The sequence below is a fragment of the Bubalus bubalis genome, chromosome 2 (genome assembly GCF_019923935.1).
Source record: "Bubalus bubalis isolate 160015118507 breed Murrah chromosome 2, NDDB_SH_1, whole genome shotgun sequence".
Taxonomy (NCBI): domain Eukaryota; kingdom Metazoa; phylum Chordata; class Mammalia; order Artiodactyla; family Bovidae; genus Bubalus; species Bubalus bubalis.
The window spans coordinates 80,981,562-82,052,499 of NC_059158.1; the positions used below are offsets into that span (position 1 = coordinate 80,981,562).

Consider the following 1,070,938-nt stretch of genomic DNA (forward strand, 5'->3'; position numbering starts at 1 on the left):
GGTCGATAATTATAGTCACTATTATCACCCTCGTTTCTTTCATGTGCCGCAGTAGTATATATGACTTCATTTTTATGCTTTAGAGATTTTAGGGCAATCTACTTTTATATCCTCACTCAGAAGAAATAAAATGAAAGAAAACAAAGATGCAAAAATAATAAAAATAAAGCAGTTTTTTTTCTTCTTGAGAATTTGGCAAAAGGCAATTTAGAGTGAGTGTGTGTTCATCTAATATTATGAATATGAGAGAATATGATTTTCTTATATCTTTTGTTCAACATCTTGCAAACTAGGGGTGATTAAGAAAGATGTTATCATGACAGCAGCAAAAGCAAGAAGAGATATGCAAGAGCCAGTATCTCTGATCCCTCCAAAGTAGAATAAGTTTTGGGGAATTTAGTAAGAATAATTGAAACATAACCTGAAGACTTCTGGCTAGCTTTGGAAGCCAAATTTCCAAAGAGCTTTACCAACTGCTCCAGGCTGAAAGAGCAGGAAGAATGTAATTCTTTCTGATCCCACTCGGAGACTGTTCTTAGACTTCAGTTCCTTCTCTGCAAAGGGAGGTGAGCCAAGAAAGATCCTTGATGCAAGTCTCTCATTTTAATCCCTCAACTGTAATTCATTATCTGAAGCCCCAGAAACTACCTGTAGTCAAGAAATTCCACAACTGTTTTGGAGTCTGTTCTTGAGCTAATATAAAAAATAGTGTATAATGCCCATCAGGAAACCATTCCTATATAGCTCACATTTTATTGCTCCTGTTGTTACATTTCAGGCACTTAAAGTCCATCTAGATTGTTCATCAAATAATATCCAATGCTCCCAGAAATAGTGGGCTTTAAGAGGATCTCATGTATATTTTGATTCTGCCTAGTCTAACGATACACATGGGATGCAAACTGGAAAGGACAAAGTAAAGAAAATGAAGATACAAGCTAACATCTTCCTGACCCAGGGAATGAACCAGGGTCTCCTGCACTGCAGGCAGATTCTATAGCAACTTGGCCACCAAGGAAGCCCAACATCAACATTTATGCTAAATATAAAGCATAGTGATGTCCAAGTATATGTGTATATATGAGAACTGAGAGAGAACATTCAGCTATAAATGGATTCCACTCTTCAGGCTGATGCAAACCACACCTCAGCTTCCCTCCCAGACCCCATGGTGAAAATGTGCAGAATGACAAAAGTGTCAGAGGTGGAGTTGGGTAGATATTCCTTCAGTTTTCATAGCAGGCAAAATAAGAGACTCACTCATTGGTTGTTATTTAGCAAAACTGTTTGAGAACTTCTGCTACACACACACACAGAAGGTTCTGAGAAGGGCGAGATCAAAAGACAGTTAAGTAAGACCCAGCTGAAAGAGCACAGACAACCAGCCGGGAGAAAGGCATGAAGATGAAGGAACAGGGACATGAAGAGATAATGAATATGTGAATGAGGGAATGAAACAATGCAGCAAAAAAGAACTGGGAAAAATGCTCATTTTAAAACAGAAAAGTTGAAAAAGGGGGAGAAACAAACAACATGAGATAATGGTGTGAAAACTAAAGATAATATCCCCAGAGTTACAAGAAGTAAGCATGTGTGAACAAGAGAAAGGAAGAATTTGAGAATAGAGAATAAAGGAAAGTACAGAAAAAGAGCGGAAAACAGTAACTTATTTTACAGTGCTAACTCCATTCCATTCACACTCCCCTGTATCACTACATTTTTGTCAGTTTAAAAGTCTTTTAGATAATGCATAAATCAAAAGTGGAAAAACAATCCTTGATTCAGAGGATTTGCAATATATTATACAGCTTTGAATTGTGGAATATGTATTTATTTTTTAAAACATCTCTGCTATGGTGACAGGTAATTTTCTTAGAACCTGAAACTCTGATTTGGGATAAAGAAGGTTTTAGAATGAAAAACAAAAGAGAGAAAAACAAGGAAACAGGAATAAGTGTTGATGGGTGCTGGTTGTCAGCATGTTGACAAGAAGGAAACAGATGAATAGTTACCAAGAATGCTAAGCAGTAAGATGCTCTGAGAAAGGAAAAGCAGAGAGGTTTTTTCTTTCAATTTGCCCTTTTGGATTTTTGCTCATGGATCACAACCTGCCGTGTTTACAGAGGCACTAAAACCCGTCCCCTGCTCACCACCTGACTTGAATCTCTGCTCCCTTTGACTTTGGTGGTTCACACACTGCCATGTGGAAGCCTTCACCTTCCCAATCCCTTTCTTCAATTTTGGCTGGATCACTGGATTTTTTTTCCTGAATGAAGAATTTTCTCTGCATCATTTAGGAGAGATGAGCCACTGAGAATTTTCTTGCTTTCATTTTTTTTTTTAATTCATTTATTTCACCATTTTGTGTATATATATATATTTTTTATTTTACAATATTATATTGGTTTTGCCATACATCAACATGAATCCACCACGGGTGTACAAGTGTTCCCCCTCCTGAATCCCTCTCCCACCTCCCTCCCCGTACCATTCCTCTGGGTCATCCCAGTGCACCAGCCCCGAGCATCCTGTATCATGCTTCGAACCTGGACTGGCGATTCGTTTCACATATGATATTATACATGTTTCAATGTCATTCTCCCAAATCATCCCACAGAGCCCTCACAGAGTCCAAAAGACTGTTCTATACATCTGTGTCTCTTTTGCTGTCTCGTATACAGGGTTATCGTTACCATCTTTCTAAATTCCATATATATGCGTTAGTATACTGTATTGGTGTTTTTCTTTCTGGCGCTCCAGTTTCATCCACCTCATTAGAACTGATTCAAATGTATTCTTTTTAATGGCTGAGTAATACTCCATTGTGTATATGTACCATGGCTTTCTTATCCATTCATCTGCTGATGGACATCTAGGTTGCTTCTATGTCCTGGCTTTTATAAACAGTGCTGCAATGAACACTGGGGTACACGTGTCTCTTTCAATTCTGGTTTCCTTGGTGTGTACGCCCAGCAGTGGGATTGCTGGGTCGTATGGCAGTTCTAGTTCCAGTTTTTTAAGGAATCTCCACACTGTTCTCCATAGTGGCTGTACTAGTTTGCATTCCCACCAACAGTTAAAGAGGGTTCCCTTTTCTCCGCACCCTCTCCAGCATTTATTGCTTGTAGACTTTTGGATCGCAGCCATTCTGACTGGCGTGAAATGGTACCTCATTGTGGTTTTGATTTGCATTTCTCTGATAATGAGTGATGTTGAGCATCTTTTCATGTGTTTGTTAGCCATCTGTATGTCTCCTTTGGAGAAATGTCTGTTTTGTTCTTTGGCCCATTTTTTTGATTGGGTCATTTATTTTTCTGGAATTGAGCTGCAGGAGTTGCTTGTATATTTTTGAGATTAGTTGTTTGTCAGTTGCTTCATTTGGCTATTATTTTCTTCCATTCCAAAGGCTGTCTTTTCACCTTGCTTATAGTTTTCTTTGTTGTGAAGAAGCTTTTAATTTTAATTAGGTCCCATTTGTTTATTTTTGCTTTTATTTCCAATATTCTGGGAGGTGGGTCATAGAGGATCCTGCTGTGATGTATGTCAGAGAGTGTTTTGCCTATGTTCTCCTCTAGGAGTTTTATAGTTTCTGGTCTTACATTTAGATCTTTAATCCATCTTGAGTTTATTTTTGTGTATGGTGTTAGAAAGTGTTCTAGTTTCATTCTTTTACAAGTGGTTGATCAGTTTTCCCAGAACCACTTGTTAAAGAGATTGTCTTTTCTCCTTTGTATATTTTTGCCTCCTTTGTCAAAGATATGGTGTCCATAGGTGTGTGGATTTATCTCTGGGCTTTCTTATGTCATAATTGGTCCCACACTCCCTTTCATAGATAAGGTCTCCATTTATGCAGATCAATGGTTCACAGACTTAAATATACATCAGAGTTACCAGGTCTCCACTGCAGTTACTGACCCAGTAGGTACCAAGAGGGGCCTAGGAATCTGCATTTCTAAGACATTCCAAGGTGATGCTGATGCTACTAGTCTAGGGACCCACACTGTGGGAATCACCGATAAAGATCCTTCCTACTACTAGATCGTCTCAAAAGACTTAGTCTTGTATGGTAAATGACAGCAAGTGAAAACTTAAGGTCCCTTGATTACCAACAATGTTCTTCATTCCTAACATTAATTGAACACCATGATTAGAATATTCCTCACCACTAATGCAGAGAAGGCAATGGCACCCCACTCCAGTACTCTTGCCTGGAAAATCCCATGGACGGAGGAGCCTGGTGGGCTGCAGTCTATGGGGTCGCACGGAGTTGGACACGACTGAAGCGACTTAGCAGCAGCAGCAGCACCACTAATGACAGCAATATAGTTGCTTATATACCTATCTGTATTTGCCAGAATACAGCAGTTCCTAACCTAACTACAAATTCTATACATTAAAGTCTGTAAAACTCAACATGTATAGTTAAAAATCTATGAAAATCCCATCACCTAATAGTGAACAGTGTTAATGATTCAGATATTACATCAAAATAAAGACTGTGAATGTATTAGTTAATGAATTTCAAGTTTGATAATTTCAAATTGAGCCTTTTGCAAAATTCTCAAGTTATTACTGAAAAGATGTTTACCAACATGCTCTACAAAATTGGATAGTTTTTCTTAGCCTTACTAATAATTAGAAATGAAAAAAAATTTTATGTGTATTGCCTGAACAAAACAAGATCTACCAAATAGAATAATGCCTGAGGTTTTACCATTATGATAACTTAATCCATCCATGCACCTCTAACCAGTAGCCCATAAAGATAAGTCCTAAACTTTGATGCCATTCTTTAACCCAGAATCTTCTTCCCAAATTCCTTTTAAAAATTGTGCCTGCTGCTCACACATGCTTTTATTTCTGACTTTGCATGTATGAACTTACCTTGGTTCCCCTGTCTTGACCTTGGCTCTTTGTAAAGTGATGGCTCAGACTCAATTTTTGACCATCTTAGCTCTGGTTCCCATCAATCATCCAAGTCATCAGCACATCTAAAGATTTTGTTTCATCTCTTGCAAAAAAAAAAAAAAAATAGCAGATAGTAATTTTGTTATCAAATAAGTGGGCTTTAAAAATAGGTGTCTACATGTTAAAACCTATTAAAATAGCTAGAGTTTGATGATATAAGGAAACCAAACAAAAATTCACTTTATCATACATTAAAAATGTTTTTAGTTTGATATCCTATAATTTTTGCAAGTGTTAAAAGTGAATCTTGAATTTAAGTTAGTTAATGGTTTTACCTATCATTTATATTACAGTTTAAAAAGAGGAAGGTGCAATGTTTTATTAAAAAGCTATGAACTGTGTCCAAACAGATATAAAAAAAATGTTCAAATAGGTTCCATGTAGAAGAGTGTACGACTGTTATTATCCGAACAGCAACTTCAATAAATTAAAGCACTCAATATTGTACCAGCCGGCTGTCAGAAATGAATAGTGAACCTGCCAGCAGAAATGTTTCCAATTTCTTAACCTCCATCCTGGTCCCTGACAAAACTAACTGGCATTTTGACACAAAGTTGTCGTGGCAGGGATTAAAAAAAAAGAATAAAATTTCTCTTTAACTACTCAAGTGATGAATTATAGCCAAATGTAACTCAATACACCAAACATTCTATTTTAGGGTGAAGCTAAAATAAATGCCAGCACTTATATATTGGCATGCAAAATAATAATAACATTGAAGTGAATTTCCAAGAGAAAAATACATTTAAAAGTTAATTAAATGTTCGGTTTTCTTTTTAAAATGAAAAGTTTTTCTCCTGGATTTGCAACAAGAATTCAGTAAATATTTTATACCTAGTCTATTTCAAAAAATTTTATTAAATAAAGAAATGCAAGTTAACTGCAGAGAGCTGTGAAATACAAAGAACTCAAGATAAATATTAAAATACATATTTTCAGTTCAGTTCAGTCGCTCAGTCGCGTCTGACTCTTTGCGACCCCATGAATCGCAGCACAGCAGGCCTCTCTGTCCATCACCAACTCCCAGAGTTCACTCAGACTCACATCCATCGAGTCAGTGATGCCATCCAGCCATCTCATCCTCTGTCATCCCCTTCTCCTCCTGCCCCCAGTCCCTCCCAGCATCAGAGTCTTTTCCAATGAGTCAACTCTTTGCATGAGGTGGCCAAAGTACTGGAGTTTCAGCTTTAGCATCATTCCTTCCAAAGAAATCCCAGGGCTGATCTCCTTCAGAATGGACTGGTTGGATCTCCTTGCAGTCCAAGGGACTCTCAAGAGTCTTCTCCAACACCACAGTTCAAAAGGATCAATTCTTCGGTGCTCAGCTTTCTTCACAGTCCAACTCTCACATCCATACATGACCACTGGAAAAACCATAGCCTTGACTAGATGGACCTTCGTTGGCAAAGTAATGTCTCTGCTTTTGAATATGCTATCTAGGTTGGTCATAACTTTCCTTCCAAGGAGTAAGCGTCTTTTAATTTCATGGCTGCAATCACCATCTGCAGTGATTTTTGGAGCCCAAAAAAATAAAGTCTGACACTGTTTCCACTGTTTCCCCATCTATTTGACATGAAGTGATGGGACCGGATGCCATGATCTTCGTTTTCTGAATGTTGAGCTTTAAGCCAATTTTTTCACTCTCCACTTTCACTTTCATCAAGAGGCTTTTTAGTTCCTCTTCACTTTCTGCCACAAGGCTGGTGTTACCTGCATATCTGCGGTTATTGAGATTTTTCCCAGCAATCTTGATTCCAGCTTGTGCTTCTCCCAGCCCAGAGTTTCTCATGATGTATTCTGCATATAAGTTATTTTAAATGGTATTAAATATATATACAGTTGTGTATTCATTATCCACATTTTACATAATTTGCCTGTAATGCAAAGTTCCAGAAAGCACTAGAAAAGTAATTCTGTATACATGTATATTCACAAGTATATGTTTATGGTCACGCATCTGTGTATATATGCACACAACTTAAACTTGGGAAATTATCTGCAATAGTCATGTCAAAGTTAATGGTGTATCTATATTCTGTTTAGTATTTTTATGATTTCTTTACTTAAATTTAAATTATGAACCCATTTGAGAATTTGAGAGCATTATCAGTGTACTGAAATGCCACCCTAATGATGCTTGACTCATACAAGTTATTGTTTGGAAACTAGCAATATGTTGATGTCATTATATATGTGACTATGTAAATTTTATTAAAATTAACCTTTAGCAATTACCTTAGAGCCAAGGTTTATACAAATCTATTAGAGAAGTCTGAAGTTCTAGGGTATATTAAATACAATATTTTTAGATTACCAAAAATTTCACTTTATCAAAGGATTCATAAGTAGCTTTCTTTAAATGTAGGACTCCCAACAGTATGTAGCATTTGTTTATACAGCACTATCTACTTAGTGTTACAGATACAGAAATTTACCATTAGAATGATAGAAGCAAGAGATGCAATTTAGTACAATTATACAGTGTCTACCATGAAAAGTAGTACACCTTATATTACAGTTTTACGACAACAATGTGTGTGTGCTTAGCCACTCAGTCATGTCCAACTCTTTGCAACCCCATGCTAGGCTCCTCTGTCCACGGGGATTCTCCAGGCAAGAATACTGGAGTGACAACAGTACTTATTAACAAAAAAAACCAAATGCATCACTCTAGTCTACATACTCCTCCAACTTTCATTCTCCAAATTTTGGCCAAGGACACACGTGTGTGTTGAGGGTCTATTTCACTTTCATTAGTTGATATAGTCTGTATTAAAGAAAAGCAGCAACAGGTACAGAAATACATGCACAAAATCCCCCTTTCAAACGCCACCGTTTATAATGTATCACAAATGAAGCATCAACCTTACCACCAAATGGACAGCAGTTTCTGCAGGGAGCAGGGGAGAGGAGTTAGGGTAGTAAGTCTCTTGTTGGAGGAGATTTAACCCAGTTTGGTCTTCACACTCCATCAGTTGTGCTTAGTTTCCCTGGAAAACTTGATAAACTCAGTTGCTGTAAATAAAACTAGGTCACACTTGACAACTCTGCCCTACATGAGTCATTCTTAGCACTAATCATTCTTAGACCTCTTTTTTCACATTGAAAACAAAAACATTTTCCTACCCTTATCACCCCAGCTGCATGTTTCAGTCTACTTACCATGAATTAGCCTTTTCGAAGAAAAGGAAAGCTATGAATGTTCATCTTTCTACATCTTAGTACATCAAAAATGTACAGGGATTTCAGTACAATGTCAAACTAATTGCACACAGTTTAAGCTTTGTCGTTAAGAAAAATCATTTGTTCTAAAAAACACAATAAAAAACTCAAAGAAAATATAGTCTGAATTTCAAAAATATTAAAACCAAGGACAGAAACTAATTTTAATAGAAATTTTTCACGAAAGACAAACTACTACTAGGCTAATACTGAACAACAAAACCAAGAGTGTTATAATGACACCCTGTTCAGACATCATTGATAGCTCAGACTGCATGAAAGCAAAAGACTGATAATTCTAGCTAATACTCTATTTATGGACCTGTTAAAGTTGTTAAATATAATACACAAGAATGTATTTGGCATCAAATTCAACTTTAAAGGTTAGGATTACCCAGGATATCCCATGAGAGCACTGAGTCCACTCAGCCCTCATTCACTTCCTCACCAGTGTAATGCAATTTTAATCAATTAGGTTTCCACTTTTAGACTAACTGTAATTTGCAAATTACTTCTGGGTCTCTAAGCCTTTAAAAGTCCTTGAGATAGTTACCTAGAAGGTTAAACGAGAAGTGCATTCTCATTCTGAGACATATGTTGGAAAGAGAGGAGTGAAAAAATACAGGTTTATTAGTCACTCTCCATGTAACAAATTCACCTAGTCTCCCATCTTATTGTATTTAAAGCCTACTATGAATGAAACTTTTGTTGGGCCACTACTGATGGATTTTGCAAGACTTTACAGAAGAGATAAGACTTGAGGTTAGCCATTGAAGATGGGGGAAATTAAAATATATTTTAAAAGAGGAGCAGAAGGTATTGAATGACTAAAAGCATGGTGATAGTCTAGACTCCATATGGCATGTTTCAGCAAACCAATTTTGGGGGAATCAATGATCGATGTAATGATATTTTGAGAGATAAAGATGGAAAAGTACATTAGACTGGGCAAGTAGGTAGTAAATGTGGTACAGGCGATATAAGACAATTGAAGGATGGTGAAGCAGGGAATAACTTGCATGGAATACTGTCATGGACTGAAGCATAAAGTCCTGTCAATGGGCTCTTAATAAACTGTGAATGAGGCTGTACGGATCTTAGACCAAGCAGGGGCAAAGTAGAAAGAAAAGGACAGACACAAAAGATTTAAGAAAGGAAGAAACAACCATACTTGTGATGTACTACTATGAGAGGGAAGGAAATAAGAAAAATTGGCAATAACTTGAAGAGGCTTTGGCTGTTTTAGAGAGAGGATGGCACTATGGCATGGTATAAGTCAGAAAATATATATATATATATACACACACACACACAAAATTGAGAGTTATGACACAACTTGGCAGCCGGGGAAGGGTACTGTTGTAGAACATGCCTATCAGACAAAGGAGCCGACATACCATAGGTTAGGTGGTGGAAGATTTCTCACAACTTACAGCATCCTCAGATGGTTTGTCAAAATGGTACTATCTTTCCAAAAGAAGAAAAAAACTAAAACCTGTATTAGCATCCACATATCATGTTTTATGAATTGAATTAGCTCTGTAAGATTTCATTATTGTCACTGATGAAGAGTTATATCATTTATTATCACAATAAATAAAAGGAGGCTTGAAATTTCATCCTTCAATACTGCAACACTAAATTCCTTCCCCAAACTTCTAGGAGGTATCAGATAACCAACAAACACAGCACTTATTAGGCAGGTATTAGGTATTCCAAGTGACGCACGTGGCTACAGTACAGTAAAAACACTAGCAATTGAAAAGTCACACGTCTTCTATACTGACATATGTCTATAAGGTTTTAGAATTTAATAAAGACTTTTATGTTATTAATTATTTATCTGATGTATTTGGATTTTGCAATGATACAAGGTATAGCAATAAAAAGTAAATCCTTCATGAAACTCTTATTTGCAGTTAGCTGCACTGCATACATACACTGATTGGATAAGATGCTCTAAGGCCTTGAATAATATCCTACCTAGCACCTTTGAGCAGTGCTTATATAAAAATTGCTGAACATCACAAAACAGGGGCATTTGTCTACCTGAAAAACTTATCACTGGAAAAAATACCAGTAAGGTTCAACTTCAAGCAATCTTTTAGAGAGCTGTGAAGCAGCAAGTCACAGGCCACCTAAACCTGCAGAACAGCCTAAGTGTTACTGCACACTACTGAACAAACTGTGTACTCTTCCCGTCGTCGACAGGAATCCTGGCCATAACCTTGCGCCCAAAACACACCACCTCGAGACTTCAAATCATAGGTTCAAATTAAAATTCTAGGAAATAACTGTTCCCAAGTCATTTCATATGCAACCAGTTTTCATCCCCCAATTGAGAGAGGAAATAAAGGAGGAACTACTTTTACTTTAATACCATTGAGTGAAACCCTAGCCTCAAAAAGAAACCCTTTTATTGAACTAGCTCAATCAAGATACATAAACCAATAGATAGATAAACCTGGCATACTTACAATATGGAGATCCAGTCTCTGTCATTTTGCTTTCTCATCCTTAATTTCTCCCCACAGGGCTTCTTTTTTCATCTCCATTATAAATAAACCCTTGGCACACAAAATCCCACTGGGTTTACTAGTTATGATATTATGCCTCATTATCAGAATATTATAATTATTCTTATTAGCCTAACATTCACTCTCCCAGAAGAAGAGAGATGTCTGCTCAACAGCAAATTCTCCTCTTGAGACTGTTGGGTAATCCATCGCTTTTCTATTGAAACCTCTATGCCAGGTTATTAAATGTGACTCCTGATGTTTGTTATGCAATTAGTTCTTCCTCTTCTTGGTACAGTTTCTACAGTTCCTGAACTATCTTTAATACTCCCAATCTACTCACATAGACAAACTCTATAGATATGTCTATGGCAAACAGAGGGCAAGCAACTCATCTATCTCTTCATAAATCAATGGTGTAGAGAAGCAACTAGCAATGGGTTGTTAAAATAATTCACAAAGAGCCTTCTCGTTGGGAGATTCTGTCACTTACCCCCAGTCATAGCTATTATTCACAACCACATCAACTTATCACTATTTTGAAGTAAAAATCAAATAGAGCAGTGATTGTGTGTTTTTGTACCCATGTTACTCAACATAGATGTTTTTAAGCAACCGAGGGAGGTATGAAAATGAAGAAAGCAAAGTGGGTCATTTCATATTCCTCCAACTTTTCAGTCCCCTTGACCTTCATCTTGTTTTCTTTTACTTATATGTCACTCATTACACAGGCAAAATTCAGAAATACAAAACTATTCCTGAACACCAAACAAACCTCATATCTCACCAGTCCTCCACACATATCCTTTGGTTTGGCAAACCAAAGCTCTTTTCACAAAGCCAAGTCTGCTTTCAGAAGCAAAACTGCCATTTCTCTCTCATGTCATCAGTAGGAATTAATGCAAAACTACAAAGGCTGGTTTCTATCAAAATGAGATAGGATTTATTTTTGCTCCCGAAAAAAATTACTTGAATATCTACTTTATCTGCAACAATACAGAGAAGTTGTAGCACAGACTGTATAAAAATACCTCCAGAATGATGATAAATAAAATGCTGTAGTTTCACAGAGTGGTCAGGTTGTGCCCCAGGACAGAACATAACAAGTGCAGCCCGGGTTGAAAGGCAGAGAAGTGCCATCTGGGGAAGAGACAAGTGTACGAGGCCCCAGAGTCAAACAGCAGCGCAGCAGGCCTCAGTAGGTCAGTGTTTATTTGCAGAAAGAGGAGAAAGAACACACAATATCTGGCCTCTAGCAACGCACTGGTCCCCCAAGGGCACCAGCTCCACGGTGTAGCAGAATGTGGCCAGTGAAGCTGCATGAGCCTTGCTTCCTGCCCCAGTGAAAGAACTCCAACCTTGACCCTTTGGGGCCTGAAAAACAGAAAGCAGGAGGTGTGACCAACAGCTACTGCTTAGCTAAACAGTTCCGAGAAAAGTTTGCCCGTGCTGGATACAGATGGACCAGGAAAGTATACACAAGGTCAGTCCTGAGCTTTTTCCCTGAAATGCAATTTGTGAGCTTGACAGCATGTCACTTGTTGAGTACAAGGTTTATAGAACTGGAGGAACACAGAAGACATGTCCAGTTGCACTGGGACCCTTCCCACACTGATATAAAGCTTTCTTTCAAAAGACTGAAATGTGAATTATAATCAATGATGCTATTTATATACACAAGCAATGCAAGATTTTACAAAATCCATTGCATATATAATCATGGTTGATCTTCTCAACAACCTACTGAGTAGGCAGGCTGTGTGCTATAATCCTCATTTTCAAATAAAAAATGAAAAAAAAAAAAGAAAAACTAACAACCAAAGAGATACAGGACTCTACCAAAAAGTCCACTCTGACAATGAGTGGTGGAATTACTTGAAGTTATGATTCTGGTCAGTTTACCTGCATTTAAAATCTTTTTTCAATTACCATGTTTTCCTTAAGGTTTAAAAGACTGGAAACAATAATGCTTTGCTGTCTCTGTGAAAATGCTGAGTAGTCATTATTGGCAATTACAAATGTGAAGTTGTAAGTTTAAGGTTTAACTTAAAGTTCTTTATATTGATGTCAGATCTTTTATAAAAAAAAACTTAAAAATGGAGTTCTATTTTTGTATTCCATATATGAAATTCATTGATTGAAGTTATAGCTTAATCGCAAACTTTAAGCTCTTCAATATTATTTGTACAGGAAGTGAGGTGAATGAACCTAGAGACTGTTATACAGAATGAAGTAAGTCAAAAAGAGAAAAAATATCATATATTAACACACATATGGGCTTCCCTGGTAGCTTGGCTGGTAAAGAATCCACCTGCAATGCAGGAGATCCCAGTTGGATTCCTGGGTCGGGAAGATCCCCTGGAGGAGGGGCATGGCAACCCACTCCAGTATTCTTGCCTGGAAAATTCCATGGACAGCGGAGCCTAGTAGGCTAAAGGCCATAGGATTGCAAAGAGTTGGACACGACTGAACTGATGAAGCACAGCAACACGTATGTATGGAATCTAGAAAAATGGTACTGAAGAACCTACTTCAGGGCAGGAGTAGAGACGCAGACATAGAGAACAGACTTGTGAACACAGTGGGGGAAGGAGAGGGTGGGATGGAATGAGAGAGGTAGCACTGAAACATATATATGTGATATATATATAAAGCATATATGTTATATAACATATATATTACCATATGTAAAACAGATAGCTAGTAGGAAGTTGCTGAAAAACACAGGGAGCTCAATCTGGTACTCTGTGACAACTTAGAAGGGAGGGATGGCGTGGGGGTGGGAGGGGGTTCAAGAGAGAGGGGGCATATGTACACTTATGGCTGATCCACATTTTTATATGGCAAAAACCAACACAACATTGTAAAGCCATTATCCTCCAATTAAAAATAAATTTTAAAAAACTGTAACAGATATAAGTAATGCTCCATTAAAAATGTACACAAGAAGTTACAGTCTGTGTCTTTAAGGAATACTAGACCCTGATACCACGAAAGACTGAAAGCAACAGAAGGGGGTGGCAGAGGATGGGATAGTTACATAGCATGACCGACTCAAAGGACATTAATTTGAGCAAACTTCAGGGGATACTGGAGGACAGAGGAGCCTGACATGCTGCAGTCCATAGTGTCACTAAGAGTCAGACACAACTTAGTTACTGAACAAGTATAAATAATTATCTATCTCATCACTTAACAATTAGTACGACATCTCAATACCTATATCCTGACCTGAAAAATGTGAATTATGACCAGTTCAGCAAATATGTATGGTTGGCTTACTAGGTATAAAATCTCTGCTCACTACTGCAGGGACACAAAGATTAATTGAGCATGGATAGTACTTTCATGAGACTTTTAAAATAACAGGAAACATAAGATATAGGGAATATGATTATATTACAATGCAGAAAGATAGATACTATAAAACCTCTATAGAAAATAATAATAGGGGTTAGAGAAACAGCACATACTTTTAGTAAGTGAATCTGGAATAGAAAGACTTTGATAGAAGTCTTTTAGAACAAATGAAATGAGAACATAATGAGTTTGGTGGAAAGGCTTTACATTTTGAGCGAATAAAAAATCATTTATAATTCCAGAAAGTGAAATTCAGTGTATGTAATAAGAAGTGGATTCGTAGAAGGTAGGTTTGAAGATGAAAGGAGCAGTTTATAGTAGGCTTCGAATGACTAACCAAGAAGTTTGAATTTAGGTCATTTTATGTGATTAAGCATACCAAGTTCTATCAATTTCCTCAATTCTCTGGCAGATCTTAAGCCCTAAGACCTTCATCAAATAAAATTTGCTTTCTTGAGTTCTATTCATGAAGATATACTATGCAATTAAAGGTAGTAGTGTCTATCAAGAGTATAAAGAAATGAATTTATTTCCAAATCACTGCAGTCTCATGTTTCATACAACATAGAATACTTTTAAATTTATTTAAAAAGCATCAGGAAAAAAACTGGTTATGCTTATGAATGCATGCCAATATGACTTAAAACTTTCATTAAATTTACTGAACTTTTTGCCTTAAAAATCTATCACTGTTTCTAATAATGAGTCAACCTTTTCTAAATATATATTACATGCCAGTTGCTATGTAACATTTAGATTTCACACACCATCTTGGATCATCACACCAGGTTTGTAATTTGGGGATTACTAATACTATTTTATAGAAGATAAAATTAAGGTTCAGAAATGCCCAAGATCACACAGTAAAATAAGTTTTGGAGATGGGATGATTACCCAGGTCAGCCAAGCTTCAAAACTAGTGTCACTTCTTTTTGCTATCTGAAACACCAAACCAATATCTCTAAAGGTAAACTCGATCTCTGAAGATATTAATACATGTGGTTTTCCATATACTAATACAACTCTTCCAGGATAAAAGAATAAATGATTTTATATTTTCTTCTTTTAACTAGTCACAGGAAAAAAAAAAGTTATCTTAAAAAAAAACAAAAAACAAAACAGCAAATCCATGGATTCTAAAGCAAAGACAAGACAGGATTATAGATGCTGTAAGAAACCATTCTATCCACTCTTTTATATAAACTTCACTGGCACTGATACTGATGTTAAAAAACGTCAAGCCAGTTTCCAGTATAATCAGTTCTTATGAATCTCAACTCACACGGAGCTTGAAGAGTGCTACAGTACACATAAATTAAATTTTCCTATATTAAAAACAAAAACAATAAACCCTGCTAATGCAGAACTTCAAATACAATTCCCAGGACCCAGTTGGGAAGATGATCTGATAATCAGAGAGAGAACACTGGTGAGAAGGCCCCATGGCAAAGGACATTTCTTGCAGAACTTAATTTGTTTCAGGGATTCCTAATGGTCATTGGAAAAGTCCCTGATGCTGGGAAAGATAGAGGGCAAAAGGAGAAGAGGGCATCAGGGGATGAGATGGCTGGACAGCATCACCAATGTAATGAACATGAACTTGGGCAAACTCCAGGAGATGATGAGGGACAGGGAGGCCTGGTGTGCTGCAGTCCATGGGGTCACAAAGAGTTGGACACAACTGGGTGACTGAACAACAATGGTCATTAGGTAAAAGAGGTCTTCTGTAATTTTACCAAATCAGGCTCACCCTCTTCATCTCTAAGTTCCTAATCTATTAGTGATGATAGTATTTGGAAGCCTTTGGAAGCTACTTATGAGGGTGGACCCCTCATGAATGGAATTAGTGCTCTTACAAGAAAAGACCCCCCTCATCCTCCCACCTCAAAAGGACACAGAAACAGTCCGGCTGTCTAGGAACCAGGAAATAGGCTCTCATCAGACACTGAATCTGGCAGCTCCCTGATTTTGGACCTCTCAGCTTCCAGAACTGTAAGAAATACATTTCTATTGTACTTAAGCCACTCAGTCCGTGGAATTTTGGTTTATAGCAGCCCAAATGAACTAAGACCCAGGACAAATCACAGTCAGGGTGGCCACATTATTGAAATGACAACTGGAGGGTCTCAAAGGACTCTGAGTTAACAACTTACTCCTGGCTGGGATTTAAATATGAAGACATCACCCAACTAGCATTTTTACTGCAAAAAATGCATAATTAATGATACTTGTATCTACAGTGCATTTTTTTTACAATAGAAGAAAGTGACTTAGAATTTTATTTTAGATAACTTAGAAGCTTCATTTTAAATCATCTCAGTGTTTCAGCAAAGGTCTTTTGCTTAAATCCTAAAATATGATGGGAATTTGTTTCTTTAAATTATGTTATTTCACTCCTTCCTTATAAAAATTGACAAATATCTTACTAGTTAAATTAATGTAGATATTTCACTGAAGTTAAGCTTCAGATTATAGCTTAATCTTTTGAAGATCTTCCAAGTAAAACACTGAGGTTTTTATTCTTTTTCCACTCACATTTATCACATACTTTTCTAAAGAATTCTATAAAGTTCTTTAACAAATCTTCATCATGTGTTCTTTGTAATCAATTTTTATACAATATTTCTATGTCTTCTACTGAGGTTTCACTACAAAGATTATAGTTAATCCAGCTCAAAAGGAAATAATAACTCCGCCTAATGCAGTTGAAGAGTCAAGCATTTAACGTGACCCAAAAATCTTCTTTTATCTAATACTGGGGTCTATTCCTTTTTAAATTCGGTATAGTATCCAAAAAGATCAAAATATTTCTTTTTTTCTGTTTAGCTCATTGCTCTGCACCAAGATAGATTAATATCCCTAAGGAGAGTCTGTCAATTGTCATTCATCTACCCAAAGCCCCAGGTTTATTTCAGAGTGTTTGATTAGTATGAGGAGAGCAAAAAAAGATGCTGATTATAAGCACATGAGGAAAATTAAATAACAGCACAAGAAGATGTCAAATGGATTTAAACAACACAAAACAGTTTTTCAATTATGCTGCTTTTCTTGTCCATTCTCTTCACTTTTGGAAACGAGGTGAGTTTGTTTTGGGACTGAGTGGACAAAGTTCTTTTTTCCAGCTTTATTCAAAAATAATTGACACATAACTCTATGTAAGTTTAAGGTATACAACATGCTGATTTGATACTGCAAAATGATTACCAGCCAAGGTTCTTTTTGATGACACAAGAGTAAATTGTGATTCAATAGCTCATCTTATTTTTCTATCTTTTTAAATTTATTTTTACATTCTTGCTTTATTACAATTATATTCACAGATCACATCCTCTGTCATATTGTTATTTATTCATCATATTCATTAATTATAATTTTTATGTATAATGCTTGTAATGATTTTTAAAAATAAAGAAAGAGATGGAAATACACTGTAAACTGACCACCCCAAAGCCATCCAATACTTTCTTCTCCCTCATATTTTTCTACTACAGAGGCAGGATTTAGAAATGTGTTTCAGTTTTGGCTAATTTTACCCAGTAGAAATCTGGGGTATACAAGAAGACATAGAGAAGCACTTTTGAAAGTATAACCTATTTTATCCTCTGCTTTTTAGCTTCTTCCATCCCTCTCCCCTTCTAACACAGTCTGAAAAAGAACTGAAACCTGAAAACAGAGAAGTCATCTTACAATCATTCTGAGAAGGCCAGAAAGTGGACCACATACTCATAATCCATGCCTCCTTTTCTCCTTCGTTCATTACTAATAAAGTGCACTGAATGGAAACTTGGGGTTCTGGGGAGATGACTGGAGTGTTAATTGACAAGTTTCCTTTTGTGTGATACCATACAGCAAGTCGGCTTTCCCTCCTTCTTTGGATAGTGATTTTTCTTTTTCACTCAACCTGCTCCACACCTAGGGTGTTATGATTCAAACACTATCAGAGAAAAGGTGAAACAAAAATATGAAGCTACTTCTTACCACTATGAAAGTGAAAGTGAAGTCACTCAGCCGTGTCCAACTCTTTGCGACCCCGTGGACTGTAGCCCACCAGGCTCCTCCGTCCATGGGATTTTCCAGGCAAGAGTACTGGAGTGGGTTGCCATTTTCTTCTCCAGGGGATCTTACTGACCCAGGGATTGAACCCAGGTCTCCCACATTGCAGGCAGAGGCTTTAACCTCTGAGCCACCAGGGAAGCCTAGAATCTTCCAATTTATAATATTCACAGACACTTGACCCAGTGAGCAGGATAAGGAATTTCTTTCAAGAAGGAAAAATGAATAAATTCTACATGCCTCTTTGAGGTGACAGGTATGTGGACCACCTTAGGAGCTCATTTTGCTGTAGTTATTCTTTCTCCTTTGAGCAAATTCTTAGAACCCCAGAAGCATAATTAAAGATAATTTCAAGATAATGAAAAAGAAAGCAATGAAAACATGTGTCAAACACTATAACAACAGCCACCAAAAATGACATCACCACGACCAGTCAAACCCTTTATGTTCAGTACACATATCAGGCTATGTACTAGAATGGGAACTGTAGTTAAAAGAGCAGGAAACTCAAAAAATGGATTAAAGGGGAGGAAAAAAAATTTTTCAAGTACTAACAAAGGTCCATCTAGTCAAGGCTATGGTGTTTCCTGTGGTCATGTATAGATGTGACAGTTGGACTTCACAGTCCAGAAGGCTGAGCACCAAAGAATTGATGCTTTTGAACTGTGGTGTTGGAGACGACTCTTGAGAGTCCTTTGGACTGCAAGGAGATCCAACCAGTCCATTCTAAAGGAGATCAGCCCTGGGATTTCTTTGGAGGGAATTATGCTAAAGTTGAAACTCCGGTACTTTGGCCACCTCATGCGAAGAGTTGACTCATTGGAAAAGACTCTGATGCTGGGAGGGATTGGGGGCAGGAGGAGAAGGGGACGACAGAGGATGAGATGGCTGGATGGCATCACTGACTCGATGGACGTGAGTCTGAGAGAACTCCAGGAGTTGGTGATGGACAAGGAGGCCTGGCGTGCTGCGATTCATGGGGTCGCAAAGAGTCAGACACGACTGAGCGACTGGACTGAACTGAACTGAAATAGCCAGAGAAGCAATATAGACTCATTTCTAGTACTTTACAATTTTTTTTCAAATTGAAAAACTCCATCTCTATTAAGAAATATCGATCCCAAGACCTTTTGTCTTTTCTTAGACATTTTCAAAATGTCTCTTTTTTATTGTTAATATTTGTTTCATGTTGCATGTTTTATTCCTCCTTGGCAATTTATATCCTGGATAAGTGGTGATATTATAAAGGTCACATTCAAGTAACAACAGGGTTGACTGACAACCTTCTAAAAATAGTGAGTCTGATGAAGGACATTTTCAGGGTTGAGTGAAGAATACATATTCAGAACCAGAGCTCAACTGTTCACTACAAGAGAGAAAGGGGTGAGCAGTGATCCTCTTGTTTGCCTTTTCTTGAATATCAGCCTCTCTTCTAAATAAATGGTAAACAAACACTTGAAGTGAACCAGACTTTAAATCATAACTCTGATCAGAACTTCCTCACATCTCAGTGAAGCATTCAACCAAAACCAAACCAAAACCCCAAAACTAAAACAAAACAAAAACCCCAAACAAAAACTACAGCCAAAAAAAACACTATTCCTTTGCCTTGGTTAAGTTGTTTTGGGGGTCTTTTATTTGTCTCTATGTTTCAGAATTGTTGTTTCTGTTTATCCCTTTTATCTCTTTTATTCAGCTTGGACATCTTCTAATGTCTTGTCTTAAGTTCTGTGATCCTATGTTCTGTTATTTGTTGTTAAATACATCAGTTCTTAACGTCAGTTTTCAATTGCTGAGTTTCTGTTTGATTTTATTAAGAGATTCCTGTTTTGCTATAGTTCTCCATATTTTTCTTATTTTCCTCTACTATCATAACATATTAAACATAGCTATTTTCAAGTGAATACCTACCAACACAAGTAATTGACTTGTTATTGTGTTTCATGATCAATTTCACAGTTCTATCTTTTCTCTCCAAGCCCATAGTAATTTTTGTTTGAATACAAGATACTGCACATTTTCAAGAAAACAGTAGAGGGTCCAGATGATGATATCTTCAATTAGAGAAGATTTATTCTTTCTTCTGCTAGTCAGAAACAGTGGGGTGGGGTAGAGTGATGCTATTAACCTTAAACACAGTCATGCAGGAGAGGGCGGCTACTTTGCTAAGACTCAGACTCCACTTTGGTTTCCTTTCTTCTTACAAGATAGTCCTTCATGATTCTCCTTGGAATTTCCTATGAATCTTTGTCTCCTCAGCACTAAAAGACAGCAAAAAATTTACCTTTAAAAAAAAAAAAAAAGATCTTTTAGGATCTGTTTTTTGGCTCCTGACTGTGCAGCTTCATATTTTGACAAATGTCCTGAGGTGGAGACTGCATGATGATGTTTTCCATGCTACTTTAAGTCACTTCAGTCTTAAAGTGTCTGACTCTTTGCGACCCTACGACTGTAGCCCACCAGACACCTCAGTCCATGGGATTCTCCAGGCAATACTGTTGTGGATTGCCATTCCCTTCTCAAGGGGATCTTCCCAACCCTGGGATCGAATCCACGTCTCTTACGTCTTCTGATTTGGCAGGCAGGTTATCACTACAACTACCTGGGAATCCCCTTGATGTTTTGAGACCTCTTAAGTCCTTGATTTTATAACATCAGCCCTGCTCCACTGTCACTAAATTTGTTTGCTTTCTGTCCCACTTAAGTGGTTCTCCCTTTAGGGTAAAACCTAGATTATTATGAACCTCTATGCAGGATTTTTAAAAGACTCTAGGCATTATGTGGTTGAAGAGATCATCAAAGTCCATCTGGCACTCCTTCAAGTCCTTCCAGCTTTCACCTGTTCTCATATACCTCTCCTTGCCTCCACCTACAGCAGGTCTTTATTTCCCAAACATGGATGCAAGGAACTCAGGCTGCTTTTATAAAAGATCTGCTCAAAGCTTATGCAGCTTCAGAACTCACTAAATGTCACAGTTGGAAACTACATGTGTTTGAGATGCCTCATGTTCCATTTCTGTTACTCTATCCCAATGAGGATGTAAGAAGTTCTGCTGGATTCTTTGCTTCTAGCAGAGATCTTCTGTTTGGGTCTGGCTGATATCTGCGATTTATAGCCAGTGTGAAGGTTTAGTAACTGTCTCCAGAGGACTATTGCAGATCCTCCGCTCACTTTTGAAGGGTTCTCCATCTGTAATTTTACTTTTAAATTCTCACTGCTTTCATTGATCCCTAATGCCTTTACATAGATCATTTTGTAATTCACTGGCTTGCTTGTTTGTTTTCAGTGAGAAGCTTGGCCCACTGTGAACCATTTCATTCTTTTTGAAAATGGAAGGCTCCCATTGTTTTGAATTTCCATTCTTCAACTGAAAACTTCATTTACTTCATTTACTTCATAAAGTATTTTAAGACTAGCAAAAGGCATATAGAGAATAATGTATATCAAACACCAGTGTATCCTCTACTCAGCTTAAGAAGTAAATATTTGCAAATCAGCCCACTTTCCAACATCATAAACCACAGCAAGTACAATAGAAAAGCCCTATAAAATTCCCTCCCAAAACTGATCTTGAATTTAAACTTTATGATTCTGATAGACATCATCATGCCCTTTATTTACACCCATTCATCACCATCACACATTTTCAAACTTCTACACACGTGCATTCAAATTCATAACGTACTACTAAGTAGTTTTTATATATTTCTAAACTTTGTATTAAAGGTATCATGCATTCTATTTCCTTGTGCAACTTGCTTTTAAAAATTCAACTTACTTTTAAAAGTTCAACTTACTTTTAAATTTGTGTTAATACTTGCAGTTCTTGTTACACACTCTCATTGAGCATTTCAATTTTTTCTTTCTTTTGCCATTGCAATCAATACCACTATGAATATCCTTAAGCAGTTTCTCCCTTCACAGGTATTAGAATCTCTATAGAATATATACCTAGAAGGAGAGTTGCTGGGTCATAGGTTATGCACATCTTTAAAGTGAGCAAATTGCTTGCCAATGAGACAATACTGATTTAAATGTATCCACATTTTATGGGAGTTTCTGCTCCTCTACATTCTCACTAGTACTTATTTAGCCTTTATAATTTTGACAATCTGATGGTATGAACTGGTATCTCCCTTTGTTATTTTTTTTTTGAGTTATGTTTTCTTATCTACTGAAGGAATTTTCATATATGCTAAATATTAATGTTTATTATACATTTTGCAAAACTTTTTCTTAGTCTGTGGTTTTTCGTTTTCACTTTGTTTTTTGGGTCTTTTAATGTACAGGCATTTAAAACTTCAAAGTATTCATTTATACCACTTGTTTCTTTGTTCTTTTTTTCCATTTCTTCAAGTTTATTTTTATTTTAATTTGTTGATTCTTTCATTGAAGGATAATTGCTTTACAGAATTTTGTTGTTCTGTCAAACCTCAACATGAATCAGCCATAGGTATACATGTGTCCCCTCTCTTTTGAACCTCCCTCCCTTCTCCCTCCCCATTCCACCCCTCTAGACGTTGATATAGAGCCCCTGTTTGGCTTTCCTGAGACATACAGGAAATTCCCATTTGCTATCTAATTTACATATGGTAATGTGAGTTTCCATGTTACTCTCTCCATACATCTCACCCTCTCCTCCCCTCTTCCCATGTCCATAAGTGTATTCTCTATGTCTGTTTCTCCATTGCTACCTATAAAACTTTTTCATTTTAGCTTATATATTTTTTCTTGACTAAGAAAGAAATTCTTTCTCTAAGCTTTCTCCTAAATGTCTTAAATTCTTACTGTACACACTTTAGTTTTAAAACCATCTACAATTAATATTTGATTAAGTTATGAGGTAAGTATCACTTTTTTTTTTTTCATGTATGTAGCCAATGGACTCAGCATTCCTTCAGTGATTTGCAATGCTACCTATATTATCTACTAAGTTTCAGGTATGCTTGTGTTGTTTTTTGAATCTCTATTCAACTTCATTCATCTATTTGTTCTCTCACCTTATATTTATTAGTCTTCAAAATTAGCTACCTATTCCTGACATTTTTCTGCTTCATATAAATTTTCATTCATTCAGTCAGTTCAGTTGCTCAGTCGTGTCCGACTCTTTGCGACCCCATGAATCGCAGCATGTCAGGCCTCCCTGTCCATCACCAACTCCCGGAGTTCACTCAGACTCACGTCCATCAAGTCAGTGATGCCATCCAGCCATCTAATCCTCTGTCGTTAGTAGCTGTATTAATCAAGATAGGTAAGGCCATGCTTTATAAGTAAAAAAAAAAAAAAAAAAAGTTCACACAAAATTTTAGTGGCTTAAAAAAAAAGTGCCTGTCCGCCAAGTAATGAATGAGAGGTTTAGGTTACTTCATCTGTGACCTCATGGTCACTCTCAGTGACTTGAAGCTCACCCATGACGCCTATCATTTTCTATCATGTTCTACTGGCCAGTGCTAATCATCTAGTTAAAATAACTACATGGGAAGCTGGAAAATGTAGAGGTGTATAGCTTCTGCTATACATATAAACATTCATGTAAAATCCATTGCAACTTTAAATCTATTTCAGTGAATTCAGATAAATTTTAAGAGAATTGATTTTTTTTTTAATGACAACTGTAATTTTTAGAGTGGTTTTAGGTGCACAGCAAAAACTGAGGGGAAGGTATACTTTCCCTAAACCTCCTGCCTCACCTGTGATAGATTATCAACATCTCCTACCAAAATAGTATATTTGTTACAATTGATGAACCCACACTGAAACATCATAATCATCCGAAGACCATAGTTTACCTTATAGTTCACTCTTGGTACTATACATTCTATGTATAATAGCATATATCAGTCACAGACTCTCTTCACTGTTCTAAAAATCCTCTGTGATCTGCCTGCTCACCTTCCCAACAACCTAATCCCTACAAACTACTGATAGTTTTTATTGTCTCCAGGATGGCATATACTTGAATTCAAACTGTATGCAGCCTCTCTCAAATTGACTTCTTTCACTTGTAATATGCATTTAAGGCTCTTCTATGTCTTTTTATGGCTTTATAACTCATTTATTTTCAGTGCTGAATAATATTCCATCACTTACCCTCTGAAAAGCATCTTGGTTGCTTTCAAGTTTTGGCAGTTTATGAACCAACTTGCTATAAACATCAGTATGCAGGTTCTGGAGTGCATGTAAGTTTTCAACTCTTCTGAGTAAATACTAAGAAGCCTGACTGCTGGATTATATGCTTAGAGAATGTTTAGTTTTGTTAAAAACCAACCAACTGTCTTCCAAAATGGTTTCCCCATTTTCATTGCCACCAGCAATAAATGAGAGTTCCTGTTGCTCCACATTCTCATCAGCATTTAGTACTGTTAGTGTTTTCAATTTTGGTTATTCTAATAGATGTGTAGTGCTATCTCATTGTTACTTTAATTTGTACTTCCCTGATGACATACAGTGTGGAAAATCTTCTCACATGTTGATTTGCAACCTGTAAATTTGTTTTGGTGAGATATCTGTTAAGGTCTTTGGTACATTTTTAATCAAGTTGCTTGCTCCTTTATTGTTGAGTTTTAGGAGTTCTTTGTATAGTGTTGGATAACTGGCCTTTATTAGATGTATCCTTTGTAAACATCTTCTTCCAATCTATGGCTGGTCTTCTCATTCTCCTGACGTTTTCTTTCTTATAACAGATATTTTTACTTTTAATGAGGTATATATACATTATTATTTCCTTCATGATCATGTCTTTGGTGCCAAAAAGTCATCACCAAACCCAACGTCATCTATGTTTTCTCCTATATTAACTTCTGGGGGTTTTGTGTTTTACATTTAGTTCTATAACCCATTCACAGTCCATTTTTGTGAAGAGTTGAAAGTCTGTGTCTAGATTGATTCTGACACCATCTGCATTGTCAAAGATCAGCTGGCCATTTTTACATGAGTCTACTTCTGGGCTTTCTATTTTGTCTGTTCTTTTGCTAATACCACACTGTCTGAACTATAGTTACTATAGTTTTATAGTAAGTCTTGAAGTCAGGTAGTGTCAGTCTTCCCACTTTGTTCTTCTCCTTCAATATTAGGTGTTGTCTGTTCTGGGTTTTTTGCCTTTTTATATAAAGCTTAAAACCAGTCTGCTGATGACCATAAAATAATTTGCTGGGATTTTGATTGGAATTGCTTTGAATATACAGATCATGTTTGGCATAACTGAATACTGGTCTTCCTATCTTAGAACATGAATTACTCTCCATCTATTTAGGTCATTGATTTCATTCATCAGTGTTTTATAGCTTTTACATATTTTGTTAGATTTATATCTAAGTACTAATATTTCATTTTGGGGGTTGTTAATATACGTGATGCTATGTTTTTAATTTCAAGCTTCATTTGTTCATTGCTGGTATATAGGAAAGCAACTGACCTTCAAACATCAACCTTGTATTTTGTGGCCTTAGTATAATCCTTGCTGGTTCCAGGTACTTTTGGTCAATTTTTGTGGATCTGTTACACAGATTATCAGGTGATCTGAGAACACAGACAGTTTTATCTCTTCCTTACCAATCTGTACACATTTTATTTCTTTTTCTTATCTTACTGCATTAGCCAGAACTTCTAGTGTAACACTGAAAAAGAATGGTGAAAAGGGACTTAACTGATATCTCCCTAATACTGAATATTTATGCTTGTAAATATAGTATATCTTTCTAATTTATTTAAACTTCTTTATAAAACCCCTCACTTCAGAGAAATGGAATTGATTACAGAGCTATAGAGCCATGTGAGGATGCAATGACTTAATTTTGCACACTGATGCATTCCTTCTAAATACTTTGATAATCTATTTATTATCTGCCAAGCTCTGCATGCCAAGACCAAGAACTAAGATTACTAACATTCTGTTTACTCTAGCTTCACATTTTGATAACCTCTGTACACTTTAACGTATGATCTAAGAAATAATAGATTCTGTCCACTGTGTATAATCATTTTTACCTTATTCATTTTTGCTAAAATGGGAAAGTAGGTCACTTCCTCCAAAAATATCTTGAAAATATGCAATCTTACCATCATTTCATCCAAAATATTCAGTATTTACCTTACACAGGAGAATGCAACAAGAGTTGTTAGACCCATTCTTGGGCTTCAAAGTTTTTCCCATTTAGCAAAATAAGGCAAAATATACTTGAAAAGCCTTCTGTAATTGATTTATGGGAATACAGAGAATTGGTCCAATGAGAGAAAGAACACTGATATTTCTTGTTAGTAACTTGAGAAAAACAAATACTTATCAATGATTATTTAATAGATTACGTTTCATGCTTTTTTTCATAGTAAGTGCTAAAAAGTCATCAAATACAAAGGCATATTAGTTTTCCATGGCTATTATTAGCTAAAGTTCAAATTTAAATACCGATATCCCAGGCACCAACTATGCAGTGACAACATTGTCTCTAGTAATAACTTACTCAAAGTACAGGACATCTGAAACCAAAGGAGGTACATTCTTTGTTATTTTTTAAATTGTTAGGCTCACAGCTACCAAATGAATACTCAAGTCTATTGCGGCAGCCTGAAAGAATTAATTATATACCCCACATGCTAAAGTTATTACAAGAAAATAAATTATACAGGAAACCCAGCTGGTCAGATATTTCTTCACAAAAGGAAATGTATTTGGGGAAAGGTTTTTATTGTGGAGTGTGTGTGTGTGTGCATGTACGCATATGTGAGTGTGGTGTGCATGTGGGTGTATGTGTATATATGGGGGTTTAAAAAGTGTAGCAAAGGAATGGATGAGAGAGACTCTCTAGAAATGACTTTATAAACTCCAATCCTCACAGCATATTACCTATATCCCCTGGTAAGACCTGCATTATAGGAAGCCACAGAAATGATATCCTATGACTTTCCTGTATTGAAGGTATTTTTCAGTTAAAATTAAAGGACAAGTTCACCTTCAACTACAGTTTTATACAAGCCCTCATGTAACGCTGCTGCTGTTCAACATTCTGATCCTGTTCTAACCAGCCCTGGCTTCTCTGCATCCTAATCCTACCTGTGGCAGAAAGACAGGGAGCCAAGGAGGGAAGAAAACCTAGAGAGCTGGAGGGGAACTGTGCCCACCTAGCCCTACTGGATGAAGAGATTTCCAGGCAGAATTCTATCCTCAATTGTGGCCACAAGCTGAGGTTACAATTGGCTATGGATCCTTGAGAGGAAAGGTTTAAAACCTTTAAAATTATTGTATATCATGAAGTGATTTAAGACAAATCAAATAAAAATTATTACAGAGCCTATATCTTCCAGGTTACAGACTTTATGGTAGACTGGTAAAGAGCTAACAACAACAACAACAACAACAAAAACATTTTAAAAGAATTACCAAAAAGCATCTGTATTTTAAAGGAGACAAAGAAAGGGCCCAGGAAATGGAGTCATCTAGCTTAACTTCCACACCTGTAAAAAGAACTGGACAAAATAATCCACAATCAACTGTCAAGTACCTAACAAGGAAGTGAATGGAGAAAAATCATCAGCTTGCCTTGCTAAACTAACCTACTTTTATGTAAGAATGCCCTAGTTGACTGAACACTGTGCTCAAATTACCACAGTAGCAACATCTTTCAGAGATTAATTTGAATGCCAAGTAATTATTTAGAATGATTAGTACCTTTGTTGATGACTATTAGAGCAAGTGCCTTCTCGGTGGTAAACATGTTTTTTGGAAAACATCCTAACCTCCTTACCAAGCATGAATCACAATTTCCACCCTTTAAAAGGAGGGGGAAAATGTATATAATGTTTAAGACTCTACTTCAAGATGCTTACTTGAATAGATCTTAGATGGTCTAAAACCGTGGATCCAAGTTGACATGTAGAAAACTACTTCAATCTGCAAGTCACTAGAGCCGTAAAGTTGTGGAAGCAGAATAAACTCCTTCAGGTTTTCCTCTGGGGTTCCTATCAACAAGATACAGTGGCCCTCCATATCTGTGGGTTCAACTTCTATAGATTAAACCAAAGGCAGATGGAAAATATTTGAGAAAAAATAGTTCAGAAAGTTTCAAAAAGCAAAACTTGAATTTGTCACATGATGGTAACTATCTACACAGCATTTTTATTGTGTTAGGTATTGTAATCTAGAAATGATTTTAAAGTATATGGGGACATGTGCATAGGTTGTATGCAAATACTACTGCATTTATAAAAGGGACTTAAGGATCTTCAGGTTCTGGTATACCCTGGGAAGGGGTTGAGGGGGTGGCCCTGGAACCAATCCTTTTGCTGATACCAAGGGATGACTGATTAGTAAACAGTCCATTACCTGGCAAACATAATTGAGATAAGGCGAGAACTAGCAATAAAGCAGGAAGAATATCTGGGTTTTTTTTTTTAATTTAACCAAAGCATTTTTATTTTTCTCCCAACAATGTAATCACCAAAAAACTAAAAAATAAATTAAACTTTGCAACCATCTAGCTGGGAAACTTGGATAAAATTCCAAGTACCCTAGGTCTTTTATTTTCTCATCTCTAAAATGAATGTGTTAAATCATTAGATGATTTCTAAAAATCAACGTAGCACTGAACTATACTTATTGAAAACAAACCAGAATTGTATGCTTTCTTTTATACCTATCTTTTACAATATATAAATTACTGTAGGCAAAGTTGAAAATGTTTATCTATGGACACTTCTCAGATGTCAAGATGGGGAAGGTGGATACTATATTAAGAAGTGGTTATCCTTAAACAAATCAGACTTCTTAATTAAGTGAATAGATGGTCAAAAATATACCTGTGGTCACTGGAAGAACAGATAAGCCAGTGTACTTTGTTAGAATAAAGTATGCTGCTATTTTTTCCTTTTGAGAACATTTTGAAGAAAGCAGGCCAAGAACTAAAACATAAAAGGAAGTATTTTAAGCTTCTAAAGAGAATGGAGCTTAACCTAGAGACCCAACCATGTAAGCAAAGCCAAAAATTACACCTCAAGTTGAAATATAAAGGAGGAGAACTTCAGCAGAAAATCTGAGAAATGAAGCAAGACTATGAACAAAGGACAAATATTAAGAAAGAAAGGAAAAAATAAAATTACAGAATACAAGTACTTGGAAATTCAGGGAAAACTGACCTCAGAAAAGAACTTTGCCACCATCTAAGTACAGCAATCTTATGTCTATGACATAAATTCTTAAAACATGATTCCAGATGAATCTGTACAAATAAACTATTGGTTATGCTAAAGTATTCTCAATTGTTAAAATATCTCTGTAGTCACATTATTCACCATATTTCATCTGTATTATAAAGTTTAAAATTCCTCATAAAGAAGAGCACCCTAAAATACCATCCTTTTCCTTAAAGAAGAGAAGCTATACTATCATCTTTAACTGAAGGACTGCAAAAAAAACTTCTTTTTTACTGTTTAACATCCTCTTCCTTCAATAAGTATCCAAATAATAGTAGAAAATATTTCTATGTTAGTGTGTATATGTGTGTGTATCTGTAGCTATAGAAATATATCTTCAAATATCTTTGGCTCAAAGATGGTTTCAGAGGGAATTACAAACCTGAATGAATCAGCTCATGACCTCTTTTAAAACTACAGAAACGACTGCTTCATGCTTCATGAACTGTCTTTAATATAATGAATAATAAAGCATGGTGAAATCACCTTGCAGGGACTATTTAAAAGCGAATAGAGTCCCTTTACTTTCCAACATATTATTCCTCTTTGAGGAAGATTAGGAGGAGATACCAGATGGTTAGTTATCCATCCACACTAATCATAAAGACAGTCAATATCAAATGATCCACATTATCATGAAGTTCTTTAGTACATAGTGTATATGTCATTTTTGAGGATCACTAGTAGACTAATCATAGTAAGTAGGTATAATACTTGTTGAATTGCACTGTATTATGTTTATTATCCAATATAAATAGGGTCATGTTCTCAACTGTAGTCAATTATAATATAATAACTAATGCTAACTGACGTAGTAATAAAATAAAAATAAGCACCTGAATAAAAGTTTTAGTAAGCTGTTATCTGGAAACTAAGAAAATGATGAGACAAAAGTACAATGACCTTACACTATAAAGATAAAATAAAAAGCTCCTTAAACCTAAAGAGGAAGATTTCCCAACGCCATGAAACACAACCCTATGAAGGGAGGTCGTTTTTACGTCTTTTCAATATGTCCTCAAACTTCCATTCCCAGTAACTTCACTATAGTTTGGGCCAGCCTAGTCCACTTCTTCCCTGAAATACTGCAATAATGTAAATGATTTCTCTTCTTGCCTTCTAAATCTAAACTAGTGCATTCTACAAACCACCAATACATTATTTCTCACATGGTCTAGTTCCATATCTTGAGTTGTATATCCTGTTAACCAGAGGATATACCTATTGATCCAAAGCATTCTCTTGCAGAATCATTCTGGGTTAGCAAGTAGTTTCAATGTAGATAGCAAGAAATTCGGAACCTAGTTCTAATAAAACCACGGTTACTAACTAGCTATTTGAGATCGAGGAAGGCCCCTTGGGCTCATTATTCAAACTCCAATCTAACAGTGACTTTCAGATTATAAAATTCTAAATCTACAGCACTGTGGAAGACAGAAAGCAGTAGGAGATCTGAGGATTGAACTTAAACAGAAATGCAATTAGTTCTCCTGGTTTTAGCTCTGCTTCATACTTCCCAGCCTATATATTATCTCGGCTTCCCTGGTGGCTCAGAGGTTAAAGCATCAGCCTCCAACGAGGGAGACCCGGGTTCAATCCCTGGGTCGGGAAAATCCCCTGGAGAAGGAAATGGCAACCCACTCCAGTATTCTTTCCTGGAGAATCCCATGGACGGAGGAGCCTGGTGGGCTACAGTCCACGGGGTCGCAAAGAGTCAGACACGACTGAGAAACTTCACTTTCACACTTATTTCCAGGAGTACTTCTTAGCACCAGTTGAAGCCTTTTGGAGATCTATGAAATTAGTATGTAGTTTCTTGGCTTTCTGTGCAATTACTTTAGGACTGAATGTTTTTAGGACTGCTAGGTCAGCTACCACCTGCCCATCCACGTTTTTGGTTTCCAAAATTATGTTGCTGTTGTCTCTTCTTTTTTTTTTTTTGGTCCTTGTGGGTTTATACCTTTAAAGAACAGTTACTATAATTTTAACAAGATTTCAGCAAAGAGTGAAAGTCAGTGCACATGTTCAACCTGCCATCATTACTTAGAATTAGTTTTTCTTAAACTTGTTTCAAAAACGATATGCTGTGAGGACTAATTCCAACAGACCTGGAATGGGCCTCAGCTCTGCTACTAAAATTAGAAAAGACCCTACAGAACTGATACCTGGTGAAGGCATGACATGGACTGATTCACAGTGCTGCTTTATAACCACAGGTTCAAAGAGTTTGGGGAGGTTTGGTCCATCATGTCAAGATTGTTTCTTGGTAACAGTGAAATTGATGATCTGCATCTGGTCTCCATGAGACACTTCTTAGGACATTGATTATAGAGCAAAAAATCTGTCTCCATGACCAGCAGACTCATCTGGGCTCAGACTCCATTTGTGGCTTCCTGGCTCCAAGGAATTTTGTGCACTGTCTGTGGTTCATTTTCTGAGAGAAGTGCATCTAGTATGGCCATTACTAAGGAAGGCAATCAGCTGGCACCTGCCCTCTCTTGAGCCAACAGTCTTTGGATGCGATGCATGTCCTTGATTAAATCCTGCTGCAGTATTTCACCACTTTTTCCTGCAATAAATTGCAGGTTTGCATGCATTGCCATTGTGGATCTTGTGACTCTTTCTAAGCAATTTAACACTATTTAACTGCCCCTATTAGTACAATAGGTAACCATATAATTTTAAATTTTCATAATACTGCTTCAGTAATCTCTGTACAACAAATTAGTGTGTTATATTAACTAGGTTAAAAACCATTTTCCTTGGTTTAAGGTCCTCATAATATAAAACCCTCAGGAGTGAGTAAATGAAAGTATATCACAGGGAAATCTCAAAACAAACAGAAGCTTTATAAACAGTAACAAACAAGCCGGCACCAGGCAACAAATTTAGGCACATTTTTGGTGCCATGTGGACCAACTGATAATGATAAATAACTGATAACTCATGATTACCATCCTGACACTCCATCATTTATCATAAACGAATGTGCCTCAAATAGTGAACTGAATGTCATGAACTGATGCAGTCAAAACAGAGAATCCCAGAACTACAGATTTTTCATCTATATACCTAGAAATCTTTACAGAACAGCTGCTGTTAATTTCATCTATTAGGCTCACATAAAGGAAAAAGAATCATAAGTAGGGTAATTCTGGCCCATATCCTCTAGGAACGTCAAAACCCACAGTGATCACTTGAATTGCATTTTGAATCAACATTAGTACTCATTCTGAAGCAGGGCACTAGTGCATTTCCAGCCAAAAGAGTGTAGCCAAATTCTGCACCTGCTGAAACCCTACTCATCAATCAGAGTTACATGTGAGCCAAGAAGCAATAAGCCACCATGTGGATTGTTGGTGGCCTGGATTGTTTCTATCAAACTCCCACGAGCAAGACAATATCACTGGATGTATTTCAAAAAGAAATCAGGAAACTGAGCCAATGTTAACTTTTGAACTTGCAGAGTAACTTTGGAGCACTAGGTCCTAGACGTCAGAAGCAAAAACGAGTTCTCAAATGAAATTTTTCTTAAAAACTTGAATTTCTGAGCAGTTACCAAATGTGAAGCTCTGATCTAGGTTTATACACAAAACCTAGTGAGAAAAACAAAACTATTCCCATTTTACAAATGAGAAAACTAAGGCTCAGTTTGACAAATGAGAAAAGCATATACATAACTGACACTCTCAATGCTTTAAATGTCATAAAGCAGGATCTGAACACAGACGTGCATTGCTGCAACATGCTCTAATACATCCAATTCTCTCCTAAAAAACCTCTATTACCCGTCTATACTCCGTCTGTACATACTCAGTTATAATTCCCTTTGCATTTTCTAAATTTAACGTGGCTGCCTATCTTACTAAGTTATTGAGTGTCCTAATAACCTGGCATTTCAGCAAAGTAGCCAACCATTCAGTCATTCATTCACTCATTCATTTAATAAGACATATGAAAATCAACACTAAATATTCATTGGAAGGACTGATGTTGAAGCTGAAGCTCCAGTAGTTTGGCCACCTAATGTGAAGAGGCAACTCATTGGAAAAAGACCCTGATGCCGGGAAAGACTGGAGACAGGAGGAGAAGGGGATGACAAAGCATGAGCTGGCTGGATGGCATCACTAATACAATGGACATGACTCTGAACAAACTCCAGGAAGATAGTGAAGGACAGGGAAGCCTGGCGTGTTGCAGCCCGTGGGGTCACAGAGTCAGACACGACTGAGCAACTGAACAACCACATCAAATAAACATTCTGAGCACCAATCTATTCAAAGTCATATGTACAGAAAAGAAGACAGAGGCCCTTAACCAAAGATCTTCTAAAACAGAAATCAATTTGCATCTATGATATATACTTCACCACCTAAAATGAACTTTTCACATATCCAACATGCATGCCACATACAACCTTACACATGCACACTCTTAAATTTTCTCTCCTTTGCTAAATTATGACCTATATATCACAGGCTGGTGAACAAAGACTTCAAGCTATTGAACAATGGGGCTATCTGCCTCCCTGCTTTGCATGGCTGTACTCTCACACACAATATACCTTGTCTATGCTGCAATAATTGAGCAATCATAATAATGTTTGATTGTGCTTTGCCTTTACTTCATAAAAAAATGACCAGCAAATAGAAAATGAAGGTATTGTTTTGGAGATAACACAACTGAGACAAAAATGGAAATGGTGAGTCATGCCACAAGTGATGAATCCTAAGCTTGACTGGCTGTGTTTTCAATCGCAAGGAAAAATAACATAATCCAAAATCATGAAAAAGAACCACCCTATTTCTATCAGCGAGGATTCTGTCTGAAAGCTTCCATTCAGTGATAGATGAAATAAATACGCATTTTAGTTTTATAAGTTTAAAAATCAAGGTTAAAAAGCTTGCCAGTAATTTGGATTCAGAGAGGGCTTTACCACCCTGCAGACGGTAGCTACACAGTTGTTACAGGCCCCTTCACCAAGACAGGAAAACTTGGGAGTTCATATTTCTTTTGAGAAATTCTTCAAGGAAGTTGATAAGAAGCCATCAAAGTGAACAGCAGAATTTTTTATTCTTTTCCTTGCATAATCATCATAAAATGCTTCTCAACAGTCAAATCACTTATTTTAATTTTCCTAAAAGTCATGCAAGTGATGTGAACTTATCTAGCATGTTATAGGAAAAATATGGCACATTCAGGCATTCAGAGAGGTATATCAGGTAATTTTTTTTTATATTTGGTGTTTAATTCAGTTTTTAATTTTTAAGAATATTAAAGCTATAAATCATAAAATTTCCCTATTTATAGACTAATTATCAATTTTATCACTTTTTAACTTCCTGGGAGTTGAATCTCATTAGTGAGATTCTACTGTTTTTCCTTAAGACATTCAACTATTAAATGCTTTAACTGGAAGGCAGGGGACAGCTTGCATCAGGATAATTACTGTAAAAATATATTGGGGAAGAACTTTTCATTAAAAATTAGGTAACAATTTGATGAGTTGTATTTCTATTCACAGAAATTAAATAATACGTTTAGAAAGTAGAGAAAGTGTTAGTCGCTCAGTTGTGTCTGACTCTTTGCGACCCCATGGACTATAGCCCACCAGGTTCCTCTGTCCACGGAATTCTCCAGGCAAGAGTACTGCAGTGGGTTGCCATTCCCTTCTCCAGGGGATCTTTCTGACCCAGGGATCGAACTCAGGCCTCTTGCAAGCAGATTCTTTATTGTCTGAGACATCAGGGAATTTGTATTTCTCTCCATAGAAACTAAATAATACATTTAACCACCGTATTAATTTGTTTGGATGTTCAAAATAAGCAGATTCTAACTTTCCTGAGAATGTGTGTCTTTATTTTATATAAGTAGTACACGAGAGTCTCACCTTGAGGACCTCACCAGGAAAAAAGTGATCATTTGCTGGATTCTTGGAGCCATTCAAAATTTTAACATTTTAAAAATTAGTCTCCTCTTATCTCAGATATAGCTCATTTCTCAAATGAAATATCCTTATATTTTTTCTCTCAATATTAGTTCTTTTTTGTTAAAAAGCTTATAACTATTAGCACATATTTTTTAAACTCATTAAATATACTAAGTTATCCCTGGGTAGCTCATTCTAGTGGAATTTATTATGTCTTTGTTATATTGAAGTCTTTGAAAGACATGCCTAGGTCTTTATGGATTGTTCTATGTAACCATCTCTGTTTTTAAGAGCAAACATCTCAAGATACTGAGTGTATTTCTGCTTATGGCAGGGGCATTGGAAGAGTTAATAAATAATTTTAATACATGAAAATTTTTAATTTGAAAAAATTCACCTTAGTTTTTGAAAGATAAGATAGAAATAACCAATTCCTCAATATTTTATTCTAAAAATGTGGTTCTTTTATTGTTTTTAAGACTATTAAAATAAAATAGCTTAATAGTTTTGCATGCCAGTCCTTTTCTAGAAAATGCAATCTTTTAAAATACCATTTTATCATCTTTTAACAATGTAAATACGTGTCCTAAAACTATGGAAGAAGTAAAAAAATATATATATCCTTAGAGGCACAAGATATAACTTTAGTTTTTCCACTTTGGGGCTTCTATTTCTTCAATCATCTACCACCTTGACAATGTTAATATGTATCTAAAAGCTCTGAAAAAATCTATCACATTACAGGAAAAATATAGTATACTGATGTATTTACACAATCTTGAATGTCAGATTTTAAGTCAGGTACTTTAGGTAGACTATCAGGTGAGAGAGAAAAAAAAAAGAAAGGAAAGAAGGAAGAGGGAAGGGAGAGAGGTGGGAAAGTGAGAAGAAAAGAGGGAGGAAAGGAAGATGGGAAAGAGGGATAAACTGTTCTGACACTTTAAGGAATTTATATACTAGACAGCCTGGAAAATTGATTATGAGGTAGATATTTAAATATTAGTAGAAAGAAAGAATGACTAAAGAATGCAAATATCACTTCATTCATTAAAGAGATTGAGGTTGAGCAACCACATCCTACGAAGAACACGAAGAACACCAAGGACATGGAACAACAGACTGGTTCCAAATAGGAAAAGGAGTACATCAAGGCTGTATATTGTCACCTTGCTTATTTAATTTATATGCAGAATACATCATGAGAAACGCTGGGCTGGAAGAAGCACAAGCTGGAATCAAGATTGCCAGGAGAAATATCAATAACCTCAGATATGCAGATGACACCACCCTTATGGCAGAAAGTGAAGAGGAAATAAAAAACCTCCTGATGAAAGTGAAAGAGGAGAGTGAAAAAGTTGGCTTAAAGCTCAACATTCAAAAAACAAAGATCATGGCATCCGGTCCCATCACTTCATGGGAAATAGATGGGGAAACAGTGGAAACAGTGTCAGACTTTATTTTTCTGGGCTCCAAAATCACTGCAGATGGTGATTGCAGCCATGAAATTAAAAGACGCTTACTCCTTGGAAGGAAAGTTATGACCAACCTAGATAGCATATTCAAAAGCAGAGACATTACTTTGCCAACAAAGTAATGTCCATCTAGTCAAGGCTATGGTTTTTCCAGTGGTCATGTATGGATGTGAGAGTTGTATGTGAGAGTCATGTATGACTGTGAAGACAGCTGAGCACCAAAGAATTGATGCTTTTGAACTGTGGTGTTGGAGAAGACTCTTGAGAGTCCCTTGGACTGCAAGGAGATCCAACCAGTCCATTCTGAAGGAGATCAGCCCTGGGTATTCTTTGGAAGGAATGATGCTAAAGCTGAAAGTCCAGTACTTTGGCCACCTCATGTGAAGAGTTGACTCATTGGAAAAGACTGATGCTGGGAGGGATTGGGGGCAGGAGGAGAAGGGGACAACAGAGGATGAGATGGCTGGATGGCATCACTGACTCAATGGACATGAGTTTGGGTGAACTCCGGGAACTGGTGATGGACAGGGAGGCCTGGCGTGCTGAGATTCATGGGGTCGCAGAGTCAGACACGACTGAGCAACTGAACTAACTAAACACCAAGGACAGAGAAGGAAATAGCAACCTACTCCAGTGTTCTTGCCTAGAGAATCCTGTGGAAGGAGGAGCCTGGTAGGCTACCATCTATGTGGTCACACAGAGTCCGACACGACTGAGGCAACTTAGCATGCATGCATTGGAGAAGGAAATAACAACCCACTCCAGTGTTCTTGCCTAGAGAATCCTGAGGAAGGAGGAGCCTTGTGGGCTGCCATCTATGGGGTCGCACAGAGTCAGACACGACTGAAGTGACTTAGCAGCAGCAGCAAACACCAAAGAAGAGCTTCTAGACTAAGGAAGGAGTGGCCAAAGGTACTGAATGATGTCAAGATTTTAAACAAGAAATGAACCAACAACTTCCCAGTATATTTTGCCCTTGGATTTAATGGTTAAAAGTTCCCAAGTGACTGGTAACTTCAGAAATTGGCATAAAATTGGCTGAGGAGTAAATGGAAATTGGGAAAATGGATCCAAATTTAGATTACCACCTGCACAAATTTACAACTGCAGGTGGCAGTTAAAATAGGATGTGGGATAGGTCCTTTGTTTCTGTTATTGTTTTCAAGATAGAAAGTCTTTAAATGCACCTAGAGAAGTACCATTAGAGAGGGAGGTAAGATTTTTAAGAAAATGGGAAGAAAAATTATTGACAGCCGAACGGAGGGATGCTTTTTCCACCTTGACCTGGTTAAAGGATCAATGAATTGGTGAGAATGTAGGTGTTTCACTAAATGTGGTGTCTGAATATTGAGGGTTTGGGTATCAGTCTGTTCCTGACCATGATTTTCTTTGTGAACTGACATATGTTAGAAGCTGAGAAGGTGTGGGAAGGTGAAATTTAAAGCTGTGTAAGTAGGTGGTACAAGAGAAAAAATAAACATCATATATAGTAAAGTATTCAGCTTAGTGGTTTAAGACAATCTAATAGTTAATATGCTAAAACTAATCATTTTACATATACTAGAACAATTTTTTCTAAGACTACTGTCTGTAAAATGAAAATGCTCAGAGATGTATTTTCTTTAATAGGTTTGTAAGATTCATGCTGATATTTGGTAGACACCAATGCAATACTGTAAAGCAATTATCCTTCAATTAAAAATAAATAAATTTTTAAAAGAATAGTGACATACCCCTAAAAAAGAAGAAAATACCCAAATATATTTTCTCTGTATTTTATATTTATATTTTATTTTGTAAGTATTAACATTCAGCATTTATTTATTTCACTGAATAAATACCCTTTTCAACTTTTTTAGTATACATTAATAGATTTTGAGGATTACACTATATTAACAGAGAATCCACTATTTTAAAAGGATGCATCCAAAAATAACATTAAGGATAAATTTAACCAAGGAGGGGAAAGATTTGTACACTGATAATTACAAGACTCTGATAAAACAATTAAAGAGAAACAAACACATGGAAAGATACCCAATACTCATAGGTCAGTAGAACATTATTAAAATAGCCATATTACCCAAAGTGTTGGTTGCTCAGTCATGTCTGACTCTTTACAACCCCATTGACTATATCCCACCAGGCTCATCTGTCCATAGGATACTACCCAAACTCATCTATAAATGTAATGCAATCCTTATCAAAATTCCAATGGTATTTTTTACAGAAACAGAATAAAAATAATCCTAACACTTGTATGGTACTATACCCCTGAATAGCTAAAGCAATCCTGAGAAAGATGAACAAAGCTGGAGACATTACATTTCCTGATGTGAAAGCACACTATGAAGCTACAGTAACCAGAACTGTATGGCACTGGCATTAAAACAGAGATTAATGGAACAGAATTAAGAGCAAAGAAATAAATAGTCACATATATGGTCAACCAATATTTTACAAAGGATTCTTTACCAGCTGAGTCACAAGGGAAGCCTTTGACAAGGGAACTCTTCAACAAATGCCATCTGTGATAATCTCTTAATTAATGATGTTCAGTTCATTTCAGTTCTCAGTCATGTCTGACTCTTTGCAACGCCATAAACCACAGCATGCCAGGCCTCCCTGCCCATCACCAACTGCCAGAGTCTACCCAAACGCATGTCCACTGAGTCGATGATGCCATCCAACCATCTCATCCTCTGTCGTCCCCTTCTCCTCCTGCCTTCAATCTTTCCCAGCATCAGGGTCTTTCCAAATGAGTCAGCTCTTCGCATCAGGTGGCCAAAGGATTGGAGTTTCAGCTTCAGCATCAGTCCTTCCAATGAACACCCAGGACTGAACTCCTTTAGGATGGACTGGTTTGGTCTACTTGTAGTCCAAGGGACTCTCAACAGCCTTCTCCAACACCACAGTTCAAAAGCATCAATTCTTCGACACTCGGCTTTCTTTATAGTCTAAATCTCACATCCATACCTAACTACTCGAAAAACCATAGCCTTAACTAGATGGACCTTTGTTGACAAAGTAATGTCTCTGCTTTTTAATATGCTGTCTAGGTTGTCCATAACTTTCCTTCCAAGGAGTAAGCGTCTTTAAATTTCATGGCTGCAAAATCAGCATCTGCAGTGATTTTGGAGCACCCAAAAATAAAGTCAGCCACTGTTTCCCCATCTATTTGCCATGAAGTGATGGGACTGGAAAAAGTGAAGAGGAACTAAAAAGCCTCTTGATGAAAGTGAAAGAGGAGAGTGAAAAAGTTGGCTTAAAGCTCCACATTCAGAAAACGAAGATCATGACATCCGGTCCCATCACTTCAGGGCAAATAGATGGGGAAACAGTGGAAACAGTGTCAGACTTTATTTTTTTGGGCTCCAAAATCACTGCAGATGGTGACTGCAGCCATGAAATTAAAAGACGCTCACTCCTCGGAAGGAAAGTTATGACCAACCTAGATAGCATATTCAAAAACAGAGACATTACTTTGCCAACAAAGGTTCGTCTAGTCAAGGCTATGGTTTTTCACATAGTCATGTATGGATGTGAGAGTTGGACTGTGAAGAAGGCTGAGCGCCTAAGAATTGATGCTTTTGAACTGTGGTGCTGGAGAAGACTCTTGAGCGTCCCTTGGATTGCAAGGAGATCCAACCAGTCCATTCTGAAGATCAGCCCTGGGAGTTGGGGGTAAGAGATAAATAGGCAGAGCACAAGGATTCTCAGAGCAAATATTTTGCATGCTTTTATAATGCTGGATATATGTCTTTACAAGTAAACCATAATATATTCTGTAAACTGTGATGGTCATGATGTGTTGATGTAGTTTCACTGTTGGTAAAAAAAAAGGAATGGACCATTTTGGTGAACGATGTTGATAATGGAGGAGGTGTACACTTGTAGGGACAGGGGTACATGAGAAATCTCTTTACCACACTCTCAATTTTGTTGTAAACCTAAACTGCTCTAAAAAACTGAGTTCTTTCCCTGGAGGAGGAAATGGCAACCCACTCCAGTATTCTTGCCTGGGACATCCCATGGACAGAGGAGCCTGGCAGGTTACAGTCCATGCGGTCACAGAGTTGAACACAACTTAGAGCCTAAACAACAACAAACCAAGACTCAGAGATGTGCAGTCACTCAGCTCCTTCGACCCCAGATGGGTCGAATTCTGAGAAGTAGTTCAAAAAAGTAAAGTAAATCTTCTAAAATATGCTTCCAAAAAGAAACAAATATAAGACTTTTGGGGAAAAAAAAAATGACACGAAGGCTTTGGCTTAACTTTATTCTTATACTTTAGGTTTTTCTCTATTTTTAATATATACTAGATTTTCAGCCTAGGTTCATTTTTCTTTTCAATCACCTAATGATTTTCTTTCTGCCACAATTACCAAAACTCATTTTAAAGATGTGACTCCATATTTTTCATTGTTTAGAATATTTGAGAGTAGGGGTTCTGTTTTATGGTGATTAATGTATTTCAACTTGGAAATCTTCCTTTCAAGCTAGCAGACCTTAGGTGAACATTTTTCTTCAAGAGCTATTATACAATTACAATGCCCACTCCTGAATGGCTTGATTCCCATTTATCCACTTAAATGTTTCCAATCAATTTTTTAAAAACATGTTGTTTTCTAAAAATACAGATAAATGATATGTTTATAATCTATACAGGAAACACTACTTAAACTGCTATGAAAAGGTTTTTAATGCTCATATGTATATACTCAGAATGAGGATATTCTGAAGAGAGAAAAGAGGTGAAGAGTGGAAAGTGGATTTCACTGTTTTAACACAAACATGGCAATATCCAGCTGTGTGATGAACTTTGAAACCTAGATGTAGAGGAGTCTTGAAATATAGTCCAGAATGTTGAATTGCAAAAATAGATAAACACATAAAAGTTCTTAAAATCAAAACATTATTCAAACTAACCAGAAAAGGCAGGTTTTACGGCATTTCAAAAAGAATATAAGCCAAAAGTTACCAATTTACAGTTATAATGAGTAAGTTCCAGGCATCTAACTTACTGCATGGTGGATGTGAGAGTTGGACTGTGAAGAAGGCTGAGCACCGAAGAATTGATGCTTTTTCTTGAGAGTCCCTTGGGCTGCAAGGAGATCCAACCAGTCCATTCTGAAGGAGATCAGCCCTGGGATTTCTTTGGAGGGAATGATTCTGAAGCTGAAACTCCAGTACTTTGGCCACCTCATGCAAAGAGTTGACTCATTGGGAAAGACTCTGACGCTGGGAGGGATTGGGGGCAGGAGGAGAAGGGGATGACAGAGGATGAGATGGCTGGATGGCATCACTGACTCGATGGACGTGAGTCTGAGTGAACTGCGGGAGTTGGTGATGGACAGGGAGGCGTGGCGTGCTGCAATTCATGGGGTCGTGAAGAGTCGGACATGACTGAGCGACTGAACTGAACTGAACTGAACTATAGTTAATACTATGGTATTACATGAAATATGCTGAGGCTAGATCTTAAGTGTTCTCACCACAAACACAAAAATGGTATCAATGTGAGAGTGATGGATGTATTAATTAATTTGGTTGTGGTAATCATTTCTTATCCTTATTCATCAGAGGGCAAATAGAATGAAAACCACAATCACAGAAAACTAATCAAACTGATCACATGGACCACAGCCTTGTCTAACTCAATGAAACTATGAGCCCATGCCACGGTTGCCCAAGACAGACAGGTCACGGTCGAGAGTTGTGACTAAATGTGGTCCACTGGAGAAGGGAATGGCAAACCACTTCAGTATCCCTGCCTTGAGAACCCCATGAACAGTATGAGAAGGCAAAAAGATATGACACAGAAAGATAAACTCCCCAGGTCAGTAGGTGCCCAATATGCTACTGAAGAAGACTGGAGAAGTAATAACTCCAGAAAGAATGAAGAGACAGAGCTAAAGCGAAAACCAACGCCCAGTTGTGGATGTGACTGGTGATGGAAGTAAAGTCCGATGCCATAAAGAACAATATTGGATAGGCCATAAATCAACTCATTGGAAAAGATCCTGATGCTGGTAAAGATTGAAGGTGGGAGGAGAAGGGGATGACAGAGGATGAGATGGTTGGATGGCATCACTGACTCGATGGACATGAGTTTGAGTAAACTCCAGGAGTTGGTGATGGACAGGGAGGCCTGGCGTGCAGCATTCCATGGGGGTCGCAAAGAGTCAGAAATGACTGACCAACTGAACTGAACTGAATCATTTCACAGTGTGAGTATATACACACACATATATACATACTTATGTATAAAACCATCATATTGGAAATCTTTAAAAAATAGAAGGCAAGAAATGTAAGATAGTGAGTGATTAATCAAGCCAACACATGATTCTAACAGATCTGAGTTCAAACCCTAACTTGATCATTCCTAAGTTGTAGAACTGAAGGTGTGTGAGTAACTACATCATTTAACTACTGGGCCACAGTGTTTTCATCTGAAAATGAAACTAATGCATTTTCATCCAAGCCTGTTGGGATCCATTTGGTACCCATAACAAAGGACTTAGCACAGGGCCTTGGCACACAGAAAATACTCAGTGATACTAGTCATAATTATTCATCGTTAATAGACATTTTCTGTATGATTAGGTACCCATGTCTGAGGAATTACAAAAATCACAAGTGTTATGATTCTGTACACCCCTCTTCTAAACAAGGAGATAAATTTCTTCATTTGACTTCCAACAAAATAGAGTGTGTTCTTTTTTGTTCTTTGTGCCAAACAATAAGCAGGACAATGGGGTAATTCTTGAAAGACAATTCTTAAAACATCCAAATGAGTGACTTCCAGAGATTCTCCATGCTCTTCTACTTTCTGTCGAATTACAGTGACCTCAGTTACAGAAATGCTATCATTTGCATCAATGCAGAGGTATTTGATAACTAAAAATCATTTCCAGTTTTTGCTGTATTTGTGCATGAGTACCATTCTTCAGTCCAACAGGTGATGGAATTCCAGTTGAGCTATTTCAAATCTGAAAAAGATGATGATGTTAAAGTGCTGCACTCAATATGCCAGCAAATTTGGAAAACTCAGCAGTGGCCACAGGACTGAAAAAGGTCAGTTTTCATTTCAATCCCAAAGAAGGGCAATGCCAAAGAATGTTCAAACTACCGCTCAATTGCACTCATCTCACACGCTAGCAAAGTAAGGCTCAGAATTCTCCAAGTCAGAGTTCAACAGTACATGAACCGTGAATTCCAGATATTCAAGCTGGATTTAGAAAAGCAGAAGAACCAGAGATCATATTACCAGCATCCACTGGATCATGGAGAAAGCAAGATAATTCCAGAAACACAACTACTTCTGCTATTGATTACACCAAAGCCTTTGACTGTGTAGATCACAACAAACTGTGGAAAATTCTTTAGGAGATGGGAATACCAGACCACCTGACCTGCCTCCTGAGAAATCTGTATGCAGGTCAAGAAGCAACAGTTAGAATTGGACATGGAACAACAGACTGATTCCAAATTGGGAAAGGAATACATCAAGGCTGTATATTGTCACCCTGTCTATTTAACTTACATGCAGAGTACATCATGCTAAATGCCAGGCTGGATGAAGCACAAGCTGGGATCAAGATTACCGAGAGAAATGTCAATAACCTCAGATACGCAGATGATACCGCCCTTAAGGCAGACAGTGAAGTGGAACTAAAGAGCCTCTTGATGAAACTGAAAGAGGAGAGTGAAAAAGCTGGCTTAAAACTCAACATTCAAAAAATGAAGATCATAGCATCTAGTCCCATCACTTCATGGCAAATAGATGGGGAAACAATGGAAACAGTGGCAGACTTTATTTTCTCGGGCTCCAAAATCACTACAGATGGTAACTGCAGCCATGAAATTAAAAGACGCTTGCTCCTTGGAAGAAAAGCTATGACCAACCTTGACAGAATATTAAAAAGCAGAGACATTACTTTGCCAGCAAAGGTCCATCTAGTCAAAGATATGCTTTTTCCAGTGGTCATGTATGGATGTGAGAGTTGTACTATAAAGAAAGCTGAGCACTGAAGAATTGATGATTTTGAACTGTGGTGTTGGAGAAGACTCTTGAGAGTCCCTTGGACTGCAAGGAGATCCAACCAGTCCACCCTAAAGGAGATCAGTCCTGAATATTCACTGGAAGGACTGATGCTGAAGGTGAAACTCCAGTACTTTGGCCACTTGACGTGAAGAACCAACTCATTGGAAAAAGCCCCTGATGCTGGGAAAGACTGAAAGCTGGAGGAGAAGGGGATGACAGGGGATAAGCTGGTTGGAGGGCATCACTGACTCAATGGACATGAGTTTGAGTGAGCTCCATGAGTTGGCAATGGAAGGGGAAGCCTGGCCTGCTGCAGTCCATGTGGCCACAAAGTGTTGACCATGACTGAGCAACTGAACTGAACTGACCATGTTCAGACCAACAGGTCAGAAGCTACCATCTTACGCTTTCTGAAAAGGAACTTGCCTTCAGGGAAAAAATTACAAAAGGTAAACTAAAGTGAGGTAAAGATGAAAGGTTTAGAAGAGCCCTCTTAGAAGTTCAGGGATATTTGAATACAGTTTCCTATTGCAGAAATGAGATCAAGGACATGGAGATTAATGGCAGCTTTGTTCCTAATGTGCTCCAAACAGACATCATGAGCCTACAGAGGTCAGTTTCCAGTTTGCCCTAAGCATTATTATTCCTCACAGAGAGTCCTAAAGTCCATCACAAGCAAGGAAATGGTGTCTCCTGCTGAATTCTCTAAGGCATCCTTCTTCACAGCTATAAATAGAAGCAGCTCAAATTCCTCTGAGAGCAAAGGTGATGAGAAAGGTGTTCTTGACAAAGAATGGCAGGCACCCTGCAGTCTCCAAAGGGCCAGATGTTTCCAAGGACCCCACTGTCCTGTTTGCAGCTGGCTCTCTGTGGCTGATTTTCAGCTGGTCAGATAGACTTTTTGCAGCCTCTGTGCAGACAGGGGTCTCCCTGCCACAGCAGTTGAATATGTCTCCCAGAGAGGCTGACTGAAAGCCCAGGCACCTCAGGGAATCCAGGAGGTTGGAGAAGGTATTAATATTTTTCCCTCTCCTTTAGCTTGCATTTCTGAACCCAAATTGGATAATTAAGATCAACAAGCGTTACACTTAAATATTTACGAAATCTTAATGAACATTTTAAAAAATAAACTTTCTAACAGAAAATAATTACAGAAAACACAAGTTGGATTTTTTTGCTTATATCACAGTTCTTCACAGGATAAGGGCCTAGTTGGAAAGAGGAACTAAGGGTAGAAACCTAGGTCACTCATTCGTCTCATAAAAATAATCATTAGGAGGAGCCTGGTAGGCTGCAGTCCATGGGGTCACTAAGAGTTGGACACAACTGACCCACTTCACTTTTACTTTTCACTTTCATGCATTGGAGAAGGAAATGGCAACCCACTCTGGTGTTCTTGCCTGGAGAATCCCAGGGATGGGGGAGCCTGGTGGGCTGCCATCTATGGGGTCGCACAAAGTCGGACACAACTGAAGCAACTTAGCAGCAGCAGCAAGCCCTATTTTATACCTAGACTTGCACAGGGAATGAAACTTGGGTAAATGTCTGCTACTAGGTTGGTGAAAAAGTAATTGCGGTTTCGGACCATGAATTTTAAATCATCATCACTAGGCTCAAACACATCTTTATCAATCAAAATAGGAACTATTACAATTAACATATTTTTGCTAATGAGAAATAAGTTTGTTTATTCATGTAGCATAAAAATCCATGCTTCAGGATTCAACTAACTCTTGGAAAGCATTTTCTGTCTCCTGGCAGTTGTGGAAGCGTGTTCCCTGCAAAAAGTTGTTGAGATACTTGAAGAAGCGGTAGTCGACTGGCGCGAGGTCAGGTGAATATGGTGGATGAGGCAAAAGTTTGTGGCCCAGTTTGTTCAACTTTTGAAGCACTGGTGGTAAAACAGGCAGTCAGGCATTGTCATGGAGAAGAACTGGGCCCTTTCTGTTGACCTATCCTAAGTGCAGACATTGCAGTTTTTGGTGTATCTCATCAATTTTCTGAGCATTTCTCAGATGTCATGGTTTCAACCAGGATTCAGAAAGCTGTGGTGGATCAGAGCAGCAGCAGATCACCAAACAGTGACCATGACCTTTTTTTGGTGCAAGTTTGGCTTTGGGACGTGCTTTGAAGCTGCTCCTCAGTCCAACCACCAAGCTGGTAGTCTCTGGTTGTCATATAAAATCCACTTTTTGTCACAAGTCACAATCTGATTGAGAAATGATTTGCTGTTGTGAAGAATAAAAGAAGATGACACTTCAAAATAATGATTTTTTTTTTTTTTGATCTGCAGTCAGCTCATGGGGCAACCACTCATCCAGCTTCTTCACCTTTTCAATTTGCTTCAAATTCAGAATGAAAGTAGAATGGTCAACGTTGAGTCCTTTGACAACTTCTCATGTAGTTTTAAGAGGATCAGCTTTGATGATGGCTCTTAATTGGTCATTGTCAACTTCTGATGGCCCACCATTTCTGCTGCTCCTCATCATCAAGGCTCTTCGTCTCCTTGGCAAAACTTGAACCACCCCTGCACTGTACATTCATTAGAAGTTTCTGGGCCAAATGTGTTGCTGATGTTGTGAGTTGTCTCTGCTGCTTTCTGACCCATTTTGAATTCAAATAATAAAATCACTCGAATTTGCTTTTGTCTAACATCATTTCCCTAGTCTAAAATAAATGTAAAATACACAGCAAGTAATAAGTTATTAGCAAAAAACAAAGCACAAAATGTGCATTAAAATGATGTATAACATAACCACATTTATTTAGGAATGTATTTCAATATCAAACAACAAAGTTCAATAATGCAAAACCACAATTACTTTTGCACCAACCTAATACTACTTGGCCCCTTCAGGGATCACTGCCTCTTCATGGTGAAGGGTCTTATGTAACTCAGTAAAGCTATGAGCCATACTGTGTAAAGCCACCCAAGACGGATGGGTCACAGTGGAGAGTTCTGACAAAATGTGATTCATTGGAGGAGGGAATGGCAAACCACCCAAGTGTACTTGCCATGAGAACCTCAGGAACTGTATAAAAGAACAAAAAGATATGACACCAAAAGATAAGTCCCCCAGGTCTGAAGGTGTCCAATATGCTGCTGGGTAAGAGTGGAAGAGAACTAGTAATGTCCAAGTTGGATTTAGAAAAGGCAAAAGAACCAGAGATCAAACTTCCTAATTTGCTGGGTCACAGAGAAAGCAAGGGAATTCCAGAAAAAAAATCTACTTCTGTTTCATCAACTACCCTAAAGCCTTTGACTGTGTGGATCATAACAAGCTGTGGAAAGCTCTTAAAGAGATGGGAATATCAGACCACCTTACCTGTCTCCTACAAAACCTGTATGCAGGTCAAAAAGCAACAGTTTGAACCCTGTATGGAACAACTGATTGGTTGAAGATTGAGAAAGGAATACGACAGGGCTGTCTGCTGTCACCATGTTTGTTTAATCAATATGCTGAGCACATCATGAGAAATGCCAGGCTGGATGAGTTACAAGGTGGAATCAAGATAGGCAGAAGAAACATCAACAACCTTAGATATGCAGATGATACCACTCTAACTGCAGAAAGCAAAGAGGAACGAAAGGGTCTCTTGATGAGGGTGAAGGAGTGTGAAAGAGCCAGCTTAAAACTAAATATTAAAAAAACTAAGATCATGGCATCTGGCCCCATCACTGCATAGCAAATAGAGTAGGCAAAGGTGGAAGTAGTGACAGATTTCCTCTTCTTGGGCTCTAAGATCACTGAAGATGGTGACTGCAAGCCATGAAATCAGAAGACAACTGCTTCTTGGTAGGAAAGCTATGACAAACCTAGAGAGTGTGTTGGTGAAAAGCGGAAACATTACTTTGCCGACAAAGGTCCATATAATCAAGGCTATGGTCTTCTCAGTGGTCACGTATGGTTGTGAGAACTAGACCGTAAAGAGGGCAGAACGCCAAAGAATTGATGCCTTCAAACTGTGGCACTGGAGAAGACTCCTGAAAGTCCCTCGGACAGCAAGATCAAACCAGTCAATCTTAAGGGAGATCAACCCTGAATACTCGTTGGAAGGACTGATGCTAACACTGAAGCTCCAGTATTTTGGTCATCTGATGTGAACAGTCGACTCCTTGGTAAAGTCCCTGATGCTGGGAAAGACTGAGGGCAGAACAAGAGGGCGTCAGAGGATGAGATGGCTGGCTGGCATCACCAATGCAACGGACATGAACTTCAGTAAACTTCGGGAGATGGTGAGGGACAGGGAGCCCTGGTGTGCTGCAGTCCATGGGGTTGCAAAGAGTCGGACATAACTGGGTGACTGAACAACAAAAAGAAATACTATTTGGATTTCACAGAATTTCTTTTAAAATGTAAGCATCAGAACATTAAAGTTACAAAAAGATCAAATAGAGTAATAATTTTGGTATTGGGTATAACCAACTGCTTTTGAATATACGTACTCAAATCAAATCAAGTTTGATTCGAGCTTTTAATAATGAATTTTAGATCTTCATGTTTGGATCTGGTCTATTTGCAATGTGAAAACTAACCTTTTAGAAATTCTGAAAAGAAATTTGCCATTTTTAGATAAAATAACCTCAGGATTTAAATTCTACCATTTGTTTAGAAAACAAATTCTGTCATTCTCTTTATATACAAGCAGCAGCAAAGATTTTTGCATAAGAATCAAATGATACACTGATTCCTTTTAATATAATTGCTGTAATGGAAGTTATCCTTAATTATTAGACTTTTTGATTTTTTTTAAGAAATTGCAAATATGCTGGATTGCAAATATGAAATATATATCCAACCAAATATGTGATGTCATCACTCAAGGAGAATGCAAAAGTTTCTGTTTTGTGTTTTCACACACAAACATTTGAAAATTCAAAGAATAGGGTAGGCTTCTTACTTATAGCTCTAAGAAGTCTATTGGACCATCTTGGTCTGGGCATTCGTGAGGTTCGTAGTTCACATGCTTCTAAATGTGTCCTCAAGTCACTCCCAGGAAGAATGCAACTGTACTGTGTTGGCAGAGCTGAAGCAGTTTGGCTTTTCCTTATCCACACGTGGAAGGCTCTGGAGGTGGACTGAGTCCTAGTAGCACAAGCTGGGATGTATTAAGAGAGTATCATTGACGTCTATACACTGCCATGTGTAAAACAGATAGCTAGTGAAGCTGCTGGTGGGAGCTGAGCTAGTGGGAGCTCAGCTGGGTGCTGTGATGACCTAGAGGAATGGAATGAGGGCAGGAGGCAGGCTCAAGAGGGAACTGTTATATGTATATATATAGCTGGTTCACTTTGTTGTACAACAGAAACCAACACAACATTGTAAAACGATTATACTCCAATTAAAAAAAAAAAGCTTGTTTGTACACTCATTTCTCGTTCCACTGCCATCCCAGGTAGCTGAGCTGATTATCTGGATTCTCCAACATCGTCTGCAATATTCATTTATGTTTTGATCAATACTGGAAATGCCTGCATATTTCAGTCTATCCTTTGACACAAACACATTATTTATGTAGCCTTCTAATGCCTCCAGTGCTTCACAGTGAAATAATTAGAGCTGTTCTCCTTGTTTCTTTATTCCTCTCATCCTAAAATATCCAACCCACTTAATCCTAGGAGCCTGGGAAAATGAAATAGTTACATTAAGTCTCAGAGGATCGACACAACTTGAAAATTAGTAAAAGAAACAAACAAAAAACTTAACTAGTGTATGTCTTTAGTATCTGTGCTATATTTACCTTGCTAGTGTCCTCAGAATTTTTTGGAAGGTGCTTATGTTAGTTTGGATGTCCCCAGAATCAGATCTTATGAGGAAGATTTGAATGCAAGTAGTTTATTTGGGAGCTCATCTCAGGAAGTATCAATGAGGGAAGACAGGTGCCAGATAAAGAAGCCAATACAGGGTGTATGGTTCATACGTAGAAAACAAACCTATGCTTACCAGGGGAAACGGGGGGAGGGATAAGTTGGGAGATGAGAATAGATATATACACACCACTATACAGAAACTGGATAAGTAATAAGGACCTTCTGTGTAGCATAGGGAACTCTACTCAGTACTCTGTAATAACCTATATGAGAATAGAATATAAAAGAGTGGATATACGTATAACTGATTCATTTTGTTGTACACCTGAAACAAACACAACATTGTGAATCAACTACACACCAATAAAAGTTAATTTTATAAAAAAGGGTGTGTGGTTGAGTAGGTTACTGCTTTATCCAATGGTCCTGCAGGGAATGCCAGGAGACAAGACAGAATATATCTCCGACTTAGCCCACATGGGGAGCGAAGAGGTGTGTATGTACCTCCAACTTCAAGATGCTATTAGTTAAGAATGTTCCTGGGAGCAGTAACCTGTGCTCTTGTCCAACCTGCCTTGTCTGAGGTCTGAAAGCCCTCAGCTGGAGATGACCAAGATTGGCAGCAAATGTTGTCAGTATATACTAATGGTGAGCCTGAAACAAGCAAGACCCTAAGGTCTCCCCAGTTCCATGTCTTCTGCCTACTTTTGTCTGCGGAAAAACTTTAGCCAAAGAATAAGTTTAATCAGAGAAGTAAGAAAATGCAGAAACAAAGGAAGTAGTCAAACTGGACAAAATAAACAGTTGTGTCCTTCAAAGTCAGTAATAAACAAAGTCAAGGACATTTAGTTCCTTCTCAAGGGCTACAGATAAAACTGAGCCATATCTGGCAAGCTGTCTTATAGATACTAACACCCCCACCAACTGTAAGAACTTAACTACATGATGACCAGACCGTATCCATGACATGCATCCATATTAAGTCACTTCAGCTGTGTCCGACTCTGTGCGACCCCATGGACTGTAGCCCACCATGCTCCTCTGTACATAGGGTCCTCCAGGCAAGAACACTGGAGTGGGTTGCCATGCCCTCCTCCAGGGGATCTTCCTGACCCAGGGATCGAATCTGTCTCTCTTAGGTCTCCTGAATTGGCAGGCAGGTTCTTTACCACTAGCACCACCTGGAAAGCCATGACACAAGCTGCCATAATTCCTAGAAATGGCCTCAAAGAAATGGCAACAGATCAACCCTGGAACTGAAGATTAACTGTACTCAAAACAATCAAAATGATGGCTGATCACACCACTGATGACCAGTTTCAAGATGACTGTCAGAGCTGAAGGTGTTGTTTCTGCGTTTAACCCCTCCCTCCACAAATATATACCCATGAAACTCCCCTTTAAAAGCTCTTGCCCACTGATCATTAGTGGGGAGTTGCCCTTTGTACATGAGCCCACCATCTTCCCTAGTTGCCAGCCTCTGAAATAAAGCAAACTTTCCTTTCTACCTGGCGCTTCCCAGGTGGCTCAGTGCTAAAAACCAACCTTGCCTCTTGAGTACTGGGTTCCCAGCAGTGAGCAGCCAGATCCGACTTTCAATAATGAGCAGGTTATGAGCAGAAATAAAAAAGGGTGGATGCCAATTTTCTTTACATAACAGGAGTGATGCTTGAAATATTCTGTCATACTGTAGAAGACATTAGCAAAACTGAGAGTTACACAATAATTATTTTTCAACAGCTTACTACAGGGCAGGAAGCACTGTGCTATACAAGAATCCCAAGGTAAAAGTTTTTGTGAATCAGATGCCCATCCCCATTTAGTTTTTGTTGCTCTTGTTATACACACATTTTTCATTATCTTCACTGTGCATAAACCATTCCTTACCATTTCCTCCCAAGAAACTTTAAGAAAAAGTTCTTAAGAGGCTGGTGTGGTATCCTCTGCACCAAATACCCGAGCTTCCCCACTCTCCCATTCATGTCTGGTAGCTCTCACAATTGCAACAGAAGTACGACTATGCTAGAAATTCAGCAGGACTGTTTTTATTTCTATTTCCAAGGCCTGAATAAATGTGAAAAAAAAAAAATCTTGATCACTTGTTTAATATTTCTTCTCATATTATAAGGAATTATATAAATATGTAAAGGACCAGGTATGTAAACACTTGCACTTTATTCATAAGTAAAATATATAAAATATACTTATAAATTTGATAAAATGGACAGAAATGCTTCAAAACATATCCTATCAAATCAAGCCAAGCAGAGGAGTTAATTCTGCTCAACTAAGCTAAAATGGGATTGTGTCTGGCAATGAAGGGCAAGACAGGGGAGAAAAGACATTTTGAATTTTACAGTAATTATAAAGTATTATGTCCGTCTAAGCTTTCAAGGCACAAATACCTCATTTTATCCTCATATAACTTTTCTGAGATGGGTAAGGTGCTACTTCCCTCTGTTTTCCAGAAAATGATGAGCAGTGAAGATCTGTCTTCCTGACAGTCCTGAAAATAGGAAGCAGAAAGAAGCAGAAGGTAGGGGATGACGGAGGTGGTAGTAGCAGCTATTGCTCCTTTGTCACAAGAAAACAAATATCATGCCAGAGTCCAGTGGGTAATGCACTCTGAAAAAATCCCATCCAAGACTGAAAAAAGTTCAGAACATAAGAAGTCTTTAGGAAAAATTCTCTTTTCATTTTGTATCTAGATTGGCAACTATTCTAGGAGCCTCTTCATAGTAGGTGGATTTATACTTAGTCATGATGATATTAAACTGGGATTTTAAATATGGATTGGCATGGAGCAAAAGACAAGGTGTATTTTTCTCTGCCTTGTATTTTATTATGTAGAACATGCTCTTCGTTTTTAAAAGTTTCGACTAATATTTCAATTATGTTTCAAGAATCAATGGATGTATATCATTATCACCACTTTTATAGAGCTTTTACTAAATATGCATGATTTATTTTAATAATGCTTAAGTGATATAATTTATTAAGCATTCCTGTTCTGGAGCTATCTGGTAGTCTAATGGACACACTGAACTGAATCAGGAAACAGCTCTCTAATTAGAAATGGATAGTCAATATGTAACAATTCATTTATGTAAATTTGAGAATTTTCCTAGGATATAAGCTTATGTATCTATATAATTTATGCAAAATATCACTTATGATCTTTTTTGTGAGAAATGGGAGGTCCAGAATCTTGAAGGGCTTTAAAATACAAAATAGAAATATTATTTTAGTCAATATAAATGTACCAAACATTTCAGCAACCCATGTTAACAGCCTTATCACACTCAGAAAAAAAAAAAAATGTGTTCATATAAAAATGTGTCCTGTTTGTATACCAGCCAAGATAAAATACAGATTCATAATGAAAATGACAATTTAAAGTGATACACAAATCACTATTAGTAGTGTTGAATATTTTACATTTAAAAACAACAAAATAAACCTATGGTTTGATTCCACACAAACAACTAATTTGGTAAAACCACAAATGACACATCAACTCTTGGCACAAATTATATCTTTATTAGAAGAGCTGGTGCACACACACAATCAGAGGAACACTTGTTAGTGTTGGCAAATGTCAATTAGCTTATAGTGTTCCTACAATTGAAGTAAAATTGTACATGCTAGTCAAGTGACAGACCAACTCTGGGGCCGGTAAGTAGCCAGCTTACATTATTACAGGACAAAGACAATATTTGAGCAATTTACTCTCCCCTCCCGAGGGACTCAGATATCTAGGCCAGTTTTCCCCAGCATCCTTTTGAAAAAAATTTGATCCCTCCTCATTTTAAGTCTGGAAACCAATACCAAGCAGTATGTATACATACATGAGTAGAAAATATTTTAAAAAGTTCACTAAGCTCAGTTCAAAAGCACATAAGGCTAATACTATTGACAACAATTTTTTGTGTGAAGGATCAAGACCCTCTCATCTCCCAGCAGTGATGCTAATAACATATGATCATCATCAGGATATAACCTAATGGCAAAGCCATGTTACTCCTAGTGATTGCAACATGAGAAGAGGTACTCTTAATATGCTTTAGGACTTCAGAAATGCAATTTAAAAATATAAAGGCCCTTTCCTTTCAAAGGGAAACAATGGTAATGAAAACTAAGTGACTACAAGTGACATGGACTTTCAAAGTCTGAAAAGAAAGGATATTTTTATTAGGTATATTAAATTGCTGTGCATCCATCAGATGCACAATTATCATCTGATATTTATCAATAAATCAATTATCTTCTCAGTAACTGACTGGCAGAAATAGGACTGAAGACCACCTTTCAGAGTCCCAAATCAAGAAATTCCCTATGACAGCATCTGAATGCTGGACTAAACAGAGAACCATTTTCTCTCCTTGCCTTGAAAGTGAAAGTTAGTTGCACAGTCCTGTCCGACTCTTTGCAGTCCCACAGACTGCAGCCTGCCCTGCTCCTCTGTCCATGGAATTCTCCAGGCAGGAGTACTGGACTGGGTTGCCATTTCCTTCTCCAGAGGATCTTCCCAACCCAGGTCTCCTTCATTGCATGTAGATTCTTTACCAACTGAGCCACTAGGGAAGCCCCTCCTTGCCTTAACCATGTAGAAAAACAAAGTGAATGCTTTGCATGAGAGAACTTTATCTGACCTCTTACAATAGGGTCACCAAAGGACCAGAGTACTTGTTTAAACTGCCCTGGATTGGGAGATCTGGCCTGGATTTAGATCCTAAAAATGCCCTTAAGTTTTCTATATACAGTTATCTATTTATGTTTAAATTAAAGTTGTTATATTCAGTCATTTAACATGTTGATCACAGTTAAGAATAATCTGTTGATTTTTTTAGGTAAGGTAATTTAAATCACAGTGAATCACTTACTAAAAGATGATTTAGGAACTAGGATATGAACTTCAAAATATTCCCTATGCTTTTCTCTATCAAAAGCAGAGAAAAGGCAGGCAAAAATATACAGCAAGTTATCCTGATAGGAGGGGTTTCCCAGGTGGCGCTAGTGGTAAAGAACCCACCTGCCAAAGCAAGAGACATAATAGACATGGGGAAGAAAAAAGCAAGTGACATAACTGCATCGGGAAGATCCCTGGGAGGAGGGCATGGCAACCCGCTCCAGTATTCTTGCCTGGAGAATCCCATGGACAGAGGAGCCTGGCAGGCTACAGTCCATAGAGTCGCAGAGTCAGACACAACTGAAGCGACTTAGCACATATGCATACATTCTGAGAGGAGAGTTAGTTTACTAAGATCCTCGTAGAAAAAAGGCAAAAGTGATAGTACACTGGCTTTTCCAGGAATGAAGAAGGAAATCGGGACTTAATAAAGCCAAGATACTGTACATTTAGCAAGATAATTACTCTGTTAGGCCACTATATTGGGACACTTCTTGACTTAGTTCACTGTACTTTGAGGGGCTGAAGGAGAAAGAAAATCATCTCAGGAAAATAGAATAAAACTAGAACAGAAATAAAGTAATAATTTAATGGCACATATTTATGTCTGCTCTTTATACTATTTTTAAACTGACCAGTTTATATATGAAAGTGTTAGCCATGTCCGACTCTATGCAACCCCATGAACTGTAGCCCACCAGGCTCCTCTGTCCATGGGATTTTCCAGGCACGAATACTGGAATGGGTAGCCATTCCCTTCTCCAGAGAATCTTCCAGACACAGGGATCTAACCCAGGTCTCCTTCAGTGCAGGTGAATTCTTTACCATCTGAGCCACCACTAAAGCCCAGTATAATGTAAACACACACACACGCATATATATGTCAGTGTGTGTATGCATGTGTGTGCACATACATGTATACATAGACGTTGTTGTTATTCAGTTGCTCGGCTGTGTACAACTCTGTGACCGCAGCACGTCAGGCTTCCCTGTCCTTCACCATCTCCTGGAATTTGCTCAGACTCATCTCCATTGAGTCAGTGATGCCATCCAACCATCTCATCCTCTGTCACCCTCTTCTCTCACCTTCAATCTTTCCCAGCCATCAGGGTCTTTTCCAATGAATCAATTCTTCTCATCAGATGGTCAAAGCTTGGAGCTTCAGCTTCAGCATCAGCCAACCCTTCCAATGAGTATTCAGTGTTGATTTCCTTTAGGATTGACTGGTTTGATCTTGCTGTCCAAGGGGCTCTCAAGAGTGTTCTTCAACACCACAGTTTGAAAGCATCAATTCTTTGGTGCTCAGGTTTCTTTATGGTCCAATTCTCACATCCATATATGACTACTGAAAAAACCATAGCTTTGATTTATACATACCTTTGTCAGCAAAGTAATGTCTCTGCTTTTTAACATGCTACCTAGGTTTGTCATAGCTTTTCTTCCAAAAGGTGTCTTTAATTTCATGGCTGCAGTCACCATCCTCAGTGATTTTGGAGCCCAAGAAAATAAAGTCTCTCTCTCTTTTTTTTTTTCCTCCTGCTTCTATTGTTTCCCCACCTATTTGCCATGAAGTGTTGGGACCAGATGCCAGGATCTTTGTTTTTCGAATGTTCAGTTTTAAGCGAGCTTCTTCTTTCACTTTCATCAAGAGGCTTTTTAGTTCATCTTCGCTTTCTGCCATTAGGGTGGTTTCATCTGCATATCTGAGGCAATCTTGATTCCAGCTTGTGTTTCATCCGGCCTGGCACTTCGCATGATGTACTCTGCATGGAAGTTAAATAAGCTAGGTGACAATATACAGCCTTGATGTACTCCCTTCCCAATTTTGAATCAGTTCATGTTCCATATCCGGTTCTAAACATTGCTTCTTCACCTGCATACAGGTTTCTCAGGAGTCAGGTAAGGTGGTCCGGCATTCCCATCACTTGAAGAATTTTCCACAGTTTGTTGTGATCCACACAGTCAAAGGCTTTAGTGCAGTCAAAGAAGCAGGTGTTTTACTGGAATTCCCTTGCTTTTTCCTATGATCCAATGCATGTTACCAATATGATCTCTGGTATTTCTGCCTTTTCTAAATCCAGCTTGTACATTTGTAAGCTCTCAGTTCACATACCGTTAAAGCCTACCTTGAAGGATTTTGAGCATTACCTTGCTACATGTGAAATGAATGAAATTGTGTGGCAGTTTGAACATTATTTAGCATTGCCCTTCTTTGGGATTGGAATGAAAACTGACCCTTTTCAGTCCTGTGGCATATGTGTGTGTGTGTGTGTGTGTGTACATTTATATATATCATGTGAATGAAATCTTATGCTTTATAATATTTTTCTAGTTTTACTGAAGTTTTATTGTGTAAATCTATGGTGTAGAAAGTGATGATCTGATACATGTATGTACTGCAGAATGATTACAACAATAGGGTTAGTTAAAATCTCCATCACCTTACATAACTGCCTTTTTTTATGTGTGGTGAGAACATTTAAGTCTATTTTCTAAGCGACTTTCAAATATATAATACAGTATTGTTAACTACTATTATCATGCTGGACATCACATCCTAGAACTTAATCATCTTATAAATGGAAGTGTGTATGCTGTGACCACCATCTCCCCATTTTCCTGACCCCCCAGCGCCTAGCAACCAGCATTCTACTTTGTTTGTATGAGTTCAGTTTTTTTAGATTCCACATGTAAATAAGATCATATAATATATATTTTTCTCTGATTTATTTCACTTAGCATAATGTCTTCAAGATCCATCCATGTTGTTGCAAATGGCAGAATTTCCTTTTTTATGCATGAATAATATCCATTATTATTCATATCCATCCATGTACATCCCACGTTTCCTTTAGCCATTCATCACTGATGACACTTTGGTTGTTTTCATTATCTTGGCTACTGTCGATAATGACATAATGAATACTGGGTATAGATACCTCTTCCATACCCTGTTTCGTCTCCTTTGTGTGTATATACAGAATTGCTGGATCATGTGTTGGTTCTATTTTTAGTTTTCTTGACAAGCCCCATACCATCTTCCACAGTGACAACACCAATTTATCTTCCCACTAGTAGTGCACAAGGGTTCCCTTTTCTCCACATCCTCACCAATACTTGCTTCTCTTGTCTTTTTTATTACAGTCATTCTAGTGAGCTTGAGGTGGTATCTCACTGTAGTTTCGAAATGTATTTCCCTGATGATTATTTATAAAGCGATCACCACCAAAAAGAATTAATGAATAGTGATAGCTTTTCCAATCCTGCAGAATTCAAATTCCACATCCTCAAGTTTCAAGTACTCCTTTGAAAACAAAATAGTTTTAATACAGTCTAATAACCTTTGAGATTGAGATCATTTAATCAATTTACATTTTATATCATTACAAAACATCCATTATGACTTCACCACCTATGTTTTTCTATTTTTCCTGGTTGTGTCATTACAGTTTCTTTCATTTTTTGGTATCTTTTCTACTGAATATCCCTTTAATTAGAATTTCACTTTTCTATTATATACATTTTTCAATTCTCCTAGATTTACTCTAGAATTTACAGCACATCCTCAATTTATTAAAGTCTTATATCCCTCTTCAGACAATTAAAGGACCAAAATAACCAATTTATCTTCATTTAACTTTCCCTTGACTGATATGATACTGTTGTTGTTATCAGGTATTTTAATTCTCTCAATTCAATTTATGCAATTTCATAATTATTTTATAAAATCAAATCTCATTTAGATTTATCTACAGATTTATCATTCTCTTTGATCTTTTAGTTTCCTGTACCTGTGAGGTCACTTTCCTTATACACAAAGTAACTCTTTGAGTCCAGGTTTGCTGGTGATAAACTCAGTTTTTGTGTGGCTTACTTTATCTGAAAATCTAGTTTTATTCCACATTTTATTCACTTTAAGAATATTTCCATTAAGTACAATTTTAGAGGTTAGTAGTTATTTTTAGTCAATATATTAAATATAACATCTTACTGTCCTGCCTTCCACTAGGGTTCTGGATGTTGTTCTAATCTAACTATGGAAAGATATGTTTTTCTTCTGTATTATTATTTTGCAACTCCATTATGAAGTGTCTAAGTATGGTTTCCTTTTTTTTTTAATTTCCTTTGGACTCCTTGGATTAAAATTCACGGTCACTTCTGGAAAAGGTTCAGGCATTGTCTCATCAAGAATGGCTTCTGTCTCCTCCTTTCCTTCCCTTCTAGAACTCCAACTAGATGCATGTAAAGACTACCAACTGTCTTTCTCATACCTTCATATCTTCATCTTACAATCATCATCATTTCTTCTGCCCCTTCTTCTAGCTAGTTAAGTCTCTCTTCTTTATGTCTAATTTACTGTCAAACTTATTCCAGTAAATCCTTAGCTTCAGTTATTGTTATTTTCAAATCATAATTTCAAAATGATTCTTTTTCAAAGCTTCTATGTCATCCCTGTGTAAATTTTCAAGTTTGGTTATTTCACATCAATAAAGATAATAAATACATATGATTTTTTTATTTAGTTAAGATATTATGGGTTATGTCTGATAATTTACATATTAGGTCTTGGTGGGCCTAATTCTTCTTTTTAACTTTTCATTTGGAGGTATGAGAATGTTCTAAAATTAGATTGTGGTTGCACAACCCTATGAATACACTACTGAGTTGTACACTTTACATGGTGAATTGCATGGAATATGGATTATATCTCACTAAAGTTGTTTAAAAAAAAAAAAAGAATAAAAGACTCCATGACTCTGGGCATCACTAAAGCCAAAAAAAAAAAAAAAAAGAAATAACTTGAAAATTACAGGGAATTTCTAAGAATAAAAGCAATACATAGCATACCCAAATAACCTTTTCTTGATTCAAATATTTTTAATATTTTGCCCCTCTGCTTTATCATTTTATTCATAAATAAATATATATACAAGTCTATAATATATGTATATAAGTTTTCTCTTAATCATTTAAGGATAAGTTGCATACATGACTGCTTACTGATATTTAATAAAACCTTTTGAGTTTAGTTTCTAAGATAAGGACATTACCTTACATAACTACAAGATAGTTATGAACTTCAGTTAATTTAACATTGTTATAACACTGCAGTACACTGAATGCTTGTGTCCTTATGCCTGTGTCCTTATGAAATTCCTATGTTGAAACTGTAATCCCAAGTGAAGGTATTTGTAGGGCCTTTGGGAAATAATTAGGTCACGAGGATAGAGCCCCCACGAAGGGGATTAGTGTCCTTAAGAGGCCTGAGAACTAGCTAGCTCTTCCTGCCACAGGAGAGAACACCAGGAGAAGGCAGCCATCAGCAATCCAGAAGGGGTCTCTCACCAGAATGTGACAATGTGGCACCCTGATCTCAGACTTCTGGTCATCAGAACTGTGAGAAAGAGATTTCTGTTCTCTATAAACCACTCAGACTATGATACTTTGTTGTAGCCGTGCAAACTAATACAAATATTTTTATCTAGCCTTTCATCCAATATCCTATTTTGTGAATCGAGTCAATAACATCATTTTTTAGCATATTTTCCCCTCCAGTACAGATTTCAATATAGGACAATGTGTAGGATTTAGCTGTCATGTCCCTTTGATCTCTTTTAATTTAGAACATTACTACATCTTTTCTCCTGTTTTCCCTCTTTTAAATAAAATGACCTCATTAATCTGTTGTCTCCCAATGATTAGATTCACATTATATAATCTCAATCATAATATTATATAAATGATACTGTCTCATTCTCAGGATATTATATCTAGAGGCACATGATTACCATCTGCCCTGCACTGAAAAGTGTTCATTTTGATTCCCTGGTGAATGTATGTTTGGTTTAAATGTATACTGGCTATTATATATGAAAAATTATATGTTAAAGCATTTCAAACTTAGAATGATGATATTTCTTCTAGACAGGCTTTTCATTTTCTTCTTCCAGGCACTTGAGATTCCAGCCAGTTTGAGCCAATTTAATCTGATTTCAAGGCTTGTGGTTTTCCAGGCCACCCATATAACACAGAGGTGGGTTCCAAGTTGTGCAAAGACTGGTTTGCTTTCCATAAACTTACTCCCGAGCAGCCCCAGGTGGAGGATGGTAAGGCAGTGAATCCCCCTGGGAAAGTTCTAGGGATTCTACCCAGACCCACAAGAGCACCAAGAGTTCAACTCACCCCTCAGACACTTCTTCCTGATGACAAAAATATTCTTAAAGGCTGAACTCACTTCTATAGGTTCTTCCTTCTCCATATTTCAGCACTATAATTCCTCACACACTTGGTTGCATTTAAGAAAGTTTTGCTTTTCTTTTACGTTCTATCCAACAACTTTTCTTGCTGCTCTTGGTGGAAAGGGTTGTTCAGATGAATGTTTGTATCGTAACTGGAAACAATGTTTAACAGACAATGATCTGATCATTATCTCATGGCTATTGGGCAACTTTTGCATTCACCCAAATATCAACGAGGTTTGTCCTGTTACCTCAGACTATTAAAAAACCTTTTCTCACATAAATTAACCCAAAAAACATAGATTCTGGATTTCTTGGAAGCTGTTAAACCCTGAAATATATTTGAAGTCAGTCAACCAAAGTCAATGTAATTACTTTTTGTCTCCCCATCAACTCTCCTTAGGGTCATGATTAGCCCTTATAAGAAGTTTCAGAAAAGCAAGGTGTAGACAAGTGCCGGCACTCACTCCTCCTGGTCACATGTGACTATCCTCAGAAAAGAAAATCAGTTCTTCCTTTCTGTCATCTTTCATTCAGAGATAACTAGTTTAGGTGGGACAGAGGGGAGGGTGATGTTGGAGAAAGAGAAAAAAAGACAGAAATCACTTGAGAATGAAGCCAAGCAGAAGTTAGCAGAACACAATGATGCTGAGTTAGAGAATGTCCCATATCATTGGTTGAAATCTCTGATTCTGATATACCTGAATTTTCCTCCTTGGACTGTTCAGTTATGGAAGCCAATAAATTATCCTGAGCTATTGTGAATTGGGATTCTGTCTTGCAGCTCAGAGTCCAGATAAGTTAAAAAGTTTTAGAAGCTATGCACACAATAAAATGATGTGTGTAACTACAGAATATCTCTCCTCTCATCCAGGTCAGTGAGCAATAATCAATTGAGAAGAAGAAGGTGCGTTACATGATAAATAGTGTAGTAGGAATTAAACCTAAAGAAGAGAGAAGATGGAAATGCTAATTAGCACATTTAATTTACATGTCATCAAATCTCTTAGGGTTTTTATTATTGATAAGTTGCCTTAGAACAGATAAGATGCACAAAGATGGTAAGGGAAGAATACAGCTCCCAAATGAGTCTGCAGCACCTTGGTTTCTGCCATTATCCTTATATAATGTGTAGAATCATAAGTGAGACATTAGCAAACAAAGATAAATCATTTTCAGAGGCTGGTGAATGCAGCTGGGGTGTTTCAATTCCATGCCTCCCGGGCCACCATTATTTCTCAACTACTACTCTAAAATAGCCTCTAACTCATTTTCTAGCAGGCTCTTTTTCTCCTGTTGGCAATTCTACACATGAGCAGCCAGAAAAGACATCATCCTACCTTTCCAATCAAAACCCTGCCATCACTGATATTTCAAACCTATTCTATGATCTTTCTTCAAGCCTCCAGGGGGCTCATTGGCAGGCTCTGGAACCTCTCCATCTTCACCTCCTGGCCTACTCCTCACTGACTTTTTGCAGTAGCACTGGGTTGCGTGAGGTGTCTCAACACACCTGGTTCGTTCCTCCTGCAGCATCTCTGCCTGGAGAATCTGTCCCCAGAGAGTGTCAAATGGCATGGTCCTTCTTTTAATTCAGGTCTTTACTCATATATCAAATATTGGAAAAGATCCTGATTGCTGGCAAAAACTGAAAGCAGGAGGAGAAGGGGACGACGGAAGATGCGATGGTTGGATGGCATCACCAACTCGATGAACATGAGTTTGAGCAAGCTCAGGGAGCTTGTGATGGACAGGGAAGCCTGGTGTGCTGCAGTCCATGAGGTAGCAAAGAGTCGGACATGACTGAGCCACTGAACTCAAATATTGCAAATTTTGAGAAACTGTCCTTAACAACCCAACCTAAAGCGTGCTGTCCACTCTTCTTTCTGGCTTTATGCCCTCCTGTGCCTTGTTCTTATTCATAGCACTCACACTACCTGACGCGTTACCTTACATTATCTGTTTTTTTGCTGCTCTCCCTCTCCTATACTCTCATCCCTCTTCCTTTCCTACTGCCTATTAACTCTCTCTTTTACAAGTTATTTTTGTTATTTCACCCTTTAGTATCAATAAATACTATTGCACTCTTGGAATTATAATGTGATTTGACAGGCATAAGACATCCGTACGCTAAGTATTTTTTACATCACCAGATGACAGATTAGAAAACAGACAAAAACTTTTATGAGGTAGGGCAATGTAGCAATCGAGTTCTACTAAAACAAGTTATCATGTGTACCACATACATTAATTCTGCCACACAAAAATAGTGGTTCACAAATATGAAGCAACAGCCAAAAAGTGGGTATACCTAAGGGATCAGCAGATAAAGAATCTGCCTGCCATGCAGGAGACACAGGAGATGCAGATTGGATCCCTGGGTCGGGAAGATCCCTGGAGAAGGAAATGGCAACCCACTCCAGGATTCTTGCCTGGGAAATCCCATGGACAAAGGGGCCTTGTGGGTACAGTCCACAGGGTCACATAGAGTAGGACACCACTGAGCGACTAAGCACAGCATACATATAATTTTAAAGTATATAAACTCTAAGTTTCCATCTTTCCAACATTCATGCATTATCTATTTCCTCATTCTCAGAAATTTTGAATTCTGCTATTTGGGATTTTATAGTAAATTAGTTTTGAGATAGCATGAAATGTATAAAAAGTAACTGAAAAGAAAGCAAAGCAAAAGTAAGAAAAAGAAAAACTGAATAATGGGGATTAATGCTAGATCTAACCCTTCTGCTCTGGAGCATCTAGCATCAATACACACCAAGGTACATTTATGAGTCTTCTTCAATCATAATCTATGAGAATTCAGTTTCTTGAAATATAATATTAATATATTTAATGAAAAATTTCATGATTGTGATTCGTGGCCTCTTGGCTATTAAGCCAAGTCCTGCTGGGAAAATTACTTTTGCAACTGGTAAATAGATATAAATATGATAATGAATATGACTTTAAAATAGCTAGGAAACAAGGCTTCAGGTGTAAGTCCCCAGTTCAAACAGGAGTTAATGATTGAATTGCTGTGAATTGAAATCACTGCTTTAGCTATTTTGGGCTATTTTTCAGGATTTTACATAGATGAAAAAGATCATCCATCATAAGTATCTGTCAAGCCTCTGATGGCATAAAATAGTTCTCACATCCTATCTGAGTTATAAGGGAAAATTAAGTATAGGATCCTGTTTTCCCATTACCAACCAAGAAAGAGAAATAAACTATCAACTTAAAATAAGCTTTAAAAAAATGTGATACAAATGTATTCAACTCTCAGCTCCCATACCCATCTCACAAAAAAAGCTTTGGTTAGAAGCCAAATATCTTGATTTCATTTTTAAACTTGACTACACAAAGGGGATCTTATTAGAGAGTTTTACAAATCTTATTTTAAAATATCACTTACTGCATTTCCCAACTTTTAAATTGAGATGTGAAGTAATAAAACAGCATGGTAAATACATGACAGAGGACATGAATAATATAGACAGAAATTATAGCCAATGTCTGAGGAAGACGGAATCGTTTTCCCAGTTATTAGACTACCTTGGGCCTGTTCCCTTTTACTAACAAATATAGATATAAACATGCATATGTATAAATGCATGTGTGTACATCTAGGCGTGAGAGTTGCGTGCTCAGTCATGTCTCTTTGCGACCCCATGCACTATAGCCCACCAGACTCTGTCCATGGGATTCTCTTTGCAAGAACACTGGAGTGGGTTGCCATTTCCTTCTCAAGGGACTTTCCTTACCCAGGGATTGAACCTGCATCTCCTGCATTGGTAGGCAAATTTTTTACCACTGAGCCACCTGGAAGCCCAAGTACATGTATAGATATATGTATATTTGAAATTTCACCTCCGTTATTGACTTTCTTCAGGAAGGAAAAGTTGAAAATTCACTCTACAACAAAAGCCAGTAAACAAAAGTAGTTCACTTTTTGTTTGAGGTTTTGGAGTTAGATTCTTGACTCCATCAGAAAAAATCATTTTTGAGTCTTGGAAATGTTATTTAACTCAATATCGTGTTCTTAATTTCAACATCTATAAAATATATTAATAACAACTACTTCCTCAGGTTTTGCTAAGTTATAAAAGATAAAATTCCTATAAAAGGATAAGCAATCCTATATCCAACACATGGTAACACTCTAAAAATTATATATTATTACTATTTCTATTATTCTCAATGAAAAGCTTAATGAGATAGGAACTATTGTACCATTTACTAAAATTACATTTTAACTTCATTTTCAAATTTCATCATATCATCCCTACTCCTAATCATGGGATGGACATTGAAATGGATATGTTTTTAGAGCTCAAGAACTTGCTGAAGGACTTTTTTGTTTTATATTGGGGTATAGTTGGTTAACAATGTTGTATTAGTCCCAGGTGTATAGCAAAGAGATTTGATTATACATGCATCTATTCTTTTTCAAATTCTTTTTCAATTTAGGTTATTAAAAAATATTGAGCAGAGTTCCCTGTGCCATATGGTAGGTCCTTGTTGGATATCAATTTTAAATACAGTAGTGTGTATATTTGAAGGTCTTTTTAAGGAAGACACACAATTTTTTAAACTATCAACTGTGGGTGGTGGTGAGTGGAGGGGACTTTGGAATAGGTAAGAGTAAAATATCTGAGTTTAACTAGGAAGATTTAAAAAAGGATGACCTTGGCAGTGATATCCCTAACAGATCTAGAGAAGGAGGATTTTTAGTACTCCATGAGTGAAACAGCTGTGAAAAGAAGAGAAGCAAAAGACAAAAGAGAAAAGGAAAGATACACCCATTTGAATGCAGAGCTCCAAAGAATAACAAGGAAAGATAAAAAAGCCTTCCTCAGCGATCAATGCAAAGAAATAGAGGAAAACAATAGAATGGGAAAGACTAGAGATCTCTTCAAGAAAATTAGAGATACCAAGGGAACACTTTATGTAAAGATGGGCTCAATAAAGGACAGAGACGGTATGGACCTAACAGAAGCAGAAGGGTGGCAAGAATACATAGAACTGTACAAAAAAGATCTTCACAACCCAGATAATCACGATGGTATGATCACTCACCTAGACATTCTACAATGTGAAGTCAAGAGGGCCTTAGGAAGCATCACTACGAACAAAGCTAGTGGAGGTGATGGAATTCCAGTTGAGCTATTTCAAATCCTAAAAGATGATGCTGTAAAAGTGCTGCACTCAATATGTCAGCAAATTTGGAAGATTCAGCAGTGGCCACAGGACTGGAAAAGGTCAGTTTTCATTCCAATCCCAAAGAAAGGCAATGCCAAAGAATGCTCAAACTACCACACAATTGCACTCATCTCACACGCTAGTAAAGTAATACTCAAAATTCTCCAAGCCAGGCTTCAGCAATACGTGAACCGTGAACTTCCAGATGTTCAAGCTGGTTATAGAAAAGGCAGAGGAACCAGAGATCAAATTGCCAACATCTGGTGGATCATCAAAAAAGCAAGAGAGTTCCAGAAAAATATCTACTTCTGGTTTACTGACTATGCCAAAGCCTTTGACTGTGTGGATGACAGCAAACTGGAAAATTCTGAAAGAGGTGGGAATACCAGACCACCTGACCTGCCTCTTGAGAAATCTGTATGGAGGTCAGGAAGCAACAGTTAGAACTGGACATGGAACAACAGACTGGTTCCAAATAAGAAAAGGAGTATGTCAAGGCTATATACTGTCACCCTGCTTATTTAACTTATATGCAGAGTAAATCATGAGAAATGCTGGGCTGGAAGAAGCACAAGCTGGAATCAAAACTGCCCAGAGAAATATCAATAACCTCAGATATGCAAATGACACCACCCTTACGGCAGTAAGAGAAGAACTAAAGAACCTCTTGATGACAGTAAAAGAGGAGAGTGAAAAAGTTGGCTTAAAACTCAGCATTCAGAAAACTAAGATCATGGCATCTGGTCCCATCACTTCATGGCAAATAGATGGGAAGCAGTGGAAAGAGTGATAGACGTTATTTTGGGGGCTCCAAAATAATTGCACATGGTGACTGCAGCCATGAAATTGAGAGAGGCTTTGGAAGAAAAGTTATAACCAATCTAGGCATCATATTAAAAAGCAGAGACATTACTTTGCCAACAAAGGTCCATCTAGTTAAAGCTATGTTTTTTCCAGTAGTCATATATGGATGTGAGAGTTGGACTATAAAGAAAGCTGAGCAACGAAGAATTGATGCTTTTGAACTGTGGTGTTGTAGAAGACTCTTTGAGAGTCCCTTGGACTACAAGGAGATCCAACCAGTCCATCCTAAAGGAAATCAGTCCTGAATATGCATTGGAAGGACTGAGGCTGAAGCTGAAACTCCAATACTTTGGCCACGTGATACGAAGAACTGACTCATTTGAAAAGACCGTGATGCTGGAAAAGATTGAAGGCGAAAGAGAAGGGGATGACAGAGGATGAGATGGTTGGAAGGCATCTTCGACTCAATGGACATGACTTTGAGTAAACTCTGGGAGTTGGTGATGGACAGGGAGGCCTGGCGTGCTGCAGTCCATGGAGTTGCAAAGAGTTGGGACATGACTGAGCAACTGAACTGAACTGAAGTGAAACAGATTCTTTAAAATCTGACCCAATCTCAGATAACAGTCCTGGCAGACCACTGATGGGACTTGACCAAACCAAATCCTTTAGGCAGCAACACCACTGCCTTCCACTGTGGCTTCAAAATGATCCTGTCTAGTCACTGGTGCATTGTCTCAGAAATTAACATCTTTACTATTAAGATATTCAAAATCAGTTCTCTTGACAGGAGAGATAAGTAGATGGAATTGTAAATTATAGTGCTTCCAACATGAGATGACACTCTTCTCGTTGCTGTCTCTTTGAAATTAACAGTGAGCTGAACACTTTGAAGATAACATGATAATCAACTGGGCAAAGATAACAAGATAGGCTATGATAAAACTCATTTCAATAAAGAGAGATAATGCCACTGCATCCATTTTCCAAGGAGTTAGTGGGGTAAAATGCATACCTCATGCTGTTTCCTAATTCACTGCAAGTTAACAAATTAACTCACATGTACAAATGTATTCATATGTACTCATATGTAACAAATTAATTCATACCATAAAAAGGGCATTTTTCTCACTATACTTTAGTTATTTGCTTTTTCATAAAAATATACAACTATCATGGGCAATCTTATCTAACGTCCATCTATTTCACAGAGTAAGTACATTGAAAGCATGATACATGTGCTATGTTATTAGCCTTCCCTAAGTGTATTTTAATGAAATATTTAAAATTCAACAAAAATTAGAAAACAGTCTGATTTGGCCTAGAGTGTCGGAGACAGAAAAAGATCAACACGGTAAGAGCTTAGTGAGCACAGGAGAGGATCGTAGGAGGTTAAATCTAAAAAGAAGTAAAAAGCAAATTCAGTACTGCTTGAATTTTGAATATTTGAATTTGTTGCCTAAGAAAAAAATTATCTAGCATGAGAATGAGTGAAAGAAAGTTGAGTAAGATGTCTTTTGATACACAGATGGGCTTGAGCCAAGAATCTCTGAAGATGGTAAGCGCTACATTCACCCGTGCAAAAAACAGAGGATGAAAAAGCTCCTGTCACTGAATAGCAGCAAAGAATCACCAAAAGTGATTACTCACGTTCAATACAAAATATTAAAAAGAAGAGGGGAAATCTAGTGTGTTTTCATTTTAAATGTAAAATGTAGTAAAACATTCTAGGAAAATGGAGATTAAAAAGTTAACTAAGAAAAAAAAAAGTTAACTAAGGGATCACCACTTTTCCCACCATTGTGTAATACATTTATAATTTTAATGTTCATAGGCATAGGTTTTTATCTAGCTATGGTTGAACCTGTGCCCTGTTTTATCCAAGAAACATTATAGCATAGGCATTTTTATTATAATCCTCATATTTAGTTTTAATGGTTACATATTATCCTCAAATACATGCGTCTAAGTGTATTATTGGGCATTTGAGTTGCTTCTGAGTTTTTTATTTCACAAAATACATCATCAACATCTTCAAATATATGACCTTTTCCATATTTTATACTATTTTCTTAGGAGAGATTCCCAGAAGTAATATTAGTGGGTAAGACAGTATGAATATTTTTATAGTTTTTACCCCAATACACTGCCAAATTGCCTTTCAAGAGGTCCATGCCAATCTTAATTGCAATAAACAGTTTCTGAAAGCACCATATTCACTGCATCCTTGCCAACATGGGCCATGATTATTTTTAATAGTATCATTTAGTAGATGAAGAACATGTCCTCCCATTGCTCATATAATTGGCTTAGTCTAGTAGACCAAAGGAGAGGAGAGGAGACTATCTGAAATTAAGGAATAACTTGACAAAGTCTGCCTAGTCTAGTGACTGTTATTGTGGTCAAGATGGTCAAGCAGATGCAGGAAGATCTCCCAGCTAGATAAGTTCACAGTAACTTGCATAAACACAAAGCACGCTGGTAGATCGTGGCAAACCTGGGGGAGGACCTCTAGGAAATTTTCATGAATCCTCGTTTTTGGTCCAGTTCAATTCCGCACTATTACTCACGGGATGAAAAATAAGGAAAGCAAGGTAATCAAACGTAAAATAAACAAAGACCCATACATTTTCAAAGTAAATAAATACACATACATTTTAATCCAGAGGCTCCACTTCTATGTCTTAAAGATTCTTGCACACGTGAAATAATGCTTACAAGATTTTGCATGACAGTATTGGTTGCGTTGGCTAAAAGATATGAAAACCACAATCGTTCATCAGGAGGCGACTGTCTGATAATAAATTACGGTGCTTTCAATAAATGTAATACCATGAAGTTTAAAAATGAATGAAGAAACGATCAACTTTGACAGTCCTTCCAACATTGCTGAGTTTAAAAAGCAGGAAGCAAAACACATATACATACACACACAACAATGTTAGCATCTGTATAAAAATTGGAAGAAAAAAGAAAACGTTGGAAAGCTTACTGTTTGTTTGCATGCACTAGGCAAGCTCTGAAAAGACACCAAGAAACTAGTAAGAGTAATTACCTCTTTGGGAAAGATGAATACTGGGTGTAAGGAGAAGGGATATGAAATGGAGAATTTTTACCATGTGTTTTCTGCCATGTGCGTACTATCCATTCAAAAAGTACATACATTAACAAAGGAAAATGACAACGAAATGATCCTAACCTGTGCCCTGGAAGGGTACAGACTGCTCGACTGCCTATCCCCACGAGCTACAAGGCAGCAGTGATTATTAGAGGAAACCAAAGATCAACCAATTTTCTTTTTCTTCTGTTCTTTTCCAGTAATTGTATTATTTGTTCAAGTATAATTCACAAGATCATCCCATACAAAGCTCCACCAATACACCACAGTAAACTGCCAGAGGAAAAATCTATGACAATAGAAACACATTGCTCTTTTAGGAAAATTCCACCCATTATTATATCCAGACCCCTTTGTTCTTCTTTGGAAACTATAATTTCTGAGCTGTAGGTATGAACAAGAGGAAAATAATATTCAAAATAGTCAGCTATGCGTGCTTTCTGATTTATATAAGGAAGCATGGGTTTCTGCCTTATTACCAAATTGTGTAGTATCTTTAATTTTATTTAATAAACAACCAAGCCAAACTATAGTTTATCTTAAGATATAATGTCTCAATTTAAGCATGAGCTTATGGGAATGAGCAAGGTAAACAATGAAATACACATATCAATATAAGTAATTATTTTTATTCTAACTTCCTATGCTAGTAAGAATTCTTCATTTGAACCATAAAATGAAAACACATTTTAAATTCTATTACATTGAGCTAAAGATTTAAAAAGCAAAGTCCATGATTGCTCCTGAAAAGTCACTCAGATGGGAATCTAGCCAACTTTCACTTGATACAGTGACTAACTTAATGCGGAAAAGGGAATGTTGTATTATACAAAGTTCCTTTCCTTCCAAAATTAAGAATATCAGTCCAATGTTTTGCTTCCAATACAGGTGTCGAGAAGCTCAAAGCCACTGTCATTTCTCCCATTATTTTTTGTCTTTTTGTTTTAGTATTGATTTTCATATGATTATTGAAGTAGTGCTTGTTCCTGCCAAAACTATTTTCATAGGCTTAAACACAAAATTCCCATAATCCTAATATCCCCCAAAACAAACATTAATATTTAAGCCTTTTTGTATATGTGAATGCAAGCTTATCCTTCATATTAAATTTTGTATTCTTTTCCACTATGATTTCATCAGCATTTTTCAATGTTACTACCAAGCTTTCAAAACCATAATTTAATAATATACACCATAATTTCATTACTCTGATGTTATTGGCCAAGTCGATTATATTTTACTACCAAACTACTACAAATGGCCTTTTAATGAAACTGCGTGTTATTTCTAATTACATGGAATTAACTGCTAGAAGTGGTATTACTGAAACAAAGGCGATACCTTTAAGGCTTTTGATACACACACTATGGATACCTGTTGTTTTTACACAACCAGCTCCTCAGTTAAGAGTCCCTTGATTTTCTTTTGAATGTGGTCTTGACAGCAGGGCATTCAAGGTGTCTGGTGATCTGCTGACCAAAGCCTAGGTATGAAACTGGAGCTAGGTCAGTCATGTTTCTCATTCCAGGAATTCGGGCTTGCCGCAAATTGACACTTGGACAGAAAAGCACTGATGCTGATTCATCCCAGCGACGGTTCCTGGCAAAGGCTTCAGCAGTTTCTCCCATTATCTCTGTAGCGATTGTATTTCCTCTCCTTTTCTTTTGATTCTGTGAGCTACAAAATACTTTCTTTTCGTTGTGGATCTTATTCCTTAAGTTAGTCATAATCAATTTCTGTAGCATGCAACAAAAGATTTCTGTAAACATTAACGAAGAGCCTTACCAAAAATGTTGGGAATCTGCAGTTTGCCCCATCTTCATCTCCATCAAAGTTGTAAATGAATCGACCTTCACTTATGGTCTTTGCTACTTTGATAAGTTAGAAAATGTATCTAATTTTTTTCCTTTACTTTTTATCATTAAGTTAAAATCTTGGATGCTTATTGGTCTTATATATGTCCAACTTTTATATATTATCAATTTATTTCTTACTCACTTTTCTACTGGTATACTTGGAAAACTTTCAGTAGTCAATGACAATGTCTACTCTCCCTGATTATGTTGAAAGTACTAGGGATAAAATGATGATAATCACTTTCCCTGTTTAAGAGGTTTTCAATCTAGAGAGTAAGATGGATATAAGCTGTGAATCACAATATTTTGAGGTAAGTCCTCTAATAGAAAACATTGAAAGATTATTATTAGAGTAATATTAAACTGTTATTCATAATGTGCTAAAAATATTCTCTTGCTTTACATATGGCACTTAAGTCTGTTAAAATTTATGAGGTCAAATCTGTATATTTTCCCCATTATACTGTGTTTATGAAGTCTATTTTCTTCTAACTTGATTTAGGGTTTCTTCATCTGACATTTATTTCTAAATGCAATGTGAAATACAGAATGTACCTTTTTTGCAAATAATTACTCAATTTTCCCAGAACCACATATTGATCATTTTTTGTTTTCCCACAGATTCGTGCTTATTGCATGTTATGCTTTATTTTCCATATTTTAGACCTTGTATATTAAGGTTCTTTTCATTTCTTCTTCAGGTCTGTCTGCATGTTAATATACTGTGTTCATTACAGCCATTTTCAATATCATTAGTTGACAGTCCAACTTTGTCTCAATGTTGTGTTATTTTTTTTTTAAAAACATTCTTTGGCAATTAAAACTTATTTGCTGAGACTTCCCTGGTGGTTCAGTGGCTAGGACTCTATGCTTCCAATGCAGGGGCCTGGGTTTGATCCCTGGTCCAGGAACTAGACTCCACATGCCACGTGTAGCTCTCCTGCCACAACTAAAGGCCCCCAAGTGCTGCAACTAAGACTTGTCACAGCCAAATACATTTGTTTTTAATATTCAAAAAACCTTATTTGCTATTCTGTGTGAACTTTCAAATCTCTAAATTTCCCAACAGTCTCTTTCTATTTTAATTTGGATTGTCTACATATGTATGTGTGTATATACACACACATACACATTCAATATTTCTATTTTAGAAAACCCTCTACCTTTTCTCATTTCTTGTCAATATCCATTAGTAAAGGTTTGAGTCTTAATTTCCTTTGAGTCTTAACTTACTATAACAAAAAGTCAGTAGAAAATTTCAGGCAGCTCTGAAATAGTTCCTTGCATCATTTAGAATATAAAATATCTATCTGTTGACACAGACAAAGGGACACAGAGACACAGAAGAAACCAATAAAGATGGAGAAAAAAAAAATGACTACTTCAGCTGCCTTCAAGACATTTCAGGATTGGCCTACTTTTTAAATTTTAATCAGCATGGTTAGAAACCAAAGATCATCTTTTTCTTTGAATAAAGAATTAAGTCAAAATCACCACTTAAAATGACTTTATCAGTGTAATTCATTATTTTTTAGTCTTGCTTATCAAATATAGCACTTCTCCTGTCTGTAATTAGATGGCTGTGTTCACTCAGAGAAATCAATATGTATTACTCACATTCAATTCATCTAACTCCTCAAAAATCGCAATTCAAGTAATCAACAATGCTATTGTCATTTAATAGACATAGAAATAAAGAAGTGATAGACTGTGGTGGGAACTTACCAGCAACGGAGGGAGTTTATATTAGTTCATGTGCCGTATTCATGCAGTCACAGTGCAAATGTGCACATTTAGTGCAATTTTTCTTGTCTGCTAAGTCACTTCAGTTGTCTGACTCTGTGAGACCCCATAGACGGCAGCCCACCAGGCTCCCCCGTCCCTGGGATTCTCCAGGCAAGAACACTGGAGTGGGTTGCCATTTCCTTCTCCAATGCATGAAAGTGAAAGTGAAGTCACTCAGTCGTGTCCGGCTCTTTGCAACCCCATGAGCTGCAGCCTACCAGGCTCCTCTGTCCATGGGATTTTCCAGGCAAGAGTACTGGAGTGGGTTGCCATTTCTTGTCTGCTGCTGCTGCTGCTGCTGCTGCTGCTAAGTCACTTCAGTCATGTCCAACTCTGTGCGACCCCATAGACGGCAGACCACCAGGCTCCCCCATCCCTGGGATTCTCCAGGCAAGAATACTGGAGTGGGTTGCCATTTTCTTCTCCAATGCATTAAAGTGAAAAGTGAAAGTGAAGTCGCTCAGTCATGTCCGACTCTTAGTGACCCCATGGACTGCAGCCTACCAGGCTCCTTCATCCATGGGATTTTCCAGGAAAGGGTACTGGAGTGGGGTGCCATTGCCTTCTCCGGATTTCTTGTCTAGTAGCACTATATTTATAGCCAATTGAATCAAATCCAACTATACCTCTGGCAATTGTCTTTGATTGAGTACTAAAGCCCTAGTGAAGTCACCCACAAATTTTGTTGTTCAGTGAAGAATTGATTCAGTTCTGATATCATGTATATAGGTCATGAAAACATTGATTAGTCAAAGAAGAAACAATGCTAACTGCAGAAACTCAGAACCGAGTGCAGTATATCAGTAACAAGCCATCTGATCAGTTGCAAATCTGCATCTTAGAAATTTGCAACACATTGTCTCTTCAAACCACTGCCCTGGTTGTTTTCTGATAAAATCTATCAACAGGGTTTTTTTTTTTTTTTTTCCTTTCCCTTTTCCTTGAGTAATAAGAGATGTACTAGTCCTTTAAAGGGCTTCCCTGGTGGCTCAGAGGTTAAAGTGTCTGCCTAGAATGCGCGATACCTGGGTTCCATCCCTGGGTCGGGAAGATCCCCTGGAGAAGGAAACGGCAACCCACTCCAGTACTCTTGCCTGGAGAATCCCATGGAGGGAGAAGCCTGGTAGGCTACAGTCCATGGGGCCACAAAGAGTCAGACACGACTGAGCAACTTCACTTTTACTTTCAGTCCTTTAAAATCCTCTCCTTATCCACACATGTTCCCTCCCTCTGTAGTGTTCTGTTTTGGTTTATGCTAATTGACAAGGAGCAGTGGCTGCACAGGCGCAGGAGGGCCTAGAGGAGCTATTCCACATTCAAGGTCGGGAGGGGTGGCGGTGAGGAGATACCCCTCGTCCAAGGTAAGGAGCAGCAGCTGCGCTTTGCTGGAACAGCCATGAAGAGATACCCGATGTCCAAGGTAAGATAAACCCAAGTAAGATGGTAGCTGTTATGAGAGGGCATCAGAGTGCAGACACACTAAAACCATAATCACAGAAAACTAGCCAATCTAATCACATGGACAACAGCCTTGTCTAACTCAATGAAACCAAGCCATGCCCGTGGGGCCACCCAAGACGGGCAGGTCGTGGTAGACAGGTCTGACAGAATGTGGTCCACTGGAGAAGGGAATGGCAAACCACTTCAGTATTCTTGCCTTGAGAACCCCATGAACAGTATGAAAAGACAAAATGATAGGATACTGAAAGAGGAACTCCCCAGGTCGGTAGGTGCCCAACATGCTACTGGAGATCAGTGGAGAAATAACTCCAGAAAGAATGAAGGGATGGAGCCAAAGCAAAAACAATACCCAGCTGTGGATGTGACTGGTGATAGAAGACAAGGTCCAATGCTGTAAAGAGCAATATTGCATAGGAACCTGGAACCTTAGGTCCATGAATCAAGGCAAATTGGAAGTGGTCAAGGAGATGGCAAGAGTGAATGTTGACATTCTAGGAATTAGCGAACTAAAATGGACTAGAATGGGTGAATTTAACTCAGATGACCATTATATCTACTACTGCGGGCAGGATTCCCTTAGAAGAAATGGAGTAACCATCATGGTCAACAAAAGAGTCTGAAATGCAGTACTTGGATGCAATCTCAAAAATGGCAGAATGATCTCTGTTCGTTTCCAAGGCAAACCATTCAATATCACAGTAATCCAAGTGCCCCAACCAGTAACGCTGAAGAAGCTGAATGGTTCTATGAAGACCTAGAAGACCTTTTAGAACTAACACCCCACAAAGATGTCCTTTTCATTATAGGGGACTGGAATGTCCCCTATATGTAGGAGTCAAGAAACACCTGGAGTAACAGGCAAATTTGGCCTTGGAATATGGAATGAAGCAGGGCAAAGACTAATAGAGTTTTGCCAAGAGAACGCACTGGTCATAGCAAACACCCTCTTCCAACAACACAAGAGAAGACTCTATACATGGACATCACCAGATGGTCAACACCAAAATCAGATTGAGTATATTCTTTGCAGCCAAAGATGGAGAAGCTCTATACAGTCAGCAAAAACAAGACCAGGAGCAGACTGTGGCTCAGATCATGAACTCCTTATTGTCAAATTCAGACTTAAATGGAAGAAAGTAGAGAAAAACCACTAGACCATTCAGGTATGACCTAAATCAAATCCCTTATGATTATACAGTGGAAGTGAGAAATAGATTTAAGGGACTAGATCTGATAGACAGAGTGCCTGATGAACTATGGACAGAAGTTTGTGACATTGTACAGGAGACAGGGATCAAGACCATCCCCATGGAAAAGAAATGCAAAAAAGCAAAATGGCTGTCTGGGGAAGCCTTACAAATAGCTGTGAAAAGAAGAGAAGCAAAAAGCAAAGGAGAAAAGGAAAGATACAAGCATCTAAATGCAGAGTTCCAAAGAATAGTAAGAAGAGACAAGAAAGCCTTCCTCAGTGATCAATGCAAAGAAATAGAGAAAAATAACAGATTGGGAAAGACTAGAGATCTCTTCAAGAAAATTAGAGATACCAAGGGAACATTTCATGCAAAGATGGGCTCAATAAAGGACAGAAATGGTATGGACCTAACAGAAGCAGAAGATATTAAGAAGAGGTGGCAAGAATACACAGAAGAACTGTACAAAAAAGATCTTCACAACCCAGATAATCACAATAGTGTGATCACTCACCTAGAGCCAGACATCCTGGAATGTGAAGTCAAGTGGGCCTTAGAAAGCATCACTACGAACAAAGCTAATGGAGGTGATGGAATTCCAGTTGAGCTATTTCAAATCCTGAAAGATGATGCTGTGAAAGTGCTGCACTCAATTTTCCAGCAAATTTGGAAAACTCAGCAGTGGCCACAGGACTGGAAAAGGTCAGTTTTCATTCCAATCCCAAAGAAAGGCAATGCCAAAGAATGCTCAAACTACCACACAATTGCACTCATCTCACACGCTAGTAAAGTAATGTTCAAAATTTTCCAAGCCAGGCTTCAGCAGTACATGAACCGTGAACTTCCAGATGTTCAAGCTGGTTTTAGAAAAGGCAGAGGAACCAGAGATCAAATTGGCAACATCCTCTGGATCACTGAAAAAGCAAGAGAGTTCCAGAAAAGCATCTATTTCTGCTTTATTGACTATGCCAAAGCCTTTGACTATGTGGATCACCACAAACTGTGGAAAATTCTGAAAGAGATGGGAATACCAGACCACCTGACCTGTCTCTTGAGAAACCTATATGCAGGTCAGGAAGCAATTGTTAGAACTGGACATGGAACAACAGACTGGTTCCAAATCAGGAAAGGATTATGTCAAGGCTGTATATTGTCACCCTGCTTATTTAATTTATATGCAGAGTACATCATGAGAAACGCTGGACTGGAAGAAGCACAAGCTGGAATCAAGATTGCTGGGAGAAATATCCATAACCTCAGATATGCAGATGACACCACCCTTATGGCAGAAAGTGAAGAGGAACTCAAAAGCCTCTTGATGAAAGTGAAAGAGGAGAGTGAAAAAGTTGGCTTAAAGCTCAACATTCAGAAAACGAAGATCATGGCATCTGGTCCCATCACTTCATGGCAAATAGAGGGGGTAACAGTGGAAACAGTGTCAGACTTTATTTTTGGGGGCTCCAAAATCACTGCAGATGGTGACTACAGCCATGAAATTAAAAGACGCTTACTCCTTGGAAGGAAAGTTATGACCAACCTAGATAGCATATTCAAAAGCAGAGACATTACTTTGCCAACAAAGGTTCGTCTAGCCAAGGCTATGGTTTTTCACATGGTCATGTATGGATGTGAGAGTTGGAATGCGAAGAAAGCTGAGCCCGAAAGAATTGATGCTTTTGAACTGTGGTGTTGGAGAAGACTCTTGAGAGTCCCTTGGACTGCAAGGAGATCCAACCAGTCCATTCTAAAGGAGATGGGTCTTGGGTATTCTTTGGAAGGAATGATGCTAAAGCTGAAACTCCAGTACTTTGGCCACCTCATGCGAAGAGTTGACTCATTGGAAAAGACTCTGATGCTGGGAGGGACTGGGGGCAGGAGGAGAAGGGGATAACAGAGGATGAGATGGCTGTATGGCATCACCAACTCGATGGATATGAGTTTGAATGAACTCCGGGAATTGATGATGGACAGGGAGGCCTGGCGTGCTGCGATTCATGGGGTCACAAAGAGTAGGACGCGACTGAACTGAACTGAACTGAATTTAGAGCAGTAGCTTTTAAGGTTTTCTTAACCATTTCCAGCTAATTCGCAATATTCACGAATGGAAAGAACTTGCAAACCATGGTTATCTCCTGAAGTCCCTAATTCACCTATTGATCACTTTAAAGTCTATAGATTTCTGGAAGTAAGAAATCCTGTTTTAGAAATACTGGTAAATATTTTAAAGGAATCTATAGACAAAATGACTAATACAGATAGTTTACATGCAGAGACACCTCTAGCCCTATAATCTTAGATGACATCTCTAAATGCCTCCCAATTTTTCATTTCCTTGATCCACCGTAATATTAATGTGATATATTATTTCAGATATTACTAGAAAATATTCAGATGTACAAATTGGTAGATGTAGTCATTTCTGCTTACATTACTGTTAGGTAGGAAGTTAGGTATGAGCAAGGATGGGAGGCTAAGGAAAAGGTTGCAAGCTGATCTCTAAACCCCAGACACACCCAGGAGAGTTCACAGATATGCTACAAAATAACCACAGGGGCTTTTCCAATTCCTACACAGGCACCCTAGGCACCCAGTGGATACAAACTAACCACAGGGGCTTCCTCAAGGAATCCTAGAAAGCTAGAAGCCAATCAAGGGTTCATAAATATTCTATGCTGCTGCTAAGTCACTTCAGTCCTGTCAGACTCTGGGCGACCCCATGGACTGCAGCCTACCAGGCTTCTCCGTTCCTGGGATTCTCCAGGCAAGAACACTGGAGTGGGTTGCCATTTCCTTCTCCAATGCATGAAAGTGAAAAGTGAAAGGGAAGTCGCTCAGTCGTGTCTGACTCTTAGCAACACCGTGGACTGCAGCCTACCAGGCTCCTCCATCCATGGGATTTTCCGGGCAACAGTACTGGAGTGGGTGCCATTGCCTTCTCCAAAATATTCTATACATATACATATATTTGATTATAACAGACTGAATTATGGGAAGACAAATACAACTGTTCTGTAACTTGCAACTGTCAACTGGCCTTGGACATATACCTATTTGCATTCCCTTTCTTGATTGGTGGTGGGTACAAGCCCTATTTTGCACAAGGCACAACCAGGAGGAGGAGTGTGAGCCATGCTAAGTCCCTTCAGTTGTGTCAGACTCTGTGCAACCCAATGAACTATAGCTCCCCAGGCTCCTCTGTCCATGGGATTCTCCAGGCAAGACTACTGGAGTGGGTTGCCATGCCCTCCTCCAGGGAATCTTCCTGACCCAGGGATCAAACCCATATCTCTTATGTCTCCTGCATCCGCAGGCAGGTTCTTTAATACTATCCTGGGAAAGAGACAGAAGTATAAAAAGTGGGAAGCCAAAATGGAATGTTGGGTCAACTCCTTTCCGGCTGGTCTACTCCCATGTCTTGGGAGTGTCTATCTAATAAAAGATCTGTCTGCTTCAGCTGTAACTTGTCTGTTGTTTTAAACCCTTTAGTCCACTGTTACAAATTTTTGTTGCTATAACAACTGAGGGAGAAAAATAAACCAATCTGATGTTGCTGCTGCTAAGTCGCTTCAGTCGTTTCCGACTCTGTGTGACCCCAGAGACGGCAGCCCACCAGACTCCCCCATCCCTGGGATTCTCCAGCCAAGAACACTGGAGTGGGTTTCCATTTCCTCCTCCAATGCATGAAAGTGAAAAGTGAAAGTGAAGTCGCTCAGTTGTGTCCGACTCCTAGCAACCCCATGGACTGCAGCCCACCAGGCTCCTCCGTCCATGGGATTTGCCAGGCAAGAGTACTGGACTGGCGTGCCATTGCCTTCTCCGATGTTACCACATTATAAATGCAAGGCTGTATAATGGGCAGCAGACATGGAGTCAACATGCCCACTTAGTAGATGACAAACAATGTTTCTAAACCTGGCTCTACTTTCAGTTGACCTTGGGCAATTATTAACTCCCTAAAGTTCTTTCTTACACATAGGGGACCTTAGACTAATGACCTGGGTTTTCCCTGCGTCTAAATACCTGACTTCTGGTAAGTTTTCATCTGTTTCATAATCAGCCAGAGCTGACTTTGTGTGCCAGGTACAATAACTGTTGGTTGCTTTGCTTGCATTTTTAAACACTGTTTTCCTAAAGTTTTGTACTTGGGCAGAATAGAGAAAAGCCAGGGCAATAAAAGGTAAAGGCTTAAGTGGGTGGTACACGAATTTTTGAAACTAAGCATATACTGAAACATCAGTATCAGAAGACATTTCCTCATCTGCTAAAACTGAATTGCAGAGCAGTAATCTCAAAAGATTTTCCTTGAATGATGGAAATCAATTCAGAAACGACCATTATTAATATTGTGTGCCCTGCACTAATATATAGTCATAATAAAACTTGTGAATAAGATGGCATTAATTCATTATGTAATGTGGCTTCTTGAGACTACAATTTCAGTTTTCCTCTAATATAAAAATACTGTTCACAAACTGTTGAAAGTCAAGCTAGGACCCATTCTTTACACGAAGGAAACACACACACATTTATTTGGATATGTAAGCTAAAGACTCTAAAGAAAATAATGAAATGAAAAGCACAGAAAGTGAAACTGGAATCATAATTGCACACTTTCATGAGCAAGAGTAGAAAAAATACTGCAAGGTTTTATCTGTAATTGGACTGACTGGATAACCAAATCAATTTTGAATTAAAGACAAACTAATTTTGAAATTTTGAAGTGTTTTGTCATTTATTATTAGATGATCAGATTGTGAAGTTTTGGGGGTTTGGGGGGGTGATGCATAAACTTTAGGAAAACTTTGACCTCAAAGTCTAGGGGTTCTAATTGACTTTCACAGAGGTACATGAATACATTCCTTTCAATGTGGAAGAAGTAGAATGTTTCTCATTACAATTATGTAGCTGAGTGCTTTATTTCTACTTCAAATTCACTCATCTCCTTTAAATGGGGTTATGTAGAAGGACTGTGGATAGTCATAAACACCCTTTAAAATGTTGTTAGTTTGAATTAAATATGTTAAAAGAGTATTTGTTAGGGGAAGCACACTGATTGAAACAGTCCACCCTGGCCAGGCACCATAGTAACCATTTGCATGAGCTGTTTTATGACAGGAGATCCTGATAAGGAATACGGAACTAATAAGCCACCACCAACCGGAAGAGTTCAGGAAAGGTCAAAAGGAGACACCGCATGTCCATCCACTTCCCAGAACCCCTCTCGCTAGCATCCATCTTGGCTGAATGATGCGTGCACCACCAGGAAAGACTCTGAATTAGAATGATTGGCCAAAGACCACCCGGAAACTAATCCCATCACCATAAAACCCAAGACTTCGAGCCACGCAGCACAGCAGTTCCCCTGGGTTCCCTTACCCTACTGCTCTCCACCCGGGTGCCCTTTCCCAATAAAATCTCTTGCTTTGTCAACACCTGTGTCTCCTCGGACAATTCATTTCCAAGTGTTAGACAAGAGCCCAGTTTTGGGCCCTGGAAGGGGTCCCCCTTCCTGCAACAGTATTTCCCACTTTAGTTCCTCTGAAAAAAATGTTATTTGATTTTAAATAATTTTTAAAGACAGGTATCCTGTCATATTTTGCTTAATCATCTTTAAATTGTTAACCATCTTTAAAGGTTTTTAAATCATCTTAAACCGTCTTTAACTCGTTAATCATCTTTAACTGTCATCCTATGCAGTGTTTTCAGTTACACAGCTTCAGAAGTAACATGTATCAGATATTCACCATGATCACTTTCCAGTTCTTAGATTAATGTGAGTATATTTGTGTGGGTAGATGGGTATTGACTGGAGACAAAATGAGATGGAAAGAGACTGAGCCATGGATAGTGGATAGGCTGGTAGGTGATAAATCATTTATATACATATATAAATAAGTTACAAAATATATAGAAAGTTACCTACTTATATTTTTTATGATCTATTCTATTTTACCCCACAAAAATATAAGCTTTATGAGGGCAAGGGTTTTGATTTACTCTCTAATATTGTCAAAGCCAACTAGAACAATGTTTTGCACACAGCTGGAACACAGTTCAATTTGTTACAATTTACTTGAATAAACCAGTATCATCATTAATTAGTAAGACAGTACCTGAAAGGATGAGAATTATGCCTTATTAAGTATATTCATCACTTAGGCTGGGCTGGTGAATTTGTTTCAAATTCAGGAGTAGTTACAGTTTTCCTGAGAGCCTTTCCAGTATGTGTGCATGTGTGTGTATTGTGTGTGTGTGTGTGTGTGTGAGAGAGAGAGAGAGAGACAGACAGACAGACAGACAGACAGACTACGAGAGAATGCAAATAAATTTCGGGTTTATTGAACTGCTTGCGGTTTTTAATTCCCTGAAACATGTTAGTTTTCAAAAAACAAAATTATTTCACCATTAATTAAATGAATATAAATTACTATTAATTAAAATAAACTTCACTGTCTTACTTAACAATTTATTAATAGAAACTAATCATGACTACTTGACAAATTATGTTTCAAGAAGATCATGGTGTTTATTGTATTGCTATTCACAGTAAATGTGATCTTTTTACAAAAGTTATGCAGTATTGAAATTAAAATCCAGTATAGGTCAGAAAGTGAATTTGGTGGCCTGGAGTCTTGACAACTTGACATTTACTTGAGTTACTAAATTCCATCTAGAAAATAAAGCAATCTGAGCTCATGGGCTGCCCTGCAGCAAAACAAGTCAAAGCTAAAGTGAATTTGCAGACTAGGTAGAACTTGAATTGCTTGTATAAACTTACGTTGCTAACTTCATCTATTACCTCCCCTAAACCTGAGTGCCCCCCTTCCCACACACTCCCTGCATGGTTACCCTCAGTGACACACAGACCTTGCTGCTTTATCCTAATATTTCTGCTCATTGTCACATTTCTCTGCACTTTGTTACATTTTGGTCTGGTGGTTTTGAAAATGTATTTAATTACCAGAAAAATACTCCCAAATAAAAGTCTTTTCCCTCCAAAAAAAACCTCAAAACCCCTTAAAATTAATACAAAAGCTCTGTTTCTGCTTAGAAAGTTGTGACTTGCCCTGATATATAATGCAGTGGATTTACAAGATGTTATTTGTTTGCAAAGTGGAAAACCACATTCTTAGCCAAGTATTTGAAAATTTCCTTAAAAGTTTCCCTTTGATAACTAGATGCTTTTAGTAAGTGGCTTTACGCTTATTTGAAAACTATTGATTAGTAATGCAACAACACGTTTATTGTGTTTAATCACCTTAATAAAGTCCTAAAAGTTACAACCAAATATTGTAATATTATAGTACTCACCTGGCAACAGGTAAATTTTGTATTGAAATGTAACAATCACAAGCTATACTCTCTTTAATGATATCTAAAAAACTAGCCTTTTAAACCAGACGTGATGACTACTAAGGGGAAAATACTCGCTGCCAATTTTGTACTAACCCAAATGCAATTATAAGTGTTCAAGTAAAATAGAACGAAAAATTCCATTTACAGTTCATGCATTAAGTAATGAAAAAAATGTGCAACCATTCTCAAACATAAAATTAGCATCATTCCTAGTTCACCAGTAAATTATTCATCTGCTCCATAATTATTTTAAATTACTAAATTGGGGGGAAGTAATCTTTAAAAAAAAAAAAAAAAACTTGTAAAAAATGCTGACATTTTGGACAGCTCCCTTCTGATTTCTACAACATTTCTATGAGGTGTTTTTACTTTTTTTTTTAGCTTTGCCAAATCAGAAATGAGCCCCGTCAAAGTCGTTTCCGCCTCTGGGGTTTGGGTTTTATTTTTGTTGTGTTTTGCTGCGTTGTGTTTAGGGGCAAAATATTCTTCCAGTGAAAGGGATTAAGGATCTACATAACTGGGGAAGTGTTGTTCTCAGCTTAATATCCGGCTCCCTGTACTGAGCTAATTTTTAAATGTTTTCCCAAGGTTCTAGCTAGTAAGAAGGGAGCTGCCCTCTCCACTCCCATTCCCCGCTACAATTCATTCGCTTCTGTAAAGGACCACCACAGCCTCTCCATCTATGCCAGGCAGGGACAGTTTGTCAGTGCCGAGGTATTTCAAGAACTTTCCAAGCAAAGACTCCTAGGAGACAAAAGACCACGTACAAAGCAATCGTCAAGAATAACTTTGTGCGTCCCGAAGAGGGATGGAGAAACCCCTGCACTGAGCTCCGGAGATCTGGACTTAGCCCGGTAGCACCATCCATTTGCAGCTGCGAAAAAACAAACAAACAAACAAAAACAACAGCCTTCTGCGGAAAAGGTTTACATCGCTGGTGAAACTCCCAGTGGCTTTACAAAATAAGTTAATCTAATATATAAAATAAAAAACAGTGTAGGTACTGGAGGCAGCTGGGTACGTAATCCTGGTTACACTTGGGAGGTTAACCTGCTTTAGGTGTAGTTGCCCAGACCCCAGCGGGCTGGAACTTTCTCCAAGGGCGGAGCCACCCTACAGTTCGCAGCGGCCACGCGCGCGCCCGGCCGTGTCCGGATCCCGAGGATACTTACCAAGGTAGCTTGATGAGGTAGGGGTTCCACCTGAACCGGCACTCGAGCCCCGCCCCGTTCCAGTGACATGCGTGCCCCACACTGGCGCGGGCCAGGAACACACTCAATCAGTCCCTCAAAGCTTGACTCTCTCCCTCCCCAAATCTGCATCCCCGAAAAGTGTAGCGAGCTTCCTCTTCCTACGTGGGGCGTCCGACACAAAAAAAGTCGCCACTCTCCAAGCCTAGCTCTATTCCCCAACCCTCGTTCCTCTCCCCCTTCTCCGTCATCCTTTTTTCCAGCGAAGCGGACCAACCTTTACTTTCCTCTTTCATCTCCTCCCCTCCAAAGTCCCCGGCGCAAAGTGGGAGTTTGGGGAGCCTCGGTGAATGTGCCTGTCCCCTGGCGCACTGACAGCTCCCTCTTTTCATCAAGGCAATAAACTTCAATTTGCCAGGCTCTTAAATGAGCCACTGAGGACTTTCCCCGTGCGTTCTCGTGCGCTCTCCCTCCAGCTGAGCCAAGTGCATCCAATTCACTCTATCCCAGCCTGGAGCCCTGAAGGACGTACGTTCACGCCGAGAGGGGACCCATCGCGCTCCCAGCAAAGTGCCCTAAACCGCGCGCTCACACACGCAAATGCATACACAATGCCATCCCCGCGCTATCAAAGTCAGCCAGCGCAGAGGGGAAAACGCACGAGCAGGAGTGGCACCCGGGCGATCATCAGCCTAGCCGCGCGTCCGGACTCGCTGCCCGGGTCCCAAACACCTTTGTCTGAATGCCCCCGGAACAATGAGCCTGGAAACCCCCAAAGATAACATCAGTGGCCCCGGGGGCGGCGCGCGCACTGCCGGGCCAGACCTTACCCGTGGGGCGCGTGGTCTCCCGCCGCTTGGCTGGCCCGCGGGCCACAGGGACGCTGCAGCCGGGGTCCCGTAGATGCTGCTGCTCCGCTGCCGCTGCCCCATCCCCAACGACAGCATCACTTCGCTGCCGCCTCCGCCTCCTCGTGCTCCGTTCTCTCGGCCGCCCCTCCCCGGCGTCCGCCTGCAGGACCGGCAGCGCCTGCGGCGCGGCGGGGTGGGCAGCAGCGGAGGCGGTGGCGCCCGCGCGAGCTCGCCCAGCTGCACCGGCTAGAGCAGCCGCGGCGGCAGCCGGAGCACCCGAGCCAGGCTGCGCTTCCCCGGCGAAGGCTCTGGCCTCGGCGACTGACAAGGCTGGCTAGCCAATCGCTGCGTCGCCCCGCACGGCCGGGGGAAACCAATCAGAGCGGAAGGCCCAAGATTTTCCTCCGCCTTTGCTCAGCAGGCTCGTTTCCGGGAGAGGCGGCGAGGCTGCTCGCGTTTGGGATGGGGGAGGCAAGGGAGGAGCGCGCGGCGGGACTCCTGGCTTTCGAGCCTTAGGTGAGGCTGGACGACCGGGCCCACTCAGGTGGGCCTGGCGCGGTTTTTGACGGTCCGGAGCCCGTGGCTTAGCAGAAAAGGGCGTGCTGGGGTGACTCAGTCCCCAGAGCGTCGGCTTGGAGGGTCAGCGTCTTGGCATCCCTGCGCCCCGGCCGTGGGACCCGAGTGGGACACGAATGGCAGTGCCGGAGAGCGCATCCCTGGAAGTGGTCGGCGCCTAGGAGAAATCATGCGAACAGTCACCAGACAGCGCCCCCGTCCTTCTCCCTTTGGTAGCTTTGGCATCTGAAAAGAGTGGTACTTCTGAGCCTCCGAACTGCTCCTTGCCATAGTAATCAGTCCAGAAGATTGCCCGAGCTATGAAAGAGGAATCTGGAGAAATGTTCTCAAAGTTGTAGGTGGAGGGTCCCTCCAGACCTTCCTTCCAAATGAACTTCCCCACCTCCACCCAGCAAAACAGAACACCTCAGGTAGCAAGGAGAAAGCTAATTTAAACAAGCAACGTAGTTGGTTTGTACCCCCCTTTTTAAACCTTTGGGGAATCACTTCTGAATGATTAAATGGGTGCTCTTTTGTTCGTGTGTGTGTGTGCGCGCGCGCGCGCACCCACGCGCGCACTTGACACAAACACGAGAGAAATATTTAACAAGGAAAGAAAAAGAAAATGGCAAATTTTCCCCACATGACCATCTCCCAGAATTAATGATGAACTTTCCTTATGCAGCATTATAAGTCCCTTCAGTGCAAATACGACTCAAAGGTCCAGAGTTCTAATAAGTCTATAATCAATTGCAGTAAATCATTGTTGCAGTAAAACAAGCTTAAATTCTACAGGAAGATGTTAATGTGTGGGTCATTCTTCGAGTAACCTTCTCTATCTTACAAAGTTGTTGCGAAAGTAAAAAATCACGTGTATAAATTAGCAACATAGTGGTCTGATATAGTTGGAATTCAGAATGCAGCTGCTGCTGCTAGTTCTAATTATATTTAAGTGATCTTTGTCTTCTTGCAACCATCACCTTTCTTCATTTGCCTTCCAAGATAATTCCGTGTAACCCATGATACCTCAAACAAACCTTGCGGAAATTTTGTGAGCACTCTAAGGAAAATTTTGATTGCAGAATAGACTTGTGTGTTGCTGTCTTCTAGTACTATAGAAAATGTATGTACATATCAGCACCATTCATCCAAATTTTCTTATACTCCTTTCTCCCCCTCATGAGTCATTTGACCAATCTAGTTTGGGAGATAGACCATCTCTGATTATGAAAACAACAGTGCAAATAAAACATATATTATTTATTTTTAAGCCTGAAAACATGTATGCACCACATCACTTTGAATTTTTAATCTAGAGAAGGGTTTTTGTTTGTTTGTTTGGCATTTTAAATTATTTTTGTAACTGTGTAACTTAAAATTAACACCCTCATTAACTACATGAAGTAATCAGTAGAGGAATGGAGTTTAAGTCTGGGAGAGAAAGGGAAAAAAAGGTGCTTTATTCAAACTGGGGGGACAGGGGAGTTATTTGTAATAACTAGAAAAATTAAAAAGTATATCTTAAAATTAGAAAATTTAAATGCAATAACAGTTTAGAAATATATGTGATAAAAGATAAAATGACATTCAATCAAAAGACTAATCCTGACTAAAGAAAGCATGTGAAATATGAAAATGTTACCAAACTTTAGAATGCTAAAAATTTTTAGAGAGGTGCACATAATATCTACATAATTTTTCTAACTACCCCTTTGTGCCCTGCCTAATATAGTCTTGTCTAGTATCCTGTAATCTTTTCTATTATATCTGGTATTTTGCAACAGTCAGTCCGGAAAATATTTGGGTTCTAATGTATTTGGTAGTGATTAAGATGGTCAAACAACTTCTTACAGAAGCAAAAATATTAAAGAAAATTAACAGCATACAACATACAGATAAAACAGTAATACTGCCTACCGCTAAGGCTGCAGTCCGAGGGGTCGCTAGGAGTCTGACACGACTGAGCGACTTCACTTTCACTTTTCACTTGTCCTGCGTTGGAGAAGGAAATGGCAACCCACTCCAGTGTTCTTGCCTGGAGAATCCCAGGGACGGGGGAGCCTGGTGGGCTGCCATCTATGGGGTCGCACAGAGTCAGACACGACTGAAGCGACTTAGCAGCAGCAGCAGTGCTATGCATAAGCAGCTTTGAGCAAAAGAAACCTGTACACCATTAACAACTTGCTAAGAATGAAAACCATTAAATATTTAAAATCGATGAAGATTGAAAATTATTTTAAAAAAAAGATAGCTGAAAAGATTGCATGCTGATTATAGTTTTATGCATGGCTGTGAATTTCATCATCTATATTGGTCAGAAAGTCCAGTGTTATTTAAATATGAGTATTTAATGAGCTACTTCCTCTTTGTGTGTGTTTTTAAGTATGCCTGTTTTTCTCCCCATGCGATGACAGAACTCACTCAACTTGTTAGAGGAGGAAGAAATTTGCTTGTGTGCATTCATGCTAAGTCGCTTCAGTCATGTCTGACTCTGAGATGCTATACACTACAGTCTGCCAGGCTCCTCTGTCCAAGGGATTATCCAGGAAAGAATACTGGAGTGGGTTGCCACACCCTCCTCCAGGGGATCTTCCTGACCCAGGGATAGAACTTGTATCTCTTGCATTGGCAGGTGGGCTCTTTATTGCTATTGTCATCTGGGAACCCCAAACTTTAATATATATATATAATAATTTTATATTAATTGATGCAAAAAATCTATATTTATCAAGAATAGAAACTGAATACTTCATTGGAATCAATTCTGAATAAAAGCTACATCCAGCAGACACAAAACTGAATAAAAAGGAAAGAAATCAGTCTAGTTCCAGCTCTGCTTATGACCGGATGAAAAATCGCAGGTCAGTCACTTAAACTTACCCAGCATTTCTTATCTGTAAAATAGAGATTAAAAACAAAGTAAACCTATAGCTGATTTTCTTAGATGTGAGGATTAATTTATAATTGGAACTATAAGCCACAATGGGCTTTTTGCAGAAAAGATCTTCCAGAAAGGTAGCGCACTGGAATTTAATGATAATATTACCCTATTCCGAATGTGACTTAATATAACTCTCTCAACAGCCCTGTTCATTGTGGATATGTATTGATAATACCTGTTTCTACAGATGAATGTAAGTTCAAAGAGGCTTTTTTTTGTTTTTACCAATTTTACAGTAAATTGACTGTCAGATACATTTTATTTGTTGTCATTCAGAGACTGTTTTTCTCATGGTTCCTTCACTATGCCATTTCAGTTGCACCTGGAATAAAGGGATTTCACCCAGTAATGTAATTAATTAGATAACTTCAAATACATAAGTTTTCTTTTTTCATATTTAGAACTCTGAAACATCTATAACAATGGATGCCATGCTCATGTTAGAAGATTACTATGTAAGTTTCTTGTGTTAAAAGATTAAAGAATAATCGAGACAAGAAAACAAAACCACCAGAAAGAAATTGTATTCTATTCAGGTCATCATAACTAGTATTTTTTTTTTTTTTACAAACTTTATACCAGCACCCCCATGAACACACATGGATACAATAAAGTCACTCATCAAAATTTAATAGGGAACAGGTCTCCAAACCAAGCAAATATTACAACACCTACCTTTATCCTATTCTCCCTCATCATACTTTTCTCCTGAGACTTGAGAGTTGTCAGGAGAAAGGGAATCATTGAAACTAAGAGAATGTAAAAGATATCCAAGGACAAAGTACAGACAGAGCAACAGATGTAGGAAATTACTTACAATTAAGAGAACATAAAGATGGCAGGGTCTCTTTGCAGGGGAGGCAATATGAAATCCCAGAAGAAACTGAAAAGTAATTTGGCACTGTGGAATTCAAGGAAAGATAAAGTTGTTAAAGGACTGGAGGTTAAATATGCCAACTCTTGACTCTAAATGTTGACGAGAGATATTATGGTAGGCTGATTTGAATGAAAATCATCTGAGCCACAAAGAATGGGAAAAGGAGTTCCAGTGGGCATGCTTCTATCACGCTGCAAGTGTGCTAAGTCACTTCAGTGGTGTCCAACTCTCTGCAACCCTATGGACCATAGCCTTCCAGGCTCCTCTGCCCATGGGTTTCTCCAGGCAAGAATACGGGAAGCAGTTGCTGTGCTCTCCTCCAGGGGATCTTCCCGATCCAGGAATTGGAACTGCATCTCTTATGTCTGCTGCAGGCGGGTTCTTTATCAATAGCACCACATGGGAAGTCCCTACTATTATGTTAAAAAAGAGTTATGTTATTCATTCTAGGTTTAGTATTTTGAAATAAAGGTGGAGTTATGATTTATACAGAAGGCTGTATAATAATTTTAATTGACACAAAATCTCACAGAGTCTTAAAGTATGGACAGTCTTTATTGTTATCATTGAAACAAAACATTTGCAAAGATACACAATCCTTCAATGAGTGTGTTTGTTACGGAAACCAAACCATTACCAAAATTGAAGAAAAAATCTTTCTTTAACTACCTTTAGATTATCTTCAATTTTTATAAATCTCGAATTAGATTGTTTGCTTGACTAATAACTAATAATCCAATCTCTTGTAATAATGTCTCTTTTTTCCCTGTAACTTTAATCACTAAAGTTAATCTACTTTTCTATTTCATGCTGGACCTGCATGTTGCATTGATCCAGCCTCAAGTAGAAAAGTGGAAAGGAGATGAGGGGGCTTGTGGGGAAGGCTAGGCAAGTGAAGGAAGAGAAGTGGGGGACGGAAAGAGTAGGAAGGAGAGGTGTAGAGGTTTTTCTTTGTTATTTGTGAAGCAGTTTTCCATGGCTTCATAAATCAATACTTCTCTCAGAAGCCACTTAAAGTAAAGGACACTAAAAAATTAATTTTAAAAAATTAATGACTTCTATATTACCACAGTAGAATGCTGTTTAAGTGCCTAGCATAGTGCTAGGAGCTTAATAAATGTTTGATCAAGGAAAAAGGAATTTATAAATATTGCATGGGTTTTTGCAGGGGAGGGGGCAGGCTGCTGCTAAAAGTTAAAATCAACTGATAATATTTAACATGTCTTGTAATTATGACTATTTTACCTTTATGTAAATGAAATCTTAATATGCAATATTACTTTTCAAGGTTTCCCAAAATTGCTGGGCAGATCATATGATGGGATACATTCTCTCCTCAGTCTGAATCTTTCTTTTTCTTTAGCTTCCCAGCCCCTCACCCAGTCAGGTGTAACTCTTTCTCCAGGTGGTTTTGGATGATTAGGAAGTATGCCCGGAGAATGATCCTGCTTGCAAGGGAGAAAAGTGCTGGTAAAAGGTCAAAGCTGAGTTCCTAGGGACTGGGGCAGCTGAAGCTAATAACATGAATCATCATTAGCTTTTACTGATGCCAAGTCATGCAAGTCTGTGGAGTTCATACAGAAAGAGAAATTTGGATCAATAGGGCTTTATGCGACCATGCAGCTTGATAATTACTTTCTAGAAATTAAGTTTGTAAAGGTTTTTTCTTCCTTAAAAATTTTTTCTCTGTTGTAAAAGCCTGCCTTAGTTTCTGTACCTGTAGATAAACCCATAGTATTTTCTTTCAGACCCCTTTTTAAATTTTTTTGATGATGCATTACTTTGGAGGTAGGCTGGATGTGTCCTTTATAGTCAGTAACCTTTGGTGTCTATTTAACAGTGTACTGATAATGCACAATAGGATTGATTTTTTAAATCCACTTCTCTGAATGTTTAAAAAACCAAGTCACAAACATGAACAGCCTTTGTTTTGTCATCGGCTAGTATTATGGCTGGCAACGCTAGGGGTAGGTAGGCTACATTGTTGAGTTGGTAAATGAAGTGTGCAAGCCACTGCTGTGCTGTGCTTAGTTGCTCAGTCATGTCCAACTCTACAAGCCGATGGCCTGTATGTAGCTGGCCAGGACCCTCTGTCCATGGTTATTCTTCAGGCAAGAATACTGGACTGTGTTGACATGCCTCCAGGGAATTTTCCCAACCCAGGGATTGAACCTGGTCTCCCGCATTGCAGGCACATTCTTTACCTTCTAACCACCAGGGGAGCCCACAAGCCATTGCTACTTCTGTTTCATTGCGAGTTGACTTACAAAACCCAGTGAACACCATGGAATGCTTTTACATTCACAGAGAAAACTATATAGACTTGCACATCTCAGTGTAGAAGGCCTTAAATAAAAATAGCCAACTAAATATTTTATGCCCTCGCAATGTCAAGAATTTTTGAGGCTTTAAAATAAACTGAGGAGTTGAGAGCATGTGTTTATAAGTGTAATACCACAGAATGTGAGTTTCTTTGCACATAGATTCATTCAAGCCCATCTGCCTTTAGCTGCTAGTGGAGAGGACTTTTAGATATGGTTAGAGAGAGAAAATTACTTGCTGGGAGCCGGCATATTGCATATTGAGTGAGGATCTGGAATAGCTCAACTGGAATTCTATCACTGCTGAGAGCCAGCGTGAGGCACTCCACCCATGACAAAGGTCATGAGGAAGGAGGCTCGGCATACGCAAAGGCGGGATCGAGCCTCAGGAGTCCCCCTGGAAATTCTCGAGCATCTACCCCCAAAACCAGAGTCTGCCTACTTTCTGCTTTGTGCTTTCACCTACACCTCTGACTTTACGGGGGGCTGTCTCCCACTACCTCTCTCTGGAAAAAAGAGTTAGCTTACAGCTCCAGTTAATAATTCTTGGATGTGACAGTGTTTCAACCTACAAACTCCTTTGGAAATCCTCTAGCCTGCCTGAATAGGTTTTTCCGGCCACATGTGATTGTTCAGAGCCTCCCAACTGTGAGAGGCAGGAGATGTTCTAAACTGCCTAAACACAGATTCCTTTGAGTAGTTAAAAGATTGATTAGAAATTGTATTGGTGAAGGGTTTTTCACTTGTTGGGCCAATGTTTGCTGCTAAGTCTCCATACTCCTTACCTACTGTGTCTTTGGCAGTGTATTGATTGATATAATGGGTGTATAGAAATGTAAAATGCAGCTTTGTTCAATGCTTTTTGGAAGGCTGGCGCCTGACTTTGGAATAATCACCTTTAGAGAAAGATAAGTTTCTTAAAATGTTAACAGGCCTCCGGGCCAGAAGATGATGTCTATCACCTGAACTTTTGCATATGATAAGTTTACAGGAAAAAAGCCTGGCTTGCTGCATGACTCTACCCCTTCCGCCATTATCCTCTATGCATACTTAAGGTATAAAAACTACTTTGGAAAATAAAGTGTGGGCCTTGTTCACTAAAACTTGGTCTCCCCATGTCACTCTCTCTCCCAAATTCCAGCTGAGCGTCCATCTGGAGCGCGGATGTCCTCTGCGACCATTTATTTGCCTGGGCTTCTAAGACCCACTCGAGAAGGTGTCTAAGGTGGGGCACCTTCCGCTATTCGAGAGGGCGCCTGCGGCCTCCGTGGTCAGAGCTAACCTGGTGTCACGGGTTATATTGATTTTCCGCGTAAACCAAGCCACTCAGCTTCTTTTCTCCACTGAATTTTCCTACTGAGCTATCCTTATTTCAGCCGCTTTTCTCCACTGAATTTCCTCACTGAGCTATCCTCATTCTATTACTCTTTGAATCTTTGATGAATAAATAAATATAAATAGGTCGCCGACGCCGTCCCCGGTTCGAATACCCTGGATCAGCCGGGGCTGGTCCCCGGCAATTACTCAGTTAGTTCAGTCGCTCAGTCGTGTCTGACTCTTTGTGACCCCATGGACTGCAGCATGCTACGCCTCCCTGTTCATCACCAGCTCCCAGAGTTTACTCAAACTCATTTCTATTGAGTCAGTGATGACATCCAACCATCCCAACCTCTGTCATCCCCTTCTTCTCCTGCCTTCAATCATTCCCAGCATCAGGGTCTTTTTGAATGAGTCAGTTCTTCATATCAGGTGGCCAAAATATTGGAGCTTCAGCTTCAGCATCAGTCCTTCCAAATGAATATTCAGGACTGATTTCCTTTAGGATGGACTGGTTGGATCTCCTTGCAGTCCAAGGGACTCTCAAGAGGCTTCTCCAACACCACAGTTCAAAAGCATCAATTCTTTGGTGCTCAGCTTTCTTTATAGTCCAATTCTCATATCCTTATATGACTACGGGAAAAACCATAGCTTTGACTAGATGGACCTTTGTTGGTAAAGTAATCTCTCTGCTTTTTAATATGCTGTCTAGGTCAGTCATAACTTTTCTTCCAAGGAGTAAGCATTTTCTAATTTCATGGCTGTAGTCACCATCTGCAGTGATTTTGGAGCCCCCAAAAATAAAGTCCGTCACTGTTTCCCTATCTATTTGGCATGAAGTGATGGGACCAGATGCCATGATCTTCGTTTTCTGAATGTTGAGCTTTAAGCCAACGTTTTCACTCTCCTCTTTGACTTTCATCGAGAGGCTCTTTACTTCCTCTTTGCTTTTTGCAATAAGGGTGGTGTCATCTGCATATCTGAGGTTATGGATATTTCTCCCGACAAACTTGACTCCAGCTTGTACTTCATCCAGACCAGCATTTCTCATGATGTACTCTGCATATAAATTAAATAAGCAGGGTGACAATATACAGCCTTGACATAATCCTTTCCCGATTTGGAACCAGTCTGTTGTTCTATGTCCACTTCTAACTGTTGCTTCCTGACCTGCATACAGATTTCTCAAGAGGCAGGTCAGGTGGTCTGGTATTCCTATCTCTTTCAGAATTTTCTACAGTTTGTGGTGATCCACACAGTCAAAGGCTTTGGCATAATCAATAAAGCAGAAATAGATGTTTTTCTGGAACTCTCTTGCTTTTTCCATGATCCAGTGGAAGTTGGCAATTTGATCTCTGGTTCCTCTGCCTTTTCTAAAACCAGCTTGGAAGTTCACAGTTCACGTACTGTTGAAGCCTGGCTTGGAGAATTTCAAGCGTTACTTTACTAGCATGTGAGATGTGTGCAATTTTGCAGTAGTTTGAACATTCTTTGGCATTGCCTTTCTTTGAGATTGGAATGAAAACTGACCTTTTCCAGTCTTGAGGCCACTGCTGAGTTTTCCAAATTTGCTGGCATATTGAGTGCAACACTTTCACAGCATCATCCTTTAGGATTTGAAATAGCTCAACTAGAATTCCATCACCTCCACTAGCTTTGTTCATAGTGATGATTCCTAAGGCCCACTTAACTTCACATTCTATGATGTCTGGCTCTAGGTGAGTGATCACACCATTGTGATTATCTGGGTCATGAAGATCTTTTTTGTATAGTTCTTCTGTGTATTCTTGCCACATCTTCTTAATATCTTCTGCTTCTGTTAGGTCCATACCATTTCTGTCCTTTATTGAGCCTACCTTTGCATGAAATGTTCCCTTGGTATCTCTATTTTTCTTGAAGAGATCTCTAGTCTTTTCCATTCTATTGTTTTCCTCTATTTCTTTGCACTGATCAGTGAAGAAGGCTTTCTTATCTCTCTTTGCTATTCTTTGGAACTCTGCATTCAAATGGGTATATCTTTCCTTTTCTCCTTTGCTTTTCACTTCTCTTCTTTTCACAACTATTTGTAAGGTCTCCTCAGTCAGCCATTTTGCTTTTTGCATTTGTTTTTCTTGGGGATGGTCTTGCTCCCTCTCTCCTGTACAATGTCATGAACCTCCATAGTTCATCAGGCACTCTATCAGATCTAGTCTCTTAAATTTATTTCTCACTTCCACTGTATAATTGTAAGAGATTTGACTTAGGTCATACCTGAATGGTCTAGTGGTTTTCCCCACTTTCTTCAATTTCAGTCTGAATTTGGCAATAAGGAGTTCATGATCTGAGTCATAGTCAGCTCCCAGTCTTGTTTTTGCTAACTGTATAAAGCGTCTCCATCTTTGGATGCAAAGAATATAATCAATCTGATTTCAGTGTTGACCATCTGATGATGTCCAAGTGTAGAGTTTTCTCTTGTGTTGTTGGAATAGGATATTTGCTATGACCAGTGTGTTCTCTTGGAAAAACTCTATTAGCCTTTGCCCTGCTTCATTCTATACTCCAAGGCCAAATTTGGCTGTTACTCCAGGTGTTTCTTGACTTCCTACTTTTGCATTCCAGTCCCCTATAAATGAAAAGGACATCTTTTTTGGATGTTAGTTCTAAAAGGTCTTGTAGGTCTTCATAGAACCATTCAACTTCAGCTTCTTCAGCATCACTGGTCAGGGCATAGACTTAGATTACCGTGATATTGAATGGTTTGCCTTGGAAACGAACAAAGATCATTCTTTCATTTTTGAGATTGCATCCGATACTGCATTTCAGACTCTTTTGTTAACTATGATGGCTACTCCATTTCTTCTAAGGGATTCTTGCCCACAGTAGTAGATATAATGGTCATCTGAGTTAAATTCACCCATTCCAGTCCATTTAAATTTGCTGATTCCTAAAATGTCGTCCTTCAATCTTGCCATCTCCCGTTTGACCACTTCCAATTTGCCTTGATTCGTAGACCTAGCATTCCAGGTTCCTATGCTCTTTACAGCATCAGACCTTGCTTCCATCACCAGTCACATCCACAACTGGGTGTTGTTTTTGCTTTGGCTTTATCTCTTCATTCTTTCTGGAGTTACTTCTCCAGTGATCTCCAGTAGCATATTGGGCACCTACCAACCTGGGGAGTTCATCTTTCAGTGTCCTATCTTTTTGCTTTTTCATGTTGTTCATGGGGTTCTCAAGGCAACAATACAGAAAAGTGAAAGAAAGTGAAAGTGAAGTCTCTCAGTCATGTCCAACTCTTTGCGACCCCATGGACTGTAGCCCGCCAGGCTCCTCTGTCCATGGGATTTTCCAGGCAAGAATACTGGAGTGGGTTGCCATTTCCTTCTCCAGGAGATCTTCCTGACCCAGGGATTGAACCCAGGTCTCCCACATTGTAGGCAGACACTTTACAGTCTGAGCCACCAGAGAAGATTTAAGAATACTGAAGTGGTTTGCAATTCCCTTCTCCAGTGGACCACATCTTGTCAGAACTCTCCACCATGACCTGTCTATCTTGGTTGCCCTACATGGCATGGGTCATAGCTTCATTGAGTTAGACAAGGCTTCGGTCCATATGATCAGATTGGTTAGTTTTCTGAGATTGCGGTTTTCAATCTGTCTGCCCTCTGATGGAGAAGGATAAGAGGCTTATGGAAGCTTCCTGATGGGAAAGACTGACTGAGGGGGAAACTGGGTTTTGTTCTGATGGGCGGGGCCATGCTCAGTAAACCTTTAATCCAATTTTCTGTGATGGGTGGAGCTGTGTTCCCTCCCTGCTATTTACCTGTTAAACAATGGTGGAGGTAATGAAGATAATAATGACCTCCTTCAAAAGATCCCAGACGCTCAGTGTAGCACTGAGTAAATGTTTTAAAGAGGTAGAAAAACCTACCTTTCTTCTTAGCATTATTTTAATCACAAACTGAAAATCTGGTTTTACACTTCAAAATCTTCTTATAATGCAGCTTATGTAAACTAGAATATTAAATATCTTATGCGTGAGTGTGTGTGAAGTCGCTCAGTCGTGTCCGACTCTTTGCAACCCCGTGGACTGTAGCCCGCCAGGCTCCTCTGCCCATGGGATTCTCTAGGCAAGAATACTGGAGTGGGTTGCCATTTCCTTCTCCAGAAATCTTATAGTCTATATATTTATGCCCCTGGCTTACAATCCTTTCTAAATTCTTATAACTCTATTCTCATACTGACTTTTCTTTCCCCAAAGATGTGAATTCCTAACAGTTTATGTGAATATATCTGGAAAAAAAAAAACCTCATTATTACATTTAATTTTAAAGACTTGCAATAATAATGGCTTCTATGCTTTTTTGTATCCTTCAGTGTTTGCTTGAGATTAATTCAGGTGTTTTTTTTTTTCTTAATTATACTCACCAGTTAGACCTATATAGTACTTGACTTGAGTACCTCATTCTTACAGAAGAAATCCTGATTATTATCAAGCACTTTTCAATTGAGACACTAATTATAAATATTTATAGCAAGGACATTGCAAAACATAACTGCACATAGTTAGATAAGTCAGATTCCCAACACATTTGTAACATCCCTACCAGGTTTTAGGCACTCTGTAAATCGGTTATATTAGAAATAACATTAATATGTATAAGGAAGATAGATAACAAGGTATTTTACCTTGTTTTTATTTAAATACCACCCCCTACTGCCTCCTGGATGGTCAGGTCTCATAAAGCCACTGCCCTGTGGATTTTAATTCTTTGGTGTAAATCTTCCTGAATCTATCCAGTCCTCAGCCACATGTCATCTCAAACCCTTCTAACAGCATCCCAGCATTATATCCCCTAGTCCAGTACACCAAAAATATTCTACAGTACAACCCATTAGACACTGTATAAAGTCTCAAGCCATTGTAGCAACTTGAAAATCCCTTAACAGAACATTTAGATCAGGTACTTTAATGTAACTAATTCGTGTCTTTTTAATCTTTGAAATAAATGTTGTTTCTGGGGATTGAACAGTAGACCCTAAAATCTAAAAGCAACAGATCGAATTTGAGCTGGAAGATAATTTCCAACAGCTGGCACTGGCACCAGAATGTAGATCTTCTTTGTTGGGCTTTTGCCTCTGTGGGGCAAGAGCACCATCATTTTCTGAAGAGTAATAGGATAATTACATGAAGCATAATTGCGAATCAACCACAAGAAGAAAATAAATGCAAGACCCCAAAATGTGCAAGTATTCTTTTTTTTGCTTGACTTTTAATGAGAAGGTAATGAAAAGCAACCACTAAGTCATTAATGTGTAATGTCTATATTCATCGGAATGGAGAGGCTAGTATTCAGTGATACAAATACAAGAGAGGTATAATTTTATGCGATTTTCTGGGCATTGACTGAGTGACAGTGGAACAATAAGATGAGTGCTGGTTTTGGTAATCAGCTGAAAATGTACTTAAGAAAGACGCAGTTTGAGTCATTTTGGAAAACCCTACCATGGAACCTCAATCATCCCAGGCATATTTTTATTTACATGGAATGGGTAAAGCAGGGAAGTTTTAAAGTGCTTTGCTTTCTATGACATACAAAGAAGTAATTCATAATGCGGAGTGTGGGCATAGACCAATCTGAGTTAAAATTCTAGGTCTACCTCTTATGAGTCAGTTACTTATAACTCAATGCCTCAGTTTCCTCACTCATGTAACATAGAGATAATAATGTCTAGTTCTCAGAGGGACTTTGAAATTTAAATGAGATAATGTGTTCTAAGTGCTTAGGTTAGTACCTGGAAGATAATTGCTCAATATATAGTAGCTATGTAGATCCTTTTCATTGTTATTGATCAATATATTAGAGTGAAAGTGAAGTTGCTCAGTCGTGTCTGACTCTTTGCAACCCCATGGACTGTAGCCTACCTGGCTCCTCCATCCCTGGGATTTTCCAGGCAAGAGTGCTGGAGTGGATTGCCATTTCCTTCTCCAGGGGATCTTCCAGACTCAGGAATCGAACCTGGGTCTCCCGCATTGCAGGCAGACGCTTTACCATCTGAGCCACCAGGTAAGCACTAGACAAGTGAAAGAAAGTGAAAGTGAAGTCTCTCAGTCATGTCCGACTCTTTGTGACCCCATGGACTGTAGCCCACCAGGCTCCTCTGTCCATGGGATTTTCCAGTCAAGAGTGCTGAAGTAGGGTGCCATTTCCTTCTCCAGGAGATCTTCCTGACCCAGGGATTGAACCTGGGTCTCCCGCTTTGTAGGCAGACTCTTTACAGTCTGAACCACCAGGGAAGATATATTAGAGTAGGAGTAATGAAAGTTGGGGTGGATGACTTGCCCCAACTTTCAAGTATTCTTTTAAAGATCTATCTAGTCTTATAGTTTTTGCTCATGCTTTTCCCACTAAAGAAATATGTGTCTTCATTACAAATAAATTTCAGAGGCCATTTCACTTTTCTTAATTTCTGGGAAACCTTTCCTAAAGCACTTGTTGGGATACTACCCTGAAATGGATAATCCCCAATATATCGATGGCTTAACACAATAGACCTTTCTTTCTTACTCATTCTTGTTCTACTGGTGTAGTGAGAAGGAGAAGCGAAGGGCTTTGCTCCACAGTATTGTTCAGATGGTTTCATTGTCAACATAGTCTTCAGAATGACGCAGGGAATCATCATTCCTGAAGTAGATGACATGTGAGACCAGAAGGATTGTTCAGAGGCCACATGTCACTTCTGCTGACATGTCACTGTTCAAAACGCAGTGAAATGGCTATATCAGCCTCAAGGGGGGCTGGGAATGCCAGTCTAATTGTTCACCAGGAGTAAAGAGACTCAAGATTTTGGTGAACAGCTCTTCCATTTCTACCACAGGCTACATTTTGGGGGGAAGGAGAAGGTAAGATGAATTGAGAAAGTAGCATTGACATATATACACTATAGTGTGTGAAACAGGTAACTAGTGGAAAGCTGCTGTATAGCACAGGGAGACCACCCTGGTGTTCCGTGAAGACCTATAGAGGTGGGATGGGAGGGGGGAGGAAGGCTCAAGAGGGAAATATATATACATGCGTGTGTGTGTGTGTATATATATATATGTGTGTGTGTGTGTGTGTGTGTGTATGTGTATGTGTGTGTGTGTGTTCATCACTCAGTCTTGTCCCACTCTTTGTGACCCCATAGTCTGAGCACATCAGGCTCCTCTATCCATGGAATTCTCCAGGCAAGAATACTGAAGTGGGTAGCCATTCCCTTTCTCCAGGGGATCTTCCCAATGCAGGCAGATTCTTTACCATGTGAGTCACCAGCAAAGCCTATATATATCACATATAATTATGGCTGATATGCATTATTGTACAGCAGAAACCAATACAACATTTTAAAGCAATTATCCTCCAATTACAAAATAGAAAAAATAAATAAAATTTCACTTAACCACTACTATGGTCAGAAAGATAAAACAATTCCCATCTACTGATAGATACCACATCTGGCTCACCCCTCTTCTCCTTCTGGTGTGCTTCCTCATAAAGTATAAACTAAAAGACTAGTTATCTACACCTTCTTCCCCATGAACAATGGTAAATACAGTAGCAATTAAATGCTATCTTCTTAGGAATGAGAGGACTGGGAAATGTCAAGCAGACTGGTCCACAGCAAACAAGAAAACATTATTGTGGGCTTCTGGAAAGCTCCCAGTCTTCCTGGTAAAAGTTTCTTAGTGAAGCCCTGTTTCTAATTTCTGGGAGGAAGTCTCTTGTGCATATTTCTCTCTGGCCCTGCTTCTACCTACAGGAAGGAGTCTCTCTTGTAAATTATTCTCCACGATTCCATTTGAAGCTAGTGATGGGACACATACTCTCCTTCTGCAGTCTGCTTCTTGCTGGTTCAAGTTCAGAAACATCATGGTTGCTTTACACCCTGGAGAGTTCAAGTTTTGTTGTTGCTGCAGTTATTTTTAAAGCCTGGACTTCTGATGTCTTTGACAATACAATTCATCAAAAATTTAAAAGGCTCCATCCTTTTTGTTTCCAGATAGTACTGTATGCTCATAATCACATACTCACAAGTTCTTTCTTGGACATAATTCTCAAGCCTAATGTATTTGTTTTTATCCCTGTCTCTTGCCCTTCAAACTCAATGGAAGCATCTTTGAGATAAACCAACAAAACTGGTGGGGTGGGTATACTCATAAACCAATTTAATTGACCAGGTTTCTCAATCTATTTTAAAATTGTCTTTCCTAATATGCAATGGCCAGAGTCAAGTTTGTCAAAACTTTAAGTCACCAATTTTTTAGTCTTCCACTTTTCATTTCTACTTATAAAACAGTCAATTCATAACTAATTTTAGTACTTTGCTAAGTTTAGCTATAAGCAAATAATATACACTATTAAAACTGCATTTTCCAACTCTTCTTAGTTCTAAAGAAAACCTTAGTGGATGTTTGGTATTGTTTACTTGATTAATTACCAAGAGCAATTTTCTCAAATATTCTGTCTGCAAATGGCATTGTTCTACATATTCAAACTCATAGTACTAATTTTTTGGTAGCCTACCACCCAACTCCTGGAGGACACAAACAAAATCTTGTGCACACCAGGACCCAGGAGAAAGGAGCAGTGACCCCACAAGAGACTGAGCCAGACATCCCTGTGAGTGTCCAGGAGGCTCTGGCGGAGGCATGGGTCTACACTGGCCTGCCATGGGGTCAGGGGCACTGAATATAAGAGTCTGGGCATAAGTCCTTTTGAAGAAGGTCACCATTACCACCATTACCCCTACCATAGTTTGGTTTCAGGCCAAACTACAGGGAGGGAACACAGCCCCACTCATCAACAGAAAATTGTATTAAAGATTTACTGAGCATGGCCCAGGCCATCAAAGCAAGATCCAGATTCCTCCACAGACAGTCCCTTCCCATGAGGAAGCTTCCACAAGCCTCTTATCCTTATGCATCAGAGGGCAGACAGAGTGGAAACCACAATTATAGGAAACTAACCAAATTGATCACTTGGATCTCAGACTTGTCTAACTCAGTGAAAATATGAGCCATGCCATGTAGGGTCACCCAAGATGGATGGGTCATGGTAGAGAGTGCTGACAAAACGTGGTCCACTGGAGAAGGGAATGGCAGACCACTTCACTATTCTTGCCTTGAGAACCCCATGAATAGTATGAAAAGGCAAAAAGATCTGACATTGAAAGATGAACTCCCCAGGTCAAACAGGAGCTGACAAGAGTGAATGTCAACACTTTAGTAATCAGTGAACTAAAGTGGACCAGAATAGGCAAATTTAATTCAGATGACCATTATATCTACTACTGTGGACAAAAATCTCTTAGAAGATATGGAGTTGCCCTCACAGTCAACAAGAGTCCAAAATGCAGTACTTGGGTGCAATCTCAAAAAAGACAGAACGATCTCTGTTTGTATGCAAGGAAAACCATTCAATATCACAGTAATCAAAGTCTATGCTTCAACCACTAATGCCGAAGAAGCTGAAGTTGAATGGTTTTATGAAGACCTACAAGACTTTCTAGAACTAAGACCAAACACACACACACACACACACACACAGATGTCCTTTTCACCATAGGGGACTTGAATGCAAAAGTAAGAAGTCAAGAGATACCTGGAGTAACAGGCAAGCTTGGCCTTGGAGTACAAAATGAAGCAGGGCAAAGGCTAACAGTTTTGCCAAGAGAATGCACTGGTTATAACAAACACCTTCTTCCAACAACACAGGAGACGACTCTACACAAGGACATCACTAGATGGTCAATATAGAAATTAGATTGATTTTATTCTTTGAAGCAAAAGATGGAGAAGCTCTACAGTCAGCAAAAATAAGATCAGGAGCTGACTGTGGCTCAGATCATGAAGTCCTTATTGCAAAATTCAGAGTTAAGTTGAAGAAAGTAGGGAAAGTCACTAGGCCATTCAAGTATGAACTAAATAAAATCCCTTATGATTACACAGTGGAAGTGACAAATAGATTCAAGGGATTAGATCTGATAGAGTGCCTGAAGAACTATGGATGGAGGTTTATAATATTGTACAAGAGGCAGTGATGAAAACCTTCCCCAAGAAGAAGAAATGCAAAAAGGCAGAATGGTTGTCTGAGGAGGCCTTATAAATAGCTGAGAAAAGAAGAGAAGCTAAGGGCAAAGGAGAAAAGGAAAGATATACCCATTTGAATGTAGAGTTCCAAAGAATAGTAAGGAGAGATAAGAAAGGCTTCCTCAGTTATCAGTGCAAAGAAATAGAGGAAAACAATAAAATGGAAAAGACTAGAGATCTCTTCAAGAAAATTAGAGATAGCAAGGGAACATTTCAGGCAAAGATGGGCTCAATAAAGGACAGAGACGGTATGGACCTAACAGAAGCAGAAGATATCAAGAGACGTGGCAAGAATGCATAGAACTATACAAAAAAGATCTTCACGACCCAGATAATCATGATGGTGTGATCACTCACCTAGAGCCAGACGTCCTGGAATGCAAAGTCAAGTGGGCCTTAGGAAGTATCACTACAAACAAAGCTAGTGGAGGTGACAGAATTCCAGTTGAGCTATTTTGAGTCCTAAAAGATGATGCTGTCAAAGTGCTGCCCTCAATATGCCAGCAAATTTGAAAAACTCAGCAGTGGCCATAGGACTGGAAAAGGTCAATTTTCATTCCAATCCTAAATAAAAGCAGTGCCAAAAAATGCTGAAACTGCACAGTTGTACTCATCTCACACAGTAGCAAAGTAATGCTCAAAATTCTCCAAGTGAGGCTTCAACAGTACTTGAACTGAGAATTTCCAGATGTTCAAGTTAGATTTAGAAAAGACAGAGAAACCAAAGATCAAATTGCCGTCATCCGTTGGATCACAGAAAAAGCAAGAGAATTCCAGAAAAAAAATTTCCTTCTGCTTCTCTGACTATGCTGAAGTGTTTGACTGTGTGGATCACAAGAAATTGTGGAAAATTCTGAAAGAGATGGGAATACCAGACCACCTTACCTGCCTCCTGAGAAATCTGTATGCAGGTAAAGAAGTAACAGTTAGAAATGGACATGGAACAATGGACTAGTTCCAAGTTGGGTAAGGAGTACATCAAGGCTGTATATTGTCACCTGCTTGTTTAACTTGTATGCAGGGTACATAATGCAAAATACTGGACTGGATGAAGCACAAGTTGTAATCAAGATTGCAGGGAGAAATATCAACAACCTCAGACATGTAGATGACACCACCCTTATAGCAGAAAGCGAAGAGGAACTAAAGAGCTTCTTGATCAAAGTGAAAAGGCTGACTTAAAACTTGATGTTCAAAAACTAAGATGATGGTATCTGGTCCCATCACATCATGACAAATAGATGGGGAAACAAAGGAAACAATGACAGGCCTTATTTTCTTGGGCTCCAAAATTACTGCAGATGGTGACTTCAGCCATGAAGTTAAAACATGCTTTCCCCTTGGAAGAGAAGCTATGACAAACCTAGATATCATATTAAAAAAAGAGACATTACTTTACCGGCAGAGGTCTGGGTAATCAAAGCTAAGGTTTTTCCAGTAGTCATGTATGGGTGTAAGAGTTGGACCATAAAGAAAGCTGATCACCAAAGAACTGATATTTTTGAACTGTGGTGTTGGAAAAGACTCTTGAGAGTCCTTTGGACTGCAAGGAGATCAAATCAGTCAATCCTAAAAGAAATCAGTCCTGAATATTCATTGGAAGGACTGATGTTGAAGCTGAAACTCCAGTACTTTGGCCACCTGCTGTGAAAAACTGACTCATTGGAAAAGACCCTGATGCTGGGAAAGATTGAAGGCAGGAGGAGAAGGGGATGACAGAGGATGAGATGGTTGGATGGTATCACTGACTTGATGGACATGAGTTTGAGCAAACTCTGGGACATGGTAATGGACAGGGAAGCCTGGCGTGCTGCAGTCCATGGAGTCGTAAAGAGTTGGACACTACTGTTTAAAGAGTTGGCTGAGTGACTGAACTGAACTGAACTGCGCAACTGCTAAGCCAGTGCCACATATTTTAAGTTTTTGCTTTGTAGCATCCGGTAAAGTAATGTCTCTTTTTTCTGACACCAGTTTCTGTGTTAGTCAAGGTAACACCAGTTGCTATGACAGATAAATCTAGAAATATCATTGGCTTAAATTAGTGGATGTGCATGTCCTGCTCACATAAAGTTAATTAGGTGTGGGTTATGGTGGAAAAGGGCTGAGAAGGAAAGGAGTATATTAGAAAGGATATAGATGAGACACTGGGTGCTGTTGAACACGGAAACTCCTAAGAAGAAACCAGCCAGCTCCCGTGCAAAGAGGGCCAGGGTGACAGAGAGTGCTGCCACCAGCCTGCAGAAAGGAATGAAGTTGGCAATACTGAATCCATTCAGGAATTCAGACTGATAGAAACCCAGGGGAAAAAAGGGAAGGAGATTACATAGCTGATGTTTATGAGCAAGGCCTGGAAGTAATATGTAGTCATGGTCTATAGCTCAGTTGGTAAAGAATCTGCCTGCAATGCAGGAGACCCCGGTTTGATTCCTGAGTTGGGACGATCTCCTGGAGAAGGGATGGATACCCACTCCAGTATTCTTGGACTTCCCTAGTGGCTCAGATGGTAAAGAATCTGCCTGCAGGGCAGGAGACCTGGGTTCGATCCCTCGATTGGGAAGATTCCCTGGAGGAGGGCATGGCAACCCACTCCAGTATTCTTGCCTGGAGAATCCCCATGGACAGAGGAGCCTGCAGACTACATACAGTCCATGGGGTCGCAAAGAGTTGGACACAACTGAGCGACTAAGCACAGCACAGTCTGAGAAATGTGGTCTATCTGTCCAGAGGAAAGGGACATGGGTTTCCTGAACAGCTTACTAGTTCCTCACCAGTTCACTTCAGTTCCTACTGGTTTCTCACTACACTCACTGTGACACCATAGCAGATGATTTTTCATCACACCAGGATCTATGTTTGTGTCAATTCTTCCGCATCTCCATCCAAAAGAGAACTGTTTATATACAAACATAAAGCATATAGTTGGTTCCTATGTCTGTATTGAGAGTTGAGAAAGCTTAGGCTCTTGAATCAGTTAGTCCTGTGTTCAAAATCCACCTACACCATAAATTAGCTGTGCCATTGGGTTACTGAACTTCCCAGAGTATCAGTTCTCATTTATACAATGGGAATAATAATAGCTACTTTGTAAGGAAATTGGGAAGATTAAAGGATATAGTGGCAAAAGATAAGGCATATTTTTTCCCTAGGTACAGAAAGTGAAAGTGAAATGGTTAGTCTCTCAGTCACATCCAACTCTTTGCGACCCCATGGACTCTAGCCCACCAGGCTCCTCTGTCCTTGGAATTCTCCAGGCAAGAATACTGGAGTGGGTAGCCAGTCCATTCTCCAGGGATCTTCCCAACCCAGGGATCAAACCTGGGTCTCCTGCATTGTAAGCGGATTCTTTACTGTCTGAGCCACCAGTGAGGTACAGAGTACGTACTAATTTACTTGATTAAATTATAAGAATTGAAAGGCATTTTGCGTATGTGATCTAAAATGGAACAATAAATGTAAACCTTTAATTTACAGTATATCTTTGCCCTGACTATTATCAATCAAGGGTAATCTAAGGGACTCAAAAGACCCATAACCTTGATCTTGCTTGTAAATTTTACCTTTTAAAGATAAAAATAATTCAGTGATGCTATGAATGAATGATTCAAATTCATTCCCTTTTTTTTTTTCTCTCTCTGAAGTTCCATTCTTAGATTTTTAAGCCTTCTATTTTATACCTCAAAGAACTAGGCTATACTTTAGAAGCATAACCAAAGCCATGTTGACATTCTGATAATCTTTAAGCATCCGGCTTGTCAGTGCCACAGTGGTAGCAGCGGAATAGAAATTAAATTAAGAAGAGATAATCAGGAAAATACAGAGACTATGATGGGAGTTGTGTGTCAGATGACACACTCATTTATTCATAAAACCAAAAACATTTTTTTGCACTAATTTTCTGTTTAATGATCTTAGAAAACATTTATTTAACACTCTTTTCTCTGTCTGAAAGTGTTTTGCTTTTTTACTCTGGATTTTCAAACTTTAAGAGTATATTTATTAGCAAGGAATATGCTCAAAACATATTGTTAAGTGAAAACAGCAGGTCAAAAACAACAAGCTTGATCCATGAAAGAGAAAAATTGATGTTGGACTGCATTAAAATTAAAAACTCTGCTCTGTGAAACACACAGGAAAAAGAATGAAAAGACAAGCCATACACTGGGACAAAACATTTGTCAAATGCATATCTGATAAAGACTTTTGTATGCAAAATATACAAAGAACTCTTAAACCTCAGAAATAAATTGATACCCCAATTTTTAAATGGACAAAAGTTCTGAACAGATACCTCAAAGAAGACATACAAATAGCAAATAAACATTTGGAAATATCCTCAAGTCATTTGTAACTAAGGAATTATAAATTAAAATAAGGAGATGCCTGTACATGCATGTTGCTGCTGCTGCTGCTGCTAAGTTGCGTCAGTCGTGTCCAACTCTGTGCGACCCCATAGACGGCAGCCCAACAGGCTCCCCCGTCCCTGGGATTCTCCAGGCAAGAACACTGGAGTGGGTTGCCATGTCCTTCTCCAATGCAGGAAAGTGAAAAGTGGAAGTAAAGTCCCTCAGTCGTGTCCGACTCTATGCGACTCCACAGATAGCAGCCCAACAGGCTCCCCCGTCCCTGGGATTCTCCAGGCAAGGACACTGGAGTGGGGTGCTTTGCCTTCTCCGTACATGCATGTTACAAGTGACTAAAATCCAAAAACCAACAGCTGGTGAAGATGCGGAGCAACAAGAACTCTTATTCATTGCTGCTGGGAATGTAAAATAGTGCAACCACTTTGGCAGTCTCTTACCAAACCCAACATAGCTGTGCTTTGATGGTATGGTAAACCCCCATAAAATGTTTATGCTTACATACTATGCAAATGTTGATGGTGACTTTATTCATAATCACAAACACTGAAAGCAACCAAGATGTCCTGTGATAGGTAAGTGGATAAGCAAACTGTAGTAATCCATAAATGGAATATTATTCAGAGGGGAAAAGTAAAAACGATGACCTATGAAGATACACAAAGACAAATGAACAATGCTAAGTGAAAAAAAAACCCAGTCTGCAAAGGTTACACACTGTGCTATTCCACTTATGTGACTTTCTAGAAAAGGCAAAACTGGAGAGATAGTAGACAGATGAGTGGTTGTTGGGGTTCAAGGTGGAGGGTGCTGAATAGTTGAGATACAGGGGGATTTTGGGGATGGTGAAACTATTCTGTATGATTTTATAATGATGGATATATGACATGATGCATTTCTCAAAACTCATAGAACTTTGTAGCAGAAAGAGTGAATGTACTAAACTAAAAAAAAAAAAAATCACTTTGGGGATTGGCGGATCCCAGGATGAAAGGCATTTAAATATTTACCTAGAAACAGCAATGATTATCTCTTGACGTTGACTTTTAAAGAAAGTTATTCTAATTATATCAAATGGGAGGAATGGATACCATTATAAAATTTCCAAATCTTGCTTCCTTGGCTTACACAACTTCTACCACTCAGAATGCAGACTTGAGGAGACTTCCCCAACCCCCCATCCTTAGGCAAGTGTAACACATTTTATACCTTCCTCGCCAAGGACAACATGCTCCAAGTGAGTTTCCACAATCAGAGCCGCTGCACTCATTTCTGTACACATCTTCAAAAACTGTAAACCAGGAAAAGGTCTTCCCCCTCTACGTTGCCAGCTCTCACCACCTGGGGTCATTGTCACTGAGCAAGTTCTGTCTAGGCTGCCAGTTGGCTTCTGCTGCATAGCAGCAAACAGCAGTTGCCAAGGTCATCCTTGCTTTCCTTGGTGCCTGCTCCCTACTCCGATCTGTCCTGACTGCCCTGCAGGAAGTCCTCACTTCATTCAACATGTCCTCTTTACTCAAAGTGTATAGAATTTTCTTGACTTTTTCTGTTTCACTCTTATCTCTTAAAAAATGACAGAGCTTTTTGGGTTGGAATGATAGAATACACTCCGACTATTACTGAGAGTTCTTTGGCTTCAGAATTGTTCATCACATCTTTAAGACTAAAACCTTTTTTGGTGATTCTGTCAATTTTTTTTGTGTGTGAATGTATTTTTAGAAAACTCTCAAGGAAAACTTACGGAATAGTGGAGAGAAAGATTTATAGTTAGAAAACATGGTATTATATTTTAAATCTTGAATTCACTAGCTCTGTGCCTTGCAGCAAGCCACTAAACTCTTACAAACACATGCATAAACTCATCTATAAAATGGACATATCTCCCCTATCTCTTTCACAAGGCTATTTTAAGACTCAAGTATGATCATGAGTGTGAAAATGTTTTAAAGAGCATGAAACTGTTAATGTAAGGGATTGTTTTTAAATGGAAAATAGACTCTCAAATGTTAATAAAGGAATGAAATTCAGGTATTTGCCTAATTTTTACGGTTTTTCTACTATCTATGTTAGGCAGAATAATGTCCCCCCAAAGATAAACACATCTTCATCCTCAGAGACTGTGAATATGTTATTTACATGGCTAAATAATATTTACATTTACGTTTGCAGATGAGATGAAGCTAAAGATACCGTGATGGTGTGCTTATCCTGGATTGCCACTCTGCTGTCACACATGAACCAAGGAATACCAGCGGGCTCCAGAGGCTGGGCAAGGCAAGAAAACTGTTTCCCAAAGTCGCTGGAAGGAACACAGTCCTGTTCGTATCTTGATTTGGGGACTTGTGTCCTCCCGAAAGAAAAGATATAAACTGGTATTGTTTTAAGCTGCTAAGTCTGCAATTATTTATTATAGCAGCAATAAGAGACTAACACATACTCATTCATTCAGAGTCTAAACTTAAAAAGTGAAAGGGAATCATCCCACAAACATCATATCCCTTATTGTATTATTTGGACATTTGATGACTATTGTTTTAGTCCTAGTCCCCCATGTTTTAGACACACTTATTTCAGCACATTTATTCTTTATCTGATTATCCTACTCTGATTTTCATAATCAATATCCTATTGTTGGCATTCCCCACTCCAATACCTTATCCAAGTCTCCTCTTCTTGGTTTATCCAACTATTTCCTCAAACCTTGCTTCGTATTTTGTCAGAGTGAAACCAGAGTAGTAATCTCTACCAGACTTTGGGTGCCTCTCATTCCTTATGACTTATGTTACTCATCGAGCATGTGTATTTTCATGCTCCTGTTTTATTTGGTTGTGGTTTATTAGTCTGTCAACACCCAGTGTTGTTTGTCTTAAATCTTGAGCTCGTAGGTACTACACATAAAGCTCAATCATTTATTTTTGCACACAAAACATATTGTCATGCTCATGCACGATTCTAATGTTTTCAATTCATCAGTCCTTATATATTCTGCCTAGGCAGTTTCATCCATACCCATATCCATTTTGTGTGGATGAATTCCAATTTGATGCCTCCAGTTTTCAAGCCCTGACTTACTTTATTCCTATCACTGAGAATACAGACAGGATAAAGACACATTTTTCCAACCTCGAGATGGTTGACCGTTTGTTTTAATTCCACACACAGAAACAACAGGCTACAGAGGATAGGCACCTAAGTCAGTCTAGGGTGGTAAGGATGTTTTCAAATTGAAGTGAAGCTTAAATTAATCTTGAGAGACATGTATGAGAGATGGGTTAACCTAGCGAAAGGCAGAGAAAGGGCCTCCAGGGGGAAAGGACAGCATGAGGAAGACAGAGAGAGAGAGGCAGACAGACAGACAAGACAGAGAGACAAAGAGAGGAAGAAACAAAGGATGAGCACCAGCTGGCTTTGTTGACTGCTAGCCATGGTCGTCTCCCTCAATTAACACACCATGAAACACAGACACATAATCACATACACTAGAGGTCAATGTCTGGGCAGAATATACTGTGTTGAATGTCTTTGTGGAAGACCAACCAATTAGAGACAAGGTGCCAGAGCTCAGGAGGAAGGTCCGGTCTCGAGAGCTGGAGACACAGCTGTAGGATCGACTCATGCAAGGTGAATATGGATGTGAATAGACTGGTCTGGGCAGAATGTATAATGGAGAAAGCTGAAAAGTGAAGTCTGGAGAATACACATTCAAGTGAGAAATAGAGGAGGAGCTGGGTAAAAGGCAAAGGATGAATACCAAGAGACTGGGAACAGAACCAGGAGAGATGTGTGTTAGGGGAACTAAAGTAGATGGTGGTTTCAAGGAGGGAGATGTATTCTTGCCTGGAAAACCCCATGGAAAGAGGAGCCTGGTGGGCTACAGTCCAGGGGGTTGCAAAGAGTCGGACATGACTGAGTGAGCTCCATCAGCACAGAACGAAGATTAGGTAGAAGTTCTGGGAGATAGGAAGTACCACCGATAGAATAAGATCCCTGGAGAAGCAGGAGGATGAAGACCAGAAGAGAGAAGGAAAGTTTAACCATAAATTAGCTTTTGAGATTTTTGATATGGGGCAAAAGAGAAAAACTTCATTTCCTCCACTTTTCCATAACAATGTTGAAATTAAGGAAAATATAAAAGCATAGTGTGAGAGCCTTGTAACAACCCTTAGAGAAGTTTATGCACAATATATTTATACCTGTAGATACAGCGCAGCACGTTTTTCAAAAATCTAAGCTCATTCTATATGATAGATCAACAGTTTTAAAATCAGCACAAAGTCAACTCTCTAATAAGTTACATCTGAATCTATTAATTATATTCTATTTCATGCATCCTGTCATATATTTATTTTATGGGGAAAAATAACTCCTCTTTCATAGCAAATTTATCCCTTTGTTTTTCCTAGATCCTTTCAACCTATTACTCACAGTGGGTGCAAGTAATTTCATATCCAATAGAACTGATTAACTTGTTAGTTAACATGTTTGAAGTGTATTTCAGCAATGAGAATTCAAATAAGCTTTAGAAAACACCTGTGGCCTACTAGATATGAAAGTCAAGGATCTCTATAAACATAACTCCATTTAATACTTGAAAGGAAAGACAATGTATCCATGTACCTGTGGACACACACCCATACATACTCATATATATATAAGAAGAGTATGAGTCTTTATTTGACACACACGAGGACCCGGATGGAAAGAAAAGATTACCCCTGCCAAAGTATTCCCAGGTTTTTGTATCCATGAAGCTTAACGAGGCACTGATTTGAATAACTGCCAGAAAAAAAAATTATGAAGAAACACGCAAAACACAGAGAGAGAACTACAAGACTAAACTAAACTGCCTCAGATGGCCAAATACCAAGAGGTACCCAGGCAGAAGGAGGAGGCAACAGCGGTAACTTGGTCTGTGACCCATGGGCCTGTTGTTTGCCATTGACCGTGTTCCCAAAGTGTGGAATTACCCATCGTTTACCCCAGCAAAAATGCAGAGGTCAAGATAATGCAAAGTAGTAGATAATGCCAGTGCCAAACCCATTCATTTGGGGATTTAGAATGCCATCCGCCTAGCACATCTATCTAAAATCACTAATGATTGACTTTGGAAATTCTCCCTTTTTCCCTCAGAGATTGGAGCTGGCGCTGTATCTTTGCCAACCCATCTGTAATCTTTAGTCTCATCATTTTTTTTTGCCTTTTCCATTCTTGTAGGTTTAGCAGCAATGCTCCAGTCTCTGGCAGGGCGTCTTGAAAAGTGCCTGCAAGCAAGGCTGAGAACAGTAGTCAGACTTTCCCAGGGCTCACACCTGGGCTCTCAGGTTGTTCTGAGTGAGTGATATCTGCTTTGGATCTTGGCCCTCAGAGTTGAGTCATTATTGTAGCGTCTGCCAACTCTCAGATCTTCCAAAGACCCACGGTTGTTTGAAATGGCCCAGTCTGCATTCCCGCTTGAAGTTCTGTGCTGTAACTTTCCGGCTTGCCTCGTCTCTGCTCTACCTGCTCTCAACTCCTGAACCTGTGAGCTGCAAGCCTTTTGACATGGCCCTGAGCCCAGTGCTCGACCTCCCAAAGGTGGTCTGCTTGTCTATTTTGACTTAGATTTATCCATCCATATCACTACTGAGCCATTAAAAAGAATACATTTGAATCAGTTCTAATGAGGTGGATGAAACTGGAGCCTATCACACAGAGCGAAGTAAGTCAGAACGAAAAACACCAATACAGTATACTAACACATATATACGGAATTTAGAAAGATGGTAACGATGACCCTATATGCAAGACAGCAAAAGAGACACAGATGTATAGAACAGTCTTTTGGACTCTGTGGGAGAAGGCGAGGATAAGATGATTTGAGAGAATAGCATTGAAACATGTATATTATCATATGCGCAGCAGATCGCCAGTCCAGGTTCCATGCATGAGACAGGGTGCTCGGGGCTGGTGCACTGGGATGACCCTGAGGGATGGGATGTGGACGGAGGTGGGAGGGGGGTTCAGAATAGGGAACACACGTACACCCATGGCTGATTCATGTCAATGTATGGCAAAACCCACTGCAATATTGTAAAGTAACTAGCCTCCAATTAAAATAAATAAATTAAAAACAAAACAAAACCAAAAAAACCCAAAAATATTTACAGTGGATTTCTAAATGAAAGGCTATAACCCATACAGGTACTAATTTTAAAGAATAACATTTAGTACAAAGGTTCTGAAAAATAGATGTGGTTGGGTGTCTAAAAGTCTGGACTTCCTTTTATCTCATTGTGGCAGACGTTCAGATATAAGCATGTTTTTATTTTCTTCCTGGACCCAAAGTTGAGTACATTTCCCAGGCTCCCTTACTAGCAGGTGTGGCTATAGCGTGGAGTTTTGGACAATGAAACGCAGGCAAAAGTGATGTGACCCACTTCCAGGCCTGGCTCATAGAAGCCTCCCACTGCTGAACCGCACTCCCCTTACCTCTCCACCTGCCAGTTCACGACGCTCCAGGGTAGGAGGGCAGAGCCAGGACACTAGGCTCCTGAAGGCCTGTTTAGAGCAGAGTTTCTTCCTCATCAACTCACAGTGGGTTGTGATAGAAGCAAGAATTAAACCGTTCTTACCTTACACCACTGAGATTTCAGGGTCTATCTGTCACACCTGGAGTCACTGACAGTAAGTAACCAATACGTTCCTCTCACTGCCTTCCTGGCTTCTGGGGTTTCAGTCCTAGAATCTGAACCAATCTGTTTTTACTGACAGGACCCCAGTTATGCTCCTAAACCCGTTATTTTTCTGTCATCTGCTCATGATCACCCATATTTAAGTGCAAAACAAATAAAAACATATATTTTTTAATTTATTTGTTTATTGAAGGATAATTGCTTTACAGAATTTTGTTGTCTTCTGTCAAACCTCAACATGAATTAGCCATAGATATACATATATCTCCTTCCTTTTGAAAATTGCTCTCATCTCCCTCCCCATCCCACCCATCCAGGTTGATACAGAGCTGCTATTTGAGTTTCTTGGCCTAAATTCCTGTTGGCTGTCTATTTTACATATGGTAATGTAAGTTTCCATGTTATTCTTTCCATACATCTCACATACCCTGAGGAAATCAAAATACATGTTTTTTAAGCTGTTCCCCTGGATAAGTTTCTCTTTTATTACATACCTCTACTTCTCAGCTCTCCCAAATTAGGTTTAGGAATACTAATTTTTGGCCAGTGTTCCCGTGGTCTTTCATCATTTATTGTGATCTGCCACTTTCTAGAGGGCTGACCTTGAGAAAATAGTTTAATTTTCTTCAAGATGTAAGTTCTTTACATAGAAATAATAATTTCATCTCAGAAGTATGTTGTTAAAACTAAATGAACCTCAATTGGTTACCTCAAGTATAAAAACATGATACTAAAATATAGGCCAGACATTTTAACATACGTACCACATGGATATTAACAGATACTTATTTTGGAAAAACTGAACTTTGGCAAAATGTAGACATCCACCTGAGTTTCTTCCCTCCTTTTCTTCTTCCTGCTCCCTTAACTCTCCATTATTAGCTACATTGGGGAACAAAAATCTGAAGGTGCTTTTGCAACGAGCTACCATTTGCTGTCCACAGGAACATATGCCATTCATTCATTCATTCTTCTATCAAGTATTCACTGAGCACTCATCCTGTGTTAGTATTAAGGGAGACAGAGACAGGGTGCCATGGTTAATAAAAAAGCTGGGAAAAGTGGTGTGGAAGTAAATGGCTGCGTGCTCTGGGGGCAGGAGATAGAGGGAAAGGAAGTCCATGGGGACTGTCTTTAGCAGGATCTTGTGTAAGATTGCGATTGAAAGCAGAAGCAGCAGAAATCCAGCCTGTGTCATTTATGCTTACAATTCTCTTCCTTCTGCCTTGGAATAAAAATATCAGAGGAAATTATTCTGTAAATGTGGCCATTATGTTTTACTTCTGCTGATACTGAAGTGCGTTCTTATTCCCGGAGGAAACAAGTGAAGGTGGCAGGGAGCCAGTGGTCTGGGTAGGTTGGAGACGCCAGCCTGGAATTGAACATTTTCTGTAGGCAATCTCTTCATGGGTAATTGAAAGTGGGCTCTTTGAAATGCTAGTGATTTAATAACTTTCTTATGAATTAAAAAATAGGCACATGCTCTTCCTTTCTTCTTTATAAAGTAGCCATTTACACATCCTTCTGTGTTGGAAGTATTTCTAGCTTAAATATTTCAGAACTTTGAAAATTAAAAGGTTTGGTATTTAGGGTGAACAGTTTCTGTCCTGTTTTACATGGCCGAGGCTGAACCTTTTGCATCCTGACATTTCCTGGCACAGGAGAAAACGCTGCCATGTTTTACAGCCACACAGAGAGTGAGGTAATCAGTAGCAGCAGAGGCCTTGATGTCTTTCTCTAAGTTATTCACGGTCTTCAGGTCCCACATGTGCTGATTCCTACCTGACATCTCCTCTCTGCCACATGCAATTACTTTTGTTAATTTCATCGATTTAAAAAGAGCAGTTCTGCTTGTTTCTCGCCTTTAAGGTAGGCGGGCGAATTGATGTATTTCCTTCACTTTCATTCCCTGAGGTTGATGACATTTTCAGTAAGTAATCTTTTTTTCTCTACTTTGCATTATAAATGTGTCTTTGGAATGTACGGGCATAAGTACCTGGTAGTAGGCATGTAATAATATGTGTGTGTGTACAAACACAAAATTGCACAGAGATACATTTATACAAAAAAATGCAATGAGTATAACACATATATATATTCACTGTAATATCTAAATATAGTTATAAACATAGTGGTTAGGCATACTTGTGCTCATAAGTATGTATGAGAACATTTGGTGCATATGTTTTACTCATACAATTAAGGGCTGAAAGGCCAGAAGAAGACGACAATGCACAGTTAATGGACTTATTAGTCAGTTAGGACTTATTTCAATCTGTGCCTCTGTACTCACAAGCTGGATAACTTCGTAAAACTCAGTCAAGAAACTGAACCGCCTTAAGCCACAGACCCTTATTTCATGTCATAATCATGAAACCTTATTTCATGTCATACCCATGGAACACTTGTGCAAATTAAATGAGATCAGGGACCATGGTGCTTGTCCTTGCTGTGAGGTTGGAGCACAGCAAAAGATGAATACTATCTGCAACTAATTTATATTATTTTTGTATGGACAAGCATAGCCGTTTATTTTCTAATTAATGGCAATTGCTTCTCTGCCTATCTGTAATTTCTGGTTAAATAATGGTTAGTCCATACTCTTTTCTTTTCAATTCTTGTTAAAATCTTCCAAAACGAATGTACTCCACAGATTATCTGAGTTCATTAAAATGATCAACACAGCAAAACCAATACAATATTGTAAAGTAATTAGCCTCCAATTAAAATAAATAAATTTATATTTTTTAAAAAAGTAAAACTCAAAAAAGAAATTTCTAAAGATATTGAAATTATGAGCATTTATATAAAAGCTAATACTTTTCAGCCAAATCATGTGTAGGACCTTGTTTGAGCAATAGATGCTTCAGATTTGTTTCTAGAACTTTAGTATGTGTGCATACACATGTATATGCACACATGGATGTACATGTATGCACAAGTCACACACACATATTACATACATCACCAATTACATACAAAGATAAATGAAAGGGCAAAAACAAAGTCAGAGAATAAAAATTAAATGTTTGGTAGCAAAATCATCAGACTTTCAGAGACTGTTTCAATGGAAGAAAGGGTATGGAACTTCAAACAATAACCTTTTTCATGTCCTTAATGTAATGTAATGAAAGTTGCTCAGTCGTGTCCAACTCTTTGCGACCCGAATTCCATACAATCCAGGGAATTCTTCAGGCCAGAACACTGGAGTGGGTAGCCTTTCCCCTCTCCAGGGGATCTTTCCAACACCAGGGATCGAACCCAGGTCTCCCGCATTGCGGGCGGACTCTTTACCAGCTGAGCCACCAGGGAAGCCCTTTTATGTCCTTACATTACAGTATTGAACACGTAATCTTAGGCGACTCAATATCTCTAAATCTTGTTTTTCTCAAATATAAATTAGGAATATTAAAATCTCTTTCTCTTCTGGTTTACTGGGTTGAGTGCCAAGTTACTTCAGTCATGTCCCACTCTTTGCGAGCCTATGGACTGTAGCCCCCAGGCTCCTCTGTCCACAGGGTTCTCTAGGCCTGAATACTGGAGTGGGTTGCCATTCCCTACTCCAGGGGATCTACCCAATCCAGGGATAGAACCCCATCTCCTGCATCTCTTGCATTCGCAGATGAATAATTTGCCACTGAACCACATGGGAAGCCCTGAATTTTGGGGGGATAAATACATAACCTCTCTGAGCCGCAGTTTCTTTATATGTCAAATGAAATAAAGATTTACATACAGTGTAGAATTTTTGTGAAAATTGAGAAAAATCATATTGACGTGATTTACAAGAAACTATATAAACTTCTACAGTTAGTCAAAATAATAGAGATATTACCATATGCATTCTTATACTTTAAATATGCTTTTTTTGAATTCCATCTTTAACAGCATTTTATTTATATGTGGGTATTTTTTTGAAATGTGACCTCCAAATCAAGGACTTATCATCATTCCAGCCTTTAACTATCCAACCAGTATATTCTATACAAGGTGTTGTACAAAGTTAAATAGTAATATGTGGGAAAATTCATACCTTAAAGCTAATATAATGAATGTTAATACAGATTTTAAATATATGTATTTATATGAATGATTTTGTCTATCCTTAGGTATTGGATTAATTTTGTCAGTCTTTAAGAAAATAAACACGTTTTCCTGTAAAAAAAAAAAAAATCAGCCTAGCCTTATTTGCAATAATCAAGTTTACCCATTCAGCTGTTACTCTAGAAACATGCCCAATGATGCCACTGACATTTGGATATACAGTCTGGGAGTACAACTGCAGTTCTCCTGGAAGTGTTGCTTTTACATTATTATCAGCATGGTCTGTGATTGATACTTTGTGTTTAATCCAAAAGTGATCCCAGAAAATATCTTTATCCATTTCCATATGTTATTCTAAAACAGTATGTGCAGTGGCTCAAGTTTTAGATTTACAGTGGCTCTTTACATTTTTTTCTTCAAAATTTATTAAATGCTTACTGCTGCTGCTGCTGCTGCTGCTGCGAAGTCGCTTCAGTCGTGTCCGACTCTGTGCGACCCCATAGACGGCAGCCCACCAGGCTCCCCCGGCCCTGGGATTCTCCAGGCAAGAACGGTGGAGTGGGTTGCCATTTCCTTCTCCAATGCAGGAAAGTGAAAAGTGAAAGTGAAGTCGCTCAGTCGTGTCCGACTCTTAGCGACCCCATGGACTGCAGCCCACCAGGCTCCTCCATCCATGGGATTTCCCGGGCAAGAGTACTGGAGTGGGGTGCCATTGACTTCTCCTATTAAATGCCTACCATATGCCTAACTTATTGCTGGAATTTGAGGAAATGTGGAGAGTGAAATTAGACCTACTCCTGTCTTTGTAGAGCTTCCAGTCAGTGTGGGAGGAGTGAGTGGAGTGCCACCAGCATTCATCAAATAATTTATTAAAAACATGGAAAATGATCAACACAAATGTGATTTGTGCTAGGAAGAATAGATGAGTTTCCTAAGCAGTAAAAATCAATTGGATTTGGTGAAAGATTTTAATTGTGAATGGATTAAAAACTAAGAATATAAACTATGAGTCCTAGTTTTTTTTTTTTTTTTTTTTTTAGTAACTGGATGTTATAATAGAGTCTGAGATAGGAAATAGCAAAAGAGACCCAAGTTTAAGGCTGGAGGTACGGAGTAGGTAATGCTCTGATTCGGACATGCTGGATTTAATGTGCCGTTGAAATACCCAAGAGAAACCATCAAACTGGCAGTTGTCTATGATTCCAGCATTCAGAGGAAAACTCAGGTAAGGTAATATAAATGTGGGAGTCACTGATACTAAGAAGATAATCGAAGCCTTGGGCATGGATAAAATTGCTAGGAATCATATAGGTGAAAAAATAAAATAAATTAGTAAAACATTTTGAGTAGCTATAGCATGGTTATAAGAATTATGTTAATAGACACACACTTGCTTACCAGTACTATATCTACATTAACAACAAACCACTGAAGGTATTAACAAAGAAGAGAAGAGTAAAATGCATTGCCTGAATGTTACAATTGGTAACATAAATGTTATCCAAGTGATAAATATTTATCCAAATAATGTTGTTATTAACTTCTAACAATGACATATTCAGAGTTGGTGATTTTGACAGCTTTAAGATTGAATGATCTGGGTTGCTAAAAACAGGCTGAAGAGCATAGAAAAGTGCTGATATTGATGTTTTTGAAATTTGGATATTAACTATTAAACACATATTCAGAGGAATTTTGCAACATTTTGGTTACATCAGCCAACTTATCTCCAACCATGTTCTGAATTCCATTTTTTTCCAAACAAGTCCCTGACCTTGGCAAACCTTTAAGCTTTCATAGTGCCCAGGTACGCTTACAATTAAGCTACATTTAGCCTTTAATTGTTGATTGATAATTTCAGGTTTTTGTTAATTCCCCCACAGAGTGACAGCGTTTAATAATGGCCACTCAATTTCATTTTCATTTTGTAGTTGCTACTTTTCCTGCACATCTCAAATATCTGACATATGGTACCAGTTAAGCACTTACCTCAATTAGTACAGCCATTCTAGATCAGCAATGCTGGGATTTTTAACAATTGCACTGCCATCTTGTGCTCAGTGTCAGGCAGCAAATATTTCGGCTCCAAAATATCATGCCAGTGTCTGTGTTCTGGGCTCATTCCTAGTACCGGCTGGTCCTGGTGGATTCTCGGAGACATCAGTTCTGAGACAGAGCTTGATGTGGTGATGGTTTATCAGGGTGTGCTCTTGGTACCAAGGGAAGGGAAGGGATGGGAAAGAATGGAGATTGGACAGAAGAAGGTGAGTTGTGATGCAGGCTCAGTGGAAAGCTCAGCCAGCTCTACAGGGAGATTCACACTGGAGTGACCCTTCAGAGTTGTGCCAAGTTGTCCTTGAATTCATCAGTTATTGAATACAGTCTGTGTTGAGGGAAGTGACTTTCTTTAGCTAAAGCAATCTTAGTATGGGACTGAAAGTGGAGGACTTTCTGTGGGCAGTGTTTCCAGCTTTGGGGGAAATAAGTCCTCCTTCCTGTAGGGGGAATCTTGGCTGTGCATCATAGAGTCCACAACCATATAATTCCATCAAAATAAATTGTGATTATGGCAATATGAAGATAGTTTACCTTTCAAAGTCCCAAATTTTTCACATGTTTATTTACTATTATTTTGAAGTACTCTAATTTAAGAGACTCTTTATGGTTATACATTTTCCTGGGTTGGTTCCCTCTACATCTATAAACATCAGCTATAATTAGTGTGTGGTTTTTTTTTTAATTCAAATCTGAGACCTTATATGGAAGATACCATGAGTTCTTCTTTAAAAAGTCACTCTGACACCATATACTGAGTGTGCTTGGTCATTCAGTCGTGTCTGATAGTCCTCCAGGCTCCTCTGTGCATGGGGATTCTTCAGGCAAGAATACTGGAATGGGTTGCCATGCCCTCCTCTGGGGATCTTCTCAACCCAGGGATGGAACCCAGGTCACCTGCATTGCAGGCAGACTCTTTACCAGCTGAGCTACCAGGGAAGTCCCAACATATACTGAGGGTTCTATGATATTTGCAGAATGGCAGTTGACTGGGTCCTGCCACAGTATGTACTAGTCAGGCTTTCTATCCATCAGTTTACTTTTACAAAGAAGTACTATATGAAAAGATAAAGGCCACATTGTAGACATTCTATGACTATTGCTTTCCCTCTACCACTTAATTTGCATATAAATACTTACAGTTTTAAAATCTTAAAATTTCTCATATTTTAGGGGGGAAACATCCATGAAAAACGAACCTTGTTAGGGAGCTTAAATTAGCCTTTCCAAAGTACTCTGTCAAAGCTGAGATTAAATTACCTGTGGCTCAGATGGTAAAGAGTCTGCCTACCAATGCACAGATCCAGGTTCGATCTCTGGGTCAGGAAGATCCCCTGGAGGAGGGTATGGCAACCCACTCCACTATTCTTGCCTGGAAAATCCCATGGACAGAGGAGCCCAGAGGGCTACAGTCCACAGGGTTGCAAAGAATCGGACATGACTGAGTGACTAACACACACACAAAGTACTCTATCAAAGTTGAGATTAAGTTACTTTTAGATTACATTTATCCAAAAATATTTCTTGTCTTTTATTAGAGATAATTTCCAGGACATTGGGACTAAACTCTTCAGCACTCTAATATACTCTTGGCTCTTGTTTTGAATCTGAGAATTACATTCATGGTCTATTTGTGATCTCCATGTAAATTTGATTTTTCTAAAGTAAGATTTTATATTACTGTTAATATGCAGATTTAAAACTTTTACATCAGATGTGGCACTAACTCTTGGTTCTCAATAGCATTTCCAGAGAGAAAAAAGTGCATTGTGCTTTTCTTTCACTGCAACATCTGTGATTATCTTTCTATAAGTTCATTTTCTTAGAAATGGGGAAAGTTTTCTCCTCCATTGGCTTATCACTAATAGTTATTAGAATATAGCAGAGAATGTATACTTTTTTCTATCCTCAAGTTCCTTAAAAAATTAATGTCCCTTTAGAAATTACCCTAGAAATGTTTATAGAAAACTGCTAATCTAGGGGAAAGTATGGTGAATGCACATGATTGTCGCACATCAGAGATGGGGTAGTGGGTGTACATTCTGAAGTTTCATTGCACTGTGGGAAAATCATTATCCCAAACCAAAGCATGTGTTGCCCAGAGTTCCAAATATGTCACAAGGATGGATTGTGTGGAAGTTGCAAAAGATAGTTCAGCACAGTTTTCTGGGAAACATAACATTTTTATAATATTCATTAGAAGGTCCAGTTTTGAAAAATAATGCAAAACCCCTTATATGCTAAGCTCTGCTATCATATAGACTCCTTTGGTAAAGCACTTGTCTATCATAAACCCATTTTGATTCCTTTGAAAGAGAATTATGTTCCTGGAAATATTAATTTTTATAGCATAAATTTATGAACAGTTCTTTGAAGACCTACAAGACATTTTAGAACTAACACCCAAAAAAGATGTTCTTTTTATTTTAGGGGACTGGAATGCAAAAGCAGGAAGTCAAGAAACACCTGGAGTAACAGGAAAATTTGGCCTTGGAGTATAGAATGAAGCAGGGCAAAGGCTAATAGAGTTTTGCCAAGACAACGCACTGGTCATAGCAAACTCCCTCTTCCAACAACACAAGAGAATACTCTACACATGGACATCACCAGATGGCCAACACCAGAATCAGATTGATTATATTCTTTGCAGCCAAAGATGGAGAAGCTCTATACAGTCAGCAAAAACAAGACTGGGAGCTGACTGGCTCAGATCATGAACTCCTTATTGCCAAATTCAGACTGAAATTGAAGAAAGTGGGGAAAACCACTAGACCATTCAGGTATGACCTAAACCAAATCTCTTATGATTATACAGTGGAAGTGAGAAATAGATTTAAGTGACTAAATCTGATAGACAGAGTGCCTGATGAACTATGGATGGAAGTTCATGACATTGTACAGGAGACAGGGAGCAAGACCATCCTCCAAAAAAAGAAATGCAAAAAAAGCAAAATAGCTGTCTGAGGAGGGCTTACAAATAGCAGTGCAAAGAAGAGAGGTGAAAAGCAAAGGAGAAAAGGAAAGATATACCCATTTGAATGCAGAGTTCCAAAGAACAGCAAGGAGAGATAAAAAAGACTTCCTCACTGATCAGTGCAAAGAAATACAGGAAAATAATAGAATGGGAAAGACTAGAGATCTCTTCAAGAAAATTAGAGATTCCAAGGGAACATTTCATGCAAAGATGGGCTCAAAAAAGGACAGAAATGGTATGGACCTAAAAGAAGCAGAAGATATTAAGAAGAGGTGGCAAAAATACACAGAAAAACTGTACAAAAAAGATCTTCACGACCCAGATAATCATGATGGTGTGATCACTGACCTAGAGACAGACATCCTAGAATGTAAAGTCAAGTGGGCCTTAGGAAGCATCAATACAAACAAAGCTAGTGGAGGTGATGGCATTCCAGTTGAGCTATTTCAAATCCTGAAAGATGATCCTGTGAAAATGCTGCACTCAATATGCAAGCAAATTTGGAAAACTCAGCAGTGGCCTCAAGACTGGAAAAGGTCAGTTTTCATTCCAATTGCAAAGAAAGGCAATGCCAAAGAATGCTCAAACTACTGCACAATTGCACTCATCTAATACGGTAGTAAAGTAATGCTCAAAATTCTCCAAGATAGGATTCAGCAACATGTCAACCATGCTCTTCCAGAAGTTCAAGCTGGTTTTAGAAAAGGCAGAAGAACCAGAGATCAAATTGCCAACATCCACTGGATCATTGAAAAAGCAGGAGAGTTCCAGAAAAACATCCATTTCTATTTATTGACTATGCCAAAGCCTTTGACTGTGTGGATCATAATAAACTGTGGAAAACTTGGAAAGAGATGGGAATACCAGACCACCTGACCTGCCTCTTGAGAAATCTGTATACAGGTCAGGAAGCAACAGTTAGAAGTAGACTTGGAACAACAGACTGGTTCCAAATAGGGAAAGGAGTATGTCAAGGCTGTGTACTGTCACCCTGCTTATTTAACTTATATGCAGAGTACATCATGAGAAACGGTGGGCTGGAGGAAGCACAAGCTGGAATCAAGATTGCCGGGAGAAATATCGATAACCTCAAATATGCAGATGACACCACCCTTATGGCAGAAAGTGAAGAACTAAAGAGCCTCTTGATGAAAATGAAAGAGTAGAGTGAAAAAGTTGGCTTAAAGCTCAACATTCAGAAAACTAAGATCGTGGCATCTGGTCCCATCACTTCATGGCAAATAGAAAGGGAAACATTGGAAACAGTGGCTGGCTTTACTTTTGGGGGGCTCCAAAATCACTGCAGATGATGACTGTGGCCATGAAATTAAAAGATGCTTGCTCCTTGGAAGGAAATTTATGACCAAACTAGACAGCATATTCAAAAGCAGAGACATTACTTTGCCAACAAAGGTCTGTCTAGTCAAGGCTATGGTTTTTCCAGTAGTCATGTATGGATATGAGAGTTGGACTGTAAAGAAAGCTGAGTTCTGAAGAATTGATGCTTTTGAACTGTGGTGTTGGAGAAGACTCTTGAGAGTCCCTTGAACTACAAGGAGGTCCAACCAGTCCATCCTTAAGGAGATCAGTCCTGAGTGTTCATTGGAAGGACTTTTGTTGAAGCTGAAACTCCAATACTTTGGTCACCTGATGCGAAGAGCTGACTCATTTGAAAAGACCCTGATGCTGGGAAAGATTGAGGGCAGGAGGAGAAGGGAATGACAGAGGATGAGATGGTTGGATGGCATCACTGACTCAATGGACATGAGTTTGGGTAAACTCCAGGAGTTGGTGATGGACAGCTAGGCATGGTGTGCTGTAGTCCATGTGGTCGCAGATAGTCGGACACGACTGAGCAACTGAACTGATAGCATAAATCTATATGTGACATAATTCTGTGATATAAATTAGAGAAAATTATTGGGAATTTTGAGTGAAAATTGAATGAAAAAGTTATTGGGAATTCATAATATTCATTGACATATTAAAAAAAGAATCAAGGTAAAATGTAATTACTGCTGTTGTGGACTGAGTTGTGTCCTCCTAAGACAATATGTTGAAGTCCCAATACTCATTATCTGGAAAAGTGACTATATTTGGATGTTGGGTCTTTGAAGTGATAATTAATGTAAAATAGGTCATTAAGATGGACCCTACTACAGTATAAATGGAATCATTACAAGAGGAAGAAATTTGGACACAGATCTATACAAAAGAAAAACCATGACAGAGAGAAGATAACCATTTAAAGCTAAATAGAGAGGCCTCAGAAAAAAAATTGTTTCCAACTTTATCTTGGACTTCAGCTTCCAGAATTGTGAGATTTCTGTTATTTAAATGACTCCAGTCTGTGGTACTTAGTTATGGCATCCCTAGCAAACTAATACCCTGTTTGCAAAAACAAGAAAATTAATGAATTTGGATTTGTGTGTTTATCTGTACTTTAGGTCCATTTATTTACCTGAAAGATTTTGTCATAATTAGAGTGAACCAATACTCATTACTAAATAAAGCAATGTTTGGACTTCTTAAATATATCTGAATTAAAAAAATTTTTTTTGAGTGTGTTTACTTTCTTTTTTTATTGAAGGATAATTGCTTTACAGAATTTTGTTGTTTTCTGTCAAATCTCAACAGCCATAGGTATATATGAATCAGCCATAAGTATACATATATCCCTCCCCCCTTTTGAAACTCCGTCCCATCTCCCACCCCATCCCACCCCTCTAGGTTGATACAGAGCCCCTGTTTGGGTTTCCTGAGACATACCGCAAATTTCTGTTGGCTATTTTACATATGGTAATGTAAGTTTCCATGTTACTCTTTCCATACATCTCACCCTCTCCTCCCCTCTCTCCATGTCCATAAGTCTATTCTCTGTGTCTGTTTCTCCACTGCTACCCTGCAAATAAGTTCTTTGGAACCATTCCTCTAGATTTCATATATGTGCATTAGAATATGATATTTATCTTTCTCTTTCTGACTCACTTCACTCTGTATAATAGATTCTAGGTTCATCCACCTCATCAAAACTGTCTCAAGTGCATTCCTTTTTATGGCTGAGTAATATTCCATTCAGAGAAGGCAATGGCACCCCACTCCAGTACTTTTGCCTAGAAAATCCCGTGGACAGAGGAGCCTAGTGGGCTGCAGTCCATGGGGTTGCTAGAGTCGGACACGACTAAGCGACTTCAATTTCACTTTTCACTTTCATGCATTGGAGAAGGAAATGGCAAACTACTCCAGTGTTCTTGCCTGGAGAATCCCAGGGATGGGGGAGCCTGGTGGGCTGCCGTCTATGGGGTCGCACAGAGTTGGACACGACTGAAGTGACTTAGCAGCAGCAGTAATATTTCATTGTATATATGTACCACAACTTCTTTATCCATTCATCTATTGGTGGACATTGAGGTTGCTTCCACGTTCTAGCTATTGTGAATAGTGCTGCAATGAACAATAGGATACATGTGTCTTTTTCAATTTTGGTTTCCTCAGGGTGTATGCCTAGGTGTGGGATTGCTGGGTCATATGGTGGTTTTATTCCTAGATTTTTAAGGAATCTCCATACTGTCTTCCATAGTGGCTGTATCAATTTACATTCCCACCAACAGTGCAAGAGTGTTTCCTTTTCTCCTCACCCTTTCCAGCATTTATTGTTTCTAGACTTTTTCATGATGGCCATTCTGACCAGTGTGAGGTGATACCTCATTGTAGTTTTGATTTGCATTTCTCTAATAATGAGCGATGTTGAGCATCTTTTCATGTGTTTGTTAGCCATCTGTACGTCGTCTTTGGAGAAATGTCTGTTTAGGTCTTTTTCCCACTTTTTGATTGGGTTGTTTGTTTTTCTGGCATTGAGTTGTATGAGCTGCTTGTATGCTTTGGAAATTAATCCTTTGTCAGTTGCTTCATTTGCTATTATTTTCTCTCATTCTGAGGGTTTTCTTTTCACCTTGCTTATAGTTTCCTTTGCTGTACAAAAGCTTTTAAGTTTAATCAGGTCCCACTTTTTTTACTTTTGTTTTTATTTCCATTACTCTAGGAGGTGGGTCATAGAGAATCTTGCTTTGATTTATTATTATTTTTTTTTCTTGCTTTGATTTATGTCATCAAATGTTCTGCCTAAGTTTTCCTCTAAGAGTTTTATAGTTTCTGGTCTTACATTTAGGTCTTTAAACCATTCTGAGTTTATCTTTGTGTATGGTGTCGGGAAGTGTTCTAATTTCATTCTTTTACATGTAGCTGTCCAGTTTTCCCAGCACCATTTATTGAAGAGGCTGTCTTTGCCTCATTGTATATTCTTGTCTCCTTTGTCAACAATAAGGTACCCATAGGTGCATGGGTTTATTTCTGGGCTTTCTATCTTGTTCCATTTGTCTATATTTCTGTTTTTGTGCCAGTACCATACTGTCTTGATGACTGTAGTTTGTAATATAATCTGAAGTCAGGAAGGTTGATTCATCCAGCTCCATTCTTCTTTCTCAAGAATTCTTTAGCTTTTCAGGGAATTTTGTGTTTCCATATGAATTGTGAAATTTTTTGTTCCAGTTCTGTGAAAAATGCCATTGGTAATTTGATGGGGATTGCATTGAATCTGGAGAAGGAATGGCAACCCACTCCAGTGTTCTGGCCTGGAGAATCCTGTGGACAGTGGAGCCTATTGGGCTGCTGTCCATGGGGTTGCACAGAGTTGGACACAACTGAAGTGACTTAGCATGTGTGCGTGCATTGGAGAAGGGAATGGCAACCCACTACAGTATTCTTGCCTGGAGAATCCCAGGGACAGAGGATCCTGGTGGGCTGCCATCTATGGGGTAGCACAGAGTCAGACACGACTGAAGTGACTTAGCAGCAGCAGCAGCAGCAGTGAATCTGTAGATTGCGTTTGGTAGTATAGCCATTTTCACAATATTGATTTTTCCTATCCAGAAACATGGAATATCTCTCCATCTGTTTATGTTGTCTTTGATTTCTTTCATTAGTGTCTTATAATTTTCTGTGTACAGTCCTTTTGTCTCCTTATATAAGTTTATTCCTAGATATTTAATTCTTTTTGTTGCATTGGTGAATGGGATTGATTCCTTAATTTCTCTTTCTGGTTTTTCATTGTTAGTATATAGAAATGCAAGTGATTGCTGTGTATCGATTTTGTATCCTGCAACTTTGCTAAATTCGCTGATTTACTAGAGCTCTAGTAATTTTCTGATACTACCTTTAGGATTTTCTATGTACAGTATCATGTCATCTGCAAGCAGTGCGAGTTTTACTCTTTTTTGATCTGGATTCCTTTTATTTCTTTTTCTTCTCTGATTGCTGTAGCTAGGACTTACAAAACTATGTTGAATAACAGTGGTGAAAGTGGATATCCTTGTTATGTTCCTGATATTAGGGGGAATGTTTTAAGTTTTTACCATTGAGGATAATGTTTGCTTAGGCTTATCATATATGGCCTTTACTGTGTTGAGGTAGGTTCCTTCTATGACCATTTTTTTGAAGTTTTAATCACAAAGGGTGCTGAATTTTGTCAAAGGTTTTTTCTGCATCTATTGAGATTATTATATGATTTTTATCTTTCAGTTTGTTAATGTGGTGTATCACATTGATTGATTTCCATACATTGAAGTATCCTTGCATTCCAGGAATAAACCCAACTTGATCATGGTATATGAGCTTTTTTGATGTGTTGCTGAATTCTGTTTGCTAAAATTTTGTTGAGGATTTTTGCATCTATGTTCATCAGTGATATTGGCCTGTAGTTTTCTTTTTTTGTGTTGTCTTTGTCTGGTTTTGGTATCAGGGTAATGGTGGCTCCGTAGAATGAGTTTGGAAGTGTTTCTTCCTCTGCAATTTTTTTAAAGAGGTTTAGAAGGATAGGCATTAGCTCTTCTCTTCTCTAAATGCTTGATAGAATTCTCCTGTGAAACCATCTGGTCCTGGGCTTTTGTTTTTTGGGAACTGTTGGCTATTTAGAAACATGTTGTTTAATCTCCATGTATTTGTGTTTCTTACAGTTTTTTTCTTGTAATTGTTATCTAGTCTCATACCATTGTTGTTGGAGAAGATTTTACTGAGGTTTGATTTGTGAGCCTAGATGTGGTCGTTCCTGGAGAATGTTCCATGTGCACTTGAGAAGAAGGTGTATTCTTCTGCATTTGCATGGAATATCCTGAAGATATCAATGAAATCCGTCTCATCTAAAGTATCATTAAAGACTTGTGTTTCCTTATTAATTTTCTGTTTTGATGATCGTCCATTGGTGTGAGTGGGGTGTTAAAGTCTCCTACTATTATTGTGTTGCTGTCAATTTCTCCTTTTATGTCTGTTAGTGTTTGTCTTATGTATTGAGGTGCTCCTATGTTGGGTGCATAGATATTTACAGCTGTTATATCTTCCTCTTGGAGTGATCCCTTGATCATTATGTAGTGTCCTTCCTTTTCTCTTGTATTTTTTATTGTACAAATTTCTCTTGTAATTTTTATTTTAAGGTCTATTTTGTCTGATATGAGGGTTGCTACTCCAGTTTTCTTTTGCTTCCCATTTGCATGGAATATATTTTTCCATCCTCTCACTGTTAGTCTATATGTGTGTTTAGGTCTGAAGTGGGTTTCTTGTAGATAGCATATATATGGCTCTTGTTTCTGTATCCATTCAGCCAGTCTGTGTCTTTTGGTTGGAGCATTTAATCCATGTACATTTAAAGTAATTATTGATATATATGTTTCTATTGCCGTTTTCTTAATTGGGGTTGATTTTGTAGATCTCTTTTCTTCTCTTTGTATTCTTGACTATATAAGTCCCTTTAACATTTTTTGTAAAGCTGGTTTGAAGGCACTGAATTCTCTTAACTTTTGCTTGTCTGAAAAGGTTTTTATTTCTCCATCAATTTTGGATGAGATCCTTGCTGGGTACAGTATTCTTGGTTTAGATCTTTCCCTTTCAGTACTTCAAATATATTCTGCCAATCCTTTCTGGCCTGCAGAGTTTCTGCTGAAAGATCAGCTGTTAGACATATGGGGTTTCCCTTGTATGTTACTTCTTGCTTCTCCCTTGCTGCTTTTAATATTTTTTTCTTTGTGTTTAGTCTTCGTTATTTTGATTAGTATGTGTCTTGGCATGTTTCTCCTTGAGTTTATCCTGTATGGGACTCTTTTTGTCTCTTGGACTTGACTGACTATTTCCTTTTCCAGGTTGACAAAATTTTCAAGTATAATCTCTTCAAAAATTTTCTCATACCCTGTCTTTTTCTCTTCTTCTGGGATCCCTATAATTTGAATGTTGGTGCATTGACATTGTCCCAGAGGTCTCTGAGACTATCCTCAGTTCTTTTCTTTCCTTTTACTTTATTCTGCTCTTCAGAAGTTATTTCCACCATTTTATCTTTCAGCTCACTGATTCATTCTTCTGCTTCAGATATTCTGCTATTCATTCTATCTAGAGTATTTTTAATTTCAGTAATTGTGCTTTTTTGTCTCTGTGTGTTTATTCTTTAATTCTTCTAGGTCTTTGTTAATTGATTTCTGCATTTTCTCCATTTTGTTTTCAAGGTTTTTGATCATCTTTGCTATCATTATTCTGAATTATTTTTCAGGTAGTTTGCCTATTTCCTTTTCATTTATTTGGACTTCTGTGTTTCTAGTTTGTCCCCTCATTTATGTAGTGTTTCTCTGCCTTTTCATTATTATTATTTTTTAAACTTATTGTGTTTGAGGTCTCCTTTTCCCAGGCTTCAAGGTGGAATTTTTTCTTCCTTTCGGTTTCTGCCCTCCTAAGGTTGGCTCCTCCAGTACTCTTGCCTGGAAAATCCCATGGACGGAGGAGCCTGGTAGGCTGCAGTCCATGGGCTCGCTAAGAGTCGGGCGCGACTGAGCGACTTCACTTTCACTTTTCACTTTCATGCATTGGAGAAGGAAATGGCAACCCACTCCAGTGTTTTTGCCTGGAGAATCCCAGGGACAAGGGAGCCTGGTGGGCTGTGGTCTATGGGGTCACACAGAGTCGGACAAGACTGAAGCAACTTAGCAGCAGCAGCAAGGTTGGTTCAGTGGTTTGTGTAAGCTTTGTATAGGGTGAGATTTGTGCTGAATTTTTGTTTGTTTGTCTGTTTGTTTTTCCTCTGATGGGAAAGACTGAGTGAGGTGGTAATCCTGTCTACTGATGATTGGGTTTGTATTTTTGTTTAGTTGTTTAGATGAGGGGTCCTGCATAGAGTACTACTAGTCCTTGGATGATGCTGAGTCTTGTATTCAAATGCGTTCCTTTGTGTTCTCACTATTTGATACTCCCTAGGATTAGTTCTCTGGTAGTCTAGGGTCTTGGAGTCAGTGTTTCCACTCCAAAGGCTCAGGGCTTATCTCTGGTTAGGAACAAAGATTCCAGAAGTGGTTTTTTTTTTTTTATAGCATTAAGTGAGATTAAAACAAATATCCAAAAACGAGAAATCAAAGATGAACTCCAGACAAATGGCAGTTACAAAATCAGCAAATAATAATTAAAATAACGGAATATACACATATACATATACATTCATGAGCAAAGTCAAAACAGTCCAACAAAAATAAAGTACAGTAGCTTGGCATGGTGAATAAAGGAAATCAGAAATTATATTTACCAGTTAAGAATAAAACTAACTAAAGCACAAACTGGAAAACAAAGCTAATGCAAGGTGTCAAGTGGGGAATAAAGCAGTGAAAACAAAACTAACAAATATATTGAGAGGAAAGGAAAGAAAGAAAGAATAGATATGCAAAGTTAAATAAAGGTAGATGAAGAAGATTGATATACATTTAATATTAACTACAAGGGGAAAACAACAGTAGGAAAGGCAAACAAAGGAATAAATGTAGAAAAAATATAATAGATTTTTAAAAATTAAAATTATAGAAAAGAAGAAAAAAAACAGAAGAAAGAAAAAAAAAAGGGGGGGGAGGAAAACTTCACAGAACTGCTAAAGCCCAATGTAGAGGCAGAAGTTTATAACAACAATAAAAAGTGTGACTGAATATACACATATACCTATACACCCACAAGCAAAATCAAAACAGTCCAACAAAAATAAAGTACAATAGATTGGCCTGGCAAACAAAGGAAACCAAAAAATTATATCTACCAGAACAAAACTAACTAAAGCAAAAACTGGAAAACAAAACTAAAGCAAGGTGCCAATTGGGGAATAAAGCAATGAAAATAAAATTAACAAACATGTTGAGAGGAAAGGAAAGAAAGATAGAATAGATATGCAAAGTTAAATAGAGGTAGATGAAGAAGATTTACATACATTAAAGATTAACTGCAAGGGGAAAATAACAGTAGGAAATGCAAACAAATGAATAAATGTAGAGAAAATAATAATAGGTTAAAAAATTAAAATTAGAAAAAGAGAAAAGAACAATTAAAAAAAAAAAAAAGGAAAATTCTACAGAACTGCAGAAGCTCAATGTAGAGGCAGAGGTTTATAACAACAATAACAAATGTGACTGAGGAAAAAAAAAGTTCAAAAGCTTTATTCGATTTCATAGAGCCAATAAAATCAACTACTACAATGGAGGGGAGGGGGCGAAGGAAAGAAAAAGTAACAAAATCCAAAAGAATCTACAGTAAAGTCAAAACATAAGAAAAATAGTTTTTCTTGAGTCGCTGCTTCAGAGTCCTTTCCCTCGCTGAGAGTCACAGTCCTCCTCACCTCCCTAGGATGCCCTCAAGCACTTGCTGATCTCTGGACCTGCTTTGGGGGGAGCTCAGATTCTAATCTGGTCCTACCCCTCTGTGTTCTTGCCTCCAATGTCCACAGCTATCAGAACCAATGCGTTTTCTTTTTTGGGAGCTCTCAGTGACCTTTTTTATATTCTGTAAAATAGAATATAACAGAGTTTGCCTAGTTGATCATGTGGATTTAATCTGCAGCTTGTACGGATGGTGGGAAGGTTTTGGGTCTTCTTCCTTAGCCACCCTGCCCCTGGGTTTCAACTGTGGTTTTATTTCCACCTCCACATGTGGTTCGTCCACTGGGGTTTGCTCCTGAGGCTGCCCTAGAAGATTTGGGTTTGCCCCTGTGAGGGCCAGTTGTGGAGGTGCATCTGCTTGGGTCGCAGGGCTTCTGGCAGCATCCAGTACTCAGGGGAGTTTGCGGCTAGGGAAGCAGGAAATATAGTGCTTTAGAAGGGTATGAGAACCAGTATTGGCCAACATGCTCCAGTATTCTTGCCTGGAGAGAACCCCATCCCTGACAGAGGAGCGTGGCAGGCCACAGTCTACAGGGTCACAAAGAGTCAAACACTACTGACTATGTGCTTAGACGCAAGACTTTTGCTTGCCTGTGGCAGCTCTGCCCCAGTGAGTGCTGAGTGTGAAGATGGCACAGCTGCTTGGCTTGTGGGGACCCTGGCTGTGCCAAGAGTGCAGGGCCACAGATTGCCTCTGCCACAGGAGTTATGGCCCTATCAGATTTTCGAGCCTCTTGTAGCTGGTGATAAGAAGGCCTCTTTGGCTAGTCTTTCTCCATAGCTCTGCCCATCCAGGCATTTAGAGGGCTCCCTTTCCTGGAGTCCTTCTCTGTTGTTCAGCATGTCAGACGCATAGAGGGCCCCCTCCCCCTCCGGCTGGGGGCCTACTCTGTAGATCAGCACATCAGGCACTTAAAGGAGCACTCTGGCTGGGGTCCTACTCGGTAGATTAGCGCCTCAGGCACTTAAAGGAGCACCCTGGGTGGGGTCCTACTCTGTAGTTCAGTGTGTCAGGAGTTTGACGGGCCAGCCTCTCTATTGTTCAGCTGCCGATGCTGGCGCATGGGGAGAGAGAGGCTATGGTGATGGCTTCACCCTTGATGCATGACTCAGCTGTACTGCCTTGCTTCCATGGCTGCCTGGCTTTCCTTAACTGGCATTTCCCACCACGATCTCCTTCCTCACATCCCATTGATCTGTCTCTTCTCAGTCAACAGCAGCCCCTGCACTGGGATTGCTCCATAATCCCTAAACTCCAGCTCCCAGCTGCTGTGCCTTCCAGGGGACCTATGTCCCTGTCTGGGGTATGTATGGCTGCAGCAAGGACTGTCTGATTCTCATTCCATTTAGGCTGCCACAGATCAGCTGTTTCACTCTGCCTTAAATGTTTCTCCTCTGACTCAGGTGGGATCCCTGTTTCAGTTCCTCCACTGGCCAAGGGCAGGTCCATTCCTACTAACACTCCTGTTTTTCCCCCTAGTTCCTTTGTCCTACTGAGTTTTGCATGGTTCTATATATTCTTTCCCACTGGTCAGGTACTCCTGTCTGCTCTCAGCTGGTGTTCTGCATGCACTTCTGTGGCTGAAGGCATCTTCCTGATGTATCCATGGAGAGAGATGTACTCCACGTCCACCTACTCCTCTGCCATCTTGTTCTCTCCCCAAATATATCTGAATTTTTAAAAAATCTTACATGTTACCCAAGGAAAGTGAGGCAGTCAATGATTATTTCTAATAAAGAAGGTTTTAAAACAATATGTTGTTGATTGAATGAAGGTTAAACAAAAGAACAATTCATATTTTTCTATTGTCTTCCTTGATATCTACATTAGCTAATTTTAATCCCAAGTTTTAATGTAACTGACAGTTATGTGAACTGGGATATCAAAATTAAATGAGCAGAATCCCAAGGTAGAAATTTTGTAAAGCAAACCACTTTTGTAAAAGTGCAACTGACATTAAGAAACTAAATCTCAAGATATTGCCATGATCATTTATAAATTATTTTTTCTCTATGGAAACTTTTGTGTAATCTTAGCATATATTATCCTACAAGATGTAATTAAAGGTTATATGTGCCACAACTAGAATCCCAGATGCCACAACTAAGGCCCAGTGCAGCCAAATGAATAATATGTGCATGCTCAGTGGCTCAGTCATGTCCAACTCTTTGTGACCCCATGGACTGTAGCTCACCAGGTTCCTCTGTCCATGGGATCTCTCAGGCAAGAATACTGGAGTGAGTTGTCATTTCCTTCTCTAGCGGATCTTCTTGACTCAGGGATTAAACTTGCATCTCCTGTGTCTCCTGTATTGGCAGGCAGATTTTTACCACTGAGCCAATTTGAAGCCAATAAATAAATAATAAAGATTCAAAGAGTAGATCAAAAGTGGAATAATTCAATTTAAACAGTAATTTTGCTATTGTAGTACCACAGTTAACTGTTTTCTTTGCAGATTTTCCCAGTACTCCATTAAACTGGGTAAATATATTCCCACAAAGTGTATATGTTGAAGCCATATCCCCAGTGTGACTATATATGGAGGTAGGGTTTGTATTAAAGGTGATTAAGGTTAAATGAAGTTACTGGAGTGGGGCCCTAATCCAATAGGCCTAATATCTTTATAGGAAGAGGAAGAAACACCAGCAGTACACCTGCATAGAGAAGAGGCCATGTGAGGACGCAGTGAGAGGGCAAGCTGTCTGCAAGTGAAGGAGAGAGGCCTTAGGAGAAACCAATCCTGCAGACACCTTGATCTTGAACATCTAGCCTTTAGAACTGTGAGAAAGTAAATTTCTGTTGTCTAAGCCATCCAGTATGTGGTTCTTTATATGGCAACCCTGGCAAATGAATAATGTCTTAGAAACCTGTTGAAAACATACTAATAAGAGAGAATTGTTATAATTTCTAAAAAGAATGAGTTTTCAACATTACATTTTGGTTTCATACTTGATAGAAAGACAATGGTCTGTGCTCATGTAGAAAAATACAGAATAAGGCCTATTATATATATGTACATTTTATGTCAAAATGCCTTTTCACATTCTTGACAACAAAGGACCTTTGCCAACAAAGGTCCGTCTAGTCAAAGCTATGGTTTTTCCAGCAGTCATGTATGGATGTGAGAGTTGGACTATAAAGAAAGCTGAGCACCAAAGAATTGATGCTTTTGAACTGTGGTGTTGGAGAAGACTCTTGGGAGTCCCTTGGACTGCAAGGAGATCCAACCAGTCCATCCTAAAGGAAATCAGTCCTGAATATTCACTGGAAGGACTGATGCTGAAGCTGAAACTCTAATACTTTGGCCACCTAATACAAAGAACTGACTTATTGGAAAAGACCCTGATTCTGGTAAAGATTGAAGGCAGGAGGAGAAGGGGATGACAGAGGATGAGATGGTTGGATGGCCTCACACTTGATGGACGTGAGTTTGAGTAAGGTCCTGGAGTTGGTGATGGACAGGGAAGCCTGGAGTGCTGCAGTCCATGGGGTCTCAAAGAGTCGGACACGACTGAGCGACTGAACTGAACTTGAAGTTAACATGCAGTGGCTCATTTATATTCACATTATTTTTCTTCTCAGAATTATCACATGTATTTGAGGAAAGGAAAAGTCAGAAGTGAAATTTTCGAAAGACAGTGTTTTGTAACAAAAAATTAATATCCATTAAATAGGGTAAGAAAAAAATCTGACAAAATATAGTGATATCATTTATATGTCCACCAATTGCATATATAGTAAGCACTAAAAGTGTGTGCCATAATTTTTTTAAGTAACTTCTAAAACCTTTCAAGTTCAGTTGATTTCTGAGTATGAACTTCACATTCACATTATTTTGATGCAAAGTGATATTTTTTTCATTAAATGTTTATAGGTATGTTCCATGGATAGTTTAACATAGGTAAATAAACAACCATAATAGTTCTTGTATCTTTATAAAAAGAGGAAAAAAGAGAAAGGGTATTTATATTTTCTAATAATACTGTGTCTCTGGCTTAGTATTTAATTTTTCCAGGAGTGTGTGTTTACGTATTAAATGCTTGCTGCAAGACATATATTTCCTAAATCATGATAACACACATGCTTAGAATGAAAATATACATGGAGAAAAGAGACACAAGTGTTTTGGTTTGCACCCCAGGTGATTCAATTTTATTTTAGCAGAAATTATAGAGAAAGTGTAAGAATGGTGATAAATATCAGAGTACAGAATGTCACCATGATGTTATCTGGCATGTTCAAAAAACAGAGCAATACACTGAAGTATCATTTGACAAGAAAACATTCAAGAATGTTTCATCTCTTGATTCCATTTAGACTAAAAGTAGATTCAAACCAATTATGAAAAACATCATTTAGTGTAATACAAGAAATTATTTTATCCATTGTGGATCCAATGGATATATTATATCCATTGTGATAGACATGAGATTTCTGAACGTTTACAAATTCAACAAAAGGTTATCAAAACCCGCAAAGTCTTCTTTCAGAACACTGATATTTCTCAGTGCCTGCTGTGGACTGCAAGTGGCCAGAGACATTTACTCAGTGTCACTGTAGTGTCTGTTCCTTTTAATTTGCTCTTCCACTGTGAGTTGTTCAGACTGGACTTCCACTCTGGGAAATGGAGGCTTGGCTGTAAATTCACAGCTCGGAGCATCAATATCTGTGACGTGTGCTGCTCCTATTGTTTGCCCATGCCAATGTTTGATGTCCTTCCCCAATTCTCTTAAATACAAACATGGCATATTTTTAATATGATCTACAGAATCTATTAAATTATGCTTAAACATGTTCTCATTCCTTTTGGAAAAAGCAGCAATTTTCACCGTGTTCGAAAAGAAGAAATGTAGGTTTTTATTACTGGAGTGGTTTCCTTTGATGTTTAAAATGTTTGTCTCAGAAGAGGGCGTTGAACTTTTCCCGTTACCGAGGCCTGACCTGGGGACAGACTGCACAGGACTGCCAGCAGTAGCTCCGTCAGTCTGTTTATCTAGAGTCATAGCCAGCACGTTTCTTGAGTAAGTCTTTTCAGATTCAAATATACCAAGTAACTCCGAGAGTTTAGAAGCATTTTCTAAGTTTTCAATTTGATATTCATTTGCAGTGTAGTACACTTCACTTGACAGTGGCAATAGATCAGGAAATTCTAAAACAGATGTCTTCTGCCTGTAATTATTCAGATATGACGCTGCTACATAATTGTTATTATTATTCTTATTCAAATTCTCTTTACGATTTTCTGGTACCACCTCATCATCAGTGTTAGTAACCTGCAAAACTTCTGCACCATCAGGTTCATTAGCTTTTTCATTTCTCTCTTTCTCAGCACTCTGCACAACTGCATTATTGTTGTCATTAAGATCCATTTCACTTTTCCTCTTATTCTTCTTGTCTTCGGCCTCATTCACCTTATCTTGTACGTCCTTATTTCCTTCCTTCTTCTCTTTTCTTGCTTCATATGCTTCCATTTCTTTGACTCCTGTAACATCTTCTTTCTGACGCATATGGATGGACTGCAGGCATGGCTGCAGGAAAGAAATGTTATCTCGTTCTTGTCCCTTGTTTTCCACAGTTTTCATGTGTTCTATCAGTGATCCACTTTTAAATTCAGCAGATGTAGGGGTTGTCATTTCCGGTGGCCATTTAGGTTTACTCATTTTGAGCTCTTCCTCAAGGGGGAAGGTTTTCTTAGGTATCTCCCTGGAAGGAGGCCAAATGATTTTTAATTTTCCCCTCTTTCCACGTTTTTTCAAACCATCCCTTTGCTCTTCACTGTTACCAGCATCTAAATGTTTATTAAGTTCTCCAAGCATGGGGGTATTTTCCACATTGTTTTTACACATATTTGGTTCTTCATTAGGAGTAAAGTCAACTGAGCTGCTTTGATTTTTGCACTTCCATCGATCTTTATGCTGTTTGTGTCCAAAACCTTCATCATAATTTCCTTTTGATTTGAAAAGTTGTTTAAAGTGAGGTTTACAATATATTTGTCCATGAAGTGAGGCATAATTTCCCAAACTGTCAAAAAGAAAAAACATTTTTAAACATTTTATATATACACTGCAAATTCTTACAGCGTTAGGGAATTGATTATTTCGAGCAATGAATCAGAGATTGAGTACAATTAACTTACTGGCAATAGGAACGTGCCTATTAATTGAACATTCCTGTTAGATAATATTCACCACTAATGCCCTCTATAATACTTGTCTTGCAGTAGTCAGAATTTCATGCTGTATGTCAGGTACCAGTACAAAAGGTGCTATAGTGTAATGCATATGTAGTTATAGATGATGTAAAATGGTAGGACTAAATCTTTGCTAACTCGGAGAATTGTGAGGGGCTACAGTTTTCAACAAATCCTGAATAGCATAAAAAATTAACTATTTGAACTTCCTAGTTAAGTGGATTTTGAATGAATGAATTGGAAAGCTTGTCTATGCAATTTTTTATCTTGTCTCTTTGGAAATATTAACAAATAGAAATGCCTGTTAAAATTAACATCAAATTTAGTCAAAGGCAGCAGCATCATTTTTTTAATATTTCTGAATCACTACATAAAAATGGAGAGAAAAACTAAAAACCCAAGGATAAAATTACAACAAAACTAAGTGACAAGGTATTCTCATCAACCTCAAAATACAAGGAGGGAAGGACAAACCAATATCAGCTACAAGACTAGCATAATAGTCGCATGTGTGTGCATGACAACAGAGGGAGAAAGGAAGGTGTCTGATGGACCTGAAAATATGAGACTACAAAATAATCAATATTTCCTGGAAAGTATCACATGCCAATCGGAGAGCAGCAGCTCAAATTGGGAGAGGTTTTGGCATTTCAATAGCCAGTGAGAGTGCAAAAATCCTGTGGCAGGAAAGTCTGAAGAGGCTGGAGAAATTAAACTCAAAACTGACCCACTGGGATTGTTTAGATCCTACACTGTGAAAAATAAACATGGAAGTGGAATCAAAAGGGAGGCGATCAATGATGACAGAAATCAAAAGGTCCCAGTTAACATGAGGGAGAGAACTCAAGACAGGAAATCCCAGGAATCAAGGCACCAGAGTTTTTTGAACAGTATAAGAAAATTAGAAAAGGTAGCCCTGTGAAGTTGGGAAAACCATCCTGAATTTTGCTTCCTTCCAAGATTTGCGTAAATTAACACCATATAAAAATAAGCAACAGCAAAGTATCAAGCCCAAACAGCATATAAAGTTATTATGAGAAGTGAAAGAATAAGGAGCATTATCACTGTAGGCAACGAAAACATGGTAGAAAAACATGTTCTTGAAACATCAAACTTTTAACCTACTATTTCAAAATGAGCTAAAAGACATTAAGAAAATGATAAAAGACCCAAAAGAACAGCATGAATTGTAATTAGAAAAAGTAATAAAGAAGGTATCAGGTATCAAGAAGAAAACAGAAAAGGAAAAAGTCAAACATGTCAGCAATAAAAACCAAACTAAAAGAAAAACAAGAGCAAATCAATAGGAAACGTCTTAAGAAAAATATGGCTTTCCTGGTGGCTCAGATGGTAAATAACCTGCCTTCAGTGTGGGAGACCTGGTTTCAGTCCTTGGGTTGGAAAGATCCCTTGGAGAAGGGAATGGCAACCCACTCCAGTGTTCTTGCCTGGAGAATTCCATGGACAGAGGAGCCAGGTGGGCTACAGCTCATGGGGTTGCAAAGAGTCAGACACGACTGAGCAACTAACACTTCCATTAAAGAAAAATAGGAAAATTAAAAGATAAAAAATTTATAATCATAAACGAAAAATATATAATAGGAGTTCTTGAATAAGAAAATAAAATTATGAAACCAGTTAAATACTAAAAAGCTATAATTTAAAGAGCATTTCCCAATATAAAAAAGAATGAAATTACATACTGAAAGATCACAAATTGTTATCAGTATGTAAGAACTAAAGGAATAAACTTTCCATGAGCCTTTTCTAAGGAATCTACTTGAAAATAAGCTTGAGCAACCACAATAACTAAGGAAATGTCAACATAAGGATTGTGGGTTAGATTAAATACACTGTTATATATTAACTGAGATGAAATGAGGGCATAGATGGAGGTAGTATAACATGTAACAGCTACATATGATGACACCAAAGACTCTGTACACTATTTTAACAAAATGGGGTGTGAGTGATCAGTGGAGCAAATACAATTTTTAATGCTTTGATAATCAAATTAGTGGTGCTGATAGCTTTGTTTTTCTAAAACTGTTGTTCAAATGAATATGGGATAGTCTAACTCTGTTAATCTCCTTTGTCTTTGAGAACCAGAAGCCCTGAAGTAGAAGAAGATACAGCTGTAACGGAGAAGAGGCTAAGCAAAAGCTATGAAATTCTGAATTCAATTTGGAAACATCCCTATGAATTCCTATTTTTTTCTGTATATATAAATATTTACTAGATCTTAACACTTAAAAGCTTAGAAATAGTGATCAACTCAGTAGAAACAGTGTCAAGATTATAGTCTTGAAATATTTCACATTTCTCACTAGAAGAAACCAAGGCTTAGAGAAATGACTGATTCTGCACCTAGGCCAGTAAATGTATAAGATGAGCATGGGACATCTAGTCCTATCAGATAAAGAGGAAGTTATCACAGACAACTTGGGTTCTGTCAAAAGGACTCAGGAGACAACTTGAAGTAGCTTCCACTGGCCAGGTATAGAGTAACTAGAGTTTCAGTAATGATGATAATGGTTTGTGTAAACATGTGTAAATCTGTAAGTTTATATAGACATTAAAATATCTTAAAAGTGGTTATCTCTAGGAGATAAGAAACTATTATATGAAATTGTTAAATAAAAAATTGATACATTGACAAAACTGATGAATAAAGGAAAAGAATTATGGACTTATTCTGCCTTTTTTTAAATTAACTGTATCACCGTGTAACCAAATACCAAATACAGGGAAGCATCTTCTGTGAAAGTATTCTAATAATAAAAAATAAAGAACAAAATTTGAGTATCGGCATTTTGCAGACATCATTGAATGGATATAGGTATTACAAGCTTTAATATCTGCTATGTCACAAAATGAAAGAAAAGCTGACATAATGTATTAAGTATACTCTTGTCAATACTCCCTATGTTCTTCCAAAAGGAATCAAATCTTATTTTAAACTAGAATTAATCTAGAACCTGGATTCAGCTTACAGTTTTTGAAAATACAGAGGATAAAGGAGCATATGAACTGCAATATGAGTGTGTAATCAGCAATTCCAGACTGTGCAAAACTCCACAGGTCAAATGTCCTGGGTCTTTCACAAGTAAACAATAAGGAATGAAAGGAATGGATGGAAAGCCTATAGATTATTTTTAAAAAAGACTTGAAAGACTTGAGAGAGTTTTTTAAAAAAGGATAAAACCAGAGTACAGAATTTAAGAAAGCACATTTGGGTAAATAAAACTATAAAATGCAAGGAAACAATTACTATAAAGGATGATATTTAGTCATAGGCAAGAGACTGGTTATGTTTGCAAAGGGCAAAGGGAGAAAAGAGCTTCTGGAATGGCTAACAATATTGTATTTCTTGATCTTGATAGTGTTTATGAAGTGTTCACTTTATAATTTAGTGAGCCACATATTTGCTTTGCTTGGTTTTCTGTATCTGTGGGTGTTATACGTGTTGTACTGTGTTTAATTGCTCAGTTGTGTCTGATTCTTTCTGAGCCCAAGAACTGTAGCCTACTAGGTTACCCTACTCCATGGGGATTCCCCAGCAAGAATAGTGGAGTGGGTTGCCATGCCCTCTCCAGGGGATCTTCCCAACCCAAGGATTGAACCCAGGTCTCCCGCATTGCAGAAAGATTCTTTACCATCTGAGCCACTAGGGAAGCCTGGGTTTTATATAATGCTTTTTAAAAATAGCAGTCATTGAATAAATATTTTTGAGTCCTTATTGTATATTTGGGTTTACTTGGTACTGACAAGACAAACATTAACACATTTCCTACATCCAGGGACAATTACACTAGACTGTGTTAGAATGGGGCGAGCACAGGAGATGCTGTGATCCATACACAGGGGTAAAAGCAGGTCACTTCAAAGACATAAAGTCTCAGTTGAGGTCTGAGGAATGATATGGGGGTGAGGCAAGGGAAAACTCCTCCAAGGAGCAGCAACAACATTTGGAATCAGCTAGATGAGCGAGAAAAAAAAAAATGACTTTGAGGAACTGAAATTCAGTCTTCATGAAAAGCAACCGGCAACAGGAGGAAGGGGTGCTGGGAGATGAGAAGGGACAAGATATTGAATCGCTTTTTAATTCATATTTATATGTTAATTTTGGGAATAGAGGAAGCCATTATATGTTTAAAACTGGAAAGTGATCCCAGATTTGCATTTTTAGAAAGATCATTCTTACGCAATGGAGCATGGCATTGGGAGCGGTCGGTGGTGGTGAGAGTTATTTCTCTTATCTATGTGATCTTCATGCTTGGACTAAAGGGTCCCTTCTGAATTTTATTAAGAAAGCAAAACGTCAAAAGGAAAAAGGTAACAGCCATTCCGAGCAACACAGAAAATGACCACATTTCCATTTGTTGTTTTAACTGATGGAAACAGGATTTGGAAAAACTGACATCTTTGAAGAGACATGATGTTATAAGTATACTGCAAGCTCTTTGACTATTTGTGCCCCAGGCCACAAAACAGTTTTACCTCAGTTTACTGTTGCAATGACGGCAGCGGAAACAGGATTTATGAAAACTCTGCCTGTCTGCTACTAGGCACTCCATTGGATAAACCGTCTTTTGACAAAGTATACATATTTCCTTGTCTTGGAGTTGCAGTTTCTAAAAATAAAAATGTATAAGAGCTTATGTAGTACTGTTTTCAGTCACATTGTAAAAACAAAAAAAAAGCAACAGCATATTAACTGGCCATGCAGTTAGTGTAGAAAGCTCTAACACTACTGGTCTCGATGTTCCTTCTCTGGATGTAGGGCATCTACCATTAGGCGTAAGGTTCTGGTACAATCAACCTTATTCTGGGTTCTCTACTATTTATACATGGGACAAGTTAATTTTTATTATTTTAGGAAATACACATGAGTAAAATGTGTTCACTAACTTTAATACACTGAAAAGGATATATAGGAAAATCGGCCACGAGGAGACCTCCTGAGACCACTTATCATTCTAAATGACTGAACTTTCTATGTATATAAAAGTTTATACCTAACTTGGTCTAAAGTTTTAGTCTTTAAAGTATTCTGTAGAGATTTTTCTAAAATATATCCATATATCTTTTCAGCTGATATTTTATTTGTTTAGGTATTTTCTTGATGACTTAGTGTTGACTCTGTGACACTAATTCTTAACAATAAGACGAGACTCCTAAATACACTGAACTATTCAGGGCTATTTGTCCTCAGTCTAAATAGCTTAAGATTTCAGGGCTTTGGGGATTCTTATGCCTCTTATGATTTGCCTACCTCCACCAAAGTTACATGTGAATGCCAGTTCCTATGAGTAATAGTAGTTATATTACCAAGTGTTTGCATAGTTATATTACCAGTGTTTGCACAGTGGTTCAAAACTGACACAACTTTTGCCAGAGTATTGTTCTGATTCTCACAACTCTTCTGTAAGAATAAGCTTTTGTAGTAGTTTTATATATGAGCATATATATGCACTGTTCTTTATATAAATAAATATTATATACACACACTTTAATGTTTTGATGCTCAATTTGGGCTACTAAGAAATCTCCTTTATTTATTTTTTTCTAATAGGAGACATACTTCTATATTTAACACCAGTTTCCTTGTATTTTTTTATGTCTTTAGTTAATAGAAACTCAGCATTTGAAATTAGACAGCTTTGCTTAATTATGCCAGAAGCCAGTACATTAAGAAATCATATTAACCTGATAAAGTAGACACATATGTTGCAAATATGATAAGGGCAGAATTATTAGTTTCAGCAGTTTTTATTTTTAGGCTTGCTATTTCTTTCAATCTATCTAAAATAATGGGCTACATTAATTATGTCAAATCGTTTTATTGTGAAGCCTCATTAATTGTAAAAAGGAGGAAAATATAAAGAAATGAGCTGTTCTCTGATGTTAAAAAATCTGTACTAAGTTCATGTGTTTTAAATCTCTCTTCTTCCAAATATAATTATATTTTAAAATTATTGTCCACATTTATCTGTGAATGAGGCCAATTGAGCTATAATTTGGGGTTTAGGAAAGGCAAAAGAAAATCAATTATAAGGGGAAAAATAGCAGTGGCATTAGAGAGCCAATTCCATCCAACTCAACAACAATAATTAAATATACAAAAGGTCTAATTCCATACTACACTTTTGTCAGAGATCCCAATCAATGAAAATCCTTAAAGCACATATGCAGAGTGTAAATTGTTTCTTGGATTATTACCAGGTTGTATTGAATGCAAACTCAAACACCACTTAAGTCTGATAGTTAAAAATCTATCAATAATAGGTCAAGAAATATTATCTCCTATTGTCTTTAACAAGTGTATAAAATAATATTTTATTAAGAAATACTCATAATGTACTAATGGTATACAATAATTAATAAATATAAAATCCATATAATAATGCTATCACAATAGCAATTCTTATTATACCTGCTGCTTTATCTAAAGCCTTATTTACCTTGACAAACACAGGTCTCAATAACCTATATAGTAGTGTTACTCTCACACAGGGCTGGTGAATCATATTAAATGCTTTTGTAAAGAGGAAGTAGTAAAAGCAAGCATGGTAAAGGGAAGGATAGCAACAACTAGGGAAAGCTGTTAGTTTTACGTTATGGTGTTTAGTTCTTTCCATGTACTCTTTTAATTGCAAATCGTCTTAGTTCTGTGCCTTTAAAGGGTTAATCTTACTTCACTCTTTGCAAGGTCATTTACCACGCATAAATGCAGATTCCTCTTGGAAGGTGGTTTCCATCTCAGTTGCAGAAGCATCTGAGGTTGCATATCCCAAGTTTTTAATAACTCTTTCACTCTCCTGCCAAGTCTGTTGAAAATTCCTCCTGAGTTCTTTAGGTGAATCAGAAACATCTAAAATGTGGCCGGCGATGACATCCTCATAGGTGGGTGGGGCGTGCTTGAAGTCAAAGCGAGATCTGCCAGCTTCTGAGCCATGTGACGAAGAGACTGTCGTCTTCGACCCAACAACCTGACTCTCAAATGCATCCACACCTGAGAAATGTTCACTGAGAGACCTTGTTTCAGAGCGTATGCTGGGCAGCTTAACGGGCATCATTTCTTGTAGCTCTCTAGGACGACTGTGAGAAAAACCCGTAAAGCTAGTGCTTTCTGAAGATGTTAATCCAAATTCCTCCTTAAATGAACGGCTTTCTTGCTTTATATTACGATTTGCTTCTCCATTTATATAAGCTCTTCTATTTGACTGTGTGTCAAAACTTAGGCCATCCTCAAATCCCCTGAACCACCTGTTTATTTCATGTTCATGGTCACTCATGAAATTTTCAGCCATTTCAACAGACCTGTTGGCTGCTTCGTATCTCTGCGCGTGCTCTGATAGGCGAGGTCCTTCGACTTTGCGGATGATTTCCACTGCGTCAAAACTCTCAGTATCTGCTGGCACTATGTCTGTAGCGGAATTTACTCCATCTTTGTGAACGTAAGTCGACCTTTTCTCCACTTTCCTTACTTCCTCTTGAGCTTCCATGGATTCTTTGAAAGAACCACTGTCAGCATGATTTACAGTTATAGGTATTGTGATTGTAGGTGGAGAGTCCCTACCACGAGCCTCTATCTTAATTTGACGGCGAAGTGTTGCAGGAGACGTGATGATCTCAGACCTCTTCTCCACAATGGGAACCGGGGTTATCGATGAGCATGGGATGATCCCTCTGGATAACTTCGCAGTGGTGTCTTTGAGTTTCACAAGTTGTTCAGAACGACTCTTGGGTGGCGAAGGGGAGGTACTTGCTTTGAGGATTCTAGTTGGTTGTGACGGCCTTGGTGATGGTTCAGCAAAACTGTCCTTTTTAGGGGACTGGGAAAGCTCATCCTTGGGAGAGGTTTGTGTTCGTCGGGCGGTAGACTCGATCGTTATGAAAGTTGGTGACGATGGGCGTGTTTTTAAAGATGGAGGAGGAAGCTTGGCATCATCTAGTTTAATTTCCTGATGGGTTTTCACTTGATGATGAGCAGTAGTTTCTTGATGAGTTGCTACTTGGTGGTGCTCTGCTTTTTCCACAATTGTATTTTCTTTCTGCTGGGTATTTTTATTATAACTGACATTAGCATTAGACACTTTAGATAATGTTTCATTAAGACTGGTAGCTTTATTTCTCTGCTTTCCCGCTTTAGACGATATCATGGCCGTTTGAATTGTATTTTCACAGGACACAAGCATATCCTCTGCCTGAGTCTTAATGTGTGTTATTTCTTCTTTGATTTTTTCTATGTTATTCTCCATAGCAATGCGAACTCCATATTCTCTTTTTTCTTCACTTAATAGCCATACTGGAATAATATTTAACAGCATCTGAAATGTCTTAAGGCCATTTTTATCTGGTTCTGCTTCAAACTCTTTTACCCTAGACAGAATCTGTTGTAGTTCTTCACGTTTTCTCAAGAATTCCAATACATTTACAGCACGTTTTCCATCATCCTGCTGGGATTCTTTCGCAGAAGAGAATAAAGATTTGTTCTGTGTCATCTCTTGCTTTGACTCTTTAGTATTAGAAAAGACTTGTTTCTGTTGTATGCCCTTGACGCCAAGATATTTTTCTTCCTGAAGATTATTATTTGGCTGGGGCAATTTTTTATGTTCAACTTGACTTTCAAAAGACTGTGTATGTGTTTGCTGAAAATTCTGAGTCTGAGAATCAAGATGTGCCTCAGTAACCTTTTGTTCGACTACCTTCTGAGCTGATTTATTCAAGTGCTCTTGTTTTGTTTCAACTATTAGACTTTCTTTTTTTGGACCAATCATTGGTGGTCCCTGAATTGTTTCTTCACTTCCTAGAAGTTTCCCACTCGCAGATTCTCTAAATTCTCTTTGCTTCTCATGAACTATTTTGAGCTTACTTTCATGGCTTTTCCCTGTGGTTTCTGTAGGCAATTGTATTGTTGCTGTCTTCTCCTTCGCAGGTAATTGATAATGTTTTTCAGTCACTGATTGCATATAGCTACTACCTTCAGTCCTTGCTTCCGTTCTCCCGGTTTCCTGGTACTGTTGTTTGGTAATGGTTTGAATATCAACTTCAGATTGCTTTTTATGACTTTCATAGCTGTGGTTTGTTTCATCTAACTTATGACCTAGAATTGGAACCTTCATGGTTTTAACTTTGAAACTGGGGGAAACTGGTTGGCTTTTGGGCAAGTGCAACTGCTCCAGATGCTTCTGTTGTGTTTGCTGGATCCTATATTCTTGCTGACTCTGTTTAATTTCACAAGCTGATTTAGATTGGATCATACCCTTTGAGCTCTGCAAAACTTCCTTTTTCATTGTATCTTTGCCTTCCAAGGTTGCTGGAACATGTTGGAGCCTCTTGGCAGAGAATGTCACTGCCGGTGTTGTGGAAAGCTGGTTATCAGTACAGACCCCTAGATCTTGAGAAAGACTTTGAGAGACTGGGTTGGTTTGGGCCACTGTGACCTCTGAATCCATTCCAGTTAGGGGGAACTCCTCCTTTGTTTTTTGTAACACCACTTCCTTTTTCAACTCTGATACGTTTTGATTTTGGCTCTCTGTTCTAACTATGTTGTAGCCCGAACTCCCCTGTCTCTGTTTTTCAAGCTCTTCTCTTTGTTGTCTGTATTTTTCTTCAGCAATCATTAAAGGTGTTTTAAATTTTCTCATATAAGGTTTTGGACTTTGCTGCCCTGAACCTGCTGGAAATGAATGAGATTTTATGAGAGGTGCTATAGGTTTTTTCTTGGGTGGTGAACTTTCTGGAACTGCCTGTGAGAAAGACCTTGTAGAGTCCATAGATAGTTGCTTTCTTTTATCAAGACTTTTGCTAGATACATTCTGCATTGTCTCTATGTGTTCACTGCTAGTTGCTGTTATTACTCTTTTCTGATCCTTTGAGGGAGTCATTTTACATTCTGTATCTGGCAGAGAATTTTCCAAATCAACTTTTGGGGAACTATGATTCTTTATATCTTCTATCTGCTTCGGAAACTTGGGTTTGGGGAGTGTGGGAGGTGGCAAACGTCCTCCAGATTTTCCTGTTGTGATTTTAGCCTGAGAGCTTGAGGCTTCTTCTTGGGAGTATTGTATGAATGTTCCATTATGCTTTTCTTGAACAGAAGAGGAAAGGAGATGTGCTGGTTTTAGAGCTGGAGCTGGAGGAGGAGGGGGCGGTGGTGGAAACGTGGATAGACATTCTCTTTCAAATTTCTCATCTTCTGGTGGTGGAGGAAGAGGGAGGCCTGGAAAATTTTCAAATTCAGCCTGTATCTTCTCAGTGGACAGTGAAGGAGGAAACACATTTTTTTCAGGCAACATCATTAAAGGAGGTGGAGGAGGAAGAGGAAATTCAATTTCAGATGATGCATTGGAAGGTAGAGGAGGAGGTGGAGATGGAGGTGGAAGAGGGAACTCATTTTCCTTTGCATTATTTTCAGGGTTAAATTTGATTGGATTAAAGGACATTTCCATTGCCATTTTTAAGTCTTTGGAGGTATTTGTCTTCATTAGAAAGTCCTGGCTCTTCAGATGAATATCAGTCTGCTTTTTGTCAGTTGCCTTAAGTTGATTGTGGCTTTTTTGGGAGACTTTCACTTCTGTTACATTTGACATGTTTTGATTCACAGGCAAAGTCTGCCACCCTGGTTGAGGGGTCACATTCTTTTTCATTATATCTTTATTAGAATATTGCTTTTCTTGTTTTAACAGAGTCTGCTTCTGAAAGTCCTCTGAAACCTCACGTGTTTCTCCAACCATCCTGTAGACTGGACCCTGGGTTAAACCAGGCCTAGAGCTTTGTGTATCTGTTGATGTTTTAGTGTTTTTGGTATTTTTAGGACTCTTGACAGGGAAAGCCTCAATCTTCTGGTAGTCATTCCTCAGTTGGCAAGTTTCAGTCTGTTGCTTTCCAATTGTTTTATCAATAGATTGCAAAAACACAGCCTCCTTCTTCTGTTCTCTCTCTGTCTCTGCTTCCTTGGTTTTTCGATGTTCCCTAACTGACAGGGTTGAAGTCAACTGTCCGCTTACATGTTCATCCCTTAGATGTTGCTCTGTCGTGTTATCAGTCCAGATACCCACTTGGTGTGAATTAGATAGTTTTCTAAGGTTTTTCTCAAGAGCATCATTGTTTTGTTCACGATCTATGACAATCTTTACAGGGCCTTTGGGGGCTTTTGGAAGATTAACCTCAGTTCTTTCTTTCATTAAATCTCCATGACAAGATTTGTTTATAGTTTGATTGAGAATGTCTGCTCCCTCCTGCCACCTGGCTGCTGGCTCAAAGGGTCCTGGTCTTGGCTGCAGAATGCTTTTTTTGTCCCTCTGGACAGCCACCTGATGAGTCCCTGTTTTCTGCTCTTCTTTGGATCCTGCCATCACAGTCTGCACTTCATCTTTGACTGCACTTTTATTTACCTCTTTGAAAGCTCTTTGTGTTTCTTTTAGATTCCTTAATGATGCCTCGAGGTCATCTAGGATAAGCTCCTTTTTCAGTATTTCCGTCCTTGTATGTGCAGTCTTTTCAAGGCATTCAATAGCTTTCTCAATATCCCCAGGGACGACATCAGGCTGTTTAGAATCTTTCCATTTTTGACTTGATTCCTTAAGTGACTTGAGGGTGGTCAGCATGTCACCTTTTATAATTTCTTCTGTTTTAGCCACTGTTTTCTGACTTACGGCCTGGCTGAGGGAGTTTAGGGTTGACTTCACATCACCTTTAATAATTTCTTCTTTGGGTAACTTACAAGATGTATTCTGAGGCTCTGTCAGAAAAACCTTAACTGTATTATGCACATCTCCTGGGATGATGTCAGTTTCATTAACAGTACGTTCAACCTGAGATTGCCTTTTCTTTAATAACAGTTTTGTGCCTTCTACATCACCACCAATGATTTCTTCCTCTTTTTCTTGTTTCCTACCTGTTAGTATTTCATTTGAGCCTGTCTGGAGTTGTCTGAGATAATCCAAAGCTCCAGTTTCTATGCATGTTGTAAAAAACTGAACATTTCCTCTCTCAGAGGCATCAATTTTAGCCCTTTCAGATATTTTATTGTTTGATATGGAAGATAGCAAATTATGAATCGTACGTTTTACATCACCCCCTACTATTTCTTCACGCTTCATTGTATCACCAGCATTTTCATGAAGAAGACAATAGATAGTCATGTTAATATCGCCTCTTTCATCTTCCTGAATCAAAATACCTTTCTTTACAGATCTTTCCTCAGAGAACAGGTTTTTTATTGCTTGTTGGACATCACCACTCACTATCTCTTCTTTTTCAGCATGAAATTCTGTTGATCTGTTTAATAACTGAGTTTTGGTCAGATTAACATGTCCCTTCTCTTCTTCACTGACCAAAATCTCTCTTTTCTTACAGTCTCTTTTGGAAAGAAGGTTCACCATTATATTTCTGAGGTCAACCTTGATAATTTCTTCTTTCTGTATCTCAGGTGATGCTTGATTCATTAGCTTGTATTTTGCCATTCGAACATCCCCAACCTCATCAGCTTCGATGATGATTCCAGGAGCCTCGATAACTTTTTGAGAGTACAGTTCTCCTAGGGTTTCTTTAATGCTCTTGCCAATAATTTCCACCTTTTCTACCCTATTTTCAGTAAATCTGTGAAGGGGTGTGGTTTCAAAGAGCCATGTAGTTGTCTTGACATCAGCAGGAGGGATTTCTTCCTTGGTGATTTTTGTGATGCTTTCATCTGCTTCCTTAATAGAATCCAAAGTTTGGTTTTCAAAGAGCCATACTGCCTGCTTCACATCACCTTTCTGCACATCTTCCTGGGTGACTGTTTTGATATTTTCATACTCTGACCCTTCTCCTCTCAGTTCATCTAGAGTATGGGTCTCAAATAGCCAGGTGGATGTTTTAACATTGCCCTTCTGTATTTCATTGACACTTACTGTTCTTACATAAGTATTCTTATCCAAATTTTCAGACTCAAAGAATTGTTTACTTTTCCTTACATCCCCACCTTGAATACAGTCCACAGTGGGCACAATATCACGTGACTCCTTTGCAATCTGATCCAGTGGCTGGGTTTCAAATCTGTATCTAACAGAACTAACATCCCCCTTCTGAATGTCTTCTTGTGTGACAGATTTAATCACATACACAGTCTCAGATTCATTAATTGAGTCTAATGGTTTTGTTTCAAAAAGCCACCTTGTCCCTCGTACATCGCCATGAATTACCTCTTCCTTTTTAACTGTAGTCACTTCATGATAAAACCCTTCTCGATCTTGAATTGCATAGAGTGGCTGGGTTTCAAAGAGCATTCTGTAGCTTTTTACGTCGCCCTTTATTACTTCTTCAGTAATTGTTTTCTTGGTGCTAATATAGTCCGATTCTTCTTTAATCTCATCTAAAGAAAAAGTCTCAAAAATAAAGCATCCCTTTCTTACATTTCCACCTTGTATGTCTGTCACTGTCTTAACTAATTCATCACCTTCTTGACTTTCTTTTATCATATCAATTGGTTGGTTTTCAAAGAGCCACCTACAATTTAAAACATTGCCTTTCTGAATATCTTCAGCCTTTAGGGTTTTGATCTTTCTCAAAACCTCCTCTGAACCGGAACTTATAGAATCTAAGGACTGACTTTCAAATTTATGCCGCATGCTGGAGACATCCCCAGCTTGGATATCCATTTCTATGGCTTTGATCTCCTTTCCTTCTTCTCCTTGTATGCTGTCCAAATTTTCTGTCTCAAAAAGGAAACATGTTGTACGAACATCCCCACCATGGATTTCCTCTTGTTTCACAGTTTGCAATTTGACTGTTGCTTCAGAGTCATCTTTTATGGTATCAAGTGGCTGAGTTTCAAAGAGCCAGGTACAGGCTTTGACATCTCCCTTATGAATTTCTTTACTGCCAGTCATTAGTGAAACTTTTTCATAAAGAGATTCCATTGGCTGGGTTTCAAAAAGCCATCTACAGGTTTTGACATCCCCTTTAACAACATCAGTGACTTGTTCAGTTTTCCTTTCTACTTCTTCCATATTGCTAAAATGTTTAATCGAATCAAGTGGTTGGGTTTCAAATAGCCACTTAGCAGATTTTACATTCCCAGTCTGTATTTCTTGAGCAGATATTCCTCTAATTATCTGATATTTATGAATGCTTTCATCAAACTGATCAATGGGCCTTGTTTCAAAAAGCCACCTACAGCTTCTTACATCACCTCTTAGGATTTCTTCTTGCTGGACTGTCTTTACTTGATGGTATTTTCCAAGGTGATCTTGAATGGCATATAGTGGTGTTGTTTCAAAGAGTGCTTTATTTAACTCTACAGCACCTCTTGTGACTCCTTCCACCTCTATTTTATGTGATGCATCAAATTTAATCAAGTTGTTTGATTCAAAGATATGTGTATAATTCCTTACATCTCCTCTGTCAACTTCTTCAAGTTTCACTGTTCGTATGTACTCTTTTTTATCTTCTCTAATCTCTTCTAGAGGTTGGGTTTCGAAAATCCATTTTTGGTGCCTGACATCCCCCTTTTCTTCTTCAGAAGCAGTAATTTTTTGAAGTTTTCCTACATCAGGGCTATCTTTTAAAGCCTCTATTGGAAGTGTTTCAAATAGTTGCTTAGTAGTTTGTACATCACCCCCTATTATCTCTTCAGACTTTAGATGGTCTGCATCAGGAACTTCTTTCAGAATATCTAATGGCTGTGTTTCAAACATCCAACACTTTTTAGAGACATCTGTACCTATTACTGTTTCCTTTTCAATGATGACCTCTTCTGTCTCTTCTTTGATTTTCTCCAAAGGTTGAGTTTCAAACAACCACTTGGCCCTACTCACCCCACCTTTGACATTTTCTTCCATGGATATTCCTCTGACGACTTTAATTTCTGTTATATCTTTGTTAATTGTGTCTAGGGGCTGTGTTTCAAACATCCAACGTGCTGTTCTCACATCCCCCTTTTCAACATCTTCTCTGTGAACAGTTTTAATTTCTAGCATTTGACCTGAGCCATCTCTAATAACATATAATGGCTGCGTTTCAAAACATTTTATACTTCTCTTAACATTCCCCTTAATTTCTTTGAGCTCAGATCTGAGTTGCAGTAGGTGCATCTCATCTACTGAGTGAAGTTGTCCAAGTTGATCCAGATGTTGAGTTTCAAACATGTATCTCACAGTCTTGACATCCCCCCCAGTTATGTCCTTTATGGCAGTTGCTATTGATTCTTCTTGAGTTTGATGCAGTTTATTCATTGAGTCTAATGGCTTTGTTTCAAACATCCACCGGGCTGTGTGGACATCTCCTCTGGCAAGCTCAGGAATTTTCTCAGCATGTTCCTCAGTGCCAGAAGAATGATCCCCCAGAGTATCAATGGGTTGGGTTTCAAACATCCATGTGGTATATTTCACGTCACCACCAGCGATGATTTCTTGATCAGCAATGCCCTTGGGGATGCTGTCTTCATCTGGAGAGCCATTGTTAATGGAATCTAATGGCTGATTCTCGAAGATCCATCTCATGGACTGCACCTCCCCCTTCAGAATTTCATCCCACTCCACGTGTTCTCTTTCCGAGTTCAGACCTTTTTGAAAACTGTCATTCGTATTTTCAAAAACATACCGGGCTTGTTGCACATCTGCTGAAACTGAGCTCCCCGCATTCATTTGACGAGAAACAATCTCAGAAACCTCACTGATATAATCTTTTTCTAAGTTTTTCCTTAACTCGGGATGGATGTGTTTATATAAACGGTTTAATTCATACAAATTTCTTTGTTTGGAGTATAATTCTTTGGGGACTGGTGGTTTTCTAGGAGGGTTGGGGAGTTCAGGGGACTGGGAAAATGCTGTCACATCTACTGGAGGTTGAAGCATGTCAGGTGGGGGAGGAGGAAATTCTTCTGTCTTTTCCGAAGGAGTGGCATTAATTTGTGCCAGAGTTGAGGAAGTGGCACTGTGGTCACTGTATTTGGTGGTTGATGTTTCCTTCCTCTGGCTGGTTGAAGTGTAAGAAGTAGAAGAGGTACCCACAATTGATGATGGCTTTAAAGTCTCTTCAGATTCACTTTCCATCTTTAAGGGAGAGAAAATCAAATCTTATAAAGAGTATAGTGATGGAGACTTTCTGGGCACTGCCTTTCACCTGCCCATGCTACGATATCTCCATTGGGAACAAGAGGTGATAGACTCCATTTAGAGACCTACTTCAAAGCAAAATTCAGTATATGTTACTATCTTTCCTATAATCCATTTGCACTTTTTAGAATTATATTCCCTATTCAATACATCAGGAACTCAGTATTTTAACATTTACCCATAATCTTGACTGTCTTTCCTTCTTTACTTAATGTGCTATGCAGAGTAATCTAGAGGGAAACAATTAAAATCTTAAAGTACTTTTGAGGGTTGTTTTGTTTTCCTTGGAATTTTAAACACAACAGAGTAAGTAGATGACATTTAAAAACTGGCTTTATTACTTTATCTAATGTTAATTATTAAACTTAAGTACATACATAATTTTTTCTCCCCTAATTTGCTTTAGTGAGAAAAGTTTTAATTCTCTCTACTGCTTTTCTCATGTAGAATAATATTCTTCATCTGGAACAGAATAAGTACTGGTTCAGGATATTTTTTTGCTATTGGAAAACCTGTTCATTCAATAATTTGAAAATGTTATGTGTTTACATGTGGTTTTATACTTAACATGTCTCTGTGCAGAGACATTATCTTACCTTAATCTGCTTGGCTGGGGTCAATTCTTTGTCAGAATGAAGGACCTTTTCCTGGACAGACTTTTCAAATTGTTCTTTTAAAAACTTAGTCGAAACCTTTGGAATCTCTTCAACTTCAGGTGTATCTATGACTATAAACAGAAAAGAACACCATGGATATTATGTAACTAATAAACATGATGTTTGGGAAGTCATTATAATACTATGGAAAACTTCTTATAATGTAAGTTAAGTAAAAGTATTCAGGATATAAATGTATACATATGGCACTACTTCATTAGGTAAGTTAGTAATTGTCAAGAAATATAGGAAGAAAAATAATGGTGGTTACTGGATGGAAAGTCATAAGTTATGAAGCTGTTATTTATTTTAATTGCATACATTTTCCAAATTTTCTACAAGCATGATTTACTATTGTGCTTAAATAATAATAAAAGTTATAAAACAAGAAAAGAACAGCAGAAGAACAGAAAAGGATCTACTTCCTTAAGCAAAACGACAATAAAACCAAATTCAGATATAGTTAAGTAACATTTGGGTCACAGTTGGCTTAAATCTTCCCTTCTAGCACTTAGGAACAGCAAAACTCATTCCCCTTTTACAGGCAAGACACTCTGTACCCATTTTATGCAGATCTGCACAAGTTTGCCTGGAATCTAATCTCATATCTGTAGATTGGAGAATTACACTTAAACATGCTTGAATCTATCATTAACAGTAATACAATCTAGATAACTTTTCTGTTCCCAAGGAGCTTGATAAACATCAAGTTTATTCTAGATCCCTAAGGCAAAAACAATTCAGAGGTGACTGGTGTATCACCTTCTAGGCTTTTTGGATACATCATAAGGTTGAAGGGCAATGAACTATTTTAGAAGCTTATTGCAGCTCTTAGCATAGACAGAACCTAATTATATATAGAAATACTGCCCTATCTCCATTAGAATTATGAGTAATAGTTACTACCTTTATTTAGTGGGAAGGCTTGTACTTTAGAAGTTCTCTATTCAAACACAGAAGCATCAACAGTAAAAAGGTATATTCAAATCAAATAATATCAGATTCTTACCTGTTTCTTGAACATATTGATGGAGCTTAGAAGCTTGGTTTATTTCCTCAGTGTGCTTTTCAAGATGAGAGACCTATGTTTAAAGATAATTTTAAATAAATAATTGTTTTTAAGAAATCAGGTTATTTCAGGATTGTACATGTATTCTACATTGCAGAGTGATTTTCATCCAAGACTTCAGTACACATAGAGAGATGCAAATTAAACACTGATCATTTATTTTAATGCATGAGCTCATGCTGTAACAGAACATATATGAATGGATATCTAAAGTACCCTTATATTTTCAGGGTGCTCATTTTATATTTCAAAGACTTCAAAGTCAGGAAAGAGACACTGATGTGTATTGGTATTAAATACATAAAGGACTATAAAAGCAATTGTTTATAACAAGATCAGAATGTCCACACAGTTCTGGAAACTGTGTGGAAAGTGTTTTTTCTCAGTAGTTACCATTTCTGTTCCAAGAACATCAATTTTGTGTGCTTCGGAAATTTCTGGTTCATTTCTTTCCATTTTCTGGCTGCATCTTGAAATGTTGACCTGGCTGCTACGGATTACCTCCTGAAAATGAATGAATGAATAGACAATGCCTTAAGAAAATTCTGAAAATTTTAACTTTTATTTTATCAGTGCAATTTCAGTGAAAGAGACTTCTGAAAAAAAATTGTTCCCTCCATATATTGCTTTGCTTGACTGTTGTAACAAATGATCACAAACTTAGTATCTTACAGTTCTTTAGGTCAGAAACACTGAATGGGTCTTGCTGGGTGTTAGCAGGTGTCATTCCTTTCTCCAGGCTCTAGGGGAGGATCCATTCTCTTGCCTCCAGCAGTTCTAGAGGCTGCCCACTTTCACTGGCCTATGGCCTCCTTCTTCTAGTTAAACTTTTTCTCACTCTGCCATCTGGCTGATTTTCTCTTCTGATCCCCCTTTCACTTTTATGGACCCTTGTGATTACATTGAACTAATCCACAGAATCCAGGATTATCTCCCTGTCAAAAGGTCAGCTACTTAGCAGCTGTAATTCCATCTTCAACCTTAATTCTTCTTTGTCACATAACTTACATATCCACAAATTCTGAGGATTAAGATACAGGTATCTTCAGGAGCCAGTATTCTGTTTACCACCCTTAGAAAGCAACAAATGTTAACGAGGCAACTCATACCCTGTATGACAAGGATGACTCTCAAAAAGAAAATGAAAATCCTTGATGAAAAAGAAATATATTAATATTGTTGTTTATAAGCCAGATTTTTCATGTTACAGAAAGACATTCCTGTGTTCAAGTTGACCTTCTGATTTGGTGGCAGATCTAGAGTCTAATTTAAGAGGATAACCATTACATAAAACCAATATAAAGAGGCCATATTATGCTAGCATATCTCCATCATCACACATCAGGCTACTTTTGATTTTAGTTATGCCATTGCCTTCTCCAGTTAAGTTAGCATAGGTGATCCTGACTGAAGTGGATGGTTGAAACTGCTACTAACTTTGGTGATCCATCCCTGCTGTTACTATGGGATGGGATCTGACACAAATATATGATTGATTGATTGATATGAAGCATTTGGCGTACTGCTAAAAATCTTACCATCAAAAAATAGAATGTAGACAGATGACTCTCTAAGAACACATCTATTTGAATACCTTTGAAGTTGGGATTTCACTTTACTTTTGATAATTTACATGACTAGCAAGTACTGTTTTTGATATGGGATTGTATTAACAAAAATTTTGTCTTACTAAAGGATAGTCAAGTGAGCAAAGATGAATTATTATTATTAATCAAATAGAAGCACTAAAGTTTTTCTTTTTAAACATGGAGTTAAATAGTTTTAAGTGATTAAGTTCTAAACCTTTAAACCAAGAATAAATTTATATTAAAGTTAATTCATGAGATCTTGACTTGTGATTTTTTTTTTCTTGCTAGTATACTTGCAGTGTTTGGCTTTTTCCCCACAAGTCTATTTGGTATATAGGGTCAAAGTTGATAAAGTGGCAGTCATATATTTGCATAGGTGGTTTAGTTGCTAAGTCACGTTAAACTCTTGTGTCCCCTTGGACTGTAGCCTGAAAGGCTCCTCTCTCCATGGAATTTTCCAGGCCAGAGTACTGGAGTGGGTTGCCATTTCCTTCTCCAGCGGATCTTCCTGGCCCAGGGTTCAAACTCTGATCTCTTGCATTGCAGCTGGTCTCCTGCATTGCAAGCAGATTCTTTACCAACTGAGCCACCAGGGAAGTTGTATATATATATATATATGTATACACACACACACACACACACACATGCACACATATATATGTATATAAAACATGACTTGATCTTATTATACTTCTCTGGGAAGGAGAATTAAGACAAAAAATTGATAACCTCTCAAAAGTCCTACAGAGAATTGAAGCCAAAATCTAGGTTTGTACTTTAAAATGTAGATTATATTCCATTCAGTTCAGTTCAGTTCAGTCACTCAGTCGTGTCCAACTCCTTGCGACCCCATGAATCACAGCATGCCAGGCCACCCTGTCCATTACCAACTCCTGGAGTTTACCCAAATATTTTTGGGTAAACCTAATATTTACACCTAATATTCCATTAGGTGTGTTAATTAACTAGATGGGAGGAATCCTTTCACAGTGTATAAGTATACCAATTATCACTGTGTATGCTTTAAATATCTTATAATTTTTTCAATTATACTTCAATAAAGGTGTAACTGAATATCTGAAAAAGGCATTTTAAAAGGTACCTGAACAAATTTAAATTATACCTCATTAAATTAAAGACCAGTGTAATATTTTCCTAAGCAGAATGCGCTTCCAGCTCTAGTCATTTATCACATGATATTTATTAACATGCTTGATGCATAGTTTATGCTAAGGAAAAGTTTACTTAATGAATGAATGAATAAAACAAAATAAAACTTCCATTAACAAATTAATTTCATTCAACCTTCTATTTGCCTGAGAATGTCCTAGGACCTGGGGTTAGAACAATGAACAAATGTGTACTTTACTTTCTCAAGAGGGAGTATAGAAAATAAATAATCCATATTCTTTCCTTTAAGTTCAGAGAATCATAATTCTATAATAAGAAGTTGTGCATAATCAAGTTTTATTTAAGGTTATTAATAACATTAGGCTGGAGGAAATAATAAAAATATTATTTTTTATTGTCATCACCTAGGTTTCCCAGGTGGTGCTAGTGGTAAGAAACCCGCCTACTCAGTTCAGGAGATATAAGAACCTCGGGTTCAATCCCTGGGTCAGCAAGATCCCCTGGAGTGGGGCACGCCAACCCACTCCAGTATTCTGGCCTGGAGAACAACGCCATGGAGAGAGGAGCCTGGCAGGCTGCAGTCCATTGGGTTGAAAAGAGTCAGACACGACTGAAGCGACTTAGCATGCATGGAGAGAATTAAAACTGTCATTGAAGACCACAGAGAGAAAGGAATGCACAGGTACAAATAACATTTCTTTGTGTAAAAACTGTTTGCAACTATGGCAGATCTTTCTATCTATCGACATATAATGGGGATATTCTATGGGTTCCTTTTGACACACTGAGAAATAGGAAGTACTGATCAAACAGTGAAAAAGCAAAGGACATGGGAACTTGATCAGTGACAAGATCCTTATTGAAGGGCACTTTGATCATTACTACAGAATCACATCTCTGCCTAGAGGCGCATATGACACGCTGTGATCCAGAGACCCATTTATTTGACCCACTCAATGATTTTAAGGTGTTGAGCTAGTTAACACCTACAAAAAAATCAAGATTCCTGCTTATGTTTGAAATTTTGAAGATCTGGCAACACTGGATTCACATTCCAGCATGGCAGTGGCTTGCTGGACAAAGTAGTGGCCACCTGTCTTAGTTGGGACATATACTTTTCAGTTGGTTACTGTTCCCATCACTCACTGATGTTTCATACCAAACCTGCCTGGAACCATAGCAATTTGAGTTTCTCATACTTGCTGCTAACTGTCAGGCTGAAAGAATAAAGTTAGTAAGTTAACTTGGTGTGTTGAGAAAGATAAATGCAAAATGTTGGGAGTAGAAAAACAGTAAATAAATATATTTCGACACATTTTTAAAAAATTTATTATTTTCTGGGGCAAACACTTTATACTTAATGTGTATCTATTTGGTTTAAAACAATCCAGGCCTATCATCTCTAAATATATTTTCTTGTGGGAGATGACACAACATAAACAAACAGTACGAGGATACATAAATTGGGTTTAGAGGTATAAGCTTCTACTTCAGCACTTATGTGCTATTATGAAACAGAACTATAATTGTTACACTAGTTCGGTATGTTAGTGTCAATGCATCAATTTTACTGCCCCCTGTTTTCTGTAACTTACATAAAGCCTGTCTTAAATTATTCCAAGGTTTTGTTTCCATTATTTACTGTGTTTCATATTTTGTAACTAGTGGAGTTGGATTTTAAATCTCACTTTCTTTCTTCCCAAGTGTTGGTGTCTATAGACAGAAGGGTTAGATAAAAGGATGGATCATCATAATGATCAGGAAGAAATCCAATTACACAAATAAATGCAATAAAGAATTCTGGCCAGAACACCATACATAAATTCACATGAAACAATTCATGAAATTGGTATTAATACTTAAAAAATTAAATTCAAATATAGATTGGCTGCAAGAAGAAAAATACAATTTTGGGTTCACAGGTGGATTAACCAAAATCAGTACTCATGCCGTCTTTTATACTAGGTATGTCATAAGTTACTATGGGTGACTTACTAAATCACACCTAACTTTAAAAAAAAAATCTCATTCATCCCTGAAAAGAAACATATGATATATATGCTCTAATTTTGGAATCTAGACAACATCAGGCAAAATAAAAAAATGTTATAATGTTTGCATAACTCATGCCAATCTGGTATCAGCTCATAGATTAATCAAGTATATTACAAAGTTTCCATGGATGTACATTTCTCCAAAAGGGATTTCTCCAGCACAGAAAAGATTCCACACTTTGCCTACTTAATTTGCCATTGTTCTTATCACTATAAGAAAAGGCATTGTACATTTCCACTGATAAAAATGCAAACTCATGCTATCATAATGAGTAAGGGAAGAAAAAAGACAGTCTTTTTATGATGACTCACTATTACTGTGACTCTTAGAAGTACATCCATTAAAATAAAGTGTGATGTAACTGGCAGAAGAGTAGATAATAACTGCCTCACTAAAGTGGAAAAAATAGCTCATTTTCAATGCTAGTAATTCAGCAATTTTACCCATCACTAACCTCATTCTTAATAAAACCAGGAAGGGTTTGTACCATTGTCAAACAGGCAGAAATAATACCAAAAATGTGCTTCTTATGTTAACAAAGATGTCAGTTGATTCAAGACTTGAAAGAATAATCAGTTCTTTAAGTGATGAACATAAAAATTTGTGGTTGATATATTGTGTTTGTCTAGATTTGGATATATTTGTCGAATTCAAACATGTTTTATTTTTGCCATGAGTTTTTTCTCTTCACTTTTTAAAAAATTTACTTTAAAATTTTACAGCATAAAATTTGATATCCCTATAGTTTGAGTTTCATGTTAGAGTTTTTCCTCATTCACTACACACTTTTGAATCTTGGCTCAAAAATTGTTTTTTCTTTGAAACCTTTCCTGACTTTTCTATACAGAGTTACCTGTTCCTGCTTTTATTATCATATTCCTATATGGTCAGTACATATCTCTATTACCCACCTATCACATTTCTCATAACTGAACTCATGCATCTTCAAATCTTGATGTTTATCTTCCTGGTAGAGAGTAGATCCTCCCCTCTAAATGTCAAGAAGTGAATACATGGATAAAAATACCTTTTTTCTTAGGAATGTGAAAACTTTATGATTTTATAAAAATCTAGTTTAAAAATTAAAGTTCTATAAAATCGTATGATTTCATTTTTTGATATTTCAGTTGATAATCTTTGATGCTGAACATTTCATAATTGGTAGGCAGGGTTACTGAAGCTGATGCATATAGCAATAATATGTCAATCACTGACAAAGTATACTTAGCAGAGTTCTCCTGGTAACACTCAAATGGTTGGAACATTTACAGAAGAGCATGGGCAGTGCTGTTATGCTATAAAGAGCAATTGAAATCATTAGAGGGAAGAAAAGCCTGTATCAAGAAACCAAAAGATACACAAAGGCAGCAAACACATACAGAAAGTAAAGAACCTTTCAAAATAGGAAAATTTATTTTCAAATGCTCTTTTTATAAAAGATCTTATTGCTGAGAAACTAATCTGTATGTTCTTTTTCTTTTGTAAATTGTTATTATTCATTGGGTTGGTAAATGAATGCATTATCAAGCATTATGTAAAAACAACAGTAGAATGCTTTGGGCAGAATTACTACGACATCAACAAATTAAGTTGATATATTTGTGATGACAATAAAAGATACCATTTTGTCCTTATTTTCACTATAAAGGGGAAAGAAGAGTCCAGGCAAATGTAAGTCATGACCCTTTGTATCCCTGTATATACTCGGAAGTGAAGACTCCAGTTTTACTTCATTTAGTACTAGTGCTTCCTGAAGCCATGAATGCTCCCTGAAGCTGGTGGGACTATTGGATCCTAAGAGACTGACCAGAAGGGAAAGAGACATGTGTACCCCAATGTTCATCGCAGCACTGTTTATAATAGCCAGGACATGGAAGCAACCTAGATGTCCATCAGCAGACGAATAGATAAGAAAGCTGTGGTACATATACACAATGGAGTTACTACTCAGCCATTAAAAAGAACACATTTGAATCAGTTCTAATGAGGTGGATGAAACTGGAGCCTATTATAGAGAGTGAAGTAAGCCAGAAAGAAAAACACCAATACAGTATACTAACGCATATATATGGAATTTAGAAAGATGGTAACAATAACCCTGTGTACGAGACAGCAAAAGAGACACTGATGTATGGAGCAGTCTTGTGGACTCTGTTGGAGAGGGAGAGGGTGGGGGGATTTGGGAGAATGGCATTGAAGCATGTGTGGTGTCATGTGTGAGGCGAGTTGCCGGTCCAGGTTCGGTGCACGATGCTGGATGCTTGGGGCTGGTGCGCTGGGACGACCCGGGGGGATGGTGTGGCGGGGGGGAGGAGGGAGGGGGGTTCAGGATGGGGAGCATATGTATACCTGTGGCGGATTCGTTTTGGTGTTTGGCAAAACTAATACAGTGTTTCAGGTTTAAAAATAGAATAGAATTTGAAAAAAAAAATTAAAATTAAAAAAAATAAAAAAATTAAAGTAGCAACTTTTTCCTTTGAAATTACTGCATCTCTAAATGTGAGTGACCTCATATCACTTCACCTATATATTTATTTATTCTACCAACAGCTACTGAGCACCACCTATCTCTATAGCATTTTGCTAGGCATTGTCAGTATTGTTTTAATAAAAGTTTTATCTACCAACCTATTTACATATCAATAATCTGTCAGTCTATCTCTATATCTGTGCAATATATATAAATATGTACATATATATCTAATGGAATAAAAATGGCTCACTTAACTTGAAATTCTCTTAAGATCTGTAATATATAGACATGCACAAATTATGTAGGATTGTTGTATAAGTCTCTGAGAGAATTGAATTCATACTTTATTGAATTCATACTAATTCATACTTTAATTGAATGCTAGCATTCAATTAATATCAACTATTTCCTGACTCAAAAGAATTATGCTTTGGTCACATCTAGCTATAAAGAGCAAAACTTATCATTTTTAATAAAAATACTTAATTTAAAAGTAGAAATATTTGACTTCAAAGACAGGTTTCTGAATAAGTAATGCCAGCTTTCACTGCTAAAATTCTGTCCTCTTCTTTCCCCAAAGTGTTATTTATAGAGTCATATCTCAGCATCCAAAATGCTAAAGATTCATAAAAAGAACTTGTAAAAGATGTACTCTCAACTGAGCCATCAAACATATTAGTTATATAAATAGGATACTTATTTGATAAAGTAAAAAAACAGGATACATAAAACATTTGATTTTCAGTAAAAGACACCTAGAAGTATTATGTAGAAGTATAATATATATATTATATATTAACACACACACACACATATACTCGTATACAACATTTCAGTCTAACATAGAAGTAAGGCATCTTAAAAACAAAAGGGCATTTGGATATAAATAAACATAAAAGTACAATAAAAGAGGCTAAAACATGGAGTCTCAAGGAGTAGTGAAATTGCAAGTAAAAAGCTTGCAAAAAGAATGAAAATAACTTAAAGAAAAAGAAAACCAGGGGTAACATGTATATTATGTTAATTAATTCAAACCAAAATAGATAAAAAGAAGAATTGTACCTTTTCATTACACAACTCCTCTTCACCAATATTCAGTTGATTTGACAGTGAAAGCCCTGCCAATTCTACCTTTAATTATCTTTTGAGTCGGTGTCCCCTTTATTCTAGAATTTCTGACCCATTTAAGCCCTCATATATTTAATCTGCTATTTCAGTAGTCTCTTAACTTACCTTCTTCAATCTAACTTTGACACCCTTTACATCAATCCTATACAGCTAGGAAAAATATTACTTAAATGCATACCTATTCTTCTTACTCCCCTGTTTGTTTCTTCAGTGGGTTTTGATTGCCTTAGAATAAAATAAAAATTAAAATTTTTTTCTTTTATGCAGGCTTTGGCTACACTTCCAGCCCCATGACTCAATTATGTTTCACTGTGTTCATAAATATACTAATTTACCTGTGGCATAAGCTGTTTCTTTCACCTACAGTGTAGTTCTACATTTATAAAAAAAAAAAAAAAATTAAGTCTCAGCTGAAGCATTCTCCACTCTCAGATTCCCCTCAATTATCCCTCATTCAGAGTAAAGTTTATCACAACCTTTGTGTCCTAATAAACCTCATTTATATTTTCTATCATAGAATCTACCAAATTGCACTTGTAATCATTTGTTATGTGTCTGTCTTTCTGATAGAGAGAGCTTCTTGAGGGCAAAGTAATATCACACTCATCACGGAATCTTTTGTGCTTGACATATGGTGCATGCTTAATGACTATCAGCAGAATAAAAAAATTACAAGGCACAGATCTGGAATTAGCCTTCTTGAGTTTGGATCACATTTGCTCACTTTCTTTGGGCAAATTACTTAGCTCTTCCATGAGTTCATTTCTTGTCCAAAAAAAGTGTGTGTGTTTGTGTGTGTGTGTGTGTAGGGCACAGATGAAATAGTGCCTATCTTGGAAGGTTACTGCAAGGAGAATCGGAGTAACATATGTGAAAACCTGGCTTATAAGTGCTACATGAATATTTGTTATTTTTGCTTAACAAACATTCATTGTACACTTACTCTGCATCAGCTATTTCCCCAGTAATTCAAGATATACAGTAAATAAGGCAAAAGAAAAAAAAAAAAAGATTGAATGAAAGTAGATTGTCTCTGGTTATGTCAATATATTTTGCCATGAAATTTTTCATTATATAAATAAGTCCAGAAACAAAAGAAAAAACAAGTTTCAATATGTATATTCTTTATTCTACCAGAGAAGAAGTAGATTTGTGAGGTTTATTGAAAGAAAAGCAAAAAGGTGCCTGTGCATATTATAAACCTTCTAAATCATTCTGGCCCCCAGGACATAGAAATTTCTATAGAGGCATGGCCAGAGAGTAGCTTTCAGATCACTGATTTAGTTTTTCTCTGATTCATCTTTCATGAACTGATATCCAACAAAGAGTCAGTTCACAGGGATTTGATCTCAGTTCAGTTCAGTCGCTCAGTCGTGTCTGACTCTTTGCGACCCCATGAATTGCAGCACTCCAGGCCTCCCTGTCCATCACCATCTCCTGAAGTTCACTCAAACTCACATCCATCGACTTGGTGATGCCATCCAGCCATCTCATCCTCTGTCATCCCCTTCTCCTCCTGCCCACAATCCCTCCCTGCATCAGAGTCTTTTCCAATGAGTCAACTCTTCGCATGAAGTGGCCAAAGTACTGCAGTTTCAGCTTTAGCATCATTCCTTCCAAAGAACACCCAGGGCTGATCTCCTTTATAATGGACTGGTTGGATCTCCTTGCAGTCCAAGGGACTCTCAAGAGTCTTCTCCAACATCACAGTTCAAAAGCATCAATTCTTCGGCGCTCAGCTAGGAAAAACCGTAGCCTTGACTAGATGGACCTTTGTTGGCAAAGTAATGTCTCTGCTTTTGAATATGCTATCTAGGTTGGTCATAACTTTCCTTCCAAGGAGTAAGTGTCTTTTAATTTCATGGCTGCAATCACTATCTGCAGTGATTTTTGAGTCAAAAAAAAATAAAGTCTGACACTGTTTCCACTGTTTCCCCATCTATTTCCCATGAAGTGATGGGACCAGATGTCATGATCTTAGTTTTCTGAATGTTGAGCTTTAAGCCAACTTTTTAACTCTCCTCTTTCACTTTCATCAGGAGGCTTTTTAGTTCCTCTTCACTTTCTGCCATAAGGGTGGTGTCATCTGCATATCTGAGGTTATTGATATTTCTCCTGGCAATCTTGATTCCAGCTTGTGCTTCTTCCAGCCCAGCGTTTCTCATGATGTGCTCTGCATATAAGTTAAATAAGCAGGGTGACAATATACAGCCTTGACGTGCTCCTTTTCCTATTTGTAACCAGTCTGTTGTTCCATGTCCAGTTCTAACTGTTGCTTCCTTACCTGCATATAGGTTTCTCAAGAGGCAGGTCAGGTGGTCTGGTATGCCCATCTCTCAGAATTTTCCACAGTTTATTGTGATCCACACAGTCAAAGGCTTTGGCATAGTCAATAAATCAGAGATAGATGTTTATCTGGAACTCTCCTGTTTTTTCCATGATCCAGCGGATGTTGGTGATTTGATCTCTGGTTCCTCTGCCTTTTCTAAAACCAGCTTGAACATCAGGAAGTTCACAGTTCATGTACTGCTGAAGCCTGGCTTGGAGAATTTTGAGCATTACTTACTAGCGTGTGAGATGAGTGCAATTGTGTGGTAGTTTGAGCATTACTTTGGCATTGCCTTTCTTTGCAATTGGAATGAAAACTGACCTTTTCCAGTCCTGTGGCCACTGCTGAGTTTTCCAAATTTGCTGGCATATTGAGTGCAGCACTTTCACAGCATCATCTTTCAGGATTTGAAATAGCTCAACTGAAATTCCATCACCTCCACTAGCTTTGTTCATAGTGATGCTTTCTAAGGCCCACTTGATTTCACATTCCAGGATGTCTGGCTCTAGGTGAGTGATCACACCGTCTTGATTGTCTTGGTCATGAAGATCTTTTTTGTACAGTTCTTCTGTGTATTCTTGTCACCTCTTCTTAATATCTTCTGCTTCTGTAAGGCCCATACCATTTCTGTCCTTTATTGAGCCCATCTTTGCATGAAATGTTCCCTTGGTATCTCTAATTTTCTTGAAGAGATCTCTAGTCTTTCCCATTCTGTTGTTTTCCTCTATTTCTTTTCATTGATCACTGAGGAAGGCTTTCTTATCTCTCCTTGCTATTCTTTGGAACTCTGCATTCATATGCTTATATCTTTCCTTTTCTCCTTTGCTTTTGCTTCTCTTCTTTTCACTATTATACAATTCTTTTCACACTTAACTCTTCATTAAAAGGTCCTGTTTTTTTGCCTCTCATGTAAATAACAAATTGAATATTAAGATTTGTAATTTTCCCTCATAGTTCAGTTGGTAAAGAATCTGCCTGCAATGCAGGAGATTCGGGTTCAATTCCTGGGTCAGGAAGATCCCCCGGAGAAGGAAATGGCAACCCATTCCAGTATTCTTGCCTGGAGAAACCCATGGACAGAGGAGCCTCGTAGGCTGCAGTCCATGGGGTTGCAAGAGTCGGACACAACTTAGTGACTAAGTGAAAGTGAATTCTCTCAGTCATGTCTGACTCTTTGTGACCCCATAGACTTAGTCTGTTGACTGCAGCCAGACTCCTCCATCCTTGGGATTTTTTAGGCAAGAACACTGGAGTGGGTTGCCATTTCCTTCTCCAGAGGATCTTCCTGACCCAGGGGTTGAACCCAGGTCTCCCGCATTGTAGGCAGACGCTTTATCGTCTGAGCCACCAGGGAAGTTCAAAATATAGTGACTAAACCACCACATATATATGTATATTATCAGTCACAGCTCCCAGTGCCAAGCATCAGAGTCTGACTGATATAAATAGGAAAGGTACTTTGTTAAAGAAACAATTCACATTAGAAGTGTATTTCTCAGACTCTCCAGGAATATGATTCCCAAAATATTCTCAGAGAATGAGACTTGGAGGTTTTATAGTGAGAAACCATGCTGAATAAAGCCACAGAACCTTCTGGTGAATCCACCCTTGTGGTTGACACTGGACACACCCACTGCCATTCATGAGGTTGCATATAGTTGGACACGACTGAGCGACTGAACTGAACTGAACTGATACATCTATAGCTTTTAAAAATTGAGCCATTTAACTCCTATACATATATAGAAACAAATCAGATGAAATGAAATTTAAGGACATAGCCTTTGATCTGTATTGGATTTTCCTCCAATTATATTTATCAATTCCAGGGCAATGTAAACGGTAGAACACCCACCCACTTGCTGGAAATTCATGACTGAAGATCAAATTAGTTCTGTAAGGAGGGGTCAGAGCAGATGAGATTCAAATAGACTTTGCTAAGAAGGGGTGATAGTCTTTAAAATTTCAAGTATAGTGGTCTAGGAAACAGTAAAAGATAAATACTTGATTACATATCTCAGAATTATAAGAGAAATTATACTGAGCATAAGTGCTAAACACAGAGACAATGATCATTATATTTAAATAAGTTAACCTGTATTTTGTCTGAAATGATATTGTTTGTCTCACCACTATTTTTACAGGAGGAAATCAACACAATATATCTGATTCTGATATAGAAAAAGTAGTTGTGTATGTAAGTATCTGTAATTCTCTCACCCATATTTCCTTGCATTCCCTCATCTCCATAAATTACTGCTTTTTCTTTCTCTATTTTCTGTACCCAGACTTGATGGTACACCTTGTCATTGTCATAATCCCCTCTTTAGTAATGAAAGGGCTGGAAACAATAAAGACAGGAAAGAAAAGAAATTGAGGGGAAGAAAGGAATACTCCTTTTTTAGATCCTCCAAGAAAAACAAAACAACGAAAATGTGATTGGGGGAATTTGTTGTTGATACTTTTAGAATAATGATAAAAAATGCTTATGATAACAGGTTCACAGACTGGACCCCAGCCTAAAGTCTTGACTTCACTGAAGCCTCACAAATCTTCCCCAAATATATTTCTATACACTGTGCAATATGATGAATTGCATAATTCAATGGAGAGATTTCAAATACCAAAGCAGAATGATGTCTCTAGAAGACCATGGCATATACCCAAGGATAAGGAAGATGGATTGAGTACTTGGCTCCCTACTTTTGGTGTCCACCTAGTGGGTGGTACCTGAAATGCTCTGTCCTCCTGATGGGGTTGAAAATGAAGGCTCCTTGGGAGTTGGTGATGGACAGGGAAGCCTGGAGTGCTGCAGTCCATGGGGTCATAAAGAGTCGGACACGACTGAGCAACTGAACTGAACTGAACTGAAAGAGCTGTCTACTGGACCATGCTGAGTATATCACTCAGGACAGAGAGGGATAAAGAAGAAGCAGAAGAAAAGCCTGTTGGAAGGAGATGTAATCTTACTTTTGGGTTCTGTGATGTTGAGATTTGCAAAGAAACTGGAAAAAAATGAAGAATTTCCTAAACATATCTCTGCAGAAGCATTTCCTCTTTATGCTGCTGCTTCTTTGCTCATGCCTTGTGTTCTTCCAGTTTTGTTTTTGTAGCAGGATAATTCATTTGTAATTATGCAAACTAATGAATAAATGAACATCCAAAAGAACAGACAGGCTTGACTCAATCCAATCATTTTCAGAGCCCCAAGAGGACAGGTTTATTTTGAGAAATATCAGATCCAGAAGCAGCAGAAAAAGCTAATAATATATCCTCTGATGTCAAGTGCCCATTTTCATAAAAGTAATTATATGGGAAAAAAACACATTTGTGCAGATTTTACTAAGTGCTGAAAACATAATGATTGTATAATGTTAATGATTTCTATTGTTGTTATAATTTTCCTTGCTCTTCACAAACTAGCATAATCTCAGAACTTAAAATACTGTATCTTGCCATTTTATTATTAAATTTAAAAAGAAAGTGTATTTAGTAAATATACTATATTGTCTACATACTTGAGAAGCTTTTTAGGTGTAATTATACAAAGAGCACAGTTATAATTCTAAACTAATAGGACACTTCAGATTGAAGAAGGGGCTATACAAATACGTATTCTTTTCCTATTCCAACTTTCCCTAAATGTTTACTCTCTCTCATAAAAGAAGACATACAACTTGATTATGTCTAAATAATCTTTACATCTTTATCAACATCAAAAGCTTTTTGAGATCATGTGTTGGAGCACCAAGAATATGAAATTCTGCTGTGATTTTGTGTCTTTGTGGAAAGGGTCCAGGTGATACTCCCTCAACAACCACAGGCCCTGTGATAAGCACAATGCCATTCCTTTCCTCCTGAGCAATCCTAACTCCTTTTACTTGAAAGAAGTGAAGGATATATCTGTAAACACACTTGTCTTCTGTAAAAGAAATTTAAAATGGGTTCTATAAGAACAAAGAGGTTACAGAAATGGAAAACTCACAGTACCATTCAGAAGAAGAGGAACTATGGTCATAATATTCCAATAACTGGGATAAATCTTGTTCCTACAAATTTTGTTTTGGAGAATCAGTAAGATGATCATAGAAAGAAAAGCAACCAATTCAAGATATTTTGAAAGTGTTGAATCTATTCTTGTAACTTAGTCTTATTTATGAGTATTTGTACTATCCCCCAAGGTCCTGCCTGCCTGAGAAACCAGGGGATAGGGGTGGGGCTTCATATGTTAATGCTTCTAAATCCCTCTAAGCCACCAGGAAGATTCGTTTCTTTGCTCATTTTCAGCACAGTAAAGGTTAACAGAGATTTGTCAAGAGACTGATCATAACAAACATCCTCTTCCATCAACACAAGAGATGACTCGACACATGGACATCATCAGATGGTCAATACTGAAACCAGATTGATTATATTCTTTGCAGCTGAAGATGGAGAAGCTTTATATAGTCAGCAAAAACAAGACCGGGAGCAGACTGTGGCTTAGATCATGAACTCCTTATTGTATAATTCAGAATTAAATTGAAGAAAGTAGGGAAAACCACTAGACCATAGAGGTATGACCTAAATCAAAGTCAGTAATAGATTCAAGGGATAAGATCTGTAGACAGAGTGCCTGAAGAAATATGGATGGAGTTTTGTAACACTGTTACAAGGTGGTAATCAAAACCATCCCAAAGAAAATTAAATGTAAGAAGTCAAAGTGGTTGTCTGAGGAGGCTTTACAAATTGCTGAGAAAAGAAGAGAGGCAAAAGGCAAAAAGGAAAGACATACCCAACTGAATGCAGAGTTCAAGAGAATAGCAAGGAGAAATAAGAAAGATTTCTTAAGTGAACAATGCAAAGAAATAGAGGAAAATGATGGAATGGGAAAGACCAGATCTCTTTAAAAAATTGGAGATACAAAGGGAACATTTCATGCAAAGATGGGCACAATAAAGCACAGAAATGGCAAGGACCTAACAGAAGCAGAAGAGATTAAGAAGAGGTAGTAAGAATACACAAAACTATACAAAAAAGGCCTTAATAACCTGGATAACCACAATGATGTGGTCACTCACCTAGAGCCAAACATTCTGGAGTGTGAAGTCAAATGGGCCTTAGGAAGCATTATTATGAACAAAGCTATTGGAGGTGATAGAATTCCAGCTGAGTTATTTCAAATCCAAAAAATGATGCTGTTAAAGTGCTGCATGCAATATGCCAGCAAATTTGGAAAACTCAATAGTAGCCACAGGACTAGAAAAAGTCAGTTGTCATTCTAATCCCAAAGAAGGGCAATGTGAAACAATGTTCAGACTACCACACCATTGCACTCATTTCACATGCTAGCAAGGTAATGCTCAAAATCCTTCAAGCTAGGCTTCAACAGTATGTGAGCCAAGAAACTTCAGATGTACAAGCTGGATCTGGAAAAGGCAGAGGAACTAGAGATCAAATTGCCAACATTCACTGGATCATAGAGAAAGCAAGAGAATTCTGGAAAAACATCTACTTCTGTTTTACTGACTATGCCAAAGCTTTTGACTGTGGATCACAAAAACTGTGGATAATTCGTAAAGAGATGGGAATATCAGACCACCTTACCTGTCTTCTGAGAAACCTGTGTGCAGGTCGAATAGCAACAGTTAGAACTGGACATGGTTTCACCAAGACGTAGAGCTATAGGAAGGTGGACATGAATAGGAAGAGAGGAGGCAGATGGAGACTGGGTAGTGGGAGGTTACCAGTTGCAAAGCATATTCAGGGATGTTAATTTTAAACTAATTTCGAATTGCCTAATGAGCTTCTAGGAAATGATTCTGTCTCCCCAGGCCAAAAAGGCGAAAAGAAAGAAGGTGTGAGGCATAGAACAATGCCATCCTTCTTTGTCATTTTACTTATAAATAAAATAAGTTTATGAATCGTATTCTACTTTGAATGGCAAAGTAGGGTCAATACTACTACTGATAGTAGCTGGTGTTTACGGAACCATTCATATCTGCTGGTCAGTTCTGGTAAGAATTTTACATGAACCACCTCATTTTATTCTTAACACATATGTTACTTAATCCTCATTTTATAGAGGAGGTTATGTGGTTAACTCAGGAGACTATAACCTGGGCTGTCTGATTCTGGAACTGATAGGCTTAACCGTTCCTCTAAACTGCCTGTTTGATTGGGTTACTTTAGTTACAATAGTCATTTAAAAACCATGCACACAACTTAAAAAAAAAAAATTTCAAGACATACTTTTGGTCACAATCCTGTGTGCTGATAGAGATATAGGTTAGGTTGGGGTTGTTAATAGCAATCCAGGCCCTTGAAAAATTATGTATGTGGCAGAAAGCTGAAGTCAGGCTTAAAACACTTTTTATGAGAAATGCTTTGCAATGTGGACATACAGTTGATAAAAATATGTTTAGCTTGCTAGAAAATAATTATGGGTCACCTTTAAAGAGTCTAAAACACACAGATGTCAGATATATCACAAGCTGTCAAAAATGTTTTCTATCAACCTAAAATTGTCTAGAGATTGCTTCAAATCCACATAATCTTAATAGAGTACAACTGTTTATGTGAGGCTTTTTGCAACAGCAGATGTGTGTGGAAAGATACACCCCGTCTTGCAGCTCCCTACTGGTCCACATCAGACTTGGCAGCAGGGAGTGGAGGTCAGGCATGCTCTAGACTCTTGACATAGATTCAGTGCAGCCGTTCTCATATGAAAGCAATTACCTAAGCACAGCATCGCACTGAGTACTTACCAGATTTTTGGAGCTCCATCTGTTCTTCCCTATGTAGACCACTTAAAAGGAGGAAAAAAAGAAGCAACTCCAGAAAAGAGCTGCTAGGACTTCACAATTAATACGCAAAAAGCTACTTGGTACTGTGTAAATACAAGAGAAAGAAAATGAAGAGGAAATAAACATGAGAGGATGAAGATCAAATCCTGAATGTGAGAATATGGCTCAGAGAAGGAAGGTCCTAAGATTGCTAATGGGTCCAAGGTTTGGTTTTTGGAGGAATGGGAAAGTTCTAAAATTAGATTGCGGGACACCGCACAACTTTGTAACTATATTAAACAGCCATTGAACTGTGCACTTAAAATGGGTGAACTTTACGGTATGCAAATTATCTCAATAAAGCTGTTAAAAATGAAGAAAGAGAGGATGAAAGTCTTTAAAAAGAACAACAACCCAGCAACCATACAATGGGTGAGTGAAAATAAACTCTGACAAGCAGAATGACATTTTCCTACCAACAACACATTTATCCTAATATCTGCTCCATGTACTTCAAGATCTCTTTTTAAAGATGAGGGGATGGATTATTCAGAATGTTTTCCCAAATGGAGCCTGTTGTAGTGAGTGGATTAAAAATATCCCTCTTAAGTGGTCCTTTCCATTCTAGTATTAAGAACCTACTGCTTTTCACTGGCATAGAATTCTGAGAATTCAGTCCTAAGACAAAATGAGAAACAATGCTAATGTGGTATTTCTAATCTAAATATCAACAGGACACATGCTGAATGGCTCATAATCCCTTAAGGAGGGTTGGATTTCATTCTTATCTACAGGAATAAGTAATGGATACTTTGAAAAACAGGCTCTAAATGGGTGATATTAAAAACAGTACTAACTACCAGAACCACCGATAATAATAAAGTTTTCCCCAACACATTCCTCTATGAGCTGAACTCCACACCCCTGTTACCCAGAGACCATGACTGTCCAGAGTGGCTGCTTTTTCTAATTTACATAAGGATACTCCCACAAGCTAGAAGTGATGTTGCTGCTGCTGCTGCTGCTAAGTCGCTTCAGTCGTGTCCGACTCTGTGCAACCCCATAGACGGCAGCCCACCAGGCTCCCCTGTCCCTGGGATTCTCCAGGCAAGAATTCTGGAGTGGGTTGCCATTTCCTCCTCCAATGCATGAAAGTGAAAAGTGAAAGTGAAGTCGCTCAGTCGTGTCTGATTTGTAGCGACCCCATGGACTGCAGCCCACCAGGCTCCTCTGTCCATGGGATTTTCCAGGCAAGAGTACTGGAGTGGGGTGCCATTGCCTTCTCTGAAGTCGAAGTCTAGAATACATAAATAGGACATTACTCCAAGTTTAAAATGTTTGGCATAGTGAGTGTTCCTATATCTAGTACCTGCTTTCCCCCCACTATTTAAACCTCTTTTTCAATAGGTATAATCAATTAAAAAAAGAGGGAACTTTACCCTCAGACATAGCTTAATTTTCAAAACCTGTTTAGTCCTGTTGCCTGTCTTCTAGACAAACTGCTTCCAAATAGCTAATTACCTTGAAACATCTCACTTCAATACATTAGGAAAAAAAAGAGGCAGATTGGAATTCATATTACACCTTATGAAATTATTGGAGGAGGAAATGGCAACCCACTCCAGTATTCTTGCCTGGAGAATTCCATGGACAGAGGAGCCTGGCAAGCTACAAGTCCATGGGGTCGCAAAGAGTTGGACACAACTGAGCGACTAACATTTTCACTTCACTATGAAGTTATTACTAATTGTGATGTTAAATATTGTCATAAATACAAAACAAATGTTCTTTCTTTTAACTCTAATTAAACTTGATTTCCAACTTAATTTATATATGTTAGCAAACTAAATATTTTTCTGGCTATGGGCAGAACTTAGCAGAGAGATAAATCTCAAGTACTTTAAACAAAGAGACAAAAAACACTCTCAGGCATGACAACAATTTGGATAAAACAGAATTAACTGTTTGTCTACCAATAAATGTTTTGTCCTCAATCCCTGCTGATAAGAGATTTTTAGAATGCATTCAGAACACTTTAAACATTTAAGTGAATATCTAAAACATGATTTTTCTACATTTTCTGCTCTATAACCAAATTTGATAGATATCTCAAATTTCCATTAAGAATTATAAGTCAGTAATTTGATTTTTGAGGACAGATGACTTGTTTCTTTTATTCCTTACAGATTTCTGTGTAAGAGTCAATAAATGGTATTTACTTGTTCATTCTCCCACGTTTCCTTTCTATTTTATTTATATTGCATTGCATTCCTCATGGAATTATAGGGTATTATTAGTATGTCTAAAGGCAGATAATGAAACTGAAGTTCAGAGAGGTCATTACAGGCTTAGAATCATGCAGCTATTCAGATTTTTAGTGCATTTTTTTATTTACTCTTACATACTTTAGTATTTCATGTTCTCAGAGCAGGGATTACAGCCTATAATAGTACACTATATTTGCAAGGAGAAAAATACATCTGCAATACACACACACACATATATTGCTTGATTGCTTTGATTTTTTTTATTGTTTTTTGATTTGATTGTTTTTACCCAGGTTTGATTTGTTTTTGATTGGTTGATTGTTTTGGTTTGATGGTTTTTGCCCAGCCTCCATTTATTGTTTGTTCCTAAGGGGATGCTGAGGACATGCACAGAGGCTGCTCAGCCAATCAGCATCCTCTGGCTATAGTACTTCAGTCCTAGGGGAAGCACATGTATTCCACTTAGAGCCAATTAGATGTTATAAGGCTTTTTCCTGGGGCTTCTGGGAAAAGGATTCTCCTTTTCCTCCATCATTTTTAGTCTTTTCTGGGGAAAATTTGAGTGAAAATGGGGCCAACTCAGAGGAAGTAAGGCTGAGAGGTTAAAAAAGAAAAGAAATATGATCAAGGAGATATTCAGTTTTTAAAACAAACACTTGGAAAATGCTTATAAGGTCCAAGCACAATCTTAAGTACTTTACAAAAACAGCTCTTTTAATGCTCTTAACAAACCTATCAGGTGGGTGCTATTCTAATCTTGGCTTTATAATTGAGGAAATTGAGACACAGAGATATTAAGAAACTTGCGAATGTCACCAGCTAATATGTTAGGAAGGGCTTCCTTGGTGGCTCAGCAGTAAAGAATCCGCTTGCCAAAGCAGGACGTGTGGGTTCGATCCCAGGGTCAGGAAGATCGCCTGGAGAAGGAAATGGCAACCTACTTCCAGTATTCTTGCCTGGAGATCCCATGGACAGAGGAGCCTGGCAGGCTATGGTCTATGGGGTCCCAAAGAGTCGGACACGACTGAGTGACTAAACAACAACAACAATGAGTTAAGGAGCAGGGATATGGACCCAAGTGATCTGGCTCCATCCAAGTGCTCCTAGCTACTGTGCTCGAGACATACTGTGAATCCTTAGTTAAATCAATGGTAATGTAATACATGCTTAACAATGGGTTCTCAAAGAAAAGACAGAAAGAGGAAAGGGAGGAAGAATAGAAGGGAAGGAAAGCAGGAAGGACGGGAGAAAAAATATTCCTGATTTGTTGCCAATTCCCTTGGTATTAATATTCATAATATGGCTGATTTCAAGCTATTAACATGATATTATCTGGTTTTCAAAATTCCTAAAAATTTAATAATGAAAGGGTTGGCACAAGCCAGCTGCTCTAGTATACCTCTGGAGATTACATCAAATCTCCCTTCTACAAGATTGCACTTTTATGAATCTGTAATATGCTTTTTAGTTTAAGACGTTTGTGGTTGGGTTTTTGGTCTTTTGCAAAATAAAGTGTCCTAATTGATATCAAATTTTACAGATGATGAAATGCTTTCACGGAAATGCCTGTTGTTATCTTTGACCACCACAATCACCTTGTGAAATAGACAAATCACTCATCGGTTTCTCCATCTTAACAGAAACTGACTTGAGGGGGTTATGAATTTGGACTATGTAGTACTGGCAACATAATTTGCGATACTCAGTGTAAAATGAAAATGTAATGTTCCTTGTTCAAAAATCATGAAGAATTTCAAGATGATAGCAGAGTATGAAACTAGTGCAGGGCCCTTCCACCCAAGGGGTCCTGTGTACCTGCTCCCCATGAAGGCGGCCCTGGGTCTACGTGACTCAGCTGATAAACGTCAGAGGTGGTGCATGAACTCGTATCTACAAGTCTCATAGTTCTTACACTCTATCACACCGCTTTCCTGTAAGTTAAATGATCTGTAAAACCTATACTTCTACGTAGGATTTATTTAAATTATTAATAATGACTATATATCATGTAGTCGATCAATTTCAAGTAAATACACATACTTGATTCACTTAGATTCCTATGTTGCAAAAGCTATATTTTAGATCACAAGTGTATCCAATCCCAGGTTTCCTTGGTGGCTCAGTGGTAAAGAATCCACCTGCAAGTTTGATCCCTAGGTCGGGAAGATAGCCCTGGAGAAGGAAATGTCAACCCACTCCAGTAATCTTGTCTGAAAAACTCCATGGGCAGTCCTTGAGATCACAAAAGAGTTGGATATGCCTTAGCGACCAAAGGGCTAACAATATCCAATCTTAATTTATTTACATTTCCTTTAGGAAAAATTAAAAGAAATCTTGCCTTAAACTTGAGCTACTTAAAATTTTTTTTCAAAAAGCCAGAAAAAGAAAACAAATACTAATTCACATATCAGACTTTTAATTAATCTATCTGATATACTTTCCCTGCTACCCTACCACTATACACACTCAACTGCCTTAATATTCAAAACTTAGACAACTCTAAATATCCTTGGGATTTTTCTGAAAAAACAAAAACTAAAACAAAAAATACTTTTATGTCCTATGACAACATTTCAGAACTATCCCAGTTACTTTCTTCCTCATAGAAAGGCTATTTATAGTGCAATTACTATTTTTCACAGTGCCAGGCTCAATCTAATGAGTTTTATTACTAATGTTTTCACAATCAAAAATCATTATAACCCATGACAATATTTGGTGATATATGACAATGGAGTAATTAAATGGGAAAATAAATCTTTCATGTAAGATAGCATTTAGAGGTTGCATTATTAAGTTTCATATAACATCTGGGTTCCACTACTCAATTTTTGATGATTTTAAGAAAGCAGAAAACTCATCAGAATAAGCAGCTGAATAATGCTTCAAATTTAATCTATGCAAACAAAGAACAGGTAGTTTATCATGAGTTATAACGTAAAGACAGAGGTTCAATGTAAATATTGTTCTCAACATTTCTGTTTACCTGTTGACTTAGACTATTTAATTTTCATTTTTGAGACAATACAAGCTGAGAAAAAAATATTCCAGATTTTCTAGAAACATGTCAAAATGCTCTAATAAGTCAATACGCTGATATGCTTTCAGGATGATTTTCAAAACATTTCAAAATTACCATTCTTGATGAGTAATGTAAACAAATATACCACCAAAGAGGGCGGGTATGTGTGTTTTATATCAGCACTGAAATAAGAGCATTTCAGCCCGACAGGATTTATCCTTTACTAATAGTAGTATTACCTGCTTAGATCTGTTCTGGTGTTGGTACTGAGTGAAGGTATTAGAGGAAGAAGCAATTTTGTCCTTCTCAAATTGTTTCTTCACTCTGGCTAAACCACCAGGTACTGTGCACATTTCTGATTCTTCCAGCATCTAAGACAAATTAAGAAAAAGGAAAATTCAACTTTACATCATCTCAGGGTGGGATTCTCAAGCTGTTTAAAAAAAAATCATTGACTGTTATTAATGGTTGGTATAATAGAAAGACAGTAACATAAACAATTATTTCAGAAGGGCTTTATTACAGAAAACCTTAATAAAAATAATCTATCCATGTTGGATTTTCATGTGTTAGTCTTCTGATATAAAGTTAGAAGAATCTTCAAAGTATTGAGTTAATTTTCTTTATCTCAGATAGATTTTGATGTCTGGAGATTAGACCTATTAGAATGTATTTCTCTCATACTACACAAACTAGCCAGATATTAGAATAATGGATTAAATTTTAATCCATAATAAAGTCATCATTAAAATTCCAAATGTCTAGATAGGTAACACATTATTAAGAATATTAAAAAACATTTGACTTATTCCAAAATGTACTTAAATCATTAAGGATAAATAAAATAGCTTTGGAGTTATTTTAGGGGAGCATATTTTTAATCATATGCAAAAATATTAAAGTTAACAAAAATAACCACTATTTAATACATAGTGCTGAGTGATTTTCTTCTATATGTTTACATATATTTTTTCATTTGATGTTTCTCCATATTCTGTGAGATATGAACATTTATCATCCTCACTTTAAAATGAGGAAATTGAAGTTTGGGGCAGTAAGACATCTTGTTAAATTCTCACAACTAGGGTGTGAGTGTGGGAGCTGGAGTTTGAACCCACATCTGCCTGTCTTAATCACAGCTGTCTGTCTTAACACTAGCCTTTAAAAACTAGGCAGAAAAACAGATACTCCGGGCTGGATGTACCCTAGGACTCAGCTCTTAGCCTTGGTATATGAGACTCTGGGTTGGGGGGGAGGGTCTAAGTTTAGAAAGATCCTGGTCTATGACTGGCAGTTTACGGATGAGAAAGCTCATTCTAGTAGGAGTCACTTGGAACAACCTGAACAACTTTGAGACGTTGTCTCAGATACTCTGCCCCTTAAGAAGCAGTAGTAACGCGAAGGCTTTGGTTTTGACGATTCAGCATATTCCCCAGCCCAGCAGGCACTCAAGCCCAGGTGGGACGACAACTGTTAAGCAAACAGGCCCCAGGCCAACCCGCTCTCCTCTAGAATGTGTCCCAGTACGAGACTGAGAGGAGATTCAGTGACACTTCATGCATAGAAGGTCTCCTGAGGTCTGGCCCAGTCCTGACATAACCCTGGAAGACTTGAGACCCGAGAGTAACTGGATACTTGTGAGCTGAGCTTCCCTGGACTGTGGATTCTTAGGATCCTGAAATCTTGACTGAAATAGTTTCTCAAACAAGTACTAAAAGCACAACACTATATTGAGGTTTGCTATATGCTAAAGTGGGTTTCCAGAGGTGGCACAGTGGTAAAGAATCCACCTGCCAATGTAGGAGACACAAGAGACGCAGGTTTGATCCCTGGGTAGGGAAAATCCCCTGGTGGAGTAAATGGCAGTCCACTCTAGTATTCTTGCCTGGGATATCCCATGGACAGAGAAGCCTGGCGGGCTGCAGTCCGTGGGGTCACAGAGTTGGACAGGACTCACTGTGCATGCATGCACACATGCACGCAATACTCTAAGATACCGGAGATGAAATTAACATTCAGGATTGTCTGAATTACTGGCAGATACTCAAATGGTTGCTCTATCAAGTTTATAACCTTTCCCCAGTTACAGGGCCTGCCAAATATTTAAGAATAGCACATTAGCTCAATGGAAAGAAGGGATACTTTCTATCAAACTGTAACAAACTTCACACATAAATCCTAGTCAATTACTATCACTTGATACATGTTAAAATGGTAAGAAATTATGGCATCTCTTTTGAAATTTAAGATAAAGAAAGGGAAGGGCAAATTAAGGCTACAGTATTTCTCTTATCCCCATCATTTAATTTACATAAATGACCTTTTTCAATTGATCATGTATAGATAATATAGAAATATCAAATTACAGAAATCAAGCCAAATTTTGTTAAGAAGAAATTTACCTTTTCCAACAACTATAAACAATGTCCAAATGATGTGCAAATTAATCTGGTAGGTCTGATTAATTGTGCTAATGAATGGATACTTTCCTAGTATGTATGTTTGCACAAAAATATCAGTTCTTACACTGAATAGATTGCCTCTTGTCTACTAAACAAATTAGAAAAAAATGAATATATCCATTCATTCCCTTTAGCATCGTGCTTTGGAATTAGACCATGTTACACATGCAACAATGCATACAGTTTGTTAATATTTTCTAGTAATACAACCCAGTACTCCTGATGCCACTCGCTGGCCTAAGGGGGAAAGCCCTTTGAGCTATAGTTTAGTTAGTAGGAGTGAAAAGGTTTTCTTGTTTACTTCAGCTTGTAAGTGCAAGTTTACCTATGTGAGATGGCAGGACTTACTCAAGAAGCAGCCTGTGACTATGAGCTGGAGTGATGTTTCTTTGCTTAGACTGAAATCATTTTGCCTTGGTTACCACCAGGTACTGACATCTCAACTACTCCATGTACTTGTCAATGACCATATAACTTAGATTGCTTTGCGTTGAACCTTTAAAAAAATGTTTATCCTTATTCTATGTTTCCTATTCTTGGACCCAGCAATAAGATTTGGAATTTAATGGGTACACCAATAATAATTATTCTATTAACAAGTCCATTTAAATACCTAACACAAAATCTACCTAATGTTATTTTAATAGTAAGTTAATTTAAATATATAACACTTAAACCTAGGCAAGTATATTACATAGAGAATCAGCAATTTTGTTTACAAAGAACTGTTCTTGGTTTCTAGAGCAAAATAGAAATAACATAATTTGGGGAGTAGGACAAACAGTGATTTTGATCCCATGTATGAGCCTTAAAACCTTGGGCTAGAGTTCCTTAACCTCAGTTTTCTTTCTTATAAACTCGGGAGAGTAGCAACATATTTCTCACAGATTTTTTGCAAGTGTTGAAAAAGAAGATAAAGGAAATAAAATTGCACAGCACAAAATGTGTTGTTTTGTTGCTTAATAAATGTTACTTCTCCTTTCTCCTCCAGGGGGCTTCTGTGGACTGATGCTCTTTCACAGGCAGGCCTTTCCTTTGGTGGTGGTGGTGATGCAGTCCCTAAGTCGTGGCGGACTCTTGAGACCCCATGGACTGCAGCCCGCCAGGCTCCTCTGCCCATGGGATTCTCCAGGCAAGAATACTGGAGTGGGTTGCCATTTCCTTCTCCAGGGGATCTTCCTGACCCAGGGATTGAACCCTGTCTCCTTCTTTGCAGGCAGATCCTTTACCAACTGAGCTCTGAGGGAAGCCCCAGCCTTTCCTTTATGTTCAACACAATACCATCTGGCTGATTCTAGGACAAAGAGAAACTGATCTAGGACAAAGAAACTATCTCAGTGTGATTCAAACATAATGGATTCAGTTTGGGGCCAAATCAATGACTTCTGAATTCTGCACATAAAATATTTGGTTTATTTATGTAGACAACACTTGGTTATAAGTAGTTTCCACGCTTTTTTGATTAAACAAACATTTGATGCAATTGACCAAATGAGGCAGTTATTTTGCTGTGTCTTAGATACTTATCAGGATTTCTCTGAGATAATATATGTGCTCATTTTTCTCAAAATATTAGCTTAGGGGCAAACCAAACAATAGGGCATTTTTTGGGGCCAAAGATGCTTTCCTGTATAAGAAGAGGCAGTTGAATATAGTTAAAAGAGTACTAGAGTCAATAGACTTTGAATCTAGTCTGGCTTTGTTGCTATCTAATTATATTACCTCCCACAAATCGCTGTCTCTCAGTTTGTTTTATCTGTATATGGGCAGGAAAGACAGGGACTATTACATTTCTTTTATATAGACTTTCTGCAGAATAGCACTGCATGTATACCTGTGGCGGATTCATTTTGATATTTGGCAAAACTAATACAATTATGTAAAGTTTAAAAATAAAATAAAATTAAAAAAATTTTTTTTATATTAAATAGTGAGAAATTTAGTTTCCCATGTGCCCGATTTAAATGTTTTCCTTTTAACATACTATAAATACAAATCATGCCTTGTACACATTTGTTTTATGGTATATTATCCTCGTGCCTAGAAAGATAAAGTTCTTCCTAGATAAAAGATAGCTTAGTAAATAGCTAGTCTTTATCTAGGTATTTTCAAAGTCAGCTTGTTTTCCCAAGAAACATTTTTCCAATTTATTATCTAACTTGTGGTGAAGTTGCTTAATGATCCAGCAGGGGGTGCTATGTAAGAAGGCTGGCAGGAGGTGCTGGAGGGATACTATTTGTTATGGAAGTATTTAGATACTTATTTCTCTACATTCATTCAGCATCTATGCTGCGTCTCAAATGTATTTTAATTACGATGCAAAATCTTAAGGGTCATCTAGAATTGCAGTATTGTTAATGAGTTTGGCACAGTCATTCTTGTCTCTGAATAATTTGTAAAGAAAAACGCCACTTCACAGTAGCTATTTTAGAATACCACCCTTCTTGGCTATTCTCTCTCTCTTTTGGATAAATGAGCATCTTTGCTAATTTGAAGATTATAATTATAAAAGAATATCCTTACATTCCATTAAACTATAAAGCTTCTACCAATAAAATGACTTCTTAAATCCTGTGGCTCGAAGGCCACAGAATATGGAGCCCAACAAACTCTTTTGAATGACTTTATTATGCACTGGCTCTAAAAATCGGTGGTCTTACTGAATCCTGCTGTTTCCTATAATCATAATTGGTTTAGCAGAGTGCCTACATTGCTAATCTCCCTCATTTCTATGTTGATTAAGCTACTCGTAATGGATTTAGTGCATACAGAGAAATGAAAAAAGCAAAAGAAATTATATTGCCAGTGAATTTAAATTAACTATACATGTGACCAAGGAGGATGGGAGGCAGACCTACATTATTAAGATTTTGAAATTAATTCCCAACCTTCCTGAGGAGAATAGCTATAGGTTAAATGATAATTGTGGCAATAATAACACATTTATACAGTGCCTTACGGCTTACATGTAAATTATCTCTTTGACTCTTTGCAGAGACCCTCTGCAGTAGGTGGTTTTTCCCATTTTTCAGTTAAGGAAACTGAAGTTCAGAGAGGGGTTAAGATAGTAGCCCAAGTTTATACAAATGGTAAGTGGCAGCGTGCATGCTAAGTGGCTTTAGTCATGTCTAACTTTTTGTGACCCTAGGGGCTGTAGCCTGACAGGCTCCTCTGTCCATGGGATTCTTCATGCAAAAATACTGGAGTGGATTGCCATGCCCTCTTCCAGGGTATCTGCCTGACCCAGCGATTAAACCTTAGTCCCTTATGTCTCCTGCATTAGCAGGCAGGTTCTTTACCACTAGTGCCACCTAGGAAGCCCCAGCAAGTGGCAGAGCTGAAGCTTAATTTCAGATACCCTGAATTTGATACATAGTATTTCTGTTTTCTCTACTTTATCCAATTGTCCAGTAGTATTCTTATATTGCCATGTAAAGAGGGCATGTGAAAGGCAGACAATCAGCCGGCCTAATGCAGAAGCACCAGGAGCAGCTTACATTGGCGGAGAAGCTGCGGCAGTCGCCCCTGGAAACAGCTGCCTGGTACTTCGCCATCCGTTCCTTCAAGGACACCACCTCTTGGAGGTCTGACTCACTCTTGCTCTGCGTGGCAGTGTCTTCTGCAAATCCACTCGCAGGCTTATTAGGGCCAGTAGTCACTAAAAACAAACGTAGCATGCTCAGATACGATTCAGGTTTTGAAAAGAAAATCACATCATCTTAGGAACAGTGAAGGCACTTAAAACATCTGGTTTTGGAAAGCAGACTGTAATATACCACAGTATTGCCCATGTTTCATGGTCACCTTCTTTTTTTAAACTTTCAAGCAAAGCTACAAAATGCCCATAGAGAAGCATCTGCTTATGCAAACAGCAAATTAAAGTACTGCCCCTCTTTCCTGCCATCATTCAGATAAACAGTAAGTATTTATTAAGAGACACATAATGTTAATGAAACTCCTGAAGCACTATGTGTTGGGTTTACGCTAAATGCTATAAAAGCATAATCTCATTTACTTCTCTAACCATCTCATGAAGTATGTCCCATTATTTTCCAAAATTTACAGATAAAGAAAATTGAGAATCAGAGTAATTAAAAAACTTTCCCATGATCACGCAATTAGTAAGTGTCAGATTTGGTGGTTTGACTAAATCTTTAGCAAGCCTAAAAATTGCTCTTTGCCTCTCACCTTACCCTTCAACCCTCAAGGAGATAGATCTAGAAAGATCTATTGAGATAGATCTAAAATATGTGAATGCTATGAGAATTATAGACTGGAGTTTTTCCTTTTATTTCATAGAGGCATGTGTTACATAAGACAGAATTAATAGTTCCCTTTAAAAAAAACTTTTACCAGTCATTCCAGATCACCTGATATTTTTCTCATGAAAGCCATCTACCTGACAAAAATATAGGGCATTAGATATTACATATTTGCAAACAGAGCAAAAGCCTGATTGCATGACCACAGGATAACAGATGTTAGAAGCAGAAATGTCTTAGAGATACTGTAGTCTCATTTGGTCTAATCGGTTCCTTTTAGGCAAAAGGAAACATCTAAATGTTTCTTGATGTGGAAGGAATATAAGGATCCTCCCTGGTTAGTGTGATTCTCCATGTTTATTTAAATATTGCTGCCAGAGTTGATTTCAAAACTAGTTTTTGTTATTTAATTCAGTGTTCTTTGTTGCTATCACTCTGTTTGTTCGTTTACTATTCACTCTTTAAAAATTGTAATTCCAAAATCATTTCAAGGGCTCCTTCTGGGGCCAACCAGTGAATGGTGTGTGTTTTGATGTCTATCACTCATTCATACACCCCTTTCTCCTTAGGGCTTGTTGTTTTCTGGACTCATAGGGTAGTGGTTTTTGGTGTACTTTGTTATTTGAATTGGTTTACTAACACTGACTCAAAGCCCCAGAAAACCCCAATTAACAGACCACCAAGCTGTTTCCTCCCTGCCTTGTTCCCCTATCTTCTCACCTTGTCCCCACACTGAACCATCTTATTACATTGTTTGTTTTTTCCATCAGCTACTTCAAAGTTTATGTACACACAGCAATTTGAGAATAATATGTGTGACCCAGGAGAGATTAAAAATCATTTGTAGTTTGACTCCGTGAGTATTTGGCTTTCCTTAAGGACTTCTTATTATATTAAATTATGGATATATTTTAAGGTTTTAATTTTTTTATATTTTATTTCACTCATATCAAAAAGAAACAAAATATAAAGGAATAAGACATTGTATCATATGCATGCTGTGATTGTATAACCTGATATATTCACAATAAATGTGAATTAGTTTTTAAAATGTACCTGTCTTCCAAAAACTCTATATATCCACACAAAAGTATAACTCCTCCAGATAATCCTGATAAAAAGAGATTCCCACAAACTACTGAAAGCCTTTCACATGCTGAAGAAAATATATCTTTATTTTTCTCTGTGCGTTGTCTGTTTGTATAGATGAATTCTGATCATGTTCAGCCATACTCCTCTTGTTGTAAATGGTCACTATATAAATTTTATTGAACATGAACCACTAAAGTTTTTCCACATTATGATATAAATTTCATTTTGTACGTTATTCATAAAATATGTCATTCTTTTATCAGTCTTAATAGAAAGTCAGTAGTTTATTTTTGCAAAAATGTACAGAGTATTTACTTCCTAAATACTTCAATTTTTATCAATTTTTATCCTACTTACTGGGAAATGCCTAAGATTATTAATGGTCAGGAAATCAGTTGCCTGAGTATGAAAGAGATTTGGCTTCCATTGCCTTGTGGCTCTTTATTCTGATCACAGAAAAGACATTACATTTTAATCTCTGTTTTTCTCTCTCTCTCTCCCTCTCTTTTTCCCATCAGTGACTTTGCCTACACAGGCAGGGTAGTGGAGTAGAAAACCTCCCTGGAGCAAATAAATTGTGTCCATGTTTTTTAACCTCCTAAGTCAATGTCTTTTAATTTCCTCATCTGAAAAACAAGGTGATGCTTCCTGCTGAATGTACTGTGAGGCAGCAACCCATCTGTTCCTATCCTGATGTTGATGACACCTGATGTACATTTGTAAGGTTCATAAAACAGCCTCTTTTTTATTTTTAACTTATTTATTTATTGAGGTATAATTGCTTTACAGAATTTTATTGTTTTCTGTGAAACCTCAACCTGAATCAGCCATAGGTACACATGTATCCCCTCCCTTCTGAACCTCCCTCCTGTCTCCCTCCCCATCCCACCCCCCTAGGTTGATACAGAGCCCCTGTTTGAGTTTTCTGAGCCATACAGCAAATTCCTGTTGGCTATCTATTTTATGCACCCCACTCTAGTACTCTTGTCTGAAAAATCCCATGGACGGAGGAGCCTGGTGGGCTTCCGTCTATGGGGTCGCACAGAGTTGGACACGACTGAAGTGACTTAGCAGCAGCAGCAGCATATATTTTACACATGGTAATATAAGTTTCCATGTTACTCTTCCCATACATCTTACCCTCTCCTCCCCTCTCCCCATGTCCATAAGTCTGTTCTCGATGTCTATTTCTCTATCGCTGCCCTGTAAATAAATTCTTCAGTACCATTTTTCTAGATTCTGTATATGTGCGTTAGAATACAATATTATCTTTCTCTTTCTGACTCACTTCACTCTGCATAATAGGTTCTAGGTTCATCCACTACATCAGAACTGACTCAAAGGTGTTCCTTTTTATGGCCGAGTAATATTCCATTGTATATATGTACCACAACATCTTTATCTATTCATCTGTCGATGGACATGTAGGTTGCTTCCATGTTCTGGCTATTGTAAATAGTGCTGCAATGAACAATGGGATACATGTGTCCTTTTCAATTTTGGTTTCCTCAGGGTAAATGCCTAGGAGTGGGATTTCTGGGTCATACGGTGGTTTTATTCCTAGTTTTTTAAGGAATCTCCATACCATCTTCTATAATGGCTGTATCAATTTACATTCCCACCAACAGTGTGAGAGCGTTCCCTTTTCTCCACACCCTCTCCAGCATTTAGTGTTTGTAGACTTTTTGATGAGGGCCATTCTGACTGGTATGAGGTGATATCTCATTGTAGTTTTGATTTGCATTTTTCTAATAATAAGCAATGTTGAGCATCTTTTCGTATATTTGTTAGCCATCTGTAAGGACAGTCCCTTTCTTAGTGATGTGTGGCAAAGAAGATAGGAACATTGGTTGCCTGACCTCATGATATGCTCTTTCAGAATACGACTGAGATTAGAAACAGTGTTAACTGAGTTTAGTGTAACTTTAAACAGAAAGGCAACACAGAACAAAGTGGGTGTAAGACAGACTCAAAGATATCCTGTACAACACAGGGAATATAGCCAACATTTTGTAATAACTGTAAATGGACGATAACCTTTAATAATTAAATAATTTTAAAAAATTACTAATAATTGACTGAAAACTAAAGATGCTATTGTTATAAAACATTTGCAGAAAATAGGGAATAATAGAACCTGTAAGTGTCCTAATGGAAAACAGAGGGTGGAGGAACATGTTATAAGGCTACAGTGGTCTGTGAAAAAGAGGAAGGGAAAATAAAATTTTAGATGACTATTTCTGATAGAAAGCATTATAAATATTTACATCACAAAACCATTGTTCTAGACGTTATTTGTCTCTGGGATTTAGAGGTAATTCACTGTGCAGATGAGTAAATAAACTTTTTTAAAAGTTCAATGAATTCTCTCACATCTCCAGTTAATGAGTTCTCCAGCCCAGCCTAGACTCTATTGTAATCCTATATATAGAATGTTTTATTTGCTGATAAGAAAATAATTGCTAATCCACCCCAAAATTAATTCTTTCTGTAATAGAATATATCCTGTAAAGCACAAAGAGCATATAGGGAAGCACTTGGAAAGAATATATACCACTAACAAATCTAAGCTGTTATTATGAGACTATTGGAAACCAAGGGTAAGAATGCCTTTTCAAAGAATTCTGAGATTCTTAGGGAAAAGATTTCTATTATTACCTTTTGTAATATAAGAAGTTACATACTCCAGTTAGACCCAATTTATGTCCACTTCCTATTTTCTTAAATCATGAGAGAGTTGGTGACTATTTTTCATGTCTCTATTTTCCATGAGCCCCAAACATGTGCTTTTCTTCTGCAGTTTTTAAAAATGAAGAAACTGACTAAACCAATTGATCAATCAAGCAAATTTACCTAGGTTGCAAAATTTATTATGCTTCCTTGAATTTTACTTCCTGTGGAAAATCCTTGTTTAAGGAATTTTTAAAAAAGCAAAGTAGTATAAGGTAAGGCAGAATGCCCTGGTTTTGTTGAGCAATTATTCATCTGCATGTAATCAGTCACAGAAGGGTTTGCATAGTCGGCCTTCTGTGTTTTCTTGGAGGTGGTAATAGTTTTAAGATATCAGATATACAAAATGATGAGGAATAGTCAATGTTTTGAATACACTTTGAAATTTTCTCCTAATTTCACAATTTCTGTTATCAGTGAAAGAATTCTTAGAAATATGCAGAGACTACTATCAAGAGGCATTTCAAAGGGGTCACTGAGACATTTGCTATGAACTAGTCTTTGAATTAGCTGTTCAGGAATTTTCAAAGATGCAATTCAGTGTTTTTATTTTATAAATGATATGTTCCTAGAGCATTAAAAAATGACAAATCTATCCTTATTTTTCATTTAAAAATGTCTAAAAAGTGAATTAACAAGTTATAAATATAATTCTAGGGTCTTTTTAGAGTAATGACTTGGAAATAAAGGTTAATGTCTAGATACATAGTGGTAGGCTCAGTGTATTGCTTCAACTTATTTTCAAAATACAAGAGGCCCATTCCCAAATCGTAGTTGTGGGTAAAGTTTTATGGAAAAGACGATTATGTCAATGGATGTTATTGGATGAAAGACTGATATTGAACACCAGGAGCTTCAAAACTGGCCTGCACAAGAATGGTGTAAATTTTCGTGAGTCACCTCTTTACTTCTCCCTTTTGCCTGCACAATACAAGCTATGTGAAATAAAGTAAAAAAATACTTTGACCTCTTTATTTCATTAAGAGACTGTTTGCTAGAGTCTGAGTTGTGAAGCTGATATTTGGTCTCTCTGATTTAGAGCACAGGTATAAGCAGAGGTGTGTCTGATTTCCTAGCTGTGGTGAAATCAGAAGGAAAGTTATCAAAGGTGGGAAAAGAGCTAAAGGTATAAAAGTTTTTTAGAAGAATTAAAGCACACATTGAAGGCAGTTAATAGAGTTACTATATGTTGCAGAGGGCTCCCCGGGTAGCTCAGATGGTAAAAAATCTGCCTGCAATGCAGGAGACCTGGGTTCCATCCCTGGGTCCAGAAGATCCCCTAGAGAAGGGAATGGCTTCCCACTCCAGTGTTCTTGCCTGGAGAATTCCATGGACAGAAAACCCTAGTGAACTACAGTACATGGTGTCACAAAGAGCTGGACATGACTGAGCGACTTTATTTGTCATATACTGCAGAAGAGAAAAACCAATTGTGAAATACTAATGACAATGTGAAAGAAGATGACAAAGATGGATAAAAGACAGCAACATTCAAAATGCTACTGCAAGATAGTAGCATTTCAGTGGGAAGGTGGAGGAATGAGCAGAACAAATAAAAAATAGAATTTTTGCTGAAAATAGAAGAAATATTTGCTGAAAATAAAAGTTGGGCATTGGTAGATTTAAAGTATTTACCATAATCCAGGATAAAAAGTAATTTTAAAACACCAATAGTAAATCCTGGTAAAACATTTCAGAATCAAGGAAAAGAAATTACCCAGATAGATGAAGGATTTCTGTGATGATGAGGCAAAATTCAGGATGTCTTCTTTTTAACACTGAACACTAAAAGCAGTTAGAGAACTGATTACTGAAATTTTAGTTTCCATAGAGAACTAGAGTCTCTGTGAATTAGAGTCTATGTGAATTCAAGACTCTGAGAACTAGAGTCTATGTGAATTCAAGTTGGTACCCATGTGAAAAGTCAATAAAAATCCAAAACACAATCCTTTGAACAAGTCAGCCAAAAAGAAAACAAAGAGACTTAACAAAATCAAATGGAATAGTATAAAACCAAATGTAAATAAACATGTGCCAAACTTCACCTAAAAGACAAAAACAAATATTAATAAGTCCAATCATACGCCACTTGCAAGACAAAATTTAAAAAGAAAATATTGGGCAAGAAATTGCCAGGCAAAAATAAATGAAGAGGAGTTATCATGGCTATTTTCCTTTCATGCAGTAGCATTAAAAACAAAAATATGTTCAATGAAATAGAGAGCTATTCTATAAATAGAAGATGCCACCCCACTATGAAGCCATAGCAACAATGGGCTTCTGGATGCTGACTAGCATAGAACAGAAACATATAAAGGTCATCTGTAACAAAAAGGAGAATTTTATATAATTGTTGTGAACATAATTGCTGTGGATGACTTTAATATTTTTCCATCTTTGCCATACGAAATTTCAAAAATAAATTAGCTGAATTATACTTTAATAAGGTTTATTTTAATGTCATTTATGTATTATTTATTATTAAACAAATGCTGATTATAATAAATATCCATTATGCTCCAGAACCTCCAGTCTAATTGGTAAGAGAGACAGGCAGTTTTAGTTCAGAGCGTTTATGGTTTTCCCTCAGGTTGAGTTGGGAGCCCCTGGGATGGGGAGAACCTAATCTACCTGGGTGTGTCATTGCGTTAGGTGTCAGGAAGGCATCCTGAGAAGTGGAATATCTGCACTGAAACAAGAAAGAGTTGGCATGTGACCATGTGGAAGAGAAGAAGATGCAGAAAAGGAAGGAAACAGCAGCATTACCAACAAATCGTGTTGGGAAAATTAGCCATGCTTTTGAGGAAAACATTAAGAGTTTCTCACCACATGTCAAAGTCAGGAAAATATTTAGAAAACACCTAATATGACCAGATTCACACCACCAAGTGCTTTGTCGTGATCTTATTTCTAAAGCAAGACTTAACTGATTTTTAAAATGATGAAAATTCCTTAGAGAGATATAGCTAATTCATAAAATGAGTTCAGTTGGACTTTCTCAGCATAAAAATTCAAAGTGACAAAATCTTTCAAAATATGTATTGAGACAAAAGAAAACTGGAGGACAGACAAGTATAATAAATAGGCTGAAGTGTTAATTTTCTAATTTTCTGTAAAGAACACTGGTTGAAAAAAAAAGCTAATATTATTGAAAAGATAAATAAATGACTCAAAAGAATGATTCACAAGCAAAAAAAAAACAATAGAAAATATGTATAAAGTGCTTTCTACATGTCAGACATTAGTCTTTCTAATGCTCTCAACTGCCTTATGAGGTAGGGACTATATTTATTTTTAATCTCCATTTTACAGATAAGGAAACAGAGACACAGAAAGACTGTCAAACTTGCTCAAGATCAGGTGGCTAGTAAGCTTCAGAGCTGGAAAGGAAGCTAGACAATCTGGCTCTGGGTTCTGTGACTTAAGTACAATTCTATGCTATATCTCAAGAAGTACAAATGTCCAAAAACCAAACCCAAACAATTACCTTCCCAAGGAAAGAGATGAAGTAAAATTCAAACAACAAAATGATGTTGTTTTTTTTGCTGACTCATTGCATATGCAATAAAAACATATAAAATAAACAAATAGACTTAGAATACTGATCTGATGTATAATTATGACTCAAAAGAAATTCTAAGGTTTAATAGTAATTTGAACTCTCAGGCAGAAAAATAAGAATTTAAAGATTTTTTTATTAGAAATTTTCTAAAATAAATTTAAAAAGCCTTTATTTAGTCCAGACTAAAAGCCAGGCAAAGAATGAGCTGGAGTGTCACAAAAGTCCACAAAACTGATGCAAATACAGATGTCAGCTTCAAGAAGGCAAGTATACTTCTGGAGACATATTAATAGCCTTGCTATTATATTCTGGATGCATTCTAAAGAAGTCAACTCTTAGTACTCAGAAAATTGACTTAGAACTAAATTGGGAGAATGATGAACTAAATTCCATAAAATCTAAATATATGATTTATAACCCAGCTCAAATTTGTGTACACCAGATCAAATCTATGGACATACCATAGACTCAGAGCCATTAGCATGAATAAATTTTCTATAATTCTTTACATTTGCATATCCCTCAGCTAATAATAAAATTCATCTCTTTTAAGCATTCAGAATGCTGCTGCCAAGTCAAATTTGTACTCAATTTGAGTTTTATATATTTTACCCTTATTTGAATATTATAAAACCAAGAAATAGGTGGAGAATAAAATGAAAGAGCAAGTGTATAGCAAATCTTGCATTAATTTACAGTGTTTGAAAAAAACATGGAGAAGAAGGGCAGAGAGTTAATTGAGTAAAAGTGTTTGACATGGCGGCACAAAAGGCATGCTGTGGCATATGCACCCAGTAAATCAGATTCCACCTTTTAAACCAACCTCCCTCTGGCCCCATTCCCCCCAGAAGCATTGTATCGTGTGTACTCTAGTCACCTCTCCAAAATCCATTCATTCATGTGATTTGCACGATTTATACATTAACAAGAACAGATCATCTCTCAGGGTAATAAAAAGGATTAGTTCTTGCCTTCTTAGTAAATCTTCCCTAACCACTATTCTTCTTATTCAGGTATTGGAAGAGATCCTACACATCCAGTTGCCTTATAGGGGAGAAAGACAAGGTTTAGCAATGTGGTAAACAAAGTATAGGTTCTCAACAGATGTGTACATCCTTATCCCCAAATCTGTGAGAGAGAGTGTGTGCGTGTGTGTGTGTGTATGTTCAGTTATGTCCTGACTCATTGCGACCCCATGGACTGTAGCCCACCAGGCTCCTCTGTCCATGGGGTTCTCTAGGCATGAATATTGGAGTGGGTTGCCATTTCCTTCTTCAGGGGATCTCCCTGATCCAGGGCTTGAACCTGTGTCTTTTGCTTTTCTTTCATTGGCAAGTGGGTTCTTTACCACTGCACCACTGAGAAGCCCCAGAATCCATGAATATGATATTTTATTGGGTTGACCAAAAGTTCATTCAGATTTTCCTGCAAGATATTTCAGAAAATCTTGAGTGTACTTTCTGGTCAACCCAATACATGACAAAGGGGACTTTGCAGATGTGATTAAGAATTTTAAGGTGGGAAGATTATCCAGGATTGTCCAGGTGGGTTCAATGTAGTCACAAGGTTTCACATGAGGGAAAGAGAGGCAGGAGACTCAGAGTCAAAAAGGAGAGGTAATGACAGAGGTGAGGGAGGGGGAAGAAGGTGAAGAAGGAGAAGAAAAGGAGGAGAAAGAAGTGGAGGAGGAAGGAGAAGAGGAAGAGGAGTGAGAGGGAGGGGAGGAGGAGAAGGAGGAGAGTGGGGTGGGGGAGAGAGAGATGTAATACAAAATCTAAGCTACAGGCTTTGAAAGCAGAGGAGAGATTCCATGAGTCAAGGAATGCAGGTAGATTCTAAAAGCTTAAAAAGGTAAGCTCCCCCATAGAACTTCTAGGAGGAAGGGGTGGGGGGCGTCCCAGGCGACACTGTGATGTTGATCCAGTGAAACTTGTTTTGGCCCTCCAGAACTGTAATAGAATGGATTTGTGCTATTGTAAGCCCAGTTGTATATATTAATAACTGTTTGCATTAATTTGTTACAGCAGCAATAGAAAACTAATACAAGCATCCACTATACATATATATACACCACACCAAGTCGGAAATCACTACACAGTAAATTATTTTTATGGCATATTTCAGTTCTAGCTGCCCCAAATTTCATAGATTTATATACACAAACCATGCTTTGTTGGAAACATCTTTGAATTTCTTTGTGCCTCAAAGAATAAATGTTCACCTACTCATATATAAGACTTAGTATAAAAGTCCAATTAGATTCTAATCTCTCTGAGTAACAGAACTGCCATTTCTAACTGTAATAACAACTTCTTGTATAGATTTGTCTTCTCTTTTCTGCAGCCCCTAGCATCTCATAAGAAGTTCTCCTGGTACAAGAGCAGTTATAAATGTATAGAATTTAGATGGAAATTAAATAATCATTAGTGCTTACTATTGCTAGTTTGGACATATTTGAAAATTCAATCATATTGCTATTAAATATTTTAAATTGATTGCTTGAAGTATTGGCCAGTTAAAAAATCAATAATTGAATTAAATGACTTAAATTTCTTTGAAATGGTCAAATAAATGAAAACTATTAAATGCCTATAGATGATGCATACTTTTACAAAATAAGTCTTGTTAGATATTTCCCTAACACAATGAGACTTATATTGCATTACAACAATAACTACTTGTTAATGAGTATCAATTATGTGTTAGCCATTTTACATGTATATTCCTACACATCATTTTATGTCTAATTCTTATAACAACTCTACCTGATGGGTGGTATTATTTCCAGTTTACTAGTGGCAAAAGTAACATTTAAAAAGATAAAACCATACAGTACGTGGCTGAGCTTGAAAAAGTTCAGGTATTTCTGAGTACAAGGCTATTTAACTCTGCACAGTCTTTTATGTAAGTGTTTTTCATTAACATATAACATTATAAAATAAACTTTTAATGAAGGGTATGAATCTCCCTTTCTGCTTCCTAAACATCTACACACAAATCCTTTATTTCAGAATATCTAGGGATAAATCAAAGGGAAACCAACAAGGTGAATTTTTGTGCCTCTAAGTGAATTCTTTTTTTGTCCTTATAAGCTTGAGTTTAGAACTGGAAATCAAGCAAATTCTTCATCTATATTTCTTTGGTCACTCACTGTAGAGCTCAAACTTGAGATAGGGTTAGGTATTGATCCAAGCCAGCAGGGACAGAGTCAAGCTTTTCTGTAATGGAAGGAAATGCAAAGCCAGGACTGCTCTCATTGCTATTGATTTGTTTTGCCTCAGGGCATGGGAAGTGGTGGCATGATTCCATCAAAGTTTCTTCTTGTTTAAATCTGTATCCCAGGTATACAATAAGGGTATTTGATAAACTCTCCCCTTAAGGCTGTCAGCATACCTTTGGTAAACATTTATTACTCATCTACTGTTGACCATAAAGAAGGCTGAGCCCCGAAGAACTGATGCTTTTGAATTGCGGTGCTGGGGAAGACTCTTGAGAGTCCCTTGGACAGTAAGGAGATCACATCAATCCTAAAGGAAGTCAGTCCCGAATATTTATCGGAAGGACTGATGCTGAAGCTGAAGCTCCAGTATTTTGGCCACCTGATGCTAAGAGCTGACTCATTGGAAAAGACCCTGATGCTGGAAAAGATTGAGGGCAGAGGGAGAAGGGGGCAACAGAGGATGAGATGGTTGGATGGCATCACCAACTGAATGGACATGAATTTGAGCAAACTCCAGGAGATAGTGAAGGGCAGGGAAGCCTGGTGTGCTGCAGTCCATGGGGTCACAGAGAGTCAGACATGACTTAGAGACTGAACACCAACAACTGTTGACCACGCATAGTGCTCAGGGCAGGGCACAAAGTAATCACTGTTGTATTTAGTCCTGCTCTACTTGAAAAGAGAAGAAAAGAAAAACCCCAGAGTGATCCTCAAGAAACACAGTGTTCTAAGTGTTGATCTGGCCTTGTGTCTAAAAATAGAACTACAACAGCTTGCATCATTTCCACATGCTGACTTAGGAATAAAAAGTTCCCATATGGCTGGCCCTGCCAAGGAAGTTAGCTTTTGTGAATATGCAGCAGATGGAGTCCTCCTGAGGTGGGGAATCCTAAAGGAACTTGGTGACACATATACCGCATCCCCATCCCCCAAACCACATTCATTTATACTGAGATGAAACTGAAGTAAAATAGATCAAGACTAATCATATTGATGGGGTTGAAAAGTCCCTCATATGTATCCTCATAATGGCTTAATTTCTCTTCAGATTTTTCCCACTTAACCCAAGCAATGAGTAGCTCTCTCTACTGTGTTCTCCCAATGTTTGAAAATTACACTTCTGTTTGTATTATGTGTTACTTTTTATTGTATTGTTGAATCTCTCTGTCATCCCTACTTTTCTCCCCTTCCACCTGTATGCAAGTTCCTCCAGCACAGGGCTGGGTTAAGCTCATTTTGGAACCCGTTTTATATCCGTTCTACCTGGGTTTCATCCTGCATGAGGCAAACCCAAGGGAGATTAACCATCTACTCTGGACCCAGAAAGCCTGATATTTATTCTGTCTCTGACACTTACTTTTGACTTTAAGCAAATTTCTTAACCCCTGGAAGCTGCTTTCTTCTTCCCTATAACAAGAAAATGATACCAGAACCCGAATGCCTGTGAGGACTGAGGGATATCTGATTAAAGTAATGAGTTTTACATAGTATCTTGCACATATAAATAATATATGTTCACTAGCTTCCTGTCTCCTTAGGTGGTGTTATATATCCTAGGTATTATTATCCAGATAATCTGAGATGATACAAGTCTGAGAATAATAACAGTTACAAAGTTCCCCAAATCTCAAAGCTAGTAAGTAGAAAGGATAGCACTGGAATGATCCATATGAATCTCAAGGCTATTCCATTCCTTTCTAAAGTCAAGTATCTGTTATGTCACTTGAAACAAGGAGAATACAATAGATCATGAAAAGTAGATAATTACTGGGAAAGATTGGGGCAAAGAAGGTGTACAGTCATGTTCATATGGCCACAGGAATGGAGAAAGTATTTCAAAGAGAAGAATGTCAATGAATGTGATATCCAAAGTAGTAGTCTGTCTGTGTTTTTGGCACTAGCCAATGAACCATCAATTTTTCACCAGGAAACAAGAGGGCAGTCCCCTAGAAAATGTGAAATGTGTGAAAATCACTCTAGTATATCACACTGTGGGGATGAATCTACTCCTTTTCTCCCTGCAAATGGTTCCTCACATTTCCCCCTTCCCTCTGTTTTTTAGGTAAAATCATGAAATCATCACTCAAAGCTATTCACATGTTTTATTTCCCTGTAGTGTCTCTGAGCAGTGGGCTTAGCACAATGAACTCTGGCCTGGACCAGTTAGGTAGTGATGACTGGGCTGCTCCTTAAGACTCTGCCATCCTTGTTGCTGCCTTCCAAAGGCAAAGAAAGAGAAGGATCCTGGATTCCATGTTTAACGATCCATTCCACTGCTGCTCTGGTAAGTACTTCTACATTGCTAGGTACCTCTGCTAAGTACCTTACTGAGATGTTTGATAACTGCTAAAGGAAGAGGGATTTTTATATTTGGTTAGTTGGAATATAGGTATTCTTTCTATTTCATCTGTATATTCCTTTACTTAAATTGATTTCCATCCCCTTTTTCCCCTAAGGTCTTGGTCTAGAAACTCTCCAAAGTTGATAAGTTTCTGCATAATTCACCTCTCCCTAACTCATTTCCTCTTTGATGTAACTTAACTTATTCTCACCCATTATTTCCTAATGTATTCCTTTTATATTCCTACTGCATACTAGCTTAGAATATGTTCTTTCCCTAAAACAATCCATTTTTATTTTTCAGGCTTGGAAAAATTTCATGCAAAGCTAGTTCATGTGTACTGAACTATTTTATTTAGTTTCAAGTATGCTGTTGTGTTGGAGAAGACTCTTTAGAGTCCCTTGGACTGCAAGGAGATCCAACCAGTCCATTCTGAAGGAGATCAGCCCTGGGATTTCTTTGGAGGGAATGATGCTAAAGCTGAAACTCCAGTACTTTGGCCACCTCATGTGAAGAGTTGACTCATTGGAAAAGACTCTGATGCTGGGAGGGATTGGGGGCAAGAAGAGAAGGGGACGACAGAGGATGAGATGGCTGGATGGCATCACTGACTCGATGGACACGAGTCTCAGTGAACTCTGGGAGTTGGTGATGGACAGGGAGGCCTGGCGTGCTGCGATTCATGGGGTCGCAAAGAGTCGGACACGACTGAGCGACTGATCTGATCTGATCTGATGCTGTTGTCACTTAACAGATCAAAAATAAGCAATAGTAATAAAATGCAGATGAACCTTTAATCATCTGAAGCTTTGAAAAATATCTTCCCAGTATGCCTACCTTTAAAACAAGCTTGGGCAGAGTAAGAAACTTATTTTCTACTTAAATCAGTCTATGCTAGCTGCAATCTGGAAAAGCCAGACATTTCCAGATCCATTTTTAGGAATTCCTCAATTCTTCATCCTCTAAATTTCCCCTCTCCATTATGGTTAGCATCTGAGATTTATTCTGACAGAGGGCATTAAAAGAAAGCCTGAATCATTCAGTTCTGATTCTCACTGACTTAGACAATTGATGATGTGGCAGCTTCTCTCCTACTGACCATACTTTTCCTTTGAAAAACAAAATGCATTTATTTCAGTCTGCTTTTTGTCTTAGAGAAATTCAGTCTCTGAATTTACACAAACTCTTTTCAATGACCTTAAGTAAGTCTTTGTTTAAAATGCTTTCTCTGCCTAAGTCCACAAATTACAGCATACTTTGATATGGTTTTCTTTTGAACTGAATGGCTAATAGACTTCATCAAAGAAAGGAAACCTCACAAACTCCACACAGTTTCCTTACCGAACATTATTTGGAAAGGCTAAGCAATCAAGGAGAAAAGTGAAAATGCTTAAGTAATGCAACATTTTGCTTGCTAAATAACAGACTCCTCTGGAAGTAAATTCACTCTTTCAGAGCAGTGATATACTAGAAAAATTCTACCTAAAGAAACAAACACATTCCAAACAATGTGATCTGTAATCATTTAAATGTTTCCTGGGTAGGAAAATAAAATTGTGAATGTTAAGCAGAAATAATAAGAATCCATCCAGTCTATGGGGTTGCAAATAGTCGGACACAACTGAGCGACTAAGCACAGCTCTTACCAAAGTTCTAGGTTCTCCTAATATGCGATAAAATGAAAGGTAATCAGCACTTGTCAAACGTTTGTACTGGCATGACTCTTTTCTGATTATTGTCCCCATAATTGCAAAGGACTCTTGATAATACTGTATACATTTTGAACAGTCTTTTAATTTAGAACAAGGATGTTTATAAATTAAAACTATAATAATTTAAATTACGTCAAAACTGCATCAGCCAGGTGCTGGGTTACTGTCCCTGTCACCATTAACATGCCCTAAATACCCTTTGCATATCAACACAGCCTGTAATTTCAAAAGAAAGAGATGATGTCAGTTTCCTAATGATATCCTGGTCCTAGAACAGTCCAAAGAGTGGAAGTAATTTAATAGTCTTCCCTGCTTAAGATACACATGGGACACATAGTCAGTCAGTCTCATCATCCCTTAATTTATTTATAGCTACTATCCTTGAAAATTTGGCATTGGCATTTGTTTCTTTTCTCTCAGATTCAAAACCTAATCCTATCAGGCCCCATAAGTGGTGGAACTCAGTTTATGCTGCCTATTTCACTCCTGTTTTTAAAGGGCGAAATGTAAAAATCAGTCTCTAAATGTTATTCGGATTGAAACTTGCTCTTGTCTATGCACAATGAGACAGTAACATCTGTGAACAATGAATTTAATTAAAGCTTGCAAACAAAAGTTTTGATAGACCACTCAGGTGTGGTGGTAGGTAAGGGGAGGAAAGTTGTTGGGGGGTGGGTGGGAAAGAAATGTAAAAAGGAATTAAAATTATATATTGTGCTTCTTTGTAAGATTCCACATGAAGCTAGGCTTTCACAGCTTTCAAACAGAATCACTTTCCAAGACCTACTCCCATTAGGCACCAAAGAACCTTAGGCAGCTGGACAAATCACTTCAACTTAGTGTAACCTTCCACTGTTTTAAGACAACTTACCTGAAAAGGAACTCAGACTATAAAGTTAAGTATCTCCTTGTTTATTTTTAAAGATTATTTAAAAATCTAGACACTTAACTACAGCTACAGATGGGAACTAACAATCACTAGCCAGGGACTCAGCCTCAGTCTCCATCTCTTAAGTCTTCTAGTAGCATACATCACCATGCTTACCATTATTTCAGTCAAAGAATCTCTCAGTCTAATCAGTTTACAAAGTGGTCACACCCACAATGTGAATGTGAAAGTCTGGTTATCAAACAGTGGCCAGAAATGATCCCCATGGGCCTTTATATGGGGATAGGAGAAATACAATCCATTTGTAAGAATGGTATTCTTGTGCTTTTCCTAACAATGAGTGCCAGAGCCTCTCCTAAAATTTTTTTTTGTTTTTGGAAGAACTGGTTATATGCAATTTTTATTATTACGAGGAACTAAAATTCCTAGATTGCCAAGAAGCAAACTGACAGTTGAGATGAATATGGCCAGCTTCATAGGTATTTAACATATAACATTATAACTTGCCCAGTAAGCATTTATTGAATGAGTTTGCCTTGCAATAATACTGCAAAATTCAATGCACATCTTTTTACAGTTCCTGTTGACATATTTTAATTTTTCTCTTGTAGTTCTTTTTAAAGAGTAGAAAACAAGTTCCAAATTCTGTAACAGAAGTTATTTAAGCAGAGCAGTGATGTGAAATTTGGGATTAGAGCTTCCAGGAGGGAGGAGAAATAAACTTCTTGCCTGTGAACCTGTGAGTGTCCCACAATGAAATCCAGCTCATCTCCCAAAATGCTCAGCAAGACACCACATGAGCAGGTGAAAATTAAAACTGCATAAAATCGTGTGTTCGGAAAATGAAACAAGTCAACTTTGGGCTTTTTGCCCAGTTTCATTTCTGTCAGAAATTCTCTTGTTATTACCTATCTGCAGAAAGAAATTAGAAAAGTGTTATAGCTAAAAAATTTCAGATACATTCATATCTCCATCACAGTTTGGTCCAGAAGAAAACAGCTAGCTTCCTTATTCCAGTGGGTAAGTACAAGACTACAGATAGAACATGCAAGTACTAATACACACACATACACACACACACACACACACACACACACACACACACACTTTTCTTTGGGGGACTATTTAATCACAAGTAGTATCCTGTTTGCTTTATGAGATCGAGGAGGAAGACCTCCCGAGGTTTTCAGACTGTCCCAGTGCAGCTCTGAGTTGGAAACCTGCCAAGGAAAACATATGGGGCAGAAATCCCCAGGCCCCATTCACCAGCCATACAGGACCTGAGGAAAACATCATGAAACTCTCTGAGCCTAACATTTGCTATTACATGAAGTATCTAAGGAGAAGGAATTTAAAATGTTGATGCTTTGCAGCACTCTCAGCAGTGTGCTTTATAAAATCTTAAAACTGAGTGTGGAGTTGGTGAGTAGCTTAGACCAGACAGAAGTAATACTCATCTATCGTGACCAGTCTCCTGAAACACACACACACACACACACACACACACACACACACACACACAATTCTTGACACTCAATCATGTACATTTTTCAGGGTTCCATCCCCAGTCTTGTGTTTTTGTCTTACCACACACATTCTATTAGCTCTCAGTTTCATCCATATTATATCAATGTATATCTCTAGTAACTATTTAAGACTTAATCTTAACCTTGACATACTTTTGAAAATTCAATGTGACTTTTAAAAAGAATATTACTCGCAAACTTCTTTTCATTTTCAAATTTTCCAGTTGTATATTACAATGGAGAACATCTGGGATTGTCAGGAATAATGGTGAATGTGACATGCAGTCAATTAAAAGTGAATAAAATGATTGTTGGGTATTAGTATATATGCAAAACCATAAACCTTTAAATAAATAAATAAATATATATATATATACACACACACATACACACACACACACACAACCTGGGAATGGGGGCAAATATATCAGATGATGAGGAAAACGTTGAACTGGCTTCTGATAAGGTATATTTAGCTCAATAATGTGGGGACAAATGAAATGGGAGATCAATGGAACCTCTAATCTTGCAGCTGACAATGGGCCCAGGCTGAGTGGGCATTGGGTCTGGCATGGGTCCTTTAAGCTTTAGCCCCATGCCTGAAGCCTAGAGTCAGGAGTGCTTAACGCCAGGCCACCAAAACTCCTGAACTGTTCTTGGCCTCGGTTGAAATGTGTGCCCTAATCCATCCTAGGTTCCATCCTGTCTTGTTCTTAGTTTTCCTTATTTCTGACCTTGTGATTTATTTTTCTGTTTATAGCTTAGCTTCATCCATCAAACCTGATACATTGTACCATTTCACTGGCTCATAAACTTTTGCTTTCTCTTCCATTACTGGATTCCTCTTGGCCTTTTCTGCTTTAGATTCTCCTGATGAACAGGTGCCCAGAGCTGCATCTTTCAATGCTTTCCTCCCAAGTAAGAGTTCTCCCTCCATCTTTACTCAGACACTGAGTGGATTCAAAATACAGAGAGATGAGGCAAAAGAGCAGAGGGGCTGATGGGCAGGATGTGTTGAGGATGGGAACACTATGCTGTGGGTCAAGAAGGTTAGTTGCAGCTAAAAGAAAAAAGACTGTGAACTAAGAGTATTTTGAGACTTAAGAACTAAGTCAAAGTAATGAAGAGGTCCCATGTGTGGCTATGAGCAGCTCCATCAGAAAGGAGACAGACTCATTATGGCTGAAGTGGTTCAAGAGTTCAGTTTCTTGAAGTAATATGATATTGATATCACTGAAGATAACCAAAAAGTTATTAGTTTCAAGTGTTGGAATGATTATAATAGAAAAATGATATTTAATAGCTTTCTACAACTCCAAAGAGGACAGAAATTTAATTTGAGCTCAAGAGTGCACCCTTGAAAAGGAAGGGTGCCTTGAACAAGAGAACAACCTATTAAATCGGGTAAATAATTTTCTCTCTTAAAAATGTTTTTATTTAGTATGGTGTTATTTTGAATTTTCAGTATCTAGGATAACTTGGTACTTTAAATTCTTAAGTTGTTCTCTGGGAAACACATAAATGTTATTATATTAACCCCATATATTAGACAGTAATAATAATTATAATAATAATAGCAAAAACTTATGTAACACTGTATACCAGGCACTGTTGTTTTAGTCATTTTACAAATATGAATTTATTTAATCCTCAAAACAGTAATCTGTGAGATAGATTCTATTAGTATCTCCATTTTCAGATGAGGAAATAGGCACAGAGATGGATTAAGTAATTTGCCCAGGATCAACCAGTTGGTTAGGTTTAAGAGCCAGAATTCAAACCCATACTGTCTTGTTTCAAAGTCTGTGCTCAACTAGTCAGAGTTTACGTGACACAGCATTTTCTGGTTTCCTAGTAAAGTGTTTGGAGAAGGCAATGGCACCCCACTCCAGTACTCTTGCCTGGAAAATCCCATGGATGGAGGAGCCTGGTGGGCTGCACTCCATGGGGTCGCGAAGAGTCGGACACGACTCAGCGACTTCACTTTCACTTTTCACTTTCATGCATTGGAGAAGGAAATGGCAACCCACTCCAGTGTCTTGCCTGGAGAATCCCAGGGACAGGGGAGCCTGGTGGGCTGCTGTCTATGGGGTCGCACAGAGTTGGACACGACTGAAGTGACTTAGCAGCAGCAGTAAAGTGTTGTGTGGGTTTCCTTTGAGATCTCTTCTGGCTCTAGAAGGTGATGTTCTTGTGATTTTTGATAAACTAAGGACACTCCATAAATCTTAAGGATAGTGATAGTGCTAAGGTTAAGTAATATATTCCACAGGTCTTTAAGAGAAATGAAACAAAAAAGAAGGAAGGAGAAAGGGAGAGAGAGAGAGAGAGAACAATGCATATCATTTCTGAAATCTTTCTAATATTGAAAAATTTTCAAAAAATTTTCTAATTTCAAAATATAAAGATGATTATCAACAACAAAATTTTATATATCAACTCCTAGAACTCCTTTTATACAGTTATCTATGGGAGAATAATCTTATAGAAAATGTTTATTATTGTTATAGTTTTTGTAAAAATATAGCTTTGTACTTTATCAGTACAAATGTTTACAAAACGGAAGTTTTTAAAGCAATGTTACACAAAAGGTAAAGTGTCACTATAGATGATATTGTGGTTATTGGTTATTGTTCAAAGACTACTCATTTTTTTTTTGAACATCTAAATGGACTTTGAGAACATAAAATAAAGGGAAAACAATATGGAGACATAGGTAACACAGTGCCTTGTGTATAATGATGTATACATATACATGTGCTCAGTTGCTTGGTCGTGTCTGACTCTTTGCAACCTCATGGGCTATAGCCCACCAGGCTTCTCTGTCCATGGGCCTTTCCAGGCAAGAATTCTGGAGTGGGTTGCCATTTCCTCACCCAGGGGATATTCATGACTCAGGGATCAAACTCACACCAGCAGGTGGGTTCTTTACCACTAAGCCACTGGGGAGGACCATACAGATACATACACATATATATATATAAACATATATACACATACGTGTATATACATGATCATAATGGAACACAAATTAAAAGAGATGGTAACCGTATAACAAAATGACATTGTAGAGAAGCTGGGATCAGTTGGGTTGAAATGATGAATTAAAAGAAAAGCAGTGAAAATTGAAATTTGAGGTAATTTGTTGCTTCTAGTTAAAGGGTGGACTATTAGAAACTTGGAGAAGGAAATGGCAACCCACTCCAGTACTCTTGCCTGGAGAATCCTGTGGATGGAGGACCCTGGTGGGCTGCCGTCTATGGGGTTGCACAGAGTCGGACACGACTGAAGCGACTTACCATGCATGCATAGCATTAGAAACTATAAATTGTAGTTTTGAGCCAACAATTGAAATAACTGAACTAGATCTTTACAGGAAAAAAAAAAAAAAAAGATTGCAACTTAAATACAAACACATGGCTTCCTTTCAAATTTCATTTCTCTGATACTTTATAGAATTAAACTTGTGATTGTTGCCCAACTCTGGATGACAAAAGGATGATGAATCCTGAAATTATTCCCATTCCAGAATGAGTCAGTGACTGAAGCACACATGCATAATACAGTTATATTCCTCAAAATAAATACTTTTGAGTCCTCTGAGATCCAGAGGGCTAGTACAGTTTCCACTGAAGAAGTCAGGGCTGTAAAACAAGGTTCTGTTCTTACTCTGAGCACTCTGGGTGGCACAGAGGACAGAGGGAGTGACCAAGCGGCTGATCGCCACCCACTGCTCTTCCTTTGGCACCTCTAAATAATGTGAATGAACTCATTTTATTTTTGTCTCTTTCCAGGATTTTCCAACTTGATAATAAGACGCTTGTGTTGACAATAAAAAACTCTAACTTATATGACAAATAAATTAAAAGCTGATCCTTAGCTTTACAAAAAGATTTCTCCCTGTTTTGCTGGAACACTTATTTACTGTAGTTACTTCTGAAGTCTAATTACTTGACAAAAGGGCTTAGTGGTTAGATAAGATAAAGCTGAATTCTTGTTATGACTGTATGGACTGAAAACAGTCAACAACAACAGAGATAGTGATAAATCACCTGTGGATTTTAATGCAATCCAGTGCAGTCCATGGGGTCGCTAGAGTCGTACACGACTGAGCGACTTTACTTTCAGTTTTCACTTTCATGCAGTGGGGAAATGTGACTCTGCTGCTGCTGCTGCTAAGTCACTTCAGTCATGTCCGACTCTGTGCGACTCCATAGACGGCAGCCCATCAGGCTCCCCCATCCCTGGGATTCTCCAGGCAAGAACACTGGAGTGGGTTGCCATTTCCGTCTCCAACGCATGAAAGTGAAAACTGAAAGTGAAGTTGCTCAGTCGTGTCCGACTCCTAGTGACCCCATGGACTGCAGCCTACCAGGCTCCTCCATCCATGGGATTTGCCAGGCAAGAGTACTGGAGTGGGGTGCCATTGCCTTCTCCAAATGTGACTCTACTCATCAAAATTTCATATATATAGCTTTTATATGAAATTTTGATGAGTAGAGTCACATTTGGAGAAGGCAATGGCACCCCACTCCAGTAAAATAAAATAAAATTAAAAAAAAAAAAATAAAAAAAAATAAAAACACCAAAAAAAAAAAAATTTCATATATATAGCTTTTAAAAAAAACCCCACCACTTAATAAAGTGAGATCTGCCTACACCTTACTTCAGTGGAATTAACTTCTTATGAATTAAGTAAGAAAATAAAGTAATTATCTGAACATTATTTTATATTTATAGCTCCTGTTTGTGAAAGTTTACATGAAAAGCATTGACATGTTTTGAAACCATTTATAACACTGGAGTTGGCTTTTAAAATTAACGGTGATGTGATTTTTTTTTTTTTTTTCTTTTAGCTTTTCTATGTTGCTGACTACCAAGTAGATACACTTAGAAACACATACGCTGATGTATTCAGATTTGGGAGGAATTGGGTCTTTGACAAACAAAAATTTCCTAAAATAAATTATTTTAGTATTATATTCATTTTAAGTCATATGTATGCCTGGAGCAATTTGGCAATTATTTATTTTTGAACAGCCAGACATATCTAAAGTGTTCAGCTCATCAGGCAACAGGATATATCCTGAATGCAATTAGAAAAATGCAGAAGACACAAACCTACTTGAAGGTCTGCCAAAAAGAACAGTGAAAAATGATGTGTCCAATGACGAAGTGATGGTGGAGGGCGGGGGACATGGGGCGGAAGTGCTGGGGAAGAGGGGAAGAGTTCATCTAGCACAGATGACAAGCAAACTTAGATGATTAGTAAAGTTAAAAAATAAACCAAGGACCATTTATTAAGTTGTCAATAAATATGTGGATCAGGTCTCCTTTTCCATAATTTACCCTAAATTTGAGAGAAATATGAAATGAAAAATGAAAAGAAAAATAATAACCTGGGACAAAAAGACTTTATCATGTACTTTGAAATGTATTCCAAGTCGTGGGGGTGGAGTGATGGTTGCACGAAGCTTTGCAGAATAAAATACAGTCAAGAGAGTAGGTTTCTACTTCTCTCTGCCTAAATCTTGTAAGTTACTAATTAATGTTCTGTGCCTCAGTTTTCTTATCTAGAACTTAAAAGTGTTAAGTCAAATGAGTCAGTGGGGTTCTTTGTGTTATCTATGTGACAAATTCCTTTTATCCTTTGTGACATTTTAAGAAGTACAGCCACTCTACCAGGAATTTGGATTACCTATTGCACTGCTCACCACCAGATTATTTTTACGCCATCATTTAGGCCCATGGAGTCCCAGGAGTCATTAAATATAGCCATGCCGTCATTTGTTATATCCAACTGACACAAATAACGCATTGAATTTGCTGACTTTCAACTCTTTTAAGAAAGCAAAATCTTTGTTCTTTACATTGACTGTCTGATTGTCACTGTTCTTTGTGCTTTTCTTGACTATAATGTACAAATAGAAAAATACTCAGGTTAGTTAAATTTGCAAAAGAAAGATTTCAGTGATTAGGAAAATAAATACTATGAATATTTCACTCTGGAATTCATAGGTAGCACTTCACAGAGGAGTAATATTGTGGGACATATGTGAAAAAAAAAAAAAAATTTGGCCTGATTCCCTGATTCCTGGCATAGTGCTCCTAAAACTCTTGGAATTTGATGGTGTCTTTGGTATGCGAGCTAATGAGGTAACTCCTGGCTTCATGTTGGTTGTGGGGGGGAAATATAGATAGTTTCAGGACAGGGTTTGCCTTCAGAAAAACCAACTGAGTAATTAGAGAGTTGGAATATTCAGCTCTACTTTCTACTTTAAGAAAGGGGGAGAGGGATTAGGCATTGAATCCTATTACCAATGGCCATGATTCAGCCAATTTCCCCATATAATGAAATCTCAATTCTAAACAACAGCATTTAGTGAGCTGGTGGACACGTTGATTGATGGTCAGCCCAGAGAGGGCATGGAAGTTCTGTGCACCATCGCCACACAAACACATTACTCTATGAATCTCTTCCATTTGACTGTTCTTGAGTTGTAACCCAAGTTAGAGGCTAAAGTGGGGTCAACCTGTGGGTTCTGCTCTAACTCTGGAAGTTAGTATGAGTATTGAATCGTTGTACACCCAGTTGCTATCAGAGAATTGGAGAACTGGTTGGTGTTAGAAAATATCAGTCATTTGGTATCAGGGAAGAAAACCAACAATATCATATCTTACACAGTCACATGAAGACCATTTACCTAGGGGAATTCCCTGGTGGTCCAGGGCAGGGGGTGTGGGTTTAACACCTGGTCGGGAGTTAAAATCCTACATGTCTCACAGCCAAAAAAACACAAAACATAAAACAGAAGCAATATTGTAACAAATTCAATAAAGACTTAAAAAAATGGCCCACATTTAAAAAAAACTTAAAAAAAAGATTGAATAAATCAGTGTTCTCAAAGAGCTATTCCTGAATCAGAAAAGTCTGAAGTTAACTACACTCTGCAAAGGATGAAACTGTAATTTGAATGAGCAAGTGGTTGTTTCAGAAACAGGAAAAAACAAATTACAATTTAATTAAATTTCAAAGTGTAACTTGAATGCTTTTAAAGAGGAGGTGGAAAACAAAAAGGACAACATATTGTCAATTAAGTACTGTTCCCCACAGATTGTTCAATCAGCAGTCTTGAAATTATACTGCTAGGCACTTATTAAGTTGCTGCCCTGGTCTATAAATTACTGAATTTAGACATGACTTTGAGCTAACAAATAAGTGTTACAAAATGGTCTCTTACTGCCCAGCGTTGTATATGTACATGAGGAAGAAAGAGAGGAGAGAGATGGAGAGAAAGTGAGAGAAGAACCAAGTATCAATTCCCTGTTCCAAGGTTATCACAGGATTCCAACCCCAAATTGTCTCATCGTAAGTAATAGTCTACCAGAAAAATAAAAAAGAATACTAATGTGCAGAAGCTTTTCAATTGTGGTAAATGTGAGAGGCAAAATGCTTGACTAGCAGACAGCTATCCATGGTAAACAACAATAAATTATATATGAACTTTGTGGTCTTTTTACCCAAAAGTCAACTTGAAGAAAGAGATCCAACACTCTCTCCCTCTGTAATCACTGAAGACTTGAGGCTCACCTGACATTTTCTAAAGTGATGCTCTCTGTGATCATTAAACAGTGCCTCTTTTTATTTTTCAGGTGGTTGCAGGCAGTTGTATCAAAGATGCCCCAGTACTTCATGCAGAAACATTCATGCCAAACTCCAGACTACATTTTCCCCAAACAGCTGGCACTTTGCCATATTGTAGACATTTGAAATGCTGACTGACTTTAAAAAAAAGGTCTAGTTGTTTGTTTATATATTAACAGTTAAAAAGTCAAAGATTAGGCAGAGAAGTAGAGAAATACTTAAGCATAGAATTCAAGACCTTCCCATTTTTGATCCGGTATTTTTGCCTAAAACTCAATGGTAATAGATTCTAAAACTCAAAATAGGTGCTCTTTCATATTAAAATTCATGGCTCTGAAGGTAGCTGAGGTAAATATTTTACTCGTCCTTTGGCACTCTGTACATAAAATTTTAAAATAATTCAAACCAACACCAACATGTCAGTGAGCAAATAGAGCTTTGATAAAAATAAAATATCTTTCAGTTCAGCACCAGCTAGCTAAATTTAAACCCTGTATTATGTAATCTTAAAGTGTCCTTGCTTTTAGTTGGTGTCTTAATTTAAGAGAATCTGTTATAATGTCTCTTCCAAATCACTTTAGTTTCTAACATTCTAAACATTTAAGGCACAACAGGACCAAATTAAGGTGTTCACAGGCAACTGGAGACAGAAAAAATTCATTTGAAACAGTATATAGGGCATGCTACTTTTAAAGTAAAATCTGTCTTCTCTCTTTAAGTTTGTAGTTACTATAATTAGGGCTGGCAGATCTGACTGGCTGTGCTTTTCTTAATTCTGGAAAACATGTAAGAACCTGATTCTTTAATCCTTACTCCAGTAATACTCCCAGAGGAGATGAGACTGTGGCTGGGGCAAGAAGTACAAAATCAAACTAAGGCTGGATAAAGAATACATTTCATACATTTCCCTGAGTAAGCTGCAACAGTTGAGAATATTTTAAGTTCTCTTTTTCCCTCAGCAAATTTTAAGAAATATAGTTTAGAGTTTTAAACATATTCATTGTATAGATTATCAATTTATGCTCATAAAAGATGAACTAATTTTTTCAGTTTTCTCTTTTAGCTATAACCTGAAGTATAACTTCCACTCATGTCTATTTATCAAATTTGGCTTATTATTCTTTAATACTAAAAATAAAAAAGGACTAACTATTGATCTGTAAAGAGATTAATAGATGAAGCCCTAAATTTAATAATCTGAAGTAATGCTAAATATTGTCATAAAAACAAAATCTGACTGAATATTTCCTCTGCTAACAAGTACAGTTTGACCTGTGGTCTTCATTGATCTTAAGCAATCAGTAAGAATATATTACAGCTATGGAAGTAGACATTTATCAATGGCAACATAACACATACCTTCTGCAATATTTAGACTTAACCCCAAGTTCGTGGAAATATCATATATCTTTACAGTTCTTCACAGGCTAGTTTCCTCCTTTGTACAGCAAATTTCCCAGTCCCCTGAAAGCAATCGGTGGAGTGGAGGCCAGCTCCACTGAAGGGTCTATCAAGCAAGTAGATGGGACGGCTGAATTTATTTTAGCCCTGCGTCTAAAGGATGTAACTTAGCACCTATTTTTAGGAACTGAGCTCTGTATAGGTGGAGCCTGAGTCAACTACTCTTTTCAGAAGTGTGTCTCTGAGGGCACTCTGCCTCGTAGTTCCTCAGTAATGTATGCATGGTATTAACACATGTGCAGTCAATCAAACCTCCTTCTGCAGCCAGGACCATCAAGCCAACTCTCCACTTGGCGAACAAAGTCTAAAAAATAACCAGCACCGATGAGGGAAAGGACTGACAGTCTTTGAATTAGTTTCATTTGTTTTAATAATTTCAACCTTTTAAGAGTCAAGAATCTGAAAATAAAGCATAGAGGAAATGTTCCAATTTATTATGATGGAATTTGGGATTTCAGGAAGCAGAAACACCATTTTTATTTACGAACAGCTCTTAGGTATTGAAATTATTGGATTGCTTTTTGCGGCTTCACATACAAACAAAACACCGCTGTGGTATATTTGTAAGTAAGAAAGTGCTCTCTTGTTTAAAGAAAGTGAGAGAGGAAGGGGTGATAAGGCATTCTAGAGAGAAGAAAGCGCACTTGGCAGATGGAAGAGCAGGCCAGGAAAGGAGTCACCTCACATGCTCCTGAGAGAATCATATTAGGTGGCCTTGGCTGCCACTCTCCTTACTCAGCACAACCTGGAGACCTGACCCGGAAGGAAGTAGGAGAACTTGCCTAGAATTGCAATTTAGCTCCATAAAGCCAACATCTAATACCTTCTAAGTAAACATAAAAGAGGCAGCATCCTTATCTTTCCTCTCTTCTATTATTTGCCTCTGATAGGCTTACTGTGTACACTAATGGCCTCACAGGAAGCCCAAATAAAGAGAAAAATCACCCTTAAAGAAATCACTTGACTCACATATTGTTTATTTCATACAAATGCTTACAACTAAGCCATTCATATTGTTTACTAATAAAGACTAGTATATACATTACATTTTTCCATATACAATATTCCATATACATGTACTTTCTAATAAAAATAGGTCAAGGAGTGATATTCCAACTGATTAACTTTAGGAAAAAGCTTCTGAAACAGTGTTCTTGTACACTCAACAGATTTTTCAGGGCCAGGAGCCAGTACAATCTAATTAGTTTAGAGTAGTGCTGTGCAGTGTGGGAGCTACTAGACACGTGATCAATCATTCAAAGTTTCAGTTTCAGTTTTGTCACTCAGTCATGTCTGACTCTTTGCGACCCCATGGGCTGCAGCAATGCCAGGCCTCCCTGTCCATCACCAACTCCCGGAGTCTACCCAAACTCATGTCCATTGAGTCAGTGATACCATCCAACCATCTCATCCTTTGTCATCCCCTTCTCTGCCTGCCCTCAATCTTTCCCAACATCAGGGTCTTTTAAAATGAGTCAGTTTTTCACAGCAGGTGGCCAAAGTACTGGAGTTTCAGCTTCAACATCAGTCCTTCCAATGAACACCCAGGACTGAACTCCTTTAGGATAGACTGGTTGGATCTCCTTGCAGTCCAAGGGAATCTCAAGGGTCTTCTCCAACACCACAGTTCAAAAGCATCAATTCTTTGGTGCTCAGCTTTCTTCACAGTCCAACTCTCATATCCATACACGATTATTGGAAAAACCATAGCCTTGACTAGACAGACCTTTGTTGACAAAGTAATGTCTCTGCTTTTTAATATGTTGTCTAGGTTGGTCATAAGTTTTCTTCCAAAGAGTAAGTGTCTTTTAATTTCATGGCTGCAGTCACCATCTGCAGTGATTTTGGAGCCCCAAAAATAAAGTCTGACACTGTTTCCACTGTTTCCCCATCTATTAGCCATCAAGTGATGGGACCAGATGCCATGATCTTAGTTTTCTGAATGCTGAGTTTTAAATCAAGTTTTTCACTCTCCTCTTTCACTTTCATCAAAAGGCTCTTTAGTTCTTCTTCACTTTCTGCCATAAGGGTGGTGTCATCTGCGTATCTGAGTTTATTGATTTTCTCCTGGCAATCTTGATTCCAGCTTGTGCTTCATCCAGCCCTGCGTTTCTCATGATGTACTCTGCAGATAAGTTAAATAAGCAGGGTGACAATATACAGCCTTGACGGACTCCTTTTCCTATTTGGAACCAGTCTGTTGTTCCATGTCCACTTCTAATTGTTGCTTCCTTACTGCATACAGATTTCTCAAGAGGCAGGTCATGTGGTCTGGTATTCCCATCTCTTTCAGAATTTTCCACAGTTTTTTGTGGTCCACACAGTCAGAGGCTTTGGCATAGTCAATAAAGCAGAAATAGATGTTTATCTGGAACTCTCTTGCTTTTTCGATGATCCAGTGGATGTTGGCAATTTGATCTCTGGTTCCTCTGCCTTTTCTAAAACCAGCTTGAACATCAGGAAGTTCACGGTTCACATATTGCTGAAGCCTGGCTTGGAGAATTTTGAGCATTACTTTGCTAGCGTGTGAGATGAGTGCAATTGTGCAGTAGTTGAGCATTCTTTCATGTTGCCTTTCTTTGGGATTAGAAAGACAACTGACCTTTTCCAGTTCCATGGCCACTGCTGCGTTTTCCAAATTTGCTGGCAAAAGTTTACTTGATTAAAATGAAATAAAATTGAAAGCTCGTTTCATCAATTGCACTAGGCACATTTCAATACTTAATTTCTACATGTGGCTGGTGACTATGTATTAGACATTGCAGTGATAGCATATTCCTATTATTGCAGACAATTCTATGCTGATTTAGAGCACAGGATTTTAACATAGCTTTGATGCCAACTAAACTCTGTGATCTGACAAATTTCATACATTGTTTATGTTTCACTTTACTTCTCTATAACTAAATGGGACTCAGTTTACCTACTTTAAATGGTGGTTGTGAAGATTAAATGACTGTGTGTGTGTGTGTGTGTGTGTGTGTGTGTGTGTATGTGTGTGTGTATAATACTCAGGAGCTTCCTTAATGGCTAAGTGATAAAGAATTTGCCTACCAATGCAGGACATGCGGGTTCAGTCCCTGGGTTGGGAAGATCCCCTGGAATAGGAAAGGGCAACCCATCCAGTATTCTTGTCTAGGAAATCCCATGGATAGAGGAGCCTGGTGGGCTACAGTCCACTGGGTCGCAAAACAGTTGCACACGACTTAGCAGCTAAATGACAACCATATATAATACACGTGAAGGTCTAAATCTAGGAAAAATATTTATTTAAAAATTATCATTATTATTATTATGAATTTATCCTGCATATGGTTAAGAAAATGGCACTAGACCTATAAGCACAACAGTTCAATTTTAGTCGTGAGGATATTGACCTACAAGGTAAATATAGTAATCTTTACTTTTGTATTTGAATATAGAAGCTAATGATGCTATCATGGTTTTAGTCTTTCAAAATATTGTCAGTTACTCAAAGACAGGACTTGTAGCTTTGTATTTTCTCTTCTTACTCAAAACTGTCTGCTTTCTCATTCCATTGTAGTGATAGGTTTCTTCACTTGTTTCTGTAAGTTTAATTCAAGAAAATATTTCTTCAAACTTTCACCTTTTGGCCCTTTCAGGAAAGAAGTATATTTGATTTAAATACATAAATAAAATTATTTTTTCCATATTTTCTATTGTTTGTTGTTGTTGCTTAATTGCTAAGTCATGTCTGACTGTTTTGTGATCCAAAGCACTGTAGCCCTCTAGGCTCCTCTGTCCATGGGATTCTCCAGGCAAGAATACTGGAGTGGGTTGCCATTTCTTCCTCCAGGGGATCTTCCTGACCCAGAGGTCAAACCCGCATCTTCTGCATTAGCAGGTGGGTTCTTCACCACTGACCCACCTGGGAAGCCTTCCTTTAGGTTACTTGCTTTCAATGTGGCTACCAGAAAAGCTGAATTTGGTTTTGCATCTCCTTGCTGCTGTCATCGTTCCCTGTTATTGAATACTTTTGAAACAACACTTACTAGTTGAGAAGGATTCATTTCAAATACACAGTCTGACTTCTACATTTTTTAAATCTCTGGGTGCACTTTGCATGATGAGGGTCATATTTATCATCGTTACATTCTCAGGGACCTCCAGGTCTGTTTGCATGTAGCACCTATAAGCATGTTGTGGATCACAGCAAACTGTGGAAAATTCTTCAAGAGATGGAAATACCAGACCACCTTACCTCCCTTCTGAGAAATCTGTATACAGGTCAAGAAGCAACAGTTAGAACTGGACATGAAACAATAGACTGGTTCCAAGGTGGGAAAGGAGTACATCAAGGCTGTATATTGTCACCTTGTTTATTTAACTTATATGCAGAGTATATCACGTGAATTGCCGGGCTGGATGAAGCACAAGTTGGAATCAAGATTCCCGGGAGAAATATAAATAACCTCAGATATGCAGATGACACCACACTTCTGGCAGAAAGCAAAGAGGAACTGAGGAGCCTCTTGATGAAAGTGAAAGAGGAGAGTGAAAAAGTTGGCTTAAAACTCAACATTCAAAAGACTAAGATCATGGCATCCAGTCCTATCACTTCATGAGAAATAGATGGGGAAACAATGGAAACACTGACAGACTTTATTTTCATGGGTTCCAAAATCACTGCAGATGGTGACTGCAGCCATAAAATTAAAAGATGTTTACCCCTTGGAAGAAAAGTTATGACCAACCTAGATGGCATATTAAAAAGCACAGACATTACTTTACCAACAAAGGTCTGTCTAGTCAAAGCTATGGTTTTTCCACATGGTTGTGAGAGTAGGACCATAAAGAAAGCTGAGGGCCGAAGAATTGACACTTTTGAACTGTGGTGTTGGAGAAGACTCTTGAGAGTCCCTTGGGCTGCAAGGAGATGCAACCAGTCCATCCTAAAAGAAATAAATCCTGAACATTCATTGCAAGGACTGATGCTGAAGCTGAAGCTCCAATACTTAGGCCACTTGATGTGAAGAACTGAGCCATTGGAAAACACCCTGATGCTGGGAAAGACTGAAAGCCAGAGGAGAAGGGGATGACAAAGGATGAGATTTTGGATGGCATCACCGACTCGATGGCCATGACTTTGAGTAAGCTCTGGGAGTTGGTGATTGACAGGAAAGCCTGGAGTGCTGCAGTCCATGGGGTCACAGACAGTCAGACACAACTGAGTGACTGAACTGAACTGAACTGAGCTGAACCTAAAAGTTTGATAAATTCTTTCTAGAAACTCTGGTGGATCCTCAGTTGGTTTTGTTTTGTCTCCTGAATTTTTAAAGCTCCTTTGTCTATGTACCCTTTTGGGTTTTCTCTTTGACCTCCATACCGTAATATGGTAGTTCTCTGACTCCTTTTTCTCCTGATGCAATAGCATAAATGCCTCTATATATGGAATCTCATCTCTTTTCTCTGCTCTTTTGCAAAACACTTTTGTGAGATTGTATGATAGCTGAGTGGAGGTTGGGAAGATACCCTGGAGAAGGAAATGGCAACCCACTCATGTATTCTTGCCTGGAAAATCCCATGGACAGAGAAGCCTGGTGGGCTACAGTCCATAAGGGTCATGAAGAGTTGGACATGACTGAGCGACAGCATGCAATGTTCCCATTGAGAACAATTAGAAAAGTTGAATCAATTACAAAAAAAGTATATTAAAAGCATCAAGGATCAGCCAAACATAAGGACTAGAGGGAATACCTTTCAAGAAATATGATTTTTCAAATGTGAGCTAAGAATCCGAAGCTGTCCCTGGAGATTATTTTTCATTTCTAGATGCAGATGAAGCTGACAATCCAGGCTAACTCAGGAAGAGCACTGAGGCTGGGGGACAAAAGAAGAACAATAGTTTTGGCAGTTGCATGGGACTGGGATAACAAAACTGGAGAGGAGCAGGACCTCAGATTTATTTTGCTCCTCAAGATATTGGCTAAGTTTCAAATTTTCACAGGACAAGCAGGCTATAGTCATAAGCTCAAACACAGAAAAGTGGGATAGCCTACATTTTCATGATCTACTAGGAGGACAGGAGACAGCTCAGAGTCCTCAAAGGAAAGGGGAAGTGACTTTTAAATAATCTTCAATAACTGCTTTGTCTCTGGGGGTGCTTGATAGGGCAGACTGAACTGGAGCTGAGCGAGGATCCTGTCTCAGCCCCTAGAAGATGGAAGACAGATGAAACAGCAAAGGAGGGACCAGTTTAGGCATAGGGTGATAAAATTAATGACTTGAATAGACTTAACAAGAGCCAGTCTCTCTTCCTCAATTTACCAAACTCAGAAACTTCACGGGGTGTGTCACTACATATCCAAGCTGAAGACCTCTGAAAAGTAGAGCAGAGATAGGATCTGGCAGATTCTCCATAAAAACTTAAAGTAGTCAGCCCCTCTACTTCCTCTGCTCTGTCTGCCTAGCAGAGGAGAGGCTGACCTCCCTGATTAAAGTATATCATCTGGAGGTTTTTAAACCTTTGTTTTTTGAAAACACAATGCTTGACTTTCAACTAAAAAAAAGTATTCGGCGTGCGAAGAGACAGAACATTGTCTCTACTTACAAAAGGGAAAAAAGCAGATATTAATAGATGGTTAATTAGATGATAAGGACTTTAAAACAATTATGATTTATATATTTAAGAAAATATAGGAAATATCACAGGATGTATATAAAAATATGGAGAATTTTGCAATAAAATCAAAATTACAAAATAATAATGAAATGGACATTCCAGTATCAGGAATTAAGAACTTGAGGGATAGTTTAACACCAGGTGGGAGGCAGTGAAAGAAAAGATTAATAATCTGGAAGACAGGTGAATAAAAAATAGAAAGGTTTTGTTTGGATATTTTATATTGAATATCAAAAAGTGTTCATGAGATTTTCTGTAGACATATGCTATTGTTGAATCATATAACTACTGTTCATTAAAATGTAAGCCTTTTTTTTTGTATATGTTACTGACAAGCCACATTACATTCTCTTATTTTTTAAAAATATATGCCTAAGTGAATGGTAATGGCGCCATCCCATTAGTCCAGCATGCTTCTGCCATTTACCATAGTTTTCTCTTCACAAACTGCAATATATGTTTTATCTAAGTGAATGATAAAGAATATTGAACAGAAAAGAACCACTGACATATTTAAAGTCATACTGCTGCTAAAGACCTCCTTCTGAGGGGAAACTGATGTATGAGTTTAGGTTCATTTATGTATATACAATTATATTGTTCTTGGTGGCTTGATATAAAATGTATTGATTAGGAGATTTCAAAATTCTATGTGCTTCTTTACTAGGTCATCAGTTATCTTGAATTTATTCCCTTATTCTACTTTTCCTGGTACTATTTGTTGGTTGAAGACTATTATCCTTGACAAAAAGTATAGACACTCTCTGGGAATTCATTTGGCTCACTTTCTTTTCTTGTTCATTAATAGTGCAAATTTCCAAGAAAAGCAGTGAATCTTTTTTTTCTTTAATTTTCTCTTAATAAATATAGACTATATGAAAAAGAATTGTATCAGAGTGATTTACATATATTTTCTTTTATTGTTACAACAACACCAAGATTTTTGGTATTATTACAACTTCATATTAGGAAACTGAGGGTCAGTGAAGTTAAGGAACTCCTTCAAAGACAAAAGTTAATAATCAGCAGTATTGGAAATTAGATTCAGTTTTGTTGATGTCATACGTTTGGATCATTTGGGATATATTATTTATCCTGACCATAATCTACACATTCTATCCAATCACTGTTATGTATGCTGGATGATACGCTTTGAGAGGGACACTTGTTCAGTTTAGTTCAGCCACTCAGCAGTTGTGTCTGACTCTTTGTGACCCCATGGACTGCAGCATGCCAGGCTTCCCTGTCCTTCACCAACTCCCAGAGCTTACTCAAACTCATGTCCATCGAGTCGGTAATGCCATCCAACCATCTCAACCTCTGTTGTCCCCTTCTCCTCTCACCTTCAATCTTTCCCAGCTTCAGGGTCTTTTCCAGTGAGTCAGTTCTTTGCATCTAGTGGCCAAATTATTGGAGCTTCAGCTTCAGCATCAGTCCTTCCAATGAATGTTCAGGACTGATTTCCTTTAGGATGGACTGGTTGGATCTCCTTGCAGTCCAAGGGACTCTCAAGAGTCTTCTCCAACACCACAGTTCAAAAGCATCAATTCTTCAGCGCTCAGCTTCCTTTATAGTTCAACTCTCAAACCCATATATGACTACTGGAAAAACCATAGCTTTGACCAGAAAGACCTCTGTTGGTAAAGTAATGTCTCTGCTTTTTAATATGCTATCTAGGTTGGTTATAGCTTTTCTTCCAAGGAGCAAGCTACTTTTAATTTCATGGCTGCAGTCACCATCTGCAGTGATTTTGGAACCCAAGAAAATAAAGTATGTCACTGTTTCCACTGTTTCCCCATCTATTTGCCATCAAGTGATGGGACCAGATGCCATGATCTTAGTTTTCTGAATGCTGAGTTTTAAATCAAGTTTTTCACTCTCCTCTTTTACTTTCATCAAGAGGCTTCTCAGTTCCTCTTTGCTTTCTGCCATAAGAGTGGTGTCATCTGTATATCTGAGGTTATTGATATTTCTCCTGGCAATCTTGATTCCAGTTTGTGCTTCATCCAGCCTGGCATTTTGCATGATATACTCTGCATCTAAGTTAAATAAGCAAGGTGACAATATACAGCCTTTACATACTCCTTTCATGATTTGGAACCAGTCTGTTGTTCCATGTCTAGTTCTAACTGTTGCTTCCTGACCTGCATACAGATTTCTCAGGAAGCAGGTAAGGTGTTCTGGTATTCTCATCTCTATGGGAATTTGTTGTGATCCACACAGTCAAAGGCTTTGGCATAGTCAATAAAGTAGAAGTAGATGTTTTTCTGGAAATCCCTTGCTGTTACGATGATCCAACAGATGTTGGCAATTTGATCTCTGGTTCCTCTGCCTTTTCTAAAACCAGCTTGAACATCTGGAAGTTCACAGTTCATGTACTGTTGAAGCCTGGCTTGGAGAATTTTGAGCATTACTTTACTAGTGTATGAGATGAGTGCAATTGTATGGTAGTTTGAACACTGTTTGGCATTGCCTTTCTTTGGGATTGGAATGAAAACAGGCCTTTTCCAGTCCTGTGGCTACTGCTGAGTTTCCAAATTTGTTGGCATATCGAGTGCAGCACTTTCACTGCATCATCTTTTAGGATTTGAAATAGTTCAACTGGAATTCCATCACCACCACTAGCTTTTTCATAGTGATGTTTCCTAAGGTCCACTTCACATTCCAGGATTTCTGACTCTAGGTGAGTGACCACACCATTGTGGTTATCTGGGTCATGAAGATCTTTTTTGTATAGTTCTTCTGTGTATTCTTGCCACATCTTCTTAATATCTTCTGCTTCTGTTAGGTCCCTACCATTTCTGTCCTTTATTGAGCCCATCTTTGCATGAAATGTTCTTGTGGTATCTCTAATTTTTTTGAAGAGATCTCTAGTCTTTCCCTTCTTCTTGTTTTCCTTTATTTCTTTGCATTGATCATAGAGAAAGGCTTTCTTATCTTTTCTTGCTATTCTTTGGAACTCTGCCTTCAAATGGGTATATGTTTCCTTTTCTCCTTTGTCTTTAGCTTCTCTTCTTTTCTCATCTGTTTGTAAGGCCTCCTCAGACCACCATTTTGCCTTTTTGCATTTCTTTTTCTTGGAGATGGTCTTGATCACTGCCTGCAAAATAGGTAGACTCTGGAAAGCCCCTTTGTGCATTGCAGTAAAGTTAACTAACAGTGGACACTCTAAAGACAAAAAGAGTGGATGAGTGAGAACTTTACAGCTGGGACATCTGCACTTCAATCACCTAACAGATAATCCCTGGACCAATGGGGCCAATCTAAGGTTTTTAGAATTAAAGAACTAAATGTCTAGAATCTGCAGAATTAAAGAACTTGAATATTTAAAGCCCCAAATTCTGTGTTATTATCTAGCGTACATGAAGTACTAGTCCACCAATTAGAGTTTAACAATCTGCTTTGAACATTGTTGATGACATGACCCTTTCAGTTTTCATGCAAGCAGGATTAGGATATTAGTAACTAAATTGTAGCTCAATTTAATTAACAGCAATTTTCACCTGCTCAAGTTTAATTCCATTAAAATTACATCACAATATTAAGGAAGCATGAATAAGTCCTTCAAGGATATATGACTGACATTTAAATTGTATCTCATAGTGTCATATAAGATGATCATGAAATTTATCATGCAAACCAGAATGCTTTAGAGAGTGAACAGAACACTATAAATAATTATGATAACACAATAGCACAAGCTGTAACAGTCCAGGACAAACAGGATTGTGGAATGACATGACTAATAAGCCTAATGTGGACCCTCTTGACTCACCATCAGGGTCTGCATGCAAGGGACTGGTGACCTGGCTCCCAATATAAAATAGTCCTTTACTAGGTACTTCAGAATGTGAATCATCTCTATTCTTTAAATATAATTTGGATAAAACATGTTCCCTATAACAAAGATGGAGGTGAATTAAAGAACTACAGGGACTCTATGAGATTTGATTCAGATAAAGTTAATATTAGGGTACAATTTGGTTAAAAAATGACAGATGACTAGGTATTCTTAATAAGCCTCATATTAACGGTCAGTTAAAATAGTAAAAAAGAATAAAACAGTCCAAAATATCATGGATTGCTAATAATGAGAGAGCTAGAATATTAAAGTGATGCTATGTTTGTGTAAGAGAGAAGATGAACAAAGAAGAAAATGAGAGAAAAGAAGAAAGAAGAGGAGAAAATATGCTGACGTTTGTATAGAATATCCATAGTGGTTTCACTCCGAGTTCATGAATCACAGTTTTGGATGACACATTGCATAGAGAACCCTCTGAATCAGAAGGTGACACATAATTCTCTCAAATAAGAGAGAAAGACTGACTCACTCCACAGTCTCATGTTGCTCTGACCAAGACTAGGAGGTCTTCTCTCAATATCATGTGAATACCTTCTGGCCCAAGCCGCACTATAGCCCTGACTCATCTCCACTCCTACCCCTCTGACTATACATCAGTACATACACTACATCTCTCAGAACAGAATGGAGAAGTGGGGTGGGTTGTTAAGGTTCTAAAGGGGCACTTCAGACAGTAGATGGAGGAACTTTGTACAATTTGTCATGCTTTGCACTATGCAAAGGCAAGTTTATACACTGTACCTGATAATCTCAGTTTAATTCTGTAAGGTAGAAGGTAGAAGCTTCAACCTCTACTCAGCAAATTTGGATAGGAGCAAAAATTAAAGCTTTTAGATGTAGTTCAAAGAGAAAATGGAAAAATTATGGTAAGAATGAAGATCCAAGTGTTCCATGATGGCAAAAAAAAAAAAAAAAAAAAAAGAAAAGAAAAAATTCACTCACCCTATGTGAAGGAAATGGCAAGCCTGAATCAATCTCAACACAGTGCAAGTAAAGTAAATAAGTCAAGATGTCATAAAGAGGCACTGCTGGAGGAAGGCAAAAGTGTATTGACTTGATGAGGCCAGCTGAGAGCATAATTCTGAGAATTAGTTTATTTTTTAAATAGCTGAAAAATTTAGAGTTATATTCTTCATTTTAACATTTACATTCTTGATGTGCTCAAGAAGATTCATGAAGAAAATCCTCTACAAAACTATAATACGTGTTATTAAGGAGAGAATAGGATGAAATAAAAAAAATGGGAAAAGTGAAGGCTATAGCAGGTTGCAAGAAAATGCAAAATTCAATAGAAAATTAAAGTAGCAGTTGAGATAGCAAAGAGCATGTAAGAAAAAATGAATCCAATCGATGAAATGCGAAAAGATTTGAGAAATGTTTTGTAATGCAGGAGTGAAATCAAAGATATGAAAATGATGGCCTAGATAATGATGGATATGAAGGACAGAGATATGATCAAAGAAAGATAACTGTTTAGGGGAAGAAAGAAAAAAAGAGCAAGGACATAAATAATTAAGTTTAAAAGAAAAGAAAAAGTTTTCAAGCTGAAGAAAGATCGGAGAAGACAAAACCAAAGGCTCATCAAGATACCTGGATATGCCCTTATAAATTTTTGAATTTTAAAGATACAAAATAATGAATAAGGAAAAAGACAAGCTAGTCTCAGAGTTCTCACTGAGACATTATGTACCATGATAGAGTGCGATATTGTGTATGAGGGGTATTGCTTTTGTTTGTTTTTATGATGGACATAGATTGAATGGACAATTCTCTTTACAGACAAGTACCTGTTATTTATGTATGAGGCACATAGAGACATATTTTCAATAAATAAAAAATTTCTCAAAGCAAGTGGTTAATATATCCTCAGTAGGGAAGCTGCTAAAATATATCTGTAAGCCTACAAAAGATGATTCAAATCAAGAATTAAAAGAATGAGAAATTTATTGTATAAAAGCTTTATTATTTGAGTTAAAAGCAGACAAATATTGCAAATGCAGTTATAAAACTGAATGTAAGGACTTCCCTGGTACTCCAGTAGTTAAGACTCATCTGTTCCACTGCAGGGGAGAGGGCAGGTTTGACCCCTGGTCTCGGAACCACAATCCCACATGCCACACAGTGCAGCCAAAAAAAAAAAAATTGAATGTAAACTTCCCCCAAATCCTTGAAAAAGCATATATGGAAAATAACATTTTAGTATTCATAACACCTTATTTTAAAATATAATAACTCAGGGTTCTAATCACAGATTAAAATAAATTATGTGACATTAAATGTCAAGAGTGGAGAGAAAGCAGGGGAAATAAAATCAAGTGTGCATTTTTTTGGAATTTGATGAATTTATTCAAATCACTCACTCATACATTCATTCATTGAGTAGGTCAGTCATCAAATATTAATAGAGCAGCTATATATCAAGCACTGTGATAGATAAAGTGTTTATAGGATGAACAAAACATCCATGGGCCCTAGTAAATACACAGATAGATATACTATATAGGGGGTAAATTGATGAAGGAGAAGAAATCAGCAGTATGAAGAAGAAAATACTTTGGGTTGAGTGGTCAAGGAACACACCTTAAGGTAGTGACCAAATTTCAAATTTTATCAGGAAAATAAATACAAAAATTAAAGAAAAAGAGTGAGTTAAAAAACATGACAAACCAATACGACACACTAGCCCCAACAAAAATTACAATTTACAAAGCTACATTAGCTCAAATATAGTGAAATTGGCATTGAAATCAATATCCGTTTAGTGGAATAAAAATAATCATTCTGGTCAAGCATACAAAATGGAATTCGTTTTCTAGAGGATAGAAACTCAACTAAATAACTGGAAAAAAGAAAAAAAGAACATTTCAAAGTCACACCTTATATTTCATATATATATTCTAAGCTCATAAAATACTTAAGCCTAAATGCAACAAACAACCATAAGAAATAGAGACACATATTTTTTCAAAGTCATATATAGTCAACATTTCACACAAGAGAGTAAGAACAAAATTAAATCTTCCTGTAGTCCAGACACCCAAACCTTTTTTATGTGGGAAACACATTGTTGTCAAATTTTTCATGTATCTTGAAATGTTCTTTGTATGTAAAAAGACATTATGTGAGCGATAATATATGCATAAACACATATCTATATGTGTGTGTGTGTATATATATATATCCTCATACCCTCCTTTTTTATAATAATGGGATAATTTTATACCCAGTGGTTTATATTTGCCTTATTTTTTTGTGAAAAATGATGCAAATCCATTTATGTCTCCAAAGTAAATAAAGTCAGTCACCGTAATTGTAGATTAAAAATATTTTAAGTAATTTATCATTCCAATAACCAAGAACCATATTGGACAACATTCAATATGTATTCATGATTAAAAACTTTTGATAAACTAAGAATAAAAAGATTTTTTAAAGTTCATAAAAAGCATGTACATAAATTTTGTAGCCTACATCACACTTAATGATGGAAAGTGAATGTTTTGTCTTTATTAAGGTTGTGATGAGGCTGTCTACTCTTATTCTTTCCACTTGGCATCATGCTGGAGCATTTGCCAGTGTAATAAGGTAGGAAAAATAAATATGAGACAAATGATTAGGAATAAGTAAACCAATCACTATTCACATAGCATTACTATATACTTAAAAGTCTTCAAAAATTACTATAACTAATAAAAGCAAAACCAAATACCACCACACATCTAGTAGAATGTGGAATACCACTATACAGCTAGTAGAACACTAATTTCTTAACATGTATATTTCTACATATTATTTTACATGTACATCCATTGAGAAAAAACTAGGAGGAAATACACCTGATTCTCCATGGTAGGAATATCAGTAATTTTAATTTTTTTAACTTTATCTCACAATGGAAAATCACATTATAACAATAACAAAACAATAAGCCTCATTAATGGTTTTCAAATAAACATGCTGTCATTTGCCATTGAAAATATAGAAGTGGAAGAACTTCTGTAGCTAGAATTTTTTATGTCTGTGTGTGTGTGTGTGTGTGTGTGTGTGTGACGTACCATGTGGCATGTGGGATCTTCCCTGACAAGGGAGCGAACCTGTGCCCCTGCTTTGGGAACATGGAGTCTTAACCGTTGGACCTCTAGGATTCTATTGCCTATATAGTCAAGATGTTAGAAACAACTAGATTGCTTATAGAATTATTTATTAATAATCTCTTCTCCCTCAAACCTGCATACATCATTCTACTGTTTTCTAGCAGAGCATAGGTTGGAGAAAAATTCAGTGCAGCTTGACAGTGTTACTTTGTATATGACTGATTTTCTTCTCAGGTTGCTTATAAGACTTTTTATTTTTTATCCTACATATTTAAGATTTGTAATGGAAGAAATAATAATAATATATTAAAATAATAGCAGCAAATAACAATAACAGCAAGTGAGCATATGTATGTGCCAGGTGCATTCCAAATATATTGCAAACATTGTCTAATATAATCTTCATAAGAAATATATGTAGTAAGTTCTGCTTTTTTTAAAGCAAACAAACCAAAATATAGAGAGAGGTTAAATATTTTTCCCAACATATTTTGCTCAAAGTCTAACAGTCAGAAATTGGATCCAAACAGTCTGGTGCCCAATTCAATGCTTTTAATTACCAGGTTGTAAGTCTTACTCTTTACAGTATGGGCAAAGTAATTTCAAAATTTTTTATCTTTTAGAAATAAATAGATGAAATATATTTAAAAAATGATTTAATCCATCAGGGAAGAATAAAATATGTATCCCCTTAGTGAACTGTGACAAATAAATGATATTATGTAATTCATCTAAATGTTCTTGATATACCAATGTGTCATTTATCATTTTATTCCTCTAAGCTCCAAATCTACCCTCGGTGGCTCTGCTTGCAATGCTGGAACATTTTTCTCTTGCCAGCTGGCAAGATGGTAAGCTTCATCAGTAGAGAACCCTGGAGGGATCCTGGAAGAGAAACATCTCTTGGTGTCTGTACATCCTCTCCTGGCAGGTTCCTATAATGCTTTGTGGCCAGGGCATATGGTACCTCTCCATGGTACCTCCCTCAGAGACCCAGAAGGTGATTCCTCAGTTTCCCAGTGCAGCCCCTCTATGAAGTTCTCTGCCATCCGGTGGGCCTCAGTAGGTCTGGATCCCAGCCTTACAGGGCAGAGGACCCTTTCTATTTTTGTTAGTTTCTTGGGTGATCCGTGTTACCTCTAGAGGTTGTGGCTGCTTTCTGTATCTTCTATTTCTGTATTCCTTAGAGTTTTCTTTACCCGTTTATGTACAATTCTCTTTTGCTCCTATCTCCTGTTATAGCTAATGATTCCCTATTTTAAACTTTCCCTGTTAAATTTACTGTATGTTTCTTGTCTCCTGATTGAAATCTTACTGGAAGAACCATTAAGTGCAATAAAATATAAATGGATGTATCAATTTACATTCTCAACATTGTGAGAGGAGTCCCTTTTCTTTACATCCTTTCCAGCATTTATTGTTTGTAGATTTTGTGATGATGGTGATTCTGACAGGTGTAAGGGGATACCTCATTGTAGTTTTGATTTGCATTTCTATAATAATAAGTGATGTTGAGCATCGTTTCAAGTATTTGTTGGCCATCTGTATGTCTTCTTTGGAGTAATGACTATTCAGGTCTTCTACTCATTTTTTTTTAATTGGGTTGTTTCTTTTTTTGATATTGAGCTGCATGAGCTGCTTGTACATTTTGTAGATTAGCCCCTTGTCAGATGCTTCATTTGCAAATATTTTCTCCCATTCTGAGGGTTACTTTCTTTGTCTTGTTTATGGCTTCCTTTGCTATGCAAAAGTTTTAAGTTTAATTAGGTCCCATTTGTTTATTTTTGTTTTTATTCTCATTATTCCAGGAGAGGCATCAAAAAAGATCTTGTTGTACTTTATGCCAAGAGTGTTCTGCCTATGTTTTCCTCTAAGAGTATTATAGTATCTAGCCTTACATTTAGGTGTTTAATCCATTCTGATTTTATGTTTGTGCATGATATTAGGGAGTGTTCTAATTTCATTCTTTTACATGTGGCTGTCCAGCCACTAGGTAGAATAACATGGAGTTTCCTTAAAAAACTAAAAATAGAACTACCATGTGACCTACCAATCCTGCTACTGGACATATACCTGGGCAAAACCATAATTTAAAAAGAAACATGCACTCCAATGTTCACTGCAGCAATATGTACAATAAACATGGATGCCAAGGGAGAAGGCGGGGTTGGGATGAATTGGAAGATTGGGATTGACGTATGCACACTATTGATACTATTGAGAACCTACTGTATAGCAAAGGGAACTCTACTCAGTGCTCTGTGGTGACCTAAATGGGAAGGAAATTAAAAAAAGACAGGATATATGTATACATATAGCTTATTCACTTTGCTTTGCAGTGGACATTAATACACTATTGTAACCAATCATATGCCAATAAAAAGTTTTTAAAGATATATAAATGGCTATTTTTTGAGATTGAATATCCCCTATACCTATCTGTAGTTATCTCTGAACCTCCCAACCTTAAAGTGTTCCAGTTTCAATAATCTCATTTACATGCTGGGAATAATAACATTTATCTCAAAGGATAAGAAGTAAATAACACAAATGTTTATAAAAATGCATTACATATTGTGAAAGCACAATAGAAATGTGAGTTATTATTACTACATGGTAAATGCTGTGAGGACAGGCACATTTCTGTCCTGCAGTTACTGGATACCCAGTGCTTTTCACAGGGCTTGGTACACTGTGGGTGCTCCATAAATGCTGGTTTGGTGAACAGATGCATGAACACATCTCTATCATTCCATTTCATGTTTAAGTCCATTTGAGCTAAATTTTTAAAATGTCAGATAAAGACATTGAGCAAAAGGTAAATATTATACAATAAAAATTTACTTTGCATCCTTCAACAGCATCTCAAAATCTTCTCGACTCTTGCCTCAAACACATTTGTAGTTATAAAAGAGATAGAAAACATGGGAAAAAAAAACCTGTGTAGGCCCAGAGATAAAACTGTGATGTACTGTTTAATTAATGATTTTCAGGTGTATTTTGTAAGAACAGTTACTGTTTGTAACCTGCTTTGGCCACCTGATGCAAAGAGCTGACTCATTTGAAAAGACCCTGATGCTGGGAAAGATTGAAGGCAGGAGAAGGGGACGACAGAGGATGAGATGGTTGGATGGCATCACTGACTCAATGGACATGAGTTTGAGTAAACTCTGGGAGTTGGTGATGGACAGGGAGGCCTGGCGTGCTGCAGTCCATGGGGTCACAAAGAGTCAGACACGACTGAGTGACTGAACTGACTGAAAACATTTAATTGTGCATGAGTCTTCTTTTGTTATCTTTAAGCAAATTATAGGTTCTGATGCCAAACTGTTTATATTACAGCACAACTAGAACACTGTTTTAAGTTATTATGTGAATAAATAACTTCACATTTGATGCTCTTTATTTTCAGGGAGAAAAGAAACAGCTTTCATAGATTTTTTTCCCCACTCTTAATAGTCTCTCCTACAATATTTTCACCCAAAAGACTAGACAGATATCAAGTTAAAATATGTCACTATGGCCAAGATGAAGCTCTATAATTTTTTTCTTCTTACATCTGTCCATGGGCTTGTATACACGTATACTGCTTGTTCCTCCCATTGCAACACTTTTCATAATGATCTTCAGCTGCCTTGTCAAGGAAGTTTGTTGCTTTTTTCTAGAGTATGGAATTAGTAACATTTCACAAGCTGCTTTGATCACAGGGGTGGATGGGGAAAGACAGGCAAAAATTCTGGATTCTCAAAATTTTTTCTTAAAGTAATGAAAATCACTTATTTTTTGGTGGCCTTCCTTCTCTGTGTGTCTGGTGTTTCACAAAAAATGAAGACATAGGATAGTCTCTGAGCTGTTATACATATACATGTATACAGCATATGTGTAAGCTTCTTTCCTTTGCTTCCTGTAAATGAAGAGCAATGTCCATATAAAGTAGATACTGACTTTTTCACATAGGAACATCCCACTGAACACAGTAGGATGACACGTTATCCCAAGTGTGTGCATGCGTGCTCAGTCATGTACGACTCTTTGTGACCCAATGGACTGTAGTCAGCCAGTCTCCTCTGTCCATAGAATTTTCCAGGTATGAATACTGGAGTGGGTTGCCATTTCCTACTCCAGGGGATCTTCCTGACCCATGGATCAAACCTGCTTCTCTTGTGTCTCCTGCATTGGCAGGCGGGTTCTTCACCACTGCACCACTTGGGAAGCCCCCCAAAGATAATGAATTAAGTCAAAAGCACACTGAAAACATGTTTGTTTTATGACACACAGAATAAATAGGTAAGGAATGAATGAATGAATCAAAGCTGAGAAGATCTGATGGAAGAATTTAGCAATAAAAACTAGGATCACTGGGCTTTCTCGTGAATCTAACACTTTTTTCAAGCATGCCCTTTGGATGTCATAAACTGCTTTGTGTGTCTTTTGAGAATGCTTGTCTCCATGTCTTTATTGCACTCAATGCATTTTGTTGTTGTTGTAAATAACAAAATATTTCTAAGCAACATTTGATTTGTTTATATTGGGAATTGGGAGAATGTGTAAGGATGATTTAGCATGTGCAATTTTAGACTGTGAGTTAAAAAAAAACATAAGCAAGATGAAAATAAAAATCTAAAAGAATATTCAGTGGAGCTTGGAAGAGGAAAATCATGAACAGTCAGTTTCATTGTCTTTGAAGTTTTAGACATTCATCTATTTTTATTGACTAACCAAAAAGCCATTTATGCTTTGCTTCAGATGTCACTTCAGGCTGATAGGTCAGTTTCTCTTACTCTTCAAGACTTAGTTATTAAAAAATGTTTTTTCCTATTGACAGGTCATAAAACATGAACATAGCAGACTTTATTTGATACAAAGTTTTTTTCGAAACTTATTATCTAAATTTATGCCTTAGAAGTGCAATCCATAGTCAACCACCTTGTCAAAAACTGGAAAATCATGTATTCACACAAATAACATTCCTTGAACATCTATGTAACACTGAGTATGCAAATACAACTTATCTTGCATTGATGAACTTAGAATTGTTTATTGATGCAAAGAACTTGGAAACATCTTAGAGATATGTTTTAAATAATAATTCACTCTAATTATAAATATATCTTATAGAAGTTTTATGGACTGCACTTTCCTACTGCTGAACACTTTTCCTAGCTGGTAAACTATTTCTGTGCCATTTTGAGTGCTATGCAGAGTAATAGGTTATTTTCCTGTAATATTTTAGGCAATACTAACAATATGCCTAAGAGATACATATTATTAACTTTACTATTATTAACTTTACTATTTTAAAGAATAGGAAACTAGAGCTTAGAGCAGTGAAGTAACTTTCTCAAGGTTGCACAATTTGTAAGTGACCCAAATAGGATTTAACCTGAACTTGCCCATCACCAAATCAGCATGTTCAACTACTTTATCATGAGTCCATATATGAAAGAGCACATTCTCATATGCTCACAATTATAACTATGTTCAATGATTCTTGGTATTTAAAAATTAATTTATTCATTCAACAAGTATTTTGAGCATATAGTCCACACCAGGCATATATTGCTATGTACTTGTGAATAACGCACACAAATAAATCATAACACAATGTAGAATCATCATATAGATACTTGTAAAGGTTGCGTGTGCAATTATGAAGGGGCATCTGAGGGAGCATCTGAAGAAAACATCCTGGGATCATTTTATCTGTTATTTTAATGCCAGTGGCTCAGAATACCAACTTCTCTTTAGGCTGTCTAGGTATTTTCTATTTTGTAGAATGTTGTACTTCTCAAAGTGATTACATGGGGGAGGGGCATCAATGTGGCAAACAATTCTCTACGGACCCATTTATTTACTTATTTTAAAAATAATTTTATTTCTTTTTGGCTGTGCTAAGTCTTTGTTGCTGCTTGGACATTTCTCCAGTTGTGGCAAGCAGGGGCTACTCTCTAGCTGTGGGGCAAGGGCTTCTCATCGCAGTGGTTTCTCTTGTTGCAGAGCATGGGCTCAGGGTGTGTGGGCTTCGGTAGTTGCTGCACCTGGGCTCAGTAGCTGCAGCTCCTGGGCTCTGGAGCACAGGCTCACTAGCTGTGGCACATGGGTTTAGTTGCTCTGTCGCATGTGGCAACTTCCCAGATCAGGGATTGAACCTGCATCTCTGGCATTGGCAAGCAGATTCTTTACAACTGAGCCACCAGGGAAGCCCCAGCCCATTTATTCTTAATGAAATAGCTATTCACCTTATCTAGAGTGGAGATTTCTGTTACATTGCTTTTCTAGCTTTAATTAAATATGATTTGACTTGTCCTCTGGCTCCTCAGGCCCCGGTTGTGTTGGGCATGAAGACATATCAAATTCATTGCTGTGAGGACATAAGTGATTATGTATATATATATATATATAAATAAAGACTAACCATGTAAGCAATAATAACCAGCTGGTCTAAAATAAAGTAAGCTTAACCTGAATGAAATGAAAGTACATGGTCAAAACATTTCTCTCACAGAACTGTCAGCCTCTGGTGCTCACTTTAGGACTAAGTTAATTTAAAAATACAACAGGAAAAGAGAGTTGATATCACCTTTATGAATACAATCATTTGACAGCCTACTGACACATAAATAGAAAATAGCTTGTCAGACTTAGCCAATTCTTCTGAAATCTGGAGAGAAATTCAATTTTAAAGATTATGTGTAAATGGTTCCTTTGTCCCCAGTAATTTCACAGCCACCTCATACACCCAATTTTCTTCCTTTACTCTCAATTTGTCATTATTTATTTTGTTATCCCTTTATATACTTATTGTCTACTTTATTCACCAGCAGAAAAGATCCATATGGGCAGGAACCACATTTTTGTTCATCATGGTATATCTGGGGCCTGGTATCCAGTAGTCATTTTATTAATGTGTTGCTTGAATAAATTAATAATGACTTCTATAGCCCTACTGGGCTTCCCTGGTAGCTCAGATGGTAAAGAATCTGCCTGCAGTGTGGGAGACCTGGGTTGGGAAGATCCCCTGGAGAAGGGAATGGCTACCCACCTTAGTATTCTTGCCTGGAATATTCCATGGGCAGATGAGCCTGGTGGGCTAGTCCCATGAGGGGTTGCATTTGTATCTCTATCCATCTTCTATAAATTCTGAGCTCCTTGAGAGCAAAATTATAGTCTTAATTCATATTTGTGTCTTCTGAGCCTAGTCTATAAGAGATGCTCAATCATAATTTGCTAAATAAATCAACTCAACCCAGATGTTGCAAAACTGTTCCACTCACACAAACAACTGCAACATATTTCCTTGATTTATGGAGAGAGGGGAGAGAGGTAGGATCCCAGGATTTGTTTGAGAATTTATTTCCCTGTTTCTCTCTGTCTAAAGAGAATTTTTGCTAATCTAAAATTTATGGTACTTTTTATTTGCATTCTTGTGCTTTATATTGTTAGTTATTTTCACATTGATTGGCCTGTACCCAAAACTCAAAGTTTGATCCCACTCCAGCCCAACTCCTGCCTCTCTCCAAATACAGGATCAGTCTTAGTACTGATGAGCTGCTAGAACTCAGTGCTATTTCCCTTAGCAAACAAAAATCCAAGATAATATTGTTTACCAAACTAGATCAGAGTGCAAAGAAATCACTTGGGAAGTTTATTAAAATGCATGGATATTCAGAGTCTAAATCAAAGAGGTAAGCTACATTCTACTGTAAGCTGTAGGTTGCACTGAGAAATCTGCATTTTATTTATTTATTTATTTTAGAAATCTGCATTTCAATAATCATGCTAGCAGGGTGATTTGAGAAACTCAAATTTTAAGACCAGAGTTGAGGCAGGATGTTTTTGCATCCTGGCATTGTCAGTGCCTGCGTCTGACACATAATTGGTATTAACATCCTTCCTCAAAATGTAGATGCCTGTGCGTCCTAGACCATCGGTTTTATTCATGATCTGTCTTCTTTTGTTAACCTTTTTTCTGCCCCAGAATCCATTTCCTATCACTTCTTATCCTATGTTATGGCCTAGTCTCAATAGAAATTTAGCCTATTAGTTTATATTTAATGAGAACCTTCTCTATGCCATTAACAATTTCCAATATCACTTAAGATAACTGAGTTGTTTACTAAGAGCAGGTTGAAATGCAAACAACATCCCATAGCCACTGGGACCCAATCCAGATTGCTTGGTGATAAATGACGAACACTGAATTCATTCTTCTTTAAACCTGTAAAAGCATCTAGACCTTATACTTCACACAATGTCATAGATTGAGTTGTGTCCTAAAAAAAGATTTTATTTAAAGTTACAGGATTTTCCATTAACCTCTTCTAAAATACTTTATTCACTAATATTTGTTAAACTTGCAAATCTCTAAAAAACTTCCACCAAAGTAGAAATTGAAATAACAATAGTCTTTTACAAAATGTGGAATCAAATAACAACAAAAAGGCCAGTTCCACTGTCTAAATGGCCATATTTTAATATAATAGTCTTTCATTTATATTGCTATTATAAAACTTAAACCTAACTCTTTACAGCTTTTTACAATTCTTTTTGCGGCTGCCGGTGGGGGGTGGGCCTGCTGCCATCGCCCCTCAGCTTTTTACAACTCTTAAGCATATAGACATGCCACTCACAGTACTGAAACCAAGCAGGACCCTATGGGGCCCTCCCAGATACAAAAGATTTCTGTGTCCACTGTTTCTTGTTTGTAGGAAAAGATTTCAACCTTCCAGACATTCCCAGAGTTCTAAAGGGCAGATTCAAACAGTTACTAATTAGAAGGCTGAGGGAATGCAGAAAGAAAGGAAAGACTGTCAAGAAACAGTGCAGTGATGCAGCAGGGTTCTGGTTCCTCCTCAAGGGATATACATAACAATGTGATGTGTATCCTTGGGATCAACAAGTGTTATTGTTGTTCAGTCATCCTGTTGTGTTGACTCTGTGACCCCATGAACTGCAGTACCCAGGCCTCCCTGTCCCCCACCATCTTCCGGAGTTTACCCAAGTTCATGTCCATCACATCAGTGATGTCTTCCAACCATCTCATCCTCTGTCACCCCTCTCTCCCCCTGCCCTCAGTCTTGCCCAGTCTGTATCTTTTCCAATGAGCTGACTTTGCATGAGGTGGCCAAAGTATTGGAGCTTCAGCATCAGTCCTTCCAGGGAACACTCAGCACTGATCTCCTTTAGGATGGACTGGTTTGATCTCCTTGCAGTCCAAGGGGCTCTCAAGAGTTTTCTCGGGCACCACAGTTTGAAAGCATCAATTCTTTGGTGCTCTGCCTTCTTTATGGTCCAGTTCTCACAACTGTACATGACTACTGGAAAGACCATAGTCTTGATTATACAGAACTTTGTCCACAAGCTTATGTCTTTGCTTTTTAACATACTATATAGGTTTGTCATAGCTTTCCTGCCAAGAAGTAATTGTTTTCTAATTTCATGAATGCAGTCAACATCCAGTGATTTTAGAGCCCAAGAAAAGGAAATCTGTCACTGCTTTCACCTTTTCCCCTTCTCTTTGTCATGAAGTGATGGGACCAGATATCATGATCATAGTTTTTTTTAATACTTAGTTTAAAGCTGACCTTTTCACTCTCCTCCTTTACCCTTATTAAGAGGTTCTTTAGTTCCTCTTCTCTTTCTGCCCTTAGAATGGTATCGTCTGAGGTTCTTGATATTTCTCCTGGCAATCTTGATTTCAGCTTATAACTCATCCAGCCCAGCATTTCTCATGATGTACATATGAGTTAAATAAACAGGATGACAATAAACAGCCTTGTCATTCTCCTTTCTCAATCCTGAACCAGTCAGTTATTCCATACAAGGTTCTAACTGTTGCTTCTTGACCAGTATACAGGTTTCTCAGGAGACAGTTAAGATGGTCTGGTATTCCTGTCTCTTTAAGAGTTTTCCAAAGCTTGTTATGATCTATACAGTCAAAGGCTTTAGCATAGTCAATGAAACAGAGGTAGATGTTTTTCCGGTTTGATCTATGGTTCCTCTGCCTTTTCTAAACCCAGCATGGACATCTGCATATTCTTGGTTCACATCATGCTGAAGCCTAGCATGCAGGACCTTACTAGCATGGGAGATGAGTGCAATTGTTCGGTGGTTTGAACATTCTTTAGTACTGCTCTTCTTGGGAATTGGGATGAGGATTGACCTTTTTCAGTCCTGTGGCCACTGCTGAGTTTTCCACATTTGCTGACATATTGAGTGCAACACTTTGATAGTGTCACCTTTCAGGATTTTAAATAGCTCTGCTGGAATTCCATCACCTCCACTAGCTTTACGGACAGCAGTGCTTCCTAAGACCTAGTAGACTTCACACTCCAGAAGGCCTGGTTCTGGGTAAGTGACCACACCATTGTGGTTATCCAGGTCATTAAGATCCTTTTTTGTACAGTTTTTCTGTGTCTTCTTTCCATCTCTTCTTGACCTCTTCTGTTTCTATTAGGTCTTTACCATTTCTGTCCTTTATTGTGCCCATCTTTGGTATTTCGAATGTTCCATCTTTGATATTTCCAATTTTCTGGAAGAGATCTCTAGTCTTTCCCCTTCTGTTGTTTTCCTCTTTTTTTAAATTTTGCATTGTTCATTAAAGAAGGCCTTCTTGTCTCTCCTTGGTATTCTCTGTAATTCTGCATTTATTTGGGTGTATCTTTTCCTTTCTCCCTTGCCTTTCACTTCACTTCAGCTATTTGTAAAGCCTCCTCAGACAACCCCTTTACCTTCTTGCTTTTCATTTCCTTTGGGATGGTTTTGTTTGCTGCCTCCTGTACAATATTATTTGGAAAAAGAAATGGTAACCCACTCCAGTGTTCTTGCCTGGAGAATCTCAGGGATGGCAGAGCCTGGTGGGCTGCTGTCTATGGGGTCGCAGAGTTGGACATGACTGACGCGACTTAGCAGCAGCAGTACAATATTATGGACATCTGTCCATAGTTCTTCAGGCACTCTGTGTACTAGATCGAATCCCTTGAATCTATTCATCACCTCCACTGTATATTCATCAGATCAGATCAGTCACTCAGTTGTGTCTGACTCTTTGTGACCCCATGAATCGCAGCACACCAGGCATCCCTGTCCATCACCAAGTCCCGGAGTTCACTCAAACTCATGTCCATTGAGTCGGTGATGCCATCCAGCCATCTCATCCTCTGTCATCCCCTTTTCCTCCTGCCCCCAATCTCTCCCAGCATCAAAGTCTTTTCCAATGAGTCAACTCTTCACATGAGGTGGCCAAAGTATTGGAGTTTCAGCTTTAGCATCATTCCTTCCAAAGAACACCCAGGGCTGATCTCCTTTAGAATGCACTGGTTGGATCTCCTTGCAGCCCAAGGGACTTTCAAGAGTCTTCTCCAATACCACAGTTCAAAAGCATCAATTCTTCAGTGCTCAGCTTTCTTCACAGTCCAACTCTCGCATCCATACATGACCACTGGAAAAACCATAGCCTTGACTAGACGGACCTTTGTTGGCAAAGTAATGTCTCTGCTTTTGAATATGCTATCTAGGTTGGTCATAACTTTCCTTCCAAGGAGTGAGCACCTTTTAATTTCATGGCTGCAATCACCATCTGCAGTGATTTTGGAGCCCCCAAAAATAAAGTCTGATACTGTTTCCACTGTTTCCCCATTTATTTCCCATGAAGTGATGGGACCAGATGCCATGATCTTCATTTTCTGAATGTTGAGCTTTAAGCCAACGTTTTCACTCTCCTCTTTCACTCTCATCAAGAGGCTTTTTAGTTCCTCTTCACATAGGGGATTTTATTTAAGTCTTATCTGGCTGGCCCAGTGGTTTTCCCCACTTTCTTTGGCTTAAGCCTGAATTTTGTTATGAGAAGCTTATGATACAATACTATAAAGATTTTAACAATATTTTAACAACATTAAAAAAATTCAACAACAATTTTATAAAGATTTTAGTATCTTAATCAAAATTTTTCTCTAGTAAACTCAAATCTTCAATATATATCCTCCATCACTGATGATTGTACTTACTTCTAGTGTTTCTTTTACGAAAATAGATAAAAGTTGGTAAGCATTTATAGATTGAAATCTTAAATTTGATTAACACTGTTAAATTGTCTCTCCAAGAGATCATACTTTTTTTTTTCACCACCACAACATATGAGAGGGCCTATTTCTTTATATAGCTTCCCTGGTGGCTCAGACAGTAAAGGATCTGCCTGCAAAGCAGGAGACCCAGGTTCATTTCCTGGGTCAGGAAGATCCCCTGGAGAAGGAAATGGCAACCCACTCCAGTATTCTTGCCTGGAGAATTTCATGAATAGAGGAGCCTGGCTACGGTCCATGGTCACAAAGAGCTGGACATGACTGAGTAGCTAACACACTTTCATTACCTAATACATCCTATAAATGGAGGGGCTTCCCTTGTGGCTCAGCTGATAAAGAAACTGCCTACAATGCAGAAGACCTGGATTCGATCCCTGTTGGGGAAGATCCCTTGGAGAAGAAAGCAGCAACCCACTCCAGTACTCTTGCCTGGAAAATTCCATGGACAGAGGAGCGGGACAGGCTGCAGTCCATGGAATTGCAATTAGTTGGACACAACTGTGTGACTAACTTTCACTTTTTCACAAATGGAAGTTTGTTGCAGAAAGTTTTTACATTCTGATGGTCTGATGGAAAATATTATGCCTAATTATTATGTCAATTTTATCAATAATTAATAGTGCTGTTCACATTTTCAAATGATTATTATAAATTATAGCTTTATTTTGGTTCCTACACTTACTCCTTGGAAGGAAAGTTATGACCAAACTAGATAGCATATTAAAAAGCAGAGACATCACTTTGCCAACAAAGATCCATCTAGTCGAGGCTATGGTTTTTCCAGTAGTCAAGTATGGATGTGAGAGTTGGAGTATAAAGAAAGCTGAGCGCCAAAGAATTGATACTTTTGAACTGTGGTGTTGTAGAAGAGCCTTGATAGTCCCTTGGATTGCACGGAGATCCAACCAGTCCATCCTAAAGGAGATGAGTCCTGGGTGTTCATTGGAAGGACTGATGTTGAAGCTGAAACTCCAAAACTTTGGCCATCTGATGCAAAGAGCTGACTCATTTGAAAAGACCCTGAGGCTGGGAAAGATTGAAGGTGGGAGGAGAAGGGGACGACAAGGGGACGAGAAGAGAATGAGATGGTTGGATGGCATCACCAACTCAATGGACTGAGTTTGGGTAAACTCTGGGAGTTGGTGATGGACAGGGATGCCTGGTGTGCTGCAGTCCATGGGGTTGCAAAGAGTCAGACACGACTGAGTGACTGAACTGAAATGGAAACTGATACTTTTCCCAGTTTTAAATTTGGTTGTCTCTTTGATAGATGCTTCCCATATATCCTGGATATTAATGTTTTGTTGGTTATATGTCCTATAATATTTGTTATTTTTCTATTCTCTTATTTAGTTAATATATTGTTTTCAGAACCATAGACAAAAAATGCCATATCAGTAACCAAAGGACAATGGGGCTATCAAGCTATCAGCCACTGAGGACATCCTCGATGACGGTACACCCTAGGGGGGTTCAGGATGGAGAAAAACAGGACACTGGCCCTACTTAGTTAAGAAGCATATCAAAGGAATAATTTCATTAAGCCCAGATTTAAAAAAAGAGGAGACTTCCTTAATGGTCCAGTGGTTAAGACTCTGCACTTCCAAAGCAGGGGTACAGGTTTGATTCTTGATTAGGGAACTAAGATCCCACAGGCCCAGCAACATGATCCCCCCCCCCAAAAAAAACCCAGACTCGGCATCTTCTCATACAGAGAAAAGTGCTAAATTCATTAACTTAGGATGTTTGCTTTTACTTTAATTAGCAGTAATCTTTTCATGTTCAACTCTTTTTTTTGTTTGTTTGTTTTGCAAAAATTCCAATGTCCTGGCTCTTCCCTTACCTTTTTAGAACAGACTCCCAGAGATATCTAAGAGACTATATTCTGGGCTTAGTATTGTGTATTCTAGATTAATCTTCAGTAATGCCCCAACTAAAACATAATTCTCACCTTTTAGGCTGTGCAATTTTTTCAGTCAACAGAAGCTTAAATATTTTTATGATATTGGGTCTCATACATTTTCTGTTTATTTTCCCCTCTCAAGTCATAAACATATATTAATATAATTTTATATAAAGCTCCCTTTCTAAAACCTCTAATTCACATCTGATGTCTGTGTAGGTATAGTTCTGTTTTGTTACACATGTTGCCTCTTACATAGTGTTGCTTCTTGCCTGTACTGTGATTTTTGATTGTGAGCTCATGTTCATTGGAACTCTAATCCTGGACTTTATTGAGGCCTTAGTCAACTAAGTACATTCCGCCAGAGAGGATTTATATTTTGTCCCACCAACTGTTTACTAACCTGGATCCGTTAAAAATTGATATTAAAATTCCTTAATAGTTTCCTATCCATAATATAACTAAAAGTAATGGGCTCCATGCTCTGACATCATCTTCCCACAGAGCACTTCATCATCACTAGGGATAGAGATTGAAGATACTTAAGCAATGAGTCAAAAATATTGTTACATGATGATATAAAATAGGTTTGGAGGTGGTGTATAAAATTCTTCCCTGATGTTTTTGAAAGCTAATGGTCTTAACAAGTCACTAGAGAGTGATTACGCATCCCCTAATAAATCTGGCAGGAGGAGAAGGGGACGACAGAGGATGAGATGGCTGGACGGCATCACTAACTTGATGGACGTGGGTCTGGGTGGACTCCGGGAGTTGGTGACGGACAGGGAAGCCTGGCGTGCTGCGATTCATGGGGTGGCAAAGAGTTGGACATGACTGAGCAACTGAACTGAACTGAACTGAATAAATCTGGAACTACCTAGAATGTTACGTGCTGAAATATTAAACCTAGTAAACCATTAAACAGGATGCTTCCTATTGTGTTTGGCAAGAACTGATTATTATTTTTTTTAAATAGATGATCTTCAAAAAATTGAACAACTGGTCTTTTCTATTAGGCAATACAAAGTTATGTGTTATTCTTCAAGAATTCCTGAGACCCTCTGGCTGGGACTTTGTGTACTCTTCTAATTGAGGCCCCATATAGTGTTTCATCACTTTGGAAGTTGTAAATAAAGAATCATAACTATGACATGCAAAATTTATTCATAGAACATTATTTTAGCTCAATCCTCATATTTATAGATGTGCAGAAAAAGCCAAATATAGAAACATGTAACTTTGTAAATATAACTTCATATTCATGTGCTATTATTACTTGCTTTCATATTCCTTATTGATAAGTTTTTATTCTTCTAATTCATCATGGACACTAAATATTTTAAGGAGCATGTGAAGCTGCATTAAGCAGAAATAATAAGATATTATCTTTAAAAAATGCTTCTAATTAATTTTGATTTCAAATAAATGAGATATTTCTTATATTAGATTGTCTGGAAAAAATACACATTTGTAATAAAAATATTTGGCTCAAAATCTGAAAATACAAATATATAAAAAAACATATATACTTTGAAAACTGAATTTTTAAAGAACTGCTAATTAGCTAATGTACTTGGCAGCTTTTTTTCCCCACTTCTCATATCTAGGATGTCTAGAGCTTAGGATTATCCCTAGAATGTTAGTTTTTTATTGTGGTAAAAAATAGATAAATACTCCACTCCTTCACTTTTATAAATTTTGTTAAAACATCTCAATCAACATTTTAATCAACCCTGAATTCATAAAAATTGCCTTCCTTTTTCATTGAAACCAGCTTTCTTAACCTGGCAACTGAGTCATATTAACCTCAACCTAAATTGTTTCATTTTGGAATTGAGATCCTACTCTGGCACCACCTTACTGGGTATAAAGACACTCATTGACATGAACTACTAAGTATAAAATATATGGTAGCTTTCCTATTTCCCCCAAATTCCTTACTTTCAATTGATCTACCTGGAATTTTCCCCCTTTCTCATATTCCTCCCTTTCAAACATCTTTGAAAAAACATCTTCTTTACAAATCCCAATCCTATTTCACAATCAGCACCATTCCCCTCCACAAAAAGACTTAAAAAAGAAAAAGAAGAAAATCAGCACTTCTACAAAGCATCTTGGGTCCAGGGACACATGACTTTCTCTATGTCCTTCTACTAAACAACTATTCATCCTTAAAAGACAATTTTTGTTTGTGGATGTGCTTCCTTTCTTAAAAGTGACTCAGGGACAGAATATGCCTTCATATGCCCTACTCCCCAATACCAAATACAGAAGCAGGTCCATAGTACATGTTCAGTAAACATTTGCTGAATTTATGGATGCTGCTATTGCTCTCCCTCTGTGTTTGTCTCTGACACCAGTTATTTAGTAACTGGATTCTAGATATTTCTCAAAAACTGTTTTAGGACTGTTTTCCCCTGATGCCTTTTCCTGCCTTTCCCCCTCTATTCCTACTTCCGTTTCGACACTTTCTCTCTCTCTCTCCTTTCTTCATTCTCTCTTTCTTTTCCCTCAAAAATCACTGCCTCAAAGTAATGTGTTTTCTTAGTCATGCATTAATCCTTTGTGACTAGCTTTGCGCTTAAACCCAGCTATGATTGCATCTTCAACACCTGTCATCAAACTTGTCCAGTGTGGACCTACCACATTCGTGAACCTCTAACGTTGTCTTTATTTTGAAACACTGACAGCCATATGAGCCGTGCCAATCTGGAGAGAACATGAACTCAGGTTAAGATGTGGGGTTCTTGTGTTTCACCTTTGTACTGACATTCTAATTTCAAACCTATTAGGTAACACAATTCTCATGTCCCTTTCCCTAGAATAACCACTTCTTGGTTTAGGTCCCATTTGTGAGCTCCAAGTCTTTAGCTAGTCCTGTGATTCTGCCTGAATCATTTGCCACTTATCTTAGCCTGTCTTCTGGAGACCAAAAGTGAGCAATAGATATGCCAAATGTATAAGATGTGTACTGAGGAACAAAGGGAGGAACAGTCACACACTTTGAATAGTGACATTGGTAAGGTATAAGGGTATGTGTGTGCTTAGTTGTTCAGTAACGTCCGACTCTGTGGTCCCATGGACTGTAGCCTGCCAGGCTCCTCTGTCCATAGAATTTTCCAGGCAAGAATACTGGAGTAGGTTGCCATTCCCTTCTCCACGGATCTTCCTGACCCAGGGATCAAACCCATGTCTTTTGCATCTCCTGCATTGGCAGGTGGATTCTTTACCACTAAGTCCATCTGTGAAACCCCATAACAGTTTTACTGCCATGGTACCTTTGCATCAAGTAAATTGCATAAATACCAACAATATAGTCTACTCAGATCATGGGGCCTGTCATCTCTCAAGGAGGATTCTGCTTCAAAGCTTCCTGAATATATCTGTTTTTAATGCATTAAAAACTATAACTTTGTATACTCCTAGGGATGAAGAAAGAGAAAAAATCTTTTATTTGAGTCTTTGCTTAAATGTCATCTTTTTGTTGTGGCTCATCCTGACTATCCTAATTAAAACTGCAAACCTTCACAGTACCCTATCCAATTTATCCTGATCTATATCTTCTATAGTACTTATTGCCTTCTGATATATAATTTACTTAACTATTTTTATTGTGCATTGTATGTTTCTCCCTGTTAGAATACAAGCTGCACAAAGGCAGATTTTTTTTTCTTTCCCCTCATCTTAGTCTATTTTATTCATGGATGTTCCCAAGCATGTAGACTAGTACCTGGCTCAAATAAATAATCAAAAAAATTTGATGAATGAATGAATGGACAAATTAAAACAGTGCATCAAAAATATTCTCCAGGAATAAATATACATTTCTGATTCTATAATCAGAATACTTAAAAAATAATATTTAGTTATTCTAATATACAAGATGAATGAATGGTTCTCAAGTGGGATATTTATATTTGTTGTTCTCTTTCTTTGATGGCATCATGTTTTAAAATTAAGTATGACTATGTCCCAGCTCAAAATGATTTCCTGGGATTTTGATTATTAACCAATGGAAATTTTCCAGCATTCCAAGGTGCTGATTTATAGCTACCATGTGAAAGACCTCATGAATAGATCCTTCACTACAGTTTCCTCAGAATAGCAAACCCCCAGCTGCCCCTTCCAGCAGAGTCCATGATTTAACTCTGGACTTTGTTTTGACTCACTGACTATAAAAGGGACTAAAAGGAACATATGGGAGTCATTGAAAAACTGCAGGTGAAACCCACTTTAAGAAAGAAAAAGAGCAACCTCAAACTGAGTAAAGAGATCAAACATAGCAAATCCTTTTGATATGACAAAAGGAGTCTTCACTTTTGTGAAGGACGTCACTGTGAGATTATTTTAAATGGTGATTCACTGACAATATTTTTACTGATGACATGTCTCCTGTATGAATTAAAATAACATGGCTATTTTATAGGAGATTACCTGGGGGCATGAAAGAAGGTACAGCAGGTAAGGAAGCAGGTCTGGGAGTAGAAGCCGGTGTTGAGAGTCTTGGGTTCACCATGGTGTGCCCAGAGACTAGGTTTAAAAGCCTGTATTTTGAGTTTCATTAGAGAGAACACATCAGTCAGAGCAGAACAAATGGTGCTGATGGCTGTCGCTGGAACTGCTCTGTGACTAAATGTCTAATTTATTTATGAGCTTCCAAATGAAGCCCTTTTTTATTGAAGGAATGGTTCTGTTAATTTTAAGGCATCCTGTTACTGTATTTCATTTAACTTTGTTGACCTTAGGTATTTAGAGGATGGTTTGCTTCCTGACCTGAGAGGATTCATATTCCTAAGACAATTAAGCTCTAGAAAAGGTATTATAGGAAAATCGCATAGCCTCACAGTAGAAATGTCTGTTCCTATAATAGTACCATTGTTTTATAGTGCGTTGAGAAGGGGACACAGGTGAAACTATGTTTCTCTGAATTTTGTCACTAGGAAATACTGCACAGAAGAGACAGTTACTAAACCTCGTAGACAATTTTTTTATTATGTGGATTATTGCTACTTACTTGTGTATTTTGCTGACATAGACTTTCTTTATACTTACCCACCTATATTTTTAGAAGGGTAAATTTGCAGAGAAAGGCTAAGTTAAAATTAACTATCATCTGGATCCCTTCCTATGAGAAAGGTGGATGATGAGTTTCTTGAAGAAATGACATCTACTAAAACTATAATGTCCCAAATGGTAACTATTTGCATTTAAATTGATTAAAATTCAGTGAAATTCACAAATTGCTCCATCTCAGCAGGTACTTTTGAAGTACTTAATTGTCATTAGTGGTTATTTGCTACTGGTGTTACCACATTGAAGCATACGCATGTGGAACACTTTTATAAGAGACATGTGTACCCAAATGTTCATTGCAGCACTGTTTACAATAGTTAGGACATGGAAGCAACCTAGATGTCCATCGGCAGATGAGTGGATAAGAAAGTTGTATTTCATATACACAATAGAATATTACTCAGCTATAAAAAAGAACACATTTGAATCAGTTCTAATGAAGTGGATGAAACTACAGCCTATTATACAGAGTAAAGTAAGTCAGAAAGAAAAACACCAATACAGTATATTAACACATATATACAGAATTTAGAAAGATGGCAGCAATGACCCTATCTGTAAAACAGCAAAAGAGACACAGATATAAAGAACAGAGTTTTGGACTCTGTGGGAGAAGGCGAGGGTGGGATAATTTGAGAGAATAGCATTGAAACATGTATATCACCATATGTGAAATAGATCGCCAGTCCAAGTTTGATGCATGAAACAGGGCACTCAAAGCCAGTACAGGACAACCCAGAGGGATGGGATGGGAGGGATGCGGGAGAGGGGTTCAGAAAGGGGGACACATGTATACCTGTTGCTGATTCATGTCAATATATGGCAAAAACTACCACAATATTGTAAAGTAATTAGCCTACAATTAAATTAATTAAAAAACATTAAAACATCTAATTTTAAAGAACAAATGAGACATGTAAATAATAATCACACACAAGTATATGCAGTGCACATATATCAATATTGTAGAAACATTAATAACTGAAAAGATCCCACCACTTATAGAGTAGTGGAAGATTTGAACAAACAGAACCCAGAACTCTATGAGGGAAGACAAATGACCATTATGAGAATAAAAATAAATTTAGCTTTAATTAGGCATAATAAAATGAGAAATATACCAGGTAATATCTTAAAGTTTATCACAAAAGCCTTGAAAGAGTAACTTTGAATGTATATTTTATCTGTTAGCATTTTACATGTTGATGATTAAAAAAATCAATATTAAAATGATGGTTTATAGAATAAAAGTGAAAAGTAGGAAGCTTTCATATAAAAAAAATCCCAATTAATTTAAAATTTATGAACATTACCCAATCACCTGTGATATTTGAAGCATCTCTTGGTCCAGAAATTTTCAGCAGAAAAAGTAGATATTGTATACTATGTACATGTGGATCAAACTGAAGTAGATCAAACCATGTAAATCAGTATCTAGGACCCTTATTATTTACTTTCCAACTTAGTGGTTTTTAAATTTCTGAAGGAAATTCCATAAAATCAGATTTTTAATAGCACCACAACACTTCAGTCAAAAGCCATTTATATGAATTTGTCTTTTCTCACACCTATCATATCACCCAAATTTGTCAAATTATGGATTTGTCATGCTTGACATTTAATTTCAAATGAGCCAAGTCTTCCTAGAAGCATTGGAACAGCTAACTACTAGAGTACATTCCACAGAAAATATGAACATATGCACTAACATGTACACACAGCACTATATGTTATTTGACTCTAATACATTTGTGAGGAATCTCAGCAACCTAAGAAGGGGTGGTGAGGGCAATTAAACACAACCCGGGACGGATCATCAGACATGGAGAGGAGTCTGGGGAAACCCCAGTGCCCTTCTGTGCTGCTCCCTGTGACCTGCAGTTGAGGATAAGGGACAGGGCTAATCCATTCAGCATCTCTGTCCCTGAGTCCCGAGATGGGACTATCAATTTATATCGATTTTACTAAATTCTAACAATGCAGGCCATTAGGTAACTACATGTTAATAATTTATTGTTAGTTTATTTTTAAAATGCTACTGTCTATAGAAGAGCTATAAGTAAATGCTACCTTCAAGTATGAAATGCTTGAGGCTACTTAAGAGGTTTAACTAATATGTGAGGCCATTACAGTCACTCATATAATTGTATAAACTCTGATATCTTTCAGTTATTACAATTATTCAGACACTTGTGTTTACCTTCTTGGAATAAATTCTATCTCTGTGCAGCAGAACAACAATATGAATATACCCTTTGATTCTGTTGGCTTTGTCAAGATTATAAGTTAACTATAAGTATTAAAAGGGCTTATGACTATTCCATCAGAGAGAAAAATTTGAGGTACCATGGAAGAATTAAAAGGATCCTATAATGAAAGAAATTTCTCTTAAAAAGTAGTGATGCAGCAGGATTAGGATGTTGTGCAAGGTACATATAAAATAAAAATTCAGCTAGTTGCTATGTTCATCTTTAGTGCAATTTCTCCACTCTGGCTTTTTTTTTGTTGTTGTTGTTTTAGTTTAGTTGTTTGAGATTTTCAATATACCTAGAAATTTAAATCTGTGGTCACTCTAAAATTTAAGTCATACCTTGATAATAAATAATACCCTTCAGACTACCTTTTCTAAGCTTGTAAAGTTAAGAGGCTTTAGAAAAGCTGTGCATGGAAATGAAAGAAAACAGAAGAGAGAAGAAGTAAGGTGAGATGGGAGGAGCTGTTAGGTTGCCAGCCTCTCTGTGCTAAGATCTCCACAGGCCAGCATCATCAGAACATAAATCATTCACTAAAGCTTCCCTCTTTTTTTTGGCCTCTGCTAATCTAATTCTTAGCATTCAGCCAAGTGCACACAAAGTTTAATCACAAGGCCAGAAATATATGGAGTAAATTCTTCAAGACTAATACTAATCATATTAGGATATCTATTGGGCATACCAAAATGAATTGAAAATGAAAAATAGAGATTGAGATCCTAATTTGAAGGTATTTTGAAATCCATGCCTGGCCCTCATTAGAAAACTACCCACCTCTACTCCCCTCTACCCCGCCAAAAAAAGAAAGAAAGCTCTCTTTTATTCTTCCCACATCATCTCCCACTCCAAATTACATACTTAAATCAATTGGAAACAGAATGGGCTAAATCATATGTAAATTATTCTGAGGTTCAGTTTGTACTGTCATAGACTATAGCTTATCAAACTTTAATGTGCACACGAATCATTTGAGGATCTTGTTAACATACAGATTCTCATTCAGTAAGACTGATGAGGAGCCCAAGGTTCTGCATTTGTAATATGCCTCCAAGGGATGCTCCTGGTCTGATTCACAGAAGATACTTTGAACAGCAAAGTTTTAAAGTAGAGCATCATTTGCTTTCCCAAATTGTGACTTGTCTATCATATTCCAAAAAATATTCCACATTACTTTCGACTGGCATCTTGATGTTTGGCTATATATAAATATATATATCAAAAGTGTCCTAAAAGTTGTACTAATTGTGATTATTAACAAACATCACAAATACTATAATATGCATTACTTGGCTAAAATAGAAAAACCCAGAATATGACTAATCAGAAATGATAAATTATATCCATATTTTACAATAAATTATTTATATTTTGAAATTCTGTCATAGTTGAAATTATACTGATACTGTAATTTCTAACATATGAGCTATTAACTTTTTAATGACATTTGCACAACACTGATCAAATTTATGAGGTTTTCCTTTAAATTATGACACTCTCATGTCACTTTTTATTCTGAATTCATTAAGCACATTTAGTTTAATTTTCTGAAAAAGAGATGTTGAAGGCTTTACATTTTTTTTTGCCATTGACAATTACTTATATTTTATTCTTTTATTTCCCACAGACAGGGAGGCAAATATGTTTTTTCCTTTGCAATAGGAAAAGTCAAGTGACGATCAAATGCATGGCTCCAAAAGCCTAATACTGAAAACACGTATTGTACTGGCTCATAATCAATTAAAAGATATTTTATTTTTAAAAATCAAAGCAAATATGATATATGCTGCTGCTGCTGCTAAGTCACTTCAGTCGTGCCCGACTCTGTGCGACCCCACAGATGGCAGCCCACCAGGCTCCCCCGTCCCTGGGATTCTCCAGGCAAGAACACTGGAGTGGGTTGCCATTTCCTTCTCCCAATGCATGAAAGTGAAAAGTGAAAGTGAAGTTGCTCAGTCGTGTCTGACTCTTAGCGACCCCATGGACTGCAGCCCACCAGGCTCCTCCGTTCATGGGATTTTCCAGGCAAGAGTACTGGAGTGGGTTGCCATTGCCTTCTCCAGAATATGATATATAGAGAGAAGTATTTAAATATGCCATTTCTCCCCTGAATTGTGTTTCTTGAGCTGTTCCTTCCCAATTTTTAAACAAAACTTTTAAAGATTTTACTTATTAACCACTCATGCTATACAATGTATAATCCCAAGAAATATAAAAAAATTATGCTAACCTTCAAAGATGTGACTGTGACCACTTTCAGATGAGATCTTGTCATAAGGTGTTTCCTTGTCTTTCTTGCCTGAATCTTTCACAGAATCGTCGGACTGGCTCTCAGGGTGACTCTTAGATGTTGGTGAACACAAATTTCTCTCAATTTCCACTTCCTGTTAGAAGACATTAAAGGGATATGTGTTAAAAGCTATCAGTTGGAAACAGATGTGGTTTTTAGGGGGTTTAAAAAGTGGGAGCGAGTGAGGGAGGAGGTTTCTATGAGTGATGCTTTCCAATATGCTTCGGGTAAAATGTTGATAACTTAGCCAAGCACTGTAAACACATATCTGAAGCTTAGTTTACTTCTCTGGGAATAGTTCCACTTCCCAAATCAGCTTTTCTTTCATGTGGCTTGTTTTGCTCTCATAAAAGACAGAAAGTAGAAATAAGAGTCAAAATATAACCTAATACATGTTAATAGATGCAACTTCCTAAGGCCTGAGAAATGTCCTTAAGGGATTTTAAAAAATAGCTATATATATCAAAGTCATATGCTTAAGACAGAAGGAAATGAGTTTTTCTTTAATATCACGCTCATCCTATGGTGATAATCTTAGTAATTATAGAGTTCCCAAATTACAAACCTATTCAACTCCATACAGTAAGTACAGTCTGGCCATTCATAGAGATTATGAAATTACTTCTTTGAGACAGTAATTCAAAATTGGAGAGATAAAAATTTCCCAAAGGAAAAATGTGTAAAGGATATTTCAAATACAGGGAGTCTACTGTTCCTTGTTTTATAGATTAACACAATCCAACCAAGCAAACCCCATCAATCAGACTAATTATTTTGAATAACAAATTGTGAAATGTAAATGAGCCAAGACAGCTTGAGAAGCAAAGTGTATTTTTTTAAGTCAAGTAATATGTTGAAAAAACTTTAATAGCTACTCACAACTTTTATATTTTTGTACATGAAGTTGTATTTTCTAAACCATGACTGTTCAGATAAAGAACTGATGAATTGCTCTTTACTTTTGTTACATTTTAAATACACTGGCATGAATGAGTCAAGTTTGAGAGACAGATAAAAACTCTAAAACATTTCTTAGAGTAGGTACATTTTCTGTGTCTATGATGTGGTTAGACAGGCAAGGCTTTCAGAAAAATAACCTCCTAACTTCTTAGCATGTTTATGTTTTCTAATTTTCACACACACAGTATATATACATACATATACTACATTTATAACATTTATATATATACACTGCTGCTGCTGCTAAGTCGCTTCAGTCGTGTCCGACTCTGTGTGACCCTGTGAACTGCAGCCTACCAGGCTTCTCTATCCATGGGATTCTCCAGGCAAGGACACTGGAGTGGGTTGCCATTTCCTTCTCCAATGCATGAAAGTGGAAAGTGAAAGTGAAGTCGTTCAGTCGTGTCTGACTCTTAGCGACCTCATGGACTGCAGCCTACCAGGCTCTTCCGTCCATGGCATTTTCCAGGCAACAGTACTGGAGTGGGGTGCCATTGCCTTCTCCCATATATACACTACATATATATAATTAGAAAATAGTGGTATGTGATTAACCATCTCATCTTTCAGTACCCCTCCTTCCAATATATGATATATACTGTCTTCCTTACTGTGAATGTTTAATTGGAACTAAAAACATTTACAGGCATCAAACAATGGTGAAGAAGCTTCCATTTTTTAAAAAGGCATTGCCTTTAACATTTCTGTTTCCAACTAATAGCAAAAACCCAAATGCTCATAACTGTAGTTTGCTTTATGTCGGATAAGCCATGGCAGGTGGCTTGGTTGCCTTAGCTAGTAGAGAAGCACAGAATGCTCTCCTCAGTTCAGTCTGGTGTCTTCTCCTACTGCCACATGAAGTGACTGCTGTGAAATGGATGCAGCACCTTTGTTTGCTCTTGTTTCAGCAATTTAATCCAGCTCCTTGCATTGGCAAAAACGAACTAAGATAAGCAAAGAAAAAATAAAAATGCCTTAAAAGTCATGATTCTTGTTCAGAAAATTGTTGTTTTGATAATGGCCAGAATGCTGAAAATGGTCCGCAAACCTTTTGTGCACGTGTGCTCAATCGTTCAGTCGTGTCCAACTCTTTGTGACCCCATGGACTGCAGCCCATCAGGCTCCTCTGTCCATGGGATTCTCCAGGCAAGAATACTGGAGTGGGCTGCCATTTCCTTCTCCAGGAGATCTTCACAACCCAGGGATTGAACCCCTGTCTCTCATGTTTCCTAATAGGTGATATGAAATTATCATCTCTCTGTTTCATATATAAAAACACAAAATGTGATTTGGTCAAATTGCTTAAGCAAATTTCAGCCAGTGATAACTCTGATGTATACTACATTGGTATTTTCAACTCTGAATTCACAACTATCATATACTGAGGCAGTAAAGGGCCCCACAGACAATTCAAATATGGACAAGTAGATGCATTTCCAAGCCTCCATCATCAGATTCATGTCAGTGTGTGGCAACTTCCTTAGCACCCTGTCAAATGGTAAGAAGGGGCCTGTATAGAAAAGGACTTCTTAGATAAGGTTGAATTGAGTTGTCTCTAATCAATGATCTGCTGTAATCTCTTTTAATCTGTTTTATGCACTGTGTTCCAACAAAAGATTTACTGAGTAAAAATCCACAGGCTTAAATAAATGCACAGAACACCAGTTTAGAGGGGGAAAATACCCACAGCCTTTGATTATGAGAAAGTGAGATTCAAGCCTTCTCTTCACTGCTTATTAGCTGTGTGATCTTGTTCAGGTCACTTAATATATCTGGGACTAAGTTTTCTCATATATTAGAGGAAAAGATTTAGTCACCGAACATCTAATATCCAACGATCAACTATTTGCAGTGCAATTTCATTTGAAATAAAATAAAACAAAATTTACAAATGTGATTCATTTTGTGTAGCTTCTAGTCTAGTGAAGGAAACAAAGTGTGGTAAAGCACATAAATCAACACAAATATGCAACTGTATACAGGTAAGGAAGAAGAGATACATACACCCTGAGTGTCTGAAATAGAAGAATCCTCCTAGTGTGAGGAAAATCACAGTGTTCACCTCCACCCTTACCCCAAAAGAACTTTGGCTGATATTTCAGGGATAAACATCCTACTTTGACAAAACCTACTCTAGCTTTTCACATTGTAGCCCTGATTCTGTCATGTGTGCATATGTACACACACACATACGCAAACACACACACATACATACATTGCTTAAACTTCTTCAGTAACTCAGCTAAGGTCATAATAGTTAGTGTGGCCTTCCATTGGCATTGGCTCAGAGGTTAAAGCATCTACCCCCAATGCGGGAGACCCAGGTTTGATCCCTGGGTCGGGAAGATCCTCTGGAGAAGGACATGGTAACCCACTCCAGTATTCTTGCCTGGAGAATTCCATGGACAGAGAAGCCTGGTAGGCTACAGTCCATGGGGTCGCACAGAGTCGGACATGACTGAGCAACTTCACTATTCACTATTCCATTGGCATTACTGGCATTTTGAACCAGGTAACTCTCTATTGTGAGGAGCCTATTCTGTGCATTGTGGGATGCTTAGCAAGTCTTCTTCCATTTTACCCACTAGATGCCAGTAGCATGGTGCCTGGCTGTGACCATCAGAGGTATGTTCAGACATTGCCAAATTTCCCACGGGGAGCAAAGACATCCCTGATTGAGAGCTGCTGCTTCAGGATAGGCTGGGCCAGAAGAAGATCAATATTTATATGAGAAGATAAATTATGAGACTATGGTAGTGCTCCAGGCAAGTGATGACAAAGGGTGATGATGGAAATAAAGAGCAGTGAACTAAGTTGAACGCTATTTAGGATGTAAAATTGACAAGGCTAAATAATGGATTGTTTGAGGTTTGAGGGAGAGAGAATTTCATTTTTCTTCTTTCTGGTGTACATAACTAAATGAGTTGTGGTATGATTAAATAATGTGAAAGCACCAGAAGAAGACTGGTTTGTCAGAAAAAAATAGACCATGAGTTGGGTACCAAGATATCCAAAAGGATTGCATTTGTAGCCCTGGAGCTTAGTGGAGAGGTCTTAATGAACAAGTAATCTGTGAGTCATCTGTCTTACGGTGGTAATTGAAACAGTGGTTGTGCATGAACTTTCTTCAAGTGTGATGAGGAAAACATCCAGAATTGAGCCTTGAAAAATGCTGACATTTAATATTAGGGCAGAGAAGTAATAGCAGGCAAGAAGAATGTTAGAAGAAAATTAGAAGGGAAGAGTATCTTTAACAATATTGCATTCTTATTGGGAGTAAAATTAGGTAGAAACTTAAATACATACTTTGAGTGTAGCAACATGGATGTAAACTGTTGAGCAAAATTGTTTTGCTGAAAGTAAAAAGCTGGGAGGCAGATTGAAATGGGTGAAGAACTGACTGAGAGATAGTGGGTGAAGATTATTTCTTATATAGTTTAGTGTTAAAGTGAAGGGAAGAAATAGAGCAGTAACTTGAGAGACATGTTTTATTTTTGTGGTAAAGAAAGAGATGTGCATGTGTTGAAAAGTCAGTTGAATGGATTAAGTGAGATGGAGAAGATGGTTGGCTATGCTGCAGAGACAAGGAAAATCAATGATGTAAAATTTCTGAGAGGGGAAAGAGAATGGGACCTAAAACATGGGATCAAATATAACCCAAAGATAAGAGAACATACGCATTCTGGTTGTCACTGAGGGGAAGGAAGGTGAATTTAAAACAGATATAGATAATTTGTAGGCTTGGTAGCTCGAAGATAAGAACATCCCAATCTGAGATTGTCTGTTTTCACTGTTAGAATGTGAGGTCTGATGTAAGTGGGAAGAGCATCGAGAAGACAATGAAAGAAGTTTAATTTCATTGCTGTGGGATACAGAGAAGTGAGATGAGCAGACAGATGGCCAGGCCTAATGCAGCCCTGGGTGCCCATTTGAGGTTGACAATATCGAGTTTACAGGGATATTGTTAGATGCTGTTGAGTGACTTTGTCTGAAAATTCTCCATAGTTCTACTTTAGGCCATGAGAAAGTGGATAGTTGCTGACTTCAACCTGGTAGAGGTTATGTGAGGAAAAAATAAAAATAAAATGTGTATTTGTAGGGTAGGCTAAGGTGTGAGAGGGGAGAGGTTTAAGGGTGTTTAGGTTCCCATCAAGAGAAATAAGAAAGTGATTGAAATGAAACCATGGGAGGTAAGATGAATTGAAAGGGAAGAAAGTAAAGAGAGGGTGGATCGGAAGACAAAAAAAGATCAACAGACTAGAATCCTGGTGAATTTAAAGAACACATGTACTGTGACTATTTGGTGAAGCAAATTGGAAAGGAAGGTGAATGAGCTTTTGCTTCAGTGATTTATGAAGTAAAATGGATACAGTTTCTAGGATCTAGTTGTGACCATGAATATGGAAACTAAAGTAGAGTAGAGGAGAATATTGTTAAAAAGGAGGAAAAGGAACTCAGAGGCTATGCTTTCTCTGGTTAATGAGAGGGCTTGGAAGCTTGAGAATCACAAAGTTAAGTTTCAACATCCCTGGTAAACAAGGGAAACTTAACTGAAATTTAATAAAATAGTAATGAAAGGGGACAAGAGGGTACATCCTGAACCTCAGATGATCAGAATTTTAACAAGAGAGTGGGGAAGGAGTGGCCAGAAAGAGCAATGCCTCCAAGTACACAAGGAGGAGGGTTCAGGGATGGTAGTTTTTCAGGGCAGAGTCATACTTCTGTCAAGGCAAGAAAGTAGAGAAAGCACCTCTGGGCGAAGTTGAGGGTACAGAGGAGGTTGCCAATGATGGACAGGTAGCTCCAGAAGTACTGGTGAAAGCTCTGGTTTAAATAATATCTAAATAAATCAAATCTCTCAATAATGTTTACAACCTCTTCTAGCTTTAAAACACCTTAAAACCAGGAAACCCAAGGAAAGTAGGAGGAATTTAAGCTTAAAAAATAATGAAATTTTCTTTTGTTATTTATATAGATTTATGTATTAACATAATGAATAATTTATCTTAGAAGATGAAATATATGTGTTTTAAATATGAGAATGTAAAATGCCAACTTTTAATCACAATCTAGCCATCTAGATCCCAAGAGACCACGGAGCTATATAAGATTGCCTAAAATAGTCAGAACATCTTCCCAGACATTTCAAAGGAAAGTGGTCTGCCTTATTGCATTATTATTTTTTTCCTCTCAGAGGTGGGAGGGGGTGGAAGATAAGCATGGATTAATGAGAATGTTTAGACTTGCCAATATTTAAAGTGCTGAGCTTGCTTAAGTACATTCCTAGACTCAATGGATTATTGCCTTTAGAGAAATTTTATTTTATTATTTTTTAAATTTTATTTATTTATTTTTAATTTTATTTTTTAACTTTACAATATTGTATTGGTTTTGCCATATATCAAAATGAGTCCGCCACAGGTATACACATGTGTTCCCCATCCTGAACCCTCCACCCTCCTCCCTCCTCATACAAACAGGGAAGCTTTATGCCTTCACAAAGAAAAGCTCAAAAAGAAATGGAAATCATCAAAATGCGAGAGATAGGAGAAGAAACCTCCTCACGATGAATTTTGCTAATTTGAGAGAAAAAGAGAACTCTAATCATGGCTTGAAGACTTCATGAGTGAACAATTCTCTTGAAAGTTTATAATCCCCTTTTCCTGGCCCATTTTTCTGGAAGCTTTTACCTTCTCCCTCTGTGTATTAAAAATATAATTTCCCTCATAACTCAGTGCAGCCTTCTGTATGAAGTTCCTCCAATCATTCCATTCCACAAGCATCTTTCGTTCACTCAAAATACTTTTGAACATTTAATATGTCTCAAGCATTGTTCTAGGCACTGTGAATCCAAAGATTAAGATGCAGCTTGGGTCCTCAAGGTGCTTACAGTCTAGTGACAGATGAAATACATTAATTGACCCTCCTAACACAAACAGGAGTGTGTAAGAATAAGGAAAAGAATAAGGCATCCTGGACACACAGAGGGAGGATTCCTTTAAGATGTGGTCAGAGAGAGCTTACTAAAAAAGGTTATGTCAGAGCCGATTCACGGGCTGGAGTTGAACTCCATCCTGTAGGTAACAGGAATCCTTGAAAGTGAATGAAATAGGGGTGACAAGATTAGATTCATACTTTAGATAAACGTATGTGTCAGTTCTATGAGAAATATACAATGGAATAAGATGATAGTATCTTACACAGTGAGTTTGTAAGGAAATCATTAAAATTTCCATTTGGGGGACAGGACAAACCTACCACAGCATAGTGAAAAAGAAAGTAGAAAGAGAGCATATTAAACTATATTTATGAATAAAATTAGTAACTGGTAGGCTAAAGGAACAAAAGACTGGTTCCAAATAGGAAAAGGAGTATGTCAAGGCTGTATACTGTCACCCTGCTTATTTAACTTCTATGCAGAGTACATCATGAGAAACGCTGGGCTGGAAGAAGCACAAGCTGGAATCAAGATTGCTGGGAGAAATATCAATAACCTCAGATATGCAGATGACACCACCCTTATGGCAGAAAGTGAAGAGGAACTAAAAAGCATCTTGATGAAAGTGAAAGTGGAGAGTGAAAAAGTTGGCTTAAAGCTCAACATTCAGAAAATGAAGATCATGACATCTGGTCCCATCACTTCATGGGAAATAGATGGGGAAACAGTGGAAACAGTATCAGACTTTATTTTTTTGGGCTGCAAAATCACTGCAGATGGTGACTGCAGCCATGAAATTAAAAGATGCTTACTCCTTGGAAGAAAAGTTATGACCAACCTAGATCAGATCAGATCAGATCAGTCACTCAGTCATGTCCGATTCTTTGCGACCCCATGAATCGCAGCACGCCAGGCCTCCCTGTCCATCACCAACTCCCGGAGTTCACCCAGACTCACGTCCATCGGGTCAGTGATGCCATACAGCCATTTCATCCTCTGTCGTCCCCTTCTCCTCCTGCCCCCAATCCCTCCCAGCATCAGAGTCTTTTCCAATGAGTCAACTCTTCACATGAGGTGGCCAAAGTACTGGAGTTTCAGCTTTAGCATCATTCCTTCCAAAGAAATCCCAGGGCTGATCTCCTTCAGAATGGACTGGTTGGATCTCCTTGCAGTCCAAGGGACTCTCAAGAGTCTTCTCCAACACCACAGTTCAAAAGCATCAATTCTTCCACGCTCAGCCTTCTTCACAGTCCAACTCTCACATCCATACATGACCACAGGAAAAGCCATAGCCTTGACAGCATATTCAAAAGCAGAGACATTACTTTGCCAACAAAGGTCTGTCTAGTCAAGGCTATGGTTTTTCCAGTGGTCCCAGAGAGCTTAGGCCAATTTCAGGTTTCCTTCTGGACCCACTACAGTGAGGTGTCCTGGGAGGAATCCTGGGAGATGAAACATACACCACACCTTCGCAGTTTGGGCACAATATTACTCCTGATACAAGTTACAGGGGCAATCCCACAAATTTGCTCTTCTTTTTCTCCCAATATATATTTCACACATGAAAGTGAAATTGAACTTTTTCATTAAAATAGGGGTAAGAAAACAGTTATTTTGCTTTAAAAGTGAAGTCTGGGTTTCATCTTGAGGGGTTGGCAGGTGAAGCCTCCTCTGTGCATCACGTTTTGACATGCTGAGTATTAGTTTTACAGGAGACATTCAGATGAAGACATCCAGGAGGCAGCTAGATTTCTCAAAAGAGGAGTCTGTGCTGGAGTGAAAGATTTAGGACTCACCAGCAATAAGGTGATAGTTATTACAGTAAAAGGATATTAAATTTCCCAATCAGAGTATGTAGACTAAGTCCAGACAGCTGAGAAAGAACCTCACTGACATTTAGGAGACAGGCAAAGGAAGCTTATCTAGGGAAGGCAGGAGAGGAGAAACAGTCAGAAGCAGGGCCACTCTGGTCTACACGGTACTTTGTGTGAATCAAAAAATAAAAAAGCCTCCTCTTCAAGATACTATTCCAGCTGTCAGAAACTTGTCATAATATATGGATTTTGTTAGATCAGAACATGTTACTACCACCTGCTAGAAAATATCATAATAGATGACACCACTCTTGTTTTGGGTACCTCTTTCCCTATATGTGTGACTTAAGCAGATTATAACCTGCACAACTCCATGTGGCTGCCAGAAGCACCCAGTGATGATTGAAAGCCATAAATGCCCAGGATGTGGGCGTTTTCAATGCAGCAGAGAGTTTAGAGAAAATAAGCAACAAAAATATTTCCTGGTTTAGGCAATGAGGAGCTGAACTAGGTAAAAGCCATTCTGGTAGAAGAAAGTTGGTTCTGGTGAAGAATTGATAATGAGGGGAAAAAATTATATAAGTATCCTAATTCTTAAGGATTTGAGTAATAATAAAAATAATAGCAATGACAAGAATAGCTAGAAAGCCTTGAACATGTTACATTTTAAGCATTTCATATGTATTACTCTTGCAAGCCTAATCTCAACTTATGAGAAGGTAAATTTACCCCCAATTTAGAAATTATGAATCTGTGGTTCATAGGAAGGAGGACAGGAAACAGATAAAGAAGGTGAGGGTGATATGTAGATGTGTGGCGAGATATATGGCAGAGAGATCATAGCTTTGAGCCTTCATGATCTTTCCCATCTCTGCAGAGAATTCACGATGGGATGTGTGAGGAGAGGCAGATGGTTGTTTTCCCAGAAGATGCAATTTGGATTCAGAAGGCCAAATCCACTGTCCAGTTCTTTTATTAAGAATAATGTTCCCCCCGCTAACTCTTAATATCCCGTAGCCTCGGCTTCCTCATCAGAGAAATGGAGACACCTTGCTGTCTACCCTATTTTCACAGTACTTTTTCAAAGGCTGTCACAAAGCAGCAACACTTTCCCTCCTCTGCACATGTTATCTTCCCCTCCCTTGTCAATTTTGCCAAGACAAGTAAGGTCTATGTCTCTGCTTCTTTGAGTCAGGGCATACCTACTGGATATGGCAGGTGTGCTTACAACAGAGAACAGCATGGAGCAAAAGGCCCTTGTGAATGAGATGAGGGAGAGAAGGAGAAAGGAGAAGGAGATTGCAAGCAGTGTGGGTGCCCAGAAATGCAACTGAAGAGTCTATACAGTTTCCGGCCAAGTCTCCCCAAATGGTTTATTTCAGAAAGCATCCCTGTGCTTTGGGTTGTCCAAGCCACTTGGACAGATCATTTGTACGTGCTCCATTCTACAGCCAGGCTAGATTTCCCAGGCCACAGGAGAATCAGCAGCTTGCAGTGTGTATGAGCCATCTTGGCTGTTGAGTGCTGTGGGATCTTCAGACACCTATAGCCTCAGACCATGTGCATAGCCTCAGACCATGTGACATGAAAAATTCATGAAAGAGTCTGAGTAAGATCTGTTCAGTTGAATCAAACCAACCCACAGAACCATGACAGATAAAAATAAATCATATGAAGCCACTAGATTTGGGGACTGGCTTGTTATGCAGTAATAAATAACCAGAAAATGTATCTTCACCCACTGTATCTCCTATTGTTCAGCTTCTGTGGCCTTCATTTTTCTACTCAAAAATAAGAAAGCTGGAGAAGAGAAACACTCCTTGAAGAAATCTTAAGGGCCAGGATTTCCTGAATATTATGTTATGCCATATGTTTTGCTCTACATGCATATTTTTATTTAATACATTAATACTCTGAGGTAGCTATTTTTATTTTTTTAATACTTAAAGTTAAAATAATACATTTTTCATTGTTGCTGTTGTTTATTTCTTTTTTGGTCATGCCATTGACATGCAGGAACTTAGTTCCAATTGGACCAAAGATGGAAACAGTGTTCCCTGCAGTGGAAGTATAAAGTCTTAATCACTGGATCACCAGGGAATTTCCAGCAGGAACTTTTATTTGGTAGTAAAGAAAATAAAGTTAGAGAACTTAAGTAACTTAAGTGAGTTGCCCCCATCCACACAGTAGAAAGTGCTAGGTTTTTCATCTCAAATGCTGGTGTCTTTGATTCTTAGCTGATATTTTTAATTGCTACATAAACCTGTCTTCCTAGTGTAACTTATTAATCAGTCCCCCAAACTGAAATAATATGGGTTAGAATGGGATGACAGGCAAAATATCAAGTCCTTTACAGCTATAAATGGGTCTCATTCCTCCTTACACCTTTGGTAGCATTATGCCTTATACACTGTAGGCATTTAACACATGTTGAGGTGAATTTTTAAAATCTCATGATGTTTTATATTCACACGGCATCCAGAAACAGACATAAAGAAAATAAGCAAATTCAATAATTAGATGGGGAAAGCATGGTGGACACTACCGCAACATAATTTATACACTCTATTGTATGCCATCACTCAAGAAGGATCAAAAGAAACCATGGTTAACTCCCTCATTTAACCACACTTGATAGATAATTTCAATGTTGGGTTTATCAGGTGAGTTAACTGTGCTGCATGATTTCCCAGTAACATCTCAGTAACTCTGCATCTAGAATCTTTCAATAGGGCTCCACCAAGTTCCATCTGCCCATGCTTGGCCATGTCTCTGGCTGTTCTCAAAGGTATTTCCTAAATCATCTCTGTACTTTCTGCTTCTTCACCTGTGTTCATACATGTTTCTCTAAAGAACACTCTCCCCCATGTCCCTACTTGCCATATTTACTATTGCAATTTCAACCATCTTTTCACATGAAGGTTAAATGGCTCTTGCTTCAGGAAGCTTTCCCCTAAGACCATAGAGAGATGCAATCCCTCTCACATCAGAACTCCTCCAGTATTTGCATTCTTCTTGATGCCTTTCATTCTGCTTTGTACTCTATTCATTTTTAACTCATCTTGTTTTCCCCATTACACCATCAGCTCATTAAGGATATGATTTTTTTCACCTTTAGAGCCCACATAGTATCTAACACACTGCTTTCCTTGAACACTGCGGATGTTTACTAAATGTTTGTTGAATGGATTCAAATAATTTTTGAATTTTATATTCAAATAAAAATTCAGAACTAAATACAACCTAGAAATGTCCAAAGAAGGTAAAGATGTGAGAGAAAGTGAAAGGAGCAGATGTTAAAAAAAAACAAAACAAAACAGGCCAACTCCTTTGGGGAGAGAAGAAAAAACAAAATTTATACCCTACACATGACAACCCAAAACTTTACTGCCAACACTTTAAAATTACTCCTTTAGATACAACTCAGCGGTCTAATGCAAAACAGTTTTTTCACAATTTAAAACAATTCTAAACTTAAAAAAATCCATGACATATGAGAGAAACAATTGGGGTACTAAAATTATTGTTTATAAGCAAAAATATATGCATTTTTGCTAAAGTGCTATAAAACAATTTCCTTTTAAAAAATGGATCATAAGTTACCATGGTATTTCTATTCATCCTTCCAGAACGAGTTTAAATATTAAACAACAAAATAGAAGCTACCACTTCCCAGGGAACAAAATGCATCAATAATTTTTATAATTTTCAATTTGCTGTTATAAATCCTTATTGACAGTATAGCCATAAAATCAACATCATCCTAGTCACTCCTGTAGGTACTTTTATCCCGAGTAGTCCCTATAGTCCCCTGTTCTAGTACACTACATACAGATACCACACCCAGCCATGTTCATTAATTCATTTCACTTACTACTGAACTGCGCTGAACTGTGTGACTCTCCCCGCTTCCCGATTCATGCACTGAAGCCTTAATGCCCTGTTGCTCAGAATGTGACTGTATTTGGAGATAAGGTCTTCAAAGAAGTGATTAAGTTAAAATGAGGCCTTTAGGGTAGGTCTTATCCAGTTGGACTGGCATCCTTATAAGAAGAAGAAATCTGGGCTCACTAATAGACACCAGGCGTGCACATGCAGAGGAATGACCGTGTGCAGAGGCAGCAAGTGGGTGGCTGTCTGCAAGCCAAGGAGAGAGGCCTTGGAGATAACCAATCCTGCGGTGAGTGGAGCTTGGAATTCGGCCTCCAGGATTGTGAGAAGATAAATTTCTGTTGTTTAAGCTAGGGATCCTCAACCTCTGGGATCCATTGCCTGATGATTTGAGGTAGACCCGATGTAATAATAATAGAAATAAAGTGCACAATAGATACAATGTGCTTGAATCATCTCCACACTATTCCCTCCTCACTCAATTTGTAGAAAAATTGTCTTTCATGAATATGGTCCCTGGTGCCAAAAACGGTTGGGGACTGCTGGTTTAAGCCACCCAGTCTGTGTTATTGTAGTCCTGGCAAACTACTATAGTATACTTAGAGTAATAAGGATATAATTGATTATTGCATGCTAAGTCACTTCAGTCATGTCCAATTCTTTGCGACCCTAAGAACTGTGGCTCACCAGCCTCCTCTGTCCATGGGATTCTGCAGGCAAGAATACTGGAGTGGGTTGTCACGCCCTCCTCCAGGGGATCTTCCTGACCCAGGGATCAGACCCAGGTCTCTTGTGTCTCCTGCACTGGCAGGTGGGTTCTTTACAACCAGCACCACCTGGGAAGCTCCGTGTCTCTATAGCTAGACAGAAAAGTCCTTACTACCACTAATGTGGTCTCTCAGTCACACTGGATGCATTTAACAGGATAACTATTAAAGAAGTTGTAAGGCTCACATGTGATATAATGTATGCAGACCCTCTCTTCTGAGACAAAGCCACAGGCAAAAGTTTTCCTAGCTATTTTATAACCTCCTGACCAAACTGAGATTCATTCTTGAAATTCTGACTTTTGCAAATATGTTTCCTCTGTGGCTTCCTGGTGGCTTAGATGGTAAAGCGTCTGCCTGCAATGCGGGAGACCGGGGTTTGATTCCTGGGTCGGGAAGATCCCCTGGAGAAGGAAATGGCAATCCACTCCAGCACTCTTGCCTGGAAAATCCCATGGACGGAGGAGACTGATAGGCTACAGTCCATGGGGTCGCGAAGAGTCGGACACGACTGAGCGACTTCACTTTCACTTTCCTCTGTGACTCTGCCTGCATTCTAGTCAATGTCATTAAATTCTGGCAGATTTTTAGGTCCTCATTTAGGTTGAAATGAACGTAACCAATACCCAGTTCTTGACAAGCCAGCACAACTGAAGGCACAAAGTCCCATAGAATCCTCTGGCAGAAAGATCTAAAGCAAAAAACTATAATTGCACAAACAGCATTGACCCTCAAGATCATTCTCCCTGTGTTTTATTTTACATAGTGTTTATTTTCTTTAATTCTAGGTTTACCACTGAAGGCCATTCTTAACTTTGATTTTAGTTCTAGAATGATATGAAGACATCTTGAATTTTATCTCCAAGCCTGTGATGTATACTAAAATTCTCCCCAAATTTTCTTCTTCAGGATTCCTGAAATAGATGCTGTGGCCCTCAGGAACAAGGGTCTGTTTCTTCTATCTTTCATCTTTTCCTTTTAGTGTTCTCTACAGGTTAGGATTGGAGAAGGCATTCAGTAAGAAATGTTCTCAAAATAAATGACAGTCTCTAGGATTTCTGTAGATTGCCTAATGTAATGTACCTACGAATCTTCACTATATTATCAAAATAACGTGTTAACTCAAAAAGAGGCCTTTTGCTCACAAATGCAACTAGTGGGCAGTCACATAGCTGCAGAATTCAGCAGAGCTCAGCCACTGGGCACTTGGGTCTCCATGCAGCCACAGTCAGGTACTTTTCAGATGGTACTCTCTGGTGCCTGTGTTCAGCCAGAGAGGCTGGTGAGCCTGGACGGCTAAGTCAACACTGTCACCTATACTTCTGCAGCCTGGCATGTTGCCGTCCATGGGGTCGCAGAGAGTTGGACACGACTGGGTGACTGAACAACAACAAGCTTCTGGGGCTGGAAACAATGTCACTAGTAACTATGGGTAGACCTTCAACCTTTCTCATGTCTGTTATGTTATTTCTCTGCAGAGTGAGTCCGCTCCTCCTCTCCTCTACTAGAACACACAAATTCTCTTCTCCAGGGGATCTTCCCAACCCAGGAATCAAACCCAGGTCTCCTGGATTGCAGGCAGATTCTTTACCATCTGAATCCCCAGGGAAGCCCAGACCTTTGACCTTTCTCATGCCTGCTTTGTCATTTCTCTGGAGAATGAGTATGCTCCTCCTCACCTCTCCTGCGGCTGCTGCTGCTGCTAAGTCACTTCAGTCGTGTCAGACTCTGTGTGACTCCATAGATGGCAGCCCACCAGGCTCCCCCGTCCCTGGGATTCTCCAGGCAAGAACACTGGAGCGGGTTGCCATTTCCTTCTCCAATGCATGAAAGTGAAAAGTCAAAGTGAAGTCGCTCAGTCGTGTCCGACTCGTAGCGACCCCATGGACTGCAGCCTACCAGGCTCCTCCATCCATGGGATTTTCCAGGCAAGAGTACTGGAGTGGGGTGCCATTGCCTTCTCCCCTCGCCTCTCCTAGAACACACAAATGGGTATAAAAGAACTCAGCATATATTCACCTTCTTGGTGTGGAATCTTGTATTGTGCCCCATACAGAGAGTTAGATATCGTCATCCCTGTTTTCTAAGTGGGAGAAATTAAGTATAATTATAATCCTGGTTCATAACCCCATTTTTGGTTGAGTCCAAAACGAATACTCCTATGTCCCAACTTTTTACTTTATTTTATTTTTTGCCCCAACTTTTTAAAGAAAATATTCAGTGTGCCATTATTTAATATTCTTAGAAGAAATATTCTTCAGGGAGGGGAAAAGATGATTCAGGTCTTGAATGGCACATTTCCTTATTTCTTTAGTTTAACATATCTCATTTAGAAGCTGGGTATATACATGACTATTTTGCTATTTGCTACTGACTTAACAGAAAGAATGCCATGAGATTGAAAGAAGTATGTTTCAAAGTCCACTGAAGTTCCCCATGTGCAAAAATAAACCATGTCGTTATCTGAGCTTTGAGTGGCAGCGCGTATCATTATGTCCCTTTGTTTCTCACCTCCTTCGAGACCACGCTCATCTGACTTGCTGTGTGCCTAAGAGAGCTCGTGGCATTTTATGCTCCGGGAGAACTGAACACAAATTCCCTAAGACGCAGAATTTAGTGCTATGTACCCTTATTTTCATGCTGGTATCCCATTTAGGCAGTTAATTTTCCATAAAAAGCAGAAATACCGCCTTCTTTCTCTTCTTAGTCAAGAATAACAGCCTGAAGCTTGCCCCCAGTTGCTCTCATTTTGCTTAAATGGACCCCTGAAGTATTTTATGATTATCTTTATTAGTTGGAGACTATATCCAGGCTTGAAATAATTCTAATGAAAAGAAAACTTCTATTAAAATATTCTAACTAGTTTCAATTGGCCATATTACTGCAATGGAAAATTCCCTAATGGCCAAACCTTTAAAGCTAATCTGCTTTAACACGTTTTAAAACTGATGTGCCTTTTGAGATTTAGGTGTTAGCATGCACAGTGTTTTCTTTTCCTAGTCTTATATTCACTCATTATTTCATTTTCCCTTAACTTTTTGAAAATGAGATAACCTAATGCTATTCCCTAGAGCTGCATGCTGAGTTAAGAGCAAATTTCTGTACTCAAACGATCATTCTAAAAAATGCATAAGAATAAAGTGGAGAAATGTGTAATTGTGTGGATGATGACCTAACAATGCTCCGAGTGAATCATGTATGTTTCCCAAGGAGTACAAAGTTCTTGACAGCTTCAACAATTCACATGATTGTGTTGAGTTGGGGTGACAAGGTGGAAAATGGCCCAAAGCTAGTCACACCTGGGTTTAAATTTCAACTTCATTACTTTCTGGCTTAGTGAATTTGAGAAAATTAGTTCACCTCCATGAGCTTCCATTTCTTCCTCTGTAAAATTATGATACTATTGTTCATTTTGTGGTAAATATGAAATATGGCATTGGATAGAGCAGGCATTCAACACCTTATAGCTACTCCATAGGTATTCCAATACACAGTTTTAACAGTCATCGATGAAATGCTAAGGAAACTGAGTTTTCAAAGTCAAAGAAACACTTCAGAGAAGATTTCTTGGGGAGTGTATTTGATTTCTGGCTGCAAATTTTCTTTTAGACACTAAATTGAATATTCAGAAATTGAATATTCAGAATATATGGTCCTCATAAGGTATAAATATTTATATCCATGAGCTAATTATGTTCCATTGAAATTTTGTTAAGAAGACAGCCTGAGATACATGCTCTTGTGAAGCTTCTGACTATCCATGTTTTATGAAAGAATCTTCTAATTATCAAAAGAGGTGAGCTTTTATCTTTTTTCATCCCTTATGAGGTACGGGAACTTGATATATCATAAACTACCTATAACTCTTACTTTACCATAAATGGAAGGCAATGATAGCTCAGACTTGCTGTAGTGATGATTAGAATAAGTACTGAAAATAATGCTTACAAAATACCTTCAATGCTTCAGAGGCAGCGTGCTCTCCTTCAAAGTTCAAATTGTTCAGAAGCAAAAGGTAGAAACACTGAGACTTGTGAAGGTATAACACACCCTGACACCATTACGTGCAATTCTTAGGGAATAAAACACTCAACACCATGGAGGAACAGATGGCAAAGAAAGTTTGTTCAAGTCTGCGCCTCCTTGGAGACTGCTCTCTGCTAGAAATAATACTGTGGAACTCTAGGAAGCCAGATACGGCCCCAGAGAGAAGAAGTTCATGAAGTGGCACTCAAGAAGTGCAGAAAGGACCTCATCCTTTCTAAAGCTTTTCCTGGGAGAGTTCTCATTTCTGCATTTCTGGACTACAGATGGTCAAAAAAGTGTTAAGGGAAATCAGTCCCACTGTGACTGAGATAAATCCTTTCAAAGACTTAGGGAAAAGTAGAAAGTGTACAAGTACTCTGAGATTTCTTATCTCTTAGAAACTCATTTTATAAATCCCCATGAACAACACAACTATTTTAAATATAGTAGCACAGAAGGGGAGGCTCTAAGTGGATTATCCATATAACATTTTTACGACGCTGAAAGGGAAGAGAGAGCTCTTATAGGCCAATTAGATGAGCACTTTGCATGCGTGACAGACTGATGTTTAACATTTGCAGCAATGAAGGAGAGAAGCAGAAACGAAATTGTCCTATAAATAAACTGCTGAACTTTAGCATGTGCCATATTAAGAAATTTTCAATCTTAACTCACAAACTGTGTGGTTTGAATTATAATTATTTCTGTAGTCTTTGGAACAATTGTGGGCATCATAAGTAAATTCTATTTATTCATTCAGCAAATATTATTAAGCACCTATCAAATGCCAAAAATGTTATCAAACACTGAAATTTAAAAAACACTAACAGTCAAGAGCCTGTTTTTAAGAGCTCCCAGTCTGGCAGAAGTAGCTGTAGGCTGGTGCAATGGTGTTCAGAGGTAGTGAGTCCTGAGATGCTACCCAAGTGCTGAACTTTGCAAGTGAATTACACATATTGCCTCTTTGTCTTGTTCCTAGTGATCCCTACAGTATTTTATTCTTGTTCTGCATATCAAAGCATTATCTTAATTAAAAAGGGGGTGCAAGTCCAACCAGGGCAGTATAAAATGAGTTTCTTAAGGAAAATGCGTCATTCCTATTATGGAGAACAAATAAGTTAAATTAAAGAGGGTGAATTTAACAACTAAAATTCCACAGAGACCATTAATTTTACTTTAAAATATTGTTTCTGTCGATGCACACAAGGAAACTACAAAGAGTGATGAATCTATTCAGCCCGATTAAAACATTATTCCATTTCAAAGAAATTGTATCTGTTTTCTCACTAAATTGTCAGAACAAGGTAAATGAAGCAGGCATATCTTTTTCCTCTAAATTTACGATTTTGCATCTCCAGTTCACCCTTGCTTCTTTTCTATAGACCAAGTGGTATCCTCCCTTTTCTAGGGTTAATTCTCTCACTTGTGCCCCTATTATTATTATACGTTCTTCTACAGTTCTCATCTCTGGATGCTGTTGGGGCCCCACTCTGCTTTAATTAAATTAGATTATCTCAGACTAGAGCTAGGACTTAAGTACTCTAAGATATTTTGCAGGAGATTCCAGTGTTCAGCCAGGATGAGAACACTTTCTTATCATCTTTGAGATCTTACTCAACAGTTATCCAGTGTCTCTAATGTACCGTGTCAGAAAAATTATCTAAAATTTGAAAAAAGGCCAAAAAAGTGATGGTACATTTCAATATCACGTTGGAGCTAAGTGCATAAAGATTGTCTTGGGGAATGTACTTAATTCACATCATATCTTTACTACTGATTAGAAGTCAGAATTGGAGACTTAGAGAAGACACATTTAATGTGCAAATTTTTGTCCAATAGAGATGCAAATAATTTCTGACTGGTACAACTGATAACTTCAGTGACTTATGGCCTGTTGGACATGAACATGTTTTATGTCTAATCCAGTAATCCTATCGTAGAGTATCTTTGTTAGATTGCCTATAACAATCTCAGCTTCTCAGCGCTATAAGAACAGGTCATAGTATCACACTGCTTCCTTCATTAATTAATGTTACATAAAATCTTTGACTTTATATTGCCATTTGTTAAGATATTTTACCTTTTTGAAAATTATATTTTAAACACTTTCAATTTCTCCCCAGTTATTAGATTCCTCCTAAAAGATGTTAATGTTTATCTAATGTTAAAATTTTAAAAAGAAAAATTCTCCTGGTTCCCTTTCAAGAAGTCCTTATTTTCCTTCTCCTTTTTCAAAACTCTGGAAAGAATTGTTCACTGCTACTACTGCCATTCCATTAGTTCTCACTTGCTCCTCAACTCACCCCAATGCAGATTCATGCTTCCACTGATTCACTGCATTGATTTTATAATGCGGTCAAGCTCATCCATATCCTCTTTGCTGCTGAAATCAATGGACATGTCTCAGTCTTTAACTCACTTACACTCTAGCCTCGTTTGTCCCCTTGAAATCATCTCCTTCCCTGGGCTTCTACAACATTATACTCTCTTGATTTTCCTCTTGTTTCTCTGGCCATCCTTTTTATAAATTGCTTTCTTTTTCAGTTGTAGTCCTCTTCTCTCTCATTCTCTCTCATTTATGTACATAAGTGCTCATAACAGCTTTACTTATAATAGCCCCAAGCTGCAATTGACACATGCCCTTCAGTGGGGGAGTCAATAAACTGATGCATCCATGTCATGGAATACTTTTCAGCAATATAAAAACCAAATGATTTACACATATTCTCAACTACTTGGATGAATCATCAGAAAATTAGGGTGGATGAAAAAAGCCAGTTCTAGAAGGCTATAAACTATACGATTCCATGTATAAAACATCCTTGAAATGACAAAATTACAGAAATGGAGAACAGATCAGTGGTAGCCAAGATCTGAGGAAGTGGTGGGGTTGGAAGAGAAGTGGATGTTACTCCAAATTGGAATAGAAAGGGTCTATGTAGTGATGGAAATATTCACTGTGGATATCCTGGTTGTGATACTGTGAGAGTTTTACAAGATATTACAAGTTTTACCAGATGAAATTGGGTAAAGGGTGTAGAGGATCTCTATTATTTCTTACAACTTTGTGTAAACCTATGTGAAAAAATGAAAGTATTAGTTGCTCAGTTGTGTCCGACCCTTTGAGACCCCATGGACTGTAGCCCACTAGGTTCCTCTGTCCATGGGATCCTTCAGGCAAGAATACTAGAGTGAGTAGCCATTCCCTTCTACAGGGGATTTTACTGACCAAGGGAACGAACCCAGATCACCTGCACTGCAGACAAATTCTTTACTGTCTAAGCCACCAGGGAAGCCCCAAGAACACCAGAGTGGATAGCCATTCCCTTCTTCGGGGGCTCTTCCTGACCCAGTGATTGAACCTGGGTCTCCTGCATTGCAGATGAATTCTTTACCATCTGAACCACCAGGGAAGCTTGGCTAAGACTGTAACTATCTCAAAATAAAACTTGATTAAAAAACTAATTTAGTTATGTAGTAATTAGTTATTAATCATAAGTAGATTTTGCTATTCAAATATATCAATTCAACACAATTCATAGATTGGTTTAGCAGAAAAATTGTGTTGAGGAGTTTGGTTTTACTTTTAGTAAACACTTATATTGGATGATTTCATCATCTGGATTAGTAATTTGAATGAGCTAACAGGTATGTGCAGAATAAGGCTAACTGAATGTTATTATACACTGATATTGTGAGTGATCAAGAAAGCAAATTGAAAGTAGCTTTGATGACATAAATCCATCATAACTATGTCTGTGGGTCAACTGATTTGAATCATAAATACATCTAATGCTACTAACGATGGCAAAAACTCAATTTCATATGGGAAGAAATAAATTAAGCAACACTAAAATAAAGCTATGAAAATACAATATTTACCGAGAGGTTACTAATTTGGCAACTACAACCATTAAGAATGAAGAAAGGCACATATAAACAAGTAAATATCTCTAAGAAGCCAATAAATGTCACTAAATTCACACAATGAAGCACAAGCATTTGGTTCAGGTCATTACTTTACTCATTTAATTTTACCTCAAAAAAAAATTTAAATAGCTTGGTTATTTGATATGTTAGAAGTAGAAAAATAGAATCTGTGAGAGTATCTAAATATAAATTGAGAATATTCTGCAAGGATAATGATTATTTTGGGGAGAGGAATCCAATTAATATGTTGGGTTGGTAAAAGTGGGAAGGGGAATTTTTAATTTTTATTATATATGCATTGATATTTTTGAATATTTTACCAGTATGCATTTCTTTATTTACTAATTTTATAAGGAATAAAATGGAAAATAAAAATTGGACATAAAAAAAACACAGATAAATTCTATTATAAGAAGTAAGCTAATTATTCCAATTAAGTAAAGATATATAAATCCTTCATGAGAAAAGCCAAGAGAAGGAAAGACAGTAATTTCTTTTTAAGGAGAATTAATCACCAAGGAACGTCAGCTCCTATCAGCTGGTGTGCTGGTAGCTTAGTTTTGTTCTCATATAAAACCCAAGTGAACACTTTGTAAGAGAAATTTCTAAAGGAGTCCTAACAAAAACTATAATGTGCAAGGTGTCCCTGAGGAAGTCAGCTGACTTTTTTTTTTTCCAACAGGAGGGAATACAGATTAGAGCAGAAAAACAATCACTGTTTCTGGTAATAATGCAATAACTTAATAGAGGTTTGTGATAAGAGAAGCTACATTTAAAATTAGCTGCAGTTTGGCCTTGGCACTTCATTACTTTTTCTTTTCTTTTTTTAAAATAACATGAAGTCATAAGAATGAGTTTTTACAAACCTGGGCAAGGATATAACCAGTGCTTGACTCCATTTAGCTAACGTGTTTTCTGATGAATGGATTTCTATATTTCCTTAGGTATAACTATTTTATAAGGTTTCTGTAGAATCCAAAACATAAAGAGTAATCTGTTTTTCTACTCTGTAATAACATCTGGTCAAATAACAGCTTTCCTGTAACCTAGAGCATTGCTATAATATTGGCTAAGTCTGTTGCTGACTTTGGGGAACAAATTCCTGGAAGCAGTGGTGCCTTCCCAAATCTCAAGATTTGTTAGAAAAGCCTGTTTGGGTAAGAAATAAAGAAAGATCTTACCGTGCAAACCCAGAAGACACCAATCTCAAAGAGCAACAACAAAGGGAAAAAAAGAGAGAGAGAGAAAAAAAGAACACACTGAAGCCAGTTTTATCTGTGATAGAACATTATCTTTTTCAAGTATCATAGCTGATGGTTTTCAATTTGGAAAAGAAAAAAAGCCAATGCTCCATGAATGTACCAAAATAGGACACAATTCTTTCTTTGAAATTATTAATCTGGTAGATCACAGTAGGCCAATTCCAAAGGGTTTTTAGTCTTTGTTATTTACAGCAATTAATCTTTTATCTGACAGGCCAGTTATAGAAAGAGGATATTGTAATAAAATAGCCCAAGAGATAAAGAAGAATCTCAAAGGAAAAATTTTTTTCATTTGGAAACCAAATAGAAGTAGAACAAAAAATTTGCTGCCAACAAAGTCTGCTGTATCCTGGAGAGAAATAGGAAACAGTGAATACTTGTGAGACACAGAACTGATAAGACCACATTCTGATGCAGAGGAGAGCAATGAAAACCGCACTGGTGGTCTGTTCAGTTTTCTGATCTTTCTAAAGATAGTACTTTTATGGAGATTAAAGGATAGCATATCTTACCATTTTTATTCTGTCAAAAAACAATGGCATTGTCACCATTTTAATGTTAGATTTACAGTGAAACTCTTCCCAGAGATAAATCTAGGTTAATGATACAGTAAGTGCAGTTTTCACACAGCCTGTTTTCAAGCTTTATACATAATTCTTGGTTGTCATGACGTTAATTGCTTCTTTACAATGTTTATTTGTATGTTGTTTATATGAATGCCAATATGCATACTTTTGCAGTTATTTTTCACAGAAAATGGTTCATAAATGGCCATGTTAATGTAATATAAAGATGGCTATTGAGAATGGCTGAGCGAATCCTAAAGGAAATCAATTCTGATTATTCAATGGAAAGACATGCTAAAGCTGAAGCTCCAATACTTTGGCCACCTGATGCGAAGAGCTGACTCACTGGAAAAGACCCTGATGCTGGGAAACATTAAGGGTAGCAGGAGGAGGGGGCATCAGAGAATGAGATGGTTGGATGGTATCATTGACTTAATGGACATGAGTTTGAGCAGACTCCGGGAGATAGTAAAGGACAGGGAAGCCTGGTATGCTGCCATCTATAGGTCACAAAGAGATGGACATGACTGAGAAACTGAAAAATTGAGAGTGGCTAAGAAAGGCAATGCCAAAGAATGCTCAAACTACCGCACAATTGCACTCATCTCACACGCTAGTAAAGTAATGCTCAAAATTCTCCAAGCCAGGCTTCAGCAATATGTGAACCGTGAACTTCCAGATGTTCAAACTAGTTTTAGAAAAGGCAGAGGAACCAGACACCATATTGTGAACATCCGCTGGATCATGGAAAAAGCAAGAGAGTTCCAGAAAAACATCTATTTTTGCTTTATTGACTATGCCAAAGCCTTTGACTGTGTGGATCACAATAAACTGTGGAAAATTCCTGCCTCTTGAGAAATTTGTATGCAGGTCAGGAAGCAACAGTTAGAACTGGACATGGAACAACAGACTGGTTCCAAATAGGAAAAAGAGTATGTCAAGGCTAAATACTGTCACCCTGCTTATTTAACTTACATGCAGAGGACATCATGAGAAACACTGGGCTGGAAGAAGCACAAGCTGGAATCAAGATTGCCAGGAGACATATCAATAACCTCAGATATGCAGATGACACCACCCTTATGGCAGAAAGTGAAGAGGAACTCAAAAGCCTCTTGATGAAAGTGAAAGAGGAGAGTGAAAAAGTTGGCTTAAAGCTCAGCATTCAGAAAATGAAGATCATGGCATCTGGTCCCATCACTTCATGGGAAATAGATGGGGAAACAGTGGAAACAGTGTCAGACTTTATTTTTCGGGGCTCCAAAATCACTACAGATGGTGACTGCAGCCATGAAATTAAAAGATGCTTACTCCTTGGAAGGAAAGTTATGACCCACAAAGACAGCATATTGAAAAGCAGAGACATTACTTTGCCAGCAAAGATCTGTCTAGTCAAGGCTATGGTTTTTCCTGTGGTCATGTATGGATGTGAGAGTTGGACTGTGAAGAAAGCTGAGCACAGAAGAATTGATGCTTTTGAACTGTGGTGTTGGAGAAGACTTGAGAGTCCCTTGGACTGCAAGGAGATCCAACCAGTCCATTCTGAAGGAGATGAGCCCTGGGATTTCTTTGGAAGGAATGATGCTAAAGCTGAAGCTCCAGTACTTTGGTCACCTCATGTGAAGAGTTGACTCATTGGAAAAGACTCTGATGCTGGGAGGGATTGGGGTTAGGAGGAGAAGGGGACGACAGAGGATGAGATGGCTGGATGGCATCACTGACTCGATAGACGTGAGTCTGAGCAAACTCTGGGAGTTGGTGATGGACATGCTGTGATTCATGGGGTCGCAAAGAGTCAGACATGACTGAGCGACTGAACTGAAGCTTTAAAAGCTACCATACCAAAGGATTCCTTTTCTTTAGGATTTTGATTATTTCATCCTAGTATTGATAGTTTTCAATGCCCCTCCAGGTCTCTGATTTGGACACCTGTTTCCACAATCTCTAGATTTCTTCCTATTAATTGGTATCCTAGCTAATCTAAATTAAGCTGTTATTATCAGGGTTCAATAGTTCTGTACTGATAACCACTTACTGTAGGGGTAACCTACATGGGCAACTAAACCCTTCAGTAGAGACCTCTAATCTGCACTAAGACAACCTGGACACAGAGTATGAAATTCATCTTGGCTAGATAACTGTTCATTTTTAATTTTCAGAAATGTCAATACCACCTATTCTACTCATTGTGTCCTGGAAGCACACTGACCACCCTACTCTCCGCCTTCTTCCCCAACAACAAATCCAGTTTAATAGGCAGAACATTAAGGAGATTTCATAAATAGTTCTTAGATAAATGAATGAATAAATGCATTATAACTCTTGTTATAATGCATTATAAATGCAGTATACACTTGTTTGGAGAAATCTTGAATTGTGTCATTTTATTTTTAAAAATTGAAACTACCTGAAGCATTTCATAAAAATTTTGAATGGTACACAAGAGTGTATGAGTTAAAAAGCAAGTTTCCCTTCCACCAGGGAACTCAGAAACTGCTCTCTTCTGTATCTTTCCACTTACAATCAATGGAAAACAAAGTATGTATGTACATATCCAGACACTTTCACCATTTTTCACAAATAAGATTATATTCTAAACACACTCCTACACCTTAATTTTTATTTAGTAATAAACCTTATGGATTATTTATAGCATTACATATAGATCTTCATTTTTTTTCATAACTAGATAGTATTCCAATGTATGAAGTATATTATTAATATTTTTAAATTATACTTGTGGATTTAGATTACAGGGAATGTAAGGTAAACCATAGTTTTGCAAGATTATAAACTCAAAGGGTTCAATAGATTTTTTCTTAATGACCTTGAGCATCTGGGTAAAGATATTAGAGAAAAAGAATAAACAACAATTGCAAAAACAAACAAAAAGTAGAACAAAGGATCCTTTTATACTTGAACCTCTGAGAAATAAACATCTGCTTTATCTTCTCCATAACTTATTTTTCTGGTAAGAAATGAGATGAATTAAAACATGACTTTATTCAGAGCTTGGGAGCAGGGAATTAATAATGATGGAAGGAGGAAAGCTAGAGATAGAGGACTGAAGATCAAAGTAGCATGCACAGACCTGACAAGAATCAGGTCTTTGATTTCATGTCAACCACTATTTCCTGAGTGATTACTGTAGTCAAGATGCTTACTCGCTTTTAATCTGCAAAGACAAATGACAATTCAGCACAACATATGTTCAGTCCCAGGTGAGTGATTATAGATTGTAATTGCTAAAAGAGTCTGCTGAAAATATTAACACTGCATGTAGCTTCCTTCTAGGCCAAAGGGAAGTACTGTTGTTTTTAATGGTCTGCTGCTATGGGGGAGAGTTTGGTGCTGCTAAATGAGAGATTGTCTCCTCAGAATAATAATCTAGATAGGTCAATATGTCACATGTGATTCAATAATTTCCATGCAATTTTTATATTATTTACTATTCATATAAACCCTGAGTTTTAGGTGTTCTCTGATAAAATCAAATATTTGAAATAATTCTAAAGAAATAAATATTACTAAAACAACTGATTATTAATTAACCATCTTAGCCACAAACAGAAATCCTTGCACAATATTTCATAAATATTATATGTATGTCTGTGAACACTAGTATCATGTCTGATTTTGCCTTTTTTTCTTTTACTTGATATGATACAGTGGGGAAAATATAATTTGGGGGATCAGATCAGCCGGTGCTCAACTATTCAGCTACTAGTTGGAGTCATTTCTGTGAAGGCTTTTGTGGTCCCAGTTTTTGGTGGTATTGTGGGGAGTAAATGAGGTAAACTGTGTAAGAGATTTATTGAGTTAAAAATATAAAACAAAAATATGCATTGATATATATTTGTCAAATAATATACTTCATATTCTACAGTATTAAGTCATACATCTAATATTTATTAATATTTAATTTATTAATTTTATATTAATTAATATAACTATAATGTTATATTATTATTCCCAAAACCTTAAATTACAAATTTCTGGCACAAATTAAAGTTGGAATAGTAAAGCAGAGGAAAAGAAACAATTTTTACTTTTACAATTATTTTACTATTTGCATGTTTTGCTTTAACATCTATTGAAAAATAATGTTATTATAAGAAGTTAATAAAGTGTTTAATTCTGGTTGCTTTCTTAGACACTATATGAACCAATAGATAAAAAATATATATGTGTATATATATATATATTTTAAAAAATTCTGTTATAGTCTATTTATATTCCAATTAAAGTTCTACCATTCTTTGTGGCACTAGAGGTAAAGAACCTGCCTGCCAATGCAGGAGACTTAAGAGATGCAGGTTCAGTCCCTGGGTTGAGAAGATCCCCTGGCAAAGGGCATGGCAACCCATTCCAGTATTCTTGCCTGAAGAATCCCATGGAGAGAGGAGCCTGGCAGGCTACAGTCCATAGGGTTGAAGAGAGTCAGACACAACTGAAGGGATTTAGCACACACACACACACACACATTCTTCAGTATTGTGTCTCCCTTTCTAGATCAGTACCTGGCTTGTAGTTTACTTAAATCTTTCTCTATAACTCATATATAATCATCATTTTCTATCACTAAGTATGCTTCTTCAAGTCAATTCCTGGATAAACCACAGTGGAGCCATAGCACTTCATCATTAATTGTATAATCTGTACATGATATAAACAAGAAGTCAAGAAAGTTATTAAATATACTTGGTAATAGTTATTAGTCTGCAAGGCAAGAATATACAATGGGAAAAAGATAGTCTCTTCAGTAAGTGGTATTGGCAGAACTGGATAACTACATGTAAAAGAATGAAATTAGAACACTTCCTAACACCATACACAAAGATAAACTCAAAATGGATTAAAAACTTAAGACCAGAAACTATAAAATGCTTAGAAGAAAACATAGGCAGAACACTGTCTGACACAAATCATAGCAAGATCCTCTATGACCCACCTCCTATAATAATGGAAATGAAAACAAAAGTAAACAAGTGGGACCTAAGTAAACTTAGAAGCTTTTGCACAGAAAAGGAAAATATAAACAAAGTGAAAAGATAACCCTCAGAATACGAGAAAATAATAGCAAATGAAAGAACTGACAAAGGATTAATTTCCAAAATATACAAGCAGCTCATACAAGTCAATACCAGAAGAACAAACAGCCCAATCAAAAAGTGCAAAAAAGACCTAAACAGACGTTTCTCCAAAGAAGACATATGGATGGCTAATAAACACATGAAGAGATGCTCAACATCGCTCATTATTAGAGAAATGCAAATCAAAACTACAATGAGATATCACCTCATACTAGTCAGGATGGCCATCATCCAAAAATCCACAAACAAGTGTTAGAGAGGATGTGGAGTAAAAGGAACCCTCTTGCACCACTGGTAGGAATGTAAATTGATACAGCCACTATGGAAGACAGTATGGAGACTCCTTAAAAAACTAGGAATAAAACCACCATATGACCCAGCAATACCACCTCTGGGCATATATCTAAAGAAACTAAAATTGAAAAAGACACATGTATCACAATATTCATTGCAGCACTATTCACAATGGCTAGGACATGGAAGCAACCTAGATATCCAACTACAGATGAATGGATAAAGAAGCTGTGGTACATATATACAATGGAAAACTACTCAGCCATAAAAAGGAACACATTTAAGTCAGTTCTAATGAGGTGGATGAACCTAGAGCCTAATACACAGAGTGACGTAAGTCAGAAAGAGAAAAACAATAAGGTATATTAACCTATATATATGAAATTTAGAAAGATGGTACTGATGAACCTATTTGCAGGGCAGCAGTGGAGATGCAGACATACAAAATATACTTATAGACAAGGACAGGGGAGAGGAAGGGGAGGGTGAGATGAATGGAGAGAGTAGCATGGATGCATGTATACTAACAGATGTAAAATAGATAGCCTGTGGAAATTTTCTATATGACTCAGAACTCAAACTGGGAATCTGTAACAACCGAGATGGGTGGGAAAGGGTGATAGGGGAGGGAGGTTCAAGAGGAAAGGGGACGTATCTGAAAATACCACTTGCAGATGGAGTGAATGAGAAAACTTATTTTTATTTAAATCTATAATGTTAAACGGAGAAGGCAATGGCACCCTACTCCAGTACTCTTGCCTGGAAAATCCCATCGACGAAGGAGCTTGGTAGGCTGCAGTCCATAGGGTCGCTAAGAGTCAGACATGACTGAACGACTTCACTTTCACTTTTCACTTTCCTGCATTGGAGAAGGAAATGGCAACCCACTCCTGTATTCTTGCCTGGAGAATCCCAGGGACAGAGGAGCCTGGTGGGCTGCCGTCTATGGGGTCACACAGAGTCGGACACGACTGAAGCGACTTAGCAGCAGCAGCAGCAGCATGATATTAAAAAAAGTAAACATCAAAATATTATGGGATATGAACTGTATAGTACTCAAAAGAAAGAATACAAAAGTTGAAATAATGAAATGACATGTAGAATGGGCTATGACAGAGGTGTACCAATCCAGAATTTACTCCCAATAAGGGTAGACTAGGTAATTTGGTTTTATCTGCCAAACTATAACAATTATCTGAAAAGCTGAGAAGCAAAATAATTAACAATTACAAAAAAAATAAAATAAAATCCAGTGAATAAAAGAACCCCAAAAGGTGAGCCTCACCTTTGGGCTGCTTTTCTTCTAGAGTTAGCTGCTGATCCCATAAAATGTGACAGATTTTAAGAGGTAGAGCAGGGCTGTTGACAAACTATGGAGGCTACAGTGACAAATAATTAGTTTGGAGGCTCTAAGGAGGGATTATCTAGTATATGTCCTAAGCTTTGAGACTCAACCCCAAGGTACTACAAACTAAAAGGAAGGATGAACTGACAATTGACTAGCACTAAAACGAAAGGAGAACCAGTGTCAAATGATCTCTGTTGGGATATAAGGATTTGGATGCTCATAGTAGCCTGCCAGATGTAATTATTAATTCATACATATTTTCATATGCAATATTTAATTCAGAAGTAGTCAGGAACATAAGAATACAAACCCACAGGATCACAAAAGCAATAGACAAAAAAAACAGAATTATCAGATACAGAATTAAAAGTATGATTTAATATGTTCAGGGAAATAAAAAGACAAATTTAAGAGTTTGAGGAGAGAAAAAGATACGTTTAAAAGAGCCTGCTGCTGCTGCTAAGTCGCTTCAGTCGTGTCTGACTGTGCGACCCCATAGACGGCAGCCCGCCAGGTTCCCCGTCCCTGGGATTCTCCAGGCAGGAACACTGGAATGGGTTGCCATTTCCTTCTCCAATGCATGAAAGTGAAAAGTGAAAGTGAAGTCGCTCAGTCATGTACGACTCCTAGCAACCCCATGGACTACAGCCTACCAGGCTCCTCCGTCCATGGGATTTTCAGGCAAGAGTACTGGAGTGGGGTGCCATAGCCTTCTCTGTTAAAAGAGCCTAATGGAGAGTATATGGGAAGATGCCGGAGGAATAGGATGGGGAGACCACTTTCTCCCCCACAAATTCATCAAAAGAACATCTAAACGCTGAGTAAATTCCACAAAACAACTGAATGCTAGCAGAGGACATTAGGCACCCAGAAAAGCAGCCCATTGTCTTCGAAAGGAGGTAGGAAAAAATATAAAAGACAAAAAGAGAGACAAAAGAGGTAGGGATGGAGCTCCGTCCGGGGAATAGAGTCTTAAAAAGAGAGAAGTTTCCAAACACCAGGAAACACTCTCATGGCCGAGTCTGTGCCGAGCCTTGGAAGCACAGAGGGCAACATAACAGGGAGGAAAAATAAATAAACAATTAAAACCCACAGATTAAGAGCCCAACAGTAACTCCCCCAGTGGAGAAGCAGCGCAGATGCCTGCACCCACCACTAGCAAGCGGGGCTGGGCAGGGAGGTGTGGGCTGCATTGCTTAGAGTAAGGACTGGGCCTGAATGCCCCAAGGGCAATCTGAGGGAACTAACCTGGGATAGCTACCATGCGAAAAGTCCTAACCTAAGACACCGCCAGGCCTGTGCACAGAACAAAGGACTGAGCAGAGCTAGCCGGCTGCAGACCATCCCCCTCCGGTGACAGGCAGCCTGAGCCGGAAGGGGGCAATCGCGGCCCCAGAGAGGCATTATCTACCAAACTGTAAGCAGGCTTCATTGCTAACTAAGACTTCTTGGGATTCTGGATGGTCAACATCCACCTGAGAAGGTGCGCCGGTTGTACACCCAGAAAACTGAGCACCAGGGACGGGGGAGGTGATAAGTTGCAGTGACCGCACTCACCAAACACCTGATCACCTGAGCTGCTCAGAGCTGGGAAGGGCACAAAACGCAGGCCCAACCGAGTCTGCACCTCTGAGGACTACCCGAGTGCCTGAACCTGAGTGGCTTAGACCTGGGAGGTGCATGCAGCCCAGGGCCAGCCTCGGATGGTTCCTGGCAGAGCAAACCTAGAGCCTGAGCAGTGTAGACAGGGAAAGCACACACACCGCGAGTGGGGGCAAACCCAGTGTGGCCGAGACACTGCGAGCACATGCCAGTGTTATTTGTTTGCAGCGTCCCTCCCTCCCCACAGCACGACTGAACAAGTGAGCCTAAAAAAGTGTCCACCACCACCCTCTTGTGTCAGGGAGGAAGTTAGACACTGAAGAGACCAGCAAACAGAAGAAGCTAAAACAGAGGGACCCTCCTTGGAAGTGACAGGTGAAATAGATTAAAACCCTGTAGTTAGAACCGACTACATAGGAAGGTGCCTATAGATCTTGAGAAATATAAGCCAGATCAAGGAACTATCTGAAAACGAACTGACCCCACACTGCCCACAACAACACCAGAGAAAGACTAGATATATTTTTACTATTTTTACTATCATTATTTATTTAATTAAAAAAATTTAAGTCCTCTATCACTCCTTTAATTTTCATTTTTATAACCTACTATTACTTTGCAAAAAAAAAGAGAGACCCTATTTTTTAAAACAAACTTCATATATATATTTTCTAATTTTTGTGACTTTTTTTTTCTTTTCTTTAATATTGTATTTTTGAAAATCCAACCTCTACTCTAGATTTTTAATCTTTGCTTTTTGGTATTTGTTATCAATTTTGTACCTTTAAGAACCCAATCTTCAGTACCCATTTTTACTTGGGAGTGAGATTACTGGCTTGACTGCTTTCTCCCCCTTTGGACTCTCCTTTTTCTCCACCAAGTCGCCTCTAGCTCCTCCCTCCCCCTTCTCTTCTCTACCCAACTCTGTGAATCTTTGTGTGTTCCAGACGGTGGAGAACACTTAAGGAACTGATTACTGGTTGGATCTGTCTCTCTCCTTTTCATTCCCCCCTTTATCCTCCTGGCTACTTCTGTCTCTTTCCTCCCTTTTCTCTTCTCTGTATAGCTCCATGAACATCTCTGAGCAGTCTAGACTGTGGAGCGTACATAAGGAAGTGATTTCTGGCTAGCTTGCTCTCTCTTCTTTTGATTCCACCTCATCTCATTCGGGTCACCTCTATCTCCCTCCTCCCTCTTCTTTTCTCCATGTAACTCTGTGAACCTCTCTGGGTGTCCCTCACTGTGGAGAAACTTTTCATCTTTAACCTAGATGTTTTATCAACGGTGCTGTATAGATGGAGAAGTCTCAAGGCTACTGTAAAAATAAGACTGAAAACCAGAAGCAGGAGGCTTAACTCCAAATCCCAAGAACACCAGAGAACTCCTGACTCCAGGGAACATTAATCAACAGGAGCTCGTCAAATGTCTCCATACCTAAACTGAAACCAAGAACTATCCAAGGGCCAACAAGTTCCAGAGCAAGACATACCATGCAAATTCTCCAGCAACACAGGAACACAGCCCTGAGCTTCAATATACAGGCTGCCTAAAGTCACTCCGAAACCAATGACATCTCATAACTCATTACTGGACACTTCATTGCACTCCAGAGAGAAGAAATCCAACTCCACCCACCAGAACACCGACACAAGCTTCCCTAACCAGGAAACCTTGACAAGCCACCCATACAACCCCAACCACAGTGAGGAAACTCCACAATAAAGAGAACTCCATGAACTGCCAGAATACAGAAAGGCCACCCCAAACACAGCAATACAAACAAGATGAAGAGACAGAGGAATACCCAGCAGGTAAAGGAACAGGATATATGCCCACCAAACGAAACAAAAGAGGAAGAGATAGGGAATCTACCTGATAAAGAATTTCGAATAATGATAGTTAAAATGATCCAAAATCTTGAAAACAATATGGAATCACAGATAAATAGCCTGGAGACAAGGATTGAGAAGATGCAAGAAAGGTTTAACAAGGACCTAGAAGGAATAAAAAAGAGTCAATATATAATGAATAATGCAATAAATGAGATCAAAAACACTCTAGAGGGAACAAATAGTAGAATAACAGAGGCATAAGATAGGATTAGTGAGGTAGAAGATAGAATGGTAGAAATAAATGAATCAGAGAGGAAAAAAGAAAAACAAATTAAAAGAAATGAGGGCAATCTCAGAGACCTCTGGGACAATGTTAAATGCCTGAACATTCGAATCATAGGAGTCCCAGAAGAAGAAGACAAAAAGAAAGACCATGAGAAAATACTTGAGAAGATAATAGTTGAAAACTTCCCTAAAATGGGGAAGGAAATAATCACCCAAGTCCAAGAAATCCAGAGAGTCCCAAACAGGATAAACCCAAGGCAAAACACCCCAAGATACATATTAATCAAATTAATAAAGATCAAACACATAGAACAAACATTAAAAGCAGCAAGGGAAAAACAATAAATAACACATAAGGGGATTCCCATAAGGATAACAGCTGATCTTTCAATAGAAACTCTTTAGGCCAGGAGGGAATGGCAGGACATACTTAAAGTGATGAAAGAAAATAACCTATAGCCCAGATACTGCACCCAGCAAGGATCTCATTCAAATATGAAGGAGAAATCAAAAGCTTTACAGACAAGCAAAAGCTGAGAGAATTCAGCACCACCAAACCAGCTCTCCAACAAATGCTAAAGGATCTTCTCTAGACAGGAAACACAGAAAGGGTGTATAAACTCAAACCCCAAACAATAAAGTAAATGGTAATGGGATCATACTTATCAATAATTACCTTAAACATAAATGGGTTGAGTGCCCCAACCAAAAGACAAAGACTGGCTGAATGGATACAAAAATAGGACCCTTATATATGTTGTCTACAAGAGACCCACCTCAAAACAAGGGACACCCACAGACTGAAAGCGAAGGGCTGGAAAAAGATATTCCATGCAAATAGAGACCAAAAGAAAGCAGGAGTAGCAACACTCATATCAGATAAAATAGACTTTAAAACAAAGGCTGTGAAAAGAGACAAAGAAGGACTACACATAATGATCAAAGGATCAATCCAAGAAGAAGATATACCAATTATAAATATATATACACCCAACATAGGAACACTGCAGTATGTAAGACAAATGCTAACAAGTATGTAAGGGGAAATTAACAATGATACAATAATAGTGGGAGACTTAAATACCCCACTCACACCTGTGGATAGGTCAACTAAGTAGAAAATTAACAAGGAAACACAAACTTTAAATGATACAATAGGCCAGTTAGACCTAATTGATATCTATAGGACATTTCACCCCAGAACAATGAATTTCACCTTTTCCTCAAGTGCACATGGAACCTTCTCCAGGATAGATCACATCCTGGGCCATAAATCTAGCCTTGGTAAATTCAAAAAATTGAAATCATTCCAAGCATCTTTTCTGACCACAATGCACTAAGATTAGATCTCAATTACAGGAGAAAAACTATTAAAAATTACAACATATGGAGGCTGAACAACACGCTGCTGAATAACCAACAAATCACAGAAGAAATCTAAAAAGAAATAAAAATTTGCATAGAAACAAATGAAAATGAAAACACAGCAACCACAAACCTGGAGGACACTGTAAAAGCAGTGCTAAGGGGAAGGTTCATAGCAATACAGGCATACCACAGGAAACAAGAAAGAAGCCAAATAAACAACCTAACTCTACACCTAAAGCAACTAGAAAAGGAAGAAATGAAGAACCCCAGGGTTAGTAGAAGGAAAGAAATCTTAAAAATTAGGGCAGAAATAAATGCAAAAGAAACAAAAGAGACCATAGGAAAAATCAACAAAGCCAAAAGCTGGTTCTTTGAAAGGATAAATAAAATTGACAAACCATTATCCAGACTCATCAAGAAATAAAGGGAGAAAAATCAAATCAATAAAATTAGAAATGAAAATGGAGAGATCACAACAGACAACACAGAAATACAAAGGATCATAAGAGACTACTATCAGCAATTATATGCCAATAAAATGGACAACTTGGAAGAAATGAACAAATTCTTAGAAAAGTACAACTTTCCAAAACTCAATCAGGAAGAAATAGAAAATCTTAACAGACCCATCACAAGCACAGAAATTGAAACTGTAATCAGAAATCTTCCAAAATACAAAAGCCCAGGTCCAGATGGCTTCAGCTGAATTCTACCAAAAATTTAGAGAAGAGCTAACACTTATCATACTCAAACTCATCCAGAAAATTGCAGAGGAAGGTAAACTTCCAAACTCATCCTATGAGGCCACCATCACCCTAATACCAAAACCTGACAAAGATGCCACAAAAAAAGAAAACTACAGGCCAATATCACTGATGAACATAGATGCAAAACTCCTTAACAAAATTCTAGCAATCAGAATCCAACAACTCATTAAAAAGATCATACACCATGACCAAGTGGGCTTTATCCATCCCAGGGATGCAAGCATTCTTCAGTTCAGTTCAGTTCAGTCGCTCAGTCATGTCTGACTCTTTGCAACCCCATGAATAGCAGCATGCCAGGCCTCCCTGTCCATCATCAGCTCCCAGAGTTCACTCAGACTCACGTCCATCGAGTCAGTGATGCCATCCAGCCATCTCATCCTCTGTCGTCCCCTTCTCCTCCTGCCCCCAATCCCTCCCAGCATCAGAGTCTTTTCCAATGAGTCAACTCTTTACATGAGGTGGCCAAAGTACTGGAGTTTCAGCTTTCGCATCATTCCTTCCAAAGAAATCCCAGGGCTGATCTCCTTCAGAATGGACTGGTTGGATCTCCTTGCAGTCCAAGGGACTCTCAAGAGTCTTCTCCAACACCACAGTTAAAAGCATCAATTCTTCGGCGCTCAGCTTTCTTCACAGTCCAACTCTCACATCCATACATGACCACAGGAAAAACCATAGCCTTGACTAGACGGACCTTTGTTGGCAAAGTAATGGCTCTGCTTTTGAATATGCTATCTAGGTTGGTCAGAACTTTCCTTCCAAGGAATAAGGGTCTTTTAATTTCATGGCTGCAGTGATTTTGGAGCCCCAAAAAATAAAGTCTGACACTGTTTCCACTGTTTTCCCATCTTCATATCTGTAAATCAATCAATGTAATACACCACATTAAGAAACTGAAAAATAAAGGCTATATGATTATCTCAACAGATGCAGAGAAAGCCTTTGAAAAAATTCAACATCCATTTATTATAAAAACTCTCCAGAAAGCAGAAATAGAAGGAACATACCTCAATATAATAAATAAAAGCTATATATGACGAACCCATAGCAAACATTATCCTCAGTGGTGAAAAATTGAAAGCATTTCCCCTATCGTCAGGAACAACATAAGGGCGCCCACTTTCACCACTACTATTCAACATAGTTTTGGAAGTTTTGGCCACAGCAATCAGAGCAGAAAAAGAAATAAAAGGAATCCAAATTGGAAAAGAAGTAAAACTCTCACTGTTTGCAGATGACATGACCCTTTACATAGAAAACCCTAAAGACTCCACCAGAAAATTACTAAAGCTAATCAATGAATAGTAAAGCTGCAGGATATAAAATCAACACACAGTAATCCCTTGCATTCCTATACACTAATAATGAGAAAATAGAAAGAGAAATTAAGGAAACAATTCCATTCACCATTGCAACGAAAAGAAATACTTAGGAATATATCTACCTAAAGAAACTGCTGCTGCTGCTAAGTCACTTCAGTCGTGTCCAACTCTGTGTGACTCCATAGACGGCAGGCCACCAGGCTCCCCCATCCCTGGGATTCTCCAGGCAAGAACACTGGAGTGGGTTGCCATTTCCTTCTCCAATGCATGAAAGTGAAAAGAGAAAGTGAAATCGCTCAGTCGTATCCGACTCTTAGCGACCCCATGGACTGCAGCCTACCAGGCTCCTCCGTCCATGGGATTTTCCAGGCAGGAGTATTGGAGTGGGGTGCCATTGCCTTCTCCAACGTAAAGAAACTAAAGACCTATATATAGAAAATTATAAAACACTGGTGAAAGAAATCAAAGAGGACACTAATAGATGGAGAAATATACTGTGTTCATAGATCAGAAGATTCAATATAGTGAAAATGAGTATACTACCCAAAGCAATCTATAGATTCAATGCAATCCCTATCAAACTACCAGCGGTATTTTTCACAGAGCTAGAACAAATAATTTCGCAATTTGTATGGAAATACAAAAAACCTTGAATAGCCAAAGCAATCTTGAGAAAGAAGAATGGAACTGGAAGAATCAACCTGCCTGACTTCAGGCTCTACTACAAAGTCACAGTCTTCAAGACAGTATGACGCTGGCACAAAGACAGAAATATACATCAGTGGAACAAAACAGAAAGCCAAGAGATAAATCCACACACCTATGGACACCTTACAGAGAAGGTGATGGCACTCCAGTACTCTTGCTTGGAAAATCCCATGGATGGAGGAGCCTGGTGGGCTGCACTCCATGGGGTCGTGAAGAGTCGGAGATAACTGAGCAACTTCACTTTCACTTTCACTTTCCACTGTCATGCATTGGAGAAGGAAATGGCAACCCACCCCAGTGTTCTTGCCTGGAGAATCCCAGGGACGGGGGAGCCTGGTGGGCTGCCATCTATGGGGTTGCACAGAGTCGGACACGACTGAAGTGACTTAGCAGCATGGACACCTTATCTTTGACAAAGGAGGAAAGAATATACAATGGAGAAAAGACAATCTCTTTAACAAGTGGTGCTAGGAAAACTGGTCAACCACTTGTAAAAGAATGAAACTAGAACACTTTCTAACACCATACACAAAAATAAACTCAAAATGGATTAAAGATCTAAACGTAAGACCAGAAACTATAAAACTTCTAGAGGAGAACATAGGCAAAACACTCTCCAACATAAATCACAGGAGGACCCTCTATGACCCACCTCCCAGAATATTGGAAATAAAAGCAAAAATAAATAAATGGGACCTAATTAAAATTAAAAGCTTCTTCACAACAAAGGAAACTCTAAGAAAGGTGAAAAGACAGCCTTCAGAATGAGAGAAAATAATAGCAAATGAAGCAACTGACAAACAACTAATCTCAAAAATATATGAGCAACTCCTGCAGCTCAATTCCAGAAAAATAAACGACCCAATCAAAAAATGGGCCAAAGAACTAAACAGACATTTCTCCAAAGAAGACATACAGATGGCTAACAAACATGAAAAGATGCTCAACATCACTCATTATCAGAGAAATGCAAATTAAAACCACAATGAGGTACCATTTCACGCCAGTCAGAAAGGCTGCGATCCAAAAGTCTACAAGCAATAAACGCTGGAGAGGGGGTGGAGAAAAAGGAACCCTCTTACACTGTTGGTGGGAATGCAAACTAGTACAGCCACTATGGAGAACAGTGTGGAGATTCCTTAAAAAACTGGAAATAGAACTGCCTTATGATCCAGCAATCCCACTGCTGGGCATACACACTGAGGAAACCAGAATTGAAAGAGACACGTGTACCCCAACATTCATCGCAGCACTGTTTATAATAGCCAGGACATGGAAGCAACCTAGATGTCCATCAGCAGAGGAATGGATAAGAAAGCGGTGGTACATATACACAATGGAGTATTACTCAGCCATTAAAAAGAATACATTTGAATCAGTTCTAATGAGGTGAATGAAACTGGAGCCTATTATACAGAGTGAAGTAAGCCAGAAAGAAACACCAATACAGTATACTAATGCATATATACTCTTGCCTGGAGAATCCCATGGATGGAGGAGCCTGGTGGGCTACAGTCCATGGGGTTGCTAAGAGTCGGACACGACTGAGCGACTTCACTTTCTCTTTTCACTTTCATGCATTGGAGAAGGAAATGGCAACCCACTCCAGTGTTCTTGCCTGGAGAATCCCAGGGACAGGGGAGCCTGGTGGGCTGCCGTCTATGGGGTCGCACAGAGTCGGACATGACTGAAGTGACTTAGCAGCAGCAGCAATGCATATATATGGAATTTAGAAAGATGGTAATGATAACCCTGTATGTGACACAGCAAAAGAGACACAGATATATAGAACAGTCTTTTGGACTTGTGGGAGAGGGCGAGGGTGGGATGATTTGGGAGAATGGCATTGAAACATGTATAATATCATATACGAAACGAATCGCCAGTCCAGGTTCGATGCATGATACAGGATGCTTGGGGCTGGTGCACTAGGATGACCCAGAGGATGGTACGGGGAGGGAGGTGGGAGGGGGGTTCAGGATGGGGAACACTTGTACACCTGTGGCAAATTCATGTTGATGTATGGCAAAATCAATACAATTTTGTAAAGTAATTAGCCTCCAATTAAAATAAATAAATTTATATTAAAAGAGCCTAATGGAGATTCTAAACAAAAGGAAGATACAATTCCTAAAATTAAGAGTATAATACAATGGTTTGAATTCTATTAGACACAACTGAAGACAGAATTAGTGGAGGAGTCAGAAGAAATATACAAACTGAAATACAGATAAAAGTAAGGTTGCAAATACAGATAGGGCATAAAAGATAAAGGGGTACTATGAAAAGTATATAATAAGTATAACTGGAGTCTTAGAAGGGACTGGGAGAGGGAACATGATGGAAAAATAGTTTAAAGAGATTAACTGACTAAAAATTTCCCAAGACTAATAAAGGCAGCAAACATTTCCACAAAGCAAAGAATTATAGATATAAGGAAAATGATACTCTTTAGAGTATCATCATAGAAAAATGACTAAAAAAAAAAGTCAAAAGCAAAGAAAGATCATTTTACAGGAACAAGACTGTCAGTTAATTCCTCATTGGAAACTATTTCAAACAACTCGCAATGGAATCATAGCTAGGTACTTCATTTCAGCATATTGAATATACTATGCCTTATTCAGCAAAACATCCTCCAATATGAAAGTGAAATACAGATATTTTCAAGCAAATAAAAATGTAGAGCATATACTACAACCAGCCACAGATCAAACAAGATACCCTACAGTGTTTTTCAGATGATTGGCCAGTGATCCATGAGAAAAGGTTGGAGATTTAGGAAGCAATATCTGAAAAGATATTTGAGTGATATTAACTTTTGCCTGCAATGCAGGAGACCTGGGTTCAATCCCCGAGTCAGGAAGATCCCCTGGAGAAGGGAATGGCTACCCACTCCAGTATTCTTGCTTGGAGAATTCAATGCACAGAGGAGCTTGGCAGGCTACAGACCGTGGTGTCACAAAGAATCGAACATGACTGAGTGACTAACACTTCACTTCACTTCAACTGCTTAAAAACAATCATGTCTTGTAGAGTTTAAATACAGAGAAAATCCCTATCACAATGACATAACAATTGTGAATGGAACAAATGGAATTAAAATATTCTAAAATTTTGCATTGTCTAAGAAGAGGTAAAACTACTAATTTATATTAGATTCTGATATGAATGCACATTGTAATCTGAGAATTATTCCAAAGTGTCCTGTACTGGTCTAAGAGGCACCTAAGACCATTTAGTGTGTCCGTGAAGATGGTTTGATTTTCATAATAAGAAGCTATTTGCCCTTTTCACTGAGTTGGCATTTTATTTGACTGTGCGGAGGCCATGACAAGTAAAATTGTTAGATTCTTAGCCCCAAATAAGGCAGTGATACCAAACTCTACTAGTTTTTGTTGTACTTTTTTGTGCTAAATGTCAGTATTTTTTTTTTTTTTCTGTAAGGTCCAGAAAGGAAAAGTTTTAGACTTTGTAGGCCATATAGTCTCTGTCTCAATTACTAAACCCTGAAATTTAAAAGCAAAACATCTGTAGACAATATATAAATAAATGGATATGGCTGTATTCCAAGAAATCGTCATTTTTTAAAAAAAGTAGCTATGGGTTGCAATTGACCTATTGACCATCATTTGCTGACCTCTGGTCTATGATTCACATTTGCAGTAAGAATAAGTTAACACACACACACACATATATATACACATACACATAGACAGGTTTACTTAAAAATTTCCCTTGCTGAAGGAGTAGGAATTATTGATTTTTTAAAAGCTTAACTCTTGAGTACATGTATATTCTTTGTGACATAGTGGGAAGTAAGCATAAAGCATATTGTCTGCATGCTGAAGGAAACTGCGTATTGTCTTAAGGAAAGGTACTTATGTGACTCTATCATTTGTGTGCTGAACCAACTGCTTCCTTGTTGAAGACCACTGCTACTTGAAAGAACAATTAACACATCAACTATAGTTATTTAGATTTTGAAATTTGGTAGACCAGACAATGAGATGTGAAGGGAATTCTTATAAGGGGTTTTGGGAAAAAGTTGTTTTTGCTATAAAAAAAAAAAAAAAAAACCCAAAACACTCTAATAATTGCTTCTTCTCCACTGGGTATAATCCTTTCTGCATGTGATGCCCAGAAGTATGACAAACATCTTCTAAGGTAGAAGGCCACTTACCTGAGGGCAAAACCAATGGCATCTTAAGTGACACACTGCTGGTATACTAAGTGGACAGCATTGCAGTACAAGGGTTACTCTTCCAGTTTTGTCAGGTCATTAATCTATCCATTTATTTAGCAAACATTTGTTACATGCTAATTATATGCCAAGTACAGGGGAAAATGGCAGAGTCCCTCAGATCCTAGATGCTAAATTCTAATAGAGAAGACGGAGAATACACTTGTAATTAAATGCGTGAGGAGAATTCAGAGGGCTATGGAAATGTGACCTGTCTGGGGTGCCGTGAATGGCTTTCTGAGTACAGTATAACCCAAACTTGAAAAATGAGTTAGAGTTGGCTAGGATAAAGGATAGAGAGAAGGGGTTCCAGAAAGGAAACCAATGCATTTAAAATATGAGAGAACAGGGAGCACACGGAAGGAAGTTAAGGGAGCCCAATATGCCTAGAACACAAAGAACAAGGCATGGCAGTCATGAAGGCTGGAGGAGCGCTTGGGCACTCTGCAATCTTAGAATGTATAGACCACATTAGAGATTTTAAACCTTATCCTAAAAAATATGCCAGGGATACGAGGCTTTAAATCTGGGCTTTGGCATGCTCAAATTAGCATTTTAAAAGATCATTCTGGCTATGAGTTGGAGATAGATTAGATCAGGCCTGCATTGGAAGCCAGGGCCTCAGTAAAGAGGCGCCCAGAGGAGACAGATGAAGCAGCTGGTGGTGGGGCAGTGGCAGTGGTGTTAAACAGGGAAATGCAACCTAGTCTGAGGTGCAGTGAAAGTGAGAATGTGAGGTTCGAGCAGGCACTTGAAGGATGCTTAAGAGTTGGCTAGAATTAAGGATACAGTGAATTTTTGATAGTGCTTTTGGGGGTTGAGTCAGGGAAGGAGCATATATAAAATGTTATAGAATAAGTCCCAGATCAAAATTTTTATACTGTTTATCTAATTTTATAATATGTTGGATACTTTCATACACTCCAGATTTTGTCCATCTATAATTTATCTTCTTTCCAAAAGAAAAGTTTTAAGATCACTATTGTCATAAATCCAGTAGTTCCTAATGAAATATTTTCACAGGACACATGATTACAATCATACAGCCTTTTGTATGATTACAGTTATCTGATTAAAGTACATGGTTAAGTTGATTTGATCTCCACCCCTCCTAGCTAGCTATGTTTTCTCACATAAGATATCAACCATAATATCTCCTGAATATATTTAAAATATTTAAAGGAAATAATATTTCAAAGCAGGCATATTTTTTTGTGTGCTTGAATAGCTTTACTCCAATCTTAAATTAAGGGACCTATATTTAAATAATTTCTGGTTTCTGACCTAGTAATTAGAGATCTCTTATTTTATTCATCATAGATAAATAACAGAAGATAACACTCAGATTCTCAGAATCTGAAAACTCTTTGTGCATGAAGAGTGTCCAATTCATCATCTGATTATTTTAACAACATAAGACGTTTTCTCACTGTAAGTAACAATTATTATGTATTCTGATTCCTTTTAACTTAAGAATGAAGGTTCTTTGGGTTCTTTCTGAAGCTATAACAGTACAAGGTGAGCTAAGCAATTTAATTTAGAAATTAAAATTGACCATTGTGTACATTTAAAGGTAGAGTCAAAACAAAGTCTACATGATTTCTCAGTTAAATTGCTTCATTTCTTTAAAAAAAAAAAAACTAAATTGAATATCATATATTTAGATCAAAAAGTTATAGCATATTATTGTCCTAAAGCCTTCAAAATCTTCACATTCAATGTTTTGGAAATTAACACAATCATAAATATATTTATTAAAATTATATATAAATTGGGTATAAATAAAAAATCATGATCATAGAAATGGCTAAATTTGTCTCCAGAAATGGTTCTTTCATGTAGGGAAAGGTTCCACTGTACTCCTAACTGAGAGAGAGAAATTATCTTATTCCAGAACTCCAAAGTATAAAACTAACATTCATACAGTAAACACATTCATGGGTTAGTTAATTCATTTAGCCAAAAATACATATTTGGTTTTGAACCCCTCAAATGAGATTGGAATATTTCTGCTTTCCTTCCTTCCATCTCTTTGCTCAATCCTCAGGGAGTGAAAAGGACTGATTTAACTTCTGGGTCATTTTTAGCATAATAAAATTCTTGTCTTTCAGGGTTCTACTTTATTATACATACTATTCCATACTATCCCATAATATATTCTATTAAGGGTTCTTGCCGTTAATACCCTCTGGCATTCATTTCTACTCCCTCTCCTTCAGAGTCCATCACCTTATCAGCTAGCCTACAGTATAAGTAAATGCCCTTTGGGCCACTGCATCTTAAGTGTCCTGTTTTACCTTTCTGGGATTTTTGCTTTCTCTGATAATTATTTACTCTGAATGTCCTTGCTATATGCTCACTTCCTAAAAGCTTTCACAGAATCATTTTTATTTTGTCTCCTGCATCTCTGTTTCAGAGTTAGTCTCTAAATAACCAATATCATCATTACAGCAAAGAGTGCCACGTTGTAGTTCAGTCCCTAAGTTGTGTCTGACACTGCAAACCTGAGAACTGCAGCACGCCAGGCTTCCCTGTCCTTCACTCATTCCATTGTGGCTCAGCTGGTAAAGAATCCACCTGCAGTGTGGGAGACCTGGGTTAGATCCCTGGGTTGGGAAGATCCCCTGGAGAAGGGAAAGGCTACCCGCTCCAGTATTCTGGCCTGGAGAATCCCATGGACTAAGTCCATCAGGTCACAAAGAGTTGGACATGACTGGGTAACTTTCACTTTCACTTTGGGCTTCCCTCATACCTCAGTTGGTGGAGAATATACCTGCAGTGCAGGAGACCTGGATTTGACCCCAGGGTGAGGGAGACCCCTGGAGAAGAAAATGGCAACCCACTCCAGTATTCTTGCCTGGAGAATCCCATTGACAGAGGAGCCTGGCAGGCTACAGTCCATAGGGTCACCAGAGTCGGGCATGACTTAGCGACTAAAGAGAGAGAAAACTGTCCACTGAGTTGGTAATGCTATCTAACCATTTCATCCTCTGCACCACCCCTCCCTCCCCCTTCTCATTTTGCCTTCAATCTTTCCCAGCATCAGGGTCTTTTCCAACAAGTCAGCTCTTCATATCAGATAGCCAAAGTATTGGAGCTTCAGCTTTAGCATTAGTTCTTCTAACGAATATTCAGGGTTGATTTCCTTTAAGATTGACTGGTTGGATCTTCTTGCTGTCCAAGGGACTCTCAAGATTCTTCTCCAGCACCACAATTTGAAAGCATCAGTTCTTTGGAACTCAACCTTCTTTTTGGTCCAACTCTCACATCCATACATGACTACTGGAAAAACCATAGCTTTGATTACATAGACCTTTGTCTTCAAAGTGTTTTCTTTGCTTTTTAATATGCTAGGGTCTATGTTCATCACAGCTTTCTTCCAAGGGGTAAACGTCTTTAAATTCATTGCTGCAGTCACCATCCACACTGATTTTAGAGCCCAAGAAAGCAAAATCTGTCACTGCTTCCACATTTTCCTCAACTATGTGCCATGAAGTGCTGGAACTGAATGCCACAATCTTAGTTTTTTGAATGTTGAATTTTAACGCAGCTTTTTCACTCTTCTCTTTTACCCCCATCAAGAGAGTCTTTAGTTCCTCTTTACTTTCTGTCATTAGAGTGGTATCATGTGCATATCTGAGGTTGTTGATATTTCTCCTGGCAATCTTGATTCCAGCTTGTGATTCATCCAGCCTGGCATTCTGCATGATGTACTCTGCATATTGAAGTTAAATAACAGGGTATTTTAAAACAATATTTAGCCTTGTCATATTCTTTTCTTAATTTTGAACCACTCCATTGTTTCATGCCTGGTTTTAACTGTTGCTTCTCAATCTGTATACAGATTTCTCAGGAGACAGATAAGGTGGTCTGGTATTCCTATCTCTTTAAGGATTTTCTATAGTCAAAGGCTTTAGAATAGTCAATGAAGTAGATGTTTTCCTGGATTCTCTTCCTTTTTCTGTCATCCAGTGAGTGTTGGCAATTTGATCTCTGGTTCCTCTGCCTTTTCTAAACCCAGCTTGTACATCTGAAGTTCTCAGTTCACATAATGCTGAAGCCTGTGTGTGGGCTAAGTCACTTCAGTTATGTCCAACTCTTTGTGACCCTATGGACTGTAGCCCAACAGGTTCTTCTTTCCATGGGATTCTCCAGGCATGAATACTGGAGTGTGTTGCTGTGTCCTCTTCCAGTGGAATTTCTCAACCCAGGGATTGAACTTATGTCTCTTATGTCTCCTGCATTGGCACTTGGATTCTTTACCACAAGTGCCATCTGGGAAACTTAAGCCTAGCTTGAAGAACTTCGAGCATAACTTTGCTAGCATGTAGAAACTAGCATGATTGTATGGTAGTTTGAACATTCTTTGGCATTGTCCTTCTTTGGGATTGGAATAAAAACTGACCTTTTCTAGTCCTGTGGCCACTGCTGAGTTTTCCAAATTTGCTGACATACTGTGTGCAACACTTTAATAGCATCATCTTTTAGGATTTTGAATAGCTCAGTTCGAATTCCATCACTTTCACGAGGCTTTGGTCGTGGCTATGCTTCCTAAGGCCCACTTGACTTCACACTCCAGGATTTCTGGCTTTAGGTGAGTGACCACATCTTCATGGTTATCTGGGTTAGTAAGACTTTGTTTGCATAGTTCTTCTGTGTATTCTTGCCACCTCTTCTTAACCTCCTCTGCTTCTATTAGGTCCTTACTGTGTCTGTCCTTTATCATGTCCATCCTTGCATGAAATGCTCCCTTGATATCTCCAATTCTCTTGAAGAGATCTCTAGTCTTTCCCATTCTATTGTTTTCCTCCAGTTATTTGCACTGTTCACTTAAGAAGGCTTTCTTATCTCTCCTTGCTATCCTCTGGAATTCTGCATTCAGTTGGGTATATCTTTCCCTTTCTCCCTGCCTTTCACTTCTTTTCTCAGCTACTTGTAAAGTTTCCTTAGACAACCACTTTGCCCTCTTGCATTTCTTTTTCTTTGGGATGGTTTTGGTCAGTGCCTCCTGTACAATGTTATGAACCTCCATCCATAGTACTTCAGGCACTCTGACTACCAGATCTAATCCCTTGAATCTATTCATCACCTCCACTGTATAAATGCTTATACAGTGGAGGATTTAATTATGTCATATCTGAATATCCTAGTGGTTTTCTGTACTTTCTTCAGCTTAAGCCTGAATTTTGCAATAATTAGCTCATGATCTGAGCCACATTCAGCTCCACATCTTATTTTTGTCTCTGTATAGAGCTTCTCCATCTTTGGCTGCAAAGAGCATAATCAATCTGATTTCAGTATTGTACATCTGGTGATGTCCACGTAGAGAGTAGTCACTTTTGTTGTTGGAAGAGGAGGTTTGCTGTGACCAGTGTGTTCTTTTGATACAACCGTTAGCTTTTGTCCTGCTTTGTTTTATACTCTAAAGCCAAACTTGCCTGTTACACCAGGTACCTCTTGACTTCCTACTTTTGCATTCCAATCCCCTGTGATGTATAGGACCTTTTTTTGGTGTTAGTTCTAGAAAGTCTTGTAAGTCTTTATAGAACCATTGAACTTCAGCTTCTTCAGCATTAGCAGTTGGGGCACAGACTTGGTTTACTGTGGTTATGAATTGTTTGCTTTGGAAACAAACCAAGATCATTCTGTCATTTTTGAAATTGCACACAAGTACTGCATTTTGGACTCTCATTGAACATGAAGGCTACTCCATTTCTTTTAAGGGATTCTTGCCCACAGCAGTAGATATCATGGTCATCTGAATTTAATTCACCTATTCCCACCTATTTTAATTCATTGACTCCTAAGATGTTGATGTTCACTCTTGCCATCTCCTGCTTGACCATGTCCAATTTACCTCGACTCATGGACCTACTATTCCAGGTTCCTATGCAATATTGTTCTTTAGAGAATCAGACTTTACTTTCACCACCAGACACATCCAGAACTGAGTGTGGTTTTTGCTTTGGCCAAGTCTCTTCATAATAGCTCTTTCTGGAACTATTAGTAATTGCCCTCTACTCTTTACCAGTAGCATATTGGACACCTTTCAACCTGGAGGACTCATCTTCTGATGTCATATCTTTTGCCTTATCAATAGGTTCTCAGGGCAAGAATACTGGGGTGGTTTGCCATTCCTTTTTCCCGTGGGCCACGTTTTGTCAGAACTCTCCACTATGACCAGTCCATCTTGGGTGGCCCGGCATGTCATGGCTCATAGCTTCACTGAGTTACACAAGCCCCTTCACCATGACAAAGCTGTGATCCATGAAGGAGAAAGAGCACCATAGCCATTTTTTATCATGCTACCACTTTGGTGCATGCCACCATTATATTTTGTCTGGACTGTTCCAGTACTTCCTAACTGTTCACAATTTTTATTTTCCTTGGGCAACAACAGTTATTTCCCACAGAACAGCTAAAACAATTCTCTGAAAACTTAAAACTTATTATGTTACTTCTTTGCTCAAAGCCTTCTACAGCTTCTCATCTTACTATGTAATGGGCATATCCTATCAGTGGCCTCTAGGTCTTTTCTGTGATACTCCAAATATGCTCTTGACTTCAGGCCTTAGTACTTTATGTGTGTTAGGCTAATTCAATGCTTTCCCAGGTATTTTTATGACTAATTTCTTCATGCCTTTCAGATATTTACTTAGATGTATTTCAGTGACTTTCCTGGTCGCTCTATTTAAACCACAGTCCTGTCTCCATCTCTTTTAGTCCTATGCCCTTACCATTCATTATTCTCCTCTATAGCACTTAGGGCAAGCTATGTATATATTTTATTTTGTGTCTCCTTACCTAAAAATCAGCCTTTAAGTGGAGGTTATTTTGCAATTTCTTAAACTCCTCCATCTTTGGTGTAGACTAGCACCTGCTACAAAACTTTGCTCTCAACAATGATTTGTTGAGTAGTAAGTGATTCAATATAAGGACACTGATATTATAGAGGCAAACCATTACAATGCTTGTACTACCAGTTTTGAAATGTCATTTTGCAAAGTTCATCTAACTACTCCATTTATACTGTCACAAAGGTTTTCCTTCATTGAATAATTGTTTTTCCCTCAAATAATTTAGGAAAAAAACATAGCACAACTAAACAAATAAATAATCATAGTAACTGTCACCTTAGAATGGAAAGATACTTTCTTAGCTCTCCTGTTCACCACAAAGTCAGTATACATTTCATGCCTATGGATATAGTGAATCTTCCATTTCAAAAATAATTTTCTCTCTTTAAACATGTAATTAATTCACCTGGACCAGTCAACCTGAAGGTGCTAACAGACACTGCTAAAAGGCAAGAAAGAAGATTTCTAAAGCTTATTAACTGTAATGAAGAAAGAAGATTGTCTTTGTTTTTCTTGAACAAATATCTCTTCTCTCCCCATCTACATTCATTTTTCTGCATGTTAGTTGTCTTTTTTTCCCCCTCAACTCATCTTGCAAGTTCACTTTCTTCTCTTCAGTGTGTTTTCTCTTGCATATAATAGACACTGTTTTCTGGACATTCATCATGTCTTTTGTAACAGTTTATTCACCTACCTCCACTGTGTTATTTTAACTTCAATCGTAACTGAAAGCCTTCCAGCTTGAGGTGTCAGCATTAAAATAAAAAATTGAGTATACTCGAAGGCAGAAATTGCCTGGGTGCCATATAAATTGCTTCTAAATTTCCTTGGAAATGTTAGCTTAACTTTCACCTATGAGTTGAACACCTAATAATTTAAGATCATTTACATTTAAGAAAAATAAAAGCTAGACAAGTGAGCCACCATTTTCTATCATAATTAGCAAACATCTGTTGCCACTCTCACGATACCACCCTCTGCATGTTAAAGAAGGTTGTATTCTAGGGACCTATTCTCCTTTCGGTGAGAACTCAGTTAAGAACTGCCTACTCTGCAGGATTGGTGAAGTGAATACTCATTGGTCCTTGTTGAAAGATAACTCTCAGTAAAAGAGATGAGACTAAAATTTCTTTTAAAATAGTGGCCCTGAATGTGAATGAAGTTTAAAAAAATGGACAGAGAAAATAAAACCCAGAGACACTAAGAAGCAAAAACTGTTAACAAACTAACAACGGTGCTCCTTGCTAAGAAATGAAAACGGTACCTCGATGGAGCACCTGTGAAACTGTTAGAAATGCTGTGCCTCAAATGTGAGTGAACTGTTCCAGATGTGGGGGAGGGGGGGTGGCTAAATATAAAACAACAGCAAATATCTCCACAAATCTTTCTGTGATATTGTTTCCTCGCGTTGAAAGGTCTACTCAATAGGCAGGCAGTTCAGTTTAGTTGCTCAGTCATGTCCGACTCTTTGCGACCCCATGGACTACAGTATGCCAGGCTTCCCCGTCCATCACCAATTCCAGAAGCTTACTCAAATTCATGTCCATTGAGTTGGTGATGCCATCCAACTATCTCATCCACTGTTGTCTCCTCCTCCCGACTTCAATCATTCCAAGTATCAGGGTTTTTTCAAATGAGTTGGCTCTTCATATCAAGTGGCCAAAGTATTGGAGTTTCAGCTTCAGCATTGAATGAATGTTCAGGACTGATTTCCTTTAGGATGGACTGGTTGGATCTCCTTGCTGTTCAAGGGACTCTCAAGAATCTTCACAGCTCAAAAGCATCAATTCTTTGGTGCTCAGCTTTCTTTATAGTCCAACTCTCACATCCATACATGACTAATGGAAAAGCCAAAGCTTGACTAAATGGATCTTTGTTGGCAAAGTAATGTCTCTGCATTTTAATATGCTGTCTAGGTTGGTCATAGCTTTACTTCCAAGGACGAAGCATCTTTTAATTTCAAGGCTGCAGTCACCATCTGCAGTGATTTTGGAATCCAAAAAAATAAAGTCTGTCACTGTTTCCATTGTTTTCCAATCTATTTGCCATGAAGTGATGGACCAGATGCCATGATCTTAGTGTCCTGAATGTTGAGTTTTAAGCCAACTTTTTCACTCTCCTCTTTCACTTTCAGCAAGAGGCTTTTTAGTTCTTCGTTTTCTGCCATAAGGGTGGTGTCATCTGTATATCCGAGGTTATTGATATTTCTCCTGGCAATCTTGATTCCATCTTGTGCTTCCTCCAGCCCAGCATTTCTCATGATGTACTCTGCATATAAGTTAAATAAGCAAGGTGACAATGTACAGCCTTGATGTATTCCTTTCCCAATTTGGAACCAGTCCATTGTTACAAGTCCAGTTCTAACTGTTGCTTCTTGACCTGCATACAGATTTCTCAGGAGGCAGGTCAGGTGGTCTGGTATTCCCATCTCTTGAAGAGTTTTCCATAGTTTGTTGTGACCCACAGAGTCAAAGGCTTTGGCATAGTCAATAAAGCAGAAGTAGAAATAGTCTTTTTTAATTCCACATTTCTAAACACCCTTTTTTTCCTTCCCAACTGCCATTGTACCTTTTGATCCTTACTACTTTTATGCAAAAAAACAAAAAAACAAACCAAAAAAACCCAATACCCCTGGGGACCAGACAGTGTTCTAGGTTCTATGGATTCAAAAAATATTTATAGGCTGTACATTGTGCAACATACACCCCACACACAAACACAAACTCATTGTAGATGTTAAAGTTGGGAGTGCACATGAAGATAATTCATCCAATCCCCATTTTACAGCTGATGATTTGGGCCTCTTACGATTAGCTAAGATCACTCCTTCAATTAAATGGTGAAACTATGGTAGTAGTACCGACAACTTCTGTTGCCTGGTTCAATTCATTTTCTCCTAAAGCTGCTGGCTTTCAATGAGAACAAGCTCTTAACTAAGTAGCCAAATGAAAGTGTAGAGTGAACAGAAGATTTAAAACATGCTAAGCTACACTATTAAAAAACTAAACTTACTTTGATATTCAAAGTTCTAAATCTAAGATGTTTACTGTTTAAGCTTTTTTGCATTTGTCCTGCTCAATGTAAAGATTATTATTTAAATAGTTTTACAAATAGGAAATGAAAAACTGACCCCTCTAGTTAGGACCATATATTCTAATACATAGAAATAATCTATACTTATGAGAATAGAGAACTTTTGATTGAAACAGTCAAGGAAATCCTTTTTCTAAATTTCATTTATCTATTTGTTCCTTACTCAAACCTTTAATTTTACCAGTAGGTTTACATAGGTAGACATTTGCTGCAAAAGAAGAACTATTATAATGCATTAAATCATGAATGGGATGACACTGATATGTGGTTGCCAGGACTTGAAAACGTACGATAAAGACAGATAAAGTTAAGTGACAGATCTTGTAAAGTAGGTGAAAGAACACAGTATATTATTGGACATATCAATAGCCTACTGTAGAACTCTCTTAAAAACAGGAACATGGATCCTACAAGAATAGAAGTTTATTTAATAGTTTTTACTACTTAATAAAAGAAAATAAATAATTGTTATTTACAAGTAGATTCATTTATTTTAAAAAAAGAAAAATATATTTTAAATAACAATTCAAATTTGGAGGTTTAATTAATGATCATTTTACATGTGTTTAAAATAACTGTTGTAATGGTCTTCAATTCATTTTTAAAATAATTATTTTGTCCTACAGAAGGGCTTATGTTTTTAAAAATTTTCCTTTTATCTTTTTATTTTTGTTAATCAATAGAATAAAGCTAAACTGGAAAATGCAAAAGGCTTAAAAAAATTCATATTACAACTATGCTATGGGATTGACATGTGCACACTGCTATATTTAAAATGAATAACCAACAAGGACCTACTGTACAGCACAGAGAACTCTGCTCAACATTATATAACAATCTAAATAGGGAAAGAATTTGAAAAAGAATAAATACATGTATGTGCATAACTGAATCACTCTGTTGTATACCTGAAACTATCACAACATTGTTAAGCAATTATACTTCAATATAAAATAAAAAGTTAAAGCAATGAAATTAAAATATTAAGAATAAAACTATGCTATGAGATGTAAATATACTCTATGCAGAGTATGTGACCTTTGATGTGGTCTGACTCAGGAGGTGATGGCAGTCTCTCTTGGATCCTCAAATATTTCCTATCTGCTTTGTAGGATGGAAAAATTTAAATTGTTTGTATATAAGTGTTTTTATATAAGCAAGATATCCACAATGTAAATATGATTGGAAAGGTGGTCCAATAATACACTAGGTTAATGCATAAGTCATTGTTAGATATAAGCATCTGAGAGAAACTTTTGGTTTCGGAGAACATAGTTCACATGAAGTATTTCTGAATGCTTGTCACTCTACTTGGGTTGAGGATATAGAGTAATACATAATTAGCCCATGTATGCTGAATAATATGACATAGGTATTGCTGCATTAAAGACAAAGGAAATCCGGGTACCAGAGAATTCTAAAACAAAAGGATTTGACCTAATGTGAAGAGTGAAGGTCATCTTATCATGTAAAGAAAAAGTATAGTGTACCAGGCAATCCAGTCAGGGTTCATATTTACTGATTTAATGTTGGTGATTTTTTGCCTGATATTGAGAAGAGGATGGAAACCCAGTCCAGTATTCCTGTCTGGAGAATTCCATGGACAGAGACATCTGGAAGGCTACAGCCCATGGGATCACAAAGAGTCAGACACTACTGAGTGACTAAACTGAACTGATATAGTTAAAAAACATTTACCCCATGGCGCCGTTATATTTAATGACCATTATTTTAAACACTGTACCATGTATGGCTCCAATATTCTTGTTGAGGAAATCTGATGGACAGAGGCTCCTAGAGGGCTACAGTCCATGGAATCACAAAAAGTCAGACATGACTTAGTGACTAAACAACAACCACTACCATGCATGGCATATGGTATATCACTGATAGGCTCCTGTGAATTATTTCTGAGTATAACACCTCAAAGCGATTTATGAGCAGTCTCACCAAATGTGGGTTCAGTAGTGGCTGGATGTGTTCCCCCTCTGGGCTCCTGATTCTTCACTCAATTATCTATGCCCACGGGGAGTGGCTGATGCTGATGATCTCATGGGAGGTGTCCAGCCTATGAGACACTGATACCAGCCACGCACCGCATTCTCAGAAGTTGGTCCTACGTGGAGGCCAGCTGACTTTCAGCAGGAGTGGGGAAAAGACCCTCTCCCCTTTTTCTTATTTCTTATGTTTTTGTTGTGCTGCCTTACACAGTTCAATGGTTATTCTGATTTTTTTTTTTTTCTTCTTACAGATAAATCAGTGAGGAAATGGACCAGGAGCTGAATCTCAGAGACAGTTCCTACCCTCTATTTGAAATTCCCTTTCCCTTCAGAAAATGATTATTTTAACACGTGATCAAGCTTCCCTTACGAGTTTACTCCATATGATATTTTTAGGTCCAAAGTAAGACAGACTGCTGAAGAATCCTCTCCAGTTCCCCAGGCATGCTTACTTCAGATTTGTTACAGTCAACAGCAATGAATTCTTATATCTGTGACATATATTACGTCTAATAACAGACATTTTTCAGGTATAGATAGCTTTAGGAAAATGTTTCAATTTTATTAATTCATGAACTTTTCTATGTAAAATGGGGCCATTCATATTAATTTATGGTCAAAATTAATTTATATTTTATTAACCCAATTCAGGTCAACACTTAATCATACATGTTCATGCTATAATATTTTAATTTGATTCCTTCCTTCATAAATCATTTTTGGTGACTTTCCATCTCTTGGTAGAAGGCCAGCAGCTTATACGTTAAGTGTACAGACTTTGGAATTCAGACAAAATTTGGTACAACTCTCATTCTGGCACTTGTTAAGTGTTTGGTTTTCGGCAAACTACTTAATTATTCCAAGACTCATTTACAATGGTTAGTGTATAATCATAAATGTATAATTACAACAGTTATAAGGGTACCCACCTTATGAAGTTATTGTGAATTTTAAAGGAGATATAAACAGGAAAAATGCTTAGTACAGGGATGTCAACATAATAAACTTCTAAGAAACAATAGTTGTTGCCATTGTATATTGTTTCTTTAAGATATTTTTCCTTCAGAATCAGTTTAAAAAAAGGGTATCAAGATGAACTTGTTCTTTAAATAAAAATGCTAAAACCATGTCATGGATAAAATAACTTTCTGTGAGTCTCGTTTGCTCCAACTTAAATCTTTAAAAGTATTAATGGCAGAATTTTCACCAGCAGACACACTGTCCGTCCTTATAATAAAAACTCATAAAGGGAAAGAACAGATAAAAGTGTTAATAAGAAATTCTATTTTTATTAGCTGATAAGAAATAGCCATCTTGACTCCTATGGACATTTTAAAGAATAATGTATCTGAATTTAAATTCCAAACTATATTAGTCATTAAATTCAGAATATGTCAAAGATAAAGATTTTAATTTCTCTGGTCTGTTCAGTTACTAAAATTCATTTAGATGTCATATTTTCTGTTTATTTGGTTCTATATGGCTAACCTGGAGGTCAATGAGCTCAAAATCTGAAGTTTCACCAGGCAAAATCATAGCTGATAAAAGACTTATCTGGAATTGAACTTTCCTAGATTAATGGGTCATAGAAGAAAGAGCAAAGGGTGTCAAAATACTAAATAAAGGCTACTCAAATAAGATCATCAAATATTTATTGGGTTCCTGCCATGCTTATAGCTCTGAATGATGAGACACCAGAAAATGTAAACACAAGCATTACTCATTCTGTCTAACTTCAAGGAGCATTTGACTACCGAGAAGAGTTAAGTAGATCTTACTTCTACAACCAGGGATTCAGAGAGGTTAGATTAAGAACTCTAACGAGTGATGTTGAGAGATTATTTGGAGCACTTGCAAGTTAGAACTGAATCATGTCACTCAGGCATAGCTGAGATATGACTGGAATAAAGATAGAGGTCAGACTGTGGAAGGCTAAACTGATGATTTTTTGCTTATTATTAGACCATCTTAAAGAGCTCTGCTACCAGAGGGATAGGGTAGCTCATGGCAGGGTAGCACTTCTAGAAAAACTAGGACAGCCAAATAGACTGTAGAAATCATCTGTTTGAAGGAGATGGATAATAACAGAAGCCAATTAGAAACAAAAAGGCTAACATGAAAAAGGGAATCAACCTAGAGAAGTGAGCTGAACTTTGCCAGCTTATCCTGGGGAAATGCACCAGTTCTGGGCATGAGCAGGGAACCAAGGATTCAGGCCAAATTTGCTGGCATGCAGATGGTGAGGATGGCCACTGTAGGGTGGAGGGCCACCGTGGACAGAGAGGCTTTGCTAGTTTCCAGCACAGAGCCAGTTTCTTCTCAGGATATTTTCCAAATACTGGGGATACCTGGTCTAGGAGACTAAAAATCTGAGCAGAAAGCCCCTGGACAGCAGAGTAGAAATTCTGACAAGACAACGACTAGAGTATAGGACAAACCAGGAAGAGGGATCTGCAGGTTATATACCATGCTCTTAATTAAAAATGCTGGAGGGCCAGAGGAATAGCAGAGATAAACAGAACGTTATCAGACTTCTACCCAGTTTAATTCTGCACAGTGCCTGTTTATATTAAGGTGATCAACCACTGTTCTATCTATCTACTGTTAGGAAGCGTGAACTCTCTATAATAGAAGATAAGATTCTCCAGAGTGAAGAAGAAAAAGTATTTTGCAATAGTATTCAATGTCAAAATGTTTTACCTGGAAAATAGCTAAATATTAATAATAACAACTTCTACATAAGAAAGGTAAGACTTTTTCCCATATATATATATATTCAAGATTCAGTTCAGTTCAGTTCAGTTCAGTCACTCAGTTGTGTCTGACTCTTTGCGACCCCATGAATCGCAGCACGCCAGGTCTCCCTGTCCATCACCAATTCCTGGAGATAACTCAGACTCACGTCCATCGAGTCAGTGATGCCATCCAGCCATCTCATCCTCTGTCGTCCCCTTCTCCTCCTGCCCCCAAACCCTCCCAGGATCAGAGTCTTTTCCAATAAGTCAACTTTTCGCATGAGGTGGCCAAAGTACTGGAGCTTCAGATTTAGCATCATTCCCTCCAAAGAATACCCAGGGCTGATCTCCTTCAGAATGGACTGGTTGGATCTCCTTGCAGTCCAAGGGACTCTCAAGAGTCTTCTCCAACACCACAGTTCAAAAGCATCAATTCTTTGGCACTCAGCCTTCTTCACAGTCCAACTCTCACATCCATACATGACCACTGGAAAAACCATAGCCTTGACTAGACAGACCTTTGTTGGCAAAGTAATGTCTCTGCTTTTCAATATGCTGTCTAGGTTGGTTATAAGTTTTCTTCCAAGGAGTAAGCGTCTTTTAATTTCACGGCTGCAGTCACCATCTGCAGTGATTTTGGAGCCCCAGAAAATAAAGTCTGACACTGTTTCCACTGTTTCCCCATCTATTTCCCATGAAGTGATGGGATCAGATGCCATGATCTTCATTTTCTGAATGTTGACCTTTCAGCCAACTTTTTCACTCTCCTCTTTCACTTTCATCAAGAGGGTTTTTAGTTTCTCTTCACTTTCTGCCATAAAGGTGGTGTCATCTGCATATCTGAGATTACTAATATTTCTCCTGGCAATCTTGATTCCAGCTTGTGTTTCTTCCAGCCCAGCGTTTCTCATGATGTACTCTGCATATAAGTTAAATAAGCAGGGTAACAATATACAGCCTTGACATACTCCTTTTCCTATTTGGAACCAGTTCTGTGTCCAATATTCAAGATTAGGTTTAATAAATATCTATTTAAGCTGTTATAGATACTCATGCATTGGAGAAGGAAATGGCAACCCACTCCAGTGTTCTTGCTTGGAGAATCCCAGGGACAGGGGAGCCTGGTGGGCTGCCATCTCTGGGGTCACACAGAGTTGGACATGACTGAAGCAACTTAGCAGCAGCAGCATCAGATACAGGTCAAAGGATCATGGTGGGGAAGCTATAGTATTTAATCTATTGAAAATAATACTGTGTATCATATGAATGTGTTTATTAACTTTTGAGCATTATTATTTATGTACTAGTCTATGATGATGTTCAATAATCTGCTATGTAAAAATATATTTAGTCATTTCAAAATTCATGTTATTATTTGATTGATTTTGTATCAAAACATGATGTAAGAAGTGTTGTTTTTTCAGTGCTATTCTAAGGGCAAATCAGAAATTTACAAGTTTCAAATATACTTTTTACTAGTATTGCAGTTTGAAAAATTTTTTTACAAAATATACTTTGCTGCCTCAGTATAAACTCTGTAGAAGTTTTGTACAAATATGTTTATCAAGAAAATAACAAACCTAATTCCTATTTTGTTCACTCTAGCTTTACCTTTGACCTTGTCCTAAACTGACATCTTGAAAATTTCTAATCTTGACAGTGGTTGATTGTTTAGTTGCCAACTCCCTTCTTGCCTCTCTTTTATCTCTGCTCTCAGAGAGATGTCTACATCTGTACCATTGGTATCCTATTTGTTAGTTCATCATTTCTACCACCTAACTCCCAGCCTTTCAAGATTTCACAGCACTGAACTATTTACCAACACACCACCTATCACCATGAACACTGGTGGAGAGTTCTGACAAAATGCATTCCACTAGAGAAGGCAATGGCAAATCACTTCACTATTCAGGCCATGGACTTGGCAAACCATGGCTGCTGAGACACACTTACTGCTTTGCCCACACAAACTAAACTATTTTTAAAGGGTTTTTATCAAAAAGAAAGAGAAAGAAAAAAGAAACATATGAGATACAGATGATATACAGCCTTCAAAACCTAATATTTGCTATGCCTTTCTGTAGAACTTCTACAATTATTCATACACACTCTTTATCATTCAATTAAGAAAATTATTCTTGTGAAAGAAGGGGACACATGACTGGAAATCAAGACTGAAAACAAAGAAATGGAACAGATATAAAGGTGACTTAGATGCAGGTATTAGCTGAGGAAGACTAAAATAACTATAGTAATAAGCCTCTTTAGTTCTTCTTTGCTTTCTGCCATAAAGGTGGTGTCATCTGAGGTTATTGATATCTCTTCTGGAAATCTTGATTCCAGATTGTGCTACATTCAGCCCAACATTTCAAATGATGTACTCTGCATATAAGTTAAATAAGCAAGCTGACAATATACAGCCTTGACTTACTCCTTTCCTGATTTGGAATCAGTCTGTTGTTCCATGTCCCATTCTAACTTTGCTTTTTGACCTGCATACAGATTTCTCAGGAGGCAGGTCAGGTGGTCTGGTATTCCCATCTCTTTCAGAATTTTCCACAGTTTGTTGTGATCCACACAATCAAAGGCTTTGGCATAATCAATAAAACAAAAATAGATGAATTTCTGGTACTCTCTTGCTTTTATGATGATCCAGTGGATGTTGGCAATTTGATCTCTGGTTCCTCTGCCTTTTCTAAATCCAGCTTGAACATTTGGATGCTCATGATTCATGTCCTGTTGAAGCCTAACTTGGAGAATTTTGAGCATTACTTTGCTAGTGTATGAGATGAGTACAATTGTGCAGTAGTTTGAAATTCTTTGGCATTGCCTTTCTTTGGGATTGGAATGAAAACTGACCTTTTCCAGTCCTGTAGCCACTGCTGAGTTTTCCAGATTTGCTGGCATATTGAGTACAGTTCTTTCACAGCATTGTCTTTTATGTTGATGAGGCCTTACAAATAGCTGGGAAAAGAGGAGAAGCTAAAGGCAAAGGAAAGATACCCATTTGAATGCAGGGTTCCAAAGAATAGCAAGGAGAGATAAGAAAGCTTTCCTCAGAAATCAGTGCAAATAAATAGAAGAAAACAATAGAATGGGAAAGACTAGAGATCTCTTTAAGAAAATTAGATATACTAAGGGAATATTTCATGCAAAGATGAGCACGATAAAGGACAGAAATGGTATGAACCTAACAGAAGCAGTAGACATTAAGAAGAGGTGGCAAGAATACACAGAAGAACAATACAAAAAAGATCTTCATAACCCAGATAACCACAATAGTGTGGTCACTCACCTAGAGCCAGACATTCTAGAATGCAAAGTCAAGTGGGCCTTAGGAAGCGTGACTATGAACAAAGCTAGTGAAGGTGATAGAATTCCAGTTGAGCTATTTCAAATCCTAAAAGATGATGCTATGAAAGTTCTGCACTCAGTGAGTGCCAAAGAATTGATGCTTTTGAACTGTGGTGTTGGAGAAGACTCTTGAGAGTCCCTTGGACTGCAGGGAGATTCAACCAGTCAATCCTAAAGGAAATCAGTCCTTAATATTCATTGGAGGACTGATGCTGAAGCTGAAACTCCAATACTTTGGCCACCTGATGCAAAGAACTTATTGGAAAAGACCCTGATGCTGGGAAAGATTGAAGGCAGGAGGAGAAGGGGACAACTGAGGATGAGATGGTTGGATGGCATCACCAACACGATGGACATGAGTTTGAGTAGGCTCCAGGAATTGCTGATGGACAGAGATGCCTGGTGTGCTGCAGTCCATGGGGTTGCAAAGAGTCAGATACGACTGAGCGACTGAACTGAACTGAATAAGCCTCTTATCCTCATCCATCAGAGGGCAGACAGAAGAACCAAGAACTAAAATCCCACAACCTCCAAAACAAAAACCACATTCACAGAAAGCTAACCAAAATGATCACATGGATCACAATCTTGTGTAACTCAATGAAGCTATGAGACATGCCATGTAGGGCCACCCAAGACAGAAGGGTCATGGTTGAGAGTTCTGACAAAATGCAGTCCACTGGAGAAGGCAATGGCAAATTACTTCAGTATTCTTGCCTTGAGAACCCTATGAATAGTATGAAAAGACAAAAAGATATGGCACTGGAAGATGAGACCCCCCAGGTCAGTAGGTGTCTATTATGCTACTGGGGAAGAGTGGAGAAATAACTCCAGAAAGAATGAAGTAGCAGGGCCAGTGTGGAAATGACACTCAGTTTTTAATGTGTCTAGTGGAAAAAACAAAGTCTGATGCTGTAAAGAGTCTTCTCTTTACAGGATATTTAATAGGAACCTAGAATGTTAGGTCCATTAATGTTAGGTCCACAGTCAAGCAGGAGATGGCAAGAGTGAGCATCAGTGAACTGAAATGGATGGGAATGAGTGAATTTAATTCAGACAACCATTATATCTACTACTGTAGCCAAGAATCTGGAGAAGGAAACAGCCACCCACTCCAATATTCTTGCCTGTAGAATCCCATGGACGGAGGAGCCTGGCAGGCTATAGTTGGACATGACTTAGTGACTAAACCAAAACCACTAGGCAAGAATCTCTTAGAAGAAATGGAGTAGCCCTCATAGTAAATAAAAGAGTCCAAAATGCAGTACTTGGGTGCAGTCACAAAAATGACAGAATGATCCCAGTTTATTTCCAAGGCAAACAGTTCAACATCACAGTAACCAAAGTCTATGCCCCAACCACTAACACCAAAGAAGATGAAGTTGAATGGTTCTATGAAGAACTACAAGACCTTCTAGAATTAACACCAAAAATATGTCCTTTTCATTATAGGGGATTGGAATATAAAAGTAGGAAGTCAAGAGATACCTGGAGTAACAGGCAAGTTTGGCCTTGGAGTACAAAATGAAGCAGGGCAAAGGCCAACAGAGTTTTATCAAGAGAACACATTGGTCATAGCAAACATCCTCTTCCAACAACACAAGAGATGACTCTACATAGAGATATCACCAGATGCACAATACTGAAATCATATTGATTATATTCTTTGCAGCCAAATATGGAGAAGTTCTATGCAGTCAGCAAAAATAAGACTGGGAGCTGACTGTGGCTCAGATCATGAGCTCCTTATTGCAAAACTCAGGCTTAAACTGAAGAAAGTACGGAAAACTACTAGGACATTAAGCTATAAGAAAGAAAGTGAAAGTGAAGTCACTCAGTTGTGTCTGACTCTTTGCGACCCCTTGGACTGTAGCCCACCATGTTCCTCCATCCATGGGATTATCCAGGCAAGAGTACTGGAGTGGGTCGCCATTTCCTTTTCCAGAGGATCTTTCTGACTCAGGGATTGAATACAGGTCTCCCGCATTGTAGGCAGATGCTTTACTGTTGAGCCACCAGACATTAAGGTATGACCTAAATCAAATCCCTTATGATTATACAGTGGAGGTGATGAATAGATTCAAGGAATTAGATCTGGTAGACAGAGTACCTGAAGAACTACAGATGGAGGTTCATAACATTGTACAGAGTAAAGTGACCAAAACCATCCCCAAGAAAAAGAAATGCAAGAGGGCAAAGCGGTTGTCTGAGGAGGCTTTACAAATAGCTGAGAAAAGAAGAGAAAGGCAAAGGAGAAAGGGAAAGATGTACTTACTGAATGAAGAGTTCCAGAGAATAGCAAGGAGAGATAAGAAAATCTTCTTAAGTGAACAATGCAAAGAAATGGAGGAAAATAATACAATGAAAAAGACTAGCTATCTCTTCAAGAAAATTGGAGATACCAAGGGAATATTTCATGCAAAGATGGGTACAATAAAGGACAAAATTCGAAAGGACCTAACAGAAGCAGAAGAGATTAAGAAAAGGTGGCAAGAATACACAGAAGAACTATACAAAAAAGGTCTTAAGGACCCAGATAACCACGATGATATGGTCACTCATTTAGAGCCAGACATCCTGGAGTGTGAAGTCAATTGAGTCTTAGGAAGCATTACAACAAACAAAGCTAGTGGAGGTGATGGAATCCAGCTGAGTTATTTAAAATCCTAAAGGATGCTGCTGCTAAAGTGCCCTTGGAAAGGACATGTCAAGATTGAGGGTGACAGAGGATGAGATGTTTGGAAGGTATCACCAATTCAATGGAACTGAGTTTGGGTAAACTCCAGGAGATGGTGAAGGACAGGGAGCTGAGCATGCTGCAGTCCATGGGGTTGCAAGGAGTCAGACAACACTTGGTGAGTGAACAACAATATATTAATAAGATCAAGAAGTCAGAGAAAAAGATGAAATCACAGAAGGTGAGTTTGAGATTTTCACCAGAGAAAAGAATCTAATGGAAATTCTATAGATGAAAAACTCTATCAAGAAAATTTAGGGGAAAGAGCATATTAGGGAAGGATTAGTGATGTGTAATATAGAATATATTGAGTTTCCCTGTGGCTCAGCTAGCAAAGAATCTGCCCACAATGCGAGAGACCTGGGTTCTATCCTGGGGTTGGGAAGATTACCTGGAGAAGGGAAAAGGGAAATCAGTCCTGAATATTCATTGGAAGGACTGATGCTGAAGCTGAAACTCCAGTACTTTGGCCACCTGATGCGAAGAACTGACTCATTTGAAAAGACCCCGATGCTGGGAAAGATTAAAGGCAGGAGACGAAGGCAACGACAGAGGATGAGATAGTTGGACGGCATCACTGACTCAATGGACATGAGTTTGGGTAAACTCCAGGAGTTGGTGATGGACAGGGAGGCCTGGCGTCCTGCAGTCCATGGGGGTCCATGGCCACAAAGAGTCGGACATGACGAAGTGACTGAACTGAACTGAACTGAATATAGTATATTAGAATATATGCATACTGAGGCATAAAGGAAAACATGTGAAAAATATAAAAGTATTTGAGACCTGTAGAGCAGAATAAATATGATTAAATTAACTTAAATTGGGGTCTCTGACAGAGTAAAGAAAGACAATGAACAGAAGCACACTTCAAGAAATAATAGCTGAGCAATTTCCAAAACTTATATAAGGAGTGGAGCTCTGGAGAACACAATTAAGGAGAGTTGCAGAGAAATGCAGAAAGGTTCCTGAAGGTTCTGGCTGAGTTATGATCTAACATGAATAAAGAGAACTAAAAACTACATTGAAGCCTGAGATAGAACCCTAGGAAAGGACAAGTCAACAGTCATTATAACTATCTTCATAGCCTCAAAATATGTATTATGAAGATATCTATACTTTTAAGAAGGTAGAGGAAAATGTGAGTACAGGATATAGAGAAAAAATGGAAATGGTAGATATAAAACAAATGTAAATATGGAATTAAAATGTGCTGGTTGGGATTAATAGTAAAGCACTGCAAAATAAAAGATCAGTGAAACCAAAGACAGCATTGGAAAATATTGAAAATAAAGCATGGATAGAAAAATAGGTCAAAAAATCAATAAATAGGCTATCAGGGAACTGGGATATATTATCAAGTTGTCAAACATATACATATGTAACTGATGTCATAGGAAAAAAACACAGATAAGGAAAGAACACAGAGAAGGAATGCATATACTTGAAGAAATAATGACTGAAGAGTATCTAGGTTTACTGAAAATTATATACCCACAGATTCAATTCATGGAGTTCAATGACCCACAGATTTAATTCAAGGAGATCAATGACCCTTTGCAGAATAAAGATAAAATAAAACCACCCCAAAGTATATCTTAGTGAAATTGCTTAAAGGTAGTAATTAAGAAATATAGTCAGATGAAAAAGACACATTATGTACAGGGGTCAAAGATAAGAATTAGCATCAGAAACTATGCATGTGAGGATGGTCACCCATAACGTACTGCAAGAAAACAAAATGCATAACCCATATAACATACACGCAGAGATATACACACTCACACCTCTGTTCCTGAATTCTTTAACCAGTGGGAAAAAACTCTTTCAAAAATAAAGAAAAATAAAGAGTTTTTGAGTCAAACAAAGAAATCGTATCACTTGGAGACATGCATGACAAAAATTGTTATAGATTCATCTTTACAGAGGAAAAATAGCCCACAGAAATTTGAATCTTCATAAAGAATAAAAAATGAGCCAGAAGTGATAAACATGTAGGTTAACATAAAAACAAGTTTTCCTTTAAAAAATCTTGAAAAATAATTTATATGGCAATAGATTTGGCAATGATTTTTTGGATATGTTACCAAAAGCACAGGCAACAGAAAGAAAAATATTGATAAATCAGACTATATTAGAATAAAAAAACTTATGTGCATCAAGGCATACAGTGAACAGAGTTCATGGAATGGGAGAAAATATTTGGAAATTATATGATAAGGGATTAATATCCAGTGTACATACCGAACTCCTAACACTCAACAACAAAAAGATAAATAACCCAATTTAAAAATGGGCATAGAGTTTGAATGGACATTTCTCCAAAGCAAATATACAAATAGCCAATAAGCACATAAAAAGATGCCCAACATCATAATCATTAGGTAAATCTAAATCAAAACCACAATGAGATATTACCTCATACCATTAGATTGGCTACAATTATAAAACCAGAAAATAAGTATTGGTTAGAATGTGGAGAAATTGGAATGCTTGTAACACTGTTGGTGGAAATGTAAAATGGTGCATCTGCTATGGAAAAATGTACAGTCATTCCTTAAAACAATTAACATAGTATTGTCATATATTCCAGACATTCCTTTTCTGGGTTTATATCTCCCCAAATGAAATGAAGATATTTGTTTACCCATTATCACAGCAATAGGGCTTCCCAGGTAGCAGTAGTGGTAAAGAACCTGCCTGTTCATGCTGGAGACATAAGAGACATGGGCTCAATCCCTGGGTCAGGAAGATTCCCCAGAGGAGGGCATGGTAACCCACTCCAGTATTCTTCCCTGGAGAATCCCATGGACAGAGGAGCCTGGCAGGCTATGGTCCATAGGGACGCAAAGAGTTGGACATGACTGAAGTGACTTAGTACATTCACAGCAATGTGATTCAGTATAGCCAAAAGGTAGACGCAACACCAGTGGCTATCAAAACGTAAATAGATAAGCAAGATGTGGAATATATATACCTGATAAGATATTATCCAACCTTGAAAGGAAATTCTCACACATGCTACAACGTAGATAACTCTTTGAGAACATTGTGCTAAGTGAAAGAAGCCAATCACAAAAAGACAAATGCTGTATAGTACCATTTATATGAGATGCCTAGAGTAGTTAGACTTATAAAGCTAGGGAGTAGAATGGTACTTGCCAGGAATGAGGGAAAAGAGAACAGGGATTTGCTGTTTAATAGGTACAGAGATTTAGCTTTCCAAGATGATAGAGTTCCGGAGATGGGTTGCACAACAATGTGAATGTACTTAACACTATTGAGCTGTACACTTGAAAAATGGCTAAGATGGTAAATTTTATGTTATGTATATTATATCACAGCTACAAATGAAATTAAAATTAGATTATACATAGAGATAATATGTGTAACAATTATATAAAGGACAGAAGGAAGTGAACTGAAGTATACTGTTATAAGGACTTTATGCTACAAACAGTGTGGTGGGTGTGTGTGTGTGTATTCAGTTGTGTCTGACTCATTGCAACTCCATGGACTATAGCCCACCAGGCTCCTCTGTCCATGGAATTTTCCAGGCAAGAACATGCAAGTGAGTTGCTATTTCCTACTCCAGGGGATTGTCCCAACCCAGAGATAGAACTCATGTCTCTTGCGTCTCTTGCATTGGCATGCGGATTCTTTATTACTGAGCCCCTGAGAAGCCCAATGTGGTATAACTATTTGGAAACAAAGTGTGATAAATTGAAGACATATAACGTAAATCCTAAAGCAATCACTATAAAATAAAACAAAGAGGAATAGTAAGTGTGGAGCTAAAACAGAATCTTTTAAAAAGGCAAGGAAAAAAGAGAAAAAATAGGCTGACTGCAGATTTATCTAAACATATTGATATTTTGCAAAAGGTCAATTGTTTACATACTCTATTTAAAAGTTAAAAAGTCAGATTGAATTGAAAAATTAAGACCTACTATAGATTATCTATAATGAGCCTATTTCAAATATAGATACAGAGATTAAAAGTGGGATGATGGAAAAATATAAACCTAGAAAATAAAAATTAAAAACTAAATAGGCTCTATTAATATCAAGACAAAGAACACTAAAACAGAATATTACTAGGAGTAAACAGAGACATTTCATAATAAAAGATGTCAATTTATTAAGACAGAACAATCTTGGGTGTGTATATTTTTCAAAAATACACAAAGCAAAACTGATAAAATTGAAAGAAGAAACAGATAAATTATATCACATACATCTATCCTACAACTACAGGTGGGGATTTCAACTGTTCTCTTTCTATAATTGTTAGAATGAAAACAAATAAAATCAATAAGGATACAAAAGTTTGGATAACACTATCAACCCATTTTGCTCCATTTTACCAAATTGAATTTTAGACTGCACTTCATCTCAAAGGAGGAGAATACACATTCTTTCAAGTGCATAAAAAACATTCTCCAACATAGACTACTTTATGAATCATTAATCAAATCTCAAAAAAATATGAGGATTAAAATCAGACAAAATACAGCCTCCAAACACAATAAAATTATAATTGAAATCAGTAACAAAAATATTTCTGGCAAATACTGAAATATTTGGAAGTTAACTTCTAAACAAAAAGGCATTCACAAGAAAAATTAGAAAATTTTTTTTTAATTTTATTTTTTAACTTTACAATATTGTATTGGTTTTGCAGATTGAAAATAAAAATGGTATTTGAAGAATGCAGCTAAAGCATTTCTTGGATGGAAATTTAGAGCAATGCTTCTAATGCTTACATTAGAAAATAAGAAAAATCTCAAATCAATGTGGAAGCTTCCATCTAGAAACTAGAAAAATGAAGATAAAATGAAACTTAAAATTAGAAAATGATAAAGAACAGAAATCAACAAAATTAAAACCAGAAAGTTGATAAAAATCAATAAACCTAACAGTTGATTCTTCATAAAAATCAATAAAGTTGATAAAATTCTGCCCAGACTGATGAAGAAGAAAAGAAAGAAGATGCCAATTAATGATATCAGAATGAAAGGAGGGTATCACTTGTTTAGGCATCATAAGCATTATACAGGAATTTTATAAACAACCTTATCACCACCAACTCAATAAGTTAGATGAAATGCATAGTTCATTGATGACATGTCATCTACAGTCAGAATCACCTAAGAGGAAAAGATAACCTGAATAACCCTGTAACATCATAGTAAAATATTTTCCACAAAGAAAACTTGAAGCCCTGGTATCTTCACTAGTGAACTCCACCAAACATTTGAGGCTAAAATAATCAATTTTACATAATCTCTTTCTGAAATAGAAGAGAAGGGGATAATTCCCAACTCATATTATGATGCCTGTATTTGTTATCAAAGCCAGGTAATGACGTAACAAAAATATTATGTTGCAGCAGCCCCGATGAACAGGGAAACAACCAAACAAAACTCAACATAATTTCAGCAAATCAATTCCAGAAAATATTAAAAAAAAAACACATCATGAATAATAGATTTATCAGAGAGACACTAAGTTGATTTAACAGAGTGGTCTGTTCATGTATCTGTAACAATAGGCTCCAGAAGGAGGAAAAAGAAAAACGAATAATTTGCAACATTTGTCAATATTCCTGTTGCAGTTCCCACCATGGACAATTTCTATCCAACTATCACTGTTATTTTACTGAATTTGGAGTTGGGAAAGATGCACACAATTGGCATTCTACTGATTTAATGTTTAAAAATCAATTCAAATAAATCATCATATTAACATACTATAAAAGGAAAAAAAACTATGCTCCTCTCAATAGATGTAGATAAATCATTTGCACATATCCAATATAAATTATGAAAACTGAGCATGTTAGTTTCTTAGGGCTGCTATCACAAATTACTACACATTCAGTTCAGTTCAGTTCAGTCACTCAGTTGTGTCCGACTCTTTGCAACCCCATGAATCGCAGCACGCCAGGCCTCCCTGTCCATCAACAACTCCTGGAGTTCACTCAGACTCACATCCATCGAGTCAGTGATGCCATCCAGCCATCTCATCCTCTGTCGTCCCCTTCTCCTCCTGCCCCCAATCCCTCCCAGCATCAGAGTCTTTTCCAATGAGTCAACTCTTCGCATGAGGTGGCCAAAGTACTGGAGTTTCAGCTTTAGCATCATTCCTTCCAAAGAAATCCCAGGGCTGATCTCCTTTAGAATGGACTGGTTGGATCTCCTTGCAGTCCAAGGAACTCTCAAGAGTCTTCTCCAACACCACAGTTCAAAAGCATCAATTCTTTGGCGCTCAGCTTTCTTCACAGTCCAACTCTCACATCCATACATGACCACTGGAAAAACCATAGCCTTGACTAAACGGACCTTTGTTGGCAAAGTAACATCTCTGCTTTTGAATATGCTATCTAGGTTGGTCATAACTTTCCTTCCAAGGAGTAAGCGTCTTTTAATTTCATGGCTGCAGTCATCATCTGCAGTGATATGGAGCCCCCCAAAAATAAAGTCTGACACTGTTTCCACTGTTTCCCCATCTATTTCCCATGAAGTGATGGGACCAGATGCCATGATCTTAGTTTTCTGAATGTTGACCTTTCAGCCAACTTTTTCACTCTCCTCTCACTTTCATCAAGAGGCTTTTGAGTTCCTCTTCACTTTCTGCCATAAGGGTGGTGTCATCTGCATATCTGAGGTTATTGATATTTCTCCCGGCGATCTTGATTCCAGCTGTGCTTCTTCCAGTCCAGCATTTCTCATGATGTACTCTGCATATAGGTTAAATAAGCAGGGTGACAATATACAGCCTTGACTTACTCCTTTTCCTATTTGGAACCAGTCTGTTGTTCCATGTACAGTTCTAACTGTTGCTTCCTGACCTGCATATAGGTTTCTCAAGAGGCAGGTCAGGTGGTCTGTTATGCCCATCTCTTTCAGAATTTTCCACGGTTTATTGTGATCCACACAGTAAAAGGCTTTGGAATCATCAATAAAGCAGAAATAGATGTTTTTCTGGAACTCTCTTGCTTTTTCCAAGATCCAGCAGATGTTGGCAATTTGATCTCTGGTTCCTCTACCTTTTCTAAGACCAGCTTGAATATCTGGAAGTTCACGGTTCACGTATTGCTGAAGCCTGGCTTGGAGAATTTTGAGCATTACTTTACTAGCGTGTGAGATGAGTACAATTGTGTGGTAGTTTGAGCGTTCTTTGGCATTACCTTTCTTTGGGATTGGAATGCAAACTGACCTTTTCCAGTCCTGTGGCCACGGCTGAGTTTTCCAAATTTGTTGGCATATTGACTGCAGCACTTTCACAGCATCATCTTTCATTGGATAGCTTGAAACAACAAACATTTATTGCTTCATAGTGCTGAAGGCTAGAAATCCAAAATCAAGTTGTTGGTAGGGCCATATTTTCTCTGGTGCCTCTAAAGGAAACACTTCCTTGACTCTTAGATTTTGGTGCTTGCCAACAATCCTTTGTATTCCTTGGCTTGTAAATTACTCTGATCTCTGCCTCCCTCTTTAATGGTCTTCCTGTGTCTATTTTCATCTTTCTTATCTTCTCATGAGGACAACCCTAACCTTGTATGATTTTATCTTAATTATATTTGTAAAGACCTTACTTTCCAATAAGTATTGGAAAGTACTACAAGTATTAGGTGTTACAATTTAGGCATATCTTTTTGGGAGATGTAATACAATCCATAATACTGAAAAAACTTGAAAAAATGACATCTACAAAAAATCTACCACAACATTGCACTTAAAAGACCAAATGCTTTCTCCCAGGATCAGAAAAAGACTAAAATAATAAAATGCAAAGATGAAAACTTAGGGAACAATATTTCCCCTTTGCGTAGGTTTAATTGTCAGTGGGGAGGACATATTGACAGGAGAATTTGCCTGAATTATGAAAGAGAGGCATGGAAATACCACTCCCACTAAATTGCTATGTTAAGGAGAGGCTGTGGGGATTTTAGTGTTCTTCTCCTGGTGGATGTGGTTGCCCTTTTTTCTTTCATTTATATGCCTTCCCTGAATCATGAATGTTCTATACAAAAAGAATTACACACATTTCTGTACTTTTCTCCCCCAGTTATCTATTTTTCTCATTTACCTATTGCTGTATAACATGTCATTTGAAAATTTAATGGTTTATAAAACAAGCATCTATTTAACTTGAATTTTGCAATTTGGGTAAATTTGGTGGGATCTGGCTCTCAACTTCATGTAATATCAACTGGGATCACTCATGGCAGCTCAACTTGGATGGAAATGTCCAAGATGACCATGATTCAAGATGTCCACTGTCTTTCCATGTGGTGTTTCTCTTATCATTAGAAACTTATAGCCAGAGTTCCTTAGAAGGCAGCAGGATGCTCTTAAAAACTTCCCACATGGCTATACTTCACTGGGTAGGCTATTGTGAAGCTCCTGTATTATTCTTGCTGTCTCACGACCAGATTCAGTGTTGGCAGAGAGAACACAAGCTGTGTATCCTGGAGATGTGCTTCACAGGGGTCTCCAGTGCAACAGTCTGTCATGCACTGGGAACCCTGTCTACTAAGTAGGCAGCTCTTTTTAATCAGACTGCTGCCACTGCCTACTGCTTGATATATTCGGATTTTATTTTGGTGGGAAGGGAGATATTTCCCTGAAAATCCCCCTCAAAATTAATCCTACTAATTCTATTTGCTCTCTCTTGAATTCTAGTTTTTTTCTGGAATGAATGTTTCCTCTGCAGAGATATTTCCTAAGCTTCCTTTGAGCACAGTTCTCTCAAGTCAATCTAATCTTACCTATGATCTAAATCTTCTAGTGATATCTACCAAATTTTAAACTCACACTTTTCATCTTTATGATAGATTTATTATTTTTGTCCCCAATTTTTTTTCTTTTTTCCCCCCTGAGATTTATGCTTGAAAGTAGACATGTAGACTCTGTCCACTATAATGTTTCATGGTGATGATAAGTGACTATGGTTGACTCTATCTTTCAATCCTTTCCATTAGAGCGCTGTCAGCATCTCCCATTCTCAATATATACACAAGTCACAACTCTTAGTATCTGTATCTTCCTGTGTTTCTCATATTGACTCCAGATGTTTATTCACATGACTTGCTTTCATTAGTGGGGTATTAGCAACAATGACTCAAGCAGAGGCATATACTTATTTTTACATTGGGAGTAGCACTCTAGGCCATTTTGCTGGAGATGGGTCACATGGAGAGAACCTGGGGTAGATGAGACTTCATGTAATGAGAGAAAAAGGTACGTCAAGGAGAATAAAGACACTTATGCCAGATTCTCCACTGAATGAAGCCACTTGAGTGACCCCAGTCAACACCTTGTGGATCAAAAGATCTGACCAGTTAATTCCAGAATAGCAAGAAGTAAAAATCCCTGTTTTAAGATACTGTTTTGGGGTATTTCCTTATGCATCAATAAATAACTGAATTGGGCACAAAGGATAGCCTTGTTCCCAGACAAACTGGACTACACACATTTTCCATAAATTCTTTCTCATTTTTCCTCCTTTTATGGTTGGTTTTCTCATGTTTTTACTTCCTTCTAGAATGTATATGCCTGCCTATTGGAATCCTACACATCCTTCAAGATGTTGAAATATTAAGTATTGAGCAAAGTGATATAGGTATCCTGTATTTCTAATATGTTTTGACTTATCTTTCTTTACTTCTCACCGAGGAGAAAATCCCCCAGGATTTATGGTTGTCTCTATTTTCATTAACCAGGCTGAACTACAATACTATGTCATTATTTTAAACCCAAGTGATTGTAAACTGTCGACATGCCAAGAAAACCACTATTGTAGATGATTGAAGCTGTTTCAAGAGTTCATTTTCTTTTTCAGCTATCTGGCTGTTGCAGCGAGTGGAAAATGGACCCAATGATAATAATTATAGCAATCGTTTTTTTGAATGCTTACGGCACTGTGTTCAGGCCTTTGTGTGTGTAATCCAGATGTCCTAAACTTCAGCATTCTGTGCTTACCAAAGAAGGTTCTCATCTGGAAGCTACCATGATATCTACTCCTGCTCTGGCTCCACTTATTTCTGTCTCTGTCCACAAATACATTTGGTGAAATCTCATAGTATCATTTCCCATCATGAAAATGCAAATCTACATTAGGAGTGTGGTCTCCCTATGTTCTCATAGTTTGGAACTACTCGGTTTGGAAGGTAAGAACACAGGTGGGAAAGTAGCTTCCTACCCAATTCTTTCCTATGCTTGTCATCTAGGTTCTGAAATAGGCTAGCCTGTATAGAGTCTCACAGATGATAAAAAAATAATAATAGATATTTATTAATCATTGGCCAAACACTTTACTTTTACAGTTCCATTTAATACAACCAGCACCTCTATGAAATAGTATTGTTATCATCACCATTCCTCAGATGGGTATGCAGACTTCAAGAGGTGAAAGCGCCAAAGATCAAACAAGTTTCCAAGAAACTGCATCAGTTTTTGTCTGATCAGCTTTACTCCAGTCACAAGAGCACAAACCCAGTTCGAGAAGCTTTTTGGTTGTCATGTCCCATTTCATGTGTTTAACCAAGTCTGACTGACACCGGGAACTTTCATCCCATCCCTTATTCCACTGCCTTATTTTATAACCAAAGCTCCTCTCTTATAAGAGAATGAAAAGAGATTTGGAGGAAAGGTAGGTTTACCAGGGGAGCCGCTTGCATCAACAGGTGTATCCTACTCAATCAGCCAAACTGTCCCATTACACCTGCGTTATCGTGCTATTCTGAACAACAAACACAATATGTAGGGTGGTTAGCCTTGTTCCTGTTTTATAGCTGAGGAAACCAGCACTCAGCACTGTTAAGCCTTCTGCCCACACTCACAAAAGGATCATGTGACTATGAGCACGGGTGATTGGGAGTGCAAGCCAAGTTCATAATGAGCCCATCATAATATTTCCCAGAGAAGGCCTTGCTGCTGCTGCTGCTAAGTCGCTTCAGTCGTGTCCGACTCTGTGCGACCCCATAGACGTCAGCCCACCAGGCTCCCCCATCCCTGGGATTCTCCAGGCGAGAATTCTGGAGTGGGTTGCCATTTCCTTCTCCAATGCATGAAAGGGAAAAGTGAAAGTGAAGTCGCTCAGTCGTGTCCGACTCTTAGCGACCCCATGGACTGCAGCCCACCAGGCTCCTCCATCCATGGGATTTTCCAGGCAAGAGTACTGGAGTGAGGTGCCATTGCCTTCTCCGAGAGAAGGCCTTAGGAAAGTAAGAAAACAAAGTTTTCTTAATAAACTGGGAATTTCTAATATTTATTGAAGAGGAAACTTTTTTGGTATCACTTTGTACAAAGGGACTTCCAATAACTAGAGATGTGTGTGAGACTCTCAATATAGAGAGAGAACATGCAGACATGAACAAATAACCACTTAAATCAATCAGATTTATATTCGTAAAAAAAGTAATTTCACATTTATGTTCTCACATTGATTTTTATAACTTCAGGTTTCTAGCAGGAAATGAGAGCAATGCCCTCTTTTTATTTTCCCCCAATGACATAGAAGCCTGCAAGTACTCAATCTCCTTAGTAAATGCCATCCTAGCTATTGCTTACTTATCATATTAAAATATTTCTAATACAGGTAAGGTTTATGCTTTCTCTAAGGAGAACTGGCTTTATTTTTATTATGTACTTAAGGAACATCTTAACTTTCCAGAAAATTAGTGAAGAAGGGAATATATTAAGATGAAATAGAAGGTATTTACTGAACCTGGTATATTTCTAAAGAAAAGTGTGTGGTATACCACATAATTATGAAATTAGGTCTTACTTAAAATGCCAAATGCTTAATGTGCTAATGTATTTCATATAAAATTGAACCCTAGAGCATACTGTCCAAGGCAGAAGATAAAACTTTTTTATCCCCCTAAAAACACATAAATAAAGATTCAGAAGAAGATGTTAGCAATCTAGTCTGAGATCAGGTTGCAATTTTATTATATCAATCAATCAGTTTTTAAAAAAAATTTTTTTAAAGCATTCCTTCCTCAATATATTTGGGGAATATTGTAAATCTATTCATTTTCCTGGGTTTCTTAATGTTAGGTATAATAAGCATATTCAGAGATGAGGCTGTAGCATCATTTCATGTTTTTACCCAGGAGGGGTACAACGGGCTGAATATTTGTGTCCCTTGCAAAATTCAAATGTTGAAATCCTAACTTCCAATGTGGCAGTATTAAGAGGCAGGGCCTTATGGGAGGTGCTTGGGTCATGAGAGTTGAGCTTTACTGAAAGGAATTAATGCCCTCATAAATGGGATCCTAGAGAGCTTTCCTGCCCTCTCTTCACCACCCTAGAATACAAGAAGTTGGCCATTTGAAACCAGAAGAGGGTTTTCATCTAACCCAACCATGATGACACCCGATCTCAGTTTTCTAGCCTCCAACAATGTGTGAATAAATTTTTATTTATAACCCATTCAGGCTATGGGTATGTTGTAACAGCAGCCTGAGATGAACTAAGACAAGGAGTATGATTCATTAGTCATCAAGGAGAAAGGCTTATATTTCTGATAAACTTTAGTAAATAAACCATAACATTTCTTATATTTACTCCTATAGCACTCAATTCATAGATTATAATCTTTATATAAAGTGACCCATACAATATTCCCAATAAAAAACACCTTGTGGAATCTCCTCCATCATTAAGATAAACACATAAAGTCTCAATGTTTCCTCCTTAAGAAGAATGATCTGTAGGTGGCAGGGAGCTGCTGGACTGAGTTACTCCACATTTGTTGCTTTTGAATTGTGCTTTCTCTACCTTCATTTAGTCCCCAGATAAAAGGTCCCCACTGCCTTTTTAAAAAACAAAACAATAATTCTTTTTCAAGCATCAATGCAGAGATTTCTCTTTGGTGTCCTTTTTGTGGTTGAAAAGGAAGAATTTTCAAAGATTTTATACAATACTGAGGTACAATAAAAATGACATTAAAATAGAAAGTATATGAAGCTTAAATGGGTTACTGATTCTACCATAACTAGTTTACCTTCAGGATTGTAAAGGCATGAGGAAGTACCACTGAGCTTAGACATCAGAGGAACTCTATAAATAGCTCAGATAAATTTTGAGCCACAGAATTATAAGCTCAATGATTACTGATTTAAGACTAAGTTTTGCAGTTTTTTGTGTAACAACTAGGTAATGTATCATATTTCAACATAATCTATTCTGAAAGTAAATTCAAATATCAGTATCAGTTTCGGGTTCTTATAGCACATGAATGAGAGAGAAAGAGAGAGACAGAAATAGACAAAGACAGAGACATAAAAAATTTTCAATTGGTTCCAGAAAAATCACATACATTATCACACACAAGAGCTTCCCAGGTGGCTCAGTGGTAAATAATCTGCCTCCAATGCAGGAAATGCAAAAGTCACAGGCTGGGAAGATCTCCTGGAGAAGGAAATGGCAACCCACTCCTGTATTCTTGCTTGGAAAATCCCATGGACAGAGAAGCCTGGTGGATTACAGTCCATAGAGTTGCAGTGAGTCAGACACAACTGAGTGACTGAGTGTGTGCGCACACACACACACATATCACACACAAAATTATGTTCACATACCAATAAAAGTTAAATCAAGTATGGTAAATTAATGCCAAGATAAAACTTGTTCCTGATCCCTTTAGATCTCAGAACACGTCAGCCATTGATAAGTCAATTTTAATATCTAATAATTATTTTTCCTAAAGCATTAAGCAAAGATGTTCAATGCCTTCTCTTAAGGTATGGATCATTAATAATCGAAAATTACAAAGCATCTATTGTAGTTGATGTAAAAAAGCAACTCTGTTCACAATAAAGGTGCAATAAAAATAATTCTTTGGGCATTTTGCACTTGATTTTTTAGTAGCAATTGTGATAAAAACTATGCTGGTGAATTTCTGAAGGCAGTCATGCAAAATATGATGCTGGCCATCTGGTCAAATCTTAAGAAGTCATAAGATTACCGAATTTTAGTCTGTCAACTTTAATTGTGAAAACTACTGTAACTGTATTCTCAATATGTTTAGGGAAATTTAAATCCAAAATCAAGGCAATTCTTCAACCATAATAAAGAACATTTCCCCGAAATATGACTTTAGGAAACTATTCAAAGCATCACAATTATTGCTGTTGCTTCAATCAACAAACTCCTTATCAAGAACATCTGACTATGAAATTCTTATTATTGTGAACATGTCTGGAGCAATGTGATTTTGTTGTCTGATATTTTGAAACTAAGAAAAATATAAGATGCCAAAGGTCAGTAATTGGAAGTTTCAAATTAAATGTTTAATGACCCTGTTACCATACAGAATTACTTAGAGTAAAACATGATAAATGATCAAAATATGTATGAAATATCACAACAAAATGAAACAAGAAAGTGGGTACAAAACATTTTTTTCTTCCTACATTTTACATAACAATAATTAGATTTATACCAAAGGAAATAACTTAGCACTCCCTTCTCGGATACAGAGAAGGCGTCTTCTCACTTTTTATCAGATATTCATGTCATAGTTGGCTCTTGCAAGATGCTTACATAAAGAGATCTATAAAATGATCTATTAGCCCCATCCTCACAAGGATTAGATTCTTAAAAATCATATCAATAATGAAAGATCCAGTGTTAAATAATGTATTGAAATACAATTGAACATCCTATTTTGTAAATGAAAAAAGTTAAGCTTATATTTATATATATGTACCATACATATGTGGAAACAACAGAAACAGTGACAGACTTTGTTTTCTTGGGCTCCAAAATCACTGCAGATGGTGACTGCAGCCTTAAAATTAAAAGACGCTTGCTCATTGGAAGAAAAGCTATGACAAACCTAGACAGCATATTAAAAAGCAGAGACACTACTTTACCGACAAAGGTCTATCTAGCCAAAGCTACAGTTTTTCCAGTAGTCATGTATGGATGTGAGAGTTGGACCATAAAGAAAGCTGAGCACCAAAGAATTGATGCTTTTGAACTGTGGTGTTGGAGAAGAATCTTGAGAATCCCTTGGAAAGCAAGAAAATCAAACTAGTCAATCCTAAAGAAAATCAGTCTTGAATATTCATTGGAAGAACTGATGCTGAAGCTCCAATACTTTGGCCACCTGATGCAAAGAACTGACCTGACTAAGTGCAAAAGACTCCAACGCTGGGAAAGATTGAAGGCAGAGGAGAAGGGGACACCAGAGGACGAGATGGTTGGATGGCATCACTGACTCAATGGACATGAGTTTGAGCGAGCTCTGGGAGTTGGTGATGAACAGGGAAGCCTGATGTGCTGCAGTCCATGGGGTCTCAGAGTTGGACATGACTAAGACTGAATTGAATTGAACTGAACTGTATGTATTTGTCTCTTATACATTCACATGTATAGAGCAGTGAAGAAAGACTGGATATATTCTAAAGGGGCTTCCCTGGTGGCTCAGATGGTGAAGCATCTGTCTGTAATGCAGCAGACTCAGGTCCAATCCCTGGGTTGGGAAGACCCCCTGGAAAATGGAATGGCAACCCACTCTAGTATTCTTGACAGAGGAGCCTGGTGGGCTACAGTCCATGGGGTTGCAAAGAGTCAGACATGGCTGAGTGACTAATATATATATATATATACTTATGTACTTATTTAATAAGAACATATATGTGTGTATATATATATATATATATATATATATATATATATATACACTTACATACTATTATAACACATTGGAGACATGGATCCTCTTAGGTATATCTATAAAATAAGAGTCATGCTTTGGAAAAAGTTTAGAAAATAAAATAGAAATTCATGCATTTGCATGAAAAAATAGTGATAAGATAGTTTCTTAAAGATTTTAGGCTCTTATGAATTGTTTCTGGCTAGTGTGAAATACAGAAGGCTTCATGAAATTCCTACACTAGCTGGTAGAAGAGGTGAGATTTTGTTTTGATATTTAATGGAAGTCTGGTTTGTACACATATAAGGATGAAGGGAAAAGAGGCAGAATGAATTACAACTCTAAGAGAAGAAGCATGAGGTATTTTCCATAGACAGACAATATAGTGCAGTTTAATTGATGCCAAGAACGCCTAAAGAGGACTAGTGAGAATTTAGAAAAACAACTTTGCGTATATATTGAGGAAGCTTGAATTCTAGGATGGATTACAGGAACACATTATGGTAGACAACAGAGTACTATTTCAGTTGTCTCAAACAACTCCTTTCAGTGTCTCCCCTTCTCTCAAACAAGGGAGCCAACGTAATTATACAAGAAATGTGCTGGCAGATACTCAATATTGATAGTGTCAGTCTTGACCCATTATTCTACTTCTCCACTACGTGAGCTTGCTGCTATTACCTTCTTTTTCAGCTTCATCTTCTGCTTAACCCTTTTGGTTTCACTAATAATTAACCTTAACCAGATTTTAATCTTTGGTTCAGTTCTTCTAGTGTCCTAATATTTTCTCTTTTCTGATATGACGTATATGGAACAGTCCTCAGGACTTCTCTCCCTAGGACTGTTCTCTTTAGAACTCCATGCTGAGTGCCATTAGGTCCTAAGTGTATTTCCATTTCAAAGACTCTAGGAAAAGTATCATTTGACTTAAATCCTTTTGTCTTCTAGTGAAGACATCTTTTGTCTTCTATTCATTCCAGGTACACAATGAACTTTCCACACTCTGGGTAAACTATCATTTTGGTTTCACTTGAAAAACACAAACAATGGAGCTAACTGTACTTATATTGCTTAAATTTCTCAAATGTATATTAAGTAGAGCCCCTGTGTTCACAGACCTCATATGACCATCATGTAAATCTGTGATAACAAAATATTCTGGAGCCACTTGTAGATTTAGATTGAATCACTGCTAAAATCACCCATCACCCATCTGTATCACTGTGTGTGTATCCGTGCTCAGTCACTCAGTTGTGTTCAACTCGTTGTGACCCCATTGGCTGTAGCCTGCAAGGCTCCAGTGTCTCTGGAATTTTCTAGGTCAGAATACTGGAGTGGGTTGCCATTTCCTACTACAGGGGATCCTCTGGATCCAGGGATCGAACCCATTTCTTGCATCTCTGGCAGTGAAAGGTGGATTTTGTACCACTGTGCAGGCTAGAAATCCCATCTATGTCACTGGAGTAAGCTTTCTCATATGTACCAGCTGAAAGATAGCTTCTACTGCTCAAGAACAGTACAGGTTTTTAGCAGTTACTCCATCAGTAGTCACACTGGAAACTATAAGAAAGCAAAATATCAAGGAAATTGGCAACTGGCTATCAATGAGAATAGTATACAGTTTCAGTTAGAATTCCCAGTATTGTAGTAGAAGAAAAGTACCATATAACCATAGTGTCAGAATCCCAAACTCATTCTTGAGATTGTTGTTGTTTAGTCACTAAGTCCTGTCCAACTCTTTGCAACTTCATGGACTGTAGCACGCCCGGCTCCCCTGTCTTTTACTATCTCCCAGAATTTGCTCAAACTCATGTCCTTTGAGCCAGTGACGCCATCCAACCATCTTATCCTCTCTAATCCCCCTCTCCTGCCCTCAGTCTTTTCCAGCATCAGGGTCTTTTTAAGGAGTCGGCTCTTCACATTAGGTGGCCTAAGTATTATAGCTTCAGCTTCAGCATCAGTCCTTCCAAAGAATATTCAGGACTGATTTCCTTTAGGATTGACTGGTTTGATCTCCTTGCTGTCCAAGAGACTCTCAAGAGTCTTCCCAGCACCACAATTTGAAAGCATCAATTCTTTGGTGCTCAGCCTTCTTACAGTCCAACTCTCATATGACTAGTGGAAAAACCATAGCTTTGACTATAAGCATCTTTGCTGGCAAAGTGATGTCTCTGCTTTTTAAAATGCTGTCAATGTTTGTCATAGCTTTTCTTCCAAGGAGCAATGGTCTTTTAATTTCATGGCTGCAGTCACTGTCTACAGTGATTTTGGAGCCCAAGAAAATACAATTTGCCACTGCTTCCACTTTTTGCAAAGCTATGTACCACGAAGTGATGGGACCAGATGCCATGATCTTTGTTTTTTGAATGTTGAGTTGTAAGGCAGCTTTTTCATTCTGCTATTTTACCCTCATCAAAAGGCTCTTTATTTCCTCTTTACTTTCTGCCATTGTAGTGGTATCATCTGCATATCTGAGGTTGTTTATCTTTATCCTGGCAATCTTGATTCCAGCCTGTGATTCAACCAGCCCGCAAAGAGTGGGACAGAACTGGGTGCCTGAACTGAATTGAACTGAAGACAATCAAAGCCCTACAGACTCAAGAGTTTTTTTTACTTCCCCATCCCTTAACTGCCTAAAGGAATGTACATAGGAACCCCTTATAAAGAAGAGAGCTATTAGGAAAAGAATGTACTTTACATCAGAAAGACTTTAATCTCCATGTAACTCGTCTTCTTCCACTTTGAAATTCCAGACCCCTACCCCATTCTTCTCAGCTCAGGTTGGTGATGGGGTTTAGAACAGTGATTTTGGAGCCCAAGGAAATAAAGTCTGTCACTGTTTCCATAGTTTCCTCATCTATTTGCCATGAAGTGATGGGATCGGATGCCATGATATTAGTTTTTTGAATGCTGAGTTTTAAGCCAGTTTTTCACTCTTCTCTTTCACTTTCATCAAGAGACTTTTTAGCTCCTCTTTGCTTTCTGCCATAAGGGTGGCATCATCTGCATATGTGAAGTTATTGATATTTCTCCCCAGCAATCTTGATTCTGGTGTACTTTAGTCTCACATTATCATTTTTCATTTATCTTCTAATTCTGGTTCTCTCCTCCTTTAAGATGAATTGATACTGTGAAGATAAGTAATTTTTCCATAATATGTCCAGCAAAAATAAAAAGGCAAAAAGGGAAAAAGGGAAAAAAGTTAATCCAAACATTCTAGTTTTCTTTATTGTGAATGCATAATTTCCACACTAAGTATTTTCACAAGATGTCCTACGAGGCTGTAAATTTAGGGTTTGTGTAAGGATTTTAATAGATTTTTGAGCTGAGGAAAGAACAAATTAAATTGTGCATTTCTTAATTATGTACATTTTTCTGAGCAGTCTCCAGTATTTGAAAAAATATATATCTGTGAAACCAACAAAAGCTCTTAAGAAATACAAATGATGACAAAAGACCCAATCAGAAAATGAGCATAAGACCTAAACAGACATTTCTCTAAAGACAACACATAGATTGATCAATAAACACATGAAAAAATACTCAGCGTCACTGACTGCCATAGAAATGCAAATCAAAATTACAGTGAGCTCATTCTGACTTCACACTTGTCAGAATGGTCATCATTAAAAAGTCTATATATAAGAAACAAATACTGTTGGGAAATTAAACTGGTGCAGTTGCTATGGAAGACTGTATGGGGGTTTCTTAATAAAGTTAGAGTTGCCATATGACCCAGCAAACTGCAGTTCTGAGTATATATCCAGATAAAGTATAATTAAAAGAGATAGATGATCCCAGTGTTTATAGTAATTATATTTAAATGGCCTAGATAAAGAAGCAAATGTCTATTGACAGATGAATGGGCAAAGAAGATGTGGTAAGTATACAGAACAGAATACTACTCAGCCATAAAGAGAATGAAATTATGCCATTTGCAGCAACATGGATGCACCTAGCATATCAAGTGAAGTAAGTCAGAAAGAGAAAGACAAATACCATATAACTACTTATATGAGGAATCTAAAATATGACAAAATGAATTTATTTATGAAATAGACTCACAGACATAAAAAACAAACTTACAATTCCAAAAGGGGAAAGAGGGTAGAGGAGGGATAAAGTAGGAGTTTTAAATTGGAAAAGACCCCGATGCTGGGCAAGATTGAAGGCAGGCAGAGAAGGGGATGACAGAGGATGAGATGGTTGGATGGCATCACCGATTCGATGGACATGAGTTTGAGAAATCTCCAGGATTTGGTGATGGACAGAGAAGCCTGGCATGCTTCAGCCCATGGGGTCTCAAACAGCTGGACATGACTGAGCGACTGAACTTTAAACTTTTGAGATTATCAGATACAGATTACTTTATACAAAACAGATAAATAACAAGGTCCAGCTGCATAGGACAGGAAAGTATATTCAATATCCTATAATAAACCATAATGGAAAAGAATGTAAAAAGAACATATATGCATGTATATGTATTTTATATATATATATTACTATACATATATATATAGCTATACTTCAATAAAAAAAGAAATACAAAGTATGTTATTCTCTCCTGTTAACTATCTATTTTTATAACACATAAGCAGCAAAGAATATCTTTATCTTCAGCTGAATGTAATGTTGGTTTTTGTTTGCTAGTAAATTATAGAAAAAGTTTTAAAATAAAAACAAATTTAAAAATAAAAAGGCACTACAATTTCTAGCCAAGATGGCAAAGCTTGGCCAGATCAGTAAAGGCACTAACAATAAACAAACTGATAAAGAGAAGTAAATCTGTTTGAAAACTTCTTAGAGATTACTAAGAGCCAGAAATGAAAATTCTCAGGAAGAAAGAATGAGAAAAAAATAGCTCACTAAGGTAAGTTCAAATTTTTGCATACTACTTTACCCTTCAGGCATTGTCTGCTCTTAGTTTCAGACAAGGGGCCAAGAAGCTAGACAGAGGAAGCAGTTAAGAAGCTGGGAGACCAGTAGGGCTTTCAGCAATCTTATAATCCTAGGGAGGAATAAAAAATTCAGGGATATGAAAGCAGTCAGATTTTCATGCCAAGACTGTGGGATCATGGAGGGAAAAAAAAAGGGAGGCACATAGAAACAAGATTGTTTTCCAGGTTTTACCTCAATATAAAAAATAGAATATAATCTAAATAGAATGCAAAAAGTAAAAATAATCATGTGCAGAAAAAAAACACATAAGGTATATTGATCAGAGTAAATAAGGATGTTGTTTGTATAATTGAGGCTCAGAAAGGGAGGAAAAAGGGAATGATACAGAAGCAATATTTGGAGAGAAAATATTTGAGAATTTTTCCAAGATTGATAAAAGATGTAAAAATACAGATTTAAGAAATTCCAGAAACTCACATGGTATTAATAAAAGAAAAACCATATCTAGGAATATCACATTAAAACTACTTAAAAACAAAACCAAAGTTCTAAACTTGACCAGAAAAATAAAAGGTTAATTATAAAAGGCCATCATTAAGTTTTTTGCTGACATCTCAATAAAATAATGGAAAATGGATAGCAGTGGAACAGTATCATTAAAGTGCTGAAATGAAACAATATTGAATATAGAATTCAATATACAGGGAAAATATTATTCAGTAATAAAAACAAATCAAAACTATCTCTAGATATATTTCCTTACCCACAAAACTCTAAGAATTTATTACCATAAGTCAATTCCAAAAGTGATACCAAGACAAATTAACTGGGAAAAAATAAACTAACAAAACTATTTTAGACGTAAGCACGAGAATGCAAAAAAAAAAAACAAACAAAGTTTGGTTTATGCTTGAGAGAGAAAAAAAAAGAATAATAAATGTTTAAGTCAATAAAAATAGTGAGATGGGGTTAAAATAGAGCTTCTTATGTGTCTCAGTGGTAAAGAATCTTACTGCCAACCCAGGAGATGCAAGAGACACAGGTTCAATCTCTGGGTCTGGAAGATCCCCTGGAGTAAAAAATGGCAAACCACTCTTGTGTTCTTGTCTGGAAAATTCCATGGACAGAGGAGCCTGGGGGGCTGCAGTCCACGGGGTTGCAAAGAGTCAGACATGACTAAGTGACTACTCAGGCACAGGGTTAAAATACATGTATATTAAAAACCATAATGTTAATAATAAACAGTTCATTAACAAAGGCTTACTCCAGGAATTAAATGGTGGTTTAGAATTCAAATATTAACCGGTGTATATTAATAAGATAAAAAGAGAAATAGTATGATCAAAAATTTTTATGATAAAAAAAGTCACAAATAATCAGTGTGACATTGTACAAGGCCCATCTAAGTTTACTGTAGCCTAGCAAAGTGACTTTCACCATTTTTCCTCCTCTCCTTCCCCACATTCTTTCTATACCACATTTTTCAAAGCTTCTTTCATAATGCTCTATTTTCTTGGAATCCCCTTTCCATAACCATTTAGCTATAGGAATGAGAAGTCATCCTGGACTCCCTTTAGACAGACTTGATTTTTCTTTCCTCTACCATTTACTCTTGACTTTGCGTCATAATTATTTGATTATTTGACCTTGCTTGCTATTAAGCCCAGAGAAGGCAATGGCACCCCACTCCAGTACTCTTGCCTGGAGAATCCCATGGATGGAGGAGCCTGGTAGGCTGCAGTCCATGGGGTCGCGAAGAGTCGGACACGACTAAGTGACTTCACTTTCACTTTTCACTTTCATGCATTGGAGAAGGAAATGACAACCCACTCCAGTGTTCTTGTCTGGAGAATCCCAGGGACAGGGGAGCTGTCTATGGGGTCACACAGAGTCGGACACAACTGAAGTGACTTAGCAGCAGCAGCAGCAGCAGCTATTAAGCCTCCTAAACCTTTTTTCCACTTAAGTTCCTGTAGAACTTATAGGTTCTATATTTTTTTAATGTGTGTTTTCACAGTAATGACCAGCAATGCCTGGCATACGGCAAATATTGTTAAATAAATGAGTGAATAATTGAATAAATGAATGAATCAGTAAAGGAAAATTTGAAGGCTTTATACACAAAGTAGAATTACTGAGACAAATGTGTTTCTCATGCAAAAGTTGTGCCCTGCCAAAGTTAAATTCACTGTGGCTCTTTAGAATTATCTTTGACAGACAGACAGAGATTCATTCAGTCATGTCCAACTCTGCAACCCCACAGACTGCAGCCCACCAGGCTCCTCTGTCCATGGGATTCTCCAAGCAAGAATACTGGAGTGGGTTGCCGTTCCCTTCTCCAGGGTATCTTCCCGACCCTGGGGTTGAACCTGGGTCTCCCATATTGTAGGCAGATTCTTTACCATCTGAGCCACCAGGGATTATTTTGTGACAAATCCCTCTTTTATAGAGGACAGGTAGATGTGTATATGTGTGCATCTTCTGAATTATATTTTTGTCAAGACAAAATCAAATAACATAGTAAATTTTTTTGAAAGGTATTATACAAAAGTAATTTAATGAATTTATATTTTTATGCTGAAAACAAGTTGAGGAAAACAAATTGGTGTGTTCAGCTATCTTGATTTCATAAGGAGAAATTTGATTGTACACATAAATACATTTATTACACATCAATGACTGCACACATTGTATAAATCAGTTTCTTTCTTTTTTTTTTAGGCCTTAACTAAAATAGATAATTAAGTGGTCCTGTATGGATTTATTCTGATTGTACACAATTTCATACACAATTTTCAAACTCTTTAATCTTCCTGGTTTTATAATCAGATTAGTCAAAATTAATATTTAGACTCATGAGGCTCATGCCATAATAATTATCTATAAATCCCTTAGGTCACATTTTAAGATATTAGTATAAATGCAGTGAGGACTCCCTATTTTAAAATTAAATAATGAATATTAGATTATATTATTCTAGCCTTAATATTTGCATGTGTGCATGCTCAGTCGTGTCCAACTCTTTGTGACCCCATGGACTATAGCCTGCCAGGCTCCTCTGTCCGTGGGATTTCCCAGGCAAGAACACTGGACTGGGTTGCCATTTTCTTCTCTAGGGGATTTTCCTGACCTTGGGATCGAACCTATGTCTTGCTTACTATTTACATGGTTAAAAATGAAAGAAAAGAAGAAGAGGATTTTTCTCACTGATTATTATATACTATTTCAATATTGAGGATAAAAATTCTAAAACTAAGATTGCTGTGAATAGAATTTATGGGTCAAGAGCTTAATCTCAATATGTAGGACAATGTTTATCTCCACTATATATGGATTTTAATGATTATATAATGATTTATAACTTTTATGGATATTGATTGGAAAAAGATACAAATAAAGTGCATTCTGAAGTTTGTACTTAACTTTAAGTAAAGCATATTTTATTAGTTTTTATGGTTTCTTAGAGCTTCATTAACAATTAGAGAAATGATAAGAATGATAGCTACTAAATTTACATTCCCAAATCAAGAAATTTATAAAAAACAACTTTGAACTATAAAGATAGCAAAGCAGGACATTTACAATTTTCATTTAAAAATTCATATAAAAGATACTGTCAAATATTACATGGCTTATTAATGATTTGAAATTTTTTAAATGAAGAAAAACTTTTTTTTTGAAAACGTCTACATACAAATTGAAAGTTTCTCAAATTGTGTTTTTCTATATGTTGCCAACATTAGGTTTAATTCAATTTAATATTTTAGTTTACCTTGCTATTTTCATGACATGGAAAGGATAAATCTGATTGAAGGAAAACTTTCAAATATAGAAACATATTATGAAAAATGAAAAATCATCAATGATTTCAACATTAGAAATAACAATGCTTAGTATTTTGAATAATTATAAATTTAGCTTATTACCATCATTATATATTTTTTGTGTGTATGATCAGTCGTGTCTGACTCTTTGCAACCCCATGCACTAGAGCCTGCCAGGCTTCTCTGTCCAAGAAATTTTCTAGGCAGGAATACTGGAGTGGGTTGCCATTTCTTTCTTCAGGGATCTTCCTGACCCAGGGATCAAACCCATGTCTCTGTGTCTCCTATATTGGTAGGCAGATCCTTTACCACTGTGCCACCTGGGAAGTATTATAGTTTTAGAGTATAATTGTGTATACTGATTCCTTTTATAATAATGTCTATAAAATTTTCCAATGTCACCTTCACATTGTACTAGTTATATAATGCATATTATCTTAAAGTTTTATGTTTTTAATCTTCAATTGTGGTTAGTAGGTCATATGTTATTGTGAGAAGTAAAGATACTGCAAATAAGTATGTATGTGTTCAGTCACTTCAGTAGTGTCCAACTTTTTGTGACTCCATGGACTGTAACCTGCCAGAATCCTCTGTCCATGGGATTCTCCAGCCAAAAATACTGGAGTGGGTTGCCATGCCCTCCTCCAGGGGATCTTCCTGACCCAAAGATTGAACACACATCTCCTGAATCTCCTGTATTGCAGGTCGTTTTGGCACTTCATAAAGTGTCTGGCATTTTATAATAAATATTGATTGAGTGTTTGTGTGCTTAGTCATGTCCGACTCTTCATGATTCCATGGACTGTAGCCCACCAGGCTCCTCTGTCTGTGGGTTCTCCAGGCAAAAACACTGGAGTGGTTGTAATTTCCTCCTTCAGGGGACCTACCCAACCCAAGGATCTAATCTGTGTCTCCTGCTTTGGCAGGCAGATTCTTTACCACCAAGACACCTGAGAAGCCAAAATTTAAATCAATAATTTCTATATTGTTGGACATTTGTGATTTAAAAGAAGTTTATAGTTTAAATAAATCTACATTACATAGATTTTATCATAATGCTAATTATGCTTGAAAGTGAAAGTGAAGTTGCTCAGTCGTGTCCGACTCTTTGCGACCCCGTGGACTGTAGCCTACCAAGCTCTTCTGTCCATGGGATTTTCCAGGCAATAGTACTGGAGTGGATTGCCATTTCCTTCGCCAGGGGACCTTCCCGACCCAGGGATCGAACCCAGGTCTCCCGCATTGTAGACAGATGCTTTACTGTCTGAGCCACCAGGAAAGTCTTTGCAATTATGCTTACAGAAGTACAATTAATAAAATATTTATGTATTTATGGTTTCCTGTGGCTCATATGGTAAAGAATTCACCTACAATGTAGGAAACCTGGCTTCGGTCCCTGAGTCATGAAGATCCCCTGGAGAAGTGAATGGCTACCCACTTTAGTATTCTTGCCTTGAGAATTCCATGGACAGAGGAGCCTGGTGAGCTACCATCCATGAGGTCACAAAGAGCTGGACATTACTGAGCAATTAATACATGTATGCTTATTTTTAGAGGATTATCTGTGATCCTTGGGTTATAGGATTGTGAAAAGTCAAAACATGTTGGTTCAAACTTCAGCTTTGTTAATGACAGTATGATACTATTTATTCTAACATTTTCAGAACTCAGTTTTCTGACTCATAAGAATGAATATATAATATTGTGTGATCACTATGTTGTAGGGAAATGAAATGAATTAACAATTAGAATAATAACCAGCAACATGTACCTAATAAATATAAGGTGATATTGAAATAAACTATATCTATCTTTTACATACATTGCAAAAATTACTCTCAAGTGAACCTGTATTTAAATATGATGTTGCTACTTAGAAAAATTTGATGCTGTCTTAGGAACACAGAGTACTGCTGACTCTCATAATTTCATATATTACTATTCTATTATCTATAAGAAAACTTTACCTTAACATTTGAAAATGTTATATGAGAAAAATTAAAGGGCTATATTAAATATTGTGCGGTAGTTGTGCGGTAGTTTGAGCATTCTTTGGCATTGCCTTTCTTTGGGATTGGAATGAAAACTGAGCTTTTCCAGTCCTGTGGCCACTGCTGAGTTTTCCAGATTTGCTGGCATATTGAGTGCAGCACTTTCACAGCATCATCTTTCAGGATTTGAAATAGCTCCACTGGAATTCCATCACCTCCACTCGCTGTGTTCGTAGTGATGCTTTCTAAGGCCCACTTAACTTCACATTCCAGGATGTCTGGCTCTAGGTGAGTGATCACACCATCGTGATTATCTGGGCCATGAAGATCTTTTTTGTGCAGTTCTTCTGTGTATTCTTGCCATCTCTTCTTAATATCTTCTGCTTCTGTTAAGTCCATACCATTTCTGTCCTTTATCGAGCCCATCTTTGCATGAAATGTTCCTTTGGTATCTCTGATTTTCTTGAAGAGATCCCTAGTCTTTCCCATTCTGTTGTTTTCCTCTATTTCTTTGCACTGATTGCTGAAGAAGGCTTTCTTATCTCTTCTTGCTATTCTTTGGAACTCTGCATTCAGATGTTTATATCTTTCCTTCTCTCCTTTGCTTTTCGCTTCTCTTCTTTTCACAGCTATTTGTAAGGCCTCCCCAGACAGCCATTTTGCTTTTTTTGCATTTCTTTTCCTTGGGGATGGTCTTGATCCCTGTCTCCTGTACAATGTCACAAACCTCATTCCATAGTTCATCAGGCACTCTATCTATCAGATCTAGTCTCTTAAATCTATTTCTCACTTCCACTGTATAATCATAAGGGATTTGATTTAGGTCATACCTGAATGGCCTAGTGGTTTTCCCTACTTTCTTTAATTTAAGTCTGGATTTGGCAATAATGGACTGGTTGGATCTCCTTGCAGTCCAAGGGACTCTCAAGAGTCTTCTTCAACACCACAGTGCAAAAGCATCAATTCTTCGGCATTCAACCTTCTTCACAGTCCAACTCTCACATCCATACATGACCACAGGAAAAATCATAGCCTTGACTAGATGAACCTTTGTTGGCAAAGTAATGTCTCTGCTTTTGAATATGGTATCTAGGTTGGTCATAACTTTCCTTCCAAGGAGTAAGCGTCTTTTAATTTCATGGCTGCAGTCACCATCTGTAGTGATTTTTGAGCCCCCAAAAATAAAGTCTGACACTGTTTCCACTGTTTCCCCATCTATTTCCCATGAAGTGATGGGTGGGACCAGATGCCATGATCTTCGTTTTCTGAATGTTGAGCTTTAAGCCAACTTTTCACTCTCCACTTTCACTTTCATCAAGAGGCTTTTGAGTTCCTCTTCACTTTCTGCCATAAGGGTGGTGTCATCTCCTATCTGAGGTTATTGATATTTCTCCCGGCGATCTTGATTCCAGCTTGTGTTTCTTCCAGTCCAGCGTTTCTCATGATGTACTCTGCATATAAGTTAAATAAGCAGGGTGACAATATACAGCCTTGATGAACTCCTTTTCCTATTTGGAACCAGTCTGTTGTTCCATGTCCAGTTCTAACTGTTGCTTCCTGACCTGCATACAAATTTTTCAAGAGGCAGATCAGGTGGTCTGGTATTCCCATCTCTTTCAGAATTTTCCACAGTTTATTGTGATCCACACAGTCAAAGACTTTGGCATAGTCAATAAAGCAGAAATAGATGCCTTTCTGGAACTCTCTTGCTTTTTCCATGATCCAGTGGATGTTGGCAATTTGATCTCTGGTTCCTCTGTTTTTTCTAAAACCAGCTTGAACATCAGGAGTTCACGGTTCACATATTGCTGAAGCCTGCCTTGGAGAATTTTGAGCATTACTTTACTAGCGTGTGAGATGAGTGCAATTGTGCGGTAGGAGATCAGCCCTGGGATTTCTTTGGAAGTAATGATGCTAAAGCTGAAACTCCAGTACTTTGGCCACCTCATGTGAAGAGTTGACTCACTGGAAAAGACTCTGATGCTGGGAGGGATTGGGGGCAAGAGGAGAAGGGGACGACAGAGGATGAGATGGCTGGATGGCATCACTGACTTGATGGACATGAGTCTGAGTGAACTCCGGGAGTTGGTGATGGACAGGGAGGCCTGGCGTGCTGCGATTCATGGGGTCGCAAAGAGTTGGACATGACTGAGCGACTGATCTGATCTGATCTGATTAAATATTGACTACAGAAATTTAGAACTGCTATGAAAAGTTCTTCAAGCATTGCAAACTATTATAGTGGTTATAAATACATTAGATGTGAATAAGTTAATATTTTATTTTTAATTCTATATTTTGCATCTTCCCTTTTGTAGGGATTATAACTTTCAAAAAAGACATTAATATGATGATATATAGAAAATAAATCTAAAAATAATTAAGAAACTTGACGCTATTTTTACAGATTTATTCATTAACTCTTTTTTAAATGGCAATTTTTAAAAATAAAAACTCCCAGTGAATTTTAGAAACCATCCATATAAAGGGGAAAATTGAGCCTGAAAGTGGTATTCCAAAAGTAAAAGCTTTAATAAAATATAACATTATTAATAATAATTTTTAAGTATAACAATAAACTAATATATCATTTGGAAGCAGAAATATCAGAATATAATAAGCAGATAGTTGTATCATCATAAAATATTTTCTTGAAAAAATTATGCAAGTTACCCACAAAGGAACTACATTTCAAATAGAGCAATGAAGCATAGGATCTTTTTTTTTTTTTTTTACACAATCAGGTCATTTTTTCAAACAAAATCTTAAGAGTAATTATCCTAAAACACATCTGAAACCATGGCTCCTGCCAAAATATTATATGTGAGAATTACCCAGAAAGTTTTAAAAGCATGCAGATTAGACCTCATCACAGATAGTTAAAAATAATATGCCTTCAGAATGGGAGAAAATAATAGCAAATGAAGCAACTGACAAACAACTAATCTCAAAAATACACAAGCAACTCCTACAGCTCAACTCCAGAAAAATAAATGACCCAATCAAAAAATAGACCAAAGAACTAAATAGACATTTCTCCAAAGAAGACATACAGATGGCTAACAAACACATGAAAACATGTTCAACATCACTCATTATCAGAGAAATGCAAATCAAAACCACTATGTGGTACCATTTCACGCCAGTCAGAATGGCTGCAATCCAAAAGTCTACAAGCAATAAATGCTGGAGAGGGTGTGGAGAAAAGGGAACCCTCTTACACTGTTGGTGGGAATGCAAACTAGTACAGCCACTATGGAGAACAGTGTGGAGATTCCTTAAAAAACTGGAAATAGAACTGCCTTATGATCCAGCAATCCCACTGCTGGGCATACACACTGAGGAAACCAGAAGGGAAAGAGACACGTGTACCCCAATGTTCACCGCAGCACTGTTTATAATAGCCAGGACATGGAAGCAACCTAGATGTCCATCAGCAGAGGAATGGAAAAGAAAGCTGTGGTACATATACACAATGGAGTATTACTCAGCCATTAAAAAGAATACATTTGAATCAGTTCTAATGAGGTGGATGAAACTGGAGCCGATTATACAGAGTGAAGTAAGCCAGAAAGAAAACACCAATACAGTATACTAATGCATATATATGGAATTTAGAAAGATGGTAACAATAACCCTGTGTACGAGACAGCAAAAGAGACACTGAGGTATAGAACAGTCTTATGGACTCTGTGGGAGAGGGAGAGGGTGGGAAGATTTGGGAGAATGGCATTGAAACATGTATAATATCATGTATGAAATGAGTTGCCAGTCCAGGATCAATGCACGATACTGGATGCTTGGGGCTGGTTCACTGGGACGACCCAGAGGGATGGTGTGGGGAGGGAGGAGGGAGGAGGGTTCAGGATGGGGAACACATGTATACCTGTGGCGGATTCATTTTGATATTTGGCAAAACTAATACAATATTGTAAAGTTTAAAAATAAAATAAAATTAAAAAAAAACAACAAATAAAAATTTATTAAAACTTAAAATAATAATAATAATAATATGCCTCCCAAGTGATTCCAAAATAGCTAGGGGTGAGAATCAGGTCTCTGGACCACTGCTGTCAACTGAAGAATCCAAGAAATAGATTTAGAAGACCACTAGAAGAGAAAATTGTTTCTATTTGGCAACCCACTCCAGTGTTCTTGCCTGGAGAGTCCCAGGGACAGGGGAGCCTAGTGGGCTGCCGTCTATGGGGTTGTACAGAGTCGGACACGACTGAAGCGACTTAGCAGCAGCAGCAGCAAGTAAATTATATTTTGAAGTAAGTAAGATTTTAATAAAAGTAATTTATGAAATAAAAACAGTAAATGTTGCTTAGTCTTTTGATGAGTTTCTGGTCACATGAAATATACCACACAGTGATAAAGTAAATAATTATAAAACAGGAAAGGAAGCCATCTACTATTGAAAAATATCTCATCAATTGAGGTAGTCAGAACGAGACTGAGAAAAGCAACAGCCTGGCTAAAAAGCACATGAAAAGATTCTCAACATCATTAATTTTTAGAGAAATGCAAATCAAGACTACAATGAAGTATCACCCAACACTGAATATAATGGCCATGATCAAAAAAATCTATAAAGAGTACATGCTGGAGAGGGTGTAGAGAAAAGGGAATCCTCCCATAGTGTTGGTGAGAATGTACATTGTACAGTCACTATGGAGAACAGTATGGAGGTTCCTGAAAAAACTAAAAATAGAGCTACCGTATGATCCAGCATTCCCACTGTTGAGCATACAGCTGGAAAGTGAAAGTGAAAGCCACTCAGTAGTGTCCAACTCTTTGCAACACCATGGACTGTACAGTCCATGGAAATCTTCCGGCCAGAATACTGGAGTGGGTAGCTGTTCCATTCTCCAGGGGATCTTCCCAACCAGGGATCAAACCCAGGTCTCCCGCATTGCAGGGAGATTCTTTACCAGCTGAGCCACAAGGGAAGCCCAAGAATACTGGAGTGGGTAGTATATCCCTTCTCCAGGGGATCTTCCAAACCCAGGAATCGAACTGGTTCTCCTGCATTGCAGGTGGATTCTTTACCAGTTGAGCTACCAGGGAAGCCCTGGAGAAATATATCTAGAAAAAACCATAATTTGAAAAGATACATGCAACCCAATGTTCACTGCAACTGTATCTACAATAGCCAGGATATGGATGCAATCTGTTCATCAACAGAGGAATGGATAAAGAAGATGAGGTACATACATACATGTGATATTAATCAGTCATGAAAACTAGGAAATAATGGCATTTGCAGCAACAAGGATAGGCCTGTATGTAGTCTTACTGAGTAAAGTAAGTCAGACAGAGAAAGACAAATATATAATATTGCTTATATGTGGTATCCAGACAAGGTACAAATTAACTTATCTCCAAAACAGAAATAGGGTCATAGATGTAGAAAACAACCTTATGGTTACTAGGAGGTTAGAAGGGAAGGGATAAACTGGGAAATTGGGATTGACATATACACACTACTATATATGAAATCAGTTCAGTTCAGTCACTTAGTTGTGTCTGACTCTTTGCCACCCCATGGACTGCAGCATGCCAGGACTCCCTGTCCATCACCAACTCCCAGGGTTTACTCAAACTCATGTCCATTGATGTTGGTGATGCCATCCAACCATCTCATCCTCTGTCATCCCTTTCTCCTCCCACCTTCAATCTTTCCCAGCATCAGGGTCTATTTCAATGAGTCACTTCTTTGCATCAGGTGGCAAAACCATTGGAGTTACAGCTTCAGCATCAGTCCTTCCAATGAATATTCAGGACTGATTTCCTTTAGGATGGACTGGTTGGATCTCCTTGCAGTCCAAGGGAAATCTCAAGAGTTTCCTCCAACACCACAGTTCAAAAGCATCAATTCTTTGGTGCTCATCTTTCTTTATAGTCCAACTCTCATATCCATACATGACTACTGGAAAAATCAGAGCTTTGACTACATGGACCTTTGTTGGCAAAGTAATGTCTCTGCTTTTTAATATACTGTCTAGGTTGGTCATCAGAGAAGGCAATGGCACCCCACTCCAGTACTCTTGCCTGGAAAATCCCATGGACAGAGGAGCCTGGTGGGCTGCCATCTATGGGGTTGCTAAGAGTCGGACACGACTGAGCGACTTCATTTTGACTTTTCACTTTCATGCATTGGAGAAGGAAATGGCAACCCACTCCGGTGTTCTTGCCTGGAGAATCCCAGGGACGGGGGAGCCTGGTGGGCTGCCGTCTATGGGGTCGCACAGAGTCGGACATGACTGAAGTAACTTAGCAGCAGGTTGGTCATAAGTTTTCTTCCAAGAAGCAAGTGTCTTTTAATTTCATGGCTGCAGTCACCATCTGCAGTGATTTTGGATCACCCCAAAATAAAGTCTGTCACTGTTTCCATTGTTTCCCCATCTATTTGCCATGAAGTGATGGGACCAGATACCTAATAGTGACCTACTGTATAGCACAGGGAACATTACTCAATACTCTGTAATGGCTTATATGAGAAAAGGATCTAAAAAATAGTGGATATGTGTATGTATAACTGATTCATTTTGCTGTACTCCTGAAACTAACACAATATTGTATGTAAAATATACTCCAATAATTTTTTTTTAAAAAAAAGCATCAACCAATGAATTAACAATTACTTTCATTCAGCATGAGACACTTGGAGCTATACATTTTAGAGTAGACTTGATTTCTACTCTCAAAAAAATAATAAAAAAGAAATTTCCAGGTAGAACATATACCCATTTTACATAATACATGGTGTTGTATATTATATGTAATATGTTGTATGCGTAATACTGTATGTAATATGCTCTACACATATACATGCATGTAAGTTCATTCTGAAGGAGATCAGCCCTGGGATTTCTTTGGAAGGAATGATGCTGAAGCTGAAACTCCAGTACTTTGGCCACCTCATGCGAAGAGTTGACTCATTGGAAAAGACTCTGATGCTGGGAGGGATTGGAGGCAGGAGGAGAAGGGGACGACAGAGGATGAGATGGCTGGATGGCATCACTGACTCGATGGACGTGAGTCTGGGTGAACTCCGGGAGTTGGTGATGGACAGGGAGGCCTGGCGTGCTGCGATTCATGGGGTCGCAAAGAGTCAGACATGACTGAGTGACTGAACTGACTAAACTGAAGTTCATTTTAAAAAGAGTAAATAATAATCTATGGTCTTTGTTGATGGTACAAGGAGATAGATTTAGAAAATACTTTTAAAATCAGAATTGGTTATTATTTATATTTCATCATTATTTGAATATTGTTTAATATTATACAAACTTTTAAGCTACTATTTAGGTAACTAAAATATCTGTTAATAAATTTTAACCTGAAAGTTCCAGATAGATGAGATAACAGTGAAGTTCTTATTATCAATTTTTTGGATCATCTGCACGTTCCTTTAGCCTGATTATGACTCTATCTTTAATTTGGCTCAATGAATAAAATGTGAACCATAAAAAAAAAAGAAAGAAAATTGAAGCAAATGCTTTAATACAGATGAAGACAAGTTAATTAGTATACTTTCTTTTTAAAATTAATCAGTGGTCTTCATTATGCCTGAAAGAATGTGTGACATTAATATCTATCCCCTAAATTAAATAATGCACTTGTGAACCACACGATAAATATATTGAAAACTAGATTATTAAAATGTATGATTTTAAAAAGTCATCTTCCTACAAACAGAAGCACTTAGAGTGGCAACACAAATGATTGCTATAAAATGTACCTGTTTCAATATATTAAAGAAAGTGATGTTTTTCTCACTTGAGAAAGTATAATAACTTTAGGGCTTCCCTGGTGGCTCAGAAGTTAAAGCATCTGTCTGCAATGTGGGAGACCCGGGTTCGATCCCTGGGTTGGGACGATCCCCTGGAGAAGGAAATGGCAACCCACTCCAGTATTCTTGCCTGGAGAATCCCATGGACGGAGGAGCCTGGTAGGCTACAGGCCGTAGGGTCGCAAAGAGTCAGACACGACTGAGTGACTTCACTTTACTTTTTAATAACTTTAGGAATTTATAATCCCTGAAGTATATAATTCATTTCCTGATATTTGGGCCAAATGTCTTAATAAAAATTCAAGGTTATGGAAATCATTTTAAACTTAAATTTTATTTAATCAATGGGAAATCTTCTGACCATATTGCTATTTCTCATTAAAAAAACAAAAATGAATGAAAACACTGAAAATCTGAGTTTAAATTCAAGACTGTAGGTCTTAACCCTGGCTGGCTAATTGGGCATGTCTGACATTTGTTTTCTTTGCCTTGTTCTTTTTCACTTTGAATCTTTTCTTTAATGAAGGCAAAATTCTTGACAATCACACTGCCCCAGAGATTAGATTTGTAGCAAAGAAGTCAGTCCCTTTACATTTATATTTCTCCTAAATTCTCATCCTTTTTAGTAACATTATCTATTTCTTTACCATTTCATGGTGACTTATTTTACCTGCTAACGTTTCTCATTCATGGTATTATTACTGTGATCATTATTGTTTGTAATCAGAACACACATCTTGCTGTTAGTTTAAAGCACAACTTTAAAAAAAAAATAAGCTGACACTCAGATTTTGATAACAGCAGGGACTGAATGGCACCTTGAGTCATTTACTTCTTAAATCACTTCAAAGTTTAAGTCTCCAAACCATTCCAGGCAGTTGCAAATATTTCACTATTTACAGAGAGATTGTAGACTTAGCACTTTCTTTTCATCACTGTTGTATATCAGTTTTTGAACATCTAACCTGAAGAGAGCTCCTTTGGTCTCTTGTGCATGCACTTATTCACTCAGCAAACAGTCATTCAGAATTTGCCACATCCTAAGAACTCTATGAGGCAGTAAAAAGTCAAAAATTAAAAAAAGAAAAAAGTCTCTGCCTTCCAGGTGCTCATATGAAAGATCAAAGCAAGCAGACATTTGGTATACACTGGGATCTGGGGAATGGATTAAAGTTTTGCATGTTATAAGGACACGGAGAAAGGGAAGGGAAGAGGAGAGGGAAGTTTTCCCAGTGGAAATAAACAGAAGCTAAATTTGAATTAACAGTAAATGTCAGCAAGTGGTGAGGGAATGGTACTTCAAGTCTCTGCTGGCCAAGAAAATGCACTGCTCAGGTCTCCTACTGTGGAGCACAGTTGACTGACAGCCCCGGCTGGACTCAATGCTTTATTAATGTAGAAGCTATACTTCCCTTGGCTTGTTTCGGACCTAAAACTGAGAGCTGTGGGGTACTTGTGCAGGCTGTTCCTGTGGGATGGGGGACTCTTCTAAAGGATGCCTTTGGTTCCATCCCTCTTTGCCTGATAAAGCATTCTTTTGTGCTAAAGTCTGAGAATTTTCCTTCCAAGTCCTCCTACCTCTCCCCTCTTATTTATTTATTATTTTTTTTTTTCAGGTCAAGTCTCTAGGGACTGATTGGTTTTTCTCTCTATTTCTTTTTCTTCCTTTTTATCTTTGATATATGTTCCCTTCCCCCACCCTCAGTTTCTTTTTCATGACTACCCTAGGTTTGGAGACTTCTTCTTATGCTCAGATGCTCAGTCATGTCTGACTCTTTGCGACCCCATGGACTGTAGCCTGCCAGGCTCTTCTATCCATGGGATTCTTCCAGCATGGGGTGCCATTTCCTCCCGCAGGGGATCATCTGGACCCAGGGATTGAACCCACATCTCCAGCATTGGCAGGTGGATTATTTACCAGAAGCTGCATGTAGAAATCCCCTGCTTCTTGGGAAACCTGAAATAACATAGTTGGTACCAAGAGTAGTCAAAAGAACATGGAGTTTTGTGACTGGTTCACTTGTTGCGTGGTGAGCAAGGAGGATACTATCTTTCATGGTATCTGGGTATAGACAGCCCTGGGCAGAAGTGGTAGCCTAACTGCTGAAGATTTTAATGAAGGTAACCTGGGAAAATGTCCTGGTATAGGGAAGCCCCATGAAGGTGCAAAGATTGAGAGATTTTATATTTCAAATGACATGACCAATAATGGGCTAACATTCAAATATACAAACAGTTTATATACATCAACATCTAAGAAACAAAAAACTTGATTAAAAAAAGGGGCATAAGACCCTTAACAGACATTTTCCCAAAGAAGACATACAGATGGCCAACAGAAATGTTAAAAGATGCTCAATACTGCTAAGTACTAGAGAAATGCAAATCCGAACCACAAGGAGCTATCACCTCACAGCTGTCAGAAGAGTAGTACAGTGTTAACCACTCAATGGCTGTCATCAAAAAGTCTACTAATAACACATTTTGGCAAGGTTGTGGAGAAAAGGGAACCCTAGGACACTGCTGGTGAGAATACAAATTGGTGCAGCCACTGTGGAAAATACATGGAGGTTCCCCAAAATACTAAAATCAGAATCACCATATGATCTAGCAGTTCCACGCCTGGGTATATATCAAAAGAAATAAAACACTGATTCAAAAATACATGCACCTAAATGTTCATAAAGCATTCTTTATGAAAGCCACAATATGGAAGCAATCTAAGTGTCTATCAGCAGATGAATCAATAAACAAGAGGTGTGTGTATATATATATATACATATATATATATACAACAGAATATTACTCAACCATAAAAAAGAATGAAATGCTTCTATTTGCAATAACATGGGTGGGCCTAGAGAGTATTATGCTTACTGAAATAATTCAGAGAAAGACAAATAATATATGTTATCACTTATATGTGGATTAAAAATAATAAAACAAATGAATGAATATACCAAAACAGAAACAGACTCAGAAATACAGAGAAAAGACACTGTTTGGCAGTGGGGAGAGGGGCATGGGAAAGGGCAAGATAGGGGCAGAGGATTAAGAGGCACAGACTGCTATGTATAAAATAAATAAGCTACAAGGATATGTTGTACAACACAGGAAATATAGACAATATCTTATAATAACTTTAAACGGAGTATAGTATACAAGAACATTGAATCACTGTTGTACACCTGAAATTAATAAAGTATTATAAATCAACTATGCTTCAATTAAAAAATATTTGTCTCATTAGTAAAAAAAAAAAAAAACTAGATTCAGGAGTTTTAGAAATATGGGGTCAATGATTCCTACAAGGACCTCAGAGCTGGCTGGTTATTACTACTTTGAACTGACTTCTTGCCAGTGAGATAATGAGAAACTGAAAGATGTTAGCGAGCAGTAAAAGACTGAGTACTGTGAGGTATCTCGAATGGTAAGCGCTATTTAGATGTAACTTTTATTGTATGATACAAAGAAGATTGACTCTAGAATATTAAAGATAGCTCAAACTAAGGGAAATGACATTCTTTACTGGTTTGTATTAACTGAGTAGCAATAATATGGACTTTCAACAATTCTGCAAAGATTTTAACACTATGGCTGTAAGTGTGTGCTAAGCATCTTCACTTGTGTCCAACTCTTTGCGACCCTATGGACTATAGCCTGACATATTCCTCTGTCCATGGGATTCTCCAGACAAGAACACCAGAGTGGGTTGCCATGCCCTCCTCCAGAGGATCTACACAAACCAGGGATCGAACCCATGTCTCTAATGTCTGCTGCATTGGCGGTCAGGTTCTTTATAACTACCGCCACCCGAGAAGCCCAGCACTATGCTTGTGCTGTGTGTGTGTAGTTGCTCAGTTATATCTGACTCTTTGCGACCCTGTGAACTGTAGCCTGCCAGGCTCCTCTCTCTATGGGATTCTCCTGGCAACAATACTGGAGTGGGTTGCCATGTCCTCCTCAAAGGGATTTTTCCAATTCAGGGATGAAACCAAGGTCTCCTGCTTTGCAGTCAGATTCTTTACAGTCTGAGCCACCAGGGAAGTCAACAATATGTCTAATAAATTTCAAATTGTCATCAGCATCAACCAAAAGAAAAAAAAAACATTTTGAATTTATATTGAATTTATGTGGTAATGTCTGGTAGACTGTTTATGACCAACTTATATGTGGACTAGAGAAGGTCCAGTGAAAGAACTCATTTTCACGGAAAAAGAAACCAGTCATGCTGTGCTTAAACCAGCATGAATATTTTAGTCTTCTAAGAAAACTGGTGAATGTGCAAAATTATGGTTGATTGGACAGTCTACCCAGTAGGTGAGATTAGGAGGCATAAAATATGTTCTATTTCTGTAGTGTTGAAGAGCAGGAGGTTTAGAGTGACATCTGAATCCATTAGGCGGTAGTCATGTAACAGTGAACAAATAATTTAATTTCTACAGCCTCACTTTTCTGTAAAAGAGGAATAAATATTTGGCACAGAAAATCACACGCAATAAACAGCCTAAGAAAACTAGTTATTGTTATGGTTACATCACTTATTCCTCTTAACATTTTTTGGGTCCTTTTATTCTGAAGATATTTCCACCCTTTGGCTCTGGGATATTAACTTTTATCACATTCTTCCTCTTGCTTCCTGTTTAGTTTTTGACCTTCTTTCTATTGTTCTGATATGTATTTAACTGTTCTTTTTCATTTTTCCTTTCATATTTTCACCTCTTGGTATGTTTGCTCTTTTCTTTGAAAAATTTCATCACATTCTATCCTCCAGTGCTTTTACTAATTTATAACACATACAGTCATATTTCAGATTTCAAGGTGCTATTTTTCCATGACCTTTCCTTTCTCAGAATTAAGTATTTTATTTTCAGAAACAATACATTCTTGATTTTTTTCAGTGTTATATTTAGATCTTTTTATATGTACCAATCTAGTTTGCTATTTTCATATTCCCTGAAAAATCTGTTTATTCTCTGTTTAGATGTTATTTTGTTTATTTTATTCTAGAGGTTTTCCTCAGAGGCCTGGTGATCCTCGTCTGTCCCTCGTATTTTTTGTAATGTGGATTAGTCTGTTTCTTCTCTAAAATAGGAAGAATCACTGGATTAGCAGTGGACAAGAAGTGGTAAACAAATTAAAAAAAAAGGAGTGTGAAAGAGTTATTGTTTATATTAAATCTCAACAGATAATTACCAAATTGACAATAAGTAGAAATTGTTACTGGTGGGTTAATTAAGAGCAAGACAGTTATGAAAGTGCTTAAATGTTGAATTTAAACTGATTTTCATTCATTTCATAAATGTTAAGTTCTTATACCCTTTTAAAGAAAGTGAGACTCTATATTTAATTAATATCTTAGGATGTGGAACAGCAAGAAAGAGAAAGGAATACTCTAATTAATTTACTCAAAAGAAAAACTTTGGAATTATGTGAAAAGATTGTGTCTGAATGTATATTCATAAGTTTAAAGCTACAATGAAATATTTAAGATCGACATATTATTTCTGGGGTTTCTTGTTATAAGTGACTTTTTTGATCTATTGACTAAATACTAATAGTTTCACATTAGAAGTGTGAACTAAAATGGCAAATAAATTTGTCTTTAAAAAACATAATTATAGTGGAATAGCATATTCATCTATATTTTCACATGTATAGTCTTTATATTAATTTACAGATCCCAATATAATCAGTGTATTAGTATACACTTTATTATGAGGGAGAACTTTGCTACACAAAGAGAGATCCAAGCTGGAATCAAGATTCCTGGGAGAAATATCAATAACCTCAGATATGCAGATGACACCAGCCTTATGGCAGAAAGTGAAGAAAAACTAAAGAACCTCTTGATGAGTGTGAAAGAGGAGAGTGAAAAAGCTGGCTTAAAACTCAACATTCAAAAATGAAGATTATGGCATCTAGTCCCATCACTTCATGGCATAGATGGGGAAACAATGGAAACAGTGTCAGACTTTATTTTTTGGGGCTCCAAAATCACTACAGATGGTGACTGCAGCCATGAAATTAAAAGATGCTTACTCCTTAGAAGAAAAGTTATGACCAACCTAGACAGCATATTAAAAAGCAGAGACATTACTTTACCAACAAAGGTCTGTCTAGTCAAAGCTGTGGTTTTTCCAGTAGTCATGTATAGATGTGAGAGTTGGACTATAAAGAAAGCTGAGCACCAAAGAATTGATGCTTTTGAACTGTGGTGTTGGAGGAGACTCTTGAGAGTCCCTCAGACTGCATGGAGATCCAACCAGTCAGTCTTAAAGGAAATCAGTCCTGAATATTCATCGGATGGACTGGTGCTAAAGCTGTAACTCCAGTACTTTGGCCACCTGATGTGAAGTACGAACTCATTGGAAAAGATTCTGATGCTGGGAAAGATTGAAGGCAGGAGAAGAAGGGGACAACAAAAAATGAGATGGTTGGATGGCATCACCGACGTCATGGACATGAGTTTAAGTAGGCTCCAGGAGTTGGGGATGGACAGGTAGGCTTGGCATGCTGTTGCGGTCCATGGGGTGGCAAAGAGTTGGACACGTTTGAATGACTGAACTGAACTGAGGGAGTTTGTTAGAAATGAATAATCTCAGCCCCTCCCAGACCTACTGAATCAAAATCTGCATTTTAACAAGGTCCCCAGCTCATTCTTATGCTTACTGAAGTCTGCAGTAGATAGGAAAGAGGATCAAGTTGAGAGTCTTTATTTCTTTTTCTAGAACTAGTTTTTCCTTAAAATGCATTTTATGTTGAAGATCTTATTTCAAAATCTTGGAAGCATTAGCATGATATATTTGGGGGGAGAGCTTAGAGAAGAACAATGAGCAGCATTTCACGTCAAAAATTTGCATGAAAATCCATGTACTTGGGAAAAGAAATATACTGAAAACCTCTGGCGAAAATAAAGGCAAAGAGAAAGTAACTGGCAAGGTCAAATTAGAGATGACCAAACTAAATTAGAGATAAGATATGGTAACGGTGGACATTTTAGCTTGATAGACAGTTTCTGGATGATTCAGTGTAAAAGCAGGTTAGCAGATAAATTTTTCAATTTAATTGAGGACTTAATGTCGATTTTTCCACTGAGAAGAAAAAGTAAGTGACAAGAAGTTTTACCACCGTCCTACTTTTACTATCATGGACGAGCCAGTTGATGAACTGGAAATAATAGGAGGTTGGAGAATTGGAGTTAGCCATTTAAGATTCGGTGATAATGAAGAAATCTAGGAGAGCCAGTCTGACAGGCCAGATTATGGGAAGTTACATTTCAAAAGCTTGAAAGAATGTGTTGGATATAATCCCATAGTCTGGGTCTCTAAAATAAAAATGGTTTAAAAGACATGCATTCAGAAAAGAAGTCACTTACAATTCCAGTAAGAAAGCAGACAGCTGTAGCTTTAAGCACCATTGGAGCTGACCAGCAAGTCTTACAAGATATGGATTGACAGAGATGAGGAGACATAGAGAATGAACATACGGTTTGGTTATGTCAGGACGATGACAGGCAAGTTTAAATCTAGAAAGACAAAGGCCCTTAAATGTAGATTATTATGTAGAGATTGTGATGTAAATTTAATAGTCATGAAAAGGAAACCAGACTACTCAACTCTCACTGGGTTTCTCTCTACTTGCATTATAATCATTTGTTCACATCAGTTTCCCTTATTAAATTGAGGACAAAAATCCAATCTGGTTAATTTTGTTTTTTTGTTTTGTTTTGTTTTAGTTTACTTTATTATATGAGGCATAAATTTCTCTTGGGGATTTATGATAGATGACAAATTCCTTTTGATAAAAATTTATTTTATACAGGTTTTATTAACATATAATAAAGTACTCTCTCCAAGCATAATTTAACACAACATACTAGTCTTATCAAATCCACTATTGCTGGAAATGCAGCTTGTAACATTTTTGTTTGTTTGTTTGCTTTTTATCCCTCTAATTTTGATATTACCGAATTACAGTTTAAAGTACACTCATTCAACTCTGTTGAATGAATGAGAAATAAATATTGCTAATAGGGACTTGTAACAATGTCTGCTAAAAAGAGAAGTTATCTCTTAAAAATATTTTTATTTATAGTTTTAAAAACTGTTATGATGACTAAATAATCATTTCAGAATTTTATAAAATTCTATAGTTGGCAAAAGGAAGTTCTACTAAACGCAGACAACAGGGACATTTAAGTATAGTATCCTGATCTTAAGTAAATAGATACAAAATGATTGAGAAAAACATGAAGAATATAACTCCAAATTGCCATTCTCCATACATTTTCTAATATTTGAATAGATTTTATATGAACACAGCTAAAATACTGGAATTTACAAGGGATATAATTAAATGTGTTCTTTAATTTCATGTTGATGATTATGTTTAGTTTTCACAGTTGCATATATTAACAACTCATTTTTTACTTTTACTGATTTGTGTGATGTAAGTAAAATTATTACTATGTTTAAATTTACTACCCTGTCCTCTTCTGTAGCTAACCACTTCTAGTATTAGTTTTTTATGTCACTTTCCATAGCTTCACTATATATCACTACAAGAATATGAATCTACATTTTTATTTCTCTTTCCTCTTCTTGTATACAAATGGTAGCATAGTATACAAAATATTTTCCAACTAGGTATCTCCCAACTTTGTCGTATTTTGGTAATCTTTCCATATGCATACATAAAGAGGTTTTTGGTTCTATTTTCAGTTTTTATTATGGAAACTGTTGAAACAAATAAAGGTAGAAAGAATAGTATGATTCCTGAAATAATTATCAATATTCTGCTACTCATGCTTCATCTGTTTCCTATTTTTATTTTTTCTTGGTTATTTTAAAACAAATCTCAGATATCTCATCAATAAATACTTTGTTTTGTACAGCTGACCATTGAAAAATATGGATTTGAACTGTGAAAGTTCAATTCAACTGGATTATTTTTTCAACAGTAGATACATGAGTTTGAGCAAACTCCTGGAGATGGTGAAGGACAGGAAATCCTTGTGTGCTGCAGTCCATGGGGTCACAAATAGTTGGACATGACTTAGCAACTGCACAACAGTACTAGAGGATCCAAGGTTAGTTGAATCCATGGGATGGGGCACCTCAGATAAAGAGGACCCTTGTATAAGGAGGGCCAACTAAAAGTTATACACATATTTCAGTACAAAGAGTCAGCACCCTTAATTCCCACATTATTCAAGGGTCGATTCTATTCCTGATAGCTAAAAACATAATTTACTTATTTGCATAAACACATTGCCACTATCACAGTCAGTTAAATTAACAATTCATTTATATAATCTAAAACTCAGATCATGTTCAAGTCACTCCTCAACTTTGCTCAAAATTAGTTTTGTACAATTGGTTTATTTGAATCACTATTCAGACAAGTCTATATATTGCTTTTGGTTGATGTGTCTCTTAAAGTCTCTTTTAATCTATAACATTTCTCTTTCTCTCTTCTCTCCCTGGCCTGGATTTTTTTAATCTAAGGATCATTTGTCGTGTAGAAGTTCCCACATTCAGATTTAATTGACTGTGTCCTCCTACTATTTAACATGGTCCTCTTCCCACTATACTTCCTATAAAAGGACAGTCAGAACTAGAGGGTTTATTGGAGTCAGGCGCTTTATTAAATTCAGGTGTAATTACTTACAAGCATCTTTCATAAGTGAGCCTGTCTTCTTCCTGATGCATCTCAGCAGGATGCACATATTATGGGATAGTTCACTTGCAGTGATTAATCAGTGGGTCTAGGTGGCGTCAACCTGGTTTATTCAGTACAAAATTCTCCTTCACTGATCCCCTGATGCTTGTAGCAGCCACTGATGATTGTTGCCTAGATTCATTTTTCATAAGGAATTACAAAATGATGCTTGTATAATTCTATCATCCCTCTTGCTTTAATTTGCTGTAATTCTTTTATAACTAACTTTTATTCACCAACTTTTGGGGTACTGTGAAATACCCATAGGAAAGATAGGATATTTATCACTTCTTGGGGTAATGAATTAATGTCCCAGCATCCTATAAGAGTGACTCATGGAGGTACATTTTGTCATTTTGAACTCATGATTTTATCTATTTAATATATTTTAATTTGCTGTTATCATAATTTTTTTAAAGCTTTGATTGTTCTGTATTTCATCATTTGACTACATTGCCATTTTTAAAACAGAGGCATATAATTCTGTTGCATGAATGCACCATGATTTATTTAACCAGTCCTCTACTGATAGGCATCTAGATTATTTTTTATCTTTTGGTACACTATGTAATAATGTAATAAATAATCTTATATGTAAGTTTTTCACACATATACAAACATATATGAAGGTAAATTCTCCAAAGTGAAATTGGTCATATGATAAACGCATGTATAATTTTGTTGAACATCACCCCATTGCCCACTGAAGATATCACTCACCAACAAAAGCTGATTTTTTTCAGTTATTTTATGAATAGTATCTAAAGTGGGACAGCAGAAATACTATTTTATTATAACAATATTTTATGACTTTATTAAAAATTCATCATATCATATCTTGCTTGTTATGATCTTAGCAACGCTTTAAGAGTAACATGAAGCATAGACAGAAAAGAAAGATCAGTTTACTATTTCCATATAAAAAGTAACTGAGGAAACAGGATACTGTCTAGCAAAAATAAGACAGAGGTTAAACAGAATAATCACTTTAGTTTGGAAAAAAAAGAAAAAGGTTGCTCTTTTTTGGTTTTTGAGGATTGAGTCTTGGTGTATAGGAAAAGACAAAGGTTGACAAGTTTGAGTCAACATGATAAACAAGCTACATGCCTTATAATGGAATGGCATTTGAGATAAAGTATATTAAATTGAAGGATAGCTCCTGACTTTTTGGAACCTAAATATTTTGCAATTTGGTGGCACTATCTTTATGAAAGTAAACAAAAATACATAACTGCAATATAGAAATAGGTACAGCAGCCCATGCTTATTTAGAGTGAGAAAACATCCAACAATGTACACATTTTCAAAAGATGTCCAATACCACAAATTTCATAAAGTCTAAAAAATAACCCAATATTTTAATTGAAGTGTCTGTTATATTTCTATAATACTCTCCCCCTATATTTTTGACTGCATATACTTACACATCTTTTTGGGATACTATTTCTGTCATGGGTCTTCCCTAGTGGCTCAGAGGTAAAGAATCCACCTGCCAATGCAGAGATGCAGTTTTGATCTCTGGGTAGGGCAGATCCCCTGGAGAAGGAAATGGCAACCCACTCCAGTATTCTTGCCTGGGAAATCCCATGGACAGAGGAGCCTGGCAGAGTACAGTCCATGGGATTGCAAAGAGTCAGGCGTGACTCAGCCACAAAACAACAACAGCAAAATCAAATTCTGTCATATCATTTTCTCTTGGGTATTGGAAAGATAACTCAGTCTTTTCTCTGGCAATGTTGATTAATGTATATGTTTTTAAAAATAATAATTTAGAAATGTTTCTTTTAGCTTCACAACTCATTACTGGCAATGGCTTGCTTTTTTGTTTAGTTGTTTGTTTGTTGTTTTTCCTAAATCTGAGATTTCTGAATCTGTGACTATGTAACTTCTAACTTCATTTTAGTTCCTAGTCCTAAGTGTGGTTTTAAAGTGTATCTTTAACTTATTTTACAAAAAAAAGTCTTTTTTCTTTGTGATTATGTACTTCCTATAGTAACATAGAAGTTATTGCCAACATCTTTGAAAAATCAAAAGAACTCTAGAGAAATTAAATGTTGTTTTTTAATAAAACATTGCTCCTCATAAGTTGTTTCAGGTGATTTTCCTTTGGTGTGTTACATCCAGTTGTTCTAATTCTATACTCCATGAAAAATTATTGTTTCTATAGAGTTTATTATTTTTCTATATTACTTTAGTGAACGATGAAAGTACAAAGTTCAAACACATTAAAGAAGGAAGGGAAAAAAATGAAACTACAGAAAGGATGAGAAAGGTAAAACACTTAAAACTTAAATCTTTATGATGGTCAGACTTATTCAAAGAAAAAATATTAATAACAGAAGAAAACTCACTGACATGATAGAATTTTTAACAATGCTTTCAATTCATCCAAAGGTTTTTTTTTATCCAGCTACTGATATGAAAGTCATATGCATTTTTCTGGGATACTTGGTCTCCTTTGTATCTAAAAGATAGTACATATTTGGCTTTGGCTGTAAATAAAAACTGCTGTTTTTAACCTTAGAAGGGCCTGTCTTGCCTATCAGCTAGCTGAACACTCTCAAGATAATATTATGCAGTACAGATTAAAAGCAGAAAGGACACACTTTCTATTCCCAGAGAATATTCCTCCTCTGCAAATAAAGAGAAAAGGATCTTTTAAAAATGCAGCAACTCATAGACAATATTTTAGTTTTTCACAATTAGCAATACCACAATTTTTCCTACTGTTTCATCAAAGAATGTGAATCTTCTACAACCTTCATTCATTTTTTTTCATGCAACTGTTGCCATCTACACTGTTCTTTATAACTCTCAGGAAAAGAAAATCCTAGACAGCTTATAACATCATACATGATTTGCAAAAAAAAGAAAAGTAGCAAGCTTATCAACATTTTTATTTCCAAATAATAGAAACATCTCCTCAAATGTTTTTTGTAACTTCTGTTTCAACCTCTCAATTCATTCATTCATTCATCAAAAATAACACTGAACATCTATCTAAAACATGCCAGGCATAGCACTAGGTTCCGGAATACAGTGAGGAAGAAAATTAACATAGTACATAGCCTCATGAATTTTACATTCTAAAGGGAAGACAGACATAATAGGCAGAGTTTGTTCCCTTTAAATTTATATGTTGAAGCTGTAATGTGAAAGTGAAAGTCGCTCAGTCTAGTCCGACTCTTTGTGATTCCATGGACTATACAGTCCATAGAAAAAAAAAATACAGTCCATAGAATTCTCCAGGCCAGAATACTGGAGTGGGTAGCCTTTCCCTTCTCCAGGGGGTCTTCCCAATGCAGGGATGGAACCCAAGTCTCCTGTATTGCAGGTGGATTCCTTACCAGCTGAGCCACAAGGGAAGCCCTGAAGCTGTAAGGAGGAGGAGATGAAGCTGCAAAAACCTCTAGTAACTCAGAACATTACCATATTTGGATACAGTGTTTTTTAATGAGTCAAAATGAGACCATTCTAATTGGTATCCTTAGAAGAAAAGGGAAGTAGACACACAGAGAGACACCAAGATTGTGCACATGGAGAGAAAAGACCATTTGAGAACACAGTGAGACAGTGGCCATCTGAAAGCCAAGGACAGATGCCTCACATGACACCAACCCTGCCACCACTTTGATCTTGGACTTCTAGCCACCAAAACTGAGAAAATAAATTGTGGTTTAAACTACTCAGTTTGGGGTATTTTGTTGCCTTTGTTGTTGTTAAGTCGCTAAGTTGTGTCCGACTCTTTGCATCCCCGTGCACTACAGCTTGTCAGGCATCCCTTTCCTTCACTATTTCACAGAATTTTCTCAGACTCATGTACATTGAATCTGCGATGTCATCCAACCATCTAGTACTCTGTCACCCCCTTCTCCTCCTGCCCTCAATCTCTGGCAACATCAGGGTCGTTTCCAGTAAGTCTGCTCTTTGCAACAGGTGGCCAAAGTATTTGAACTTCAGCATCAATTCTTCCAGTGAATATTCAGGATTGATTTCCTTTAGGATTCACTGGTTTGATCTCCTTGCTGTTTAGCAAACTATTTAAAAAATAATTTTATTATAATCAATTAATTTTATTATATGCCTGAAAGTGAAAGTGAAAGTGAAGTCGCTCAGTCATGTCTGACTCTATGCGGCCCCGTTGACTGTAGCCCACCAGGCTCCTCCATCCATTGGATTCTCCAGGCAAGAACACTGGAGTGGGTTGCCATTTCCTTCTCCAGGGGATCTTCCCGACCCAGGGATCGAACCCAGGTCTCCTGCATTGCAGGCAGACGCTTTAACCTCTGAGCCACCAGGATGCCTAGCAAACTAATAAAATAAACATTAAATTATCATATAAATACTTCTAAAGTTACAATCTGACATGCATGCACCAGACCAAATAGATTTGGAACAACATTCCCACTCTCACATATATGCTAACTCAGAACTAGCAAGGAGTCAAGCTTTTTAAAGCTGATTCTAGTTCCTGGCTTAGCAAATAGCCAGTTGAATAACTGGTCAGTCCATTCAATAAAGAGATTCTTTTTGACGTACATAAAATTTGTCCAGTACTTTGCAAATGATCTTCTTTGTAGCCCCCACCCCCATCAAATTTAATTTCATCCTGTTCTGTTTTGTTCTAACCTATGGTTAAATTGAGAACAACTACAGAACTTCCCCTACTGAGTAATCCCTATAACTACAAATTACTTATGGGGTCATTCATTCTATAGTCTTCTATACTGTACTTTTCAACAGTTGCCAAACCTTTATAATTGTTCTAGAAATTTTGATTATTCTAAATAATTTTCCATGGTTCTAAATCTCAATGTTTTCATTATTCATTAACTCACTGGGTGACTTTAATCTCTTTACATCTCAGTTCCTCCATCTGTGCATGATAGGATTGATCTACAGTAGTATCTCAAAGGTTCCCTCCTGCAGGGCCATCCCTGATTGAAGACCTGGGCTGACTACACTTACAAACAAAATAGACAAAAGATAGTGCCCATGCCCTAGGCTGATCTAGTCTCTGAAGAATGATATGAAAGTCAAGCTTGTTCCTTCTAAAGAGTAAAGGGGAAGAGTTTAGGATGAAAGAAACTCATTTCCTTATCCTTTTATACATAGAATGACTCCCAGAAAAATTGGAAAATCTCCAAAACTGGTTCTAACTTGTTATCTGCAAAGGTACCACAACAAGAAATTGTGATTAAAAAAATTTCCCTAAATGGTACTTTTTATTTTAAAATGTTAGTTGTTTTCATTTTTGAATTTATCATTTCTTCTACATAGGAACTCTATTATATCAAAGCCAGGTAGTAATACAATGCACTTCACTTATGAAACAAATAGGTAGCTAGTTATAAATGGAGATTGTATTGCACATGGAGAGTTAGTTTCAGAAGTTTCAAGTCTCCTACTTCTGTGAGACTCTAGCTACACATATTTTCTAGATAATGCACATATTGCTTTTACAAATTACACTGTGTTCCTATTCAGTTTGTGATCTAATATCTTGCAATAAAAAACTTTTTAGCTGCATTTACATGTAGCAGATCAAGTTCAGTAATACTGTCTTGAAAATAAATACTAGTTAAAGGTTACTTATTGGTATTTTTAAAAAGTTAAATAGCTGTGCCAATATTATTGTCATGAACTCAGGGAAAGTATTAACTTCTCTGGAACTCTGCTCTCTGTGTCTGGAATATCTTTCACTGCCTCTCTCCACACAGATTTGTCATTGTCTTTTCACTAAGTCATGTCCAATTCTTTTGCGACCCCATGGGCTGTAGGCTGCCAGAACCTGTGCCCATAGGATTTTCCAGGAAAGAAGACTGGAGTGGGTTGCCATTTCCCTCTCCAGGGATCTTCTCAACCCCATGAATCCACATCTCCTGCATTGGCAGGCAGATTCGTTACCACTGAGCCAGCAGGGAAGCCTTCTCCATACAGATACTTATCAACAAAATGTATACTTTAACAACCAGCTCAAATGTCCCTCTTCTTCAAAGTTTCTTGACCAGTTCTCAATTTATTTTTAGTTGTGGCATCCGTTCATGGCATTTGCTCCCATCACCTCATGGCAAATAGATGGGGAAATGTTTGGTAGATAGAATAGGGAAAAGGAGTCCAAAATGGCGGTGGCTAAAAGACAAGGAAGGGAAAAGTCCATGAAAATAGAACAAAGGAAGGTCAAAGAAAGGTCTGAGGACCAGAGTGAGGACTGCAGGAAGAACAAACAGCACTCCTGGCTAAGCCCAATTTGCACAGGGCAGGCCCAGGGGGAGGGAAAAAACATACAAAAGGAGGAGCCAAGCGCTCTCTCACTCTCTCTCCCCTGCGTGCCTGCGCTCTTTCTTTCTCTCTCTCTCCCATGTGCCTGCTCTCTTTCTCTCTCTCTCTCTGACCCTCTGCCCCCCACCATGTGTGCTGGTGCGCTCCTCCACTTTTCTCTTCTTCCAGGATGGATTCTCCTGCTATCTTCTAAATAAAATAGAGCTGTAACACTGATTTGTCTAAGAGCTATGACACGGTTTGTTCAAGACCCGAGAGCTGTGATGCATGGAGGGCTTTAAGGTCCATCAGCCCAAATCATTGTTGTGACGAGACAAGAACCGAGAAACATACACTTGCCTGACAGAAACAATGGAAACAGTGAGATACTTTATTTTCTTGCACTCCAAAATCACTGCAGATGGTGACTACAACCATGAAATTAAAAGATGCTTGCTCCTGGGAAGAGAAGCTATGACAAACCTAGCAGCATATTAAAAAGGAGAGACATAACTGACAAAAGTCCGTCTAGTCAAAGCTATGGTTTTTCCAATAGTCATGTATGGATGTGAGAGTTGGATCATAAGAAAGCTGAGTGCTGAAGAACTGATGCTTTTGAATTGTGGTGTTGGAGAAGACGCTTGAGAGTCTCTTGGACTACGAGGAGGTCAAATCAGTTAATCCTAAAGAAAATCAATCCTGAATATTCACTGGAAGGACTGATGCCAAAACTGAAGCTTTAATATTTTGGCCACCTGATGCAAAGAGCTGACTCATTGGAAAAGACCCTGATGCTGGGAAGGACTGAAGGCGGGGGGAGAAGGGGACAACACAAGACAAGATGGTTGGATGGCATCATGGACTCGATGGACATGAGTTGGAGCAAGCTACAGGAGTTGGTGGTAGACAGGGAAGTCTGGCATGCTGCGGTCCATGGAGTTGCAAACAGTTAGATGTGACTGACTGAACTGAACTGATTGTACTTAATTTTTTATATTTCTTTCTTCTAACTTAATGATGAGAATTCTTCAAGGGAAGTGTTTTCTTGATTCATCATTTCTTTCTTCCTATACCAATCTTTAAAGCCTGTTAAATCCTTAAAGGTAAGATTAGGCCACACCAGATGACTGTTCTCTTGCTCTCTATACATCCCATGCAGGACCAGTGCCTGTTTCATCTACATTATATTCACATGCCTGACCTTCCTGCATACTTGCCTCAGGCCTCAGCTACTAGTGAGGGGCATGCCCCCTCTGCTAGTTTCCCTGATAACCAGTGAGCTAACCTAACATCAATTTCCTCTGTATCCAGTAATCTCCCCATTCCCCTGGGAGCAAAGACTGATGTCATGCCCTGCCCTGCCACTACCTCACAGGGTAGGGTACTGCACCAGGACCTTGCTTCAGACATGTAATTTCCCCCTATCCCTTAAACCACTGATGTCTGTGATGTTCACTCTGGGCTCTGTCTTTGGTCTTGAAGATAAGCAAGTTCAGGCCTTGCAGGTCTGTGGGGTGTATCCCAATACCTACACAAGTGTCTGTTAACTAGATAAATGAGATTCATTTACATGTAATGCTCACCTGCAACTAATGAATATTACATATGTTTTTGACTGTCAAATTACATCTCTATTTTCTTCTCTTTAATGCAGACATATTTTATCTTTTCCTGGTATTTATATTTTAAAACTAACTTGGTTTATTTTATGAATTATTCACTAGGAGAAACACAAGAAATAATGATTTTCAGAAATACAGGCATACCTTGTTTTATTAAGCTTTACTTTACTGTGCTTCATAGATTTACAGTTTTTACAAATTGAAGGTTTGTGGCAACCCTAAGTTGAGCATCTATTGGCACTATTTTTCTAACAGCATTTTGTCACTTTAGTTTCTGTCTCACATTTTAGGAATTCTTGAAACATTATGGACTTTCCCACTGTTATTTGATTTGTAAGTTGACCTGAGATTAGTGACTTTGATGTTACTTTTGTAATTGTTCTAGAGCACCCCAAACTGTGTCTGTATAAGATGGTGAAGTTAATAGACGGATGTTGTGTGTGTTCTATCTAACTGCCCCACCAACTGGCAGTTCTCTCATCTTTCTCCCTCTCCTCCCAGCTCTCTATTCTCTGAGACACATCAATATTGAAATTTTGCCAATAACCCTACAACAGCCTTTAAGTGTTCAAGTGAGAAGTCTGTGTCTCACTTTAAGTCAAAGCTAGGAATGATTAAGCGTAGTGAGGAAGCCATGTCAAAAGCTGAGACAGACCAAAAACTAGGTGTCTTGCACCAGTAAGTCACATTGTTACTGCAAAGGAAAGACTCTTGAAGGAAATTAAAAGTCCTAAGCTAGTTAACACATGAATGACAAGAATGTGAAATGGCCTAATTGCTGATATGGAGAAAATTTAATGATTTGGGTGGAATATCAAACCAGCCACAATATTCCCTTAAACCAAAGCCTAATCCAGAGCAAGGTCATAACTCTCTTAGATTCCATGAAGACTGAGAGAGGTGAGGAAGCTGGCAGAAGTTGTTTCATGAGATTTAATGAAAGAAGTTGCTTCCTTAAAATCAAAGTGCAAAGAGAACCAGCAAGTGCTGATATAGAAGTTGCAGCAGTTTTCCAGAAAATCTAGCTAAGACAATTAATGAAAGCATTTACACTAAACAGGAAATGGCCATCCACTCCAGGACTATTGCCTGGAAAATCCCATGGACAGAGGAGCCTGGTAGGCTACAGCCCATGGGGTCGCAAAGAGTCGGACATGACTGAGCGACTTCACTTTACACTAAACCAATGGATTTTTAAAGTAAACAAAATTTCCTTCAGTTGAAAGAAAATGCCATCTAAGACATTCATAGCTAGAGAGTAGAAGTCAATTCCTGGCTTCACAGGATAGACTGACTCACTTGTTAGGGGCTAATACAGATGGAGACTTTAAGTGGAAGCTAATATTAATTGACCATTCTAAAAATCCTAGGGTCCTTGAGAATTATGCCAGATCTATTCTGCCTGTTCTCTACAAATAGAACAACAAAACCTGGCAGACAGTGCCTCTCTTTACAACACAGTTTACAGAATATTTTAAGCCCACTGTTAAGATCTACTGCTCAAAAAAAAAAAAAATTCCATTCAAAATATATCTGCTTCTTGACTTGGCACTTGGTCATTCAAGAACTCTGATGGAAATGTACAGTGAGATTTATGTTGTTTTAATGACTGTTAATGAGGCTTCCATAGTGGCTCAGAGGTAAAGAAATCTGCCTACTAATGCAGGAGACATGGGTTTGATCCCTGGGCCAGGAGGATCCCCTGGAGAAGGAAATGGCAACCTGCTTCAGTATTCTTGCCTGTAAAATTCCATGGACAGAGGAGCCTGGCAGGCTACAGTCCATAGGGTTGCAAGGAGTCAGACATGACTTAGCGAATAAACAATGGCAACATGACTTCTAACACAACACCCATTCTACAGCCCAAGAATCAGATAATAATGTAGACTTTCAAGTCTTATTATTTGAGAAACACATTTTGTAAGGCTATTGCTGCCACAGACAATTATTCTTCTGATGGATCTATGCAAAGTCAATTGAAAACCTTCTGGAAAGAATTCACCATTCTAAATGGCATTAAGAATATTTGTGATTCATGGGAAAATGCCAAAGTATCAACATCAATAGGAGTTTGGAAGAACTTGATTTCAATCCCCATGGATGACTTTGAGGGGTTCAAAACTTCAGTAGAGAAAGTAACTGAAGATATGGTAGAAATAGCAAGAGAACTAGAAGTGGAGCCTAAAGATGTGACTGTATTCTACAACCTTATGATAAATCTTTAATGGGTGAGGAGTTGATTTTTATGGATGAACAAAGAAAATGTTTTCTTAAGATAGAATCTACTCCAAGTGAAGGTGCTAGTATGGTTATTGAAATAAAAACAAAGGATATGGAACATTACATAAACCTAGCTGATAATGTCGGAGAAGGCAATGGCACCCCACTTCAGTACTCTTGCCTGAAAAATCCCATGGGTGGAGGAGCCTGTTAGGCTGCAGTCCATGGTGTCGCTAAGAGTCGGACACGACTGAGCGACTTCACTTTCACTTTTCACTTTCATGCATTAGAGAAGGAAATGGCAACCCACTCCAGTGTTCTTGCCTGGAGAATCCCAGGGACGGGAGAGCCTGGTGGGCTGCCGTCTATGGGGTTGCACAGAGTTGGACACGACTGAAGCGACTTAGCAGCAGCAGCAGCAGCAGCTGATAATGTAGTGGCAGGGTTTGAGAGGACTAGTTCAATTTTGAAAAAACTTCTACTGTGGATAAAATGCTATTAAATAGTACTGTGTGCTACAGACAAATTGTCTGTGAAAGACAATTGATGTAGCAAATTTCCTTGTTGTCTTATTGAAGAAATTGCCGCTGCCACCCCAGTCTTCAGAAAAATTACCCGGTCAGTCAGCAGCCACTAGCATCAAGGCAAGATCCTTCACCAGCAAAAAGATTATAAAGAGCTGAAGGCTTAGATGATGGTTAGCATTTTTTCGCAATAAAGTATTTTTTTAGTTACAGAGTGTACACTGAGTTTTTAGACATAGTACTATGGCACAAGAAGCTATAATATAGTATAAGCATAACTTTTAAATGCATTGAAAAACCAAAAAATTTGTGTGACTTTCTTTATTGCCATATTTGCTTCATTGTGGTGGTTCTGAACTGAAGCTGTCCATGATATCTCTGAGGTATGCCTGTATGCAAATACACTGGTGAGTTTTCTTTCTCAAGCTTTATAAACTATAGGATTAATAAGCTATGAGCATCTGACAATCCAAACAGCAAATGGATGCAGATTATGCCCTAATGTTAATAGATTAAGACAACACTGATACCACATTTGTATATTTAAAGAGCTATTTACCAGATAAAGATAACTTTATCATCTTTCCTTTCACTGATGCAATTCTATTATTTTTTCATTCATTCAACAAATATTTATTGAAAATCATTATGTGCAAGATACTAGACCTGATGCTCTGAGAAATAATTCTTATTCCCAGAGAATTTAAATTCTAGGAGGTAAGATAAGGCACGCACATGAAAAAGCCAGACATTGATAAATGACATGAATAATGAAATGCAATAAAAGTTCAAAATGAGGAAAGATAACTCCCTTTTAAAAATAGAAAAGAAAACTTTTGAGTTTTACCATAAGACATTAATAGGATATGGACATGTGATGATAGGAAATTATTCTCCTTTCAATTTTTCAGAATTTGTCCCTTTTTATTCTTGGTGAAGAAAAGTACATAGATATTAAAAAACCTACCATAATCACTCTGGGCATGCTTAAATTACAATAAAATAACATGACATCATGAAGACAATTACATGTGAATACTAGATATTAAGTCAAAGCCCAGTTGATTTGTCTAATTGTGAATTATTGAAACTAGATTTTTAACAGATCTGTCCAAACTTATGTTTGGCTCTCCTCTCTAGCTGGGGCCATTCAGTTATTTTTATCTGGATATTTTATAAAACTGGAATCTAATAAAAAGTTTTCTGAAAAATATTTAATATTATTATATAATCTTCCAATTATAGTTGGGCCACATTCAACCTCAAACAAACTAAGTGAACTTAAAAAGTTTTTCTGAAAATTATTTGCATTGCTGTATAGGAAGTCATGTTATTTTGCCAAGACTAGAGTATAACATTAGTGAGCAAGTTTAGTAGCATTCTTTCAAATAATATTTTATTTCAAGTGAAAATAAAATATTTTAAGTAAAGTAGCTGGAATTAAAAATATTTTTACAATAGTTGATTGACATAAAGGTACAATGAAGAAAATAAAAAATGTCAACTAAAATGTTGCATACTACTTTAGGAATATAAAAAAGAGTGTACATGTTCTCTACCAGTATCTCTTTCATGATTCTTTTAGCTAGTGCTACATTTCAAGAATGTAAAGTCTCAAGAAGAAGATAATTATCACAAATATAATAAATCAAAGCTGAGTAAACATATAGATACCTGAAAATCAAAAAATAAGTTTCAATACTAGGGGCACTTAGAATCTTAGGTTTTACAGCATGTATTTCCTTCTTCTTTTAAACAGTTAACTAATAGGCTATTTTCAAAAGGACAAGTTTATTTTGGTAAAGATTTCATTGATAGTAATGATTAGATGACTGGTTGAGTGATGGTGTTATTTCCAAAATAGTATTTCTTTTCTAGTTTTATACTTTATCTAATACTATGATTTAACTTTATGTTCAGAGCTTAAGATTTATGGTATACTTGAAATAGCAATAAAAGACGTATTGATAATATTGTATATTATAGACATCATTTGGAGAAGGCAATGGCAACCCACTCCAGTACTCTTGCCTGGAAAATCCCATGGACGGAGGAGCCTGGTAGACTGCAGAAGCGACTTCACTTTCACTTTTCACTCTCATGCATTGGAGAAGGAAATGGCAACCCATTCCAGCATTCTTGCCTGGAGAATCCCAGGGGCAGGGGAGCCTGCTGGGCTGCTGTCTATGGGCTCCTACCGAGTCCGACATGACTGAAGTGACTTAGCAGCAGTAGCAGCAGCATAGACATCATTTGAATTGAAATAATAACTGCTTGTTAAAGATGATCTCTAACTCTTAACCAGTGCTTAGAATCTCTGAATCACTGAAGTTTCCATTCTTTATGGCCTGCCAGAAATGATTCAGGAAAGTGAGGTGAGTATTTGTTTTTCATGGGGAATATAGGTTCTTATGTTTGGGGAAGGGATGTGGAGTTCAACATAGAATTGATGTTATTCTTTTGGCACATATTCACTTTGTGTCAAAGTTATTTACCCAATAGGCTCAGAAAGCAAAGTTTAGCGTCTTTGCAAAACTCATTCATCCACCCCACTAAAACATTCTTGAAAGAATTCAGTATACACTATTTAAGAAAAAATTGAAGTGACCATTAGAAAAAACAATAAGAACTTGTCTAGACTTTCTTATATCCATTTCATTGTTTACTACTTCTGTTATTTGAATATTATATAGGGCTGAAATCATAATCTTTAAGTGCTAGATTATAAAAAAGAATAGGATAATGTCAAAATGGCACAGTGATCAATATGAAGGCACTCCCAATGTCCCACTTGAAGACAATTGGAACATAATTCAAGAAAATAACTGCGAATGACTGAAACATATAATATGTGTTTAAATTCACAAGCCCTTAGTGGTACTAAAAAAATTAAAAAACAACAACAACTATGAGTTAGTTTATTTATTGCCACAAAAATTCTACATAAAATCATATATAAACTCAGTGGGTTAAAGCAATAATTATTTATTATTTCCTGCATATATGTGGGCTAGAGGGGATTGACTGATCTAGGCTGGATTCAGCTGATTTTAGCACTAAGCTGCAGGCTGGTTTAGGATTTTTCACATCTTCCTCAGCCTCCTTGGATTAGCTGGTTTCTTAGTGCGTGCTCTTAAAATAATGACAAATGCCAAAAACGAAGCCCAACTATGCCAAAAACAAGCCTCAACTTGTTTCATTTTGCTAATATCCTATTGACCAAAAGAAATCCATGGTTAGAGTCCAAATCAAGGAGTCAGAAAATATGCTTTGCTTTTATTAAGAGAAACTGTAAAGTCACATGGCAAAAAGCATGGGTAATCTGAGATGGAGAAATTGTGGCCAATAATTATACTAGAGTTAAAATTAAAGATTGCTAAGGAAATGACTTATTGTTTGGAAAAATGATAAATAAAGAGAAAGAGCCAAGTTTTATTCAGATCTCTTATAGAAACTATACCTCTATGTAAACAAACAGATGAGATGCATCTCTTTATAACCAATTTTTCAACCCTTAATGAATTTATGAAGCTGAACACCCATGGCCACTGTGTGTGCTCAGTTGCTTCAGTCATGTCTGACTCTTTGCGACACTATGGACTGTAGCCTGCCAGCCTCCTCCTTCCGTGGAATTCTCTAGGCAAGAATACTGGAGAGGGTTGCTATGCCCTCATTCAGGGGATCTTCCCCACACAGGGACTGAACCCGAGTCTCTTATGTCTCCTGTATTGGCAGGGTGTTCTTCACCACTAAAGCCACCTGGGAAGCCCGATGTTAGTGTATGTTAGTGTCATTAACATACCAAAAGAGACACATGTTTCTCCTCTTAGAAGAACATAATCCACTGTTAATTTAGTCTTGGCCATAAAATAAACAAACCAACAAAAAGTGGAACTTGACTAAACCCTTGACTAAAGCCCAACTACAATTTTATAAGACTTTCAGAAATCAGAGGAACTCACATAATGAAGAAAAGTGTATGGAATAGGGAAAATCTACAGGAAAACTAAGTTTCTTCAACAAGTAATAAACAAACAAAAAAGATATTAAAGTGTCTTATGAAATCCATTAAATAATCACAAAATGTGGGGCTTTGTGGATCTTAAGTCAAGAAGAAACTGAAAATTTCCTTTTTTCCTTTAGAAAGAAGTATTATTTTTTAATAAATAATAAAATAATAAATTATCAAAGGCACAAAAACAATACTTCCAGTTTCATTAATGATGCTTCTCTAATATGTTCTCTGGTATTCCTCATCAAATGTTATTTTTACCTTTTCATACTGGAGCACTCTCATATTTATGACAGAAAACCCAGTGGGCAACTTAAATTTTACACTACCATCAAGGTTAGGGTATTGTAAGCACACATTTCAAATGGGAATTAATTATCCAAGACATTTGCCTACTTTAGACCAAACATTCTAAGTTAGTGTAAAATCATTTATGGCTCTACTTGAGCTGTCTATACAATAAATATTCTTTTCTTAAAATAATATCCTTTTAGCTAACGGAAGGTAATAACAACTTGAAGAACAGCACTAAATTCTAATAGTCACTTTCATATATAACTTGAAATGCTCTTGGAGTTTTAGTTGCCTGGGTTTGGAAGAGTAAATGCTTATTACAATTTATTTATCCTTTACTGAAGTTTATCAATGCTGTGGATTTCCCTATGAATGTAGATTCAAATTAAGTCATCTATTTTAAGTGAGAGGCAAATAAGGGGTTAATTTTAACTGAGAATCAAATAAGGGGTTAAAAATTGACAGTCTAAAATATTGGGTTAGTTAGAAACAGAAGTGTTCCTTGAATGCACTGTGAAAGGATATAAAATATGTATCTTAAGATTTTTACAACATTAAATTTACAAGTAGAATTTGATATAAGAAAGTGGATATATATTGCATATACATTGGCAATGGTGTCTTTGCTTTTGGTCAAAATGACAAGAAAGCAGCACTTAAACACAGTCATACATGGGCTACTACTCTTCTTTTTCCCTTTAAACTTTTTTCTTCATTTCTTAGCTTAGAAAGGAAATATATATTTGGCTTAAAATTTTGAAAATTGCATAGCAACGCAAAACACCCTGAGTAGCCAAAACTATCTTGAGAAAGAAAAAATGGAGCTTGTGGAATCAGGTTCCCTGAGTCCAGACTATGCTACAAAGCTGAAATAAAACCATATGGCATTGGTGACAAAATTGAAATATAGGTTAATTAAACAGGATAAAAATTCAATAAATAAACATACATACATATGGTAAATTAATCTATGATAAAGGAATAAAGAACATAAAATGGAGAAAAGACAGTTTCTTCCATAAATGGTGCTGGGAAAACTGAACAATTACATCTAAATGAATGAAATTAGAACACTCTAACATCATACACAAAAAACAAACTAAAAATGGATTAGAAACCTAAATGTAAAAACAGATGCTACAAAAATCCTTGACGAAAACAAAGGCAGAATACTCTTTGACATACATCCTAGCAATATACTTTTGGGTCTGTCTCCTACAGTAATTAATGAAAATAAAAATAATCAAATGGGACCTGATCAAACTAAAAGCTTTTGTACAGCAAAGGAAACCATATACTGAACAAAAATACAACCTATAGAATGGGAGAAAATATTTGCAAATGATGCAACCAACAAGAATTAATAACCAAAATATACAAACAGTGCATACAGCTCAAAAAAAAAAACAAAAAAAAACAAAAAAAAACAAAAAACAAAAAACAACAAAAAACCCACAAAAACTCAATTGAAAAATGGGCAAAAGACCTAAATAGATGTTTCTCCAAAGATGGCATACAAATGCCAAAAGGCACATGAAAAGATGCTCAGCATCACTAATTATTAGAGAAATGCAAATCACAACTTCAACGAGGTATCATTTTATACCAGTCAGAATGGCCATCATCAAAAAGCCTACAAATAATAAATGCTGGAGAGGGTATGGAGAAACAGGTACCTTTTATACTGTTGGGAAAGTCAATTGGTACAGCAACTATGGAGTATGTGTGTGTGTGCTAAGTCTCTTCGGTCATGTCCGACTCTGTGTGACCACTGGACTGCACCCTGCCAGGCTCCTCTGTCCATGGGATTCTCTAAGCAAAATTACTGGAGTGGGTAGCCATTCCTTTTTCCAGGGAATCTTCCAGACCCAGGGATAGAACCTGGGTCTCATGCATTGCAGGCAGATTCTTTACCATCTGAGCCAGCAGGAATTATTATTATGCCCTTCTCCAGAAGAGCAGTATAGACATTTCTTAAAAATCCACAAATAGATGTATTGTATGATCCTGCAATCCCTCTCCTAGGCCTAAATTTAGAGAAAAGCATAATTTGAAAAGCTGTGTGCATCTCAGTGTTCATTGTAACACTACTTACAATAGCCAAGACCTGGAAGCAACCTAAATTTCCATTGACAGATGAGTGGATAAAGAAGTGGAATAGTTACACAGTGGAATATTACTCAGCCATAAAAGGAATGAAATAATGCCATCTACAACAACATGGATGGACCTAGTGATTATCATACTAAGTGAGAGTAAGCCAGACACAGGAAGACAAATATCATATGATATCACTTATATGTAGAAAAAATGATACAAATGAACTTATATTCAAGGCAGAAATAGCCCCACAGACATAGAAAACAAACTTATGGTTACCAAAGGGGAAGGGGGAGGATAAATTCCGAGTTTGAGATTAACACTACACACTACTCCATATAAAAGAGATAACCAATAAGGAATACTATAGAGCACAGGGAACTATACTCAATATTTCATAATAACCTATAAGGGAAAATAACCTATAAGGGAAAAAAAATATATATGATTATCTATTTCTGCATTTTTCTCCTTGAAAAAAAAATATTTTCTACCTATGCTTATGTGAAAATAAATTAGTATACATATTTTTACTTGCTTCCCAAATTTTATTCTTTTCATAATCTGATGCATTTTAAATTATTTTATTATTGTATATTGTTTATATTATCATTAAAACAGTCTATGTTCGAAGCTATATTTACAATAATTACTAAAGTAATTTGATTCTTAATATAAGTTTCAGTACTGATACCATTTCATTATGTTAAAATTTCCTGCTAGGCTAGAGTTCTTCCTTAAGTAGTTTCTCAAGGGTGCAGTGTTACATAGTTCCTTGATAAGTTTGTATTTTAAAATTTATTTCTGTAATCTCTTGCTGTGAATGAATACTTGGCTGAGTTTATAAAAACCTCAGTTCAGTGCAGTCGCTCAGTCATGTCCGACTCTTTGCAACCCCATAAATTGCCGCACACCAGGCCTCCCTGTCCATCATCAATTCCCAGAGTTCACTAAAACTCTTGTCCATCAAGTCAGTGATGCCATCCAGCCATCTCATCCTCTGTCGTCCCCTTCTCCTCCTGCCCCGAATCCCTGCCAGCATCAGAGTCTTTTCCAATGAGGCAACTCTTCGCATGAGGTGGCCAAAGTATTGGAGATTCAGCTTTAGCATCAGTCCTTCCAAAGAAATCCCAGGACAGATCTCCTTTAGAATGGATTGGTTGGATCTCCTTGCAGTCCAAGGGACTCTCAAGAGTCTTCTCCAACACCACAGTTCAAAAGCATCAATTCTTCAGCACTCAGCTTTCTTCACAGTCCAACTTTCACATCCATACATGACCACTGGAAAAACCATGCTGCTGCTGCTGCTAAGTCGCTTCAGTTGTGTCCGACTCTGTGTGATACCACTAGGCTCCTCTGTCCCTGGGATTCTCCAGGCAAGAGTACTGGAGTGGGTTGCCATTGCCTTCTCCACTGCATGAAAGTGAAAAGTGAAAGTGACGTCGCTCAGTCGTGCCCGACTCTTAGCGACCCCATGTACTGCAGCCTACCAGGCTCATCTGTCCATGGGATTTTCCAGGCAAGAGTACTGGAGTGGATTGCCATTGCTGTCTCTGGAAAAACCATAGCCTTGACTAGATGAACCTTTGTTGGCAAAGTAATGTCTCTGCTTTTCAATATGCTATCTAGGTTGGTCATAACTTTCCTTCCAAGGAGTAAGCGTCTTTTAAATTCATGGATGCAATCACCATCTGCAGTGACTTTGGAGCCCCCCAAAATAAAGTCTGACACTGTTTCCACTGTTTCCCCATCTATTTCCCATGAAGTGATGGGATCAGATGCCATGATCTTAGTTTTCTGAATTTTGAGCTTTAAGCCAACCTTTTCACTTTCCTCTCTCACTTTCATCAAGAGGCTTTTTAGTTCCTCTTCACTTTCTGCCATAAGGGTGGTGTCATCTGCATATCTGAGGTTATTGATATTTCTCCTGGCAATCTTTATTCCAGCTTGTGCTTCTTCCAGCCCAGAGTCTCTCATGATGTACTCTGCATATAAGTTAAATAAGCAGGGTGACAATACACAGCCTTGACGTACTCCTTTTCCCATTTGGAACCAGTCTGTTGTTCCATGTCCACTTCTAACTGTTGCTTCCTGGCCTGCATATAGGTTTCTCAAGAGGCAGGTCAGGTGTTTTGGTATTCCCATCTCTTGAAGAATTTTCCACAGTTTATTGTGATCCACACAGTCAAAGGCTTTGGCACAGTCAATAAAGCATAAATAGATGTTTTTTCTGGAACTCTCTTGCTTTTTGCATGATTCAACAGATGCTGGCAATTTGATCTCTGTTTCCTCTACCTTTTCTAAAACTAGCTTGAACATCTGGAAGTTCACGGTTCAAGTTTTCATTTTCCCTTCTATTACATGTTTCAGAGAATACTAAGGCCAACTTAATTTTTCTTTCTTTTTTTCAATTAGCCTGTTGCTTTAAATCCCTGCATGGATGCTGTAGATACCTTGGTGATTTAGAAGCTTTCCAACTGCTAACAGTCTTCCTATTTGGATGAAAGAAATGGAAATCCACCTTTCATGGTTTTTGTGGAAGACAAGCCTCCACCTCTCTGTATGAAACTGCATATCATTATCTTCCCTTTTTCTTCTCTTTAGTAGGTAGACCCCCTGCTCATTTTCTAAGATCGATTTTGCAGTATTTTTTCAATAAATTACCATTCCAAAAACTCTGAGACTTTTCTCTCAGCTAGAGAAAGTTTGTGTTGCATACAGCTAAGAGACTGACAAACCAAGAATTTGCTCCTTGTCCTTTATATATATATTTTTTTATATGTAAATTTATATTTCTGTATCACATATATATTTGTTGTTTAGTTGCTAAGTTATATCTGACTCTTTATAATTCTATGGACTGTAGCCCATCAGGCTCCTCTGTCCATGGGATTTTCCAGGCAAGTATACTGGAGTGAGTTGCCATTATTTTTCTGCAGGAGATCTTCCCAACCTAGGAATTGAACATGCATCTCCTTCATAGGCTGGAAAATTCTTTACTGCTGAGTCACCAGGGAAGGCCCAACATATATGTATATACATTTCTATGTTGAATATTGATTGATCGATTGATTTTGTTTTCAGATACCTCATCTTAATGTTACTAAAATGAGATTTTTTAAAGGTAGAGCTGTATTATAGTAATCAGGCATCCTTTCCTTCATTCTCCCCACCCCGCCCCACCCCTGCTTGCCACCATGTTCAGCAAAAGAGACACTGATGTATAGAACAGTATTTTGGAATCTGTGGGAGAGGGAGAGGGTGGGATGATTTGGGAGAATGGCATTGAAACATGTATAATATCATATATGAAATGAGTCGCCAGACCAGGTTCAATGCACGATACTGGATGCTTGGGGCTGGTGCACTGGGATGACCCAGAGGGATGGCATGGGGAGGGAGGTGGGAGGGGGGTTCAGGATGGGGAACACGTGTATACCTGTGGTGGATGCATGTTGATATATGGCAAAACCAATACAATATTGTTGTTGGGGGCCAGAGTGAGGCACTCCGCCCGTGGCAAAGGTCATGAGGAAGGAGGCTCGACATACGCAAAGGCGGGATCGAGCCTCAGGAGTCCCCCTGGAAATCCTCGAGCATCTACCCCCATAACCAGAGCCTGTGTACTTTACTACTTTGTGCTCTCACCTTCACCTCTGACTTTAGGGGGGGCTGTCCCCTCTTTCGGAGAAGGAGTTAACCTAGAGCTCCAGTTAATAAAAACTCCTGGGCGTGACAAGAGTGTTTTAACCTACAAACTCCTCTGAAAGTTCTCTAGCCTGCCTGACAGGCTTGTCCGGCCACATGTGATTGCTCACAGCCTCCCAACCGTGAGAGGCATGAGATGCCTTAAACCTTCTAAAAACAGGTTCCTTAGAAAAGTTAGAAAACTATTAGTATAAGTATAATGGGATGATTAGAAATTGTATTGGTGAAGGGTTTTTCATTTGTTGAGCCAATGCTTGTTGCTAAGTCTCCATATCCCCTGCCCTTACACACATTAATGAATATATAGAAGAAATAAGTATTAACCTTTGATATTAATCACGTTAGACCTTAGGCTAAGTAAATTCTTTCCTTAACTAAAACCCACTACACCCTCACCCTATAGGAATGTAACTTTATTTGAGTGGCATCTGTTTTAAGAATAATCACCCCTGGAGAAATAAGTGTCCTGGTTGACTGACCGCTGTCACAAGGAGAGGGTCACAAATTGTCAGCAGGCCCCCTGGCCAGAAGATGATGTAACACCCCTAAGACCTCTGTATACATTTGTATGAAGCACCTGACTTTGATAAAAGTCAGGACTGCTGACCCCGCGTGACTTTTGCATAACATCTCAGTGTATAAAAGTAGACCATGGAAAATAAAGAATTGGGATTAGTTTCTCGAAATACTGGTCTCCCCATGTCGCTCTCCCTCTCACTCTGGCTGAGTCTCCATCTGGAACGCGGAACCCGCCATGCTTACTAATTATGCCTGGGCTTCAAGATCCGACCGGGGAGGCCTCAGTGTCTCCTCTCCTTTGGGAGAACAGAAGGATGCCTGCGGCCTCCGTAAGTGGTGCAAACTTCTTGTCTTGAAGTTTTATTGGTCCCCCGCGTAAACCAAGCTACTCAGCCTCTTTTCTCCACTGAATTTTCCTACTGAGCTATCCTTATTCTATTACTCTTTATATCTTTAATTAATATCTAATTGAAGCTATTGTATCCTGATCCTCGCCGACACCATCCCCGCTTCGAATACCCTGGATCAGCCGGGGCTGGACCTGGCAATTGTAAAGTTAAAAAATAAAATAAAATAAAAATATATATAAAAAAATTGGTTTTAGAGACCTCTTAGCATCAAAGACTCATAGATATTTGCTTGTTCTGGGAGCATGCATTAGGCAGGTAATGAGCAACCCTTAAAAAATAAATTCATAACTATTGTCTGGTCTCTATTCTTCAAAATGCCAAACATAATGTGACATATTTTTCATGCTTGAAAAGTAATAGCTCTTATATTTTGTCCAATGTACCCAGATTCACAGGAAAAAATAAGTTCAGTGTTTTAAGAGACCATGAAGGCACCTGCTATGTCTTGACCTAAGCAAAGAACAGGGCCAGCTGCCAGATAGAGAGTGAAAATACAACCTGGTCTGTCCAGGAGTCCCCATGCCTGCTAACCTTGTCCAATAGTAAAACCACCTACTTTCACTCTTAAAAGTGCCCCAGTTTGGATGATACACTGGGTACAGACCTTGTGTGCACAGTGTCCAAGTCCAGTTTCACAAAGCAGTCAACAGCAGTATCACCAAAAACAAACAATTCCTGGAGATGGCACTCCTCCAGGGCTCCTGCCAGCAGAGCAGGCATCCAAACCCCCCGATTGCCATGAATACTGTATTCAGTCTTGGTTTCTACAATCAGTTTCTCAGCAACTGGAACTTTTAAATCAAGCAGTCAATTGAATTATCAGAAATAATCGCACTATTTCAGGGAAAAAATCCATTCTAAATCACTTTAATGGCCACTAGGTGTTCTGCTCATCAGTGTTTTTTTGGTTCCTGGCTTTGCTGTTGTCCTGGGACTAAAAAGATTTACAGTGACAAAAATGATTTAAATTGAACTTTCTCAGCCAGCCTTATGAACCACACCTATTCCAAATCTAGCTATTGATATTTCAAGTTCAGTGTTGTTCAAGAGGTCAGAGGTTTCATTGATTTACTGCTGATATAGCAGTGGTTTAACAGGAGACTTATAAATTGACCAGGCTCTTCTGTAATCTAGTGTAATCTACAGTATATCAAAGAGACATGTCTGAAATTTGTTGATATTTTTACAGCTATCTTCCTTAGTTTAAAGGAAGAATGGAATTATTCCTTCTATATATCTATTCTGGACTAGTTCTGTTGTAATTGTAGAAGTGGGGAAAGGTAGGAGAGCTGTGAATTTAAAGCAATATGGATTCACCCACTGCATTATCTTTAAGGTATTTTAAATATTTAAAGCTTATATTTAAATATTTTCAAAACATTTTCCTGTGTCTAATTCCTTCCAATTCAGTGAGGCATATATCTTTGGCTGAGCAAGCAAAAATAGCACTTGAGTGGGACTCATACTTTATATATATATATATATATATATATATATTTAAGATCGTTATTACAAATCTGCTATGTCTAGAGTTGAATGAAATAATCCACAGGTTTTTACTTTGAGTTTGTATTTAAAATTAGCCTTGCTTCACTTATCACTTCTTTTTTTAGTTTGAAGTGAAGTGAAGTGAAAGTCACTCAGCTGTGTTAGACTCTTTGTCAATCCATGGACTGTAGAGTCCACGGAAATCTCCAGGCCACAATACTGGAGTGGGTAGCTGTTCCCTTCTCCAGGGGATCTTCCTAACCCAGGAATCAAACCCAGGTCTCCCGTATTGCTGGTTGATTCTTTATCAGCTGAGCCACAAGGGGAGCCAAGAGTACTGGAATGGGTAGCCTATCCCTTCTCCAGCAGATCTTCCTGACCCGAGAATCGAACCAGGGTCTCCTGCATTGCCGGCGGATTCTTTCGAAGGGAAAGGCTACCCACACCAGTATTCTGGCCTGGAGAATTCCATGGACTGAGTCCATGGATTTGCAAAGAGTCTGACAGGACTGAGCAACTTTCACTTTCACTTTTTTAGTTAGTTAGGTATTATTATTTTTTAATCAGCTATTTAACTTAAAAATTTTGATGTCAATTTCTTCAAAAATTCATTGAATGTTAAAAAACAACACTGAAAAATATATTTTGAATAAAAGTTACAGATTTTAAAGTTGTTTTCTAGAGATAAACTAGGGATATACTTAAGTTTTGAGTTAATTCTAGAGGATAGAGTTCCGAGGCACATGCATTTGATGTTATGATTTATAAGGAATGTATGAAACCATTTATGAACTTCATAATGAAACAATTTTATCTCTCCATATTTGTCAAGTTGGAACTCTTTAATATGACCTACAGAAATCAACATCTAAACCAAAAAGTCTTCCAAAATTATCAGGCATTTCAGCTGTATTTCATACAGAAATTCAATTTGTGCAAAGTCAAAGCACACATTTTCTGCAAAAGTCACCTCAAAATGTCATTTCTGAGTAACTTACATTTATGGAGAGACAATGACTAGAAAAGAAATAAGTAGTTAAATGGGACTTACTCCCTTTGTGACTGACATATTGAACTAGATTTTCTTGGCAACTAACCTACTTCCTGATTTAACTTTCTTTATGTAGCTTTTTAAAGCTACACGAGTTATTGATTTGCTCTCAGGGACTAAGATGGGACCTGGAAAATATTGCACAGTTATAAGAAGAGTATCTTTAGGTAATGTACAAGACAGAATTCAAAGAAATATAAACAAAATTAGGTTAAGAATATAGTAAAAACAAATGGTGGTTTTGGAAAACTAGAAATTATTCAAAATCCTTTAAAAATAATTTTATGTTCTTGAAATATATCAGAGCTAAAAATATGTTCTGATCATCACCAAAGATGTACAGATAATCCTGTATTTAGGTTGAGTGATATCCTTCCTAGCACAAGTAAAACAAAGCAAACTTACTTTCATTCATTACTCTGTGATATCTATCTTAGGTATATTTATCTTAGGTATATTTTTAATTATCACCTCTCTATTAATGTTTAAGTATTTCCTAGAAAGGACAAATATTACTTCTTCTTGAAGCAATTTAATTAGACTTTTGGGAATGGGCACAAGTGAGATTCATTTTAAAATGGAGATGGGATCTAGCCAGAATTACAGATTGGATGCATTCTTAAATTTGAGAGGTGAGTTTGTGTGTTTGTATGTGTGTTGGTGGGCAGTGGGGGCTTCCTGTAAATTTGGGTTGTGATAAGAAGGGGTACCAAACTGAACAACAGTGAATCATTTTGATTTAGGCTGATTATAATCTTCCTGCATTACATTAGATATTTGGAATTCTAAAATACACTCAAAAATATGTCCGAGGAGACATTTTAGAATTTTGCTTAGATTAACAAATTTTATGAGCTTTTAACCTGGACTTGTTTATTCCTCCTTGAATTTGAATCATCAGTTTGTTTGTTTTTTCCTTCTCTATTTTTGGAGTGGGGGTGGGGGGGAGTAGATAGGTAGGGGGTCACTGCTTATATATAGCAGAATAGGTTTTTATTTTTTCCAGCTATTTATTGAAGTATAACTGACAAATAAAAATTCTATATATTTAAGGTAGATAAGGCGATGACAGAGGATGAGATGGCTGGATGGCATCACTGACTCGATGGACGTGAGTCTTAGTGAACTCTGGGAGTTGGTGATGGACAGGGAGGCCTGGAGTGCTGCGATTCATGGGGTTGCAAAGAGTCGGACACGACTGAGTGACTGATCTGATCTGATCTGATCTGAAGGTAGATAATGTGATGATTTGATATATGCATACTTTGTGAAATGATTATCACAATCAAGCTAATCAACACATCCATCACCTCACAGTTACCATTTGTCTTCTTTGCTCCTGGGTCATTTTATTGTTCACTCATTTCTCTGACAAATAATTCCTGCATATCTACTATGTATCAGGTACTCTCTTAAGAACTGTAGCTATGAAAAGAATAAGACTCAACCCTTGAATGAGATTCAAAGAGCTTACAACTTAGTGGGGGAACCTGAGACCTGAAGTAATTATATTACACTATTCAGGAGCATATAAAAGGTAGGGGACGGGAGAGGAGAAGAGGAGAGATATTAATGAGATTTAATGAAGGAGATGTATTGGAAAGTAAGGGATGATTCAAATCAGTCAGGTGACGACAGGAATAGAAACCTCAGAACAATGTAAGCATAGAATCTGAGACAGGAAGTACCATTTGATGGCTTGAGGGTTAATGCCAATTCTCTTAAAGGAATCATCCATGGGAAAAAATTTTCCAAAATTCTCAATCTGCTACAAATTTTATACTAGTCCACAAAAGTTAGTAATATGTGAAATCTACTGAGAAATTTATATTTGAAAATTACTTTCACAGCAAAACTGTTCTATAGTAATTGTTTTTATTGCTTCTTTTATCTGCATACTATAAGAGATGAAGAAATTGAAGTCTCTTTAATTTTACAGTCAACTCAGAAGACACCTTTCTTCAATCTCTTTAAGATTAAAGGCAATAAAACAAATATCAGGAATTTGATAGATGATGGGACAAATTTAACAGAAAAAGTTCTTATCTTTAAAGACATCACAATTGATTGCCATTGTCGTTGTTCAGGCATTGTGTCCGACTGTTTGCCATGCCATGGACTGCAGTATGCCAGAATTCCCTGTCCCTCACTCTCTTCCGGAGTTTGCTCAAACTCATGTCCACTGAGTCAGTAATGCGATCCAACAGTCTCAACCTCTGCTGCCCCTTCTCCTGTCTTCAATCTTTCCCAGCATCAGGGGCTTTTCCAATGAGTCGGCTTTTGGCATCAGGTGGCCAAAGTATTGGAGTTTCGGCTTCAGCATGAGTCCTTCCAATGAATATTCGGGGTTGATTTCCTTTAGGATTGACTGGTTTGATCTCTTTGCTGTCCAAGAAGTCTTCTTCAGCACCACAATTTGAAAGTATCAATTCTTTGGTGCTCAGCTTTCTTTATCATTCAACTCTCACATCCATACATGACTACTGGAAAAACCATGGCTTAGACTAGATGGACATTTGTCAGCAAGTAATGTCTCTGCTTTTTAATATGCTCTCTAGGTTTGTCACAGCTTTCTCCCAAGGAGCAAGTGTCTTTTAATTTCATGGCTGCAGTCAGCGTCTGCAGTGGTTTTGGAGCCCAGGAAAATAAAGTCTGTCACTGTTTCCACTTTTCCCCATCTATTTGCCATGAAGTGTTGGGACTGGATGCCATGATCTTAGTTTTTTGAATGTTGAATTTTAAGCCATCTTTTCACTCTCTTTCACCCTCATCAAAAGGCTCTTCAGTTCCCCTTCACTTTCTGCCATTAGAATGGTTATCATTTGTATATCTTAGGTGGTTTATATTTCTCCAGGAAATCTTGATTCCAACTTGTGATTCACCCAGCCTGGCATTTCAGATGATGTACTCTGCATATAAGTTAAATAAGCAGGGTGACAATATACAATCTTGACGCACTCCTTTCCCAATTTTAAACCAGCCTGTTGTTCCATGTCTGGTTCTGACTGTTGCTTTTTCAACTGCATACAGGTTTCTCAGGAGACAGGTAAAATGGTCTGGTATTCCCATCTCTTTAAGAATTTTCCACAGCTGAAACAACACTCAGTTGCAGATATGTCTGGTAGTGAAAGTAAAGTCTGATGCTGGTTGCATAGGAAGCTGGAAAGTTAGGTCCATGAATCAAGGTAAATTCTACGTGGTCAAGCAAGAGGTGGAAGAATGAACATTGAAAATTTAGGAATCAGTGAATTAAAATGTACTAGAGTAGGCAAATTTAATTTATATGACTACTGTATCTGTTACTGTAGGCAATAATCCCTTAGAAGGAATGGAGTAGCACTCATAACTGAGTATCAATGCTAATCGATTCTGGCCAATATTTCTTGACTGTTTAGCCAGTAATTTAGAGAGGCAACACTTGTGGTAAAGCATTAAGAAAAAAAAAAAAAAGGTCACTAAAGCTTTTTCCTTAAAAATTTACTAAAACTTGATCATGCAACAAGTCATATATCCAAATGCCAGATGGTCACTTCTACCTTGGTATTTATACTAACAATTTCCTAGAATCAATAAAAAGAGTTTCTGTTAAAATAAAAAAAAATCAAAGTATACATGTTTCTTATGTTTAAACTTTTTATTTTGTAATATTTACAGACTTAAAAAAAGTAGAGTATATAGTACAAAATTTCTGTAAACACTTCAGCCAGTTTCTCCTAGTGACAGCATCATTTATATAACCACAGTGCAATAACTGAAACCAGAAAATTAACACTGGTATTATACTAGCAACGAATCTACAAATTTTAATCACACCTTCATGTTTTCTTGATTAAGGCTCTTTTTCTAGTGGAAGATCCAGCTTAGGATCTCACATGGCAGTTAGCGGTCATATCTTCTTTGTCTCCTCCACTTCATGAGAGTTCCTCTGATTTTCCTTGTCACTTTTAAAGAATATTGGCAATTATTTTGTAATTGTCCCTCAAGGTGGGTTAGTCTGATGTTTTCTCATCATTAAAATGAATTTCTACGTATCATTGGCAAGAGTACAACAGTGGTGATGTTGTGCCTTTTCAATGTTCCCGTACTAGTGCTGAAGAAAAGCTATTCCTTTTGCCTTTTGTTTTTCTTTGTAATCAAAAGAAATATCTTGTAGGAAGATCCTCTGAGACTAAGCAAATGTAGTATTTCTCACCACATTGTTATCCCCAGGCTTTAGAGCTCATCAGTGTTTCTTGGTCACCACAACCGCAGTGGAGTTTGCCTAACACTTGTTTCATATTTCCACCATGCCTTCCATAGTAATTAATTAGAATTCTACTGTATGGAAGAATATATTTTCCATTTTTTATATGTTCAATTCTTTATATTAATATGGATTCATGGATGGATATTTGTTTTATTCTGTTGACTGAATTAGTTACTGTTGTTACTTATTTTGTTGTTCAAGTTGTCCTATATATGGACATCGGGAGCTCCCTCAAATAGGATCCTTCATTCTTTATATATCTTCTCATCTTTTTTGCACACTTTACTTAGTGGTACCTAAAAATGTTCCAGGTACATCTTGTATTTTCCTTTGCCAATCCCTGGAACCAAGCATTTCTATAAGAAACCCTGATTCCTTTAATCAGAGAATGGGTTTTAGAAATCATGATCTGGCTGTTAGTTGAATGTGTATTTTTAAAATCCTTTATTGAATAAAGATTTATAATTTTAAAATTCATTGTATTATTCACTGGTGAGGTTGTCATTACTCACTGATGCCATGAATGGCTTGACCTTAACGAACATCTCATTATTAATACTATTTGATTAATATTTAGTCCCAGATATTTCATTGTTTGTATAGATGTTGGTAATTGAAGAGGTCTGTGCAGAGATGATCTATGCTATGATGGGGGAAGTTGGTGGCTCCCAGGCTGCTTGCTGTTGCCTTGGTCTTCCTGTTGTTCCCATCTACCTCCCCTGAGTCTTTTTATAAAGATTGGTGTCCTTGGGTTTTTTTCTTAATTTACTCCATACGTAATCCATCCCTTAGGCATACACTATCCTCTTGCTGCCTCCTGACTACTCAGAACTAACATAAAGGTGATTCGGGCTAGCTTATATTGCTCACAGCCCTATATTAAACTACTCTTTCCTCTTCCTGCCTCAGTCAAAACTCCTGAATTCTCAGAATTGCTGACATAGTCTACATGTTGAGAGCAAAGCAATGGATTTTACCATGATTATACTGAATGTAAATGACATTCTTACTCTATTCAGATTTTCAAGTTTTATTTGATATCTAAATGAAGTCAACTACTAACTCCAGTGAATTTCAGACCTGTTGATATGATAAGGTAAAACATTTTGGGAATCATGGGCAGTATTTTGGCTAATAATTCCTATAAAATCCTTGAAATGAATAATACTAAATCCCAACAAACCTACTTCTTCTACAGTATGTGAAAAGAAAGGCCAGAATCCCAGTACAGCATATTTATGTAGTACAGACTCCATAATGTTATTTATCTAAATGTGTGGTTTATGACACCATTTTGCAGTTAAAAAAAAAGTTAAAGTAATTCAATATGAAGACCTCAGATGAACATGTATACAATAATCTCACAACTGGTCTCACAAATTTACATTCAGGATACCATAAAGTACCTTTTCATAAACTGATGTAAAGTCTGCAGTTTCTGCTATCTAGTAACTATTTGGTGATATGAGCAACTCAAGAGGAAGCATATGCTAAAGGCATGTGTGACTTGGTTGATGCTATTTATGCTGTGATGCTTTCCCCACTTTTGACATGTGTCTATCTATCATGGATATGTGACTGCCAACAAAATGAATGCCATGCAATGAGTATTCCACACTGAATACATCAGTTTAAGTGAGAATTGGTACTTTATGCTGTCTTGAAGGAACTATGAACATTTCATAAAAACCCTCTATCAGGTGGCAACAAGAAATCAGATACATGGGGATTTGGAAGAATTGGTTATGAAGATTCCCAGGCTGTATTGATAAAGGTCTGAGGATACTGGGAAACATCTTCAAAACCACAGGGTCAGTTAGAATATCCTACCACAGGAGAGATCTCAAAGCACTCCTCTGGTCATTCCAAACAACCAAGTCAAATCAAATATATGAAGTCGTGTCTCTTATTCCCCCAAAACCTCTTTTACCTGATCCAGACATGACAGATGCAGCTGGGTGCCTTTACAGGGGCACATTCTCCCTCTGGAGCAGCCTGGTTCCCCACTCCTCTCCTCCCGCCCTTAAAGGAGAGATGTGTGTGACTTCCTAGCTCATCAGTGCCCTTCTCTCAACTTAGAGTCATGCTCTGCCAACCTTTGCTGTTTTGCTTCTCCTCCCAGATGACTTATATCACTTGAACTTGAACCTGAAATATGATGCTTCCCTCTGGCATGGACTGAACCATGAGTGTATTATCATTGTTATTTTCAGAGTGGAGCAATCAGAAATTCCTAACATCTCTCCACAGTCAGACCAACTCTAGGACTGTTAGAAAACCATTTTAGGTAAAGATATTGAAATATTATAATTATGTAATTAAAAGAGTATTCATAGATTTTGGCAATTATTCACCAGAGAGTGAAAAACAACTACATACTGGGCAGATACACATGGTTACAAGTTCTGATAACTGTATAGATTACTTTTCTATACTTTTCTTATCTCTCTCTCTGGCCTGCCTCCTAGCTAGAATCACTTAGCTGCACTGGTAATTGCTTTAATTGCTCTTCTAACTGATTTCCAGTTTTAATAAAGACAAAGGGCAAAAGGAGTTGTAACATATGCTTAGTTATCAATCCAAGAACCCAGAACCAAACTTTGTACAAGCTGTTGTGAAAACAAAGAATCATATAATACACCTGGCAATAGGAGTTCTAATGGATACATATGGCAAATAAGCAAATAAAGACAACTGTATGTAGTAAGAACATAGTTAGAATAAGTAAGATTACATGAGAACACTTGGTTTGTGGGTGGAGGCAAAGGTGCAGCAGTTGGAACTGATTTCAAAAATAAGCGAATTTGAGTGAGTCTTACGATGTGAATAGCTCACCAGTCTGTAAACACAGGAATGACTTGGCCTTGTCTTAATTCTCTAAACTCATTGGCAGGACCCCTGTTGAGTGGCAGAAACCCAACACTGATATTTCATGAGACAATTTTATTCAAAACAAATTAACAATAGCAACAACAACAAAAAACCTAACTAAAGGCACCAGAGAATGAATCAAAATAGGCAAAAACTTGAGGTAAGTTGGCACGTAGGACAAAGGGATAGCCTTGGGTGAACTTCACAGTTTAACAGCTATTAATAAGATGGAAATCCCCAATCGGTGCCAGTTCAGGAAAGACTACAACTCCACTGGAAAATCTTGACTTGAAAAACCATAGCAGAGTCATTGGAAAAGGAATAGAGAGATAATACACATGTGGAATTAGCAGGCAAGAATTTTGAAGTAGCTCTTTTAACTAGGTTCAAAAACAAAGGGAAAGTAATCTTACAAAAAATTAAATGACAGTGTATGAAAACTCAAATCTTGAAGGAGGAATGGAGAGGCTCAGAAATTATACATATGTGGGTATATAGAGATTATTTTTCTTCCCTTGAGTTCTTTACAAGGAAAATGAGTATTTAAAAAAAAGAATAACACTATAAGACGGGGTCTTTGATATATGTAGAAACAAAAAACGTAAGACAACAATAGCACAAAGGATGGGAGGCCATGCATGGGATGACGTTATCAGGAGGCTCTGGTGTGTGTCAAGAGTGACTTACGAAGTGGGAGGTGGGACTTGTCAGGTGTTGGGTGGGACATGGAAAGTGGTACAATATGAATGTGAAGGATGTAACAATTTTAGGGTTGTCTTCATCCATTCAGTCTGTTACAACAAAGTGACATAGACAGGGTGGTTTACAACCAAAAGAAATTTACTTCTCACATTTCCAGAAGTCTGAGATCAGAAGGCCAGCATGGTCAGGTTCCAGTTAGAGCCTTTTTTCCAGATCACAGATTGCCAACTTTTCCTGTAACCTCACACAGCAGAAAGATTTAGCTAGCACCCCAGCTATTTTCTTATAAAGTCTCTGATCCTATGCATGAGAGCTCCCCTCACGAACTAATTACATCCCAAAGGCCTCACCTCTGAATATATTCACATAGGGATTAGAGTTTCAATATATGAATTTTAGGGGGGACACACTCAATCCATTGCAAAGATGCATTTGTAACCCCTCCAGCAAACACTAAAAACACATTTAGAAGAGTGCAGCTAAAACTCTTATTGAAGAAAAAGCTAATAATAGAAAAGTTTTATTATCATCACCCTGCCAAAGAGGCAAAAAACAGCAGCCAAATAATTCAGATACAATATAGATAAAAGAAATTTAAACTGCTAACACAGAGTGTGAGAGTGGAAGAAACACCACACAGCTGGAAAAGTTGGCCTTAGATAAAACAACTGACTTGCTTCTGAATATAATAGAAAAGAGGGGGAAAGAATAACTGGGAGATGTGGTCAATGACAGTATCAGGATACTGATTTGTCTTATGTGATAGAAAACACCATATGGGCCCAGTGGGATTGGGAGGTAATTATACACTTAGATGAGTTGAAGCGGCCAACTAGTTGTTAATGGTAGATCAAGACAATGATAGTATTTGTACGATGATCTAGGCAAATTTCTCCATTATAGTCACCAATGTCTTGATCAATATAAAGTTGTGCTTTCAAAGCAACAACTTAATTTTAGCAGGTCAAGAATATTGCTTCTCTCAGACAGGTTAAAGAAAGCAGTGCTAAAAAAAATTAAAAATTAAAAATTAAAAAAAAAAAAAGCAGTGCTGTTGTGAAATTATATAAACTTCAATATAAACTTCAATACAAACTATTGACTTCTTTTTCTCTATTTTATAAGAGAATTGAATATAAATGACTATGCTCACATGTGGCAAGGGACTTCCCTTAGCCATTAGAAAGTTTATCTTTCAATTCCCATTTTCCAAATTACTGATGATGATTATCAGAGGATATCTGTCTGAGGACATTTAAGGCTCTGTCTACAACAGTTGTGGAATGATATTCTTGAATATACACTGAAATGCACAGATAATAACTCACAGGATGTTCATAAGTATATACACTTGTGTAACAATCAATTATGATGTAGGACATTCCTATCACTCTACATAATTCATTGCTGCCCTCTTACAATCTATCCTTGTTCACAAATAAACAAAGGTCTTGATTTCTATCAAAATAGCTCTATTTGCCTTATGCTTAAAATTTATATAAAACCAATAATTGAATATACATTCTTTATAACCTGTTTTACTTTGTTCACATAATAATTACATGATTTATTCATCTTATTATGTGTAACAGTACTTCTGTTTTGTTTTGTTTTCTTTTTGCTGAGTAGCATTCAATTATATGGCCCGATCACAATTTCTTTACTCATTGCATTTTGAACTCCAGGAGATGGTGAAGGACAGGGAGGCTTCGTGTGTTATAGTCCATGTGGTCGCAAAGTGTGGGAAATGACCAGGCAACTGAAAATCACCAATAAATTTTGTTTTGTTTTGTTTTTTTTTGCTGTGTAGACATTGTACAGGAGACAGGGATCAAGACCATCCCTGTGGAAAAGAAATGCAAAAAACCAAAATGGCTGTCTGGGGAGGCCTTACAAATAGCTGTGAAAAGAAGAGAAGCGAAAAGCAAAGGAGAAAAGGAAAGATATAACCATCTGAATTCAGAGTTCCAAAGAATAGCAAGAAGAGATAAGAAAGCCTTCTTCAGCGATCAATGCACAGAAATAGAGGAAAACAACAGAATGGGAAAGACCAGAGATCTCTTCAAGAAAATTAGAGATACTAAGGGAACATTTCATGCAAAGATGGGCTCAATAAAGGAAAGAAATGGTATGGACCTAACAGAAACAGAAGATATTAAGAAGAGGTGGCAAGAATACATAGAACTGTACAAAAAAGATCTTCATGACCCAGATAATCATAATGCTGTGATCACTCACCTAGAGCCAGACATCCTGGAATGTGAAGTCAAGTGGGCCTTAGAAAGTATCACTATGAACAAAGCTAGTGGAGGTGATGGAATTCCAGTTGAGCTCTTTCAAATCCTGAAAGATGATGCTATGAAAGTACTGCACTCAATATGTCAGCAAATCTGGAAAACTTAGCAATGGCCACAGGACTGGAAAAGGTCAGTTTTCATTCCAGTCCCAAAGAAAGGCAATGCCAAAGAATGCTCAAACTACCACACAATTGCACTCATCTCACACGCTAGTAAAGTAATGCTCAAAATTCTCCAAGCCAGGCTTCAGCAATGCGTGAACCGTGAACTTCCAGATGTCCAAGCTGGTTTTAGAAAAGGCAGAGGAACCAGAGATCAAATTGCCAACATCTGCTGGATCATTGAAAAAACAAGAGAGTTCCGGAAAAACATCTATTTCTGCTTTATTGACTATGCCAAAGCCTTTGACTGTGTGGATCACATAAAGTTGGAAAATCCTGAAAGAGATGGGAATACCAGAGCACCTGACCTGCCTCTTGAGAAATCTGTATGCAGGTCAGGAAGCAACAGTTAGAACTGGACATGGAATAACAGACTGGTTCCAAATAGGAAAAGGAGTACGTCAAGGCTTTATATTGTCACCCTGCTTCTTTAACTTATATGCAGAGTACATCATGAGAAACGCTGGGCTGGAAGAAGCACAAACTGGAATCAAGATTGCGGGGAGAAATATCAATAACCTCAGATATGTAGATGACACCACCCTTATGGCAGAAAGTGAAGAGGAACTAAAAAGCCTCTTGATGAAAGTGAGAGAGGAGAGTGAAAAGGTTGGCTTAAAGCTCACATTCAGAAAACGAAGATCATGGCATCTGGTCCCATCACTTCATGGGAAATAGATGGCGAAACAGTGGAAACAGTGTCAGACTTTATTTTTGGGGGCTCCAAAATCACTGCAGATGGTGATTGCAGCCGTGAAATTAAAAGATGTTTGCTCCTTGGAAGGAAATTTATAACCAACATAAATAGCATATTAAAAAGCAGAGATATTACTTTGCCAAGAAAGGTCTGTGTAGTCAAGGCTATGGTTTTTCCAGTGGTCATGTATGGATGCGAGAGTCGGACTGTGTAGAAAGCTGAGCGTCGAAGAATTGATGCTTTTGAACTGTGGTATTGGAGAAGGCTCTTGCGAGTCCCTTGGACTATAAGGAAATCCAGCCAGTCCATCCGAAAGGAGACCAGTCCTGGGTGTTCATTGGCAAGACTGATGCTGAGGCTGAAACTCCAATACTTTGGCCTCCTCATGCGAAGAGCTGACTCATTGGAAAAAACCCTGATGCTGGGAGGGATTGGGGGCAGGAGTAGAAGGGGATGACCGAGGATGAGATGGCTGGATGGCATCACCGACTCGATGCACATGAGTTTGGGTGAACTCCGGGAGTTGGTGATGGACAGGGAGGCCTGGTGTGCTGCGATTCATGGGGTCGCAAAGAGTCGGACATGACTGAGCAACTGAACTGACTGATCACATTTTAATGGTGCTTTTTATTCAATTATTAATTTTCAGAAGTCTTTTTTATATTCTTTCTGTGAGTGTGTGTGTGTGTTCAGTTGTTCAGTCATGTCCAATTCTTTGTGACCCCATGAACTATAGCCCACCAGGCTTCTCTGTCCATGGTTTTTTCCAGGCAAGAATACTGGAGTGAGTTGCCGTTTCCTCCACCAGGGATCAAACCCACATCTCAGTCTCCTACATTGGCAGGTGTATTTTTTACCACTGAGCCACCTGGGAAGTCCTTTTAATACTCTTTATGCAAGACCCTTTGTACTTGAGTCTATTGTTTCACTTTCATTTTACCTAAACCAAGGTATGCAGGTGAAGCAGCAACAGTTAGAACTGGACATGGAAAAACAGACTGGTTCCAAATTGGGAAAGGAGTATGTCAAGGCTGTATATTGTCATCCTGCTTATTTAACTTATATGCAGAGTACATCATGAGAAATGCCAGGATGGATGAAGCACAAGCTGGAATCAAGATTGCTGGGAGAAATATCAATAACCTCAGACATGCAGACGACACCACCCTTATGGCAGAAAGTGAAGAGGAACTAAAGAGCCTCTTGATGAAAGGGAAAGAGGAGAGTGAAAAAGCTGGATTAAAACTCAACATTCAAAAAACTAAGATCATGGACTCCTGCCCCATCACTTCCTGGAAAATATATGGGGAAACAATAGAAACAGGGAGAGTCTATTTTTTGGGGCTTCAAAATCAATGCGTATGGTGACTGCAGTCATGAAATTAAAAGACACTTGCTCCTTGGAAGGAAAGCTATGATCCACCTAAACAGCATATTATTTTTTTAAATTTTTATGTTTATTTCATTTCTTTCTTTTTTAAAATATAATTTATTTTAATTGGAGGTTAATTACTTTACAATATTGTATTGGTTTTGTCATACATCAACATGAATCCACCACAGGTATACACGTGTTCCCCATCCTGAACCCCCTACCCTCCTCCCTCCCCGTACCATCCTTCTGGGTCGTCTTTGCTGAAAAAAAGTCAGTCTAGTCAAAGCTATGGTTTTTCCAGTAGTCATGCATGGATGTGAGAGTTGGACTATAAAGAAAGCTGAGCAGCGAAGAATTAATGCTTTTGAACCATGATGGTGGAGAAGATTCTTGAGAGTCCCTTGGGCTGCAAGGAGATATAACCAGGCAATCCCCAAGGAAATTAGTCCTGAATATTCACTGGAAGTACTGGTGCTGAAACTGAAACTCTAATACTTTGGCCACCTGATGCAAAGAACTGATTCATTGGAAAAGACCCTGATGCTGGGAAAGATCTAAGGCGGGAGGAGATGGGGATAACAGAGGATGAGATGGCTGGATGGCATCACTGACTCGATGGATGTGAGTCTGCGTGAACTCCGGGAGTTGGTGATGGACAGGGAGGCCTGGCGTGCTGTGATTCATGGGGTCGCAGAGTCGGACACGACTGAGTGACTGAACTGACTGAACTGATGTTATCCAACAATTACATGATCCATCTTCCCTGAATGATATCTTACCATATATTTGATATATGTATTCGGTTCTATTCCTAGAGTTTTTATTTGTCTTTATTTCTCTATTTTGAACAGTTTTCATTATTAAGGCCTTATAATATTTTAATAGTATAATAGCATATTTATTTTAAAATATGAACTTCAGAATCAGTTTTTTAAGCTATTGGAAAATACTGTTGATATTTTTATTGGGATCATTTTAAATTTATATGTTAACTTGGGGGAGATGACATCTCACCAAGGTTAAATATTCCTATCTGAGATCATGTCTTTTCATTTGCTCATGTCTTCCAAGAGTCCCTCAGTTGCATTGAGAATGTAACTTATATGTGCTCCTTTAAGTTCAATTTAGTCTACAAATGAGATTTCACCACAATATTTGAGAAAAAAAGTGGCTAGAGAATGAGATGCTAAGTCCAACCTGCCTTGTCAGTTACCAGCATTGAACTGAACTCAACTGGGAAAGCAACAACAAAAACAACAACCCCAGAAAACATAGCAAGAAATCTTGGCGAGAACTCACATCATTTAAGAGATATATAAAATCAGGTAAAATTACAGTGATTTCTACACTCAGGCAAGAAGTAAGGGTAGAAGAAATGCCATATTATAACCCTAAAAGGTAAATCAAACTATTTTACATTATTAATGTCTCCCTCATCAAGACCTTTCAGACCCTAAAGACTGTTGTCAAAAATTAAGAGTGAAAAAGTTAAGCCTGAAAGTATATACAGTACGCAAGAAAATTTAAGTAAAATATAGATGCTCTAAGTTTCTAAAATCTGCCACTTACAGAACCCCCATGATATTCAGATTTATGTTTCCATGAACACCTAACATTATGTGGGCAGACTGTGTCCACTTCAATAACCTAGAAGCTAAAATGAAAGACAAAAATTATCCAAATGCTAACAGTTCATGAAACTGACCTATAGATTTTTTTTAGTTGTCTCTGCTTTTAATTTGCTGTCTTAAATGTATACAAATGTTTCTTGGAGAGTTTACAAGAGTAAAGGGGGAGTTGCTGCTTATTTAAACAATTTTAATGAAGGAATAACCTTTTACATTTAACATTTATTCCCTTCATTTGCTTTCTGGCAGCAGTTCATAGTTTTTTACCCCTCCCAAAGGACATAGCATAATGAACATACACGAGATCATTTAAATGAATGTTTTTAATGAGTTCTTTGAATAGATTCTTTAAAAAGCAAGCATGAAATTGCTTTCCCAGTTGGGATGCTCTAAAATATTTTTAGAAGATTCATATATAAAGCCTTAAAATTTGAACCATTTTTTAAAGGAACAATGATTGAAAAGGTTTTTTTTGGGGGGAGGAATATGATTTATTTTCACTCATACTGCAGAAGACATTACAAAACCCAGCAGGATTTTTGACTTATTTTAATGGATTATCACATTTCATATTAATAAGTAGTTATTTATCACATTTAAATCTATGAAAGTGAAAGTGAAGTTGCTCAGTCGTGTCCGACTCTTTGCGATCCCATGGACTCTGTCCATGGGATTTTCCAGGCAAGAGTGCTGGAGTGGATTGCCATTTCCTTCTCCATAGCTCTTATATAATGCTTTCATATGTGGAAACATGTAATCTCTGTAGTTAGTGAATATTAGATGCAAATAAATTTACATTATATAACAGACATTGTTCCCGTAATCTCATTAAATACTTGCTCAAGGTGTCAGAGTTTTAACCCCATCCTCTCACCTCTGTGATTGTCTCAGTTGGGCAAATACTTTGTTTTTTCTCATCAAAGCCATGTTCAAAACTGCTGTTGCAATACATCTCATTAGCTTTCATTAAAGAGATGTTTGAGACTTCTGTTTAATGATAGTATTCACTTCCTGGATGGGGAGGAGGAAAAGTGCAGGGCCAGACACTTTTGGAAGCCATTATGCCACCATGAGGTCTAAGGATGACGTGGACACAACAAGCAGTGTGCAGTTGTTAGAACTGCACAGAAGAGGAACCAAAACTTGATAAGACTCTTGTTGACATGTGATATGGTCTCAGGCTTTTCTGTAATGTGAGAAAATGAGTTTTCTTTATTATTTAAGCTCCTCTGAAACTGAGTGATATGTATTACCTTTGGCAAGTATCATTCCCCTGATTTTGAAACCATTTATCCATTTGGTAGCATGCATTGTTTAACTGCCTCTGCTTAGATTCAAATTAACTGTCCTGATAGCTCAGACCCTTAAATCTGGCATTTTAAAAATTAAACCACCTTATAAATAACAAAAAGTTGGATGTTGATCAGTCTTGTGAGTGTTGTTATTATAACATCTTGTGTGTTTTGTTTCTGTCAGTTAAAAATATTCACACACATTATCCATCTTCTTTAGAAAAGAATGGAAATATTAAAATCAATTTTCTTATCTTTAAGAGTTAACTCAGTCCAATGTGATTTACATATACTTTTGAAAACAGAGTACATTTAGTATAAAGGAACATTGTGGCAAAATACATCCAGATACTTCCTTATATGTGAAAAGATATTTCCTTATATGTGAAAAGACTTTGTAACAAATAACTAGAAAGTTCCTTTCAGGCTTTAATATCCTGTGATTATATGGTAAATGAGATATTGGGAGTCTGTGGGGAAAGTGGTTGAAGCACACAGCACATGGCGATCATCAGGAAAGCAAGCATTCTCTTGCCCTTTATAAGCTGGTTTATTGTTTAACTACTTGAAGATCTTAAAGGACAGATTTTGCGTCTGTTTTCTGCATTGTTTTTCACATAATTCTCTTTGATGATGTTTAAATTTGCCATGTTCATTTATTCTTTATTGTTTTACATATTCAATTATATATATAAAAGAACATTGATTTGATGTTAAAGATTTTGAAAATTAAATCTAAAAGGTTCAGAACTGGGAATATTTCTTCACATTGGGAGGATATTTAAAGCATGTTTTCCAAGTCATGGTTGAGCCTCTTTGGAACTCCTTTGTTGGTAAAGAACTCATTAGTTCCTAAGTAGCTCATTTTATTTTCATATAGCTAATGCCTCCATCGATGAATTTAACCTTCATATATATACTCCTTGGATTCTAGAAACCCAATTGACATATTATTGTAAATGTCACTAAATATAACCTTTTGAGGTAAACTGCTATACTCATCTGACTGTATTTATTTTTGTCAGATTTTTTAAAAACATGCAATCATCAATTGGGATTGACATATACCAACTACTATATAAAAAATACAGTGAAATATAGATATAGGACTGGAAAAGGTCAGTTTTCACTCCAATCCCAAAGAAAGGCAATGCCAAAGAATGTTCAAACTACCACACAATTGCACTCATCTCACACACCAGCAAAATAATGCTCAAAATACTCCAGGCTACACTTCAATAACATGAACCAAGAACTTTCAGATGTTCAAGCTGGATTTAGAAAAGGCAGAGGAACCAGAGATCAAATTGCCAACATCCGCTGGATCACAGAAAAAGTAGGAGAATTCCAGAACAACATCTACTTTGGCTTGATTGACTACGCTAAAGCCTTTGACGGTATGGATCACAACAAACTGTGGAAAATTCTTCAAGAGATTGAGAGAGTCCATTCTTAGGTAGGTTGATAAGTCTGGGGTCCCCAAGGAGGAAAAAGGGGTCTGGAGTTCTCAAGAATGAGATAGGGGTCTGGAGTTCTCAAGGAGGAGAAAAGGACAAACATTTTTTCTTTAAGCCCAGAGCTGAAGATTGCACAGAAAAAACACTCATCTTCCTCAAGGATATATTTTTCCTTATGCTCTGTACCAATGACTATATACCAACAACGTATCCTGCTTGAGGACTTGTTTATCCTTCTTGAGAAACTTCTGACTAATCCTGTCATCTTAAAATGTCTAGTATGGGAGTGGGTCTGGTAAGACCTATACAACCTTGAGACATTCTTTTGATTTATTGTTAGTAACCAGTTGTAAAGTATATAACTTCCTTGCTAAGACTAGTGAGTGGGGCTCTCTCTGTCCCCCTTCTGATGTCTATGTCAGAAGCTTTCTCTGTCCCTTTTTCACTTTAATAAAACTCTGCTATGCAAAAGCTCTAAGTGATCAAGCTAAATCTTGATCCTGAAGCTAAATCTTCTTCTTCGGAGATCATGAATCCAACACCGTTCACCATAAGCTATCAAGATGGGAATACCAGACCACCTTACCTGCCTTCTGAGAAATCTGTATGCAGGTCAAGAAGCAACAGACATGGAATAAGAGACTGGTTGAAAATTGGGAAAGGAGTACATCAAGGCTCTATATTGTCACCTTGTTTATTTAACTTACATGCAGAGTACATCACGCAAAATGCCGGGCTGGATGAAGCACAAAGTGAAAGTGAAGTCGCTCAGTCATGTCCGTCTCTTTGCGACCCCATGGACTAAAAGTCCATGGGATTTTCCGGGCAAGAATACTGGAGTGGGTTGCCATTTCCTTCTCCAGGGGATCTTCCCGACCCAGGGATCGAACCCTGGTCTCCCGCATTGTAGGCAGACGCTTTACTGTCTGAGCTACCAGGGAAGCCCTAAGCACAAGCTGGAATCAAAATTGCTGGGAAAAAAATCAATAACCTCAGGTGTGCAGATGACATCACCCTTATGTCAGAAACCAAAGAGGAACCAAAGAACCTCTTGATGAAGGTGAAAGAGGAGAATGAAAAAGATGGTTTAAAATTCAATACTCAAAAACCAGATCGTGGCATCTGGTCCCATCACTTCATGGAAAATAGATGGCAAAACAGTGACAGACTTTCTTTTCTTGGGCATGAATTTGAACAAGCTCTGGGAGTTGGTGATGGACAGGGAAGTTTGGCATGCTACAGTCCATGGAGTCACAAAGAGTTGGACATGACTTAGCAACTGAACTGAACATATAAAATAGATAACTAATAAGGACCTATCATATAGCACAGGGAACTCAGATCAATACTCTGTAATGATCTGTACGGGAAAATAATCTAAAAAAGAGTGATGTAGGTATATGTATAACTTACTCATTTTGTGGTACACCTGAAACTAATATAACACTGTAAATAAACTATACTACAATGGAGTATATTTATTGTTTAGTGGAAACCAGCAGCCTTATACATTATCTGTGACCCCTCTAACCAATGCATAGGATAGAGAGGCCTCCCTTAACCATGTAATTCTTCACATAAGCTTTCTGATCATGTAGTGCTGAATGTTGGAGAAGGCAATGGCACCCCACTCCAGTACTCTTGCCTGGAGAATCCAATGGGCGGAGGAGCCTGGAGGGCTGCAGTCCATGGGGTCACGAAGAGTCAGACACGACAGAGCGACTTGACTTTCACTTTTCACTTTCATGCATTGGAGAAGGAAATGGTAACCCACTCCAGTGTTCTTGCCTGGAGAATCCCAGGGACGGGGGAGCCTGATGGGCTGCCGTCTATGGGGTCGCACAGAGTTGGACATGACTGAAGTGACTTAGCAGCAGCAGCAGCAGCAGCAGCAGCAGCAGCAGCAGTGCCCAATGTGCTTTCTGATCATGTAGTGCCCATTGTGTCCAGTGATAAAAGCATCTCTCCAGTACTCCTTCAGAAGAGCCTAGACTACTCTGTGCTGAAAATCAGAATCAATAGATGTATCAATATGATTTAGCAACATGTACTTTGTGTTTTAAAGGCTCTATATGGAATAAATGGTTCATTAAAGATGCTTTGAGCCAATTTCATTTCACATAATTCAAGAAAATTTACCTCCAAAGGTGATTTCAAGTATGTGAAAGCAATCTGTTTTTCTTAAATCTGGGGAAAGTTTAACTCAACAGTGGGTCTGTCTTTCATGAAAATTTGCCAAAGGGTGTATGGAAACATTTCATTTTATTTATTTTTAATGTTTTCTTAACAAAGATTATGAAATGGTTTTTCTCTTCCCACTGTTCTAGTTATCAGATTCTGGAAACTACCAATGGGAACTTCCCTGGTAGCTCAGATGGTAAAGCATCTGCCCGCAATGCGGGAGACCTGAGTTCAACCCCTGGGTCAGGAAGATCCCCTGGAGAAGGAAATGGCAACCCACTCTAGTACTCTTGTCTGGAAAATCCCATGGATGGAGGAGCCTGGTGAGCTACAGTCTATGGGGTTGTAAAGGGTCGGACATGACTGAGCAACTTCACTTCACTTCTTCACCAATGGAAAGGTGAAGATGCTGAGATGTTCATATTAATGTATCTTATTTCTGAGTGAATCTAGAGTCAAAGATACAACCCTGAACCTCTGCTATGCTGTATATACTGTATTATCTGACTTCTAAATAAAGAATTAATTGAATAATCTCATCAGCAAGAAGAGGGATCTTTCTCTTTAACAATGTACCTTATATCCCTTCCTTGAGTTCTACACACCTAAAGTTATTTATGCCAATTTAAAAATGTACTTTCAAAAATGTCAGATTTTAAACATCAAATATTAATAAATCAGAGACCTGTGATGCTATGTTAAGTCATTTTGTGTAGAATGCAAAATGATATTTCTGGGGACACAGTAGCAATTTATATATATCCATCATCGTTGAGTATCAGTGAAGCCCTATACTACCTTTTATTTTTGCTGTTGATATTTTCTAGAAAGCCTAATACAACCATTTCTGTCTATGTGAAATTACAAAACTGAATAAACCATAGGGCACATGTGAAGGACAGTCAAAGCTATGGTGTTTCTAGTAGTCACAAAGAAGGCTGAGTGCTAAAGAATTGATGCTTTTGAACTGTGAATTTAGAGAAGACTCCTGGGAGTCCCTTGGCCTGTGTGGAGATCAAACCAGTCAATTCTAAAGGAAATCAATACTGAACATTCATTGGAGGGACTGATGCTGAAGCTGAAGCCCCAGTACTTTGGCCACCTGATGTGAAGAGCTGACTCATTGGAAAAGACCCGATGATGGGAAAGATTGAAGGCACGAGGAGAAGGAGATGACAGAGGATGAGATGGCTGGATGGCATCACCAACTCAATGGACATGAGTTTAAGCAAGCTCTGAGAGATGGTGAAGGGCAGGGAAGCCTGGTGTGCTGTAGTCCATGGGGTCACAAAGAGTCAGACACTTTTTTTTTTTTTCCCCAAGAGTGACTTGAACAAGATGATGGCTGCCTAAGATAACTTACTCAAAAATATTGTCCAACACTTCTGAAATATATTTGAACACTAAATATATATACAAACACAGCTAAATAAGAGGTGACAAAAGATTCACTCAGTCCAATTGGCTTATGAAGGTGGACATGTGGAAAGAAGGCTGATAGTTTTAGAGTTACAGGTAGGCAGCCACTTAGGAGAAAAAATAGTAAAAGGAGATCAGGACCAAACTTCTCAACTAACTTGTTAATGAATTTTAGTATGTAAGCTTTACTCTTTATTAAAATTCTTTTAAAACCTATTTGTGGTAATCAAGATAAAAGTGTTTTAGTGTGACAGTATCAATACAGATATCCATATTTAAGCATACATCGCTAAGATGGCCTTAATACTGTATCAAACAGAATTTCAACTCTAATTTTTACTGATTATTACATTCTTCTATATTACTATATGAGAAGTACAATCTGCCTATATGTTAACAGAATGACAAGTGACCGGTAATACAATTAAATATTTGAAAATGTTAACAATATAATTTTAGATGATACTGATCTATAATAGCTGCTGTAGTAAAAATTTAAGCACCAATTAATTTTTATCCATATGTTTAGAGTCAGCATATGTGTAGAATCAAATTACAGTGGCTAATACTCCACCCTTACCCCAACCTACTTAAGTCCTCAGAACATAAACACGTCAGTCATCTTTATTCCTCTACTTCAGTTCCTACATCCACATCTGCAAGTTTTGTCAAATCTATTCGGAAAATCTTCCCTGGTGGCTCAGAGGTTAAAGGTCTGCCTCCAATGTGGGAGACCCGGGTTTGATCCCTGGGTTGGGAAGATCCCCTGAAGAAGGAAATGGCAACCCACTCCAGTATTCTTGCCTGGAGAATCCCATGGACGGAGAAGCCTGGCGGGCTACAATCCATGGGGTCGCAACGAGTCGGACACGACTGAGCGACTTCACTTACTTACTTATTCTGAAAATAGATCCTGACCCTTCTCCCTAAGCAGACCATCTCTTCTCCTGGACAGCTGTGACTGCCTCCCATCACTTTTGCTTCCAGGCATGCTGCAGTCCATTGGGTCTCAAAGAGTCAAACATGACTTAGAGACTGAACAACAAACCGTTGTTTCCATTTTCCTTAGAGTAGCCGGAATCATTGCAAATTAATTATCTCTGCTTAAAAGTCCTCAAGGACTTCCTGTTGATTTAAAAACACAGTTAAAAAAAAATACTTTCCATCAGTTACAAAATCCTACATGACATAGGATCGACTTCTTTCTGGTTCCACATGTACTCTCCTTTGCTCTGCTTCAACAAAGCTGGTCTTTGTTCCATCAGGTTCCTAAATCCACCCTACATCTGCCTTAGGGCCTGTACCATAACTTACACCTTTACCTGGAATTCTCTTAATCAAGACCTCTGTATGGATGACTCATTTATCTTAAGGAATCGGCTCACATATCTCTTCCTTAGACCTGCCATCTCTGACCACCCACTGCAAACATTTTCTCTTCCCTTCTTTATTCTTCATTAACGTTTACTTTATTGTCTTCATTAACATGTATTGCTTGCTGTCTACCTAAAATTATCTTATTTACTTGTCTTACTGTACTCTTCCCTAAACACATAACGCTAGAGAAATGAGAGACCTGTGAATTCTACTGTCATCCTTGATAGAACTGTCATCTGTGAATTCCCAGCAGCTTTAGTGAAGGAACGAATGAATAAGTGAGAGGATGAAGGGGAAAAAAAAACTGTCAAATGAAATGTAAATAACAAAATAGTTATTCAGTGCTAGTATGGAGCTATTTTGCTTATGACTTACTTAAGAAATTTTATTGATTCTTTTTGTGTTTGTATCTTTGAGTGGTTGGCATTGTATTAGGATTGTATGTGAGAAAGAAAATTGGCACAAACTGGTCCTGAAACAGGAATTTTGGGGTCATTCTAACTCACAAATTCTTCTAGAAAGTGACAAATATTTCTGATAAAGTGAATTTTTAATGTAATTTAATGAGATTAAGAACTACATTTAGAGTCACCTCTATTAAATTACTAACCTTGGATCATCCCTATGACAAGAAATGTTAACAAGGCATTCTTTTATTGTATTGCCTTTTTTAGTTATCTTGGCCAAGAAAATTCTTTTAATTGATTTTTTATAGCTTTTTTTTTTTTTAGATTTTGTGGCAGGTTCAAAATAAAATTTGAATATATGATTGTAATCAACTGTTTTAATAATTTCATGTTATAGATGTGTACAGCAATGCTTCTGCCTCCCAAAATAATTCAGATTTAGCATTAACAAATCAGTGTTAATGAGGTAAAACTGCCCTCAATGAAGCCTACAGCAATACAATGTTCCCCCCATAAGCTTCTGTATGGATCACACATCATACATACAATTTCTGTGGTTTTACTTAGACCTACATGGATTTTCCATCCCACTTTTAAATGCTGTGCTTAGTTGCTCAGTCATGTCTGACTCTTTGTGACCCCATGGACTGTAACCCACTAGGCTCCTCTGTCCGTGGGATTTTCCAGGCAAGAATACTGGATCCCCTTCTCCAGGAGATCTTCCCAACCCAGGGATCAAACCCAGGTCTCCGATATTGAAGGTGGATTCTTTACCATCTGAACCCTTTAAATGCTAAGAACGTCTTCAGTCTAAGGTCTATCTCTTCTAAAAGATCTCCTTTAAATCCTCTAGAAATATTTTATTTTCAATGAAGGCCAATTCAGGCTGTTTAGATGGCTTTTGGAAATGAGTGGATCAGTTCAGTTCAGATCAGTGAGTGGATACTTTTACTTTTTTAAGTTGTTATTAGACTGGTGGGTGACAGGATGTCAGGGATTCTTAACACAATATTATTCTGGTCAAGATGCTGATAGCATTCCCATTGAGAGACTGAAAAAATTGTTTCTTCCTATTTAAACTCCCATGGTCTTTGATTGTTCATTTTCATCCTCTGGTCACCATTCAGGGGCATATTACAATCCTTTAACTAAATTAAAGATTCTTTGGCTGATCGACTTAAGTGTGATCCATCCTTAACTTTCCTACCAGGCAACTGTTCAATGATTTTTTTTTTTTTTTAAGTAGATGATTAAATTATATGTATTTTAATGTGTTCCATTAGCCATGACATATTTACATTTGCTAACTAATCAAAAAGCAGCAAAGTTAATAATAGAAATTTCAGGTATGTTGGATTAGAATCTGCTCTGTGGAGAAAAACTCTGTAAGATATTTTTAGGGGGATGGGAAATGAAGATGGTCACCTGGTACATTTATAAACAGAGCCATCAGAAGGTAGATACAATGTCCCCTTTCCAAGCCCTTACTTGTTAAACTTAGACAGAAAAATTCTCATATCTATTCCTGAAAAAAATGGAAAAAAAAGAGAAATGTAGTTGATCAAGGTTATTGTTACATTCCCTTGTTACATATAGCACATTTTATTTCATTTCCTTGTTTTCTATATAGAATACAAAATAAGTAAATAGATATATTAGTTGTTTAAAGGATAATTGAACTGTCAGATCTGAGGTTACTCCTATTTGCTTTTACTTTTCTTTTTTTAATTAACTGATAATGCAAACTCAAAGTGATTAAGATGATTTAAAGCAACCCCATGACCCTAAAATTTACTGGACATCAATTGAGGTCTCTAAGAAACATTCTGATGCTTTAATTAGATGCTGTTCTGATGAATTTAGATGAAACATGTTTAAATGCTCTCTGGCATACCTCCTTTTGATGCTGGATGGGTCACTTTGTGTCCAAGGGAAGAAACAAGCTCTAAATGACAATTAATTCAAAATGACTTAATCATCATTGTTAATGTCTCTGATCCTCTCACCCAGAAGTGAGGGTTAACTCTGCTCTATGCAAAATATTCTCCTCCTAATTGCAAGTTTGCTAACACTTCCATGGAATCCCACACAGAGCCCAGAGACGGGGGCTGTGCCATTATACTTTACATTAAAAGCAGTCTTCAAATTCATGTCATGCTAATTAAGCAAGTACAACCATCTAATGCAATGATGGTACTTAAACTAAGCTTTCTAATAGCAATAATGTGTCTCAAAGGGCACAAGTCAGTGTCCTGCCAATGAGTTTAATCCATGCCTGAAGAAGTTAAAGGTGGAGAATGGTTACAGCATGCCAGTAAATGCTTCAAAGTTGGAGGCTTGGAATAAAGCCAATCCTAGTCTCTCTAATAGAGTCCTTATAAAAGCTCCTGACTTGACTTTAATTATCGAGTATTTTGCAAATATTAATTATGCTTATGTCTCCTTCCATTGAGATAAGTGATATTGATCCAAATTCTCTGATTTATAGGTGCGCATAAACTACCTTAGAGTCAAAGGAAGCTAGGATTCATACTAAGCTTCCCCCAGTAATATATGCTGCTTTTAATCTGAGATTCATAAGGACATTTGAAGCCAATCCTCAGTCTTCATGAACTGGTCCTCTCAAGAGACTCACAAGTTCAAAATTAACGGGGCTCATTCCTTCCCAAGATTCACTGCAGTGCTGAAAACATCCAATAATATGATCATCAGACCATGGGTCTGCAAAGTGGGTCCAATTTAATCTTGGTGGGAGGCCCATGATCCTTACTTTTGAAACATTCACATGCCCTTTTCATAAGTACAACTAGCTGAGCTGAAATGACACATCCACATATTTGACCTTTTCTCCCATCCCTCTCTTCTTTTTCCCATTTTGCTACTTGCTCTGTAAGCTCTAGGTTGGAAGGCTTTTGTTGTTGGCATTTTCTTTTCCACTCATTGTTTCATTTCTTTTCTCTCATCATTCAGCTAACATATAGCGTAAAGGGAATGCTAACATATTGCCTTTCCACCAACTACTGACTCCTCCAAGGTTGTGATTTCCTTAGTTAAAAAACAATTCCACTTTTAGCCTAGTGTCTCACAATGAATGGACATTCTGCAGAGTAAAATGGATTTCCCTGTTAATAACCTCAATTTTTAAACAGTAAGCCTCGCTACACTGAAACATTCTCAAATTACAGACCATGCGACATGCAACTGGCAGGATAAAAATAAATGAAGCACTACTATAATTGTGATTTAAAATTATTTTTAATTTACTCAATTATGCTTTCCTATTTTCCTAAAGCTCAGCTACAATCCATCTCCATTTCCTTAAAGCAATTGTGTTTATCAGTTCCACTAGGTCAGCTGTGTGTTTAATAGACCTTGTTTGGAATCACAAAGACAGTCACTGGGATTGTATGCTCTGAAATAGGAGACGTTTAACCTCAGAGCCTCATTCTCTTCAGTGCAATAACTTGTGGGCAAACTATCAAAAACACAATAAGAATGTCAAAACCCAATCCCAAGGAATGAACACCGAGAAATGAGCCCTCCTACATTGAAATTTCAGAGCAGTCAGGAGGATCTTTATATCCAAAAGCAAATCCAATCATCACAGATAGAGACTTTAAAACCCCCTGCCAGTAATTCTCCATAACTGGTTGCCTCTGCAGTTTTCCTTGCTTTTTCCTTTTTCATCCTGACTGAAGGAAATATTGAATCACTTTCCCTTTCCCCTGCATTTCTAAAACCAGACACATACTGTAAGTACACAGCTTCTGAGAAGCAATTAGAGTTAATGGGATTAAAAATCTAATCACACTGTTGCTCTTGGCTTGTACCTGCAGAACTGCATAGCAAAGCCTAAGCACTGCAAATGCACAAAAATGAGTTATTACACGGGTCCATGGAAGGTCTCTGTATCCCTTGTTTTATCTGGCTCTCTTCAGGGGCAACTTTTCATGGTTTGATCAGAGAAAATGGCTTAGACTTATTTTTTATACCAGGGATACCCGCACTTTCTTGCTTTTTAAACTGATTTTGATATATGTTAAAGACAACAGTGAGAGAAGAAACAGGACAAAAAACAGCGCAAAAATACATTAAAAAATGGTTTCTCCTGAGTCCAGAGAGATGGCAATCACCAAAGAGATTCTCCCCTTTCTTTCAGGAATGTTTCTACTTTGAGAAATTGGAAGAAACTGAGATGTTCCTGCCAAAGCCTTAAGGGATGTGGAGCAGCCATTGTAAAAGGAGAAGAGGCCTGTGCTGGGGTCCTCCTGACCCTCTGTGACCGAGTGGAGAGTGGAAGATAGGCCCTTTAAAATTCCCCTTGCCGCTGAAATTCTATGAGCATATGATGTGAATGAAAGGCTTAGAATACATTTATGTTATAGATAATTTAAGACAACCAGGACAAGAAGATAGCAGGAAGCAATTTCACCATAGAAAGATGAAGTGCTTACTCTTGATGTTTTTTAATCCAATAAAATAAAAATTAATAATAGTGATAATAATTATAACACTTACTGACTACATTCAACTCCATGGCACCACTCTACTTTCTGTAGAGTATTACATATATTAAGTATTATTCAATCCTCATAACCTTATGAGGCAGCTTCTATCATTAATCTTTTAATTTTTTGTACACAGAGAAACTAAGGCATAAATGATTTAATAATTCACCAAGGTCACAAACTTCAGTGCCAGGGCTGAGGCTGGAACGCAGGCAATATGGCTCTAGACCCAGCTGTTAACAACTATATATAAATGAGAATATTTGCTTGAAAAATCACCAGTCTGATTTTGTTCACATGGAGAGAACCCTTAAAAGCCCTTCATAAAGAGATAAACATCATTTAACAAAGAAAAATAAAATCTGCCCTAGTTTCTCTATTAAATCTGATAACTAGTTTCCTTGTGCAATTAAGTCAGCTTAGGTATTGCTGCATACTTCTTTAATTCATATAATTATGCAAGCATTTTTGATGGTCACCCCTCACTACTGTCCAGTATATATCTAGTTACCTAACTCACAGTCAGTGGGTCTTGTCTGTCAGTGCTTTTCAAGGGAATGCAGAGGTAGCAAACTGAAATTTGTCATGATTTTAATCTAAGAAACACATAATTTGCAAAGTTTCATATTTTAAGGGCAAATATAAAAATGACTAAGATTTTGAGATTGCCAATCATATAGGATTAAGATTTTCCCCACTTCATTATTTTGAAGTTATTTTTAACTACTGTCAACACTCAGCAAGTAGCCACCAATCACAGTGAGAAAAGGATATAAGTTAACATAGGAAACTCCTAATACAGTTTCAAAAGGAAATTCACTGTATGTAATGCAGGATACTTTCCAAGGCAGTTGTACCTTACACAGGGTTAGGCGGTCAAGTCAGTGATGAACGTGAAAATGACAAAAATTACCCTGGAAGATATGCTAATCACTCATGTGTGTTTGTCTACATGGTTTGTTTTATTTTTTTTAAATTTTATTTTATTTTTAAACTTTACATAATTGTATTAGTTTTGCCAAATATCAAAATGAGTCCGCCACAGGTATACATGTGTTCCCCATCCCATGGTTTGTTTTAAATAGAGTTGTTTCTTGATAGAGTCTTCATGCTTAGTGTTCCCTCCATGCAGGAACAGGCCACAGTTTCAAACTCAGTTCAGTTCAGTTCAGTTCAGTCACTCAATCATGTCTGATTCTTTGCGACCCCAGGGACTGCAACATGGCAGGCCTCCCTGTCCATCACCAACTCCCAGAGTTTACTCAAACTCATGTCCATTGAGTCGGTGATGCCATCCAACCATCTCATCCTCTGTCATCCCCTTCTCTCACATTCAATCTTTCCCAGCATCAGGGTCTTTTCAAATGAGTCAGCTCTCTGCAGCAGGTAGCCAAAGTATTGGAGTTTCAGCTTCAGCATCAGTCCTTCCAATGAATATTCAGGACTGATTTCCTTTAGAATGGACTGGTTGGATCTCCTTGCAGTCCGAGGGACTCTCAAGAGTCTTCTCCAACATCACAGTTCAGAAACTTCAATTCTTTGCAACTCAGCTTTCTTTAGAGTCCAACTCTCACATCTATACATGACCACTGGAAAAACCATAGACAGAACTTTGTTGGTAAAGTAATGTCTCTGAATGTTGAGCTTTAAGCCAACTTTTTCACTCTCCTCTTTCACTTTCATCAAGAGGCTCTTTAGTTCCTCTTTGCTTTTGCCTTGAGGGTGGTGTCATCGGCATATCTGAGGTTATTGATATTTTTCCCGGCAATCTTGATTCCAGCTTGTGCTTCATCCAGTACAACTGGAACAACAGACTGGTTCCAAATAGGAAAAGGAATACGTCAAGGCTGTATATTGTCACCCTAGTTATTTAACTTATATGCAAAGTACATCATGAGAAATGTTGTACTAGCTTTGTTCGTAGTGATGCTTCCTAAAGCCCACTTAACTTCACATTCCAGGACGTCTGACTCTAAGTGAGTGATCACACCATCATGACTATCTGGGTTATGAAGATCTTTTTTGTACAGTTCTTCTGTGCATTTTTGCCACCTCTTAATATCTTCTGCTTCTGTTAGGTCCATACCATTTCTGTCCTTTATTGAGCCCATCTTTGTATGAAATGTTCCCTTGATATCTCTAGTTTTCTTGAAGAGATCTTTAGTCTTTCCCATTCTATTGTTTTCCTTGATTTCTTTGCACTGATCACTGAGGGAGGCTTTCTTATCTCTCCTTGCTATTCTTTGGAACTCTGCATTCAAATGGGTATCTCTTTCCTTTTCTCCTTTGCTTTTCACCTCTCTTCTTTGCGCAGCTATTTGTAAGGCCTCCTCAGACAGCCATTTTCCTTTTTTGCATTTCTTTTTCTTGGGGATGGTCTTGCCCCCTGTCTCCTGTACAATGTCACAAATCTCCATCCATAGTTCATTAGGCACTCTATCAGATGTAGTCCCTTAAATCTATTTCTCACTTCCACTGTATAATCTTTAGGGATTTGATTTAGGTCATACCTGAATGGTCTAGTGGTTTTCTCTACTTTCTTCAATTTTAGTCTGAATTCATACTCATAAGGTGAACATAAAATGCAACACCTGATTTACATTTAGGGGCCCTAGTGTATAAAAAAATTCTATACCCCTCATTCTTGGAAACTGTATAGCTAATTTTGTGCATATAGTCAATTTTGTGTAAAAAAGGGTTCATTTTATGTGGAATCCATAAAATCCATGAAAACAAAGAGAATTATTAGTGTTAAGGCCTAAGTTAATCTTTTTATTGAATCATAAATGTACATTAGTGTATATTTGCCTAGGAAAATAGTATAAAAAGAATTTTTCCAAATTCTAGCAAGCAAAAACAATGAAATTAAAAAGGAAATCAAATGATATTTTTATCTTAAATGACTATTGATGTTTGAAGAAAAATATTTTAATCAAAGGAGTAAGGAAAGTTAGATAGGAATTTTGGGAGGGACATTTTCCTACAAGTCCCTTGTAGAACTTGACTTTAATAAATAATAGTTTTTCCAAATTGACAATTTTAAGAAGATCATAAAATGTCAATATCCTTTAAGCAGAAATTAAGAAAATTTCCAAATAAGGGGAAAAATAACCATGAACAAAGGGTACTCTACAAAATAAAAATATATATTATTAATGATTAATGAAATATATACAATTCCAGCACATTGCTTTTAAAAACACAGCTAAATTGTAAAAATTCTTAATGATACAACAACAAAGTGAAATTACAAAATACTTATGTATTGTTACTTATCTATTCAATATCCATTCTACTTTCTTTTTCCTAATAGAATTCCATTTTCTAAAGAGTAACCATATATAGTCAAAATAAATTCAGAGTCCTGGAGAACAGGAAGATCTCCTGGAAAAGGGAACGGGCTACACACTCCAATATTCTGGCCTGGAGAATTCCATGGACTATACTGTCCACGGGGTCACAAGGAGTCAGACACAACTGAGCGACTTTCACTTACACTTACTTTTGGGCTGCTGTGAGGCCAGAGCTGGTCGTGTGACACATTTCTGGTTGTTGAGATACAAGTGGAAGTCAATAGGAGGATTTTACAGGGAAGCTCATTTAAAAAGGGACACACACACACAGAGAAGTTGCTCAGTTGTGTCTGACTCTTTGCGACCCCATGGATTGTAGCCCCCCAGGTTCCTCGGTCCATGGGATTTTCCAGGCATGAATACTGGAGTGGGTTGCCGTTTCCTTCTCCAGGGGATCTTCCTGACCCAGGGATCAAACCCAGGTCTCCCGCATTGTAGGCAGATGCTTTATCGTCTGAGCTACCAGAGAAGTCCATCAAAAGCACAGAAGACTAGTAGTAAGTTTCAAAAGGATGTCAGTTGAGATCTTTTATAGATGAAATCTACATCTTAGAAGTCAACTCGCCAATTATATGCACAGCTGGAGACAAGAGGCTGCAAAAAAAGGTCCAACTGGAAAATATCTCGGGTACCAAGGGACAGAATCTGTAAATACTCGGCCCTTGGCCTTTCCCTTTCTTCCCACCTAATACTCCAGTGTCATGCTACACATGGAACAGTCATCCTGAATCCATGAGATAGTGTCTGACAATAAAACGCTCCTTAGGAAGGATAGTGGACTATAAAGAGAAAGATCCTGGAAACCTAATCACTATCTACCCTGGACTTCTTTTATATGTGGGAAAAAATTACTATGTTTAAAACACTTTTTCTCAGGCTTTGCTTACTTCAATCTGAATGCATTTGACAACTGACATAACAAATTATATGAAATTGATCACACAGGCACATGGGCCCCTCCCCAAACACACAGAAATTCAGGCAGTCCTTGCTTTGTAAAATCTTGACATAAATATATTTTAGTAACCATAAGTTAGTTAAATGACACAAGTTCCCCAAAACTACAGTTCAAATTTCAGTCACTACAAAACATTAGCAGTGGATTATTACATTAAGTTAAAAACTCCACTGCTATCTGTTCATTTTAGAAATGACTACACACAAAATCACTCATTGTAATCAATAACCAATCATACCACTTCTTCAAAAGTCTATTGGTGATTAGTCAATGCACATCTGTTTTTCATTCCACACAGGCAGCAAAGCATATGGTGGCACTGTCTTCCAGTGATAAATTCATGTGCATTTTTCAAAAAAGAATATGGAAAGACAAAGCTGGTCAATAAAGATGAAAATGCAGCACACACAGAAACGAAGAGAGAAATGCTGAAAGTAAAACTCCAGTCAAATGTGATGAAGTTATAGAAAAAAATAGCAGAGGATGGGAGTGTTAACACTGGTCACTTGAGACAGCCTAGCCATAGGAACTTAGTAAAAAGAAAGTTAATAACATATATGAGGAAAGTGATTGTAAGGGAAAGGATCAAGAGAGTCTAGAGGAAACGATGATGGCAACCACTGGCCTCTCCCTCCCTCCAAAACCTTCACATTAAGTGAATGCTCAGAAGTATTTCACAATACTGATAGTAGATAAATTCCTGGGCAACCTATTCAGACTTAGAATGGAGAATGAATGACAATTTACTAAGACATAGAAAAGATGATTACTGTATACAGGATATGGATAAGAAGAAGGCAAATGATACTTAAACTGTTCTTGACATTGCTTTTAAATATAGCACTTTATTGAACCATATTTTAAAATATCGTATATCATGTAATTTGTTCATTTCAAGTGTATAATTAAATCATTTTTTAAAAAGTAAATTTATTAATTTTGGAGCCATCACCATTTTGAATTTTAAGAACATTTTCCCTCATCCCCAAAAGTCCTTCATGTTCATTTACTATAATCCTGTTACCCTCAGTCTCTACCCTAGGAAACCAATAATTATCTGTCTCCATAGATTTGCCTTTTCTGGATATTTTTAATAAATCAGTCAGTCAGTTCAGTCACTCAGTTGTGTCCAACTCTTTGCGACCCCATGAATTGCAGCACGTCAGGCCTCCCTGTCCATCACCAACTCCCAGTGTCTACTCAAACTCATGCCATAGAGTTGATGATGCCATCCAGGCATCCCATCCTCTGTCGTCCCCTTCTCCTCGTGCCCCCAATCCTTCTCAGCATCAGGGTCTTTTCCAATGAGTCAGTTCTTCACAGGAAGTGGCCAAAGTATTGGAGTTTCAGCTTTAGCATCAGTCCTTCCAATGAACACCCAGGACTGATCTCCTTTAGAATGGACTGCTTGGACCTCCTTGCAGTCCAAGGGACTCTCAAGAGTCTTCTCCAACATCACAGTTCAAAAGCATCAATTCTTCGGCGCTCAGCTTTCTTCATAGTCCAACTCTCACATATATACATGACCACTGGAAAAACCATAGCCTTGACTAGATGGACCTTTGTTGGCAAAGTATTGTCTCTGCTTTTTAATATGCTATCTAGGTTGGTCTTAACTTTCCTTCCAAGGAGTAAGCGTCTTTTAATTTCATGGTTGCAATCACCATCTGCAGTGATTTTGGAGCCCAAAAAATAAAGTCTGACACTGTTTCCACTGTTTCCCCATCTATTTCCCATGAAGTGATGGGACCAGATGCCATGATCTTCGTTTTCTGAATGTTGAGCTTTAAGCCAACTTTTTCACTCTTCTCTTATTCACTTTCATCAAGAGGCTTTTTAGTTCCTCTTCACTTTCTGCCATAAGGGTGGTGTCATCTGCATATCTGAGGTTATTGATATTTCTCCCGGCAATCTTGATTCCAGCTTGTGCTTCTTCCAGCCCAGCGTTTCTCCTGATGTACTCTGCAGATAAGTTAAATAAGCAGGGTGACAATATAAAGCCTTGACGTACTCCTTTTCCTATTTGGAACCAGTCTGTTATTCCATGTCCAGTTCTAACTGTTGCTTCCTGACCTGCATCTAGGTTTCTCAAGAGGCGGGTCAGGTGGTCTGGTATTCCCATCTCTTTCAGAACTTTCCATAGTTTATTGTGATCCACACAGTCAAAGGCTTTGGCATAGTCAATAAAGGAGAAATAGATGTTTTCCTGGAACTCTCTTGCTTTTTTGATGATTCAGCAGATGTTGGCAATTTGATCTCTGGTTCCTCTGCCTTTTCTAAAACCAGCTTGTGATTTCTTGTCTTTGCCTTCTTTGAGTTAACACAATGGTTTTGAGGTTTATCCATATTATAGCATGTATCAGTAATTCATTCTTTTGGATTCCTAAATAATATTCCATTGTGTGGATATACCACATTATCTATACACCCACCAGTTGATGGACATTTAAGTTGCTTCAGTTTTTGGCTCTTTTTAAATAACACCACCATGAACATGTGTGTTTAATTCTCAATATTTCTAAAGTTTTAAATTACAGTTTACTAAACACATATATATGGGTTTCCCTGATGGCTCAGCAGTAAGAATCCACCTTCAATGCAGGAGACATAGGTTTGATCCCTGGGTCAGGAAGATCCCTTGGTGAAGTAAATAGCAACCTATTCCAGTATGCTTGCCTGGGAAATCCCATGGACAGAGGAGCCTGGCAGGCTAGAGTCCATGGGGTCACAAAAGTCAGGCATGAGTTAACAACTAAACAAACAGAACACATATATAGTTTCTCTTTTAATTTCTTCATTTATTTATAATTGATAGCAGGAGATTTTATAATAGTTTGATAAAAATTTTATAGACTGTGGAACATTTGTAAATTTCCCCATTGATCATTAAGATTTTTATGCATGACTCAGCTTGAATGGCCATTTCTATGGTCCCTCACTACCATGAAAAGTGAGATCTGTCTATGTATACATACACACACACACACACACACAAGATTAACAGGGTCACTCAAAAACATACTAGTTGCCTAGGATAATGGGCTTTTAGATCATATTTCTAATCTTTTTAATATTTTATTCCTTTTACAATTAAAAATTAAAATGTAAAAATAAATCAAAGGGGAATATTCTTAAAATTTCAATATATCTCAATATAGGGGTAATACTCATTATACCTTTATTCATAGTGGCATAACTGAAACTATGTTTGTCTTTTAAAAAAAGTAATGGCAGTATAAGAGAGAGAGGGAGGCTGATTTACTGACTTACGATCAGTACAAAAGAATTAGGACAGAAGAAAGGAAGGTGGATATTAGAGAAACAGTAAGAATGCCATGAGAATGTCCTAGAGTAGAATAAAGCTGTGTGTGGAGTAAAGGGTCTCTTGTGGTGGTGCAGTTGAGAGTTATCCTGAGTCCTCACCCTTAGAACCTATACTGGTTTCAAAACTGGTGGAACATTATAATTCCTTTCAAAAAGCAAGGCCAAACTAATGAAACCTTAGCAACAATTGCAACTTACTGCTGTTACTGTAATTTTGATTAAATCCAAAAATTCAGATATGTTTACATGCCTGATAACAGTTAGGCATCCTCAATATGACCATGTCTCCAAAGAATCTTCTAGATCAATGCTTAAGATGATATGAATAAATTCCTTTGAGGAGGCAATAGTATTAGCCTAGGCTCTGTAAGTGACAATACAATGTACACCGTGTGTTTGCCATTAAGAGCATGCAACGTGTGTTACATCTAAATGACAGGACAGGAACATTACAATGTACACTGGGGATATCCTGGCTGGTTCCTGAAGCAATAGTATATTTTAAGGAACAGAAAAATTAATCCCTTTAAAATTATGTACATATTCCTTGACATATCACTGTCAACATCTGTAATAACAATAGTGTCTATGAAAATATTTAATTTTTAAATTGAATCTGACATTATCCATATCAATATAGTATAATTAAGTTAGACATGATAAAATTTGAGACTTTCTTAATCATTTGTTTTTATTGCAGTCTACCCTGGCTGTGAAGATAGTTGAGAGTACAAAATTATTGTCCTTTATAATATTCATTGAAACATGGCTATGGTCTAAAATTCAAGTTTTACTTGAAATGAGACTTTTATAACCAAAATCAAGGATAATCTGAATAAAAAACACAGGATAAAGTTGATTATAAATTGTTCTTTCATACTTAAAGATATGATTGATTAAAGTTGTGACAGAAAGAAACTAAATCTTTGGAAGACTAATATCAATTATATTATTTTAGGATTCATACAGGAATTCTAGGATTAATCACCAAAGAGACCTAGTATTCATGGTGATAAAAACTACTCTCTGAATGTAGAGAGATGTGAAATTTGTATAATTCTAGATGTGTTTGTCCTAACTGCAAAAGTCCCAGAAGAATAGATTTTCTCATGTCTCCCTGGGGTGTTTCTTAAATCTATTACTTTATGAAATGAAATATTGGCATATGAAAACCTCAGCAGCTCACTTATTACCTAAATTAAAATGTGTTATAATTTGAATTTTGTTCATTTTAAATTGAGTGAAGATTAACAGCATAAAAGAAGTTTGGTAATGGAAGGTAAGAATGTAAAAAGATAAGGAATTGGCAGGATATAGAGATTTTGTAAATGGTTCAGTGATTTACTCTTTTTGTCCCTTTTGTATAACAGTGAATTGTAAACAGCAAATGATACTTAACTATTTTTTAGAGTTAGTTCTCCATAAAATTAGGTGTGAAAGCCCATTTCCTTCACACTGTAGGTACCACCTCAGAAACAGCTTAGTTTCAAAACGTTACTGTTCCAAGGTTAAAAAAAAAAAAAAAAAAAACAACTAAGAAAATTTAACTTCTGATATCCTATAAATGCCAGAAAACATGTTTCAAGTTTTAGAGAAAAAAATCAACAGTTTTGTCTCTGTGGGAGATATTATTTCATAAAACCACTTTCTACCACCTACACCTCTCTCTCTACCAAATTGTGGAGAGATTCAGGGCAACCTGAGGCTTGGAACATTCTATAGGGCCAGGCAGGAAAGGCGTAGAGGTGGTCTCTTGTTGCTGGAGTGCCCAAGGCCTGGAAATCAGGTGCTGGAATAATTCAGCTACAGCAGAATATCAGCTGCTACAATTTCCTAAAAACACAGCAGCGGGTGAGAATGTTGTACAAGTGAAAAATGTTAGAAATGATGTCTCTGAACAACAATGTTGGTGCCTTGTGTCTTAAAAATTTTTTATCTTATCCTCATAACAATTTGAGAGCATTAATTCCATTTTATGAATAATAATAACAACTTTATTATGTGCTATTTTGTCTGCATATATGGCTGTCTACATTTTTTCCTATGCCAGTATGGTATAGATAAGCAAATGAAATGTACTGAGGCTAAATGATTTTCCAAAATCACATTGATAACTGGTGGAGCCTGAGGATAAAGCATGGTATATTATGATCATCTCCTGCCTCTTATTTGAGAGGCTGTGAAATCAGATCTCAAGTCCATGCATTATACAGCAAGTACTTTTTTTGGGGGGGAGGGTAGTACAACAAGTGGTTCAGTGTAACTAAAACTTAAAATTCATGGGTAAAAATTTTAGGAAGTGTTAGTCGCCTAGTCATGTCTAACTCTTTGTAATCCCATGGGTTATGGCCTGCCAGGCTCTGTTGTCCATGGAATTCTCCAGGCAAGAATATTGGAGTGGGTTGCCATTCCCTTCTCCAGGGGATATTTCCAAACCAGGGATAGAACCTCAGGTCTCCTGCATTGCGGGCAGATACTTTACCATCAGAACCACCATGGGAGCCCTGTGAAAGGTCCATGCATTATATTTTACCCTCTGGTTCAGTGATTCCTAAACTTTAATCAGTAATGGGATTTTGATTAATCTATGGCAAAAGACAAAAAGAATAAAAAATTATACTATATTCAATACAAGGCATTCAGATTCCCAACTCATTTTCCCCCTTGCAAGTGCATGCAATTATCTGCAGGAAACTGGCATTGACAGGAACCCCCCCACCACTTTCTTGTCAATTTAGCAAAGCTATGTTGTAACTAACTTTAAATCAGGTGCCCCCTCTACTCATAACCATTCGTAGCACACCCATTAAAATCTTTTGATCACATAATACCTTGCCTAATCTGTATGCAGGTCAAGAAGCAACAGTTAGAACTGGACATAGAACAACGACTGGTTCCAAATAGGAAAAGGAGTACATCAGGGCTGTATATTGTCACCCTGCTTATTTAACTTATATGCAGAGTACATCATGAGAAATGCTGGGCTGGATGAAGCACAAGCTGGAATCAAGATTGCTGGGAGAAATATCAAAACCTCGGATATGCAGATGACACCACCCTTATGGCAGAAAGTAAAGAAGAACTAAGGAGCCTCTTGATGAACGTGAAAGAGGAGAGTGAAAAAGTTGGCTTAAAGCTCAACATTCAGAAAACGAAGATCAAGGCATCTGGTCCCATCACTTCATGGCAAATAGATGGGGAAACAATGGAAATAGTGACAGATTTTATTTTCTTGGGCTCCAAAATCACTGCAGATGGTGAATGCAGCCATGAAATTAAAAGACATTTAGTCCTTGGAAGAAAAGTTATGACCAACCTAGATAACATATTAAAAAGCAGAGACATTACGTTGCCAACAAAGGTCCATCTAATCAAAGCTCTGGTTTATCCAGTAGTCATGTATGGATGTGAGAGTTTGACTATAAAGAAAACTGAATGCCAAAGTATTGATGTTTTTGAACTGTGGTGTTGGAGAAGACTCTTGTGAGTCCCTTGGACTGCAAGGAGATCCAACCTGTCCATCCTAAAAGAAATCAGTCCTAAATGTTCATTGGAAGGACTGATAATGCAGCTGAAATTCCAATACTTTAGCCACCTGATGTGAAGAACTGACTCATTGGAAAAGCCCCTGATGCTGGGAAAGACTGAAGGCAGGAGGAGAAGGGGACAACAGAGGATGAGATGGTTGGATGGCATCACCAACTCAATGGACATGAGTTTGAGTAAGTTCTGGGAGTTGGTGATGGACAGGGAAGCCTGGTGTGCTGCAGTCCATGGGCTTGTAAAGAGTCAGACACGGCTGAGTGACTGAACAGACTAACCTACTGGTGAAATGGGAATACGAGTTCTGTTCACAAAGCGGAAGAATGAACTTCACAAACATGCAAACCTTCATGGTAGCAAGTGAATAGGATTTACTGAAGAGAAGGAAAGTACAAAGTTCTCAGCATAGACAGTGAGAGGGGTTAAAGAGTCCCCAAAGGCAACACTCACAGCAGTTTATATCCTCACCAGTACTAAATCTGAACGTTTTTGGTTGGCTCCTGTCCTTAAAATACATCATTCCTAACCAATCAGTTTAAAGGTCAAAATGTTTAACTTAACATCTTTATGGCTTCTCTTGATCCTTGGATTAAGTCACCACCCTTTTTCATGCCCCCTGAACATTTTACCCTGGACCAGATGTATGGGCTCAAGATTAATGATCACTAATTCTTTCTCCCTCAGGCATATGGAACTGAAGTTAATTACTGCCCTTCCTTGGATCTGAGTGCTGATAATTTATCAGACCAAGCATATATTGCAGGAATTCAGGACAAAGTGTAGAACTTTAGGTTAATGGAATGAGATGTTTATTGAAAACAATGGAGGTCTCAGAGTCCAACACTGACTGTCTAGCAATTTCTACCTCACTGGTTCTTTCTGTAGATCAAAGAGGTAGAAATGAAGAATAAGTAATTAACAGATGATTAGATATCTTCCTATCTTACCTTTCAGTAAACTCCAGAACAACCTGTGTGAAGGAGATGGCATCTCAAGAAAGACCACCAGGAGTGGCTAAGCCTATACAGAACAGTATATGGTAACAACTCTGACCCCCATCTCAGAGATTAATTCAGAATACTTCCCTTTAAACGTTTTCATGGCTAAGCAGAATCTTCTTTGGAGTCAGGTTTTTTTTTTTTTTTTTCATTCACTTAATCCACCATCTCCCCAGATTATCAGTATTTTGATTAAAAGCAACTTTCCTTTAACAACTGTCCCTTAGGTATTGATTTTTAAGCAGCAAGCAGCTGGACCTGAGTTAGGTGATGAAAGGACTCTCCCTTCATTCGCAATGATATCCTTTCTAAATTTAAAAAATACATTTATCCTGTAAAATAGAGAATAGAGTTGTAGTTTTTTTTCTTCCTCTAAACCACTATTTGGCAAAATAATAGATATATATGTATATAGATATATATATGCATATATATGTATGTAAAAATGTTTATTTCTATCTATTAATATACACTCGTACATACATATATTGGAGAAGGAAAAAATGGCTGCCATTTCTTCCTTCTCCAATACATGTATGTGCAAGTGTGGATAGAAATAAACATTTTTTACTGTCTTATGAAATCTAAAAATCTAGGAGGCTCAATGCAGACCTGAATCTCTGGAAGCTAACATATTTTTATTTTTTAATCAAACTTAATTCATTATTATATCATGACTATTTAAATATATAGATATTTGTGTTTAAAATTATAAAGTAATAATAACTCACAATTTTTGGTTTTCTTTCATTCGTTATTCAGTTTTTATGGTCATATCCCTGCTTACTCATGACTATTTGCAGATTATTTGGGAACAAATAAAGAAGAGAAAAAAATCCTAAGCACTTTTAGCTCTTCTAAGCATCTTTGGTTATACCAACCATGATATTGAGTGCCTATTCTGTTCTGTGAACGTATGTAATAATTGCTCAGTTATTGATCAAATAAATGATTGAATGACTTCTTAAGGAGAGCTTTGTTATAGTTATACTTTTATAAAATCATTGTTAACCCTAGCCTTGAAAATGACCAGACAGCTTTCATCATACACATTAGGAGGAAATAATATTACTGCTCTAAAAATGCCTTAGGATATCATTCCAAACTGAAGTAAACAAAACGAATTGTGGTAACAAGCTTTTATTTTAGTACTCAGTTTTAATCTATGAAATGCAATGATGGGTAGTAATTTAGAGAAATTGCTTGTAGTGTAAAGCATGCGTTTTCCATCTTCAGTTGAAAAAATATTTTAATACAATTTAGATTGTATTCTACAATAGCTCCCTGTAACTATGCTTCTGCTAATTAAGGCTTTTATAGTTTGAGTTTAATTTTGCCTTCAACCTATTTTCCATCATTTTTTAAAAATCTATAAGCTGTCAAAAGTAACAGCTCTACTCTCATTTTTTCTTGTGTAAAAGTCAAATACTACTCCCAAGATCTCACCACAAATAAATACACACGACTGGAAAGGCAGATATTATAATGGGAAGCAAATTAGTTTTTTGCCTCAGTGACAACAAGTACTTGAGATTCTATGAAGATTCTTCAAATAGCAAAACAACCATGGAGGGCACTTCAATTGCTGCATAAACAAATACTACATGCAGATATTCTAATCAAGAGCATTGCCAAATGCTACCTTTAGCATTTGGTTTGCATTTCTAATTTAAATTATTCAGCATGGAGTAATTTCTTAGAATTTTAAGGGAGTGCTAGCCATCACATTTGTAAAACTATTTGTATGTAATTAACTATCATTTGTACTGATGGCATATCCTTTATATCCAAATGTGAAGTCTGCTGCTCAGTTTCTACTCCTTAAAGGACAGAAAGTTGAAAATGGCAAGTAAAATGAAAAAGATAAAGAAAAAACATGGATTTAAGATTGAGTCATCCAGATTTTTAAAGTACAAAATTCATATGAAGTACGTTTACAGTTTTAAGGTCAACAAAGAAACTACAGAATTATCTTAGTTATAAACACAATGTGTGGCACATTTTAATCTGAAATTCAAGGAATTTTATACTATGTTAATGCATTGGTTCTAAAACCAATCATATAATCTTTGATGACCTGGTCCTGGAATCATGAATATGCTTATCTCATGTGTAGTGATATTACATTAATCACACTTGCTGATCGACTGTCTGACATGAAGGTAAATACTTAGAAATTTAACCAACTGGAAACACAGTTCATAAAATTTAATAGCATTAAGTGCAAAGTCGTATTGACATACAGAAATAAAAACAAGGTAATGAAAGAATGTCCAGAAGTGAACAAGTGAAACTGATACACAAAACCAAGTAATCCCTTCCTCCCACCCTGCAAAATTCTGACTGCTGAAGCCTCTTCTCAGGGCTACAATGAAAAAGGCCAAAATGAACTCAGCCTTGAATTATCAACCATGACTGGCTAGTTATTTGCAATGCACAAAGCTCCCTTAATTCCCATAACACTCTATAAAAAGTAAACTCCGTCATTATTTTTCCTCATTTTAAAAATTAGGAAATAAAGGCACAGAGAATTTAAATCAGTTGCTTAATGACACAGAACTAGGGGGAGGACATAGCATTTAAACCAAACCAGTTTGTGTCAGAGGCTGCAATCTTGTCACTAATATTCTGTAAAAAACATTTCAAAATGGGAAATAAAAAATGCTATCTTTGATTTTTTAATATCATGCTAGACCATTGGCTAATAAATCTTTTTCACTCTCATCTAACTATTTGTAGGGTATAGTTCTGTTTTACTAACAAAAGCCCAACTGTTTATGTGCCTAAACAAAGGTTAACCTGCATAGGAAAAGAAAAAAAAAAAAAAGCTTATAAGGTATGATTTCCAGGGTGGAGGACTAGTAGGAAAGATAACTTCAAAAGTTATCATTTTATTCCCTAGCAGGGAATAACCAATTTTGTATTTAAGAATCTCAAGTTGATATTTCTTTCCTTACTGATCACACACAAGTGTGCTTTTCAAATACTCTTGGAATCAGCTCTCATGTCTTTCTGTTGGTTACCTAATTAATTAATGAAATTTTGACATGTGGCCACTATCTATCTTTACATTTTTAGTGTTTTTTTTAAAACTTTATCTTTGCAGATTAGAGGATAGAAAGTTTGAAATATAGAGGCATCACAGTGAAGTGTACAGCTTATTAGAGTTAGATGAACCTAGGAACAAGTACAGATACAGGCAACTATGTAACTCCTCTGAACCTCAGTATGCTGCTGCTGCTAAGTCACATCAGTCCTGTCCAACTCAGTGAGACCCCATAGACAGCAGCCCACCAGGATCCCCAGCCCTGGGATTCTTCAGACAAGAACACTGGAGTGGGTTGTCATTTCCTTCTCCAAAGCATGAAAGTGAAAAGAGAAAGTGAAGTCACTCAGTTGTGTCCAACTCCTCGCGACTCCATGGACTATAGCCCACCAGGCTCCTCCATCCATGGGATTTTCCAGGCAAGAGTACTGGAGTGGGGTGCCATTGCCTTCTCCGAGCCTCAGTATCAGTATCTATAAAATGATAATAATTTTTAGCACATAAGAATTATTGAAATGATTACGAAAAACATTCCTGAGGTCACTAAACTGGGCTTGACACATCATCCTCTCAAATTCTTGACTCCTTTTCCTCTCATTTTTTTAAGCTGAGACAAATGAATATTGTTAATTTTCTGCCACTTCACAACAGACCTTTGAACACCACACTTAAGTAAGCATGTGCTGTGAGGAGGTGGTGGGAGGGGAATTTGAAACGAATAAAAACAACAGAAAGGTAACCAAAATGAACACAAATGTCAAAACTAAACAGTATGAGGAAATATTAAAGAAATTTTTCTTTTCTTTCTTTTTGAAAACAAGATTCAGTCTTTAAGCACATGAAGAAACCTTAGACCAAGGAAGTGAATACTATGTATTCTCCAGTTAAGGAAGTACTTGAATGAATGAGTTCATGTTATAGAATTCTCTTTCAATGTGCTCCCTAAAGAACTGGCTTCAAACCACTATGTATCAAACACTGTTTTAGATTTTGATGAAAGCAACTGTTTTCTTCCTACTGAGAATATAAATGCTGGTCATGTACCCTGGGTTAAGAACCCCTATTTTAAAAGAACTATGAAAAATGAGGCAATAATCATGGCTAAAGTCAGAAATGCTTTAGATGTCACCTATTTTATAATTAAAATGAATATGATATTAGCATTTGTCATTTTACTTTAAAGTATATCTATTCCTTTATATATCTACTTAGGTTTTTTTTCAATAAAAATTATCAAAGACTTGCAATGGGCCATTGAAAACTAAAAGTCTAGCAAACCCTTCAGTGTTATCAGATTCCATGGCTCCAAAACAATGAAAGACATAGCACCCCCATGGAATCTGTCATGAAAAGTCCTGAGATTAAAAAAAAAATTGATTAAAAATTGTTTTTAAAAAATCAAGATATATATAATATATATATTTATATATATAAATACCTTGATATAAAATATCTTGATATAAAAAATCAAGATATATATTTAAATTTAATTATATATATGTGTATACATATAATTAAATTTTTACAAAAGTAACATTTGGAAAGATAACTGTGACTCAACTCCATTCATATACAGATAAATTTTAATAGGTTTGGTATAAGAATGACTAAGTTCCCCAGAAGAATGAGAATCCTTGAGCCTCTGGAGGTCTGAAGAAGGCATAGTTCCACTAATATAGCTCTTGGAGGACCACAGTACCCAGAGGGATAAGACAAAAAATCGCACATTGTCACCATTCAGTGAATTTCATTTGCCATGTTTGATCCCTGTCACCTCTAAACAAATGGAGCTACTTAAGCTTTGGTTACCTTTTCTAAGTTTCTGCCAAAGTTCTCACAAATAAGAAATTCTCATCCTGTGTTTGCTCACAGAGTATAAAGATGATGATGATGGTTTCTCGAGTGGTTAAATATATTTATATTTTTAAACAAATGATACTGATCTAAATGCAAATTACCCTGATTATTGCAGTTAAATTCGGAATTATAGTATGTACTGTTTAAGTAGAACATAATATTGAAAGTGATGAATTATTCTTTAGCTGTTGGATGTAAGTTATGTTATAATAGTACTCTTTCCTTGGGCCACCAACCAAGCAAGCTATCTCTTTGCTTATCTCTTTTCATATTTCACATAGACAAAGGAGAATGTGCTTTTGCTTTTATTGTGATGTTTTATTGTATTATTTTGACTGTTGCAGAATTTTTAAGTGTAGGCTGGATAGGCCCTATTTAACCCATATTTCTCCTTTTCAGTGGAGTATAAGTACATATATGCAGCAGTGATGTGTGAAGTGACATGGCATATTGGCCAATCTTCATAGAACATAATTTTGCCCAAAGATTTGGGGAGATTTTTATAAATATACAAACTCGTAAATATTTACAGAGATAGATCGACTGACAGGTAAAGGATGATTTTCCAAAAAGAGTAAAACCATGATTCTCATACATATAAAAGGCATATATGCCAAATATTTTGTTCAACTCATTAATTAAAAGGGGAATCAGTAGGATGTTACTAATCAAAGAAGAACTCACAGTATCATATCTTGATAGATTAAAAAGTGCTTAAATTAATTTATACATAGGTACACAACTTGTCAGTATTCAGGAGACAATGCCAGGTTCCACTGAATACAATTTGGACCTCTATGGGGAAAATATTATCTTCATTACTATCCCTTATCTAAAACTGACAGAGTTGGATGAACCAAGAAAGTCTTGCTGTCAAGTCTGTGTTTGCAGTTCCCACTGCATTCTGGGAACTACCTAGGCAACAGGAGCATGAGTCACTCTAGACTGGGAAGTCAGTGCATGGCCTCTGCAACTGAGCTGCATGGGATCACATCCCAGCTCTGCTGCTTTTTAGCTCTTGTGTCCTGTTCACATTAGCTAATATATCTGTGAATTGAATTCTTCAAAACTAAAAGGAGAGTGATTATAATAATGCTAATAACACCTAGGTCACAGGGATATTTGTAAAGATAAAATGAAGTAAAGCATATAAAGCACTTAGAACCCTGCCTAGTGTATAGTGAATGGTGTGTTAATTATTATTTTTGATCACAGTGACATGAACAAATATACTGTTTTCCTTAGGGTAGTTTGAATAGGTTCCTGTAACAAATATAGCCATGATTATTAAAGGCAGGTCATGGTTCCTCCTCTCGTATGACATGGATGTTAATTCCCACTACCTCTCTGGAAAGTTACCAGTTTCTAAGTAGGAATGTAATGTAGTAATTATTTGAGATTTCAGAAAAGCTATAGTGTTGGCAGCTCTTATCACCCAAGCATGAAATATTCTTTTTTAAAATTACCAGACAACCTCATATTAACTTATCCCACATAATTTATAAACAGAAGGTAAAATTATTTGTTTTAGAGATCTGCCCAAATATACATCAAATCATAATTGGTCTTTATTTTTTATGGAAATATGAATGAACTAGTGACAGTGTAAAAAACACATATAGTTTAAGTAAAATAATCATTAGTATTACACATTAATTTGAACTAAAAGAGAAAGTAAAAACATATTAAAACCAATAAACTAGAAGATACCAGTAAAGAAAAATGAAGGATTAAAATGTGGTTTAAAAATATCAGTAAGCTTCATACCAGCTTTAATTGTACCAATTATTCATTTTTTGGTTGGAAAAAAATTCAGAGGGTCAGGGAGAAAAGGCTGCCATCATACATATTTCACTTCTCATTATTTGCCATTTTACCCAATTATATGCATCAGAACATTTTGTGTGTGAGGATTCCTGCTGAGGAGTATTTCTGAACTGGAAATAATTGAACTGGACATGAAATCAAACCCACTATGGAACAAGAGTCTGTACTCCAGAGGAAAATCATCTTGATAAACAAGTCCAGGCTAAAGGTCACATCAATGACCCCAGCTCATCTCTTGGAGTAGCAGCTGGAGAAAAGGTGAAAAACAGGAGACTCAAATGAGACTTTAAAAATTTGAATTTGGGTTGAAAATACACAGGTACAGAACATCCACCATTCTGATTGGCCTCATGAGGCAGTCATATGCCTACCACTAGCCAGGTTCTGTGACATGGGACAACCATGCTCTTTTTTGGCCAGAGTCACATGCTCTACCTCAGAAGCTATCTACTATCCTCAGGTGAACTGAAAAAGAAGGGTATTTCTTGTTATAAGGAGTCAAGTATACATCAGGACAAATAGGTATATAATGACCAAAATCTCTACAGGTCCACCACCATTACAAATAGTCAGTACTCTGTCTGATTCTATGAAAGCAGTAGCATTTTGAAACAGCTTTAAAGTAAAGAACAAAAGAATCCTTTGAGCAGAGCAAGTACAGAGTAAAGGGAGAGCAAAGTTATTTCATGAGGGTCTCCATAAAGTGTTTCATCTTTGAACGTTTGGCTAACTTTTAAATTTTTATGTATTGTTACTATTTAAAAAAAAAATGAATTAAGAGTCAACAGATTATTTTTCTTCTATGTTTTAAAAAATAAAAAGTGATATATTATCTAAATTATTAGTCCTATGGCAAAGATCTGTAGCTGGTATGGTTTTGTTACTTTTCTCCTGTGAATCCTGAAGAGAAAATGCTTTTATTTTAAGTAACAAAGGAAACAATGTTTCCTATAGAAATATTTCAATTAAAAACATTTAATTATTCCATCTAGTAGCCATTTATTTGTATATAATGGTATTGAATTCAAATTTAATGGAACCATGTTTTAAATTATTCATTTTCCTTAGATATTACTCCTGATGATTCATGTATATTTTGATGTTTTCATTGCTAACATAAAAGATGTCATTTGAGAATTTCTATTTAATTGGTAATATTTTGATGTTGTTAATTATTTTTAATACTTATGTCAGCAATTTGGTTGATGCTACAGAGCTGCTCTTCAAAGCATTTATTTTATATTTAAAAAATACCCAAAACTGAATATCTTTTTTAATACAAGTGAAATACAAAACTTTTCAATGAAAATATCATATTTTTAAAATCATGATTATAACATTTTCTGTCTCCTCTTAGGAACTGTTTATCAGCACCAGTTTATAAAATATGCATAATCACAATGCTCCTTAAATAATACATAGAATTTGATGCTTGTGGCTATATTGGACAATATTTTTATGGAAAGAGCATAATGAACAATCTTGAACTTGGCAGTTGATTTGAGTTCTAGCTCTCTCACTTACTAAGTGTGTATCCTGAGACTGACTATAGCTGCAAAGGACCTTTTGCTTATATATGAGATGAAGATCCCCTGAAGAAGGAAAGGGCAACCCACTACTTTTGCCTAGAGAATTCCATGGACAGAGGAGCCTGGAGGGCTACACAGTCCATGGGATTGCAAAGATTCAGACATGACTGTGTGACTATATTCAGTTCAGAGATGGAAAGAATGATATTCAGCAATGCAATTCTGTGCTTTTGATGTTTTTCATAAATACAGTGAGCCAGTCTCTGTGAAAGCATACTATATATTCTTAAGGGCTACATAAATTAAAGACTGTATTGTTTCAGGGGTCTATGCATGACCCCTAAAGCTATATTTGTCCTGGGATTGCAAAATACCCAAGAGGGTCAGGGGTTTTTAAAGCCTGAACTGAGTCAGGGGAGTTTCATGTAGTAGAGAAGTAATAAGAGGAGGGATTTGACTGCTTTGCTATGGAACCTTCTGGTAGCTTTGGAAGCTTTGCTAGGGCATGGGTGCTTGTGACAGCTTTATAGCAGAACAAATACAGAAAGCTGAGAAACTACTAACTATTGAGGAGGATACATTGTCCTGGAGAATTTCTGTATTAACTGGGAGAAACTTGAGGTGTTAGAATGTTCAGAGAAGGCATAAAACAGAGTCAGAGGAATATGTTTAATTACTGCTCCTTTATTATATCTTTATTACCAGACTCAGTTCAGTTCAGTCACTCAGTCGTGTCCGACTCTTTGCAACCCCATGAAACACAGCACGCCAGGCCTCCCTGTCCATCACCAACTCCCGGAGTCCACCCAAACCCATGTCCATTGAGTCAGTGATGCCATCCAACCATCTCATCCTCTGTCGTCCCCTACTCCTCCTGCCCTCAATCTTTCCCAGCATCAGAGTCTTTTCAAATGAGTCAGCTCTTTGCATTAGGTGGCCAAAGTATTGGAGTTTCAGCTTCTGCATCAGTCCTTCCAATGAATATTCAGGACTGATTTCCTTTAGGACGGACTGGTTGGATCTCCTTGCAGTCCAAGGGACTCTCAAGAGTCTTCTTCAACACCATAGTTCAGAAACATCAGTTCTTTGGTGCTCAGCTTTCTTTATAGTCCAATTCTCACATCCATACATGACCACTGGAAAAACAATAGCCCTGACTAGACGGACCTTTGTTGGCAAAGTAACTGTCTCTGCTTTTCAATATGCTGTCTAGGTTGGTCATAATTTTCCTTCCAAGGAGTAAGCGTCTTTTAATTTCATGGCTGCAATCACCATCTGCAGTGATTTTGGAGCCCAGAAAAATAAAGTCTGACACTGTTTCCACTGTTTCCCCATCTATTTGCCATGAAGTGATGGGACCAGATGCCATGATCTTAGCTTTCTGAATGTTGAACTTTAAGCCAACTTTTTCACTCTCCTCTGTCACCTTCATCAAGAGGCTCTTTAGTTCTTCTTCACTTTCTGCAATAAGGGTGGTGTCATCTACATATCTGAGGTTATTGATATTTCTCCCGCAATTGTGATTTCAGCTTGTGCTTCTTCCAGTCCAGCCTTTCTCCTAATGTACTCTGCATATAAGTTAAATAAGCAGGGTGACAATATACAGCCTTGATGTACTCCTTTTCCTATTTGGAATCAGTCTGCTGTTCCATGTCCAGTTCTAACTGTTGCTTCCTGACCTGCCTACAGGTTTCTCAAAAGGCAGGTCAGGTGGTGCCATGTAATTAGTAGTAACTTCTACTAAAGATTGGTATCAAAGGTGAAAATACTCTGCAAGATTCTCTGCTCAAAGTCAGACATGTAAATTCCTGAAATAACTTAAATTACCATGTTTTTATGATTTCTTCTATTAATAGAATACATGTTCTATTGGTCATTTCTTTTTCAAATAATTTTTATTTGGGGATATAAGAAAAATATTTCAGTGTTGACCATCTGGTGATGTCCAGGTGTAGAGTCTTCTCTTGTGTTGTTGGAAGAGGGTGTTTGCTATGACCAGTGCATTTTCTTGGCAAAACTCTATTAGTCTTTGCCCTGCTTCATTCCATATTCCAAGGCCAAATTTGCTTGTTACTCCAGGTGTTTCTTGACTTCCTACTTTTGCATTCCATCCCCTATAATGAAAAGGACATCTTTTTTGGGTGTTAGTTCTAAAAGGTCTTGTAGGTCTTCATAGAACCATTCAACTTCAGCTTCTTCAGCATTACTGGTTGGGGCATAGACATGGATTACTGTGATATTGAATGGTTTGCCTTGGAAATGAACAGAGATCATTCTGTCGTTTTTGAGATCGCATCCAAGTACTGCATTTCAGACTCTTTTGTTGACCATGATGGCTACTCCATTTCTTCTGAGGGATTCCTGCCCACAGTAGTAGATACAATGGTCATCGGAGTTAAATTCGCCCATTCCGTCAATTTTAGTTCGCTGATTCCTAGAATGTTGACATTCACTCTTGCCATCTCCTGTTTGATCACTTCCAATTTGCCTTGATTCATGGACTTGACATTCCAGGTTCCTATGCAATATTGCTCTTTACAGCATCGGACCTTACTTCTATCACCAGTCACATCCACAACTGGGTACTGTTTTCGGTTTGGGTACTGTTTTCCATCCCTTCATTCTCTCTGGAGTTATTAAGAAATGCAAAAAAAGCAGAATGGCTGTCTGAGGAGGCCTTACAAATAGCTGTGAAAAGAAGAGAAGTGAAAAGCAAAGGAGAAAAGGAAAGACATAAGCATCTGAATGCAGAGTTCCAAAGAATAGCAAGAAGAGATAAGAAAGCCTTCTTCAGCGATCAACGCAAAGAAATAGAGGAAAACAACAGAATGGGAAAGACTAGAGATCTCTTCAAGAAAATTAGAGATACCAAGGGAACATTTCATGCAAAGATGGGCTTGATAAAGGACAGAAATAGTATGGACCTAACAGAAGCAGAAGATATTAAGAAGAGGTGGCAAGAATACACAGAACAACTGTACAAAAAAGATCTTCATGACCAAGATAATCACAATGGTGTGATCACTGACCTAGAGCCAGACATCCTGGAATGTGAAGTCAAGTGGCCCTTAGAAAGCATCACTGTGAACAAAGCTAGTGGAGATGATGGAATTCCAGTTGAGCTTTTTCAAATCCTGAAAGATAATGCTATGAAAGTAATGCACTCAATATGCCAGAAAATTTGGAAAACTCAGCAGTGGCCACACGATGGGAAAAGGTCAGTTTTTATCCCAATCCCAAAGAAAGGCAATGCCACAGAATGCTCAAACTACTGCACAATTGCACTCCTCTCACACGCTAGTAAAGTAATGCTCAAAATTCTCCAAGCCAGGCTTCAGCAGTACATGAACCATGAACTTCCAGATGTTCAAGCTGGTTTTAGAAAAGGCACAGGAACCAGAGATCAAATTGTCAACATCCGCTGGATCATGGAAAAAGCAAGAGAGTTCCAGAAAAACATCTATTTCTGCTTAATTGACTATGCCAAAAGCCTTTGACTGTGTGGATCACAATAAACTGTGGAAAATTCTGAAAGAGATGGGAATACCAGACCACCTTACCTGCCTCTTGAGAAATCTGTATACAGGTCAGGAAGCAGGAGTTAGAACTGGACATGGAACAACAGACTGGTCCCAAAAAGGAAAAGGAGTACATCAAGGCTGTATATTGTCACCCTGCTTATTTAACTTGCATGCAGAGTACATCACGAGAAACTCTGGGCTGGATGAAGCACAAGCTGGAATAAAGATTGCCGGGAGAAATATCAATCACCTCAGATATGCAGATGACATGCTCCTTATAGCAGAAAGTGAAGAGGAACTAAAAAGCCTCTTGATGAAAGTGAAAGAGGAGAGCAGAAAAGTTGGCTTAAAGCTCAACATTCAGAAGATGAAGATCATGGCATCTGGTCCCATCACTTCACGGGAAATAGATGGGGAAACAGTGGAAACAGTGTCAGACTTTATTTTTTTGGGCTCCAAAATCACTGCAGATGGTGACTGCAGCCATGAAATTAAAAGACACTTACTCCTTGGAAGAAAAGTTATGACCAACCTAGATAGCATATTGAAAAGCAGAGACATTACTTTGCCAACAAAGGTCCATCTAGTCAAGGCTATGGTTTTTCCAGTGGTCATGTATGGAATATGAGAGTTGGACTGTGAAGAAAGCTGAGCGCCGAAGAATTGATGCTTTTGAACTGTGGTGTTGGAGAAGGCTCTTGAGAGTCCTTTGGACTGCAAGGAGATCCAACCAGTCCATTCTGAAGATCAGCCCTGGGATTTCTTTGGAAGGAATGATGCTAAAGCTGAAACTCTGGTACTTTGGCCACCTCATGCGAAGAGTTGACTCATTGGAAAAGACTCTAATGCTGGGAGGGATTGAGAGCAGGAGGAGAAGGGCATGACAGAGGATAGATGGCTGGATGGCATCACTGACTCGTTGGACATGAGTCTGAGTGAACTCCGGGAGTTGTTGATGGACAGAGAGGCCTGGCGTGCTGCGATTCATGGGGTCGCAAAGAGTCGGACACGACTGAGCGACTGAACTGAACTGAAGAAAAATATGTAGAAAAGTTTTAAAGAAAGACAGCATAAAGCAGAATATAAAAATCACTAAAAAAATCCCAAAGACTTAGACATGAATATCGTTAGCAGGTTGATTGTATTCCTTTCAGCCCCTCTCTCCAGCTATCTGTACTTGCGCATGCTATTTATCTGATGACCGATTATTTTGCATATTTGCAAATATACTTTACATGTGGTTTTAGCAATTGCACTATACATTATGTAATCATCATTTTCCCACATAACAGACTCATTTGCTAACTAGAATAGTTGCTATTACCACCTATTAGAGATTTCTTAACTTCTTGAAACAAACTTAAAAAACTTTATTATTGTCTCATATATCATAGTTTGGGGTCATTCATGTCTTCAATTATAAATGGGAATCCTCTGCAAGTATTTTAAGATAAGATTTCATAATTTAGGAAAAATGTCTCTGAAGACACATTCTCACTCAAGAAGATGCTTATTTATTACCTCATATTCAACAAATGCTGACTATTGAAGTATTCAGACACAATTCATGCATTTTTTAAGATGTAGAAAAAGAAAGTGGAAGAAGCTGTGGCCATAGGTAAGAAAGCTATAAGGGACCATTGACTTTACTTTCTTTTTATGTTCTTTGTTTTCATTTTTTGATTGCCAGGTAACAAATTATTGTTAAAATGTCAGCTTAAAGCAGCATGCATTTTATTATCTCACAGATTCTATAGGTCAGAAGTCTGGACAGGAATTAACAGGAATTAACTGCTTCAAGGTCTCATCTGGCTATAATCAGTGTCAGTCACGACTGTATTCTCATCAGAGGTTTCAACTGGGGAAAAGATTTATTTCCAAGATCCTTCAGTTTCTTGGCTAAATTCATTCACTTGAAGTGAAGAACTGAAGGTTTTAGTTTTTTGCTGGCAGACACCCTCCCTTTTGAGACTGCCTATAATTTCTTACCATACAGCCTTCTCTAATATGATCACTTACATCATGGTGGTTTTCTTTTTCAAAGCAAGCAAAGAGAGACTAGCAAGATAGAGTCTTACGTAATGTTTAATATAGTCATGGGAATGACATCTTTGACTTTTGCCACATTCTGTTGATTAGAAGCAAATCACAGGTCCTACTCTCACTCAAGGGTTTGAACACTAGAAGACAGAGATTATTGGGGCCATCTTAAGAGCTGTCCCCATAAATGATTTTTAAAATTTTAAGTGATTTTCAAAATTATACAATAAATATGTATTATGTTTGCAACATGAAAAAGAATAAAAATAAAAAAGCAAAAAAAAGAGCCCACATACAAAAATAAAGGGACTTATATCTTTAACACAACAATGAAATAATTAATCAGATGATAATGATATTAAAAAGTACCATTTACAAATAGCTTAAGAAATATCAAGCACATAGGAATAAATCTAACAAATGATATGATAGATAGCTACATTGAAAAATTCAAAATATTACTCAGAGCAATTTTAAAAGACCTCAGTAACTAAAGATGTTTTGTGTAACAGAATTGAAAAATTCAAATTTGAAAAATTCAAACTTATATGTATAAATTCTCTCTAAACCAACACATAGTTTTAATGCATATCAATTAAAATTCCAGAAGCAGTATGCATGTATATGTGTATGAGTCGGTAAGTTAACAAACTGATTCTATAAACTTAAATGCAAGCATAAATAAATTGGTATAGCCAAGACAATCTTGAAGCAGAAGAACTAGATTGAGGAAGTTCACTAGACTCTAATATTTACTATAAAGATACAACAATGAAGATAATGTGGTATTGGTGTGTAGATAAACAAACAGGCCAAAGGAATGAAATCATGAGTCCAGAAATAGATTTGTATGTGGAAGATAACTTGATTTGTATCAAATGCACAACACTTCACTGAATGTTGCGGGGTGGGAGTGGTCTTTTCAAGCCATGGTGCTAAAACAAATAGATACTCACATGGAAAAATAAATGTCTTGACCTCTACCTTATTCCATACACAAAAAGTAATTCAAATTGAACCATTTATCTAAAAGTGATGCTAATAAAGCTTTTAGAAGAAAACATTAGAATATATATCATAATATTGAGGAAGATGGAACAGAACATTAAAGTAAGAATTTACAGATTAGACTTCATTAAAATAAAGCAGTTCTGATGAGTAAAAGACATTATTAGGAAAGCAAATACACAAAGCACAAATAGGGAGATGAGAGATGGAAATCTGACAAATGACTTAAATACCTAGTGTGTGTGTGTGTGTGTGTGTACATATATGAAAAGTGAAGTTGCTCAGTCATGTCCGACTCTTTGTGACCCCGTGGACTGTAGCCTACCAGGCTCCTCCGTCCATGGGATTCTCCAGGCAAGAGTACTGGAGTGGGTTGCCATTTCTTTCTCCAGGGGATCTTCCCGACCCAGGGATTGAACCTGGGTCTCCCACATCACGGGCAGACGCTTTAACCTCTGAGCCACCAGGGAATCCCTAAAATTCTACCAGGGAATTTTATATATTTATATATATATATATGCTACAAATACAAAATTTCAAAACCTAATGTAAAATGATAAGCAGCAGGCTTGAACTGACATCACACAAAATAAGATCTCCATATGGCTAATCAACATTGACAAGGTGGTCAACATTGTTAGTCACCAGGGGATTGCAAATAAAAGCATAATTAGAGCAGTATACATTCACTTGAATGGCTAACATTAAAAATACTGAAAGACATAAATAATGGCAAGTTACTAAGTAATTAGAACTCTCACACATTGATAGTGGAAATGTAAATTAGTTCAATCACTTTGAAGAGCTCTTTGGTTGACTCTATGAAAGCTAAATATACACCATCAAACGTATCAAAATTTCTACTCCTATCTGAGATAAATGTGCCTATGTCTACCAAAATTCACGCGTAAAAATATTCCTCACAGTGTTACTAAAAAATCTTTAAAAAGCAGTCACAAAATGCAAACAACTCAAATGTACACCAATAGGAGAATGGATAAACAAGTTGCAGAATACTTATACAATGGAAATTCAACTCGGCAAGAAAAACATACACACCACTATTATACACAGCAACATGGACAAAGCTTAGAAACATTGTTAAGGGAAAAAGACCAAACACAAAAGAATACACACTGCGGTATTCCATTTATATGAAGTTTAAGAACACAGACAATCTATATGATAGAACTCATAATAGTGTTAATTCTGGGGAGGGTATCATTGACTGCTAAGGAGCATGAGGCAAACTTTTGAGATGAAATCTTGGTCTGAGTAATGCTTAAATGAGTGAGTGGAAATAAAAAAAAATCAACCAAGATGCACAGTTGAAACCTGTATACTTTACTGTATGTAAATGAACCACTTCAAAGTAAGAGACAAAACTGTCCATTCACATCGGTCTCCAGACATCACTGCATTACAAGTACCAGGGCCATTCCTCAGTCTTCACATTATTTTGTAATCTTATTTGACCTTCACCAGTCCTAATTATTTTTTGAAAAGTCATAGTTTTCAATGTTTTGCTAATTTCTGAACTTTAAGTTATCCTCTATGAATAAGACAATACTATGATTTGTTTTTCATCCTGGTGAAGAAAAATTACATTGTATTTTCATCCTGGCTGTGCCCTACTGCTCAAATCCTTCCTGGCTTCTGAAATTAGTAATCATCTTCTCCATTCTTTCTACTCAGCAGCTAAGAAATCTGAGGTCTAAAGCTTACACAATCAGTACAGACTAATAACACTGAAATAAATTACAGGCAGGAAATAGGTATAGAATCCTGGTTAATTGAATTTTTGTGACTGATATGAAGCAAATCACATTTATTGAATGAATGGCAAGGCAGATGTATTTTAGAAATGTATTATTTACATTTTGAATATTTTTTTTAATGTCAGGAATATATATTAGCATCCATTACTTTTAGGTCAATTGTAAATCAGAAGTGGGACCTCCCTGGTGACTCAATGGTAAAGAATATGCCTGCCAATGTGGGAGACATGGGTTTGATCCCTAGGTCAGGAAGATTCCCTGGAGAAGGAAATGGCAACCAACTCCAGTATTTTTGCCTGGGAAATTCTATGGACAGAGGGGCCTGGTGTGTGCTACAGTCCATGGGGGTTGCAAAAGAGTGTGACACGATTGAGCAACTAAACAATTGACTAAGTACTCTCCAAATGTTTACAGAACACCTAGCTCATTTTTTCAACAGGAAGGTCCTGAGATAATACAAGTCTGCCTATAAAGTCTGGAGTAGAAGAAAAGAGAGCAGCAGAAGTACAAGAAAAGTAGAAGGGCTTCTACTATAATTTTAAGAGATCATCGTTTTAGAGAGATGAAGCCTGGCATTTAGAAATTAAAATGAATTACTAATTTATCATCAGTAAACTATATTAATGTCAATCAAAGAGTATGTTCAAACACTAATTCTCCATTAGTGTTTGGAGAATTAGTGTCTCCATACATTTCTAATTCAAACGTATCTATCTGAACAATACAAACAAATTATGTTTATGCAGTTTAATTTCTTTATCTCAAAACACTTTCCATACTGACATATATCAATTGTTAAATTACTCATTCAATAATTGATTGTGTACCTATCATTTGTCTTCCATGAATTTATAGAAATAAGCTGCTATAAATAGAAATCTAAGATGTCTACAAGTGACTTCCATTCCTGGCAGCTAAAGCAATATCAGCAATGACAATTAAAAAGAGTTCTTTTGTGTTCCCTTGTTTCAAGGAGGGAATCTGGACAGTTAATCAGTGAAGATTGGTGATAAGTGGTGCGTTTCACCAATGGTTAGATTACCCTTACTTCTGTAATATGCCCCATGGCAAACTAACAGGTGTCATTGTGTATCAAGTTAAAAATAAATGGAGGTGCCTTATGTTAAACATAATCTAGATATTACCCATGTTGCTGATGTCCTGTTCAAATCTAAAAAATTTCCATTATCAACACACAAAAAAGGTTAGAATCTAGTATGAAAGTGAAAGTCGCTCAGTTGTGTCTGACTCTGTGATCATATGGACTGTATAGTCCATGGAAATCTCCATGCCAGAATACTGGAGTGGGTAGCCTTTCCCTTCTCCAGGGGATCTTCCCAACCCAGAGGTCAAACTCAGGCTCCCTCATTGCAGGTGGATTTTTTACCAGCTGAGCCACAAGGGAAGCCCAGAATCTAGTATCATACCTCTGAAATTATACTCTGAGGAACTTGGACCCAAAGGAAAATCCACATCAGTGGGTCTCAAACTTAGCTATCCATTGTCATTATTTGGGCATTATTAAATTATAATAATTCTTTGTATCTGAACCATTAATTATTTCAATTTAATTTGGTCTTGGATGAGGATCATACATTGATCTGTATTTTTATAGTATTCCCATGCCAGGCCTGAGAATCATTTTTCCATGTGAATAAAATGAAGTTAAAAGATTATTTAAACGGTTTGACTCAGGATGTCATATCAAGGAAGAAACCAAAAGTAACAAGGGCAGAAGAAACAAAGAAGTACATCTCCAATCATGTCCAAATCACCCTTTCTTTCTGGAAATCAGCAAAAGCAATATAAGAAATTAAGTAACAGATATGCTGGTGAGTTCTTATTTTAAAAACATCAAACATAGAGCAAAGCAATAAATAAAAATGAAAAAGAGCACTGGTTTAAAGAAATATGTAGTCAGAAACACTCTAGTAATTTTTTACAGTGCTATAACCACCATAATCTAATAATACTACAATACTATGTGAAAGTCACTCAGTCATGTCCAACTCTTTGTGACCCCATGGACTATATGGAATTCTCCAGGCCAGAATACTGGAGTGGGTAGCTGTTCCCTTCTCCAGGGGATCTTCCCAACCCAGGGATCGAACTCAGGGCTCCCACATTGCAGACAGACTCTTTACCAGCTGAGCCACTAGGGAAGCCCAAGAATACGGGAGTGGGTGGCCTATCCCTTCTCCAGCAGATCTGCTCGACCCAGAAATGGAACCTGGGCCTCCTGCATTGCAAGTGGATTCTTTACCAGCTGAACTACCAGGGAAACTCACGATACTACAAAGACTTAATTACAATAATATTCCCATAATAACAATCTCCTCTAATGGGTATCTGTCAGTCTAAAAAGAGAAGCAAGTAAAGCTAATTAAGGTTTTGACTAGAGCCTTCAAGAAGTACCATGGAAAGTTAAATTTAAATCCCTGAGGTTATCTTTTGACCTTTGGTTTTCAGAATTCTTATCAGTGTAATTGGAAGCAGGGTTTTGTGGACAGCAGATAAATAAGGAAGGATCTGCAAAGTGCTATATTACTAAGGACCACAGTCTTCACTTAACAAGGAGACATCCAAGTGAAAATATATCCTAACTGGCCTAACTATAAGTGTATTGTAGAGCAGGGGTTCTTATATTTTAACATGCATCAGAATCACCTGGAAGGTTTGCTAAAATGCAGATGGCTAACTCCAGAGTTTCTGACTTAGTAGGCACTGGTTAGACCCCACAATCTGTATTTCTGAAACATCCATGTGTGACACTGTAGCTGCTTATTGGGACATCACTCTTGACAGAGAGCATTTACAAAGGCTTTAAGCTGATCTCTGGTACTTGAGAACTAGAGCAACTTAATCCACTTTCTGATCATGCTGAATCATGGAAATTCTAAGGAACTTCCACTATTCTAAGTCCACAACTCTAAGGAACTTGTGGCAAGATAATGTCTCCCACAGATGATTCCCCCTACAGACCCTCTGCTTATCCAGAAGAGCTCTAATTCATGATTAGCCCTACTGACCTGTACTCATATTTGCCTAGAGGATGAAAAGTGAGGAGTGTTCACTAGCATTATATTCCATCAGTTGTTTCTATTTCTTGTGTAAACAGAATAAGTTAAACATTTGGGAGAGAAAAAATTTCAGAAGGTCATTTTAATTCTGTGAAGGAAATGTAACCAATGGCACCCAGATTCTTTAACGAGGGCGATGATCTTGGGTTAACCTTTCTCACAGTGATTTCCTCTTCTCTGGGAACGGTCCCACATTAAAGAGGAATGGATCCCCAATAGCCATACTTTTACCTGATCCTCCCCCTAGCTACATCTGATTAGTGCTGCACTGAGCAGTTATATATCTATCAGTAGATATTTTCTAGATTTTTAAATGGAACTGTGAGTCAATCTTTCTTTGAAGGAAAATGATGAAAGCTGTAAAACTCAGATGCTGAGTGAAGGAGGTTGTGTTTCCCAGCATGATGATCATGATGAACAGGATGGATGCCATATTCCCCAGCATGTGGTGGAAGACGGTTCACACTGATAAAAAACTGAACTGACAATATTGGGAAGGAAAACTATCCAGATAGGGAGGGAGAGGAAATGAGAGAGGAGGAGATCCAGCAGACTTCAATCATCTATTTACAGTAGTTCATGATGTTCAATTACATAATTTCCCAGACTATCAGCTGATGATTTAACCCTTTTCTGAGCATCAGATTGTATTAGATTTTTTGTTTGTTTGTTTGTTTGTTTTTGAGTTGGTTGTTACTACTTGCAACTTAATTCAAGAGATCCTTCATGTTATTAAGCTTAAGTCAAGAGGGCTTCCCCAAGCTTCCCCTGTGGCTCAGACGGTAAAGATTCCACCTGCAATGCAGGAGACCTGGTTTGATCCCTGGGTTGGGAAGATCCCCTGGAGGAGGGCATGGCAACGCACTTCAGTATTTTTGCCTGGAGAATCCTCATGGACAGAGGAGCCTGGTGGGCTACAGTCCATGGGGTCACAAAAAGTCGGACATGACTGAGTGACTAAGCACACAAGAGGTTGCTGCTTAAAAAAAGAAAGCCATTTAAGTTAAAGTTCTTAGAGTCAGTGGGGAAAGAAGAAAGGAAATAGAGGAAAATGGAGTAGTAGATCTGTGTTTGCTATATCTAGAAAAAAATCCTATAGATGAGTGTGAGACAAATGGAAAAACTCAAGAGCAGAAGGCCCTTTCTTGTTCCATAATTGATATTTTATAGAAGATTCTTTGTAGTGCACTGTGCATCAACTTGTTATGTGTGAAACAGGCTAAGGAGCAAACAGCATGGCCAGGGATAGAAGGACTTTAGTTAGCCCTTCTGAACTTGATGTAGTTCTAGTGGGATATGGATATTTAGTTGAAAGCCAGCAGACTTACCATAGATCTACTGCAATGAGAAAAACATGACCCTTTCCTAAATACTGGAGTTCCAGTCACACAGTCTGGATGGAAATAGAGATTCAGGTTAACAGACTGTGAAGAGTGAGCAGTCTCAAAAAGAGAATCATGACTATTGCTTCCTTGAGCACTGTTTTAGCCAAAGGTAGGGACTGCAAAGTAACCAGGCAAAGCCTATGGCATCAGAGACCAGTAGAGCACCCACAGGCAGTCAAGGAAGACATGGTTGTTCACTGGGGAACAGAGCAGTAAGCCTGATAAGTTGTTCCTTTCCCTCTAGAACAGACATATTCTTGAAAAGAAGTTAAGAAGGGCACTGCAGTATTAAGAAATGAGAGCACTTGGGAGAGACTGCTTACATAATCAGAGCAGGATATGTTTTAACAAATACATCTAAAATTAAATTGTCCCCTCCTCTGTCTACCTCTCTTCCCAATAACCAAGAGAAAGGAACTTGGGATAAAGTTTACATCATTTATATCATTCTACTTTGCATATGGAAATGTGGTGTGACCAAAAATCAAGTTGTTTTGTCTCTAATTTGATGTTTGTGATTGATTATGCTGCATGTTCTTATAGCCGTGTTTAATTTAAAACTGTCTGTTATGATAATCCAATGTATCTTTTGTGTAACACTCAGTCTCTTTTGGATAAAATGTACAGTCTCCTTGGCCTCCTTTTCCTCTAGTATTTCTACATTGATGACATTAACTTTGCAGGGGAGGATGTATCTTACAAATTTTCTGTCAGAACAGAATCCATAGGCACAGTGTGCCCTGGCTGCTCTTGTCACTAGGTCATGTCCCCTGACCACCTGGGGTTGATGCCACTCAAATTCTTGTCCTCCCCAAGGCTTTTTCAGAGTTTGGTGGTGATTGCTAGATGACAACATTTGACTTGACTCCCTACAGCCCTCTCTGACTTACCTGCCACCTTCTTGCCACCCTTTTACATCCTATCTTTTCCTTTTATCTTTTCAATCTCACCTGGGTCTGGGGAAGGGCTAACTTTTCTATACTCCCATTGTATATACGTCTACTCTATAACAACACACCTCATGACTTTTCTGCCATAGGCATAAAGAATATCTTCTTTAGCATGATAGACCTCTTCAAGCTGGTTCTTTGAGCCTTGGACATTGATATATTAAAGTCAGAACCAAAATATATTTTAAATTCTTTTAAACAGTTCCATTTTTGAATGTCAGAAGCTGAGTTTCTAAAAAGTCTTTCTTTGACATTCTTTAAAATTTGTAGTTTCCTTTATAGCTAGATGAATGCTAGGGGCCAAATAGTAAAAAAAAATTATATAAGAAAAGATAAAAGCAAAAGGCACATTCATGATTTGAAATATGATATTTATTATATTATTGTGGTGGCAAAATAAAAGACTCCAAGGATGTCTTTGTTCCAATCCCTAGAACTTGTGAATATGTTAGGTTACATGGCAAATGAGAATCAAGGTCTTAAGTGGAATCAAGGCTGCTAATCAGATGACCTGAAAACAGGGAGACTATCCTGGATTATTTGGGTTATCCCAGTGTAAGAGTTCTTAAAAGTGGAAGGGGGAAGCAGAAGCTGAGGTCAAAGTGATGCTATGTGAGGAAGACTCAACCTACTACTGCTGGCTTTAAAGGCGGAGAAAGGGGCCATGAGCCAAGGAATATGGGCTGTCTTTTGAGGCTGGAAAAGACAAAGAAATGGATTCTTCCCTAAGGCCACCAGTAAGGCATGTAGCCCTGCTAATACTTTGATTTTATCCCAATGAGATTCATGTAGGACTTCTGAACTCTAGAGCTGAACAGTAATAAGCTCCTGTTGAAGCCACAAAGTTCAAGATAATTTGTTACAGCAAAAATAGAAAGGCAATATTGTTACTTAAACTGGAAACTGGACTGATAAGCCTAAAGTAGCTCTTATCTTACCTCTCAGTTACTTTGTATCCCCTGTTGCTTCTATTCTGACCATTTCTTTAATAATTAATTGAAACTCCTAGATTTAAAGCCTATAGTAGTGAGGAGGAACACAAAGACTAAAATATTAGTTTTCCTGTTTGAAAGTAACTCCAAACAATAACACAGGGAAGAAAATATTTTAAACTAATAGTACACATGAGTCTTAAAATTACATTCTCAACTAAATGAGCCATGCCCATCTTTGTCTTCTGTTACCAGGAACAACTGAGAGCTGACTGTTTAAAATAAACCATGTTCTCAGGCTTCTGAGCTATTGCTGACTCTATTATGGCTGGTGTGCTGCTCCTGCTGGGTCAATGGACAGCTGCTATTTTATTATTTGCAGACTCCTGGGCTACATTTTAAGCATGAAAAACACTGTGCAGGGCTGATGTTTCCTCTGCTCTATGATCTGTTCACTGAGTAAATTCTTAGACAATGAGATTGTATTTCTTTGGCAGAAAGTAAACATTCACGATAACTCATGTCAGGGAAAAATTCTGTACAAAGCTGGAATAATAAAATGGTGACAAATGAAAATGTGAGTCTGTCCTGCCAAATACAATACCAGTGTTAATGTGGATATAGAAGACAGCATTGCCACTGACTAAGTGTGCTTTATAGTGTAAGGCAGACTGATCTAGGTATTTGTTATAAAAGCAGAGATTATTGTGGTTGGCCTCTTATGCTCTTTGAATGCAGCAATAAAGTAGAGACTAGTGCTTAATGATTCTTTATAATGGCAATGATGAAAGTGACAGGTGGCAGCAAATTGGAATAGTAGCTATTTTAGATCAAGATGGATAGCTTTCTACATTTAGGTGGGAATGGATGTATAGATTATTGGTTTGGCCAGATTTCAATGATTATAGATTATTTTACAGTTGTTGTGACAATGAAAGAAGATAGGTAGGCAGGAAACAGTTTACAAATTTGAGAATTGTTTCAATGTGAAATGAGCAAAAATATAACCCACGAAATAAACTGAATAGTAGAAAAGGCTTCAGAAAACCAAATAAACTCAGGCAATCATCCTTCAAATTTTATATAAGTAACTGTCAAAGGCACAGAACTGCTTCAAGATGGATTTATTTACTCAACAAATATGAATTACACACTTGTCCTGTGCCTATCCCCCTGCTAACCACTGGGGATACTAAGATGAATTCTGACAGGGACCTTCCCTATGAGAACAATGGGGAGGGATCAGACATATACATAAATACTTTTTGATATGGACATTGGGATATGCATTTATGCAAAGACAGTTGCATCAAGTGAGTTGTGATTTTGGTGCATAGGACACCTATTAAGTCACAACAGATGAGAAATTAAAACTAGGCTATAAACAAAGGAGGAATATAAATCTGGTGGTCCTTTTTTTTTTTTTTTTTTTCCTGCAAAGAATTTTCTGATGTTTATTTTTATTTTTTTTTTAAACTTTACATAACTGTATTAGTTTTGCCAAATGTCAAAATGAATCCGCCACAGGTATACATGTGTTCCCCATCCTGAACCCTCCTCCCTCCTCCCTCCCCATTCCATCCCTCTGGGTCATCCCAGTGCACCAGCCCCAAGCATCCAGTATCGTGCATTGAACCTGGACTGGCAACTCGTTTCATACATGATATTTTACATGTTTCAATGCCATTCTCCCAAATCTTCCCCCCCTCTCCCTCTCTCACAGAGTCCATAAGACTGTTCTATACATCAGTGTCTCTTTTGCTGTCTCGTACACAGGGTTATTGTTACCATCTTTCTAAATTCCATATATATGCGTTAGTATACTGTATTGGTGTTTTTCTTTCTGGCTTACTTCACTCTGTATAATAGGCTCCAGTTTCATCCACCTCATTAGAACTGATTCAAATGTATTCTTTTTAATGGCTGAATAATACTCCATTGTGTATATGTACCACTGCTTTCTTATCCATTCATCTGCTGATGGACATCTAGGTTGCTTCCATGTCCTGGCTATTATAAACAGTGCTGCGATGAACATTGGGGTACATGTGTCTCTTTCCCTTCTGGTTTCCTCAGTGTGTATGCCCAGCAGTGGGATTGCTGGATCATAAGGCAGTTCTATTTCCAGTTTTTTAAGGAATCTCCACACTGTTCTCCATAGTGGCTGTACTAGTTTGCATTCCCACCAACAGTGGAAGAGGGTTCCCTTTTCTCCACACCCTCTCCAGCATTTATTACTTGTAGACTTTTGGATCACAGCCATTCTGACTGGTGTGAAATGGTACCTCATAGTGGTTTTGATTTGCATTTCTCTGATAATGAGTGATGTTGAGCATCTTTTCATGTGTTTGTGAGCCATCTGTATGTCTTCTTTGGAGAAATGTCTATTTAGTTCTTTGGCCCATTTTTTGATTGGGTCATTTATTTTTCTGGAGTTGAGCTGTAGGAGTTGCTTGTATATTCTCGAGATTAGTTGTTTGTCAGTTGCTTCATTTGCTATTATCTTCTCCCATTCTGAAGGCTGTCTTTTCACCTTGCTAATAGTTTCCTTTGATGTGCAGAAGCTTTTAAGGTTAATTAGGTCCCATTTGTTTATTTTTGCTTTTATTTCCAATATTCTGGGAGGTGGGTCATAGAGGATCCTGCTGTGATGTATGTCAGAGAGTGTTTTGCCTATGTTCTCCTCTAGGAGTTTTATAGTTTCTGGTCTTATGTTTAGATCTTTAATCCATTTTGAGTTTATTTTTGTGTATGGTGTTAGAAAGTGTTCTAGTTTCATTCTTTTACAAGTGGTTGACCAGAGTTCCCAGCTCCACTTGTTAAAGAGATTGTCTTTAATCCATTGTATATTCTTGCCTCCTTTGTCAAAGATAAGGTGTCCATATGTGCGTGGATTTATCTCTGGGCTTTCTATTTTGTTCCATTGATCTATAGTTCTGTCTTTGTGCCAGTACCATACTGTCTTGATAACTGTGGCTTTGTAGTAGAGCCTGAAGTCAGGTAGGTTGATTCCTCCAGTTCCATTCTTCTTTCTCAAGATCGCTTTGGCTATTCGAGGTTTTTTGTTTTTCCATACAAATTGTGAAATTATTTGTTCTAGCTCTGTGAAGAATGCTGTTGGTAGCTTGATAGGGATTGCATTGAATCTATAGATTGCTTTGGGTAGTATACTCATTTTCACTATATTGATTCTTCCAATCCATGAACATGGTATATTTCTCCATCTGTTAGTGTCCTCTTTGATTTCTTTCACCAGTGTTTTATAGTTTTCTATATATAGGTCTTTAGATTCTTTAGGTAGATATATTCCTAAGTATTTTATTCTTTCCGTTGCAATGGTGAATGGAATTGTTTCCTTAATTTCTCTTTCTGTTTTCTCATTATTAGTGTATAGGAATGCAAGGGATTTCTGGGTGTTGATTTTATATCCTGCAACTTTACTATAGTCATTGATTAGTTCTAGTAATTTTCTGGTGGAGTCTTTAGGGTTTTCTATGTAGAGGATCATGTCATCTGCAAACAGTGAGAGCTTTACTTCTTTTCCAATTTGGATTCCTTTTATTTCTTTTTCTGATCTGATTGCTGTGGCCAAAACTTCCAAAACTATGTTGAATAGTAATGGTGAAAGTGGGCACCCTTGTCTTGTTCCTGACTTTAGAGGAAATGCTTTCAATTTTTCACCATTGAGGATAATGTTTGCTGTGGGTTTGTCATATATAGCTTTTATTATGTTGAGGTATGTTCCTTCTATTCCTGCTTTCTGGAGAGTTTTTTTATCATAAATGGATGTTGAATTTTGTCAAAGGCTTTCTCTGCATCTATTGAGATAATCATATGGTTTTTATTTTTCAATTTGTTAATGTGGTGTATTACATTGATTGATTTGCGGATATTGAAGAATCCTTGCATCCCTGGGATAAAGCCCACTTGGTCATGGTGTATGATCTTTTTAATGTGTTGTTGGATTCTGATTGCTAGAATTTTGTTAAGGATTTTTGCATCTATGTTCATCAGTGATATTGGCCTGTAGTTTTCTTTTTTTGTGGGATCTTTGTCAGGTTTTGGTATTAGGGTGATGGTGGCCTCATAGAATGAGTTTGGAAGTTTACCATCCTCTGCAATTTTCTGGAAGAGTTTGAGCAGGATAGGTGTTAGCTCTTCTCTAAATTTTTGGTAGAATTCAGCTGTGAAGCCGTCTGGACCTGGGCTTTTGTTTGCCGGAAGATTTTTTATTACAGTTTCAATTTCTGTGCTTGTGATGGGTCTGTTAAGATTTTCTATTTCTTCCTGGTCGAGTTTTGGAAAGTTGTACTTTTCTAAGAATTTGTCCATTTCTTCCTCGTTGTCCATTTTATTGGCATATAATTGTTGATAGTAGTCTCTTATGATCCTTTGTATTTCTGTGTTGTCTGTTGTGATCTCTCCATTTTCATTTCTAATTTTATTGATTTGATTTTTCTCCCTTTGTTTCTTGATGAGTCTGGCTAATGGTTTGTCAATTTTATTTATCCTTTCAAAGAACCAGCTTTTGGTTTTGTTGATTTTTGCTATGGTCTCTTTTGTTTCTTTTGCACTTATTTCTGCTCTAATTTTTAAGATTTCTTTCCTTCTACTAACTCTGGGGTTCTTCATTTCTTCCTTTTCTAGTTGCTTTAGGTGTAGAGTTAGGTTATTTATTTGACTTTTTTCTTGTTTCTTGAGGTGTGCCTGTATTGCTATGAACTTTCCCCTTAGGACTGCTTTTCCCGTGTCCCACAGGTTTTGGGTTGTTGTGTTTTCATTTTCATTCGTTTCTATGCAAATTTTGATTTCTTTTTTGATATCTTCTGTGATTTGTTGGTTATTCAGCAGCGTGTTGTTCAGCCTCCATATGTTGGATTTTTTAATAGTTTTTCTCCTGTAATGGAGATCTAATCTTACTGCATTGTGGTCAGAAAAGATGCTTGGAATGATTTCTATTTTTTTGAATTTACCAAGGCTAGCTTTATGGCCCAGGATGTGATCTATCCTGGAGAAGGTTCCATGTGCACTTGAGAAGAAGGTGAAATTCATTGTTTTGGGATGAAATGTCCTATAGATATCAATTAGGTCTAACTGGTCTATTGTATCGTTTAAAGTTTGTGTTTCCTTGTTGATTTTCTGTTTAGTTGATCTATCCATAGGTGTGAGTGGGGTATTAAAGTCTCCCACTATTATTGTGTTATTGTTAATTTCTTCTTTCATACTTGTTAGCATTTGTCTTACATACTGTGGTGCTCCCGTGTTGGGTGCATATATATTTATAATTGTTATATCTTCTTCTTGGATTGATCCTTTGATCATTATGTAGTGACAATCTTTGTCTCTTTTCACAGTCTTTGTTTTAAAGTCTATTTTATCTGATATGAGTATTGCTACTCCTGCTTTCTTTTGGTCCCTATTTGCATGGAAAATCTTTTTCCAGCCCTTCACTTTCAGTCTGTATGTGTCCCCTGTTTTGAGGTGGGTCTCTTGTAGACAACATATGTAGGGGTCTTGTTTTTGTATCCATTCAGCCAGTCTTTGTCTTTTGGTTGGGGCATTCAACCCATTTACGTTTAAGGTAATTACTGATAAGTATGATCCCGTTGCCATTTACTTTATTGTTTTGCATTCAAATTTATACACCATTTTTGTGTTTCCTGTCTAGAGAATATCCTTTAGTATTTGTTGGAGAGCTGGTTTGGTGGTGCAGAATTCTCTCAGTTTTTGCTTGTCTGAAAAGCTTTTGATTTCTCCTTCATACTTGAATGAGATCCTTGCTGGGTACAATAATCTGGGCTGTAGGTTATTTTCTTTCATCATTTTAAGTATGTCTTGCCATTCCCTCCTGGCTTGAAGAGTTTCTATTGAAAGATCAGCTGTTATCCTTATGGGTATTCCCTTGTGTGTTATTTGTTGTTTTTCCCTTGCTGCTTTTAATATTTGTTCTTTGTGTTTGATCTTTGTTAATTTGATTAATATGTGTCTTGGGGTGTTTCGCCTTGGGTTTATCCTGTTTGGGACTCTCTGGGTTTCTTGGACTTGGGTGATTATTTCCTTCCCCATTTTAGGGAAGTTTTCAACTATTATCTCCTCAAGTATTTTCTCATGGTCTTTCTTTTTGTCTTCTTCTTCTGGGACCCCTATGATTCGAATGTTGTAGCATTTAATATTGTCCTGGAGGTCTCTGAGATTGTCCTCATTTCTTTTAATTCGTTTTTCTTTTGTCCTCTCTGATTCATTTATTTCTACCATTCTATCTTCTAATTCACTAATCCTATCTTGAAACACTCTGGAGGCAACAAATAGTAGAATAACAGAGGCAGAAGATAGGATTAGTGAATTAGAAGATAGACTGGTGGTCTTTTTGATCAAAATTCCAAGAACATAGCTAAAAATGGGAAAGATAATATTCCTAAATGCACATTCAATCATCAGTAATTATAGGAGTTTGATGAATTTTTGGCCTCAGAAGGTAAAATTCTACCTTAGAAATTGAATTAAATGGCTCAGTGAAAACTGTATAAACCTTTGACACGAAGTATTTAAATGCATAATATTGAGCCTCCCTCAGATATTTCACAAAACAATACTGAATGCAGGCTGACAGCTCTCTAACTGCAGCGTTGACAAGATTTTTGACAAATATAGCTACTACCTATTATGTGTGAAAGTACAGCCTGCAATCCTTTCAGTACAGAGAAAAATATATGTAGTGAGGCAGGCCTGGCACAAGGTGTTGGGGAGTGGGAAAAGCGGGAGAGAAAAGCCTGGTAAGACTTAATAGTAAAAATCAGACTGAAAGATTCATTTTCTGATCAAAACAAGATAAACTATCCTGTTCAATAAGGAAAAAGCAGTAAACATTTAAATGTCAGCTCTATGGAAACCTCAATATTTTTAAAATTTAAATGGTTCATTTAAATCTTGCAGTACTATTATTCTCCTATCACTCTTTAACTTGGAATCATAAACCATGATTAATATCAAAAGCTATCTACAGACTCAAAGCAATCCCTATCAAAATTCCAATGGCATTTTTCACAAAAACAGAAAAAAATCTGAAAATTTTCATGGAACCACAAAAGACCCCAAGTAGCTAAATTCTCAGAAAGGAGAACAAAACTGGAGGCATCAAATTTTCTGATTTCGAACCATATTTTAAAGCTATAGAACTAAAAACAGGAATAGTATTGGCATAAAAGCAGACAAACAGATCAATGGAGCAGAACAGACAGCTCAGAGATAATCTTATGTATATACGGTTAATTAACTTTTGACAAAGGAGCCAAGAATATACAATCGGGAAAGGACAATCCCTTCAATAAACAGTATTGGGAAAATGGGACAAGCACATGCCAAAGAATGAAACTGCACTACTGGCTTACACCATACACAAAATCCAACTCAAAATAGATTCAAGATTGAACCTAAGACCTGAAGCCATAATACTGCTTGAAGAAAACCTATGGAGTAAGCTCTTTGCCATTAGTTTTGGCAATTACATTTTGGATTTGACACCAAAAGCAAAAATAAGCAAGAGAGACCACAAACTAAAAGGCTTCTGCTCAACAAAATGAAAAGGCAGCCCATGGGATGGGAGAAAATATTTGCAAACCACGTATTAGGTTGATTAAGAAGTAACTGCAATTTTGGACTGTGACTTTTAAATCACTATAACCAGGCTCAAACACATCTTTATTAATCAAAATAGGAACCATTACAATCAACATATTTTTGCCAACAAGAAATAAATTTGCTTCTTCCTGTAGCAAAAAATCCATGTTTTGAGATTCGATGAGCTCTCAGTAAGCATTTTCTGTTTCCTGCTGATGTCGAAGCATTTTCCCTGCAAAAAGTTGTCAAAATGCTTAAAGAAGTGGTAGTCCATTAGCGAGAGGTCAGGTGAAACGGTGGCTGAAGCAAAACTTTGTAGCCCAATTCATTCAACTTTTGAAGCAATGGTTGTGTGATGTGCGATCAGGCGTTTTCGTGGAGAAGAATTAGGCCCATTCTGTTGACCAATGCCAGCTGTCAGTATAGTCGTTTTCAGTGTGTCTCATTGATTTGCTGAACATACTTCTCAGATGTAATGGGTTCACTGGAATTCAGAAAGCTATAGTGGATCTGACACCAAACAGGGACCATGACTTTTTTTTGGTGCAAGTTTGACTTTAGGAAGTGCTTTGGAGCTTCTCGGTCCAACCACTGAGCTTGATGTTGCTGGTTGCTGTATAAAATGCACTTTTCTTTGCATGTCACAATCCCAACAAGAAATTGCTCATTGCTGCATAAAATAAGAGAAGATGCCACTTCAAAATGATGATTTTTTGTTTGTTTGTTTTGATTTAGGGTCAGCTCATGAGACACCCCTTAACGAGTCTTTTCATCTTTTCAATTTGCTTTCAATGCTGAATGATCACAGAATGGTCAATGTTGAGTTCTTGGGCAACTTCTCATGTAACTCTTAGAGAAGCAGTTTTGATGATCCTCTCAACTGGTCGTTGTCAACTTCTGATGGCTAGCCACTGCACTCCTCATCTTCAAGGTTCTCATCGCCTTAGCAAAACGTTTGGAACCACTGCTGCCCTGTACATTCGTTACCAACTCCTGCACCAAATGCATTGTCGATGTTGTGAGTTGTCTCTGTTGCTTTACAACCCATTTGAACTTGAATAAAAAATCACTGGAATTTGCTTTTTTGTCTAACATCATTTCTATAGTCAAGATAAACAGCAAGTAATGTCATTAGCAAAAAAGCATAAAGTGAGAAATATGTACTAAAACGATGTATAACATAACCACATTTATTTAAGAATGTGTTCCAATATCAAACTGCAAGTTTCAACAATGCAAAACTGCAATTACTTTTGCATCAATCTAATATCTGATAAAGGGTTAATGTCTCAAATATACAATGAACTCATATAATTCAATAGCAGAAAACCCAATGACCTAATTTAAAAATGGGCCAAGGATTTGAGTAGACATTTTCCCAAAGAAAACATAAAAGTGGCCAATAGGTTTATGGAAAGGTATTCTATATCACTATCATCAGGGAAATGCAAATCAAAACCACAATGAGATATCGCTCACAACTGTTAGGATGGCTACTGTCTAAAAGACGAGAGATAACAAATACTAATAAGAAGGTAGAAAAAAGGGAACTCCTACCTTTTGTACCTTGTAAAGGGAACTTTCTACAAGGTACAAAGTGTAACTTGTACACAGTTGACAGGAATGTAAACTGGTTCAGCCATTACAAAAAATATTATGGAGGTTTCTCAAGAAATTAAAAATAGAACTACCATATGATCTAGAAATTTCACTCCTGGGTATACACCCAAAGGAAATAAAACCATATCTCAAAGAGGCATCAGTCCTATCATGTTCATTGCTGCAATGGTCACAACAGTCAAAATACAGAAACACTCTAAGTGTCCATCAATAGATGAAAAGATCAAGAAAATGTGGTGTGTTGTACTGCTGCTGCTAAGTCGCTTCAGTCGTGTCCGACTCTGTGCGACCCCATAGACCACAGTGTACCAGGCTCTGCCGTCCCTGGGATTCTCCAGGTAAGAACACTGAAGTGTGTTGCCATTTCCTTCTCCATGGGTGTGTGTACATTCAGCCTTAAAAATATAAGAAATCCTGTCATTTTTGACAACATGAATGAAACTTGGAGGGCATTATCCTAAGTGAAATAAGCCAAACAGAGAAAGACAAATATTCCATGATACCACTTCCTGTGGAAGTTTTTTTTTAAAGGTAAATAGAAACAGAGGAGAGAAAGGTGGTTGTCTAAGATGGAAAAAATATGGAGAGATTAGTAAAAGAATACAAACTTGCAGTTATAAAATGAATAAGGTCAGAGGATATAATGTCTGACATGGTGACCACCGTTGACAGCACTGTATTGTATAATTAAAATTTGCTAAGCATGTAAGCAAACAAAAGAGGTAAATATGAGGTGATGGATGTGTAACTTAACTCAGTGAGGGGAATTCTTTCACAATATATACATATATCAAATCATCACATCACATAATTTAAATGTTACAACTTTATTTGTTATTTATACCTCAATAAAACTGGGGCTTCCCTGGTGGTTCAGGGCAAAAATTCTACCTGCCAATACAGGAGATGCAAATTTGATACCTGAGTAAGGAAGATCTCTTGAAGGAGGAAATGGCAACCCACTCCAGTATTCTTGCCTGGGAAATCCCATGGATGGAGGATCCTGGCAGGTTACAGTCCAAGGGGTCACTAAGAGTCGGACACAACTTAGCAACTGAGTATGCACACACACAAATTGGAAAAAAAGAGACACAGAGCTGGATGCTGAGAGACAGAGTTGGGAGTGTATGAGCTGGCTAGAGTGAATTGGAGGATTTATGTTTTGTTATTTGGCATCTATAGAAGAGGATTCTAGTTGCAGAAGCACGTAGGGAACCTCTTCTTCAACTATGGTCCTTAACTTGCTTGCAATTACAAAGGAGATAATTATCAGAGGAAGAAGAGGATGAACACAGCATAATCAGTCAAAAATAGTTAGCATATATATATATTTGTGACTGAAGTCACTATTTTGAAGATATTTTTTTCAATATAAAAATACAACAGTAAAGAAGATGAAAAGAACATATTTGGTATCTATCTATACAAATAAAAGGTGGCAGAGTGGTAGAAGAGTCCACCTGCCAATGCGGAAGATGCAGGAGACACAGGTTCAGTCCCTGGATTGGGAAGATCCCCTGGAGAAGGAAATGGCAACCCACTCTAGTATTCTTGCCTGGGAAATCCCATGGACAGAGGACAATGGCAGGCTCCACTCCATGGGGTCACAACACATTGGGCACAACTGAGCAACTGAGCACATATGGATACAAATAAAACTGCTACATGTCCTTGGTTTGAAGCCTAGCCAGAAAAAGCAAAGCTTCAAAGGGGACACATTATGTCAGCACCACAGGTACTAACAGCTTGGAGGAATATTAACTACACTCAAGAAAAATAATAAAAATGCTGGATGAACCCCATAGTGTCAAATTCTCTACTTTCCTTACCCAAATGCTTGTTACATAACACTCAGACTAAAAGAAAAAAAAAAATGACATCAGTTATCCACTAAAAAATAAGCATAAAACTCTCAAACATTTAAAAAATACCTTTGAAGCAAGATGCCCAATATATTGGCTGACCTCTGCAGTACAGATTCCTTAATTATTGTCCAAACTTTGCGTGATGTTGTTTTCAGGGCATCTGTCTTTGCTTAGTCTGAACCTGCTGTCTTATCATGCCCTTGTCATGCACTGGTTTGGCCATGACTCTTCCTAAATCACTCAGGAGAATCTGAACCTCACCTCCTATTGCTAAGCAATGTCCTGATACCCCAAGGTTAGACATAGCCTGTCATTTCCCACAGTGACAAATGCAGAATATTATGTTGCTTCAAAGGGCAAAACTTTATTCAAAACGTGGATGTTCCCAGGAGACATTCTACTCAAAATGAGGATTGACCTTCTATGAAAGAGAGTCATCTGACAGTTGAAAGAAATGCTTTGCAAAAGCATGGACTCCTTGAAACTGGAAGTATATAAAGGGAAGCTGGGTTGCCATCTGTCCAGGATATAATACAAATTCCAACCTTGGGAGGGAGTTTGACTCAAAGACATCTGAGTGCAGCTTTCTCCTTTAATAATTTTATCATTCTAATTCAATCACTTTAATTGCCATGTCTTTATGAAATCTGGATCATCTCTTATTTTTAATGATTATCTACTTTGGAACTGCACTTGCTAGTTAAAAGACAGTATAATCTCTTCACGCTGGGAGAGGACTTATTAGTAACGTTCATATTGAAACTGGAATAATTTCTTTGGAAGAATTTATAGTTTTTAATTTCTACATTTGGAAAAGCATCTCTCAGTAGAAAATGATGAATGGGCAAGATCTCATTAGATATACTCGGTTGAGGCAACTCTGAGCAATATGCCAAAAAACTCCAGGGAGAACACTGGCAAATACATCACTACAGAGATGGTGTTTGTAGTAAACTGATTTTAACTTTGCAGTTACTTTTTCCTTTCAAACATTAAAAACCATTTAATATAGGTTTATTTTTGCTTATACAGCATCTGTACCCTAACCACCACTCTGAAGTTATTATTAGTGGCATTGCAAGAAAATAGGATCTGTGCTTTTTAGCAACACGTTCTTCCTTCAGTTCCACCCCTTCATTTTCTCTGAAGTGATAGGAATGCCACCTATATTTTTTTTCTGTCAGCAGCAAAGAAATTCACCTGCTGAACACCCTTGGGGCCCAAAGCATTGTTTTTATTCACTGATTAAGAATAAGAAAGAGAATGTGATGATTCAGCACAACTGTATCTATGAACACTTTGCTTTGAGTACTAGAAAACATTTCATTTAGGTACATGTGCTATAGACTTCTGGTTACCTTTCTTTAAAAAAGAAAGAGAATAACTGATTTTTCTAGTTGGTTCATTGTTGTATATGCATATGTATGTGTGTAGAGCAGTATATTTTTATTATGTATTCTCAGTTCTGCATCTGCTGAATCTATTTTCTCCTGTTTTATGCTGAAATCTTCAAATATTATGCAAAAAGGGAATTTAGATATTAGCATAAATATAAAGCTGCTTCCTAGCCAAAAATATCTTTCAATGCCATGTGGTGTATACGTACAGGATCCTAGTACCTGAGAGCTTTATATGCTCAGCACTATACTTCTGATGTACAACTGCAAGAAGATGCAGAATACAGTTTTTTACTTATCTCTTTGGCTGAAATACTTCATAATTTAAAAGAGAAAGCAATAATTGATTATTACTTAACATTCTCTAGAATAGAAAAAAAACATGAAAAAAAAATAAGCCAAAGTACATTATGAGAAGCTTCCTGAGCTGGCAATGGCAGTGGGATTGGGTGTAGGTTAGCAGTCATGAGGTAGACTCTACCAAGAGAATCTATGCAATGCAGAGATGGGAATTCTCTCTGATATTAGCTGCATATTCTAGGTCACTGTTAATAACACAGGGCAAAATGGAATAAATATGAATCAGGAAGGAAATGTATCCTTTGATAGGCTGGTAGATATAACCTGATGTCAAAGTAACATCAGAGTTCAGAAATAAAAAAGGCTATAAAACAAGCATTAATTCCTTTAAGTCCATTTCTTGCACAATTTCACTATAGATATATCATCCATAGGGCATAGAGAACAATAACATAGGGTGTCCAACCCAGAGAAGCTGGCACGCAACCACTGAAAAGATTGCTTTGGCTGGGATGACCATATGCAAGGGACAAGTGACATCAGGTTATCAAATACCTGCCGTCAAATGCACAGAAGGTATGCAGCTATAGGCAGCGCAGGCTGAAGAATTCCTATAAGGTTAGGTTGAAGCTGAGTCCTATGGTTGAAATGCTACAGCACCTGACCTGGAAAGTAGAGCTTAAAAGAGCCAGCTCATTTTCATAAGGGCCTTCCAAACACCTATTCCCACGGCACTTAGTAAACACACCCAACATACTCGACACTGTTAAAAACAATGGAGGGAAGGAAAAGGAAGAAAAGATATGTTTTTGCCTTATAATCCAGGTGGATATTCAAATAGAATAATAATATAATTTACCACCCAAACTGAGACAATGGAAAGGATTCTATTAATAACTATGTTGGAGCAATACATGAAAACCAGGACTGTTTCTACATGGCAGGACATATGGTTGCCATATAGATCAAATAAGTAAAATCCAATCTTCAATGACAAAACATCTGGGGAACTGAATATGAAATGGTACAGAGTAAAATAAAATGTAAAATAAGACTAAAAGAGCATCTTGTCATAAATAAAGAAAACAAACTTATGCCTCAAAGTTGGAAACACCCAAAACTAGTGAAAAATTAAAGTCATTTTAGCATTACTGGGCACAAGCAAGACATAATAGACAAACAGCCAAAACATTCACTATATATTGATTAAAAAGTCTAAAATTCAAAATACGGAGAACTCCAAATGCTGGCGAGATATGGGTTTAGTTAATAATGTATCAATAATGGCTCATCAATTTTAATAAATGTATCACACTAATGCAAGATGTTCATAACAGAGGAAACCTGGGGGTGAGAGGGAGAGGAGATATGGGAATTTTTTTCTCTAAACTTTCTTTTCTCTAAAAGTAAAGTCTATTATTTAAGAAAGTGAATATCAATATCTGGAATATTATCATGACCTGGAGGTGGCAGGAAATCAAAGAACCCTACTACAGGCATAAAGGGGCCCAAGGCAGCACCACAAGACAGGTGCTTGCATGGAATAAAGAGCTGGAAGAAAGGAAATAGATTATTTCTTAAAAGTTTTGTTAAATAAGAAAATCCATTCAGGCATGACTGAGAGGATTCTTTTGGGTCCTGTATAGGCTTATAATTAGTCCTAATATCATGCTCAGCATTCATGATAAATAAATTACTGTAAGCAGATTCATGTTGGACTGGCTTCTCCTTCCCTTGGGATTGCTCCTTTGACAGGCTCCAAAAATACAGTGTGTTGAGAATCCAGGGGAAAGATCAAAAAGAAAATGTTAGACAAAGTTCACCTGAGGCATTAGTATGAAGCAGAAGTGCAGAGATATAGACTGGAATACACCAGAAGAACTCTAGAACACATACACCACTAGGAACATCTTTAATGGGGAAGTTGAAATTCTCTATGGGAGAACTATAGTCCAATAGAACTAGAGTCCAATAGAACTTTCAGAGGTGATGAGACTCCTTTACATGCATGATGTCCAATATAGCAAACTTTAGTCACATGTAGCCATTGAGAACTTGCAATATGACTAGAGTGACTAAGGAAATAAATAAGTCATGTCCCCATGGACTATACAGTCCATGGAATTCTCCAGGCCAGAATACTGGAGTGGGTATCCTTTTTCTTCTCCAGGGGATCTTTCCAACCCAAGGATCCAACCCAGGTCTCCCACATTGCCTGTGGATTCTTTACCAGCTGAGCCACCAAGGAAGCCCCCAAGAATACTGGAGTGGGTAGCCTATTTTTCTCCAGCAGATCTTTCTGACGCAGGAATCGAACCGGGGTCTTCTGCATTGTAGGTGGATTCTTTACCAACTGAGCTATGAGAGAAGCCCTAATCTAATTTTAATTAATTGCAGTTAAATTAACCACAGGTGGCTAGTGACTTTGACAATGCAACACAGTTAAATAGAATGCATACAGATGGCACATGTGAGTATATGATATGGCACACAAGTCCATGGCTGTGGGAATTAGAGCTATGACTGTATCACTGAGATCAAGCCTGGACAAAAAAAGATTTGGTCTAGAAGGATTAAGATACTAGACATGAAGGTATGTAATGAAACAGGTAACAAGTGACAAAGGCCAGGTGATAAATGAAAAGTAGAAAGAGAAATTGAGAAATATGGAGTTGAAGGCGAATAAGCAGGATAAATTAAACTATCAGAGAGAACTCTTGGTCACTGGACCCTGGTGTTGTCACTGAAAACAAATGGACTTTGGGTAAGAAGTTGATTTACATGGAGAATAATGAGCTCAGAGTGAGGCATTCTGAGGTAGCTGAGGAATATTCAGAATGACTTAAAAATATGGGGAGAGAACTTAGGTAACAACGTAGGAGTGAGATAAATATGTCAGCATTATTTACATAGGGCAAGAAATTGAAATCACAGAAAGATAAGAATGAATCTGGGTGACTATCCACAGTAAGTAATTCAGAAAATTAAAAAGAAGCACCAAAACTGGAAAAAGCAGACTATATTCCTGTTCATTAAATTTTAAAAATTTTGTCTGTCTTGACCTACTGTCTTCCTCCCCTCTGGTTGCCCTCTCCAGCAGCTTTTAGGCTTCTAAAATTCTTACAGTTAGACTTTTCCCCTAGATTTTGGCTTTATTTATCTGAGAATTTGCCTTATAATGAATATTAAATAAACTTCAAAGATTTTTTTCTTAAAATAATCTCTCAGAAGGGAACCCTCATACACTGTTGGTGGGAGTTAAACTGGTACAATCATTTAAAAAGATACATGGACCTCAATGTTCATAGCAACATTATTTACAATTGCCAAGACATGAAAGCAATCTAAGTATCTATCTATCAACAGATGAATGGATAAAGAAGACATATATGTATTATGCTGGGTGAAATAAATCAGAAAAAGAAAAATGCTGCATGATATAACTTATATGTGAAATCTCAAAAATAAAACTAGTGGAATATGACAAAAAAGAAAAAAAGAATCTCTTTTTTCCTTCAAATATCTCTAAATACCTTTCTCTGTGTCAAGTTACACTAAATTCATCTCTGCTTCTATTCCCAGCCCCTGAAAGAGAAAGAAGTTAAATAAAATGCTTGTTCTTCCTGCCAAATAAGCTACTGTTGATTGCTTTCACATCTTTATTAAGCTCCTTGTTAGTGTGTAAGTTATTTTGCACAGGGTTTCTTGTTCATTAGACTAGAAAATTTTAGCTTGCTCTAAACTCTACTAGCCAAATAAGCATAATACAAAAACTAGCCTTTAAGAATAAAGCCTCTGGACTCAGCCTGTTTGCGCAATTCCTTTTTCAACCATTTCTACACAGAAGGACCTTAGAACAAAAGGTCTTATTTTTACTAAGCCTCTTTTTCTCATTCACATAATGATAGTGTTGTATAAGCTTAATCTATAGGGTAGCTATGAAAATTAAAAAAAGAAAATATATTTCAAGCGCTTAGTATATTCCTGGCACACAATGAATGGTTATTGACTTTTTAACTGCATTTATTCACTTTCAACTTTCGATTCAAAATACAAAGTTTATTTATGCTATCAAAGGAAAGTGATATTATTTTATGTACCTCTAAGAAAAGAGGAAAATTCTGGCAAACTATAAAATGCTATTGACTACCAGAAGCATGTCAATTTCAAAGGTTTAACATGTGAAGAAATATGTGTCTTAGAATTGAGTATGTCTAGTGGCATGACTGAGCGACTTCACTTTCACTTTTCACTTTCATGCATTGGAAAAGGAAATGGCAACCCACTCCAGTGTTCTTGCCTGGAGAATCCCAGGGACAGGGGAGCCTGGTGGGCTGCCGTCTATGGGGTCGCACAGAGTGGGACACGACTGAAGTGGGACACGACTTAGCAGCAGCAGTGGCATTTGTGGCTTTCAAAGTTTAGCAGTTGCTGTGATTTCTACGACTGACTAGGATCCATTTATACCAAAAACACAGCTGTAAGAGCCTGTATGAAAATGGACAAAATGAATCCAGAGAATACCCATAGGGTTCTAGATTTAGATAGATGTGGGTTCAAACCCCTGCTCTATTAACTTACCAATGGTTTATGTACTCTTCCATAAGTTATTTAACTTGTCTACCCTGTAGCTGTAAAATGGGAATAATGATAGCTCTGAACTTCTAAGATGACTCTGAGTATTAAATAGGCAGCAATACCCATGAAGCCTTCAACAAAGTACCTGGGAAATACTCGGTGTTTAAAGAATTAGTACTTGCTAGCCATTAGCAGCCGGAGGAGGCAATGGCACCCCACTCCAGTACTCTTGCCTGGAAAACCGCATGGACGGAGGAGCCTGGTGGGCTGCAGTCCATGGGGTCGCTAAGTCAGACACGACTAAGCAACCTCACTTTCACTTTTCACTTTCATGCATTGGAGAAGGAAATGGCAGCCCACTCCAGTGTTCTTGCCTGGAGAATCCCAGGGACCGGGGAGCCTGGTGGGCTGCCGTCTATGGGGTCGCACAGAGTCGGACACGACTGAAGCGACTTAGCAGCAGCGGCGGCGGCAGCCATTAGCAGCACCACAGTGCCTTATCCTCCAGGGTCTAGGGGCAGACCAATGCTGGGATGAGGGGAGGAATTCAGGGATAACCTCAAATATTTGTGGGACCTGCAAAAAAGACTATGCCTATAAATCAAAGAAAAAACTTTAAACATACCTCAGAAAAAAACATACTTGCTGGTTCTGGAAAAATAAGTCATTTTTAGAGACACTGACACAACGTCCTACAGTCTCCCAATTTTACTTTAAACATAAAATACTTTTTAAAAGCCAATGTATTTGTGTGTGTGTGTGTGTGTGTGTGTGTACGTTTGGGGTGAGGCTGGGGAAAAAGAAAATTTGTCTATGGAAGTCGGTTTTTGTTTGTTGTTTTTTTTATACCTTGAATTTCCTTTCCTATGAGAATTTAAATCATATTTCAAAACAAGGAAAAATTGCTCCTAACACTCAAAAACAAAGGCAAATGGGAAAAAGATTAAATTATAAAATCATTATGAGCAGAAATGGATATATTTTATATCATCTTTATCATTAATAAAAGATTCTGACATCTAATCAAGGTTGAAATCAGAACAGTCTGATTAATTTAAATGTATGCTCCTGACATGGCTCCACAAAAGGTGCTGAGGGGAGAAATGCATACATTATGATGCATTAGCATGCTTTAGAGTGATTTGTCTCATGGTACCCAATAAATGACTTTACATTGACATAAAAACAAGTTAGTGTACTATTAAGTACCATAAATCATCATATTTGGTGGTGGGAGTAGATGAGAAACATTAATGGAGCTTGAATTTGTTTCAGGTGTTTGAAACTCAATGCATTCACTCACTGCTACACATTAAATAGATAAAGAAATATCTTTCCAAGTAGGAAAATGGGTTAACCATTTGTTTGCCACACACAATATAGTGAGTGCTAAACAGCTGCTAAAATAAGGGCACAGTTTAGTGTCTAAAGGTTGACTGGTGTCCAGGAAAAGAATACCAGGATGACTATACCTGTTGTAATAGCCACATCCATTCTGAACTGTCACTGCCTCCAGTGCTCTCCATGCTAAATATATTTAATTTCAAACCTGTCCAAAAATTACAGACTTCTAAGTTCAGATAAAGGACTTCATTTGAGGAATAAAAAGAACAACTACATAAAGAAGGCTTTACTATAACAACACTCAGGCTTGGTACTCAGTAAGAAGAACCAAACAAGGAGCCTAAGAAGTTAAGAAAGTTTGCATCAGAGGGGCTAGTTCCAAAGAGATGGAAGAAATTATAGGAGCATCTATCAAAAGACAATGTATTATAACTACCAAAAATAGGGTGAGGACTCTGGAGGGGCTGACAATGTATTTGAGAGATTGAAGTTTGCTGTCCAATCAATCAGCATCAGAAGGGCAATAGAGAGTTATAGCTCATGGAATTTGAGTCTGAGACCAAAGGTAATTTGAGTTTCTTGAATTTGAGCCAATGACTTAGGATTGTAATCAACACAGAACCAATGGCTTAAATAACAGTAACAACTACTACAACTATGAAAAAGAAAAAAAAAGACAAACAATTTACTTCTGAAAATGTAGTAAAACTCAGTGAGTGGAACTAGGGTATAAATTTAAAGCTGATTTAACTGTAGAGCTGGGGCTTCCCTGGTGGCTCAGTGGTAAAGAACCCATCTGCCAAGCAGGAGACAAAGGTTTGATCCATGGGTTGGGAAGATACCCTGGAGAAGGAAATGGCAACCCACTTCAGTATTCTTGCCTGGGAAATGCCATGAATAGAGAAGTCTGGCAGGCTACAGTCCATGGGGTTACAAAAGAGTTGGACACGACTTAGCGACCAAATAACAACAAACTGTAGAGCTGTCCATTTATTCAACTTCTGAACTACTGACTAGGCTCCTTAAATTCTCCTTGCTAAAAAAACAATTAATTGCAGAGAACCTGAAATTATACACAGAGGTTAAATGGCTGAAACTTCCAAAAGTTTAGAAATATAGGAGTAGGGAGCTAGGAATCACATTCTACAAAGGGATATAAAAATAATAAATCCGTGAGGTATGGAAAAATCAGAATAAAAGGGACCATAATCCTTCATTCCACAGTGCTAAAGTCTCAAGATTGATTATAAATATTTAAATTTTTATTTTGAAATAATATTACTTATTGAACAGTTGCAAGAAAAATATGGAGATTCCCATATACCATTTGTTCAGCTTTCTCTAATCTTAAATTTTTATTTAGTCACAGTATGATTGTGAAACCAAAAAATATTTAGACCTTATTAGAATTTCACCAACTTTCCCATTAATGCTCTCTTTTCTGGCCCAAGATTCAACAGACAATCCCATCCTCAATTTAGTTATCATGTCTCTAGTCTCCAGTCTGGGGCAGTTTTTTAGTATTTGTCCAAAGTGACCCTACCAGTTTTGAAGAGTAATGGCCAGCTGCTTTATAACATCCCTGTATATGTGGGTTTAAATTATGGTCCTCATGATTAAACTGAGATTATGTATTTTGGTAAGAATACCAAAAGGGTGGTGTTTTGTCCATTCAGGGGATGCATGATATCAGTATATCTTACTACTGGTGATATTAACTTTGATAACTTAGTTTTTTTTTTCTCCTGAGCTTCTCCACAATAAATAGAAATTTATCTGTCAGAGTGTTTTGGAAGGTATTCCTGTGTTGTTAGAGAGAAAGAGAGGCAATGCCCTGAGGCTGTTCTTCAGGACAAACCCTCTAGGAACAGACATCACTGGTCTCCTGTGACAAATTCTAAACATACTGCAGATGCCGAGAGGAATAACTGGCCCCAAGGATATGCAGTGGAATGATGCATTCAGGTTGCTGTAGACCTGGACCATAATAGACATCAGGTTGGGGCCCAGGGTTCCGTGTTTAAAGCCCCAGTTGCTACCCTGGGGCCTTTCTTTTCCTGGAAAGCTATAGATTTTGAGCCCACACATATGCAGTTCACTGCTCTGTTTTAGCTTAGGGTAATCTCTCCTCTACACAGACTTTGGGCCACATCCAGTTTTTCAATACCTGGTTGGAAGCCTGGGATGAGATGCCATGGCAATATAACTCTGACTGAGGGACTGGGCTTAGTGATGATGAAGCTGGGGTTTTGCTTGATAAATAGCTTGAGCCAGACTTTTCATCTCATCTGAAAAGAGGCACCCAAATGCCTGGTGGACCAGCTGTCTGTCAGGCACAGTCCAGCACTCTGCTTTGTGCTTTGAGATGCCAGATCAAGTGTGCATCCATTAACTCAGTTCTGATGAAATTGCTTTGGCATAAGCCTCTAGAGGTGGCCAGATGTGGGCTAGGGCAAAGGAGAAGGCAAGGATGAGATGGTTTTCAAATTGCTGATTAAGAAACTGGACTGTCATTTTCAAGGCCTTTGGTGGAGTTAAGGGCCCTAAATAAAAAACAAAATTCTATTTAATTCTCCCTTCCAAGGTAATGTTTTCTTTATTTTTCCTCTTAGCTTATCCTGATAGTGAGGTAAAATAACCTGGTAGCATATGAAAAGCAGCCATGGGAGGACAGGAAAGAGGAAAAAGAATCATGTATGAGACTCAAAGAATTAATTTAATCAGTAAATAGATATGTTGACTAAGCATCTGGGGAAGACAGAGTGGCTAAAAGAAGGTGGGTTTGCAGTAGAGGCAGCAGAGCTGGTATCAATATTCTTATAACACAAGGGTGAAAACCTTCACTAGGCTTTCAAGTAAAATATCAAAGAATGCCAATCCATGAACCGACAGCAGTTTTCCCAGCTGAAGGTGAGTCAATATCGCTTAACATTTTTCTGTGGTTACTGGCACTACATTCCCTACAGTCATATTGGGACTGCATACGTCACTGCAATACCCGAATGAGACAAGATGCCAGTTTCCTCAGAAAGTCTTTAAGAGCATGCAGATGAGTTCATGCTCAAGTTGGGAATGTTACCCTCAGATCACAGAACTATTTTTCCTTCAGCTAATATAAAACACTGGGCAGGAGGAAGCAAAATAACAAAGATATAAATGGAGAAAGAACAACCAAAGAACACTAACAATAATTGAAAAGCAAATTATATTACTAAGAAAAAGCAGCATAAAACGAAGCAAACCATTACAGCCCATCCTTGTGGTACCTTTGAAGTCGAAGTTTAATTTATTCTCTTTCTGTGTGTGAATACAATAAACACTTTCATACAATGTAAATCTCATCTTTTTTTGGATTTGGATTTGACTAAGTGCCAGTTACTTCTGTTAATCAGTACAATGAAGGTGCAAACATATCTCTGTCTAGGGCCTTAATAAAACTTTGAAAACTGTAGTTTAACAAACTGTCTTTTCATCTCAAAATGGGATTATAACTCATGGTGGAAAATTTCATTAGCATTTGCTCTACTTGGTGAGAGTATAGGCTTCTGCCTTTATAGATGAGGAAACATAAGCTCATTGAGATTAAATATTTTCCCCCAAGGACATCTACTGAGTTATACAAATGATACTGGAGAAGAGAAAATAGAAGAAAAATTCATTCAGTTCTAGTTTGGTACTATTTCTTAAATTTCATTTGGTGCTACCTCTTAAATACCTCTTCCCCTTCAGGTGTTATATAACTTTATCTTCACAAAAATCCTGTGCTGTATTAATATGCTCATTTTATAGGTGTGGAAATTAAGGATTAATGAGGTGAAATAATTCATTTAAGTTCACTCACTGAGGAAGTAGCTGAGCAAAGGTTTCCAGCTGATCCTTTGTCACCAAATATTATGCTCTTATATTCTATGCTGAAATGAAAATTACAATTCTGTCTAACATATCCTCTAACAAAAATAAAGGAGTCATCTTTCTCATTATTTACTTCAGCTCTCCAAAATCTACTTGCTTACTTTCAGGCAAAGAGAAAAATATTTTCTTTCTTCAAAGATCCTTAAAACTTTTCCTATAGGGGAAGTACTTGAGAGTTTGGTGAACAAATTTTTCAGCAATGATTTTCAAGACTGTAATAACCTCCATCTCTTTAAATGCTTTTATAAAATACATCATGCTTGACAGAAATTATCTCAGAAACACTGATGTAATGGAGGGTGGGAGATAGAGAATCAGAGGCTCTTACAGGGCAACTGCCTGCAAAGAGTAGTGCTTCCTGCTCCTTGAGATTAGAGATAAATTAATCCCTGAGTCCCCTGGTGCCCAAGTATAGGAAAAAAAGTAAGTGTGTGTAGCTAATGAAGTGATTTTGCAGTGGAAGCAAATTGGAAGCCATGATTCACCTGTGCCTTTAAAAGTTGGATTTTATGTAGAACAAAAAGTAGGAGATGAAAAATTGGTCGTTAAATGAAAAACCAGAGGCTTTGATTATTGGAGGGAATGAAAATAATATTCTGGAAACTAGCCCATATTTAATTGTTTATATCCTATTCAATCACTGATGCACACATAGGTCCACAGTCTGTTAGCCTGTGTCTTCATGTCCTTCTCTGAGCCTCCAATCATACAATCAGATCAGATCAGATCAGTCGCTCAGTCGTGTCTGACGCTTTGCGACCCCATGAATCGCAGCACGCCAGGCCTCCCTGTCCATCACCAACTCCCGGAGTTCACTCAGACTCACGTCCATCGAGTCAGTGATGCCATCCAGCCACATACAATAGACGGAATCAATGCATTCTGAGGCCACATAACTAGCTACAATGGGGTGACTGTGCCTCCTGAGATTGATTGAGTTCAGCTCAGGCCTGAATGCTCTGTGTCAATCTACAGCCTAAGTAAATGACAGAAACAGTTTCTGTTGGAGTGTTGGGTAAATTAAACAGATTGCACAAGTGAGTGGGGTTTATGACAAAGGTCATATCTGTGCATTGAAAACAAGTAAATCATTAAGTAATTTACTGTGAAAATAAAATCATTTAATATTTGGAGTTTAAAGATATGAATGGAATAGATGAAAATTTAATTATTAATTGAATCAAGAAACCCTTTATTCACACTAGGATCATAGGGAAGGCTGAAGTGATCTTTCAGCGGCCCTTGCTTAGTGGTCTCACTGTTCTAGTGCTATGGATAGCAACGGAGGACTGGGAAAAAAGACTAAAGAACTTGCACAAGCTTGCTTTGCTCCAAATTAGTCTAAACACTGCTGCTATTCAAAATCTAATACCCAGAGTTGTTTGTGTTGTTCAGTCACTAAGTTGTGTTTGATTCTTTGCAGCCCCATGGACTGCAGTACTCCAAGCTTCCCTGTCCTTCACCATCTCCTAGAATTTTGCTCAAGCTCATGGTCCATTGAGTCAGTGATGCCATCCAACTATCTCATCTTCTGTTGTCCCCTTCTCTTCCTGCCTTCAATATTTTCCAGCATCAAGGTCTTTTTCAATAAGTTGGCTCTTCGCATCAGGTGGCCAATCCAGAATTAAGTTTAAAATTGCATGTATATTCCACCTAAATATATATTTACTCATAGAAGAAACATGATTTGAAGCAAGTGTATCTCACAATGCTTTGTGTTTACTCGTTCTTTATAATATTCTTCCTTTTCTTTTTCTTTTGTTGTTATTCCTTTGCCAAACTTCCTCTCCTAATAAATTCACCCTTTTAGATGACTTTGTGTTGCATATAAAATACAGATCATCCAAAACTAAATTTATTAATGTTTCTTGGTTACCTAAAGTTACAAACATGCATATCATCAACTACATATAGAAAAGAGTCAAAAATATGATTTTAAAATATGGGAATACGTTCATCAGGGAAGAGCAGAGGAAAACCCAAAATCATATACTACCTACCATTTTTTAACAGATTTTGAAGAGTCTACAATATAACTGTATTAGTCTCTGTATAGCTGCTGAAACAAATTACCATAAGCTTAGTGTCTTAAAACAACACAAATTTATGACCTTATAGTATTGGGGATCAAAGTCCGAAGTTAGTTTCACTGGCCTAAGGTTAAGATGTCTTTAGGAAAACATGCCTTCTGGATGCTGTGGGCAGGGGAGGGGGTGGAGGGGGAGGGCCTGGTTTCCTCGCCTCTGTTTCCAGAGGCTGCCCACAGTCCTTGGATCATGGCCTTGTACCATTCCCATCTCTGGTTCTGTCATCATATCTTCTCTGATTATCTCTGACTCTGACATTCCTGCCTCCTTTTTACAAACACCCTATTTTCACCTGGTATACTTCAGGAAAACTTTTCCATCTCAAGATCCTTAACCACATTTAAATGTCCCCTTTGCCTTATTAGTAACATATTCACAAGTTCTGGGGATCAGGATGTGGACATCTTTGGGAGGCTATTCTGCTTCTGTATTATCATCAGTGTAGTCAATTAATTGAATCTAAGAGAAGAATAAGAAAACAGCTTTGTCCACTAATAGCTAAAATTATGTATCCTTTCTGTAAAGTCCTCTTCCTGATTTTGCATTTATTCATGATAAATTAAACCATTCTGATTCTTGAATGAGTTTATAAACTTGCTTGTGGTAGATTGTTTATAGAGTAGCTCCAATTATTCATCTCCTTGACTGTTTACCCTTGCAAATCAGTTCAGTGCAGTTCAGTCACTCAGTTGTGTCCGACTCTTTGCAACTCCATGGACTGCAGCATCCCAGGTCTCCCTGTCCATCACCAACTACTGGAGTTTACTCAAACTCATGTCCGTTGAGTCGGTGATGCCATCCAGCCATCTCATCCTCTGTCATCCCCTTCTCCTCCTGCCCTCAATCTTTCCCATCATCAGGGTCTTTTCAAATGAGTCAGTTATTCACATCAGGTGGCCAAAGTAATGGAGTTTCAGTTTCAGCATCAGTCCTTCCAATGAATATTCAGGACTGATTTCCTTTAGGATGGACTGGTTGGATCTCCTTGCAGTCCAAGGGACTCTCAAGAGTCTTCCCCAACACCACAGTTGAAAAACATCAATTCTTCGGCACTCAGCTTTGTTTATAGCCCAACTCTCACGTCCATACGTGACTACTGGAAAAACCATAGCCTTGAATAGATAGACCTTTGTTGGTAAAGTAATGTCTCTGTTTTTTAATATGCCATCTAGGTTGGTCAAAACTTTTCTTCTAAGGACTAAATGTCTTTTAATTTCATGGCTGCATTCACCATCTGCAGTGATTTTAGAGTCCCTCAAAATAGGCTGTCACTGTTTCCACTGTTTCCCCATCTATTTGCCTTCAAGTGATGGGGCCAGATGCCATGATCTTAGTTTTCTAAATGTTGAGCTTTAAGTGCACTTTTTCACTCTCCTCTTTCACTTTCATCAAGAGGCTCTTTAGTTCTTCTTTGCTTTCTGCCATGAGGGTGGTGTCATCTGCATATCTGAGGTTATTGATATTTCTCTCTTGGCAATCTTGATTCCAGCTTGTCCTTCATCCAGCCCAGCGTTTCTCATGATGTACTCTGCATATAAATTAAATAAGCAGGGTGACAATACACAGCCTTGACGTACTCCTTTTCCTATTTGGAACCAGTCTGTTGTTCCATGTCCAGTTCTAACTCTTGCTTCCTGACCTGTGTACAGATTTCTCAAGAGGCAGGTAAGGTGGTCTGGTATTCCCATCCTTTAATAATTTTCTATAGTTTTTGGTGATCCACACAGTCGAAGGCTTTGGCATAGTCAATAAAGCAGAAATAGATGTTTTTCTGAAACTCTCTTGCTTTTTTGATAATTCAACAGATGTTGGCAATTTGATCTCTTGTTCCACTGCCTTTTCTAAAATTAGCTTGTACATCTGTAAGTTCACTGTTCATGCACTGTTCAAGTCTGGCTTGGAGAATTTTGAGCATTACCTTACTAGCGTGTGAAATGAGTACAATTGTGTGGTAGTTTGAGCATTCTTTGGTATTGCCTTTCTTTGGGATTGGAATGAAAACTGACCTTTTCCAGTCCTGTGGCCACTGCTGAATTTTCCAAATTTGCTGGCATATTGAGTGTAGCACTTTCACAGCATCATCTTTTAGGATTTGAAATAGCTCAACTGGAATTCCATCACCTCCACTAGCTTTGTTTGTAGTGATGCTTCCTAAGGCCCACTTGACTTTGCATTCCAGGATGTGAGTGATCATACCATTGTGATTATCTGTGTCGTGAAGATCTTTGCAAATGTGAGTCTGCAATTCCTCCCATCAAGAGGTGAAATATATCTTAGCACATTATAATCTGGCTTGTTTTGTGATGATTTTTCTCCAATACAATATGAAGACGAGATGGGCAAGCTCTGAGAGGAGACCTCCAGAGCCCTCAGGAAGTTCCACTGTCTTTCTTGATACTTCTATGGCCTAAGCATAAATCTGGGCAACCCACTGGAGGAGGAAAGACCACATGGGGCAGAACAGAGTTGTCCTAGCCCTGGAACCATCCCAGAGTAGCCAGACTCCTGCTCACTTGGCAACTGACCTTCATATGTGTGAGGCCAGAAAACACTAGATAAACTTCCCAGCTCACTAGAGAATTGTAAGCAATCACAGATGTATATTGCTTAAAGATTCTAATTTCAAGGTGGTTTGTTATACAGCAAATGCTAATGGATACATCGCATGACATAATAACAATTTCTTATTGTTACAAGTGGATATGGCATTTTCTCTGAAATTTATAATCTTAGATTCTTATAAGTTCTTAAAAACTCTATTAAAATCATGTTCCATTTCATTTATTTGGGATAATGCCTGTTTGAATTTATGTCTTTGAATTATTGTCTGCCTCATGAGCATAAAAATCCTCAGTGCAAAAGTTCATTCTATATTCCTTTTATAAGGAGTTTTACAGTTGATAATAATAGGCTGTGTCTCTTTTGAAGTTATAAAATGCCAGCAGGTAAATTATTTTAAGATTTTCTCATTAAGTTTCTATTACAATTATATTAAGGTAAATTGTTTTAACAAAATCTCTGAAATACAGTGACTACTTTTAGGGGTTAAGATCATCTCTATTTTATGAGCTTATATACTTATAGAAACAACACTGGCTCATATAATTCCTTTTACCCATTAACAAATATTTTCTAAACTATCTGTTAATGGACACTTTTTAATAAAGACATGTTTCTCCTATGTTGACTTTAAATGTTTTAAACAAATATATTTGTGTGCATATCTGTATATATATGTACATATATATAAAAGATTCCATGCCTTTAAAAAGTTTACAAACTTACACTGAACCTCAATAATTTTATGAAATTTTTCTTAACAAGTGCCTATTGCTGAAGAGTTCCCCTCTACAACAACACGAAAATGCAGTTCTTGTTTATTATTGTTGAGATGAATTCCTAATTGTAATAACCTTTCTTATCTGAAATTATTTTTTGTCTTTACATTAAATATCATAAATATTGAATACCTTTCCCCACATCACCAATATCTCAATACAGGGTCTCCATAAATATAAATGTCAGTTATAAAGTAGTTAGTATATTTTGGATAACTTATGCAAATCAATATTATGCCATTAACTTATAATAATAACAAAGTATTGATATAAGAAAGAAGAAAGGGATCTATAGAAACAAAGGGTTAAATGCTAAGTTGTATAAAATTGCTAGCTAAGCTTTTGCATGAAATACATAATTTTAAGTTGAACTAGGACTCTTTTTGCATGCCTAGTAACAGAAAATGATTCATTGGAAGAAAGAAGTTAATTTCTCATTGGATTCTCATTTTTCTTTTCATTTTTTCCTCCTTGTTTTAGAAGTCATATGGAATTTATATAGAGAGTTCTGCAACCATTACTAACATTCATTCATAAGAACTTATTCTAAAATTCATGTTCATTTCTACAGATTAAAAATTTCTAAACAGACAATCCATGTTTTATACATTTAGGGAAATATCATGTTATGGCAGAGTACCTTAGAATAGCTAGAACACAGTATATTAAAGATGTTAATCAAATTTCATTTTTGAAAACCAGGAGATGTTTTCACATCGGATTTTTTTCCATAATTATTTTTATGGGCACCAGATCCAAAAATCACATACCATACCAAGCGTGAGTAGTAATCTCGCATTTCAACCAGAAACTCTTATTAATGTTTTGTTTTTTAAAAAAATATTGTATTTAAGCAGCTACATCTGTTCCAGATGAGGATAGGTTGTATTACATAATTTATAAGAATGGTGTTTTCTATCTTTAGCCAATTCTTTAATCAATTATCTCGGGTAAATATTCAGAATTATAATACTAAAGTCAACAGAGATGAAACTCTTTTCTGTGACTTTACTTAATTCATTAAGGTAAGAATAAATGACATTGTAAGGATCTATGTTAAGTGTTCCCCAGTCCTTAGACATCCAGCTGTGTGTGTGTTGTGTGTGTGTTAGTCGCTCAGTCATGTCCAAGTCTTTGCGACCCCATGGACTTTAGCCCACCAGGCTCCTCTGTCCAGGGGATTCTCCAGGCAAGAATACTGGAGTGGGTTGCCATTTCCTTCTCCAGGGCATCTTCCTGACCCAGGGATCAAATCAAAAGATATTATAAAGCCATAAACAAAAAATTTGCACCTATAGAGTAGAAAGGAGGGAAACAAAGTCCTCACATTAGAGATTGGTAAGTATCAACAGTTTGATTTTTTTTGAGACATTCTCTAGCTTCAACATAACCTCATTTTTATAACTTTATATCCCTTATTCTCATTAAACCAAGTTGAGTTACTTGATATACAACAATGGTCTCATCATAACTACAATATGTCCCAATAAATACCTGAGAGCAAATATTAGCAAAATAATTTATTTTGAAAATTTTTCTATTTCTGTGAAGCCTTCAACAAAGGCTAATTATCCATTAACAAGAATAGGACTGTACCTCCCTGATAACTGTCACTAAGCTTAAAAAACAAAAAAACAAACAAACAGAGCATGGAATTTGCTTCCCAATGGAAAACCTGAGATTATTTATTAATTATTTATGAAATTCAACTATAATCTCTTTTGTAGGGACTCTGTTGAGTGTGATACATTCAAGCAATTTCAGTTTAAGCAGTTGTTGCTTTTAACTGACAAGAGAAATATAAATGTGGTATTTGTTAGCAATGCTGCTAATCCTATTTCCTGTATTTGAATAAATGTCCCCTTTAGCTAATAGACATATTTTATAGGTGACATTACAGTACACCATGATCACTGAGACATAATCATCCTTTACCACAAAATAATCCAGACTGTATATAATATCAGTAATTCTTACAAGATGCCTGAGAAGTAGCAGATTAAGACACACATTCACAATGTTAAGCTTCACACAGCTAGAAGTAAATGGCAGGTGTCAGGATTAAAATCTAGGTCACAGTTGGTTCCAGAGCCTTCACTTGTTCCACTTCACCATCATTACTGATAAATCCTGATAAATCCTCATGGAGCTAAATGCAGCACCATTTCTTAGATGTTTGAAGTACAAAGATTGATGAGAAATTGTCCTTACCTCTAAGGAACTTACAACCTAGCTGCAGAAATAAGGCATATACGTAAAGAAATATCTACCTAAAGGGCCTATCAGAGCTGTTTTTGTGGGAGTGAAAGGAGATCAAGTTCCCAAAGGAACAGACCATAGAGGAAGTCAATAACAGTGGATGCCACATTTCACACTGTATTACATGGTTGCTTCAGGATATCTGTCTAGAATAGTGGAGAGGGGGAAAAGAAAAAAAAAACACAAAACTATATGCTTATAAATGGAAGGCTAGACAAGCTGCCTATCTTGTCTATTATAAATTTGGACTCTCAATCAATGGCTCCTTACCTTCTGGCTGTACTCAGCTGGTCCAGCTTGTCTGTTTCCACTCCGTGGAGCTTCAAACACACTCCTCAGCTCATCAAGGGCAATGGAGAACCGTTCAATCCTGTGCTGACCACTCAGGGAATCCTCCTTCAGCACTTCCAGCTGACCATAGTCCCTAGAGTAATCACTCTTGTCCTCAGGGCACTTCTCTTCAGACTCTGCACTCAATATCTCTTCTCTGACACTTCGGAGCAGAGTTGGAGGATCTGGAGGTCCAGGTGTTGATGCTACCTCTCCTTCAGGTTCAAGCAATTTGTTTTCTTGAGGCTGGAAAAGCCTGCAACGACTGCCCCTGGGACTGTACTCGCTTTTCTGGTAATCGCTGGATTCCCATTTCTGCCGCAGGAGGTTCAAAGAGCCCTTCTGCATTGGGAACATGGATGATTCCAGGTTGTCCTGCAATATCAAAAGTCCTTTCATTAAAGATATGTGTGAATAATTTTCTAAACATTGTTTAGGTGCGCCAGATCTTGGGATTTGTGTTCCAGTATTGAAATCCAGCTTTGCTATATAATTTCTGGCTCATGACTTGACCCTTCAAAGTTATGTCAGTTAACTGAGAATTAGATTATGGAGAGGACTGATTTGTACAGCCATGGACAGTTGTGTCCAACTCTTTGCAACTCCATGGACTATAGAATCCATTGAATTCCATAGAATTCTCCAGGCCATAATACTGGAGTGGGTGGCCTTTCCCTTCTCCAGGGGATCTTTCCAACCCAGGGATCCAACTTGGGTCTCCTGCATTGTGGGCAGATTCTTCACCAGCTGAGCCACAAGGGAAGCCCAAGAATACTGGAGTGGGTAGCCTATCCCTTCTCCAGTGAATCTTCCTGACCCAGGAAATGAACCAGGGTCTCCTGCATTGCAGGCGGATTCTTTACCAACTGAGCTATCAGGGAAGCCCTAAGTCATGAACATTTGACTATAAGTGTTGATTTATAGGCAAAACTATAGAAACATACATATATATTAAAACCATATATAGACAAAACTAGGAAAACATTCTTTTCTTCCCCTTTCTTTCATGTTAAATCAGCCAATAATTACTTACAAAGTAAAATTTAAGCAATATTCTCTCATCATTTAGTATATTCTGTTAGTCATTCAGTCATGTATGTTCTGAGGAAAAAGCAATTTAACAAGTCCAACAGGAATGTCATTCCCAGGTGGTGCTAGGGCTAAAAAAAATCCATATGCCAATTCAGGAGACTCAAGAGACATGGGTTTGATCCCTGGGTAGGAAAGGTCCCCTGAAAAAGGAAATGGCAACCCACTCCAGTATTCTTGCCTGGGAAATCCCATGAACAGAGCAGCCTAGCGTGCTACAGTCCATGGGGTCACAAAGAGTCAGACACGACTGGGTGATTTAACATCAGGAAAAAAGGGGGTTTATTTTCTGCCTGTAACCATTCAGGGCTTCTTTTGTAATTCCTGGTTTCTGCAAATGTATTAACTTAAAAGATTTAGACTAATAGCTAAAAGCTATTACATTTTTGCTATAAGAAAAATACTTTGATAATAATTTATATGTATACCTCATTTTAATTCCAACATTCTCAAAATGAGTTAGTTGCTACTATGAATACTATTTCAGGTAAGGAAGTTGAGAATTAATTTGCCTAAGGTTCTGTATGACAGAGCCTGGATTTAAAATACATCTGTGTGACTGCAGAACCTTCCCTTTTAACCACTGGAGTGTAATGTCTTCTTTGTACTTCAAGTGTCTAATTCATATCTCATTATGAAACTGATTAAATTTTAACTTTGATACAGAGTTTTGTGGTGAGTAGGAAAAAATCAAGTTGTAAAATGTACTTTTACCAGAAACAAATATATATACACACATAAACGAATCATAGGCATCAAGAGCTACACATTAGCATGAATTCTTATCATAGAAACAGCAACTTTCTGTTGTAACCCAGAGATTCTACACAGTACATTTGGGGCTTCAAAAAATATATTTTGCTCTTGAAGGATGATACTTTTTCCTGGAAAAGTATTAGCACAGTGGGTATGGTAAACAATCTCACTTAGATTAAGTGAGAGTATCTCAAAAGGTCACCTAATAAAATGGCTCCAGATTTCTCTGTCCGCCAACCACATTATAAAAAATGTTTTTATGCACTGGGATTCAGTGCACATATATTAATAAATTTATTTATAGGTATACATACATACATATATGTATATGAAGTGAACTGGTTTTCATTAAATAATTTTTCACTTTACTATGTGAAACGTCTGATGATATTTTCTAATATCCTTCACTTAAGAAAATGTTTTCTATCCACTAATTGATTAATGGTTGACTAATGGTTCATAGACTGCTGGCTAGCTCTATATGTACAGTAGGAGCTCAATCCCAGGTTGGGTTTTACCAACTGTGTGACCTTGCAAAAGCTTCATTGGTAAAATGGACTTATATACATTAAGGCTTTATTTTGAGAAGCACATTAGATAATGTGTAAAATGTCTAGTGTGAATTAGATCTTCTAGTAGCTGTTAGTTCCATTCCCAGATCCATCTCTGGCTAAATCATTTTAATCACTCAATCATTTATGCTAAGTGGGAGTCTCCTAGATAAGAAAGCTTTACAGAAAGAGGTTATTTTAAACCACAAATCCATAGGCTGAACAGACTGGAAATTTTGGTTTTAATGATATTGCTAATTAATAAGTTTGGATTAGCCTCTTATTATAGAAAGTCTCAATAAAACAGTAGCACCCAACAAGACCTGAATATCTGTTTTGGAGAATGATCAACATATGGTGAGAGCCTGATCAACATATGCTGAAAATGTCTGTGTCTCATGTGTAGATGGACTTCAGAGAAAATCTTACTAGCAAAGGAAAGAATGGTGGAAACATTTCATAGCTGGTAATAGTGACCTCATGAGGTTATTTAATGAAAAAATTGTTTCTGAGTCAATCTTGCATAATTAGGAATGGAAAGCTGGGAGGGAAAAAAACTCGAAGATGGAGAAGGAAAACCATTTTTCTCATATAGGAAAGGTGATCCTAATATTCAAAACTGACTTGGAAATTCTATCTCTAGATGAAGATGGAATAGGCATATTTTCTCAATTCCTCTCTCTAAATATAGCTAAAAATCCTGGAAATAATACGTACAATGAAACATAAGAGGCTTTGAAAGAGAAGGCAGACAGTCTAGGAACTTTTGCACTTGAGGAACAAAATGGTGGTGAATTCCTTGAGTTTTCCTTTAGTCATATATCCAGAACATGTTGCTCAAAGAGCCAGTAACCCAAAGACTCCAATAGGAACGAACAGCCTGCTGTCTCTTGCAAAAGAAGTCGGAAAGGGGAAAGTTAGCAAAACTTTTAGACAATAATTGCCATACCTCTCTGGACTCCAATGGGGATTGCTACAATTCAGTTTAACTATCTGGCATTAGCACAGATTCCAAAGGTTAACGCTTCAGTGCCACAAGACTTCCCCTACTTCAGAGGCCAGTTATAAGTCCCTGGTTGCCACGTGTACCTTGGACAAACTGGTTATAAGTTGGGGGTTCTCATGATGCCCTACTCAGGTTTGTTAATTTTTCTAGAAGGGTGTATAGAACTCAGAAAGTTACATTACTTAAATGTACCTGTTTATTATAAAGGATACAACCCATGGACAGTCAAATCTAAAAGATGCATAGGCCAAGTATGGGAGGGGTTGTGGAGCCTCCATGCCTTCTCCAGGCGTGCTACTCTCCAAGCACTTTGATGTAGTCACCAACCCAGAAGCCCTCCAAATCCACCATTTAAAGAGCTTTTACACAGGTATCATTATGTCAGGGGAGTTTGTAATTTCCTCAGCTCTGTCTCACCACAGAAAAATTTGAAGTGATGGATGGATAGGTAATACAGCTCAGTTTTAATTGGCAAGCAGAAGGAAAAGACATCCTAGAGGTGTGAGGGTGGGCCGGCCCAAAAGATGTGAAGAGAAGAAAAGCCCCCGACTCAATTTTGGCTCCTCTCTTTGTATGTTTTTTCTCCTCCCCCTGAGCTTGCCCTCTGTAAATTGGGCTAGCCAGGAGGGCTGTTTTACCTGAGATTCTCACTCTGGTCCTTGGACCTTCCTTTGTTCTATTTTCATGGGCTTTTTCCTTTCTTTGTCTTTTAGCCACCGCCATTATGGACTCCTTTTTCCTATTCTAACTGTTTAACAATTACATAGGCATGATTGATTAAATCATGGGTGATTGATGATTAACTCAATCTCTAGCCCCATTCCCCTCATTGGAGGTCAGGGTGTGTGGTTAAAATTTCCATCTTTTAATCACGCTTTGGTGTTTATGGTGAGTAACCCTCATTTTGAAGCTATCTTGGGCCCCCAGCCATCAATCACCTCATCATTATACAAAACACAGTCAGTCATCACTTCAGAGATTCTAAGAGCTTTAGGAGTGGTGTGCCAGGAGCGAGAGACAAAGATCAAATATATATTTATCACAAATCCCTCATCGACTTCCCTCCCCTACCACTATAACCATGGTATCAGACAACTGGGTGAAGGGCCAGGATTTTCATACCCATTCAATGGTAAAAAGTCTTCCTCCAAGATACCATTGGTGGCCATGTAAGGATCATGGACTTCCCTGTAGCTCAAATGGTAAAGAATCTGCCTGTGATGCAGGAGACTTGGTTTTGATCCCTGGGTTGGGAAGTTCCTCTGGAGAAGGGAATGGCAATTCACTCCAGTGTTCTTGCCTGGAGAATTCCATAGACTGAGAAGCCTGGCGGGCTACAGTCCATGGGGTCTCAAAGAGTTGGACACGACTGAGCGACTAACACACACACATACACACACATAAGGATCATGTACTTTTGCACCACCTAATGGCAATGAAACATTTTTGCTCTTCCCTGACTGTATCGGAGGATGCTGGAGTTTGAAACTACAACTTTCACCAACATTCACTGTTGGTAGGGGTTCTCTTCTAGCAGTGGTATCAGTGGACGCTACAGGGGGAGCCATAAAAGGGAGCAATCCCCTTCCCAGCCAGGCAGGGTATCAGTGAATCCCACCACCACATAACAGTAGTGGATTCCCTTCTCCAGGTAGTCAAAGAACACTAACTGGGGAAACTGGACTTCTACCTCAACTTGGCAATAATGAGGCAACTCCTCCCTTCATCTTCTGAAACAGATTTAGGTAAGATCCAAAGTTCATAACATAGTTGCCCAAGTGTCCAGATACTGAAATGCCATGAAAACCTAAAAACTGAAGGAGAAAAACAATCAGTGGGTAATAACACTGAGGTCACTCAGACATTTGGAATTATCTGGCAAGAATTTTAAAGTAGTCATCATAAAATTGCTAAATGAACAATTACAAACTGCTTTAAACATGTTCAAATGGAAAAGGCTTAGCAAATAGAAGATTAAAAAAAAACAAATTGAAATTTTAGAAATGAGATATAAATAAAGCAAAAGAAAAGGAAACTTCACTGGATAGTCTCAGCAGAATGGAAAGGACAAAATAAAGGGTCAATGAACTCAAATACAGAATGATAGAAATTACCTGATGTAAACACACAAAGAAAATATAGTAAAAAAAAGTAGAACATCAGAGACCAGTGAGACCATAAGAAAGATCCAGCATTCATGTCATTGGGATCCCAGAAGAGGAGAAAGATGGTGGTGCTGAAAAATATTATTAGACAACATGGATAAAAATTTTCTAACTTTTTAAATAACAAAAGATATGAAAAGACATAGTAAGATATAGTAAAAAAAAAAAAGACAGTAAAAAAAAAGTTGAGTGAATCCCTGCAACACATCAAAATGAAATTTCAGAAAAACAAAATTTTGAAAAAAACAGAAATATTGAAATCAGTAAGAAATATATGAAACCTTACCTATAGAGGAAAAACAATTTGAATGACAGTGAATATCACATCAGAAACCATGAAGTTCAGGAGGAAGTGACAAATATTTTTCAAGCGCTAATAGAAAATGACCGTCAACCCCAAATTATGTCTCTACCAAAATTAACCTTCAGAAATGAAGGCAAAGTGACAATATTCTCGAAGAAAAACTAAGAGAATTCATTACCATCAAACTTACCCTAAGAGAATGACTAAGGGAGTTCTTGAAATACAAAAGAAACAACGCAAAGAGCAAAATCATAGATAAATGCATTAGACTTTCTCCTCTTGAATATTCTAAAATATGTTGATGGTTGATGCAATAAGTATAACACTATCTGATATGGTACTCAGTATATGGAGATGATTTATTTGAGACAATTATATTATGAACTAGCAATAGTGAAGGGATAAAGAAGGTAAAGTTTCTACATTTCACTCAAGCTGGGAGATTGTTGAGGCCAATAGATTGTGTTAAGTTATATGTGTATAATGTGAGACCTACAGAAAGTACTTAAAAAATCCATCACATATGAGATATATTAAAATGCACTATCAGATCAGATCAGATCAGTCGCTCAGTCGTGTCTGACTCTTTGCGACCCCATGAATCACAGTACACCAGGCCTCCCTGTCCATCACCAACTCCCGGAGTTCACTCAGACTCACGTCCATCGAGTCAGTGATGCCATCCAGCCATCTCATCCTCTGTCGTCCCCTTCTCCTCCTGCCCCCAATCCCTCCCAGCATCAGAGTCTTTTCCAATGAGTCAACTCTTCGCATGAGGTGGCCAAAGTACTGGAGTTTCAGCTTTAGCATCATTCCTTCCAAAGAAATCCCAGGGCTGATCTCCTTTAGAGTGGACTGGTTGGATCTCCTTGCAGTCCAGATAAATCAAAATAAATTCCAAGAGCTATTCAAATAACTCACAGATGGCATGAAAAAGTAAAGAGAGAAACAAAAAGCAGAGGGAATAAGATAAAACAAAATCAAACGGTGGGCCCAGTAATATTATTATATAAAATATAAATGGTCTAAAAAACTAACTAAAAGACAGAGATTGCAGAGTAGATAAAAATTATTAGCTAACTAACTATATATATATGGACATTATACTGAGAGAAAAATCCAATCTCAAAAAATTCACATAGTGTATGATTATATTTATATAACATTCATGAAATTGAAAAATTATAGATATGTGGAACAGATTAGTGGCTGCCAGAGGTTATGAATATAGGGGTCAGGTGGGTTGACTGAAGCAAAAGATCTGTGAGAGGATGAAACATTCCATGTCTTTCTTGCTTTGGTTGTAAAGAATTAACAGCTATAACAAAAGTACAAAAGTCTACACGTGATAAAATGGCATGAAAATATATATGTATATATATACACATTGTTGTGTCTATATTAATTTCCTGCTTTTGAGAATAGTCTATATTAATGAGGTACATAAGCTCATTTTGCATTATGTTTGCAACTTCCTGTGAACCTAGAATAATTTCAAAATAAAATAGTAAACTCTGGGAGCTGGTGATGGACAGGGAAGCCTGGCATGCTGCAGTCCATGCAGTAGCAAAGAGTCGGACACAACTGAGCAACTGAACTGAGCTGAAGATGTTGAAAACCAAAAAAAAAAAAAAAAAAGTGAACAGATTTTATTTTACTTGGGAAGGATTAGAAACATAGAAATAGCATTTCACCTTGTGCAGTGACAGAGAGTGGTAAGGTACTCTGCTACATAGGTCACTAATATGAATGGTAAGCTACATGCCTATGTCAGTTGTCAATTTATTGCCTCTCACCTCAAGGTGTACCATTCAATATATGCACCATGATAAATGCACCATCACCATCATTGACTCAATGGACATGAGTTTGAGCAAGCTCCAGGAGATGGCGAAGGACAGGGAAGCTTGGCGGGCTACAGTCCGTGCAGTTGCAGAGTCGGAGACGACTGAGCCACTGAACAACAAATGAATCCCTTTAAGCATTTCTTCTTTATAACGTTTAGCTTTCTCAGTAGAGGGCGCCAGAGGGACACTGTAGGAAGAAGAGCTTATATAGCAAGTTCTTGCATGGCTGCTATGTCAGGGGTTAGGAGAATGTGAGAACACCCAGTGGAGCTTGTCCAGTCACAGACATGGAACGCCACCACTCATGATCTTATAGCCTTAGCCTGGGGGATAATCTTTCCACAGTCCTCTCAGGATGGAAACAAATCCCATAGCTGCCTGTGTCCTGGAGGGTCATACAGGGAGCAGCTGTTGATTCTAGGAGGCCTTGAGCAGCCTGCGTGCAGCTGGTCCATAACACAGGAGATAACACCCATCTGCTGTTTCCTCTGCCAGCTCCTGCACAGTCTCTGTCCTCTGACGTCTCTAGCCCAGATAGGCACACTGATTACCACTGCATTTCCTTGCTACCAATTGTTGATCACCCATTCAGGCTGTACCCTGAAGGGTGGCCTATTGCTTGTTTAGAAACTCCAGAGCAGCTCCAGCCTAGCTAAACCAGCAAGCCTCTCCACTCTGCTTTTCTAGGGCTGAGCCACACCTTCTCCAAGGGGGTCTGAACTCTTTTTGAGTTTGTCCTTCCTTGGTTACTCTCCCTCAGCCCTAGGGTACCATATAGTATTTCCTTATATATTATGGTTACACTTTTACTGTGGCTGTTAATTCTTCATATTAAACTTTTGCTGTTTAACCTGTATTTGGTTTGTATTTGCTGATTACACAATGGCATAATACTCTTGCTGCTATGTAGTCGCTGTCATGTTTGACTATTTGAAACCCCACGGACTGTAGCGTTCCAGGCTCCTCTGTCCATGGGATTTCCCAGGCAAGAATGCTGGAGTGGGTTGACATTTCCTTCTCCAGGGAATATTCCTGACCCAGGGATAGAAACTGTGTCTCCTTCTCGGTTAGGCAGATTCTTTACCATTGAGCCATCTGGGAAGCCCTCAGTAAGAAATATCTACTATCTAACTCCAACAAGTAGGTCACGAACCCACATGTTTTCAGTATTGTCATGATGATGCATGCCACTGTTCCCCTTATGACTAAGTGTGCTGGGATGTGGTATGGCTGAGAATAACTCTTCTTCCTATATTCCCTGGTCAGGAAATGACAGTCAACATGGCAGATGGAGGCATTGCCCTTAAAGTGTCCCATTGAACTCTATAGTCTTCCATGACATTTTACAGAAAACATTACAGCAAGTATTATCTAGATAAATAAGTTTAAGAAACTTAATATTCATACTGTTCTGAGAGAGCTATAATGTGAACTTTTAAATTAAAGGCTGTTGAAAAATCTTTGAGACAAAAAGAAGCCTAAGCAATTCAGGGGTGTTCTATGCTTATTTAAGCAAAGGACCTTTTATCATAAACTGCTCCTAACATCCTTAAGTGTTATCTTTCATCAGAGCCATTTTGGAAAGCATTGACACAAGGCAAAAATCACTAACTAGAAAAAGTAAGCCTCAGATTTCTTCTTAGTGTGTGTGTGTGTGTGTGTGTGTGTGTGCGCGCGTGCGCATGTGTCTGTGCATGTGCACGCTCAGTTGCTCAGCCATGTCCGATTCTTTGTAACCCTGTGGACTGTAGCCCATTAGGCTCTTCTGTCCACGGGGTTTTTCAGGCAAGAATACTGGAGTGGGTTGCCATTTAATAAACTGATTAGTTATTCATCTAAGTTATGATTTTGACAAGTTTTTAAAAAGTGTTTCTGTTAATTACTATATTTAACAAATACCTTTTTGTATTTTTGTTTTATTAAAAAACAGCTGGCATCTGTTAAAAACCACATGACAAACTGCAACATTTAGGTATAAAAAGGAGAGAATTTCCCCAAATTGAGGAATCTGGGATGTGTGAACTGAGGAAGATAACTGCATATTTTGTAACAAGCAAAATCCACAGGACTGGAAAAGGTCAGTTTTCATTCCAATCCCAAAGAAAGGCAATGCCAAAGAATGCTCAAACTACCACACAATCGCACTCATCTCACATGCTAGTAAAGTAATGCTCAAAATTCTCCAAGCCAGGCTTCAGCAATATGTGAACCGTGAACTTCCTGATGTTCAAGCTGGTTTTAGAAAAGGCACAGGAACCAGAGATCAAATTGCCAACATCCACTGGATCATGGAAAAAGCAAGAGAGTTCCAGAAAAGCATCTATTTCTGCTTTATTGACTATGCCAAAGCCTTTGACTGTGTGGATCACAATAAACTGTGGAAAATTCTGAAAGAGATGGGAATACCAGACCACCTGATCTGCCTCTTGAGAAATTTGTATGCAGGTCAGGAGGCAAGAGTTAGAACTGGACATGGAACAACAGACTGGTTCCAAATAGGTAAAGGAGTACGTCAAGGCTGTATATTGTCACCCTGCTTATTTAACTTATATGCAGAGTACATCATGAGAAACGCTGGGCTGGAAGAAGCACAAGCTGGAATCAAGATTGCTGGGAGAAATATCAATAACCTCAGATATGCAGATGACACCACCTTATGGCAGAAAGTGAAGAGGAACTAAAAAGCCTCTTGATGAAAGTGAAAAGAGGAGTGAAAAGTTGGCTTAAAGCTCAACATTCAGAAAATGAAGATCATGGCATCCGGTCCCATCACTTCATGGGAAATAGATGGGGAAACAGTGGAAACAATGTCAGACTTTTTTGGGGGGGGGGCTCCAAAATCACTGCAGATGGTGACTGCAGCCATGAAATTAAAAGACGCTTACTCCTTGGAAGGAAAGTTATGACCAACCTAGATAGCATATTCAAAAGCAGAGACATTACTTTGCCAACAAAGGTCTGTCTAGTCAAGGCTATGGTTTTTCCAGTGGTCATGTATGGATGTGAGAGTTGGACTGTGAAGAAGGCTGAGCGCCGAAGAATTGATGCTTTTGAAGTGTGGTGTTGGAGAAGACTCTTGAGAGTCCCTTGGACTGCGAGGAGATCCAACCAGTCCATTCTGAAGGAGATCAGCCCTGGGATTTCTTTGGAAGGACTGATGCTAAAGCTGAAACTCCATTACTTTGGCCACCCCATGGGAAGAGTTGACTCATTGGAAAAGACTCTGATGCTGGGAGGGATTGGGGGCAGGAGGAGAAGGGGATGACAGAGGATGAGATGGCTGGATGGCATCACTGACTCGATGGACTTGAGTCTGAGTGAACTCTGGGAGTTGGTGATGGACAGGGAGGCCTGGCGTGCTGCGATTCATGGGGTCACAAAGAGTCGGACACGACTGAGCGACTGAACTGAACTGAAAATCACTGAATTAAAATGTAGTTAAAATCAAAGAAGATTTTAACTTAAAAAACTGGGTTGAAATAAAGATCCCCAGGAACTATGTAAGTGATCTACCTGTGACTGTACTGCAAAGGTGGCCAGTTGGTTACAGCATCCTATTCTTTCACATTCAGTAAGACAAAACTGGACTCACACAGGATCTACTTGTGTTCACGTAACCAGAGGCTTGTTTGTGGATATGGTAGAATCTAGACCCCCAGGTGAGCAATGCTCAAGAACAACTTGAGTTTAGGAATTTTGGACTTTGGTTTTCAGTGTTGAGTGGATGTCTTGCCTAAGTTAGGCGTAACTATGTTGAGTCAGTTGAGACAGAGGTTTTAGCTAAGCAGACTGAGGTAGAGTAAAACTCAAAAATGTCCACAGGAGCAGGATTAACTGAAAAAAAAAAAAAGAGAGAAAAAGCACTAGGCATAATACATCCAATGTTGGCATAGACATGCATGCTGTCCTGCATTGTCACATGTGACACAAAGTGTTTTGATCTAACTTTAGTAAATGGACTCTGCATTTTTCCTTGTTTGGGGGATTGTATTAATGATTTAATAGATTTTCAAGCAATATTCTTCTCTATCATCCTCTTTCTCTGGGATTTCAACACCATGTTCTTTCAGTCTCATATATTCCTTATTTTCTCTCCTTCCAGAAGACTTCTGCAAATGCTGTTCTTTCTGCCTCCATACTCTTCCTCTTTATGTTCTGATACCTCATAATTATGCTTCTGGTCTCAACTTAAGGCATGACTCTCTTGAAGAACAATTCCTGACTTATCAAAGATGCTGTGGTTCACTATTTAATAAGCATCTGAGGTAATTTTAAAGAAGGTGATCGGAAGTCCACACTTTCAGATCTGTTGTGAAGCAATAATAAAAAGAGTAATAGTTTGTATGGACTGACAGAGATAAAATCTGCCAAGGTTTAGTGTATTATATAAATGAGCCAACATTCACATGAGGATTCCAAAGTCTTTAGTTCTTGTTGCTACCCAGTGATCTGCTTGCTATCTTATATAAAAGAGTATCAGGTGTATAGAGGGAGAATTTTTAAGCAAGGAAAGGAAAACCTTAACCAAGATTAAGTCATCAAGTCATTAACAACTGAACACTTACAAAAATGTTCTTATACCTTGTGATCTCTATAAGAATTATCTCCTGCCTCTATTATTGTTACATTGAGTTTATTTATAAATATAATTATAGTATATAGCTATAATAATATATAACATAATATGTAATTATAACACTATGTGATATATAAGGTGTGTGGCACATGTCACGAACAACAATGATTTTTGCCTGTCAAGCACACCAATCTGCTCAAAGAAAAATTAAGTCTCTGAGCAACTCTTGGTGAGAAGAAAAATTACCAAATGCTTTCCCGTTCTACTGAAATTCCCTGAAGTCAAATTTTAAATAAGCTTTGTAAATAGTCTTATATGGTTGATTTACTAACACTTCTTGTAAATCATAACTCTTGTGTCTTGTATTTAGAAACATGCTTTGGTATAATTTTGTTCTAGGAGTGTTTCAAGTTTAAAGCAGAATTATTTATCAATTTGAAACACATTCCCAGATCTAAAAAATATATGATTATTATTAAAGAATCATAGTAAGTGAAAAATTTTGAACAGCCTGATATATAGCAAGGGTGACAAAAGTGCTGATAATTTTGGCTTATATTTCCAAAAGGGAAAATTTATCCTGAAGTAATAATTTAATAGAAGAACCCTCTTTATATGCAAATGTCCCTTCCAGCATTTTTGTAGTCATTATAAAAGAAAATCCTAAAGTTCAAAGCATGAGACTGTTTTAATTATAGTTCAGCTACACAGTGAAATTATGTGACCATCTGAACTAGTAAATAGGAAGGTAGCATCAAAATATTGAAATAAATTTACAGTATAACATTAAGCAAATAAACACATGAAAGTAAATGTATTTCATTAATTCAAAATACATCCATATGTTCAAGAACTGAAAGCATTTTAAAAAGGGAAAATAATTGTGTTAGTGTATTGAGATTTGAGGAAGTTGGCTTTCCCACACTTAAAAAACAATAGTCTTTAGCAACTTTAAATTGTCTACCTCCTTCTTTGGGAGAGAAAAAAAAATGATGCCTTTTGAAACAATTATAGATTTTTATGAAATATTTAAAAATCTCCCACCTATTACTCTAATATTTATAGCATCAAATTCCAATATTCTCAGTTTTCACGCAGCAGAGAAAAGCCATTGAAGGTAATTCAAACCCAAGAGTCAGTTTACTGCGGTCATCTCTGTTTTAAATTACAGCACTACCAAAGCCTCCCTAGAATCAGGGTGCGACCATTCCTTTTTCCCTCTGTGGTTATGTATATGTATTTATATTGCTTCTATGAAATGATGCTTGAGTCTGACTGCAAGTGATGTCATTTCCATTGCTCAAAATTCATGGCACTTCACATCAAGTAACCAGCCAAACATTATGATGGATACAAACTCGACTTCAGGAACTCGGGAAGCCTCTTCAACATATTTCCTGTGGGGACCTGGATGGGAAGCCTTTTGCCAGATACAGGAAGGTGGAATTCTTCAGGAGGTTATTTAACCCTGTTTACTGTATCCAATCATTTAATGTTTATTTTGAAGTTCTGAACACAGCATGCTGCAGAGGGTTTGGATTGCATGACAAAGCTGTTTCATATAAGAATTTTTACATAAATCAACTTGCTTTTAAAAAATAAATGCCTGTTTGCATGCAATTATTTCTACTGGTTTCTAAATCTTTTATTTTCCCAACACACAGCACCCTCTAAACACTGCATTTCAGGGATCAGAGTAGACTCTGGGCTTCTCCTGAAGCCCTAAAATATGACTACAGTATAAAAACATGTTTTCACATACATTTTAGCTATTTTCATACCAAACAAATTTAGAAAACTCTGTCAATCAAATGAAGTCTCTACCAATTTAATAATAAAAAAAAATCAGATTAGAATAAAAATGTATTATATGGTAGAACTTTTCGTAGTGGATGTCTCGTCTTTGGTAACTACAGCTATATGCCTGGAAGGGGAAAATATTTTGCGGTATAATACTAGCCTCCTTCAACACAGTAGCTAATGAGCCCAACAAGATGACAGAACATAAGAAGATTGTGAGGCATATCAACATCAGCAAACTGTAGTTTCAAAGTACAAAACAAAAGATTTCTAAGAACATGCCAAATTTCTGCTGTCACTGAGCCAGATTCTCTGGCAAGGAAATCTTCAGTCTTGCAACTGTAGAAAGCAAGTTAAGATTAGGGAAATATTTTAAACCAGCATCTTCCAAAAATGTGTAAGAATCCCTAGCATTAGGTTTATAATACTAATATTAGTGTAATTTATTTTTCTCTTTTGGCTATTTTCTTTTATCCAGCATTCAGTATTTTTGTTCTGACTTTGAAATATTCTCAGGCAGTACTCATTTTTTCAGAGAAAAAAATCTTAAAGGCAATGACAAAAAATATTTGTCAAAAAATTAATTGAGCTATTTTGGGGAGGGAACTTTTAATTAGTTTTGGCAAATAGTTGCTGAACATCTCCCTGATAAGAATTTCAAAGAAATGAATCAAGAGTTTTAAAGACTATTAAAAAAAATCTGACTAAAGCTTTAATATTAGATGTTGCCGGTTCCATTAATTTTTTTTTTGGTATTCTAACTTCATCAAAACAGATTTTCAATTAGTTTTCCTTCTGAAAATGTACCTAAAATTAGTACTTTACTTAATTTGTCACTAACAAGATACATGCATAATTCATATACATGAAGAAAAAGATAGGAATAATGCATTTGTTTATTATTCTTTCTTTTACCTCCTCATTCACATTTATTAAAAGAACTGGCAAAGCACCTAGCTAAGACAAGTTATTAAAAGAATTTGCGAAGTTGTATATTTGCAATAAGCTTATCTTACCGCCATGTCCTTTTCTGCCAAGTTCCTGTCCTGTGACTCGGCTACCACAGTTACATATCCATTAAAGGAAAATACAAATTTAACAGTTCTTTAACTCACTGATCTCATCTAACTAATGAACATCAAGCATGATGGACATACGTTGCTAGATAGCGGTTACAAGACACCAAATCTCTCATAGCTAGCTCTGGCAGCTACATTATTTAGTAAGTCATGGAAGAGAGAAGTGCACTTTCGACCATAACCCCTGCTTGTGCTGGGTACTCAGCTTACAAGGTTTGCCAGGTAAAGGCTGATTGAAGCAGCTTTTGTTTTCAAATTCTATAGAACAAAAACCCATCCACAGTCAAAGGACCGATCTCCCAGCATCCTGGAAACTGTCTGCAGGATGTAGATAACTGGTATTTAATAAAAGAAGATATTATTAAATGTTTCATGGATTATTCCAAGCAGGCTGGGTACCAGACAATACCTGTTATTTAGCACAAAGCTCATGTTCTGTCACCGGCAGGCTTCTACGACTCTCACATACAGAATCCATGGGTAGAAAAACAACCATCCAAAAATAGCTCTTGTGAGGTTTAAAAGACATGTAAATACATATCTCAGTGTTCATATAAAGGAAAACAGTTTTAGAGTTTACTGTGGGAAGCTGCCAAAGGGTTAGAAAGGATCAGTTCCACGTTCTAGGGTTTACAATCTGGCCAAATGCACTGATTCCTACTTTTATCATGCATCAAAATCATCTGAGATGCTGTTAAAATTGCAGAGTCCTAAAACCCCAATTGGTGTGGAATGTGGCCTCGGGAATCTGCTTTCTTACAAACTACCACAAGTGATTCTGATGCCCATGGATGCCGGATTTAAAAAATACGTTGCTATGAGGCAGGAAGTATCAATGAACAGAAGATATAGCATCATTCACTAATTCAATAAATGCTTGTGGAAGTCTGCTAGAGGAAAGGCATAATGCTATATCGTTATAAAGCATTTATAAAACAACTTTAATGTAAAAACAGAAATATCAAGTGTCTGTGAAAGTATGGAAGAATTGGAATGTTTGCACATTGCTGGAGGGCACTTAAAAATGGTGCAGCTTCTCTGGCAGACAGTATGGTGGTTCCCCACAAAATTAAATGTGCATTTATCATGTGATTCAAAACTTTCATGTCAGAGTACATACCTAAAAGAAGTGAAAGCAGAAACTCAAACAGATTTTTGCCCACCTGTTTTCATAGAAGCATATTCACAATAGTCAAAGGGTAGAGGTAAACAAGGTATCCATCAACATATGAATGGATAAGCAAAAGGTAGCACATACATACAATGGAATATTATCGTGCCTTTAAAAGGAAGGAAATTCTGATATATGCTGTTACATGGATGAAACCTGAAGACCCTATACTGTGAAAGTCAGTTACAAAAGAACAAATATTGTACAGTTCTACTTATATGAGTTACTTGATGGAAGTGGTTTAGTTGCTAAGTTGTGTGCGACTCTTGCGACCCCACGGACTAGTGGGTTGCCATTTCCTTCTGCAACATATGAAGTACTTAGAATAGTCAAATTCATAGACATAGACTATTGAATAGTTGTTACCAGGGCTGACAGGAGAAGAGTTTGAAGAGTTATGGTTTAAGGGGTACAGAGTTTCAGTTTGGGATGATGAAAAATTTCTGGAGATGGATGATGGTGATGGTTACATAATAATGTGAATGCAATTAATGCCACAAAATGTAAACCTATAAAATGGCTGAAATGGTAAATACATACATAAATGGTATATGCATACACATATATATACACATACATATACATACATATATATATATATACACATATATTTATACACACACACACACACACACACACATATATATATATATACACACACAGTTCAGTTCAGTCGCTCAGTCATGTCCAACTCTTTGTGACCCCATGAATCGCAGCACCCTGGGCCTCCCGGTCCATCATCAACTCCCGGAGTTTACTCAAACTCATGGCCATCGAATCAGTGATGCCATCCAGACATCTCATCCTCTGCTGTCCCCTGCTTCCCTTGTCCTCAGTCCCTCCCAGCATTAGGGTCTTTTCCAATGAGTCAACTCTTCACATGAGGTGGCCAAAGTATTGGAGTTTCAGCTTTAGCATCAGTCCTTCAAAGAACACCCAGGACTGATCTCCTTTAGGATGGACTGGTTGGATCTCCTTGCAGTCCAAGGGACTCTCAAGAGTCTTCTCCAACACCACACTTCAAAAGCATCAATTCTTCTGCACTCAGCTTTCTTCACAGTCCAACTCTCACATCCATACATGACCACTGGAAAAACCATAGCCTTGACTAGATGGACCTTTGTTGGCAAAGTAATGTCTCTGCTTTTCAATATGCTATCTAGGTTGGACATAACTTTCCTTCCAAGGAGTAAGCGTCTTTAATTTCATGGCTGCAATCACCATCTGCAGTGATTTTGGAGCCCAAAAATATAAAGTCTGACTCTGTTTCCACTGTTTCCCCATCTATTTCCCATGAAGTGATGGGACCGGATGCCATGATCTTAGCTTTCTGAATGTTGAGCTTTAAGCCAACTTTTTCACTCTCCTCTTTCACTTTCATCAAGAGGCTTTTTAGTTCCTCTTCCCTTTCTGCCATAAGGGTGGTGTCATCTGCATATCTGAAGTTATTGATATTTCTCCCGGCAATCTTGATTCCAGCTTGTGCTTCCTCCAACCCAGCGTTTCTCATGATGTACTCTGCATATAAGTTAAATAAGCAGGGTGACAATATACAGCCTTGATGTACTTCTTTTCCTATTTGGAACCAGTCTGTTGTTCCATGTCCAGTTCTAACTCTTGTTTCCTGACCTGCATACAGGATTTTCAAGAGGCAGGTCAGGTGGTCTGGTATTCCCATCTCTTTCAGAATTTTGCACAGTTTATTGTGATCCACACAGTCAAAGGCTTTGGCATAGTCAATAAAGCAGAAATAGATGTTTCTGGAACTCTGTTGCTTTTTTGATGATCCAGTGGATGTTGGCAATTTGATCTCTGGTTCCTCTGCCTTTTCTAAAACCAGCTTGAACATCTGGAAGTTCATGGTTCATGTACTGCTGAAGCCTGGCTTGGAGAATTTTGAGCATTACTTTACTAGTGTGTGCTGCTGCTGCTAAGTCGCTTCAGTCGTGTCCGACTCTGTGCGACCCCATAGACAGCGGCCCATGAGGCTTCGCCATCCCTGGAATTCTCCAGGCAAGAACACTGGAGAAGGTTGCTATTTCCTTCTCCAATGCATGAAAGTGAAAAGTGAAAGTGAAGTTGTCTGACTCCTAGCGACCCCATGGACTGCAGCTTACCAGGCTCCTCCGTCCGTGGGATTTTCCAGGCAAGGGTACTGGAGTGGGGTGCCATTGCCTTCTCCGAACTAGTGTGTGAGATGAGTGCAATTGTGCGGTAGTTTGAGCATTCTTTGGTATTGCCTTTCTTTGGGGTTGGAATGAAAACTGACCTTTTCCAGTCCTGTGGCCACTGTTGAGTTTTCCAAATTTGCTGGCATATTGAGTGCAGCACTTTCACAGCATCATCTTTCAGGATTTGGAATAGCTCCACTGGAATTCCATCACCTCCACTAGCTTTGTTTGTAGTGATGCTCTCTAATGCCCACTTGACTTCACATTCCAGGATGTCTGGCTCCAGGTGAGTGATCACACCATGGTGATTACCTGGGTCATGAAGATCTTTTTTGTACAGTTCTTCTGTGTATGCTTGCCACCTCTTCTTAACATCTTCTACTTCTGTTAGGTCCATACCATTTCTGTCCTTTATTGAGCCTGTGTTTGCATGAAATGTTCCCTTGGTATCTCTAATTTTCTTGAAGAGATCTCTAGTCTTTCCCATTCTGTTGTCTTCCTCTATTTATTTGTATTGATATCTGTTTTCATCTATTTCTTTTCACTGAAGCATGGTGGCTGTGATAGACCTCACAGAAGCAAGGCCGAGAGGAGCTACCCCTCACCCAAAGTCAGGGGTGGTGGCCAAGAGGAGGAACCCCAGGTCCAAGGATCGGTGGCTGCGCGGGTGCAGAAGGGCCAGAGGAACTCGTCCATGTTCAAGGTAAGGAGGGATGGCAGTGAGGAGATATCCCTCATCCAAGGTAAGAAGAAGATGCTGCGCTTTGCTGGACCAGCCATGAAGAGATACCCCACATCCAAGGTAAGAGAAACCCAAGTAAGACGGTAGGTGTTGGGAGAGGGCATCAGAGGGCAGACACACTGAAACCATAATCACAGAAAACTAGCCTATATGATCACACGGACAACAGCCTTGTCTAACTCAATGAAACTAAGCCATGCCCGTGGGGCTACCCAAGATGGACAGGTCATGGTGGAGAGGTCTGACAGAATGTGGTCCACTGGACAAGCGAATGGCAAACCACTTCATTATTCTTGCCTTGAGAACCCCATGAACAGTAAGAAAAGGCAAAATGATAGGATACTGAAAGAGGAACTCCCCAGGTTGGTAGGTGCCCAATATGCTACTGGAGATCAGTGGAGAATTAACTCCAGAAAGAATGAAGGGATGGAGCCAAAGCAAAAACAATATCCAGCTGTGGATGTGACTGATGATAGAAGCAAGGTCTGATGCTGTAAAGAACAATATTGCATAGGAACCTGGGATGTTAGGTCCATGAATCAAGGCAAATTGGAAGCGGTCAAACAGGAGATGGCAAGAGTAAATGTTGACATTCTAGGAATCAGCGAACTAAAATGGACTGGAATGGGTGAATTTAACTCAGATGACCATTATATCTACTACTGTGGGCAGGAATCCCTTAGAAGAAATGGAGTAGCCATCATGGTCAACAAAAGAGTCCGAAATGCAGTACTTGGATGCAGTTTCAAAAACGACAGAATGATCTCTTCTTTTCCAAGGCAAACCATTCAATATCACAGTAATCCAAGCCTATGCCCCAACCAGTAACGCTGAAGAAGCTGAAGTTGAACGGTTCTATGAAGACCTACAAGACCTTTTAGAACTAACACCCAAAAAAGATGTCCTTTTCATTTTAGGGGACTGGAATGCAAAAGTAGGAAGTCAAGAAACACCTGAGTAACAGGCAAATTTGGCTGTGGACTACAGAATAAAGCAGGGCAAAGACTAATAGAGTGTTGCCAAGAGAATGCACTGGTCATAGCAAACATCCTCTTCCAACAACACAAGAGAAGACTCTACACATGGACATCACCAGATGGTCAACACCGATATCAGATTGATTATATTCTTTGCAGCCAAAGATGGAGAAGCTCTATATAGTCAGCAAAAATAAGACTGGGAGCTGACTGTGGCTCACTTATTGCCAAATTCAGACTTAATTTGAAGAAAGTAGGGAAAACCACTAGACCATTGAGGTATGACCTAAATCAAATACCTTATGATTATACAGTGAAGTGAGAAATAGATTTAAGGGACTAGATCTGATAGACAGAGTGCTTGATGAACTATGGACAGAGGTTTGTGACATTGTACAGGAGACAGGGATCAAGACCATCCCCATGGAAAAGAAATGCAAAAAAGCAAAATTGCTGTCTGAGGAGGCCTTACAAATAGCTGTGAAAAGAAGAGAAGCGAAAAGCAAAGGAGCAAAGAAAAGATATAAACATCTGAATGCAGAGTTTCAAAGAATAGCAAGGAGAGATAAGAAAGCATTCCTCAGCAATCAATGCAAAGAAAAAATATATACACAGACATATGCATATATACAGGCTTCACTGGTGACTCAGTCGTAAAGAACCCACCTGCCGATGCAGGACATGGGTTCAATCTCTGGGTTGGGAAGATTCCTGGAGAAGCAAATAGCACTCCATTATTCTTGCTTATGAAATTCCATGGACAGAGTAGCCTGGCAGGGCTATAGTTCCATGGGATTGTAAAAGGGTCGGACATGACTGGAGTGACTTAGCACACACACAAAATAAAAAATGCAGAAAAGCATGTCATTGGAAATGACATGAAATAATAATCAGAAAGTGTAGAAAGTACACTGGTAAATAAATAACTATTTTGATAAAATAAATTAAAGTAGCCTTATGGGTGAAGGGAATTTCCACATGTGATACTAAAGGCAAGAGCACTCAATCTCTGCTGCTTCCACCTTCTGTTCACTCCCACCCCACAAACATTTGCAAATCAGGGTGAAATGGAAACTTGGTAATTAATAGAACACAAAGATCAGCCCAGCTGAGACTTGAAGGTAGACACTGCTTAAATTCTGTCATTAAATAGGCAAGTGTATGTATAGATTTTTTCCCCCTTAGGCAATGACAGAAAACAACAATAACAAAATTACCTTATTCAGTAAGTGAACATGATGGAGAAGGAACAGTGTAGTAAGAATGGTTGTAAGAGTGTGGACATGCTTGCAGTATAGTAGCAAAGAATATAGATCTGGAACCAAGTTCATGGACATTGTCGCCCTTGATTTTCTATTCAGCCACTACACAGTCTTGAGCTTCAGTGTCTTAGGAATAAAATGGAACTCGAATGCTTTTCGTGACCTGAGAGAGTTATACAGATTGTATGTTAGAGGAAATATGTGGAACTCTGAGAGTATTTCAGTGTCAGAAGAATCTCTTCATGTGGTATAAGACATAGCATTCAGTAGACTTATTTCTTTTGAGTACTATACTAAAACCAATCAAGATACATTTAAAAATGTCCTCAAAAACTGTCAATTAATTTTGAATTTATAAAACTGAATTAATTTTGGATTTTTAGTGGAGACAAATTATCTGTTAAGGATGGATTTGCCTTTCAGAAATAAAGTCAGTGTAAGTCAAAGAATTAAAATGGTATTATGCTCTGTCATCTCAAATACTGAGATGATAGCCAGCTGTGCAGAGAGGCAAATATGTACCTAAAGATATTCAGTTAAGTCACTTGGTCTCTCAGGGCCTTGGTTTCTTTACATTTATATGAACTGGGTGGTCTTTTAATAGTTTTGGGTTCAAAGAATATGCCTAGCTCATTCCCTGAATGCCATCGCAAAATTAGAAAGTTTCTAAATTCTCCACCCTTACATTTTCAAGAAGCCCTCAGTCAGAATGAGAGGTGAGTCCAAACACTCTACATGCCACTGTGGGGAGCTGACTCAGGTGATGACGGTCTACAATCAAGTATCTCTTGTGGAAGCCATGAAGCTGCTCAGAATGAGGTTGCCGTTAGTTTTCAGAAAAAGATGCACTTGTCAGAAAAGGGCATCTCTTCTGTTCCTGTGGGCAAAGCTGCCCACAGTGATTTGACAAAGACCCCATGACTAGTATAGAACCTCTGCTCTGGTCCACATGCAATCCAGGGTCATGCCCACTGACAGCAATACTTTGGAGGAAGTTCATTCCCAAGAGTAAGTCTCATTTGAGCAGGGTCCTCAGAACAACTTTGTTCATACACAGAGCCACTTCCCATGGTGAAACAGCCTACAGGTGTTGGGTAAGGACTGGTTTCACTAAAATTATTCTAGGAATTTAGAAACTCTGTTTCCCGTCCCCCTCGAGACTCCCTATATCTAGAGATGTGGAGTTTTTCTTTTTTAAAAAATATCTTCAAAACATAAATGGGACTCTGCATTTCTCATTCCAGATTCTACAGACACATGCCTCAGACATTCCCAGGGTTTTTATTTACTGAGGGAGGTTGCTCTTAGTGAGCTCTTCACCTACCCTGTGATGAAACTGAGTACTTCTCTAGTCAACAAGAATAGGTTTAACCTGTGGCAGGACACCCGCTCTAGTAAGATTTGTCATGACTTGGTAAAGCAGAGGCAATAATCTACAATCATATTCTGTAGGGACTTGAGTGCCCTGTTGGAGGTACCTGTGAGATCTGCATAAAGGACAATGGTGATGAGATTAGTCTCTCCGTAATAACACAGAGCTCCATGTCAGCAGTTAAAGATCAAAGAAGTCTTCACAAATGAATGAGCCCTTAATGTTTTGCTGAACAAACACAAAGAACATTTTCAAATGCACCTTATTAGAACTTCTTTTGGCCCTGTTGAAGTTCGCAAACTTGGAACTGTAAGGTAACTTTTCCTTTTGGTACACAGTGTCTGGAGCTCTCATCTGTCCTACATGGGTTTCTGCAGGACTTGCCTCCCCCAGAGAGCCACAAGACTGTCTTCATCTATAGAGCAAAGCTGAAATTCTGATGTAAGTGTGTAGTGGTCTTTAGCCTCTGGCTAATGAGCATTCCACTCCTTCTGATTGCAAATCAAACTTTAATAAACACAAAGTCTTATTTTACTTTGAGTCTCTTAATTTTTTTTCCAAAAAAGGATAGTCAGGGGGTGCTTAGAATGGAAGCCCACATTTCATACCCTTCCCTCAACCTAGAAACAATGAGTTAACTATTCTATGTTTAAGGTATATATATATGAAGTAATTTAAATAAACTGCATTATGACTAAAATAATTTTGGGGAATCACTGCACATCTTTTAGAACTCCATTAATAAATCATATTTCATATGACTATAAATTACAGAAATCCCTGGCACAGTGGCTTAAACAGAAAACCATACCATGTTGTTTTCTATTCAGAAGTAGGCCAAGATAGGTTATATCATCAGTCTTTCTTCATCATTGTTAGAATGTAGCTTTTATCTTCAAGTTTACAAGAAAACTGCCATACTCAAAAAAAACCCAACAACAACTGCATCTGTATTCTCAGAAGAATGCAGAAATACCAAATGCTCTTCTCTTGGCGAGACTCTTTTTTCTTAGTTTCCTCCCCAGGACTCCCTGGCTACCTCTCAGTAGCCAGAATTGAACCCTATAGCCAGCCGTATCTGTGACGGAGCCTGGTAGAACAATAATTTCTCTTGGGTATGCTGACATCTCAAAGTTTTATTTCTCTTAGTGAGAAAGACAAACAAATAACTAGAGAGTCTAGAAGCAGTCTGTTACCATGTTCGAGCCCAAATATATCTATCATGCCACAATTCTATGCTAATTTTATGAGCTATTTAAAAGAACAGAGAGAAAATAAAAGTGTCCTGTCATAAGAATCTAAAGGGAACCATGTATGTGTAAAAAAATTATGAAAGATCTTAGAAAAGATCTTACTCCTCTCCAGATGTTCCAGTCCCTATAGGATGCTCCCTCTTGGATGCCTAGGGACATGCTCAATGACTCCAAAGAGTTCTGACTTCCTGGGTACACCCACATGTAGACACTTTGAGTTACAGAAGAATTTGTGTGCCTTATGGCTCATCAAAACCAGATTCTTTTCATTATTTCAAAACTAACAGGTTAATCTGTTCCAGATAAATTAATGGTTACTTATCATTTTTTCCTGTAGATCTCTAGAGATATAGGGGATGAATTTGAATCCAGGTAGCATTTTTGAACTATATATGACTAAACTATGTGTTAACCATCACTGAGACTTGAGTTCCGTATTTATAAAAATGAATATAATATCTAACTCCAGAGTTATCTGTGAGAGTTTGGAACATTTGGCAATGTTATGAAGCGGTCAGGCACATGGAGTCCACAGTAAGAACAACTGGCTTCAAATACTCAACCACCAGTACTTCTATGACTTTAAATGCATTATTTACGTGTCTAAACATTAGTTACTTCATCTAAAAATTGAAATGATAATATTTCCCAGTAGAACCCTTGTGAGATGAATATGGTAAGTGAAATCATTTTTATTAAGAACTTAATATAGTTTCTACTATGGAGTAAGTGTTCAATGGATATTGGCTTTTATTAGCAGCATTTAAGTGTAATGACTGGCATCCCAAAAGTGCTTAAAAAATCAGTTATCTTCTACAAACCATGGAATACCACAGTTTTGAGATAATTTGATTTGATTTTATATATTTTAAAGTATATATTATTTCAGTTGAACTTATTAAAAGTCTTTCTCCTTAGAGGCTGTAATCACAAAGTCTAATTAGTCATCTGATTTTTATTTGGTCCTTTTAATAGATATTATTCCAGTCTGGAGGTTTTCATATATAATTGTTAAAGTGATATATTATTTAGGGCAATATTGCCTACTTTTTTTGGATAAATGAATCCAATGGCAGAAATATATTTCAGTGTAAATCAAATCTTACATGTTTAACTAGTGAGTTTTCTTACATAAAAAGGATTATAAATCATATAAATAGTTGCAGAGTTTAGCCAATCTTCAAATTATGTTTCCTAAATTTATTTGAAAATTTGAAACATACAACAGCTATGATATTTGGGTGTGATATAAAGTTTCTTATGTAAGACTAATCTCATAAACTGTGACATCCTGAACTGCAAGTTCTGGCGACTTACAACATTTTTTCAGGAGTTTGCCAAAGTCAACGAAGAACAATTAATACAACATGATTTGATTTGAAAAGGACTTGGGGAGTCAACTATATTGAAAAGAATAAATGAAGTACTTATCTCAGTGTGTTTCTTTTTCCTACTCTGTGATGATTTAAAAAATAAAGATAACCCTAAAAATGATAGGTCTGTCATCATCACTACTTATATGTTGGAAACTTATTGAAATATATCAAAAAATCAATTTGCAAGCACCTAGAAAATCATGGGTTACTGGGTAAAATCTGCCTGGCATTGTGAAAAGTAAATCCTGTCAAATCAACTTAATTTCCATCTATGACAGAAGTGACAAGAATGGTAGACACAGAGAACTTGATAGACAAAATACATCCTGACTTTGGTAGCAGCAGCTCCATATAATAACGAGAGAAAATACAGTTTGCGTGCCATTTTATTAAGAGCTCCTATTAATGACTATGCTTAGTATATCCAGAAATAATACTTATTTGGAATATTAGATGAGAAATTAGATATAAAGATGCTCAAATCCTAAACTGTGACAGGGATGATTCTGGTAATCTTCTCATGAAAATTTGAAAGGTATTAGTAGATTTAAAACCAAGCAGGAATCACCATTATTTTGCTTTGTTGAAAGTCACTCAGATAGTTATGTCTGACTCTTTGTGACCCCATGGACTGTGGCATGCCAGGCTTCCCTGTCCTTCACCATACCCGGAGATGCTCAAACTCATGTCCATCAAGTCGGTGATGTCCTCCAACTATTTCATCCTCTGTTGTCATCGTCTCCTGCCTTCAATCTTTCTCAGCATCAGGGTCTTTTCTAATGAGTCAGCTCTTTACATCAGGTGGCAAAAGTATTGCAGCTTCAGCATCAGTCCTTCCAATGAATATTCAGGGTGGATGTTCTTTAAAATTCACTGGTTTGATATCCTTCCAGTCCAAAGGACTCTCAAGAGTCTTCTCCAACACCAGGTCTATCATGCCTCTTTCCTTGACTTTATTCATGCCTTTGTTAAATTATGAATGTCAAGCTAAAGATTTGCAACTAGAAAGGGTATCAGTTCAGTTTAGTTCAGTCGCTTAGTCGTGTCCAACTCTTTGCGACCCCATGAGTCACAGCATGCCAGGCCTCCCTGTCCATCACCAACTCCCAGAGTTAACTCAAACTCATGCCCATCAAGTCGGAGATGCCATCCAGCCATCTCATCCTCTGTCATCCCCTTCTCCTCCGGCCCCCAGTTCCTCCCAGCAGGGTATAGAGAATCATAATGTCCATGTAATGTTGCAATGGGATCATTCTCTGAGCTTGTGGAGCTTGGAGGCACAGGAGAATAGAGTAAATTAATGTTGGGAAATCAGATGTACCATTAAATCACTGCTTCTGCCCTGTGAGGGATATATTTTTATGTATGACCACAAGGATTTCTTTCCGCAAGAAGAGTTTAATGCATCCCTCTCATTTCTGAACACTCAAGACATTTAACAAAATGAAAAGTTTCCACAAACCAGAGAAAAAATCCTATTTTTATGAAACACTACTAGTTCCTAAGCAGTAACTCAGATACCTGAATACATATTAAAATGGCAAACCATTTGGTAAAAGAAAATTAATTTTAAAGTGAATTTTGAGGAATCATATTAGCAGAGACTTATTTAGAAACAGTGTTAAAAGACCTGATTTCAGTACACTGTATCCCAGCCTAGTAAATTAAAGTTCATGAGAGGCTAGTCGGTAAAGAATGTGCCTGCAATGCAGGAGACCTGAGTTTGATCCCTGGGTCAAGGAGATCCCCTGGAGAAGGAAACGGCAACCCACTCCAGTATTCTTGCCTAGAGAATCCCATGAAGAGAGGAGCCTGGTGGGCTAGGAGTCGCAATGAGTCTGACACGGCTTAGCAACTAAACCACCACCAGAATAGGAGACAGATTCAGACTTAAATTGAAGAAAGTGGAGAAAACCACTGACCATTCAAGTATGACCTAAATCAAATCCCTTATGATTATACACTGGCAGTGAGAAATAGATTTAAGGAACTAGATCTGATAGACAGAGTGCCTGATGAACTATGGATGGAGGTTCGTGACATTGTACAGGAGATAGGTATCAAGACCATCCCCATGAAAAAGAAATGCAAAAAGGCAATATGGCTGTCTGAGGAGGCCTTACAAATAGCTCTGAAAAGAAGAGAAGCAAAAAGCAAATGAGAAAAGGAAAGATATTAGCATCTGAATGCAGAGTTCCAAAGAATAGCAAGAAGAGATAAGAAAGCCTTTCTTCAGTGATCAATATAAAGAAATAGAGGGAAAAAATAGAATGGGAAAAACTAGGGATCTCCTCAAAAAAAATTAGAGATACCAAGAGAACATTTCATGTAAAGATGGTGCAATAAAGGAAAGAAATGGTATGGACCTAACAGAAGTAGAAGATATTAAGAAGATGTGGCAAGAATACACAGAAGAACTGTACAAAAAAGATCTTTATGACCAAGATAATCACCCTGGTGTGATCACTCACCTAGAGCCAGACATCTTGGAATGTGAAGTCAAGTGGGCCTTAGAGGGCGTCACTACGAACAAAGCTAGTGGAGGTGATAGAATTCCAGTTGAGCTATTTCAAATCCTGAAAGATGATGCTGTGAGAGTGCTGCATTCAATATGCCAGCAAATTTGGAAAACTCAGCAGTGGCCACAGGACTGGAAAAGGTCAGTTTTCATTCCAACCCCAAAGAAAGGCAATGTCAAAGAATGCTCAAACTACCGCACAATTGCACTCATCTCACACGGTAGGAAAGTAATGCTCAAAATTCTCCAAGCCAGGCTTCAGCAATATGTGAACTGTGAACATTCAGATGTTCAAGCTGGCTTTAGAAAAGGCAGAGGAAGCAGAGATTAAATTGCCAACATCCACTGGATCATCGAAAAAGCAAGAGTTCCAGAAAACATCTATTTCTGCTTTAATGACTATGCCAAAGCCTTGACTGTGTGGATCACAATAAACTGTGGAAAATTCTGAAAGAGATGGGAATACCAGACCACCTGACCTGCCTCTTGAGAAACCTGCAGGCAGGTCAAGAAGCAAGAGTGAGAACTGGACATGGAACAACAGACTGGTTCCAAATAGGAAAAGGAGTATGTCAAGGCTGTATATTGTCACCCTACTTATTTAACTTATATGCAGAGTATATCATGAGAAACACTGGGCTGTAAGAAGCACAAGCTGGAATCAAGATTGCCAGGAGAAATGTCAATAAGCTCAGATATGCAGATGACACCACCCTTATGGCAGAAAGTGAAGAAGAACTAAAGAGCCTCTTGATGAAGGTGACAGAGGAGAGTGAAAAAGTTGTCTTAAAGCTCAACATTCAGAAAGCTAAGATCATGGCATCTGGTCCCATCACTTCATGGCAAATAGATGGGGAAACAGTGGCTAACTTTATTTTTTGGGGCTCCAAAATCACTGCAGACGGTGATTGCAGCCATGAAATTAAAAGACACCTACTCCTTGGAAGGAAAGTTATGTCCAACCTAGACAGCATATTAAAAAGCAGAGAAATTATTTTGTCAACAAAGGTCCATCTATTCAAGGCTATGGTTTTTCCAATGGTCATGTATGTATGTGAGAGTTGGACTATAAAGAAAGCTGAGCACCGAAGAATTGATACCTTTAAACTGGTGTTGGAAAAGACTCTTGAGAGTCCCTTGGACTGCAAGAAGATCCAACCAGTCCATCCTAAAGGAGATCAATCCTGGGTGTTCATTGGAAGGACTGATGTTGAAACTGAAACTCCAGTACTTTGGCCACCTGATGCAAAGAGCTGACTCATTTGAAAAGACCCTGATGCTGAGAAAGATTTAAGGCGGGAGGAGAAGGGGACGACAAAGGATGAGATGGTTTGGATGGCATCACCGACTCAATGGACATGGGTTTGGGTGGACTCTGGGAGTTGGTGATGGACAGGGAGGCCTGGTGTGCTGTGGTTCATGGAATTGCAAAGAGTCGCACACAACTGAGCAACTCAACTGAACTGAAACATTGCAAGATGTAAAACACAATAGACCACTCCCCCCACCCAAAAAGTGCTTTCTTAGACCAGGAATATTCATCTTACATAACAGCTCTAACACATTTGCAGTGGCTAGGCTTACTGTCGGAGTAGGCAATGGCACCCCACTCCAGTACTCTTGCCTGGAAAATCCCATGGACGCAGGAGCCTGGTAGGCTGCAGTCCATGGGGTCGCTAAGAGTCGGACACAACTGAGCAACTTCATTTTCACTTTTCACTTTCATGCATTGGAGAAGAAAATGGCAACCCACTCCCGTGTTCCTGCCTTGAGAATCCCGGGGACGGAGGAACCTGGTGGGCTGCTGTCTATGGGGTCGCACAGAGTCGGACACGACTGAAGCGACTTAGCAGCAGCAGCAGCAGCAGGCTTACTGTGAAGATTGACATGATCAGCAAGTGAACCATAAGTGCCCTGACCATTCATTTGATGGACATGGAAAACATTCTCCTTTTCCCATAATGACAAAGACTGGAAGTTTATATCATAGATTAACTGTAGTATTTATATTTGATTGTGCAATTAATCCAGATGGAGTAATTATTCTTGAATACCCATTTATTCAGGCTCAACTAGGCACTAGTATCTTTGTGAGGATTTGAATTAAGACTTCCAAGTGTCATTAAATACACTCAATCTATATAAACCTACCTGGCTGCTAAAGTCCAGAATCTAATGCACAGAATATGTAACTCGGACCTTTCAAGGAATTTTAGCAAGACTTATTCTGCTGGACAGTGCTAATTCATCCAATCTAAAATTACTTGATGCCTGGATTTCTCTTACAATACATCTATGAATGGGCACTCCAGAATGGGCTGGAACATCTTTTTTTTTAAATTAATCATTCACTTGAGACATACTAACTGATATCCAATATGTGCTGGAAAAAGGCATCAGATATTGCATAACCCAATGGCCCCATGCTATCTTTGCCCAGGATTTTATAGTCTGACAAGAGATTCCAAGTCAGAATTTATATCTGACTTCATTAATTCTTGAAAAGGTACTGGTAGTAGTGCTGTGAAAGTTCAGAACAGGTCACTTGTATTAACTTTGATTTTTTAAAATTATTTCTTGCATTAACCTCAGATATCCTTGTAATGTCCCCTCCCACTCCCCATGAGCCTATTCTAAACTTGGGGCTATACAGAACAAGTCTAATCCTTCCTCCATAGGAAAAAAAGGGCTTTAAAATTCTGAAAAAAAAAAAATTCTACTTGGTCCCATAAATCAACTTCTATCCAAATGGACCTTACCAGAAATAGTCTTAATTTTCTCAAACATCTCAGCTCTAACCCATCACCTACAACCAGAATTAATCATGTATCCTCTTAGTGCCTTGTAGATAAGTCATGTATCTCTTTCCCTTTAGTAGATGGAAAAATCTAAACGTTAGTGTTTTGATTCATTTGCGAGCTTCTGCACATTTTACACAGAACCAAATTGAATAGAATTTAATTGAATATAAAAGAGAAAAACATTTTAGCTCCTAGAAAATAAATATCAAGGGCTTGTAGAGAATATAGAGAAATTACAATGGCTGGTATAGATTCTTAGAGAAATATGACATATTTAAATCTTAAGAATTCCTTTTTTGATAATGCTATGTTTTCATTAGAGTCATTTTCTGACTGAGTGTAAACTGTTACATAAAGATGTGATAAAAACATTTAACAAATAATATCTGATGGACATGACCCTAGTATTGAAGTAGGGTTCAAGAAGCATTGCTTTTAGGTTGGGAAGGTCTGGGAGTCTCAGGGAAAGACCAGAGGCTATTTGAAAACAATTTCAAAACTGTTTCAATATTTTAAAAACCAGTAAGACAATAATAGTTCATAACGGCTAAATAACAACAGCCTTTGAAACATAGATTTCTTGCATTAGACATTGTAGTAGACACCCTGCAATCAAACAACCTCATTGTCCTGGTCATAAGAGAGAACATTGTTCGTTCAAATTCACAGTTTGTGACAGAGACAGTAGTAAATATGATGGACAACAGCCTTAACGCATCTTTCCGTTAGACTAAACATTAGATTTCTTATTGACTCTAGGTCCCTATCCTCCCATTTCTTAGAGTATTTACTTTAGATAACTTGCTATTGTAATTTATTTCTTTGTCCTTTGCCATGTAAATCTTCTTCCAGTATCCTGTCAATTTTCCAACCCAGGAATGCTGGTTTTTCAAGAAACTGGGGCCCTCCCTTTGAAATGTAATCATTAAGAAAGATAGTTCCCTTGTGTCTTGAGAGACTAGAAGTCCAAATTCAATAATTGCCAATTAGTAAACACAGATGGTTCAATCATATTGACCAAACTCCCCACCAAAGTCCTAAGCACTATTCAACTGCCTCATGCCAGTGCCTAATATTCTCCCACCTATTCCCCTCAATAAAGCTGAATGCATGTTGCAATGTTCTTGTATTCAATTTTCCTTGATTATTTAACTTGTCCGTGCTTCTTTGACAGAATGCATATTTTCAGACTTTACCTATTTCTATGATGCCATATTCTTTCTAGTTGGTAACTGGTGTTACCACTTAACAGAAAAAAGAAAGACAGCCACCGGTTTCTTGGGCCACTATAAAACAAATCATACTCCAAAGAAACTCCTTTGTAAACTGTGGAGTACTGATGTCAAACTTTAGTATGCTTAAGAATTTCTCACAATGCTTTTTGAAAATGTAGATTCCCAAGTTTCATTATCAGTGATTCTGATAAAGTATATCTGTGGTTGGTTTGGAAATACATATTTTAATATGAATCAAATGACCCCTGCTACAGGTTCTGATTTACATCATAAACTTGATAAGGGAAAAATTAAAATCTATCTTGCTCACAATTTTATTCCCAGCACACGACCCTGCTGCTGTTGTTGAGTTGCTAAGTCATATCTGACTCTTTTGTGACTCCATGGAGTATAACCCACCAGGCCCCTCTGTCCATGGGATTTCCCAGGCAAGAATACTGGAGTAGGTTGCCATTTCCTTCTCCAGGGGATTTTCCTGACCCAGGAATCTTCTGCTTGACATGGGAATTCTTTACCACTGAGTCATCAGAGAAGCCCAGTATAGCACCTAGCATTCCATAAATATTGTTGTGGAGATGACTGTTTTTGCTAGATGTTTTTCCAATACATATGTTTTTCCTTTATGGAAATTTAATGCTTATGACTAGAATTTTAAATATAGTCTATTTCATAAATTTATAAATACTTCAAGAAGCTTTCTTTTCTTGGAGAAAATAATAAATGCTCTAATAACAGTCATATCTTAAGTCATAACTTAAGTCATATCTTAAACATATCTTAATATGTTTCTCTCACATTTTCTTATTAGGTCCTCATAGCAGTCCTTCTAAGAAAACGTATTATCTTCCCATTTTGCAGATGAGAACACTGAATTTCAGAGAGAATTAGTGACTTCTAATTACAACAAATTCATCATAGGGGGCTGGAATGCAAAGCTAGGAAATCAAGAGATACCTGGAGTAACAGGCAAGTTTGGCCTTGGAGCACAAAATGAAGCAGGGCAAAGGCTAACAAGAGTTTTGCCAAGAAAACACATCGGTCATAGCAAACACTCTTGTCCAACAACATATGAGAAGACACTACACATGGACATCACAGGATGGTCAATACCAAAAACAGATTGATTATATTCTTTGCAGTCGAAGATGGAGAAGGTCTACACAGTCAGCAAAAACAAGACCAGGAACTGATTGTGATCACATCGTGAACTCCTTATTGCAAAATTCAGACTTCAATTGAAGAATGTAGGGAAAATCACTAGGCATATCCCTTGTAATTATATAGTGGAAGTGACAAATGGATTCAAGGGATTAGATCTGATAGACAAGAGTACCAGAAAAACTATGGACAGAGGTTCATAACATTCCACAGGAGGCAGTGAACAAAATGATCCCCAAGGAAAAGAAATGCAAAAAAGGCAAAATGGTTGTCTGAGGATGTCTTGCAAACAGCTGAGAAAAGAAGAGAAACAAAAGACAAAGAAGAAAAGAAAAGATACACCCACCTGAATGCAGAGTTTCAAAGAATAGCAAGGAGAGATAAGAAAGACTTCTTAAATGAATAATCCAAAGAAATGGAGGAAAACAAAAGAATGGGAAAGACTAGAGATCTCTTTAAGAAAATTAGAGCTACCAAGGGAACATTCCATGCAAAGATGGGCACAATAAAGGACAGAAATGGTACGGACCTAACAGAAGCAGAAGATATTAAGAGGAGGTGGTAGGAATACACAGAAGAACTATACAAAAAATAGTTTTAATGATCTGGATAACCACAACAATGTGAACACTCATCTAGAGCCAGACATCCTGTAGTATGAAGTCAAGTATGCCTTAGAAAGCATTACAACAAACAAAGCTAGTGGAGGTGATGGAATTCCAGCTGAGATATTTCAAATCCTAAAAGATGATGCTATTAAAGTGCTGCACTCAATATGCCAGCAGATTTGGAAATCTCAGCAGTGGCAACATGACTGGAAAATGTCATTTTTAATTCCAATCTCAAAGAAGTGAAGTGAAGTGAAGTGAAGTCGCTCAGTCATGTCTGACTCTTAGCGACCCCATGGACTGCAGCCTACCAGGCTCCTCTGTCCATGGGATTTTCCAGGCAAGAGTACTGGAGTGGGGTGCCTTTGCCTTCTCCATCTCAAAGAAGGGTAATGCCAAAGAATTTTCAAACTACTATAGAACTGCACTCATTTCATATGCTAGCAAGGTAGTGCTCAAAATCCTACAAGCTAGGCTTCAACAGTACATGAAATGAGAACTTCCAGATGTAATAGCTGGATTTAGATAAGACAGAGGAATCAGAGATCAAATTGCCAACATCTGTTCGATGACAGGAAAAAAAGTGAATTCCAAAAAAACAACTGCTTCATTGACTACACAAAAACCTTTGACTGTGTGGATCACAACAAACTGTGGAAAATACTTTAAGAGATGAGAATAGATCACCTTACCTGTCTCCTGAGAAATCTGCATGCAAGTCAAGAAGCAACAGTTAGAACTGGACATGGAACAACAGACTGGTTTCAAATTGGGAAGTATGTCAAGACTGTATATTGTCACCCGGCTTATTTAACTTATATGCAGAGTACATCATGCAAAATGCTGGGCTAGATGAAGCTCAGGCTAGAATCAAGATTGCCAGAAAATTATCAGTAACCTTAGATATGCAGATGACACCACCCTTATGGCAGAAAGCGGAGAAGAACTAAAGAGCCTCTTGATGAAGGTGGAAAAGGAGAGTGAAAAACCTGGCTTAAAACTCAAGATTCAAAAAATTAAGATCATGGCATCCAGTCCTATCCTGTCATGGCAAATAAATGGAGAAACAATGGACACAGAGACAGTTTAATTTCTTAGGCTCCAAAATCACTGCAGATAGTGACTACAGCCATGAAATTAAAAGATGCTTGCTGCTTGGAAGAAAAGCTATGACAAACCTAGACAGTGTATTAAAAAAGCAGAGACATCACTTTGCCAACAAAGTTTTTTTTTTCTCATCAAGATAAATATTTATTTTATTTTATTTTTTTAAATTTTATTTTATTTTTAAACTTTACAATTTTGTATTGGTTTTGCCAACAAAGTGTTGCATAGTCAAAGCTATGTTTTTTCCAGTAGTCATGTACAGATGTGAGAGTTGGACTAATAAGAAGGCTGAGCACTGAAGAATTGATGCTTTTGAACTGTGGTGTTGGCGAAGACTCTTGAGAGTCCCTTGGACTGCAAGGATATCAAAGCACTCAATCCTAAAGGAAATCAATCCTGAATATTCATTGGAAGGACTGATGTTGAAGCTGAAGCTCTAATACTTTGGCCACCTGATGCTAAGGGCCTACTCATTGGAAAAAAACCCCTACTGGGAAAGACTGAAGGCAAGAGGAGAAGGGAATAACAAAGGATGAGATGGTTGAATGGTATCACTGATTCAATGGATGTGAGTTTGAGGAAACTTAGGGAGATTGAAAGGACAGGGAATCCTGTCTTGCCAGTACCTAGGTCACAAAGAGTTGGACATGACTGGGTGACTGAACAACAAGAATTGCAACGCAACACAATGCATGATAGACATCATGTGTTGTCTTTTGGCTGTAAGCTTAAGGCCATGGAGAAAGTTTGGTAAATGCTTTTAAATTATGTGTTATATTACTTTAAACAGATCTATAGACATTTAAAAATAAAAAGCATGTATTTTTGATGGTTTATTAATAGGGTTATGTTTTACATTGTAGTCTTTAGATTAATGTTGTAAATTTAAATTCTTCTTAAAAATAAGCTTTGCTTAAACAAAATAAAGGTATTTAGCATATTTTTTCTAAGTTTCCAATATCCTTAAAGGTTTGAGCAACAACTACTCTTTACAATTTTATTTTTATTGGTATCTCTTTGTTATCTTTAAACCAGACATCAAGGAAAAAAATTTAAAAATATAATTTTCCATTGCCTTGCATACTATAAGAAATTTTTAAAGCTTAAAAATATACATGGTTAAATCCAACTGATGCTGAAGGTTGAGTAAAATAAAGGAATCTACTTTTTTTCCAATTGAGAGGACAGAAGTTTTTTAGAAACTCTCAAGTTATACTTTATTGCTCCTTTCATTTGTTGTAGGTCCATTGGGGATTTTTAAAAATAAATATGCTTATTAATAAATTCATTTTCTAATAAGTAACCTCCAGTGCTGTATAAAATTTTATGTTTGGATACAAGGTTCATCTATTAAGTAAATCTATATTTTAGTGGAGGTGAAGTGATTGGAGGTATATATGACACTTTGATTTTTGTTAACTCTAATTCCATAGAATAGTCAAATATATTTCTGAGATTCTAACATGAATGTTCTATGGAGGGCGTGGATATCTTCTCTGTTCAGTCCCAAATGTATCACATTTTTAATAAATATTTTTCATAATTACCAAAGCACAAGGATATTGTACCTAACATTGCTGAAATATGTATAAAATCAGGCCTCAAGGAAAACATGAACGCTCTTAATGAAAGGAGAAAAGAACCTGTCCCAAAACTGCAACCAAGGATAGTCTTCCCAGCATCTTAGTCAAACCTAATATACGGCGAGATCTTAATTAATAATCTGCCCCTTTAAACTGCTCCTTCTACCCAAAATATGCTAACGTCTGATAACAAACGTCTTTTCATCTCTTCCTTCTCCTGCCATTTCTTGCTAAGCTCACTGAAAAAGTAATGTGTCTCACTGTCTATAACTACTTGTTGGCATTTTCTCATTAGCCCTCCATAATTTGGATTCCAGGTCTGCCATACTGCTGAACTGATTCTCACAAACTGAAACTAACATCAATATCATAGTATTCTATAGACACTTTGCAGTCTTTATCATATTTAAGCTTGCAGTCCTTAAAGTTTTCTACTTCTTTGCTTCTTGTAGAACTATGAAATCATCTTTGTGATAAGACCTACTTACTTTTATTTTGAAAACACTTTTGAGAAATGATGTGTAAGTTGCCAAGCATGTAAATTATTCTCACTAATTACTAAGTATCTGGAAAAGACTCTGATACTGGGAGGGATTGGGGGCAGGAGGAGAAGGGGACGCAGAGGATGAGATGGCTGGATGGCATCACTGATTTGATGGACGTGAGTCTGAGTGAACTCCGGGAGCTGGTGATGGACAGGGAGGCCTGGCGTGCTGTGATTCATGGGGTCCCAAAGAGTTGGACAGGACTGAGTGACTGAACTGAACTGAACTGAATGCTTAAGATATCTATGCAAAGCAAATCTATGCAAAGTATCTATGCTTAAGATAAATGCATTAACACATAGTCCTGATGTAAAGAACATGAAGGTCTCTACTGATTTCTTTGTGGCTTCTCTGCATTGGGATGGTTAACAACTAGTTGGCACAGCTTTGCAACAGATCAACATTTCCTCCCAAATTTTTGGCAATTTACTCAACTTTACTTCTTCATCATACTCATACTATATATCCTTACTCTAAAAAACTGCTTTTGATTGGCTGTGGAGAAGGGTACAAGGCCTTGCTTAAAACATTTTATAGAACAATCATCAGGCATTTTTCTAGTTTCTGTATGTACCAGATAAGGTATGTCAGTAAATACATGTTTAGTATGAGAAAATGTAATCTTGAAAATACATCACAAAGAGATTAATGCCTATTAGTGACAAATCAGCCAACCCTCGAAGAATGGTCTCTCACTTTCTATGTCTTTGGTATTTCCACAGAAAATTACTATGTTTTATAATTATTTGAGGATATACAGCAACATTCAATAAGGATTTATATGACTCAGTCCTATCCTAGGGAATGCATTTTCTGCCCCAGAGGCTTTCCCTATCAGTGCTGTTTACAGTTGAACCCTGAACTTTCCAAGTTGCCTGCAAAGCAATTGGCACTGTGCCTCTAGAAAGTCAAACTAGTAAATTGAAGGGTAATCTGCAGTTCAGGTATAACTGAACATCATTTTTTTTTTTTTTTTGGCCGAAAAGCACCATGTCTTTAAAAAAATTTTAAAAAGGAGTTATATTTATGTGAATTTAACTTTTTAAAATTAACCATATCAAGGAAATAATAATTAAAAGAAAACAGAAATCATAAATTATAATGTGTTCCATGTCCAAAATAGTGTGTTTGAGGATTTTTCTTCCTTTGTTAATAGGCGTTTAATTTACTTCCTTCCAAGTTACTTATGTTATAACTTGCCAGTTCATTAAGATTCCCTAAATTTATGGCCATCTGTTCTATTTTTGCTTGAGCAGAAGAATGCAAAAATGCATTAAACTACATGGTGATTCATTTTCTACCTTACTCAAGACTGGCAGTTTCACAATTAAAATGAAACTGTTTTTTTGACAGATGGAAAGATAGTCAATGGAGCATCACCATGTCTTCTGTTGACTCCAGAAGATCTGAAATTAACCTGACTAGAGCTACCTAATTTGGCTAGTCATGGAGAGTTGCTTGAGGAAGTTGGTGGGTGGGGGGTGTCACTTCTTTTTCCCATTAAGTAGAAAAGAGAAGAACAGATAAAAGAAGACAACAGAAAGAGAAAATGAAGGAAACTGAATCTTTTCATTATGGCCTGTATAGGAATCCCTGAATTCCAAAATTAAGTTCAATAGGTGCTTTGTTCAAAATGAATTGTAAAGAGAAGCAACACAATTAGCCTTAACAGTAATCTCTACCTAAAGCTCTACATAAAGGAAACCAGGCAAATACATAAGTCCTTTGGGTTTCCAAGACACAGACAGTAAGATAGGACCATGAAATACCGGCATTACAATAGTGAAGTGCATGACAGAGCCTACTCCTAAAGTTCATTAACAACAAAAAAAATGACCAGCCATCAGAGGCCATGTGTGGAGAAAGAAATGCATCAGACCATTAGATGTGGAGTTCCTAAAATTAGGAAGTCAGGAAGCTATTTATGACCTAAAGGAATCATAAAGGGGAATTAGATATATCAAACCTTGTTTCTTCTCACCTGCCTATTTCTTACTATATGAAATCTGATCCATGTCTTGGCTGTTAGACTGAAGTAGAGATCATATAACTGAATACTTATGAGAGATATTCCACAAGCTATTCTTTGAGTTCCTTCTCTCACCTTCTAAGAATTTTTAAACCTTTGTGTTTTTATTCTAGGACAGTTCATCTGTAGTCAGACATATATCCATCTGTGACCATAAATTAGTCATCAAAGTATCAGTATTATTCATCAAAATATTAGTATCAGATTTCTAAGTTTGTACTGGATCCTTCATGCAGAAATGAAGTCATAGCTTTTTTAATCCTCCCCACCATAATTTTTTTGTTATCAGTTCTGCCAAGAGCACTATCCTTCTAGTCTTCCATTTTCATCATTGTTATTTTAAATTTTCTACCTTTATGCCCTGTTACTTGACCCAGGAGTTGCCATCATAATAACTCCTATTTTGGAGAATTCCATTTAACCATTATTTTTTCTCTTTCATGTTTTCTCTATACCCATCTAAATACTTATCACGTCACATATGTTCTAGATCACTCCTTAGCTAGTTAATTTTACATGTAAAAACTATTATTGCTCCTATATGATTCACATAAGATCTAGACTCCTTAGGCTAGCAAAATTCTAGATGAGTATTACTCAACACCCCAATATTCCATATAATCAAATCTTGTTTTAAGTTTTCCACAGTATGAACCCCTATGCTAGGAGGAAGATGGGTGTATTAGAATTACTGCTGGAACAAATTACCATAAATTTAGTGGCTTAAAATGACAGGAATTTATTATTTTATGGTGTGCAGACCAGAAGTACAAAATGAATTTTAGGGAGCTAAAAGCAAAGTGTCAACAGACTCCTCTTCCCTAAGAGGTTCTTAGAGAGAAAACGTTTCCTTGAATTTCCTAGCTTCTATTGCTGCATTTCTTCCATTCCTCCATCTTCCTGGCCAGCAACGTATCTTCAAGCCCTTTCTCCAGCTTCACTTTGGCTTTTCCTTCTGATAAAATCTCCTTGTGCTTCCCTCTTACAAGATACTTGTGCTTGGATTTTGGACCCATTTAGTAATCTAAAAAAAATCTTAACCAATCTCAGGATTCTTAACTATTACATTAAGGTTATGCTGACAAATTATAGAAATTTGGAGGTAGTTATCTGTAGAAGCCTTTATTTAGCCTAGGACAGCAGGTAATACTCTCTATACAGTCTTCAAAGTAAATTTTATGTGTCTTGTACAAGTACCCCTACCACACCGTTAAGCAGACCTTTGAAAAGCTCTTCTCTCCACCAACTGGAGACATGATTCATTTTTCTGAGCAAAAAAATCATAAAACATTTTGTTTGACAAACATAAGAAACAGTACCTATACTATTCAAATGAATTCATTAGGCACTATGTGGAACATAAATATGTGATCCTGCCCTCACTGAATTTACTGAAGAAAAGAAACAGGCATTGAATAAATATGAGTGGGAAGAAGCTATTTATAGTCACCATTCCCATTCACTCATCTTCATTTTTTCCTTCAACCCTCTCTAATCAAGCTAACACTCAACCAGTACTGCTCTTACCAAGGACCACAGTGACATCTATGTCAGCCAAAAGTGATAAGATCATTTTTGTGTTATTTTACTTGATTTTCTTCAACAGAACTCAAAAAAGTTTCCTTTTTACCTGGAAGGTGTTAGTATTAGCATTAATATTAGTCAGAGTTCTTTGGAGAAATAGAACCAATACAAAATTGGAAATATATATCTGGAGAGAGAGAACTATATAGACACACATACAACTATGTGTATATAGCCATGCTATTGCTATTGCTAAGTCACTTCAGTCATGTCCGACTCTGTGTGACCCCTAGACGGTAGCCCATCAGGCTCCCCCGTCCCTGGGATTCTCCAGGCAAGAACACTGGAGTGGGTTGCCATTTCCTTCTCCAGTGCATGAAAGTGAAAATTCAAAGTGAAGTTGCTCAGTTGTGTCCGACCCCCAGCGACCCCATGGACTGCAGCCTTCCAGGCTCCTCCATCCATGGGATTTTCCAGGCCAGAGTACTGGAGTGGGGTGCCATTGCCTTCTCCGGTATATAGCCATAGTGTATATATATAGATTGATATATGACATCAGGTTTGGTAATACATTATCTGAGGCATTGTAATATTATTCTCTTATTTTAAAAAATCTTTATCATATATGTAATTCTTTAGGGTTCTTAGATCAAATTCCATAATGTGGAGAGGGGAAATTTCCCCAACACCAAGTAATTCTTGAATTGTGATAGTTTCAAGTGGACACAAAGGGGGCTCAGCCAGACACATATGTGTAACCATTCTCCTCAAATTCCCCTCCCATCTGGGCTGCCACAGTTCATAAAAAGGATGTTAATATTAAAAATAAAACTATGAAATGAAGTTCAAGGTTTCCCACATAGACCTTTCTGCTTGTAGTATGCATCCTAACAGACATATGAATACAATTTACTTTGTTTTAGAATCACTCATAACTCATCTCACGTGCCTACAGCACTATTTACTTGTATCATTTATGGCAGTTTAGTTAAATTTGAAGGTGTTATTACAACAGATAACAGTTCCATGTTCTTCAGAAGTTTCATTTTTAGGTGTTAATATTTAGATTATGACATGGAGTGGTGGAAATAAGCTCTATTGGTCTACTTTAGGAGATGTGGAAATAAAAAAAAATCAGCAATTTAAACTCTGAATCCCTATACAAAGTGTTTCATTTAGCCACCATCTGGTCTAGCCGCCATGGTTAAATGCATAGTTATATATGTAAGATTCACATGTATGACTTCAGCCTGTGCAAAACAATTCTGTCTTCTATGTTAACTTTCAAACAATATTAAAATCTACATGTTTTCACATATGCACAATTTTTACTCTGTAAATTCCTGTTTTGATATATTTTATTTATCCTACTCATTTTAAAAAGCTTAGAGTCATTTTCTTTTTATAAAATATAGTATTCTCTTATAACCTTAATCTATTTTGCTGTTCACTGTTATGCCAGAGCTTACATATATATATATATTCAATTCCTGTTAATATTATCTTAGTATCACTTAATTATTTATTTCATTCCAGGAAGATTTTGAGAAAGATGTCTAGAATCGTGGATGCCATCTTATTGCTAAGTTAGTATACATAAAATAAGTGTTATGAAAATCCATCTGAGTTCCTCTCCCACCTCAAAATTCTGAATATATAAAACTGGGATCTTTCTGAATTATATAAAATTCTAATGAATTCCAATGTATTTATTACTAAAATACTTTATGAATTTAAATTTCTTAAAGTGAATTAAAATACTAGAAAAATAGAATTTATCAAGAACAAAGTAATTAGATAACTAACGTAGTGTGACAAAAAAGTATGAGACTTGTACCCTGAAACCTTCCTAAATATTTCCAATATAAATTTTTCTTTAGAACCACAGACATTTAAATTATCTGGTTCATTAAAAAATTAATGGAAAATACTAAATTTTATAATTGTTACACAATTTAATAGTCACACTTTCTCTTACAAATACTATGTTCAACTTCATATTTCTATAAAAGCTCAGCAATTAAGTTCAGTACAGAAATTAAAATTACTCAGAAAGGAAGAAAGCCAGGCCACAAACTGATAATTTTATGTTCAGTAGTAACTGCATTTATCAGTATAGAATACAATTATAGAATTATTATTTTAAAATCTTTTAAAGACTTAACACACATTTTCCCTTATAAACCTTTAAACAAAACTCTGTTTTTAAGAAAAAAGTTGGCAAACATTGAAATAACCAAATGATTTTTATAGACATCTAGCTTTATGCAAGTAAGACTCATTTCCTACCTATGTTCTATCGTGAATACAAAATTTGGATTTCTTTATGAGCTGGACACTATCTAAAAAGAAATTATCACTGGTTTACAAATAGGTAATGCTCAGGATTTTTAGCTGCATATAGTATGTTCTCAGAGTCATTTTGTCCTTTTAGCTAGGAACATACCCTTCAGCAAATTATTGTTACAATTTTTTATACATTTTTGCAATAAAATAAGTGCTTATAATCAAATATTTTATGTTTTTGTTTTATTCATAGATACCACCCTGAATAATCATTTTTGAGACCCTAAGACATTTGAATACATTTTAAGATTGAATACATTATCATAATGCGGTTATAAAAATCATAGTAGCCAGAGCGCCTTTACAAGGGAGGAAATCTTTTTTGTCTCCAAAGCAATGATTATCTAATCTGTGCAAACAGAGCTGCTTACATGTTTACATATTGAAACCTTAGGATCCACTCAATGTCACTTGATAGACTTGGGTCCCTAACTTAAAGCATGTGTCCTCTGCTGTGTGCTGTCTAGGCTTACTGTGAGTAGAGATCATTCCCTTTTAATCAATTTCCATTGCTCAAATGTGTTGCCTTTAACAGCTAAGTGTTCTTGTGGGTGTTCTGAATCCTTTTGTTTGAGAGACAGCATATCACAAAGGTCAAGAATTTTGGTGATGCTGCCTCAAAGTCTCAGTCACATTCTAGGGCAAGCTGAGGCGTTACTAGCCTCCCAGAAGCAGGAATTCTAGAAGCAAGTGGAAACTTGATACACATGTGGACTTAGGAAACTCCAGGAACAGATGAAAAGGAGAGCTTGTCCATCTGGAAGATTACTGCCTCCTGATAGAAGGAGAGATTAACACATAGGTTCATACTCTGAAGTTCATACCCAGGTATAGCAGCAATAAATCATGTAGGCTACATATATGAAATTGTCACTCTTTTAGTTTTATTCAATATTCTTTACGTAGCTTTGTAACTTCTTTGGAGTATTTGAGTGGTAAAATTCATTTCCCACACATACCATTATATTAATTGGTTAAAATGGATTTCTATCAGGTTGCAGGATTTCTTAGATGACTCAGGATATCTGGTCTCTGGAACCAACTAGAGGAAATGGTCATTTGAAGCATCTCTGCTATATCGATATACGATTATATAGATCAAGAACTGTAACCATGTACTCTTTTCTGAATAGGAGTAGAATGTTCCTAAAGTAGAGGCACATGTGATATATTGATCTGAACTTGAGACAAATACAGGGCACCTGGTAAATCATGGAATCTTTTAGGAAAAATTAAGAGGTATAGACATGACACAGAAGCTAAACAAATATTTGGTTATTATTCCTGACTAAAACAACAAAAGTCTTCTGAACTGAAACAAGGCAGGGAGGAGGGACCAAAAAAAGAAAAAGAAAATGATTTTCCCACAGCTGGTCTTCATCCTGCTCACTCATTCCACCATGTTGGGCTCTGTGCCAAGTTAATAAAACATCATTAAATGCTAAATACTAGATTGTTGTAGAAAATAAAATCATAGATTCAGAATTTAAAATAAGACTTTGTCATTAATTATTTTTAAAAATTTAATGCAGAAAGAAAAAAATGGCTATTTTATCTACTGTTGCATAACAATACTACCACAAAGTTAGTAACTTAAACAAGACATGTTTATGGTATCATTTCCTGTGGACACTGCGTAGTTGAGTAATCTGCAGTTGGGTTGCAAAGAGCTACAATCAACGTATCAGACAGGGTTGCTAGTGCCAAGCATTGTATTAGGTACTGCTGCTCCTGCTGCTGTTGCTAAGTTGCTTCACTCGTGTCCGACTCTGTGCGACCCCCATAGATGGCAGCCCACCAGGCTCCTCCATCCATGGGATTTTCCAAGCAAGAATACTGGAGTGGGTTGCCATTGCCTTCTCCATATTAGGTACTAGAGATACAAATATGAAAAATCTGAACACAATCCATTCCTCCATGGATTTTATCATCTAATGGGAGATTTTCACCCATGGATAGATGATTTCAGCATATTGTGTTATTTAGGATATAGATGAGCTAGGATTTGGATATGTGTGGTAAGTTAAGGGGGCCAGTCAATATGAACACCTGGCTTTTAACTTAAGCATCTATGTAGCTTGTGAGCTATGCATTGATGTTGAATATGAAGAACTGTTAACAGCTCACCATTAAAAATACCTCCATAGAATAAGATAATGACACTTTACTAATATTCATAAAGTTTGTTTTCTATTATACATTTACATATAAATAAATATATACAGGCATTGTAAAAATCTCTGCTATAGAACTTGTTTCCTTTTCTTTTGTCTTAATTAGCAATGCCATTCCCCTGACATGGTTCATTGAGCCAAGAGTATTTATCCAACCCCAGAGGAACTAATCCATAAACCAATCTGAATTAATCAGGTTCCCTTTTGAGAATATGAACTAAGATATGTGGAAACCTAATAAGCTGCTAGCTGAGGTAATGGCAGATCATTAGAGTAAAGGTCCATGAACTTCTACAGATGAGCTCCCTGGAGCTTCATGTTTTCCAGTAGTACTGAAATCTGGTTGTTCTGTTTTTCTTTAAACTTTAAAAATATGACCTTTTACAATAAATATCTTTAACTTGCATTAAGTAGGCCTTTATTGTCTTCAAACAAGTTTTCCTGCCTAAAATATTTTGAAGACATTGATGTCTATTAGAAAAACCAAGGAGCAAATCCTATGACTCAATTCTGATAGCATGGGATTTGTTGCTACCTGAATTTCAAAACAGAAAAACCGTCTAGATTAAGGAACCATATTTTCCAAATCCAATTTCTTCTTTTATGGGTCTTTTGTATATCCCAGTATTTTCATTAGCAATGTAAATTTGTATTTGTTGGTTTTCCAATAATACGGTAGAATACTAAAGGAAGAGGATCAAGGTTATTTGGTGATCCCAGAGTACCTAGGGAATAGGAGTTTAATACTTGTTGGCTTTTTAATTAGCTTTTGGTATTATTAAATTTCATGGGCAGAGGAGCCCAGTGGGCTACAGTCCATAGAGCCACAGAGTTGGACACAGCAGACCGGCTACATGCACACATACACATTATTTTCATAGAGAAAAAAATTGTGTTCCACTAAATGCAGAAGAAACCAAGTCTTCACTCATAACATAAAGCAAGGGTCATATTTATAATTACATGTCATTCAAGGAGGAAGGTGACTGAATTCTGAATGGATTATTTCAAATTATTATGAGGGGCTAGAATATTTTTTTTAACTTTTAAGCTCTGAGTGACTGAGACCCATTTTTGAGTTAAATCTTCTCCTTCGGAGATCACAAACTCTGCAACAACCTCTCTAAGCTGTCAGTAACTTGTCCATACATCTTCATATCTAATCAATATAATAGAGTTAAAAACTGGCTATTTAAGATTATATGTTTACTGATCCAAAATTCATTTTTTTCTTCCAAATATTACTGTGAATTTATTCAGGACATATTTAGGATCATGTTCTAACTATGAGGCATTGTGCTAGGAATAGGTCTACTGTGGGAGACAAGACACAGAATCTGACTTCAAGGATCTTACAACCCACTGTAAGTTTATATATACACTTATAATAAATTTAAATACAAAAGACAAAACAATCTATGTGGACAATGTTTTAAATGATTTGTGTCGTCACTGACTCCACTTCTTCTGATATTTTTATGATAAACGATGGCACCCAGAACTAGTAAATCTTCCCCTTCCACCCTTAAAAGCTCTTTTTCTTGTTTTCTGCTTTTATGTTAACTATGCCATTTGACTTAAATATAACATTTGAAGGTATAAATATATGTAGAAAGTTTAAATCCATTGACAACTAATTTCATAATTTAGAATCTGATTACTTTCTCCGTAGTGAAGATATTACTTTCATGGTGGCAAATGTACTGGAAGATGTATGGAAAGGTGCTTTGGGAGTGTTTGAGATTGAGACATTTCAGGGCATTATTTCATCAGATAATGTTATTCAGCTAACAAGCAAGAGAAAATCTGGACTGGCAGATTAAAGAATCGATCAACCAGATTAACAGAGGAGAGTTGCCCTTGAAAATCATCTTTGTCATGAAAATATTACCAGAAATAAAAAACAACAGTAAGGCTAAATTCAACTACACCATCGGGTATCAGAATTTCTCTAAATGTCACATTTTTCTCCCAGTTTTGCTTTGCATGAGGTCATTTTCACCACTTATTTAAAATAGTTGTTTTCAATTTATATTCAGATATTAAAATGTAGGTATTGAATACATTAAAGTTGTTTTTCTCTTCATTATTCATAATATCAAATCCCTGGAGAAGCTCATAAAATCTTTGAATTTTAGGTCAACTTCCTGGACACTTCTGAGACAGATCAATTTACTTCTTTCCTCCTTCTGAGCCACCTTCCAAAGGAGACACTAACAATATGACTTATGATTTCAGCCCCACTTAATTCCTTCTACCTGAACTATTCCTTTTATCTGAAACATTTTCTTCATCTGAAATACTTCTTCATTAGTTGAGTCATTTAAACTACACCCGCTATCCTTTTCCCCTTCACCCAGCTTTATAACAGAACATTCTTCATTCATTTTCTTTAATTCTACACTAAAAAATAAGACTTTCCAATTTTAAATGTCACTTCATTCATACATAATGAATCTGTCCCCAGAAAACTTTTTACAGTATCAGATATGAAAGAATTTTTCTTGTTAGCTTTTTCACTCAATAAAACGATTTTTATAGGACAACTAGAAACACATTGTTCAGAATATCTCAAGTCAAAAATCACAAACCTTAAAACTTCAGCCAAATGTCACCTTTCCAAAATGTTTTACATATTTTTAGTTGCTGAAACAACTACATTGGCCAAAAGAGTGTTATTTCTAAAGCAGCAAATGGAATAGTGAATCTATGTTTAAAAAAAAAAAAAATCTGTTTCCTAAGAGGTTTCTTAGCTTAGTGAAAACATAGAACTTGAAAACAACACTAAGTGAAACAACTTATTTTATTAGGTTTTTTTTTTTCCTTTTTTACCAAATACTGAGAATTGGTATAATGTCAAACAAAAAGAGTGACCATATATAAAATCATCCTGTGAGTACAAACATATGTTTAATTATCAGGATCACTGCTCTTTTTTAAAATCTTGCTCACTTGAGCTAGAATGTTTGGGCTTGCCACCTCATCTTATTAAGAAACAGAAATTTGATATAAATGATGTGTTTCTACCTGTGTCTCTAAATAAGTTTCATGTTTTCTAAGTATTTATACAGGCTTCTTGTGATTCTTTTCTAAATCTAAATTCATAAAGAAACATTACGCTTCAGTTAATTACAGAAGCCACAGGCAGTTAACAGTTTGCCAATGTTGTTTGTAGTTTGGTTGCTTGAAAATGTCTATTTAGCTGAAGACTTTAGGCTTATAACGAGAAAAGAAAAAGAGAAAAACCATGTTTGTCTATTTAATGTTCCAACTTCTGTGGTCTCTTTCTAGAGCTGACATATCTACCTTAATTAGTCCAATCATGTAAACCATATCTGTTATCTTGATCACACATACATTTATCTGCTTTCTCTTAGGTACTCATTTTTCTCATTAACATACTTCACATGCTAATTCCAACAGTTTGGTTCTTTATCTTAATCCAATGCCAGCCTTTCTCTTCCTCTAAAAAGGATGTTTTTCTCCTCTTACAGGTCAAAATTATGAATATTTGCAGTTCCTCTCAAGTGTAAAGTGTTGTTACAGTTTTTCAGGTACTATACTTTGGATCACAAATGAATTTGGTAATTAAGTTTTTTTGTTTACTATTTATTTTCTAACATAAAATGGAAGAGGTAAGTAAGATTAGGTTTAAGAATTGGTAAAGCTTTGGGCAAATCCCAGCTATAGACACTTGATATGTTTGTGTCTTATTTTTTCTTAATGGTAATTTTCAGTCCTTTAAATAAGAAATCTTTCTTAGGTTATTATGGGAACCAACTTATTCTATTTTCTTACATCAAGTTCAGTTCACACATTTATAGCCTGCCTGGTCCCTGTAGGCATCTAAGTTTACAATTCTGAGATAGAAGAGATCTAACGTTCCATAGAGCCATAGCAAGGTAATAAACTGAAGAGATTTTTTTTTCTTACAGTACATTCAATTCCATTACTGATTTGTTATTAAACATTAGACCATGAAACTGAGATATTAGGACATTAAATGTGGACAAACAATATAAGTCCCATTAGCCTACAGGGGAAGCAATGAATGATCTCATTTAATTTGTGGAAAGTTGAATAGCAGCAAACTCTGCAAATGAAATTAAGTGCTAAGCCTCATTGAATGAGCTCAGAGCTCTCCAAGGGGAGATCTGAGTTCCAGGATACAGCAAATAACAGGCAATGTCTTTAACTTAGCTGTAATTTTGGAATTGTTAGTTGACGGAAGATATTAAGAAGAAGGATGTAAATGATCTAGCCCTACAGGAGGTTTGAAGTGCCCATGTCAATGAAGCTCTCAAGGTTCTAAAGTGAAATAAAAATGTTAGATTTTTATTTTTACTGTCCATTGATTGCATAATTTCTAATTTGCCTACTTATTTCTGTATCTCTTCCCAAAAAGCTAGGTTTAAATTTTGGTGAGATTCTTAATCAGACCTTTCCTCTCAAGAGGTTCAATGATCCTTTCTTTTTTATAACTACTTTAATCATTTTTGACACTTTCTGCTCTACCATCGCTTTGGCACATTTGCTGATTTCCATGAATCATAAATTCTGGGATATACTGAAGTATCTGACACTTCCACTCAGCTTACTTTGACAATTTATCTTAAAAATATATGCAGGTGAAAGTAAGGTTGTTATGTAGAGGTTATAAATGGGGCAAAGTGCAGGCAGCTTATGGTTCTGCAATGAAAACTGTATAATTTTGCATGCAACCTTTGGCATAACTACTCTCTGTCTAGTTCAACCATTATAGATAGTAGACATTTAAACAATTTTATTTTGTACAGAATTTTTATCAGAGTCATGTAAAAGTTTCTTCCAATTGTTGTTTAGTCTATAATTTCAGACATGGCAACTATCCCACCCTTATAGCAGTAGAGATTTTCTTATTTCTTTTCTTGTTTTTATGAATTTGTTAAGAAATACCCTTGTTTTCATGCACCTGTCAGATCTGGTTTATTGGATGGAGCACTAAGGATGGAAATAGAAGATATGACTTTGAGTCTAAACTCTGATATTTGATAGCTTGACAGTTTCTTAGAGGAATTCCTTAATTTCAATGATTGCTCATTTTCACATGAGGTCAATGGGACTAAAAGTATCTTTCATATCAAGTTGTTAAGAGTACTAAATAAAGTAACAGGTGTGAAAGAATCCTGTAAATGGTTGATCACTAGGTTAGATACTGATACTAGTAATTTCTGCTAGAAATTACATTGAGATTTAGCAAAAGTTTAAATGGCAATTAACTCTGTGAATTGGGCTCATTCGTATTGGCTTGAATGTTCCAGTTAATTATAAGGCAATAAATAAAGTTACTCTGCTACTTTCAAATAACCATGAAATAACTTGTCTAGACAGGCTGATGGTGGGGCTATGTAAAGCTCTTCTAGTAATCTCATTGTATCCAAGTTCCAAGGAAATGGCTAATGGTCTTAAAATTAACTTTTAAAACAAATTGAAGGTTAATAATATTCTGATAGAAATTTCTCTATATAATTTTAAGGTAAGCTTCTTTTAAAAGCTTATAAATAACATGACAACAAAGTAAAATGATGTGACTCATTCAGCCCTCCTAGAAAACCCTAATAGCATGTTTTTCATTGAAATATAATTCACAATGCAATGAATTACACAGATCTGAACAGTGAAACTTGATGAGATTAACATATGTATAAGTATGTAACCTGCATCTTAGAAAAATATAGAATATTTCTATTATTTCAGAAAGTTCCCCATGCTTATTCCAGTTAATATCCCCATATGTAACCACTGTGATTGTCCTTAATAGATGATTTCACTTAAACTTCATAAAAATGGAATACCACATGTACTTTTTTTGTGTCTGTCTTCAAAATATTTTAGTTGTTCATCAATATAGACTTGCTTATTTATTTTTGTTTATTGCTAAGCAGAATTCTACTGATTGAGTATATAATAATGTTATTTCACTTTCATGTTAATTGGATATCTGTGTTGTATTTAGTCTTTGGACAATAAAAAATAAAACTTTTTTAATAGACATATATTTCCTTTCTTTCTAGAAGTGGTGTCGCTGGGTCATAGGATAAACATGTGCTGTGCTGTGCTGAGTTGCTCAGTTATGTCTGACTCTTTGTGACCCCATGAACTATAGCCCACCAGGCTCCTCTGTCCATGGGATTCTCCATGCAAGAATATTGGAGTAGGTTGCCATCCCCTTCACCAGGGGATTTTCCTGACCCAGGGAGCAAACCCAGGTCTCCCACGTTGCAGGTGGCCTATTTATCATCTGAGCCACGAGGAAAGTCCAAGAATGCTGGAGTATGTATTTAATTTTAAAAGAAAATGCCAAAATATTATTCAAAATAGTTGCAGTATTTTACACTTCCACCTGTAATGAATGCTTCAGGTGCTCTGAGCCCTCGTCAAACTTTTATATAGTCTTAGCCATTTTACTTTTAGCCATTTTATTTAGTGCATGTGATATAGTATCTCATACTGGTTTTAATCTGATATTTACTGATGACTAAAGATTTTGAACACATTTTTATATAATAATTATTTGGCCACTCATATATCTTCTTCTCTGAAGCTTTTTCATTTGTCCATTTTTAAAGTTAATCTGTTTGTTTTCTTAGTACAGATTTGTAGAGATTCTTTTTTTATTCTAAATCAAGGGCCGTTATCAAACAGATGTACCAAGAACTCTTTCTCCCAGTTTGTACTGCTTTTTCATTCTCTTACTGATGTATATTAACAAGCTGTATATTTAATTTTGATGGAATCCTGTTTATGGCATTTAATTTTACAGTTGGTGTATTTATTGTCACTTCTGAAAATGTTTTGCCTGTCTCAGGTCTTAAAGGTATCCTCCGACGTATTTCTCTAATAAGCATCATAGTTTCAGTGCTTACTTTTAAATATATGATCTATCTCAAACTGAGGTAGGAGTGAAAATTCTTTTTTCCCCCTATTCAACCAATGTATCCACCATTATTCATTGAAAAGACTATCCTGTTTTTTGAATTGTCTTGGTATCTTTCTTTAAAGTCATCTATGTCTGGTTTTGTTTCTAGATCTTCTTTTCCCTCTATTGATCTTTTTGTTTATGCTTATGCCTATGCCACATTATTTGAGATAGTAGCTTTATACTAAATTTGAAATCAGGTGGTGTGAAGCCTCCAAATAACTTTTTTTCATGATTGTTTTACTATTCTCAGTCCTTTGCTCATCAATATGTTTAAAATAAACTTGCCTAATTCAACTAAAAATGATTCTGTTAAGATTTTAATCAGAAATAATAGACTAATGTTGAGGGGATCAACATTTTAATTCCCCAAATTCAGGACCAGGGTATTTATATAGGTAGCACTGGTTTTTTTCACTCTAATTTCTCTTAACAATATTTGGTTGCTATTGGTTTAGCGGTCATACATCTCTTCTGTTAACAGTATTTTCAACTAATTGTTTATGCTATTAAAAAATTGAATTTTTTTTTCTTAATCTCATTCTCTAATTATTTACTTTTAATACATAGGATCATGGCATACTTTTACATTGCGTTAATTATCTTCTGCTGTGCTAGAAACTACCACAAACTTAGTGGTTTTAAACAACATCCATTTAAAACTCTCATTTCTGTAGGTAACCAGGCATCACATAACCTGATTCCTTTTATCGGGGCTTTCTAAGATTGAAATCAAGGTGCCCACAATACCAATTTCTCATCTGAAGACTCAAGGGAAGCATTCACTTTCAAGATCATTCAGGTTACTGGCATAATTCAGTTCTTGCATTTCTGTAAGACTGAGGCTTGGTTTTCCTACTGGCTTCTGTTGGGCATGGCTCCATGTTCTTAGAAGATAGCCACATTCCTTGCTGTGTGGACCCAGCCATTTTCAAAATGAAGAATCTCCGTGTCAAACCACTCTTCTGCTTTGAATCTCTCTCATCAGCAAAAAGTTCATTCCATTTAAGAGGTCACCAGATCCACTAAGGATAACCTCTTTAACTAATTAGGGATCTCAATTACATCTGCAAAACTTCTTCATAAGAGATTAGGGTTTCAGTTAATGACTGGGAGAAAGTACGTGTATACCAAATGGATGGGAATCTTGGGATCATCTTAGAATTTGGCCTACTGTAGAATTGACCTTATATTCAAGAATTTCACTATATCTACTCATTGGTTCTAATATTTGCTTTGTAGAATTATTTATGTAAACAATCAAACTTTGATCATTTTACTTCTTTCTTACCAATCTGTATATCCTTTATTTATCTCTATTATTTTATTGGTCAGGACTTTAGTTCATTTTTGATAAAAGTGGTGAAAACATATATCCATCTCTATTCTACTTTGTTGAGTGTATTTATCATGAATATATGTAACATATGGTCAAATTTTTTTTAATGCCAGTTTATAATTACATATTACATTTCTTTAACAGCTAGTGGGTAGTCAGATTTTCTTTCTCCTATCTTGTTAATTCTGGCAGTGATTGGCTAAAACTTTGCAATATTTTACTTTTATTAATAAAAATTGCATGAGGACTTACTTTACGGCCTACTATATGTTCTATATTTGATCACTAGTCTATATGCCTTTTAAAATGATGTCTATTCTTTTCTGCAGGATGTCTATTGTTGGTCATGTGCGTGCTAAGCAGCTTCAGTTGTGTCCGACTCTTTGTGATCCTATGGAAGTAGCCCTCCAGGTTCCTCTGTCCATGGAATTCTCCAGGCAAGAATACTGGAGTGTGTTGCCATTTCCTCCTCCAGGGGATCTTCCCAATACAGGGATCAAACCCATGTCGCTTACGTCTCTTGCACTGGGAGGTGGGTTCTTTATCACCAGCACCAAATAAATATCAAATATGTCAAAATAGTTGATCAGATGAGATCAGATCAGTCGCTCAGACGTGTCCGACTCTTTGCGACCCCTTGAATTCCAGCACGTCAGGCTTCCCTGTCCATCACCAACTCCCAGAGTTCACTCAGACTCACGTTCATCGAGTCAGTGATGCCATCCAGCCACCTCATCCTCTGCCGTCCCCTTCTCCTCCTGCCCACGATCCCTCCTGCATCAGAGTCTTTACCAATGAGTCAACTCTTTGCATAAGGTGGCCAAAGCACTGGAGTTTCAGCTTTAGCATCATTCCTTCCAAAGAAATCCCAGGGCTGATCTCCTTCAGAATGGACTGGTTGGATCTCCTTGCAGTCCAAGGGACTCTCAAGAGTCTTCTCCAACACCACAGTTCAAAAACATCAATTCTTCGGCACTCAGCCTTCTTCACAGTCCAACTGTCACATCCATAATGACCACAGGAAAAACCATACCCTTGACTAGACGGACCTTTGTTGGCAAAGTAATGTCTATGCTTTTGAATATGCTATCTAGGTTGGTCATAACTTTCCTTCCAAGGAGTAAGCATCTTTTAATTTCATGGCTGCAGTCACCATCTGTAGTGATTTTGGAGCCCAAAAATATAAAGTCTGACACTGTTTCCACTGTTTCCCCATCTATTTCCCATGAAGTGATGGAACCGGATGCCATGATCTTCGTTTTCTGAATGTTGAGCTTTAAGCCAACTTTTTCACTCTTTCACTTTGATCAAGAGGCTTTTGAGTTCCTCTTCACTTTCTGACATAAGGGTGGTATCATCTGCATATCTGAGGTTATTGATATTTCTCCCGGCAATCTTGATTCCAGCTTGTGTTTCTTCCAGTCCAGCGTTTCTCATGATGTACTCTGCATATAAGTTAAATAGGGTGACAATATACAGCCTTACGTACTCCTTTTCCTATTTGGAACCAGTCTGTTGTTCCATGTCTAGTTCTAACTGTTGCTTCCTGACCTGCATACAAATTTCTCAAGAGGCAGATCAGGTCGTCTGGTATGCCCATCTCTTTCAGAATTTCCCACAGTTTATTGTGATCCACACAGTCAAAGGCTTTGGCATAGTCAATAAAACAGAAATAGATGTTTTTCTGAAACTCTCTTGCTTTTTGATGATCCAGTGGATGTTGACAATTTGATCTCTGGTTCCTCTGCCTTTTCTAAAACCAGCTTGAACATCAGGAAGTTTACAGTTCACTTATTGCTGAAGCCTGGCTTGGAGAATTTTGAGCATTACTTTACTAGCGTGTGAGATGAGTACAGTTGTGCGGTAGTTTGAGCATTCTTTGGCATTGCCTTTCTTTGGGATTGGAATGAAAACTGACCTTTTCCAGTCCTGTGGCCACTGCTGAGTTTTCCAAATTTGCTGGCATATTGAGTGCAGCACTTTCACAGCATTATCTTTCAGGATTTGAAAGAGCTCAACTGGAATTCCATCACCTCCACTAGCTTTGTTTGTAGTGATGCTTTCTAAGGCCCACTTGACTTCACTTTCCAGGATGTCTAGCTCTAGGTCAGTGATCACACTATCGTGATTATCTGGGTCGTGAAGATCTTTTTTGTACAGTTCTTCTGTGTATTCTTGCCATCTCTTCTTAGTATCTTCTGCTTCTGTTAGGTCCATACCATTTCTCTCCTTTATCGAGCCCATCTTTGCATGAAATGTTCCTTTGGTATCTCTGATTTTCTTGAAGAGATCTCTAGTCTTTCCCATTCTGTTGTTTTCCTCTGTTTCTTTGCATTGATTGCTGAAGAAGGCTTTCTTATCTCTTCTTGCTATTCTTTGGAACTGTGCATTCAGATGCTTATATCTTTCCTTTTTTCCTTTGCTTTTCACTTCTCTTCTTTTCACAGCTATTTGTAAGGCCTCCCCAGACAGCCACTTTGCTTTTTTGCATTTCTTTCCATGGGGATGGTCTTGATCCCTGTCTCCTGTACAATGTCACGAACCTCATTCCATAGTTCATCAGGCACTCTAGCTATCAGATCTAGGCCTTTAAATCTATTTCTCACTTCCACTATATAATCATAAGGGATTTGATTTAGGTCATACCTGAATGGTCTAGTGGTTTTCCCTACTTTCTTCAATTTAAGTCTGAATTTGGCAATAAGGAGTTCATGGTCTGAGCCACAGTCAGCTCCTTGTCTTGTTTTTGCTGACTGTATAGAGCTTCTCCATCTTTGGCTGCAAAGAATATAATCAATCTGATTTCAGTGTTGACCATCTGGTGATGTCCATGTATAGAGTCTTCTCCTGTGTTGTTGGAAGTGGGTGTTTGTTATGACCAGTGCATTTTCTTGGCAAAACTCTATTAGTCTTTGCCCTGCTTCATTCCATATTCCAAGGCCAAATTTGCCTGTTACTCCAGGTGTTTCTTGACTTCCTACTTTTGCATTCCAGTCCCAAATAGTTGATAACGTCATTTAAATCTTATATTCACTTATTGAATTTGTGTTTAGTCATTCTTTCAGTTGTTTGATAAAGGGGCATAAATATCTCCAGCTATCACAAGTAATTTTTCTTTTTCTACCTTTCAATCCTGATAGTTTCTTGTCTTATATATTTTGAATATTTTCTATTTAAGTATATAAACATGTATGATTATACTATCTTTCTGATTAATCTTATATCATCATCAAATAACATTATTTATTGTTGGGAATACAATTTGTGTCTTAAAGTCTACTTTATTTGATATTACCACAGCCACACTTTCTTTCTTATGCTGCTTTCATGGCATATATCTTTTCATACTTTTGTTTCAACATCTCTAAATCTTTAAAGTGCATTTCATGCATATGGCATTAATTCAGTCTTGTTTTTAATATATTTCCCTCTGCATATTTCTATAACCCTCCCACCTGCCCATTTTTGTACTATTAGTTTTACATGTTTTATATCTACATTTTACAAACCCTACAGTCCAATGTTATACATTTTATGTTAAGCAACAACTTTATATTTTAACATTTTCTTTTGTTCTGCTTATTAAATATTAGACATTAGATATAATCTTAATAAATAAATTTGCTCCTTTCTTTTTAAAAAACTGAATGGACTTTAACATTTGCCTTTTCCTTTAGCCACCAGGATATTCTAACTTCTGGTGGCTGTTTACTTATAGATTTAAAAAAAGAATCTGGAAAGGTATCTGGTTATATTTAAATAGCATGTGTGCAAGCTAAGTTACTTCAGTAGGCTTTGTGGCACTATGGGCTGTAGCCCACCATGCTCCTCTGTCCATGGGAATTTTCCAGACAAGACTACTGGAGTAGGTTGCCATGCCCTCTTCCAGGGCATCTTCCCAATCCAGGCATTGAAATTGTGTCTCTTAAGTCTCCTGCATTGGCAGGTGGATTCTTTATCATTAGTATCACTGGGAAGCCCATATTTAAGTTGAGGGAAAGTTAAAAAATTATAATTAACTGAAGACCCATATGTGTGGCAAAAGAATTCAAGAAAGCCTGAAAGTCTTTCAGTTCAGTTCAGTTCAGTTTAGTCACTCAGTCATGTCCAGCTCTCTGAGACCCCATGAATCACAGCATGCCAGGCCTCCCTGTCCATCACCAACTCCTGGAGTTCACTCAAACTCACATCCATCGAGTTGGTGATGCCATCCAGCTATCTCATCCTCTGTCGTCCCCTTCTCTTCCTGCCCCCAATCCCTCCCAGCATCAGGGTCTTTTCAAATGAGTCAACTCTTTGCATGAGGTGTCCAAAGTATTGGAATTTCAGCCTCAGCATCAGTCCTTCCAATGAACACTCAGGACTGATCTTTAGGATGGACTGGTTGGATCTCCTTGCAGTCCAAGGGACCCTCAAGAGTCTTCTCCAACACCACAGTTCAAAAGCATCAATTCTTCGGCGCTCAGCCTTGTTCACAGTCCTACTCTCACATCCATACATCACCACTGGAAAAACCATAGCCTCGACTAGACAGACCTTTATTGGCAAGGTATTATCTCTGCTTTTGAATATGCTATCTAGGTTGGTCATAACTTTCCTTCAAGGAGTAAGCGTCTTTTAATTTCATGGCTGCAGTCACCATCTGTAGTGATTTTGGAGCCCAAAAATATAAAGTCTGACACTGTTTCCACTGTTTCCCCATCTATTTCCCATAAAGTGATGGGACCAGATGCCATGATCTTCATTTTTTGAATGTTGAGCTTTAAGCCAACTTTTTCACTCTCCACTTTCACTTTCATCGAGAGGCTTTTGAGTTCCTCTTCACTTTTTGCCATAAGGGTGGTGTCATCTGCATATCTGAGGTTATTGAGATTTCTCCCGGCAATCTTGATTCCAGCTTGTGCTTCTTCCAGCCCAGTGTTTCTCATGATGTACTCTGCAGATTTTAAATAAGCAGGGTGACAATGTAAAGCCTTGACGTACTCCTTTTCCTATTTGGAACCAGTTTGCTGGTCCATGTCCAGTTCTAACTGTTGTTTCCTGACCCTCATATAGGTTTCTCAATAGGCAGGTTGGGTGGTCTGGTATGCCCATCTCTTTCAGAATTTTCCACAGTTTATTATGATCCACACAAAGTCTTTGACATAGTCCATAAAGCAGAAATAGATGTTTTTCTGAAACTCTCTTACTTTTTCAATTATCCAATGGATGTTGGCAATTTGATATCTGGTTCCTCTGCCTTTTCTAAAACCAGTATGAACATCTGAACGTTCACGGTTCATGTACTGCTGAAGCCTGGCTTGGAGAATTTTGAGTATTACTTTACTAGCGTGTGAGATGAGTGCAATTGTGTGGTAATTTGAGCATTCTTTGGCATTGCCTTTCTTTGGGGTTGGAATGAATCTGACCTTTTCCAGTCCTGTGGCCACTGCTGAGTTTTCCAAATTTGCTGGCATATTGAGTGCAGCACTTTCACAGCATCATCTTTCAGGATTTGAAGTAGCTCAACTGGAATTCCAGAACCTCCACTAGCTTTGTTCATAGTGATGCTTTCTAAGGCCCACTTGAATTCACATTCCAGTATTTATGAAAGTATTTATTAAGACCCCCCAAAAAATGGGTAGGCATATCTTGGAATCCATGTAAAAAATGTACCATAATTAATAATTAAATATCTTCTAAAAATCAAAGGAACTAGACAATATAATATCTGCTTTTCTAGTTAGTAATTATAATTCATATACAACTTCATCTAACCTCATAATATATTATGTTCAAAATGTGAATAACAATTCCTGGGGCTTCCCTGGTGGCTCAGACAGTAAAGAATCTACCTGCAGTGCAGGAGACCCAGGTTCAATTCTTGGGTTGGGAGATCCCCTGGAGACGGGCATGGCAACCCACTCCATTATTCTTGCCTGGAGAATTCCATGGACAGAAGAGCTTGGCAGGCTATAGTCCTAGGGTCGCAAAGAGTCAGACACAGCTGAATAATAATTCTAGGCACCCACAAAGAAATATATTTTCCTAATCCCCATATTACCAAATTTATTCTACATAAATATTATTCTAGTTGATTGCTCTGACCAGAGTTTATCTACTATTAAAAGTAATTATAGTAAGCCTTTCTAAGAGATGGTCTTTGGTGTACTTTTAGATATAAAAGCTGATCCTGGTGAAAATACTTTTCCCCATTCCACTATAAATTGAGAATCTTAAAGGGGTGTGGTTATTAAAACAACAATAAAAAAACTCCTGAGGCTCTCTCTTATCCACAGAGAGGGAATTGTTGGAAAAGGTATAACTATATATCTGTAATGTAATGGTGTTCCATAATTGAAGAAAGGATCTTATTGCTCCTCTCAGATTTACTCAAAAGTGCTTTGGAATCATTTATCACTTGCCAGATTAAGATGCCACTGGTTCCATATTAGTACAGGGGTGACATGTGACTAATACCTCAGTGAATATATATATACATCAGGAGTAAACAGGTCTTCATGTTCAACAGTATAAAAGTTTTCCCTTACTGTTATTTAATAATTCATTTACTACTGCCAAAGTTGAAAAAATGTTACATTTTAGAATCCTTTTCTACACTAAGGGAATCAGAAGCCACTTCCACATGTGCATGCACACATACACATAAATGTTTCACTTCCATTCTCATCATTCTGACTTGTATATATTATAACAATCTATGTCTATAAAATTTAAATCAATTTTACAATAACATCCAATATTTTAATATCTAAATACTTTCTGATTCCAAGAATAGACCAAAGTTACATATTTGACATGGAAGTAGACACAATAATTAGTGTTGGCCAGTAATTTACATATTTTTTCCTAATCATCATATTGTCATTTTAAAATAAATATTATCCTCAGTTTATAAGCAAAGAAATTGAATCCCAGATAATTTAAGCAACTTAGCCAAAATCACAAGCTAGTAAGTGCCAAATCTGAGAAGTATTATCTTCAACACAATTTCATGAGGAAATGGTTTTGAGAGCACATTTTGTGGGTCAAAGGCTCTTCTAACCACACTACCCTCACAGAGCAGGTGAGCCGGTGAGGATCCTTTATTACTTACCCACTTATAACTCTGTTCTCCTTCAGTGGCTCACCGCAATTGCAATTAAATAATTACTTGTTGTTGTCTCCCTCCCTTGGATTATAAACTTCATGATAGCAAAACTGTTTACATCTTGTTGATGCTGCTGCTGTTGAATTTTAGCTTTTAAGATAGTGCTTGACATACCTCAATCTGTTCATTAAACAAACAACTGAATAATCATGTGGCAAGTCTCTGGTAAATGGGCAGATTTCTTATGCTGTATCACAATTTTCACAGTTCAGCTAATGCTAGCTTACAGCTGTGTAAATTGGACCTTGCCTAAGAGAAGGTGTGTGATAACAATAAATTCTCAGTTTACGATTGCACTGTTTAGTGTTCACTATAATTTCATTTTAAGTTCTCAGGAAATGACAGTTGTTATTTACCGCTTAGCACTGGTATAACAGATGAATGCCTTTAAATCAGCACATTATCATAGGAAATAGTTTCATTATGTCTCTCAAACATGAGTAGCCAAATGTTTTGTGGCACTGTAATTAAATAATAATTATATTCGCTAAAGATGATGTTTGTGCCTATGGTGTACATGAAACAGTACTCAATGTATCTCATTTAATCCTTACAACACATGCAGTACTATGTTTTGTTAATTCCTTGATTTTGCAGATAAATGCTAAAGTTTATACAGGCTATTAACTTGGTAACTGGCAGATATTCTTTTTTTTTTTTTTAACTGATAAGCTTTGTTTATTTTTTTTGTTTGTTTTTAATTTTATTTTATTTTTAAACTTTACAATATTGTATTAGTTTTGCCAAATATCGAAATAATATTCTTTAAATCCAGGCAGACACCCTCAAGAGAGAATTCCTAGATACTACACTGTATCACTATTAACTAACATGAAATTCCATAGTGTGTTAGATTCTACAAATTATTTCTCACTGGTAATGTCCAAAGAAATTGATACTTTAGAAGGGGAAAGTTAACTAAAAAATAAAACAAGAAGACTAAAATTCCTCCTTTAGTTTGTAGAAAGAGACTGGGCTACATATTCTAGCTCTCTCTTTCTGAAAAGGTAGTGCAAATTATTGCAATGGACAACTTAGACATTTTCTGTTGACTGACTTCTAAAGGATAAGACAGTAGTATTGGCATCTTAGTGATATAAAGGATCACGCTGAGAAATGGGCTATGGAAAAAAAAAACTCCTTATATTATTCAGTTTATCTTCCTCTTGAACTTTCCTGTGAGTGGTTGAGTCCCTTTCTCCACAAAACTCCAAACTTAGTGTCAATGTGGTGGGCTGAAGATGTGACTAGGTCTGTAGACTATAGGTGTCTCTTTCTCTAACCTAATAGAGCAATCCCAGGGTGAAACGATGCACACCAATTACAATCAAAAGGTAGGAAGAGAAAACTCTTCACCTAACTCACAAGTGCTGAGAAACAATGATTTTTTTTTTTCCTCTGTCCTTTGCAACCCCCAATTGGTAAAGCCAGAACATCGGTAAAAGGCATTTTGGGACTCTGAGTATCTCATCCAAGGGCATACAGTCTGAGAAGGGTAGGAAATAAAGGGAAGAACAGAGGAAGGGAAGAAAGGTGGAAGAAGGTGTAATGTGTTTTGAATTTTTAAATATCATTACTGATATATAACTGACACACAGTGAGCTGCACATATTTAAAGTAGATAGTCTGATAAATTCCGACACATACAGATGCGCAAAAAAACCATCACAACAATCCGGAAGTGAAAGTAACCATCTCACCACCAAAAGATTCCTCATTTCCTTCATCACCTCCCTATTTTATCTAGTATCTTTTACTCCACATAATTATTTGGTGATTCATCTGATAGTTCATCTCTTTTTATTACTGAGTAGCATTTCATTGTATTTTTCAGTTTATCCAGTTCACCTGTTGATGGCTATTTGGGTTATTTCAAGTGTGAACCATTAGAAATGAAACTGCTATGGATATTTGCTTTCATTTATTCTGGGTGAATATTGATGAAAGTGGTATGGTTGGGTCACTGAGGTGTATATTTAGCTTTTTTAAAAAATTCATAGATTTTTGGAAGCAGTACACACACACACAAAAAGAATGAAATGTACAGAGTTCCCATATATACACTTAGCCCCTCAGGTTTCCCCTATTTTCTAACATCTTGCACTAATGTAGTACGTTTGTACAACTGATAAGCCAATATTGATGATCACCATTAGTTAAAATCCATGGTTACTTAGGGTTCACTTCTTTACATATAACATGGGTTTTGACAATTGTATGATAACATGTACTCACCATTAATAATGACAGTTTCACTGCCCTAAAAATTCTCTTGTGCTCTATACATCTATTTTGAATGGACTCTTAAGAGAAAAATTGACAGGTAGAGAAATATTCCAAATTGAAAAGATATGACATTCCCCCTCTGGAAGAGGAATAAGAAGGGAGCAGGAAGATGGCAGAGGTGAGGGAGAGGGAATCAAAGTAGTGCTAGCGGCCGTCGCTCACTGAGAGAACTACAGAGTGCAAGATCAGTATGTCCCCTTTACCCTTTTCATAAAAGAATGGAAACTGAGGTTAAATTACTGAACATAATGTTCCAGCACGCCGACTAAGCAAGATTCAAGCACAGGATTTGTTACTCCTCATAGGAACAACACTATCAGGAAAACTGGGTCACAGGGATCATTTTTCAATGAATAATTAACATTTTAAAAGCCCAGTTTCACTAGGGTGCACTGCTGGAATATAATAACATTTTACAAAGGAATAAATTACTTAAAGTGGTCTTTAACAGATTGTGCTAGAAAGAGGAGCACCAGAGCCTGTGTTCTTGCCTAAAAGTCTAACTAACCTAAGATATTTTCAAAGATCAGCATATTAGATTAGATAGACTCAGATTTGAGTGTATGAATTATGGCTTCATGGGCTGCTATGAAACAACTTCTGCTCCCCAACTATCTCCTCCCTTGGTTTATCACCCTGCTGTCATACAGTATCAGAGGAGAATTGCTTAATTTGCAAATATTTAGTTTACATAGGTGCCTCTTTGAACTTTAATATCACTCAGTTTGGTTTTCTGTTTCTTAGCTGAGGACAATGATAGAATAGCAGATTACAGAGGAATGAAGAAGGCAGGAACTAACATAATTTTAGGACACTGAGAATAATCAGGTTGATGGAAAAAACTTTATAGCAACCAGAGAGCAGTATGAGGGCATTAGGTACCTAGGAGTCAGGTAAATAGGGTCTCCAGCAACGGAAGAGAGAAGAAACCAAAAGAAAAATGAGAAAGCAGTAAGCTACATGCTGCATCAACCAGGGGCTTGCAGAGGTCTTGTTCAAGGAATATGACTTACAGGAGGTTCAATTTTAGTCTTCTAAGAAGAAAGCCAATAGAAGGCAAGATGAGTACATTTGTCAACAATCTTCCAATACGTCTGCTCATTATCTCTGCTTCCACATAAAAACTTTCTCCTTCCAAATGCATCACATATTTCCAGACAATGGGGAAAAGCACAAAAAGCTGACAGAACAGGATACAATTAAAAAGTGTTTGTAGCAGACCATGCCTCGCCCACACCCCTTTAGGATCTTTGACGCTGATTGACAATGTTTGTGACTTCATTAGTGCCTGAAGGTTTTTTCTTTCTGAAACTCTAAGTATTAAGGAATTACCAATCCTCTTCATCCTTCCTACTGCTCCCCAACCACTGACTCCTGGCTTCTTGGATAATTTTGAAGTGTTCTGTACATTTCCCAGAATTCTGTCATGATTTAAGCTCTGGTAGTCCACTATAGTCAGAGAAGGCAATGGCAACCCACTCCAGTACTCTTGCCTGGAAAATCCCATGGACGGAGGAGCCTGGTAGGCTGCAGTCCATGGGGTCGCTAAGAGTTGGACACGACTGAGCGACTTCACTTTCACTTTTCCCTTTCATGCATTGGAGAAGGAAATGGCAACCCACTCCAGTATTCTTGCCTGGAGAATCCCAGGGATGGGGGAGCCTAGTGGGCTGCCGTCTATGGGGTCACACAGAGTCGGACACGACTGAAGCGACTTAGCAGCAGCAGCAGTCCACTATAATAGGTGGCTTGATTACACACTTTATCAACTATATTCTCTTCCCAGAGACACTTCCACACTTCCCTACCAGGTACCTGTATTTCTCAAATAGGTCATTGTTCACTGGAATTTATGTCTCCAGTCTTGTCCCTGGCACAGAGTTCAGACAGTGAATAAGGAAGAAATTATTATACTACTAACATCTGGGAGATAATTATGGGTAATCCTTTTTATTTTGTGGTAAGATCCATTTACTAGCATTAACTTTTTCAAGAAACATGGGATCTGAGGTTTGGTTGGATTCAACAGACATTTAAGGAGTAGTTATTGTATGACAGATGTTTTACTAGATTGGTTAGCATGTTGTTTTCTTCTTATAGCCTAATTACAGTGTAATTTCATGAACACTTACTATGGTTTTCATCCATTTAGTTAATAAACTTGTTTCTCTAGGTTTCAGCAGTTATAAGATAAATCACATCACAATAATAGCCAAGAGAAAAGATTTTTAGTTATGCCCAGATTATTGAGGAGACTTCCAAATCTCACTTTTGAAAACCCTTGAAAAGAAAAGAAAAAGTGCTAGATGCTCAGTAGTGTTCAACTCTTTGCAACTCTATGGATTGTAGCCCATCAGACTCCTATGTCCATTTCTCTCCAGGCAAGAATACTGGAGAGGGTTGTCATTCCCTTCTCCAGGGGATCTTCCTGATCCAGGAATCAAACCTGCATCTCCTTCATCTCCTACACTGCAGGTGGGTCTTTACCATTGTACCCCTAGGGAAACCCTCAGGAGACTTCCAAATCTCACTTTTGAAAACCCTTGAAAAGAAAAGAAAAAGTGTTAGATGCTCAGTCGTGTTCAACTCTTTGCAACTCTATGGACTGTAGCCCACCAGGCTCCTATGTCCATTTCTCTCCAGGCAAGAATACTGGAGAGGGTTGTCATTCCCTTCTCCAGGGGATCTTCCTGATCCAGGAATCAAACCTGCATCTCTTTCATCTCCTACACTGCAGGTGGGTTCTTTACCATTGCACCCCTAGGGAAACCCTCAGGAGACTTCCAAATCTCACTTTTGAAAATCCTTACACCAAAGCAAAAATAGGGTGGGGTGGGATATCTTGATTATTTTCACAGACTCCTCTCCTTTATCATGTGGCACCTGCCACTTTACAACCCCCTCTACTCTAGCTTTGCTTCATGAAACATTTGCTTGAAACATCTGTTATCCAAGTTAGTGACCCTGTGACTATCCAAGTTAGTGGATAGTGACTATCCAAGTTAGTGAGCCAATTGAAAGTGCCTTATTTCTGCTACCATGTATAAGTCAGTAATGCTTTGACTGAAAGTAGTAGACTTCTTGGCTCACAGTGGCTGCAACAATAAAGACATTGGATTATCTAATATAACAAAAAGTTTCAGAGCCAATGATTTCAAGTCCATGGAGTAGCTCAGTACTGTCAGTTAAAGGCCCATTTTTGTTTGGCTCATTTCTGCTCTGCCCAAGTCAGTGTGTTACAAATACTGCCCCTTATGGTCACAGAATGGCTGCTAGAGCACTTCATATTACAACATTCTAAGTGGTAAGAGAAGGAAGGAGGCACTCAGACAAAAAATGGTCTTTTTGCTTTGTTAGAGAGAAATATCTTTCACATAAATCCATGCCAATTTCTCTTTATATTACATGGACTAGAACTTGGACCGTGTAGCCACATTAGACTAGTAAGTGCTAACAAAGAATACTGATTGACTTAGGCCATCATGAATTATCTTCCCACTTTGCACTTAGCTCCAATAAAAAATATATAGGCATTCTGCTGACAAGAATAATGGAAGGGTGGCTGCTAGGTGTAATGAACAGTGTCTGCTTTGCTGTAGTACCTATTGAGATCCACCAAAGTATTTTCTGATGAAATCCTGCACCATGGTCTTGGTTGATGAAAATCTCTCTTCCTTTATGATTGATATACAAAATGTTCTACATACATTTGTAACCAGCTCGACGAGTTGGGAGATAAGTATACATCTGTGAAACAATAAACAATCTATGCCATAGACCTACCCATTATCTCCAAAGTTTCCTTCTTCCCTCTTCAATATTAGTATTAGTTTAGTTTTAGTGTTATTACTTTGTGATAAGCGCATACAGCATACAATTTACTCTTGTAGCAAACTTCTAAGTGTACCATATGGTATTATTGACTATGGGGTCTATGATATTGGATCTGTAAGACTTATTCATTGTACATAACTGAAACTTTGTACCCTTTGGTTAATATCTTTCAATTTATTCTCCCCTAGCCCCTGGCAACCACCATTTTACTCTTTACTTCCTTGAGTCTGATTTTAGATTTTCCATGTAAGTGGTATCATATAGAATATATCATTTACTTTTGGATTGCTCTTTTTATGCATTCTAAAGCTGTGCTTCCTATATTTTTAATGTTTTATGGATTTCTTTTGAAAACTTGTTTTATTCAAAAACAAACAAACAAATGTATAATCCCTGGTGATGAGCTGAAGGATCAAGAGTGATAAGCTTTGGGTTTCGAGTCTCCCTGTTATCAATACTGAGATGCTGTTGCTGCACTAAGCCTGTATATTTGATTCCTTCTACACTTGAGATTTCTTTCTTTCTCACACCCTCCTCAGTCCTATAATAAATAGTCCTCTGATGGTTCCATAGTCTCAAGAAAAATATCTGAATTCTAGTGTGAATTCAACATGCACTTCACACGAGACTCTCATATACAGATACCTACCTAGAATCTACTCTTCAGTTCTTCTTACAGATTTGAATCTTTCTTCATTCAGGATTTGAATCTATTTGTATAACTTTATTTCTTATCAGAGTTTGGGAGATAAGAGCAAGCTAAAAAGAGTAACTTTCTTTTTAGTCTCTGCTTTCCTGCATCAATTATCTTCAATTTTTCTTAATATCCACATTAACCTTTTTAAAATTTATTTTCTAATTGGAAAGTAATTGCATTACAATGTTGTTTTGGTTGTTGGTTTCTGCAAATCAGTTATAATTTAATATATAACCCTTCCCTCTTGAGCTTCCCTGCCCATCCCAACCCTCTCACATTAACATTTTAAATGAAAGGTAGAACAAAATAAGATGAAAAACAACTTAGAGGCTGTTTCCCAAATAACCAAATTTAGCCTTTAAACTCAGGGAGGTACAGCTTAACCTACACCAATGACATGATATTCAAGTGCAAGGTCTTCTTACCATTTTTGTTTATTTCTGTCCTAGATTCATTATAACTGAATACATAAGAATGAAAATTGCATGACCCTTTTAAAAAATTATTTGCATGGTGTTTAAGGTCTATAAAATAAAGTATAGTGACATCTTCCAGATTGACATGATTAATCATTCTAGAAATCTTTTCCCAAGGCCTAGCTCGTGACTCTCAACAGTTGATTGGGTTTGCAGAATTCTTTTCTTATTCTACACTGTCTTGATAGTCATATTTACACTTAGAACTTCTGAATCATATATATGCTGACTGCCCAAATTTAATCTCCATTCCAGATGTTTCTTTTGAGTATTAATTGCCTACAAGACATCTTTACTGACCTTTACTTATCCTATAAATACCTTAACAACAGACCCAAGATTTAACCCATATTATTCTTCACTAAACCTACTCTTATTGTTACCTCTATTTTACTGCATTGAACCACAAGTCACCCAATCTAAGTCAAGAATCTTACAATACTCTGGTTTTTCTGCAGATAGTATAAATATTTCTGAATGTAGAGCCTATTATACAGAGTGAAGTAAGTCAGAAAGAGAAAAATAAATATCATATATTAACACAAATATATGGAATCTAGAAAGATGGTACCAGTGAACCTATTTGCAGGAGAGCAATGGAGACACAGACACAGAGAACTGACTTATGGACACAGACAGTGGGGAGGAAGGAGAGGGAGGGATGAATGAAGGGAGTAGCACAGAAGCATATATAGTACACATATATACTACTATGTAAAACAGATAGCCAATGGAAATTTGCTGTATGACTCCAGGAACTCAAACTGAAGCTCTGTATTAGAGCTTAGAGGGGTGGGGAAGGGTGGGAGGTGGAGGGAGGTTCAAGACGGAGGGGATATGTGTAAACCTACCACCAATTCATGTTGATGTATGGAGGAGCAATACTGCACAGCAATTATCCTTCAATTAAAATACACAAATTAAAAAAAAAAGAATCTTACAAATAATATTTGATTCCCTTTCTCTAATTGCCCATTTTTGACCAAACAATATCAGTCCTATCAATTTTAACTCCTAATTATGTGTTGGTTCTGTCCACCTACCTCCAAACTTTTACCCTAGTTAACATCACCATCTCCTTTCATTCTGAAATTTTATATCATCTTGAATGATAGCTATGGTTTTTCCAGTAGTTATGTATGGATGTGAGAGTTGGACTATAAACAAAGCTGAGTGCCAAAGAATTGATGCTTTTGAACTGTGGTGTTGGAGAAGATTCTTGAGAGTCCCTTGGACTGCAAGGAGATCTAACGAGTCCATCCTAAAGGAAATCAGTCTGAGATATTCATTGGAAGGAGTGATGCTGAAGCTGAAACTCCAGTACTTGGCCACTTGATGTGAAGAACTGACTCATCTGAAAGGATCCTGATACTGGGAAAGATTGAAGGTGGGAGGAGAAGAGGACGACAGAAGATAAGATGGTTGGATGGCATCACCGACTCAATGGACATGAGTTTGAGTAAACTCCATGAGTTGGTGATGGTCAGGGAGACCTGGTGTGCGGCAGTCCATGGGGTCACAAAGAGTGGGACACAATTGAGCTACTGAACTGACCTGAATGATAGGTTATCTACCAAAAATACCTACTCTCATCTGCAACCTATGCTCCATAATGCAACCAGAGATTTTTCTAGGACATAATTCTATCCTGCTTGTTTAAAATTGTGATATTATTGTCATTGATCACAAGATAAATCCCTAAATTTCATATACTAACAAGGTTCTTTATTTCTTGTCTTTGACAATATTACAGTCTTAACTCTCTTCACACCCCATTCTGATTCCATTTTCCAGAAACACCAAAATGCTCAAGATTTTTGTGAATTGCCCATGACTTTGTTCCCGTTGCAGGTATTCCTACAAAAAGCAATTCTATAAATTCCTTTTCTTTTTTCTCTACCTCTCTGTTCTGCCAAGAGAACTTAATGAGCTTTTCTGATTCACTTAAGAAAACTTTATCCCTCCTCATTGCCGTCACTGTAATCAGCACATCTCTCGATTATAGACTTTGGTTATCTGAGTCTCCCTTCCTCTTAGACTACATATTCTTAAGAACAAGAGACTATGTATTGTTTACCTTGACATGCTCAGGGAACTAAATGTACAAGATCAAATACAAGTAGGATGTCAACAAAACAGTTATTGAGTGGACGGATAACTATGGATTGTAACTTTTCCTATCTACCATTTATTTCCTGGTTTCTTCCCAGGACATCAAGGATAAGTTCTGATCCCTTCTCAGTTTTATATGCTCAGGTTTTCACCCTTATTCCAAACAGATTTTGAGGAAATTTACCATGAAAACAAATATGTACTCTATTTAAAGATGAAATGAAGGATAGGAGTCAAAGAGGAAAAGAAAAAAGAAGAAAGGAAAATTTGCCTGGCCCTCTCATATCTTGCTCTTTACGTGACTATGGAGAAATGAGCTCATGAAAGAGCATTGCCACGGTGCTTTCTCTTCCCAGATTCACCGTCCTGCTTTGTGTCTCTTCTTCTAGAGTCACATTCACTTCATGTATATGCGGCGTCTTGAGATTCTCCTTTCACTTTACTTCACTTTTCTGAGCACTTTATCACTGTCTCTAAACTTTCATACTTTCACAAATCCCTATATATGGAGGCTGACATTTTTCTGATGCTGCAATTTTTGCTGATATTGCTTTATGTTAAAATAGACACACCTTCTGGGAAATGGAAGGTATAAATTTCAGTTCATAAACTTGATTCCAAAATTATTATACTCTTTGTGGAAATGACACCAATAGATACGTTAAGCCCAGGCATTGTATGTATTACTTGAGTGTATATTTAAACTGTAAAAAAGAAGCTCCAAAGGTATTAAATTTTCTTCAAGAAAATTAGACATACCAAGGGAACATTTTATACAAAGATGGGCAAAATAAAGGACAGATATGGTATGGACCTAAGAGTAGCATAAGATATTAAGAAGAGGTGGCAAGAATACATAGAAGAATTATACAAAAAAGATCTTTATGACCCAGATAACCATGAAGGCGTGGTCATTCACCTAGAGCCAGACATCCTGGAATGTGAAGTCAAGTGGGCCTTAGGAAGCATAACTATGAACAAACTAGTAGAGATGATGGAATTCCAGCTGAGCTATTTCAAATTCTAAAAGATGATGCTCTGAAAGTGCTGCACTCAACATGCCAGCAAATTTGGAAAACTTAGCAGTGGCCACAGGACTGGAAAAGTTCAGTTTTCATTCCAATGCCAATGAATGTTCAAACTACTACACAACTGCACTCATCTCACATGCTAGCAAAGTAATACTCAAAATTCTCCAAGCCAGGCTTCAAGAAAATGTGAACTGTGAACTTCCAGATGTTGAAGATGGATTTAGGAAAGGCAGAGGAACAAGAGATCAAATTGCCAACATCCATTGGATCATCAAAAAAGCAAGAGAATACCCGAAAAACATCTACTTCTACTTTATTGATTACCCCAAAGCCTTTAACTGTGTAGATTATGATAAACTGTAGAAAATTCTTCAAAAGGTAGGAATACCAGACCACCTGACCTGCCTCTTGAGAAATCTGTATGCAGGTCAAGAAGAAACAGAATTGGACATGGAACAGACTGGTTCCAAATCGGGAAAGGAGTACATCAAGGCTGTATATTGTCAACCTGCTTATTTAACTTATATGCAGAGAACATCATGTGACATGCCAGGCTGGGTGAAACACAAGCTGGAATCAAGATTGCCAGGAGAAATATCAATAACCTCAGACACGCAGATGACACCACCCTTATGTCAGAAATTGAAGAGGAACTAAAAAGCCTCTTGATGAAAGTGAAAGTGGAGAGTGAAAAAGTTGGCTTAAAACTCAACATTCAAAAAACTAAGATCATGGCATCCAGTCCCATTAGTTCATGGAAAATAGTTGGGGAAACAATGGAAACAGTGACAGACTTTATTCTTTTGGGCTCCAAAATCACAGCAGATGGTGACTGCAGCCATGAAATTAAAAGATACTTATTCCTCAGTGTGGAGAGTCTTTAAAAAAACTGGAAATAGAACTGTCACATGACTCAGCAATGCCACTGCTGGGCTTACACACTGAAGAAACCCGAATTGAAAGAGACACATGTACCCCAATGTTCATCACAGCACTGTTTATAATAGCCAGGACATGGAAGCAACCTAGATGTCCATCAGGAAATGAATGGATAGGAAAGCTGTGGTACATATACACAATGGAGTATTACTCAGCCATTAAAAAGAATGCATTTGAATCAGTTCTAATGAGGTGGATGAAACTGGAGCCTATTATACAGAGTGAAGTAAATCAGAAAGAAAAACATCAATACAGTATATTAACACATATATATGGAGTTTAGAAAGATGGTAACAATGATTCTATATGCAAGACAGCAAAAGAGACACAGATGTAAAGAATAGACTGTTGGACTCTGTGGGAAAAGGCGAGGGTGGGATGATTTGAGAGAATAGCATTGAAACATGTATATTATTATATGTGAAATAGATCACCAGTCCAGGTTCGATGCATGAGGCAGGGTGCTCAGGGCTGGTGCACTGGGATGACCCTGAGGGATAGGATGGGGAGGGAGGTAGGAAGGAGGGTCAGGATGGGGAACACATGTACACCCATGGCTGATTCATGTGAATGTATGTCAAAAACCACAACCATATTGTAAAGTAATTAGCCTCAAATTAAAATTTAAAAACAACAACAACAACAACAACAACAACACTGGAGCCATCCTTCAGAAAGTACACAGCGCTCAATCAATAGCATTTGCTCATAAAATATCTTTTGTTTTTTGGAAGAAAAAATAAAAAAGATACTTGTTCCTGGGAAGAAAAGCTATGACGAACCTAGACAGCATATTAAAAAGCAGAGACATTACTTTATCAACAAAGGTCCATCTAGTCAAAGCTATGGTTTTTCCAGTGGCTATGTATGGATGTAAGAGTTGGATTATAAAGAAAGCTGAGCACTGAGCACTGAAGAATTGACACTTTTGAACTGTGGTGTTGGAGAAGACTCTTGAGAGTCCCTTGAACTGCAAAGAGATCCAACCAGTCCATCCTAAAGAAAAAGTCCTGAATATTCATTGGAAGGACTGATCCTGAAGCTGAAACTCCAATACTCTGGCCACCTGATGCAGTTGGAAAAGACCCTAATGCTGGGAAAGACTGAAGGCAGGAAGAGAAGGGGATTACAGAAGATGAGATGCTTGGATGGCATCACTGACTCAATGAACATGAGTCTGAGCAAGCTCCAGGAGTTGATGGACAGGGAAGCCTAGCGTGCTGCAGTCCATAGGGTCACAAAGAGTTATACACCAATGAGCGACTGAACTGAAAGCTATTAATAAATACTGTGGTTTATAGATATCCAGATGTTTTAGGTATGACTATGAGCCTCTTGAATTTATTTTGAATGACTGGTTCTGAGGCAAAGTGGTCAAAGATAGTAGCTTCTAAGGAAAGCTCAGACTAGTTAAATCCCTTCCCATGGAAGACAATAACCAATCAGTTTTGTTATCTGGAATTATAGCTGGGAAGCGGAATTTCTCATATGAGTTTTGGAGATTCAAAACCAGAAGCATATGCAGAGGAGAGCTGAGTAAGTACTTTTTATTAATTAAAAAATTAATTCAAACTTACTTCCAAAATTTAAGGTTTCAAAAGCAGTTGTAGAGAATTAGGATACAAAATGGAGAAATTAATATCAAGAGGGACAAGAACTACTGGTGTCAAGTTAGTCTCAATTTAGGATAATTGTCTATAAACAGTTTAGTGTCAACAGTTGCCTTGAGGATGTCAGTTGTACTATTATACATGGATAAAGCATTCATATTTAAAGGCAAGAGATGAGATAGAACAGGACTTTGCATTCCCTCATTCTCCTTACTCCTCAGGCCTGGGTCTTTTTTTAACAAATACTATGAAAGCATAGCCAGGCCTAAAAGGAAAAGTCTGTGATTGACACTAATAAAATATAGATGCCTTACTTCCCAGGCTCTTTCAAGTAAAAATGCCAAGATCTTACCTGATAGAACAATAGTTTACCAAGATCATTCCTGTAGTCACTATTTCAAAATGACCCCAGAATGATAAGGTCACCCAGGTCAGGTCCCATAGTTGGAGAGGAAAGCTGTGATAAATGAGTTATCTCAGGATATTTTTATGAGGAACATTTTATGAGGTCTTGGGAAATTTTCTTTCTTGTGCCCTCTGCATATATAGACTCTAAGCATTGCAACACAAGCACTGAATACTGTTTATATAAGGAAAGCCATCTCACCTGGTATCTGGAGCCAGAATCACATGGAGACCTTAAGAAAAGTGATATCAAGTAAAATTACATTGCCTATAAAAACATAGTTTTGGGGCTTGGCAAATATTAGACAATAAAGGTTTTTGAAGTGAGTTAAATCCTCTGAATATGTGAAGAAATGAATTTCATATAATCTGTGGGCTATGTTTATGTACCATTTTGACAATGGGACAAAGGGGAGCTGTTGGAATAATAAAAGACAAGTGTAGGATTAGAATGAACCAATATCAAATGCCAACAAGAGAATTAACACACAAGAAATGCAATTTCACAGGATTTGTAGAAAAGCTTTACCATCAGCAACCAAGGTCTACTGCGAGAGGAACTAGGTAATTCACACAGCCATGATAACTATCATAGAAGCAGAGTAAATTTATAGAATTTTCCTTTAAGAAGAATAAAAATACAAAGTGGGTTTTAAGAGCAATACAGGCCTACTAACGCCCAGAAACTACCAATTTGAAAGCTATAAATTCATCTCAGACAATAGCGTATATTTGGGCATAACCTGAACTAAGTGTTCTGATCTCAGACCTGCTACTAATGAGCTGTCTAACCTTGGACAAGTCTCATGACTGTTCAATATCTCAGCACTCACTTTTGTAAAAAGAAGACACTGCATTATATACTTGCTACAGTTCCTTCTTGTCTTGTGATTCAATCAAATCCTAAAGGATCTAATAAGACATTTATATTTAGATCTTCCTCTTCACTTTGTACATATAAACAAAATAAGCCATGGTTTAGATAATAGTAATCTAATAGAGACAACACTCTATCAGCAAATTTTTTCTGCCTCACTGCTGAGACTGCATATAATTGAAGCTAGAATGTAGTTTAAAAGTGACAACGTCTATTCTGTATTCAGCTGCCAGCATGGGCTATATACTGGTTGACAGAGTCATCTAATTCCTATTTTGAATGAGAAAATTTGACACATTCATAAAATAAATCTATTAGAAGGTCAGGGAAAGATTATGTTATTACTCTAAATATGGCTCAAAATATGGCCACGATGGTTCCTTTTCTAATAGAATGTTTATGACCTAAAACATTTCTGAAAGGATATATTCCAAACAGTTTACTTTGGAGATGGAGGGTAGGAAAGAAATTACAGGTGATTTTCATTCTTTTCACATGTAACTATGTGAATTTTTTTTAATTAGTAGGCAGTATTTGTTGAGTCCCACACAAACAACATAAAGAAATGTATTTAAGCCATTATAGTTTAGTCTGTGTGTGTGGCTATAACTTGTCATTATCTGTGGTGAATATCCTCTATCTGACTGAGAAACACAAGCGATAAAGAAAGAAATGGGACCCCTATCTCCACCTTAGCCCATGTTCTTGGTTACTTTTTAGAACAATCCCTAACTATACAGTGCTCGTTTGAACTGACCGTTTCTACTGTGTTCCTCACCTCTTCAACATGAAGAGAAAAATATTTGGGAAAGCTATGAAGGACCACGAGGCAAATAACTTTCAAGGTCAAGACTGTATCAATTCTACTCCCAGATGTTATATATTTGAACTCATTTGGCCTCTGCTGCTGCTGCTAAGTCACTTCAGTTGTGTCCGACTCTGTGCGACCCCATAGATGGCAGCCCACCAGGCTCCGCCGTCCCTGGGATTCTCCAGACAAGAACACCGGAGTAGGTTGCCATTTCCTTCTCCAATGCATGAAAGTGAAAAATGAAAGGGAAGTCTCTCAGTCGTGTCTGACTCTTTGCAACCCCATGGACTGCAGCCTACCAGGCTCCTTCGTCCATGGGATTTTCCAGGCAAGAGTACATTTGGCCTCCACAGACTGACTTACTAATAGGACCTTGTGAAATGTTTCTGCCATAAAGTGGTTGCCTGTTCAGTTTCAAGAAGTAACATTCCCCATGACCAAACTGCATTGGTAGATGAAGTTAATCTATGATATTTTTTCATATCCTCCCTTTTCCCAAGCCCAGGAGGTGATTTCACCCCAAAAGATGGACTCTAGTATTAAAATGAACTAGTTCACATTTGTTAGTTTTGGCAAATATAAACTAGAAGAGGATCAGACAAAGCCCCCTGATTCACTGAATTGTCTGCAACAATAAAACTGAGGATGAGAGGCACTATGAGAAAAAAGAGGATTTGTGGTAGATTCATCTTTGGTTACACATTTTCTAAATATATTGTGCTAAAAAAAATGCTGTGAAAAAGTTGGCTGTCTAACAAACTGTTTAAAGCATGTATGTGCTTTACCAAAAAATAATGGAAAACAATAATGTAGTGAAATGAAGAATTACACACCTGTAAAAGTCCCCAAGCTTCATTAGCATCATTTATCAGAATAAAACAGTGCAGCTTCAGTTTGCTAAGAAAAATTGAGTACTGCTTAGGTGCTTTGTTCTATTTCTTCCCCCATAGGAAAAAAAAAATACGCTATTTGAAAACAAAGCTTTTTCTTAATTCAAAATTGCAGAAATCTACATGCGTAGGAAGATGAAATGTTTCACTACAGTGAATGACAAACATTTTCTGATTTAGTATGACAGCTAAACAGAGTACGAGTCTACCACACAGAGAGCTGTGAAAACAACAAGTCAACTATGAGAAGCAGTCGAAGGTGTCTATTTCCTGTTTTTATTCCATTCCCTACATGGTCCCACGTAAAGGGCCAATTACCCAAGTGCTTTATGCAGGCTACATAAATGCCCTAATTGGATGGCCCAGTTATCTCAAGGATTCTAACTTCACAGTTGGATAGGTTTAGATAAAGAAAAGAAATGTGGTGTCATCAATATATTAAAACAAAACCCAAACAAAAAACAGTTCTATACAAACACAAACAATACCTCTCACTGACTAACTTCAGGTTCTTCTGTTTTAGTAGACTAGTGAGTTACAAAAGGAACACAGAATTTGCACTAAAAGAATGTAGCCATAAAATAAATGTGATGATATAAGAATAATCCCTTACAGAGAGTATTTCAGTAGATTTCTCTAACTCAACCTGTTTCAAATGACAGGACTTGCATTGTATTGCTTAGGGCATGAATCCAACAGAGATCTCATTACAGCATCACAAAATGTTTTCTGATATCCAGTTCCTTTTGTTTTGAATGCTCCCTGGTCTACCTTAAATATACCTGCCCTCCTACTGGAGTTCAGGTTTCCCTGGAGCCAGGTCATCCTGAGTTACCCGATGCTCCCTTCTATGCCTTCTGATCCTTGCTGACCTTACCCCTCCTTGTACAATGATCAGGCTGCATGTGGCCATGTCAGCCAGACCTTTGTTTTCCTGGGTCCTTTCTTGATTATTGTCCTTACGTGCCCCTTACTCATACTGCTTCTCTCATTCTTTTTTGCTGTCTTCAGCTTTAGGGTCCTTCACCACTTCTCCCCTGTGTTTTTCAAGAGAGATATGCTTTTCATGATTTTACTGACCATATACTTTCTTTACCATTACTCAGGAGTGATGAACTATATTCTCCCCACAGTTCTGACCATATGAAACCATAGTTTTAAGTTTTAATCTTTCCATTTAAAAAAAAAGCTAGAAGAATTTTAAGTTTGATAATAATAATAATAATTCAGCTTCAAAATATACAAGGTTAGGCATGAAAGACAAAGAAAATAGAAGACACAATTTTTTCAATGGTCAAGGTCTTTCTGTTTTCACGTATGAATTATTAGGGCAAAAATGTTATCTGACTTAAGTGACTTAGGGATGAAAAGTCTCATTCTCCATTGATATAATTGACTTAGCTCCCAATCAATCATTCTAATAACTGCCTTAGAAACACTGTGTAAGGGATTTCTTAAAAAGGTATTTGACCTGAACATGAAATCCTATTCCATTTGCTAACCTCCCAGATAAACACATATTTTTTCCATAGGGTATACATTTTCTTTGGAAAATGCAAAATTGTGTTAACACAAATAAAATATTGCTATAAGTCAGTAAGAAAATCACCATTTATTACTCCTCCTGCTCACAACTTCTGTCTGCCATGTGCTTGGTTAAAAGCTTTCATGTGCTTGATTTTGTTTAATTATTACATGTCCCACAACAGAAATGATATTATTCCTATATTCACAAATTATGAAATTAAAGTTAATAAAGGCAAATTTATTTGCCCAAGATCACACCAAATAGTGTATGAAAGAAGGATCATGTTACATTGTGACCAATATAAATTAACCTGAATAGACATATTTGTTTTTTTAAGAACCAAGATGAATATTAAGAAAATATAATGATCCCTTGGGATCCACATGAAATTTGTTCCAGGATCCCTGTGGTCCACTGGAGAAGGAAATGGCAATCTACTCCAGTATTCTCGCCTGGAGAACCCCATGGACAGTATGAAAAGGTAAAAAAGATATGGCACCAGATGATAACTGCCCCCTCCCCAAGATCAGAAAGTGTCAAACATGCTACTGGGGAGGAGTAGAGGACAATTACTAACAGGTCCAGAAAGAATGAAGTGGTTGTGCCAAAGCAGAAATGATGCTCAGTTATGGATCTGTCTGGTGGTAAAAATAAAGCCTGATGCTGTAAAGAACAATATTGCATAGAAATCTGGAATGTTAGATCCATGAATCAAATCAAATGGGATGCAGTCAAACAGGAGATGGTAAGAGTGAACATCAACATTTTAGGAATCAGAGAATTTAAATGGATGGGATTGGAAGAATTTATTTCAGGTGACCATTATATTTACTACTGTAGGCAACAATCCCTTAGAAGAAATGGAGTATCCCTCACAGTCAATAAAAGATTCCAAAATGCAGTACTTGGATAAAAATCTCAAAAATGACAGAATGATCTCAGTTCTTTTCCAAAGCAAACCATTCAACATCACAGTAATATGAGTCTATGGCCCAACCACAGATGCTAAAGAAATTGAAGGTGACCAGTTCTATGAAGACCTACAAGACCTTCTAGAACTAACACCAAAAAAAGATATCCTTTTCATCATAGGGGATTGGAATATAAAAGTACAAAGTAAAGAGATATCTGGAGTAACAGGCAAGTTTGTTCTTGAAGTACAAGATGAAGCAAGGCAAAGGCTAACAGAGCTTTGCCAAGAGAACACACTAGTCATAGCAAACAGCCTTTTCCAACAACACAAGAGACAACTCTACACTTGGACGCCACCTAATGGCCCATACCAAAATCAGGTTGATTATATCCTTTGTAGCTGAAGAAGGAGAGGCTCCATACAGTGAGAAAAAAACAAGACCCAGAGCTGACTATGGCTCAGATCACTAGCTTCTTATTGCAAAATTCAGGTTTAAATTGAGGATGGTGGGGAAAACCACTAGGCAATTCAGCCATGACCTAAATCAAATTCATTATGATTACATAGTAGAGGTGATAAATAGATTCAAGGGATTAGACCTGGTAGTGTGCCTGAAGAACTATGGACAGAGGTTTATAACACATACAGGAGGCAGTGATCAAAACCATACCCCCAAAAAAGAAATGCAAGAAGTCAAAATGGTTGTCTGAGGAGGCTTCACAAATAGCTGAAAAAAGAAAATCAAAAAGCAAGGGAGGAAAGGAAATATACCTTTTCCTGAATGCAGAGTTCCAGAGAATAGCAAGGAGACACAAGAAGGCCTTCTTCAATGAACAATGCAAAGAAATAGAGGAAAACAACAGAATGGGAAAGACTAGAGATTTCTTCAAGAAAATTGGAGATATTAAGGCAACATTTCATGCAAAGATGGGCATGATAAAAGACAGAAACTTTCAGGACCTAACAGAAGCAGAAGACATTAAGAGGTGGCAAGAATACACAGAAGAACTATACAAAAAAGGTCTCAGTGATCTAGATAACCATGATGGTATAGTCATTCATCTAGAGCTGGACATCCTGGAGTGTCAAGTGGGACTTTGGAAGCATTGCTATGAACAAAACTAGTGGAGGTGATGGAATTCCAGCTGAGCTGTTTCAAATTCTGAATGATGATGCTGTTAAAGTGCTGTACTCAGTATGTTAGCAAATTTGGAAAACTCAGCAGTGGCCACAGGACTGGGAAAAGACAGTTTTCACTCCAATCCTAAAGAAGGGGAATGCCAAAGAATGCTCAAACTAGCATATAGTTGTGCTCATTTCACATACTAATAGTGTTACACTTAAAATCCTTCAATCTAGGCTTCAGCAGTATATGAATAGAGAACTTCCAGATGTACAAGCTGGGTTTAGAAAAGGCAGAGGGACCAGAGCTCAAAGTGTCAAAATCCATTGGATCTTACAGAAAGCAAGGTAATTCCAGAAGAACATCTGCTTCATTGACTATGCTAAAGCCTTTGACTGTGTGGATCAAAACAAACTGTCAAAAATTCTTAAAGAGATGAGAGTACCAAATCACCTTATCTGTCTCCTGAAAAACCTGTATGCAGGTCAAAAAGCAACTGTTAGAACTCCACATGGAACAATGGAATTGTTCAAAATTGGGAAAGGAGTATGTCAAGGTTGTATACTGTCACTCTGTTTAATTTATATGCACAGTACATCATGCAAAATGCCAGGCTGGGTGAATTATAAGCTGGAATCAAGATTGTTGGGAGAAATATCAACCATCGATATGCATATGATACCACTCTAATGGCAGAAACTGAAGAGAAATTAAAGAGCCTCTTGATGAGAGTGAAAGAGGAGAGTGAAAAATCTGGCTTAAAACTTCACATTCCAAAAACTAAGATCCTGGCATCTGGTCCCATCACTTCATGGCCAATAGAAGGCAAAAAAGAGGAAATAGTGACCAATTTTATTTTCTCGGGTTCCAAAGTCACCTCAGATGGTGACTGCAGATATGAAATTAAAAGATGCTTTCTCCTTATAAGAAAATCTATGAAAAACCTAGACAGTGTATTAAAAAGCAATCACTTTGTTGACAAACGTCCATCTAGTCAAATCTGTGTTTTTTCCAGTGGTTACATATGGATGTGAGAGTTGGCCCATAAAGAAGGCTGAGTGCTGAAGAATTGATACTTTCAAATTATGGTGCTGGAGCAGACTCTTGAGAGTCCCTTGGACTGGTAAGGAAATCCATCCTAAATATTCATTGGAAGGACAATTTTGCTGAAGCTGAGGTTCAATACACCTGATGCAAAGAGCCAACTCATTGGAAAAGACCCTGATGCAGGGAAAGACTGAAGGCCAAAGGAGGAGGAGACAGTAGAGGGTGAGATGGTTTGGTAACCTCACCAACTAAAGGGATATAAATTTGAGCAAACTCCGGGAGATTGTTCAGGACAGAGGAACCTGGCGTACTACAGTCCATTCGGTCAGTCAGAGAGGCAGTCATGACTTGGCAACTGACCAACAACAACAAAATCCCCATGGATACATAAATCTAAGGAAGTTGAAGTATCTTATACAAAGTGGTACAGTACATTCCCACCTTCTGTCCATTTCCTCAGGTTCCATATCCTCAAAAATGGAAGGCCAACTGTATCTTGTTAGATTTGAGGAGTATGACTATTATTTAACAACTTTGTCCAATTCTGCTTTTCAATGCCCTATCAAACAAGTAATCAGTCCATATTTTTATCTTCTGTTACCAATAACACAAGTTATCTGTATTTAATACTGTGTGAAATTTCCATCCTTTGTGTAAGATATTAAAGTCTTTTTTTTTTTTTTTTTTTTTTAAGGATCAATATTATGAAACATGGTCTAGTGGTTTTCCCTACTTTCTTCAATTTAAGTCTGAATTTGGCAATAAGGAGTTCGTGATCTGAGCCACAGTCAGCTCCCTGTCTTGTTTTTGCTGACTGTATAGAGCTTCTCCATCTTTGGCTGCAAAGAATATAATCAATCTGATTTTGGTATTGACCATCTGGTGATGTCTTTGTGTAGAATCTTCTCCTGTGTTGTTGGAAAAGGGTGTTCACTATGAACGGTGCGTTCTCTTGGCAAAACTCGATTAGTCTTTGCCCTGCTTCATTCTGTACTCCAAGGCCAAATTTTCTTGTTACTCCAGGTGTTTTCTTTTGCATTCCAGTCCCATATAACGAAAAGGACATCTTTTTTGGGTGTTAGTTTTAGAAGGTCTTGTAGGTCTTCAAAGAACCATTCAGCTTCAGCTTCTTCAGAATTACGGGTTGGGGCATAGACTTAGATTACCATGATATTGAATAGTTTGCCTTGGAAAGGAACAGAGATCATTTCGTTGTTTATAAGATTGTATCCAAGTACTGAATTTTGGATTCCTGTTGACTATGATGGCTACTTCATTTCTTCCAAAGGATTCTTGTCCACATTATTTGATATAATGCTCATCTGAGTTAAATTTATCCATTCCAGTCCATTTTAGTTCACTCATTCCTAAAATGTCAACATTTACTCTTAACTCCTGCTTGACCACTTCCAATTTGCCTTGATTCATGGACCTAACATTCCAGGTTCCTATGCAATACTGCTCTTTATAGCATTGGACCTTGATTTGATCACCAGTCACATCCACAACTGGGTGTTGTTTTTGCTTTGGCTTCATCTTTTCATTCTTTCTGAGTTATTTCTCCACTGATCTCCACTAGCATATTGGGCACCTACCAACCTGGGGAGTTCATCTTTCAGTGTCCTATCTTTTTGCCTTTTCATACTGTTCATGGGGTTCTCAAGGCAAGAACACTGACATGGTTTGCCATTCCCTTCTTCAGTGGACTGCATTTTGTCAGAACTCTCCACCATGACCTGTCTGACTTGGGTGGCCCTACAAGGCATGGCTCATAGTTTCACTGAGTTAGACAATGCTGTGGTCCATGTGATCAGATTGGTTAGTTTTCAGTGATTGTGGTTTTCAGTCTGTCTGCCCTCTGATAGAGAAGGCTATGAGGCTTATGGAAGCTTCCTGATGGGAGAGACTGACTTGGGGGGAAACTGGGTCTTGTTCTTATGGGCGCGGCCATGCTCAGTAAATCTTTAATCCAATTTTCCGTCCATGGGTAGAGCTGTGTTCCCTCCCTGCTATTTACCTGGGGCCAAACTATGGTGGAGGTAATGAAGATAGTGGTGACTTCTTTCAAAAGATCCAAAGCATGTACTGCTACACTCACCCAGTGTAGCATTCAAGCAGCAGCCCACCACTAACCCACGCCTCTGCTGGAGACTCCTGGACACTCCTGGGCAAGTCTGGGTCAGTCTCTTGAAAGTAGGGAAAAACCAACAGACCATTCAGGTATGACCTAAATCAAATCCCTTATTATTATACAGTGGAAGTGAGAAATAGATTCAAGGGATTAGATCTGATAGAGTGCCTGATGAACTATGGACAGAGGTTCTTGACATTGTACAGGAGACAGGGATCAAGACTAATGCCAAGAAAAAGAAATGCAAGAGCAAAATGGCTGTCTGAGGAGGCCTTACAAATAGCTGTGAAAAGAAGAGAAGCAAAAGGCAAAGAAGAAAAGGAAAGATATACCCATTTGAATGCAGGGTTCCAAAGAATATCAAAGAGAGATAAGAAAGCCTTCGTCAGTGATCAGTGCAAAGAAATCTAGGAAAACAAGGGGATGGGAAAGACTAGACATCTCTTCAAGAAAATTAGAGATACCAAGGGAATATTTGAGGCAAATATGGGCTCAATAAAGGACAAAAATGGTAAGGACCTAAGAGAAGCAGAAGATATTAAGAAGAGGTGGCAAGAATACACAGAAGAATTATACTAAAAAAATCTTCATGACCCCGATAATCATGATGGTATGATCACTCACCTAGAGCCAGACACCCTGGAATGTGAAGTCAAGTGGGGATTAGGAAGCATCACTATGAACACAGCTAGTGGATGTGATGGAATTCCAGTTGAGCTATTTCAAATCCTAAAAGATGATGCTGTGAAAGTGATGAACTCAATATGCCAGCAAATTTGGAAAACTCAGCAGTGGCCACAGGACTGGAAAAGGTCAGTTTTCATTTCAATCTCAAAGAAAGGTAATGCCAAAGAATGTTCAAACTATCACACAATTGCACTCATCTCACTCACTAGTAAAGTAATGCTCAAAATTCTCCAAGCCAGACTTCAACAGTATCTGAACTGTGAACTTGCAGATGTTCAAGCTGGTTTTAGAAAAGGCAGGGGAACCAGAGATCAAATTGCCAACATCCGCTGGATCATGGAAAAAGCAAAAGAGTTCCAGAAAAACATCTATTTCTGCTTTATTGCCTATGCCAAAGCCTTTGACTATGTGGATCAACATAAACTGTGGAAAATTCTGAAAGAGATGGAAATACCAGACCACCTGACCTGCCTCTTGAGAAATCTGTATGCAGGTCAGGATGCAACAGTTAGAACTGGACATGGAACAGACTGGTTCCAAATAGGGAAAGGAGTACATCAAGGCTGTATATTGTCACCCTGCTTATTTAACTTATATGCAGACTACGTCATGAGAAATGCTGCGCTGGATATAGCACAAGCTGGAATCAAGATTGCCGGGAGAAAAATCAATAACCTCAGATATGCAGATGACACAACCCGTATGGCAGAAAGTGAAGAAGAACTAAAAAGCCTCTTGATGAAAGTGAAAGAGGAGAGTGCAAAAGTTGGCTTAAAGCTCAACATTCAGAAAACTAAGATCATGGCATCTGGTCTCATCACTTGATGGCAAACAGATGGGGAAACCTTGACAGATTAGTTTTTTGGGCTCCAAAATCACTGCAGATGGTGACTGCAGCCATGAAATTAAAAGACTCTTGCTCCTTGGAAGAAAAGTATTGACCAACCTAGAAAGCATATTATAAAGAAGAAACATTACTTTACCAACAAAGGTCCATCTAGTCAAGGCCATGTTTTTCCAGTAGTCAAGTATGGATGTGAGAGTTGGACTATAAAGAAAGCTGAGCACAGAAGAATTGATGTTTTTGAACTGTGGTGTTGGAGAAGACTTGAGAGACCCCTGGACTGCAAGGAGATCCAACCAGTCCATTCTAAAGGATATCAGTCCTGGGTGTTCATTGGAGGGACTGATGTTGAAGTTGAAACTCCAATACTTTGGCCACCTGATGTGAAGAACTGACTCATCTGAAAAGACCCTGATGCTGGGAAAGATTGAAGGCAGGAGGAGAAGGGGATGACAAAGGATGAGATGGTTGGATGGCATCACCAACTCAATGGTCATGAATTTGAGTAAACTCCAGGAATTGGTGATGGACAGGGAGGCCTGGCATGCTGCAGTCCATGGGGTCACAAAGAGTCGGACATGACTGAGTGACTGAACTGAACTGAATTATGAAAGATGCTTTTCCTCTTCTGATTAAAAGAAGGAATCAGATTAAATTTTTAACCACTGACAGAGGTTCAACAATCTATGACATATTCTCTTGGTTGCAAAGAACTATTTCGTCCCAAAGAATATTTTTCATTTGTTCACCACTCAAGGTTCTGTTTCAATAATTTTATTGAGTTTTGCTCACAAACCAAATAAGAAACAAAGATCTTCCCCTTCTGGATTCCAGGTTGGCATCTGATTATTTTTCTCATGTATGCACATATTTATATATGACATCTGTCCTTTACAAATTAGTTTTGCACATGATAAGGTATGAAAAAATTTTGCATTTGCAAAAAACTTGCACATTATATTGAAGAAAAAAATTTCACTCTTCAAAGATTTCTGACACAATGTGCTTATTAAATAGTTCTTTAAAAATTGCTTCAAATGATTTTAAAATAACATTGTTTGGCAGAATAAATTGACTATTAAGTATCCTTGAAAACCACTTCTAAGGTTGTGATAGTTTCATTTTGCTTTGCTTTATGAAAGAAATGCCTTAAAATAAATTTTAAACAGATTTTTAAGATTACAGAAGAAGAGGCACACAGACACAGATTTATGTTTAATTTTTTAAATTTCAAGTGCACTATTGAGTAGAATTGATAACATTGTAACATTTTTATTACCAACCTAAGGCTTTCTTAGAAATATGCACCCATGTCCATTAAATTCTACAAATGTTATTTCCAGTAATTATATTGAAAGTCTAGGTGAATTTTTATAATTTTTGATTTAAGTAATATTGAGTTCAAATTTTAAATTTATACTTTCATTTCACAGAAACCTGTTGCTTTTTATTCTGAAGCTATTTCTGAAGCTAGAACTAATAATTATCATAATAAAATTTAGCACTGAGATAAAAGGTAAGTTGAGAAAAGCATGGAAATTGCCATCATTACATTATGTTCTCTTCAGCAAGGTGATTTAGTTGGGCAGACATATCTCTATTAATCAAAATACTTTTGACCATGACCTTGTAGCATTTTTATAATTCTAAAGCTTGCAGATATTTTAATACAGATCATTATAACGCAGACCCTTTTATTTGAAGCAATTTCACTCTGTTCACAACAAAGAAATACTCATTTAACTTATTTTTTCTTGGGTAATTGATATCAGTTAAATCTATTACGGAAATGGGAGACCTATAGAGGCAGATGACTATTCTATTTTTTATGTCCTATTTTATACTTTAAACTGGAATAGTTGAACATTTCCCATAAATGTCTAGAAAACATTGATTTGGAAAAGACTAGAAAGGTGACACCAGTCATTGCAGCAAAAGTATTAACTTTTATTGCAGCCCAGGAAAATGTGTATTGGAAAATGTGTATGTGGAGTTGAATTTTTCAAGTAGATGTAGTGAACAATTTAAAGAGTAACCCTCATGGGTTTTTGTTTTTTTTTTTTTTAACACAGACAAATGGTAATGATTTGCATCTAGTTATAAAATGTTAATGATTAAAATGCAATTAAAATGTACAACTCATTTATCAAAGATATAATGCCCCAAGAAAAGTAAACTAAGAAGTAACTTGATTTTTAAAGCATTTTTCTTGTAAAAGAAATACTTGCCATAAAAACAATAGACAATTTTGTAACATATTACTCTTCACACCACTCTCATCACATTATTTAGAGAGAACAATTATTAAAAAATTTAATATGAGTCTGCTAGACATTTTCATAACACATATAATACTTATTTGTATAATGCTGGGTTTTTTTCAAAATAAAATCACATTATATAATACTTGCTTCTCTAAGTAACAGTATAACGGACATTCTATATATGTGTACATAACAATTACTCTTTTTAAAGGTAAATTGACATTTTAGATGTATGGCTCATATGAGTAAATAATGCATTATAAATATTTCTTTATATTTTAAAAAGTCATATTATTTTTCACCAGTCACTTTACTGTTTTCTCTTACTACCTTCAGAGTGCTTCAAGTGATTTTTTTCAGATTCTTAGATGTACAATTATACAATATGTAAAAATAATAATTTCCCTACCTTTCTCTATTTGTACTATTTTTCTTTTACTTATTGCATTGGCTAATATTTACAAAACAAGGTTAAATTAATTTTCATGAAAAATCCTTATTTGGTCCTGATTTTAATATGTATAATTTACATTTTTACTAATAACAATGTACTGGTATTCAGTTCAGTTCAATTCAGTCACTCAGTAGTGTCCTACTCTTTGCGACTCCATGAATCGCAACATGCCAGGCCTCCCTGTCCATCACCAACTCCCGGAGTTCACTGAGACTCACATCCATCGAGTCAGTGATGCCATACAGCCATCTCATCCTCTGTCGTCCCCTTCTCCTCTTGCCCCAAATCCCTCCCAGCATCAGAGTCTTTTCCAATGAGTCAACTCTTCGCATGAGGTGGCCAAAGTACTGGAGTTTCAGCTTTAGCATCATTCCTTCCAAAGAAATCCCAGGACTGATCTCCTTCAGAATGGACTGGTTGGATCTCCTTGCAGTCCAAGGGGCTCTCAAGAGTCTTCTCCAACACCACACTTCAAAAGCGTCAATTCTTCGGTGCTCAGCCTTCTTCACAGTCCAACTCTCACATCTATACATGACCACTGGAAAAACCAGTATTAGTTTGAGGCAATTTCTTATCCTAACACAAAATCTCACTCTAATCCTAATTTTTACCTTAAACTAGAACTCTTTTCAGAATTTTTCTAGCTAGTCGCAGTTTTGTAAGAGTTTTGTTTTAAAATCAGGAGTTACATCGTTATGTACTTGTAATTTTTTTTTTACTTGAAATTGATTTTTTAGGCATAACTAGGTCATCTATCTGCTGTTTAATCTCTCCTAAAACAGTTCTATTTGAACCTTTTATTTATATTACTGTAGAGTCCTCCTTGACCCCTTTTACTTTACACAGCTCTGTTTCTTCCAGTGTACAATACGGTGACGTTTTTCCCGTAAAGAAACAACTTAATGAAGGTGGATAGGTTCCCAGGCTGACTGATAGAATTTACTAATAACTTGATGATTTAACTAAGCTAGATTACTAACAGCATATTTCAACTCTTTACCATAGTTAAAAGTCATAAATTTAAGGCCTAGACAGAGCCCAGCTATGCCTTTGGCACATGTAGGTGTTAACAATGTGGAAAGTCGATACATTTTCATCATTTCCTAGATCTCAGCAGGATTTAAAATTAATTATGCATGTCTTCTAACTTGTCACCCAAACTGGAGCTGTCTAGCCAGTCAAGCAGGCCCATGTCATTCCTGGTCATGTGGGTCTGAGGGCTTCCTGATGCTTTTAGCATACTGAACACCACAGAATCTGTCTATTTGCCAGAATTTCTCATTGACATTGCCCTCATCCTTGCTACTATCAAATCTAGTTTAGACAAATGCTATTGCATTTCCATTCCTGACCTTTTAATACCACTAAGATAGATTTCCTTACAGCAACCAGAAGGATAACAATAAAACATATATCAGATCACACTGCTCTCCTCAAAATTTCAAATGGTTTTTACTTGTGCAGAGGATAAAATATTACATTTACTATGATCTATAAGACCCTTCTGGAATGACCTACCTCACCATCGTCACCACCTATAACTCTCTCCACTCACAGAACTGGAGCTTTGCTGCACTTCCTTTGTTTCTGACAATCCTACAACTCTTTCCTGACTCAGGAGCTTTTGATGTTTTTTGTTTTTTTTTAAATCCAGGAGTTTTTTCTTCCCACTCACTGCCTGGATAATTCCATCTCCAGATCTCAGTTTCAATGAGAGCTTCTCAAATAAACCCTCCTGAACACCTTAATCTAAATTCCTACCCACTATGATAGTATCTTGGAGCACACAATTATTTTCTTTTCTATTACATACTATAATTGGTGACTACTTACTTAATTCTAATGATTTCCTTCTGTAAACTCACATGTGGTTTTTTCTCTCTCTGTATTTTAAGGATTCATGCACAGAAAGTATGGCATTCAACATATATTATCACAGAAATCAATGAACAATGATTAAATTAATACATTGATGAAACGGACAAATATGCTTCATTAGCCCCTAAAGAGATAATTACACTGAATTACAAGAATAGATTTCAATTATTTGAATGTTATCTATCAAGCTCTGTATTTGAATATTCTCTCTAGTCATCAAACAAAAAGAGTGTACTCCATCCTGAAACACCTTGTGTTTTTCACTTCCCATTCCCTTCCATGCTCTTTGTCTCAAATCCAGTCCCAAAGGATATTTACTTTTAGTTAACAGTCTTGGACTCACAACCATATTTGAGAAAAGACTGACATACATCTGCCAGCTTTTTATATTTGACCGACTGAATTTCTCACAACAGTCTTTCCTCTGTCCAACTAAGATTCAGATCCAGAGATTTCTACAAAACACTGACTTTGTTATAAGTGTGTATTTTGAGTGTACACTATCATATTAATGATCTAGATCTTTTTCCCACAACAATTATTCATATCCTTTTGTGTGTGCCTTACTATCCATAGAAGTTAGTGAAAGCATTTTAGAAATTCTTGTGTGTGAGGTATCACGGCAATTTTAAGGGTAAATAAAATCCTACCCATGTTTTACACCTCTGAAAAGTATGGTAGCTATACCATTCTGGAAAGATGAGTACTCTTTTATATTTAAAATGTTCTCCTTCAGTGACATGATTGCAAAATCATAATGGCATACTGGGGTTTCTACAGAGAAGACTGACCTTAATAAGAGGAACAAATAGAAAATCTACATTTTATGCAGTTTTCATAATAAAAATTGGCAATAATTAAATCTAGCAATAGGTAGTTTGGATAGCAATAGCCTATCATTCTAAAGACAGTCTGAATTGATTTTTTCCCCCTTGAACAGAGTTTTTATCTTTGAAGTTGATGATACAGATGATGTCTGGGCTAGGCCACATAATCCATATTTGAGTTAGTCAGCCACAAAGCCAGACAAAAGCATTCATCTTGCTTAAAATTCACTGAATTCCTTCTTTTGAATTGATTTCAAGGAAAGAAATGCTATATTTTAATTTAAATGAATACTGAGAACCATCTGCTGTAGAGGACTAACGTGACTGACTTCTCCAGACACTTGGCACATCAAGAGAATGTGGGAGAATAGATTCAAAGACAACAATCCCTCTTGCATTAAATATTTCCTTAACTACATATGATGCTATATTCTAAATCTAATTCAGTAAGTTATTTTTCTTTAGAGGCTTATACAGATGAGAATTTATAACTTCCTTTGGTGTCTATATATTTTCTCAAGAAGCTATTGTACCATGCAAAGTTCATTCTTCCTGTTTCCTCCTATGCTTGCATCAGTTGACATACAAGTATATAATACATGATCATAGTGTACACACACATATGCATATATATTATACACACACATACTGTTAAAATAAAATACACAGAAAAAACTCCAGAAGAATAGCTGTTCTTTCACTTCTTTTATTAAGTTTCTGTTATGCTTAAAAGACTAAACTAATATCTTTCTGGATATGTATTTCTTTTAGAAAAATCAAAACTACCAGAGTTAGCTTAAAAATCTAGCATTATAGCAGACTTTTAAATGAACATCTGTGTTTATGACAATCAATTCCTGGTTCTAAAGGTGACACTTATGAATAGGTCACTTTATTGAAACAAGCATTTGAATTACATACACCTTGAGGCCAGGAAGCAGGAGCAAGCCTTTCAGCTGGTATCTGGGACCAGCAGAACTCACAGCATTTCCATTTCAGCAGGACTTTGTTGTTCTCTGTTTGATGTTGCGTACCCAGTGAACTCTTTTGAAAAGATAAGCCTTTGTCAGTGAGAAACAGTCTCTAAGAAAAATTGACCAGTAGTGATACTCATGGAAATGAAGAGAAGCAAAGTGATGGTTCTTAGCCAGAAAATGGAAATGTCGAATAAAGCTCAGCACATAATATTAAATTTGGGGCTTAAATGTATTCAGTTTATTTAATTATTTTTTCTTGAGCAGCAACGCCACATTAGGTACTGTTCAAGATCAAAGGGATTTAAGGATGACCAAAATGGACATGTGGGCTTCCCACATACCTCAGTGGTAAAGAAACCACCTGTGATGCAGGAGATGCAGGTTCAATTCCTGAGTGGGGAAGATCCCCTGGAAAAGGAAATGGCAACCCACTCCAGTATTCTCACCTGGGAAATTAAATGGACAGAGGAGCCTGGCAGGTTACAGCTCACGGGGTCTCAACAGAGTCAGACTAGCGACTAAGCAACAGCAATGACAAAAATGGACATGTAGACTGACCATGGAAAGCACAAAGTCTACTGTTAGGGAGGAAAAAGCTCTTCCCCACCCTACGGGTTCTTCTAGATGGTCCAAGAATTATATTGATATGACACAGATTAACAGGAGAAAATCATATTTAATTTTGTACATATGTGAACTCTATATACATGAGAAACTCAGAAACCCTACATACATAAGAGGTTCATAGATAGAAAGGTAAAAAGAGGTATATATGTCATCTGGAGTTAAGAAAGGGGGTAAGGGCCTAGGGTTTTCAAGGCTGGGAGGGTCATTCACAGGATGACAAGAGAAACAGATATTTGGTAATTAGATGCTTGCCCTGACATATGATGAAGTCACTTAGATAAAATTTATTGCTGATAATAATAACTCTTTTTCTGGTTAAAAAAAATAAATTCAAATTCTTATAGGTATTCTAGGGAAGGGTGGTAGTTTCTCTTGAGACTACAGGGTCTTGAATGCTTTCAGTTCAAAATAATCCACATCCCAAATTAGCACGTCTTGAAGAGGTCTATTCCAAGCCCCTATGCTAACAATAACTTATGGGTCTAAAACTGTTGCATATTTATGTATAAATGTAGGTAGGAGGTACGCATCTCTTTACTCTTTCAACAAGCTAACATTTACATAACTCGGAGGAGCGTGATAGGCTACAGTCCATGGGGTCACAAAGAGTCGGACACAACTGAGCAACTTCACTTTCCTTTTATTCCTTTTACTAGAAAGTGGTATACACTTTCTAGTGTACATTCACTTGATAAGTCTGATAAATTTCTCTTTTGATCTCATGAAGTAGGTCCTATCATCATATTCTTTTTATAGATGAGAAAATGAACAGTGCAGAAAAAATTTGCAGCAAAATACACTTTCCATTTATTGATTTTTATTTGTGTATCAGTTAGAAATCAGCCAGAGGCTTTTAGTCTACAAAACTTTCAGCAGAAATTATGACTAAAAAGTTTAATTGAAGTATAATGTGCCTTCATTAAAATATACATATTGTACATATTGCAATGGTATAACTCAATAAATGTGTGTGAACATTCCCATGGCATATGACTCAAATTTTAAAATGGAACATTATCAGTACCTCAAAAGCCCATATCATGCTCTATTTATGTCACTTCCCCCCGCCCCCACCAAAATATCTGTGTAGGACTTAGAGGATAATTGGAAGAGTTGAAGAACAGAAGTCACTGAAGCCACTCCTAAGGTTTAAGAAATCTGTGAATATAGGAAACAGGGATTTCACCACAAATGACTTCAGCCTCCTGTAGCAATAACTTGACTCTCTCAGAAAGCTGGTTTACAGCATACCTTTGTCCAAGCCTCTGCCTAAAATTGCCACCAGAGAATTATGGCTTCTTCTTTGATGTCTTCCAACTATTTTACCACTGGCTTTCACTGATTGAATATTTCTTTGTGAGAATCATTGCAATGTAATATCCATAACAATCCCTTGTGGCTGATGGGAAATCTTAGAAAGGTGGAGATGGTACTAAGCACCTACAGAAATTATCTCTTCTAGTCTGTTCTACTACTTTAGCTACTCAGCTTCCATACACACTTATGTATATGTCTCAATTACCAAGTCACAACAGGATACAGTCATTCATCAAACAAATGAAGATTTTAAAACTGGAGAAAAAAATTCATAAGTAATTGCATCCATTTTTGGCTGATACATATATCCTGATTAAATCAGTTGCAATCATCAATTAATATCACATAACTTTAGTATGAATATAATACCTTAAATAAACTACTGAAGGAAGAAGATATGGAAAAATCTATGTGTGTATAGATAAATAATCAATGATATATACATATGATCAATGATAAATATGGTTACTGAAGTTCTTGTTTCTGCAAATACCCTATACCACCACAAAACCCTTACAAACACTTTCCTTCTGCCGCTACTTATTCTATGTTCTTTCCTCAGTAAGAATCCAATGTTTAGTGGTTCTTCACTTGTTGGGTGAACAAGATCTTCACTCATTAAAGCGAGTTACCTGTGACCCTGGCTGTCTGGGACTGCAGTGTGTGTGTGTGTGTGTGTGTAGGTGTGTGTGTGTAGGTGTGTGTGTATGTGTTAGTTGCTCAGTTGAGTCCAATTCTTTGCCATCCCATGGACTGTAACCCACCAGGCTCCTCTGTCCATGGAATTCTCCAGGCAACAATACTGGAGTGGGTAGCTGTTCCCTTCTTCAGGGTATCTTCTGGATACACACATCAAACCCAGGTCTCCTGCATTGCAGGCAGATTCTTTACCATCTGAGCCACCAGGGAAGCAGTTTCCCATTAACTTTAAGTAGAAGCATAATAGGTGCTTGAGAGAATCCTTTGGGTTCTTGTCCCTATTGTGTAGCAGAAATTATAATCCACCTCGATAACAGTTCCTCTTTGTCTATTGCTATAGGATCAAAAGGTATTTAAGATGACCAGACAGAATTCAAACTTGAATTCAATCTGGTAATAAAACTGTTTTGTGAAGATACACAGAAAAACTGTACAAAAAAGTTCTTCACGACCCAGATAATCACAATGGTGTGATCACTCGCCTCGAGCCAGACATCCTGGAATGTGAAGTCAAGTGGACCTTAAGAAGTATCACTACGAACAAAGCTAGTGGAGGTGATGGAATTCCAGTTGAGCTATTTCAAATCCTGAAAGATGACGCTGTGAAAGTGCTGTACTCAATATGCCAGCAAATTTGGAAAACTCACCAGTGGCCACAGGACTGAAAAAGGTCAGTTTTCATTCCAATCCCAAAGAAAGGCAATGCCAAAGAATGCTCAAACTACCACACAATTGCACTCATCTCACACGCTAGTAAAATAATGCTTAAAATTCTCTAAGCCAGGCTTCAGCCATACGTGAACCATGAACTTCCAGATGTTCCAGCTGGTTTTAGAAAAGGCAGAGGAATGAGAGATCAAATTTCCAACATCCGATGGATCACTGAAAAAGCAAGAGAGTTCCAGGAAAACATGTATTTCTACTTTATTGACTATGCCAAAGCCTTTGACTGTGTGGATCACAATAAACTGTGGAAAATTCTGAAACAGATGGGAATACCAGACCACCTGACCTGTCTCTTGAGAAACCTATATGCAGGTCAGGAAGCAACAGTTAGAACTGGACATGGAACAACAGACTGGTTCCAAATAGGAAAAGGAGTATGTCAAGGCTGTATATTGTCACCCTGTTTATTTAACTTATATGCAGAGTACACTATGAGAAACGGTGGGCTGGAGGAAGCACAGGCTGGAATCAAGATTGCCAGGAGAAATATCAATAATCTCAGATATGCAGATGACACCACCCTTATGGCAGAAAGTGAAGAGGAACTAAAGAGCCTCTTAATGAAAGTCAAAGAGCAGAGTGAAAAAGTGGCTTAAAGTTCAACATTCAGAAAACTAAGATCATGGCATCTGGTTCCATCACTTCATGGCAGATAGATTGGGAAACAGTGGAAACAGTGGTTGTCTTTATTTTTCTGGGCTCCAAAATCACTGCAGATGGTGACTGCAGCCATGAAATTAAAAGACACTTACTCCTTGGAAGGAAAGTTATGACCAACCAAGACAGCATATTAAAAAGCAGAGACATTACTTTGCCAACAAAGGTCCATCTATTCAAGGCTATGGTTTTCCAGTGGTCATGTATGGATATGAGAGTTGGATTGTGAAGAAAGCTGAGCACTGAAGAATTGATGCTTTTGAACTGTGGTGTTGGAGAAGACTCTTGAGAGTTGCTTGAACTGCAAGGAGATCCAACCAGTCCATCCTAAAGGAGATCAGTCCTGGGTGTTCATTGGAAGGACTGATGTTGAAGCTGAAGCTCCAGTACTTTGGCTACCTGATGCAAAGACCTGACTCATTTGAAAAGACCTTGATGCTGGGAAAGATTGAGGGCAGGAGAAGAAGGGGACGACAGAGGATGAGATGGTTGGATGGCATCATTGACTTGATGGACATGGGTTTGGGTGGACTCCGGGAGTTGGTGATGGACCAGGAGACCTGGCATGGGGTAACAAAGAGTATGACACGACTGAGTGACTGAACTGAACTGAATAACTGTGTACCCCATAAAAGCATAGCTCCTTTAAAAACTAAGATTCACAACCAACCAAATCTAAAGATGAATATACAAGAATCAGAAATTACCTAATCCACTTTTACTTCCACACATGTTTCCAGGACACATTTTTACTCCAGGCCATGGAATAAACATCTTCATATGTTTATGCAGATCATATGCTAAAATCTGTATAGCACCACACAAGTCTTAATGCTTTGTCATCATCCAGCTTTTTCATTGGAGAAGGCAATGGCAACCCACTTCAGTACTCTTGCCTGTAAAATCCCATGGACGGAGGAGCATGGTAGGCTGTAGTCCATGGGGTCGCTAAGAGTTGGACACGACTGAGCGACCTCACTTTCACTTTTCCTTTCATGCATTGGAGAAGGAAGTGAGAACCCACTCCAGTGTTCTTGCCTGGAGAATCCCAGGGACAGCGGAGCCTGGTGGGCTGCCATTTATGGGGTTGCACAGAGTCGGACATGACTGAAGCGACTTAGCAGCAGCAGCAGCTTTTTCATAATTGAATATGTTGTAACTATTTCACTTTTCACTTGTTGGGTGAACAAAATCTTCACTCATGAAGGCCTGAGTTACCTGTGACCCTGCCTGTTTGAGATTGCAGTGTGTGTGTGTGTGTGTGTGTGTGTTAGTTGCTCAGTTGTGTCCACTTGTTTATGATCCCATGGACTGTAACACACCAGGCTCCTCGTCCATGGAATTCTCAAGTCCTGTTGATTCTGGGTAATGGGTACATAGTAAGATCAATGAATCCCATGGGTGTGAGCACTTTATCTCACTTATTTTGTTTTCAAATTGGTTATAACAAAGTCTCAATCAAAATAACATGATTATTTTAAAGAAATTAACAAGTTGATTCTAAAATATGTACAGAGAGGCATATTTTATAGAACACCTGGGTCATCTTTTTTATAAAGAACAAATTTGTATTTCAAAGCTTATGCTAAAGCTATAGTATTAAGAATAGTGTGGCTTTGACAAAAAGACCTACAGATAAGTGAAAAAGAATGGAGAATTCAGAAATAGCCCTGTATCTATAGAGTAAATTATCTTTTGACAAAATGATTGTGTGTGCACTCACTCATGTCTGACTCTGATTCAAATTTCCAGGCAATAATACTAGAGTGGTTTGCCATTTCCTGCTCCAAGGGATCTTCCTGACCCAGGGATCGAAATCATGTCTCTTGTGTCTCCTCCACTGGCAGGTGGATTCTTTACCAACTGAGCAAACTGGGAGGCCCTGTTGACAAAGGTACCAAGGTAATTCAATAGAGCAAATAAAATATTTTCAGTAAAAAGTAATATTTTTACTAAAAAAAAGAAATATTTGCAGTAAACAATGCTAAATAACTGGATATTCATGTGAAAAGGAAATGAAATTCTTGTCTTTACCTCTCACTATAAACAAAAATTTTAGAAAAGGCAGAGGAACCAGAGATCAAATTGCCAACATCCACTGGATCATGGAAAAAGCAAGAGAGTTCCAGAAAAACATCTATTTCTGCTTTAGTGACTATGCGAAAGCCTTTGACTGTGTGGATCACAATAAACTGTGGAAAATTCTGAAAGAGATGGGAATAACAGACCACCTGATCTGCCTCTTGAGAAATTTGTATGCAGGTCAGGAAGCAACAGTTAGAACTGGACATGGAACAACAGACTGGTCCCAAATAGGAAAAGGAGTACGTCAAGGCTGTATATTGTCACCCTGCTTATTTAACTTATATGAGAAACGCTGGGCTGGAAGAAACACAAGCTGGAATCAAGATTGCTGGGAGAAATATCAATAACCTCAGATATGCAGATGACACCACCCTTATGGCAGAAAGTGAAGAGGAACTCAAAAGCCTCTTGATGAAAGTGAAAGAGGAGAGTGAAAAAGTTGGCTTAAAGCTCAACATTCAGAAAAGGAAGATCATGGCATCTGGTCCCATCACTTCATGGGAAATAGATGGGGAAAAAGTGGAAACAGTGTCAGACTTTACTTTTCTGGGCTCCAAAATCACTGCAGATGGTGTCTGCAGCCATGAAATTAAAAGATGCTTACTCCTTGGAAGGAAAGTTATGACCAACCTAGATAGCATATTGAAAAGCAGAGACATTACTTTGCCAACAAAGGTCTGGCTAGTCAAGGCTATGGTTTTTCCTGTGGTCATGTACGGATGTGAGAGTTGGACTGTGAAGAAGGCTGAGCGCCGAAGAATTGATGCTTTTGAACTGTGGTGTTGGAGAAGACTCTTGAGAGTCCCTTGGACTGCAAGGAGATCCAACCAGTCCATTCTGAAGGAGATCAGCCCTGGGATTTCTTTGGAGGGAATGATACTGAAGCTGAAACTCCAGTACTTTGGCCACCTCATGCAAAGAGTTGACTCATTGGAAAAGACTCTGATGCTGGGAGGGATTGGGGGCAGGAGGAGAAGGGGACGACAGAGGATGAGATGGCTGGATGGCATCACTGACTTGATGGACGTGAGTCTGGGTGAACTCCGGGAGTTGGTGATGGACAGGGATGCCTGGTGTGCTGCGATTCATGGGGTCGGAAAGAGTCGGACACGACTGAGCGACTGATCTGATCTGATAAACAAAAATGAACCCAAAATATTAATAAATAATAAATCTAAACATGAAGGCTATAATGTAAAAATACATTTTATATAAAACGTGGTCTTTGCAAACTTGGAGGAGGCAAATGTTCTTAAATACAAACTAAAAATTATAAAAATAGGTAAAATTAGTATCATAAAAATTAAAAACTTAAATTCTCTGAAAAATAACATGATTAAAATAAGAATGTAGCCATAGATTGGGAGAAAATATCTGCAATACGTATACAGTGAAATGCTATCCAGAATACATACAGAACTGTTACAACTGAAGACCAACAACCCAGTTTTTAAATGGGCAAAAGATAGGAATAGACAGACACTTCACACAGCAAATTATAATTGTGGCCAATAAACACATGAAAAGATACTCAGTATCAGTCATTAGGAAACACTAGTTAACAACATGATACATGATGAAATACTATTTCATGTCGACTAGAATGGCTAATATTAAACATATTGACAAACTCATTTGATGAGAATTTAGAACAACTGGAGTAGCACTACCTGGGTAGCCCTTAGCATGGACCTCTCATGCCTTATATGTAGAAGTGCATAAATGGTACCACCAGTTCAGAAAATTTTTGCAGTTTCTTGAAAATTAAACATGCTCTTATCTTTGACCTACTAAGGCCAAGTATCACACAATATTAATAAAAACTTATCTACAAAATGCAATGCAAAAATTGCAAAAATTTTTGCAATGCAAAAATGCACAGCTTGAAGCCACAGGAAGTATTGTTCATTGCAATTTTATGCATGAGTCATGTACTGTGAAAAACCTAATTATCTGTTAGTTGGGGAATGGTTAAACAAATTGTACAATATTCACACAACAGAATCTTACTGGCAATATAAGATATCGAACTATTGGCACATTTTATTAATATAAGATGGATGAATATCAACAACAACCAAAAATATTATGTTACGTGTATAAAACAAGAAGCAAAAGGCTACATCCTCTACAATTCTACTTATACGAAAGTCTAGAAAAAGTAAATCTAGCATACAGTCATAGAAAGCAGTGTTCACCGGTGTCAGGAGCCACAAAAGGCATTACTGACAAAATGGAGGCACGGCCCCAACCCCCTCTCCTCATCTCACAGGCAGGGCCCCAGGATGAAGGAGTTAGGCCTTGTGATTCTGACTTGTTCTTTCCTTTCTTTGGTTGAGTTGGCTGGGACGAATGTTAAGGTGCTTTAGAGAAGCATGAAAAAGCACAAAGCCTTCTGCAGTTGTGCCCAGAAAATAATCTATTAAATAACCATTGACATTTGTTGAAGGATCTTTACAAAGAATGTCCCAGGATGAGCATGTAGGCCACAGCTTGAAGCCACGGGAAGTATTGTTATCTGGGACCTGTTTGTGAGGGGAATGTTTATGGCAAAAGAAGTTTGCTGAGTTTAGGGTTTAGGAATAATTAAGAATAGCTAGAAGCCTTTTTAGGAGATAGTGATCTTAAGATTCTAGGGGCAAACAGGATTTAGAAAGATAAGAAATAAACTGAGGAATGTAGCATGAGTTAGTATGTAATCACAAGTTAAGTATAGGACACATAAGAGAAAGTCGATAATAGATAGTAATGCTGATTCTGAGAGAATCACTAAAGCAGGAACTCTGTTTGTAGGGCAAAAATGATTTCTGGAGACAGTAAATCTGGGTGGGGGAAACTGAAAGTGTCAAACCTCCGACCTAATGCTTTTTTCAAAGTATAAAAGAGAACCTGAAGCTTGAAATAAACATGTAGTTCTGAACTATGAGTCAGAGGCTACTTCATCGTCCACCAACACTGCTCACCCCTTTAAGCTGATTCCCTGGCTGCCGGAGCTGGACTCCGGCAATCCAGGATGGAGGGAGAGGGGTTGTGAGGGGTATAATGGAAGCTTTTGGGAGTGATAGAAGTGGTTCATATGTTAATTGTGGTGTGTGTGTTAGTCACTTAGTCCTGTCCAACTCTTTGCAACCCCATGGATTGTAGCCACCAGGCTCCTCTGTCCATGGAATTTTCTAGGCAAGAATACTGGAGTGGGTGGCCTTTCCTTCTCCAGGGGATCTTCCCAACTCAGGGATGGAAACTGTGTTGCTTATATATCCTGCATTGACAGGCAAATCTTTTACCATTAGTGCCACCTAGGAAGCTAATTGTGCTAGCGGTGGTTAAAAAGGCATATATGTTTGTCTAAATTCATTAAATTCTACATTTTACATGTGTGTTTCATTATACAGAAAGTAAAATACAGTTTGTTTTTTTTTAAATTGATCCTTGATCAGAAGCAATATCTGAGCTGGAATCCTTATACACTGTTGCTGGGAATATAAATTTGTGGAGCTACTATATAAAACTATATGGAAGTTCCCAAAAAAATTTAAAATAGAACTACCATATGACTCAGCAATTCCACTACTAGTATTTATCCAAAGAAAATGAAAATGCTAATCTGAAAATATATATACACCCCCATGTTCACTGAAGCTTTATTTACAATAGCCAAGATATGGAAACAACCTAAGTGCCCATTAACGGATGAATGGAGAAAGATGCAGTGAATGTATATGATTAATGAAGTACTAGTCATCCATAAAAAAGAATAAATCTTGCCGTTTGGGACAACACAGTTGGATCTTGAGATCATTACATGGGTGAAATTAGACAGATAAAGACAAATACAGTATGATTTCACTGCTATGTATAATTAAAGAAAAAACAAATCCAAGTTCATTGATACAGACAACAAATTGCAGGCTAGGACCTGGACAAAATGGATGAAGGGGTACAAACTTCTAGTTATAAAATGAATAAGTCATAGGGATATAGGCAAATCTGTAAGCAGAATAAATAACCAGTAAAATAAATATCCAGTAAGTTGTAAACTTTGGGAGATAGTGGAGAAGGAAGCCTGCGTGCTGCAGTTCAGGGGATCACAAAGCATTAGACATGACTTAGTGACTGAAAGAATGAAGTTGGGGAAAAAGGAATAAGCAGAAAGATTCAGAGCTACACATAAGTCTATAAGGACTGAATTTCATGATGCTACTTAAGAATTCATGATGTTTCCATCATTTACAAATGTGCATTATATTCCTCATTTTATTCAACATCTACATTTTGGGGAAGTTTTTAGTGCAATCCTACAAAAATTTTAGGAGGAAATTCCTCAGTTGTAAACTAATTTCATTCCACTTAACAGAACAGGTCTTCATTGTCATAAGTAAAGTTCTTCTTAGTGCCCAAAGAGTGCAGCTTCATTTGTTATTATCACCACTTTAATTAGACAGATTCAGTAAAATTCTAAGTTAATGTTAACAACAAAAAAATGATTGTCATATAATGTTGGAATTTTAGTAAAATTTTATTTTAATAGTTTTATAAATGCATTTATTACTATGCACAGAAATAATTGAAGAAAATGCCACTTAAGACTGTCAATCATAATTTTAGTGAATGTTATAAAAAAAGTATGTTAAAATTGCATCATCTGTTTTAAAATGCATAAAAACCTTGATATATATTTCATGTGAATATAATGAGTGATCTGCAATACTTTAGCATTGAGTCTGATCACAGTGAAAAAAGTAGCCAAATAACATTACTTTTTGTACCCACAGCTTAAGGTAAATATATAGAAACTGATTCTGTATTCAGCCACTTTTAATTCTCACTGACATACCTGTAAGATGTATTTTGTTTTCTTTATTAATGAAAATGTTACTTTCTACTAAAGTATCACATGAAATTTGACTGCTTTGTTGTGAACCATATTTTACACTAATGTTTATTCTAATGTTGGAATATTGTATACTATAGAAATATAGTAACAAAGGGGCTTGAAAAGGAGTTAAAAGACATGTTTATATACAAGATGATAAAGCTGGGTTTAGAAAAGGCAGAGGAACCAAAGATCAAATTGTCAACATTCATTGGATCATGGAGAAAGAAAGGGAATACCAGAAAAAAAAAAAAAAAAAAACATCTACTTTTGCTTCATTGACTAAGCTAGAGCCTTGGACTCTGTGGATCACAACAAACTAAGAATATTCTTAAAGAGACTGGAGTACCAGAACACCTTACCTGTCTCCTGAGAAACCTGTATGTGAGTCAAGAAGCAACTGTAAGAACTAGACATGGAACAATGGGCTGGTTCAAAAGAGGTATGTCAAGGCTGTATATAGTTGCTCTGCTTATTTAACTATGGGCTTCCCTGGAGGCTCAGAGGTTAAAGCGTCTGCCTGGAATGTGGGAGACCTGGGTTCAATCCCTGGGTCAGGAAGATCCCCTGGAGAAGGAAATGGCAACCCACTCCAGTACTCTTGCCTGGAGAATCCCATGGAGGGAGGAGCCTGGTAGGCTACAGTCCATGGGGAAGCAAAGAGTGGGATAAAACTGAATGACTTCACTATCACTATTTAACTATATGCAGAGTACATCATTCAAAATGCAAAGCTGGATGAATCACAAGCTGGAATCAAGACTTCTGGGAGAAATATTAACAACCTCAGATATGCAGATGATATCACTCTAATGGAAGAAATTTAAAAGGAACTAAAGAGACTTGATAAAGGTGAAAGAGGAGAGTGAAAAAGATGGCTTGAAACTCAACATTAAAAAAACTAAGAGCATGGCATCTGACCCCATCACTTCATGGCAAATAGAAGGGAAAACAGTGGAAGTAGTGACAGATTTTATTTTCTAGGGCTCCAAAATCACTGCATATGGTGGCTGCAGCCATGAAATTCAAAGACTCCTTGGAAAGAAAGCTATGACAAACCTAGACAGTATATTAAAAAGGAGAGATACCACTTTGTCAACAAAGGTCCGTATAGTCAAATCTATGGTTTTTCCAGTAGTCATATATGGATGTGACAGTTGGACCATAAAGAAGGCTGAATACCAAAAAATTGATGCTTTGGAACTGTGGTGCTGGAGAAGCCTCTTGAGAGTCTCTTGGACTGCGAGATAAAAACAGATAATCCTAAAGGAAATCCACCCTGAATATTCATTGGAAGGACTTTTGCTGAAGCTGAAGCTCCAGTTTTGGCGACTTGAAGCTAAGAGCCAACTCACTGGAAAAGACCCTGATGCTGGGAAAAATTAAAGGCAAAAGGAGAAGCTGGTGGCAGAGGAGGAGTTGGTTAGAGCATCACTAACTCAATGGATGCGAATTTGAACCAATTCTGGGAAACAGTGAAGGACAGAGAAGGCTCACGCGCTGCAGTCCATGGGGTCACAAAGAGTCAGACATGACTTAGCGACTGAAAAACAACAACAAAATATGATATTCCCACATTAAATTACCAGATTCAGATGAGATGGCCATTTTTTTCAACTGGGAATAATATCTGTCAAGGAATTTGAAATTTAAAATATTAGAGCTTTGGATGACTTCATAAGTAAACTATTTTATTCTCTCAGAAAATTGAGGAACAGATGAATTAAATAATCAATAAACACTTGCACTGTCCCCAGGACTAAAATTTTAATTTCATTAAATCTCTGCTTTCCAATCACAATTTGTATCTTAATTTATTGAAAATAGAAAGTATATTAAAAATAAACACATAAAATCCTGTCAAAGCATAATTCTGGTTATAAACATTTTTCTTCCATGTATCTTCAGCAATGATTCAGTAACATTTCCTGGTCTTTTCCTTGTCTTTATGCTCACATTTATCCATCTTTTTATCATATTTTATACTAGGAAGGCTTTTTTTTTTAAATAAAAGAATATTTTTAGAGCAGTTTTAGATTTACAGAAAAAATTGAGAAGTGTGTACAGACAGCTTCCATATATCCTCACACTGAGTTTCTCCTATTATGAACATCTTGTGCTAGTATGGCATATTTCTTATAGTTTTTAAAAATTTATTTTTTAATTGGTCTATTAAAGGATAATTTGCTTTAATAAGGATTTGCAAAGGGTAATTGCTTTATAGAATTTTGTTGTTTTCTGTCAAACCTCAACATGAATCAGTCATAGGTATACATGCATCCCCTCCCTTTTGAACTTCCTTCCCATTTCCCTTCCCAACCCACCCCTCTAGGTTGATACAGAGCTCCTGTTTGAGTTTTCTGAGCCATACAGCAAATTCATGCTGGCTATCTATTTTACATATGGTAACGTAAGTTTCCGTGTTACTCTTTCCATATATCTCACCCTCTCCTCCTCTCTCCCAATGTCCATAAGTCTATTCTCTAAGCCTGTTTCTCCACTGCTGCCCCGTAAATAAATTCTTCAGTACCATTTTTCTAGATTCCATGTATATGTGTTAGAATATGGTATTTATCTTTCTCTTTCTGACTTACTTCACTCTGTATAATAGGTTCTAGGTTCTTCCACTTCATTAAAACTGACTCAAATGTGTTCCTTTTTATGGCCGAGTTGGTGATGGACAGGGAAGCCTTGTGTGCTGCGATTCATGGGATTGCAAAGAGTCGGACACGACTGAGTGACTGAACTGACCTGAACTGAATATTCCGTTGTGTGTATGTACCATAACTTTATCCATTCATCTGTTGATGGACATGTAGGTTGCTTCCATGTTCTAGCTATTGTAAATAGTGCTGCAATGAAAAATGGGATACATGTGTCTTTTTCAATTTTGGTTTCCTCAGAGTGTATATGTAGGAGTGGGATTGCTGGGTCATATGGTGGTTTTATTCCTAGTTTTTAAAGGAATCTTCATACCATCTTCCATAGTGGCTGTATCAATTTACATTACCATCAATAGTGCAAGAGTGTTCCCTCTTCTCCACACCCTCTCCAGCATTTATTGTTTGTAGACTTTTTGATGAGGGCCATTCTGACTGGTGTAGGTGATATCTCATTGTAGTTTTGATTTGCATTTCTCTAATAATGAGCAATGTTGAGCATCTTTCCATGTGTTTGTTAGCCATCTATATGTCTTCTTTGGAGAAATGTCTGTTTAGGTCTTTTTCCCACTTTTTGATTGGGTTGTTTGTTTTTCTGGTATTGAGTTGTATGAGCTGCTTTTATATTTTGAAAATTAATCCTTTGTCAGTTGTTTCATTTGTTATTATATTTTCCCATTCCGTGGGTTGTCTTTTCACCTTGCATGTAGTTTCCTTTGCTGTGCAAAAGCTTTTAAGTTTAATCAGGTCCTACTTGTTTACTTTTGTTTTTATTTCCATTACTCTAGGACGTGGGTCATGGAGGATCTTGATTTGATTTATGTCATCGCATGTTCTAAGTTTTCCTCTAAGAGTTTTATAGTTTCTGGTCTAACATTTAGGTCTTTAATCCATTTTGGGTTTATCTTTGTGTATGGTGTTAGAAAGTGTTTTCATTTCATTCTTTTACATGTAAGCTGTCCGGTTTTCCCAGCTCCATTTATTGAAGAGGCTGTCTTTATCCCATTGTATATTTTTGCCTCCTTTGTAAAAAATAAGATGTATGGGCTTATCTCTATCTTGTTGCATTGGTCTATATTTCTGTTTTTGTGCCAGTACAAAATGGCACATTTGTCTTGATGACTGTAGCTTTGTAGTATAATCTGAAGTCAGGAAGGTTGATTCCTCCAGCTTCATTCTTCATTCTCAAGACTGCTTTGGCTATTCAGGGTCTTTTGTGTCTCCATATGAATTGTGAGATTTTTTGGTACCAGTTCTGTGAAAAATGCCATTGATAGGGATCGTATGGAATCTGTAGATTGTGTTTGGTAGTGTAGTCATTTTCACAACATTGATTCTTCCTACCCAGGAACAGGCAATATCTTTCCATCTGTTTATATCATCTTTGATTTCTTTCATTAGCGTCTTATAATTTCCTGTGTACAGTCCTTTTGTCTCACTAGGTAAGTTTATTCCTAGACATTTAATTCTTTTTGTTGCGGTGGTGAATGGATTGATTCCTTAATTTCTCTGATTTTTCATTGTTAGTATATAGCAATGCAAGTGATTTCTGTGTAACGATTTTGTATCCTGCAACTTTGCTAAATTCACTGATTAGCTGTGTTAATTTTCTGAGACTATATTTAGGGTTTTTAATGTATAGTATCATGTCATCTGCAAACAGAGAGAGCTTTACTTCTTCTTTTCCTATCTGGATTCTTCTTATTTCTTTTTCTTCTCTGATTGCTATAGCTAGGACTTTCAGAACTATGTTGAATAATAGTGGTGATAGTGGACACTCTTGTCTTGTTCCTGATCTTAGGGGGAATGCTTTCAGTTTTTCACCACTGAGAAAAATGTTTGCTGTAGGCTTATCATATATGGCCTTTACTATGTTGAGGTAGGTTCCTTGCCAATTTTTTGAAGAGTTTTATTCATAAATGGTGATGAAATTTGTCAAATGCTTTTTCTCCATCTACTGAAATTATCATATGGTTTTTATCTTTCAATTTGTTAATATGGTGTATCATATTGTTTGATTTGCATATATTGAAGAATCCTTGCATTCCTGGAATAAATCCAACTTGTCATGGTGTATGAGCTTTTTGATGTGTTGTTGAATTCTGTATGCTAAAATTTTGTTGAGGATTTTTGCATCTATGTTCATCAGTGATGTTGGCCTGTAGTTTTATTTTTGTGTGTTGTCTTTGTTGGATTTTAGGGTGATGGTGACCTTGTAGAATGAATTTGGAAGTGTTCCTTCCTCTGCGATTTTTTGAAAGAGCCTTAGAAGGATAGGCATTAGCTCTTCTCCAAATGTTTGATAGAATTCTCCTGTGAAGCCATCTGGTCTTGGGCTTTTGTTTTTTGGGAGATTTTTGATCATGGCTTCAATTTCAGTGCTTGTAACTGGGTTTTTCATAATTTTTATTTCTTCCTGGTTCAGTCTTAGGAGATTGAACTTTTCTAAGAATCTGTCCATTTCTTCCAGGTTATCCATTTTATTGCCATATAGTTGTTCATAATAGTCTCTTATAATCCTTTGTATTTCTGCATTGTCTGTTGTAACCCCTCCTTTTGCATTTCTAATTTTGTTGATTTGATTCTTCTCTCTTTTTTTCTTGATGAGTCTGGTAAAGGTTTGTCAATTTTATCTTCTCAAAGAACCAGTTTTTAGTTTTTATTAATCTTTACTATTGTTCCTTTCATTTCTTTTTCATCTATTTCTGCTCAGATCTTTATGATGTCTTTCCTTCTACTAATTTTGGGGGTTTTTTGTTCTTCTTTGTTTTAGTTGTACAGTTAGGTTGTCTATTCAATGTTTTTCTTGTTTCTTGAGGTAGGATTGCATTGCTATAAACTTCCCTCTTAGAACTGCTTTTGCTGCATCCCATAGGTTTTGAGTAGTCGTTTTCATTGTGATTTGTTTCTAGAAATTTTTTGATTTCCCTTTTGATTTTTTCAGTGACCTGTTGGTTATTTAGAAACATATTGTTTAATTTCCACGTGTTTGTGTTTCTAACAGCTTTTTTCTTGTAATTGATATCTAGTCTCATTGTGGTCAGAGAAGATGCTTAATATGATTTCAATTTTCTAAAATTTACTGAGGTTTGATTTGTGACCCAAGATGTGCTGTATCCTGGAGAATGTTCCATGTGCACTTGAGATGAAGGTGTATTTTTCTGCATTTGGATGGAATGTCTGAAAATATCAATGAGAGCCATCTCATGTAATGTATCATTTAAGACTTGTGTTTCCTTATCAATTTTCTGTTTTGATGATCTGTCCCTTGATGTGAATGGGGTGTTAAAGTCTCCTACTATTGTTATGTTACTGTCAGTTCCTCTTTTTATGTTTGTCAGTGTTTGTCTTATGTATCAAGGTGCTCCAATGTGGGGTGCATAGATATCTATGATTCTTATGTCTTCCTCTTGGATTTATCCCTTGATCATTATGTAGTGTCCTTCCTTATCTCTTGTATTCTTTATTTTAACATCTATTTTATCTGATATGAGGATTGCTATTCCAGCTTTCTTTTGCTTCCCATTTGCATGGGATATACTTTTCTGTCCTCTCACTTTCAGTCTATATGTGTCTTTAGGTCTGAAGTGGGTTTCTTGTAGATAGCATATATATAGGTCTTGTTTTTGTATCCATTCATCCAGTCTCTGTCTTTTGGTTGGAGCATTTAATCAGTTTACATTTAAAGTAATTATTGATATATATATATATATATATATATATATATATATATATATTCCTATTGCCATTTTCTTAGTTGTTTTGGGTTTGATTTTTTAGATCATTTTCTTCTCTTGCATTTCTTGACTATATAAGTACCTTTAACATTTGTTGTAAAGCTGGTTTGGTGGTACTGAATTCTCTTAAATTCTGCTTGTCTGAAAAGCTTTTGATTCTCCATCAATTCTGAACAAGATCCTTGCCAGGTAGAGTAATCTCGGTTGTAGATTTTTCCCTTTCAGTACCTTAAATATATCCTGCCCTTCCCTTCTGGCCTGCAGAGTTTCTGCCAAAATATCATCTGTTAAATGTATGGGGTTTCCCTTGTATGTTACTTATTGCTTTTCTCTTGCAGCTTTTAATATTCTTTGCATTTAATCTTTTGTTAATTTGATTAGTATGTCTTGGCATGTTTCTCCTTGGGTTTATCCCATATGGGACTCTCTGTGCCTCTTGGATTTGATTGACTATTTCCTTTTCCATGTTGGGGAAACTTTCAACTATAATGTCTTCAAAATTTTTCTCATACCCTTTCTTTTTCTCTTCTTCTGGGACCCCTATAGTTCAAATGTTGGTGCATTTGATATTGTCCCAGAGGTCTCTGAGATTATCCTCAGTTCTTTTCATTCTTGTTACTTTATTCTGCTCTTCAGAAGTTATTTCCACCATTTTATCTTCCAGCTCACTGATTCATTCTTCTGCTTCAGATATTCTGCTATTGATTCCTTCTAGAGTATTTTTAATTTCTGTAATTGTGTTGTTTGTCTCTGTATGTTTATTCTTTAATTCTTCTAGGTCTTTGTTAATTCTTGCGTTTTCTTCCATCTGTTTTCAAGGTTTTTAATCATCATTACTATCATTATTCTGAATTATTTTTCAGGTGGTTTGCCTATTTCCTCTTCATTTATTTGGACTTCTGTGTCTCTAGTTTGTTTCTTCATTTGTGTCGTATTTCTCTGCGTTTTCATTATTATTATTTTTTAAGTTATTGTATTTGAGGTCTCCTTTTCCTAGGATTCAAGGTTGAGTTCTTTCTTCCTTTTGGTTTCTGGCTTCCTAATTTTGGTCCAGCGGTTTGTGTAAGCTTCGTATAGGATAAGATTTGTGTTGAGTTTTTGTTTGTTTGTTTTTCCTCTGATGGGCAAGGCTGAGTGAGGTGGTAATCCTGTCTGCTGATGATTGGGTTTAGTGGTACTGAATGATGTTGTTTAGATGAGGTGTCCTGCACAGGGTGCTACTTGTGGTTGGGTGATGCTGGGTCTTGTATTCAAGTGGTTTCCTTTGTGTGAGTTCTCACTATTTGATGCTCCCTAGGGTTAGTTCTCCAGTAGTCTAGGGTCTTGGAGCCAGTGCTCCCACTCCAAAGGCTCAGGGCTTGATCTCTGAATGCATCCTCCAGTTTCATTGGAAATCTTTGAAACTTTTAAGCATCTTCTCTTTCCCACCTTTCTAATGGTCCCTTTCTGGATGTGGTACAAGATCCAGAGCCCTCTCCTTGCAAATAAGATTCTTATTGATGCCAGCACCTCCCAGGCAAGCAAAGTCTTCCACCGGCAGTAAAGAGAAGAATATATTTCTTATAGTTAATTATCTATATTGATCTGTTTTCCCAAGTGGCTCAGTGGTAAAGAATCCACCTGCCAATGCAGGAGATGCCAGTTCTATCTCTGGGTCAGGAAGATTCCCTGGAGTAGGAAATGGCAACCCACTCCAGTTATTTTTGTCTGGAAAATTCCATGAATGGAGAAGCCTGGTAGGCTGCAGTCCATGGGGTCACAGAGTTGGACATGACTGAGCAACCAAGCACATACATGTGCACATTAATATGTTATTATTAACTAAAATCCATATTTTATTAAAATTTCATTACTTTTTAGATGTCCTTCTGTTGCAGGTTTCTATCCATTATACCACACTGCATTTAGCTGCCATGACTCACTGGGTTCCTCTTGGCTATGAGAGTTTCTCAGACTTTTCTTGTTTTTGAAGATCTTGACAGTTTTGAGGTATACTGGTCAGATATTATAGAATGCCCCTCAACTGGGGCTTGACTTGTGTTTTTCTCATAATTAGACTGGGGTTATGAGTTTGGAGGAGAAAGATCAGAGTGGTAAAGTGACATTTATCACATCTTATCAGGAGTACTCACTATCAATAATTGGTCCTGACTTTAATCACTTGGTTAAATAGTGCTTGTCCGAATTCTCCACTGTAAAGTTATTCTTTCCCCCCTTTCTATACTATCCTTTTGGGAAGGACGTCACTATGCACAGCACACACTTAAGTAGTAGAGAGTTATGTTCCCTTTCCTTCAGGATGAAGTATTTGTATACATAAGTTGTAATTCTCCTGCATGAGATATTTGTCTCTTCTCCCCAACTAACCAATTTGCTTAATACTTTTCTTGTTAAGCATGAACTCATGATATTCTTTCTATAGTTCGGGGTATTTTGTTGCTCAAATTGCTTCAGATCTGGCTATCATAAGAATTTTGAGTTGGCTCTTGTGCCCTTTTGACATTCTCGAATCAATGGTTTTTATTGTTGTTGTCTTTTCTTTGACACTTCCTCAATTCTTAGCACTATAAAATGCTCCAGGCTGATCTCATTTTCCTACCTCAGTCCTAGAGTTAGCCAGTTCTCCAAGGAGCTCTACTTTCTTTTCTTGGAGGTCTGTATCAAAAACCAAAATCTGTGTGTGAGTTTAACCCAGAGGCCAATTGAAATCAGGGATTCAGTGTATTTTGTGCTGCCATAATAATGTTTGTAAAGAATGCAAATGCATTATCAAAGACAATCATCAGTGATTTAAAAAAAAATTATATGTTGCTCTATCCAAACTGGATATTTTCCTTTATATTCTCTGAGTTGAGAGAACATACATGCTATTATATTTTATGTGGAAGCTGTTTACTATATCTATCAGAAGCAATATTGTGATTTCCCACTGATTTACTTCACTTTTGTCTTGTTAATAAACCTTTGCTGACTTGAGTTACTCAAACTTCCCTCCACTTCTAGGCCTAAGATTTGATAAAACAGAATATACAGAAAGGTCATATAATCTCTTAGCTGAGTTCAGGTTCTTACTCTACTCAAGTGAAGCTAATTACCAATCTTTTTCAATAAAACAATTTATTTTTAGATTTTTTAATTTAAAATTAAAATTTTTTTTTTTTTTTCTGTGCCAAGTGACATCTCAGGTAGCTCAGCTGGTAAAGAGTCCACCTGCAATGCAGGAAACCCCAGTTCAATTCCTAGGTCAAGAAGTTCCCCTGGAGAAGGGATAGGCTACCCACTCCAATATTGTTAGGCTTCCCTGGTGGCTCAAATAGTAAATAATCCACTTGCAATGTGGGAGACCTGGATTCGATCCCTGGGTTGAAAAGATCCCCTGGAAGAGGGCATGGCAACCCAGTCCAATATTCTTGCCTGGAGAATCCGCATGGACCGAGAAGCCTGGTGGGCTATGGTCCATGGAGTTGCAAAGAGTGGGATATGACTGAGCAACTAAGTACAAGCAGCTTGTGGTACCTTAGTTCCCTGACCAGGAATTGAACCTCGGCCTTTGGCAGTGAAATGGCAGAGCCTTAACCACTGGACCACCAGAAAATTCCCTAATCACCAATTTTTTAGTTCTTATTTCTTCAGATATTCCAGCATATTTTCATCTGAAAAAAAAATGGATTTTCAGATTTTTGTGAAATTTACCACCATAAAAAAGATTTTAAGAAAGAGCAAAGAATTCTCTAGGAGGAGAAAGAACAGCTAGGAAAATGGCACATCATGTCTTGAGTCTATATGGAGGTTGTCATCGTCACCAAAATTAGAACTGTAGAGCCTTCTTCTGCCATGTGTAACAGACAGTAATTCTATAGTGCTAGATTATAATTTTTATTCAAAGACATTTCCTATTTGGAGAATGAAAATAGCAAACTAATCTCTGAAGTGGGCATAATCTGACTTACCTGAAACTGGAGCTACAAATATTTTCATCTTTATTATATTAATAAAATGATGAGTGGTACTCAGTGTTATACAGACTGAAATTGAAGGAAGTGGAGAAAACCACTAGATGATTCAGGTAGGACCTAAATCAGATCCCTTGTGACTATACAGTGGAAGTGAGAAATAGATTTAAGGGACTAGATCTAATAGACAGAGTGCCTGATGAACCACGGATGGAGGCTCGTGACACTGTACAGGAGACAGGAATCAAGACCATCCCCAAGAAAAAGAAATGCAAAAAAGCAAAATGGCTGCCTGAGGAGGCCTTACAAATAGCTCTGAAAAGAAGGGAAACGAAAAGCAAAGGAGAAAAGGGAAGATATATCCATTGGAATGCAGAGTTCCAAAGAATAGTAAGAAGAGATAAGAAAGCCTTCCTCAGTGATCAATGCAAAGAAATAGAGGAAAACAATAGAATGGGAAAGACTAGAGATTTCTTCAAGAAAATTAGAGATACCAAGGGAACATTTCATGCAAAGATGGGCTCAATAAAGGATGGAAATGGTGGGGACCTAATAGAAACAGAAGATATTAAGAAGAGGTGGCAAGAATACACAGAAGAACTGTACAAAAAAATCTTCATGACACAGATGGTGTGATCACTCACTTAGAGCCAGACATCCTGGACTGTGAAGTCAAGTGGGCCTTAGGAAGCATCACTACGAACAAAGTTAGTGTAGGTGATGGAATTCCAGTTGAGTTATTTCAAATGCTGAAAGATGATGCTGTGAAAGTGCTGCACTCAACATGCCAGCAAATTTGGAAAACTCAGCAGTGGCCACAGGACTGGAAAAGGTCAGTTTTCATTCCAATCCCAAAGAAAGGCAATGCCAAAGAATGCTCAAACTACCACACAATTGCACTCATTTCACATGCTAGTGAAGTAATGCTTAAAATTCTCCAAGCCAGGCTTTAGCAGTACATGAACTGTGAAATTCCAGATGATCAAGCTGGTTTTAGAAAAGGCAGAAGAACCAGAGATCAAATTGCCAACATCTGATGGATCATGGAAAAAGCAAGAGAGTTCCAGAAAAACATCTATTCTGCTTTATTGACTATGCCAAAGCCTTTGACTGTGTGGATCACAATTAACTGTGGAAAATTCTGAAAGAGATAGGAATATCAGACCACCTGACCTGCCTCTTGAGAAACCTATATGCAGGTCAGGAAGCAACAGTCAGAACTGGACATGGAACAACAGACTGGTTCCAAATAGGAAAAGTGCTGGAGTCCAGCTCCAGCAGCCAGGGATCAACCTGAAAAGATGGTCAGTGTCAGCGATGAGACAGCCTCTCATTTTTCTTTTGGACTGCCTGTTTATTTCAAGTTTAAGATTCTCTTTTATACTTTTACAAAAACATTAGGCCAGAGGTTTGACATTTTCAGTTTCCTTCTCCCAGATTTATTATCTCCACAAATCATTGTTGCTCTTCCGAGTTCCTGCTTCAGTGATTCTCTGGGAATCAGCCTTATCATCTTATCTACCTCCTCTAATGTGTCCTGTAGTTAACTTGTGATTACATTGTAACTCATGCTACATTCCTCAGTTTACTACTTATCTTCCTAAATCCTGTTTGCCCCTAACATCCTGAGCTCAGATCAGATCAGATCAGATCAGTCGCTGAGTCGTGTCCAACTCTTTGCGACCCCAAGAATCACAGCACGCCAGGCCTCCCTGTTCATTACCAACTCCCAGAGTTCACTGAGACACACATCCATCGAGTCAGTGATGCCATCCAGGCATCTCATCCTCTGTCGTCCCCTTCTCCTCTTGCCCCCAATCCTTTGTGCCTTCTCATGCTCCTCTCAAGAACAAGAAGCACCTTAATATTCCTTTTCTGTCAACTCAGCCAAGGAGAGGAAAAGACAAGTCAGAATTACAAGGCCTAACTCATTAATACCAGGTCTGTGCCTGTGGAATGAGGAGGGGGGGTGGGGGCCATACCTCCATTTTGTCAGTAATGCCTAACGTGGCTCCCAACAGAAAAGAGTACGTCAAGGCTGTATATTGTCACCCTGCTTATTTAACTTATATCCAGAGTACATCAAGAGAAATGCTGGGCTGGATATAGCACAAGATGGAATCAAGATTGCCGGGAAAAATATCAGTAACCCCAGATATGCAGATGACACCACCCCTATGGCAGAAAGTGAAGAGGAACTAAAAAGCCTCTTGATGAAAGTGAAAGAGGAGAGTGAAAGAGTTGGCTTAAAGCTCAACATTCAGAAAACTAAGATCATGGCATCTGGTCCCATCACTTCATGGGAAATAGATGGGGAAAAAGTGGAAACAGTGTCAGACTTTATTTTGGGGGGCTCCAAAATCACTGCAGATGGTGATTGTAGCCATGAAATTAAAAGATGCTTACTCCTTGGAAGGAAAGTTATGACCAACCTAGATAGCATATTCAAAAGCAGAGACATTATTTTGCCAGCAAAGGTCCGTCTAGTCAAGGCTATGGTTTTTCCAGTGGTCATGTATGGATGTGAGAGTTGGACTGTGAAGAAAGCTGAGAGCTGAAGAATTGATGCTTTTGAACTGTGGTGTTGGAGAAGACTCTTGAGAGTCCCTTGGACTGCAGGAGATCCAACCAGACCATTCTAAAGGAGACAAGTCCTGGGTGTTCTTTGGAAGGACTGATGCTAAAGCTGAAACACCAATACTTTGGCCACCTCATGGGAAGAGTTGACTCATTGGAAAAGACTCTGATGCTGGGAGGGATTGGGGGCAGGAGGAGAAGGGGACGACAGAAGATGAGATGGCTGGATGGCATCACCGACTGGATGGACATGAGTTTGGGCGAACTCCGGGAGTTGGTGATGGACAGGGAGGCCTGGTGTGCTGCAGTTCATGGGGTCGCAAAGAGTCAGACATGACTGAGCGACTGAACTGAACTGAACAGTGTATTATCCTGGCCTTCATGCCTTTTTTTTTTTGCTTACCAGGGCCTAAATTTAGTTCAGTTCAGTCACTCAGTTGTGTCCAACTCTTTGCGACCCCATGAACAGCAACACGCCAGGCCTCCCTGTCCATCACCAACACCTGGAGTCAAATTAGAAGAGAATACAGATACAAAAAATGTTTCAGTATAGATGTGTCACTTTTGCTCTATTTAGCTAAAGACTTGTAGGGAAAATAATACAATCAAATCTTGCGTTTAATTTAAATAACATAAATGTATTTTATTTTAAGATGGTATTTTCTGTATGCCAATTTAAATGCTATAGGTTATTTAAATATAGTAGATGACTAACTTCATTTCAAGGATATTGGTTCCTAAAAAGAGACAATATCCACAGTGTTAACACAGACTTATTTCTATGTATGTATGCATATATCTACTTATCCACTTATCATCAGTGAACTACTACATGTACTACCATCAGAAAAATACAGGTACATGCATTCCAAATTGAACTTTCTTTAATATTCCCCAAAATACAACGACCAGGATATTTTTTCTAGTACTGATGGTGTCACAAGCTGAAGTTACTTAATAGGATAAATTAATTTTGTAGTATTTTTTTTTCAAAATGAATTTTAAGATATAGTGTAACCCAGTTCTGACATTGTCAATATTTACAAGATATCCTTAGCCAGTAATGAACTATAACTTTATCTTCATTATCTTCGTATCCTCAATTGTACTATCAGACGATCAATCAAGGTGAGTCCCTTAAGGCACCAGTATTCTATGATTAGTTTTGATACTTTGATTTTTGCTCCTATTCTTTTCGTGAATATAATCAACAAGCAAGAAAATATCCTTTAGTAAATAACTCTGCCATGTCTCTTCCCACAGATGTATTGTTTCAAATGCAATATTCTCCACAGATCTGCACAAGCAAGCATACCCAAGAATAAGAACTAACTGTAAAATCATGCCTTTCAAGTAAAAGGCTTAGGTTTTCCCCTCAGTGCATGCAACAATTTAGGAAACAGTTATCATCTTTGCCAGGAAAAATGATTCTCTCCATTGCCTAACTTTATTTCATTCAAGTAATCTGGGGATAGGGTTCCTTAATATTTTAGAAGCAATCAATAGCAGCTGATATCTCTTAGCTATTCTACTCAAGAGAGCCAACTTTATCTTCATTTTATGCAGAGTCAATGTTCTCTTTAACTCTAAATTATTTATCATGTACCATTTGGGATCCAGAGGAAGCCATGTTTTAGAAAATGAGGGTTATGTAAAGTAAATTAATTCTGAATTATTATTCATGTATGTCTCACATAGGCCTAAGGTTTACTTTGAAGCACGACTGAACAGCAAACAAGAACAAAGTGTTTCTTCTGGAAAAAATTTCTAAGCAGATTTTTGGACCTAAGAGATAGAACATGATTACATAAGCCTCTGCTTCCTATGGATGCACCTACAATCCAAGGACTATTTTCTATTTGATCAGAGTAGAAAAGACATTGAGTATATTCTGATTGTGATCAGGAAAACCTAGCATGGTGCTAAAAGCATAGTAGACACTCAAAATACTTTTGCTAAGTGAATAAATACACAAAAAACAAATACATGATTCAATCACTGGATTCACACCACTTAGTTATTAATTGCTTTATAATGTTATCACTTTTGATACATGGAAAAGACATATTATGTATATGAAATCCAAAGCTTCATTACTGTAACTGCTATTTTATTGGTAATATTCAAGTTGTTAAATAAACTGGCAAATTGCTTTGAACTTCCTCAACGCAAGGTGCTATGTAGTCATATACTTTAATTATTAAATCATCTCTTTAGCAAAAAATAGACTATTAAGTTTCTTAGAATTTCTCTGAAACTCTAAGACTCCCTTAGAATTTTCCTACTGCTTTCTATAAAAGTTACAGAAATAATAAAATTAAAGTAATAATGTATACCAGAGGAAGTCATAATTAGAATGCTGTTTTTAGTCACCCATGAGTTGTATAGCCTGCTAGCTGTTTGTTGCAAGCAGAAAGTCCTCTTTTTCAAAAAATAGAAGAGAATCTGGTTTTAAGCTACAAAAAACCATGACTAAAAAAATAGCAATCCTTTTCAAGCTTCCCCCCAAATTAACATGCATAATTAAGAAATCAGCATTAATACAATACTATTATTGAAACTAGAATCTTACTTGGATTTCATCAGTTTTTCCACTAATGTCCTTTCAAAGCCCCACCTCCTCATCATAGTCAAAAAAGTTCAGCACAAAAGTTCTTTAGTCACTCAGTCTCGCTTACTTTTCTAGTTTCACTCCTGATTCTCTCTGCTTTGTCATTTATATTCTGATAGTACACATTGATATTCCTTAAATGCATTATCTGCTTTATGCTTACATAAATTTATTAATGCAGATATATTCTTCCTATCTTTCCTCACCTGGTATATGATCACTCAGACTTGAGTTTAAGTCCAGCATCATTTCCTTCCAGAAATTTCTTCAAGTCCTTAGATTGGGCAAATATCCTACTGCTGGGCTCTAATAACACTCAGGCCATGTGTCAATGGAAGCAATTAACATTTTATTAAAATAATCTGTTCATGTGTCTGCTTCCCTGACCAGACTGTGAATTCCCTTAGGGCAAGGGACTTATTATTTTCTTTACCTTTATATCTTTGTGTCCATTAAAGGCATTCTGCAAGTATTGACACAATCTGGAAAAGGGAAAATAGAATTTCAAATCTACTTTCTTATCTTTAAAACATACTGTTCCCATTATGCTATTTTTAGTTCCTGTCAGTAAGATTTATTAGATGATTTGTTAAATAATAAGAAATTATCATTGAAATAATTATAGTTGTCCAATGTTTTGCTGCTTGTTATACTAGCTTTCCTTCTGTTTATAAGCAACAATCAACCATTCTTTCTTTTTCTTTAAACAATCAATCATTCTATTCAGTAGGAATTAATACATCTGAGGTGTTTGTGAATATGAACAAATATTAGGGTCTGAATCATTCATTTTCTACCCAGGCAACTTTGACAGATGTCTTATTCATCTATATAACTGATGGAACTGAAGATCTGTCTTAAGTATCAAATGAAGTAAATAATGGGAAGATTAAATAGAAACTATAAAGTTTTTCACTTATAAAAGAAGTTATTGCTATTTATATTATCTGTACTCATATCACACATATAATGATATTGAATAATGGTTTATTTCAGCTGAAGTTTGGATATCCATTATAATACACTATTTTCTCAATAAAATAAATACTATATAAAGGAATCTTTCTAGAGCAAATCATTGTCATCTTTACAAAAGTGTTGTAAGACTCTTAAAAGGCTTTATTTTTGTTTTGTTTTGCTTTATTTTTCTTTTTGCAGGGTCAGACAGATTCTTTGTGGATATTCACTGAGAGAAAATATCCTATAGATGTAACTACCACAGCACTACATGGTTCCTTCTAGACAGTCTACATTTCCTATAAGTTGTATAATATAGTCCTTTAGGGAGTGAAAAACTATGATCATGGCATCTGGTTCCATCGCATCATGGCAAATAGTGGAGAAAAAGTGGAAGCAGTATCAGATTTTATTTTCTTGGGCTCCAAAATCATTTCAGAGACTGACTGCAGCCATGAAATTCAAAGATGCTTGGCTCCTTGGATGGAAAGCTATGACAAACCTAGACAGCATATTTAAAAGCAGAGACATCACTTTGCAGACAAAGGTCCCTATAGTCAAAGCTATAGTTTTTTCAGTAGTCACGTATGGATGTGAGAGTTGGACCATAAAGAAAGCTGAGCACTGAAGAATTGATGCTTTTGAACTTTGAAAGTCCTTTGGACAGCAAGAAGATCAAACCAGTCAATCCTAAAGGAAATCAACCCTGAATATCCTTTGGAAGGACTAATGCTGAAGCTGAAGCTCCAGTACTTTGGCCACCTAACACAGAGAGCCGACTAATTGGAAAAGACCGTAATGCTGGGAAAGATTGAGGACAGGAGGAGAAGAGGGCATCAGAAGATGAGATAGATGGTTGGATGGCATCATTGACTCAATGGACCTGAATCTGAGCAGACTCTGGGAGATAGTGAAGGACAGGGAAGCCTGGCGTGCTGCAGTCCATGTGGTCGCAAACAGTAGGGCATGATTTAGCAACTGAACAAAAACAAGGGACCGCAAATGCAAAGAACATTATGATTTTAACTGTACCAACATAAATCTAACAAACTAAAATGGACACAATAAAGATACAATGTCATCTATTATACTGAATAAATTAGTCTAAATAAATGTGATAATTAACTGACTTGAACACACATGGTAAACACTTCATGTCATTTCATTTCATTTTAAGCACACCTTAACCTTTGAGAAATTTATCTTAACCCCCTCCTCCCTTTTATATATGTGAAAACTAATACTTAGATCTGGTAACTTCACTAAAGTCTAACAGATAGAAAACAGTGGGGGTGCCAGGATTTGATTCCGTCTCCAGAGTCTTTGCTCTCAAAGTCTCTGTTTTTCGTTTCTGTTAGATTACAAGTTCAAATTCCCTCAATGATTTGTACATTTCTTTACTGGATGTGAGGGTTAAGGAGAGGGTTTATTCTTGATCATCTATTAAAGTGACTAAATTACTTTCTTTAGGGCAGCTTGCTGACATTTTGTTGACACTGAATTAAACACATTTATTTTGCATGTGATTATTGTATTAACATGAAAGTATCTGGAGACCTTAGTTTCCACTGTTCACTCACAATTTTAATGTTCATCTGCATCTCTAGCCTAAAAGATCATAAATACTGAATCCTCCTAAGCTGTACCCAGCTGAAAAATATGTACCTTTACGAGGATGATAACATTATTTAGCAACACTGTATTTCCAATGATGTGTCCCATGTGACTATAAATTTAAGCCCTATACTGTACTGGAGGCATAATATTGTAAAAGTTGTCTTCCTTAGAAGTTTCTACACAGTGTCCTTGATTTATTGACAACTTCATGAAAGAAAATTCATGCCCTGAATGAGTCGATGACTTAAACATTAACTTAAAACTGAAACATGAACAAAGTCTACGTTAAAAAAAAAAAACTGTGATTGCATAATTAAGTAATAATCAATAAGGAGTCTAATTCAACTAAAGACCGAAAATGGAAATTTTGTAGGCTCTGAAAATTCTCTACTGAACCATTTAGAGATTGGAGCATAAAAATAATTTAGATCTATAGGGGAAATTCACAGAGAGAGGACAGTAGAAATAGAACAGTCAACTCAAAGAATATTTTTCATAGTTACCGTTGCACAAAATGTATGTATTTTAAAAACTGCATTCTCATAATTAATCAAAACAACAGATGTGTAAATGTAATCATTTATCATTATCTGTTCTTTTTTCCAAGTGTAGATTATTTCTCTTCTCTTGCTTGCTAAGTCACTTCAGTCGTGTTCGACTCTGTGTGACCCCATAGACGGCAGCCCACCAGGCTCCTCCGTCCCTGGGATTCTCCAAGCAAGAACACTGGAGTGGGTTGCCATTTCCTCCTCCAATGCATGAAAGTGAGAAATGAAAGGGAAGTTGCTTAGTCGTGTCCAACTCCTCGCGACCCCATGGAATGCAGCCCACCAGGCTCCTCCATCCATGGGATTTTCCAGGCAAGAGTACTGGAGTGGGGTGCCATCGCCTTCTCCGTCTCTTCTCTTAAAACAACATATAACTGAATACATCTGATATCAATGTATTTTTCCTAAGGAATAAAAATAATAAAAATATAGGTTCCATGAGGTTTGGTGACAGTTGGTGGTAGGAGAATAAGTGTCTATTCTATTTTTTAAAGCAATTTCAAATTAGTAAAATTAATTCTATTTACAGAAAGGGGAGTGGTGATATGTCTACTGAGATGATTGTGGCCCCACAGACTATTGCTAATATTCCCCCTCAGAATTAGCCTTTGGTTTCTGGATAATTGGTGACTTACAGTAACACTTCAAATATGGGAGAACCAGAAAAACCACAGCTGGACTTGGATTCAGGCAAGCAAGAGGAGAGGGAAGGGTTTTACGATGGGTCAGGGGAACCAAAAAACCTCATTCTGTGTATTTAGCTCAAAGCACTGTGATCATTATGTGGACAGCCCATCAAAATAATTCTGATAATTAGATATTAATTAGAATTTAATATTATTATAGGGCTAATTATCTAGCTAATTTTCAGCAAAGGAATAATATATTGACAAAAGGCATAACTCATTCAACATAGTTCATCTAGTTTCACACTTCATCTATTAAGAAACTGATTCTCTTTTTTTAAGAACTTTTTTTTCCCCTGAAGTATTAATGCTTGAGGCAACACGGCATCCTGTTGTTTGTGGCAGGAGTCAAGAGGCCAGGATTCTACTTCTTCTTAATTAGACACCGATGCTGGAAAAGATTGAAGGCAGAAGAAGGGGGCGACAGAGGATGAGACGGTTAGATAGCATCACTGACCAATGGACATGAATTGAGCAAATTCTGGGAGATGGGGAAGGGCAGGGAAGCCTGGCATGCTGCAGTCCATGGGATTGCAAAGAGCTGGACATGACTGAGTGACTGAGCAACAGCAGCCAATAAGCTTCATGACCTTGGGCAAGCCATTTCACCTTTTGAGCTTCAGTTTACTCATTATGATGAAATGATGAACTATATAGGGTTATTTCTAACACTAATGTTGCATCGGCCTGTATCACTGTTTTCTGCATTTGATGGTTATTTTCAAATGTAACCTTATAGCAAATATTATAGCAATATCTGTAATATTAAATCAGATGCCAGTATATATCTATTACTATATATAATTAAGATTAAATAAATCAGTACAAATATTAAATGAAATAGAAAAGTTTCATAATCCATCCAAATTCCTAAGAGTATATGATTTGAAGAGTATGGCAAACAATTCTTCTCCATTTCTATGGTTGACAGAGAACAAATATACCAAGTCCTTCAGATCAGATCAGATCAGATCAGTTGCTCAGTCGTGTCCGACTCTTTGTGACCCCATGAATCGCAGCACGCCAAGCCTCCCTGTCCATCACCATCTCCCGGAGTTCACTCAAACTCACATCCATCGAGTCGGTGATGCCATCCAGCCATCTCATCCTCTGTCATCCCCTTTTCCTCCTGCCCCCAATCCCTCCCAGCATCAGAGTCTTTTCCAATGAGTCAACTCTTCACATGAGTTGGCCAAAGTACTGGAGTTTCAGCTTTAGCATCAATCCTTCCAAAAAACACCCAAGGCTCATCTCCTTCAGAATGGACTGGTTGGATCTCCTTGCAGTCCAAGGGACTCTCAAGAGTCTTCTCCAACACCACAGTTCAAAAGCATCTAGGAAGATATAAATAGGTCTACCAAAAAAATGCACTGAATTCAAGGTCATATAAGTAAGGAATGTGATTTATTTTATCAGGGGAAGTTAAATAGCCCCTTTTACTGAGAGTCAGCAATTTGGAACCTATGAGCTTTCAGCAGTATCAGAAGACACAGCTGAAGGATAAGACAGAAAAACTATCAATCTAGAATGTCTAAGACTCTCCAGAAGCCACTGGAACAGACTAGATAATGTCTTGACAAAATGGATGAGTTGGCCCTACATGTCCTATAACTGTGTGTGGGTTTGCTGAAACTGGCAGATATATAGCTTCCATCTTCTTCATCCTTTCTGTTGTTGATATGATTCCAGCTGTATGAAACTCATCCATCAATGCTTCTATATCTCCTTATATTTGCATATCTGGAATGCAGTTGTTGGGATACTAAAACCTATCAATGAAAGCTCCATGAATTTCTGTGTGCACTTGAAGTCTATTGAGATAAAATATTTCACAGTAAATTTCAAACAGAAATTAAATCTAGTGCTTAAAACCATTACATATTACTAGGAAGAAAAATGTCTTAATCCAAGACAGTACAGAGGGCATTACTTTCCAAATGAAGTCTCTTTGTTTTATGAGAAAAATCAAATAAGAAATGAAATTTTTTGGCTGACTCGTAAAACAGGTTTCAGTGCTAATTATATATTAGGATCTAGTTTACCCTGGCCTACAGGTTTCCTTTTACTGTTGATTTCCTAATTATTCTCATTATATTTGAGGAGCTTGAGAGTAAATCTGAATCAACTGAGACAAGTTAGGGTTAGAAAGAAGGGACAAGGAATAAACGCAGTGGCCAGTGAAATCTGGCAGAACACAGAGACAGGTGGGAAGGGTGGTGTATAAAATCAAGGAAGAGGTTAAAATTAATTAAAGCACAGTAATTACAAGTGAGTTTAGTGTAATAGGACATCAATGACTAGCATACACTGACAAGCAGTCATTTTCAGATCCTTATATTGGTAACTCACTTGATCCAAGTCAGTCCCAGAACATGGTCACTTTGGAAATGAATGTCAACAGACCATAGGTTAACATGGGTAGTTTTGAGAAAGCCAGATACTAGTAGATCATAAAGAAAAACAATCTGAACTTATTATAGTGTTCTAAACCTATGACGAATTTTCTTAGGGTAGAACCTCTGCATATTTAGAGTACAATGTGAAAAAACTTAATGATCATCAATTATCCTATAATGTGCCAATATTGAAACCTATATGCAGGTCAGGAAGCAACAGTTAGAACTGGATATGGAACAGCAGACTGGTTCCAAATAGGAAAAGGAGTACATCAAGGCTGTATATTGTCACCCTGCTTATTTAACTTATATGCAGAGTACATCATGAGAAACGCTGAACTGGAAGAAGCACAAGCTGGAATCAAGATTTCTGGGAGAAAAATCAATCACCTCAGATATGCAGATGACACCACCCTTATGGCAGAAAGTAAAGAGGAACTAAAGAGCCTCTTGATGAAAGTGAAAGAGGAGAGTGAAAAAGTTGGCTTAAAGCTCAACATTCAGAAAACAAAGATCATGGCATCTGATCCCACCACTTCATGGGAAATAGATGGGGAAACAGCGGAAACTGTCAGACTTTATTTTCTGGGGCTCCAAAATCACTGCAGATGGTGACTGCAGCCATGAAATTAAAAGACGCTTACTCCTTGGAAGGAAAGTTAAGACCAACCTAGATAGCATATTAAAAAGCAGAGACATTACTTTGCCAACAAAGGTCTGGCTAGTCAAGGCTATGGTTTTTCCTGTGGTCATGTTTGAATGTGAGAGTTGGACTGTGAAGAAGGCTGAGTGCCGAAGAATTGATGCTTTTGAACTGTGGTGTTGGAGAAGACTCTTGAGAGTCCCTTGGATTGCAAGGAGATCCAACCAGTCCATGCTAAAGGAGATCAGTCCTGGGTGTTCATTGGAAGGACTGAAGCTGAAACTCCAATACTTTGGCCACCTCATGTGAAGAGTTGACTCATTGGAAAAGACCCTGATGCTGGGAGGGATTGGCGGCAGGAGGAGAAGGGGACGACACAGGATGAGATGGTTAGATGGCATCACCTACTCAATGGACATGAGTTTGGGTAAACTCCAGGAGTTGGTGATGGACAGGAAGGCCTGGCGTGCTGCGATTCATGGGGTCGCAAAGAGTCAGACACAACTGAGCGACTGAAATGAACTGGCTAAATGTGCCAATATTAGAGTGGCATTCAATGTACAGTTTTTAATTAAATTTTTGAAAATCAGTACTTTTTTAGTGGCACAGATAAAACCTTTGTAGAAATCAGTTGTTCTGTTTAATTTTATATTTTAACTTGACTGAGCCAGTGGATGCCAAGATATTTGCTCAAACATTATTCTGGATGTTTCTGTAAAGGTGTTTTTGGATGAGTTTAACATTTAGATGGATAGACTAAATAAAATATTTTTCTCCCTAACATCAGTGGGTTCCATCTAATCAGTTGAAACCTCAATAAAACAAAAGTCTGACCTTCTCTCAAGTAAGAGATCTTTCCTATTGTCTGATTGCCATTAAGCTAGGACATCATTTCATTCTGTGTTCAGATTCAAACTGAAATGGGTCTCTAGCTTGTTGACTTTTGGACTAGAACTACACTATTGGCTCTCTGGTTTTCAGGGTTTTAGACTCAGTTCAGTTCAGTTCAGTTCAGTCGCTCAGTCATGTCTGACTCTTCACAACCCCATGAATCGCAGCACGCCAGGCCTCCCTGTCCATCACCAACTCCCGGAGTTCACCCAGACTCACGTCCATCGAGTCAGTGATGCCATCCAGCCATCTCGTCCTCTGTCGTCCCCTTCTCCTCCTGCCCCCAATCCCTCCCAGAATCAGAGTCTTTTTCCAATGAGTCAACTCTTTGCATGAGGTGGTCAAAGTACTGGAGTTTCAGCTTCAGCATCGTTCCTTCCAAAGAAATCCCAGGGCTGATCTCCTTCAGAATGGACTGGTTGGATCTCCTTGCAATCCAAGGGACTCTCAAGAGTCTTCTCCAACACCACAGTTCAAAAGCATCAATTCTTCGGCGCTCAGCCTTCTTCACAGTCCAACTCTCACATCCATACATGACCACAGGAAAAACCATAGCCTTGACTAGATGGACCTTTGTTGGCAAAGTAATGTCTCTGCTTTTGAATATGCTATCTAGGTTGGTCTTAACTTTCCTTCCAAGGAGTAAGCGTCTTTTAATTTCATGGCTGCAGTCACCATCTGCAGTGATTTTGGAGCCCCAGAAAATAAAGTCTGACAGTTTCCACTGTTTCCCCATCTATTTCCCATGAAGTGGTGGGATCAGATGCCATGATCTTTGTTTTCTGAATGTTGAGCTTTAAGCCAACTTTTTCACTCTCCTCTTTCACTTTCATCAAGAGGCTTTTTAGTTCCTCTTCACTTTCTGCCATAAGGGTGGTGTCATCTGCATATCTGAGGTTATTGATATTTCTCCCGGCAATCTTGATTCCAGCTTGTGTTTCTTCCAGTCCAGCGTTTCTCATGATGTACTCTGCATATAAGTTAAATAAGCAGGGTGATAATATACAGCCTTGACTCAGACTAGTACTATAGTATACCAGCAGCTTTCCTAGGTCTCCAACTTACTAACTGCAGACCTTGGAACTTGTCAGTCTTCATACTCATGTGAGCCAATTCTTGATGGTAAATCTCTTTCTTTTTACATATTGTGCAATTGGTTCCTTTTTCTGAAGAACTCTGAGTAATAAACAGGGTGTTGAATTAACCAGAATAGATGGTCTTGTTAAATAATTGTGTGCTAATTTTGAGAAAATATAAAAGTTATAAGCAATTACTGGAAATAAAATGGGCCCGTTGGCTGTGGTAGTTTCTTAGATTTTTCTATAATGTTAATGACCTTGATAGTTTTGAGGAGTTCTGGTCAAGTATTAAATATATAATAGTATGTTTCCATATTGTAATTTATTTGATACATTTCTCTTGATAAGACGGGTTATGAGTTTGAGGGAAGAAGATGACAGAGGCAAAACACCATTCTCATCAAATCATTTCAAGGGTACATACTATCAACAAAATTTGACAGTTGACCTTGACCCAGATCATTTGGCTGAATAGTGTTTGTCACAATTCTTCACTGTAAAGTTACGCTTTCCCCACCTTTCCATCTTTCCCTACTTCACTTTTCAGAAAGAAATCACTTTGTGCAGCCCATACTTAATAAGTGGGGAGTTACATTCCTCCTCCTTCAGGGTGGAATGTCTATACTTTAGAATTTTCTGCATGGAATGTTTGTCTCTTATCCCTTACTTATTTAGTCATTCATTTATCTCAGTATGAGCACACAGATATTTATTTTATACTTTGGGTATAAAGCCAATAATGCTTTGTTTTGCTATTTCATGAAGTTTTTGTTCTATTTGCTTTTTAACATTATCTTAATTTTTTGGTATTACCAAAATTTCCAGGCTCATCTTGAATGTTTCCTCTTCCAGTCCTAGAATCAGTCATATCACCAAAGTACTTTTAAATACTATTTTATGTGATATTAATGAGCTAATCCCAAGGGGTGTTTTTTTTTTTTTTTTTTTTTTTGGCAGGGGGCAGGGGGGGAAGGACAGGGATGGAACATAGGCATGGGATTTTACTGATAATATATTAATTTTCTATCATTTAAGTTTCACCTTTTCTATGTCACTGGGTTTAAGTGTATCTAATGAAAATAACTCTTAGGTCGATTTATTTTATCTAATTGGAGAATGACTCTAGTTTGCTGAGCAAAAATAATCAACTTCTATTATATTCATTTGCCTATATGCCTGGGCTTATTTCTATAATTGTAATTTGTTTTTATCTATATTTTCTTCTATATTTCATGCCTAACTTTTATTGAATTGGAGGAAATCTCTTTATTTCCTTTTCTCCATTCTTTAAAACTGTATTTGAAATTTTTAGTGATTACTCTGAATTCTTAACATGAATGTTCATCTTAATGCAGTCTAAAATTAGTATCTCTCCTCTTTTCCTATGTAATTAAAGAACATTAACATACTTGATCACTTAAGTTTGATCACCTTTGTACTGTCTATATCATATTGTCTTATATTAAATTTTACTCACTTGGAAATCTGGATCAGATTGGCAATAATTTCTTGTTCTTTTAAAAATTATAGTTACACCAGTGGTAACCACCTTGACAACAACAACCACAAGTACTCTATTTAAACCATTATTTCAGAAGCCAGTGTAAGTTGGGGAGGAAGGACAAAAATTTAAAGCACACACACATATCATGAATATGAAAAAGCAAGCTCATCCAAAAGATGGAATCAATTTTAAAAATCATTTATCATATTACTAAAAGTGAAATAAGAATTTGTTTCCCTAAATGTAGTAATCAAAACTTGTCCATTCTACCTTTCTTTATTCTAGTATCCATCGTTCTGCTAAAGAAATGAATAGATGTGGTTCTTATTTTTTGTTTGAACAGACAATGTAGCTAACCTGGGTTTCAAGAGGACTTACACTACTGCTACAGAACTTGAAGACGTTCAGTTGTGAAACATGGAAAATGTGCACCTTTGGCAGAGGCAAATTTGAAAATTTTCCCTTTCAACAGACACAGGTGCCTGACAGCTTATTATCAACTCTTTAGAAACAATAAGAGGAATGTGAGAAAAATAAAATTACGAGATGAAAAAAATGCATGAGAATTACATGGGCTACCAACTAGCTTTAAATTTTCAGCTTAGTAAACAACTTGGTTATTGACTAATGTTAGCAGAAATTAAAAACATATTTGAAGACTCAAGTCAGGAAGCTAAATGTTATAATCCTCATGTGGCAGGTAAGCAGTGCTGCCTAGTGGAATAGGAGAGCCATCTCAAGAGAGACAACTGGGTTTATTCAGAGGTACAAAATCCACTTGCAGAGATTTTAAAAGGAGGACATAGAATTGAAAAATTCTCCTGACAATTTTTTTACTGGCCACTAATTTGCATCTCATATTGGAAAAGCTTAACTTCCTAAATAAGTTAGAAAATTAAATATAGCAAAAACAAACAATAAAACTTTAACAATACCTTTTGTGATAGACAGATTTTAAAGGAACACCCAGGATTCCCAGCTCCCTATAAACACACCTCTCCTAATCCCACTCCTCTGTGTCTGAGCAACACTTGTGAATTGTTTGTCACTAAAGGGATGCAAAAAGGTGAAAGGATATGTGTGATTAAGTGTATGAGATTTCATGAGTGTTACATTCATCTTGCCAGTGTTTCCTTCTCCTTTGAAGAAGCTGCCCTAAATCATACAACTGAAGGAAATAAAATCTCTCAACACCTTGGGACAACTTGGAAGCAGATTTGTCCCCACAAGCCTTCAGATGAGAACCCAGCCCAAGTAAACACCTTGACTGTAGTCTTACAGAGGATTCCACTAAGCCATGCCTGGGCTCCTGGATCATACCACTTCGAGGTTATGTGATTTTATTTTATTATTTTTAAAATATTTTGACCATGCTATGCAGCACATGGGATCTTCATTCCCTGAGCAGGAATAGAACCTCGGCCTCCTGCATTGGAAGCATGAAATCTTAACCACTGGACTGTCAGGCAAGTCACAAACATGCTGGTCTCCTGACCCATGAAAACTGTAAGATAATAAGTATGAGTTGTTTAAAGCTGCTATGTTTATAGTAATTTTGTTATTTAGCAATAAAAAACTAACACTCCTATTTATGTCAAATAATTAATTTATTTATTCAATAAATATGTGTCCAGGTACTGTGCTGGGAATTGGATCCAGTGCTAAACCAAGTTTTTAAGGCCAGATGAGTCAGACATTCACTATTTTGTGCATGAATTTGGAGAAAATACAGGATCCTGCTAGAGCTACAGAAGGCTTTCTGGAAGAAATGGTATCTAATATGAAATTTAAAATATGAATATCAATTTTATAGGTGAAAAGAAGAATGTTTTGGAAAGAGACAACTCATGCAATGCTCAGGATGAAACTAGATTGATTTAGTAGCTTAGAACTGTGGGTGTGTGTTTTTTAGAGGTGGGAAGTAGCAAAAGATTAGGCTGAAAAAGCATGTAGGTTTATACAGATTTGTTTTTATAAATTATCTTACAGAGTTTGGCCTGTGTCCTAGTAAGCTAATGTTTTCCTTTAGATATATATGTCAAATGGTATTTTATCTTCACTTATTAAACATTTTGTATCATGGAAAACAGCAGTTTTTTGTTTTTTTTTTTTTGTTTGTTTTTAATCATTCTGGTCTCAGTTCATCCCTTCTCCAACTTCCTTATATGAAGTAACTATGATAACTTGCTGGAGTGAATGGCAACAATAAAATTGCAGAACTTGCCTCTAATATCATGGTTGTTAGTCATGCAAACTGCAATATTAAGAACTCCAGAGAATTTTAGTTGTATACAGCAATGTTTCTCAAACACCAATATGCGTAAGAACTACCCAGGGAATATTTTTTAAGTGCAGGTTCCAGTTCAGTAAGTCTGGAAAAGGCCTTCTGAATTTATAACAGGGTCTAACATGATGCTGATGTCTCAAGAGCACCCTTGCAATAGCAGAGAATGTCAGTCATAATGTGCTAGAGTCCTCTGCAGTTGGTTAGTAGGATGGCTCACCATTAGAGTATCGGGGGAAGCATTAATTTGACAAATCTCAGGTGTAGTCACAGAAATGTATTAAGACTTAATAAAGTATGGCCAGAGATTTTTAAAATATGAAGGAATGCTTTTGAACCATTTTAAATAAAAATAGTTTCAGTGAACCCATTTTCAGTTCCTTAGATTGTATACTACATTATATTATATATTCCATGATTAACATGGAGTTTAGTACTTTGTGAGTATCAGTATTCAGTTTGATATTGGGCCTCTATCATCTCTGAAATCCCAGGCAGAACCCTAAGATGAGAAAAATAAGTTAAAGTTAAATTTGTGAGTATATAGAAAGGAAAGGTTATCCCTGGAAATGAAGAAGAAAAATGTAGATCCCTAGTCCCCTCCCTATATAAAACTAAAGGCCTGAGTCTTCTGCAGTTGCTTCCTCCCTACTCCTGGCCCAAGTGACCTGGGCTCTCAGTTCCAGCCAGCCCTCACAACTACCAGATAGCCCCCACACTCCCAAGATCACTCTCCAGATTCACTTTTTCATTATTTCATAGCGTTATTCTCTATCAAGGTTATCTTGATGAAAAAAATCAAGATGAAAATATGTCTCAACAAATCACTGTAATAACTCTTGGTTTCATTAGGAAGCAGAATTGGAGGTGGAAATTTATTGGGAAGTGCTATTGAAATCAACATCTTTGGAAATGTGGAGTAGGCTGTGATACAGTCCCCAGAAGGCCTCAGCTAATGCCATGTGAAGCTCTGGAGCTGGGATGGTATTGAAAAATTGTTTCAAATTGAAGCAATGAACCAGCTTGTAAAATCCCCTCATACAACAGTGATTGTATTCAGATGGGAAGGGGGACATATTAGATGAGGCACATCTCTTCAGCCAAGAGTAAACATCAGGAGAGGCTAATCAGCCGCCAGCAGCAAAATACACAGCAGCTGGGGAAATAAGTCTTTTCATCTTGAAGGACGGTTAGCTATACTTCACAATGGAGTATCCACTATGACCCTTTCCATAAAAAAATTTGTATGTTAAGAGCCTTAAATGACTTAATACAAGAATGCAAAAAGATCCCCTGGAGAAGGGAAAGGCTACCCACTCCCATATTTTGGCCTGGAGAATTCCATGGACTATATAGTCCTTGGGGTCGCAAAGAGTCAGACACCAAAGAGCAACTATTACTTTCACTTTATAAGGGAAAAGAATCTGAAAAAATATACATATATAAGTGAATAACTTTGCTGAAACAAATACAACACTGTAAATCAAATATATTTCAATAAAAAATGTAAAAAAGCAATGAAGCCATTTCCTACCCTATCATATATAGAGTACGGGATGTGAGAGTCTCTCAAACTATCCAGGGAAGTACTTCTAAACCCACATTGGTGATGGACCATGGTTTTGATTTTTGTCTTTTTCAATTATTTCAAATCTTTCATGAACAGATACATGATTTTATCACACATGACCAGTACATAACCTGCACCAAGAGAGTTGAACATTTCCAATATACCTTATTTAGTATGATATGTCCACTGATCACAAGCTTAAGTGTTGTAGCAACGTCAACCCATTATAAGTATTTGTAAAGGTTTACTCTCAACTTCTGTAATTATCAAGGATGGCTCACGAAGGGGTAATGGAATTTGTCTGCTATACAGACTCACACTGTGGGTTGTGAAACCTAGTTTTAAGTGGTCATATGGTTCCCATCTTTCAAGAAATTTAAAAAACAATCTAAAGAACAGACAAAACACCAACAATAAAATGTATAGCAATAATACTGTAATTACTGCGTTGAGTAGGAAAATAGATACATAAGATTTTTCTCACTTCTTACCTCAGTTTTAAGGCTCAATGAACTGAAACGCATGTTTTAAGTCCAAGCCTTTTCTAGGTTATTTTAACTTCGGCCTCTATCAGGAAAGGACATTTGTAGTCAGTGCCCCTGTTTCATGAAGGCGATATTCCTTTAGCTGCTTTTTAAACTTTATAACATCCTTCATACTTAGGGGACATTTTTAGACCCACACTGTGCTCTTTCTGAATCAAACACCCTGAGAAAAGGTCTCTTTTCAAAGGCTACTCCTGATAAATTTCAGACAGCCTCCTGTCACAGGGTGTCATTCTAAAGTTTAAGCTGCTGCAAGTTCAAAAAGGTGTGAAAAAAATTGCTAGCCAGGTCCCTTACATGTGTGGTGCAGTTCTTATCTGTCTTCTGAATACCATAACTGCTTTGACAATCTACTTGGAGTTGAGATGAGTAGCAACATTGTTCTAATTTACAGGGAAGCAGCTGCCCATTGCAGGAAGAATTTCTTGTAATTTCTTATTTCTGCAGCTGGATTCCAAAAACTAACATGCTTTTTAATAGGCATTCTTCATTTGCCTGCTATCCACGAAGAAAACACAATTTAATTTCCACTTTGAACTCTAATCATCAGACTATCAAAACAGAGCCTCTGAAATTAACTAAGTGACTTTGGAAACGTAGAGCTTTCTGGATTAGGGAACGTGATTTCTGGAAATTCCTTACATGTCAAAACTCTACTCTAAACCATGGAGAAGAGCTTCTGACGGAAAATACGTTTCCCCTAATGCCAAACAGGGCTCAGCTAAACTGGGAATGAGCAGCAGAGGGCTGTACTACATATGTAAGGTGGTTGAATATATTCTTATTCCATGAACTAGTGATCATTATCATGGCTTCTTATATATTTTAATAGAGTGGAAATTGATCTTGAAAAAAAAAACAAAGGATGTTACAAATCAACTAAAAGCATCATCATAATCACCATTATTGTACAAGTTCTTACCATGTGCCAGTTACTATTCAAAATACTCATCTAATCTTCCTAATAAATCTATGACATAAGTATATTCAGGCAAGTTTTCATATACATATATCATAAATTCACATATTTCTATTACATTAGAATGACTATTACTGAGAATTGTATTGATTTCACATTAAAAAACCAACTTCTTAGATAATTAAGTTATTCAGCATTAAAATAAGAACCATCTCAAACTTAGGGAACTTGAAAGAAAGATGACAGTCGTTTAAGCCCACGCTGCAATGTAAGATGTACTTATGGTGTTTGCTTTGAACTTCAGCACCAGCCAGATAGTAATGTATGATGAATTTTGTTTAAATCCTGCACATACAGTCATGGACTTTCTAAAGAAAAACGTCATTTAGCTGCATGCTGGGAGCTTCTTACTATAACTCTTAGGTGTGCTTGGAAATAATTAGCAAACCAATATAAATATGACTTTTGAAGTTGATTAAAGAAATATTCCCTTATACTTCCAGAAAATGTAACCATTCTAAAAAATTACTGATATATTACTGATAGAGGTTTGCTCATTCTAAATATATACCAAGGTAAAAATTATTTCTGTACTGAAGCACAGAAGAGAGAATATAATGACCGTTTTTTGACCTCTCCCTTTATTCTTTGTTTGGTTGGTCTCATTTTCTTCTGTCTTATATCTAAGTACTTCTCAATAAATCTACCCCTAAGAATTCAATTTCAGGTTTAAGAGAGATGTGTACAGTTTTATTCTATAGTGATCCAAAAATAGGCAAGGTAGATCTTCCTTTTCAATCTACTAATTTTTCTTTTTTCCCCAGACTTCAGGGGTCAAAGTATTTCTAGAATCACACACAACTGCTGAAATTCTGATAAAGAATTTATCAGAATTCTGAACTGACTGAAATGACTGATTAAGTTTTTTCTTATGCATGTTTCCAGAATCATCTGAAGAAGGAAGTGTCCTAATGTGCTTCCCTAAAGCTACTAAAACTAACTGATGGAGCAGCTTCAGATTTAAGAGTTAATCAAACTGGAGCACCATCCGCTGGAAGGTGATTGAGGCTGGTATGAGTGCACTGAATTCTCTAATGGTGAAATATGAGGATGAAAAATCAAATTGCTTCTATATTTAATGCAAAGATTTCACCTGACACTCCTACTCATCTTCAAAAATGTGCAATAGAAATGCAGAAAAAGCAGCGATTTTCAGGCTGAAACCATCTTAAAGAATCGATTTATCTGGCACATGTTAATTGTGCCAACAGGGGCTCTAGTGGCTAAATGGATTCAATGACTTAATTATAGTTTGCTTCCTTGACTGTTCAATCAATGGAGGCATATTAGTCTCTGGGTTAGCCAATAATATTCAAGGTACTCTGTTAAACAGGAAAGCTAAGAAAATGGATCTATAGTATCATTATTGTTAGACACTAAATTACAAGGTGTATCTGTAAAGTGCAAGAGGAGAACAGATAAAGAAGAGGGATTGTAGCACTAATGATAAATTCACTGAGGAATTAATATTGGGTTTATTCCTTAGAGGCAGGATTCTATTAAACAAGGGTAAAGAGAGAAAAGTACAACAACATTGAACAAGTTGTCATATTTGACAAGTGAGACAAAATCTAAGTAAACCTCTCTTCTGATTCCAAAATCTATAATCTATCCAACAATTCATGAATTTGAGAGGTATGCTCCCTCTAGTTGAAAAGTACGGCAGATAGAGTTAATTGAAGTCTGGACATATCATGATGTCCATTTGAGACCTTTTAGAACACTTTGCTCAAACTACCACACAATTGAACTCATCTCACACGCTAGTAAAGTAATGCTCAAAATTCTCCAAGCCAGGCATCAACAATACGTGAACCATGATCTTCCAGATGTTCAAGCTGGTTTTAGAAAAGGCAGAGGAACCAGAGATCAAATTGCCAACATTTGCTGGATCATCAAAAAAGCAAGAGAGTTCCAGAAAAACATCTATTTCTGCTTTATTGACTATGCCAAAGCTTTTGACTGTATGGATCACAATAAACTGTGGAAAATTCTTCAAGAGATGGGCATACCAGACCACCTGACCTGCCTCTTGAGAAACGTGTATGCAGGTCAGAAAGCAACAGTTAGAACTGGACATGGAGCAGACTGGCTCCAAATAGGAAAAGGAGTACGTCAAGGCTGTATATCGTCACCCTGCTAATTTAACTTATATGCAGAATACATCATGAGAAACGCTGGGCTGGAAGAAGCACAAGCTGGAATCAAGATTGCCGGGAGAAATATCAACAACCTCAGATATACAGATGACACAACCCGTATGGCAAAACTAAAGAACTAAAGAGCCTCTTGATGAAAGAGGAGAGTGAAAAAGTTGGCTTAAAGCTCAACATTCAGAAAATGAAGATCATGGCATCCGGTCCCATCATTTAATGGCGAATAGATGAGGAAACAGTGGGAACAGTGGCTGACTTTATTTTTCTGGGCTCCAAAATCACTGCAGATGGTAGGTGCAGCCACGAAATTAAAAGACACTTACTCTTTGGAAGGAAAGTTATGACCAACCTAGATAGCATATTCAAAAGCAGAGACATTACTTTGTCAACAAACGTCTGTCAAGTCAAGATTATGGTTTTTGCAGTAGTCATGTATGGATGTGAGAGTTGGACTATAAAGAAAGCTGAGCACAGAAGAATTGATGCTTTTGAAATGTGGTATTGGAGAAGACTCTTGAGAGTCCCTTGGACTGCAAGGAGATCCAACCAGTCCATCCTAAAGGAGATCAGTCCCTAGTGTTTATTGGAAGGACTGATGTTGAAGCTGAAACTCCAATACTTTGGCCACCTGATGCAAAGAGCTGACTCATTTGAAAAGACCCTGATGCTGGGAAAGATTGAAGGCAGGAGGAGAAGGGGACGACAGAGAATGAGATGGTTGGATGACTCAATGGACATGAATTTGGGTGAACTCCGGGAGTTGGTGATGGACAGGGAGGCCCGGCATGCTGTGGTTCATGGGGTCACAAGCAGTTGGACACTAATGAGTGACTGAACTGAACTGAGAACACTTTCTCTAAACATTTACATGGTTATACAAAATACAGTGAAGGACAAGGAAGCCTGGTGTGCTACAGTTCATAGGATCACAAAGAGTCAGAGATGACTTAGTAACTGAACAACAACAAACATATTTATATGAATGCATGTGTGTGTATGTACATATAGATATACACATGAACATACTCCTGAACATACCCAAATATTAACAGTTCTTAGAGTGTAACCAATAAAATCAAAGTACATGAGTCCATAGAGCATGATTGCATTAATATAAAATTATTTATATAAGCACAAAAATACATGTTTGTATAAATATAAACATATTTCTGTAAAGATACCAAAAAAAAAAAAAAACTGAAAACCAAAACCCTGGTATCAACCATTATCTTTGGAGAGAGAAACTGGTAAGCATATTGAATAGAAAGATAGATTTTCAATTTTATACCGCACTAGTTGATTTTGCTGACAGGTTCACATATTGCCTTTATACTTAAAAATCTAGTTTAAACCTAGATACTAACATTGTCACAACAAGAAAGATATTCAAAAATATGGAGAATGTGAATGTCACATGATACATATTTCCTGTGTCTTTTGAAAATGATCCAGTCATAAGAGCTCTAAAATGATCTAATTGAGTCTTCTTCATCATCTCTAATTCCTCCTCCTCTGTGAACATTTGCCTCATGGCTGTGACTGGTGGTAATGTGGCTTCGAGACTTCAGCAGAAAGGAACGATTTCCATTTGCTTTCTCTTATGATTATGAGCTCATGGAGAGATACAAAGTGCAAAATGAAGGGGTTATATTCTGTTTGACAGCAGTTAGTAACAATAAGCTGTCATCCTTTAAAAGGAATACAGTAAATATTTCTTTAAAGTAGCTTCTCTAATAACTCACAGTAATGGAAAGCAACATGATGCCTCAGCTTTTTGCTACCCTTCAACTGGGTGACAAGGAATCTGACAGAAAGAGACCTCTCACACTAGCCCAGAAAATTAAAGAAATTGTTCATTGATTTCTTCTATTCCATTCTACAAAAGACTTTGACTATTCGGTTTATATATATCATCTGTAGACCATTCAATGAGCAAAGGCATTTGAATGAGTTTTCAGTTTATAAATGTTACTTTGCTTTCAAGTACCCTTTGCATCGTCTTCTTATGCCATAGTATTTTCTTTGAGGTGAATATCTTCTTTGAGGTTAGAGCAAGTGATAAATCTCTGGGACTGATTAGTGCCCAGAAGTTGAGACATATTTTATTAAGGCATTAAAGTCAAACTCAAAGAGAGAGATTAACAAGTTAAAAATGTGCAATTTGACCTGAGTGATGCAAATTATTTATAATCAATTTCATTGGATTTACATAAGAGAACAGTAAGAACTATTTGGAAAGGTGGTACATTTTCTTAGTTTTCATTAAAAATAAAGTGAAAAAGAAAAAAAAAAAAAAAAAAGGCCCATAGACATTTAACTTCCTTGTCAACTAGCAGGGGTTAGAGTTACAAAAAGTATTTCATATACATATCCTGTCATTCTGATCTAAGAAAGTGTAAGGAAGTAATTTCTCTACCTCTATTGGTTGAAAAAGTCAATCCTATATAGGGGACCAGAATAATTTATTTCATTACATATACTCAGTACTCTTTATATTTTACTTGTTTGACAGGCTTCGTATTTGTCAGCTATGAGGTTAGGGAAAATGGTAAAAAAAAAAAAAAAAATGACTAAACACCATAAGATTAAATCACTTCTATGCCAAAAAATGACCAGTTGTCCTTAATAAGATAGCCAGAATTCCACTTAAAGATAAAAATGTACTAATTCTAAAAAAGGGAAGTAATGGGAAAATGTAAGCCGTTGAAGTTTGTTTACAGTAATGTTGCCTCATTGAGCATCAACCCTGTGTGCTTTGAAACTAAAGTCATCAGTTCCACCATTTGTCATCTTCTTGTATTTTTTTGTGGGGCAGGTGAAGTAGAAAAGAATAGCCTTATTGCTTTGCCAGACAAAGTGGACACGGTGGGCTCACGCCTCTCAAAACCGTGTGTCCTAATCTTACTGTCTTTTAATCAAGGACTCCACAATTTATAAAACCCATATGAGTCATCTTTTCCTTCTTCTATTAAGGATTATTTTGAAGAACAGAATTGAACATTAAAATAGTTAATGCATTCTAAATAATGCTGATGACTTAAAATTACCCATCAAGTTAATGTTTCCACGTAGAAGGGATTACAGTATATGAAACTGTGTCAAGTTCATAAGTGTCAAAAGTAACAAATGCTTTTCAAAATCCTCTAAAAGAAAGGAAAGCAGCTAAAGCTGACCAGTTTCATTCTATTAGATATATATCTGGTTTTGTACCCATTGCAGTTATAAAACATACAGAAATCCCATACTTCAAAGAGCAACATTATGTTTTCTGGGGTTTCTTCATGACATAGCTAAAAACAAAATGAGCAATCTTTTTTTTCCCCTTAGGTGAAGAATTTACTTGAGGGACTCTCAAATAACTCAAAAATAATCAAATCAACTTTACTCACACTTTTAAAAGAAAGAAAATGTCCTTTTTACAGAGTCCAGGCATAGAAAGATTTTGCTCAAAAGCAAATTTTTCTTTAATGTTATAAACTGCATAGAAGAGAAGCAATAGTTTAACACAGTACCAATTTTCTGATGCTATCTTTTGGATAAATAAGTACTACTTTCCTATTGATTTGACAGCAACTTTATACATAGATACACTAATGATAAAGACCTTAGTCTGTTAGAAAAAGTGTAAGTTCAAAGGTGTGACCTTGCATCTGCAACAATCCAGTTGGAATTTTCACCAACAGTAGTGAACAGTCATCCTGAGAAAGTTATTAAAAATGTTCTTTCAGATTTGAAAATAAAATGGGCAGATATATATAACAAATTTATAACACATAAAGCAGTGGCAAACACTGTAGTGTCCTTGCATTAAAATACAAAGATGCACCATTGATACAGTTTAATAAATGTCCCACTCTATAATGTTGGAACATGAAAAAAAAAAAGTAGATCAACTAATCTATTTCATTAGTGCATAAGGAAGAAATTCCAGGCTTAAGAGGTAATATGAGTTGTCCATGGCTACTTAGAGGCAGTCAGTGGTAAATCTGGGCTGAGTACAGAATTTCTAAGTATACCATCGTAGCTTCCACTTAAATTAGTTAGCAGAATCCTAACACATGCTCAGTCAGTGCACTTAAAAGATCTGAAAATGTAAAGGCACATATTCAGTACAAGTATACTTATGGCTCGTACAACAGACCTAAGTGGATGTACCTTCTTAGTAGGAAATCTCCGGTTAACACAATAATTCTGGTACCTAGGCTGCCTGAAGCCCTGGGGCTTTCCCAGAGTTGCCTTGGTTGTATCATTTCCTTCCTAATTGTCTAGAAGAGGGAAATAGCATGGAGAAAAATATGTAGGAAGCACATTTTGTGGGACATGGCCAGAAATGAGAGCCATCACTTTTGATCATATTCCAACGGCTAGCACCTAGTCCCTGACAACAGGAGAGGCTCGGGAACATTCCCAGTTCCTGAGCCTATTTGCCCAGAAGAAAAAGAAAAATTCTGGTGAATATCTAGTAGTTATTACTTCATGGTATTAGGTACAAGACACTAATCTTCACAGATAATTTAGAAAAGGCATCATTCATTCCAGTCCTGAGTTCTATAAATAAGAGATAATGTATAAATAAAACTATATTTACTAAGTAAGTGTAGATAAATAAAATCTGGTAATCTCTAATACAACACATTAGTACTTCATGAGACACAGGGCCTTAATCTTCAAGGTGCCCTAGTTAAAAGCATCCAGCAGCCCAGACCCAAAATCTATGTCAAAGAGGTACGTGGATGGCTCCTCCAGGGTTACCTTCCCCAACCATAAAATCCTTGGTGATATCAGTAAGAGTGGCTTCTGCGTGCCTGGTTTGAATGGAGGAGCTCACTCTCCCATTCTGTGTTGACCTTCACATACACCTCTGCTTCCAGTTTAACACACAGGTAGTACTGGGGAAATAAGATCATTATGGCCACTTTAAAAATGAATTAACTACTTTATTCAGAGAATATGACTATATGCTGTTCATACATTTTACAAATGTGAAAATACACTTTAGAGAAATCACTTGAACTAGGTTCACAAGGGCATTCAATTTTAAATTCAAAGATAAAAGTTTCTTTGTAAATAGATTTTTTAAATTGTCAACTAATGCAGATAAAAATAAACTCATTAATACTTTCATATTAGGATAAATATTTTTTAAAACATATATATTTTCTTCTATCTCATGGTCTTCATCCCATTAAGAAAACCAGGATATTGCTTGGGGTTACTGAAGGGATGTGAGAGAAAACAAAGAAATAGACTGTCTTTTAATTTTTAAATGTTGGAACTTAGAATTAAAAGCACTCAAAGCATAGGCAATAAATCTGGAAGAGTAAAAGACAAATAAGAAGAGGATTATCACACTTGAAGAGCACAAGCTGAATCCCCTATATGAAGCATAGAGAAAAGGAGGAGGAGACACCATGAGTTTCCCTGAATGAGGGACTCCCCTGGACTCTGCTTCCTGGGTCAAGCACAAGGGAAAAGCTAAAATGAACAACACAGACAACAGCAAGTAAGTTGCCTATATTGTTATTTTAGCCTTCCTGTTCGGGATATAATTGTACCTCACTGTCATTTTTAACTTGCAGCTCACTGCTGAATAATGATGTTAATCCCCACTTCAAGTACTTACTGTTGATTGAGATATCCTCCTTTGAGAAATTCCTCTTACAGTCTTTGCCTATTTTTTAAAATTTGGCTTTTCTTATTAACTTGTAGGAGTTTTTTTTTTTTTCTTACAGTTTTATTGAGATATAATTGATACTGCACTGTATAACTTTGTGTATAGCACAATGATTTAAATATTGTGAGATGACTACTACAATAAGTTAACATCCATCATCTCATGTAGATAAAAGACATTTTCCTTATGAGAACTTTTAAGATCTACTTTCTTGGTAACTTATGAATATCATACAGCAGTATTAGCTATAATCATCATGCTGTACATTACATTCCTAGTACCTACTTATAACTGGAAGTCTGTAGCTTTTGAACACCTTTAGTCAACATGGGAGGTTTTATATATTATATAAAAGTTATTTTATTATATTATATATTTAAAATATATACTTCATATACTTTGGATAATAGTTGTCAGAAATATGTACTGCAACTACTTTCCACATCTGTAGCTTGACTTTTTATTCAAAATGTTGTCTTTTGATAAGCCAAAATTCATAATTTTAAAAAGGTCCAAATTTATCACCGTTTTATGGTCTGTGCTTATTCTATTTTTATAAAAAATGTCTTCTTTGCTCAAGTTAATAAAGATATTCTCTTATGTTTTTCACAGAATACTTATTGCTTCACCTTTCAAATAAAAGTATTTTATCTACTCATACACTTTTATATATAGTATGAAGAAAGAGTGACTTTTTTCTGTAATATGTAGATATTCACTTGACCCTCAATGATTTATTAAGAAACATTCCCTCCACATTGAATTGCAATATTGAACTTACATGTTGCTGTCTATTTGGGAATCTCTTTTTTGACATTTTTGTTTTACTTGTTTTATATTTCTTGTTTTACTCTACTTGCACCAATAACTACACTTCTAAATTAATATAATTTTATAGTAAGTCTTCCTACTTACCAGGCTAAGTCTTCCAGCTATCTTCTTTTCCTCTTCCTCATCCTCATTCTTAAGACTGCCTTAGTTATTCCATATAACTTTTCATGTAAAACATTCCATAGTATTATGGGATAATATTCCATAATAGATTTCCCTTTATATCCCATCTAAAATTTCACTTAAATTTTAGAATAAACTTGCTAATTTCAGCAAGAATCCTGCCTCTTGAGAAACCTATATGCAGGTCAGGAAGCAACAGTTAGAACTGGACATGGAACAACAGACTGGTTCCAAATAGGAAAAGGAGTATGTCAAAACTGTATATTGTCACCCTGCTTATTTAACCTGCATGCAGAGTACATCATGAGAAACACTGGGCTGGATGAAGCACAAGCTGGAATCAAGAGTGCCTGGAGAAATATCAATAATCTCAGATATGCAGATGACACAACCCATATGGCAGAAAGTGAAGAAGACTTAAAGAACCTCTTGATAAAAGTGAAAGAGGAGAGTGAAAAAGTTGGCTTAAAGCTCAACGTTCAGAAAACTAAGATCATGGCATCTGGTCCAATCACTTCATGGAAAATAGATGGAGAAACAGTGGCAAACTTTATTCTTTTGGGCTCCAAAATCACTGCAGATGGTGACTGCAGCCATGAAATGAAAAGGTGCTTGCTTACTCCTTGGAAGAAAAGCTATGATCAACTTAGACAGCACATTAAAAAGCAGACACATTACTATGCCAACAAAGGTCTGTCTAAACCTGTCCAACAAGGCCATGGTTTTTCCAGTAGTATGTATGGATGTGAGAGTTGGACTATAAAGAAAGCTGAGGGCTGAAGAATTGATGCTTTTAAAATGTGGTTTTGGAGAAGACTCTTGAGAGTTGCTTGGACTGCAAGGAGATCAAACCAGTCCATCCTAAAGGAGATCAGTCCTGAGTGTTTATTCGAACGACGGATGTTGAAGCTGAAACTCCAATACTTTGGCCACCTGATGCGAAGAGCTGACTCATTTGAAAAGACCCTGATGCTTGAAAAGACTGAAGACAGGAGGAGAAGGGGACAACAGAGGAGGAGATGGTTTGATGGCATCACTGACTCAATGGACATGAGTTTGAGCAAGCTCCAGGAGTTGGTGATGGACAGGGAGGCCTGGCGTGCTGTGGTTCATGGGGTCGCAAAGAGTCGGACACGACTGAGTGACTGAACTGAACTGAACTGAAAGCACTTTGTGATATCGATAACTGTAGTGTTTTACTGTTGCTGCTTTGTACTATCAGATTATTATTATATGACTATCACTACACTGGCTTTCATCTCAAGGCATTTTTAACTATCAGGAAGGCTCTTTTTTCCTGATAATTCTTTGCATGTTTTCCAGATAAGCAAGATAAATATCCACACAGGGTCAGAAAATTAGCCTTTCCTTATTTACTAGCTTTTTAATGCAAAGTCAAAAAATAAACAATAAAAACAAAAAACGAACACACAGAGGACCTTGAATGAGACAGTAAGGTCTCATAACCTCTGGGGGTGTGACTTCTGGAGGCTTACTTATCAATTCCCCACCTATTCTTCTTCTTATGACAGAGAAGTTGGAACCACTCTAAAAGTGTTAAGCTTTGTAGGGGGTAGACTTGAAGACGGCCCCAGCGGTCCTCACCTCCAGGCACCAGGCTCACGTGCAATCCCCTCCCCTTGAATTGGGCTGATCTGTGACGTGCTGTTAAATACTAGAATATGGTAAAGTTGAAGGGAGGTCACTTCCATGATTGCGTTATGCAAGACTGTGACACACAACACACACACACCACACCATATCACATCTTCTTTATCCAGGCATCTGTTGATGGGCACTTAGGTTGTTTCCATAACTGGCTCTTAAAAAAGGCCGCTTCACTCTTATTTTTGAAATATACCTTTGATGTATACAGGATGCTTCATTTTTTTTCCTCTATAAACTCTGAATGTGCTAGACCACTGTATTTCAACTTCCACTGTTTCTGATTAGAAGTCAGCTGCTGTTTTATCAGAGTTTTTTTGTAAATGATAAATCTTTTTTTTTTTTTTCCGTCTTGCTGCTTTCAAGACTTTCTCCTTGACTTTGACTTTCAGCATTTCTACCATGATGTGCTGATCATTTGGACCTCCTTGAATTCATTCTACTTTGAACCTACTCAGGTTCATTTATTCTACTGGGTTTAATGGATGTATGCATCAATGTTTTTCAATAAATTTGGAAAGCTTTTAGTCATTATTTCTTCAAATATATATTTTTTTGTTATTTCACTCTCTCCTCCTGGAACTACCATTACATACATGCGTGTTGTACACGCATGGTGTCACATTTTTCTATGGCTGTCTTCATGTATCTTCATCTTCTTCCTCTGTTCCTCATCTTCCATAAGCTCTATCAGTCAGTCATCAAGTTCTTAAAGTTTGATAATTTTTCCATTGGTTCAAAAGGGCTATTGAGCCCCTCTACTGAATTTTTCATTTTGGCTACTGTACTTTCACTTTCAGTACTTTCATTTGGTTATTTTTTTTATAGAGACAATTTCTCCCTCTTTATTGATATTCTCTATTTGATGTGGCACTGACATCTTACTTTCCATTACTTCCTATTATGGTTTCTTATAGTTCTTTGAAGTCTTTTTCTGTAAACCCGACATCTGTTTGCTCTCACAGGCAGTTTTTGTTGCCTCCTTTTCCCTTAGTTTATGGGTCCTACTCTCTTGTTTCTTTACATGTCTTCTACATTTTTTGTTGAAAACTGAAATGTTAGACATTTTAGCAAGTTTGGGTCGTGGTTCTCCCAATTTATTATGGTTATTTACTTGTGTACTTATTTAGTGACTAGCTGGGTTATTCCAGTGAAGGCCATTTCCCCCATCACAGGGGAGTTAGTATGAATCCTCTAATATTACTTTTCAGGGAATCTAGTCTTTGATATGCTCACAGTCACCCTGAGATGAAAACAGTTATACCAAGGCTCTCTTTGACTGTCTCAGTTCCCTGACCACACTCAACTGATAAACTCCACTAATTACTGATTGCTTTACTGTTTTTGAAAATCTTCTGAGGCATAAATTGCTTTACAGATGTATCCAAAAAAATTCAGACTTTTTGAAGGGACAGTTCTCCAAGTTAGTATTTGAGGTTTGTCCTGATCTCTGAAGGGTTCTTCCCAAATGTCTCTTTTCCTTTTTCCCCCAGGCAAACCAACTGTCCTATATCAGTGTATTTCTCTGATATCAGCATCTTCCCAATGACTTTTCACCAAATTTTCAGTGGTTTTGAGATTGACATTAAGCTTGAACTTTATATTCTGTTGCAAAATAAGTCAGTTCCACTGGGGAGAGACTTTGAGCTAACCCTAAATCTATCTTCTCTTGTCAGGCAAAATCTCTGAGTCAAGCATCTTGTGCTAGGGGAAGGAATGATGGCTTGCTTCTGAATGACATCTTTACTTTAGAAGATAAGCATTTGATAGATGAAGAGACCTCCAGGTCTCCTCATCTTTCTTTTTTCATCAGGGTATGTCCCACCCATGAGTTGGAGCCAGGGTAATTCGGGTCTAGTATTTTCAGTAAAAATAGTATTTTCGGCCAAAGATGGACAAGCTCTATATAGTCAGCAAAAGCAAGACTGGGAGCTGACTGTGGCTCAGATCATGAACTCCTTACTGCCAAATTCTGACTTAAATTGAAGAAAGTAGGGAAAACCACGAGACCATTCAGCTATGACCTAAATCAAATCCTTTATGATTATACAGTGGAAGTGAGAAAAAGATTCAAGGGATTAGATCTGATAGACAGAGTACCTAAAAAACTATAGACAGAGGTTCATGACATTGTATAGGAGGCAGTGATCAAGACTATCCCCAAGAAAAAGAAATGCAAAAGGCATTATGGCTGTCTGAGGAGGCCTTACAAATAGCTGTGAAAAGAAGAGAAGCAAAAGAGGAGGAGAAAAGGAAAGATATACCCAATTGAATGCACAGTTCCAAAGAATAGCAAGGAGAGAGAAGAAAGCCTTCCTCAGTGATCAATGCAAAGAAATAGAGGGAAGCAAGAATGAGAAAGACTAGAGATCTCTTCAAGAAAATTAGACATACCAAGGGAACATTTGATGCAAAGATGGGCTCAATAAAGGACAGAAATGGTATGGATCTAACAGAAGTAGAAGATATTAAGAAGAGGTGATAAGAATACACAGAAGAACTATACAAAAAGATAACCACAGTGGTGTGATCACTCACCTAGAGCCAGACATCCTGGAATGTGAAGTCAAGTGGGCCTTAGGTGATGGAATTCCAGTTGAACTATTTCAAATCCTCAAAGGTGATGCTGTGAAAGTGCTGCACTCAATATGACAGCAAATTTGGAAAACACAGCAGTGGCCACAGGATTGGAAAAGGTAAATTTTCATTCCAACCCCAAAGAAAGACAATGCCAAAGAATGTCCAAACTACCGCACAGTTGAACTCATCTCACATGCTAGCAAAGTAATGCTCAAAATTCTCCAAGCCAGGCTTCAACAGTACGCGTACCGTGAATTTCCAGATGTTCAACTGGTTTTAAAAAAGGCAGAGGAACCAGAGATCAAATTGCCAACATCCGCTGGACCATAGAAAAAGCAAGAGAATTCCAGAAAAACATCTACTTCTGCTTTATTGACTATGCCAAAGCCTTTGACTGTGTGGATCACAATAAACTGTGGAAAATTCTTCAAGAGAGAAGAATACCAGATCACATTACCTGTCTCCTGAGAAATCTGTATGCAGGTCAAGAAGCAACAGCTAGAACTGGACATGGAACAAAGACTGGTTCCAAATCGGGAAAGGAGTACATCAAGGCTGTATATTGTTACACTGATTATTTAACTTATATGTAGAGTACATCATGTGAAATGCTGGGCTGGAAGGAGCACAAACTGGAAACAAGATTGCTGGGAGAAATATCAACAACCTCAGATGCGCAGATTATACCACCCTTATGGCAGAAAGCGAAGAAGAACTAAAGAGCCTCTTGATGAAAGTGAAAGAGCAGAGTGAAAAAGTTGGCTTAAAACATTCAGAAATCTAAGATCATTGCATTTGGTCATATCAGTTCATGGCAAATATATGGGGAAGCAATGGAAACAGTGACAGACTTTATTTTGGGGGGCTCCAAATTCACTGCAGATGGTGACTCCAGCCATGAAATTAAAAGACACTTGCTCCTTGGAAGAAAAGCCATTACTACCCTAGAAAGCATATTAAAAGCAGAGACATTACTTTCCCAACAAAAATCTGTCTAGTCAAAGCTGACGTTTTTCCAGCACTCATGTATGGATGTGAGAGTTGGACTATAAAGAAAGCTGAGCACCGAAGAATTGATGCTTTTGAACCGTGGTGTTGGAGAAGACTCTTGAGAGTTCCTTGGACAGCAAGGAGATCCAACCAGTCAATCCTAAAGATAATCTGTCCTGAATATTCTCTGGAAGGACTGATCCTGAGGCTGAAACTGAAATACTTTGGCCACCTGATGTGAAGAACTGGCTCCTTGGAAAAGACCCTGATGCTGGGAAAGACTGAAGGCAGGAGGAGAAGAGGACAACAGAGGATGAGATGGTTGGGTGGCATCACCAACTCAGGTGATCTGAGCCTGAGCAAGCTCCGGGAGTTGGTGATGGACAGGGAGGTATGGCATGCTGCAGTCCATGGGGTTGCAAAGAGTTGGGCATGACTGAGCGACTGAACTGATTTTCAGTGGTGTCATGCCTAGTGGTAGAGCATCTCTCTCCTTTCAGTGAGAAGACAGTAGAAAAAAAGGAGTCTTTACCTATCAGATGCCTTTAACTGGAATTTAGCCTCAGCAACAGGTATCTTGGCAGGATGAGAAATGCAGACAGCCTGCACCTCCTGGGAAAATTGCCCTTTGAATAAAGCTGGTGGGAGAGTGAGCCCTGTGTTTTCAACTCAGCAGTGTGGGCTGAGCTGGGAGAAAAAAGGCTTGGTTCAAACACTACAGATTCTCCCAGTATTTACTAATTTCAGTAGATTCTCTCAAATCTGTTTTTCTCAGTGGCTTTATGATCTTATAATCATTTTCAGAGATCTTAAATCATTGTTTTTTTTTTCTTTCTTTCTTTTTTAGACCAGAGATCAGTTTCATGGGAGAACAGGTTTGTGGAGCTCAGTCTGGCATGATGAAAGTGGAACTCTACACACCGTCTGTTTTTAACACTTCAGAACTTTCAGTTCTGCTTAATTCATGGGGAAATAATCCATTATAAAGGTCATTTCTTCACCTAACACAGTGAAGGATTCAATATTTGCAATAGATGGAGGATTTTTTTTCTTGGCCATTGTCTGGGAGTAGCAGTTGTTTCTCTAAATAAATATACTTTCCATTTCCCTTCTTGGCTCTTGCTCAGGACACAGCTGATAAAGCAATGGTGTGATGAGGGAGCTGGTGAGAGCAAACACTCGATGCTTTCCTGTGATTCATAATTTTTTGAGTAACTAAATAAAAAGTTCCTGGAATATTTATACTTTATGCAGCAAGCACATCGAGGCATGTTGTCAGTTTCCATTTTAATTACTCTTCTAATTGCTTTTCATTTTAAATCCTATCATAAACCTACTCCATACCACCTGCTTATTCACAGTAAAATGGAAAGGGAGTGGGAAGAGAGAGAAGGAGAACAGAAATTATGGCTTAAATAAATTCATCTTAATCTTAGGCATTCAAAAATATGCACACAGAAGAACACTGCTTCTACTACTTGAGGGTATGAAGTAATGTAATCAAGAAACAGCATGCACTGTTATCTAAATAAGCTTGTGTTTTACATAAGAAATTCTAGACACTCAGGCATAAAACTTACCCAACATAAGTGTCTCTGTTATGTTCAAATAACATGGGTTCTAAGTTATTCTATAAACCATTGAAGATTTGGGGCATACTTTTTCAAAATCAGAATTTCACAGAGTGTGATTTTCTGTCCGCTTGTCACCTACAAGTGTTTATGTAAAGTGCCAATTCTAGTTCCTAGTCAAGTCAGTATCTGTAGGGGCTGAGAACATAATGATACGTTTTTAACAAGACCTCCAGGTGATTTCAGTGTACATTAAAGTTTGAGAGCTAGTCACTCTGTACTTGTATATGTAAGGGTTTCACTGACATGCTTTGCTTAAGGAGATGATGCTCATGATGGAAAGATGTCCAGGACGCGCATCAGGAAGAGGCTGCTCTGCCATACAGAAGCTGACGATGGCTGAGTGACTTGTTCATTCTGACCACTGATATCTTTATTTATACAACTGTGATAATATTTCAGTTTGCTTCTTAGGGCTGATGTGAGTATCAAATGAGATCAATCAATCCAGCAAAAACAATTTGCAAAATGAGACACCTTTTACAAACAGTGAATCTTAGATTAAAAAATTTTGTTTTACCTTCACAAAGACTAAGATATATTTTACAACTATACTGGTACAGACAGTAAGAAAAAAATGGAAAATTGTAATTCCAGAATACAACAAAGTAGGCATGAAAACCTGCTTTCAGTTTATTTCAATAAGTGACTCAGAAGCTAGAAAATGTGATACATACATCAAAATACATCCAAAGTTTACATCCTGATGGTCACCTTAAATAAATTTAGTGAGTCACAATAAGTTACTGCTGACTTGCAATGATTAATAATGAGGATATTAATTATATTCTTGAATTGTGGCACCTATGTTTAGTGACCAAAAAACCAGAATGATTGTCACATCAGCAATATTTATTGAAATGACACTAAAGACACAATATATGTATTTACTCTTCACCTACTAGATTTAAGACTTTGATTAGATCATGTGATGATACATGCAGGACATCCTGGAATTATTGCATATCAAAAGGACAACTCTGCTGACAGCTTTCCCTTGAAACATCTGCAAGTCACCAAATTCCAGAGAGCGTATGTCTGGAAATGGTATCAATGACATACTGTTAATGGGTGAATCACTTATCTGCAAAAAGTCCCCCACTTCAGTTGCCATTAGAGGTCACTGATTATTTTTATTCAGGAGAAAGGAACATTTACATTAGCTACAGTTTTTCCTGTACAATGCCTAAAGTCTATGTTAAGGACAATCAATCAGAAATTTACAGGGAAACCACCATGATGACCATCATTGTGTGGGGAAAGAGAGGGCTGATGCATATCCCTAGTAATATAAATAGGACAACTGTCAAATTTCAGGCAACCAGAATCCTGTTTCTTCTATAAAATTCTAGCTTAGAAGGAGACCACTGAAATTATCTACCTAAAAGAGACAAACACAAATATTTTCAAGATAATCAGCTGAGCTAAGTAAATAGAGACCTATGGCTGCCACATAGAGACATTTAGATTCACGTACTAGAAAGAGAGGGGCTTCCCAGCTGTCTCAGTGGTAAAGAATCCACCTGCTAACGCAGGAGCTTCAGGAGAAGTGGGTTTGATCCCTGGGTTGGGAAGATCCCATGGGGGAGGAAATGGCAACCCACTCCAGTATTCCTGGGATAAGCCAATGGATAGAGAAGCCTGGTGGGCTACAGCTTATGGGGTCACAAAGAGTCAGACAGGACTAAGCAACTGAGCACCTACACACTTGAAAGACAGAGACCACTGTTCTGTGAACTCTGATTCACCCGATCCTCTTGTTTTTAAATGATTTCTGAAAGAAACTGAGAATGATAAAGATCATGCAGCTTTTCAATAGCAAGGCCCATGTTACAACTCAATTCTACTAATATATTCAATTTGGGTTTGATTTATAATCAAAGCTAGGGACATTTTAACATGTGTGAAATAATTTATATATTTCCTAAGCTCAAATTTGCAAGAAAGAAGATCTATACATTTTATTTTAAACTATCAATTTATGACTTTTCATTTAGAAATCTTGGCAGAATAATTATTATAGTTTTTTAAATGCTTGATTTACACAACTAATTTATACTTTATTTTTTCTTATTTTCTCAACTGTGCTTATCATGACATGCTATACTTTGTTCCTATATGTACTGTACACTCCCTTTCAATAAGAAGTATATATCTACATACTTGTACAGACACTTCAATTGTTTTCTGATACATCTACAGACTAGGTGGCCAATGGATAAATTTTACATATGGCCTAATTCTCTAAAAAGTTAGTCAGTGAAATTGTTTCTTCAGTAACATGGTACATAATGGATTATTAACCAACTAAATTGCAGGATTTTATTTAAATGAATTCTTGAACTACAGCTAGGATTCCAGATGGCTGGTATATTTAATAGGCAATGTGGGAAAATGTAGATGGAGAGCTGTCTCAAAAATTATTAAATAAGTGTTAAAATTTTTGGACATACTGGCGATACTACTCAAACATTGCAAAATGCTTTTTACATTAAGTACCACTAATAAACAGGTGAACTCATAAGCACAAATTCTCACCTTTAAACAGGGGACAGAATACATATAAAAGCAAGGTCCTAAATAAATTATAAATTTATAACCAGATGTTGTAAGGGTATATTAAAAAAATATGCTCTCTAAAACTAATAGCCAGCTCATTAAGGACACAGTCACCTTCTGTTTTTCTAATAGTTACATTGTAAATGAACACCATAGAAAATAGATATTATGGAAAAAATGGCCACAAGTTAATAGAGGGAAAATAAAGGAAAGGAAAATGGACAATTTGAGAACTTATCCTCAATGCCTTTGGTCTATGTATTAGGTCCTAAAAGAAAAAAAAAAAAACTGCATTTTATTAAACCATGATGGAAGCCAGTATTTTATTTTTATAAAACATAAAGGTTAAAGTATCTTCTTTCAGAAATACTTAAGTGCAGTTAATATTTATCCCCTAATGGTATAAAAAATTTATATTTAGAGGGCATATGCCAAAATCATTGCAGATGGTGACTGCAGCCATGAAATTAAAAGATGCTTGCTCCTTGGAAGAAAAGTTATGGCCAACCTAGATAGCATATTAAAAAGCAGACACATTACTTTGCCAACAAAGGTACATCTAGTCAAAGCTATGGTTTTTCCATTAGTCATGTATGGATGTAAGAGTTGGACTATAAAGAAAGCTGAGCACAGAAGAATTGATGCTTTTGAACTGTGGTGTTGGAGAAGACTCTTGAGAGTCCCTTGCACTGCAAGGAGATCCAACAAGTCCATCCTAAAGAAAATCAGTCCTGAATATTCATTGGAAGGAGTGATGCTTAAGCTGAAACTCCAATACTTTGGCCACCTGATGTGAAGAGCTGACTCATTGGAAAAGACCCTGATGCTGAAAAAGATTTAAGGTGGGAAGAGAAGGGGATGACAGATGATGAGATGGTTGGATGGCATCACCGACTTAATGGACATGAGTTTGAGTAAGCTCCAGGAGTTGGTGATGGACAGGGAGGCCTGGTGCTTTAGGGCAATTTTAGTGGACTGAGAGAAAATACAGAATTTTAGTGAACTGAGAGAAAATTCAGATTTCAAGGGTCTATTTAAAGAACAGCTGGGTAGTCAGTTTATCTCTGATGGCATCATCTTTGTCAAGGACTTTCAAAATATTCTCAGCATATAAAAATTCACTAACATTTGCACACATCGATTTAATCTGTAGAATTGACTGTTCCAGATATAATTATAGCTATGTTTATTTTCATGAAATTCCTTTTTTTATAGTAAACTTTAAAAATAAAATGTTACTATTAATCATAAGACATTGCTGAAATTGTCTTTGATCTTAATATTAACTTGGAAAGGCCAGTGAAGACATAAATAATGAGCAATGCCTGTAACTATAGCAACAAAGTCAAACATGGTAACTAGAAAATGGCAGACTTAACATCTTTCTAGGCAAGAGGGCCCTGACTCTGCTCTCTCTTTACATGGTGACTACATTTACCGTTTAAAAGAAATACTTAAATATTACTAAAAGGAATATGAAAAAGAAAGTAGTTGGAATAATATTACTAAGAGGACAGTATTATTTTAGACAAAATATTAGGAAATATGAGAACCAACCCACTAGAAGAAATATTATTTATGAACTTGTGTGCAGTAATAAATTTCCTAGAAAGAAACAGACCATAAACAGATAAAATACTAAAGAGAAAAACAAGACTATATTCACAGTGAATGCATGCAATATACTTTTATTAGAAACTGACAGTCATAAACTTAATCTGAATAGAAATGTAAATAACATAATGAATTGATTGGATGTGATATATACTGATATATTTATATTTATAGAATCCTATACCATAAAGAGAAAATACATGCATTTTAAAACAAATGGAATAGAACATATGAAACATTTACAAAATTTTATTGGACACCAGGTCTTAAAAAAATTTATTTTTAATATGTTATGTTGGACACCAGTTTGCATATATTATATTTTGTGTATTTTAATAATTTATTATATACATATATTGTTAAATATGACTTCCTTGCAGCTATATGTATTTATGTGACTAAGGTCTTGCTAATATAATGGAGTGGAAATGAAGAGGGCAACTTCTGTAGCCCTTGTTACAAGTAAGTTATTTGCCTTAGATTTTCTTTCTTTCTTCTTTTCTGTAAGCTGGATCTCACATAGGCACAAATGAGATTTCACTCTGCAGACAAGTGAGGCACCTCAGGGAGAGCAGAACAATCAAGATGGAAGAAACAAGAACACTTGAGCGACCTTGTGGAGCAGAACTGTCCCTCTGGCCTGGAGCAAGCAGACTGCCATATAAGAGAGAAATACATTTCCATCCTATTTAAGCTACTCTAGTATTTTGCTACAGAAACTTAGAATTGATGCTAAAGCATTTTTCAGAGGATTTAAAACCACTGGAAAGATGCAGATCCTTTCCAGTTAATGCAGACATGTCTGTATAGGATTTCAATTACTTTGGTATTATAAACCATCCCACGCTAACTCACTACACACATGTACTCTATTACCAGCAAGTTGATGTCAGAACTATCTAAATCCTTTTATCTACAGTACATTGTTCCCAATTTTCAGTTCTCCCATGATTCAAGATTGCACTCAAATATTTAATGAGAAAACTGCTGTTTTAAACAAAGGCTAACTTTTTGCATATCATAAAAATTATATATATATATATATATAAAACTGCCAAAGGGATCAAAGATTCTACAAAGTATTTAAATTAGTAGACAGTTTCATGCATTTCTACCTCAAATCAATTAAGTTTGAGAGTTTTGTTCTAAGTAGAGAGATAACAGACTGCAACTTAGGCTTATAAAATCTAGTTGTTAGATTGAAAACAGACTTGAAGAAAAAGGTGTTGATTTCTGAGTGTCAACTACATGCTTCACGTTGTTCTCTTATCATATGCCTGTGTACAGCTAATAATCTCCAAGATTTTGATGTATTTAATTTGTAGTATTTCATCTTATCTTTTAAAAAATCCTTATAAAGAAATTATTATTAAATCTATTAATCGGTTGGAGATCAGAGTTGTGAAATGGCTGCTGTGGAATGTGAACAAAGATCTCTCTAATCACTGGACTGTTTTAGAAAAAGAGTAAACTTTGAGAACTAGAAATAATTTTCTAAATCCTTGAACTTTTTTCCAGTGTAAAAACTATGACAAAGAAACCTGTCATTAGTCTAGATATTGGGGTTTAGATATCCCATTGATGAGAAACTTACAATGCTTAAACAGAAAATTTAAATTTTAGTGGATTTAAATAAAATATAGACAGGTAAGCATTTATTTTGGAGAAGGAAAGGGCAACCCACTCCAGTACTCTTGCCTGGAAAATTCCATGGATGGAGGAGCCTGGTAGGCTACGGTCCATGGGGTCACAAAGAGTCGGACATGACTAAGCAACTAACACACACATACACACAAGCCTTTATTTCATTTAAAGGAACTTGGAAACATTACATAAATCTAAACAACAATTTATATCTTTCTGAAGTTCATCAAATATTTATAAATTTATCATTCACCAAATATTCATGGAATACTGAATTTGGCAATTAGCAATATTTAGCAATATATTTTTATTAAATATCAGCAGACTTTATTAAATTTGGTCAACAAATTTTAATCTATTTATTAATATCTAGCTCTTTCTTTTATTCTCCACCATTGCCACATTGCTTTTCTCTGACTTCTTTAAAAGAAATCTTTCTTTACAAATATAAAAGTGGAGCATTCTGGATATATTTATCAACAAATACTTGTTAAATAATGCTATCTTTCAAGAAAGTGGTGTTAGGCATATTGAGAGACAAGAGAGAAAGAAAAGAATTCATAAATCACAAGGAACTTGTTAGGTTATTTAGGAGAAAAAAAACTGATATAGCAGAAATAATACAGTGTATAATAAGAACTGAGAATTGAAACTGAGAAGCAGAATATGTAAAGCAAATATAAATTCAGAGAAAGAGGTGGTTAGTGATGGTGAGAAGTCTTCTGTGAACCAGAGAGGACATTAGAGAATGACTCATTGCCAACTTGTTTATTAAGCTTATTCAAGTGTTTCTTTTAGAAGAGACAGCCATTATGGACATTTGTGTTTTTAAGACCAGTACTTAACATTCAAAACACATTTCAAAACAATAAATATATAATATAAACTTTATAGGATCTATGTCTTGGACTTCTGTAGTATTTTATTATGAATTTGAAATATTCTCCATGTAAATTCTTCTACTATTGTACTGTGTACAAGTCGTAGTCAAGGTAGGAAAACAGAAACAATTATTGTTAAACAAAACAAAATAATAAGAGAATTTTATAGAGGAAATTAGTTAGGCTGATATTAGAAAACAAAACAAAACAAGAATGCTAACATGGAAAGAAATAGTAACTGTAAGAAGTAGGTAAGAGCCCTAACTAAGGCTAAGGGACCAAAAGGAAGAGTAGGGTTATCAAGTTAGCAGTTCAGAGGAATGACCCTGCAGATCTAGAACCAAAGAATTTGAGGGGGAGATGCTGTAGGGTTAACATTAATCTCTGGAACCTCAAAGAAGACCCCTGTGTAGCTGGGCCCAGACCCTGAGGGAGGAAGGCCAGCTGGGATGCTGACTTTGCTGTCAAGGCCACTTCTAAGAGGAGTGAAAAACCTGGGAACTAGAGGTGATTGCTACTGCACCTGGTAGAGAGGGCCAAGGCTGGAGCAATGCCAACAAGAACAAACAAACAGATAAACGAAATTCCTTTCTCCCCTCTCCTGTTTTTTTGCACTTGCTCTAGTGTCCCTATGGCAGAACCTAATGGGGAGCCAACTGGCAAAGAAAGGTGGTTGGCAGAGGACCAGCCACAGCATCAAAATACTCCATATGGAGGATGAACTCATAGCTGACAACAACAGTTTAATAACTAACACAATTATGTTCTAAGATGAGGACTGGAATGTAAACATTTCACAATAAACTTACCATTTTACTATGAAATTTAAATCCCTCCCACATAATTTTATTGTACTGCATTTAGCTTTTGTTATTGCTAAATGTGCATCTCTCAATGAGAAAAAGAAAATTCTTGAAAGGTGAGTGAATGTAATAATATTTAATATAATCACCAACTATTTAAAGATTATCGCTGAAAGGAAGAAAACATTTTACTTTCTTTAGAGTTGTGTTTAGTGAAAGCAGAATTTTCTCTGGTAAATTAATACAGATGAGAAGGAATTAGGGACTACAGATCATCCATATGTGTGCTAATGAATAACCACTACATACCAAATGAGAAAGACAGAGTAAAAGAAGGCTAAATGATGATACTAACGAGCAGCAGCTGTGGAACATTCTTCATGCTTTTCCTACTTTTGTAGGTGAAGCAGAAAATCCCTGTCTGTAATCAAGGTGCTGGCTGGATTAGAATTATTTTAAGGCTCTGTTGGGGGGAGATCTGCTTTCAAGCTCAGCCTTGTAAGTGTAAGGACAGGCTCAGGTCCTTAATGGTCACTGGCCAGAAACACAAACTCCTGGCTATATGGGAATCCCTTAAGGTAGCTGTGAAATAAAGAAATATATATATATATATATATCTTCCCCCTGGTTCCTAACACAGGATTCCTAAAACTCTTGTAAATAGAATTGCCAGGAGAATATTTTTTTCTAACATTTAGAGTTTGAGCCCAGTTCTCAGCACAGAAAACTGTAATTACTTTAGTGATAGGAGCATCTGACACCAAACTCCCAAATCCCTTGAATTTTCTGGCTGATAGAAACGGCTTTTGTTCTTATGAGATGACTTGGTAGGCTCCTAGGTGGGAGCTGATAACCAGAAAGACCTACCTAAGATTAGACGTTTGAGACTTTCAGCCCCATGTCCCCATTCTCTGGAGAGGAAAGAAGGGCTGAAAATGGAGTTAATGCTCCATCAGGCCTACATGATGAAGCTTCCATAAAAACACCCATAATATAAGGTTTGTGAGCTTCTGGGTGGGTGAACACACTCTTGTATCAAGAGAGGGCCCAAAGCTCTGGTACCAGGGACCCTTTCAGACCTTGCCCTATGTATTTCTTCTCTTTTGTACATCATCTGTATTCTTTTTTTTTTTTAATTTTTTAAATTTTATTTTATTTTTAAACTTTACATAATTGTATTAGTTTTGCCAAATATCAAAATAAATCCACCACAGGTATACATGTGTTCCCCATCCTGAACCCTCCTTCCTCCTCCCTCCCCATACCATCCCTCTGGGTCGTCCCAGTGCACCAGCCCCAAGCATCCAGTATCGTGCATCGAACCTGGACAGGCAACTCGTTTCATACATGATATTTTATATGTTTCAATGCCATTCTCCCAAATCTTCCCACCCTCTCCCTCTCTCACAGAGTCCATAAGACTGTTCTATACATCAGTGTCTCTTTTGCTGTCTTGTACACAGGGTTATTGTTACCATCTTTCTAAATTTCATATATATGCGTTAGTATACTGTATTGGTGTTTTTCCTTCTGGCTTACTTCACTCTGTATAATAGGCTCCAGTTTCATCCATCTCATTAGAACTGATTCAAATGTATTCTTTTTAATGGCTGAGTAATACTCCATTGTGTATATGTACCATAGCTTTCTTATCCATTCATCTGCTGATGGACATCTAGGTTGCTTCCATGTCCTGGCTATTATAAACAGTGCTGAGATGAACATTGGGGTACACGTGTCTCTTTCCCTTCTGGTTTCCTCAGTGTATTCTTTATCATACCCTTTTTATAGTAAAGTGCTAAACTTAAGTGTTTCCTGGGTTCTATGAAATGTTATAGCAAATGATCAAATTCAAGGAAGGAATCATGAGAACCTCTGATTCACAGGCAAGGCAGACACAAGTTTTGTGTAACATGGGGATCTAGTACTTCAGACTAGCATGTGAAATGGGTGTGGCTCAGATGGTAATGAGTCTGCTTGCCATGCGAGAGACCCCAGTTTGATCCCTGGGTTGGAAAGATTCCCTGGAGAAGGAAATGGCAACCCACTCCAGTATTCTTGCCTGGAAAATCCCATGGACAGGGGAGCCTGGTGGTATATATAGTCCATGGGGTCACAAAGAGTCGACATGATTAAATGACTAACAATTTCAAAAATTTGGGGTAGAGTGCAGTCTTGTAGAACTAGCCCTTAACCTATAATGTCTGCGCTAACTCTGGTTTAGGGTCAGAACTGAGTTGTAGGACACACAGCTGGTATTGCAGAGAACTGCTTGGTGTAGGAAAACTCCCCATTCATTTAGTATCAGAAATGGTATGAGGGAGGCAGTAGTGTGAGAGTAAAAAAGAAACACACAGGGAGTAATTTTCCTATACAGCAGCTCACAGCACAGAATAGGGGGGAAGAGAGCCAGAGAGATCACCCAACATACATGCCACAATCTTCCTATAATCTGATCTCAGAAATGACAACCCATCACTTCTACTGCATCCTACTTGACAGAAGCAAGTCACTTAGCCTGGTTCACATTCAAAGGCATACATACATGCATAAATACCAGATGGCAGGAATCCTTGGGGACCATGAGAGAGGACCAACCCACATGCTTAAATACTAAGACAACAGGGTGGTCTGTGTTCTGTGCTCTGAGAGAATCATACAGAAGAGGTGCCATCAAATTTCTGAAGACTTCGGAATCTACTATTTGCAATATTTTTGCAATAGACTTGTCAGTATCATATGCTTAAATAAGGTAGGCTACAAAAATGGGAGGAAACACACTTGTGTGCTTTGGAGTCATTTTCAGTTCCATAATGATTCTTCCCCTAAAGCTAGTTTCCTATAGTGATCAGCTCATTAGATCAATAATGTTATCTCTGGGATGATAATGCTCTTTGTGCTGTGATCTCTGGGGCTTTTTCCTTACGATGCAAGTTGGCTACCACAACTTCAGGCATCGTACCTTAGGTCAAGGAAGGAAGGAAAGAAAAGAGATGGGACTAGCAAGTATACTTCTCCTCTCATGAAGAGGAAACCTCAGAAGCTTTCTAGAACACTCTGCTTATATAACAGTGTTCCTCACTAGACCAAAGAGATTGAGATCACTTTGACAGGTTTAGACTGATGATGATTTATCTCTGGGATGGAAAAAAGAATGCATTTCTGTCAGTTGAAAAATCAGATCTTCGTAGAAACAACAAAGGGAAAGGTTTTTCAACATGTAATGAACAATCTGTCACATTTACAACCAGGTTTCTGAATAATATCAATTGTTTATCCCTTCCTTGCATATTTTTGAATTAAAAGAAACTATTAGTATTCTAATTTATTTCTACCTTCTATTTTATCATATTCAATTATTAACTGCAGGAGGAAAAAAGTGATGCCAGATGAAGTTAGATGAATCAGGGGCCTTAAGGCAATAAAACTTAGCTTTAATTTTGGAGTTGTTAACTTACTTCTTGACAAAAATATATTAGAACAACAAAAAAAAAAACACAGAGGGAATATACATGAGATGTTAGTAACAAAACTTCTTTTTATAAAGAAATCGTTAACTAGTAGAAAGCCAGTTATCAGGACTGTTACTTCTTTTTTCATTAAAAAGTCTGCACCTATTATTTTAAAGTCTGATTTAATTATAGATGGTGATGTTGCTCAGTCGCTAAGTCAAGTCCAACACTTTGTGACCCCATGGACTGCAGCATGCCAGGCTTCCCTGTACTTCACTATCTCCCTGAGTTTGCTTAAACTCAGGTCCATTGAGTCAGTGATACCATCCAAACATCTCATCCTTCTCCTCCTGCCCTCAGTCTTTCCCAGCATCAAAGTCTTTTTCAAGGAGTCAGCTCTTTGCATCAGGTGGCCAAAGTATTAGAGCTTCAGCTTTCAGCACCAGTCCTTCCAATGAATATTCAGGGTTGACTTCCTTTAGGATTGACTGGTTTGATCTCCTTGCTCTCCAAGGGACTCCCTAGAGTCTTCTCCATCACCACGATACAAAAGCATCAATTCTTTGGTGCTCAGCCTTCTTTATGGTCCAACTCTCACATCCATACATGATTACTGGAAAAACCATAGCTTTGACTATATAGATCTTTGGCAGCAAAGTGATGTCTGCTTTATAATACACTGTCTCGGATTATAACTTTCTTCTCAGGAGCAAGGGTCTTTTAATTTTGTGGCTGCAGTCACTATCTGCAGATTTTTAAGCCCAAGAAAATAAAATCTGCTACTGTTTCCATTTTCTCCCTACCTATTTCCCATGAAGTGATGGGACCAGATGCCATGATCTTCATTTTTTGAATGTTGAGTTTTAAGCCAGCTTTTTCACTTTCCTCTTTTTCCCTCATCAAGAGGCTCTTTAGTTCTTCACTTTCTGCCATTAGAGTAGTATCATTTGCATATCTGAAGTTGTTAATATTTCTCCTGGCAGTCTTGAATCCAGCTTGTGATTCATCCAACCTGGCATTTCACGTGATGTATTCTACATATAAATTAAATATGGAGCGTGACAATCACAGCCTTGACACACCCTTTTCCTAAATTTGAGCCAGTCCATTGTTTCATGTCTGGTTCTAACAGTTGCTTATTGACCTACACACAAGTTTCCCAGGAGGCAGGTATAGTGGACTGGTATTCCCAACTCTTTAAAAACTTTCCAGAGTTCATTGTGATCCACACAGTCAAAGGTTTAGCATAGTCTATGAAGCAGAAGTAGATATTTTTCTGGATATCCCTAACTTTCTCTATGATCCAATGGATACTGGCCATTGGATCTTTGCTTCCTCTGCCTTTTCTAAATCCAGCCTGTACATCTAGAAGTTCTCAGTTCATAGGCTTTTGATGTCTAGCTTGAAAGATTTTGAGCATTTCTTTGCTAGCAAGTGAAATGAGTGCAATTGTTCAGTAGTTTGAACATTCTTTGGCATTGCCTTTCTTTGGAACTGGAATGAAAACTGAATTTTTCTAGTCCTGTGACCATTCTGGCATGTTGACTACTGCACTTTAGCAGCAGCATCTTTTCGGAACTGAAATAGTTCAGCTGGCTTTCCATCGTGTCTTCTAGCTTTGTTTGTTGTAATGCTTCCTGAGGCCCACTTGACTCACACTCCAGGATGTCTGGCTCTAGATAAGTGACTACACCATCATGGTTATCTGGGTCATTAAGACATTTTTTGTACAGTTCTTCTGTGTATTCTTACCACCTATTCTTAACTTCTGCTTCTCTTAAGTCCTTGCTGTTTCTGTCCTTTATTATACTCATCTTTGCATGAAATGCTCCCTTGGTATCTCCAGCTTTCTTGAAGAGATATCTAGTCTTTCACATTCTATTGTTTTCCTCTATTTCTTTGCATTGTTTACTTAAGAAGGCTGCCTTACCTCTCCTTCCTATTCTCTGGAAATCTGCATTCAGTTGGGTATATCTTTCTCTTTCTCTTTGCCTTTTGCTTCTTTTCTCAGCTATATATGTAAGGCCTCCTCAGACAACCATTTTGCCTTTTTGTATTTCTTTTTCTTCTGGATGCTTCTGGTTACCGCCTTCTGTGCAATATTATGACCCTCTTTCCATAGTTCTTCAGGCACTCTGTCTACCATTGATAAAACGTGGTCCATTGGAGAAAGAAATGGCAAACCACTTTAGTATCCTTGCATCAAAAAACCCATGAACAGTTGAAAAGGTAAAAATATATGACAACAGAAGATAAGCCCCCAGGTCAATAGGTGTCCAATATGCTACTGGGGAAGAGAGGACAAATACCTCCAGAAAGAATGAACCAGCTGGGCCAAAGCAGAAATGATGCTCAGTTAAGGATGTATCTGGAGGTGAATGTAAAGTCCGATGCTGTAAAGAACAATATTGCATAGGAATCTGGAATGTTAGGTCCATGAGTCAAGGCAAATTGAACATGGTAAAAAAGGAGAGGGTAAGAGTGAACATCAACATTTTAGTGAACTAAAATGGATGGGAATGGGCAACTTTAACTCAGATGACCATTATATCTACCACTGTGGGCAAGAATCCCTTAGAAGGAATGGAGTAGTCCTCATAGTTAACAAAAGAGTCTAAAATACAGTGCTTTGGTACAATCTTAAACATGACAGAATGATCTCAGTTCATTTCCAAGGCAAACCACTCAATATCACAGTAATCCAAGTCTATGCCCCAACCAGTATTGCCAAAGAAGCTGAAGTTGAACAGTGCTATGAAGACTTACAAGTCTTTCTAGAACTAACACAAAAAAGATGTCTGTTTCATCACAGGGAATTGGAATGCAAAAATAGGAAGTCAAGAGATACCTGGAGTAACAGCCAAGTTTGGCCTTGGAGTACAAAATGAAATAGGGCAAAGATAACAGAGTTTTGCCAAGAGAACACACTGGTCAAAGCAAACAACCTCTTCCAATAACACGAGAGATGTCTTTACACATGGACATCACCAGATAGTCAATACCAAATCAGATTGATTATATTTTTTACAGCTGAAGATGGAGAAGCTCTATACAGTCAGCAAAAACAAGACCTAGAGCTGACTGTGGCTCAGACCATGAGCTCTTTATTGCAAAAGTTAGGCTTAAATTGAAGAAAGTAGGGGAAAACGCTAGATCATTCAGGTATGACTTAAATCAAATCCCTTAAGATTATACAGTGGAGGTGATACATGATGAAACAAATGTAAAATTGTTGTTACTGGTGTTGTATTAATGTGTGCTTTAAAACTTGTACATTGATGCTTAAAGCTACTTAGTCTGTAATGATAGGGAACTTAAACGTTTTAAAATTTTAAAATGGCATTGTGTAGACAGGCTATTGGAAAAGACAAATTAAAAAATGACAAAAACTACATTTAGAAACCTATAATATAATCAAGATTGTACTTCATATTTATGGTGAAAATATAAACTTTAATAAATGGTATTAAGATATTTGGATAGGCATCATATTTTAAACAAAGATTAATATTTGCATTAGATACACTGAGGAATAAAAGCAATAGAACACTAATAAACAATAGACACTAAATGGACAATAGGACAGTAGAGGAGCCAGCCTCTTTTCTTCCTCAGCCCCCTATTGCTGATACTGTGTGACAGCCCTATGACAGGCCCGTAAGTAGAGCAGGAATAAGGGCAGGAATGGACACTATACATGGGCTTCTGCTCAACAGTAACACATCAAGAGTGGCTCCAGAGTGGCTTTGTTAGGATATTAAATCATGACTAATGATAGAATTCCACATATCAATAAAATTTCTTTTATAGAGCCTTATTTCTATACCCCTTAATATTCTACCCCCCTTTATCCCCAAACCAGGCCAGTAGTTTCAAATTCCTATTGATATCTTTTAATTATCCAGTCTTTTGGTAAATCAAACACACACACACACAAAACATACAAAACACTTCTATTTTCATAGCAGAAATAGTCATTTTCTGCCAGTGAGGTGATGATACTTGACCTTAGTCACTGATTTAAAAACAATAAAGTAATTGATTAAAAAAAAAGTTCATGGAAAACAAAATATTCTGTAGAAAATGATAATGAAAATGCAAACAGAAAACTGTGTGATTTGTAACTGAAGTAGAACTTAAGGAAATTTTTTACTTTAGATATCTATATTTTAAAGGAAAAAAGATTTATAATAAATTATCAAGATTTATAAATTAAGAAGCTAGATTAAAAATGAATTAAAATCAGTCAGTAGGAATTTAAAAAATAACAAGTAGAAAAGAAGAAATCAATGAAAACAAAGCAAATATTAGAATTAATTAAGTCAAAATCTGGTTCTCTGGGAAGATTAATAAAATCAATCAAGCATATAGGAAGGCAGATAAAGAAATACAAAAATAACACAAAAAGCCAATACTAGGAAAACAGAATGTGATATTACTATAGAATCTAAAATCATTAAATGAGAATATTATAAATAGTATTATGTGGATACACTTGAAAGTTAAATGAAAAGGACGATTCTTTGAAAAATAAGCTATTAAAACTAGTGAAGAATAAAAGAGATAACCCAAAGTAGTATTCTACCTGTACAAGTAATCAAACTCATAATTAAAAATACAACCTAAATGAAAGCTCTGAAGGCAAATACTTGCTTTGGTAAATTTGTCAGACATTTAAGGAAAAAAAAAATACTATCAATCATTTAACCCCCCTTGAAAAAACAGACAAGAGCAAGAAACTTACCAACTTACTGTGTGATACCAGCACAATCCTGATATAAATTCTGATCAAAACATTACCAAAAAATTATGTAACAACAGCCCTTATAAACATAGAAGCAAAATATCAGAAAATCAGACACAAATATATATAAAAGAAAAACACATTGTGATCAACTGGGAATTATTGCAGGGATGCAAAATTAGTATAATAAGTAAAAATCAATAATTTAATTTGCCCCATTAATAGAACAAAGGATAAAATTCATAATCAGCTTAATAGGTACAGAGAAAGCCTTTGACAAAATTCAATATCCATGCACTAAAAAAGTTCTCAGCTCACTTGCAAAATAAAAGAATGTCCTTAATTTGATAGAGGGTATCTAAAAACAAAAAACAAACCAAAAAAATACCTAAATCTTTATGGTGAAATATTGAATGATTACTCTGTAAGACCAGGAACTATGCAAAACTGTCCACTCCAACTTTTTACAGATATTGTACTGTAATGAGTTTTGACAGTGAAATACAGCAACAATTTTGGGAAAGAATAAATCTGTTTATACCCACATACTTGCTTACATAGAAAGTCTTAAGGACTCTACCAAAATAATAAAAATCTAGACTTATTAAGTCAAATTAACATGATTACAGGATATGAAGCCAAAAAAATAATTTATTGCATTTATTTATACAAGGCAATTAAAAATGTAAATGACACTATAATATTATCATAAAACATAACATTTACAGGAATACATTTAACAAAAGATGACTAAGACCTAAAGAGCACAAAACATTACTGTGAGAAATTAAAGGCAATTTAATCGATACCTATTCTATGTTCATAGATTGAAAGATTCAATATTATTAAGATGTCTATTCTCCCTAAAGTGATTTACAGATTCATTGTATTACCAGTCAAAATACCACCAGGAGTTTTTGCACAAATTGACAGACTGATTTGAATATTTATATGAAAATCTAAAGAACCTGAAATAATCTGAATCATTTTAAATTTTTAAATTATTTTTATTTTTAATATAAAAATGTATATAAATATAGGAGTCAAAGTGGTAAGGTAATCACCTGTGTATAAGTGGAGGACAATATATAGTTCCGGTATTTCCAAAATTGTGTTTGAGGAACACTACCATATTGAAGCGGAGAAGGCAATGGCACCCACTCCAGTACTCTTGCCTGGAAAATCCCATGGACGGAGGAGCCTGGTAGGCTGCAGTCCATGGGGTCGCGAAGAGTCGGACACGACTGAGCGACTTCATTTCACTTTTCACTTTCATGAATTGGAGAAGGAAATGGCAACCCACTCCAGTGTTCTTGCCTGGAGAATCCCAGCGACGGGGGAGCCTGGTGGGCTGCCTATGGGGTCGCCCAGAGTCGGACACAACTGAAGCGACTTAGCAGTAGCAGCAGCAGCATATTGAAGATGAAGACATGAGTTTTATGATCTAATAAAGTTAGTGAAATGTTGCAAACCAAAAGTTCATCTTCAAAGTTTTAACATTTTATGGGTGGAAAGTGATTCTAAAACAAGTATAGCTACTTTTACTTAATATGTTGTCTCCCAAACTTTTTAAACCATAGACCATTCTCTCTAAAAATCTCGACTGTTCCATTTAACATTTTTAAACATTTTTACCTTGTGCAGAACAGTGTGGGGAACACATACTAGGCATATTCTCCTCAGCACTCTGTAGTGGGAAAACAAAAGCAGACGCACTGACAGCACAAAAGCAAACAGAAAAGTTATTTCATTATAGCAAATATAATAACTGGAAGTAAAATTGCACAGAGTACACGCCCTCCTTTACATATGGTTTTCATCTAAATGATTAAACATAATTGCCATTTCAATACTTCAGTTAACTAGAAATTCTTTTAGGTGAAAGAACTTATACCAATAATTCAGCATAACATAATTTAAGAATTTTCACTGTATCACTGTTACTTCTCAAGTATTTCCTTAGTTAATTTTATGTTCATGGTTAATCATAAATTCCTTGTGGGCTAGAACATGTTTTTTCCCCACTAAACATAATTAAGTGCTGCATACATATTCACCAGGAGTTTAATAAATGTTTTTAATCAATATTTCATGGAAAATATTGAGATTCAGTACCTCCAGAGTTCTTATTTTTTAAACCAGAATTTATATTAATTTGTTTACTAGTTACTTAACATTTAGGTTAAAAAAATATATATATAGATAGATAGATAGATAGATATTTCAATTTCAGTTTACATTTTTGAGACTATTTTGAGCTAGTTGGTTATATTGCTACTGCTAAGTCACTTCAGTGGTGTCCGACTCTGTGCGACCCCATAGACGGCAGCCCACCAGGCTCCCCCATCCCTGGGATTCTCCAGGCAAGAACTCCAGAGTGGGTTGCCATTTCCTTCTCCAATGCATGAAAGTGAAAAGTGAAAGTGAAGTCGCTCAGTCGTGTCCGACCCTCAGCGACCCCATGGACTGCAGCCCTCCAGGCTCCTCCGTCCATGGGATTTTCCAGGCAAGAGTACTGGGGTGGGTTGCCGTTGCCTTCTCCGTTGGTTATATTACTAGATGTTAAATTCAGTCAGTTCAGTCGCTCAGTCGTGTCCGACTCTTTGTGACCCCATGAATCGAAGCACGCCAGGCCTCCCTGTCCATCACCAACTCCCGGAGTTGACTCAGACTCATGTCCATTGAGTCAGTGATGCCATCCAGCCATCTCATCCTCTGTCGTCCCCTTCTCCTCCTGCCCCCAATCCTTCCCATCATCAGTCTTTCCCAATGAGTCAACTCTTCGCATGAGGTGGCCAAAGTACTGGAGTCTCAGCTTTAGCATCATCACTTCCAAAGAAATCCCAGGGCTGATCTCCTTTTTACTACTTAACAATTATCCTGATTTGCTAATTTGATTATATAGCATTTTACTTTTGGGTGCAGTATCTGCTGGTATGTTATCAACAAGATGTTTTTGTTCAGATAAATCTATTGAATTAACTATTGTCTAATAAAATGAATTATAATCTTAACTAGATGTACAGGCCCTATGTAGTATATTCAAACTGTACAACATCAAATCCCTTTAAAATATACTTAAGTGATTAATACAGATGATTTGGAATGAAAACACAGTACACTATATTGGATCAATAAACTAGGCTTTGACTGTAAATAGTGGAAAGTATTCATGAAATAATGGACTATGTACATAAACAAGAGGAAACTGTCACTGATCAAAAATCAAAAACGTTATACAAGAAAGTGGTGAGGTTTCTGACTAACTTACAGACTGGAAAACATTCTAATTACACAAAATCATGTTACTTAAAAAGCTGTCAAAATCTATTACTGTGAAAGTACCAGATTTGTAATTATACAATCTATCTAATACTAAACAGGAGACTGGCTAAATAAAGGATACTGGAAAAGATGCATAAGAATTTATAACAAGGACCACATTTTACATATACTAGTTTCAATAAAAAGATGAATACAAAAACACTTTTCTTTTTGAAAAGAGCAACTACTAAATCAAATAATCTTGCTAGATCTACATGAATCAACATAGTTGCATTGCCAAAGCATAATGCTGCTGCTGCTAAGTCGCTTCAGTCGTGTCCAACTCTGTGTATCCCCATAGACGGCAGCCCACCAGGCTCCCCCATCCCTGGGATTCTCCAGGCAAGAACACTGGAGTGGGTTGCCATTTCCTTCTCCAATGCATGAAAGTGAAAAGTGAAAGTGAAGTTGCTCAGTCGTGTCTGACTCTTAGCGACCCCATGAACTGCAGCCTACCAGTCTCCTCTGTCCATGGGGTTTTCCAGGCAAGAGTACTGGAGTGGGGTGCCATTGCCTTCTCCATCAAAGCATAATAAGTAAAAATAAACCAAGGATATGTTTATTGGAAAAGATAGATTTATGATTTCATTATTTATGTAAATACACAAAGTACCATTATTTTTTTCTGGAATAGTAAACTTTAGGAGAGTGAGAGAAGGGAAATATGTCATGGGAAATGAGTTCAGCTGTATCTGTAATGTCTAACTTATTGGAAAGAGATACGGGAGGGAGAGAGGGAAAGGCAGGGAGAGGGAGAGAGCTAAAGCAGAAACAAGCCAACAAAAACCACTATTTGATGTCATTCACAACCAAATCTATAATCTCAATATACATTTTTCACAGTCCCTTTGAGTATTCGGGAAAAGAAGAGGAAATGAAGAGATGAAATTCTGAAATTTATAATGGCAATCCACTTTGTGTTTAAGCATCCACCTTGCGTTTGCTGCTGCTGCTGCTGCTAAGTCGCGTCAGTCGTGTCCGACTCTGTGTGACCCCATAGATGGCAGCCTACCAGGCTCTCTGTCCCTGGGATTCTCCAGGCAAGAACACTGGAGTGGGTTGCCATTTCCTTCTCCAATGCACGCAAGTGAAAAGTGAAAGTGAAGTCGCTCAGTCATGTCCGACTCTCAGCAGCCCCATGGACCGCAACCTACCAGGCTCCTCCATCCATGGGATTTTCCAGACAAGAGTACTGGAGTGGGGTGCCATCGCCTTCTCCGACCTTGCGTTTAAGTGGATTCAAAGAAGCACATCTCTCCACAGTGATGTTCTACCTGCCATCTCAGAGCCACAGCACTAATTAAAGCTCAAAAGAAAATACTTGGTAATGCCCTTCTGGGAATGGCACTTGAACAGCTAATTTTAGAAATTTTAAATTCTTCCCTTTACTGCATGCTGAAAGGCCACTGCGAATTAATTAAATGGAAGCAGTGAAACTATATCATATTTATGATAATTATAATACAACTTATACTTTCAGTATTCAATCACCAATAACGCTTCCTCTCCTGGTCATCTTCAAAAGGAGTATAAATCAAATAAACTCTCTCAGGGACAGACTTATTTGGATGCACCTTTTAGAACTCGAGGTGTCTGTAGCATACACTGTTGGTGACCATCCATACCTGGAAGCAGCATCTGCACTGATGACTTCTCGCTTCAAGCCCCAGTGACTATGAAAACTCTCTGGTATACGTTGTAAGTCTTATTTACATTTTATAGATGAAACATGGCTAATGAGATTGGGCTGATAACTATTTTAAAGAAAAACCAAGAAAATTTGAATACTTTTAACTATGAGTATTTTTTAATATAAAATGTACGTATTTTTAAAAAGTAGCATTCTGTATCTCTACACTCAAATTCAACTACTATTCCTTTTGAATCCCTCCTTCTCTCCTGGTGCACAGGCTATTTCTCACTTCCCCATCTGAATCTCCATCGTTAAGAACAGTATTTTCACAGAACTAGAACAAATAATTTCACAATTTGTATGGAAACACAAAAGACCTCAAATAGCCAAAGCACAAAGCTACAGTCATCAAGAAAGTATGGTACTAGGACAAGGAGAAATATAGATCAGTGGAACAAAATAGAAAGTCCAGAGATAAATCCATGCACCTATGGACACTTATACTTGATAAAGCAGGCAAAAATATACAGTGGAGAAAAGAATCTCTTCAACAAGTGGTTCTGGAAAACTGGTCAACCACCTGAAAAAGAATTAAACTAGAACACTTTCTAACACCACACACAAAAATAAACTCAAAATGGATTAAAGACCTAAATATAAGACCAGAAACTATAAAACTCTTAGAGGAAAACATAGGCAGAAGACTCTCTGACATAAATCACAGCAAGAACCCTCTATGACCCACTCCCAGAGTAATGGAAATAAAAATAAACAAATGGGACCTAATTAAACTTAAAAATTTTTGCACAATTCTTTTAAGTTTAAAAGTATTATTGGAGACTGAATACTGAAAATATAAGTTGTATTATAATTATCGTAGACATGGTTTCATTGCTTCAATTTAATTAATTCAAAGTGGTCTTTCAGCATGCAGGAAAGAGAAGAACTTAAAATTTCTAAAATTTGGTGTTTGAGTGCCATTCCTAGAATGGCACAGTAAACTATAAACAAGGTGAAAAGACAGCATTCAAAATGGCAGAAAATAATAGCAAATGAAACAACTCACAAATAATTAATCTCCAAAATATACAACCAGATCATGCAGCTTAATACCAGAAAAATGAACAATCCAATCAAAAAATGGGCCAAAGAACTAAACAAAAGAAGACATACAGATGGCTAATAAACACATGAAAAGATGCTCAATATCATTCATTTTAAGAGAAATGCAAATCAAAACCACAATGAAGTATCATCTCACATCAGTCAGAATGGCCATCATCAAAAAGTCTACAAACTATAAATGCTGGAAAGGGTGTGGAAAAAAGGGAACCCTCTTACACTGTTGGTGGGCATGCAAACTGTTACAACCAGTATGAAGATTCCTTAAAAAACTGGGAATAGAATTGCCATACGACCCAGCAATCCCACTTCTGGGCATATACTCTGAGGAAATCAGAACTGAAAGAGACACACGTACCTGTATTCACTGCAGCACCATTTACAATAGCTAGGACATGGAAGCAACCTAGAAGTCCACTGGCAGACAAATGGATAAGGAAGTCATGGTACATATACACAATGGAACATTACTCAGCTATAAAAAGGAACACATTTGAGTCAGTCCTAATGAGGTCGATGAAGCTGGAGCCTATTATACAGAGGAAAGTAAGTCAGAAAGAGAAAGACAAATACTGTATATTAACACATATATATGGAATTTAGAAAGACAGTAACAATGATCCTACCATGCAGGGCAGCAAAGGAGACACAGATGTAAAGAACAGACTTTTGGACTAAGTGGAAAAAGACAAGAATAGCATTGAAACATGTATAGTCCCATAGGTAAAACAGATGACCAGTCCAAGTTTGATGCATGAAGCAGGGCACCCAAAGCCAGTGTCTGGGACAACCCAGAGGGATAGGGTGAGGAGGGAGGTGGGAGGGGGGTTCATGAAGGGGGTACACAGGTATACCTGTGACAGATTCATGTTGATGTATGGCAAAAACCATCACAGTATGGTAAAATAATTATCCTCCAATTAAAATAAGCTAATTAATTTTTTAAAAGCATGCAAATTGATTTCCTACATCCATTCTCTCCTTATGTTTAATCTGAACAAGCTAGAATGTTACATGTCTCAGTATCTCTAGCATTGAGTGGTACCATACAACTAAATTTGGCTAAAGAGATAGAAATGAAAGTTAGTCTGTATCCCTGAAAAGAACAGAGAGATGTTTTTATGAACCCTTTTTCCTGCTACTGGTTTAGAATGCAAAAATGACAACTAAGGCTCCAACAACCATTTTGGATCATGACTTGACATAAAAATTCTCAAAATAGCTGAGAAGGAAATTTGGTGATTGGGTGCCACCATGATGTCACCATACCAGCCCTGGAAACCTACCTCTTTCACGTGATAGAGAAATCAACTTCTGTCTTCTTTAAACCACAATTTCTCGGTTTTATGTCACATACAGTTGAATATAATTCTGCTGCTGCTGCTGCTGCTGCTAAGTCACTTCAGTCGTGTCCGACTCTGTGCAACCCACCAGACTCTGCCGTCCCCAGGATTCTCCAGGCAAGAACATTGGAGTGGGTTGCCATTGCCTTCTCCAACACATGAAAGTGAAAAGTGAAAGTGAAGTCATTCAGTCCTGTCTGACTCTTTGCGACCCCATGGACTGCAGCCTACCAGGCTCCTCCGTCCATGAGATTTTCCAGGCAAGAGTACTAGAGTGGGTTGCCATTGCCTTCTCCTCAAATGATGCTGCTGCTGCTGCTGCTAAGTCGCTTCACTCATGTCCAACTCTGTGCGACCCCACAGACGGCAGTCCACCAGGCTCCGCCGTCCCTGGGATTTTCCAGGCAAGAGTACTGGAGTGGGGTGCCACTGCCTTCTCCTCTACATGATATCTATTAAAAATTGTACAAAGACCATTAACATGTTGCTAATATAAACTGTTAAAGACAGCAGAATGTAAAACTCACTTGGCTCCTTCTTCAAGTCCTATCTACTTGAAATCTGTTTAGAAGTTTCCACTGCTATGTGTTTGTGATTCATCCTTCCACTCCCTTTCTCAAAACTTTACATATGTATCCATAGCAAGTATATAGTTTTGTTCTGAGCATTTTCATTAATTTACATGAAGGATAGCATGCTTTGTATGCAACTCACTTTGTTCGTTCCATAATGTCTTAAAGATTTTTATGCACTGATCTATACAGTTAAATTTTATAAATGAGTAAATTTAAAATATTTATATGTATATATCACTTTTTATTCATTTATTTATCAACTAGCTCATGTGTCACTTTTTTTCTAGTATTTTTCTACACTCTCCAGAAAGAAATGGCCATCTTTGAATCTGTCTCACCTGACACATAAGTATACTCTAGAGTAGATTCCTAGTCATGTAAGTGTCGGTTGTAGGAACTGCACATTTTCAATTCTCATAGATGTTTCAGGTATTCTCATAAATAAAGATACAGTTAACACCATTTTTACACAGCAAGTACAATCTTGATAGTCTTTACAGATTTACTGTTATGAGTGATGCCTATATAAGTCTAACTTTTATTCACATCCTTACACATTACTATAACCTATATAAAATTTTTATATAATTAGAGTAGACTTCTGTGATTTCCTACATTATTTGCTTGGTGAGAAAGATGACAGAGAGAAACAAAAAAGATTAAGGGGAGCAACAGCCAAGAGAAACTTAAGACCAACAGAATAAAATCATCAGTATGCTGAAAACAACAACACTTTCCCTACTTTCTATTACTTAACAATTGATGGGCAGAAAAAGATAAATGGCAATGTGAAAAAGATACAATTTTCTCTGAATAATAATTATTTTCTGTCCCATGGCACCTTCTATTTGACATCTGCTCAAAGTCTCAGCTTTATATCCACAGATAAGCTCTATTTTTATAAATTCAGAAAATAAGGTATAGTGAGATGTTAAAGGCTATGGCGGGCAGGGGAGCCCACGACTATAAATCTTCTATCACATCTAGTCACCTTAATAAACCACATTAGTCTTAGATATTGTGACCATGTGCCCTTAAACAGTAATATCTAAAATGATTACTTTCTTCAAGGTTACATTTTAAATGTTAATTTATGGGAAGCAAGAGCTCTGTAGAATTATCATTTACAGTATGTCAATCTCTTACTTTGAAGTCCAGGGAAGATGTTTGTAAACAGTGAAAACTCAGCTTTATTTATTTATTTTTTTGCAATCATTTTGGTTTCAAAATACATCAAAATATACCTCAAAGACAAAAGAGTCATATTATAATCTTTGACATGTTTTTCAAACAGGAGTGGTTTCTTATGTTTATAAGACATTTTTGCACACCTTCCTTAGATTTTGATGACATAATTTAAAATTATAATACATTTCCCCAGTATAAGGAAAGGTTCAGTTTTCATATGAAATCAACTTAAAAATACTTTCTCACTGGTTCTTCTGTTAATCAGATCAATAATAAGCAATCATTCAATAATATAACAAATTATTTCATTTATATTTGAAAATATATGTGTAACCCAAACTTAATGCATTATTTTATGACTCTTTTTAAATTTCAAAATAAATAACCAAACTAACACCACAAAGTTATTGCCATGAGATTAAAAGCCTAATATGGAACGCTAAAATGTTCTTTTATAAAAATATTTATAACTTTTCTTTAACAATACCTGGTTCAAAATTAAGTGGAATTTTTTGATAAATTTCAGAAAATATGTTTACACACTTAACAAGGTTTCCTCAATAGTCAAAAAACAAAAAAAGACTGTTAATATTTTACATTAGAACTTCAATACTGGTCCTATGTAAATGGAAAGTGTCTTACTGGGAGCATATGAAAAAGCTTTACTATAATATCTTAGACTTTGTGTTAAAGACAGATACGGGCATGAATTTTGAAAGAGATTCTAACAACTTATATTAAAATAATAATATAACAATAAAATTCAAAATGTAAATAATATAAAATTCAAATTCAATACTATAATAAAATACAAATAATACGTGCATTTGAAATTAATTGCCATCCTCAAAAACCTAGCCATACAAAAAAATATACTAACTGGTGCTTTGATTAATACCATATGGAGGTAACAGTCATTTGGTGCAAATAAAACTAGTGCTTTTTGTTGTTATTGTTTTTTCTGCATTTAGACATAATATCATATATCAAATAAAAATATTAATTCAGGTTCCTTTGACAAATGATAAAATGCTTAAGTGATTATTTATGTTAATCTATTTATCTAGCTTGTTTTTTGTTATGTGCTTCACCCTCATCAATAACACAGTTTGACAAGCAACCCTGTTCAGATTTGCTGGAAAGAAATTTGAGAAGCTAGTTTAATAGCAGCAGAAATAAATGTGAAGGATATTATGTCCTTTTCCAGTTCTGTGAAATCAGGCAGCCTGGTGTGCTAAACCTGATGATTTGGCATCCTTAAATCATGCATAATAAATTACATTTGAGTACAGAACATCCCCAAACATTTTTCACAGTTCCTTCTAAACTTTTCTCTGTTGAGACGCTGTTTTCACTGAACTAAAATATTTTACAAAATATCCCAAAGTAACTTTTTAAAGCGTAGTATCAGGTACCTTTTAATAGTTCTTGTTTTCAAAACAGCATATGTACAAACATTGAGTAAAATATATGTTCAAAGTTGTTTTTTTTTTAAAGAAAAAGTTCAAAAAGAAAGTGTAACATTTAAAAATTTTTATGTCTATTCACTATTCAGCATCTCACAGTTTCTCCTAAAGGACTATTCTGAAAATCATTTTTAGATGTAATCAAAATAACTTTGTGTGGACCTCTCAAGTCAGTACTTTGACAAGACTAGCCAAGAAATAGACATGAGCATCTACCAGTTGTCTGCACTGTATCAGACACTCAGGAGAATATAGAGAACGAGAAGTCACTGTCCTGACTATTACTTTTTATTGAAAATTGTCTCTCCAAGCAGGTCTAGCAGACGATTGACAATTATTTGCTCCATTTGAATTATTTAAGTCTCCAAAACAACAACAATTTTAAGGGATTTAAGTCAGCCATATTTTTGAGAAATTTTTTCCGTTTCATTTTTCAAATTTTTTGACATACAATTTTTGCAGTATTGTCTAAATATAGTCTATAGTAATCATGTACCCTTTTCATTCTTCCAACAGTCATATTTACTTTTTTCCCTTTATTTTTAAAAATCTATTTTACTAAAGTATAGCTTGTTTACAATGTTGTGTTAATTTTTCTGCTGTAAAGTGATTCAGTTATACATATATATATACACACATATAATACACTTTTTCATATTCTTTTCCATTATAGTTTATTACAGGGCATTAAATATAGTTCCCTGTGCTACACAGTAGGACCCTGTTGTCTACCCATTTTATATATATATATAATGGCTTGCATCTGCTAATCCAAAACTCCCAATCCAGGTCTCCCCATCCCCTCTTTCCCCTTGGCAACCACAAGTCTGTTCTCCATATTTGTGAACCTATTTCTCTTTTATAAATATATTCATTTGTATCATACTTTATTCCCCATATAGCTGGTATCATACAGTATTCATCTTCCTCTTTCTGCCTTCAGTTGGTATGATAACCTCTAGGTCCATTTATGTTGTTGCAGATGCATTTTGTTTTTTTTTATGACTGAGTAGTATTCCACTGTGTACACATACCACATTTTTATTCATTCATCTGCTGATAGACATTTAGGTTGTTTCACAATGGAGTATTACTCAGCCATTAAAAAGAATACATTTGAATCAGTTCTAATGAGGTAGATGAAACTGGAGCCTATTATACAGAGTGAAGTAAGCCAGAAGGAAAAACACCAATACAGTATACTAACGCATATATATGGAATTTAGAAAGATTAACAATAACCCTGTGTACGAGACAGCAAAAGAGACACTGATGTATAGAACAGTCTTATGGACTCTGTGGGAGAGGGAGAGGGTGGGAAGATTTGGGAGAATGGCATTGAAACATGTAAAATATCATGTATGAAACGAATCGCCAGTCCAGGTTCGATGCACGATACTGGATGCTTGGGGCTGGTGCACTGGGACGACCCAGAGGGATGGTATGGGGAGGGAGGAGGGAGGAGGGTTCAGGATGGGGAACACATGAATACCTGTGGCGGATTCATTTTGATATTTGGCAAAACTAATACAATTATGTAAAGTTTAAAAATAAAATAAAATTTTAAAAAAATGTCTTTTCAAGGAACACAGGGATGCATGTACCTTTTCAAATTATAGTTTTCATAAGATTCTTCACAGCAAAGGAAACCATAAATGAAAAGACTACCTATGGACTAGGAGAAAATATTTGCAAATGATGCAACTGACAAGAGAATACATTTCCAAAATACACAAACCGCTCATACAACTCAATAACAAAAAACACTCAATCAAAAATGGCAGAAGACCTAAAAAGTCCCTTCCCCAAGGAAGATATACAAATGGCCAACAGACACATGAAAAGATGCTCAATATCCCTTATTACTAGAGATATGCAAATCAAAACTACAATCAGGTACCACCTCACATTGGTCAGAATAAGCATCATTAAAAAGTATACAAATAATAAACACTGGACAGGGTGTAGAGAAAATGAAACCCTTTGACACTGTTGGTGGGAATGTAAATTGGTATTCCACTATGCAGAACAGTGTGGAGATTTCTAAAAAATAGAAACAAAAATAGAGTTGCCATATGATCCAGCAACCCAATTCCTGGGCATGTTTCTTATATTACTGGAGGGAACTTAAATAAATTGTATTTTTGTCCTGAATAGAGCACATTAAAGGAAATAGCTACTACTCCCATTAATTCAATGATTAAATTAAAATTGTAGTTTTCACAGTCTACATAATAATGTAACTAGGTGGCTACAAACTATCTCCGTTTCTTAATCATCATTTTTTACAAAGGAGCATTTTATGCAATTATTAACTTCTACTTATTTGCAATTATATTGTATCTGATTTCTTTTTCTGACATCTCAGCAAGATGAAGGGATAGATACAGCCTTTTTCCTCCCAAGTATAATTTGATAAACTAAAGCATTTTCATTATATTCATCTTTATGTTATCTTTCTCCTTCTAGAGCACACAGAGATATATTCTGTATGGAATAAATTACTATGTTATAGGGGCACACACAATTTAGAATAGCTAACACAATCTAAACCTTTATCAGTGAGATGCATTATACTGGCTTAACAATTTACCTCCACTTTTTAAGTAGTATCAAATACCTAGATGAAAACAAAATTGAAGTTCTCTCAGATTTTTTTTCCTAGTCTACTTTACCCTCACAGAATAGTAATTACTAAACAGAAGAAAAAGAAAGTGGCGGGGGTAGGGGGTGGTAGAGGAGAAGGAGCATGTAGCAAAGCTCTGGTAAAATCCAGTCTGAATGTCTATACTTATATTTTTGTCTCTATTATAACTATACTGTGTTTCTTTACACAATTGAAAACTAGGGTTGCTGGATCATATGGCAACTCTATGTTTATTTACTTAATTTTTTTTAAGTCTCCACACTGTTCTCCATAGTAGCACACCAATTTACATTCCCACTAACAATGTCAAAGCTGATTAATGTTGTAAATAGTAGTTAAATTATGTATCTATAAGCTGAAGAATGGAGAAGGCAATGGCAACCCACTCTAGTATTCTTGCCTGGAGAATTCCAGGGACGGGGGATCCTGGTGGGCTGCCATCTACGGGGTTGCACAGAGTCGGACATGACTGAAGTGACGCAGCAGCAGCAGCAGCAAGCTGGAGAAATTCAATTTATCAACTACTTTCTTTGGGGGCTAGAAATAGAATCTAACTCTGACTAATTCACTGAAAATGAAATATATGGGGAAGGTTTGAAGTGGCTCACAGGAGAAGCTGAAGGACTAGAACTTAGCATCCATAGGAAAAAGAACTACACAGGGCTGAGAGTCCCTTGGACTATAAGGAGATCCAACCATTCCATCCTAAAGGGGATCAGTCCCGAGTGTTCATTGGAAGGACTGATGCTGAAGCTGAAAACTCCAATACTTTGGCCACCTGATGTGAAGAACTGACTTGTTGGAAAAGACTCTGACACTGGGAAAGATTGAAGGCGAGAGGAGAAGGGGACGACAGAGGATGAGATGGTTGGATGGCATCACCGACTCAATGGACATGAGTTTGGGATGGAGAGGGAGGCCTGGCTTGCTACAGTCCATGGGGTCACAAAGAGTCGGACACAACTGAGTGACTGAACTGAACTGAACTGAGAATTCAAGAGCAGGAAATAAAGACCAGTTTCTTCAGGGCACAACTTTGGAAATACAGACATTCTAGTTATTTTCAATTTTTTAAAATTGTTATTGTTGTTTAGTTTCATTTCTTTAAAAATCATTGTTCAATGTTAAAGTTCCTGGAAGCATGTCCCACTGGCCAATTTTAAGTCATGTGTCTAACCCTGGGCCAAAGGGATCTGGAGTATCTTCACAGATGCTATCATCAATACTATATCCAATGAGGAAGAGATAATTTCCCAAAGCCAATCCATGATCCTTTGTTGAAGATGTGAACAGATGTTCAGGTGGCAGAACAAATTTCTACTGGTATAACTATTTACAGAGATATGAGTAAAATTCATACATTCACATTTACTATCAATAGAATATATTGATTGACTTGGGTTACTATGTTATAGAGATGATTCTTGTCAATAAATTAATTTAGCTCCATAAATCAATGTCAAGATATATATTCTATTACAATGTAAGATTTTTCATATATAAATTATCTCATTTGCACTAGAATGTAGATATTACTTTGCATATTTTATACAGAGAAAAGTATATTCAAAGGTATTAAGAGACATAGTCATGGTTAAAGAGATAAAAAGGCAAAGAGACAGAAATTCAAGCCATTTTCAGTTTTGATTTTATTTTAAATGTTCAGTGCTCAGAAGTTCCATGGGTTTATCAGTTACGTTTTGTATTATAAGAAAAAGAAAGACTTAACTTCAATCAATATTTTTATAAAGTAATGATTTCTATATTTTTCTACAAAGAGTATTAAATAAGAAAAAAATTGCTTTCTTAAACAGTGATGATTCTGCATAATTTACTATCTACTTATGAATATTTATGTAAGTTAGTTATCAAATTTCCCAAACCTGCATTTTCTTTTCCAATAAAGAGACTCTTTTCTGTTTATTTGTATTATGACACCCATTATACCTCTTGCTTTTTAAAAAGTAATTTAGCTTCTCTCTCCATGTTGGATCTCTGTCTTTTTTAATCAAATGTATTATGGAATCTAATGAAATTCATTTTTTTATACTTGACAATTTCCCAGGTATCTATATTTTCATTTAGGGGTGTGTGTGTGAAATGTGCTCTGGTCTTTGTAATCCTGATACAAACTACAGAATTTTCATATACTCTTCCTGTTGCTTATGCTTTCTTTCACTTAGTCTTTCTTTTGCCCTCAAACCCCAACTCTGTTTTCATTTATTTAAGTCTTAACTTCGGGCAGGGGATTGTGAGAGTGCTTTCACACTCAGATTTAAACTGATCAGATTTAACCTAAGTAGTGACAGATTTAACAAGTACTGACAGTTTAAATGATACAAATAAATGTTGAAATCAGGAGCTATGCTTGGAAGCACTGATAACCCAAACAATGTGGTTGAAAAGAGAATAGACAGGAACTACCATGATTCTGGAAACTGGGAGATGCTTCTCTTCCTTGACCTCTCATTGTACTATTTGTCTTGATAAGAATAATGTTGGTCTTTTTATGGGAATGGCAGTTTTCATAGTTTTTGTTTGTATATTATATTGTTTGTGTTTAGTTTTCAAACACAGAAAAACTTACAGAAATGGATATAAAAGGGACCTATGTATTATTTGAAGACAATTGATTAAAAAAAATGCCTTTTCATACTGTTCATGGGGTTCTCAAGGCAAGAATACTGAAGTGGTTTGCCATTCCCTTTTCCAGTGGGCCACATTTTGTCAGAACTCTCCACCAAGACCCGTCTCTCTTGGGTGGCCCTACATAGCATGGCTTAGTTTCATTGATTGCAGCCATGAAGTTAAAAGACGCTTACTCCTCGGAAGGAAGTTATGACCAACCTAGACGGCATATTAAAAAACAGAGACATTACTTTGCCAACAAATGTCCCTCTACTCAAGGCTATAGTTTTCCCAGTAGTCATGTATGGATGTGAGAGTTGGACTGTGAAGAAGGCTGAGCGCCGAAGAATTGATGCCTTTGAACTGTGGTGTTGGAGAAGACTCTTGAGGGTCCCTTGGACTGCAAGGAGATCCAACCAGTCAATCCAAAAGGAAATTAGTCCTGAGTGTTCATTGGCAGGACTGATGTTGAAGCTGAAACTCCAATACTTTGGCCACCTGATGCGAAGAGCTGACTCTTTGAAAAGACCCTGATGCTGGGAAAGATTGAAGGCAGGAGGAGAAGGGGATGACAGAGGATGAGATAGTTAGATGGCATCACCGACTCAATGGAGATGAGTTTGAGCAGGTTCTGGGAGTTGGTGATGGACAGGGAGGCCTGGCATGCTGTGGTCCATGGGGTCGCAAAGAGTCAGACATGACTGAGCAACTGAACTGAACTGATGCTAAAAATTTACATATTGGCCTTGAATTTTTGTTAAAAGCTGAATACTACAATGTTATATATACTAAATAATTATCCCACTTTATTATATATGTACATACATTTGTGTGTTTATATATTTAATATACTTGTGTATTTACATATATCATACATAATATATATGGGTATATACATACATACAATTTTTGGGGGCTCCAAAATCACTGAAGATGGTGACTGCTGCCATGAAATTAAAAGGCGCTTACTCCTTGGAAGAAAAGTTATGACCAACCTAGATAGCATATTCAAAAGCAGAGACATTACTTTGCCAACAAAGTTCCATCTAGTCAAGGCTATGGTTTTTCCTGTGGTCATGTATGGATGTGAAAGTTGGACTGTGAAGAAGGCTGAGCGCCGAAGAATTGATGCCTTTGAACTGTGGTGTTGGAGAAGACTCTTGAGAGTCCCTTGGACTACAAGGAGATCCAACCAGTCCATTCTGAAGGAGATCAGCCCTGGGATTTCTTTGGAAGGAATGATGCTAAAGCTGAAACTCCAGTACTTTGGCCACCTCATGTGAAGAGTTGACTCATTGGAAAAGACTCTGATGCTGGGAGGGATTGGGGGCAAGAGGAGAAGGGGATCACAGAGGATGAGATGGCTGGATGGCATCACTGACTGGATGGACATGAGTCTGAGTGAACTCTGGTAGTTGGTGATGGACAGGGAGGCCTGGCGTGCTGAGATTCATGGGGTCGCGAAGAGTCGGACACGACTGAGCGACTGAACTGAACTGAAACTTATGCATGATCATTCTACAGAAAATAGTATATATATTTAAGCCTTTTAGAGGCACTAATTAATGTAATAAAGAGACATTCCTTTGTTTAATGGAAATATAGCTTCTAGAACAGATTATCCAAATGATCAATGACAAGCTATCAGTAGGAGGGACAAAGTCCAAAGTTCCAAATTCTTTCTCTACAGCTTACTTTCTTTAAGACAGTAGCTGAACATGTTGTTACCTAAAGAAATCAGGTTACTAGTTCTTTTTCTACAGTGCAAGTTTCATGGAGGTCATATTATATCTACACATTTTTATAGCCCTTTATGTCTGGCACAGTGGACTTGAACATTTTAATCAATGAAATAAATAGTGATTATATGACTGCTTAATGAAAATGGTCTATTTTGATTTCATCCTCACAGAATTAAGCTTTTGCTACCTGGGGACTTTTGTTCTTCTTGGTTTAAATTTAATAAGTAGAGACATATTTTTCTTCATAAAATATTGTAACTAAATCCTTCCTTCTCAGTCTTTATGTAATATTACAGCACATTCAATATCTAAATACAAAGATGTTCCTTGCTGCTGCTCAGTCCCTTCAGTCGTGTCCAACTCAGCCCACCAGGCTCCCCCGTCCATGGGATTTTCCAGGCAAGACTACTGCAGTGGGGTGCCATTGCCATCTCCAAAGATGTTCCTTACTGTATATCCAACTCTGCTTATAACAGAGTTTGTGTTCAATCATTTTTTTTTTTTACCTGTCAACTGAGACTTCCACGGTTACAACTGTCATTCATTCTACAAATCTGAATAAATGTGGTAACCAAAACCAAACCAAAATCACTGAAATCATAAGTGAGGATAAACTTTATCCACCTAAAATTTAAAATGGGAGGAAACATTTTTTTTTTGGTCTTCTTGCCTTCATAAGAGTGAGGATGTTTTCATTTCATTTTTAATTTTGCACAAGAATTGCACCATTACCCACACTGTAGCTTTATTACTCTTTTCCTATTTTTGTTATTAACATTTCTAGGTCATTCTTCAACTATAAAGTAGTTAGCACTTCCATTTCACAGTTTGCGGCAATCTGGGCCTAGTGATGTTAGTATCCTGTTATCTTACTTTATTTTCCACGTTCTTAATATTAAGAATTAAAGCAAACAGTAGAGAAAGTGAATGGGATGACAATGTGAGAGGGAGCAAGAAGCAGGTAGAAGTTAAAGACTGAACTGTCACATAATATGCAGTCTTTGGCCTGACTTTTAAAGAGATGTTAGCACTGAGGTATCTTACAACTGTGCCCAGTCGTGTCTGACTCTTTGCAATTCCATGGACTGTAGCCCACCAGGCTCCTCTGTCCATTGGATTTTGCCAGCAAGGATACTGGAGTGGGTTGCCATTTCCTCCTGCAGGGGATATTCTTGACTCAGGGATCAAACCTGTGTCTCCTTTCGCTCTTGGATTGGCAGGAGGATTCTTGACCACCGAGCCACCTGGCAATCACCACCTTATGCCCAATGTTCTTCAAATTTATTTTTAAAAATATGTTTACTGATTGATTCCAGTCCTCCAGTTTTTATGGGATTTTAAATAGAACAACCTTGAAATTGATCAGCTGTCAAAAGTGCTAGAGAGCAACCATTGAATGAACCTAAGTATAGGCATATCTCAGAGATACTGGGGGGTTCAGTTCCAAACTACCACAATAAAGCAAGTATCAGTAGAGAAGCTCACATGAATTTTTGGTTTCCCAGTGAGTATAAACATTATGCTTACACTATGATCTATTAAGTATACAACAGCATTATGTCTAAAAAACAATATACACACCTTAATTAAAAAATACTTTATTGCTAAAAAATGCTAACGTTCATCATAACCATAACCATTCACCTTCAGTGAATTATGTTTTTGCTGGTGTAAGATCTTGCCTGAATCTTAATGGCTGCTGACCAATCAGGGTGGTGGTTGCTAAAGGTTGGGGTGGCTGTGGCAATTTTTTAAAATAAGACAACGATGAAATTTGTTGCATCGATAGACTCTTTCACAAATTATTTTTCAATAGTATCAATTCAGTTCTGATACTATCTATCCACAGTAGAACATCTTTCAAAATTAGAGTTAATCCTCCCAAATCCTGTCACAACTTTATTGTGACACAATAATATTTGTGTCACAAATATTATATTACAAATTTATATTACACACAAATTTATATTACCTAAATTTAGGTAATATTCTAAATATTTTGTCATTTCAATAATCTTCACAGCATCTTCACCAGTAGATTGCATCCTAAGAACACTGTTTTTGCTCATCCATAAAAAGCAACTCTTCATGAATTAAAGTTATAACATGTGAAGTGAAAGTCACTCAGTCGTGTCCAACTCTTTGTGATCCCATAGACTATGCAGTCCATGGAATTCTCCAGGCCAGAATACTGGAGTGGGTAACTTTTCCTTCTCCAGGGGATCTTCCCAACCTCAGGGATTGAACCCAGGTCTCCCCACAAGCAGGCAAATTCTTTATGAGCCACAAGGGAAGCCCAAGAATACTGGAGTGGGTAGCCGATCCCTTCTCCAGCAGATCTTCCCAAACCCAGAATTGAACCAGGGTCTCCTTCATTGCAGATGGATTCTTTATCAACTGAGCTATCAGGGAAGCCAGATTGCAGCAATTAAGACACATCTTTAAGCTCCACTTCTAGTCCTCTTGCCATTTCCACCACATTTATAGTTACTTTCTCCACTAAAGTCTTGAACCCTTCAAATCATCTGCAAGAATTGAAATCAGCTTCTTCCAAATTCCTATGTATATTGATATTTTTACGTCTTTCCATGAATCACAAATACTGTCAATGGCATTTAGATGGTAAATCCTTTTCAGAAGGTTTTCAATTGATTTTGCCCAGATTCATTAGAATAATCACAATTATGTTAGCTAAGGCCTTACAAAATGTATTTCTTAAATAATAAGACTTAAATTTCTACATTACTCCTTGATTTATGGGCTGCAGAATGGATGATGTATATAAGTGCTCATGAAAAAAAGATCAATCTGATTATACATGTCCATCAGAGTTCTCAAATGACCAAAGAGTGGTAATACTTTGAATAAAATCTTTTTATTTCTTGAAAAGAGGTCTCAACAGTGGTCTTAAAATATTCTCTAAACCATATTGTAAACAAATGTCTTGTTATCCAGGATTTGTTTTTCCATTTGCAGAGCACAAGCCGAGTAGATTTAGCCTAATACTTAAGAGGCCTTAGAATTTCCAGAACTGTAAATGAGTACTGGCTTCAACTTAAAGTCACTATCTGCATTAGCCTCTAACTATAGAGTCACCCTGCCCTTTGATGCTTTAAAACAAAACACTGACTTCTCCTCTCTAGCTATGAAAGTCTTATTTGGCATCTTCTTCCAACAGAAGGTTGTTTTGCCTACATTGAAAATCTGTTGATTAGTGTAGATAATCTTAGTTAATCATCATAGCTAGATCTCCTGGATAATTTGCTGCAGTACTTGTTATATCAACTTCAGTACTTGTTATATCACCTTGTACTTGATCTTGTGGAAATGGCTTCTTTCCTTAAACCTCATGAGTCAACATCTGCTCTTTAATCTTTTCTTCTGCAGCTTCCTCACCTCTCTCAGCCTTCACAGAATTAAAAAGCCTTAAGGCCTTGCTCTGGCTTAGGATGTGGCTTAAAGGAATGCTGTGACTGGCTTGATTTTCTATCCAGATCATTCAAAATTTCACATACCAGCAATAAGGCTGTTTCACTTTCTTATAATTCATGTGTGCACTGAAGCAGCACTTTTAATTCCCTTCAAGAACTTTTCCTTTGTATTCAAAACGTGGCTATTTGCAAAAGAGGCCTAACTTTTAGCTCATCTTTACTTTCAACATGCCTTTCTTACTAAACTTAATCATTTCTAGCTTTTGATTTCAAGTGAGAGATATGCCACACTTCCTTTCACTTAAATACTTATTGCAGGATTATTAATCGGCCAAATTTCAACACTCTTGTGTTTCAGGGAATAAGGAGGCCCATGGAGAAAGAAAAGACTGGTGAGTGGTCAGTTTTTCAGTGGATCAGTGAGAACACAGAATTTACTGATCAAATTTGCCATCTTATATGGTCATAGTTCACAATGCCTTGAAATAATTATAATAGAAACAAAGATCCCTGACCACAGATGACCATAACAAATAATGAAAAAATGTGAATATTGCAATAATTTCCAAAATGAGACACACAGACTTAAAGTGAGCAAATGATGTTGGAAAAATGGTGCTGACAGGCTTTCTCAATGCAGCATTGTCACAAATGTTGAAATTGTAAAAATGCAATATTTCTGAAGCACAATAAAGCAAAGCACAATAAAAATGAAGTGTACCTGTATTCAAAATAAAATGAGAAACTGAATTTTTCCTCCCATTTCCATCAAAATAAGGCTAAACTTCCTAACTTCCTTAATGATTCATTCCTCTTTGTTACTTTTGAGTAATACTACAAGAAAACTGTGCAGTTAGATGTGAAACCAGGATATGGGGAAGGAATAATATTTATGAAGAGGAAGATAGTCAAGAAGGGAATTGAGACTGAAAACTGAACAAAACAAATTGAAATGGATTAAATATTTACCCTGAATAAATTACAGGAAAGAGCATTTTAAGTGTTTTTCTGCTATAAAGGAATGGAGGCACTCATAAATAAATTAAGATTAAATTGTATTAGAAAAATGAAATTAAATGAAATTACTTATTTCCTGTCTATGTTCAAGGTTTTCATCTAGATCCTCAAAGATAGGATTAAAAGAAATACACAAACATCACAAAGCAGTGACACTTTAAAGAAAAAGCCCTGGATATTGAGGCCAATTTCTACCCCTGCTCTGCCTGTATCAGCCATGTGGTTTATAATCTGAAGAAGAACAAGACTGAGGTGCCCCCTAACTGGGTTGTTGTAAGAATCTAATGCGAAGTAATAAATTACAAAATGGTATAAACATCTAAGAGACTGTTATTCTCGTTGCTCTTGAAGAACGTATAGCATAGCAGTAGTATCTTAGCATAGGAAAGAATCTTTTAAAAACTTCCAATCAAATTCCATTTAAGAAAGGAGAAAAAAAATAGTGGTGAGCCTCAGATTACATATATGAGGTTGGTGCAAAAGTAATTGCGGTTCTGTCTTGCATATAAGGGTCATCATTACCATCTTTCTAAATTCCATGTATATGCGTTAATATACTGTATTGGGAGAAGGCAAGGGTGGGATGATTTGAGAGAATAGCATTGAAACGTGTATATTACCATAGATGATATAGATGACCAGTCCAAGTTCGATGCATGAAACAGGGCACTTAAAGCTAGTACACTGGGACAATCCAGAGGGATGGGTTGGGAGGGAAGTGGAAGAGGGATTCGGGATGGGGGAACACATGTACAACCATTGCTGATTCATGTCAATGTATGGCAAAAACCACCACAATATTGTAAAGTAATTAGCCTCCAATTAAAATAAATAAATCTATTTAAAAAAATAAAAGAAAAATTTTGAGTCTAACATAAAAAAAAAGCAATTGTGGCTTTGCATTGTTGAACTTTGCTGTTTGATATTGGAATACATTCTTAAAGGTGGTTATGTTATACATCATTTTAATGCACATTTCTCACTTTATGCTGTTTTGTTAATGACTTATTACTGTTTATTTTATACTTGTTTTAGACTACAGAAATGATGCTAGACAAAAAGCAAATTTGAGTTCAAAATGGGTCATAAAGTAGCAGAGACAACTTGCAACATTGACAATGCATTTGGCTCAGAAACTGCTAGCAAACATACAATGCAGTGGTTCAAGAAGTTTTGCAAAGGAGAAGACAGCCTTGAAGATGAGAAGAACAATGGCCGGCCATCAAAAGTAACAAGGACAAACTGAGAGGATCATCGAAGTTGATCCTCTTACAACTACAGAAACTGCTGAAGAACTCAATGCTGACCATTCTGTGGTTGTACTGCATTTGAAGCAAATTGGAAAAGTGAAAAAGCTTGATAAGTGGGTGTCTCATGGGCTGACCAAAAATCAGAAAAAATGTTATTTTGAAGTGTTGCCTTCTCTTATTGTACTCCTCTTAATGCAACAACAAGGAACCATTTCTTGATTAGATTGTGACATGTAATGAAAAGTGGATTTTTATATGACTGGAGATGACCAGCTCAGTGGTTGGACCAAGAAGTGCCAAAGCACTTTTGAAAGCCAAACATGCACAAAAAAAGGGTCATGGTCACTCTTTGGTGGTCTGCTGCTGGTCTGATCCCCTGCCACTTTCTGAATCTCAATGAAGCCATTACATCCAAGAAGTATGCTCAGCAAATCAATGAGATGCACTGAACTCGAAAACACCTACAGCCACATTGGTCAACAGAATGGGCCCAACTCTTCTGTGTGACAACACCTGACTGCACATTACACAACCAGCACTTCAAAAGTTGAATGAATTGGGCTATGAAATTTTGCCTCATCCGCCATATTCACTTGACCTCTTGACAACTGACTACCACTTCTTCATGCATTTTAACAACTTTTCACAGGGAAACTGCTTCCACAATCAACAGGAGGCAGAAAATCCTTTCCAAGAGTTCATCAAATCCCAAAGCAGATATTTTTGTGCTACAGCAATAAACAAACTTATTTCTCATTGGCAAAATTGTATTGATTGTAATGGTTCCTATTTTGATTAATAAAGATGTGTTTGAGCCTAGTTATTATAATTTAAGGTTCACAGTCTGAAACCACATTACTTTTGTACCAATCTAATAGATCTATTACATAAATTAGATAATACTACAATATTTTTAATGTTCACCATGTGTAATTATAAATTCTGTCCATTTCTAAGGAATTTTTTTCTTCTAGGGGAAATAATTGAAAAAGATACCTCTTAGATAATTTAGAATCATTTACCATTCAAATTACTGCTACTGCTAAGTCACTTCAGTCGTGTCCGACTCTGTGGGACCCCAGAGACGGAAGCCCACCAGGTTCCCCTATCCCTGGGATTCTCCAAGCAAGAACACTGGAGTGGGTTGCCATTTCCTTCTCCAATGCATGAAAGTGAAAAGTGAAAGTGAAGTCGCTCAGTCGAGTCCAACTCTTCGCGACCCCATAGACTGCAGCCTACCAGGCTCCTCCATCCATGGGATTTTCCAGGCAAAACTACTGGAGTGGGGTGCCATTGCCTTCTCCGACCATTCAAATTAATATATTCCAAAAATAAAATTATGTTCAATTATGCTGCTGCTGCTGCTGCTAAGTCGCTCAGTCGTGTCCGACTCTGTGTGACCCCAGAGACGGCAGCCCACCAGGCTCTGCCGTCCCTGGGATTCTCCAGGCAAGAACACTGGAGTGGGTTGCCATTTCCTTCTCCAATGCATGAAAGTGAAAAGTGAAAGGGAAGTCGCTCAGTCGTGTCCTACTCTTAGCGACCCCATGGACTGCAGCCCACCAGACTTCTCCATCCATGGGATTTTCCAGGCAAGAGTACTGGAGTGGGGTGCCATTGCCTTCTCCCTCAATTATGCTAATATAATGCAATATACAAACTCTTTCTCCACAGTAAAGTCATAAATATACAAAGGTGCAAATATATGTATGTTTTGCTATTCTATTTTAATCCCATCAACTGCACCTAATGATAATTGCTACCCTTAACACTGACCTGTTAACAATTTGCATGCAACATTCTACTCTTTAAAAATGACTATTAGGTAAGATATTCTTATTAATATGATTTTTTAATTCTTATGTTACACAGAGCAAATTGAAGCTTACTGATGTTTATTATCTTAGTCAGCTTGCAAAGCTGATAAGTGAAAGATCCAGGCTTGGAACTCAGCTCCAAAGTCCCTCCTTTTACCACTACAAAATTCTACTTCTCTCTAATTTTCCAGAAGTTTTAATCTATTCTGCTTTTAAATATATAAAAAACACCTCACTCTCCTTCTGACAAACTGGGAGAGATATAAAAGTAACTACAGATATAAAAACATATTCAAGAAAAGTAACAAATCTGATAAACCAGTGCCAATGTCACCTAGTTTTGAATGTTTCCACTTTAGCTAGAAAGTCAGAATGACAGGGTCTATTCATTATAGCAAGAGAAACCAGTGATATATTTCAAATAAGAGGTATTAACATTGTGTTTGTCTCATTTATTGATATGAATCATAAAATGCTAGTATCCAAAACAGAAAATGTAAGGAACAAGTAATCCATATACTATTATCCCATTTTAGTTGTACAGATAGTATATTACCAAAACCTTGCTTCATTTAACTGTAATTTATATTTAAAATAAGGTAGTTAGGATTCTGTTTTAGTTAGTTATTGCACCATTTCCTTTATTTTTCCCCCTCAGAGACTGAAAGAATATACAAAATAAAGTTATCTTCAGATTGTGCTAGAATGTATATAGAACTGCAGGTGGCAAGGCAATATATTATTCATCAAGTTCTTAAATAATTACTCATTTTCACTGATCTTTATACAATTCTCTATGTCTATTTGGAATTAAGAGGTATGGTTTAAAAATGTTTTATAGAGAGCCAAGATCAACAATTTCTAGTTATAAAATAGATGTACAGATACTGTTCTGTTGGAAAAGGCTTTTGTAATGCATTCAATTTTATGAATAATTTAAAACTTTCTTTTTGTTTTTCTTTGCTGACATTTTTTCTCTTTATATACAAAGGTGCAAAAATGACCTTGACTTGCTTTCCATAAATCCTCAGCACATTTCAAGGTTTGTCTTTGAAACATATGTCTCGTCTAGCTTCTCTACATAATATTTTTACAAACTGAACAATGTGCCACCTTGAAAACCCCAGACAAAGCACCTTGTATGATTTACTGGAACTCATTCTTAGAGCTTTACTACAACCAGCCAAAATCAAAGACCAGTGGGTTGGTTTCTAACCCAGAAAATGAACAAATGTCATCTAATAATTCATGTACTCTTTCTGCAGCATCCAGTACATTTTATTGTAATAAGATACTTTTAGTATTATATTCTTTTCCTAGGACTGTTTTTTTTTTTTTTCCCTTGAATTTTGGCTCTTCCTGTAGAGCACAACAAAATGTAGCTGTCTCTTAAAAATAAATTAAATCTAAACATGTTGCTTTGCTTTAGATACTGTTTTGATTCTGAATAATTTTTTCTAAGGTTACCAGTTTTTTCTCTGCTGCAATTAATATAATTTATCAGTATGCAAATTAAATTGAGCAATAACTTTCATAGTCCAAACTCCATGACTTTGCCCTATTTGACTATTTTCAATTGTTCCTCTAAACCCAAGCTACCTTGTGAAATTTAAACATGTGTTCAATTCTTAATTTCATCCTAATTATGGCTAAAAGGATTATACGGATATTAAGTCTTCATTTTTTGGTAGAGAATAATGAGTTTAGAGGTGATTTTATCTGTAAATAGCAATTACACTATTTTGCATTTTTTTAAAACCTTAATTTATCTTACACTCTGATTTATTGGTGGCACTGTTTTACCATGGTGTTTCAATAAGATAAATATACTTGGCTATGAGAGAAACTACAAAAGTTACTCTCTTGAATTACTTCATAATGACACCAGAATGAAAGACAATCCTGGAATTTGAGAAGACATCAAAAACCTATCTGTTCCTTGGTAGAGTTCAACATGATACTTAAGCAACAAGATGAATCAGTAAGAAAAAAAATGTGAGGGTAATATGTTTCAGGCAAATATGCTACAGATGAATAATTCCAATACCATTTGAAGCTAAGCTAAATAATCTGAAACTAAGTTAAAACTGATCCGGTTGTTACTATAAATCTTAAATACAGTTTAGCACAATATCTTATTTTGCTTATAATACCTTTGATGAGTAGATTTCTGCACAGCTAGAAAAATTTGGTTAGAAACCAGTTCTCTACCTCCACATTTAAAGGAGCTGTGTTCTCATTATTTACAATAACCAAGACATGGAAATGACCTAAATGTCCATCATCAGATGAATGAATGAATTTTGAATATGTGATAATATATAATGGAATACTACTCAGCCATTAAAAAGAATGAAATGGTGCTATTTGCAGCAACATGGATGGACCTAGAGATTATCATATTAAGCAAAGTAAGTCAGAAAGAGAAATATCATATAATATCACTTAAATGTAGAATCTAAAATACTATACAAATGAACACATCTTTGAAAAAAAAAACAGATTTTCTGGTATATAAAGAACAGACTTGTGGTTGCCAAGGTGAGGGGGTATAGGCAAGGGAAAAACTGGGAGTTTTGGATTAACAGCTTCAAACTACTACATATAAGATGGATAAACAACAAGGTCCTACTATATAGCATAGGGAACTGTATTCACTATCCTATGATAGATCATAATGGAAAAGAATGAAAAAGAGGATATATGTGTAACTGAGTCACTTTGCTGTACAGAAAGAATTAAACACAACATTGTAAATCAACTCTACTTCAATTAATTTTTTTTAAAAATTTAGAAAATAAAGAAGCCATGTGTTAAAATTTTTTATAATATCTAACTGCTTTCATCTGCTAATACTATTTGCAGTATAGCCAACACTAAGTGACTTTAACACTATCACTTCATGAGCTCATGGTATGATTTTTCACAAAGTATTCTCTTTAATATTCCTAATCTTAAAGTACAGTTTGGAAAGAATTGAATTGACTGAATTTTTTGCCATTACAATAGAATTCTGCAAGTTTTCCTTCAAAGTTTTACTCTCAAACTTTTTATTCCTCCTAACTGAAATGATTATTCCTGTAAACTAATCTTTTAAAAAGCTTTTTCACCATATTCACTATACTTATTGTGGATCTTAAATACTTTATCATATAATTCCAGTATCTCTTTCTATACATCCTCCTAACTCTCAAAACAGTAAAGCATTAGTGCAAACATAATGGGAAAAATTGAAATATCTTGATATTTCATTGTAAAATTGATAAATGAAGTTGTGACACTCATCAAATAAACCAAGTAATTAAGTTTTCATTTTTTCATATTTAATTTTATTATTGTTTTCTATTTACATAAGATTTGCAAAGCTCACACAGAGTTCCCGTATACTCTCACCACCCATATTGTTAATATGTTACACTACCATAGAACATTTTCTATAACTAGGAAACCAGTATTGGCATGTTAATATTAACTAAACTCCAGACTTTTGATTTCACTAGTTTTTCCCCTAATATCTTCTACCTGCCCCTAGAGTCCTATTTGATATCAAAGACCCCATTGAAAACACTACTATTAGTCAGCATGTCTTCTTAGCCACACCTGATCCGAGAGTTTCTCAGTCTTCCTTTGTTTTATGACACTGACAATTTCAAAGAGTACCATTCAATTACTTTATAGAATGACCCTCAATTTGGGTTAGGTGATATTTTCCTCATGGTTAGACTGGTGTTATGTATTTTGAGGAAGAATATCACAGCCTTTCGCATTCCATTATATTAGAGGACAATGATATGAACGTGAGGTATCACCGATAATGTCACTTAGTCATTTGGTTAAAGTAGTGTTTGCTAGGTTTCACTTGTAAAGATACTTCTTTGTTCCATATTCTATTTCTTGGAAGAAACGTACCAACTGCAGCCTACACTCAAGGGCAGGGGTAGCTTACGTTCTAAATATTGGAAGGGGCAGTATCTAAATAAATTATTTGGAATTTTTCTGTAAGGAAAATTTATCTCTTCTCCCGCACTTACTTACAGTACTGGTTTAAATGGAGCAAAATGCTAATCCAGCAAAGTGAGAAGAAAGAGAGGGATGTTTTCAGAAAACCTTCCTTTGAGGAAGGAAAAGATTTAGAAAATGTGCATCATCTGTCCTTTGACACTTTCACCAGGTATAGAAAAGATCTGGAAACCAGATTTCAGTGTATCCTAATAAAAGCTCATTGGAGAGAATAAAAAATGAGGATAGAACATTAAGATCACAATCACAATTCTTAAACATTCATACATATACCAACTACAGCCTGTAAGCATTTTATAGAAGAATAAAAGAACTTAAATGTCAAAATACTTTAAAAAATATTGTATTTTCAGGTCAATTTCTCCCTGAAAAATGTGAGCATTCACTCATCCATCAGCTTTCAGTAACATCTGGTGTGCACCCTCATGCACATTGTTGAGTACTCCATCTTCCCTCTAGAAACCTTTGCCAAGACAGACTGCTTTACTATCCTTATCTATTCCAACCGTCACATCCTTTGGAAGATTTATTGTGTTCAGAGTCCTGTCCTCAACTCCAAAATGTCATCTGACAGTATCTCAAAATCAAGAGCTGCACACATGAGACAGAAGGCATCAAACATTTCATTTAATATTTTTGTATTTCCATACTTCTAAATCAGCCATGGAAGCAAATAGGGCAAAACTTTTTATTTCCTCAGTATCTGTATTTTTAAGGGAAAAAAAGTTGCAGATAATTTGTAGTAGAAAACAAAGCATCAATTAGGCAGTACAAGTCCCTCATTTTACAGACTGGGAGCTAAATTTCAGAAAGGGACTGTGACTAGGAAAGACTCACTATAGCTGAAATTAGAAACAGTGCCCATTTCTTACAACACAAAATTCGTAAGCAAAATAAATCGATTTAAAAACAAAATGTCCATTGTACCAAAGAGTTGGACACTACAATAAGGCTATGTTTTATCAACCATCGTGAAAATTTGTTCAGTTAATGATGTAGGCCATACAGAGGAATAAGACTTTTCCCTTCTTCCGTCTAGGTTCTTTGACACTGGATCATACAAAAAGCAAAGGAATTTAAAAAAAAAATCTACTTCTGCTTCACTGACTATGCTAAAGGATTTGACTGTGTGGATCACAACAAACTAGAATATTGTTAATGAGATGGGAATACCAGACCGTATTACCTGCCTCCTGAGAAACCTGTATGCAGGACAAGAAGCAACAGTTAGAACTGATCATGGAACAATGGACTAGTTCAAAATTGAGAAAGGAATACCTTAAGGCTGTATATTGTCACCCTACTTATTTAACTTATATGCAGAGTACATCATGTGAAATGCTAGGCTGAATGAAGCACAAACTGAAATCAAGATTGTCAGGAGAAATAACAGTAACCTCAGATATGCAGACGATATCACTTTAATGGCAGAAAGTGAAGAGGAACTAAAGAGCCTCTTGATGAAGGTGAAAGAGGAGAGTAAAAATGCTGGCTTAAAACTCACATTCAAAAAACTAAGATCATGGCATCCGGTCTTATCACTTCATGGCAAATAAATGGGGAAAATGTGGACAGTGTCAGATTTCATTTTCTTGGGCTCCAAAATCAATGTGGATCATAACTGCAGCCATGAAATAAAAGATGCTTGCTCCTTGGAAGAATAGCTATAACAAAACTAGACAGTGTATTAAAAAGCAGAGATATCACTTTTGCCAACAAAGATCTGGATAGTCTAAGCTATGGGTTTTCCAGTAGTCATGTGTGGATGTGAGAGTTGGACCATAAAGAAGGCTGAGCACTGAAGAATTGAGGCTTTTGAACTGTGGTCTTGGAGAAGACTGTTGAGAGTAACTTGGACTACAAAGAGATCAAACCAGTCCATCCTAAAGGAAATCAACCCTGAATATTCACTGGAAGGACTGGTGCTGAAGCTGAAGCTCCAATACTTTGGTCACCTGATGTGAAGAACTGTATCATTAGAAAAGACCCTGATGCTGGGAAACATTGAAGGCAAGAGGAGAAGAGGGAAGAGGGGACAGAGGGTAAGATGGTTGGATGGCATCATTGACTCAATGGAAATGAGTTTGAGTAAACTCAGGGAGGCAGTGAAGGACAGGGAAGCCTGACATGTTGCAGTTCCTGGGCTCACAAAGAGTTGGACACGAATTAGTGACTGAACAACAATAATAATTAAACTGACATAAGACAGATTAATAGAAGAGAAACAAGTTTTAATTGCGCATGTACATGGACCCAAGTCTCCAAAAAATGGCCAAAGTAAGCAGTTTTTATACCTCTTAGACAAAGAAACAATAAATATGCAAAAATCTGACTAGATAAAAGATTTGGGGTTTGAGGTAGTAAATTAATAAAGAAGTAAAAAGGTTTATTTATCTAGCCTTTTTAGCCCCAAATTCCCCAGTAGTAATGCTTAGTCATGTTAGATTCATTATGACTCTATGAACTATAGCCCACAAGTTTCCTCTGTCCATGGGATTTTCCAGGCAGGAACATTGGAGTGGGTTGCCATTCCCTTCTCCAGGGGATCTTGCCAACCCAGGGATTGAACCCATGTCTCCTGCATAGACAGGCAGATTCTTAACCACTGGCACCTCCACATTTCCTGTCTCTGGTGATAAAGATGTCTCTGTACCACTAGGTACAAGGAAGGCACATGAGAGATTTCACATGAGAGATTTATTTCACATGACAGATCTAATTCATGCCTTCAGGAGGACAAATGAGAGTCAGAGTGTCCTTCTTGCATCAGCTGACTTTTAAGTAACTTTAATTCAAAATAATCAATATGGAAAAGTGGTATGTTTGAGGACCCTCTGCTCTAAACCCCATCACCAACCTGAGCTGAGAAGAAACAGTTCGGGTTCTGGAATTTCAAAGTGAAGGAAAACCATTCATGTGGAGATGGCAGTCTTTCTGACCTAAAGAACATTATTTTCCTAATAGCTCTCTTCCTTATTAGGGGTTCCTATCTAAATTCTTTTAGGCAGTTAAGGGAGGGGGAGATAAAAAGCTCTTGAGTCTGTAGGGCTTTGATTGTCTTCAGTTCAGTTCAGTTCAGGCACTCAGCCATGTCCGACTCTTTGCGACCCCATGGACTGCAGCACACCAGGCTTCCCTGTCCATCATTAACTCCGGGAGCTTGGTCAAACTCATGTCCATCGAGTCAGTGATGCCATCCAATCATCTCATCCTCTGTTGTCCCCTTCTCCTCCTGCCTTCAAGCTTTCCCAACATTAGGGTCTTTTCTAATGAGGCAGTTCTTCGCATCAAGTAGCCAAAGTATTGAAGCTCCATCTTCAGCATCAGTCCTTCCAATGACTATTCAGGACTGATTTCCTTTAGAATTGATTGGTTTGATCGCCTTGCAGTCCAAGGGACTCTCAAGAGTCTTATCCAACACCACAGTTCAAAAGCATCAGTTCTTTGGTGCTCAGCTTTCTTTAGGTCCAACCCTCACATCCATACATGACTACTGCAAAAACCATAGCTTTGACTAGACAGACCTTTGTCAATAAAGTAATGTCTGCTTTTAAATACCCTCTCTGGGTTTGTCATAGCTTTTCTTCCAAAGAGCAAGTGACTTAATTTCATGGCTGCAGTCACCATCTGCGGTCACCATCTGATTTTGGAACCCAAGAAAATAAAGTCTGTCACTGTTTCCATTGTTTTCCCATTTATCTTCCATTAGTGATAGGACCAGATGCCATGATCTTAGTTTTTTGAATGTTGAGTTTTAAGCCAGCTTTTTCACTCTCTTCTTTCACTTTCATCAAGAGGCTCTTTAGTTCTTCTTCGCTTTCTGCCATAAGGGTGGTGTCATCTGCATATCTGAGGTTATTGCTATTTCTCCCTGCAATCTTGATCCCAGCCTGTGCTTCATCCAGTCTGGCATTTTGCATGATGTACTTTGCATATACGTTAAATAATCAAGGTGACAATATACAGCCTTGACATAGTGCTTTCCCAATTTGGAACCAGTCCATTGTTCCATGTCTGGTTCTAACGGTTCCTTCTTGACCTGCATACAGGTTTCTCAGGAGGCAGGTCAGGTTGTCTAATGTCCCATCTTCTTAAGAATTTTCCATATCTTGTTGTGATCCACACAGCCTTCGGCTTCAAATAATCCACATGCCAAAATGTCACATTCTGAGGCGAGCAGCTGGCCCTGAAACCCGTTAGAGAAAATAACTAATAAGGTAAGTTGGTGTTTGCAAATGTTTTAAATTGTCTTTTTGTTTAAAATAACTAGGGGTTAAATGATTTTCAGCCTGAAGGGCTCTCTGGTGGCTCAGTAGTAAAGAATCTGCCTGAAATTCAGGAGACACAGGAGATGCAGGTTTGATCCCTGGGTTGGGAAGATCCCCTGGAGGCGGGCATGGCAACCTACTCCAGTATTCTTGCCTGGAGAATCCCATGGACAGAGGAGCATGGTGGGCTTCGGTCCATGGGGCTGCAAAGAACTGGACATGACAGAAGCGACTGAGCACAGCACAGCAGCCTGAAAGGGCTTCACCCTCTATAAAGGAAGAAAGTCTGATAGATTCAAGATATGTGCTTGGAGAAGAACAAATTTAATATAATAATGATTATTATACTCAGCCCTTTGTTTTCAGTCAGACTGAACTGATTTGGCTTTGCTTTTATACTACATTTTCATTTTGTAATGAAATAAATTTTCATTTGAATACTTTCCTTAAACTTCCTCATTGAAGTAAATGTTCTTTTTCTTCTATCAAGTATTCATGTTCATTCAATGGCAAAAGTCTTCAGAAAACTCAACCTCTCAACCTCAAAGACCTTCAGGAAGAACTAAAGTTTATATATTAATTCTAAATGAGATAAATCCATTTTAAGATCCTTATTAACTGAGTAAAACAGGAAATGCATTATTCTTGATGACAAACATCTAATGGTTTAAGTTCTTATCTTACGCTGTGCTTTGAGCATTCATCTATGGGATTACACAAAATAAAAAATTTATTTCTCCTTACTCAAAAGTCACAAAATCATTATTCAACCAAAGGAGAATTTTAAACTTGTGGTTTAGATTTTACCTTTAAGAGCCCTGCTGCCTTTTTCTTCCCAGTCATGTTTTTAAGTTATGAGATTTTGGTAAGCAAATTACTTAGCTCTATGAAGGTCTTCAGATCTTTGTGAGCACTGTATAGATTTCAATGCCAGGAATTCTGAGCAAGATCTGGTACATGCAGACAACAAAATGGCCCATCCAGGTACAACTGAATAAGCCAAGGGATCTGTCATATCATGCATCAGTTCATAGTTTAAAGCCTGAAGACTGCATATCTCTAGAATAGAGAAGCAATCATATACAAAGAATGAAGGGATGAGTACAAAATACCAATCGTTACAAAAATTACCAGCAATGATTGTTGCCAGTTCCATTTAAATCCCATGCCCTTGCTGAATTTTTCACACTTGACCAGAGTGGGGCTGGAGTTAAAGTAAAGGGATTGAAGAGGAGTTGGGGAATGAGTTTCAGCCAGAAAATACAAGAGAGGCAATCTGGCATAAAGTGTTCTCTTGTCTTGGCTGATTTAATCAAAATTTAATGGAGGACTCAAAAAAGGCAACCTGTGTTCCACTGAGTACAGATGAGTGTTAATGTATACTTAGTCATCAAAGACCTGGTCTATCAGCCTCAATAGGCCTGCAGACTGCATCTATTATTCCTTTAGTCTTTATCTGAGAAAAATCCCATCTTACACTAAAGGGTGAAAGTGATGAGCACTCTGTGGGGAATTATTCATTTATCAGAGAATTTCCTAGTCTCTTTGCATTTTAGGTAAGTTCAAATGAGGGTATAATCATAAAGGTGTTCGCCACTCTGGTCTGTGACTCAGAGCTGCATCTTGATGAAATGAACTGAAACAAAAAGCCAAATAAATCATCTGACTGCATTTTGAATACACTGTGTTATCCTAAGTGGAAACTGCTTAGGTTAAACTGCTCTCAGAATGTTATCTTCAAGGAATGCATAAATCTATTTTCCTCCTATGCTTGAAATTGATTAATGTTGAAATACAGTCATTCATCTTCAAGACTAAGTGTATGTGGAAAATGAAATCATTTTAAGTTAAAATTCAAAACTTAATGGGGGGTGTTTTCTGCTCTAAGGGTGTATCCAATTTTCCTCGCTATAGCTTTGTCATCATCAAAACTGTCTACACTTGAGTAGATATTATATAAAGAAAGTTAGACACTTGCATAATTTCTACCTTCAAGAGTTGGAAAAATATAAACAGTAGAAATTGTGCATGTAAACAAATTACTGTGGCAAGTGAAACAACACACTATGCGTATTTCAGTTACCATTTCAAAATGATTCGGAAGAATATACATTTTTAGCTTTCACAGACTTCTCTGTGGAAAATTCTTAAAGAGATGGGAATACCAGACTACCTTACCTGTCTCCTGAGAAACCTGTATGCAGGTCAAGAAGCAACAATTAGAACTGAACATGGAACAATGGACTGTTTCAAAATTAAGAAAGGAGTGCATCAGGGGCAAAATGCTGGGCTGGATGAATCACAAGCTGGAATCAAGATTGTTGGGAGAAATATCAATAACTTCAGATATGCAGATGATAGCACTCTAATGGCAGAAAGAAAAGAGGAACTAAAGAGTCTCTGATGAACATGAACGAGGAGAGTGAAAGAGTTGGCTTAAAATACAACATTCAAAAAACTAAGATAATGGCAAAAATTCACTTCATAGCAAATAGAAGGGGAAAAAAAATGGAAGCAGTGACAGATTTTATTTACTTGGGCTCCAAAATCACTGCAGATGGTGACTGCAGTCACAAAATTAAAAGATGCTTGCTCCTCAGAAGAAAAGCCATGACAAACTGAGATAGCATATTAAAAAGCAGAGATACCACTTTGCCGACTAAGGTCTCTATAGTCAAAGCTATGGTTTTTCCAGTAGTCATGTATGGATATGAGAGTTGGACCATAAAAAAGGCTAAGCACCAAACAGTTGATGCTTTTGAACTGTGGTGCTGGAGAAGACTCTTGAGATTTCCTTGGACAGCAAGGAGATCAACCAGTCAATCCTAAAGGAAATCAACCCTGAATATTCATTGGATGGACTGAAGCTGAAACTCCAATACTTTGGCCACCTGATGCAAAGAACCAACTTATTGGAAAAGACCCTGATGCTGGGAAAGATTGTGGGCAAGAGAAGAAGTGGGAAACAGAGGATGAGATGCTTGGATGGCATCACTGACTCAATGGACATGAGTTTGTGCCAACTCTGGAAGATAGTGAAGGATAGGGAAGCCTGGCTGCTGCATTCCATGGGGTGGCAAAAAGTTGGATATGACTTAGCAACTGAACAACAAAAACAACAGACTTTTCTTAAACTGTACATATTTTTTCCCATTCTAGTTATAAGCACATTTTTCTACTGAAACAACCACACTAGAAGGTAGAGAATAATTCTAGATTTTCCTTCTCTCTAACCTCTTACTTTCAATCATTAACTGTGCCCTATTGATTCTACTATCTAGAAATCTTTCAACCAATCTTCTCAACTTCTATCTCCACTGGCTTAGCCTATACCCTTAGCATTTATCTCCTGGAGTTCTTCAATATCTTTCCACTTCATCTAGCTACTTAATAATTACATTCAATCCATCTATAATATACCTAGAGCAAGATTTCTAAAATAAGGAACTCATTATTTGACTTCTCAGTTTATGATCCTCCAGTGGTACGCTATTACCTCAGTCAAGCCCAAACTCCTGAGCATGGAAAAGAATCCTTGCTCCTTCCCTTTCCTGCTACCACCTGTCCACATGTACCAAGAACTCCAGATGTCTAAACTTTCAGTTTCTTAAATGTCCCACATATTTTCCCCTCCCTGTCATATTAACTACACCTTCTCTTTTGCCTAAATTATCTTCTCTCTCATTTCCTTCTTCTCCAGGAATGCATCCCCACCACACATACCTTCCTATTCCTGAAGAACCTTTACTCTTTCTTTGTTTAGTATTGAATTCAAATGTTTCCTCTTGCAGAAGTATTCCACGTAACCCCAGGAGACATTTTCTATGGTCTCTTAATGAATTGTCCCTACTTCTGCTATATCACATACTACGTGGTGGTAATTAAATGTTCTCATGTTTGTCTCCTGATTTGCTCTATCTTTGTATCCACAGAACATAATTGGTACCTAATTAATGTTTGATTGATGAATAGTTGAGTGAATGAATGGATGGATGAATCTTGGATGGCTATTTAAGAGGAAATACTTACTGCTTAAATATTCCAATTAATGGGATTTTTGATAAGCTGTAGAATATAACACTTAAGATGAAACTTATTTTTAGATCTATTAGCATAGAATTATTAAGTACTAATAAACAGCAGTAAATAATCATGAAATCTCCATCAAACTTGCATAGCATCTGGTTCTAAATGCTTACTATACTTAAAGGTCTATTTAATTTCAATTTAGACTGTAAACTTCATTGAATACAAAATATTGATTTCCTATAAACAAGTGCTTCTCAAAGAATAATGTGTTCTTATTACTTAGTAATAAAATATAATCTCACCTTAGGCTTCCTTGGTGGCTCAGTGGTAAAGAATCTACCTGCCAATGCAGGAGATGCAGGTTCAATCCCTAGGTCAGGAAGACCCCTTGGAGAAGTAAATGACAACCCACTCCAGTATTTTTGCCTGGGAAATCCCATGGACAGAAGAGCCTGGTGGGCTACAGACCATGGGTTTGCAAAAGAATTGGATACAATTTAGTAACTAAACAACAATATGCTGCTGCTAAGTCGCTTCAGTCGTGTCCGACTCTGTGCGACCCCATAGACGGAAGCCCACCAGGCTCCCCCAGCCCTGGGATTCTCCAGGCAAGAACACTGGAGTGGGTTGCCATTTCCTTCTCCAATGCATGAAAGTGAAAAGTGAAAGTGAAGTCGCTCAATCATGTCCGACTCTTAGCGACCCCATGGACTGCAGCCTACCGGCTCCTCCATCAATGGGATTTTCTAGGCAAGAGTACTGGAGTGGGGTGCCATTGCCTTCTCTGAAAAACACTGTAAACAATGCTAAAATTGGTAAGTTTGTTTCCAGCAGTGGTGTTCTGCAGTAATCTTCCTTTGAAAGTCTAAACATACTGACAATTTAATGCAAAGACTGAAAACAAATATAATCCTGATGTTTGTTTATCAAATTTAATCAGTGAAGTAATCAATTGGGTTTTAAAATAAGGGCAGTTTCATTATAATTGCATATTTGGCAAACCATGTAAGTGCAGAAACCTTTTTCAAGATTTTTAAAAGGGGGCAAATCTGCTCAGCATTTGGTACATGAATATATAATAAACCTACTGAAAATCTTCCTATACATTATGGAAACCTGGAGGTAATTTGTATAGCTTGAAATGTCTTCATTTTGGAATGTTATGCACAAAAAGGCTTCTATCATCAAGATCAGAAAAGTTCAGAAAAGATCAGAAATTTCATCAGAAAAAGTTCAGAAAAAGTTCATCAAGATCAGAAAAGATCAGAAAACAACAATATAATCCTATCATATATTTACTTAAACTTGTCCATCAAATCTTGTTCTCATCCTCTTCTAGTAGAAATTCCTATCTTTATTGGTGGAACTAAGGCTCTCTTTGTATATCTTTCTAACTTCTAATCAAGGATGGAAGGCAGCAAAGGCATGCTCAATCAGAGAAGGAATGGACATTTGGGAGGAAGTGTCTAAGGGCTGGTATAGGCTCCATAGAGAAAAGAGAAATGATGGAAACATTTGATAAAAACAAGAAGTAAAAGGCACTACCTTAATACAACTCATGGGCACCACAAATTATTATAAACGATGCAGGTGAGGGAAAGGCTGCTCTCATAATACTTTCTTTCCTATCTCCACATTCTAAATATTCTGAAAGTTCTTTTTTTTTTTTACTTCCAAGTTTCAAGGACCAAAAAAATTCCTAAATTTTCAGAATTTACAAACTCCAACCAGTCCATTCTAAAGGAGATCAGTCCTGGGTGTTCTTTGGAAGGAATGATGCTAAAGCTGAAACTCCAGTTCTTGGGCCACTTCATGCGAAGAGCTGACTCATTGGAAAAGACTCTGATGCTGGGAGGGATTGGGGGCAGGAGAAGAAGGGGACGACAGAGGATGAGATGGCTGGATGGCATCACCGACTCAATGGACATGAGTTTGAGTGAACTCCAGGAGTTGGAGATGGACAGGGAGGCCTGGCGTGCTGCAATTCATAGGGTCACAAAGAGTCGGACACGACCGAGCGACTGAACTGAACTGAACTGAATTATTTTTTTACTGAGACAGAATGGTCCTAGATAGAGTTGTCTTGCCTGTTAATTTTTCCAAGTAAGGACATTAAAAAAAAGAAATAAAACTCACTGATTATCATTATCAATTCATAAAATATTTTAATCCACAAAAGGATTTAACACAAAATGTCTCAGTAAAAATGACTGCACTGAATTTAACTTTGTAAAAATTCAATTAAAGTTCTATGAATGAGTAAGGATCTGACCGTGGGCTCACCCTAGACTGAACACTGGTATCTGGTGTCACTCCTCTAATGATGGAAGCAGCACAGATTCCTGACGTTAAAGAAGGACCAGCCACAGATAAATCAACTACCTGCTAGGACAGAGGGCAATAAAAGAAGATTCAAAAACACAAGTCATGCACCTGGGTTTAGCAATCGTGATGTTTTCTTAAGTGTCAAGTAGATCTTTTATGATTACTAGAATTCAGAGAAAAATATATAATAAAAATTAATACCATAAGATTGATATTTATGAATAGCCATCAGGTTTTAAAAATGCCATCATCAGCACTTATATTTAGCTTTATCAGTTATCTTTCCCTATTCACTATTGCTCCCTGACCTTAGGGGATACGTATTTCAAATCCTACCCATTTACCTTGTGTGAGTCTCTACCTCTCCAGGGAGCACTTAACTTCACTTCTCTTTCCTTTTAAAGTTGAAATCAAAATGATCTCTCTTCTTTTAGTTAGACATCCAAACAAACCACCAGCATTATGATAATTTAACTCAACTAATGCAGTAATGTAGAAATAACAACTTCTCTGAACTCTGAAATTCAATCTGATTTGCAATCCAGATTGTTTATAATGATGAAGATAAGAGTATCCTTAATGTTATGCATATGACACCTTAGAATAATATTTATATGGTCAAAATATATACTTTCAGGAAAATGGCAAACACTTGTGTCATGCTAAATAAAAACATTACCTATTAAATCAGCACTTTCACTGTTTACCAACCATTTTGTCATAGAACATTATACTGACTAAGCACTAACATGCTTGTGACTTGTTTACTTTTTTTTTTTTTTTTTTTTGCTGTAAGATAAGTATTCAGTTCAGTTCAGTTCAGTCGCTAGATGGAGTCCAACTCTTTGTGACCCCATGAATCACAGCATGCCAGGCCTCCCTGTCCATCACCAACTCCTGGACTTTACGCAAACATGTCCATCAAGTCGGTGATACCATCCAGCCATCTCACCCTCTGTCATCCCCTTCTCCTCCTGCCCCCAATCCCTCCCAGCATCAGGGTCTTTTCCAGTGAGTCAACCCTTCACATGAGGTGGCCAAAGTATTGGAGTTTCAGCTTTAGCATCAGTATTTCAAATGAACACCCAGGACTGATCTCCTTTAGAATGGACTGGTTGAATCTCCTTGAAGTCCAAGGGACTCTCAAGAGTCTTCTCCAACACCACAGTTCAAAAGCACCAATTCTTCAGTGCTCAGCTTTCTTCACAGTCCATACACGACTGGATATATGGTCACATCCATACATGACCACTGGAAAAACCAGTCTTGACTAGATGGACTTTTGTTGACAAAGTAATGTCTCTGCGTTTTAATATGCTATCTAGGTTGGTCATAACTTTCCTTCCAAAGAGTAGGCGTCTTTTAATTTCATGGCTGCAATCACCATCTGCAGTGATTTTGGAGTCCCAAAAATAAAGTCTGACGCTGTTTCCACTGTTTCCCCATCTATTTCCCATGAAGTGATGGGACCAGATGCCATGATCTTAATTTTCTGAATGTTGAGCTTTTAAGCCAACTTTTTCACTCTCCTCTTTCACTTTCATCAAGAGGCTTTTTAGTTCCTCTTCACTTTCTGCCATAAGGGTGGTGTCATCTGCATATCTGAGGTGATTGATATTTCTCCTGGCAATCTTGATTCCAGCTTGTGCTTCTTCCAGCCTAGCGTTTCTCATGATGTACTCTGCAGATAAGTTAAATAAACAGGGTGACAGTATACAACCTTGACGAACTCCTTTTCCTATTTGGAACCAGTCTGTTGTTCCATGTCCAGTTCTAACTGTTGCTTCCTGACCTGCATACAGATTTTTCAAGAGGTCTGGTATTCCCATCTCTTTCAGAATTTTCCACCGTTTATTGTGATCCACACAGTCAAAGGCTTTGGCATAGTCAATAAAGCAGAAATAGATGTTTTTCTGGAACTCTCTTTCTTTTTCCATGATCCAGCAGACGTTGGCAATTTGATCTCTGGTTCCTCTGCTTTTTCTAAAACCAGCTTGAACATCTGGAAGTTCACGGTTCATGTATTGCTGAAGCCTGGCTTGGAGAAGTTTGAGCATTACTTTACTAGCGTGTAAGATGAGTGCAATTGTGTGGTAGTTTGAGCATTCTTTGGCATTGCCTTTCTTTGGGATTGGAATATAAACTGACCTTTTCCAGTCCTGTGGCCACTGCTGACTTTTCCAAATTTGCTGGCATATTGAGTGCAGCACTTTCACAGCATCATCTTTTAGGAATTCCATCACCTCCACTGGCTTTGTTTGTAGTGATGCTTTCTAAGGCCCACTTGATTTCACATTCCAGGATGTCTGGCTCCAGGTGAGTGATCCAACCATCGTGATTATCTGGGTCATGAAGATCTTTTTTTGTACAGCTCTTCTGTGTATTCTTGCCACCTCTTAATATCTTCTGCTTCTGTTAGGCCCATACCATTTCTGTCCTTTATCGAGCCTATCTTTGGATGAAATGTTCCCTTGAACAATCAAATCAAATCCCTTATGATTATACAGTGGAAGTGGGAAATAGATTTAAGGGCCTAGATCTGATAGACAGAGTGCCTGATGAACTATGGACGGAGGTTTTGACATTGTATAGGAGACAGGGATCAAGACCATCCCCATGGAAAAGAAATGCAAAAAAGCAAAATGGCTGTCTGAAGAGTCCTTACAAATAGCTGTGAAAAGAAGAGAAGGGAAAAGCAAAGGAGAAAAGAAAAGATATAAGCATCTGAATGCAGAGTTCCAAAGAATAGCAAGGAGAGATAAGAAAGCCTTCCTCAGGGATCAATGCAAAGAAATAGAGGAAAACAACAGAATGGGAAAGACTAGAGATCTCTTCAAGATAAGCATTACTGGAAAGTTAAAAAAAAAAATGGAGGGCTGCTTAACCAAGATCACATGCCTGAGGCATTCACTCAATAGATACTTAGAGTCTTACCAAAGTTTTTCACCTATTAACCTTATCTTTACTCTGCTCCTGAATTTGCCCACCTCCATCATCTCACATGCACACACCTGAATTAATCTATCTAGATCTAAAAGAAAAGAACAGACAAATCTTTGAAATCAGAAAAAAACAGCTTCAAACCTTGGAACAATCATCTAGCTTGGGTAAGCCTCAGTTTTCTCAAATTAACTGGGAATTTCATCTATTTTTCTCTACAAGGTTGCTTTTCCACTTAAAGGGAATCATATGTATGTTAACATTATGGAAAGTTTCTTTCTATCTTTCATTCAGCTTCAGGAATTTCAAATCCTTATCTGATTTTCTGGAAATGCATCTGATTCACTAGAAGCAATAGCTTGAAAACTAAACCTCATTCAAAACATCCTTCGTTATTTGAATATTGTGCAGCATAACAATCCAAGAGTAAGGAAAATAGATTATTAAATAAATGGATTCATTCTAAGTGGTTCTGAGCAGTATTTCTGAGTAATAGAAACAACAGAGTATGAGCAACCCCAAGGAGAATGTGTTGCTTAGACAAGTAACAGCAGATAGGGTGACATGAGCTTTCTGCGTGTACAACAGTCTGAAGTCAAGATACCTTAGTCTCAAAGTCTCACAAACCTGATTTTACCTATTTATAACCTAAATTCAACTTAGGATTCAGTTCAGTTCAGTCACTCAGTCGTGTCCGACTCCTTGCGACCCCATGAATCGTAGCACGCCAGGCCTCCCTGTCCATCACCAACTCCCGGAGTTCACTCAGACCCACGTCCATCAAGTCAGTGATGCCATCCAGCCATCTCATCCTCTGTTGTCCCCTTCTCCTCCTGCCCCCAATCCCTCCCAGCATCAGAGTCTTTTCCAATGAGTCAACTCTTCACATGAGGTGGCCAAAGTACTGGAGTTTCAGCTTTAGCATCATTCCCTCCAAAGAAATCCCAGGGCTGATCTCCTTCAGAATGGACTGGTTGGATCTCCTCTCAGTCCAAGGGACTCTCAAGAGTCTTCTTCAACACCACACTTCAAAAGCATCAATTCTTCGGTGCTCAGCCTTCTTCACAGTCCACATCTCACATCCATACATGACCACTGGAAAAACCATGGCCTTGACTAGACTGACCTTTGTTGGCAAAGCAATGTCTCTGCTTTTCAATATGCTATCTAGGTTGGTCATAACTTTTCTTCCAAAGATTAAGCGTCTTTTAATTTCATGGCTGCAGTCACCATTTGCAGTGATTTTGGAGCCCTCAAAAATAAAGTATGACACTCTTTCCACTGTTTCCCCATCTATTTCCGAATAATCTTACATTAACTGAACTTAAGTGGTTTGAGTTTAAAACCAGAATGCCAAATTTCTCTATGTTGGAGGAGAATTATTCTTGTTGAGGTGAAAGACACAAGGGTCCTCTCTCCAACATGTACTGACTGCCCCTATAGGCAACTCTGAAGAATGTCAAATTTGAATCTGGATATCACCTTGTTTATTTAATATGAAGGCTTTAATCTGTAACTGCCAAAGGCACTGGACAAGTGAAATTCTGTAGTCAATATATTATTTCTTGGTAAGTAAGCTTCACAAAAACCTAAATAGTGATTAGAAGACTCCCTGGTGACTATGGGGTGAGAGTAAGTGAAGTGTGCGACCCAATGCCAGTAAACCGGTGAATCATGTAAAGAAGTTTATACTTTGTTAGTCCATTCTACAGTCATAACCACCACCTGGACCAGACAGATGTTGTAATCTCGAACAATGTGCTCCTGCCTATGGGTGACTGCAGCTAATGTCTGCCTCTTCCCATGAGTCCATGACTGATCTACCTCCCCACTGTCTATTACAGCCCCTCAGTAATGTATATTAACACCTTTAAGCACAGTACAGGTAAGCCTTAACAGGCTTGGTGCCTGGTTGTCTCTAAACTGTGACAATATTGCTCTGCTTTTAACCGTGGATTTTACAGCTTAACTCTTAAAGGAACATTCTGCTTTGTTAAGTTCCCTTTATTGGGGAAAGCCTGAAATCCTCATCTTCTGAAAAAAACAGACCCAGCAGGTGGGGTATAATGAGTATGAGGAATCAGGAAAATATATTAATCTTTAAATGGGGAGCATCTGCAGAAAGAAGTAGGAAGAAGAGGAGACAAGGAGGAGAGCAACAAGGACATTCTAATCATGGAAGCTTTCAGATTTGGGGCTTACAATTCTCTACAGTACGTATCTATAGAAAACATACCACCATTTCCAACTCATAATAACAAACTCCTAATTAAATTGAATCTTAGTTATTCTGCTGTAAGGTTACACATGCAGGGATATGAAATATTCAAATCTCTTTGACCTTGGTCAAATGTGTCATCCTTCATGGTCAGCTTACAGACCAAAATCACATCCCAGCAATTCAAAAGGGCAAATCTAAGAAGCAGCAGAAACAGAACTGCTCCTTCTTTCTGCCCTTTTCTATGGAAAAAAAAAAACAAAGAAGAATGAATGTATATAGGAGCTCTCACACCACAGGATATCCCCCAATTACAGAGTTCAATAAAAGGATTTGCCTGTAGGACCTCCTGAACATAGTAAGTCATCGTGTTGGCTTGTTTGAATTCTCTTTTCATTTGTAACTCTTATGGCCCTTTTGATCACCACTGTCTACTTCTGCAGTGGTTCAATACTTGCAAGATGCCAGAGGAATAGAAATCTCAAAGTCCTGCAGTGAATTTATTTAAAAGATATAAGTTTTCAGATTGCCTAGAAAAATATACACACCTCTACAATAATAATAGGAAAAATACCATCAAAAATATACTTCTGTGATGCAATACGATACCTTCTGTGGACATATAATAAGGCTATCACCATTTCTTAACCTGACCAACTTTCTGACCCACCAAAACAATGACATCATGTAGAGTATTCAGTAGCTTTATCTCAGTGTCTCCATTTTTCCTCTGACCTTTCCCATCACTACTCTGAAACTGAAGAAGGTTTGTACTCTTCAGTGAAAGGAGATACACATTTATTTTCTGAGCACTACTGCTCACCACTTTCATTAGTTAACACACCATCCTGCCTGTATAAGAAGCAGCTCTTGAGAATGAAATTTTACCAACATATCTTGCAAATTTTATTATCTTCTTTGTGAAGTTGCTTGAAAACCTAACCATGCAATGTCTTTCTACAGTTATTGTCAAGCCTTTTTTGAGCTGACTTGTGAGCTGATAAGAATAAGAATAAGAAGGATAGAAAGAAATTGCTTGCTTCCACTATCTTTATCCTGTTCATGTAGAGGAGGATCTGAAATACAAAAATTAAAAAAAAAAAAAAAACATAGCTAGAGAAATCAAGAAGGGGACCCATAGGACTTAGATGAAGGAATATAGGCTTGTATGTCATCAAACCAAGAGAACAGGATATCCAGGACGACAGTTGCCCTGTCTTAACCCATCCCATGGATAAAGGTCACACACGTGCTCTGCTCCTGGCCACTGTGTGAGATTAAAATTAAGCTCAGTGCTCTCACTTAGTTATAATTCCAGCCCTTCCTCTCTCACTCTGAAAAGCAAACACAAGTCAGTGAACATGACATTATTATAGGGATAGCCTTGAATCCACTATAATTTATAAGACAGCTAATCTTTCAAACACCTGACACCTTACAACTGATCTCCATATGTGCTGCTGCACCACACTTAAACCTTGAGTTAAACTATAACATGCATTATTATTCACAAAGGATGTGACAGAGACTACATGATATAAAAGGCCTGACTTGTAACTTAAGAAACCTTCAGGATCTGCAGTGAATTCAGTTTTTGCTTTGCTTAGCTGTGTAGTAGGGTGGGAACTAGAAAACAATTGTACAGGAACAGAGAATGAAAAGGGTGAGAGAAAAAGAGCTACCAGTCTGTAACACAGAATGATGGATTTGTGCATTGGGGAAAGAGCAGGAAGCAGGGGAGAAAAAATTATTCAGTAATCAAGCATTTCCTTTTGAATTGTTTGATGAGTTTGCATTGGTTGTCATTTTTCTGCCTGCACTAGTATCATGCTCCATGAATACTATCCCCTCGGGTTTCTCTACAAATGCAAGATGTGTTTCTTATCAGATTATTCCCCAGACCCTCATTCTGAAATAAACAGTTCATTGCTTATCGAGTTTTTATAGAGTAAGTTCTCTTTCAATAGGTATAAGACTCAAAAAAAAAAGGAACTGATTTAAAACAATTCCTACACTCTTTTATCCGCAAACCATGGGATTTCTAACTTCCTTTTTCTCAAGTGAGTCTTGAGGTCCTCTTACCCCTTCATTTGGAAAACCACACTATCCTTATGCAAATTGTTTGGTTCCTAAATGCAATTGGCTGCCCATCTATAATATTTTACAGTATTTTCTCAACAGTGTATAATAAAGTCACACAACATACACATCATTAACAAAGCTCCGGGTGCCATAGATAAGTTCTTAGAATTTTTAATCACAAAGAGAATTGACTTTAACTCATGGCATCTCCAACTTTGGACTTTAAATTCTGTTCCTAAACCCTCTGTCTTTGAAGATCTCACCTTAAAAATGAAATGGATGCCTGGTTGGTGTGCTTGTAAAGTGCCTGCAAGTAAGAAATATAGATTCCTAACATTTATTTTTATGATCATTGTGTTCACTACTTTTCTCTTTACCATGCTATTCACTTTTTAAGTGCTATGTTAATATGACATAAACCCCCCATTTATAGTCCCAAGACTCCAGTAACCAAGTAGTATAAACCATTTTCTCAGACTTTCAAAATAACTTCAAAATAAATTATTTCTAGCATAGAAAAGGGAGAAAATAGTAAATCTACTTTAAGAATAATGAACGTCTGTTGCGATAATATAGCACAGACCTAAAACAAATATTTAAATAAATTTTACTTAAAAAAAAAAATACTGTTAGCCCACTATTTTCCAGATCCTGAGTTGAGAATTTATCATGCAAGTAGCCAAGATATGAAGGCCCAAAATAGACATTTTGTCATTTACTTTGACCATCTAAACTCTGTTCAGTTGCTCTAGAGCAGAATTCACTGGGAGAAACTTATTCAGGGAGGGTGAGTAGCAGAATGTGAGTCCTTCCTTGCTCCTACACATTTTGGCATAGCAGCACATGGAAATTTGACAGAGCTGGACATCAGACTCTCGGATAGGGTCTCCTTCGGTTGTGGGGATTTTTAAGCTACATCAATAGGGAAGCCCTGATCTTCCCCTGTTGGGTTTAGGAGCCAGGACTCAATAACAATACAATGTGCTAATAACATGTCTCTAACCCTCTCTTGCCAGCCCAGCATTTACAGCTTGGGCAGGGGGCCACCTGTGAGACACAGCATGCCAGCAACAGAATCACCGAATGAGTACTCTGGAGTGGCAAAGCAGCCATCTCCAATGTGGCATGATCTTGTAGCTAACCAGGTTTGATTTCCTAAAAGCACTAAACCATAGTCTCCCTCCACTAAAATTCGAAGAGGACCATTATTTTTCTGGTGAGGTCCATCTGCAGAATTAGTACTGGATTCACTCAATTCCCCTTCTTGTTCTCAAGTGATGGAAACTGGGGTCCAAGTCTTATCCTCGACTTTAACTGTCTTAAGCACAAGCCATAGCCAGTATTCTGGAGTTTTGCAGGGAGGTCAACTCCTTTTCTGAAAGGCCAGCCAGCCCAATCAGTTTTGGGCAGGTTAATCCTTTCCTCTCAGTAAGAAATTATATTGTATAAGGCATTAAGAATTTTATACTACATTATCCCTATCCTTATGGCAGAAAGTGAAGAAGAACTAAAGAGACTCTTAATGAAAATGAAAGAGGAGAGTGAAAACGTTGGCTTAAAGCTCAACATTCAGAAAACTAAGATCATGGCATCCAGTCCCATCACTTCATGGCAAATAGATAGGGAAACAGTGGAAACAGTAGCTGAGTTTATTATTCTGGGCTCCAAAATCAGTGCAGATGGTGATTGTAGCCATGAAATTAAAAGATGCTTACTTCTTGGAACAAAAGTTATGACCACCTAGGCAGCATATTAAAAAGCAGAGGCATTACTTTGCCAACAAAGGTCCATCTAGTCAAGGCTATGGTTTTTCCAGGGGTCATGTATGGATGTGAGAGTTGGACTATAAAGAAAGCTGAGCACAGAAGAATTGATGCTTTTGAATTGTGGTGTTGGAGAAGACTCTTGAGAGTCCCTTGGACTGCAAGGAGATCTAACCAGTCCATCCTGAAGGAGATGAGTCCTGGATGTTCATTGGAAGGACTGATGTTGAAGCTGAAACTCCAATACTTTGGCCACCTGATGCGAAGAGTTGACTCACTAGAAAAGACCCTGATGCTGGGAAAGATTGAGGGCAGGAGGAGAAGGGGATGACAGAGGATGAGATGGCTGGATGGCATCACCGACTCGATGGATATGGATTTGGGTGAACTCCGGGAGTTGGTGATGGACAGGGAGGCCTGGCGTGCTGCAGTTCATGGGGTCACGAAGAGTCAGACATGACTGAGCGACTGAACTGAACTGATCCCTATTCTAGAAAAACTTGTAGATCCAGTGTAAACACTGGTGGCACTGGGATGGTTTTAGCATCAGCAGAGAAGACCCACTGCAGAGGCATTGCTTGGAATCTCTCCATTTCAGACTTGATAGTTACCTCATTTCATTTTAGCATGGTCACAGTGCATGGAGAAACTAGTTTGCTTTTGTCATTCTCTGATTTTCTTTCCATCTCATCCTTAGTATGAAAGGCTTAAAATCAGTCAAAATGATGTAAAACATTTTAGTTGATATTTACGGAAACTATTATTATTATTGAAGGTTTGCTAAATGGCTCCCACAGCTCTTGGTAGGGCAAGAGAAAAATTTCAAGGAATGAGTATTTGAAGACTATCCCTAACTCCTAATACTTTCGGCCCTAGATTCATCACTTAATCTCCTAGCATCCTGATTGCCTTATTTACAATGAGAAAAGCAGAAGAGCTTATGCATCAGAATGCCAGAATGTGTACAGAGTGATAAGTATTTTTACTTAACCAATTTGAGTGAGATATGTCAATTATTATAGGCAACAGTTAGAATGTTTTCCAATATGTATCTTTGCCCAGGGAATTTTCCCTCCTCTCCTAGACATCAAGCAGAAGCATTTAATGTCTAAATCACATTTCCTCTCTGACAGAAGTCTTTTCAACCTAGCATTGAAGTTGGGTTGTATTTTTGTCTTTGTATAAACCTCTTCTGTATAATAAGGTTATAAGCTTCTGAAGGGCAAGTGATGTTCCTAATACTTCTCTGTGTCTCTAAAATGACTAATGCATTCCCAAGGCCACAGCAGAAATTGTTCAGTTACTTGCTGAGTACCACACTCGACAGCAGGAAGAGAGCATGTTTCCTTACACTACATCCTCTTACATTATCAGGGACAAACCTCCAAGACTTCAGCCTTTCATTGCTAGAACCAAAACAATGCTACTTTATTTTAGATGGGTGGCTGATGTCAGCAGGATCATAATTACAACTCTCTGAGCCAAACATCAGGAGGTTAATAGAGGCTGTTGTTGGAGAGAAAAACATCCTGTTGTTCTTTGCCTCCAAAACATCCCAGCAGGAATAAGCACCTCCTACCAGATGAAGAGCTGGAAAGAAGGTCTCGGTATGCAAAACAATTATCTCATAATCATACTTTCTGTTACCCCCATGGTCCGATGAATGGGCTAATAAAAAAAGTACTTCTAAGAATGGTTTTATTTGCTTCTCAGCTCTAAAAAGACAATGTCCTCATTGATACCAATGACAGAAGAAAATAGTTTCATCCCCTGTGGCCATTAGTTTTTTCAGCTCTTACTTTCACTGTTAACTTTTTTGAGATAAGGAACATTTTTCTAGGGCAGAGGTGTAGAAGTAGCTAGTACACTATTTATTACATAGCACATTCAATGCAATAATGGATTTTTTTTTTCTATCAAAACAATACTACCCATAAGTCATGGGGGTAATAATGTATAGCATAAAGAATCTAGTCAATACTATTTAATAACTTTATATGGTGACCATTACAAAATGTATATAAATATTGAGTCACTATGATATATACCTGGAACTAATATACTTGTACCCTATGTATACTTCAATTTAAAAAAAAAAATACTTCCAGATTTACCAATTAAACTTTGCTGGTGCGTTTTGCTATCTTCACAAAGCAAACTAATATACCTTCATCTGAAAAACTTTAGAGTGTTTTGAGATTCTCCCATTTAGCTTTGCTAAAGAGCAGAATGAAAGGCATTAGGCTGGTTAATATCTGTGAGGGGGAGACAGATGATGGCAAAGAACATGAAGAGTACAGAAGACAAAAAAGGAAAATCTCATGGCTACCCATCATCACTCATGTCCCATCCACATACTCAGGGTTTCTTTATATCATACTAATCCTTCTTAATCTATTTATTCAATTTAAATCTTAGACTGTTTCAGTTCAGTTCAATTCAGTCACTCAGCCGTGTCTGACTCTTTGCGATCCCATGGACTGCAGCACGCCAGGCCTCCCTGTCCATCATCAACTCCCAGAGTTTACTCAAACTCATGTCCATTGAGTCGGTGATGCCATCCAACCATCTCATCCTCTGTTGTGCCCTCTCCTCCTGCCTTTAATCTTTCCCAGCATCAGGGTCTTTTCAAATGAGTTGGCTCCTCACATCAGATGGCCAAAGTATTGGAGTTTCAGCTTCAACATCAGTCCTTCCAATGAACGCCCAGGACTGATCTCCTTTAGGATGGACTGGCTGGATCCCTTGCAGTCCAAGGGACTCTCAAGAGTCTTCTCCAACACCACAGTTCAAAAGTATCAATTCTTCGGTGCCCAGTTTTCTTTATAGTCCAGCTCTCACATCCATACATGATCACTGGAAAAACCATAGCTTTGACTAGATGGACCTTTGTTGGCAAAGTAATGTCTCTGCTTTTTAATATGCTGTCTAGGTTGGTCATAACTTTCCTTCCAAGGAGTAAGTGTCTTTTAATTTCATGGCTGCAATCACCATCTGCAGTGATTTTGGAGCCCAAAAAAATAAAGTCTGACACTGTTTCTACTGTTTCCCCATCTATTTGCCATGAAGTGATGGGACTGGATGCCATGATCTTAGTTTTCTGACTGTTGAGCTTTAAGCCAACTTTTTCACTCTCCTCTTTCACTTTCATCAAGAGGCTCTTTAGTTCTTCACTTTCTGCCATAAGGGTGGTATCATCTGAATATCTGAGGTTATTGATTACTCAGTAGATTTTCTTCATGTCAATGTATGGCAAAAACCACTACAATATTGTAAAGTAATTAGCCCCCAATTAAAATAAATAAATAAAAATTTTTTAAAGTGTTAGTCACTCAGTCGTGTCTGACTCTTTGTGACCCCATAGATTGTAGCCTACCAGGCTCCTCTGTCCACAGAATTCTCCATGCAAGCATAGTGGAGTGGGTTGCCATTTCCTATTGGAGGGGATCTTCCTGACCCAGGGATCAAACCCAGGTCTCCCACATTGTGGACTGATTCTTTACCATCTAAGCCACCAGGGATGTTCATTTAAAACAACAGGTTTGGTGGCTGTATTTTTATAAACTCAAGGAGCTGCTCAGTTTGTGTTAAACAATAGCGTTAGTGTTCTGAGGTTCTAAGACCCTATTCGTTTACTCTTAAACATTGTGTCCAAAATACTGTCATCTGCTACATACATCCTGCTCAAGCCAAATCAAACTGAATGTCGTTTTCCATCCTTGCTCATCATGTAGACAAGTCACTGATCAGGATGTGTTAATATAGGATTTGCTGCCCTCTGCTGGCCGTCTAGGAGCCAGCAACTTTTTGAACAGGAAAAATGTTAACTCTCTTGTCTGGTCTGAGATTCAAACTAAAAGGAAGAAATAAATTTACACACAGTCTGAAATTAAAAACAAAAACTAAAAGCCAAATTTTAAAACCAAATAAAAAAACAAAATCAATACAATTTTATTCTTACTTTAGCATAAGCAGAATTCTATGATCTGCATTTAATAAATAAATTTATCTTGCTGAAATACGGTAGTTTGCAATAGCAACAGTGAAAATAGTATGCAGTTCTGATACCTTTTTATGATGGTGAATGTTTAGTTGGCAATGAACATGCTTCTCAAACATTAAAGCAAATATAAAAAAATTACTTCCTGTTTCTATATCTGCAAAGGTTTACCCCATCTCTCCTCACATTGCTGAATTCTAGAAATAATAAAACAAGGCAGGCATTGTACACTTATGTCATTTTCCAAAATCTATCTAAATGTTACCTTTATTTCTAAACATAACAATGTGGTAAAATGACTATAATTAAGTTATTCTAAATATTTGTAGAACCCTTAGGATTTAGACACACAACCAACAATTTTTTTATTTGATATTCCACATATAAGCAAGGTAAAATACCTCCTATTTTATAGTTTTGTTATTTTTCAGAACATTCTTCCTAAAGTTAAGAATCACAATATGAAATATCACTAGATGAATTTCCCTATACCTATGCCAGTTAACTGATTAGGATCAAACATATATTTTGACAACTCCTTTTTACTTGAATACAAAATTTTATAATAGAAAATCTAACATGCTCTAAAAGGATTGATTTTTAGTTACCTTTACACACTGAGGTTAAAAAAAGAGAGAGAGAGACTAAATTATGAAACTCTTAACAGATTGAGCCATCAGATGAGGGAAGTTATTTCTATCATGTGCAGCTTACAAAAGGAATTTCTTTGAAAAGCCCAGTAGGTTGGGAAAATGCCCCTGGAGAAGGAACTGGCAACACACTCCAGTATTCTTGCCTGGAGAATCCAATGGATGGGCTATTGTCCATGGGGTCACAAAGAGTCGGACACAACTGAAGTGACTGAGCACAGCACAGGATACTAAATGCACAGAAGCAGCTGTTTGCGTGTTTTGTACATCAGCTCAGAAGTGTGATTATAAGTGAGAATGAGGTTCGTGATCACTTTCTCTAGGAGAGGCTAATACGGAAAGATAATAATCACTATGAGCATCATCAACCACCAACCTAACCACCTTTTACTGAGCGTATTCTATACATCAAATAGAAGACTAAATACTTTCCCTTTACAACTTCATTTAACTCTCACAACAATGTGTTAGTTGCTCAGTTGTGTCCAAATCTTTGTAGCCCCATGGACTGCAGCCTGCCAGGGTTCTCCGCCCATGGAATTCTCCAGGCAAGAATACTGGTGTAGGTTGCCATTCGCAACAATATTCCTGGACATTATCACCTCCGTTTACAGATGAGAAAATTATGGCACAGACAATCTAGGTGTCTTGCCTCAGATCACACCTTACGAGTCAGAGTAGGGGGCGGTTTCCAACCCTAGGTTGGCACTGAGGTTCATGTGTTTTTTAGTTAAGTGATAGCTCCATGTATTACAAATGCTTTGTTTATTACCAACATAAATATATCAAATATTGAAAAGAAGTTTAGTTATTAAAACTTTAAAAAAGACTCATTTTTACTGTGTGTGTGTACGTGCGTATGTAAATCTTGAAGAGTGAGCACATAAAAGGCCAAGTGAGATCATTAATTTTAATTATTCTATTCCTATGCACTCTACCAAATAGCTCTAATAAATATGAAAAGTCTTTTGTTGCTTTGGAAACAAAAAGCTGTCTGAGCAACACCAGGACCATCCTTCATTTTTTCTGAGTCACTCGATTTGAAACATCTTTTATCCTTAAAGGCCACAAGAAGTCAGTCTTGAAGAGACTTCTCAAAAGCTTGAAATATGATTCTCTTGCTAAAAAAGGCACTATTTAGGATTTGTTTAAAATATCTACTGTCTTTTGAAAGATTTAAAACAAACTTAACCTTACCATATACACACATTGAAATTAAGTTCTTGCATTTTTCTTCTTGATAAAGCAATCATAAAAAGTATAATGAGAAGACCAGCTAGAGTCAGAATCTATAAAATCCCATGTTCTCAGAGATTTCCTGGAAAAAAAAAAAAAGAAAGGAGTAACACTGTTCTTTATTGAACTATGTCAAGGAAAAAAATAATTTACAAAGAGTTTACTTAATGGGACCTGAACTTATGCTGAGAATTTAAGTCTGAAAATATGTTTAAAAGCAAAGTGGACTTTCCACTGCACCTTGTCTTAGAAGGCATCTTCTAAGTGCTTGCAATGTGTTCTCTTTGCTCTAGTAAACCCTATGAATCATCGATCTACATTGTAGCTAATCAAGAGGCTTTGCTTCACCTCCCTTTTGTCAGCATACAAAAGCTTATGTCAGGAAAATTTTCTGAGGTAATCAATCCTAAGGAAAAAAAATGAATCAGGAAGAAAAGATCATGAATAAGTGCTTTATAGAACTATTTAAATTCACTGTTTTTAACATTGCCATATCTGCAAAGGCAACATTTCTTCCATCCTGTTTTACAATAATTGATTTTTAATTAGAAAACAACTATGATTAAATCAATTCATCATCCAAAATCATGTTTTACTATCCATTCCATCACTGTTTAACCTACTTATTACCAATTTCCCATGGACTGTAATTAAGTAAAGTTTTTCTTTGTCCCCATTAACTCCAGTTGATCAAGGTTATTGTCTGCTTATTATTCACTTTAAAAAATCATTTTAAATCATGAATCATGTTGAAGGAGAAAGAGATAGCTGAAATCTATCTTTTTGGAAGCTATAAAGGGATGACAAAAACCCTTACCTATAATAACAAAGTATTATTTCATAAAATACCAGACTTTGAATAGAAATAACCTCTAGCTTTATGCTACTAATGCACACTAATTCTTATTTACTGTTCACTGTATTTTGAGACAGGCTCTTTGTTAAGTACTACACATGCATGGATACAATCTTCACAGGCATATTATAAAATAAGCACTACTAAGAGCAAAGTTATAAAAGGTATTTTAAATTGCTTAGCTAATAAAAGACAATACCAGGACCTGAGTCTGATCTGACTGACTCCATAGTTTTAATCACTCCATTCCTCTACTGTAGAGTTATTACAAGATTCTCCTTTAGAGCTGTGTATTCTTAGTTGGATGAACTAGCATTCTGTCTAGAATAGACTGGGTGTGTGTGTGTGTGTTTAAAGCATTTCTACAGTTCATCTTCCTTACATATGACTCCTTACTCTCCATAAAATCTTCTTCCTTTTTAAGTTGCATATTTTCTTATTTGCCAACTGATTTTAAAAACTGACTGCACTTTATTCAGGCCAGTTAGGTGGAAACCATAGAAATCCATCTCATATTGGCTTAAGAAATAAGGGGAATACACTGCTGTGCATGACCGACCCACAGGAGTCACAGAGACGGGGTGGAAGACAAGCCGAAATGTAAACTCGACAAGTGTCTCTCAACATCTGTCATCTCATTTCTCTAGTTTCTCTTGCCTGAGACTATCTTCTTGATGCAGCAGAATTGGCTGTCAGAATCTCTGGGCCCCAAAGCCTGAAAAAAAGTGAAAGTGCTAGTTGCTCAGTTGTCTCCAACTCTTTGGGACTCCATGGCCTATAGCCCACCAGGCTCCTCTGTCCATGGGATTTCCCAGGCAAGGATACTGGAGTTCGTTGCAATTTCCTTCTTCAAGGGATCTTTCCAACCCAGAGATTGGGCCTCAGTCTCCTGCATTGCAGGCAGATTCTTTACTGACTGAGCTACGAGGGAAGTCCATGATCCTAGTATAACTGAATCTATTTCGATGAATTCTCTTTATCAAACAATGATGCACATTTACAATGAGGTAATTTGTACAGCTTTAATAGGGGAAATGTTTCTATATTTTTTCATGGAGATTAAAAATAATAATTTTCAAGACCAGTATTATTACATTTGAGCTCTGCAAAGAGATAGTGGTTACAAAAAGAAGTTTCAATTGGAGTAGACATAAGATTGTAAAGAGGCAACCAGGGAAGGATCTCTTCATAGAAGGGGTGGCTGGTAATCCCACTCCCTCATGCTTCATCTTAGACAAAAGTAGCTGGATAACTATAGAGGTTTAGTTAATTGGATCTTCACTGGGATTATACAAAGAGGCCTCTGGTGTTAGAAAAGCTGACTCATTGGAAAAGATGACAATACCAAGAAAGATTGAGGGCAGGAGGAGAAGGGGGCAACAGGTGGTTGGATGGCATCATTGACTCAATGAACATAAGTTTGAGCAAACTCCAGCAGACAGGGAAGGACAGCAAAGCCTCGTATGCTGCAGTTTATGGGGTCACAAAGAGTTGGACACAACTGAACAACTGAACAATAACATTGCATTGGCATCAGCTTGAACTTTAAGACTTAATCAAAGTCAAGGATGCATGAAAAGTTTCCCATGAACAAGATATGGAGAACTTGGGTAAGTGAACTATTCAGGGACAGAACTCAACAAAGAGTATACAGAGAGTAGTCATCCAGGAAACCAGATTCAGGGGCTGTGGCCACCAGAAGACAGCCCGCACTCAAGATATAGAATTTGTACACAGAGAAGCCCAGCACAAGTGATCTACAAGCGAAAGAACTGCCCCTAATGTTCAGCCAAGCACAGAGAGCCAAAGTCTCTGGAGCAGATGGATCTGCTGCTAAAAGTCAACAGTAAAGAAATAGTTATTTCAATCCACCTAAACAAAGGTCATTGGGCAATTCGGTTGGCAGGGGAAATTAACTGGTCAACAATTTAGCTTCAATAGAGTGTGAAAAAAATGCTAAATTCTTTCTGTTTTTAAAGCGGGCACTAGATAGTACATTGAGTGGTGCCAAATTTAATGTATTTGAGGATCTTATTTCAGCTTAAGAGTCAAATTGCTAGAGAGGGTATGATGGAACATGATAGTTGCATTTTTCTAATCTATGCACAGACTCCTTAGGTTTACACTCCAGACAGCTAGTATCAGGATTTCATGTTCATAATTTTCTTTTTATCTGACTGTAATAAAGTAAGAAAACTTGAACTTTCACAACCACAGATCTCTCTCTCTCTCTTTTTTTTTTTTTTTTTTTTTTGATTCACATGGCTTTTTTGAGTCTTTCTTCATGCAGAAAGTTAGGAAAATTGAAATGTCTCCCTCTAATGATCAAACCAAGCATGACACAGAGAGATATTTGAGCTGTCTACTAGATTTCCATGAAGGAAAATAAGTCCCAAGGTCCCGAGGCATACATTACATGGGATAAACTACCACCTAGAATATTATTAGTTACGCACCATCTTTGGGAGAACTGAACAAAGTCATTCAACCGTCTATGTTCTGTGGTTTAGATGAGGAATCTAGATCAAAAATGCAAACCTCTGCCATGGAATGGGTATCTCCAAATGTCTTTTCTCTTTGGTAAGAAGGTTGTTTGAAAAATCTTATTTTTCAAATTGTTTTGTATTCAAATTGTTTTCAAATTGTTTGTATCATCATCTGGCCCTCATCTTCCTCCCACAGCATTCTGTGCTGCACAGCACTGTTTAATTTTCTATTAAAATGAGAAAGTTTTAATCTCCCCTGCTACATCAGGACAGGAACTGCTTCTTAATTCTTCAATATCTAGCAAAGAACGCATCAATGTTGGCTAAAAAAATGACAGTTAACTTGAAACTTCTTCAACTCATGATTTAGAATCTCAACAACAACAAAACAGAATAATGATGATGCTTGCTCACTCTGTGAATTGTAAGTTTTGTCTGTTTGCCCAAACATGGCCTTTCACAGAGAATCTAGTACCACCAACAGGGAAGGGAGGGGCAGTGTGAATTCAATAGAAATACAAAAATTCTGACGTAAAATATGAGTTACTATTTGCATATCTAATCTTACAAAACATCAGCATTTATAAAATTACTACAGGTTTTGGTCTAACTTTGCTCTTAACTTTGGTTAAGTCTCTTGCAAGTGTGAAGGAGGATAAACATTACACCAAGGCTCAGCTGCTAGTAGATTAAGCACATTGGATAAAGAAGGTTCCGTAGAGAAAAACTCTGATGTTTTGATTTATGTTCCTAAGCCACAGAATCATCTGCAGGCACGAACTCAAAATACAAAATATAGAGGAAAGTTTTCCTATTAGACGGAAGACATTTTTTTTGTTTTTCTTACAACAAAATGAAACTCACATGTTAAGTGCAATTGAAAACTAGGATTTGATACATATGTTACTGAGGAAACAAAGCAAAAGAAAAATACAGGGGTGGGGTGGGGAGGAAGGTAGGAGGGAGGGTCAAGAGGGAAGGGACATATATATATACCTATGGCTGATTCATGTTAATGTTTAGCAGAAACCAACACAATTCTGTAAATCAAATATATTTCAATTGAAAAATAAATTAAGAAAAATAATATAATTCAATTCTAGTCTAAATTTCTATCCAAAAGCTTTGCAAATTTAGAAAAAAAAATTACTTATCCCTTCTGAGATTTGGTTTTCTCCTTCAGTAAACAAGCAATTTTGTGAGGTGACTTTTCTCTTTCTTCTCATTCTAAGAACCCTATAACACAGCCCCAAGAATGTTTATGGTATCCTCATAAACTTTCATGTATATTGCCCCAGTTTTTTTAAGGGCAATGAGTATTTAAAACAAAATAAAAAGTCACTTTATGCCTAAAAGTGAAAAGGGGGCAGAACAGTTTCTATCTTGACAGAGTTTGTCTCCCTGTCCTGAAAATAATCTTGGAAATCAGACTCTAGATGTGCCAGCAACTCCTGAGATCACACTCACAGGCTGGGGAGGAAAAATATTGCACAGGGGATGTGGTGAACTGCCTGTGCTGATTTACACATTAAATGTGTAAAAACACCTTAGTAAGATTATGCTGAAACAAGTGATACCTGTGCTCAGAATACTTGGAAAGATTTTGAAAGATGCATTTTTTACAAAGGTGTGAGATTTGGGTAAATGATATATTAAAGAAATAAAATGTGTCAGAAGAAGTGTATACTATGTACAACATGACGCATATTAACTTATTTCTATATATGAGCTATAATATATAAGAATTTTGTATACATTTTGCATTGATATATGTGAGAGATGAGAAATATGTATCAGATTTTACAGCTATATATATAATTTGAGATATAAACATAGCTTAAATTCACCTGTGTGACTGTGAGTATAAACTATATATATATATGTGTGTCTACATATAATTTACACTTTTTTTAGTTCTTTTTCAATGTTACTGACAAGCAAACTTGTCTCTCGTATATCAGAAAATATAAGAAATAGAGACAGAGATTTACAGAAGAATTCTCCGTCCTTTTATTTATATTGTATGCATGCTCAGTAGCTTAAGTTGTGTCTCACTCTTTGCAACCCCATGGACTGTAGCCCACCAGGCTCCTCTGTCCATGGGATTCTCCAGGCAAGAATACTGGAGTGGGGTGCCATTTCCCTCTCCAGGGGATCTTCCTGACACAGGGATCAAACCCACATCTCTTATGTCTCCTGCATTATCAGGCAGGTTTTTAACCACTAGAACCACCTGGGAAGCCCCTATTTATATTAAGTGTTGTTAAATATGCTACTAGAGAAAAGTGACTTTCTCCTGAAAAGAGAGCTAATTTCTAAACTTGTGAAACTGTAAAGATCAGTATTACATGGAGATCCACATTTATTCAAAATATTAATGTGAAAGAGTTTTCAATTAATTCTAGGAATAATGGCAATCTTCTTCCTATTAAAGTTTCTAATACATTTGGCTTATAAGACTGAATTCATAAGAAATGTATTTACACATGGCTTCCAGAAGAAAACTTACATCTATAATAAGGATCTATATAGCATAGTAATTTATGGGTCATACGTAAAATTTCTGATTCTCTATTTCTTGTTATTTCTCTTCTTCTCTAAGTTTCACAAATATAGGTATTCTTAAGTGTCCTCATTCATTTTTTCATTCTTTTATTTCATCACTCATACAAAACTGAGTATCTATTATATACCAAGACATTGTGTAAAGGATGAGGAGGAGGAGGTGGAGGAAGTGGAGGAGGAGGAGGAGGTGGAGGAAGTGGAGGAGGAGGAGGAGGAAGGGGGATGGAAACAGAGAGAGGCCCAAGGGGAAGAAGCAGACTGGAAGACTTCCCCACGCTTGGGGAACTAGTAGCAGGCCCTTCGTGCTTCTCTTCCCTCTCCCTCTGTCCTGTCCTTTCTCCAACCTCACACTTTCTATGCAGATCATTCCTAAGACTATCTCCCCAGTCTTAAAGTTTCTCTGCTGCTGCTGCTAAGTCACTTCAGTCGTGTCTGACTCTGTGCGACCCCATAGATGGCAGCCCACCAGGCTCCCCCGTCCCTGGGATTCTCCAGGCAAGAACATTGGATTGGGTTGCCATTTCCTTCTCCAATGCAGGAAAGTGAAAAGTGAAAGTGAAGTCACTCAGTCGTGTTCGACTCTTAGTGCTCTAGTCAAACACTCCCACTGAATGGCTTCGTCAGGTTCTTAAACGTGCCCGTGATAAAGTATTTTCATCTTTCCTTCCATTTCCATGCCCCCGCTTCTCTCAGTGATATCACTGATTCTCTCATTTACCTAGGTTCTGAATCTAAGATTTGTCAGTGATCTTTCACTTTCTCTTTCCTCTTATAATGATTAGTTGGCACACAATTGGAGAAGACTCTTGAGAGTCCCTTGGACTGCAAGGAGATCCAACCAGTCCATTCTGAAGGAGATCAGCCCTGGGATTTCTTTGGAAGGAATGATGCTAAAGCTGAAACTCCAGTACTTTGGCCACCTCATGTGAAGAGTTGACTCATTGGAAAAGACTCTGATGCTGGGAGAGATTGGGGGCAGGAGGAAAAGGGGACGACAGAGGATGAGATGGCTGGATGGTATCACCGACTCGATGGACGTGAGTCTGAGTGAACTCTGGGAGTTGGTGATGGACAGGGAGGCCTGGCGTGCTGCAATTCATGGGGTCCCAAAGAGTGGGACACGACTGAGCAACTGAACTGAACTGAATATCTATTTTACTCTGACAATATTTCATATTAGTTTCTTATCTTCTCTTACTTCCATTACCCTAAGTTTAAATCCTCATTTCTCTTGGTTGGATTTTCTGAACACCTTCATAACTAATTTCTCACTTCTCTTGATCTTTACATTGATCCAGTATACAACTTGTCAGATACTTTGCCCAAAACACTACTTTATATTTTGGTAAATTTCATTACTTTGCCTTGAAAGTCTTCAGTGCCCTAGGTTAGAGGACATATGATGATTAACATTGGATAATGCATTTAAAGTGCTTAGTGTGGCACTTACCATATAGTAAGTTATTCCATTATAATGAACAATTTTTATATGTCATTGTTTACAAAAAACAAAGCATGTCAAAATATTCAACTCTCCATCTAGCCATTCTTTTAAAATATCTGTATTGTACAAGAGCTCTGTACCAGACTCCCTATACTCAAGTCCTCTGGATTGCAAAATGTTATGCTTGGGTAAATTGCTTAACCTCTTTGTGCTTCCATATATTGATCTACATAATTGTAACAATAATATTAGTGTCTACTTTGCAGTATTATTGCAATGATTAAATAATTGATGCATACAAAGCAAGTATAGGACACGTTTAAATATTCAGTTAAGGTTAGATATTATTCATAGCTATTCAAAGCCAGCCATAATCTCTCTCCAAATTACCAAACAGGCTTTATCTCTCATCATCTGTTCATTAGTTCTGTTTCATCTCTTCTGCTTTTCTACAGTGTGTTCAAGCTCTTAGACTGTCTTTGTTTCTCTCCCTTCTAGATGAAAGTTCCTGAAAACCATACCTTTTCCACATTTATATATCTAAAATATCAGGGGAGGAGCCAAGATGGCGGAGGAGTAGGATGGGGAGAACACTTTCTCCCCCACAAATTCATCGAAAGAGCATTTAAACGTCGAGTAAATTCCACAAAACAACTTCTGAATGCCGGCAGAGGACATCAGGCACCCAGAAAAGCAACCCAACTCTTCGAAAGGAGGTAGGAAAAAATATAAAAGACAAAAAAAGAGACAAAAGAGGGAGGGACAGAGTTCTGTCCCGGGAAGGGAGTCTTAAAAAGAGAGAAGTTTCCAAACACCAGGAAACCTTCTCACTGCCGAATCTGTGCCGAGCTTTGGAAGCACAGAGGGCAACATAACAGGGAGAAAAAAAATAAATAATTAAAAATCGCAGATTGCGAGCCCTACGGTAACTCCCCCAGCAGAGAAGCAGTGCAGACGCCTGAACACGTTATTAGCAAGCGGGGGCTGGGCAGGGAAGCGCGGCGCGGGCTGCGTCGCTTAGAGTAAGAATCTGGCCCAAATGTCCTGAGCGCTATCTGAGCGAAATAATTTGGGCTAGCAAACCAGACTGTGGGATATCTACCACGCGAAAAGCCAGCCCTAGCCTAAGACACCGCCAGGCCCGCGCACCGAACAAAGAACTGAACAGAGATAGCCGGCTGCAGACCTTCCCCCTCCGGCGACAGGCAGCCAGAGCCGGAAAGGGCAATCGCAGCCTCAGAGAGACACTATCTATAAAACTGTAAGCAGGCTTCTTTGCTAACTAAAACTTCTTGGGGGTCTGGACGGTCAACATCTGCCTGAGAAGGTGCGCCAGTTTTACACCCAGATAACCGAGTGGTGGGGAGGCGATAAGTCGCAGCATTGGTGCCCGCCAAACACATCACCTGAGCTGCTCGGATCTGGGAAGAGCACAAAACGCAGGCCCAACCGAGTCTGTGCCTCTGAGGACTACCCGAGTGCCTGAACCTGAGCGGCTTAGACCTGGGAGGTCAGCCCAGGACCGGCCTCTGATTGTTCCCGGCGGAACAACCTAGAGCCCAAGCAGTGTGGGCAGGGAGGCTACACGCGCCGTGAGCAGGGGCAGACCCAGTGTGGCTGAGGCACTGCGAGCGCACGCCAGTGTTATTTGTTTGCAACATCCCTCCCTCCCTCCCCACGGCGTGACTGAACAAGTGAGCCTAAAAAAAAAAAAAAAAAAAAAGTGTCCTCCACCGTCCCCTTTGTGTCAGGGCGGAAACCAGACACTGAAGAGACCAGCAAACAGAAGAAGCTATAACAGAGGGAAACACCTTGGAAGCTACAGGCCATAGATTAAAACCCTGTGGTTACTACGGACTACATAGGAAGGGGCCTATAGATCTTGAGAAATGTAAGTCGGACCAAGGAACTAGCCAAAAATGAACTGAACCCACAATACTCACAACAAAACCAGAGAAAGACCTAGATTTTTACTATTTTTGCGATCAATCTTTCTTTCTTTTTTTTCTTTTTTTTTTTAAATTTTAAGTCCTCTATTGTCCTTTATTTTCACTTTTATAACCTATTACTTTGAAAAAAAAAAAAAAAGACCCTATTTTTTTCTTCTTCAGCAAACTTCGTATATAGATTTTATAATTTTTTGACCGTGTTTTTTCTTTTTCTTTTTCTTCTTTTCTTTAACATTCTATTTTTGAAATTCCAAACTCTACTTTAGATTTTTAATTTTTGCTTTTTGGTATTAGTTATCAATTTTGTACCTGTAGTTTCTTTATAATTTTCACAACCTTGTTTGCTTTTCTTTGTTCGTTTTTTCTCTCTTTCTTTTCCTTATTCTTTTCATTAACATTGTATTTTTGAAATTCCAAACTCTACTCTACATTTTTAATTTTTGCTTTTATGTATTTGTTACCAATTTTGTACTTTTAAGAACCCAATCTTCAGGACCCATTTTTCACTAGGGAGCAAGATTACTGGCTTGACTGCTCTCTCTCCCTTTGGACTCTCCGTTTTCTCCACCAGGTCGCCTGTACCTCCTCCCTAACCCCTCTCTACTCTACCCAACTCTGTGAATTTCTGTGTGTTCCAGACGGTGGAGAACACTTAGGGAACTGATTACTGGCTGGATCTGTCTCCCTCCTTTTCATTTCCCCCTTTTATCCTTCTGGCCACCTCTGTCTCCTTCCTCCTTCTCTTCTCTGTATAACTCCGTGAACATCTCTGAGCAGTCCAGCTGTGGAGTGCACATAAGGAAATGACTACTGGCTAGCCCACTCTCTCCACTATTGATTCCACCTCATCTCATTCGGGTCACCTCTAACTCCCTCCTCCCTCTTCTCTTCTCCATGTAACGCTGTGAACCTCTCTGAGTGACCCTCACAATAGAGAAACTTCTCATCTTTAACGTAGATGTTTTATCAATGGTGCTGTATAGAAGGAGAAGTTTTGAAACTACTGTAAAAATAAGACTGATAACTGGAAGTACGAGGCTTAAGTCCAAACCCTGACTCCAGGGAACTCCTGACTCTAAGGAACATTAATTGACAGGAGCTCATCAAACACCTCCATACCGACACTGAAGCCAAGCACCACTCAAGGGCCAATAAGTTCCAGGGCAAGACATACCAAGCAAATTCTCCAGCAACAAAGGAACACAGCCCTGAGCTTCAAGATACAGGCTGCCCAAAGTCACCCCAAAACCATAGACATCTCATAACTCATTACTGGACATTTCATTACACTCCAGAGAGAAGAAATACAGCTCCATCCACCAGCACATCGACACAAGCTTCCCTAACCAGGAAACCTTGACAAGCCACCTGTACAAACCCACACACAGCGAGGAAACGCCACAATAAAGAGAACTCCACAAACTGCCAGAATACAGAAAGGACACCCCAAACTCAGCAATTTAAACAAGATGAAGAGACAGAGGAATACCCAGCAGATAAAGGAACAGGATAAATGCTCACCAAACGAAACAAAAGAAGAAGAGACAGGGAATCTACCTGATAAAGAATTCCAAATAATGATAGTGAAATTGATCCAAAATCTTGAAATTAAAATGGAATCACAGATAAATAGCCTGGAGGCAAGGATTGAGAAGATGCAAGAAAGGTTTAACAAGGACTTAGAAGAAATAAAAAAGAGTCAATATATAATGAATAATGCAATAAGTGAAATTAAAAACAATCTGGAGGCAACAAATAGTAGAATAACAGAGGCAGAAGATAGGATTAGTGAATTAGAAGATAGAATGGTAGAAATAAATGAATCAGAGAGGATAAAAGAAAAACGAATTAAAAGAAATGAGGACAATCTCAGAGACCTCCAGGACAATATTAAATGCTACAACATTTGAATCATAGGGGTCCCAGAAGAAGAAGACAAAAAGAAAGACCATGAGAAAATACTTGAGGAGATAATAGTTGAAAACTTCCCTAAAATGGGGAAGGAAATAATCACCCAAGTCCAAGAAACCCAGAGAGTCCCAAACAGGATAAACCCAAGGCAAAACACCCCAAGACACATAGTAATCAAATTAACAAAGATCAAACACAAAGAACAAATATTAAAAGCAGCAAGGGAAAAACAACAAATAACACACAAGGGAATACCCATAAGGATAACAGCTGATCTTTCAATAGAAACTCTTCAAGCCAGGAGGGAATGGCAAGACATACTTAAAATGATGAAAGAAAATAACCTACAGCCCAGATTATTGTACCCAGCAAGGATCTCATTCAAGTATGAAGGAGAAATCAAAAGCTTTTCAGACAAGCAAAAGCTGAGAGAATTCTGCACCACCAAACCAGCTCTCCAACAAATACTAAAGGATATTCTCTAGACAGGAAACACAAAAATGGTGTATAAACTCGAACCCAAAACAATAAAGTAAATGGCAACGGGATCATACTTATCAGTAATTACCTTAAACGTAAATGGGTTGAATGCCCCAACCAAAACACAAAGACTGGCTGAATGGATACAAAAACAAGACCCCTACATATGTTGTCTACAAGAGACCCACCTCAAAACAGGGGACACATACAGACTGAAAGTGAAGGGCTGGAAAAAGATTTTCCATGCAAATAGGGACCAAAAGAAAGCAGGAGTAGCAATACTCATATCAGATAAAATAGACTTTAAAACAAAGGCTGTGAAAAGAGACAAAGAAGGTCACTACATAATGATCAAAGGATCAATCCAAGAAGAAGATATAACAATTATAAATATATATGCACCCACACAGGAGCACCGCAGTATGTAAGACAAATACTAACAAGTATGAAAGGAGAAATTAACAATAACACAATAATAGTGGGAGACTTTAATACCCCACTCACACCTATGGATAGATCAACTAAACAGAAAATTAACAAGGAAACACAAACTTTAAATGATACAATAGACCAGTTAGACCTAATTGATATCTATAGGACATTTCATCCCAAAACAATGAATTTCACCTTTTTCTAAAGTGCACATGGAACCTTCTCCAGGATAGATCACATCCTGGGCCATAAAGCTAGCCTTGGTAAATTCAAAAAAATAGAAATCATTCCAAGCATCTTTTCTGACCACAATGCACTAAGATTAGATCTCAATTACAGGAGAAAAACTATTAAAAATTACAACATATGGAGGCTGAACAACACGCTGCTGAATAACCAACAAATCACAGAAGAAATCAAAAAAGAAATCAAAATTTGCATAGAAACGAATGAAAATGAAAACACAACAACCCAAAACCTGTGGGACACGGTAAAAGCAGTCCTAAGGGGAAAGTTCATAGCAATACAGGCACACCTCAAGAAACAAGAAAAAAGTCAAATAAATAACCTAACTCTACACCTAAAGCACTAGAAAAGGAAGAAATGAAGAACCCCAGGGTTAGTAGAAGGAAAGAAATCTTAAAACTTAGAGCAGAAATAAATGCAAAAGAAACAAAAGAGATCATAGCAAAAATCAACAAAACCAAAAGCTGGTTTTTTGAAAGGATAAATAAAATTGACAAACCATTAGCCAGACTCATCAAGAAACAAAGGGAGAAAAATCAAATCAATAAAATTAGAAACGAAAATGGAGAGATCACAACAGCCAACACAGAAATACAAAGGATCATAAGAGAGTACTATCAACAATTATATGCCAATAAAATGGACAACATGGAAGAAATGGACAAATTCTTAGAAAAGTACAACTTTCCAAAACTCGACCAGGAAAAAATAGAAAATCTTAACAGACCCATCACAAGCACAGAAATTGAAACTGTCATCAAAAATCTTCCAGCAAACAAAAGCCCAGGTCCAGACGGCTTCACAGCTGAATTCTACCAAAAATTTAGAGAAGAGCTAACACCTATCCTGCGCAAACTCTTCCAGAAAATTGCAGAGGATGGTAAACTTCCAAACTCATTCTATGAGGCCACCATCACCCTAATACCAAAACCTGACAAAGATCCCACAAAAAAAGAAAACTACAGGCCAATATCACTGATGAACATAGATGCAAAAATCCTTAACAAAATTCTAGCAACCAGAATCCAACAACACATTAAAAAGATCATACACCATGACCAAGTGGGCTTTATCCCAGGGATGCAAGGATTCTTCACTATTCGCAAATCAATCAATGTAATACACCACATTAACAAATTGAAAAATAAAAACCATATGATTATCTCAATAGATGCAGAGAAAGCCTTTGACAAAATTCAACATCCATTTATGATCAAAACTCTCCAGAAAGCAGGCATAGAAGGAACATACCTCAACATAATAAAAGCTATATATGACAAACCCACAGCAAACATCCTCAATGGTGAAAAATTGAAAGCATTTCCTCTAAAGTCAGGAACAAGACAAGGGTGCCCACTTTCACCATTACTATTCAACATAGTTTTGGAAGTTTTGGCCACAGCAATCAGAGCAGAAAAAAAATAAAAGGAATCCAAATTGGAAAAGAAGAAGTAAAGCTCTCACTATTTGCAGACGACATGATCCTCTACATAGAAAACCCTAAAGACTCCACCAGAAAATTACTAGAACTAATCAATGACTATAGTAAAGTTGCAGGATATAAAATCAACACACAGAAATCCCTTGCATTCCTATACACTAATAATGAGAAAACAGAAAGAGAAATTAAGGAAACCATTCCATTCACCATTGCAACGGAAAGAACAAAATACTTAGGAATATATCTACCTAAAGAAACTAAAGACCTATATATAGAAAACTATAAAACACTGGTGAAAGAAATCAAAGAGGACACTAACAGATGGAGAAATATACCATGTTCATGGATTGGAAGAATCAATATAGTGAAAATGAGTATACTACCCAAAGCAATTTATAGATTCAATGCAATCCCTATCAAGCTACCAACAGTATTCTTCACAGAGCTAGAACAAATAATTTCACAATTTGTATGGAAATACAAAAAACCTCGAATAGCCAAAGCGATCTTGAGAAAGAAGAATGGAACTGGAGGAATCAACCTACCTGACTTCAGGCTCTACTACAAAGCCACAGTTATGAAGACAGTATGGTACTGGCACAAAGACAGAAATATAGATCAATGGAACAAAATAGAAAGCCCAGAGATAAATCCACGCACATATGGACACCTTATCTTTGACAAAGGAGGCAAGAATATACAATGGATTAAAGACAATCTCTTTAACAAGTGGTTTTGGGAAATCTGGTCAACCACTTGTAAAAGAATGAAACTAGAACACTTCCTAACACCATACACAAAAATAAACTAAAAATGGATTAAAGATCTCAACCTAAGACCAGAAACTATAAAACTCCTAGAGGAGAACATAGGCAAACACTCTCTGACATACATCACAGCAGGATCCTCTATGACTCACCTCCCAGAATATTGGAAATAAAAGCAAAAATAAACAAATGGGGCCTAATTAACCTTAAAAGCTTCTGCACATCAAAGCAAACTATTAGCAATGTGAAAAGACAGCCTTCAGAATGGGAGAAGATAATAGCAAATGAAGCAACTGACAAACAACTCATCTCGAGAATATACAAGCAACTCCTACAGCTCAACTCCAGAAAAATAAATGACCCAATCAAAAAATGGGCCAAAGAACTAAATAGACATTTCTCCAAAGAAGACATACAGATGGCTAACAAACACATGAAAAGATGCTCAACATCACTCATTATCAGAGAAATGCAAATCAAAACCACTATGAGGTACCATTTCACACCAGTCAGAATGGCTGCGATCCAAAATCTACAAGTAATAAATGCTGGAGAGGGTGTGGAGAAAAGGGAACCCTCTTACACTGTTGGTGGGAATGCAAACTAGTACAGCCACTATGGAGAACAGTGTGGAGATTCCTTAAAAAACTGGAAATAGAACTGCCTTATGATCCAGCAATCCCACTGCTGGGCATACACACTGAGGAAACCAGAAGGGAAAGAGACACGTGTACCCCAATGTTCATCGCAGCACTGTTTATAATAGCCAGGACATGGAAGCAACCTAGATGTCCATCAGCAGATGAATGGATAAGAAAGCTGTGGTACATATACACAATGGAGTATTACTCAGCCATTAAAAAGAATACATTTGAATCAGTTCTAATGAGGTGGATGAAACTGGAGCCTATTATACAGAGTGAAGTAAGCCAGAAAGAAAAACACCAATACAGTATACTAATGCATATATATGGAATTTAGAAAGATGGTAACAATAACCCTGTGTACGAGACAGCAAAAGAGACATTGATGTATAGAATAGTCTTATGGACTCTGTGGGAGAGGGAGAGGGTGGGAAGATTTGGGGGAATGGCATTGAAACATGTAAAATATCATGTATGAAACGAGTTGCCAGTCCAGGATCAATGCATGATACTGGATGCTTGGGGCTGGTGCACTGGGACGACCCAGGGGGATGGTGTGGGGAGGGAGGAGGGAGGAGGGTTCAGGATCGGGAACACATGTATACCTGTGGCGGATTCATTTTGATATTTGGCAAAACTAATACAATTATGTAAAATTTAAAAATAAAATAAAATTAAAATAAAATAAAATAAAATAAAATATCTTTCACATAGGTATTTAATAAGTACTTGTAGAAAAATGTATCACTATTGTCAAACCCTCATGTATTTCAACATGCCATTCTATTTGTGGTGCTTCTAAATACTTGAATCTTGATTTATATATGGGAATTTTCAGAGGCTGAGATGAATATATAAGCCATCATTTGCCCTATTTTGAAAATTTTATTCTTTATTTATGAATAAATTATAGCATCTATTTATGAATCAGCTAAATCATTTATTCTGTTCACATACACAAAGACTGTCTGGACTAATTTTGCTTGAACTTTTCTTATAAGAATTTCAGTCTTTTCCTTGGTCTATTAGATTCATCAAACCTGCTTTTCAAGTTAGTTGTGTCAATTCATAAGCAACACAGGAGGTTTGGGTTTTGGTTTAGATTGGTTTGTGTGTGGATATTTCTTCCTTTTTTTGTTTTTCCACAAAGCTATAGGGTGGATTTTTATATAGTTTTTTCGAAAGTTAAAGGTGCTTATGGTTAAAAAGAGAGAGAGAGAGATCTCCTCTAGGTTCCCTATCCCTGGTTGTATTAGTTTTCCAGGGCTGCCATAACAAATGGGGTGGCTTAAAACAACAGAAACTCAGTGCTTCACAGTTCTTGAAGACAGAAGCCTAAAATCAACATGTAAACAGAGCCATGCTTCCTCTGAAATATGTGGGGAAAAAATCTTTCCTTTCCTCGTATCTTCTAGCAATGGCTGTAATCCTTGGCATTCCTTGGTTTGCAGCTGCATCACCCTATTCTCTGCCTCTGTTATCACATAGCATCACCCTGTGTGTCTGTGTCTTCACATAGTGCTTTTCTCTTCTTAAAAGAATACCAGACATATTGAATTGTGTGCATGTGTGTTCAGTTACTCAGTCATGCCCAACTCTTTGTGACCCTATGGAATATAGCCCATCAGGCTCCTCTGTCCATGGAATTTTATAGGCAAAAATACTGGAGTGGGTTGCCACTTCTTACTCCAGGGGATCTTCCTGACCTGGGGATCAAACCCATATCTCTTGCATCTCCTGCTTTGTCAGGTGGATTCTTTACCATTGCACCACAAAAGACCTCAACCTGATTATATCCTCCAAATCCCTACTCCCATGTAAGATCACATTTATAGGTAGAAGGGTTAGAAACTCAACACATTGAGGGTGGGGGCAGGGGAGATATAATTCAAATCATAACACATAAAGGTGTCCAGGACAGGCCACTGTGGCATAAAAATTATTTTAAATTGAAGGGCATTTGAGTTCCTAAAATCTCTTATCTGCCTAAAAGCAGAGGGTCTCAAAAGAACTCAGAAGGAACTCCTCATAAATCCCTTCCCAATAGCAATCCTAACAGTGCATGCATGTATGCTAAGTCGCTTCAGTCATGTCTGACTCTTTGTGACCACCCTATGGACTGTAGCCTGCCAAGCTTCCCTGTTCATAGGATTCTCCAGGCAAGAATACTGGAGTGGGTTGCTGTGCCATCTTTCAGAGGATCTTCCCAACCCAGGAATTGAACCTAAGTCTCTTAAGTCTCCTGCATTAGAGATAATTCACTCTAAAATGAGAAGGCATCACCACACCCAAACAGACATTGTCTCAGAACCATCATATCTCCCATTTACTTCCCTAAGGCTCATTTATCTTTCCTAAAAGTCATTTGTTTTCCTATCAGTGCACTTCTCCCATTCCCTGTCACCTGTTAAAATGGTATACAAGTCCCATATTCTAACCATCCCTTTGAATCACATTTTTATTTGTTTTTTTTTTTGCATTTATTTTTTAAGATTTATTTATTTTTAATTAAAAGATAATTTCTCTACAGAATTTTGTTGTTTTCTGTCAAACCTCAACATGAATCAGCCATAGGTATACATATGTTCCCTCCCTCTTGAACCTCCTTCCATGAATCACATTTTTAAATAAACTTCCATGTGTATGGATATGGTTAATTAAACCTGTTTTCCCTTCCTGTCTTCTCTGTCTTTTGTTAATTTAATTTGCAAGCTCCTCAAAATAGAATCCAAGGGAAAAGAGAAAAGGGTCTTCTACTGACATAGTGGTAAACTCAATATATGCTTAATGATGAACTATCTGGAATTTTTCCCTACACACCTGCCGGTCTTGCTCCAGGACTTTTCTAAATCTAGGTGTGGTAGTACCAACATCTATTCTACATAATGTTGAGATGAGCCTGGTAAAAAGTGGAGGTTATCTGATAGTTTTGAAAATATTAGACATTTCTGGTATATACCAAGTGAACAGAACACTAGGAGAAACAGATGACAAATAAACCCAAACAAAATCTGGGAATACCACACAGTCATTTAGCAGTAAAAGGGCTGTGTGTGGTTAATTCAGGCACAGCCTGATTAAACCTAAGTTCTTTAATCTCTATCCTAAAATCTTTCCAAGAAAGTAAGAAGACTCATTTTTAGATAGATTCACCATTACTCCTTCAGAATAATCTAGCAGCAGCTGGGATTACAGAACATCTCTTCAAAGCTAATGACCACTTCTGGTAAGTTTCCTGGAAAAGCTCCAGGGTGCCTAGAGGCAACAAATCGGCCTGTTGGCCTTTACATTAAGCTAGTAAGTGAAAAGAGGAGAAAAGAATGAAGACATGGTATGTCAGCGGCATTCGGAGAACACACCCAAGCACTATTATTTTTGTCATGTTACTAATACAGGCTTATGCAATGTAAGAACATACAGGGCCCCCTGACCCTGACCCTTTGCAAATATCTCACTAACACTATAACGTATGAGATATGAGATGCATTTAACCTTTGAAAATAGATATAGCTATAAATAAACATCAGTCCTTCTAGTTTCCATTTTATTAAAATTTGGACATTTAACAAATTCAAACAAAGTCCATCTGGCTCAATGTCAGGGGTGGGAGGTGGAAGGGAGGTTTAAGAGGGAAGGGAAATATGTATACTTATTGCTGAAAGTTATGACCAACCTAGAAAGCATATTAAAAAGCAGAGAGGAGGCAGTTCTAAGATGGGTGGAGGAATAGGACGGGGAGACTACTTTTTCCACCACATATTCATCAAAAGAACATTTGAGCACCGAGAAAATTCCACAAAACAACTTCTGAATGCTGGCAGAGGATATCAGGCATCCAGAAATGCAGCCTATTGTCTTCGAAAGGAGATGGAAAAGTCTTGAGGCTACTGTAAGAATAAGACTGAAAACCACAGGCAGAAGGCTTAAATCCAAATCCTGAGAACACCTGAGAACTCCTGACTCCAGGGAACATTAATCGATAGAAGCTCATCAAAACGCCTCCAATCCTACACTGAAACGAAGCACCAACCCAAGGGCCAACAAGTTCCAGAGCAAGACATACCACACAAATTCTCCAACAACACAGGAACATAGCCCTGAGCTTTAATATATAGGCTGCCCAAAGTCACACCAAACCCATTGACATCTCAAAACTCATTACTGGACACTTCATTGCACTCCAGAGAGAAGAAATCCAGCTCCACCCACCAGAACATAGACACAAGCTTCCCTAACCAGGAAACCTTGACAAGCCACCTGTCCAAACCCACCCACAGCAAAGAACCTCCACAATAAAGAGGAACCACAAACTGCCAGAATACAGAAAGGCCACCCCAAACACAGCAATATAAACAAGATGAAAAGGTAGAGAAATATCCAGCAGGTAAAGGAACAGGATAAATGCCCACCAAACTAAACAAAAGAGGAAAAGATAGGGAATCTACCTGATAAAGAATTCTGAATAATGATAGTGAAAATGATCCAAAACCTTGAAAACAAATTGGAGTTACAGATAAATAACCTGGAGACAAGGATTGAGAAGATGCAAGAAAGGTTTAACAAGGACTTAGAAGAAATAAAAAAGAGTCAATATATAATGAATAATGCAATAAATGAGATCAAAAACACTCTGGAGGGAGCCAAAAGTGGAATAAAGAAGGCAGAAGATAGGATAAATGAGGTAGAAGATACAATGGTAGAAATAAATGAAACAGAGAGGAAAAAAGATAAACGAATTAAAAGAAATGAGGACAACTTCAGACACCTCTGGGACAATGTTAAACGCCCCAACATTCAAATCTTAGGAGTCCCAGAAGAAGAAGACAAAAAGAAAGACCATGAGAAAATACTTGAGGAGATAATAGTTGAAAACCCCCCTAAAATGGGGAAGAAAATAATCACCCAACTCCAAGAAACCCAGAGAGTCCCAAACAGGATAAACCCAAGGCAAAACACCCCAAGACACATAGTAATCAAATTAACAAAAAAACAAATATAAAAAGCAGCAAGGGAAAAACAACAAATAACACACAAGGGAGTCCCATAAGGATAACAGTTGATCTTTCAATAGAAACTCTTCAGGCCAGAAGGGAATGGCAGGACATACTTAAAATGATGAAAGAAAATAACATATGGCCAAGATTACTGTACCCAGCAAGGATCTCACTCAAATATGAAGGAGAAATCAAAAGCTTTACAGACAAGTAAAAGCTGAGAGAATTCATCACCACCAAACCAGTTCTCCAACAAATGCTAAAGGATCTTCTCTAGACAGGAAACACAGAAAGGGTGTATAAACTCGAACCCAAAACAATAAAGTAAATGGCAACGGGATCATACTTATCAATAATTACTTTAAATGTAAATGGGTTGAATGCCCCAACCAAAAGACAAAGACTGGCTGAATGGATACAAAAACAAGACCCTTATATATGTTGTCTACAAGAGACCCACCTTGAAACAAAGGACACATACAGGCTGAAAGTGAAGGGCTGGAAAAAGATATTCCATGCAAATAGAGACCAAAAGGAAGCAGGAGTAGCAATACTCATATCAAATAAAATAGACTTTAAAACAAAGGCTGTGTTGTGTAGTGTCTAAAGATGGACACTACATAATGATCAAAGGATCATCCAAGAAGAAGATATAACAATTTTAAATATATATTCACCCAACATAGGAGCACCACAATATGTAAGACAAATGCCAACAAGTATGAAAGGGGAAATTAACAATAACACAATAATAGTGGGAGACTTTAATACCCCACTCACACCTATGGATAGACCAACTAAACAGAAAATTAACAAAGAAACACAAACTTTAAATGATACAATAGACCAATTACACCTAATTGATATCTATAGGACATTTCACCCCAAAACAATGAATTTCACCTTTTTCTCAAGAGCACACGGAACCTTCTAGAGGATAGATCACATCCTGGGCCATAAATCTAGCCTTGTAAATTCAAAAAAATTGAAATCATCCCAAGCATATTTTCTGACCACAATGCAGTAAGATTAGATCTCAATTACAGGAGAAAAACTATTAAAAATTCCAACATATGGAGGCTGAACAACACGCTCCTGAATAACCAACAAATCACAGAAGAAATCAAAAAAGAAATAAAAATATGCATAGAAATGAATGAAAATGAAAACATAACAACCCAAAACCTATGGGACACTGTAAAAGCAGTGCTAGGGGGAAGGTTCATAGCAGTAAAGGCTTACCTCAAGAAACAAGAAAAAAGTCAAATAAATAACCTAACTGTACACCTAAAGCAACTAGAAAAGGAAGAAATGAAGAACCCCAGGACTATTAGAAGGACAGAAATCTTAAAAAAATAGGGCAGAAATAAATGCAAAAGAGACCACAGCAAAATAACAAAGCCCAAAGCTGGTTCTTTGAGAAGATAAATAAAATTGAAAATCCATTAGCAAGACTCATCAAGAAACAAAGGGGAAAAAAACAAATCAACAAAATTAGAAATGAAAATGGAGAGATAACAACAGACAACACGGAAATACAAAGGATCATAAGAGATTATTATCAGAAACTATATGCGAATAAACCCACTCCAGTGTTCTTGCCTGGAGAATCCCAGGGACAGGGGAGCCTGGTGGGCTGCCGTCTATGGGGTCGCACCGAGTTGGACACTACTGAAGCGACTTAGCAGCAGCAGCAGCAGCATATGCAAATAAAATGGACAACTTGGAAGAAATGTACAAATTCTTAGAAAAATACAACTTTCCAAAACTGAGCCAGGAAGAAATAGAAAATCTTAACAGACCCATCACAAGCACAGAAATTGAAACTGTAATCAGAAATCTTCCAACAGACAAAAGCCCAGGACCAGATGGCTTCACAGCTGAATTCTACCAAAAATTTAGAGAAGAGCTAACACCTATCCTACTCAAACTCTTCCAGAAAAGTGCAGAGGAAGGTAAACTTCCAAACTCATTCTATGAGGCCACCATCACCCTAATACCAAAACCCGACAAAGATGCCACAAAAAAAGAAAACTACAGGTCAATATCACTGATGAATATAGATTCAAAAATTGTTAACAAAATTATAGCAAACAGAATCCAACAACACATTAAAAAGATCATACATCATGACCAAGTGGGCTTTATCCCAGGGATGCAAAGATTCTTCAATATCCATAAATCAATCAATGTAATACACCATATTAACAAATTGAAAGATAAAAATCATATGATTGTCTCAATAGATGCAGAGAAAGCCTTTGACAAAATTCAACATCCATTTATGATAAAAACCCTCCAGAAAGCAGGCATAGAAGGAACATACCTCAATATAATAAAAGCTATATATGACAAACCCACAGCAAACAATATCCTCAATGGAGAAAAAATGAAAGCATTCCCCCTAAAGTCAGGAACAAGACACGGGTGCCCACTTTCACCACTACTATTCAACATAGTTTTGGAAGTTTTGGCCACAGCAATCAGAGCAGAAAAAGAAATAAAAGGAATCCAGATTGGAAAAGAAGAAATAAAACTCTCACTGTTTGCAGATGACATGATCCTCTACACAGAAAACCCTAAAGACCCCACCAGAAAATTACTAGAGCTAATCAATGAATATAGAAAAGTTTCAGGATATAAAATCAACACACAGAAATCCCTTGCATTTCTATACACTAACAATGAGAAAACTGAAAGAGAAATTAAGGAAACAATTCCATTCATCACTGCAACGAAAAGAATAAAATACTTAGGAATATATCTACCTAAAGAAACTAAAGACCTATATATAGAAAACTATAAAACACTGGTGAAATAAATCAGTGAGGACACAAATAGATGGAGAAATATACCGTGTTCATGAATCAGAAGAATCAATATAGTGAAAATGAGTATACTACCCAAAGCAATCTATAGATTCAATGCAATCCCTATCAAGCTACCAACGATATTTTTCAGAGAACTAGAACAAATAATTTCACAATTTGTTTGGAAATACAAAAAACCTCGAATAGCCAAAGCAATTTTGAGAAAGAAGAATGGAACTAGAGGAATCAACCTGCCTGACTTCAGGCTCTACTACAAAGCCACAGTCATCAAGACAGTATGGTACTGGCACAAACACAGAAATATAGATCAATGGAACAAAATAGAAAGCCCAGAGATAAATCCATGCACTTATGGACACCTTATCTTTGACAAAGGAGGCAAGAATATACAGTGGAGAAAAGACAATCTCTTTAACAAGTGGTGCTGGGAAAACTGGTCAACCACTTGTAAAAGAATGAAACTAGAACACTTTCTAACACCATACACAAAAATAAACTCAAAATGGATTAAAGATCTAAACATAAGACCAGAAACTATAAAACTCCTAGAGGAGAACATAGGCAAAACACTCTCCAACATACATCACATCAGGATCCTCTATGACCCACCTCCCAGAATATTGGAAATAAAAGCAAAAATAAACAAATGGGACCTAATTAAAATTAAAAGCTTCTGCACAACAAAGAAAACTATAAGCAAGGTGAAAAGACATGGGAGAAAATAATAGCAAACAAAGCAACAAAGAATTAACCTCAAAAATATACAAGCAACTCCTGTAGCTCAATTCCAGAAAAACAAATGACCCAATCAAAAAGTGGGCCAAAGAAATAAACGGACATTTCTCCAAAGAAGACATACAGATGGCTAACAAACACATGAAAAGATGCTCAACATCACTCATTATCAGAGAAATGCCACAAAACCACAATGAGGTACCATTTCATGCCAGTCAGAATGGCTGCTATCCAAAAGTCTACAGGCAATAAATACTGGAGAGGGGGTGGAGAAAAAGGAACCCTCTTACACTGTTGGTGGGAATGCAAACTAGTACAGCCACTATGGAGAACAGTGTGGAGATTCCTTAAAAAACTGGAAACAGAACTGTCATATGACTCAGCAATCCCACTGCTGGACATACATACTGTGGAAACCAGAATTGAAAGAGACACGTGTACCCCAATGTTCATCGCAGCACTGTTTATAATAGCCAGGACATGGAAGCAACCTAGATGTCCATCAGCAGATGAATGGATAAGAAAGCTGTGGTACATATACACAATGGAGTATTACTCAGCCATTAAAAAGAATACATTTGAATCAGTTCTAATGAGGTGGATGAAACTGGAGCCTATTATACAGAGTGAAGTAAGCCAGAAAGAAAAACACCAATACAGTATACTAATGCATATATATATGGAATTTAGAAAGATGGTAACAATAACCCTGTATGAGAGACAGCAAGAGACACAGATGTATAGAACAGTCTTTTGGACTCTGTGGGAGAGGGCGAGGAGGGGATGATATGGGAGAATGGCATTGAAACATGTAAATTATCACATGTGAAACGAATCACCAGTCCATGTTCAATGCATGATACAGGGTGCTCAGGGCTGGTGCACTGGGATGACCTAGAGGGATGGGATGGGGAGAGAGGTGGGAAGGAGGTTGAGGATGGGGAACACATGTACACCCATGGCGGATTCATGTCAATGTATGGCAAAACCAATACAATATTGTAAAGTAAAATAAATAAATAAAACTGGAAAAAAATATTGTTGATCTGGGTGTGTATTATGAGAGAGAGCTGCAGTCCTAGTCTATCTCTGGTACTTACAAGTCACATAACCTTGGCAAACTTAAAAAAATAAATAAATAAAATAAAAAGCAGAGTCATTACTTTGCCAACAAAGGTCCGTCTAGTCAAGGATATGGTTTTTTCAGTGGTCATGTATGGATGTGAGAGTTGGACCATAAAGAAAGCTGAGCACTGAAAAATGATGCTTTTGAACTGTGGTGTTGAAGAAGACTCTGGGGAGCCCCTTGGACTACAAGGAGATCCAACCAGTCCATCCTAAAGGAGATAAGTCCTGAATGTTCATTGGAAGGACTGATGTTGAAGCTGAAACTCCAATACTTTGGCCATCTGATGCAAAGAGCTGACTTATTGGAAAAGCCCCTGATGCTGGGAAAGATTAAAGGCAGGAGGAGAAGGGGATGACAGAGGATGAGATGGTTGGATGGTATCACTGACTCAATGGACATGGGTTTGGGTGGACTGTGGGAATTGGTGATGGACAGGGAGGCCTGGCATGCTGCGGTTCATGGGGTCGCAAAGAGTCGGACACAACTGGGTGACTGAACTGAACTGAACTGAACTGATGGCTGATTTATGTTGCTGTATGGCAGAAGTCATCACAATATGGTAAAGTAATTATCCTCCAATTAAAAATAAAATTTAAATAAAAATAAAAAATAAAGAAGATAGTTAACCTACTTCAAGTAACACACAAAATAATAAAGAAAATTAATATACAAGAAATAATTGATATTAGAATAATATATCCCTATTAAGTAATATACTAAGTACTAAGGGAGTCTAAAGAATGTGCAAAAAATGAGCTTGAAGGTATCATGGAGGGCTTTGGAGAAAGGAAGATATTTAAACAATGTTTTGAAAGAAAAACATGAATTTAGCAGATGGAAATGAAAATAAGTTTGTTCAAAGAGAGTGAACTGCAATGTGCTAAAATAAGAAAAATGGCAAATTGAAAGGATCATAAGAAGCCTATCATGCAGGAATGGGAAATGGCACAGTGAGGCGTCTGTATAGTTTTGTAAGAGGCATATAATAAAGAATTTTGTAAAAGACAAAACAAACAATCAAAAAAGGATGCATTCTGAGCATCCACCCAGTGATGAGATCCACTGGCTGCCATCAGAGACAGCCCAAGTACATCCTCGGTGGATGTTGTCACTGTATTTGAGATTATTTTTGCATTCAGTGTGTCAGGAGACTTGGCATTATTGTGCAGAATAACTGTTTTCTATTCATTTTATCATATTCTTTGTCTCAACAAGTTCACTTTGACAATGTTCTCTACCTCTAACTTTCAGCCTCCTATAGAATCAGATGGCATTACCGACTCGATGAATATAAGTTTGAGTAAGCTCTGGGAACTGGTGATGGACAAGGAAGCCTGGCGTGCTGCAATACATGGAGTCGCAAAGAGTTGGACGTAAATAAGTGACTGAACTGAACTGAACTGATAGAATCAATGAACTAATTAACCATTTTTGTTTAAATACTACATCCCTCTATCTCACAGAATGGGCATCGGTCAAGGCCACACTGCACTATTGTACTTCTTCTCAGATTCTTTCCTCAGTACCGGAAATATGTATTACTTAAACTTAGGGCAAAAAGCAGACTTCAAGATGGTACTTTGTAAAATCATTATAGAGGCAAGGATGGACTCCTGAGTTTAATCCCAGTCTTCCTGTTTCATTGCATATCTTTGTTTAGAGTCACTTAATGTTGCTTCATCCATTTGCCTCAAATAAATGCACTACTATTTTTCCTATAAATTATTTGAAGTTGCATCTTCACAGAAATTCTCATGTGAAATCTCTAGAGAAATAATTATTCAGTGAATTAATTTCATTCTTATGGTAGAAGAAATCATTATTGAGAGGAAAACAACTCAGAGCAAGAAGTCCTCTTATTTACTGAGCCAATTATTTATTATTTCTGCTTGCTGCTTAACATGCATTGCTTTTCATAGCCCTTACTATGTGTCATAAGGATAGTTATGTTTTGCCTCTATATGAAGGATAAGGAGATTGAGCCATAGAGACATAGAAAGGTTCGATATTTTGCACAACATTACACAAGTAAGACATAGAAAAACTTATGTTGAACCTAAGTATGTTTGATTTCAATGCTTGATTATGCTATGGTGCCTTATAAAGCAAATGTTTCCAAAGCTCACTGGCTGTGAAAAAACCTTCAGATTTCCAAGTTTGATCCAAGTCATATACCCACTGGATAACATATTCATAGTATGATACTTGGAAATCTATACTTAAAAAAAGGTCTCCTGGTCAGTGTTAGGGTCCACTGCTTTGAAGGATATATAAGGTATTATGGTTATCCACAGCTCTGTAACTTATTTTACTATTAAGTACTGTCTGAATATTGTAAGAGTGATGGTTTTAGCTGTGGCACACAGACTTAGTTACCCCATGACATGTGGGATCTACCCGGACGAGGGTCAAACCCATGCCCCCTGCATTGACCACTTTAGCCACTGAACTACCAGGTAAGTCCTAAAGAATTACAGTTTTAAGGACATTTGAGCTCTAGTAGACAACATTAATCTACATGAAGAAAGCAGAGATAGATAATCTGATTTATGGTGGTTGCTAAGGAAATTATTCCATATATACTACAAAAAATTAGTAGCCAGACATTGTTTCAGAGAGGAGTAATTGTTTTACAGTCTCCTTTATACAACCTAAGTAAATAAAATATCTTGATTAACTACTAGTGACAGTTATTGTGCTATTATATAATTCATGATCTATAAATGTGTGTTTAAGAACATAAAACGTAAGTTTCCACTACTTGTTTACAGCATAATTCACTTCACAACTAAAAGAACTTAGTAATTCAACTATAAATGATTTATGAAAATGGTCTCTTCTACCTCTACAATGTGTAAGGAAATCACAAGTAGAAGTGGCTGGTATATGTTCTAATGGGATCCTCATTTAGGATCCAATGTTCCTCAAGTTATGACAGTCTTCCTAGTATGTGCACATATGCACACTGTTTGAATAGGTTAGAGTTTAGCAGTTAGAGGGGAGTCCTGAGGTACATGAGAACACCTGCTCTTCCACTTTCAAGAATTCTTATCATCATAGTTTTCATCATGGGCTGCATAGAGTCCCAAAGAAAGTATACCATCCCCAAAAGAAAGTTTAGAAAGCCTTCTAACAGTTGACCCTTTCTTTGTCAAAGCTTCTTGATATGGAAGGTTTTCTTCCTAAGTTAATACTGAGTTAACCCAGATTAAATAATAGCGAGAAGCAGCCACCACTCCCAAAGACTAGAGGGCCTAATAGAAAAAGAGGTGAAGTTATAAGACGTCAAACTGCCACAACAACAGTACTTCGTAAATGCTACTGATATTCAGATTTTACACATAATGAAACTGAAGCACACAAATTACTTAATCAAGCTCACTTGTATCACATTGCAAGTAAAGAGTCAAGTCAAAATTTGAACCAAAGCATTATGATCCTGGGATGACAAGCACTAGCCAATAGGGATATCAATTTGAGTTTCCCAGACTCTAACTGTATTGTTAAATTTCATTTCTCTATTGTCCTTCCTTATTTCATCTAATAATCCAATAATTGCTTACACTATACATAAAAAAAACATAGAGCCACATTTTTCATCTGTGTACCATAAACACACACTTTTGACTACACATGGTTTTGCCTCATTGAATCAAAAGGAAAAAATCAAAATCTTCTGTTTGTTATTGATAGAAGTGTTTATCTAACAATTTCAACCATGGCAAGTATGCCATAATCAATGAAAAGCAATTAGAAAAGCACAATGCAAAAGCAGCCCAGCTTTCAGAACATCAATGGGCCCCTTTCCCATGGAGCTATTTAATGTTGATTTTTCAAATTACATGGAACACAAAAATAGAATAAGAAGAGTTCAGTAATTTTTTAGAATGATAGGATGTATATTTATTTTCTAACAAATCTTTTCTAGAGACTGGGTATTCTTTATCATTAAAAACATGGCTCAGTGTCGACACAGAGACTTAGAGTAGATCAAAACATATCCTAAATAGTTCCTTCACATACATTATTTAGGGCTTCCTAGGTGGCGTTAGTGCTAAAGAACCTTCATTCCAATGCAGGAGACAAAAGAGACACATGTTTGATCCCAGGGTCCAGAATATCCCCTGGAGGAAGGCACTCAAGTATTACTGCCTGGAGAATCCCATGGACAGAAAAGCCTAACAAACTGCAGTCCACAGGATTGCAAAGAGTTTGACATGAGTGAAGGGACTTAGCTCGCATGCTCTGTACATTATTAATGGATGAGACAAAGAGAGTTGACATATTTCCATCAAAGCTGACATATTTCCATCACTCAGCAAACCTGGCACAAGCAGCCTATCAGTAAATACTGCTAAACAACTAGAAAGGTAAAGCTGACAACTATTTTTGACTTTTTTCATACTCTTCTGAATATTTTTAAGAAAACAGCAACAATCAGAAAAGATCAAAATCTGTGATTGTCTTTTTGACATTTATGAGAGTAAGAATTCCTCTTCATTAAAAATAAAAATTAACCAGAAAACTCAAATGCTAAATAATAAGTAAAATAATAATAAACATAATTTTTACAAAATCACAGAATGGCATATAGGTTAAAAAAAAGGAAAACAAAATATTTTCTAGAATTATTTGTATTCTAAGTATTTATTTAAGTAAAAAGTTTAAAAATATATACATTTTTAGCATGGCAGAAACTACCAGGCCTGAACCTCAAAGATTCAAACTACATGAAAGTATTTTAGAAAACAAATTCAGCAAGGCAAGCCGAAAATAAGCTTCATCTTTTGCACATTAGTTAAGACCAGAGATTTCAACAAATTAAACGGCCTTTCTAAAACACGAAGAGATTCAGGAGCTGTTCTGACTGACAGGATACAGATGCTATAAGAAAGGAGATGTGGAAGCAATTTAGTCATGAAATTGAGGAAGAAACACACAGTAGTTCATGTTTGAATCCAGAGAAAAATGAATCATAGAGAACGTGTATTCAATCTGTGCAACTTTCACTCTCCCACTTCTTTAATGGGAATCTCAGAAAATAGTATCAGTTGTTAGACTCAGTTCAGTCGCTCAGTCGTGTCCAACTCTTTGCGACCCCATGAATCGCAGCATGCCAGGCTTCCCTGTCCATCACCAACTCTGGGAATTTACCCAAACTCATGTCCATTGAGTTGGTGATGCCATCCAGCCATCTCACCCTCTGTCGTCCCCTTCTCCTCCTGCTCTCAATCTTTCCCAGCATCAGGGTCTTTTCAAATGAGTCAGCTCTTTGCACCAAAGTATTGGAGTTTCAGCTTCAACATCAGTCCTTCCACTGAACACTCAGGACTGATCTCTTTTAGGATGGACCAGTTGGCTCTCCTTGCAGTCCAAGGGACTCTCAAGAGTCTTTTTCAACACCACAGTTCAAAAGCATTGATTCTTCAGCTCTTTATAGTCCAACTCTACACATCCATACATGACCACTGGAAAAAACATAGCCTTGACTAGATGGACCTTTCTTGGCAAAGTAATGTCTCTGTTTTTAATATGCTATCTAGGTTGGCCATAACTTTCCTTCCAAGGAGTAAGCGTCTTTTAATTTCATGGCTGCAATCACCATTTGCAGTAATTTTGGAGCCCTCCAAAATAAAGGCTGCCACTGTTTCCCCATCTATTTTCCATGAAGTGATGGGACTGGATGCCATGATCTTAGTTTTCTGAATATTGAGCTTTAAGCCAACTTTTTCACTCTCCTCTTTCACTTTCATCAAGAGGCTCTTTCGTTCTTCTTGACTTTCTGCCATAAGGGTGGTATCATCTGCATGTCTGAAGTTATTGATTTTTCTCCCAGCAATCCTGATTTCATCTTGTGCTTCATCCAGGCCAGCATTTCCCATGATGTACTCTGCATATAAGTTAAATAAGCAGGGTGACAATATATAGCCTTGATGTACTCCTTTTCCTATTTGGAACCAGTCTGTTGTTCCATGTCCAGTTCTAACTGTTGCTTCCTGACCTGCATACAGATTTCTCAAGAGGTAGGTCAGGTGATCTGGTATTTTCATCTCTTTCAGAATTTTCCAGTTTGTTGTGATCCACATAGTCAAAGGCCTTGGCATAGTCACTAAATCAGAAATAGATGTTTTTCTGGAACTCTCTTGCTTTTTTGATGATCCAGTGGATGTTGGCAATTTGATCTCTGGTTCATCTGCCTTTTCCAAAACCAGATTGAACATCTGGAAGTTCATGGTTCACGTATTGCTGAAGTCTGGCTTGGAGAATTTTGAGCATTACTTTACTAGTGAGTGAGATGAGTGCAATTATGAAGTAGTTTGAGCATTCTTTGGCATTGGCTTTCTTTGAGGTTGGAATGAAAACTGACATTTTCCAGTCCTGTGGCCACTGCTGAGGTTTCCAAATTTGCTAACATATTGAGTGCAGCATTTTCCCAGCATTGTTTTTTAGGATTTTGAAATAGCTCAACTGGAATTCCATTTCTTCCAGTAGCTTTGTTCATAGTGATGCTTCCTAAGGCCCACTTGACTTCATATTCCAGGATGTCTGGCTCTAGGTGAGTGAGCACGCCATCATGACTATCTGGGTTGTGAAGATCTATTTTGTATAGTTCTTCTGTGTAACTTGTCACCTCTTCTTAATATCTTCTGCTTCTGTTAGGTCCACACCACTCTATGCTTTATTGTGCCCATCTTTGCATGAAATTTCCCTTTGGTATCTCTAATTTTCTTGAAGAGATCTCTAGTCTTTCCCATTCTACTGTTTCCCTCTATTTCTTTGCATTGATTACTAAGGAAGGCTTTCTTATCTCTCCTTGCTATTCTTTGGAATTCTGCATTCAAATGGATATATCTTTCCCTCTCTTTTTTTTTTTTTTTTTTTTCCGCTTCTCTTCTTTTCACAGCTATTTGTAAGGCCTCTTCAGACATCCATTTTGCTTTTTTGCATTTCTTTTTCTTGGGGATGGTCTTGATTCCTGTCTTCTGAACAATGTTACTAACCTCCGTCCATAGTTCATCAGGCACTCTGTCTATCAGATCTAGTCCCTTAAATCTATTTCCCACTTCCACTGTATAATCGTAAGGGATTTGATTTAGGTCATAGCTGAAAGGTCTATTGGTTTTCCCTACTTTCTTCAATTTCAGTCTGAATTTGGCAATAAGGAGTTCATGATCTGAGCCACAGTCTGCTCCCGGTCTTATTTTTGCTGACTGTATAGAGCTTCTCCATCTTGGCTGCAAAAAATATAATCAATCTGATTTTGGTATTGACCATCTGGTGATATCCATGTGTAGAGTCTTCTTTTGTGTTGTTGGAAGAGGGTGTCTGCTATGACGAGTGTGTTCTCTTGGCAAAACTCTATAAGCCTTTGCCCTGCTTCATTCTGTACTCCAAAGCCAAATTTGCCTGTTATTCTGGGTGTTTCTTGACTTCCTACTTTTGCATTCCAGTTCCCTATAATGAAAAGGATATCTTTTTTGGGGTATTAGTTCTAAAAGGTCTTGTAGGTCTTCAGAGAACCATTCAACTTCAGCTTCTTCAGCATTACTGGTCGGGGCATAGACTTGGATTACTGTGATATTGAATGGTTTGCCTTGGAAGCAAACAGAGATCATTCTGTTTTTTTGAGACTGCATCCAAGTACTGCAATTTGGACTCTTGCTGACTATGATGGCTACTCCATTTCTTCTAAGGGATTCTTGCCCACAGTAGTAGATATGATGGTCATCTAAATTAAATTCACCCATTCCAGTCCATTTTAGTTCGCTGATCCCTAAAATGTTGATGTTCACCCTTGCCATCTCTTTTGACCACTTCCAATTTGCCTTGAATCATGGACCTAACATTCCAGGTTCCTATGCAATATTGCTGTTTACAGCATCGGACCTTGCTTCCATCACTAGTCACATCACCATCACCATCACATCCACAACTGGGCATTGTTTTTGCTTTGGTCACATCCCTAACTGGGTGTTGTTTTTGTTTTTGCTTTAATCCATTCATTAAAATGACTGAATCAGAATGTGAACTGATCAAATTTCCAGGAAATGTGATTTTTTTTTTTAAAGTAGGCTATTCAAAGTGGCTTTTAGTGTAGTTTCCTTTACTTTCTCCTCCAAAGAGAAAAAAATAAATTTAAATCATCTTCATTATAAAGTATTTTTATGGGAGAAACATCCACTCACATTATAGAAAAGCAGCCATGATATAAATCACTGGACACACTCACAGTCCAAAGTGAGTTATAAGAATGTGGGCACATAGAAGAAAAGGGTACATAGGAATAGTTAAGTCATCATTCAGGGGAGCTTTCTGCAGAAGAATCATGCTTCACCTAGGAAAGTTGTCACTTAGTCGTGTCTGGCTCTTTGTCACCCCATGTACTGTAGCCCACCAGGCTCCTCTGTCCATGAGATTTCCTAGGCAAGAATACTGGAGAGTGTTTCTATTTTCTTCTCCAGGGGATCTTCCTGAACCAGGGATCTAACCCAGGTCTCCCACGTTATGGGCATACTCTTTACCAACTGAGCCACTATGGAAGCCACTCACCTAGGAAAGAGCCTATCAGAATCTTTAGAGAGGATTATAAAAAGGGACTGTCTAGTTCATCTTAAAAAAACTTCCCTAAGTGAATCTGATATGCTCAACTTGGAAGGCAGTCACAGTTGGGATGGAAGAGTATTTTCTTGATTCTGACAGATATTCAAAGTCCACATTGCATCAAACTACAGAAAGGCTTGTAGAGAAGGGATCTGAAGTGTCAAATACCACGTTAGACTCTTTACATGATTAGCCTATTTAACCTTTTATATACTTCTCATCTTTGATCTTCCCTAGTGGCTCAGATGGTAAAGCATCTGCCTACAATACGGGAGACCTTGGTTCAATCCGTGGGTCAGGAAGATCTCCTGGACAAGGAAATGGCAACCCACTCCATTATTCTTGCCTGGAAAATCCCATTGATGGAGGAACCTGGTTAGGCTACAGTCCATGGGGTCACAAAGAGTCGGACACGACTGAGCGACTTCACTCACTCACTCATACTTCTCACCAAAAAAGATGAGGAATATTAAGCAAACCTCATTTAGAGAAGTTACTCATTTGCTCTGCCTTAAATATCTGCCAAAGTAGTTTACGAATATTTCATTTCTGTTGTTGGTGTTGAAAATGAGAATTACATCTTCCTTGAAATATATTTTCACAAGTTGCTTACTAAACTTAAACCAGTAATTAGTGGAATACAACTGTACATTTCTCTAACATCACATCTGGAGACAAAGAAGGTATATATAATTCCTTAAAAGTGACAGCCTAAGCCCCCAAACTGTTTTAATAGCTATAATTTAAGAAACATCAATGGCACAAATTGTATAAAACTCATAAGTTACTCCTAGAAATAGTCTTTTGTGGTACTGCTGACAAAGCTTTGACACAGAGGAAACCTGTGTGTGGTTTCAAAACTTTTTTCCCCCCCAAATTCTTTTATATACTTTTGTAAAGTTTCTAAGGGGTGGGGAGGGGGGAGCACAACACAAAACAGTTCTGAACCACTGCAACTCAGCCAGGGTTAATTAGAATGCTCTCCCTCGGTCCTCTGAGGCCATCAGGTGGTGACAAATTGAAGGCATCCCAACCAGCATGCACCAGATATTAATATGCCCTTTGCACTGGGCTTAGTTTTAAATGAAGCAGCCACAATCAGGTGTTTGCTGCGAATCACCACCTATAAATGTTATTAACATTGCAACCTGCTGGACACATCCTGTCACTGTGTTTACAACCTAAAGGAAATAGAACATAAAATGAAAACATTTTCTTGTCAGGGTCGGGCTACAGTAATTAATTTTATTCTTCACCATTGAGGGTTCTTTTTTTTCCTGTTACTGTTTGTTTTTTTGGTTTTGCAGATTATTTTCCTTGGGAGTTTGTCACTAGCTGACTCTCCACAGGCTTTATTGATATGTAGAGAACAAGAGCATTTAAAACCAGAGCTATTTCAATAGTTATAAACAATTAAAGAGACACTGTAATGATGTGGTGCTACTATTGGAATCAAAATACTCAATAGCACAAACAAAAGGAAATGGAGTCCTTAGTGGCTTGACATTCTTATAGAGAATTACCCATTCTTTTGGAAAAATTCATCTAAACCAGGACTTCTGAAGGTGAACAAATAGTTCTATGAGAAGTGTTTCTAAGAGACTTCTATGTGGGAGGCAGGACTAATAGTTTTAAAATACAGAAAGATGCCATTTAAATTCTGGGATCAAGAACAACCTTAAACATTTATAAGAACATTTGTATCATTAATTATTTAATGGATAAATATGTATCAAATCTTCTTTAACGGCCTTTAAATTTAAAAAATAAAATGACTTTTGAGCCAACGTCTCACCTGAATAATAAAATGTTAAACTATTCAGGCAATTTTCCATCACTGCTTTAGATGTCATCCTTCAGATAAAGGGCAAAAACAGAATAATGGAAGAAAATCCCAGCAGGTAGAGAATTGGAGAGCATGGTTCAGACTGCTATCCAAGCGGCAGTGTGGGACACACAGCAGATATCTAGGAAGAGAAGCGGAACCCAGTGGAAAGGACTTGGGAAATAAAATCTCCTGCAGAAATTAAGGTGCTGAGTGGGGAACACCAAAGGGCTGCAGACACAGAGAAGAGTAGGGATTCTTTGGCGGTATTTTTTACTGTTTATTTGTGGCTGAGATCCCTGTCCAAAATTTTATATATATATATATACACAACATGTGTATGAATGGGTATATGCATCTACATATATCCACACCCATCTTTTTTCCTTTCTTTTTTTTTGGTAGTGAGAAGTGAGTCCGAAAATCACCTTGGAATCACTGAAAACAGTCCTTTCGAAAGGGTTTGTGTGGGTTCCTTGAAATAACTCTGGAAGGACAAATTATTTGCAAGGTATAATCATTTCCTTAGAAGTTACCCAAGACCTACAGATCCTTGAAGGAGGAAGGAGAACAGTGATTCTGGGCATGTGAAATGGCCTATTAGAGAAGTAGTCCTTGTTCCCAGAGAGGCTTTATAAGGGAACTGACACTGAGCTCTGCAGTTTTGGAAGAGCAGGCCTGGTGCAGGCCTTGTCACCCTTAATACCGAGGGCCTGGGATCACCCTGCCCCACAGGAAAATGGGGCTTGTGTGCTTCTGGACTGGGATGGGTAGAGTTCTTATTACCATAGAGGACCAGCATTTTCTCGCAGATCTTACTCTGACATGATAAGATAAAATAAAACAGATAAAAAAATAAACCAGTGTATTGCAAATTGCAGTGTAAAAACTGTTTATTGAAACTTCTGTGTTAGTTCATACTCACACACAGACCCCTATACCAATGCACAGATCATTAAAAACTACTAAAAATGCTGCTCAGCTTTTTACACCAAGAAGTGTAATTGCTGGGTCTTATGCGGTGTTTGTGTTTGAACACTGTTCTAAAATGATGAAGTAGACAAATGTTTTAAAGACGTAGGTTAACTTCTCAGAATTCCTTCATTTTCTGACACATTAATTCTGCAGCTAGTAACCAACTTGTAATGAATGTTAATTATGCATTCTTAATATTTTAATAATGCTAAGAGAAAATGGGCCACTATTATATGATAATTCCATAGGATATATAATCCTGGACAATCAAATCACACATATACAATGTAAGCTTTAGAATGAAGATATTAAGATATAAAAAATATGTAATAAATTCTAAACTAAAAATAAAGAAGTCTTAACAGCATACATAGGAAGACATATGAAGAGAGGTGAAGATCTGACTCACTCTCAAGTAAGTAATCAGGTCCCAGGACTCAAAGAAACCATTTGCTGATAATCCAGATATTATAACTTAGATGAGCTTGAGACAATGTTTGTTACTTTTTGATCTGAAAAGATTATTCAAACACATGAAATACATTAGAATACTTCTGCTTTGAAGCTGTAAGACAATATCAAAATAAGTATTTCCATAACACTAAATAAAGTTTAAAGACAAAATATAGAAATAATATTCAACATATGTTGCCAAAGATTTTGAATAAATTAGAATGACTATATTAATATTTGGTTTCCTGGGTGTTCTTTGGAAGGAATGATGCTAAAGCTGAAACTCCAGTACTTTGGCCACTTCATGCGATGAGTTGACTCATTGGAAAAGACTCTGATGCTGGGAGGGATTGGGGGCAGGAGGAGAAGGGGATGACAGAAGATGAGATGGCTGGATGGCATCACCGACTCGATGGACGTGAGCCTGAGTGAACTCCGGGAGTTGGTGATGGTTAGGGAGGCCTGGCATGCTGCAATTAATGGGGTCGCAAATAGTGAGAAACAACTGAGCGACTTAACTGAACTGAACTGAATCATTGCTTAAAGATTAAGAAAAGTATGTTCGGTTTTATGAAATAAAGATGTTTTATAAATGCCTTATAAATTGAGCATTAAGCTATATACACACACAAATGCAGTATCTCAATGTATAGTCCCTTATATATTAAAGAGAAATTTAGCAAATACTATAAGTTTATATGCTTACATCTACTTTAATGTTTTTCAAATAAAAAAAATGAATATACACTTTAAGTTAAATAAAAAAATCAGAGTTGGGTTGAGCAAGAGTATTATCTCATCCCAAACCACCCACCAAATCCTACTTGCCGTGGATAATCCATGAGCAGTTTAGGACATGCATTTTCATACCTCTTCCTTGCTCATCCAAACACACAAGTAAATACACACCCCCACAAAAGTTTGTTTCCAGAACTGACTCACAGTATATACTAAATATCTTGAATCTATAATTTGTCTCTTCATTTTTCACTTAAAATAGCTACTTACATATATCAGTAGATACATATCAAGCATTCATTTAAAACATTAGCTTCCCTAATCATACTCATGTGAGCACACAAATATGAACATTTTATTTAAACGGAATGATGCCAACGTGTGTTTTTTTTTTTTTTTTTTTTAGGTTAGAGGTATTTGTTCCTGTTTTGCTCTCTCTTTTTTTTTTTTTTTTTTTGGATCTTGTGCTCCTCTCTTCCCTTGACTCCTATACTCTTCTCCAGCTTCCATCTACCCTACGGTGACACAATTAATAGCCTGATATAGATCATAAAATGACATGATGCTTTGAAAGTGCTAGAGAGGTTAAATTGCAATGAAGTACAAGGTATTACAAAAATATACTATAATTATTAGATTTTAATTACAATAATTTATTTTAAAATGTTCTTATAAATTAAAGCCATGAATTTTGCTAAAATAATCTGAACTATAAAATAAAATAGTAATTAAAATATATTCTCTACATGATTAAAAAATAACCATGTAAAAAAGTACTTGAGTAAAATTGGTTTCTAAACTTGAGATGCAAAAATTTAAATGCTATGAGAGAGATGCCAAATTGCATCTCGTTCTGGACGGAGAAAGATAGTTTACTTTCAATTCTTAGCTTAGCAGGCACAGAGAGAAAACACAAGGATTTGTGCCTCTGGCCACTCAAGTTTGGAAATCTGACTTCAGTTTGGAAGCTAAGTTTTTCCAACTACTTGCATATCACCTCATTTTAAAGCCACACAGAGCCTAAGAGATCATCTAGTTCAACTGTTGTTGTTGTTTTTTTTTTTTTTTTTTTTTTTTTAGACAGGGAAATTAGGGCCCAGAGAGGTTAAGAAAGCTTGTCTAAGGTTTCATGGTTAATAAAAGGCAATGCTGGGACTCAGACTAAAGTCTTTGCTTTCAGTCCAGAAATATTTGTTTTCTCTATATTTTCTTTGTAACCCTGAACTGAAATCTCAGTGACAATAAAAATCATTTAAGAATCTGCTCATAATTCTATAGTTCCTTAGGAATAAAGATTTCCTTCAGGCCTATGGTTGATAATGACAGAATCCTTTGGAGATGACATGAATACCCACCACCTGTACTGTTGCGAGAGCAGCTGATGGCTGCTGTGTAAACTCTTGGCAATTTAGATTCTAGAATGGCAATTTCCAGTGATAATGTGAGTCAATGACAGCACCCTACTATTCCTGAAAGTTTGTAAAAATCACTACATTAAAATTTTTTTAGCTTCAGATGTAAGTTCATCACACTCCTTTGAGTTCCTGAAATCAACACGTGGAAAGTCAGCCTATAGTCAGCACACAGAAACTCACATATGTGAACATACAAAAAAACACACAAAGATGCCAGGATTTTTACTCACTTATTTTTTATACTTCAACTCATTGCAGAATGGTCTATCACAAAAATAGTAGCATGGGTTTTATATTTCAGAAAATAAAAACTTAAGAGTTTCATCCAACTATATGGCTGTGTGTGGTTAGTCGCTCAGTTATGTCCAACTATTTCTGACACCATGAACTACAGCCTGCCAGGCTCCTTGGTCCATTGGGATTCTCCAGCAAGAATACTAGAGTGGGTTTCTATGTCATCCTCTAGGGGATCTTCCCAACCCAGGAATCGAAGCAGGGTCTCCAACTGCAGGCAGATTCTTTACCAGCTGAGCTACCAGGGAAGAGCCAAACTTCCATAACCATAACTAAACATTCAGTTCAGTTCAGATGAGTCATTCAGTTCGTGTCTGACTCTTTGCAACTCCATGGACTGCAGCACACCAGGCTTCCCTGTTCTTCACCAATTCCCAGGGCTTGCTCAAACTAATGTCCATCGAGTTGGTGATGCCATCTAACCATCTCATCCTCTGTTGTCCCCTTATCCTCTTGCCTTCTATTTTGGCAGGATTCAACCCTGGCATCAGGGTCTTTTCCAGTGGGTCAGTTCTCTGCATCAGGGGGCCAAAGTATTGAAGTTTCAGCTTCAGCATCAGCCCTTCCAATGAATATTCAGGACTGATTACCCTTAGTAATCAATTTAATTACTGGTTTGATCTCCTTGCAGACCAAGGGACTCTCAAGAGTCTGATCTAACACCACAGTTCAAAAGCATCAAATTTTTGGCACACAGCTTTCTTTATGGTCCAACTCTCACATCCATACATGACTACTGGGAAAACCATAGCTTTGACTACACAGACCTTTGTTGGCAAAGCAATGTCTCTGCTTTTTAATATGCTGTCTAGGTTAGTCATTGCCTTTCTTCCAAGGAACAAGTGTCTTTTAATTTCATGGCTGCAGTTACCATCTGCAGTGATTTTGGAGCCCCCCAAAATAAAGTCTGTCACTATTTCCACTGTTTCCCCATCTGTTTGCCATGAAGTGATGGACTAGGTACCATGATCTTAGTTTGTTGAATGTTGAGATTTAGCCAACTTTTTCACTCTCCTCTTTCATCAAGAGGCTCTTTATCTCTTCTTCACTTTCTGCCATAGGGGTGGTGTCATCTGCATATCTGAGGTTACTGATATTTCTTCTGGCAATCTTAATTCCAACTTGTGCTTCATCCAGCCCAGCATTTCTCATGATGTATTCTACATAGAAGATAAATAAGCAGGGCAGGGTGACAATATACAGACTTGACAAACTCCTTTCCCAATTTGGAACCAGTCTGTTGTTCCATGTCCAGTTCTAACTGTTGCTTCTTGACCTGCATACAGATTTCTGAGGAGGCAGGTAAGGTGGTCTGGTATTCCCATCTCTTGAAGAATTTTCCACAGATTGTTGTGATCCACACAGTCAAAAGCTTTGAGGTAGTCAATAAAGAAGAAGTAAATGTTTTTCTGGAACTTTCTTGCTTTTTCTATGATCCAATGGATGTTGATAATTTGATCTCTGGTTCCTCTACCTTTTCTATATCTAGCTCAAATCTGGACATTCACAATTCATGTACTGTTGAAACCTGGCTTGGAGAATTTTGAGCATTACTTTGCTTGCAAGTGAGATGAGTACAACTGTGCAGTACTTTGAACATTCTTTGGCATTGCCTTTCTTTATGACTGGAATGAAAACTGACATTTTCCAATCCTGTGGCCACTACTGAGTTTTCCAAATTTGCTGGCATATTGAGTGCAGCACTTTCACAGCATCATCTTTGAGGATTTTGAAATAGCTCAACTGGAATTCCATCACCAGCACTAGCTTTGTTCTTAGTGATGCTTCCTAAGGCCCACTTGACTTCACATTCCAGGATGTCTGGCTCTAGGTGGGTGATCACACCATTGTAGTTATCTGGGTCATGAAGATCTTTTTTTTATAGTTCTTTTGTGTATTCTTACCACCTCTTGATATCTTCTGCTTCTGTTAGGTCCATACCATTTCTGTACTTTATTAAGCCAATCTTTGCATGAAATGTTTCCTTTGTATCTCTAATTTTCTTGAAGAGATCTCTAGTCTTTCCCATTCTACTGTTTTCCTCTATTTCTTTGCACTGATGACTAAGGAAGGCTTTCTTATCTCTCCTTGCTATTCTTTGGAACTCTGCATTCAAATCGGTACATCTTTCCTTTTCTCCTTTGCCTTTTGTTTCTCTTCTTTTCTCAGCTATTCGTAAGGACTCCTCAGACAACCATTTTGCCTTTTTGCATTTCTTTTTCTTGGGGATGGTCTTGATCACTGCCTCCTGTACAATGTAATGAACACCCATCCATAGTTCTTCAGGCACTCTGTCTATCAGAACTAATCCCTTGAATCTATTTGTCACTTCTACCGTGTAACCGTAGGGTATTTGATTTAGGTCATAGCTGAATGGTCTACGGGTTTTCCCTACTTTCTTCAATTTCAGTCTGAATTTGGCAATAAGGAGTTCATGATCTGAGCCACAATCAGCTCCCGGTCTTGTTTTTGCTGATTGTATAGAGCTTCTTCATCGTTTGGTGCAAAGAATAAAATCAATCTGACTCGGTATTGACCATCTGGTGATCTCCATGTGTAAAGTCTGATTAAAGAAAGCAATTTCTACACAAGAATCAGTTCAGTTCAGTTGCTCAGTCGTGTCCGACCCTTTGCGACCCCATGAATCGCAGCACGCCAGGCCTCCCTGTCCATTACCAACTCCCAGAGCTCACCCAGACTCACGTCCATCAAGTCAGTGATGCCATCCAGCTATCTCATCCTCTGTCGTCCCCTTCTCCTCCTGCCCCCAATCCCTCCCAGCATGAAGGTCTTTTCATATGAGTCAACTCTTCACATGAGGTGGCCAAAGTACTGGAGTTTCAGCTTTAGCGTCATTCCTTCCAAAGAAATCCCAGGGCTGATCTCCTTCAGAATGGACTGGTTGGATCTCCTTGCAGTCCAAGGGACTCTCAAGAGTCTTCTCCAACACCACAGTTCAAAAGCATCAATTCTTTGGCGCTCAGCCTTCTTCACAGTCCAACTCTCATATCCATACATGACCATAGGAAAAACCATAGCCTTGACTAGACGGACCTTTGTCGGCAAAGTAATGTCTCTGCTTTTGAATATGCTATCTAGGTTGGACATAACTTTCCTTCCAAGGAATAAGCGTCTTTTAATTTCATGGCTGCAGTCACCATCTGTAGTGATTTTGGAGTCCAAAAAAATAAAGTCTGACACTGTTTCCCCATCTCTTTCCCATGAAGTGATGGGACCAGATGCCATGATCTTCGTTTTCTGAATGTTGAGCTTTAAGCCAACTTTTTCACTCTCGTCTTTCACTTTCATCAAGAGGCTTTTGAGTTCCTCTTCACTTTCTGCCATAAGGGTGGTGTCATCTGCATATCTGAGGTGATTGATATTTCTCCCAGCAATCTTGATTCCAGCTTGTGCTTCTTCCAGCCTAGCGTTTCTCATGATGTACTCTGCATATAAGTTAAATAAGCAGGGTGACAATATACAGCCTTGAAGTACTCCTTTTCCTATTACCAAATTCAGACTTAAATTGAAAAAAGTAGGGAAAACCACTAGACCATACAGCTGTGACCTAAATCAAATCCCTTATGATTAAACAGTGGAAGTGAGAAATAGATTTAAGGGACTAGATCTGATAGACAGAGTGCCTGATGAACTATGGAATGAGGTTCGTTATATTGTACAGGAGACAGGGATCAAGACCATCCCCATAGAAAAGAAATGCAAAAAAGCAAAATGGCTGTCTGGGGAGGTCTTACAAATAGCTGTGAAAAGAAGAGAAGCAAAAACAAAGGAGAAAAGGAAAGCTATAAGCATCTGAATGCAGAGTTCCAAAGAATAGCAAGAAGAGATAAGAAAGCCTTCTTCAGCGATCAATGCAAAGAAATAGAGGAAAACAACAGAATGGGAAAGACTAGAGATCTCTTCAAGAAAATTAGAGATACTAAGGGAACATTTCATGCAAAGATGGGCTCGATAAAGGACAGAAATGGTATGGACCTAACAGAAGCAGGAGATATTAAGAAGAGATGGCAAGAATACACAGAAGAACTGTACAAAAAGATCTTCACGACCCAGATAATCATGATGGTGTGATCACCCACCTAGAGCCAGACATCCTGGAATGTGAAGTCAAGTGGGCCTTAGAAAGCATCACTACAAACAAAGTGAGTGGAGGTGATGGAATTCCAGTTGAGCTATTCCAAATCCTGAAAGATGATGCTGTGAAAGTGCTGCACTCAATATGCCAGCAAATTTGGAAAACTCAGCAGTGGCCACAGGACTGGAAAAAGTCCGTTTTCATTCCAATCCCAAAGCAAGGCAATGCCAAAGAATGCTCAAACTACTGCACAATTGCACTTATCTCACACGCTAGTAAAGTAATGCTCAAAATTCTCCAAGCCAGGCTTCAGCAGTTTGTGAACTGTGAACTTCCTGATGTTCAAGCTGGTTTTAGAAAAGGCAGAGGAACCAGAGATCAAATTGCCAACACATGTATACCTGTGGCGGATTCATTTTGATATTTGGCAAAACTAATACAGTTATGTAAAGTTTAAAAATAAAATAAAATTAAAAAAAAATTGCCAACATCCACTGGATCATGGAAAATGCAAGAGCGTTCCAGAAAAACATCTATTCTGCTTTATTGACTATGTCAAAGCCTTTGTCTGTGTGGATCACAATAAACTGTGGAAAATTTTGAAAGAGATGGGGTACCAGACCACCTGATCTGCCTTTTGATAAATCTATATGCAGGTCAGGAAGCAACAGTTAAATACACAAGAATATCTTCACTCTATTACCAATTACAAATATGTATGGCTACTATTGGGAAATGATACAGATTAGAATCAGTAAATGGAAAAAATATGTAAGTCAGAATTCAGGAAAATGTGTCCAGTTCACCAAACGTGGAGCTTCTGTTGTCCTCTCCGCATGGAGTCATGGACATATTTCCTTACTGGTACCGATATGAGACAATACACACAACATATTGCCAGAGTCTTCTCTGGGCAAGATTTAACTCTTTATTACACAGAACTTCTTCTGCTGACAATGCCTAAAAAGAAAGGCTAATTTCAGAACTCTTAATGCTTTGCCCTTAGGGTTTCCATTTATTTGTATGGTTACAGACTAAACTTTGCATAGGAAAACTTGAAGGAAGAAACATTTTTCATGTTTCTTCAAAGGCAAAAGGATTTTTAGGCTGGTGTGATATGACCCTATATTAGACAATTTGTTTCCTATAATTCCTCTTAACAGCATCAAAGAAAGAAGACAATCTGATGAGGAAGTTGACGGGGTCACTATGTAAAGTACTAAGACAAAAATGAAATGTCAGTAAGTTTCACAAATATAATAAGTAATAGTACAAGTACATTTTAGAAAGAAACAAAAGTTAAAACTGCCTGTGTTCTAAAGAATAAGTAGGGATGAAAAACAAACTGTAACTGAAAGATCAATATTTTTCTCTTTTGCAGACAAAACAGCTAACACTGATCTGCAGACAAAGGAGACAGCAGTATGTTGTCTGAGATCATAGCCATACCCTTATCTCTACATTCTCTTTTGAACAGTAGTGTATATTACAACCAGAATTATATTTTAAGAAAATATAACAATATTGTTTTTTTTGGTCCATAGATGGATAAGCAAAAATGAAAAAAAATAATTAGAACTATTGTCCCTTTTGTGTATTTAAATTTTCATTGAGGACTTTGTAATAACACAATAAAAAGATACCTTCCCAGGTGGCACTAGTGGTAAAGAACCCACCTACCAATGAAGGAAACCCAAGAGACTGGGGTTCGATCCCTGGGTTGGGAAGATCTCCTGGAGAAGGGTATGGGAACCCACTCCAGTATTCTTGCCTGGAGAAACCCATGGACAGAGGTGCCTGATGGGCTATAGTCCATGGGGTCACAAAGAGTAGGATACAACTGAGCAACTAAGACTGTATATGAGGAAACACAAGAAGAATTAGAAACGTAACTTCAAAATAGAAAACAAATAGTTACTATGCAAAATATTTGAACAGTGACAATTTGTCTAATTATTTTTCAAATGATTATTACATTGCTCTCCAAGGAGATTCAAAGAACTTGTTCAGAAAATGTCCTCCAAATATATCCTTAAAGCTATAAAAAAAAAGATGTCAAATTGCTTGTGGGTCAATCTAACAATTGAATATTTTAATTAAGAATATATTTTTAGAGCTTGGAAGAAGCATACATAATGCCACAGTCCATTTGAAGAAGGCTAGCTACCTATATGGACTTCCCTGGTGGCTCAGATGGTAAAGAATTTGCCTGCAATGCAAGAGACCCAGGTTTGACTCCTGTGTCAGAAAGATCTCTTGGGGAAGGGATGGCCACCCACTCCAATATTCTTGTCTGGAGAATTCCATGGACAGAAGAACCTGGCGGGCTATGGTCCATGGGGTCAAAAAGAATCAGACACGACTGAACAACTTTTACTCACAGCTACCTACATAATACCATCGATACAGCACACAGTAATAGAAAATAGTGATTTTGTTTCTCAATAACTACGTATTAGAGCTGATCTGATTCAGTCCTAAGAATAATTCTTAAAGTAAATGAGAAGCATAGGTGGTTTTTTCATTTAAATTGAACACTAATGGTATCTTAGTCATATTAAAGAATCAAAGTGACAGGGAATGTTGTGCCCCCAATTAAATTTTTTTCAGTTTTTCCTTTGCTTAGGACTGAAAGAAAAAAAGCAAAATATATAGTTTTGCTTTGTTTAAACATAATGGTAATTCACTAAAGGAGTAGAGAAAAGGAGGAGAAAGCAAACTGGCTTTATCAGTTGATAGAGAGGCTTGTCTGTCTCTCAAATAGACCCAAATTCACCCAAGTCAGTCCCAAACCCACATTTCTCTTCGAGTAGACTAGTCTCTTTGACTAGATGCCCATTACTTCTTATATATCACGAGACCTAGTTTTTTATTTTCCAACTTTGACCTAATAGCTCATTTTTTTTCCTGAAATATTCAACTCTCTTACTTAACCAAAAATTCCATAGAAAGGAAAGATACATTGCTGCTATTGTTCTTAAGACATAAATTTTGAGTTTCTGCAGTAAGAATCTTCCTCTTCTCATATTTAGGCCTTCTTTGAGGACACATAGGGTCATAAGTTAAAGAGGAGAATGAAAAAGTTGGCTTAAAGCTCAATATTCAGAAAACGAAGATCATGGCATCTGGTCCCATCACTTCACAGCAAATAGACGGGGAAACAGTGGAAATAGTGTCAGACTTTGTTTTTTGGGGCTCCAAAATCACTGCAGATGGTGATTGCAGCCATGAAATTAAAAGACGCTTACCCCTTGGAAGGAAAGTTATGACCAATCTAGACAGCATATTAAAAAGCAGAGATATTACTTTGCCAACAAAGGTCCGTCTAGTCAAGGCTATGGTTTTTCCAGTGGTCATGTATGGATGTGAGAGTTGGACTGTGAAGAAAGCTGAGTGCTGAAGAATTGATGCTTTTGAACTGTGGTGTTGGAGAAGACTCTTGAGAGTTCCTTGGACTGCTAGGAGATCCAACCAGTCCATCCTAAAGGAGATCAGTCCTGGGTGTTCTTTAGAAGGACTGATGCTGAAGCTGAAACTCCAATACTTTGGCCACCTCATGCGAAGAGTTGACTCATTGGAAAAGACCCTGATGCTGGGAGGGATTGGGGGCAGGAGGAGAAGGGGACAACAGAGGATGAGATGGCTGGATGGCATCACCTACTCGAGGACATGAGTTTTAGTGAACTCCGGGAGTTGGTGATGGACAGGGAGGCCTGGCGTGCTATAGGGTCACAAAGAGTCGGACATGACTGAGCGACTGAACTGAACTGAGGGTCATTTAGGAACATAGAGCATAGAATTCAGGTTCAAATCTACATCCAATACTTATTATTGTTTTAATTTTCAGGATTAAAATTTCAGAGTGTCATTTTCTCAGAGTATCCATTTTCACCTTTTTAAAGTAAGGTTACTAATAACTTCCTTGCAAGTTCACAGTGAGGATTAAGCAAAGCAACATATGCTTCTTATTTGGTATAATGTTCTTATAGTAGAATCAAAGCTACAGCCTAAGGTATGGCAACCTGGAAGAATATCTGCTCTGTTTCTTGATTAGAATGCTTTATAGATTCAGACATAATTCCAATGGATACTGGACCAGAAGACAGATATGAATGGTTACTACTTGCCTGCACTCAGATTTTTTGTCCTTTCCCTTTGTCCACTAAGCCTTTAATCCAAAGTACTATCCATGGTCCCTGGTTTCCAAACACTAAATTTTTTTCTGAACTCTCTCCTCGGAGCTCTACTGATCATCAAGCTACATCACCTCAGCCTTGCTCTGGCAGGTCTGAATTCTAGTATTAGGAAAAATTATTTGCTCTGGAAACTCAGTGCATGTGTATACATGCACGCTCAATTCATGTTTGACTCTTCACTATCCTGTGGACTGTAGCCTGCCAGGCTTCTATGTCCATAGGATTTCCCAGGCAAGAATACTGGAATGGGTTGCCATTTCCTTCTCCACAGAATCTTCCTGATCCAAGAATCAAACTTGCGTCTCCTGCACTGGCAGGCAGATTCTTTATCACTGAGCCACCTGGCAGCCCTGTGGAAGCTCAGTGACCCCTGTAAATAGGCTTCCAGTTTCCCCGACTCACAAGTTTACCAGGTGTATCTCAACATGTCAAAATCTCAAACTCAACCTAAATTTTCATATTACTATCATTTGTCCTTAATATCCTTCCCAAAGATGTGATCAGGATCAGAATGACTATTTTTAATTTCCAACTTTAATAAACTTATTTGCTCATTGCAGTTTCTCAATAACCTTTCCTAGAAAAATAAAGCAATAATCAATCTCTAACACTTGAACACCCCATCAACTTTAGTACATCCTGGACCCTTGCTATCTCATGTTTTAGATCCATGGCTCCTAGTCTGAATTTTGTCTATCATTTGGGTCCCAATAGTTCATATTACTCTTACACAGAGACACTTTGGATTACAATCTCAGATTTGAGGCAATTGGTCAATAACATTGATTGATAAAATGAAGGTAAGTTGGAATGTAGTAAAGCCCATGAAGGTAGAATTACCTGAGACAAATTAGGAATTCCTTTGAGGAGAATGATAGTGCAGGTTACCTCTGAGGGGCAGTGGTACCACATGACCCAGGAAAGTTCCAACACCAATGACTCCTTCCCTGGAGCCAACAAATAATTTTTAGAGAAGGGGTTTTCTGTAGGACCTCAGCCCACTCATAGTATCTAGAAGTCCTGTTCCACCCGTGACTCTGGAATCTGAGCTACTGCTATTCTTTAATCAATGTTGTCACCAGTGGTATGAAGTAGATAAAATTTATATAGTTACTGTGTAGTTGTGGTTTTTTTTAAACAGAATACTAAGCCTATTTCCAAAACAAAATTCAGTCTTTTTTTTTATAAGCTGCCTTTGTTGAAGAAACTGCTCCTCTCTGCCATTCATATCCATCTGCAATGAAACATACTCTCTCATCTTTATTCACAGTTTCTTCACTTGATCAATTCCAATTTGATTCTACCTTCTACAAGTCACTAACCACAGGCATATTCTTCTATTACCCTTGATTTCCAAATAAGTATTGCTATGAGGGAAAGAGTATGAGGAATTTAAAATCCAACTTGATTCTTTCCTTCTTTTTTTGTTTTACTTAGAGTGAGGAGGGAAAAAAATATTTTAAAAGGTGTTAAATACAAATGTTTATCAGTTCAGTTCAGTCGCTTAGTCGTGTCCAACTCTGCAATCCCATGAACCACAGCACTCAGGCCTCCCTGTCCATCACCAACTCCCAGAGTTCACCCAAACCCATGTCCATTTTGTCGGTGATGCCATCCAGCCATCTCATCCTCTGTCGTTCCCTTCTCCTCCTGCCCTCAATCTTTCCCAGCATCAAGGTCTTTTCAGATGAGTCAGCTCTTCGCATGAGATGGCCAAAATATTGGAGTTTCAGCTTCAACATCAGTCCTTCCAATGAACACCCAAGACTGATCTCCCTCAGGATGGACTGGTTTGTTATCCTTGCAGTCCAAGGGACTCTCAAGAGTCTTCTCCAACACCACAGTTCAAAAGTATCAATTCTTCGATGCTCAGCCTTCTTTATAGTCCAACTCTCACATTCATACATGACCAATGGAAAAACCATAGCCTTGACTAGACGGAATTTTGTTGGTAATGTAATGTCTCTGCTTTTTAATATGCTGTCTAGGTTGGTCATAACTTTCCTTTCAAGTAGTAAGCATCTTTTAATTTCATGGTTGCAATCACCATCTGCAGTGATTTTGGAGCCCAGAAAAATAAAGTCAGCCACTGTTTCCACTGTTTCCCCATCTATTTGCCATGCATTATCAGTAGTATTATTTTCTATTTAAAATTATATTTATGCTTCAATCAAATTAAGATTAAAGTAATAGAGGAAGAACTACATTCACTTTTACTTTACTTTTAAACCAAGGACAACAGATTTTTTTTTTCATTATGGAATGAGATATTGACAATGTTTATTAAAATGAAATCAGTTGCCCTTAATTTTTTTGAATAATATGAACATCTCTAATCAAAACAAATTCTAAGCAGGCTTAAGAGTCTTCTCAAAGTAGCATTCAATATTAATTAAATTTAAATTAGAGAAATAAAAGGTATAAAGAGAATTTATAGATTAAATTTGGATCTCAAATTATAAATGTCTTCTATGTTAAAAATTCAAGTTATTACTTACTTGCATTTTAAGTTTTCAAATTACTATTTATATTGAAACATATTTTCTTGCCATGGTAAAAGCCATCAAGTCTAAATTCAACATTAAAAAAAAAACTTCAATATCCTTTCATGATTAAAAATTCTCAACAAAGTGGATGTAGAAGGAACATATCTCAACATAATAAATAACAAATCAACAGCTAACATCATGTTGAATACTGAAAGGGTGAAAACTTTTCCTTTAAGATTATAAATAAGACAAGAATGACTAGTCTGATCACTTCAATATAGTATTGGAAGCCTTACCCAGAGCAATTAAAAATGAAACAAAAGGCATCCAGTTTGGAAAAGAAGAAAGAAAATTGTGTCTGTCAGCAGATGGCATGATCCCATATAGAAAAAAATCTGAAGACTCCATCAAAAATGGTTACAGCTAATCAATGAATTTAATAAAGTTGCAGGATACAGTATCAATATACAGAGATCAGTAGCATTGCTATACACTAACAGTGAACCACATGGGAAAAAGCTTTTTTAAAAATTCCACTTACAATAGTATCAAAAACAATAAAATTCTTAGGAATAAATTTAACCAAGGTGATAAAACATCTCAATGCTGAAAACTGCAAAACACCGAGGGAAGAAATTCACAAAGGGGAAGAAGACACAAAAGGAAAGATATCCTATGTGCAGACTGGAAGACTTAATATTGTTAAAATGTACATATTACTCAAAGGCATCTAAAGATACAATGCAATTCCCATCAAAATTCCCATCAAAATTTGTGGCAGTTTTTCACAAAATCAGAACAAACAATACTAAAATCTGTATGGTACCACAAAAGACCCAGACTAGTCAAGCAATCTTGAGAAAGAACAAAGCAGAAGGCATCATACTTTTTGACTGCTAACTATATTACAAAGCTATGCTAATCAAAATACTATGGTACCAGCATAAAAATTAGACACACCAACCAATGGAACAGAATCATGAGACCAGAAATAAACTCACACATGTATGGTCAACTAATATTTGACAACTGTGGGATGGCATACTCTAAGAGCTGAAAGAAAAAGAATGTCAACCATACATCTTTATTCCATCAAAACTATAATTAAAAAATGAATGAAATACATACCTGAATTGAAACAAAAACAAAAACCTAGAAAATCTGACAGTAGCAGAACTGTCTTACAAGAAATTCTGAAGGAAGTTCTTCAAGTTAAAATGAAATAACACTGGATGGTAACTAGAATCTACATAAAGAATAAAGAACATCATTAAAGTTAACTCCATAAACAAATATAAAAGACAACACATATGCATTTTGTTGATAACCCACTTCTTCCTTTGATTTAAAATGCAACTGAATAACTTTAAAATCTGTGTTGAAGGACTTATAACGCCTAAGGATATAATTTGTATGACATTACTAGCCAAAGAAGAAGAGAGAGAATACAGAATTATAAATTTCTGTATAATTCAGAAATTTAGCTGGTATAAACTCAAATTAGATTATCTTGAGTTAATACATTAATTTAAATTCCAAGGCTAACCACTCAGAAACTTGAAACAAATATATACAAAGAGAGAAATGAAAATTAACATGGGAATTCAATGGCACATTATAGAATAAATATATGATACACATAAAAAGCAATAATGGAGTAAAATGGAAAAAAGACAAAAACATTTAGAAAATAAAGACCAAACTGGTAGACATAAAATCTACATTATTAGTAATTACATTAAGAATAGATATTTTTAAGTCTCCAATCAAAAGAAGAGATTGGCAGGATAAATAAAACATGATCCAACCATATGGTGAATGTGTATGCATGCATGCTAAGTCACTTCAGTTGTGTCCGACTCTTTGTAACCCTAAGGACTGTAGCCGCCAGGCTCCTCTGTCCATGGGATTCCCCAGGCAAGAATACTGTAGCGGGTTGTCACGCCCTCCTCCAGGGGATCCTCCTGACCCAGGGATTGAACCTGCATCTCTTACATCTCCTGCACTGGCAGGGGGCTTGTTTACCATTAGCACCACTTGATGCTTTGAGATGAGTGAAAACAAATCAACATATCAAAACATATGGTAGACTTACATGATAGACACTAACCAAGAGTGAAAGTAAAATCTATAGCTTTAAATGCTTATATTAGAGGAGAATAATCTCAAAGCAATTACCCAGCCTTCCACCTAAAGAAATAAGAAAAGGAAGAGCAGATTAAATTCAAAGCAAGCAGAAGGAGGGAAATAAAGTTTAGAGTGGAAATAAACGAAATAGAGAATAAAACGAGAACAGAAGAAAATATTTTTAAATCATATATCTGATATAGACTTATTCTGAATATATAATGAAGCTTTACAAATCTATAATGAAGAGACAGTATTTTAAAATGAGGAAAATGATTTAAGAAAGTATTTCTTCACAGATGATACACAAATGGTTGGTAATTTTGTGAAAAGATGCTCAGAATCATTAGTCGTCTTTAGAGAAATGCAAATCAAACTCACAATGACATATCATCCCCATCTACGAAGATGTCTAACATAAAAATGGCTCCTGCTGCTGCTGCTAAGTCGCTTCAGTTGTGTCCGACTCTATGCGACCCCATAGACGGCAACCCACCAGGCTCCTCTGTCCCTGGGATTCTCCAGGCAAGAACACTGGAGTGGGTTGCCATTTCCTTCTCCAATGCATGAAAGTGAAGGAAATGGCAACCCACTCCAGTGTCCTTGCCTGGAGAATCCCAGGGACAGAGGAGCCTGGTGGGCTGCCATCCAGTAATAAATATTGGGAAGAATGTGTAAACACTTTGAATCCTCATTCTTTGCAAATGGAAATATGAAATAGCACAGCCTTTGGAAAGGCATTTGGAAATGCCTTTGGAAATTTGGAGAACTTTGGAAAACATTCTGGCACTTTCATCTAAATATTAAAGATAACCATACGATCCAGCAATTATACTCCTATGCCGGGAGCCACCACAGGAGATCCCACCCATGACAAAGATCATGCGGAGAGCACCTGACAGGCAGGGGCGGAATAGGACTCGAGGGATTCCCTGGACCTGCTCGAGCATCTACCCCGAAACCAAAATCTGTCTGTCTACTGTTTATTATATTATGCCTTTCACCAACTCTTCTGACATTTACAGGGGGCTATCCCTGACCACCTTTCTCTGAACAAAATCAACTTAGGCTTCTAATTAATAAGTCTCCTGGGCTTGAAAGGAGCATTTCAATTCTAACTCCTCTGTTAGCATTTTAGCTTGCTTGGCAGGTGTATCCATACTCTTGCAACTAATGCACATGATTGTTCACAACATCCCAAGCATAACCTTCGAGCGATAAAAAAGCTTTATTAGAATAATATTGTATTGTTGAGCCAATGTTTGCTACCAAGTTTCCTTATCCCTTACCCAATGTGCGCCTGGGAGTGCATTAGGTAATATAGTTGGAATGTAAGAAAAACAAGCAGTAGCCTTGGCATTAGCAACATAAGACCCTTGAGTTAATAAGTTCTTTCTTTGTTGTAACCCACTGTGCCTTTGCTCCATAAGAATGTAACTTTATTTAATACTTTCTGAGGGAGACACAGATTGGAAAAATAAAGAAGAAACACTTTAAGGGAAAACAAGTTTTCTGGTTGACCAACCTTTATCAGAAAAAGGTCATAAAAATGCCCTGACTCTGCATGACTCTGTATCTTTCACTCCTGGAAATATGTAACTCAGGGTATAAAAGCTCCTTCTGAAAATAAAGCTGCAGACCTGGCTTCATCAGATCTTGGTCTCCCCATGTCATTCTCTCTCTCTCTCCTTTTACTTTCATCTCTCTTGCCAATGATGTTCATCCTGAGGGTATCCCTGGATCCTGCCAGGGCTGGACCCCGGTACTCCTAGTTATACACTCAAAAGAAACTAAAGCATATATCTGCACAAAAAGTTACACACTAAAGTTCATAACAGGTTTATTCATAATAGTCAAAAGGTGCAAAAAAAAAAACAACAACCAACGAATGATCAACTGATAAGTGCATAAACAAAATACAATACATACTTATTTGGTAATAAAAAGGAGTGAAGTACTAATACATATTACAACAAAGATGAACCTTGAAAATATATTAAGAGTGAGAATCACTCGCAAAAAGTACCACATGTTGTATGAATCTATCAATATTTATATGAAATCTCCAGAATAGAAAATACTTAGAGATGGAAGATGAATTAGTGTTTTACAGGAGAAAGAGGGAAACGCGAAGTGATAGGTAGGCAGAAATTGAGTGCTTCATTTGGGGAGTGTTGATGTGGGGGAGAACCAATACAACATTGTAAAGTAAAAATAAATAAATAAATAAATAAAATCAATTAATTTAAAAACAAGAGAATGTTCTAAAATTAGACAACTGGAAAGTACAACTTTCCAAACTCGACCAGGAAGAAATAGAAAATCTTAACAGACCCATCACAAGCACAGAAATTGAAACAGTAATCAAAAATCTTCCAGCAAACAAAAGCCCAGGTCCAGACGGCTTCACAGCTGAATTCTACCAAAAATTTAGAGAAGAGCTAACACCTATCCTGCGCAAACTCTTCCAGAAAATTGCAGAGGATGGTAAACTTCCAAACTCATTCTATGAGGCCACCATCACCCTAATACCAAAACCTGACAAAGATCCCACAAAAAAAAAGAAAACTACAGGCCACTATCACTGATGAACATAGATGCAAAAATCCTTAACAAAATTCTAGCAATCAGAATCCAACAACACATTAAAAAGATCATACACCATGACCAAGTGGGCTTTATCCCAGGGATGCAAGGATTCTTCACTATCCGCAAATCAATCAATGTAATACACCACATTAACAAATTGAAAAATAAAAACCATATGATTATCTCAATAGATGCAGAGAAAGCCTTTGACAAAATTCAACATCCATTTATGATCAAAACTCTCCAGAAAGCAGGAATAGAAGGAACATACCTCAACATAATAAAAGCTATATATGACAAACCCACAGCAAACATTATCCTCAATGGTGAAAAATTGAAAGCATTTCCTCTAAAGTCAGGAACAAGACAAGGGTGCCCACTTTCACCATTACTATTCAACATAGTTTTGGAAGTTTTGGCCACAGCAATCAGAGCAGAAAAAGAAATAAAAGGAATCCAAATTGGAAAAGAAGAAATATAGCTCTCACTGTTTGCAGATGACATGATCCTCTACATATAAAACCCTAAAGACTCCACCAGAAAATTACTAGAACTAACCAATGACTATAGTAAAGTTGCAGGATATAAAATCAACACACAGAAATCCCTTGCATTCCTATACACTAATAATGAGAAAACAGAAAGAGAAATTAAGGAAACAATTCCATTCACCATTGCAACGGAAAGAACAAAATACTTAGGAATATATCTACCTAAAGAAACTAAAGACCTATATATAGAAAACTATAAAACACTGGTGAAAGAAATCAAAGAGGACACTAACAGATGGAGAAATATACCATGTTCATGGATTGGAAGAATCAATATAATGAAAATGAGTATACTACCCAAAGCAATTTATAGATTCAATGCAATCCCTATCAAGCTACCAACAGCATTCTTCACAGAGCTAGAACAAATAATTTCACAATTTGTATGGAAATACAAAAAACCTCGAATAGCCAAAGCGATCTTGAGAAAGAAGAATGGAACTGGAGGAATCAACCTACCTGACTTCAGGCTCTACTACAAAGCCACAGTTATCAAGACAGTATGGTACTGGCACAAAGACAGAAATATAGATCAATGGAACAAAATAGAAAGCCCAGAGATAAATCCACGCACATATGGACACCTTATCTTTGACAAAGGAGGCAAGAATATACACTGGATTAAAGACAATCTCTTTAACAAGTGGTTTTGGGAAATCTGGTCAACCACTTGTAAAAGAATGAAACTAGAACACTTCCTAACACCATACACAAAAATAAACTAAAAATGGATTAAAGATCTCAACCTAAGACCAGAAACTATAAAACTCCTAGAGGAGAACATAGGCAAAACACTCTCTGACATACATCACAGCAGGATCCTCTATGACCCACCTCCCAGAATATTGGAAATAAAAGCAAAAATAAACAAATGGGACCTAATTAACCTTAAAACCTTCTGCACATCAAAGGAAACTATTAGCAAGGTGAAAAGACAGCCTTCAGAATGGAGAAGATAATAGCAAATGAAGCAACTGACAAACAACTAATCTCGAGAATATACAAGCAACTCCTACAGCTCAACTCCAGAAAAATAAATGACCCAGTCAAAAAATGGGCCAAAGAACTAAACAGACATTTCTCCAAAGAAGACATACAGATGGCTAACAAACACATGAAAAGATGCTCAACGTCACTCATTATCAGAGAAATGCAAATCAAAACCACTATGAGGTACCATTTCACACCAGTCAGAATGGCTGCGATCCAAAAGTCTACAAGCAATAAATGCTGGAGAGGGTGTGGAGAAAAAGGAACCCTCTTCCACTGTTGGTGGGAATGCAAACTAGTACAGCCACTATGGAGAACAGTGTGGAGATTCCTTAAAAAACTGGAAAGAGACCTGCCTTATGATCCAGCAATCCCACTGCTGGGCATACACACTGAGGAAACCAGAAGGGAAAGAGACACGTGTACCCCAATGTTCATCGCAGCACTGTTTATAATAGCCAGGACATGGAAGCAACCTAGATGTCCATCAGCAGATGAATGGATAAGAAAGCGTTGGTACATATACACAATGGAGTATTACTCAGCCATTAAAAAGAATACATTTGAATCAGTTCTAATGAGGTGGATGAAACTGGAGCCTATTATACAGAGTGAAGTAAGCCAGAAAGAAAAACACCAATACAGTATACTAATGCATATATATGGAATTTAGAAAGATGGTAACAATAACCCTGTGTACGAGACAGCAAAAGAGACACTGATGTACAGAACAGTCTTATGGACTCTGTGAGAGAGGGGGAGGGTGGGAAGATTTGGGAGAATGGCATTGAAACATGTAAAATATCATGCATGAAACGAGTTGCCAGTCCAGGTTCGATGCACAATACTGGATGCTTGGGGCTGGTGCACTGGGACGACCCAGAGGGATGGAATGGGGAGGGAGGAGGGAGGAGGGTTCAGGATGGGGAACACATGTATACCTGTGATGGATTCATTTTGATATTTGGCGAAACTAATACAATTAGTAAAGTTTAAAAATAAAATAAAATTTAAAAAAAAATGGGCCAAAGATCTAAATAGATATTTCTCCAAAGAAGACATACAGATGGCTAACAAACACATGAAAAGATGCTCAATGTCACTCATTATCAGAGAAATGCAAATCAAAACCACTATGAGATACCATTTCACACCAGTCAGAATGGCTGCGATCCAAAAGTCTACAAGCAATAAATGCTGGAGAGGGTGTGAAGAAAAGGGAACCCTCTTACACTGTTGGTGGGAATGCAAACTAGTACAGCCACTATGGAGAACAGTGTGGAGATTCCTTAAAAAACTGGAAAGAGACCTGTCTTATGATCCAGCAATCCCACTGCTGGGCATACACACTGAGGAAACCAGAAGGGAAAGACACACGTGTACCCCTATGTTCATCACAGCACTGTTTATAATAGCCAGGACATGGAAGCAACCTATATGTCCATCAGCAGATGAATGGATAAGAAAGCTGTGGTACATATACACCAGGAGTATTACTCAGCCATTAATAAGAATACATTTGAATCAGTTCTAATGAGGTGGATGAAACTGGAGCCTATTATACAGAGTGAAGTAAGCCAGAAAGAAAAACACCAATACAGTATACAAATGCATATATATGGAATTTAGAAAGATGGTAACAATAACCCTGTATACGAGACAGCAAAAGAAACACTGATGTATAGAACAGTCTTATGGACTCTGTGGGAGAGGGAGAGGGTGGGATGATTTGGGAGAATGGCATTGAAATATGTATAATATCATGTATGAAACGAGTCACCAGTCCAGGTTCGATGTACGATACTGGATGCTTGGGGCTGGTGCACTGGGACGACCCAGAGGGATGGTATGGGGAGGGAGAAAGGAGTAGGGTTCAGGATGGAGAACACATGTATACCTGTGGAGGATTCATTTTGATATATGGCAAAACCAATACAATATTGTAAAGTTAAAAAATAAAATAAAATCAAGATAAAAAAATAAAAATAAAAAAAATAAAATTAGACAACTGGACTGATGCAAAAGTCCATGAAAATACAAAACAACCCAGTGAATTTCATACTTTTAAAGGGTGAATTTTAAGATATGTGAATTATCTCAAGTTATTCTAAAATGTAAATTGACAAATAGAATACTGAACTATATATGAAAGGATAATATCCCTTGACCAAGTAGATTTTATCCTAGGATTATCCTCTTTGAAAATCCAGAACCACAATTTTATCAGTAAATGCAGGACTAATGGCTTTTTTACTTTTAACACACTTGAGATATATTCACAAAGGAGAATACATCAAAATCATACCATTAATTTACTATGCAAAGTAAAGGAGAAATCCATTCCTAAGTATTTACACAAGATATGTGAAAATTTACATTAATACAAAAAGTTGATTTTGAATGTACACAGCAAAATATACATATTTTGTTATTTGTAAAAGAAGCAACTTAAATGTCCATTGGCAGAGAAATGGATAAGAAAGTTGTGGCACATATACACAATGGAATATTACTCAGCTATAAAAAATAATGCATTTGAGTCAGTTCTAATAAGGTGGATAAAACTGGAGCCAGAAATAGATGGGGAAACAGTGGAAACACTGCCAGACTTTATTTTTTTGGGCTCCAAAATCACTACAGATGGTGACTGCAGCCATGAAATTAAAAGACTCTTACTCCTTGGAAGGAAAGTTATGACCAACCTAAACAACATATTCAAAAGCAGAGACATTACTTTGCCAACTAAGGTCCATCTAGTCAAGGCTATGGTTTTTCCAGTGGTCATGTATGGATGTGCGAGTTGGACTGTGAAGAAGGCTGAGCTCCGAAGAATTGATGCTTTTGAACTGTGGTGCTGGAGAAGACTCTTGAGAGAGTCCCTTGGACTGCAAGGAGATCCAACCAGTCCATTCTGAAGGAGATCAGTCCTGGGATTTCTTTGGAGGGAATGATGCTGAAGCTGAAACTCCAGTACTTTGGCCACCTCATGGGAAGAGTTGACTCATTGGAAAAGACTCTGATGCTGGGAGGGATTGGGAGCAGGAGGAGAAGGGGACGACAGAGGATGAGATGGCTGGATGGCATCACTGACTCGATGGACGTGAGTCTGAGTGAACTCCGGGAGTTGGTGATGGATAGGCAGGCCTGGTGTGCTGCGATTCATGGGGTCTCAAAGAGTCGGACACGACTGAGCGACTGAACTGAACTGAACTGATTATACAGAGTGAAGTAAGTCAGAAAGAAAAACACCAATGTAGTATATTAACACATATATATAGAATTTAGAAAGATGGTAACGACGACCCTATATGCAAGACAGTAAAAGAAATACAGATGTAAAGAACAGACTTTTGGACCCTGTGGGCGAAGGTGAGGGTGGGATGATTTTTGAGAATAGCATTGAAACATGTATATCACAATATGTTAAATAGATGGCCAGCCCAAGTTTGATGTATGAAGCAGGGCACTCAAAGCTGGTGCACTGGGACAACCCAAAGGGATGGGATGGAGAAGGAGGTGGTAGAGGCATTCAGGACCAGGAAACACATGTACACCTGTGGCTGGTTCATGTCAATGTATGGCAAAAACCACCACAATATTGTAAAGCAATTAGCCTCCAATTAAAATAAATTAATTAATTTTAAAAAAGACACCAACAAATGCAATCTTAATTGCATTCATCTCCTATTGAAAGACAAGTACCTCTGAGAAGAGCAGCACCACCCCTTTATTTGATAGTAGATACCATTAGCGAGAATGGAAAGAATTTAAGAGCTATGGATACCTGAGGGGGCTGGGCGAGATCAACTTCAAAAAATAGAGGAACCTATGGAGAAAAGACACATGGTTGCATTGTGACCCTCTATGAAAACCTGCTTTTCTAACATAAATATCAATATGATGTTCTACCCTGGGGATGGAAAAATAAAAGCTGAGGTATTACCACTTTTTATCTTCTCTATGCTAGACTTTTTTGTGTGGGTATCATTTATGCCTCTCCTCATTCATATTTTTAGAACATCCTTCCTAATCAATAATTTGTAGCCACAACCTAAAATTAATACCAACTGCCTGTCTTATCTTTGGGTGTAGGCTAGCACAAGGTTTTCATCTGTCTCATTTTCCAGCTCCATGAACTAAAAATAACATCCATACCTGAAAGGAACAAAAAGAATGTATAAGGCCTGATAACTGATAAGGAAAGGAATGTAATTTCCAGAAAGCTGTGGAAAGCAAAATAAAATTAAAATAAAGATAACTTCAAAATAACAACATTCTTTTAAAGAGGCACTTAAAGGGCACTGTGGAATGAAGGCTCATTTATCATCCCCATATTCATCAGCTTATGAAATATTATAGTTTCTAAAAAGCCCAGTCCCTCATAGATACAAAGCCAGAAAATCAATTTTAGAATCACAAGAAGTAATGGTAGGTATTAGCAATGAGGCACTTTGCAAGTCTTTAAGCTTCTTTTTACCCATTTTTAATGGCAAGGGGGCAATAGCGTATTGTGGACCAAAATAATGTTTTGTTTTGTTTTTCTCTTTCCAACAGTATTCAAAAAAAGAAAAAACCTTTTTATTTAGAGTGGTTTAGAATGAGCTTCCCAATCTATACTCTCTAGGAACGCTTTTAGTCCTTAGGAAAGATTTTTCCTTCAAGCAGATGCACTGGTTTTAAGCAAAAATTGAAAACTCAAAATAGTTATTTTGCCCTGATCCAAAGTATGTATACATTCTATGATTACTTCCTTGAGAAGGGCTACAGCATGAAACTTAGCCAAAATAAAATGGAACTATTTTTCCCCAGAAGTAAAAAAAAATTCCCAATTTTGGAGGAAAAGTTTCCTAATCTGTCATCTTCCCATAATCCTATGGCAAAAAATTTTTACGTAATTAATTGATTCAAAACACTTTTCATCCTAAAAGCTTTTTTTTTTCTTTTTTTATCATGTCCATGAAACCTTCTTGAAAAGTATCAATTCATCCTTTCCATATGTGTCATTAATTTGAAGCTGCTTCCCAAAAGCCTAGGTTTCAGACTACCTGTGCAAAGGTCTTCTAAAGAAATTGGAATACAACATCTGCAAGCCAATGACAAGTTTGGCAAAGCATCTTTATATAGACTAACAAAGTGGAGTAACAAAAAGAAAATCAAGACTCATTTTATAACTTCTAGCAGAAAAGTGAGTCTGAAAGTGAGTCTGTCCTACCCTCTACAAGTCATTATAGGTTTGATACATTGCATGCCTTCAAGTTGATCAGAGGAAACAAACAAGATGCACTGGCAAGGTTAGTTTTCCATTCTCCATTTTCTGAAGTAGACTGCCTAGATCAGGAATGAAACTCTACAGTTTTGTGTATAGCAAAGCAAAAGGACTGTTTAGATAAATCCAAGAGAGTATATCCCAAGGTTTAGAGTTTAGCAAGACAATTAGATATTTTATATCTAATATATTTATATCTATATATATTTAAGAGGCGCTTGCAACTCTGAAGAGTGATTACAAAAATAACTTTAAATTTGTAAAATTATTGCTGCATTCCTATGCCTCATAGATTCTTTCTGTATCATTTTATCTCTGCCAGAGTACAGCCTCAGAAATGTAAAATCCACATAAAATATGTCACATATCACGTCATTCTGAAATCATTGGATCCAAAGAGCAGAATCTAATATATCCCCTAACTTTTGGTTCTCAATTCTGAGAACTTTAATTAGCATGAGTGACTGAGCCAGCCACTCTTTCAGGCAAGAGATAGACCCAAGTTCAGTATAATTATCCTACTGGACTTTTGTTTCTGTTCCTGTATCTTATCAGTGGGGAAGGATGACGAATCCGGCATAAAAAGTATCTGCAATCAATTCCTTCCAGGTTGAAACTTCTGGGCTTTAAGCCTTGTAGTGACTCATAGTCCTGGAGACCTTCAAATTGCCTGGGAAACATTTAATGCCAGTGCTTGGAGTACAGCCTGCACATTCTGATTTAATTGATCTGTAGAAGGGCCCTGGGTTTTATATTTTTGAGATTCCAGTCTTTAACCATTGTTAACAACTGCTGTTGTAGAGATTAAAAAACCTTAACAAATAGTAATATCATCTAAAGAGCTTATTAAAATGCAGATTCTAATTCAGTATGTTTGAAACAGGGCCTGAAATTTTACATTTCTCAAAAGCTCTCAGGTCACTCTGAGGCTGCCCTTATATAGACCACATTTTTTTTAATTCATTTTTTATTGAAGAATAATTGCTTTACATATAGACCACATTTTGAATTCCAAGATTCTAGATATACTTTTTCTACAAATTGATATGACAACACCAAGGTATATTATCTTCCTAAGCCAAATACAGTGCACTCATGTCCGTATTTTTTGCAGACTTTTGGGAGGGAGGGTATAGTGGTGCTTGACTATGGAGAAGGTACAGCAAGCACATAGACAAGCTAATCCAACCATCAAATTGAATTCATAGCTGATTGCCACCCCTGTATCACCATCACCACCTATGCCCTGCAGCAAAGGTACAGTTTTGGGGACTGAGCCTCCCAAAAGGTGCTAATCATGAGGTCTAGTGGATAAAGGACTAGGAACCCCAGCCCTACTTTAACCAAAGCAGATTTCTGGAATACTAATTTCTTCAGCTCAGCTATTAATATAATCAATCATACCAGTCAGCGCCACTATTCCCTGTCGCTATTTGAAACTATCAAGTATTTTTACAGAGAATGGAGAGAATTTGTCAAACTGAATTATATGTTATATGAAAATGTATAGAACAGATCAATAGTGCTCTGTTCCTAAGGGGCCCTGCCAGGGCTTTTAGGGTGTTTGTATGTGTATGTGTGAGTGAAGTGTATGTGTATGTATGTGTGTGTGTGAAGATAAATATTCACTGCAGTGAGATTTCACTTTAAATTCACTGCTCACTGGACATGTATACAAAAAATTTTATTAAGTAAATTTGATGCCAAAACTGTTAGGGTATTGACATAATGCATCATTCAAGTTAAAATAATAACTACATTTTCTACCCATTTTATATAGGTAAAGCATCTCTACATTATTATTTCCAACTTTATGTCCTAAAATTAAATTACCTACCTTTTAAGGTTATTAAAATAGAGATGATATGACCATCCATTTGTCTTGGTATATTTTCTTTAGCAATGAAAAATTAACTGAGATTTTCAAGTAAAAATATCCACATAACTTGTCCTTTCAAAATCAAATTGAGTAAGACTTTTCTAAAAGTATTAAAGTTTGTTAAATCAATCTATTTAGAGCTGCTAATTAGTGGATGTTTACATACCTATATCTCAGATTCTAGATTCATGTACTTTTTTCAGACTTTATATTCTATTTAATCCAATAATAAAATCCAATCATTAAATGCCTAGTCAGAAATTTCAAAGGACTGTAGAGAAATGCTTTGCTTGAAACCATTTCATGTTAATGCTTTTACTAGATCATATAACTCTGCAATAAAGCTAATGCTCCAGATACCTCTAAAATGCTGTAACTTTTTCTAGCACAGGGTTGCTTGTTCTTCCTTAGGGTATACCCAAAGCTTAGATAAGAGTCAGATGTTCCCTCAAAAGTGATAAGCCAGCAAAGATAAAATGATCTGAGTGTAAAACCTACTTATTTCTCTGCTAGGCACTCTATGAGAGAAAATACAGGATAATTTTGATTACTCCATTTTCTTACCTAATTTCCCACAGCAGCTTCCTAACCCTCCTCGCCTTGCCTCCACATGTTCACCATACCCACGTTACTGCGTGTGCTTTTCTCCACACACCATGAAAAGATGTCCTTTAAAAATCACACATAATGGAACAGCTCATGGAGTATTTGTGTGGCAATAATTTGATGCCAGCATTCCTTTCTTGAGGAAATAACAATCCTAATTTTCAATGAAAAAATAATGCAAATGGCTAAACTGAATTTAGGTACTGTCTAGGGTAAGACAGTGGCCGTTGATGAAGACAGGGAAGGGGCAGGGGGCGGGGGATGTTCTGGTCCTCTCCTACCTACAAGAGAAGCTGCTGAAAAGAATTTGGAAAGAACGGGTTTCTAGGAGGAAAAGTCTTCTTTTTGGATCATTAGAATTCTGGCAATTTCCCTGAGGGAAGGTCATATCACTGGCACTTACAGTCTTTCTTGATGTACTGCTATTTTCATTGGGAGATCTGGTTTCTACATGAATCTTCCCTTGAAGATATTCTCCCAACCACCAGAGAATTTTCTTTGAATTGGGTTAGGGGATGGTTCTAAACATAAGCACAAGGGCTAGTTTGCCACTGCAGATCACTGAGCACAGGGTAAGCTGCTGAAGCACAGGAGACAAGCATCAGTTCAGTTCAGTAGCTCAGTTGTGTCCGACTCTTTGTGACCCCATGGACTGCAATATTCCAGGCTTCCCTATCTAACACCAACTCCAGGAGCTTGCTCAAACTCATGTCCATCGAGTTGGTGATGCCATCCAACCATTTCATCCTCTGTTGCCCCCTTCTCCTCCTGCCTTCAATCTTTCCAGCATCAGGGTCTCTTCAAACTAGTCAGTTCTTCACATCAGGTAGCCAAAGCATTGGCGTTTCAGCTTTAGCATCAGTCTTTCTACTGAAAATTCAGGACTGATTTCCTTTAATATGGACTGGTTGGATCTCCTAGAAGTCCAAGGGACTCTCAAGAGTCTTCTCCAACATCACAGTTCAAAAGCATCAGATGCTCAGTGCTCAGCTTTCTTTATAGTCCAACTCTCACATCCAAACATGACTACAGGAAAAACCACAGCTCTGACTATACAGACCTTTGTTGGCAGAGTAACATCTCTGCTTTTTGATATCCATTTAGGTTGGTCATAGCTTTTCTTCCAAGGAGCATAGTGCTGCATTCAATATACTGGCAAATTTGGAAAACTCAGCAGTGGCCACAGGACTGGAAAAGGTCAGTTTTCATTTCAATCCCAAAGAAGGACAAGCTCAAACAATGTTCAAACTACCACACAATTGCACTCATATCACATGCTAGCAAAGTAATGCTCAAAATTCTCTAAGCCCGGCTTCAACAGTACATGTACTGTGAACTTCCAGATGTTCAAGCTAGATTTAGAAAAGGCAGAGGAACCAGAGATCAAATTGCCAAGAACCGTAGGATCATAGAAAAAGCAAGAAAATTAAAAACAAAAACAAAAACCATCTACTTCTGCTTTACTGATTATGCCAAAGCCTTTGACTATGTAGATCACAACAAACTGTGGAAAATTCTTAAAGAGATGGGAATAGCAGAGACCTTACCTGCTTCCTGAGAAATCTGTATGCAGGTCAAGAAGTAAGTTAGAACCGGACATGGAACAACTGACTGGTTCCAAATTGGGAAAGGAGTACGTCAAGGTTGTATGCTGTCATTTAACTTATTTAACTTATATGCAGAGTACATCATGTGAAATGCCAGGCTGGATGAGGCACAAGCTGGAATCAAGACGACCAGGAGAAATATCAATAACTTCAGATAGGCATACGACACCACTCTTATGGCACAAAGTGAAGAGGTACTAAAGAACCTCTTGACAAAAGTGAAAGAGGAGAGTGAAAAAGCTGGCTTAAAAGTCAACATTCAAAAAACTAAGATCATGGCATCTGGTCCCATCACTTCATGGCAAATAGATGGGGAAACAATGGAAACAGTGACAGACTTTTATTTTCTTGGGCTCCAAAATCACTGCAGATGGTGACTGCAGCCATGAAATTAAAAGACACTTGCTCCTTGGAGACAAGCATGGAGGGAAGGGAAAACATTAAAGCTAATTTGGAAAGGACAAAGGTTACCCTCAATTTCTTGTGGAGCCCCAGCTGGTTTTCTGTTAAGTCTTAGTTTTCAGTGAGTCACAGTAGACCATAGATGAAAACAGTTTTGCCAGCCACCCTCCACCCTCACCACCTTCCCACCATCCATTCCCCTTCCTCATTTGTCCCTACTCCCTCCCCCCCCCCCCCCCCGACCACCAAGAAACCATTCACTGGAGCCAATGGTTCTCAGAAGATGAAGAACAGACCTATTGCTGAAGGATAAGTATTAATAGTTGAAGAAAGGGAAAGCCTCCTAGATTTTCCAGCAGCAGCAAATTTTGCAAGGGCATTCATGGGCTCTATACAGAATACAGCCAGCAGAGCCACACAGAGGACCTCAGCATATGGGGCAGCTAACTGATTAAACACCATTTAGAGAACTTTCTCATTTACTCCTACTTTCTTATGGTTTATGTAAACAATTCCTACTCCCTAGGTGATGAGTGAAATACAAACTCCTTAGGGTTTTCTGATGAGGTACAGATTTGAAGAAAAATAATTAAATTGTGCATAGTAAATAAGATAGTGATAAACTCTTCAGACAAATTAAGGTGTTATCTAAAAAATCTAAATTTTAAACTATCAGGGACTTGAAAACCACTGTATCAACAGAGTTGACTTGTATGGGCTAGATCTTTATGGTCATCTTCCACTGGCAGATACAGGTTCTGGACTAGGAAGTGGCAGAAGTGTATTCATTGAGCGATCCAATAATATTTACTGCTCAAAAATCAGACCACATCACTCTTCTGCCTGAAATTCTCAAATAGCTTCCCTTTGATTTTCAATACACTCTATAAAAATGCTACCATCTGACCTTTTCCCATCTTGTACTCATTCATCATTCCTCAGCAGATTGCTGAGAAATGATGATCTGCTTACTGATATTCCAATCAAATTTGTTTCCACCTTAGGCCTTCAGCACTTTTTACTTCCTCCACTTAGAATACTCCTTCCCCAGATCAATGCATACCATGATTTAGACCCCACTCTGGGTGTCTCAGCTCAAAATATGTATCTTTGGGGAAGTCTTCTCTAACTACCCTACCTCATGTTCCCACCACTCTTAAGTCATTCTTGATGAACACAATTCTGCCTTCTTTTTCTCATACACTGTATCATGCTCAGAAAATATCTTAATGTGTTTTCTGGCATCTTAGTTACTATCTATTTCCCTGAAAGTGAAACTGTTAGCCATCCAGTTATGTTGGACTCTTTGTGACCCCATGGACTGAAGTCCACCAGGCTCCTATGTCCATTGAATGCTCCAGGCAAGAATAATGGAGTGGGTAGCCATTCCCTTCTTTATAGGATCTTCCCAACCCAGGGATCAAACCTGGGTCTCCTGCATTGCAGACAGATTCTTTACCGCCTGAGCCACCAGGGAACCAGAATATAAATTAATAAGCTAAAGGAACATGTCTATCTTGTTCACCACTATTCCTAGAATCTAAAATAGGACTTGGAAAATTGCAAATGTTCAGTAAATATTTATGGAATGATTCAAGACTAGCAATCATTTTAAATCAAAACAGTTATAACTCAAATAAATTATTTTGAGTATTCTCTTTAACAAAGGAAGTAACAAAACTTGGAAGTATGATACGGAAAGTTTCTATAAAATACACAGAAGGGCAACTACACAGATAGGTGGACATGTTGGGAGAGAATTATGCAATAGAGAGTATAGTTTATAAAAAGAAAAAGGAATCTAATTTTACCTCGTGGTCAGAATATAATCTTATGGTTCTAGGTCAATAGAATGATCAATTAATCAACTGATTAGTAACGATCACACACAAATGATCATTTATGATCTCAATGTTTGACTCCTACTCCATATCTATGCCCCTTGACTTCTAGTGCTGTAGTACCTCTCAGTGTGACTTCTTATAGTCAAAGGGAGGTTATTAATCATCATGCAAGCAAAAGCTTGATAAAAATACATATTTATTTATATATTTATTTTTAATCTTATTTTATTTTTAAACTTTACAATACTGTATTGGTTTTGCCAAATATCGAAATGAATCCGCCACAGGCATACATGTGTTCCTGATCCTGAACCCTCCTCCCTCCTCCTTCCTCTCTCCCCATACCATCCCTCTGGGTCATCCCAGTGTACCAGCCCCAAGCATCCAGTATCGTGCATCGAACCTGGACTGGCAACTCGTTTCACACATGATAGTATACATGTTTCAATGCCATTCTCCCAAATCTTCCCACCCTCTCCCTCTCTCACAGAGTCCATATGACTGTTCTATACATCAGTGTCTCTTTTGCTGTCTCGTATACAGGGTTATTGTTACCATCTTTCTAAATTCCATATATATGTGTTAGTATACTGTATTGGTGTTTTTCTTTCTGGCTTACTTCACTCTGTATAATAGGCTTCAGTTTCATCCATCTCATTAGAACTGATTCAAATGAATTCTTTTTAATGGCTGAGTAATACTCCATTGTGTATATGTACCATAGCTTTCTTATCCATTCATCTGCTGATGGACATCTAGGTTGCTTTCATGTCCTGGCTATTATAAACAGTGCTGCAATGAACATTGGGGTACACGAAGAATACACATTTATTTTTATGCACAATAGGGTGTGTCTGTTCTTATACATCTGCCTCTAAGTGTGTACTGAAACCTATTGGAAGGATTTGAGACACAAATAATTGACACTATTCTAAACCAGCCAACAGCTAACCAAACTTCCAGTATATCAGAGTGTCCAGGTCAAATCAGTAACCAACAAAGATAACTACAGAAATATAAATGAGTCCAGCTATTGTACAGGAGACAGGGATCAAGACCATCCCCATAGAAAAGAAATGCAAAAAAGCAAAATGGCTGTCTGGGGAGGCCTTACAAATAGCTGTGAAAAGAAGAGAAGCGAAAAGCAAATGAGAAAAGGAAAGATATAAGCATCTGAATGCAGAGTTCCAAAGAATAGCAAGAAGAGATGAGAAAGCCTTCCTCAGCGATCAATACAAAGAAATAGAGGAAAACAACAGAATGGGAAAGACTAGGGATCTCTTCAAGAAAATTAGAGATACCAAGGGAACATTTCATGCAAAGATGGGCTCGATAAAGGACTTAAATGGTATGGACCTAAAAGAAGCAGAAGATATTAAGAAGAGGTGGCAAGAATACACAGAAGAAGTGTACAAAAAAGATCTTCACGGCCCAGATATTCACGATGGTGTGATCACTGACCTAGAGCCAGACATCCTGGAATGTGAAGTCAAGTGGGCCTTAGAAAGCATCACTACAAACAAAGCTAGTGGAGGTGATGGCATTCCAGTTGGGCTATTCCAAATCCTGAAAGATGATGCTGTGAAAGTGTTGCACTCAATATGCCAGCAAATTTGAAAAACTCAGCAGTGGCCACAGGACTGGAAAAGGTCAGATTTCATTCCAATCCCAAAGAAAGGCAATGCCAAAGAATGCTCAAACTACCGCACAATTGCACTCATCTCACACGCTAGTAAAGTAATGCTCAAAATTCTCCAAGCCAGGCTTCAGCAATATGTGAACCGTGAACTTCCTGATGTTCAAGCTGGTTTTAGAAAAGGCAGAGGAACCAGAGATCAAATGGCCAACACCCGCTGGATCATGGAAAAAGCAAGAGAGTTCCAGAAAAGCATCTATTTCTGCTTTACTGACTATGCCAAAGCCTTTGACTGCGTGGATCACAATAAACTGTGGAAAATTCTGAAAGAGATGGGAATACCAGACCACCTGACCTTCCTCTTGAGAAACCTGTACGCAGGTCAGGAAGCAACAGTTAGAACTGGACATGGAGCAACAGACTGGTTCCAAATAGGAAAAGGAGTACATCAAGACTGTATATTGTCACCCTGCATGCAGAGTAAATCATGAGAAACACTGGACTGGAAGAAGCACAAGCTGGAATCAAGATTGCTGGGAGAAATATCAATAACCTCAGATATGCAGATGACACCACCCTTATGGCAGAAAGTGAAGAGGAACTCAAAAGCCTCTTGATGAAAGTGAAAGAGGAGAGTGCAAAAGTTGGCTTAAAGCTCAACATTCAGAAAATGAAGATCATGGCATCTAGTCCCATCACTTCATGGGAAATAGATGGGGAAACAGTGGACACAGTGTCAGACTTTATTTTTTTGGGCTCCAAAATCACTGCAGATGGTGACTGCAGCCATGAAATTAAAAGACACTTACTCCTTGGAAGGAAAACCTAGATAGCATATTCAAAAGCAGAGCCATTACTTTGCCAACAAAGGTCCGTCTGGTCAAGGCTATGGTTTTTCCTGTGGTCATGTATGGATGTGAGAGTTGGACTGTGAAGAAGGCTGAGTGCCGAAGATTTGATGCTTTTGAACTGTGGTGTTGGAGAAGACTCTTGAGAGTCCCTTGGACTGCAAGGAGATCCAACCAGTCCATTCTGAAGGAGATACGCCCTGGGATTTCTTTGGAGGGAATGATGCTGAAGCTGAAGCTCCAGTACTTTGGCCACCTCATGTGAAGAGTTGACTCATTAGAAAAGACTCTGATGCTGGGAGGGATTGGGGGCAGGAGGAGAAGGGGACAACAGAGGATGAGATGGCTGGATGGCATCACTGAGTCGATGGACGTGAGTCTCAGTGAACTCCGGGAGTTGGTGATGGACAGGGAGGCCTGGCGTGCTGCGATTCATGGGGTCAGAAAGAGTCAGACACGACTGAGCGACTGATCTGATCTGATCTGATGGGTATAGAAAATGTATATATATGTATGTGTGTGTGTGTATAAATACACTCAAATACAAAGACACACAATAACTTTTTATATATGTATGATATTTTGATGTGCTTTATTGAATATTTTTACTCTATATTGGATACTTGATGAACCCAAGATAAATAACATGTGAACTTCAGTGATGTTATGTATGGGGTTGGCCTTAATTAAAGCAGGCCTCAGAGTATAGTTTGAAGGGTACACAGTGGTCTGTTCCTTTTTAAAATCCTGTTGGTCCTGCCTTAGTGCATAAAATTATTACTCTTAAGGCCTTGAAAGCCACTGATAAAAAACACATGTGTGTGCTCAATTGCTCAGTTGTGTTTGACCCTTTGTGACCCCGTGGACTTTAGCCTGTCAGGCTGCTCTGTCCATGGAATTTTCCAGGCAAGAATACTAGAGTGGATTGGCATTTCCTACTCTAGAGGATCTTCCTGACCCAGGGATTGAACCTGCCGTTGTCTCTGTGTCTCCTCACTAGTAGGCAGATTCTTTACCACTAGCACCACCTGGGAAGCCCTCTACCTTCCCCCTACCCCCAAAAATAATAAACACATGGAACCTATGAAAAGTCTAGCACTGCCTTCACATTGGAATTCAATTATTTTGTTCCTAACTTTCTAGTCACTACTATGTGGCTAAATAGGATCTTATTGTAGGTCAAGACTCTACTTGATCTAATTTATAGAATTCAAAGAATTGCAATAGGTGATATAAATGAAGCAAAAGGGCATTATCTATCCATGTTTAGTACACGATACAGTATATATTTTTGTATATGTGTGTATATAATGTGTGTGTATATATGTGTATATATAGTAAATATTCCCCTAAAATCTGCTTTATTTTCCTGAAAATATCATTAAATAATTGCTTCATTTTCCCATATTTGATTTTAATAAGCTATTTTGCAGGATATAATAGTTAAATACTATTTGGACTAAATACATTTAAGTAATAGTTTTCCTCATAAAGGAGTGGCTGGATTGTGTTCTCCATCGTTGGTAAATCTTCTGAAGAGCCAACACCTGGGGAAGGCTTATAGTAAAGGCCTCATTTGAACATTTTAGTTTTGTGGATGGATATAAAACTAAGGATTTGACTCATCAGTATATAGGCGGGTCTTTGCTGTTTTACTTTTGTCCTCTGTCCCAGTTTTCTCTTGCTGCAATAATCACTGCATGACAAATCCAAAATCCTTGAATCTTCATGTGAGCTGTTCATCTCTTCTGGTTTTCAGTTCACTTGCTCAGTCGTGTCCGACTCTTTCTGACCCCATGAATCGCAGCACGCCAGGCCTCCCTGTCCATCACCAACTCCCGGAGTTCACTGAGACTCACGTCCATCGACTCAGTGATGCCATCCAGCCATCTCATCCTCTGTTGTCCCCTTCTCCTCCTGCCCCCAATCCCTCCCAGCATCAGAGTCTTTTCTAATGAGTCAACTCTTCACATGAGGTGGCCAAAGTACTGGAGCTTCAGCTTCAGCATCATTCCCTCCAAAGAAATCCCAGGGCGTATCTCCTTCAGAATGGACTGGTTGGATCTCCTTGCAGTCCAAGGGACTCTCAAGAGTCTTCTCCAACACCACAGTTCAAAAGCATCAAATCTTCGGCACTCAGCCTTCTTCACAGTCCAACTCTCACATCCATACATGACCACAGGAAAAACCATAGCCTTGACCAGACGGACCTTTGTTGGCAAAGTAATGGCTCTGCTTTTGAATATGCTATCTAGGTTTTCCTTCCAAGGAGTAAGTGTCTTTTAATTTCATGGCTGCAGTCACCATCTGCAGTGATTTTGGAGCCCAAAAAAATAAAGTCTGACACTGTGTCCACTGTTTCCCCATCTATTTCCCATGAAGTGATGGGACTAGATGCCATGATCTTCATTTTCTGAATGTTGAGCTTTAAGCCAACTTTTGCACTCTCCTCTTTCACTTTCATCAAGAGGCTTTTGAGTTCCTCTTCACTTTCTGCCATAAGGGTGGTGTCATCTGCATATCTGAGGTTATTGATATTTCTCCCAGCAATCTTGATTCCAGCTTGTGCTTCTTCCAGTCCAGTGTTTCTCATGATTTACTCTGCATGCAGGGTGACAATATACAGTCTTGATGTACTCCTTTTCCTATTTGGAACCAGTCTGTTGCTCCATGTCCAGTTCTAACTGTTGCTTCCTGACCTGCGTACAGGTTTCTCAAGAGGAAGGTCAGGTGGTCTGGTATTCCCATCTCTTTCAGAATTTTCCACAGTTTATTGTGATCCACGCAGTCAAAGGCTTTGGCATAGTCAGTAAAGCAGAAATAGATGCTTTTCTGGAACTCTCTTGCTTTTTCCATGATCCAGCGGGTGTTGGCCATTTGATCTCTGGTTCCTCTGCCTTTTCTAAAACCAGCTTGAACATCAGGAAGTTCACGGTTCACATATTGCTGAAGCCTGGCTTGGAGAATTTTGAGCATTACTTTACTAGCGTGTGAGATGAGTGCAATTGTGCGGTAGTTTGAGCATTCTTTGGCATTGCCTTTCTTTGGGATTGGAATGAAATCTGACCTTTTCCAGTCCTGTGGCCACTGCTGAGTTTTTCAAATTTGCTGGCATATTGAGTGCAACACTTTCACAGCATCATCTTTCAGGATTTGGAATAGCCCAACTGGAATGCCATCACCTCCACTAGCTTTGTTTGTAGTGATGCTTTCTAAGGCCCACTTGACTTCACATTCCAGGATGTCTGGCTCTAGGTCAGTGATCACACCATCGTGAATATCTGGGCCGTGAAGATCTTTTTTGTACACTTCTTCTGTGTATTCTTGCCACCTCTTCTTAATATCTTCTGCTTCTTTTAGGTCCATACCATTTAAGTCCTTTATCGAGCTCATCTTTGCATGAAATGTTCCTTTGGTATCTCTGATTTTCTTGAAGAGATCCCTAGTCTTTCCCATTCTGTTGTTTTCCTCTATTTCTTTGCATTGATCACTGAAGAAGGCTTTCTTATCTCTTCTTGCTATTCTTTGGAACTCTGCATTCAGATGTTTATATCTTTCCTTTTCTCCTTTGCTTTTCACTTCTCTTCTTTTCACAGCTATTTGTAAGGCCTCCCCAGACAGCCATTTTGCTTTTTTGCATTTCTTTTCTATGGGAATGGTCTTGATCCCTGTCTCCTGTACAATGTCACGAACCTCATTCCATAGTTCGTCAGGCACTCTATCTATCAGATCTAGGCCCTTAAATCTATTTCTCACTTCCACTGTATAATCATAAGGGATTTGATTTAGGTCATACCTGAATGGTCTAGTGGTTTTCCCTACTTTCTTCAATTTCAGTCTGAATTTGGCAATAAGGAGTTCATGATCTGAGCCACAGTCAGCTCCTGGTCTTGTTTTTGCTGACTGTATAGAGCTTCTCCATCTTTGGCTGCAAAGAATATAATCAATCTGATTTCGGTGTTGACCATGTATAGAGTCTTCTCTTGTGTTGTTGGAAGAGGGTGATTGTTATGACCAGTGCATTTTCTTGGCAAAACTCAATTAGTCTTTGCCCTACTACATTCCGTATTCCAAGGCCAAATTTGCCTGTTACTCCAGGTGTTTCTTGACTTCCTGCTTTTGCATTCCAGTCCCCTATAATGAAAAGGACATCTTTTTTGGGTGTTAGTTCTAAAAGGTCTTGTAGGTCTTCATAGAACTGTTCAACTTCAGCTTCTTCAGCGTTACTGGTTGGGGCATAGACTTGGATTACTGTGATATTGAATGGTTTGCCTTGGAAACGAACAGAGATCATTCTGTTGTTTTTGAGATTGCATCCAAGTACTGCATTTCGGACTCTTTTGTTGACCATGATGGTCACTCCATTTCTTCTGAGGGATTCCTGCCTGCAGTAGTAGATATAATGGACATCTGAGTTAAATGCACCCATTCCAGTCCATTTCAGTTCGCTGATTCCTAGAATGTCGACATTCACTCTTGCCATCTCTTGTTTGACCACTTCCAATTTGCCTTGATTCATGGACCTGACATTCCAGGTTCCTATGCAATATTGCTCTTTACAGCATCAGACCTTGCTTCTATCACCAGTCACATCCACAGCTGGGTATTTTTTTTTTGCTTTGGCTCCACCCCTTCATTCTTTCTGCAGTTATTTCTCCACTGATCTCCAGTAGCATATTGGGCACCTACTGACCTGGGGAGTTTCTCTTTCAGTATCCTATCATTTTGCCTTTTCATACTGTCCATGGGGTTCTCAAGGCAAGAATACTGAAGTGGTTTGCCATTCCCTTCTCCAGTGGACCACATTCTGTCAGATCTCTCCACCATGACCAGCCCGTCTTGGGTTGCCCCACGGGCATGGCTTAGTTTCATTGAGTTAGACAAGGCTGTGGTCCTAGTGTGATTAGATTGACTAGTTTTCTGTGCATATGATTTCAGTGTGTTTGCCTTCTGATGCCCTTTTGCAACACCTACCGTCTTACTTGGGTTTCTCTTACTTTGGACATGTGGTATTTCTTTACGGCTGCTCCAGCAAAGGGCAGCCATTGCTTCTTACCTTGGACGAGGGGTATCTCCTCACCACCGCCCTTCCTGACCTTCAATGTAGGATAGCTCCTCTAGGCCCTCCTGAGCCCGCGCATTATGGCTCTACATTTGATTAAGTATGACAATACTTCAGCTGATTGAATAAATCAGATTTGGATGCTGTCACCTATAGGGGAAAAAATGAGCTCTGTCTACACTTTATGAGAGTTGAGTACCCTGGACATAATCTTCAATTCTGAGATTGGCTCAGTATTTTGAAAACTGAAAATCTACTACTCTAGATTTATTAAACACTCAATGTTTTGATTCAACTCATGTGTCACATACTGATGTGGAATTAATTGTTAGAACCATGAGTAATCTTTGGAGTGATTAATGAAACAGATAATACTAACTCAGCAAGATATGTACTCTCATGTTAGAAAAGCTTTTAATTGTTAGGGAAACTTATTCAAATGAGTATTTTTAGGTCCTTCTGTCACATTTATTTCTTAGATCTGGGGCATACCCTCTGAGGCCAGCCTATGATCAATCTGTCAGTCCACACTGGGGAAAACACTGATATAAGAGGTGATGATCAAGAGTTGCAGAGAGAGTCAGGAGTCAGGATATGACGGGCTTGGTAGACTGTTGTGATGATTAATGTAATATATATGTATGTAAATTTCTTAGCACAGTGCCTTGTATACAGCAAATGCTCAATAAATGTTAAATATTGTTGTTGTTTTCATTTAAATTCAAAATGTATATTTTGATTAAACTTCGTGTCAGTTTAGTCTGCTATGAGCATTAGAACAATCTGGGACCCCTGTATTTAAACAGATGTCCTTCCACTTACATAGAAGTTCCCATAAAACAGGTACAAAGGATTAAATTCTACTAATTTAATTTAGGGATGTGTCAGCACATCCCTGTGCTTCCTGGGTGGCTCAGTGGTAAAGAATCCGACTGTGATGCAGAAGACTCAGGAGACACCATGGGTTTGATCCCTGGGTTGCGAAGAATCCCTGGAGGAGGGCATGGCAACCCACTCCCGTATTCTTGCCTTGGAGAATCCCAGGGACAGAGGAGCCAAGCAGGCTACAGTCTGTAGGGTCGCACAGGGTCAGACACAACTGAAGCAACTGAGCACACACGCATCACACCCCCCACATGAAGCACAGGATACAGAAATAAAATGGATTTTGGAATACTTTGCATTTGATTTCCAAAATCCCAGCCCTGCCAGTTGAGAGCTGTATCACCTTAGTCTTTTTGAAACTCAGTTTCCTCATTTATACACATAACCTCAGACAACTGTTAAGTGACTTTAATTATTCAGCATATAAATCATGTGTCTGAAATATATAGTATACATTAAAAGTTAGTTCTCCTTATCTTTGCTTCTTTTCCCAAACCCTAATATAAGTCAGTATATATTGGCCACCTGATATGAAGAGCCAACTCATTAGAAAAGATTCTGATGCAGGGAAATATCAAAGGCAGGAGGAGAAGGGGACACAGAGGACAAGATGGTTGGGTCGCATCACCAACTCAATGGATTTGAGTTTGAGCAACCTCCAGGAGTTGGTAATGGACAGGAAAGCCTGGCATGCTGGAGTCCATGGGGTCACAAAGTGTCAGACATGACTGAGTGACTGAACAACAACAAATATAAACCAGTGAGTTAGAATTTGTTCAATTTTCAGTGAATTTTTTTTTTTTTACATATATCTGCAACAAAGCTTCAAATGATTTAGAGTTTCTACTTTCAGTTCAGTTTAGTTCAGTCGCTCAGTTGTGTCTGACTCTTTGCGACCCCATGAACTGCAGCACGCCAGTCCTTCCTGTCCATCACCAACTCCCAGAGTTCACCCAAACCCGTGTCCATTGAGTTGGTAATGCCATCCAACCATCTCCTCCTCTGTCGTCCCCTTCTTCTCCTGCCCTCAATCTTTCCCAGCATCAGGGTCTTTTCAAATGAGTCAGCTCTTTGCATCAGGTGGCCAAAGTATTGGAGTTTCAGCTTCAACATCAGTCCTTCCAATGAACACCCAGGACTGATCTCCCTCAGGATGGACTGGTTGGATCTCTTGCAGTCCAAGGGACTCTTAAGAGTCTTCTCCAACACCACAGTTCAAAAGCATCAATTCTTTGGCGCTCAGCTTTCTTTATAGTCCAACACTCACATCCATACATGACCACTGGAAAAACCATAGCCTTAACTAGACGGACCTTTGTTTACAAGGTAATGTCTCTGCTTTTTAATATGCTGTCTAGGTTGGTCATAACTTTCCTTCCAAGGAGTAAGCGTCTTTTAATTTCATGGCTGCAATCACCATCTGCAGTGATTTTGGAGCCAAAATAATAATAATAATAATAATAATAAAGTCAGCCACTGTTTCCACTGTTTCCCCATCTATTTGCCATGAAGTGATGGGACCAGATGCCATGATCTTCATTTTCTGAATGTTGAGCTTTAAGCCAACTTTTTCACTCTCCTCTTTCACTTTCAGCAAGAGGTTCTTTAGTTCTTCTTTACTTTTTGAACATAAGGATGGTGTCATCTGCATATCTGAGGTTATTGATATTTCTCCCGGCAATCTTGATTCCAGCTTGTACTTTTTCCAGGCCAAACAGTTTATTTTGTACTCTTAACATACATCTCAAAATTGAGCATTATCTTCCAGTTTTATGTTTATGTCACTGGAAGTTGTGTCTGAGTGATGGCAGAGAGTCAGGTGCACTTGGAACATATATTCTAGTACCCTGAAAACTTAGAATGTAAATTAAGAAAGGAAAACTATTTTGTATTAAGATATAAAGAATTTGGAGATTTTATAGGATGGCAGACATATTCATGGTTAAGAATGAAGGATCTAAAATCAAACTTCTTGTGATTAAGTCTGAACTCATCCACTGTTGTCTATAGTTTTGGGTGAGCTACTCTTCCTCCCTGAGCCACAGTTTAGGAATAATAAAAATACTTACCTTCCAGGATAAGAAGTAAGATGATGCCATGGAGAGCTCAATAAATCAATATTAATTACAGTGGTATTCTCAGTATAACAATATCCTTGTTTTAGTTACAAAAACTAAATGCTAACATCACAAAAATACAGTTTGAATTCTCTCAAAGCCCCAGAACATTATCTTTCTAGGACAAGCTTTGTCAATCCTTCCCCAGAATAGTGATAAACTATCATTGCCCTTTCTTCTTTACAATTTATCAGACGTTCCTCCCCACATTACTACCCTTTACTCCCTCCCTGCCATCTTCCTAGCTCTTTACCATGCCCCCCTTCAGAAGAACTGTTCCATTGTAAATCTATCCTCACATTTCCACGTTTCATTGAATGCTACTTCTACCCTTTTGCCTTAAAAAACAAACAAAACTTGTTTATCCTGCTGAAACTTTTTGGAGATTTGTTCTATAAAAAATCTCCCTATATTTCAGTCATTGGAGGCAAAATTAACATGGATCAAATAGTCTTTTGTCCCTTCAAGACTACTATTCTTCCACTGGGATAAAGAAACCCCTATTTTTTCAAGGTTCTTACTATCCACCTTCTATCCAATCTACCATGTGCAGATGGTAAACCTCCTAGCACATGGTCTTGCTATTCAAATATTTAAGATCTTTAACACCAGACCTCCAATTATTCTGTCTTCACAGGAGCATGTATATCACTCAAAGATTTGGTCACTGATACTCTTCTCCATTTTATCCCAAAAGTCTTACCCATCTTCTACCATAGGAATCTACTCTCAAGTTCATATTCTGGACCTCATCATTCACCCAACAAGCATTCATTAAGGAGAAAGTCTTTTGTGGTGCACTGGTAAAGAATCCACCCACCAATGCAGGAGAAGCAGGAGAGGCAGGTTGATCCCTGGGTCCGGAAGATCCCCTAGAGGAGGAAATGGCAACCCACTCCAATAATCTTGCCAGGAAATCTCCATGGACAGAGGAGCCTGGTGGGCTACAGTTCATGGAGCTGCAAGGAACTGGATAAGACTCAGTGAGTGAGAACACACAGACACACACACACACACACACACACACACACACACACACATCCCAAGCACTCTGAGTATACAGCAATGAACCAAACTTAAAAAAAATTGCTCTTGTAGAACTTTCTTTCCCCAGGAGCTACTCTAACCACAAAGTTCTCACACCCTTTTCCAAGTATGCCTGCCTGTGGTCCTCTCTGATATCTCTGAATATTTAATAAGGCCTTAATTTTCTTCCAGGCTAAATACCTCACCATGGCTTTACTTTCCTCTTTAGCTTCTATATTGTATTAAGACTTTGATAATTGTCTCATTATCAATGTCCCTTGTTCCTGGGCCACTTCAATCCACTAAATCTACTACTTCAGTTCTAATTAAGTACATGATTCCTTTGCCACAGGCTGCAGAGTCCTGCTAGGAAAATATAATTTTTAGACCCAAGTCTACCATTGCAAAATTAGTGTCCTGTTTAAGGACACCAGGGTTTCAATGGAGCAAAGCAGATGATTTCTTCTTCATATTTTTAGGTCCTTAAGATATTATTAACTTCATCAGTTTACTTAAAGACTCTGAAACTCCCTAAAATTCTTAGCTCTGAACCAATGGCTCTTCCTTCTCTTTTACAAGAATATGAAATCACTCAACAGTAAATTTTTTATAGTTATCTCTCAGTCAGTTAGTCAGTTCAGTCACTCAGTCGTACCCGACTCTTTGTGACCCCATGAATCGCAGCACGCCAGGCCTCCCTGTCCATCACCAACTCCCAGAGTTCAGTCAGACTCATGTCTATCGAGTCAGTGATGCCATCCAGCCATCTCATCCTCTGTCGTCCCCTTCTCCTCCTGCCCCCAGTCCCTCCCAGCATCAGGATCTTTTCCAATGAGTCAACTCTTTGCATGAGGTGGCCAAAGTGCTGGAGTTTCAGCTTTAGCATCATTCCTTCCAAAGAAATCCCAGGGCGTATCTCCTTCAGAATGGACTGGTTGGATCTCCTTGCAGTCCAAGGGACTCTCAAGAGTCTTCTCCAACACCACAGTTCAAAAGATCAATACTTCGGCGCTCAGCCTTCTTCACAGTCCAACTCTCACATCCATACATGACCACAGGAAAAACCATAGCCTTGACTAGACGGACCTTTGTTGGCAAAGTAATGGCTCTGCTTTTGAATATGCTATCTAGGTTGGTCATAACTTTCCTTCCAAGGAGTAAGCGTCTTTTAATTTCATGGCTGCAGTCACCATCTGCAGTGATTTTGGAGCCCAAAAAAATAAAGTCTGACACTGTTTCCACTGTTTCCCCATCTATTTCCCATGAAGTGATGGGACCAGATGCCATGATCTTCGTTTTCTGAATGTTGAGCTTTAAGCCAACTTTTTCACTCTCCACTTTCACTTTCATCATGAGGCTTTTTAGTTCCTCTTCACTTTCTGCCATAAGGGTGGTATCATCTACATATCTGAGGTTATTGATATTTCTCCTGGCAATCTTGATTCCAGCTTGTGTTTCTTCCAGTCCAGCGTTTCTCATGATGTACTCTGCATATAAGTTAAATAAGCAGGGTGACAATATACAGCCTCGACGTACTCCTTTCCCTATTTGGAACTAGTCTGTTGTTCCATGTCCAGTTCTAACTGTTGCTTCCTGACCTGCATATAGATTCCTACCTATGTCCAATTCTATCTCCTCATTCATTGAACAAGTATTTACTGAGAGCCTAGCATGTTTCAAGATCTATTCCAGAACATTAGGACATATCAGATTATAAAATGAAAAAGATGTCTGTTCTAATGTAACTTGCATCCTAGTAGGGAAAATGGACCATAAGCAATGACAATAATTATTTATTATATCAGATCAGATCAGTCGCTCAGTCGTGTCTGACTCTTTGCAACCCCATGAATCGCAGCACGACAGGCCTCCCTGTCCATCACCAACTCCCGGAGTTCACTCAGACTCACGTCCATTGAGTCAGTGACGCCATCCAGCCATCTCATCCTCTGTTGTCCCCTTCTCCTCCTGCCCCCAATCCCTCCCAGCATCAGAGTCTTTTCCAATGAGTCAACTCTTCGCATACCCATATACACACTACTGCTTATTATTATATAATATTATATTATGGATAAAAGCAAAAGGAGAACAAGGTTAAAGGGATTATGAAAGCCAGGATACTTGCAATATTAAATTGACTAATCAAGGGGCCCTCACTGAGAATATTTTTGAGCAAAGTTCTTGAGCAATAAGAAGTTCATTGAATCTCAGAGTAAAGCTTCAGGTTCAGAAGAAAAGAACCCACTTATATACAGTTGAATTCTCCACCTCCACAGGTCTCCTCCAAGTTTGGCACCTATTCAGTTCACTTCTTAACCCTTGTAATCTACAATATTTTCTCCCTGTAAATATGGTCTGACCTTCCTACATTAGAGATGAGGAAGTTCTCTTACCTGACTGCTGCTGCTGCTGCTGCTAAGTCACTTCAGTCGTGTCTGACTCTGTGCAACCCCATAGACGGCAGCCCACCAGGCTCCCCTGTCCCTGGGATTCTCCAGGCAAGAACACTGGAGTGGGTTGCCATGTCCTTCTCCAATGCATGAAAGTGCAAAGTGAAAGTGAAGTCGCTCAGTTGTGTCCGACTCCTATCGACCCCATGGACTGCAGCCCACCAGGCTCCTCCGTCCATGGGATTTGCCAGGCAAGAGTACTGGGAGTGGGGTGCCATTGCCTTTCCCATCTTACCTGACTAGTAGTAACATAAATAACCTCTAGTTATTTCTTCTTCTCTTATTATTTGAAAAGAAATAAATGGGCAGATGTTACAATCCAGTTGTCCATAACCCCAATGTGGTTCATAGATGTAGTCACTGTGATACAATCATCTTTTAGAAAATTTTAACTTTAATTTGGACGATTTTAGACATAGCATCTTTTCTATTATATTTGATCTCCCCGCCCCCACTACTCCCATCATATTATACTTTGCTTTTCCATTTATTTATGTTCCTTGTTTGGGACTTAAAACATTTGAGTATAAATTTGGACCTATACATCTGAGTATATCTGATGGCAGACTAAGAGAGACTTTCAGAAAATAACTAGAATATCAATTACACTATTTGTAAATATTTACAAAATTTATAAATTATTTTCCAAAAGCAGTGTAAGATAGTAATAAAGAAATCCTATGTAACTCCATCTGGGGAGACTTTAAGATTATATATTTTTTATTTGTCTTTTTATTGAAACATAGTTGATTTATAATATTATGTTAGTCTCATATTCAGTTTTATACACACACACACACACACACACACACACACACACACATACTTCTTCAGATTCTCTTCCCTTACAGGTTACTACAAAACATTGAATATAGCTCCCTGTTCTGTAAGTGGGTCCTGGTTGATCTTTTATTTTCTATGTAGCGGTTTTATATGTTAATCCCAATCTCCTAATTTGACTTCCCTGGTGGCTCAGCCAGTAAAGAATCTGCCTGTAACTCAGATGACACGGGTTTGATCCCTGGGTCGGGAAGATTCCCTGGAGAAGGCAATGGCTACCCACTCTAGTATTCTTGCCTGGAGAATTCCACGGACAGAGGAATCTGGTGGACTATAGTACATGCGGCCTCAAAGAGTCAGACATGATTGAGTGACTAACACCATCTCCCTTTCCCTTTAGATGACCATAAGTTTGTTTTCTATGTCTTTGAGTCTCTTTCTATTTTGGAAATAAGTTCATTTGTATCTTTTTTTTTCCCCCAGATTCTATACCTAAGCAATATCATATATTGTCTTTCCCTGTCTTTAATTACCATACTAAGTCTGGCTTACTTTACCTTCATCATTATTAGGAATGGATTAATTATTTTATGTAATCTACCCTCCTGGCCAGAGTAATGTTGCTTTTTGTCAGTGAATAAAAGAAATATTTGAATCATCCTAATATCTTAGCCTTATTTGGGATTCAAGAACAACTTAAATCTAAAGTCACAAGTCCTAGAATCACACTGTGGGTCAGAAAGAGTCATGCTTTTCATTTTGGGGCAATACTCATGGCATAATAATTTTTACCTCCAGTTAGAAAATATGCCTCCAGGGTACCACAGAGTAGCAAGAAATGAGGATGAATGGCACTATACAGTTTCCTTAGCAATCTAAATATGCTTTGAGAAATGGCACAAACAAGAAAGAAGTCTTTTATGAGCAGTACAATCCTAAGATTTTTCTGGATATAAAGCCCTTAAGTTCTTGTTGTGCCAACATCCTTCTTTAGAAAAAGAGGTTGAATGTGATTTTATTCACTTATGTTGCAATACTCTGAATCATTTTATCCTGTCCCCTTGCTATAACAAACTAGATCAGGGCATGGTGTATAAACTAAATCAGTCATCTGTGGGATCACTAGTGACCCTAGAGAGCCTGTATAAAAGTGCTGTTTAAGGCTAACCCAGAAAGATAGTCTCTTAGGGATTTGGAGTATAAAAGACAATGACAAAAATAAGATAAAGTCATAAATACAGAGATAAAGATAGACGTAAGGGATATGGTGTGAGAGTGAGGGGTGAAGAAAGACAGAAAGAAAAAGACCAAGGGGTGCTATTTGGTAGTGGTAGGAAAAGGCAAATGAGCAATAGGGAGCATTTTATTGATAGAGTGCAGAGGGCTAGAAGAGAAAGGCTTTTGCTGCTAAAGGTTCAATAAGACTATTCACCACTAGAGATGTTTGGACCCTAAACCCATTCTAACTCTCCAGGAGGAGCATAAATTTGGATTAGCTACATTCTCTGAAGAAATATTGCAGTCCTCCATTAACAGAACCATAAGAGCCAAACAAAACCCCAGCTCTATTTAGTTGCGTTAGAAAAACATCTGGTAGGAACCACATGGGGGCTTTATGAATTTAGGTCTGAAAGCAGAACAGTGGGAGAGAATAAGGATGTTCCAGGCACCTTAAATATTAAGAAATACCTATCCTAAATACTTGGGCCCATCCAAAGATGAAAAAACAGAAGTAGAAAACAAAGACTTATGAAAACATCACAGGAAAGGAAAAGTAATACATATTTGAAGATTCAAAGGAAAACCCCATATCTAAAATCTATCTATCCAGAAATAGATTTTTTAACCAAAACCAAATTCTCAAGTGGTCAGTATTCTACCTCTACCCTGGGCTGTGATAAATAAGATGTTAAATTATTTGCAACTATGTCTAGTTAGTTGTTCATTATGGTGTGCCCTTAAAGACAGAATCTCTGTTCCTATTTAAAATTGCCACCGTTATCTTGGATTCCAGAGAACAAGTCACCTTGAAACAGACAACCTTTATTCAGTTTATCTGGGCTCCTCATTGGCCTCCCATCTCAGAATACAGTTCGCTCTCACCTAATGAGCTTCATTTTTCCCTCACTCTGCTATGAATGAAAGTGCTTAAGTTTTTAAATCCATTATTTTTTGCAAATTATTATGATACATTCTGGGCTTCCCTGGGGCTCAGTGGTAAAGAATTCACCTACAATGCAGGAGACACAGGAGACGTAGGTTCAATCTCTGGATCAGGAAGATCCACTTGAGGGCATGGCAACCCACTCCAGTATTCTTGCCTGGGAAATCCCATGGGCAGAGAAGCCTGGTAGGCTAATGTCTAAAGGGTTGCAAAGAGTCAGACACAGCTGAAGTGACTGAGCACGCACACATGTACATGGCTAATAGTGCAATTCTTGTACAAAATTAAAGATGAAAAGAAAACATCCTCAATGTTATGAAGGCAAGCAGACCCAAAAAAAAGTTTCCTCTCGTTTTAAAACTAAGATGGAGAAAGTTGTTCTACACTTAAGATTTCAGTGCTTTTTAGTTTGGTTTTTACAGTAAATCTAACAGATAAGTTAAATTTATTTAACTGTAGTAAATAAATCTGTAGTAAATTTATTCAGATTTGCAGAATGAATGACAATTGTAAAGAGTGGGAAGACTCTAACAGGCAAAATAATGACTGAACACAAACTCTGGTATAAGCAGAGTATGACTTACAGTAAGGAACACACATACAATACATTCTGTCTCAACCCAAGACATCCAAATTATTTTTAGTTTAAAAAATCATTTAATTAAGTGAGAATATAAATAAATAATTGAAAGTAAACTAATATAATACATAAAATTTGACACATTTTAAAAGAGATATTTCCTAAAGGAGGAAGAGAGCCTTGATAGAAGTTGATGTTTGATGCAAGGGATTGCAAGGAAATCTTTTGTAGGTGAATTATTCTTTTTGTGCCATATTCTTCACAAATATTTAACTTTTTTAGGGCTTATGATTGCTTCTTATTAAAATTTCACTTTAAGATATAGCACAGAAAAATAACTTTTGAGCCAAATTAAGGCTAAACAAGATGACGCTTTGAAACACAAAAGATGTGAATTCAGCAAAGAGATGGTCACAGAAGATGCTATCCTTCTATCCCTCTGGTTTGACATAGTTACATAGTTACATGAAGCCAAACATAGTGATTTTATCTCAACATGGTACACAACTCAAGTTTTCCCTACATATTATTCTCTGAATAAAAACTTTGTGCCAAATAAGTTGGCAAAGTGTCTGCCTAAAATTAATATAAAGAAATCACATTTTCTGTCACATTTATTAAGGCATAGTGTTTTGAGAAAAATTTGTTACACTAAATGAGTGGCAAAAAACCATTGATTTGTTTCATGTGTTCTAAACCTACAAAATTCAATGTTCTTACCTTGAATAAGAGAGTCAGTCATATCTGACTCTCTGCGATCCTTAGGACTGTAGCCCACCAGACTTCTGTGTCCATGGGATTCTCCAGGCAAGAATACTGGAGTGGGTTGCCATTTCCTTATCCATTGAATAAAAGGTAATATGAGGTCTCAACTCATATACACAATTTGGCCCTGCCTACTTCTCCATCTTCATTTGAATCACTCTTCCTTTTACTCAATCTGCTCCAGGGAAGCCGACATTTTTGTTCTTCCAATATGTCAATGATGTTTCTCAATATTTGCAAGGGCAGTTATCTTTTCTGAGAAGCCTCTATATTTCACATATTAGCATGGCTTATTCTTTACCTCACTACATCAACAGACTGCAAGTTCCCTGAAGATAAAAGCTTGGTCTGCTTTTATTACTGCCCTGACACACAATAAATGCTAAACAAATTTGATGTTTAACTGATGAGTGAACAAAAAATATGTTTCTGCTTATAAAGATAATAAGCAAAACAGGAGTCATTGCTCTTGAACAAGGGTGTAATATGGTAAGGTTGTTTTTTGTTTTTTTTTTTGCGTTTTGGTTTTGTACTCTTGAAGGTAACCACGTTGCCCATACCACCTTGAATAACAGTACTTGAGAATAGCTGGGAAGATGTGAACAAATCTAAGTAATCAAGAAGCTTTAAAAATGTAAAAACCTCAGAAATAACATAAATCATTCACAATTTTTTTATATTCCTATGAAGATCATCTGGCTTTCAAATACTTCTCTACTGAGAATTGCTTTTGCTGCACTAAGTTTTCGTAAACTTAACAAAGAAACCCATAGTCTTTTGTATTTCTGTAAATAGGTTAATTTAAAAAATACATCTTAAAGTTGGAAATTCACTTTTTGGAAATTCACTGCTTGTTAAAATATTCATTTGGCTTTGCATTAAATCTTAAAATATGTCATGTGTATTCTATGAGTCTAGGTGATTAAACCATAATAACATTTGTATAACTATACAACATGCATATTTCTATGTCATTCATGTATTTACTCATTTTATCTTCACAATCACACTGCAGCAGGAAGTACAGCCACCATATCCCTATTTCACATACACAGAACTGAAGCTAGAAAAGGTTCAGTTCAGTCATTCAGTCGTTTCTGACTCTTTGTGACCCCATGGACTGCAGCACACCACGCCTCCCTGTCCATCACCAACTCCCAGAGTTTACTCAAACTCATGTCCATTGAGTCGGTGATGCCATCCAACCATCTCATCCTCTGTCATCCCCTTCTCCTCCAATGTTCAATCTTTCCCAGCATCAGGCTCTTTACAAATGAGTCAGTTCTTCGTATCTGGTGGCCAAAGTACTGGAGTCTCAGCTTCAGCATTAGTCCTTCCAATGAATATTCAGGGATGATTTCCTTTAGGATTGACTGATTGGATCTCCTTGCAGTCCTAGGGAATCTCAAGAGTCTTCTACACTACAGTTCAAAAGCATCAATTCTTCAGTGCTCAGTTTTCTTTATAGTCCAACTCTCACATCCATATATGTCTACTGGAAAAACCATAGCTTCGACTAGATGGACCTTTGCTGGCAAAGAAAAGATTATGCAATTTAATAATGGGAGCAAGTCAGGAGTAGAAGATATACACATGACTTTTGGGCCGGTTTTTATTCTTCCATTCCTAAATCCATTCCTTAGAACTCTTAGAAAATCAGTGGTAATTCCAGCAGAGAATCATAAAGCCTGAAATTAGTGCTCGTATCCTCATTGATGATGGTGATGATGATGATGATGATGAAAGTCGCTCAGTCATGTCCGACTCTTTGCGATCCCATGGACTGTATGGTCCATGGAATTCTCCAGGCCAGAATATTGGAGTGGGTTGCCTTTCTCTTCTCCAGGGGATCTTCCAAACCCAGGGATTGAACCAGGATCTCCTGCATTGCAGGTGGATTCTTCACCAGCTGAGCCACAAGGGAAGCCCAAGAATACTGGAGTGGGTAGCCTATCCCTTCTCCAGCATATCTTCCCAACCTAGGAATTGAACCGGGGTCTCCTGCATTGCAGGTGGATTCTTTATCAACTAAGCTATGAGAGAAGCCCTCATATCTTCATTAGAGAACCCATTTTTAACTAATCAGGCTCTGTGGCTATAGCTTTATCCCTTACAGCTTTTCAAAATGATCCCTTGCAAATTTCTAACTTGCTCCATATTTCTTCCAGCGTAAGAGGAATTATCAGCAACTCTATGCATGCATCACATAACATGTGGAACTGCAGAGCTCAGTATGAGTTTCTAGGTAGCTACAACTGGCATGAGGAAAATCTAACAGTAGGAAAAAACTGAAATAACATCTCACTCTATAAATTTTTTTCTTTTCACAAATATAATGTTCTCTTATATGGTATATACCAAAAAGTGTGGATTTTAAAAATTATTCCTCATTTTAGCAGGTCTGGCTTCCACAGAAAGTCAGATTTAAACCTCACAATATCATTATTCACTTCAGTCAGGGTGGTTCATGAATCTTATCCTCCACACTTTACACATGAAAATAGCCCATGATATCAACAAGAAAGAATAGCAGCCAGAGCCCTGCACAGGATTATTTTTTCACTGTGTGGAATATCAAATTCAAACCCTGGAGTGCTTATGTGTGTGTGTGTGTGTATCTGATGGTAAGTTTGTGATTATATCTTCCACAATAAAACAAAACTGAACCTATTTTAACATGTCAATTTAATTTCTACAGAAATGTAACCAAGATGATATCTAAGCCAGAGAACTCCCCTAGAATTTGACAGAAGTATTTAGACCATTCTCAAGCTTCTGGCAAAACTAACGGCTTAGGCTCAATGGGTGACCCTGCCTTGCCTATGTTGTGCTCTGTGATAATAAGCAATACTGACACATAGAAGTATGTGTGAAGATTGAATATCATCTTAACACATTTAAAATATTAGAAAATGTACATGTCACATGCTTCTGCTGCTGCTGCTAACTCGCTTCAGTTGTGTCTGACTTTGTGCGACCCCATAGATGGCAGCCCACCAGGCTCCCCCGTCCCTGGGATTCTCCAGGCAAGAATGCTGGAGTGGGTTGCCATTTCCTTTTCCAATGCATGAAAGTGAAAAATGAAAGTGAAGTCGCTCAGTCGTGTCCGACTCTTAGCAACCCCATGGACTGCAGCCTTCCAGGCTCCGCCATCCATGGGATTTTCCAGGCAAGAGTACTGGAGTGGGTTGCCATTGCTTTCTCCGACATGTTACATAGCAGGCACTTAAAATATTAGCTTTTATTTAAATTGTGTAATACTAAATTTCCAGCAGGATATAGTATTTATCTACCTTTCCTTCAGAAATAATGGATAATTATATTCAATAAACATTTATATCTTATAATCATCTCTGAATCTTCTAATTCCTACAGGAGTACCAGGGTTTTGTTTTTTAATTTCAATGATCATCACTTCCCTAAGCTTCATATATTTGCAGATTTAACTTTTAACCAACATCTCTACTTGGTATAATATTTACTAGATATCTCAGTCTTAACATGACTCCAATGGAATTCTTTTTTATACCTTCTACTCCTTCACAAGTATCTTCTCAGTCAATGATATTCACTTGGTTACTCAATTTGAAAACACAGAAGTCATCTTTGATTCCTCTTTTTAATCTAGAGGGTACATTGCATCCATCAGCAGGTATCACTGGCTCTACTTTCAAAACTAACCCCTAATGTGGTACTTCCTATACTCTCCAAACCATTGTCTCTCACTTTGAATTTAGTTAAAATCTCAATAAGGTTTTCCCTCAAGCTTCCTCGACGCCATGTAGTTTGTTTCTCCACAGGAGACATGTTTATGTTAAATGAAAAGAAGCAGAATAAAAGTTTACATGTTTACTTTAATAACTACATCACAATAAATGGACTAGGGTAAAATCAGTCAAAATGTGCATAATAGGTTATCTTTCCTCAAGTGTTTTACTTTCCAAACTTTTCACAATAGTTTTATATTAACTCTATAATTAGAAAAGTATTTCAGGAAAATAATTTTGATTTGAGTTAAACTGAAAACATATAAAATCATTTCAATTCTTTTTCATAGCTCTTGAAAACATATTAGAATACTATTCTGTTTCTGTAATTTACTACATTTGACATAATTTTTATTAATTTTATGCTTCTAAATTGACAATAGTGGACATAAATGTAGATTATTATGATTCTCTAACCTCAAGACATTTTAAAAGAACTACCATAAAAAAATCCATTTACCTTTCATTCTGTGTTAATTTTACAGCTATGCCACGGTGGTGGTAACAGTTAAAATTTGTAAATTTTCCAATGATTTGGGTTCAAATTATTCTTAGATCTATTATCTGGCATTAAATGCATAAGGTTATCCTCATGAATTATAGATATGACCTAATTCTTTTGCCGGCTTATTCTGCATATATATGAATGCTCCTCTAAAATGTAATATATTTTCAAACTTTCCTTCTAATATCCTTTGTATTTTTATCCTTGGTAGACCTTTATCATTAACACTGAGCTGGAGGTGTTACCTTGTTTCCTGCACTAGGAAGGGTTCAGTACAGTCCAGTCACTCAGTCGTGTTTGACTCTTTGCAACCCCATGAAGTGCAGCACACCAGGCCTCTCTGTCCATCACCAACTCCCAGAATTTACTCAAACTCATGTCCACTGAGTTGGTGATGCCATCCAACCATCTCATCCTCTGTTGACCCCTTCTTCTCCTGCCCTCAATCTTTCCCAGCATCAAGGTCTTTTCAAATGAGTCAAGTCTTTGCATCAAGTGGCCAAACTATTGGAGTTTTAGCTTCAACATCAGTCCTTCCAATGAATACCCAGGACTGATCTCCTTTAGGATGGACTGGTTGGATCTCCTTGCAGTCCAAGGGACCCTCAAGAGTCTTCTTCAACACCACAGTCAAAAGCATCAATTCTTCGGTGCTCAGCTTTCTTTTTTTTTTTTTAATTTTATTTTATTTTTAAACTTTACAATATTGTATTTGTTTTGAAAAATATCAAAATGAATCCACCACAGGTATACATGTGTTCCCCATCCTGAACCCTCCTCCCTCTTCCCTCCTCCCTCCCCATACCATCCCTCTGGGTCGTCCCAGTGCACCAGCCCCAGCTTTCTTTATAGTCCAACTCTCACATCCATAAATGACCACTGGAAAAACCATAGCCTTGACTAGACGAACCTTTGTTGGCAAAGTAATGTCTCTGCTTTTTAATATGCTGTCTAGGTTGGTCATAGCTTTACTTCCAAGGAGTAAGTGTCTTTTAATTTCATGGCTGCAATCACCATCTGCAGTGATTCTGGAGCCCCCAAAAATACAGTCAGCCACTGTTTCCCCATCTATTTGCCATGAAGTGACAGGACTGGATGCCATGATCTTAGTTTTCTGAATGTTGAGCTTTAAGCCAACTTTTTCACTCTCCTCTTTCACTTTCATCAAGAGGCTTTTTAGTCCCTCTTCACTTTCTGCCATAAGGGTTGTGTCATCTGCATGTCTGAGGTTATTGATATTTCTCCCAGCAATCTTGATTCCAGCTTGTGCTTCCTCCAGCCCAGCGTTTCTCATGATGTATTCTGCATATAGGTTAAATAAGCAGGATGACAGTATATAACCTTGATGTACTCCTTTTCCTACTTGGAACCAGTCTGTTGTTCGATGTTCAGTTCAAACTGCTGCTTCTTGACCTGCATACAGGTTTCTCAAGAGGCAGGTCAGGTGGTCTGGTATTCCCATCTCTTGAAGAATTTTCCACAGTTTCTTGTGATCCACACAGTCAAAGGCTTTGGCATAGTCAATAAAGCAGAAATAGATGTTTTTCTGAAACTCTCTTGCTTTTTTGATGATCCAGCGGAAGTTGGCAATTTGATCTCTGGTTCCTCTGCTTTTTCTAAAACTAGCTTGAACATCTGCAAATTCATGGTTCACGTATCACTGTAGCCTGGCTTGGAGAATTTTGAGCATTACTTTACTAGCATGTGAGATGAGTGCAATTGTGCAGTAGTTTGAGCATTCTTTGGCATTGCCTTTCTTTGGGATTGGAATGAAAACTGACCTTTTCCAGTCCTGTGGCCACTGCTGAGTTTTCCAAATTTGCTGACATATTGAGTGCAGCATTTTCACAGCATCATCTTTCAGGATTTGAAATAGCTCAACTGAATTCTATTACCTCCACTAGCTTTGTTCGTAGTGATGCTTTCTAAGGCCCACTTGACTTCACATTCCAGGATGTCTGGCTCTAGGTCAGTGATCACACCATCGTGATTATCTGGGTCGTGAAGATCTTTTTTGTACAGTTCTTCTGTGTATTTTTGCACCTCTTCTTAATATCTTCTGCTATTAGGTCCATACCATTTCTGTCCTTTCTTGAGCCCATCTTTGCTTTAAATATTCCCTTGGTATCTCTGGTGGCTCAGACAGTAAAGCGTCTGCCTACAATGCAGGAGACCCGGGTTCAATCCCTGTGTCAGGAAGATCCTCTGGAAAAGGAAACGGCAACCCACTCCAGTACTCTTGCCTGAAAAATCCCATGGATGGGGAAGCGTGGTAGGCTTACAGTCATTGAATGGGGTCACAAAGAGTTGGACAAGACTTAAGGACTTCACTCTCACTTTGGTATCTCTAATTTTTTGAAGAGATCTCTAGTCTTTTGCATTTTATTGTTTTCCTCTATTTCTTTGCACTGATAGCTGAGGAAAGCTTTCTTACCTCTCCTTGCTATTCTTTGGAACTCTGCATTCAAATGGGTATATCTTTCCTTTTTCCTCTGCTTTTGGCTTCTCAGTAATTCTTTAATCCAATTTCTGTTGATGGGTGGAGCTGTGTTTCCTCCCTGCTATTTACCTGGGGCCAAACTAAGGGTTAAAGGGTTAAATTTCTATAATTATAAAATTCTTGTGATATGCTCAGAAATTTAATATTATGTACATCTCCATATTCCAAATTTATGAGCATAACTATGAAAATGATGACATTAAAGGAACAGCTGCATTGATATTAACAGTGCAGCTTGATATTTCCTGGAAGATTATTTAAGGGGAATGTAAGTGCCATTGATATTCATATGCTAAGCCACATCTTACCCTTCTAAAAGAATTAATCTACTGTTTCTTTGCATTACAAGCTATCTTCTAATTATAGCACCCTATTAACAAGAGCTTTTGCTTTTGCATTACTTGAAAATGTTTCTAACTAGTATCTTGGGACTGTTCTGTACCGAATGGCTGTATCCTTGACATTTTTATGACTGATTAAGCTTGTACAAAGTAGATTTGTAAAACGATGATTTATTGATAGGTTACTTAAAATTATGGTTCTTAGTAAGTTTAAAGACTACATTTATAAACAAGATGAACAAATGCATAAGGCAAATACTATCTATTTGTCACAGATATAGGTCCAACTTGGGGATAAAATGCTTCTGTTTATATAGATATCAGTAGTTATTTTCACATTAACAATTTAATAATTTAAACTGAGCTTAATCAAATATGATATACATTTATTAATACAAAGCAACCCAGTCATATAGGAGACTCTGCATCATATAAAGTGTTAGCTCCAACTTTTAATTCTTTTGGGGTTCTATTTTTTTTTTTTTTTTACATTTAATCCATTTGTGTCTTTTTTTTAAATATGGTGTGAGGCAGAGATATAAATTTCCAGTATTCCAAATTCATAGTCTATTAGGCAAACCTGTTGTTTGATTGTGCTGCTTTTCCTAGATTCAACTCACTCCCTCCAATTCTCAGTAAAATGAACCCAGATTTCTACCCACATCCAGACTTACATGGCACACCATGCTGGATTATTTACTTCCTTAGGTAAATAAGGAAATGACAAAATCACAGGCTATTTCATCTGCTCTCTTGGCTTGCAATAGCTTTGAATCAGCTCACTATTCTACCATACCTTGTTTTTGTTGCTGACAAGATGCAGCATCTTTGATTTTAGATATTTAGAGGGATCAAGGATGAATTGTGATTAAAGTGCTTCCAGCTCTACCCTCTACCATTTATTTTCTGGATCACAAAGATACAGAAACAGGAAAGAAACTGATACAGTAGAAAAAAAATCAATTTGGACTTTACATTATTTAAGTGATTTTCCTATTGATGAACATTCTTGGACAGGTTGCTTCATATCAGCAGGTTTCAAATGTTTTTCCATCACAACAGATATCATTTACTTCTCATAGACAATATCCACCCAATTTACTTCATGATAAATAAAAATATCCTCCCTTTTCTCTGTCATCCAAACAAATATGAAAATGAGTGAGAATTATGTTATCACCAGATTAACCTTGAAATAGCTGTGATTTAGTTTAACAAAGCTAATTTATTGACAAAGTCAGGTATCTAAAATCTAGACAGGGTATTAAAAAGCAGAGACAGCACTTTGCCAACAAAGGTCCATCTAGTCAAAGCTATGGTTTCTCCAGTAGTCATGTATGGATGTGAGAGTTGGATCATAAAGAAGCCTGAATGCCCGAGAATTGATGCTTTCAACTGTGGTGCTGGAGGAGACTCTTGAGAGTCCCTTGCACTGCAAGGAGACCAAACCAGTCAATCCTAAAGAAAATTAACCATGAATGTTCACTGGAAGAACTGATGCTAAGCTTCAATAGTTTGGCCACCTGATACAAAGAGCCAAATGATTGGAAAAGACCCTGATGCTGGGAAAGATTGAGGGCAGGAGAACAGAATGACAGAGAATGAGGTGATTGGATGGCATCACTGACTCAATGGATAGGAGTTTAAGCAAACTCCAAGAGATAGTGAAAGACAGAGAAGCCTGGAACACTGCAGTTCATGGAGCTCAAAGGTCAGACAAGACCCAGCAACTGAAAAGAAAGAAGTGAAGTCACTCAGTTGTGTCCAACTCTTTGTGACTCCAGGGACTGTAGCCCACCAGGCTCCTCCATCCATGGGATTTTCCAGGCAAGAGTACTGGAGTGGGTTGCCATTTCCTTCTCCAGAGGATCTTCCCGACCCAGGTCTCCAGCACTGTAGGCAACTGAACAACGACAATTACTTGTTACTAATTATATGCCAATCTTCTAGATGATCTACAAGTTTCCTTTATCTCAAATGTTAAAGATTCTATAAAACACATCAGTCCTGGTCATAAGATAATACACAGTAGCTATTCTCTGAATGTTGCTTAGGTTTAAGCTGTTAAACTAAGGTAAAAACGAATTACCTTAATTAGTTTCACTAGTCCATGAAAGATATACCCAACTGAATGCAGAGTTCCAGAGAACAGCAAGAAGAGATAGTCTTCTCATGTGAACAATGCAAATAAATAGAGGAAAACAATAGAATGGGAAAGACTAAAGATCTCTTTTAAAAAGTTAGAAATATCAAGAGAACATTTTATGCAAGGATGGGCATGATAAAGAACAGAAACAATAAGGACATAACAGAAGCAGAAGAGATTAAAAAGAGGTAGCAAGAACACACAGAACAACTAAACAAAAAAAGTTCTTAATGACCCAGACAACCACGACAGTGTAGTTACTCACCTAGAGTCAGAAACTGTGGAGTGTGAAGACAAGTGGGCTTCAGGAAGCATTACTATGAACATAGCTAGTGGAGGTGATGGAATTCCAGTTGAGGTATCTAAAAATCCCAAAAGATGATCTGTGAAAGTGCTGCACTCAATATGCCAGCAAATTTGGAAAACTTAGCAGTAGCCACAGGACTGGAAAAGGTCAGTTTTCATTCCAATCCCAAAGAAAGGCAATGCCAAAGAATGCTCAAACTACCGCACAATTGCATGCATTTCATGTACTAATAAGGTTACTCTCAAAATCCTTCAAGCTAGGCTTCAACAGTACGTGAACTGAGAACTACAGATGTATAAGCTGGATTTAGAAAAGGCAGAGGCATCAGAGATCAAATACCCTACACCTGTTGGATCATAGATAAAGGGAATTCTAGAAAAATATCTGCTTTATTGACTATGCTAAAGCCTTTGACTATGTGGATCACAGCAAACTGTAGAAAATTCTTCAAGACATAGGAATAACAGACCACCTTACCTCTCTCCTGAAAATCCTGTATGCAGGTCAAGAAGCAACAGTCAGAACCAGACAAAGAACAATGGACTGGTCCAAAATTGGGAAAGGAGTACATCAAGGCTGTATGTTGTCTCCCTGCTTATCTAACTTTAATGCAGAGTACATTGTGTGAAATGCTGGGCTGGATTCAATCACAAGCTGGACTCAAGACTGCCGGGAGAAATATCAACAACCTCAGATATGTAGATTATACCACTCTAATGGCAGAAAAGAAAGAGAAACTAAGGAGCTTCTTGATGAGGGTAAAAGAGGAGAGTGAAAAAGGTGTTTTGAAACTCAACATTCAGAGTAGTTCCCCCTTCTTTGTTTATTTTGGCTTCCTCTGTTTGCAAGTCTCTACAGTGTTTAATTTGAGAGTCTCTTGGACTGCAAGGAGAACCAACCAGTCCATTCTGAAGGAGATCAGTCCTGGGTGTTCTTTGGAAGGAATGATGCTAAAGCTGAAACTCCAGTACTTTGGCCACCTGATGTAAAGAGCTGACTCATTGAAAAGCCCCTGAGGCTGGGAAAGATTGCAGGCAGGAGACTGGGCCATCAGAGGATGAGATGGCTGGATGGCATCATCAACACAATGTACTTGAGTTTTAGCAAACTCTGGAAGATACTGGAGGACAGCAAACTCTGGGAGATAGTGAAGGTTAGTGGCATCTTCGGAGAAGGCAATGGCACCCCACTCCTGTACTCTTGCTTGGAAAATCCCATGGACGGAGGAGCCTGGTGGCTGCAGTCCATGGGGTCGCTGAGGGTCAGACACGACTGAGCGACTTCACTTTCACTTTTCACTTTCATGCATTGGAAAAGGAAATGGCAACCCACTCCAGTGTTCTTGCCTGGAGAATCCCAGGGACGGGGGAGCCTGGTGGGCTGCCGTCTATGGGGTTGCACAGAGTCGGACACGACTGAAGTGACTTAGCAGCAGCAGCAGTGGCATGCTGCAGTCTATTGGGTTGCAAAGAGTCGCACACAACTAAGCAACTGAACAACAATTTTGTGAAATATGCATGGTGCTGTCCTAGTCAGGATCCTCATTACTCACATAAATGAGCCTGCACAAATAATACGAAATTTTCTGTCAATCACTTGGTGAATATAAAATCCTCTGCGGCATAATACAAATTCAAAGGAACATTAAAAAATAAAAACAACCCTGAAGGCTACCTTCGGGTTCCTGAAAGGAAAAAATACATTCAGGCAACAAGTCCTCTTATAAAAATCATGAAGGTCTATTTTACTTTTTGCTTTAATGGTTAAACATAGCTCTCCAGTGTTATCTTAACCATGTTTGAACTTGTAATGGGAACAGGATCACACATAAGGTAAGACAGATGTTATATAGTCTCTTTTCCTCACAATAATTCATAACCAAGTATACTAAATATGTATCATCCATATTATGCTCAGCATCCCCAGGAGAATGCAAGCTTTGGAGTTGTAATATTAAACATACTGTCTTTTCTCTAGGTATCCTTCATAGTAACCATTCACTATTTTGATGGGCAGATACTATTTTCCACTCAAAAGGCAGAAAACCTATGGAAAGGTTTACACATTATCTAAGTCTCAGACACATGGTGAATCCATTAGAACTTTAGTATAGTTCCAGATTTCCCTTGCAAAAACTTGATCCTTTCAATAAAAAAAAGCGATGATGAACCTTTCCTCTTTCAACAGGTCTTTTAGTTATAAAAGCATCAAGTTCAAGAACTAGGCATTAATACTGCTAATGAATGGATATTATGGTTAAGTTTTCAATTCAGTTAAAATTTATATAACACAGGTCATTTCTCTGTCTTCTTATGTGAGCATTGAGTTGTTATTTTTTGCAGCACCTTTCATCTGGAGTAATTTAACTCTTCCACCTCTCCTTTTAGATTTTCCATCTCATTTACAATTCCACCTCCAAATAGATTTATCCTCCTTAGGTACTATCTTAATTTTTTTCTTGTCCTTCATATATCAGATCTTGCTATTGATAGCATTGCTTTCTTTACTTAATTATCTTTTTATACTACTTGAGCTACATATGTTTTTTTCTTTAATTTAAAAACTCAGTTGCTGTGAAGTTTGTCCATAAGTGACGCAGTACTTGAAAAATATTCTTTCATTTAATATTAAACAGATAAAAGAGTCTATTTTTAAAAAACTGACAAATGTTAAGTATATTTAGCTATTAATCCTAATCTGGACAATGCCTCCTGGCATTTAAGATTTCAGGAAAAAGTCCAATTTTCATAATTAAAACAGTACAACATTTTACAGATGAATTACAATAGATGAATGCCATCCAGCCATCTCATCCTCTGACACCCTCTTCTACTGCCCTCAATCTTTCCCAGCATCAGGGACTTCCAATGAGTCAGCTATTCACATCCGATGACCAAAATACTGAAGTTTTAGCTTTAGCATCAGTCCTTCGAACAAGTTTTCAGGGTTGATTTCCCTTAAGATTGACTGGTTTCATCTCCTTGCTGTCCAAGGGACTCTCAGAAGTCTTCTCCAGCTCCATAGTTTGAAGGCATCAATTCTTCAGCTGTCCACCTTCCTTATAGTCCAGCTCTCACAACCATACATGACCACTGGGAAAACCATAGCCTTGACTATATATGGACCTTTGTAAGCAGAGTAATATCTCTGTTTTTTAACACAGTGTCTGGGTTTGTCACAGCTTTCCTGCCAAGAAGCAAATGTCTTCTGATTTCATGCCTGCAGTCACCACTGCCAGTGATTTTAGAGCCCAAGAAGAGGAAATCTGTCACTACTTCCACCTTTTCCCCTTCTATTTGCAATGAAGTAATGGGGCGGAATGCCATGATCTTAGCTTTTTTAATATTTAATTTTAAGCCAGCTCTTTCACTTTCCTCCTTTACCCTCGTCAAGAAGCTCTTCGGTTCCTCTTCGCTTTCTGCCATTAGAGTGGAAAGCATCATCTGCACATCTGAGTTTGTTGATGAGATATCATCTGCATATCTGAGTTTGTTGGCATTTCTCTTGCCTATTTTGATTCCAGCTTGAAACTTATCCAAACAGTCATTTCTCATGATGTGCTGAGCATACAGATTAAGCAAACAGGATGATAGCAGACAGCCTTGTCTTACTCCTTTCTCAGTATTGAATACTTAGTGAATACACAAGATACTTAGTGTCTTATAATTTGATCTCATTTCTCAGCATTATCTCATTATCAGAATTCTGATAGCTCTTATGTCTACATGTATTACCTCAGTACAAATTAACCTAAATGATATCACAATTCTTAAAATATATTCACAACACATTGTAATCAAAGCAAACAGCTATAAATTTAACTTTGTCTCCATGTAAATCATTTCTATATTCACTTGACAACAGTACTCAACAAAATGGAAAATTTTTTAAATTTCCACATATAATTTGAATAGATTTAGTTGTCTAATGAGTGCATGTGTCCACATACACAGTCATTAATAACACCATTCCCTTTAATAGAGGAAGACAGATCTATCTAGTCACCATCATTACAATCCTCACTTATAAATATTTGGAAGGCAGATTGTTGAGAAAAAATATGCACTGAACTGGAGCTCAAGATAACTAGTTTTTAGTCAAGCTCTGCTAATAAATACCTATGACATTCAAAAGCAAAAAAATTTTTTCATATTTATGGATCAGTTTTCCAGAATGTACAATAAGTAATCTAGGGATATGGTGAATGTGCCCAAGGCAGCTCCCTTTGGAGAATGATTTCAATGACTTTATAATGTGGGGAAGTGCAATTAACTAAAATATTCTATTCAAGTATGGTAGGGAGAATATCGGCTCCCCACAAATGGTGATATCCTGGAAACTGTAACTATGGTAGGCTACAGTGCAAGAGGGCATTAAGTTTGGAGATAAAATTAAGCTTGCTAATTAGCTGGATTTGAGATAGGGAGAGTCTCCTAGATTATCCAGGTGAGCCAAATGTAATAAGGGTCCTTATAGCATGGAAGAGAGATGCAATAAAGTTAGTGCTAGAGTGATGGAGCATGAGAAAGGCTTGCCTAGCTATTGTTGGCTTTCAAGATGGAAGAGGATCACAAGTCAGAAACTATGGGCCAAGCTGAGAAGCTAGACAAGAATAGGAAACAGATTCTTCTCTTGAGTCCCCAGAAGGAAAGCAGCCAAGCTGTCACCCTGGTTTTAGCCCACGGAAAACCATTCTCAGCTTCTGACGTCCAAATAGTGATATAATAAATTTGTCTTAATCCACCAAGTTTGTTATGATTATAGAGCAGTAAGAAATACATCAGTAAATAAACAGCAGCATAACAAATACTGAAGGTGAAAAAGTCCGTTTCCAAATTACTACACAGGTGGTGCTAGGTGGTAAAGAACCCGCCTGCAAATGCAGGAGAGGAAAGTGAGGCATGTTCGATCCCTGGGTCGGGAAGATTCCCTGGAGTAGGAAATGGCAACCCATTCCAGTATTCATGCCTGGAGAATCCCATGGACAAAAGAGCCTGGTGGGTTACTGTTCACAGGCTCAGCAAAGACTCAGACATGATTGAAGCACCTTAGCACAGCACATCAAGATTAATAAAATGTCAATTTTCCAGAAAAAAATATTATAATACATACAAAGAAACAGAAAAGTGTGACCCATACACAGGAAAAAACAGAAGGCAACATAAATTATGAGAGGTCCCAGATATCACATTTAATAGGCACAGGCTCTGAAGGAGCTATTATAAACATGTTTAAAGAACAAAAAAGGAACGACTTAAAGAAGATATGAAGACAATGTCACGTCAAATAGAGAATAAAGAATCAAATGGAAATACTGCAGTTGAAAAGTAGAGTAACCCAAAGTGTATGTGGGGCGGAATACATAAAGGGATCAAAAGTTTATTTGAACTGGTCTAAGAATCAAGAAACTTAAAGATAGATTAATAGAGAATTACACAATCTGAAAAATAGAGAAAAGAATGAAGAAATTAACAGAGCCTCAGAGAAATGTGAGACACCATTAAATGTACCAACATATACATAATGGAGAGTAAAGAGAGAAAGCAAGAAAAAAATAGAAAATTAATGACTGAAAAAGTCTCAATTTGATTAAAAAAATTATTTTAGACAACCAAGAAGGTCAATAAACTTCAACTACTTGTTCTACATAGATTTTAGCCTATAAACACTGATGCTATCAACTAGAGTTGCCTGGCAGATCTCATTTGGGCCCATATTACTTGTGGTAAGGCCCTAGAGACATTTCCCCGCCTAGAGTCAATGTTACGACTGGACCCATCTTTGTGGTTACTATGATTGCAAGATGCACTTCTAAAACATCAGGGAAATTTGGGGAATAAAAGGGTATATTATGGTCAGGTCCAAAAGGACGCAGGATACACCTGGAGCTACCCAAAAAGGTCCCAAGTAGAGAGAGAAAGAGAAAGCATGGAATGGGATTAATTGGAGTTCTGCCTTTATTGGGATTGATGGTGGAGAGCTGAGGGTTTTGAGGGCTGGCTTTGTTGGTAAATTTACAACATAAGAATGGGAATTACATTGCATGAAGGTAAACACAGGGTTACTCAAGTAGTCAGTTATTTAGGTCACCCATTACTTTCTAAATTTAAAATTATATCATAAAATAAGTGAGTCCTATACTTGTCAATGGAGAAGGAAATGGCACCCCACTCCAGTATTCTTGCCTGGAAAATCCCATGGACAGAGGAGCCTGGTAGACTACAGTCCATGGGGTCACAAAGAGTCAGACATGACTGAGCGACTTCACTTTCACTTTCACTTTCACTTTACTTTCTAAAAGCAAACTTGGAGTGGGGAAGCCTGGTGCTTTATCCAGTTTCATAGAAAAGTTACATTTATTCAAAAATGTCTTTGAAATTAATGTCTCAGTGATCAAAAGCTTAATGTTAGGCAACGACATTATAATCAAAAAACTAATTATCAGGTTAGACTACAGTAAAATAAACACAAAGAATTACACCCAGACACATCATACAAAATTGGCTGAAGGTCAAACTCTAGAGTAAATTTTGATAGCATAAGAGAAGAACCACTTATCACATAGAAAGAAATCCAAATATGGTTAACAGTTGACGCAATCAGTTAACAGTTATGTTCAAAGACAGCGGGATAACATTCAAAGTACTCAAGAAAAACTGTCAACCTTCTGGTAAATAAAACAATTTTTTTTTTTAAAGGTGAAATAATATTATACAGAGTGAAGTAAGCCAGAAAGAAAAATACCAATACAGTATACTAACGCATATATATGGAATTTAGAAAGATGGTAATGATAACCCTGTATACGAGACAGCAAAAGAGACAGAGATGTATAGAACAGTCTTTTGGACTCTGTGGGAGAGGGCAAGGGTGGGATGATTCGGGAGAATGGCATTGAAACATATAGAATATCATATATGAAACGAATCGCCAGTTCAGGTTCGATGCATGATACAGGATGCTTGGGGCTGGTGCATTGGGACAACCCAGAGGGATGGTACAGGGAGGGAGGTGGGAGGGGGGTTTAGGATGGGGAACACATGTACACCCATGGTGGATTCATGTTGATGTATGGCAAAACCAATACAATATTGTAAAGTAATTAACCTCCAATTAAAATAAATTTATATTTTAAAAAAAAAGAATCAAGAAAGTTATAGGTTCTCCTCCACAATAATAAAAATAAATGAAAGAGCTTCTCTGTACAATTCTAGTCCATTTATGTACATAATTTATAACAACAGACAATAAAGTTAAATAAATATGTCAACCACAAAAAAAAAAAGGTGAAATAAAGACATTTACCAAGAAAAAAAAAAAACTGAGATAAAGGAAAATTTTAAGTTTGAAATCAGGCAACATTGAGATTAACTCAAATCCACAAGAAAATCCAAACAGCACCAGTAAAAGTAATCATGTAATTATAAAAGACAAATATAAATGAATATTTTTTCTTTCTGCTCATATTTTAAAAACATTTTAAAACAATGTATTTGTAACTGAATTCTTGGAACAACAACATAGAAATGTAAAAAATTTTAAAGTAACAGAACAAAGGAAGTAGGCCGGAGGAACACTATATTAAAGTAAATAAATTATACTATATGGTAATGTGAATCTACAGGGACAAAGAGCAGCCAAAAAAGAAAATAGTTTAATACAACAAACTATATATATATACTTGATTTCCATTCTTATCTCACTTTTCTTAATTGACATAAAATTAAAGAGTGTACTAAAATTATATAACTAGTATATAATACAATATACTGTTAGGTAACATATACAGATATAATACATAGAATGGAATGACAAGGGAACAAGGAAATAGACCTCTATAGGAAGAACATTTCTATGTATCACTAGAATTAAGTTAATATAAACATGGAAGTAGATTTTTATGAGATATAATAAGTTCTAATGCTTCCATTAATAATTTTTAAAATATAGCAAAAAATGAAAGAAACTTGAATGTTTCATTTTAAACATTAGTAAAGGAGGAAGAAAAATGACATGAGAACTACATAAAACAGTAAAATAATAGATTTGAATCCAATTACAGCAATAATGGTAAATATTAAAGGAATGAAAAATCAAAACACAGAAACTGCAAGAGCAGATTTAATAAAATGATCCAACTAAGGCTGTTTCCAGGAAATATATTTCAGATTCAAAAATACATATAGTTTCAAAGTAAATACATGGAAGGACTATGTCATACAAACAGAAACCATAAAAAAGATGCAGTGCCTGTACACATATCAGACAAAATACTCTTTAGAACAGAAAATATTACTGGAGAGAGAACATTTTATAATAAAAACAAAGAGGCCAATCTATCAGGAAAATTTAACAATTAAACATATATGGAGCTAACAAAGTTCTGGAAAAGGTCAGTTTTCATTCCAATCCCAAAGAAAGGAAATGCCAAAGAATGACCAAACTACTGCACAGTTGGACTCATCTCATATGCTAGTAAAGTAATGCTCAAAATTCTCCAAGCCAGGCTTCAGCAATATGTGAAGCATGAACTTCCAGATGTTCAAGCTGGATTTAGAAAAGGCAGAGGAACCAGATATCAAACTGCCAACATCTGCTGGATCATCAAAAAAGCAAGAGAGTTCCAGAAAAACATCTATTTCTGCTTTATTGACTATGCCAAAGCCTTTGACTGTGTGGATCACAACAAACTGTGAAAAATTCTGAAAGAGATGGGAATACCAGACCACCTGACCTGCCTCCTGAGAAATCTGTATGCAAGTCAAGAAGCAGCAGTTAGAACCAGACATAGAACAACGGGCTGGTTCCAAATCAGGAAAGGAGTATGTCAAGGCTGTATAATTTCACCCTGCTTATTAAACGTATATGCAGAGTACATCATGAGAAATGCTGTACCGGATGAAGCACAAGCTGGAATCCAGATTGCCGGGAGAAATATTAATAACCTCAGATATGCAAATGACACCACCCTTATAGCAGAAAACGAAGAAGAACGAAAGAGCCTCTTGTTGAAAGTAAAAGAGGAGGGTGAAAAACCTGGCTTAAAACTAAACACTCCAAAAACTAAGATCATGGCATCTAGTCCCATCACTTCATAGCAAATAGATGGGGAAACAGTGACAGACTATCTTTGGAGTTTCCAAAATCACTGCAGATCATGACTGCAGCCATGAAATTAAAAGATACTTGCTCCTTGGAAGAAAAGTTATGACCAACCTAGACAGCATATCAAAAAGCGGAGACATTACTTTGCCAACAAAGGTCTGTCTAGTTAAAGCTATTGTTTTTCCAGTAGTCATGTACGGATGTGAGAGTTGGACTGTAAAGAAAGCTGAGCACTGAAGAACTGATGTTTTTGAACTGTGATGTTGCAGAAGACTCTTAAGAGTCCCTTGGACTGCAAGAAGATCCAACCAGTCCATCCTAAAGGAAATCAGTCCTGATTACTCATTGGAAGGACTGATGCTGAAGCTGAAACTCCAATACTTTGGCCACCTGATGTGAAGAACTGACTCACTGGAAAAGACCCTGATGCTGGTAAAGATAGAAGGCGGGAGAAGGGATGACAGAGGATGAGATGGTTGGATGGCATCACTGACTCAATGGACATGAGTTTAAGTAAACTCTGGGAGTTGGTGATGGACAGGGAGGCCTGATGTGCTGCAGTCCACGGGGTCACAAAGAGTCGGACATGACTGAGCGACTGAACTGAACAAAGTTCTATATACATAAAGCAAAACCTGAAACATTTAAATGGAGCAACAGACAATTCAAAATAATAATTTGAGAGTTCAAGAGTCCACTTTCAATAGTGAGTAACCAACTACACAAAAGATCAAATAAATGGAAAATTTGAACACTAATCAATTAGACCTAATTGACACTCCACACAGCAACAGCAAAACACTCCTTTTTCTCAAGTGCACATGAAACATTATCCAGTACAGATTACCTGATAGGCCATAAAACAGCCTTCAGTGAATGTAAAAGAACTGAGATCATGGAAGGTAAGTGCTCCAACACAAAGAGAGTGAAACTAGGTATCAGTAGCAGAAAATTTTGAGAAATTGATATAAGGAAAAACTTTTAAATGCACTTATATAGCAAATGAATCAAGTAAAAATCATAAGAGAAGAAAATATTTAAGATAAATTAAAATAAAGACATATCACATTACAGAATGCAGCTAAACCGGTGGTTAATGTGAAGTTTATAGTTATAAACGCCAACATTAAAAAAAGTGAAAGAATCTCAAAACAACAGCCTAACTTGCCAGGGTTCAGTTCAGTTCAGTTCAGTTACTCAGCCGTGTCTGACTCTTTGCAACCCCATGAATTGCAGCACGCCAGGCCTCCCTGTCCATCACCACCTCCCAGAGTTCACTCAAACTCACATCCATCGAGTCAGTGATGCTATCCAGCCATCTCATCCTCTGTCATCCCCTTCTCCTCCTGCCCCCAATCCCTCCCAGCATCAAGGTCTTTTCCAATGAGTCAACTCTTCACATGAGGAGGCCAAAGTATTGGAGTTTCAGCTTTAGCATCAGTCCTTCCAATGAACACCCAGGACTGATCTCCTTTAGAGTGAACTGGTTGGATCTCCTTGCAGTCAAGGGACTCTCTAAAGTAAGACATTGGAAAAATGAAAGCAAATTAAACCCAAAGCAAAAAGAATAAAAATAAATACATAAAAATTAGAGTATAAATGAGAGATCAGAATAGCAAGGAAGAAAAAAAATAAGTTGGGTCTTTGAAAAAAAAATTTTAATTACAAAGCTTTAGCTAGACTAAAAACAACAAAAAAGAAAATATTCAAATTACTGAAGTCAAAAACAAAAGATGGTGCATTTCTACTGATGCTAAAAAAATTTTTTTTAATGTTTTAAAGGGGATAAAATTCTATATCAATATATTAGATAATCTACATTAAGTGGACAATTTCCTAGATAGACACAAACTTTTAAAATGAAAACAGGGAGAAACACACCCCCAAATCCAAAAAGACCTGTAATAATTCGAGTTTGAATTAGTTTAAAAACTCTAAAAAGATAAGCACAGGCCCAGATCACTTCACTGTTGTATACTACCAAGCATTTAAGAAAAAATTACTATGAATTAATTCTTCTTTAAAATAACAGAAGAGGTAAATCTTCCTAAGACATTCTGAGGCCAGAATTACTCTAATATCAAAACCAGACGAAGCCATTTTTATGAACACTGTTCTAACACCCATTGTTAGAACACTATGGGTATCTATTAATAAAACATATATTATGTTTTCATAAAACATAAAAACAATTCTCAACACACTAGCAAGTTGAACCCAACAGCATATAAAAAGAACTATACATCATGAAGAAAAGTTTGAACCAAGACTAAAAGATTATTTTCCCAAAGTCAATTAACATAATATACCAAATCAATAATATACCTTGGAAAAGCTCGGTTTTCATTCCAATCCCAAAGAAAGGCAATGTCTAAGAACGTTCAAAATACCACAAAATTATGTTTATTTCACATGCTAGCAAAGTAATGCTCAAAATCCTTCAAGCAAGGCTTCAACAGTACATGAATTGACGACTTTCAGATGTACAAGTTGTATTTAGAAAAGGCAGAGGAACCAGAGATTAAATTCCCGACATATGTTGGATCATGCAAAAAGCAACAGAACTCAAGAAAAACATCTACTTCTGCTTCATTGACTAAGCAAAAGCCTTTAACTGTGTGGATCACAACAAACTGTGGAAAATCTTCAAGAGATGGGAATACCAGACCACCTTTCCTGCCTCCTGAGAAACCTGCATGCAAGTAAAGAAGCAACAGTTAGAACCAGACATAGAACAAATGAACTGGTTCAAAATTGGGAAAGGAGTACATCAAGGCTGTATATTGTCACCCTGCTTATGTAACTTCTATGCAGAGTATATCATGTGAAGTGCCAGGCTGGATGAAGCACAAGCTGGAATCAAGACTGCTAGGAGAAATATCAATAACCTCAGATATGCAGATGACACCACCTTAATGGAAGAAAGCAAAGAGGAACTAAGCGCCTCCTAATGAAGGTGAATGAAAAGCTGGCTTAAGACTCAACATTCAAAAAACTAAGATCATGGCATCTAGTCCCATCACTTCATGGCAAATAGATGGGGAAACAATGGAAACAGTGGCAGACTTTATTTTCTTGGGCTCCAAAATCACAGCAGATGGTGACTGAAGCCATGAAATTAAAAGAGGCTTGCTCCTTGGAAGAAAAGCTATGACAAACCTAGACAGCATATTAAAAAGCAGAGACATCACTGTGCCAACAAAGGTCTATCTAGTCAAAGCTATGGTTTTTCCAGTAGTCATGTACAGATGTGAGAGTTGGACCATAATGAAGGCTGAGCTCCCAAGAATTGATGCTTTCAAACAGTGGTGCTGGAGAAGACTCTTGAGAGTTCCATGAACAGCAAGGACATCAAACCAATCAATCCTAAAGGAAATCAGTCCTGAATATTCACTGGAAGGACTGATTGTGAAGCTCCAATGAGTCAATGGACATGAGTTTGCACAAATTCTAGGAGATAGTGAAGGACAGGGAAATCTGGTGTGCTGCAGTCCATGGAGTCTCAGAGTCAGACATGACTGAGCAACTGAACAACAACAACTCCATCGATAAGGTAAATGATAAAATACACATGCTCATTTCAATATATGCCAAAACAGAACTGCAGCCCACCAGGCTCCTCTGTCCATGGGACTCTCCAGGCAGGAATACTAAAGTGGGTTGCCATTTCCTTCCCCAGGAGATCTTCCTGACCCGGGAATTGAACCCAGCTCTCCCACATTGCAGGCAGATGCTTTATCGACTAAGCTACACAGAAAGCCCCTGACAAAAACAGGTACACCTTTACTATAAAAGCCAAGTATGAACAGAACTTTCCCAAACTAATAGGGAATCTATGGATTAAAAAAAAATTGAAAAATGGTGAAAGACTGAATACTTACTCTCCCCCAAAATAAAGGGACATCTACTTTGCCACTTTTATTCAACAGTATGCTAGAAGTTCTAGCTAGGTCAATTAGACAGAGGAAAAAAAAATATTCAAAGGAATACATATTGGGAAGAAATCAAGCTATTTATACATACCATGATCTCATATATAGAAAATCCCAAGGAATCCCACCCCCAAAATATAACTAGCAGAATAACTGAGTTCAAATTATTTCCCAGCACAAGGTCAATATATTAAAAAAAATACTATTTCTGTACATTACTAGTGAACAGTCTGAAAAAATAGTTTACAATAGCGTCAAAGATAAAGAATTTAAAAGAACTGCAAAACTTATGCTCTGAAAACTAAAACATCCCAAGAAATTAGAAGATACATAAATGAGTAATCAATACATGAAAAGATGGTCAACATCATTAACCACTAGAGAAAGCACATCAAAACTATGAGATAACATTCAACAGCAGCTGCTGCTGCTGCTGCTAAGTCGCTTCAGTTGTGTCCGACTCTGTGCGACCCCACAGACGGCAGCCCACCAGGCTCCTCTGTCCATGGGATTCTCCAGGCAAGAACACAGGAGTGGGTTGCCATTTCCTTCTCCAAAGCATGAAAGTGAAAAGTCAAAGTGAAGTTGCTCAGTTGTGTCCAACTCCTAGCGTCAACAGCAGCTAGTACACCACAAATTACATGTTACATTTATATGAAATTCCCAGACTTAAAACTACTACATACAGATACAGAAAATAGTAGTTTCTTAGGGCTGCAGGATTTGGGGTGAAATAGAAGATGATTGCTAATGGGTAGGGATTTCTTTTTGGAGTAATGAAAATGTTCTCAAACTGATGTAGTAATGGTAGTATGACAGAATATACTAAAATTTTTTAAAAACTTAAAAGAAATTTTGGTAAAAAGTTTATGGACAAAGTAGCATATCTTTATTTAAATGGGAGCCTGTTTTTTACAGCTGTGTATGAAGATGCAATTTCATGAAAAGTGTTACTCCCTTTTCAAAAAATAAAATATTATGGTAACTGTCACTGGCAAATGTTACCATCTCAAGAATCATTAAGCTGAATTATTGCAATTCTTCAAAATCAGCATCCTAGGTTAACTATTAGTCTTTTTCTGCAGCAAAAGATTTTTCCTGATGTAATTGAGTTGATTTCCTGTACTTCAAAAGGTAGATGGCAGTATATAAAGAATAAATAATGCTGATTTTAAGATAATCTTTTGCTTTTGGTAGAAGGCTAAATGATTTCAAGAACAGTTCTTCACTGGCTTTGTCAAAGTAATTTTTCTTTACTGTTTTTCATCAGCCGTAAGTAACATAAACCCTTTGCCTGGAGATTTTAAGTGGCATGATGTGCAAGATTGACAAATATGATAATATATATGTAAATCCAGCTTTAAATATTGCATCTGAAATACAATAAGGATAACCACTTTCATAGTAGCTACAAAACAGCAAATGTCTTACCATTAAAAGCCATGTGGATATTCTGTTTTTAATTCCTTTGCATGGAACCCACAAAGTATGTATAAACTTAAAGTTGTTAAGAATTCCCACGTTAGATGGGCAACTTGGTTATAATGTCAGTTTATATTTTATAGCACCACTAACTCCTCACTCACATTCATAAGTCTCCAGAACTTAAAATCCACTCATAGCCATTAATTTAGACCACAGTAACTAGAGCATGTATGGATGTGAGAGTTGGACTGTGAAGAAAGCTGAGCACCAAAGAATTGATGCTTTTGAACTGTGGTGTTGGAGAAGACTCTTGAGAGTCCCCTGGACTGCAAGGAAATCCAACCAGTCCATTCTGAAGGAGATCAACCCTGGGTGTTCTTTGGAAGGAATGAGGCTTAAGCTGAAACTCCCCGCGGAGTTTCAACAACCTCATGCGAAGAGTTGACGCATTGGCAAAAACTCTGATGCTGGGAGGGATTCGGGGCAGTAGGAGAAGGGGACGACAGAGGATGAGATGGCTGGATGGCATCACCGACTCGATGGACGTGAGTTTGTGTGAACTCTGGGAGATGGTGAGGGGCAGGAAGGCCTGGCGTGCTGCAATTCATGGGGTCGCAAAGAGTCGGACACGACTGAGCGACTGAACTGAACTATAGTACAGTGTTCTGGTATAAGGAAGGCTCTCCTTATTGACCCTACTCAACTTTATGTATGCTTGATACACAGTGGATTAGGCATTGTCAGGGATTTTTAAGTCAATTGTCGAGTCAGACACTAAGATAAAGCCTTTAGGAGTAGGTCTTAAAATTTAATGACTGATGGAAAAACCAGATATCTTCCCACATATTCCATGAAGAAGTTACACCATACACTTGCCTTTTAAGCAAATGCGTCTGTGCAGTGCAACAGCCTACACTGCCATATATGGTGGTGCTGGCTTTGATTTCACATGAGTTGGAGAAAGCCCTGGGACTTGGTGATGGACAGGGAACCCCAGCGTGCTGCAGTCCATGAAGTCACAAAGAGTTGGACACAACTGAGCGATTGAACTGAACTGAAATGAACACAGTAGGCAATAGTTTCTTTAAATATTAGCCATACTATTTTAATTTGAAAATACCAACTACACTGAGAAATAATTATTACTTCTGCATTCAGAGGCTTGCCTTTAGTATCTAAGTAGAACTAATATTTAGAGAATCTCACATATAAAAGGATCAAAGGACTTCTACAATTTTTACCTTTAGTATTATTGATGGTGTTTATATCATTTTACATCTGAAGATGATTTGGCTCATTATTTAATGCATTACTCTAGTTGAAACTAAAGATATGAAAGTGTTTGCATTTCTTTAGGTATTTGTACTGCATTAAGAAGTCAAAAAGGGTCAAGAGATTTATTCAGAGGCAAGAAAAGGAAGCAAAATTAGACTTTCATATAATATATGGATATTTGCAAACTACTCAGTCATTCATTCATTCAACAAATAGTCACTGAGTTTCTACCAGGCACTGTGTTAGAAAGTGAAAATATAATGATGAGAAAAATCAGGCACAGCCTATGTTTTTCAGACTCTCATGCTCCAATGGAAGAGGAGGAGATACTCATAGTTGAAATAAGCTTCAGTACCCTCCACTATACTTGATACACCATAACAAAAAGAAGATGTGGCCAGTCTTACAATTCCTTGTACCTCTAGTACTTCTAATAGTGTCTATCACATGGTCAAATTCAATGAATACTGGATAAAGGTATGAATATAGAAATATTAAGCTTCATGGAGAGATAAAGCCTGAAAAAATGAATTTTGGAATAAGTGCATGTGATTGCCTCTAGGCAAATTGCCTACAGAGGATATAACCAGCCCTCAAAAAACAGAAGCTGAGTGTAAAAATATTGAGAAATTCTAACTTTAATAGATGGATTCAGTTCAGTTCAGTTCAGTCACTCAGTCGTGTTCGACTCTTTGCAACCCCATGAACCACAGCACACCAGGCCTCCCTGTCCATAACAAACTCCCGAAGTCCACCCAAACCCATGTCTATTGAGTCGGTGATGCCAACCAACCATCTCATCTTCTGCTGTCCCCTTCTCCTCCTGCCCTCAATCTTTCCCAGCATCAGAGTCTTTTCAAATGAGTCAGCTCTTCGCATCAGGTGGCCAAAGTATTGGAGTTTCAGCTTTAACATCAGTCCTTCCAATGATTATTCAGGACTGATTTCCTTTAGGATAGACTGGTTGGATCTCCTTGCAGTCCAAGGAACTCTCAAGATCTTCTCCAACACCAGAGTTCAAAAGCATCAATTCTTCGGCACTCAGCTTTAAGATCCAACTCTCACATCCATACATGACTACTGGAAAAAACATAGCTTTGACTAGACAGACCTTTGTTGGCAAAGTAATGTCTCTGTTTTTCAATATGCTGTGTAGGTTGGTCATAACTTTCCTTCCAAGTTGTAAGCATCTTTTAATTTCATGGCTGCAATCACCATCTGCAGTGATTCTGGAGCCCAGAAAAATAAAGTCAGCCGCTGTTTCCACTGTTTGCCATGAAGTGATTGGACGGGATGCCATGATCTTAGTTTTCTGAATGTTGAGCTTTAAGCCAACATTTTCACTCTTTCACTTTCATCAAGAGGCTCTTTTGTTCTTCTTCATTTTCTGCCATAAGAGTGGTGTCACTGCATGTCTGATGTTATTGATATTTCTCCCAGCAATCTTGATTCCAGCTTGTGCTTCCTCCAGCCCAGCGTTTCTCATGATGTACTTTGCATATAAGTTAAATAAGCAGGGTGATAATATACAGCCTTGACGTACACCTTTTCCTATTTGGAACCAGTCTGTTGTTCCATGTCCAGTTCTAACTGTTGCTTCCTGACTTGCATACAGGATTCTAAAGAGGCAGGTCAGATGGTCTGGTATTCCCATCTCTTGAAGAATTTTCCACAGTTTATTGTGATCCACACAGTCAAAGGCTCTGGCATAATCAATAAATCAGAAAGAGATGTTTTTCTGGAACTCTCTAGCTTTTTCGATGATCCAGTGGATGTTGGAAATTTGATCTCTGGTTCCTCTGCCTTTTCTAAAACCAGCTTGAACATCTGGAAGTTCACAGTTCATGTATTGCTGAAGCCTGGCTTGGAGAATTTTGAGCATTACTTTCCTAGCATGTGAGATGAGTGCAATTGTGCAGTAGTTTGAGCATTCTTTGGCATTGCCTTGCTTTGCAATTGGAATGAAAACTGACCTTTTCCAGTCCTGTGGCCACTGCTGAGTTTTCCAAATTTGCTGGCATATTGAGTGCAGCACTTTCACAGCATCATCTTTCAGGATTTGAAATAGCTCAGCTGGAATTCCATCACCTCCACTAGCTATGTTCATAGTGATGTTTTCTAAGGCCCACTTGACTTCACATTCCAGGATGTCTGACTCTAGGTGAGTAAGCACACCATCGTGATTATCTGGGTCGTGAAGATCTTTTTTGTACAGTTCGTCTGTGTATTCTTGCCACCTCTTCTTAATATCTTCTGCTTCTGTTAGGTCCATACCATTTCTGTCCTTTATCAAGCCCAGTTTTGCATGAAATGTTCCCTTGGTATCTCTGATTTTCTTGAAGAGATCTCTAGTCTTTCCCATTCTGTTGTTCTCCTCTATTTCTTTGCATTGATCACTGAGGAAGGCTTTCTTATCTCTTCTTGCTATTCTTTGGAACTCTGCATTCAGATGCTTATATCTTTCCTTTTCTCCTTTGCTTTTCGCTTCTCTTCTTTTCACAGCTATTTGTAAGGCCTCCCCAGACAGCTTTGCATTTCTTTTCCATGGGGATGGTCTTGATCCCTGTCTCCTGTACAATGTCACGAACCTGTGTCCATAGTTCATCAGGCACTCTGTCTATCAGATCTATTCCCTTAAATCTATTTCTCACTTCCACTGTATAATCATAAGGGATTTGATTTAGGTCATACCTGAATGGTCTAGTGGTTTTCTGTACTTTCTTCAATTTCAGTCTGAATTTGGCAATAAGGAGTTCATGATCTGAGCCTCAGTCAGCTCCCGGTCTTGTTTTTGCTGACTGTATCGAGCTTTTCCATTTTTGGCTGCAAAGAATATAATCAATCTGATTTTGGTGTTGACCGTCTGGTGATGTTCATGTGTAGAGTCTTCTCTTGTGTTGTTGAAAGAGGGTGTTGTCTATGACCAGTGTGTTCTCTTGGCAGAACTCTATTAGCCTTTGCCCTGCTTTATTCTGTAGTCCACAGCCAAATTTGCCTGTTACTCAGGTGTTTCTTGACTTCCTAGTTTTGCATTCCAGTCCCCTATAATGAAAAGGACATCTTTTTTGGGTGTTAGTTATAGAAGGTCTTGTAGGTGTTCATAGAACTATTCAACTTCAGCTTCTTCAGCATTACTGGTGTAGAGAAGGAGAAAAAAATGTATGGAGAACCACCACTACCATTTTATCAACTGACAGAAGTCAGACAATTTTTATTAAGTTCAACAGATCAATCATTCTATATGTTCAGGACTAGGAAACGATTTAGAAATACTTACAAGCACCAGTAACTTTCATCAAGTAAGTTCTAGTTCTCCAAGTTCTTGATCTGTCTCTCCACACATCCTATCATCTAGTTTACAAGGCCAGAGCTTGTCAATTCACATTAGAATCAACTTGAGACGTAAAGATGTATGGATTTATGCCCAGAGAGTCTGATTTAATTTTTCTTGAATAGAGTACCTGTGACTGAGAATCACTTTCTTGGGGGCATGCTGCTGCTGCTGCTGCTAAGTTGCTTTAGTTGTGTCCAACTCTGTGCGACCCCATAGACAACAGCCCACCAGGCTCCCCCATCCCTGGGATTCTCCAGGCAAGAACACTGGAGTGGGTTACCATTTCCTTCTCCAATGCATGAAAGTGAAAAGTGAAAGTGAAGTCGCTCAGTCGTGTCTCACCCTTAGCAATCCCATGGACTGCAGCCTATCAGGCTTCTCCGCCCATGGGATTTTCCAGGCAAGAGTACTGGAGTGGAGTGCCATTGCCTTCTCCATCTTGGGGGCATATTCTTGAATATTCTCTTCTAGGTGGGTATTAACAATAATTACAGCAGCTTCTAGTCACTCAGTTTATAATGATATTTTTAAAATTTCTGTATTATTAATTATATGTGACACAACCATAGGTTGTTAAAACAAAGCAATAATGAAACTAATTTATGCAATTAGAAAACATTAATTATAAGAAAAAATTTCATTATTGTCTTTCAAAAAAGCCACTTTCTTAAAATTAAACTACTGTCATACTTCCTTCCAATCACTTATCTTCCTTCGCTGAGCTAATGGAAATGGTATTCTTTTGATGTTCAACTTTCAGTTCATGTATCAGGTTAGTGTTCTTATTGATTATATCAACATACTGCTATTCCCAAAACATTCAAATTGCAAGTTTAACCTTATGTTTGTTATTTTCTTTATGTTGCTGTTGCTGCTGCTGCTAAGTCGTTTCAGTCGTGTCCGACTCTGTGCGACCCCATAGACGGCAGCCCACCAGGCTCCCCCGTCCCTGGGATTCTCCAGGCAAGAACACTGGAGTGGGTTGCCATTTCCGTCTCCAATGCATGAAAGTGAAAAGTGAAAGTAAAGTCGCTCAGTCGTGTCCTACTCATAGCGACCCCATGGACTGCAGCCCACCAGGCTCCTCTGTCCATGGGATTTTCCAGGCAAGAGTACTGGAGTGGAGTTCTTTATGTTACTCTGATTTCAATTATTTTTTCCATATATTGCCCTGAAAACAATATTGTATTTTAGCTTTATTTGCCATCAATTTTTAAAACATTAAACACAATGAGAATTAACTTGCAAATGTAATGTGATTTGAAGTATTTGACATATTTGTCTTCTCTCCCAATATCTCCCTTAAATCCTTGCTATAGTCTCACATATAGCACCATCCAAGGTTTACACTGTTTTAAAAGTATCTTTGTACCTCTCTGTTAAAATACATATGCCTTTGAGAAGGACACAGCCCTAAGCTGTAGCAGTTATTAGTCCTTGTTATGAGGATTAATTTGTCAACTGTCACCTTAGAAAGTGGAGTGCAAGCCTCACAGTCTATCATAGAAGAGGTAAAGTTTAATGAGCGATCAAGGCTTTTAGAGATATAAAAGTAAAAAATGTTACTGCCAAAAGAGGGCACAATGATGGCATCCTCAAATCAAGGAGCCTGCATCACCAGAGGCCCTGGTAGTCCTAGGATGTCTAGAGAAGAGACAAATATAGGGGGAAAAAAATGTGGCACAAAATGACCTGAGACAGCAGAGATGAGATATGTAAAAGTTTGTCTACATTCCAGTTGTCCTTAGTTTAAAATTCTCCTTTAGATAACACTGATAGCTAAATGAAAAAGAATCTAGCATGGAAAAATGACTGAACACTCTTCCGCTTTCACTGTAAGCCACTCCATGAGAAGAGTCAGTGCACTGTGGTGGAATGAATAGATTTGACTCACATGGGCCTGGGTTTAACCATACCAGCACAGATATTAAATGGTTATGTGAACTTAAACAAGTTATTAAACTTTGTTCTCTTATATGAAAAGTCAGAAAATTGAATGTAAAACAACTGAAGCATATTTAATGCTCAATAAAAGGTGGCTTATTTAAAATTTACAGCAAGGTAGGTACTCTGAATTAAAAACAAAGCTTTACCATCTCATATGTAAAGTGTAAAAGACAACATGAACTCTAAGGATATATAAACCAATTCTTATAAGACTGCATATAAGGGTGGGTATGTACTGTCTTACATTGGCAATAATAACGTGAATATTGCTACATATATTCAGTAGTAGATATAAGTGTTGATTCCTTAGATAGAATATGGGACTTCCTTTAGACTTTTTAAACAGAAACCGTGTTTATTAACTGCCCCATTCTTGCATGTTTCCTAAAAAACAATGGAAAGTGTTTCATTAAACACCCTTAAATGTCTCAATGTCTACATGGAATTTTATGAAATGAGGTATAAAATGCCTCTCATCTAAAAGCACATGGGTACAACTGCAGAGAATGTCATTTAAAATTTTAACTATTTTTTTACTTGCAGGTAACTTGACTAAATATAAACCTTGTACCACATAGTACTGTATCATATTTACTGACTAAAATGCAGTTATCTCTACCTTTATTTTTATTGCTTATAGTCACATATGTATTTCCTACACACCTTATTTCTTTTTTAAATCCAGAAATATTCGGTTCTGAAATATACTGAAATCATTTCTTCATAAAATATGCTTTAATTTTCTAATAATTTTGTTTTATTAGATACAGTGATAAAATTATCTGAAACACTTTATAGAAAGTAGACTTTACTGGAATGAATCAGTACAAGGTAAAAACCATCTGGAGACAGAGTCTCTGCCATATATTAATTATGCTCCCCACCTAAATTGGAGTTACCAAAAATAAACTTAAAAAACACAGGAATTTAGTTCACCCTCTACAGACACGAGATCCTTCGTTTGGGCCACTCTGTATTTTGCCATTTTTTCCTATGAAGAGTCAAGTTAAGTGACACTGATCTATTCAGTAAAAACATTGAGAAGCCCCAAGAAGTGGGCCAAGTATCCTCACAATTTTAATTCAAAAACATAACATTTGGTAAACTTGCTTCATTTCATAAAAGGTCAAACATCTGCCAACATCTGTTTATAGCAGCAGTCGGTGGTGTGCCATTATCCAGAACCTAGCTAATGGGGGATATTAGCCCACTGCTATGCTATCTGCTTTAAGAAGAAACGTGGTTGTAGCTTCTTCTGCAGCCTAGAATTTAATGCATCAGCCACAGGATTTGTTGTTCTCACATTTAATTTTAGCAAAAATCACAAGTAATGGGCAAGAAAAGAGAAAAATGTTAAGGTAAGAAAAAAATCAGTATCTTAATATGCAGTACAGTTATATGCAATTCATAATAAATGTAGTAAAGGTTTCAGTGATTTTCAAAAACCAATATTTTACATCTTCAGATTAAATTTCCCCATATCATCTTTTTGATTCTGTTATTCTTGATCTTGATCTTTTCAGCTGTAATTTGTACAGGAATAACAGCAATGCTAGCATTACCAGCAGCTACTGCTTCTGTGAAAAGAAATGGCAAAATTCTTTCTTAAGAGTAACTTGCCTGCTTTTTACATTATTCAAGAACTCAAAATAGGAGAATGCTTTATAAATCTAGGAGACAAACTGTGCAGTCCATAGGTTAAGGCCCTTGACATAGAAATAAAAATCTTTAAAAAAAAAAAAAAAAAAACCTTCACCTTCAAATATCATTTTTATAATATAAGCCAGTGAAGAGTACATTAGAATATGCCACTCAATCAAGTTGTGAGGTTTTGAAAGGCTAGGATTCAATAGGATACTGCATCTTATACTAAGTGGATAACACTTTTAATCATTTCCCATGACAGAAATGTACAGACAAGGGAGAAAAAAAATGCTATTTAAATGGGAATTTTTGGAAATATAATAAGTGGTATTAAGATACATTTTTATTTCAGATCCTAATGTAGCAATTGTTTAAGAAATGCCTCTAGTTTTGGCAGAAACCAACACAATTCTGTAAAGCAATTATCTTTCAAATAAAAAGAGTAAATTGAAAATTGAAAAAAAAAAATTTTAACGTCTCTGTATTTTGTGTTCAGCTGAGTAGGATAAGAACATTTAACCTTTTTTATTTGTTGTTCAGTTTTATTTATAACTCTTAAGAAAAAGATACTGTTTTTTAGTATTCATAATGATAAACTGTTTTATCTTATCAAAACTTCATTTTTCCAGTTATCTCAAATCCTACAACTTCTCATAATGGTCATTTTCATTTGGATACATGACTTACAGATCAGAAAATAGTTCTATAAAACAAGGCCAAGACAGCTTAAGAATATGTAGACATATATGTGCACATATATGTGCATATATAGCACATTATATTTCAATGAGATGATAAAAGGAGGGCATATTAAGAAACAAAAGCTTTTCAAAGAGGTTGGGAATAATCTTTCAGTTAATAAATGCATTCAGATTAATAGAGATATAAAGATGAGTTCACAAAGGTTTTCAATCTTTAAAGAATTTAGAGTACTTTTACCACAAAATATATAAGTAAGGTACTACGGGAAAAAAGAAAAAAGCATGAAAATATAAGTAGGAAAATAACTGTAAAGCCATTTGGATCATATGCAGTTAAGTGAAGGAAAAAAAAAAATCTGTGTGAAGTTGGGGAGGTAAGAATGTCCAAAACAGAGTTTAAGACTGAAGATCTGTCACCTAGGATAAGGTGACATTTTCATTATTAAAAAGTAATCACATTGCTAGTTTAATAAGGAGTTCCAAATAACCAAGGAAAAGCTGTGCATTATATTTTTAAAAAGTTGAATTTACAGAGATGTAGTATTTAATGTCCTCATCCCAGATGGTGCAACAAACCAAACACACAATCTTAAAATTTGTCTACTCTACTGGGATCCACGTTTCATAACATTATGCCAACACTATGCAAGATGACAATGTAACCGAGCAGGACCCAATGAGTCCTTCCAGAATAAACCCCACACCCATGTCCTCTACCTTTCTTTTGCTATAGAAAAACTTTAGTCAAAGAATAAATTTAATAAGAGAAATGAATTAATACAGAAAGAAAACAGTCAAGCAAGACAAAATAATAATAATTCAGCCATCAAACAAAGCCAAGGACTTTCAGTTCTTCCTCAAATACTTTAATATTCTGAGTGAGCCATGTCCTTTGAGCTGTCTTGCAGACACTAAAACCCCCACCAGGTGGAAGAAGTTAACTATATGCTGCCCACATGCACACAGAACCCAGACCAGCTGAAACCAGAAGGTTGATGATGCTGATTCCAATCACCTCACCAACCAATCAGAAGAATGTCCATGACCACGTCCTGCTCCGTAAACACTGTCAGACTCCTCACTGCCCTCTAGGGGAGGAAGGACAGTTCTGATGGCATTAGCCTGCCTGGGGCCCCCCTTTGCCTGGCAAAACAATAAAGCTAACTGTCTCCACATTTCTATTTGGTATTAGTGAACAGAGGCTGTGTTTTGGCAACAACAATCCCCAAGGAAATCCCTAACAACTGAGTTTAAAAGCCAACCACTAAATGAAAATCAAGTGGATCCATTAATGAAAAAGAACGGATGCTTTCTAGTCCTACCCCCAGAATCATATAGTATGTGATAGTCTGTAGCCAAAAGACTTAGCAATATTCAAGACCAAATTACCTTTTGAGTGATAATATTAAAAAAAAAAAAAAAACCTACACCTATTGATCAGAGAGTCAGACTCATCTACCAGAGTTTTTTTCCCTTTGATTTTATTTTGCACTTTAAATTAAAACATGTGAAATCTTCACTAAGTAACCACTGCAACAAGTGGTTTTACATACTAGAAGAATCTTCAAAGGCTGATTAAAGCCTAACTACAGAAGCCAAGTTACCCTCACACTCACTAGGGGAGGAGAAAGAAGCACAAACACCTTAACTTCAACCTTAGTCACACTTAGAGTCTTTTCTCAGGTCATTTACTCAAAACCAGAAAAAGATATTAGAAGGACTTGGGGCTTCCCTGATGACTCAGTGGGTAAAGAACCTGCCTACAATGCAGGAGATATGGAAGAGGATGCAGGTTCGATCCCTGAGTCAGGAAGATCCCCCGGAGAAGAAAATGGCAACCCACTCCAGTATTCTTGCCTGGAAAGTCCCATGGACAGAGGAGCTTGGTGGGTTATGGACCAGGTTACAGTTCATGGAGTCACAAAGAGTTGGACATGACTGAGCAACTAACCATAGCACCTGAAATTATGACATCCCACAAGAACATATGAACTATTGCATCATAACATACAAAAGTATTCATTAAGGAATAATAATTATTGAGTAATCCTATTGCTCTTGCTTCTTCCATTCTTTTGTAGAGTGTATTTTAACTTTGCTTCTTTATGAACCTCTCTTCAGGTACCTCATTTCAAAGCATGGTAGACTAGTTAGGGAATAAGGAAGAGAATGGATGAAGAAAAAACATAGGAAAGGAGAGGAAGGAAACAAAAGGGGATCACAATGATCAATTAGGAATATATGCTACAGCAAGATGTTTTAAGTTTGTTCTTTTATAATAAAATACAACTAAATTGAGTCAATAATTTTGTTATTGTTGCTTTTGCTTCATTTTTGTTGTTGCTGTTGTTGTTACTGGTTGATGGGTTTTTACTTCTTTAGCTAACTGGCCTGTTAACCACTCCTGCCCTTCATGTAGTCTACTCACCCTCTGTGATTTTCAAAGTGTGATCCTCAGACCAGCAGTATCACTATTACCTGGGAACTTGTAAGAAATGCAAATGCTCAGGCCCTACTCCAGACTTAAACAGAGACTTTAGGGGTATTGTATCGTGATCTGGTTTCAACAATCTCTCCGGGAGACTGATACATGCTGAGTTTTCAGAAGCACTCTTTTATACATCTATTTTTCTAAAACACATTTCTCACCATGCTCATATTCCTCTGCTTAAAATTCTTCAACATTTTCTATTTTATCTTCAAAACACAATCCAGGCTCCTTCTAACATAAAACCCATTGTGTGGCCTGATTCATATACTTCTCCTCCACCCTCACCTCAAATCAACACAGCATGCCAGCCACACTGAAATTCATTTACTTCCTCTTGTTACCTATGCATATTGCTGTTTGATTATTGGATAACCCTACATATTCTTTTAGATCCAGAACATTTCTAGCTACTTTGCCCTCAGTGATCACCTTCTGCATTCACTTGTCCCGCAGTCATCACCACAATGTTTACCCAACAACACGTATTTAGGCATTTTCTCTTCATTGTATTCTCTTATCACTCTATACATGTACCTGTAGCACTTTGATTTTCTAGACATGTTTTTAAATTTGTCTCTTTTGAAGGGAAGCAGAATACATCAGCCTAAAATATGCCATTTGGCATACTGATTATTCTGATTTAAGTCACTTGAGAAACAAGAAGGACACTCCAGACACCCAAACATTATCCCCTGGAAAGCAAGAAATAAAATCTGTCATGTGAAAAGTAACCTGCACTGTATCAGGAAGGTGGGGAGCATCTCTAACACCAGAAACAGGCGATTTAGAGTCAAGAAGACTTTACAAATAAACCTTGTTAACTTCACTAAATTTACAATCACAAACTCAACTTCTGTCTTGTCAGTCTTCACAGATGTATTGTCTAAAAGATCTAAGAGTCTGCTGCTTTGATCACTTGACTCATTTTTATGGGGTCCCTATGCATACAAAATTAGTATGGAAGTATTATTATGCAGTTATCAATATGTAACTGTTAATCTGTTTTATGTTAATTTATTTACTGGACCAGCCAGAGAAGCTAGAAGGCAAGAAGGGAAAATTTTCCCTCCCTAACTCTTTCACATAGAAAAATATTAGAGGAAATGAAATTTAACTAATGATGTTCTTCTCATTCTTGCATCCCATCTGCCTGTCACATGTAGGGTTGAAAACTGCTTCCATTAATGAACTATAGCTACAAAATTTTCAGTGATTAAACATCACATATTGTATAATCTGAACTTTCCACAATAATTATGAACAAGAAGGAAATGAGCTTTTAGTTTAATCCCACACAAGTCAACAAACAAGCAACTAAAGATATGCTTGCAAAAAAAAAAAAATGGATATTTTGGATTAAAAACAATGGAAGCAACCACTTCTAAATTGTATTCTGAATTTGCAATTATGTAAAGGGCCAAGAATCAAGTAGGATCAGGAAACCACAGTTGTAAGCAGGTTCAGAAGTTGTGGCTAAAGGTTTTTGCTAATCTCACCTCTACTGGACAAAGACAAGACCCTAAACTAGAACAACACAAGACATGGGAATTGAGAACTCTGAACAAAACAGGGATTGTAAAAAGCAACACACTGAAAGAAAGGACTGAAAAAATATGTTACAGCCAAGAAAAACTTAACCTTGTCTGTCTCATCTTGGACTTACAGTGAATAGTCTCAAGAATATTTAACAACAGGCTTCATTCATGTACATTTATAGGGTGAGAGTACAGTATCAATGTTGTCAGGAAAGCCACAATGCAAAAAACTAATGAAAAGTAATCAAAACTCACAGTTTTAGTTCCAACATGTCAGGAGTTTGGAAGTTATCATGGAAAATCCGAAAGCCAGCACTCTTCTTAGATCCATCAGAGATCTGAGGTCACAGGGCAAACTGCTGCCTTGAAAGCTGAAGAAACAGGTGTCTATAAAGAATCACAGCTGAGGTCGGTTTAACAGCTGGAACTTGTACGTACCCTTAAGTAATAATTGACTAATAGAGGCTGAGTGTGGATTAAAGATTAAAAATTCCTGGGGACCTACTCTTAGGGGCGCCCCCATACTTTCATGGGTTTCACCTTCACGAAACTCCAGTTCTTATGGTCAGGATTGGAGAAAACTTCACTCGTGCTTCAGACAGCCCTAGATTAAAACAGGCTCAGAGCATTATCCATCAAAGAGACCTGACTCAAGGGAAATAGTTACTTTATAAGGGTTTTAGCTGATCAAGGGGAAGAGCAATTCATTTGGACAACTTCATACCCTCTAAACTTCCTAATTTACTTAGGAGAAACAGAAGTCTAAGAAACACTTTTGAAAATCAGTCCAGCAACTCAGGTCCACAAAAACATAAAATTATTTCTATTGTTACATGCTTCAAATGCTTCTTCCCATTCGCATTTGAGTATGTCCCTCATTTCTTTCAGTAAGTCTGGCAAGATGGTGGACTGGTCATAGCAAACACCCTCTTCCAACAACACAAGAGAATACTCTACACATGGACATCACCAGATGGTCAATACTGAAATCAGATTGATTATATTCTTTGCAGCCAACAATGTAGAAACTCTATACAGTCAGCAAAAATAAGACCAGGAGCTGACTGTGGCTCAGATCACGAACTCCTTATTGTTAAATTTTGATTTAAATTGAATAAAGTGGGGAAAACCACTAGACCATTCAAGTATGACCTAAACCAAATCCCTTACAATTATACACTAGAAGTGACAAATAGATTCAAGGGATTAGATCTGATAGACAGAGTGCCTGAAGAACTATGGATGGAGATTCATGACATTGTACAGGAGGCAGTGATCAAGACCATCCCTAAGAAAAAGAAATGCAAAAAGGCAAAATGGTTCTCTGAGGAGGCCTTACAAATAGCTGAGAATAGAAAAGTGAAAGACAATGGAGAAAAGGAAAGATATGCCTATTTGAATGCAGAGTTCCAAAGAATAGCAAGAGGAGATGAGAAAGCATTCCTCAGTGATCAATGCAAAGAAATAGAGGAAAACAGTAGAATGGGAAAGCCTAGAGATCTCTTCAAGAAAATTAGAGATACCAAGGGAACATTTCATGCAAAGATGGGCTCAATAAAGGACAGAAATGGTATGGATCTAACAGAAGCAGAAGATATTAAGAAGAGGTGACAAGAATACACAGAAGAACTATACAAAAAAGTTCTTCATGACCCAGATAACTATGATGCTGTGATCACTCACCTAGAGCCAGACATCCTGGAATGTGAAGTCAAGTGGGCCTTAGAAAGCATCACTGCAAACAAAGCTAGTGGAGGTGATGGAATTCCAGTTGAGCTATTTAAAAATCCTAAAAGATAATGCTGTGCAAGTGCTGCACTCAATATGCCAGCATATTTGGAAAACTAAGCAGTGGCTGAAGACTGGAAAAGGTCAGTTTTCATTCCAATCCCAAAGAAGTTTGGTGCCAAAGAGTGTTCAGACTACTGCACAATTGCACTCATCTCACATGCCAGCAAAGTAATGCTAAAAATCCTCCAATCCAGGCTTCAACAGTACGCAAACCGTAAACTTCCAGATGCTCAAGCTGGATTTAGAAAACACAGAGGAACCAGAGATAAAATTGCCAACATGCACTGGATCATAAGAAAAGAAAAAGAATTCCAGAAATTATCTACTTCCACTTCATTGACTATGCTAAAGCCTTTGACTGTGTGTATCACAACAAACTGGAAAATTCAAGAGATGGAAATTCCAGACCACCTTATTCGCCAAGAGGTGAAATTTTTCTCAAGAGAGAAATCTGTATGCAGGTCATGAAGCAACAGTTAGAACCAGGCATGGAACAACAGACTGGTTCCAAAGTGGGAAAGGAGTATGTCAAGGCTGTATATTCTCACCCTGCTTATTTAACTTATATGCAGAGTACATCATGAGAAATGCCAGACTGGATGAAGTACAAGCTGGAATAAAGATTTCCAGGAGAAATATCAATAATCTCAGATAGGCAGATGACACCACCCTTAAGGCAGAAATTGAAGAACTAAGGAGCCTCTTGAAAGTGAAATGAAGAGAGTGAAAAAGTTAGCTTAAAACTCAACATTCAGAAAACAAAGATCATGGCATCTGGTCCCGTCACTTCATGGTAAATAGATAGGAAAACAATAGAAACAGTGAGAGACTTTATTTTTTGCGGCTCCAAAAATCACTGCAGATGGTGTCTGCAGCCATGAAATTAAAAGACACTTGCTCTTTGGAAGACAAGCAATGACCAACGAAGACAGCTTATTAAAAAGCAGACATTACTTTGCCAGCAAAGGCCCATCTAGTAAAAGCTATGGTTTTTCCAGTAGTCATGTATGGATGTGAGAGTTGGACCATAAAGAAAGCTGAGTGCTGAAGAATTGATGCTTTTGAACTGTGGTGTTAGAGAAGTCTCTTGAGAGTTCCTTGGACTGCAATGAGATCCAACCATTCTATCCTAAAGGAAAATCACCCTGAATATTCATTTGAAGGACTGATGCTGAAGCTGAAACTCTAATACTTTGGTCACCTGATGCGAAGAACTGACTCATTGGAAAAGACCCTGATGCTGGGAAAGATTGAAGGAAGGAGGAGAAGGGGATGACAGAGGATGAGATGGTTGGATGGCATCACCAACTCAATGGACATAAGTTTGAGTAAACTCTGGGCGTTGGTGATGGACCGGGAGGCCTGGTGTGCTGCAGTCCATGGAGTCGCAAAGAGTGACTGAGTGACTGAACTGACTCATTTCTTTCATAGTCTATACTTGTTTTTATTTCCATTCTTCCCACCCCCCTCCCCCACAACCACTCTTTGATTTAGTTTGGATATTTTCTATTGACTGTCTTCAGGTTATTAATCTTGCCCTCCACTCTGTTGTATTATTCAGGTACTGTATTTTCAGTTCCAAAAATCCTTTTGTGTGTAGATATGAATACTCTGGTTAAATTACACATCTTTTAATGCATTTGTCCATATATTAATCTATTTTAATTAACATTTATATACTTGCTTTAATGTCTTTGTCCTACTAAGTCCAACGTGTATGCACCATCTATTGGTGTAACCCTATCATCTGTTTCAAAAATTTTAAGCACATTATTCTGCCAATTTGCATAGCTTGTGGTTTTTATTTTACATTAAATAATGTGCATGGGGAAAAAAACTAGAGGTTTCAGGTGATGCTTAGTGAAGTCCCTCAGTCATGTCCGACTCTCTGCGACCCCATGGACTGTAGCCTACCAGGCTCCTCCATCCATGGGATTTTCCAGGCAAGAATACTGGAGTGGGTTGCTGTTTCCTTCTCCAGGGGATCTTCCCAACCCAGGGATCAAACCCGGGTCTCCCGAATTGTAGGCAGACACTTTACCATCTGAACCACCAGGTGATGCTATTTATCCCCCAAAGAGGGTTTCCTCTTAGCTCTTACAGACAGATAAGGTTGATTCTGATTCCATTCATTCAATTCGGAATTGAACTAGGTGGGGAGCAAGGATTCATTTTTTAGGAAATTTGATATACTTCTGGCTCTTCCTTATTCCTTTGATATGTTCCACCAAAAACTTTTAATTTATAGCATAGGAAACCTGTTGCCTTGGACCAAAAAGGCAGTGGAATGTTCAGTTCTGCATGTCAGAGATTTTGAGCATACCTCTTTGGATTATCGCTTTAAACTCTGAGACACCACACTTTGTGGGTAAAACTAGCCATATATATGAGTTCTATCTAGAATCTCATCTTTCATACAACCTAGAATTCTCTTAGAAATATGTTGCCTTATCTTCCCCTTAGTTAAGTCCCTAAACAAAAGCTAAAGTAATCTGTGGTTTAAACTAAGAACTGGAAAATTTCCCCAAGAAAGAAAAGAGTTGGCTGTGGTTATCTCACCAAAGGAAAGTTCTTTCCTCTCTGAAACTTTCAGTTCAATTCAGTCGCTCAGTCGTGTCTGACTCTTTGCAACCCCATGAATCACAGCACACCAGGCCTCCCTGTCCATCACCAACTCCCGGAGTTCACTCAGACTCACCTCCATCGAGTCAGTGATGCCATCCAGCCACCTCATCCTCTGTCGTTCCTTTCTCCTCCTGCCCCCAATCCCTCCCAGCATCACAGTCTTTTCCAATGAGTCAAATCTTCACATGAGGTGGCCAAAGTATTGGAGTTTCAGCTTTAGCATCATTCCTTCCAAAGAAATCCCAGGGCTGATCTCCTTCAGAATGGACTGGTTGGATCTCCTTGCAGTCCAAGGGACTCTCAAGAGTCTTCTTCAACATCACAGTTCAAAAGCATCGATTCTTCGGCGCTCAGCCTTCTTCACAGTCCAACTCTCACATCCATACATGACCACTGGAAAAACCATAGCCTTGACTAGAGGAAACTTTGTTGGCAAAGTAATGTCTCTGCTTTTGAATATGCTATCTAGGTTGGTCATAACTTTCCTTCCAAGGAGTAAGCGTCTTTTAATTTCATGGCTGCAGTCACCATCTGCAGTGATTTTGGAGCCCAAAAAAATAAAGTCTGACACTGTTTCCACTGTTTCCCCATCTATTTCCCATGAAGTGATGGGACCAGATGCCATGATCTTCGTTTTCTGAATGTTGAGCTTTAAGCCAACTTTTTCACTCTCCTCTTTCACTTTCATCAAGCAGCTTTTTAGTTCTTCTTCACTTTCTGCCATAAGGGTGGTATCATCTGCATATCTGAGGTTATTGATATTTCTCCCAGCAATCTTGAACCCATTTTGTGCTTCATCCAGCCCAGCATTTCGCATGATGTACTCTGCATAGAAGTTAAATAAGCAGGGTGACAATATACAGCCTTGACGTACTCCTTTTCCTATTTGGAACCAGTCCTTTGTTCCATGTCCAGTTCTAACTGTTGCTTCCTGACCTGCATACAGGTTTCTCAAGAGGCTGGTCAGGTGGTCTGGTATTCCCATTTCTTTCAGAATTTTCCACAGTTTCTTGTGATCCAGTCAACTGCTATGGCATTGTCAATAAAGCAGAAATAGATGTTTTACTGGAACTCTCTTACTTTTTCGATGATCCAGTGGATGTTGGAAATTTGATCTCTGGTTCCTCTGCCTTTTCTAAAACCAGCTTGAACATCTGGAAGTTCATGGTTCACGTATTGCTGAAGCCTGGCTTGGAGAATTTTGAGCATTACTTTACTAGCATGTGAGATGAGTGCAATTGTGCGGTAGTTTGAGCATTCTTTGGCATTGCCTTTCTTTGGGATTGGAATGAAAACTGACATTTTCTAGTCCTGTGGCCACTGCTGAGTTTTCCAAATTTGCTGGCATATTGAGTGCAGCACTTGCACAGCATCATCTTTCAGGATTTGAAGTAGCTCAACTGGAATTCCATCACCTCCACTAGCTTTATTTGCAGTGATGCTTTCTAAGGCCCACTTAACTTCACATTCCAGGATGTCTGGCTCTAGGTGAGTAAGCACACCATCGTGATTCTCTGGGTCGTGAAGATCTTTTTTATACAGTTCTTCTGTGTATTCTTGCCACCTCTTCTTCTTTTCTTCTGCTTCAGTTAGGTCCATACCATTTCTGTCCTTTATTGAGCCCATATTTGCATGAAATGTTCCCTTGGTATTCCTAATTTTCTTTAAGAGATCTCTAGTCTTTCCCATTCTGTTGTTTTCCTCTATTTCTTTGCATTGGTTGCTGAGGAAGGCTTTCTTATCTCTTCTTGCTATTCTTTGGAGCTCTGCATTCAGATGCTTATATCTTTCCTTTTCTCCTTTGCTTTTCACTTCTCTTCTTTTCACAGCTATTTGTAAGGCCTCCTCAGACAGCCATTTTGCTTTTTTGCATTTCTTTTCCATGGGGATGTTCTTGATCCCTGTCTCATCTTCATCCCTGTCTTGATGGTCTTGATCCCTGTCTCATCTCATCTTCACATCTTTTTTGGTCTCACAGCTAGCCTATATGTTTTAAACACTACTCTTATGGTTTGCCTCACTTTTCTAGTTGTGGCAGAAGGAACGCTGGCTTCACGTGTGTTGGGCATTACCCCACAGACCTGCAAACTTTGTAGTTGCCCAGCCTCAACCAAAAAGCCCAGAGACAGTGACAGAGATATCAACAGTTTACTGGATAGGGAAATCTTACATGCCCAAAGCAAAGGTGTTGGAGTAAAACCTGACCATGTACGGCAACATGACAACACTCTTCATTACTCCAGGAACAAGGAGACTACCATTTATAAAGAAGTCGACATCAGGTTGCTTCAGTTAAGAGGAAAACCAGCAGCTGGGGAGTGTTCCTCACAGCCTCCCAGGTTAATCACCATAGTGGAGGGCAGCTAATAATAAACTAATAGGTGAAGCCATTGTTGCCTCAGGATTAGAACAATCACTAGCTGGGGCAGGCAGCAAGCACATTGGCAGTTACTGATTAAGCTTTATAATTAAGAGGATTGAAGAGTTGTGAATGAAGCAGGGACTGGTTTAGCAGGGCATGTACAGAGAGCCGGAGAAGGCAATGGCACCCTACTCCAGTACTCTTGCCTGGAAAATCCCAAGGATGGAGGAGCCTGGTAGGCTGCCGTCTATGGGGTCGCACAGAGTCAGACACGACTGAAGCGACTTAGCAGCAGCAGCAGCAGCACAGAGAGCAAGAGAACACCATCTTAAATGGCCTGATCATACACTGTGATCTACAAATTCTACTTAAAAAGGAATTCTCTGTAGTTTATATTTTACTTTTACATTCAGAGTGTTTTGAATTTCAGAAATAAAAAAGAATTTTTAGTCAAATTTACCGATTACTTATGGGCTTGGTTTGCATTATATTTTTAAAGTAGCCTGTTTTTCACAAATTACAATTTTTTCTTCAGTTTCTCAAAACAATACATTAAAATCCTTGAGTGACTTAATCCATCTAGAATTTTATGTATTGCATATTGTTTATTGTGTATTGTTCAATTTTTTGAAATAATATAGAAGCATTTTCCATAATCCTTTCTTTGTAAAGTCCCATTTTCCTCATGCTAGATCTTATCAGTCGGGCTCTCTAAGCCAGGATTCAGAATATGGTATCTATAATTAGATATAAAACCTAGATAATAATAGTTCCTAACTCACTGGGTTTATTTGAATTAAACAGAAATACACATAAAGTATAGTACTTGAAGGAAAAGGCAATGGCAATCCACTCCAGTACTCTTGCCTGGAAAATCCCATGGATGGAGGAGCCTGGTACGCTACACTCCATGGGGTCTCGAAGAGTTGGACACAACTGAGTGCCTTCACTTTCACTTTGATGAATTGGAGAAGGAAATGGCAACCCACTCCAGTGTTCCTGTCTGGAGAATCCCAGGGACAGAGGTGCCTGGTGGGCTGCTGTCTATGGGGTTGCACAGATTTGGAAACAACTGAAGCAACTTAGCAGCAGCATAGTACTTGAAACAACAAATGTTCAATAAATAATAGCTATCGTCATGTTTTTGTTGGTGATGCAATTACATCATCTCTTCAACTGTTGGAATGCACACTAAAGTCAGGAATCATGTGTTACATGAGCTCTTTTAATCTACTTACTTAGACATCTTATCAGTGGTATTTGTTCACTAAATATTCATTGCTTGACTTCTATGTCTTATATTTATTCAGTTTCCTTATGGAACTTTATTATTTTTTGAACTGTTTTCATTTTGGAATTTTATTTACCATCTTCCCTCACAACAGAGCAAGGTGTACTGATATTTTTCCTCAACTGAAAAAGAATCTAAGTTGTTCAGAAAACATGAGCATTACAGATTTAGTTGAGAAAACACGTTTAACACTCAAATGACATCTAAAATCAATACAAAATAATAGCATAATCACAGCAATTATAACTATTGGAACTGAGAATGAAGGATATTCATACTAAGGTAGATAAAACTATTTTGATTTCTCCAAAGCAATATATGAACTAAATATATCTGAAAATGTAAATTCCGACAACTTATGCATCATAAACTCCCAAATTATATATTCTAGCTGTATGCTTTGTATATAACATAAACTATACAGTGATATAATTTTCTGTATCTGCTAACATCATTTATGGCCACATTTTACCTTCAAATCATTTATCAACTATTCTGAAGGAAATATGTGTATCCTTATTTGTTTAATATCTTTTCCAATTGACTAGATATTATTAAAGCCAATATATATTTTCCTCATATATTTGTATCCCCAGTAACTTCCACACCTCTGTGGCTCAGCACAAAGCCAGCATTCACAATAATAATAAGGACTTGTTAAATAAATGATTGAGCTATTGAGCTAAAAATGCATTCATTCTGCAGCAGCAGCAGCAGGTGTGGTTATGCTGATAGATAATGAGGAAGAAGAAAATACTAGGCAAATAGTAGATATTAAATATGTAAAATCACAAACTAAAAATTAGGCAAAGTATTCCTGAGACAGTGACATTCGAGTTGAAATCCAAAAGGTGAATGATAGAAAGTGTTCCAGGACACTTGCTGTACGAAGAGGGAAGATAACTTATTTGCAAGACTGGAAGGACAATGCTGGTGCTCTGTCCATATCCCCTGTTGCATTTCTGATCACCTCTCTCCTGGTTTCTTTCTGTGTTTGCTGCTAAAGATCAGCACCAGTAGATTCTCTTCAGGAAACACCCTAACAGTATTGATACAGCTTTGCCATCCATTATAGAGAAGGCTGATGCTGAAGCTCCAATACTTTGACCACCTGATGTGAAGAGGCTACTGTTTAGAAAAGACCCTGATGCTGGGAAAGATTGAAGGCAAGAGGAGAAGGGAATGGCAGAGGATAGGATGGTTAGATAGAATCACCAACTCAATGGACATGAATTTGAGCAAATTCCAGGAGATAGAGGAGGACAGAGAAGCTTGGCATGCTGCAGTCCATGGTGTCACAGGGTCAGATATGACTTAGTTGCTGAACAACAACAAAGAGAAGGGCCTGAGAGCTTATAATCCCAACCAGTTCCTCCTTAGACAATGAGTGGTGTGAAAGCAACATCACTTACTAATATGTAGAATAATGGGATTATAAGTACAAGCCAAGTGGTGAAGGTTGGCAAAAAGGAATCATGAACACTTAATCATTGTAGGCTTTATAGTTTGAATTGTTTACTATATGCTAACCACTCTGAGTTCATTTCAGTTCAGTTGCTCAGATGTGTCCAACTCTTTGCAACCCCATGAACTGCAGCACGTCAGGCCTCCCTGTCCATCACCAACTTCTGGAGTAACCCAAACCCATGTCCACTGATTTGGTGATGCCATCCAGCCATCTCAACCTCTGTCCTCCCCTTCTCCTCCTGCCCTCAATCTTTCCCAGCATCAGAGTCTTTTCAAATAAGTCAGCTCTTTGCATCAGGTGGCCAAAGTATTGGAGTTTCAACGTCAATATCAGTTCTTCCAATGAACACCCAGGACTGATCTCCTTTAAGATGTACTGGTTGGATCTCCTTGCTGTTCAAGGGACTCTCAGGAGACTTCTCCAACACCACAGTTCAAAAGCATCAATTCTTTGGTGCTCAGCTTTCTTTATAGTCCAACTCTCACATCCATACATGACCACTGGAAAAACCAAAGCCTTGACTAGACAGATCTTTGTTGACAAAGTAATGTCTCTGCCTTTTAATATGCTGTCTATGTTGGCCATAACTTTCCTTCCAAGGAGTAAATGTCTTTTAATCTCATGGCTGCAATCACCATCTGCAGTGATTTTGGAGCCCAGAAAAATAAAATCTGACACTGTTCCCCCATCTATTTGCCATGAAGTGATGGAACCGGATGCCATGATCTTAGTTTTCTGAATGTTGAGCTTTAAGCCAACTTTTTCACGATCTTCTTTCTTTTTCATCGAGAGGCTCTTTAGTTCTTCTTCACTTTCTGCCATAAGGGTGGTGTCATCTGCATATCTGAGGTTATTGATATTTCTCCCGGCAATCTTAATTCCAGCTTGTGCTTCTTCCAGCCCAGCATTTCGCATGATATACTCTGCATGTAAATTAAATAAGCAGGGTGACAATATACAGCCTTGACATTCTCCTTTCTCTATTTGGAACCAGTCTGTTGTTCCATGTCCAGTTCTAACTGTTGCTTCCTGACCTGCATACAGGTTTCTCAAGAGGCAGGTCAGGTGGTCTGGTATTCCCATCTCTTTCAGAATTTTCCACGGTTTATTGTAATCCACACAGTCAAAGGCTTTGGCATAGTCAATAAAGCAGAAATAGATGTTTTACTGGAACTCTCCTGCTTTTTCAATGATCTAGCGGATGTTGGCAATTTGATCTCTTGGCCCTCTGTCTTTTCTAAAACCAGCTTGAACATCTGGAAGTTCACAGTTCACGTACTGCTGAAGCCTGGCTTGGAGAATTTTGAGCATTACTTTACTAGCATGTGAAATGAGTGCAATTGTGCAGTAGTTTGAGCATTTTTTGGCACTGGAATTAAAACTGATCTTTTCCAGTCCTGTGGCCACTGCTGAGTTTTCCAAATTTGCTGGTATATTGAGTGTAGCAGTTTTACAGCATCATCTTTTAGGATTTGAAAGAGCTCAACTGGAATTCCATCACCTCCACTTGGTTTGTTCATAGTGATGCTTCCTAAGGCCCACTTGACTTCACATTCCAGGATGTCTGGCTCTAGGTGGGTGTGAGTAATCACACCATTGTGATTATCTGGGTCATGAAGATCTTATTTGTACAGCTGTTCTGTGTATTCTTGCCACTTCTTCTTAATATCTTCTGCTTTTGTTAGGTCCATACCATATCTGTCCTTATTGAGCCCATCTTTGCATGAAATATTTCCTTGGTACCTCTAATTTTCTTGAAGAGATCTCTAGCCTTTCCCATTCTGTTGTTTTCCTCTATTTCTTTGCATTGATCTCTGAGGAAGGCTTTCTTATCTCTCCTTGCTATTCTTTGGAACTGTGCATTCAGATGGGTATATCTTTCCTTTTCTCCTTTGCTTTTTGCTTCTCTTGTTTCCACAGCTATTTGTAAGGCCTCCTCAGACAGCCATTTTGCTATTTTGCATTTCTTTTCCATGGGGATGATCTTGATCCCTGTCTCCTGTACAATGTTACAAACCTCCGCCCATAGTTCATCAGGCACTCTGTCTATCAGATCTATTCCCTTAAATCTATTTCTCACTTCCACTGTATAATCATGTGGGATTTGATTTAGGTCATACCTGAATGGTCTAGTGGTTTTCTCCACTTTCTTCAATTTCAGTCTGAATTTGGCAATAAGGAGTTCATGACCTGAGACACGGTCAGTTCCCAGTCTTGTTCTTGCTGACTGTATAGAGATTCTCCATCTTTGGCTGCAAAGAATATAATCAATCTGCTTTCAGTGTTGACCATCTGGTGATATCCATGTGTAGAATCTTCTCTTGTGTTGTTGGAAGAGGGTGTTTGCTATGACCAGTGTGTTCTCTTGGCAAAACTCTATTAGCCTTTACCCTGCTTCATTCTATACTCCAAGGCCAAATTTGCCTGTTACTCCAGGTGTTTCTTGACTTCCTACTTTTGCATTCCAGTCCCCTATAATGAAAAGGACATCTTTTTTGGGTCTTAGTTCTAAAAGGTCTTGTAGGTCTTCATGCCACTGCCACTGCTGCTAAGTCGCTTCAGTCGTATCCAACTCTGTGCAACCCCATAGACGGCAGCCCACCAGGCACCCCTGTCCCTGGGATTCTCCAGGCAAGAACACTGGAGTGGGTTGCCATTTCCTTCTCCAATGCATGAAAGTGAAAAGTGAAAGTGAGGTCGCTCAGTCGTGTCCAACTCTTTGTGACCCCATGAACTGCAGCCTACCAGGCTCCTCTGCCAATGGGATTTTCCAGGCAAGAGTACTGGAGTGGGTTGCCATTGCCTTCTCTGTACATATTCATAGAACAGTTCAACTTCAGCTTCTTCAACGTTACTGGCCAGGACACAGACTTGGATTACTGTGATATTGAATGGTTTGCCTTGGAAACAAACAGAGTTCATTCTGTTGTTTTTGAGATTGCAGCTTAAAACTGCATTTTGGACTCTTTTGTTGACTATAATGGCTACTCCATTTCTTCTAAGGGATTCCTATCCACAGTAGTAGATATAATGGTCGCCTAAGTTAAATTCACCCATTCCAGTCCATCTTAGTTCACTGATTCCTAGAATGTTGACATTCACTCTTGCCATCTCCTGTTTGACCACTCTCAATTTGCATTGATTCATGGACCTAACATTCCAGGTTCCTACAGCTTAGAATGCTCTGTTTTAAATTCTTTTCACTTAAAGAAGAAGTAAAACTCTCACTGTTCTCAGATGACATGATCCTCTACATAGGAAACCCTAAAGACTCCACCAGATAATTTCTGCTGCTGCTGCTAAGTCGCTTCAGTCGTGTCTGACTCTGTGCGACCCCATAGACGGCAGCCCACCGGGCTCCACCGTCCCTGGGATTCTCCAGGCAAGAACACTGGAGTGGGTTGCCATTTCCGTCTCCAATGCATGAAAGTGAAAAAATAAAATGAAGTCACTCAGTCGTATCTGACTCCTAGCAACCCCATGGACTGCAGCCTACCAGGCTCCTCCATCCATGGGATTTTCCAGGCAAGAGTACTGGGATGGGGTGCCATTGCCTTCTCTGAGATAATTACTAGAGCTAATGAATAAATATAGTAAATTTGCAGGATATAAAATTAACACACAGAAATCCCTTTCATTCCTATACACTAACAATGAGAAAACAGAAAGAGAATTAAAGAAACTATTCCATTCACCATTGTTGCGAAAAGAATAAAATACTTAGGAATATATCTACTTAAAGAAACAAAAGACCTATATATAGAAGACTATAAAACACTGGTGAAAGAAATCAAAGAGGACACAAATGGAGAAATATACCATGCTTGTGGATTGGAAGAATCAATATAGTGAAAATGAGTATACTTCCCAAAGCAATCTATAGATTCAATGCAATCCCGATCAAGCTAGCAATGGTATTTTTCACATAACTAGAACAAATAATTTCACAATTTGGAAGCAAGTCACCAAAATGGCCAATACTCAGGAAGGAGCAGAGATGAGGGGATTGAGCTATATGAACTACAAGAGAAGTAACCACATGAATTATTTGAAATTCTATAGGAAAGGTTTGTCTCTTCTCTTATAATTTGGTCTCTTATAATTTGACCATTTAGTTATATCAGTATTATTCATGTATATTTATTTTGTACTTTGAATTATAGTCTGACACTATATTATTTATTTTATTGCTAAAATAATTCCAGAATTTAAGCAATAAGATCATTAACAACTCTTTTGAGTTGACTCCTGAGTCCATTTGACATGTTCCTAGCCCCACTGCCCACATCTTTTTTTTAGCATTTTGCTAATTCCTGGTAGGACAAGATGCTGTAGCTTTATCTTGTATTTTTTCTACTCCATCACTAGAATCCATCATTTATCCAAGGAGTCCTGATTCCCTTTGTCAGAGAAAACCACAATCTCAGTACTTGGTATGCTCACTACAACTTTTCTATCACTGCTTCTAAGCCCTCTGAGCTAGAAAATATATCCATATGTATCTGTAATTAGAGTCTGCCCCCCACATACATGGGTTTTACATCCAGGGATTCATATGGAGGGCAGACTGCATTCATTGTACTACCACAATATATTATATAAGGGACTCAAGGAGAGATAAGAAAGCCTTCTGAAGTGATAAATGTAAATAAATAGAGGAAATCAATAGAATGGGAAAGACTAGAGATCTCTTCAAGAAAATAAGAGATACCAAGGGAACATCGCATGCAAAGATGGGCACAAGAAAGAAGAGAAAAGGATTGGACCTAACAGAAGTAGAAGATGTTAAGAAGAGGTGACAAGAATACACAGAAGAACTATACAAAAAAGATCTTCATGACCCAGATTTCACAATGGTGTAATCATTCACCTAGGGCCAGACATCCTAGAGTATGAAGTCAAGTGGGCCTTAGGAAGCATCACTACGAACAAAGCTAGTGGAGATGATGGAATTCCAGTTGAGCTATTTCAAAAAGCTATTTCCTAAAAGATGATGCTGATGCTGTGAAAGTATTGCACTCATTATCCCAGCAAATTTGGAAAACTCAGCAGTGGCCACAGGACTGGAAAAGGTCAGTTTTCATTCCAATCCCAAAGAAAGGCAATGCCAAAGATTGTTCAGACTACTGCACAATTGCACTCATCTCACACGCTAGGAAAGTAATGCTCAAAATTCTCCAAGCTGGGTTTCAACAGTATGTGTACTAAGACTTCCAGATGCTGAAGCTGGATTTAGAAAAGGCAGAGGAACCAGAGGTCAAATTGCCAATGTCTTTTGGATCATAGAAAAAGAATTCCAGAAAAACATCTACTTCCACTTCATTGACTACACAAAAGCCTTTGACTGTGTGGATCACAACAATCTTTGGAAAACTCTTCAAGAGATGGGAGAATACCAGACCACCTGACCTGCCTCCTGAGAAATCTGTATGTAGGTCAAGAAGCAACAGTTAGAACCGCACATGGAACAATAGACTGTTTCCAAAACGGGAAAGGAGCATGTCAAGGCTGTATATTGAGACCCTGCTTATTTAACTTACATGCAGAGTACATCATGCAAAATGCCAGGCTGGATGAAGTACAAGCTGGAATCAAGATTGCTGGGAGAAATATCAATAACCTCAGATAGGCATATGACACCACCCTTATGGTAGAAAGCAAAGAGGAACTAAAGAGCCCCCTGATGAAAGTGAAGGAGGACAGTGAATAAGATGGTTTAAAACTCAACATTCAAAAAAAATGATCATGGCATCCTGTCCCATCACTTCATGGTAAATAGATGGGAAAACAATAGAAACAGTGACAGACTTTATTTTCCTTTCTCCAAAATCACTGCAGATGGTGACTGCAGCCATAAAATTAAAAGTCGCCTCCTCCTTAGATGAAAGGCTATAACCAATCTAGACAGCATATTTAAAAGCAGAGACATTACTTTACAGACAAAGGTCCATCTAGTCAAAGCTATTGTTTTTCCAGTGGTCATGTATGGATGTGAGAGTTGGACTGTGAAGAAAGCTGAGCACCGAAGAATTGATGCTTTTGAACTGTGGTATTGGAGAAGACTCTTGAGAGTCCCTTGGACTCCAAAGAGGTCCAACCAGTCCATCCTAAAGGAGATCAGTCCGGAATATTCATTGGAAGGACTGATGCTGAAGCTGAAGCTCCAATACATAGGCCAGCTGATGCGAAGAACTAACCTATTAGAAAAGACCCTGATGCTGGGAAACATTGAAGGCATGAGGAAAAGGGGAAGATAGAGGACGAGATGGTTGGATGGCATCACCGACAGACATGATATGGACATGAGTTTGAGCAAGCTCAAGGAATTGGTGATGGACAGGGAAGCCTGATGTGCTGCAGTCCACAGGGTCACATGGAGTTGGACATGATGAGCAACTGAACTGAACTGAATATCCACAAGTTTTAGCATCCATGGGGGGCTCCTGGAGCGAATCCTCCATTGATACAGAGGGACAACTTCTATATCTATACATCTGAATTAAGTTAAATGTTGAGTTCATACTGATATCGCTAATGCTAATCTACGCAGGTCAGGAAGCAACAGTTAGAACTGGACATGGAACACAGACTGGTTCCAAATAGGAAAAGGAGTACGTCAAGGCTGTATATTGTCACCCTGCTTATTTAACTTATATGCAGAGTACATCATGAGAAACGCTGGGCTGGAAGAAGCACAAGCTGGAATCAAGATTGCTGGGAGAAATATCAATAACCTCAGATATGCAGATGACACCTCCCTTATGGCAGAAAGTGAAGAAGAACAAAAGAGCTGCTTGATGAAAGTGAAAGAGGAGAGTAAAAAAGTTGGCTTAAAGCTCAACATTCAGAAAATGAAGTGATGGGCATCCGGTCCCATCACTTCATGGCAGATAGATGCAGAAACAGTGGAAACAGTGTCAGACTTTATTTTTCTGGGCTCCAAAATCACTGCAGATGGTGACTGCAGCCATGAAATTAAAAGACACTTACTCCTTGGAAGGAAAGTTATGACCAACCTAGATAGCATATTCAAAAGCAGAGACATTACTTTGCCAACAAAGGTCCGTCTAGTCAAGGCTATGGTTTTTCCAGTGGTCATGTATGGATGTGAGAGTTGGACTGTGAAGGAAGCTGAGCACCAAAGAATTGATGCTTTTGAACTGTGGCGTTGGAGAAGACTCTTGAGAGTCCCTTGGACTGCAAAGAGATCCAACCAGTCCATCCTAAAGGAGATCAGTCCTGGGTGTTTGCTGGAAGGACTGATGTTGAAGCTGAAACTCCAATACTTTGGCCACCTGATGCAAAATGCTGACTCACTGGAAAAGTCCCTGATGCTGGGAAAGATTGAGGGCAGGAGGAGAAGTAGACAACAGAGGATGAGGTGGTTGGATGGCATCAACTCGATGGACATGGGTTTGAGTGGACTCAGGGAGTTGGTGATGGAGAGGGAGGCCTGGCGTGCTGAAGTTCATGGGATCACAAAGAATTGGACACGACTGAGCGACTGACTGAACTGAGCTCTATACAGCTCATTCTAGCCTGTGGCCTTCTCTTTCTAAGAGTGAGAAACTTGGCTATCAGTGTCCACCTTAGAAGTACTTATTTGCTCAAGCCAGTACACATGGTCTTTCCCTTTTGAAATAAAATTTATTGTTACAAACATCTTAGAAACCAAGACATTATTTTTAGAAATGTATATTTGCTAAATCAATAAAAGAATTAGGACTTTTAAAGTTAAACAAAAATAAAATTTTAGTTATAATTTGATCCTAAAACTGTCTGCTGCTGCTGCTGCTAAGTCGCTTCAGTCATGTCCGACTCTGTGTGACCCCATAGACGGCACCCCAACAGGCTCCCCTGTCCCTGGGATTCTCCAGGCAAGAACACTGGAGTGGGTTGCCATTTCCATCTCCAATGGATGAAAGTGAAAAGTGAAAGTGAAGTTGCTCAGTTGTGTCTGACTCTTTAGCAACCCCATGGACTGAAGCCCACCAGGCTCCTCCATCCATGGGATTTTCTAGGCAAGAGTACTGGAGTGGGGTGCCATTGCCTTCTCCATAAAACTGTCTAAAGGATCCTCAAACATTATTCTTTTTATCAAGTATAATTTTTCATTTAGTGGCTCTAATAGTTGTATAGAAAAAAAAAGAGAATTAACATTCAAACAGACTAACTTCATATCCCAAGGTATTCTATATATCCTAGCTGCAGAGAAAATAGAAAGGAAGGCACATGTGAGCAAAATTAGATATAATGAGCTTTATTCCACTTTCTGAAAATACTTCTAAGACACCTAACAGCTGTAAGAGTGGACAATCAGATTTCTTCCCCTGGGTTTTTCTGCTGCACAGGTAAATTTTCTTCAGGGTCTCTAAAGACTCAAATGCTGTAGAATTCAAAGAAATCTCACCTACTAAGAAGAAATTAATATACGCATTGTTGTTGCTGCTGTTGTTGTGGTTCAGTCACTAAGTCGTGTCCGACTCTTTGTGACCCCACAGATTGCAGCATGACAAGCTTTCCTGTCCTTCACTGTCTTCCAGAGTTTGCTCAAACTCATGTCCATTGAGTTGGTGGTACTATCCAACCATCTCATCCTCTGTCACCCCCTTCTTCATCCTCTATCACTTGCTGATAATTTTCCCACCATCAGGGTCTTTGCCAATAAGTCCACTCTTCACATCAGGTAGCCTAAGTATTGGAACATCAGCATCAGTCCTTCCAATGAATACTCAGGGTGAATTTCCTTTAGGATTGACTGGTTTGGTTTCCTTGCTGTCCAAGGGACTCTCAAGAGTCTTTTCCAAAACTACAATTCGAAAGCATCAGTTCTTCGGTGCTCAGTCTACTTTATGATCCAACTCTCACATCCATACATGACTACTGGAAAAACCATAGCTTTGACTAGACTGACCTTTGTTGGCAAAATGATATCTCTGCTTTTTAACACTCTGTCTAGTTTTGCCATCGCCTTTCTCCCAAGGAGCAACCATCTTTTAATTTCATGGCTGCAATTACTGTCTGCAGTGATTTTGGAGCCCAAGAAAATAAAATCTGTCACTGTTTCCATTTTTCCCCATCTGTTTGCCATGAATTTATGGGACTGGATACTATGATCTTAGCTTTTTTAATGTTGAGTTTTAAGCCAGCTTTTTCACTCTCTTCCTTCACCTTCATTAAGAGGCTCCTTAGTTCTTCTTCACTTTCTGCCATTAGGGTAGTGTCATCTGCATCTAAGGTTGTTGATATTTCTCCTGGCTATCTTGATTCCAGCTTATGATTCATCCAGCCTGGCATTTCACATGATGAAGGAAATGGCACTCCACTCCAGTATTCTTGTCTGGGAGATCTCATGGGCAGAGGAGCATGATAGGCTACAGTCCATGAAGTAGCAAGAGTTGGACATGACTTAGTGAACTAAACCACCACCAGCATCTGCATGTAAGTTAAAAAAGCAAGGAGACAATATACAGTTGTGATGTACTCCTTTCCCAATCTTGAATCAGTCCATTGTTCCATGTCCGATTCTACTCTTGCTTCTTGACCTCCCTACAGGTTTCTCAGGAGATAGGTGAGGTGGTCTGGTATTCCTGTTTCTTTAAGAATTTTCCACATTTTGTTGTGATCCACATAGTTAAAGGCTTTAGCATAGTCCATGAAGCAGAAGTAGATGTTTTTCTAGAATTCTTTTACTTTTTCTATGATCCACTGAATGTTGGCAATTTAATCTCTGGTTCCTCTGCCTTTTCTAAACCTACCTTGTACATCTGGAAATTCTAGGTTCATATCTTGCTGAATGAAGCCTAGCTTGAAGGACTTTGAACATTACCTTGCTAGCATGTGAAATGAGTGCAATTGTATGGTAGTTTGAACAGTCTTTGGCATTGCCATTCTATGGGATTGGAATGAAAACTGACCTTTTACAGACCTGTGACCACTGCTGAGTTTTCAAATTTGCTGACATACTGAGTGCAGCACTTTAACAGTATATCTATTTATATCTATCTATCTATCTATATATATATATTTATAGCTATATAACATACACCTATATAATATTATACCTATATATATATATATATATATACACACACACACACCATTATATACCTACCTATATATATAATATGCCTATATAACATAAGCATACCTATACGATATTTTCACTTGCATCCCTACCCCCAACACTAACAGAACATCACTAATATTGTCTCACTGCAACTGAAAAGAGGTGAGAAGAGGTGAGCACTTTTTAATGGATTTTACTAAAGGTGTGTATATGCGTGTGTTTTCAGTCACTTCAGTCATCTCTGATGCTTGGCAACTCTATGGACTGCAGCTGGCCAGGGTCCTCTGTCCATGGGATTCGCCAGGCAAGAATACTTGAGTGGGTTGCCGTGCCCTCCTCCAGAGAATCCTCCCACCCAAGGTATTGAAACTAAGTCTCCTGCATCTCCTGTACTGCAGGCATATTCTTTATCCACTGAGCTACCTGGGAAGGAAGCCCCTTACTAAAGGTAGTTGATTCTAATCCAACTGAACAACTAATCAAGTATTATCATAACCTTTTTTGTTGTTGTTGTTAAAACAGAGAGAATATATCATTTCTTTTGAGTTATTTCACAGGAAATAAATTCTAAAATTTCACTTCATATACTTTCCTTAAACATAATCTTAAAAAAGAGGAAATTTATGAACTTAACCCCACCCATTTCAGACACTTGTTCTAAAAATCTTTCCATTTTAACTTAACCTATATGCCTTCTTTTAAAAAATATCCTAACAGCATTACTTTTCAAAATAATCCTGGAAACATAAAGTTACTAATTACTTAGTGGCTGCTTTGAGTGACTTTTTCCAACCCCTGTTTTCATTTCCTACAGATAGTGTGCAAAAATGTCACAGGTGCAGAAGACATTTCTTAACATCCGTAGTCCAAGAAAGAGGTTACAGAGCTGAGATGAAGAATTTACTGGAGAGGTGCATCTACTAGAAATCCACTCTCTAAAATGCCAGGGTAGTCTTCTCAAGGACAGTTGCTTCCTTGAAATCACTCTGCTACAAACTTACCTGAGAGAGAGATGCTCGGGTAAATGCTGACTGATGCTGCTGTATTTTGTGAGAGATGGACACCAGAGAAGTCATCCAGGCTGCAGGAACTAGAGTTGAGTCAGGGGAAGATGCATAAAGCTGGAGGAGCTGCCTAAGAACAAACCAGAACTAGAAAGTACGACTCCTCCCTCCGTCAATGTCTCCCCAGCACCTTCCACTAACAATATTGGAAAAGGAAAATGCTATTCAGAGGATCCACATCCATTTTTGTAGAATAGGCAACAGTGAACTTGGAACTAAGTGAATAAAAGGATAAGTGGAGAAACTTTCTTCTGCATGTGTAATTTATATGATATACAGATGAAAGTTACACCTCATGAGGCTCTCTGGCACCCAGGATTTCTTCCTCAATTTCCAGATGTTCCATCAACTTTTAAATTTTGTCCACTGTTACCCTGAGCTGGTAAGGCTATGCCTTTTTGCTCATGGAGCTGAGAAGTGTGTTTGTAAGAGATGTATTCTGAGACAAAAAAGAAAAGTCAAGCACTTGTAAATCTTACTTATCATAGTTTTTTTCAAAGGAACCCCTCCTATAGTTTCTGCCTGCTTTATTTAGTGTTTTGCTATTTCAAAGAGCTGAATTTGTTTAAAACATTTTTTAAAGTTTTATAATAATTTTTGTGGGAGGTTTCGCTGGACTACCTCAAATTGCTAGCATGACTAAAAGTCTGATTTTTTTTTAGGGTAGATTTTCAAGCAAAATAGATTTTCCCAGCATCTTTTTGTTCTTTGATTTGCAACAGAATCTGAAATGACCAAGTGCTCCTGCCAGGTTATGAAGTATTTATCAAGATGAGTGTTTGTGTTTTTCTAGAATGATTATTAAGGCAGTCTCTCTGGCTAATAATATTGTTAAGCAAGTAATTCAGTTCAGATCAGTTCAGTCACTCAGTCGTGTCCAACTCCTTGTGACCCCATGGACTGCAGCACGCCAGGCCTCCCTGTCCATCACCAACTCCAAGTGTTTACTCAAACTCATGTCCATTGACTCGGTGATGCCATACAACCATCTCGCCCTCTGTCGTCCCCTTCTCTTCCTGCCTTCAATATTTCCCAGCATCAGGGTTTTGTCAAATGAGTCAGCTCTTCACGTCAGGTGGCAAAAGTATTGGAGTTTCAGCTTCAACATCAGTCCTTCCAATGAATATTCAGGACTGATTTGCTTTAGGATGGGCTGGTTGGATCTCCTTGTTGTCCAAGGGACTATCAAGAGTCTTCTACAACACCACAGTTCAAAAGCATCAATTCTTCTGTGCTCAGCTTTCTTTACAGTCCAGCTCTCACATCCATACATGACTACTGGAAAAGCCATAGCCTTGACTAGACGGACCTTTATTGGCAAAGTAATGTCTCTGCTTTTTAACATGCTGTCTAAGTTGGTCATAACTTTCCTTCCAAGGAGTAAGCATCTTTTAATTTCATGGCTGCAGTCACCATCTGCAGTGATTTTGGAGCCCAGAAAAATAAATTCAGCCACTGTTTCCACTGTTTTCCCATCTATTTGCCATGAAGTGATGTAACCGGATGCCATGATCTTAGTTTTCTGAATGTTGAGCTTTAAGCCAACTTTTTCACTCTCCTCTTTCACTTTCATCAAGAGGCTTTTTAGTCCCTCTTCACTTTCTGCCATAAGGGTTGTGTCATCTGCATGTCTGAGGTTATTGATTTTTCTCCCAGAAATCTTGATTCCAGCTTGTGCTTCCTCCAGCCCAGCGTTTCTCATGATGTATTCTGCATATAGGTTAAATAAGCAGGATGACAATATACAACCTTGATGTACTCCTTTTCCTACTTGGAACCAGTCTGTTGTTCGATATTCAGTTCTAACTGCTGCTTCTTGACCTGCATACAGGTTTCTCAAGAGGCAGGTCAGGTGGTCTGGTATTCCCATCTCTTGAAGAATTTTCCACAGTTTCTTGTGATCCACACAGTCAAAGGCTTTGGCATAGTCAATAAAGCAGAAATAGATGTTTTTCTGGAACTCTCTTGCTTTTTTGATGATCCAGCAGATGTTGGCAATTTGATCTCTGGTTCCTCTGCCTTTTCTAAATGCAGCTTGAACATCTGTTAGTTCATGGTTCATGTATTGCTGTAGCCTGGCTTGGAGAATTTTGAGCATTACTTTACTAGCGTGTGAGATGAGTGCAATTGTGTGGTAGTTTGAGCATTCTTTGGCATTGCCTTTATTTGGGATTGGAATGAAAACTGACCAAGTAACTACCAGTCCTCTTAACAATTTGTGTTCCCCTTTCATAGGAGAGGGGCTTCCCAGGTGGTTCAGTGGTAAAGAATACACTTGCCAATGAAGGAGTCACAAGAGATGCAGGTTTGATCTCTGGGTCAAGAAGATCCTCTGGATTTGGAAATGACACCCCACTCCAGTATCCCTGCCTGGAAAATTTCATGGACATAGGAGCCCAGCGGGCTACCGCTTCATGGAGTTGCAAAGAGTTGAACATGACTGAGCACACATAGATGTCATGTCATATCTTCATAGAAAAGATTAGTTTCTGGAAAGAGGCTGCCCCTTCAGCAACTACATTTTTAAGCCTTTATTTCTCCTGGGACTATATTCTTCCCAAAAATACATGAGGGACCGAAGTGTGCCACATCTAGGCTAAAAACAAAAGAAACACGTGGATGTTATGACCTCTCTTCTCTAACTAGAATTATCCATGACCATATATGAGTGGCAGCACAATAAAATGCAAAGAGCCTAGATTTTTTAATTGCTTCATGCATGGCTGCCCACTGAATACATTTTTGGGGATATAACATGAGAAAGAAAGAAACTTCTAGAAGGATAAACTACTAAATTCTAGGATTTATTTGAATAGTAGCTGGTAACATCTTAAGTACACCAAATCAAAAGTAATATTAAAGCTCCTGGAGGATGTAGATATACTGGTAAGGTTATATTTGTGATTTTGACCAGAAAAAAAAAAGGAAGTTTTTAGAGCTGACTGTGACTTTATCCAGTTTCTTAACTAGGTACATTAAACCTAGTACTTACATTTAAAACCCTGCAAATGCATGGAACTATTTTAAATACATACAACACATACAACACAATCTCAGCCACAAACTATTCTGTGACTTAAACTTTGAACCAGAAAGGAAGGGGGTAGAATTAAGAATAGATATTTCCAGAGAAATTACTCTATCTTCACTTTATAGGCATCATTTGATATGTGTAATTCCCAGAATCTACAATTATGAAGACATTTTGACCTGCTTAATGATGTCTATATCCCCAAAATTCCCTTAATTAGTAGGAACACAAAAACGAGTTTTAGGAGACTGAAAGCATGGTGACAGGGTTTGCTTCCTGGATACTAGAATGCTATTTATCTATCCAGACTAAGGCAAGACCGCAGTTTGCTTACACAGTCACTATGATTTAGGAATAAGGTGCAGTCTCCTGTGGTTTCCCAGCTGGCTCAGCAGTAAAGAATCCGCCTGCAAGGCAGGAGGTGCAGATTTGATCCCTGGGTCATTGGGAAGACCCAGTAGACTAGGAAATGGCAACTCACTCCAGTATTCTTGCTTAGGAAATCTCATGGACCAAGGAGCTTGGCAGGCTATAGTCCATGGAGTTGCAAGAGAGTTGAAAACAACTTGGTGACTAAATGACAACAGTCTCCAGTAAGAAGAAACCTAGCAAAGGCTAGGCAGATAGAGCCCTAAGCAATTTGATAGGACTTAGAGGAGAAATCATAAGTTATCACAGAAAAAAGAATAACCATTAGCAATAGGAACAGTGTGGCTGTAACAAATATGATGTAAGTAGAGTATTAGGCTGGAGTACAGTACTGTGGTCTAAGAGCCTGTAGAGCATTTCTTCACCTTCTAGCATTAGAGTTATACCCCTACTTACTTGTCCTTAACAAAATGGAAATAATTAACTTTAAAAATGCGATATTAAAAACAGAAATATATCAATCGTAACAGGGCATTCTTTCTTAGCTTCCCTAATCTCCCTAGGCATTCTTCCTCTGCTTTTGCATAATCAATGACTGCTGCTGCTACTGCTGCTAAGTCACCTCAGTCGTGTCTGACTCTGTGTGACCCCATAGATGGCAGCCCACCAGGCTGCCCCATCCCTGGGATTCTCCAGGCAAGAACACTGGAGTGAGTTGCCATTTCCTTCTCCAATGCATGAAAGTGAAAAGTGAAAGTGAAGTCGCTCAGTCGTGTCCGACTCTTAGCGACCCCATGGACTGCAGCCTACCAGGCTCCTCCGTCCATGGGATTTTCCAGGCGAGAGTACTGGAGTGGAGTGCCATCGCCTTCTCCGAACCAATGACTACTGCACCTCAAACATTAAGTGGTTAGAACACTTAGCAAAAAATGTGTTGCAAGTAGCATCAACAGATGGAACTTTGAGATTACCTATAGCCAAAACCTCTGGTAATGTTAGCACTGTATAAAAATTCTCTTTAATTATCAAAGCAGCACTATTAAAAAAAGAAAATAGTTACAATTTCCTCTTTTTTTCTTCTTCATTATTGTAGAACATAGAATTGCTAACTGGGCAAAGAAAGCACAAGAGGGCAAGGCTACATTGTATATCCCATTGCAAACCACTTCTTTCTATTTTTAACTGAAAACACAGGTTAAAAACATTTGCTGATTTCTTCAGAACAACTAGCAAAGTGTATGGTATGCAGAGATGGAGCTGGGGAAGTTCAAGTTTATGGGCCTGAATTTGTTTCCAACCACTATAGCAAGTGAGTCCAAATACAACATATACTAACACATAGTGCATTCATCTAATATTCCAAATTTCATTTGCTAGAAAAGATGGGCTTCTGATTTATTAATGGATGTGGAACTGAGAAAAGTAGAATCTTCAGGATGAAGGATGCTAATCTCCAATGCTAAACTCCAGAACTGTGTTAGGAATGGAGCCAATGAGGACCAATGGGATGTGAAAAAAAGGTCTTCTGGAAAACTGTGACAATTACTCCCTTTATCGTCTAGAAATAATCCTTAAATTACCTTTTGTCCATTTTCTTTCATTGTAATGAATTAATCTGATGCTTGGGGCTGACTCCCTGATCTTGATAACAATCTCACTTTGAAACCAACATGTAGAAAGAGAAAGAACCAAAATAGTTACTGAGGAAAAGAGTGAGAGACACTGAATTTCAGTTCAGTTCAGTTCAGTTCAGTCGCTCAATCATGTCTGACTCTTTGTGACCCCATGGACTACAGCACACCAGGCCTCCCTGTCCATCACCAACTCCTGGAGTTTACTCAAACTCATGTCCATCAAGTCGGTGACGCCATCCAACCATCTCATCCTCTGTCATCCCCTTCTCCTCCCACTTTCAATCTTTCTCAGCATCAAGGCCTTTTTAAATGAGTCAGCTCTTTGCATCAGGTGGCCAAAATATTGGAGTTTCAGCTTCAGCATCAGTCCCAATGAATATTCAGGACTGATTTACTTTAGGATGGACTGGTTGGATCTCCTCACAGTCCAAGGGACTCTCAAGAGTCTTCTTAAACACCACAGTTCAAAAGCATTAATTCTTCAGTGCTCAGCTTTGTTTATAGTCCAACTCTCAACATCCATACATGACTACTGGAAAAACCATAGCCTTGACAAGACTGACTTTTGTTGGCAAACACTGAATTTACTGTTAGTTATTTTAGACAACAATTAAGTTTATGAAAACAATCTTATATTAGTTGTTCCTGAAGGTACCTAAATGTTAAAGTGGAAGTAATTTTTTTTTAAATACGACAGGTTTTTTCATAAAAGTATTTCTATTTTTGTTCTCTCAAGTATTTGGGAGATCAGAGACCAGATCTTTTAAATTATTCTGGAGCTTGTCTTTGTTTTGTGGCTTTCCCTCTTATCACAGATAGATATCAAGACTAAGTGTATTCTTGATGTCAGAATGTGAAAAATTAATTTCTGCTGAAAATTGAACTTTGGACTTTTAAATCTCAAACTTAAAAGCAGAAATTTTATCACTTCAGCAAAAGAAAATTTCTAATAGCTTTTTAACCACTATATGTTGATGTTTCCTAAACAGGTCCACTGTCATAAAACAGGTAATATGATTCAGTTTTCTCTTCCAGGCATTATCATAGGCTTCATCTATATGTCACTTGAATTTGCAAACTGAAAGGGTGCTAAATATTATCTACACTGAATAGTGGAGTTCCTATTTATGAGAAGATGAACTACTATTGAAAAACCAATATATCATAGTCTATTTTGGTATTAATTTGACTTAATCTATCTAACTGTCATGAGGCTATTGATATATTGTACATGCTGAGATAGTTCTTTATTGGCTTCATCATACATCAAATCTGTGTACCACAGAAATCTATTTGTGGATTTAAAAACAAAATATCTGTCTACTGAAATATTAAAATGCAAAATACTCTTCCAGACACAGAGGAATAAAGAAGTTGATATACAGGAACATGTATGCAGCAATTAGAATAAGACAAAGTCCTGGCCAACAAAAAAAGATAATAGGTTGATGTAGATGGTGAGGAAAATGATACTTAAAAATAAAGGACAAAAGTGTGTCTGCTTTTTACTATTTTTGTTTGTGTCTAGCTGAATTTTTAAATTTATCTTTGTATGGTTTAGTACAGAGACAGCTAGAGTCAAGAGTTTGAATAGGAAAATGTTATATATTATGTCCATTTTAATTATCACACTGAAATGTGTAACAGTGTAGTATCCTCCTAGTTTTGACATATAACTACTAAGCTTCAGAAGTAACTGTAGAAAAACACAGAAAATAGGAGAATCTTTTTTAGTTGGTGTATTTTTTTTTTTTTTTGCTTTAAAGAGATTTAACTATAATTACAAAAAAGGGGCTTCATTAACTTTTCTCTGATTATATAAACTTCAACTCTATTTTACTTATATATAATGAATATAATACATATATGTATAACTGAACCACTCTGCTATACACTTGAAACTAACACAACATTGTAAATTAACTATACTTCAATAAATAAGTAACATATTTAGAGCCTCTCTACATCAGAAATTATTCTAAGGACCAGGGATACAGCAGTAAACAAAACACCATCCCTACTATCATACAACATATACTCTAGCTGTGGGGAGACATACAATAAAAAATAAATATAAATAAAGCAATACAGGGAGTAAATAGTGCAACACAGAAAACAGAAAGAAGCAAACAGGGTTAAATAAATGGAGAAAGATATGATTCGAACTGTGTAGTTAGATATGGCCTCAGGTGAGGCAGTGTTTGAAAAAAACATGTGTCGTCATAGAGCAAGAAATATCTGGGTAAAAAGCATTCCAAGGAAGAAGCATAGCAAATGCAAAGATCTTGATGTGGCATCGTTAATGTTATATCCAACAAACAACTGAAACAGAAACTGAACAACTGAAACAGAGCAACTAAGAGAAGGAAAGTGGTAGGAGACATAATCAGAAAATTTGAAAGCCAGAACATGTATAGCCTTTTAATGGCTATTGTAAAGCCACTGGATTTTACTGTATGTGAAAAGGAAGGCCACTGAAGTAGTTTAAAGAGAGTAACATGATCTCAAAGACATTTTGAAAGGATTTCTCTAGATGCTGTCATGGTGAAAACTATAAATTGTAATGAATGGAAACAGGAAGACTAGCTGGGAGACTAACGAAATAGTACAAGTAGGAGGTGATTGTGAGAAACGGCAAAGAGTAGGGACTTGTCTGACTCTGGAAATTTACATATAAGAACACATTTCTCCCAAAATGTATGGACATTGAAAAAGAAGATTTTTTTTCTGGTTTTGACTATACACACAAGTTCCAAATGCTTTAAAAAGTAAAAATCCAAATCCCCTCTCCTTACCAATTTTTATATTCTTAAAGGATCACAATACTTATTTTGTGGCTACTTTGAAAAAGGAAAGGGTTTTCATTTTAGTGAAATGACTCTGTAACGGTGAATGTGAGTGATAGTCGCTTAGTTGTGTCCGACTCTTTGCCACCCCATGGACTACAGCCTACCAGGCTCCTCTGTCCATGGAATTCTCTAGGCAAGAATACTAGAGTGGGTTGCCATATACATGTCATAAATTGGTCTAAACCCACAGAATGTACAATAACAAGAAAATACTCGAATGTAGACTATGAACTCTGAGTGATAACGATGTGTCAGTGTAGGTTCATCAACTGCAATAATTGTACCACTCTTGTGGGCAGTGTTGAAAATATGAGAGGATATCTATGTATTGAGGAATGTGGCAAGTGAGAAATCTCTACTTTTCACTCAATTTTCTCAGTAGAGAAAGTATAGGGTTTTTTTTTTTTTTTTTTCAACAAATGGTACTATTTCCAGTGAATTTAAGGTTCTTACCTTGTCATGGAAAGAATTTGAAGATGAAACAGAGAGGTTAAGAAACTAAAATGAAAATTTATTTCCGCAAGAATATGCTCTCAGAAGCTTCCCTGGAGGCTCAGCTGTAGAGTCCACTTGTAATGCAGGAGATGTGGGTTCAATCCCTGGGTTAGGAAGATCCTCTGGAGAAGGAAACGGCAACCCACTCCAGTATTCTTGCCTGGAAAATCCCATGGACAGAGGAGTCTGGCAGGCTACAGTTCATGGAATCACAAAAAGAGTCAGACATGACTTAGCGACCCAAAAACCTAACAAAAACAATGTTCTCAGAGGGAAAGACAGGTAGACAGGTCAGTAGCTGCTGCCCTGGGTTTCCTTGGCAAGCTGGTTATGTTGTTGTTGTTCAGTCTTGTCTGAAACTCTTAGAGACCTCTTGGACTGTAGCACACCAGGCTCCTCTGTCCCCCACTATCTCCTGGTTATGAAGGGCATACAAATGAAGGGGCAGAATATTCACTGGGGAAGGAGGAGTTTGGGGGTTACATTCCTTGATCTTCATCCCAGCCCCATCTTCCCAAGGGAAGGAGGGATTTTTGTCCTTGTTTAGCTTAGATCAGAGGGCATGGCAAAGGTGCATGATGGGTAATTCTTATCTTCAAGGCTAATGTTCTTGTAATGAGAGCATTATGAACAACAGGTCACATTCCGATGCAGGAGGTTCCCACCTTTCTTTGTCTGCCTGCAGGACACTTATCACCCGAACTGTGTAGTTTCCTGTAAATCTAGAGATTCTTGCTTTTCTTTGCCCATGGATCCCTAATATTTACAAGATGTGTGATTTCTTGCCACCTGGCCCTTGCCTGCCTTTCTCTGCTCATATCTAGCTACCTGCCTGCTGTAACCATACTGGAACAACAGAATATCCATATGCAGAAGATCAAACTTTGATCTATACTTGCATTATACATAAAAGCTAAGTCAAATGGATAATAAGACATAAATACATAAAACAGAATTTCTAGAAAAACATCCTTAATCATCAGGGTAATGTTTTTGTTGTTTGTTGTTGTTGTTGTTTAGTCACTGAGTGGTGCCCAACTTTTTTGTGACCCCATGAACTGTAGCCCACTAGTCTCCTCAGTCCATGGGATTTCCCAGGCAAGAATACTGGAGTGGGTTACCATTTCCTTCTCCAGGGGATCTTCCTCACCCAGGAATCGAACCTGCATTTCCAGCATTGGCATGGGGATTATTTGGGTTATTTACCACTTAGCCATCCAGGAAGACCCCACAGTAACTTACTCTAAACTAAAATGTGAAGTGTGACAGAACAAATAATTTCACAATTTGTATGGAATTACAAAAAACCTCGAATAGTCAAAGCAGTCTTGAGAAAGAAGAATGGAACTGGAGGAATCAACCTGCCTGACTTCAGGCTATACTACAAAGCTACAGTCATAAAGACAGTATGGTACTGGCACAAACACAGAAATATAGATCAATGGAACAAAACAGAAAGCCCAGAGATAAATCCACGCACCTATGGACACCTTATCTTTGACAAAGGAAGCAAGAATATACAATGGAGAAAAGACAATCTCTTTAACAAGTGGTGCTGGGAAAACTGTTCAACCACTTGTAAAAGAATGAAACTAGAACACTTTCTAACATCATACACAAAAATAAACTCAAAATGGATTGAAGATCTAAACGTAAGACCAGAAACTATAAAACTCCTAGAGGAGAACATAGGCAAAACAACTCTCTGACATACATCACAGCAGGATCCTCTATGACCCACCTCCCAGAGTAATGGAAATAAAAGCAAAAATAAACAAATTGGACCTAATTAAACTTAAAAGCTTTTGCACAAAGAAGGAAACTATAAGCAAGGTGAAAAGACAGCCTTCAGAATGGGAGAAAATAATAGCAAATGAAGCAACTGACAAACAACTAATCTCAAAAATATACAAGCAACTCCTGTAGCTCAATTCCAGAAAAATAAGCGATCCAATAAAAAATGGGCCAAAGAACTAAACAGACATTTCTCCAAAGAAGACATACAGATGGCTAACAAACATATGAAAAGATGCTCAACATCACTCATTATCAGAGAAATGCAAATCAAAACCACAATGAAGTACCATCTCATGCCAGTCAGAATGGCTGCTATCCAAAAGTCTATGAACAATAAATGCTGGAGAGGGTGTGGAGAAAAAGGAACCCTCTTACACTGTTGGTGGGAATGCAAACTAGTACAGCCACTATGAAGAACAGTGTGGAGATTCCTTAAAAAACTGGAAGAGAACTGCCATATGACCCAGCAATCCCACTACTGGGCATACACACCGAGGAAACCAGAATGGAAAGAGACACGTGTATCCCAATGTTCATCGCAGCACTGTTTACAATAGCCAGGACATGGAAGCAACCTAGATGTCCATTGGCAGACGAATGGATAAGAAAGCTGTGGTACATATACACAATGGAATATTTCTCAGCCATTAAAAATAATGCATTTGAATCAGTTCTAATGAGGTGGATGAAACTGGAGCCTATTATACAGAGTGAAGTAAGTCAGAAAGAAAAACACAAATACAGTATATTAACCATATATATGGAATTTAGAAAGATGGTAACGATGACCCTATATGCAAGACAGCAAAAGAGATGTAAAGAACAGACTGCTAGACTCTATGGGAGAAGGCGAGGGTGGGATGATTTGAGAGAATAGCATTGAAACATGTATATTATCATATGTAAAATAGATCACCAGTCCAGGTTCGACGCATGAGGCAGGGTGCTAAGGGCTGGTACACTGGGATGACCCTGAGGGATGGGATGGGGAGGGAGGTGGGAGAGAGGGTCAGGATGGGGAACATATGTACACCCATGGCTGATTCATGTGAATTTATGGCAAAAACCACCACAATATTGTAAAGTAATTAGCCTCTAATTAAAAAAAAAAAAAGAAAAGAAAAAAGCAGTGAATTAGAACTCCTGTCCCCTAACAGATCAACTACTGGAACCAACTTCATTAGAACTTTGGAAGACAATCAAAGGTTTACAGCAGCCAAACAAATGTTAAATTAAGAAAAAACAGCTTCAAATGGTAGGAAAACTTTGTGGTGCTTTTATTTGCCCTTCCCCGGCAACCTCCCTGGCTCGGCAGCAGTCTGGACGATGGAAATCTTAAATTTCCATTGTGAGATCTTAATCCCTGCTGTGGTGGGAGCAAGCCGTCCTGACTTATATTACTGCTTATGTCTGTTTTAACCTGTCAGGGGCCACATGAAGGACTGACACAAGGCACTAGCCTATGTCTCATCTGAAGAACTAACTCAAGCCTGGAAAGTAGGGAAATTGCTCAAAACCACTCAAAAATGGACACACTCTGCTGCAAAATATTACAGCTGAGACACACAATAGATCACTTGATGCCTAGGAGGAAAAATGGAGTTCTTTGGGAAAGCAAGGTATTCGAAAACACACTAATATGAAGAAATTCATAAAGCCACATGCATGTCCAGTGCAAGATGCATGCTCCAAAACATCTGAGATAACCCTAAGCTTTTTCCTTGGGCTTTTACATAGGCTCAGTGTAAACTTTTACATAGGCTCAGTGTAGCCTAGGTATTAAAGGAACACTGTAGCATAGAACTAATCTGCAAAGACTGGGAGAAGAGGGAGATTTTGTTTGTTGTTTTAGTTCCTGGCACTCAAGGAATCTGTCAAAACAGTAGCTAAACATAAGCTACGAACACACTTCAGTGACCAAAACATGCAAGGAATACAATCTTTGAAAATAGTAAAAATCATTAAATAAATGGATTATTACATCTTTCAATAATCACAATAGGAGCAAATCTTAGAAAAAGTGGAGAATCTGATTTCCAGTGCTACTATGTCTACTACAAAGCCACAGTTATCAAGACAGTATGGTACTGGCACAAAGACAGAAATATAGATCAATGGAACAAAATAGAAAGCCCAGAGATAAATCCACGCACATATGGGCACCTTATCTTTGACAAAGGAGGCAAGAACATACAATGGATTAAAGACAATCTCTTTAACAAGTGGTGCTGGAAATTCTGGTCAACCACTTGTAAAAGAATGAAACTAGAACACTTTCTAACACCATACACAAAAATAAACTCAAAATGGATTAAAGATCTAAACGTAAGACCAGAAACTATAAAACTCCTAGAGGAGAACATAGGCAAAACACTCTCTGACATACATCACAGCAGGATCCTCTATGACCCACCTCCCAGAATATTGGAAATAAAAGCAAAAATAAACAAATGGGACCTAATTAACCTTAAAAGCTTCTGCACATCAAAGGAAACTATTAGCAAGGTGAAAAGACAGCCTTCAGAATGGGAGAAAATAATAGCAAATGAAGCAACTGACAAACAACTAATCTCGAGAATATACAAGCAACTCCTACAGCTCAACTCCAGAAAAATAAATGACCCAATCAAAAAATGGGCCAAAGAACTAAATAGACATTTCTCCAAAGAAGACATACAGATGGCTAACAAACACATGAAAAGATGCTCAACATCACTCATTATCAGAGAAATGCAAATCAAAACCACTATGAGGTACCATTTCACGCCAGTCAGAATGGCTGCAATCCAAAAGTCTATAAGTAATAAATGCTGGAGAGGGTGTGGAGAAAAGGGAACCCTCTTACACTGTTGGTGGGAATGCAAACTAGTACAGCTACTATGGAGAACAGTGTGGAGATTCCTTAAAAAACTGGAAAGAGACCTGCCTTATGATCCAGCAATCCCACTGCTGGGCATACACACTGAGGAAACCAGAAGGGAAAGAGACACGTGTACCCCAATGTTCATCGCAGCACTGTTTATAATAGCCAGGACATGGAAGCAACCTAGATGTCCATCAGCAGATGAATGGATAAGAAAGCAGTGGTACATATACACAATGGAGTATTACTCAGCCATTAAAAAGAATACATTTGAATCAGTTCTAATGAGGTGGATGAAACTGGAGCCTATTATACAGAGTGAAGTAAGCCGGAAAGAAAAACACCAATACAGTATACTAACACATATATATGGAATTTAGAAAGATGGTAACAATAACCCTGTGTACGAGACAGCAAAAGAGACACTGATGTATAGATCAGTCTTATGGACTCTGTGGGAGAGGGAGAGGGTGGGAAGATTTGGGAGAATGGCATTGAAACATGTAAAATATCATGTATGAAACGAGTTGCCAGTCCAGGTTCGATGCATGATACTGGATGCTTGGGGCTCGTGTACTGGGACAACCCAGAGGGATGGTATGGGGAGGGAGGAGGGTTCAGGATGGGGAACACATGTATACCTGTGGCGGATTCATTTTGATATTTGGCAAAACTAATACAATTGTGTAAAGTTTAAAAATAAAATAAAAAAATAAAATAAAATTCTATCAGAAGGTCAAAAAAAAAAATCACAACATACAAATAAACAAGAAAGTATGGCCCACTTAAAGGAACAAAATGAAGTGAGAGAAACACTGGACTTAATAGTCACATACTTTTAAACAACTATCTTAAATATGCTCTCACCAGCAGTATTTTCAACAGCAATATTTCTACCAACTCTTGTCACCAAAAGAATGTCACTCACAATCCAGCTAAACAAGGGTTCAGTCACTAGCCACTATAGTCACTGACCCTCAACACAGCCTGAAAGGAGTTCAGGGAGGAGACCAGGAAGGAGGCATTCGGTGCTCTGGGGAAAAAAATGTCAGAAGACACCTTCAGATAGTTAGTTTCAGAAAAATGTTTTATGGACCCAATTTCTTGCATACTTAATTTCCTTCTCATATCTAATAATTTCTCATACCCAATTTCTTTCACACACATAGAAAAGCACTAAAATCATTAATGGAGACATTTGCTCCTCATGACTAGCAATAACCTTCCAATGAGATGGATGCTTGATTGCACATACTGCATTTACTGAAATCATATATATACTGATCTCCCTCCTCTCATCTCTGTAGGCAGTTCCTCAAAGCTATTGGAGAGTCTGTCTCCAAGGCTATAGTCTTCATTAAGCCCCAAATAAAACTGAACTCACAACTCTTAGGTGGTGCATTTCTTTTTTTAATCAACAGTCTGCTTAGGATGGTTGAGGTAGTCTCAAGGCAATACAGGTTTTTCCAGCATGTTCTCAGTTCATCCTAAGTCCCCATGGACAGTGTTTAACATGCATAATTCTACTATCATAGTTCAAGGCAACACTGGCTTTTTTTATACCATACTCATTAAAATTATTCAAGCCTTTGCCCAATGCCCAATTTCAAAGCCAACTTCCTTTAAGTAGTTGTTACAGTAACAGCTGACTTCCAAGTGCTAAAATCTGTATCAGATTTTTCTTACTGTTACAAATAACCAAAAACATAATGATTTTTAAAAATACAAATGTCTCTCTAACAGTTCTGGAGGTCAAAAGTCTAAAATCAAGGTGGTGGTAGGGCTGCATTTCTTCTGGAGACTTAAATATTTATTTATTTTTCCCCTCTTTTCTAGTTCCTTGAGCCCACCCTGGCTCCTATCCCCTTCCCTCCATCTTCCAAAGGCATCCTTTAAACCTCTGCTGCTGCTGCTGCTAAGTCGCTTCAGCTGTGTCCAACTCTGTACAACCCCATAGAAGGCAGCCCACCAGGCTCCCCCAACCCTGGGATTCTCCAGGCAAGAACACTGGAGTGGGTTGCCATTTCCTTCTCCAATGCATGAAAGTGAAAAGTGAAAGTGAAGTTGCTCAGTTGGTCCGACTCTTAGCGACCCCATGGACTGCAGCCTACCAGGCTCCTCCATCCATGGGATTCTCCAGGCAAGAGTACTGGAGTGGGGTGCCACTAGTTTGGTTGACATATCTCCTTTTTCTGACTCTGACCCTTCTGCTTCCTTTTAAAAGATCCCTTGTAATTACATTGGTCCTTCCTACATAATTCAGGATAATTTCCCTATCTCAAGATCATTAACTCATATTTGTAAAGTCCCTTTTGCCCTGCAAAGTAGTATCTACATAAGATCCAGGGATTAGGACACAGGGGTCTTTTGAAGACCATTATTCAGCCTACCACATTTAGCCATCAGGGAAATGCATACCCAAATCACAAGGAGATACCACTTTATACCCATAAGGGTGCTATCATCAAAAATACAGATAATAATATTGACAAAAATATGGTTAAATTAGAACCCTTATTCACTGTTAGTAGAAATGTAAAAAGGCACAGGTTTTTTAGACTACAGTCTGGCAGTTCCTCAAAAGGTTAAACATAAAGTCTCCGTATGACCCAGCATTGTACTCCTGGAGACATGAAAAACTATGTCTACAAAAAAACTTGTGAACAAGTGTTCACATCAGCATTATTTATAACAAACAAAAGTTAGAAACAACCTAAATGTGCATCAACTGATCAAAGAAGAAACAAGATGTAAAGACCCATACAGTTCAGTTCAGTTCAGTCGCTCAGTCGTGTCCGACTCTTTGCGACCCCATGAACCTCAGCACGCCAGGCCTCCCTGTCCATCACCAACTCCCGGAGTTCACTCAGACTCACATCCATCGAGTCGGTGATGCCATCCAGCCACCTCATCCTCTGTCATCCCCATTTCCTCCTGCCTCCAATCCCTCCCAGCATCAGAGTCTTTTCCAATGAGTCAATTCTTTGCATGAGGTGGCCAAAGTACTGGAGTTTCAGCTTTAGCATCAGTCCTTCCTAAGAACACCCAGGGCTGATCTCCTTCAGAATGGACTGGTTGTATCTCATTGCAGTCCAAGGGAGTCTCAAGAGTCTTCTCCAACACCACAGTTCAAAAAAATAAATAAATAAAAAATAAAAAAAAATAAAAAATAAAAAACAAAAGCATCAATTCTTCAGCGCTCAGCTTTCTTTAGAGTCCAACTTTCACATCCATACATGACCACTGAAAAAACCATAGTCTTGACTAGACAGACCTTTGTTGGCAAAGTAATGTCTCTGCTTTTGAATATGCTATCTAGGTTGGTCATAACTTTTCTTCCAAGGAGTAAGAGTCTTTTAATTTCATGGCTGCAGTCACCATCTGCAGTGATTTTGGAGCCCAAAAAAATAAAGTCTGACACTGTTTCCACTGTTTCCCCATCTATTTCCCAAACAATAGACTATTATTCAGCAATAAAAGTAGTGAAGTACTGATATATGCTATAACATGAATGAATCTTGATATCATTATGCCAAGTAAAGGAAGCCAATCACAAAAGACCACATATTGTATGATTCCATGTATATGACTCTCCAGTACAAACAAATTTATAAAGACAGAAAGTGAGTTTGGGTTTATCTAGTAATGGGTTAGGGTAGAATAGGGAATTACTTTCATTGAGTCTAGGATTTCTTTGGGAGAGCATTAAAATGTTTAAATTTGGGTTGTGGTGGTTGTTGCATAACTCTGTCAATATACTAAAAAACACTGAATTGTTAACTTTAAAATGGGTGATTGCTTGGTATATGAATTTTATCTCAACAAAGTTTTTACAAAAAAAACTAAATTAAAAAAAAAAAACACTTCATTAAAATGCTCACTGAAAGTACTTCAGGATTTTCCCGCTCAATAGAGGAACATAAACAATGTGGTCTAATTAAACGGTGTGCAAACATGAGTGCATCACTTGGAAGATTCAGAAAAACACAGAGCCTTGAGCTTTTCCATTTCACTGATGATAATTAGACTGCTTTAAAAAAATCTATCATTTAAATAACCTTCATTTCCTCCAAAATCAGCACAAATTGTCCTTCACTAACAGCTAGGTAAATTAATATTAGTTTAATATTTTACTGCTGCTATTGATATTCTGCTAGATGCACAATAGAATAATATATGCTTAGTATAAATATTTGTTTAATGTCTAAGCAAATGATAACTCATCATTAAAGGGCATGCCAATTAATGTTTTGTTATCTCTTTTCAAGGCTTTCTAGGTGGCTCAGATGGTAAAGAATCTGACCTCCAACGCAGGAGACTCAGGTTTGATTCCTGGGTCGGCAAAATCCCCTAGAAAAGGAAATACAACCCACTCCAGTATTCTTGCCTGGGGAATTCCATGGACAGAAGAGCCTGGCAGGCTACAGTCCATGGGGTTACAAAAGAGTTGAACACAACTTAGTGACTAAACAACAGTAACAACATCCCTTTTCAATATTTCCTATTAATATTTCCAGTTGAAATTTTAGATTTAACTGAGATCTTAAAGTGCATATCCCAAATAAATAAATCAGTTTGTAGAAATACTAGTACAGATGTGGAAAAATCTGGATTATTACATTTTATTTTACATAAAAGTTATCTTTATTTTCCATATCTCTTATTTTGTATCTTTCAGGAAGCTACTTATTAGCAATAAAATGAAACTGAACTATTAGCTATTTATGTCTCTTCCTCCTCATGCTTATGTATTGCTTCCATTCTTTCAACTCTATGTTCCGAAAGAAATATCTAGTCTTTATGTCCAATTAAAATCTGCTATTATCTTTACCTTATATCCATTAACTCATTTAAAATACATCAGCTTTCTTATAGTGTTATCAGGCACTTTTTTTTTCCCCATACAATATGAGAAAAGCATGACCCCTTCAGGAAAAGAAGTAAACAAGGAGTTAAGTAGACTACGTTTAGATAGTGATATGCTGTAGAAGTGACTGCAGTCAGGGAAACAGAGGTTAGAGGTTTAACAAAACAGGAATTCTTGAGCTGTGTCATGAAGAATGACAGGGTGTGCCAGGGTGCCAGAGAGGAATGGCAGGGTATGTATCTCAAGCATAAAAAACACCACAGATAAAGGCAGGGAAATATTGAAATTTATAGAAAAGCTTCTTAATTTTATTTTTTAATAGAATTGCACATTTACTCCTGCTTGCAAGAAGACAGAGTAGAGTGCTCGCTTCAGCAGCACATATACTAAAATTGGAACGATACAGAGAAGATTAGCATGGCCCCTGCGCAAGGATGACACGCAAATTCGTGAAGCGTTCCATATTTTTAAAATAAAAAATAAAAATAAAATAAAATAAAAAAAAGAAGAAGACAGAGTAGAAGCACTTTACCTATTGCTCCCTCTCTGTACAAAATCCTTACATTATGTACAAAATAAACACAGGGAAACTATGAAATGTGGGGAGAAGGCAGAGACCTTGGCTAGAGACCCTTGGTTCGATCCCCTGTTTGGGAAGATCCCCCGGAGAAGGAAATGGAAACCCACTCTGATATTCTTGCCTGGAGAATATATATAGTCCATGGGGTCGCAAAGAAACAGACATGACTCAGCAATTAAACAACAACAATATAAACAACTCTACACACATAAATTTGACAACTTACAAGAATTCCTCAAATAACACAAACTAGCATAAGTTATCAAACATGAAATTGATCATTTAACAGCCCAATACTTTTTACAAATTCATTTTATAATTTTGAAATACCCCAAAAAAAAAATATCCAGGCTCAGATGAATTCAATGCAGAATTCTAAAAAAATTTTAAAGAAGGATTAACCCCGGCAATACAAAGCCTCTTCTAGAATATAAAAGAGAAGGGAACACGTCTCAATTTTGTCATAACAGTATTGTTGTTGTTCAGTTGCTAATTCACATCCAATTCTTTTATCTAGTGCAACATGCAAGAAATGTTTTTTTTTCCCCCTTAAAAAGGCATATAGATCAGAAATAAGAGCAGCCCTATTTGCAGGTGCCATGATTGTTTATATAGAAAATCTCAAGGAATGTACCTCCCAACAACAACAAAAAAAAATCCTAGAACTAAAAAATGAGTTAAGGCACATCACAGAATACAAGATAGCCATAAAAATAATTGTGCTTCTATACACCAACAAGATTACTTCTCAGACTTCCCAGGAAGTGAGGACAAGGAGACTGAGCTATGATGTCTCCTTATGACTGCCCTTCCTTTGGGGAAGGACCTGCCCACAGGATGATGTTCCCTGACACAAAAACACAAAGGAAAGCAAACAAGTGAAGTGAGAGGAGGAAAAGGAGAGAGAGATGGAAAAAAAAAGCTTGCAGAGACATATCACTTGGCAACCAACCTTAAGAGAAGACTAATCCTCTGAGTAATCACAGAGACAGAGAGAGAAAAGGTAGGGGTGGGGTGTGGGTAGATGGGAATAGATTTGTATTAAGGAAGCTTGCTCTGTACTTTGAAATGCAAACTGAAAGAGAAAAATAGTATTATTTATTTCACAATCACTCCCTGACTTGAATCAACCCAAGATACAAAACAGTTTTCTTCCCTACTGATTATATCAATTTAAAAATTGCATTTATTGTTATTTTTTTAATCTAGAAAATATGTATTGAATGTCTGTTATGTACCGAAAAAGTATTCTTGATAGAGCATTGAACAAAACAGAAATTCTCCACACTCATGCAGCTTAAATTCTAGCTAGAAAAATATAGAAATAAGCAATAAAGCAATAGCTAAACAAATAAGCAAACAGAATGTCACCTGGCATAAATGCCAAAAAAGAGAAATAAAGGAGCAATGTACATGGGAAATTAGTATTTTTCATTAGGGTAGTCAGGGAAAATGACTTATCCTCAAATTAATTCATGTTAATGGTAGGAAATTTTTAACAAATAAAGATGAAGAGAAGGAAAAGCTGAAACTTCCTATTTTATGACCTAAGGTCCCATCCCTTCATGACAAATAGATGGGGAAACAATGATAGACTTTATTTTTATGAGCTCCAAACTCACTGTGAACGGTGACTGCAGCCATGAAATTAAGCACTGCTTGCTCCTTGGAAGAAAGGCTATGACAATCCTAGACTGTGTATTAAAAAGCAGAGACAATACTTTGCTGACAAAGGTCTGTATAGTCAAAGTTATGGCTTTTCCAGCAGCCATGTATGGATGTGAGAGATGGACCATAAGGAAGGCTGAGCACCAAAGAACTGATGCTTTCAAACTGTGGCTTGGGGAAGACACTTGAGAGTCCCTTGGACTGCAAGGAGATCCAACCAGTCCATCCTAAAGGAAATCAGTCCTAAATATTTACTGGAAGGACTGATACTGGAGCTGAAGCTCCAATACTCTGGCCACCTGATGCAAAGAGCCAACTCATTGGAAAAGACTCTGATGCTGGGAAAGATTGAAATCAGGAGGAGAAGGGGGTGACTGAGGATGAGATGGTTGGATGGGATCACCGACTCAATAGACATGAGTTTGATCAAGCTCCAGGAGATAATGAAGGACAGGGAAGCCTGGCCTGCTGCAAGTCCATGGGGTCACAAAAGTCGGACATAACTGAGTGACTGAAGAACAACAAAGGATAGAAAGCCTGTGCTAATATTTTTCATATATATATAATTTTTTTAATGTGGTACATTGTTTTATTGTTTGAAACATTTGTTCTGTCCATCCTTCAATAAGATGATTCCACTTTTCCACTCACTGTCTTGTTATTTACAGTGCAATCCCCCATCGGCAGAGGAGCCTGGAGGGCTACAGTCCATGGGGTCGCAAAGAATTGGACAATACTGAGCAAATAAGCATGGCACAGTACAGGGTCACAGATCACTTCCTTCCCTCACTGCCATCTTGTACCTCCGTCAGCCAATAAAGTGTGTGCGGTCAAGATTTGTTCTGGTTCTGAGAGATGCTTGAAGAAACCTCACCTGTTTCTGCCAGATTTTTGGTACTATTCTTCTGCCATGAGAATGGCTGATCACAAATAGAAGCTTATTTTTGTATACTGGGTCCTGAGGTAAAAGCCGTCTTGAATAGAGTCACAGAAAACAAGTATTACTAATGGAAAGTTTGTTACTATATCATGAAAACTAGAGAAAGCTGACTAATAGATATGCATATATAATGTATTCAGAAATGATGTTATATAATACACTTTGCTTTATTTAGTAAACTTTCATGAAGCCAAATAGGATGACTAGTATATTCTTTTCCAATTATTTCCCTATGTTTTAAATTACAAATAATACAAGCACTTTAGTTTCAAAACTTAACAGATATGAAGTTAAAAGTGAAATATCGTAGTACACTTTCCCAAACTTTGACAATCCCATCGAATCCCCCAGATAATGTTATTAAAAATCTATAGCACAGTCTTCTGTGAGTATATGAACCTTCTTCCTGTCTCTTTCACACATTCAAACACACTTATAAAATAGGATAGTAGCATCAGACGTAACATTTTGAGGGTTGTTTTTGTGTCTGAGTGTCAATGTGTTTGTGTATTACTGATACGTCACAGTCAGCTTTGCAAATCAGTATGAATGTAAAAGATACACCTCACTACTTTTAGCTGCATTACATGTTCTGAATGCAATTTAATTACTTTATTATTTATATAAATGTAGAATATATCTAAATTTTGCAACTGCAAATAAATCCGAAAATGTGTTTTTATGTATACTATTTACTAGAGTTAGAAGGTAGCCTTCAAGTGGACAAGGACTATATATTTTCTAAAATACTATTTTTTCTGCTTGCATATTATGCTATTGCAGATGTAATTTATCAAAAATGCCATCTAAATGATCGTTTACTTTTACAGAGTTTTCCCCAGCATTTTACTAGTGTGCACAAAACTACTATGAACATTATTGTATTTTAATTACAGTGAAATTCTTAATTATCTCATGAATCTCATTACAAATGTCAGTCAGCAAGATAAAGTTCTAGAATTGTGATCAGCATTGTCATAATATTTTCCAGTAAGTTATTACCATTGGCACTGGTGAGAGTAGCCACGTTAGATACTTGTCAACACTGGTTGTTGTCACTTGATATAGGATTAATATGATTTACCTATTTTCCATTTTTGTCATTAGCATAATTATGCTACATTGTCTTATAAAATACAGGTAGTATACACATTGTGATTATATCTATATTCACTCAAGTGAAATAACTCTAGAAAAAGGACACAACAGGTATATATTCTCATAGTGGACTAGAACGCATGTATCAACAGTGCATGTGGAACACAGAACTTGTCACCCTTTGTTAAAGGCTTAAAACATTTTAAATATTTTCGCAGCTTTCTTGAGATATAATTGATGTACAATAAACTTTACATATTTAACTCTACAATTTGATAAGTTGTGACATTTGTACAAACCCAAGTAACCATCACAACAACTGAAATAATAAACATTACCATTAACCTCAAAGTTTCTTTTTGCCCTTTCATAATCCTTCCTTCATCACATCTTCTACCCATTCCCCAGGAAAATATTTATTTTCTTTCTATATTTGTTTCCAATTTCTACAGTTTTATATAAATTGAATAACATACTATCCGTTCTTTTTTGCCCACTCTGTTTCATTTCTCGCAATTATTTTGAGATTCATTAAATGGTTCGATGTACTAATAATTTGTTCCTTGCCCTTGTTAAATATGAATATATCACTATTTGTTTATCCATTCATTGATTAATGGATATTTGGTTCTATTATAAATGAAGTTGCTACAAACACTCATATACAAATATTTTTATGGTTGCATTTTTCATTTACTCAGAGTAAATAGCTAATAGTTGGGTGATACAGTATTCATGTGTAGCTTTTTTACAAATTGCAAACTGTTTTTCAGATTGCCTCATTTTACATTCTGCTGCTGCTGCTGCTAAGTCGCTTCAATCGTTTCCGACTCTGTGCGACCCCATAGACGGCAGTCCACCAGGCTCCACCGTCCCTGGGATTCTCCAGGCAAGAACACTGGAGTGGGTTGCCATTTCCTTCTCCAATGCATGAAAGTGAAAGTGAAGTCGCTCAGTCGTGTCCGACTCTAGTGACCCCATGGACTGCAGCCTACCAGGCTCCTCCGTCCACGGGATTTTCTAGGCAAAAGTACTGGAGTGGGGTGCCATTGCCTTCTCCGCATTTTACATTCTACCAGTTGCCAAATCCTCTACTGCAGCCTCAGCTTTGGAATCACCTGAGCTTGTCATGGCAGTCCCACAGTTCGTAAGTCAAGATTCACACCATATAGGAATTAAGAGCCTCTTAGGAAGGAGAAACATCAAGGTCAGCTTCAGCCCAGCTAAAGGATCTACCATATTCACTTTATTATGACCATGCTTCAAGTTGGTACTAGGCAACTTTTGAGAGCTCCTTCTACCGGGGAACTGAAAGATAAACCTGGAATAGTGTAACCTGTCCTCAACATATCTAACATTCCTAGATGCTACCCTCAACAAACAATGGAAACATGGAGATGAAAATTCCAGATGTCTTTTTGCTCTCCTCTCTTTCTCTTCTTTCCTTTTACCAAATCACTCATAGGTGGAGAAATGAGCTATTTCATTACACTTGACCCTGTCCTTCTAACATACAAGATGCCTTAAGGCTCTGCTGTATAAGGGGAAACATTCTCCTTACGCCTAATCCAAATCCAATTCTTTTAGGACTTCCATCAGAGACAACCACTATCATGAATTAAGTGTGTTTGTTTCCTAATAATGTTTTATACTTTAACATATACATGGGCTTCCCTGGTGGCTCAGACAATAAAGAATCTGTCTGCAATGCAAGAAACCTGGGTTTGATCCCTGAATTGGGAAGATCCCCTGGAGAAGGGAATGGCAACCCACTCTAGTATTTTTGCCTGGAGAATTCCATGGACAGAGAAGCCTGGTGGGCTACATACATATACACATACATGAAAAATACATTAAACAGTTGTATGTGGGAATTTTTTTAAATTTTATTAAGATATATTTTGAATATACACAAAGTATATAGAAGTATATATGTCATTTTTGTTATTTAAATAATTACTAATAACTCATTAAAATATTAAAATACTAATAAAATACTTATAAAATATAAGTATTTTATTAATATTTTATAACATGTTCTAAAGTAAATCACAATATCAATCCCTTTCCTGAAGAAAAGAACCTTAAGTTTTAACCTTTCTTTGAATCCCCACTTCTTATCCCAAACCATGTGACATATGCACGCATTTGTTATTATTTTTAGAATGCTTTAAGTTTTTTTTAACATGTTTTAAGATATTTTGCTCACCTCTGTTTGTAGAACACCACTCCTTCTGCCTGGGGTTATTTTTTGTATGTGTATACATTTAATCTTATCCATGACAATCTGTGGGGAGATTAAAAGACAAACATTTCAGAAATGTATTCATTTTATTTATGCTTCTGAAAGACAATAGAAAACTCTGACCTATTGTTCCAAAAAATATAAATCATATTGGAATCTTCTTGATGTGAGGTGAAAAGGATAGTTCTGATAAAAAACTTTTTCACTACACATACATTTCAAATGTATTTTGGTTTTGACATTCAGTTAAATCTGAAATATTCACAATAAGTCTAATTAATGAATCAATATTATCTTAAAAAACTAACCACACATTCTTACTTCCCATACTTTTCTAAATGTTCCATGATTTTAACAAGCATAAAAGTTTACACTGAAATAGGTAATAAAATGTAGAGAATTCTTATCATGGAAATTAAAGGGCAAGAACAATAGCATAGGAAATTTACTTTCAATCCCACAGAAAAATTTGTCTTAAGACTCGTTTTAACTTGATCAGTGGGAATACATGAATCTGCCTAACACCCTATGTTATAAATATTCTGAATGCTTAGCTTCTCTTAGCAGTGAAGGGAAATAATTCACAGCATGGTGCCTGGATAAACAGAAATGCCTTAGATCCTAGTGATTTACATTATAGCTTCTTTTTCATTTAAAGGTGCTTCTAAGTTTAAAGGATACTGCCAATTTGTTTCCTTTCTAAGAGAAGTCTTATTTTAGTCTGTCTTAGTGGTGGGCTGTTTGGATTATTGTGCCTGTGTAAAATACCATAAAAATAGTTTGGACAAAGAAATCCAAGTTCAAAGATACTTTCCCTCAGCACTATGAAGATACTATTCCATTGTTTTCTGATACACACTATTGCTGACATAAACTTTTCCTTTGTTGGCAAAGCAATGTCTCTGCTTTTTAATATGCTGTCTAGGTTGGTCATAACTTTCCTTCTAAGGAGTAAGCGTCTTTTAATTTCATGGCTGCAGTCACCATCTGCAGTGATTTTGGAGCCCCCAAAAATATAGTCAGCCACTGTTTCCACTGTTTCCCCATCTATTTGCCATGAAGTGACGGGACCAGATGCCATGATCTTCGTTTTCTGAATGTTGAGCTTTAAGCCAACTTTTTCACTCTCCTCTTTCACTTTTGGAGAAGGTAATGGCAACCCACTCCAGTACTCTTGCTTGGAAAATCCCATGGGCAGAGGAGCCTGGAAGGCTGCAGTCCATGGGGTTGTGAAGAGTCGGACACGACTGAGCGACTTCACTTTCACTTTTCACTTTCATGCATTGGAAAAGGAAATGGCAACCCACTCCAGTGTTCTTGCCTGGAGAATCCCAGGGATGGGGGAGCCTGGTGGGCTGCCGTCTATGGGGTCACACAGATTCGGACACAACTGAAGCGATTTAGCAGCAGCAGCAGCAGATTTCACTTTCATTAGGAGGCTCTTTAGTTCTTCTTCACCTTCTGCCATAAGGGTGGTGTCATCTGCATATCTGAGGTTATTGATATTTCTCCCAGCAATCTTGATTCCAGCTTGTGCTTCTTCCAGCCCAGCATTTCTCATGATGTACTCTGCATATAAGTTAAATAAGCAGGGTGACAATAAATAGCCTTGACACACTCCTTTCCCTATTTGGAACCAGTCTGTTGTTCCATGTCCAGTTTTAACTGTTGCTTCCTTACCTGCATACAGGTTTCTCAAAGGCAGGTCAGGTGGTCTGGTATTCCCATCTCTTGAAGAACTTTCCAGTTTGTTATGATCCACACAAAGGCTTTGGCATAGTCAATAAAGCAGAAATAGATGCTTTTCTGGAACGCTCTTGCTTTTTTGATGATCCAGCAGATGTTGGCAATTTGATCTCTGGTTCCTCTGCCTTTTCTAAATCCAGCTTGAACGTCTGGAAGTTCACAGTTCACATACTGTTGAAGCCTGACTTAGAGAATTTTCAGCATTACTTTACTAGTGTGTGAGATGAGTGCAATTGTACAGTAGTTTGAGCATTCTTTGGTCTTGCCTTTCTTTGGGTTTGGAATGAAAACTGACCTTTTCCAGTCCTGTGGCCACTGCTGAGTTTTCCAACTTTGCTGGCATATTGAGTGCAGCACTTTCATAGCATCATCTTTTAGGTTTTGAAATACCACAGCAGGAATTCCAACACTTCCACTAACTTTCTTCATAGTGATGCTTCCTAAGACCCAAGACAGAGAACCGGGAAGGGGAGAGATGCACAGAGAGAACAGAGGGTCCCCTGCAGTCTTCAGCATGGGAAGGTGGGACACCTCTCCCTCACCCCCCTCCTCAGCCTGGGAGGGAAGGTTCCCAGAGCATAGTTTGCTGGGACTGGGCCTGCACACACTGGCCTGGGTAGAGAATGTCTTTAATTCATGAGGCAGAGGGCAGAGTCCAGAGGTCTCTTTGAGGCAGACTGAGCTCCAGAATCAGTGCTACTTTAGCACAGCACTGGAGTGGCAGCTGCGCAGCACCTGAGCGACTTTGAGGAGATACCCCACTTTCAAGAGCAAAGGAGAAGCCTCAGCAAGATGGTAGGAGGGGTGAATTTGCGTTTAGAATCAAACCCCATTCCTGCCAGAGATGCTCAGAGGGCTCAAACAAACCTTGTATGCACCAGGACCCAGAGACCCCACAGAGACTGAGACAGAAGTGTGGTTAAGCATCTCCTGTGGAGGTACAGGTCAGCAGTAGACTGCCATAGGGGCAGGGGCTCTGGGTGGCAGCCCCATCATAGGGCTGCCAGAACTTACACAGGACTGGGAAATAGGCTCTTGGAGGGCACAAGCAGAACCTTGTGCACACCAGGAGAAAGGAGCAGTGACCCCACAAGAGACTGACCCAGACTTGCCCAGGACTGTCCAGGAGTCTCCAGCAGAGGCATGGGTTGGTGGTGGCCTGCTGCAGAGTTGGGGGCCTGAGTGTAGCAGTCCATGCATGGGACCTTTTGAAGGAGGTCGCCATTATCTTCATTACCTCCATCATAGTTTGGCCCCAGGTAAATAACAGGGAGGGAACACAGCTCCACCCATCAACAGAAAACTGGATTAAAGATTTACTGAGCATGGCCCCGCCCATCAGAACAAGACCCAGTTCCCCCCTCAGTCAGTCTCTCCCATCAGGAAGCTTCCATAAGCCTCTTATCCTTCTCCATCAGAGGGCAGACAGACTGAAAACCATGATCACAGAAACCAAGTACTTTAGTTCTTACACAAATCCACACTGATGTCCCAGTAAGTCCTCTTGACTCTACCTTCAAACTATATCTAAAAGGCGATTTCCTTCACCTTTCTATCTGCTACTCTATGACACCAGTATATTTGACCCAGATTACTAAAATAGTCTTCAAATTGACATCTTTGCTTCACTTTAGTCTTCAAATTGACCTTGTTTCACTTGACTTCTTTACAACTTTCAAGACAATTATTTAAAAATATGTCACATCACATCGTTTCTCTGTTTAGAGTCCTCCAATGGTTTCCCATCTAATTCAGATAGAAAACAAGTGATTTACAAAGGAAAGATATAAACATCTGAATGCAGAGTTCCAGAGAATAGCAAGAAGAGATAAGAAAGCCTTCTTCAGCGATCAATGCAAAGAAATAGAGGAAAACAACAGAATGGGAAAGACTAGAAATCTCTTCAAGAAAATCAGAGATACCAAAGGAACATTTCATGAAAAGATGAGCTCGATAAAGGACAGAAATGGTATGGACCTAACAGAAGCAGAAGATATTAAGAAGAGATGGCAAAAATACACAGAAGAACTGTACAAAAAAGATCTTCACGACCCAGATAATCACGATGGTGTGATCACTGACCTAGAGCCAAACATCCTGGAATGTGAAGTTAAGTGGGCCTTAGAAAGCAGCACTACGAACAAAGCTAGTGGAGGTGATGGAATTCCAGTTGAGCTATTCCAAATCCTGAAAGATGATGCTGTGAAAGTGCTGCACTCAACATGCCAGCAAATTTGGAAAACTCAGCAATGGCCACAGGACTGGAAAAGGTCAGTTTTCATTCCAATCCCAAAGAAAGGCAATGCCAAAGAATGCTCAAACTACCGCACAATTGCACTCATCTCACATGCTAGTAAAGTAATGCTCAAAATTCTCCAAGCCAGGCTTCAGCAATATGTGAACCGTGAACTTCCTGATGTTCAAGCTGGTTTTAGAAAAAGCAGAGGAACCAGAGATCAATTGGCCAACATCCGCTGGATCATGGAAAAAGCAAGAGAGTTCCAGAGAAACATCTATTTCTGCTTTATTGACTATGTCAAAGCTTTTGACTGTGTGGATCACAATAAAATGTGGAAAATTCTTCAAGAGATGGGAATACCAGACCACCTGACCTGCCTCTTGAGAAACCTATATGCAGGTCAGGAAGCAACAGTTAGAACTGGACATGGAACAACAGACTGGTTCCAAATAGGAAAAGGAGTTCGTCAAGGCTCTATATTGTCACCCTGTTTATTTAACTTATATGCAGAGTACATCATGAGAAACGCTGGACTGGAAGAAACACAAGCTGGAATCAAGATTTCTGGAAGAAATCTCAATAACCTCAGATATGCAGATGACACAACCCTTATGGCAGAAAGTGAAGAGACGCTAAAAAGCCTCTTGATGAAAGTGAAAGTGGAGAGTGAAAAAGTTGGCTTAAAGCTCAACATGCAGAAAATGAAGATCATGGCATCCGGTCCCACCACTTCATGGCAAATAGATGGGGAAACAGTGGAAACAGTGTCAGATTTTATTTTTCTGGGCTCCAAAATCACTACAGATTGTGACTGCAGCCATGAAATTAAAAGACGCTTACTCCTTGGAAGAAAAGTTATGACCAACCTAGATAACATATTCAAAAGCAGAGACATTACTTTCCCAACAAAGATCCGTCTAGTCAAGGCTATGGTTTTTCCTGTGGTCATGATGGATGTGAGAGTTGGACTGTGAAGAAGGCTGAGCGCCGAAGAATTGATGCTTTTGAACTGTGGTGTTGGAGAAGACTCTTGAGAGTCCCTTGGACTGCAAGGAGATCCAACCAGTCCATTCTGAAGGAGATCAGCCCTGGGATTTCTTTGGAAGGAATGATGCTATAGCTGAAACTCCAGTACTTTGGCCACCTGATGTGAAGAGTTGACTCATTGGAAAAGACTCTGATGCTGGGAGGGATTGGGGGCAGGAGGAGAAGGGGACGACAGAGGATGAGATGACTGGATGGCATCGCTGACTCGATGGACGTGAGTCTGAGTGAACTCCAGGAGTTGGTGATGGACAGGGAGGCCTGGCATGCTGTGATTCATGGGGTCGCAAAGAGTCGGACACAATTGAGCGACTGATCTGATCTGATCTGACACTTAAATGGCAGCCCACTCCAGTATTCTTGCCTGGAAAATCCCATGGACCGCGGAGCCTGGTAGGCTATGGTCCATGAGGTCACAAAGAGTCGGACATGACTAAGCGACTTCACTTTCACTTTCACCCTTATAATCTAGTATGCCATTATACTCTGAAATTGTCTCCTACTATCTCCTCCTTGAAAATTTCTCTCATACCAATCTTTTGTTGTTTCTTAATGCACCAGTGAAGTTTTTCAGTGCAGGCCTTTGCCCTTCATTTTGCTTTTGGCTAGAAGGCTTCCTCCACCCTCAATATTCATATGGTTTATACCCTTTGTTTTTTGATATTTCCTCAAATGTCACTTTCTCAGTGAAGCCTTTTCATTGCAACCTCCTATTCTGGCACTTTAAAAGTGCCTTTTCCACACCTCTTTAGCACTTATCGCTGTCTAAAATACTGCATAGTTTTCTCTGGTTTAACTTCTCCTCTGTTAAACTGTAAACCACATAAGAGTTGGAGTTTTGGTTTGTTTTATTCATCTGTACCCCAACATCTACAATAGTGCTTGGCCAATAAATAAATAAAACACAAAATGCTCAATAAATATTTACTGTGTTAAGGTACTATTTTCAGAAGATTTCCTTTTGCAGATGAAAAATTTCTGGAACTAGATGCTGGTAATGACTAATCAAATATTTTGAATATATTTAATGGGACTTCCCAGGTGGCTCAGAAGTAAAGAATCTTCCTGCCAATGCGAGAGATGAGGATTCAATCCCTGGGTCAAGAAGATCTCCCAGAGAAGGAAATGGCAACCCACTCCAGTGTTCTTGCCTGAGAAATCCCATGGACAGAGGAGCCTCGTGGGTTATAGTCCATGGGGTCACAAAACAGTCAGACATGAGTTAGCAACTAAAAAACAAAAATGCTATTGTATTATATACTACAAAATTGTTAAAGCAGTAAATTTTATGTATATTTTACCACAATAAACAAAATGTATATTGCAAAGAAGCCATGACTATTATACATATATAAAATAATCATATTTCAACAATTTTATTCAACTCATTGATTCAGTTCAGTTCAGCCACTCAGTTGTGTCCGACTCTTTGCGACCCCATGAATCGCAGCACACAAGGCCTCCCTGTCCATCACCATCTCCTGGAGTTCACTCAAACTCAAATCCATCGAGTTGGTGATACCATCCAGCCATCTCATCCTCTGTCATCCCCTTTTCCTCCTGCCCCCAATCCCTCCCAGCATCAGAGACTTTTCCAATGAGTCAGTTCTTCGCATGAGGTAGCCAAAGTTCTGGAGTTTCAGCTTTAGGATCATTCCTTCCAAAGAACACCCAGGACTGGTCTCCTTTAGGATGGACTGGTTGGATCTCCTTGCAGTCCAAGGGACTCTCAAGAGTCTTCTCCAACACCACAGTTCAAAAGCATCAATTCTTTGGCGCTCAGCCTTCTTCACAGTCCAACTCTCACATCCATCATGACCACTGGAAAAACCATAGCCTTGACTAGACAGACCTTTGCTGGCAAAGTAATGTCTCTGCTTTTGAATATGCTATCTAGGTTGGTCATAACTTTCCTTCGAAGGAATAAGCATCTTTTAATTTCATGGCTGCAGTCACCATCTGCAGTGATTTTGGAGCCCAAAAAAATAAAGTCTGACACTGTTTCCACTGTACCAGACCACCTGACCTGCCTCTTGAGAAACCTATATGCAGGTCAGTAAGCAACAATTAGAACTGGACATGGAACAACAGACTGGGTCCAAATAGGAAAATGAGTATGTCAAGGCTGTATATTGTCACTCTGCTTATTTAACTTATATGCAGAGTACATCATGAGAAACGCTGGGCTGGATGAAGCACAAGCTGAAATCAAGATTGCCAGGAGAAATATCAATAACCTCAGATATGCAGATGACACCACCCTTATGGCAGAAAGTGAAGAGGAACTAAAGTGCCTCTTGATGAAAGTGAAAGAGGAGAGTGAAAAAGTTGGCTTAAAGCTCAACATTCAGAAAACAAAGATCATGGCATCTGGTCCCATCACTACATGGGAAATAGATGGGGATTAGTAAGAGAAAATAAACTGAAAAAGTTATAACTCAAGAAGTTACAATAGTTCAAAAAGCACTTCAGTTTATTTACATATATGCATTCACAAACATACATATACACAGACATAGATACAATCAATAAATGTTAAAATAAGGTTTTTAGATGGGATGCAAAATTACTTAATACCCAACAGAATCCAAAATTCATAACCTATTAGGTTTTATGTTTCATTAATTGGAATTTATTTGCATTGCTGTAAAAAGAAAATCTACAAATTATCCTTTCTTCTATAGAGCTGAATATTATCCAAACTGCAAGGGTATTGACAATAACCCAGGATCCTTTTGGAGTTAACACTCTTTAAAACATTTGTATTAAATGCATTTTACCTAAAAAAAACCTAAGGAAGGATGATCAACTCTTCTGATTTTACATTTCTCCCATGTTAACCAGGGAAGATTATGTATCTCATCAGATTTGAAGATAGTTTTGAGCTAATTTAGAAATATGGAGCGTACCAATCAACCTAAATTGTTCTAGCATCCTCCTTTCTGCAAAACACGAATTTATGATTTTCCAAGAGTTCTCTAGGTAATTTCAAAAATAATTTTAGTTGTGAAAAATACTAGGAAATTTTTATTTTATTTGTTTTAATTTAGGGTTGAAACTCAAAACTCAAGAATGAGGAGTTTTCAAAGAAGATTTATAACTGGGTTATACTGGATTATGACTGACAGGGAAACACTGCTGCTGCTAAGTTGCTTCAGTCGTGTCCGACTCTGTGCGACCCCATAGACAGCAGCCCACCAGGCTCCCCTGTCCCTGGGACTCTCCAGGCAAGAACACTGCTACCTATTTAAATAAAGGAAAAATAAAATATTTTACTGTCAGAGAAGAGAGGGACATAATTTTAAGGAAACAGAACATTCACAATAAAAAAAAATTTTTTTTTAAACAATTGAGGACATGATATAGTCAACATAAAAACAAACAACTATATTGGAAAAGTACAGAGCCTCTGCTAATGGACACATAGTATAGAAGATAAAGAGTAACTGTACTATTCCATGTTAAGACTCAATAACAAATTTACATTTTAACTGAGAGAAATCATTAACCCTAATATTTACATTAATATAATAATTAACAGTAAGGCTTAAAAATCTTTTAAAAAGACAAGAAGGTATCTTTCTCTGTCATTATTGTTCCTAGTTTAATTTCACCCACCTATGTTAACTGTAATTTTTCACCAAATTAATAACTTCTTTTTATAGAAAATACTGAGAGGCAGAGAAGTGAAAACTGTCATTTACAAATATGTTAGCAGACAAGCTAACATACCTGTAACTTATAAGTACATATAACACAAACTTTCTATAGATAATTTTCTTAAAGTAGCAAAACTGCTGAACACTGAGAAACTTTATTCAACAGTATTGTCATACCATACTAAAAAAGACCAAGAAGCAAAAGGACAGAATCTTAAATTTACCTTTTATATGTAGTCCATATTTCAGTATTGAATCTTAAGTGGTTATTTTCCTGATAAGGAAAAAATAACCCTTAATTGATTTTTTGAAATAGATAAAGATTTTAAATTATCAAAGAACTCAGCAATTGTTTTCAAGCTAAGAAATGCAAAACAATAACCACTGTTATATAAAAGCCTCTGTGAGTACTGTTATGCAACTTCAGTTCAGTTCAGTCACTCAGCCGTGTCCGACTCTTGGCGACCCCATGAATCGCAGCACACAAGGCCTCCCTGTCCATCACTAACTCCCGGCGTTCACACAAACTCATAAACTCATGTGCATCGAGTCGGTGATGCAATCCAGCTATCTCATCCGTTGTCGTCCCCTTCTCCTCCTGCCCCCAATCCCTCCCAGCATCAGTCTTGTCCAATGAGTCAACTCTTCGCATGAGATGGCCAAAGTACTGGAGTTTCAGCTTTAGCATCAGTCCTTCCAATGAGTACCCAGGACTGGTCTCCTTTAGAATGGACTGGTTGGATCTCCTTGCAGTCCAAGAGACTCGCAAGAGTCTTCTCCAACACCACAGTTCAAAAGCATCCATTCTTCGGCGCTCAGCTTTCTTCACAGTCCAACTCTCACATCCATACATGACCACTGGAAAAACCATAGCCTTGACTAGATGGACCTTTGTTGGCAAAGTAATATCTCTGCTTTTCAATATGCTATCTAGGTTGGTCATAACTTTCCTTCCAAAGAGTAAGCGTCTTTTAATTTCCTGGCTGCAATCACTATCTGCAGTGATTTTGGAGCCCCAAAAAAATAAAGTCTGACACTGTTTCCATTGTTTCTCCAGCTATTTCCCATGAAGTGATGGGACCAGATGCCATGATCTTAGTTTTCTGAATGTTGAACTTGAAGCCAACTTTTTCACTCTCCTCTTTCACTTTCAGCAAGAGGCTTTTTAGCTCCTCTTCACTTTCTGCCATAAGGGTGGTGTCATCTGCATATCTGAGGTTATTGATATTTCTCCCGGCAATCTTGATTCCAGCCTGTGCTTCTTCCAGCCCAGCGTTTCTCATGATGTACTCTGCATAGAAGTTAAATAAGCACGGTGACAATATACAGCCTCAATGTGCTCCTTTTCCTATTTGGAACCAGTCTGTTGTTCCATGTCCAGTTCTAACTGTTGCTTCCTAACATGCATACAGGTTTCTCAAGAGGCAGGTCAGGTGGTCTGGTATTCCCATCTCTTGAAGAATTTTCCACAGTTTATTGTGATCCACATAGTCAAAGGCTTTGGCATAGTCAATAAAGCAGAAATAGATGTTTTTCTGGAACTCTCTTGCTTTTTTGATGATCCAGCAGATGTTGGCAATTTGATCTCTGGTTGCTCTGCCTTTTCTAAACCAGCTTGAACATCTGGAAGTTCACGTATTGCTGAAGCCTGGCTTGGAGAATTTTGAGCATTACTTTCCTAGCGTTTGAAAGTGAAAGTGAAGTCACTCAGTTGTGTCTTTCTCTTTGCGACCCCATGGACTGTAGCCTACCAGGCTCCTCCATCCATGGGATTCTCCAGGCAAGAGTCCTGGAGTGGATTGCTGTTTCCTTCTCTAGGAGATCTTCCCAACCCAGGGATCGAACCTGGGTCTCCTGCATTGCAGGCAGACACTACCATCTGAGCCACTTTGGGATTGGAATGAAAACTGACCTTTTCCAGTCCTGTGGCCACTGCTGAGCTTTCCAACTTTGCTGGCATATTGAGTGCAGCACTTTCACAATCTTTTAGGATTTGAAATAGCTCAACTGGAATTCCATCACCTTCACTAGCTTTATTCAACTTAGTTGAACACAAATTTACATTTTTCATAAGCTTAAACATCATGTAGAAATGTCAGCTTATTTGAGCAGCAAGTAGTAGAAGTAGTTCAGATTCATTTACTAGTTACTTTCTGAGGAAACAAACTTAAATTTTATGAAAAATAATTTGGACCTTTGTATTACAGTTAACTCTGATGAATCGTAGAAAATAGATGTAGTTTTTTCCTTAAATCAAAATTATAAATCAGTGTGATTTGTTAAATATTCATTTTCATTTTGTGACTTAGATTCTTTAAATGTTTCTAAATTAACAATACCTGAAAGAAGGAGTACTATTTTTCCAGGAGAGAGGAACAGACTACTTAAAGTATGAGAAGACAAGTTTATTTTCTATGAATTTAAAAATACATAATGTATGTAAATAAGTATTTATTTGTTCTTGAAAAATCTATCAGACTAGAACTCTATTAATCAAAGAGACATTATAATGTAACCTATTTACACCTGGCAGAGATAAGAAAACACTTCACACTTGTCAAAGATATGTAAATACATTTCTGAATTATAGACACACAAACATAAAAACAGATATAAAGAGAACTTAGTTTCAGTTCTGTAACTTCAGTTGTAGATCAAAAATAAAAAGAAGCACAAAATTCACCAGTTCAGAATTAAGGAGTTGTTCTCCTTCCCAAAAGGCAGAAAATTTTAAGTGTTTTAAGCTCACAAATAGACAAACAAAGACTAACAGACCAAGTTCTCAGCTATATGTCACCCAAGTGAAGACAGATCATCATCCATAGAACAGGCATCTCACCAAAGAGTCAAATTTCTATCTATTGCTACCCTAAATAGGAAAAGGTTGTACACTGTCACCATGCTTATATAACTTATATGCAGAGTACATCATGCGAAATGCCAGGCAGGATGAAGCACAAGCTGGAATCAAGATTGCTGGGAGAAATATCAATAACCTCAGATATGCAGATGACACCACCCTTATGGCAGAAAGTGAAGAACTAAAGAACCTTTTGATGAAAGTGAAAGAGGAGAGTGAAAAAGTTGGCTTAAAGCTCAACATTCAGAAAACGAAGATCATGGCACCCTGTTACATCACTTCATGGCAAATGGATGGGGAAACAGTGGAAACAGTGGCTGACTTTATTTTTGGGGCTCCAAAATCTCTGCAGATGGTGATTGCAGCCATGAAATTAAAAGACACTTACTCCTTGGAAGGAAAGTTATGACCAACCTAGACAGTATATTCAAAAGCAGAGACATTACTTTGTCAAGAAAGGTCCATCTAGTCAAGGCTATGGTTTTTCCAGTGGTCATGTATGGATGTGAGAGTTGGACTGTGAAGAAGGCTGAGCACCAAAGAATTGATGCTTTTGAACTGTGGTGTTGGAGAAGACTCTTGCGACTCTCTTGGACTGCAAGGAGATCCAACCAGTTCATCCTAAAGGAGATCAGTCCTGGGTGTTCATTGGAAGGACTGATGTTGAGGCTAAAAGTCCAATACTTCGGCCACCTGATGCGAAGAGCTGACTCATTTGAAAAGACCCTGATGCTGGGAAAGATTGAGGGCAGGAGGAAAAGGGGACGACAGAGGATGAGATGGCTGGATGGCATCACCGACTCAATGGACATGAGTTTGGGTAAACTCTGAGAGTTGGTGATGGACAGGGAGGCCTTGCGTGCTGCAGTTTGTGGGGTCACAAAGAGCAGGACGCAACTGAGTGACTGAACTGAAACTGAAATGGGGAAGCAATTATCAACTCTGTATGAACTAAAGATAAAAACAGCTGAAAGGGAACAAGAGAGAGAAAGAAAGAGACAAGTCAAAAATGTTAAAATTCATTGCTACTTGAGATTTACTCTAGCATCAAGAAGACATGCTTGAACTTAAGTGGTCATGGGGTACATGCGTTCTACAATGCAATGTACTTAGTCCTGTCATGAGTCTACCTGGTATCTCAAAAAATGATCTCCAAACAAACCATAATTTTCAAAAGCTGAAAATTGTGATTCTTATAATACAATATAAAGCAAACACAACAAAGATTTGAAAAATTAGTTAATAAAGAAACCAATAAACTTCATGACTGGTTCACAGATCCTTTAAGAAGCTAGGTATACACAAGAATTTAAACAAAGAAACGTTAGAATAAGATTTCTTGTTACACATGAAACTTCTTAGATCCAATCTTCAGCCTTATCTATTCTACTGACAGGTATTATTTGTTTCTCTCCCAGACAAAAGTCTGTAAGTTAATCTCTTATCCCTTCAGAATTGAAAACAGCCTAGTCAAGTCCAGCAATATGCTGAAAGAACACCAACACTCTTTGTTGACTACTTTGAATTTGAAATAATTTCTTGGCAGTTATATATAACCAGTCTCTGGATTTTATTAGGCTTCTATTTACTTACAGGAGCCTCAGCTATCTGTGTCTAACTTCTGGCTTGTGATTCACGTAGTTTTAGCTCCTGTTTAGCTCTATGTGAGGCAAACTTGATAACCTACAGAGATGAAGCCCTATTTAGCACTGTGAATCCCAAGACCTTATATAGAAGAAAACAATCACGTAAGAGTTAAAGTGTATTTGACACTCCATGAAAGTTAAACAGAGTCACGTCTTCTATAGTATGGTCAATTTATCAAATCATAAAAAGTTTGGTTCCAAAGCCAATTAGGTTTGTATATGGGAAAGCCTGAAGAGTTTTGTCTGGTTTAGCACATGGTCTTTTTCATCATTTGGATAATGACAAAACAAAATGAACGTGGTAAAAAATAGCTTCACAGGACAGATTAAAATGATAGTTAGGAGTTCTGTTATATTCAGGTTGTAAAATTTCATTTCTATAGTAGCATTTTCCTACAGTAATCTAACTTCAGGGCTTTTGCTTAAATGACTATAGCTGCCGTAAGATCTCAATGAAGCTTTTTGCAAGGGCTAGATAAAGTGAAAGAAATTATTCCAGATGTTTACAGTTTTCAAACAGTCCATTCTCAGCATATGATATTCTTTATCACCATATCATTTATATTGATATTATCACTTCATTAGTGAGTGATAATGAAGTCACTCAGTCGTGTCCAACTCTGCGACACCATGGCCTGTAGCCTACCAGGCTCCTCCCTCCATGGGATTCTCCAGGCAAGAGTACTGGAGTGGGTTGCCATTTCCTTCTCCAGGGGATCCTCCCAACCCAGGGATCAAACCCAAGTCTCCCACGTTCCAGGCAGACGTTTTAACCTCTGAGCCACCAGGGAAGCCCACTTCACTTCATTACATATTAAGTAATAATTTAGTTCAATTTATTAGACACTAATTATTTCTATTAATATTTTCAAGCCTACATTTTATTCTAACACTAGCGAATATTGAACATTATAATGTTTAAAGACCTCTTTGTATTCTGTGTAATGAATTTATTCAATTTCCTCTAATCCTTGATCTTAATGCGAACATCATTGGAAGTCCTGATGTTTTTACCTTGTTCTCAAAATAGTGGAATTCTATGGGTGCTTCCAACACCCTGATTGCTACCTAATCTGCAATACTTCCTTCACTTTCCAGTTAATAGGCTCTTGCTCTACCTGGTGAATAAATGGAAAATACAATGGTCAGACCCAGGCTCTATCACTCCTTTTGGACAGACTCCCATACCTTGTAGCTTTTCCTATCTCAATCACTCATTCAAAGAACATATTTTTCAGAGGCCATGATAACAATTGCTAATATGTTTATTCATCATCTTTAAAAAAAAACATTTAAATAAAGGCCTCTTTTAGCTCAACTAATAAACCTTTCATAGAAATTCAGGTTTATTAGTTTCAGAGCTGCTGTTAACAAATTACCACTAATGGTGGCATACAATAGAAATTGATTCTCACAATTCTGAAGAGTAGAAGGTGTCAACAGAACCATCTCTGAGGTTCTAAGGAAGATATTTCATGCTTTTTTTTTGCTTCTGGTGTTGTCAGCAATTCTTGGTGTTCTCTGGCTTATTGATGTGTCATTCTAAGCTCTGCTCCCACCAACACATGGCATTTTCCTGAGTGTCTTCTGTCTTTTCTCCACTTCTTACAAGGATACCAGATCAGATCAGATCAGATCAGTAGCTCAGTCATGTCCGACTCTTTGAGTTGAAAACAATTAGGGCCCACCCTAATTCAATGTGAGTGAAGTGAACTCGCTCAGTCATGTCCGACTCTTTGCGACCCCATGGACAGTAACCTACCAGGCTCCGCAGTCCGTGGGATTTTCCAGGCAAGAATACTGGAGTGGGCTGCCATTTCCTTCTCTAGGGGATCTTCCCAACCCAGGGATAGAACCTGGGTCTTCTGCATTGCAGACAGATGCTTTACCATCTGAGCCACCTTATCCTAATGATTATATCTGCAATGATCCTAATTTCAAATAAGATCACCCTCACAGTTACTAGGGATAGGACTTTGACACATATTTTTCAGGGGGACATGATTCAACCCACAATCTTCCAATTATTCCTCAATGGTTACAGAGGCTCTAGCGAAAAACACTGGCAAGCACGCAGTTTAAATCATCCATCAACTATACTTCTCATGTTGTAAAGTGATTATTTTTCACATCCTTTTTGTTTGAATGTAGACATGCTTGGCTTTTCCTCTCAATGTTAAAACATAATGGTGAAGGAAATCTACAGGAGCCATGCTGGTCTGCCTCATGCATCATCTGCAAAATTGGCAGCTCAATTCTGACTCCAAAATTTTTCTTCTAGTGTTAGTACTAGAAGCAGAATAAACACAGCTTGATTTGAAGTCTGTATGCTCTGGTTGTGACATTAGAGCATTAGAAAAAATACTGCTGGAAAGCATAAACTAAGAAAATTTAACATAGAAATCATTGATGCAGTCTTAGGAAAGGCACTTTTTCAAACAATAGATGCATTTTATTGTGCTTTTAACACACTACACTTTCAGCCCTTTCCATATACATATTAAAAATAACTTAAAAAGTAATTTATATGCAAATATATGGGTATTAATTATCACATGACTGTAAAGCTATTAGATACTGCTTTAAAGGATATAGGAAAAACTAATTTGAGCCTAATTCACATTTTTGATATTTTAATAAGAGTTCAGCTTAATTTGCTATGCATATTTAACTTGTGACGAAATTACCCTCCTTATGTGACAAATTGTATACATATTCCAAGTAGCCTGGAAACATTTACATATGAATAATTGATACACTAATTATAAATTATTCTTCAGCTGTCAGTTTAGTAAAGTTTTCTAAATTCAGTGTACTTGAAAGCTGAATATAGCATGGTTGAGGGTGTTATAAAAAGACATTTCTATGTAAGAAAAAGCTTTTTAATTCATAATTTTACTTATTCAAATAAACCTGTCCTTGGAGAAGGGAACAGCAACCCATTCCAGTATTCTTTCCTGGAGAATTCTATGGACAGAGGAGCCTGGTAGGTGCTACAGTCCATGAGGTTGCAAGGAGTCAGACATAACTGAGCGACTAATACCTCACTTAACTTCACTTCATTTTATAAGATGAAGCAATTTAGAATATAATGTTTCTTTTACTAGATGTTATTACTGATTGCTAATTTTTTCACATTCTGAGATACAAAGTAAAATTGGAGTGGGTAGATATTAAGATTGATTGTTTCTACAAATGACTGAAAGATGGCGCCTAGAACACCAAGGGGTTTTCTTTGTACAGTGTGGAACCCAATTTGGCTTTATTTCTTATTATGAAAACAATCATAATCATAAAGTAATGGTACCAGACTGCATTCTTTTAGTACAGTGTGGGTACTAAAGATGTACATGTCTAACATCACTCAACAGGATTTAGGAGACAGAGGAGTCTCACAGAATCTATTACAGAAATTTACAAAGAAAATATCTTAAGACATTCTGATTTTGTAACATGAGTCCTCATGGAGTCAAACAGCTTGTGATGGTTATAGAGAATTCACTCAGAAAATGCTGGGAGGGAAACTGAGTTTGTGGTTCAGGTATCTCAGAGAGAAGCAGAACAGATCACAGACCTGAGGCTCAGACAAATTCCACTGAACTCAGGTTGCTATTTCACCTGACTTTTGCCTATTTCCTCAATTGTGCTTTCAGTATTGTCAAGCCTCAAGATCCATATTGGGCTTAAAAGACTTCAAACAATTTGAGACAGTACCAGCAACTACCACCGTATTAGACTGGTCATGTATCAGCATGTCATTTTATGTCCATCTCACATGATTAAATGAAGTTCATTTTAATATGATTATGTCACAGATTTCTCAGATTCCTCATTATACATTAAAAAGTTGATTAAATGTTTATTACCTGTATTTCAAACTTAACATTTCTGGTTGAGTGAAGTTCTCATTTAGACCAGGCTTGATTAATGAGGAGTTTTAACTTATCATTATCTCTTACAGAAAGATCACAGCTACCACCATACTGATTTAAGAGATATTTCTGTGGCCCCTAGTGATCTTTCTGAGTTATAAAAACAACTTTTTTGAAAGACTGACCTATTATATAAATTGAAGGAAAATGCTCAATATTTTTTGTTTTTACTGATATTTGAATATTAAGTGATTGCTCCTTTAGAGGTTATAGCACAATAGAGATTACAAAGATTGTGGCATGAGATAACAGCTTCTGAAAACTCTAGATCGCACCTAGGGAAATGGGAAGTGAAAGCTTTTGAAAACCAGGCTCAGAACATTAAAAAAAAAAAAAAAAAAAAAGACTTAGAGAAAATATATATGAAAGTCTCAAAAGGTTCCTTATCTTCTATAGCCACAAAACAGATACAACTGAATCTGACTGCAAGGGGCACAAAGTTGCAGTGCCAATTAAATGTGAAACTTAATCATGTCTCTTTCCTAACTTACAAGCATGGTATGGAAAACACTGGAACCTAAGATACAGGGTCATTTTGGTAAAAACATATATAAGACCCAGAAATTTGATTTACTAAATCATTCTAATCTTCCTTACTTATCAAAGCAGCTAATCCATATCTGAGAGAACTAGCTTTACTGTTCACAGAAAATTTTACATCAGGCAGTTGCCCCAAGGTTGCCTAATTCTTGCAGAGACTCAACCTCATCATCTGTGACTGTCTCCAAGTTCATAATAAGATATTTTATCCTATCATAGCCCAAATGGAGAAGTTAATTATCTTCTCTGGGAAAACAGTCTGTGCCCAAAAGAACTGTAGAAATTTGCTAACAGAAGTATGAGCAAGTAAAGATGCTTGGGGAAATCGAAATACCAGATTTTCCAGGAATTATAGGAGGTTGGCTCTGAACTGAAGCTAATACTTAAAAACTCCACTATGAATCACTCGTCAGAATTAGTGGCATTGGAGGTCAGTTAAAAGATGATGATGTAGTCTAAGTCATCTCTCAGGGCATCCAGTGAAATCACAGTCACCTACTGTGGTACTTTCCTTAGTCTTAGATATATATTTGGTAACAAAGAATCCCTAGCTTTATTCTGTGAAGTGTGGGTCATTACAGTAGCAGTGTGAAGAAGAAGCCATTATATCATACCTATGTCTAGACAGTAAATTAAAAGCAACAAACTATTCCAGGAGATTGGCATAAATCAATATTATTATCAAATACCTGAAAAATTTAGTGATGATGATTCCTATCGCATCCCTGTTAATTTACCTTTTGGTTGGTACAAAAACCAAATAGGCCTTGCAAAATGAATGACTATATATTATTGTGAATTTAAGCAAATAATTTCCCAATCAAAACTGTGAAGAAATAGAAATTTTAGTAGATAAAACCAATATATCTTGATACATCTATGATGCTTTCTTTGCACTTCCTATCAATAATGATAATCATGCTCAGATACAGCAAAACACCTTGACTTGTCTTATCTCACAATACTGCAGTTCTTCTGCTCCCAGACATCATAGTCCCTAGGAACACTGTTGTTGTTCAATCACTCAATCATGTCCCACTGTTTGTGACCCAATGGACTGAGTACGCCAGACTTTCCTGACATTCACTATCTCCCAGATTGCTCAAACTCATGTCCAGTGAGTCAGTGATGTCATCCAACTATTTCATCCTCCGTCACCCTCTTCTCAGCTTGCCATCAATCTTTAACAGCATCAAGGTATTTTCCAATGAGTTGGCTCTTCATATCAGGTGGCCAAAGTATTGGAGTTTCAGCTTCAACATCAGTCTTTCCATGAATATTCAGGGTTGATTTCCTTTAGGATTGACTGGTTTGATCTCCTTGCTCTTCAAGGGACTCTCAATCTTCTCCAGCACTACAGTTTGAAAGCATCAGTCCTTGGGTGCTCAGCCTTTTTTATGGTCCAACTCTAACATCCGTACATGACTACTGGAAAAACCAAAGCTTTGACTATATGGACTTTTGTTGGCAAAGTGATGTCTCGACTTTTTAATATGCTGTCTAGATTTGTCATAGCTTTTCTTCCAAGGAGCAAGCATCTTTTAATTTCATGGCTGCAGTTACCTCATGCAGTGATTTTCAAGCCCAAGAAAATAAAGTCTGTCACTGTTTCCATTGTTTCCCCATCTATTTGCCATGAAGTGATGGGACAGGATGCCATGATCTTAGTTTTTTGAATGTTGAGTTTTAAGCCAGTTTTTTCACTCTCCTCTTTCACCTTCCTCAAGAGGCTCTTTAATTCCACTTTCCTTTTTACCATTAAAGTGATATCATCTGTGTTATCTTAGGTTGTTGATATTTCTCCTGACAATATTGATTCCAGCTTGTCAGTCATCAAACTTGGTACTTTGCATGATGCAGGCCGGGTGACAACATACAGCCTTGATATACTTCTTTACCAATTTTGAACCAGTCTGTTATTCCATGTCCAGTTCTAACTTGTTGCTTCTTGTCCTGTATACAGATTTCTCAAGAGGCTGGTAAGGTGGTCTGGTACTTCTATCCCTTTAAGAATTTTCCACAGTTTGTTGTCATTCCCACAGTCAAAAGCTTTAGCATATTCAATGAAGCAGACGTAGATTTTTTTTTTTGCTTGCTTCTTCTATGATCCAAAGGATGTTGGCAATTTGATCTCTGGTTTCTCTGCCTTTTCTATATCTAATTTGTACATCTGCAAGTTCTCAGTTCATGTACTCCTGAAGCCTAGCTACAAGTATTTTGAGCATAATCTTGCTAGCATATGAAATTAGTGCAACTGTATGTATATAGTTTGAACATTCTTTGGCATTGTCATTCTTTGGAGAAGGCAATGGCACCCCACTCCAGTACTCTTGCCTGGAAAATCCCATGGATGGAGGAGCCTGGTAGGCTGCAGTCCATGGGGTTTCTACGAGTCAGACACGACTGAGCAACTTCACTTTCACTTTTCTTTGGGACTGGAATGAAAACTGACCTTTTCCAGTCCTGTGGCCACTGCTGAGTTTTTCCAAATTTGCTGGCATATTGAGTGCAGCACTTCAACAGCATCATCTTCTAAGATTTGAAGTAGCTCAGCTGGAATTCCATCATCTCCACTAGCTTTGTTCAAAGTAATGCTTCCTAAGGCCCCTTTAACTTCACACTCCAGGATATCTGGCTCTAGGTAAGTGACCAAACCATTGTGGTTATCTGGATCATTAAGAAAACCCTGACTATCTTGTAATTCCTCAAACATCCAGGCTGGTTCATTATACTGATGACATTACACTAATTCAGGCTGGTGGCAGGACATGACAAATTCTGTAGCAGCCTTAGGAAGGCACAGCATGCAAGAGGACATGAGATGAAGCTTGTAAAAGTTAAGGAGTCTGACACTTCTGTATAGTTGTAGGAAAAAGGGGTATATTGGAACACTGCTTCTAAAGTGACAGGCAATTTACACCATCCTATGAGGAAAGAAGCACAATGTTTGTTTGGATTCTTAGGATAATTGGAGAAAACACATTCTATTTTGGGGGTTGCTCTTCTGACTTATTCACCAGCCTGTTTAGCAGGAGGTATGAATGGAGAAAGGACTTCACAGCACATTCAGACAATTTGCCTCTTCCATTCATGCCTTAATACCTGCCATGCCTAACAGCAATGGAAATGTCAGTGGAAAAGATGCTAAATAAAGCATCTAGCAGGTTATAAGGGAATCAGAATATAGAGTTTAGGACTAAGGACATGCCCTCTTCTGCATAGTTCTCAGATTGCTACTGCAACCTGGTAGAGATTCACCCTGGACATTGTGATTATTTCAAGTTAACTGTCCTTTATGACCTGCATATTTTCTGATTACTGAGGGACAAAACTGTATATAACCAGCAACAACTCACGCTTAAATAAAAATACTTGTTAAAACTTGAATAAGTGTTGCTTTTTATCATCTTCAATACATTTTATTTCCCTTCTACATTACCTTGTTCTGATTGATAGTTCTTTAATTGAAAGGAAATAAAGCTAAAGGAAATCATGAAGGATATTTAACTGCCTTAAACTTATAGAGACATTCATAAATATTAATTAATATGGTACTGAAACAAACAACAACAACAAAAATAGTCTAACAACCCACCAAATAGAAGATGGTGATACAAAAAGCAATTGTAAGTTACTTCAAGTGCCATTTAGAATCAATTTTCTTCCCTTTAGTAACAACTGCATACATAGAATTATAATGTCTACAATCACATGTTCATTCATTATTCATTGATATGTGCTAAGTTGCTTCAGTCATGTTCGACTCTTTGTGACCCCATGGACTGTAGCCCACCAGGCTCCTCTGTCCAAGGGATTCTCCAGGCAAGAATAGTAGACTGAGCTGTCATGCCCTCCTCTAGGGGATCTTCCCTACCCAGTGATTGAATCTGCATCTCCTGCGACTCCTGCCTTGCAGGCAGATTCTTTATCGCTGAGTCACCAGGGAAACTCATTCATTGATATAGATACAGATACAGATATAGATAGAAAGTCTGAATCATAAACAGTAGATGTTTACAACATTGGGTATATAGGTTGGCATGCTTATAAAAATTAATAGTAACAATAATTAATAATATTACTAATTAAGTTAATAATTAATAGCTTAATTATTGGAGAAGGCAATGGCACCCCACTCCAGTACTCTTGCCTGGAAAATCCCATGGACGGAGGAGCCTGGTAGGCTCCAGTCCGTGGGGTCGCTAAGAGTCGGACTCCACGAGTGACTTCCCTTTCACTTTTCACTTTCATGCACTGGAGAAGGAAATGGCAACCCACTCCAGTGTTCTTGCCTGGAGAATCCCAGGGACAGGGGAGCCCGGTGGGCTGCCGTCTATGGGGTCGCACAGAGTCGGACACGACTGAAGCGACTTAGCAGCAGTAGCAGCAGCAGCTTAATTATTAAATAAATTAATGTTTAATAATTATTAAATAAGTTCATAATTGTCACAGGCATCCCTGTGGCTCAGATGGTAAAGAATCTGCCTGCAATGCGGGAGACTTGGGTTTGATTCCTGTGTCAGGAAGATCCCCTGGAGAAGGAAATGACAACCCACTTCAGTATTCTTGCCTGGAGAATTCCATGGACAGAGGAGACAGATGGGCTACCATGCACAGGGTCACAGAGAGTCGGACATGACTGAATGACTAGTACTTTCACTTAAAATTACTTAATAATTAATTCTAATGGAAGATACAAATTATTAATTTTAGTTACCCATAAACATAATGAATTTTGTACAAATCACATAAGAATTCTTCTTTAAAAAATCAAACAAAAGTTTGGTTTTACTGTCTTTATGAAGATTAATTGGATTAATGATACTTAACAAATTTTAACAATATTTAAAACTAATCCAAATTGATTTAACAACCTGAGTGTTCTGTTAACCAAGAAGAGAAAGATGTTAAATGATCTCAATTACTTTTCAATGCTTAACCAGTCTTATCTAGTCTTTTAAGCCTAAGAGCATAACAAGAATTTTTTAAAGGTTAGTTATTCCCAGCTTGGCTTAAGAGGGGTAGAAACACTAAGCCTCATTTAATGAGGCTTAACTAAGTTTAATGGAGCTTGAAAATTTTCATGAAGTTTAAGTTTTAATGAAACACAAGACCTCCTCCTATTTAAGATTTTAAAGACGTTCTTAATATATGAAAAGTAATCTGTGTTGCTCCCTCACTATCCTTTGTGCTATTATTATGATACAACTTACCACTATGTGTGATATAACCCCCACAACAAAATGTTATTGTTTCCGCTTTAAACAGACAATTATATTTTGAAGAAGTTAGGAAAAGTCTTGTATAGCTACTTATTTAACATTTATAATACCTTTCAATCTTTCCTGTAAATCTACCTTTCCAGCTTGTATTATTTCTGTTTAGAATGAAGAACTGCCTTTAGCATGTCTTATAGTGTAGAACTATTGGCCACAGTTCTATTGGCTTTTGCTTATCTGAAAATGTCTTTATCTCTCCTTTACTTTAAATGTTGTTTTTGCTGGATATAAAATCTATATTTATAGTTCCTTTATGTGTGTGTGTGTGTGTCTATGTTTTAAGCTACTTTAAAGATGTCATTCCATAACTTTTGGTATGCTTCATTTATAATGATAAGTCAGCCATCATATTTATTGTGATTTGCTGTATATAATATTACTTTTTTATCTGGATGCTTTTAGAATTTACCATAAATCTTCAGCAGTGTTACTAGGATGAAGATATTTGAGACATATAGACTGTTTGGGATTTGCTTAACATCATAAGCTTGTGGGTTAATGCCTTTCATGAAACTTGGAAACTGTATAGCCATTATTTCTTTTCTTTTTTTTTTTATAATGCTATTTTGGAGAAATAGCTTTTTTCTTTCTCTATTGAGTTTTTGTTTTTGTTTTTGTTTTTTATTTTATTTTTAAACTTTACATAATTGTATTAGTATTGCCAAATATCAAAATGAATCCGCCACAGGTATATCTGTGTTCCCCATCCTGAACCCTCCTCCCTCCTTCCTCCCCTTACCCTCCCTCTGGGTCGTCCCAGTGCACCAGCCCCAAGCATCCAGTATCGTGCATCGAACCTGGACTGGCAACTCGTTTCATACATGATATTATACATGTTTCAATGCCATTCTCCCAATTCTCCCCACCCTCTCCCTCTCCCACAGAGTCCATAAGACTGATCTATACATCAGTGTCTCTTTTGCTGTCTCGTACACAGGGTTATTGTTACCATCTTTCTAAATTCCATATATATGCATTAGTATACTGTATTGGTGTTTTTCTTTCTGGCTTACTTCACTCTGTATAATAGGCTCCAGTTTCATCCACCTCATTAGAACTGATTCAAATGTATTCTTTTTAATGGCTGAGTAATACTCCATTGTGTATATGTACCACAGCTTTCTTATCCATTCATCTGCTGATGGGCATCTAGGTTGCTTCCATGTCCTGGCTATTATAAACAGTGCTGCGATGAACATTGGGGTACACGTGTCTCTTTCCCTTCTGGTTTCCTCAGTGTGTATGCCCAGCAGTGGGATTGCTGGATCATAAGGCAGTTCTATTTCCAGTTTTTTAAGGAATCTCTACACTGTTCTCCATAGTGGCTGTACTAGTTTGCATTCCCACCAACAGCGTAAGAGGGTTCCCTTTTCTCCACACCCTCTCCAGCATTTATTGCTTATAGACTTTTCGATCGCAGCCATTCTGACTGGTGTGAAATGGTACCTCATAGTTGTTTTGATTTGCATTTCTCTGATAATAAGTGATGTTGAGCATCTTTTCATGTGTTTTTTGCCATCTGTATATCTTCTTTGGAGAAATGTCTATTTAGTTCTTTGGCCCATTTTTTGATTGGGCAATTTATTTTTCTGGAGTTGAGCTGTAGGAGTTGCTTGTATATTTTTGAGATTAGTTTTTGGTCAGTTGCTTCATTTGCTATTATTTTCTTCCATTCCGAAGGCTGCCTTTTCACCTTGCTAATAGTTTCCTTTGTTGTGCAGAAGCTTTTAAGTTTAATTAGGTCCCATTTGTTTATTTTTGCTTTTATTTCCAATATTCTGGGAGGTGGGTCATAGAGGATCCTGCTGTGATGTATGTCGGAGAGTGTTTTGCCTATGTTCTCCTCTAGGAGTTTTATAGTTTCTGGTCTTACATTTAGATTTTTAATCCATTTTGAGTTTATTTTTGTGTATGCTGTTAGAAACTGTTCTAGTTTCATTCTTTTACAAGTGGTTGACCAGTTTTCCCAGCACCACTTGTTAAAGAGATTGTCTTTAATCCATTGTATATTCTTGCCTCCTTTGTCAAAGATAAGGTGGCCATATGAGCGTGGATTTATCTCTGGGCTTTCTATTTTCTTCCATTGATCTATATTTCTGTCTTTGTGCCAGTACCATACTGTCTTGATAACTGTGGCTTTGTAATAGAGCCTGAAGTCAGGTAGGTTGATTCCTCCAGTTCCATTCTTCTTTCTCAAGATTGCTTTGGCTATTCAAGGTTTTTTGTATTTCCATACAAATTGTGAAATTATTTGTTCTAGCTCTGTGAAGAATACTGTTGGTAGCTTGATAGGGATTGCATAGAATCTATAAATTGCTTTGGGTAGTATACTCATTTTCACTATATTGATTCTTCCAATCCATGAACATGGTATATTTCTCCATCTGTTAGTGTCCTCTTTGATTTCTTTCACCAGTGTTTTACAGTTTTCTATATATAGGTCTTTAGTTTCTTTAGGTAGATATATTCCTAAGTATTTTATTCTTTCCGTTGCAATGGTGAATGGAATTGTTTCCTTAATTTCTCTTTCTGTTTTCTCATTGTTAGTGTATAGGAATGCAAGGGATTTCTGTGTGTTGATTTTATATCCTGCAACTTTACTATAGTCATTGATTAGTTCTAGTAATTTTCTGGTGGAGTCTTTAGGATTTTCTATGTAGAGGATCATGTCATCTGCAAATAGTGAGAGTTTTACTTCTTCTTTTCCAATTTGGATTCCTTTTATTTCTTTTTCTGCTCTGATTGCTGTGGCCAAAACTTCCAAAACTATGTTGAATAGTAATGGTGAAAGTGGGCACCCTTGTCTTGTTCCTGACTTTAGAGGAAATGCTTTCAATTCTTCACCATTGAAGATAATGTTTTCTGTGGGTTTGTCATATATAGCTTTTATTATGTTGAGGTATGTTCCTTCTATTCCTGCTTTCTGGAGAGTTTTTATCATAAATGGATGTTGAATTTTGTCAAAGGCTTTCTCTGCATCTATTGAGATAATCATATGGCTTTTATTTTTCAATTTGTTAATGCGGTGTATTACATTGACTGATTTGTGGATATTGAAGAATCCTTGCATCCCTGGGATAAAGCCCACTTGGTCATGGTGTATGATCTTTTTAATGTGTTGTTGGATTCTGATTGCTAGAATTTTGTTAAGGATTTTTGCATCTATGTTCATCAGTGATATTGGCCTGTAGTTTTCTTTTTTTGTGGGATCTTTGTCAGGTTTTGGTATTAGGGTGATGGTGGCCTCATAGAATGAGTTTGGAAGTTTACCTTCCTCTGCAATTTTCTGGAAGAGTTTGAGCAGGATAGGTGTTAGCTCGTCTCTAAATTTTTGGTAGAATTCAGCTGTGAAGCCATCTGGACCTGGGCTTTTGTTTGCTGGAAGATTTTTGATTACAGTTTCAATTTTCGTGCTTGTGATAGGTCTGTTAAGATTTTCTATTTCTTCCTGATCGAGTTTTGGAAAGTTGTACTTTTCTAAGAATTTGTCCATTTCTTCCACGTTGTCCATTTTATTGGCATATAATTGCTGATAGTAATCTCTTATGATCCTTTGTATTTCTGTGTTGTCTGTTGTGATCTCTCCATTTTCATTTCTAATTTTATTGATTTGATTTTTCTCCCTTTGTTTCTTGATGAGTCTGGCTAATGGTTTGTCAATTTTATTTATCCTTTCAAAGAACCAGCTTTTGGCTTTGTTGATTTTTGCTATGGTCTCTTTTGTTTCTTTTGCATTTATTTCTGCCCTAATTTTTAAGATTTCTTTCCTTCTACTAACCCTGGGGTTCTTCATTTCTTCCTTTTCTAGTTGCTTTAGATGTAGGGTTAGGTTATTTATTTGACTTTTTTCTTGTTTCTTGAGGTGTGCCTGTATTGCTATGAACTTTCCCCTTAGGACTGCTTTTAAAGTGTCCCATAGGTTTTAGGTTGTTGTGTTTTCATTTTCATTAGTTTCTATGCAAGTTTTGATTTCTTTTTTGATTTCTTCTGTGATTTGTTGGTTATTCAGCAGCGTGTTGTTCAGCCTCCATATGTTGGAATTTTTAATAGTTTTTCTCTTGTAATTGAGATCTAATCTTACTGCATTGTGGTCAGAAAAGATGCTTGGAATGATTTCTATTTTTTTGAATTTACCAAGGCTAGCTTTATGGCCCAGGATGTGATCTATCCTGGAGAAGGTTCCATGTGCACTTGAGAAAAAGGTGAAATTCATTGTTTTGGGGTGAAATGTCCTATAGATATCAATTAGGTGTAAGTGGTCTATTGTATCATTTAAAGTTTGTGTTTCCTTGTTAATTTTCTGTTTAGTTGATCTATCCATAGGTGTGAGTGGGGTATTAAAGTCTCCCACTATTATTGTGTTATTGTTAATTTCTCCTTTCATACTTGTTAGCATTTGTCTTACATATTGCGGCGCTCCCGTGTTGGGTGCATATATATTTAAAATTGTTATATCTTCTTCTTGGATTGATCCTTTGATCATTATGTAGTGACCATCTTTGTCTCTTTTCATAGCCTTTGTTTTAAAGTCTATTTTATCTGATATAAGTATTGCTACTCCTGCTTTCTTTTGGTCCCTATTTGCATGGAAAAGCTTCTTCCAGCCCTTCACTTTCAGTCTGTATGTGTCCCCTGTTTTGAGGTGGGTCTCTTGTAGACAACATATGTAGGGGTCTTGTTTTTGTATCCATTCAGCCAGTCTTTGTGTTTTGGTTGGGGCATTCAACCCATTTAAGTTTAAGATAATTACTGATAAGTATGATCCCATTGCCATTTACTTTATTGTTTTGGGTTCGAATTTATACACCGTTTTTGTGTTTCCTGTCTAGAGAATATCCTTTAGTATTTGTTGGAGAGCTGGTTTGGTGGTGCTGAATTCTCTCAGCTTTTGCTTGTCTGAAAAGCTTTTGATTTCTCCTTCATATTTGAATGAGATCCTTGCTGGGCACAGTAATCTGGGCTGTAGGTTATTTTCTTTCATCACTTTAAGTATGTCTTGCCATTCTGTCCTTGGCTGAAGAGTTTCTATTGAAAGATCAGCTGTTATCCTTATGGGAATCCCCTTGTGTGTTATCTGTTGTTTTTCCCTTGCTGCTTTTAATATTTGTTCTTTGTGTTTGATCTTTGTTAATTTGATTAATATGTGTCTTGGGGTGTTTCGCCTTGGGTTTATCCTGTTTGGGACTCTCTGGGTTTCTTGGACTTGGGTGATTATTTCCTTCCCCATTTTAGGGAAGTTTTCAACTATTATCTCTTCAAGTATTTTCTCATGGTCTTTCTTTTTGTCTTCTTCTTCTGGGACCCCTATGATTCAAATGTTGTACCGTTTAATATTGTCCTGGAGGTCTCTGAGATTGTCCTCATTTCTTTTAATTCGTTTTTCTTTTATCCTCTCTGATTCATTTATTTCTACCATTCTATCTTCTATTTCACTAATCCTATCTTCTGCCTCTGTTATTCTACTATTTGTTGCCTCGAGTGTTTTTAATTTCATTTATTGCATTATTCATTATATATTGACTCTCTTTTATTTCTTCTAGGTCCTTGTTAAACCTTTCTTGCATCTTCTCAATCTTTGTCTCCAGGCTATTTATGTGTGATTCCATTTTGATTTCAAGATTTTGGATCAATTTCACTACCATTATTTGGAATTCTTTATCAGGTAGATTCCCTATCTCTTCCTCTTTTGTTTGGCTTGGTGGGCATTTATCCTGTTCCTTTATCTGCTGGGTATTCCTCTGTCTCTTCATCTTGTTTAAATTACTGAGTTTGGGGTGTCCTTTCTGTATTCTGGTAGTTTGTGGAGCTCTCTTTATTGTGGCATTTCCTTGCTCTGTGTGGGTTTGTACAGGTGGTTTGTCAAGGTTTCTTGGTTAGGGAAGCTTGTGTCAGTGTTCTAGTGGGTGGAGCTGTATTTCTTCTCTCTGGAGTGCAATGAAATGTCCAGTAATGAGTTATGGGATGTCTATGGTTTTGGGGTGACTTTGGGCTGCCTGTCTCTTGGAGCTCAGGGCTGTGTTCCTTGTTGCTGGAGAATTTGCTTGGTATGTCTTGCCCTGGAACTTGTTGGCCCTTGTGTGGTACTTGGTTTCAGTGCAGGTATGGAGGCATTTGATGAGCTCCTGTCAATTAATGTTCCTTGGAGTCAGGAGCTCCCTGGAGTCAGGGTTTGGACTTAAGCCTCCTGCTTCCAGTTATGGGTCTTATTTTTACAGTAGTTTCAAAGCTTCTCCTTCTATACAGCACCATTGATAAAACATCTACGTTAAAGATGAAAAGTTTCTCTACCATGAGGGTCACCCAGAGAGGTTCACAGCGTTACATGGAGAAGAGAAGAGGGAGGAGGGAGTTAGAGGTGACCCGAATGAGATGAGATGGAATCAATAGAGGAGAGAGTGGGCTAGCCAGTAATCTCTTCCTTATGTGCACTCCACAACTGGACCGCTCAGAGTTGTTCATGGAGTTATACAGAGAAGAGAAGAAGAAGGAAGGTGACAGAGGTGGCCAGGAGGATAAAAGGGGGAAATGAAAAGGAGGGAGACAGATCCAGCCAGTAATCAGTTTCCTAAGTGTTCTCCACCGTCTGGAACACACAGAAATTCACAGAGTTGGGTAGAGTAGAGAGGGGTTAGGGAGGAGACACAGGCGACCTGGTGGAGAAAAAGGAGAGTCCAAAGGGAGAGAGAGCAGTCAAGCCAGTAATCTCGCTCCCTAGTGAAAAATGGGTCCTGAAGATTGGGTTCTTAAAGGTACAAAATTGGTAACAAATACATAAAAGCAAAAATTAAAAATCTAGTGTAGAGTTTGGAATTTCAAAAATACAATGTTAAGGAAAAGAAAGAGAGAAAAAACAAACAAACAAAAACAAACAAGGTCGTGAAAATTATAAAGAAAATATAGGTACAAAATTGATAACTAATACCAAAAGGCAAAAGTTAAAAATCTGGAGTAGAGTTTGGAATTTCAAAAATACAATGTTAAAAAAAAGAAGAAGAAAAAGAAAGAGAGAGAAAAAAAAAAAAACAAACAAGAACAAAGTCACTTAAATTATAAAGAAAATACAGGTACAAAATTGATAACAAGTACCAAAAAGCATAAATTAAAAATCTAGAGTAGAGTTTGGAATTTCAGATATACAATGTTATTTAAAAGAAGAAGAGAAAGAAACAGAGAAAAAGAAGAAGAAAAAATTAAAAAGGGTCACAGGAATTATATAAAAAAAAAAACTATAGGTACAAAATTGATAACAAATACCAAAAAGCTAAAATTAAACATCTAGAGTAGAGTTTGGAATTTCAAAAATGCAATGTTAAAGAAAAGAAGGAAAAAAAAAAACCAAGGTCAAAAAAATTATAAAATATATATATATGAAGTTTGCTTTAAAAAAAAAAAATAGGGTCTTCTTTTTTTTTTTTTTTTTTGCAAAGTAATTGGTTATAAAAGTGAAAATTAAAGGAATAATAGAGAACTTAAAACATTTTTTTTAATTAAAAAAAAAGGAAAGAATGATCGTAAAAATAGTAAAAATATATCTAGGACTTTCTCCGGTTTTGTTGTGAGTATTGCGGGTTCAGTTCATTTTTGGCTAGTTCCTTGGTCCAACTTATATTTCTCAAGATCTATAGGCCCCTTCCTATGTAGTTGGTACTAACCACAGGGTTTTAATCTATTGCCTGTAGCTTCCAAGGCGATCCCTCTGTTATAGCTTCTTCTGTCTGCTGGTCTCTTCAGTGTCTGGTTCCCCCCTGACACAAAGGGGACGGTGGAGGACACTTTTTTTTTTTTTAGGCTCACTTGTTCAGTCGCGCTGTGGGGAGGGAGGGATGCTGCAAACAACACTGGCGTGTGCTCACAGTGCCTCAGCCACACTGGGTCTGCCCCCCCATTCATGGCGCGTGTAGCCTCCCTGACCATGCTGCTCAGGCTCTAGGTCGCTCCACCGGGAACCATCCGTGGCCAGTCCTGGGCTGCCTGCACTTCCCAGGTCCAAGCCGCTCAGGTTCAGGCACTCGGGTAGTCCTCAGAGACGCAGACTCTTGGTTGGGCCTGCGTTTTGTGCCCTTCCCAGATCTGAGCAGTTCAGGTGATGAGGTGTTTGGCGCGCGCGATTGCTGTGACTTATCACCTCCCCACAGCTTGTTTATCTAGGTGTGTAACCGGCGCACCTTCTCAGGCAGATGTTGACCATCCAGACCCCCAAGAAGTTTTAGTTAGCAAAGAAGCCTGTTTACAGTTTTATAGATAATGTCTCTCTGGGGCTGCGATTGTCCCCTTCCGGCTCTGGCTGCCTATCACTGGAGGGGGATAGTCTGCCGCCAGCTATCTCTGTTCAGTCCTTTGTTCCGTGCGCGGGCCTGGTGGTGTCTTAGGTTAGGGCTGGCTTTTCACTTGGTAGATATCCCACAGTCTGGTTTGCTAGCCCAAATTGTTTCGCTCAGCGCTCGGGGTATTCAGGCCAGATCCTTGCGATGCAGCCTACGCCGGGCCTCCCTGCCCAGCCCCCGCTTGCTAATGGCGGATGCAGGCGTCTGCGCTGCTTCTCCGCTGGGGGAGTTACCGTAGGGCTCGCAATGTGCGGGTTTTAATTGTTTATTTATTTTTCCTTCCTGTTATGTTGCCCTCTGTGCTTCCAAGGCTCGGCACAGATTCGGCAGTGAGAAGGTTTCCTGGTGTTTGGAAACTTCTCTCTTTTTAAGACTCCCTTCCCGGGATGGAACTCCATCCCTCCCTCTTTTGTCTCCTTTTTTGTTTTTTATATTTTTTCCTACCTCCTTTCGAAGACTTGGATTGCTTTTCTGGGTGCCTGATGTCCTCTGCCAGCATTCAAAAGTTGTTTTGTGGAATTTACTCAGCGTTTAAATGTTCTTTTGATGAATTTGTGGGGGAGAAAGTGTTCTCCCCGTCCTACTCCTCCGCCATCTCCTAGCCATTATTTCTTTAAATATTTTCTGTCCTGTTAATTTTTTTCTCTCCTTGGAGAGAAAAGACCTCTTGCCATTAGATTGATTGATTGATTTGTTCTGTTTTATCTCCTTCTCTTGCGTTTCAGGCTTACCTTCATTATTCTTTCTCAGCAAGACTGGTAATGGTGGTGGGGCAGTAGAGACAATTTTTGGGCAGAGAAAAATATTCTTTCACTTGAGTAAACGTCTTCAAGAATACAGTCATTCCTGCCCACTTCCTAAATAAATCCTTTCTTATGTTTTTTGGCAGACTTTCTTCTCTCTGCCTGAATCAGGCCCAGCAATTGTCCCAGACCAGTTCAGGGACTTACTGCTCACATATTCCTTTCTCTGGTAATTAGTTCATCAAGACTTTCTTACATCCAGTGCTTTTCCATAGTCCCTTAAATAAGTATGATCTTCTGTTTTATCTAGGTTTCCCTTTGTGTCATTACAGGAGCAAAAGTACTCTAAATTTAATTTTTACACCCTAACCAAAAGTGCAATTTCCAGTTACATGAGTCTAAAGAAGTTGAAATCCAAAAGATTTTTTTTTTCAGTCTGTACTGTTGTGATAATCATTTTCAGTTCAGTTCAGTCATTCACTCGTGTCCAACACTTTGCGACCCCATGAACTGCAGCATGCCAGGCCTCGCTGTTCATCACCAACTCCTGGAAGTTACCCAAACTCATGTCCATTGAGTTGGTGATGCCATCTAACTATCTCATCCTCTGTCATCCCCTTCTCCTCCTTCCTTCAATCTTTCCCAACATCAGGGTCTTTTCAAATGAGTCAACTCTCTGCATCAGGTGGCCAAAGTACTGGAGTTTCAGCCTCAGCATCAGTCCTTCCAATGAACACACAGGATTGGTCTCCTTTAGAATGGACTGGTTGGATCTCCTTGCAGTCCAAGGGACTCTCAAGAGTCTTCTCCAACACCACAGTTCAAAAGCATCCATTCTTCGGTGCTCAGCTTTCTTCATAGTCCAACTCTCACATCCATACATGACGATTGGAAAAACAATAGCCTTGACTAGATGGACATTTGTTGACAAAGTAATGTCTCTGCTTTTTAATATGCTGTCTAGGTTGGTCATAACTTTCCTTCCAAGGAGTAAGCATCTTTTAATTTCATGGCTACAATCACCATCTGCAGTGATTCTGGAGCCCAAAAAATAAATTCAGCCACTGTTTCCACTCTTTCCTCATCTATTTCCCATGAAGTGATGGGACCAGACGCCATGGTCTTAGCTTTCTGAATGTTGGGCTTTAAGCAAACTTTTTCACTCTCCTCTTTCATTCTCAGCAAGAAGCACTTTAGTTCTTCACTTTCTACCATAAGGGTGTTGTCGTCTGCATATCTGAGGTTATTGATATTTCTCCCAGCAATCTTGATTCCAGCTTGTGCTTCCTCCAGCCCAGCGTTTTTCATGATGAACTCTGCATATAAGTTAAATAAGCAGAGTGGAAATATATACAGCCTTGATGTACTCCTTTTCCTATTTGAAACCAGTCTGTTGTTCCATGTCCAGTTCCAACTGTTGCTTCCTGACCTGTATACAGGTTTCTCAAGAGGCAGGTCAGGTGGTCTCGTATTCCAATCTCTTGAAGAATATTCCACAGTTTATTGTGATCCACACAGTCAAAGGCTTTGGCATAGTCAATAAAGCAGAAACAGATGGTTTTCTGGAACACTCTTGCTTTTTCAGTGATCCAGTGGATGTTGGCGATTTGATCTCTGGTTCCTCTGCCTTTTCTAAAACCAGCTTGAACATCTGGAAATTCACGGTTCATGTATTGCTGAAGCCTGGCTTGGAGAATTTTGAGCATTACTTTACTAGCGTGTGAGATGAGTGCAATTGTGTGGTAGTTTGAGCATTCTTTGGCATGGCCTTTCTCTGGGATTGGAATGAAAACTGACCTTTCCAGTCCTGTGGCCACTGCTGAGTTTTCCAAATTTGCTGACATTTTGAGTGCAGTACTTCTACAGCATCATCTTTTAGGATTTGAAAGAGCTCAACGGGAATTCCATCCCCTCCACTAGCTTTGTTCGTAGTCATGCTTCCTAAGGCCCACTTGACTTCACATTCCAGGATGTATGTATGGCTCTAGGTGACTGATCACACCATCATGATTATCTGGTCATGAAGATCTTTTTTGTACAGTTCTTCTGTGTATTCTTGCCACCTCTTCTTAATATCTTCTGCTTCTGTTAGGTCCATACCATTTCTGTCCTTTATTGAGCCCATCTTTGCATGGAATGTTCTGATAGAATGTGGTCCGAAGAGAATGGCAAACCACTTCAGTATTCTTGCCTTGAGAATCCCATGAACAGTATGAACAGTATGTGATAATCAAGTTGCTGGTAATTCTTTATGTTACTTCAAGTTATACTATCTTGGCTCGTATCAAAATTATGCATATGCACTGCTATTTAGATAAGGTTGGTCTACTGCAAGACAAACCAAGAAATCATGTTTTGAGATGCTGTTATAATGATATCAATCAAATAAAAAATATTTTTAAAAATGAAAAACATCTTTCAGGAAAATATTCTTAATAAAGTCAGAGACTGTTTTCTTCTAAATAACTTAAAAACAATTAATTTTAATAACTCATTCATGCACTCATGCTCAGTCAATAAGTCATGTCCAACTCTTTGCTACCCAATGGACTACAGCCCACAGGCTCGGCTGTCCATGGGCTCTTCCGGGCAGGAATACTGAAGTGGGTTGCCATTTCCTCCTCCAGGGGAACTCATTCACATGTACTACCAACAACTGAGGGATTCCCTGGTAGCTCAGTGGTAAAAATCTACCTGCCAATGCAGGAGACATGGTTTCAATCCCTGGTCCATAAAGATTCTTTGGAACTTGCCCAATGTCTATTACATCAAAAATGTTACCAACAATGATGCTATATTCATATCTTCAATGATTAGCATTTTTCAGTACTCTTTAATATAATTAACTTAACAATTTCTATACTACTAAGGAAGCAAATAATAAAAAAATAAAAAGTAGTAGTTGAGTGTTCTCACTCTCTTATTCTTATTTGATCCCAAATAGAAATTCCTGTTCTTGTTTTGAATTTAGCCTGACAAGTATTAATCATTTCTTAACATCATGGAAAAAGGAAGAGAGTTTCAGAAAAACATCTATTTTTGCTTTAGTGACTATGCCAAGCCCTTGCATGTGTGGATCACAATAAACTGTGGAAAATTCTTCAAGAGATGGGAATACCAAACTACCTGACCTGCCTCTTGAGAAACCTCTATACAGGTCAGGAAGCAACAGTTAGAACTGGACATGGAACAACAGATTGGTTCCAAATAGGAAAAGGAGTACGTCAAGGCTGTATATTGTCACCCTGCTTATTTAACTTATATGCAGAGTACATCATAAGAAACGCTGGGCTGGAAGAAGGACAAGCTGGAATCAAGACTGCTGGGAAAAATATCAATGACCTCAGATATGCAGATGACACAACCCTTAGAGCAGAAAGTGAAGAGGAATTAAAAAGCCTCTTGATGAAAGTGAAAGAGGAGAGTGAAAAAGTTTGCTTAAAGCTCAACATCCAGAAAACTAAGATCATGGCATCTGGTCCCATCACTTCATGGGAAACAGATGGGGAAACAGTGGAAATAGTGTCAGACTTTATTTTGGGGGGCTCCAAAATCACTGCAGATGGTGACTGCAGCCATGAAATTAAAAGACACTTACTCCTTGGAAGGAAAGTTATGACCAACCTAGATAGCATATTCAAAAGCAGACATTACTTTGCCAAAAAAAGTCCGTCTAGTCAAGGCTATGGTTTTTCCTGTGGTCATGTATGGATGTGAGAGTTGGACTGTGAAGAAAGCTGAGTGCTGAAGAATTGATGCTTTTGAACTGTGGTGTTGGAGAAGACTCTTGAGAGTCCCTTGGACTGCAAGGAGAGCCAACCAGTCCATTCTAAAGGAGATCAGTCCTGGGTGTTCTTTGGAAGGACTGATGCTGAAGCTGAAACTCCAATACTTTGGCCACCTCATGCAAAGAGTTGACGCATTAGAAAAGACCCTGATGCTAGGAGGGATTGGGTGCAGGAGGAGAAAGGGACGACAGAGGATGAGATGGCTGGATGGCATCACTGACTCGAAGAACATGAGTTTGGGTGAACTCCAGGAGTTGGTGATGGGTAGGGAGGCCTGGCATGCTGCAATTCATGGGGTCACAAAGAGTCAGACACGACTGAGCGACCAAACTGAACTGAATTGAACATCTTCTTTATGATCTATAGCTTTTAGCTCCATTCTTGTAGGATATTTTTATTTTATTATAGTTATGTAATGGAAAGCTATGACCAACATAGATAGCATATTAAAAAACAGAGACATTACTTTGCCAACCAAGGTCCATCTAGTCAAGGCTATGGTTTTCCAGTGTCATGTATGGATGTGAGAGTTGGACTGTGAAGAAAGCTGAGTGCCGAAGAATTGATGCTTTTGAACTCTGGTGTTGGAGAAGACTCTTGAGAGTCCCTTGGACTGCAAGGAGATCCAACCAGTCCATCCTAAAGGAGATCAGTCCTGGGTGTTCATTGGAAGGACTGATGCTGAGGCTGAAACTGCAGTACTTTGGCCACCTCATGTGAAGAGTTGACTCATTGGAAAAGACCCTGATGCTGGGAGGGATTGGGGACAGGAGGAGAAGGGGACGACAGAGGATGAGATGGCTGGATGGCATCACCGACTCGATGGACATAAGTTTGGGTAAACTCTGGGAGTTGGTGATGGGTAGGGAGGCCTGGCGTGCTGCAATTTATGGGGTCACAAAGAGTCAGACACGACTGAGCAACTGAACTGAACTGAACTGAGTACTTCTTACATCATTGATAAATGCATATTTAAAACCTGAGCACATAAAAACCCTACCTGTAGTCACAAAAAATTTTCCTTTTCTTAGCTGAAATTAAATATCTTTAATTTGACACACCTTAATTTTATTTTTTAATTTATTATTGGTTCAAATTTTATTAATATTTAGATATTTAGAAGTGATTATGTGGTCCTATCTACCTTTACATTAAATTTAAGAATTTTTTGATAAAATTACCTATTGTCCTACCTAAACATATTGTCTTTTCTAGGAACGCAGAATTCTTGAATCTTAGGCCAAGGTTCTGAAAATCAAGTCCTGTTCTCTATTTATATATATTCATTTAATCTTCCAAAAGTCACACCTTTCTCCATAAAAAATGTAAATATCATTAATTGTATCCCTTTGTCCTTTACTATCTATGAAAATGAAACTATGGTAATTAGCTCTAATTTGCAACAGCCCTCTATTAAGCACAGTTTCCTTCCTGAGTGAGCGAAGTAGCTCAATGAGACTTTGACCAATACTAAAAACATTTCACTCACCTCTTATTTTTTATTACATCGGTATCCTAGTCACCATTGCCAAAATAAAATATTGTTATCAAGACATAAATTTTGCTTTCTACTGACACTTTCAAAGAGACCACGCAGACATGACATATTTAGAACAGAAAAAAAGATGACAAATGCGAGAATAGTCAGAAAAAAAAAAAAAAAAAAAAAAACTATCAAAAAACCATTTGACTGTATGATATGGTCAAAGCAGAGTCTCCAAACCAGTATCCAAACCTTTGTCTGACACCTTCATCTTAATTACTTGAGTAGAATTATATTTCAAATAATTAACATTTTCTCCATTATTTCTTACTCTGTGCTCTTTATTTACTCTATGAAACTCTATCAGCCATGCAAGACTGACAGATGAAGTAAGGACTTGCAGAATTTGTTTTCCCACTTTAAAATTTAGGGTAAAATCAGAGCTAGAGAAAGGTAGGTGAAATTAGGATGGGAAAGTAATTTGCAGATCAGAGTTCTTAAACTAAAAAGTGAAAAGAAGACTTCCTTGGTGATCCAGTGTTTAAGAATCTGCCTTCTAATGCAGAGTACATGGGTTCAATCCCTGGTTGTGGAACTAAGGTCCACATACCAAGGGGCAACTAAGCCTATGTACCACAACTAGATAGAAGCCCATGTGCCACAATGAAAGATCCCACATGCCAAATAGATCCTGTGTGCTGCTACTAAGACCTGACATAAATAAATAAATTTACTTTTTAAAAAAATGAAAAAAAAAAGTCTATTATGAGGACTACAAAGTTAGTTAGAAAAAATTCAACATCCATTATGTCCAAAAATGAGGAATCCCCACTGACCCTTACTTTTGTATATGTGCTGCCAAAAAGAGCACCTGTCCCTTACATTAGAACTACCAACAGTCTCCTTGAAAATTTTCTAAACTGAACTGAGGTACTAACATAGGAACCATGCATGATTCAAAAGATTTTTTTTTTCCTTGATTAAGATGGCAGTGAACTATTTCAATAGGTGACTTCCTAATAATCCAGAGTAACATTAGACACTGATTGTAATGTGCCTTGGTGTAGTTTTCTTAAGTATTCCTGTATTTATATTTCATTGAGATCCTTGAATTTGCTGGTTTAAAATTATCAACAAATTTGGAAAACAAATTGACCATAATTTCCTCAACTATTTTTTTCAACTCACTTCCTGTGCTTTGAGATCCAATTTTATAGCCTAAGTCACTTAAATTTGTCCCACTGCTGCTTTGTTCATGTTTTTAACATCGTTTTTCTCTGACTTCCTAAATTTATTTATAATTGTGCTCAGTTTTCATTGCTGCGCAGGTTTTCCTCTAGTTGCAGAGAGCTGGGGCTACTCTCTAGTTGCAGTACACAAGCTTCTCACTGTGGTGGCTTCTCCTGTTGCGGAGGAGCCTGGCTTCAGGGTATGCAGACTCTAGGAGTTGCAGCACGTGGGCTCAGCTAATAGTTACAATTTCTGGGCTCTAGATCATAGGCTCAGTAGTTGTGTACACAGGCTTAATTGCTGCCCTGCATGTGGGACCTTCCTGGACCAGGCATCAAACCCATGTCTCCTGCATTGGCGGGTGTATTCTTTACCACTGACCCACCAAGGAAGAACTTGCTGATTTTCATTTTGGATAGTTTTCAGTGTATTTTTCATGAAGATCTTTTTACATTTCTAGAAGTTTTCTTAGGCATTAAAAAAATAGATACAATATCATTACTTCATCTGCTTGATTTTTTCCAGCTTGAATATACAGAATAAAGATATACAAAATACATTATAATAACCTTTTAATTGTTCTTGTAACAGATTCTATCATGTGTTAGCTCTGGGCATATTCCTTTTATTTTTTTTCTTCATTATGAGTCATAATTTTCTTTTCTTTGGCATGTCTGGTAATTTTTACTGCATGCCAGACACTGTGAATTTAAACTTTTGTGGTGCTTTATATATTTGTATTCCCCTATATACTCAACTGTGGAAATTCTTCAAAAGATGGGTATAACAGACCACCTGACCCGCCATTTGAGAAACCTATATGCAGGTCAGGAAGCAACAGTTAGAACTGGACGTGGAACAACAGATTGGTCCCAAATAGGAAAAGGAGTACGCCAAGGCTGTATATTGTCACCCTGCTTATTTAACTTATATGCAGAGTACAACATGAGAAACGCTGGGCTGGAAGAAGCACAAGCTGGAATTAAGATTGTTGGGAGAAATATCAATAATCTCACATATGCAGATGACACCACCCTTATGGCAGAAAGTGAAGAGGAGCTCAAAAAGCCTCTTGATGAAAGTGAAAGAGGAGAGTGAAAAAGTTTGCTTAAAGCTCAACATTCAGAAAACGAAGATCATGACATCTGGTCCCATCACTTCATGGGAAACAGATGGGGAAACAGTGGAAATAGTGTCAGACTTTATTTTTTTGGGCTCCAAAATCACTGCAGATGGTGACTGCAGCCATGAAATTAAAAGATGCTTACTCCTTGGAAGGAAAGTTATGACCAACCTAGATAGTATATTCAAAAGCAGAGACATTACTTTGCCAAAAAAAGTCCGTCTAGTCAAGGCTATGGTTTTTCCTGTGGTCATGTATGGATGTGAGAGTTGGACTGTGAAGAAAGCTGAGCACCGAAGAATTGATGCTTTTGAACTGTGGTGTTGGAGAAGACTCTTGAGAGTCCCTTGGACTGCAAGGAGATCCAACCAGTCCTTTCTAAAGGAGATCAGCCCTGGGTGTTCTTTGGAAGGAATGATGCTAAAGCTGAAACTGCAGTACTTTGGCCACCTCATGCAAAGAGTTGACTCACTGGAAAAGACTCTGATGCTAGGAGGGATTGGGGGCAGGAGGAGAAGGGGATGACAGATTATGAGATGGCTGGATGGCATCACCGACTCGATGGACGTGAGTTTGAGTAAACTCCGGGAGTTTTGGCGATGGACAGGAAGGCCTGGCGTGCTGCAATTCATGGGGTCACAAAGAGTTGGACACAACTGAGCGACTGGACTGAACTGAACTGAACTGAACTGATATACTCTTGAGATTTATGGGGAAACAGTGGAAAACAGTGGCTGACTTTATTTTTCTGGGCTCCAAAATCACTGCCAATGGCGATTGCAGCAATGAAATTAAAAGACGCTTACTCTTTGGAAGGAAAGTTATGACCAACCTAGACAGCATGTTAAAAAGCAGAGACATTACTTTGCCAACAAAGGTCTGTCTAGTCAAGGCTATGGTTTTTCCAGTGGTCATATATGGATGTAAGAATTGGACTATAAAGAAAGCTGAGCACCGAAGAATTGATGCTTTTGAACTGTGGTGTTGGAGAAGACTCTTGAGAGTCCCTTGGACTGCAAGGGAATCCAACCAGTCCATCCTAAAGGAGATCAGTCCTGGGTGTTCATTTGAAGGACTGATGTTGAGGCTGAAACTCCAATACTTTGGCCACCTGATGAGAAGAGCTGACTCATTGGAAAAGACCCTGATGCTGGGAAAGATTGAGGGCAGGAGGAGAAGCAGACAACAGAGGGTGAGATGGTTGGATGGCATCATCAACTTGATGGGCATGTGTTTGGGTGGACTCTGGGAGATGGTAATGGACAGGGAGGCCCAGCATGCTGCAGTTCATGGAGTCGCAAAGAGTTGGACACGACTGAGCAACTGGACTGAACTGAACTCAGCAACTTTGATTTTTTTCTAGGTATACTTTTAAAATTAATTATCTGGAAATAAAGCAACACTAATCTAGGGCTATTTCCCCTACTCCTGAAGCAATATCGTGCTACTAAGGCATACCCAATGACCCATAAAATATGAGGTTTTTTCGATTGCAGGAACACCAACTTTTCCAGCCCCTATATGAGCTCTCTGCTCCTTTCAGATGGTCTTTTTCCTAGCCTCAAGTAGTTTCTCTCTGGCTGAATATGTGAATGACACCCTCAGAATCTCCGGAGCACCTCTCTCTGCATAGCTGTTATCTCTCCAGAACTCTGCGGTGGAACATTTCAACACCTTAGCCTTCATAGGCACTAAGTTCCATTTCCTCAACTCAAGAAATTTACTAGGATCCTCCCTGGTGTCCCCCTTCCTGTGCTGAATCTTGAAAAGTCTTGGGTGGTAAGTTAAGGCAGTTACAAGACTAACCTTTTACTGTCCTTGCACTACCTGGTATCCAATAATTAAGATAAATAAATATATATTTTTTCACAGTGTTTTCATGTGAAAGCATATACCTTGTTATGCAACTCCATCTTGGCTGAAGATCACAGTCCCCTGTGAGTTTGTTTTCTTTTGAAACCCCATATTCACAGTGCATAGTCACTTTAAAACCACAAAAGAACTAGTTATTGAATAATTTATATTTAAAATATCAGAAACAGGCAACTGGTGAGACTTTTGGGGAAAGGAATTGGGCTTAATGTTTTATAAATATAATAGTTTCACACTGTTTTATAACCATTTAAAATTAATAGCCTTTAAGTACATAGCAGTATAGCAGTAAAAAGACAGTTTTTGTGCCTGGCCTTTGCTATTGTCAATGGTTTTAAATTTTAGCAGAAAGTCTTCATATTTTCATATAGAACAAATTCCAGTGATGCTTTAAAAGTAACATTATAGAATTAGTTGAAGTATGGTCAAAGAGCTTTAGCTTAAATATAATTGAAAAATAACTCAAAACTCACTGACATTGCTTTTTGCATACATCATTTTAAGTTTCAACTTGTGAATTATGTCTATGATTTTTGAGTATGGGATAATAACAAATTTATACACTATTAAATGAAATATACAAAGTTACATATAAACTAACCTGCTGCTGCTGCTGCTGCTAAGTCACTTCAGTCGTGTCCAACTCTGTGTGACCCTATAGACAGCAGCCCACCAGGCTCCCCTGTCCCTGGGATTCTCCAGGCAAGAACACTGGAGTGGGTTGCCATTTCCTTCTCCAATGCATGAAAGTGAAAAGTGAAAGTGAAGTCACTCAGTCATGTCCGACTCCTAGCAACCCCATGGACTGCAGCCTACCAGGCTCCTCCATCCATGGGATTTTCCAGGCAAGAGTACTGGAGTGGGGTGCCATTGCCTTCTCCATAAACCAACATAAATATTATTAAATTCAGCTTCCTAAACAGCTGAATTAGAAGTCCACACTTTATATACAGTGAGTAATTACACTGAAAGTTACAATTATGAATGGATAGGATGATCATTCTGTCTTGGTGACGTGAGTTTAATTTTACTGACTGTCAGAGCCTCAGTTCAGCCTTTTTAAGTGGAATTTTCTTTTAACCACTGGAACAAAATTTATTCATTTTTGTTAAATAGAACAATGCTTTTACTGGATTTTAAATTTGTAGGCATAGTTCTCAAGGAGAAATTATTTTTTAAGGGAGATTAGCATAGATAGTATCATAATGTTGTTTACACAATTGCATATTAATCAACTAATTTATATTCTAACAGTTCAACCCTCAGTCTCATTCCATTTGTTATACAATAAAGTTCTGAATTTCTCTCTTAAGCCTCTTTTTTCAAGGTAATAAATCTCAAAGGTAAGTAAAATTAAGTTCTCTATGCTTTTTAACACTCTATTTGCAAATTGTTATCTTGTGATGTTTTGTATAAATAATGTGCTAAAAATGAAGGGAAACCATTAACAGGAAACACCAATAAAATTAACTTTCCCAAACCATAGAAACTAAGACCAATAAATCTATAATAAAGGTATTAATAATGGCCAGCAATCATTGCTCTAATATTCTCCATCACTTTCTGTGTTTCTAGATACCTTGGGGTAATTGGGCTAATCTTGGGCTAATTCTAAATAGTGTCTTTACCATTTCAGAAAAACTGTTTTCTCAGGTTCAGATCTCTATACCACCTTTGAAAATCACAGACATGACATGGTCCTAGAAACAGTCCAACTCTCTAAGGTCCTCAGTGTAATATACTCTAACTCCCTTGATTTAAAATAATGTTTCTTCCATCCCTTTAGCATGCAAATACATATAAGTTAAAAACTGATTTGTCTAACAATATGTCTTGGTTTCAAAAAGCACAGATAAATAAAATTCATTTTACTTCATCTTTTGTGCATTTTTTGTGTTTTGTCCCATTTTAAAAATGTCTTTGTAAATATGATGTGAAAAATGCATTTAAACAAATTCTGTATTATGAATTATTCCTATATAAATTTTTCTGAAATATGAGAATGAATTTAGGTATAACATTGTCATAGCATGCTTGACAGTTAACTGCCTACCATGCTTTATTCCATATGCACTGGAAGATTATGCTGTTTAAGAGAGAAAATAAATTCCTTTAATATTGGGCTAATTCTTGGTATGCCCACATTTAATATCAGTCATTTGGCTTAAGCTTTGACCCTGCTTAAATGCAAATGTTCCTGAGAAGAGTAAGAAATTCAACTCTTATCATGCATCTATGCCTTATTATACATGGTTTGTAAACATTTGGCTAGAAAGGAATGAGTTCAGAATTTGAGAGCACTGTTGACTGAAATTTTGAAGAGAAAATATATCTGAGAATGAAAAGACTATGAAATTCAAGAACTGAGGGTATTCAATGCCACCAAATTGCTGATTCTATATTTTTACACTGTATGTTTCTTACCAATATTCCATATTTTAAAAAATATATTTAAAAAATGTAACTCCCACACCTCAAAAGTTTTACAATATTTTGATGTTCTATATCTTGCTGTTTCCACTTTACAATTTATAAATTGGTATCATTTCAGAGGAATCTTTTAAGCAATAAATATACTCATATTTTCAGTAAAATAAAAAATAATAATTTAAAGCAACACATGAAGCTCTAATACCCTTGCCAAAATTTGCATAATTGAGAAAGGCACCTTCATGTGTCAAATCTAATTTCTCTTATTTTCAAATGAAAATGTTGAAAACATGGAGAATCATGGTTTGCCAATTACAGTCAGAGGTGAATCAAAGATCAGGACAGAGATCTCCCAGTTGCCAGTCCCGGTAATTTGTATGTATGGTACTAATAAAATGCTTTCATCACTTCCCTCTAACAGGGCCTCCCATTTTTCTGTGTTTTTGTCCTGTATTCCAAGTGTGCTCTCAATGGTTATGTCAGTAGAATATAACAATGTGTAACATATATAATAACAATAGAGGTTGTGTCAATAATTCTTAGGGGATTATTCTCCTAAATAATACCTGTATTTTTAATGGAGCTTATTAAAGTCAGGTACCTAAGCATAAAAGATCCTACTGCAATGAGAGGAAAGCCTGACACCAAGGAAGTCACCTTGTGTCTTTCATCCTCTACCAAAGCATTCACTTGCACTACTGCTGGAAGTATTTTCCAAATATGCTCCATGTTAATCCTCTAATCACAGACTTAGTCAAGATGCTTCCCACTGGCCCTGGGAGAAGGAGAGGACTAGACACAATGGGCTCTGCAGATACACCGAGAATAAAAATAGTCTTTGCTCAAAATCTGCAAACTTAGATGAAATAATCAAATACAGATCAGATTTTTGAGCAATACAAGAGAATTATTACATATCCCTAATATAATCCCAAAGTTTTTATAGCAAGATGCAAGAAGAAAAGAAGAGAATCTGGGCCAGGTAATCAAGGCATGAAAAATTATATGTCACAATCTAGGTAATAATGTAGACAAACACGAATCTACTGGAAAAAAATTTAAGCAGAACTGAGGTCATTAGAACAAAACAAAAGGAATATCCTGAATGCCAAGTCTGAGTGGGCAAAAGGACAGCCTTCTATAGTGGAAGGCCATAAGAAGGAGATCACAGAATATCATAGGCAAGAATAAACTGGGGCTATGGAACGAAAAATAAGAAACGAGAAAGCCGGAAACATTGAGTTCTGTCATAAAAAAGGAGTCTCAAGTAGGAGCATGTTCCATTTGCAAGGTATGATGTAGTTACTTGTCTACCAAGCTTCATTTCAGATGCTTAGGAAGAACTACTATATAAGACAGAAAGAAAAAAATGATTCCTTTATCCATCGACTGATTGCTGATTTAATATTCAACACCTCAAGCATGTGGCTTGAAGTTTTGACTCTCCTTAGAAAAGAAATCTGTTGTTCATTCTTTTCACCTCGTCCAGGTGATATTAGGATTTGTGGTAAACCTCCAGTCTTACTACATCTGGAACCTACAAGATAGGTGAACCACTCTGTGGTTTATACACATATACCTTTCTTCATATTATTGTTGCACTGTACATACATTTCCATCATTCTGAAAGTAACAGTGAATTAAAATTATGTGTATTCATGTCTTTGTAATCTAATATCCTCATTTAAAATCCCTAAAGGATGGCATCATAACTTTCATTAATTCTTTATCCTCAGAAACTAAAATTTTATATATGGTAGGCATTCAGTACTAGCTGATAAGAACTTTACTAAAGATATACTTTTATTAAAGAAAACATATGATTTTTAGCCATGTGAACCAAATAGTATTAATTTTCCATAGCATACTGAGAAATGTTTTTTCAATTTAAATAAATTACCCTCTGAGTCCATTACCATGTTTTAAATTCTATTGTGCTCACTATAGAATTAGTGTTCAGAATTCAACACTAAGTGGTGCTAAGAATTCAAATTATGTTTCTACTTCTATCTGACCTACCCTTTGTCCTTAAATATCTCAACTCTTTTTTCCTAAATCTAAATTCCAGATAATACTAATGATTTGTGTGTGTGTGTAATGTAGAGAGGTACCTTTTATCAATTTTTAATAGGGCATCCTATTTGAAAATACTTTTCTAGCAAAGTCATAATTTTTGATGCAATATTGAATGAACTACTTAAATCCTTTCTCAAATATTGCTGTGTAAACACATATATGTAAACATACACATATACAGTCTCACCTATTCATCTTTCAGATCAATAGACTCTATTTGGCTGGGATTTGGGGGACAATTTGTATCAATGGAGTAGAATGAAACCAAATGTTGTGTCCTTGGTCACATTAGCAAGGTGATTGAAGTAAATGAGTTTACAAATAAATGTGGTTCATAAAAATGCCTAAGAAGGTTTTGTACAATCATAACATTTTATCAAGATGCCAAAAGTCTCTGCCAGGGAATTCTTGGTTTCACGTCAAAGTTTCTCAACTTTCATAAATATTTCTCTTTCTATCACAGCATTGAAATAAGACATTTTGATGTGGGAAAATGTAGATAAGTCAATGGGCTTCCCTGATAGCCAGTTGGTAAAAAATCTGCCTGCAATGTAGGAGACCCTGGTTCGATTCTTGGGTTGGGAAGATCCGCTGGAGAAGGGATAGTCTGCTGCTGCTGCTGCTGCTGCTAAGTCACTTCAGTTGTGTCCGACTCTGTGCAACCCCATAGACGACAGCCCACTAGGCTCCTCTGTCCTTGGGATTCTCCAGGCAAGGAGTGGGTTGCCATTTCCTTCTCCAATGCATGCATGCATGTTAAGTCACTTCAGTCGTGTCCGAGTCTGTGTGACCCCATAGACAGCAGCCCACCAGGCTCCTCTTTCCATGGGATTCTCCAGGCAAGAATACTAGAGTGGGTTGCCATTTCCTTCTCCTAGGTATAGGCTACCCACTCCAATATTCTTGGGTTTCTCTTGTGGCTCAGCTGGTAAAGAATCTGCCTGCAATGTGGGAGACCTGGGTTTAATCCCTGGGTTGGGAAGATCCCCTGGAGAAGGGAAAGGCCACCCACTCCATAATTCTGGCCAGGAGAATTCCATAGACTGTATAGTCCATGGGGTCACAAAGAGTTGGACACAACTGAGTGGATTTCACTTTCACTTTCAGCTATGACACAGTGATCTTATTTCAATCAACCTATGCTATTTTTTTTAAGCTCCTTTTCTCTCAGGAAGATATTTTTTTCTTAAGAATATTTACCAGTGACTAGAAACTAACCTATTCCAGTATGTATAAACCACATCCTTATATCCTGTACCTTCTCAGCTTCTTTTGAATAAGTAGCCTACTCCACGACCTTGCCACTTGCCACAGCCAACTGAACTAGGAAGGCAGTCAACCAAAACTGGGTCAACTGGAATGCCTCCAAGGAATGTGGAGCCATTAACCAAAGAGACAAGAAGATGCAGTCTCTGCACTAAGAGAGTCTTATACAGCTGTCTCTGAGCTACCAGAGGAACTTAAAGAAATCTGATGTGCAAAAAGAAATATTAAAGAAGCTGATTTCAAAGAGAAGTAGGAATGAGAGAAAATATGAAACCAGAAACAGAGACAGAGCAAAAAATAAGGGTAACAGGTTTCTTAGTGTCTGATTATTTTTTCATTCTTGGTTCTTATTCCCCTGACTAAATTCCATTTGGAATTAGGTAAAATAGGATCATTATAAATGTTCTTCCTTACCAGAGTCAAATTCAAGCTCTTGTGTGCACTTCCAACAACTAGGACTATACAGATCTTATAGTAAACACTGAAAATGGCTACTACTTTTTAAAACTATATATAAAACTACACATAACATGTATTTTTTTAAAGACATTAGTTTGCTTAGATACTTTGGTTCCAAGGAATCAAATAGATAATTTAGGACTCTCACATCTGAGAGAAGCATCACTGACAGAGTCTCTGTTATGGGGTATGAGTTGGGTCAACAGTTTTACATTATCTCATTTTATCCTTCAACAAACTTCTGAATTATGTGCTATTTCCAGCATTTCACAGATGATGAAACTGAGACTTAAATAACTTTCCTAAGGTCATAAAGGCACTAAGTGGTGAAGCCAGAGAACAAATTCAGGTCTCTCCAATTCCAGAACCCATGTTCTTTTCATATTTTATTTATGTAAAGTTGGCCAAATTTGTATGCATCCAGTTTTTGACTGAACTGTTCTTCCAGAGTAATGGTAGATTAAAACACTAAGCTAAAGGCTACTGAAGATGACTTAAAATACTTACAATTCTAAACTTGCTAAATTAATAAAGTGAATAAAGTTGGGATTAAAGGACATATGAAGTCAAAACTAATTGCTTGAGTGTAAGTGAATTAAAATCACTCAGATGCCATAATTTAATACAGGAATCTATTTTGATTTTGCCTCACAGGGAGTAAGATGATATATTTTCATATCTTTAATTTCAACATTACTACCTTTTATTAAGTAAAGTTGGCAACTTACTTGTTAAAAAAATATGTACTTAGTATTTTATAATCATATCAGGCACAAATGAATGGAAAATTATCTTTATGATAAAAACATCTGAAAAATATGATTCATAGAAATGAATAATTTTACAGCATTATTGAAAAGACACTTTTCAGTACGTGTTTCTTATAGATATGAAAATAAGTTTATCTCTCTGTCACCAAAATATTCATGCAAAATTATAAGTACTTCATTATTTTTAATCCACCTTCAAAATTTTATTTTTTAACAAGGGTAACCCACTCCAGTATTCTTGCCTGGAGACTCCCCTTTTGGACAGAGGAAACTGCAGGCTACAGTCCATGAGATCGCAAAGAGCAGGACATGACTGAGTGACTGAGCACAGCACAGTACCGCAGTGTGAAATTGCACCCTCAATTAAGACATTGGCCTAAACTAAGACTCAAATAAAGTATACTCAGTACCTAAGTTTGATATTTATAAAATGAATATATGAGAATAAGTTCAACTAAAATAAGTCTATTAAATAATATTATTTGAAATTATGTGTTTTTAGTATGCCATCAACAACAAAAAAGAGACAATTTTTCTAAAACCTAGTAAATATGTTATTTAAATCTTTAAACTGATTAGCATCTTGTAGATTAAATATAATTTGCACCATTTTAGGAAAATAATTTTTAAAACATCACTCTTCTGGAAGATTTTAGAATATATTTTAAGACTTTGAGAAAATAATTTCTTTTACATGACTTTAAAAGAATCTCTTACAGTTATTTTTTACTTTGTTTTTAATGATAAAAGAGACTAAAAAACAGTTTACTCTTTGAGACAGTCTCTGCATATTAAACAAATTTCAATTACAGAGAAAATAGGGAAAGGAAAAAGGTTTTTTAAGCATAGCAATCTTCAAAAATAAGATAAACATCTATGGAACCAAAAATGGAATCAGATGTGTAAAGCAGGAAGTAGAGTTGAAACTTCAAATCTCCTGGGCTTTGCCTCAGCAGCAGGCAGAGTAGATAGGGAGAAGCAGAAATTAAAAATGCCTCACAGACGTAGACACTAAATACAGACTCACTATTTGAATTGAGGCCTACAAAGGGGGTAAAAAAAAACTGTAACTCTTCCCAAGGAAATGACATATAAAGAGACATACCTAAAGACATGGGGAAGAAATAGAAAAATCTTCCCACTGAGAAAGGTACCCAATCACTTGCTAGATCATTACTTAACCTGAGTGTTCCCAATATCCTCAGAAGGTTAAAGTGCTAACTCTGATCGATAACATAAGATCTGTCTATATAATAGGACTTTAGGGCTAAATGAGAAACACAAAACTAGAAGCAAGGGAAACTGTATAGAGAGGGGATGAGAGGAGGCAAATGCCATCCTAGACAGGCCTGCAAACCAAATTCCAAAAGAAAAGAGCTTCTATTTGTCTCTTCGGGTATAAAGATAATATTGGGTTTATAACTATAGCTTTGCAGATGCCTCAATATCTGGTCAGTATTCTCACTTATCTTCTTAAAGTGAACCTAGCAATCTCTAAGTGTTTATTTTTTCTCCAACATAAATTTTTTAATGAATCTGTTCAATTATACTACAGATCCAGCATAATTATTTTGAGATTGCACTGGATTTGTAAAATAATTCAGAGAAACTTAATAATATTTAACACATTTAGTATGTTATATCATTTCACTATGGATGTGATATACCTATTATTTATTCAAAGTTGTTTTATAAACTTAATATAGCACATATTAAATACAAATTTATACATTATATATCATGCATTTTTATACATAAATATCATACATATCATATATGAGGTGAAGGGCTTCAAGATGGAACTGGTGTTCTTATAGAAAGAGATGGGCTTCCCATGTGGTGCTTCCTCTGGAGAAGGAATGACAACCCACTGCAGTATTCTTGCCTGGGAAATCCCATGGACAGAGGAGCCTGGTGTGCTACAGGCCATGAGGTTGCAAAGAGTCAAACATGACTGAGCAACTGAGCGTGCACGCTCATGCTTGCACGCGTGCGTGCGCACACACACACACACATAGGAGGATATACTGAGGCAAGAGATAGACAGTTCCAGGCTGAGGAGCTGCAGTGTGTCACCTATGAACAGATACTCCAAGATGAAGATAATAGCAGGAGGCTAAAAGGAGAGGCTGAGCCCTACCTAGATAAGAGACAGAGACCACTTACTTCTCATCCTTGAGGTCATACTATACTTCCTGACTATACGTGTGCAGAAAGGCTCCTTGAAGGTCAAAAAGGAAGTGATGTGAACCTACTCTTAGGCCTCTTTGCTGGAATCCTTCTTGGCTAAGAGATGCATCTGTAAGCCAAATACAGACTCAGAACTAGGCAAAGCAAGATGACTGGCCAAAGGAAACCCAGGATAAATGCCTGATATGAGTGATTCAAATTACTGTAAGGGCACAACCACCGTGTGTCTATTCACGCACACTCTTTTTTCCCCCCAAAGACTCTTTACTTGTTTCACTACTTTCTGTCTCTTTGTGGGAATTCATTTCTACAAAGTCAGTGGGCCAGGGGTTTTGTCACTGGCCACTGGTCTAGTGGCTAGGATTCAGCACTCTCACTGCTGCAGCCTGACTTCAATCTCTGGCCAGGAACCAAAATCCTGTTTCAAGCCACTGCAGGCTGAGGCCACCTGAGATCAATACCACAGAGCTCACTTCCTCTCACTCTGCATATGAGACCCCAGAAAGAAGGCAGCCATCTACAAGCCAGACTCAAGGGGGAACCAAATGGGCCAGCACTTTAATCTCAGACTTCCCAGCCTACAGAACTGTGAGAAATAAATTCCTAGATCAGTGCTGGGTGTTCTTTGGAAGGAATGATGCTAAAGCTGAAACTCCAGTACTTTGGCCACCTCATGTGAAGAGTTGACTCATTGCAAAAGACTCTGATGCTGGGACGGATTGGGGGCAGGAGGAGAAGGGGACGACAGAGGATGAGATGGCTGGATGGCCTCACCAACTCGATAGACGTGAGTTTGAGTGAACTCCAGGAGTTGGTGATGGACAGGGAGGCCTGGCGTGCTGCAATTCATGGGGTCGCAAAAAGCTGGACACGACTGAGCGACTGAACTGAAATGAGGCTGAGCTAATATAAATTTTGATACCAAGAAGGGAGGTATTACTACAACAAATATCTAAAATTGTGGAAGTGGCTTTGGATCTGGGTAATGGGTAAAGACCTGAGGAGTTCTGTGCTACATGCTAGAAAAATTGAGATCACAGTCAGAGTGATTCTGAGGAACTCAGGGGAAAAGGAAACAGAGATGGACAGAAATTTTCCATCTTCTTAGAAAAATACATAAATAATAAGTAGAATACTGGCCGAAATATGGATATTCAAGGCAGGCCATTTTGGTGTCTCAGATGGAAATGAGTAACAGGTTATTAGAAATCAGAGGAAAGGTAATACTTGTTACAAAGTGGCAAAGAACTTGCATGAATTGCATTTGTATTTTAGTGTTTTGTGGAAATTATAATTTGCAAATGATGACTAGATAAATATTGGATATTTAGCTGAGGACATTTCTAAGCAAAGTATTGCTTAGAAAGACTTGTTTCCACCTGCCTCCTTATAATAACAGTGAAGAAGAGAGATAAATTAAGAAAGAACTGTTATACAAAGAAAAACCAGACTTTACAAGATTTGGAAAATTCTCAGCCTGTTCATATTTCAAAAACTGAGCAAGTGTATTCAGAAGACAACACCAAGGATATGGCTGGACTATCACTTGATAGAGACATTGCTAAGTTGCTTCAGTGGTCTCCGACTCTTTTGCAACCGTATGGATTGTAGACTGCCAGGCTGCTCTGTCCATGGGACTTTCCAGGCAAGAAAACTGGAGCGGATTTCCATTTCCTACTCGAGGATAAAGACATTATGAGAGTATATAAACAGAAACACAGCCAGTTTGAACTGAAGATAAAGACCGTATAAAATAACAAAAGGCTACTGGACTTCTTAGATTCCACAGGACAGGACAATAAAGCTATTCATCTACTGCTGCTGCTCTGCTGCTGCTAAATCGCTTCAGTCGTGTCCGACTCTGTGTAACCCCACAGACGGCAGCCCGCCAGGCTCCTCTGTCGCTGAGATTCTCCAGTCAAGACTAGTGGAGTGGGTTGCCATTTCCTTCTCCAATGCAGGCATGCATGCTAAGTCGCTTCACAGAGTCATTGACTCTGTGCAACGCCTACAAATATGCATTATTCTTCAAGAAAAGTGAAGAATGACATTGGGAAAAAAAAATAAAAACCAAACCAAAACAACAAAAACAAGCTTATTGATACAGAGAAAGAGATTGGTGGTTGCCAGAGGTTGAGCGAGGGTGATGGGGTGATGGTGGACAAAATGCATGAACTGAGTTAAAAGGCAGAAACCTCTAGTTTAAAATAAACAAGTCATGGAGATGTCATTCACTCATCCTTCAACTTTTTTCTGTTTGCTGCCACTCCTTTCATTTTTTTTAATTTAACATCACTATCTTCCTGAAATATGAATACTTTAATATATTCTATCTTCCATGGTACACAAGCCCTTTCATGCCTTCTCCCCCAGTAAGTTCTTTTTTTTTTTTTTCAATAGACAAAGGAAAAGAAAAAAAAAAAAAAAAAGCATTCCAGGTTAATGAAGACCTTATTCTTCAAGAAAATATAGGAGTTATATTTATGGTCTCAGGATAGGGGAAAATATTCTTAAGTCAGATCCTCTCCCCAAACTGGGAGTAATGCTAAATTTTTACATTGTTTCAGACAGGAAATGAACTAGAGTCAAGTACCAATTGGCTGGTTTCTTTTCCTCACTGTTTTGAAATTTAGATTACTAGGTCTGAAAGAATCGACGGAAGTTTACTCAGAGAGAAATCATGTCTTATTTTCATCAATTTCTAAGCCATTTCGGCCATGAGGTTTTGGAGACTAATTAGTAAATTCTGAACCTCATCTCACGTTAATTCATACTCTGCGCAGCTCAGACTCCTGACAAAAGTTCCACCTCGGCTGAGGGGCAAATAAGCTTGATCCGTTCCCCTCTGTTTCAACCTCCTCATCCTTAGGCATACACAAGTTATTACAGCAAGAAAACAAGTGTATGATAAATCACTCTGGGAGCTTCCGGGATGGTGAACCGAATAGAGATTCTGGAAGAGGAAGAAGAGTTGGGAGGATCTTGAAGCTCCTGCCCCTTCCTACACGCCTGGCCCTACATTTCTCTTCACGGGGCTGATCTTCATTCAACATGCTCAAGGGCTCACCTTCTCTCAGAATAACTTCTTTCTGGAATAGGCATGGCCTCCTTCCCTCCACCTGAGCCCCGGACCCACTGTCGAGCAGATGAGCAGAGATGCCGCAGAGCCTCCAGTTGCCAGGCCACCTCCCAAGCGGAAAATATAATTCTCAGTAACTGCTTCAGATGGTCGCGGAGGCAGCGACACGCCTGCGCAGTGGGCGAAGTCGGCCTTGTGCGGTTCCTGCCAATTCTCGGTGCGACCTGGCCTGGGACTAGTTCTGCATTCTGTGAAAGAACTGAATGTGCCTCAGCTGCCGGAGCTGCTTAAGCAGTATTACCAGAGGCTCTTTCCAAATGCAAGGTACTATCGCTGGCTCAAATATGGCGGAGTGATAAAGAATTTCTAAGTTACTTTTGACACCATGGATTTTCATTCTCATTGAAGAGGATATTTACGTTCGCTATCACTCCTTCATCAACCAGAGAGATGGAAAGGATGATGTAGACAAGTGTTCTAAGTGCTGGGCTCTCATGACATTGGCGATATGCACCATAGACAGAGCACTGAAAGATTTAAGCATCATTTCTGGATGTATTCTGGAAGGAGAGGTTTTCATTGCTGGGTCTGGGATTAATCAGAAAATTGTCCTCTGAAATACTTTTTGGGATAGTTGAGTTATTGCGGCTAGTTAAAGGTGGTCAGGGCTTCCCCGGTGAGTCAGCAGTAAAGAATAGGCTTGCAATGCAGGAGAGCAGGGTTCGATCCCTGGCTTGGGAAGATCCCCTAGAGGAAGGCATGGCAACCCACTCCAGTATTCTTGCCTGGAGATTCTCATGGACAGAGGAACCTCATGGGCTGCAATCCATGAGGTGGCAAAGAGTTAGACAGGACTGAAGCAGCTTAGCACAAGCACAAAGGTTACAAAGTTCACTTAACTAAAGAAAGCACTGTTTTGTCAGAAAATCTATGCTTTGCTAAGCCACTTCAGTCTTGTCCGACTCTGTGCCACCCCATAGACGGCAGCCCACCAGGCTCCCCCATCCCTGGGATTCTCCAGGCAAGAACACTGGAGTGGGTTGCCATTTCCTTCTCCAATGCATGAAAGTGAAAAGTGAAAGTGAAGTCGCTCAATCGTGTCCGACTTGTAGCGACCCCATGGACTGCAGCCTACCAGGCGCCTCCGCCCATGGGATTTTCCAGGCAAGAGTACTGGAATGAGGTGCCAATAAACATAACTTTTAAAAATACATTGACTTGATATGGCTTGGTTGATCAAATATTCTTGAAAACAAGAAAGTTAGAATAAGATTTTAGCCCTTGTTTCTGAAACAATTCATGATGAACTTCAACAGAGCTTCCAAAATCACGGTTCACTTGAGGATTGGGAGCATTTGAAGAATGTAGCCAGTAGATGTCAGAATAACATTGAAAATGACAAATGTGGACTCTGGCTGGAGTGAGAGAGGCTCCAGTACTGTTTGCCACAGTGGGATATCAATGTTAGCAAAGGAATCAATCATTGACTAAAGAGCCCTTTTAAGTGTTCATCCTAATACATATTGCAGTGTGCTTATTGATTTACAGAAAGTAGATCAATTTATAGTTTCCACCATAAGCTCCATCTGCCATGAACTGGATACTATTTCCACTAGTGAAGAGGAAAAAGAGAAGTAAGCTGAATCTGATATCAAGCATAGAATCAGAGATTATAAGACAACCAGTCTAGCTCCTTATGCAAAAGTTTCTGAACAGTTTCTTAAAAGTTTAGATAAATCCTCCAAAGGAGAAGTTATCTTTCAGAAGAGTGATTTACAAACAGACTTCTGAACATAACAACTCCCTTCAAACCAGTGTGGCTATCTTCTACCTTCAACCAAGAATCAGATACTTCAAGAACCATTCCATAAATAGGACAGAACTATGTATGCATTTTTAACGCTCAAAGCAATTCTTTTTTCTTAAATGATTATGTTGAAAATATTCCTGAGACTACCGAAGGAGGAGAGTATCAGTTTTCCTGGAAGGAGCCATAATAGAAAAGATAAGTGGATTGCAGATAAACTGGTAAAATTTAGTATTATACAAAGATAATTCTAAGATTTCTTATATGAATATACAGTCCTGCCAGTTGCCATATACAGAGGTAAATGAGCAGTAATATGTTTAAGATTTTAATCTCAGCTCATTGAATACAGCTTCCGTATTTCTGGAGTGAATGTTCTAGGTGAATGAGGGCTTTGTCCATAAGTCTTAGACACTCATTTATATGTGGAAGGTGCATTCAGTCACTCCCTAGTTTTGCTTACTAATATTTTTATTGGTTAGACTATACCTCACTGTCCGTATTTTAAATATTATTTTGAACTGAACATCTAAACCTACCAAAACTTCAATTCAAAGATATAAATTACTAGATTACAACATTAGGGGCTAGTCATTTCTTTTTTTTTACATCTATCACAGTTGTAGCTCCTAACTTCTTCCCTCAGAGAACAATTAGATTAGCCTACTATAAAGAAGCAGCTTAGAAAAAATAACCAACTTCATTTCATCAATATAAAACCTGTTGTGTTTGTCAAAACACTTGGACTTTCCATTTATTTAGATACTTAAATTGAATTTTAAAGGTTTGGTTTCTCCCATGTTATTTTGTGTGATTGATTTTGAAGTGTCAGATTTATTTTCCTCGGTTTACAACCAGTCTGGACCGAACAGTTGTTCTGGTTTCCATTTTATCTTCTGAGAAACTGAGAAGTGGGCTATTGGACTAGTGCTTCATAAAAATTGTATTTCCTTTAAGGTTGTTTTTTTCTATAGGCACACAGTCTTTTTTAAATTTTTAATCTTGTAGTTTATGTAGAACAAAGTCTGTCATGCAGTCAACAGTCAACACATTGAAATGCCTTGCATCTCTTTCTCCTTCCTAGTTTTTTACAGAAACATTGAGGACTGTGTGCAAAAGAGCAAATGCTCTGGATTATGGTCTGTATATGAGGACCAAGAAAATGGCTCAGTAAGAAACAGCCTAAATCAGAGTTTATTTTGGACAAAACCCAAATCAGTGTGCAATAGAAGCATTAAATGATGTTTTAGCCCCATCTAGTGTCCAGTACATGGAATCACTTCTTAGAGATAAACTTTAACATCTCACAACTCAAAGATGAGGCAGCTAGCATGAGGTTGGGCACTGACTCAAAGCAGGTCAGTTTGTGTCAGTCAAAGAGATGTTGTTTTGTGCTTCTTTATTACTATCCTGAAAAACAACCATGCTAAAGAAGCTACTATTAGATCTAAGGAATTCGTCAAATACTTACAGGGTCAATCAATAGATGTACTCTTGCATATATCAACTTTAAAAAATAGGAAGTAGAAACCCTGATTTGGTAGAAATAGGAATGGATGGTGATGGCAGGCAGAATGGCAGTAACACCTGGGAATAAGAAAGTTTACACATATCTAAGGATAAATTTACATATGCTGAATGAGGTCATATTGTGCTGTTTTTTTCCCCTTTCTTTTAGTACAAGTGGAAGGTTTCAATAGACCCATTTTGAAATTGGACTGAGATAATACACAAAAAACAGGTAAAACTATACAGTTGCTATGATGCAACTGGTATATCTGGTTACATAACTATGGCTATATATGGAAAGGGGCTTAAAATCACCAAATGGAGAATAATCTTTACTATATATCAATGGAAATTTTTAAAAATCATGCATTTAGCCAAAATGAATATCCAAAAAGTGAAATATTTATATATCACTTTCTCATAATATAAACTATAAAGAATTTTAAGTTTATCATAATTATTTGGGTGTTAGGCATACCCAACTCTTGAACCTATGGAAACAGAAAAATAAAATTAAAAACTAAAAATCAGTGGAAAGGAGAATACTTTATAACTGAACATAGGGGTTACAGAAAAAAACAGGATTGAGGAAAAATTGAACCCTCACAACATCCTCACAATTATTATTAATAAAGAAAGATGAAAAATAGAGGAGTTGGTATGTACCTTAAAGTATTAGAAAAAAGAATGACAATCCCAACTAGAGAAGAGAACTAGTAAAGGTGAAAAGGACTGATTTGCTTTATTAAGAAACAATAATATAAAACAAAAACATGCCTATTTGTGCCTGGTTGGAGGAGCCAAATGCAGTATTATTTCAAAGTTATCCCAGCAAAGTTTTCAGTCTTGACTGCCTCGCAAACCCAAATCAGAGGCATTTTCACATTTTTAACCATTACCTTTTTCAAAATGTATTGATGCTCTAATTTTGAATTGCCAAAGTGTTTCTTACTACCCAAGTTAGGCCCATCTTGATGTTTCACATGTGCTGTGCCGTGCTTAGTCGCTCAGTCATGTCCGATTCCTTGAGACCCCATGGACTGTAGTCCGCCAGACTCCTCTGTCCATGGGATTCTTTAGGCAAGAATATTGGAGTGGGTTGCCATGCCCTCCTCCAGGGAATCTTCCCAACCCAGGGATTGAATCCAGGTCTCCCACATTGCAGGTGGATCCTTTACCATCTGAGCCACCAGGAAAGCCTATATTCCTGCACAAAGGTTAGGAATGATTGCCAAACATTTTTTTGCTTAAGGTTAAAAGCGTACACCTTTGGCTTTGTGAGCTGGTTGGTGTTCAGTCTCACAGTCTCATATCTGTCTCAAACACTCAACCCTGCCACTGTGATTCCAAAGCAGCCATAATCAGTATAAAAATGAATAAATAAGACAATGTTCCAATATAAATTTGCTTATAAGAAAAAGAAGAGGGGTATGGGCTGAATTTGATCTATGGGGCTGTGTTTGCTGATCCTGGGTTATAGTTAAACTCTGATTTCAATAAGTGCATAGCCACCATTAATATGCATGTGAATATATAAGCAAGTTCAGTTCAAAAAGAAATTCATTTGAGGATATAATAGTGATAATATAATCACAATTACTGTAATCGTTTTCATTCTGGAAGGACCTTTCCATAGGTCAGGCACTTTACATAGTGATTTAATGTAATTTCTCAATATCCACATCAACTCTGTGAAGTAGGTACTGTTATCATTGCCCTATGGCAGATGAAAAAACAAGAGTTTAGACACTTAACATTTATTTAGTGTTCTAATTGAAAGGTAGCAGTTTGGGATTTAAGGTAATCTCTGCTGAGTCCAAGTTGTAAATCGTTGCTATTGTTCAGCTGCTAAGTCGTGTCTGACTCTTTGTGACTCCATGAACTGCAGCATGCCAGGCTTTCCTGTCCTTCACTATTTCCCTGAGTTTGCTCAGATTCATATACATTGAGTCAGTAATGCCATCCAACCATCTCATCCTTTGTCACCCTCTTCTCCTCTTGCCCAGCAACAGGGTCTTTACCAATGAGTTGGCTCTTCACATCAAGTTGCCAAAGTATTGGAGCTTCAGCTTCAGCACCAGTCCTTCCAATGAATATTCAAAGTGGATTTCCTTTAGGATTGACTGGTTTGATCGCCTTTCTTTCCAAGAGAATTTCAAAAGTCTTCCCTCAAACCGCAGTACGAAAACATCAATTCTTCAGCGCACAGCTGAAACTCCATAATAGCTTAATAGAAATACTTGGAATTCAGGCTGTCATATACCTGGCAAGTTAGGGTGCAGGGAACCTATTCTGGGTGCAGGGAACTATCTCTCAATGTTCATTTTTCTACAAAGGAGTTTCACTCCACTTCCTAGGAAGGACCACTTTGTTTCATCCTTCTTTCCACCTTATTTCAGCTTTGAGTTCTCCCTATGATAGAAGAAATTATCATTCTGATTAAAGTCTGTACTTTCCTGAATCATATAATTATGGGGTTAGGACTGAACCATTATGATTTAGGCAGCATGAACCCAATTCTTTCACTTTTTGGAGAGAGCTATGTGCAGGCAAAGCTAATGCTTGCACTTGTAAATTCCATGGAGTAAGCTGAAGAAGCAGGGCTTCTTTCAGGTCCAGATTATCCAGCTGTGATGAGACAGATCAGAGACTTGAAGATCTCAAATTCTAAGATCAAAATGAAGATAGAAAGACTCTGCTATACTCTTCAATCCAGCTTTACTGGAAAAATTCTGAGCCTATTTTAATATTTACTGGCTCCTTGTCTGACAAATTGGTTAAGTTCTGAAAGATGGGAAGAGCAATCAATTAGGCTCCCTCAAACTCTTGACAATAGAAACCATAGAAATTACAGTACACATCTGAGGTTGCTTAAGAACAAGACCAGACTGTTTCTGGAGTGTTATCTACCCAAAGTATACCCAAAGGCACAGTAACTCTAAAGGCTGCTGAATCTTTCTCCATTTGACAACTCTTTGAGTTTCTTAAATGATTGCCTATAATGAAGCTAAGTAGAAAATGAACAAATTGCAGTCTGATCATGAAACAGGCTATAACTGAACCTAATGAAACAGTGTGAAATTGCAAAAGACTGTGGAATGAATTACAAGGGTCAGTGGTCACCACCACTTAAATGAACTGTTTGACATGATGAAGTTCAACTGCAAAGGGATGATTGATATAAGGACAAGTAAGTAAAAGGAAGGGTAACCACCAATTTTCTGTTTTCATGGAGTTTTAATGATCATCCTTAATGTAAGAAGAATTTAATTCAGACAAAAAAAAGTAGTCTTTAATTTAAAAAATGGTGGCAAGGCCAATAAGTTACTGAGATGAGGGAAAAAGCTCATTTGTCTATGACATTTTAAATGTCATATGTTTTTTTCTTTTAGAGTCTAGATTCTAGAAGTATTATCTAAACCTATGACTTAAGAGACTCACCAGGACTCTGTTTTCATGCAATCAGACAGACATAACAGATTCTCTTGGCATCATCTAGGGAGATTGCAGCCTGTCAGTTTACACTTCTCAGCTACTGGAAAAGCAAAACTCTGTTTGGGTTGTGAAAATTCTCCCTGAGTAAGAAGTGCAATAGAGGGGAGAGGGATGTCTGGCAGGTAGAAGGTATTTTTTTCTTAAATTACTTTGAGGACTAAAACTTGTTAATCACACATCATTTAAGAGGCACAGTCACAAGCTAACTTGGAATTATTCCTGGTTTATCTACACAGCATCAGTAATACTACAGGTTTTCTTCCCAGTCTGTCATATTTAAGTATAAGATTATACCATAACTTGGTATAATATAAAAGAGGAGGAAGACAGAGTTCTGTCTACTATAGTAACATTGGGTATAATCTTATGAATATGAATTCTTATGAATTTGAATTCTATGAATTCTCTCTACTGTTATTTAAATATAAATTTAGTCAGCCTTGGAAAGCTTCTGACCAATTGGTACATAGCATAGATATACAATAAATGGAAAAAGATAAACATGTATTAGTTGGATACAATAGAGAAATTGAGTTTCAGGTTATGAGTAAATTAATGAAAGACCGAACTATAGTGTACAGTCAATGTGTATAGAAGTGTACAGAATATTTGTACTGTACAAATTGTACCAATATTTGTATAGAATATTTGTATTGTATTCAAATATACTATTTTAAATATAAATTATGGTTTAGGATATGGATAAATGGAGTAATTAACCCAGAGTAAAATGTAAACATTGCTTCTAACTTGTTAGAAAACTTTTTTTGAACAATATAATTCTTGAATGCTTTTTATATAGTCAAGTTAATATATCAAAATGATATATATATATGCTTGGATTTATGTGATTAACTCTCAGGAGCTATTGGTTTTTTTCCCTCTGATAATCTTAAACAATGGAATAAAAATTGGTACTTTATAGATTAAGCACATATATAAATCAATGTCTACATATTTTTACATATACATTGCCTCTCTCCCTTCTCCCTCTATCAATCTTTTACTCCTCCAGAGGTAACCTAGTTTTGAAAAACTAAGATACTTTATTGAAGCCACTTAGAGCATCTCTGAAAACAAAACAAAACTGAATGACTTGAACTTTACAGTGCTGCAAGAATTACTTTGTCTCTGTCCTCAGCGATAGCAAAATAATTGACTCTTTGAGGTGAATCAATATCAGTGCTTCGCTCCTTTGCCAACATTAAAAAAAAAAATTATGGACATACTATAGGGATACTATGTTCCTATCACTGCTGTAGCAAATTGTCACAAACATAGTGGCTTAGGGTGACTGTTATATTATGTGGGGGTCAGAAATCTTAAAATCCAAGTGTCATGGGAGCTGCACGTTTTCTGGAGGCTCTAGAGAGGAATCTGTTTCCTTGCCTTTTCCAGCTTCTAGAAGCCTCCTGCACTTTTTGGTTCATGGTCCGTCTTCTATCTTCCAAAACTATCGCTGACTCTGACATCCCTGCCTCTCTCTTATAAGAATCCCTATGAGTATACTGCACCCATTCAGATAATCCAGGATACTCTCCTTTATCACAAGATCCTTAACTTAACCACATTTGCAAAGTCTCTTATGTCAGGTAAGTAACATTGACATTCTGAGCATTGGGATGTGCACATCTTTGGCAAAAGAGGAGGAAGACAGAGTTCTGTCTACTATAGTAACATTTAGAACCCTGAGGCTAAATCTAATGTGGTTTTGGAAGAGAAAAATGGTAATAGAGATGGTAAAAGGAAAAGGCCTTTAGGAAACAGTTTGCATTCCTTCCTTATCACTAAAACTACAATGAAAGAGGTTAATATAATCCCTATGAGATATTAAATGGGAAATAAATTCTGTTGAGGCATAAGCTGGTCTGTTTTTGGAGAGAATTTTTTTATTCTGGACCATAATGTATTTTAAAAATTTATAGATGTGAATTGCTTTCCTTTTCTCATTATCTGCCTTATCTGTCCTTCTACAGATATGTGGTGGAAGGAGAAAAAGGAAAAGTACTTCACACTCAAGAAATTTTGTTAAAAGCATCCATCTTACCACTTCATATATGTAATTTATTGTAGGTGTCTAGTTAGTGGAGTTTTTCAAGACTGTCCCCTGCAATTTGCCCTACAGATTATTCTTAACATATGCTGCTTATCTATACTTTTGTTACTTCCACACCTTAAAACATACCACTTGATGGACTAGTATATTGGATAATCAGTTCTTTCATTCATTAGTTCCATCTACTGATATTTTATTGGCCATATCCTAGAGCCTATGCTAGATACTGGGTGGGCGTGTGTGTGACAAGCACAAACAGTATAAAATATGTGGGTTTTTTACAGTCCTTTCCAGACTCATCACCACTGAGAATTATTTTGTTACCTTTGGGAGATGGCAGCATACTGCTTGGTGATATACAGGACTCAAAAATGTCTAAGTTTAGACAGGGCTCAACCATTTATCATTCCTCTTGTCTTGACAGATTACGAACTCCTTCGTGCCTCATATCTTTCCTAAATAAAATGAGAATTGCTTCAGACCTTACATAATGGTGTTTCTGAACTTTAAGTGAGCCAATCCATGTACAGTACTGAAATCAGCACCTGACACATTAAGAAGCCCTCAACAGATGTTAACTGTTATTATTTCCCAGTCCTCACTTATTTTCTTTAAGAATTATCTACTAACCAAAGATCCCCATATTTATCCTAATAGTAAAAAAGAAAGCTGGAGAAGAAGAGGACAGTAGGATTTGTTTTAGTTAAATCACAGGATTCCTCTTGGGAATAAAGAGAGGAAAGAGAAAAGAAACAGATAACAAATAGGTATAAGAAATATGGAAAGTGAAAAAAAATTATTTTTAAGAACATGCCTTAGTAAGATACTGACCTTAAGAATTTTTTTTTGAGATTTTTTTATTTTTTATTTTTTTTAATTTTATTTTATTTTTAAACTTTACATAATTGTATTAGTTTTGCCAAATATCAAAATGAATCCGCCACAGGTATACATGAGATTTTTTTTTTTTTTTTTTTTACTTTACAATATTGTATTGGTTTTGCCATATATCAACATGCATCCACCACGGGTGTACATGTGTTCCCCATCCTGAACCCCCCTCCTACCTCCCTCCCCATGCTATCCCTCTGGGTCATCCCAGTGTACCAGCCCCAAGCTTCCTGTATCCTGCATCGAACCTGGACTGGCGATTCATTTCTTATATGATATTATACATGTTTTAATGCCATTCTCCCAAATCATCCCCCCACCAACAGAGTCCAAAAGACTGTTCTATACATCTGTGTCTCTTTTTCTGTCTCACATACAGGGTTGTCCTTGCCATCTTTCTAAATTCCATATATATGCGTTAGTATACTGTATTGGTGTTTTTCTTTCTGGCTTACTTCACTCTGTATAATAGGCTCCAGTTTCATCCACCTCATTAGAACTGATTCAAATGTATTCTTTTTAATGGCTGAGTAATACTCCGTTGTGTATATGTACCATAGCTTTCTTATCCATTCATCTGCTGATGGACATCTAGGTTGCTTCCATGTCCTGGCTACTATAAAAAGTGCTGCGATGAACATTGGGGTACATGTGTCTCTTTCAATTCTGCTTTCCTCAGTGTGTATGCTGAGCAGTGAGATTGCTGGGTCGTATGGTAGTTCTATTTCCAGTTTTTTAAGGAATCTCCACACTGTTCTCCATAGTGGATGTACTAGTTTGCATTCCCACCAGCAGTGTGAGAGGGTTCCCATTTCTCCACATCTTCTCCAGCATTTATTGCTTGTAGACTTTTGGATCACAGCCATTCTGACCGGCACGAGATGGTACCTCACTGTAGTTTTGATTTGTATTTCTCTGATCATGAGTGATGTTGAGCATCTATTCATGTGTTTGTGAGCCATCTGTATGTCTTCTTTGGAGAAATGTCTATTTAGTTCTTTGGCCCACTTTTTGATTGGGTCATTTATTTTTCTGGAATTGAGCTGTAGGAGTTGCTTGTATATTTTTGAGATTACTTGTTTGTCAGTTGCTTCATTTGCTATTATTTTCTCCCATTCTGAAGGCTGTCTTTTCACCTTGCTTATAGTTTCTTTTGTTGTGCAGAAGCTTTTAATTTTAATTAGGTCCCATTTGTTTATTTTTGCTTTTATTTCCAATATTCTGGCAGGTGGGTCATAGAGGATCCTGCTGTGATGTATGTCGGAGAGTGTTTTGCCTATGTTCTCCTCTAGGAGTTTTATAGTTTCTGGTCTAACGTTTAGATCTTTAATCCATTTTGAGTTTATTTTTGTGTATGGTGTTAGAAAGCGTTCTAGTTTCATTCTTTTACAAGTGGTTGACCAGATTTCCCAGCACCACTTGTTAAAGAGATTGTCTTTTCTCCACTGTATATTCTTGCCTCCTTTGTCAAAGATAAGGTGTCCATAGGTGTGTGGGTTTATCTCTGGGCTTTCTATTTTGTTCCATTGATCTATATTTCTGTCTTTGTGCCAGTACCATACTGTTTTGATGACTGTGGCTTTGTAGTAGAGCCTGAAGTCAGGCAGGTTGATTCCTCCAGTTCCATTCTTCTTTCTCAAGATTACTTTGGCTATTCGAAGTTTTTTGTATTTCCATACAAATTGTGAAATTATTTGTTCTAGCTCTGTGAAAAATACCGTTGGTAGCTTGATAGGGATTACACTGAATCTATAGATTGCTTTGGGTAGTATACTCATTTTCACTATATTGATTCTTCCGATCCATGAACATGGTATATTTCTCCATCTGTTAGTGTCCTCTTTGATTTCTTTCACCTGTGTTTTATAGTTTTCTATATATAGGTCTTTAGTTTCTTTAGGTAGATATATTCCTAAGTATTTTATTCTTTTCATTGCAATGGTGAATGGAATTGTTTCTTTAATTTCTCTTTCTATTTTCTCATTATTAGTGTATAAGAATGCAAGGGATTTCTGTGTGTTGATTTTATATCCTGCAATTTTACTATATTCATTGATTAGCTCTAGTAATTTTCTGCTGGAGTCTTTAGGGTTTTCTAGGTAGAGGATCATGTCATCTGCAAACAGTGAGAGTTTTATTTCTTCTTTTCCATTTTGGATTCCTTTTATTTCTTTTTCTGCTCTGATTGCTGTGACCAAAACTTCCAAAACTATGTTGAATAGTAGTGGTGAGAATGGGCACCCTTGTCTTGTTCCTGACTTTAGGGGAAATGCTTTCAATTTTTCACTGTTGAGGATAATGTTTTCTGTGGGTTTGTCATATATAGCTTTGATTATGTTGAGGTATGTTCCTTCTATTCCTGCTTTCTGGAAAGTTTTATCATAAATGGATGTTGAATTTTATCAAAGGCTTTCTCTGCATCTATTGAGATAATCATATGGCTTTTATTTTTCAATTTGTTAGTGTGGTGTATTACATTGATTGATTTGCGGATATTGAAGAATCCTTGCATCCCTGGGATAAAGCCCACTTGGTCATGGTGTATGATCTTTTTAATGTGTTGTTGGATTCTGATTGCTAGAATTTTATTAAGGATTTTTGCATCTATGTTCATCAGTGATATTGCCCTGTAGTTTTCTTTTTTTGTGGCATCTTTGTCAGGTTTTGGTATTAGGGTGACGGTGGCCTCATAGAATGAGTTTGGAAATTTACCTTCTTCTGCAATTTTCTGGAAGAGTTTGAGTAGGATAGGCGTCAGGTCTTTTCTAAATTTTTGGTAGAATTCAGCTGTGAAGCCATCTGGACCTGGGCTTTTATTTGCTGGAAGATTTTTGATTACAGTTTCAATTTTCGTGCTTGTGATAGGTCTGTTAAGATTTTCTATTTCTTCCTGGTCCAGTTTTGGAAAGTTGTATTTTTCTAAGAATTTGTCCATTTCTTCCACGTTGTCCATTTTATTGGCATATAATTGCTGATAGTAGTCTCTTATGATCCTTTTTATTTCTGTGTTGTCTGTTGTGATCTCTCCATTTTCATTTCTAATTTTATTGATTTGATTTTTCTCCCTTTGTTTCTTGATGAGTCTGGCTAATGGTTTGTCAATTTTATTTATCCTTTCAAAGAACCAGCTTTTGGCTTTGTTGATTTTTGCTATGGTCTCTTTTGTTTCTTTTGCATTTATTTCTGCCCTAATTTTTAAGATTTCTTTCCTTCTACTAACCCTGGGGTTCTTCATTTCTTCATTTTCTAGTTGCTTTAGGTGTAGAGTTAGGTTATTTATTTGAATTTTTTCTTGTTTCTTGAGGTATGCCTGTATTGCTATGAACTTTCCCCTTAGGACTGCTTTTACACTGTCCCATAGGTTTTGGGTTGTTGTGTTTTCGTTTTCATTCATTTCTATGCATATTTTTATTTCTTTTTTGATTTCTTCTGTGATTTGTTGTTTATTCAGCAGCATGTTGTTCAGCCTCCATATGTTGGAATTTTTAATAGTTTTTCTCCTGTAATTGAGATCTAATCTTACTGCATTGTGGTCAGGAAAGATGCTTGGAATGATTTCTATTTTTCTGAATTTACCAAGGCTAGATTTATGACCCAGGATGTGATCTATCCTGGAGAAGGTTCTATGTGCGCTTGAGAAAAAGGTGAAATTCATTGTTTTTGGGTGAAATGTCCTATAGATATCAATTAGGTCTAACTGGTCTATTGTATCATTTAAAGTTTGTGTTTCTTTGTTAATTTTCTGTTTAGTTGATCTATCCATAAGTGTGAGTGGGGTATTAAATTCTCCCACTATTATTGTGTTATTGTTAATTTCTTCTTTCATACTTGTTAGCATTTGTCTTACATATTGCAGTGCTCCTATATTGGGTGCATATATGTTTAAAATTTTTATATCTTCTTATTGGATTGATCCTTTGATCATTATGTAGTGTCCTTCTTTGTCTCTTTTTACAGCCTTTGTTTTAAAGTCTATTTTATCTGATATGAGTATTGCTACTCCTGCTTTCTTTTGATCTCTATTTGCATGGAATATCTTTTTCCAGCCCTTCACTTTCAGTCTGTATGTGTCCCCTGTTTTGAGGTGGGTCTCTTGTAGACAACATATATAGGGCTCTTGTTTTTGTATCCATTCAGCCAGTCTTTGTGTTTTGGTTGGGGCATTCAACCCATTTACGTTTAAGGTAATTATTGATAAGTATGATCCCATTGCCATTTACTTTATTGTTTTGGGTTCGAGTTTATACACCGTTTGTGTGTCTCCTGTCTAGAGAATATCCTTTAACGTTTGTTGGAGAGCTGGTTTGGTGGTGCTGAATTCTCTCAGCTTTTGCTTGTCTGAAAAGCTTTTGATTTCTCCTTCATATTTGAATGAGATCCTTGCTGGGCACAGTAATCTGGGCTGTAGGTTATTTTCTTTCATCACTTTAAGTATGTCTTGCCATTCCCTCCTGGTCTGAAGAGTTTCTATTGAAAGATCAGCTGTTATCCTTATGGGAATCCCCTTGTGTATTATCTGTTGTTTTTCCCTTGCTGCTTTTAATATTTGTTCTTTGTGTTTGATCTTTGTTAATTTGATTAATATGTGTCTTGGGGTGTTTCACCTTGGGTTTATCCTGTTTGGGACTCTCTGGGTTTCTTGGACTTGGGTGATTATTTCCTTCCCCATTTTAGGGAAGTTTTCAGCTATTATCTCCTCAAGTATTTTCTCATGGTCTTTCTTTTTGTCTTCTTCTTCTGGGACTCCTTTGATTCGAATGTTGTGGCTTTTAATATTGTCCTGGAGGTCTCTGAGATTGTCCTCATTTCTTTTAATTCGTTTTTCTTTTTTCCTCTCTGATTCATTTATTTCTACCATTCTATCTTCTAATTCACTAATCCTATCTTCTGCCTCTGTTATTCTACTATTTGTTGCCTCCAGAGTGTTTTTGATCTCATTTATTGCATTATTCATTATATATTGACTCTTTTTTATTTCTTCTAGGTCCTTGTTAAAACTTTTTTACATTTTCTCAATCCTTGCCTCCAAGCTATTTATCTGTGATTCCATTTTGATTTCAAGATTTTGGATCATTTTCACTATCATTATTCGGAATTCTTTATCAGGTAGATTCCCTATCTCTTCCTCTTTTGTTTGGTTTGTTGGGCATTTATCCTGTTCCTTTACCTGCTGGGTATTCCTCTGTCTCTTCATCTTGTTTATATTGCTGAGTTTGGGGTGGCCTTTCTGTATCCTGGCAGTTTGTGGAGTTCTCTTTATTATGGAGTTTTCTCACTGTGGGTGGGGTTGTATCGGTGGCTTGTCAAGGTTTCTTGGTTAGGGAAGTTTGTGTCAGTGTTCTGGTGGGTGGAGCTGGATTTCTTCTCTCTGGAGTGCAATGAAGTGTCTAGTAACGAGTTATGAGATGTCAATGGATTTGGAGTAACTTTGGGCAGCCTGTATATTGAAGCTCAGGGCTGTGTTCCTGTGTTGCTGGAGAATTTGCGTGGTATATCTTGCTCGGGAACTTGTTGGCCCTTGGGTGGTACTTGGTTTCAGTGTAGGATTGGAGGCATTTGATGAGCTCCTATCACTTAATGTTCCCTGGAGTCAGGTGTTCTCTGATGTTCTCAGGATTTGGACTTAAGCCTCCTGTTTCTGGTTTTCAGTCTTATTTTTATGGTAGTCTCAAGACTTCTCCTTCTATACAGCACCATTGATAAAATATCTACGTTAAAGATGAAAAGTTTCTCCACAGTGAGGGACACCCAGAGAGGTTCACAGAGTTACATGGAGAAGAGAAGAGGGAGGAGGGAGTTAGAGGTGACCCAAATGAGATGAGGTGGAATCAAAAGAGGACAGAGCAAGCTAGCCAATAATCACTTCCTTATGTGTGCTCCACAGTCTGGACCGCTCAGAGATGTTCATGGAGTTATACAGAGAAGAAAAGAGGGAGGAAGGAGACAGAGGTGGCCAGGAGGATAAAGGGAGGGGGATGAAAAGGAGAGAGACAGATCCAGCCAGTAATCAGTTCCCTAAGTGTCCTCCACCGTCTGGAATACACAGAGATTCAGAGAGTTGGGTAGAGACGAGAAGGGGGAGGAAGGGGACAGAGGTAACCTAGTGGAGAGAAAGGAGAGTCCAAAGGGGGAGAGAGCAGTCAAGCCAGTAATCTCGCTCCCAAGTAAAAATAGGTACTAAAGATTGGGTTCTTAAAGGTACAAAATTGATAACAAATACCAAAAAGCAAAGATTAAAATTCTAGAGTAGAGGTTGGATTTTCAAAAATACAATATTAAAGAAAAGAAGAAGAACGAAAAAAAAAAAAACAGTCACAAAAGTTAAAAATATATATATATATATGAAGTTTGCTTTAAAAAAGTCTTTTTTTGAAAATTAATAGTAGGTTATAAAAATGAAAATTAAAGGAGTAATAGAGGACGTAAAAAATTTTTTTAAAGTTAAAAAAAGAAGAAAAAGAAAGAAAAAAATAAGAAAAGAATGATCGTAAAAATAGTAAAAATATATCTAGGAAGAGTTGGACTGTGAAGAAGGCTGAGCGCTGAAGAATTGATGCTTTTGAACTGTGGTGTTGGAGAAGACTCTTGAGAGTCCCTTGGACTGCAAGGAGATCCAACCAGTCCATTCTGAAGGAGGTCAGCCCTGGGTGTTCTTCGGAAGGAATTATGCTAAAGCTGAAACTCCAGTACTTTGGCCACTTCATACGATGAGTTGACTCATTGGAAAAGACTCTGATGCTGGGAGGGATTGGGGGCAGGAGGAGAAGGAGACGACAGAGGATGAGATGGCTGGATGGCATCACTGACTCGATGGATGTGAGTCTGAGTGAACTCCAGGAGTTGGTGATGGACAGGCAGGCCTGGTGTGGTGGACACTTTTTTAGGCTCACTTGTTCGTGCTGTGGGGAGGGAGGGACGCTGCAAACAAATAACACTGGCGTGTGCTCGTAGTACCTCAGCCACACTGGGCCTGCCCCTGCTCACGGCGCGTGTACCCTCCCTGCCCACACTGCTCAGGCTCTGGGTTGCTCTGCCGGGAACCATCCGAGGCTGGTCCTGGGCTGCATGCACCTCCCAGGTCTAAGCCGCTCAGGTTCAGGCATTCAGGTAGTCCTCAGAGGTGCGACTCCGTTGGGCCTGCGTTTTGTGCCCTTCCCAGCTCCGAGCAGCTCTCGGGTGATGAGGTGTTTGGCGAGTGCAGTCACTGCGACTTATCTCCTCTCCCGTCCCTGCTGCTAGGTTTTCTGGGTGTACAACCGGTGCACCTTCTCAGGTGGATGACTGTCCAGAACCCCAAGAAGTATTAGTAAGCAAAGAAGCCTGCTTGCAGTTTGGTATATAATGTTTCTCTGGGGCTGCGATTGCTCCCTTCCAGCTCTGGCTGCCTGTCACCGGAGGGGGATGGTCTGCAGCCAGCTAGTTCTGTTCCACCCTTTGTTCTGTGCCCGGGCCTGGCGGTGTCTTAGGGCTTTTCACGTGGTAGCTATCCCACAGTTTGGTTTGCTAGCCCAAATTAGTTCACTCTGTTTACCCTCAGGGGCATTCTGGCCCGATCCTTACTCTAAGCAATGCAGCCCGCGCATCCCTGCCCAGCCCCTGCTTGCTAGTGGCGGGCACAGGCGTCTGCACTGCTTCTCCGCTGGGGGAGTTACCTTTGGGCTCGTAATCTGTGGGTTTTAATTATTTACTTATTTTTCCTCCCTATTATGTTGCCCTCTGTGCTTCCAAGGCTCGGCACAGACTCGGCAGTGAGAGTGTTTCCTGGAGTTTGGAAACTTCTCTCTTTTTAAGATTCCCTTCCCAGGATGGAACTCCATCCCTACCTCTTTTGTCTCTTTTTTAGTCTTTTATTTTTTTCCTACCTCCTTTCAAAGACAATGGGCTGCTTTTCTGGGTGCCTGATGTCCTCTGCCAGCATTCAGAAATTGTTTTGTGGATTTTACTCAGCATTTAAATGTTCTTTTGATGAATTTGTGGGGGAGAAAGTGGTCTCCCCGTCCTATTCCTCCATCTTAGTCCCGCCTCCTGACTTAAGAATTTTTAAGGAAATATTGTGAGACTAAAACTGCTTTTATTTAAGGTTGCCAGGTCATTTTTTCATTCATTCATTCAACAAATGATTGATGAGGTAACACTATGTGTCTATATCCTGTGCTAGGTACTCATGGCAGACCTGAGAGAAAAAGCAAACTGGGTTTCTGTCTGCATTTAGCTTTTGTAAAAGCAAGATGACAAATGCTATTGAATAATCAGTCGTACAGATGTTAAATTATTAATGTTCTAACTGCTACAAAAATCACTGCAGATGGTGACTGTAGCCATGAAATTAAAAGACGCTTGCACCTGGGAAAAAAAGCTATGACCAACCTGGACAGCATATTAAAAAACAGAGATATTACTTTGTCAACAAAAGTCCGTCTAGTCCAAGCTATGATTTTTCCAGTCGTCATGTATGGATGTGAGAGTTGGACTATAAAGAAAGCTGAATACCGAAGAATTGATGCTTTTGAACTGTGGTGTTGGAGAAGACTCTTGAGCATCTCTTGGACTGCAAGGAGATCCAACCTGTCCATCATAAAGGAAATCAGTCCTGAATATTCACTGGAAGGACTGATGCTGAAGCTGAAGCTCCAATACTTTGGCCACCTGATGTGAAGAACTGACTCACTGGAAAAGACCCTGATGCAGGAGGAGAAGGGGATGACAGAGGATGACATGGTTGGATGGCATCACTGATTTGATGGACATGAGTTTGAGCAAGCTCCAGGAGTTGGTGATGGGCAGGGAAGCCTGTCGTGCTGCACTCCATGGGATCACAAAGAGTTGGACACGACTGAGCAGCTGAACTGAAATGAACTGCTACAACTGAAAAAGTAGAGGAGTTTGATAGTTTAAAATACACAGGATGGTCAACAAAGCATTCCCTGGAATCTGAAGAATGATTAGGTGAAGTAGTATAGACTTTTCTAGGAACAAAAGGAAGAAATGTGGCTGAAGTGCTTTCAGTGAGGTAGTGCTTGCAGTGAAAGGTGACTGAAGGGGTAGATAGATGTCAGACCATGCAGGGTCATGAGGATCTTAGTAATGATTTTGATCTTGACTTTAGGAAAAATGGATTGGTATAACCAGATTTCCAATGTGAAGGGATTTTTCTTCAAACAGAAACTTCTTGGAATAGAAGCAGATCTGTGGATGGACTCATTGGAGACTATGGTATTAGTAATGGTGAGAGGCGATAGTGACTAGGACTAGGTTAGTGATGTTGTAAATGTGGATGTGGATATGAATTTAAAGTCTTAAATATGAAGTTAAAGGATATGAATCAAAAGTGAATCTTCAGATTTCACTAATAATGATGGAGTGAGTGAAGGGCCAATAAGAATATGACACTGGTAACTCCTAATTTCTGACTTGAGTAACTGGACAGATAGTAGCTATTTCCTGGGAAGACTGGAGAGGACTAGAAATTGTGTTGGATTTATTTCTGACTCATTGAAAACTCTGTCCTCAAAATGAAAGCAGAGTTTATCTAGAATTAAAATCATCTCCCTAGAAATGAGTCAAAAGTAAAAACTAACTACAAATGTGATATTGAAATTTACTGTTGAAAGGTATGCAAGTTGACAAGACTAGAGTTGTGATTTGGAGGGAAAATTTGTTTATTCAATCAGAAAATAAAAAACATTCTGCATTGTGGTTGTTTTCTTTGTTTATTTGTTTTCACTGCACAGGGGGAACCAAGAAAAATTCTCTGTAATACTGCAGACTAAACAACATTTTCAACACAATCTGCATGGAAACCCAATTTCTGAAGCAGTAGGACTTTTCTTGGTTGGAAAGTAATGGTCATTATTATAATGTCTGAATGAATTTAAAGCCATTGCACTACCTTGCTGGCTGAGGCTGAAGACTTCGGCTACTGCTATAAAATTTGAAAATAGTAAAGGTTGTTTTCTACTGGAAACTGAAGAAATATTGTGCAAAGAGGAGAATACGAATTTGTTTGTAAGCCCAATAAGTTCTTGTTATAAGAGAAAGATGGAAACCATCAAAGAAAAATGAAAATTTTGCCAACTATGAAATGTCTGCAAGGTCAGGCTCTAGTAGACAATATTTCAGCAGAGGTTGTCCTCACTTCACTAGAGGTAGTGCAGTTATTTGGATTCACATGCATAATTTATAATAACTTTATTTTTTTAATTGTTTTGATATGGACCATTCTTTTAAAGTCTCTATTGAATTTGTTACAATATTGCTTCTATTTTGGTTTTTTGTCCACAAGGCATGTAGGATCTTAGCTCCCCAACCAAGGATTAAACCCACACCCCCTGCATTGGACGATGGAGTCTTAATCACTGGACCACCAAGGAGGTCCCTATAACAAGGCTTTAAACAAGAACAGTAGAAATAAGCTACCTATGAATTTCAAGAGAAGAAGTTCTACTCTGAGTGACAAGGCAAGGAGCAGGTATTTGGAAGATTGCTAATGGTTGAACCAAGATAAGAAGGAATCTTTCTTCAAGATTCCTGTCTTAATCACACACCTAGCACACATCTTGATTACTTAGTAAAGTTAGTGAATAATGAAGAAAAAAAGGAGGCCAATTGTGGCAGGATTCTAGGACTTAGAAAAAAGAAACAGGCAGATTTGAGGAAATAGATGTCATGCAGATAAGCCTCAGATTCTTGAAGAAAGACACCCCAAGACCCTCACAGGCTGTTTTTCCAATCTCTGTCTCTAGGATTAGGGCTTCCCTAATAGCTCAGTTGGTAAAGAATCTGCTTGCAATGCAGGACACCCTGGTTTGGGAAGATCTGCTGGAGAAGGGATAGGCTACTCACTCCAGTATTCTTGGGCTTCCATTGTGGCTAAGCTGGTAAAGAATCCATCTCCAATTCTGGGTTCGATCCCTCAGTTGGGAAGATCCCCTGGAAAAGGGAAAGGCTACCCACTCCAATATTCTGGCCTGGAGAATTCCATGGACTGTATAGTCTATGGGGTCTCAAAGAGTTGGACCCCATGATCTCTAGGATCACCAGAGCAAGCCTAATGCAGAGCTGAAGAGAATATGATTTACAAGATTTTTTTTTCCTGAAATCAAGGTTGATTACAAAATGGATTACTATGACTGCTTAAAGACCTATGGCCTTACATTTCCCAGAACCCTCCTTGAAAACTGAATGGCTATTATTCATCTGCTGAGTATGGTTGCACATTTCAATGTGGTAGCTATATGAATACTCAAAAACATATGAGCACTGTTGTGAGCACAGAGGGGGTGGATTCACTCTGCCTGGACAACTTACAGAAGTTAGAAGGAGTGTTTTTAAAACTAGATTATTTACATTTATTAAAGGTTAATATATATTAATTTATCACACATATCAATATATCTATGAAAGAGTATAGATATAAGTGTATGTGTGTTAAGTTGCTTTATTTGTGTCTGACTCTGTGTGACTCTGTGGACTGTAGCCCACCAGGCTCCTCTGTCTATGGGATTCTCAAGGCAAGAATACTGGATTGGGTTGCCATACCCTCCTCCAGGGGATCTTCCCAACTTAGGGATCGAACCTGCATCTCTTAGATCTCCTGCATTGGCAAGTGGGTTCTTTACCACTAGTGCCACCTGGGAAGGCTAATGTAAGTGCATACCTCAGTGAATTTTCGTTAAAATGGGCATAGTGTATGTGTGCATGCATGCTAAGTCATTTCACTTGTGTCCAAGTCTTTGCAACTCTGTGGACTGTAACCCTCCTGGCTCTTTTGTCCATGGGATATAGTACAACTATGTGATCAACACACAGATAAAAACATAGAAAGTTCCAGGATGTGAGAAATTCCCTCTGTGCCCCATCTCTGCCAATTTCCCACCAAAGAAATCATTATCTTGACTTATATGACCATAATTAGTTTGACAGATAGTAGTATCTTATATAAATAATATCCTAAAGTGTGTATTTTTGTATATATCTTCTTTAATATTATGATTTAGAGATTTATCCAAATTGCTGTATACAGCAGCAATTTGAATATACTATAATACATATCTATGTGTACTACCTTGATAGACTATTAATTTAAAGCAGACTCAATAAATCAAGGATTCACTTTGTAATCTCTAGGAAATCAATCTCTCCTGCTTTTTGTGATCCCATGTACTGTAACCCACCAGGCTCCTCTGTCCATGGGATTCTCCAGGCAAGAACACTGGAGTGGGCTGCTTTTTCCTTCTCCAGGGAATCTTCCCAACCAAGAGATTGACCCCGGTCTCCAGTATTGCAGGCAGACTCTTTATCATTTGAGCCACAGGGGAGCCCAAATAATAATACAATATATAGTTAATAACGGTACAGTAATAAAGGTACAGTGATAAAGAATCTGCCTGACAATGCAGGAGATGCAGAAGTGGGTTCAATTCCTGGGTCAGAAGGATCCCTTGGAGAAGGAAATGACAATCTATTCCAGGATTCTTGCCTGTAAAATCCAATGGTCAGAGGAGCCTGGAAGTCTACAGTCTACAGGCTTGCAAAAAGTCGGACACAACTGAGCAACTGAGCACATATAGTAGTTCAGTTCAGTTCAGTCGCTCAGTTGTGTCTGACTCCATGAACTGCAGCACGCTAGGCCTTTCTGTCCATCACCAACTCCCAGAGTCTACCCAAACCCATGTCCATTGAGTCAGTGATGCCATCCAACCATTCATCCTCTGTCGTCCCCTTCTCCTCCTGCTCTCTATCTTTCCCAGCATCAGGGTCTTCTCAACAGGTGGCCAAAGTATTGGAGTTTCAGCTTCAACATCAGTCCTTCCAGTGAACACCCAGGACTGATCTCCTTTAGGATGGACTAGTTGGGTCTCCTTGCAGTCCAAGGGACTCTCAAGAGTCTTCTCCAACACATAGTTAAAAAAGAAAAAAATAGAAATATTAAAAATGCATTTGATTAATTCATAATAAGTCAAGAAAGAAGAAAAAGGAAATGAGAAAAAGGGAAAAAGCAGTAAGCTGATAGATCTAGATCCAAATATACCAGTGATACTATTAAAAGATAAAGATGTTCATTCTGGATGAAAATAGATCTAACTATTTTCTGATTATAATAAACACATTTAAGAAAGATTGAAAGTAAAATGATGTAAAAAATTATGCTGTGCAATATAAACCAAAAGAATGTCTAGTTTTACTAAAGTCATACAAAAATACTTTAAAACAAATTGCATCATTTAAAGATGATATTTCATAATGATAAAAGGTTGAACATACTGAGGAGATATCATGATATTATAGTCAATATCTTTTGATATCCAAAATATAGATTTAAAATATAGAGAACAAATATTGGCAAAAATATATGAAAGTACTCACATTCACAATCATAATAGGATACTTTGCCATACCTCTTTCAGTTACTCTTAACAGAAGGGCACAAAAATGAGGAAGCACATAATGTATTTGAACAACACCATTAATGAAAATGACTGACATACAGAACATTCTACCCAAGAACAGAATACGCTTTTTCCGCCAAGGGCACATGAAACATTTAACAAAACAGACCATGTCTTGAACCATAAAGCCCCTAAGGTTTAAAAATCATACAATGAAATTAAGCAAGTAACAAAATAGCAAACAATAACAACACCAACACAAATAAATATCTAACACTATACTGAGTAAATAACACAATTCTAAATAGCCTATTCTACAAATTGTCAAGGAAATCAGAAAATATTTTAAGCTAAATGAAAATAAAAAGAAACCAAACAAACTCATGGTATGTAGCTAAAGTGGTGCTATGTGAAATTTATAGACTGAGATGCATATTGGGGAAAGAAGAAAGCCTAAGCATTAATCATTGAAGAGTCCATCTAAAGAAGCTAGAGAATAACAGCAAACCAAAGGAAAATACAAGAGAAGAAAATAAATAATAAAGATAAGATGCACAAGCAATAAAATAGAAAATAAATGAACAATAGAGGACCCAGTTGGAGAAGGCAATGGCAATCCATGCCAGTACTCTTGCCTGGAAAATCCCATGGAGGGAGGGGCCTGGTAGGCTGCAGTCCATGGGGTCGCACAGAGTTGGACACGACTGAAGTGACTTAGCAGCAGCAGAGGACCCAATAGAACCACAATTAATTCTTTAAAAATACTAAGCTATTTTTTTTTAAATAGCAAAACTGATTAAGAAGGAAGGAAATTACCAAATGAAGATTTTTTTAAACAGAACATCATTACATATTCTAGTATACTAAGCAAAGAGAAAATATAATGGACAGATCTATTTCCAGAAGTTAAACATTTAATGGACAGATTTCTTAAAAATGTATTTTTTCAAATTGGCTTGGGAAGAAATATAAAATGTGAGTAGTCTTTGAGTAGTCTTACATAAGAAATTGAATACGGAATTAAAGCCATGGTTTCACATGTAAGGTTTCTCAGTTCAGTTCAGTTCAGTCGCTCAGTTGTGTCCAACTCTTTGCGACCCCATGAATCGCAGCACGCCAGGCCTCCCTGTCCATCACCAACTCCTGGAGTCCATCCCATGTACATCAAGTCAGTGCTGCCATACTTCAGTATTCTTGCCTTGAGAACCCCATGAACAGTAAACTTTCTAGACATATACAAAAGCTCTTTCAGAAAATAGAAAAAAGACTTGAATTCTAGTATGAAGTCAGCACAAACATGTGTCCGATATTTGACAAGAAAATTTTAAGGAAGTCAAATTGTATGCTACTGTCTCTCATAATCATAAATGCAAAAACCTTAACAAAATATTAGCATATAAATCCAAAAAATAAATAAAAAGAATAATATGCCATTATTATATTGATCTACTCTCAAGAATGGAAAGCTGGTGGGACATTAGTAAAGCAGTTTATTTTAGATGCCCTTTCCTAAGCCACGTTTCCTTCTCAGCTGAATTCTAAATGATTTGCCTCTTTTGTTTCTTGACTTTTCCAACTTAATTTTTTATATTATCATGTTTCCTTTCCCTTGACTTTCAGAAATCTTAATCTTATTTAAGTCTGCAATTGTCCCTACTAACTTCAATTCGAAATCTCCTTTTTAGCAAAGTTCGGGTAGCCTTGAGTAAACAGTTTCAGGCATAAAACTCTCCCTATTGGAGCAATTTCTGAGTTCCCTAACTCAGCCTGCTCTGTGAAGTATTTTTCTGTATGGCTTCCTGTGTTTCCTCCTATGGGAGCTGAACAAATTCTTAAACCTTTAGAAACTTGCATTAGGGATGAATTGATGTTATAAACATTGCCTAGTCAGCCGTATTTTCTTTGATAGGATTACACAGAAAACAGTATCTGAAGTAAAAGTTTATATGCTTGCTTTTTATTGGTGATAGCAATACCATGGGAACTGAGGTATGAGGGACCACAGTACCAATAAAGCATAAGCAAATAGATTTTGCTTCAGGTTCTGATTTCTCAGTTATAAAAGGGAGTGTACAGATATACAGGAGTGAGGCAGCCACAGCTCTGTAACAAGGGTAAGTTTTTGCTTTAGCTTAGTGCGTGTTTTCCTAGAAGCAGTGTGTAACTACTGCATCTCAAATAGTCCAAACCAGGAGGATGGTGAGAGGGAATTTATCCTGGTTACCTCTGGACTCTCATCCCTCATTGGTCAAAGTTTTCCCCAGGGGGGATTAATTTGGCCTTCATTTACAGGTGTCTCACCTGATTGTCTCGACTCCCATCAGAAAGCCAAATTCCTCCATCTGCTGCATGGAACTTTTTTTTGTCAAAAGTGGTGGGATGAGCAAACATCACAAAATTTAGCTTTAGATTGTTCTGTAGTAATTTGAACACGGTCCACATAAAATCAGTGGATTTGCAGTAACTTGAACAACATAATTGGCTTAGGAAATGTGGGTGAGCTTTAGATCTGTGGTGGCAATCAGTGGTATCCAGTATTCTCATGAACCCCAACTCAGCCTTTTAAGCTCCAGAAATCAGTCCATACTTCCAGTGTTAACCTTTTAATGAACAAAAATTTTTAGTGGTATATAATTTGACACTCAAGAACACCATTAGATTGACTGTCTGATTTTTTGCATATTCCATGCTACTACATTTTTAAAATCTGGGACCTAGTCCTAGCAGAGCACCCTCAAGTTAGTATCTCCAACTAATTTATCATTCAAAAAATATATCACATGTTGAAATTCATTATATTAATGAATTTATTAATTATATATTAATATAATTAATTATGCATTAATAATACTAATGCTAATAGCAAGATTTCTCAAAATCAGTAATTCTACCCAAACACATTTTTGTTTCATATTTTATAGCACTTCTTAGAGTAGACTCATTAGTTGTGCTAAACTATCTTTAGCAAGTGTGCCCCATGTACTTCTCAGACATTGTAAAACTTGGTATAATAACTAAAACTGAATCAAGTTTATATGGTTATAAATAATAGCATCTGTAAAATGAAATGGGCTTCCCAAATGGTGCTGTTGCTGCTAAGTCACTTCAGTCATGTCCGACTCTTTGCGACCCCATAGACAGCAGGTAAAGAATCCACCTGCCAATGCAGGAAATGCTAGAGACGTGGGTTTGATCCTCGGGTGTGGAAGATCCCCTGGAGTGGGAAATGGCACCTCACTCCAGTATTCTTGCCTGGAAAATTCCATGAGCAGAGGTGCCTGGAGGGCTGCAGTTCACGGGCCCACAAAACGTTGGATATGACTGAGCAACTGAGTACAAAATGAAATAAATTTAGAGAAGAGTGAAATTGAAGAATGGGGGATTAGAAGTAATGAAAAAATAAGATCAATATGCTAACTGGCTTATATGCTGTTTAACACTTTTATAGACAAATTACAATGAAACTGGAAATTGTGTTATTATATAAGAGGTGGCTACTTCTGAGTCCATTCCTTTCAGCATATCCATTAATTGTGTTTAGAAGATGGATTAGAATTTAACTTGTCACTGATGGCTCTTAGTAAAGCTTGGAAAGAATTGCTTTTCAGTGTTCCCCACTCAGCAGTCCCAGAGGACCTGGGAAGAGTATTATGTTCTTCTTGGCATAATATTCTAAGAAGATGCCAATGCTTAGCCAAAGCAGTTACATTAGGAAGAGTAAATGTTTGAAAGAAGGCAGTGCCACTTTGCTTGGCTAAACAGAGAATCCCTAGAAGGGAACTTGCCTGGTGCTCGGCAAGTGATGCATGCAGGCCGCTGATGGTGAGTGAAGGGTATTGAGTAAAGAAGCTGGCTCCTCCAACTTGCACAAACCAAATACCTGATACTCGCAGGTATAACTCCATTGTTGTATTCATGATTCCTGCCAAGCCAGTATATCCCAGAACTTTGGTCTGTCTACACTTGTATCTGGGCTGCAGTTAAAACGTTGATCCCCGGACCTCACTCCATATTTATTGAATTTGCAATAATTTGTTTAAACTAATTTTAAAGCAAACTAAAGTTTGGAGACTGTAAATTGGCTTGGAATATAGAGGCTAAGAGGTTATCCACTAGGGGTTAAGAACATGGACCCTGAATTAGCTCTACCTGGACTCATTAAGTGTGTTGAGACAGTAATCGTACTTTCCTTATGAGCCTTTAACTCCGCATATAATATGTGCAGGACGATGTGGGCTCTAATGACAGTTGTCAAAGCTTAGTTCCATACTGTCACTGCCTTTGCTCTTTGTGTGCTGCCTTTTAATAAGTTCATTTCCCCTTTAATAACACCCTGAATGATCATTTTAATTGCATTTCAATTGGGGAGGTTTTTAATTGAAAAAAATGATGTTCTGCATTTTTCTGGAGTCAAGGGCCTGTTTACCATGGTCTCGTTACTTCTCTACACATGCGGAAACGTAGAATTATGTAAGGTAGAAGCATCATTGTTCACCTCAATTAAATGTCAGAGGATAGCAGGCTGAGTTATCCCCAAATAACTGAAATAATTGGGACCCAGTAAGCAATTCAGAATTCTCTGGAGTTTCAAAACAAGTGTAGAATAGCTTAGCTGGAAGGAAACTGAGTGAAGAGTGAGGAATCCTACTGAAAAGAGAATCTGAGCTATTTTCAAGCAAACAAATTATTGGAGAGTACAATACACTGCATTATTCACATACTCCATTATGTCTCTGACTTCAATAAATAATTAATCCTCCATAAGATGAATACCTACCATAAGTTTCAGTTTGAGCTGAAGAATGTATTGTATATAATGTCCTCGATAAAATTTTTAACTCTAAATAATGTTAGCTGATTTAAAATAAAATAAAACCATTGTGTTTCAGATACAAATGTCAGTTCTCAATCATAGGTCCTCAAGACTCTAAAAATTTCCTGAGCAGTAATATATTTCTTAAATTATCTTCACTCTCTAAATGCATTTTGTTTTCCTTCCCTGTTCTTGGACTATTGAAAATCATTGCCATTGCAGCAAGACGAAGTTTTGGGCCTTTACAAATACTGACATTTATTCTTAATGACTACAAGAGTGGAAGCCAAAAAGCAACTGCAATAAATTCTACACAAAAAGTCCTTTTAGTCACAATTATGGTATTTGTGTAAACTTTAAAATCCTTAATTGTATATGTCTCAAAAGACAAATTCTCCATTATCATTAAAATATAAAATATAATTTCCTAAAACAATTTTCTTTTTAAAACAAAATCTGGAACTTGTAACTAATTCTGACTCTCAAAATATTGTTCTTTTTTCCTAAATTCCATTGTAAATAGTCACTTTTTTGCAACTACTCTCCCCCAAAATGTAGCAAAAATTTCCATACATTCTGAGTTCTTAAAAAATTATCTTATTGAAATAAAGTCTGAGCACTTATTTTATAAAAACTCCCTATTATCTGCCTAGAATTTCATAAGTGGTTTTTTTCTGAAGCACATTAGTGCTATTATTTTTTACTCAATTGATTGTAAAATCTAATGACCTTCCTGCCAGCTTACTTGTTTCTCTCTCTTCTTTCCTCACATTTCTCTATGCCTGGGTTAGAGGATGCTCAGGTATTTAATCTGGAACAGACAGAGTTCTAAGTTTGTTTTTGTTTTCTCTTTATAAATCAATCCCTATTACTAAACAAACTTGGCCCGTATAAAGATAAGTTTCTTCGCTTTTATACCACATGGACAAATTTCTTATCGCTACCACCAAATTGACTACTATGGGGTTATTGGAATTGCAACATTGGCCATAACTTAGCCACTGCTTCTGATGAGAAATGTTTTTGTTTGATCCTTGGCATCCTGATTCAGAACAATTTTGTTTTGATTCTCCAGAGTAACTTCTATTTGTCCTTTTAATGCACTATGACATCGTACTGTAAATCCTGTTTATCTGTATCCTCTATTAGGCTATAATTTTCATAAGGGAAAAATTGTCTGCCTTGTACCTAACTATATCTGGCACAAAATGTAAGAATATTTGTGTATAAAATTAACAATGAAAAATCCCTGACTTTAAGGCAATTGAGCAGGAAATTAAGAAGGAAACTAAGAAGGAATACAGAAGGGAAAGGCCTGAGTGGTGGGCAGGATATCTAATATCTTATTATTAACATTGTTATCTTAAATGCCTCTTGTGAAATACATCTTAGCTTCTTCCATGAGAGATTTGAACTAGAGATCATTGTCAGCTTTGGCTGTCTAATAATATCATTTTGCTATCCTTCCAAGTTAATTTGAACAGAAAGTGCAGAAGGGAAGCTAAAGTAATGTGCATCCTTGCAAATGTGGATGAATGTGTTATCATGAGAGGAAGGGAGGAGAAAGGGAGCAAGGGAAGGAAAGAGAGGTAAAGGGAGAACAGATAGAGACTGAGAAATGTAGATTTGAAGCAGGCATGACGTTAGATACAGCGGTTGAATCAGCTCAGACATGTCAGGTATAGTTATTAATTATAAAAAGTCACAGCTGAAATGAAAATAAATATGCACCAAAACTCTGCCTTTGATAAGAAAAAGCTTGAATGAAACACTGGGAATGTAGGGCAGGGGGTAAACTGTGTAGAATATAAGACTTAATTTGACCACCAGGGGGCAATAGGGTATTTTCTTATTTAAAATGTGATGTATTTAAAGAAAAAACTTAATTTAAAATTGTTCTTCAAAATGGAGACACAGATGCAGAAAACGAATGTGTGGATACCTAGGAGGAAAGCAGATAGAATGAATTGGGAGATTGGGGTTGACATATACACACTACTATATATAAAATAGATAACTAATAAGAACCTACTGTATAGCATAAGGAAATCTACTCAATCCTCTGTGATGACCTAAATGGGAAGGAAATACAAAAAGAGGGGATAAAAGTACACATATGGACTCCCCATGTGGCTCAGTGGTAAAGAATCTTCCTGCCAAGTAAGCAACCTGGGTTTCATCTCTGAATTGGGACGATTCACCCAAAGATGGAAATGGCAACCCATTCCAGTATTCTTGCCTGGGAAATCCCATGGACAGAGGAGCCTGGCAGGTTACAGTCTGCATGCTAAGTTGCTTTAGTCGTATCCGACTCTTTGTGACCCCATGGACCATAGCTCCCCAGGCTCTTCTGTCCATGGGATTCTCCAGGCAAGAATACTGGAGTGGGTTGCCGTTGCAACAGTCTATGGGGTTGCAGAAGAGTCAGACGCCACTTACAACAGCAGTGGTGTTAGACTAAACAACAGCAGCAGCATAAGTGTACAATTGTAAAGCAACTATACTCCAATAGAAATAAATTTACAAAGTGCATGTGTGCATGCTCAGTCCTTCATTCGTGTCCTCTTCTTTGTGACCTCATACACTGTAGCCCAGCAGGCTCTTTTGTCCATGGAATTATCCAGGCAAGAATACTGGAGTGGGTTGCAACTTCCTTTTCCAAGGATCTTCCCAACCCAGGGACTGAACCTGTGTCTCTTGACTTTCCTGCATTTACAAGTGGATTCTTTACCACTGACCACCTTGGAAGCCCCCAATAAAATAATGCACAGATGCAAAAAAGCATTTCTTCAATAAGTCACATTTACTCAATGCCCACTATGTGCAAACACTTGAAAAAATATGTGAGGAAATTCCTTAAATAATGTACACAGTTCATAAACATTTAAAATGGAATAATTATTAAATCCAAAATCAGTTCTATGTTATCTAACTTAAGCCAATGCTTTCTAATTCAATTAGTGGAGAAGGCAATGGCACCCCACTCCAGCACTCTTGCCTGGAAAATCCCATGGATGGAGGAGCCTGGTGGGCTGCAGTCCATGGGGTTGCTAAGAGTGGGACACGACTGAGTGACTTCCCTTTCACTTTTCACTTTCATGCATTGGAGAAGGAAATGGCAACCCACTCCAGTGTTCTTGCCTGGAGAATCCCAGGGACAGGAGAGCCTGGTGGGCTGCCTTCCATGGGGTCGCACAGAGTCGGACACGACTGAAGCGACTTAGCAGCAGCAGCAGCAGCCAATATATATGCTTCTTGTAACAGCAAGCTATAATTTCATTTTTGTCACTGACATTTAGCATTATATTGATTTCAGTGTATAGCAATGATTAAATATATGTATATATCATGAAATAGTCACCACAAAAAACTAGTTAACATCCATCATCACACACAGTTGCATTTTTTTTTTTCCTTTTTGAGAACCTTTAAGACCTACTCTTTAGCAAACTATAATTTCTTGAGTGGCACCCTACATCCTCTGTGCAAATGCTCTGAATAAATTCCAATAACTGAGTAGTAATTGTCTTCTCTAGTATTCGAACTGCTTCATATCATAGAAGGGAAAAAATCTTTGGGTTTTAAGTTTTCAGGAAATCATGACATTTTTATGTGAAAAATGACATATTTTTATGTCATTCTTCATGACATGGTATTTTATTCTCAGAATGTAAACCTGGATGTAGAAAAAAATCTTTGCAGCCAGCTGTTCTGATGCCCCTCCCCCTTTTTTGCAACTAAAGCAACTGAGAAAAAAAATATATCTTCTCCAAAATCACACTACTTCCTAGTGCTATGCTGCCTAATGAGGTAGCAGCTGGCCACATGTCATTATTTGAATTTAAATCAGTTTCAAGAGAATAAAAATTTATAGTGCAGTTCCTCAATTTCACTAGCTATATTTCAAGTGCTCAATAGCTCCATAGGGCGAATGACTATTGTATTAGGCAGCTATGGAACATTTCCATCATTGCAAAGAGAATTATTTTGTAAGGCCCTGGACTAGAGAAAGAACTGGAATAAAACCAGGTCTCTTGAGATAATGGGCCAGAGAAATTGGATTAGAAAAGTGTAGGATCAGCAAACAAAAAGAAAAATATAGCTTCAAGAAGGAAATAATGATGCAACAGAGGTGTTAGGCAGATGGAAACTGAAAAGTGTCTGTTGATTCTGACATACAGCAAATCATTTTTTACAGCTTTAATACAGTGCCTGCTCACTTTCCAGAATCCTAACATAATATGATTTCCCAGAGAGGGAAAACCATTGTAACAAAATGAGATTACTGAATTATAGCGTATGGTACTACACAATTTCAGTTAATCAGCATTGAAACACGTACAATTGTAATTTTTGTAGTGTAAACTTTGCAAAAAGTTTGTGAAAATATAAACTGAAAGAAGAGTGAACACTATAGCTCTTAAGGAGACACCGTGTCCATTGCATGGGGTTTTATTTATATAAGATATGCTAGTGATTGGCAAGAGCATTTCAACAGGAAGAGCCTAAAGCCAAATTCCAGAATAGAATGAAGGAATGAATGGGGAGGAAGCAAAATATCAAGTACAAGCTGTTCCTTCACGATGATAGAGAAAAGAAAGAGAGCGGTGCTCTGCAGAAACACTGTCTACTTTAAGATTCATAAATGACTCTCTGGCTCATGAATCTTATGAAACTAAGTGCAAAACGTTCTAGGCTTGTGTCTATGTGCCTTTTTCTGCGGATGGAGTGTGTAGTGCATCTACAGTCTGTAGCCTAATGGGAAAATTCGAAGATAAAAAGCAGAAAACTGAGCAAGATCCCAAAGGAAGAAAGTTTTAAAAAAAGCTTTTTTTTTTTTTAAAAAAGGGGGGGTGGGAGGGGGGAAGATCAGGAAGAGAGGGGATATGTAAATCTTAGGGAAGAGTAAAAAAGCCTCAGTTTTGGTCATCTTAAGGAAGAAAGGCTGTATATGTGAGACAGACTTGAATAATCATATTGAGAAGTCCTGCAAAACTATTTCAGTTCAGTTCAGTCGCTCAGTCGTGTCTGACTCTTTGCGACCCCATGAATCGCAGCACACCAGGCCTCCCTGTCCATCACCAACTCCCGGAGTTCACTCAGACTCACGTCCATTGAGTCAGTGATGCCATCCAGCCATCTCATCTTCTGTCGTCCCCTTCTCCTCCTGCCCCCAATCCCTCCCAGCATCAGAGTCTTTTCCAATGAGTCAACTCTTCGCATGAGGTAGCCCAAGTACTGGAGTTTCAGCTTCAGCATCATTCCTTCCAAAGAACACCCAGGGCTGATCTCCTTTAGGATGGACTGGTTGGATCTCCTTGCAGTCCAAGGGACTCTCAAGAGTCTTCTCCAACACCACAGTTCAAAAGCATCAGTTCTTCGGCGTTCAGCCTTCTTCACAGTCCAACTCTCACATCCATACATGACCACAGGAAAAACCATCGTTTTGGCTAGATGGACCTTCGTTGGCAAGGTAATATCTCTGCTTTTGAATATGCTATCTAGGTTGGTCATAACTTTCCTTCCAAGGAGTAAGCGTCTTTTAATTTCATGGCTGCAGTCACCATCTGCAGTGATTTTGGGGCCCAGAAAAATAAAGTCTGACACTGTTTCCGCATCTATTTCCCATGAAGTGATGGGACCAGATGCCATGATCTTCGTTTTCTGAACGTTGAGGTTTAAGCCAACTTTTTCACTCTCCACTTTCACTTTCATCAAGAGGCTTTTTAGTTCCTCTTCACTTTCTACCATAAGAGTGCAAAACTATTTACAGAGCTTTAAATCTCTTCTTGTTTCACTAGACCTTCTCTAAGAAGAGAAATGTTTCTGTTAAACGATATGTTACATTTTGTGGGAAATATGTAAAACCACTAATTATAAACTATTTTATCAATAAATACTAATTAAGCACTTAATATAAGCTGATTACACTTGGTACTATGTTTTAATATTCTTACATATGTTTCCTAGTACCAAGGCCAGAACTGTGCAAAGAAAAGCCTTGTTCAATATGACTTTAATAATTTTATATGTTTAGTACACTTGGGAATCTTACTTTTCTTTCCTATTCATCATGCATAATTTATTTTCTGCCTTCTCTAGTGTGGCCAAAATCCTCATTATACTTTACATTATGTAGCCACAGTTCTTAGGCAGCTTGTCTAATTACAATGTGATACTATTTTTTTTAACCCTTCTAGTTTATTCTAAAGTAGGTGTTTGGAAATTGCATTGTTGTTCTGTTATTGCGATTGTCCCTTAATAATCTGCAATAAATTGCAGATAATTGCAATAAAATATAACATTTATTAAGTAATTACTGTAAGTTAATAAGCCTTATATACATTGCATTATTTAACCATCCCAATGACTTTAGACACGGGTACTTTATTATTTTGTTTTACAAATAAAATATACTACAATTCTTGAATCTTCAGAGCTCATACTGAGACACAGTAGTAAGAACAGCACAGTCACTGACCCCTTGGCTGTTACATTCTGAGAAGAAGATAAAAATCCAACAGAGAGTGGCACAATGAATAACTAAATTACAATAAGTAATGTGAAAGCCCATAGCTGGGGTAATTAACTTGATCTGGTAGGAGACAGCAAAGGGTTTCCTAAGGATTTTTAAAATTAAGGATAAACTATTGAAGGGAAGATAAAGCAAGAGGCAAAATGGCTTGACAAATGTAGAAGAAGCAGGTCCAGAAAGAAGAATGAAATAATAATTCTTTTTGTTTTTTATAACATGGTGAAGGGAAAATACCTGACTTATTTCCCTTCATAAAATTTCAGAATTCTGGATTTAGATGATTATCTATTCACATTAGCTGATGTCTGTTGTGCATCAGAAAAGATGGTGTTGGCAAGATATGAACCCTGCTGGACTACTGTTTCATTCAAGATTTGCTCCCTCCCAGGAAATCAGAATTGAAAGACACGTGTACCCCAATGTTCATCGCAGCACTGTTTATAATAGCCAGGACATGGAAGCAACCTAGATGTCCATCAGCAGACGAATGGATAAGAAAGCTGTGGTACATATACACAATGGAGTATTACTCAGCCATTAAAAAGAATACATTTGAATCAGTTCTAATGAGGTGGATGAAACTGGAGCCTATTATACAGAGTGAAGTAAGCCAGAAAGAAAAACACCAATACAGTATACTAACGCATATATATGGAATTTAGAAAGATGGTTAACGATAACCCTGTATGCAAGAGAGCAAAAGAGACACAGATGTATAGAACAGACTGTTGGACTCCGTGGGAGAAGGCAAGGGTGAGATGATCTGAGAGAATAGCATTGAAACATGTATATTATCATATGTGAAACAGATCGCCAGTCCAGATTCAATGCATCAGACAGGGTGCTCAGGACTGGTGCACTGGGATGACCCTGAGGGATGGGATGGGGAGGGAGGTGGGAGAGGGGTTCAGGATGGGAACACACGTACACCCATGGCTGATTCATGTCAATGTATGGCAAAAACCACTACAATGTTGTAATTAGCCTCCAATTAAAAAAAAAAAAATTTGCTCCCTTCATCAGCTGGAATATTGGGGCATGGGGAGGTGGGGGTCCTGAAAGGCAGTTGCTTTTTGTTTCCAAAGGGATGTAGTTGCTTCTGGAACAGAGTTTCCAGTGGGAATGTTGACTTAAAGAAAAACAAACAACTTAAGAGCTGTGAGTTTAAGCTTTATTCAGGGACCTTAGAGAAGACGATAGCCGGAAGACAATTGCTCAGTAGCTCTGAGGAAATTGCTCCCAAGAAGTAGAGGAGAAGCCAGTTTATATATGATTTTTGGCTATGTATGCAGTCAAGCATACATCTTGGTAAAAGGCTACTTCTAGTCACAAATAACAGATATCTCAGGTTAATGATTTTACTGCTTTTTTGATTATTTGGAAAGATGTGAGAATCTGGGCCCACTAAAATAAATTCTTCCTGAGATATACACATCTATCTATGGGACCTGTTTACCCAGAGCACAGGGTGCCCCATGCTATTTTTCATCCTGAATTCCTCTCAGGGTTGTTGGTCAGAGACTTGCTGTGTCTAACAACTTATCCTTGCAGAACCTGATTGTGAACAACACATCTTGTTTTTCTTTGTTTGCAGGGAGTTACAAGATGGCACTTACAAGTAGACTTTCTCGAATGTGAGAGTGGAGTCTGGAAGAACGTGTAGGTGAATTTCTCAGGCTATGGCTATCAGTGCAATATTCACTTAACAAGAGAAGAGCCTATTGACTATTGGGTGACTCTGGAAATTTCTTTCATTTCTGGTGATGTGACAAATTGGGGATGCCAGCATCTCTTCAGAGAATCATCTCTTGAATACTTCTTTTGTGAAATCTCTCACTCAAGTTTGTCTTTTCTTCAGATGGGATAAAGAGTTAAAGCATCAGTCAAGAGGAGAGGTGGGACAATATTTATATCCTGATGTTGATATTGTAACTTGATGGGAAATTATATATCAACATTATTTTCAATTAATTTTGTGTTTTACTAAAGTAAAACATAAACATTGATTAAAATGTTAAATAGTCCTCAAAGACATGTATAAAAATTCATTTTCTTGACTTTAGGCAGGCAACCCTTTAAATTATTTTAGCTTTCATCTGTAATCTCTTTCCAAATTTACAAATAGTATGTGGACAATGGTGTTTTTTGACTCATCAATTTAAAGTATTATTTATCAGATTTCTACTATGGAAAATTAGTGTTCCCCCCTCACCTTTCACCTCTTGCCCATGCAAACATCCTAACCACGTTGCTATATGACACAGATTAAATCCACATTGGTTGCTTTGATAATAAGATTCTGCTAAGTCAAGGAGAGTACCCTAAATATATTTCCTTGTGTGTGTGTGTGTGTGTGTGTGTGTGTGTGTGTGTGAGATTTTGTTTTGCTAAGGTTAATACTCAAATCACCTTTAAATTTCCTGATTTTTTTAAATTGTTTTTTTTTCAGGTTTTACCTCTTTTATTTTTATATTTTTTCTTTTTTTTTTAACTTTACAATATTGTATTGGTTTTGCCATATATCAACATGAATCCACCAAATATTCTCACACTCTTCAAAATTTCTGTAAAATACCTCATTTACTTCTACATCCAGTCTGAACTGGATCTCTTGGAGTCTGCAGTGTATCTCTCATTCTGGCACATTTGGTCTGTTTTGAAACCCTGTTTATCAGATCCCAGGAATATTTTTGTATTATTCTCTCTGGATAAATCACATTTTTTAATTATTTCATAAAAACATGGAAAATAAAGTTTTGAGAATTCCCATGTCTGAAAATTATTTATATTGTTCTCTTATGTCAATGATGGTTTCAGCTCAGTTCAGTTCAGTCACTCAGTCATGTCTGACTCTTTGTGACACCATGGACTGCAGTATGCCAGGCCTCCCTGTCCATCACCAACTCCCAGAGTTTACTCAAACTCATGTCCATTGACTCGGTGATGTCATCCAGCCATCTCATCCTCTATCATCCCCTTCTCCTCCCACCTTCAATCTTTCTGAGCATCAGGGTCTTTTCAAATAAGTCAGGTCTTTGTGTCAGGTGGCCAAAGTATTGGAGATTCAGCTTCAGCATCAATCCTTCCAATGAATATTCAGGACTGATCTCCTTTAGAATGGACTGGTTGGATCTCCTTGCAGTCCAAGGGACTCTCAAGAGTCTTCTCCAACACCACAGTTCAAAAGCATCAATTCTTCAGTGCTCAGCTTTCTTCAGAGTCCAACTCTCACATCCATACATGACTACTGGAAAAACCATAGCTTTGACTAGACAAGCCTTTGTTGGCAAAGTAATGTCTCTGCTTTTTAATAAGCTGTCTAGGTTGGTCATAGCTTTTCTTCCAAGGAGCAAGCATCTTTTAATTTCATGGCTGCAGTCACCATCTGCTGTGATTTTGGAGCCCAAATCAGAAACAGTGGAAACCATGGCTGACTTTATTTTTTTGGAGCCCAAAAGAATAAAGTCAGCCATGGTTTCCACTGTTTCTCCATCTATTTGCCATGAAGTGATGGGACCAAATGCCATGATCTTATTTTTCTGAATGTTGAGTTTCAAGCCAACTTTTTCGCTTTCCTCTTTCACTTTCATCAAGAGTTCCTTTAGTTCTTCTTCACTTTTTGTCATAAGGGTGGTGTTAGCTGCATATCTGAGGTTATTGTTATTTCTCCCAGCAATCTTGATTCCAGCTTGCGCTTCTTTCAGCCCAGCATTTCTCATGATGTACTCTGCATTGAAGTTAAATAAGCAGGAAGACAATATACAGTCTTGACATACTCCTTTTCCTATTTGGAACCAGTCTGTTGTTCCATGTCCAGTTCTAACTGTTGCTTCTTGACCTGCATACAGATTTCTCAGGAAGCAGGTAAGGTGGTCTGGAATTCCCATCTCTTGAAGAATTTTCCAGTTTGTTGTCATACACACAGTCAAAGGCTTTGGCATATTCAATATAGAAGAATATGTTTTTCTGGAACTTTCTTGCTTTTTTGGTGATCCAAGGGATGTTGGCAATTTGATCTCTGTTTCCTCTGCCTTTTCTAAATCCAACTTGAACATCTGGAAGTTCATGGTTCATGTACTGTTGAAGCCTGGCTTGGAGAATTTTGAGCATTACTTTCCTAGCATGTGAGATGACTGGAATTGTGCTGTAGTTTGAGCATTCTTTGGCATTGCCTTTCTTTGGGATTAAAATGAAAGCTGACCTTTTCCAGAAGTCCTATGGCCACTGCTGAGTTTTCCAAATTTTCTGGCATATTGAGTGCAGCCCTTTCACAGCATCATCTTTCAGGATTTGAAATAGCTCAACTGGAATTCCATCACCTCCACTAGCTTTGTGCATAGTGATGCTTCCTTAGGCCCACTTGATTTCGCCTTCCAGTATGTCTGGCTCTAGGTGAGTGATCACACCATTGTGATTATCTGGGTCATGAAGATCTTTCTTGTATAGTTTTGTGTATTCTTGCCAACTCTTCTTAATATCTTCTGCTTCTGTTAGGTCCATACCATTTCTGTCCTTTATCGAGCCCATCTTTGCATGAAATGTTCCCTTGGTATCTCTAATTTTCTTGAAGAGATCTCTAGTCTTTCCCATTCTATTATTTTCCTCTATTTCTTTGCATTGATCACTGAGGAAGGCTTTCTTATCTCTCCTTGCTATTCTTTGGAACTCTGCATTCAGATGGGTATAGCTTTCCTTTTCTCCTTTGCCTTTCACGTCTCTTCTTTTCATAGCTGTTTTTTCATAGGCCTCCTCAGACAACCATTTTGCCTTTTTGCATTTCTTTTTCTTGGGGGTGGTTTTGTCACTGCCTCCTGTACAATGTCAGGAACCTCCATCCATAGTTCATCAGGCACTCTGTCTATCAGATCTAATTCCTTGAATCTATTTGTCACTTCCACTGGATAGTCATAAGGGATTTGATTTAGGTCACACCTGAATGGTCTAGTGGTTTTCCCTACTTTCTTCAATTTAAGTCTGAATTTGGCAATAAGCTAAACTGATGGTTTAGCTGTGTCTAAAATACTAGATTGGATTCTTCTCTAGATATTTGAACTTAGCACCCCATTGCCTTCTGGATTCCTATAGCATAATTCTTTGTGTTGTTGTTTTAATCTACAGATTTTGCTAGAATTTCACTAGTTTTTCCACCAATGTTGTATTAATAACTCAGGATACAATCCAGAATTCCACATTATCTGCACTTGTCAAGTCTCCTTGGTCTCTACAATCTATCACAGCCTCTTGGTCTTTCTTTGCCTTTAGTGACTTGGACAACTTTGATGTATATGGACCAGTTATTTTTTAGTTTATCTCTCCATTTGAGTTTGCTTTGTGTTCTCTCCTGATTAAATTGAATTTGTGAATATTCTGACAAAATATTACATGTCTTATTACTGGTGATGTTAATTTTTTCAATGTTTTGTCTTGGGGTATAGCCAATTATCAAACAATATTGTGATAGTTTCAGGTGAATAGCACAGGGATTCAGCCATACATATACATTATCCATTTTCCCCCCAAACTCCCGTCCCATCCAGGCTGCCTCATTTTGATTATTTCTTTATGTTGGCCTCTGTCAGGATACTCCACTGTAAAGTTACTATTTTTTCCTTTGTAATCAGTGTCTATTTTGTGACTAGATTCTTTGAGAATATGGAAATATCTGTTTCTCTTTTATTTTGTCCTAATAATACTGCATTTCTTATACAGTAGTTTTAGATTTATAAAAAATTTTTTGAAAACATAATACTAACAGTTCTATATACATTCTCCTCACCCCTCCCAACACACACACATACACACACACACACACATACACACACGAGTTTCCCTTATTGTTTACATTTTTTATTAGTATGGTACATTTGTCACAATTAATGAACCAATGTTGATAAAATTACTAACTGGAATCCAGTTTTTAACCTCATGTCCTTTTTGCTGTTCCAGGATCCCATCCAGCTTATCATCTTTATATTCAGTTGTATCCTTAGGCTTCTTTTGGATATGACAGTTTCTGAGACTTTTCCTTGCTTTAATGTCATCAACTGTTTTGAAGAGTACCAATCAGATAAGTTGGAAGTTGTTCCTCTATTGGGATTTGTCTGATGTTTTTCTTTTTGTTTGTATATACAAGTTTTGGGAAGAAGATCACGGAGGTAAAGTGCTATTTCCATCAAGTCATTTCATAAGACTGCATACTATCAACAGGTTTATGACTGTTGATGCTGACGTTGATCACCTGGCTGAGGTAGGATTGTCAGGTTTCTTCATTTTAAGGTTACTCTTGCCCCCCATTTCAATACTGTACACTTTGGACAGAAGTATCTATGTGAAACCCGGACTTAAGGGGTAAGGAGTTATGCTCCCTCTCCTTCAGTGTGGAGAATCTATATAAATTATTTAGAATTCCTCTGCATGGAAGATTTGTCTCTTCTCCCACATTTATTATCGTATTCAATCATTTATTTATATCAGCATGAACTCATGGATATTTTATACTTTGGGTTATAATCCAACACTACTTTACTTATTTCATTGCTCAATTTGTTCTCGCTTTGGTCATTGGTAGCTTTCAGTTGGCTCTCATGTCTCTTTGCTTTGATGTGCCCTATTTACTGTGAAGTTTTTTTGAGCTTTTATTTTCTGGAAAAGCAAGATGCTCCAGACTCATCTTATATATTACATGTCCCAGTCCTACAATCAGCACTCTCTCAAAGGAATCTGCTTGATTTTGTTGGAGAATGATATTACACCCAAGATTTGGGAGAAAGATATGTAATTCATTTATTTTTCTGTCTGTTATTGTTGTTCAGGCACTCAGTCATGTCCGACTCTTTGGGACCCCATGAACTGCAGCACACCAGGCTTCCTTGTCCTTCACCAACTCTGGAGCTTCCTCAAACTCATGTCCATTGAGTCAGTGATTCCATCCAACCATCGTGTCCTCTGTCATCCCCTTCTCCTCCTGCCTTCAATCTTTCCCAGCAGCAGAGTCTTTTGTAATGAGTTGACTCTCACATCAAGTGGCCAAAGTATTGGAGCTTCAGCTTCAGCCTTAGTCCTTCCAGTGAATATTCAGTGTTGATTTCCTTTATGATTGACTGGTTTGATCTCCTTGCAGTTCAAGGGACTCTCAAGAGTCTTCTCCAACACCATGGTTCAAAAGCATCAATTCTTCAGTGTTCAGCCTTCTTTATGGCCCAACTCTCACAACCATAGCTTTGACTTTAAGGACCTTTGTCAGCAAACTGATGTCTCTACCTTTTAATATGCTGTCTAGGTTTGTCATAGCTTTTCTTCCAAGGAGCAAGCATCTTTTAATTTCATGTCTGCAGTCACAATCTGCAGTGATTTTGGAGCCCAAGAAAATAAAATCTGTCAGTGTTTCCATTGTTTCCCCACCTATTTGCTTAAGTGATGGAACTGGATGCCATGACCTTTGTTTTTTGAATGTTGAGTTTTAATCCAGCTTTTTCTGTCTGGGAGCTTTAATATCTTTATCTAAAAATTCTAGTATTTCATGGTTATTTTCCCTGTTGAGAAATTATTTCCACTTAAATGGATTGACTATCTCTGGGCCCATTCAGTTGGGAAACTTGGGTCCTTCAATTCTGAGAAATTTCTTTGTATTGTTTATTTTATTATTTATTCTCACTTATTCACCATATTTTCCTTCTGGAAGCTGAAGATTGAACCTTTGGAATTTTGTCTCTTATTTTATCTTTAATATACTGTTGTCTCTTCACTTTCACTTTTCACTTTCATGCAGTGGAAAAGGAAATGGCAACCCACTCCAGTATTCTTGCCTGGAGAATCCCAGGGACGGGGGAGCCTGGTGGGATGCCATCTCTGAGGTCATACAGAGTCGGACACGACTGAAGTGACTTGGCAGCAGCAGTCTCTTTATTTGTACATACTTGATCATTTCCACAATATTATTGTCAAACTCTTCCATCATTATCAGCATCATCACCATCAATCATAGATTAAGATTTCAAGAGCTATTTCATATACTGATCCTTCAAAATAGTACATCCTATCTTTGTTCCATGAACATATAACTCATTTCTCATGTTAATTATATTTTCTTTGAATTTTCTTCTGTGCCTTACTTTGTCTTTACCTTCAAAAAGTTTTTTTGTTCAGTAGATTTGATTGAGTTCTTCTCTGCCATGATGAAGTCATTCCTCAAATGTCAAGTGATTCTTGTTTAGTAATCACTAAGTAACTAATCAGATGCACTGTATATTTATGCATGGGTCTGAGGATTGATGAAGTAAATCTTGTGGACTAGAAGACTTTATTCTAGGATGATCCAGTAATCAGTTAATTGTTGTTGAAGGTATGAATGTACCAGTAGCAATGAGTCTATCCTATGGGATATACCAAATTTTGCAGTAGGAGATCCTAGAATCTTCTTTCTGAAATATAAAATGTGATTACCAGAATATTGGTTCTAATTAAAGGAAATTACCTGGAGCACAGCGGAGAGTCTCATCATCTAGAATGCAAATTAAAAAAAAATAGAGGATAATTGCTTTACAATGTCTTGTTGATTTTTGCTGTACAACAGTATGAGTCAGCTATAACTACATATATGCCCTCCCTTTTGAGCCTCCCTCCCACCCCCACATCCCACCCCTCTAGGTCCTCACAGAGCACCAAGCTGAGCTCCCTGTGCTGTACAGCATCTTCCCACTAGCTTATCTATTTTACACACAATAGTTTATATATGTCAATCCTATTCTTTCAATTTGTCCCACCCTCTCCTCCCCCCACTGTGACCACAAGTCCCTTCTCTACATCTGCATCTCTGTTCCTGCCCTGCAAATAGATTCATCAGTACCATTTTTCTAGATTCCATATGTATGTGTTAATATACTATATATGTTTTTCTCTTTCTGGCTTACTTCACTCTATATAACAGGCTCTAGTTTCATCCACATCACTGCAACTAACTCAAATTCTTTACTTTTTATGCCTAAGTAATATTCCATTGTATATATGTCCTACAAGCTCTTTTTCCATTCATCTGTTGATGGGTATCTAAGTTGCTAGAATAAAAATTTTTATTAGTGTTCTTCCTTTCAGTCCAGCACCTCTCACTATTCTTCTCTCTGTTTAATATTTGAGATTTCAGGTCTTTATAATCCAAATTTTCTAGAGAATATACTTCCTACCTTGAGTTGAGAAAGAGAGCCACTAGTGGGATAGGCTAGAGTTGAACCTCTGATGTCCTACAGACTTTCAAACAACTCCCTATTTTCACCACCCAGCTTAGCCCAGGTGCAAGTTTCCCTTCTCTCCCTAATTCCTGAGATTTTCTAGCTGTCTGCAGAGATGATTATCTGGGCTTTCACAGTACTCATGGTTTTTTATTAATTATTATTTATTTATTTATGGCTCTGCTGAGTCTTGGTTGCTGCATGGGCTTTTCTCTACTTGTGGAGAGCAGGGGTTACTCTCTAGTTGTGGTATGCAGGCTTCTCACTGCAGTGGCTTCTCTTGTAGAGCACAGGCTCTAGGGTACACAGGCTTAAGAAGTTACAGCTCCTGGACTTTCGAGCAGAGGCTCAATAGTTGTGGTGCAGGGGCCTATTTGCTTTGCAGTATGTGGGATCTTCCCATATCAGGGATCGAACCCATGTTTTCTGTGCTGGCAGGTGGATTCTTCACCACTGAGCCACCAGGGAACCCCACCAGTATCACTCTTGATGGGTAAGAAACCTAATGCATTTGAGGAAACAAACTAGCATCCAATATTGTAACTGTTCAAATGATTGTTTTTCAATCTGAATTTCTTTCCTGATAATTCTAATTTAGGTGGAAGAAATGTGTATTGGTAAATTTAGTTATGCTTTGATAAGTTCTTAAATCTTTAGGAGTCCACATTTCCCCCCTAATTTACTGTGTTTTGAGGCCATTCAATCCAATCAGAATGCTAATTGCAGATGCAGACATGGCATGACAGAAGTTACTGGTCATCCCCAATATTTATTCTTACCTTTGTCTACATTAGTAGAAGCCTCAACTTTTGGCTCACCAAATAGACATCAGAATACACATGACATTCACTAGCTTGTATCTATGGGTTTAAGTTCTGGCCAACATGGTATGAACTCAAGAATGTGTAAAATAAAACTTTGAAGTGCTATCTTTCATGAAATGGGTGTGAATTACATTTTCTTTACTCCCTTTTCCTACTGTAATACAAGTGTTGATGAGCAATACTGAATCCTTCAAATAATTGCATAATATAGTAGAGATGGCAGATCAACAAAATTGAAAGAGCCTGATTTGGTGATATTTTATAGTCCTGAACTCCCCTCTATAGAGATTATTAAGTTTGAGAGACATAAATTTATACCATATTTAAGCCACAGTTTTTTAGGTTTTTGTTACTGTAGTCAAATACTACTTTTATATACTTTTATATAGTTTTTATATACATGCATATATTCACCTATTTCACATATGGACACAAAAATTATAATAGAACATTCAGATAACAACAAATTGTGATTTTGTAATTATCTTTGTTTTGTGTTTTATTATTTAACTAGAAAGTATTTTGAGTTTCTGCCAAGACTGGTTAGAAATTACTTAATAGATGAATCTTAATACAAAATTACAAGATGGAATGCACTGTGATCAATAACCTTTGGCAGGTTAGGATTATACCACTGAAACATCAATGCTCACAGTGATCAGGAACATTTTGAACACAGACTCCAGGTGTGTCTGTGATTTGTCCAATCTGATTCTTGGCACCATAGAAAACTATGAGATGAATACAGGCACAGAATGGTCCACCTTATACTATATGAATGTGTTTTCCAAATGAAATATTTGATGTATTTTTCCCTGCTGATTTCCAATATTTAATTTGGCTTTTCACTGATAGTCTCTGTTGACTATTTGGAACATTTTGGGGAAGAGTCAAAAATGGGACATTGTTTACATATACATATACTATATATTACAGGCAATCTGAGAAACTAGAACCAGTTTAGTAATTTATCAACTGATAATTAAAGCTCTAAAAGGATTTTTGCCCACATTTTTTATATGGGGACTCCAGTTGACTCTCACCATCTAAGTTCTGCTCTTTCAATTCTGAGAGTCCTTAAGAATCAAAACATTTATCTTGTTTCTCTGTAACTGTTTAAGCAACTTTTTACAGTTATGTTCACTTTCCAAATTCTTATAGTTCTGGAACTTGGGACAGAATTGAAAACTATGGCAAGGTGTTCTTGGGACAGTTCTAAGGAGTTCAAATATAGTCAGAATCATAAGTAGAATATACAAAGAAAAATAATCATAAGGAACAGATTTTGGTTTTGCAGCACTGATGATGTAGGTAGGTTAGGATGATAAAAACTGAAAGGCAGGTTATTATAGATAGTATCTTTGTGTACTCCTCCACAAAAATTCACATGTTGAAACCCCACTCCCCAGTGTGACAGCATTAGGAGACAGGGTCCTTGAGAAGTGATTAGGATTAGATGGAGTCATAGAGGTTGAGCCCTTGAGAGTGCATTTAATCCTTTTGTAAGAATCATGAGAGAGCTTTTGTCCTCTCTCAGTTCATCATGGGAGGATACAATGACAAACCTGCAGTCTGCAACACAGAACCTCACTCCACAGGCACTTTCTAGCCTCCAAAATTGTGAGAAATGATTTTCTGTTATTTATAAACCACCAAGTTTGTGATATATTTTATATCAGCTCTAACTGACTAAGACAAAAAGGATCATAGGCATTTGCTTGTGATATTACACATGACGTGGGAAGTTAACTAGTATTTGTAAAAGAAAATATGAACTCTTAACAATCATAAAATTTGAGTTATTCAGAGACATGTTTCTACATATGGTTTATTTTATATTCATTCTTAAAAATATCTAGGCCTGGATTTTGACAACAATCCCAGACCAATGTTTGTTCCTTAGTAGGTTAGAATAAGGGTCTTGTTTTGGAGAAGGAAATGGCAATCCACTCCAGTACTATTGCCTGGAAAATCCTATCAGTAGGCTTCAGTCCATGGGGTTGCAAAGAGTCGGACATGACTGAGTGTCTTCACTTTCACTTCACTTTGATGCTGAGTGCTTTATGTCTCTGAGTGTCTTGGCATTCCTCACAGACAAAATTGGACTTTCCTATTTCTATCACTTCTCTTTAGACAGTTTTGTGCTTTGCATCAGGATTCTGCAGCCAGGGGAAATATTCACACTTGAGTATCACAGAAGCATTAAAGTACATAAGTATCATAAATTCAGCAGAATGAAAGCAGATCAACAAACAATTTTCACATTCTTCATATTACACGTGGCCTATGACTTATCACTGTGGTGAATCACCACATTTTTCCAAGAAGCACTCAGTTAACTGAGAGTATGCTTGGGGTTCATTCTTTTAGCAGATTTACTGAGTACCTACTGTATTACACCCTCTGTTCTAAGCATCTTACAACAGGGAATAAACAATTCCCCTTTGTCATGCAGCATGGATTCTGGTGGGAAAAAAACAGAAAAAAGATATCAGGAACTGATATTTAGCATGTCAGATAAATGTTACAGAGAAAAACAAGTAGTTGCTAGCTATGACAAGATTCAAAGTGTGAGTGCGGGATTTAATAGCCAAAACAGACTAGAGAAAAATCACCTATTAGGAAGGAAATTTGAAACTAGGCTATTAAAATGGTTATCAGCATCCAAATGGATGAGAAATTTGTTAAGAGTCCAGACAGCACAGGAAACTGCCAACCAGAAAATAAATCCTTAATTAATAAAAATATTATAAAGTCAGAAAAGTAAAAGTTGCTCGGTTGTGTCCAACTCTTTGTGATCCCACGGACTATAGTCCATGGAATTCTCCAGGCCAGATTACTGTAGTGGGTAGCATTTCCCTTCTCCAGGGGATCTTCCCAACCCCAGGGATCGAACCCAGGTTTCCCGCATTGTGGGCAGATTCTTTACCAGCTGAGCCACAAGGGAAGCCAAAGATGAATGCTCAACCAGAAGAAGAAAAGGATGATACAGCTAAAAGACATACTTTCAAAGGAAGATATGTTTTGATTTGTTTGTATTTTGGGATAATTGTTTAAGATTTTACCAACTCTAGATGTGGTGATGTGGAGTGAGAATCAAAACATCAGGCCCATTCACACTCCCGACACTAACATCTTTGAGGTTAGAATAAACAGCCTCCACTGAAGCAGGCTTTGAGGGAAATAATTCCCCCAGGGATTTATCTGGTTCAAGTGTAGTGTGATAGAAAAGGTTTCTCCTGATGAGCAGTAAGGGCAAGTAGGTCTAGAGATTCTACCTTCTGAGTACATACTCTGGAAGCACAGGTTGGAATATACAAGATTCTGAAGCAGGCTTTGAGGGAAATAATTCCCCCAGGGATTTATCTGGTTCAAGTGTAGTGTGATAGAAGAGGTTTCTCCTGATGAGCAGTAAGGGCAAGTGGGTCTAGAGATTCTACCTTCTGAGTACATACTCTGGAAGCACAGGTTGGAATATACAAGATTCTTAAGGCAGAAACCTGGAAAACAAGCTGCAAATAACCCCTCCCACCAAACATTTGCCCCGGCACAGCAACCCAAAATGTGATTATCAGCTATAATTATTATTATTAGGAACATAATAATTGCTAAAAATTTGTCAGATTAGCACAGCAATATTATCTATAGTAGAAAGAAAATATTTGCTCCAGAATAACAACAAAAATTGGTTGCTCAACTCAGAAGGTAAATCTAGTATCATTGGTTTCCTTTCTGTTTGCCTCTGGTTTCTATTACTGGTTTGCACAACCTCTTGGGATTAGTTGCTTATTTTAGTTGCACATTATACAAAGCAGTATTTCTCTTTATTTTATGTCAGACATCTTATTTAAACTTTAAAGTATTTGATATTTTATATTGGTTAAATTTTTATCATGTTTTTATTATTTATTTATTTTAAATTTTATCAAATTTTTATCATTTGTACTATGATTGAATGTACAGAAAGATGCATCAAATTTTACTGGGTGAGGAGGATGTGTAAGTTGAATTGCTTCAAGAAAAGTTCAGTGAATTAGAAAATCTACTTGGAATGTAACCACAAAGTGTGAGGAAGAGAGGCTGGTAATTCACATGTTGTCTATTAAAAATAAATCAACTGGATGTTTGACTCCAAAATAATGATTATTAGTTGTTGGTATGATAATTGTATTGGTCTTCTGGGGGGGCTTTATTCTTTAGAAGCCCTTATCATTCAGAGACATGTGATGATTTTTTTTGGATAAAATGAAATAACTGTCAGTTCAGTTCAGTTGCTCAATCGTGTTTGACTCTTTGCAACCCCATGAACCGCAGCATGCCAGGCCTCCCTGTCCATCACCAACTCCCACAGTCCACCCAAACCCATGTCCATTGAGTCGGTGATGCCATCCAACCATCTCATCCTCTGTCATCCCCTTCTCCTCCTGCCCTCAATCTTTCCCAGAATCAGGGTCTTTTCCAATGAGTCAGATCTTCACATCAGGTGGTCAAAATGTTGAAATAACCATACTACTTTTAAATTAATCCAAGGTAAAAATGTGGGTATAGATAAAATAAAATTGACTTCATATTGACAATAGTTGAGGCTGAGTACATAGGAGTTTATTATGCTTTCTATTTTTGTATATATTTGGAAACTTTCCATAGCAAATGTATAATTTAAATAAGCAAACAAAATAGAAGTAATAAGACCTTTTCTATAAATCATGGATGAAGCATGCTGTTTCTGACATGGCTTGGACAGAACTTAGCTTAGTTCTCCTTTATTTTTCTGTCTGATGCCTTGGAACATAAAATTTGAGCCTCTTATAAATACACATAATTTCTTTTACCTTTTCCTTATTTTTATTACATATGTTGTAGGACTCTTTGTTGTTGTTGTTAAGGAAACTTCACTATTGAACAAGATTGGGTTATAAAATGAATATTTTGTGATGCAGCAAAATTTTCCAAACTTCCTCTGGAAAAGCTGGTCCAACATCTTTCGCGACCCTGAAGTACGCTATTGCGCGCTAGTTTTTCAAGATGTGGATAACTGTTCCTCTGTCCTTGTGTTTCAAGTCACCAGAATGGGAACGAAATCTCATCTCCAGGGAGAAGGTTGTAGGGACTCCAACCCATTCTTTCCTAAACATCCACACACCGTTTCCCCTCCCTCCACCCACACAGGAGCGCGAGCACACCTCTACAGCCACGTCCAGATTTGAACGCTGCAGGCTCACAACTGCCCCTGGCAGGCTCTATGGGGACAGCTAGGCAAGGAGAGAGAGCAAGCAACTAGAGGTAAAGACCTGAGTTTGCTGCCTTTTCCTCCTCTCCCGCTCCTGTCCCTCCTATTCGCCTCTCTTGGCCCACCGCCAACCACATCCCTGCCCTTCCTCTATTCTCCATTCAGTCCTCTCCCCGCCGCCCCTCCTCACCCCACCTGCTCCTCTCGCCCCCTCCCTTCCCGAGCAGCGGGTAGAAGAGACGCCACAGCTGCTGCTGTTCCAGCCGCAGCAGCCGCCGCGGACCGTCCGGGTCATCATCACCCCGCCCACGCCCGGTGCGGAGGCTGAGGTCGCGCACTGGCCTGGGGATGAGGGAGTCGGCGAGCGTGGCGTGGCTGGGAGAGGGGCGGGAGGCGTGAGGAGGACTCAAAAGCAGCTTCCCCGCGGCGGGCAGGACTCCACTGCGCCTCTGCGCTGGAGAGGTCTTTGGGTGACTGACTGGACAGGCGCCCCAGAGACACTTTCTAGCCGGCAATTCGGTGGGGTCCGTTGACTGCTGAGCTGTCGTGATCTGGGTGGCATCAGCTGGTGAGGGCAGACGCCACCTCCTGAGCAACCAGAACTCAGGAAACCAGAGATCCCGGAGGAAAGAACCCAGGAGGAGAAAAGGGGTCCAGGGAGCCCAGCTGCTCAGGGTTCCCTTAGGTGCTGGTGGAAACCTGTCACATGGCAGCAAGTAAGTACCTTTTTCTTGCTGAGTGCCCAGTCCCGGGTTGGTGATAGCTGTCGTCTGCTGCCAGCCTTTCCGACCCACCCTGGCTGCGCCACCCCATACACACCCTTAGGGTCCCCAGTAGGAAATTCTGGGCTCAGATTAAGAGAACTGCTTCAACAGCAGCCACTGTCTGAATGTTTTCCCTGCACTGTATGCTGTGTGTGGTCAGTTTTCTCATCTCACCAGGTAAGCTTCTGAAAAAGCAAGATGCTCTGGTAGTGTAAAATTTCTAAACACCTTATATGGCAATGACTTTTTGGTTACACGGTACAATAATAGAACAGAAGGAATAAAAGCTTACGCCGGATAAAGTATACTTCTAACAAATCTTATCTCTTACTCCAAGTAACTTAGTGATTTCAAGGTTGGTGCTTTTCGTGTAAGAATCAATAGTATAAAATTAGCAGCACAAATGTGATAGGAAATGGCATGCCCAATTTTCATGGCTGGGCATTTTGGTACTGTTTGGATCAACAGGTTTTTGTTTCCATTTTTCCATTGTTTGTCTCTGTAAAATGCATACCTTCTGAAGGTTTTCTTTTGAAAGTGATGATGATGTGTTCATGGCAACTCTGGTTATATGTTGCTTCTGATACTTAGGATATCGGTCTAAGAGGGACAAATGATGAATTCATGCGGAATAACACACTAATGGGTTCCTTTCATTAATGGAAATCATAGAGTCAAGTTTGGATATTGGCCAGAAAAATCTCTTGAAATGGGAAGGAGTTTGGGTGGTGCTTTTTGTGAATATTTTTCTTCCTAGCTATCATGTAGTCTGTAGCAAATATCAGGAAGCCGGGCCCTGCTATGACCAGGCCTAATTCAAGTTTCTATAACCCAACCTCTAGTTTTACAAGTAGAGAAGACAAGACGCATGAGTAATAATTTGATGAGCTTACTTGGGTTAATCACTGATGAGCGAATCATTGAAGAAAACTTGGAATTTAATATGACAAATAACTTTGAATTTAATGTGGCAAAACTTTATTTTTGTTTATATAAAATTGAAGTAGTCTAACTTTTGATTAAGCTTTATGTTTCTTATTTGTAAATAACATAAAAAAAAACCTTACAGATCCTGATAAGGACCAAATGACAGAGATTACATGAAGGGTTATGTAAAGGTAGTACCATGTATAACTACTGCTTGTATAAGGAATTGTTCCTCATTTTCATCCACTTCACTCTCTGGCTCTCAGTTAAAGTCCAGTTCAATATAAGTTTTGACAGGCCTCACTAGAATGCACTAGAGAAAGCAAAATTCAAATTCAAGTCACGAACTATTGCCACCAGTACAATTTAAAGTATATTCAACCTGTGAGCCTCCATCCTTACAAAATTGTGTGCCTTGGATAACAATTCATATTTAAACACTTTTGAATATTCTCAAAATATGCTTTATTATCTTTTTCTTTTTAGTTTTAAATTTTGTTTTAGGTATATGTTCTTACTTCCTTGGAATGAAACCATCAAATATTTGGATATTGCTGAATTTATTTGGTCCACTAATTAACACAGGGGAAGTCAAAATTTAGGCATAAATACACTATTCCTGACTGCTGCTGCTGCTGCTGCTAAGTCGCTTCAATCGTGTCTGACTCTGTACAACCCCATAGACGGCAGCCCACCAGGCTCCCCCGTCCCTGGGATTCTCCAGGCAAAACACTGGAGTGGGTTGCCATTTCCTTCTCCAATGCATGAAAGTGAAGAGTGAAAGTGAAGTCACTCAGTCGTGTCCGACTCTTAGCGACCCCATGGACTGCAGCCCACCAGGCTCCTCCGCCCATGGGATTTTCCAGGCAAGAGTACTGGAGTGGAGTGCCATTGCCTTCTCCTGACTGCCAGGATTTATTAAAATTCTGCACTGAGGGGAGAGGTACTGTGAGCTACCAGTGTATTCAAAACAATAGGAGAAAAACCTGAAATAGGACAGGCTCAGGAAAAGGAACCAACAGATTTCAGATGACAGGATACAGTGTTGCCATGTCAGTTACCACTGGAGAGGGAGCCCTGGAACTAAGCACCTAGAAACTGGGTCCTCTGTTTCCTGTGGGAGAGGCTCTGGGAGGATAGTTGACACATTCCCACTAACTTTGTGCAGGTAGGATGAATACAGGCCTAAAGCACACTGGAAATGGGAGCAACCATATTTTACTCAATGTCGCACTTAGGAAAGAAGTATCCTAATATGCCCTAGTGCTAGATCTCATTATGACAGAATCTGTAACACCACTGAGATAGTCAACCCTCAACCTACCACCATGACTTTCTCTTAAAAACTTATGGTGGAGGCATAAGCCTGAAAGAGACATTCTTTTATTCCTGGGAGTCTGGTTCCATGATTTCAACTAACTCCTGTCACAACTGGTCCACTGTGACAGGACATCTACAAACTCTTTCCACCCTGACAAACAATCAGCCATGTGCGGTCACCCACCATCATATGACACTAACTTGTATGGACAAACCTCATTTTCCCCTGAGTTGGTCCCCTTTTCTTCTATTAATATGGGCTAACCAAGGCCATGCAAACTAGGTCTTACCTCTGAAAAAGGTACACTTTTTCAGTGTACACTGAAAAAGGGAACCTTTAATGTTAGAGAACATTTTTGAGGTTGTACTCCACGCTGATACGGGGAACTCTCATTTGTCTAGATAACGTATCTCTATTGTGTACACAGCATTTCTGATTGGATTGACTCAGTTTGTTGCTGACTGAGGACAGCCAGCTCTGTGGACAGTTTTGATTGTGGTGACAGCCAGGTGCTGGATTGTATCAGCATGAAACAGAAACTTAATGAAAATGTTGAAGCCCCCCTCAGGGAAATTTCTGATTTTAAAGATCAAAGATTACTCCATCCAGGACACTTGGTTTTAAACCAGGACATAAGAGGATGCTGACTGGGGGGCCATAGTCCCTGGTTGAATATATGGTGCTGAGTGGAATATTCCTTCTCTCCTTCTTTAAATGACACAGTGAGGCTCCCCATCCACCAACCTCTCATTCTTTGGGTTTTTGCAGAGACTGTATGGTCTAAGCACCTGATAAGGCTTTGGCTCTGGTCCATATCTGGTCTCACCCTAGTCTGTTTTATGGCTCTTTTCTAGTTGCTTTCCAATTTGAGAAGGAATTAGTGCTTGTGTATTTGGTTCTACATTTGAAAAGCTAGAGTAGTTTCAGGGTGGTATAAGTAGATCCCGTAAAAGCAGACCTACGGTTTCAGAGTGACCAGGAGCAGAGGTAAAGAGCCAATTCTAAGAAGCCTCTAAGGTTCCAGGGACTATGAGAGTTCTGGAATGTTTTTAATTTGTGTTGCACAGATTCGGTGGAGCCTGAAACCATAGGCCAGAGGGTCTCAGGATTGCTAATGAGTCTAGAAGTTACATACAAAGCAAGCTCTCCTTTGTATTATTTTCATAGGAGCAAGAATACTTTCCTCCCTCTTGAGATCTTAGCTCTTTAGGTGGCCTCTGGCCATTTCTTCTGATCAAGGGTCTGATTGACTAGGGTCATAAAAATAGCTAGTTCTGGAAAGATTCTGGCTTTTCCCCAGTGTGCTTGTTTTGGTGGCCTGGACAGGCACAGCTATAAATTATTATCATATCCATAGAAACAAGGAAACAAGGGACCCTGCTAGTGAACCATGAGGTTTCCATAGAGAAGCTCAAGGGGGCCTACTTAAAACCCAGGCAACTTTCCTTCATGTTCCTGGAACTCTTCTCTGCCTCCACTGCCAGTTCTAACTCTTAACCCTGGTGAGAGTTCATCTCCCACAGACACTTACTCTCCTGCATCCTATCAAAGCATGCCTTGACCTTTCCTTAGGCCTGTTCTTTTAAGTGGATGTGAAAAGAGACTGGGTGCTAAGACTCTCTCATAAAACACTCTTGTTCGAATTTCTTCTCCTCAGTATAAATCGTAACACTGTGAATGTGTGGTATCTGAATTCCTGAACTGCTTCTCTCTGGAAAGATGACTTTTCCAAAGACCTGATCTCCTGGTTATATTAGTGAACCATCACTAGAATTCGAGTCTATTAGATCTGAGTAGAGTTCAGGTGGCTCAGACGGTAAAGAATCCACCTGCAATGCAGGAGACCTGAGTTTGATCCCTAGGTTGGGTAGATTCCCCTGGAGAAGGGAATGACTCCACTCCAGTATTCTTGCCAGGTGGGTTAAAGCCCATGGGTTGCAAAGAGTTGGATATGACCGAGCACCTAACCCTTTCACCTTTCACTTCAGTTCTCAAAGAAGAACTTTTAATTTGGGGGAAAGATGGAACATATTCCTTTGGATTTTTGCTGGTACTTATTTATTTCCAAGACTTCTTTCCTAAGTTTTAAATTCAGAAAAGTACCCAGAATGAAAAATTCTTAAGAAATAAAATCAAAGCAAAATGGCAATACATACTTATATTTTTGAGAAAATTACTTATTTATTACTTTCTTCTGCAGAATAACATATTCTAGGAATGTGTTGGCTGAAATTTTCACAGTGAGGGAGTTGAGTCCAGAATTAAGTGTATGTATTGAAGCCAAATCAGGATGACCACAGCTGCAGGCAGAATCTAGGTTCAAGTGTAGGAGTCAGATAATCAAAGCTAAACAGGAAGTAAGCAACTGAAGTGAAAAATATGATCCCAAAGCAGAAAAAGAAATAGGCTGAAGTCACAGGGAACAGACAGCTATAAAATTCCAGGTGGATTGGCATTATTCTGGTCAATCTCCTTTATTCCTAAGCCTTCAGTGTGTAAACTTTACATTTCTGGATTTTAATAATGCATGTACATGGTAAATTATGGTCAAGTAGTACTTTTCAGGTGGCACAGTGGTAAAGAATCTGCCTACTAATGCAGGAGACGAAAGAGACACGGGTTCAATCCCTGGGTCAGGAAGATCCCCTGGAGTAGGAAATGGCAACCCACTCCAGTATTCTTGCCTGGAGAATCCCATGGACAGAGGAGAGCCTGGTGGGTTACAGTTGGTGGGGTCACAAAGAGTCAGACATGACTGAGTGACTGAGCAAGCACGCATGAGTATAGAAATACTAACAAGAAAGCAACAGAGCTCTTTGACACCTTTTCAGTCCCTCTCCATAGACATAAGCAGTTTCTTCCTTTTAAAGGGAAAACATCATGCATGTGCAAGCATATATGCCACTGTGTACCTAATCCTCATAAAACATTTTAGTCAAAGATGTTCTTTGAATGCAATGCAAGCTGTTCTCAACACTATGTTTTTCACTAAATAATTTATTTGGTGAATCTTTCCATATGAACTTAAACTTCAGCAACATATTCATAGGGCAGTTTAACTGCTGGGTGAAAGAGTTCATTCAGCATTATTTTAGGGAGTATTGTCAAGCAGCCTTTCAGAAAAAAATGCACTTGTTTACACTCTCAACTGAACTGTGAGAGGGCCCATTACTTCTGTATCCTAGCCTGCCAAAGATGGCATCCATTGGGAAGAATCTCAAGTATGTCTCTAGAGTTTTACTGCTAAAATTATTGAGTGTTTTAATCTTACCATATCTTTCAAAATACCGTGACTCATCTTTCCTGACGCTTCCTTAAAGACAATTAAAATATTTTTGTATCCTTCATGAGAAAAAAGCAATGCATCTAATATCATTTGAGTTCTAAACCCTGGGGAAGAAAATACAATTGAGAACTTTTGGTGAAAGGGCTTTGCATCAGAGAATTTAGCTGTGAGTCATTACAGAAACTGGGAAAGATGAAATATAAGCCATAATACATCTATGAAGTACAATCAAAAGGCTCCAATGAATAGAAATATGATCTAAATTCTTCACTTCATTAAAGCAGGTGTGGTTCCTATATTCTCAACAATACAGAGATTCCAGTTAATCATTACATTAACTCTGTCTCCCTCACTTATGTATGCAGTACATTCTAGTCCCCAAATGTTCACAGCCTTGTTACTATTATCATTATGTTTTTGTGCAATTATCTGAATGTAATTGGTGCAAGAGGCTTGCTGCATTATCCATGTCTAATAGCATAATTGTCTCAAAATAGCTTGGAAAACATGTGAGAAGTCTTTTTACCCTTTATTTCCTATTTCCTGTCAGAGTGAAATTGACATTTGCTGTTATCACTTCTCTATGGATCTATGGTGCTAATTTTTGCTTCATTGTTTTTAGTTTGCATTATCTTGCTGTACAGGTCTACACCTTTGTAGGTTACTCTAAATCTTTTGGTAAATGTATTAAGAGAATTTATATATATATATATTATCCCTTACAGAGTAAAACATTTCATAATTCTCTTTGGCAAAGCTACTCTAGCATCTGTTTCTCATGCCTAGGATCAAGTCTACCTTACCAGAAAGCATATGGGTTGATTACTTAGATGCAGTAGTTTTAATTCCCTCAGGTGGGAAAAATGGAAGTGAAGAGGCTGTGAGTGCTCTGGACAGTCACCTCCTACATGTGCAATATCTGTCTTCCCAGCTTGACTGCATTACTGGTAGGCTGTACTCTGGGAATCGAACTGAGGGACAGGGAAGCAATGCATAACAGGATATGGAGGGAGAGAAGAAAACACTGACTTCTGGTAGCCCCTTTCTTCCCTGGCCTTCATGATCTCTAAGATGATGCAGCTGCAGTTGCTGATTGAGAATGCTGCTTATCCACACAGCCTCCTCCCTGGGAAATAAACTACAGAGAGGCCGAGCATGAGATGACTGGTTGAGTGACTGTGTCATTCATCATCTAACTCAGATGCTTTCCTTTGAAAAGGACAGTGAATGACATAAATAATTAGTTCTCAGCAACAAAAATACACTCAAATTATCCCTAGAACCCTGTGATTCCTGGTCATGCTACTGAACTATGAAACTGAGTGGGTCAGAAACAAAAGGAAAGGGTGGAAGGCAAAAGTTAGATTTATTATCTTGGGGGGAACTGGGAGCAACAGGATAAGGTAGATGTTCCGGTTGCATATTTTATTTCAAACTTTAGACCTGTTTTGCACCAGGACATATGTAGTAGAATGGCAACATCTGGTAAGGTCAAGGCACCCATAGAATCAGGAAAATTCTAGAGCTGAGGGAGATAAGGGGTCCAGAGAGGTGAAAAGCATGTGATCCTTTGGAGAAGTGATTTTCTAAAGCAAGTATTTGCCTCAGAAATTCTGGTATAAGCCTCGTTTGTCTCTCGTACTTGGGATATCAGAGAACATAAAACAACATGTAATGATGTCTCTGCTTGCTTTATGAGGGTGGTTGGATGAAGTATGGCTATCAGCCAAGGAATCTTTCTCTCTAGCAGGCTGCATCAGGTTCATCCCAAGGGGCCCTAGCCCAAGATACTCTGAAATTGTCTGTCTGGGTTGGGCTGCTGACTCCTACATTTTCAATATTAGCACTAATATCCAGTCAAGAGCTGATATGATTCAAATCAGGTGCAACAAGAAGGTATTCTTTCCCTACAACTCAGTATCGGGATGTTAATCCAAGGCCACCATCCTCTCCCCTTCTTCTCAGAGGCCTCAGGATTCATAAACTGCATGTTTGACACTCTCACATCTAGTCAACCACCCAGGACCACATTATTGAAAGTTTTGTGCCCATCTCAAGCTAACCTAGAGCCAGAGTAGATGCTGGAGGTTTATGGTTCGCCTTAGATGACAACTGGTCCAGAGCGCTTCCATCTGATTTGCAGATTTAGGGCACCGTTTGTGGATCTATGAGCTTAGTTCCACTGGTCAGAAGCTGAGCATAAATGAAGGGCCAAAAAAAAAAAAAATCCACAGTTTCATTTCAGATTGAGAGGATGCTTAAGGAGGTCAACTGGTTGTGAATGGTCCCAAGAGCGCCGAGGTATAGTTCCAGTTCTGTATTTTTAAAACAAATATTGAGATCATATCTTATATGTCAGGGGAACAAGATGCATCAAGGACATTAGGACTGAAGACAGCTTATAGAATCTAGTTGCATGACAGAGCCCCTTTGAATTCCTTTGGGAAGTGGCAAAGAGTACTATTTTTTATTTTGTATTGTTAACTCCTAATATGGCTACTGGCCAGGAATTTTTGGTTAATGATCTAATAGATCTTTGGGTTCGTGAGAAGTACAATTCTAGGAAGATTCCAGTTCCATTACAATGTGCTCATTTTTTCAGTGTAACAAGGGGTAATTCAGAAATCCCAGAGGCCACTTTCACAAAGCAGTGGAAATTTTGAGAATACCTAGAAAAATTGGGAACATTGAGTGCTTTAGAATATTGAGTTAGACCACTTTCCTAGACTCCCTGGTAGGGAACCAAAGCAGTTGTTTTCTTAGAAGAATCAAGTAAGACTATTTAGGGTAGAATTAGCTTAACCTTCTATGTTCCTGGCAGTTGGGCTTTCTGTTGCCTTTATCACTGTCAGAATAGTATTTTTTGTTAAGCCTGGAGACCCTCATTGGGATCCTACACCCAGTGATCTGCATCCCTTCTTGGTATTTCAGCTGCCACTAAGCTTCCTGTTCATTGTTCTTAGACAATTTGCAATCAGATGCAGATAGACTGTTAACTGACGCTGGCCAGGATTTCCTATTGTGTGTATTGACTGTGTCATTCTGAAGTTTAAGGTCCTTGACTGTGCTTCTTTCTTCAAGAAACGAGATATTAATTCTCATTGTTGGAAAATTTGATGAACTGTCTGTAGAATCCAGACCCACTAGTGTTGGAGATGATTTTAATTTGCATCTCTTTTGCTTTGAAATAATATTTTTCAGAGATAACCAAGATAACTTGATTCTTATTTGTTTACAAGTCTGTCTCCCACTGCCCTTAAATTCAGTAACTATAATTTATTAATATTTACAGCACTGATACCTAGCTCAGTGCTTGGCGCCTAATAAATACATGTTCCACAAATGACTGATAAATATATGAATATCAAAAGCAAACACCATGGTTAAACTTATTGCCCTATATGATATGTCAAACTGCAGTAACAATCTTTAAAGGAACATTAGAGCTCACTTTTTTTTTTTTAAACTTTACAATATTGTATTGGTTTTGCCAAACATCAAAATGAATCTGCCACAGGTATACATGTGTTCCCCATCCTGAACCCTCCCCATACCATCCCTCTGGGTCGTCCCAGTGCACCAGCCCCAAGCATCCAGTATCGTGCATCGAACCTGGACTGGCAACTCGTTCCATATATGATATTATACGTATTTCAATGCCATTCTCCCAAATCATCCCACCCTCTCCCTCTCCCACAGAGTCCAAAAGACTGTTCTATACATCAGTGTCTCTTTTGCTGTCTCATATACAGGGTTATTGTTACCATCTTTCTAAATTCCATATATATGCGTTAGTATACTGTATTGGTGTTTTTCTTTCTGGCTTACTTCACTCTGTATAATAGGCTCCAGTTTCATCCACCTCATTAGAACTGATTCAAATGTATTCTTTTTAATGGCTGAGTAATACTCCATTGTATATTAGAGCTCACTTTTTAAAAACATAGCTGAAACCAAAAAGCTAAAATATAGAATTATAAACATATATGACTGTAGATACATTTTTGAGAGACTTGAGAGATATATTTTTGAGAGTGCTTGCAACCACTTTCTACAACATGTGCTGTGCTTAGTCGCTCAGTCGTGTCCAACTCTTTGCAACTGCATGGACTGTAGCCAGGCTTCTCTGTCCGTGAAGATTCTTCAGGCAAGAATACCGGAGTGGGTTGCCATATCTTCCCAACCCAGGGATCAAACCCAGATCTCCCATGCTGCAAGCAGATTCTTTACCATCTGAGTCACCAGGGAAGTCTTCTGCAAGATAACATATTCCAATAATGTGTTAACAAGGGGTCTGAGATGGGTTAGGACAAAGAAACTAAGGGAGGATAGAGTTGAGCAATCAGGAAATCTGAAGCCACCAAAAAGCCCAGAACTGGGACCTGAAGTAGGTCAAGGCTAAGTTAGGCACACATGTTTTTGTTGTTCAGTCTCCCAATCATGTCCAGCTCTTTGTGACACCATAGACTGCAGCACACCAGGCCTCCCTCTCACCATCCCCCAAAGTTTGCCCAAGTTCATGTCCATTGCATCAGTGATGCCATCCAGCCATCTCATCCTCTGACGCCCTCTTCTCCTTCTGCCCTCAATCTTTCCCAGCATCAGGGATTTTTCCAGTGAATCAGCTGTTCACATCAGATGACCAAAATACTAGATCTTCAACTTCAGCATCAGTCTTTCCAACAAGTATTCAGGGTTGATTTCCCTTGAGCTTGACCGGTTTGATCTCTTTGTTGTCCAGGGGACTTTCAGGAGTCTTCTCCAGCACCACAATTCAAAGGCATCAACTCTTTGGCACTCTGCCTTCTTTATGGTCCAGCTCTCACAAGCACACATGACCACTGGGAAAACCATAACCTTGACTGTATGGACACTTGTTGGCAGAGTAATGTCTCTGCCTTTCAACACACTGTCTAGGTTTGTCATTGCATTCCTGCCAAGAAGCAGTTGTCTTCTGATTTCATGGCTCCAGTCACCATCCACAGTGATTTTAGAGCCCAAGAATAGGAAATCTGTCACTATTTCCACCTTTTCCCTTTCTCTTTGCATGAAGTAATGGGGCTGGATGCCATGATCTTAGGTTTTTTAATATTTAGTTTTAAGCCATTCTTTCACTGTCCTTCTTCACCCTCATCAAGAGACTCTTTAGTTCTTTACTTTCTGCCATTAGAGTGGTATCATCCACACACCTGAGGCTGTTGAGGTTTCTCCCGCCTATCTTGATTCCAGCTTGTAACTCATCCAGCCCAGCACTTCTCATGATGTGCTCAGCATATAGGTTAAATAAACAGCATGACAGCAGACAGCCCTGTCGTACTCCTTTCTCAATCTTGAACCAATCAGTTGCTCTATACAGGATTCTAACTACTGCTTTGTAACCTGCATACAGGTTTCTCAGGAGACAGGTAAGATGGTGTGGTATTCCCAACTCGTAAGAGCTTTCCACAGTTTCTTATGATCCACAGCCTTTTGTGTAGTCATTGAAACAGAGACAGGTGTTTTTCTGAAATTCCCTTGCTTTCTCTATGATCCAGCAAACGTTGGCAATTTGATCTCTGGTTCCTCTGCCTTTTCTAAACCCAGGTTGGACATCTGGAAGTTCTTCGTTTGCATATGCTAAAGCCTAGCATGAAAGATTTTAAACATGACCTTACCCACATGGGAGATGAGTGCAGTTGTTGGATAATTAGCACATTCTTTGATACTACTCTTCTTGGGAATTGGGATGAGAGTTGACCTTTTCCACTCCTGTGACCACTGGTGGGTCTTCCAGATTTGCTGGCATACTGAATGCAACACTTTGATGACATCATCCTTTAGGGTTTTGAATAGCTCTCCTGGAATTCCATCACATCCACTAGCTTTATTAATAGCAGTGCTTTCTAAGGCCCAGTTGACTTCACACTCCAGAATGTCTGGCTCTGGGTGACTGACCACACCATCTTAGTAATCTGGTTCACTAAGATCTTTTTTGTACAGAGGAAAGGCATGTATTCTTTCCATGTCTTCTTGATCTCTTCACTGTCTACTAGGTCTCTGCTGTTTCTGTCCTTATTGTGCCCATCTTTGGGCAAAGTGTTCCCTTGATACTTCTGATTTTCCCAAACAGATGTCTAGTCTTTCCCCTTCTGTTCTTTTCTTCTGTTTTATGAACTGTTCATTGAAGAAGGCCTTCTTGTCTCTCCTTGCTAGTCTTTGGAACTCTGCATTTAGTTGTATGTACCTTTCACTTTCTCCCTTGGTTTTCACTTCTCTTCTTTTTTCCAGCTATTTGTAAAGCCTCCTCCGACAACCACTTTGTCGTCATGCTTTTCTTTTTCTTTGGGATAGTTTGTTCACTGCCTCCTGTGCAGTATTATGGACCTCAGTCCATAGTTCTTCAGGCACACTGTCTACTAGATCTAATCCTTTGGATCTATTCATCACCTCCACTGCATATTCATAGGGGATTTGATTTAAGTCATACCTGGCTGGCCTAGTGGTTTTCCTGGCTTTCTTTAGCTTAAGCCTGAATTTTGCTATGAGAAGCTGATGATCTGAGCCACAGTTAGCTCCTACTCTTGTTTTTGCTGACTGTATACAGCTTCTCAATCTTTGGCTACAAAGAATGTAATCAATTTGATTTTGGTATTGACCATTTTTTGACGTCCATGTGTAAAGTCATCTCTTGTGTTGTTGAAAAAGGGTGTTTGCTATGACTAGTGCATTATCTTGGAAGAATTCAGTTAGCCTTTGTGCTGCTTCATGTAGCCATTCCCTCCTCCAGGGGATCACATTTAGTCAGAATTCTCTGCTATGACCTGTCCATTTTGAGTGGCCCTACACAGCATGGCTTATAGCTTCATTGAGTTATACAAGCCCCTTCACCATGACAAGGCAGTGATCTGTGAAGGGGTTGGCACACACAATGAGGAGAATTAACCAAAATTGGCTAAACCCTGGGCAGAACACAACTGTAGAGAGTATAAAGACAAGAGCCAAAAATCAAATCATTTAAGTCAGGAAAGGGTGAAATAATCTCAGGGGCAAGAAAAAGTTGTATTAAAGAAAATGTTAGCTGTACCGGAGTAAAGATATTCCAACACAGGAAAAATCCAAGAATATAAATTAGTTATGCAGCAAGTGGAGTGAAGGCTGAACCAGTTTTTGGCAGCTAGAGTTTATATACTCACGGGAATACAGTAGCTGTTTTCATCAGATGTTTGATCTGCCCTAACAGCTGCCTTTCAGTCAGTCCTCACATGTAGAAATATTTCTATTGTCCTCATATGTAGAAATATTTCTAGCTGTGCCACTTTAAATCATCAGGTAATAAACGTGGCATGTTTTGAATTATACTTGTTACAGTCCAAACTTGAGTTGACTTTGATACAATTCTTGCCAAAATCTTACTTTAGCAATTCAATTTTTTAGAAAAGCAATCTAATGGACAGATTAACTATTAATCTTTCTATATTTTCCAGGCATTTGTGCTATATTAAGATCACTCACCAGAAAACACAGTGCCTGGATCATACTTCATAAATTCCCCACAGAAATGCTTTTACTGAATTATGATTTAATGATTAATAATTTACAGTCTGCACTCAGCTGTCTAAAAGTTATATGCAAGCCAGTTTCATTTGATTAAGTGCTTGCATTTCTTTGTCATACTATAGAAGCCAGTGTCCACTATCTATTTATTCATCTCGTCAACAACCATGTAGTCTCATTCAACATCAAAATCATGACTAAAGAAGTCTTTTGGTATCACTGACAGGATAGGGAGAGAGAATTAACAGTGGCAGTCAGTACTGTGGAGCAGGCTCATATATATAGTCTGGTTTCATGTTGACGACCCTGTGAGATACAGGAGGGATTCCGAAGTTTACCATTAAAGTCTCATAGCTAGTAGGTGGCAGACTGAGGAATCAAAGATTGTTGTGCTGTGAAGGGATAACAGAAAGAAAAAGAAGACTATATTTGGACTATACATATAGAATGTGTGTGTGTATGTTAGTCGCTCAGTCATGTCTGACTCTTTTTTTTTTTTATTTTTTTTTTATTTTTAAACTTGACATAATTGTATTAGTTTTGCCAACCCCATGGACTATAGCCTGCCAGGCTCCTTTGTCCATGGGATTTCCCAGGCAAGAATACTGGAGTGGGTAGCCTTTCCCTTCTTGAGGGGATCTTCTCCACCCAGGCATCAAACCTGGGTCTCCTGCATTGGAGTCAGATTCTTTACTATCTGAGCCACAAGGGAAGCCTTGTGGCAAAAATATTTTCATTAATGCTGGCATCTTTGCAATAAGTTTATGACATCCCTTTGTATCTACTTTTAAGGACAATAGTTTTTATATACATAAACTTAATAATGTTTCTTAGTAGTTAGAGTGTATCCCTAAAAATACAAAAGAAACATTTTTACTTAATATGAAATGATATTTGTAAAATGTTTTGATTTTGTTCATTCAATGCTGCATAGGTTTAGTTTATCTAATATTTAGCCCAAACTTTTAGGTCATATGATACTCTGTGAAAATTCAACTCAAAGATTCTAGGATTGGAAAGTTCTAAGACTATAAGGTCACAGTCAATGAATAACTCTTCTATAGATGGAATGATTTGAATTTTGTCAACATTCTGATCCCATTTGAAGACCTTCCAGTTTACATGCATGCCTTTTGGGTGTGGTCATGGAATACAGCAGAAAAGAGAGTAACTGCATCCTCCATTTTCCTTCAGTATAAATAAAGGTTATATTAACTTTCTTGGTAGACAAAATCAGCATTGATTTATATTGCAATTACTGTTAAGTAAATCCCCTTGGCAGTTTTCTCTGCTGAAAATATATACTGACTGCATTTGTGCAGACAGGATGTTTTGGTTCAAATTTCAAAACCTGATGCATATTGCCACTATACTATTATTCTAATAAATTTGACCAATAATTCTAAGATATAACATTATATCACAGTTAAAATTTTTTATTTACTTTGACCTATTATGTGCCAATCACTGTATTAGGCATTTCATTCACATTATTTGATTTTATCCTTACTTAACATGAATAGGATCCCAATTTTATGACTGACAGTTTCAAGAATTTAAGTAATTTAACTGAAACCTCTAAGAACAGAACAGAATTAGTAACAGAATTTAGGATTTCAATGTACGTCTAATTCCTAAGTTTGTTTATATCAGCCTATAACCATGAGCCATTAAGGAACAGTTCAAGGGACTCCATGTAAGGAGTACAATTTTGAAAGCTTATTAAATTTTTTAAAGGAAGATTCTATGTGTAAGTAAGAGAAAACTTAAGTTGTTTGTAGTGTGTCTTCATAAATTGTACTTATTCAAAGCATTTTGACTCCCCTCAACAAATTTGATATGTGAGGTATTACTATGTTATTGCTGTTCATTCATTCATGCGTGCCTGGCTCTGCCACCCCATGAATGAAAGCATGCCAGGCTTCCCTGTCCTTCAGTATCTCCTGGAGTTTGCTCAAACTCATGACCTTTGAGTTAGTGATGACATCCAACCATCTTACCCGACTCTGTCACCCTTTTCTCCTCCTGCCCTTAATCTTTCCCAGCATCAGAGTCTTTTCCAATGAGTTGGCTCTTTGCATCAGGTGGCCAAAGTATTGAAGCTTCAGCTTCACCATCAGTCCTGCCAGTGAATATTCAGAGTTGGTTTCCATTAGGATTAACTGGTTTGATCTCCTTGCTCTTCAAGGGACTCTCACAAGTCTTCTTCAACACCACAGTTTGAAAGCATCAGTTCTTTGACAGTCAGCCTTCTTTATGGTCCAACTCTCACATCCATACATGACTACTGGAAAAACCATAGCTTTGACTATATGGACCTTTGTTGGCAAGGTGATGTCTCTGCCTTTTAATACACTGTCTCGGTTTATCATAGCTTTTCTTCCAAGGAGCAAATGTCTTTTAATTTCATGGCTACAGTCACCGTCTGCAGTGATTTTAGAGCCCAAGAAAATAAAGTCTGTCACTATTTTCATTTTTTCCCTATTTGCCATGAAGTGATGGGACCAGATGCTCTGATCTTTGTTTTTTGAATGTTGAGTTTTAAACCAGCTTTTTCACTCTCTTCTTTCCATGTCTGGTTCTCACTGTTGCTTCTTGACCTGAATACAGGTTTCTCAGAAGGCAGGTAAGGTGGTCTGGTATTCCCATGTCTTTAACAATTTTCTAGTTTGTTGTAATTCACACAGTGAAAGGCTTTGATGTAATCAGTGAAGCAGAAGTAGATGTTTTTCTGGAATTCCCTTAGTTTTTCTATGATCCAGTGCATGTTAGCAATTTGATCTCTTGTTCCTCTGCCTTTTCTAAATCTAGCTTGTACATCTGGAACTTCTTGGTTCATGTACTGTTCGAGCCTAGCTTGAAGGATTTTGAGAATCGTGTTTATATGTGCATATGGTGTGTATAAACAATTATTAATGGTCCTTTAATAAGTATTTTGTGCATGATTGAAGCAAGTTATTTGAAAAATAGGTAAATTTTTTGATGTGCAATTATTAGTTTTCACTAATTTACAAAGAGGGTTCCAAGTTGATATATGTTAATATTTCTATTCCATATTTCTCTCTTTAAAATTGCTTAACACCCCATCCTTGCAATATTCTTTGAGAGTCTTGGGCATAAGCAGACATTGCTATTATGAAAATGTCCCTCTCTGTGGTCACAAATGACTGAACCAAGGGAAAATAAATCCATTGGATAGACTGAGTATCTTTTTATTTACATTTTTGGAAATAGAATTTATAGGTGGGAGTTTAAATTGAAAAATCAAATAAAGTTGAAGCAGGGGTGGCATTTTGTTTTATATACATTCTTAGAAGTGAGCATAGAAAGTCATTATTTAGATACCTAATGCAGTAGGAATTAAAAGAAAAGCCAAGAAAACTGTGATGTCGTGAAAGGTATAAGGAGTTGTCCCAGTGATTATTTTGCATTTTTACATTTTAGAATTAAGAAATGGACTATGTGTCCTCTCCTTGGATGTCTGGAGATTATCATTTGTGTAGTTAAAATATCTCTTACAAGCCACTTATTTAAAGCTGGTACTAGTTTGATTCTCACAATGATTTATACTCCATTATTGTTAACCAAGTTATTTTTTTCCCTTACTTTCCACTAATAGCAAGTAATGGATTCAACTATTAAAAAACTCAATTTTACACAACAGAGGAAAATTCTGGATTAGTGTATCTGTGTGTATGTTACATATGTATGTGATTTCTGTCTTATGACATACCATATCAATAGGATAAATTTACATAAGGTTGGCACTATAAGAGACAAAATATATATATACAGAAAATGCTGCAATATCAAGTACAAAATTTCTGATCACTGCTTGCAATAGTAGAATTGCAGTGAGGGTTAAAGAGAATGTATAAAGAATAGTCAGTTGTCACTGAGTAGAGTCACTTGAAGGGTTGGTTTTGACAGAAATTGGGCTGGAAAAAATCAGCAAAAGAACATATTTCTATGTAAAAGGAAATAATAAGTTTCATAAATGGAGAATTGATACATGAAATTATATTTAATGAAGACTAATTCAAGTGGCCTGTAGAATAACTTGAAATAGATAAAGACTAGAATTGAGAAAAACCTGTAAAGACTACTGGAGCCATCCAGAGATAGAATTACAGAGATGGCTTCCTTGATGTAGGTGTATGAACAATGGATAATATTTAAATAACTGGTGGAAAACTATTGTAAGAAAATTATTTTTTTCTAAGGAATTAGTGACAAAGAAAAAACATTTTATGAGTAATTTTCAAAGTAATGAGTTTATATGTAATTTTACAATGATTGTTAGGTTAAAGAGTGGTTTTAGTCCTGGGAAAAAGCAACAAATTTTGTTTTTACTTGTTAAATTGCTGTCATTGGTGGATTTTGACACATAGATGACTGAGGGAAGGGAGTGTTTTGGGAAATGTACTTGGTGAATACCTATTTATAGTAGTTAAACTCTGTGTTTGCCTATGTATTTACCAAAAAGATGAGGTAAAAGAGGGAAAAGCAAAACTTTAAAGGATATCAAAGTTGAAATTTTGGGGGAAAAACTAAGTCAAAGGAAGTGATCAGAGCTGTAGGAAGAGATACAGAAGAGTGGATCACAGAGCCAATGAAAATTAAGTTTAGAGAAGGAAAGTCTAGTCAATGACTAAATACAGCTGAGAGTGAAATGATTGGGTTTGGTCTTCCAACAGTCTGTAGCCACTTTAGAACTTTTTCATTACAGGGGAGAAACTGAAAGGCAGATTTCAGCAGATGAAAGAGGATTCAATGGATGAGTAAATGAAATAGAATGAGTTATTGATGAAACTACAAATTAAGTCTAATATTAAGGGAAACAAAACCAAGTTTAACTCAGTCGTGTCCAACTCTTTGCGACCCTGTGGGCTGTAGCCCACCACGCTCCTCTGTCCATGGGATTTTCCAGGCAAGAGTACTGGAGTGGGCTGCCATTTCCTTCTCCAGAGGATCTTCCCGACCCAGGGATCGAACCCAGGTCTCCCACATTGTAAGCAAGATGCTTTACTGTCTGAGCCACCAGGGAAATCCTAATATTAAGGGAAATAAAACCAAGATTGATAACTCAGATTTCTCTTAAGTGCAGGAATTTTCATGGAGTGCATTGTTTGCCATTCTCTTTCATTCATATCCTAGCCTTTTGTACTTTAATTTTTTTCTTCATTATATCCAAATCTTATATAGAAATGAAGAAAATACTTTTCTTGCAGGGGCAAAATTGAAAATGGCTTCCCCAGAACCTAAAAGCCTGGTCCCTTTCACCAGAGAGTCTCTTGAAGTTATGGAACAGCATAGTGCTAAAAAGCCCAGTGAGGAAGACAAAGAAGATTTAAAACCGAACTGTGACTTGGAAGTCGGAAAAGAGCTTCCATTTGTTTATGGAAATCTTCCTCAAGCAATGGTGTCAGAGCCATTGGAAGATGTGGACCCATACTACACTAATAAAAGGGTAAGGATTAATTAAGTTTACTGTGGCTATATTTTTATTTTCCAGACATGCAAACAACTGTAATTGAGAAAGAATGAAAAAAGACAGAAAAATAAGTGAAGAGGTAATTTTAAGTTACAGAAAACTGGACAAAACATTTCACATATATTTGAGATTTTTGTCAAAACTGATTATTTGCCTGGTAGATTAGTTTGTTTGGGATAACTGTACTTTGTATGTAATAAGCTATACTGGCATACCTTAATGTTTCATTTTATGGGAGCATCATGGTTGGCTACTTAAGGGTATTGATTTTAAAATAACTATAATATAAAATTTCAATTATATGTACACCAGTTTCAACTGTTCAACTTGATGTGCTTACTCAGTAGTTAGGGAAATAAAACCAAACTATATTTCATTCATAAATTTTATTCACTCATACAGTCACATCCTATCTTATTCCCAGAATGATTTGAGAAAATTACTAAATATTTGACAATTCAGCAAGAAGCACAAAATGATGAAAATAAAAATGATTATGCTTAGAAAAGACAGAGATCTGTGCGGACTGACAAAGCTGGAATAATCTTGAATTACAGCTTCGGGAACGCTTCAGTTTTTACAAGGCAAAAATCTTCTATGAACAGTCAAGAGCAGAGATTAATTCTGAAATAAGGAAGAGATGGGCTGATGATAGAACTGGAACCCTGTAGTTGTAAATTGTGGGAAATAAGATGAGAGAATGGAGATGACAACATGGCTTTAATGTGATGGCCAAAGTACTGATGTGATCAATGCAATGTTTAAATAAGATTAATCTCGAGACTTCTACATGACTATTTCGTGGTAATGATAGAGTCAGAAAGATGAAATAGGAGAGAGACTAATCCAGGCCTGAAGTCAAGAAGTCTGGATTCTAAGAGTGCCTTGGAGACTGAGGTGACACACTTGAGATGAAACAGCAGGATTTGAAGACTGGTTAATCACTTCATTGGAAATAGATGGGGAAACAGAGGAAACAGTGTCAGACTTTATCTTTTTGGGCTCCAAAATCACTGCAGATGGTGACTGCAGCCATGAAATTAAAAGATGTTTACTCCTTGGAAGGAAAGTTATGACCAACCTAGATAGCATATTCAAAAGCAGAGACATTACTTTGCCAAAAAAGGTCCATCTAGTCAAGGCTATGGTTTTTCCTGTGGTCATGTATGGATGTAAGAGTTGGACTGTGAAGAAGGCTGAGCGCCAAAGAATTGACGCTTTTGAACTGTGGTGTTGGAGAAGACTCGTGAAAGTCCCTTGGACTGCAAGGAGATCCAACCAGTCCATTCTGAAGGAGATCAGCCCTGGGATTTCTTTGGAAGGAATGATGCTAAAGCTGAAACTCCAGTACTTTGGCCACCTCATGCGAAGAGTTGACTCATTGGAAAAGACTGATGCTGGGAGGGATTGGGGGCAGCAGAAGGGGACGACAGAGGATGAGGTGGCTGGATGGCATCACTGACTCAATGGACGTGAGTCTGAGTGAACTCCAGGAGTTGGTGATGGACAGGGGGGCCTGGCGTGCTGCGATTCATGGGGTTGCAAAGAGTCGGACACGACTGAGCGACTGAACTGAACTGAACTGAATAATGTCAAGGTTCTGAGCTTGAAAGCTTCTGACAAAAATGAAGTAATTATAAAAAAAGGTCAAACTTGGGGAAGGTAAGAATTAACCCCATTGTGGACAAATGTAATTTGATATTCTTTGATATTGTAGTACATTCAATACTTTTACCAAATGGGTGAAAAGAAAATGAATCAGTCCCAGGTGGCACAAATGGTAAAGACCCCACCTGTCAATGCAGGAGATGTAAGAGATGTGGGTTCGATCCCTGGATAAGGAAGATCCCCAGGAGGAAGGCATGGCAACCTTCCACTCCAGTATTCTTGCCTGGAGAATCCCAAGACAGAGGAGCCTGGCGGGTTACAGTCCATAGAGTTTCAAAGTCAGACACGACTGAAGGGACTTAGCATGCATGCTGGATGGAAGGCAAAGAGATCATTCCGTTAATCACAACTCTTTCAAATACTTTGCATGGTGGAAGCATGTTGAAATTTTACAGTATTAGTGTATATATTAAAAAGATTCCAATATCCTTATATGCCTTTTATGCTATACATTATATAATGTTATTATATTGTAGTCCATATAATGTTTGCAATGTGTAATATGAGGGCTTTCCTGATGGTGCATGGATTCAGCATTGGGTCAGGAAGATCCCTTGGAGAAGGAAATGGCAACCAACTCCAGTATTCTAGCCTGGGAAATTCCATGGACAAAGGAGCTTGGCAGGGCTACAGTCCATGGGTTGCAAAAGAGTTGGATGGGATTTAGGGACTAAACAACAACAGCAATGTATAATATGGTTGTGCATACAACACATGAATGAATTTTCCAAATGGATATGTATGTATAACAAAAGTGCATATATGTGTGTGTATATAATTCTGTGTGTTTATATATACAGATACATACACACATATATTATGTGTATCTGTATTTTACACACATAAGTGCTTTTTAAGACATTTCTGATTTTTCTTTTTTTGGACAGTTAATACTTCAGTATACCAACAGATTAGTTTTACATGATATAAATTTTTGTGTTAAATATATTTATGTCAATGATAACATACAAGCATGGTTACATACCATAGAAAATTACTGATGACTAAGATAATGTTTGCATGAATTGGGTGGGTCACTTTTACTACTGCATTCTCATACCTTATTTGCTTCAAAATAAAATTAACTTATTTTACATTTATTGAATTTTAGTATGCTAAAGTGGATACTCTTGAGCCATCAAGCTATAGATTTCTTTCTATTACATCAATTCAGCAGGAAAAATAAGGATTGGTGTGTGGCAAATGGTTTTCTTAGGTAGAACACTGGGCAAAAAATGTATGGTAGATAAGCCTAAATATGAATAAAACTAGCTTAAAAACCTTTCCATTTGATTTAATCTGTGAATGGATATCAAAATTTAAGTATAAATGTTAGACTTCATGACTGAAATGGTCATTGGAAAATGTTGCATAATTGATAAGATCATAATTCTCAGTTCTAATTTCACTTGATTTTCATTTTTTCTTCTTATAGACTTTCATAGTATTAAATAAAAAGAGAACAATATTCAGATTCAATGCTACCTGGTGTACATTGTCTCCTTTCAATTCAATCAGAAGAGCAGCCATTAAGATTTTGGTACATCCATATCCTTTTCTGTTGGTTTTAAACTGTACTAACGTCAAATGAAACTATTCTATTCAAATATTGCTGCAGTCTTTTTCTCTTTTTAATTAACATATCATTTTATGTCAAACTGAAATCTTGGTTATAAATCGAGTGTGTTCCATATTTGAAAATACATTTAAAATGTATTTTCTAGTGCACACAAGTAGTGGTAGCAAATCTTAATCCTCATTGCTTTTCAATATAAATAGTACATTTTTGAAACTTAAGAAACGATGTGCTCTCATGTGTGTACATACATATAAACAGATTATAGAAATGTGTTTTAAACATTATTTTTAATTACTATTGTTCCTTGACTGTAACTTACCCTCTTCCGACTATTCATTTTGGTTAGCGTCCTGACTGACTGCATATATATGTCCATGACTGATTTGCCAAAATGGGGGCCAGCATTGCAGTAAGTTATATAATTTTATTGTGTATAATCGCATATATGATTATATTTTATATTTAACACATTGTTATAGTACATTGTATACTACATATTATGACATGGTACAAATTAATATTTATAATTTACATGTAATATACATTGTACATAATATAATACTTACACATATTCCACAATTGATGAATTTTCTGAATAAAATATATACACATGTTGTTAATCAATTTTAATGTTTTTCTTCCCATCATTACTCTTAATTGGATTTTAAATGCTTCTATTTCCCAGCATGTTAGGTTCACAAGATAGAGATGCTTGAGCCTTTAGCTATATATGTGTTTATGTCTGTGGCTTCATGTAAGTGAGGCTTTATTTTTATTCTAATGATTGATATATTTCAGTGCTTCAGATTTTCTTTACTATTGCAGTCCCACACCAGATTTGTTTCAAACTCAGATAGCTTTTATCCAGTCTATTCTTTAGAAAGATATCTTTTTATTCCTTTCTGTTCTACTCCTCTTTCCTTGGGGATGTGAGTAGCTTACCTTGCATTAGAATACAAAAATGGAAAGGCCCATTAGGTTTTCTAGAGAAGAAAACCTTCTTGATGCCACCCCTCAAGGTTTCTATTCTTAAAATTAGTTAACTTTGGAAGGTAAATATGTATTATACTGATTCACTGTAAAAATTTTTGTATATGTAGATAATAAGTTCTTTCATACTTGCCTACATTTTGTTACTTATTGCTGGACTCCCAATGTGGGATAAATTTGATATTTTGTATTTGTTCTTTACTTAAATATATATAAACATAACCCTGGGCTAAAATTTGTTGAAAAAAAATTTGATAGCCAAATCTCATGGTTAATGTTTTAAGACTCAGGAAGCCCTAACTAAAGCCCTATCCTATAGTTGTCTAGTTGGTTGGTTGATTGATTGCCAAATAATTATCATAGACATATATTTCAGAATTATGAAATATTGGTTTCATTTTTAATATGAAAAGTCATATGAAAATTATGTGAAATTTTTTCTGTAGGAATACTTTGCTTGGAATTTATACATTTGAAATACTTGTAAAACTCATTGCAAGAGGCATCTGGGCAGGACCCTTTTATTTCTTTGGTGATTCATGGAACTGGCTTGATTTCAGTGTAACTTTATTTGAGTGAGTACTCCTTTTAAGTTGCAAACATCATAATATTTGCTTGCTAAGAAAATGCTTTTCATAAAGAAACATTGAGGTTGACAGAATTTTCTGCCTGTAAAATTCTATGAGTACAGAACGATTCATAAATCATAGACATAGTGAGTTCTCTTAGGCAGCTCCAACTGAACTAATCCTGACTATGCATTGAAAATTAAAGGAATGGGAATCTCTGTTTTCTACCTGAAGCAAAAACAATAGAGGTTGAATTTTTTGCGCTTGAGGTGATTATGTTCAGTGACCAGAAAATATCCTGGAGACTTAGGAGAGGATTCCAACATATTTGATTCTGTTAATCCATATTGCTTAAGAACAGTAAATATTCTAATTATCAGAATAAGATATTTTATATACATGCACATTTTTCTAGAATGATACATTAAATTCTAATAATTTACACGTGTATTAATTTTTTTCAATCCTTCTGTTTAATGTACTCTATTTTATGGCTAAAGAAATTGTCACAGGCATCAAACTCTTGTTAAACATAATTTAAAGTAATACTCTATTTGTAGAGTTAGTGTCAATTTTTTTAAAAAAGAAATAACCTTTATAATGAACAGATTAGTTTCTTCCATGTAGTGAGCAGTCAAAAAATAGTATCTAATATCATTGAAATTATTATCAGTACTTCTGAAGTCACTAGTATTATTTCTCTTCTTGCCATTGCTATTAGCCAAAATTTGGCTAATGCAACTAAGGGCTCTCAGTATGTGAAGGTGCTTTGCTATGTACTATACATTGATTAGGAGAAGGCAATAGCACCCCACTCCAGTACTCTTGCCTGGAAAATCCCATGGACGGAGGAGCCTGGTGGGCTGCAGTCCATGGGGTCGCTAGGAGTCGGACACGACTGAGCGACTTCACTTTCACTTTTCACTTTCATGAATTGGAGAAGGAAATGGCAACCCACTCCAGTGTTCTTGCCTGGAGAATCCCAGGGACGGGGGAGCCTGGTGGGCTGCCGTCTATGGGGTCACACAGAGTCGGACACAACTGATGCGACTTAGCAGCAGCAGCAGCATACATTGATTAACTAATTTAATCTCCCCCAAATCCTCAGAATTAGAAAGTACCCTTATCCTTACTTTTTACATTTGAGAAAACTGAGGCAAAATAGGTTAAGTAATTTTTTCATATCACACAACTAGTAAATAGTAGAGTCTATATTTCTATACCAGCAGTCTGACTCCAGAGACTGTGTCCTTAACCAATATACATTTTGACTTCTGCAACCATCACCATCACCACTGCCATCATCATCACCATCATTATCAGCACCAGGAGTTTAAATACTTAAAATAAATCTTATTCCTTTCAAAAGCTATGTATTTTCTTATTTTAACTATATTTTCAAGCCAATAAGATTGCAAAATATGAACATAATATAGAGTATTTGATGAAATTTTGACCACTTAAAGTGTCAAGCTTTTATAAACTCTCATAATTTGTAGATTAATGTTTACTTGATTACCTTGCACTGTAGAAATCTTTGCCTTCCAATCAATAATAAACCTATTTGCAAAATGAAATAATGAAAGCGAGTGAATATTTGCATATCTGGTTTTAGAAACAAGCTTCAAATATTATAAAAAGCCAAATGTCAGTAACATAAACTCAATATGATTTATAAACGACTTTAATTTAATTCCACAGGCATATTTCAAGATATTCACCTCTAAATTTCATTTCAGTATTTAAAATTATGAGAAATTTGAGAATTTTGAAAATTATTCCTTTAAACCAAGGTAAGAAAAAGCATCAAGTTCTTTGTCTTCATTTTGTTTCATGTACTTCCATGTATTCGTTTGAACGGCCTTGCCATTGCTTGGAGAAATGTTGTTAAACAACATTTCATCTTTGAAATAAATGAATATAAGATCAAATATCAAATTTATTTGTCACTCCTGGAATGGAAAGGAAAAAAATACATTTGTTACCTATTTGAAGTGATTTCAATGCTTATGATAACAAAATGTAGAACTCAATCAAAATAAGTTACTTCTTTATTTTTTCTTGTTTCTTTAATTTTATGTCTTAAATATGAAATACTAAAATTGTCTTTAGACTTCTGAATGAATTAGCAGTCCAGACAGTTATCTAATCCATCCTCTTCTTTTCCTCATTGAATCTAAAAGCCAGTTGAAATGAACAAAGTTATATAAAATAACTACCCTTTTACTCTCAGTGCTTGGATAGGACGTATTCCACATGCCACAACATTCAAGAAGGTTCTATTAAATAATGTACAGCCATGACCACATTGATGGAAGATGCAGAGGAGTAATTTACACATCCCATTACTGAATGTGTCTTAGGGAAGCCTACTAATACCTTCTGATTTGTTGTTCAGAATGAATAAAAACAATAATATAGGAAACTTCACTCAGAGTTTTGTGGGTTTTTTTGGCTGTTATGAGTCAGAGGTTTTATCAAATAATTGAATGAATAAACCCACGAAGTAGTGTGATAACACCAAAAATAAGATCTGCAAGCAACGTTCGTCCACTGGAACATCATGAAGAAGGCCAGATAAATGCATACTCTGTACTTGGAGTCCAGGCTGGGCAAAACAGCAAAAACATTGGGGAAATGTGATAATAGATGCCTAACTTTGTGGATATGACTTCCCTGGTGGCTCAGACAGTAAAGCGTCTGCCTACAATGTGTGAGACCCAGGTTCAGTCCCTGGGTCGGAAAGATAGGCTGGAGAAGGAAATGGCAACCCACTCCAGTATTCTTGCCTGGAAAATCACATGGACAGAGGAGCCTGGTAGGCTACAGTCCATGGGGTCGCAAAGAGTCAGACATGACTGAGCGACTTCACTTCAGTTGTGGATATACTGAAACATTGAATAGTACACATTAAACAGGTGAATTGTATGGTTTATAAATTATATCTCAATAAACCTGTTTGATAAAAATGGTCTGTGGCATGGTAGCTTCACCAAGCACAGTGAAGAAAGCAGCAATGAAAAATGTCCTTGCAGGAATTTCCACAGTCTTAGTTCTTTTACTACTCTCCACAAATTACTGGAACATAAGTTGTATCTCCTTCATCTTCATTTTAGAATTAGAGGTAAAGATTATAGAGGAATTCAGGTAAATCCAAGTAGAATATAGTAACTAGAATTGGGAGCATACAGGCTGGTATGAATTGCTCTTTTTTTTCCAAAGGAGAAAGCAACCAAGGCACATACTGGTTATACAGTGTGTATGAAAACAAGGAAGAAAGGAAAACACAGTATTCAAGAGAATGAAAATAATCCTTTTCCTCTTAAAAATGTACTCTAAGGCATAAAATGTAAGCCAGTTTATAAAAGTGAGTAAAGTGAGTATAATTGAGTTAAAATTGTCTGTCAAGATGTAGAGACCTGAGCTTCTTTGGGGTCCAAGTGCTGGTTGACAATCTGCCTGCCAACGCACGGGACACTGGTTCGATCCCTGGCCCAGGAGGCTCCTAGACGGCACCGGGCAACTAAGCCCATGCACCACAACTGGAGAGTAGCCCCTGCTCACCATAACTAGAGAAAACCCGTGTGCAGAAACAAAGACCAAGCAGAGCCAAATTAAACATTAATTAAAGAAACATATAGACTTTAAAATTAAACCAGACATAAGTTAGAATCCACAAAAGATACACTAAACTAAAACGAAATGAAAGTTTAAAAGTAAAAAGAAGGAAAAAGTTATACCAGGAAATCAAAATCAAAATTGACATATGGTTCAGAGCTTTGAATGGTAGGTAGCAATGAATGGAAGATAGCAATGAAAATTATTAATAAATTTGAGTCTATAAAGTGTGATGGTGACTTCTTTTTATCATCAATTAAAATATTGACACTAAAATTAAAGCTCCATAAGAAGCTTGATTTTATATATTCTGTATAGAATATATTTATGTCATAGCAATATTAATAACAATATTTTGTATTTATACATGTATAAGTATATTTTAATTTATATATATTCTATAATATCACTATTATAGATAAAATATTTGCATGAGTTTATGTTTATATGCACACATACCTTCTTACTTATATTTAAGAATTTCCATTCCTAAAGATAATTTCAACAAAACAGTGTGAAAATTCTTTTCAGTACAAAATATACACAGGACTCATGACAGTGACCAAATAAAAAATACACAGTTCAAATACACATATTTTAAAAGATTTTTATGGTGATCATGGCAATAATATCAAATTAAAATATCCCATTTTTCTTCTAATAAGTTGGCAGTGATATTTTTAAAAATGTCCTACCTTTAGTAAAGACATATATTTATAGTCTTTGGTTTATGTATATTTATATAATATATAAAGATTATATATTTATAGTCTTTGGTTTATGCATTGGTTCAATATTTCTTTAAAATTATGACTATATGAATTAATACTTAAATATCTCATATACCATGACACAGAAATTCCATTTTTAAAGTAATACTTTTAAAAGACATGCATATAGCAAAACAATTCATAGTATAATTGTTATAATAAGTGGCAAAAGTAGCTGTAAATATGTATTTCAGAAAGATAGCAATTAAAATTATACGTTTATTCTAGGTATCACATTTCTTTAATCACAGGAGTAACTTTCAGGCAATTCAGTAACTCAGTCATGTCTGACTCTTTGTGATCAATGGACTGTAGTATGCCAGGCTTCGCTGGCCATGACCTACTCCCAGAGCTTGCTCAAACTCCTGTCCATCGAGTCCGTGATGCCATCCAACCATCTCATCCTCTGTTGTCCCTTTCTCCTCCTGCCTTCAGTCTTTCCCAGCATCAGGGTCCTTTCCAGTGAATCAGTTATTTGCATCACATGTCCAAAGTATTGAAGGTTCAGCTTCAGCATCAGTCCTTCCAGTGAATATTCAGGACTGATTTTCTTTAGGATTGACTGGTTTGATCTCCTTGCAGTCCAAGGAACTCTCAAGAGTCTTCTCCAACACCACAGTTCAAAAGCATCAATTCTTCTATGCTCAGCCTTCGTTATGGTCCAACTCTCACATCCATACATAACTACTGGAAGAAGCATAGCTTTGACGAGACAAACCTTTGTGGGCTAAGTAACGTCTCTGCTTTTTAATATGCTGTCTAGGTTGGTCATAGCTTTTCTTCCAAGGAGCAAGCATCTTTTAATTTCATGGCTACAGTCAGCATCTGCAGTGATTTTGGAGCCCCCCAAAATAAAGTCTGTCACTGTTTCCATTGTTTCCTCATCTATTTGCTATGAAGTGATGGGACTGGATGCCATGATCTTAGTTTTTTGTGTGTTGGGTTTTAAGCCAGTTTTTCCACTCTCCTCTTTCACTTTTATGAAGAGACTCTTTAGTTTATTTTCACTTTCTGCTGTAAGGGTGCCATCTGCTGCATATCAGAGGTTATTGATATTTCTCTCAGCAATCTTGATTCCAGCTTGTACTTCATCCAGCCCAGCATTTTGCATGATGTACTCTGCATATAAGTTATATAAGCAGGGTGACACTATACGGCCTTGACGTACTCCTTTCCCAATTTGGAACCAGTCTGTTAGCTGACTGTATAGTCTCCATCTTCGGCTGTGAAGAATATAATCAATCTGATTTCGGTGATGTCCATGTGTGGAGTCATCTCATGTGTTGTTGGAAGAGGGTGTTTGCTATGACCAGTGTGTTCTCTTGGCAAAACTCTGTTAGCCTTTGCCTTTCTTCATTTTGTACTCCAAGGTCAAACTTGCCTGTTACTCCACGTTTTTCTTGACTTCCTACTTTTGCTTTCCAGTCCCCTATGATGAAAAGGACATCTTTTTTTGGTGTTAGTTCTAGATAGTTTCTAGGTCATCATAAAACCATTCAACTTCAGCTTCTTCAACTTTAGTGGTTGTGGCATAGACTTGGATTACTGTGATATTGAATGGTTTGCCTTGGAAATAAAACAGAGATCATTCTGTTGTTTTTGAGATCGCACCCAAGTATTTTAAAGTTAGTTTTATTTGAGGACACTCTTTTCTAATAACTTTTCTATTACACTCAAGAAATCTAATCATCTGAGGATGTCATTTTTTAAAAAATAGATTTTCAATTCTCACAATGATGTATGAAATAAGTATATTTATACTCCTTTAAAAATAATTAAACAGAAACATTAAACGGTTGATAACTTGCTCAACATTATGGAGGTGGTTTATTTTCATCCATTATTGGAGGAAAGAAGACTTATGGTAGTTTTATCTATGAAGTGTAATTATAGGGTGTTTGTTGTTTTTTCTTGATTTCTATATTTTCAGAATTGAGCATGTATTAATAGTTAAAAAAATGAGTGTCCTTAAATAAAACTAACGTTGAAGTTGAATTCTTAATTAACAAGTATTCTGGTATAAATACAGTGATATATAATCACAGTTGTATGTTATTCCATTTCTATTCATAAAATTTTTTAATGTTTTCTTTAATGAGCTTCAAAGATTGAGTTCATCAAAAGATAATAAAAATGTATAGAATACTGCTATTTCAAACTATTTCTTTTTTTCAACAATATTTGCAACCGATATTGATTTGTAACTCAATGCCTTTACCTGTGCTTATAAATAATGGTGATTAGTATGAAAAATAGTAACCAAGAGAGGAGGCCTGTTCTTTATGTAGTAAAAAGAAACAAACAAATAAGTAAAAGTACTAAAGTATGTCTGACTTATTGCCAGACGTAACAAATTAGCAATAATACAGAAATCTCAAAGTTTAGCATGTTATTTGTTTTATTTATCAGATCTAAGTAATGATAAATGAAATTATAAAACACAAAGCTATTGATTTCAATGGCATCTGCATTTGCCATGAGAGAAGTTTGCTAATGCTGCTTTACTAAGGTATTTTATTTTACCAAAAACAAACCTTTCTCTTTTCAGGACTGAAGTCTTTTGTAGCCATACTCATCCATTGTTTGAAGAAACTCACTGTGGTCATTATCCTAACTCTCTTTTTTCTGAGTGTATTTTCTCTAATTGGGATGGGGCTCTTCATGGGCAATCTGAAGCACAAATGTTTGCGATGGCCCCAGGAAAATGAAACTGACATGCTGAATAACAGAACTGGAAACCCATATTATATTCGAGGTAAGAATCCCTTGCCATCTATATCAAAAAGCATTCTTCACAGAAATGTTGAACCTTCAATTTCAGAACAAATTCAACTTCAGAACAATCTTCATGTAAATATCTAACTATGCTCAAGTGCTAATTTGGATCAGTTTCCTTTATCAGGATGATAAAGTTCCAAGTCTTCAGACAGTTATGTCAGGGAAACCTAAGTTTGGAATTGCTAAAACTCACAAATTTTATCATTTCAAAAATAAATAAATATGACCAAAGCCTCCTAGATTGAGAGAAAATGGTAGGCTACAAACTCCTTCCTTCTTACTGTAGAGAAGGATGTTCATCTGTACAGATGTAATTGGGTTTTAGATATGCTGTTCACTCAAAATTAGATACAAAATATCATGTCTTTCCTATTTTTCCAGAAACAGAAAACTTTTATTATTTGGAAGGAGAAAGATATGCTCTTCTTTGTGGCAACAGATCAGATGCTAGGTAAGCAGTATTAATGTTTTCTTCTATCAAATCTATATTGTAATGGAGAGTGGAGTCGGGCTCTTCACTGCTCAAAAGCCAGTAAGAGGCCATTTAGTGAAAAGGAAAGTTTGCTTTATTTTAGATGCTGGAGACCAATGGGAGGGTAGACTCTTGTTCAAAGGCTGACTCTCCATCTGCCCCGACAATCACGGGGCAAGAGGGAGGGAGCTACATGCAGAAACAGCACAGTCAACTCTGACAATCATCTTGAAATTGGTCATCTGTGGTCTGACCAGCATCATATTGATTGTTTTGAGTATGATTAATCTTCGGATCCAGGGTTGGTTGGTTTCAATTTCCTTGGGATCAATTCTTGGAATTATGGCAGTTTATGGGAACCTGGTGGCTTAGTGGTAAAGAATCCACCTGCCAGTGCAGGAGATGCTGGCTTGATCCCTGGGTTGGGAAGATCCCCTGAAGGAGGAAACGGCAACCCTCTCCAGCATTGTTGCCTAGGAAATCCCATGAACAGAAGGGCCTAGTGGGCTACATGGAGTCTCAAAAGAGTCCGAAACGACTTAGTGACTAAACAACAATAGGACTTAAAATAATTCTTCAGTGAGATGACAGAACTCTCAAGTCTTCAGTTCAGTTCAGTTCAGTCGCTCAGTCATGTCTGACTCTTTGCGACCCCATGGGCTGCAGCATGTCAGGCTTCCCTGTCCATCACCAACTTCTGGAGCTTGTTCAAACTCATGTTCATCGAGTCAGCGATGCCATTCAATCATCTGTCATCCCCTTTCCCCCTGCTTTCAATCTTTCCCAGCATCAGGGTCTTTTCTAATGAGTCAGTTCTTTGCATCAGGTATTAGAGTTTCAGCTTCAACATCAGTCCTTCCAATGAATATTCAGGACTGATTTCCTTTAGGATGGACTGGTTGGATCTCCTTGCTGTCCAAGGGACTCTCAAGAGTTTTCTCCAACACCACAGTTCAAAAGCATCAATTCTCTGGTGCTCAGCCTTCTCTGTGGTCCAACTCTCACATCCATACAGGACTATTGAAAAAACTTATTTATAATTTCAGATGAAGAGATAAAGTTGAAACAGAGTGGTTCTCAGTGGTACAATGGCTTAATTCCTTGTGTTACTTTCCTCAGCTGGAATGACTTGGCACCCATCTGAAACTCAGTTCTTAGAGGCTCTGGGCCCGAGATAGAGAAAAAGCATATAGGGGCAAGAAAATGAGTTATGTAGTCTAGTTGTATTAAAGTGATTTAGGGGGCTTCCCAGAGGCTTCCCTTGTGGCTGAGATGGTAAGAGTCTACCCAACACTCTTTCAGGAGACCTGGGTTAGATCCCTGGAGGAGAGCATGGCAATACACTACAGTATTCTTGCCCAAAGAATCCCATGGACAGAGAAGTCTGGTAGGCTACATTTGGTGGGATGGCATAGAGTCAGACACGACTGAGTGACTAACACACACACACATACACACACACATATAGGGGGCTTCTCAGGTGGCACTGGTGGTAAAGAGCTTGCCTGCCAATTAGAACTCTGTTCAATCCCTGGGTCGGGAAGATCCCCTGGAGTAGCAAATGGCAACTTGCTCCAGTATTCTTGCCTGGAGAATCCCATGGAGAGAGGAGCCTGGCAGGCTATAGTCCATAGGGTCACAAATGGTCGGACACGACTGAAGCGACAGCACGTACAAGGTGATTTAGACATTTCATTGCTTATTCAACCTTTTTACCTCGTTACTGCTGGGCTCCCATTCTATTTTCAAGTCCAGATTGTGAATCCATCTCATTGTATCTGCCCCATCCCACTCGAGCTAAACCTTTCTGTGGACATTCCAAACTAGATTTGACGTCACATACATGTTCAAGATACCAAGTCATGGATAGTCAGAATGACAATGATATAGTAGATCAAGGCCAGAAGAGAAAGTCAGTGTTTAACCTGCAGCCATTATACTTTGCTGTATGATAAACTATCCCAAAAACTAGTATTTTAAGACAAGAACAAAAATTCATCAGTTCAGATTCTATAGGTCAGCAATTTAGCAAGCCTCAGCACACAAGTACTTTTTAAACCTCTGTTTGTATCACATTTGTTAGCCATTAACATATATGTAAAGCAAGTCACATGGCCAAAGCTCCAATATTGTGGGAGGGAACTACAGAGAGGTGAGGAGGGAGGAAGCATGATTTATTGGGCCACTACTTTCATAATGGACAACAAGAACCAAACCCCAGTAGGTAAAATTATGAAGACTCCACGAAAGGAAATGCAATAAATATTTAATCTGATCTTTCTACCAAAGTGCCGTTAGCTGCTTATAAATTATTGATGAACAATGTTTTCTCACTCTTTAAATAATGGTAGCTAAGTGTTTGAGGTGAGATCATTTAAAAATTAAACTCTCAACTACTGCAGTTTTATTTTTATCAGTGTCATTTTCCACCAGTTATACTTTCACTTTGATTTTGGGTCGTAAAGAAATCTTTAACAAAGACTTGGCAAAAACCATTTGTGAGGCCCTGTTGTCTTTTAGCTTAACTAATGCTGTTCACTTATATCAGCTGAAAATCTAACTCATATGCAACTTTTTTTCACTGGGAATTGTTTGGGAGAAAACCACGCCCCATGAAAGAGGGAGCCCTTTATTATTCATGGGTAGATATTCTGTATTTGTGATTTAACCTTGATCTGAAAATCACCTAAGAGTAAGCAGTTTTTCTTTTCTTCATCTTAATTAGTCAGTGTCCTGAAGGATATGTGTGTGTAAAAGCTGGTGTGAATCCTGATGATGGCTACACAAATTTCGACAGCTTTGGCTGGGCCTTATTAGCTCTATTTCGGTTAATGACGCAGGATTACCCTGAAGCACTTTATCACCAGGTAAGAACACAAAAGCTGCACTGCACGTAAGAATGATGCCATGCTCCTCCTTTCTAAAATAATGATCAAATGTAATGCACTTTATTAAATTTTTGTGTGGAGAAGAATTTGAGGCCAGAAGAAAATGGAATTATTCAATGTCAAACTGTATGTAAACACTGGGCCCATGTCAGTGTTCTTATGCATTGGTATCTTATTTAATCTTTGAAACAATCCTACAAGGTCAGGATATAAATATGTGCATATGCTTTTACATGAAGACCCTAAGATCAAAGCAGTTAGATAACTTCCCCAAAGTTAAAACACATGTATCTACCAGAGGTCACAGTACTACTCTGTGGTCTTATATATTTGACATTAACTAGAGAGCATTTCTGGAGAAGGCAATGGCAACCCACTCCAGTACTCTTGCCTGGAAAATCCCATGGGAGGAGCTTGGTAGGCTGAAGTCCATGGGGTCGCTAAGAGTCAGACACGACTGAGCGTCTTCACTTTCACTTTTCACTTTCACGCATTGGAGAAGGAAATGGCAACCCACTCCAGTGTTCTTTCCTGGAGAATCCCAGGGACGGGGGAGCCTGGTGGGCTGCCGTTTATGGAGTTGCACAGAGTCGGACACAACTGAAGCAACTTAGCAGCAGCAGCAGCAGCAGCAGAGAGCATTTCTAGGTGCTAATTCTTCAGACAAAAAATTTGAACCTATGATATTACCATCTATTAAGAAATTGTTGGGACTTCCCCGGTGGTCCAGTGGCTAAGACTCTGAGCTCCCAATTCAGGGGGAGTGAATTTGATCCCCGGTCAAGGAACCCCGTGTATTGCAACTAAGAATTCACTTGCTGAAACTAAAGATTATTCATGCCTACAATGTACTATTTCTTTTTAATTCTTCTATTTCTTCTCATCCTCCTTTAATAGTCAGTCATGCTCCAGTTATAGTAACAGAAAGCTTACTGTTATGAGACTTTAGATAAAAATTTTGAGTCTCCTTTCATAACTGATGATTTGTGTGCCATAGTTTCTCAGAAGGATATAATACATACTCATTAAAAATGTAGATTCAATTTTTCTTTTAAGAAAAGAAAAGTGGAATATGCAGTTTTTCAGCAGCATAGTTAATATCAAAATATATTAGATAAAATAATTACTTTAAATTCCAAAAGTATGTGCAGTTGAAAAATACTCTTTTTAAACACACATGTACTATACTTTTTATGATTGAATAGATAAATTATGGTGTGTATGTGCATATGTGTGTGTTTACAGGCCATTAATAATTATAAGAATAATGTAATATATTTTTAGCACAAAGATTCATAATATGTTATTAAATGAAAATCAAGTAAACCAAACATGCTTGTAGGAAAATTATATTTCTAGTAGAAGTACTTAAAATATTACAAGTGATTGTTTTCTTTATGCAAACTATATTTTTCTAATTTTGAAAGAATAGTATATTGTTATTTGTCAAACTTTTTGACAAATATCATGCCTCCTCCACAACACTAGGAACTTCTTATTTCTGAAATAATCTTACCATGTTATCCTCTTCAAAATCCTCCAGTGATTTCCAAATGTCTGCAGGATGAAGTTCAGTGTCCAAATGCATGGTCCATAGTGCCCTTTAAGATATAGTCTCTGCATTCATATTTGCTTGTTCAGCATTTCTGCCCACTAGGAGATAAATGACCTAAAAAGTATTTTGTCTTATTTTAATTTTTGTGTTCTCAGCATCTAACATACAAAAATGCTTAATAAAATTTTAATTAAAAATTTAAGTGAATATTTATGAATTGTTTACTTTATATAATAGTGAATGTCTTGCCTTTTATCTACAGCTTTCAAAGTGTATAAGTTAATTTACTTGTTAGCAATAGTTTAAAAGAAATCCCATCACACACCAGGGAAATGAGAAATCAGTCTGGGAGTGCCCTGATTCTGGAGTCTTTCAAGATCTTCATCATTATTACACTCTAGGATTTTATTGACTAGTATAGATAAGGTTTGCTTTGATTTGGAATGAATTTTTTACTCATCACTGCTCTATTGAACCGACTGTGACTAGGTAAATTCAACAGTTATTCCCAAAGAGTACAGCTTGTGTTTTGGAGAATATCATTCCCCATTCATTAAACAAGCATTATTTAATCCAAGTACTCTGATGTAGCATTGGTACAGAAGTGAACAAAGCAGGTTGTCAGTTCTCATGGAGTGGAGTTATATTCAACCATAGTTCACGTTTATCACATACTTGCCATGAGCTAAGATCTTCTCATACATTGTTTCATTTGATTTTCATAAACATATATGAAAAAAGCTAAAATTAGCCCCTGTTTTCTGCTAAAATACAATAAAACTTGAATTTGCACACTTTTTCATTATAATAAGATTGTATGCTTTTATTCTCCATCAGCTTCATTTAGTGGAAAGAGCAAAAATTTTGGATTCAGACATTTCCCCACAGCTGTAAGATATTTATCTAATTTCATCTCCTTTTTACATGGTAAATACAATGTAAATGTTTTACATGGAATTAAGGAAATAGTAAACATAAAGTATTTATTAATGTGTATATCCTACAATACTCATGATATCTAATACTGACTTGTGAATGTATTGTGGATAACAGCTATTTAGTGGGGAAAATATTTAACCAAATCCTAAATAGCTTACTCACTTGGATAATAGAGTTTATTAAAAATACTGTTAAAGGAAAACATACTATAGATTAATAAGTAATTATTTCTGATTAAATGTTAGAACTTCCTGTTAATTAGTAAACATTCTTAACTCATATCAACACAAAATTTTCTGTAAGAAACTTGTCTATTGATTCAAATGAATGCTTAAAAATGAAAACTATTCCCATATGTTTTCCTGAAATTTGTTCATCTACTTGTAATCAGTAAGCATAGATCAGTGGACTATATTTTGGATTTGTAATATCTACTTATAAATTTTAAAATTTTCTGATATATCTTAGGTAATTATTTTGAAATAAAAGCCAGTCGATGCTCGGTTTAGGAATCTACTACTTCGTATTTTTCTATCCATAAATGGGGTTTCCCGGGTGGCACTAGTAGTAAAGAACCTGCCTGCCAATGCAGGAGACATAAGACATGCAGGTTCAATCCCTGGCTTGGGAAGATCCCCTGGAGGAGGACATGGCAACCCACTCCAGTATTCTTGTCTGGAGAATCCCTAGGACAGAGCAACCTGGCAGGATACAGTCCATAGGGTCATAGAGTCAGACACGACTGAAGCAACTTAGCACACGTGCTGTGCTTAGTGTCTCAGACTTGTCCGACCCTTTGTGACCCTGCAGGCTGTAGCCTGCCAGGTTCCTCTGTCCATGAGGATTTTCCAGGCAAGAATACAGGAGTAGGTTGCTATGCCCTCCTCCAGGAGATCTTCCCAAGCCAGGGATTGAACCCATGCCTCCTGCATTGCAGGAGGATTCTTTACTGTCTGAGCCACCAGGTAAGCATGCATGCACATCCATAAATGACTTGATATATGTGAATTATATGACTTTCCTATGTGATTTGTTTAGAGGTTCTTCACGAAAGCAATTATCCTGACAGATAATCAAATACTCCTGTTTCTCCTCTCTTTTAAAAGACATGATTTTGTACTTTGTTGTGATGTTTCCATAAAGTAATGATCCACGGAAAGTAATATCCAGACATTCATTCTTTGACTTTATTGCACTTCATATATTTAAAGATTCGATTGCAAAGGAAGCAATCATTCATATTCAGACTATCCAGCTTTCTTTATGGAAAGATGACAGTTTTTTCCTTTCATTATGTTCAATTTGTTAATTAAGATAAAAACATCCAATGCTCACCCTGAATTAAATTACTAAATTCCTCCCTGGTTTTGTACCATTATTTTGTACCTTACATATATGTCTAAAGTTAGAGAGCTTTATACTTATTTCTCCAGGTAAAGCCAGTACTTTAACTGTCTTATAATTGCATTCCACTTGTAACTAAATTCTAATAAAATTTTTTTTTTCATTTTAAAATAAGAGATCACAGTAAGACAAATAATATTTCCTCTCTGTTTTTTTTCCACCTCTCCTTAGATCCTTTATGCTTCTGGGAAGGTCTACATGATATTTTTTGTTGTGATAAGTTTTTGGTTTGCCTTTTATATGGCAAGTTTGTTCTTAGGCTTACTTGCTATATCTTATGAAGAAGAAAAGCAGACAGCTGCTGAAAAAGCTACGATTGATCAGGAATTTCAGAAGTCTTTACCAGAACTTCAAGAAGAAAAAATAACAGCAGAGGTATAGATTTTTTTAATGCTCTTTTAGAGTCAGAATGTATCTTATGAAGTCTTGGAGCATATGTGTTCTAGTAGACGTTCAGTATCTATGTGTGGTACATGATAAGGTCATAAGTGATTTTAGTAAAAGGGCTCACTTTTACTACATGACATTCTTTTCTGAGTGTGGTGTGATAAGAGTGACCATTTTTTGGTCACTTAATATATACAATAGTCTTGTTCTAAAATGCATATTACTACTGCTAATAAACTATGGGTGTGTGTGTATATATATATATACAATGTATATTATATAAAATATATATATAATAAACTATGGGTATATATATATATGTATATATGTATTTGAACTTCTCGTAATGCAGTAAACACTTTTTTTTCTCATAATGCAGTCATATTTTATTAATTTAAACTTACTTCATACAGCACATTAGAATTGGCTTTGGAAAATTTCAGTGTTCAACTCAAAAGTGATAGCACCTTCCACAATTTAGAATCTAGAAAGCACTAAAAGCATGGATCAAAGTATAGTAGTGAAGCTGTAAAAAGAGAAACAAAATATTGACTTTCTGGCTCATTCAAGAGGAAATGCACTGTCCATCCTGGCATAAGAAGTTATTTTATCTGTGCAGTAATTAAGTTCATGATAAGTAAAACAATGCAGTTTTACTCTAATTTTCAATTACCCTGGTGTTCTGTTTGAATATACTTTTAGATATTTAGCTTCACAGCAAAAGATCTGGTCTATGAATCTAAAAGTATTGGCAGAAGTAATATTAAAGTTATAGAAAATTGTCTTTAAAAAAAATCTAAATTCTGCTGTAAGTGTGCAAAAAGGGAGAACAGGCCCCCAGAAAGCAACCAGAAGCAGCTTTCTTATATTCCACAGGACCAGGCTGTCTCATACCTCTTCCTAGGCTTAGCTCAGTCGCCTAGTATCCCTCCCCAGAGCTGTCCAGGGGTGTGGTGGGCAGGGGCCAGAGCAGCCTGAGGGGGTGGCACTCATGCCTCTTCTGAGGTGTTGCTCTCTTCCCCGGTGTTGTGAGGTGCCCCACTGCCTCAGAGTTTGTCCTCTGGAAGGTGCTCGGCCCAGAGTGGTCACAAGCAAGTCCAGTGCTCCCACCCACTGACCTGGTTACAGGGCCCTCACTTGTGGGAAGGGAGCCATGCCTTGCCTTCTCTTCCATCCCTCTGGGTTTGTTACTAGTTTCACTCTTGACACTTGCTAATGAAGATTGTCTACATAGGAAGAAGTATTTGAACTACATTTTCTAGTAGATGTAAAAAGAACAGATTGAGGGAGCAAAGGATGGAAAAAAACTGTATCTTGCTTATCCCTCATATAGAAAAAAAAAAATTGAGGAAAAGGGCGATTCACTCTGGCATGTGTGGTATGACTGGCTAAGAAGTTCATTAATCCCAAAGGCCTCTGCTGGACCAAAAGGGGAAAATGATAACTCTCTATTAACTAGCTCTCTCATTAAGTTGTGATCAGTGAAGAAACTCAAGAAAAGTCATTCCACTAAAAAGTAGGGCCTGAATGACATAATGTAGGATCATACCAAATGACAAGTTATTGATAGATACATATATCTACAAGGTCAGTGCATACCCCTGAAAGAAGAAGCAATTGTAAACGATATGAAGAAAGCAGGTATATTAATCAAAAGAAGCTATTGAGTATAGCCATTATATCACTCATGAGGAAGTCACAGATAAATTACAAAGCTTTCTGTCTCTAGAAATGAGTCTGAGATCCTACCGATTGAATGATTGTAGTGCAAATGATATGTGGAATGTATAATTTGTTTTGAAGTGGCATTTCAAATGACAAGAGCTACACACAGATATATCCAAGAGCACAATTCTTCTCTAATTTCAGATGAGATGCCCTATTAACTCTGCCTGTGAAGAACTTAGAGTATTTTGTAATTTCCCAATATCTCCATTCATTTGGCTATTCTGGACCACATAAACCCTTTCTGGATTTAAATAAAGTCTTTCAATTATGAAAGATTTCTTTTCCTGGAAGAGTACTAGAACATTTTGTCATGCTAAAGTTTTCTGGGAAAATGAGAGTAAAAGTCATTTTTACAAGATACATTTTCTTTTCCTTTTTTACACATAAGAAAATGCTGGAGAATGAAGAACTTTAAATGGAACATACTGAGGACTCTTTAGGTGACTGATATAACACTCAGCAAATTCTAATTCCTATGTTGAAATTACTGGGAAATTGCATATGGTTTTCATATTCTCACATTACAATAAAACAGTAGATTATATTGGCTAAAATCACAGTTTTTCAGTCAGATTAATATAGATTTCAGTCCATTTTAGCTGCTTACTAGATTTATGATATTTGCCAAGTATGCTAACCTTTCTTTGTTGTTGTTGCTACTCAGTCACTCATTCGGGTCCAACTCTTTGCAACCCCATGGACTGCAGCACACCACGCTTCCCCATTCTTCATTATTTCTTGGAGTTTGCGCAAACTCATGTCCATTGAGTCGGTGATGCCATCAAACCATCTCATCCTGTGTCGCCCCCTTCTCCTCCTGCCTTCAGTCTTTCCCAACATCAGGGTCTTTTCCAATGGGTTGGATCTCCACATCAGGTGGCCAAAGTATTGAGACTTCAGCTTTACCATCAGTCCTTCTAATGAATAATCAGGGTGGATTTCCTTTAGGATTGACTGGTTTGATCTCATTGTAGTCCAAGAGACTCTCAAGAGTCTTTTCCAGCACCACAGTTTGAAAGCATCAATTCTTTGGCACTCAGCCTTCTTTATAGTTCAGCTCTCACATCCATATATGACTACTGGAAAAACCATAACTTTGAATATATGGACCATTATCAGCAAAGCAATGTCTCTGCTTTTTATGTGCTATCTAGGTTTCTCAAAGGTTTTCTTCTAAGAAGCAAGTGTATTTAAATTTCATGGCTGCAGCCACAGTGGTTTTGTGGCCCAAGAAAATAAATCCTGTCACTGTTTCCATTTTCCCCCATCTATTTGCCATGAAGTGAGGGGACCAGATGCCATGATCTTTGTTTTTTGAATTTTGAGTTTTCAGCCAGCTTTTTAACTCTCCTCTTTCACCTTCATCAAGAGGCTCTTTAATTCCTCTTCACTTTCTGTCATTAGGGTGTATCATCTACATATCTGAGGTTAACCGGTCTAAACCTCAGCTTCTTCATCTGTAAGGTGTATATTATAATGTCTGTCATAAGTTGTGAGATTCAAATGAAATAAATGCTTATAAAGCACTTAGCACTGCTTAGAGAATACTAAGCAACTGAAAAATGGTATTGATTAATTATAGGAAACACAGGAGGACAACTGCAAGAAGGCACCGCAGTCCATATGGAGAATACTCATCAATAGGAAATTCTCAAGTCTTTGACTGTGTCCCCCTTTTAGGGATAATTAAAATAATAATAATGACAATAATAATAATAGTATATAATATTTATTGTAAGCTATGTGCCAGGAGAAGAGAGCAGCAGAGAACGGGATGGTTAGATAGCATCTCCGATCAATGGACATGACTTTGAGCAAACTCGGGGAGATAGTGAAGGACAAGGAAGCCTGGCATGGTGTGGTCCATGTGGTCGCAAAGAGTCAGATATGACCTAGCGACTGAACAACAACATCATGTGCCAGACACATAAATAGTGTCTTCACAGATTCTTAATTTAATTCTTATTGAGGAGTTCCAGTTGCAAAATTCGATCTATATTTATAGGTATTTGATTTCTTGACAGTGAGAAAGAGAACACATTTTTCATCATTGTTCTAGAGAATCAACACTGAAACCTTATTATTCCATCAATTACACAGTTTCTAGGTGAAATTTGTCTATGAATTCTCAGTTATTGGCAAAACTTCAGAAAAGAATCAGATATATACAACAGTAGAATGTCGGTATTAAAAAATATTTGCCCATCTAAAATGACAATCTTAGAATTCACCTGTATAATTAAATAAAACATCATTGGCAATTTTCTGTATTAGGTATTATATTAAACATTGGAGATTTAAAAATTAGTGAATACAAATACACTGTCTGTCTTCATGAAGCTAGTGGTCTAATGGGGAGATAAACTATAAAATTATTATAGCATATCTGTAACTGGGACCACCAGGCATTGTGTTTCCTGATGTTTTTAAATAGGAAACATAAAATACCACAATATGTTCTTGCCAAAATCTGCACTGTCTAATAAGCTTCTAAATCTGACCATCTCTTTCTAGAGACTATAGGAGAGAAGAATGCATTAAATTACACTAAAAAGATATAATCTGCCAAATTAAGAATGTGGAAAATTCTATGAGTGATTCAGTATTTTTAACAAATCATATAGGATAAATAAAATGATATAAGATAACCAACAGAACTACAAACCAAAAAAAGTTTTACCTGTTTTGTATTTTGATTGGAACAAATTAACTATAATAGAATGTTTCTGAGTAATGAAAGAAAATTGAGCATGATCTAGGTATTGGATAATATTAAGGAATTACTAATTTTCCTAGATTTTGGCAATGGTGTTGTGATTATTTTTTAAAAGAGCTTACCCTGAAATTTTATGATGTGTGAAATTTGTTTTACAATACTTCAGGAAAAAAGTAGGGTGGGTAATACATGAAAAACGGAAAGTATAATGTCATTAATGGTTGAAGCAACCTATTGGATACCTGGTGAGTATTATTCTTCCCTAAGAAAATTAAATGAAAATGTAGAAGTTGCTATAAAAGTGAGAAACATAGTGTTTGAGAGCCTTTAATAAAGTTTTCTCTGAGTCAGAAAAGGTTTTTATGAGGTCCTGGCACTTGAGTTGAGATCTGAAGAATGAGTCCTTGCTCTCTGGTGAGCAGGAACAGGATGAGTTAGAGAATGAAATAGGCCAGTGTGGTTTCAGTAAAGAGAGTGAGCCTGAGTCCAAGATAGAACATTCCAGGTGTTCATTGCTTAACACCAGAAGTATGACTGAGTTCTTCCTTATTAATAGCTCCCTTCCAGAGAAAATTGAAACCAGTGCTGAGAAGAATCTTAGCCCCTTCCAGTCTAATTTTAACATTGGATTGTCTAAAATTCAGGCATATGCCTTTATTAGTTCTTATACTTTCAAAAAGATTTTTTCCCCATCATAGTCCTCTCAATTTGCATTATAAAATAGCAATATCTTTAGTAGTTAGCCAACTTAGTAGTTGAGCACTTATTCAATATTTTTGAAAGGCTCAATTGAGGTAAATATATTACTAGACTGATAATGTAGTTTGTTCATTTTATATCCTAAAATACAGCCTTGCATGTGTGCATGCTAAGTCGTTTCAGTTGTTTCCAACTCTTTTGACCATATGGGCTGTAGCCCACCAGGCTCCTCTGTCTGTGGGATTACCCAGGCAAGAATACTGGAGTGGGTTGCCTTGCTCTCCTCCAGGGATCTTTCTGACCTAGGGATCGAACCCACGTCTCTTAAGTCTCCTGCATTGGCAGGTGGGTTCTTTACCACACAGCACCGGGGAAGCCCAAATGTATCCGCTGCTGCTGCTGCTGCTAAGTTGCTTCAGTCGTGTCCGACTCTGTGCAACCCCATAGACGGCTGCTGCTGCTGCTGCTAAGTCGCTTCAGTTGTGTCCGACTCTGTGTGACCCCAGAGACGGCAGCCCACCAGACTCCCCCGTCCCTGGGATTCTCCAGGCAAGAACACTGGAGTGGGTTGCCATTTCCTTCTCCAATGCATGAAACTGAAAAGTGAAAGTGAAGTCGCTCAGTCGTGTCCGACTCCTAGCGACCCCATGGACTTGCAGCCTACCAGGCTCCTCCATCCATGGGATTTTCCAGGCAAGAGTACTGGAGTGGGTTGCCATTGCCTTCTCCGCCGTAGACGGCAGTTCAAGCTAAATCAGTAAAGAATTGAGCCTTGACTGTATCAACAATACTATTATTACCCTCCCCACTCCACTGCCCCTCCAACCACGGACGATTATCTTTACTGGATTGTTCTTTGATGTAAATTCATCAAACGTTGTCACTATCAGAAGCAGAATTATTCTGTGAGAAATAATTCCTCAGTATTAAGATTATAGTGGAGGATATTATTAACTATTTGACAGAGTATCTTTATGGAAACACCTGGAAAATTCTTCTTGGACTTTAATAAGAGAAAAATTATAGTTCTGTTGGATTTTAATTCATAGAAATTTGGAATTATATAAATTATCACATATTGTATGTAGCCTTGTAAGTCAGATAAGAAAATACTTTCTGGAAAAAGCATGGTTTAGATATTTTCCAGGCAACAGTGCTGGAATGGATTGCCATTTCCTTCTCCAGGGGATCTTCCCGACCCAGGGATCAAACCCAAGTCTCCCACTTTACAGGCAGATGCTTTACTGTCTGAGCCACCAAGGAAGCCCAGATAAATAAATTAGTTCTGCATCCTGAGCTTTTGCTTATTTTTTCAATTAAGAAAAAAGTGAGGCAACAGAGATCTGTAGACTTAAAGAACCTGTCATTTTTCTGATGGAACTCAGTATGTAGTGGAGTTGGTTTTTACCTCTTTGAGCTCTAGTATTTTTGAAATTAGGGGGAATTTGACAGATACCAAGTGAGACAAATTTGATGATTTCCTTGATCTCTCTTCTGGGTCTTCAGATAGACCACAGCAGAGCCTGCCAGCTAGGGTGTTCTGGGTTATCAGTGAACCTCAACCATTAATTCCCTCAGTGCCCATGCCAGTTATCCTTATTCAAAAGGTACCTCACTTATGTAAGTTTATTCACTGGTGACTCAGATGGCAAAGAAATCTGCCTGCAATGAGGGAGACCCGGGTTTCATCCCTGGGTCAGGAATATCCCCTGGAGAAGGCAATGGCTTCCCACTCCAGTATTCCTGCCTGGATAATTCCATGGACAGAGGAGCCTGGTGGGCTACAGTCTATGGGGTCACAAAAAGTCAGACACACCTGCGTGACTAACACACACTATTTCACCTATTAAGCTCACCTATTTACCAAATTAACAAACATACAAATATTATTATTCTTTGTGTGTGCCGAATGTAAAAATCATTGGAAGTTCTATGGTGCAATATCATCTACCCCTTGTCAGTTACTTACAGTTTAAATTCAAAAACAAAATTTACTCATGATCACTAGAAACCTCTGGGGCCATACTTGTGATAATCATGAATGTGTAGAACTTGTAACACCTACATCAAAACCTTAGCGTTTCGAGTGCCTTTCCAATGCAAGGGTTCTTTTAAAGTTTGTAACTGTATCAGCCAAACAGGATGCCTTAAAACCATTATACAAGAAACAAGAGGGACAGAAAGAAATGATTTCTTTTTGGGATTATTATGTGTGTTCTAATCAGACCCATCCTTTAAAATTCATTCTGTTACCTGATATTACATGAGACATATTTATCATCTCAACACCAAATAATTTGATTTAATCAAGAGAGTTTATGAAGTCATAGTTAACATATCTTCAAGTAACACCTTAAAACGGAGAAGGCAATGGCACCCCACTCCAGTACTCTTGCCTGTAAAATCCATGGACAGAGGAACCTGGTAGGCTACAGTCCATGGGGTCGCTAAGAGTCGGACACGACTGAGCGACTTCACTTTCACTTTTCACTTTCATGAATTGGAGAAGGAAATGGCAACCCACTCCAGTGTTCTTGCCTGGAGAATCCCAGGGACGGGGAAGCCTGGTGGGCTGCCGTCCATTGGGTCACACAGAGTCGGACATGACTGAAGCAACTTAGCAGCAGCAGCAGCAGCAGAAACACCTTAAAAATATAAGGTGTTAGAGAAATGTAAGGTGTTAATATTCAGTAGCATATTTGCCAACTGGATGTTCCACAATAATTCTAAACTGGACATTGAATTCTTTGTCAAATATGGGTAATAGCACTAATATTCTCTAGTTTACTCCTTTTATAGTTGACCTCATAGTATAAAGTGATTTGGTTGACTTACAAGTAATGCAGATATATTTTCCAAAAAATCCTAAGTCAGTTTAATAGTACGTATAGTGGGACTTGCCTGAAAGTCTAGTGGTTAGGACACATGCTTCCACTGCAAGTGTGATGGTTTGATCCCTGGTTGGGGCACTAAGATCTTTCATCCACACAGCCAAAAAAAAAAAAAAGTACCTATAGTGTAAAAAGTGGCAAATTATGGAACCCAGAAAGGTTTTGGGAAGTGAGAATCGGCATTTTTAAGTAGGTTATAAACCTTCTTATAACTATAGTCTTGAATCTACAAAGGGGAAAAGCCAGAATTAGACTCATCAAATTTCTTTTTAGACCAAGACCATACAAATAGAAATGAAGAAAAGATCATCAACTTCTATGATTACTTCTTTGGATGCGTTGGATGATGCTACCATCAGCCATAAAGAAGGTAAAGTAAAAAATATTTAGACGTGATGAAAGGTATCATTCGTATAACTCACTTTTAAGAAATCCTCCAGTTTCTTCAGAATTTTAGTTGATAATAACTAAAATTTAAGGAAGAACATGAGACTATTAGGGTTAACAGTTCAAAATTTCATAAGCATAATGTTTTAAACACTGGAAAAGGCCACCAAAAACTGCCAAGGAATTTTCTTTAACACTGAAAGTGACATGAGCATTTTAACTAAAAATACAGGTTGGAGTATATAACGTTAACATGTTAAGGCTCTTTTTATACTTGTCTCTACTTGTAATATATATATATAACCAGTAATCATTATTATAGCCAATATTGAAAGACATTATTTTGTAAAGCATATAAATCTAAAATTATAAACATGGTACTCTCAGTTATATTCCATATTAGTTTTTCTTGAGAAGTACTCCTATATTTTAATTCTAGTACATAATTTTTTCATTTTCATTTGTCTAACTCAGCAAGCATGAGTAAAATAGAGGAAATTTACTTTGCTCTGATTTTCATTAATTCAAAATATTTCTGTTTGCTATTTCAAAATCAGAAGTCTAGGTTATAACCTCCCTTTGCATGCAAAAGTAAAAAATTTCTACTAATTAGATGCTTAATGCTTAAATAAACAATTAACTCATGTATAATTTTCTGTTCTTTCAGTTTCAGAGCTTAAAAAATCCAGGCAGAGATGCCCATATTGTTGGTATAAATTTGCTAAAACTTTCTTGATCTGGGATTTTTCTCCCTGTTGGTTAAAATTGAAAGAGTTTGTTTACAGGATTATAATGGACCCATTTACCGATCTTTTCCTTACCATATGCATTATTCTAAACATAAATTTTTTGGCTTTGGAACACTATCCAATGAGTCTGGAAACCAGCAATATTCTCAGCATTGGAAATGTGGTAAGGCTCTCACTGTCAGTTATTTTCTCCTGCAATTTCAGCTTTTCTTTAGTCACCATTATCCTCATTATTTACTTTATAACTCCAAAATGTTGCAAATACATTGTATGAGTATTAACTGAAGTATTGTTTTCATGCTTCCTTACCTCTCCAAGCCCTCCTTTGTAAATGTTCTTATCTTTGAATAGATTTCTAGCTAGAGTCTGTTTAAATTTCAGATTTCTAGCTAGCTGCAATGCAGTCAAATTAAATAGAAATGATTTATTTCCTCTCTCATCTCAAATATCCCCTGTCTTAATATGGTAGCCCCTAGATCACAAGGGCAGAGTTGAAATAAGAGCGTAACAGTGAGTAACAAGTACTTCACTGCCACTTGAATTTTGAATCCTGTTACAACTGAACCTGCCTTAGATTGGAGCTTATCTTTGTGGCAAGGTATTTTAGAAATTCAACTTTTTTTTTTTCCATGTAAAAAAAGGCAAAAGAAAAAGATTTCCATGAGTTTAAAAACAAGTCATATTCAATCAATTTTGTTCAATCTATATTGTTCAATTTTGTTTGCTTTTATTGATGTTGTTTAGTTGCTTGTAATTAAACAACAGGAATAGTAGGCTTTTCTGGTGGCTCAGATGGTAAAGAATCCGCCTGCAATGCTGGAGACCTGGGTTTAGATCCCCTGGAAGAGGACATGGCAACCCACTGCAGTATTCTTGCCTGGAGAATCCCTATGGACAGAGGAGACTGGCGGGCTGCAGTCCACAGGATCGCAAAGAGTCAGACACGACTGAGCGACTAAACACAGCACAGCACAGTTGCTTGATATTAATACTGTCAGTTGTTACCAATTTTGAACTATATATTTATTTGCTACCAAAACAATAATTTAGTTATTTCTACCAGTATAGTTTTCAAATGACAGTTTTTATAAGTTTACCTTTTTTTAGATCATCTATATTTTTAAATTTTTCTTTTATATTTTTAAAAATTAAATATCTTAATATGGAAAAAGCAAGAGAGTTCCAGAAAAACATCTATTTCTGCTTTATTGACTATGCCAAAGCCTTTGACTGTGTGGATCACAATAAACTGTGGAAAATTCTGAAAGAGATGGGAATACCAGACCACCTGATCTGCCTCTTGAGAAATTTGTATGCAGGTCAGGAAGCAACAGTTAGAACTGGACATGGAACAACAGACTGGTTCCAAATAGGAAAAGGAGTTCGTCAAGGCTGTATATTGTCACCCTGTTTATTTAATTTATATGCAGAGTACATCATGAGAAACGCTGGACTGGAAGAAACACAAGCTGGAATCAAGATTGCCAGGAGAAATATCAATAACCTCACATATGCAGATGACACCACCCTTATGGCAGAAAGTGAAGAGGAACTCAAAAGCCTCTTGATGAAAGTGAAAGTGGAGAGTGAAAAAGTTGGCTTAAAGCTCAACATTCAGAAAGCGAAGATCATGGCATCTGGTCCCATCGCTTCATGGGAAATAGATGGGGAAACAGTGGAAACAGTGGCAGACTTTATTTTTGGGCTCCAAAATCACTGCAGATGGTGATTGCAGCCATGAAATTAAAAGACACCTACTCCTTGGAAGGAAAGTTATGACCAACCTAGATAGCATATTCAAAAGCAGAGACATTACTTTGCCAACAAAGGTTCATCTAGTCAAAACGATGGTTTTTCCTGTGGTCATGTATGGATGTGAGAGTTGGACTGTGAAGAAGGCTGAGCACCGAAGAATAGATGCTTTTGAACTGTGGTGTTGGAGAAGACTCTTGAGAGTCCCTTGGACTGCAAGGAGATCCAACCAGTCCATTCTGAAGGAGATCAGCCCTGGGATTTCTTTGGAAGGAATGATGCTAAAGCTGAAACTCCAGTACTTTGGCCACCTCATGCAAAGACTTGACTCAATGGAAAAGACTCTGATGCTGGGAGGGACTGGGGACAGGAGGAGAAGGGGTCGACAGAGGATGAGATGGCTGGATGGCATCACTGACTCGATGAACGTGAGTCTGAGTGAACTCCGGGAGTTGGTGATGGACAGGGAGGCCTGGCATGCTGCGATTCATGGGGTCTCAAAGAGTCGGACACGACTGAGCGACTGAACTGAATGAACTGAATATGTACTCTTTATCCCCAAAGGAACTATTCAAAATGAAAAGATTTTCACTCTTAAATATTCTTTTGTTTTCTTCCAAGAAAACAAAACCTACTTTTATTAAAGTAATTGAAGATTCCATATACAATGTTTGATATTAGATTGTCAAACAAAATATATGAACCTGTCCTTGTGATGTAGACTCCAAAACTAATCATATTTTGACAGAGAAAATATGAATAAAGTGACAGTGAAAATTTATTCTGTGTATGAGGGTTCTGATAGAGCTATTGGAATCATATTCTTATACCTGTGTTTTGTTTTATTTAGGTGTTTATTGGAATTTTCACAGCAGAAATGATTTTTAAAATAATTGCCATGTATCCATATGGATATTTCCAAGTAGGCTGGAACATTTATGATAGCCTAATTGTGTTCCATGGTTTAGCAGAACTTTATCTAACAAATTTTCATGGACTGGCTATTTTACGATCATTCAGGGTGGTAAGTAGAATACAAGACCTAAATTTTATTTTATAAAAATTCATTTCAGTTTTCTCAGGCATAAAGTGGGAAGAATAGTAATACCTATTCTGATGGTATGTTGGAACTATTAAATGAAATAATTCATATGTAACAAGCTTAGAAAGTAACCCAGAAAAGAGTAAGTAGTCTCTAATGCTGTTTGGCCCAGGCATTAAAAGAAATAAGCCATATATACAGTGAATTTGAGATATAGTTCTATAAAGCAGGGTCAGGATTACTGGGTCAGTTTTGAGAAGCAGCGTAATACAGAGTCCCAAAAGCTGAATGCTAATGTGTAACTAAAGAATTAGAATCAGGTGAGTATATCTAAATGTAAATTTGAAAATTTTATAAAAGAAGGACTGTCAGGCTAATAGAATGTTGCTATGAAGGTTATTAAGTCAGAATCAATATATGCATAAAATGTAGGTGGTAGTAAAAACATCAGAAAACCAAGCAAAGAAATAATGTTATTAGAATAATATTTATGGAAATGTTGGTTATTTGATAAATAATCTACTGTCTTATTCTGTTAACAAGTTGAAGGAATATAGCAGAAATGAGAACAATTAGGTAGATTTAATCTTATCCAAATAATTCTTCAGAACCCTGTCTTTGTCCATAGGCTTATCTAATGAGTAAGAGGAAAATATAAAAGTTGTATTTATTGAATTTATAAATGAAGCAAGTCTGGGAAATACAGACAATATAATAAAAGATTGTATCAAAATATCTGAAAGACTAGTAACAGATTGAACCTAAGATGATTAAGTTTTACATGGATAAGTATTAAGTCCTAACCCTTGAGTCCCAAAAGCCAACTACATACTAGAAAAGGTTGGGGAAGGTATAGCACATACAAAAACAATATGTGGATTTTAAATGATTCAAATATTAAAGTGATTTTGTGCCATGTGAATAAAAATTTTTAAATCTAGTGATTAAGTGAAATATTTAGACTAAACCTAGAATGTTTCATTTCGTCTCTCATGTTAATTTTAAAGGTAAATACACAATAGTATTCTTGTCTGGAAATCCCATGGGCAGAGGAGTCTGGCAAGGCTACAGTCTATGGGGTCACAGTCAGACACAACTGAAGTAACTTAGCACTCATGCATACAATAGAGCTATCAAGGGACTTCAACGGACCCTTGAGACTTTTCCAATATCATCTATATGTTGAAATGTGGGAAAATATTCAATATATTTTGGAAGAAGAAAATAAAGAATGGATACTTGCTTTACCAGATATTAAAACAAAACTGGAGTAATTATTAATAGTATTATATTGAAAAAAAAGGGGAATTGACAGATCAATAGAAAGTATACTTCAATTTAGTGTAAAAAACTATAGAATATGTAAGTGTATTAAAATTTATATATAAACTGAATTTTCAGTGCTTAGTATAAATAATGCTCACAAGTGAATATTACATTAGAGAATACACATGTTTATGTGTATAATGCTAATAAAAATTGTAAATGTACAGTGTAATTAATAGTGACTAGAGTTTTTGTCATTTTTCCTTATTTTTGTTGTTTTTACATTGCTCTATCAGTTACGAATTTTTAGACTGGGAAGATACTGGCCAACATTTAAGATTCTGATGCTGACTCTTTGTAACTCAATTGTGGCCCTGAAAGACTTGGTCCTGCTGTTGTTCACCTTTATATTCTTTTCTGCTGTGGTTGGCCTTAACCTGTATGGTTCAAAATATAAAAAATATGTCTGCAACATAAATGAAGACTGTCAGCTTCCACACTGGCACATGCATGATTTCTTCCATTCCTTCCTGAATGTATTCCGGATTCTCTGTGGAGAGTGGATAGAAACTTTATGGGATTGCTTTAAAGTAGCAGGCCAATTCAGTTGTATTTCTTTTTACATGATGGTGATTTTAATTGGAAAATTATTGGTAAGTAATCCATGCTTTAAAACTTTCCTTGAAAAACTTATGTATTGTAGACTGGCATTTTCATAATGTAGACTTGTGGAAGCCAGTGGTCTACAACTGTGCTGTCTGATATGGAGGCCTTTAGCCACATGTGGCCATTAATCAGTTAAAATATGAGCGGTCCACTTTGAGATATGTTAAAAGTGTAAATGGCACCCCACTCAAGTACTCTTGCTTGGATAATCCCATGGACGGAGGAGCCTGTTAGGCTGCAATCCATGGGGTCGCTAAGAGTCGGACACGACTGAGCGTCTTCACTTTCACTTTTCACTTTCATGCATTGGAGAAGGAAATGGCAACCCACTCCATCGTTCTTGTCTGGAGAATCCCAGGGACGGGGGAGCCTGGTGGGCTGCTGTCTATGGGGTCACACAGAGTCGGACACGACTGAAGTGACTTAGCATAGCATAAGTGTAAAATACCCACTGAATTTGAAGTCTTCAGTTCAGTTCAGTTCAGTTGCTCAGTCGTGTCCAACTCTTTGCAACCCCATGAACCACACCACGCCAGGCCTCCCTGTCCATCACCAATTCCTGGGGTTCACTCAAACCCATGTCCATTGTGTCAGTGATGCCATCCAACCATCTCATCCTCTGTTGTCCCCCTCTCCTCCTGCCCTTCCCCCAAAAAGAATGTAAATGATTTCATTTATAATTCTTATATTGAAAGTGCTTCCTAGGTGGCACTAGTGATAAAGAATCCACTTGCCAGTGCAGGAGACACAAGAGATGCAGGTTCAATCCCTGGGTTGGAAAGATCCCCTGGAGAAGGAAATGGCACCCCACTCCAATATTCTTGCCTGGAAAATCCCATGGACAGAGGAGTCTGGTGAGCTACAGTCCATGGCGCCATCAGGAGTTGGACATGACTGAAGTGAAAACATTTTAATTATAATATTTTTATACATTTAGTTTAATAAAATGGATTAGTTAAGCTAATTTCACCTGTTTTTCCTTATACTTTTAATGTGGCTGCTGGAAAATTGCATACATGATGTTCATCATATTTTCATTGGTTATAACCTGCTACTCAAAGTAGCTTTGGTTTTATGTGGGAGACAGTCATTAATGTAGACTCTCAGACCCCATCCCAGAACTGTGAAAGTGGAATCTACATTTTAACAATATCCCTAAGTGATTTGTGTACACATTAAATTTTAAGAAGCACTTAAATGTAGCACTGGTTGTCAAATTTGACTGCACATTGGAGTTACTTGGAGAACTAATAAAAATAAACTAATGTCTTGGATTCATTCCCAGAGATTCCGATTTTATTGTTATGTGGATATAGCTTAGTCATCAGGATTAAAAAAAAAATCCAATTTGATTAAATTGTGCAGCAAATTTTGAAACCCACTGATCTTTGAAACTATCATGCATTAACTAAAAGGAAACACTTTCACTCCTAAATTTCCAGTAATTGGAGTGATTACATTAATTGAAGTATCTTATACTTCTTCTAGGGCTTCCCTTGTGGCTCAGCTGATAAAGAATCTGCCTGCAATGCAGGAGACCTGGGTTTGATCTCTGGGTTGGGAAGATCCCCTGAAGAAGGGAAAGCCTCCCACTCCAATATTCTGGCCTGGAGAATTCCATGGACCGTGTAGTCCGTGAGGTTGCAAAGAGTCAGACACAACCGAACAACTTTCACTTTCATAATTCTTCTCAGGAAAAAAAAATGGCTTATAAGATATATTTGTTCTTATTGGGAAAAAAAAGAGACTCAATATTTACTTTTTACTCCTAAGTCACAGAGATCAAGCGGATCTCCCAAAAGACGGGAACAAAAAAAAATCACAGGGTAAAATCCATTGTATCAGTGCATTTCTCATTGCTTTTATTTACCCTGGATCTACTCCTGTCCTAAGTACATACTGACACTGTGTTTAATTGTTCATGTACTTGTCTATCTTCCTTATTAAGCTAGAACCTCCATGAAGGAAGGGATCACAAGTGCCATAAAGTGGTTGCATTTTACAGTGTTACACAGTTCTTTCTTTACATCATGGCATTTTCAACTTAATTTTCAGTCTTTTAACACTCATTGCATATGTATACATGCGTGATAGGGAGTGTGTATACACATGTCTAAGATATAAGAAATGTTAGATCATAAGCTCTTAAAAATACAATTGTTGTATTATAATTTTTCCTCTCCAAATCCTGACATAGAAATCCTTCATTCATTCCATAATTAATTGATTTTTCAACAAATATTTCATACTTTATCATGTACTTAGTGCTTTGCCTTGTGCTAGTTATCTACTGAAGAGAAAAAATGGTTCCGACTCATATGAAGCTTATAGTCATGAAATTCTTACTTAACACCCTTTTCTTTTTTCTCACTGTGAACAATACTTAACCAAACAAAGGAAAAAGAAACAACCAACAACCTTAAATTATGCTTGTTCTTGCTTTTCGTCCTTTGAGAATGATAGAGATGTTATAAGGTAGTTTCTACAAGGCCCGTGGAGCCCCTGCCCAGATTCTGTGTAAATAAACCTTGATAGCAAAATGGGACACTAGCGGGAGAACAATCAAACTCGTCTGTAGGTGTTATCTTTCAGTCGCCCAGTCGTGTCAGACTCTTTGCAACCTCATGGATTGCCGCACACCAGGCCTCCCTGTCCCTCACCATCTCCTGAAGTTTGCCTTAGTTCGTGTCAGTTGCGTTGGTGATGCCGTACGGACATTCAATCACTGGTTTTCGGTTTTCAGTTTTCAGCCCTTGAGATTCTGTCATTGTAGGTTATAGAAAGTATATGTTAGTTGTTCCGGAGATCTTGCCTGTAAGAAATTTCCAATGCTGAGCCAAATGTTAAACCCTCCATTTTATTTTATACACCAAACTATGGTTGCAGTTAAGATTATTTTATGACTTTATTATCTGCAAAAGTATTTTTATTTTTCCCCAAGTGAGTCTTATTTGAGCTTTCTATATTCCTAAGAGATAAAAAGATTTCGTTATTGAGATTTAAAGGTAATCCATTAGAATTGAACACAATTTGGTGGGTACTTCATAATATTCTAGGTGTATATGTGCATGAGAAACTCAGCAATTATCAGAGTGTTTAAGAATTCATCTCTTCAGATAGATCCAAAATTCTGTAAGATATTTTAACAAATGAATGTTGCAGATCTTCATATACTTAATTATTTTATGTACACATAAATTGTCAGTGTAAGAATTCCTACTGTATTTTCCCTTTAAAAATAATATGTAAAGCATAAAGTAATTTAAATTCCCAAAAGCTCAAATATTTGAAGAGAAGAGAGAAAGCTTCCAGAATGGACAAAATGCCTAAATTATTACTTTAAAAGAATAATCAGTGTATCTCTAATTACCTCAATCTTATAATCTAAAATTATAATTTATACTCTATAAAAAGAAACAAAATTAAAATCTAATTCTCTGGAAATTGGATGTGGCTTGATCTTATTTCTCAGTGATAGTAAAGGTTAAAATACACACTATCTTCAAATTCAAAATAATTTGCATATATTAGGAGTGATCCTTCCATTACTCATCTCTTTCTTATTTGACCAAATTTATTACCACAGAGAATCAACTAACCTACCTAAACCCTATGCTTGCACATCACAAGGAAATTAGATGTGGACTTCAAAACTAGGGATAGCTCTCTCCCCAGGAGAGTCCTCATGAATTTGCAGTACCCGTGAAGATGTCATTCATATCTTTCTGAGTTAGGTTGACGTGAATTCAGCCCCCTGGAGTAGCAATTGATTTTCTCACCTTGGGAGACTCTGCCTGGCTTAGTAGAAAAGAAAACAAACTGGAGTAAGACAGACTTAAGTTCAGACTCTGTGATCTTTGATACTTGGCATCTGTAAGCTTTGTGGTTTTCATCTGTAAAGGAGAAACAAATGATATTTCATAGAACATTGTAACCTTCTGGCTATCTAAATTCCTAACACAGCAACTGATCCTCTGTAGATGAGTAAGAACTGAATAGCCTAAAGAGCATCATAGTGTGTATGCTGTTTTCAGATTGCAGGCCAGCTTTTTAAAAATATTTTTTGTTGCTGTTGTTTGAAAGAAAACAAAAAATGAGATGCATTTAGCTTCATTTACTTCCTCATTCAGATACTTTACCTGTTTCTGGCGTTGATCATCTCATTTAGTTCATACAAGCCTGCAACAACTGAAGAAAATGATGAAGCAAAAAATCTCCAGCGTGCAATGGCAAGAATTAAAAAAGGAATAAATTATGTGCTTTCTAAAATATTATGCAAAAAACAAAATGCTCTAGAGGATACATTGGACAATATAAGTGACGTCTATGTTAAAGAGAATATTTCTGACCATACTCTCTCTGAATTGAGCAACACCCAAGATTTCCTCAAGGATAAGGAAAAAAGCAGCGGCACAGAGAAAAACACAATGACTGAAAATGAGAGTCAGTCACTAATTCCCAGTCCCAGTGTCTCAGAAACTGTACCCATTGCTTCAGAAGAATCTGATATAGAAAATCCAGACAATAAGGAGATTCAGAGCAAGTCAGGTGATGGAAGCAGCAAAGAGGTAAGTTGTTTTAACATTATGGTTGTGTACTGTTGATTGATGGCACTATTGACAAGGACGTGAAGCAATGCTGAAGTTCCAAAGTTAGATTATTATCCATTCAGTCCTAGCTGTAGCACTTCTCCTGATTTTCTGCTCCTGATCCAGTTTCTTAAACTTCCTAAGTTTCTTCATCTGTGAATGAGGATAAAATTGTATCTATTTCTCAGAAGAGATAGAATGATTAAGAAAAATAGTTCAAGAGTGCATAGAATAATGTCTAAAATATGGAAGCACTTAGCAAACATTAGATAACATAATTATAATATCTTCAGTTAATTGGGTGATAAAAAGCATATTGAAGAAACCTAGATTTTTATAATTAATGCATACTACTGGAGAAGTCACTAAACTCTCCTAGGCTTTATCATCTTTAAAATATAAGATGGGACTAGAAGAGTGCTAAGATACAGATATTTTCCTGCTTGCTAAAATGTTAAGATTCTTGTCAGTTTATTTCTGCAACATATATTATAACATGGGAGAAGGCAATAGCACCCCACTCCAGTACTCTTGCCTGGAAAATCCCATGGATGGAGGAGCCTGGTGGGCTGCAGTCCATGGGGTCGCTAAGAGTCGGACACGACTGAGTGACTTCACTTTCACTTTTCACTTTCACGCATTGGAGAAGGAAATGGCAACCCACTCCAGTGTTTTGCCTGGAGAATCCCAGGGACGGGGGAGCTTGGTGGGCTTCCGTCTATGGGGTCGCATAGAGTCAGACACGACTGAAGTGACTAAGCAGCAGCAGCAATTGAGTTGGACTAAAAGACCAAAGAGTAAAAGAAACATCAGTTGTAAATGTAAACAATTTGTTGTTGTTGTTTAGACACTAAGACGTGTCAGACTCCTTTGTGGCCTCATGGACTGTAACACACCAGTCTCCTCTGTCCATGGGATTTTCCAGGCAAGAATCCTGAAGTGGGTTGCCATTTCCTTCTCCAGGGGATCTTCCTGACTCAGGGATCGAACCCAGATCTTCTGCATTGTAGGCAGATTCTTTACTGCTGAGCCACCAGGAAACCAAAAGAAAAAAAAAAAGGATCACCTTTAAAGAAGGGCAGATACTGCCTTTCACTTAGCTTTAAAAATGTATACCTTAGTGAATCCAGTCTTACTGTCTTCATTTGCAAGTAGCACAATGTCTTAGTAGGAGGTACCATTTAATCTACAGGGATCACATGCAGTGTAAGCCACTTCCATTGAACTTCACTAAAGAATTGTTTTATTTCATTCACTGGCATGGGGCAGGGAAGATAATGTCTTTTTCCAGATCCTCAAAGTCTCTGGCACCATCTTATCTCCCAGACCTCTTCTGGCTTATCAGCTGCTCTCTGTAATAGCTTATCAAATTGCCCTTCTAACAGGAATTAAGTTTCAATTATCTAGAGCCCTTCTAGTTTCTGGTAAAGGCATCTTTGTTTCAGAGAAACATTTTCACTCCTTATCATACCTAATCTTGTCAAGTCTATTTTCCTTTAATTAATACCATTATTAGGAAATGAAAAACATTCTTCTCTTGCACACTGATTTTATTTAAACTATAACAACATTATAAGGCATGTGCTACCATACATTTCTGGGTAAAATTGCTATTTATCGCAACACGTTGTGTGGAAATGTCCTGAAAAACTTCTTGTCTATCTCATTAGAAAGTCTGAGATATGAAGATATATAGGAAAGATGGAACTTAATATAACTGTAAATGTTGAAGTTTTAGAAGTTATTACTTAAGATGCATAATTATTTGGTTCTTTTGATTGGTTAACTACTCAAAGAAGATTTTATCATTTATATATTTAATTAATCACTTCCTAGATTATGTAGCCCAAGAGTATTTAGGATGTTGATCTAAAAAAGCAAAGAATAAAATATAAAAATTACAAGTGGTATGATCATTCAGAGATTCATGTTCTTGTTTCTTTGGTATTTGAACTTTTATCTTTTAGTACAAATATATAATTATATAAATTTCATAAAAATAACATCAAACTTAAATCAGATTTTGAAACACTTTTTTTCATAATGTAGCCATATATATCGGTCACTAAGTAATCTGTTACTAAAATGATTTATAATTTTGAATTTTGATTTATTTATAAATTTAAAATAATAAATACAGGGTTTTGAGAAAATCATATCAAATAATTTATGTGTGAGGGTTTTAAATACTCTAATGAATCATTTAAATATATAATGTATGATTTTCAATTATAGTATGCTTGAATATTACATAATATTAATTTATTGTCTACTCCCAAATCAATGCATTGCTATACCTTATTTTATCAATAATAAAGAGAATACAAAGGGAAATCAAATAACCTTTTAAAAGATTTGTTTGTTTAAAAGTAATATCCTGCTGACTATTTTATGTTTTTAATAGAGCAGTATAATGCCTTAAAATTGACAATATATGGCTTAAAGCAAACAAAATTTGCTAATTTTATTTCTTTGACATTTATTGTGCAAAAGACAGAGGTAGAACAAAACATTTGTAATTTTTTATATATTCTAGCTAGATTTTTCAGAAATTTGGGATAGCCTATACATCTTTTAGAACAGTGTTATTCACTATATATTCATTTTAATGTGAAAATTATTTTATCTTAAATTAATTTTTAAAATATCTTTAAACATTTCAACTCCCAGAGATATGTATACATTTAAAATTTATTTTTAATTTCGTTTTTACTTTTTGTCCATGCCACGTGGCATGTGAGATCTTAATTCCCTGACCAGGGATTGAACCCCTGTACCCTGCCTTGAAGCTCAGAGTCTTAACCACCAGGGAAGTCTCTGTATGCATTTTAATATCAGTCATGAAATTGGCATAAAGTCTTTTACTTTGACAGTAGTTTTTCTGTACATAATTTTTCTTTTTTCTGAAAATGACCTAAACTTTAGCTATAGTGAGTAAATGAAACTTTAATGGCAACTTTCTTGGTGGGACTTACTTTTCAGAAAGTAAAGCAGTCGAGCTCATCTGAATGTAGTACAGTTGATATTCTCTCTGAAGAAGAAATGGTCTATGAACGTGAAAAGCCAAAGCATCTTAGAAATGGTAAGAAAAAAATAATTATTGTAATCATTATATTAACATTAAGCTAAATTTCTCTTAACCTAAATAATACTATTAAATACACTTTTAATTTTAAAGAGTTTATTAATTTGACTAAGGAATGCACACATGCTAATGTGTTTGTGCATGTGCACATGCACTCATGCTTATATATATCCTAATAGAAATTTATAATAAATGTCAAAGAAAAAGTCAATGTTTGGAATGGAGAAAAGGGGCTGCTTCCTAGGGGGTCTCATGAAGTAGTTAAAAGTTTTAGTTCTGAAATCAGACATACTGAGTTCAGATCCCAGCCCACCACTTGCTAGCTTTTACTTACCCTCCTCTGACTCATTTCCTAATATGTAAAATGAGGATAAGAATAAGACTTACTTCATGGGATTAATAGAAAGATTAAATTAGTGTGTGTGTGTGTGTGTGTGTGTTTATACCTCATAGAATGGGGTCAATATTTAAAATACTCATAGGAAAACAAATGTATAAGTCATTTATTGAATATTAAGAAATATATAGGGCTTTGGTCAGTTGACTAAGTTATTAAACATGTAACATGCACTTCTCTATAATTTATAATTTAATTTAGTTTCCTAAAGGGGCTTCCCAGGTGATGCTAGTGGTAACTAATCCACCTGCCAGTGCAGGAGACACAAGAGATATGGGTTCAGTCCCTGAGTGGGGAAGATCCCCTGGAGTAGGAAATGGCAAACTGCTCTAGTATCCTTGCCTGGAAAATTCCATGGGCAGAGGAGCCTGTTGGGCTACAGTCCATGGGGCTGCAAAGAGTCGGAGAATGACTGAGCCACTGTGCATTAGCCTGTATTAGGTGTATCAGTGTATTAGTCTATCAAGACTGACACATAACCATAGGTTCTAAATATTTAAAATCACTGAAATCATCAAAATGGCAATTCCTAAATGTTCAAATTCCTATACTCAGAAATAAGACTCTGCTCTCAGTAGCCTGAGTTCTAGGACTTGTATGATACAAGACCAGGGAGAAAACATTTCCTATATTTTTCTGACCAAGAATGTATAAATTGGTTCTAGGGAAAATGTTAAAATGTATTGACTTTAAACTCCACCCACTCCATGCTTCATTCTCTTATCAGTTAATCACACCCTTTTCAAGCCTCAGGTTTTCCTTATGCTAACTCTCTTGACCAGAAGATAGAATTACACCAGTACCCTACCCATAAAATACTCCATAATCCAAGCTTAGCTCCTTAAATAGTCTAATTCAAGATTTCTATCCCATGTCACTGAAGAACTGGGATAAATTTAATTTACTTAATTGATATTATACCTCTTATGTCATGAATATTTGTATATTTAAATGAAAATGCTTGTTATGCCATGTGAATCTTCAAAGAATGAAATTCAGGCATTATGCCAAAAAAATCTAATAATCAGAAGATGGTATGTGTGGGTGTGTTTGTTTTGTAGGAGTGAGGGTATCTTCTATTCTCAGATTCTGTCTAATAGGGTAAGAGGGTGTTCTAAGTCATCTGTGCCTTTCACAGTTTCTTTTTTCCGGCTATGGTCCCCAGGTGGTGCAGTGGTAAAGAATCCCCCTGCTAATGCAGGAGACTCAAGACATATGGGTTTCAACTCTTGGTTGGGAAGATCTCCTGGAACAGGAAATGGCAAACCACTCCAATATTCTTGCCTGGGAAATTCCAGGTCAAAGGAGCCTGGTATGGGCTACTGTCCATGGGATTACTAAGAATTGGACACGATTAACATACACTTACTTACTTGTTCAGTCGCTGATTTGTGCCCATGGGTCGCTTTGCGACCCCATGGACTTCAGCATAACAGGTTTCCCTGTCCTTCACTATCTTCTAGAGTTTGTTCAAATTCATGTCCATTGAGTTGGTAATGCCATCCTCTGTCACCCCCTTCTCCTGCCCTCAGTCTTTCCCAGCATCAAGGTTTTTTTCCTTTCTTCCTTACTATTATAGAACTCACAAGTGTTCCTTTTTTTTCCTCAGCAGTTGCAGTGGTCACTACAGGAGGGGTATAAATCTAATGTTTATAAGTCAGAAAACATCTATATTAGATACTGTAAATAAATGATTGTTAAAACATTTGAAATGTTTCACTTTTCAACGATTTCTAGATTTTTGTTCTTAATAGTTTCATTCTTGACAGTTTATGAACGAAGATCTTCATCTGCTCAAATCGGTAGAGGCCCCAAAAAAGGAAAAATCTGGAAGAACATAAGGAAAACTTGCTGCAAAATAGTAGAAAACAATTGCTTTAAGTGTTTTATTGGCCTTGTCACTCTGCTTAGCACAGGTGCTCTGGTAAGTGAGCTTATGTGATATTTTTATAGGAAAAATGCATCATATGTCTATTAATTCATAATGTCACCAAGCCAAATTATTTTTCCCCAGAATGTTTATTATAGTACCAAATTTTATATTCTATGATTTTAGTTTTGGAATATATACATTGCAGTTTCTTAGAAGGTCCGTATATGCCTCATTCAACATCAAATAAATAATTTCAAAATATGTGAATGATAGCAGGAAGAAGAATGTTAATAAATACCATATTATTTTAATAAAGTTTAATAATGTGCTAGTACTTTGGTATTTTAATAAAGTTTAATAATTGTGCTAGTACTTTGGTACTTGTTCCATAAGAAAAGAGAAATATTGTATATATTTTTAAGAGCCTTTGAACTACAAATATATTTACTCATTGACACAACTATCTTAATTCTGGAAAATTATCTTAGAATCTTCACATGTGTTAAGTGCATTTACAAGGCTGTGCGCTGAAGAACTTTTTGTAATACCAAAAAATTGACACGCAAAAAGAATACATATTAGGTGACTGTTTAAATACACTATGGTACAGTCATCCAGTGGGGTACTATGCAGTTAGCTAGAAAATGCAAGACCTGTCTGCATGTTGATATTGCAATTCCCCAAGATATGGCAACAAGTGAAAAAAAAAGAATAAAGTACACAGCATGCTGCATTCTATGTAGGAAAGGAAGAAAAATAGAATGTATATTGATATTTGCTTGCGTCTGATTAAAGAAGATCAGAGACTGATACACAAGAAATAGTTAATTGTGAAATACACAAAACAGAGAAGATGGTGTGATGGTTGGGAACCAGACTTTGTACTGCATATATTTTTAAAGTAAACTTTGTATTGACATTTAGTACACATACCGGAAAGCATATAGATCGTTAAGTTTACAGCATAAAGGATTTTCACCAAGTGAATATACCCACGTAACCATCACTTGCCTTGTGAAGGAGAACACTACCAGGGCTCCAGAACCACCCTCTGACCTCTCACGGTTACTTCCCCATTCCGCATGGGTAGCCAGCATGTGGGCTTCAACTGCCATATATTGGCGTTGCCTACTTTTAAAAAGATGTATTTATTTATTTAATTTATGGCTGCACTGGCTCTTTGCTGCTGCACAAAGGCTTTTCCAGTTGCTATGAGTGAGGTCTACTCTTTGCTGAGGTGCCCGGGCTCCGCACTGTGGTAGCTTCTCTTGCTGTGGAGCCTGGGCTCTAGAGCTCAGGCTCAGTAGTTGTGGCACATTGGCTTAGCTTTCCTGTGGCATGTGGGATCTTCCTGGACCAGGGATCAAACTTGTGTCCCCTGTATTAGTAGGCAGATTCTTTACCACTGAGCCACCTGCAAAGTCCTGAGATTGCCTATTCTTTCAATGTTTTAATTGAAATAGAGGCTTCTGCATATCTTTTTATATTAGTTTGCATTATGTACCTTTTCAGTAGGTAAATCCATTTAATAAATAGTACTTTAGAATAACTTTGGATGATATTTATAATCTGTTTTAAAGGATACTTTAGTCCATAATTGGTTCAATTGAGCCAGTTAATTCTATTATTTTATATATACTTTTATTTAGCAATAGGTTTTCAAGAATCACACCTTTGTTTACATATGATTATTTTCATTCATGTTTAATCTTTGACCTCCACTGCACTTTGCAACAAGTCTGCCTGAGGTTATTGATACTTTACTGCCTTTTTTCAATGCTAAAAAATTACTATGAAATTAATTTGAATGACATTATCAGACTTTGCTTCCTCCACAGTAAAACTGAGGTTATCTATTAAAACTGAGAAATGTTGGGAAAACATTATAGTCTTATTTCATATTCATTTATTTCCACTGGTTTATCTGACACGCTTTGTGACTTTTCTTTTAATAGCTGTATGGATTTCTGAAAACACAGGTTTAGGGGTTTTCTTTGTTTGCTTATCTCTACTCCTTTATTCAAGACTTCCCTAGTGGCTCAGACGGTAAATCATCTGACTACAATACGGGAGACCCGGGTTCAGTCCCTGGGTTGGGAAGATTTCCTGGAGAAGGAAATGGCAACCCACTCCAGTATTCTTGCCTAGAAAATCCCATGGACAAAGAAACCTGGTAGGCTACAGTCCATGGGGTCGCAAAGAGTCAGACACAACTGAGCGACTTCACTTTCACTTTCACTCCTTTATTCACAATAGCATGAGATGGCTATAAGAGATAAGAACCAGGTCAGATATGACTAAAGATTCCATCTAAGTTTGAATAACTGATTTGAGAGAGACTTTTCAGTTCACTGTTTAGAACAATTATGAGGTCAAGTTCAGACTCTATAAGTAGAGGTTCTGGAATCAATTAATGATGTCTGCTACAGGCATGGATCAGAAAATGGATATGGATTGTGTGAATAAGCTCACATCAAGTGTAGAAGCCCTTGAGACTGCAGTCTATGACAGTGGTCACCATCTGGAGATGGGATCTCATTCCCCACTTTGCCAGAAGAGATTTTAGAAATTACATGTACACTGATCTTTATATATTTTATCCACAGGCTTTTGAAGATATATATATTGATCAGAGAAAGACTATTAAAATCTTATTAGAATATGCTGACATGATCTTCACCTACATCTTTATTCTGGAAATGCTTCTAAAGTGGATGGCATATGGTTTTAAAGCCTATTTCACTAATGGCTGGTACAAACTAGACTTCATGGTTGTTATTGTACGTATTTTAAAGAAAAATTTTAAAGGCTATTTGTTTACTTTTCCTTGTTTACTCTTACTCTGACTTTCTTTTTTATTTATGTGTATCTTTCTTTTACCTTTCTCTATACATTCTCAGTCACCAATATCCCATATTTCTTTATATGTAATGTTTAACATCCATCTTTTCCATATTAAAATTTTAACAGTTCAGCACTTAACTCCTGGTTTTTTCTAATCATTACCTATAAACCTGCTGCTAAGAGAACAGGCTTATTGAACAATATTTTGAAAATATCATCATTATAAAATATTCAAATTCTATTGGCTCTACCTTTAAATCATACATTTAAAATTAGACTGCTTAACATAAACTTCAAGCTTCCCATATGGCCCTAGTGGTAAAGAATCCACCTGCTGAATGTAGGAAACTTAAGAGACACGAGTTCGATTCCTGGGTTGAGACTATCCCCTGGAGGAGGCAATGGCTACCCACTCCAGTATTCTTGCCAGGAGAATCCCATGGACAGAGGAGCCTGGCGGGCTACAGTCCATGGAATTGCAAAGAGTTGGATACAACTGAGCATCTGAACACTTTTCCATCATAAACTTCACCAGTAGCACACCGATCCAAGGTACCAGAACATGTGAATCGCTACAGTAGTTCCACCACTGCACACATGTATTCTGTTCTCCACATAACAAGAAAAATAAGCTCCATTAAGCCAAAATATTTTCCGATTTTGTTCTCTCCTTACCCTATATGCCTAGAACCATTCATGTCACATAGTAGGTGCTCATTAATTTTTGTTGAATGAACAAATGTCTCCCCATTCTATCAACAATGATCGAAACTTCTCAGTCAATAAATAATGACTTACAATATCTGACCTTTTGTCTTCTAAATTAATTCTTGAAAAAACCTTCTATTTCAATGATACCACACTGTACCTGCAACCCACCTTCCTGTTTCTTGGTTATTGTTCTTTTTTATCTGCATTCTTCCATGTGTATATAAATGATATCCTTACTTTGAAGCCCACTTTGAGCCTCTTCAGTGTAGGGTAAAAGAGAATAATTTTTTTCATTTATATTACCTTGAAAATATAGAAAAATGAAGGTACAACAAAATTAATCATAACTATACCACCTTGCTCAATCAGCATTCATTTTTATTAATATTGAATCATATTTATGCATGTATGTTTACTTTAAAAAAAAATCACCTTAGAATCCTTATTTTTTTGTAATTAGTATTTGAACTTAACAATATTCATTTCCTCCTTGATGCCTCTTCTCTGAAATCCTATTTTGCATATTGTCTTAATTATATATATATATTTGGATTCATATGAAAACATATTCTAAATTCTGTTTTAAAGAATATACTGTGTACTATTACTATATTGCAAATAATCATGAAACTGATTCTTAGTCTAATTTTAAAATAAAAATGATGTAAATATTAATCTTTGACTATTAAGAATCTCAAATACACAATTTTTTAATCTCAATAACATTTATTATTCATACCAAAAAATACTTTTGAATTTTTTTAAATACTTTTTTAAATAGCTTTAGAATACTTTTAAAAATTTTAATAGGCTTTAACTGTAATTTTCTGTAAGAAATGTTCATTTACAGATTGTTTTGATTAAAATTAAATTCTATTCAATTTTTTATTTATATATATCCAGGTGTTCTGTCTTAGTTTAATAGGCAAATCTCGGGAAGAACTAAAACCGCTTGTTTCCATTAAATTCCTTCGGGCACTCAGAGTTCTATCTCAATTTGAAAAAATGAAGGTAAGAGAAAAGTTTCTAATCTAAACTACAGGTTTTTATTTGGGATTAATAAATGTCCATAAACTCATAATCTTTGTTGTCTTCTCATTTGTGTCTTTATTAATACAAAAGCCAAATTTCCAATGCACATTCAGTTTAGTGATAGAAAGATTTCATACAATATTCTAGGGCTATAAACTACACATAGCTTATTAAAACATGGGCTGTGGGTGAAGGAAATGGGGAGATGTTGATCAAAGGATCCAAAACTTTCACATATAAAATGAATAAGGTCTGGGGAATTTAGTATATAGTATCATGACTACAGTTAGTAATACTACATTCTATACTTGAAGTTTTCTAAGGGAGTACAACTTAAATGTTTTTCACCATTTATCCCGAAAGGTAACTATGTGAGGTGATAGATGTGTTAATTAGTGTGATTGTGGGAATCATTTCACATTTTATACATATATTTGGACATCATCTTGTACATCTTAAACATACACAATTTTTCTAAATTATGCCTAAATAAAGTGAAATACATATACACATATATACTAACACACACAAATTAGATAATAAATGTAACTAAAATAACATTTTTTATTTTAGTTTAGACCACCTGACCTGCCTCTAGAGAAACCTGTATGCGGTCAGGAAGCAACAGTTAGAACTGAACATGGAACAACAGACTGGTTCCAAATAAGAAAAGGAGTATGTAAATGCTGTATATTGTCACCCTGCTTATTTAACTTATATGCAGAGTACATCATGAGAAATGCTGGCCTAGATGAAGCACAAGCTGGAATCAAGATTGCTGGGAGAAATATCAATAACCTCAGATATGCAAGTGACACCACCCTTAGGCAGAAAGTGAAGAAGAACTAAAGAGCCTCTTGATGAAAGTGAAAGAGGAGAGTGAAAAAATTGGCTTAAAGCTCAACATTCAGAAAACAAAGATCATGGCATCTGGTCCTAACACTTCATGGCAAATAGATGGGGAAACAGTGGAAACAGTGACAGACTTTATTTTCTAGGGCTCCAGAATCACTGCAGATGGTGATTACAGCCATGAAATTAAAAGATGCTTACTCCTTGGAAGGAAAGTTATGACCAACTTAGATAGCATATTCAAAAGCAGAGACTTTTCTTTGCCAACAATGGTCCGTCTAGTCAAGGCTATGGTTTTTCCAGTAGTTATGTATGGATGTGAGAGTTGGACTATAAAGAAAGCTGAGCGTCGAAGAATTGATGATTTTGAATTGTGGTATTGGAGAAGACTCTTGAGAGTCCCTTGGACTGCAAGGAGATCAAACCACTCAATCCTAAAGGAAATCAGTCCTGAATATTCATTGGAAGGACTGATGCTGAAGCTGAAACTCTAATACTTTGGCCACCAGACACGAAGAGCTGACTTGTTTGAAAAGACCCTGATGCTGAGAAAGATTGAAGGCAAGAGGATGAGGGGACAACAGAGGATGAGATGGCTGGATGGCGTCACCAACTCAATGGACATGAGTTTGAGTAAACTCCAAGAGTTGGTAATGGACAGGGACACCTGGCATGCTGTAGTCCATGGGGTCGCAGAGAGTCAGACACGACTGAGCGACTGAACTGAACTGAAAGTGAAATACATATACGTATATATACTAACACACACAAATTAGATAATAAGTGTAACTAAAATAACATTTTTAATTTTAAAAACATTCTGACGTACTGTGTATTTTTTTCCTAATCAATTTAGATATACAGAGAGGAAAAGAGAGTTTCAAAATCAGCAAATTGTCTTCCCTCAATTTATAGAAACACAAGCAATTTTAGGAAATGATTTTCTAGGGAAAGTGCCTCTGTCAGAAATCAAGTCCTGTACTATTTGATGCCATACATTAATTAGAATGGCAATGAAATAGTAGCCATGGATAATTTGAGATCAGATAATTATGTTTAGGTCAAAGTCAGATCCAGATCTTAATCTTCATCTCATCCTCTGGAAGTTCTGTAGTTGAATTAATTCTGAAGATATATCAGAAGGTACATGATTACAAAATTAAAGTTTTATGTATTTAATAAGCTTCAGGTCTTCTTATTATTTAAATATTTATTTCAACCATATCTCTTTCTTTTATTCTTAACATTTGTGTATACTTTCTAATAGACATAGACTTGTTTTCATCAGAGGCATCAGCAGATCTTTCAAAATATCTAGTGTCAACAAAGGATCTGTGACTTAGTTTTAGAAATGAAACTAAATGTAATTAGAAGTACAATTAAATGTAAAAATATTAATTCAAGGACAGAAATCTAAGGAATATAAACAAGAAACTACAGACAAATGGCTACATTTTCAGTAATGGCTGATAGAAGGAAAGATTAGAATGATAGAAAAGAGAATGGTGCCTTAGGGTGGGGGGAAAAGAGAGAAGGAAGAGAGGCTGTGGAAAGGGAGTCAAGTGGAAATGATAAAGGAAAGATAAAGAGAAGGCAGAGACAGAGAATATTGCATTGAGTATAGCTGCTGGCTTACATTTTCATAAGAGCTTTAGTGGAATGATAGGAATAAAATTCTGAATAAAGAATAAAGGAAACTGAGAAAATGGAGATTGCTGCTTATTTAAGTTTAGGCAGTAGATTCATTTCCTAGACTTCCTACTCTGAAGTGGTTCTCCAGAGACACTGGTTCAGAGAGGTCAGTGATTTTTGAGAAGCACAGTGCCCACTCAGTGTTTCTTTAAATAGTCACTTGCCTTGGCTTCACTGATCTACAGTCTTCTGGTCTTCCTCTTAATTTCCCTCCACTGTGTAGGTTAATCATCCCTGAAGTTAGAATCCCCAAAACTTAGGCCTAGGTTCTTTTCACTCTCGTTTTCTAAATAATCTCATACATTTACACAGGTTCACTTGTTTTGCTTATTTCTGGTACAATATAGGAGATGGATAAACATATTAAATCAGTGAAATAATTATTTTTTTGAGTATTTATACTAATCAGCTCCATTGTATTTTAATAATTTTTAGTGCAAAATTTTTGAGATTATATGAATTATTAATATATATTTTAAATATAAATTGTTATTTAGGTTATTCAGATACCAGCAAGTGACCTATTAATCTTCAAAGATGGCCTTTTTGTTGTTGTTATTTCAATATGACATTACATTAATAAACATTCCCAATCTGATTAAAATACTTTCACATTTCTTACTGAAAGTTTATATGTTTGTCTTTTATATGCCAGGTGGTGGTGAGAGCTTTGATTAAAACAACTTTACCCACATTGAATGTGTTTCTGGTCTGCCTTATGATCTGGCTGGCTTTTGGCATCATAGGAGTACACTTATTTGCTGGCAAATTCTATGAGTGCATTGACCCAACAAGTGGAGAAAGGTTTCCTCTATCTGAAGTCATGAACAGAAGTCAATGTGAAAGCCTTGTATTTAATGAATCCATGCCATGGGAGAATGCAAAACTAAATTTTGATAATGTTGGAATCAGTTTTCTTTCACTGCTTCAAGTAGTAAGTACCTGTTTGAATTTTTGAATTATGTTTATTCATATTGTAGGTGAACGTAAAGGACAAAATGTGGATGCTTAATAAAGTTAGTTTTAAATTATCTTAGCAATTGTTAGTAGATATAGGTTATGGGACATAGTATACTCAGCTCATTTAGAAAGACAAAAGTGAAAGTCCTTGCTCTGTTGGAAAAAGGAAGCGGAGCTAAAGGTAGAAGTAGGTGAACAGAAGAAATGACAAGTATTGACCAAACCTATTACCTCCACCACTGATCAGACAATAGGTACACAATTTCAGATCTGGCTCAGGTTACTGCTGTTGTGTTTCTACTCAGTGCTTTGAGGAATGACTCTTCAGTCCCCCAACATCTAGCATCCTTCCTGTCTTACCTCCCTCATAGTAAAGCACACATATAGCAATTACAAGTAACTGTGACACTTAGGCGGAGAAGGCAATGGCACCCCACTCCAGTACTCTTGCCTAGAAAATCCCATGGATGGAGGAGCCTGGTAGGCTGCAGTCCATGGGGTCGCTAAGAGTCGGACACAACTGAGCGACTTCACTTTCACTTTTCACTTTTCACTTTCATGCATTGGAGAAGGAAATGGCAACCCACTCCAGTGTTCTTGCCTGGAGAATCCCAGGGATGGGGGAGCCTGGTGGGCTGCTGTCTATGGGGTCGCACAGAGTTGGACACGACTGAAGCGACTTAGCAGCAGTAGCAGCATGACACTTAGGCAGCATGTAGTTATTTACCATTTATCCATCTATCTAACCAGCTCTCTCTTTTTATTTATACTGTTTTAAAATATTTTAAGTTACTACAAATAAACTCCATAGCTTTAAAGTTTTTAATAGACAATATAAATGTAATAACAAAAGTGGTAAAGATCTCAGTTACACAATATTTTGAAGTCTGGTTGACCTTACTAATCAAATGTTTTACTGTATTAATGATATTGAGTTTTAATTTTTATTTGCCTCAAAGCATAAGATTTCCATAAGAATTAAATACTTGCCATTTTTACAGGCAACATTTAATGGATGGATCACTATTATGAATTCAGCAGTCGATTCTACTGATGTAAGTACAGTACAATCCTAGAACCATCCTTAAGGTTGGCTAAAGTCATTTTTGCAATTCAAGGACAGGACACAAGCAATAATTGAGTAATTAACATGATAATAGCAAATGCTTGTGCTAGACAGAAAGTTCAGTTCAGATTGACTATTTCATGAACAATGAACTCCTTCGTTGAGGCCCAGTAGGCACATTTGAAGATTATCATAACAATGATTAAACCAATGCAGTAAACTTTAAAATTCAAATAAAAGCAGTGGTATCTCTTCACCAAAGAACAAAGAGGAAATACTGCCTCACTGTTGGATTTTCTTGTCCTAAAATGTTTTCTAAATCTTATGTTTTAAAAGGTCAGTGTCAATATTTTGCTATTTTCTCACTTTTTCAAGTATTTTTTTTTTTCAGAGCAGTTTTAGATCTACAACATTGAGAGGGAGTTACAGAGATTTCCCATATACCCTTACCCTCACAAATGCATAGCCTCCTCACTATTGATATCACTCACCACAATGCTATATTTTTTACCAAAGATAAACCTACACTAATGCAGCATGATCCCCCAAATTCACTCAGTGTTGTGCATTCTATGGGTTTGGACAAATGTGTAATAACATATACCCTTTAGTTATAAGGGTATCACATAGAATATTTTCACTGACCTAAAAATCCTCTGTGCTCTGCCTTATTTTGCTTATTTTTTTTTTAAATTTTTAGGTAGATATGCAACCTAATTTTGAAAACAACATCTATATGTATTGTTACTTTATTGACTTTATTATCATTGGATTATTTCTTCCTCTGAGTATGTTGATTGGTGCTATTGTTGCCAATTTCCACAAGCATAAAATAAAGATAAGTATAAATATTCTTTCTCAATCAGTGCCCATGGGGGGAAAAATGTCCTGCTTCAAATAATTGGTTTTAGATTCAGCTTAATAGCATTTTTATATGGTACTTATCTTTAAAAATTATTTATGTTCCTGCAGATTGAATATTGCTAAAATGTTTATCTTTACATTATTTTCTATATTCAAATAAGCACAGACAAGTTTAAACATTAAACATTACAACTGTTTCTGTGTATGTGTTTGTAAATCGTGACACGCTGAAAAATGGCATTGTTTTGCATCTGCACAAATATGTGAAGATGTTCAAGAAAAATAAACCACACTTTTTTATTCTTTGATGTACTCAAAGTGGTTCAAAATTGTACCCAGCAGAGACATCTTTGTCAGTTGAAATGGCTTTTTCTGCTAGAAGTAGAAGGTCATAAATCCTAATTAGGTGACCTAAATAGGAATTCCTTGGAACAAATAAGGAAATTCAGAGGCAGAATTGAAAAACCCATGTTCAGTGTCATCTCCACACGAAGACTCCCTTCAGGGCTTCTGTTAATACAAATGCCTCAAATTTCATTTAAATCCACTTATTTTAACCTCAGGGATCTACTTTCTATTAAGTGTAGAAATGCCTTCTAGTGAATCAAAGAAAAGAATAGTTTAATCTTGAAATTTTGTATTTAGCAAAGTCATCAATCTGGTGTAGAATCTGGTAAATAAACCATTCTGAGTCTGCACTAATTAGATGGGATTAGAGTACTTAGATGGGCTTAGAGGAACTGAAGCTAGATAGCATGCATGCATGCAGAAGGATCAGTTGTCATTGGACTGTATACTTCAGCTTCTTAAGGATTTCAGCCCAATGGAATAACATCCTAGGATTTGCCCAGGGGCTTCAAATTGGTGAACCACGTCAACTTAAGTGACCCAGTCCTGACATCGGAGAAGGCAATGGCAACCCACTCCAGTACTCTTGCCTGGAAAATCCCATGGACGGAGGGGCCTGGTGGGCTGCAGTCCATGGGGTCGCTAGGAGTCGGACACGATTGACCGACTTCACTTTCACTTTTCACTTTCATGCATTGGAGAAGGAAATGGCAACCCACTCCAGTGTTCTTGCCTGGGGAATCCCAGGGACGGGCGAGCCTGGTGGGCTGCCGTCTCTGGGGTCGCACAGAGTCGGACATGACTGAAGCAACTTAGCAGCAGCAGCAGCAGTCCTGACATGGGCAGTAACAATTCCTAACTCCTAGATTAACTCATTAAATGTTCACCTCTTATTCACTTTGCTTTTTCTGTATAAGATACTGAAATTAACACTAGAAACACAAAAACAAATAATTCCTAGAAGGTATTATGAAGGGTGGTAAGCACTAGGTGCTTTTGGAATAATAATGAAAAGATATCTTCTGATAGTATTTTGAAAATTAAGTAACCTGTGAACATATAAAAACAAGTATATGACCAGTTCTATTTTTTCTTGATTATGGAAAGGTACAAATCAAGTTCAGCTTTTGAGGTTAACTATTCTTAGTAACCTTTCCAGATATCCTCTGCTGTTTCTCTTTTGTCTCTAACAGGAGGTAGGTCCCAGTAACTAAAAAGTTAAAATAGGGTTGACTTCCCGCAGCAAAATGCATCAAAATATAATTGAATATCAATCTTTTCCAGTATATACTCTGTATTTTGTATGGATTTTTGTGCAGAAAGTCAAACATGTTTAAACATTATATAGTTCATTGCAGTTAAGCATTCTTTAGAGGATTAAATCAATAATTGCCAAGCTTTAGAAAATGCATATTAATGTAAGGTGAAGTGTGGATTAAATATGATTTTAATATCTTTTTCCTTCATTGCTTTACCAGGGAGGCTCAAATATCTTTATAACAGTGACACAGAAGAAACAGTACCGTGCACTGAAGAAGCTGATATATGAAGACTCTCAACAACCAGTACCTCTCCCAGAAGTAAGGAAACAACTAGATTTTTTTAGCTTTCTGAAAAAGTTTCCTTTATATGTTCTCTATTACAAATGAAGATGTGTTTTTAAAATTCTTAACAATAAATGCTTTTGACATAGTTTTTTAAAAGTGTTCCTTGACACAGCTTTTCATGGTCTTTTTATATGCTTTGACTATATACTGTAATTATAGTTTGGTAACATCTTTGTCTTCATGAATTCTACTATTTATGCTGGGAGGGAAGTTGTAAATCTAAAGACAATGTGTATAAATATCTTATCAATAAGAATATTACACCTTTTTCCTTTATACACAGAACAAGTTCCAACGATTCATCTTTGACTTGGTAACAAGTCGAGTTTTTAATATCATCATTATGACTCTTATATGTTTCCAAGCAATAACTGTTATGATACAAAGTGATGAACAGAGCCCCAAAATCGACACTGCTCTGTTTTGGATTAACTCAGTTTATGTTATGCTATATATTGGAGAATGTGTACTAAAGCTCATCGTTTTCCATTGTAACTATTTCACCAGTGGATGGAACATTTTTGACTTCATGGTGGTTGTTTTCTCTATTACAGGTAAGATTTTGTTTACTCAGATTTTCATTTGTAATAATATTAATTCAGTTAACCTTTTATAGTAATCATCTTCTGAGGTAGTCTCTTAATAAACACAAGAGGTGGAGGACTCTTTATTTCCAGCAGGAATGCCTTGAAAAAAGTGAAAGTGTTAGTCCATCTGGGACACCTGGAGAGCCCCAACTTCCCCCAAGGAATACTGGAGTGGGTAGCCATTCCTTTCTCCAAGGAATCTTCCTGACCCAGGGATCAAACTCAGGTCTCCCACATTGCGGACAGATTCTTTACCCTCTAAGTCACCAGGGAATGCCTTACATTTTTACACTTACATATGTACACATGCCTGAAAGATATATAACATACTGAAAAATACTTTCTGAGTTAATATATAGACTTTATTACACAGACCACCCGATAAATGCTTAATTATCCCTTCAGTATATCACATACATTATTTAAGATGGCACGAGCAGGACCTTTATGTTTTAGTGTGATAGAACCTTTCGAACTCATTGTTTTCTTTCCTCTAATCTCTAAAATCGTTTACTACTTTCACAACACTAGAGTTTTAGGCTTTTATGAAATGGTCACAAGTTTTCTCTTACTCTGGAGATCTCAGTCCTTTATTTAACAGATATATTTGATTATCTTCTTTGTGAATAGGTATTATGCTATATGCAAAGAATTCAGTAGCAAATGAGGTAGGCATAATTCCTGTATATACATAGTTTATAATCTATCAAAGGATACCGATAATTAAATAGGACATTTTAATGTGCTTCTAAGGTATTGGTAAGGGAAGAAGCACAGACTGCCACAGCAGCACAACAAAGGAAGATGCACATTATCAGGAAGTAGAGGTCAGAGAAAGCGTCACAGAAGAGGCAGAAAACTAATGGAGACCCACTGGTTAAGGAGGTAGCCAAAAATCTAGGATAAAAGTGTTCTAGGCAGAAAAGGCTTACTGTCTGCCTCCCATAAACACATACTAGAATGTTACCTCCATAAGAGTATGGACAATACTTCAGTGTTATTGTCAAGTACTATTCTATGCAGTCAGTAGTGAAAATGTGCCCAGTTGTACCTCCAGAAAATTAACTCGTTCAGCAGGTAATAGAGGCAGTGCAAGCAACACTGATAGACAGTTGCAAGAAGCTTCCTAGAAAAGTACATGAAGTCAGGAGAGAGCGGAAAGGAGGAAAACGGAGGAAAATGAAAGTAAGGAGCCCTGTAGTTTGAAATGAGAGTGAGTAATTGAATCAGACATATAGAAGGAGAGGAAATTGCAGTCTGAGACAAAATGTTTAAATTTGAGATCTCAGAAGGTCAGCTATCCTGGGTTCAGAACATACTGATAGATAGGTATAACTAAAGTAAAATGAAGGAGAGTCTTTTTTTTTTTTTTCCCCAAGAAGTAGAAATATCTTTTATTTATTTATTTTTTTTGGCTTTTATCCTCTTTCATTTTTTTTTTTAAATTTTATCTTATTTTTAAATTTTACATAATTGTATTAGTTTTGCCAAATATCAAAATGAATCTGCCACGGGTATACATGTGTTCCCCATCCTGAACCCTCCTCCCTCCTCCCTCCCCATACCATCCCTCTGGGTCGTCCCAGTGCACCAGCCCCACGCATCCAGTATCGTGCATCGAACCTGGACTGGCAACTCGTTTCATACATGATATTTTACATTTTTCAGTCTTAAAGTTAACAAAGCCAAAGACTGAAAGATGGGTGCTGGTGGAATGGACAACACTGAGCCGTGTACTAAAGTCTGCAATGAATATGAATGAGGGGGAATGAACAGATCATAGAGCTAAGGAATGGTAGGAGATGGTATAGTTGAATGGCATGATCCACAAACTGTCAAAATTTTTTTCTTTATAAAATTAATGTGAAAGAGAAGTATCTGGAAATCACATTGGAAAGAAGGAAAGATGCTTGCTCGTTCCATCTTTCTACACTGAGAAATGTTGAGTGGCAAAGAATGAGCTGTCTGTGCTTGAGGGGAAGTAGTGTCCTCAAGATAGACAATTTTCTTCACTTCTTTCTTGTCTAAAATCTTAGTGAACAAGGAGTAAAGATGTGTTTACAATTAAAGAGGGAAACCTCCTGCATAATGTAAGAGTTTAGAAGATTGAGGAGAAATGAACATTTGAGTCAGAGTAGAAGGTTCACTTGGAGAAGTCAATGGCAACCCACTCCAGTATTCTTGCCTGGAGAATCCCAGGGACAGAGGAGCCTGTTGGGCTGCCATCTATGGGGTAGCACAGAGTTGGACACGACTGACGCGACTTAGCAGCAGCAGCAGCAGCAACAGCAGAAGGTTCAGTAAAGCACAATGGAGAGGGGGATATATGTAAGATATAACCATATCAACAGAAATGTGAGACACAATCCTTCCAGATTCAGCAAATATACCATCTCATTTAGAAGCTCCATAGGATTTTCCCCTTCTCCATCTTTTCAACTCAAAATGAACCACACTGTCTCCGTACTTCCAGAGAGCTTTCCTTATTCTTTATTATGGTAATTATAATTTCACCTTGTTTTATAGTTATATGTCTCACTCTCATAATTCTTTTTTCACCACAGCAAGAAAGAAAAATTCTAGACTGAAACTTGTTTATTCACATTTAAAGTTCCTAAGGGTTCATATGGTATTTATGAAGTCAATAAACCAAATTATAATCTATGAATCTGAATGCAAAGTATTTTTTCAAGTATATTTATCAACTTGGTCTTTCTGCTTTGCATGATAATTAGTTTAAATGTCTACCTCTACTGTCTATATCATATGGTCTTTGAGGATAGAAGTCATGTCATTTATCTTTGCATATTTTCATGGTACCTTTATTAGGTATCCAGTAAAAGTTGATTTGAACTAAATTGCTGGGTCTAACTGCAATCAGAAAAAAAAAAAATATGACTACTGTCCTACCTTATGGATATATGCCATCTGTGACTCCAGAAGTGTCTGATCCCTAATACCCTGGAAATTATGGCAGAAATAATTCTCATCCAAATTTGTTAGATGCTGAATATTGCCACTATTAGTATTTGGCTTAGCCAAACTTTCAATGTGTGCCAAATGTTATAGGGGAAGGATTAATTATCTGAACATATAGAGAAAAACAAAAGTAAAATAATTTATATTCCTCTAAATAATTGTATTGCCTGCTTTATTTTTTCCTACACCAAGGACTATTTCTGCCTCTGATGGTAGGATATTACCTTGTATCTCCTTCCCTTGTGCAACTGATACTTCTCTCACGGATCATCCACATTCTGCATCCTGAGAAAGGACTAAAGCTGTTCCATAATCTGCTGCTTCCTTTGATGCTGTCCCTCCCCGCCTTGTTGAACATCAGTCTTCTCATCTTCCTGATCATGTTTATCTATGCCATCTTCGGAATGTACAATTTTGCCTATGTTAAAAAGGAAGCTGGAATTGACGATATGTCCAACTTTGAAACCTTTAGCAGCAGTATGCTCTGTCTTTTCCGAGTTACAATATTTGCTGGTTGGGATGGGATGCTCAATGAAATTTTCAATAGTAAATGGTCTGACTGTGATCCTGATAAAATTAACCCTGGGACTCAGGTTAGAGGAGACTGTGGCAATCCCTTTCTTGGGATTATTTATTTTGTCAGTTACATCCTCTTAACTAGGCTGATCATTGTAAACATGTACATTGTTGTTGTCATGGAGTTTTTAAATATTGCTTCTAAAAAAAAAGCCAAGACATTGAGTGAGGAAGATTTTAGGAAATTCTTTCAGGTATGGAAGAGGTTCGATCCTGATAGAACCCAGTACATAGACTCTAGCAAGCTTTCAGACTTTGCAGCTGCTCTTGATCCTCCTCTTTTCATGGCAAAACCCAACAAGGGCCAGCTTGTTGCCATGGATCTTCCCATGGCTGTTGGAGACAGAATTCATTGCCTTGACGTCTTACTTGCTTTAACAAAGAGAGTTTTGGGTAAAGATCTGAGCATGGAGAAAGTTCTTTCAGAGATGGAATCAGGATTGACATTAGCTAACACTTTTAAGATCACATATGAGCCAATTACAACTACTCTGAAACGAAAACAAGAGGTAGTCTCAGCAACCATCATTCAGCGTGCTTACAAAAGCTACCGTTTGAGGCAGAATGACAAAAATACTTCAGATACTCATATGATAGATGGTGACAGGGAAGTTCAAGCTATCAAAGAACATTCCTATATTGATAAAGCTGAGGGAGTGTCAATACTTCAAAGCCAGATATAATCCCTCTTACTTCCTTTTCACCTTTTTTACATGTCCCCCAAATGTTAAAAGTTTAAGAAAGTAAAGATTTCATTTAATAATCAACTGGTTTATAATCCATGAAAGATTAGCTTGTGCTTACAAGATCCCATGTCCAACTTACATTTACCCCTAAATATTCAATCTAACCAAGACAACCCCTTAATATTACTGCAGAGTTAAATTAGGTTAAAATTGTTTAATATTCAAATACTTGGTTTCTCTATATGGCTTATATGGTGTGTACTTCTTCTTGAGGAAGAAGGAACTAATGGCAGAAATTAGTAGGAAAAGGAACTTCTTTATATGTTTTATGTCTACTTTAACTTGATGAGATTAAAGTCACCACTAATAAGACTTAATTACAAATAAACAAGTACTTTCTTAAAGTGGTGTTTTAAAAAATAATACAGTGCTACAGGCCACTGAATCATAAACTAGCCTAGACAGATACCAGTCAGGGGAAGGGAAAATGCAGTTCTTAGAAGTGCCTTTGAGATCAATCAGAGAGACTCTTGGGCTGCTGATCCAAACCATTTTGGAAAAATATTGATTAGAGCCCAGATTTTGTTTTTGATTGCTTTGGTTTTATTTTACATTTGGTCTGGGAGTTAGTTATTTCATTGCTCTTGGGTTCCCAGTTTCTCATCTCTTTGGCCAGTTTCAGTTAAGGACCAGCTCTTTTAAGAGAACGGGTTCCTAGAACATAAAGGGAACTAAATTTATGGCTTACATTTTCAAATTTTTCTCATTTCTCCTTGGAAAATAGTAATCACTTTAACTACTTTTCACGGCACTTCATTTTCTTTATATATAACTTTAAGAAAGAAATGAATCACTAAAAGCATGTGGACTCTGAACTAGGAGATCAAAATGTGAGTTTGTTAGTGGAAGTGTTTTATAACATTAGTGTATGCAAGTCAAGTTTTCCTTTCTCATTTATTTTTCCAAATTTTTTGTCTTACTTTTATTTCATCACATACATAACACTCTGTAAAATACTTTCTGTTTGAAAAACTTTAAAATACTAAGCATTAATTTTCACTAGTAAAATTAATTTTAAAGATAGGCACAAATAGTTGTTTTCATGTAATAAAATTTAGTCACAGGCATCTCTATAGTTTGGGATTCTGTTGTTTACTCCATTGTCTTAAGACTGATTTCTTTGTGCCTACAAAGTGCTAAAGGATTCAAAAAGAAAATATGTACACTGTTGGCTTAACGACAAGTTTTAAATATGTTGTATGGCAGTCAATATTACTTAAATATCGGTAATTATATTTTACTATGAGTGCATGATCTTGATTGAGCCTTAACTATTATAATCTATTTCTGCTCCTCAGAAATGTATTAACCTGACCAAGATGCCTTTGGGGGATTCCCTAAGCAAATGTAATTTCAGGGTTCTGTTTCTGACTATAAGTGTTCCTTCCTTCTCTCCTCCCATTCGCCATCATGTGATGGGGACCAGTGAGGAGTCAGTGTTAATTTGGTGACATGGTAACAGATGGTGCTTTGTTTAAGCTTTTCAGTTTTCTATTTCTTGGAAAAGCTTTATTGTGGAAACTGCTTCAGGTACTTAAACTGAATCTTAACTTGCTTCTGTAAAATCCGTAAAGACTATGAACTGATTTTGGTTTGAAAGTTATGTCTTTTAATTATAAATCATGTTTGCCACCAACCTTCCAAAAACTATGTAAAGAATTATTTTTAGCAAATCTTACAATATTGTACTTTTTAGATATTAAAATAACAGTAAATACTACTTGTTAACTATGTAAACTTTGGTTCTTTTTCTTTGGTAAATTAGTTTGGCACTTTGTATAATAAGAACTGTTTAAGATGAGCTGTAAATTAAAGCTTATTCACTCAGACTTTACCTGAAAATATGGAAAATAGCATCTCATTTTCTTTTTGTGCTAAAATTCTGATAGCATAGACTGTCTCATATATACCATCAAACCAGTCTGTTCACGTTTCCAATAATGTGCATTCATACATGCTAAGTCGTGTCATACTCTGTGCAACCCTGTGGATTGTAGCCTGCCAGGTTCCTCTGTCCTTGGGATTCTCCAGGCAAGAATACTGGAGTGGGTTGCCATGCCCTTCTCCAGGGGATCTTCCCAACCCAGGGATCTTACCCATGTCTCTTATGTCTCCTACATTGGCACATGGGTGTTTTATCATTAGTTCTACCTGGGAAGCCCTTCCAAGTAGCATTCGGTTCAGTTCAGTTGCTAAGTCATGTCTGACTCTTTGCAATCCCATGGACTGAAGCATGCCAGGCTTCCCTGTCCATCACCAACTCCTGGAGCTTGCTCAAACTCATGTCCATCGAGTCAGTGATGCCATCCAACCATCTCATTCTCTGAAATTCCCTTCTCTTCCTGTCTTCAATCTTTCCCAGCATCAGGGTCTTTTTCAATGAGTCAGTTCTTCACATCAAATGGCCTAAGTATTGGAGCTTCAGCTTCAACATCAGTCCTTCCAATAAATATTCAGGACTGATTTCCCTTAGGATTGACTAGTTTTGATCTCACTGAAGTCCAAGGGACTCTTGTTGGAGAAGAAGAATCTTCTCCAACACCACAGTTCAAAAGCATTTATTCTTTGGCACTCGGCTTTCTTTATGGTCCAAATCTCACCTCCATACATGACTAGTGGAAAAACCATAGCTTTGATTAGTCAGCCCTTTGCCGGTAAAGTAATGTCTCTTCTTTTTAATATGCTGTCTAGGTTGGTCATAATTTTCTTCCAAGGAGCAAGCATCTTAATTTCATGGCTGCAGTCACTATCTGCAGTGATTTTGGAGTCCAAGAAAATAAAGTCTGTCACTGTTTCCATTGTTTCCCCAACTATTTCCCATGAAGTGATGGTACCGTATGGCATGATCTTAGTTGTTTGAATGTTGAGTTTTAAGTCAGCTTTTTCACTTTCCTCCTTCGCTTTCATCAAGAGGCTTTTTAGTTCCTCTTCATTTTCTGCCATAAGGATGATGTCATCTGCATATCTGGGGTTATTGATATTTCTCTTGGCAGTCTTGATTCCAGCTTGTGTTTCATCCAGCCTGGCACCTTGCATGATGTACTCTGTATATAAGTTAAATAAGCGGGGTGACAATATACAGCCTTTATGTACTCCTTTCCCAATTTGGAACCAGTTCATTGGTCCATTTCTGGTTCTAACTGTTACTTCTTGACCTGCATACAGATTTCTCAGGAGGCAGATAAGGTGGTCTGGTATTCCGATCTCTTTCAGAATTTTCCACAGTTTGTTGTGATCCACAGCGTCAAAGGTTTTATTGCAGTAAATGAAGCAGAAGTAGATGTTCTTCTAGAATTCTCCTGCTTTTACTATAATCCAGTGGATGTTGGACAATTGATCTCTGGTTCCTCTGCATTTTCTAAATTCAGCTTGAACATTTGGAGGTTCTCTGTTCATGTACTGTTGAAGCCTAGCTTGGAGAATTTTGAGCATTACTTTGCTAGCGTGTGAGATGAGTGCAATCACGCAGTAGGTTGAACATTCTTTGGCATTGCCTTACTTTGGGATTGGAATGAACACTGACCCTTTCCAGTCCTGTGGCCACTGCTAAGTTTTCCAAATGTGCTGGCATATTAAGTGTAGCACTTTCACAGCATCATCTTTTAGGATTTGAAATAGCTCAGCTGGAATTCTATCACCTCCACTGCTGCTGCTAAATCACTTCAGTCATGTCTGACTCTGTGGGACCCCATAGACAGCAGCCCACCAGGCTCCCTTGTCCCTGGGATTCTCCAGGCAAGAACACTGCTCTTCATATTGATGTTTCCTAAGGCCTACTTGACTTTGCACTCCAAGATGTCTGACTCTAGTTGAGTGACCCAAGTAGTGTATTTAGGCACAAAAACCAAGTTAAAATACAGACTCTCTGACCAAGAACTTGTCATTTAGGTGGGAGAACAGACCATTAATAAAATGATATCTAAAAGTTGGTATATGTGACAGCTCAGATTATTAATGGAAGTAAATGTACCACAGCTACTGAATTGATGATCACCATAGGACTTGATCTGGCCTTTGACCACACACTAGCAGTATGCATGTAATTAGGAAAAAAAATATTTTCACACATTTCAGCCCAATTCTTCCTCTCTTGCTTCAACTCCCAAGTACTTGAAGTTCTTCTGTTCAGAAAATCACAACTTTGCTGCCACAAGCCAGCCTGAGCACTTGAAAATGCATCATCAAGCATACTGAGTCTAACTTTCTCAAAGCTTACAGTCCATCCAGTGAAAACAGAGATAGCGGACTCCTTTCCCCACTATACTCTGTCATCCTGAAGAGCAAAACTGCAGAAAATTCAAGACACAAGAGTAAATACTGTTCAACAAATTCCTTTTACTAAGTGAAAGCTTTAGATAAAAGTTTATTTTATAACTAGGTCTCTTCATTAAGTAGACTCTGAGTATATTACAATTGACTATTAGCTCCTCAAACATATTCTCCCATTCTTATATGGTAATAGCATTCCTGATTCTTAGCTAGATACATGGCCTTCTGGAATAAATACTGTATAATCTTTTTTTTTTTTTTTCAGTTCAGCCTGGCCATGTAACTAAATTCTATCCTTTTTAACTTTCTTTCCACTGACTGGACGTGGATGAAGAGGCAGGTCATCTGTTATGAAACAAAGAAGATCAACAATCAGTGAATGATAAGCAATAAGATAGAAAAGTCTGGTTCAGGTAATCATATTCAATGATAAAACTATAATCATATTTCATGATTAAAGCAGGCAACTGTCAGATCACATTGTATCTTCTTTTCCTAAGCTATGAAGAAAAATAGTAACCCTTGAGGGATGACCCAAATCTCTTTTTAAAATTTGCAGACAAAGGTTCAAATCTTTTTTTAAAAAATTCACACCATATTCTTTAGAGTTCAAACCAGAAAAATTATTATGCAGTAGAGAGCATATCACTCTAATATAATATCCTATTTTAATTTGCTCTTCATTAGCCATGTGGGTGTTACAGAAAGTAGTTTCCAACCATATGATGACTTTTACTTTTTACTTAGTATGAACTTCACTGGTGGTTCAGATGGTAAAGAGTGTGCTGGTAAGGAGACCCAGGTTCAATCCCTGGGCTGGGAAGATCCCCTGGGATGATTCAGCCATTCTTGGAGAAGGGAATGGCTACTCACTCCAGTATTCTTGCCTGGAGAATCCCATGGAGAGAGGAGCCTAGTGGGCTACAGCTCATGGAGTTGCAAAGAGCTGGACATGACTGAGTGACTAACACTCTCCAAAAAACCCAAAGAACTGAACTGGAAGGAAACTATCATAAACCTATAAAATAGAGCAATGTGAAGTAGGAATGTCTTTTTGATCATTGGGTACATCATACTGTTTCAGTACATGAAAGAGCTATCTTTTTCTTGTTGCATAATTATTTCTGCATCACTGACTCAATGGACATGAGTTTGGGCAGGCTCCGGGAGATAATGGAGGACAGAGAAGCCTGGCATGCTGCTGGCCATGGGGTCGCAAACAGTTGGACATGACTGAGTGACTGAACAACAACAATTATTCCTTTCTGATGGTTTTATCAGTCATGCTTCACAGTTCTGGTAAAGGAAAGTATTTGTTTTCTTGACTGAGTGAAGCTTTCAGATCAAGGAGAAGCACTGACATATTTAGGACATGTAAGACTGAAGTAGTAGCATCAGTTTGATTAAAGAAGATGTGTTGATTTATTTGCTCTTTACATCACAGAGAGTGACTAAGAATCATCTCTAAGATGTCTGTTTTTCTCCTGAACCTTAAATTATTAAACATATTTCCCTGTCCTCACATAGCTTTCTGCAGAAGAAAATATTGCATCCTTCCAGTGAGCACAAAGATTCTACTGCAGTGCAATGCAAGCAAAACCAGCCGCGGTCTGCTGGGGGCTCTGCTGCTGCAGCGTATGATACACACAGGGAAGGTCTTATGAATAATACACAGTTATAAACAGGTGGCCATATCAAGATCTCTTCACTTAATGCTATTCCCAAACACACTCCAAAGAAAGTAATTGGATACCTTCATTAGCGATTGATCTGTACAGGAAGAAAGTATGATTAAAAGCTTGTAAGACATCGATTGCATGTGCATTAGCTTGAATTGGCCTGCATTATTATCTACTGAAACTCCACACAAATCATAGCAATAATCAGAATTGTAGTGCTAAACAGGAATATAAAATGTTTTAAAACAGTGAGTATGTAAATCCAGAACAATTCATTCACTGTAGAGTATGTTCAGAAGCAAAGACAGCTTATCACGAGGCCACCTTATAATTAGACAAGTGCTCATGAGGCGGTATTGAGTGCTGATGGACCACCAATGGAACAACTTGTAGGATATGAGTCCACTCTATTCCATTTTCTTAACACCAATGACAAGAAATGTCAGGAGGCTCTAAGCACCTTCCTGGAACAGCCATCATTAATCTCCAATACGATCACATTACCTTTTTATTATTTTAGATGAAAAAAAGTAGTGAGCACTTTTAATTTTTGCCTGATCACAGACTTATGCTAAACCTACAATATAACAGCCTTTGTACATTCACCTCAATCTGCCAGAATTATTAACACAATTGATTTCTGCTCTAGAAGGATGACCCTCAAGGCCAAGTCATATATTACAGACATAAACCTCTCAACTCTGTACACAAATCTTCTTTAACAAGAAGATGGAAATGTGATATACTATCCTAACTAGACTGTAAATGATTATTATAGTAAGCCTTTATAAGTATTTTAAGACAGAACTAAAATAATCTCCATATGTTTTTATTTGTTTTATATTGCTTTATCTCAGTGGCTCTTATGTTATCAATAAATCCTATAGAATATTACTTGCATCTGACTGATTTCCTCTGAAATTATAGAGTAATTCATCTAGGTGATCTGGAGATTCTATATTGTTGGCTGTGGTAGAGCTTTGGTTATATCATTATTCTATCATTGTTATGTTCTCCATATCTTAGTTACTTCTACTTATCTGTGTTGGTTTAATGCATGAAAATTGAATATGCTAATGTGGAAGAGAAAAAAATCAAATTCTAAGCTGTTACTAATGTGAGATGCAATCATTGGGGGTGGGGGAGAGGAATTTATTTAAGATTATTTAAAATTAAAGTCAGGATCTTCTATTTACATTTACAAAAGATTGATGTGGGAATTGCCATCTCACTGTAAATAACTAGAAAACATGAGAAAATGTGTGAAACAAATATTTGAAGACATCAATCATAGTGAGCACAATATTATGAAATCTGAGAGAATGGCTCCTGGGACAATTAAGTTTCAGGATCTCCAACCTTTATTAAAGGCTGCTCTAGACCTGACTTAAATACACTTCAATGCAAGCCTCAAAAAAGACTAAACAAGTCCGAAAGGAATTTAAGTATTGCCATACTTAAGCAATACAATAAAATATAGCATTCAGCAATGTATAATTCACAATGTCCAATATCCAAAATTTTCAGATAATGGAAGAAGCAGGAAAATGTGGCCCTTAAGTAGAAGTAAAAAGAAAGAGATTCAGCTTTGATATTAATTATGAAATAAGAGACCAGGATGTTAAAATAGGTATTCTGAATATCATAGCTATGAACAAGGTTATAAAGGAACACATGAATTAATAAGGAGAGAAATTGAAAGTGTAAAAATTATACAAGTAAAGTCCTAGGGATAAATAAAAATCATCTGAAATGAAAAATAAACCAGATGGGTTCAACTGCAGATTAGAAATTGCAAAAGAGATCAGTGAACTTGAAAATGTGGAATAAAAGCTATGCAAATTTAACAGAAAGAAAAAAAATTACAGAGATTTAGTGACCTATGGGCCAATAACTAGCAATCTTATATGTGTATAATCTTGCCAAAATAAAGATGAACACTTTTTAAATCATTTTTTAATCATTTTACTTTTTTCCTGTGCTGAGTCTTTGTTACTGTGCAGACTTTTCTCTAGTTGCGGCAAGCCGGGGCCTCTCTTTGCTGGAGTGTGCAGGATTCTCATTAAGGTGGCTTCCGTTGTGGAGCACAGGCTGTGGATGCAAGGGCTTCAGTAATTGTGGCATGTGGCTCAGTAGTTGCGGTTCCCAGGCCCTAGGGCGCAGGCTCAACAGTTGTGGTGCATGGGCTTAGTTGCTGCATGGCATGCGGGGTCTTCCCAGACCAAGGATAGAACTCATGTCCCTGCATTGGCAGGCTGACTCATCACCATTGAGACACCAGGGAAGCCCAAGAAGCCCACCAAGTCCAAGCCCACCATTTAAGCCCCCTCTTAAGACAAACACCGGTAGTGCTGTACTACAAGGTCAAAGGAAGTTCTTCAGGTGGAAAGCAAATATTAGATTGAAATGTGGATTTAAACAATGTAATGAAGAGCACTAGAAATTGTAAACATGGATAAATATGGAAAACGTATTTCTCATCTTTAATAGTTTTTAAGTTGGCTGTATAAAGCAAAGGTAATGTATATTGTTTATAATTTGTTTGTCATACATGTATAAAAATGCATAACAACATAGTGAAAAGGATAAGACTGAGGAAATATTAATAAAAGTACACTGGAATAGATTTTATACTGTACTCATGAAATGGTATGTTATTTGAAATGAGACCATAATAAGTTCAAGAAATACGTTCAAAATTGTGGAGTAGCCATTTAAAAATATAAAAAAAACCAGAAGGTTAATAAGCCAAAGAGAGGAATATAATGGAAACTTTACAAAAATAATTCTTAAAAGAAGGAAAACTTTTTTTTCTTTTTGTTAAGAAATAAAAAATAACGGATGAAATAAATAGAAAGCAAATAGTGGATAGCAAGATGATAGATGTAAGTATCAATAACTGCTGTTTAGTCGCCCAGTCACGTCTGACTCTTTTGCAACCCCACGGATAGGGATTTTCCAGGCAAGAATACTGGAGTAGGTTGCCATTTCCTACTCAGGGATCTTCCCAACCCAGGGATCAAACTGCATCTCCTACATTGGCAGGTGGATTCTTTACCACTGAGCCACCAGGGAAACCCATACACTTGATATGATGCAGCAAAAAATGTACATTACCTCTGTGCTCTTCCTCTTCAAATCCTATAACCCTTGTTCAAATCCTATAATCCTTGTCTAATCATTGGAGAAACAAAAACAAATTCCAACTGAGGGGCATCTGGCAGAATTGCTGGCTAGTACTCTTCAAAATTGTCCAGGTCATCAAAAACAGTGGAAGTCTGGGAGACTATCACAGAAGACATGACAGGTATATGCAGTGTTATCCTGGATGGGATTTTGGAACCGAAAATGAACATTAGGTAAAAACTAAGGAAGTCTGAAAAAAATATGGACTTTAGTTAATGATTATCTCTCAATATTAGTTCAATAATTATAACAAATACCATGTTAAATTAAGAAATTAATAATTGGAGGGTGAGATATATGGAAACTTCTCATTTTTTTTCTATAAATCTAAAATTGTTCAGATTTTAAAATATAAAAATATATTTTTAATTTAAAATATATTATAAATTTACATATATATGAATCTAAGACAAATTACTGTATTAAGTATTTAGCTCTAAAAATAAAAGAATAGAGTAAAAACAAATCTATTTTTAAAGTAAATAAAAACCACAAAACACATATAAGAACAAAAATAACTCCATAAAATTTGCTCTTAAAAATAATTTTAAGACTATATATAAAAAAGAAACAAATATTAGATATATATCCTCTGTTGCTGCTAAGTCACTTCAGTCCTATCTGACTCTGAACGACCCCATAGATGGCAGCCCACTAGGCTCAGTCGTGCCCAACTCTTCGTGACCCCATGGACTACAGCCTACCAGGCTCCTCCGTCCTTGGGATTTTTCAGGCAAGAGTACTGGAGTGGGTTGTCATTGCCTTCTCCAATGCACGAAAGTGAAAATGAGAGTGAAGTCGCTCAGTCGTGCCTGACTCTTTGCGACCCCATGGACTACAGCCTACCAGGCTCCTCCATCCATGGGATTTTCCAGGCAAGAGTACTGGAGTGGGTTGCCATTGCCTTCTCCAATATATATCGTCAGAGATGTACAGATAAAGGAAATATTAGAGCTAGGTTGAAACAGCAAAACATACACACAAATGCTAATAAAAAGAAAGGTTAGCAATATTAACATTAGACAATAAAAAATATATGATAAAAAGCTTTAATAGAGATGAACAAGGATGCTACTTAAATGATAAAAAAAAAAAACAGACATGCAAAAATCTAGGAATAAAACCACCATATGACTGAGCAATCCCACTTCTAGGCATATACCCTGAGGAAACCAAAACTGAAAAAGGCACATGTATCCCAATATTCATTGCAACACTATTTACAATAGCTAGAATATGAAAGCAACCTAGATGTTGGTTGACAGATGAATGGATAAAGAAGTTGTGGTACATACACACCATGGAATATTACTCAGCCATAAAAAGGAAAGCATTTGAGTTGGTTCTATGAGGTGGATGAACTTAGAGCCTATTACACTGAGTAAAGTAAGTCAAAGAGAAAGATAAATATTGTATACTAACACATATATATAGAATCTAGAAAAATGGTACTGAAGAATTTATTTGCAGGGCAGTATTGGAGAAACAGACATAGAGAATGGACTTATGGACATGGGGAGAGGGGAGGAGAAGGTGAGATGTATGGAAAGAGTAACATGGAAACTTACATTACCGTATGTAAAATAGATAGCCAATGGGAATTTGCTGTATGGTTCAGGAAACTCAAACAGAGGCTCTGTATCAACCTAGAAGGTTGGAATGGGGAGGGAGATGGGAGGGAGGTTCAAAAGGGGGAGATATATGTATACCTACAACTGATTCAGGTTGAGGTTTGACAGAAAACAACAAAATTCTGTAAAGCAATTATCCTTCAATTAAAAAATAAATTTAAAAAAGCATAAACCTAATAAAGTGGGATTTAAATTAGAGGTGCAAAAAGTAATAGAATTATAAAAAAGAGTTATATATTCATACAAGGACATACTTTAGCATACTTCTTCTAGAAATATGCAAAAAAAAACTAGTAATAATTTAGAAGACTTGAAAATCACTATTAATGAATTGATCTAACCTGCACATAAAAAAATATATATACAATATTTTCAAAAACATGATCATTTACAAAATTGAAATTGGTAACAAACAATGAACAAGAACATATTAGAGAAATTTCTAAGAACTATTAAGTCATTTTTCAAAAAAGAATAAATGAATAAGTATGTTGATGGAAAGCCTCAATATTAAAAAAATGCAAACTCTCCTAAAATTAATATAATTCATATTAATGTTTTTTCTTCATATTACTGTTCTTGTTGGAATTTGGCAAGCTGATTACAAAATTCATGTGGAAGAGAAGTTGTCCAAGCATGGTGAAGACAGTCATGAAAAAAAAAAATGAATGAATATTGCAATCATCTTTCCAGATATAAAAAAACAGCAACACTTTTCTTCTTTCCTTTCTCCCTCCTTGTTCTTCTGCCCTCACCACTTTATTTTTCACATGCTAGCCTTCCTCAATTTCTCCTGCTCTCCCTGTTTCTTCCTTCCTTCCTCCCTTCTTTCTTTCTTACTTATTTATGTAACTTAATCCCATAATGGAAAAAGAAGCTTCAGCCAAGATATTGGAAAACAATGTTCTGTCTAGTGACTTCTCACACACTTCTGGCTTACATTATAATTTCAGGAATACCTTATCCTCATAAGTAGTCAATATTTTTTGGCTGAGCCATCAGATATATCCTAATGAAGGAATATCTTTGAAATAATTCTTCTCAGATAGTGAGATGGATTCCAAATTGGATTCTAGTAAAATAGATGAAATAGTATTTAGTGAAATAGTACCAATCAGGGGATTATCATAATATTAGTGCTTTATATATTATAAATTAGCATTTATAATTAACATTATAAATCAACTTAAATTTTTGTATAATTTTAATAAATCACAGGATATCTCACTTTATTAAATACTGGTCTTACTCTTAATTCTGATTATGACTTTCTTTTATTCAGTCTATAGATATATAGATAATATAAAAGAGAGATATACTAGAGACAGTAGATTTTTTAGTGTAACTTTTACCAACCAAATTAGCCACAGAAAAATTATAAGAAAAAATGTTTCAACTAAATTTGTACTGAACACTTTAGTGCTTACAATAATATAGCATTCATAAAAGCCATTTTATGCATAATGCCATAAATTTCACTCCTTCCCTCAAAGGTGATGAATAACAATACTAATAATAGTGGCAATCATTTATTGAATGCTGACAATACGCCAAGCTCTCAATCCTGAGCATTTTATACATATTACCTTCTCACAAAGTTTCAGTGGATGGAAATTATTCTTGTCCTCATTTTACAGCTGACTCTTAGGCTGGTATATGCTAGAGATATGATTCGAATCTATGTAATCAGACTCTACTACACTTAACCACTTCTAAGTAAAAACAGTGAAATGTCTATTTGGTTTTCCTAAATCAGGAAAAACTTATATTTGTATAGATGTTGATTTGTAACCCATACTGTTCTAGAATGGGAGTTAAGGTAACTTTCAAAATTACTTATATAGTAGATTGTATTTCTGGTCCCAATTTTTCACTCTTCCCTATATCTATGCCCTTTACTATGTGGTGTTACAGTTTATCTCATGAAAGAGTGAGATATGTTCATTTCTCCATCCTTGAATCTGAGCTTTATCATGTGATTTGCTTTGGCCTTTGCACACCAGTTCTGAGCACAGGCTGCAAGAAATCTTACATGTTTCTGCTTCTGTGCCATGTGCCTGAAAACATGGAAACTTGCCTCAGCGAGCCTGCAGATGATGAAAGATCTAAACTGAGCTGTCCAAAGTGTCCCAGCTGAAGCCAATCTAGGTCAGTCTAGGTTAGTTACTTCTAGTCAACCTCCAGATGTGTAAGCCCAGTCCAGACAATTAGGGCCACCCATCCAATCACTGAATCAACCACCGAAGAATTGATGCTTTTGAACTATGCTGTTGGAGAAGACTCTTGAGAGTCCCTTGGACAGCAAGGAGATCCAACCAGTCCATCCTAAGGGAAATCAGTCCTGAATATTCATTGGAATGACTGATGCTGAAGCTGAAACTCCAATACTTTGGCCATCTGATGCAAAGAATTGACTCATTTGAAAAGACCCTGATGCTGGCAATGATTGAAGGTGGGAGGAGAAGGGGATGACAGAGGATGAGATGGTTGCGTGACATCACAGACTCGATGGACAGGAGTTTGAGCAAGCTCTGGGAGTTGGTGATGGACAGGGAGGCCTGGCATGCTCCAGTCTATGGGGTCACAAAGAGTTGGACACGACTGAGCAACTGAACTAAACTGAACAGATCTAATCCCTGTGGCAATAAATGCCAATTATTGTATGTCATTGAGATTTTTGTGACTGCAGATTATGCATTATTATTATGGCCATAAATAACTGCCAGAATATAAATTTCAATGAGCAGAGATTGTGAGTGCTCACCTTATTCTATATGCTAGAGCTACAGTAGTTATTTAAACAGACAAGGTCCTTGCTCTTTGCAGAGATTACATTCATACAAGGACACAGATTTTTTAAAATGTGTACAAGATACTTTCATACAGTGAAAGGTACATGAAGAAAATCAAACCAGATGGTATAACAGAGACTGACTGGGAAACAGAAGATGTGAGGCATAGAATGTGATCAGGGAAGGAAACATTTTGGAGCGACATCACTATTGAGTTCAGAAGGGACATTTGGGCTGGTAACAAGGAGTCAGCCATGCTAAGATCTGAAGGCAGATCATTTTAGGCAGAGGAAACAACCAGTGCTAAGTCAAACTCCAGGCTCGTGTTGAGAGTTGAATTTTGTCCTGCATAAAGACATGTTCAAGTCCTAACCCCCAGTACCTATGAATGTGGCTTTATGTAAAAAGGGTCCTTGCAGATGCCATCAAGTTGACATGACTGGTACTTTTATAAGAAGAGGGAAATTTGGAAATTTGGACAGAGACAGACACACTCAAGGAGAGTGCTCTGTGAAAACAGAGACCAATTCAAGCATTTAGAGACCAAAAAAAAAAAAACCCCACCAAGAGCTGTCAACAATGACCAAAAACCAAGAGAAAGGCATGGAAAACTAGATTCTTCCTTAAGATCTTCTAGAAGGGATCAACACTGCCTACACCTTACTTTTAGATATCTGGTCTCCAGAACTAGGAGAGGAAAAATTTGTTTGTTTGTTTGTTTTTTTAAAGGCAATCTGCTGTTTGCAGTACTTTATCACAGTAGCCCTAGGAAAGAAATACAGCTCAGAACAAATTCAGTGGATTATAAGACCTGAAAGAAGACTCAGGAGCTACAATATGGTGGATGAGGATGTTAAGTGTAGAAGTTGAATTAGGAGAGACTCAAGGATTCCAATATTTAGGGAAATGAGTTATTTTTTAGTTTTAAAAGCAAGGAAAGAAGGGAATGAAACTAAAAGAAAACAAGGGAAGGAAAGATAAAATGAAAACAGCAATAAATTTAAGTAGGCAAATATTCATTTCATGGGTTCCCTGTACTTGTTAGAAATGCATTATGAATATTGTCTTAAATTTTCTATCATCCTGTGCAGAGAGAAACTCATAAATCAAAGTTCTCTTAAGATAACACCAATCTGGTTGCCAATCACAGACAAGATAAAGTCTAAGTTCCTTGGCATGTCATGGGACTTTTTATTTGTGATTTCTGCTTATCTTTTCCATTTCACTTTCATTCATTCCCTTCCTCACTGTTGTTTGTTCAGTTGCTAAGTCATATCTGACTCTTTGTGACCCCATGAACTGCAGCACAGGGAAGGACAGGCTTCCCCATCCTTCACTATTTCTGGGAGTCTGCTTATACTCATGTCCATTCAGTTGGGGATGCCATCCAACCATCTCATCCTTTGTCACCCCCCTCTCCTGCCCTCAGTCTTTCCCAGCACCCGAGTCTTTTCCAATGAATAGGCTCTTTGCTTCAGTTGGCCAAAGTATTGGAGTTTCAGCTTCAGTATCATATATGAAAGTAATCAGACTGTCATAATTTCAATGCACCATTATTTCTGCCTTCCATGTTTGCACATGCTATTTGATAAAATATTTTATCACCATCAGCCCCACATTCACTTACCAGTTTCCTCATCATTACATTCATTCATTTAACATTTGAACTTCTTCTCTGTACCAGGCATCTTTAGTGTTAAGGTATAGTAATAAATAGAGTGTTTCCCTGGTGATTCAGGGATAAAGAATCCACCTGCCAATGCAGGAGACACAGGTTTGATTTCTGGGTCAGGAAGATCCCTTGGAGAAGGAAATGACAACCACTCCAGTATTCTTGTCTGGGAAATCTAATGGATAGAGAAGCCTGGTGGGCTTCACTTTCTGGAGTTGCAAAGAGTTGGGTACAACTTTGAGACAAAACAACAAATAACAACAATAAATAGGATATATATTCCTTTTTTTCCCATGGAGCTATGGTCTAGCAGGCTAGGCTGAAAAATAGAAGATCAATTAAAATTGTGTCAAATGTAATGAAAGAAAAGTACAAAGCATAAGGCAGGGAGAACCCGACCCAGGCTTAGAAGCTGAGAATTGGCTTCAAATTGAGAAATAATGGTTGAAAAGAATTATCTACACAAAGAATGAGGGTGCCTGTACAGTCAGAGAAAGCTGCATGGTCAAAGGCCATAGAAATGAAAAGAAGTATTTCATGTTCCAACAATCTGAAATAAACCGCTTCTCCTTTCTATCTCTCTTTCTTTCTTTGTACCTCCCCACTCCTGTTTCTTCCTCCTCCCTTTCCTCTTTCTCCCTCTTCTTCTCCTCCCTACCTCTTTGGTTGTTGATTTTTATTTCCACTCAAAAGAGGTGGTATAGCATCATTTATTATTTGTGTAGAAAATTATTTAAGATATGCCCCTAGTCTCCTTATCTGTTCAATAGGAACAGTAAAAATCCTTAGCACTTGGATTGTATTGAGGATTGAATGTGATTGTGTGCCAGTTGCCTCAAAAACTGAACTATTGCTCTATTTATTCATCTATTTGTCCTTGAGCATTAACTATTAGTTTTATGTGACATACCTGGCCATAAGCGCTTTATATAAACAAAAGGATAGAGAGCAGAGGGATTGTTACAAGAATGTAAAAGAAAATAAGTCAAAGTGCAGCCATTATGTTGCTCATTCTTGAGCACTATAATGTCCTTGCCAACCCAGCTTAATGATACAGATCATTTTCCAAATATGTATAATTTGGGAGATTTCCAAAAAACTGTAGGGTAGATCATTAAAAGCTACAATTAGCCAGTGGCCATCATTTCAGCCTTCTGTCACCATCCTCTTCCTTCCCCAGTTCCCATGAGGCTGATGCTTTATGATAACAACCCTCAATGTGGGCTAGTGGCCTAAGAGATCAGAAAAAGCATCTATATCAATTGGATCTCAGTTGACAGTTCTCTGATGGTCTGGTTCAAATATATATTTTAGGGGTGTCCATAAATCAGAAGCACCTACAATGGCTGAATATTAGGACAGTATCCCCTTTCTTTCAACAATGCTTTTGAATTACAGAATGTAATACATTCTCTGGTAAGAACCTGAAGTGAAAATCATCTGTACTTATTAAGTCCAGATCTTTTGTGCATCATTTGAGTTGGGGAAGACACTCCATGTTTTTAATCACACCACAAAGTCTATGCAGCCATGAAATTAAAAGATGCTTACTCCTTGGGAGAAAAGTTATGACCAACCTAGACAGCATATTAAAAAGCAGAGACATTACTTTGCCAACAAAGGTCTGTCTAGTCAAGGCTATGGTTTTTCCAGTAGTCAGGTATGGATGTGAGAGTTGGACTGTAAAGAAAGCTGAGTGCCGAAGAATTGATGCTTTTGAACTGTGGTTTTGGAGATGACTCTTGAGAGTCCCTTGGCCTGCAGGGAGATCAAACCAGTCAATCCTAAAGGAGATCAGTCCTGAATATTCATTGGAAGGACTGATGCTGAAGCTGAAACTCCAATCCTTTGGCGGCCTTGTGAAGAACTGACTCATTTGAAAAGACCCTGATGCTGGGAAAGATTGAGGGCAGGAGGAGAAGGGGACGACAGAGGATGAGATGGCTGGATGGCATCACTGACTCGATGGACGTGAGTTTGAGTGAACTCCAGGAGTTGGTGATGGACAGGGAGGCCTGGCGTGCTGCGATTCATGGGGTCGCAAAGAGTTGGACATGACTGAGTAACTGAACTGAACTGAACAAAGTCTATGGTAAGGAATAATATAAATAGTAACAGACTCTCCAAACAAGAGGTTGTCACTGTTGGCCCATGATTGATACAAATTTATTAGGCGTTTTCATGTGTCCTCAACTTCTGACTTCTCTATAATGGGGATCAAAACCTCCAGTCTACACTCTCATTGTAGGCAGATATATATCTGGCTTGAAGGGGTCTGCAGTCTCCAGAGCTCTTTTACCTCCAATTCACTCCCTTGTCTCCAATGCTTTGAATCTCTGACTTCCAAGGAAAAGTCAGAAATACTGCCAGATGACAGAGACTGGAAAATATTTTCTTTAAACTCTCAGTTTCCCCATAACAATATAACAAGGAAGTTGGCTCCACTTTCTTTAACATTTCTGTGCAATACTAACTCTTTTGAGACAGAGGAACCAGACATAAAGAGCAGTATGGAGGTTCATTGGGAAGTCATCTCAGGAATTATAGCTGAGCAGAAATAAAGGAAGACTGGTTGGGCAAAAGAAATTGAATTTTAGTGCAGTTGCAGCAGCAGCCTCAGTCAACGTAGGGCACTTACTACCCTATATCCAGGCAAAGCGACTGGGTCTATGTACCCTTCCATTAACCAGTCATTGGAATATGGGCTGCCTCTGGAGAGGGGCCACACCTTGAGTTAGGCTTCTTCCTTCATTCAAGGATAACTCCCATATAGGACCACAGCTATAAGCCATGAGGAACCCACACATCTTCTGATTTCAGGGATTAGTTTATTTTTCCTGGGGGATGGGAAACGCGCCACAACATCCACTATGTGGAGACACTGTGATACACTGGATGGGGATACACTGGATACACTGTGAGATACTGGATATTTGTTTGGTTCTCTTCTCTGTGTTTTGTTACCAAATGTGGATCCCTAAAGTGACAAGCATAGAGAAGGAAATGGCAACCCTCTCCAGTATTCTTGCCTAGAGAATCTTGTGGACAGAGGAGCCCAGTGGGCTGCTGCCCATGGGGTCGCACAAAGTCGAACACGACTGAAGTGACTTAACATGCGTGCATGCATTGGAGAAGGAAGTGGCAACCCTCTCCAGTATTCTTGCCTGGAGAATCCCAGGTATAGAGGAGCCTGGTGGGCTGCCATCTTTGGGGTCGCACAGAGTCAGACACAACTGAAGTGACTTGGCAGCAGCAGCAGCCTAAGCAGCAAAGTGACAAGCATAAGTCAAGAAAATAATTATGAGCAAAGTGAGATTGCCAAATAAAATTGAGTTGTGACTCCTATCGAAAACACTTTTTTTGAGATTATGTTGGTGTTAAATATAGGTTTTAAATATCATATTTGGGATTTTTAAAAATGACAATACTATGTTGAGTCCACACATCCAGTTTTCTTCCTGAACACTTCCACCTGGATGTCCCCCAGCATCTCTTAGTCATCTAATTCTCACATTAAGTCTATTCCTCTTATTCCTCTTTTGGAAAGTAGCCGAGGGTTATTAATAAAATCAACATTGTCATCTATTGCCACTCATGTCAAAAACTTTTGATCTATCCTAAATATCTCAATCTTTTCTCCGGTCTGAATTCAATAAATATGTGTTTTTTTAAAAAATTCTACTTAAAGGAAAAAAAAAGCAAACAAGTTCTGACTATACTGCTCAATTTTTACTTCATTAGTTTCTTTAGGTCTTTGTTTTTTCTCCTCTGTATGATTATTCAGACCAATCTTTCCAGTGTTGCCAGAGTAATGTGTATTTTTCTTTTTTAATATAAGTTGTGTTTCTACAAATCAAATATGCTCTTGATAATTCATATTTTCAAAACATTGAGAATGTCATCCTTCTGGATTAAGTCCAGACAATTTATCAGTGTACATTCAAGACCTTTTATGACCACATGCCTCCTTCCCTCTTGGTTTATGTTCTCTCATTGGCCCAAATGCTTCCTAAATTTCCTTCAAACTGAAAGCGAAGTCATCTGCAGCTGCACAGGAATATTGCTTCTTCCTGGAAGGCCTTTATCCTCAACGCCATCCACCTGACTAATTCATGAACAGCCTCCCAAGTCCAGCTAAGGCATCACTTCATTGGGAAGGTTTTGCTGGCACCCAGACAAACAGTTACAATAAAACATGATAAATGTTTTGATAAAACAGGGTATAATGGAAGTAGGGAGGAGGGGAATTTAATTCAGACTTAGCACTGCAAGCAGGGCTTAGAGAATGTCACATCTAAGACCTGGACAATGACAGGAGTGAGTCAAACATAGAAGTATTGGGGCAGTCCGCTTCATTAGAGGAAAGTGCAAGAGCAAAAGTGTTCCTGTTAGAAGTAAAACCTAAGTTAAGAAATTTGACCTTCATCCTGAAGGCCACTTGTTAAATAGGAACTGTAGAGAATTAGAATTGGTAGTGCTTAAGCTGAAAAAGCAACGTGTATACTGTTTATATAACCCAGATAAAAGTTCATGCCACTCAAGCTAAGAGAATGGGAATAGTAATGGAAATAAATAAATTTGAGAGAATCTGGTATAACTACTCTCCCCCACAAAAGAAATAAAGGAAGGAAGGAAAAGAAAGAAAAAAGAAGGAAAGAAAGATCTCCTGGAAAGAAGTCTGCCCTCTGCTGCTTCTTTTCTCCTTTGCTTAGATAGAACAAACATGCTGGACATGTATGGAGGCGAGGTGCATATGAGAAAGCTCTGTGTCTCCCTTTCAGTTTTGTTGTAAACTTAAAGCTTCTCTTAGAAAACTAAGTTAAACAAAAATAGAAGAAGAAAAAGAAAACAGTATAGATTACGTTTCCGTATGGAGAAGACTCTTGAGAGTCCCATGGACTGCAAGGAGATCCAACCAGTCCATTCTAAAGGAAATCAGCCCTGGGTGTTCTTTGGAAGGAATGATGCTAAAGCTGAAACTCCAGTACTTTGGCCACCTTAGGGGAAGAGTTGACTCATTGGAAAAGACTCTGATGCTGGGAGGGATTGGGGGCAGGAGGAAAAGGGGACGACAGAGGATGAGATGGCTGGATGGTATTACCGACTCGATGGACGTGAGTTTGAGTGAACTCTGGGAGATGGTGATGTACAGGGAGACCTGGCGTGCTGCAGTTCATGGGGTCGCAGAGAGTTGGACACGACTGAGTGACTGAACTGAACTGAACTGAACTGAACATTTGACTTATTTTGAACACCAGGTGGCAGTAGATATAACCTTTATCTAAAATGAATGCTTAAGGAGAGAACAGTTTGTATTTTGTGTATGCTCAAATTTTTTTCTACTATCTAGGGAGAAGGCAATGGCACCCCACTCCAGTACTCTTGCCTGGAAAATCCCATGGACGGAGGGACATGGTAGGCTGCAGTCCATGGGGTCGCGAAGAGTCGGACACAACTGAGCATCTTCACTTTCACTTTTCACTTTCATGCATTGGAGAAGGAAATGGCAACCCACTCCAGTGTTCTTGCCTGGAGAATCCCAGGGACCGGGGAGCCTGGTGGGCTGCCGTCTATGGGGTCGCACAGAGTTGGACACGACTGAAGTGACTTAGCAGCAGCAGCAGCAGAGAGCAGGGCATACAACGGAGAGGGCAATGGCACCCCACTCCAGTGCTCTTGCCTGGAGAATCCCATGGACAGAGAAGCCTGGTGGGCTGTAGTCCATGGGGTCACTGGGAGTCGGACACGACTGAGTGACTTCACTTTCACTTTTCACTTTCATGCATTGGAGAAGGAAATGGCAATCCACTCCAGTGTTCTTGCCTGGAGAATCCCAGGGACGGGGAGCCTGGTGGGCTTCGGTCTATGCGGTTGCACAGAGTCGGACACGACTGAAACGACGCAGCAGCAGCAGCAGCAGCAGGGCATACAAAGCACACATAAATGTGGAATATAATGTACTAATCTGTTAATTCCATCATCTATATCATTTCTGAGTCTGTTCCTGTTAATTTACTTTTCTGCCAGTTATGGTTCATATTTTCCTTCTTCTTTGCAAGTGTGGTAATTTTTTTAAAATGGATGCCAATCAGTGATAATTTTACGTTGTTAGGTCCTTCAGAAAGTGTTGAATTTTATTCTGGTTAGCATTTTAGCAAGTTGAAACCAGTTGGATTCTTTCAAATCTTGCTTTTAAGCTTTGTTGGTGTAAATCTGGAGCAACTTTAAAACTAATTTAGCCCCACTACTAAGACAATAAATACTCTTCTAAGAATTCTACCAGTATCTCACATGTTACAAGGTCTTTACATGTTCACTGCAGGAACGCAAATTATTTCTAGCCCTGGTACAAAGGCCAAGACCATATCAAATTAGATCAGCAAACATTCTGAAGCTGATACATTTTAGGAAATTCTCCTGCTGTTTCATTATGCATAATTTTATATGCATATGCATAAATAATCTTTATTACTCCAGATTATATCTAAAATCTTCTTTGCATATTGTGTAGGTCTGTGCTCAGTTGCTAAGCTGTGTCGGACTCTTTGCCACCTCGTGGACTGTAGCTTGCCAGGCTCCTTGTCTATAGGATTTTCCAGGCAAGAATACTGGAGTGGGTTGGCATTTCCTCCTCCAGGGTATATTCCCTACCCAGGAATTGAACATATATCTCCTGATTGGCAGGTTTCCCCAGTGGTAAAGAATCTGCTTGCAATGCAGGAAATGCTGGTTGGATTCCTGGGGCAGAAAGATCCCCTGGCCAAGGGCATGGCAATCCACTCCAGTATTCTTGCCTGGAGAATCCCATGGACAGAGAGAACCTGGTAGGCTACAGTCCATAGTGTCGCAAAGTCAGACACCACTGAAGTGAATAAGCATGCATGCACGCACTCCCGCTTGACAAATGTATTTTTTATCACTGAGCCACCTGGGAAGCCCTTGCATATTGCATCATGTTTCTAGACCTTTGTAATTTTACTTTGAAACTACTTTTGAATGCTACTTTTTAGCTATGTATACAGAAAGACTTGTAGCTGTAGGCTCCCATTTTCACAACATTGTAATTGTCTTATCTCAAATTAGAGTATTGTTATTAGCTGCTGCTGCTGCTAAGTCGCTTCAGTTGTGTCTGACTCTGTGCGACGCCAGAGACGGCAGCCCACCAGGCTCCCCCGTCCCTGGGATTCTCCAGGCAAGAACACTGGAGTGGGTTGCCATTTCCTTCTCCAATGCATGACAGTGAAAAGTGAAAGTGAAGTCGCTCAGTCGTGTCCGACTCCTAGCAACCCCATGGACTGCAGCCTACCAGGCCCCTCCGTACATGGGATTTGCCAGGCAAGAGTACTGGAGTGGGTTGCCATTGCCTTCTCCATTGTCATAGCACATACTAGTAAAGAAATATATTTCTAATCCTATTTAATGAGAAGAAGCAAAGTCTGCCAGTACTACATTGCTTAGTTTATTGTCTCACATTGGTGCCTATTTCTTCTCCAGAAACTTCTATAGTTTTGAAAATTGGAGTGGCAATTGTGAAAAAAACAAATGTGTAGATTTCCACGTTGTGTGTGATAATTTGCTTCAGTCATGTCCGACTCTTTGCAACCCTATGGACTGTAGCCTGCCAGGCTCCTCTGTCCATGGGGATTCCCCAGGCAAGAATACTGGAGTGGGTTGCCATGCCCTCCTCCAGGGGATCTTCCCAACCCAGGGACTGAACCCATTTCTCCTGTGGCAGATCCATTACCGCTGAACCACCCGGGCAGCCCAAAGTAAAACAATTCTTCTTTTTTGCTTTGGTTTTGAATAATAATATTAGTAATTTCAAAATACAAACATCTCTACTTTTTTCTACCCAAATTATAGAAGATCAATTGTGAATAGTTCAAGAATTAATTGGTTGTTGGCTGGTTCAACCAGGTTCTTCTCTGCCTCCTGTAATTCAAGACTACCTTTTAAACTTTTCAATGGCATTATCTAGTTATATCTATATATAACACCATCACTGGGTACTTGGTGAATTCTTAGGGGCATTTAATGTAATACTGAATAGGAGACTCAGATGATCTTTTTTCTGAATTTAGACAGAGACAAAAATATAATAAATAATCCCAGCACTGCCAGAAGAGCAATAAAAACACAAGCAGCATGGACTAAAGGCAGAGATTACAAAAAGCTTGTGAGACTGAAAATGGTACATGAACTAAATAGATGGATGGTAACTAAATAGTTGGGAGATGAAACAGAATTAGAAAAAGAATGAATAATACACACCATACTTTGCAAATAAATTCACAGGCAAAATCTCACCAGGGACCCCTCATACAAATCAAGGAAGCTTTATTTTTTAAGACCCCCAATGAGAACATAGGTATAGTGAAGGGACTCCTACAGTGGCAAAGCGTGGTATACACTCATTGTCAAAGCATGGTGTATATTATTTTCTTAGTGGCAGGGAGAAGAGGATACTAAATCCCTTTCCTACCACACAGGTGGGGAGAAAGTTTTTTTGCCATGAAGAAAAACAGCTACACTTCATCAAACCTATGGATCACCCAGCCTAGTACCTCATCACTATCCCAAGAGATGTTTTCTGGACAGTGTTATCTGACATTAACCACCAAAAGTGACTCTAATTTCCTATATGGTGCCATCATTTATCAGTTCATCTTGTCTCTGTCTTGATTTTACATCAACTCTAGGAAATACAAATCTAATAAACTCATTCTATACTTTATAGCATGGTACTTTGATTTGTTCTTGATTGCTTCTTTAAGGCTTTGAGTGTTACGGAATTTGATCAAAATTCCTCTTAATCATATTAATAAATTTAATCATCTCATAGGCATTGATCATTATTTCTTTGTCTTAATCAGCTAGAGTCTTTATGTTCTAATTTACATCTTCTTGAGGAAAAAAATAACATGAGGTTGAAAGTCTCTGGGTTCTAATTATTCTGAATATCATATGGATTATTCCCTAATGAAACCCAGATTAGGTGTCAGGGAACTATAGAGAAATGGTTGGTTGAGCTAATTTTACATCTCAGTGACTGTGCATCAGACAATTTAGTTGAAGGGGGACTTCAAGGTGCTAAGAAAAGACGGTGACTTTACCGCATTTAGTCAAAAAGGCTGTCACT

At 37.5% G+C, this 1,070,938-nt stretch overlaps 4 protein-coding genes, 1 non-coding gene and 1 pseudogene across 16 annotated transcripts in view; 3 read left to right on the forward strand and 3 right to left on the reverse strand.

Moving 5' to 3' along the window:
* B3GALT1 (beta-1,3-galactosyltransferase 1) overlaps positions 1-86,630 on the reverse strand; it is a 570,539-nt gene extending 483,909 nt beyond the window's left edge. For 7 of the 9 annotated variants that reach the window (XM_025261083.3, XM_025261075.3, XM_044934380.2 and 4 more), the window contains exon 1: positions 86,508-86,630. The gene's annotated coding sequence lies outside the window, so the exon portion shown is untranslated. Of the gene's footprint in view, positions 1-4,884; positions 5,012-10,667; positions 12,953-86,507 lie in introns of those variants that run through there. The other 2 variants (XM_044934389.2, XM_044934396.2) reach the window with 2 other exon arrangements.
* A 53,792-nt stretch (positions 86,631-140,422) lies between these two features.
* XIRP2 (xin actin binding repeat containing 2) lies at positions 140,423-214,217 on the reverse strand. Its single transcript, XM_025275631.3, has 9 exons — positions 214,049-214,217; positions 187,208-187,368; positions 181,488-181,619; positions 158,884-158,994; positions 158,431-158,503; positions 157,362-157,492; positions 147,381-156,702; positions 145,160-145,293; positions 140,423-140,490 (listed from the first exon to the last, which is right to left on the reverse strand). Exons 2-8 carry the CDS (start codon positions 187,262-187,264, stop codon positions 145,199-145,201), a joined length of 9,921 nt encoding a protein of 3,306 aa, XP_025131416.3. The 5' UTR covers positions 187,265-187,368; positions 214,049-214,217; the 3' UTR covers positions 140,423-140,490; positions 145,160-145,198.
* A 31,120-nt stretch (positions 214,218-245,337) lies between these two features.
* LOC123464681 lies at positions 245,338-818,663 on the reverse strand. The gene is made up of 4 exons (XM_045162086.1): positions 818,524-818,663; positions 475,593-476,027; positions 252,285-252,438; positions 245,338-245,441 (listed from the first exon to the last, which is right to left on the reverse strand). Exons 2-4 carry the CDS (start codon positions 476,007-476,009, stop codon positions 245,338-245,340), a joined length of 675 nt encoding a protein of 224 aa, XP_045018021.1. The 5' UTR covers positions 476,010-476,027; positions 818,524-818,663.
* A 38,542-nt stretch (positions 818,664-857,205) lies between these two features.
* Positions 857,206-857,312, forward strand: LOC112583145. Its single transcript, XR_003107489.2, has one exon. It is a non-coding gene; the product is annotated as a U6 spliceosomal RNA (small nuclear RNA).
* Positions 857,313-918,374: 61,062 nt separating this feature from the next.
* Positions 918,375-918,943, forward strand: LOC102397979 (annotated as a pseudogene).
* A 48,217-nt stretch (positions 918,944-967,160) lies between these two features.
* Positions 967,161-1,051,648, forward strand: SCN7A (sodium voltage-gated channel alpha subunit 7). Of its 4 annotated transcripts, none has more exons than XM_044934402.2 (25): positions 967,161-967,640; positions 985,987-986,225; positions 989,353-989,465; positions 989,816-989,905; positions 990,933-991,061; positions 992,757-992,848; positions 997,992-998,198; positions 998,603-998,672; positions 1,001,419-1,001,560; positions 1,005,651-1,005,854; positions 1,014,174-1,014,270; positions 1,014,955-1,015,199; positions 1,017,639-1,017,812; positions 1,019,393-1,019,749; positions 1,023,893-1,024,330; positions 1,027,334-1,027,433; positions 1,029,603-1,029,757; positions 1,032,313-1,032,486; positions 1,034,165-1,034,272; positions 1,037,493-1,037,771; positions 1,038,799-1,038,852; positions 1,039,564-1,039,701; positions 1,041,551-1,041,655; positions 1,041,966-1,042,236; positions 1,051,105-1,051,648. In XM_044934402.2, exons 1-25 carry the CDS (start codon positions 967,631-967,633, stop codon positions 1,051,140-1,051,142), a joined length of 4,029 nt encoding a protein of 1,342 aa, XP_044790337.2. In that variant the 5' UTR covers positions 967,161-967,630; the 3' UTR covers positions 1,051,143-1,051,648. The 4 variants fall into 4 exon arrangements, with proteins under 4 accessions (XP_044790337.2, XP_006065185.4, XP_044790340.2 ...); XM_006065123.4 differs by lacking the exon at positions 1,051,105-1,051,648 and adding an exon at positions 1,045,441-1,048,307 and having other exon boundaries at positions 967,162-967,640; XM_044934405.2 differs by having other exon boundaries at positions 967,163-967,640; positions 1,042,190-1,042,236.
* Positions 1,051,649-1,070,938: the final 19,290 nt, after the last annotated feature.

Coding starts and splice junctions, on each gene's coding strand:
- LOC123464681 (XM_045162086.1), bottom strand. CDS start 476,009: ATGTTCCCAATGCAGAAGGGCTCTTTGAACCTCCTGCGGCAGAAATGG. Junction 252,439..475,592: donor CAGCTGAGTACAGCCAGAAG/GTAAGGAGCCAT, acceptor GTCTTCTAACAG/GAAGTGGAAATTGAGAGAAA. Junction 245,442..252,284: donor TCACAGTCACATCTTTGAAG/GTTAGCATAATT, acceptor TGTTCTCTCCAG/ATTGGCACGGCTCATATGGC.
- SCN7A (XM_006065123.4), top strand. Junction 998,673..1,001,418: donor GGCAACAGATCAGATGCTAG/GTAAGCAGTATT, acceptor CATCTTAATTAG/TCAGTGTCCTGAAGGATATG. Junction 1,041,656..1,041,965: donor AACCAGTACCTCTCCCAGAA/GTAAGGAAACAA, acceptor CTTTATACACAG/AACAAGTTCCAACGATTCAT.
- XIRP2 (XM_025275631.3), bottom strand. CDS start 187,264: ATGGCGAAGTACCAGGCAGCTGTTTCCAGGGGCGACTGCCGCAGCTTC. Junction 157,493..158,430: donor TCAATATGTTCAAGAAACAG/GTAAGAATCTGA, acceptor TTCTGTTTATAG/TCATAGATACACCTGAAGTT. Junction 145,294..147,380: donor GGAATCTGCATTTATGCGTG/GTAAATGACCTT, acceptor TTTTATTTTTAG/AAACTGCAACTCCAAGACAA.